Source organism: Ursus arctos, unplaced genomic scaffold (genome assembly GCF_023065955.2).
Source record: "Ursus arctos isolate Adak ecotype North America unplaced genomic scaffold, UrsArc2.0 scaffold_8, whole genome shotgun sequence".
In the NCBI taxonomy this organism is placed as follows: domain Eukaryota; kingdom Metazoa; phylum Chordata; class Mammalia; order Carnivora; family Ursidae; genus Ursus; species Ursus arctos.
This window is the reverse complement of record NW_026623100.1, coordinates 36,662,165-37,800,161: the sequence shown is the minus strand read 5'-3', so window position 1 is coordinate 37,800,161 and position 1,137,997 is coordinate 36,662,165. Positions and strand designations below refer to the sequence as shown.

The following is a 1,137,997-nucleotide window of genomic DNA, read 5'->3' as shown; positions in this document are numbered from 1 at the left end:
GCTCACAATAAACCCGGACTGGGCTCCTGTCGAGGGAGGGGAGAATTTAGTCCTCGGCTGGGCCAGGTCAAAACTGAATTTTGCCCATGCACCCAGAGGAGATCAGACCCTAGAACAAACCCATGATAATCAAACTTGCAAACTAAATTTTTAAAGATTGAGTGCCTGCTAGCGACAGGCTGTATGATGGGCACTTGAACCTAGCAGTGGGCGGGAGAGCGGTTAAGAACCGGACGCTTGCTCTCAGAAAAAAATAGAAGTTTGAAAACTGACATCGCCACCTAAAGCTGTGTGACTGAGCCTCTATAAAATGGTAAGAGGCCATCACATAGGATGGTTGTGATAATTAAAGCAGATAACCAACGTGAAGGACTTGGTGATAGGTATTATTCATTGATTATTGTGCAGTAACTCATTAAATGCTCACAGCTCTGTGAGACGAGTATTACTACCATTTCATATTTGAAGAAATCTAATGCTCAGAAAAATAACTTGCCCAAGTCTTTTACCTAGTAATTGGCTGGCTGAGTTAGTGCCATCCCAAGCCTTCTGTAGATCCAGTAAATTGCCCTGGCCCAGACCTATCAGTTAATAAAGGATAAAGGACAAGTATGTGTACTGATAGTACATATATTTTTAGGTTAGTCAATGACTTTGAAATGCTTTAGAAACAGATTTCCTTACTATTTCAGGAACTCCTATAAAATGAATAGCAAATTAAAGAATCTTGAGATGCTTTGCTATTACTTAAGGACATAGCCATAATTAGAGTCCAGTGAAAATTCTTCATGGTATCTATCCACAATAGCAAAGATAAATTGGCAATGATATCAAACCAACATTGGTGGGGTAATTTTTAGGGGTATTGCCAAGGATGTATGTCCTATCTGCCAATGACCCAATTCTGGCAAAACTATAGAGAGAGAACATAGACTGGAGCCCAAAGTGTCAGGGCTCCTATGAACACGAGTACATTCAAATACAACTCTTCTTATGACAAGTTGAGGCTTTTCCTTGCTGGAGAGCTATGGATGTAATGATAGAAAAAAATTGCTTGATTTTGTATTCCTGACTTGAGAAATCCCAATGTACCTCTCCAGTAACAGGTACACACATTTCAGTGATACTGTTATTGAATAATTCCGTAAACCTTTACCATTTACTTAGAAACTCCGCTGTCCTTATCATGGACAAATTTCAGGAAAATTAAAGGGAACTAGTGGAATTCAAAAACTAATTATCAAAGCCCTCAGAAACACTCAAATTTCCAAGGCCCAAAGTAATTCCATTTTTCTTGATAGCAATGATATCAATCTATTGTAAGACCCATAAGTTATCTCCTTCTGAGTTAATAACAGGCTCCCTCGTGTATTTAGGAATCCTTTCCAATACTAGATTCTACCTTAATGCAAGCTGATATGACTAATTACTGCAGAGGATCCACTCTATAACTCCCGTTTTATCAACAATAAAGCAACGAAGCATTTCCAAAGCACCCACCTAAGCAGCTTCTGCCTGATCTGAAATCTAGAGATTTGGTCTTCTGAAAAAGCTTCAGAAAAAAATTTCCCTCGATTCTCAACGGAAAAACCTCATCAGGCACTGTCAACAACAAACCAACAGTGAAACTCCAAAGGCATTGATCCTGGATACATACTACCCAACTAAAAATACATGCATCATTTTTTCTGGGATACTGGATGTCTAATTCATTGGAAGACCTCAAACTGTGATTCTTGGGAATTCTCCAGAAGCTGCAGACTACAGAAATGGATAGCTTATGCCCATTAGAGCAAAACAAGATTAATTTTCTGATTCTTCAGCATCCTCTGCCCTATCACTAATCTTGCCTATTATGTTTTTGGACAACCTTTATTAACTACAAAATGATTTCTCTATATGATCTCCCTTATCTTCATACTGTTATTTTTGACTCCCTATGCTCTTCTGCCACTTAAGAAAAAACAATTTTAAAAAAGAAAGTAAAGGGGGCGCCTGGGTGTCTCAGTCGGTTAAGTGTCTGACTTCAGCTCAGCTCATGATCCCAGGGTCCTGAATAGAGCCCCGAGTCAGGAGTCTGCTTCTCCCTCTCTTTCTCTCTCTCCCTCTCTGCTGCTCCCTCTGCTTGTGCTCTCTCTCTCTTCTCAAGTAAATAAATAAATAAAATTTTAAAAAATTAAAAAGAAAGAAAAGAAAAGGAGAGGGAATGAAAACAATACTCTGGTGTGTCTTTCTCAACCCCTAGCTACTGCTTTTAGTTTAACAGCTGAAATGTATAAGTCTTTTCAGCAGCTTCCATATGCCAAGTTGACAGTCTGAAAGACAAACTGATGTCTCCTGACTCTGAGCCTTCCAGAGAACAAATTGGGGTTCTCCTTCAACTACACCATCCTTTAAACAAATGGCTGTATCCTTGAGTTACACCAATATGTCCCTATATCTTTTCACCCATTCTCCTTAGGAACCAAAACACAGGATGTTGTGGAGAATGGCCCTGGTAGAAAAAAAGGAGATCAATAAGGAAATAACAACAGTACTTCAGATGATGAATGACAGGATGCAGATAGTGGCATGGATATAGGAGAGGACAGATGCAAAAGCCACATGGAGATGACATCAATAGGACCTGGTGATTGGGCGCGGGGAGAAGAGGTAGGAGGATGGAGTAAGATAAATCCCCCATTTTGGTTTGGGCAGCCGAGCTGATGAAGGAAATACAAAAGTAGACACATGCAGGTCTTTAGGGAAAGGTCATGAGTTCAATTCTTAGCATATTGAGCTTTAGTTGCCTAAAAGATATCCAGTTAAGGATGTTCAGTTAGCAGTTGTAGATACAGGTCTGGGACTTGGGGAAGAGGGAGGTGTGGGTTGCTGATAACAAACACATACGTGTTAAGAGAAATTCGCAACTCAGTATAAAACAGAAATGGGCTAAGGATGGAACCCTGAATAATATGCACATTCCAAAGAAGGAAGAGGAGAGCCCAGATTGAGAAGAAACTAACTACCAGAGAGATAGGAAGAGAATACAAGAGCGGTAATACAGAGTATGGGAAATCAAATACAGTTGACTCTGAAACAACACAGGTCTGAACCGTACAGATCCACTTATATACGGATTTTTGGGGGGGTAAATACAGTACAATACTATAAAAGTACTTTCTCTTCCTTATGATTTTCTTGATAACACTTTCTATGCTCCAGCTTACTTCACTGTAAGAACACAATACATAATACATAGAACATACGAAATATGTGTTAATTTTTTCTTAAGATTTTATTTATTTATCAGAGAGAGAGAGAGAGCACAAGCAGGGGGAGTGGCGGGCAGAGCAGGCAGAGGGAGAAGCAGGCTCCCCACCGAGCAAGGAGCCCAATATGGTACTCGATCCCAGGACACTTAACCAACTGAGCCACCCAGGCGTCCCTAAAATATGTGTTATTTGACTAGGTTATCAGTAAGGCTTCTTCTGATCAACAGTAGGCCATTAGTGGTTAAGTTTTTGAGGAGTCAAGTCTTATATGGATTTTCAACTGCATGGTGGGGAGGCTCCCCTAACCCCCGCATTATTCAAGGGCCAACTATAGTTTTAAGAATGAAGAGGCCAAAAGCATCAAATGCAACAGAAAGACAAAATAAGAACTGAAAAACATCTAATGAAGTTGGCATTAAAGAATTATTGGTAACTTGCACAAGAAATTATTTTGCTGAAGTGGTGGGAACAGACTCCAGGTGCAACAGTTGGGAAATGATTGGGGGTGAGGAAGGTGAGACATTGAGTGTAGAAAGGATGATTTTGGTGATGAAAAGAAAAAAAAAGGAAAAGGTAGTAGCTAGAACAGGAAAAGAGCCACAACAAGAGTTTTGTTTTGTTTTGTTTTGTTTTGTTTTGTTTTGTTTAAAGATTTTATTTATTTATTCGACAGAGATAGACACAGCCAGCGAGAGAGGGAACACAAGCAGGGGGAGTGGGAGAGGAAGAAGCAGGCTCATAGCAGAAGAGCCTGATGTGGGGCTCGAACCCGGATCACCGGGATCACGCCCTGAGCCGAAGGCAGACGCTTAACCGCTGTGCCACCCAGGCGCCCCTTGTTTTGTTTTTTAATATGGAAGATAATTGAGTTTATTACTGTGCTGAGAAGATTGACCCAAAGGAAAGAAAGATATTGAAGCTAGAAAACAAAAAGATAATTGATAAAAGCAGAGAGGATGACAGGGGATTCAAGTGGAAGGATTACCCTCAAACAGAAGTATGGCTTTCTCATAGAGGAGAGAAAAGACAGGTATCAATAAACATCTTTTACACAGGCAAGGGGAGCAAGAAGTTGAATTCATGTTTCCTGGTTCTTATTCATGTTAATCGAAATGTGGTCTGCAGACTTTCTTCATTAGAATCACCTGAAGTATGTTTTATGAAGAATCCCAGCTGCTATCACCCGGAGAAAAAGATTTATGAAGTCTGGGTTGGTGCCCAGGAATCTGATCTTTAAACTAGCACTTACACCCCCAACCCCCAAGTAATGCTGATGTACCATAATGGTTGAGAACAACTCCTTTCTTTTCTCTGAAATATCAAGGACAGTACAGTGCTTCCCCACCCACTATAGAAAATCTTCCCCCAACCTGCCCCCTAGGAGCCAAGGCATGAACATGTGGCCTAGGATGCTCCCATATGTGACTTTGACTCCTAAGGGAGTGAAACAGAAACCATTCAGAACTGCACTACTCAAAAGCATAGTCTGGGGACTATCACCTGAGAACTTCTTAGAAATGTGAACTCTCTGGCCCCATTCGGACCTACCAAACCTGTACTTGAACAAGATACCCAGATGGCTCAGAGGCACATTAAATCCAGAAAATGATAGAAATCTCAAGAAATCTCCCTGATCTGCAAGGTAAAGAAATGGGTTGGGTTGGGTTGGGGGACCTGCGTGGCTCAGTCGGTTAAGCAGCCAACTCTTGATTTTGGCTCAGGTTATGATCTCAGGGTCATCAGGCTCCATGCTCAGCACACGTCAGCTTGAGATTCTCTCTCTCCCTCTCTCTCTGCTCTTCTCCCCACTCATGCTCCCTTTCTCTCAAATAAATAAATAAAAATTTTAAAAAAAAAGAGTTCAGCAGTAGCAACAGACAATGGAATTTGTAGCATGACCTCAGTCATGGGTTCTGTTCTCCAGGTTCCTTGGTTCTTGCCTTTCTTGGTCAGCTACTCATACTTAGTGCAGGTAACAAAAAATCATGGAATCTCATGCAGCAGCTGGTTGCCTGGAGATACCTGTTTCAGTCAGTGGTGTATGAGTTGGCTGGGGTGACTTTCGTCCACAAGTCTCTCCTTCTTTTCGGACCAGCCCGTTTCTCAAAGAATGCTCCTTCCGTGAGGGAGGTAGGAAGCTCTGCAAGATGAGTGGAAACACAAATGCCTCTAAAAGCCACAGTCACACTGTCACTTTCTCCCACACATCATTGCCCAAAGCACATCACATGGCTAAATTCGACATCATATCTCTCCTATAGAGGTTGAGGGAAGACAGGAAATAAATATCTACTGAATGATGAACCTAACATACAATACCACCCGTTTTCGAAGCCTCGTTTCCAGCTTTCCCACTGGTTCTATGCGTCCCACAATATCCTTCTAGTAGATTCCTTTTTTACTGAAGTTAACCAGCATCAGCTTCTGTCGCTTGAAACCAAAACCTGTCACTGATCCACAGAAGGAAGTGTAGGCCAAATAGGGGAGAAGGTAGAGAGCCCCAGGATGCAGCTGTCAGACTCAGAGAAAAAGCACTGAGAGACTGTGTGCACAAGACGGTTAGACAAATAAAGGGATGAATGGAGAAATAGAAGGTCTTGGCTGGAGACCGAAATATTGCAGTTGTAAAGGTCCAAGATGTGACTACAGGAGAAAGTCCCTGAAACAAGTCTCCCCCTGTGTTTATTAAAAGCCCCTGGGATAGAAACAGAGCTGAATGAGAAAGAAGGTGAGTCAGGTGCCACGTTCTTTCTGCACATTATCCTGATAAGTCACAAGCAGGGCCATGTGGACATCAAAGGGACAGGAGGGGGCCTCCTGAGCGGCTCAGTCTGTTGAGCAGCTGAGTCTTGATCTCAGCCCAGGTCATGATCTCTGTGTCCTGAGATAGAGCTCTGTGTTGGGCTCTGTGCTCAGCAGGGAGTCTGCTTGGGATTCTCTCTCTCCCTCTCCTTCTAACCCTCCCCTGCTCATGATCATTCTCTCTCTCTCTCTCCCAAATAAATATGTAAGTCTTTTTAAAAAGGGTGGGGGAGGGACAGTAGTGCCTGGGTGGCTCAGTGAGTTAAGCATCTGACTCTTGGTTTCAGCTCAGGTCATGATCTCAAGGTTGTGGGATTGAGCCCCGCATTGGGCTCTGCACTCAGCGTGGAGTTGGCTTCTCCCTCTCCCTCCCACTCTCTCTCTTTCTCTCAAATAAATAAATATTTTTTTAAAAGGAGGGGCGATGGCTCCTGGGTGACTCAGTCGGTTAAGCCTTTGGCTCAGATCATGATCCCAGGGTCCTGGGATTGAGCCTCATGTCGGGCTCTCTGCTCAGCGGGGAGCCTGCTTCTCCCTCTCTCTCTGCCTGCTGCTCCCCCTGCTTGTGCATCTCTCTGTCTTTCTCTGTCAAATAAATAAAATCTTTTTTAAAGAGGAGGGGAGGGGAGGGGAAGGGACAGGAAGGAAGGGAAGACTAAGGCTTGTTGAGCACCAGGCACTATGATGGGTATTTTATAATTATTGCCTCTTCTAATCTTCACAACAATTCAGCAAAGCATTTCACAGATGAGGATATCAAGGTTCAGATAAGTTAAATCATTTTCCCAATAGAACCCAGCCAGTAAGAAGGGGTGCAATGTGGCTTTAAGCCCAATTTGTCTGACTACATGGTCCATGATCCTTCCTGTTTAACCATACCGTCTAGAAGTTTCCAGTGGGGCAGTAGGAGCAGGCACAGCACAAGTCCTAGCCCTGTTGTAAGTGGAACATAGGAAACTGTCAACTTCCCTTGCAGAAGCCACAAGGACAGCTGTATCCTCAGGAGCAAGCTAGGTGTGGTTAAGGATGGGTTGAGGTAAGAGGCTGTGGGGACAGGGAAGTTTGTCTATAATTTTAGCACAGGTTTGGAGGAAGGAGGTCAGCATTGAAGGACGAGCTAAAGAAGACTTAAAAAATTTTTTTTTTAATTTTTTTATTTGAGAGCGAGAGAGCACAAGCAGGGGGAGTGGCAGAGGGTGAGGGAGAAGCAGGTCACTCCTGAGCAGGGAGCCTGATGCGGAGCTCCATCCCAGGACCCTTGGATCATGACCTGAACTGAAGGCAAATGCTTAAACAACTGAGCCACCCAGGCGCTCCTAGCCAAAGAAGACTTGCAGAAATATGCAGATGAAAGTCCTGCAGCAAGGGGAAATTAAAAGAGCTTGCATTCTTGTATGTGGCTGATGATGAAACTTAAAGATATGGAACTAGTTTCCATGATAGACCATTCTCTACAGGGGAACAAGAGTGATCGATCCAGTTAAATAATTAATGAGAGTATTTCATGTCTTTATTCAAAGTCCTGCAAGGACTTTCAGTCTCACTAGGAATGAAATCCAAAGTCCTAACCATGGTCTACAAGAGCCGGACCCCTACCCAGATACCTCCAGATCTAAAGTCCTGCCCATCCCTCTTGCTCACCCACTTGAACCACGCTGGCGTCCTCACTGCTCCTCAATACGCAAGCCCACTCCCACCTCAGAGCCCTTGCATCTGCTGTTCCTATTGCCTGGAACACTTACAGAGTCTGCTTGCTTTATTAGAGAACCCTTCTCCAATAACCTGATGTACTCACCAATGCTTTGTTTTACTTCTTAAACTTATCACCACTCAACGTTTGTTTGTTTGCTTATTGTCTCCCCCCACTAGGATACACGCTGCACGAGACAATGGATTTTATCTGTTTTGCACAGCACTCTGTGCCTAGCGCCTAAAACAGCATCTGGCATATAAGGTGGTGCTTGGCAAACATTATTGAACGTAATCAATGGAGATTGCATTGAATTGGCTGATCAAAAGATTCAGAATAGAACTTCAGAATAAAATTGGTTTCACTGGAGCTGATAAAGATGTCTGCCTACTGGAGAACCTTTAATTTCCTTTCCCAGCTGGCTTCTGGAAGCTGACTAAAACCTGCAGTTGACTCCTGGTGGCAAACTCTCCCTTAGGATGAGTCATTGCCACTGATGGTTAAATTAATCCACTAATAGCTTCATTTTCATGGTGCTTTTATAATCAGAAAAAGAGATTACAAAAGTTCGTATGTGGCATATGTAGACAAATTCTGTTCTATATATGCATATGTTCTTCTGTGTGTGTATACATATAAAATAAATTTATATGATAAACCAGTGAGGGTAATTTGGAATACGCAATACATTTCTATTCCTGTGAGTACAAAGTTTCTATCTCAACTCACTGATCCCCTTGATGGTTGCTACACTGTGACTCCTCTATCTGGGCTTTTCACAAACTTTATAGGCATTGCAATCAGCCACAGATACTTCAAGCACCACTGGATACTTTGGGTCATAAGAGCTAAATGCCAGAGCAGTTCCAACAAGCTGAAGTTTTTTCTTATTCTGGGCTTGACTCAAATCATGTAACCCTTCCAGGTTGGGATACGGGTTGGCATACAGATTATTCAGTAAATATGGCATATGTTGTCTCGAATATCCAGAATGATCTGCTATATATCATACCTTTTTCTTAAAGGTACAGATGCAAGATGGGTTGTTGTTGTTGTTGTTGTTGTTGTTGTTGTTTGTTTTCTTGGCTATTTATTTTTTTTTTATTTTCAGGGTAACATCTCCACATTCCCCAGGCCACTGGATCCCCAAACACTTCCTTGAAGTGATATCTCGGAATTTTTGTAGGATTTCACAGCCACTTTCTAGTATGTATATATTTTATCAGAGAATTGAGGAAAACTGCTACATCCTGCTCCCTAGTCCTATCAGAATGAATGTCATCAATTTATTGGATCAAAACAATATCTAACAGGATGGTGAGTAATGATAAAGGCCAAACTATGATCCAATGCTAAATTGAAGTAATGGTGAGCCGGGAGAATATACAACTGACCTTCCAGGTGAAAGCAATTTCCTCTCCTAGTCTCTGCTTATTGGGCGATAGAAAAAAAGATCAATAGCAGCCTACCAGGTACTAGGGGCCAAGTTGATTTTTCCTCCAGTAAAGAGATCACATTTCAATCAGCAGCTACAATTGAAGTTACCGCTTGATTAAGCTTATATCATCCAATAACATTATTCAAGACACACTTCGAACAGATGAGTGAAGTGATGTGGTAAGAGTCATCACTTATAAATATTTCAAGTCTTTGATGGTGCCTAATTACAGAAATTCCCCCAAATGATGCGATATTGTCTTTAGTTTATCATTTGGATAGGGAAGGCAATCTCCAAGAACTTCCATTGGGTCCTTTCTACCATAATAGACAGGATATCATGGGTCAGAGAGCAATGTATGTGTATATTCTTTTACCAGTAGCTGAACATTTCTGCTCCAACTATAAACTCAAGAACTAGGAAAATAAACACAGGGTGGATTTGAAGATCCACTGGACCCCTATGAGTAGAATAGTAGCCAAACCTTCATCTCCTAGCTCTTGTAAGCTCCACCCTGACTGGAGGACCACAGTGGAATTCAGGTTCCCTGGGGATTAATTCTGGCTCAGAGCCAGTAAATAATAATTCCTGGGAGGTCTGGATATATTTCTCTTTCCCCAGGCTAAGTTACCATGGTAAATAGGCACAAGTCTCTTCGAGGGAAGTCTAGGAATAAGAGTTATCACAGGGTCCTTCCTCAAGAATTCCTGATCTCTCCTTCCATCAAGGGGCCCTGGGACATTGAACTGACTCAGAAATGGAAAAAGGGTAAGAGGTCATGACTCTTCATTGTGATGGCATAAGTCAGGATTCTTTTTGTACACCTAAAGTTTTTTTCCCCCCAGTTATGTGGTTTAAGTAGAACTTCAGTGGGCTGTCTGTTTTGGCCCTGAGTATCTCATGTTAGCCACCATCAAAATTTCCTAGAGGTCAAACTATTCTGATTACCAGTCTAGCCCTGCTGCCTTTTATGGTAGCCATGCTCACCTTTCTCTATTGGGTAATTGCCACTCTATGGCCTCCACCATTCTGATATGATTATCTCCATTGAAATCAAGGAGTACATTTCAGTAGCAGAATATCCCCCCTCATCCTCAGTCTACAGAGGACAACTATTTGTATTTTGTAAAAATATAGGGCTCTTCTCAGCAGTATATTTTTCTATGCCATAATGGAGGGAATGGTCTCTGAGCCTTCTTGGCTCAGGAAAGGAGTGAGTGAATGATAAATACACATTTAATAAATCTACTCAAAACTTCCAAACTACTAAAGTCTTTGGATTTTTCTATATCATATCAAAGAGTCTCTGGTATCTCAACTTCATATATCATATGCCACACCAGCCTTCCAACAGCTGACCAAGCAGCTAGATCCTCTAAAACAAAGCAAATTTAGGCCAAAATAAAATTGTGTCCCTAATCTCTCGAACTCCATGTCCACATATATTATCCATGTCCTATTAAAATAAATTAGCAAAATGTTGCAATTCTTTTACTAATTAACGACTGAATTAATTGGCCCCTTGGGACATAAGATAACATGACTCCTATATCTGGATGTAATGAGAGGGGTGGAAAGGGTATGAGGAGAATTGGCATCCACCTGCAAGGAAACTGTCTCATGTGAGGTCATAAGAAGGGCTTCAAACATCAGACAAAGGCAAGGAGACGGTATTCTTCTGCTATCAAGATAGGCTCAGTGAGGTTTGAGGTACTTGGTATCAGCCAGATCCCAAATTTCCCCATGCCAAATTTCATGTTACCACTCTTTCCTATTCTATGCCCTAACTTTTACCTAAAAGATTAGACAAGACTATGGGTTCAACCTATGTTCATCCAGTAACCCAGTTAACCTCAGCCACGTGGGACCACACGAAGAGATTCTTTTAGGGCAGTCATGGGAACTCCCTGGCTGTCTAACCACACTTGAGGCAAGAATTTAAAACTGAGACTTTCATTTTCTTTCTTTAAGCACAGTTAAAAATAGCCAAAGTCACACCCTTTATATTCCTTATGCCCTTCACACGGCCTATCACAGTCACCACTTTGATCACTAAGGCATTGTCTGCACTAAGGCATTGTCTTCAATATGGACTTCACTCCTGGTAACCACAGATGATAGTTAAAGTAATTGCTCACCACTGTGTACCAGGCACCGTGCCAGCAACCCATCTTCTGATGTTAAATAGATGGTCACAGCTTTCAACAACAACCAGGTCAGATAACCAATCCCTCCTTTCCATCTCATTAAGGTACTGTAGCCTGCAATCACAGCCAGCACTGGTCAGAAATATTTGTTTTAGCCAACAGAATATACTCCAGCATGTTTCAATGGAAAGAGATTTATTGTAGAACATTATCTATAAGAATAGATAAGAAATTTTGGGTGATAATGGAGCCAGGAGAAACACCCAACCTCACCATGGAAGGTCCCAATGGAAAGCCTACAGCTACCTTTTATAGACATGTATGAGGCTAGGGACAAGAGAGCAAGAAGGATCTCTAATACAGCTTCCCCCAAAAGAATCAAATGCTTCCACCGCCTGATATGTATGGCTACTTCCCGTATTGCTCACTTCTAGCATCTAATACTGCACAGATGTATTTACTTGGATGAATTGTTCAAAGCCGGGGATTTTGTGGTTTTAATTTTCCATCCTCTCTTTTATGGGAAAGCAAGCTAGAAGTGGGAGGCAATAGATATTGAATGACTCAATCTTCATTCCTGCAACAATGAGAAACAATTTTTACCCAGCAAATATACTCCTGGAAGTCTATCTCACAGAAACAAAAGCACTCACATGTAAAGATCTGCATAAGAATGTTTATTACAGATACTTTTGTAAGCAACAAAAATCCATAAGCAAAGTGAAGACCCAACACTAAGAACATGGTTGAATTCATTACAGTCCGTGTAGATTTCTGAGTGCTATTATTATAAAAAAAAGAAATAGAGTTCTATAAGGTGACTAGGAGGGATTTCCTCAGGATGATTTTGACTGAGAAAAGCAAGATAAAGACAAATGTATATTACGTGATCTTGTTTTTTGTTTAGAAAACTAAAAGAGAGGGGCGCCTGGGTGGCACAGCGGTTGAGCGTCTGCCTTCGGCTCAGGGCGTGATCCCGGCGTTATGGGATCGAGCCCCACATCAGGTTCCTCCGCTGGGAGCCTGCTTCTTCCTCTCCCACTCCCCCTGCTTGTGTTCCCTTTCTCGCTGGTTGTCTCTATCTCTGTCGAATAAATAAATAAAATCTTAAAAAAAAAAAAAAAGAAAACTAAAAGAGGGACGCCTTGGTGGCTCAGTCAGTTAAGCATCTGCCTTCAGCTCAGGTCATGATCCCAGAGTCCTGAGGTCGAGTCCCGCATCAGGCTCCTTGCTCATCAAGGAGTCTGCTCCTCCCTCTGCCTGCAGCTCCCCCTGCTTGTGCTCTCTCTCTCTCTGACAAATAAATAAACAAAATCTTTATATATAATGCATATGTGTATATGATTAATATGAATAGAATAAAAACCATACAATAAATATACACCAGGTTTAGAACATGGGTTATCTGGGGAGATAAGGAGTGATACGTCTGCGAATGAAGGAAAGACTATACCAAAAGGGGAAGAAGAAAAGAAAGAAGACTGACTACATTTGAAAATTATGGGATGGTTTCTGGGAAGGTGGCCACACCACCACCAGCAAAGTTATTCAATCTCTACAAATCTCCACATAAGAACAGCAGAACAACTAGCTAGCAAAACCGAAGCACATGGAAAATATTCATAACTAAGGCTTGGATTTGCCAGATTTGGCAAATGAAAATGCAGAATTCCCAATTAAATTTGAATTTCAGATAAACAATGAATAATTTTTTAGTATATGTATGTCCCAAATATGGCATAAAAATAAACAGACGAGACCTAAATGGGGGAGGGGAACTGTGCCAGAAAAATCCCAGAAAGCAAGCCACCATGTTTTTGAACACTACACAAAAACAACAGAAGAGGGAGCTCTATGAAATTAGAAAAGCTTTCCTGAGCTCCATCTTTTTTTTTTTTTAATCCAGGAAAATTAATTTCACACAAAAATAAGAAAGAGAATAGTATCAAGGTCAAATCCCACCCAAAATTACTCTAAGAAAAAAGAGAATAAGGAGCAGAATAACATCCCCAAAGACAATGAAAGCATTTGCCCAAAAGACCTGCCTACAAGACAGGTAAATATCGTAAGCTATGACTTCAAAATGAAGAGCATGAAGAAAATGATAGAAAACACACACACAGGGGTGCCTGGGTAGCTCAGTCGGTCAAGCACCCAACTCTGATCTCAGCTCAGGTCTCGATCTCGGGGTGGTGAGTTCAAGCCCCTCATTGGGCTCCACAATGACTATGGAGCCTACTTGAAAAGAAAAGAAACCACACACACACACCCAAAAAAGTCCAATTTAAATCATAATTAGAAAAATTCAGAAATGAGGTGACAGAATTCAATAAAGAACAAGAATCAAAAGGAAGAAATCATTTCAGAAATGAAGGCGAAACTGCAAAGAATACATGAACAAGTCAATGCAGCTGAAGAAAAATAGAAAGTAAAAAAAGAAGAAAAAAATTAAAATCAACAAGAAATGAAGAGAAATAAAAAGGAAGGAAGAAAGGTAAAGGAGATCAAACACATGGGTAATAGGAATGCTTAAGGAAGAAAATCAAAGCAAGGACACAGAACAAATGCTACACCCTACAGATTAAAAATGAAACAAAACAAACAGCAACAAACAAAATTTTCCTAAAAATAAAAAAGACTTAAAACTGCATATTGAAAGAGCATATCACATAGCTGAAATTATTGACCTAGAACAACCAAGACCCCAACATATTCGAGTAAAATTATTGGTCTTCAAAGGAAAATTAAAATTCTGTGCATCTAGGGAAAAAAAGCATGTGACTTTTAAGGAAAAGAAAATTAGATTATCATCAGAATTTTTTAAATTTTTTTATTTAAATTCAATTAGTTAACATATAATGTATTATTGGTTTCAGAGGTAGAGGTCAGTGATTCATCAGTCTTATATAACACCCAGTGCTCATTATATCACGTGCCCTCCTTAATGTCCAGCACCCAGTTACCTCATCTCCTCTCTCCCTTCCCCTCCAGCAACCCTCAGTTTGTTTCCGATATCATCAGAATTTCTGACAACACTTTATGCCAGGACAAAAAGAGAAAAAAAAAATAATATAAGCAAGGAAAACCAAGTATAAAACAAGGTTTTCTATCCAACAAAAATAACTTTCAAATATAAAGGATACCAACAAACTATTAACATATAAAAACTGGGGAATATTATTCTCGTGAGCCCCTCCTGAAAAACCTATCAGAGAGAAATCATCTTCAGGCCACCAAAATAACTAGAGAGACATTGATACAGGGACAGGTTGTGAGCATTCAATATATAATTACTTGTCAGATTACAAATAAATGAGAGCTAAGAGAATATTATATATATCGGATATGTACTCAACCATATAAATGTGGTACAACTATCTTCTTTATTTTTACTTTATTTTTTATTTTTAGTTTTTAAAAAGAGCTTTGTTGAGGTGTAATTCACAGGCCATATAGTTCACCCATTTAAAGTGTACAATTCAGTGGCTTTTAGAGTATTTACAGAAACATGCTTCTATCACCACACTCAAGTTTAGAACATTTCCATTACCCCCAAATGAAATCCCATACCTTTATGCTGTCATTTCTAACCTCCCCATCCCCTCACCAAAGACGCCCTAGGTATCCACTGATCTGCTTTCTGACTCCACGGATTTGCCTCTTCTGTATTTCCTATAAACGGAATTACACAGTATGTGATCCCACTAGCAACATATGAGGGCTCCAGTTTGTCCACATCCTCCTTGATAATAGCCATCCTAGTAGGTGTGAAGTGATAGCTCGTTGTGATTTTCATTTACATTTCCCTGATGGCTAATGATGTTGAACATTTTTCAGGTGCTTATTCTCCATTTGTAGATCTTCTTTGGAGAAATGTCTATTCATGTCTTTTGTCTATTTTTAAATTGGATTATGTGTCTACCTATCATTGAGTTGTAATTGTTCTTTATATATTCTAGATACAAATCCCTTATCAAACATATGATTTGCATATATTTTCTCCCATCCTATGGATAATCTTTTCACTTTTTGGATGGTATTCTTTGAAACACAAAAGTTTTCCATTTTTATGATGTCCAAGTTATATTTTCCTTTTGTTGCTTGTACTCTTGATGTTGTATCTAAAAAACATCATTGTTGCCCAATCCAAGGTCACAAAGATTTGTACCTATATTTTCTTCTAAGAGTTTTAGTATTTTAGCTTTTACACTTTGGTCTTTGATTCACGTGAAGTTAATTTTTATCTATGGTGTAAAGTAAGGGTCCAAACCATTGTTTTGCATGTGGCAAAAGGTGAGAGAGATGGTGAGAGAGAACAGAGAAAGCACGGGAACATTTTTACATGTTTTCAGCAATTATATTGGTGGTAGTATCAGAATTGTTACCCTGACTCGCTTGATGTGTAACATAGGATAAAACAAAGGAGCAATTTTCATCCCCTAGTATCCTTGAAAACCAGATTCTCAACATTTTTGTTGAGAAGGAGGTCATAATAGAGAAGAGGTTAAGTAAATGTTCTGTAGTCCTGGATTAGAGTTATAAATATTAATATGAACTCATGAATTATTTAGCTCTAGCCACTGGAAAAAGCCTAAAGACAATGACCAACTATGCAGCAATGAGTACCCCTTAGCACCCAGACTGTGGTCTTGAAATACCGTTTCTCACTAAAAGAAAACGGTATCTTTGACAAAATGGCTGATCCCAGGTCTGGGGCAAGAAATGCACAAGATGAACCCAGAGCATCTAAAGGAAGGATTGCAAGGAAGCTACCAAAGACGAACAGGATGATGTCCAAAGGACTCGGGAGCTAACTCGAGGAGGCCCCCACTGGCCATAGGACTATGTGAGCTTCAATAATGATAGCAATTGCAACGGTTTGGAACTCATCAACTATGTCTAAATCTAGGAGTTCATAATGATACTTTTAAGAGCAAGAATTGGTCACCTTGAGAGGGTGATAGGGAACCAATTTATTATCTTGAAACTAATACACAAAAGGAACAAATACAACATTCATCCTGTTTTTTATATGAACCTCACTGCTGTATAACAAAACAGTGGATGAGGAAAAATGCGTTTTTATAAAAGTACCCCCACAAAAAAATGAAATAGAAATGATACAATATCATGGTAGGATATCAACATTCGGCAACTCCCCACTGAATAATAGATATGTCATTAAGCATCTGTTAAGATCACAAAAAATGACAAGCAGACAATGTGTACTTCTTGTCGTCTTGCCATGTAATGTTTAACATTTTGCCAAAGAGATCGTACCTGTTGTTTGATCATCATCTGGGTCAGCCGGCTATTTGCAAGGACTACAGAAAACAGAGGAACACACTGAACCGCACCAAGAATATTTAAATAACAAAATCCAGCCCGTGGGTCAAAAGGCCTGTAAGCAAAAGAAAGGGTGAAGGAGGAGCCTGCAGATTAAAAGATACTCACATGATATGTAAGTATGTTTAAATGGGCAAGAGCGAACTATAGTGTCTAGGAATGCACATTTGGGTAATAAAACCATAAAAAAGTGGGGCACCTGGGTGGCTCAGTCGGTTAAGCGTCTGCCTTCGGCTCAGGTTGTGATCTTGGGGTCCTGGGATTGAGCCCCACATCGGGCTCTCTGCTCAGTGGGGAGTCAGCTTCTCCCTCTCCCTCTCTCTCTGTGTTTTCTCACTCTCTCTTTCTCTCTCAAATAAATAAATATCTTTTAAAAAAACTAGAAAAAAGAAAAATGCAAGGAAGGGGTCGCTATAAAAGTCAGGTCTATGGGGCACCTGGGTGGCTCAGGTCATGATCCCAGGGTCCCGGGATGGAGCCCTGTGTTGGGCTCGCTACTCAGTGGACAGCCTGCTTCTCCCTCTCCCTCTGCAACCCTTCCCACTTGTGTTCTCTCACTCGCTCTTGCTTTATCTCAAATAAATAAATAAAATCTTTGAAAAAAAAAGTCAGGTCTAACAAGTGGTTACTTGGGAGAGGAGGGCACATGTGATTGGGATGGGGTACATGGAAGGGGCTTCTAGAATGACTGGCAAAGCTCTATTTCTTTTTTATCTGGATGGTGTTCACCTTTAAATAATTCAGGAGGTTATGTGTTTTATTTGTGTGGTGTCCTGCAATGACATTTTATTTTACAATAAAAATACATATTTAAAAAATTTCTTATACCCCAGTCACACCTCAGACCAATTAAATCAAGTTCTCTGGAGGTGAGACCAGGCATCAGTATTCTATAAAGCTCTCTGGTGATTCTAAAATGTAGCCAAGTGTGAAAACCAGCGTGTAAGAGGAATGATATTTCACTGCGCTCAGTACCAGGGCCTGGGTTGCAGTCTCCACACAGCCACCAATACGGTGGTGTGAACTGGAGCCAGTATTCTAAACTCTCTGGACCACAGGAGTGGGTCTGTATGTTGTATGGTGAAAACAGTTTAGGTACCAAAACTCAGGAGGGGACAGGCTGATTTTTTAAGTCCCTTTGAGTTTTAGAGCCTGATAACCCAAATACAAAGAAACAAATTGTATTTGAACAATTTAATTGGGTAAACTTTCTAACAGTTGTGTATATGATAATGCTCTCACCTATGCATCCGCATTAAAAATGTGTGTCTGTGTGTGTGTGTGTGTGTGTGTGTGTGTGTGTGTGTGTGTTGTTTAGAGTCCTGGCCTGAAATTCACCGTAGATGGTTTAATGAAGAGATTTAATGAAGGAGCGATACTCAGAGGTGTGAGTAGGATTACTGGACTCACAGACGCACAACAGTGAAAAGCTGTTATGCCACCACACTAAACCTGAAGAAGAAGAACAAATGTTTACTGGAGCCCAGCAAGAGCTGGAACGGTCGTTGTCTAAGGATACAGCCGATGACACTGGGTCCGTTCCTTTGCGTAGCTGTGTAGATGACTAGACCACAGTGCATTTGTCCATTCTACTGTTACTTGAGTTATCTGCAAGTTTTTGTTCTCATAAATAATGTTGCTAAGAATATGCTCCGACATGCTTCTCGACAAACGTATACACGCATTTCTGTTGGATATATATGTAGGAGCGGAATTTCTGGGTTGTAGCACATTTGAATCTTCCACATGGACTGCCAAAGTGTTTTTCAAGGTGCATGTACCAATTTACATTCTTACTAACAGTATGTAAGAATTCCTTTTGCTCCATAGTCTCATCAACATTTGTGAAAAAGAAAGATAAAGTGGGAGGATCTACACAGATAGAAGCATTTATTATAAAACTATGGTGATTGAGACAGTGTGGTCTGAGCGAAAGGGTAAATAAATAAACCAATGAGAAGAACAGAGAGTTTAGAAATTGTCCCACACATATATTAAAAACACTGAATTAATGATGGAGATAGCACTGCAGAGCAGTAGAAAAGAGATAGTCTTTTCAGTAGATGATATTGAGTCGGTGGACTATACCTGCCCAGGAAAAGAACTTGACCCCACCTCACACCATACCGAACAGTCATTTCCAGGTGGTTTGCAGAAGTACAGATGAAAGGTGAGACAATAAAGATTGAGAAGAAAGCAAAGGGTCCTCACGACCGTGGGCAAATTCTTAAACAGGACACTAAAAGCACGTTAGCTAAGAAGGAAAATATTAATAAACTGGATTCCATTAAAATTAGGGATTGTTGTTCACTAAAAGACACAATAAAAAATACAGTAGTATAAAGCACATAATGTTGAATGAAAGAAATCATCCACAAAATAATACATATTATAGGATTCCATGAATATAAAGTGCAAAGACAGTCAATAACAATCTATGGTGCTAAATATCAGAACAGCCATTAAGACTGGGGAAGAGGGAAAGAGTAGTGGTGATTGGAGGGACAAAAGGGGGTTTCGGGGATGCTGCTATTGTTCTAGTTCTTGAAGTAGGGGGTATTTCCTGGGTATATTTATTTTTTGATGGTTTATCAAGCTATGCATTTATAATTTCTGCATTTTGTATGTACGTTTTATCTCAATTACAATCTTCTTAATGAAAAACATGTATGTACAACAATGTTCATCATTCCATTGTCCGTAATGTTATTGGATCCATTAATAATGGCATTAGTTAAATAAATTGGGGTACATTCATGAAATGAAATACTTTATTGTTGTTTAAAATAATATCTATGGAAGACTTTTAGGACATTTTGCTCAGTGGAAAAAGCAGGTTACAAAAAAGTATATTCAATACATATCCATTTGTTTAAAACAAATGTATGTGTATGTGTTTCTGGTATGTGTGTGTGTGTGTGTGTGTGTGTGTGTGTGTGTGTGTGTATGTGCTCAAATAAGCTAAATCCTGGAAGGATTCACTCCAAAATATTAATAACAGTGGTCTGTGAGTAGGGCAATTACAGAGTGTTTTTTTTTTTAGCTTGCTGAATTCTTTCACTTTTCTACAATAAACATGTTCTACAAGTGATTTTTAAATGTTTTTTTAAAAAAGAAAAAAACCTATTCAGAGCTTTGTTTGCATTCCATTAAATATTCTTTTATATATTCCCTGATTCTATCAAAGTAATCTTTTATTCTCCCCATGGTATCTGAATCAGGCCGAATGGCAAAATCAATCTGCTGTGTAAAATTAAACTAAAAATCTGGAATGGTTTCGGTTAGAACCTTCTTGTTGTGTGATCTTGTTTCTCCCGCCTAATCTTTCTGAACTCAATATTCTCCTCCCAGTGTCTTGCTGGAAATTGGATTTTAAATTGTTCTGTTTCTGGGTGCCTGGGTGGCTCAGTCCATTAAACATCTGCCTTTAGCTCAGGTCACGATGTCAGGGTCCTCGGATCCAGCCCCACATTGGGCTCCCTGCTCAGTGGGGAGTCTGCTTCTCCCTCACCCTCTGCCTCCCCCCCACCCCCCACTCATGCTCTCACTCACTCTCTCTGTCTCTCTCTCAAATAACTAAATAAATAAATAAAATCTTTTAAAAATAAATAAATAAAATTGTTCTGTTTCTCTGTATATTTTCTCGGTGTTTGGATTTTTGCTTTTTTTTTTCTACTAGAGACACAGCCAACAAAATCTCCAGACATAAACCAGGGTAGGTGGCCTATTTTTAAGAAAGTAATAATAATCATACTAGACCTGATGTATGAAGTACCTACTATTCCTCAGATACAGTGCTGAATGCTTAACGTGAATGAATCCTCACAACGCTAAGAAGTAGGTGTCTTTAAATCTATTGTACAGATGAAGAAACTGAAGCTCAAAAATGTTAAGCAACTTGGCCAAGGTCACCTGGTTAGTAGGGGGCAAAGCCAAGATCCAAAAGGGTAAAGGCCATGGAGGAGGGTGGACCTGTAAAACTGTCCAGGATAGAGACTCGTAGTGAGCATGTTGGCTGTACAAATCTTCAGCACCTGACAGTCCCTTCCTATGGAAATCCAATATTGGGACAGTGAGAGAAAAATGTCAGGAATGAATCATCAGGAAAATCTGGAATCTCTGGGAGTCTCTAGTTGTCTTTGACACTGGAGGCCCCACTCCACTTCAAAGAGTGCCCACCTCTTGACTGGACAGAATGAGACCCGGAAAACTCTGCCTTCAACTACCAGGACACCCCCCCACACTTGAACTACTACTTGCCAGCCCTCCATTTCCCCTTCCTCTGGGTTGGTCGGGAGGGAGCCTTTAGCAGGCAGTGAGGACTAAGATGTCAGTTTGGATGACGGCATCAGGCTAGCTATCACCCAGAGTACCAGGGGCATTCAAGATGCTGACCAGTAGGTGCCAGAAAATGTCCAAGCCTCTGCCTAAACATTTAGGCCTTGTGGCAGAGCCATCCAAATATGAGTTGAAAGTACCCCCAGAAAGGCCACCCCATATTAACTGGATACTTTCGCTGAGAACGGAAAGCTAGAAGTCAGAGGCCTATGGTAATGGGTCTCAAACATCAGAAGCATCGGGAGAAGTTGTTAAAACAGTTTGCTGACCTCCATCCCAACAGTTTCTGATTCAGTAGGTCTGAGGCGGGACCCAGTGATTTACATTTCAACAAGTTCCCAGCTGATACTGAGGCAGCTGATCTAGGACCACACTTTGAGAACCATCGGCCTAAGAAATTGGTACAACGGATCACAGCTGTATGGTTTTCTTAGCTCATAATGGCAGCCCTTTCCTTCACGGACAGAGGGAGATTTTAGGGGTGCTGAACTGGTTCTGACTGGGCAGAGGAAAGCCAGGACAGTTCTGCCAGGAGGTGGAAATGATGGCAGCCACATTAAAGTCTGTCCACCACATGGAGTGGGTTGTAGCTATTCATTTTTGTCTTCCTCACGTCCAACAGACAACTATTGATCAAACGCACACACATATTTACCAAAGACAAATACTAATTTCTTGGCGATAGCACAGTCTAAATTTATCCTGCAAAAGAAAAAAATTGTCCTTAGTGCCACATACACTGAATGACAGCCCCTTGCTTGAGAGTACCTGAGCTCTCTCCCTCCCGCAACCTTTCCTCACTCTCTGAAAACCGCTAGTGTGCTGGGCCCAAGGTTAGGGCCCATTATTAAGCTCTATGCCTCTTCCTAACCACTGCTTAGCTACACAAAGAACGGTGTTTGGACTTGCCCTTTCTCTTAACCTTCAACCAAATCAAATTATTAGCCAAGGCCTATCTTCCCTCTCTCTCTGACAGTGAAAGAGAGTGTGAGAAAGGGTGTTTCCTCTTCAGATTACATAACCAATTTCTTCTTGATTGACGTTTTAAATAATTTTTATTTCCTTTTCTAAATCTGTACTCTGTTCTGTCATAAGTGTTTTGCTATTTCAATCCATCTCAAACTGGTTTTGGAAGTAGGTGAATTGTAAGGAATCAACTAAAAATAAATAAACATCTAGATTCATAACTTCCCTGTCTCTTATATGCTTATGAGCTGGGGAAGAACTACAGTGAGATCATGAAGGGGTTGATCAATAGTGGAAATCAGTGGATTCCAGCGTCAATGTGGTTAAGGATTGCTGGAATGTGTTACCAGAGCAAACGCACTGTAAGGATAAGAGGGGGTAGTCAAAGAAAGGGGTGCTTGAAATCGAGATGTTGGAGGTACACAGAAGCCGATGATGACCGATATTTAGACATTTGTACTTTGACTTGTCACCGGTTATGAGCTTTATCATTCTTGTAGCAAAGGAAGCTTCCCAAAGCTGCTCAGGTCACGTTTAATTCTACTGATTATCCGTATCTTTACCCACACACTGGGGACTAACGCACGTGTTCTCTAGGATGGGTGCTTCAAAGAAAAGTGTCTTCAAAGAAAGTGTTTATGGGAGATGTGGGGGTCTTCCCAGCTAACCTTTGTGAGAGGGGAGACTTTGGATGCAAGCCTTATGGTCATGCGGTTGCTTTTCTACTATAGCATAATGCAACTTCCCACTTCCCACGCATCAGCTCCGTAGTAGTGCTGGCACTGAAAATGTTTAGAACCATTATCATGGTTTCATGGGCCCTCTTGTTGGGTCCCTTGGACAATTCAAGAGAAAGTGCCTGGAGGAAAATTAGAGCTCTAATTATGGATTGGCCTGCTGAGATAATGCTTGTAGGCACACTTTTCCATGCTTAAATCAGAGGCACACCATGGAAAGGAGATATTTCTGTTCTTGCCTCTTTCAAAGTGGCTTTTCGGTCCCTAAATTATCCATCCCAAGAGATTCTCTGTGAGTTCAGTAAAATTGCATCATGAGGCGTTTTTTTTTTTATTTGAAAATTACTCAGCTTAAGAGAACCTAAAAATGAAGTTGTGTTAGTAATTGTCGTCACACTAAGGAAGTCTGCATTTCTCCAGCAAGCATAGGCACAGCATGTAAGAGCCACCGAAAACAAGATCTTTCTCTCCAAAATCTGCTCCTCTTACCACTGAACTTCCATTAGTTCTGAGACCACTGCAGGCTGGATTCATTGGTCCCATTATTTCTTTGAAAGCAATGATTTATTTTTATTTTTTAAAATTAATTAATTTGTTTTTTAAATTTCTTTACTTCGGAGAGAGAGAGAGCACAAGTGGGAGGGGCAGAGGGAGAGGGAAAGAGAGAATCTCAAGCAGACTCCATGCTGAGCACCAAGCCGGACCTGGGGCTCCATCTCAGGCCTGAGATCATGGTCTGAGCTGCAATCAAGAGTCGGCCGCTTAACTGGCTGAGCCACCCAGGCGCCCCTCAATGATTTATTTTTATAAAAATAAATTAATGTTCCTTACTTTTAAGTCCAAGTAATATATAAAAGCAACAAATCACCCTAAATTGCACACATTTCATGAACATCATTCTAGATACATTTCTATGCATCTATGCAGGTTTTCATAACAGTATTATGAAGATATAATTCACAGGCCATATAATTCACCCTAAGTGTACAAATTGTCACTTTTAATATTTTGACAGAATTGTGCAATCACTACATCTAATTTTAGAACATTTTCATCACCCCAGAAAGGACCCTAATACACATTAGCAATCACTCTCCATTTCCCTCTACCTCCAGCTCCCAGAAACCGTAAATCTACTTTCTATCTCTATGCATTTGCGTATTCTGGACATACATACATGGAATCAATTATTAGATTCTAATACCACCACTTATTCACCATGAGACCTTGGGCAAATTACTTGGTTTGTCTGAACCTCAGTTTCTCCATCTGTATAATGGGATTATACTGCCTACTTTAAAGACTTGTAAGGAAGCTCCCGGGTGGCTCAGTGGGTTAAACCGCTGACCCTTGACTGCGGTTCAGGTCATGATCTCAGGGTCATGAGATCCAGTTCTGCTTCAGGCACCACGCTCAGCCAGGAGTCTGCTTGAGATTCTTTCCCTTGTCCCTTCCCAACCTCCTCTACCTCTTTAAAATAAATAGGTAAATCTTAAAAAAAAAAAAAAAAGACTTAAAAGGATCACTTGAAATAACACGTATATATTGAGCACTGGGTGATGTATGGAACTGTTGAATCACTGTATTGTACACCTGAAACTCATATGACACCATATGTTAACTAGAAGTAAAAACTTTTAATAAAAGAAATAACATGTGTACGGTACTTGTCTTATGGTATTTGTCCTACAAATATGATATCGCTTCCCCAAGGCTGGAATAGGTAGTAAGTTCAACTCTTGAGACAAATCTATTTTTAAAAAATCTCAAGAACAGTTTCATTTGCTATGGATGGATTTCAGGTCTTTAATAGGAGCTTATGTATTTTAGTCATCAAATCCAACAAAAACAATTTAGTACAATCAATTTTAAGAGTAGAATTTGAGATTTATTGTTTTCTACTACAGGGATAAAATTTAATGCTTTTTATTTTTGTTATATGATTACCCTTAAGTTTGACACTTGTATTTATTTACTCCTTTTCATTTATTTAATTTATCAACATATTATCTTCCAAACAAAGCAATGCTTTAACATACTTTATGTCCATTGGGACAATGACCAATTTGATATTGTCTAGAAAATTCATTCTGGGTTGTTATACTTTTTCTCTTTTTTTCCCTTTGGTCATTTAGGTTTCAAACAATGATAACATTTGCTAAGTTATTTAATTGCCCTTGTATGTCCCGGAAACCTGGCAGGATCCTCTTGGTTTATTTGTCCTCTTATTTGAACACTTCCCTTAAGAACATTTCCAGTGTTCTTTATATGGTAACTTCTCAGGCCTTTTGTGCCAGAGAATATCTTTAATACAGTCTCACATTTAGATTACAACATATGGTAGTTCTTTTTCTTTAATACTCTAAAATTATTATCCCATTGATGTGGACCCACTTTTTCTGTGGGAAAAGATGATGTCAATATTATTCTTGTTCCTTTGTAGCTTGTTTACTCTGGAGATGCTTTGGGTATAAATGTGATTCTTTTTTATCACCTATCTGGCTTGACATGTAATAAAACTTTTCAATTCTGGGAATTTTATCATCATTATTATTTCAAACATAACTTACCCATAATTTTATTCTTCCCTTATTCTGGGACTCCTACTAACTGGCTGTTCACATTTCTACTTCAATGTTTCATCTCTCCCAGCTTGCATTTTATGTTACATTTTCTGCTACCTCCTGGGAGAAGTTTTTAATGTGATCTTCTGAGTCACTAATTTGTTCTTTGGGTGAATCCATGCTGCTATTTCTCCCATCTACTTTTATATATATATATATATATATATATATATATATATATATATATATATATATATATATATAACTCAACTATATATTGTATATATTACATATATATATATATATATATATATATATATATATATATGTTATATCCCATCTGTTATTTCAGGTATGTTTTTACAGCTTTTCCACTGTATTCTTTTTAATGAATCCTTTTTCTTTATTCATAGTACTAATCTCTTCTATTGCTCTCAGTCTTTCTTTCCTCATCTCTTCTCCCTCTCTCCTTGAAAATAATAGCTTTATTGCCATTACAAAAAATCACAGCAACTTTATAAATGCTGTAAGATACTGAAGAAAGAATCGCAGAAACCTTAAGGGAAAGAAACGTGACATATTATTCCAAGCCAAACTGTCACTCAAATACATAGGCAACAGATAAGCAGCTTTGAACACAAAAGAATTCTGTGAATTCTATTAGCAGGTAAATTTCGGCCTACCTGAAGATGAGTAGAGAAGTTGCAATGAAAGAACTGGCAGAGAGCGTTGGATGCACATTACTGTGGAACCAAGACAGAACACATGCAGTGACTATGGTGGAAGGTTAGAAATGATCTTGAAAGGATATAACTGACAAAAATTCAGAGAGGAAGGGGCACAAAGACGGGATAAGGTATAAACACGTTGTGGCATAAATGTGTTTCTTCACCTTTAATAGCTTGGACTACAAAGCTATCAAATCAAGTGAGAGAAGGATACTTAATAATGCGAAGTTTAACTCTAAGAAAATAAAACTATCAATTACAACTAAGTGGGGGTAAAGGAAAGGGGAACGAAGTAGAAATATTCTAATTTTATCATTGCTCATAGTGGGGAATTCATCGACTCGACCTGAAGAAATACAAGATTAAGAGAGTTACAGAAATATCAAAAAGACAAGAAATAACAAGTGTTGGTGAGGATGTGGGAAAAGAGAGATGCTTTTGCACTGTTGGGGGCAATATAAATCGGTACGATCATTATGGAAAACAGTATGGAGGTTCCTCAAACAATTAAAGTAGAACTAGCCTATGGTCTGGCTATTCTACTTCTGGGTATTTATCCAAAGGAAATGAAATCACTATCTCAGAAAGATATCTGCACCCCCATGTTCATTGCAGCATTATTTACCATAGCCAAGACATAGACACAACATAAGTGTCTATTAACAGAGGAATGGATAAAGAAAATCTGTGTGTGTGTGTGCGTGTGTGTGTGTGTGTGTGTGTGTAATGAAATATTATTCAATCAAGCAAGAAGTCAGGCAAGAAGAAGTCTTGCCACTTAGAACAATATGGATGGGCTTTGCGGGCATTATGCTAAACAAAGTAAGTCAGACAGAGGACAAATACTGTATGATCTCAATTAAATGTGGAATCTAAAAAACGAAACTCCTAGATACAAAGAACAGATTGGTGGTTGCCAAGGGGAGAGGAGTGTGAAATGGGTGAAGGTTGTCAAAAGGTATAAACTTGCAATCATAAGATAAATAAGTCCTGGGGATATAACGCACAGCATGGGGACTATATTTAACGATACTGTATCGAATATTTGAAAGTTGCTGGGAGAGTAGGTCTTAAAAGTTATCATCACAAGAAGAAAAAATTTGTAATTATGTGTGGCACCTGGGTGGCACAGCTGGTTGAGCAACAGACTCTTGGTTTCAGCTCAGGTCATGATCTCAGGGTCGTGAGATCGAGCCCTGGGTTGGGCTCCACACTCAGCGCAGAGTAGGCTAAGACTCTCCCTCTCCCTCAGCCCCTCCCCCTGTGCTCCCTCACACACACTCTCTCTTCTCAAATAAATAAGTATTTTTTAAAAAGTTATATGTGGTGATGGATGTTAACTAAACTTATTCTAATAATCATTTAGTGACAAATGCGTATATTAAATCAAATTATGTTGTGCACCTAAAACTAATACAATGTTATATGTCAATTGTATTTCATTTTTAAAAAGATAGTTACCTAAAATTACAAAGCTAAAAACTAGAATACAAATTTAAAATTTTCAAATTATTAGCAGAAACCCACACTCAACACAAAACAAACAGCAGGAGAAATCTGAATAAGATTGGTGGTTGTATCAATGACAATATCCTGGTTGTGACATTGTACTAAAGTTTGGCAAAATGTTACCATTCGGGGAAACTGGGTAAAGGATATGCAAGATTTCTCTGTATTATGTCTTGCAAGTGCGTATGTCTACAATTATTCCATTAAAATTGCAATGAAAAAGACAACAAAACAAACAGTGCAAAAATATTTTAAAGCTAAAAAGGAGTAAAAAAACCAAAATATTATAGAAATAAAGCCCCAAACCTCATATTAATTAATGTAAATGAGCAAGATTTAGATTTTAAGATAAAAAGACTTTCAGATTGGCTCACAAAGCAAAAGGCAACAATGTGTTATAGTCCAGAGACACACCCAAAACAAATTAGCACTCTCAAATTTCCTCACATTCCCTGACTTTTAGTGAATGCTATTTTATTTTCCGTTGTGAAAGTTTATAACATAGACATTTCGTTCTATAATGCTAGTTTCCCTAGTGTTTATTCCTAGCTCTGTGTTTGAATTGGTATTGCAAATAACACTTCCAAACATCATTTCTAGTTCTTCATTTTGATTCTCTTCTTGATTCTATTTCTATCATTAAAATACTTTTTTCAAGAAAGGCTTATATAACAAAAGCAACAACAACAAGAATGATAGCAGTACAGAACAATTTTAACATTGGTTCAGCCCTCGCTATGCGCTGAGAACTGTGCCTAGATACTTTAAATTATCTCATTTAGCCCTCAAAACAGCCCTGTCTTGAAACTAGTATTATCTCTATTTTGTAGTTACTTATTCCTTAAACACGGTAATTTTGCTCTCTTCTAGGTTCTGTATTGAAAATTGCTTATTTACACCCCCCACCCCAGCATTTAAATTCTATCCTCAAGAATATAGAAGGTTATTATACCAAGGACCGTGTCTTCATTTGAACTTGGCAAACAAAAGACCCCAACATCCTTACAGGACAATGGGAGATTAAAGATAATAGCAATTTTTTTTTATAATAGCAACATTTTGTTCTAGCACGTTTGGGAGTTCCACAAATAAGGCCTGAAAAATTGATTGTAGAGACCCTCCATTTACTGAAGAGTGAAAGGAGAGCTTGAGAAGGTAGCTCAGGACTGGAAGTAAGGTGTTCCCTTACATGAGTAGGATATAAGTGTAGCCAAAGGAAGATCATACTAGAACTTTAAAAGTACTCAAGTCTGAGTGAGCAATGAACAAGGATTGCTTTATCTGAACTTGTAATTCTGAAGGAACAGGCTGAAAAAATACTGTTTTAAAAATTATTGGTAACCGGAATCATCTCCAAATCCTGGAGCTTCTATACTTCTCCAGTTGTGGTAGTGGAGAAACAGGCACAAAATTCGTTTGTGTGGATTGCCTTATTCTTAATTAATTGCGTCTTTCTGCACTGCTACTGGGGTATTTGAAGATTGGATAATGACTTTCTCCTTTCACTTTTCTTTAAAATACTAGTTATGGCAAAGTTCTTCCTCTTACTCATTCCCACCTCTCACTATTGTAAGTGGGTGTGTAGGTGGTAGGTAAATTCATCGTTCACTCCATAGGTCGAACACTACTGGAATGATGATAGACTGGATAGATGATAGATGAGGAATGGGCACCTCCTGGAAATTGCAATCTCCAAGATTAACTAAGAATCCTAAAAGCAAAACAATAAAGCATGGTGATTAAGAACAACGGACTTGGGAGTCTCAAGCTCAGGTTCAAAGGCAGGCTCTGCCATACAACCTATGCACCCCTGCGAGGGTTAAAAGAGTCAATACAACGAAAGTACTTAGAAAAATGCCTGCCACACAGTATGTGCTCAAGAAAAAAATTAATGGTCCTATGCTTTTATCTCCAGGTGCTGAACATGACTGTGTATTGGTTCCTGGGAAGCATTTCGTGTTTTCCAATTAGTGGTACGGAGCAGACCCTTAAATATGCTATACGGCCTCCAGCAATCACAGGTGTCCTTGAAACATTGGTTTTCTTCTTAGTGATGAGGCACAAGGTGAAACAACTTGCCTTTCATTTTGGATGGAGTATCCCAACATACCCCAGATCTTTTCACACTCCATCCATCGGATAATTTCTCTAAAGTGGAAGGCTCCTGTATTTCACAGGATTATCTCTTTGCTTTGCTCCCTTCATGGGAAACTTCACAAAGTACCCTGTGTACTTGTGGCTTTTAGTTCTCCAGAGCCTTTGGTATGATGCCAGCTTTCTTGCAAAGCAGCATGCTGTCCTTTGGAATGGAGATGGAGTCGGGGACACTGCAGAGTTCCAGAGCCTCATTTGGTTGTGGGGGCTCCCAGGCTCTGTTCCTGATTCATCAGCCACCTGATTTACCAGCCTCTGGCTTAATTTTTTCTGTTGGTGAACTCGAACAAGGTTGCTTTGTGGAAGAGGCCAAGAGAAAGGTTGGGGAAAGACCTGGAATGGGTGGAGAGTCATAACAGTATGGGATATCCAGTGGTGTCAAAGAGTAGCAAAAGTCTTGGAGGACAGGTGCAGCACAACCAGGGACCACGTTGTACATAAAACCCAGCATTCTCAGCAGATTGAATCTGTTTATATTCAGTTTTAAAAAGTGGCAATGGGGGTGGGGGTGGTAAGGAACAAGCAAACAGACTAAAAAAGAAACCATCTTTTTCCCTTTTTTATGCAGCTTCTGGAACCCACTCAAGCGGTAAGACATCCTATTCCAAGGAAGAGAAATGCTTTTCATTACTTGGCGATAAGCTGGATTGGCAATTTATTAGCATCTATTTTAACATCCCAGGCATCTCATGTAACGACAGGAGAGGTTGATCAACATTTATGGAAAAACATTTAGGAACTTCCATAAATTTGTGTTTCCTGTACAGAGCACTGACAATCCGGAGATGTAATGACGATTTTGAAATCTGGGTTTAGGAATTCCTTTGAAATCAGTCCAGGCTTGTCAGTGCCTTTGAAAAGCATATGGCTAAAGGCAGCAATGATAATAAAAACCCAAGGAGGCACAGCTCAATCACTCAGTTGCTTTTCTCCCCCACCCCCCAGCTGCCTTTGCTATCCATCCATTACATGCTCTCCGGGCCATTGGCAGGAAATCTGTAAATGTCAATATGAGGAGTTTCTGGTGCGTTATTATAGCAGGCAACATTATTGGTTTTTTTCTCCTTTAAAAAATATCTTGGCAAGATACCTGAGACTCTGGAATGGGCCGCCAAATCTCAGTAGGATTCCAGATGGTTGAGATTCCGGCTCCTGATGCCCTGATGTCTCCCCCTCCCTCCCCTCTTAGATATTTTCATTTGTGTTCTCCTCAGAGATAAATATTTTTATGTCAACCAGCCTCAATAGTGGTCATTATTGAACATTTCCGTGTTACCTTGGAGGTGAATGAGCTCAGTCACGTACACTCATGAGGTCCAGCCTTCATCTCTCCTCTTTTCGGGCTCCCCTTACCCCTTTCAGCAGCCACCCCCCCGCCCCCCACTGAGGTGTCCTGTGAGGACCTGACCTACTAATGCTCCCACTTTCTTCCCCCATTTACCTGGCTGGCTCCTAATTTGTGCTCAAGCTCTGGCACGGTGGTGTGTGAGCTGCTCTGTGATCCTGCCCTGACCTCGGCGGTCTGGGTGCCTGCCCTGCTCTGGGCTCCCGTGGCGCCCCATGTTGTCCTCCATTGCAGGAAGAGAATGTAGCGGCCACACATGGAGACTTCAGGCTGACTGGGCGCAGCTCTGGGCTCTGCCTCTTGCTCTTCTGTGGGACCTCAGGGAGGGCACCTAACCTCTCTAAGCCTCATTCCCCCTCTGAAAATGGGGAATACTAAATCTACCCGAGCATGAGGGTTGGGAAGACTAAACAAGTTTCGGAAAGCACTCCCATGGTTGGCATCACACCTGCACATAGTCATTGTTCCATGGACACGTCGCTATTGTTGTCGTTATTCTAATAGAACTTCATTTCCACTGTTGGGTGGGGGTCTGTCTGCCATGTTGGATGGTAAACTCCTTGAGAGCAGGGATTACAGCTTTGTCACCTCTGACTCTCCATCCCTAACTCAGCAGGTATTAATCCATTCTGCTCAAACTGTATTTATATGTTTAAGTGGGGCCCATTGGAAGGACTGTGCCCTAAACAAAGGGTGTGACTCTAATTTGGGACACTTCAGTTATATGTAAAGCAGGGATATTTCTACTACTTTATTCATATGTCCCTTTTTCCCCCTAAGGAAGGGAATACCACGTTATTGGTCCTTTCTGAGAGAGGAGGAGTTGCTCAAAGCCTTGGACACTCCTGAGCCACGTTGCCCTGGTGGATACAGCCACTGTAACTTGTAAACAGGTGGGAGTTTGAGCTCTGTTCTTTTACTCCCTGCCTCCCTGCAGTGAACAGCGCAGGTCTGACTGTCCTTCTGGTCAACTTTCCTGTTCTATCTTCCTTGCCTGCACCTGTGGGAGGGAGGAGAGTGTGTAGACTCCGCAGGCTCAATTATCCTCAGTTAGGAAGAAATGGCGTAGGAAGCACCTCCTAGATTTTCAGAACTAAGCCTCATACTCCAGCCCAGAGAAGCCCTACCTTTGGCACGTGACCTCTACTTGAGCACTGCTAATAACGTGATGCTGTGTTTCCCACTTCTATGATAGCTCAGGGAACCTCAAGATAGATAAGGAACACATACTATAATTCTGACACCAAAATCCTACCCCACATTGAAATAGGGGATATGTGGGATAGAGCTGGCTACCCTCACGAGCATTTTAAGAGTACATATCCCTGCCAGGGACTACAGAAAGGATGGCAACGTTAATCCAGACACTCTTGGGACATTCTGAGAGAGTTCTTGAGATGGGCCGGAGCAGGGGAGTTTTCATGTTACTCTCTACCTGTCTGTTCTGATTAGATCAGTTATGATGAGCCCATGTGGCTCTAACAGTAAAAAGGATGCAATTGAAAGCAAAGAGGTAGTTTCCAGTTGGGCAACAGTGAATAGGAGGCAGGGCAGGGAAACCACCTCTTCTCTCCTTTGAGTCCTACTTCAAGAGTCCCTCCTTCCGTGTTCTGCTTCCCCCTTTGAGCCACACTATCTTCTCCTCCAGAACCCTCTCCATTTCTAAGTAAATAGCTCTTGGCTGGAAGTCAGGTGTCCTGGATTCTTGCCCAGCTCTGCTCCCAGCCAGGGGACCTTAAATCCTTAACTTCTCTGAGTCAATTTCTCATCTGGAAAGCAGGTACAAATACTTAGCTTTTAGGAGACTGTCAGGTCATCAGGGTGAGCCCTAATCCAATTTGACTCTTGTCCTTATAAAAAGGGAAAATTTGGACATAGAGACAGACACATGCATGGAGGTAAGACAATACGAAGAGAACACAGGGATAATACAGCCACCTACAAGCCAAGGAATGCCTGAGGCTACCAGAAGCTAGGAGAAAGGTCTGGGCAGATCCTTCCCGAATTCCTTCAGAGGGACTATGGGCCTGCTGATACCTCAATTTCAGACTCTGGCCTCCAGAACTGTGAGACAATACGTTTCTGTTGTTCTGAGCCACCCAGTTCGTGCCACTTTGTGATGGCGGCCCCGGGAAACGAATATTGCATTAAATGTCCTCAAGATTTATGACTGTGGCCGGGTATTCTGTTACTGCCAAAAACATTGCTAATTGATATACCTGAGATGTATACGCAGTAGTGTTAGTTATTTATTGCTGTATAACAAATAACTCCCAAAACTTAGCAACTTAAAACAACAACAACAAAATTTATCTCATACGGTTTCTATGTGCCGGGAATCCAGCTTCAGTGGGTAGTTCTTGCTCCGGTGAAAGCCTCATGAAGTTAAAGTCAAGATGTTGGCCTGAAAGCCCAACTGAGGCTGGAGGGTCCACTTCCCTCTAGAACATGAACATGGGTAAGACTCTATTCTAGGGGCTATGGTCCTTGTGTCTTTTGGTTCCATATTTTATTTATTTATTTATTTATTTATTTATTTATTTATTTATTTACCTATCTATCTACCTACCTATTTATCTATCTATCTATTTATTAAAAGATTTTATTTATTTACTTGGAGAGAGAGTATGAGCAGGTGGAAAGGGAAGAGAGATGGGAGAGGCAGACTCCCCACTGAGCAGGGAGCCTGACTCGGGTCTTGATCCCAGGACTCTGGGATCGTGACCTGAGCCAAAGGCAGATGCTTAACCGACTGAGCCCCTTTGGTTCCATATTCTAGATCCTCCTACAAGACAGGATACAACTGGCCCAACCTGGACCAGTTCCCCTCCTCTAGACTAAATCGGCCTTTGGTGAGAAGTCCCAAGTCCTTCTTCCCCTGGCTCCATCCTCATCTTTTCTACTTTTCTGCTCATACCTACCCACCCCGTCCATGCTTTCACCCTACCCCAGGCTTCAGACCCAGGTTCCGTTCTGACAGAGGCCCTGGTGGTCAGTGTCTTAGAGACTACATTGTCTTGGTGGCAGGTGGGGTCTTCTTACAGTACTTGAAGTCCAAATAACTATAGATCTTGCAGATTCCTCAGAGTAAAACATTTACAAGACAGACCGTTGTTTTACGAATTCAAATCACCTCCCACAGTTCATTTTTATTCTAGGGACCCTCTCACCAACAACAGTAAAGAGGGACTAAGGGGTTCCACAGCCCATATCATTTTTTATCCCCAAGTCTGGGCAAGTGTCTTATGACTCCTTCTTGTTATCTGGAACCGGGAAACAGAGATACCAACTCCGCTGGGATGAGTGACTAATGGCAGCATGTGTCACTCCCTGCAGCAGCCTCTAAATTATGAGCCTCGAAGGAGAATGTCACTCACCAGCCATTCTGCTCCGTGGCAGAGGCTGAGGGAAAAACACTAATCAGTATTGGAGAGGAGGTGGGTAGGGAGTGTGGGGTGGGGATCTCTTAGTCAGCCACCCTGATCCTATCCTAGAAGAAAGAATTTCTGGAATGTGACAAAGGAAGTTATATCCAAATTGGTGGGTGATGGCTTCAAGATGAATAATATCTCAGCTATATTTAAGCTCCTCTTAAACATAGAAAATTATGCTGCAAGAAATAGCATTTAATCTGAGCTTTAGTCTCTGCCAAGTGAGGCCATTTAAGGATGTTTTTAAAATGTTAAGCCCGCCAAAGCAGATTTGCCCTATCAGTGACAAGGAGGGCAGATGAGAAAGTGATATAACAGGACAGGCTTCTAATTCCAAATCTGATTTGGATACGGCATGGAAAGTCACTTTGGGTGGGGCAGGAGGAAGGGATGACAGGCAGGACCACAAATTAGATATGAATTACTGCCAAGGGCCTAGTTTTGTTTTGAGCTGTGAGTTTGTGGGTGCTATTACATTATTAAAAGCAACTAAATAAAAGTAAGTTATAAATGAGGATGAGGGGTGGGACAGAAGAGCCCTCAGCAGCTCCAAGTTCCTATCTTTTAAGTAGGATTTTTTTTTAATGCTTAGAAAATACTGGACTCACCAAAGAGTAAATATGTCCATAATCCTATCATGTTTGGGATACGGAGATTATAAATGTCCCTCTCCCACCCCTGCAAGTCCAGGAGTTCTCAGTAGGTTGGGGTAGGTACTTCCTAACTGATAAAATGGCAATATAATAGGGAGATCTTCAGCTTCCTCAACTCTGTCAATCCACTTGGTGAAAATACCCCTTTAAAGTCTCTCTCTCTCTTTTTTTAAGATTTTATTGTTAAGTAATCTCTACAACCCAACGTGGGGCTCAAACCCACAACCCCAAGATCAAGAGTCACATGCTCTGCCAACTGAGCCAGCCAGGCTATCTTCCTTTAAATCTTCAAAAGTGTTTACACATACAGAACTTGTCATGGTATGAGTTCAAGTGATGATCAAAGGGAATAGACCCAGAATCTGGAACTTCCGGGACCTTGCAACCTAGGTATGATTAGGAAAGACTGGAACACCAGTTATTAAATAAATACACAGAGGTAAAGAAGGTCACTTTCATTTGGTTCAAGCAAAAGAAAAAGAAAGAGGGGCGCCTGGGTGGCACAGCGGTTAAGCGTCTGCCTTCGGCTCAGGGCGTGATCCCGGCGTTATGGGATCGAGCCCCACATCAAGCTCTTCCGCTATGAGCCTGCTTCTTCCTCTCCCACTCCCCCTGCTTGTGTTCCCTCTCTCGCTGGCTGTCTCTATCTCTGTCAAATAAATAAATAAAATCTTTAAAAAAAAAAAAGAAAAGAAAAGTTGAAAGAAAAAAGAAAGAAAGAAAGAAAGAAAGAAAGAAAGAAACAAAGAAAGAAAGAAAGAGAAAGAAAAAGAAGGAAGGCACCTGGGTGGCTCAGTCGGTTAAACATCTTCCTTCGGCTCAGGTCATGATCCCAGAGTCCTGGGATTGAGTCCCACTTCAGGCTCCTTGCTCAATGGGGAGTCTGCTTCTCCCTCTCCCTCTGTGATCTCTCTTGCTCTCTCTCTCTCTCTCAAATAAATAAATAGAAAAATAGCTTTAAAAAAAAAGAAAGAAGGGAGAAAGGAAGGAAGGGAGAAAGAATGAACGAAAAGAAAAGAAAAAAGAAAAGAGAGAAAAAGGTGAAGGACATTTAATGGGTGGTGGGTAAACTGTGGGGCCAGACGTAATCTGGGCCCCGATGGCAGGTGGTGCAGACAGACACGCACCACGTCCCTGTGCATCGAGCAACGAGCCCCAGGCCGGGCGCTGACAGGGCTGCACAACTAGTGAGAACCGGTGCCTGGCCTCAAGGAGTTGGGAGTCTCCTTGGGGAGATCAGCCTGTACGCCAATAGCTATTTTATACAAAAACTCAAAATCTGACTTCGATTTCAAAAATGGCAGGGGACAGGGTTGAGCCCAGAATGTTGAGTAAGAAAGGGAAAATTTGAATACTCTGAGACTCTGCGTCACCCTGTGCTGGGACCTGGAGGAAGAGCCAGGCAGAGTGTCACTGGACACGTCACTGAGTGACGGCGGGCTTTGAGAAGAGACAGGAATACTGTATGCTTGACGGCTCAGAGAGGGTGGGTGAGGAGCAAGGACAAGGAGCCGGAGGAAGGGCAGACCTCCCACTTCCTAGCTCCTTAATCTTGGATTAAAATACAAACTTGGGGCATCTGCGTGGCTCAGTCAGTTGGGAGGCAGATTCTTAGATTTTTGGCTTGGGTCTGGTGTCCGGGTCTGGTCTCAGGGTCATGGGATCTAGACCCGCTTCTGGCTCCACGCTAGGCATGGAATCCGCTTGGGATTCTCTCTCTCCCTCTCCCTCTGCCCCTCCCCCTGCACCCTCTCACTCTTAAATAAATAAAATCTAAAAAATTTTTAAAAACCATAAACTCTGTTCCTCAGATTGTTCATCTGTAAAATGTGCACGATAAAATCACCCACCTCTTAACACTGTGATGAGCAGGAAATGAGTTGACAAGTATAAAGAATAGCACATAGTTAGCAATCATCGATGTTAGCTAGGATTATTCTCTAGTCATTTGACATGAGTGCCCACCCTATCTTCTCTATCCTTACTGATTTTTTCAAAAATCTGTTCCATTCTGATTCAGGGCCAATTCATTCATTGGCCAAACGTGGACCACTGAGGCCAATGGGCTGGAGCTCTGTCTCTCTCTATGAATCTGTTAATGCTTTTTAGTTCTACAGCAAAGATGAAGCACACCCCAGCACGGACCCCATCCTGGCAGGAGGGGGAGGGTGTCAGCCATCGGAAAGCAGGTGTCCTTGGTCATGAGGGGCCCTGTAGGAGAGCAGGAGTGAGCAGGGAACCATCACTCTTGACCCCACCATTCCCACCATTCTTTAATTCTCTACGATAGGGAGAGAGGAAATACTTTCAATCACAGGTTTCAGTCCCTCTTCTTCCCACCCACATTCCCATCTCCTCCAGCCCCTCCCTGAAAGCTGACACCCCAAAGAAGAGAGTCTGGATACTCCTACTGCTCTGGAGAAGGGCTCAGCCTCTGATAACACAAGAGACATGAGGCTCTTCTGGAAGGCAGCAGAGCCACCAGGCAGCTCAGGAGCTCCGAGGCAAAGGTGCTGGCAGCAGGCAGCCCGCAGCCTAAATATGGAGCTGCCAGGCAAATGACTGTTTCCAGGGTGAGCTGACACAGCCCTTCAGGAAACGAGCAACTCAGAACTTAGCAACGTAATTGAAGCCTGCCAGGCTCACCTCTCACACCTCCACCCCCCAGCCCAGCTCCTGTTCTGTGTGGGGCTGCTTGGAGGATTTTCTGCTGGTGCCCAATAGCTGGGTGAATTCTGCTCACATGTGTTTCCCAAACAGCCCTGGAGCGAACCCGGCTCTTCCACGGGGGTGGGGGGTGGGGGCTCAACAACAGGGCTTCGGTGGTGGAAATAATAGCCACCCAGTGGAGACAGGAACATGAGAGTGGAAGGAGACAGCACAAAGGCACCATCCAGGGAAGTGAAACGGCCCAGATTATCCCATTTGGAAATGGAAAATGTGTGCTTGGGATGATTACTGGCTCTCCTCTTAATCACTGTAATTAAAACTAAGCAATCCAAAGACAAACGGTAGAGTAAACAAGATCCGTTAATAAATCCAGTACTGACAGGATGCATTTATGAAGATACAGTGGGTTCCTGGGTCCTTGAGAAAACTTGCCCACAGCAATTCCCCGAACACTTCCTACTTTAACCTGCATGATGGCAAAATGGCCTCCACAAGGAGTACCTCAGTGGGGCTCTGTTCTCTCCTCTCCAGAATGATGACCCCATTGTGATGGCCACAAGAGCAAGGAAAGACCTGGATATAGGGAGCCAAGTCCAAAAATATTTGCTTTGAGAGAAATCTAAAATTAACATGGAGAAGAAATGGTTAAGAGAGACCTATTGAGGGAAAGAGAGAGAGAGATAATGAGAAAGAGAGAGAGAGAGAGTTTGACCAGAGAGATGGGACGGACCTCCAAAGCCAGGATGTGGCAGGGTTACCAGCGCCAGCCCTGAAAGGTAATCCTGGTCGCACAGGGCCTTTGAAGAGAGACACCTGTCTAGGGCCGGAACCCACCTTGAACTGACCTCCAGTCACTCTTTTTTCCTTCTCATTTTAACAAAGATATATTTGATTAGGGGCGCCTGGGTGGCACAGCGGTTAAGCGTCTGCCTTCGGCTCAGGGTGTGATCCCGGCATTCTGGGATCGAGCCCCACATCAGCCTCCTCCGCTGAGAGCCTGCTTCTTCCTCTCCCACTCCCCCTGCTTGTGTTCCCTCTCTCTCTGGCTGTCTTCTCTCTGTCGAATAAATAAATAAAATCTTAAAAAAAAAAAGATATATTTGATTTAATAGACTTTTGTGTCAGTGCTATTTAAACATACTTTGCTGTCTTGATGTGGGCTCTTCTTTTTCTAGCCTTATGCTTATTTTATTGCTTCTTTTTCCAATTCTCAGTCTTCTCATTCTACCTTCTCACTATTACTCCCCCTTACCTTCACATCCTAGGTGTTAAACTTTATTCTTTAGAAAATTATTTGCTTCTATATTGTAGCTTTCCTATTCACACTTTTGAATCTTTAAAAAATCTGCCTTTTCTTTATTTTTTGTACATTCCTTTAAAATGTTACTTGTTTAGGTATTTACAGATTTAATACTTTCTATTGCATTTAGTTTTAGCTCAATGTTTTATGCTTAAGGCTTTTTTTAAAAAGCTATTATTAACTGTATCAATTATGTTTCAGAGCAGGAATGTGGCAGATTGTACTTCCTAAAAAAGGCCACAATATTTTCATCCCACATGCTCTTCCAGAACTTTGTCGCTCTTCCATCAAGAAGAGGCATCTAAGTCCCCTTGCCTTGAACCTGGGTGAGTCTTTGTGACTGTCTTCACTACTAGAGTATGGTAGAAGTGATGCTGTGGGACTTCTGATCACACACACACACACACACACACACACACACACACACTTGACCTCAGAGCCCAGCCACGATGCAGTGAGGAGGGGCCCCGGAAGCAAGCAACTCAGCTGGCAGCCAGCATCACTTTGCCCTCTTGGAAGTAGACGTCCAGCCTTCAGGACAGCCCCTCCAATTTATAAGGCATAGAACAGACATGAGCTTTCCTGGCCAAGCCTTGCTGGAATCACAGATTTGTGAGCCAGATAAATGATTGTTGCCATTTTAAACCACTAAGCTTTGAGGGGTTTGTCATGTAGCAATAAAATTACCGAAACAAAGAAATAGAAACTACCTGAGGTATTTTAAAGAGGAAGAGGGAAGAGGCTTATTAGAGGATATTGGGTACTTACAAAATGTGGGGAAGGGCTGGAATGAATCTCAGAATGTAAATTATTGAACTCCAAAGCATGCTGCAATAGACAGTGTCCAGGAAGGAACTAGGAAGTGCCCACTGGCCAACACAACCCCCTTTCAACACCTGAGAAGCCAGGAAGGGAGTGGACCCGGGAGCACTGTTGTGGGAAAACATGGTGTCTCCTTGACGTGACTTGGCAGCAGAAAAACGACCCAAAGAGGGAGGAAGATGACTTCTGCCCCACGCCGGCCTTCCAAATCTCACAGCACTACTCGGCAGTACCTAACTGGCCTTCTGAATGCTAGCTGCAAAGAAGTCTGAGAACTGTAGTTTTCAGCTTCGTAGCCTCTGCAATGGAGGGAAGCCCTTGGGAACAAGGTGAGGGAGAGATTGAGGAATCAGCCCAAAGTAGCCACATGGACCACCTGCCCAACTGATGACATCAGTGTTTACCTTTTCAAACTTTTTATTTCGTTTTCATCTCCTTTTCTTCTCTCCTCCATCTTTACTACGGTGCCCCTCATGATTGCACAGAGGAGCGCACAGCCACCATGCAGGGGCAAGCGGAGCCTTCTGCGCCCAGATGCCCCTGCAGGACCCATCTGGCCTCTCCTAATGAATAACATCAATATTTTCATACTCACAAAAGGGTAATGGGCTGGACATCTGTACTGTCCTGCAATTTTTGTTATGTTATAATGTATCAAAACACCTAACAGTATATGTGATATGTATTATATATAACAGTACATATATGAGATATACGATCTCATTTTTAACAGCTACAAGTGTTTTCAGTGGCAAGAATTACTGTAATTATTGAACTGAGCTTCTCCTGATTGACATATAATTTGTTTCAAAGTTTTTCCATTATAATCAATGCTATAAGGAATCTTCACATCTACATTGTGGGAAGTTTTTTTGGAATAGATTCTGGAAGTGTAGCTGTTGAATCAAAGAGAATTCCTATTGTTTTTCTTTATGTTTAAATGCGTTCTTATTGTTTAAAAATTCAAACAAGGGGTTATGTAAGATGAAATACAGAAATCCCCCCACATACACTTCCCCAGAGTCACTCAACAGTTTAATAAATGCCCTTCGAGGTCTTCGTCTCTACATTGACAAGTACACATAATTGTTTTTCAAAAAATGGGATCATTTTCTGTTTATTGTTCTGTGTCGCTTTTAAACATAACATTATAATAAAATAAAGTGTGTAATAATAAGCATTATCATAAACAACTCTTTCTGTTTAGATACACCTCATTCTTTTTTTGCCACCAATGCTATTGGTGGAATATTATTAACCTTTTAAACTTTTGCTTACCCGAAAGGTAAAACTCTTCATCTCTTATATCTTGTTTGATTTGCATTTATTTTACAAGCAATGAGATTGAACATCTTTTTATCTCTTTATCATTTGTATTTTTCCTTTTTTATGACTGTTGCCTGTCAAAACTTCTGGCTATTTTTCTATTGATTTGTTTGTCTCTTTAAGTTATTCGTAGATACTCTTCCAATATTAAGCCATGTCTATTATATGTAGAGAGATTTTTTTTTCTCCTAAACGGTACTTTGTTTTAAATTTCATTATGGCTTTTGTCAAACAGCATTTAAGGGGATCCTGGGTGGCTCAGTCAGTTAAGTGTCTGCCTTCAGCTCAGGTCATGATCCTGGGGTCCTGGGATCAAGTCCCACATCCAGCTCCCTGCTCAGCGGGCAGCCTGCTTCTCCCTCTCCTTCAGCTGCTCTCCCTGCTTGTGCTCTCTCTCTCTCTCTATGTCAAATAAATAAAATCTTTAACAAAGAAAACATTTAAAATTTTCACAAACTTGATCTTTTTAAAAAAGATTTTATTTATTTATTTGAGAGAGAGAGAGCACACAAGCATGCTCGTGAGCAGGAGAAGGGGCAGAGGGGAGAGGGAGAGGGAGAGAATCCCAAGCAGACTCCCCACTGAGCACAGAGTCTGATGCAGGGCTGGTTCTCACGACCTTGAGATCATAACCTGAACCAAAATCAAGAGTCTGACGCTTAACCAACTGAGCCACCCCGGTGCCCCCAAATTATAGAATTTTTAAAATTCTGCTTTGTTTTCTTTATCTTCTAAATTTCATTTCCTGACTCACTGTTGCTGATATATAGAAAAATTTGATTTTTATATGTTGACTTCTCATCAAGAAACTTTTATAAGATCTCTTATGATTTCTCATAATTAATCTGTTTCTTTCTTTAAATTTTTCCCTGTACATAATCATATCATCTGTGCATTTTTATTGGAACTGCATTAAATTTACAGATTAATTTGGAGAGAACCGACTAGCAGCTGTGGAGTCCCCCTTCAAGAAAGGACGTGTCACCCAGCTGCAAGGCGTGAGTCAGAGCGGAGCCTCCAGCTGTTAGCACCTTTCAGGCTCACCTCGGCTTTCAAACCAAGGCCATGATTTTCCAGGAAGGCCATCACCAGTGACTGAGTACAGAGGAGGTACTATGGGACAGGCCATTTCTTCTCAGTGCAAGATTTTTCTAATGGGCAATTTTTGCCCTGCAATTCATCACTGGGTTGCCTGAGACTTTATCAGATGTACATTGCAGGCTGAGGCTCTCCTGCCCAATCCTGCTTTTTTTTTTTTATTTAAAGATTTTATTTATTTATTCGACAGAGATAGAGACAGCCAGAGAGAGAGGGAACAAAAGCAGGGGGAGTGGGAGAGGAAGAAGCAGGCTCATAGCAGAGGAGCCTGATGTGGGGCTCGATCCCACAGCACCGGGATCACGCCCTGAGCCGAAGGCAGACGCTTAACCGCTGTGCCACCCAGGCGCCCCCCAATCCTGCTTTTATCTCTGACATGTATCACTTCCAAATATGCCCCTTGCACCCCTGACTCCATCTCAATGTCTGCTTCACAGAAAACCCACTGACACTGAAACATTGACATATTTATAATATGAGCCTTTCCATCCAAGAAAATATATCTCCTCACTTAGTCATATTTTTAATGCTCTTCAGGAAAATTTTATAATTTTCTTCCTATTCATCTTGCACAGTTTTCAATTTATTATTAAATTGTTCAAAGTTTTTTTTTTTTTTTTTGCTTAAGTAAATGAGAGCTCTTATTCATACTCTTCATGTATTTTAAAGCTATGTAGTAGGTCATATGGGTTTATAACTGTTCTATCTTTTCATTATCATTCATTTCTAAGTCATTTTTCTTTTCTTCCTTTTTTTTAAGGTTTATTTATTTATCTTAGAGCGATAGAGTGGAAGGGAAGGGGCAGAAGGAGAAGAGAATCTTTTTTTTTTTTTATAGATTTTATTTATTTATTTGACAGAGAGAGAGAGAGAGACAGTGAGAGAGGGAACACAAGCAGGGGGAGTGGGAAAGGAAGAAACAGGCTCCCAGCAGAGGAGGGAGCCTGATGTGGGGCTCGATCCCAGGACCCTGGGATCATGCCCTGAGCCGAAGGCAGACGCTTAACGATGGAGCCACCCAGGGGCCCCGGGAGAAAAGAATCTTAACCAAACTCTGCACTGAGCGTGGAGCCTGATGCAGGGCTGGATCTCACAACCCTGAGATCACGACCTGAGCCAAAACCAAGAGTCAAACGCTTAAACGACTGCACAACCCTGGTGCCCCTAACTCATTTTTCTTTTGGCTTTCTCAAAACAAGCAAACATAAATGCAAACAACAACAACAACAATAACAAAAACCTACTTCCACCACTGGGAGAATGGATAAATAAACTATGGTATATTCAAACAATGGACTATTAATCAGCGATTTAAAAACAAAAAAAGAACAAACTGCTGATACATGTGAAATGGAGCGAATAAACTTACAGACTTTGTGTTGAGCCAAAGTAGCCAGACTCAAAAAGTACATACTGAATTATTCCATGTATATGAAATGCAAGAACAGGCAAAACTAATCAATAGGGATAACACTGAAAAATGTGGTTACCTTGGGGTGCCTGGGAGGCTCAGTTGGTTGAGCACTCCTACTCTTGGTTTCAGCTCAGGTCATGCTCTCAGAGTTGTGAGATAGAGCCCTGCGTGGGGCTTCCTGCTCAGCGTGGAGTCTACTTGGGATTCTTCCCCCTTTCCTCTCCCTCCCCCTCTGCTCCTACCCCTGCTCACTCTCTGTCTCTCTACTTAATTAATTAATTTAATTAATTAAAAAACAAAAGTAGTTACTTCAAAGAGGGCGTGTCTGTAGACTGGAAATGGGCACAAAGGAACTTTCTGGGGGATGTAAATGTTCTCTACCTTGATTTGGGTAAAAAGTCATCAAACTGTACACTTAAGATTTGCTCCTTTTAGTGTATGTAAATTATAGCTCCATAAATAAAACACAGTGTGTTTGGTTGGAGGACTCCGCTTTTCATGCTGGTTCTCTACCTAAGTAAATGACTACCCCAATGTCGAACCCAGAATCTGAGAGTCAAGCCTGACTCCTTCCTCTCCCTTCTGCCCCATACATAGCTAATCACCCATGTATGTCCATCATATACCAGCTCCTAACTGGCTGTTGACTCTGAAACTCTCTCTTTTCTTGTTACTACCACTGGGGCTCAGGCCTCAGGACCTTCTCTCACCTGATTTGCTGCAGTACCCTAATTGATCTCCCCTCCAGGTCACCTTCCATAAGGTAGACAGACTGGTCTTCCTAAATTAAAAACTGCATGTCCTACACAGCTTAAACCACTTCACAGACATCTTAGCGCCCCCCTCAGGGTACAGTCCAGATGCCTAAACGTGCTTTAAAAGGTCCTCCGTGACCCTGAGCTTGCCCCTCTCACCCACCTGGCTCTACTTCTCCTTCCTTTCTAGCTTCTTTTACTCCTTATGCTCCAGCCATCATGGACTCCCTGAAGTTCCCTGAATTCTCTCTCCCCCAATCCTCTCTCTCTCCCCAGCCTTTTGCCTAGAGCATTCTCCCCACAGCCTGTCCTTTCTTCATGGCTAACTTTTACTCAACTTTCTGGTCTCAAATGAAATGTTGCTTCCTCAAGGGAAGCCTCCCCTGAAATTCTGGAGTTTTTTTGTTTATTTAAGATTTTATTTATTTATTTATTTATTTATTTATTTGAGAGAGAGAGAGAGAGCATGTACACAAATAGGGGGAGGAGCAGAGGGAGAGGGACAAGCAGACTCCGTGCTGAGCATGGAGCCCGACATGGGGCTCTATCCTATGACCCTGAGATCATGACCTGAGCCGAAATCAAGAGTCAGATGCTTAACAGGCTGAGCCACCCAGTGGCCCCAAACCCTGAAATTCTTAACTAGATAACTATCTGCTGCTTCACTGTATGATCTCAAACCATCTTGTCCTTCCCCCTGTCACATGCATCACAATTTTCTGTAATAATTTCTTCCAGTGACTGATACATTAATCCCTCAATAAAGATTTATATGAATAATAAGTGAATACATGAGAGCAAAATTGGGGGTGGGGGGAAGCTAGTCACAAGATTCTGATCATGGTGCCCAGTCCCACCTGCATATGAAGAAGTACCTAGAAAATAGGGAGCACAATTGGGGTGGGCAGGGTTATCCACTACTTCTTAACTGGACTTACTGCATCTCACATCATCTCTCAGTTTTACAGTAAGTGCTTGTCCTTCAACTGCCTAATTTGTTGATTCTAGCTTTTAATCCTCAGACTGCGGGTGAACAAATAACATACCCCCTTTTCACAGGTGAGAAAAATGCAAGCACAGAAAGCATTAGTAATGCATTCAAAGTCACAGAACAAGCTAACAGCAGAGCTGGGTTGGTATCGGTTCCCCAGACTCCCAGGCTTGAGGTCGCTACTCCATAATGGGATTCTCTGTGACCCAGTAGGTCATGAGTCCCCAGTCTGGCCTTTATGGGAACTGGTGTTCAGAAATCCTGTTGAAGCTCCTTTCATTCCCTCCCTACCCTGTACCAGAAACCTGCTGCAGATCATCGTAAAGCCCCTTCTGCTCTGGGCCCCTGCTTGCTGCTGCCTGGGAGGGGGACCCCTGCAGCCCTCCCCCTCATGCCCCGACTGAGTATAGGCCCCTGCTGGAGTCTTCACATGGCACACCACATGAATGTGTGGGACCCACTGGTTGCCAAGCCGAATATGGCTCCAGATTATTCTAGGAAATAAATACATTGTTTTGCTCTGGATTGCAGGAATTGCTAATTAGGGATTTTTATTTTGGGCAGTGTTCCTTGGAGCTGGCAGACAGATGGAGTAGGCGACTTGCTCCAGGGGCACTGTGAAGTAGAGGGAACTATCCATTTCTGCCCCTGTTATGAGAACATGCCAGAGCCCACTGCTGCGTAGCTCCTGCCCTCAGGGCCGGAGGCAGAGGCCTCTTGGAAGCCCTTCTGGCTCCCAGTGGTTTCCTCTTCTTTGGAAAAGACCGTCAAAACACAAGCACAAGCCCCTTGTGGTCTTATCAGCCGTATATCACCCTGCCCCCTAGCCAGATAATTTTCCTAGGGAGGACAGCAGGGGTCTTTCCTGGGATTTCTTACCTGGAACTGAGCACAAGAATCCATTTATCACAGCAGGCTGACATGGAGAACGCCGAATTTGCTCGTGGCCAGCTTTTCAGTCAGTGAGAGAAAAGAAAAAAGAGTTGAGAGCATTTGAAAATTCTTAGCCCCTGGTTCCACTAGTTCATGATATGCAGCTGTATCTCTACCCCCTTGTCTGCTGGTTAGTTGGTTGGTTGGTTGGTTGATTGACACGCCTTTAGATTCTGCGAGCTGGTAAATTCCACTTTGGGGGGGGTAATTAATTTATTTGGCCTAAACTAATTCAGGTTGCATTTCTGTCACTTGCAACCAAAAGGCTGGCCTACTGGTGGTCGTCAGGGTTTGGGGACACACAGAAGACTCGGGCTATGGCTCAGTGGCCCATCTGTGGCTAAACTGCCTGGGTATTTTGGACTTTTGCTGTCAGATCCCAGTACATTGACCAATCTACTTTAAAGCAGTTTAAAGAGAACTCTTGTGAGATGGGGGAGGAGAGAGGATAGAAGACAATGAGATGAAGTCAGGTGAGAGGAATCAGAAGAGGCCAGGGAGGAGAGAAATACACAGGGGAGGCGCAGCAGGCTTGTTTCTGATTCTAATTCTGTTCTAGAGTTATAGCCTCTCAGTCCATGTTAGCCTCTTTTTCACCTTCTCAACTCATGAATTGAAAATCAATGCTCTGGGGGCGCCTGGGTGGCACAGCAGTTGGGTGTCTGCCTTCGGCTCAGGGCGTGATCCCGGCATTATGGGATCGAGCCCCACATCAGGCTCCTCTGCTGTGGGCCTGCTTCTTTCTCTCCCACTCCCCCTGCTTGTGTTCCTTCTCTCGCTGGCTGTCTCTCTCTCTGTCAAATAAATAAATAAAATCTTTAAAAAAAAAAAAAAAAAGAAAATCAATACTCTGAACCTAATCAAATAAGAACATCTATTAACATTCAAGGCCATCAGTGCCCACAAAGTGGGAACCAGACTTAGATATGAAGGGGTGGTGGAAGGATGATTTCAAATCCCAGGGTGGGCAGGAGTGTGGAGAAGTCACTGAGTCCACTCCCCCTGCCTCTGACCCTCCCAGAACCCATCCCAATCACACCCCTCCGTCCAATGTTGGACTTCGCCCAAGGAAGGAGGTAGAATGGAAGAGAGGAGAAAGAATAACCTCCCTCTCTCCTGTGAGAGAACAGCTAGAAGTGCCTTGGAAGAGTTAGGAATCTTTCCCTAAATGGTCCACAGCCACCTTGCTCTCCTCTTCTCTACCTCCCCCATGACCCAAACCAGAAAGAACAAAAAGAAGGAGGGTACAGAAGCCCCCACACCCCACACCCCACACCCCACTCTGGTCAATATCAGAACAGCCTCATCCCGGCTCCCCATTGTGAGGATGTGAAGAGCATTAGGAAGGTTCCCCTGGATCACAGAAAAAGAAATACCAAGGCCCTGTGGAAAGATTCTGAGAATATTTACAATGCAAATTAAATTTACAATGCAAATTAAAATATCTCTGGGATACCTCAGTGCTTACCAGTTGACCCTCATCCTGTTGTCTGGCTCCAAAATCGAAACAATTGTCTTAGAGGAACATTTGACCTTATATAATTTTGAATGTTTGTACCTTTGACTTAGGAATCCCAGGCTTTGGAATCTAGCCTATGGTTTTCTGTAGGTTCAGATGCTGGCACCATCATTTACTAACCTTGGTTTTTTGTTTTTTGTTTTTTTTTAAGATTTTATTTATTTATTTATTTGACAGAGAGACAGCCAGTGAGAGAGGGAACACAAGCAGGGGGAGTGGGAGAGGAAGAAGCAGGCTCCTAGTGGAGGAGCCTGATGTGGGGCTCGATCCCAAAGCACCAGGATCACACCCTGAGGCAGATGCTTAATGACTGCGCCACCCAGGCACCCCTCATTTACTAACCTTGTAAGCTTAGGCAAGTTTCTTGACCTTGGGGAGAAGATGGGGGCCTCAATTTCCCCATCTATGAAATAGAGATAATAACAGTCCTCATCAAGTTGTGAGGATTAAATGGTGAGTGTAGGTAAAACTCTCAATACCTGGTGAGTAGTGCCCATAGTCAGTGCTATACAAATGTTAACTAGCATACTTAGTATTATCAGCCCCATCAGTGCACCAAGTTCACATAGGAGGCACAGCCAGATTCTTTGTATCATAGTGAAAAACAGGCAACTATAGAGTTAAAAACTTATGTACATGTACATAATGGAATACTCCGGAGCAGATGTTAACAACACTATAGATTAATCTGTATCAAGATGGGGAAAAGAAATAGCGTTCAAGGGATAATGTTAATTACAAGAGTATGTATAGTGTGACACCACTAGTATAAATGATGATGATGGTGGTGCTACAGTTGAATAGATGAACGTTGAATGAATATGCATGAAGAAAAATCTATAGGAATCAAGTTGAAACTATTTAAATGTATATATCTGGGTATAGAATTGGGAGAGATACTTTCATTTTAACATGTTTATTTTTTTCCAACAAGCCTATGTTACGTTTGTGGGCATCGAAAAAATAATAAAGACAGAAACCATAAACCAATGCCTGGCCATGGGCAGGGAAGAGGGAGGGAACAGAGAAGGACCCTGATAGTGGGTCCCTTGCCTCAGGGACAGATGATCAGACTCCTTCTGTCCTAGTGGTCAGTGTAGCCTAAGGGGCACTGCAGGGGTCTTAGGGAGGGGTGTTGTGTTCTGCAAAGGTGGTAGTTGGAGGCAAAATTCATCTCTGCGGCAGCCTCATTGGCCTTATTCCTGGTTAGTCTGATGGCTGGATCCTGCCTCTGTCCCTGCTTTTAAATAAATCTCTTAGGAAGAGAAAAAGAGAGTGAGTGGAAAGGGAGGGTGGGGGGAGAAGAAAGGGGAGGAAGGAGGGAGAGAAGAGAGGCAGAGAGGAAAGAGAAGGGTGAGAGATGCTGTGTCCCTGCATCTCCATGGCCCCAGGAAGTGGGACGTGGAGCTGCTCTTCAGCTCTGTCAGGAGTCGCCATGGAGACTGAGTGCTGGCCTCTCCATGATTAATACTCTGAGGCAGCTGTCTTCTTGGAGTCTTTTTAAATATATACACTATTATTTGAACACAATGATATTTAGAGCAGAAAGATCAAGGTGGGGGGTGGAGGAGGGGGCAGTAGCATTACCAGAATGATGACAGGGGCTGGGCCCTTCCCAGAAGAGAGAGAAGGGAGGCTCACTCCTCCCCAGCCCCCTCTCCTCCCTCCTTGCGCCCTGGATCCAGAGCTTCCAGTCTTCCCCACTGCAGCATCAGCAGCAGTGTCCCAAGGGCCTGCGCAGCGCCTGGCACACGGCTGTGCTCAATGAACATTTGATGAATGAATTTTTCATTCATTAATTCATTCAGTAATTGCCCGTTTGATGCTTGTCCAGAAGATAAACTCTCCTTCCCCAACCTTTTCCGGTGGAAATTGGAAATTTCCTCTCACCCTCCCCGAGGCCACGTGCACATGCATGAGCGCGCACACACACACACACACACACACACACACACACACACACTCCCACCAACACCAACTTCCCAAGGACCTTGCATGTGCTCCTCATCAGCACATGTCTAATGTGACCCACGGTGTTTCTATCCACGGTGGTCACTCCAGGGAATCCTTGCAGGGAAGGACATTAGCCAGATGGAATTTGACTTCATACCCTACTTGAAAAGCTGGAGGGAGGTCCTCCATCTTAGCCATCCCTGAGTGAATCCTTTTGTCAAATGAATAATCTTTTCCTAAATTATCTTGTGGAGTAGACTAGACTGGGCTTGACTCTCAGTCCCACCACTGAATAGAAGTGTGATCTTGAGGGGTGCCTGGGTGGCTCAGTTGGTTAAGCGTCTGCCTTCAGCTCAGGGTCCTGGGATCGAGCCCTGCATTGGGTTCCCTGCTCAGCCAGGGAGTGTGCCTCTCCCTCTCCCTCTGCCTGCCACTCCCCCTGCTTGTGCTCTCTCTCTGTCAAATAAATAAATAAAACCTTTAAAAAAAAATAATAAAATAAAATAAACCAAATCTTTAAAAAAAAAGTGTGGTCTTGAGCAAGTTATTTAACCTTATCTAGTATGTTTTTTCATCTGTGAAATAGGTTTTGTGTTTTTATATTTAAAGCGTGAATTAAAGTAGAACTCATAGGTCTAAGCTCCTCTTTCTTCCATCCCCTCCCAAAGACCTTAATTCTTTCTGGGCCCAGAATCTCTTTTAGAGCTGTTAAAATTTAGGGATAAGAGGGACTGAGCTGGGAAAGGCTATAAAATGCCCTTTCTCTTTATATTACCTCCTCCTCCTCAAGGAACCAAATGCAGATGCAATTGCCCTCCAGAGCTAACCACCCCATGTGGGAGGGTGTGTGCATGTGTGTCCAGTGACGGTGAGTGGCTCAGAGCACGAGCTGTGTTCCCCATTTCCTCTTCTACTCATTCTTCCCTCTGCAGCTCTGCCCCCCAGACCTGGCCTGTAACAAGAAGAAGTTGGGGTGACTGGGACCCTTGTCTTAACACAGACCTAGCCCAACAGCCCTTGGCAGAGAGCAGCAAAGCCCTGGGAACTTGCCAAAGGAGTAGGGGAATTATCTATGACTAAGAAGGAGGAGGAATGCTGTGGCAGAGGGAAGAACAGCAGAAGGGATGGGGAACCTGGGGCTGGCCAATCTGGCCCGACGGGGCAACCTGGGGAGCCCTGGACACCGGCCTAGCCAAACCCCTCCACTCCTCCTCCCTCCCAGGCAGCAAGATGCCAGAATGGATTTGAGACATGTGTGCCCTGCGTGTCTGGTGTGGGCTCACCTGGCCTTGGCGATGCATTTGGATTACAGTCAATCCCCAGGTCTGAAATAGAGTATAATGGAAATAATGCTCTGTGTGTTTAATCCTTACAGACATGTGCTGGGTTTCTTCATTTCCTACATGCAAACATATGTGCAGCTAACATAGAATTATTACATCTGTGGCATTTGTTAGGACATGTTGCACATGCATGACTCTTGAAAAGCTTTGTATGATTTCCAGACGAGGGGAGAAGATGAATGCAACCATATCAACACAGGTTTTGCAGGTGATTCTGTGATGACATATTCTGTGAACACACTTATAGGGTCATTGCAGGGTGGGGTTGGGGCAGCTAGGGATGGAGATAGGTCTTAGGGTCCTGGTAGACTCAAAACCAAAATCTACCTTCTGGCCCTTAGTAAGCATTTAAGGAATGAATACTGTGTGAATTAACACTGAGAAAATGAGTGAATGAATTTTTGGATAACGGATGTAGGATAAAAGGCCTGAGAATTTGGTGGGGTTGGGGCATTCTAGGCATCCTCTCTAAAAGGAGAGTACCAGTGGGCAAGGGAGGCTGGGAGTTACACTGCCAATCATGCTGTAGCCCATCACCCCTGAATGGCTTTGTTCCCATTCCTAGGAAAGCAGAGAAAGAAAAGGGAACCCCAGCTCTGCCCTCCCCACTTTCCAGCTCCCAGAATCCCAAGAATTGATGTTCTTTGTAAAGAAAAACATGCTATCCTATGTATTTATTTAATCCCCTAATTTTGTTCCAGAAAGGAGATAAGTGATTATAACATAGAATAAAACGAAAGATTTTTAAAGAGAATGAGAAAGTAAGATGGAAGGGAAACCACAGCGGAAGAGAGACGAGATCAGGAGAGCAGGCAGTCTTCTTTGCTAGGATTGACTGACCTGCTGCAGCCAAGATTCACAGCCTTCTTAAGGTTAGGGATTTTTTTTTTCCATAAGAAGCCCAATTATTCCAGGTGCTGATTCCAGGGAAATATACCCCGTGGATCTCCGTGTGTTGCTGGGAACAACATCCTTAGAGTAAAAGTCATTTATATAAAGGCAGAAAAAAGTCTACAGAACCATCTCATACTCTCTAGGGGAGGGAGGAATGAGCAAGAATTGGCCCTACTTCTATGGAGGACAATTTGCCAGTTCACTATCAAAATTTTACACACCCTTGACCCAGAATTACACTCACTGGAATTTATCCCACAGATATATTCACATTTATATCGTTAAGAAAGTTGGCTACAAAAACATTGGCAAAAACCAAAGGTTGGAAGCTTTCTACATGCTCATGGAGAGGGGACAAACTGACCTCCCTCACAATGGAGTATTATGCAGCCTTAGAAAAGAATGGCTCTTTTTGTTCAGACATGGAGCAATCTCTCAACTATTACAAAGGGGAAAAAACTACATTGCAAGACAGATTGTATGCTTGCATATGCATTATTTTTCTGAAAGAATACACAAGAATCTTAGATGTTCGTACCTCAAGACATAGATGGGTAGGAAAAAGAGACCTTTACTTTTCAGTGTAGAATATACCCTTATGTACTAATTGACTTTTTCTCTCATCACTAACAAGCGTTATCGTCCTTTTTAATTGAATTATTTTTCCTAGAACAAACTAAAGAAAAGAAACTATTAAGAAAATGAAAAAACACACAAGTGGGAGCAAATAGTGAATAATGGCAAGAATCTCTGTAGTTTACTGTGTGCTCATGAAGAGAACTTAATAAGCTCTAACCCAGTTACTCTTTACAGTGAACTTACGAAGTAGATATACATGGCTCCATTTCACAGGTGAGAAAACTGACATTCAGGGAGATTAAATGACACAGGTAGTAAGTGGCAGAGAGAGAATTCGAATCCCTAACTGTGGAATCCCATAGCGCACGGGGCTTTTCCTCGCCGACGGCGGGCCTCTGCCTGCAGGCGAGAAGGGCGCTAAGTGAACGCCCGGCCCCACGCAGCGCGGCACCCCAGCGGGGCGCACCGGCGGCCCCGGCGCGCACGGGGTTCCACGCTCAGGGAGCGCGCGCGCACGCAGCGGCGCGGGCCCGGCGGCGGCGGCGGCGACGTCACAGCCCGAGTTTTCCTTTTCGGGAGTCCCCGGCACACATCCTGTGTCCATGTTTGGGCATTTACGTCACGGCGGCAGGGCCGGGGCCTCCCGAAATGGCAGTGGCCCGGGGAGTCGGAAGCCCTGAGCCAGCGCGACCGCTGCTATATAAGTGGGGGGGCCGCGGATCGGGGGAGCCCGGCAGCGCTTTGGAGAAGCGAGGAGCCGCCGCCCGAGGCCGGTCCCGGCGAGCAAGGGCGCCTCGGCCCCCCGACCCCTTTCCCAGAGGTGAACGCCTGGAGCCAGGAGCCCAGGTGCCTGGGTCTGTGAGGCGCAGGGCACCCCAACTGCTGGCCTCCCCGTCACCCGCGCGCAGCCAAGCCCAGCGGGCGAGGCCCCCGGCGCCCCGCAGCCGCCGCCGCGCCATGCTCCACCTTAGCGAGTTTTCTGGCCCCGACGCGCTTCTGGTCAAGTCCACCGAGGGCTGTTGCGCGGAACCCAGCACCGAATTGTCCCGGCTGCCCGGCAGGGACGCGCCGGCAGCTACCGGCTACCCTGGAGGTAAGGAGAGCCGCGGAGGGTGCTCAGACGGCGGCGCAGCGCGGGGGCGCATAGTGCCTGAGAACAGGCAGGGACTGGGACCATAGAGGTGTGGGGGTAGGGGTGGTAGGAGGCTCGGGGGTCCTGGGGTGTGCACCCCCATTCCCAGCCCTATTGTGCCGCCAGCGCCTCCGCAGGAGCCTGTGGGTTTATCAGGGCGTCCTTTTGCCTGTGCACGTGTGTTTTGCGTGTGCATGTTTGTGTGTGCGTCTTGGGGCGTATGCGGGCTCCTGCTGGATCACAATGTGCAAAAGGCACCTTTATGTGTCAGTACGCTCCAAGGGTTTCGTGGGTAGGCACTTGCAGACTCCGCGGCGCGCCCTTTAATGTGCCCGGAGCTGATTCCTGCTCCCTCCTCAGCAGGCGACTTCTTGAGCTGGGCTTTGAGCAGCTGCGGCGCCGGGGGGGACTTAGCCGATTCCTGCTTCCTGGAGGGGCCTGCACCCACGCCCCCTCCTGGCCTCAGCTACAGCGGTAGCTTCTTCATCCAAGCAGTACCCGAACACCCGCACGACCCGGAGGCACTCTTCAACCTCATGTCGGGCATCCTGGGTCTGGCACCTTTCCCCGGCCCTGAGGCGGCAGCATCCCGGTCGCCGCTGGACGCCTCTTTTTCCGCAGGCCCCGACGCCTTGCTGCCGGGTCCACCGGACCTTTACTCCCCGGATCTGGGCGCTGCCGCCTTCCCAGAGGCGTTCTGGGAGGTCTCACCCTCGGCAGGCGCCCCCTCACAGTGCCTGTATGAGCCTCAGCTCTCCCCGCCCGACGTCAAGCCAGGCCTCCGGGCGCCTCCGGCCTCTCCTGCGCTGGACACTGCCTCGGCCTTCAAAGGCCCCTACGCTCCCTGGGAGCTACTCTCAGCTGGAGCCCCAGCGAGCTGTGGGTCACAGGGAGGCTACCAGGCTGCCCCCGACGCCCGTTTCCCCTCGATGGGGGCCAAGATTGAAGACCTGCTGTCCATCAGCTGCCCGGCGGAGCTGCCGGCCGGTCCCGCCAACAGACTCTACCCCACGGGGTCTTACGACGCTTTCCCGCTGACGGCAGGTGACTTAGGGGAGGTGGCCGAGGGCCTCCCGGGTCTCCTGACCCCTCCTAGTGGGGATGGGGGGAGTAGCGGCGACGGCGGAGAGTTTCTGGCCGGTACTCAGGCTCAGGTTTCTCCCCTGGGCCTCCGCAGCACCGCGGCGGACTTCCCGAAACCTCTGGTGGCTGACATCCCTGGGAGCAGCGGCGTGCCTGAGCCTCCCGGGCCACCGCCGCCGGCCCCCTTCCCCCCGACCAAGGCGCGGCGCAAGGGGCGCCGGGGAGGCAAGTGCAGCGCGCGCTGCTTCTGTCCGCGGCCTCATGCCAAGGCCTTTGCTTGCCCAGTGGAGAGCTGTGTGCGCAGCTTTGCGCGCTCCGACGAGCTCAACCGCCACCTGCGCATCCACACCGGCCACAAGCCCTTCCAGTGCCGCATCTGCCTCCGCAACTTCAGCCGAAGCGACCACCTTACCACACACGTGCGCACTCACACGGGTGAGAAACCCTTTGCCTGCGACGTGTGCGGCCGCCGCTTCGCGCGCAGTGATGAGAAGAAAAGGCACAGCAAGGTGCACCTCAAGCAGAAGGCGCGCGCCGAGGAGCGGCTCAAGGGCCTTGGCTTTTACTCTTTGGGCCTCTCTTTCGCCGCCCTGTGAGGGGGAAATGGGTTTGTAGATTGAGGCGCCGCCGCCCGGCACGAAAGAGGCGACCTGGCCCGCCCGCCCCCCACCCTTTCCGGCACGTCCCGGGGCCGGCCTGTGGCCCCGCTTCCAGTTCCCTTGAAGTGCCCGCCGTTCACGCCTCGTTCAGCACCAGCTCCGTGGACAGCTCCTGCGGTCCCCGGCGCTGACTCCCGCGTCCGCCGCGCTTTAAGGGAAGTCCTCTCAGGCCACCCACTGAGTAGGCACTTCCTTGAGACTCAAGATAGTCTTTTGTAACTGGCTTGGCACACGCCCCACGCCCCTCATTAGACCCCCCCAGAGGCAGGCTGGGGCAGCGCCGAGCCGGTCTCGCGCGGGATTTTGTACAGCAATGTCGTTTCCAGCAGCCATTGGATGTAACGTTTTGCTTTGGGGTTATTTCCTTTTGTTGTTGTTAATTTTTGTAAAGCAGACGCTACTCTCGAGCAGTTGACAAAACTGTTTATTTTTGCAATTAAAATTATTGTGCTAAAAGCTTACTGAATCTGCCATCTAAGCTTCTGACCCATTCCCTCCAGCCACTCCCCCAGGAGCATATGTGCCAGAAAAGAAAGGAGATACTCACCCCAAAGGAATCACTACGCAGCCACAGTCATGCACTATGGCACAAAGTAGGCATTCAATAAATATGTACTGAATTAACAAATGCATTTAATCACAACTGACCTAAGAGCTCAAGGTGTTTCTGCAACTTGAGAGTGATTGAGAGGCTTAGGTGTTAAACACTGGGCATATATTATCCTTACTCCTCACAGTCCTAAATGCAGCAGCATATATTCCATTTCAAAGATGAGGGAGCAAAATAGGTAACTTGCTGGGTAACCCGGCTAGGAACAGACAGGGTCAAACTCAGATCTGTCTGGCTCCAAAGCCAGGACTTTTTTTTTTTTTTTTTTTTTTTACCAACCCCAGAATGGTGGCACCTCAGCTTAATAGCACTGTTTGGAAAGGCTTCCTACCAAGAAGTGAAATAGGTTCAGCAACTAGAAGGAGCCCCAGGCGGTAGCCACGGCAATAGAAGACTGCAGTATGGCAGTGCTGTTTGCGAACACCCAGAGTATTGGGTATCACAGAGCTCCAGCCAGTGCTCATGCATCTGTATGAGAAGCACATGCTGTCAGGGTCAAGAGGGACTCAGCATTCAGCCAGACCATGGATGGGCACAGCCAAGCCACACAAGGTGCTTGCCAGATTCTCACAGTCATGTTATTTGCTCACAGAGGATCTTGTTCGGGTGGCAACAGCCCATTTACCATCCAGCCATGCACCTGCCATAGTCGATTTTCCCTAGCTCTCCTTCCAGGTGAATCCTTCATGGCTTGGGGATGGAGTTTGGAACCAGAAGGGAGGAAAGCATGATCTTGTGTTGGGAAAGATGGGGAATGGATGCAACTTGGTCCCCCTTTACTCCCCGAACTCCCAACTCAAAAGCTTTTATACTCTTTTTGGCCACCTAGAGCAGACTCTGGAACATTAAAAGTCTGCTGTGTACCCTCTCTCTCCTCCCCAGTAACTCCTCTCTGGTAAGTAAAGGATAGGGCCTGTTTGCAGGCTTCATTCTTTTCTCTTTCAAGCTGAACTATTCTTAAGAGTGCCTTGCAGCCTTATGATGCCAGATCAACCTGGCTTCTGATCCTTTGACTTCTTTGTTCCTTCACTGTCAGGCATGCTCACCCTCCACCCACAGTCCAGTTAACCAGAGACAAAATTATCAAGTCAGAGAATTCCACCCATTTCTCTCCCCAGGTGTTAAGTGCTTTCCTGTGATTGAGTATTTTGTATCTAGTAGACCAATTTGTGGTAAAGGACTCCACATTACCTCTTCTAGAAGAGTTAACATTTTAAGAGTAGCCTGCAGAGGGCAATGTTTAACCCTGTAAAGAGGCTCAAATGATGGACCATCAGGCATTGTAATAGGTAAGCAGTAGATTCACAGAGACGCAAGATAATGATGATTATCATTAGCTTACTATTTAAGTGACCGCACCTTTCGTTAACAGGCATGGACCACCTGACTTCACTTTCCATGCAGAATAGGGTAAGGAAGAGCACAAAGGCCCAGATTTCAAGCAACTGGTTGCAAACCATACAACCTAAGCAAAGAAAGAAGGGCAGACAGGCTGTGGGTGGGTGGTGTCTAACCATGCCACCCTTATCCCCTTCAACATCATTCTATCAAGTACTTTCAGCTCTATCGTGCCCCATCTTGTCCTCACACACACACCTAAGCCTAAAAATATTGTGGGGAAAATTGAACCCCACAAGTGTGCCTTGGTCGTGGTGCTCGTGCCAAGAGCCCAGCCTAATTCTAGAACTCCCGGCTGAAAGGCCCTCGTAGTACTCCCAAGGGAAACTGTTCCATTTACTGGAGCTTCCCCTAGGGATTGTGAGGGAAGAGAATGTTAGGCCAGAGAACTTGGATCAAATAATCAGAAAATCTACCCAAACTCAAGACCCATGCAGAATCAGGAACAAACAGCTCTTTCTTACTTGCTCCTCTTTTTCATCTGGCCCTCAAAATGGGAGTGTTTTCCCAGACGTTCGTAGCTCTCACCTTCCCTATTTCAACACTCTTCTTGGAAAGCACATTCATTTCCAGGCCTTTAGCGATCACTGCTGCAAAAATGACTTCTAAGCCAGCCAGCCCAGTAGCACTGCAGCTGTAGCTCCTTGGTCAGGTTAATGAACACCTCCATACGGGTGTCTCACTGCCATTTAAAATACTATCTGTCTAAAACCATATCATTCTTCTATATACCAATTTCTGTTAATGACGACTGTCATTTGTTTGGGTCCCTAGACACACCTAAATAACTTACAGTTCTTCTGTGGGACTGACCCTTGACCCCTCCTTCCCCTATATCCAGGCTGTCACTCAGAACTGTTGGATCTCACTGAAGTTCTTCAGGGTCTTATCTACTCTCATTTATGGTACACTGTTTCCTTTTATGTATTGTAATTTTTGCCTGTGAGCTCATCTTCAGTGGGGATTTACCTGGGCAGTAATACTCTGTGGCCTGGGTCGAGGGCATGTTTTTCCTGAGCACTTTTGTGTTTGCTTGTGCCATGCGTCGTAAGAGTATCAACTAATGGAGATCAGTCTCTATGTTAATTGCCTAGCCTGGGTTTCCTGTATCACACAGGGGTTGTGAGTTCAGACTCTAACTCATATAGTTATACATTTCAAGGGAACTCCCCCAACCAGGGTCCCTGTCAGCACACACAAGCAGTAAGTCTCCCTCCCCATACCTCCTGGGGTTAGTCACAGCACATCCCATGCTTCCATTTCTTGGTCTCCCAGTTCTATGCTCAGTTTTGGTCCATATAGACTTTCTTTCCTTTGGTTAAGCATTTTGGAGGTCTGTCATATTTTGTGAGTCAGTCCACATATTCTGTAGCAGGAGGGTCTCTGGTTTATCTATTCCACAATGCTGATTAAAACTGAAGCCAGAACATGTTGGTTCCTCTATTAAAATATTTCCTATGTTTATCTTCTCTGTGCCTATCGCCAGCACCTCAGTCCATACCACTCCCTGCACATAGACAAACACCATGGCTATGACAATCACATAGAATCACATAACATGTAGTTGGAAGGAATTTATAAGAACATCTTTTCTGACCCCTCAATGTATAGAGAAAGAAACTGAAGCCCAAGAGATCTGGGGATTTTCTTAAGGGCACACAGATGGTGACAAACTGAAGTGGGCCTTGAATCTGGGCCTTCCAGTTCCAAGACCAGCATATATCCCCATATCTAGTCATTCCACAAGTATTATTGAGCACCTACTGTATGCCAGGCCAGTGGTTCCTAACTTGTTTCCTTTCCAGTATACTTGAAGAATTCAACACATACATCAGTAACAAAGGTCACTCTAGTCCTGACTTTCACCATGGAGATCTAGGAAAGAGTAATTAAGAATCTTGATCAAGTGGGATAGAGGGGAAAGTTTGACAAAGCAACCCAGAATGCCTGCTATTCCTTCCCTCATCCCCCGAACCTCAGTACCCTGTTTGAGACAAGCCTGCACTGTACCAAGTTGCTTTCTGCAGTCTCTCTCCTTCCATTCCACATCGCACATCACTATTGATACAACTTCCCTAAAACATTATTCATTGTTGTAACCCAAAATGACCACAGCTTCCACCTTCCTACAAAAAAATACACACAGCAGTTAAAGCCTTCCGTATCTGATCCAGATTCATCTTCCACCCTCCTCTGTCTTCTCTTCCTTTGCTCTCTCCTCTCCCTTGTGTGTTATCCAAATCCTCCCACCCTTAAGCTCCTTCAAGAGCACAGACGGTGGGCTCCATATCATCATGCCTACTGCCCAGCACACTTAAGTGCTTAATTATTGTGTGGATTGGTTGGTCCCCCAAAAGGTCTAAAGTGTTAAAAGGAGAAAGGAAAAGAGAAGGGGGAAAGAGGAAGGAAGGAAGGTGTTTGGAGAGCACGAAGCTGAGAAAAGATCAAGAGGGAGAGATGGGAAGAAGGAGGACTGAGGTCCTGATCCAAGCCATGGGGGTCTCAGGAGTGGGACCACACGTCTGGCTGGTCTGTGCCTGCCCAGGCTTGCTGAGCCCATGATTCTGTACCTCAGCTCTGGGCCCCCAGATGTGTCTGTCACTCAGTTCTCTCTCTTTTGGTTTCTCTGGCCCACATGGAGTGGGATTCAGTTTAACATTTTTAGAACTGTGGTTCCCATAACAACCAAGCAGGAACTGTTGTCTGCGAAATGTAGCATTAGCGCACATGCACACATGCATACACACATATGCGCATGTGCACATACACGTGCGCATTCCACACACACGTGTATACACACCCACATACATACACATGTGTATTCACTAATAGACACATACATGCACAGTGAACACTCACATGTGTACACACGCATGCATTCACCTACGCATGTACTCACACATGTGCACACGTGTGCATATGCACAGCTATATACCTGCGTGCATACACATATGCACAAAAGCACATGCATACATACGCACGCATGCCCTGGATTGTTTTTGCATATTCATAGGAAGCATAGAGTGAGGACAGACAAACATCACCAGAACAAAGGCAGAATCAAGACAATATATGGACATTTTTGGTTCTCTGCAAAAGCAGGAATCTGTCCCTTGGCAGAGGAGGGTTCAGTAGGCTTAATACATCAAAAAGGTCGTGTTTAAGTGCAGACTTCGGAGTTCATTGACTTGAGGTCAAGTCCTGACTGTGCCATTCACTGGGCTCTGAACTTTAGCTTCCCCATCTGTAAAGCAGGAATAATAATAATATGTACTTGATAGATTTATTAGGGCAACTGAATGATATGCATTAAATGATTAGTATGATGCTTGGCACTTGGCTAATAGAAGCTGTTATCATTTAGGTGTTAGAGGAAGTAATTTTTCACTTGCTCAATCAAAGAAGACTTTTCGGAGGAGGAAAAAAATTCAGGACCTCGGGGACAGAAGAGAAGACGTTGGGAGAAGGGTAGTTTGACCTGACTGGCTTATTCTGCCTCAGTCCTTATTAAATTTGCCTGTCCCCAAAAGCCACGAGACAAGTCTACAAATTACTTTCCTGATATTAAATGTCCAGTGCCTTCGCCTTAGCAGGAGTAGGATGGGATCAAGAAAAGTTCCTGTCAGCGTCATTTATTGGAGAACCCTCTGGCTATGCTGTATTTCTGTGCTGCTGCAGCCAGACTGCCACTCAGAGCCTTGGTGCGCAACCCCACCCAAGCTCATCTCTGTGCCTTTGCCCAAGTACTACCCACAGCCCAAAATTCCATCTCTCCTATTCCTCATCCAAAGCCCAGTTCAGCCCTGGGCGTGATAGCCCTAACACCATGTCTGATTTCTCAGGCCCCACTGCAGCCCTGTGGACTCCTTCCAAGCCCAGGACAGCCAGATTGTTCCTGCTTCAGTGGCTGGATAGGCCTTAAGCCAAGGGCCCTCAAGATGCTCAAGTCCTAGGGAGCTGGGCTTCTCTCCTAACCAAGTTCTAGGCGGGGTGTGTGTGTGTGTGTGTGTGTGTGTGTGTGAGGTGGGAATGGAGGGGGTGGGGATGGGGCTGCCGTGGGTGGGAAGGAACCAAACCCGAAGGCGACAGTCTCTCTTCCTCTTTTCTCCCTGTCTAGGTCAGGGATGGGATTTGTGATAGGGACAAGTTCTCCTCGACGGTATCCTCAAGGGCAAAATTGGGTCCTGGGAAGTCAACCACTCGCAGCTTTCCAGGTTCCCTAGGGATGCCCAGAGGGGACTGACCCAAGCAATCTCCGCGGAGACCAGGCATCTGGCTGGAGGTCGCCGAGGGCACAACCTAGGGCGCGGCCCACGAGGCTGCTTAGTGACCGTGGCGCATATCCCAGGAGCAATGCAGCGCACCCGCCCTCTTCCTGGCCCACAGAACCGCCCGCCCCCCACCCCTCGGGATCTGCCCTGAGTGGGAGCAGGCCCAGCCAGGGTGGTAGGGCTAGGGCGGAGAGGTTTCAATTAAAGGTGGGTAAAAGAGGTGCCTGGGGCAGAGAGAGTGCACTGGGCGGGGCCGGGAGTCTGGAAGACCCGGACCCGCGAGGAGCGCGGCCAAGCTGTCTCTGCACCCCCAGGGCGGCGCCGCGGACCCCTCCCCCATCGAAGCCACCTTCAGCGGAAAACGTGGGGTCCCGGCGCAGCCGCTTCTGGCGGCATCTGCCGCTCCCCAGCTCGCTGGAGAGCCCGCCCCGAAGGAGGGGCCGGCTCCGCCCCACCTCCTCGCTGCCTCCCTCCCCCTTCTCTTCCTTTCCTCCGGCCGCGAGCCCCCTCCTCCTCCTCCCTCCTCCTCCTCCTCCATCCTTCCCCCACCCGGTTTGTGTGCCCCTCCCGCTGCGACTGGCTGGGAGGCTCGGCCGCCCCCGCCCCGAGAGGGAGGCGGGGGCGCAAGCCGCGGCGGCCACCCGAGGCTGCGGAGGGGAACGAGATCCGAGGCCCCAGGGCGGCCCTGCATCTGGACACGGCACGCGGGGGCTGCCTGTGCACCCCCAGCCGAGGGCCGCGGGGCCTGGCCTCGCCGCGGGGTGGAGGAGGTAAGGGCGAGTCACGGGCGCGCTGCGGGACCGCTCCTGGAGAGAGAAGGCAGGGAGGACCCCAGCCGCTGCCTCCTCCTCCTCTTCCTTCTCCCCCACAGCCCTCGGGAGGCCCGCGAGGCTGCCGGACCGGGAGGGATTCTGGGCAGGCCAGGCCAGAGGCAGGGAAGGGGTTAATTTAAGGAATTAAAATCAGAACGTTTTAAGACCAGGCTTCCCATCCCCCCCCTTCTCGCCAGTCGCTCCCCGAGCCAGGTTGGGGGGCGGGGGGCGGGCTCCAGACTCCACTGGGACTCTGGACCTTGGAGAGCAGGGCCAGAAAGAGGGAGGAGGAAGGCGAGCGCCCTCAAACCCAGCCCTCTCCACCTGCTTCTGAAAAGGGGTGGGGGAGGGGCTTGGTGTTGAGGCCTGGCTGGGCACCTGTGCGGGAGTCTGAGGGTGGGAGGCTTTGGGTGTCTGTGTGCGTGCCGGTGTGCATGTGTGATAGTCTGGACGATCTGGAGGTGTGCATGTGTGTGCACGCAGATTTCTCTCTCATAGCCCAGTGCCTCCGTTGGTGACTGTCCACGGTGATCTGGATGTGTGCTCCTTGCTGCATTGCTTTGCATGTGAGTGTGTGACACGGCGCCTGTGTGCACTTGCCATGGTGTGTCTGTGAGTGGAAGTGGGGCCTGCTCTCTCCTTAGGTCGAGTGTGCAGTGAGGAGGAGCCGAGGGGGTTTCCTGGGTGTGGGATCCAGGTGCTAGAGCCATGTGTGTGTGACCTTGGGAGGTGTGTGCATGTTGGCAGGAGCACAAGAGTGAAGGGGATCTTAGAACAGAAAAGGCAGTGTCAGGGCTGCCCGGAAGCAGGGGACTGGATGCATTGATCCCTGTGGGTCTTCACTAGGCTATAGTGACTGGGAGGTGCACATGTGGTGACCACAACCCCAGGTGTGGAGAGCCAGAACCCGCTCCTTGGGGGATTTGGAGGGATTTGGAGAGTCAGGGGGCATTCCTTTATTCTCCATCCACAGGGACACTTCCAGCTGCCTCCCCATCCTTAGAACACCTCCTCCACCTGCTGGCAGATGTCTCCTGAAAGCACTGAGCTTAGAGCTTCATTTCTTTGGCCTGTAAAGCCATCTATTAACATCCAAATCTTCCTCCCCCATTTCTGTAAGTTTCACCTTCTCTGCTCCTTTCCTGCATGCTGATTTTTATGGAAAGAGGGAGAAAAAGCTCTTGGGCCCAGAAGGCCAAATGAGAGGTAGAGGAGATGCCAGAGGCATGGTGGGGGACCTGGGGGCAGGGAGAATGACCATCAAAAACCAAACTCCGCTAACTTATCAATTTTGCCTGGTCTGAATTTAATAGAGAAAGAGACGGACAGAGAGAAAGTTTGGTGATATGCACACACTTGTTTCTAGATTTAGGGATGCCTAGCGTATTTTTGTTTTTGGAATATTTATAGCTGGAAGGGGGTGATGGTTGTTGAAAGGTAATTGCCATCCTGCCTTTGAGTTCCCTGGACTTTCCTGCCTCTCTGGAAGCCCACCACTCCTTTTATTCATTCCTTCAACAAATTCATTCCTTCAACAAAAAAACAAAAGCCCACCACTCCCTATTCATTCCTTCAACAAATATTTATTGAGCACTACTGTGGGCCAGCCAATGAATATTATAGCGTTGGTGTGACACTCTACTCCCAAGCAGAAGGAACATGTGTTAAGACTAAGAGCATGGGTTTTGAAGTCAGTCAGGTAATACTTGGTTCAAATCCTAGTCTATCACTCATACACTGGTGTGTAACAAACCACCCCAGAATGTAGGGGCGTAAAACAACAGTGATTTATTGTTTCTCATGGTCTGTGGGTTGGCCGTGACTGTGGCCATGGCTGTGAGCTCACGTGGCACCTCTCAGCAGCATTCAGTTGAGGGACTGGCTGGAAAGGAATGTCAAGATGGCCTTTCATCCTCCAGGGTCTCTCTACATGTGGCATCTAATGAATCAGTAATTTAGCCTGTTTTTTATATGGCAGCTGGATCCCAAATGGATTCCAAGAGGATAAGCCCTCTGGGACAAATGCTTATCAAGCCTCTGCCTGCATCATTGGCCAAAGCAAGTCACACGGCCAAGCTTTGAGTTAATATGGGAGAGGACCGCATAAGGGCAAGAATCCTGGGAGGCATGGTTCCAGGGGGCCATCAAAGCAACAGTCTGTTACAGTCACTTCCTGGCCTTGGGCAAGTGATTTGGCCACTCTGAGCCTCATTTTCCTCCTCCTAAAATAGAGACAATACCATCTACTTGGCGGCACTGTTATGAGGGTTAAATGAGAAGCGTGGTATCTGGCCAGGGTAATTAGTAGGTAAACGTTCACTGTTCAGATTATTAGACTGTAAGCATCTTGAGGGCATGACTGTCTTATTCATCTTTGTGTCTGCAGTGGCTGGCATGGCCCTTGTGTTTGACATCTTTTTTTTTTTAAGATTTTATTTATTTATTCACACGTGTGTGTGTGTGACAGAGAGAGACAGAGAGAGAGAGAGGGCACACAAGCAGGGGGAGTGGCAGAGGGAGAGGGAGAGAATCTCAAGCAGACTCCCTGGTGAGCGGAGCCCATAGAGGGGCTCGATCTCATGACCCTGAGATCATGACCCAATCTCAGGCCAAAATTAAGTTGGATGCTTAACCGATGGAGCCACCCAGGCACCCTGGTTGACATCTTTTTGTTGCGTGGATAAACTAGAATGAAGCAGAGAGGCCCTGAAGCTTGGAGCTCTGCCAGAGTGACAGAGTCAAGAAGACACAGCAGGTTACTACTGCCCAGTCGGTGGGAAGTAAGCAGAGCCAGGGAAGCACTTGTTATTCCAGGTGATTCTTAGATTGACTTAATTATAACCAGATTCATCCAGTTCCATGATCATGAGTGGTAGAAATCACTTTGGCTACATGAAATCAATCAGTTCATCCATTATTCAGTGATTCCTCTAAGAATGACATACTGATGTCTACTGTGTGGGAGGGAAGTATGAGGGTGAGTCATTTGCATTGTCCTTGCCCTCCAGTGTATGCGTAGGGCGGGATCTGATGTGCAGACAGGTCCTCGACCATCCAGCGTATGACACCTGTTACCATATCTGAAGAGCTATGGTAAGGAGTGATTCATGCTGTGATGTGATTTGAGCTGAAGGAGGGAGTCGAGGAAGGCTTCATGGAACGGGTAGCCCTTGAGCTGGGCCTGCAGAATTCACCATTCGGAGATGGGAGACCCAGGAAGAGGGACCAGCATGAGCCAAGACTTGAGGCTGGGATGGCACAGGGCCCTTCTCAGTGGCACAGGGCCCTTCTCAGTGAAGCTAAGCCCCACAGGACTCAGTAAGGACGCAGCTGTAAGCAGATGCAAAGGTAGGCTGGCAAGGCTGAGTGGGGCCCGCCTTGAGGGCAGTCAAAGCATGGTGGACATTACCTTCCAGAAAGTGGCCTGACCTCAGAGATTTCTTTTAGAAGAAGTGTGACATGACTGGATCTGTATTTGCAGAGAACATTGAAAGCTGGTGGAGTTAGAGATTGCGGTTAGACTGGATCTGTATTTGCAGAGAACATTGAAAGCTGGTGGAGTTAGAGACTGCGGTTAGCAGTGGTATCAGTGGACCAGATAGAAGGGGCAGGGGCTAGAGGAAACAATCAAGTATTTAGAAGGCAGTATTACAAAAACTGGGGATTGATGAGGTCTGAGGGGGACTTGGAGAATTCAGAGATGCCTCGGGGGTTGCATCCAAGGTGCAGAGTAGATAATGAAGATGTTGGTCAAGATAGGAAACGGGAGAAAGAAGCAGGCTTGAAGGTGAATGTTGTGCTATTGTGAGTTCATTATTAGCCATATTAAGCTCTGAGCCACCTACATTAAAATATCATCCTTTTCATCCTTTCCCTCTCTACAGGCTGCTTGTAAGGAGCACTTAAAAAAAAAAAAAAGAATTGCTATAAATGTCAGATCTAAGGCATTGGGTTATGTGTGCCTCGGGAAAGCGGAAGTGATGGTATAGATTAGAATTAGGTTATCTCTAAGATGCATTTAAATATGTTCAGGTGTCTCTCATCTTAAAAGCTCCTTCTGGAATCTCCCACGCTGCCTCTTCCCCCTTCACAATTGAGCTTCCTGTGTCCACTCACTGTCTCTGTCTCACTCTCCCCTCAACCCCCTCGGCCAGGCTCATCAAAGCGGTGCTCCCTGAAGTCCCCAGTGGACCCTTTGCACCTCTGACTTGTGTCGTCAACTTCTGTTTACACCATGTTTACACTGCTGCCTGCTCCCTCCCTCCTTGACATCCTCTCTTCCCAGAGGTTTCCCACCAGAATTCCCATTGCTTCTGCTGGTTCTTAGGAACTTCTTGGTTCTTCTCCCTCCTCCACCTCCCTGAGGATCCACCTTTCCCCTGCTCTCCTCTCTTTGCACCCTCTCCCCAATCCTACTCATCCCCTTTTATGCTTCGGGTGCCGTAACTGTATGTTTGGCTCCACATCACAAACGATGTACCAACCATCTCTACTTCCAGGGCCCACTGGAACCTCAAACTCATGCCATCTATAACCAAACCGATCTCTCCCCAAACCTGCCTTGCTTCACTTTCCCTCCTAACTGAACCACAGTCTCCCATCTACCTAGATGCTCACAACCCCAACCTGAGTTTGATCCTTCACTCCTCTCTTTAGTACCAGCCACAATCATTCTGTCACCAAGCCTTCTCGACTGTCCTTCCTATGCTGCTCCCATATCCGTCCTTCTCTTCATTGTGCGCCTGCCGCCTTGGCTGTCACAGTTTCTACTTCCAGCAGCCTTCTTCCTGACCTTGATCCTCCGTAGGCCATTCTCTCCACTGTACCTCTGATTAAGTCCTGGAGTTCCTTCATTCCACAAACACTTACCTAAGCAGCTACCCCATGCCACGCAGTGCCGGAAGTGCCGGGGAAGGAGCAGTGACTGAGACAGAGCTTGCATTTTAGTTCCCAGAGGGAGGCATGCTTTTTTGTCTTTGTGGATCCTGTCCTCCATGCTCAGAATGTCTCTCTTCCCCTCTCCCAACCTCATAATTACACTTCCTCACCTGACTCTACTTTGATCTTCCAGAGTCATCCTAGATGTTACCGCCTCTGGGGGTTCCTCAGTCTCCCAATTCCTCAAGCACAATTGAGTATAGAATCCCATGTTTGTACATAGCATTGATTTCATGACCATATCATCTAATACCTCAGTCTGTCCCCGGAGACCGCAGGCTGTTTGAAGGCAAGATCTGGGTCTTGTTGGTCTGGGTGTCCTCAACATACCTAGCATGGCATCTGACACAGTTCATGGCACAGAGCAGGGACTCAATAAATGTAACATGAATGAATTCATGTTTTAATAACGCCCAGGGGAGAATTCTAGGCTAGAAATACCGATTTGCGAGAATGTGAGGACTTTTGATCACAATGGACAGAAATCGCATTCAAATTACTTTATGCAAAAAGGGATATGTACCAATTCAAATAACTGGAAAGAAGGGGGATGAGTGGGTTTGGGGCATGACTGTACCTGGGTTCTCAAAAATGTGGCTAGGGCTCTTTCTAGCTCTTGGCTCAGCTTCACTTTGTTGCCATATTTTTCCCCCGCCACACGTGGACTTTGTCCATGTGGTAGACGGAGGTTACACAAGGCCATAGACAGCTTCATCGTCCCAGCGTGTGATCCCAGAGGAACAAGAGACTCCTCAGTCTTTCATTTACATTCCCAGAGAAGGACTCTGTTGGCTCAGCTTGAGGAATGTGTCCATTCTGGGGTCATTCATGGTGGCCAAAGAGATGGGGGCACCATGATAGGTCAGGCCTGGGTCATGCAGCCCTGTCCGAACCACAGGGAGGGGGGAGGAGCAGCTTACCAAAGAAAGAATGAGATGTTGTATCAACAGAAGTTGATAAAAATACAAATGTCCACTGCAGGAATTTGCAGGGCCTACCTGGTAGTGGAAGCCATGAAAATGCAAGATTCTCTGTGTTTCTGGCAGAGTCCATGAGAACGTGACAGTAGACAGGAGCCAGGGAAGACACACATCTTGAGATGGTTGGCCTTGTTTGAGGAGATGAGACTCACACATCTGAAAACCTTACCAAAAAAAAAAAAAAAAAAGACAATGCCTCTGGTTCAGCTTGAAGAATCCTTCTACCCAATGAAAACCTTCAGCTGGACTGAGAGGAAAGGAGACTTGAGCTAGGCTTTTCAGAAGAGGGAAGGATGCGGATGCTGAGGGGGCAGGTCCAGGCTGAAAACGGAGGCAGGTATTAGGGCTGCAGAGGTTGCTGATTTGGGGAGACTAGAATGCAAAGGAAATCGCCAACTGTTCTGTCATGATACGAATAATACAGGACTGTGATCAAATTTGAACAGGCAACACTTCCATTTTTCTTTTTCTTCCTCTTCTGCCTCCCTCTCCCTCCATCACGTTCTTGCCTGCATTCGGGCAAAGCTTGGGCTCATGCTGAGTGTGTACATCTAGGCAAAAATATTCCTAAGAATGATTCATAGTCCTTCCTCTGCTCTGGCCTGTGGAAGGAAACTATGGGGCAGGCTGGCTCAGGTCTTACGAGCCACCTGGACCTGGAAAGTCCCTTCCTTCTTCTACCTTGCACAGCTACACACAGGCCTGCACCCCCAGACTTGCCCGTCTCAGAGCTTGGCTAGCAGGGTGTTGTTCAGGAAAAGGGTGCTTCGAAAGTAGATGGGGAGGGGAGGGGGAAGGCTGGCCAGTTCTGATGCCCCGAGAGTGCCCGCACAGAAGGGACCGGCACTTAGTTGGGATGGGCAGGTGCACATGGGTGCCCTGATACCAGGCTGACCATATGTTACAGAATAACCCTGTTCCCAAACAGTTGTGTGTATGTGAGCTGAATTCTATCTAAAACATCTCTGGTCACTTTGCCAACTTCTTTAATTTTATCTATAGTTATTAATCTATTCAGGTTTTCTATTTCGTCTTGAGTCAATTTTGATAATTCATATTTTCCTAGAAAAATATTCAGCTCATCCAGATTTTCAAAAATTTGGGCCAAGGGTTGTACCTGGTAGCATTTTAGTAATTAAAAAAAAATCTCTTGTGAGTGGTTATATTCCTTTTCTCATTCATAGTGTTATGTGTTTGTTTTCTTTCTTTCCTTTTCTTTCTTTCTTTCTTTCTTTCTTTCTTTCTTTCTTTCTTTCTCTCTCTCTCTTTCTTTTCTTTCTTTCTTTCTTTCTTTCTTTCTTTCTTTCTTTCTTTCTTTCTTTCTTTCTTTCTTTCTTTCTTTCTTTTTTTACCACTTTGAATAGATTTGCCAGAAGACAGTTTATTTTGTTGGTCTTCTCAGAGAAATGTCTTCTGGATTTACCTCTTGAGGCCACTTTTTGGTTTCAATATACTTAAATGATGGAGATGTTAGAACAGTGACTAAGTGTTTTTTTAAAAAGAAATGTAAGTCCTTGTCTTATAGGTACTAAAGTACTTTTTGGGTAAAATAATAGAAACCCTTGGATTTGCTCAAAATTATCCAGTGGTGGGGGTGGGGAAGTGCAAGGCAGGCGAGCAGGTACAGATGAAACAGAATTATTGTACGTTGGTCACTGTTGAAGTTGGATGGTGGGTACACAGGAGTGTAGCATCAGATTGTCTTTTTGAATATGTGTGAAAATGCCCATAACAAAAAGTTATGTTTTTTTTTTAAATCCTTGTCTCACCATGCATACCAAAAATTTTTGGATTTTAAAACTCCCTTGTATAAAAAGGAAACCTGATAGCCTGAAGTATTTGTATGCTACCAAGTCACTGTCAGTGTATGGTATTATGGTTATTTGTTTAAGGCCCTTAATTTAAAAAATTGCTCTAGACTTTTAAAAAAAGGTAATCACAAAGTATAAAAAGAAAACATATATAACTGTTTATATAGTCTTCAGGTAGGGCCAGACTTACTAAGCATGTTAACAAAATCAGAAATCCTAAGGACTTTTACTGAAGCCAACTATCAGCTTTATTATATCAGTAAAGACCATAAACAAGCCCATCAACACACTGGAGAAGACCATTTGTTGTAAACGACAAGGGATCAATATTAGAAAAAGCCTTTGAAAATCAATAAGAAAATACGAATGTTCAGTATAAAAATGAGCAAAATAGTGCATAGGCAAAGTCACCAAAGAAATATAAACGACTGCTAAATGTGTAAAAAAAATATCCAGCTACAGTAATCAGAGAAAGGCAAGTAAAACAGCCAGGCCACTTTTCACTCTCAAATTGGCAAGAGTACAGTTTTGAGGCCAAAGGCGAAGCTGGGTTTGGCTGCAGTTGGCAGATGCTGGGAGCCATTGAAAGAGCATGAGCAGGAGTGGTCTGTAGACAGAGGAGCCTGGTGCCTAACAGGGGACAGAAGAGGGCCCGAGCTGAAACCCGGGCCAGCGGTCTGGGTGTGAGGAAAAGCACAGAGCAGGAGAAGAGGACCGCTAAAGGAAAAAATCAACAGGTCTTGATGGTGAGCAGAAAGCGAGGTCAGGATGGCCAGTGGTGTGGTGTGACTGGGAGGACAGGGGCACTGTTGAAGGAAACAGGGATGGATCCTGGGGAGTGGGTGAGGGGAAGTCCAAGGTTTGCTTTTTGACACCAGGGGTCATTAAAGTTTCAGGCCCATCTGGATCTGGGTGATCAAGGGAGGCCATCTCAAGGGAGTCTTTTTGTTCTTCTTGCCCAAGGAGGATAGAAATGGGCACAAGCAGCTCCAGGCTCACATTCTACCAGCTGGGCACAGGTCCTGGAGTGGTCATATTGGCCTGGAGTGGGAAATGTGCCCAGGATGAATGATCGCTGTGACTGATGAACAGGCTAAGGTCACAGGCGCTCCCCTCCAAGCCTAACCCAGAGTGGGGGGAATGGTTCTCCAAGGAAAAACTGGGGGTCTAGCCACAAAGGGGGACGGGAGCTGAATAGCAAAAAAGAATAAATGCCCACTGCATCCCACCTCTGGCCAAGATCTACACAGATCCCGCTACTTGTAAGTTTTTAAAATGTTTCTCTTTATCATAACACAACTATCCCTCAAAAAACTTAAAATACACTTGTCCCATCTCCAGAAGGAGATGTTCCAAGTTCTCATCCACTTAGTGCGTCCAGCCCCAATTCAAGATCTTGGTGATGGGCTGTCTCTTTGGCAGGGTACTGGGCTAGCCCCTCACGGTCTTTCAGTTTACAGCTGGACCGTGATGGAGGAAAGATCGGATAGCTGAAAGAATAAAACCTTCTCAGCTTAAGAAGGGAGATGAGGAAAAACCCTCAGTGGTCACAGACCCATCCGTGGTCCACACGCTTGACCAGTCGGTGAGGACGAGGTTCCCTGACTCCTGTTTCTGGCTGCTTTAGTTCTGCCGTCACGAAGAGCCTCACACTCTGTGCCACGCAAAAAAGGGGCATTGGGGGCTCACCTACCACGGATGCAATTTAAGGGGCGGGGAACATTAGGAGCTGAGTAATCCCCGGCCTTTGTTTTCCAGGTTTGTGGGTTTTTCTGGCAATACAATCCCTTTAATCATTAGGAAGCTTTCAGTCAATTTGCATTCAGTTGTCCCCAGAGCCATTAACCAAACTAGAGACCTCATTGGAAGTTGTAATTCTTGAATCAAGTCCCTGGTGATAGTGTTGGGGGAGGAGCAGGGGTCATCTCTTAGCAACAGCCCTTGGTGCTCTGCCCATCCCGGGAGCCCAGGGTTCTGTTGCTTCTGGCTAGGCCTCTGCCCTGGGCCACTGCCAACCCCTCGTCCGGGGCAGGAGGCAGAGTTCATTTACTCCTTCCCACTTAAGCTGTATCCCAGTGGAAGGCTGTTTTGATGAAAGCAGTGGTTGCTTCTGTCGAGCTGGGAGGGCACAGCAGGAGGAGTTCTTGAAGGGCCTGAGGAGTCAAGAGCCTGTCAGGGCCCAGGTTTGTCTCTCTGTATGTTTCCAGCCTCCCTGTCTTTGCTTGAGCTGACTTTAGCTAGAAGCAGAGAACTGGCTCTTAATTATCTGACTCTCAGCCATATTGGATTACTAGCCTCAGGCAGAAAGCGCCTCTCTGGGCAAAGCAGCATTTTCTTCCTCTCTGCTTTCAGATGTGCCCCTTTCAGCCAGAGTGTGTCTCTTTCTTGTTGGACCTTACTGAGGCCATGGGAGAGGCCACACCCCAACACGGTGACATTTTTCTACAAGTCCCCTAAAGTTCCAGGTAGGAACATCATCTGAGCTCCAGAGACAGTGGGAGAGTTTCATCAGCTGCTTTGCTGCTGTGTGACAGTGGTCACCAACTTCTGAGGTGGGAAGACGTACTATCTTACTTCCCCTCTTAGTTCGGCTAATTCCTCCTTAGGGTCTATTCCTTTAAAAAATTCCATTTCTCATTCTAATTTCTGGGTTAGGACTTCTTTCTAGTGCAGATACCACAGACCCGACTCCAAATGGCTTAAGCACCGAAGGGAACGGACTGGCTCACCCAACTGAACAGATCGGATCTCAAACAGTGTCTCTGAGAAATCTCTGTCTCCATTTCAGTTCTGCTTCTCTGTGTTGGCTTCATTCCCAGAAGGTTCCCCCCTCAAAGAGGCAAAGAGAGCCCCTGCAGCTCTAGCCTTCCCCATCAGCTTAGAAACCTGAGCCCAAAGAGGATGCTTTTCCCCAGTACTTCCAGAGAAGTCCTAGAGGGAGGCATGACTCACGGACTCAACTTGGGTGATCTCTGCCCATCCCAGGACTCTGGCCAGGTCTATATCACTTTCTTGCACCTGAAGCCAGGGTGGACCATCAACCCCCACTCAGACCACATGGACTGAGAAAGTGGGGAAGGAAGAATGGTTCTCCAGGGTCAAAGCAGAGTGATTTTACCAGGAGAAGGACGGGGTGCTGGGCTGGTAAAGGGAACAAACAGTCACCCACATCTCCATGTGGAAATGCCTGAAGGCAAAGGGAACTCGAGAGCAGGTCAGGATGGAGAGGCAGAGCTGAGAGTCACTGACTTAAAGCTCGGAGTGAATGTGTGGGAGCAAAGCCGAGTACTGGGGAGAGGGCAAATGCAAACAGGGTGTGAAGGTGAACCTCTCATCAGGAGACAGGAAGAGTCAGAAGGCAGTAGGAAGAGGAGGTTGGAGAACCCAAACGGGCAGCTTCATGGCATCCTGGGAAGATGGAGTGGTCAGTAGTATCAGCCAAGGGACCAATGGGTGAAGATCCTTGACGACAAATGGATTGATAAGCAGGTGGTTAGTGACCCAGAGGAGCACAGAGGCAGCAGAGGGTAGTTGAAGCCCAGTCGCTGGCAGTTAGGAAGAGGAAGGCAGTGACGAATGGGGTAGAGATTCCACGAGGCAGAGGAGGTTGCCCAGAAGCCAGAGATGAGGGAGGAGGGGCAGCGGGAGTTGAGAGTGACCGGAGGTTGCTTGTCACAAGGGTAGCTTGTGCTAGAAGGGGCCTAAAGAGGACAAATATGGTGGCCCTTGGAGCAGAGGGCAGGGCGCTTATTGGAGACTGACCTAGCAAAGGACTCTAAAAAAGGACCTGTGTGCCTAGAGTGGCTGTAATGGGAGGGTACAGAAGCAGGACGAGAATAAACAGTGACACAGGCACACAGGTATCATCAGGTGAGGTGACAACTTGGTCACTGCAACGTGGTGCCAACAGTCCAGTCTATCTGATGGGTATGGTTTGCATGACCTGGAAATAAGCATCTTTTAAGGATTTTTTTCAGATGTAAGATACATTCAGCCAAATATATATAGTGAGCAAGCCTTAAGTATACAGCTTGATTGTTTACATATGTATTCAGTGTATAACCACCACTCATATCAAGATCTAGAACATTTTCAGCATCACATAGGTTCCCTCCTGTCCCTTCTCAGTTTATAGTCTCCAAGGGGTAACCTCTATTCTGACTTCTGTCATGATCAATTTAGTCTGTTCTTGAACTCCATATGTATGGAATCCTATAGTATGCACTTTGCTCTGGCTTCCTTTATGCGACGTAATAGTGAATGGATTCATCCATGTCCTTGGATGTACCAGTGCTTCCTTTTCTTATTGCTGGATAAAATTCCACTATGGACATCACAGGTTATCCATTCTACCGGTGATGGGCCCTTGGGTTATGTCTAGTTGGAGTATAGGTCGAAAGTATTACAAGGATAATGAATGCCTCCCTCCCCCCTTAAAAATTCTCATTCTTTCTCACTGTCGTACATGTACAGGCCCTCCCGCGGGTACCAGAGCAGGCCCGCCCCCTCTGGGAGGTCAAGCCATAGGTATCCCCTCACCCCTCCATTATGGGCGCGTGTTGCCTCACGCGTGGGGGAGACCACCCTGCTAAGGTTTACTCCCTCTCTTCTAGCCTCCTCGCCCCTGGCCGTGGGCGCCCTGAGCCTTCCTGACCCCGCAGGGGGGCTCGCCCGCGGCCCCCCATGAGCGCGCCCGGCTGACCGGCGGGGCGGCCGCTGTGGAGCCCGGGCGCCGCGGGGGCGGCGGGGCCATGGCCTCGCTGGACCTGCCGTACCGCTGCCCCCGCTGCGGGGAGCACAAGCGCTTCCGGAGCCTGTCGTCGCTGCGTGCTCACCTGGAGTACAGCCACACGTACGAGACGCTCTACATCCTCTCCAAGACCAACAGCATCTGCGACGGTGCCGCCGCCGCCGCCGCGGCCGCCGCTGCCGCCTCAGGCTTCCCGCTGACGCCCGAGCCCGCCGCCCTGCTGGCCGTGCCCGGCGCCCGGCGCGAGGTCTTCGAGAGCACGTCCTTCCAGGGCAAGGAGCAGGCGGCCGGGCCGTCGTCCGCCGCGCCGCACCTGCTGCACCACCATCACCACCACGCGCCCCTCGCCCACTTCGCCGGCGACCTGGTGCCCGCCAGCCTGCAGTGCGAGGAGCTGGCCGAGCCGGGCCTCGTGCCCGCCGCCGCCGCGCGCTACGCGCTGCGCGAGATCGAGATCCCGCTGGGGGAGCTGTTCGCCCGCAAGTCCGTGGCCTCCTCCGCGTGCTCGACGCCGCCGCCGGGCCCGGGCCCCGTGCCCGCCTCCGCCTCGCCCGCGTCCCCCTCGCCCGCCGATGTGGCCTACGAGGAGGGCCTGGCGCGCCTCAAGATTCGCGCGCTGGAGAAGCTGGAGGTGGACCGGCGGCTGGAGCGGCTGAGCGAGGAGGTGGAGCAGAAGATCGCCGGTCAGGTGGGTCGGCTGCAGGCGGAGCTGGAGCGCAAGGCGGCCGAGCTGGAGACGGCGCGGCAGGAGAGCGCGCGGCTGGGGCGCGAGAAGGAGGAGCTGGAGGAGCGGGCGTCCGAGCTCTCGCGCCAGGTGGACGTGAGTGTGGAGCTGCTGGCCTCGCTCAAGCAGGACCTGGTGCACAAGGAGCAGGAGCTGAGCCGCAAGCAGCAGTGAGTGGCCCTCAGGGCGCTGTGGGCGGGTGTGCCCGTCAATGTGCCCGACTGGGTGACCGTGTGTGTCGCTGCCGCTGCCACCACCGTGAGTGGGCCTGAGTGTGGCTCTGTGTGTGTCTGTGTGGCCACAGCTTGTGATGGTGGTATGTGTGGGGCCAGGAGCGCTATGGCGGTGTGTGTGTGGGACTGTGAGGACATGCGGGTATGACGGCGCGTCTGCCCCTGAAAACTGTTTCTCTTCCTTTTCGATGCCTCTAGCCAAGGCCAGCCCCTGCATGGCGGCACCACATCCTCTTCCCTTTTGCCTACTCAAAGACGTGGTACAATTCCGCTCTCTCTCTCCCTTTGCCATCGTCACATTTTCCTTGTCGACTGTATCTTTCCTGAAAGCGGCCAAGCAGGAGGTCGTTTCTCCCGTCCGCCATAAGGCCACTGCCCCCCTGGGCTACTGCCCCTTTTCTCTCCTTCCAGAACAACTCCTTGAAAGTATTGTTTATAATCCTTGTCTCCAATTTCCGTCTCCACTTTCTCTCTTTTTTTTTTTAATTTTTAATGATTTTTTATTATATTATGTTAGTCACCATACAGTACATCCCCGCACTTTCTCTCTTGAATCCACTCTGATTAGATAGATGGCCACCTCCACCACTGACCTCCACGTCACCAATGACCTTCATGTCATCTCAGCCTATCAGCAGCATTTGACACAGCCAGTCCCTGAAACACTTGCTTCACTTGGCGTCCGGGATACTCTCCTGGAATGCCCTTCTTTTTGTCTGCTCCTTCTCAGTGTTCTTTGCTGGCTTCTAATTTCTCTGGTCTTTAAATGTAGAATGGTGAGATAGATGGATGGTATGTCTCTACTCCCGTTCTGATATAAGCTCCATGGGGGCAAGAGCTTTTCTCAGGTCTGTCCACTGCTGTATCCCTAAACACCGAGACCAGTGCCAAGCACCTAGAAGGTGCTCAGTAAATGTTGAGTGGATGCATGAACAGCTGTGAATACGTTTGGGAGTAAATGCTCAAGTGACTCTGAGCTGTGCTGTGTGTACTTCCCGGAGGCTTCTGCATCTGAGAATATTTCTGAAAGTGTGTGTGCGTGTGTGTGTTGGAATGTGTGAGCGGGACGGTGCCTGTCTCAGACTGCGTGTACTCCTGCAAGTGAACGTGACATGAGCACGTGTACGCGAGTGTGTGTGGCTGTGTGCCCGAGAGTGTTTCCGCACGGAGGAGGTGGCTCTGAGTGCGACCGCATATGACAGAGTGTTTCCGTGCGGGGTAGGGGTGCCTAGCAGGAGCGTCGGGGCTGGGGCAGTGGGGTGCGCGTGTGTGACTCGGAGTGTATGGTTGCATTTGTGTGCGTGCCGTGGCGTGGCGCCTTGTGCCTGGGCCTGTACTGCGTGCACCCACGTGAGCGGGAGCAGCTGTGCCGTGGCTCTCCCTCCTGCTCGGGGGCTCCTCCAGGGGGTGGGTGGGCAGCCAGGCCGAGGCCCTGGGGTCAGAGACTGCTCCGGGCCCAGGGAGGTGGTGCAGATCGACCAGTTCCTGAAGGAGACGGCGGCGCGGGAGGCCAGCGCCAAGCTGCGGCTGCAGCAGTTCATCGAGGAGCTTCTGGAGCGCGCCGACCGCGCCGAGCGGCAGCTGCAGGTCATCAGCAGCAGCTGTGGCAGCACGCCCAGCGCCAGCCTGGGCCGCGGAGGGGGAGGAGGCGGCGCTGGGCCTGGTCCCCGGGGTCCCGGCAGAATGGTGAGTGCCCACCTGCCCCCCACGGTCCCACCGCACACCCTGCCTGCCGTCCCCCTGTTGTGCCTCCCTTCTTTGGCTCTTCCCCATGAGCAGACTCCGGGCCTGAAGGAGGGGTCCAGGAACAGGGGTGCCCCTCTGACTGGACAGAAGTGCCGGCCCCTGAGGCTGTGATCCAGTGAGCTGTGATCCAGCTGCTCTGGGTCTCAGGGGCCCATCTCTGCCCAAATGAGAGCCCAGGAGCCAGAAGCCTGGGTCTGGGGATGCTGGGTGGGTTTGGGGAGGGGGGATGTTGAGCCTGCCTTTCTGGGCTGTCTGTCTGTCTATTTGTCCATCTTTCCCAACTTTTTTCCTTCTCTCTCCTCTCCCTCCTCTCTTCTCTCCATCTTGTGCCCTGTTTCTCCTGTTCCTTCTCATCCTCTTGCCTCTTCCCCCACCCCCCACCTTTCCCTCCCGCTCTGGGGGCCCACAGCGAGAACACCACGCGGGCCCGGCCATGCCTAGCACATACGCCGTGTCGAGGCATGGCTCCTCTCCCAGCACAGGGTAAGCCTCGGGCCTGGCCCGTCCCACAGCCCATCCTCACCCTGGAAGGATCCACAGGCCCCCTGGATGGCTGGCCCATCTGGGGCCTTGGCTCCTTCTCCTTTCCCCATACTACTCGGGTCACCTCTGTCTGCCTTTCCACACTCTTGGAAGGGGGCTCTTGGAAAGTCGGGCGGGTGGGTTGCCCTTGGTAGGGGTGGCATGGGGAATTTGGGCGGACCTGGTGCCCCTCGCTCCTTACCATCTGGTCCACCCCACCCCAGGGCCTCCAGCCGTGTCCCTGCTGCATCCCAGAGCTCAGGCTGCTATGACAGTGACAGTCTGGAGCTACCCCGGCCAGAAGAGGGGGCCCCCGAGGACAGTGGCCCTGGGGGCTTGGGCACACGGGCCCAGGCTGCCAACGGCGGCTCGGAGCGCACCCAGGCCCCTCGCAGCTCAGGCCTGCGGCGCCAGGCCATCCAGAACTGGCAGCGCAGACCCCGCCGACACAGCACGGAGGGGGAGGAGGGTGATGTCTCGGACGTGGGCTCCCGAACCACGGAGTCAGAGGCTGAGGGCCCCTCAGATGCCCCCCGCCCTGGGCCTGCTATGGCTGGGCCACTGAGCAGCTGCCGGCTCTCAGGTGAGTCCTGGAAGGGTAGGCCAGAGAGGCGAGTCTTTCTCTGGTGCTGGGCCCTCTCAGGGGACACAGGGCTGAAGCAGTAAATCTCTTGGGCTCCTACACCTGTTTTCCCCTTGTCCCAGAATTCCCTCAATGAGGATGACAGACTCTCCTACAAGTGCTCTTAAGCTTGGGCAAGGAACTCATGAGAGAGCAGTGCTGCAGCACAGGGGAGCTCATGTTGGGCACTGCACAAGGATGCCACATCTCAGGGGGTCCATTAACATGGTGGGCTCGTTGACATTTACAGCAGAGTAACTGAGTGTTAACTGCAGACTAGTCCCTGGAACAGCAGGGAGAGTCCCCTTCTATATACGCACAAGGCCATGTGCATATGTGGGTGGGTCAGGGTCAGGAGGTTAGAGGGCTCAAGTTAGGGGCATGGCTGCTCTCGAGTGACTGTTCTGGGCAGGCTCGCCCTGGCCTGTTCACAGAGGCCGGGTTTCTATCCATCCGTTCCCTCACCCTCCAAACCCTTGCCTTTCCTAGACTTGACTCAGTTGCTTCATCTAGGAGCTGAGTTTGGACAATGTAATGATATGTGATCTTAAAAAGACAGTTTACTTGAGGAAGGGTCACCTTTTTCTAATTTGTATAATTAGAGATGGGGTGTGCAGAGGAGGGGGAAGCAGAAGCCTCTTGTCCTTCTTCCCAAGTCACCGGTCCCCCAGCATGGGTCCCTCATGCCTATTCCTTCTGTAGCTCCTACCCACCCCACCTCCCCAGCTGCACCCCCACATTGGCCTTCGACCCTCCACACTGACCTTTGACCCTCTGGTACTGTGCAGCACGCCCAGAGGGAGGCAGTGGGCGGGGTCGGCGAGCTGAGAGGGGCAGCCCCTCACGCTCCAACGAGGTCATCAGCCCCGAGATCCTCAAGATGCGAGCCGCCCTGTTCTGCATCTTCACCTACCTGGACACGCGCACGCTGCTGCACGCCGCCGAGGTCTGCCGGGACTGGCGGTTCGTGGCTCGCCACCCCGCCGTCTGGACACGGGTGCTGCTCGAGAACGCCCGCGTCTGCTCCAAGGTGCCTGTCCCCGTCCACCGCCCCGCTCTGAACCCACCTTTCTCCCAGCAGAATCTGGGCCCTGGAGGTCTAGCCTTGGTGACCCTTCCAACACCCCAGCTTCAGCCTCGCCCCCCCAAATGCTCTCATGAGGCCTCATGGCTTGGGCTGGTGTCCCTGCAGCCCACCAAGCCCAGACCCCTTCATCGCCAGGCAGCCCTTCTCTCCCTGCAGTTCCTGGCCATGCTGGCTCAGTGGTGCACCCAGGCCCACTCGCTGACGCTGCAGAACTTGAAGCCCCGGCAGCGGGGCAAGAAGGAGAGCAAGGAAGAGTATGCGCGGAGCACCCGGTGAGGCCGTGGGGGCGGGCGGTTGGGTGTCACTGCGCCGCAGAGCCGGAGCTCCGCGGGGGAGGCTCCCCAGCGGAGGAAGTGGCCACAAGCGGTGCCCTGACGTCTTGGCCCTCCCCAGGGGCTGCCTGGAAGCAGGGCTGGAGTCCCTGCTGAAGGCCGCTGGGGGGAGTCTGCTCATCCTGCGCATCTCCCACTGCCCCAACATCCTCACCGACCGCTCGCTCTGGCTGGCCAGCTGCTACTGCCGCGCCCTGCAGGCCGTCACCTACAGGTAGGGCCCTACGCTCTCGGCCTCCGGCCAGGGGGGCCCTGCGGTCAGACTACTCTTCCCCCGGGGCTGCCAGGCAGAGGGACCCAAGAGTTCTCTGGTCCAAGGGAGGGGAGCCAGGGCCACCAGGGTGGGCGGTTCCAGCTCTGTCTTTTCAACAGGAGCGCCACAGACCCCGTGGGCCATGAGGTCATTTGGGCCCTGGGCGCAGGCTGCAGAGAGATCGTCTCCCTCCAGGTGGCGCCACTTCACCCTTGGTGAGCCCCAGCCGGGGTTGGGAGGGGCCAGGCTTGAGCTGGGGCTGGGGCTGGCTGAGGACTGACCAGATTGGTCAGTTGGGGAGACAGACTAACTTTCATCAGTCTGTGTAGTTAGCGGTGAAGAGCAGGGCTTCAAAATCAGACCTGGGGTGACGTCCTGGCTCACTGGCAGGGTGACGTAGGGCAATCCAGTCGTGCCTTTGTTTCTCAACTGCAAAGTGAAGGTGACACTAGAGATCTTTCAGCCTTAGTAGGACCGTAGCTGGCTCAGAGGAGACGTGTCTCTGAAGCGTATATGTACGTGTTCAGCCAGCACCCGGAGAGATAGCCCCGTCTGGTTTGGCACACGCAAGGCCGTTCAGGGAGGTCGACGCAGCGTACACAGAAGAGCTGGTTGTTGAAGGGTGCAGATCATTCACCGCTCGACTTGGCGTTCCTCAAACCGGGCTTCTTTGTCCCTGACTCTGTCCTCCAAGCCCTCTCTCCGCACGACAGCGCCTCCCGGGGCATCCCGTGTCCTTCCCTGCCACCTGGCAGAATCCGTCCCTGCTCCCCTGCCCGCCACTCACACCAAACCCCTGCTGTAGTTTGTTTTGCAATAATCTCTACTCGAGTCTCCGCTGTACTCGCAGTTCTCAGGGTTGGGGCTGTGAATGTCCGTTTCCGTGTCCCTGGTACCAAGTGCGTGGTCGACGCCAGGAAACCCGCCGCCTGGGCGAATGTTGAGGAACGAGGTGTTCAGGGAAACAGCCGGTTTGGTGTGAGTGGCGGATGGGGTGGAGCAGTGAGTGTGGAGAGGAAAGTGGGGGCAAGGTTAGGAAGGCCTTGCGTATGGGGGTTAGATTTTTGTACTTTACCTAGGAAGTGCTCAGGAAGCCTTTGCAGTATTTCTGATCTTAAAGACAGGATCACACCAGGCTGGTTACGTTCTGTGTGTCCGCTGTGCCCCCCACCCCCACCCCACACCTTGAGGGCGGGGACCATGTCTGTATTATCATCACTGTATCCCCGGGGCCTAGCTCGGTTGTTCTTGGCTATAGTAGACACTTGAGGCCCATTTGTTGAATGACTGGGTGAGAGAATAGAGGAACGAATGGCTGTCAGCAGTGTGCTGGATGAATTGGCAGAGAGACTAGATGAGTCCAAATGAATAGGGACAGTGGTCTGAACCGTGCCTGAAAGAGTTCGGGAATCAGAATCCATAGGTCTCGGCAGGAGGTGAGGAAAAGTCAGGGATGATCCCAGGTTTCTAACTTGAGCAGCTGGGGTGGTTGGTGGGGACTCAGCCTGAGTGGGGGCATGAAAGAGGAGCAGGCTTGGGGTGTCATGCAACCAGCGGCTTCCTTGACAGCCCTCTCTCTGCCCCATTCTCCAGCCAGCAGCCCACACGCTTCAGTAACCGCTGCCTGCAGATGATCGGTCGCTGTTGGCCACACCTTCGGGCCCTGGGGGTTGGGGGCGCTGGCTGTGGGGTGCAGGGCCTGGCGTCACTTGGTGAGTCTTTCCTTGGGACCAGGATAGAGGGTGGTGGGAAGCAGGTGTGGGTGTGACACCGAAATCCCAGAGGGGCTTGGGGCTTCGGCCTGGGCGGTGGCAGGAGCATGAAGGCACCGGGCCAGAGAGACCCGGGGAGTTTGTCAGCAGGACCTCCCCTCTTCCTCCTCTTCCTAGCAAGAAACTGCATGCGGCTGCAGGTCCTAGAGCTGGACCACGTGTCGGAGATCACCCAGGAGGTGGCAGCTGAGGTCTGCCGCGAAGGCCTGAAGGGACTGGAGATGTTGGTGCTCACGGCCACCCCCGTCACCCCCAAGGCCCTGCTGCATTTCAACAGTGAGCGATGGGAATGCGGGGGAGAGGGGGCAGGTTTCCACTGTCCTTTCTTACCATGCCTTGTCAGCAAGCACCAGCACAGGGGGCAGACTGACCAGGGTGCTAATCCTAGCCTCGCCATCAGTGTCCTCGGAGGCTGGTGTGGCGTTTGAGGCCTGCTAGCATCTGGTCCAGATGGTTCAGTTCAACAGGCTTTTATTGCCCTATGCTCAACCCCCACAGGAGATAGGAGCTGTATGCCGCTGCCTTTCCACCTGAGCCTCTGGGCAAGGGCAGGGGCAGCACACAACAGGTTAGGAATTCAGGTCTGGAGCTGGACTGATCTAGGTCTCAATTTTGGCTCTACTGCTTATGAGCTGTGTGACTGAGCAAGTTACTCTACTTCTCTGGGTTCTGTATCTCCGTCCTCTAAGCTGCCTTCTGGAATGGGTGGGAGGATTAAATGAGATGATGTATGTGAGCCCTGCCAGGACCCTTCTCAGGGTGAAGACCCCTCTCTCCATGCTGGACCATTCTCAGGGTGAAGACCCCTCTCTCCATGCTGCTGTAGACTCCAGCATGCCTCCTCAGACCCCACCACCCTCTAGCCTCCTACTCCACTCCTGACCATTGCTCCACCTTCATTGAGGACATGGGTGCCCCAATGGGGCCGCTCCCACTTCTTCAGCGCAGGGGCTTGGACAGAAGCTGCCCTCCAACCCCCGCTCCACCCCCCACTGGAGCGTCCTTCTGGGCACAGCCAGCAAGGAGCTGAGTCACCACCAGCACCTGGTGTCATTGCCCTCAGGACCTGCAGTAACCACGGAGTGGCTCTTCAGTTGCTCAGGCTACTGGGCCAGGCCCCTCCCCCCTTCCTGAGGCCCTGGTCACACCTAAGTCCTGAGCACTGAAGATTCCTTGACTGTCTCATTATTGCCAGGACCCTTCTTCCCTCCCCTTCAGCCTCATGGCCTGGCCCTGGACTGACCACCAGAATTAAATGCTCAGCCACCAAAATCATGACCTCCAGAACCCTCTCAGCCTCCTGAATTTCTTCCTCCTCCTCCACTGACTTCATGACAACATCTAGTCCCTTAAGCCCTCTGCTCCCAACTTGTTTGCTGCCTGCTTCCTCTCCTCCATGCTCCAGAGAAGACCCATCAGCCTCACCCCAGCTGCTCTGTCCTTGAATTCATTTCCAGATGGCCAGGCCATGGTACAACTGCCCCCTCTGCTAGGGAAGCTCCTAGAGCCTCTGCACAATTGGCTGTTGCCCACTCATCCTGCCAGAGTCCACTACAGCCTCTGCTGTATGACCTTGCCCTCCTCCGCCCGCCAGCCCCATCTGGTTGACCCTCTGGGTGCCACGGGCCTGCTCTCCTCTATGTGGTGCCCAGTGCCTGGCATGTGACCATCTCTCTGTAGGGTTCTGGTTTCATTAAGTAGTGATAGGAAAAGCAGTAGTCCCATTGCCCAGGCCAAACATGAGCCACCACCTTATGACCTACCTTTTCCTAGGCATTTGCCGGAACCTCAAGTCCATTGTGGTCCAGATTGGGATTGCTGATTATTTCAAAGAGCCCAGCAGTCCTGAGGCCCAGAAGCTGTTTGAGGACATGGTGACAAAACTACAGGTGAGGAGTTGGCTCTTATGCCACCCAAGACCCTAGATGACATCCCTAGGCTGGGGTTGGTAACCTGGGTGTGTCACAGGAGGGCCCAATTGCCTGACCCTGAGGGGAACTAACCCAGGGTTCGGTCTACAGGCCCTGCGACGGAGGCCCGGCTTCTCTAAGATCCTGCACATCAAGGTGGACGGCGGCTGCTAACCCGGGTGGGGGGCGGCAGGGCCCCTGCCAGCCCCACACCAGGGCACTCTCTTTGGACCTCCAGAGGGACCCTGATTTGGACTAGAACTTCGGAGGCCTAGTGTTACCCCTGGCTTCCAGGGAAGGGTTGAGTTTCCTGTCCTCCTCCTGGGACTGTGGAGCAACAGGCCTGACCCTGTGCACTGCCTCTTCAGGGCAGGGGCTTGGACAGAAGCTGCCCTCCGACCCCCACTCCACTCCCCACTGGAGCATCCTTCTGGGCACAGCCAGCAAGGAGCTGAGTCACCACCAGCACCTGGTGTCATTGCCCTCAGGACCTGCAGTAACCACAGAGTGGCTCCTTGGTTGCTCAGGCTACTGGGCCAGCCCCCCACCTCCTGAGGCCCAGCCTACTGGTCAGGGGCCTCTGCTAGGCCCCAGCCAGGGGGGACTCCCCAAAACAGCTCAGACTTGGCAAGGAGGACTCTTTTCCTCCTCCTGCCCTGTTTCAGCCCTCTGTGGGCATCCCCTCCAGACATCCTGCCTAGGCTCTGGGTCCACATTCCCCAGGGATAACAATAGGCCTCTGGGTCTGGGAATGTGATCAGCCGAAAGTGGGGGGCGGGGGGCAGGGGTGCAGCGAGGTAGTGGGAATGGGCTTGGAATGGCAAAACATTCATCTAGAACTTTTCCCCAGGACATTGAAACCACCACTCCCAAAGCAGGGGGGGGAGGGGGGAATTGCCAAGTAGAGAAAACTTAGTTTTTGTTGCTGTAGAAATGACAAGACCCTTCCAGCCACCGCATACCCTCACGACACACCAGAGCTAAATTCAGAGCTAAAAGGTGCATGTTTCTATACCTTCCACCAATCCCAAGCCTCTGGAAGGGCAAGGTCCTAGCTCTGGGAAACCTTAGCAGCAGCGAGAAGCAGTTCCTGTCCTCAAGAAATGTCTTTCTAATCCAGGTGCTTGGGCAGGAATCTGATGGCCTCTGGTCCCCAGTGCTGTGGGTGGGAGGGAGTCACTGGGCTGCCTGCTGTGCTGGGGCCTGGAGGAGGCCAGGGGGAGGGAGGGGTTTGCTTCCTTGTCTGGCTAGCTTGCTTGAAGATGTGGCCTTGGTAGGGAAACAGACCCATGAGGCCAAGGATGAGGAAGAGCAGCCTCATCAGACTTGCCTCCCTCCCGTCTTCACAGGCCCCGTGGGCTATGGGCGATGCTGGAGTGCTTCTGCCTAGGGGCGGTGCTGGGGCCTGAGCCAGAGCCATTTGGCTTAGAAACCACAGAGTGCAAGTGGGGGGTTTTCACCGCCTCTTGCATGTTCTGGTAAGACTAGATTCTGTTATTTTAAGGCTCCAAAGACTCAGGTCTCCCCAGTTCCTCCTCTCAGGACTCCCATAGTGGTGTAGAGGCCTTGGGTCCTGCTAACATTCACTTGGAAAGTTCTTTCAAACATTAACCTCAATCCATCTTAGGTTTTCTTCTTTCCTATCCAGAGGCCAGCTCTGCCTGAACCATTAGGCTGCTGGGCCTGGCTGGGCCTGGGCTTCTCTAGTTTCTCAGCCCTTTCCAAAGGGACCTTTTTGCTACTGCCCGGCTGGGACATCAAGACCCAGCCCCGGGTTACCCTGTAGGAGTCCTTCCGACCTGGGACCCCACAGGCCCAGTATCCAGCTCCCCTGGCTCCACACCCAGCTCTGGCCCAGCTCCTGTTGATGATTTTTCCTCCCCTGGCTTATTCTGGCCTTGCCCTTTGAAGGCCCCACATACCAAGGGTATCATGTTGGCAGCTCCCTGTCCGGTCCTGCACAAAGCCGTGGCTGTGTGGCATCCCCCATTCTGGAGCAGCGGGCTCCACTGTCCCGCCTCCCCGGCCCTGTCCCCAGGAGTCGCAGGAAGAAGCACAACTTTTCTCTGTCCTCCAGGGGCCTGGAAAGGATCTGAGGGTGCCCTGGGTGCCTGTCTTGCCTTGCCAGCTGTACCCTCTATAGCTCCTGCTCGAGACCCTAGGACCAGAGGTGCTGCCTTCCCCATCTCACAGACAAAGCACAAAGGGATGCCCTGCTTGGCACGAGCCTGCCTTACTGAGGGATTTTTCTGCCCCAGGAAGCTTCCATCCATGAACACAAGACATTGGGCAATTTCTCCCTGGGTGGGTGCCCACTGGAATGCCTGGCATCAGTCCTGGAAAAGGACATCAGGGTGCATGGGCAGTGAGCTAGAGTGGGAGAAAGGCAGTGCTGAGAGGACTGATTCTAGGAGTAGGTTCATTCACCCAGTCATTCAGTCATTCATTCATTTGTGCAACAGCCCTGAGTACCACCAGCACCGGGGGCAGAAGAGTGAACAGGCCGCCCTACCCCCACCTCCCACCCCCTACCCCCGGCTGGTAGGAGGTTTGGCCAGCAAGTCCCCACCTGGTTTCTCCCAGCGGAGTGTGTGAAGGATGTGTACAAGTACATGTTGCATTGGCCCAAGCCCCTGCCGACGGGGGCTCGCAGACACACATGCTGGACTTCATGCATGCTGAGAAGTGGCAGGGTGCAGGCCCCGTGTCCCCCAACTCGAAGCTATTGTTTGACTGTCAGGGGGATGAGCCCCGCTGCTGTATGGGGAGCTTGTGCAGGGATGCTCTGTTTGTTCACTTCTCTGGCAACCACGGAGCATGGCTGAGGGTGGGCAACAGGGATGGAGGGTCTGGCCATTCCTGAAGCACCTAATCCTTTACTCCCTCGAAGGAGAATCCTCCTCCGTATCTCACACCTAGTAAGATGCAAAGGAGAGGAATATCTGAGAGCAAATCGAGGCAGGCTCTGCTCCAGGGGTCCCAGGCATGTGTAAGAGGTCCCATGGGCTCTGGCACTTGGGTGTCCCTACACCTCTCCCTGCCACATGGCCTGGACCCAGCGTCTGGGAGGCTTGGCACACTCAGCACGAGCACTTCATCAGGCTTTGGGCTGCCTCCGCATGGCACTAGCAGGGAATGAAGGAGATGCTGTCTGTATCTGACCCCTGGGACAGAGGAAGTGTGCTGCCCAGAACCCTGGCTTTCCACTGGCCAAGAAACCACCTAAGGACGAAAGCAGCCCGGGATTTCCTGGTCCTGTGAGAGTGGTTCAAGCCAGCCCCTCAAGAAGTGCTTCAGAAACAAACAAAAAGCCACCTCCCTCCCAGTGCCTGCTGCTCCAAGGTTTGGCTCTGCCCTTTGCCTTTGGGTCCTGCCTGTTCCCCTGGTCCTTTGGGCCATGGGTGGGAAGCTGCCCAGGCCCTAGTCCCTCTAAGGCACTAGGCTGAAGACCTTCCCAGGTGACTATTGGTGCCAAAGACCCAATTCCTGGTGGACTTGGGGTGAAGACAGCAGAGATGGTGAGTGGGTACAGGGCCTACCTGCCCAGAGAAGTTAACATACCGATGTGATCTGTCCAGCCCATCAGTCCCTGAGTGGAAATCCCTCCCCCAGGGAACTGGCACTTCTCTCTTTAACCCTGGTGGTCATGCTTTCTCACCCAGCCTTGTTCCAGGCCTGCATTTCTGTATATACTGCTGTGTGTCGTGTGTACGTATTTCTTTCTGGACAAGTGTATTCATCTGCAGCTTCTGCCTGAGGATAAGGTTTAGGGTTGGGTGAAGACCGGAATACCAGGGCCGACTGAGGCAACCAGCTCCTCTTCCTTCCCCAACCCCCCGGGACCCTGGCCAGTCCCAAGACTGCCCTGACAATCAGGCAGGCTTCCCCACCACGAGCCCAAGCCTTGTCTACTGTTGCTGGCATGGCTCCAGGGGGGCTTGGCCTTGGGCTCCCTGGCCTCAGCTCTGCCCTGGCAGAGTCTTGAATTCAAGTGCAGAGGCCCGAGGTGACCTAGGCTTGCCTCATGACTGGCACTAGTAAGCTTGGCTCTAGTGGGCACTGCTAGCGGGGACCTCCAAAACCGGCCCCCAGGCCTGCCTTCCCTGCACAGCCAGGCTGCAATGGGCCTGAGCAGTGAGGGTAGCTTCCCCCACCCCAAGCACATCAGGCGGAGGGGTGGAGAGCATTTTTTTGGTTTTGTTTCTGAAGTGGTGCCTGTACCTCCAGCCCCCAGGGGGCCTTCCCTGGCCCCACTTCTCTGCCCCACCCAGGCATCACCATCCCAGCACTTTGCTCCACGTCACCCATAGATGCCCTTTGCCGAATGTACCTGAGTGTATGTATTTAAGAGGACTCACATGGGCATCAGAGAATTTATGACTTTGTATCCAATAAAAGATGGTGAAACTGGACTATCTGCCCGGGAAGTAAATGGTAGGTGGCCATATTTTTGTGCGTCTGTGCACCAAGCCCTTCTGCAGCTCAAGTACACTGGGGCGGGAAGTGGGTGATGACCTGAACGGAATCAACAGTGAATAGAGCATTAGGAAGACCTGTCTCAGGGTGCAGACATCACTGCCCCCGCCATAGCTCACTCAGTGTCTGCGTACAGATAAAAAGCCTTGGGGTGTCATTTCTGACTCTCAGCGGGGGGGAGGCCACCTTAAAGGACAACCCCTGGACAAGTCCAGCAGAAGCCCCAGGCACTGCCCGGCCCTCAGTGGCTTGGCCAACCTCCGTAGGAAGCTCTACCCAGCCAATCAGGCTTTGGCCTGGGGAAGAGACCGAATTGCCCACCACTTTCTGGCCTCAACTCCCCCATTTAGCCAAATGAAGTTGCCCCACTGATTTGATTACTCAGGTCTTGAAATATTTAAAATCAGAAAAAAGACCAGGTGCTTAGGCTTAAATTGCGTGTGGTTCTGCATCAAGCAAGTGGATGAATTTATCTCCACAACTCTGAGCCAGCTGTTCTTATGTTCCCCACACAGGTAGGGCAGCTGAGGTTCAGAAAAACTAGTTTACCCAGAGACTATCAAGTTGGGAGGGATGCCAGGCTCCTCAGTCTGGACCTGCCCACCACCCCATCCTGCTTGAGTCCATCGTAACCAAGAGTGGGCCAAACTCAAAAGAGATTTTCCTTTTCATCACCTACCGGTGTCAGGCAGCTAAAGCTTCCGTGGCTCAAGGTGACAGTTACACCTCCAGCTTTAACAATTACTAATGATAGCTAGCTACATGCTGGCTCTCAGGACTAGTGTGAACGAGAAGGCAGTCAGACCTTGCTGATTTCCAGTTTATCCGTGCTGGCCTCTCCAAACCTCCACCGGTCAGAAGAAAGCAAAGGAACCCCCAAGACCATTAGTGGCTTGAAAAGACCATGTGGGTGCTCCTTCAGTCACCTCCTCGATGGACTTCTAAGGAATCACCACGGAATTTCAAGAGGATGTGGCCTCTCTAGAACATTCCTCCAAGAGCCCTCAACCATGAGATCTTGAATAAGAGAGACCAAAAACTGAGCCAAGAGTACAGAGGTAGAAGGAGCAAACAAGGTAATGTACACGTTCACTCAAACCCAGAGAAACCAGTGCCTGGCGAGGCCAGGGCTAAACAAGATGACATCAGCGTCCCAGCCACTTCTGAGACAAAGAAAACCCCCAAGTGAAACTTCTGGATGGAGGCGCCTCGAGTGGAGTTCCCTGCCAGCAGAGTGCACCCACATTCTGCCTTAACAACCAGAGGCTGCTGAGGACTCAGCCCAACAGAAAAGAAGAAAATGCTCCTATCTGGGTGTGAGCACATATGAAAGCAAAGTCCTGAACTAGAGCCAAGACATTTCCAAGCCAAACTCCCGTGCGCGAGGACTCTGCAAAGTGAATTCTAAGTCTTAAGTTTATTTAAATAAGCTCCAGCGAGAAGAGAGTGGGCCACTTACTACCCCTTCCTCGTAACACCAACTGACCGAGACAGGGAGAGGGCGCGCACGCTGCGGGCGGGCGCCTCTCAGTGTGGGCGGCCCCGGCCCCGGCCCCGGCCCGCAGCTGGGGGGGTGTCCACCGTCGAGCGAGGGTTTTTGATGGTCTCGTCCACCGACACGATAAGGCAGGCGGCCTCAGAGGCTGCGGTCAGCGCATTGATGCGTACCACGGCTGGCTCCCACACGAAGGCCTCGAAGTTGTCGGCAATGTCCTCGTTGTTGATGTCCACTCCGTACCACATGCCCCCCTGGAAGAACAGGAAGGAGGAGGTAATAGGGAACTGCTCTCAAATTTCTTCTCCCATATCCTCCACAAGACTCCGGGTGTTAGGAAACCTCACTCTCTCTCTACTTGCCTGCATGTCCCCAAGGAAGATGACGTCTGCCTGGCATCACACCGAGAACCTGGACGTGCACGTCTTCCCGCCTGTGCCCCTAACCACCCCCCCTTCAAACCCTGGACATGCTGCTCAGACAAGAGCTCTGGGCCCTCTTCTGGGCAACGTGCTGTGTTTTGGGGAGGCCCTGTCCTCAGGTCCCCCCGAAGACTGGATACTTCTCAAGAGGAATACTTTCCAAGCCCTTAGCTCACTGCTTCTGTTAGTCCCCGTTTCAGATGAGGAAATGGAGATGCAGAGAAGTGAACGATCTGCTTCAAGGCCTCCCACAAGTCAGAAGCAAGGCCACTCACTGAGGGCTGCTGTCACAGTCCCGAGCACTTAACAAATATCTGTCAGTAACTATTTGCTAAACAGCAAATGAACAAATTAAGCTCTTAAAGAGATCACAACTTAGAGGCGGTAGAGCCGTGGCTGGACCGCTGGTCAGCAGGGCTCCAGCCCGCTTCACCACCACCCTGGGAAGAGGCGGCAGGGTCCCCATGGTTCCTCTGATGGCCCCGCAAGGAGCTATCATACTCTCGGTAAAAGCACTGAAGAAACCCTGGAATGTCCAGTCTGGCACCGCGGCTCTCTCTGCCCTCAGAGGCAATTAGCTGGCACCGGGTTCAGTGCCAGCTCTGTCACTGGGGCCCAACACACACTCAAAATTTAGCCCCACGCACCCAATCCCTGGAGCCCAAGGAGAAGGACCCACCTGGGCATGCCGCGCCCGCAGCTTGTTGAGGATGTTTGTGGCATCAAAGCCAGCATTGTCACACAGCTGGCGTGGGATAATTTCCAAGGCCTTGGCATAGGCCCCAATCAACAGCTGCTGTTTTCCTGGAATGGTCCTTGAGTAATCCCGCAGGTACTTGGAGAGCTCCATTTCAATGGCCCCGCCACCGGCCACCACTGAATCGTTCTGTAGAGACCAGACCCACCTCTCAATGGTAATAGGCCCCTGGTCCAAGCTCCAGCCACAGCCAAGCTGGACCAGCCAGTCAGCAGGCCCCCTAGCACAGAAAGGGAGTGGTTCCTCATTCCTCCCACATCCCAAACCCCAGGAAGCCTACATGTGGCTCTTATCTAGCACATCCCAACTGCAATCTGGTGAACCTTTTGGTTTCTGACATCTTCAAGGTCACCTTGTAGTTTGAGGGCACTGGTACAATCATTGGGATGGCTGACGACAGCAGCTTCACTGTTGGCTCACAAGTCATAGCCTTTAAGGCAGCATGACCTATTTTGAGAGACTGAGGCTATTTTTCCATGCTTTTTAAGGCAACTCAGGGCCAAGAGGCCACTCAGGGAAGGACAGGTTATACAGGGAAGAAATCACCACATAAATCCAGGGTCTTATCAGCTGGGGAGGTCAAGTAGGCAATGCAGGCAGGATACCCCCGGCCTAGTACCTTGATGGCCCTCCTGACAATCATGATGGCGTCGTGCAGGGATCGCTCGGTCTCCTCCATAAACTGCTCAGCACCACCACGAAGGATGATAGTGCAAGTCTTGGCCTTGGGGCAGCCAGTGAAGAAATTGTACCTACACGCAGGATCAAATCATACAGGTGAACTTGTGCTGCCGACTGCTGCGTCCTCCCGACACTCAGCAACTGCTCTTTTGTTCCTCACTAGGGTTTTCCAACCCCACTCTTGTAGACATGTTTTGGGGAAGGTTTGGGGCTGTAACCCTGGGGCATAAAATCTTGTGGAGTCAGACTTCAGACCCAACTTGAAATACTTTATATATCTAAGTTCTTTATGCCCCAAAAGGTGACACCTGAAAAAAGAGTAGCACATGTTGTATACCACCCCCAAAAGATGGCAGGCGGCCAGACCCAGGCAGGCCCCGTGAGCTCGGCCAGCAGGCAGCCCGGGCCTATGGCTTACCTCTCGCCTCCAATCTGCGTCTCTTCAAAGACCTGGCAGCGACCCAGCACATCTGACGACAGAGCATTCACACTGGTTTGGATGGAGCCTCCGCAGGCCTGAGGAGCACAAGAAGGTAAGATCACCTGGCAGTTAAGGCTCCCATGAAGCCAGAAGACAGCTTCCTGCCACCTAGCCTCAAAAGCCAATTCCCATGCTAAACCCTGCCATAGTGCCCCAGAGCCCCCTGCCCTGGATCACCCACTCTCACCCTTACCCCCCTGGAAGAGGAGAAAAGAAAACAGAACAAAGACACATGACAGGCAAGCAGGCCTAGTTAAAAGGAGATGGGGACCCTTTACTTCACCCAAAACCCACTCCCCCAAACTAGCATGCCTTGGGCCCAAGAACTAGTTAGGATTGGTGCTTTAGACCTAACACATCTTTGGTGAGATGCTGAAAAAGAAAAGAGGGAAACCTGGCTGCAAACACCAATACTTGAGTTTATCTAGCTGATCAGAGCATTACTACTAGGTTCCCTCACAAATCAGATTTCCCGACTTGTTTTGGTTACACTGAGCATGTGCATATGGGGACTGGAGTGCTTCAAGGCAAAAAAAAGTGAAGACAGGCCTAGAGTCACATGCCAACCCGACAGTGCATTCCAGTACACCAGGAGTAAATGAAAACCCCTCCAGGGCCACAAAGGCCAAGAAGCAGCACACGAATGTTTGGTTACCATCATCGTCCTCTTCAGATCCTCCTCCGGCACTCGGCCAGCACAGAACATGTCCCTGTCGGCAAAGTACTGGGTTGCCACATCCCCAATGGGGAGTTTGGACAAGACGACCTTGGCTCCAGAATGATGGATCCTCTCTAACTTGTCATAGAGAATGTTCCATTCAGCATCAACAATTGCCTGATAATCCTGAAGAGACCCAGAAAAGGATGAGGATGATTCTGGGGGGAGATTAGCATATATGGTAGGCTGCAATATACCCCCCCGAAGTAAAATATACTGATTTATCTGGGAATTAATGAGGGTAAAGAGAATAGCCTCTCCTCAGTCCAACTAAACAAGAGACCCTATATGATACTTTAGGAACCACCTAAAACTTTCAAACAGAAAAAGAGAAAATAACCCCAGGACTGGGAGTTCCTCCAGAGCTGGCATCCCAACGTATAAGAAATAGTTTAGCCTGACAGAGTTCTGGATTCCTCTGAGAAGCTGTACCCATGGAGATCCCAATGCCAAGACCCCTTCCCCCAGAGGCCATTCTTTGTTGGGAGCACATTACCTAACAGCACTTGCTTACAGCTGGGTGACACTGCTACCTTCAGAGACAGACTTGGTATTATCAGTTATGGGAGCATACCTGTCCCTAAAGTGAGGGACCCAGTGTAGGAGGAGAGTCTTCATCTGCTCAAGTAAGAGGACTCAAAGTCCTGGGCTCGGTGTACAGGTGGAAGGCCCCCGCCAGCCCCTTCCTGGGGCCAGAGGAGAACATTTCAGCAGGTCTTCCCTAGCCACATCTCCTCAGCTTCAGGTCACTCAAGAGAGTAGAGTGGGAAAAGAAGTGAGCCTGGCACTTGGACATCAACATATTCAGAGGGCCAGGAGGAGAATGGGGTTCATAGGGAGTCTGAGAAACAGAGTGGGGCCCAAGATGGCCACAAAGACCCAAGGCTTTGGCCCAGAAAGCTGATCGTTCCCAGGTCACTGACAGCTGGTGGGGCCTACCTCAACCGTGTGGACTCTGATTTCAGCATTATCTTTCTCAGCTTTCAGCTCAAGCTCAACATTTAAAAGGGCAATCATTGGATTATTGTACTTTTTGGGTTGCATTTCAAACCCAGCATAAGAGAAAGTCTTCTTGAATGCGACGCCAGCTACCAGCTGGGACTCCTGTTTAAAAAAAAAACAACAGTCAACAGTTCAGTACTGGCATGAAATGAAATCAAGCTAGTGGTGTACTAGGCTAATGTGTGTCCATGCCCGTGAACCTCAAAGACTTAACCACGTCTTTATTTCACTGTTAAAACAAAGCCTTTTCATTTTCATAAAAGCTGGGAAAAATACAAAACATAGTTTGGTTGTCCCTTCAGTATAAAGAAATCAATCATTCAGCCTGCAGAGACTAAGCATGGTAAAGGGCTGTTTGGGCTATCCTTTAAGCCTGACTTCCAAGGCAGGAGCCAAGGGATAATGTGAATGTGTCCCTACAGTGCCAGGCAAGGCACTGGGCATTTATGAATAAGGCACAGGCTGTCTAATGCCTCCCCCTTCAATCCCAACTCAGCCCCCTCACCCAGTCTTCTATGGGACACGTCTCCCCACACCCCCCTGTATCTGCCCTGTGTGCACGCACACACACTTCGACCTGTGTGCAGTAGCCTAGGTGCTTCCTTTTTCCAGCAGATGAAGCCAAAAGGTCACAAGGGTCAGAAATTCCCTGTACAGTTCCCTAGCTACAATTGTGGCTTCCTACATTTCAGTCCCTCAGAATATGAGCTTCCTGTGGGTTGGATTTAATAGGGAATAGTAAGAAAGCACGCTGCACTTGGGACTGACTTCAGCACTATCAAAAGACTCGGGTTCAAATCCCAGATCTCTTTCTTACTAAAAGACCAAGTCATTTCCCACTCAATAAAAAAGGGTGTATAGTCAGCTCAATGGCCTCTATGCTCTCTGCCAGTGCTAACCCGTAATACTGTAGTCTACCAGTGAACACATCTGTGCATCCCTCAAAGCCACAGCATCCTAACGGGGGTGATGCCTGCGCTCAATCAAGATGGATAAACAGAAATCAGCTGAACAAAGAAAGGAAAAGAGGTTCCACAGAGGCCATGTGGTGGCATCAGAGAACGTGAAGCCACTGGCAGCTGCAGGAACACAGAGGGCAGGGGCCGGTCCAGGAGAATCTTACAGGCTCTGCTAAGGCCTGCCTCTCAGCCTGCATGCAATGTGGAACCCCAACAGGTTTCCCACACAGGGTAGTCAATTGTGGAACTTCACCATACATCAGAAAACAGGGCTGACTGAGGGGATCCAAGACTGGAGGAAGGGTGACCACTGCCAGGACAATGCTCTTGAGAGTAAGTAAAAGAGACAGCTTACAGAAGTAAATAGTAAGTTGGCAGGCAAGATAAGACAATGGTGATTGACAGGTTGTGAGAGGTTGTAAAGATTTTCGGAGAAAGTTTATTTATTTTTAATTTAATTTTTATTTTTTTTTGAGGAGTTGTAAAGATTTTCAAAGATGACCCTGGGTTTCTGGTGTGAGAGACTGAGTCAATGGTGGAGATACCAACTATGTCAAGGAACACAGAAAATGCTACAGGTCTGGAGGACGAGATGAGTTCAGTAGCAGTTAGACACAACAGCATGAGGCTCCAGGGGGTGGTAAGGACTGAAGACACAGATCAGGAAGTTCTCAGTTAATCCTGAGAATAAGTAAATAATTAGCACCACCATTTACTGAATTCTGTGTCAGGTTTTATATGCATTTAAGGAATGTGGGACAGGCTGAGGAAAAAGTGGGCTGGAGCCCCTGGCTTTCTCACCAGATGAAATTATTATTTTTGATCCCCAGTTGTGTGAATGCCAATCCAATCTCAAGAGTCTAGGGAAACAGGAAGGCCCAGGAGAAGATGGACTACTGCACCAAAGCTGTGGGCAGAGACAAAGTCGGTGAACCATGATGGCTGAGAAAGGAGTGCTACGGTGGCCAAAGACGGGGAGCTGCTCAGATGACCTCCAGATTCCTCACAGCTCTTACAGAAGAGAGAACCTCAGTCCGCTGACATGTGCCACGACAGGAGGAAGGGGAGGAAGGAGAACACAGTGGGGATGGAATCTGGAAGGGTAAAAGTCACAGAACAAAAAGTGAAGGGCTGGGCCAGGTTATAATTTTCAGGCAGGTCTTGCCCTGTCCATTATCACCTCAGGCCGGGTCACCAAGGTAGAGTAAAGAAGTAGGGCAGGCCAGAGCAGAGAAGGGCCAAAGGGGAATGGAGATACCACCATCAAGAAAGGCTTCCAGAGAGATAGCACTGTGTTAAAAAAGAACAAGCTACAGTTATGCTGGGCAATGCAGTAGCCATGAGCCACATGTTGCTATTTCCATTTAAATAAATAAATGTTAAATGAGAAACTTACTCAGTTGTACTAACCGCATTTCAAGTGTTTGGTAGCTACATATGTCCATGAAATGGACAGCACAGACATGAACAGTCCTGCCATCGCAGAAAGTTCTTTCCTGAAGCACTGAATTAAAAGCCTGACATGCTGATATGGATCAAATTCTAAAATATGTTGTTAAATGAAGGGAGTTACAGAACACCAGGTATTATAAATGAACACTTATGTTTAGAAGAAATATTTACATATGGGCTCATGGATACACACAGTAACTCTGAAAGCATTTGCAAGGCTGTGCACATGTGCACGCGCGCACACACACACAACAGTGGTTTTATCTGGGGCAGGAACTGTACAGGGGACATTTATTTTTATCTTTAGGCCCCTTTATACATTTAGAACTATCTATCATCTATTCAAAATAAACGAATAAAAGGGAGAGCTTGGACATGTCACTTGGGAAAGAGTGGACCGAGAAGTACTTCTCGGATTTATTAACTGAGAGGGTCACAGGTAATTTATCGGACGGAGCCAGCATGATCCCCTCCCACATCACACTGAGATTCAAAAAAATCAACAAGTTCAATCTGCTCTTCTGCTGACAAGTAAATACAGGTCCGGAGAAATTACAAAATGTATGTAGAGTCACAGGCTGTAGTGACAGCATGGGGACGACAACTCCAGTCTGACTTCTAGCCCAGCATGCCTTCTCTCAACACCTGTAACGTGTGCTCACCTCCTGTACCAACCTGTCTGAAGAGCCCACGTGGAAGCAGGAGCCTCCCAGGGAGGCAGCAGCAGGCTTACCTCTAGGGCACCACCCTGCACCTTCTTGATTCCAATCATTTTAAGCTGCAACAAATCGTCGAGCATTATCACCGCATCCACCACCATCTTAGCGAAGAAGGCTTTCTGCTGGGAAATCAGCTTGGAGCTCAGAGCGGTCATGGCACACTTCTCCAGCAGCTTCCTCTGCTCCCTGGGACACAAGGATGGTGGGACCCGCGTCAGGCCCGGAAAGCCCCTCTTGTCTGAGTCTACTGCGTGTGGAGGGGGTGTCTGTTCTGGTCTCTAAACAGCCCCCACCAACTTCATCTTCCACATCTTTAGGACAGATTATCACTGACGGATGGTGACTGCAGTCAGAGACCTCCTGTGTGACAGCTCTAAGACTACAGTGTACAGCCCCTTTTGTGCTGTGTGGGCTGGGGCACAGCCAAGGGTCTGGCAAGAGCCAAACAGCCCCAGGTCCATATAGGGTGGCAACACGCTTCTATGTCCAATTTGGCCACAGAAAGTTAAGGTTCTGACAAGGCCCACCGAAAACTTACACTTTATCTTCCTTCTTCACGGTCACAGCGATCTCTTTGATCTTGTTAACTGCCTGCCAACAACAGAAGCCCAGTGAGTCTCTGGTGCCAAGGGCAAACAGGAGAGGTGGGTCCCAGTCTCTCCTGCCACTCTCCAATCTGTTTATTCCCAAATCTTAAACATTCCCACTCTGCAGCTAAAACAACACTTCCAAGTCTTGTAGCTGCCCAGAAACACACATCTCTACAGTTTAGAAAACTCCCAGTGACAAATAGGTATAGGCGTAGGTATGGTTTAGGTATAGTTCTGAAAAATCATCAGGGTATTTCCAGGATTTAACTCTGAATATTCAGGGAACAGACTAAAATAAATGAGTGGAAACAAGCTACGATGCTAGACTGGGCCGAATCTTCTGGCTTATGAAAAACACCCATGATGACTTCTAACAATTAATATATTAATATATTTGATAATGTTATGTAATATATTTGTATGTTAAACTTAGTATCTTTTCAAAAGCACTTCTCATATATGATCTCATTTTAATGTCACCACCCAGAGACAGATAGTAAATAACTTTGCGGGGGGGGGGGGTGGAGAGAATCTCAAGCAGACTCCCCACTAAGCGTGGAGCCTGACCCAGTGCTTGATCCCATGACCCTGAGCCGAAATCACGAGTCGGACACTTAACTGACTGAGGCACCCAGGTATCCCTGAACAGAGACAGTAAAGGGAGAAAGTCAAGCCTAGAGGGACTGACTTGCCCAAGACCACAGGATGAAGGTCAAAGATCAATAAAAGCAGGTTCTTCAAGATGTGTGCCATGAGAAACTTGATAAAAAACAAATCAAAAAACCCTAGCTCTCACTTACTGAGTCCACCAGGAAACCCGAGGCTTAAAGAATAGCTACAGAATAAACCCGAGGCTTAAAGAATAGCTAAAGAATGGTAGAACTCAGATTCTTAAGAATAAGTCAGAAAATGTGCAAGGAACCCTGTTACCAGTCTCTCTACCCCACTAAAGGTATTACCCTAAGAGAAACATGAAGGTACCCAGGCACAAGGCCGAGGGTAGCCAATATTCCCATACCAACTGGGTGGCGGTGCGGAAAGCTCGGATGATGATCTGTGGGTGCAAACCTTCCTCCACATAGGGTTTCACTTGCTTCAGAAACTCTGCAGCCAGCAGGGTCACCGAGGTGGTACCATCACCGACCTGGAAGAAGATGACAGGAAATTCACACTTTCTCATGTTTAGAGATAAAGTCTGGAACTCCATTTTTAGGCAACCTACCCATTTAAACTGGGGAGTGTTTAAATGAGTGTGAAATGTTTTTTCTGGAAGCACAGGTGATGGCAACAAGTACAAGGAAGGTAATGGTAGTTAGGTATCCACCCCATCAAATGACTCTGGGCTACAAAATAAATTCCCCAGCCAGGCCCACTCTCCAAAGACAGCTGATCTGGACAATCAGAGTTCCTCAGCATATGAAATCACATACGCAGATTAACAAAAACTTATTTATTGCACACAGGTATGATGAATAAGGCAGAGACATCAATAAGGCATGATGAATAAGACATGAGACAAATATTCTTTAAGGAGTACAAAATACTACAGGAGTTGACAAAAAGATAATTTCCAGCCAAATCCCACTAAAACAAACCTTCCAGGACCAAAGTCCTTTACATTTTAAACACTGTTTGGAATAGGCAGATCACTAGTCTGCTAATCTTTCTAACATAGTCATTTTCTACAATGGGATCTAAACCCTATTTTTAATGAAGGAGAAAAAGAATAAGCTAAAACCAGTTCACCTCTGATTTAGCAGAAATTTACTTTCAACTCACTTATGTGTAATGGGAGATATTTTCAAGGGGGAAAAAGTGTTACTGTGGTAAAAGGTTTAAGCTGCCAAATTCCTGGCCAGAAAGGTATTAGTCCTGGGGCGCCTGGGTGGCAGAGCGGTTAAACGTCTGCCTTCGGCTCAGGGCGTGATCCCGGCGTTATGGGATCGAGCCCCACATCAGGCTCCTCTGCTATGAGCCTGCTTCTTCCTCTCCCACTCCCCCTGCTTGTGTTCCCTCTCTCGCTGGCTGTCTCTATCTCTGTCGAATAAATAAATAAAATCTTTAAAAAAAAAAAAAAAAAAAAAAGAAAGGTATTAGTCCTTTGTTGAAGACAATAACAGGTCAAATCCAGACTATTCTCACTTTAATTTTATATAAGCAATACTGTTTTATAGGCTACTGGGTCCTAATAAACCTTTTTATATAACTTCAGAACATATTTGTAATACTCTTAAAATGCAAGCCTGTTTCCTCTCAACATTTATTATCAAGATTCTAGTGTTAGAAAAAAAAATTTTTTTTTTAAAGATTTTATTTATTTATTTATTTGACAGAGATAGAGACAGCCAGCGAGAGAGGGAACACATGCAGGGGGAGTGGGAGAGGAAGAAGCAGGCTCATAGCGGAGGAACCTGATGTGGGGCTCGATCCCAGAACGCTAGGATCACGCCCTGAGCCGAAGGCAGAGGCTTAACCGCTGTGCCACCCAGGCGCCCCTAGTGTTAGAAAATTTTTAAAAAAGACTATTTATTTGACACAGAGAGGTATAGCAAGAGAGAGAGAGAGCACAAGCATGGGGAGCGGCAGGCAGAGGGAGAGGGAGAAGCAGGCTCCTCACTGAGCAAGGAGCATGACTGGGGCTTGATCCCAGAACCCTGGGATCATGACCCACCGAAGGCAGACGCTTAACCAACTGAGCCACCCAGGCGCCCCTAGTGTTAGAAATGTTTTAAGACAGACTGGTTAATGCCATCATATTGTTCATTTAAAAATAGCTGAAGTGATAAATTTTACGTTATCTATGTTATACCAGCAAGGAAACAACAACAACAACAACAGGTAAACTGGAAACCTTAAAGTTTCCAGCCCCATCATATAAGATGACTAACACATGAGAGATTAAATTATTTACCAGGTCACTGATACGAATGACAGTACATGAGCCTGGTCCTAAGATCTCAGCTACACGCAGTTAAATAGTATAAATTTTAAAAGATTATCAATTCCATCTAAATATTTTACAAGCATGTATTATTTATTAAATCATAATTTCAGAGTTAAAATCAGAAAAATTTTAAGAGAGAAAAGCAAAGGAGCAAGCAGGCACGTATTTCAACCTTTATGTAAACACACACGCTTGATTTTCCCACCTCAGCATCTTGGGATTTGGCAATGTCCACTAAAGTCTTTGCTGCAGGATGGACAACATCTAGGAGTTTCAGAATTGTGGCCCCATCATTAGAAATTGTTGCTTTGCCTTAAAAGGAAAAACACAAAGTAAAAACGTAAAGACCCTTTTCCCAACTGGACTTGGAGCCCACACACACTTTATTGGGATGGGACAGAGATAATGGCATATATGAACTGATCTTTTTATTGACTTAGCTCTCTGCACAAAGGGCCACCTAAAATCACAAGCTTCCGAAGACCATGAGCTCCTGATTTTCTCTGAACAGCATTTAGCATACCTCAAACTGAATGTAGGAAACATTACTTTAAATGAGAACGAAAACTGTTCAGATATTCTTGACACAGTTGATACTCTACTATCTCACATGTCAGCTAATACACTAAAACACGAGGGGGAATTCTGTCTTGGTAACATGATACCATGGGAACGATCACAGGCAACTCAGATGGTTCTATTTCATGCTTCCAGGCTGCATCTAAGAGGCAACAGGCTCCTGAGCCCAACTTCTCCCATATATTCCCACAGGGTTCAGCACTCAGGACAAAGTATGAAATGGAACCATTTCATAGTGCGCAATCACTCAGAGAGCTTAAAAGCAGTGGCATTTCTGATGCCAACCTCTGCTAGCCCCAAACACTCTCCAGCAGTCCCCTCTCCTGCACACTGGCCTGAGGAACCCTGCAGACTTACCTCGGCCATCTACAATCAGCTTGTCCATGCCACGAGGGCCCAGGGTGGTTCTTACAGCCTCCGCAATCACCTGGCAGGCGCTGATGTTACTTACAAGCTGGGGGATGCCTTGGGAGCTATCGGTCCCCTCTTTCAACAGGATAACTGGTGTGGGCTGGAGAAGAAAGAGCAATGGACTGCTTTTAATAATCATCTCTTACAGTGAAATTCAAGGAGGGAGGAGAAAGGATAAATGTTTCCATCTCTCCCCTAACAGACATATCTGGAGGCCTTTTAAAGATCTGACAGAGAGAGACAGCATGTGCAAGCGTGCACGTGCACATGCGGAAGGGGAGCAGAGGGAGAGAAGGAGACTCCCCACTGAGCACGGAGCCTGACGCAGGGCCCGATCTCACGACCCCGAGATCATGACCTGAGCCAAAATCAAGAATCAGACACTTAACCGACAGAGACGCCCAGGCGCCCCTCTGCAGGCTTTTTAAAACCATATTCCCGAGGCCCACCACACTGATTCCTTAACCAGCCCCTACATCCAGAGATACTGCCAAGACCACAGCATACCCTGCAGGTGTGCTAGAAAATGGTATGAGAAGCATGATTTAGTCTACAAGAACAAATCAAATATTGTGTTCTCCAGTGCTCAGTGGATAAGCCTAGCCTTTTCAACTTCTGACACTATTCCCTGTGTTGAAGAATTAGGTCACAGCACAGGAGGAAGCTGCTCAGTGTTCACCCTCCAGCAAAACCACCACTTATCTGCATTACAGCTTAATCCCAGAGAACTTGCTAGGGCACTGATGCAAAACACCGAGGTGCCAACAGCCTCAGGTGGTTTCCCGGTGCTGGCCAACAAGCATCTTTCCTAACCACGCTTGGCGGGACTGTATGCAAGGAGCCAGGCAGAGACAAACTGCTAGCATGTCTGTCCCGCCTCACAACGTGACCATAAATCTAATTCGTGCAACAGTGCTTCCACCTCTCATGCCAGTTCCACACAGTTTCCCTGTGACCAATCTCCAAACAAACGTCCCCAGGCATTTTTCTCTATTTTGCATGCTAGCCTCGAGAACAGTCAGTATTCCTACAGAGGCTTCATTTGCAGACCTGCCTTAGAAACTCTGGGAAGACAGGGATACTTGCCTATTTTAAAAGCCTGCTTAGAGACCCTTGCTTTAATTCCTCATCTTAGCAAACCAGTTTGGATCAAAACCTGTGCCTTCAGAGATGAGCTCAGAACCACACTCAGCCCTGCATTTGTGACTTAATTTTGTGTGTGAAACAAAATACAGTAAGGGTGCTGTTTCAAAACTTGTTATGCTATGTGCGTACTACTAGGCTGTGACTTAAAATTTCTTACCACGGACTGCAATATGAAGTTTGAAAGCCACTGCCCCTGTCCACCCCTACCAGGTACTTCAGGTGTCTGAGCAGGAAAGACACAGGACACGGAAGCACAAGGGAGATCTTGACCCAACAATAAGGAGTCAGGGATTCACACACCAGAAAGCCTAGTGACCCATGAGACTGACTCCATATTCACTGGGCAATTCCCGATAAAGGCTAACTCCTTTGGCCACTGCAGCTGGACAGCAGTGGGCAGGAGGAAGATTGGAACAGGGCTGAAGAGGCAGGTAAGAACCAGACTGCACACTCAATTGTAGACCATGGTAAGGAATTTGGATTTTATACCTACATAGGAAGCCCTGGAAAAACTTTTAGCAGAGGATTGGCATGTTCTGATTTACATTTTATCTATATAAAATATAAAGAGAGAGAAAGCAGGAGGCAAGATATAACATGTAAATGCATAAAAGGGGGCTGGAAAGATGTGCAACAAACTCTAATGAGTAAGAGAGTGGGAGTAAAGAGGGTTTTGATGCTTTGTATTGTGTATTTTCTGTTTTGTTTCAATGTTTTCCCATTGAACACATACATTTCTTTTCTTTTTTCTCTTTTAAAGAATACCTGTCAGATAACTCCCTAAATCTGGGGTCAGATTACCCCCTTTCACAGTAGTGTCTTAGGTCTCGCAGTAAGAAATGGCATCTTTATACTCCCAGCATTCTTTCAGGCCTCTTACACCTTCTATAAGGAAAAAGGTGTCCTCTTCAAAGGCCCCACCCTCTCCCAATCCTGAAAATTATTCCTCATGGCAGCCCCCACACTTCTTCGGTTCATCCTCGCCCTGGATAGTCTTACACTTCAAAAACTAACTTGGATCTCAAGTTCTTCCTGTTGCATTCAACAAATTTTCACCTCTCCAACAGGATAACTTAACAATGCTTGAGAAGGCTCTTTCTTGCGTCCACTTCCAAACTGTATGCCTACTTACAAGAGCTACCCTGGCACTTTTCCTTTTCTTTAAAGATTTTATTTATTTGAGAAAGAAAGAGAGAGAGAGAGAGAGAGAGCGCGCGAGCGCACGAGCATGAGCAGGGGGAGGGGCAGGAGGAGAAGACTCCCCGCTGAGCAGGGAGCCCGTTGGGGAGGGGGGTGGGGAAGCGGACGACAATCCCTGACCTTGGGATCATGACCTGAGTCAAAGGCAGATGCTTAACTGACTGAGCCACCCAGGCACCCCATTTTTTTTTTTAAGATTTTATTTATTTATGTGTGAGAGAGTAAGGGCACCCACAGGGGCAGGGGGAGCAGAGACAGAGGGACAAACACAGACAGAGGACAAACCCCACAGCCCGACAGGGGGCTCTGTCTCAGGTTCCTGAGAACATGACTGAGCTGAAACCAAGAGTCAGACGCCCAATGGGCTGAGCCACCCAGGCGCCCCTACCCTGGCTCCGTCGGTAGAGCATGCGTCTCTTGATCTCGAGGTCATGAGTTTGAGTCCTATGTTCACTGTACACTTTACTTAATAAAATGTGTGTGTGTGTGTGTGTGTGTATGAAGATATTTCAAAAAAGTAAAAAACAAAATGAAACACTTTCTTACCAGGCCAGCAATTCATCAGAGCCCCAATTCTTCCAAGATGTTTTCTCAACAGCAGCTACTAGGAGCACCCTGAACAGAGGATCCCGTAATTCCTTCTGCTTCCTCTTGTGTACAACTTTTAAAACACCAGCCATCTTAAAGTATGAGCTTCCCAAAGGTAAGGATTATAGTCACCTCAATTTGTGGAGTGCCTAGATTTGGCCACATATGAAGCAATACGTAACCGCTTTTGATATTGAAAATTCAACTTTATATATACTTTTAAGTGTCTGATATACGCCATGAATTAAGATAGCCCTGGCTTCTCAAAGCACTGGCAGTATGGTCACACTAAATCCATGGAGAATTCTTAAGTACAAAGCAAGCAGGGTTCAGAAGCAGCTGATCATGTAGTCCCCTCATTCCCTATGCTTTGTAGGCCTTACAGAAATGGCAGGCTGGGTAGAGGAGGGATCCTAAGGGAAAGGAAACGTGGCAAAGCTGGACTGTGCCAAGCCGGGTTGAGCAGGATGGGTCCTCTTCTATTAGCTCCCCAATGGCATGCACTGCTATGGAATGTCCAGCTTCTTTTCTAAGTTACTTTTCAATCTCACTCATTTTTACTCAAGTAAAGAAACAATAGTGGAACCAGTAATCTGCCAAGGGTATCACGGAAGGCTCTGGCATTTCAGCTTAATGATCTTCATCTTCATCCTCCCTAAAAACTTATACAGCAAGGAAACAGAGCAGGGGTCAGTTACGGAAAAACCCAAGTGTGGTGGAGCCCCTCAGTGAAGGGTTTTATCACCAGACAGAAGAACCTCGGTTGTGATCCTCAGTTCCTTGAATGCCAGCCAAAACTCTTATGGTAGCCTTGCCAGCAGGATAGAGTACAGGGAGGAAAGCAAACATCACCAAGCACCGCGCAGAACAGCTAACGTTTGCGGAGTTCTTACTACATGCTGGGCGCTTTATATTAGCTCAAAGAATCCCCTTAAGACAGTGAGGGCAAGAAATTTAATAACATGCTCCACGTCACACACCTAGTAGGTGGCCCAGCTTAGTTATAAACCTAGGCATCCAGTGTGGCTCCAGAGCCCTTGCTCTCAAGGGCTCTGCTGTCTCCACACGGAAGATGGAGGTGACTTCAAGAATAGGTAATGCTTAAGAGGGAATGGAAAAGGGCAGTACTAGAAGTAAAGGAGAGAAAGTACAGATTAATTCTGGGTTCCTTCTACCGTGGGTACAACTGGATTCACAGGGCATTTGGTAACAGAATGAACACCTCATAGGTGTCAGTTTGACATCTACCAGGACAGGAAGCAGCAGCAGCAGGCCAGAAAAGAACAGTGGGCTTCCTCTGGCTGACAGACTAAAATGAACGAGTGAACTGCCAAGTGCACCACAGGGAGCGGTATCTCAGTCAGGGTCCTGCCTCAGACATCCCCTTAAAAGCCGACCCTGTTCAAAGCAACTCAAGAGACAGCAGCAGGCTTGGGGTGCATGGAAGGCATCTACGGCCCTGAGATGGCAGAAAGGGATGGTGCGGAAGCGGGCAGGGCTACAGGGGGCCTCCGGGATTCACCAACACCCCTAATTCAAGAAAAGGAGACCCAGAGTTAGATGGCCAACTAGGAATAGCCTGGTCTGATGCCAAATCCGGAAGGGCAGTCAGGGTCGGAGTCAAAGCCCGGGTCTTCCCACCTCTGATGTAGCGTTCCCACGTGCCCTGTCCATTCTCCCGGCTCAGGAGCTGCACCCCCAACAACCAGCTGGCATTACATGACATTCAGCAGGCACTAAAAATGCGTTTACTTAAGCAACGAACGAGTGAGTGTTCAAGTACGAGCATGTACGCAGTACACGTACGCAGTAGCAGGCGCGCCGGCGGACCCGCGAGCAATCATAGTAGAGCCCTTCCGCTCCGCCCAACAGAAGGTCCCCATGCTGCCTCAGCCCGTTCTAGGAAGCACACGTTTTTACGTCCCACGTTTCCCAAGGCACCAGTGCCTCCAAGTCGGCCCGCCGACCGTGTACGCATGCACGCTCAAGCCGCACTCGTTTAACACTGGTTACCATTGTGGAGGGGCTCCAAAAACCCGGTCCCCTAAGCGGGCTCGCGGCCCCGAAGCAGCCTGGGACTTGTAGTTCCCAGCCGGTAAGACCAAGACTTCCCTGCAGCCCCACAAAGCCCTCGCCCAGGGCCCCTGTGCCGTGCTGGGGCCGAACCAGGCCGCGGCGGGCCGGGGTCGCCCGTAGGCAGGGGGTCCAGGGAAGGACAGAATCGGTAGCCAGCGGAGGGCCCTAGGCGACTGACCCCGGCAGGGCGGCGCCACCCACGGGCCGGATGGCAGCGGATGGCGACGGATAGGCGAAACGCCACTCACCATCATTTTGGGAGCTTATTCAGTGGCCCGCTACTCCTCCCGTCTTCTCCTCGTCCCGGCAGCCCAGCAACCCCACAATCCCCCGCGCCAGAGAAATCCCCGGAAGCTTCGCCTAGCCGTTGACTCGGGAGAGGAAGGGGACAGGCCACTTCCGCCACTCTATGGCTTGCTACCACAGAGTCGACACGGCTAGAAGGGCCAGAGGCTGGGCCTTGGAGGGTGCTTTTGCGCGAAGTGTTGGTTGCGGGGTTTTGGTTGTGCTTTTCTCTTTTTATATGTAGAATCCTTGCTCGGCCCGCGTTACCCGCTAAACCTCATCCCATCCCCCTCCCGAACGCCAGATCAAGGAATACAATAAACACAAACATTTATTGAACGCTATGTTCAATAGGCTTACGTTTAATAAGCACTTGGTGAGAGAGCTCATAAGCCCTTCCAATCCCATCGCGTTGGTACTGTTATCATGCCCATTTTATAGATGAAGGAACTGAGGCTAAGAGGTTATGAAAAGTGTCCAAGATCACAGTGGTACGCTAAGTGGTAGAGAAGCAGGCGTGGGTACCCGGCACCTGGCCCCAATGCCCATTTTCTGGCTCTGCGCTGGCCACAGCCTCCTCGAGGGAGGGGATCACTAAGCCGCGTCCCCAGCGCCTACCGACAGAGAGCGCGCAGGCACTAGTGGAACTGCGCAGAGAACGAGCGGAGCGGAGGTCGCGGGAGACCACCTGGGCGCCAGACGAACGCCTTCCCAAAGAGGAGGTGAGGAAGAGGAAAGCACAGTTGAGAAGCAAATCGTCGTCTTGCTAGGCGGCCACAGGGAAGATCCGCCCGAGACCGCACCAGCTGACGGCCCCGACATTCCGCGGCTGAAGCGAGTTCAGAGGGCTGCCCACCTCCAGTTCGCTTTCCTGCCTGGCCAGCCCGCTAGCCCACCAGCCCACCAGCCCACGCGGTCCTGGAGTCAAATCCAAACTAAGAAATGCTGGGGCGAGGGTTGGGGGGGGCGGCAGTTGCTCTTAAGAGTTTAGACCAATCAACCCTCGGCCCCACTTCTCTGGACCAATAGGAAGTGGGCTAAGGCGCAGGGGCGGAAAGTGTAGCTACACGAACAGGCATCAGAGCCAATCAGCCGGAGGCCTCGTTCCCGTCCGCCAACCAGCGGTAAGAGCGGGTTTGGGGGCTGGAGGCCGGGGCAGCTGTCAGGCTGAAGTCCAGCGAGCTAGCGCGGTGGGGCGGCTGGAGGAAGCGCGGCGCCGGGCCGGGCCCTGGAGATGGTCCCCGGCGCCGCGGGCTGGTGTTGTCTCGTGCTCTGGCTCCCCGCGTGCGTCGCGGCCCACGGTGAGCGGCAACGGGCGGGGCTGCACTGCGGGGCGGGGCTGGCCCTCTAGCTCGCTCGCGTGTCGGGCCGGGAGTCACGGGTCACCTTGGGGACCCCGCGAGTTCGGGGCAGGGCATGTCTGGGGATGGGCGACTGGACTGGGTGGGTGCTGGTCCCCAGCGACATGAGCAGGGCGCGGCCTGAGGCTGGACTCTGAGTCCTCAGCTCCCCCACGTCGAGGCAAGACTCCTCTCCACGCCCCCAGTAGCGCCGACCCAGATGGCTGAAGGGGCGACCAGGAGAAGGAACAAGGGACAGCTAGAGGTATTACAAGCTGGAGATACGTATGTGAGCACTCACATACGCATACAGGAGCACACATTCTTACACGTGGGCTCGCACGTACACAAATACACACGCAACCTGTTTGCACCTGAAGGAGCACATAAACATATACACCCATACACACATGAGCACATACGTATACCCACACTTGATTTACACAAATCAGCAGATGCGAAGGCCAGGCAAAGATGTGTGTGAGAAGGAGGAGGAGTTCAGTGTTAAAGGTTTCTCCGTAATGTATCTGTATCTGATGGGAAGTCCCCACACCCAGGATAAAAGGCTGTAGAGCCCAATGCCAAGCCAGTGGAACTCTATCGGGTGGCTGTGATTTGGGCAGGAGAGAAGGACGGCTAAAGCTGCAGTCTGTCCTAACCCTGACACACAACAGTGGCTTGATAGTTTGTTGACTGACTACTTGACCTGTGGCAGCAGCTTCCACACTTACATACTCCTCAGTCTCTCTAGGTTGAGGAAACCAGGGATTCAAGTCCAGGTAAACTATTAAACTTTGGTGCTGAAGAGAAGATCCCAAACCCCAGAAAAATCTGCTTGTTCTGAAAATTCTGTTCCTCAGTGCAAAGGAGCTGAAAATAGTTGTTCATTCCTTCAACAACCTTTATTGAGCACCCACATATCCTAGCCGCTGTTACATAATGTGGATACAGCGCTGAACTAAAAGCTACAAAACTGTGGTTCTTGCCTTAGTGGAAGAAACAGACATTAAACAAAAAATTATGAATACTGTATAATTACAAATTATGTTGAAAGTGTCAATGGAGGAAAAGCTGATTTTGAAGGGGCATGGGGGGAGAGCAGTGACAGGGCAGAAGGTTTCTCTAGGAAGTGACATGTCAGCTATGACCTAACCAATGAGTAGGCGTGAGCTAGGTGAAGAGGTAGACTGGGGTGGGGTAAGGGGAGGAAGCCCTCCCACGTAGAGGGAACGGTTGCCAGAAGACTCAGAGAAGTGATGAAACTGAAAGGAGGCCAGGAAGGAGTAGATGAGGTTGTAGCAGTAGCCAAGGGCCAGATGGAAGGGGACCTTGCAGGCCACAGTTAAATGTTTAGATCTCAGTTTTAGTGCAAAGGGTAGTTGTTGAAGGGTACTGGAGCCATAGGAGTGGTGACCTGATCATAGTTGTTTTATGATATTTTAAGAAGCCCCCTGGCTGTTGTTTGGGGGAATGGTGGGAGAGAGCAAGAATGGAGGCAGATAGACCAGTTAAGAAGCTGGACCAGTGAGGACAAGAAATGATGGTGGCTGGACAAGGGTCATGGCAATGGAACCGGAGTCAACTTTTAAGTTTTAGTGAGGATCATTTTAAATCCAGGCTGCACAGCTCCACCTTGAAACGCTCAGGTCCACTTCAGAGCAAAAATGGATTCATCCTGAGAGAGAGAACACAGCGGCTCTCCATCTTCCTGGGTCCCCTGCGCAGCAGCAGCCCCAGCTGATCTCTCTGGGGTTACTAACTCTCTCTGCATCAGCTCTATCCTCCCTGGGGCAGAGACAATGTCTCTCACCCACCTGGAGGACTCACTTGGCTGAAGCTGGGTCCCTGAGCCCAGACTATAGCCAGCCTCATTGAAGACAAGGGGTCCATGATCTGAACTTGAACCAGCTTGTTCCCTGGAGGCTTCTCACCTGTACTCTTTATCTCTCAGGCTTACGCATCCATGATTATTTGTACTTCCAAGTGCTGAGTCCTGGAGACATTCGATACATCTTCACAGCCACACCTGCCAAGGACTTTGGTGGTATCTTTGTAAGTTCGGGGAGACCCTTTCGTCTCTGATCTTGTCTCTACCTCCATCCCACTAAGTAAGGTGACCCTCTCATCCCTTCGACCAATACTTGAGTGCTGGGACAGGGAAGGGTGCCGAATCCAGCTCTGTCCTCCTGGGGCGGCTGTGCAGAAAGGGCTTCCAGCTAGCTACCCTCCTGGGTGTAATACAAACTTGGGCACCAGACAGGGGCTAGCTGTCTTCACTGGGGACATCAGATAGCGAGAAACCAAGGGTTCTGCTAGCTCTGTCTGCACTATGTGACGTAAGACAGGTTACTTCCCCTTTCTGGGTCCATCCCAACTCCCCTACGTATCTCATAGAAAGGCAGTGTGGAGTGGGACAACTAGATAAGCCTTTGTGAAAATTTACTAAAAATACTTCAGTGCCCAGCGTACAGAAACCACTCCACGTTTCCTTCACACTTTGTGAGGAACCAATAGAATGGGACTGTCCGCCTAAACTAGCATGTCTCCTCATTCTGACCTATCTGAATGTCTTTCAGCACACAAGGTATGAGCAGATTCACCTTGTCCCTGCAGAACCTTCAGAGGCCTGTGGGGAGCTCAGCAACGGTTTCTTCATCCAGGACCAGATCGCTCTGGTGGAGAGAGGGTAAGGAGCAGGCAGAGACAGGCGCCAGAGGAGGGCAGGTGGAGTGTAGATTCCGAGAACAGTGTTGGTGGTGGTGCTCTGAAATAGCTGTTCTTAAATAATTCACATTTGTAATGGTCTTTAAGAAACGTCTTAAGATGATCCGTGCCTTTTGGCCATTTATAAAAAATTCTCCCTGGTCCTTCTTTCATCTTTCCAGTGTGACAGTCTGGAGGAGGGCTAGCTAGGACCCTGCCTTTTCTTTGGTCTCATCACCACCTCTTCCAGGGGCTGCTCCTTCCTCTCCAAGACCCGAGTGGTGCAGGAGCACGGCGGGCGGGCAGTGATCATCTCTGACAATGCGGTTGACAATGACAGCTTCTACGTGGAGATGATCCAGGACAGTACCCAGCGCACAGCTGACATCCCTGCCCTCTTCCTGCTCGGCCGAGATGGGTGAGGGCTCCTTGTCTCTGGCTATATCAGCACCAGCCTGGGTGCCATGACTTGGGGAGGTCAAGGGCAATCACCAGTCCCTTCCCACAAGCCTCAGTTGGAGGGCCAAGAGTCCTTGGGCCAAACAAGTTGGAGGGCCCCAGTTGGAGGGCCAAGTCCTTGGGCTCTAGAACTCCCAGAGTGATGGGGACAGTGGGGCATGATGGGGTGCTGAGAAAGTGACCATCACCACCTCTCTTCATGCCCTCCCAGCTACATGATCCGCCGCTCCCTGGAACAGCATGGGCTGCCATGGGCCATCATTTCCATCCCAGTCAATGTCACCAGCATCCCCACCTTTGAGCTGCTGCAACCACCCTGGACCTTCTGGTAGAAGAGCTGGTCCCACATACCAGCCTTAAAACAACTCTGGGCTGGGAAAGGAAAATCCAGGAATTCTGCTCTTTGGGATTTGGAGATAGCATTTGGGGACAGGTGGAGCTGGGTAAAGGAAAAAGGCTTGGGCCTTGGCTATGCTAAAAGCCACGCCACTGGCCTTCCCTTCCTCAGGGCCCCCAAACATCTCATGCTATGGGGAGAGGCAAGAGTCAGGCCCCAGAGCTTCTTGGCTAGAACCTGGAACAAAAGGGGCTAAAGGCAGGTGGCCTGAGAGCCACCTGTGACCTGTCACATCCCACCTGGCTCCAACCTCCCCTTCCCAGGGTCTCCTCAGTGTACTTCACAGCAGCTGCTGGAGTCCAGGAGCTGGTGTTTGAGGAATTAATAAACCCTCACTGACTTTTTAGCAATAAAGCCTCTCATCAGGGTCGCAACTGTGTCCTAGAATAAGAGCACGTGGGTGGGAGGGGTCTTCATACTCATCTGATCCCATGTCCTTATTTTGAGGTGGAGGAAACTGAGGCCCACGGAGGGTAAATAACTTGCCCAAGGTCCTCTAGGACCAGTGCTTAGGCCGCTGCTAATCTTGGATCCCAATACAGTCTGCTTCCTACTCAAGAACTCAGGAAGCCATAGTTCAGTCCCTGGAGGACTCCGATAGCCCAGTCCTGGGGATGCACACTAGACCACGGAAGACCCTTGACTTTGGCATTTAGAAACATGTGCACAGCAAAACGTAGGTGCAGAGAGGAGTCCACACCGAGGAGCTGCAGCTCCCATCTCCCGGCATCACCTGCTCTAAAATCATGTGCCTCTGCGCCACCTATGTGACCACTGCAGCCCCAGGCAGCTTGTCGAGTCGTTCTCCACAAAGCATTCCTGCAGAGGCCTGTCACCACTCACACTTTATTGAGAACAGTGGCCAGGTGGGGATGGGAGGGGGTGCTGGCTGCTGTGAAGGAGTAGGAACCCGACAGGCCATACAGGTGGGGTGCCACCTGACTCGATCTACAACAGCCTATGGGGTGGGCACCTGCCCTCCCAGAGATCCCACAGTAGGGGGATGTGGCAGGCCCCCCAAGGGAGGGTAGGCAAAGAAGTTGCAAGTGATGGGCTGTAATTCTCATAGCATCCAACCCAAGAGTGAGGGGTGGTGCTAATGGGGAAGGGGAGGGGTGACACAGTCAGGGCTTAAGTCAGAGTATCTAGCCAGCTCCTCTAGGTTTCTGGCAGACCTCAGTGATCCTCTCTGGAGACCCTAAAGATGGAGATTGAGGCCAGTAGAGCCCCTCACTGACCCATGTTAAACTGGTTCCAAGGAAGCCTCTTAGGCATCCAAAATTAAGGAGCTCAGGGCTGTCATGCCCGTGTCAGCCATGCTGCTGGAATCCTCGGTGGGAAAAAGTGTGAGGAAGGGGTGATGATCCCCCACATGCCTCTCTTGAGGGAGGCAGAGGCCTCTTGCATACCCCAAGTGGCCAGTCACTGTGCCAGGGCCCGAGAGGCAAGGCACAAGGTACAGAGATTCCGGAGTCTGGGGAAGAGGTTAATCTTCACTCCCCCAGATGTCCAAATAGTGAGGGTGAGGAGGTGGGCAGAAGGAAGGATCCCCTTGGTTCAGTGTCCCTGGCACAGAGCCTCAGGGCAGGTGCTCTGGAGGCCTGGCTGCCCCTTCCTGCCTCTCCCAGCTGTGCTAGCAGGAGGCTCTTGCCCGAACAGCTACAACGGTGGGAGGCAGGGAAGAAGGTGAAGGCAGCTCACCGCCTCTCCTTTCACTTCAGTACAGTCAGGCCATCCTCAGATTGCCCCTTTGTTATCCCCTCTGTAGCAGGTTGAAAGGGGTGAAGCTTCAGGTGGATGGGTAAGCATGGCCGTAGGGCCAAGGGGAAGAAACAGTTAGGGCCTGACCTTGGCTGCAGCGGCTCACACCTGGAGTGTGTGTGTGTGTGTGTGTGTGTGTGTGTTGTGCAGGCGCAGTTCTGAGAGGCTCAGTGACAGCGCACAGCCTGAACCACTCAGCAGCAGTGTCCAGGGCATGAGGTCTGGTGGGAGGTGAGGGCCTAGGGCCTAGGGTCCGGCCTCTGTCCTACCCTCTGGCAGAAACAGAGCTGGAATGGGGGGGAAGCAGGCAAGGGGAGTGGGGAATTCCTTCCAAGCCTCCTCTCTGCGGGGAGGCCCCCTTTTCCTGCAGGGTCTGGGGTAGGGCCCCTTCCAGGCAGGGCGACATCACACATCGGTCATCTCATCCCCCAGCTCTGCATCTTCTGGCTCGCCTTCCTCCTCCTCTTCATCCTCCTCCTCCTCCGAGGTCACATTGGGTTCATCAGCCTCTGCCAGGCATTTGGGGCAGGAACAGACAAACAGATAGTTCTCTCTGCAGGGGATGGGGGAGGGTGGTGAGGGTGAAGTCAGGCAGCCACCAGGATGGAGCCTCCCAGAGCCTGGCCACCCACCACACCCCCAGCTGGCACCTGAGGATCTTGTGGCGGCTGTGGCGGCTGCGCTCCCGCTGACAGCAGTCTAAGTAGCTGATACAGATTTCCTGCAGGGCAGAGAAGCGGGGGGTGGGGGGGGGTGTCTGACAGTCTGTGCTCTTTCTCAGATGGGAATAGAGCCTCCCCAGCCACTGCCCCACCTCCCAGGAGCTGGGCCCTCCATTTCCCTGTGCCCTCAGCAGATCACCAAGAGGCTCAAACAACTCGTGTCTGAGACAGAGAGGGGACTGTGGTTAGCCTCAGGCCATGGTTACGGGCAGTCAATGGCCAAGGTCTGCGGCTGGGGTCAGAGGTTATCTTGACATGGTGCTACTTGCCCTGGAAGAAGATTCAACCAGGCTCTGTCCACTGTGCTAACAGCCCCCAAATGCACACATACACCCAAAGCCCAAGCCACGAAGAGCCATCTCTTGCTTTCTTGGAAGCTGTGGATTTGTTGATCAAAAGGTGGCTAGGAAGAAGAAGTTGGGCATACAGCTGTCTCTCAATCACTGCTCTGCGGTTTTCTGGTTATTTTCTGAAGAACTGGGGGTCGGGTGGGGTTAGAACATAATCACGGGTAAAAAGACTGCCCTGGAGCATGTGGGGGATTCAACCAAACAGCCTGAACTTGGGGCTCTAGCCACTGTTGCTCCCAGTCCTGAGGGAAAACTTGCAAGGCCCAACACCCACCCACCCCCCACAGCTCCTAGCCCCCTCACCTCTCCTGGCTTGATATCTTCCAAGGCAGTGACATGCAAAAGGAAGTTGTTTTCTGGGAAGGAGGTCTCTGCATTGGGGACACAGCTGTGGTTACCTGGGTCATGAGAGGCAAGTCAAAAGGACTGTTGACTAACAAAAATAACAACCTTGCAGAGCACTGGCTCCCATCCTTCCTTGTTCTCTGATCCCTGCTAGGGCCATGCAGGTCCTGGCACCCAAGTTTCCCAACTCCCTGTCCAGTGCTCTTTCCTGAAGACCACAGAGCACAGGCACAAATGCACTCCCACTTCCCACCCCCTCCCACCTGCCATCACTGCCCTTGCTGTCCTTGGCACTGGGCAACTTGGTTCTCAGTTACTGTTTCCAGTATCCCGCAAAGGGAGGGACGGGGCTGTGAAAGAACACCCGCCCATGCCAGACTACTTAACTCAGCCCTGTCTGCTATTGGATGCCTGGTAACAGCTGAGCCAGGCCTTCTGCAAGCCTAGTTTGGAAGGGGCAGAGTGGTCCCTTGGCCTGGGAGGGGTGCTTACAGTGAGGAAACCAGAGGGGAAGAGGCTGGATCTGGAAAAGACAATTGTGTGAGCTGGCTCTGCCCCTCCCTGTCAGGTGCTAATGAGACTCGCCTTCTAGTCTGAGCTGCCTCCTCCCAGGCTCTCACAACACTCCCCTCCCAAACCTGGCAGGGCAGTGGCAGTGCAAAACCAAGGCTTCCATTTGCAAGAATCAGAGCTCCGTGTCCTGCCTTTGCACAGGGCCTGGCCCACTGGAAGGTTTTATATATACACATATATTATGTCCAATGAATGAATGAATGAATGAGAAAATGATGGAACGAAAAGGCCCAGGAGAATCCCCAAGGAAGCTCCAACCGAATCCTGCTCCCAGTCTCCTCTCCACCAGCCTACAAGGGGCCACCCTTCCTCAATACTGGGACTCACAGCAGCTCTGAAGCACGAAGAGGCCAGATCCTTCACAGTTAAGAAACTCGCCGGTTGCTGTAAGACAGTAATATGCAGATGTAGTTCTACCCATTTCACTGGGGGGAAAAGGAAACTAGGCTTATAAGGATAGGCACTGGCTCCACTGTCTTGCCACCTAGTCACCACCAGTTCACCTGAACTTGCTTCTTGGAGGCGGGAGCTTTTCTGTAAATGATATCACCTTACTTGTCCAGCACCCCCACCCCCAGCATCGAGCCTCTGTATGGATCTCAGGGTCATGGCTTATCTACGTGTCCTGTGGATACATCTGAAGCTTCCCATAGGCACATAGGGATTATCGTCCCCAACCATTCGGTCAGAACTCCCTCAGGGGAAGACTGTGTCTGACTGAGGGGCATCTGAGGTTGGGTGAAACCAAGGCTCCACCTCACCAACCTGCCTCGATGTCCTTGTACAGCTGGTCAATGAAGGCGTCCAGCTGCTCTCGGTCCTGAGGCTTCAGCTCCAGAGCGTCACAGGCATGGACCCACTGGCTCAGGGAGCTGGGGGTCCCAGGCATCCATGGTTGGAGAGCAGGTGGCCCAACTCACAGGGCTCTCCACCTCCAGGCAAGTTAACCCCACTTCTTTCTCCAGGGCAGGGGCCCATTTCCCCCAAAAGACCAAGGCTCCCAAGAGCAAATTCTACCACCTCAGTCTTTCTGACTCCCACCATTGTGTCCTGTCCAGCTCTGCGGCCACAGAATCACACCTTACCCCATTCTAATCTTGAAAGGAGGTGTGCTACCTTCCTCTGTCCATCTCCCACCCCAGTCCTGATGGACAAGTTCAACAGCTTTGGAACATTCTCTCCTGACCTGGTCCCAATTCCTTGGCCATTGGTCCCAACAAGAGCAAAGAGAGACCGGAATCCATCTGGTGTGAACCACTGTGGGGAGAAAGAAAAATGAGTGCTCAGGTTACAGCCACTCGCTTTTCTTCTTGATACAACTCTCCATTCAGGAAGTCTTCTGGGAGTCCGTCCCATCCCAGCTTCATACCAAGTCAGCTCTGGCTTAGCTCTCCGAGTAGGAGGTGCTGACCTGGTTGCTCCTGGAGAGCTGGAATGAGTAGAAGGCCATTCTTCCCACCTTCCCCACGCTCACCTGGCTGAGCGCCTCCTCATAAAGGGCCTCTGTGAAGAGTCTCCGCAGAAGTTCCAGCTGGCCCTGGTTAAGGAGAAGCAGGGAGAGACATGTATCCCTGGGGATTTGCCATTAGCACCCAGGCAGGGCCCAGAACACCAGATGAGGGCAGGAAAAAGGGCCAGCTCTGTAGAAGAGCTTTCCCTGAAGGCAAAGGAAGCCAAACAGAGTCTTTATTTCCAAAGAACCTTAGCAGTCTGGTGGATTGTTCCAACCCAGGGTGGCGAACCCCAAATTCCTCCCTATTTTCCAGTGCTTGTACCAGGAGGGCTGAGGCAATGTGGCTTGGAATGTCTGTCCTCACTGCCATCTTCCAGGCTCCCTGACCTGGCGTCCAGACCAGCTTGACTCCCCACCACCTCTCCTCAGAATGAATGTAGGAAGTCCACCCCAGCTGCCTTTTAAACCCTGCCTGTACCTTCAGGCAGCTCCTGCATGGAAGTCTGCTGTCCTTAGTGAAAATGTGTAATCTTTGGGTGGGAGTGGGTACTCAGCGCATCGGCAGCTAAGATCCTCCTGTTTCACGCTGCTCCCTCACCCTGTAGACCCCCGGGCCTCCGTTTTCCATTATAACTGACTTGCCCGCTCCTATCCTATCATGAGATTCCACCTTACCATTCAGGGCACCCAACCCCATTTTCCTCTGTCATCACCCCACTTCTCAACTCTTGGTCCATATTAGGTCACACAGTTAAACAGTGGCAGGAATATAGGCCCTCTGAATATATTTTTGGCCCCAGGCTCTAACCTCTTTCTGTGGCTGGCAAGGGACCAAATGTGGAGCTCCCGTCAGGCAGCCACAGAACATCCAAGGCTATCAGAGGCGGGGGGATCACAGGAGAGGACTAACCTTGAATTTGTCCCCCAGGAGTTTGTGGACAATTTCCTCCTCCTCATTGGCTGTTTTATTACAGAACTGGGAGAAGAGTCTAATCCAACGATCTTTATCCTTAGCCTGCAGTGAACAAATACACTTCAGAGTCACGTTCACATATGCCTGTGCGCGCACGCACGTGCACGCGTGGACTCAGGGGCACCTGCCTCCTTCCTGCCCCTTGTGCCCAGGTGCGAGAGCAGCCTGTGATTCTGAAGCCCCTGCCATCAGGGAAACACCAGCACCCATGAGATTCCTGGCAGACCCTTTCTTGGCCTGGGGACTCCCAACCATCTCCCCAACTGGGCCAGGCTAGCCAGTTCAACACCACTTGGAGAAATAGGAAGATGAGGCTGCGGAGCTTCAATGTTAATAGAAGGGGTTGGAGCGGCTCCTCTCGCTTTACACTCGAGGCACGATCCTGAGAAAGTGGCGCCTGGAAGCTGAGTGTGTGACCTGCTGCCGCACAGGACGCCCTCTCCTAGACCAGAGTCTCCTGCCAGACCTACGGTGAGCTGCTCCTGATGTTCCCACAGCCCAGGGGGAAGGGCTGCATCTAAGCCAGGGTCTCGACGTAAGGGGGAGACTGAGGCCAAGGGGCAAACTAAGTCAGAACTGGCTGCCCTGGGAGGGCTGGGTGGGCTCACCTGCTTCACCGTGGCCACCATCCGGGCCATCAACATGATGCTTGCCGTCTCAGGGGGGTAGTGAACACTCCTGGGGAGAAAGAAGATTTGGCTAGAAATTCCCTCCCCGGTAGCTGCGTTCAGGGAAGCCCAGTCTGGCTGCTACAGAGGATCCTTCCTACCGACTCCACCAAAGAGAGGAAGTCACTGGCAAGGACGTGGGCAGGCCTTTACAGCCCTATGGGCTCAATGGGCTCTTCCTGGGAGGGTGTAAAATGCCGAGGGTGGTGGGACTGGTGGCTCACACTGAAGGTGATGTGACCGCTGTTTAACCCTAAGACGGAGGAAAAACCTGGGGATGGCAATTTCAGAAAGATGACTGCATCTGCTGGTCTCAGGCAGGCAGAGAGGGAAGATAAAGGGGAGAAGCGATGAAATGCTACCTACCTCCAGGCCTCCTGCAGCTTATTGAGAGGATGCAGGGGGTCATCCTGGGAGGGCCCGGGGCACAGGACCTGATGGTATTGCTCGGCAGCGGCCAGTCGACACTCTGCACTGCAGTACATCACCTGGCGGAGTGCAGGGAGGGCAGCACCCTAGGATCTGGCCGTGGGGGGAGGCGCAGACGTCCCGCAGGGCGCTCACCTCCGCTAACTGCGTCCCTGCTCTGAGCAGCCCAAGCAGTGGCTCAGTGACATCACGAGAGCAGAAAGCATACGGTGCCCCGGGGGCACGTGAGAAGGGCACTCAGGCTTGTTAAACTACGGGAAGGAGAGCTCTCAGGTAGAGGGCGGAGCCCCTGCCAGGCTCCCGGGAGAGGACAAGTTCCCACCAGACCTATCATCTAGACAGTGGGACTGTGACAAGGAGGACAAAACTGCAACAGTGATGGAGCCTTCGGAATGTCTTCCTTTCCATCATGGCTCGCAGGGGCCATGAGCAGGTCTGTCGTCAATCCTGTCTCTTCGCAGAGGACTTCAGATAAGGCCTCTCCCCCCACCCCCTTCCAGGTGCACTCCCAGGGGTGCTCACCTGACAGTGGGGACAGTTCTGGTGGAGGTCCTTGCGCACGGCACACAGCTCGGGGTGAGGCAGAACCTGGCCTGGCTTCCCAGTCAGCCTCTGGGCATTCTCCTCTGCCTTCTCCAGTGCCCGAAGGCAGTGGTCACAGGCTGAGGGAGAAAGCCACACAGGACAATGTCGGTGTCCTTAGAGCAGGGGCCATGTTTTGTCCTGATCACAGCTGTATCTCTAGGGCTCAAAAAAGTGGCTGGCACATGGTCGGCGCTCAACAAACACTTGGGAAGTGAGTGCATGAACGACTGACTGTGTTGAAGAACAGCATGAGTGAATGATTTCACGTGCGTTCCAAGGCAGATGGGTTTTCTTCCCTCTCTGGAGTCCCACCCCTCCTTTCAGGCACTCCCCCCTTCCCAGTGGACTTAGTCTGTGGGGCTCCCCTCCTATGCCCCAGACTACGCTTTCCCCACATTCTGCAGCCAGTTGACCCTCCTTTTATGTTTGTCTCTAGCCTAAGGAAGTGTGAAAAAAAAGCATGTGGCTGAAAAAACTAAGGGCATCCTACTTGCTTCTGACCCCTAACTCCGCCTATTTTGACCCAAAGGCACGTGGCCTCCTCTTAGTGAAGGGCTGCACTTCGCACGGAGCCCTTCAGTATGATACCCAGGCCCTTATACTCTGGCTCAGGCTGAGTTCACCTGAGCGACGGTCCTCCCCCCTCAGGGAGCAGGCTAGAAGAACCTCTTTACTGCTCACTCCCAGCCCAAAACACCCCAGACTAGAGAGAAGCATGGTTCTCTGGCACGGTTCTCCAAGGGAAGATGAACTTTTCTCCCAACACCCTGAAATCCCAGTGACATCAGCTAACGTAGGGGTCTTCCATGCACAAAGGCAGCTGGCCCAGCAGCCACGAAGAGTGGATGAGATGTGCTCACCTCGGTAGCGATAAAGTGCATTCCAGAGAAACTGCGCAGCTACCAAGGGCCGTTCTACAAAGATGGTCTCCCCCTTCCGGATCAGTTGTGTGGCAAACAGCCCCTTTCCCTACCAGGGGAGAGAAGGAATAGGATGGCCATAAGGAGAGAAAGAGGACCCAGCTCCAAGGGTTCCCAGAGGGCTGCCCAGCATCACCCCCCACCTGCCTCCCTCTCAGGAGAGGCCTCTGCCTTGGGAGGGTTGACAGATCATGGTCAGCACCGTCTGTAACCGCCTCCTCTGGAAATGCGGCTCTGACCTATTTCCAGTCACACTTCTTTCAGCCTGTTCAGAGCAGACTGGGATGGGGAGAGAGCCACCATGTCAGCTGGAGGAGGAGAATTTTTGGAGGAGTGCTGAGTCTCCTGTACCAGGAGCTGGTAACAGGGCAGCCTTCTTGGTGCCACCCATGTGGCCCTCCAGGATCCTGGCAGTGATGCTGCTGCTTAGGGTTGCAGAGGACTCCTATACCCCAGGAGAGGGAGGCCTAGTTTGGGGGAGAATGTGCCATATTTCTCTGGTCGGTGGGGTACTCACAGGACCCAACCAGTTCTAGTGTTACACTGAAAGGAATGGCGAATCCTAGCACCAACCCTGATACTACTTGCTATGAACCTTGGAGTCAACTGCTTCGCTTCTTTGCATCTGTTTTGCATACGAAAGTATTATCATAATATCTACCAGGTAGTTTCCAGGATGCACCCCCGCCCAGGGGAAGGTACTTCTGAGCTGCAGCTCCTTACGACTCAAAGTGACGTGACGGATGGGCAGCATGGGCATCATCTGGGAGACTGTTAGAAATGCAGATTCTCAGCCCTCGCCCCCCACCCCGACCTGCTGAAGCAGAATGTGCACTTTAACAAGATGCCCAGGTGACTGACATGCACGTTAAAGTCTGAGGAGCTCTGGTCTAAAGCACTGTACACGTCACATAAGACACGAAGAAGGTGCAGACGGACTCAGGAGACAGCTTCAGGACCCAGGCAGTTCCTGGCCCTGCTGGGCACTTACTCCCACAGTTCGCTTAGAGAAGAGGGGTGCTGCCCCTGCCAGCACTGAGCTGTCACAAAAAGGGAAGGAAGGAAGGAAGGAAGGAAGGAAGGAAGGAAGGAAGGAAGGAAGGGGAAGGAGGGAGGGAGAGAGGGAAGCAAGGAAGGAAAGGGAAGGAGGGAGGGAGGGAGGGAGGAAGGAAGGATGGATGGATGGATGGATAGATGGATGGATGGATGGATTGACACAGCGGTAAATCGTCCTGTCATGTGCTTCTCAGGTAGCTCCCTGTTTCCTTCTAGCACTGGCACTGTGGCTAGCTAGCGGTACCTCCCAACGTCAGAGAAGCAGGGATGTGTAGACCAGGATGGCCCTGAGCAACCCATGAGCTACAGATCTCAACCCTGAACAACTCTGGGAGCTCTAACAGCAGAGTGGGACGGCTGGAACAAAATCTCTGGCCAAAGCTGTTGATGCATCCTTGGTTGTCTTCCTGGAACCCCACTTCCATGCCTTTTAGCACCGGACCCAATCTAGCAAAACAAAAAGATGGCCTTCCTCTATGGGACAGAGGGATAGGAACAAGGACCCACACTATCACTGACAATCTCAAATCTCAACATTGGGTAAATAATGATGTCTTTCTCTCTCTTTCTGGAGGACCAAATGCAGAAAATATTTAGTAATCAAAACAAAGGGAACAGAATCAGAGCCGGTTCCTTTATGAAACCACTCATCTCCCAAACATAAGACAGTGTTTCAAGAAAAGCAGCTCTTATTAATATTACCAAGAAGCTTGGAGAGAAGTAAACCTGAATGCAAAGGGCATAAAGTTGCAAAGATAGTTCCAACTCGAAAATAAGTTTTAGATAAAAGTTTGTGCAAAATTCTAAGACTGTAGTAAATTTTAAAAGCTTTACTAAATGGATAATTTTCTAGAAAAATATAAATTACCAGAACTTAATTCAAAAGGAAGAAAGCCTAGACAAAGACACAGTGCTGATATCTGGCTGACCCGCACCAGTATGGCATTCTGGTTGGCATCCATCCTGTCTGGTCAGACACTATCATCATGTTCTGATTGGTCATGTCCCTGGCACAGTAGTTGGTAAATTTTTGAAAGATCATTCCTGCCAATATCCAGAGAAGCAATAGAGAAAATAGTAAAAAACAACCCCCATGTGAGGCCCCTAGTCCATATGGTTCATGAGCCACCGCTCTCAAGAATATCTCAAAGAATAAATAATTCTCATGCTATTTAAACTATTCAGTAACAGAGAAAAAAATGGAAAGCTTCTCCATTTTACCAAAAAACAAGTGTAACTCTGATGTGGTAACCTGAGGAAGATAGCACAAAGAAAAAAACCTCACAGACCAATCTCACTTGATGAATACAGATGCAAAAAGCCTGGGATAATCCATCTTGTCACCATGCCTAAGTGGGTATGTGATTTTCTCCAGCTGCAGATCAGATGTGGGCATGGCGAGGCTGGCCAGCTCTTTCTTCCAGAGGTGGGGTTCGATACAAGGCGGGGACAGGACAATTGGGCAAGTAGAGTGGCTGATGTGATGAAGTGAGAGGAAGAAGGGAAGAGAGGAGGGACTGAGAGATAGGGGGCACAGTGAAGGGGAAGGTGACTATCTCTACGTGCTAGGAGTGATGGAACCTGGACACCATCAAACTATTAGCCAATCATGAACACCAGAGGCCTGTGTGCAGATAGAGATTTGAGGGGCTGAGGAGGCCAAGGATGTAGGGAAGCTGCTTTATCACGGAAGGAGAGGAATGCTCCAGATGGGTGTGGAGTGGAAAGAAGGCAATGGAAGGTTGGGCTGGGGAGAGCAGGAGGCAGATGACTAGAAGGCTGACATCTTGGGCGGGGACCAGGGATACACAAAGCCATTACACATGATAAATTATTCAACCTCCTCAGCAAGCAAAAAAATGTAAATGAAAACAAAGCGATACCATTTTGCACGCATCATTCGGCAAAGTTAACTAGGAAAGAAAATACTCTGCTGGGGAGAACAAAAGGATGTGTGCACAGAAACTGAGCTCCAAGACCTTTGACCTCAGGGATGAAAAATAAAATATAACAGAAAAGTCCATAAGTAAGTAGTTGATTGAATACGCTGTGGTCATCCCATGAAATAGCTCTTAAAAATATTTAGAAATAGGTTTACTGATGTTGATTTCCTGCGGCATCAAACAGCGATTTCTAAAATTGTAATTTTAATATCCACATATTTGCATAACTATAGGATTATGAGTGATTTTTACTCTTTCTTTCCTTACATGCATTTTCAGTATTTTTCTACAATTTTTAAAACACAATAATATAACGACAAAATCATGTCACTCCTCTGTTCAAACGCTTCAAATACTCCCACGGGCTTCGAGCTCTGTTTCAAATTCCTTAGCATTCCGAGGCCCTTCGTGAAGGGTCCTGGCCTTTCTCCACACCCCACTTTCAAATCTCACTCAGGAAGTTCCCTGAGGACCCACGCTTTTTTATACCTCAGTTCCCTCTGCTCAGCATATTCCCGCCCACCACACCCGGAGCCCAGCAGCAAAGTCCCCCAGCCTGGCCCAAAAAGCCCGGCGCCGCCCCCCTCCCCCCCAACGCCCGCACCCCTGCCCCGCCCCGGCCCCGCCTGGAGCAGCGGGAGCAGGGCCCCCGGCTGGCGCGCCAGGTCCCGCGGGAAGGGGGCGCGCGCACGAAGACTTCGGAGCCCCCGGTCCACCGCGTGACCTCCCCGGAAGCCTGTGCGCGGGGACAGACAGGGAGCCTCCGGGCTGCCAGCAGGGATGAGCCGCAGCGTCCGAGCGGGAGAGGAGCTTCTAGGCTCCGGGCCTTGGATCCCGTGGGGCTGGTTCCAAGGCCAGACAGGGTAGGGGGTTCCCGGCGGGTCCGTCTTGGCCTCACCTTAGCGCTGTTTACGAAGCGGACTTCCACGGCGACCCCGGCCCTGCCCGCCACGCCCACGCAGAAGGAGAACACGTCGCACATGGAGGCCGCCATCTTAGGCGCGCCTCCGCCTTCTGACCCTTGACCTCGCCTCGACCCGGGAGGCCCCGCCCCCGGCGTGTGTGTTTGAGGCTGCCAGGGTTTGCGCTGTAGCGAGTCCGAATTTAAATCCCTTTAATCTACATGTTTAGGTAGATTGGTTCGGTGGCTGGGTGTAGCTGGGTCGGCCTTTGTGTTTTACATCTGTGCGGTGTTTCGTGTACGTACGTACCTGTGTATCATAGCCTGTGGATGTGTGTATAGTTTTGATGATCCGTGTCCAGTTCGTGTGTATGTGCCTTGTTGTCTCTGTCCACCCATTGGCCCGTTTTGAGTCAAGCGCTCTTTGGACGCAGCCGAGGATTGGGGGGAGGACAGCAGCCGGCCGACTTCTTCTACCCTCTCTGATCTACCTGAAAGGAGGGACTAGCTTACTGCACCTATCTGTCCTACTCAGTTGGGTGCAAGAATTCCCCTTTCCTTGGGCCTCCAAGCTGGACTTGGCGCTTCTCTCAGACCCTTCAGGGGCATAGGGACCTTGTAGCCTAGGGGTGGTGGAAGGGGGTACATGGTGGACCTCAGGCCTGAGGACCCCTGAAATTGTATGCAGGAGTATGTTCCTGGGAACAGGAGAAGGGCCTGTTCTTTCATTCAGGACCCCAAAAAGCTGAAACCACTGACTCACTTCTGTCCCACAGCCAAGCCTGACCACCATGCTTTGTTTCCTTGTCCTGCAGTGGATTCTGTGCTCCTTGAAAAAGGACATGTGTCTGATCGGTTAGGTCTCATGGTGACATTGGGAGATTGGGTAGAGCCCAGTCACTGCTGAATAGGTTAACCGTTTTTAATTTTTTTTATTTGTAAAAAGTGAGTCAATTGAAGAGGCAGGTGCTGGAAGAGGCAGATGCCGCTGGATCCCTTTGATTAACAGAGTTGCCTTGCGGTCCAGCATTAGGAAGGATCTCCCTGAAGACGGAGAGAGAAGGGCTCTTGAAGCTGGACGCTGGCCTGTCTCAAACCTGTGGCCTAGTGTCTAGGAGAGGATGGCCTGCCACCGCTTGGACGCATGTGGTTTTTCCAAGGCCACCTCTACTCCCTGCCTTCTCTCCCTCAGAACACTTCGGACATCGGTGGGGACCGTGCCTTCTCCTACCACCAGGTGGCAGGGCAGGCCTCTTTTCACCAGCTCACCTCAGTACCCAGAAGCCATTCTAGAGTCTAAATCAATACCCTCAAACAGAGGCCTGCCGGGAATGTAGAACGCTAGAGAAATCAGCTCTGGCATTGCTGGTGACTGGCCTCACAGGAGTAGGCTATCAGCAGGCTTCTTAGAAACTGAGCAGCTTCCTGGGATAGAAAGGTTCCGGAACCATGAGTTAGGGTCTTGAAGGGAGAGAAATGATCTGTCTTGTGGAAACACAGCAGAGTTTGTGACAAAATGCCTGCCTTGGCAAAGGCAGAGCCAAACTGCTCTTTTATGTAATGATGGAGAGGGGTCAAGGTGAGTAGCTAGAGAGGAAAAGATGGTGGTCAGGGTAGCGTGTCTGCTCCTGAGCAGGCAGCTGGGGCTGAGCTCCTGAAAATGATAGTTCAGACAAAACAAGAAAACTTTGGGGAAACTCTGTGAGGGGAAGTAGGCTAAATGGTTTACCTTTCCCTCCTCTTTGCTCTCAACTTCACCATCTGTGGTGCGGAAGAGGCTTTTAGGCCCAGACCCTGATTCAAGGAGGCCTCTTCTCCACATCCAGGCCAGGAAAAGATTAATCCCTGGAGAGGCCAGTAGTGGTGCAAGCACCACACCCTCACGTGAAGGAGTCCTAGAAACATTAACACTTGCTGAACACTTAGGCCTGGGCCTGGCACACTGTAACAACTTTACAGATATCCTGTCAGCTCTAGGAGGACTAAGTTGTCAATGTACCCATTATACAGATGAAGAAAAAAGGCTCAGTAATTCCAGTGGGTGCACCCAAGAAGAACTAGCCCAGACAGCCTCGGTTGAGTCTCTGTCCCAGTCCTCAGCTGTCCACTCCTGACTCAGTGTCTTCTCTCTGGACGCTGTTGTCAGAGCTGCTGGAGGGCTCATCCTGGGAGGCAGACACAGCAGACACAGCTGGCAGCTTCAGCCTTTGCTGCTTCTGATATTTGACCCTGCGGTTTTGGAACCAAACCCTCACCTACAATCAGAGGCAATGGTCAGAGATTAGAATGTGACCAGCAGTTCCCACGGCTTCCCCCATTCCACAATGCCCACTGCTCTCTGGGCCCACATTTGCTCTTCCTTCTAACAGAAGCATCTCCTCCAAAACACCCTTCCTTATACTTTCAGACACCATTTGTTTATCCAACAAATATTCCTTGAGCTCCTATTATGTTCTAGACACCATCCTAGGTGATGGTACTACGTGGTGAGCAATAGAGGTACGGTCCCTGACCTCGTGGAACTCACAGTCCAGAGAGACAAATAACATGGAAACAAAGAAAAACAAACACAAATGGGGGTTTGAACCTCCCTGAGGAACCAGCACTTAAGCTGAGGCTCAGAGCACAAGAGGCCAGTTTAATGAGGACATAGAAAAGCAGGCTGGATCAGGAGACGACTTGTAGGAAAGCTTGGGGTTTTTGAGGACCAGAAAGTAGGAGAGCATGGCAAACTATCTGAGAGTGAGATGGTGGGAAGTAAAGAAAGGGACAGTGGGAGAAGTCAGCAGGGGCCAGATCACCCAGGACCACAGAGGCTATGGGTAAGCAGTACCAGCTTGGAGGCTTTTTAAGTGGGATGTGACATAGTCCTGTTTGCATCTCAAGTGAACTGCATACCTGGCTGCTTTGTGAAGAATGGGTGAAAGGGGATGCAGAGAGACAGCTGGGAGGCTATTGGGGTGATCCAAAAGGAGCTGGGACTGGGATGAACTAGCAGTGGAGAAAAATGAAACGATCCCAGCTGTATTTTGGAGGTATAGGTGACAAGCCTTGCTAATGGATTAGAAGCGGGAGAGGAGGAATCTAGGATGACTTGGTATTTTGAGCAACTGGATGAATGGTGGGGCCATGAGTAGAGAAAGGAACACATCTGGAGAGAAAAGAAATCAAGAATTAAGGTTTAGACTTGTTAAGTCAATGTACAAGGGAGAAAATAAAGGGGTGGGCTAAGATACAAACCCGGGAGTTGTTGGCTTATAGATGGTATTTAAAACCATGGGATTAAATGAGATCAGCTGGGGGGACAAATATGAGGTCACAAAGAGTACCCTACAACAGAGGTGACAGAGAAGTGGCCAGAGAGTTGGAAAACCAAGGATGCAGTGTCCAGAAGCCAAGAGAAGTGTGTGTCAATAAGAGAAGGAGCAGTCAACTGTACTAAGTGGGGAGTAAGTGGGGGAAAGGAAAGCCTCTGATGACTTTGGCAACATGGAGGTCATTAAGAGACCTTGAGGAGAAGTTCTGATGGAATGGGAGGGAAAGAATTCATATTGAAATGAGTTACGTAGATGGGAAGTGAGGATGTGGAGAGAGTGACTAGAACAAGTTCTTGGGAAGTCTGCCTATGAAAAGAGCAGAAAAATGGTGTAGTGGAGGAGAAAAATGGAGGGGAATATGGAGGTCAAACGAATGTTTATTTTAAATATTTTGTCCCTTGAACATATTTAATTTCACTGTCAGCTCCTTTTTTAACATGGAAACATATAAAGTTCTAGATTAAGTTCTAGATTGATGTCTGTTGTTCCCATGTATTTTTTTTTTTTAAAGATTTTATTTATTTATGTGACAGAGAGACAGCCAGCGAGAGAGGGAACACAGCAGGGGAAGTGGGAGAGGAAGAAGCAGGCTCCCAGCGGAGGAGCCCAAGGTGGGACTCGATGCCAGAACGCCAGGATCACGCCCTGAGCAGAAGGCGGACGCTTAATGACTGCGCTACCCAGGCGCCCCTCCCATGTGTTTTCAAATGGGATTATTTTTCTCATTCATGTAGGGAGTGTGCCAATAATTAGGGCCTGTCTCCCCCAGTGGCCTGGCACAGAGGAAGAAGGCCCATGTCTTCCCCCCAACCTCACCCAGGGCCTTCTGGAGAGCAGTGTCAGCCCCCAAGTACAGCCCTGGTCCTGCAGGAGTCCCTGCTCCCACCTGATTCTCCGTAAGGTTGAGCTGGGCCGCCAGCTGAGCTCTCTTCTTCCCCACAAGATTGTGCTGCTTTGTAAACACGTTCTCCAACTCTTCCAACTGCTTCAAGTTAAACATAGTCCGAATCCTCTTTTGGGGTCTCTCAGTGTCCTGAAGTTCCTCGGCTGGAGCCCAGTCTGGGGTACCCCAGAGGCCTGAGCAGTGAGCCAGCTCTAAGCCTAAAGAGCATGAGCATATGCACACACACACACACACACACACACACTATGCATAAAATACCTCTGGAAGAATAAAGAGACAGGCATCAGTGGCTGCTTGTGGGGTGGGGTTAACCAGGTGACTGGGGGACAGGAGGGTTCAGGGAAACTCTTCTCCATCTAACTTAGTAAACATTTCAAAGTTTGAACTGTATGAATGTAATCACTATGCAAAATCTAACTTGAAAATTAGATCACTGGAATATAAAGCAGTAAACTGCAATTCAGAGCTCCGCTGTCTGAGGAAGTTAGGGAAAATTGGCTTGGAGCCCTGCGCCTGTCGCTCAGATGCAGTGGAATGAATTTGGATAGGGTTGAGAGCCTAGAATGGGGGTGGGGTGGAGAATGCCCAGCTGAAAGGGGTGGAAATGCAGAATGGAGAGAGCCCGGGGAGTAGGCACCAAGGAAGACTGTTACATCGATCTTGGTATGGGTTGACAAGGCTTGCACTAGCTTTGCACCTGTTTTCCTCAAGGGGAGGTGGGGAAGCATGAATCAGATTGCCGAAAATGGCATCCACCTGTGGGTGGCTGTTAATGCTAGAGGAGAACGTTAGGTCAACAGTTAAGTGCTCGTTGGGATTTAAGTGCCTGCGCCCCACAGCCCGAGGTTCCCTTCTAAGAGCGCTATATGCTAGCAGGCTCGGAGCAGTTCAGTGTGGAGCCTAAGCTCCACGGACGGTAGCGGTGGAGGCGGCACCCGGGTCTGGGCATTTGTCAGCTCCGAACCTCACCACCGCAGCAGCCGCCTCTCCTAGCTGAGACCGGGCGTTCGGCTTCGGCCAAAAGTCTGCGCTACGAAGCGTTATCCGAAGAGGTGTGGAGGGGGCGAGAGACTCTATAAACTCCTTCTGACAGGACGCTCTACAGCCCCAGGGCTGGCCCCGGGCCGGTCTTCCGAGGCCCCCCTCTGACCCGCCCGCACGTCCCGCGCTGCACCCGCGCTCACGCACACCTCTGTGCTCCGCAGCGAGCGTGCGGGGGGAGCCTCGTCCGGCGTGGGTTGGTCTCCGCCACTCCCACCCCCGGGTCACGGATTCCACTGCAAGGTCAAGGGTCGTTGGGCCCCTTCCCCCTCCGACCGGGCGTGATTCTCAAACTCAGGGACTTCTCTATCCTGTGACCACTGTCGCGGCTTCCACGCTACAGCCGCCCCGCCCAGCTCCCGGGCGCCCGGCCACCTCGTACCTGTGACGCCGAGGCCCTGGAGGCCGCAGAAGTGAGCCACGTGGAGCCCCGGCCCGGGCGGCTGGGGGCACGGCTGGAGGAGACCCACGCCCAGGTAGGCTGGCAGCCACGTCGCGGGAAACCCGGAGGGAGCCGTGCCGAGCCTCGCGGCGGCGCAGGCAGACACGGCCAGCAGGGCGGTGGCGGGCGGGCGGCGGGCGGGCCTGGCCAGGATGGCCTCGACGGAGAAGGACGAGTCGAGGCGTCCGGGAGCGCGGGGTGTGCCTGGCCCGGCCCGGCGGTGCTGGGGCGCTGGGGAGCCGCCTGAGCGCGGGGGCTGGTCCGGAGCGTCGGGGGGAGTGGGCGGCCGGCGGCCTCGCTGCACCGGGCTGGACATGGCGCGGCTGCCGCCCGGACGGGCCCTGGGAGAGGAGCCAGGGCCTGTGGGCGGCCGTACGGGGAGCGCGAGAGGCGAGGGGGAGCACCCCGCAATGTGGGAGAAAGACTTGTTGGTCAGGAACGGCCCCAGCGGGTGGGCGAGGGCTTTTAAATTTGGCGGGGCTGGGCGGGGAGGGGGCCGGCCTTTTCTTCCAGCCGCCCGGGGCGGGGGCCTCCGGTGCGCTGCGGGGCTAGACCCTCCTAAGCCCGGGCGGTGGGCACTCCCTCCCTTCCTCCGAGTTTGAAAATGCCCACCCCGGTGCCGTAGGGAAAGGACGCTGAGCTCGCTGTAGCTCACTGGTGATCCTGGGCGCTGGCAGGCCTGGCCTTATCCTTGCGCCATCTTTGAAGCAAAAGCCCCAGCCAGCTTCACCTGGGACTAAGCAGACCTTTTAACCTTTGTTTAATTCAAATATCTTGATAAATACAGTGAAAAGTAGATTTCCCATCCGGCCCCCCAACCACTCAGTTTCCCCTTCCTGGAGACACCGCTATGGTTACCAATTTATTTTGGACTTTCCCCAGGAACTTTCTGCACCCGCGTTACCTGGGCCCCACTGGAAAAAGTCTTTCCTATATCCCAAAAGGTGGAAGGAGGTAAACTGTAACGGGTTCCAGCTTAAGAAATACTCTTTATTACCAATGCGTAGGAGTTGTGTACAAAACTCCTTGAATTATGTAGATTTAGGGCTGGCATTTGCATCCCTCTTTCACAGATGAATAACCAGTACTCACTAGCAGTTCTCAGGCAAATTAAAAGTTACTGTTGGTATTTCCTTACCTGTTAAATGGGCGATGGTAGTAGCTATCTTGTGGAGTTGCTGTGTTGCTTACATGAGTTAATGCATTTAGAATTGGCCTGGTTCGTGGTGAGCATTGTGCTGTGATTGTGGTGCTGAGAGGGATTCTTGCTTCCCAGGCTCCTATTGCATTCTGCCTCCTCAAGTTAACGGCTAACATTGAAACTACTCAATCAGGTTGAGGGCAGTTCCATGCCTTTGTCAATAGGCATCAGCTGTTTTGGACACAACACGCCCCTGTCTGCTCTGCCAGGTAGGGACTAGAGGAACCTTGCTGAGGTAAAACAGCCTCCTGCCCTGCATTCCCACTTTAGCAGATGGTGGCCCCATCTCCTGGACAGCCCCCCAGGCAGCCTGGAACCTGAGATTGTGGGTGACATCATCAATGGGTGGCCCAGCTAGTCCCAGGTCTAGGATAACTGTGGTCTGGCCAGGGGATGCTGGGTCAGAGATGAGGAGACACCAATGACAGCTCTGGGGAAGGGTTGTGGGTGGGATGCAAACTCAGAAGAGGAGCTCTCACTTACCTAAAGTCAGACCCACTAGGGGATCAAGTGAAAGTTGACTCTGAAATCCTACACACACCTCCCCATTTCTCAACATTTTTCTTTTTCATTTCCCTTTCTTTACTGATTTTATCCGCTTATTTGACAGAGCACAAGCAGGGGAAGCAGCAGACACAGGGAGAGGGAGAAGCAGACTCCCTGGGGGAGTAGGGAGCCCGATGCAGGGCTAGATCCCAGGACCCCGAGACCATGACCCGAGCTGAAGGCAGACGCCTAACTGGGCCACCTGGGGGCCCCAACATATTTCTTTTTAAGGAGCTTTTCCTCTAAGAGGGTGGGACTGTGCCACCCCAAGGGACCCCCCCCCCGCAAGATTTCAGTGCCAAGGTGCCAACAGCATGCCTGCGAGGAGGGACACGGGCACCCCCCCTCTTCAGACCCACAAAGACAATAACAGCTCATGATGTTGGGCGCCAGTGGAGTACAGTGATAGAAAATGTAGATTTTGGAGTTGGATAAACCTGTCTTAAAATCTCAGCTTTGTCCCTGAGCATTTCTGTGACTTCAGATAAGTGGTTTATTCACTCCAAGCCTCCAATTTCTTATAAAATGGGAATGATCTCTTGGATGAGAAAATAATACCTGATGGGATTGTTACAAGAATTAAATGAGATGGTGTTTTTAGCTAAATGGTAACCATTATGGGGAGGGGAGAAGCTATTTACATTGGTAGATGAGCTGGGCTAAACTTCTTAAAAGGGTTCAGTGATAGGATGGGAACAGATTTATAAGGCCAAGATAAAGTGTCTGGTCTGTGTCACTTTATGCACTGAGACACGCAATGGGCTAATCTGGCAGCAGCATGCACTCTGGAATTAGGGGGAGTTGACAAAGAACAAGATAAAACATGTAAGATGGAAGGCTAAAGAACATTTTAAGTCTATTTGTGTTGATTTTTTGGTAAAGAATATAGTCACTGTAGGGGCGCCTGGGTGGGACAGCGGTTAAGCGTCTGCCTTCGGCTCAGGGCGTGATCCCGGCGATCTGGGATCGAGCCCCACATCAGGCTCTTCTGCTATGAGCCTGCTTCTTCCTCTCCCACTCGCCCTGCTTGTGTTCCCTCTCTCGCTGGCTGTCTCTATCTCTGTCAAATAAATAAAATCTTAAAAAAAAAAAAATATAGTCACTGTATCTCTAGCCTCTAGCTCTGGATTTTTTTCTTTGTTTTTGTTTGTTTTTTTAAAGATTTTATTTATTTGAGAGAGAGCATACGAGCATTGGCAGAGGGAGAGGGAGAGGAAGAGGGAGAGGCAGACTCTCCTGCTGAGCAGGGAGCCTGACATGGGGCTCGATCACAGGACCCTGGGATCCTGATCTGAGCCAAAGGCAGATGCTTAACCAACTAAGCCACCCAGGCACCCCTCTAGCTCTGGATTTTCAGTACATGATTCACTGTATTTCAGTACATAGTTACCTGTTTTCTATTATTTCACTTATTCCTCCTTAGTCTGTAAATTCCTGAGGACAGACATTAATATTCCCAATTTAAACGTAAGTAAATAGAGCAAGAGGGGTTAGCAAAGTTGCTAGCTTTGTGAAATTAACAAAATGTGGTTTTAATTTGCATTTATTTCCCTGAATACTGTTAATGTTCAGCATCTTTTCATAGCTTATCAACCACTTGAATATCCTCTTTTATGTGAAGTGCCTGTTCAAGTAGTTTGCTTATTTTTGTGTTGGGTTACTATCTTTATTTGTAAGATGATTTACATATAGATATAGATATTTTGGGATCAAGTTCCTTGTTGCTCTATACAGAGAAGCAAGTATCTTCTCCCATTCTGTGGTCTGCCTTTTCATTCTTTTATTGTTGGGTTTTTTTATGAACAAAAATTAGTTTTAATGAAGTTTAATCTGTTTTTGTGTCCTTTAAAAGAAACCTTTGCCTGCCCCAGTTATGAAGATATTCTCCTGTTACTTTTTTTATTCCTTGTTATTTTAGCTTTTACATTTAGGTCTGCAATTTATTTTTGTGCAGGTGTTAGGGAAAAGATTTTTAAAGGATGAGTGAAATCTGAAGCTATAAAGGAAAGTATTATTGATTAAAAAACACAAAAATTTAAAAATTGTAACAATGGTTTATAATTTTCCTTTTTTTTTTTTAAAGATTTTATTTATTTATTCATTTGACAGAGATAGAGACAGCCAGCGAGAGAGGGAACACAAGCAGGGGGAGTGGGAGAGGAGGAAGCAGGCTCATAGCGGAAGAGCTTGATGTGGGGCTCGATCCCATAACGCTAGGATCATGCCCTGAGCCGAAGGCAGATGCTCAACCACTGTGCCACCCAGGCGCCCCATGTAATTTTCCTTTTTTTAAAAAAAAAAATTAAGATATAAATGCATTTAAAGAAAAAACAATTATGTAAAAGCTAGTATTTTTGTAACTTTGGTTTGTAACTCCACATCTTGTTTTCTACATAATTTAAGAAACTAATGCATTTAAAATATTTATGTTTGGGGCACACAATGCATAAAGATGTAATTTTGTGACATTAACTGAAAAATATGGAGACAAAGTTGTAAAGGAGCAGAGTTTTTGTTATACTATTGAAGTTAAGCTGGTGTAAATTCATATTAGAATGTTATAACTTTAGGATGTTAAATATAATCCTCATGGTAACCATAAAGAAAATAGTTATAGAATATACATAAAACGAAATGAGAACTGAATTTAAACATTTCACTAACAAAAAAAAAAAACCCAAACACAAAATAAGATAGTAGTGATGGAAATGAGGGACAAAAGAGCTATAAGGCATATAGAAAACACATAGCACAATGACAGAAGTCAGTCCCTCCTTATTGGTAATTACTTTAAATGTAAATGGATTAAACTCTCCAATCAAAAGACAGAGAGTATATCCCATCCGATGAGAAAGAACTTCTTTGTATGTAGTCAGACATACTCCACTGAATATGGTCTACCATGTCCAACTGGACAAAAGCAACTTTTTTTTTTTTTAAGGGGGGTGGGTCCTACATAGGGAGGAGAGCTCCACATCAGCATTTCTTCTTAAGATCTCCCTTCTTGTTTGAGATTCACAAATTCTCTTTGATATAATGATCTGTTAATGTGCTGTACTTCATGTATGAACATAATACTAATTATCAAAGGTCAACTTTGAAATTAATCTAGTTATGTCCTCCAGAGAGAATAGATATAGGTTGAAGTCATATGCATATCCATCCATATGTATACCAATGGAACTGAACCTTAGTTTTAAAATGACTTAGAGATGCCTGAGTGGCTCAGTGGGTTAAGTGACCAACTCTTGGTTTTGGCTCAGGTCTTGATCTCATGCTTGTGGGAGGGAGCCACTTCAGGCTATGCACATGGCAGAGTCTGTTTGAGATTCTCTCCCTCTCCCTTTGCCCCTCCCCACCACAAGAGCTCTTTCTCTCTCTCTTTCTCTTAAATGAATAAGTAAATCTTAAAAAAAAAAAAAAGACTTAAATGTAAGCCTTGAAACAGTGCAGCCTTAGAAAAGGCAGCACATTAACAGTCAGGACACCTGGGTTCCAGTACCAGCTCTACCAATAGGTTTTGTGACTTCGGATACGATTGTAATAATTACTGAGCAGTTATTAGGCTTTGAGAAATTGAACTAGGTATTTTATCATATTTAATCTTAATAGCCACTTTGTAAATTAGATAATTTACCTTGTACAGGTGAAGAAATTAAAACTCTGAGAAGTTAATTAACAATAGCCAAGATCATGCAGCTGGTAAATGACAAAACTAGGGTTTGGCACAAGCTTTTCTCTGCATTAAGCTATTTCCATCACTTAATCATTTGAGTTTTAGTTTACTACTTTGTAGATGTGAGATCTGCATATTCTCTGTATCCTTTGTACATTTGCTGTTCTTTGATTTCAGTTTAAATATTTAAATGTAATGTTCTGTTCTATTATCTTTTTCACTGACTGCTGACAGACCTTTTTCTTAGTTTGTATTATCTGTATTGAAGATTTATTTCAGTCAGACTTATCAAATTATGAAATTCCTATTCAGGTTGGGTTAACATTATTTAGTTTTATGGTTGTTATATTTATAAAATACAGTTAAATATTACAGAATATGACACCTGCAGTCTGAAGCCACAAGTACCCTTTGCTGAAAGTAGAGGTGAAGGCAACTTCTGTCCCCTCCATCAGGAGATACCACCCCCCAAGGATGGCTCTCATATTTGTCTCCCAAAGGGTAGGGGGATAGAAATGCCTACAGTCTTTGGCCAAACTCCTCTTCACTTTTGCTGTCACTTTGGCCTGGTGCCTAAACATAAAAGTATTATTGCATATGTGGGGGGAAAATGGCAGAGGTTTACAGATGGATAAAAACAAATGATCCAATTATATTATGTTTATAAGAGAATCACTGGCGATCCAAAGACACAAACAGATTAGAAGTGAAACAACAGAAAAAGATATTCCATGCAAATAGTAGCCAAGAGAGCAGGTGTGGATATACTAATATCAGGCAAAAGAGATTTTAAATCAAAAAAGGTTACAAGAGACAAAGGACATTATAAATAAAAATTTCAGTATAGCGAGAATTTTAACACAAACAGCTATGTACCTAATGACAGACCATCAAAATATGTGAAGCAAAAACTGATAGAATTGAAGGGATAAATACACAGTTTTACAATAAAAGTTGGAGACTTCAGTACCCCACTCACAATAATGGATAGAACAACCAGACAGAAGAACACTAAGGAAATAGAGAACTTAACACTACAAAACTGCTAGATCTAACAGATATATACAGAATGCTCTACCCAACAACAGAATACACAATTTTTCTCAAGTATATGTGGGACATTTTCTAGGATAGACTATATGTTAGGCCACAAATTAAGTCTCAGTAGATTTTAAAAATAGATCCCATACAAATCATCTCCGCAGTGGGGATGAAATTAGAAATTAACAAAAGAGAAACTGGAAAATTCACAAAATTGTGGAAACTAAATAACACTTTTTAACAAACAATAGATCAAAAAAGAAATCACGAGGGATATAAGAATATATTTAGAGATGAACAAAAATGAAACACAACATACCAAAGTTCATGGGACTCCATGAAAATGCTACTAAGGGGGAAATTTATAGTTATAAATACTTATATTAAAAAACAAGAAAGATCTCTGGGGAACTTAGATGGTGCAGTTGGTTAAGCATCCAACTCGATTTTTGGCTCAGGTTGTGATCTTGGGGTCATGGAATGGAACCCTCTGTTGGGCTCCGTGCTCAGTGACGCGTCTGCTTGAGATTCTCTCTCTTGCTCTCCCTCTGCTACCCCACTGATGCTCTTTCTCTCTCTAAAGTAAATATAGCTTTAAAAGAAAAACAAAGATCTCAAATCAACAACCTAATTTTACAACTTAAGGAACTAGAAAAAGAACAAACTAAAGCCAAATTAACAGAAGGAAAAAAGGAAATAATAAAGACTAAAACAGAGATAAATGAAATACTGAAAAACAACAGAGAAAAGTAATGAAACCAAAAGTTCTTCAAAAAGATCAAAATTGTCAAACCTTCAGCTAGATGGACTAAGAAGAAAATAGAAGACTCAAATCACTAAAATCAGAAATGAAGGTGGGACATTACTACTAATTTTATAGAAATAAAAAAGGATTATGAGAAAATACTAAGAACAATTGTACGTCAACAATTTGGTAACCTAGGTGAAATGGACAAGTTCCTAGAAACACAAAACCTACCAAGACTAAATCACAAAGAAATAGAAAATTTGGAATAGACCTATAACTAGTAAGGAGATTGAATCAGTAATCAGAAATCTTCCAATGAAGAAAATCTCTGGACCTGATGGCTTCACCGGTTAATTCTACCAAACATTTAAAGAAGAGCTAATACTAATTCCTCTCAAATTTTTCCAAAAAACTGAAGAGGAGAATTGAAAAGGAGGGAACACTTACTCATTTTTGTGAGGTCAGCATTACCTCATATAAGATAGCTGGATGAAGACACTACAAGAAAGCTACAGACTAATATTCCTGATGAATGTGGATGGAAAAATCTTCAACAAAATACTAGTAAACAGAATTCAGTAACCTATTAAAAGGATTATACACCACGATCAAGTGGAATTTATTCCTGAAATGCAAGGATGGTTCAACACATGAAAATTGATGAATATAATTCACCACATCAACAGAATGAAGGAAAAAACCCCCACATTATCATCCCAACTGATGCAGAAAAAGCATTTGACAAAATTCAACATGCTTTCATACTAAAAACACTCAACAAACTAGGAATAGAAGGAAATTCCCTCAACATAGTAAGAACCATAGAATAAAAACCCACAGTAAACATATTCAATGATGAAAGAATGAAAGTGTTTTCTCTAAAATCAGGAACAAGGCTTTCACCACTTCTATTCAAAATATGACTGGATGTTTAAGTTGGAGCAACTAGGCAAGAAAAAGAAAAGGCATGGGGGTGCCTGGTTGGCTCAGTCAGAAGAGCATGTGGCTCTTGATCTCGGAGTCATGAGTTCGAGCCCCACATTGGGTGTAGGGATTACTTAAAAAAAGGCATCCAAATTGAGAAGGAAGAAGTAAAATATCTCTGTTTACAGATAATATGACTGTATATGTAGAAGACTGTAAAGATTCCACACCAAAAAACCCCCTGTTAGAATAAATCATGAATTCAGCAAAGTAGGATAAAAAGTCAACACACAAAAATCATTTGCATTTCTATACACAAACAGCGAATGGTCTGAAGAAATTACAAAAACAATTCCATTTACAATAGCATCAAAAAGAATAAAAATATTTTGTAATTAACCAAGGAGGTGAAAGACTTGTACAATGAAACCCAGAAAATATTGCTGAATTAGAGAAGACACAAATGGAACACATTCTTTGTTCACAGATTAGAAGACTTAATATTGTTAAAATGTCGCTGCTACCCAAAGTGATCTATAGATTCAGTGCAACCTCTATTAAAATCCCAGTGACATTTTTCACAGAAATAGAAAAGCCCATCCTAAGATTCATATGGAATTTCAAGTGACCCTGCATAGCTGAAACAATCCTGAAAAAGAAGAAAAAAACTCGAGGACTCACTCTTCCTTTTTCAAAACTTGCTTCAAAGCTACAGTAATGAAAGGTATTGGCTAAAGCAGACACATAGACCAATAGAATAGACAGCCCCAAAATAAACCATCACATATATGGTCAAATGATTTTTGACAAGGACTCCAAGACCCTTAAATGGGTAAAAGACAATATTTTCAAGATTTTATTTATGAGAGAGAGAGCATGAGTGGGGTTGGGGGGAGGGGCAGAGGGAGAAACAGATTCCACACTGAGCAGGGAGCCCGGCTCAGGGCTCCATCCAGGGACTCCGGGATCATGACCTGAGCTGAAGGCAGACACTTAACTGACTGAGCCATCCAGGTGCCCCAAGCCAGTCTTTTCAACAGATGGTAGTGGGAATACTGGATATCAACATGCAAAAGAATGAAGTTGCACCCTTACCCAATACCACACACAAAAATTAACTAAAAATTGATCAAAGGGGCGCCTGGGTGGCACAGCGGTTAAGCGTCTGCCTTCGGCTTAGGGCGTGATCCTGGCGTTGTGGGATCGAGCCCCACATCAGGCTCCTCTGCTGTGAGCCTGCTTCTTCCTCTCCCACTCCCCCTGCTTGTGTTCCCTCTCTCGCTGGCTGTCTCTCTCTGTCAAATGAATAAACAAAATCTTTAAAAAAAAAATTGATCAAAGACCTAAGTGTAAGACCTAAAACAATAAAACTCTTAGAAGAAAACTTGGTTCAAAAGTTTCAACATTGATTTTTGGCAGCGATTTCCTGGATGTAACACTAAAGGTACAGGTAACAAAAGGAAAAATAGGCAAATTGGACGTCACAAAAATTTAAAAAAAAATTTGTGCATCAAAAGACACATGCACTTGCCACGATGAGAACTGGGTGTTGTATGGAAGTGTTGAATCACTATATTGTACACGTGAAACAAATATTACACTGTGTAACAGTAATTTAAATGAAAACTTAAAAAAAACACTATCAACACATTAAAAAGACCACACACAGAATGGGGGAAAATATTTGCAAATCACATATCTGATAAGCCAATTATAGCTAAGCTATATAAAGAACTATTACAATTCAATGATAAAAAGACAACCCAATTAAAAAATAGGCAAAGGATCTGAATAGACATTTCACCATAGATATACAAATGGCCAATTACCACATGAAAAGATGCTCAACCTCACTAAACATTAGGGAAATGCAAATCAAAACTACAATGAGATACCACCTCATACCTAGTAGGATGGCTACTACCAATAAACAGAAAACAGTAAGTGCTGGCAAGTATGTTGAGACATGGAAACCCTTGTGCCCTGTAGATGGAAATGTAAAAGGTACAGCTGCTATGGAAAACAGTACAGCAGTTCCTCAAAAAATTAAAAATATAATTACCATATGACCCAGCAATTCCACTTCTGGGCTTATGCCCAAGATAATTGACAGCAGGGTTTGGAAGAGAGATTTGTACACCCATGTTCACAGCAGCGTTATTCACAATAGCTAAAACATGGAAGCAACCTGTGCCCATCAGTAGATGAATGGATTAGCAAAATATGGTATACACATACAATGGAATATTATTCAGCCTTCAAAAGAAAGAAATTCTGCAATACACTGCAATATGGGTGAATCTTGAGGCCATTATGCTAAGTGAAATAAGTCACGAAATGACTAATACTGTATGATTCCACTTGTATGGGATACTTACTCAAAATCATAAAGATAGAAGGTATAATGGTGGTTGCCAGGGGCTGAGCGAAGGGGAGTATGGGGTGTTACAATCTAACGGGTAAAGAATTTCAGTTTTACAAGATGAAGATGGGGATTGGTGGTGATGATGGTTGTACAACCATATAAATGTATTTAATACCACTGAACTTCACTTTTAAACATGGCTAAAATGGTTATTGTTATGTATATTTTACTGCCACAACAAAAAAAAGTGGGGAAAAAAAAAGACAATGGAGAGATCTCTTTAATGTATTGAGAAAAATTAACTGTCCATCTAGAAATTTATATCCAATAATTTGGTTAATTATAATTATATATCAATATGAAATATAAACATAAAATAAGAATTTTATATCATTTAATATATTAAATTTTCATTCAAGAGAGAGGTAAAAATGACAACATTTTCAGACATACAAAGACTAAGAGAGTTTGCTACCCAAAGACCCTTCCTTATAAGAGACATGTTAAAGAGTAGGTTAACAAGAAAAAACAAAACTTGGGAGGCACAAGAAAAATAAACATAGAGGTCTATTAATTTGTCAATAAGTTTTCATCAACTATCAATTATTAATATATTTTTTAACTACAAAACTAAAATTTCAACAATAATAAAATTGAGCATATTAAACAATGGCCTATTAAGGTGATTAATTTTATTACTAGGCAAAAATAATAGTTAATATTGTATTTTAAAAATTTATGGGGGCACCTGGGTTGCTCAGTTGGTTAAGCCTCTGCCTCTGTCTCAGGTCATGATCTTGGGGTCCTGGGATTGAGCCCCGCATTGGGCTCCCTGCTCAATGGGGATTCTGCTTCTCCTTCTCCCTCTGCTTCTCCTCCTGTTCGTGCTCTGTCTCTCTCAAATAACATAAAATCTTTTAAAAAATTTATGGACAAAGACTAAAAGAACAGAAATACAATCCATGCTTCCAAACCAGCAAAGGATTTAAAAAAAAAACAACAAAACACTGGGAGGGGCAGGGAGAGGGAGAGAGAGAATTCCAAGCAGGCTCCACGCCTAGCATGGAGCCTGATGTGGGGCTTGATCTCACAGCCCTGAGATCATGACCTGAGCCCAAATTAAGAGTTAGATGCTTCACTGACTGAGCCACCCATGTGCCCCCAAACCAGCAAAGGATTTTAAAAGGGGGGCAGTATATATGTGGAAAATTTTAACATTTTTCTAGAAAGTAATAAAGGAAATGAACAAAATTTTAAAAGAATGGTAAACAGAAAATACAAAAGAAGTAGGAGAAAAAAGTCCAAATCAAGAAGCATTAACCCAACATAAAAGAGAATCTTAGCCAATGTTTAAATGAGATGAGTGTTTCTGAACCAGAAGGGGATGGTAGGCCAGGATAGCTTTCCCAACTTCATGGTTTTCGATTTTGTTCCTAAAGATGTTTTTGTGAAGGTTTAAAACAAAAAAGGAAAAGAAAAAGAAAAGAAAATACTGTTCCCACAATCTCTTCCTGAAGAATCTGCTAGAGAAAAAAACTTAAGACAACCAAAATGACAGGACAGAAAGCAGCATGAGGTATAGTGGCCATGATCATTTTGGATCCTAACGTCACACATCTAAATCTGATCAAGTCTTTAGATCTAACTCCCAATTCACAGGAAAGGTAGTGGCCAGAACAACACGTTAAAGGCCACAGGAATGCAATCAGCCTATCCAGACAATGGGACACTACGTCTGACATACTGTCCATCTTCATCAATAAATAAAATGAAGAAAAAAAGGATGAAGAGAGAACCTATAGGTTAAGGGTCATAAGAGACATATTAACCAATTGCAATTATTGGACCTTATTAGGAGTCAAAGAAATTTATAAGTATGTGGTAATTGAGGAAATTTGAATCTTGGAAATTGAATGATATGAAAGATTATTGGTGTATTTTTTTAGGTATTATAATGGTATTTTTAAGGTATGATAAATTTTTTAGGTGATATATAATAAATCCTTATGTTTTAGAAAAACCTGCTATACTATTTATACGTGAAAATATGTGATGTCAGAATTTACTTCAGAATAATCTGGGGCAGGTGATTGACCAACACACAACTGGCAATGAGTTGAAAATTGTTGAAGTTGGCTGATTAGTGCATGGAGTTTCATTACAGTATTTTTTCTGCTTTTGTTTATAGTTAAAAATTTCTGTAACAAAAAGCAACAAAAAAAAAATAAAGACTAGCAATAAATGAATAGTGTTCAACATAAGTAGGTGAGGAAAAAACCAATAGGGGAAAAAGTTAAAAGAGAAGAAAAATGCAGATAAGAACAAAAAGTAATGAAATAGAAAAAATTGATACAGTTAATAAAAAAGATGGTACAGTTGAGAAGATCAACAAAATCCAAAATGGGTCTTTGGAAAATGTAATAAGCAAACCACTATTGACTTATCAAGAGTAAAAAAGAGAAAAGGCATAATAAAAATTATAAGGAATGATGACAGAGTAAGGCTGGAAATAAAAAAGATTATTTCATTGTAAGTGATTATCATGAATAACAGTGTCAATATACTTGAAAACTTATATGAAAAATGTACTTTTCTAGAAAAATATATATTGTCAAAATTGACTTTAGAAAAAATAGAAAACAATATACCGCTAACTGTTCATTAGTAATTAACATTTTATGAACCACTTCCTCCTCTTCCCAAAAAAGAATCCAGTTCCAATAGTTTTATAAAACAAATAGTCCTGATTTTATGCTGTTTCAGAGAGTTGAAAAAAGGAAAATCTACCTAAATCATTTTTTTAACCCAAATCATTTTTAAGGATAGTGTTAAGTTTGATATTCAAACCAGAAGAAGATGGTTTACAGAACAAAAATCATAAACCAATTATCCTATGATACTAAGGTGCTAAAATGCTAAATAAAATATTAGCAATCCAAATTTGACAGTTTATATAAAAATAATTATATTCAAGTAGGGTTTGTCCTGGAAAGATAAGGAACTTTAACATCATAAAATCTTTTTAAGGAATACACCATATTAACAGATTAGAGAAAAATATATGACAATTTTAATAGCTACAGAAGGAAAAAAATAGATACTGAAGGAACATTTGACCAATTTCTAAAGTCATTTAAAAATGTAAAGTTTTATCTTCAAAAAAAAGAAGTAGGGGCGCCTGGGTGGCACAGCGGTTAAGCGTCTGCCTTCGGCTCAGGGCGTGATCCCGGCGTTATGGGATTGAGCCCCACATCAGGCTCCTCTGCTATGAGCCCGCTTCTTCCTCTCCCACTCCCCCTGCTTGTGTTCCCTCTCTCGCTGGCTGTCTCTATCTTTGTCAAATAAATAAATAAAATCTTTAAAAAAAAAAACAAAAAAACAAAAAAAAGAAGTAAAGTTTTAGTAAATTTAAGGGTAAATGTAGTCATCAAAGTAGTATTCCATATAAACAGGTTGAAGAAAAAATATAATAGGTACAGAAAAATTTTTATAAAATTCAATATTCATTTAAAAAGTGCACCTTTTACCAAACTAAAGGGGAAAGGATGGTCATAAAAAACCAACAGCAAGGGGCACCTGGGTGGCTCAGTCGGTTAAGCATCTGTTTTCAGCTCAGGTCATGATCCCAGGTTCCTGGGATTGAGTCCCATGTTGGGCTCCCTGCTCTACCAGGAGCCTGCTTCTCCCTCTCCACGGGGCTCCCTGCTCTACCAGGAGCCTGCTTCTCCCTCTCCCTCTGCTTGCCTCTCCCCCTGTCTTGTGCTTGCTGTCAAATAAATAAATGAATCTTAGGGAAAAAAAAAAAACCACCCTATAGCAAGGATCATATTTAAAAATAAGACATTGGAAGCAGTGCCAATTAAAGTCAGGAATAAGACATGTATATCCGTTACCACAGTGTCTATTTATCATTGTACTGGTAATCTTAGCTAATACAATAAGACACAAAAAGATATAAGAATTGGAAAGGAAGAGACAAAACTACTCTTTTTTTTTTTTTTTTAAAGATTTTATTTATTTATTTGACAGAGACAGCCAGCGAGAGAGGGAACACAAGCAGGGGGAGTGGGAGAGGAAGAAGCAGGCTTCCCAGCAGAGCAGGGAGCCAGATGTGGGGCTCGATCCCAGGACCCTGGGATCATGCCCTGAGCCGAAGGCAGACGCTTAACGACTGAGCCACCCAGGCACCCCAATAAAACTACTCTTATTTGTAGACAATATGATTATCTATACAGAAATTAAGCAAATCCACAGAGAAAGATTTCTGGAAATGTAATCAACATATAAGAATTGGTAAAGGTAAATATTATCAACAAATGTAATTGAAAATATATCTCATTTGTAACTGGATCATAAACTGTAAAATACACAGGAATAAACTTGAGATGTGCAAATGCTTAAAGAAAATTAGCAGTATTGAAGGACATAAAATAAGATCTGAGTATATGGATAGGAAGACTCAATGTCAAGAGATGACAGTTCTTCCCCAAATTATCTTAAATGCAAGTAGAATTTTTAAAATTTATGGAATTGTACAACTTGGCAAACTGATTAAAAAACTGTGTAATGAAGCACCAAGAATATATAAGACAGTATGAATAAAATGAACAAGATGAAGGAACTCACCTTACCCAATATCAGCACTTTCTATAAAGCTAGAGTGATAAACATGGTGTGATATCAGCACAGGAATAGATGAATGGGTCAGTGGAACAGAATGGAGAGCCCTGTCCCTCTAGTGACCTTCCAAGCATAAACATGGATGCTTCACTTTGCTTTTCACATTGCTTTTCAAATGTCATGCAAATTTCTCCTATGGCCGACTATAGCCCAGGAACATACAAGAAAGGGAATTCTAGAAGTGAGATTCCAACTTAGCTAAGTTGACACTGTACAAAGCCATCATAGTTCATCCTCGGTCAACTTGGCATCCACAAATACCCATTTTCACTATGCTTAACTTTGAAATAAAGTTTGAAAGCAAACGATAGCAAACTTGCACTTCTGCTTAATATGATGCATCTATCCCTTGCACAATGAAAATGTGAGATCAATTAGTTATCCATATGGAGAAAGAAAAAGTACATTCTTAATGCTCCCCAGCAAAAGAAGATACAAAGTCTCTTTATTCACACTCGAGTGATGTTCATTTCTCTTCTAGCTGAGTCACATTTCCCCCATGATATCCTGTAACTTAATTATTGACAGATCATGTTAAAAACTTATTGAGACAGAGGAATGGGGAGGGAGAAGGAAATTTTTTTATTAAAAGAGAAAAATATTTACATTGAAATGAGAAGAAAAGTTTCATCCTCACTTCTGCAACTGATTGTTTTAGCTGGTATTTATAAATACTCGTCCACTTCCCATTTCATACTCCCTCCCTGGTGAGGTGACCTTTGTTCCTGGTCTGGACCCTTAACACTTCTTCCTGTATTGGGTTGCAGTAGTTTTGCTATTGACTTCAATCACAGGAATGGGAATACCAAGAGACTCCCCATCCTCCCCTTTGGAAGTCAAGACAGTCACCCCAGGCAGTACAATAACCTTCTTTGCCTGTTGATTCCCTGGCAAGAGAAGTTCAAAGTAGCCAGGTCCAGTGTCAACGTCTAGCTCAGTGGAACCACTGCTGTGCTCCCCGTGGAAATATTTCTTTTTGGGGAACTAATACCTCTAGATTGGCAGAACCCAACATTTCAGAGACAGAAAGCAGCGTTTTTTTTTTTTGTTTGTTTGTTTGTTTTTTTTTGCTAGAGAAGCGCCGTGTGTTATATTGAGGGAAGCTATTCTCATTTCTAACCTCTGCTTCCTGACCCATGAATCCCTGCTTTGGAAGAAACAGCAACATATGCCAGTTGCTGGTTTAGAGAACATCTTGCATCCCGAAGGACATTACCTAAGCCCTGCAAGGTGTTGCTGGCCAGGTGGTGCCATAACTGAGGCTTCAAAAGGCTATTCTGTCTCCTCTGGCCAGCTACTTCAGGGTGCTGGGGAACTTGGTAAGACCAGTAAATTCCCCGAGCCCGAGCCCACTGCTGCACTTCATGTGCTGTAAAAGGAATTCTTTGGTCAGCCATAGAAACTTTCAGGTCCCTTACGTGGACCTTGAGATGGGAATTTACAGCCCTGACCCATCATATTCTTTCCCCAAATTCTTCAGGGCATTTTAACAATCCACTGATCTTATTCTAATTATATTCAAGCAAATACTCTGTTAATCAAAACACTGACTTCCATAGGCACCAAATTACAATCGTCTACAGGCGATCACTTAACATTTTTCTCCCGTTCTGTGATACGGAGTACGAGCGATCCTGTACCCCTGGTAACCCTTGGTAATCCTTGGTAAGGGTCATTTATGCCTTTTTTTTTTTTTTTTAAGATTTTATTTATTTATTTTGAGAGAGGGAGAGAGTAAGCACGAACAGGGGGAGGGGCACACGGAAAGGGGGGAAGCAGACTACCTGCTGAGCAGGGACCCTGATGTGGGGCTCCATCCCAGGACCCTGGGATCATGACCTGAGCTGAAGGCAGACACTTAACCGACTGAGCCACCCAGGCACCCTCATTTATGCCTTTAAATCTATTTAGATCACAGAATCAATTCTATAATCCAGACCAAATTCAGAAAACCCATCACTCACTAAGGTTCTGATCTTCTTGGAAACCATGTCTGGTAACATAGTCTGTATTAGTCAGAATCCGATCTGGGAAGCCTGACTACTAGGAATGACAAAGAATAAGGACTTCATTATGGGAATTTGTACCCAATTATGGGAGCTGGTTATATAGTCAGTATATAAGATGGTTACTTCTTTGGGGCTGGGGACTGAATGCAGGGACAGGCAGTTGGCAAGGAAAGACGGATGTGGAGTGGGGGAGCAAGGACAAATTGGAACCCAGGAGGAAGAGCAAGAACAAGCTGGAAACTGCTTCAGTCTTACACCATCTATAAGCCTCGAACTTTGTTCATGCAGGTGACCTGCACAAGAATCTGGTCCTTTGTTTTAGAACTAAATCCACACCTAGCTCAGGAGTTGGGGAAACCGAAGAGGCTCTGATGGGAAGTAAAGGAGGTTTGTGCCTGTCTACTTTCCCCCTACCTCCCCCATCAGCAAGGTGAGCCAGCAGACCTGTCATAATGCAGGAGCCACCCAGGGCCTGCCTCACGCAGTGTAAACAGGCAGCTGCTGCTTCACTTCGGCCAAGTGTCATGCAGATTTCTCCTGTGGCCAGCCCTAGCCCACAGCCATGCCTGGAAGGAAATTCTGGGAAATGTAGTCCTAGCTTAGCTAAGCAGACACAAAACAAAGCCACTACAGTCTTTACGAAAAGGTTAAAAACATGTATAACCTAAGGCATAAATATGTGGTATAAGCATAAAGACATTGGTGAGCAGGAAAACTATGGTAATTAAAATAAGATGAGGGGTGCCTGGGTGGCTCAGTCAGGGGGGCATCTGCCTTTGGCTCTGTCATGATCAACGGGGTCCTGGGATCGACCTCGGGCTCCCTGCTCAGGGGGGAGTCTGCTTCTCCCTGTCCTTCTGCTGCTCCTTGCTTGTGCTCGCTCTCTCTCTCTGTCTCTTTCTCTCAAATAAATAAAAATCTTAAAAAAAATAAAATAAGGATGAAGCTCTGGGGAAGAAGAAGGGAACAGGACTAGGGAGGGCCCATAGGCTGCCCATTTTCTGTGACAGTTTCTTTTTTTTTTTTTTTTTTTTAAGATTTTATTTATTTATTTGACAGAGATAGAGACAGCCAGCGAGAGAGGAAACACAAGCAGGGGGAGTGGGAGAGGAAGAAGCAGGCTCACAGCGGAGGAGCCTGATGTGGGGCTCGATCCCACAACACCAGGATCACGCCCTGAGCCGAAGGCAGACGCTTAACCGCTGTGCCACCCAGGCGCCCCTGTGACAGTTTGTTTCTTTTCTTTCCTTCCCTTCCCTCCCCTTCCCTCCATCCCTCCTTTCTCTCTCTCTTTTTCTTTCTTTCTTTCTTTCTTTCTTTCTTTCTTTCTTTCTTTCTTTCTTTCTTTCATTCATTCATTCATTCATTCATTCATTCATTTTAAAGTAGGCCCAGCGTAGAGCCCAACTCAGGGCTTGAACTCATGACTCTGAGATCAAGACCTGAGCTGAGATCAAGAGTCAGACCCTTAACTGATTGAGCCACCCAGGCACCCTTGTGACATTTTATTTCTTAAAACAGCTGTAGTATAGATGTTTGATAAAGTATGTAGTGGTGGGCATATGGATATTCTTTTTCTTATTCTCTATACTTGCCTATAGGTTTGAAGTATAGAAGGAGGAAAAGGAGGGAAAAGGGTGATAACACTAATTGCTGATGTTTACTGACTTGTAAAGTCAAGGGCTTGGCCCTTGGATTATGTCATTTAGATAGAGAACAGGTTTCTTTCTCCAGATCGAGGGAAGAAGCACAGCTGTAGACACCAACATTCTGAGCCCTACTCAGGGTCCCAGAGCCACCGAGACCTAGGAAGTTGGAGAAGATGTGTTGTGGGGGCCCCTTTGCTGCCCTTTCTCCCAACACCCTTGAGAATTCTTGTCCCTTTTCTCCTTTTTGCCCTCTCTTCTGCAGGGTGTCTCTCCACCTCTCTTGCTCTCTCATCTTTCCAAAGGGGGACTTTTTGCCTCCAGGAGAAAGGTGCTAAGTGGGGCAAGCGCAAGTCTTTGGAGCTGCGTGCAGGGCCCACACACATCAGGCCCCAAGTGAAGCCCAGCCCACAGCATGAGAGGGCCTGGGGCTACCGTAGGGAAACCCCACACCCCCTCCCCCTGCCGGGCTGCCTCAACTCCACCCCACACCTGTCCCCCCGCCCCCCCGCCCCTCCTGCATCCCCTTGCACCTGATGGGCCAAGAGCAAACAAGGTTGTTGTTTGTTCCTCTCTCCCCGGAATGCACAGTGACACAGGGGAGGCACTATATATGCAGACAACACACATTGCACTTTGCCGTTACCTACTGTTTCCTAACGTTTTCTTATGTATGCTGCTTTTAAGACTTTCTCTGAAATCCTGGCTCTTCAATTAGACTGAAGTTAGCAAACATCTATTTGTTTGAGACCTATTTTACGTGCTGGGTTTATGAGGGGTACAAAGGAATGAAGAATACAGTTTCTTCCATTGGGAACTCACGATCTCACAGACGGGGGGAGAGTCTATGGGAGTAGGAAGGACAGAGAGTAGTTATAACTTCAGAGATCCAGGAAGGCTCTTCGGAGGAAACTTTCCTCTGCAGATAACCTTCAAAGAGAGGGAAGCTTATGAAGGCGAGGAGTAGGTGAGATTAGGCAGACAGAAAATGCTGTGAGAGAAGAGAGAAGGGCTAGCTGGGATGGGCCTCTTGGGGCCTCCCAGCTTTAGGGATGTGTGAAGACAGAGGGAAGAAGGAATGATCGCAGAGGAAGGATGAGGACTGGGGCCAACAACCCTCAGGCAGTGACACTAGTATGTTTTCCACCCGCTTAGAATACTTCAGAGCTGCTTAGGCCTCAGCAGCAAACTAGCCAAAGCCCTTTCTTGCACTGAAAAGGAAGGACCTTGAGGCCCAGCTATGCGGGGACTGATTTGCACAAAAGGAAAGACTGGGTCCAGGACTCAGCTTCCAGCTCGTGCTACAGCATGCCCCTTGACAGCCCAGGACCCTGGTCAGCACCTCAGTTGTCATTCTGGCCAGCAGCCATGCCTGCCACAGTGCCTAGCACGTAGTCGGCACAAACCTAGCTGCTGAACTGAATTCTCTATCTTCCTTCTCCCCCCAGTTTCTGAAGAAATGACCAAGACAGAGGGAGGGTCCTCTATCAAACCCCGTCCCACCACAGGCTCTGTGCAGGGTGCATGTGGATGCTGCCCTCTTGATGCCCGCAGTCACGCTCTTAGTTCCACTGTGCAGAGGAGGAAACTGCATCTCGGAGAGCTCGGTGGTCTGTTTATAGCTAGTGAACTGCCTGAATTCAAACCCAGGTCCATCTGACTCTAAATTCCACGATGAGGGTGTCAATGTAAATAGTTGAAATTGAGTTTCATTGAATCAATTTCCGTTCCTTGACCATAGACCTTGGGGCAGGATTTTTTTTTTTTTCCTTTGGGGTGAATGGGGGATTGGCGTTGTAGTGGAAGAGTGTGTGTGAGAGAGTAAATCCTTTCGACTACCTTGCTTTAACTGCTCATAACTGATTGAACTGCCAACACCAAACAAAGGTATTGGTTCTTTTTTTAAAGTCACTGCCCATGTCTTTTTTTTTTTTTTAATTTTATTTTTTTAAAGATTTTATTTTATGTATTTGACAGAGAGACAGCCAGCGAGAGAGGGAACACAAGCAGGGGGAGTGGGAGAGGAAGAAGCAGGCTCCCCGCAGTGAAGGGAGCCCGATGTGGGGCTTGATCCCAGGACCCTGGGATCACACCCCGAGCCAAAGACAGACGCTTAACCACTGAGCCACCCAGGCGCCCCAACCGCCCATGTCTTTAGCGCCTCTCTGCATCGTGGACATTAGAACCCGGTCTGAGGATGCCCGGTCTGAGGGGCATTGTTGAAATGGAAAGACAGAAAAAGAACTGGATTATAGTGTGTGTGACCTCTCCAAGTGGCTTGTAAGCAGATGCAGTTGGAGAGGGGAGAGGATGAGAGAACCATCTAGAAAGAGGTTTTTGTGCTCAGAAAAAAAGGAAAATAGAGATGATGGTGCTGCTGCTGGTGGTGGGCTGTATGTGTCTTGCAGGTAGATGTTGGGTGGTGTTGGGCAGGGAGAAAACAGACTTGTCACATGTTCTGCATACAAGGCCAGACCTCCCCTCATCCCCACAGGTGGGTTTCTGGGGTTGTCAGCAAGCCTTTGCCAGCCCCTAGTAAGGCTGGGCAGGGTGAGTCCAGGGTTGGGACAGGTTAGGAGAGAACTGGGTGGGAGGGAGCACTGGAAGTCCTGGGAAAGCTCATGTTCCCGGCCAGGTGCAGAGGCTGGGCCTTGCTGCCCGCTGGAGGTCCAGGAGTGGGGCGGGGGCTCTGGTTGCCTGTTTGTTCAACACCGAACTGAGGTTCCTGTTAGGAAATGGCCTTGTTTGTGTCCAGACTGATTTGTTTGCTGTTCACACTTACATGGAGAGCTGTCCCTTAGAGTCCTGGCTTCACACATAGGGGTAGGCGTGGGAAGGGAGAACATGGACAGAACCCAGAGCCTGCAGGGTCCCGAGTAGAATCTGGGAAAATGAATGTCTGCAGCTCCTGGTGAGGAGGAGGGTTGGGCCTCACAGGAAGTCCGGCCCTGACTTCTTGCTTTCCAGAGAAGAGCCATGTCAGAGTCGTGACTCAGGAAGGGCTTGGGTCTGGCTTCCTCACTCCCCATGGGAACTGTCCAGTGAGGAGCAAAACATCTTTTTTTTTTTTTTAAAGATTTTTATTTATTTATTTGACAGAGAGAGACAGCCAGTGAGAGAGGGAACACAAGCAGGGGGAGTGGGAGAGGAAGAAGCAGGCTCCTGCGGAGAAGCCTGACGTGGAGCTCGATCCCAGAATGCTGGGATCACACCCTGAGGCGAAGGCAGATGCTTAACAACAGCACCACCCAGGCACCCCCAGGAGCAAAACATCTTAATGCAGGTTCCACCTTGAGATTCTGATTTAGTTGGTCTGGGGTGTGGCCAGGCCATCAGGACTCATAAAGCCTTCCCAGGTGATTCCAGCTGTGTAGCCAAGGTGAGAACCGCTGTTCCAGAGTCTCCAAGCTTCTCAAACCTTCACATGCATACGGATCACCTTGGCATCTCGTTAAACTGTAGATCTGACTCAGTAGGCCTGGGTTGATTCCTTAGCTTCTGTGTTTCTAACACACCCCCAGGTGATGCTAGTGCTGCTGGCCTGGGGACCATACTTTGAGTAGCAAGGCTCTATACCTGCTGTGGACTCCTCACCCCAGTTGTCCTCGTTGTTCAGAGAGAAGGGGGTAGAACGATGAACCCAAGCTTCCTGCACCTGTTCACCCAGCCCACCCTTTCCCTACCACCTTACTTGGTGAGTAATTAACAGAGCTCACAGACTCTCTGGCCAAGGCCAGTCCTCTAGTCATTTTCAGGGTCTAAGTGGACGAAACAGATCCCTGACCCTATCTAAGACAAACCAATTCAGCTAGCTCCAGTTGGGAGTGTGGCAGAGGGAGGGAGAGGGCAGGAGGGAGAGCAACAAGCACATCCTTCTCTGACCTGTTGGGCAGACAGGACACACATGTCGTGTGGTAGGGTATATTCCTAAACATGGGTGTAATAATACTTTCCTCCCACACAATCTGCTACAAGGAGGCCTTGCCACACCCTAGCCACTCTTCTTGGATCGAGGCTAGCCCTCGGACTTGGTCTGGTCTATAGATTGTGGGGAAAGTGACTAGAACTTCTGAGGCTGGGCCTTATGATCTGAAGTTTTCCCTTTGCCTTTCGGGATGCTCACTCTTGGGGTCCAGCTTCCACTGAGGAAGCCCAAACTAGCCATGTGGAGAGTGTTAGAGAGGTTCCAGCCTTCCAGCCAACCCTGCCAAGACCCTAGATTTGTGAATGAAGCTATCCAGAATGCTCCAGCCCCAGGCATCTGATTGCAACCCAGACCAGCTACACAATTTGTGAAGCCCACTGTCAAGTGAAAACAGAGGGTCCCTTGTTCAAAAATGGTTATGAATTTCAAGAATAGCAACAGCAGAGCTTTAGCTCGACTCCGGGACCTCTCTGAGCGTGGGGCCTGGTGCAACTGCCTAGTTCCCACATTTGTTAGCCAGCACGATTGTAACCTCCTAAGAAATCCTCGCTGACACCACATGAAGCAGAACATGCCGGCCGAGCTCTGCCCAAAGTCCTGACCCGCAGAGTTGTGAGCAAATGCAGTGGTGGTTGTTTTAAGCCACCAAGCTTGGGAGCAGTTAGTGACATGGCAGCAGATGACAGAACATGTCACGTGGCCCGACTCTTTCTCAGGATGGGGGTGCTGTGACAGGAGACACTGGCAGGCCACAGCCTCGGGCTAAGAACAATGACGGGTGAAACGGCTTGTTCGCTAAATGGACGAATCTTTGACGATGCAGCAGGTTAAAAACGAACTGCAGCCCAGAGTTCCCAGGCATGATTTCCCCCAGAGTCTGCTGACCTGGGGGAAGGCCGAGGAGGCAAGGACAGCACCCTGCTTGCTTTGCCTTTTCTCTGGGGAGGCAGTGTCAGGGAGCAAAAGAAGACAGGTCTTGCGAGTCAGACAGACGTAGGCTCACATCAGGCGTGTGTGCAGTTATGGAGTGAGTGTTTGGGGGGCCTCACGCCTCCTCATCTGTTCCCATCCTGCTCCCATTGAGGCTTTTCCCATCCCTGAAAATGGCAACTTCATCCTTCTAGCTGCTCAGGCCAGAAAACGCAGTCATCCTTGGACCCGGTCTTTCTCTCATCTTCACATCCAATCCATCAACATAATTCTCATAAGACTGTACCTTCCAGATATACCCAGCATCTGACTTCATCTAGCCACCTCCACTGATGCTACAGTGGGGCAAGCCTCTTGTCTCTTGCTAGGATCACTGCAGTAGCTACCTATTTGTTCCCTTGCTACCATCCCTGCCCCTCTCCAGTCTTCAACCCAGCAGACAGTGTGGTTCTGGCAAATGGTGTTGGAGCATGTCACTTCTTCTCTCAGTATCCTCCAGTGACTTCCCAAGTCATTCCAGGTAGGGGCTGACAAGGCCCTTGACAACTCTTATTTCTCCAATCTCATCCACTACTCTTCAACACCCCCTTCCCCATATGCATGCACACACTCTGCTCCAGCCACACTGGCCTCTGGCATTCCCTTGGCCAAATATACTCCACCTCAGGGCCTTTGCACTTCTGTTCCCTCTGCCTGGAACACTTGTCCTCCAGATATCTGTATGGCATATTCCCCATCTTTTTAAGGCCCTTGCTGAAATGCCACCTTTTTAATGAGGTCTTCCCTGACATGACCTTCTCTTCCTTGTCCTATATTCCTTATACTGCTTCATTTTTCTTTGTAGTACCTATCACCACCCAACAAATGTGTATTTTACTAACTTATGTATTTTTATTCTCTCTCTCAACAAGAATATAAGCACTCCAAGGTCAGAAGTTATCTGCTTTGTTTACTGCTTTTCTCTTTGTGTCTGGAACTGAGCTTAGCACAGAATGATCAGCCCACAGGTATTTGTTAAATGAATAAACCAAATGAATGAATGTAACTGATGTTAGCTTCACCTAATACAGCCCACTTTGTTGGATTTAGTGAAATCTAAAAAGTAATAAAGATACAGCTCCTGGCATAGAACAGAGGCTTGTGCCCACATATGTGTGGGTATTGGGGAGGAGATGTGAGCCGGGCAGGAAACAGCTCATCAGCCTGACTAGTGTCTTCCCCTCTGGCTAGGTGCTCCTCTCAAGGGCTCCTAAGGAGCCAGGTAGGGGCACTGGGGTAACTCAGTTGGTTAAGCGTCTGACTCTTGATTTCGGCTTGGGCCATGATCTTGGGGTCATGGGATGGGGCTCTGTGCTCAGTGTGGAGTCTTCTTGTCCCTCTCCCTCTGCTCCTCTCCCCCCACTCCTGCTCACACACACACACTCTCTCTCTAAGTAAATAAAAGTAAATAAAATCTTAGGAAATAAAAGGAGCCAGGTAGGCTGCCATGAGCTTGAGTTTCTGGTTCAAGATCACCAGGGCATCAGCTTTCTCTTAGGGAATTCTGGGTAGGGATTGATTTGGGCCAAATACATCACATATCACTTGAAACTTGTCACTTTTCTAAGCAAAAATAAATACCTGAACTCAAGTTCTTATAAGCTCTCCCTGCCATCTATCCAAATCATCATTTAATCCAATGACTCTCAATCTTTTTTCTGCATTTAAGATCATTTTTTAAAAATTATTTTTTGAATGATTCTTTTCCCTTTTATTTTTAAAGGTTTTATTTATTTATTTGAGACAGAGAAGCACAAGAGCAGGGAGGGTCAGAGACAGAAGCAGACTCCCTGCTGAGCAGGGAGCCCGATGCGGGACTCGATCCTAGGACTCCAGGATCATGACCTGAACTGAAGGCAGTTGCTTAACCAACTGAGCCACCCAGGTGCCCGTCTTTACCCTTTTAGACCTCAGAAGCAGAGAGCTGGCTTTCCTACCCCTTCATGACCATTACCCTCAGAAGTCCATACCAGACCCCACTCCTCTTTTTGTCTGTCTTTCCCTCTTTATCCCCATCCTCTTGCCAGTTCCCCCCTCCTCCCCCAATCAGCCTCTCTCTTGTGTATTTGCTATTTGTTATTGTTTGTTTATGGATCCACAGGAAACATGTAGGGCGGTTTTGTATATAGGTTTTAAATTTATATAAAGAGTATTGTGTATGAATTCCTTCCTTCCTTCCTTTTCTTCTTCTCAAAACTATTTTAAAGGTCTCTTTTCAGTGCTGTATGTGCAGAAGTTTCATTGTTTCTAATAGCTGTTTTCTAGAATTTCACATTGTGGATGAAAGTCTGTTGTCAGGTTAAATTTTATTTGTAGAAAACCTTCTCTGTTGCTGAAAAGCTAGGAAGATTGTTTCCTTATCATCAGCGTTCAAAAGTCTCAGCAAGATGCTTGGGTGTGTATCTTCTCCTCCACACGTCTTTACAGCTGTGGGCAACAAGCAATTAGAGGGGGAGTTTTGGATGTCTTGAAGATGAGGTGTCTGAGAAACATCCCAGTGGAGATATCAGACAAGGTGTTCAATCAGAGAAGGTGTCTGAGCTGGATGCAGATTTGGGGGTCATGTGCATTTAGATTCAAGTTGGAAAAGAAAAACATCGATGCATGAGATGAAAAATGGAGGGGGACAGTCAAGTGGGGAGATGAGCAGGCTGAGTCCCTGAAAGCAGGTATCAGAGGGCCCATTTTCAGGTAAGCAACAGTTTTTCTCCCCTCCATTTACAAAATGAGAATCAAATATTTCAAACCCTAGGAAAATTATAGATAAAAATAGGATAAATACCTAAGAAGCCACCATTCAACTTTATTGACTATAGTTTTTTCCACGCTTACTTTGGTTTTTCTTTTTTTTTTTTTTTAAGATTTTATTTATTTATTTGACAGAGACAGAGACAGCCAGCGAGAGAGGGAACACAAGCAGGGGGAGTGGGAAAGGAAGAAGCAGGCTCCCAGCAGAGGAGCCTGATGTGGGGCTCGATCCCAGAAAGCCAGGATCACGCCCTGAGCCAAAGGCAGACGCTTAACGACTGCGCCACCCAGGCGCCCCTGGTTTTTCTTTTTTAAAGCATATGACAGACACACATGCAGGCCCTTTGAGCCTCTCTCCAGTCCAATTCACTGGAGTTAACTACCATTCTGATTGGGGGTTATCATTTCCATTCATGGTTGCATACAATTGCTCCATAGTGACTTATCCATAAGCAGCATACGGCATGAGGTGTTTTGCACGCTTCTAAACTTCAGCTATGTGGCATCATACCGTACTTCTCATTCTTCGGCTTGCCTCTTTCACGCAGCACTAGGTTTGCAAGTTTTGTGTATGTAGCCCTGGTTTATTACTCTTCGTTGCTGTGGAGCAGTCCAAAGATGAATATACTACAATCGATCCATTATACTGTTGAAGGACATTTGGGTTGTATCCACTTTTTGGTTATTCAAACAGTCCTGCAAAGGACAGCACCTGCTATTCTGGGCTAATGGCCACCCTTGGGTCATTCTGGGGACTGACTGGAGATCCTTCAGGGATGTATGGAGCACCTGCTGTGTGCTGGATATGGCAAAATCGCAGCAGGGAATCCTCATCACAACCCGTGAAAAATCAATATTTCTTTACAAATAAGGAACACAAGGCTCAGAAAGGTATCCAGGTGATACAGCTAGTACATGGCAGAAGAGAGCAGCACTCTTTCCTGCCTCCAAGCTCCTCTGGCCTTGACCTTGCCCCTCCTTCCTCAGGGAACTCACAGCCTCAGCCCTGGGTGTGAGGGTGTGTCTAGAGCTTTCCTGGGTTGGTATTTCTGCTGGCTGGGATCCACCTGGACTTGGTGTTGGGGAGGGTCCTGTCAGGGCTCACTGCCTGGGTAGGCTTGGCCCAGAGACAGAACAGATGGGCGCATGATGCTGGCCACTGGGCTGTTCGTGCAGAACATAGAATCAGACCTGCACTTGCTCTCGGGCTAGAGGTTTGTGGGAGGCGGGACCCAGTTTTCTCAGTCCCTGCAGAGCTCGTCATACAGTGCCCTGGAGAATTTCAGCTCTCTGTTCCCGCAGTGGTTTGTAGGGGCCTGGACTTGCTGTCAGGAAACCTAGGCTCTGGTCAGGTCCTATGTGTAACTTGCTTGTGACAAGACCCCGGAAAGTCATTTAGGCCGCTTGTGAAGTGCGATGATAGCCTCAGGGGGTGCAGATCCCATTCATGGAGGCACCATTTTGCTTTTTAAGTGCCCTGTCCCTCCTGGGCACGGTTTCATCGAGGCTGCGAGAAGGCACCACAACGTGAGAGGTTGGGGGGTTTCCTGGAACCTACGAACTGAAGGGTGGGGCAGACGGAAAGTGTCGCCTCTCCCAGCAGGCAGCAGGGGGCGCGCGCAGACCGTGTGATGCGGCCGGCCAGTGGCTTGGCTGCTGGTGGCAACCCGACCCCTGGTGTCTGGGCAGCCGGGGCAAGAGCGCGAGAGGCAGCAAGGCCCCTTTCGTAGGAGCCTAAGTGTTAGGATCAGTTTGGTCTGCAGACCCCTCAGAAGCTCCAGGAAATGAAGCCTGAGTTGAGGAAGAGGGACGCAGCGCTGTGTCCCAAGGGGCTGTAGAGCACAGGTGGGGAGGGGAAGAAGGGACCCCGTGTGGGGGCCGACCACTGCTGCTCTCCGGCTGGTGGCATCAACACTTTCTAACTGCGGGGGGGAAAACAATCATCCCCCACCTCCCGGGTGAAAGACTGTAATGTAGAGTCAACTGCAGGAGATCCCCAAATGTCAAAAGGAAAAAGACCTCATTTTTCTTCTGATTCCTCTCCGGACCCTGGAGGGGTGCGGACAAGGAAATCGACCCTCCCCCTACACAGTCCCAGCTGGGAGGTGGCAGTGTGCGTATAGGGGACCCATTTTCCTGCTCCCAGACCACAACGCTTGCCAGCCTCAAATGTCCAGGGTCCTTCTGTCCCGACAGTATAGGTTCTTTTCTGATTCCAAAACTAATATATACATGTTGCATAAAAATAAAGCAGTACTGAGATTACCATTAAGAAAATGAAAGCCCTGCCATAATCCCTTAATAAAATAACCACTGTGAATGGCACTTTTCAAGTTTATTTCTATTCTGTACATACACTGATGCACATATTTATTACAGTGATTTTTACAAAAGTCATTGACTCAAACAATAGCACCATTCTTTAACTTTATTTTTCACTTAGTGTGCATTGGACATACTAAGTGTCCATACATATATATATATAGAGAGAGAGAGAGAGCGCGTGTGTGCTCTGATTTATTTATTTATGATAGAGAACACAGAGGGGAGGGGCAGAGGGAGAGGGAGAGAGAATCTTAAGCAGGCTCCACACCCAGTGAAAAACCTGATGCTGTGCTCGATCTCATGACCCTGAGATCATGACCTGAGCTGAATCAAGAGTTGGATGCTCAACAGACTGAAACACCCAGACGCCCCAGCTCTGCCCCACTTTTATTTATTTATTTATTTATTTTTTAATAATGATTTTTTATTATATTATGTTAGTCACCATACAGTACATCCCCGGTTTTCGATGTAAGGCTCGATGATTCATTAGTTGTGTATAACACCCAGTGCACCATGCAATATGTGCCCTCCTTACTACCCATCACCGGTCTATCCCATTCCCCCACCCCCCTCCCCTCTGTAGCCCTCAGTTTGTTTCTCATAGTCCATAGTCTCTCATGTTTCATTCCCCCTTCTGATTACCCCCCCTTTCTTTATCCCTTTCTTCCCCTACTGATCATTCTAGTTCTTATGTTCCATAGATGAGAGAAATCATATGATAGTTGTCTTTCTCTGCTTGACTTATTTCACTAAGCATTATCTCCTCCAGTGCCGTCCATGTTGTAGCAAATGTTGAGAACTCATTCTTTCTGATTGCTGAGTAATATTCCATTGTATATATGGACCACAACTTCTTAATCCAGTCATCTGTTGCAGGGCATCTCGGCTCCTTCCACGATTTAGCTATTGTGGACATTGCTGCTATGAACATTGGGGTGCATATGGCCCTTCTCTTCACTACGTCTGTATCTTTGTGCCCCACTTTTAATAAGTGGTTAGACAGCGTAGTGGTAACTGAGCCAGCCCACCACTGATGGACCTTAAGATGGTTTTCCATTTCTCCTCATGACAGGCATCCTTATGGGCGCTGTGCTCCCTGCAAGTTACTCTTTAGGAGAGATTCTTAAATGTGCACTTTCTGGGATGAGAGAGGGGCTCATGTGAGTGTTGGCTGATGATGTCGCTGCACTGCACTCCACAAGCTGATTACCTGGGCGGTATGTCCACCCACACGGAGGGCAAGTTCCTGGTGGGTTTAGCCACAAGCTCTCTGGAGGTGAAGCTGGAACACTCCAACTCCTGGAACTGGTAGTTGCCTGACTTGGTCACTTCTGGAGGTCCCAGCAGCTCGCTGAGAAACCTTAGGGGAAGGTGAAGAGGAAGGGGGCACACAGGTCAGGGAAGAGGATTTGTTTGTTCAATTCAGAAATGCCAATGGCCTGAGAAGGGACTTCATAACCTCCAAGAAGAGCAGTGATTCCAAAGTGGCTTTATCTTCCAAGGGGTGGGGGTGGAGGCAGAGGAGCCAGTCATTGGAGTGAGGCACCTGTGAGGGTCCCTGGGAGGGGCACTGTGTCACTCTTGAGGAAAAGGGCCCATGTGGGCACAGATACCTCAGGGACCAATCCACTGCTTTTTCAAGCTCCAGCATCTGTGTGGAGGTGGAGGGAAATTTTGTCCCTGGCCAAACCTCCCAGTTCCAGTGGAACATATAACCTGTCTTTGAAGGAGAAGACAGATGGCTAAGGCCCCTCACAGAGGGATCCTAAGATCAAATCAGATGCTGAACTGGTTCGAAGAGCCTCTGAGCTGGAGAAGCCGTGGAGGGCTTTCTGGGGGAAGGGGTTGGAACATAATTGTGCCTTGCTAAATGGGCAGGATTTGGACCCTCTGAGAAGCCTGAGCAAAGGCGTCTGTAGAATGATCAGTCTGTTCAGGGAACAGGAAGGAGCATGGATTGAGGGTGAGTTGGGTGGGCAGGGCAGGAGGAACTGTAGCTGGGATGTGGCAGAGGCTGGTGTGGAGGTGTCCTATGGACCCCAGGAGAGGATTTTCTAGGGAGTTCTAGATTGTCCTTCCAACCTCTGGGGCCCTGGGAGATCTGGCTTAAGAATCTGGACATGTCCCCTGGGGCTGCTGGGAGACAGTTAAAGGCTCCCCAGAGCAGCCCAGGACTCAGAGTTGGGGCGGTAGTCACGGCCAAGCAGGGCGGTCCACTGGACACCAGGGGGCGCCGTTCCCCGCTGCGCTGGCCCGGGGCTGCTCCGCCCTGGGACCACGGGCACTGCCGCAAAGCTGCCACCCCCGGGTGAGGCGCCCATCATACTCGTCTTCACACGTCCACCTTTGGCTCTTTTTCCTTCCCGAAACCCAACCAGGGGTTCCTCACCCCAGCAGGCAGACAGTGAGCTAGGGGTGCGGGGAAAGGGGAGGGTTAGAACCAGTCCTGGGAGGTGAATCAGGGAGGGTCAGAGGGACTAAAGGCGTCCGTGTGTAGGTTTCCTCCGCTCGCCTTCCCTCTTCCCCTTCCTCCGCCCTTTCCTTGCCTCGTGACCCCTCTCCGATCCTCCTCTCTCTCCCTCCTCTCGCACCTTGACCGTTTGTACCAAGCCAGTTTTCACGGGAGTTGGTCCTCCACGCTCACTGAGGAAAGGGTGCAAAATTCTGAACATTGGAAGGAAGAAAAAAATGGTTTGCTCTCTCGCCCTGCGCCTGTCTCCCCGGAGCGGCCCCCGCCTGCTGGTGGGCCCCGTGGCCAAGCGTCTCCTGGAGCGGGCGCAGAGCCCCCCGCGGCTGGGTAGAGGGCCCGGCTCCCCCCTCCACTCCCCCCGCTCCGCCCCGCCACCCAGCCGCTCGCAGCCGAGTCACGGCCGGGCCGGCGCTGCCGCGGGCGGAATCGAGGACGGGGGATTGAGGCGGCCGCCGCGTGTTTGCCCAGCGTCGGCCTCCGCCGCCACAGGCCCTAATCTCCGATACACTTGCGAGTTGGTTTCCTGCCCCGGGGCCCCGGCTCCCCGAGCAAACAGTCCGAGCGAGGCGTTGCATCCGAAATGTGGCATTTGAGCCGCACTGCGGCAGGAAAGCCGGAGCGCGGCCTATCCGGGGTAATTGCCCTCCTCCGCCCCTAATCCTCCTGCCCGGCCCCCTACCGCCGGCTGCGGCCCATTGATTAGCGCCGAAGCCGCGGGCTCAGCCCAATCCCGGGAGGGGCGCCCCGCTCCGCACCCTGGGCCTCGGAGGCAGTCCGACCCTCTCCCTGCCCCTCACTCCCCGCGTCCCCGGAGCCCCTCTCCAGCGGGGCTGTCTGGACTTGGAGGCGGAAAATGTCTCTGGAAAAGGGCATCGAGGTTGCCAGGGGAAAGATGGGGTGGGGAGAGGAGGGGAACAGCCGCAGACTTGCCCAGCGACACCCCAGGCTGGGGAGGTAAGACCCCCCAGACCACGCTGTCCTAAGCATGGTGAGGGAGGATCCACAGGGGCCTGGCTGGACTTGACCGCCTGAGACCGACTGTGGAGCTGGGGGTTGGGAGGTCCCTATGTACCCCAAACCATTGTCATGTTCCCAGGGCTTCTGCAGTGGCCAGGATCCGCTTCCTGTGGGCAGCCCAGAGGGGCGGGAGCCTCCCAGTGGCCTCATTCCCTCACTCATTCACTGAACATGGTGGTAGAGGTGGAGTGCAGAGCCCTAAGTGCTCCAAGCTGAAAAAGACTCGGCCTATTCCGCAAGTCCTTAATGAGAAAGGCCTGTGCAGGGGCAGAGAGAAATATGGGAACCTTTGGGGGCAAACCCACTGAGGCCTGAGTGATGACCTCACAGGGACAAGACTGTTCTCAGCTGGGGTGAGTTTTCTTCCCTTTCACTTCCCAGCCTCCCATGCACCCATGCAGGCCTCCAGGATGCACCTCTTTCTCTCCCAGAACAGCCACCCCAGGCCAGGAAAACTGAGGCTTGGCCTTCTGAGTGACTTTCCTGGGCCTAAGCCCACAGTTCAAAGCTTGGCTTCTCTGTGTTGGGGCAAGTCTTGTTGCTGTAGCCCTTGAGGGGTCCAGAGAGCAGGACCTTCCCTTCCCAGGGAAGGAAAGCTAGCGCTGGGGGCAGAGCCAGGGCCAGGGTAAGTGGAGGGCTGCAGGAATGGACACAAAAGCAGAGATGGAGGAGATAAATGAGGCTAAGAGGACTGGACAGTGACCTAGCACCTCATGTCTACGTGCCTCTGCTCCCGTTGACCCCTTGCACAGGGCTGCGACTAGGGTGAGGCGAGTGAAGCAGCCCAGAGGGCACAGATTTCAGGAGGCGCTGCCTGTCAACGTTGTGCAAAGGCAGGGTCAGCACCCAAGAGGGAGTGCCTCCTTGCCTCACCCCCCCCGAGTCTCCTGCCTGCCCTCATTGCCCTAAGGGAGCCCTCCCCACACCAAAGGGAGCCCCAGGCACTGCCCATTACCTGCTGATTTGCCTCCTAGCCTGATACCACCTTGACGTCATCCTTACTCTTCACCTAGGTGGTCCGACTGTCTCCCAGCTGGGATAGAGCTGCCCAAGGCAGGGCTCTCTCCCCTCCAAATCAGTGCCCAGGTAGACAGTGCGTGCTGAATAAATAAACTGCTAATGAATAAATAAATGACCCAGAATCTTCTACCCTCCTCGCCCCAAGTCTGAATTTGTCCCTCTGGACATGGCCAGCTGCAGTGGCCACCACGGCGTTGCGTGGTTTACCTTGAACCCTATTTAATCCTCAGGCCTTCTGCCTGAGCGTGAATTTGCACAATTGGTGTGTGTTTGTTCTCACAGCCTTTGATACTAAACCCTGCTTCTCTCTCCAGCCAGACACTGACTCCCTGAAGACAGGGTGCAAGGCTGGCCCGGAATTCCTTATTTGGCCTGCAGCACTTAGCCCAGGGTGCCACTCAATGTATGCGACATGGTGGGCACCCGGGGCCCTCACGCCCATCCGAAGACTGGACAGTCTAGTTGAGGAAAGACTGTCTCTACAGTGACAGAGCTGGGCTGAAGCCCAGGGCCCATGTCCCAGAAGCAGGGGAATCTCCTCCTTGTGGTTAGTGATGGCATCAGGCAAATGATGAGGGTGCAGTACTGCCTCGTGCGTGTAGGTGTGGGCTGGGGGGGCTTCTCAGCTTTCTCCTATCATACCAGGTGCATGGCCACCAACTCCAGTGAATGTGACAGAGCACGTGCGAATGGGTGGGCGTGTATGTGATATCTGCTGGGGTGTGTGTGGTGTCTGCTGTGTATGGATGTGTGTGTGCCTGGGGAGGTGTGTGTATGTGGTGTCGGTGGAGGGTGTGTGTGGATTCTGTTGGATATGAGTGTAGGTTGGTGTGGGGGGGTGTTGGCTGTGTGTGTGTGTGTCTGCTGAGTGTGGGCGTGTAAGTAGTATCTCTTGGGTTCTGTGTTTGTAGTGTTTGCTAAGGGTGAGGGTAAGTGGTATCTGTGGGGTGTGTCTGCAGAGCGTGTGCAGTGCTGGCTGGGATGTATGTGTGTAATGTCTGCTCTGTGTGCATGTGGGTGGCTGTCGTGCCTGTAGGCTGTATTGTGACGCTGCCTTCCGGAAACTTCTGTGTAGAATGCCTGATGATATCCCCTGCCCAGTTACCCTACGCCGGGGCAAAGGCTGCTGCCCCTGTGCCTGGGCTGGAGGGCCTGGGAGTGCAGTGACACAGGAGGTCAGGAAGCCCCAGGATAGCAGTAACTGTTATGACCAGGGCACACGGAAGCCCAGGCTGGGACAGGGGCTGGCTGCAGTGAGTAGACAGAGCAGCACCTGGAGTCTCAATCCTATTGAACACAGAGGGCAAGGCCGCCTGCCCCACACAGATCCCAGGCAGGGAAGCGGACAGGACATGTCAAGTCTGGATCTCAATCCAGGCAACATCTTCAGTCTCAGCACAATTCAGAAGGAGAGGAGTGCTGGGAGAAGGCTGAGCTCAGATGCTTGGGCAGGCAGGGTAGAGAAGTGAGCCAGGTCTGGACAGTAGCCCCATTGGCCTCCTTCCAGGCAAAGGCAGCTCCATGTCCTGCAGGGTGCAGGACTCAGTGAAGAAAGCAAGAGTAGGCTCTCAGCCCCACTGCCCACCTGGCCAGGTACCCTTGTGCAATGTACAACCTGCCCAACTGTACACAGTAACTCTGGGCCTTGGCACCTGCAACTTCTCCTTCTGGAGCAAAGAAGAGGATGTCCTCCTTGGGCTTTGGAGGAGAGGGAAGGCCTGTCTGACTGGGGTGGGGATGGCTTTGGAGCAGGGTAGCTAGAGGCCTGCTGGCTGGGCATACTGTCTTCTGGGCTAGCCTTCACAGTGAAGACAGGGCAGAAGGTACCAGTAATCTAGAAACTTACTGCTTCACAGAGTGCCAGAATGGCTATTCATTGCCCACGGAAGAGCTATGACAGGGAAGAGACTACAAAAAAGTAGAAAGTTGGCTGACCAAAAAGAACCTTCAGAAAGGAGTCTGGTAGAGAGAAGCCTCCAAGCAGTCACCGGAGTCCCTAAGAGGACCCAGAACTAGATTTGTAACCTCTGACTACTAACTTCTTCCTGGCTTCAGTTTTGTCACCTGATTCAGGGGGTTGGGATAATATGATTTTAAGGTTCTTTTCCCCATGACTCTAACACAGAACTGGCCTGGCCTGGGCTGACCCAGATGGGGGTCACACTAGTTCCTGTTCCCATTCACAGGGACACTGGGGTGGGGGTGGGGATGGAGAATGTGGATGTCTCAGTGCAGCCCATGCCCACACTGAAAACCCAGCCCCAAGCCCCATCTCGCTGTCGGGAGCACTGTGCTCGTGTGTGAACAAAGACTATTACGGACTTTGAGTTCCAAGGAGGGCTATGCCTTTCTAACTCAATTCTAGAATTGAATTTGGAGCTGACATCTATAGACTGTCAGGGCTAAGATTCTTAGAAACTCCAGCCAAACTCCAGAGCCGATGTGAGTCATAGCCTGTGAGCATTGCTTGGGTTATTGGGGCCTGGAGGACAGAGAAGGGCAAGAGGCAGAGGATTCGGGCCTTTGGAGGTCGGAGGGAAGTGGAGGAGGAGCTGGCTGCCTCAGCGCTCAGGAGCGAGGAGGGAGTGATGAGCAAGATTTTTCACCCCTTCAGTAAAACAAAAAAATTATTTCTCCTATTTCCTCTTCTGAGATTAATGATAAACTGTCTGTCCCCTAAAAGAAAATGATAAAGACTCTAATTTTACTTGGAGGCTTAGAAATGCCATTTCTACGCAAAACAGGGAGCCCATAATCAGACTTGAGCGGGGCAGAGCTTTGATAGAAAATGTTTTCCTCTCTCCCTCTATTTCTTCCCCTCCTTTCCCTCGCAAAGCAAGATGCCCGACAGCTAAGAACAATGCTCAATAAAGTGAAATAATATTTTAGTCAAAATAGGCCGAGACTGCTCCCAGCCAACTGTAAATTAGCATTTTGAGGGCAAATATGCAGACAATTTGAGATAATGAAGCCTGATTATTCAATCCAATGAATGTTAACTAGGGAGCAGAGGCTCTGCTGCCTTATCTCACTCCCTTCGATTTATTTTTTTTTAATCGTTTCACATTTGAACTCTTTATTTGTTTCTGTTTTATGCGCCCCCTCCTTCACACACACATGCGCGCGCGCGCACACACACACACACACACACACACACACACACACGCACTCACGCTCCCTCCCTTCTTTCCCTCCTGTGCTCCTGCCCAGGCTGCTGAAGGGGACCATAGTAGATGGCCAGTCTAGCCACCGGGATCCCAGCCTGGCCTTCTGATCAGCTCAGCAAGCCCCACGGAGCACCCACTGTGTGCCTGGCTCTGTGGAGTCAGAGGGGGTCGGGGGTCAGGGGCAGTGCTCACTAAACAGATGGATGACACAGGCCCTGCTTCTCAGAGTTGAGAGCAAGGCTGGGCCCAGGATATGGGGAAATCACACAGGTTTATACAGGACTGTGTGGTGTGCGTGAGGTGCAGGAATCAGGGATAGACATGAAATCCAAATAACATGAGGAATTCCTTTCCAGGCCTTCAACCCTCCCTGAAAGGTCCAGAGGGAGCTTCCTTCTCCCCATCCCCAGGAGTCCTGCATGGACACCTTTCTTAAAGTATTCTTCATTCCGGGCAGGACAAACTTCATAGCTTGCAGGGACCAGTGCAAAATGAAAACGCAGGGCCCGTGGTTAAAAAATTATTGAGAATTTCCTTGGGGCGCCTGGGTGGCACAGCGTTTAAGCGTCTGCCTTCGGCTCAGGGCGTGATCCCGGCGTTACGGGATGAGCCCCACGTCAGGCTCCTCCCTCTATGAGCCTGCTTCTTCCTCTCCCACTCCCCCTGCTTGTGTTCCCTCTCTCGCTGGCTGTCTCTATCTCTGTCAAATAAATAAATAAAATCTTTAAAAAAAAAATGATTGAGAATTTCCAGATGGTGATGGCAGAGCATCAAATCAAATATGGGGGCCTCCTTCTGAGCAGGGGGCCTGGGCAACTGTGCAGACCATACACCCATGCCACCGGCCCTGGCTCCAGGAGTGCTGGGTGGAGGTAATCTAAGAAGGCTTTCTGGAGGAGGAATGAGGCAGGAACCCCCAGTTTCTGAATAGTTTTCAGCACAGCTATGTTTCCCCTTGACGCAGCTGTTCTGCAGCCCAGAAATGATGTTTACTTGGTGGTGGAGAAAACAGCTCCCAGCTGGGCGAGGGACCCTCCATGCTCTGGTGCTCACCTGAGCCTCAGCTTTCTCCTTTGGCCTTGGCCCTGCTCTTTCCCTCACCAGTGCGTGACTCCCCATTCCGGCCCCTTTCCCATGGGCTCCTACACCTGTGCCAGGCCCTGCAGCTCCCCTTCCCTCTGTGCCTACTGAGTGTCCCTCATGGTATATGCACAGGAAGCCTCCTTCCAAACATGGCCTCGCCCTTGTCTGCCCTCCCCCTCGGAATGCCCACTCCCCACAATACCTCCTACTCACAGCAGGCCATGTTCACTACACCCAAAGCCTTCTGTGTGTCTGCTTATGCCGAGATCCTCACCTGGGGGCTCTTCTTCAGCCCCCCCCACCTCCTCCCCATCTACTCTGTTTCCATCGCTCTCTTCATACCCAGCCAAAGAGCTTTGCGGTCAAGCAGCCTAGCACTACGCCCAGCTCTGCCCTTTACTGCATGTGCTCTCGGGCAGTTAATTTCTCAGCCTTCGCCTCCCTGTGAGTAAATGGGGATGTACTCAACCCTGTCCCCTGAGGTGCATGGGAAGACAGAATGAGCTGGTACAGGGGGCCAGCCCTCTTAAACGTGCATGTTAGCTTACCACCCTGGGAGGCCAAAGGGTGAGCTGCCCCTCTCAGAACTGCTGTGCCATTTGGAGTCCCCAACATGTATGGTGTCCCCCAGTCTTGTGCCATTTCTTCCACCTGGCTGAGTTTTCCCCAAGTGGTGTGGTGGACACTGAGGAAGGGCTCCTTCAGCCTCCCATGTGACCACCTTTTTGGCTGGAGAGGTTGGAAAATGAAAAACGGAATTTCCCAGAATCCCTTGCAGCTAGGGTTCTGGAAGTGAATAGGATTCGACCAGTCAGTTATACCTTGATATCTGGAAGGTAGGTATGAAGCTGAGGTTGTTTCCTGCCTCTGGTTCTTTCTGGTTCTTTGTTTGTTTTCTGCAGCAGCTTCCCATGATCCATTCTCTAGCTTCTGGGTATCACAAGGCAAAGACAGTGGTGACAATGTCAGTAGTGGCTCAATTCTGATTTTGTGATCTCTGTATTGCAGATACAGTGGTTTTAAACCCATAGTTCAAGGGATGGTTTCAGAGGGGGTAGTGCCACCGGGGTCAGTTCAGAATTCTTCTGGAAATCATTCCTGGATTTCAGGTTAGAATCCACTATTCTGGCCCCTCCAAAAATTTTGAAAGCACCTGATTCTCTGTATTAAATATATCCTTGGTTAAAATGCCCAGAGGGGTTTTCTACACAGAGCCTTGACAGGCACAGGTGCAAAGCAGGCCTTCTTCTTCTCCTAGACACCCACAGTCTCGCACCTAACCTAGGTGTCCTTCTCCTAAAGAAAACTTCTTTATGCCAGCAGACCCAGCACCATGATCGGCCTCTGAGCTGCCCAGCTCAGGTGCTGGTCACTGCCTCTTTGCACTGGCATTCATTTCCTGCCCTTCCCCTGCTCTGTTCTGCATGCAGGAGCCCCTGGCTGTGGATCACAGGTCTCTGGCTGCTCTGCCCACTGGTTTCCTGTGGGGTTCAGCCAAGGCAAGGCACTGGAGGGCAGGAAGAAGGAAAAGGCCAGAGAATTTCTTGTCTTCTCTCTCTCTTTGCTAACAGTGGCATCTAATCTGTGCAGCCAGCTTCTGCCAGACACTCCCCTCAAATGGCTCCAGCTCCCAGCTGTTGGCCCCTCCAAGTCATAGCTCCCACCTGGCGGTCCCAGCTCCGGGCTCTGGGAGACACCCTCTCCTCCACTGTCCAGCTCCAGGGGTAGGAGCGACTTCTTGCAACTGTTCATCTTGAGGTTGCCTCACCTTCCCCTTTTTGATTCTCCCAACATTCCTGTAACTGGGTTCTCAAATCAAATCCCCTCCGCAGTGAGCGACCTGGTGTGAGTGGGTTTCCTGACACTGCATTCCCCATACGTGCTGTGCTGGTATTGGGCCCCTGAGCCCCATCTTCCCTCCTCATGGACACAGCCTGTCTCGGAGGTCAGCCTGGCCAGCCTGCCGTGGCCCAGCCAGAGGAAACATCTGGGCAGAGTCCTTCGGGTCCCATTCCCCAGCTGGGGAATGGGGGGTGGGGGAGGAGCCAGGGTGAATGGCAGCTTTCGCCAACACCTCACTCTTCTCTTTTCGACATGTTTACTCACAGGCTGTCTGGAAAGTGAGAATCCTCCCTAATGGATGTTTCACCCAATTAAATAATTAACTCAGTGTTGCTAAGCATCCTTAGCAAATGTCTTCCAGTCCTGGAGGCTTCCTCATGCCAGGCCGTGGCTGCTGCCAGCCGGGGCCTGGCCAATACCGTCGCAGAAGAGGCTGGCGGGAGGAGCCAGGAGGCTTGGGTGCCCATTGTTTCCAGGCCTGGATGAAGGAGACAAGTGCCCTGGGGAGGGAGGGACAGGAGGGGTGCTTAGAATAGGGAGGCTGAGGCCATAGGAGGGGCAGTAGGCCATGGAGTAAGGCGCCTATAGGGGGGAGGCTAAGTATGTTATGGTTCATTCATACTGTGGAATATCACTCAGTCCTTAAATGAATAAGTTTATGTGGAATGGACAGCAAAAGATCTCCAAGATATGATAAGTGAAAAAAAAAATGCAGATACCAGTGGATACAGTTAAACTTAATATAAGTGAAAATAACGTGCACATGGGGTGCCTGGGTGGCGCAGTCGTTAAGCGTCTGCCTTCGGCTCAGGGCGTGATCCCAGCGTTCTGGGATCGAGCCCAGCATCAGGCTCCTCCGCTGTGAGCCTGCTTCTTCCTCTCCCACTCCCCCTGCTTGTGTTCCCTCTCTCTCTGGCTGTCTCTCTGTCAAATGAATAAATAAAATCTTAAAAAAAAAAAAAAAAAGGAGTGGTCCCAGAAGACAGGCCTTTAAAAAAAATAATAAATAACGTGCACATGAATCCGTGTGCCTGTACATCTATGAAAGAAGGCCAGAGAAAGCACCCCGGACTGCTCCCGGGGCTGAGCCCTGTGCCCAGAGTGAGTGAGGTGTTCTACTCTCCGCACTCCTGAAATGCTGGACTCTTACAACGAGAATGTATTCTTCTATCACTTCTATAATTAAAACAAAAAATGTAGTGAGGAATACTCTTAAAAAATTTTTAAAATAGCTATGTTTAAAAAAATATGGCACAGAGGGAGATGTAGGAGTTATGATAAATTGAAGAAAATAGATTCTTAACCCTAGGGAATAGGTTCTTGAATCAGTATTTTCCAATTATTTTGGCCTCATGTCATAGAAGTCCGTTTCCAGCAGAGCACGTACGTGTACGTGTCTATATATATTTGAAGTAGCAATTCCACAAAATGATGTCTGCATTGGTACATATCCTGCACCTTAGTGTTTTCTATTCTTTTCTCATTTTCCTTTAAATATACTAGTTGTGAGACTCCAAACAGGTTCCATGAGTATTAATGGGTTCCAAGCTCGTTTGAAAAACACTGCCTAAACTGATGGGTCTCTTAGAAAAGGCTTGGCCATCAAGCCCTCAGGTACCCCTTCCCCCAGGGAGAGATCATCTTCGCGGGCAGGACCACAGGAAGGCTGCACTGGCTGCATTTGCCACCAGCCCACAGGTCTGTCTTGGAACCATTATGAACCAGAATTAAACATTATGAACTAGAACAGAACCATTGCCTACTACCCACCTAAGACAGGAAGAAATGAGGAAGGAAGGGAGGAAGGAAAGAAGGGAGGGAGGAGAAAGAGGGAGGAAGGAAGGAAAGAAGAAGGGAGGGAGAGAGAGAGAGAGAAAGAAAAGCAAAACACTCCACATGAGTGAGATCAACTTGACTGGACTATCCTGGTCTGAAAGATGGAAACCAAATCCTACGGATGTTTAAAACCCAAGTCCTCACTGCTAGCTGTATGGCCTTGGGCAAGTTCCTTAATCTCTCTGCCTCTCAGTTTCTTCATCCGTAAAATGGGCATAGATAAAAATAACCTCCTTCCCTCAAGGAGTTGTAAAGATCAAATGGGTTAATACATACAGAGCCCTCAGAACAGTGCCAGTGGTCAGTAAGTGTAGGCTTTTACTGTACTGCTTTCCCTCTTGACTGCTCCCGCTATGGGGGTGAGGTGGGCAGTCTGCCGGGAAGTGCTTTAGAGGTCAATTGCCTGCAGAAATGAATGAAATCTGGGAGAGCCCATTTCCACCCTCTCCCCTTGGCGGGGCAGTGGGCTGGAGCGGTGGGGGTGAGGGGAGATGGAGTGTGGCGGGTTCTGATGGCGCTGATAAGCCATGACTCCCGCTCCCTTGTGACTGCACCCCGGGGGCTTGGCCGCTGCCCCCCCCCGTCTCCCCCGCTCCCACACACCCCCAGAACCAGGCCTATCTCTGCCATCACGGGCCCCCACGCCAGGCCCACCCCGCCCCCTGACCTCGACAGGTGGGGTGGGAGGCAGACACCCGTGGTGGAGTCGGAATGGCTCACCCCACCCTCTGCCTTCTAAACACCCCTGCGAAAGTGGGGCGTCCCCCCTCACCTCATCCACACCTGGGCACTCCACCCCGGGTAGCAGGTGCGTGGCTCTGGCCAGCCTCCCTCCACTCCTCTCCAGCCTAGCTAAGGGCTCTTGAAGCACCCCGCTCCAGAAAGACCTTTCTGTGACCCGAGTTCCTATGCACACCCCAAGCCAGGCCTATCTCGGCCATCACTGGGCCATCCCACTATCAGGGCATGCTGCTGTCTATTTAGAAACCTGAAAACAGCATCCCGAAGTATTAAAAGTAACCTTCTGAACGGTCATGTTTTTTCTTTTGGAATTAGGTCAATTGAGACAACAAAAGGGCGGAACAAATACAGTATATGGTAAATTGATACTTTTTGGTATACAGTTTTATGAGTTTTGACAAATGCAGAAAGCCCTGTAACCGCCACTGAGGCCAAGATATAGAACACTCCCATCGCCCTCCAAAATGCCTCCTCCTGTCTCCTTTTAAGCAGCTTCTCCTCCACCCAGCCTCTTACAATTGCTGCTTTGTACTTCTTCCCTGAAGTTTTACCTTTTCCTTAAATGTCGTGTAATTAGAATGCTAGAGCATGTAGCCTTTGAAGTCGTCTTCTTGCACTCAGCAGAATGCATGGGAGGTTCATTCATGTTGTTGCGTGTGTTAACAGTTGTTCCTTTTTACCGCTAAGTAGCATTCTACGGCACAGGTGGACCACAGCTCGCATACCCCTTAGAGGTTGATAGATATTCGGACACTTTCTGGTTGGGGGCTGTAATTTAAAAAGCTGCTATTTAGACATCAGTGTACAGGTTTTTGCAAGAACGTAAGTTTTCACTTGTCTTGGGTAAATACCTAGGCGTGGGGTTGCTAGGTCATATGCAATTTATTTAAAAATAAAGAAAGAGAGCAAATCTCCTTCCCAGTCTTCTGGCTCTCTAGGCAACCTCCCTTACCTTTTTCTTTGTGTTTTTCCAAAGGGGTGTGTGTGTGTGTGTGTGTGTGTGTGTGTGTGCCTGCATGCATGCATGTATAAGAGAGAGAGAGGGAGGGAGAACATAAAATCTTAAAAAAAAAAAAACCAAATCAGATAATACACATAATTTGCATTTGTTGTCTTTTTCACTTAATGGATATTGAAGATTATGCCCTCTTAATTCATATACTTCTGTCTCATTCTTTTCTGTAGCTACATAGTGTTCCGTACATGGGTGTAACCATGCTTTATTTAGCAAACACATATTGATGATTTCTGATTTTTTTGGAAATTACCATGTTGTCATGAACATTCGTGAATATGCTTCTTGTGCCAACGTTGAGCGCAACTGCAGGGTAACTCACAGGTGGAGTTCTTAAAAGAATACGATTCATCCCAATCACTGGTTGCCCTCTTGCTCTGCTCCTCCTTGGCCCAGAGCATTGCGGCTTGTGCCCCCACCCCAGTAGTGAATCTGCTCTCACCAAGGCCACCGCTGGCCATTCATCCCCCATCCTCCTGGATTCCCTGAGGCAGGCGATGTTGCTGACCCCATCCTTCTGTTTGAAATATTCCTTTCCAGGGCTTCTGGTCTGTCTTGGTTTCCCACCTCTCTCACGGTCTCTTTCCTTTTTTTTTTTTTTTTTTTTAAATATTTTATTTATTTATTTGACAGAGATAGAGACAGCCAGCGAGAGAGGGAACACAAGCAGGGGGAGTGGGAGAGGAAGAAGCAGGCTCATAGCAGAAGAGCCTGATGTGGGGCTCGATCCCATAACGCCGGGATCACGCCCTGAGCCGAAGGCAGATGCTTAACCGCTGTGCCACCCAGGCGCCCCTCACGGTCTCTTTCCTGTTTCCACTTCCCCCCAGCCCTGCTGCAGACGTTCAGCAGGGTCCACTCGGCTCTCTCCTGCCCCCCACATCTTCAGCCACACTTGCTTCCAGGTAGCTCCCACTTTATGTCCGCAGTCCTGACCTCTGTTCTCAGTTGTCAACTTCCTGCCCACACTGTGAGACCGACACCCCAAACCTAACGCAGCATCTCACTACCCTCCAAAGCTTGACCTCACCTGCCTGCCCTGGCTTTATTTCTGGGTCTGCCATGCTGCCAGGAAACTGGGAGACCTTGTGTCCCCTTCTCGTGCACAGACAGGCACTCTATCCCCTCACTCTTTTCTTCCCTTAATTATTCACCAAAAGGTGCCCTTCTCATCGTTCTTCCTCTTCTGATCCCAGGAACAATCACTCCCTGGGTCTGTGCTTCCCATAACACTGTGCCAGGCACAGTGCAAGAATTACCAATCAAACATACACCTCACACAGCCCTATAAGAAAGATGCTATTAGCTTTTTAAAGCTCAGGTTCAATAACACATCTAGGAAGTGGTGGACCAGGGTTTGGTCCCCAGCAGCCCAGAGCCTGTGCTTCCGACTACACCACTGTGCCTCCTTACTCATCGAGATTGTCTTACTATAGATCATCTGGCCCCCAGACCTTGCCACATCCAACTGTCACTCTCACAGATTGATCTTCCTAAAATATTGCTATAATTACACCACAGCTCTGATCAAATGAATGACTTCACTGCCTCCAAATAGAGCCCTGATGCCAGGCTTGCCATTCAAGGCCCTCCATGCGCTGGGCCCACCCTGCCCATCTCCTCCCTCCCCCAGTGTGCACCCAAACCTCCAGCTCTTCTGGTGTGTGTTCTCATTCCCACATGTCCATATTGGCTCACACATTCTCTTACTGGGGGTGCCATCACCCCTCATCTCAACCAGGGCAAATCTGTCCTCTCCTTTACGTCTTAGGTAAATGCCACCTCTTCCAGAGTCCCCCACATCACAGAGAAAGTACTGCCTTAAAAAGGCAAGCCTCGGGGCGCCTGGGTGGCACAGCGGTTAAGCATCTGCCTTCGGCTCAGGGCGTGATCCCGGTGTTATGGGATCGAGCCCCACATCAGGCTCTTCTGCTATGAGCCTGCTTCTTCCTCTCCCACTCCCCCTGCTTGTGTTCCCTCTCTCGCTGGCTGTCTCTATCTCTGTCAAATAAATAAATAAAATCTTAAAAAAAAAAAAAAAAAAAAGGCAAGCCTCAGTGCTTGCCCCCAAACTACTTCTCTTCTTTTTAACACAGAATTCCAGCCTCTGCTCCCACTCCAACCAGTCCTATCTTCCTGGCGATCTCATTTTAGAAATTATGCTAGACTGAAACCAGTTTGGCCAAAATCAATCTGAACGGAATAGCTATTTGGTATTAAAAAAAAAAGGAAAAGAAAAAAAGAAAAAGAAAAAAAGAATATTACAGTCATTTAAAATTCAATTTTTTTAATGTTTGGATAATGAATAGGTTTGCAGTGTTAAAAATTCTAAAGATAAAAAGATACAAAGTAAAATCTCCCCCCTCCTTTCCATCTCCCATGCACCCAGTTCTTTTCCTCACAGGAAACAAACATTATTAGTATCTTGTGTATTTTTTTTCAGATCTATTTTGTGGTGGGACTTTCTCCTCCCTTGTGTGTGGGCTGGACTTTGGGACTTGCTTGTGGTGTTGGGTAGACTTCAAAGACTAGGGAAGCCTCCCCCTTGCCGTGGTCTCACAGTGCAATTGAGCTGCCACGTCACAAGGACACTCAAGTAGCCTCTAGAGAGACAGGGAAGCGAGGCCTCCTGCCAGCAGCCACACGAAGGAACCATCCTGGGAGTAGAGCCTCCAGCCTCGGACAAGCCTTCAGATAATCACAGTGCCCACTGACATTTGACTGCAACCTCGTGAGATACCATGAGCCAACACCCCCCCAGCTGAGCAGTTCCCAAATTTCTGCCCTACAGAAATTGCGAGATAACACAGTTGATACTTGCTTTTCCCAGCAGTTAGGGTCTATGAAGTCACCAAGCACACTGACTTCTCAAATAGTGAAGCGTTGCTCCTAGGGGAGATACACAGTTAGGTTCTTGCTAGCCTCTGGTCACATTTTCAACTGATCAATATATAACCTTGTTTGATGTGTGTTTCTGTTTAAGAACACCATATTTAATATACGTTGTGGATTCGTTAACATTGAACTCCTGGCCAGCAGCACTGTAACTTATGTCTGCACAAAGGTTATCTAACACACATTTTCTCCATAAGCTTTCTTGTGCTGAAGACCACTAGACAGCACGTAAGCACTGCACTTGGGGGCCATTTTGTTGAAAATCACCAACAAAAAGTACAAAAATGTGAAAAACATGGCACTGAACAGACTGTGACAAGGATACCTGTTCACAGTATGAAAGCTGAAGCAAGGAAGGGAGCATCACGTGGTTCAGTCTCAGCTGGGAATGTGAGTATAGGGCAACTTAAACTTCTCCTTGCTCTGTGCCTGTCTGCAGATGACCACAGAAGCACTTCAAATATTGATTTGGGGCTTATAAGTTAGTTTTAGCAAGTGGGTAAGTTCACAGATACAGAATACATGAATAATGAGCATTAACTGTAAATATCTGTTGTTTTAGGCCAGTAAGAACTGGGGTAATTTGCTCTGCAGCGGAAGATATTTAAAACACCCTAATACACATGCTATGATCCCAGTTCTTGCAGAATGATGATACATTCATAGAAAAGGATCTGGGACCAAAAATACCAGTATAAGTGACTTTGGGTGAGTAGAATTATGGGTGTTTTTTTTTTAAGAGCCTTTGTTTGATGGTATATTCTGATTTCTCCTGAAATAAATATGTATTAACTTTATGATAAGAAAACATAACAAAACATTTAAAATTATGTTATTAGAGATTGTGTTTGTTCCGATTAGTTACCTATTATTGGACAATTTTTTGCAATGAGTCCCATATTGTTAGACATTTATATGACATAACCAATTGCTTTTTGGCTATTTAAGTAATTCCATCCCATCTCCAACTAGATTACTTTCGGTCAAATTGTTTGGGGCCACATGTTATACTTCCTATTCTTTCACTCCCTGTTGTCCTTTAGCTTCCACCATCCACTCCTTGATTCCTTCCCAAACCTTGCTCTGGTTTTTCCCGCTTCTTTCCCCAATAATGCCTACATCAACAGCTTCCCCCTTCCTCGCTCCCCACCCCTTGGTCCACTGTAGTAGACCTCCTGCCAGCATCCATTCAGCAAAAGTGCCCCCCAGCCCCCGTCTCCTCTCCTCGTGGCGAAGTCTAATAGACACTTCTTGGGTCCTTTATTGCCCCAGACTTCCTGCTGTTGCCCCTTCCCTCTTACTTCTGGGTTTCCACCCACTTTCTCCCTTTCTCCCTGTCCGCCTGCTCTTCTGGGGCCCCTCTAGAGCCAGTGCTCTTGGGGCTTCTCTCTTCCGTCCTCTTCTCTCCTCACTCCACACCCCCTTCCCGAGGAGCTCACTCACCCCTTGGCTTCAGTTACACCTGTGTGTCGAGGGCTCCCACCAGCTCCCATAGGCGGTCTGAGGTGGAGCCTGGGCTCCCTCCTGTATGTCAGCCGGCCTCTGGGTCTCTCACTTGGTTGTCTCAGGTTCACTACACAAGGCCCATCATCTCCCTCCCCAAGTCTCTTCAATCTCTTCTTCTCTGTCCCCAGTTCAGTTTCTCAGGCAAGGAACTTCCCTGTCTTCCTCAGACTCCACGCGGTGCCTGACACTCAGGAACATTCAATTCATATTAATTTAATGACTTTAATCAACCGTCCAGCCCGGTTGATTCCACCTTCTGAATGACACTAAAACTGCCTCCCTCCACCGTCTTCTGTGGTCTGTTATTTTTGTTTCCTCATTACTCTGTGGGACCTAAGAGGCGGCAGAGCCGTGAACCCAGGACACGTTAACAGGATGCTGTGGGAGAATGAAATCCAGCATGCTCTCAGGGCACCAGGTGGTGGGACCTCGCACAGGGATTCCCCTCTCGAAGCCCCAGCCCCACCCTCCTCCATCCAGGGGGAAGGGGTGCCTTTGAAGCTGCATATCCTCAGGGCTGCATCCGAGGGGGCACTTCTTTCTAAACACTGAAAAGCGAGATGAGATCCATCCATGTCCATTATCTGGTCCAGCAGGAAGCACGTCCACCTTACATTGGCTCGGATGGCTGAGCCCAAGAGAAAAGGGGCTCCTGTGTTCAGGAGGTTGCATCCCGGCTGTGAGCCCCGACAGGAGGGAGGAGCAGCGAGGGAAAGGGGTGGAGGGGCAGTGTGCGTGGTGGAAATATGGGGGCAATGAGGATGGCCAGGGTCTGGGAGAGGAGGGGATGATTGATTTCCTCGCTGCTCGCCGACCTTCCCAAAGGGCAGTCTTGCTGGTTGGGGAAAAGCAATCTTACTCCGCGGAAACACTCGCGTCCGAAGGCCTGTTTAGGCCAGCCACTCTGGGAGAGCAGCCACTCAAAGGGTTTGTAGTTCTGAAAATTACCAGCAGAGGGCGCACTCAGTTCGCCTCTGCTCCGTGCGGCGCCGGGGTGTGTGAGGTAAGCTCTGATGGGAAGGTTGGCAGAAGCTACAGAATGTGGGGAGCAAGTATGAATGAGAAATGAGCTGACTTCCGCGCTTCTCTCATGTATGACATCCCAAACTCAGGAATGCAGGGAAAGTGAGTGGGTTTGAACTTGTGGAATGTGAGGTCCGGAGGGACATCCTGCGGGAGCTGTGCACTGGGCAACTAGTATACAGTTCTGGAGCTATGGGGAAGATTGGGGTTAAATATGCAGGTTTGGGGTCACATTGCAATGGTGCAATGCCTGAGGTAGCTGAGATTGCCCAGGGAGCATGAGCAAGAGGCAGGCCAAAGGCAGAGGTCTGGGGAGCATCAGGATTTTTTAAGGGGCTGGGAAAAGAGAGCATGTCAGAGAGGTTGTAGAATAACCAGGGGACAGTGTGGTGGATGCAAGGGATGGGGGCATTTTAAAGTGTATGAATGTCCCTGTTGCCAGCCCTCTAGAGAAGAGACTTTGCCAGCCTGGTCCCAGGATCTTTATGATGTATGATCCTGAGAGTGGGAAAAGAGAGACAAAACTAAGAGGTTGGAGCGACAGTGGCGCCCTTAGCTAGAGAGGTGCTAAGTACTTAATAGAAACAACATATTAAAACAACAAAACAAAACAAAACTTCCTTAAGAAAAGAAAATTCCCAGAAATCAATAGCAAACTTAATGGTAAAATGTTGAAGGCAGTCCTATAAAATAGGAGACCAAGATAAAATTCTATGTCCTTTATTGCTGCCATTATTCAACATTGTAGTGCTACTTGGACAAGAAGACAAAAAGTGTAATTCTTGGAAAAGAAGAAACCAGATATCATCATTTGCAGATGTTGTTATTATGTCGCTAGGAAAGAGAGGTCCCCGAACAACTATTATAACTAAGAAGAGAATTAAGTGACCAATATAAAATCAACATACAAAAATCAACAGTTCTCCCACATACCAGTCGTAAGTGATTAAAAAACATAAAGGTCAAAACATACTATTTCCAATAGCAACTAGAAACTATAAAATACAATACATTTACAGTTAAAATTATTAAAATGGTAAATTTTATCTATATTTTATACCAAAAAATAGATACTATAGGATTTAAATTAATTTTTTAAAAAAGTGAACCATCCATATGAAGAAAACTCTTAAGCATTGCTTGAAAGAAAAGAAGAAAGGTGAGATAAGTGAAGAGACACACCACGTTCCCAGATGCTGTTATTGTTTGGTATTTTAAGTCTGTTTTTACACCCCATGAGCTAGACATTACTGGAATTATTTTATACAGTCTACATTACCTACATGTTTACTGATTTCTCTGTTCACCTTTCTTTCTTGAGTCTCTGACTTTCCTTCTAGGATTATTTTCCTTCTTCCTGAAAGAACATTCTTTAGCAGTCCCATAGTACAGATTTACTAGAGCTAAACTCAGTTTTTGTTTATCTAGATATGTCCCTAATTCACCTGGCTCTTCAAAGATAGTTTTGCTGAATATATAATTCTATCGTGACTGTTATTTCCTCTTAATCCTTTAGTATATTGTTTTGCTATCTTCTCTATTCTATTCTCGCTGTTGACAAATCTTTGTCAGCTTAATTGCTGTTTATTTGTAGGTGATACGACTTTCTGATGGCCTTTAAAAAGTGTTTTTTTTTTCCTATGGAGAATTTCAAATGCACCCCAAAGTAGAGAGAAGAGTTTAATGAACTTCCACAATCCCAACACCTGGCATCAACAGTTAGCAATATTTTGTCAACAGTATTTCCTCCAGTCTGGCTCCCTTTCCCTGAGGCATTTTTTGGTTTTGTTTTTGCTGGAGCCTTTAAAGCAAATTCCACAGGTGCCTGGCTGGCTCAGTCAGTAGAACATGTGACTCTTGATCTCAGGGTCGTGAGTTCAAGCACCATGTTGCGTGCTTTTAACTTTAAAAATTGAAAGAAGAAAGCAAATTCCAGATATATATACAGATCAGATTGTATCCCTGATAGCTAAGGACCTTTTGCTTTATTTCTTTGTTAATCTCCTAATATCATCTAATTCCTCATGCACGTTTACTAAGTCTCTTTTCATCAGTCACAGCCCCACTCCACCTCCTTTTTTATGCCGTTCATTTGTTGATAAAAATAGGCCCCTTGGGGCACCTGGGTGGTGCAGTCGTTAAGTGTCTGCCTTTGTCTCAGGGAGTGATTCCAGCGCTCTGGGATCGAGCCCCGCATCAGGCTCCTCTGCTGAGAGCCTGCTTCTTCTTCTCCCACTCCCCCTGCTTGTGTTCTCTCTCTCCCTGGCTGTCTCTCTCTCTGTCAAATAAATAAATAAAATCTTAAAAAAAAAAATAGGCCCCTTGTCTTCTGGAATATCCCACAGTCAGGATTTGTCTGTTTCCTCATGGTGTCATCTCACTTGTTCCTCTAGCTCCTGTATTTCCCATAAATTGGCAGTTCTGGCTAGATCTTTGATTAGATTTAGGTTAAATTATTTTGACAAAATGCTGTTATAGCTGGCACGCCTGTTGCATTATGCTAAGAGGCACATTGTGTTTGGTTATTGCACTTTGATGGTCAATGCATCCATTACTGAATTAGAGGGTGTGAAACGGTGATTTCCTTCTAATTCTATCATGCCTTCTCCATTTATTTGATGGAATTAATCTACTAGAAACTTTTCATCAACTGCTTGATTGAAATGCAGTTGATGTCGTATCAAGGCAGTTAATTAGGGTGTGTGTGTACGATTATCAAATTATGGAAGATTATATATTTCATGTGCTCAATATGTAGTCATTATTATTTACTATTCTTTTTGGTGCTGAGATTATCTCATCTTTAGCCAGTATTCCTTCAGGTTGGCTCCTGTATCCTTTCAACATGACTCTGGTAGTCATTGACAACTTTGTTACTTTATGAGTCAATGAAATCTCCTATGTTCATCTTGGATACTTCCTGTCCTAGAACTGGAATCAGCCATTTCTCCAGGGAATGCTCGTTCCTTCTAGTGAGAAATGGTATTTAGAGAGCAAACTTTGGTTGTTGAGAGTGCTCATTGCTACTGGTTGTCATTTCTACAGAGAACAGAGCTGGAAAATACCTATTATACCTATTATTTAGAAAGAAAAGTAAGCCATGAGTTCATATCGATGTTTCCAAATCAATTTTAAGATTATGAAAGTTTTTAACTGAACTTAAACAAATTTTAATCTCTGGCTGCTTTTACAACTCTCCCTTTGTCTTTAGTATTCTTCAGTTTCCTTACAAGCATTTAGGGGCAGATTTCTTTTTATTTATCCTGTTTGTTATTATATGGTGCATCCTGTATTGTGAATTCATTTATTTTATCAGTTCTGGAATACTCTTCCTTTTTCTCTTCACATATTGCTTCTACTGCGTTCTTTCCATAATGCCCTCCTGCGATTTTAATTAGACAAATGACAGGCTGTTTCATTCTGTGCTCCATAGCTCTTAAATCTTCTGCCACATTTTTCTTCTCCTGTTTCTCTTTGCTGTGTTTTAAGTAATTCCTTCATCTCTTTCTTCACTATTTCTCTTTTCAGCTGTGTCTAATCTGTGTTTAATATTCAATGTACTCAATGAAATGTTTTTTATTGTGGTATTGTTTATGGATGAGAAACTGGAGGAAGATTACATTTCATCAGCTGAATGCTTACGTAAATTATTTTATGTACATAAAATGAATACTATGAAGTCTTCACATGGTATTTATAAAGTTAAAAAAAAATAGTGTAAAGGGACACCTGGGTGGCTTAGTCGGTTAAGCGTCTGCCTTCGGCTCAGGTCACGATCCCAGGGTCCTGGGATTGAGTCCGACATTGGGCTTCCTGCTCAGCGGGGAGCCTGCTTCTCCTTCTGCCTGCCGCTCCCCTGCTTGTACTCTCTCTCTCTCTCTGACAAATAAATAAATAAAATATTTTTAAAAAATGTATAAACAAAAACAACAACAAAAAAAGGATTGCTCTAGACTAAGAGAAATTTCAGAGACACAATTACCAAATGCATTATGTGGGTCCTAATACAAGTAGACCAGCTACCAAAAAAAGACTTTTTTTTTTTTTTTTTTAAGAGAGGAAGAGGGGGAGAGTCAGATGGGAGGGAGAGAGAGTCTTAAGCGGGCTCCCCTTGAGTGCGGAGTCCAATGCAGAGCTTGATCTCACAACCCTGAGATCACGACCTGAGCGGAAATTAAGAGTCGGACGCTTAATCAACTGAGGCACCCAGGTGCCCCCCAAAAAGACATTTTTGAGACAATTTGAATATGACTCTAGTAGTAGGGAATTCTAAGGAATTTAATTTTGTTAAATGTGATCATGGCATTGCATCTATATAAGAAAACATCTACATATTTTAGAGGTGCATTAAGTGTAGAATTTATTTAAAAATACTTCAGCAGCAAACATACACCACATGCATGAGGAAAGGATGATGCAAGTTTGACAAAATTTTGGTAATTGTTGAATTGGGTAATAGTCATATGGGAATTCATTAAACTGTTCTCCCCACATTTTGGATATGTTTGAAATTGTCCATAATAAGTTATTTTTAAATCTTTAGAGAAGGATATTATACTATATCCTGTTAATAGCTACAAAAATCTCCCAAGTCTTACTGTTATAGAATGCTTTATAAATTCTGTCTGAACAATTTTTGCTTAGTCTTTTTTATTGATTTCTCACAGTAATCAATACTTAAAAGTACTGGGTAAGATTCTCAAAGCGTCATCAATTTGGGGACACTGCAATCATGTATGTTGTAGACATCACCACCCTCAAGCAAAACAAAACAAAACACACTGCTTTCTATATGAAGACTAGTAAAACATCTCACCTAAATTTGCTTTTTTTCCCTTTTTTTAAAAAAAAAATTAATTTATTTATTTGACAGAGAATCAGCCAGCCAGAGAGGGAAGACAGCAGGGGGAGTGGGAGAGGAAGAAGCAGGCTCCCAGCGGAGGAGCCTGATGTGGGGCTCGATCCCACAACGCCGGGATCACGCCCTGAGCCGAAGGCAGACATCTAACGACTGAGCCACCCAGGCGCCCCTCACCTAAATTTTCTTGATTTTTTTTTTAATATTCCAATATGAGACTCATTTCTGGAAACATTAATCCTCTTGCTGCCAACTTTCCAACTCAGCTAGGAGCCTTTTTTCTGATATATGTGGTAACAGTGATATATGTTCACTGTACAAAATGTTTACAACATATAAAAATATAGACGAGGGAGAAAAATCACATTTAATCAAAATGCCCATATGCAGCACTAAATATCACCGAAATATATTTCCTTTCATTCTTCTAAATATATGGTCTTATTAAATACTGACCAAATACAGAAGAATCGGTACTACATTTGTGTATAATGCAAGGAATAAAAGCAAAATGAACATCAGGGGACCCACCACCCAGTTAGTAAGCCACAGCTTTTGAAATCCTTGCTGCTCTTTCCAGATCCCAGTCCCTTTCATTCCCAAGGACATTAAGGTGTTTGGGCTTTTGTGTTTTCACTTCTTTATTTTTCTTTAGAATTTACCACATACGTACTAAGCAGTTTTTCATATGGTCCAACCTGGTACCCCTTCCTAAGCAATATGTTGTGTTATTTAGTTTTGACTTTTCTATAAATCACACTGAAGGTGTTTCTCTGCAGTTAGCTTTTCACGGTCATGAGATTTGTTCATGTTGGTCTGAGTAGCTCTATGGCTTTCTTCTCCCTGCTCAAATGTGTTGCATGGGCTGCGGTCTTCTCTACTTTCCTTATCTCTTCCGCTGACACTGGATTACACTTTTATTTCTGTGCATAATTTATATGAACTTGAGAGAAGAGTGTGTATATAACTGATATTTCTATTTGTTTTCTTTTTTTTTCTTTTTCGAGATTTTTCTCATTTCCAGTGAGCCCAGCAAAAACATCATGTTTTGTGCGGCCTCTCGTTATTTTGTAGTTGGAGGGCCCTTCTTCGGTGTCTAGTAGGCTATACTCCTGGACGTGGGAGCCTGCAGCACAATTTGTAGAATTCGGATGTGGAACAACTTGAATGTCTATCAGTAGGGCAACAATTTAATGAACTGTGGGTTACCAGTGCAATGGGACTCTCTGGAGTAGTTTAAATCAAGAACAGATGGATCTACGTGTAATGACATGGAAAATTGCTAATACAGTTAAATGACTAAAGCAAGCTAGAATGCTATGTGGCATGGTCCAACTTATATGTTAGAAAAAGTCCAAGTCAGGGGGCCTGGGTGGCTCAGTTGGTTGAGCATCCAACTCTTGGTTTCAGCTCAGGCCATGATCTCAGGGTCATGAGACCGAGCCCCACATGGGGCTCTGTGCTCATCGGGGAGTCTGCTTGAGACTCTCTCACTCCTCCTCTGCCCTCCCCCCACCCCACTGGTGCGCATGCTCTCTTTCTCTAAAATGAATAAATAAAATCTTAAAAAAAAAAAGAAAAGAAAAAGTCCAAGGCAATATATATGGAGGCAAATAAGTAGAAACAGGCGTTGGAGAGTCCCCAGCAATCTGTTAATAATAGTTACCTCTGGGGCAGGAGGAAGCTCAAGTAGGGGTGAGGAGTATGGCTGAGTTTTACGCTTTATATACATCAGTATGGTTTGATTTCTTTTTTTTGGTACAATGAGAATATACTTACATATTACTTCTGTAAATTTCCTGTTAAAAAGGAAGATGTCTGTAGTATCACTTGCCTCCGAGAAGCCAAGGTAGGACCGGAGAGTCCACTGAATTTGGCACCCGGAGGCTACTGGTGACTTTAGGAAGAGCTGCTGGTGAGGTGGATGGCACACTGCAGGGGTGAGGAGAGAGCCAGGAGCATCGAGATGGGAAGTGCACCTGTGAAAAGGGGCAGGCGGGCAGGGAAGAGAGCAAATAGGAGCAGGTGAGTAAAGGTTTTAATAAGATGGAATTTTGGAATGAAGACATCTGCCTGAACCAGGTGTGAAGAGTGAGCTGTGGTTCTGAACAGGCAAACAGGAAACTAGAGACAGAGTCTGAAGGATCAGGGACGGGGTGAGCACGGTAGATGGGTCAGGATGATTTGTTCGGGAAGCGGCCTGTGAATATTATTCCAGGACATTAGTGGCTCATTTATCTGAGTGTGTGTTGGTGCCTGACTGAAGGAGCCTTGCAGAGCAGGATCATTGAGGGTGAACGGTGGACCCTTGTTTGGGGAAGGTACAGGGGAGGCTGAGGGGCCAGGTTGAGAGTGCTGTCAGAGACAGGTGAAGTGATGTCACGTGGAGTCCGATTGAATAAGGAAGGGAATGAGGAAAGAACGCACCTGATACCATGCCTGGCACATAGTAGGTACTCTGTCAGTACTCGTTGACTGTTGTCAAGGGATTAGAAGCCTCGGTAAGATTGGAGAGCATGTGTTGTGAGACGAAGGGTGTAAAAACTTGAGGGGTAGGAGGTCGTGGTCAGAAAATGAGATACGGAGAGGTGGTGATTTCAACAGTGGGATGATTTTGGTCGTGACCAAAGCTCAGCCAGGGCTTGACGGTGCGGGCTGGGGGGCAAGGGCTGTTCAGGAGATCACGGAACAGTGAGGGTTTATGAGTGTTGGGAGATCTTGAGAATTGGAGTGTCCTCCTTTCCTACCAGGTCTCCGCTTTTCTAAGCTTTTGTCTGTGGCCTCCCTACTCTCTGGTCTTTGATCGTACATTCTCCTTTCCCTGTGCCTTCCCTCGCCCTTCGGTTAGCTTGCTGGCTGAGTTGGAGAGTGCCTGAGCTGCTGGGCACCCCCACCCCAAGCACTCACAGCATACCAGTAGTGCTCTTCCATCTGCCTGGGGATCTGCTGCCACCTCGTTCCTGGATCCTCAGCCCGTGTGCGCGCTGCTCCTCACGTCCTTGAGTTTCTTGTGTTGATGGGAGCACCTATCCGCCTGCTCAGAGAGAGAGAGGGCCCATTACAGTTAGAATGATTAGGTATTTTACAGTTGTTCAGAACCTGTGACTTGCCAAAACTTTTTCATGAGCACCATTTTTTTCTACTCACATTATCTCAGGAAGTTAAAATGATACAGTAAATATTAGCAGAGGGAGTCTGGTGGTGGGAACAGGAAATGGTACATGACCGTGGAGACCCTACGGGTCAGAGTCTGAGCTTTAGACTTGCTGAACCAGACACTTGAATTTTGTGGGGTCCCCAAAGTGAACAGTCTCACCAGGACTGATTCACACTGCCCAAACTGATATACAAGTCAGATATACAAGCCAGATCTCAATTTTTATTTACAGTAAGGAGTATATTTTTCAAAAGGTGCCTCGTATATCTACAATCCTTCCCCAGGAGATCTCATCCAGGCTCATGGCTTGAAAAAGCATGTATGCCCTGACGACTCCCAAATATGTACTCTAGGCCCAGTCTATGCTCTTCCTTATCTACCCGACAGTCTAGTTTATCTCTCCTATGAGTTGACTAATAGGCATCACTTGGCTGCTCCAGTTCCTGCCAAGATGAGAATTCACTTGGGCTGCTGGCTTCCTCCCCAAACTAAACACAGGAGGCATTACGGAGGGCAGTGCAAAATTCAGGAAATAGCAACAGCAAAGAAGAAATGCCTGGGGAACAGCAAAGAAGAACAGCCTGGGGAAAAGGCTGTTTAGAACGAGAAAGCGCGCGCGCGCGCGCGTGTGTGTGTGTGTGTGTGTGTGTGTGTGTAGAGTAGCTGCAGCCTCAGGCAGAGGTGACAGTGATGATAAGGATAGAAGAAAAATGATGGACTTTCAGCTCTTGCTTCTCCCACACCTTTGCATTGGACAGACATTGCTTGCCTTTCAGTGCAGAACTGCAGAGGCAGTGGCTCAGGGCACTGGTCAGGGTGTCCGCAGGGAGGAACTCAGAGCAGCAGGAAAGCCCTGTCAGGGTCAAGAGTTGATACATTAGGGGAACAACTGTTTTTGAGTGTATCCTCACTCCTTCACCCCTTGCCCTCTAAATCCCCAGGCTGGCCCTTCCAATCACTGCAGGCAGCTTCCTTCCAGCACAGGGTGGAAAGTAAAACCAAGACCCCAAGGAGTTTTTGGCAGGTGAAGACAAGCAGACATGATGCCACGTGATTGTGTGATGCCTGCGGTGCCCCCTTGAGACCTGAGTCCCTGTTCTCTCCTTGAACTTGACAGCTGAACAGATACCCAGTGGACTTCTGTCCTTCCCCAAAAGGCAGTATGGAGCAGAATAGACAATACCCTCAGGGAATATGGGCTCACAAGCCTAACTAGTGGGACACTCAAAGCATAAAATTCAACCAAAAGGAAAGTAAAATTCACCATGTGTCACATCAGAACCAGGAGGATGAAAGCAGGAGTATTAGTACACACGGACCAAGGATTTCACATCAGCTCTATCAATATACAAAAGTAATATTAGCAGTGTAAAACAAAAACAAGAAAAATTTAAAAGAACTAAGTGAAAATATTAGGTATGAAGAAGATAATAGTTGAAATAAAGAACACAATAAGTGAGATATATAACAGATGGAAGCTAAATTATTTCAAGATTATCATATTGAGAAACATTCCAAGAAGGATGCGTTAAAGACCGAGGAGATAAAAACTAAAAGTTAGGGTAAAGAAGGTAGAGGTAGAAAGCCGACATCCATAGCAGGAATTCAGAAGGAAAAAATGAAAAGGGATAGAAGAGTATGTTTGAGGAAACAATAGACACACATTCATCAGGTTTAAAAAGGATGAATGATCAAATAAAACAAAATAGAATGACCTCAGATTGAAAGGGCTGTAGAGTGGAAAATAAAGGAGAGAAGGGGAAATTCACACAAGATACCAGATGGTAAAATCTAAACACCGAAGAGAAAACTATCAAAGTATTAGATCGACAGACATTAGATCTCTCGGTGGCAACACGAGGTGTAAGAAGATAGTGGAATAATATTTCTTAAGTGCTAAAAGAAAATAACTTTGAACTTACAATTTTATATCCAGCCAGGTTGTCATTCATATGTGAAAGATATTCTCAGGCAGCCAGGCCTCAAAATGCTTGCCATAAAAAGACCCATATCGAAAAACATCTCTGGGGGGCCAGGAAGCAAGGACACATGAAAAGATAAACGGAGCGATTTCAAATGGTTTAATCTAATATAGAAAGCAGACTGTTCAAAAGACATTAGCAACTGTTACATCTATTGCTGTTCATTATACTATCATTTCTACTTTTCTGGAAATTTGGAAACTTTCATAGTAAAAAAAAAAAGGTTTAAAACATTTTGGAGGCAATACACAAATAAGGGATACAAATCCAGGAGACTTTGCAAGAAACATATAGAGTAAGAGTGATTTGACATGTCGGTAAAATTTTCTGTTGTCTAAACAACAACAGCAAGAACAACAAACTTAAGATTAAAAAAACAAAAAAGAGGAAGTACGTTCACGATAGTCCCAAATTAATATTCTAGACAATACTAGATTGATAGTGGATTGGAAGTATAGATAGAAATTTGGGAAATCCACAAGTGCTTAGAAATTAAACAACACATTTTGATATAACCCATGGGTCAAAGAAGAAATCACAAGGAAAATTATTAATCTTTTGAACTAAATAAAAAAGGAAATTTGACATGTTGAAATTTACGAGATGCTGCAAAAGCAGCTTTTATAGGGAAATGTATAGTTTTAAACACCTATATTAGAAAAGAAAAATGGTCTCATATCAATAACTTAAGTTTCCACTGTAAGAACCTGGAGAAAAGGAGCCAATTAAATCCAAAGCAAGCAGAAGGAGGAAAATAATAAAGATTAGAGTGTAAATAAGTGAAACAGAAAAACAACAGAGACAAAAATCGATAAAACAAAAAGTTGGGGTTTTTTTTGAAAAAGATTAACAAAATTGACAAATCTTCAGTTAGGCTGACCAAGATTAAAAAAAAAAAGAAGAAGAAGAAGAAGAAATATAAATTATGAAATCACTACCAACCCTACAGAAATAAAAAGAATATAAGGGAACATTACAAATTCAATAACTTGGTTGAAATGGACAAATTTCTAGCAAGATATAAATTACGAAAATTGAATCAAGAAATAGAAAATCTGGGGGCGTCTGGGTGGCACAGCGGTTAAGCGTCTGCCTTCAGCTCAGGGCGTGATCCCGGTGTTGTGGGATCGAACCCCACATCAGGCTCCTCTGCTATGAGCCTGCTTCTTCCTCTCCCACTCCCCCTGCTTGTGTTCCCTCTCTCGCTGGCTGTCTCTATCTCTGTTGAATAAATAAATAAAATCTTTAAAAAAAAAAGAAATAGAAAATCTGGATGGCTCTATAACAATTAAAGAATAGTACTTAAAATCTTCCTATTAAAAAAAAACTCATTCCCAGAATATTTCACTGGTGAATTCTATCAGATATTTAAAGATGACATAGTACCCATCTTTCACAAATTCTTTTATAAAGTGGAGGAGAAGGGAATATGTCCCAACTCACTGTATGAAACTATATGTTCTTTGTGAACATAGATACAAAAATCCTTAACACAATATTAGCAAATAAAATTCAGCAATATATAAATAGAATTCTATATCATGACCAAGTGGCCTTTATCCCAAGAGTGCAAGGTCAGTTTAACATCTGAAAATCAATTAAGATAAATCACCATATTAATAAAATAAGGGGCAAAAACCATATGATCATCTCAGTAGATGTAGAAAAAAACATTTGACAAACTCCAACATCCATTAATGATAAAAGCTCTTAAGCTAGGAATGAAAGAGGACTTTCTCAATTTGATAAAATATATTTAACTAAAACATACAATGTTATATAATGGTGAAAGACTGAATGTTTCCCCATAGGAACAAGGCAAAGGTGTCTGCTTTTGCCACTGTTAATCAACATTGTACTGGCGGTTTTAGATAGTGTGACAAAGCCAAAAAGTAAAACATAAAAAAAGGTATCCAGATTGGAGATGCAATAAAACCGTATTCACAGATGACACAGTCCTATATATAGAAAATCCTAAGAAATTAACAAAAAACTACAATTGTTAAGATGGTAATACTGCCTACATTGATCTAAAAATTTAATGCAATCCCTATCGAAGTCCCAGCTGTCTTTTTTTTTTTTTAAGATTTTTTAAATTTATTTATTCATTTGACAGAGATAGAGACAGCCAGCGAGAGAGGGAACACAAGCAGGGGGAGTGGGAGAGGAAGAAGCAGGCTCATAGCACAAGAGCCCGATGTGGGGCTCGATCCCACAACGCCGGGATCACGCCCTGAGCCGAAGGCAGACGCTCAACCGCTGTGCCACCCAGGTGCCCCCCAGCTGTCTTTTTTTGCAGAAATTGACAAACTAATTCTGTAACTAATGTGGAAATGCAAAGGATCCAGACTGGCCAAAAAACTTTTGAAAAAGGACAAAGTTGGAGGACTCACATTTTCTGAGTGCAAAACTTACTACAAAACTACAGTAATCACAACAATGTGGTACAGGTAGTAAGATGGACATATAGACCAATGGACTAGAATTGAGAGTCCCAAATAAGCCTTCACATGTAAGGTCAATTTATTTTTGGCAGAGTACCAAGGAAGTTGAATGGGAAAAAGATATTCTATACAAGTGCTGGCAAGGAAGTGGAGAAATCAAGTCCCTCATATATTCCTGATAGGAATGTAAAATGGTACAGCCACTTTGGAGAACAGTTTGGCAGTTTCTTAAAAAGTTAAAAATAAACCTACCCTTTGACCCAGCAGTTCCATTCCTAGGTATCTACTGAGAGAAACAAAAACATGTCCACACAAAGACTGGTACATGAATATTCATAACAGCATTGTTCATCATACCAATCCAAATGTCCATCAGGTTAATGGATAAACCAGATGTGGTGTATTCACACTGGAACACTACTCAGCAATAAAAAGGAATAATTACTGAGTATTGATATACACATGACCTAGATGAACCTCAAAAACATTATACTAAATGAAAGCTAGATGCAAAAGACTATAAATTGTATGATCCCATTTATATGACGTATATAGAAAAGGCAAATCTATACAGATAGAAGTAGATCAGCGGTTGCCTGATATGGATCTGGGGGTAGGGACTGACTGCAAATGAGCACAAGGGAGCTTTTTGGAATGATGGAAATGTTCTAAATATGGATTGTTGGATAATTGCACAACTCTATAAGTTTACTAAAAATAATTGAATTGTATACTTGCAATAGGTGAATATGTTATTTTATGGTATATACATTAAACTCCAATAAAGCGAGCAACCAATTATATAAGCCAATTAATAACAAAATAAAAAAAAAACCCACATTAATATAATAGAATAATAATAGGGGACTTTATCACCCCCCTCACTGCAACGGACAGATCATCTAAGCAGAAGATCAACAAGGAAATAAGGGCTTTGAATGACACACTGGACCAGATGGACTTCACAGATATATTCAGAACATTCCATCCCAAAACAACAGAATACACATTCTTTTCGAGTGCACATGGAACATTCTCCAGAATAGATCACATCCTGGGTCACAAAGCAGGTCTCAACCAGTACCAAAAGATTGGGATCTTCCCCTGCATATTTTCAGGCCACGGTGCTTTGAAACTGGAACTCAATCACAAGAGGAAAGTTGGAAAAAACTCAAATACGTGGAGGCTAAAGAGCATCCTACTAAAGAATGAATGGTTTATCAGGAAATTAAAGAAGAATTTTAAAAATTCATGGAAACAAATGAGATTGAAAACACAATTCTCCAAAATCTTTGAGATGTAGCAAAGGCGGTCCTAAAAGGAAAGTATGTAGCATTACAAGCCTTTCTCAAGAAACAAGAAAGGTCTCAAATATACAACCTAACTGTATACCTAAAGGAGCTGGAGGAAGAACAGCAAATAAAGCCTAAACCCAGCAGGAGAAGAGAATTAATAAAGATTAGAGCAGAAATCAATGAAATAGAAATCAAAACAACAGAAGAATAGATCAACGAAACTGGGAGCTGGTTCTTTGAAAGAATTAATAAGATTGATAACCCCCTGGCTAGACTTCTCAGAAAAGAGGACCCAAATAAATAAAATCATAAATGGAAAAGGAGAGATCACAACCAACAATACAGAAGAAATACAAACATAAGAACATATAAGAACAAACATATTTATAAGAACATAAGAACAAGTATACATATAAGAACATATAAGCCACTATATGCCAACAAATTAGGCCATCTGGAAAAATGGATGCATTCCTAGAGACATATAAACTACCAAAACTGAAACAGAAAGAAACAGAAAACCTGAACAGACCCATAACCAGTAAGGAAATCGAAGCAGTGATCAAAAATCTCCCAATGAGCAAGAACACAGGGCCAGATGGCTTCCCAGGGGAATTCTAACGAACATTTAAAGAAGAATTAATACTTATTCTTCTGAAGCTGTTTCAAAAAATAGAAATGGAAGGAAAACTTCCAAGCTCTTTCTATGAGGCCAGCATTACCTTGATCCCAAAACGAGACAGAGATCCCACAAAAAAAGGATAATTACAGACCAATTTCCCTGATGAACATGGATGCAAAACTTCTCACCAAGATACTAGCCAATTGGATCCAACAGTACATTAAAAGGATTATTTACCACGACCAAGCGGGATTTACTCCTGGGCTGCAAGGGTGGTTCAACATCCACAAATCAATCAATGTGATACACTACATTAATAAAAGATCAATAGATGCAGAAAAAGCATTTGACAAAGTACAGCATACTTTCTTGATTAAAACTCTTCACAGTATAGGGATAGAACATACCTCAGTATCATAAAAGCCACATGCAGAAAGCCCACAGTGAATATCATTCTCAATGGGGAAAAACAGAGCTTTCCCCCTAAGGTCTGGAACACTGCAGGGATGTCCACAATGACCACTGCTGTTCAACATAGTACGAGAAGTCCTAGCCTCATCAGTCAGACAACAAAAAGAAATAAAAGGCATCCAAATTGACAAAGAAGAGGTCAAACTCTCACTCTTCACAGATGACATGATACTGTATGTGGAAAACCCAAAAGACTCCACCCCAAAATTGCTAGAACTCATATAGGAATTCAGCTAAGTGTCAGGATATAAAATCAATGCACAGAAATCAGTTGCATTTCTATACACTAACAATGAGACAGAAGAAAGAGAAATTAAGGAGTCAATCCTATTTACAATTGCACCCAAAAACCATAAGATACCTAGGAATAAACCTAACCAAAGAGGCAAAGGATATGTACTCAGAAAACTATAGAATACTCATGAAAGAAATTGAGGAAGACACAAAGAAATGGAAAAACATTCCATGCTCATGGATTGGAAGAACAAATATTATTAAAATGTCTATGCTACCTAGAGCAATCTACACATTCAATGCAATTCCTATCAAAATACCATCAACTTTTTTCACAGAGTTGAAACAATCCTAAAATGTGTATGGAACCAGAAAAGACCCTGAATAGCCAAAGGAATGTTGAAAAAGAAAACCAAAGCTGGTGGCATCATAATTCCGGACTTCAAGCTCTATTGTAAAGCTGTAATCATCAAGACAGTATGGTACTGACACAAAAACAGACACATAGATCAATGAAACAGAATAGAGAACTCAGAAATGGACCCTCAACTCTATGGTCAACTAATCTTTGACAAAGCGGGGAAGAATATCTAATGGAAAAAAGACAGTCTCTTCAACAAATCGTGTTGGGAAAATTGGACAGCCACATGCAGAAGAATGAAACTGGACCATTTCCTTACACCATACACAAAAACAGGCTCAGAATGGTTGAAACACCTCAATGTGGGACAGGAATCCATCAAAATCCTTGAGGAGAACACAGGCAGCAACCTCTTCAACCTCAGCCACGGCAACTTCTTGCAAAACATGTCTCTAAAGGCACGGGGAACAAAAGCAAAAATGAACTATTGGGACTTCATTAAGATAAAAAGCTTTTGCACAGCAAAGGAAACAGTCAACAAAACCAAAAGACAACGGACAGAATGGGAGACGATATTGCAAATGACATATCAGATAAAGGACTAGTATCCAAAATCTATAAAGAACTTATCAAACTCAACACCCCAAAGAATAATCCAATCAAGAAATGGTCAGAAGACATGAACAGACATTTCTCCAAAGAAGACATACAAATGGCCAACAGACACATGAAAAAGTGCTCAACATCACTTGGCATCAGGGAAATGCAAATCAAACCCACAATGAGATACCACCTCACACTGGTCAGAATGGCTAAAATTAACAAGTCAGGAAATGACAGATGTTGGTGAGGATGTGGAGAAAGGGGAGACCTCCTACACTGTTGGTGGGAATGCAAGCTGGTGCAGCCACTCTGGAAAACGGTATGGAGGGTCCACAAAAAGTTGAAAATAGAGCTACCCTATGACCCAGCAATTGCACTACTGGGTATTAACTGCAAAGATACAAAGGTAGTGATCCAAAGGGGCACCTGCACCCCAATGTTTATAACAGCAGCGTCCACAATAGCCAAACTATGAAAGAAGCCCAGATGTCCATCGACAGATGAATGGATAAAGAAGATATTGTATATATATATACAATGGAATACTGCTCAGCCATCAAAATCGAAATCTTGCCATTTGCAACAACATGGATGGAACTAGAGGGTGTTATGCTAAGCAAAATACGTCAATCAGAGAAAGACAATTATATGATCTCACTCATGTGGAATTTAAGAAACAAGGTAAAGGATCATGGGGGAAAGAGGAAAAAATGAAACAAGATGAAACCAGAGAGGAAGACAAACCATAAGAGATTCTTAATCTTAGGAAACAAACCGAGGGTTGCTGGAGGGGAGAGGGGTGGGGAATGGGGTAACTGGGTGTTAGACATTGGGGAGGATATGTGTTGTAATGACCACTGGGTATTGTATAAGACTGATGAATCACTGGGTGTTATATGCAAATACTGAATTATGAAACATTACATCAAAAACTAAGGATGTACTGTATGGTGACTAATGTAACATAATAAAAAATTATTTAAAAAAAAAGACTGATGAATCAGACCTCTACCCCTGAAACAAATAATACATTATATGTTAATGTAAACAATGAATAAAAGAATAAACTCTAATAAAGCTGTTAAAGGATCATAAGTTCAGGGACCAGAGTATTGGGATAATTTAGGGATATTTTGTTCTAGCTGGGGGAAAATCTGTGATAGGTTTAAATCTGAGGGCTATATCCAACTGCAAACCTGTGATGGGCAGAATAATGGCTCCAAAGATATTCAGATCCTAATCCCTGGAACCCGTGAGTATAATCGTAAGTGGCAAAAGAGACTTTGCAGATATGATTAAGTTAAGGGTCTAGAAATGGGAAGATTATTCTGGATTATCCAGATAGGTAAGCCCTCCATGTAATCACAAGTACCTTTGTAAGATGGAGGTAGGAGGAGGTTTGACATAGAGGTAAGAGTTGAGAATATGGAAACAAAAGACCAAGGAAGGAGTCATGAGCCCTGGAACATAGGCTTCCTCCAGAAGCTAGGAAATGCAAAGAAGCAGATTCTCCCCTCAAGCCTCCATTAGGAATGTGGCCCTGCTGATGCCCTGACGTTAGCCCAGTAAAATGGATAGTAGACTCCTGGCCTCCAGGGAATACATTTGTGCCGTGTCAGGTCACCAAGTTTGTGGTCATTTATTACAGTGCCATAGGAAACTATAGAAGAGCCAACCTTAAACAGATTTGGTGTATATTATAAATTTTTTTTTAAAGATTTTATTTATTTGACAGAGAGACAGCCAGCGAGAGAGGGTACACAAGCAGGGGAAGTGGGAGAGGAAGAAGCAGGCTCCTAGCGGAGGAGCCTGATGTGGGGCTCGATCCCATAACGCCGGGATCACGCCCTGAGCCGAAGGCAGATGCTTAACCGCTGTGCCACCCAGGTGACCCGTATATTATAAATTTTGAATTAGCTGGAAAAACAAAAACTTTTAATTTCACATTATATCTGAATTTATATGGGCTTTTTTTAAGTGGAAATTTTAGGCAGCATAGATCTTCCCCATGAACGTAATAGTAATCGCCCCGAACTGGGTCATGTTCCATCAGCTTCGCCGGCTTCCCATGATCTGCTTGCTCTTCTATCCGCCTGGCTCCTACAGGCATGTGAGAGTTTGTTCCTCTAACCATTCTGAAGAACAGTCACCATAGCTTTCTGCTTCTGAGGACATGGCCCTGAATGGGGCATCTTCCTCACTCGCATGGACTGTAATGATCTCCTTTTTGAGAGGGTCAAGGAGGAAAGAGGGGTCACTTATGAAGCTGCCTAATTAGTTCATCCTATGTCACTTAGCGCAAGTGTTGACCGAAAAGCCCTTGTCCACATGATCGCAGGGACTCATTTTGTCTGTCAAGCTTCTGGCCTTTCTAGAATAGAAAGGGTGGGGAGTCTCTCATGTTCACACTTGGCTTGTTTTTTCCACTTTAGCATGGACTGATCCCTTATCTCCTGGGATTCCAGGACCACTACCATCACTTGAAAGGTGCCGTTAGCCCCTTGGAGGCCTCTGAAGAGACGCAGGAGGGGCTGCTGGGGAAGCTGTTCTTGAATCTGACATGTGGAACACAGACCTTTTCAGTGATTCTCTTCAGCACAGGTGAGAGGTTGGCAGTCTTCACTGAAATCTTGGGTGAATTATAAGGCACGAAAAAGAAATCTTAAAAGTAGGTATTAGAATGCTCCAGTATTGAAAAGCCAAGGGCCTCACGTCAGCTCCTTTCTGGGCACTCCTGCTCTCCTATCCCTCAAGAAGATGAGACGGACAGCAACGCCCAACACCATGAAGGCCTGGGCTCCTGCAGACCTTTCTTAGGTCAGATGCGAATGTTGGTTTTTCCACACTCTGACCTTTCCAGAAAGACTCACAGCTTTCCAGAAACCTACTCACTTACCGCACCCCTTCCCCACCCAAGAACACCCCAGCCCTCATCAGTGCACCACCCAGCATCTGGAGTGTAGCTTGTTCACAGCCTTGTGGAACAGCCCAATGAAGGCTTCGGCACTGCCATTGGAGGCCTCTCAGGGGTCTCCATTCTGAAGAGGACATTCGCCTCAGGACCTTTTGGTTGCCCACCTAGCTCTCCTCCCAATGTCCTGTGGGTAACTGCTTTGACCAGTGTATACCCACACCCCCGCCCAAAACACGGCTGCAGACACTGTTCAGTGTGAATATTATTTGTTAAAAAGAAACGTTTTCCTAATCTATAAATAGTTTTGCATTGCCCTTATTAGGAAATTCGTAGTCGTTAAAGTGGCCCACAGATCCTGGAAGGGTAGCTTCGGCCGTTCCCTCTTGCCATCCCTCTCAGTGCTCAGGCCACACCAGCCTTAACACTCATAATGGCATAAATACTCCCAGGTATTCCCTGACTTGGGCTTTTGCACAAACCCTTCCTTCTTTACGCAAACTCTCATGGGATTCTTTTTCACTTCTCATCTTTCTCTGGTCTTGCCTAATGCAATTTCCTCAGGGAAACCTTCTCTGACCTCCCAACCGGACTGAAGTTCCCCTATATTCCCTGTACAGTTCCCTACAGAGAACCCTATACTACAGCCTCCCATAATCTCACACTCTCCCTTCACAGCCCTTACTGTTACAGTTTTATGTCTGGCGTTACGTAGTTATTGTCTCCCTCATGAGTGTTCCTCTCCTCATGGGCGGAGCTTCTTGAGGGGCTGTGTCATCTGTCCCACATTTATTGAATCAATAAATGAAGGAAAGGGAACCATTTACAAAGGTACTTTCTCCCCCTCCATTCCCAACAATTTAAAATATGTAGAACTTCTTACTGTTTTGAACCTTTGTAATTAAAAGGGGATGTTGGACGTATCTTTATAAATTGCCCGACCAAAAGGCCCAAGGCTTAAGGGGTTTTCTCAAAATAAAGGTGAAGTCAGTCAGCAGAGATGATGTCCAGGAACACAAAGAAACCCCGACGCTAGGAGACCGCAGCTCCTTCCAGGTGGGGGTTGACGGGCTGAGTCTTCTGGGACTGTGAGGCCAAGGTCTCCGGAGAGGAGAGTTTTCCTCAGCACAGGGGCCAGGTGGGGAGGCCGGCTTAGGGATGAGGGACGCTGACCGCATAGCTCCCCTTCCCTCAGCAGCGCACAGACTTCCTGGCCTTTTCTCACGTGCTCTGACCTCTTCACTTTCGTTAATGGATATTCGGGCTCTACCCCAAGTGGTTTGCTGTTTTTAATCATCTGGAAATGAACATCCTTATACAAAGATCTTTGAATGCTTGGGGTTTTCTATTAATTTATTTTAGAGGGAGAGAGCGGGGGGAGGGGCAGAGGGCGAGGGAGAGAGACGCTCAAGCAGACTCCGTGCTGAGCGTGGAGCCCATGATGGGGCTTGATGTCATGACCCTGAAATCATGACCCGAGCCAAAACCAAGAGTCAGATGTTTAACCGACTGAGCCACCCAGGTGCCCAGATCTTTGAACAGTTGTGTGAGGATTTCCACAGCATAAATTCCTAGAAATGGAATTCCCAGATTAAAGGGATGACCCATTTTTTTTTTAAAGATTTTATTTATTTATTTGACAGAGAGACAGTCAACGAGAGAGGGAACACAAGCAGGGGGAGTGGGAGAGGAAGAAGCAGGCTCCCAGCTGAGGAGCCCGATGTGGGACTCGATCCCGGAACGCCGGGATCACGACCTGAGCCAAAGGCAGACGCCCAACCGCTGTGCCACCCAGGCGCCCCAAGGGATGACCCATTTTAAATTGATAGGGACTGCTGAATTGATCTTCAAAAAGGCTGTACCACTTCAAACTCATGCCAAGGGTATCCTTTGGCCTCCCCCACGCTGGATAGCACTATTGTGCTAATTTGTAATCTTAAACTAGTAGTGAGGTTAAGCATTTTTTCATATGTATGATTGCCCTTTGTGTTTCCCCTGTGAACTGTTTATTCAAATTCTTTGAACAGTTCAGGTATAGCCCCGAATATATACATATAAAAAAAAAGTACTCCTATGTTTTATTCTACTACTTGAGTGAGTTTTAATGTCCCAATCTTTAACCTATCAGGCATCATTTTTTTATGAGTTGGAACTCTAACTTTGTGTTTAATATTTATTACTATTATTTTTTAAAGTTTATGTATTTACTTTTAAGTAATCTCTATACCCAATGTGGGGCTTGAACTCACAACCCCAAGAGCAAGTGTTGCATGCTCTACTGACTGAGCCAGCCAGGTACCCCTATTATGATTGTTTTTTACAGATGGAAGTTAAAGTTGTCCTTCTCCTACATATTTGAAATACTATCTTTATCATAGATTAAATTATTATTTTTTTAAAGGTTTTATTAATTTGACAGAGATAGAGACAGCCAGCGAGAGAGGGAACACAAGCAGGGGGAGTGGGAGAGGAAGAAGCAGGCTCCCAGCAAAGGAGCCTGATGTCGGGCTCGATCCCAGAACACTGGGATCACGCCCTGAGCCAAAGGCAGACGCTTAACGACTGTGCCACCCAGGAGCCCCTATCATAGATTAAATTCTTATGCAAGTGTAAGACAGTTTCCAGGCTCTTTTCTGTTCCTGCTGACCATTTGCCTGCTTCTGGCTCCACCCTACATTGTCTTAATCATTGCAGCTTTATAACACATGCCTGGTACCTAGTAGGCTCTCAAAAAATACTTGTTACTCTACATCTATTCTTTTGAATATACTTTGGAGTCAATAATGTCAAATTATTTTCAAACCCACTGAGATTTTCATTTCTTCTACTCTCAAACTCCTTGAGCAACTTTGTTTTAGGTATATCTTTTATTGGTGGCATATTTTTGCATTTTTAAACCATATCTGAAAGTGTTTTCTTTGAGTCGGCAAGTTTCTCCCATTCAGTTATTGCTATAAAGATAGATAGATATTATCATCTTTTATAATTTCAGCTTGTTTTTTAATACACCCTTGCTGCTTTCCATCATTCGCTTTATGGTCTGTTTTCTTTTCTTTTTTTTTTTTTTAAGATTTTGTTTATTTGACAGAGAGAGACACAGCCAGTGAGAGAGGGACCACAAGCAGGGGGAGTGGGAGAGGAAGAAGCAGGCTCCCAGCAGAGGAGCCTGATGCAGGGCTCGATCCCAGAACGCCGGGATCACGCCCTGAGCCGAAGGCAGACGCTTAACGACTGAGCCACCCAGGCGCCCCTGGTCTGTTTTCTTTATTGTTTCTCCCTACCCCCCCAAATTTGAAAAATGTGTAACTTTTAAATGTTAATCTTCATTTTTTTTGCTTTTAAATAAATACCCTTAAGCCTATATAACTGCAGAGTCACTCCTCTCAGAAACCAAGAGAGCAAGCAGACAAAAAATAGAGATATTGAAGATCTAAAAATACAACTAATGCATTTGATATATTAGGTAGAATGGAATTCCACACCCAAGAGAGAATTCACATTCTTTTTGAGCCCAGGAAGAACATTTGCATTGACCATAAAAGGAGCTGTAATAAATTTCACAGAATCAATTAATTATGGGTCATGTCATCTGCCCATAATGCACAAAATTATAAATTAATAACAAAAGTGAGGCTTAAAAGCACATGCCTTTTGCAATTTTGCTCACTCCGCTTTCGCCTCAGATCACTCTCACCTGCCCTTCCCTCCTGGATTGGTAGATGACTCTGGGAAACTTGAAATTCTCACTCTACACAGCATTTCAGGTTCTCCAGGTCTCCTCAAAAGCTCAGCTCCTAGGCCAACTTTCTTCATCTGGAAGTCCTCCAGGTACCCAGCAGAAACAAATGGGTCATCTTCTGACTTACTAGGTCCTGCCCTCCTAAGAAGTTTTTAATGGCAACTTCACATACAACCACCATCTATTGGCTTTCATCCCCATCTCCATGAAAAAGGAATGAGTAAGCTATAAATACTGTGACAATTCCCCTTTTCTCTCTCCCTTCCACACCTACATTTTGGGCATATTTTACACTTTTTGTTCATTTCTGAAATCAACAAATATTATCGAGCACCTAAGACATGGCAGGCACTGTGGAGGAAGCCGAGGATAGAGATGAATTTTACAATGTGGTCCCTGCTCTCATGGACCTTATGGTCAAGCAAGGAGAGAGACATGAAAGCAAATAGCCACCCAAACCAGTATAGCGTCACCCTTGGGGACCGTAATGAGAGCCTATGGTAAGGAGATTCTGCCCAGCTGGGGGGGCCAGGCAAGGCTGGACTGACAGAGGGATGTTGGAATGATACCCACAGAGGAGTAGGAGCTACCTTGGCAAAGAGGAGAGGAGAGTTTGCCAGGCAGAAGAAACAGCAGGTGCAAAGGCCCTGTGACAGAAGGGAGCAAGGTAAAATACAAGAGACTGGAAGGAGGACAGCTTGACTAGACCACCATGAGGCAAGGAGAGGCTGTAGAGGTGGGTCATTTGGGTCTTGCTGGCCAGGCTGAGGATGGCTGCCCTTATTCTAAAAAGCAATGAGAAACCATTACAATTCTGTTTTGTTTTTAATTTGTTATTAAATATAACACAAATTCTGAAAATCAAATAAAGCATGTATTCCCTTTAATGAATTACCAAGTAAACATCACAGATAGGAGGAGACTAATGAAACATGATGACCAAATGCAGTGGTGGATCCTGGATTGGAACCTGGGACAGAAAAAATTATATTAATGGAAAAATTGGTGAAATTGGAATAAAGTTTGTAGCCTAGTTAATGATATTGTTGGTTTCTATTGGTTTCTTAGTTTGGACAAATGTATCTGTAGAATGTTAACATTAACAGAAGTCAGGTGAAGGTGTACGGGAACTCTCTGTACTATCTTTGCAACTTTTATGTAAAATCTGATATTATTCCAAAATTTAAAACTCAATTTTAAGCCATCAGCAGCCCAGACTGAATTGAAGGCTTATTATCACACTCCAGCCTTCTCTGTTCCATTTGGTTTCCTCCTTCTTTCCCATATTCTTCTATGACTCCCAACAGGCCACCTGGTGCCCACATCCAAATTCCTACTATCTAGTCTGTCCTCTCTAGCCACGAGGATCTAGGAATGAAACCTAGACATTTCTCCAGCAGGAGATCAAGGTGGTCAGAGGCTTCATTCCTGCTTGGCCACTCTGAAGCTATAGGACCTTGAGCAAAACTCTTCCTTGCCTTGGTTTTAGTCATCTGCAAAATAAGCAAACTGTTCTCATTCATGTACCACCTTCATGATTTTTAATTGCCTTAGTCCTGGAATCATTTCTCAAAGGAGTCTGGTTTTTTTGCATGAAGAATGATACTTAGAAACCATGATCTTTGTGGTAGATGTGCTCATTGCTATTGGTATGTTTATTAATTTTTTAAAAAGATTTTATTTATTTATTTTTGAGAGAGAGAGATTGAGATCAAGCAGGGGAAGGAGCAGAGGGAGAGAGACCAGCAGACTCCATGCTGAGCACAGAGCCCGATGCAGGGCTCTATCTCGCAACCCCGAGATCATGACCTGAACCAAAACCAAGAGCCAGATGCTTAAATGACTAGGCCACCCAGGCACTCCATGTTTACTTATATTTTAAAATGTATTTTTCTTGTTTCTAGGTTCCTCTTCTAGCTCTTTTTTCCCCTTGTAATGTTCTTTTTGAAAAGAAAAAACTGGATTGTTTATCGTGTGGTTTCCCACAGCCTGGTTTTTGCTGATTGTATCTTTGAGTTGTTCACATTTTTCTCAGTCCATATAGTTTCTGTAAAGAGGCTTGATCAGATTCTGGTTAGATTTTTTGGACAAGACTACTTCATAGTTGGTGGTGCGTTCTTTTATTAGGAGGCAATAATTCCTGGTTATCTCTTGTGGTGTAATTCAGCAGCCATTGCTAATCACTGCCCAGCTCTATTTATCCATTAGGGGCTAGGCATGGTGATGCTCCAGTTCAATCATTTCTTCTTCATTCATCTGCTGGAACACTTCTATAAAGAGAGTCTTCTCATTTACTATTTTGTTACCTACTGTTACAGTTCTTATAGAAGGGGCAGGGTTCTTTCCCTTTATTTAGCAGTTTTCAAAATAAAGCAACATCTGTCACCCCATTGATCACCAGTGTTGATTTGTCTAATCTGGCCAGCTAGATGGGTGTCCCCTTCCTCCCAGACCACTCCATGTGTGTGCCTCCTGAAGCCGAGCACTTGGTCACTCGGTAGAACAGGATGACCTTCCCTGACAGAGGAGGACCATCCTTCTGTCAAGGGTATGTGAGTAACGGTGCTAGAACCTCCAGACAAATTTTCTTCGCATCTTCTAATGATGAGAAATTTAACTCTAAAAAATCATTATGAAATCATGGATTTAAATATATTTAATGTATTTCAATCCATTGATTATTATCCTTGGCCATGCTCTATTTGTTGCACCTTTGGCCAGTGGAAGCTTCTCAAGTTGACTTCTGGTCCTTTCTGACAATCCTGGTAGTCTTTGATGGCTTGCTTCTAATATGGAATCTGGGAAGCAGGCAAGAGGCAGATGCCCTCTGCAGCCTCTAGGTTTGGTGAGAGCGCCTCCGCTTAGGCCCACTTTTGAAGAGGAAACTGTACCTTCTGGTTAGAGTCTTGAGAGGTTCCAAAATGACTGGTGTCCTTTATGAGAACACAAGATTAGGACACAGACAACACACAGACCAAGGCACAGCCATGTGAGAATGCGGCAAGAAAATGGCCATCTGGACGCCAAGGAGAGAGGCCTTAGAAGAAATTAACTTGTCAGCAGCACCTTGATCTTAGACTTGTACCCTCCAGAACTGTGAGAAAGTGAGTTTGTGTGGTTTAAACCACCCGGTCTGTGGCATTTTGTTATGGCAGCCTTAGCAAATTCATATGAACTTGAGTTTGAAGCATCTCTAGATGTTGCTTGGCAGTTGTGAGTGTGGACCTGGGGTTCAGGAAGGAGGACTAGGCTGGAAGTAGACATGCGGGAGTTGGGAACACATACAGGGTGGATAGAGGTGAGTAGAGTTGAGTCTCCAGGGAGAGTCTGAAGAGTGAAAAGCGAAGAGGGCTGAGAAATAGACCAATGTTAAGAAAGGGGGAAGAGAAGCCCTTGAAGGAGACCCAGAGGTAGTAGGTTGAGGGAGAGGCAGGAGCAAAAGCATGGAAGAATGGAGCCTGGGGCAGACAGGGTTGAGGGAGTTTGGAGAAGGCAGTGGCTAACTACTGAATGCCAAAGAGAGGTCAAGTGAGATAAGGACTGAGGGAGGGCCTTGGGATTTTGCAATTAGGAATGGGTGGGAGCATGGAGAGCCAGGCTGCCGTGATTTGGGGTGTGAATGGAGAAGTGAGGGGATAGAGACGAGGAGGGTAAATCATCTTTGGGAAAGCTGATGGAAAGGAGAACATGGCATAGGCTGATAGAAGAAGTTGGATATGTTCTGTGTTTTTCTTGGGAGGGACTTGAGCATATTTATATGAAGAACAGAGGAGCCAATGGATGAGATATACTGAAATGAAGGAGGAGATGGAAACTGGACTGCCGTAAGGCAAAGAGAGGGAAATTCAGCACATAGAAACACCTCTTCCTCTGAAATGGGAGAAATATAGGTGGTGATTGGTTTGTAGGTTTGGGGTAGGAATCTGGAAATGAATATTCATGTACAACTTTTTATATGGATGCCTGTTTTCATTTCTCTTGGGTGTATATGTGTATATTTCTACTCTGATGAAATTGCTGGGTCATACGGTAACTCCTATATTTAACTATTTGAGGAACCACCAAACTGTTCTGCAAAGCAGCTGCACCTTTTTACATTCCCACCAGCAATGTATGAGGGCTCCATGTCTCCACATCCTGACAACACTTGTTATTATCTGTCTTTTTTGTTATATCCATTCTAGTGGGTATAAAGTGGTGTCTCATTGCAGTTTTGATTACATTTCCTAATGGTTAATGTTTTTGGTTTCTTTTCATGTGTATATTGGCCATTTGTCCATCTTCTATAGGGAATATCTATTCAAATTATTTGCCTTTTTTAAAATTTGGGTTATCTTTCTATTGTTGAATTGTGAGACTTTTTAATTCCAGATACTAGTCTCTTATCAGATGTATGATTTACAAATATTTTCTCCCATCCTGCCTGACAATGCAGGGCTTGATCTCAAGACCCTGAGACCATGACCCGAGCTGAAGGCAGACACTTAATCAACCGATTGAGCCACCCAGGTGCCCAGGACAAAGTGTTATTCTTAACATAGAAAACATTAATATAAATTAATAGGAAATTAAGACTTCAAAGAAAAATGAGCATAGAAGATAGACAATTCAGGGAATAGACAATTCAGTAAAAGGAAATATAAATGACTAAGAACTGAAAAAATGTTCAATCTCATTGGCAATCAGAGAAATGCAAGAGAAACAAGGATGTACAAGCTTTTGCTTTTGGCAAAGATTTCTAAGGTGATAATACTCATTACTGCTTGTGTGTGTTGAGATAGCTCTTCTATCAACCCTAAGACGTGACTTCCATTATTAGGCCCATTTTATAGATGTGGAAACTGAGATTCAGTGGGGTTTAGTGATTTTCCTAAGCTTACAGTGGTGGTGAGTGGTGGCATTAGAATCTGAACTTGGGTCGTGTGACTCTGTTATGGTGAGGGACCTAGAAAACAGAAGCAGGAAAGGGGAGGTGAAGAACAGGGAATGTAGCCTGAAGAGCCAGGCAAAGATATTTGAAGTACCTATGTGGAAGGGCGAATGGGCTTTTAGGTATTGCAGAGAGAAGCAACAAGTGGAAATTATACAAATGAGCACTTTTTTTTTATAGCAAGACCTATCTTTAACAGACTAGAGAGGCCCAGACTAGAGAGGCCCATGGGCACACCCAGCGCTAGGGAGGCAGAGGAAGCCAGAGGGTCCTCTGACTAACCCTCATGGCAGGCTGCAGGGTTGGGGGTGTTGGTGGTCTCATTTTTTTGAGGAGGAAACACACCTCTAGGTGGTCAAGACTTCAGTGTTTCACAGTTTCTGCTCTTTTCTCAACCACAGGTAGTTAAAAGAACCGCCTCTTCTTCCTCGGGCCAAGGGACCTGCAGGGGAACCCTGCCTGGCTTCACTGCCCTCCTATGGCTGCAATCCCAGGCCAGCAGGAAGTCTGAGCTTGCCAAACTGCGTGGGCCAGGGCAGGAGGAAGGAGAGCGGGAGTAGCCCATCTGAGTTCTCTTTTGCCCTTTCCTGCAGCCTTGCTACTCCATGGGGGAGGTGGGGGGAGGGGGGAGGAGGCAGCGGCCTAGCCTAGTTGCGTTAGAGAACTAGGAAGCAGGTCAAATGGAACCATTAACGAAGGGTGACTAATAAATGTTAGTTGCAGTTTGATAAAGATGTCTTCATTTGCAAAGCCCTTGGGGAAACCATTCTTAAAGTTGGGGCTTCATCCTGAGTGCAACCCTGGTTAAGTCCGTTAACACTCTTTATACCTCAATTTCTTCATCTGTGAAGTGGGTATGACAACGTTTCCTGCTTTATCAACCCCAAATGATGTAGTGCCTATACCACCACCAAGCTAGGGCGACAGCAGAGTGCCACAGGCACTAGTCACTCAGACTTGAGTTCAAGTCCATTCTCTGCGATTTTCCAGTTAGAAACTTGGAGAATATTATCCAAGTGCTCTCGGCTTTAGTTTCTTCATCAGTGAAAGTGAGGGTCGCAATAGCACTTGCCTTAAATGGTTGTCTTTAGGGGTAAATGAGGTCATACATCTAAACGGTAGAACCAGGACTCCAAAGCCCACTCCAAAACTACAGTACAGTTGCCTCACAGCCATAATGCATACAAATCAACAGCAGAGTCTAGAGAAAAGATTCAGTAGAAAGACAACAAGTTAACAGTGTTTATTTCTGGATGGTGAGGTTATGATCTATTTGTTTTCCCTTCTTTGCATCTCTTTATATTTTCCAAGTTACTTTTATAATCAAAAGCTGTGTATGAGATTCAGATGCCTTGAGATCATTTGTGGGGATCTCCACTGCATTAAAATCTTTGACAATATTTTGTCACACAATCTTCTCAGCAACTCTTGAAGTAGGCATCATTATCCCCATTTTCCAGACGAGGAAATGAGGCTGATAGAGGTTAGAGAGCTGGTTTAATTTTCAGGTCTTATTGCTGCTAAGTGGCAGGCAGCCAAGATCCAAAGGCAGATCTGGCTGTCTCAAAGATAGGTGCTGGGCACATGCCTGTTAGACCATGGGGCTCAGTGCCCAGGACCCCTCCACCCCTGTCTTCAGAAAGCAGGGGCATGGTGGCAGGCTGTCAGCATTGGGCCTGTGGTGGGTGTGTGCCCACCAATCCCCAGTGACTGGTGTACTGGGTCCCACCACCCATATTCTGCTGGAGGACCTGGCCTGCAGTTGGGATTTTTCCTCCTCTCACTGTACAGGAAGTCAAGGGGGTACTGCAGAGTCTTCCCAAGAAGAAACACAGGTTTCCACCATAAAGGTATCCAACAGAGGAACTAAAAATAATAGGATAACCACACAAGATTGAGGGAGGGAAGTGGGTGTGAAACACACCATCTATCATAGCAGGAAGGCAATAGATAATGGCCGTCCTGCAAAATCCATCTATGTAAGCATTTTAGGTAGAGAGATGGAGGTACCCACCAGGTTTGAAAACACCAATGACCATAAGTGGGTTTTCTTTGGATCCAGGGGTGAGAGGGAGGGTTTTGCTTTTCATCAAAAGTGCGTCTGTTCTATTTGATTTTTTTTTAGCTGTGTTATATTTTATTTAAAAATTATGATTTTAAAAGTACAGGCTGTGGGGTCATCTGTGTGGAAACACATCCCACCTTTGCCAATTATGGATCTTGGGCAGTTTAGCTGCAATTTAATCTTCTGGAAAACGAATAAAAACCACACTCACCCAGAGGGTTGCTCCGAGGATAAAATGAGGTAATGTATATAAAGTACATGGACCAGCACTGGCCGAAATTCAGCATCTATAATTACTAACCATTGCTATCATTATTAATAACAAACCAAGCGTTCAAATAAGACCCTGTGCTTTGCGCACAGGCACATAGTAGGCACTTAATGGGTGGAAGTAATTGTTTAAAACCCTCTCCAGAGCCTGTAATTTCCGCCCACCGGTGACGCAGGAGCCCCAGTTTAAATATTGATGTGGTTACTTATTTATTATTCATCACTCGGCTCTCGGCCGCAGTGTCCGCTTAGGGCGAGCCCAGCCGTCAGGCCTCCCGGGGCACGGTCTCGCCGCATCAGTGGGACCCTGAAGCGCGCGGAGGTTGGAAGCGGCGGCAGCTCACCGGCTTCCAGCTCGCTGATGCGGGCCTGTCACGTGCCGGAGCGGGGATCAGTTCTGGTTTCACGCAGCATCTTCCCGGGCAGTGGTGGGCTGGAGGACAGAGAGCGCGGCTCGAGATCAGGGGGGAAGCGGAGTCCCGCCCCACACCCACTTGCCGGCGCCAAGGGGATGGCCATCCCAGGAGGGGCGGGCCGGGGCAGTTTAGGGCAGGGCTTTCGGAGCAGGGACATCTCCAAGAAAGATTTGGGATTGGCCAGGAGACGCGGAGCGGGCTTTTCATACCGGGCGGAGGGTGCGGAGCTCCCGCAAGCGAGGCGGGGTTCCGCGGGCGCCCCCAGCCCGGGGCGGGGCCAACAGGGGAGCCCCGCCCACCCCTCTGCGGAGGCCGCACGCCCCACCCCTTGGTCCGGGTCGCCCTCTCCAGCTCCAGGCCGGGGTGCGGAGGCCAGTGCCGGGGCGCGACAGCTAGGGGCCCCGCCGCACTGCCGCACCGCCTCGCGGGTCTGGGTCGCGGGGCGGGGCGGGAGGCGGGGCGCTGACGTCGCGGCGCGGCCGGCGGCCGGGGAGGCGGGGAGGCGGCTGCCCGCTCGGCCCAGCCCAGCCCGCAGCTGCGGCGGCCCGGTGGCGGCGGCGGCGGCGCTCGGAGCCGGCTCCTGACCGCCCTCCGCCGCTGCCCGGCTCCTCTCACGGTCCCCGTGTCTGTGCCCACTTCTGCTGGCCTCGTCCGCCGCCGCCTCCTCCGCCATGGCCCTGGTGCGGGGCGCCGAGCCCGCGGCGGGGCCCTCCCGCTGGCTACCCACGCACGTCCAGGTGACTGTGCTGCGGGCCCGCGGGCTGCGGGGCAAGAGCTCAGGAGCCGGCAGCACTAGCGACGCGTACACGGTGATCCAGGTGGGCCGCGAGAAGTACAGCACGTCGGTGGTGGAGAAGACGCAGGGCTGCCCGGAGTGGCGCGAGGAGTGCTCTTTCGAGCTGCCGCCCGGTGCTCTGGACGGGCTGCTGCGGGCGCAGGAGGCCGATGCGGGCCCGGCTCCGTGGGCCGCGGGCTCCGCCGCCGCCTGCGAGCTGGTGCTCACCACCATGCACCGCTCGCTCATCGGCGTCGACAAGTTCCTGGGCCAGGCCACGGTGGCGCTGGACGAGGTCTTCGGCGCAGGCCGCGCCCAGCATACGCAGTGAGTGAGGGGCGCGGAGGGCGCGGAAACGGTTAAAGGAGAGCTCGCTGGGCGGGGCTGGCCGGGGAGCGGGACCCCGAACGTCTGCCCGGGGCGGTGCGCCCTTTGCCGCGAGCTCAAGGGCGTAAACCGACCAGTTGCTATTTTGCATTTTGGGTCCCCTTCTGATCCCCTTCCTTGCGACGGTCTGTGCTTGGTTGCTGGTGTGTCCTTGCGAAGCCTAGGGGGAGGTATGATTGGTGGCCTAGCCGTAGGAGCAGATTGCCAAGTAAAGTTAGGAGTGGGATCCAGAGGCCCTTGGACTGTGGGAACCTCAAGAAGGAAAATTTTGGAGCCATTCTTAGGGCCTCCGGGCCTGTCTCCCTTTCCTGGAAGGGGAGGGGCACTGCAGTCGCCTGCCCCAAGCCAGGCCCGCAGGGGAATGGAGAGGCGCTGCCTCGCCCTGTTGGGGAAGGAAGGTGCAGTGTTCTACTTGAGCGCGAGATTGACCGGAGATGCCCCACCAAATCTGGAGACTGCAGAGGGCATCTGCTTCTTGCCTGGTATTTGGATGCCCTCTGCCACCTAGAGACAGATGCCTCTGGAACCCTGCCCCTCTGTGTCCCTATTCTGAAAGCAGGAGGGCCTCCTGCTAAACTAAAGGAAGGAAACCCTTCAGTCAGCCTTCAAATGTCCTGCCTGTCCTGCTTGAGGTGAAGGCAGCGTCATGGCTAATGCACAGCAGGAGATCATCTCCGTGCCACTTCCACCTAGAAGGGCCTGTGCGTTTTTTAATCATTTATCTTGGCAGTGTTTAACCTTCCCGGTGTTAAGATCAAGGCTTCAGACTTGGAGCCCCATTTCCTGTTTGGACTTGGGCAGGATCTGGAAGCCAGTCCCCAGGGTTGACCACCTGCTGTGGATCATTTAAGGGGTTAACTGGGGTGACACCTCCCCTGGACCCAATGGGGATGGGGACAGGGGTGTGCTATAGGTGGGGACAGATGCTGAAAAGGTGGAATGCCATCTGAGTAAATCTAGGAAGGCTTGTCGGAGGAGAAGGATGAGTCTGGTATAGACCCATATGAGAGCAGAATTTGGTTAGAAAGGATCTGACCTTGAACATTTTTCAAAACGTGTGTAGGAAAGGGCCTCCGTGGCTCTGCGGCCTGGAGTGGGAAGCTGGTTAGGGCAGGTTCCAGGCAGGGCTGTGACCTGCCTCCATCCCCCTCCCCTGGACTTCTCTCCTTTTCTCATGACTTGCTGTTTGGTTGCTGGGTGCGGAATCATGTGGTATAGTTTGGCCCTTGTTTTGGTTTTTTCCTCCCCTTTTCTGTCCTCTCCTTCCTTTCTCGCTGAGGGAGGCCAAGGGGCTGGGCGTGGGGCAGAAAGCTCTCCTCTGGGTCTCTTAGCCCTTTCTTTTCCCCAAAGAGGTCCCTGTCTCCAAGTTCATTCCACCCCTTTCTTTCCTAGTCCTTCAGTCTCCACCTCTCAGCTAATCTGACCAGACTGGTAGATGACACCCCTGGTGGCTGGGGGAGGGAGAAGACAGAAAGTCTCTAGGCTCCTGGAGAAAGGCCTCTGTGAAGTCAGTGACTTAGAGTGGGGGAGCTTTTGATTTTTTTCAGTTTCTGCCCTTGCCTTCTTCTTGGCCTTTGGATCTTCCTTAGCTGAACTGTCTGTGCTTGTAGGCCCAGGTGGGCCTGCTTTCAGTCAAGGGCAGTCCCTCTTAGAGAATTTGACTCGCCACCCCTTGCTCTGAATGGGAGCCTTGATTTACCTTATAGGAGTCATCTTTCCCACCAGGATCCGACCCACTGCTTTTCCTCTGTTGCGTTGACCTGGGTTATTTATAGAACCTGGAGAGGGCAGGAGAGGAGAGGGGCACTCCTGGTGGGCAGGGGAAAAGTCTGTGAAATCTGCCTGCTCTTTCAGTACACTGGACCTAACAACGTACCTACTGACAGAGGGTGAGGGCTGCTGCTCCCACTCGGGTCCCCACCTCCTACCTCTGATTTTAATGGCCACTCCTGGTGATATTTCCTGGGAACACCCTGGCGTGAGCTACTAAGATAGTGAGTCTGCACATTCCCCAGTGGAGAGAGGCAAGATGGGAAAGACCAGGGTGTACCCTCCTCAACTTTGGGTAATGGTGGAAAAGAACAGCATCTACTCTAATGCCAGGAGCCAGCTGTGGTGGTCTCAGGGAAGACCGATGGCAGCCCTATGTCACCAAGACAGAACCTGACTGGGGAAGGTCAGCCTCACGTTTATGAGGAGGGAACTGTGGAATTGCAAGAAATAGATTCTGGTCTCAAACTTGCCACCTTGTGGTGAGTCAAGTAAACTCCTGGTGCCTTAGTTTTCTCTTCTGTAAAATGGGGCTACTGTTACAAGATTGATGTAGGCCTGAAATGAGAATGCAATTAAAGCACCTAGGCGTGGCAGCTGGTCAGTGAACAGCAGTGATAGTGGGGGGAGGTTTTGGTAACAGTGTCTGGTAGCTCTGGTCTGGAAGATGTCCCCTGCCCTTGAAGAGCCTCTCATGTGATGGGGAAAACAATACAGAACTTAGAGCCTGAGTCTGGGAAAGCCCCAGGACTGTGGGTGGCAAAGTACACACGGAGTAGGAGAGCTCCTGATGGAATAGGCTGGCCCTTTGCAGGCCTCCATTCTCTTTGCTGCCAGAGGTTTGAGAACTGGGGCTGGGCTTGGGAGGCCTCGGCAGTGCTCAAGCCAGGCTTGAGTCAGCTTGCAGCCCTCCCGAGCAGCCTGGGCTGGCACTGCCCCTGCCCTCTTGGGAAGGCAGGACTGCCCAGTGTCTCGGAATGTGGAGATGGCTTTCATTCCCAGTTCTGTGACTTACTAGCAGGCAAGTTACTTAACCTGTTTCCTCATTTCTACAACGGTCACAGTAATAATTATGGAATTGTAAGATGAAATAAGACTGTGTCTATAAAGGCCTAGTATAGTTCCAGACCTAGAGCAAGCCTTCAGAGTGTGGGTGTTGTGGTTACTCTGAGGACCCTGCTTTGTGTGGTGATGGTGGTGGGGTGGATGGTGGTGGCGCCTCAGCAGCCCCTGATGCTCCTTCATTAAGCGATGCTTTTTGAGGGGAGGGATTTCACCAGAGGCTTCCAAATAACTGAGGAGGAAATTCTGAACACAAAATTTAACATAATACATGAGGAACTGATTATAACCCTCTCCCCTCAGTTAAGCTGTACATGGATCATCATGGGTCTGAAAATCCCAAGATGCTTCTCCACTATTTCCTTTCCGGTTTTTATCTCCAGTACCCTTGGTGGGTACTATGTGTGTTGGGGGGTGTTATGTGTGGAGTAAGAGAGTCCCTGTTGTAAAGAACCCTGTCCTGGGCCTGTCAGATTGATGGTTAGAGCCTGGCCCCTTGGGAAGCCTGAGTCTGGGCTTAATTTGTGTCGGGACCAGTTTGTCTTTTTTCATCCCAAAGAATAAAACCACTGGGCAGGCTGCTAACTGTGCCACCCTGAGAGGCTTTGCTGGCCCTGGTCAGACCTGCGCCATTGGTTTAATGGAGGGCTTCCAGGAGGCCTGTGGCCCAGGACCACCGAGGTTGGAGACTATAGTCTCCTGCCTGACTGATCACAGTGGCCTGAGATCCCCTCGAGGGGGGTGGGTTTGGGGGCACTGGGAGAGGCACCTGAGGGAAAATGCAGCCTGCTGGCCTAAGGTTGGGATGGTTTTTGAGGGCTTCCATTCATCTCTCAGCCTCCAGGCGGCCTGTACCTTCCTGTGCATGTGACCCCACACCCTCTCTCCACTGGTTTCCAGATGGGACTGCCCCTCAGGAAGCAGCTGAGGCCATAAGGATCCTGGGTCCAACCCTAAGGTTCAGCTCCGGCTCCAACCCCAGACCTGTGGGGCTGCTGGGGAAGTCTGCTTTGGCTATGAGTGTGTGTGGGGGGGGGGGGGGGAAGGGTGTGGCCATCTTTAAAAGTCAGTCATTCGGATGCAGGAGGCTCCAACTCCCTTACTTATGGGGTAGTTTTTATTTGGGGTTGCTGGAGCAGCAGTGGCTGGGGGAGGGGGGAGGGGTAGGAAGTGACTCCTCCATCAGACTGGGCGGCTCCTGGTTGGCCTGGCAGCTTCCTCTTCCCTCTGCATCTGGCCTTGGGTGGGAACCCCATCTCTGCCCTCTTCTCCTCTCCCTGTAGCCAGCCAGGAATAGGCATAACTCAGCAGAGCCTCCATCCCAGACACGGGCCATCCTTTCCTGTGATGGGGGCTGCCCGCTCCGCTTATTACTGCTGCTTCCCTGGTGCTGTGACGCTCTTGCGGATGCTAAATGACTAGTCTGGCCTTGTCCAGATGTTTCCCCTGCCCTTCCCACTCTGCGCTGGGACAGATAATTAACACAATGACAGGAGCTCTCTGTGCTCTCTGGGAATCAGTCCTCTATTTTTTCCTCATACAGGGCCAATCCTCTGCAAAATGGTATCGTCATGAAGAAGCTTTGTCCATTTCCAAAGCCAAGTTAAAAAAAAAAAAAAAAAGTCCACAATGTGGGTCCTTTATACACCTGGCAGTCCTGCCACGGAAGAGTCTAATGGCTTTGCTCTTACTGAGCTGGTCAAGAACCCCTTAGGTTATTTCTTCCCTCAGGAAGGATGGCGGCCAGCGAGGAGAGCTGAGCGTGGCAGGTCGCGGAGGCCCTGGGTGTGGGGCTGGGCCCAGGCCTCTCCCTAGTGAGCAGTAAGCAAGCAGGGACTCTGCAAGTTCCAGAGGAGCTGCCCAGGGGAGGGGCTTTGTCACAGGCCAGCTCGACCTTCAGCTGACCCAGGGGTTGGGGGGGGGTGGTAGGCAGGGGAAGCACAGCCCTTGCTCATGGAATTCTAATGTCAGAGCTAGCAGAGAGCTTGGATCTGTGGGGACTGAGGCTAGGGAGGGGTGGGGCTCTGTGTGGTCTCTGTGAGGCCCTGGCAGCCCGCAGAGCTGTAGGATTTAGGGTAATGGAGAGGTGGCATTTGGGGCCCTGTGTGCATCCCAGGGTTTCTGTGGAGGTGCCTGTGGGGTTTTAGACAGAGAGGGACATTTCTACTGGGATAGGGGAGGGGGGCCTTGAGGCTTATCTGTGGACCTGGAGGGGCAGTCTCATCCAAAGGCTCTTCTGGAATGCCCGGGCAGAGGCCCACAGGGGTCACTGGGTGGGGTGGGGTGGGGTTAGAGGAGGGGAGGACATGGGTATCCTGGCCTGCATGCCCGGAAGGTGGGGCTTTCTTAGGAGGATGAGCCCCACATTTGGAGGAGGGGCCATAGGCAAGTGCTGTATTTTCAGGCCTCGCCAGGGCGCACTGGAGATGTTCGGAGCAGATAGAGCCACTGGGCTTAGCTGCGGTCAGGGATGCCTCCTTGAGGAAGAGACATACACTGGAGGCCGGCGAGGTCCGCCCTGGCAGCATGTAGCACTCTGTCTTGAGGGCTGTTACTGCCTCATTAGCGAGGCGTACCATCGATGACGCCCTTTCTCTGTCCTGCCCTGTCCTAAGGACTTACCTTAGCTCACGGGAACCCCTTGAGGTGTAGGTACTGTTACTGTGTTTGGCAGATGGAGAAACAAAGGCCCAGAGAGGTGAAGTGACTTTTCTAAAGGCACACAGTACAAGGCAGAGTCGGGATTGGGACCCAGGCACCCTAGCTTCCGATTCAGCGCTCTTCACCACTGCTCTGTACTGCCCAACCTCAGTTTCCCCCTATGTCTTCCATGAGTTAGTTCTGCATAGGACCAGGGCTCAGCTGCTGCCCTCCTGAGGGTTCCTCCATGCTCCCCAAAGCCCCTCTCTGTGGTTAGCCCCACGGCTCTGTAAGCCTGGCCTGCTTCTGTGTGGGGCCTTGGCTGTTTGGGGTGTGTTTGAGCTGCAGCTCCGAATCCAGTCGTGCCTGCCTGCCGGGGCTGGGGGTGTTGTGGAGTCCTTTGGGAAAGAGGGTATCAGTGCCACCAGAGTGTCTCTCAGGAGCTGGGGGGAGGCTTGGGAAGCTCTGTGCCCCCAGGCCCCCACCCTGGGGAGGTTTGCTCCCGTTGGCTTGTGCAGTAGAGCAGAGCTTGGGAGCATCAGCAGATACAAGACTTCCTGATCTTTCTCAAGAATCACATGCTTGTTTCACTGTGACAGAACGCTCTGAGCGATCTAGGGCCTTACAGCGATGCCGTCATTGGTTGGTTTTTTTTTTTTTTTCTTTCTTTCTTTTGTTCAATATCTAGGAAGCAATTACTAGGCAACCACTGTGCCTAGGTCAGGGCTTTGGAGAAAACAAGAGAAAGAAATGTGTAGCCCTTTCCCTAGAAGGGCAAAAATACGTTTGAGACAAGACTTACCCGGGAAGGATAATTAACCTCAAAACAGCATATGTAAGTGTGAGAGACGGAAAGGGTCGGGAGAAGGGTGAGCTCAGCAGGGTTGGAATGATCAGGGCGGGCATCCTGGGGGAAGCAGGTCCTGGAATGACAGCTGAGGCTGTGATGGAGACTGGGAGAGTGTCAGAGAGGGAGACTGCCTCCGGAAGGGGAAGCGAGTGTTTTGGGGCTGGGCCAGGAGAGGGAGTAGCGGGGAGCCAATCTTACTTTCCCCTGTGCCTCTCTCAGCAAAACAGCCTGACTTGACTTTTTTTTTTTTTTTTTTTTTTTGAGTAGTTCACCTGGTTCAAACTCTAAAGGTACAGAAGGTATGCAATGAAAAATCTCCCTTGCCCCGACCTTGCATATCCAGCTCCTCTCTTCAGAGGGAACCACTATTGCCAGTTCTTGGGCATCCATCCAGAGTTATTCTAGGCATTTAACATTTGTTTGCACAAATGCGTGTTCTCTGCACAGAGGTTATACCTATGATCAGTTTGCCTTTCCCACCCAGGATGTTTATTTACTGTTTGTCTCCACCTGTTGTGCGTCTAAATCGAGACCCTGGCGGAGGGGCCAGGCACTACTTAGCTTTGCCCTCCAAGACCCAAGACTCCTGTTTTGGGTGAATATGAGGTTAGGAGCAAACTGGGGAGGGGGTGCGATTAAGTAGAATTTCTTCCTATTCCCCACCCCCCATCTGACCAAGACCACCGGGGGAGAGGTCATCTTGCTGGTTCTCTCCTTCTCCCTAGGCAGGGTCATCACTGGTTGGTCCTGGGCCACCTTGCTCCCATGGGGCTGATGACAGCTTATAAAAGGCCCTTGATAGTCAGTGAACCCAAATCTTTATGTGTGGTTTGGCCTATTTTTCAGACTGCTTTCCTGGCATCACCTCATTTCATTCTTCCCTGAGGGCAGACAAGGTGACCCCCATTTTTTTTTTTTTTTACACGTGTGGAGAATGGGGTCTCAGGAGGTGAAATGACTTGTCCAGGATCACATGACTTATGTGACCAGAATGCAGCCAGATTTCTGATTTCTAAGCACAGTGCTTTTTCCCCTACTTCATGCTTTTGGCTGTTACATATTTTCTGCTGCCATCAGGGTGGTTAGACTTGTCTCTAGGCATTTTTATAGCTATTTCTCTGCCGTGTGAGCATGGTTGCTGGCCAGTCTGAGGCCAGCTGACAGTGACAGGCCTTTGGAGCCCACAGCAGTAGGGGGCATGAGGATTGGCTGAGACGTTTGTGCCTAGGAGGGAGGGAAGCTGGACCTGGCTGGGTCCTGAGGTGAGTTAAGCAAGCCATGCTCACAGAGCATGACGGTTTTGGGCTCTGAGGACTGTGGGTGCTAGAGCAGGTGATAAGAATCATCTCCTGGCCTGATAAGAGGCAATATCCTGCCCAGTGACTGGGTCTGGCTTTCAGTTTTGCTGTAGGTACCAAATCAAAGCGTGGGTTTGATTGTGGGTGTGGGAAGCCAGGAGAAGATCAGCCTGAGGCCCTCCACGCCTCCTGTCTGATAGCACGTGAGGAGGAATGCTCGTGGGGGGATTTGGAGAGGAGTGAAGGTGTCTGATAGAGGAGACTCTGGGGAGGAGGTTTTCCAGCTGTCCCCCTGATCCCTGAGTACTAACAGTCCTAGTTGTCACTTCTCCCCGCCCCTCACTGGCTTGCTTATCGCCCCACTTTTACAGGGGTGAAATGGCAGCTTTAAACCCTCTTAGATCCACGGACTAGAACTTGGGTCTCCTGTCTTCCCACTATGCCCTTAAAATAATTTTTTTCAACTTATTTTTGGGACTAGCTGAGCCCTTGCCAATTCCATCTCATTTATCTAGCAGGTATTGGAAGGTGTTCCATGTATCAGGTCCCACCCCTGGGTTTGGGGGATAAAAGGTAAGTCGCAGTCCCTGCTGTCACTAAGGACGGAGAGTGCAGGGCGGAGGCCTGCTGCCAGAGGAAAGGGGCCCCTCCCACCTTCCCCATTGCTCCTGTCCTAGTTTAGGATTCTTTTTTCTTTTTTTTTTTTAAATTCCTGTTCTGGACTGTTATCATAGCTGCTGCTGCCTTTTTATAAACCAAAATGACAGTTTATTAATTTATGATGAGAAATTATTACGCCTGTGGAGGCATAAGTTGTTCAGGTCAGCCCAGCCAGGGGACCTGCCGTGGCTTGTGTCGGCTCAGACCTGTCACCTGCTGTCCCACACTCTTCCCACAGCACGGCATCTCTCAGGCCCTGCCCTCGTTTATACCCTGTAGCGCTTTGCTCTTCAGGGGCCCAGAATAGAGTTACAGCCCTTCCGTGTCATGTTTGAGGCAGGCTCCTACCTGCCCCCCGGGCACTTTTCTGCCTGATTTTCCCTGTCAGCCCTGGCATCTGCAGATTTTATTCCTTCCACCTGGAATGTCTGCCTGCCCAGCTCCTTGCGTCTTTGCTCCCCTTTGCTCAGGGCCCAGTATCAATGTCGTGTCCTTCACCACCCGTCCCGAAATCATGTTACTACTTTAATTCATGCAGTTTGTGCATTTTTGTGGTATCAGTCACTTTCCTGATTCGTGTGGCTATCTTATTTCCCCACCAAGATGTGAGCTTCTTAAGGACTCTCCCTTTCTTATTCCAGGCAAATACTTGGGAAATGTTTTGAGTGGAGGCCTAGCCAAGGCCTCCCATGGTTGGGTGGATTTCATGGGCCAGACCCTGTGCCTCTAAGAGGGATGGTGTTGGCATCAAGTGCCAGGCCCTGTGCTGGGGTGCAACCATGGGTGGGCAGGACTGAACTCACGGGTCAGCACAAGGCTCAGAGACCAGGGCTCAGTCATAGGACAAGGAGAAAAAGCCTGTGTCCTGGCCCAAAGCTACCCCCTGACCTCTGGGGTCTAATGGAAATCTCACTGTTCGTCCCAAGTGGAACCAGGAGGAGAGTGTCACTGAGTCAGTGCTCCCTAACAGAACCATAATGTCCTTATCACACACGAAGTCAGTAGTTCCTTAATATCATCCAGTGTCCAGTCCATATTCAGTTTCCCTTGCTATCAGAACTCTCTCGTCATGGATGGTTTGTTGAGGCAGCATCCGGACAGAGCTCCCATCCTGTGCCTGGTTAGGCCTCCCAGGATGACAGTCCTTGTCTCAGACCCCTACGGGATGGAGGAGCTGGTCACTTGTCCTTGAGGCTGTCTGACACTACGGCCCCAGCCGAGGAGCTCGTCATCCTGCACCTCACCCCAGTTCTCCAGCCCCTGAGCACTAGCTCAGGGTCCCCATGCCCCGCTTGCAGGCAAGCGTCCTTCCGTGGGGGGGTGGCTAATGCTGCTCCGTGGCCTCGCCGTCAGTGTCTCTCCATCAGTGAGGCCTGGGTGGAGCGGCGGGTCCTGTTGCCCCGACCCAGCCGGTACGAAGTTCCCCATCACCGTGGTGTTCGCATTCATGGATGAGCGCTGCCTTGGTCCCCAGTTCTGCCTTTTCCTCCGTATCTGTCAGGAACCTGGCGGAAGGAAGAGCTTTCCCTCTCAACTCTTTGGTCACTCTCTGTAGGAATGGGCAGGATGGCGGTGTTCACTGAGGAATACCAGGAATGGCAGTTCTTTGCCGTTATGTTTCCATTAGTGATGACTTTCAAGTTAAAAATCCCCCTGCCCCGTGATCGTGTGCATGAACTAGTTATTTACAAGGCACGGGTTTCCTGCCTGAGCAGGATTGTAGGGCCTCGTGAGCCCGGGGATGGTGGGAAAAGGTAACTCGTCTCTGGGGCAGCAGGGATCTTGAGGGCAAATGGTATGCTCTGTACAACATTGCTTGAAATGGCTGATGGCTGGCCTGGAGTAGGAATCCGGGCGCAGATGATGTGAAGGATAGATATTTTGCTGTTTCCTCCTGCAGTTTCCCCCAACATCTCCTTTTTGGGTCGCATATCCTTTCTACTCCAGAGCCCTGCAGCCTCCCCATTTGTACTAACTCTCCAGATGGGGAGAGTGAGGCCAGGAAGGGAGAATTGGATCAGTATATCTTTCTCTCCTTTGTGGTGGCTCTCCACTTTTCCTTCTGGAAGATTCTCCAGCCAGTACATCAGGCCTCTTAGCTTCGTTTGCCCCGGGGGGTGAGGTCTGATGCCGACAACTGTCACCTCTGCAAGACCCCCTTATCCCCAGCCTGGCGGTAGCCGTTCGGTAGCCTGAGGTGAGACCTGTGTCTGGAGAGGCCGGGGTGGCATCCATAGCCGTCAGAGAGAAACCGCACCCCTGATGGGTTATAGCTGTAGCAGGGGAGGATCGGGTGAGGAGCCACCCCCGGAATCTGAGAGATTGTGGTTTCGGGGGTATGAGCGAAACACACTTGCCTGCTCCCTAGCCAGCAGGCGCACTTGGCTGGTTTTGTTTTTCTGGAATCACCTTCAGTGGTATGCAGGGTATCTGAGGGTTAGACTGAGCACTGTAGCGTGACGCTGGCGAGACTCGGGGCCTTGAGCCAGCTTCTGGCCCCTGGCCAGGCCCTCCCCTGCCCCTGGGTAGGAAGTGGGGAGCAGTGCCACTCCTCTGGGTGCACGCAGTGGGGCAGGAGGAGACCTGCCTTTCTGCTGCCTTTGCTCCCTCCCTCTCTAGAGCAGATACTCTTAGCCCTTTCTGTGCCGTGGACCGCTTTGGTCTCTGTAGACCCCTTCTCAGAAGAAGATCTTCAAATGTACAGGATTACAAAGTACACCAGTGATATCAAAGTTCATTTATCAATATATGGAAACATTTGCTACAGTAACATGTCCTTTATCACTGTACTAAACGATGCAGTCCCGTGGTTGTCTAATAACGTTCAAGTTCAGAGTCCTGAGGAGTAGAAACCATATTCTGTAACATCTGCCACAACTGCAATGGGATGTGAAGATGTCTGGTTTCCCTTGCTAACACACTTCCTGGTACTGCTACTATACCATGACTGTTGCAAAAACTCATAATTGGCAGAAATGCTAAGTTCTAGGTAGAGGTTAAGAGAAATCAAGATGTAACTTGTGTTCCATCGAACACATACCCCTGCCTAGAGAGATAAGGGGGTGACTTTGGATTCCTTGGTTGGGCAGGGACATGCGATTTCTTGCTTCTGTGCGCACGTGTGTGTGTGTTGTACGTGCAGAGAGGGGCAGCCTAGTGCAGTGATGATGGTCAGGGGCTCCGGAGTCAGGGAGCTTGAGTTCACATCCTGGCTCTCCTGCTTACTGATGAGAAGTGCGTGACTTAACCCAGCGGACTTCTCTTTCCCCCGTGTCGGGGTTGGCAGAAGTATGTGAGCTGACGCTTGTGTGGCACTTCTCGTGTGCCGAGCCCCGTTCTCCGAGTGTTCCACAGCTCACTTCATCCTCATAGCGGTCTTGTGAGGAGAGCGGACAGGTGTTACCCCGCATCATAGGTGCGGAGACAGAGGTGTGGAGAGGTTAAGTGACCTGCCCAAGGTCATACAGGTGATGGGGCAGGGGTTTAAACCGGGTAGCCTGGCTCCGAGGTCCACGCTGTAGCTACCCGCAAAGGCTGCCTCCCACACCCAGCTCACAGGGCTGTTGGGAGGATTAGTAAGATACCATCCGGTGTGGTGAGTGCTTAGTATAGTACCGGGCACACAGTAAGTGATAAAGGAGAGGTGTAGCTGTTAATGGTGATAAGATCGTGTCCTACTGATGGGCTAGACTGGGGTCAACACCTGACCTCCCGTCACCGACCTCCATTCACTGGGCTGGGCACTTCCCAGATCTGGCTGGGAAGTGAACGAGACTCTTCACTCAGACATGGGCGATGAGGCTGTCAGGATTAAGGTAAGCCCCCTTTTGGAACTGTCCCCTTAAGCCTGGCACTTGGGGCTTCTGCGCTCAGAGGGCTCCTGTTGGGGATGGTAAGCAGGGAGCACCCTCTTTGCTTTTGGGGAGCTCCTGGTCGCATGGGTGAGACCCATGGGTTTGTAATGAGAGAAACGTTACACAATTGTTCACTTGCGAACGGGGATGGACAAATTCCTAAGTCAATTCAATTCATAGATTAATTTGTTAGTTCATTGAACAAATGTTTGAGTGTCTGCTGTTTTAAGTGCTGGGGACGCAGAGATGAGCAGAATACAGTTGCTGCCTGTAGAGCAGAGGAAGACAGATGTCACACAGCCATGAATATGTACATTGTTGTGCTGTGTGGGGGACACACACACACACACACACACACACACACACACACGATGTCAGGTAGTGTTAAGTACGCTGAAGAAACAGAGTAAGGCAAGGAGCCCTGGCAGCGGAGGGACTGAGGGAAGCCTGAGGAGGTTCAGATGAACTGACGCGTGATGTGAGTGAGTGAGTGAGCGAGCCTTGGCCTGAAGACCCGGGCCTGTGTCGCAGGCAGGGGGAGAAGCAAGAGCAGTGGCTTTGGGGTGGGAGCAAGCCTGACAGGTTCAGGGACATCACCAAGGGCAGTGTGGGAGGAGTGACTCACAGAGTCAGAGGAGCCGGGACTCAAAAGATGGGAGCTTCCCACCATTCTGAGGAGCCGCGTGTGCTGTGCCCATTTGCTGGTGGAGCAAGGAAGCAGGGGATCGTCACATCCAGCAGGGAGAGGGGGTGGACTGGACTGTAGGCTGACAGTGGTGAAAATTTGCACATAGAGCCAACAGAGTTCAAAGTTTAGAGCGGGGGTGCGAGGGGGAAAAAAGAGACAAAGATGGTTCCTGGGTTTGGGGACTGAAACAAATGATGTGTGGGGGCTCAGAAGGGGCACCATGATTTGGATCATAGGCTGAATTTGGGACTGATAAGAATTGGGGATGAGTCAGATGTGCCCCGACCTGTGTGTCGCAGCCCCTACTGCCCCTGGTGTGTGACAGGAGCCACCTTGGCTCTGGCACGTGTGGGTGTGACATTGGCCCCAGGTCAGTTACGGTGTGTGGCAGCTGTTAGCCAGCTGCATTGTTCCCGGAGAGACAGGTGGAGGTGGTGGGCGGAGGAGAACCTAAGGCCATAATCTTGGTAACAGGTGGGTCAACTAGTCCCCCACCCCCTCCATCCCACCTTTGTCCTCTGCCCCCGGGACTTGGGGGGATGTCTAGCAGGGGAAGAGGCTAAGGGCTGAGACCTAAGTCCAAGCTGGGCCTGATGAACTTTCGTCAGCCGCCTTGGGAGCTTGGGGGAGGTTTGGCTGATGAGCAGGTGGCCATGAAGGCTTCTCCATGGTTCTGCACCCCCCAGGAATTCTGGACTCTCATGGCCACTGGGGGAGGCTGGGCTGCCCTCAGACAAGGTTTTAATGGCCTGGGAACAGGACAAACCCCAAGGTTCCCTCACGGACCTTTCAGGGCTGCCTCCTCCTGGGATGGCGCCAGCATCCGTGGTGTACTTCCAGGCCTTTTCCAGCTTCCATCCCCTCAGGGTGTCCAGAGGCCTGAGTGTTTGCATTCAGACGTATAAGAAATGCGACATCTTTTTTTTTTTTTAAGATTTTATTTATTTGTCAGAGAGAGAGAGCAGAAGCAAGGGGAGTGGCAGGCAGAGGAAGAAGCAGGCTCCCCGCTGAAGGAGCGTGATGTGGGGCTCGATCCCAGGGTGGGATCATGACCTGAGCCGAAGGGAGACGCTTTATTGACTGAGCCGCCCAGGTGTCACAAGAAATGCTACATCTTAAAGGTCAAGGGCATGGGCTGAGGGTTCGGCACATTCGTGTTCAGGTTCCAGGTCCGTTGCTCACTGGCTGGGTGACTTGGGCAAGTGACAGACCTTCTCTGTAGGTCAGTTTCCTCAAGCACAGAATGGGGATGATGGGCCTGGCCTCCTGGACTGTGTGGATGGTAAAGGAGCTACGGAGCCTGGGACACGAGCGTGCAGGAAGGCTAGCTCTGCTGGGTCTCTAGCCCCAGCATGTGTCTCCCCTACTCACGTGTGGTCCTCAGCAGGGCAGGCATCCCCTGGAAGCTGGGTGGAACTGGAGCCTCGCAGACGCCCACGGCTGCAGATCCGCATTTTGGCCAGATCCAGCGACCCTCTAGCACTTTCCAGTTTGGGAAACGCTGAGAGCTTACTCCCGAAGAGCAGCCCCCGTAGTTGTGCATACCTCTTGGGCAGCAAGGGAGTTTCTCTGACTCCTTTCCTGTCAGTGCCCATCCTGGCTTGGCTGCCGGCGCACCTGGGATGAGTCCCAGATAATGCTGTCTCTCAGGAGAGAACACCCTTCTCTCCCGAGCTCGTGCTGCCTGGGCCTTGGAGCGTTCGGGTGCCCCACCTGCCAGGACTCTCACAGCATCTGAGAGTGAATGGGTAGCGTTGCTCTGTGCTGCCCTGTTGCCCCGAGAGGATGGTCTCCCACTGCGTGGCTGAGAAAGCAGAGGTTTAGGGAAGTAACCTGGTAAGTGATGGGGCCAGGGTGTGCACTCAGGCCGCAGAGCCCGGCTCTTAGCCACCATGCTTCGCGGCTGCAGGCATCTGGATGAGAGCTCCAAGCGAGGAGTAGGCAGAGCAAGAGGGAGGCGAGAGGGAGTGCAGGCCGGGAATCATGGAGGCCTTGTGACATCTCGAGATTTACTGCCACGCACTGTTCATCTGTAGCTCTGTGCCCTGGGGGACACTCAGGAAGCATTTGCAGGGAACCCAGTCCAGCTCGGGAGACCCCGGGCACCCAGAAAATGACAGGGCCAGGTAGCTGTGGAGCAGAGTGCAACCAGGTCTGGTTGTAGAGTGAGTTTGGTTCCGAGTGCGTGTGCCTGGTCAGAAAGAGGAGAGATTGGGCCAGGCCTGGATGGTGGCAGCTGTGAGATCTTCCTGGAGGAAGTAGGACTTGGGCTGGGCTGTCGGACCCTGCAGTCATGTTCCCCGAGGGAGCCCCAGTTTGTGGGGATGGGATGCCCAGTGCCTTTTTGCTCTGGAATCTGCTGTATGTGGGGCTCTGTAAAGAGAAAGTCTCCGTCTTTCACGGAGGGATCATCAGCCCACGCCAGCAACGTCTATGGCCTTCTAGCCTGCAGTGGACTGTGTGCCACAGTGCCTGGCAGGTCGGGACCTCTTAGGGGGCCATCCGGACAGGCAGGAGGAAGCAGGGACAAAGGGTCGAGGGGAGGCATGTGACCTTTGTCTGGGAGCTGGTGGTTGTGTGGCCTTGCCATCCCAGCCTGTGTGGGTCACACTCCTGGGAGAAGGCCTGCTCTGGTTGAGTTCCAGGGTGCCCGAGGTGCCTAGCAGGGTCCAGTTCAGTCCTGCCCTGGACTGGTAGGGAGGTAGATGGGTGACAGCGGCTGGGGTCCAGATGCCATTCTAAGCCTAACTCTGCTCTGGATAGGGGAGTCTCGGAAGATGGTAAGGAAAGTCTTTTCACTCCGGACTTCCTGAAAAGCAGGTCAGAGAGAGAGAGAGACAGACAAACAGACCCAAATTCCATAGGGAAGAGCAGAAGAAACAGAGAAACAGGTGACCTTATGGGAGAGGGGGTGGGGAAGGGCAGGAGGCCAGGATCGTCTGGGCAGAGGACCCAAATGTCACCATGGGCTAATGATGCATCCTCCCTTCAGCTGAGGGGTGGGGGGGAGAGGCCAGCCGCCTGTTCTGTGGCTCAGGCAACCGAGGAGGTAAGATAGGAGCGGGCGTTTTCTTTTGTCTCTTTTCCCTATTCCGACAGTAAAGTATGCTCCTTATAAAAAAATTCAAACTGGACAAAAATATTCTATGTAGGCGTCATTGTTCCCTGCGGCTTCACCCCCCAACCCCACAGACAGCGACTGTTAATGCTGTGATGTGTGGAGTGTGAGCAGCTGGGACTGAGGCCCCTGACCTTCACGCCCCAGCAAAGGATGTGTGTGCTTCCATTCCAGTTATCCAGGGCCTAGTGGGCTGGGGTGGAGTCCATACACTTCTCTTTGGCCCACCTGCCAGGCTCTTTCTGTACTAAACAGGACCTGGTCTGGGTTTGGGGAAGGTGACTAGGGCTTGGCCTTTAAAGACTGAGTGTCAGGCCCAGGGTGGCATTGGCTGGAGAAAGTAGGGATATGAGGATGTCGATGCAAGCTGGTTCGTTTTTCTAGTAAATCTCCCGTCCTTCCCCCTCTTCCCCTACCCCATGCGGCACATCCTCTCACCCGTGCCTTCAGTCTGTCTCTCTTCTCTCTGTACTCCTCCCACCCTCCCCCTGCCCCTGCTTACCATGAGAGCACGGAGATATGCAGCCACACTTGGAGCACGGCCCTCCCCCCTCCCTGGTTGTGCCATCTGTCCTGCTGCAGCCTGCCCAGTGGATGGTCCCCCAGGTCTAGGAGGGAAAACCAGCAGCCCTGGCTTACTCTGCTTGGGCCAGGATGTGGGTCACCCCGGAGAGGCCAGGCGCGTAGCCCGTAATGGGCACACAAGGGTGCAGTCTTGATGGACTCTCCCAAATGGGTGCAACTGCACGTGCCCCTGGGAAGACCTTTTTTCATACAAAAGATCCCCCACTCCCAACCTGTTTGTGCCTTAGAAGCTCAGGGAGCTGGTGTTGTGGGGTGGGCAGATCTCAGGGCTGGGGGGTGACCACCGTTGCACTGACTGAGGCACGTGGAAGGGTGGTGTAGCGTGGTGTGTGTGTGTGTGTGTGTGTGTGTGGTGTAGTATAGTGTGCAGTGCTGGGGGGGGTGGTGTGTGGGAGGGTGGGTAGTATGGGGTATATGTGGGTGTGGTGTGTGTATGTACTGAGGGAGTTTGAGCCCTTCAGTGGCCACTCTGACCATCTCCCCAGGCCTTGTTCCACCTTCGTGCTTCTCTGGCTGGGTCTGGAATTTTTTCTTTTTTTTTTTTTTTAAACATGGACTAACTTTTTTTTCTTTTAAGTTTTTTGTTGTTGTTGTTGTTTTGTTTTGTTTTAAAGATTTTTTATTTATTTATTTGACAGAGATAGACAGCCAGCGAGAGAGGGAACACAAGCAGGGGGAGTGGGAGAGGAAGAAGCAGGCTCCCAGTGGAGAAGCCCGATGTGGGGTTTGATCCCAGGACTCCAGGATCATGCCCTGAGCCGAAGGCAGGCGCTTAATGACTGAGCCACCCAGGCGCCCCTGGGTCTAGAATTCTAGGCTGGAAAACTTTTCCCTCAGAATTTTGAAGGCATGACTCCATAGGGTGTGTGACGAGTGAGGATCCAATGTTTGTCTAATTCCTGAACACACGAACCTGTGTCCCCTGTGTGGAAGCTTTCAGGGTCTCCTTCTTCTGCCTGGTATTCTGAAACCTCACAGTGAGACCTCTTGGCCGGGTCTCTCTGTTCCTTGTGCTACTTGCGTGTGGCCCTTCTGTGCTGGTGCTCATGTCTTTCAGGTCAGGAAAACTTTCTTGTATTATGTCTTGCACATGTTTCTTCCTCCTTGTGCTCTCTGTTCCCTCCCTCTCCCTTCTCCTTTTAAATTAATAGAGGTTTTTTAATTTTAATTTTTTAAAAACATTTTATTTATTTATTTGACAGAGAGGCAGCGAGAGAGGGAACACAGGCCAGGGGAGTGGGAGAGGGAGAAGCAGGCTTCCCCCTGAGCAGGGAGCCTGATGCAGGGCTCAATCCCAGAACGCTGGGATCATGACCTGAGTCGAAGGCAGATGCTTAACAACTGAGCCACCCAGGCACCCCTAAAACTTAATTTTTTAAGAACAGTTTTAGGTTTATAGAAAAACAAATGGAAGGTACGGAGAGTTCACATATACTCCCTAACTCTGGCCCCCTTTTCTCCCTCCCTCCCTCCCGTTTCTTCTTTTAGTAACATCTCGCATTAGTGTGGTACGTTGGTTACAGCTCATGAACCAATCCCAATGCATCAGTATTAATTAGAGCCTGTAGTGTATAGTAGAGTTCACTCATTGTGTTATATTCTGTGGGTACTGCTAAATACATAATAGCATGTGTTTACCATTACCGTATCCTACAGAATCGTTTCACTGCCCTAAAAATCCCCTGTGAGCTCTTGATTTTCAGCTTGCTCAGCTTTTTTCTTGTTTTGTGGGTGGGAGAGAGGGCTCCCAAGTCCCCCACACATGGAAGCAGACTCCTTTCTTTTTCTTGACTCTCCAGTTACTTGGTGATAAACCTGCTTGGACTGACCTCCAGTCATCACCTCATCTTTGCCCTTCTACTTTCTGGGAGATTTCCTCCAACTTATCTGGAACACATCCTTTGAGTGTTGTATTAAGCTCTTCTGTGCGAGGGTGGTTACACATTCTGGATGCTGGTGTGAGAAAGGGGACTGATTTTCAGTCACTCCTGTTTTCGGCCCTGTACCTGAGCCTGTCATTTGGGCTTGGTGTCCCTACGTCCAGAAGCTATCTGGTTCAGTTTCTCTGCGGAATCTCTGTGCTCCTATCTGTAGGAGCTGGGCTGGGGTGTGGTCTGCTGAGTAGAATGGGAGGGGGACCGGGTTGCGGGCGTCTAGCTGCTCCGCACAGAAGCTGTATGCTGCTGCTGGCCAGGAGTCTGGTCAGCAGGAGGATTTGGGCTGCAGAGGAGGGAAGAGCCCTGTGCACACCCGTCCTCTGTGGGGCGGGCTCCACCCACCCTGTGCAGTGGTCGTGTGTGTTAGGGGTCTCTCTGGGAGTGTGGAGTGGAAAGAACATGGCCTTTGGAGTGATGAAAACCGCTCTCCATCTCCTCTCTCCTTCCTGGCTGCTTGTTCTTGGAGGAGTTACTTTAACTCTGAGCCTTGACCTCCTGCTGTATGAAATCAGGGTAGTGGCTCCAACCCCCCAGGCTTGTTGTAAGGTGTGCTTGTAGTCCATTGTGACACACACGGGATGTTCAACAGATGGGAGCGCTCTTGCCCTCCCCTGGGTCTCTTGCTTGAGGCCCCTGTATGCCGTTGTGTGCAGAGGTGTTCCTGGTGGGGTCTGGACGAGTCAGTGAGTGAGTGAGGTGTGTGTACATGTGTTCCTGGCCCTGGGCCTCTGGATGAGCTGTTCTTTCCTGGGCTCGCCGGTGGCTCAGAGCGGAGTTTTGGCTGGGACGAACCAGAGGAGATGATGTAAACAGGGAGAAATGTGGGTAGGTCTGTCTACCCCAGGGGCCTGGATGTTAAGAGCCCCTCCCACCCAGCCTCACCCCTTTGGGCCTCAGAGTTTCAGATGGAGTGGGGAGGGGCAGAGGGGAGATCTCTGAGCTCCTGGGAAGGGCGATGGGAGGGTGGCATGGAGTGGTACCTCCTGCCCTAACCAGTAGCACCAAGGAGATTCCCCTGCTCGGGATGTGGTTTTCTCCATCACAGACAAGTTGTAGATCGTTTCTCGGCTATGCCTGTAGCTCAGAAGGCTGGGCCTGTGTGTTAGGGCAGGAGACTGTGGGGAGAGGCCATGCGAGGTGCCCGCATGGGGCGGGGGAGGGCAGGCTCCCTGGGCATGTGACCGGAGCTCCACCCCGCCCCCTTTCTCGCAGGTGGTACAAACTGCACTCCAAGGCCGGCAAGAAGGAGAAGGAACGTGGAGAGATCCAAGTCACAATCCAGTTCACTCGCAACAACTTGAGCGCCAGCATGTTTGACCTGTCCATGAAGGACAAGCCGCGGTCCCCTTTCAGCAAGATCAAGGACAAGATGAAGGGCAAGAAGAAGTTTGAGCTGGAGTCTGCCTCCGCCATCCTCCCAAGCAGCGCCCTGGAGGACCCCGAGCTGGGCAGCCTGGGCAAGATGGGCAAAGCCAAAGGCTTCTTCCTCCGCAACAAGCTTCGCAAGTCCTCCCTGACACAGTCCAACACCTCGCTGGGCTCGGACAGCACCCTGTCCTCGGCCAGCGGGAGCCTGGCCTACCAGGGCCCGGGCGCCGAGCTCCTCACCCGCTCACCCAGCCGCAGCAGCTGGCTGTCCAGCGAAGGGGGTGAGTGAATGAGGGCCTTGCCCACCCTGGGGGGCAGAGGAGGGTTGGGGGGCCGGGCCAGGAAACAGGCTGCTCTTCCTGCTGCTAACTCCATGGGTGCTTCCTTTTCAGGCAGGGACTCCACCCAGTCCCCCAAGTTGCTCACCCACAAAAGGACCTACAGTGATGAGGCCAGCCAGATGCGAGCGGCTCCACCCCGATCCCTTCTGGACCTCCAGGGCCACCTGGAAACTGCCTCCCGCTCCTCGCTCTGCGTCAACGGGAGCCACATTTACAATGAGGAGCCCCAGGCCCCCGTGCGGCACCGCAGTTCTATTTCGGGCCCATTTCCACCCTCCAGCTCCCTGCACAGCGTGTCTTCCCGGCCCGCCGAGGAGGGGCCTCGGCCCGCAGATGACTCCGGGGGCAGAGGCAGCCGCAGCACCAACAGCTCAGAGGTGCTGCCTGGACAGGAGGAGCTGAGCTCTCAGGCCAAAGTGTTGGCCCCTGGCGCCAGCCGCTCTGGAGAGGAGGAGGGGGCCCGGCTCCCCGAGGGAAAGCCAGTGCAGGTCGCCACACCCATGGTGGCCTCCTCTGAGGCTGTGGCCGAGAAGGAGGGAGCCCGGAAGGAGGAGCGGAAGCCCCGGATGGGCCTCTTCCACCATCACCACCAGGGGCTGAGTCGGAGCGAGTTGGGGCGCCGTGGCTCTCTGGGGGAAAAAGGGGGTCCTGCCCTGGGGGCTTCCCCCCACCACTCATCCAGCGGGGAGGAAAAGGCCAAGAGTAGCTGGTTTGGCTTGAGAGAAGCCAAGGAAGCAACTCAGAAACCCAGGTACGTTACGTCCTTGGCAAAACCAGCTTTGCTCCTCGGGGAGCCTGGATCCTGGGGCAGGGAGGGTGGAGCAGATGGGGCCCTCGGGCAGGCTGCTGGGGCTCTGGCTTTGCATGGTTGAATGGTTGGGGGCACCCCTTTCCCTAAGCCAAGGCTCGTTGTTGGCACATGGACACAGGTAAGTTGCAAGGGCACAGCGCCCTGGGGGCCCTGTGGATTGAGGAGTCCAGTCTTCTCATGGGTCTCCCTTCATGAGTTGGCACACTTATCCCCTGAGGGAGGGGGAGGAAGGGGAGAAAAGCCAGGAAGGCCATTTGAGTGAATTCTTTGCTTCCCAGCCTCCACCCCTTGCCCTCTGGCCTCAAGGTCAGGAAGCCTTGGCAGGTGGAGAGGTGGGATGGGGCCTTTACCTCAAACCCTCCACCCCCACCCCAGCTACCCCAGCTGGCTCTGTGGCCTTTTCCCCCTGAGAGATAGCCATCAAATCATTGATGCCCCCACCCCTCTCTTCATACACTTACCCCAGTTGTGCCCCTGGCCTGGCAAGGGGCTCTGGACAACTCCCTTAAAATCTGTGACCGACCTTCTGTTCTTGGACACTGTTGGGGCTCTGGCCTTCTCTGTTACCTCTTGCTCTTGGGGGTCTGCTCTGTTCTGAATGTGCTGAGTCCCATCCACAGAAGGGCTACAGGAGCCCTTGAGCTCAGGCCCTGGCAGAGCTCTCAAGAGGGTTCTGATACTAATTAGGATTCTGCACCCAGTTCCACTGTGGGGATTGGTTTCCCACCTGCCCAAGCCATTCTCTGACACCAGCTGGATGCCCTACAGTTCAGCTCGGTGCAGACACTGTCGACCCGAGGACGCATCAGACCCCACATAGGCTCCGTGCTACAGGATTGACCCCCCACCCCCACCGGCCACTCCAGATGCCTGTCCCAAGTCCAGCTTGTCACCTGTGCTACTGACCAACCAGCTATAGATCGGAGGTCCCAGTGACCCCCTCCTTCCTTGGGCTTGATTCATTTGCTAGCGTGGCTCACAGAACTTGGAAACATTTTGCTTACACTGGTTTATTATAAAAGGCTGGAAACTTGTATAAGTTTCCCAGGAGCAGCATGATGGAAGAGCTGCGCAGGACAAGGTCCAGGGAAAGGGCGTAGGGCTTCCATGCACTCTGCAGGCACCCCACTCCCCCTGCATCTCCGCGTGTTCTTCAGCCCCGAAGCTCCCAAACCCCGTCCTTTGGCGTTCTTATGGAAACTTCCTCATGCAGGTGCGAGTGCGAGTGATTCAATCATTGGCCATTGGTGGTCAATTCAACTTCCAGCGCGTCTCCTCTGCAGAAATCAGGGTGGGGCTGAAAGTTCCACCCTTCTAGTCAGGGTTGGTTCCCCTGGCAACCAGCCTCCATCTTTAGGGTCCTTAGGGGCTTTTTAAAAGTCACCTCATCAACACAAACCCAGTTGTGGTGGAAAGGGGCTTGTTATGAATAACAAGATGCTCATTTCACCTTTATGGCTCTGAAGCATTTCAGGAAGTGAGGACAAGAGACCAAGTATTAAAAGTTGCTCTTATTCAGGAAATTCCAAGGGTTTTGGAAGCTATGAGCTAGAAACTGTGGATGAAGACCACATGCGTAGGAGAGATACACATTTGGTCTTTCAGATGACCGAATTGCAGTATCCCAGCCCCGACCCCCACCCCGCCCCTTTGTCTCCTCCTAACTCTGACCATCGGAGGCTGCCGCATTGTCCAGCAGGGTGCAGGGAGAGCTGCCAGGCGTAGGTCCTAGGAGCAGATGTCCCTGCTTCCCAAGGGCCTGGGGCCGGCCCTGGAGAGGCAGCACCTGTGGTGGCCCCCGCCGATGTGGCCGGGCAGCTGTTTCTGCTCTTCAGTGAGCCTGCCCCTCCCCTGTTGATGGGTCTGTGGGCAGGAGGTGGGGTGCGAAGTCTGGGCATGGTGGGGAAGGGTCAAGAGAGAGGCTCCTACAGTTACTCCCCAGCAGAGGGGAGAGGACTCCTGTGTCCTGGTTCTTCTCTTTCCCTGTGGAATTCGAGTCCACTGAGAGGGGTAGGGTGAGAAATGCCAGGCCTTGCTGGGTTTGGGCCTGGCCACCTGGCAGCACCCCCCGCCCCCGGCCTATACACCTCACAGATGGGCAGATGGGATGGATCAATCTCTGGGTGACGCCCTCTGCCTCCCCTGCTAGGTACGTCAGCTTCGGTCCCTGCTGTCCAGCCCCTACTCACCAGACCCCAGGGGAACTGCTGGCCACCTGCAGCCAAGGGAAGATGGGGAAAAAGGGAATGGGCCTGTGGCCCTGTGACAACTTAGATTTGTAGGTGGTAGTATGGAGGGAGGTGACAGGAGATCTGGATCGGGCGTTTGCTGGGAGGAGCTGGGGGGCCTGGGTCAGATGGAACGCAGAGCACGGCTCAGCACGGTTGTCTGTGGATCATCTCAGGGCCCTCTCCAGGACAGACGGATGCTGGGGGGGCATCTCTCTGTGCGTGTGCCCAGGCTTTGGGCTCAGACCCCTGTAGGCCATGACTTTAAGTGAGGTTGGGGTTGTCCTCACTCCCGCGAATAGCCCCTGTTTTCCTTCTCCTGTGTCTCCATGTCTCCGACTCCCTTTCAGAGTCAAGCTGGGTCTCTGATGGACGTAAGGAAGCTGAGGTTTTGCCCCTCTCCTTGAATTCTGAGCTTGTCCTCAGCAGGATGGAGGGCATCCACGGATCCCTGCCCTCCCTGGGGCTCATTTGAGGGCATAGGCCGCAGGGGCCAGGGTTCTTTGGGTAAAGTGGGCTGGCTTGGACAGGCGTGAGACCTGGTCATTGAGCCCGTCGCTATCACCCTGGCCATGGGCCTTGACAGAGCCAGGAAGTTGGCCAGGAACCAACGACTGTTGGCTCTTGCCCAGAAGGCTTGCTCTGGGCTTTTGAGGAGAGAATTAGAAGTGAGCTAATTCACGGCAGGAAGCTGTAGGTCAGACCCTCCAGAACCGGAGTGACTGACGGTAGCTGCGGGTCCCTGCTGGGGCTCCAAGGTCTGTCCACAGGCCAGGGGTTCTGGGTGCCTGTGCCCTGGGGCTTCCAGTGCAGATAGCTGGGTGTTCCTCACTGGAAAGGGCAGCGGCGCCCTCTAGTGCTCCCATGTGGCAGGAGAGGCCTGAAGCAATATGTGGTCGGTGCACGGTATCCAGACGAAAAAAGCTGCTGCTTTTGGAGAAGCCAGTGGCTGGAAGAGAAGGAACGGGGATATGAAGGGCTGAAAAGATGGTTCTCATTTTTGTCCTGACCTGGCCCTCGTCCGCTGGGCCCCATGGCCGTGTGTGTGCCTGGGTGGGGGAGGGGCGGCGGTCGTTGAGACTGATGTCTGGGCCCTGGGACACCAGCCCCGCTGTGAGCCATGCGTCCTGAGCTGCAGCTCAAGCTCCTCGCTGTGTGTTTGAGGAGTGTCATGACCAAGCGTGTTAAACCCACCAGAGCCAAACAGGGTTGTCTTTGTGTCTGTCCCTCTCTGACCGTTTTGGAGCATAAGCTCCCTGTGGGCAGGCTACCAGAGCTCACCTGTCCTGTCCTCTTCACACTAACCACAGAACCCTGGGTACAGTAGGGGATCACGTGTGGGATGCAAATATTTTTTAATTAGGGTAATTGTGGTACAACATGGGGGCAAGTGTATTGTGGTGGCCTTTGGTGGTCTCTGCATCTCTCCTGGCCCCTCACCAGAAGTAGGACGTCAAGGTCCCGATGAGCCTGGAGTGCATGGTGGCTGCCAAAAGCTCAGAGTCTCAGTGGCATTCCCCATGGGGTAAATGAGGGACATGACATGTCCAGTGACCTCGATCCATCCTGCTTGTGCCTGTTTTCCTGCTATAGTTAATATTGCCCTTTTACCATATTAAAGATGTCCTGGTTTGGAAATTATGTAGTGTCCCTACTTAGAGCTTCCTGGGCCCCTCTTTGTCACCTCATTGTGCCCCGATGATGGAGGAGGATATGTCCAGTCTCCTGGACACATTTCCTGGACATCAGACCCATCTCAGGCGGGCAGCAGGAGCTCCTGCCTTCGGAGGGATGGCTGAAGGGCGTGTTGGCTGGGGGCGTGTGCCTCGAAGGCTGGCTTTGGCCTCTTGGGGGACTGCCTGATGGTGAGCTTTTGCAGATCCACATGCCTCCTCTGGGACCAGTGCGTGGAAATGACAAGGACACACAGCTCATCTCAGCCTAAGGAAGAGCTGCCCCCCCGGTGGAACCTGGCCTCCAGCTACAGAGGTGGCCTGGTGATGCAGTCAGTTTAAGCAGAGGGGGCTGTCAGAGAGAAGGGGTGATCCTGTATTAAGGGCCAGGTTCCACCAGTTGTCCTTAGGTTCCTGCAGGCCCTGAAGTTTTATTCCCTCAGGTTGCGGGGGCAGAGACATTTGGACTTCTCATTTCTTCCCCCACTTTGTTCCTAAAAGAGAAGACAAGTCCATATATGTTGAAGTCCCCTCTGCATGGTGGGGGGATGGCACTGTTCTAGGCCGGCACAGTGGGCCCTGTCCTCAGAGCATAACCTGCAGAGGTAACCGTGTATGGGAATGGGTCTCTGATCCGTGCCAGATGGAGTGGTAGGGAGGGGACATTTTAAAGTGAGAATCTTCAAGTGTGCACCTGGTGTGGAGCCAGGGCAAGGGAGGGTATGGGGGGAAGGGGGAAGGGGGCGTTACTGGGTAGGGGGGATGGACGGGATGCTCTCAGAGGTGCCGCTGGCTTTTGAGAGTCTGCTGGGCCTGGCACCTGGAGTCTCTTCCTCTAGGGAGGGCCCTTCGCTGGTTCCATACCAACGGGTTTGTGTGTACCTCTGGGGAGCGAGTGGGGGGGAGGGTGCTAGCCTTGCCTGGGGTTCCCAGCCTACTTCCCTGCTGCTCTCCTGCCCTGCAGTCCTGACTGCCAGCCAGATTGTTGTCAGACCACAAGGGTGAGTGGGGCCAGGCCAAGGCTAAGGGGGGAGGGGGGAGTGTGCAGAGCTAAGCCCGGTGCTATTTAATGTTGATGGAGCTCTCTTCCTTCAGACCCTTCTGGTCACTTGTCACAAAGGGGACTGGAGAGAGAGGTGGCTCCGAGTAGCCCTGTTCCTGGGGGCTGAGCCCTGTTCCTGGGGCCTGGTTGGGCTGTGTCCGGTATAAGTGCTCCATTGGAAGGGGCAGTCTGGGGACAGGGCCTTCACCCACGTGGTGGTGGTCCATTGCTCTCCTTGGTCCCCGAGGTAGACATGTATGCCTGGGTCTGCCTGCGGCCAACTTGGAGTAAAGGGGGAAGGGACACTTTGGGGGTAGAGACTCTAGGCCCAGGATTTGCCCTCTTTTGGTATCTTCACCATGTCAGGACCACAGAGGCAGAGCAGTGCTGGGAAGCCTGGCGGGGTGGGAGTCAATAGGACTCTCTTACCTTCCTCCCCACCCCCCCACACCAATCTCTAGGTGGTAGTAAGAGGCTGAGAAGTCACCCTTGGTTGGGGAGTTATTACAGGGCTAAAGAGTCAGGAGAGTCTCTGGAAGCTGGATTCTTAAGAGAAACCCAGGGTTTGGGACCCGGCTGCGCCCTGCCTGTGAGGCTGGGATCACAAACTATCTTAGGAAGCCCACTTTTGCTGCTGGTTGAACCGGACTCCTTCCCATTGCCTGCGCACGGCCACCCCCCGGGTTTGTAGACAAGCCGGCCCAGCCTCTGCCCAGCTCTGTGTACGGCCTGCTCTGTCTGGGCGCCGGTTCCCGGAAGAATCCTGGTGAGCTCCAGACTTCCTGACCTCCTTCCATAGGTGCCCCTCTGACCCCAGCCTGCATTCCTCACAGGCTGGCTGGCAAAGCCTGGCTTCTGCCACCCCTGGGCTTGTCCCCAGTGTTTCCCCGGGAGAAGCAGGAGCTTAGGTGGAGAAGATGGAGGCATGCAGGAGTCCCCAGGATGTTCACCTGGGCAGGGATCAAGGAATGGGGCTCTTGGGCCTTAGAGTGGGGACTGGAAGATGGGAAGCAGGCAGTGGGCAAGGCCACCCAGGTCTGGGCCTGACAGGAGGGCTCAGCCACAAGGCAGCTGCCAACCACTGTCAGAGTGCTAAAACTGCGGCATGGGGGTCCCCCTTTTTACCTGCACTGTCCTCCTGGTTTTCTGTCTCCTGGGGTTGTCCTGGGGAAGCCAAGAGCTGTACTTTCAGAGTCTGCTCCTGCCCACAAGTCAGCCGTGCGCCACAGGCGAGGTGCAAGTGCAGGGAATGCTCCCTCGCGGAGAGGACCCCGGAGGGGACACCTGAAGGCCAGCGAGGGTTCTCTGGTGTCTGTGGGAGTGTGGGTCCACTGCCATGGAATGGTGTTCCCAGGGGAGCCAGCGGTCTGTCTGCATGGGGGACCCCAGGAAGTCCCTGGTGACATCCAGAGTCGCTGCTGCTGCCACATTCCAGCCTTCGTCTCTTGAGCAGGGCTGCTGGCCCGTGGGTGCCCTTGGGGAGGGGCAGCCTCAGGTGCATGCCTGACAGCAGATAGCCTTAGCAGTGTCTTGCTGTCCATCTGGGCAAGTGGTGGTACCCCTCTAAGAAACGAGACAGGCGGGTTCTTTTTGATTGACACCTTGTCATATCTGATGTCATTACCTCTTGTTTCTGCAAGGGGTCAGGAGAACCCATTTGTTGCAGCGTCAGAATCCCAGGGGCCCTGCTGTGTTCCTAGGCCTGGCCTTTCTCTGGCCTCTTCATCCCCTCCAAGCAGCTAGTATTTCTTTTCCTCTCTCAGTCCTGAAAGGGATATAGGAGGCTTTCGGATTGGTTCTATGGGCGTAAGTCAGCTGTTGAGTAGAATCTGGGATCCCGCCTGTACATGGGATTAAGTGAGCTCTGTCCAGCATCTTCCTTCTTGGGCAGCCCCTAATAATATTACATGTGGGGGTCTTCCCTTTGTCCCCTGGCCCACAGGCCTGAACCTGGCCTGTGTGGGTGTGGCAGGTGGGGGGCAGGCCAGTGATGTTCAGCAGGGCCGTTTCCGGTCTTGGCATTAACCAGGAGGCTCACGGTTTTGTCTCCCTCCACAGCCTGGACGTGTCTCCTCAGGTAGAACCTGACCCAGCTGCTCTTCCTCACCACCTCCCCTGCTCCCCCTGCGCTCCGGCCCTCCCCGCTCCTGCTCCCACCGCTGCTCCCATGCTAAGCACTAACCATTTTGCAGCCGCCCCCCCCGCTGCTGCTGCCGCCTCCGCCGCCCCTGAAGCCGCCCCATCTGGATTCTTGGGTCTCACCAACCCGTTCCTCACCTCCATGCAGAGCAACCCTTTCTTCGAGGAACTCATAGCCGACATAGCACTAAACTCTCCTTCACCTGCTCCCTCTCTCCCCAGTGCCTCCAGGGCCAGCCCCACCCCCCTGGCCTCCCCTGGGAAAGCCCCGCCTGAGTGGGACGACACCTTCAACGTCTTTGCTGCCAGCAGGCTGCGTCCAGAGGCCAGGAGCAAGATCCTGGCCCCTGCAGGAGGAGTGGGGCTGGAGGTGCCTGGGCTGCAAGAGCAAGGCCGCGGGGCCATGACAGTGAAGGCAGCCGAGCCCCGGGGGGACCCTGGGGGAGGAGGAAGAGGTGGGAGCGGCGTGTGGCCGGAGCCCAGGGTTCCTCTGGACTTGGGACTGGACCGCCAGAGCACCAGTGTGGCTGACGCGGGGCCCCTGGGGCCGATAGGGGCCGGCCTGCCCTCTGCGTCAGCCCAGCTGCACCCGAGAGCCTCGGATTCTGAAGCGGACAGGGAGCCGCCAGCCCCAGGAGGGGAAGCAGGGCAGAGTCCAGCAGACAGCGCGACGTCTCTCTTTAGCTCCCCTGAAGTGATCAGTGTGTGGGAAAGGCTGCCTGGCCCAGAGGACGCCCCTGAGGGCCAGGAGGCGGCCTCCCAAGGCGAAGGCCAGCTTTTGCACCAGCTCAATACAGTCGATGATCCATGGCCTTGGGATGTGGTGACCATTTCTCCTGCAGCTGAGACACCCTCACCAGTCCTGCGGGGAGAGTCTGATGAGCTGCGTCCTCCCCAGATGCAGCCAGAGTCACCAGAGCCTGTGAGCCACAGGGGGAGTGAGGGGCCTCCCCGCCTGGAGCAGGAGTCGGAGCCGGAGCCAGAGCTGGAGCCCAGACCTGAGCCGGTGTGGGACCAGGGGCCACAGCCCAGCAGGCCACCTCCCAAGCCACCACGCCTCTTCACACCCTCAGGTTCCCAGGAGAAGGAGGAGGAGGAGGCAGCCGCGGCGGCGGGGGGGCTGAGAAGCGGGGGGCCAGAGACAGGAGGAGAAGACGACCTTCCAAGTCCACTGGTTGTTGCTGGTCCACAGGAGGCCAAGGAGGAGGGCGAGACACCTGGGTCAGAGTCTGACAGCCATTCTTCCGGAACCCTGCTGGGTGGGCCAGGTCTGGAAGATGTAGTGGAGGGTGCCAGCCCTCCTGTGTCTGGGCCCTCCTTATCCCCGCCCACCAGCTGCCCTGAGGGTCCTACCCCCATACCCTGTTACTCAAAGAGCTTGCCTCCTCAGAGTCAGCAGATCTGGGGGGCTCCAGAGAAAGGAGAAAGCCCTGAGGGCCCTGAGGCCCAGAGCCAGGGGCCAGTAGGAGAGGGGCTTGGGCCCCTGCCAGATAGCTCCCAACACACTGACCTCTGGGCCTCAGAGGAGGATGCCGTGAGCCCCTTCTTGTCTCAGGGGAGCCAAGACCCCCCCAGTCTCCCGTCCACATCCCCTCCAGGGTCCAGGGAATCTTCCATCCTCTCTGGTCCGGAAGAGCTGCCCACCCCCCCAGAGCCTGCTTTCCCACCACCCCCTCTCCCGCCCTGGGCCAGCCACCGCCACGGGGGGCCCAGCCCTCCATGCTCTCCTCTGCCTGGAGCTCAGCCCCTGACTTCTTCCTCCCCAACCCCTGGGGAGCCAGCCTCCTCCCCTGGGGGCTCCCCCGCCCCACTCGGGGAGGACCACGCTGCAACCACCCCAGCCTCCCCGCTTGTGCTTCTGCCCTTGGAGACACGACCGGCTGAGGAGCCACAGTCCAGTGCCAGGTGAGCTGTCACCCTGAGGAGGACGTGGGAGGAGGGGGCAAAGCAGCCCAGGGGCTGAGGTGTTCCCATTCCAGCCTCGGCCCTTCCAGGGGCAGATGAAGGGCTCCTTCGCTCTGAGGCAGGAGAGGGGGGCTTTGAAGAAAGGAGCCCTTCTGTGGTACCGGCTCTGAAACCGTCTCGTCTTTGGGTCCTTGGACAAGCAGAGTGCCCCACAAACCAGGGGTTTGAGGTGCAGGGAGTGAGGAATGGAGTGGGCAGAGCCAGTGTGGGCTGGCAGGAGAAGGGGGTGGAGTGCTCAGGCACGCAGCTGCAAGGGGCACTGGGTGCCAGGGGCAGTGATGCTTGTCAGAGGGGGGCCGCAGGGGAGCGGGCTGCGGAAGGCAGAGAGCCAGAGGAGGGACCAGTACTGAGGTCTGTGGGAGAGAAAGCCTAAGAGCTGTTTAGAGGACAAAAAGAAAAATGAAATGCCCATGCCCCCGCCCCCAGAAGAAAGGGTCTGTAGCTCCATCAGGCGCCTCATTGGTTTGCATCTGTGCCTTTTTAGGGGGTGGTCCCGATGTGCTTAGAACTGTGCTGGGTGGCCTCTGGATGCCTGTGGGATTGCAGTCACCGTGGTATTGGTCTGTTTGGGAAGAATGATGAGGCTGTGACCTCACCGGGTTGACTGGTGAGGGGTGACCAGAGCTGAGGTCAGGAGACACAGGTCACTTGGGGTTGATGGGGGTGGTGAAGTCCAGAAGGACACTAGTACTCTGGGAGCCCTGAGTGAAGAAGTGGGGGGCTGCTTTTTCTGCTGAGCAGAGCAGGGTGGGGGTCCTGGACCGGAGCCTCCACCCGCCGGCTCATGCGTGTAGTTGTCCAAATTCACTGCACACCCTGTGTGTCAGACACCAGGTAGAGATGAAGGACGCTGTCCGCCGGTATGCCTGGACGGTTCCCAGTCCAGTGAGGAAGATAGAAGTGCACCGTGAAGAGCTGGCCCAGGGGGCCCATGCTGATACGTGAGAAGTGGGAGGGAAGGAGTCTGGGCTGTCCTCGGCTGCTCTGCCAGTGGTAGGTGGTGAAGCCGTTCCCAGAGGTGAGGGAGAGGAGGTGGTTACAGCTTCCTCGCTGTGATGACAGTGTCCTTAGCTGGCCCTGCTGTGTGCCAGCCTCACTTCTGATTACACTCACTACCTTTGGGAAGTGAGTATAAAGGGAAGCTTTATTCCCTTCAGAGTTGCCTTTGTGTCTGAATTCAGTATGTCCGTTACATCCTAAAGTAGATGGGCCAAGTACAGCTCTCCCCATTTCTCAGAGGAGGAGATGGGGGCCTGGAAAGCTGTGGGGTCCGGGGTCCCTCTGATGTATGAGGGCAGTCAGATTGAGAGCCCAGGACCCGTTCAGAGTTGGTTTATGCCACCCAGCTATCCCTCCCCTCCGCAGGCACAGTCCATGGGTCGCATTAGAGCAGCTTTTGAGCTCGCATCCCTAATGCAAACTCCTAGGTGAGAGGAGATGCATTGTTTGCCCTGTTGTCTGCCCCTTGCCTGGCCTCTCTGCCACTCTTCCCAGGTTGTGAGACTGAATCCACCGCCCTACCCTGAGTAACAGAGCTGGCTTCTCTGGGTCTGGGCTCTCCCTCCTCTGATGGAGTTCAGGGCCTTGGGCTAAACCATTTTGGTTCCTACTTCTGAATGGTCCCTATCCTCTGTAAAGTAAGCATAGATTTGAAGAGGTCCCTTGGGGAAAGGTTAATTGATTCGGGGGCCTGATGCTTGCAGTTTGCATACCTGTCACAGGTCCAAGGTGCTGAGGGATCCCAGAGCAGGGTCACTATAGTCAGCCTAGGAGAATCAGGAAAGTTTCCTAGAGAAGTGGCCTTGCACGGCTTTGAAACACGAGTCGGAGTTAGGCCAGCAGGTGAAGGGCCAGTGTTCTGCAGAGGGACAGCTTTTGTGACAGCCCGAAGGTGAGAAAGCGCATGTTTCCGGCTTTCCTGCAGGGTGTGGAGGAGTAGAGAGGCCCAGGAGGAAAGGGCAGGGCCCGATTCTGTTGGAGACTGTGTTTTCTTAGGGAGCCGGTAAAGGCTGCTTACACATTGGAGAGGCGGAGATCACCATCCCGTAGCAGAGCAGAGGGGTGGTTGGAGGTGGGCAAGCCTGCCTCCGAGGAGCTGAGTGAGCAGTTGTCGCTGAAGGCAGTTGAGCCGGCAGTGCCGGCTTGGAGAGAAGGGGGTGGTGCGAGGGAAGGCGAGAGGCAGCAGGGTTTGATGTTTGTTAGCCCTGGAGCTGCGGCACGGGAATCGGGGTTCCCAGGTGTCTGGCTGGAGCCCTGCACTGCTGGGAGGGACACAGGAGAGGACAGGTGTGGAGGCAAGTGTGATGCGTCCAAGCTGGACCCGGAGTGGAGCGAGCCAGCCTCCGACTGTATGTGGGCCTAGAGCTCAGGGCTGAGGTCTGGGTTGGAGATGGACATTGGGGGTGGTGGGAGCTGAGGCAGGGAAGGGAGGGATCCAAGGGCAGCCTAGCAGCTAAGACTGAGAAGAGACCGTCAGAGGTCAGAAAACCAGATGGAGGTCTTGGGAGGAAGTGAGGGAGAGCAGGCCAAAGGAGGGAGTGGCCCGGGAGTCAACTCCACAGAGAGGTCAGGGAGTTGAGAGCTGAGGGATAGGTGGACTCAGCAGGAGCACTTGTGATGGGCTGGCCGGGCCCGTTCTGAGGGGTTGAGGAATCAATGAAAGGTAAGAACTTCTGGAGACAGAATGCAGTCTGCATGTGCTGGTGGGACTGGGTGAGGAGGAGGGCAGCTGGGGCATGACTGAGGGCGGGTAGCTGGGTGGGCTTCTCAGGCCTGTGTCCTTGCTGCTGGGAAGCAGCCAGTTTAGAGACAACAACAAAGCGTCCCAGTTTGCCCAGGTCTTTCCTGGTTTTAGCACGGAGAGCCCCACAGCCTGGGAGTGCCCAGGCCTGGGAGATGGGGATGCTGGGAGGGTCGGTCAGTCCCTTAGAGAAAGGGTGCAGTATGGAAGAGAGAGGGAAGCTGGAGGGGTGGCCCTGGTAGAGACTGGCTGTAGGTGCAGAGAAGGTAGTGGGCCGGCCTCTGCTGTTCCTGTGAAGGGGCAGCCTTCTAAGGGAGTAAGATGGCGAGGGGACAGGCGGTGGGGCAAGGAGTGGGGAGAGCAGTGAGGGAGGAGGAGGGAAGGCATGCTGAGGAGTGCTGGTCGCAGCTGCCCCGAGGCCTTGGCTGTGCAGAGGCAGCCACCACCAAGTGCTGGTTTCTGTCCAGCAGACAAGGTGGCCCCATGTGTTTGTCGTGCTGCACCCCCCCCCCCCCGTAACGCGTCTCCTCTCTGTCTCCGCAGTCCCCACCCTGTGAAGCCCCTCAGCGCTGGCCCGGCGGAGGGCAGCCCAGACAGGAAGCAGTCCCGCTCCAGCCTGAGCACAGCTCTGAGCAGTGGGCTGGAGAAGCTCAAGACAGTCACAGCTGGCAGCGTTCAGCCTGTGGCTCCAGCTCCCCAGGTTGGCCAGACTGTGGACACCAAGAGGCTGAAGGTGAGGCCTGGCAGGATGCCAGAGGGCGTCAGACCAGACACGTGGTGCTGTGGAGAGAGGTCAGGTGCCCCGAGGTCAGGAGCAGGGTGCTGGGCAGGGTGGAGCAAGGAGCAGGCCCGGTCCCCCACGCCAGGGCCCTGAAGCCAGTTAGGCTGTCACTTGCATTGGAGACAGAGGCCACTCCAGGGGCCTGTAGGGGTGAAACCTGGGTGTTGGTGGGCAGATGGGCAGGTAGGCCTGAGGCTGCCCTGCTCACTTGCATTCCCGGCCTCAGGACTCAGGTGTTCTGGACCAGTCGGCCAAGTACTACCACCTGACCCACGACGAGCTCATCGGCCTGCTCTTGCAGAGGGAGCGGGAGCTGAGCCAGCGGGACGAGCACGTGCAGGAGCTGGAGAGCTACATTGACCGGCTGCTGGTGCGGATCATGGAGACCTCACCCACACTGCTGCAGATCCCCCCTGACCCCCCCAAGTAGCCTTCCTCACCCCTGTCCCTAGGAGGGTCGGCGTGGGCCCACTGCCCAAACCGGGCCTGCGCTGCCCTCCCTCCTGCTGAACTCACTCTCACCTGGGCAGGCTGCCGTCTGTCCTCCGTTGTCACTCCTTGCTCCCCCTCCCTCCTGCGTCCATGGGGGTTGCTAGAACAGGGGCCCTTGGGACTCCCACTGGAGGCATCAGGTTCCATGTACAACTTGTGTGTCTTTGGGAGCCCTGGGTCTCTCCCACCTGCCTATTTTCATATCCCTTAGTTTTGGGGGCTCCAGGGTATTGGAACAAAGAATTCAGCCCTCAAGTCAGAGCAGGGGTGAGCTGCAATGTGATGTGGTATCTGGGACATACTGTATTACCCCACAACGGTCAGTCATTTCATCCAAGGCTAAGCCCTTGTCCCCCTCATCTGTCTCCAGCCGCTGAGGGCTCCTAGCATTCCTGCGGCTGTGGCAGGAACCAAGCTGCCCGTTCTGCAGTTATGGGTAACTGGAGCCTCGAGTCTGTTCCCTTGAGAGCAAGGAGCCTGTATGGTCTGGTCTCGTCTCTGCCGTGTCCTGATCTTGTGTGTTTCTGGCAGTTTGCAGAGTGAGGGCCGTGTGGACGGAGGGAGATGTGTGTTCTCCAGGCGCACCCGCCCCCCTCCTCCGATCTTCCACTGAGCGTCACTCATGTGAATGTGCGCAGAGCTGGGGCAGGGGTGAGGGGAGCACCTCCTCGTGCACCTCCAAGCTGCGGGCCCCTCCACAGGCCTCAGGGCTTTGAGCTGCTTATGTTTGGGGATCAAGCCTCCATCTTTGTTTTTGTTGCCTGTCCAGATGCCAAAACTCTGTGCTGCTGCGGGGTTTGAACTTTTGGAAACCAATTAAAATGTGCCTTTTGTGGGTGGGGTCAAAAGCCTCTGGATGTAGACCTCTCCCTCTGTTTGCTGTCCCCCTCCCTCCCTGTTGAGCACACGGGGCCAGATCTGTCAGGCCCTGGAAATGGGAAAGGAGGATGGGTCAGCCTTGCTGTGCCCTGTGCCCCTTCCCTAGAGTTAATTTCAGTTAAGGGTCTGGCAAAGCTGCCACTGCTCTTTTAACTTTCCTGCCTCCTCCTCCTCCTTCCCCAGTTGAGAAAGTTCCTGGGATAACAACTACATTCTGGAAGTGGGAGGTCTCATTCTGCCTGTACTTAGGAAAAAGCCTTTGTTGCCCTCCTGTCACCCACTAGCGGCTCTCTCAGCCTGTCCCTTCTGCCCCATGGCCTTGCCTGGCTTGGCTGCAGTGCACTTTGAAATGAAGTGTCTGTCCTTTGGCCCAGCCCCTGGTTTGCTTGCAGAAAACATGGCAGGGTTCCCATGGCATCTGCAGGGAACCTTTAGTGACTTGTGGTACCCTGCTTTAGCAAAGGTTTTGAGGTGAGGAGGTGCTGAAGGAGGATACTTTTGGCCCAGCAAGGAGGTGAGAGCTCCTCTGGGACCTCCTCTTCTTCCTGAGAGGGCCTGTGGGATCTCTCCGAAAGCCTTGGAAGGAGATGTGCTCCACGGGTGATGTCTTCTGCCAGGATGAAGCAGAGGAGCCCCACACATGAGGTGAAAGCCCCTGTAATGTTATCTACCCTAAGGATCACTCATCAAAGCTGAGGATAGTGTCCACAGGTGTCCAGGTCTTGGGTCATGTTTTTGGGGGCTCATTGGGGGTTGGGTAGGTATCTCTTCTGGGGGAAGGGGAGCACTCTCCTACTACATATTCTTCCGGGCTCTACCTATTACCAGCCCTGACCCTGATCTTCCGCTCGTCCTTGACTGTGGGTCTCCAGAATGCCCAGGGCGAGGATGTCTTCAGAAGAGTTTTGAGTTGAAGCCCAAGGTTCTCGTTGGATGTTTCTGCTCCTGGCCACAACTTGGAGAGTTGCAGGTGGGGTGGGCAGAGAGCAGGCACAGTTCTGCTTTGCTGTTGGTCTTCCTAGTTGTAACTCCTGTTTATAAAGAGCTTGTTCTTCATGTTTTGAGCACTTTATGAAGAATAAAAAGTTCATATACTGCAGGTGGCTCTATGGTGTTCCTGGGGGAGAAGGCAGGTGATGGGGTTTTGGGGTGTCACTGCCTCTGTCCTAACACCAGGGGCAGCGGCACAGCATTGCTCAGTGGCCTGGACTCAGTCTTTTCTTTGCCAGTAGACACACATTCATTGAGTACTGTGAGAGCATACAGAGGGTATGAGACCTGATTCTTATTCTGAGATCGCTTAGTCTAGGTGGGAAAGGTACAAATCCAAGATACAAATGATTCTTTGTGGCTAGTTAGCACCTCTCTCCGGCTTTAGGAATAGTCTGTTTCTCGTGGTTCTTGTTGATGGATGAGGAACTGACTGCCGTAGACCGTGCATCGTCCAGAAAGGCATGAGCAGGCATGAGCCGACGCTGCACCTCACCATGAGACGAAGGGGACCTAAAGTGGGGTTCCCTAAGGTCAAAATTATTTCTCCTGTCCTCTTGGGTGAAACAGACAGCTTCTCTCCCCTCCTCCCAGCCTGGCTCACTGACCAGATAATTCAGCTGGGGATCTTCTACTCTGTACTGCACAAGTGTGTTTATTATCCTTGCTGGTGTCTTGCTCTGTGATATGCACTACTCTCTCTTACCTAAAGTCCTTGTAGTGCTTAATAAACACTGCTGAACTCCCACTCCCCACTCCCAGTTCTCTTCCTGCTTGGGAATTAGGCCGGGGAGGGACCTTCCTTAGTTGGACAAAGGAAGTGGAACCTGCCGAGGCTCTGAAGCTCCCACTGTTTAACTCAAACAGTCCGCAAATATTTGCATCCTTGTTGTGAGCCCTCCCAAGCCTGGCACTGAGGACGTAGCAGTAAAGCACCTCCTGTCCCGTGGACCTTACAGTAGGAAACGTATGCAAAACCATAAATAAGTACTCGGGCGGCAAAAAAGTGCTGGATACTATAGCAGCATGAGTGGATTTTGTGGAAGTAGGGTGATGGTTCGGAAAATGCAATGTGTAGGCTGAGGTCAGGAGAGCCAGAGTCAGGCAAAAATAAAAAGTTAACGGAGTTTTCTGGGTACAGAATGTTTAAGGGTCAGGGCGGAGAGCGCCCAACATGCTCCTAGAACTGAGTGTCAGGGTGGCTGGAGAGCACAAGGGGAGGGGCAGGGTAGCGACAGAAGAAACTGCATGATGATTCCGCAGTGCAAGTCCTTGCAGAAAGCTTTCTGGGATTAACCCTACCCCTCCTGGAGTCCTTGCCCATCTAGTCCAGGGTCGGACCCGCTTGAGTAGGGCTCTTCTGGGCTAGAGCCCCAGGAGCGATGCCTTCCGCAGCAACTCAAACTTCTAGGGGCAGGTAACGGCGAGGAGTAGCCCCGTGGCCCACTTCGGGACCTTAGAGTCGTACACGCACACTCTTCTCACACGCCGAGCCTGCTTAGCTGGCGGCAGGAACCGAGACCGGGTCTGAGTCGGTGCAACTCTCCGCAGTTTAGGGTTGTCAAGCACCGTGACGAGAAAAACTACGCTCCCCACAACCCCTTGCGCCTCCGGCTCGCTGCGGTTGCTTATGGCCAATCGGGAGAAGCAGCTGTGGCGGGGGCCGAGGAGGGACATTTTAAAAGGGCCGGAGATTGCAGGCGTCAGTGGCCATGGCGGATACAGCGACTACAGCATCGGCGGCGGCGGCTAGTGCCGCTAACCCCTCGACCGATGCACCTCCTTTCCAGCTGGGCAAGCCCCGCTTCCAGCAGGTGAGGACCGGGCTATGGTCTGAGGGTCGGCGGGTGGCACAGGGAGGGCGAGTAAACTCCTCTCCCCAATCCCCTTTAGTCTTAGGGTCTCCGACCCGCGGCCACTGGGGAGCCTTGCAGCTATTGCCTCGGGGACCTCGGCCCCAGCCATCCCTTTCCCATTGGTGAGCAGGATGGGTGAGGACTCCCACCTTGGCTTCCTATTGGCCGCCGGTGCCGTCACTCCTCGGCTGCCCCCGCCCTCCAGCCTTTCCCGCCCGAGGCGCTCAGTGATTGGTCACTGCCGGTCGCGGCCGGGGATCTGGGGCGCCCGGGTCCGAGCGGCTTCTGCAGGGTCGCTTTGGGCTGTGCAGCCAGCCAGTCCCGCGGAAAGTTCGACTCCGGCTCTGGATGACAAGTTGGCGTGGCGGAGATCCCTTCTAACTTTCCCTGGGTGGGGACTGATATTCTTTGCGAGCTGCTGGCGGAGCTCCCGGGCAGCGTCCGCACCCCGCTGTCATGCTCCCAAGCCCTCGACCCCCAAGCCTGGTCCTCAGTGCGCGATGTTTTAGGGCCACGAGCCGAGGGGTCCTCGCAGCCCCGCGACCCCTGTCCCTTCCAGCTGGGTATTCGCTGACGCAGCGAGTCGGTCGGCTGGTGCCCTGCCGGAGATGGAACGAGGACAGGCGGGGAGAGCCGGGGTGCGGAGGAAACGCTGTGTCATCCCCTGGGGCCGCGGGCTGTAGGGAGAGTCGGCGTCCCCGGGAGTCCGCCTCAGCCCCCTCCCCCGGTGCGACCTCCGAGGCGGGTCTCTGGAACCCGGGCCCTGGCGCCGCCGAGCACTCGGCTCCGTCCGACGCGGTCGGTCTCTTCGGAGCATGGTGACAGTGGCCCTCTTACTCGGGGACCCCCGAGGGGGCGTCGCTAACTCGCCCTCGGCCACGGAGACGGGGATCGAACCCACAGGCCGGACGTGCGGCCGGGGCTGAGGGCTTGGAGGGGCCGTTCCCACGCCTCGGGCCGCCTCACACCCTCCGTCCTCCACTGCCTCCAGCGTCGAGGAGGTGGACTTTATAGAAGAAGGGCAAAGAGGCTTCGCTGAAGCGGCTTGCCTTGGGTGGGGGGCAGCGGAGGCGGACAGAAAGAAGTTTGCAGGAAGAAAGGAAATTGTACAAAGGTCGGTGCGGTGGTTTTTTGTGTTTTGTATTTTTGTTTTCTTGGTGGTGGTGCTTGTGTGGGAGAGGGACTGGTTCCAGGAAAGTAGTGCACCGAGCTTTGCTGATAATTAAGGAACTGCCCCATTCTGAGAGAATGTCCCCACTGTTTAAAAACAGGACCTTAATTCCTTTAACAAAAAATAAACCAACTCAGCATGTCAATATCCGAGGCAAGACTGGCGTCTTCCTGCCAGTATGTAGGGTGCCACCTAGAGTGAGACTGTCAGGGGTGCCTCTCCCTGGACTCCAGTGACCCTTCATTGGCTGTCCCCCTTCACCAGCCCTCCACACACATTCTACTCACTCTTCAAGGATCAGACAGGCCCACTCCTCCGGAAACACCTAGTCCTTTCTTCCCATGTGATATTACCCCTAGTGGGACCAGGTCACGACTCTCTCCTGCCCCCCTCTTTGGCCACCCCAAGTGGGATCCTTTGGGTCAGCCTTTAGTGACCGTCTGTCCTGTATTCCTCTCACACTAATGTGTGGCTACTTGTTCTCCTCAACCCTTGTGTGCATCTTTTGAGAGAAGGGGCTGATCATGCCCTTCCTTGTCTCCATCTTACCCCGAGGTGGGGCTAGACACATGGTAATGTGCTGAATAAAGGTTTGCGGGTTGTGTTTTTTTCTGGTACCTGTTCTGGGACATTCAGTTACACAACACACAGTTATTGAGACCTTCCCAGTGGCTTTAATGACTGAGGCCTTTGCTGTGCTCACAGCTGGAGCCATAAATGCACGTTTGAGATTACTCCATTCAGCCATTGCTGGTATCTCTCTCTTTGGCACCACTCTTGCGGGGTCAAAGTGTTTGTTGTATCTGCTTTGGAAGCTCCCCTCCTCCAGCATAGTGACTTGCATAAAGCACAGTGGAGGTGATTGTCCATGTTAAGGAACTTCTCTGCGCTCCCTGCCCCCCCCTGCTCCTCCCACACCACTCCCTGCTGTGCAGGCAGCCCAACTGCCACCCAGTTGACGCCCAAAAAACCTGCAGGTCTCTTGCATACTTCCCTTTCTCTCCCTCACCCTGCAAATACAACCAGAGGCCCTGTGTTTTCATCTCTTAAAACAGCTCTCAAATCCACTGGTCTCCCCTGCTGGAATCCTAGACCAAGCCCCCATTCTCTATGTCCAGAGCCATTGTGGAAGCCTAACAGGTCTCCCTGCTTCCACTCTGGCCGCCTTCCAATGCCTCCTTCTTCCACTTGGCAGTCTCAACAATGCAGGTCTGATCAGGTGACTCCCTCCCCTCCCCACCCCCACCCTTACCCCCACCACACACTTGAACATTCTCCAGTGGCTTCCCCTGTTTCTGAGATAAAGACCTCACTTTTGGAGGGGCCCCAAAGGCCCACATGCCCCCTCCCCTGCTGACCTCCTCCCCCCACAACCCTCCTTTCACCACACTAGCTGCTTTCAGCCACTTGAACCCTGAGTGGCTCATAATCCAGGGTCCAATTCCCACAGCCCACACCAGGGTCACCACCCTCAGTCCCCAGCTAGTCTCATCACTTTCTGCAAGACTGGGTGCAGAGGTCTTTCCTTACTCCCTAGTGTTGCCCCTGAGCCCTTCTTCCTTCCATCCTCCAGGGATCTCTGTGCAGGAGGGCTGGGGGGAAAGGACGTTGAGCAGTGTCAGAGGGTGGAGGAAGATGCCTTGCCTTGCTGGGCTTTGCTCTGTGACCATTTTCCTCCCCATAAGTGATGGTAATAGCCAAGCATTGTTCCAGCCTTTTTTTTTTTTTTAAAGATTTTATTTATTTATTTGACAGAGAGAGACAGCCAGCGAGAGAGGGAACACAAGCAGGGGGAGTGGAAGAGGAAGAAACAGGCTCATAGCGGAGGAGCCTGATGTGGGGCTCGATCCCATAATGCCGGGATCACTCCCTGAGCCGAAGGCAGACGCTTAACCGCTGTGCCACCCAGGCACCCCTGCTCCAGCCTTTTGGCATATTGACTTATTGAATTTTGACAACTCCGTGAGGCAGATACGATTATCCCTTATGTGATAGGTGAGGAGTCTGCAGCAGACAGACAGATTAACTCACTTCCTAGGCAGTCTGGCTCCAGGTGCCTTGTTCATTTGTTTTATTAAGGTTCTCCGACTTCAGAAGTGGAGACAGCTGTCAAAGAAAGATCCAGCCGTCACTGAGCATCAAGATTTGCCCCTGTGGGACCAGCCTCGTGTCATATGTATGCCCCCAATCCCAAGCAATGAATTATTTTATTTATTTTTTAAAGATTTTATTTATTTATTTGAGAAAGCGAGAGAGTGCACCAGCAGGACTGAGGGGCAGAGGGAGAGGGAGAAGCAGGCTTCCTGCTGAGCAGGGAGGCCTGAGCAGGTCGCCTGACATTGGACTCCTTCCCAGGAACCTAAGACCATGACCCGAGCCAAAAGCAGATGCTTAACTGACTGAGCCACCCAGGCGGCCCTCCAACCAAAGAATTATTTTGAAGCAGGGCCCGGACAGCCCATCATTTTATTGTACCTGCTAGTAGGTATCTCTGGAAAATAAGGACTTCTAAAAAACACATTTACTTCAGAATAGTTTTCGGTTTACAGAAGACAAAAAGATAACAGAATTCCTGTATAACCCTCACCCTGTTTCCCCGAATAGTATCATTTCATATGACTCTGGGACAGTTGTCAAAACTGAGAAACCAGCCTTGGAACATTACTATTAACTATACTTGCAGACTCTGTTGGATTTCACTATTTTTTATACGAATGTTCTTTTTCTGTTCCAGAATCCCATCCATGATCCCACATTACGTTTAGTTGCTCTGTCTCCTTAGCCTCCTCTGGTCTGTGACAGCTTCTCAGACTTTCCTTGTTTTTGATGACCTTGACAGTCTTGAGGAGTACTGCTCAGGTATTTTGTAGGACGTCTCTCAATTCGGGTTTGTCTAGTGTCATGGTTAGACTGGGGTTATGCGTTTTGGGGGAAGAAAATCACAGAGGTGAAGTGCCTTCTTTCTCGTGTCGTATCAGAGGGTGTTTTGATTTGTTTTAACATAACCACAATACCATTAACACACCTAAAATAATTATTTCTTAATACCATCAAGCCAGCCACAATTTGTCTTAGTCTGTTTGGGCTGCTATGACAGAACACCATAGATGGGGTAGCATACGAACAACAGAAACTTAATTTTCATGCTTCTGGAAGCTGAAGTTCAAGATCAAGGTGGTGGCAAACTCTGGTGCAAGCCAGCTTTCTGGTTCATAGACTGCGTCTTCTAGCGATAGCATCCCATGGCGGAAGAGTGGTGAGCTCTTTCTGGGGTCTCTTGTAAGGGCACTAATCTCATTCATGAGGGCACCTCCCAAAGGCCCCACCACCTGATACCATCACTTAACCTCACCGTGGAGGTTCCGATTCGACATAGGACTTTGAGGGGGACACAAACATCCAGTCCAGCACACTATTCACATTTCCATGATTGTCACATCATTTTTTAAATAATTAGTTTGTTTGAATCAGGAACCCAGAAGTCCTACACGATATATTTGACTGATAAGTCTCTTCTAATCTATTGGTCCGCCTCCTCTCTCTTTTTGCTCTATTTGTTGAAGAAACTGTGCTGTTTGTCTTGTAGCGTTTCCCTCATTCTGAATATGGCTCATGGCCGTTCTGTGGTGTTATTTAATATGTTCTTCTGTCCCCTGTGGTTCCTATAAACTTTAAGTCCATACTTATTATTTTTTTTAAGATTTATTTATTTATATGAGAGAGAGAGAGGCAGGTAGGAGGGTGGAAGGGCAGAGGGAGAGAAAGAGAATCTTAAGCAGACTCAGCGCTCATGACCCTGAGATCACAACCTGAACCAAAACCAAGAGTCAGATGATTAGCTGACTGCACCAGCCAGGCGCCCCTAAGTCCATGCTTCTAACCACTGCCCCATATTGTCTAGTGAAGGGGAGGAAAACAACAGGACAGCTCCTGGGAAAGATTTATGACCAGACTGTGCTCCCTTTCCTCTTTGTCTGTTCGTTTGCTCTCCTGAACTTGTTTTGGGCCCAGACACCATTTTTGGCAAGTTGGATCCTAGGACAGGGAGCAAACTCATATGCGTCTTCCCATTTGTGTTTCAGTCTATCCAGAAGTGAGTTGGGTTTTTTTTTGTTTGTTTGTTTCTTTGTTTTTAAACTTCCTTGCTCCTTTGGGAGGTCACTTAGCTGCGAGGCTGACTGGGAGTGTGAGTGTGCTTTGTGTGTGCATGGGAAGTTCAGAAGTCACCTGAGGCAGCAGAGCAGGTAGGTTGCACGGGGCTCCCTTGGCGGAGGAGGAGCTGGCTGGAACAGGAAAGTACGCTCTTCACTCCCAGGACCAGAGCTGTGTGTGGGCTGGGAGTTGGGAGGTGATAGAGAGGTTTCTCATACAGTTTGCCTGAACTCAAGTTTCAGGGAAAAAATGCCCTGCAGGTAGTTATGTGTTTTAATCATTTATGTCCTATAGGCTGGACCGTGACTGTTTCCCAGGCTGGTCCTGGAGCTGGTTTGTGCTGTGGACAAGGTCAATACCTCCTAGTCCAGTGGTTCTCAATCCCTGCTGCATATTAGAATCGCTTGGGCAGGGTTTTACGTGGACACTGATGCTTGGAGCCCACCCCAGCCAATAGAATTTGAATCCCTGGGTGGAAGACCTCGTCTGGGGATGCCCAGGTGTTTCCTTGTACAGCCTGGCTGAGGGCTACTGAGCCGGCCTGGCCTTTCTGCCTTTGGGCTCTAAGTTCAGGGCATATTTTATTCCTGGTCTGGAAAAGCTGTGACTTATGGGTCTGGTATAGGGATATATTGAAGGGGGGCCAGTTTCTTTCAGGCTTTGGCCCCCCGCTGCTCCTCCCAAGGCCTGCTCTGCCCAGGGGCTGTAGAGGTGGGACTGTCTGTGCTGCATGCAGGTCCTGCTAAGAATGAGTTGACTCACCTTTCTTGTGAAGGGAAAGAGAAGGAATCACTTGGCTGACTCGTTTTTCCGGTAAAGAAAAAGGGAAGGAAAAACATCCACTGATTGATTGGGTAAAGATGGGGCTGAATTTTGGAGGGGAAAAAAAGGCCATACACTTAAAACTTTTGAGAAAATAAAAATCAACTCAGACGAGAAAGTGAAACCCTTCTTTGCCATTTTTCAGTCTGGAATGACAGACAGAGAAGCCCCCTCCCTACAAAGGATCGGTGGTTCTCCCAAGGACCTGCTGCAGCTGTGAGGTGTCCGAATGACTTACTTCTGGGGTGACCGCTCCTCCATATTCCCTGAGAATTCACATTCTCCAAGACCATAGCTGCCAGAAACTTTGCTTTTTAAAATAATTTATCAGTAGGAATGAAACATCCTCCTCTTGAGAGGTGGGTCTAAGTCACTTTGACTCAGAGATTAACCCAAGCACACTGCTTCAAATAAGCAGTTTCTGGACACAACAGTCCACATTTATCTAAATTTTATGACGTTTAAATTTTACTCCATCTTTGCCCAGAATTCTATACTAACTTGATTCTTCCCTTTGTTTGGTGATGCACCCCACAGTTCCTCTGCTGTGTGGTCTCCCTCATGGCGGTGAGTCCGCAGACGTGACTTTGTCCCTGGGGCGGGATCTTAGGCTGATTGGATTAGTACACTATCACCTGTGCTTCGCATTTATAACTCAGAAGCCCTTTCTTGAATCTCTGGTCTCTGTTTCCAGTGTTTATTGAAATGTTACATCTGGAAGGCCCTTTATGTTTACCAGACTCACATGACCAGCACAGAACTTTTGTTCTGTAAGTCGTATGCTTCCTGTTTTCCTTGTCCCGATTCATAGGCATTCGTATCTAACTAGGAATCAAGGCGTTATCCACCTTCTGTTCTTCCTCATTCCCCCAGTCAGGCAGCCCCTTGCTCTACCCCAGGACTCAACGCAGTGCTGGGCACACAGTAGGTCCTTAGGAGCTATTGGGTGAATGAATGAATGAAACCACAGAAGTCTGGTGCCATTGCTCTTCTTTTCATTTTTGTAATCTGGAACTAGGTGATGACTGTTTGGGGCTGGGGATCTTTATCTCGCCGGCCTTGCACTCCTCAGCGCACTTACTTGCCCAGAGTAGGTATGTAATGCATATCGATTGAATGAATACAGGAATACAGCTCGTTCCCCAGGGCACTACAGTAATCATTGTTATTTTTTTAGTTATCAGAACATTCTAGGCAGACCCTATCTGTTCTTGGCCTTGCCCTCTTTTTCTAACATGTCTCGTATCACACTTCAGTCCCTCCTTTCGGCTGACAGTGCTGCAGTTTCTGAGTCCGGCCTTCATGCATCAGGGCCCTTGTGGAGACCCCTCTCTGCTTGGTAAGCTCATCCACCCACCCACCCAGCGCCTCTGGGAAGCCTCCCTGACTCACTAGGAAGAAGTCCTCTGTGTCCTCCCTGCACTTGATGATGCTTCATTTAAGCTGTCATCACAGTATTTGGTAGTTATCTGTTTACTTGTCTTTCTCGATGGGCTCGGCTTGTTCACTGTGGTGTTCCCTGAGTCCAGCTCAGAAGGGGGCGAGGATATCTGTGGAGCAAAGGGTTTTACCTAGGACTCTCTCTCAGTGGCAGTGGTGGAGAGTGACACAGGGGGCCGGCAGGGCTAGGACAGGATGAGGACGGCGCCAGACCACCGGGCAGTCAGAAGCTAGAAGTCTCCACTGGACCGTCTTCAAGAGGTTGCTTCACTCTGGCTATTCTCCTTTGAGGCCCCCATCTTTGAGGCCCCCTGCTGCTCCTCCCCCCTCCTTGGGCTACTAACTGCCTTACTGTTGTCCCTTTCAAGTCCTAGTCTCCCTTGGAAGCCCTGCCTGGGCTCCATCCCCCGCAGGTAGCCTCCAGGCCATAGGCTGCTCACCTGCCCACTCATTTGCTCTTGAGGCAGATGGATGTTGTCGGAGCCCCTTCTAGGTCTGAGACAGCAGACAGGAGCCAGGCAGCATGAAGCTATGGAAGTAACACCCAACAGCCTACCTCCTTCAGGAGCTTGTAAGCAAGTAATAGAGTAGATAACATTTTAAATGAAATATATATTTTTAAAATAGAATATTACGTTTATATATTATACAGAATGCTGATTTTTTTTTCATTTTAGAAAGAAATAATCACCCATATTCCTGTTACCCAGAGTCAATCTCTGTTAACATTGTAATATATTTTCATCTAATTAAAAAAAAATAATTTTGTACTTTCTATTTTTTAAAAAAGATTTTATTTATTTATCTGAGAGAGAGGAGGAGAGAAAGAGCACAGGCCGGGGGAGGGGCAGGGGGAGAGGGAGAAGCAGACTTCCCAGTGAGCAGGGAGCCCTACGTGGGGCTCGATCCCAGGATCCTGAGACCATGAGCTGAGCCAAAGGCAGACACCCAACTGCCTGAGCCACCCAGGCGCCCCTGTACTTTCTATTTTGAAATAGTTTCTATCTTACAGAAAAGTTGCAATAAGAATAAAGAGAACTCTCATATACCCTTTGCCTAGATCCAGCAGTTTTTAACATTTTGTCCCATTTCCTTTATTATTCTTTTTGTCTACAGGTGATCAGAAAGTTCAGAAATGTAGCAAATATGCATGATATCATCAAGGAAGTCTGTAAAGAAAAGTACCCACATAAAAGTACCCACGTTTCCAGATTGTATTCTTGCCGTCTGTGCTTATACATGGTATTTTTCTCAGCCTTTTGAGAGTAGGTTGCATTCATGTATCCCTTGACTACTTTTGTGTATCATAAGAACGAGGGCATTCTGACATTTCTGTCTTTGTCCATTTGGGCTGCTATAACAAAAATACCATAGACTAGGTGGCTTATAAACAACAAAAATGGATTTCTCACAGTTTTGGAAGCTGGGCAGTCTAAGCTCAAGGCCCCGGCGGACTCGTTGTCTGGTGACAGCTCGATTCCTGGTTCATAGACGGCCATCTTCTGGGTTCGTACATGGTGGAAGGGCCAGGGGGCCTTCGGGGGGCTCTTATAAGGGCACTGATGCCATTTGTAAGAGCTCTGCCCTCATTTGGCTGCTTCCAAAAGGCCCCACCTCGAAATACCACACACTGGGTGTCAGGTTAGCATGTGAATTTGGGGGGAGGCACAAACATTCAGTGTCTAGGAATAACCTCAAGTACAGTGATGACGTTCAGAAATCTAACATGGGTCGAATACTTTTATTGATCTACGATCCCTATTCCAATTTTGTCAGTTCTCTCAGGAACAACGTCCTTGAGAGCATCTTTCTGTGATACAGTCCAGAATCACAGATTATGTTTAGTTGTCTTGTTTCTTTAGCTCCCTTTCACGCGGACCCGTTCTTCAATTTTTGTCTTTATGACATTGACATATTTGATGAACAAGGCTGGTCATTTTATGGAATGCTGCTCAATTTGGGTTTGCCTGATGTCTACTCAGGATTAGCTTCAGTCCCTCCAGAATGCTATTTGAGTGACGCCATGAATTTCTCAGGGTGTCACTTCCAAAGGCACACAGTGTCCATCTGCCCCTCATCGGTCCTTTTAACGTGTCCCCATCATTTTGTGGGCTGGCAGCTTCATTACTTTCCAGGCCAACAAGATGAACCGGTTTCATCTTGTCCCTTCCCTTCCCCAGGCCTGGAATCAGCCACTTCTCTAAGGACCCCCGGTTTGTTCTAGTAGACGAGGGTCTGGATGTCATTCTGTATCCTTGCTATCCACTTACTGTCCATCTAGCTCTCTTTGTCTCCTTGTTTTTTTAAGTTGGAATTACCCTGTTAGTATGCATTTCATGAAATCATAAGCGTTTTTTTCATGCCATAAACGTCTGAAAACATGATTTAGATGTCTGCCTAGCGTTCAGTCCTGTGAGCAGACCATTATTTACTGAACCATCCGCCTTTGTAAATAATGCAGCAGTGAGCGTTGTCAGCAGGTACATCTGACCACGCCTCTGAACATCTCTGCCTGTTTCCTTAGACTAAATTCTTAGAGCGGAAATTTTGCCAGGATGACAGTGTGAGCATTATGTATAAGTGGGGGAATGGTTTAGGCCCTTTGAGTTATAAGAGGTTAGAGAAGCTACTGTTTTCGTTAAGGAGTAGTGCCGAAGCTTGATCTGGTCTGTGAACAGAGTACCTCGAGGGGGTGGAGGGAGGGGGTGGAGAGGGTACGTGCTCCATGTAGGGGGTGTCACGGCGAGCAGAAAGTGGAGGCAGCATGGGGCCTGGTATGCCCAGGGGACTTTCAGGGAACTCTTGCAGGGTCATTACTGGTAAGAGAAAGCAGCAGAAGGTGGCTGTGGGGTCTGGTGTCCTAGTGAGCAAGGGGAGGGAGGGAGTGTGGAGGCTTCTGCTTTCTTCGCCGTGCAGAGGATGGTGCTGGGAGAGCTGTGGGACTCCAAGGAGGATTTGGGGCAGAGCCCGGAGTGTAGTGAGGCATGAACCCTCAGTGTTTGCAGCTTCCCCTTTGTCCCCCAGCTTGGCGTCTTCTCGCCCCCTTGAGCTCAGCTTTTTCCCTGGGGCAGAGGGCCCGGGAGCAGTGTTGCTTGTTGCTCGGTTTCCTTTCATTGTGGGCTAATGCCTGTGGCCTGCTTTGCACAAAGCCCTCCGTTTCTGGGGCCCCTACTCTGGGGCGAGGCCAGGGCAAGCAGGCCCCTGTCCTCAGCCTCACAGCAGCTCCAGGGTTGTGGGTAAAGGAGGGCTTGAGGGCTGTGCGTTGGGTGCTGTCATGCTTGAACTTGGCCTGTGAGGAGCTTTCCCTGGGGGCAGAGCCTGTAGCTGGACCGTGGAGAGGGACCCTCCCTCTACTTGAGAGGTCCCGAGCAAGGCAAAGAGCTGTGGTGCACAGGGAAGGCTGGGAGACGGCTGGACTCGGGCCTCACCTTCAGCCTGCGTGTTCCCTGGTGCTGGGGAACTGTGGAAGGCTTGGAGGGGATCTCAGGGAATTGGGGGAAGAAGGAGGAAAATGGGAAGCCCCCTGAAGAGGACCTGGGACAGTCACCGAGTATCTTAATGGTCTTTATGAGTTGACTTTAAAAGCCTTCAGACCTTGGAAAGCTGGCCTCGGGTGACTGAGAAGCGAGGCCTCATTGGCATTCATCACATGCGGGAGGGCTGGGGGCGGTGGGATCCCAGTGATCAGGGTAAGCTGTGGGGTATGGTCCATGGGGGCCGGGGGATGGTCTGCAACAGCTGATCTGCTCTCCTCTCCCACCCCCTTCTCCAGACATCCTTCTACGGCCGCTTCAGGCACTTCTTGGATATCATCGATCCTCGCACACTCTTTGTCACTGAGGTAAGTCATGGGTGTCACTCTCAGTGGAAGCCCCTTGTCACTTTAGAAGAGCCATGGGTCATCTGTGCGTATGCTTTATCCACATTATCTCATGCCATTTGCATCTTACGGCGTCCCTTCTAAGTGGATAGATAGCCTCATTCTGATTTCAAACTCTAATGAAGTTATTACCCAGGACCTGACTGACAGCTCATGACAAAAGTTCAAATGGTACAGGTATGTTTAAGTGGAATAAAAAAGTGTCCTTTGTCTACTCTCCCTACCCAGTTGCCTCCTCTCGTAGGTAGTGTTAGGTTTCCCGAGGTATAGTTTACCGTTGGTATGTGTACCGTTCTGAGCTTTGGCAAACATAGTCGGTCGTGTTTCCACCACCACCACGAAGCTGTAGAGCGCTTCCGTCCATCGCCTGCCGTGTTCGCTCAGGCTCGTTTAGACAGCCGCTCCCCTGCTCCCGCCAGCTGCTGGCCACCACTCGTCTGTTCTCTGACCCTGCTGTCTTCCTGGTTTAAATGTCATAGAAATGGAATCCTACAGTATGCGGCCTTGTGGGTCTGGCCTCTTTGCCTTAGCCTAATGCTTTCGAGACTCATCCACGTTGCTGCATGTGTCGGGAGCTGGTGACTTCTTACTGCTGAATCGTATTCTGTTGAAAGGATGTTCCAGAATTTGTTTTTCCATCCACTTATTGATGAACACCTGAGCTGTTTCTGGTCTGGGGCTATGACCAATAAAACGCCATGAGCATTCTTTGTGTGGACGTATGTTTTCATTTCTCTTGAGTAAAAAACTAGGAATGGATTGCTAGCTCGTGTGGAAACTGTGGTAAATGTATGTTTAACTTCATAGGAAGCTGCCAAACCATTGTTCAGAGTGGCTCTGCATTTAACATTCCCATCCACAGTATTCCAGTTGCTCCACGTCCTCACCAGCATGAGGTATCATCAAAATTAAATTTATCGCCAAATTTATTTCAGCCATCGTAAGAAGTATGTCTTTAGAGCCTTTGTGTGTGTAGAGTAGTGCACGCACATATAAAATTGCAGATACTTCTGAAGCACTTACTGTGAGCAAGGCAGTGTTGTAAGCATTTTACGTGCATTAGCACATCGGATTAACTCAAAGCAACCCTGTGAGGTAGATATTATTCTAAGTTCCGTTTTTCAGATGAGGAAACAGACAGAAGTTAAGTCTCATGCACATGGTGCTGGCCAGTGTGGTGGAGCCAGTGTATGACGCAGGTAAGCTTGTCTCCAGAACCTTATTCTTAGCCAGTTTGCATCCTGTTCAGGTAACAGCCCCAAGATTATTCAGCAGGCAGAGGCCCTGGGCTCCTGCGCTGGGCCGCCACCTAGCCCAAGGAGTCGTTGAGCCTTTGAGTCGGCTTACCGAGGTGGCAGCCCTTCTCTGCACATCTCTGTGGTTGAGCATTGGCTCGCCTCTGCCACGGCGTGGATCCCTCTGGGAGGTAAAAGCCATAATGGAAAGAAGCACAAGGCCTTCTGGGTATCTGGGCCGAGAACAATCCCCACTGGGCCTGGGAGAGCAGCCCAGTAATGTGAAATGTGGGAATTACCCTGATATATGGTTTCCTACTGCATCTCAGCAAGGACAAAGGGCTCAGGTATTTTACTGGCTGACTTTACCTGTCCCTCTGGGTCTACCACCTCTTAAGGGCAAGGCTGCCGTACTCTGGGCTCTGTCTGGATTCTCCTAAGGAGTAATCAATGTGACTACATAAAAATTTGGAAAAGCACCATGCTAGAGAAACTACTTACCTAGCCTAGGTTCTATATCTTTTTAGAAAGCTCCAGAATGGTGCAAAACTAGATACAATTGTAACATGAATCCCAACAAAAATGCCACCTGCCTGATGGAGAAGACCACAGAGGCCCGTGCTTAACTCAAAGGATAGGTGCAGATGGTGGTTTTGAGGCATGTTGAGCCATGGTGGAGGGAGACAGAAGGTCAGGAGGTACTTCAGTGCTCCCCAGATTACCACGAGCAGGCAGGGGCTTTGAGGATGGATGGGCAGCTACAGGGCAGTGTGCCAGCCGTGCCAGGGGGCCTCCACCCTCCCTCCTCCCCCGTCTACCCTCTTCTCATTCCCAGGCCATTTCATTTCCTATTCTCCTTGTACCACCTCTTTCTTGCATTTTGAATGGCCCCAATATTCTTATACATCACTAAACCGTTTTTGGCCTTTATCCACTACCAGCAATTGACATGTCAAAGCAACTTAACTATTTACTGGCTAGAAAATCACCAATACAACGGTAATTTTGGAATATTTTTCAAATTTCACATGTTCCCCTCATCAAAGACTTGGCTAGTTTTCCCAGAAAGACTCATACCTCCCTCCTGCCTGCACCCTCATTGGGGACTGTTTCCAGCACTACATGCTGGCATTTTGGAAAGTTTTTGCCCATGGAAGATCATTGTCTAAGCCCTAAACACTCTGGAAGGGCCATGACTCACTGGTTCTAGTCCAGGCAGGCCGCTTAGCAAGGCCATCGGCAGGGAGGCAATGAGAAATTAGAAGCGGAGAGGAGAGTCTGTTACCTGAGGCTCTCCCCCACGAACTGTGGCACTGCCAGGAGGGCCAGGCTCCCCGTCTGCTGGGCTCAGTCCACAGACCGTGATCCACAGAGCACTGTTTCTCTCTCGGGGTCCTTGGCTGGTGTTCTGGAAGGGAGTGTGGGATGGCGGGCACCCAGCTGGAGGAGATCTGGCCAGGCCTGCTTGCCTGTGAGGGGGGATAGGTTTGTGGAGACATGAGGAGGTGGTCCTGGAAGCCAGAGTTTCTTGAGGTAAAAAGATCCCGGGCAGCTTGAGCCATCTGGTGACCTGGTTCTGAGAGGCATTTGCTGAGTTGTTGGATAGACTCATCTTGAGAGAGTTTTGCAGCAATTTGTTTGTCATTTATAACTAGCCAAGCTTTAAAAAGATTCCAACCCTTGTATGGGTAATGAGGCGGAGGAAATTTTATTCACCGTATTTTCTCTTGGGAAGAAGGCTGTCTTTGTCATAAGAGTGTCTTGAGTAAGGCTTCAGGGGAGGGGCTAGTCTGCTTGACAAAGGGGGAAGAATGGTGCTTTTGATCCTGCCGAGAGGAGAGAGAAGGTAGAGGGAGAAACAATGGGAAGGCGAGCAAGCATCTGGGATGAGCTGAGAGGCCAGTGGCTGGGGCTATCTTGAGACTGGTCTGCCTACTGAGTTGTGAAAGTTGACGTGTGGTACTGTTGTCCCCTCCACCATCATTCCTGGGAGATTGCCAGCAAAGTCTGCCTGGTTCTTGAAATCTCTGCAAGAGTTGACTATTTGGAGGGGGCGGATCTTGAGGGGCTGTGAGTCTCCTGTCAGGGTGCAGTGTGTGCAGGATCAGACCCGTGGAAGCAAACCACCAGGAGTTGGCAGAAGCCCCAGCTTTGGCTTTGCACGTAGGTCATGGAATTAGATCTAGATCTCTAAGGGCAAAGTTGTACCAGCTGACATCGAAGTTACTTTTAATTATGGACTGAAGATGAAAGGAATTTGCTATTCTGAATTCAATAGTTATTTAAGGGAATGAGTGGTTGACAGATTATCATCCTGAAGGGCAGAGAAAACTAACTGAAAAATTAGTGTTAATAACACAGACTCCATACGAGTATTGGTGTCATAATCTGAAACTATTTGGGGTGTATTACAGGATAGAATAGATAAGTAATTATATTGATGTTGGGAACCAGGGTTCCCATCATGGAAGTAGGGGATACAGATCTGGAGTAGGGGAAAGGACAAAGAACTACAAGCTATTATATCAAGTTGGAGGTATAGATATGAACTCGTGACTCACACACACACACACACACACACACACACACACACACACGCATATTTATGTTTAGATTTCCCAGTTTCCTGACTCTGTTCATGGAAGGGGCCTAGAAGCAATGATACCTGGTGATAGTAAACACCCTAAACACTCAGATCTTGGTTTCTAAATACCACTACCTACTAAAAGAAACTGGAGTTTCTTGGAGGGGTGGCCAAATCCACATCTGGGACAAGGAGAACTGCTACAGAAAGTAGGAGGGTGCTCAAAGGGTGATGGGGACGCAGCAATTGGCTTAAAGGGAAACGCACCAGTCACATCTGGGAGAGTTTGAACATTAAGAAGAATACAAGCAATGGTTATAACACTCTAAATAATAATAATAATAATAATAATAATAACAATAATAATAACAATAATAATAATTCTGCAAGTCAATAATAACAGTAACACGAAGGAGGAGGAGAAATCTATGAATCCATAGTAATGCTAAAAGTGTGGGAGAGGGAAGCTCACCTTCACCGAAGAATGTCAGCTGATAATTGTAGAAGAAAACAGCCATTGTGTAGCCCTCAGTGAACTAACTTTCTCTGGCCAGGATCATTAGTGGATGCTACTTGCGTAGAGTAACGAGTTGTAGGGAAATAGGATATGCGTGTGCTCTCAAGGAAGTCTCACTCTGAAGATGCGTTAGCAAGGGGAAGAGTTACCTTTACAGTGAAGAGCTTGGAGGACACCGCTTTAACCAGGTGGCCGAACTTAGCATCACTAGCCATGGAAAAAACTGATGTCGTGTGCCTTCTGATGTGATATGATTCTGGTAGGAATCCCTAAATACTGGAATATATGAAAGCCTAAAGAAAAAAATAAAAACAACCCATAATCCCTCCTGCCAGAAACAGTCACCATTGACATTTTGGTGTATGCATATACACAAAATGGGGATGATTTATATAATATGTGTATATATATACCTATCTCTTTTTATAGAATATGTATAGAGAGAGTCATATGATATATATGTTTACATTTACATATGTGTATACATGATATACACTCTTTTTTCCATGTAGCATACCATGAGCATTTTTTCTTGTTATTACATGTTATTTCAAAATATATTTAATAATACATAGTAATCCATCATATGATCATTCTATAATATCCTTAATAATTTTTTCTATTGTGACTGACTTGGGTGGTTAAGTCTTTTGCCATTATAAATAGTATTGCAATAAATATTTATGGACATTAATCTCCCTATATTTCTCTTTATTTTCTTTGGATAAATTCATAGAAGTGGAATTTCTGAATGAAAGACATTTTAAGGCTTTTGATATATATTGCCAAATTGCCCTGTAGATTATACCAACCTGTATCAAGATTATATCAGTTTATAGTCTCAATAATAGTGAGTGACGATATCCATTTATTTATTTTTTTTTTTTTTAAAGATTTTATTTATTTATTCGACAGAGATAGAGACAGCCAGCGAGAGAGGGAACACAAGCAGGGGGAGTGGGAGAGGAAGAAGCAGGCTACTAGCGGAGGAGCCTGATGTGGGGCTCGATCCCACAACGCTGGGATCATGCCCTGAGCCGAAGGCAGAGGCTTAATCGCTGTGGCACCCAGGCGCCCCTATTTATTTTTATTTTTTAATTTTTCATCGACTAAAATTTTTTTTTAAGTAGGTTCCATGCTGGGCGTGGAGCTCAGCATAGGACTTGAACTCATGACCCTGAGATCAAGACCTGAGCTGAGATCAAGGCTTGGATGCTTAACCAACTGAGCCACTCAGGTGCCCCTCAACAAAATACTGTTTAATTATAATGTTTCTCTACACTTTTAAAAAATTTCAGTATAATGAATATACAGCATTAGTTTCAGGTGTATAATACAGCAGTTCAACAATTCTGTACATTACTCAGTGCTCATCATGATAAATGTACTCTTAATCCCTTTGAGGACGTCCATTTAAATGCCTTCTAGACAGCACCTGATAGTCTAATTTTCAAGTCTTTAATGGAGTTTTTAATAAAAATAGTACCCAAATGCCTGTACCTTTATACACTTCAAGTTCTCGCCTATGGCATGCATTTTTGGCATACTTATTATATTGAACCCTTTGTATTTGCTTTTTTTCATTCATTTCCAAGTCTTTGTAATTTTTAATTTATTTTAATTTATTCTTATTTTTTATTTTTAAAAAAGATTTATTTATTTATCTTAGAGAGAGAAAGCATGAGCAGTAGGGGCAGAGGGAGAGGGAGAGAGAATCCCCAAGCAGACTCCCCACTGAGCAAGGAGCCCGATGTGGAGCTCTATCCCAGGACCCTGAGATCATGACCTGAGCTGAAATCAAGAGTCAGATTCTTAACCGATGGAGCCACCCAGGTGCCCCCTTTATACTTTTTTTTAAGTCAAGTTTTAAAGACTAAATAACCATCCCTGTTAGATGCTTAGATCTAACACATAGATGGTATCCTATCTTTTGCTTTTCCAAGAAACACAGTCTTGGACCTATCACTTTCACTTCTGCTACATTTATTTTCTAGAATAAATTCTCAAGAGTAGGCTATCCAGGCTGGGGGGCTGAATGCTTCTAAAGCTCTTGGGCTAGCTGGACAGATTTATTTTCTGAAGGGTTGGGCCTCCTGTCATGCTGCCAGAATTATATCTGTTTGCCTAACATGGGCCCCCTGAAGGTGACCAGAGGTCCGCCACAGGGAAGGCAGAGCCTCTCTCCCTGTGTCCCTGGTTTCCTCTTCCCTTGGGGCCTCCGGTGGCCTGGGGCTGCAGGGAGCCAAGGACCAATCTCAGCACAGACGTTTAATCCTGGGGGGTCCCCGGACTGCTGAGAGGGAACAAGAAAGGGGCTAAGAAGGCTAAGGGAAGTGGTGCCCGGCTGGCTCAGTCGTTAAGTGTCTGCCTTTGGCTCAGGTCATGAACCCAGGGTCCTGGATCAAGCCCCATGTCGGGCTCCCTGCTCAGTGGGGAGTCTGCTTCTCCCTCTGCACCTCACCCTGCTCGTGCTCTTGCACGTGCTTGCTCTCTCTCTAATAAATAAATAAAATCTTTTTTTTAAAAAAAGAATTTAATCTTAAAAAAAAAAAAAGAAGGCTGAGGGAAGACAAGAGAAGGACTTGGGATTCTGTCTGCATGTAAATCATTATCTTCTAGTCCCACGTCCCAGCATTTGGGGCCACAATCAAAATGGCTCAAGTCGTGTTGTGGGCAAGGTGAGAATGCATGGCCCTGTCGTGGGCAGGTGCCAGACGGACCCAGGTGAGAACAATCAGATACTGAGCAATCAAGGCATGATGTGACATAAGCTGCTGCCCTCCCCTCCCGCTGCCTACTATCAGCCGTCCCTGCTTCGATCTCCCAGGCCCACTTCATTGCCAATTCATTCTCCCCACCCCTAGTGCTGCTTTCTCTCTGTCTCTCTCTTTTTTTTTTTATTAAGTTCTGCAAGCTTTGGGAGTCCCAAATTCTCCGCTTTGCCTGAAGTTTGAATGTTCAAAGTTTCTCTGTGTCAGACTAGGCCTGGCTTTGAATGAGAGAGTAAAGAATGCCCATCCTTTTCTTACCCGAGGTGCCCTGTCCCCGTAGGCATCAGCTCTGGGGGACGTAGGCATTGCTTTGAAATTGTTGGGAGGCCACCCTTCTTGCAGTTACTGTTATGAGGACAGGAGGGTCTTCCATGCTGATGTTTTGTGGAAATGGCCCAGAACTAGGATTGAGGGGGTTTCTAGGTTGCCTCTCACCCACTCTGTGACCCTGGGCATGGAAATACCCTTCCTTTTCTGGCCCCAATTATTTCAGAGAGGGGGTGGCCTAGATGGTTGAATGATAGATACGTGCAAAGGGGTGTTCTTATCCACATCCTGTGTGAATAGGGCACAGTCTCTTGTAATTCTGGGATTCTGTCAAACGAGCATCACCATTGAGGGACTTTTTGATGACTCTTGCCCCTGTTTTCCCTTTTGTGTCCTTCCCTTTCTGGGTCTGTCTGTCCCTGTTCCTGCCCGGCATGGTCTCCTGCCCTCTCTGGCCACCACCCTAATACTCCATGCCTGCCCCTTTGCTTCCTTCTCCTACCTCTCAGGGCCTTGGGGCAGGACCCTTGGGGCCAGGTTCTCCTCTGTTCAAAGTCTCTGCCCTGGAGCAGGCCTCCCAAGTGCCAGCGTTTCCAGAAGGACCTTTGGAAGGTCAGATACAAGGAGATAACCTCAAGGTGACACTTTCTGGCAGGTGAGCTAGAGGCAGGCAAGCCAATGAGGGAGTCTGGAAAGCAACGTAGGGCGACCCTTCCCCTGGCCCTGGGCTCTGGAGGAGGGCCTGCGGCCTTTTATCCACTCCTTGCTGCCTTTGCATTCAGGGCCTGGCTGCCTGTTTGTTCCTGGTTGAAAAGACTTCCTGCAAAGTTCACCCACCACGGACCTCCAGCTTTCCTGACCTCTCAAGTGCCCAGGGCTCCTCCGTCAAGCCACACAGTGCACGGGAGTGAGAGGAGGGTTTACAGCAGGGAGGCCCTCCTCCCATCCCTCAGCTCTCCCCGGTAATGGCCCCGTTCTCTGTAGTGAAGAGCCCAGCCCCCAGAACAGTCGGTCCTCAGGGACCTCTTAAAGCAAGTGTCCTGGGGCTTTGGCTGTCCCACAGAGGGGCCTGGCTGAGGCTTAGTGAGGCCCAGCAACAGAGAAGCATGTTCTAGCTTCCTCCAGTCCTCATTTCTCAGACTTCAGGAACTCTGCATTTAGTTCTCCCTCAACCCCTGCCAAGATCGGGGCTCTTTGGAACTGATTCTTGTGGCAGGAGGCCTCCCTTTGATGACTGTGTCAAATGAGATGGAGCCTGGCCAGGTTGTTAGAGGAACTCGGGAGAATCCCTGGAGTGGGAAAATAATGAGAACACGGGGCCATTCACCATTCAGCGCTGGAAAGTAGAGCATTCATTGTCCCGTGGCAGAGGCTGCGGCGGGAGGAAGCAGGCTTGGGGTGGGGAGCTTGCTGCATCACTGGGAGGCTTGGGGGGGAGGGTGGGGGCACACAGCAAGGGTCTGGCTAGACTCTGGGTACAAAAACTAAACTCACGTTGTAGCCATATGACCTTAAGCAAGTTAAAACAATCAACATGATCCCATTTTGTTGAAAAACAAATGCATTGAATCCAGAAGGAAAAGCATCCTCTTTTCTAACCATTCTCACTTCTGCCGTGGTTATCTCAGTGGTGTGTTGATGAGGGGTTTAAAATGATCTTTGTGCTTATCTATTGTTTTCTGACATTTTCTCTAAAAGGCATGGGTTAATGGCCCGCCTCCACCCCTTGGCCAAAAGAAAATCCCACCAGGCTATCTCCACTTTGGAAATAGATTCAATAGATTCTGGGAAGAGACTCTGGAATTTTGGAATTGATATGCAAACCTAAGGGGAGGGGCAGTACCCCCCCCCCCCGCCCCCCGCAGTCAGGCTGCTCCCTGAAGCCCTGGATGAGACCAGTGTTGGTCACACGTACTCACACGTACTTCACATACAGGCCTGATGGTCCAGCTGGCTTGTCTGGGCCGGCAGTGAGTCCTGCTGTGGCCCTATGGGAGGTGGCTGTCGCTTTCCCATCCTATGGCACTGCCCCATCCGCTGGCTCAGCAAACCCCGTCTGCCCCCTGGATGCCCTTCCTGGTGCTGTATCCTGCCTTCAGACCAAGGGGCTTCCGTGGAGGTCTCTGCATTTCCATCCTCAGCTAGCCTTGTCCTTCTATCAAAAGGGGAACAAAAAAAAAAAAAAAAAAGAAAGAAAGAAAGAAAAGAGGGGGTAACAGGGCAGCTTCACTGGGTTTCTTTGCCCACACTGGGCAACCCTAATGTCTGGGTCCCTCATCTAACCTTGACATAGGCTGCCTTCTATGGCTGTGGTCTGTTTGTTAATTTTTTGAGGTATAGCATACATAAGGTAAAAGGCACAAATCCCTAGTTTATGGCTTAATAAAACATTTTTGACTAATATTTATACCCATATAACCACCCCTCAGATGAAGACATTGGACATTTCCATTACCTCAGAGGGTTCCCTCATGCTCTTTCCAAGTCAGCACCCTGCCCACCCCCCACAAAAGTAGCCCTGTCATGACCTCTGCCAGGTGAGTTAGATTAGCTTTGCCGGTTTGTGAACTTTATACATACTCTTTGGCATCTGACCTCATTATGTGTATCAGTCTTTCATTCCTATGTAACAAGTCACCCCCAAAATGTAGTGGCTTAAAACACTACTCAGTTCTTTTGCTCACTGGTCTTCAGTTTGGGCAGGGCTTAGAGGGGATGGTTCATCGCTGTTCCATGCAGTGTCTGCTAGGGCGGTTTGATGGGGGGCCGGAAAGTCCATTGCAAGATGGCTCATTTGCATGGCGGGCGAGTGGGTACGGACTGTCAGCTGAGAGCTCAGCTGTAGCCATGGGCCAGGGCTCAGTTCCTGTCCAGGTGGGTCTCTCCATATGCTGCTCGGGCTTCCTTGCAGTATGATGGCTGTGTTCCAAAAGAGTGACCATCCCAAAAGAACAAGGTGGAAATGCAAGGCATTTTTGTGACATAGCCTCAGAGGTCACATAGCCTCACTTCAGCCATACTCTGTTTGTTGAGGCAGTCATGAAGGCCTGCCCAGGATCTGCAGGAGGACACATGGACTCTACCTCTTGAGGGGGATGTGGGAAGGTTCTAGAAGAGAATGGGGCATGGCAGATATTGGAGTGTCCACCTTTGGAAAATACATTTTGCCACATTATGTCTGTGAGATTCATCCATGTTAAAACGTGTATCTGTAGTTTGCTTTTTAAATTGCTGTGTAATATGTCATTGTATACATACACTACGATTTACCTGTCCAGTCAACTATTGACGTTTGGATTGTTTGGACTTTGGAACTATATGAATAGTGCTGCTATGAATATTCTTTTTTTAAAAAATTTATTTATTTATTTATTTGACAGAGAGAGAGAGAGAGAGCGAGCGCACACAAGCAGGGGAGAAGCAGAGGGAGAGGGAGAAGCAGGCTCCCCGCAGAGCAGGGAGCCTGATGTGGGGCTTGATCCCAGGACTCTGGGATCATGACCTGAGCTGAAGGCAGACGCTTAACCGACCACCCAGGCGCCCCCTGAAAAGTGCTGCTATGAATATTCTTATACAAATATTTTGGTGGACAAAGACTGCCTTCTCTCACTGTTGCTGTCCCTTTAGCTTTTAAGATTTTACAGATGATACAATTCTTTTTTTCCCTCTCTCCCCATCAGTTACTGTGGCCATATGCACTTTAGTATGTAAATCTCTGCTAGTGTTTTTAAAATGTTGAAAAGAAATTATATGAGTATTACATAAATCTGTTATCTTTATAAAAACTTTCAATATATAAGATTAAATTTCCTCCTGACACCCCTTGCCAAATCCGGACCCTTTCCTCCTACCCCTTGTCACTAATTTGGTGGGTCTCCTTCTAGAGCTTTTTTGATGCATTTACACACATAAATATTCTCATGGAAAATATTGTTTTCTGTGTGTGTGTGGGCTTTGTTTGTTTGGTATAATGAATGGCATCATACGGCTCTGCAATTTACTTTCTTGCTCAAAAAAAATATGTTGGAGATGGAATCACATACAGATCTGCTTCACTTCTTAAACTGCCCGATAATGTTCCATAGTATTTATCAGACCACTGTCATTTAGCCGTTTTCCTATGGCAGGACACTTAACTTGCATCCTTCTTTATTGTTTGCAAGGGAAAGAGTTGTAGGAGCCTTGGATCTGTGCCCCTCAATGTCTGTCTTTTTTCCCTGCAGAGACGCCTCAGAGAGGCTGTGCAGCTGCTGGAGGACTACAAGCATGGGACCCTGCGCCCAGGTGTCACCAATGAACAGGTAATTCTGCTGGAAGTTGGGGGGGGGCAGGAAGGTGGCAAAGTCATATCCCCTTCCCTGCAGCCAGAACCACTCTCTTTCCTTCATTATCCACTTCTGCTGCTACATAGCTATGTGGACTTCTGGCTTTCTGGAGGAGACACTCAGCTCTTCTCCCGTACCCTGGGTCTCTTGGGAAGCATGGAGGCTGATAAAGCAAGAGAGGCCCAAAGGCAGAAGTTTCCTGGAGTTGATGGGTATATCTCTTCCCAGTCTCACATTCAGCGCCGTCCCAGTGGTAGCTTGAAATCAGCCATGTGGGAGTATTTATACCATGGAAATTGGCAAATGCTATAAATCAGGACCTTCTTCCCCAAAGAACTGATTTTTAAACATTTACTAGTATACCACTACCCAAACGTTCAGGTTGAGGATGGGAAAGACATGGGAGGATAGTGGAGATTAGGCTAGAACACTAAATTCATTTTTTTGAAATGTATATCAGGTAGGAACTTAAACTAGAGTTAAGTGAAATGTTAATAGTTGTATTTGATTTGGAGAAAAGAGGAATACACTGTAGGGCTACTTTAATGATTAAAAGGCTAATGGTTAATATGCCAAAGTTTTTTTCTGTTTGTTTGTAAACTTTATTTCAAAATCTTCTAAAAAATTAATTTCACACTTCTTTTTCCCCAAAGTAATATGTGCACAGGGGCTCCTGGGTGGCTCAGTTGGTTAAGTGTCTGCCTTCAGCTCAGGTCATGATCCCAGGGTTCTGGGATTGAGCACCGAGTCACCTCCCTGCTCAACAGGGAGCCTGTTTCTCCCTCTCCCTCTGCCACTCCCCCTGCTTCTGCTCTCTTGCTTGCTCTCTCAAATAAATAAATAAAATCTTTAACACCCTCCCAAAACAAAGTAATATGTGCGCATAGTTCAAAAAGCCAAGTAGTACTAAAATACCTGAAGGAAAAATAGTATGCTGTCCCTATCCCTCCTTAATTCCCATTCCTTTTCTCCAGAAACAAATACTTTTAGCTATTTCTTTAGACAGAAATCTATGTCAAACTAATACGCTTATGTGTAGTCCTATTTTTCAACTAGTTATTTTGTATTCACCTGGATTCAGCTCTCTTGTTATTTACCCCCATTAAAAAACACATGCCTCTCCCCCATCCTCATCACCCTCCCAAAATAGTTATTATGGATTTGGGGGTTTATGGATATTCACTATTCACATTATTACAATGATATAAGTAGCATTTACTGTTTTTTTGTCTTCTCCCTTGTTTAATTTATGTTTTACCTAGAGTTAATGATTGCCTTAGTTTTTCACATTGGCATGGTTTTCTTTATATTGTCTCTACCTCTTATTACATCCTCTGCAGCCTTTTGATATTTTCAGTGCCTCCTTTCAATCTGAAGTCTCCTGTCTTTCAGTTCAATTTTCCCCCCTAAAATTTTCCTTTCCGGTGTCCATCTCCTCCAGCTCCAGGCATTCCCGTTGGTGTACACTTTCATTTTGGTGGAAAATAGGTGATGGAAAGCTCTTTCAGTAACTTCCTTAAAAAAAGAGTAAATGGGAAGAAAATTGTGAGTCCTTTTATGTCTGAAAATTGTAATTCTGCACTCAGTCTTTTTTTTTAAGGCTTCTTTTTTGGGGGAGGGGGTAGAGAGAGAATCTCAAGCAGGTTCCACACCCAGCACAGGGCCTGATGTGGGGCTTGATCCCACGACCCTGAGATCATGACCTGAGCAGAAATCAAGAGCCAGATGCCAACTGACTGAGCCATCCAGGTGCCCCTGCACTCAGTCTTAATTGACAGTTTGGCTGAGAAGAAAATTCTAGGTTGACAGATATTTTCTTTCAGAATTCTGAAGACATTGTTCTGTTGTCTTCTCACTGTCAGTATAGCTTTTGGAAATCTGATACATTTCATTTCTTTTTCTTTGCAAGTAACCCATTTTCCCTCTTTGGAAATGTTTAGTATGTCTCTATTTAATTTATTTCTGAAATTCCACAATGCCATCTCTTTTAAAATTCATTATTTTGGGTTCCTGGTGACACCTTTCAATCTGAAGACTCCTACTTTCAGTTCTGGCAAATTTTCTTATACTGTTTCTTTGATAATTTCTTCTTATTCTGGAACTCCTGTTATTCAAATATTCAGCATTTTAGATTGACACTTAAATTGTCTTATCTTTTTTCCCTTCTCTTCCATCACTTTGTCCTTCTGTGTGGCTTTGCAGGAAATTTCCTTGAGTTCATTTTCAACATATTGATTGAAATTTTAACTTCAACTAGTATAATTTTAATTTCCAAGGGCTCTTACATTGTTTCTTTTTAAAATTCTTCTTAATAGAATCCTTCTCCTGTTTTGTGAATATGGTAGCCATCTCATCTCTCTGCATTCTGGAAGCCAAGTAAGAGGGGGAGCCTGGAGTCCCAATATTCACTTTGTAGACTTTCATTAATTTCCCTGCTTTGAATCTCACCTACTGCCATCCTCCACTGTGCTGGTGTTCCCAAGTCTGGGATCACTTGGGTTCAGTTTCTCCAAAAGGCTGATAAACCTCTAGCATCTGGGGAATACAGGTGAGGGTGGTAAGAGTCACCTTGCTGTATGGTGAAGGCCTTGGGATCTTATTGTTTTGAGGACCGACTTTTAACCAATTCCCTGTGTTTAGCCTTATGATTAGCCCTTTTTTCCTATGGCAACTGGTCTCTCCAAGTCCTGAGCTTTGCAGTTGTTTTGAGGACAATGGACTGGTTCCTTAAACATGTACTCTGCCAGCATTTAGGGGATGGTTCCTTCCTCTCTACTGGGTCACTTACTAAAACTCTACTTATTTTCCTGGAAAAACATGTTGCTGTCCTTCCTCTGCTCTTGTCTCCTCTCTCATTCTTTTGGTAACTCTGTGAGGCACTGCCCTTGCCTTCTAACACCTTTAGGTGCAAAGCCCACGCTGAGGCCCTGGACCGCCGACATGACACACTAGTGCCTGGCTGGAGGTTCCTGGGGTCAGTGGCTTAGCCATCAGCTCTCCCCAGCCCAATTCATTTAATATGTATTTATGTATTTATGGAGCACCGGCTGGCCAGTTTTGGTGCTGGAGCCTGGGGGGGAGAACAAGGAAGAAAGTAGATGAGGATTTGCTTCACAGACCCCCAGAATCTAGGGAATGATTGTGAAAAGCCACAATACTGTGGGAAAAGAGAGGAAGGCGTAACCTGCCCAAACTGGAAGGGATTCTTGCCTGAGATTTGAGGGACGAGAAGGGGCTGGCCAGGAGAAGCGCTGGGCAGGAGCCGTGCAGGTGAGGAGGCGCTTCATGAGCAGAGAGAGCAAGCCCCTCCAGGGGCAGTCCAGGTGGCTGTGCTTGACTGCGGCCTGGCCCCTTGAAAGGAGGGCAAAGGTGTGAGCCAATGGAGCACCTTGGCCGGACGTCCTGGTGCAGGGCCCTGGGGGCTGATGGGAGATGGGGCCGTGCTGGCTAGGCAGGGTCTATCTTCAGGCATCTGTGCTGCCATTAGGAAGGACAGGCCGTGACCAAATCATCCCTGAGCACGGTACTTCCCTCTGGCATGGACACTGAGGGGCCTGGGTGGCATGACCTGACATGCCCCTCTCTAGGCCAAAGTAGTGCTCTGACCTTTGCAGTTCCTCTTGGACCTGTCAGGGGTGAGTTCAGCCCCCAGCCCTTCCTCACCCTGCGTTGGCTCCCAACCCAAGCTCCCTCTGGCTGAGGTTGGCCTCTGGGGACTCCCTCCAGCATCCAGAGTTTGGGGAATGAAGCCACATTTCTCCTCTTTACTCCCTTCAGTAGCTTGAAGTTGCCTGTCCTGTTTCCTGGACCTCTTTTGTTTTCTGTCCTGAAAGCCCCCATGTGCCTCCAGGGAGCTGGGAGGGAGGGAGGTGGTGGTGGTGGGGGGTGGATCTTGGCACTAGCCACGCTTCCCAATTCTGGCTCCTGTTGGTGATGCGTGCAGTGTCCATCTGGTGGCTGGGTGGCACAGTGCGCTAGGTGTGAGCCTGCTGCTTGGTCCCCTTACTAATCAGATCCTCCCTCCCTCCCTTTCTGGTCTTCCCGACTCTCCAGCACATCAGGGATTGCACTCTGAGGACTCAGGGATTACAGTGCTTCCCTCCCTGGGCCTCCTCTACAGAGCCACACCCCCTCTGGCCTCCACAGACAGGAACCGAGTGGGTGGGTGATGACATATAAGCCCAGGGTTTGGGGAAGCCTCAGCAGTGTGGAGTTAAGGACGGTCCCCCATTCCTGGTCCAGGCGGGCCCTGCTCACGAGTCATGTCCAGGCCCGGGGTGGCTCTTGATCTCAGTCTGGACCCCTGCCTCAGCCGCCCGGGGCTCGGTGCCCGCTCTGACGTCCTTTTGCAGTCCTGTGGATTGGAAGCCCGTGGCTGCCTCCCGATGCTTGTGGGCCTGTCCCCACATCATGGGCAGCACTGGGTAACCTGACTACCAGTTTGTTATCTGACCCGGCCTCCGGTTATGACATCTCTCCAGCGGGTATACACAAGTGGACTGCTAGTCTCCTTACACCTGATGGCCTTTGTTTGGTCTTCTGTTAGTGAGTGGCTGATATCTCCTCCAGAGACTGTTAATGTGTTAAAAGGTTGCTATGCCAGTGAAAAATTAGTCCTTCAGATAAAATAAAAATAAGTATAAATTTACCCTTTGACAAGTAGAAATTTGATGTGCTAGGAGCCCCCTTAAAGACTGTAGCTATCGGTTACACAGCGAAGCCATAGACGAGAGCAAAAGTGTAAGCCTAGGCAGCTGGACTAGATTTCTGGATACTGACTCTGCTGTGGGCACTTTATATGCCGGCGTGTTGCTGTGGTGGTTTGGTGGTTTCGTGTGCATGGAGGTGGGTGGGGTTAAAGGTGAAAGATTCCCTCATGGTAATGAGCCACCACTCACTTGGTGCTAACCAAGTGCCGGGCATTGCACTAAGTATTAGTGCGGTACACATGTTGCAGTTAATACTCACAGGAACCCTCTTTGGTAGGTGCCTGTATCAACCTCATTTTATAGGCAAGAAAACGGAGTCCCATAGCCAGGTAGACCCAAAGGCAGAGGCAGAAAGCTTGGCATTTGTGAAGGTCCGTAGCCCAGTTACACCTGTGAGGTTCACACGGTTAGCGCAGGCCCGGGCACCTGCAGAGCCTCCCGTATGTAGTAGGTTCTCTGGGCGGTGGGCCCGAGGGGAGATGAGCACAGCCTGTTCCTGCCCTCCCACAGCCAGCTCCCAGCGCAGGCGAGGTGACCACACAGAGGCGGGCGCTAGGGGCCAGGCTGGAGGCTAGGCCGTGTGAAGTTCATGCCGGGGAGGCAGAGGTCCAGCAGGGAGAGACTCTTGAGAATGCAGGGGTGAGGAAGGCCTCACGGAGGTGTTGGTGTCGCGTGGAGACAGAGACCCGCCGTGGTGAACAGCGCAGAGGGAGAAGTGCAGTGGAGAGAGAGACAGATGGGGTCAGGGGAGGGAGAGGAGAAGGGAGGAAAGATGGGACCAGAGAGAGGAAGCTGGAGAGGCAGTTGGGAAGTTACAGATTGCGAAAGTGTTTGAGACCCTGGGAGAGATGTTCAGTGTGCTGTATGGGGCAAGGGGAAGCTACGGGAAGCTCTTGAGCAAGGGAGTAGCCTGAATGTGTCCTGGGGTAGCATCAGTCTGAGGGCCAGGTGGTTGGGGGAGGGTGTGTGCTGTTAGGGAACCCAGCTTGGAAGCTACTGGAGTGGGAGGGAGGGAGGCGAGCAGGTCTCTGGGAGCCCCTGTAGGCTTCTGAGTGCAGTCCTTGGCCATCCTTCCACATTCCCCAGGAGCCAGGGACCAGCCCACCTTATTAAATGCCTGCTCTGCACCCAGCATAACCTGTTGGTCACCCAGGGGCCCCACGAAGGGTGGATTCTGCCAGCGACCTGCCAGGGAGGAAGGGCAGCTGGTGTCAGAGATCCTGCAAGTCTCCTCCTCTGGCAGAGCGGAAATGGGGTCAGCTGTGTTTGGGCTTTGCTGAAAATAGCAGAGAAAATACTAGGGAGGTAAAAATACTTGCACTCAAATCCTCTCTGGGCGTCAGCGGGTTTGTCAGACGCTGGCTGAAGGGAAGGCTTGGCCGACACCTCCCCTTCCCTGCCCTGACCCCTTGCCTCAGGCTTCTGGGATCCTGGGCAGGAGCCCATCCGTCTGCGCTAGCCGCAGTCTGGCCCTTACCGTTAGCGGGGCACCGGCCAGGAGGCGGTGGTTGCTGAAGCGTGTGTAGGGTGTGCTGAGTGTTACACCCGGTGCTGCGGAAGGGTGTCTGGGCTGGGGCACTGCGGGGCCTCTGGGGGGTCTCCCTATTCTACCTGGGCCCCTCTGTGCATTTCCAGTACAGCACCCAGAGTCACTGTGAACACATGCATTAGTTTATTTGCTCCTTGGTGCCAGAGTTTCTCAGCCTTGGTGCTATCGGCATCTGGAGCCAGATAATTCTTTGTTGTAGGGGCTGTTCTGTGCACTAGGAAGGTTAGCCCCATCCATGGCTTCTACCAACTAGATGCCGGTAGCCACCCTCTCCCAAGTCAGGACAACCACACATGGCCAAATGTCCCCTGGGTGCAAAATCACCCTTCTGTAAGGACCACTGCTCCAGAAACTGTGTAGTGTCCCTGCTTTCCACTCAGAGTAAAAGCCACAGTCCTTAGAAGGGCCGGCAAAGCCCACATTCCTCTGTGATCTTGTCTCCTACTGCTCTCCCCTTATTCAGTCCACGCCAGTCACACTGGCCTCCTGTGCTATCCCTCAAACATGCTGGGCAAGTCCACTTCTGCCTCAGGGCCTTTGCACTGGCTGTTCTGGCTGCCAGAACAACCTCCTACCAGATACCTGCATGATTCACTCCCTCCTTCAAGTATTTCTTCCAGTGTTACCTGAATGAAAACTACCCTGGCCACCTTCACCACTGCTGTACCCTCCTCCCCACTGCCATCACACACATACCCCAGCCTTACTTACCCTGTTCCACTTTCCCATGTTTCCTGAAGCACCCACCCTTCTAACATATCAAAGAATTTACTTATTATTTTTATTATTTTTAGTTTATTGTCTGTTGCCACTAGATTATAAGCTCCATGAAAGCAGAGATTCTTGGTCTTTGTTTGTCTGTTGATGTGTTCTCAGTGCCTGCAGTAGTGCCCAGCACACAGTAGGTGCTCAGGAAATATTTGTTGACTAAGTGAATTTTCTTTAATCTTCACAATAACCTTGAAAGTTAAGTATTCATATCCCCACATTACAAATGAGGAAGTGGAGGTGCAAAAAGATGAAGGAAATTGCCTCAAATCACATGGCCGGCAAGTGGGGGACCTGGAATTCCATCCAGGGCTTGACTCCAAGGTCTGTCCTCTTAGAGAAGCTGCGTGTATATAGGAGAAATGACGGCTGCTGAACTAGGGGGGAATGTTCTTTCTCTCTCTAGGATTGGGGGGGGTGCCTTCACCCCACATAGACTTGCCTATGTACGTATTACCTGAGAGTAACCATGGCAACGAAATGAATGGGAAAGAGTAATGGGATTGGCCCAAATGATAAATTAGGAAGTTTTTTTGTTTGTTTGTTTTAGGGAGGCATCCTTTGCTTTACAGAAGGATCCCCTTCGGGCTCTGTTTAATTACCTTCTGGAGGGTGTTTTAAATAGGCTCTGTCTCTGCTGCCTTTAGAGGTTTGGAGAAGCAGCTTGGAAGGAGGCAGAGGGGAAGGGGAGTGAGCCAGACTGGGGGCGGTTGCTCCTCCATCTGGGGTCTGGGTGCTGGGGGTATGCCCTTCTCCGCCCCTGGAAGGTGGGGCTTTTCCTTCGACATCCTGCTGGGCGCCCACCCTCTGCCCCTCCCCTGGCCTCTACACTGGGCTTCCAATAGGTTCAGATGGCAGCTCTGCTGAGACACTGGCCATTTGTGAAAGCAGCCAACTTCTGCATTGTTCCAGCAAACTCTCACCCAGACCGCTTCGCCCGCCCCTGCTCTGTCCTCATTGCCCAAGCTGAGAAACCAAGCAAGGTCCAAAGTCTCACGTCCACCCTGGTTTGTTGCTGCAGTGAGTAAGGTCCAAAGGATTGGGGCCACACATTTTTATGGTCCAGCACAAGTACAGAGTGCATGGGCTGAGCCCAGAGCAGACACGCCGTGTCGAGGAATTTGCAGATTAAAGGTTGAGGAATTTGCAGGTTAAAGTGCAGCTGCTTCCCAGGCTGAAGAGATGCCAGGACTCCCTATCCTAGATTCTCAGTGTGGCTGGACTGTCCACTGCCCCTCTTTGCCTCCTGTCAAATGCCTTACAGCCCAGGATGACCCTCGCCTGTAACCTGCGTGCAGCACTGGCTTGTGAGCCTTCAAGCTAGCAACCAGCTCTTGGCTTGTGGTTCTGCTGCCGTTCCTGCCTCTAGCATGTGACTCATGGGACCAGGGGGTCCCAGAGAAAAGCCCAGACCCAAGGCGTCAGACCCAAGTCCTTGTCCTGTTCTCTCTACGGGCTGGGTCCAGCGTCATCACACAGCAAGGGGCCCTTCCTGCTCTTTCTCCTGCCTGATCAATTAAAAAAAAAAAAACTAAGTCCAGGGTGTGCAATGGCTTGCGTGGGAGACCGTGAACGTTAGTGGCTGAGCCAAAACCAAAATCCATGACCCTGACCGTTGTTGCTGCCGCCTGGAGATGGACGAGCCCAAACAAGATCAGGTCAGGACTAGGAATATTAGTTTAAAATGGAGATGTCCCTCCTGTCTCACCTGCCTGCTGAGGTGGGAGCATTGCTGCACGTCACAAACACGATTTTAGCTTTCATTCCTTCTTCTGTCTCTGGAAAGGCCTCCCTGATATCATGGGAGGTGGTTTCCTATAATCCCCAAGTGGGTTATCTTAGTCAGGGTTATACTAACTGATGTAACAAAAAGATGTCAAAATGTATGAGCTCAAGTGAGGTAGAAGTTTCTTTCTCTCCCATCCAACCATTCAAGTTCCCGGTGGGCAGATGGCTCAGCTCCACAGGATCACTCAGGGACCCAGCCTCCTTCCACCCTGTTCCTCCCCCACCTCCCTGGGCTGTCTTCTCTGCACGGCCCAGGCTGGGCTGCAGCCACACACTTGCTCCGGCTCACGGGAAGGGGACAAAAAGCACGGTTGGGGGTGGCGGGTGCTGCCAGGGAGAGGCCCTTCTCACGTCCCCTCAGGCGCCGCTGGGGGACTCAGTCACATGGATGAGCCTCACTGCAGAGGAGGCCCGGAAATACAGCGCGGCAGGTCGGCCACCTGCCCACCACTGTTCTATTCTTTTGGAAGGAGGGGACATAGGTTTTGTTGGACACTTAACAGTCTGTGCCATAGAGGTCGATAAAGACTTTAGAAGTTGTGCACCCTATTTCTGTTTTTCTAGTGGTTACTCTTAATTTTTTACAATTATTTTGAATGGGGAACATATGAACAATCTGCAGACTTCTAAAGCTATAAAACGAGTAGAGGATAAAAAACAAGTTTCCCCAATTGCTCCCTTCCTCTCCCTAGAGTAACCTTTAGTTTCTTCTGTATCCTGCCAGAGACCTCTGCATACATTTATCCTTTTTCTTTACGTGATGATGATGTGATAATAAGTTCAGGGAAATTCACTGGGGCACGGTCATAATAGTAAAAGGTGGGGCAGTCACAAAAGGACAAATGCCGTATGATTCCTCTTATATGAAATAGCCAGAGTGATCAGATTCACAGAAACAGAGAGGAGGGTGGTGGGTGTCAGGAGCTGGGGGCGGGAGGAATAAGGCGTTGGGACTTATTGGGTACGGAGTTTCAGAGGGGGACTGGGACAGCATTCTGGAGGTGGATGATGGATGGCAGAACAGCAGTGTGAATGTACTCAATGCCACTGAGCTGCCACTTAAAAATGGTTAAAATGGTAAATGTTCGGTTACGTATACTTTTCCACAAGAAAAAAAAAAAGACGGAAAAGAGCCTCAAAGGCTACTCATAGGGTACAGTTTACGATATAGTCATCCAAGGTTTCTGTTAGGAAGCAGAGGGCTGCTCTCTGCACACCGATATGGAAAGATCTCTACAACATACAGACGCTTCAAGGGACACAACGGCGCGCGCCAGTGGGCTGACATCTAGAGACGGGTGCAGGTGGCAGGCAAGAGTGGGGATTCTGGAACCAGACTGCTGGCGTGCAGATCCCAGGGCTGCTGTGGGGCTTTGGGCAAGTCGCGTACGTTGCGTGTGCCTCAGTCTCCACATCTGTGAAGTGGGGGATAGACTAGTCCCTGCCTCCTGGGGTTGTTGAGGAGATCAGGTAAGTCAGTGTGTACGAAGCCCTCAGAAGGACGTGGGACACATCACGCTAGTTCGCTAGACGTGAAGGAATGAGCGAGGACGAATGAATCCGAGTCAGAGGTCATGAGCCGTCCTTCTGGCTCTGCCCGAAACCTTGGAGGTGACTCTGAGCTTCGGTTTGCTCGCCTGGCCTACACAGCAGCCTTCTGAGCGTGCGAATCGGATAATTGACGGGAGGGAGGGTGCTCAGCCAAAGGGAGGGTCATGGAATTGGCGCGTGAGGCTGTGTGTCCACCTCGTCTCTGTGGCACCGGCCTGCCCGGGGCCGTGGGTGTGGTGGTGCCGTTGCAGGGTGGGGAACACGTCTGTAGCTCTGGCCTTGCCTGCTGACACCCCTGCCGAACTCCTGCCTTTGCCTGTGAGCAGCATCCCCTGCCCCTCCCACCCCTGCTCCTGGGTAGGGGTGAGGGAGGCCGCCCTTGACCCTGTGGGGCTTGGACGTGCCCATGGGTTGCCAGCAGTGTGCTGCTCAGCTGGACTTGGGCAGGAGGGGAGCAGTGGGTACTGGCGAGGGGCGTTAGCCCCCGGGCTGCAAGGAGGAGTTTCTGGAATCCCAGGATGATGTCAGCTAACTCTCTTCCTTCTCTCGTGCCTCAGGCCTTGGCAGTCACTCCGGCCAGACTGGACATCAGTCTGCTCCAGAGGCCCCTGGAGAGGAAGGAGAACATGAGCCTGGAGGCCAGGAGGCCTGGGGGCCCATCTCCATCCTGCCACCAGCCCCTAGGGCCCTGCTGAGTCACTTAGTCTCTCTGAGATGAGTTTGCTTCTCTGAAAATAATCTGTCCACCTCACAGGCGTGTTGTAGGAATAAGACAGTAGAGATGAAGTTGCTTTGAAAAATAATTTTAAGTCCGTTAAAAAAATATTGCTCATTTGAATGACCTCTCTGTTTCAGGCATTCATGGACACGTTCTACGGGCCGAGTGTCTTAGATACACACATCTCATTTCAACCTCTGTGTTAGTCAGGGGGAGCCAAGCACTGCAACAAACAACCCCAGATTTCAGGAACTTACATACTAAGGTCTGTTTCTCTCTCCTGTCAGAGTCCAGTGCTGTTCAGAGCCTGGGCACATGCCATCATCCAGGGCCTGGGCTCCCTCACCTCATGGCTTTGCTGCCCCACCAACCTCCACTGGAGCGTCTGCGGGAGGCTGTGGGGCCAGGCCTGGAGGTGGCAATGTCACCTCCACCCCCATAGCCAGCACCCCTTCGTGTGAGCCTACCTGACTGTGAGGGAGACTGGGAACACGGGCTTCGCTGTGTGCCCAAAGGGAAATGCAGACTGTCGGGGAGCACCCAGCATGCCTCTGCCCTACTCTTACAACCATCCGTTTTACTGATGGAGGAACTGAGGCACACAGGCAAAGTACTTTGCCCAGTGCCACACATCCAGTAAGTGATTTGAACACAGGCCTGCCTGGTTCAAATACCTGTTCTTTACACTGTCCTTTGATGTCTTAGACCAGTGTTTTCCATAAAGGCTGTTCATCAGAATCATGGGGAATTCCTTCCTTCCTTCCTTCCTTCCTTCCTTCCTTCCTTCCTTCCTTCCTTCCTTCCTTCCTTCCCCTTTCTTTTTCTTTCTTTCTTTCTTTCTTTCTTTCTTTCTTTCTTTCTTTCTTTCTTTCTTTCTCTCTCTCTCTCTCTCTCTTTCTTTCTTTCTTTCTTTCTCTTTCTGAATTGTATGAAGAGATCTTGCATGTTTTTTTTTTAAATAAAATTTTAATTTTAGAATAGCCTTTGATTTTCTGTATGCCCAGCACTGTGGGAGATGCTGGGGGGACAGCCTTGGAACACAGGCTCCTGCCTCCAAGGAGCTGGACCTAGAAATGGGAGATTCTGATCCTGGGTGGGAAATACGGGGTGTCAGGAGTCTGTGCACAGGGCCTGGGGTCGCACCGAAGATGGTGCTGGGATTGGAGGTGCTCTGAGTAAAGGCACTTTCTGAGCAAAGGGGGGTCAGCCTTTTATCACTTTGTTTTACCTCTTTGCTGTTATACTCAGACTTACCTTCTTTGGCCAACAGCGATTCTGTATTTGGTTTTTCTCTCTTCATTTCCCTGTTTCCATAATTATTATTTTTAAAAAATTGACCACTTCTAATCTTCGTAGGTCTGCAATCACAAACAATCAAATATATTTGAAATGTATCTAAAATAAGGGTAATTAGGCTGTGAATTAAGGGTTGAGGGACTCTGGCGTGAGTCAATGCATAAACGTGAATACATCGATCTTACGCTTCTGTTTCTGCTACCCGGTGGCTTTCTGCAGCTTCGTTTATATTCCACAGACGGCACTGCCGCATACCTGAAGTGTAACGGACCCGTTCTGTTGTAACACTAACATCAACTGCTGGCCACCTCCTCCCTCTCATACCTTCTTGCTCCTTTAAAGATACACTGCCTTGCTTTGCCCACATGTAAATTTTATTTCCTATGTTTTCTTGATTCTGAAAGATTTATCTTCTCACATTTTAAGTCTCTCAAATGGGATGAGTCTTTTAACGGGTGGAGGTCTTGGGATTATGTTACAGTTTCCCTTCTCAGTGGCACATGATAGTGTATCTTAGGATCGAGGATATCTTAAATGAGATACAGTGTGTATATCATTTGAAGGAATTGGCAATGGTTCTGTCTGTCCAGCCTGTCTCCCACGCTGTGCTGTAGAGACAACCTCACCGCTCATTGGCAAGCAACTTTCTTCTCCTTGCAACCTTCTTATAACAACTCCAACAATAGGGGTACTAACACCCATAGCAGTCAGCAGCGGTAAAGCACCTACTGAGTGCCCGGCACTACTCCAGGCACCTTTCCCATACCTCTTCCACGATGGTGGAGGCACAGCTATTATTCGCATTTGACGGATGTGGAAATGGAGGCTCAGAGGAAGGAGGGGCAAAGCCGGGAATCCAGGCAGTCTGTCCAGCTTTGAAAAATCCATGCTATGCCGCCTCTAGTGATTCTGGGAGACAACTGAAGTGTCTTCATTGAGATCAGGGCTTCATACCTGGCCGTACCTTAGAATCAACTAGAAAACTGCTGGAAGAATTTCTCAAGTAATTTGACAGTGCAGCCAGAGTAGAGAACCCTTGGTTTAGATGATCTGCGTGAGGTCCCCTGGCTCTGCTGTCCTGGGATCCCTGATGCCACAGCCCCAGGGAAGCTGCCAGGCCTGGGGGCGCCAGGACAGCCTGAGCCTCTTAATGCCCTTCAGAGCTGGATCTCTTGGTTTAAAAAAATGTGGCTTATGAGACCTCAAATTGATATGTGCTTTTAATTTTTCTCCTTTATTTTGTTTTTCTTCTTTTTTTTCTCTCTCCCATCCTTCCTTCCTTGCAGCTCTGGAGTGCACAGAAAATCAAGCAGGTAATTCAGTTTTGGATTCATTTCCTTCCCTTGCCCTGCCCTGTCCTGGGGATTCATGGCCATGCTGTTCAGCCTTTCCCCTCCCATTAGCCCCCAGCTTCCAGACCACCTGCCTTGCCCTTCCTTCTTCCCCAACACCCAGGGCCTGAGTTTCTGACTGCCAGAGCTCAGGCCCCTTGCCTTTCCCTGGGCCCCTGAGCTCCTTCCTTTTGAGGTCCTTCTACGAAATCCTTCTTACGTGCTTAGTAAATACCAGGCAGGGGGACAGAGGACCTGCAAGGTAGACGCGATCCCACTCTCCTGCATTCAGCTTTGAGTGTGAGTCAGGAAAAGCCCTGCTGGTGGCCCACGTTTTGGTTTTCTCTTGCTTTGAACGGTGGGAAAGGACTGATAGGGCAGTCCTTCTGCGGGGAGCTCCCCTTTCCCTCCTTCCTCCCTCTCCTGTCCCCCTGTCCACTCCCCCCCTCCCCACAGTCACCCTGTGCTCTGTTCCCTGCTCTTGCCAGGCTATTCTACACCCAGATACCAATGAGAAGATCTTCATGCCTTTTAGAATGTCAGGTAAGCCCCTGGGACCCTTCTGATCCTGCCCAGCTTTGGGTGCTGACTACGGTCCCAGCTCCGGGAGCATCCCACGGCAGCGAGCCGAGAAGGGCCAGAACCTGTGACACATGTGGCCACATTTGCACCTGCATGGTCACCTTGGCTCAACCTTACAGACCTCTGGCCAGGTCTCAGAATCACCAAGTGGGCTTTAAAAAAAGGCGCCTGTCTGCTGTTTCTGCCTGAGCAGTGGGGGTGGAGCGGAGGCTTCCACGGGGGAATCTGGCGCCCCCGCCCCCGATATACACTGCTCACTTAGTGGCAGTCTCAGGGTGACACCGTATTCCGGATTTGGGCAAGCCCTGCCTTCTGTGAGCCACTCCTCCCTCACCGACCTGTGCACGCTGTGCTTTCCTTCCGAACCAAGCTCCCTTAAAGGCACTTAGTCCCCAGGCGCCCCCGGACTCCAGAATGCAGGCGCTGTATTTGCTCGAGTGCCCACACATGGAAGGTGGATCCCCGTTCTGTGCAGACCAGTGGCAGAGGGGGTGGGGTGGGAGAGTGGCCAGAACATCCCTGCCCCCGGGAAGTCCCTGCCCCCAGGAAGTCCCTGCCCCGCGGTCACTAGAGGGAGAGTTCTGCATGCGCGAGCTGAGTAGCCTAGAAAGCTTGTGTATGCACCGTGCCCAGGGCTAGCGTGTCTGTCCTGCCTGTAGCTCTGAGAGGCCACAGGCCTCATCCAGAGTCACACAGCACAGGTCAGACTCACACCAGAGTGCTGGTGTCTACTCCATGCCATTTCTCCCTGCACTGGGCCACTCTTGGAGGGCTGGGTGGAGGGCTGCTGACTGCTGCCTTGGAAAGTCCTCAGGGGAACTGGAGAAAGGGTCTCTGTCGAGGGCTCTTCTCAGCTGGGTCAGTCAGGATCCCCAGCCCCCGAGAGCCTGACCTCATGTGGGTGAGAGAACAAATAGCGACGTGACATCATTGTGTCCACTGAGGCAGTGAGCGCCCAGTGATCCCCCTTGCTCGGCTGTGAGGAGCTGCCAGGCAGCAAAGGCTCGAGCATCTTGTAGCCATGACTGTAGGTGCTTCCGGTCCCTGCACAGGGCCATCGCAGGCTCTGTCCTGGCGCCCGGATTCTGTTGTCATTCTCCAGTCAAACCTTGGATCTGTCTCCAGAGGAATGTGGGCATAGAGTGACAGCTCATGTGCACGCACAGTTACACACACTCAGGATGTGAACGTTTACCGTAGAGAACTCAGATGAGCGTGGTCGTCTGCTCTCGCGCCTCCAGCTGACTGACTGCCATAAGTCAGAGGTCAGGGACACAAGGCTGCCCGCTGACGGCAGGGTGGGGGCCGTGGAGGGAGCCTCCCACAGTCCCGGGGCGGTGAGCACTGAGGGAATGGTGTGCTCCCCTGCCCTACTGAGGATGTCTAGCCAGGGTACGAGAAAGTTACAGACTACCTCTGGCACGTAGAGGTACACATCTCAAGTGTGTGGGGAGTGCCCTTTCCAGAATCGGTCATGAAGGCAGGGAAGCAAAGATGTGTGCTAGAAAGGCAAGGTGAGAGGAGGAGGACATTCCAGGGGCTGTGAAGACAGCGTGGGTTGTGTAGTGAGTGTTGGCCGGGGACGGCCGGGGACGGTGTACCTCATGGAGGAACACTGAGTGTAGCGTGGTGGCCCCCCCAGCAGTGGGCAGCCCTGCCCTCAGCAATGGGCTCTGAGGTTTGGAGGGGAGTAAGAATTGTCTGGCTAAAGGGGGACAGAGAGAGGGCGGTGGAGGGACGCAGAGGAGCCCTCTATCCTGGGGAGGGCTGAGCCAGGAAAAGGTCTGGGGGCTGGAGGTGCCTCGTCGGGGCCATTGACAAGACCAAACCCAGAACTCTCTTCTGGTGTCTCTGTCGAGAGGTGGATGGGGTGGAGTGGGGTGGGACCGGAAGACCTGACCCTCTTCTCTCCCCCTCAGGTTACATTCCTTTTGGAACGCCAATTGTAAGTATGACCTTCAAAGGGTTTTCTTTTCTAAAACATTTTTTAATGCATTACTTTACATCATTGCTCATAAATATTTGAGCTGTTGATTTAGCATACATTCCTGGAGGGGAATTATCAGATAAAGTGGCATGTAAGTCTTTTTAATTCTCTTTGACGCGTATTGTCAAATTTCTTTCCATAAAGGCGTGCGTGCCGATATGCACTCAACACAGAGCCTCGAAGTGCCTTTCTCCCTGCACGCTCCCATCCCGAGTATCGTCACTAGGACGTGCTAGTTACAGGAAGTTTCCCCCAAAGCTTAGGAAGTCAGAAAATAAGCACGCCTTCTAAAACCTAAAGTTTAAAGTGAGAAAGGATTCAGTATTCTTTTTGCTTAGTTTTCGAATCAGGGTTAAGTTTGCTCTTTTTAAAAAAATGTATGTATTAGAGTGAAACTAATGTACAGAAAGTTGCACTCATCCTAAATGTAGCGTGGTAAGTTTTCACAAAGCAAGCACGTGCAAGTAGCGCTCACTTAAGTAGATTTCAAGCATTAGCGGCATCTCAGGAACCTCTCCTGCACCCCTCTTTCCCACAGGGAATCACTTTTCTGACTTCCTTCACTGTGTTCCATGGCCAATCCTGAATTTTTTATAAATGGAATCATCAGGATGTACCTGTTTTGGTCTGGCTTCTGGAGACTCATCCATATTGTTGCATGGGGTATTAATTCGTTCTTTTCTCGTTGCTGACTGCATCATATCCCCATTGTTATAACTATATCAAAAGGTATTTATCCATCCTGCTTTTGGTGAATATTTGGAGTTCACAACAAACAGTGCGGCTTAGAACATGATTGTACAAGTCTTTTAGAAAATGTTTCCCCTCATTTCTTCTGGATGATACCACAAGGTTAAAGAGAGAACAATGAAAGGCAGTGCGTGATCCTAGAACTGGGGTCAGGCCGGGGGGGGGTGTGTGTGTGTGAAACGGTATGTGGTCTCTTGTAAAGTGAAACATAGACTTCCACCCAGTGGGAGCCTTCAACCATGCTTTTAGGCATTTACTTCAAGAGAAATGAATACATGTGTCCACACGAGATCTCTACATAAATGTTTATAGTCACTTTCTTCATATTAGCATAAAACCGAAAACAAGAAAAGAATGACCAACAGAGACTAAAACCATGAGTGAAAAACTGATTGAGAACAGAGTCATTTCCTAGGCTCCAAGTTTCCTATATATTTCGTAGATGTCATTCCTTCTGTATTTATTTGGGGGCCCCCTCCTGTAAATAAGAGCTTTTCCCTCCTCTGCCTCCCCCTTTAATGTTTCTAAACTGGTCAGTGGTCAGTGCATTCTGCAGTGTATTCAGTTGGTAACAATTCACTTCTGTTATTATTCACTTTGATACACAGCTTGTGCCAAATGTGACGAGTGGTATCCCTTTAAAGCAGCTTCTCTGTCCATCTGACGTGTCCTCCTTATCCTTTGAGAACGTCGATGCTTTTGGCACAATATGTGGCTATTCCGGACTCCTCTTGTAGCTTCTGTGCCCCAGTCCTGGAATCATGCATTTCTCCAGAGAGCTCTTATTCCGTTCAGAGGGGAATGGCATTTGGACACCAAGATCTGAACGCGAGGTGTGCTCACTGTTGCCAGAGCGTCGTTGTTTCTAGGCCCTCTTAGCATTCCGAGCTAGGAAATACAACTTCAGAGTGATGAGTTCATGCCAGTAATTCCAATCCAGCATCTTAGAGGTCTTGCCCTCCTCCCATTCCGTAGTTCTCTCTCCCTTCTGCCTGAATGAGAATCCAGCAACCATATCCGTACTCGCTTGCCGGATCTTACACACGAATGAAAGAATTTTGGAATTGCCACACCAACCCTACTCCCCAAAAGTGTACTAAGTGAAACTCAAGACTTCTTTGAAGTTCTTTCCGTTCTTAGAATATATCCTACTGAGAGTATATAGTCGGAGACTTGTGTTCAAAAGTTGTTTGAATTAACGGGTTTCTTCTGTGTGGTTGTGATTTTTTTGATATGCAGTGAGGTTTACTTGTCGTCGTTGGCATTCAGTTTTAGTGGCTTCCCTGTTCTTATTGATTTCTTTTTGGAAACATGTAAAATATTAACATCGTTCAAAAGTCAAAGCTATACAAGAAAGGCATGATAAAATTTCCATTCCCTTCCTTATCCCTTCTCTCTCCTGCCCACCCATCCTCTGTAGGTAAACAATTTCATCCTTCCTATTTCTTTTTGTAAAAATAAGCAGATACAAACATATTTCCCCTTCCTTTTATACAAAAGGTTGCATTCTATGTATACTCTTTGCACAATGTTTTTTCCACTTAATGACATATTCTGGAAATCACGACCCATCAGTTTATAGAGGTCTTCCTCATTCTTTTTTTTAAATAGCTATATGGTAGTCTACTATGTGGAAGTACCATAATTAATTCAGCTAATTTTTTGCATGTGGACATTTAGACTATCTCCACTGTATTGCTATTATGAATAATGCCGGAATGGGTAATCCTGTGCATGTGGTTTTAATACTGTTAGAGATATATCTTGAGGGTAAATTTCTAATTTCTGTGAGAGGACTAATTAAATAGACGTTTCTGGAAACACTGAGCAGGAAAAAAGAAGATGCAAATAAACATATTAGCAATAAAAAGTACAATAACTATCGATAGAATAGAAATTTAAAAGATCGGAATCCACTGAACGATCTGGGGTAATTAATTTGGAGACCTGGAAGAACAAGACACATCTCTGAGAAAGTATAGCTTCCCAGAGATCACCAAGAGGAAATAGAGAATTTGAATAGACTATGAATAGAGAGAAATTAAATCAGGTGTTTAAAATATATGCACCTTGGGGCGCCTGGGTGGCTCAGTCGTTAAGCATCTGCCTTCGGCTCAGGGCGTGATCCCAGCATTCTGGGATCAAGCCCCACATCAGGCTCCTCCGCTGGGAGCCTGCTTCTTCCTCTCCCACTCCCCCTGCTTGTGTTCCCTCTCTCGCTGGCTGTTTCTCTCTCTCTGTCAAATAAATAAATAAAATCTAAAAAAAAAAGAAAAAGAAAAAAGAAAAAAATAATAAAATATATGCACCAAAGAACAAACAAACAAAACATCACCAATAGACTCCCATAATATTCCAGGTGACTACTCTCAAAAGAATAGCCAAACTCAATTTTCATTAAACTCCTAAAAGAGAATAAAAAAGAGGAAGTGTTCCCCAATTCACCCATGAGGCACTCTGAGACAAATACCAAAGAAGTAAATGGAAGAAAGAAAAATTATAGGCTAATATCACTTATGAAATTACATCTAGAAGTCTAAGTGAAATAATAACAAGTTGATTCCAGCAATGCATTAAAACATGTCATCACCAAATAAGTTTTACCAAGAATTACCAGCAACATTAGAGAATGTATTACTATAGTTCATCACATTAACAAATTGAAGGAGAAATGTGACAATCTTGGTAGATTTAGAAAAATCATTTGATAAAATGAGACATAACTCCATTTATGATTTTTATTTTTAAAAAGAGCAGATTAGCGATCTAATGTTAGAATCATCGGCATCCTCGAGGGGGTGGAGAAAAACAGAGGTCTAGAAGAGATATTTGAACAAATTGTAGCTGAAAACTTCCCTAATCTAGTGAGGGAAACAAACATTCGTATCCAAGAGGCAGAGAGGACCCCTCCCAAGCTCAACCATGACAAACCTACGCCACGTCACGTCATAGTGCATTTCGCAAATATTAGATCCAAGGATACAGTATTGAAAGCGGCCAGGGCAAAGAAATTTCTCACGTACCAAGGCAAAGGCATCAGAATTACGTCAGACCTGTCTACACAGACCTGGAATGAGAGAAAGGGTTGGGGGAGCATTTTTAAAGCTCTTTCAGAGAAAAACATGCAGCCAAGGATCCTTTATCCAGCAAGTCTGTCATTCAGAATTGATGGAGAAATACATTTCAGAATCGCCAGTCATTGACCAATTTCATAACCACGAAACCAGCCCTACAGGAGATATTAAGGGGGGTTCTATAAAGGTAAAAAGGCTCCAAGAGTGATACAGAACAGAAAGTCACAGCCAATACAAACAAAGACTTTACTGGCAACATGGCATCATTAAAATCATATCTCTCAGTACTCAGTCTTTTTTTTTTTTTAAGATTTTTTTATTTATGTCTTTGACAGAGACAGCCAGCGAGAGAGGGAACACAAGCAGGGGGAGTGGGAGAGGAAGAAGCAGGCTCCCAGCAGAGGAGCCTGATGTGGGGCTCGATCCCATAACGCCGGGATCACGCCCTGAGTCGAAGGCAGACGCTTAACCGCTGTGCCACCCAGGCGCCCCTCTCAGTACTCAGTCTTAATGTGAATGGTTTGAACCTTCCCATAAATGCCACAGGGTTGCAGATTGGATAAAAAGAAATGACCCATCCATTTGCTGTCTACAAGAGACTCATTTCAAACCCAAAGATGCATTCAGACTGAGAGTAAGGGGATGGAGTACCATCTTTCACGCAAATGGACCTCAAAAGAAAGCTGGGGTAGCAATTCTCATATCAGATAAATTGGATTTTAAACTACAGACTATAGTTAGAGACGCAGAAGGGCACTATATTATTCTTAAAGGAAGTATTCAACAAGTGGATATGACAATTATAAATATATATGCCCCCAAGAGGGGAGCAGCAAGATACACAAGCCAACTCTTTTTTTTTTTTTTAAAGATTTTATTTATTTATTCGACAGAGAGACAGCCAGCGAGAGAGGGAACACAAGCAGGGGGAGTGGGAGAGGAAGAAGCAGGCTCATAGCGGAGGAGCCTGATGTGGGGCTCGATCCCATAACGCCGGGATCACGCCCTGAGCCGAAGGCAGATGCTTAACCGCTGTACCACCCAGGCGCCCCCACAAGCCAACTCTTAACCAGAATAAAGAGACATATAAATAAAAATACATTAATAGTAGGGGACCTCAACACTCCACTATCAGAAATAGACAGAACACCCTGGCAAAAACTAAGCAAAGAATCAAAGACTTTGAATGCCATACTCGACGAGTTGGACCTCATAGATATATATAGAACACTACACCCCAGAACCAAAGAATACTCATTCTATTCTAATGCCCATGGAACATTCTCAAGAATAGACCATGTTCTGGGACACAAAACAGGTCTCAACCAATACCAAAAGATTGAAATTATCCCCTGCATATTCTCAGACCACAAGGCTCTGAAATTGGAACTCAACCACAAGGAAAAATTTGGAAGAAACTCAAACACTTGGAGACTAAGAACCATCCTGCTCAGGAAAGACTCGATAAACCAGGAAATCAAAAATCAAATTAAACAATTTATGGAGACCAATGAGAATGAAAATACAACAGTCCAAAACCTATGGGATACTGCAAAGGCAGTCCTAAGGGGGAAACACATAGCCATCCAAGCCTCACTCAAAAGAATAGAAAAATCTAAAATGCAGTTTTTATATTCTCACCTCAAGAAGCTGGAACAGCAACAGAGGGACAGGCCTAATCCACGCACAAGGAAGCAGTTGACCAAAATTAGAGCTGAAATCAATCAAGCAGAAACCAGAAGTACAGTAGAGCAGATCAATAGGACTAGAAGCTGGTTCTTTGAGAGAATCAATAAAATTGACAGACCACTGGCAACACTTATCCAAAAGAAGAGAGAAAGGACCCAGATTATTAAAATTATGAATGAAAAAGGAGAGGTCACGACGAACACCATTGAAATTGGAAGGATTATTAGAAATTTTTATCAACAGCTATATGCCAATAAACTAAGCAATCTGGAAGAGATGGAATCCTTCCTGGAAACCTATAAACTACCAAGATTGAAACAGGAAGAAATTGATTTCTTAAACAGGCCAATTAATTATGAAGAAATTGAGTCAGTGATAAACAACCTTCCAAATAACAAAACTCCAAGCCTGGACGGTTTTCCTGGGGAATTCTACCAAACATTCAAAGAAGAAATAATACCTATTCTCCTAAAGCTATTTCAAAAAATAGAAACAGAAGGAAAGCTACCAAACTCATTCTATGAGGCCATATTACCTTGATCCCCAAACCAGGCAAAGACCCCCTCAAAAAGGAGAATTACAGACCGATTTCCCTAATGAATATGGACACCAAAATCCTCAACAAGATGCTTGCTAATAGAATCCAACAGTACATTAAAAGGATTATCCATCACGATCAAGTGGGATTCATACCTGGGATGCAAGCGTGGTTCAATATTCGCAAATCAATCAGCGTGATACATCATATCAACAAGAAAAGACTCAGGAACCATATGATCCTCTCAATCGATGCCGAAAAAGCATTTGACAAAATACAGCATCCTTTCCTGATTAAAACCCTTCAGAGTGTAGGAATAGAGGGTACATTTCTCAATCTCATAAAAGCCATCTATGAAAAGCCTACTGCAAATATTATTCTCAATGGGGAAAAGCTGGAAGCCTTTCCCTTAAGATCAGGAACTCGACAAGGATGCCCACTCTCGCCACTATTATTCAACATAGTACTAGAAGTCCTTGCAACAGCAATCAGACGACAAAAAGGGATCAAAGGTATTCAAATCAGCAAAGAAGAAGTCAAAATGTCTCTCTTCGCAGATGACATGATACTCTATATGGAAAACCCAAAAGAAGCCACTCCCAAACTATTAGAAGTTATAGAGCAATTCAGTAACGTGGCGGGATACAAAATCAATGCTCAGAAATCAGTTGCATTTCTATACACGAATAACGAGACCGAAAAAAGAGAAATTAGGGAATCCATCCCATTTACAATAGCACCAAAAACCATACGTTACCTTGGAATTAACTTAACCAGAGACGTAAAGGACCTATATTCTAGAAACTATAAATCACTCTTGAAAGACATTGAGGAAGACATAAAAAGATGGAAAGATATTCCATGCTCATGGATCGGAAGAATTAACATAGTTAAAATGTCCATGCTACCCAGAGCAATCTACACTTTCAATGCTATCCCGATCAAAATACCGATGACATTTTTCAAAGAACTGGAACAAATAGTCCTTAAATTTGTATGGAACCAGAAAAGGCCCCAAATCTCCAAGGAACTGTGGAAAAGGAAAAACAGGGGCGCCTGGGTGGCACAGCAGTTGGGCGTCTGCCTTCGGCTCAGGGCGTGATCCCGGCGTTATGGGATCAAGCCCCACATCGGGCTCCTCCGCTATGAGCCTGCTTCTTCCTCTCCCACTCCCCTTGCTTGTGTTCCCTCTCTCGCTGGCTGTCTCTATCTCTGTCAAATAAATAAATAAAATCTTTAAAAAAAAAAAAAGAAAAGGAAAAACAAAGCTGGGGGCATCACAATGCTGGATTTCGAGCTGTACTACAAAGCTGTGATCACAAAGACAGCATGGTACTGGCACAAAAACAGACACATAGACCAATGGAACAGAATAGAGAACCCAGAAATGGACCCTCGGCTCTTTGGGCAACTAATATTTGATAAAGCAGGAAAAAACATCCGGTGGGAAAAAGACAGTCTCTTCAATAAATGGTGCTGGGAAAATTGGACAGCTACATGCAAAAGAATGAAACTTGACCACTATCTCACACCATACACAAAAATAAACTCCAAATGGATGAAAGACCTCAATGTGAGACAGGAATCCATCAAAATTCTAGAGGAGAACATAGGCGGCAACCTCTACGACATCGGCCAAAGCAACCTTTTTCATGATACATCCCCAAAGGCAAGAGAAACAAAAGATAAAATGAATTTATGGGACTTCATCAAGATTAAAAGTTTCTGCACAGCCAAGGAAACAGTCAGAAAAACTAAGAGGCAGCCCACGGAATGGGAGAAGATATTTGCAAATGACACTACAGATAAAGGACTGGTATCCAAGATCTACAAAGAACTTCTCAAACTCAATACACGAGAAACAAATAAACAAATCAAAAAATGGGCAGAAGATATGAACAGACACTTTTCCAATGAAGACATACAAATGGCTAACAGACACATGAAAAAATGTTCAAAATCATTAGCCATCAAGGAAATTCAAATCAAAACCACACTGAGATACCACCTTACGCCAGTTAGAATGGCAAAAATAGACAAGGCGAGAAACAACAATTGTTGGAGAGGATGTGGAGAAAGGGGAACCCTCCTACATTGTTGGTGGGAATGCAAGTTGGTACAGCCACTCTGGAAAACAGTGTGGAGGTCCCTTAAAAAGTTAAAAATTGAGCTACCCTATGATCCAGCCATTGCACTACTGGGTGTTTACCCCAAAGATACAGATGTAGTAAAGAGAAGGGCCATATGCACCCCAATGTTCATAGCAGCAATGTCCACAATAGCTAAATCGTGGAAGGAGCCGAGATGCCCTTCAACGGATGACTGGATTAAGTTGTGGTCCATATATACAATGGAATATTACTCAGCTATCAGAAAGAACGAGTTCTCAACATTTGCTGCAACATGGACGGCACTGGAGGAGATAATGCTAAGTGAAATAAGTCAAGCAGGGAAAGACAACTATCATGATTTCTCTCATCTATGGAACATAAGAACTAGGAAGATCGGCAGGAGAAGAAAGGGTTAAAGAAGGGGGGTAATCAGAAGGGGGAATGAAACATGAGAGACTATGGACTATGAGAAACAAACTGAGGGCCTCAGGGGGTGGGGTGGGGGAATGGGATAGACCGGTGATGGGTAGTAAGGAGGGCACGTATTGCATGGTGCACTGGGTGTTATACGCAACTAATGAATCATCGAGCCTTACATTGGAAACTGGGGATGTACTGTATGGTGACTAACATAATATAATAAAAAATCATTAAAAAAAAAGAGCAGATTAGATTAATAATAGAGGTCTATTAAAAAAATAAAATCCCAACCCCAAAGCAAGCACCATTCTTAAAGATGAAACAGATAAAGGTAAATTCTTAATGTCTGGAACAGGGTAAGAATACCCAATATCCAACATTTTCCTGGAAGACTAACAAACACAGTAAGACATGAAAAAATAAATAAGTAGTAATAGGATTGGAAAGGAGGAAACAAAATCATTCACGAGGATAAGCAAACTATTAGAACTACTAGTTTTAAAAGCTCTCTGGATGTAAGAGCAGTATGCAAAAAATGGTTAAAAAAATTGTGGGAGGCCCATGAACCTATAAAAAACATCTAGAATATGATATATATATTTTAAAAAGACAGCATTTACAGTAGCACTTAAAACTATAAGCTACTGTAGCAACACTTTTCTAGGTATGTCTCCTGAGATAAGGGAAACAAAAGCAAAAATAAACTATAGGGACTACATCAAAATAAAAAGTTTCTGCATAGTGAAGGAAACCAACAAAACAAAAAGACAACCTACCAGATGGGAGAACATATTTGCAAATGATAAATCCGATAAGGTGTTGATATCCAAAATATATAAAACACTGACATGACACAACACCAAAAACCAAATAATCCAATTAAAAAATGGGCAGAGGACCTGAATAGACATTTTTATAAAGAAGACATACAGACGGCCAACAGACATGTGAAAAGATGCTCAACATCACTCATCGTCAGGGAAGTGGAAATCAAAACCTCAATGAGATATCACCTCACACCTGTCAGAATGGCCAGAATTAAAAAGATGAAATAACAAGTGTTGGTGAGGATGTGGAGAAAAAGGAACCCTCGTGCCCTGTTGGTGGAAATATAGACGGGAGCAGCCACTGCAGAAAACGGTGTGGAGGTTCCTCAAAAAATTAAAACTTGAATTACCGTATGATCCAGTAATTCTCTTTATCCAAAGAAAATGAAAGCACTAATTCAAAAAGATACACGCAGTCCTATGTTTATTGCCTCATTATTTACAATAGCCAAGATATGGAAGCAATTCAAGTGTCCATCCATAGATGAATGGGTAAGGAAGATGAATGTATATATATATATGTGTGTGTGTGTGCGTATACACACACACACACACACACACACACACACCATGGAACATTATTCAGCCATAAAAAGGATGAGATCTTGCCATTTTTGACAACATGGGCAGACCTAGAAAGTATTATGCTAAATGAAATAAGTCAGACAGAGAAAGACAAATACCATACAATTTCACTTGTATGTGGAATCTAAAAAAAACAAAGCAAGGGCGCCTGGGTGGCTCAGTCGTTAAGCGTCTGCCTTCGGCTCAGAGCGTGATCCCGGTGTTGTGGGATCGAGCGCCACATCAGGCTCCTCCGCTGGGAGCCTGCTTCTTCCTCTCCCACTCCCCCTGCCTGTGTTTCCTCTCTCGCTGGCTGTCTCTCTCTCTGTCGAATAAATAAACAAAATCTTTAAATAATAATAAATAAATAAATAATTAAAAAAACAAATGAATAACAAACAGCAGAAGCAGACTTATAAATATAGAGAACAAACTGATTGTTAGCCAGAGGGAAGGGGGTGGGGGATGGGCAAAATGGGTGAAGGGGAACCGAAGATACAGACTTCCAGTTAGGGAATGAGTAAGTCATGGGAATAAAAGGTACAGCATAGGGAATAGAGTCAATGGTATTGTAATAGTGTTGCATGGTGACAAATGGTAGCATCTTTCTCTCTCTCTTTCACTCATGCATGCACAAATATCCCTGATTCAGTGAATATTGTCTTGAATTCTACTCCATCTCATATCAATATTTCTATTCCAGTTTTGTTTATTTGCCTTGTAAATCATTGCCTACACCTTTATATGAGTGACATTTAATTTCTGTGTCGTCTTGTAGTGTATGTCTCCTGAAAAACTATATCTGAATTTTACTTCTTCGCCCAGTTTGAGAAAGAGTTTTTAATTTTAATAGTAAGTGGAACCCGTCCATATTTGTTCCGTCCCTGGTTATTGTGACCGCTTATCCCAGCCATCAAGCAGTTGGTTAGTTGGTTTGTTTATTAAGCTTTGCTGTTGTTTCCACTTCTTTTCCTGATTTGTGCTAGAGTGATCTTTTCCACAGTCCTTTGGTTTCTTAAGTAGTTTGGAAGGGGAAACATCCTACTTTTCTCTAATTACTATTCATCTGTAATATCTTACATACTGGTTCCATTATATTTACCCTATCAATATCAATAATTGAATAATAAATATGACCTTCTCAACCCTCCCCACATAGGAAGTGACTTTTCTTTTAAAAGATTCACTTATTTATTTTAGAGAGAGAGTGTGTGTGGGCACGTGAGTTGGGGGAGGGGTAGAGGGAGAGCGTCTTCAAGCAGACTCCCCGCTGAGTACAGAGCACAACTTGGGGTGCTATTCCATAACCCGTGACATCATGACCTGCGCCACCCAGGTGCCCTGGGAAGAGACTTTTAACTTACCATTTTACTCCACTCTCTACCATTTTACCCATACACACCTGCCAAGATTTTGGAAATAATTTGAAATTTCATCAGATTTTTTAAAGCAAGGATGCTTAATTAAAACCTGTTTGAAACTTCGCAATTATTTAGGCTGTGTGTGTGTGTGTGTGTGTGTGTGTGTGTGTGTGTATTCTATGTTTGGCTGAAGCACTTCTTTGAATAATATTCAGAGTGTGTGGGTAATATACTTTTTGAGTCCTTGCATATCTGGAAACATCTTTTTTTTCTCTCTCATACATGAACAATAGTTGGCCTGATTCTCTTTTTCTTTGTAGGTAAACCTCCCCCACTCCCTTTGGGATCCTTTGGCATTTTTTTCTCTTTATCTTTGGAGCTCAGAAATATCCTCAGGATTAAAAAAAAATCTCTGTATATTTTATAAAATTATACAAGTAATACATGAATATGTTCTTTGGAATTCAAAAATACCACCAAGACTTTTTTAAAGAATATTTTAAAAGTTATACAAGTAATGCATGAATATGTTCTCTCAGCTCCGAATTCAAACAATGCAAAAAACGTGGACATTCCCCTGACAAGGCTCAACCCCAAATCTGCTTCCAGAAGTAACCTCTGTTAGAACGTTGGTGTGAACTTTTAGGCTTTTTTCTAGGTATTTGCATACATAAGAATCATCATTTAAACATTCTTTTCTGTTTTGTATTTTTTCCATTAAAAAATGTAACAGTATACTTATTTATCTACAATTAGCTTATTACACTTAGCAGTTTGCCTACATAACGATCTGCTTCATTCATTCATTTCTTCCTGCTGAGTAGTGTTCTCTCCCCTAGTGATGAATTTCTGTTGTTTCTGATTATTTGCTATTAGAAATAACAGTGCTGTGAAAAATCCTTGTGAACTTTTTGCACAAATATGAAGACTGCTCAAAGGCCCATTCTAGAAAGTGAGTTTGCTGTGTAGATGGCTATGCCCATTTACATTTTTGATAGCTATTGCCAAATTTCCTTTCAGGAAAGCTATATTTCACTGCACCTTAGTAACAATGGTATTTGTATTTTTAGACTTTTTTCTATGCCAACCCAATGGAAGAAAGGTAGCCTCTCCCTATGGTTTTAATTTTTATTTCCCTGAATACCAAAAAGATTGTGCTTCTTTTCATCTATTTATTTACATTTATATTTCCTCTTCTGTGAATTACCTGTCCATTCTTCAATTAGTTGTGTTTTCCTAATTGATTTGTAAGAGTTCTTTATATATTTGGATAATAATCCTTTGAATTATATACATTGCAAATCTCTTCTCCCAGCTATTTCTCCTTCACTCTTTGGTGTCTTTGTTGTGGAAACTTTTAAATATTGATATTTTTAAATATAATGATCTTCCCAGGGCGCCTGGGTGGCTCAGTCAGTTGAGCGTCTGACTCTTGATTTCAGCTCAGGTCATGATTTCAGGGTCCTGAGATTGAGCCCTGGGTCGGCTCCGAGCTCAGCTCAGAGTCTGCTTGGGATCCTCTCTCTCCCTCTCCCTCTGCTCCTTCCTCCCCATGCTCTCTGTCTTTCGCTCTAAAATAAATAAATAAGAGGCACCTGGGTGGCTCAGTCAGTTAAGCGTCTGCCTTCAGCTCAGGTCATGATCCCAGGGTCCTGGGATCCAGTCCTGCATCGGGCTCCATGCTCAATGGGGAGCCTGCTTCTCCCTCTGCCTGCCACTCCCCCTGCTTGTGATCTCTCTCTCTCTCTCTGACAAATAAATAAAATCTTTAAAAATATATATAATGACCTTTCCTTGGATTGGTTTTGAGTCCTGTCCCTCCTTTTCACCTCCATCTCCTTTATTAAAATTAACAGATTTGTGAGAGTCGTTTCCAGGAATCAGCTCCAGGATCTATTTATCAATCCTTCTATTTTCATCTCCTAACTTATTCATTTCTGGTTTTGTTTTTATGTCTTTTTCCCTCTTTTCCTTGGTGTGTTTGTGGGGTTTTTTGTTGTTGTTTTGGTTGTACTTTTTTACTTTTTACCTTGAATACTTTATTTATTCGCATTCTTTCTTTCTAATAAAAGTGCTTGGGGCTGTGAATTTGCTTCTGAGTATATCTAAAACCTGACTGTATCTAATATGTGGTTGTATATAGTGATCTGTATTTTTATTTTCTAAATGTGTTTGAAGTTATAGTTTTGAATCATCTTTAATCAATTCGATAGTCAGAAGAACACATTTTATTTTTTTTAAGATTTTATTTATTTATTTAGAGAGCGAGCAAAAGTGGTGGGGAGGGGCAGAGGGAGAGGGAGAGAGAGAATCTCAAATCAGACTCCATGCTGAGTGCAGAGCCTGACCCGGGGCTCGATCTCACAACCCCGAGATCATGACCTGAGTCAAAATCAAGAGTGAGATGCTTCACTGACGGAACCACCCAGGTGCCCCCAGAAGAACACATTTTAAATCACAAGTGATTGGCCTTTTTAAAACGTATTCTTTTGTCAATATTTTCTACTTTGTTGTATTTTGTTATGACCTCTACAGTTCTGCCATTGAGATGTATTGTGGGTTTCTTTGTAGCATACTATATGCTTAGACCAGTTAGGATTAGGACCATCTCCATATTAAAAAGTTCAAAATAACAGTGGTTTAAACAAAATAATTTATTACTCTCTCATGTCAAAGAATTTTAGAGGTAGAAGGATCCCCATAATGCTACCAGGAACCCAGACTTCCATTTCTCTACACCATTCTCAATGCTGTCTTCTGTCATCAGAATCACCTCATAACCCAATATGGTTGTCAGAGTTCCAGCCATCACATCTACATTACAGGGAGGAGAAAGATAGAAGGATGTACTTCCCAAATGAGTCAGTTCCCTTTAAGGAGACTTCTTCAAAGTCTCACGCAACAGTTCTGTTTACATTTCATGTAGAATCCCCCAATTATAGGGATTCTGTTACTAAGAAAGAGGGAAGATGGCTAATATATAGGCAAGAAGAATCTGCCATAGTAATTTTAATAAATATTTCATCAACATTTGAAAAAGAAAAATACATCACTTAGCAATATCATCTCTTTACCAAGCCAGAGAAATTGAATTTGGGGCTCATTTCCCCATAAGAGGCCAAATGGACCCTTACTTATACAATTAATGGCTGCCATTAACTGGGATGAAGTAGTTAACCCAAGGGACACCAGCACTGTCTCTGGTTCACAAGGTGTATTTTTTTTTAAAGATTATTTATTTATTTGATGGAGAGAGGGAGAGCACAAGCAGGGGAGCGGCAGGCAGAGGGAGAGGGAGAAGCAGACTCCCTGCCGAGCAGGGAGCCTGATGCAGGACTTGATGCCAGGACCCTGGGATCATGACCTGAGCCAAAGGCAGAAGCTTCACTGACTGAGCCACCCTGGCGCCCTCAGAAGATGTTATTGATGACACCCCATCATTTTCTACTCTCTTCTTCCTACCCAAGCAAGTCAGTTATTTCAGGGTCAGTAGAGCCTTGCAGGCATCCTGGGAACGTGGGTGCTGTCCCCTCTTGTGTGGTTCAGGGGTTTACTGCTGAAGCAGATGCTCTGAATGTCCTCGGAGGACAAATCCTCTCCCAGCCTGGAGCAAACATCCCTCTGTGAATAAATGTGTAGGGTATGAGAATAGGGTGCCCTGGCCCTGAGATCCTAGGGACACTTGATGGAGGTGAACGGGCAGCATGAGCTCCGGCATCTCCCAACAGGCCTCAGTGGCAGCCAGGGTCAAAATGACAATGCTCACCTAGCCCCACTTCCTAGTCCCAAATATTCACATCCCGGCATTCAGAATAGCTGGCCCAGGTCCTGTGAGGAGTCGTTGGACGGGGAGAACCGGTAGCCTTCTATCTTGGCACTTTAATGCAGGTAAGCAATGAGAGGGCTTACGGCCCCATTCCTTCCTGGGCCACCGCCTTGCCCCTCGTGGAAGGAGCTCTGTGGTTGTCCCAGCCCTTCTACCAGAGCCTGGCTCCCACTGGCCACCTCAGCTCCCCTAGGCGCCCCCCCCCCCCCCATCGCCTGGTAGCACTGAACATCTCAGCAAATGCCTGGTCTGAAGGGGAGTGAAGGTTCCAGTCCACACCTTAGGGAAGCCCCTGGTGTGACAGAGTGAGTAAGAAATATATACATGCAGAAGCCACTAAAGTGCTTACCAAAATAGAAATGGGGTGCTGGCGAATGTGCTAGCAACTGGGTCCCTGAGCGATGAAGGGAAGGGGTGATTAAGGCTGGCAGATGCCTCAGCTGAGATGCTTCTGGAAACAACATCCACGCTTCCTGCCTAGGTGAGCATCCCGGTCTCGACCCCCGTGCGGTTCCCGCCTTGCCTGAGAGTAACCCCGCCCCCACCCTGCTCACTCTTCAGAGCTCAGGAGAAACGAGCTGGTTTTCTCCCAGAGGCTGGTGCCAGTTTAGTCAGCAGATTTCACAGATCCACTGGCACCCATGTAGTGTCTTATTTTAAGCTTAACATTTGAAGATGGGAACTTTTCCCCCTTTGGTGTGTGGCAAAGAGATCCCAATTTATACATAAGCACGGTGGCTAAGCCAGTGCCCCAAGGCTGTTCCCGAGGCTGGTGCGGTTCATGGCACCTCTCCTTCGGGTACCTTCCCAAAAGAACCCCGCCAACCGTGGCTGCTTGTAACTGGCAGTTCTGTCCCAGGTTTCCACTAAGCGGTGTGCGGCCCCGTCCCTTCCGTGCACACGTGGCCGGGGAGAGGCAGGGCCGCTGTGGCGGTCCCCCTTCTATCCTCTCCGCGTTTCCCCAGTGGCCAGCCCGTACCCTGCACCCTTGGCTATCAGAATGTCTCACATGCCAGGACCTGGGTTTCTCTTGTGGGCCCGGGCTCCTCCCAGGGGCTCTCTGTGCCTCCCTCCTCTGCTCTGAGCTCCTCCTGACACTGCTGTCCTCCTCTCCCCTCCCCCTGTCACTTTTGAACCCTTGAAACTCAAGGCCCCAAGCCCCCATATCCAGCTGGGAGACCGAGGAGGGCAGACCGGAGAATCCAGTCAGTGTGTCCAGGGGCCTTGCGTTACATCCAAACCAGATCCCCGTCATGGGACATTCAGAGCTGGGATTCTATACGCTGAGCCCTGTGGGTTTTAACACCGCAGATGTGCATGTGGACTTAGAAACCTCCGGAGGTGCCGGTGTGGGTCACTTCGTCTCGGGGGGGGGGGGGGGAGGGGTAGACCACGGAGGGTTCACTTTGCGTGAGGATTTGGCTGTGTCCCAGAACCTTCCTGGTGTCTCCCTACCCTCCTCATCCCAGACTCTGCTTTTTCACACATTTAAATGCCAATCACAATTTTCTTCCTGGCCTACCTCCATTGTAAGCCGCCACCAGTCAGTTGGGCCAGGTTTATACCCTACAAGAGGTGTTGCTCAGTTAAGCTAGAATTGACCGGTCAGGGGCAAACATTCACTTGACAAAAGATAGTCTCTGTAACTGGCCGGGATCCTTTAAATAGCACCTCTCATGCGCTGAAGTGTTACTTTTCAGATCGTTAGCCACATAAATCAGAAGATGGAGACAAAGTAGAAGGAAAAAACAGGCAAATTGTTGAGCACTGGGGCCCGTGGCAGGTCTTTCAAAAATGAAGAGGAGCATTTTAGAATTGAGTGAGTCAGTACGGAGGAACCGGGTATGGTGCCAGGGGACTGTCACTTTACCAGTGAGGACTCCCAGGTATGTGATAAGCGAACGCTGATGTTCTCACCCCTCTGAAGCTTCTGGAAGCTCTCGAGAAAGACTTTAAACAGATTCTTACTACTGAGATGAATACTGCAAAGAAGGCAGGCCGAGTGCTGGGGGAGCGTAGGACAGGGCACCTAACTCATCTTGAGGGCAGGGAGGGCTTCCTGGAGGAAGTGACAACGGAGCTGAAACCTGGAGGGTGAGGAGAGATTAGCCGTGTAGAGGTGGGGTAGAGGTGACAGGGACAGTTGCTGGACCCCGTGCTGTACTCTGTGCTCATGCCCTGACATGTCACCACCCCATTGTTTTGACACACTGTTTCCTCTCTGGATTTTCTGTACTATTAAAACATCTTTCTCCTATCCCTCGAGTCAGTTTTGCATGGGCAGCAGCCAAAGACATGGGGGCTGCTCTGTTCTCTCTTTCTGAGCCCCACTATGACAAGACGCAGAATTGTGACCAGCGGCCTTGCTCCCCTGTCTTCAACTTCAGCTGTTCCCGGCCCACCTCTGGCCAAGCAGCTCGGGATATTTGGTGGTGCCCGTCTCCCTGATCGAGACCTTATCTCTCTGCAGAGGTTAGAATACTCTGACAGAGGAGTCCTGGAGTAAAGGTATGATTTTTCTTGTGGGCCAGTTGCCATGTGGGTAATGTTGGCCCCATTCTGGATTCTGTCCTGAGACAAGGCTCGGGCACAAAGTGCCCTTCTTCCTGGACTGGCTGGGGCAGCCCCGGAGCTGGGCTCTTGGTCACCGTGTGGAAAGATAAGGTAGGCTGCTCAGGAACCAACATCACTAGTGAAGACGTAGTTCAAGTGTGTTCATAATGGTGCAGAATTTTGGACCACAAAGCACAGCATATTCACTCTTCACCTATGGCAACCCCTGTATTAAACAGCTATTGCTATGACAGTGCTGTGTAACAAACATCCGCAGAATTTCCATGGCAACCATAAGCATTTATTCTTAGGGCTCTGCGATTACCTGGGGCTCAGCTGGTCTCCACTGTGCTTGACAGAGGCAGTCCTGCTTCTCACCGCAGGTCTGGAGTCAACTGAGAGTCAGCCCCCACAGCTGCGCTTTGCTTCCCATGCCTCTCACCCTCCTTGGACCAGGACACTAGTCAGGGTGTGTCTCCTCATGGCCATGTTAGATGCATAAGACGGCCCACAAAAACATGGGTGCCCTCTGAGGCCTGAGCTGGCATGCTGCCACATCCTCCCACATGTGCCTGGCCACAGCAAGAAGTATAGCCAAGCAATGCCCAGAGTGTGGAAATACATTCTTCCCATGGCAAGGGTATGAATGCAGGGAGGAGTCAAGACTCGGGACAAAAGCTCAATCTGCCACGCTCTCCAGAGGCCCACACCCCCATGCAATTCGGACTTTAATAAAAGGAGTAAGGAAGAAATGGCTGGTGGTGGTCACGGTCACAGTCCATCATAGATCTTTTCCCTGACCAAGAATTCATGTTCTTTTTTTTTTTTTAAGAATTTTTAAGATTTTATTTATTTATTTTAGAGGGGAGGAGGAGCAGAGGGAGAGGGACAGAGTAGACTCTGCACTGAGCATGGAGCCTGATGCGGGGCTTGATCCCACAACCCTGAGATCATGACCTGAGCCAAAATCAAGAGTCAGATGCTTAACCGACTGAGCCACCCAGGCGCCCCCAAGATTTAATGTTCTTAATAATGAATTAGCAATATTCTTCTAGTACATACAGCACAGTGCGGGCCCAGCTTTGTGCTGAGGACTTTGGGGGACATCAGAGAGAAAAGCCCTGACTCTACCTTCAGGAGCTCACTGTCCTTTGAAGGATGAGGCTCGTGTTCAAAGACCAGATGGGGACAAGATGATGCTCAATTATGTAATGCAGATTGTGGCGTTCGGAGAAAGGAGAGACCAGCAAAATCTAGGAAAGAATGAGCTAGGAGGGGAAGAACGGTACTGACACTGTATACCTAACGAGTACTTGCTGTACACCAGACACTGGACCGAATTCTTTCCACGCCCTGCCTCCCCCATGGCCATCAGAGAGGTACCAGTGTGGTCGCCATTTAACAGATGAAAAAAAAAATGGAGGCACGAAGAGCTCAAGTAACTAGTGCGCGGTCACATGGCTGGTAAATACTAGCACCAGGCTTTGAGTCCAGCTCTTTCTGTGACCAGAGCCTGCATGATAATCACCAGGGCCCATGGCCGGCCACTTGAGGGGAAGGGAGGCAGCAAAAGTGGACAGATGTGTGAAGAGGACAGCTGCCAGGGGGCGGGAGCTGCGGAGGGGACCCCAGCCGTGGTATGAACTATAAATGGGAGCAAAGATAGGATGTGCGATTTGGCCAAGGTCCTGCAGCAAGATAGGGTGGAGGCTGGGCTGGAAATTCTGGCTGTTGGCTCTCCTTCCACTCTCCCTGGTACCAGCCGTTTTCTGGGCTCTCTCCACCCGTCTGCGCGGCCACGCCTGAAGCGTTTCCCTCTTGGAAGAGGTGCAATCCACTGGCATTGAAGCCGGGTGGACTGGCTCCCTCTCTCTCTCCATCTCTTTCCTCCTTTCCCCTGCCATGTTCTGGAAAGGGCAGCGTGGGGGAATGTGGGCAGGTTGCACCAGAGATATACATCTGAGAACTGAAGGAACATTTATTTTTAATTCCGACTTAAAAAGAAAAAAGGAAGTTATAAAATATCTGCTCTTGCTCCTGGGACTGTGCAGATGGCTCTGCGTGTTGCCTAATAGGGAATGGGGCTGGCACCCATGTGCTCCTGGCCCCGGCAGCCTGACTGTAGGACCCGGAAAGTGGGATCCCTGCTCCCCTTGCCTCAGCCTCAGATGGTTCCCTTGGGCCCCGTTTGGGGACACAGTGCAGCATGGCTTTCCACCGCCTCTAACCTCACCCTCCCCAGGTCTGCTGATTCTTCAAACCTCTTCCTTTACTGAGACCAGTCTCTTGGCTGTTCCTGCTCCCGTGAGCGTGCACACTTCCCACCCCCCCACGCACACGCACACACACGCATGCACACCTCAGCTCCATCCCACCGCCTCCTTCCGGAGATAGCCATAGCGCACTGATCTCTCCTTCCTGAGCTCCGGTTTGGATGTTTGCATTTATCAAGTTGACATACCCAAGTACCTGAGTAAACCATCTGGTCATTTTCATGCCCAGATGTTATAAAGGATATTCTCCTACGTTTTCCTGTTTGGTCTTTGTGCTTATTGTGGTTAGGGGCCATATACTCCTCTCTTCCCATGTTCTCCATTGAGAGCACCATGGAACTCGGTGCATAGAGGACGCTTGGAAATGGGCATGGAGTGTGACGCTTCCTTTGTGCTCAGGTGAATGAGCTGGAAAAGGAACCCCTCAAATCAGAGAGTTGGAACCCTTAAGCCAGAAATCAGGAGACCTTTCTGACTTTCTCTAGCTTGCTGCGAAGCCTTGGGCAAATCAGTGAATTTCTCTAAGCCTCAGTTTCCCCGTTTGTAAAATATAGAATGTAATCTCTATTTCGTCTGAGCCCCAGAGTTGTGATAAGGATCATGGTAACATGATGTAACATTGTGTGTCAACTACACTCACATTAAAAAAAAAAGATCATGGTAAGTGACATAGGGGAAATGCTTAGCAAAATCAATCAATCGAGCAATCTCTTTAAGAACACATAAGGAGCCAGAGGTGCCCAGCATGAGTGTCAGGCCCGTGGTAGAGCAGGAGGTTGGGACAGGAGGCTGGTCAGGATTGGCCAACAAGGAGAAAAGCTCACAGGTTACAAGCTGTGTGTGTGTGTAATAGTAGCCTGACTACTATTTCAGTTTAGTTTAGAGCTGTGGTTTGTTCTGGAAAAGACTTGATGTCACATTTTAAAAAATGCCTGCTACCCGAAAATACAAGTGAAGACAAAAATTTAGGAAAGGGAAGAAGCTAGGAGTGAGTTTGGGCACAAAATGTATGCAGTGAGGGTCTGTACGCTGGCCAGATGTGAGCCGTGGAGATCTGACCTGAGCTTCTGGACAGTCAGTGCAAAGAGAGACACGATTAAATGCTCAGTGTCTGCGAGACAGAGGCAAACCAGGTGCCCAGAAGTATAAATTTCTGGCCCAAGACTAGAAAAATTTCCCCCAGGGGGACTCATAAAGGGGACTGTACGATGGAAGGAGCAATGAGTGTTCTGGACAATGGCTGGCTGGTAAATATAGCGAGTCCCAAGGGGCTGTATCTTACGACACTCGTGATGGTCCAAGCTCAGTGTGGAGGGTGTAAGGGGCAATGAGGAGGAGAGGACAATGTGGTCCATAATACACTCACGCTCTATAAACCAACAGATTAGGGGAGTGAATTGCTGAGTTCCCAACAGTGAAGAACAGCTTCTATCCCTTCAGGCTTTGGGAGGCGGTCAGACATGCACACGTGCACACACACACACATACTCACTGGATCGCATTGTCAGCTCCCAATTTCAGGTCTCTCTAGGCTCAGCTTCCTCTCTGTGGTCTGGCTCCTGGTGGCTGGAGGCTGACTAGGAGGAGGTCCTGGGTCCCCAGGGATATTTCTCAGCCGGGCTGGGTGAGGAAGGATTCCCTTTACAGGCAATGGGGCGATCTCAGTTGACTTCATACCTGCTACTTGGAACCTAAGAATAGAACTTTAAACCAAGGTAGGACCTCCAAGCTCAACCCCTTCCCTCAATGGGTAAGAAAGCTAGAGCCCCAAAGGGGACTGTCTTCTGTTGGAACCTCTGTTGGCTGGAGATCACAAGGGATGGGGATGGGGCTGAGGCTGAGCTCCAGGTTCTCCTGATTCTCACTCCAGTGCCCTAAGTCTGTTGCTGCAGAGAAAAATCGAACTGGGATCTCATTTTGGGGAGAAAAATCTCATAAGATAATTCCTCATTGGAGCTGTGGAATGGCTTTACATTATATAATTTTATTCAAACTGATATGGGCCAATAAATATAAATGTGTGTGTGTGTTTGCTGTCTTAAAACATTTTAATGTTTAAAACATGATTTACAAATGCTGCTGAGGATGTCTAGAATTTGATTTACTGCATAGTATTGAATGTTTATACTTGCTCCTTACAGAAATTCTTGCCAAAGAGCCATTTTATCTACAGGAATAATAAATAAGTCAATATGCGGATGGTTGTGCACATTTTTCCCATATGCAGTGGGACTTGGTAGACGTTATTTTGCATACAAGCACTCAAAAGGTAAACTTGAGAGAGACACACGGATCCCTGAAGTCCAAAGTTTGGCCAGTTGTCAAGATGAGACAACTAATCTCGATTTAAACCAAAAAAACAAAGTCAGCCAGTCTAGCTCGTAGGTGACGTTGGGGCTTCGGGAATAATGAATCCACACCTAGCTACCGGCACTCCGCCGTGTGCGTGCGCGCTCATCCAGTGGTCCATCCGCTCACTCAGCAAGTATCTATTACACATCTGTTTCATCCAGTACCTTAAACATGGCATAGGGTTTCTTCACGGGGGCTCAGAGACAACAGATACAAATCCCCCTGCTTGTACTTATAAAGCACTTAAGGCCCTTGAAATGATTTTTATCATCACATTTTATTTTACTTTTTAAAAAGGTTTTAGTTATTTATTTGAGAGCGAGGGAGCACGAGCTGGGGGAGGGGCAGAGGCAGACGCAGGCTCCCCACTGAGCAGGGAGCCCGCTGCAGGAGCTCCATCCCAGGACCCTGGGATCATGGTCCGAGCCAAAGGCAGACGCTTCACTGACTGAGCCACCCAGGCACCCCCATCATCGTATTTTAATCCTCACAAAAATCCTATGGGGTGGCGAGGGTATGAAAGAGCTGGGTTAGCTGTGTGGAAGTAAAGATGTTCTTTTTGTTTGCTTCTTTGTTTTTATTGTCCCCCCCGCCCCCCGTCGACCCCAGTTATGGAATTAATACATGTCAATGTTCAAAAGAATATAGGAATATTCGAGAAGACTGCGAGAAAGTACTATGTCAGCGACCTCCAGAGACAGCTGCGTGCTGGGCTGTAGATTTTGCATGGAGATTTGTATATGCCCATGTTTGTGTAAATGGTTGTACAGACGATGTGGTTCCTTTTCTTTACAAAAGTGGGATTGTGCTGCGACGTAATTCCACAACCATCGCTCCGTGGCTAGCAGTTTTTGTGTATACGTCACCCGCCTCAGTTTCTACAGATCCAGTTTACTTTTGTTTGTGGCTGTGTCATTTTTCTTTGCAAACGTGCAGGGTGTCTCATTTGCTTGATCCAGGCTTTCCTGTCTTTCTCTCTTGCAGGTAGTTGGTCTTCTGTTGCCCAACCAGACGCTGGCATCCACTGTCTTCTGGCAGGTAACGGTCCCTGGCAACAGAGGGTTCCTGGAGGAAGGACCCAACAAGGGCTCGCTAGAACTCCCTGTCCCGGTGTCTCCCATTCAGGCCCCTCAGGGAAAGTCACCCCACTTCCCACCCCTCCCTGACCCAGTAACACTGGGGGAACCCTGGGACTTCGGATTCTGCTGGGCACGTCCCAGCAGCCCACACCTAGGCCATCTTATGTGGCTCTGCTTTTTGCAAAAGGGGATGAAGGCTTGTTTGTGGCTGCCCACTGCTCCTTGGCTGCTCGTCCCAAGGCCTGTGACCTCGAGGCCCTCAGCCTCATTTGGATATAAGCCTCCCTCAAATCTTCGGGGAAGGTAAATCCACCACCAACCCTAAGGTACTGAGTATTTGGTGCAAGACACTGGGCTGGGATATTTTTGAAAGAGATATTTTTGTCAGTAATTCCAGGGGCTAAATGTCCACTTTCTGTCCAATAAGCAATACAACAAGGATGACGTGTCAAAGGCAGTAAGGTCCATTTGGGGCAGTGAATGCCACGATTCCGGGACAGGGGACGGTCTCCAGGTTGGGATGAACTGGTGGCAGGGGCGGGACCACTATCCTGGTTTGCCAGGAACTGAGGGGTTTCCCGGGGTTTCAGTGCTGCCACTGGCGCAGTGCCAAGCAAATGGGGACAGTTGGTCCTGCTGCCCTGGGGGATGGACAGAACCACCTGTGAGCTGGAGACAGCATCCCGTGTCTTTCTGGAGGCTGTGGCCACCTGGGGTCCAGGCCCGGCTTCCACCCCTTCCCTGACATCTCCTCTCCCTCGTTGCCTTCCAGTGGCTGAACCAGAGCCATAACGCTTGTGTCAACTATGCAAACCGCAATGCTACCAAGGTGAGCACCGCTGACCCCTGTGCCATATCAGGGAGCAGGCTGGGGGGACCCTTTTCCTCCCTACAGTGTGGTGTGCCACCGTCGGGGGCTGCTTCCTCTGAGTTAAGCCTTGTGCTCCTCTAAGCACCTGATTTAAGCTGCCAACCCTTCAGGAAGGGCCCCGCCGGGGAGGGTCTGTTCGCATGAAGTGAAGAAGGCCCATAAAATGGGAATAGAGTGGAGGCGGTGAGAGGGATGGGCTCTGTTGGCTTCAGCATCCTCCTTGGGCAGCTCTTATCCCCAGATCTTGGATTAGGGCTGGCATCAGCCACATGGGGACTGAATTCCCCTCAGGCTTCCTCCAAGAACCTGCCTTGGTGCCCCCAGACGGTCGGCTGTAAAGCTGAAGGGCTGCTCTTGAGGGGTGAGGGGTCTGAGGGGACCAGCCCCTCCTCCCCCAAAGTCCCCTACCCTCTTGGGACAAGCTCTCAGTGGAGGCCCTTCCTAGACAAGGGAAGGAGCTGGCCCTGCTTCATGGCAAGGCTGCGTGTCCTGCTCTTTTGTCCCAAGGCAGGGAGAGGGGAGGAGGAGTCTCCTTGGGGGGCTGTCAGTTTGGGGAGGGGAAGGTGTGGGCATTCTCTAACCCTGGGGGAGAGGGGGGAGAGCTAGGAGCTGGTCAGGGTGCTAGGAACTTCGGGCCTGAAACTCTGAAGACACCCCACCCCCATCTCAACCTCCAATCCGCCTCTTGCGTGCACGATCCGCACACGTACACCTTTGCTTGGACGGCTCCGTTTACCTTAAAGCAAGCGGCTCCAAAGCTGCCGTCAGCGCACAGTCAGAGGCAAGTCCCTGCCTCTGCGGTCCGTTGCATCTTGGGTTGCATTTCTCCGTAGATACGTGGAGCGACTATTGCCTTGTGGCATGGCGGCCCGGTTGCTGCCTGCGCTGACAAGGCGCGGGAGAGCCCGCCAGGTGCGGCCAGCCGCACTGCCGCTTCCACCGGGCGGTCCTCCAGGGGCCGGCAGCCCACGCCCAGCATGCGTGCCTCCGGCCCGCAAGGTCTGCCAGTGAGCTCTCGAGACCGGGGCAGAAGTGCAGTGGGCCCGGCGGCATGTCCCAGGACATTGCTGCCCTGTGTTTCCATGTCTGGAGCGGTGCCGGGGGAGGGCTGGATCCCTTTGGCTTCCAGAGAGACCTTTGCCTTCTCCCCGGTGGTGGGCAGCAACGTCTCTTGCTGGCTGGGGCTGTTGGCAAGGGTGGGGTGTGGCAGCTTTGGGCACCCAGTGGGCCTGGAAATCTCTCTCTGCCTTCCAGCCTTCTCCTGCATCCAAGTTCATCCAGGGCTACCTGGGAGCTGTCATCAGTGCTGTCTCCATCGCCGTGAGTAACTCTTTCCCTACGTCTCTGTCCTGCTCTGAGGCTGCCCTCTCGCCCCAGAGGCTCTGGCCAGACCTGCCTGAGGTCAGGGCCAGGTGAGGGTGTGGGAGACAGAGGGTCGTGTGGGTGGGCCGCCGGGGCAGGCTTTCTAGGCAGAGAGGATTCTGGTGACACTTTAATAGAGAGACATGAACTTGAATAGAGAGAGTGCTGCAGATTTTGGAGAGCAGGTGGGGAGGTGGGGCGGTGCCCATGAGTGACACAAAGGGCTGCCTACTCCAGCTGAGGGCAGGGGTCTGTCGCTAGAGGGGTCCGTGTTTACCCAGCTCCCTCCTCAGAGGAGCTGCTAGTCACTCGCAGTAATGGGGCTGATGTGGAAAGTGAGGGGCTCAGTGGTAAGGCTGACCCACATGCTGGCTCCCCTTTGCTCTCTGCTTGAGCTCCCAGGGCACTGTTGTCCCCTCTCGGTGGCTTTCGTCTAGTGGTCATGTGTCCACTTCCTCCTGGAGACCTATAAGCTCCTCAACACCGGGGCAATAGGTTCATCTGAATCCCACAGGACTTTGAGAATAGAGCAGCTATGAAGTAGGCTGGGTTTATAAACTTAGACTATGTGAGCCTCAGGCTGGATCCCAGATAAGGGCTGAGCACAGGTGACACAGTGAGGGGCCTGGGCCAGAGCCAGAGCGGAAGCTCAAGTTCCCAGGACCTTGGCTACACTCGTCCCACTCTTGAACCCGCCCTTGCACCTCCATCTGCGCTCTCCAGATCCTGGCTGGGTGGTCTCCTATAGCTGACTCCAAGGGTAGAAGTCACTTCGCACCTTTTTTATTTTATTCATCACACAATAAATACATGCAGTTGGTAAGAAAACACTTAGAAAATGCAAATTTAAAAATTCACATATAATGAAAGAATTCACATATAATAATCTTTTTGTAAAACCCACTTTCTTCATCTTTCTCATGTCATTAGATATAATAATTGTTCACAACTGTGTACTAACCCACTGTACCATGCACCATCATTGATTTCGCTGTTCTGGGAAAGTAGGGATTTGGGATTGTTTTGATGCTTCATTTACTCTGCTCCCATGGAGACCACGTCCTCTCCAAACGCCCTGCTGGGGAGTGATCCCCGTTTCGTGCCCAAGATCGAGCTCCCTCCCCGAAGCCTTGTCTTTCCCCAAGCAAGAAGCCTGACATTGCCAGTCTATTCAGATGGCTTGCCAAGAGACCACAACCCGCACCCCCCGCTCCCCCCACGCAGTGGTCCTCGACCCAGCAGAGACTTCGTTTGGGGTCATACATATTGGCAGTCCCTGATTCTGGGGAGCTGCCGGCAAAGGTCAGGGCTCTTTTGAGAGACGGAAAGGGGCTCTTCCTCCTCCTTGCTCCTCATGGCAAGAATTGCTGATGGGTCTACCTAGTTCAGCAGCTTGAAAATCCCAGTTTCTTTCTCGGAGATGAAGGGAGAGGTGGGGCAGAGCTGAGGGGAGGAAACCACGGCAGGGGTAATACTGAGCAGCGCTGACTGGGAACGGCTTGCGGGAAGGGGATCACTGTCATGGTGGCACATGGCGCTCCAGGCCTCTGCGTCCCCAGTCCTCACTATCCCACGCAAGGGGCCCTTGGTCATTCCATCCCTACCACTTCCTAGGATCAGAGCTAGCCCAGATTGTGGGGTGAGGGCTCTGATGCCCAAGCCGCAGTTACTGGGGACTGGGGACCCTCCAGGCTCTCAGAGCCAGGGTCTTACCCTCAAAGACTGGGGGCCTCACACTGGACTGTCACAGCCCTCAGGGACGGTGCCTGTGCTGGGGACACCCTCCTTCCAACTCCCTGCCTAGCTGCAGAGCGCTCAGAGGCTTTTCCTGACCATGTCAGCCCAAACTGTCCCCCCGCCCCCAAGTCCTAGAAACTTCTGTCCTTCCCACACACTCAGTTACGCCCTGTGTCCCGTCCTGTCATTGTTCCACTGGATTACAAGTTAACCAGGGACAGGCCCTGTGTCTTCTCCCCCACAGAGGGGGCGCAAGCACTGCTCCATAAATACTTGTTAATTAGGTTGCTGATTGATTGCCGGCCTCAGGAGGCCCCTCTCCGCCTAGATCCACGGTCTCAGCGGTGGCGGCGTCCCTCTGCCTGACGTCTTCACACAGTGAGGGTCTAACTCCGGCAGATGGAGCGGAGTTTCTGACTTGGAAAATCTGCAGCTTGCTTGCTTTTCTTTTGTGTGTGTAAATCACAAAACCTCCAAAGAAAGAGGCTTTATTTTATTTTCCTTTCCCTTGTTCTCTGGAACCCTGGGCCCGCGGCCTCATTAACTGATCTCTGCTTCAATTAGGGACAAATCCCCTCCCAGGGAGAACCTGTTAGGAGGAGATGACCTGCAAACAAGTGTCACGGCCCCAGTGGTTGGCCCAGCTCTGGCATTAATTAAAACGAGTCCCTACAAGCAGGCGGCGTGGACGGGGGGTGGGGGGGGTGGGGGGGGTGGGGCGTGCGGCTGACAGGCTGAGGGCAAATCCCAGGGACTGGGGACAAGCTGGAGTGGACGCCAGGCCCTGAGAGGCCAGCCTCCTCCCTGGACCTTTCCTCTCCCTCCGAAGAGCCAGAACCCTGACCTTGGCCAGCCACCCCCAGGATCAAGGACCCCCTGTTTGCATGGCCCCCCGAATGAAGTCTCCTGGTGGCTGCGGGACCACCAGTGCAGGGGTAGCAGCCTTTTGGTGAACTCTCTAAATAGATTTGGCAATGTCTGGCTTCTTGCTCGAGAATAAAAAAGAAATTTTGTCTTAAGTTATTTTTGAAATCTAACAGTTTGCTGTCTTTTAACAAAGGAAGCCTCTGTCAGTCCTCAGTGTATTTGAGTTTGGGGGTTCATGTTGAGCACTTCTGTGGTCAGCCTCCCCAGGCCCTGGCTACACAAGGGTGAGACCCACTCCCTCCCTTCAGGGCTGTGTTTGTGCCAGGCATTTGGCAGGCGCTGGGGGGTCACACAGAGTGGTGCGTCCTTCAAGATGCTGAGAGGAAAAGCTGAGGGTACTCGGTGGTAGAACCGGAATCATGATGAAGGTGACCCTTGGGTGTGGTGGGAACTAGGGAAGGGGCCCCTCTGTCACATAGAGCCAACTCTTCCAGGATAGAGCAGAGAGAGCCCAAGGCAGGGTTGGGGGATCCCGGTAGAGGGCACAGCATGCGGAGAGGCACGCAAAAGAAGAAGAACGTGACAAACTCCACAGTGGTGGGGAGATGAGTGAGGCCGCCATGGGACGATGAGGTGACGGTGAACTGGGGAAGAGCAGGGCCACTCATGAAGCACTCACAGCGCCTGCTCAGGAGTTAGGGGGCCACTCCAGCCGCCCTGCCTGGACTCAGGGAGCAGGGGCATCGCAGGTGGTGCAAGCAGAGTGAGCTGGAAGAGAAGTCATGGTGGGGTGGCAGGCCCAGCAGATGACCTCCCTCATGGACGCCAAGTCCTGGATGAGAATGGACCTGTGGCTGGAGAGGAAGGCTCAGGGCTAAAGTCCTACATGCTGGTCAGGAGCTGGTTGATGGAGCCAGAGTTGGTCCTCATGCCTGGTCCTTGAACCCCTCACCGGCAGCCGGGTCGTAGGTGGCTGGTCTTTCCCTGGGGGGGCATTACTGATCTCCATTCCCAAAGGGTCTGGGCCCTGAGGGGACCTTTCTGTATAGGTTACAGTGATTGTCTGTTAACCTTTACTAGATACTGGAGTACAAGGAGGTGTCCCAGGGGGGTCCCTGGGCTGAACCCCTACCCCTTCCAGTTCCCACTGCTCACTAGCAGCTCCAAGTCCCAGTAGTAAAGTAGCAAATCATCCCAGTAATCCTACCGGCTAGCATTTCTGGAGTGCCTTCAGTGTGCGGGCTACCGCTGAGGGGCTCCTCTTGATTTTATAGCTGCAGACACTGAAGCATAGAGGTGAAAGCAGTGACAGAACTGGGATTCAAACACAGGCTTAGTCACACACTATTCTGCTGATACAAACACCCCCTTTTCTTCCTCTTGTGGCCTAAGGAGGGAGGGAAAAGCCAAGAGTGTTCTTGGCTTCCAGTTTGGAGGACCTGTTACCATGCTGCCTGGCAGTTAAGTTTGCCCCCAGGTACCCTGAGAACAGCAGGGACTGGAAGAACGTTTTTGAGAGGCTCTTCAGGTATAACGGGGTTAGACCCTCTACCCAACTTCGTACTTGGTTCCTGCACCTGTGTCTTCTGGCCAAGGTCGAGTCAGCAGCGTGTACTCGTCCCTGGGCCAGAGCATGCCCCGCCTCCTGCAAGACCATGGCTGGCTGGTTCAGTGGTCAAGGGTATACGTCAGGGTGTTCTCTGTGGTCAAGGGTATATATGGCTCAGAGTGTTCTCTGTGGTTGAGGGTATATCTCAGAGTGTTCTCTGTGATCCAGGGTGTACCTCAGGGTGCTCTCTCTGGCCAAGGGTATATATACCTCAGGGTGTTCTCTGTGACCCAAGGTGTACCTCAGAGTGTTCTCTGTGGTTGAGAGTATACCTCAGAGTGTTCTCTGTGATCCAGGGTGTACCTCAGGGTGTTCTCTGTGACCCAAAGTGTACCTCAGAATGTTCTCTGTGGTTGAGAGTATACCTCAGAGTGTTCTCTGTGATCCAGGGTGTACCTCAGGGTGTTCTCTCTGGTCAAGGGTATATATACCTCAGGGTGTTCTCTGTGACCCAAGGTGTACCTCAGAGTGTTCTCTGTGGTTGAGAATATACCTCAGAGTGTTCTCTGTGATCCAGGGTGTACCTCAGGGTGTTCTCTGTGATCCAAAGTGTACCTCAGAATGTTCTCTGTGGTTGAGAGTATACCTCAGAGTGTTCTCTGTGATCCAGGGTGTACCTCAGGGTGTTCTCTCTGGTCAAGGGTATATATACCTCAGGGTGTTCTCTGTGACCCAAGGTGTACCTCAGAGTGTTCTCTGTGGTTGAGAATATACCTCAGAGTGTTCTCTGTGATCCAGGGTGTACCTCAGAGTGTTCTCTGTGACCCAAAGTGTACCTCAGAATGTTCTCTGTGGTTGAGAGTGTACCTCAGAGTGTTTTCTGTGACCCAAGGTGTACCTCAGAATGTTCTTTGTGGTTGAGAGTATACCTCAGAGTGTTCTCTGTGATCCAGGGTGTACCTCAGAGTGTTTTCTGTGACCCAAGGTGTACCTCAGAATGTTCTCTGTGGTTGAGAGTATACCTCAGAGTGTTCTCTGTGACCCAAGGTGTACCTCAGAGTGTTCTCTGTGATCCAGGGTGTACCTCAGGGTGTTCTCTGTGACCCAAGGTATACCTCAGAGTGTTCTCTGTGATCCAGGGTGTACCTCAGGGTGTTCTCTGTGACCCAAGGTGTACCTCAGAGTGTTCTCTGTGATCCGGGGTGTACCTCAGGGTGTTCTCTCTGGTCAAGGGTATATATACCTCAGGGTGTTCTCTGTGGTTGAGGATATACCTTGAATGTTCCCTGTGCTCCAGGGTGTATCTCAGAGTGTTCTCTGTGATCCAGGGTGTACCTCAGGGTGTTCTCTGTGGTCAAGGGTGTACTTTGGGGTGCTCTCTGTGATCCAGGATATACTTCCGACCCTGCTGTCCTTCTCTGGGCCTAATGGAGGTAGGGGCCATTAGCCCAAGAATCCCAGGCCAGACTATTGTCTCACTGCTTTCACTATGATTGGCTTTCGGGTTGGAGGGCCCATTGCATGGACCCTGTAGCAGAATCTGAAGTTTTCCAGAAGCCTACAGATGGTGATATTGGCAGTGGTGAGTCCGACATGAATATCAATTCTACATCTATTCTATTCTGGGGAGGACAAGTTGTTGTCCCCTCCTACATGTAAGGAGTCTGATGTAACTGGTTTTCTAGCGGGTGGCCAGCAGGTCCCTGCAGGACATGGATCAGGGGTCAGGATTGGTCACTGTTGCTAGCAAACACAAGACACTCAGCTGCAGCTGAAGCTGATTGGCATTTTAGCCCGTGTATGGCTCTGTCCCAGCCACCTTGGCCCTTTGCCTGTGGAGGACAGTCGACCTCCATGGAGGGTCATGGGGTCCACCTGATTACCGAGAGTTTATTCTACAACAGGCGCCCTCTGCTGGGCATTTTTGGCACCTCAAAGATTGTTCGAATGGCCCCAGCCCTTGCCCCACCAAGGCTCACACAAACTCTTAACCATCTGCTTACGTTATTATCCACCACCCAAGAGTAGATCTAACTTCTGAACCTCATGTCATCTCTCCTTTCAACCATGTCGTCTTGTCCATTGTTCTCCGGGCCCCTCGGATCCCCTTACTACAGGTGCTAGTGGAGCCCACAGCTTGGCCACAGACACCCCGGTATTTCATGCTTTGGAAATTCTCCTGAGCCTCCTTCCTTCTTGTCTGGCTGCCTCCTACTTACCCTTCAGGACTCAGTCAGGCTCCCCCTTTCTCAGAACCCTTCACAGCCTTGGGGCCACCCCCTCAAGGCAGAGCGATGCACCGTCCGCTCAGGGGACCTGAGACCTGTGTGCGCAGCGTCTCGCCCCATGGGGTTGTGTGTGCAAAGGCACACAGCAGTGGGTGCACAAGACAGATCTCCTTTGTGGCTCTTTTTCTCCTGCCTCAGAAGTCATTCACTTGACTTATTCTAGAATATGTATTAAGCACCTACTCATTTCCCCAGGCACCAGGAATTTAGTGAGGAGTGAGAGACACAGGCCCTGCGCCCAGTGCTTGGGGCCTACTGGGAGAGATGGATATTTAGTAAAGAGGCCACAGGTAAAAGTATCTCTGTGCTATTCAGTTTTTAATAATATGCATGGTTTACTTTGATTCCCAACTTTTTGAGGAGGTAAATAAATATACACTTTGAAACTGTGATCAGGGAAGGAAGAGCTTTGGGTTCTGTGAGAAACTGTAAAAGGGGAGCCCTGAGTGAAGAGGAGGCCTGTCTGACATTTAAGCTAAAAGCTGAGGAGGCCGGGGGCGGGGGGCAGTGCTTAAAGGCTCTGGAAGGAGAGGTGATGGAGGTGGGGGACGGGAGGGAGAGAAGGAGAAAGACAACTGGCTCATGGGAAGAGTGGGGCAAGGCCAGGTGGCCGGAGCCTTGCAAGCAGGGCCCCGCGGATCAGGGCAGTGAGAAGCCCCTGAAAGTCGAAAGCAAACTGATACCCATCTTTCGAAGATCATTGCGGCTGCTGTGTAGAGAGTGGATGGAGAGAGCAAGAGTGCAATTGGGGAGCCAAGTTAGGCAGTGGGCAGTTGGCCAGGGAGATGAGATGGGTGCTTAAGGTAAGCGGCCGGAGCAGAGAGAAGTCGTCACATTCAGACTACCTGGGAGACGGGACAGGTAGCTCTGCACGCTGGGCTGTATGTGGGGAGGGAGAGGCTCTGTCCAGGAAGACTCTTGGGTTGCGGGTGTGAGGAGCTGCTGGGACTGGGAGAGGGCAGGGAAGAGCAAGGCAACCTTGATTTGGGGCGTGTGAAGGTGGCGTGCCCGAAGCCCCTCCAGATAAGGCATCCTGCAGGGCTTTGCAGGTACGGGCTCAAGCTGAGGACACACCTGCAGGGCTTTGCAGGTACGGGCTCAAGCTGCACGCACCGCTCAAGCCCCATCCTGTGTCTCCTCACTGGCCTCACAGAAGGGAGGCTGCTGTTGGCCTGGGAAGGACCTTAGTGTCTAAGGAGATCGCTATCCGCTAGCTCATGACACGGGAGATCTTGTGTCCCTAAGCCTCCACCCCAGCCTGGTTCTTGGTGCTGGTCAGCACTTACCCCACCTCGGGGGCGGTCAGGAAGCTAGTCTTCCCTCTTCCGCTCTTGTCTGCTGCCCATGGCAAATTCTCTGGCCTGGGAGCCGGAGCTTGGAGAGAAGGGGCCAGAGAGGGTCCACTACCTCCTCAGGCCATTGCTGATGCCCCAGGCCTCCTGGGCCCTTGCTTCTCCCAGGACCCCTGTGTGCTGACCACAGGGGGACTATTGTGTGCAAAATCCACACCCTGTTTGTTTTCCTCTCCGCCAAAATGGAGCCCCTGTTTGGTTAATTTCTCTTTTGTGGCTTATTTGGAGGCTGTTAAAACAGACCCTGGGGGACCCTCAGCAGTGATTGTTCCATATCTCATTATCTTTCCCGAACCCGATTATCAGCTCAGATTTTTCTGATCGCTAGCTGCTGTTCGTGATGCGTTGTGTGCCATTAATGCCAGCTGCTTCCCTTAAACAGGACCCACCGTGCCAGGGAAAATGAGCTGGCGTTCAGAGCCACCAGCCACTTGGCTTTTTAATTTTAATGGGCTCCACCAAATGTTCCAGGCCAAAGGGCCCCTGAGGAATCAGAACAGACGGGCTCCCAGCCCCGCTCTGTAGCCCAGCCCGGTTCCTTCCCAGGCTGCGGCCATCCTAGCTGCTGGGACAGTAAGGCCTGGATTGGGGGCTGTGGCAGGAGTTGGGGTGAGTGGCCATTTGCCTCCCCTGTATTTGCACCTGCCTGCTATCTGGCTTATCATCAGTTGGGTGGGCAGGGTGACCCCACCAGCTCCTACTCTCCCCACTTTGCCGGTCCCCAGCCCCTTTCCCGGCTCAGGCATGCTGGCCAGGCTCAGGAATGAGCATGCTGGGAAGACCCCAGTGGGCTTCAGGGAAGGGCAGGCCAGAAGAGATCTGGGACCTGGGCATTGTTTTATCTTCTTTCCTCCCCCCTACCACCCAGAGTTGGGGAGACAGGCTGGGACCCTGACTCTGAACTGTGCCAGTCCTAGCCAGAGGGAGGAACAGCCAGGCAGGGAGGCTTGAGGACAAGTCTTGAGTATTTGCTACAACCAGTGGCCACTATTCCTGGTCCTTCCATTATACTCCAGCCCTGCTTGTCCCCAAGAGGCTGCCAGGGGAATGTCCCAGCGGCCTTCTGGCCTCCTGGAGGGCTCCTGCTCTTTCTAAAGAATGTAGGGGGTGGGGCTGGGGTTTGAACCAGACCTTTTGTTTCATAGCTGGGGGAAGGGTGCAGGCAGGGCTGGATCAAGGGCCCTATCTTCCCTGACAGGAGCTGCCTTGCACTCATCTGGGCCACAGCCTCAAGCTGCTATGCAAACACCCAGTTTTAAATGGCACATTAGACATTAAAGCATCCCTCACTGAGATGGAAGACACATGGAAAGTAAACAGCAATAGTTAAGAGCAAACCTTTGGAATTTCAAATTTAAATCCTAACTTTACCTGCCTCATAATAGCTGTGTGTCCTTAGGTAAAGTTCCTTAACTTCTCTGAACCTGTCTGAACTTCTTTGAATCTGTAAAAAGGAGCAATATGCCGTATCTAGAAGTCTTGTAGTGGGGATTTAATTCAGACATTTAATGTGACGTGCTCAGCTCATGGCCTGGCACCTCCCCGGTCCCCTTTCCTCCTCTTCTCCCACCACTAACACCTGCCTGTGTGTCCTCCTGCCTCTCTCTGTACTTGCCCTCTCTGCACTCTGTGGGAACATGTGCCCTGGCATCTGGGGGAGGAGGTCACAGAAATAGACGGTCACTGGCTGCGGAGAGCTGGGGAGCTCTGGACTCGATGAGCTCCATCTGCGAGGCAGGGCAGCCTGAAAGCTGGGCAGCAGGACCAAGTGTAGGCTGGCAGCTCCCCGGCCTGCCCTGAGGTTCCAGTGAAGTATGTCCAAGCTGCCACACATCTCCTGCCTCGAGCCTTCCCTTGAGCAAGCAGAAAGAACAAGAATGGGACTCTGGGGATCGGCTTGAGGCTTCTGATCTAGACCAGACTCCCAAGAGCCCAGGCAGGGTTTGCCCGGCCACATTCTGGCTCCGTGGGGTCCTGGGCTGTCCAGGGGCTGACAGGGTGGCACTTCCTGTCTGCCCAGGTCACTGCGCCATTCTTGCTTTGACTGTTGCAGTTGCCCTGCCGCCCTGGAGGCCTTCCCCAGGCTCTGCATCTTCTCCAGTGACTCGGAAGGTCGAGGCCAGAGCCGGGGCTGCAGGTGCAGGGTGGCCTGCTAGCTACCAGGTGAGCCAGCGCTGAGAGCAGGCTGCCCCAGGCCCCCTTAGGCTAGCAGTCCTGCAGCGGCCCCTGCTGCCCCTCCTGTCAGGGAAGATCTACAGGGAGGGGCTGGCTCTGGCCTCCGTTTGGGGGAGCAGTGGCCTCTCTACACCGTTTCTGGTCTGGCCACATGCATCTCGCCTTTTCTCTCTCTGTGCCTGTGCTTGTGCCGTTTTCCTCACCAAAATTCTCTTTCTTCTGCCCTGCCTAACCCCACCTTTCCCCCCTCAAGAAACTCCCCTTGCAGCCTTTGCTGACCTCCGTCCGCTCATCTATTGGTTGGTTCATGCATGTGTTCCGCAGCCGCCAGTTTATGGAGCAAGCAGTACATGCCGTCCACGGTCCTGAGTGCTGTTCATACAAGGATGAGAAAGGCATGGTCCCCCTCCCAGTCCAGCAGGGGCGTCAGATCATGAGCAGTGAACTGGGTGCTGGGGAGGAGGGACTGGGGACGTGTGAGGAAGCAACTTCCTGCCTGGGAGAGGCGACATCCTTTTTTTTTTTTTTTAATTTATTTGACGGAGAGAGACAGAGGGAACACAAGCAGGGGGAGTGGGAGAGGGAGAAGTAGGCTTCCAGCTCCCAGGACCCTGGGATCATGACCTGAGCCGAAGGCAGACACTTAACAACGGAGCCCCCCAGGCGCCCCGAGAAGCGACATTCTTACGTAGCTTCATTTTTTGAGGTCTCTTATACTCCAAGCTCATGCTAAACACTTTACATACATTCTTATAGCAGCCCTGGGATGCTGTCGATGTTACCATCCCTTTTTACAGACAAGGAAACTGAGGCAGGGAATGGTTCAGCGACTCCCACTGTTAGTAAGTCACTGGAGGGAGAGCTCAGAGGTGGGCCTTGCAGAACAGATGTGGACCGGGTAGAGAAGGAAGGCAGTCGGGGCATCGGGACCAGCACGGGCAAAGGCCCCAGGGCTGGAAAGCTCCCGTAGCATCTGGTGAGCAGTAAACTGGATTCCCAGAAGGAGGAGGTTGGCTGTTAGGGGAGTAGGGGAGCCGCGTGAGGGAGATTGCACCTTTTCGCACAGGTCATGGGGAGGAACTGGTCGTGGTAGACGTGGTTGGACCTGTGTTCTAGGACAAAGGACGGCATGGGGGGAGTGGAGTAGGGAGTGCCCGAGGTGAAGGCAAGGGGGCCCCAGTGTCCCAGGCTGAGTGAGGGGGGCTGGGGTGTACGTGAAGAGGGCATGAGCCCAGGATGTGCGCTCACCCTCTGTCCCTCTCTGGGCTGCCCTGCTTAGCTCGGCGGTCACCTGTGGGCGGGTGTGTGGATCTCCTTCCCCTGAGCCTTGGTGGTTAGGCCCGTGCCTGAGCCCACAGTGGGGTCTGAGAAAGGGGGTGCTTAGAGGCTGAGGTGGGAGTGAGGACACCTAATTTACTTGCCGATTCTGTCTTCTGCTAACAGCAGCCTTTCCTTTTTCCCTCCTCAGAGAGCATGTGTGTGTGTGGCTGAGGCTTTCCCCCCAGCCTCCCTCACGGGCTGGGATGACTGGGCGGTGGGATGCTTTGCCTAGTGGCACTGAGCCCGGCAGCGGCAGGCGACGCTGAGGATTTGGGGTCCGAGGCAGACAGTGCCGCTCACTCTGCCCCTGCCCCAGCCTGCCAGGCCCCGGCAGCACCATGCATGCACGTTCTCTTTTCTCTTCCGAAGGTGGGCCTTAATGTCCTGGTTCAGAAAGCCAACAAGTTCACCCCGGCCACCCGCCTTCTTGTCCAGAGATTTGTGCCGTTCCCCGCTGTAGGTAAGACCTGCTCCGTGCCGAGGGACACGCGCGCGTGGACGGGCATGTGTGTGTCACACCTGGGCGTGCGGGGCTGCAGGGCTCTTGGGGAGGCGGACTGCCTTTCCAGACTGCTTCTGACATTGGGGTCTCCTGGTGTGGGCGACTAGAACAAAACATGGGTAGACAGAAGTAAGTGTGATGGGGGCTCTGCTGACAAACTCTGTGACTGAGATTCTGTTTTTAGCACCGGGATTAGCCCCCAGTCCCCTGAAGGGCTAGTAGATGGAATGCAGTGGATCCCATGAACGTGGCTGGGGCAAATGTCTACACTAGCCTGTAACTGAAATTTAACATTTCCTTTCATTGTGAATGTAGGCAGCAAGCCACAGTAGCAAGCAAGAGCCATGGCTTTTTCACCCATAGGAATCACAGATATTTTCATGTCCCGTTACAGTTGTTATAGGGATTCTAAAATACTGTTTATGTGCAATGCTCACCCAAAATTACGATATTAATTCAATCCACTGGTAGGCCTTGTTTTTTAATTCACTGGTGGAAAAGCACACCTGTTACTCTACCGCAATTGAAAAAATATTTTGATAATGTATTCCAATATAATCCCTTTATAATCCTGTGTGTTTTGTTTCACGCATTTGGGGACATTATTTGGAGGGGGGTGCATAGGCATCTCTTGGCCTGTGGCCATCACAGGGATTCCTGGCACAAAAAAAGGCTCGAGTCTCCTGCTAGTCTAGCGTTCTGGGCCCTCGGGTATTGTGGACTGTTGAAGCTCTGGAGGCCTCCATTCATAGTCGGGTAATCGTGGTGCATGCGTGTGCATGGAGGGGATTTCGCTGCCTTCAGCCAAACCTTTGCTGGTCTTGGAACCTCTGAGCTCTCAGGAGATGCCTTGGGCCATCCCATCAAGCCCAGCCTGGCTCTTGAAAATCCCACCCCTTGCTTGGGGAGAGGGAACTGCAGTAGAAAGTTTTTAAAAACTAAAAAGAACATGGACAGAAGCATGACGCGGTGCGTGATTCGTCATCAACAGAGAAATATATACTTGAACCATGATACCAAGTTCCCCATCTGATGCCAGAGGACACAGCTGGGGACCAGCCCAGGAGCGGGGTGAGGTCCTGTGACCTCCTGGGTGCCACAGCTCAGTCTGAAGAGCCAGAGGCAGATCCAGGCTCATGGTCCTAATCTCACGCTTCACCTCCAGTCCTCAACTTCCCCACCTGTAAAATGGGGGCACCGACACTTACCGTCTTACAGCCCAGAGCTGTGGGAGGATCAAATGAGACCACAGACCAGATTCCATTCATAGGAAAGTGCTTGGGAGTACCAGCAAAGCCCCCTCGAGAAGGTGGGAGATCATTACCTGGCAGCGCCACCTCCTTGATAGCCAGAGGCTAATGAACTCCCAGGACCAGCTGCCCGGGTGAGCCTCAGCTGACCCAGATAATTGCTATAGCAACTCCACACTTTTAATGAACTCTCAGCTATTTCTGGCATGGGCCACTAATGGAATAACTCTTTAGATCTGACTTTGTTAAGGGGCCTAATTGAGCGAACAAGGCTGCCGATCTTGCGTTCCTCACTCTCCCGGGCTGGAGGGTCAGATGCAGCGTCAGAAGGTGGTAGCTCTTAGCTGCACTGGACTGGATCTGGGACTCGGCCGAGATGTAATCTGTCCTTGAGCCAAGCTGCAGACAAGGACTTTGCCAGGGGTCCGTTCCAGCCTGGCTCTGCCGGCCGTCTTGCTGTATGACCTTGGGGGTGGTCCTAACCTCTGGGGCTCCTTCAGGAGGAGGGTCCCCATTTTCAGGGTTGACCCTGTCTGCCATCCCCCCCGAGACTTTCTGACCTGTCCCTCTTTGTGCTCCAGCCCGATTCTCTTCCTGTCCTATCCGAGAGGAACCTGCAGGTCCAGTCACTGTTGAGGGGTCTGGAGATCCCACATATCCCTAGCCAGTTGCACAGGTTGCACACAGTGTGGTTTGCAGTCCTGATAGTACTAGTTTGCCAGGATCCTGAGAGCAGCAGATCCTCTCCGGCTGTTTTGTCAGGCCTGCTGCCTGAGTCCTGGCTGTGTGCCTGCCTCCCTTCCACCCCTAGCCCCGGTCTCTCCTCGCCCACATGGAGGCTTCCGCCTCCCGGGCCCCTGAGGTCTTCCCAGGCCCGTCTGCAAATGGCACCTGCTGACTCCCCTGGTAGATGGCGACATGGTGGGGCAGGATGAGCAAGCATGCCCCTCACCCACCTTGGGGCCCCTTGTCCCCTCAGGCTGTTGTGTAGCCTCTGCACTTGGCTACCCTTCACCTTATTCTCAGGTTTCAACAGCTTCTCTAGGGCTCACTGTGTGCTGGCAGGGCCTCGGTCCCTGCAGGCATTCGTCCTGCTTCCCACGCGGGCTAGGCTAGGCCAGGCCAGGCCAGGCCAGGCCACGCCAACATCAAGGCCACCAAGAAGCCTGCTCAGGACTTGCTTTGCCTGGTAGAGGTCCCGTTGCCCCTTCAGCCCCCTGGCCTGATGGGGAGACAGGACTCACCGAGCCATGTATGCTCATAGGAAGTAGGTTGAAATGATGGGATTAAGCCCTAGTTGTTGGGATGTGTGCAGAGACTCGGGGGGTGCGGGGGGAGAGTTTAGAGCAGAAGGGGATCTTAGTAGGGGAAGGGCCCTGAAAGGGCCTCCCCACTCCCTCCCTCCTGGCCAGGCGGGAACTCAGGCTCGGGGAAGGAGGAGGCTCCCAGGGTCCGTTGCTTCTTCCCACTGCCCTGCCCAGCGAGTTCTGCCTTGCTCAGCCTGCCGTCTGGGAGGTAGGAAGACGCCTCCCTTCACTGGCCCCACGTGCTGCCCAAGAGCAAGGCCTGAAACTCTGGGCTCAGGACACCTCGTTCCCCCACCTGACTCCACTGCCTTTACCCCTCTCTGGCCTTGGACCAGACCCCATGCCAGCCCCTCCCCACTGGGATGTCTGTGACAGACACTGCAGGCCTCCCCTGGGTTTGCAGGGGCCCCACCACTCTCCATGTTTTCGCCAGCAGGCGTCTGTCCCCTCTCATTCCCTACATCGTCTCTCTGGGAGGACCCAAGGCAGGGCCAGCCATCTTCATTTTATAGAGGCATAAACACATTCAGACTCTCTGCAAGTTATCCTGAGTTGGCTACAGCCTGGGCCTCGAAGGCCCAACCCAGGCTACTTCCAGCCCCCTTGGCTAACCCCTCACCCATGGAGCCGAGAAACTGAGGGATGCGGTCCAGAGCACCCCACCTCCAGGTTGACCCTGGTTTCTCAGCCGGGGTTGTGAGCGTGTGTGTGCATGCACGTGTGCGGAGGACGTGAGAAGCCCTGAGGACGCCCCCTGAGCCCTTGTCTGCCTCACGGTGGTTTCAGAGCCTTGCTGTGCCCTGGTCCAGAGCGGCAATCATGTGGGAAATCTCGGTTTCTATTTATACATGGAGATGTTAGGAAAGACGGTAAGCCCAGGAGCATGTGTGCTGGCATCGGAATCGATTGGGGACTGGTAATTAATTTGTTTAGACCTTAATTAATTCTCCAGTTCTTTCTTATTTGTGGACTGTCACGCTTAATTGTGTTCAGGAGCTTGAGCTCGGAGCAGGCCCTCCATTAATTGATGGCTGCTGTGAGGTGGGAGTTAATGGTTTGGGGAGCTGGGCAAACAGTGTAATTAAAGGTCAGTCGAGGAGGCATTGGAAAAACACCCCCCCCCCAGGTCCAACGCCAGTCTCCACGAGCAGAGTCCATTCCAGGAGAGGCAGGCCCCGCAAACAGCCATCTCGTGAGGCCTTGGGCTGGGAGCTGGCAGGAGTGACCAGCGGGAGGAATGCGAGCTCTCGGGTGCCATGAGGGGGCACTGGTGAGAGGAAGAGGCATGCATGGGGCAGGGCCTCTAGCCAGGGGCCGAGAGGTGGGGGTCCCCAGGTGTCCCCAGGCCAGCACACCTCTGTACTAGGCTCTGCGTATGTGTGTGCAGGGGTGAGGGAAAGAATCCCTGAAGGTCACCCACCCCCAGCTACCTGGACGCATCCACACCCAGCAGGAGACAAGCTGTGTCAGAAGCTAATAAAGACTGCCATGTGGGCTCTGAGTCCCTCAGGGGAGGCCTGAGCCTCAGCCCCAGCCAGCCAACTCCCTGCACAGGGAATAACTTTCCCGTATGGGCCAAAATGGCAGCCTCCTCATCCCTTTGCCGGGAGATGACTTCTTCCTGCGCTGTCCGCAGCAGTCCCTTACGTTAAATGTCACCACGGATTTCATCGCCAGGAAAAAATCTCTGCCTTCACTAGGGAGTCTGTTCCTCGGGATGTCTGGGCAGTCTTAGGGAGAAGGCCTTCTGTCCACACATCTGGCCCACCCCATCTCCTCGGTCCCTTCACCCCCAGGCCACAGGGGCCTTAGTGTCATTGATTCCCCTTCCCGGCTCCTCCCTTGGTGTTCAAGCCACCTTGCTTGCCTTGTCTAGGAGGTGGCCACGGCAATGTGCCCAGACCCCAAGGGTTAGTCCTGACCTCCTCCATCCCTCAGCCCCTGTGGTTAGAAGACAGCAGGGCGCACCTGTATCCGCTGGGCCTCATGACATGCGTTCCTTCCATCCAGGTCAGTGATAACATGGCGTTCACAGCCCTTAGGCTTCTCTGGTCTTTTCCTTGACCTGGCCCCTACTCATACTCCTTTGGAGCTGTGCTGAATCTTTGACTTCCCGTCTGCCTCTCTCAGGAGCCCAGGCCTGTTTGCCTGGAATCTCTGCTCGTCCCATGACCTCAGCCCCATCTTCTGCCTTCTCTTGACTGCCAGGCCTTTGTTTCTCAGCTCAGACACCACCTCCTCCAAGAAGCCCTTCCTGATAGCCCCAGTTAGGGTTAGACCACAGTACCCTGGGTGTGCCTGTATGTAACCCAGAATTCCCTATTTTCTTCCTAAGTTTGCCTCCTTCATCAGACTGTGAGCTCCCCAACAGAGGGACTGGATCTCATTCATCCGCAACCCCCAGGCTCACTCTATGCCTGGCACACAGTGTTCAGTGTGTGGGTTTGTTCGAATGAGTGCTTGGACAGAAAGGCTTTGAAATTGGGTACCATCGTGGAACCCCACCATGATGACATTGGTGGCCATGTTCTATGGCTGCTTGGACATTCATTCTGGGTTGGTTTTTTTCATTTTTAAAACTGCTTTTTGAATGTTCTGTTTTCTTATGTAAGTTTCCACTAACATGATCATTCACACTTTTAGTTGGCAGACCTAAGGTGGGTGACCAATGGGCCACCTTACCAGGTCATCCGGGTCACACTCTCCAGCCTTTCTGGGTTGGATCTGGAAGGATGGGTGGGCTGGGCGGGGTGCCGTAAGCATGAGCAGCCCTAGAGCTGACATGGGCCCCCAGTGTGTGTGTCAGGTCCCAAGAGGACATGGGTGGTGAGGCCACGTTAGCCAGAGGGAAGTCTCTAGTGGTGTGTCCTAGGGCTCTGTCTTCAATCTCGCCCCCTTCGGTTAGAATGGCGTGGTCACATACAACTGTGGGTCGCATTCAAGGAACAGGCAGAGTAGCTTGGCAGTGGTTGTGAATTCGTGGGCAAGAGGTGCGGGATCTAAGATTGCAAGTTTTGATGTAAGGCGTGCTGTTCAAAAAATGGAGCTACACAAGTGTAGGCTTGCCCAAGACCTGACTTGGCCAGAGTGCTTAGGATAAAGATCCGGGGATTTTGTAGGCTGTATGCTCGGACTAGGTCTGCAGTGCGGGGTATGGCTCTGGGGAGGCTCACTCAGACTTCAGCTGCATTACTAGAAACAGAGAGCCCAGAACAAAGGAGTCTGTTTAGTTCTGGACTGCACACATCGAGAGACGTCCCACACGTAAGTGGGAGCCCAGCAACAGAAGCAGGATCTTCTGAAAAGCTGACAGTCTGTTATTTGCAACGAGCTGCCTGATCCTCCAGTTAGGGAAGCGTCCAAGTAGCAGCCTGGCCCCCAAAAGCTGTGAGGGGCACTCCCGTGTGATCAAGCTGCCCAGGACCTGGCATACAGTAGGCGCTCAGTGAATGCTTACTGAATGAATGGCCTCCCGGGTCAGAGATTTTATAATGACTGAAATCCGGATAGCAGAGAAGGTGGGAAGCCCAAGGCAGGGGAGGGGGTTATGAATGTGGGAGGAATAGGGGGGCTAGGGTGGGCCGGGCCTGTGGGGGAAGGGCCAGGGCAGAGGGCCAATGGGGCCTTGGACATTAGCTTGGAGTTGGAGCTTTATCCTATGGTTAATAGGGAACCGCTGAGGAATTTTAAGCTAGGGAGCAGCTGTGATAAAAGGGAGTTTTCCAGAAGATGAATGTGTTAGCAGGAATCTTTGATGAAGAGATCCTGAACCTCGGAGTCAGCCTACACCTAAATTTACAGGCTGATTTTTCAATCCCGAAATTCCCAGTCCTGAGTTTGTGACACTTTAGTATGGGCTGTGAAACTCTCTCCAAATTCTCAAGCTATTTAAAAGAAAATCTGTGTCATATACCATTGCCTTCCGGGTGGAATATTGGGGAATATCAGGAAATCAGGCAAATGTTAGGGTGCCCGTCCCTGTTTGATAATCGTCCCTCCTCTAAAGGCAGGGCTGGGGCTGTATTCCGGTGGGACTCGCGTGAGTGTGTGTGGTTGTGTGTTTCAGGGGGTGATGTCCATCCGTGTCCACTGTGTCTGGCAGGGATACAAGGGCTTGGCTAGAGTGGTTGCTTCTGCGGAGGGTGTGGGGGAAGCTAAGGGTCAAAGGTTGGAAGGAGACTGGTTTTATTATTTACCCTTCTACACGATTTGAATTATTTACTGTGTGCACATATGACCCACAAAATAGGAGAGAGAGAGAGAGAGCGTGGAAGTAGAGTGGGGAGAACTTTGTCCAATTTTTTTTTCCTGATAATACATGATTGTTTTCTAAAGTAAATGATCCTACTTTGCTCTCCAAGGTAAGTCTGTGTATATGCCTCCAAATTTGAGTACATATCGAAAAATGTAGGAATCTCTCTTTATTGTATCTCTATATAACAAATATGCCTATATAAATATATATTTAATGTAAGTGAGATCATACCATGTGTACCGTTCTGTAAACTGCATTGTAACCTCAATAAATGTTAGACGCCTTTATAGGGCCGCCCTAAAATCTCAGTGTTTCCGAAGAGCCCCCATAGTACCACACTACACAGCCGTGTACGTGCGGCCCTGTGCACACGAATAGAAGCTTCTCCAGGGCAGAGGTTTTCAAACAGCCACCTGGGGGGGCTTTAAAAAATGCAGAGAGCTGGACCTTACCTCGGATTTAGTTTCAGTTGTGCAGCCAATGTTGAGGGTCACCAGTCGAGGCTCGGTCCTAGAAATGCAGTGGCCGCTTCAGAGGGCATGCGCACAGCTAGCTTTGCTGGGTTTTTTACTCCACCTGCAAGGATTACGTTCTGGTTTCCCTACATTTGGTGTTATCAGTCCTGAAAAATTTGTGTCCATCTGAAATGGTTCTTTTCTCATTTTAATTTGCATTTTTCCAATTCCCGGGATGGCTGACAATTTTTTCTTAACTTTATTGGGCATTTGGGTTTTCAAAGAGAAAAGAGAGAAAGGGGGCGCCTGGGTGGCTCAGTCGGTGAAGCATCTGCCTTCGGCTCAGGTCATGATCCCAGGGTCCTGGGATCGAGCCCCGCACTGGGCTCCCTCTCCCTCTGCCTGCCACTCCCCCTGCTTGTGCTCTCTCTCTGTGTCAAATAAATAAATAAAATCTTTCAAAAAAAAAAAAGAGAGAGAAAAGGAGATCCCTATTTCATAGCATACACAAAAATAAATTCCAGAGAGATTAAAGACCTAAATGTGAAAAGTACAACGTTAAAGCTTCTAAAAAGAATATAGATGAACATTGGGAAGGGGCAGAGTTTCTTAATGACACAAAAAGTGTACACCAGAGGGGAAAGGTTGCTTATTTGATGACATGTTACATTACATGCCAGAAGTCTCCATCAACAAAGGGAGAAAACGAGCCTTACACTATTCGCAAACCATTTAACCAATGAGGATTAGTCTCCAACATGTCCAAAGGACACCTGCCAATAGATTTTTCTCTAGATTAAAAAATCTATCTTTGACTATTAATAAGATTGTGTTCATGTGCATTGAATTTTTACTATTTCTTTTATGAATTCCTACTCAAATATTTTTGGGGTGATTTCAATCTCCCTTTTTCTTAGTAACTGTTAAAGCTCTTTATACATTTTACGAATATTTTCGGCCGAAAGTGCCAGACTCAAACTGGCTTAATTAACAAATGAATGCATTACTTCACAAAGGTCCAGGGCTGCGTGAGGCACCCGGGGCCCTTCCTTCCACCTCTGTGTTCTGCCAGGGGCTTCAGCTGCAGACCAGCCCCTTTCACGTCCTAAAATGGCAGCAGCACCTCCAAGCACCACAGGCAGACCCGCCACTGCCCAGACGTCAGGAGGCTCTGCCTGCCGCTTCTTCAATGAGAGGAGACCTGTCCCAGAAGTCCCCTGCAGACATCCCTCATTGGCTCGGCTTGGTCACATGTCCCTTCCTCCATCCATCACTGGCAAGAGAGGGATTTATTACAATTAGTTAAGACTCATCCTCTGGGGGTAGCACAGCTGTTGGGAGTCAGTCACCGTGACCCTCTGTTGATGAGCAGAAGCTGCACTTTGTCACATAAAATGTATTTTCCCAGCTTCCCATGGCTTGTAGTATGACCAGATAGCAGGTGCCATATTTCTCAGTGCTCAGATGCCTCAGTTAAAAGGGGCATAAATCCAACAGCCTTTCGGAAGAGGAGAGGACTATATTCCCTGCTCACGTGAAGGACTAAACAAGCCCTCAAGACACATCCCGTCGGAGTCACTTTCTTCAAGATCACAGAGTGTGAGTCTGAGCCTTGCTCACTGGCTCCCCTTCTCTTTTGGACGTGGGTCGTGAAACACAGCATCACGGCCACCACTGCTTTCTGTCACCCTGTTTCTAGCCTTGGCCCTTTGGGCCCCTTTAAAACCAACAGTATAATTTCAAAGCATATGAAAGAATTTGGGGGTGAGTAGGTCACACCAATCCCTGCCGGCTTTCCCATGTTTAGGATCTACTTTAGGAAGTTGGGCGAATTCTTTTCACTTCTTAGACAAGTGAAGCACGGTTCTGTTATTGTACAAAGCCAAAGGGTATTTAGACAAACAGGGTAAAAAAAGGTGGAAGTCTTTCAATAACCCCTAATTCCTAAATTTAGTTCACTTCCCAAGGGAATCACTGTGTGAGGCGTGAGCCTTCCAAAGCGTTACCTGTGGCTTGACGGGCACACGGTGTGTGTAACCCCGGTTATGGGTTTTACATATAGTAAAACCATCCTGTACATACTCAGTAGCTTTTTTCATGTAAGTTTGTTTTGGAGATCTTCCCATGTGAGTTCCCTAATGGTGGACATTTAGGTTGTTTCTAATTATTTGCTCTTACAAACAGTGCTATAATTAACATCCTTGTAAATGTCTCTTTGTGCATATGGGCAAGCATTTCTTTAGGGTAGCTATCTATGGTTTGGCAATTTCTGCTGTCTTTAATTGCATTGCCTGGTATCTGGCAGACGATCTTCTGCATGTACAATAACTTTTCATGTCCGTGCTCCATTATAGTGTAAGTTCTAAAAAGATGTTTTAGGCAACAATTAGGAATCTAAGTTTAAGTTCAGATTCTGTGCAGACTGCTATGGGTAGCTGAGGTGACACTTGAATGAACCGCTACACGTGGCGAAGTTTACACTTGCACAGGCAGCGGGTAAGGTCTCCTCTCCCCCCACCCCGACATCCGTTGCAAGGCACATCATGACTTTTAAAACATTAAATTGTGGGGGGAATGCATCTTAGAACCAAGGAGTGAAGATATTTTGTTTTCCCCAAAGGAAGAGCCCTATAGCCCCGTTGCTTCACCTTCGCGTTTGAATGGTCCTTTCCTGGGAGCTGGTGTAACTGCTGTGCCACAGACTCATTTCCCCTCCAGGTGGGGGTGTTTCTGGACTTCTAATTCTGCCCCTCTGCGTGTCTGCTCCTGTGCCAAGATCAGGGGGCAAGCTCCCCTATCGTCTTCTTTTTGGGGACTTTTTTTTGCACATTTGTCTTTCTGTCTACTGCTCTTTCTTCTTCCCCACACTGTCCCTTTGGCACAGGGTGCTTCATTAGCTGTTCACAATCTGCATGATTTTGCATCACGATGGGTCTGATGTGAGAACATCTGCAGCAGTCAAGAGCATATTTTCCTCAGGACTTGACACCGAGCTTGCCATCAGTGTGAAGCGATCTCCCTCTCTCTCCCTCTCTCTCCCTCTCTCATCTTGTGACATCTCTCGGCATAGCTTCTCCAACATCAGTTATGCCTGAGTCTTGAGTGGTGTCAAATCTGAGTTGAAAATTTGCCAGCTTCTTTAACATGATCACTAACAGACTGCTTAATTAACCTGCTGATACTGTCAATAATAGATCTTGCTCGTGAGCTGGAAAGGAGACCCATGGCCCACGGCTGGTCTCTCTTTCTCTCTCTTTTTTTCATTTGCTTAGGCTCTCAGTGCTCGTGACTCGGGAGCTGGACTTGCCAGGAGTGGGGATAGGAGGGACCAGGGAGGCTTGAAAGGAATATGGCAGAAATGAATGTTCTGGATGAGATCATGGAAATGAACTCGCTGAAACCATCTCGTGTTCTCATTGCTCAGAGACTCGGACGGCTAGGAACCTGTGCATACAGCAGGTGCTCAATAAAACGGGTCACCAGTGTACAGTCAACAGAAGAGATTACAGGGCGTGTGCCATGTGAGTAGGCAGTAAGGATTGTGGGCGTTCCACGGAATGGAGGTGGGGCTGCCATCATTTTAGGGTGGCTTTTAGGGTTTTCTCTTTTCCACCCAGGCAGCTTAGATAAGAAGAGGGCTTTCTCATGCCCAAGCTGTCCTGGAGGGGCTGTCTGAGGGGAAGGACGCTGTTCACTTCTTTTCCTGCTTTATGTTTCATCCCTAGTGGGTTTTGAACCAAAGTTGTACTCTGTCTGCTGTGGCTACATTTCACATCTTGGAAATTGCAGAGAGTAAGCAAGATGTCATGAGTTTGGGACTGGTTGGCCACCACCTCCAAATACTCTCTTCTTTGTCTCCTGCACCAGTGCGTGCGCGTGCGCGCGCGCGCACACACACACGCACACGCGCACACGCGCGCGCGCGCGCGCGCACAGCGCAGGACTAGAGACGTTCCAGCTGTCCCCGGCTTCCCCTGACCTGGTGGGGGCTTGGGTGCAGACGCTGACATTCCGTGTGAGCTCAGCCAGTGCCCAGAGATCCCACAGAGATGCTAAATGCAGCACCTCCTGTCATACCCAGGGAAGCCTGTAAGGGTGGCTGCGTCGGGTCGCAGAATGAGCTGGTGGCGCTGCCTGAAGGCAGGTGCTCATCCCCTGGACCGCGTGCCTTTAGCTTTGCCTTTCCTGCAGCGGTGGTGGTGGTGCGGTGCTGCTGTGGCAGTGATGTGAGGGGTTCTCAGAGGGCAGAGATCAATGCCTTTCAGGGCAGAATACCCCCATATCCTCTCCAGTGGTTTTGTTGGGTCTCCTGGGAACCAAGGGCCTGGCAGCCCCGGAGGTGTGAGGGATGCAGAGTGTTCCTGCCGCCACTAGAGGGCGAGTCACTAACACACAGGCCAGGTGTCCACTTCCCAAGGCCATGCTGGGGGCCCTTCTGGGCCCTAAACCCTGGGCTGGGGGCACCCAGGTCTGGCAGGAGTTTGCCTCTGGGGGTGAGGAGGGGGAGATTCAGAGCCAGGACTGTAACTCAAGCCCAGCTGGCCCCAAATCCAGTCTCCCAACCTCTCCTTCTTTACCTCCGGTTCCCCTTCGCTTTCTGTCAGTCTCTGTGGAAGACAAGGGTTTCTCAACGTTTCGGACTAGATAATTCTTTGTGGTGGGGGCTGTGCATTGTAGGGCGTTGAGCAGCACCTCTGGTCTCTCCACACGAGATGACAGTAGCCACCCCCACCCCAGGTTGTGATCATCAGAAATGTCTCCAAACCCTGCCAGATATCGCACGAGTTCGCCCCTGGTTGTGTGAGGCAGGTGAGCGACGCTGCTGTGAGGGCAGGAGGGTTCCGGTGCAGAAGAGGTCTGCCCACGGTTACCACCGCGGCTGAGTGTCGTGTGCAAACACGAGAGCTACTCAAAGATGGCATATGTGCTGTAAATACATTTTAAAACCGTATTTGGTCTCCTGCTTTTCTTCTGCAAAGACTGCGGAGTGTCTTGGTCTTCCCCTCTGTTTATCCCACCTCCCCACTGTATTGAAACGGGAGACTGAGGCTCCGAGACCCTCCGGGTCTCAAGCCACCCCTCACCTGCAGCACCCCGTCCCCCAGCTGCAAGCACCCTCGCCGCCTGCTCTCCAGCCTTGGCTCAGGCACCAGGAGCATCTGTGGTCCTCCTCCCACTCCACCTGCCCACTAGGCCCTGCAGCCCTGCAGCTCCCCAAACCCTAGTGCCCCCCCACTGGAGGGAGTGGGGAAGCAGCAGGTGTTGATGCTAATCAGCGTTCACAGCCCAGAACTGCAGTCGCTCCCAGGCTCACACACTCCCCAAAATTAAACACTCATTATACAAAATTAATTGACATTAATTAGCAAAAATTAAAACTTTAAACACAGCAAGGCGCTTTTGGGGGAGGAGTGAAGCAGGCGGCCTCCACATTTGTCACCCCCCACTCCCCACCCGCCCACCACCCTCAAGTCCCCCCACTTTTATCCTGGAGCAGGGTTGGAGGAGGTCAGGCAAGGTCAGGCACTGCACCTGCCCTGCCCCGGCCCCGGTCCCAGCCCCCTCGAGTTCCAGTTGAGAGGAGCAGAGGGAGACTCCTGGGGCTAGTCACCAGCTGATGGGTGGCCCCCCAAACTCTGGCATCCAGTGTTTAACTAAGGAGCCAGGAAGCCTCCCTTCAGCCCAGATCTGTCATGCTCTCGTAGCCAAGGCAGGGAACCCAACCATCTGAAGCGAGACTGTAGTAGGTCAGCCTTTGGCTCTGCCTGACCACGCCCCCTGACCCCCATCCCCGAACCTTCCCATCTCCTGGGTACCCAACAGATTAGCTCCGTCCCACTTTGCTGTGTGACCTCAGATAAGTCGCCCCCCTCCCCTGAGCCTCACTTTTCCATCCATATGATGAGGGGGCGGTGCTGGGGGAGCACTGAGGTTCCTGCCTGCTCTGGCACCTGCTGTCAGAGAAGCAAATCTCTGGGAACTTGATTCGCTCTGAGGAGCAAAGGGCTGAATGCGGGGAGCTGCCGTCTCGAGAAAATACCCGGAAAGGCAGCCCGAGGGACTGAGGTGCTGATGGTGGAACATGGGGCACTGGCGGGCGTCTTCAAGCCAGGGAGCGTTCACTTTGCCTGCCTGCCAGGCCCACCCCGGGGAAAGGCAAGCAGCTCCCTTGATAACCAGTCGCTCTCGAGCTCCTAAACCCTGTCCCCTTCCTCCCTCACACGGGCTATTTTCCGCCTTTGCTCACCAGGTTCTCAAGGGCCCCCGAATCCCTCAGCAGGCTGGTGGGCAGATGGGCAACAGAACCATACCTTCACCCACCGCGTCTGAACGCTGACTCGACACCTACTCAGGACTGTTGCTGCTGGGGGCAGGGAGGCTTGGGTGCAGCCCTGTGGCCGTCTCCGCCAGCTAGAATGGCATCCTCCCCTCTCACTCCTGCCCCCCTCTCCCCTCTCTCTCTCCAGCCAGTGCCAACATCTGCAACGTGGTCCTGATGAGGTACGGGGAGCTGGAGGAAGGCATCGATGTCCTGGATGGTGATGGCAACCTCGTGGGCTCCTCCAAGATTGCAGCCAGACACGTGGGTCATCCGGGGGCTCAGGGGGCCAGTGGGGAGGCCAGCGACTGGGAGAGGGCTTCATTCCTCAGGGGTTCTGTGCACAGCGCCTTTGCTTTTGTCCTCTGGATCTGCCCTCCTTGCCCCACCCTGCCTCCCATCTGCATGAGCCGTGGGCCTCCAGGTCTGGTCCCAGCACAGTCCCTCCTTCTTTCCATCCGTCATTGCCACCGCAAGATATCCCACCTCTTGTCCCAGTCCCTCAGGACCTGGCTTCTCTGATCTGTTAATTGGAAAGGGCAGAGGAGACCCCCAGAGCTTTCTTTCCCCCACTCCGGGACCTTGGGCCCTGCTCCCTGGGCCGTCATGGTCTCGGGCCACAAGAGGAAGGTGGGAGCCGGTGGCTCACTGTTCTGTGCTAATAGGTGCTTATGCAGGTGCCACCTCACCAGGGACCGTGTGTGGCTGAGGTGGGAGTCTGGGGAAGAACAGCTTGCTGCAAGAGGGCCCTCTATCATCTCTCACTTCACCAGCCTCACCCACTCCAGCAACTAATTTTTTTAGAAAATTCTAGTCCGTTTGTATATCTCTCCATGCTTTCCCAGCCTTCGTCCAAGTGGTGATGAGTGGCTTGTCTTGCTCTGGATTCTGAGCGCTGGCGGGGCGGCGGGGGGGGGTGGGGGTGGGGTCAGGCGTGAGTAGCTGAGTATTCCCCTCTGCTCCAGCCGCTGTCCCTCATCAGCTGCCACGATGGGCCCCAAGCCTCACGTCTGTCAGCAAGGCCTTCTCCATAATCCCCTGATGTGGGAAGACCCTTCTCTTGTCCCAGTGCTCCCCTCCCCACTGGTCTCCGAGAAAGTGAGTGCCCCTCAAAGGCTTGTGAGGGGCCCCGGGCTTGGGGGTGCCTGGGCCCGCACAGCCTCCTCTGCTTCCTGTGCTGGCTCTGGACACCCCGATCATTCCCACACCTGTTCGGGAGACTGGAGGGACCTTCTCCCAGGGCTTCCAGAGGCTGCTCATGAAGGACCCAGGTTCCGGGAAGAAATTTTCAGGCCTGAACCTATCCATCATTAAAGGGGATTTGGCCTCGATTTCCTACCTGACCCCAACCTCTCATCCAACCCTAGTGTTGCCCCGGATGTGCTGAGAAGGAGGCCAACCATGGTAACTCTCCTCATGGTGCGAACAGCAGGGAACCCCCAGGCTCTTCTGCAGCCCTGGGCCTCCCTCACCGTGGCTGGGTCAGCCTCTTGCTGTCTAGGGGAAGGCTCCCAGGGCCTGGGAGCTATGAGCTGTTCCTCGAGCCTTCTCTGAGGGCCAGGAGCCCATGGACTTGAAGGAACTCCCCACAGGGACCATCAGGGTGCAGAACAGCCTCTGAGCTATGCCTTGACCATGCCCCCACTCCCCAGGAATCCCGGGGGAACTCCCAGAGCAAGGACCCAGGCAACCCCATATGGAGACACAGCACTCAGCCGAAGCATTTCCTGCTTACAAAGCCGACCTCTTGTCACTAAGAAAGACTCTCATCCAGAGCCAGGAGATGCAGGATCTTCCAAGTCGTTGTCTTTAAGGGGTGTCAAAAAGAGAAAAAAAAAAAAATCCCAGAATCTCTGTCCTCCTTCAGCACCAAGAGCCTCACGCGGCTCAGCAGGCCCCAGCTGTTTGCTCCGGTCCTCCCAGCGCCTGCCTTGTTTTTTAGAGCATCTCGAGTCCTCCATATGCTTCCTCCCCAGCCCCTGTGCCCGCCACCAGGCACCTCCCTGGGCACAGGCCCCTTCATGGGGCCGCTTCTGTGTTGCCACCCCTCCCCCACACGTGGCAGGTGACAGGGATCTGCTCTTTTCAAATCTGTGTGGTGGGAAGATGGGGGTGGCTTTTTTCTGGTGTTTGGAATAAGGCTTCGTGCGCAATTCCATGAATTATTCCATCCCGCCAGATGTGCTTAGCAGCGGTGCACACACCTAGAGGCTCCAGAGAGGTGGCTGTCCCCCACCCCAGGAGCTCTGCTCACCACAGCCTCCGCTTGCCCCTCAGGCCCTGCTCGAGACGGCGCTGACGCGAGTGGTCCTCCCCATGCCCATCCTGGTGCTCCCCCCGATCGTCATGTCCATGCTGGAGAAGTGAGTTGGGGCAGCCAGGAGAGTGGGGCCACCATTGGGGAGGAGGGTGAGAGGGAAGGGGGACCCGTCGGCCCTGGGCAGGGCACAGGGGAGCAGCTGGCAGCCTGCCCTACCCCTGTTTGCTCAGACACTCCCAGACAGTGCTTCTGGAACTGTGCCGAGAGTGTTCCCGGACTTGTACTGTGCAGGATCCTGTGCGAGGGGCTAGGAGGGATACCCGGATGGACAGCGCTGGCCCTGCCCTGAGGGCTGACCATGCCGGGGTGTGTGTGTGTGTGTGTGTGTGTGTGTGTGTGTGTGCGTGTGCTCTATTAGCACACAGTGTGGGACCCGTTGTGAAGAGAAAGTCTGAGGATTATGGTAGGAAGGCTAGATTTGGGGTCAGGGCCACCCTATTCAGGCAGCCAACCATGAGACAACTCACTACCTCAGTGAACCTCAGTTTCTCGTTTATAACATACAAGTAGTACTAACCTCCCTGCCTTCCTCCGAAGCATGTTCTGAGGACGTGTATTTGTCATGACTGTAAAGATAGAGGGGAACACGATAGTAAGAACAGTGATAGAGTGATCCTAGTAATTAATGAGCGTGAGGTTGAATCTTGCAGCCAGAAATGCTGATGGAAGGGCAGGCGAGGGGCCGAAGGGAGTGACCAGAGCTGACCTTCACACAGGTTTGGGCAGGCTCTCAGGGTGAGGGTAAGTCTGGCAGGATGGCAAGGGGCAGGGAAGGATTGTAGGTGGGGGCAGCAAGATGAATTCAAGCCTGGAGGTGCAGAGCCCGGCTCGCACAGGCAGAAGGGAGGCGGTGAGCACTCCCTGCTCTCCTGGTGGCCCGGCCTGGGACAGGGCACCTCGAGGCATAAGGACAAGGTCGGGGTGCTCTACCTGGGGCTCGGAAGCGGGACTTTCCTATATCCACAGTACGAGTTATAATGACAGCCAACATTTATTAAGCTCTCGCTCCCTGCCAGTCCTCTCTCAGCCAGGTCTCTGCCCAAATGCCAGCTCCTCAAAGAGTCCCTCCCTGACCACCCCATTGAGACAACAGCACCATGACTCCCTCTTCCCTCATTGCCTAGTTTGTATTCGTAGCACTTAGCAACATCGGGATTCTTGACCTAGTTGTCTGTTATCCGACTGGTGGCCTAGAGTGCCATCTCCGGGGAGGCAAGTGCCTTCTTTTTAGCTATTGCCCTACACGGCATCCAGCATCTAGCACAATTCCTGGCACATAGTAGATGCTTAGTGTTTGTCGGACGAATGATCTCATTTAACCATCACAACAGTGCGGCGAGGCACGTATAATAGTCCCATTTCACAGATGAGGAAAGCAAGGCACAAAGAGGTTATATCATCTGCCTATAGTTATCCAATAGGAAACGACAGCGCCAGGAGTGACCTGGGAGTGCAGCGGCAAAGCTGGGCTCTTCCTACCGTGCGGCTGCCTCAGGGCTTCAGATCACATCACGTGATCAGCATGTCTTTGTGTCTCGCCCTGCGTGGAGCCAAAAGAGGAGCAGATTTCGGGTCCTGGTCTCAGGCAACCTGTATTTTGATAAGAGAGATGGGCATGACCCATACACAAGTCAGCTGCAGGTGGGACTGGGCAGTATGTAAATGGGCCCAAGGTGGCCTTGAGGGGCGGGAGCACTGTGGGCCCGTCAGCAGGGATGGCTGGCCCATTGGAGAAGGGCTGCTGCTGACTCTGAGAGCAGGGGAGGATTTCTGTGGAAGGCCGGCTTTCTGGGCAGCGTGTGGGTCCATTGTGTGGGGAATTGAGGAGTCTAGGCAGACAGAAGCAAAGTGTGCTCGCAGGAGCCAGCTGATGTGGAGCCCGGAGCCCAGTCGAGGAGATGATCCCTTCCTCGCCAGGGAAGAGGGGGAGTCGTGGGAGGGACCCGGGCAGCGGTGGGGTGTGTTGAGTACCAGGATCCAAGAAAACCAGTCTCGTATGGGAGATCCTGGGAGAGGATTTGCTTTGGTGCCCCCGGCCCTTGTGTCCATAGCTGCCTGGTGAACCGAGGCTTTCCCCGAACACCAGTGACCGCGAGTACACAAGAGGAGACCACCAGGCAAACGAGGAAGCTAGGGCTTCTGTCTTCAAGGCTACTGAATCCTGGGCCTGGAGTTTTCCGGGGAAAATGTCTGTGATGCCTTTCCAGTTGGCATGTGAGTTGGGTTTGCTGAAAGTGGGGTGGAGTGATGATTAGTTTGGGGACTGAAATAGCTTGGGGACGTTGGGTGGGATCGTTCTAGTTCTGTACCGCCCGGCCTGGGATCTGCCCAGAGTCCAGGCTGCCATGGATCCGGCTCAGTTCAGAGTCTGAAGAAGGTCCTCAGGGGGGCGGAGACGGGTTGGCCATTTGGTTCTGGCCGCCCTGTATTTGGTCAGTCCTTTTCTGACATGCCTGAGAGGGTCTCTGAGGAAGAGGAGGAGCCGAGCTCAGGATCCCTGAGCAATGTCAAGACCCAGTCTGTGCCCTCGAAGACTTCTAACCTCACATCGGTCCACACATGACTGTGTGATGGGAGGGGCAGGGCCATGCAGCAGTGCCAGCGAGACTCCTGGGAGGAACGTGAAACCTGGGTTCCCGCTCCAGCACTTGTAGGCCGGGCTAGTCGAGGAGACTCCCTTGGCCTCAGTTTCCCCCCGGGGAACGGTGCCATGGCCCTCTTCACTGCCTCCTTTGCCAGGGCTTTGCATTTCATGCCCTCCAGGAGTCTTTGCCGGGGCTCCGCCGAGCACCCTATAGCCTTCCACGCAGGGGTGCTGGTGGCAGGGCCTCTGCCGAGATGGCTGATGGGGGAGGCCGCTCCTACCCTCTGGGAGCCCAGCCTGGTGAGAGAGTCAGGACAGCCAGGGGAAAAAGACAAAAGAACACTTACAAAGCAGCCTACTTGCAAATTAATGGAGTGCAAACTAAGATTGCTCCAAGTGCTGAGGGAATGCGGCCGTGGGGAGACAAGCTGTTGTGTGGTGCAGCGGCCGCCTTGCTCTGCCTCTGGTCTCCGCTCCTCCTCACCGAGACAGGTCCCTGGGGTTCCTGCCAGCAGAGGGAGGTGGGACGGAGCCCAGCATGGCCAGGTGTCCCTGTCTCCAAGACCGAAAGGGAAAGTCTCCAGTCGGAGACAGAGGGGCCTCTACCCCCAGCCCAGAGCCCTGGGGGAGCACGGAGGGTGCACCCCCCTCCAGCACATGCGCTGCACCCTCCGTTGGGCTGAGGGCTCCCACCCCAGCTTTATCCTCCTGAGGAGGAAGCAGGTGTTCCTCCCGGGCCTGGGAGATCCACTCCCCATAATGCGGCCAACTCAGGCAAGTGCAGCGGCTCTCTCCCCCCAGCCCTGCAGGCCTCGCCCTGGAGTTCGCCTTCCAGCCAGGTGCGGTCTCAGCAGGGTAGGGGTTCAGGCCATATCCTCCACCGTGGTTCTTGAGGCCGCTTCCCAGCCTCCCGCATTCCCTGGGCTCCGGGTCTTTCCTTTCTCCAGGCATTCGCACACACGCACATCTCTCCATCTGCATATTTCAACTCCCCCAGCTGCCTTTCCGATCCCTCCCTGCCATTTCCCTCTCCTCCTCCCCTCCCCCGTCCTGCTGTGTTCACTCTCCCTGCTCAGGGCTGGGACTTCAGGGGTTCCTGTTTGGCTGAAGTCTCGGGGCTGCCTGCTTCCTGAGTCCGGAGCACAGGCCTGGGGCTTCCTGGACCCCTTTTCCAGTGCAGATTTCAGCCAGCCACCCCTGAGAGAGGAGCCAGGGTCACAGCCCCATGTGAAAGGAGGCTGTCCAGGGTCCCGGCCAGGAGTGCCTGAGGATTGAGCCCATGGCCTGCTCCCACCTGCCAGGAAGGGAGCTTCACTCTTTCTCCCTGTCACCCTCTTTACCCCTGGTGACCGTCCAGTCTATGCTGCCAGGGACTTCACACCCTCCTATCCCTTTCCCCCTGCTCTGATTCCCCAGCAGGCACTGAGGTTCCAGTCACTGCCACAACTAGGCAGGAGGGTAGCCCCACCCTCCACAGCCTCTTCAGGGCAGGGGGGCGCCTACGTAAGTCTGGAGAGTGAGCAGGGGTACCCCACCTCCTTGTGCTGCTGGAGAAGTTGATCCCAGTTGGAAAGGTCTCAGAGCCCATTTCGGGTGTCTGTGACTCCCAGGGAAGCCAGGAGGCCTTGAGGCTGAGTCAGTGGGGGGTGTGAGGCTCACCTGGAGGAGGGGGAGAGGATGGGGGCGCTGGACTAGGCTGAGGGGAAGGTCAGCTGGGTTAGAGCTTGATCTAGGCACCTTTGCCCTGCTACTCTTAACCATGTGGAACTGCCCTCTCCAGTAGCTCATTGCAGGCTCAATTCAACAGCTGGGCAGGTGGCAGGGTCTGGGCCAGCGGGAAGGGCCAGAGGACAGCGTCACCAGGGTCCTCCCTCCTTCTGGCACTAGCAAGAGCACAAACAGCAACAATAACCCACGATTACTGAGCACTTTCTGTGTCCGGGCCTTTTATTTGCATAGAATTTATAAGTCATTGGAGCGTTATTGGTACCTTAGCCGGAACCTCCTAGGCCAGAGTTTCTCAGAAGTGTGGTCCAGGGATCACCTGTTTTAGACTCATGGAAGGTTGTTTGAAATGCAGATTCCCAGTCATAGTACCAACCGAATAGGGATCTCACTGGGGTCAGGGCCCTTGGGGGTCTGCATTGTGAATTAGATGCCTAGACACCAAAGTTTGAGAACTATGGCTCTCAATTTTGCTTTTGTCTGCTCAGGGCCAGGTCCTCTTGGGATTCTTGTCCCAGGAGGTGAAGGTGGGGTGGGGTTTGCCTGCCCCCACACTGAGGCCCTGCCCCCAAGAGGGCCCCTCACCTGCCTGTGGCCACAGCCAGCCCTGTTCCAGCAGGAGAGGGGCCAGAGCCTGTCTATATCCTCTTCATACCAGGAGCCAGTCCCAGTCAGGAGGCCGACACAGTTATTGGGGTCAGATTTAGTGCCCACCCAACATCTCCTGGCGAGTAGTCCAGTCACCCAGCCTGCTGGCACAGCTACCCCAGCCTCCCCAAGTAGAATGCTTGGCGGTCTCCGTCCACGGGCCTGCTGAATTATACAAAACGTAAAGCTCTGATGGGCCATGCGGGTAAGGTGTATTTGCCAGCGGGCGTGGCCCTGCTCTGTCTGGAGAGCCTGTTTTATCATGGTGTTGAGGGGTCCAGGGCCTGGAGGGAGGCTTTTCATATACTTCTCCCACCCAGGAATCCTGTCATGGGGGGTGGGTGCCAGCTGGGACACTCTGGGCAGGACACTGGCAAAGGGTTCTGAGGGCAGGAGCTGGGAGCCGCGCGGAGCGATAGCACTCACAGGGAGTCAAGAGTCCAGGCAGCAGCCCCACCTGCCTCCTGCAGATGTGGCTGTGACCTTGGGCAAGTCATTGCCCTTCTCTGTGGCTCTTGGATCAAAGCGGACCAGGTGGTCAGTGGGGTGTGTTCTGTTCCCATACTCAGCTGCGTGTATGCATGTGTGCATATGTGTGTGTGCCCGTGTGCGTATATGTACGTGTGTGTGTGCGTGTGGGTGCCCTTTGTCTCCTCCCCTGGGCCTGGCTTCTACTCTGGTTTGTTCAGTATTTTCTTATGTGCTGCCTTTGAGGACCATCTTTCTCGGCTGTGTCTCCCCCCAGGGGCGGGGGCTGACAGCCTCCTCTCTTGTCTCTCCGATGTGTGGCCTTCTTTGCACAGGGCTGGACACAGGGTGAAATGGGTGCCCTCCAAGTACTCATTCATGATGTGCAGTTGAGAGTTCAAGCAGCAGTGTCCCCCAGAGCAGGGCCTGGGGAAACGGTGCCAATTGGGGAAGGCCCCAAAGACAGAATTCCACCACAACTATTTAGCTACGGGCTGGCACTGGCCCAGGACCACTGGGCTGCCTGGGCCCTGGGACTCGGAGTGGGACCCCGCATGGTGGCTAGCAGCCCGCTCAGCCTGTCTTCTGGTCTCATGGAGCTCCTTCCTCTCTCCCCCACAGGACGGCTCTCCTGCAGGCACGCCCCCGGCTCCTCCTTCCTGTGCAAAGCCTTGTGTGCCTGGCGGCCTTCGGCCTGGCCCTGCCGCTGGCCATCAGCCTCTTCCCGCAGATGTCAGAGGTCAGTGTGGGGAGGGTCAGTGTGGGGAGGGCAGGGCAGGGAGGGGTGCGGTTTGGCTGTTCATTAACAAACACTTATTCAGGGCCAGCTCCTTAGCCCGGAGCTAGGCACTGGGGTCAGAACCACGAATGAGACAGGTTCAGGCTCTGACCTCTCCTGAGCTGAGGACCGAGCAGTGACCATGTTAATTAAACTGGACTAGCAAATGAAGGGTGAGGACAAGGACGGGACGAGTCCAGCGGGATGCGGGAGGAGACAGTAGAGGGCCCCAGACCCAGCCTAGAGGGAAGTGGCATTTCATGGGGCCTGGAGGATGAGCTGGGGTTGGCCAGGTGCCTGGGGGAAGAGGGGACACGTCGGGGTCACCTAGCATAAAGGTTCTCAGGGGAGGCAGCACACAGCATGTTCCAAGAGCTGAGGAAAATCCATGTCACAAGCAGAGAGTGAGCAGAGTGACGAGGGCCAGGCGAGGGGGCCCAGGGCAGGTGGAACTGGGCACTGGGAAGCCAAAGCGGAGAGGGTAGGTGTCCTCGGAACGGCGAGGCAATGGAGGACTGCAGATTCCTGACTGTGAGCCTGGCTGGAGCTCTGGAGGAGAAGGAGCCATCAGGAGGCGGTGGCAGGTGTCCAGCAAGAGATGGTGGCGACTTGGACCAGGCTGCTGGCAGTGGGCATGGAGAAGTGGGTCCTTTAAGGGAGAGTTAGGATTATGAGGGACTGCAGTGGGGGAGGGGAAGGGACCCAGCAGGGTGTGCGCCCAGCTTGCTGCTTTCAGCATCCAGGCCGATGTAGGCACTGCTGAACAACTTGGAGACCCGAGGAGGGGCGGTTTGAGGGAGGATGGCATGTTGAGTTGGACGGACACGCGGGGTCCGTGGAGGACTGTGGAATGCGCGAATGGGGCTGTCCTGTGGGAAGTGGGCTCTGGGTCTAGAATCCAGGAGAGAGGCCTGGGCTAGAGGGACGGAAGTAAGGCCACCCGCATAAAAACGGTCATGGAAGCCAGGGGAGCCCGGGGAGGGGTGATGCCTGGGGACCAGCGGCCAGGGTGGAGAGGGCAGAGCTAAGTGGGGTCCGGAGGAGGCAGACAGTCCTGACAGGCTGAACTCCGCAAAGTTGAAGAATGTCCATTGGGGTCCCGGGCAATGAAGGCAAACCCTCTCCCCAGCGGTGGACACAGCTGAGGGGTGAGGAAATGGGGTGGCAGGACTGACCATCTGGCCAGAGGCTTGGCGCGCCAAGAGGAAACAGAGAAATACACCTGCAGCTGGAACAAGAGGTGGGATCAAGAGACACTTTTATTTGCTTATTTTTGCCTTTTTGAAATGAGAGAGACTGGAGCTTGTGTAAATGCAAAAGGGAAGGCACCCTGGGGAGGAGGAGAAGACATGGGGAGGAGGAGGACGGGGAGCACAAAGTCCGTGAAGTGGTCTTCAGAGGGGGCGAGGCAGAGCCCAGGCCGGGGATGCTAAGGATTTGCCTTGGCTGCGGACAGCCTGCTTCCCCACTTGAGCAGCTGGGAGGCAGGTGCAGCTGGGGATGGTGTTTGGGGGTGGGGAGGTTAGGAAAGCTGTTCTGATAGCTTCTGCATGCTCATGACCAAGCAGAGAAGGAGGAGAATGGAGGAGGGGGAGGTGAGAGGTTTGAGGACGATGGAGACATTCAGAGGGGAGAATGGGAGAGAGAGCTGACCAAGGAAGTCAGAGGAGCCCGGTAGGCAGGGCAAGGGGTCTGCAGAGGGGGTGGCCGAGGGAGGACACAGGTCTGGGGGGTGGTCAAGGCCCATCTCTCTAGAGGTGCTGGGGGCTGCAAGAGTCACCGGGTTCACCCAGCAGGTTTCGTCCGGCTGGGTGGGGCATTTGGGGAGTAAGCCATCGGGAGGAGCAGTGGGCCCCCGAATCTTAGGTGGGTGGGGGTGAAGATGGGCAAGTAAGCTGAGTGGGGAAAGCTTGATGGGGGACAGGTTCCTGGAGGGAAGTCAGAAATGTGAAAATGAGGGGCCTGGACTGTGGGGACTGAAGACCCAGGGTCCTAAGTAGGAGGTGGTGAGCCAGCCTCCAGGCCCTGAGATCCTGGGAAGGTGAGGACTGGAATCACTGCCCTCCACTGAGCCCCAGAGATTTAGCAGGAAACGGGGACGGGGCGAGGCTCCTGTCTTGGAGGGCCAAGGCACACTGGGGCGGGGAGCCTGGTGTGTGATATGTGCCTGGAGAGCCCTCATGCCCGCAGCGCCCAGCCTTCCTGGGAAGCCAGGGATACCTCTCCCTGTACGAAAGCTGAAGAGCTGTTACCTGTTGTCTGGGGACTCTGAATGGAGCCAAGGGCTCCAGATTGCCTGAAAGTTGTGAAGATGGGAGGGAGGGCACTTCCTGGTGGTCTTGGCATCCCCGTTTTGGAAGGGCTGCCCCAGCACTCCCCAAAGCAGCGGCATCTCTCTGCACAGTCAGGCTAAGCGCACAGCTCCAGGCGAGGGTCAGAGGTGCCTGGAGGCACCACGATGTTCAGCAGCTTCAGGAGGCCTTGGCTCTACCTGTCTGCATGGGGAGGGACCCATGGCAGAGAAGACTCACGGTGCAGAATCAGGCACTGATACGTGGGAAGGATCGCTCAGGGTCATCCAGTTTACCATCCTCCTGGCTCTGCTGGGGAAACGGAGGCCCAGAGCAGCCCAGGCACCAGCCCAAAGTCACAGAAGCCAGGTGCTGCTGTAAGAGGAAACCCCAGAGGCCCCCTCGCAGGCCAGAGCTCCCGGGAAATGCTGCATCTGTTGGTTCTACAGGATTTTCTCTCCTCCCTCAATCATCTTGCCTGCGATGGGCTAGTGGAGAGAGGAGGGGGCTGGGGGCCACCCTGTTGGGGGGAGGGGAAGAGTCTCAGAGTGCTGTGGGCCTTCGGCAGGTGTTCCTCTGGGGCGAACAATGGAGAGATGGCCACAGTCCACCCACCCAAGCCTCTGGCTGTAGCCACAGGAAGTGGTCTCCGGGAGCAGACCTGGCCTCACAGAGGCTCCCTGTCAAGGTCCAGGCTCCTCTCTTCCCTCATGCCTGCCGCAAATAGGCATGGAAATTAGTTCTTCTGAGTGTTTAACCAAAGTCCCTCTCACTGAAACCCAAGCCTTTTTTCTAGGCTGGGAAGAACATCATCACTGCACGAGAAGTGTGTTCTCTGAGAAAGGGGGGTAGGGACGTGGCCTCAGTGTCCCCTCCTCACCTGCATCCCCTCTACCAGAATGCAGGCCGGCCTAGGCCGTATGGGTGTTTTGAGGCCTATCTGTGACCTAGGACACCAAGGCCATCAGCCAGTTGGCTGAGAGGACCTCATTCCCCCCCATTCATCCTCCCAATTAATTCTCTCTAACGAGGTACTGCTCCTGCCTTATGGGAATCATGTCTCACATCCCGGAAGCCGGTGGGATTTGCCACAATACGTCTGGACTTGCTTGGGCTGACCCATCCTTGCTTGGGGTGACCCAAGAGCCACCAAGGTTGTCAACAGGAGTAATAGCTGGAACACTAATTAATTAATTAGGGGACTTGGAGATAGAGTTTAGGAACTTGTTTCTAGAATGGCTGGCCTGCAGTGATTGGTGTGGAGTTTCCAACCCACTAACCCCAGAGGTTGAGGAAAGAACTTCAATCTTCCCTACAATCCCTGGGAGAGAATTTTGTCTGCTCTTGGTAAACTCATATTTCTGCCTATTAAAATGGTGCTTATTTTAAAATGCAAATTGCAAATAATAATACTAGTGACCACTTGCTAAGCGTCTCCCAGGCCAGCCAGCATGCTGGTGACTGCATGACTTCTCGTATGAAGTTCTCCCCATGCCCTTCACGTCTGAGATATTAGTGACTTTTAAAGGATGTTACCTAAACCGTTAGATGTCTGCATCTCAGACTCAGGGGAGAGGTTGTGGCCAGAGATGTGGAACCTTTGGTGCATGGGGGGAGCTGAAGCCAAGGAAGGGATGAGCTCATTGTGGGAGGAAGGAAAGGCATCAGGAAAAGGCAGGAGCAGAGAGGGGCAGGGGGAGGACGCTGATGGAGTGCCTTCATGGACCCTGAGGACAAGGGTGTTTCAAGGAGGAGGGGCTCTCCACAAGGTGAGCTACTGAAAGGGGGACCAGGAGTTGACGAGATTAGCAGCTGGGGGAGTGTAGTGGGCAAAGCCGTCTAGGAGGCCAATGGTAGTCAAGTTCCTCTGTGTTCAGAGAAGTGAGCTCATGGATGGGAAACCACTGGAGAAGACCAAAGAAAGTTTCACTCCCTGGGTGTTCCATGAGGTGGGGATGGGAGCCTGGAGAGGGGCAGTATGGGGAGGAATGCACAGGAAGGGAAGCACATGGCCCGGGACAGAAAGGCATGGCCCTGAGTCCAGTAAGTAGAGTAGCCTGCTTGGTTGGGGAGGGGAAATGGGAGTCCAGAAAATGACCATCCTATGAAAATAGGCACCAGAATTATTTCCTATTTACAAATGAGGAAACAAATGAGGCATGCTTTGCCCAAGGTCTGAAGTTGGTAATGATGGAATCGGCTCTATACTCATAGAAGGATTTTGTACCCCTCCCCAGCCCACCTCCACCTTACTATACAATGGGAAGGCTTGAGTCTAAGCCACAGATGGCTCCCTGCTCATGTATCTGTAGGAACATTCCAGCACCCTCAGCCAGCCCTCCTACCCTTCAGGGAGACCATGTTCACAGGGACCCTCTGCAGTAGGTGTCTGTGCCTTTAATCTATAACCCAGAGCTGGGCCAGCAGGTGGGGCAGGGAACCTCCTTAGGAAGTTGGGTGTGAGAACAAGGGCATAAGGGATGGCCTTCCTTCCAGACCCCAGGCCTGTCACCATGCAGGGAGTGTCGGGTCTGCCCTGGCAGACCCTGTGACCTGCAGGTTAAGGCTGTGGGGCATTGGCCAAGGCCGGCTCAGTCAGGCTGGGCCCAGGCATGGACCTATCCACACCTAGATTCTCTTCCCTACCCCAGAGATCCTAGATTGCTTTCCCCTTCTTCTTGTACCTGGGAGGGCCATGTCATAGCCCCTGGTCTCAAGAGCCTCCATTCTGAGGGGATGGACAGAAAGCCAACGAACAAGAAATGTCAGGTGCTGGTATAGTAACAGGAAAATAAAGTGGAGGCTGTGCTGGGGTTTGCCTGGGGTGACTCAAGGCTCAAGGTCACATGGATTGTGGAGACCTCCTTGGCATGTGGGGCCTGATTTGTGGTGGCCTTTCTGGCCATGCCCTCTCTGGAGATTGGGGCCCTGGTTTCCAGCAAATGTGGTCATCTCTGTCTTCCCCCAGATACATGCATACCACACACAGACACACACACAGACACACACACACACACACACACACACACACACACACACACACGCACTCTGTGTCCCAGGTCCCAAAGAGGGAGATGTCCAGGGTCCAGTCTCATGCTCACAGGCTTGGCTGCCACGGGAGGCTGGACCAGGGGATGGTGAATGTCCCTGCAACTCCGACAGCAGCGTTCCCCACCTGGGAGCGCTTCCAATCCCATTTAATGAACCTCATGTCTCCTTGGAGCAAGAAGCAGTACCTTGGCCAAGTCCTCTCCCCGTGTCCCTGCCTGTTTCTGTCTCTCTGCCTTTGTGCCTTTCTCCCTTCCTCGATTGCTCTCGGGCTCCCCCCCACCCCATTCCCCTCTCTTTTCCCCACTATTCCCCCGGGAGCTCAGGGGCTGGGGAACGGGGCTGCACATACAAGCCGCAGCCATTGTTTGACAATCTGTTTTTGTCTTCATCTTGTTGGCAGGCGGCAGGAGAGGAGCAAAAGGTTAATGAGGCACTGTGCAGCGGGATTACTGCGCGAACGGGCGGGCGGCGGGCGGGCGAGCCAGCCGTGGTAACAGGGAACTAATTAGGAGCAGTTTAACAGGAGGAAAAAGTGAAATCTCCTCTTCACCAACTGTCAATAATTAGCTGATTTGGTGAGGTTGAAATGTGTCCACAGGAAAAGGTGGGGCTTTTCTGTGGATGAGTGAGGCTTGCGGGAGAGAGAGGGGGCCACTGAGGGCTCTGCCCTGTCTGTAGGTGGGATTGGGGCTGGGGTCACCCCACATCCCCCAGGTCCACCCTCCTCCCCTCTGGCTGGCATCTCTCAGCCTCAACTATCCATGTGACCTTGGTCTTAACCTCCAGACCTCAGTTTCCCCGCCATTGGGTGGTAGAGCTACGTTTCTTCCTGGCTCTGCCCATTAGGGCTCCAGAAGTGAAGCCACAAGACCAGGCCTGAGTTCTAGAGTTAGAAGAGCTGACAGCAGGCTGTGTGACCCCAAGTCAGGTGCCGACCTTCAGGTGTCTTGCCTGCAGCATGGGTCTGCCCTCTGAGAGTCACCTCCCGGGGCCTGGCATGACTCGAGAGTGCTGCCAAACGGTTAATGGGCAGAGCCTCGCCTTCCTGGGGACATGCCTGGTGGCCCCTGGACCCTCCCTCCGCTCTTCTGGTCTCCCAGCAGCAATAGGGACTGGAATGGGGGCACAGGGAAGAGGCGCTCTGTGCTCTGGCTGGCTGCAGGTGGAGGAGAGAGCTCTGGGCTGCTTCTGCAGGGCTGTGTGTGTCCCTCTTCCCTGCGCGGCTTTGCTGGTGCGGAGGGGGAGGCAGGCGTCAGGTTCACCGGTAGCTCGGTAGCTCGGGCTGTATCCTGTCGGGCCTGTTTGCTCTGTTGGTCTGCCCTGTAGTTGTTGGTTTGTTGGCCTTTGCTCTTTGGCCTTCCCTGACAACTCAGCAAGGGACCCCCTCCCTCACCCTCCCTCTGCCCCTCCAGCTTCTGCCAAACGCCTTGACTGGAAGAAAAGACATCATCAGAGGCCCCCAGGGCTTTCTGCTCAGAGCCTCCCTTGTCAACCCTGCCAACCCCACCCCTCAGCTTAGCCTCTCCTCACTTCAGCCTCACAGGGTCCAGGACACTAGAAGGCATGATCTGAAGAAGGCGACGGCCCTCATCATGTCCTCGCACCACTCACAAGCCACATCTCACCCTGACCCCAGAGGGTGGCTCTTAGAAGCCACATCCATGCTGTAGATGACCTGGTCAGGTTCGGCCACCCCCTCCTCATTCCCTACCCCCTACCATCTTTGGTCCCCCTGCCAGCTTTAGGAGTTAAGAAACAAAGAGGCATGTCCTCCCTATATGGGAAAAGAATATGGGTAACCCCAGTGAACACCAGAATCTCTTCCATCTCTCTCCCCATCATCAGCTCTGAGGAAAATGGTAGCTTTGATGAACTAGCTTGGCTTGGAAGCTGTGACTCACCAGAAGAAAATGTCTCCCCCAACTTGCCTCTCTTTCTCTGAGAAGGCATTTGAACTCCCAACCAAGAATGGGGAAGAGTTGGGAATGAGCTCAGTTCTACATTCAAGCTGTTCTAGAAATGACTCCTCCTCCAGGAAGCCCTCTCTGATGAGCCCCATTAGGATCTGTCTCACCTCACACATGTAGACTCTGGTGACATGTGTTTCCTATGTTCCATCTACCTCCTCGGGTCAATATTCCTTTCTCCCTCTCTCGACACATAGGTGTCCCTACAGCTGCGACTTAGCACTCTGTCAACACCTAATACGGAGCATGTTGGTTGGGTTTGTTGGTTCCTGCTTCTCCTGCTCTTCCAGTCCTGATGTGAGGCCAGAGGCAAAGTCTAGAGGGCATTGTGTCCCTCCTGAGTCCGCAGACGTTCACCTTCTCCCAGAGTAGGGGCCTCGTCCCCTCTCATCTCAAATCCATCTCCCACTTTGCTTGGAGATGTTTGTTTGGGGTTTTTCTCATTTACTGGTTTAATCAGTCTCTACTGAACTGCAAAGCGGGCTATTTTTGCCGTCAGAAATCTGCCGCCTCCCCGCCCGCTGCTTTCTTGGAGTTTGCCCACAGGACCCCCCAGGAGGGACGGATGGGAATGGCAGAGCCACTCAGAGCCCAGGAACGCCAACGCCACCTGTCATGTTGCCTGTTCCCCACACCCCCAGCCCAAACCTGAGCATGCACACAGGCCCACACACGAGCATGCACACACATGTCCTAGTGACAGGCCTCAGCCAGGCCACCTCTCAGCCTATCCCTCCTGGATCTTTCTAGGACCTTCTAGAAAGCCCCGCTGAATTCAGGACAGGGAGGGAGGAGGCTTGGTTTTGCAAACTCCTGCTGAGAGGATCAAAAGCGAAGCAGCATAGGACACACCTGGCTCACAAGCAAGGGCTCAGCCTTGTGAACCACGAGGGGACGCCGGTGAGCAAGACTGGGCCTGGGCTCCAGGATAGCCATAGGGGTCCGGCCTTCCTTACGCAGCATCACACAGGTTTTCCAAGTTTCCACAGGGCTGTCTCACCTGTTTCTTGATACTATCCTCATCTCAGTCCCTGGAAGTAGAAAATCTTCCCACAACACATACAGGGAAACTGAGGCCTCAAAGCCCAAAAGATGGAGGACAGAGAATGATTCTGCGATTGGTCCACCAGGGGGCACCCAGGAGCAGTACAAATCTCCAAAATGGGGAGGGGGTCTGAGGCTTCCCTGGGTGCACACTGCACAGGGGAGACGGGAGAGTGTAAGATGGGATTCCTGTGCTTGGGGAGCTTCGGTTCAATTGGATTAGACTTTTGTCAAGGACCTACTGGCTTGAACTGGGTGAGGTGGGGGACTGCTGTATTCACAGACGATTAGTGAACAAATTGCCTGGGACTGGGGATGTGAAGGAGATGGGAAATAAGTGCCAGGGGCACCAGGGGCAGCAGCAGCGGATATGGTCTGAGAAGGTCAGGGGAGACTTCCTGGAGGAGGCAGCGTTAGAGGATTAGGATATCGCTGGACTCAGGCCTCACAGGCTAAACAAACAATGTACTGGGAATGGAGAGCCTCCAGTAGGTGAGGAACCTGGAGAAGGTCCCAGAAGGCCTTTAATGTCCAGCCAGGGAATCTGACCTTTGTTGGGAAGGCAGTGGGAGCCCCAGAACCAGCATCAGAGACCTGACCCAGGGGTCTGGGCTCAGGCCTCAGCTGCTCCCCAGCCCCGTCCTAACACCCCTGCCCTCCAGGACACGTGGGACAGCTTCACCAAAGATGGGGCCTGGACTTATGTGTCTGCGCAGGACCTGAGGCCGGCTCAGCCCCGGAGAGAGAGGGTGGGGTGTGCGGCCCAGTAGGTTCCGGGCCTGAAGGGAGCCTCGGGCACACAGTCTGTCAGGTGCCGGCCTGGGCATTGGACCCCATGTCAATGTCACCACCACCTGCAGATGCTCAGAAGCCCAGAACCCTGGCCAGGGGCAGGAGGCAGCTTTGAGCTGTGTCACAGGGTCACACTGAGCAGCCCACCCCCCAGCCCTATGCCTTTGAAAAGGAGGCAGAAAAGCAAGGAGGAGGAAGTTCTTTGTAGTAGGTAAAAGCCCCTGAGAATGGGGCACAGGCCAGGGATCCAGTTTCCTGTTTATGTCTCGGCACCTTAGCTCTAGGTTCAAATATGTAAACTATCCGCCAGGGCTGGCCGCAGGTGTGTGTGCTCCCAGGCTTCGGAGGCAGAGGTGGCCCCCATGCATTCCTGACTCTGGCCCCCCACCCTAATGGGCCAGGAGACAGAGGCAGCCAGCTCAGGGTTAACCCTTCCTGCACCACCCAGGAAGGCCCTAGCAGGCTGCTCTCCGGGACGCTGAGGTGCTCAGGGGAGGCTGGGGGTCCTGGACATGGTACTTCGTGTTTTCTGCCACTGACTTTAGATGCAACCAAAAGTTGGGGGCTATCGGCTGTGAGGGGCAGTGGTGTCTGCCTGAGTGTGGAGGATGGGGTGGGGGCTCGGATATGGGGGCAGAAAATGTTAGCTGGGTGACACTGCTTTTCGCATGGCAGGTGGGGCGTGTCCCCAGCAGGCCCACAGCTTCCTGGCCCTGCCAGTCCTGGGGCTGGGGGGATGATCACACAGTGCCGAGAACTTCAGCCTCCTCACTGGGCCCTGCAGCCCCCACCCTCTGGGGCTCTGGCTCCCCATCCCCTGCTGACTGTCGGTCGGGTGCTTGAGAAGGTGGTGTCTCCTAGATGAACGAGGGACCTATAGGTTCCTGCCTGTCCACCGCTGCCTGCCTGGGGCTGGGTCGCCCCGTCTCCCTGGGGCCACTCCTTGCCCAGCCCCCTCTCTCCTCATCACTTTCTCCCTGGAGGAGTTCCCTCAGAGCTTGTCTGCCGTCAGAACCAGGCCCCTGCCCTTGGCCCACTACCCCGGGGGCCTCTAGCCTTTACTGGGCTGCTACTGGTGGCCCCCCTGCTGTACCCACTCCCCTTACCGGGCCTCAGCAGCTCCCTCACTCCACAAGCCACCCGTGAGTCTCTGTGACCACCACACCTCCATGGCACGTAAAGCCAGCTTCCGCTGCTTATCCGTCAGCCCCCCTAGCAGCAGGGGCACCCCAAGATGACAGCACAGCCATTTGTCTCCATGCCTGGTTGAGGCAGCAGCGGGGTGCTCTTGTGCTCACACCCCATAGCTGAATCACACCCATTTATCAGCGGAGCCCTGGATGTGATTTCTGTGGGGGAGACCCAGCACCCCCACACCTCAGAGAGGTGATCTTCAAGCGGCCCGGGGTCCTCCCCCAGTGGTCCTGACACCCATGAGAGCCGCCATTGCCCCAGCTCCAGGCAGGGCTAGAGGGTCTAAATGAACCGCTGGTTGAGTTGGTCCAGGATGGAGGCGAGTGCCTGGGGCCCGCACTGAGTTGGGATTAGGAAATCTGGACTCTGGAGGTCACCAAATCCCATTGCGAAGGCCGAAGCCTTTCAGCCCTCCTTGGGACCACTCAGAAAACCCTTTGCCTGGTACCCATGTGGCCTGGTGCTGTGGCACCCTCTGTCACCGCTTCTGCTCCCTGGGCTGGTCCCTCAAGGCCACCATCATGGGCTTGTTCCCTTCACCCGCCCCTCAAATGTGCCTGTTCGCCAGGCCTGGCGCCCTCCCCTTCCATCTGCTCTCCTGGGCAAGCTCCCCCACTCCGGGGACTCTGGCTGCGCTTACACATCCCGGGCTTGCTGGCCTGCCCAGACCCCCTGCCCAGAGCTCCAGAACCCACGTCCTGTCTGCACCCGGGGGTCTCAACATGGCCAAGCCTGAGCCTGTCACCCTCCCACCCTGACCCGTCCTCCTCCCGCATTCCCTGCCTCAGAACGGCGTCACCAGCCACCCCAGCTCCTGAGCTAGAATTAGGAGTCATCCAACGCACAGTCATCCTCGACACCTCCCTCTCACCCCCACATGGGATTGGTCATCAACTCCTATGGATTTCTCTTCAGAGAGGATCCCAGTGCCACCCTTCTCACAGCCCCGCTGGCAGCATCATAGGGCAGGACCTGGCACCTCTCATTCCACAGCTGCCCCCTCGCTTGCCCTCCAGTCCATCCTCCACATCCACAGCCACCAGAGAAACATTCCTAAAACAGAGTCTGGATCATGGCCCGCCCCTGCTCAGAATCCTCCCATGGCTCCCCATGGCCCCTGCTGACACATTCGTGTGGCCTCCAAGGGCCTGCCTGTCCTAACCCCACCTCCATTTCCTGCCACGTTCCCTACGTGCACCACGTTGCCCACACCAGACAGGCCATGCTGGCCAGCCGATGCTTCTCCCTTCATCCACCAAACTTCTCCTGCCCTCTCATATCAAAATCCTCCATTTTCTTCCTGGCCTACCTCCTCTGAGAAGTCTTTCTTCCTTGTTCCTTCCTCAATACATGGTAACCCCCACCCCCTCCCCAGTTTCCATGGCACCTCGTCTCTCTGGGATCCATGTGCTTTCCTATGTGACTCCTCCCCTAGACTTTGAGCGCCTCAAGGGCGTGGAGGAGCTCCCTTGTCCGTCTCCGTGTGCCCAGCCCTGGTGGATGGCGCTGGCAGCCATAGACGTCTGACTTGAGGGCTGATTAAATTGAAACGAGAGAAAAAGCCTTGAATGCCACCCTGTCCCCAAGCCTCTGCTCCTGAGTACCTCAGCCACCTTCCCCTCCCCAGAGCCTTTCCTCTGCCCGAATTCCCCCCCCCATCCCTCCTACCTGCTGCCCTCAGCACAGTGGGGAGCCCCGTGGGGGGGGCTGGGTCTGTGACAGCGCCCGCTGGGAGGGCGAGGCCTCAGTCTGCACCCGGGCCGGCGCTCTCCAGGGAGCGGGTCGAGTGGGTCAAGTGGGCCGTGGCCCTGGCCCGTGGTCCTCCACCGTGGTGGTGAGCAGCCTCTCCGGTTTTAATGCGGGCCTCGGTGCTTCGGTGAAAGCCGGCATGGGAAGTTGCTAATAATGGCACTAAAATAAAATATGCTACATCTGTTATGGGTAGCAGAACAAAATTAGCTGCTCACACCTCTGACATCCAAGATGTCTTAACTTAAAATACTCCTTGGCTTACTTTACATCATTTACTGATTATATTTAAAAGAAATACAATTTTGCAATTACTGTTCTTTCCAGTGTGATATCTGTGCATCATTTTCCTTTTATGTTTATATATTTCTCCTTCATTAGTGCAGTCTGAAGGGTGATTAGGATTCTTCAAACATTTTACAGAGGTTAAACGTTGATTAAGATTTAATTATTACTGTAAATAGCTTGGAATGACATATGGTGCAAAAGCCTGACATATGTGCATTTGAATAAATGAAGTGCTATTTCCCAGGATGCCTCAGTAGCTGTTTAACAGCTTTCCCGAAGGGTTATGTTACACCTCATGGTAAGATTGCTGGGATGTTATATTTTGTTGGTTTTTGCAGCTGAAAGCTAAGAACAGTTTTCCAGTTTTTTAAAAACATTGAATATTTTAAATACCTAAATTGTTTTGCACAAATTTTTGCTAATTTGTCTAACTAGGTTAAACATTTTCAAAAGCATTTAGATTTTTAAGCGTGGGCGCTGTGCATTGTGTCAGTGGCGGCATGGGGACGAGGGGAACTGGTGGGGTGGAGGGGACTCGGAGGCCGGCATGGGTGGGGAGGGAAGAGGTGGCTTGAGGAGAGGGGGTGGGGAAGAGGCCTGGGCCCTGAGCCTAGCTCTTGTCTCTTTGGCCCTCTCCAGTGGCCAGAACCTGGGTATCGGGGTACCATGGACTGCAGGGGAAGGGTCCGCCTTCCCCAGGAACTCCACCATGCCCAGCAGCTCCGGTCCACACTGAACTCCCTCTTGCCGGGCGTGGGCATGACTGGGTTCCTTGAAGGCAGCGCTGGTCTATGGCAGCTTCCGCCCGATCTTCAGGGCTGCAGTGCCTTGACCTAGAGCTCGTGCCCGGGAACAGGTTCCGCTGAACTGAGCCACAAAGGCCCCGCTCTTCCTCGATTCAGCCCAGGGTGGAGAGCAGGCCCGGGCCCCCCTCACTGAGGCAGCACCTCCCTTTCCGGCTCGCTCAAGCCGGGGGCTCAGACGTCCCTCCTGGCTTAGTCCCTGGAGCTGCAGACCAACACCTGGGCTGCCGTAGAGCCTCCAGGGGAACCGTCTCCTCCCAGTACCTTCTGCCGCCCTTCTTCCCATTCATTTATTCAGCACTTACTGAATACCTCCCGTGCATTGGCACTAGGCCTCGAGGATGCAGGCATGAACACGATCGCACATCACGTTTGCTGCCTCCCGGAGCTTGCGATCTAGAGTGGAGAGGGGGGAGACGAGTGGACAGTCAGCCTCAGCAACAAGTGACACAAGGGGGATATAAGAAGTGCCAGGAGCTGTGGGGACCCAGAGAAGCGGCCGCACCCAGGCCGGAGGAGGGAAGATGGCTAAAGCTGCCTTGTGGAAGATAAGCCCCCAGGGAGAAGAGGGAGAGTGGGGAGGGGGAGGAGGAGAGGTGGTGACAGAGAGGCCAGCTCAGGCAAAGAGTCAGGCTGGGGAAAGGCCGGTGGATCTGAGGCGCTGAAATAAGTGGGTGGGTGTGGTGTCTGCAGTCCAAGGGGCAGGGTGGAGCTAGGCGGGGGCTGGACAGCACAGGAGTCTAGACTGGGTCCCTGAGGGCAGAGGGGTCATTGAGCCATTTTATAAGGAACAGAGGGGTGGCCCAACTTGCGGTGGGGAAGGCTCCCACTGTCTGAGGTGGGGGTGTGCTGGGGTGGCTGGGACTCGAGGGGAAGGAAGCAAAGAGGAGGCGAGGCAGTCCCAGGACACCACTGGGTGGTGGTGTGGGGAGCTGGGGTGGGACAGGGGGAGATGGCGACTTCAGTTGCGATTTACATTTTTGGGTTGAGTTCCAGTACCTGTGAGATACCCATGAGAAGGTATAGTAGGCAGTCCCCGGTGCAGGCCCAGGACTCAGGGCAGAAACATGGCAGGGGACCCCTCAGATCTGGGCGTCACCAGGAGGGTTGACTCACCCCCGGGGGTTGTGCAGGGAAGACGGCCCAGCCAGGCTGAGCCCCAGCGACCCTGACAAGTGTCCAGTGGATGTCACAAAGCGCGGGGGTGGCAGTGAACTTGGAAAGAAGGATTTTTGTGGAGTATGGTGGGAAGAGAAGCCAGATTTGCTGTGGGTTGAAAAGTCAGTGGGAGGTGAGGAGGTGGAAAAGGCCAGTTGAGACAGTGCCTTAAAGAAATGTGGTTGCTGGGGAGGAGAGAGACCAGGCGGTAGCTGGAGCATGACATGGGGTTAATGGGACGTTTTATCAGATGGGAGGTTCTTGTCAGTGTTGAAATGCTGGATGGTCAAGAGTCAGTGGACTGCGAAGGTGGGACATGGGGAGGAGAGTCTGAGAGTAGGCTCCCGAAGTGGGTGTGGGGGAGGTGGGCCTCAGGAGGTTTTGCCTTCTGAGGGGGGTGGCAGGAGGGCGGGTGTGGAGCAGTGTGGACAGGGAGTTCATGGGTTTGATGGTGGGATGCTGAGGAGTTCCTTCTGTTGTCTTCTGCTTTTTCTCTGAAGTAGAAAGAAGGTTTGTGCCCAGGATGAGTGGGGAGCTGAGGGTGGAGTGGCTGAGGAGGACAGGAATGGTTTAAGGTGGTTCTCTGTGGAGAATGGGAGAAGGAGCCGACTGGGTGAAGTGGTTGGCAGGGAGAGGTTTCCTGGTCACTGTGGGGGTCCCACCAAAGTCAGGCACTGTGAATGTCAAGTGGTCTCCAGTAGGTCTCCTGGGAAGATTCAAGTGGAAAGAAGGTGGATGCCTGTTTGAGTTCCTCCAAAGTTGGGTTTCTGCCATTTGGGGTGGGAAGACTTTTGGGCTAGGGATTAGCTGGAGTGATGGCCCCTGGTGTCCAGGTTAGAGGGGGAGGGTGTGAAGACTGAGCTGTCGTCAGAAGTGTGGGGCCTGAGGTCTTTGTGGTCTAAAAACAGAGAGAGTGAGGGGGTACTGGAAGATAAGGGGACTGTGGAGTCCAAGAGGGTAGAGGGGGGATTTCAGGGGTGTGGGTGGGGCGGCCCTGGGTGATGGTGACCAGGCCGAGGCTATGGCGCAGTGCAGTGGGCAAGGCCATCGGAGATGAGGAAGACGCAACTCGGAGGTCAGAGTGTACGACAGTCACCCACACAGATGTCCCACCAAAGGAAGAGACAAGACCTAGATGGGAAGGGGTCCTGTAGCCCCTGGCGGGAGGGCGGTAAAGAAGGATGTGTCAGTAGGTGGCAGAGGGGGAGAACTGTGGGTACCAGGGTGCTCCTAATGCTACTCCCAGCTTCCACTACTCACCCCTAATGCTACTCACCCCTTCCCTCCTGCCCCCACCCCCACCTTTCTTCTCTGTTGTTGTTCTCTCCTCAGATCGAGACATCCCAATTAGAGCCTGAGATTGCCCAGGCCACGAGTAGTCGGACAGTGGTGTACAACAAGGGGCTGTGAGTGGTGGCCAGCTGGCCTGGGGCGGGAGCCCGGTCCAGGTCGGGGGTGGGGGGGGAGTTGGGGGCGGGGCGGAGGCTCTGGGGCTGCACCTGCAGGGAGGGGCCAGCTAACCCCACCGGTCCGGAGCCACCTGGGGGAGCACTGGACCCACAGTGGTAGGGAGACTAATCTATTCACATGTTAACATACGGGAGAGGAATTCTGACACATTTCCTGTAAAAAACAATCAAGTGCATTTCTGGGCCTTACGTGGGGTTGTCAAAACTCTACTCAGCACAATTATGTGTGAAGCTGAAAATTTGTAGAGTGCCCACGGGGTAGAATTAGGATCCTTTTATACTTTGGTTTTATTTTTTATTTTTATTTTTTATCAGAATCAAGTCTGAGCCTTGGTTGCAGCTGCCCAGACACAGCGGCTGACTGGTGGGGGCTGCAGGAGAAGGCCTGGGGGCTGGTTGGTTTGGCAGTGGGGCAGGGAGAGTCAAGAGATTCTGGTGGCCAGGCCCAGTGGCTCCCTGGGCTGGGCTGGGCTGAACTGGGGGCAGGTGGAGGGGAGGCAGTCTACACCTCACAGGATGAACCAACAGCTATGACCGAGGTCCTCAGGAGGTGGCCCAGGGAGTCAGGAGCACCGGAGGCCTCTGCAGGATTTTGTGGGTAGTTGGCTCTGAGCATGGCTGGCCCTCAACCGTGCCACAACGTGCAGAACCAATCCCTCTGCGTGAAACCCAGTGCGTGGGGCTGGGGTCACCCTTCGTGGAACCCTGCTGATCCATTCGAGGCCCCTGAAATGACCCCAGCTCCAGGCAAGAAGCCCCAAGAAGGAATGATGTTTGGCTGGAATTGTGGGCCTGCACTTCGACCTCTGCAGAAAGATCCTCCTTTTAGTCACCAAGCTGGAAGCTGGGCTGAGGGTGGGGCTGGAGCTGGAGCCCGGCTGACTGCCATCTGGGGGGCCTCTTCAGCACCCCCGAGGCCGTCTGCCCCATCCCACCGCTTCCTGAGTGGGAGGGTCTTCTGCCTGAGGGCGGAGGCCAGGTTTCTAGGCACCTATCTGAGAGTCACCCTCAAGCCAGGAACTGCAGGCTCTGGCTATGGCACGAATGGGCTGTGTGACCTTGGAGAAGCCCACTCCCCTCTCTGAGCCTCTACTCCCTGTCCGGAACCAGAGGACTGCATCAAGGGGTTCCCACCGGCTCTTCCAGCTGGACCTCGTCTTTGCCTGTCCCGCTCAGATGCCGGTCATCCCAGGCACATCCCCAATGTGGACACTGGACTGGGAAAGGGGCAGGCCCCTTTGGGAATGGCCAGCAGTTGGCCTCAGAACCTGGACCTTAACTTTCTGTACGTGAGCCCCCATCCTGGGAACACTTGACCTTCGCCAAACACTTTTCAGTTCTGAAGGAGGAGATGGCAAGGGTGGCTGCACCCACGTGTGGCTCCACACCCATGTGCCACCTCTCACCCTGCACTGGCCTCCGAGGCCACTTGCTGCTGGCTCCTATCCCCTCCTACTGTGGGCCAGGAAAAGGAGAGGTCTGCCGGGGCTCTGCAGAAGAAAGTGGGGCGAGGTGGGGGTGAACAGGGCAAACAAAGAGGAAGCGTGGGCCTCATTGGCCTCTCCCCCGACCCCAACTGGAATGGAGCCCTCAACATTGCAGCCTCAGGCCTCCCCTCCCCTGGTGACTCCACCTGGGGAGAGACATGGCTGGAGGTGAACACAGGTGCAGGAAAAGGCCAGTGTAGGGCAGCGAGGGTGTGGCCATGGGCGGCCCTCACCCTCCTCAGTGCAGGGGTGCTTGTGGTAAGGTGGGTCTGCCACAGGCATTGACACCGGGCACCCCTCAGAAGTCCCTGCTGCCCTCGCTTCTCAGCCACTTCCCCAGGCCCTGCTATTTCTGCAGGATGATGCCCTGAGGGCCCCCCCCCACACTGTCCTGAGGAGGCAGCACCACCCCCCCCAGTCAGGAGAGGGTGAAAGCAGAACAAGTAGGGAGAACAAAACAGTAGAGGGAAAGGTTGTCACCGTGTTAGAGGGGCAAGTATTTTTGAGCTAATCCTGCCATGATATGACTGTGCCAATGGCGGGCTGAGCGTGTCTGGGTCCCCTTTTGAAAAGCTCTCTTCTAGCTCACCCTGCCCCACCTCTCACTGGGTCTTGTTCTTGTGCACTTCACCTCAAGACCAAAACTGCTCGCCCCAGCCCCACTCCCACCCCCTCTGGAGGCCTGGAGGAGATGGGGTCTCTTGGACTCCCCCCCGCCCCCGCCATGCTGGCCGCCCCGGCCCAGCCCCACCCCAGCCCCAGCCCCGTGGCCTTGGCATCTCATAACCGACTTACTTTGTCTCCTGGATGATTTCTGGTCCTGCTCCCACATGCACTTTCAGGTGAGCTAAGGGGACTCCTCTCTGGGGAGGGGATTGGCAGAGGGTCTGTATAGCTCAGGCTGATGGTGGAGGCCTGGTGGGCCATGCTGCTTAGATAAACCCTAGCTTGGCTATGGAAAACACCACGAGGGAAAACTTTCAGCCAACATCCATCCCCCACTCACCTGAGGCCAAAGGAAGGGAGGCGTCGCGGGCAGACTGGCTCACGACTGGGGAGGAAGAGGCTGGGCCGGGCCCCACAGTTAGGGGGTAGCTGGGCCAGCTGTGTCAGAATACAGGGCACCCCTGCCACCCCGGTTCTCTAGGCCTGGTATACTGGCCCACCTTCTCCCGGTCACTTCAGACATTCCCTCAGGCTTGGGGATGCCCTTCTCCCATTTCCAGAGAACAATCAGATGGTGCGGGGACCAAAAGCCCAAGATGTCTAGATGGCGGCTGGGTCGAGGTGGTTGACAGCCCCCTTTCTACTTCCTGATTGTGAGCTGGCTTGTTTTCCGTCCTGAGCCCCCGGCCTGGGAGCGGGGTGGGGTCCTGAGAGAAGAGAGGCCAGAGGCCAGAGGCAAGGTGATTTTCCAGCCCGGGCCGGGTGTGAATGAGGCACCCCACACATGCCTTAGCCGCACCAAGGAGACTTTGCAGTGTCTTTTTAACCTTCTCAGAAAATTTCTCAATCTCTGATTTATGTAATACTAATGAGCTGTGGGCAATAAATGATGGATTTAAAGCCTCGGGGCTTGGCTTTGTGGATTGTGGGTGGGAGCGAGAGGGGTACAGAAGCACAGTGAGGACAAGCCAGGCTGCTTGAGGATTTTGTGGGAAGGCCCCCTGAGGAAGGGGCAGACCCAAGCTCTGGGAGGAGTCAGGCCTGCTGGGGGGGCGGGGGGGCGGGGGGCAGAGGGAAAGGGAGAGGAAAGGATGAAAGAGCATGTGAGGGCAGGAAGCCGGACAGAGGGGATGGGCTGAACTCTGCAGAAGGACCCCCATTTACGGAACAGCTGCTGAGCACTTGCAAAGGGCCCCGTGCAAGGAACTTGAGCAGACAGGGATTCAGGTAGATTCTCTGTACCATTGATCCCCAGGGGACTGGGAGGGGGAGTGCAGGGGGGAGGGTAGATCTGGACTGCCTGGGAGCCCAGAGACGCTTCATAGGGAGGCAAGGTTTGAGCCAAGCGGAAAGGTCACGATGTCTGCAGGGTGCGTGGCACTAGCCCCAGGAGCTCTGCCCCTTCCTAGCTGCCCTACAGTCCCGAGGGTCAGGCCTCAGCTGCCTCCTGACAGTGCTGGCTCCTCTTCCTCTAGGCAGCCCCCAGAACTCCTGGGGGAGTGAGACCTGAACTCTTCTCCGGGACCTCCAAGCCTCTTCCACCCCTGAAAGGAGCAGCCGATGGCCTCCCATGCCAGGGGACCATGTAGTAGAGGTGAGGTCCATGGCTGGGGTCAGGCCGACCCAGGTGCCAGCCCCAGCTTGGCCCCAGCGTGACTCTGACTTCCTTTATTGACCCCCTGATTCCATCAGCTGTTTGTGGCGCATCTTCTCTGGCAGAGCCATGGTGTCTTTAGCTATAAAATGTCAAGAACAGCATCACTTGCAGGGCTGGTGTAAGGGCTGGAGAGACCAGGTGAGGAACGCACCCAGACTCTTCTCTCGTGCCTCCCACGTGTCAGGAGGGCTGCTGCCTCCCCTTACCTGGGCACTGGGCCTCCCTAGGAGAGTGGGAGCTGGGGAAGGGAGGGGGGAGGGGTCTGTCCTCAAAGCAATACTTCTAGGTCATGGGGCTTCTGGTCTCTGGGGAATTTCTTTGTGGAAGAGCCCCACTGGCCACAGCCCCCATCCGGGCGGGCGGAAATCCTTGACTCTCAAGACAGACACAAATCCCTCCTGGGAGCTGTTTGTTGTTTTAAGCTGGTTTGGGGGCTCAGCTCCTGCCCAGCCCTGAGATCATTAACACTCCAGGAATGTGGCTTCCCCTGGCCCCATCCCCACCCACTGGCCCCTAGGGCCTCCCTCCTCCCACTCAGGCCATGGTTAGAAGGAGGGTCAGAATGCTAGGAGATGAGGACAGTGATGAGTGACCCTTTCTCAAGGCCCAGGGTCATTTTCAGAATGGAGCTCCCTCAGCCTCCCAGAGCTGCTGCTGCTCCTGCCATCTCACCCACACCCCTGCCACTGATTAGCCCCTCAAACAGGAAAGTCTCAGCCGCTCCCAAAAAGGCTAACCACCATGTGCCCTTGCTTCCCTGCAGTACCAGGTATCTCTCAGGGCAGTGGCTGAAAAATGTGCATTCACTTCTCATGCCCCACTCCAAGGTAGCGACTGCAAAACTTGCCTAAGCTCAGAGCCTGCCTACTTCCTGACAAGGACATCTTCGCAGAATCCAGGGCCCAACCTCACCCCAGTTGCCTGGGCCTTGTGGGAGGGTAAAAAGGAAGGAGAAAGAGAAGGTAGACAAATGGGTGACAGACAGTTGCCCCCCTGGAGGACCCCATACAAATTCAGTGAGGAAGTGAGGGAAGGAAGCTGCTATCAGACCCTGGCCACCTGAGCTGGTTCTCCTCCTCTTCACATGTAAGCGTGGCAGAGGGAGGGACAGTACACCAGGGCCCTCACTCAGTCTGGGGGTGGACTGCATTAGGGAATATGGGGCTAGACAAGACATTGGAGATATAAGTGGGCCAGCTGGCAGCCACTGGAGGCTTTAAGTAGGGAAGTGGATTCATCTGGCAACAGAGTGTATGGTGGACACAGGCAAGACTGCTGGGGAGACCAGGAGAGAGTCAAGGTGGGGGAAATGGAGCCTAGACCAAGTGGGAGAATGGGGATGGAGAGAATGAAGATTCAGGACTGCTCAGCTCTTGGTGATTGGTGGTAGAGAAGGTGGCAGAGAGAAGTCAGAGATGGCCCCAGGTTCCTGGCTTAGGCGGCTGAGGACATAGATGGTGGTGTCCTTTCTCAGAGCCAAGGGGCAGAAAAGGAAGGACAAATCTGCAGAGAAGGGAACGCATTCTGTTTTACAGGTTATTAGAGGTTCCTGTGAGAAGCCCATGTCAAGATGTCAGGGACAGTTGGGTGTGCTTGATGGGAGCTCAGGAGGCAGGTGGGAACTGGGTACGTAGCTTGGTGTGTTCTGTTTACTGAGAGCACCTGGAGCTAAAGGAACAGCAGCAAGCACCCAGGGGACGTACGGGGGCTGAGAAGGGGGAGACCTGAGATGGAACCTCGAGGAGCCCCCGCCTCTGAGGCCTGGGGGGACAGGAGGCTGCTAAGAAGCTCAGCCACAAGAAAGGTGTTATGGGGTGAATTGTGTCCCCCTAAATTTGAATGTTGAAGTCCCAACCCCCAGTACCTCAGAATGCCACGTACTTGGAGGAAGGGTCTTTAAAGAGGTGATGAAGGTAAAACAAGCTCATGAGGGTGGGTCCTAATCCAGTAAGACCGGTGACCATGTAAGAAGCGGAAATTTAGACACAGACATCCATAGAGGGGACGCTCCGTGTGAACATGAAGACAGCCATCTTCAAGCCAAGAAGAGAAGCTTCAGGAGAAATCCACCCTGCTGGCACTTTGAGCTCGGACGTCTAGCCTCCGGAACTGTGAGAAAATAAATTCCTATTGTTTAAGCCTCCCCGTCTGTGGTGTTTGCCCAGCCAGCCCTAGCACACTAATGCCAGGGGTAAGAGGAAGATGAGGAGAACGTGCTATCCCAGTGGACAAGAGATGAAGATGCTTCCAGTAAGGGAGGTTGTCCACATACTGAACAGGTGCTGGGAGATGAAGGAAGATGGACACATAGCATGTCCCCTGGAAGGACCTGGAGAGAACAGTCTCTGTGGAGTGTGGTCAGGCAAAAGCCTGATGTCCATGGGCTGAGAAGTTAGTAGGACTCCGACTGGCTGCCAGTGTACAATAACTTGTAAAACAAAGAATTTCCAAGAAATTGCGTTGTAAGCTGGGCATTGAGACATGACAATGGCTGCAGCACAATGTGGGGCTAAGGGAAGGTGTCAGAAAGTAGACTTGGGCATGTGAACAGTAATGGGTTAGAAGGGAGGAGGCTGGGGAGGCAGGAAAGAGAGGTGAGGTCTCAGAGAGGAGAGGGACAGGCCCGAAGGAGAGAAGGGTCTCGAGTAACAGGAAGGAGGTGGAGAGGATGGGCTGGATGGAGGTGGTGTGGGTTTGAGGATGGGAGGTTGAGGGGTGAGAGGCTAGCTTGCCTGGCCCCTTCAGATCCACCCTGCACCATTCTCCACCCGCTCTCTGTCCTGGGAGGCTGACTCGTATGGACTTGCCATCTGGCTCCTATGATTGGGAGGCCCCAGTGAAGGATTTGAGGAGAGTGGCGCTGGGGGATTCATTCCCCTGGACTCCCCCGCATCCTTGGGTCTCCCGCTACTGAAGGCCACAGCTCCTGTCTGGGGCCGTCCCCATCCATCTCTCCTCTCAGGTTCCGGTAACTGCCCCTGCCTCTTCAGGCCCCCAGGGCTGTGGGCCACTGTCCTTAGCCTAGGGGGACTACAACATCTCTTGTTGGGTTCCCAAAATTTGTGAATTGTTCCTTTATCCAACTCTCCCCAGACTGCCCCATTTGAAGAGACTCTTTCTTCCTGGCCCCCGATTGATATGAAGGTGTTCTCTTCCGGAGCTTCTCATGTCCCTCTGCAGATGGAAATAAGGTCCTCTGTTGAGGGTAAGCAGGAGAAACGGTTTGAGGAGAAGGGCGACCGCTTGAGATACCCCCTGTGGAGAACAGGAGTGGATTTATCAACAGGGGTGAGGCCTAAACTGAGGCTGGGACCTTGGACTTCAAGGGCGCCATCCAGCACGCTTGCTGTTGTCCTCACAGACTCAGCTGCAAGGGCAGATGGAGAAACAGGTTCAAGCAAATCTGTGACTTTGCCAGGCAGGTGCAACCAAGGAACAGTGGGACCAGGGGATGTGGGAGAGAGAACAGAGGGGCCCGCGGCCAGGAGCGCCCTGTGAGGAGGTCAAAGCGCGGATGTAAAAGAAAATTGAGTGAGTGCGTGGGGAGACCGTGTGGTCTGATGGGAAAGGACATCTGAACGTGTGATTTGAAGGAAGGCGTGATCCCGGGCTCTCCTAAGCACTGAGAGTGAGAGTGGCCGTGAGGGGAGTAGGGGATGAGAGCCTGGGGCGCTGGGTGGGTTGTTCATGGAGACCCCCAGGTCTTGGGGAGACAAGAAGACCATAAGCTGGTGGCCATAGCCTGACAAATGAGGGGGTACGACTGGGACAGGCGGCACGCCCCGCCCACGTGCACCGCCGCACGCCCACACACACCCACACAGTCACACTCGCGCACACACGCCCACAGCCCTCCCAGACACTCCCAGACACCCTCACATGCACTCACCCTCACACACACCCCAGACAGCAGATGGGGCGCTCGGGTAATTGGTTAAACCTGTTCCCGATGTCTGGCTCCGCATTGGCAGCGCCTGTCTGACAGGAAAGCTGGCTGGGCCTGCACCACTCAGCCTGCTGGCCTCCCTGCCCCTCCCCCTGCATGGCTGCCCGGGAGCAGGGGCTCCAGCAGAGGCCTGCGGGCCCCCGCCTGGCTCCCTCCTGGGCAGAACCCAGTTCCCGAGGCAAGGGTTCCGTGAAGCCCCATGGGAAGCAATCACAGCACCCCTGAGGAGGAGTTGGTGAAAACCAAGTGCAGAGATGCTAAGAGCACAAGCCATGCAGCTACGGAGCTGTGGGGACTAATCTCGGAAAGTTCCACGGACGAGAGGAGTGTAAAGATCACTCCCTGAAGCTGAGGCACACGGCTTGGGCCCCGTGAGTTAAGAACAGCTGCCCCGTGTTCCCTCCACTTAAGCCACATGCAGCGTGGGGTTGTCTCGTCATCAGTACCTCAGCCGTCTGACTCTGCAGGCCCTGGGAGGCCAGCCCCGCGGAGAGGACCTGACACCGCCAGGCTCATTCTGGGGAAGCCTGGCCAAGCGGCCCCTGTGCACCTGTCCACCTGCAGGGCCCTGATCTCTAAGAGGAAGGAGCAGTCGAGGAGGGACGGGAGCATCATTCCTCGGCTTCTTCTCCCCTTCCCGGCTGCATCTGTGCCTCTTCGAGAGAAACTTTGGTTTGTTCCCTGGAGAGGGCCCAAAAACTCCCAAATTAGCAAACCTGGCAAGCCGGCAGCTCAGAAAATAGTTCATCCTGATTCCATGTTTTTCAGGCTCACAGAAGCCTTTATTAATGAAGTCACAACACCAATATTTACCGTCTGCAGGGAGAGGCACAACACGGGGGATGGATGGGAGTGCGGTGGGGACTCCCGCCCCGCCCCTCGCAGGCCCGGCCTAGGAAGATTGGCAGGTTTCCTTGGGTCCTTTCCAGCCCTTTATCTGGATGACAGGGGCTGCTCTGCTGTGATCCTCATGCACCCCCTCCCCCACCAAGCGAGAGAATCTTGAGAGGAGCAGCTCCCCCGTTCCTCTGCCCCCACCGGTGCCAAAAGGATGCCTCCCCTTCTCCGCCTCACCCCACCTGTGTGCACATGCTCCCCAGAGGTTATCCACCTGCTTGGCAGTGAGAGATGCACCCTGAGGTTAGGATTTTCAAGATGCGAGGAATGTGTTTCCTGGTGGATGGGATGGGGAGGGGCCTTGGGATGGAAGAGAGCCCTTTGGTTTCTAGCATTGACTGGACCCGAGTGAGATGCTGACAGTCCCAGCAAAAGGACCTTCTGTGCTTGGATCCCTGCATGTGCCCCAGGCAGCAAGTCTCCAGCATTGACGTCAACACCGATCAAGCCCCCAGCACATTCCAGGAGCCAAGAGAAACATAAGCAAAGGCACAGCACAGGCAAAACCCACGGCTCACTGGGGGATAGGGATGACACGGGCGAGACCGAAGCTGAGGGCACCAGGAGTGAGGTAGGTGAGGCCAAGGCTGGGAAAGAAGTGGGGGTGAGTGGGGGCTCAAGGAAGAGAACCCTAGCCATGAGGCCCCAGATGGAGGGCCCTCATCTCTGACATCCACACAAACCTCATTATGCCTACCACTCCTTCCCTTCCCTCTCCTCCCCACCCCCCAGGAGCCATGTACGCTGCTTCCCAAGGTAGAAGAAACCTTGGCCGTTTGCCAAGGTGGGCAATCCTGGAGGAGAACAGGTGGGGAGATGAGTCAGCTGTGAACGCGTTGGGTTCGAGGTGCCAGGGGGCCTGGAGTGCAGCAGATGGGGGCGGCTGGCTCGGTGGGTCTGCAGCTCGGCAGAGGTCGGCCGGAGGGAGCCTAGGGAGCCAGGAGAAGTCCTGGGCGTGGACGTGAAGCCCCAGGTGGAGGGCACAGTGAAGAGGCAGGAGGCGCAAGGACTGGCCCCACAGTGGACAGGGGCGACGAGGCAAGGACGAGACGGGAGGACTCAGAGACACAGGTGACAGTGTCAGAGGCACCGGCATGAAGGCAGGGAGGGGTGTGGGAGTCGAGGAGGGAACGGCTGGAAGATCGGGGTGTAGGTGAAGCCAAACAGGAGGCAGCAGAGTTTGGCCCCCCAGGGGTGGTGGCAATTGGTGTTTGGTGATATCATCATCGTTAGCAGAGGGTTGGTGAGCACATGGGAGGTGAAGAAGTAGAGACAGGTCTGGATGTCATAGGGAAAGGTTGTTAGGAATACCGGTCTTGCTCTTTAGGATGAAGGAAACTTGACGTGTGACAGCAGGAAAGGGAAGTGGATGAGAGGAAGGGCAGGTGACCTAGAGCGCTCAGGCAGGCCCTGCCTTGCTGCTTCTTCCTGGCTAGAGGCCCTGCGTCCCTGGGGACAGGTTATAGGCTTAGCCTTACGCCCTGCCTTGGAAGCTTTCATCTGTACCGGGGGTGGGGAGGGGGGTTCTCCGGGGATGAGTGAGCGTTCCAGTGGGGCCAGAACCTGAGGCTGGGACGGTCAACTTCTGTGAATGGTGCCCTGCCCCCAGCTCCCAATATTCCTTTCTCCTTCTAGTTTCTCCTGAATTGGAGGAGCCGCCAGTCTCTCAGCACGCAGCAGTGGGCAAGTTCTGTCTCTCCCCTAAGCCACACGGGCCTGTTTCCCACTGCTCAACAAGCATGGGGAGACCTGAGCCTAGATGGCCTCCCTTAAGACACAGGGTAGTCCTTCCCCCTGTCTAGCCTCAGTTTCCCTTGCCCTATAGCTGGAGCTAGAGATCAGGGTAGACCACCAACAAAGGAGAAAAGTTAATGAGTTGAGTCTCCCAGGCCCCACCCCAGGCTCCCAGGCGCTGTACAAGCTTGCTCGGCCAGTCCCCACTGGTCCCCAGAGCCGGAATCCACCCCCCAGGCTCACAGGCTCTGGGGGCGGAGCTGGATGCCCGTGTCATTAAGAGAGAGACTTTTATTATTCCCATAGGGAAGGGAGGTACAAGGGGATCACTAAGAACTACAGCGGGTGCCTGGAAAATAAATTAAAACAGAAACGCATCAAAACAAACAGGAGATAAGAGAAGTGGAGAGTGGCTGGGAGGCTGCTGCGGCTGGCGGCCTGCTCAGGCAGGCGGGCTCTCTGAGGAGAAGGTGGAGGAGTCCCAGGCCTCAGCCGGCCCATTTCTTGTCCCTCTGTCAGTGGTGGCCCCAGGCTCCAAGCCCTGTGGGGCCGCGACTCAGGCCTCCCCGAAGCCTGGCGGGGGAGCGGCCAGAGTCCAGCTGGGCCCACCCGGGGGCCTGGCCAGCAGCGAGCAGATGCTCTGCCCTCACGGATCCGTGGCTGCCCACCCTAGTCATTGGAGGTGACATCGATGTCCTCCCCGTTGGCCTGCTTCGTGGCAATGCGCCACCGGTTGATGTGGTGGGAGCCCTTCTTCTTCTGCTCAGACTCGGGCCCCTCTTCCTCCAGCTTCTGCCGCTTGTACTTTGTCCTCCGGTTCTGGAACCACACCTTCACCTGGGCCAGGGAGGGAGGGGCAGAAGTAAGAAACACCCAGGAGGCCCCCAGAGCGGCCACTGGGATCTCAGCACCCAGGCTGAGCTGGGAGCCAGGTGGGGAAACCAGGGCCAGGGTCCTCTCCTCTGGCCAGGTGCCACCTGCTGGGTCTGAAAGACTACGCTTCCAGAAGTGAACGAGGTCGGGCAGGGAGAGGGCACAGTGGGCCGAGAGGGGCCATCTTCCAGTCCCTCTCACAGAGGGAAGGGAGCATCACGGAGCTGCCAAGCATCCTGTAGCCGCAGCACGGTAGAGAGGAGGCGTCCAGGCTCTGGAGCCCAGCAGACCTGGGTCCCTACCCGTTTCTAGAGAAGAAATAATAATCGCTCTTTCCCACGGTTGAGGTAAACAGTAAGTAGGCGAACGTGTGAAAAGCCATCGCATGAGTCCTGGTAAGCGCCCTGTGGGCCTGATGTGCCCCCCTCACCCCCGGCCACCCTACGATCTTTGCAGCACAAAGAGGCAGAGTGGACATGGCTACATAACCAGGAGGTGATGTCCACACCAAGAGCGGTGCCTGGGATAGCCAGAGCACGCCTAGGGTCACAGACCCTGCCACTCAAATTTCCAATTCACACACCATCTAGGTCAGTCAGTTTCTCCAGGGGACCCTGTGAGCAATGTCAGGTGGGATTCCCTCCCTCCCACATCAGAGGTTGAACTGGGCAGGTAGGAAGGCTGGTCCGTCAGGGGGGTAGCTACTCAGGGTAGTCTGAAACCCACCAATGAGGCCTCCTCCTTCTTAGACATAGGGGTGTCTGCAGTCCCAAGTAGGGCAGTGCTCTAAACTTCCTGTCCCCAAAGTGCTGGCCTCTGCAGCCCATTCAAATATGGAAACAGGTTACATAGGAGAAATCGCAGGGTGCAGAAGTGAGCTCCTCTTTAAACAGAGAGGGCTCCCCACTTCTGTGTCAGGCAGTGAGAGTCCTGACAAGGGGAGGGTTCAAAAGCAGACAAGTGTCTTCTGTGGTGGGTCGTGGGGGCTTGGAGGGACAGGTCAATAATGCTAAGCTCACCGCCTCCAGGAAGCCTCCCCAGATTTAGCCGTATCTCTCATCACCCCTCACTTCTCCCACCTCCCCCAGCATTTGCTCAGTGTCCAGGATACAGCCTTTAACATCCTCTCGTGCATGATTAAGGAGGCCGATCCCAGCTCCCTAACTAGACTTAGCGTTCGAGGACTGTGGAGGAAGCCTCACTCAGTCTATCAACTCCTCCTGACCTTGCAGTTCTTTACTTGGCCTTGCAGAGCCAGGCCATCCCCCCAACCCCACCCTCAGGTGGGTGACAGTGGGCCTGGGTGCTGATCCTTTGCTAAGTTCCTTCCCCACTCTGGGTTTAAGCCCCTCATCCACAGGAGAGAGGTTTTCTGGGGCCTTTGCAGCTCCAGGGCATCTCCTGGGCTTTTGCTCCAGAAGGTCCCTGGGGAAGGTGACACAGAGATGGCAGGGTTACGAGACAGGGATGGTTTCCTAAAAATGACAGCTCGTTTACAAAGCCAGTAGGTTGCTGCCGGCTATCGCTGGGTGACCCATGGTGTCCTTGGCAGTGGTGAGTGGGAAGTCCTGTGTGTGTGGAGTGATGGTGAGCACCTGGGTGTTGGCAGCGGCGGGGACTGCTGAGGGAAGATCCTTGAGCCCTGGGTGGTGCCAGGGGCAGTACTCAGAAGGCGACCCAGTGCAGCTGCTAGTCCCTGAGAAAGGCGGAAAAGCTAGGCAGTGGCAGCCAAAAGCAGGCCTGCATCGGGGCCCAGGGAGCAGCTTCCTGCCCAGGACGTTCTGATCTTCGCACTTTCCAGACACTACCTCCCTTCATGGAGCCGACGCAATCCAAGGCTTCCCCTAATAGAACCTCCCCCCCAGGGTCTGCCCTGCCCTTTAATTTTAGAGCACTGGGTGGGGGTGGGGCAGCCACCAGGGCCAGGAAGAAATGAGGCACATGGATGGTGTAAGAGGAAAATCTTCTTCCCTCGTCTCTAAGGCAGGGTGCAAACCCATCGCCTGCATGTCTCACCTCAAACAGACAAGGGAAAATTGGTAGACACTTCGGGTGCAAGACTTCTAGATCCCATAACCACCTTTCCTTGGGTACAGGGCGGGCTGGGCCCTGGGTGGTTCTCGGCACAACCGCGTCGGGCCCCTGCCTGGCCCCCACCACCTGCTAGAGCCCACGGACACTACAACAGCCAGCAGGTGGGTGAGCGCCTGTGCAAGGCACGTGCGTGACTCAGGCCTGGATGTGGGGCTGGAGCGGCATTCCTGAGAGCCCAAGGGGCTGGCTGAGGGCTAGGCGCGCCCAGCTTAGTGATGGGGCGATCTGGGGAACCTCTGGGCAACACCGGGACAGCCGGCCCCTTTCTGCACCTTCTCTCTCCCACACACTCCGAGTCTCCTTTCAGGATGGAGACTAGTCTGTAGTGGGATGGACTCAGCCTGCCACCCTTGCCCCACAACGCTGACCCAAAGAAGGAAAGTTTCCGATGGTGGAGCTCCGGGCGCAGGCTATGTTTTCAGGCCAGGGCCAGCTTTCCAGGCATACCCAAATGCAAGGTAATCCTGAATATTTTCTCCATTTAAACGACCGGGGTCAAGGAGGCAGCTTTCTAGAAACAGGGAGGTAAACTGTCTCCCTAGGCAGACTGGCTATCTTGTGAACAGCCTTAGGCTGAGTGACCAGATGCTGTTTACAAAGACTGTAATAACAGGGGGATGCTTATGACTTAATAATATCAGTGAAAAGGGCAGGATGCAGTTTGGGCACAGTGTGATCACAACCATGGGAAAACAAAATCTATGCATGGGGGAAAAGACTAGAAGGAAATGTACATAAAGTGTGGGTGACATTGCTTTCTTCTTTCCACTTTTCTGTCTTTAATGTATTACTGATAACAATTAATAGTTCTTTTTTACTGAGAAAAAAGAAAAAGAATTGGGCTCTGAGTGTAGTCGGAGGCAAGAGTGACACCCCATCACCTCTGTAACCCAGCAGGGCAATCTGGGGTCGCCCAAGAGCCCTTTCCCTGGAGGACAGAGGCCCTAGAAAGGAGCCAGGTCATACAGTGTGGCTCCCAGCTCTGTGGGAGCTAGTGTTGCGAGGCTGGGTCTGTTCTGCGCCTGCCTCCCCACCATTCCCGCACACTAGCCCCTGCAGGCACAGTTGGGATGTTGGCTGAGGAACCCCTCCCCCATCTCCGACTCCTCTGGGTTTGGAGAGAGCTTCCTTGTGGTCTCCCAAGTCCCTGCCTCACTGAGTGTCTCAGTTTTGCAGAGAAGCTAGTTCCTTCCAAGCTTCTCCACTTTTGCCTGAGTTATCCCCCCTGGGGTACTCTTACTCAGCCTTCAAAACCCTGCCCAGATGCTCCTGGGCTGGACCTGCCCCACTGCCTGTCTGTGCTCCCTTAGTCATTTTCCCTGTCCTGCAACAGTGACCCGAACAGTGCGTTCATTTATTTGCCCGAACCTCTGTCTCCTCGTCAGGCTGTCAGAACCTGGAGAACCAAAGTGGTGTAGTAGTCCACGCTAGAGTCCCCGTGGGCACGTTCCAGTCTGTTCAGCAAGTTGGGCACAGGTGGAGTGACTTGGCACTGCGCTAGTGGCAAGAGGTGCCTAGGTGAGAACTGGAGAGCCCAAGAAAATCAATGGTGGAGGGTTTGGGAAGTGCAATTGCTGGAGAGATGGGGTTCTTTTTAGGCATAGTTCAGTGGACACTTCTACGACAGGGTCAATTCTTAATTCTCCATGTGGTGGATTAGATGAACCACTCCTACGGAGAATCTGGGGGAGGGAGGGAGACCTATTGTTGGGAGGCACAAGGGTCAGCATGAGTGAAACAGAATGAGGAAGGTGCTGTGGATGAATGAATGAGCACATGCATGCATTAATGTATGAGAGGACTGACTGCTGTATGTATACACTGATGAATGAAGGTGTGCATGTATTAACGAGCAAGTGAATGGACAAAGAAACTAACATGCAAGCAAACTACAGCTCCAGCCAATTATTTCAGACTTTACTTTTGAATAACCTATTTGAATGACCCAGATTTGGATCCCTTTGTTTCCACTGGTCCCCAACTTTAGCCCATCCCAAATGGAAGAGTCTGTGGCTCCTGCCTGCATACTTTCAGGAGAATACTTGTCCTCAAGGAGTTCAAACACCCTATCAAGGTAATACCCCTCTCTGCTGGGGATCCATTTCCTATTATCTGATCATATGAGTTACTCCCACTTTCAGGGTCAAGCCCAATGCCATGCTATGCCCACCAAATGAGGCCACCTCTGACTCCACATCAGCCATAGCCCAACTCATCCTAAGCCTTCTTGTCTCCTCCTCTGCCAGCCCATCACGGCTGCGTGCCCTCACTCTCAGACAGACAGTACAGTCGGCTGCCTCCTCAGGATGAGGCCCTAGGGAACCACTCCAGTCTCCCTTACTTCCCCTGCCCTGTCCTGCCTCCCACTGGACTCTAGAACTTGACTGATGCAGACATTCTTGGAGAAGAGCCAAGACTTGGAGAAGGGGTGAGTCCGTCTCAGAACCAACAGTGAGCTAGCAACAAAGGCCTCGTGACCATTCCCTAAAATTCAAGTCATTTGGATATCTCCTTCTCATCCATCCCCTAAAAAGCAGTTTTTCAGAGCAGGAATGGACCCCAAGAAGTCTCCTTACCAGTACCCCTGGAGAAAAAACCCATAGGCAGGTAACCATACACTCCTTCCTTCTAAGACCTCCCCACCTGTTCTTGGGCCCAAGATGGTGGCAGACTTGACGGCTCCTGCTCTATCTTTCCACCCACTTCAAACCCTCCCCTTCCTTCCCACCGACCTAGAATCCTCTGCATCCCTCCAAGCTTTCTGGGCCTGAGGTCTTCTGGGAACTTCCACCTAAGCAGGTCTCCCCTCACTTCCCTTAGCCCACAGCTGTGACTTCAGGAAGACTCCAGTCACTCATTGTGCATGTTCCGCAAGCGTGCACACTTTACATTGTGCCCCCATCACTGAATGAGGAATCCTCAAGGCTAAGGACTGCATTTCCGCACCCCTTTCCCTCACAGCTCAACTGAGCTCAAAGCCAGAGAAGGTGAAGAAACACCTGCTAAACTGTTCAGAGCAGGAGGGGCAGCTGGAAACACTGACCAATTGATCAGCCTGAAGCAACGAACTGCTTTCTCTCATTCCCCATGAAACTAACGTGCCGCCCCCACGCATGCACGTAAGAACCCGAGCTGCATTCTACGCCGTGTGCACATATGATATCACCTGGCCTTCGGGCATCAATCACACTGCCTGTACGTGCCCCACATTGTAGGACATACATGCTACACACACTCAACACACACACACACACTCACTTCCACGCACAGCTCTGATCTGACCCAAGTCTGGGTCTGCCCCACCAGGACCGAAGCTTGGATGGGCATCATGCAGTCATCTGGGTTGGACTCTGAGGCTGCACCAGAGCAGTGAGGAGCAAGTAATCAGAGCCAGAAAAGAGAACTAGCCCTTTCCCGGAAAGACTCCCTCCGCTTCCTGGATTGACCCGCGGCCAGCCCAACATAAATACCCAACTCTCAACCAAACATAGAAACCTGCCCCAACAAAGAAGTTCGGGTTACCCACCTCCCCACACTCGGTACTAAAGCTGTGAGCGTGCAGAGCCCCCTGAGTCCTGGATTAAGACCCACACACGGATTTCCTTAACCCCACCAGGAGTTTTATCCATCAACTGGTGGATAAAACTAGATCATCTAAAGTAAAGTGCAAGGGAAAAATAGAAAACAGAGGGACAGGGAGGGGTCAGTGACTACAGAAAGCAAGGGAGACGACTGATAGGGTTAACACATGGGTATGTGTACAATCAAAAGAGATTTGCCTATTCGTTCAATACATGTTTATGGAGCATCGACTGCTTGCTGGTCGCTGAGCTGGACCCTAGGGTATAGAGAGAGAAGCAGGAAGGCTTGACCTCTGGTTCCCAAAGCTGGCCTGTTGTTCATCAGAATCACCGAGAAAGCTGTTTTAAAAACATTTCCTGGATCCTATCCCGGAACTCCTAAGAGAAGCTCCTGAATGGGGCCTGGGGATCTGTACTTTAGGATTTCCTTGCGAGATCGACCTAGTCAGTCTACCGAGTGACATTTGGACATGGTAGATAATTTCACAGCAACAAAGTCCTATGCATATTATGATATATGGGAGATGTACTGTGAGCTCTGAGAACTTGGAGGAAGCATTATAGAGAAACACAGAGAAGTAGAATATAGATGAGCCAGAAACTCAGGACTGAAAAGAACCACAGAGTTCATTTCATTAAATCTTACAGATACAGCAACGGAGGCTCAGAAGGAAGACAAAGGCAGAGCTGAGGACATGGTAGGTAAGCACTAGCAGGCGTATGAATATGCTGGCAGTAGCTGACTAGATCCATAGACATGGAAGCTTGAGATGAATGGTAGATACACAGAAGATAAAACAGAAGAGATGATAAGGAAATAATCAACAGTTGGGTAAATGAGAGTTATTGTTAGGAAGGAGAAGAATGTAATTAATAGAAAATTGGAAATATAAATTACCCAGCTTTGGAGAGGCAGTTTAATGAGATCAGACAGAAGTACATGGCTAGATACAAAACAGCTCTCTGTGCAGGATGGATTGGAGAGCTCCAAGAGACAAATGTAGATACTGACAGTAGAAATAGATGGCAGGGGGCTGATGGCAGAGACTGATGCTTGACAAATAGCCAATAGTTGGAAATGACAGGTAGGCTTGCCTGGTAAATACTGAAAGATGGATAATTAGTTAAGTAGATAGCCTAAGTCCAAATGATAAGTTACAAGAGGGACAGAAAGACAGCTATGATGATGAAGGAGGCCAGATATGGCAGAAGAAACACTAGACTAAGTCAGGAAGCCCAGGTTAGGGGCTTACTATAACACTAACTTGATATATACTACTTTAAACAGAGGGAAGGGAAGGATGGGGGATGAGAATTAATATTATTTGAGTTCCTATTAGGTGCCTTTAATCCTTAAACAATCTATTTTCCAGATGAGAAAAATCAGAGCTCAGAGAGGTTGAGTAACTGGCACAAGGTCACACAGCCAATTAGCATGGAGGCAGATAATGAAATCCAACCTGCCTGCCTAGGGAGCTCTGCTCAGTCCATCTTTCTACCTTAGAGTCCTCACCTGAAAAGGCGAGCCTCTGCAAGAGGTTTCTCAGGCTCAAACCTCCCATAGTTCTATGGGGTTTTTTGTTCCATATGCTAAAACCAGCTCATCGATAGGCAGAACAAGATTAGACATGAGTTTTGATAGTTAAGCTGGATATACTCTATTATTCTGTCGGGTTTTGTTTTAAATATGTTTGAAGGTGTTGGGAGGAAACAGGCAGATAGATTCGGTTTGAAAGAAAGTTAATTAAAAATGCTCTCACTGAGCTAAAAAATTGAAAGTTTAAAAACTGACATTATTTCAACAAGTGTTCATCTGTGGGTGGGAAGATTGTAAACCATTTTGTTTTCTTACACTTCTGCAATTAAAATTTAATAATACTTTTTAAATAATGTTAACTATAAACACCATTCTTAAATTGACCCGTTGTTTTAGACAACAATTTTAAAACACTGTTTGCCAGGAGGGAACGGTGGTATTATTTTATTAACTTGGTTTTTTAGCATGTATTTCTTTAAAACATTTTCAAAATGAACTCTGTTGTTTTGTAAGCTTTATCTCTGCAGTTAGAACAGCCCAACTAGCAAATCTGAAAAAGCACGGGTCCTCCAGTGGAGACGAGAGCAATGTGTGATTAAATGGGGCATCAGACAGATAAGACGTCTTGACAATAGAAACCAAAATAGGACACGAGGACCAGCGAGTGACGTCTGCCAGGGGAGCTGGGGAGGCACTTAGGGTCTGGACTCCCCCACTGAGCCCCCTTCCTATCTTCACTACTCCGGAGACCCGGACTGCCCCCTTCCCCCAGACGCCTCTTTCCGGGACTAGAATGGAAGGCAGCAGGGGCCAGACCAACAAGAAAGGGGAGAGGGTGATAGAAAGCCGTCGGGGTGGGAGCTGGTGGGCCAGCAGGCGGACCTCTCTTATTTGCACATCTGGGAGTTGTGAGGGGTGGAAGGGAGTAAGGTCTCCCGGGGCGTCCAGACACTGCAATCTGCCTCCAGGGCAGCAGCCAGCCCTTACAGCACGTGGTGCTCCCGGGGACCAAGAGCTGAGGCGGTTCTTCCAGGCATTTATTTATGGAAAAGTCTTTACTTACAATAAACCCAAATCTGCCTCCCTATGACTCCAATCTAGTTCTTAAAATTTTTCTTTTCTTAATTATCAATTACAAAAATACTACGTGGTTACTGTAATTTCACCCAGTTCAAAACCTCCCCAGCGCCATTTGGGGAGTTTGTTCCTTCCCCAGCTCAACAGCCCTTCAGGTGTTTGAAGACAGTCCCTGAGTCCCAGAATCTACTTTTCCACCGTTCCCAGGTTCCTCACACGTCTGCGCCCCCAAACACATACCAGTTTCCAGAGCCCTACCAGCCTGCCTGCGCAGAGATCAGCGCCACCCTCGGACCCCAAGCAGGGCTGGTCCCTTCTTGGCTAATTCCTCTGCTTCTGATGTTTATAGCCTGAGGACACGTGGGCTTTCTCCCCACACCACATCCACTGGTGGGCAGCCGAGGCCTCCGCCAACTCTGCCCATGAACAGCAGCAAAGCCGGTGCGGGGAAAGGCCCGGGCCTCCCACAAAACCGTGAGCACCCCAGAGGAGTGGCGGGAGAAGAGCCTCAGTAGCCACAGGGCTGAGACGGCTCCAGGGGACACTGGGACAGCTCGGGAGTGACTGCGGCGTGGGGTCCACGCCCTGCCTGCTCCTGAGAACCTGGCACCTCCCATGGGCTTTGAGAGCAGGCTGGGTTGTGGTTTGATTCCAACCTCCTGGTGGGTCCTTAGTGCTTGACAGAAGTCCTGCGGCCTCCGCGAGGCTAAACGCAGCGGCAGGGAAGGGGCTCTAAGAGACAGGCTTTGCGGGAAGGCCGCGGGGGAGGGTGGCTTTTGGAACTGGGTGGGACGGGGCTCCGGGGAAGGCGAGGGGGAGGTGAGACTCGGGCCCCTCCTGTTCCCCCCACCTCCACCTGGGCTCGCGGGCCGAGCGCGGGCCGGCGGGGTGATTATTACCTGCGTCTCCGAGAGGCTGAGGCTGCCGGCCAGCTGCTTCCGCTCGGCGCCCACCACGTAGTGGTTCTTCTCGAAGGCGCGCTCCAGCCGCAGGAGCTGCGAGGGCGAGAAGGCCGTGCGGATCCGCTTGGGCTTGCGCGCGAAGGGGCCGTGCAGAAGCAGCCCGTCCTGGGGCACGTCGCTCGCTGCGGCCGCGCCGCCGACGGCAACACAGCAGGTACAGACAGAGAGAAGGGGCGCCGTGAGCCTGCAGCCCGGCCGCCGGGCCGCCCGCGGAAGCCGGCCAAACCCGGCCCTCTGGCCCCGCTCGCAAACGCCCTGGGCGCTCCGTTACCCTCTGCAATCCTTGACCCTCGCCCCCACTTCTCCCCTTTCCCTTGTGCCGCCCCTTCCTTAAGTCCACTCCTCTCTCCTCCCCCAACACTTCCCTAGGGCTCGAGAGCTACCCGGTCGGTCGTGGGAGGCGTGGAAGAGCAGAGTAGAGGATCACTCTTTGGGCCAGCAGGAGGGCCCAGGCCCAGCGAGGCGCAAGCCGGCCCAAATCCACAGCGCCTGGAGCCTTGGAAGAGGCCCGGGGGTGGGATAAGTCCCTTAGCTCTCTTTGTCCCCTGGCCCTGTCCTATCTCCCTCAAAAAGCGCCAAGAGTAGGCAGAGGGCTGAGTGTCAGGAAGGGGAACAGTGAGGCTGCTAAGCACCCTAGTGCCAAACACATTTTCAGGAACTAGAAGGGACCCAAGGCACTCTCTTTTCACACCTGTTAAACCACGCTTGCAGCTAAATGCTCAGGCTGCTAGCCCTTTGAAAATTCCTGCCAACAGGCCCAGGCTCTACCTTGCAAGTGGTAAAAATAGGCCGGCTGCTAGGTCAATGTCCAGGCAACACCTGAAGGTCTAAGGTCAGGCTTCTTCCTCCCCCCTTCCCCACCTCTGTCCCCCAGGCCTTCAGGTAAAGCCCCCCCTCCACTCCTACTGCTCTCTGGTGGGAAAAGGCCTTGCTTCATCCCTGAATAGTCCCGTGCTAAAGAAACACGTGTATAAATATCTAGATGTCATCTTTCTCTCTAATATATATAGATATAGATATATTGGTTTCTGCATGGGCGTGTGTAAATATATGCTCCAGCCTCCCTACTGCCTTTTTCTCCCATCTACCGTACAGGATTTTCAAAGAGTGTGATTGTCCCTTGGCAAATGTTGGCCATCATGGGAACTCAGCTCCTACATGCAGGAGGAGGGGCTGACACTGGGTTGGACGAGTCCTGGGTGGTGAGGTCAGGAACTACAAAAGCCAAAATAAGCTTCCACCCACAGCCCCATGCTCAATAAACCCCCCACTAGGCCTTCACACAATCTCTGGCTTGGTCGCCCATGCTCTCAGACTTGAAACAGGCCCTGACATCACCCGTGGATTCTCATGCAGTGGCACTTATCAGTACCCCTGACCCACTGACAACGAAGAGTCCTAGATGGGATGTTTTCACACAGTTAGCTGTTGAGATTGACTGATCCAGTTAATTTCTTCAGAAATGGCCCCCTGGTTTTACCCAGTTTGACCCGTTGTTTTGTTTAAGGCAATTGTTTGGATCTCAGTTGGGATCTCCCGTCTCTGCAAATACTTCTGTAAGTGAAGTAAGGGCACATAACTGAGACACTATTGCTAAAACTCTCCAGGTAACTGTTCATGTCCCTCTGCTGGTGGAAACTGACTGGCATTACTTTCTCCACGTCCTTGGGCTTTGGACGCTTACACAGGTGAACTTTATTGCTGTGGTTTTCTCTGGAACAAGGTTGCTAGAGGGGAGATAAAGTCCCCTGACAATCACTTTTCCATTTCAAGTGGCTGGATCTGTGCAGCTACAAAAGGAGTGGCATCACATCACAGGGAGATGGAGGGGGACACTGTGCCCAGTGTAAGGACACAATGCCCTTCAAGGTGGAGGCAGGCCCAGGGCTGTTAGGCCTGACTGAAGGAAGTTTAACTGCTGGTGGTGGAGGGAATAGATGATCAAGGAGCTGGTCTGACAGAGAGGGACAAGAAGGAATGAAAGGAAGAGCCTGGTCTGAGTAGGAATAAGAACTCAAGTCTTAAATGGGTACCTGTGTGATAGGCCAGGGAAAGGTGGGAGAGGTGGGTGGGAAGGAAACATTTCTTGCTGATGTTGAAATGCTTCAAAAAACGGCATTGTTCTGAGCCTGGGTGAAGCCCCAACAGTGGTTTTTCCTCTGGACAAGTGAGCTGGACAGGGAGAAGGCCTCGCTCATCCCAGAGTTCCCGGAGTTAGCCTCAGCAGCTCAACTGGCCCAGGCTGGTCAAAAGTGAGGTGGCAGCCTGGAGAGACCCTGTAGATGGGAGTGCACTGGGGTGCAGGGGTGTCAAGGACAGTCTGTGGCTGAGAAAGCAGGACTGCTGCCTGCCTCGGTGTGTAGGATTTGATGGCTGTTTTGTAATTCTGGGAGCGTGTGTTGGTCATTGACATGGTGGGGTTCTCTGTGTTTGTCTTTATAAACCCAAAGTGGAGGATGGAAGCAACAAGCTTCTGTCCTTCTGACATACACACATCCCTTTGCCTCAAGTCTGGCTTATTTTAGGAAAAGCTAGGTTGCTTGGTTTACTGTCATGTCCTGTTGGGGCAGATAGAATGTGTCCTCCAGTCTATGTCCACATGTACGGGCAGAAACATAGGGGTCCTTCTGACCCAACCGCGAAGAACCAAGGGACAGGAAAATTACTCAAGACACTGAAAAGTAATGACAGATTGGATTTCAAAAGAAGCAAGGCTTTTTCCTGTTAAGAAAGAGGGGGTTTAGTGCAAAACTATCCAGACAAACTGATCAATAGCTCTATGTCTCTGTAGGGACAGAGTGATGCCTTAGGTGTCTATGTTCCTGGGCCCCACTCATTATGGGTACAGGGTCTCAATGATCCCCAGCACAGCTTCAGTTTCCCTTCTCTGGACCACAAGAGCAGAACAAGCTTGGGGCTGGGGCCAGTGTGGCCTGTTTCCACGCAGAGGTTCTGGCCTGTGCCAGTGGGCTGTCAGTTTGAGACAAGGAGAGGTGGAAGTGGAAGGAGGGTGACTTAGCCTTCCCTGGAGCCAGGTGGAATTGAACCCCACCCCGTTTTCCTCCATCCTCTCAGTGCAGGCCCTTTCAGGGCAGACTGGCAGTAGAGACTCCCAGGACTGAGGTGGCCCGAGCTGGGAGCTAGGGATCCAAAGTGTCGCGGCGGGCCGCCGCACTCCCTGCTGGAGAGGCGGTGGTCGGCGGGGGGCTCCCGACCGGCGGGCTGGGCGGAGGAGCCTGGGGCGACGAGTGGGAGAGGCCGGCCAAGCTGCGGAGATAACCTCATTCCCCCTCCTCCTGCCGGAACAAAGGCGCCCTTTGAAGCACCGGCCCATTACCAACGCGGATCCGGGAGGGTTGGGTCTTCCCAGGCCCCTTCCAGACGCTGTTCCCGGTCTGGAAAGTTCCTGAGTCCGAGAAATAGCACCGTAGTCCGGCCAATTCCCGGTCTCCGCCGGCTCCTCCCCTTCAGGCCTCGAAGGCCACCGGCTTCAGGATCCCGCCGCCTGATCCAGACCATGCCGCGTGGGCTCCTCCTCTTCCACCGTCTGGCTCAGCGGAGAAGCCGCTTCCCCGCGCGCCTGCCCGCGCTGCCGGAGGGCGCTGCGCACGGAGCGCAGACATGTTCCTTTTCGTCCGTGTAGGGTTTCGTTTCTTGCATTAAAACGGGGCTGAAATGAGCATCGCAGAGACCCGGTTCTCTAGAAAACGCGGCGCCGGAGGGCCTGGGACGGCTCGGCCCGCGGCCCCGAGGCCCCGCTGGGACCGCAAGGCTCACAGCTGCCGGGGTGCGCACTGGTCCGCGGCGACGAAGACCGGACCCAAAGCCGAAACGTCTCAGGGTCGGAAAAGTCTTTCCGTGTCCAACGGATTTCCGCGTTGGCCACGCGTGGCTCCATCTCCGCGTCCAGACACGGTTCTTGAGAGAAAAATCCAACCGTTTTTGCAACTCGACAACGTGCCCGCCGGGACTGATGGCTCAGGGAGCCGCGGCAATTTCTAAGAAGGTTTTTCGGAGAATTCATCTGGCCGCTCTTGGCTGGGAATGCTCAGAGCCGGAGCCGGATCTGTCTCGAGGTGTCCCCGGCCCTCGGCGCTCTGCGCCCGCGGGGACGAGGCCAGAGGCGGGAAAAGCAGCGAGGAGGGCGTGGGGCGCCGGGTCCGAAGCCGAGGGCCCCGCCAGGGAGGCCACCCCCTGATGAGCAGATACCACAGGGCTTAGGACCGGCTCTGCCCTCTCCTCAGAGCCCCTGTCCCTGCACCAGCCTCCTAACCACAGGTCCCTCTGCTGCCCTGGCACGACGGTTCAAAAATAGCCTCCACTCTCAGATCCGCCCATGGGTGCCAAGTTTTGAGACCCAGGCCGGGCTGGGCCCAAGGAGCGCCGAGGTGGTTTACTCAGTTTTGAATAAAACTTCATTCATTTTTAGCGGCAAACAATTATTGTAATTGACAGGTTTCATACCCAAAGCGGCTGACACCATAGGCTCCCTCCCCTCACCCCATGATTTGGGCAAATCTTTGAAATCGCAGGGGAGACAGGTCTGCCCACAAAAATTCTTGTTCAAGTAATTACATTCTTTTATATTGTGGGATCTGCTGGGTCCGTATCTACTGGTCAGATGGGACTAAGTGAATTCACAAATTGGACCAGGAAAGCGGCTTTCCATGAAACAGTTCAGCAGCTATAGCCAAAGCTTCCAAAGATCATTTTTCTTCTGTTATCTAAATAGTGGTACCAAGCATCTGGTTTATTTTGACTGTGTAGACCGCGATTTATCCTCAGATTAGGTTGGCAGCCGAAGCTCTAGCCATATCCTTTTCATTTGTTTCACTAAAAGCCGGGTTACCTAGCTCTGAGTCATGGAACCTAAAAAGGCTGAGGTCCAGTCCCGTCTACACTAACAAAATAAAACTGGAAACTAAAGCAATTACTGCACAAATTAAGGCCATTCTTTAAAAAGAAAAAAAAAAAGAAAAGAGAAACAAACTTTAACAAATTCAAGGAAGAAAACGAACTCCAACAAATGCAACTCTCTTTCCTTTGGGAAAGTCAGATAATTGAAACGTGTGTGTGCGTTTGTAAGGCCAGTGGGGGATCTTCATTAGAGAACCCATTGCCCAGTGAAGACGTGGGAGCTCGGCTAGCCAACAACCTTAAAAGCCCTCTGCCCCCGCCCCCTGCCTGGGAGGACGGCCGTCGGTCCCGCCGCAGCCGGGTGGGCTCCCAGAGTCGGCACAAGACGAAGGAAGCCGGTTGTTATTGCAACCCTTCCCGACCGTGGGTCCGAAAGGCACTTGTGACTTGAAGAAGTCGGGTTGAGGTTGCTGAGAAACACCCCAAGACAGTAGAGCACTCCACACTGAACATTAACTCTCCAGTTTGCCCTCCCTGCTGCCCCTTCTTTCCGCAGACCCGGGGCACGCGGGTGGACTTTGCCCAGCTCGGACGCGCCGGCGAGGGCGGATATCTGGGAATTGGTGGTGGATGTGCGAGCGAAGGGTCCCAGGTCCGGCCCTGGCAGAGGGAGGGGGCGGCGGGCGCTCTCTGGGCTGGGACTGCCTCAGCCCGGAGAGAGTCTGGCAGGCCGCGGGGAGGATCAGGAGAGGCTCCAAGGATGCGCCCGGGCTTGGCGTCCGAAACTGCACCGTTTCTGGGAAAGCCTGGAGGTCCCAAACTGCCTCTCTGGGAGGGAACCCAACGCCGCAGAAGCGAGTGGATCCGGCGCGGCTCTTCCCGGTTTGGAAATCGGCCTCTGCGGACCCCACAGCCTTGTTTCAACAACTTCTGAACAGCCCGAACGCCCCCGAGCCTCCCCCGCGCCACGGCAGCGCCGGCGCCGACCGGCCGCCTAAGCGGGCACAGCATGGGCACTCACCCTGGAAGCGGTGGCCGAAGAAGCGGTTCCGCAGGACCCAGGGGTAGAAGTGCAGAGGGTCCCGGTGCTGGGCGCCGAAGAAGGAGTGCGGGGGCTGCAGCGGGGAGGCGCCCAGCTGGTGCGCCGGGTGCACGGTCAGCGCGGGGTGGTTCATGGCCTCGGGGAACACAAGCTCGGGCCCACCGTACAGCGAGCGACCGGCGCCCGCGGCGGCGGCGGCGGCGGCGGCGGCGGGGAAGCCGCTCACGAAGGCCGCCTCGGCCGCGCCGGGGTGAGGGTAATTGAGCGCGGTGGGCCGGAGTGGCTCCTCCGAGGCGGCCGCCGCCAGGGGATGGGAGCCGGCGCCCCCGCCGCCAGTGCCCCCGCCGGTGCCGCCGTCCTTGGCTACCAAGGACTCGATGGTAAAGCCGCGCTTGGCTGTGGGCTGGAACATGGTCGCGGTCGCCAGAGCCGAGCGAGGCAGCCGGGCTCTGGGGAGCGCTCCGCGTCCTGGCGCCGCCGCCGTGCGGGGTGTGCACCCAGCCAGGCACATGCACACACACCAGCACCCCTCACCTCCCCCGCCCGCCCGCCCGCGCTCAGACCCTGCCGGCGAGCCAGCCGCGGAAAGGCGAGGGGCGTGAGAGCGAGCGAACGCGGAGTCGGGCCACCGCGCGCAGCTAGGCTCGCCGGCCTCTGGGGCCGAGAGGGCAGCTCCCGGCGCGGGCACTGGCGCGGGTTCGGTGCGATGCTGCGAGCTGCTTCTACGGCCTGGGGGCTGAGCCCGGCCCCCTCCCTCCCGAGTCCAGCCAGGACAGACCCCCGCCCCTGGTCCTCCCAGCACTGCCCAGCACAGCCTCGGCCGCTGCGCTGCGAGGCGCGAGTTAGCCGGCACCTGCCCCGCGCTCGCCCATTGGCCGCCGCTCACCTGCCCCAAGGTGGGGGGCGGGGCGGGGCGGGGCGAGGGACGGCGGGTGGGGAAGGAGCCAGCAGTCGGAGGCAAAAAGCGGACTGGAGCCTCCGCTGGGCTATCTAGGCCTCCCCCCACCCCCCATCCGCCCCTCTCCACAGGCTTCTCTTCGCGTCTCTGCCCTTTTAGCTGAGCCTGGCGACCGCCCTAACGGTCTTAGCCCACGCGGGAGCCGAAGAAGGTGTCCGAGGGGCCTGGGGCTTGGGAGAAACTCCTACCCAACTTCCCGATGTATAACTCAGTTGAACCCTCTCCAGTTCATCCTGGGATGTCGTTTCAGTTCTCAGGCAACTTGGATCCGAGTGGAGGGAGGATGTTTTTTGCCCAATAAATACGTCCTCCGATAACCAGGTCCTTGGTCCCCTGGCCTCCGGGACCTTCCCGCTCACCCACTGGCCGTCTCCTGGGCCGCGGTCTGAAAGCCGCGGCCTTGTTCGTGAGGTTTCGCGTTTTCTGAGTGTTGCGGGGGACAGCTCCAGAAAGGGGGCGCCCAATTCTTTTCACAAGGGGCAAGGCCCGGGACAGCGCGAGAGGAGCCGCCCGAGTGGTCACTTTGCAGACCTCAAGCCGCAAATCCGGGTTCGGAAGCACCTCCTTGGCACAGCCCCGGCGGCCGCGCTCTGCTCGCTCCGGGTCGGCGGGCCTCAGCACAGGACGATCTGCAGCTTTCCTCGCCTTCTCTGGTCGTGGGGCTCAGGTGCAGGCGGGCCGGGCCAGGCCCCGGCCTCGGGCCTTTAACTTGGAGCTGGCCCGAGCAGGTCGACCCTGTCTCCAAGAATACACACCGGCCGTCCCGGGAACGCAGCGGCCGCCTGGCCTCCCCTGACCCTCACCTTCCACCTGCGACCGCGGAGCAGCGGACGACTCTGCTCCGTCAGGTTTCCATTTCTTGCAATAATTTCCTGGGGGTGAGAGGGTGAGGAGAACCAGTACTCCGCAAACTTTTTCGCCCGGGGCCTTCCAGGCCGCAGGAAGCACCGCACCCAGCTGGGCGGTGATGGGGAGGCTGGGACCCAGACCCTGCGAGCGCACTGCAAGGAGGGGACGGCAGCGCGCTCCGCTTCCTCGCGGCCGCCGGGGTCAGTCGGGGCGGCCCAGCCGCGGCAGGGTGAGCAGATCTGGGCCGGGCCTGCCCGCGCCCTAAGGCCAGGGGTTCCGCGTGCAGCGTGACTCTGCAGGGACTCCAGGCCGGGTCTTGGGAGTGGCCCGCCTGAGCGCCGGGAGCCCTGGTCCGGGAGAGCGCTTCGGGCGCCCTTGTCGCCACAAAGCGGGTTAAAGTCTATTTTCCACTCGACTGCTCCGAAAAGCCCCCGCGCGCCGACGCCGTTCCGGCCCCCTTGGGCGAGGTGGGGAGGGGGCGGCGAGAGGGGGGAGGTGAGGCGACCGCACCCTGCAGCCCTTCGCGTCCGGGGCAGCCCAGGGCTGAGCGCTGCAGAGCCGCGGCAGAAACGCCTGCGGAAGGAATCTTTACCGAATCCGCGGCGAGCGCCTGTGCCTCTTTTGCGACCTCTCCGGCTCTTTCTGGCTCTCTATACTCGTCTCTCTCTCCGGTTTCCGTCTCAGGCTATCTATCCTCCTCCCTGTCTCGCTGCTCCACCCCCCACCCCGACTTTTCATGTATTTCTTCTCCCTCCTCCTTCGCTCCAGCCTCAGTCCTGGAAAAGGGGAAGCTCCGCGGAGTGGAGACCTAAGCAGGCCACAGCACTAAGGGGGCGAGGGTGCGGAGCTGGGCAAAGCCACAGCTCGAGGAGATTTTCGCTTTATATAGGAGATGACTGGGTATTTTGTTGGAGCAAGATCCCCTCGGGTACGCGGGTTCAGTTGGATAAGCATTGCCTGGGCCTGTGCTCTGCGGCGACAGGGGGCTGCCACGGAGAAGACAGGAGCCGGAGCAAGTTTCAACCCTGCCTAGGGGCCTTGCGCCCCTAGCCGGCGATGAACCCCATCTCTCCAGCCGCAGGCCCTCACCTCCTACCCCACCGCGAGGCTGGACATTGACCGCGAGCTCGCTAAACTGGGCAGGTAGAAGAGCTTGGAATCTACCGGGCCATTTCTGGACTTGCATCCACACTGGCCACAGCTGTTTTCATCTGTCTGGTTCTGGGGATACATTGTCTTATTAACTTGATAGGCCTTTATAATAACACCTTCCCTCGTGGTGGTGCTTTCGAAATACTTTGACATCTAGCTGTCTGTCATTAACCCCATTTTACACATGAAGAAACAGTGACTTGAATCTGGTCACAGTCTGGATTGAGCTGGGACAGCTCAGTGATCTAGGTCTGGCTCGGATTCCACTCTCATTCCATCCGCACCCCGCAGCTGCAGCTAACTGCCCAGACAGGTGGTCACAGGGTTAGGGTGCTGGGTGCACTGGGTGCTCTGGGTGATGGCAGTTCTACCTTCACCCTCCCTCCCCTTTCCCTCTCCCCAGCCTCCTTTCTCTGGCTTTCCTCTCCTGTAACTCTCTAACCTTCTTCCATCCTTTCCCTCCCTCTGCAGATATTATCCCTTACCCGGTTTCCTCTATTCTGACTCCTCTTAGGGCCTCTTCCTCTATTGCTGCTTTTTCTGCAATAGGTTAAGAGAAGAACTTGTCACCCTCAGGGCATCTCCAAGCCTGCCTCTGTGTTCTAGCATCAGTGCTCCCCACCTGGCCCCCATCTCTTCCTGTGCCTTCTCACCCGCCCAGTCTCTGCTCCCGCCCCCCCACAGCTGACCGGGTACACAAACGCCCCTTCTTCTCACCAGTTAAACCAAACCTGCTGCCCCCTCTCCCACCTCTGTTCCCCAACCCTGCCTTTCCTCCAGCCTGTGCTCCCTCCCAGGTAGCTGAGTTCTGCCCAAAGACTGATCGTTCCTTCCTCAGCTGGAGGGCCCTCCCATCCCACACAGCTGCTTCCCTTTCATCCTGCGCCTGCCTGCCTGCCCCCCACCCACCACCCCCTGGACCGCGGGTCCTAGCTCTGGACCCTCGTCATTTTTCTCCTCCTTCCCTCCATCTCTGGGATAACCTGGGCTCAAATCCTGACTCTTCCACTTACTAACGGTGAGATGTGGGGCCAATAATCTTGCCTCAGCTTGCACATCTGCAGAAGGGGAAGCATTATATGGGTCCTCCACGAGGGTGTGTGAGATTAGTATGTGGTGCGCGGGACCAACGGGTGACTCCAGGGAGACACTCAGTAAACGTTACTGTCTCTGCCTTTGCCCATGCGGGAAACTTGGGAATTGTTCTCAGATCGTTGCTCTCTCATCTTCCTCATCCAGTCACCTGGTCTTGTTGTCAGGTACTTCTCAAGCCTATATCCCCTCCCTTCTTGCTTCTTTCCTGGCAAACTTCATTCTTCATCACTCAGTTCAACTCCCCCCTGCCCCGCCCCCACTCTGTCCCAGCAGTCACCTGCAGGATGGAGTTGCCTGTGTCTGCCTCTTGCCTCCCAGGCTATGCCCCCACCTCCACCCCCAGCTGGGGAGCGGTGGCACCCATCACGACCCCCAGCACAGGCCAGGCAATGTTTATCCTCGAGTGCTGGGTCTGATGACATCCGGACATCCCGGGCCATTTGCCTTTTACCTCTCATTCCCCTCCCTCCTCTTTAGCCTACTTCACCTTCAGATCTCCCCGCCCCACAAAAAGCCTTCTGTCCTCATGTTTCTGCTAACTTCTCTTCACCACCAAACGTTTTGAATAAGTTTTAATCTCTCGAAATCCCTCAGTTCCCCTTGACTCAATAAGCCTTTGCAACCTGGCTTCCACCCCCAACCCATCAGGGAGATGGCTTGCAAAAGAGCTCCAAAACTTTTTTTTTTATAATAATTTTTTAAAATTTTATTTATTTATTCGACAGAGATAGAGACAGCCAGCGAGAGAGGGAACACAAGCAGGGGGAATGGAAGAGGAAGAAGCAGGCTCCTAGCGGAGGAGCCTGACGTGGGGCTCGATCCCATAACGCCGGGATCACGCCCAGAGCCGAAGGCAGACGCTTAACCGCTGTGCCACCCAGGCGCCCCTATAATAACTTTTTATTATATTATGTTAGTCACCATACAGTACATCCCTAGTTTTTTATGTAAAGTTCCATGATTCATTACTTGCCTATAACACCCAGTGCCCCATGCAGTACGTGCCCTCCTTAATACCCATCACCAGCCTAAACTTTTGTCATGGTGTTATTACAATAGCAACATGCGCTTATGGAGGCAACAATAAATATAACAACCTTAAGAAGTTATCGTGAGATGGAATGAATTATAATCCCCGTCCAGTGGGCTTACAGCAGTGCCTAGCACATAGTAAGCACTGGATAAATGTTAGCTATTAATTTTATACAGCTTGGCTGTCCAATACGGAAGGCATATGGCCATTGGGTGCTTAAAATGTAGATGGCCCAAATTGAAATATTCTGTAAATATAAAATATATACCAGATTTGAAAGGCTGAGCGTTTTGAAAAATCTAAGATATCATTAACATTTTCTTGTGTTGATTACTTGTTATAATGATAACATTGATATATTGGGGTTAAAAATATATTATTAAGGTTATTTTTATCTGTTTCTTTTTTATTTTTATTTTTTTAAAGATTTTATTTATTTATTTGACAGAGAGAGACAGCCAGCGAGAGAGGGAACACAAGCAGGGGGAGTGGGAGAGGAAGAAGCAGGCTCATAGCAGAGGAGCCTGATGGCGGGTTAACCGCTGTGCCACCCAGGCACCCCTATCTGTTTCTTTTTTAAATGTAGTTACTAGAATGTTTAAAATTATATATGTGGCTCACATTGTATTTCTACTGGACAGGGTTGTTACAGAAGACGCAGGTAATCCAGAGAAGGGTGGGAGGGTGAATGGGTGTGCAGAAAGGGAAAACAGAGATCTCATAATTATCATATCCTACCACCCAGAAACAACCATCATGAGATTCTTGCAGTATATTCTTCCAGTTTTTTCTCTCTCTATTGCCTTCCTTTAAAAGGGGTGTGGTGGGGTGGGAGAAGCACACAGTTTTTGTAACCTGCTTCTTTATCTTTATTACCAATAACAATCCTCTTTGTATGAATTAAATATTCCCTATTGGTGGACATTTGTGCTGTTGACAAATTTTCACTATTTCATTTTTTAAAGATTTTATTTATTTATTTGAGGGAGAGAGCATGAGCAGGGGAAGGGGAAGGGACAGAGGGAGAAGCACACTCCCTGCTGAGCAGGGAGCGGACACAGCAGATCCCAGGACCCCATGCTCACAACCTGTCTTGAACCCAAAGGGAGATGCTTAACTGACTGAGCCACCCAGGTGCCCCAAGAGTATTTCTTTTCTATATACATTCCTAGAGGTATAATTTCTAGAAGTGTAATCTCCAGATATGCAATATTTAACTCTTTTGATCCATATTGCCAATTTGGTCTCTGGAAATGTACCCATGTATTCCCCCATGAGCAGGGTATAAAGGGTTCCCTTCATCCTCTGAAATGCTCATCAGGACTCTGTTTCCAAATTCCTGTCTTTTTTAGTCATAATTGTCTGTGGGCTTTTCAGCATTTGACTTCAACTCCCTTTTCTTTTGGAAACTCTCTCTTCCCTTCATTTTCCTAACAAGGTGCCTACCTAGCTTTGCCACCTCTGAGAGTTGCTCCTCCATGGGCTCCCCTTTCTTCTGCTAACCGTGGATGTCTGCTAGGCACCTTTGTCTATTCTAGCCTTCCTAATTATATATCTGTGTATCTATCTATCTAATCATCCGTCATCTATCTTTATTCCCACAGTTTCAAGCAATACCTTGATGCAAACTCTTTAAAGGTTTGTAACCCCAACTCTGTTTTCCCCCAGATCAAGTCTCTAGTTTTCAGTGCTTGTGAGATTACCTTCCTAGGGGGTCCTACAGGCTCCTTAGGCATTCACCAAAACTGAGCTCCTCATCTCCCCCACCAAATCTGTGCCTCTCCGTGGCTCAGCCTCTTTTGATGACAGACCTACAGACCGAGGACATCTAGTCTCAGCAGCTGAGAGGCCTCTGTGGTATCCTCTCCGCCACCACCCTGCGCATCCCCTCAGTCCTCATATCCATTCCTTTTTTGCCATTCTCTCTGCTGCTGTTCAACTTCAGGCTCTTGTTACCTTTCTCTGGTGATTCTCTTATGATAACCATTTGTGGTCTCTCCTCTCTGCAATCCATCTGACTTGCGGCTGCCAGATTTCTACGACACAACTCCATGCAAAAATGTCCCACACGACTGTGGGACCCAGGGCAGTTTCTTCACCTCTCTGTGACTCAGTTTTTCACCTGTAATCTGGAGATAATAGTAGTACCTGGAGAGTCGTTGCGAGAACTGAAACGAGGCCATTCATGTACAGCTCTTAGTGCATAGAGAACTCAGTAGAGTCACTATTTCTAATGAAGTTCAAACTCTTACCTTGACATTCGAGGCCTTCCATGAGCAAATATCTACCTTTCTATTCTCATGTCCTCTACTCACCCATGGGTAGCCCTCACTGTAGCAGCACTGCCACCACCCAGGGTGTTCATCCAGGGATTCCTAGCTCTCTGTGCCTCTCTGCGCATGCCCTACACATTTCCCCTCCAAATTTTGCTCAAAAACATTACAGCATGGGTCAGTCCAACTTCTGAGAGGAAGGAAATTGGTAAAATTACATGGCAGAAGTACGTGAAGTCCACTACATAGAATGCTAACGTCATGAGCACTTCATTCCTAATTTTTGCTGCTGTGTTCCCAACACCGGCACAATTGCTTGGCATATAATAGATGCTCATTAAAGATTTGTCAGCTGACATATGAATTTGAGAAATGTGATTTAAAATTATGCTTGCTCTGGGGTGCCTGTGTGGCTCAGTCAGTTGAGCAACCGACTCTTGATTTTGGCTCAGGTCATGATCTCGGGGGTCTTGGGATCAAGCCCCAGGTTGGGCTCTGCACTCAGGACAGAGTCTGCTGGAGATTCTCTTTCTCCTCTCCCTCTGCCCCTCCCGCTGCTCACAAGCATGCCTGCTCTCTTTCTCTCTCTTTCAGAATAAATAAATAAGAAAGTAAATAAATAAATAAATAAATAAAATCTTTTTAAAAAAAGATTGTTCTGAGACAGTGTAATAATGTAAAGTTGCATCACAGTAGGACACAAAAAAGAGACTGTCCATGCCCTGTGAGGTTTGCCATGAAAGGAGAATTGGATCTAGGCCTCACCTTGAAAGGTTTCTCCTGCAGAGCCTCTGATTGATGGGAAAGGAAACCCACACACTTTGAAGTTGAACCCTGTCCAGTAATTGGCTAAACTCTTGGGTTGGGAGAACTCTAAATTAAAACTTTCCACTGTCTCTCTACAGGGTAAGATGTGTGAACTGGAGCAAATATCTCTTTCCTCTGGATCAATGGATGCCTTGTTTTTGCAAAGATAAACCAAAGACTTAATTACTAAATGGAGCAATTAAAGAGCCTATGGCTCAATGTCTCAGTGTTTTGCATAACAATATAAATGTCTTCTCTATAATGAGATGTTATCTTTGCAGATTACTATTACTTGAAGGAAATGCTTCTTTTCAACCTGTGGGTCTAGGCTGCTCTGTCCCTGAAAATTGGGGCTCTCTCGTGACAGTATGGATGTGTTCTTATTCAAATAGTTCTCCATAGATGTGGAAAATGAAGGGAGCAGTCCCCCTATCTTCACTTCCCAGTGGTCAAGGGATCTTGCCCAGAATTGCCAAAGCCACCCTGAGCTATTTATTCCGCGGAATGCTCACTTAGAGTTTCAGTCCAGAAGGAGTTCCTGGGCTTTGGGAAATGTGCTCATGTCAGACGATTATGTAGTAGTGGATTGTCCCAGTAGGGCTCCAGACAAGACCAGCCCCTACGAGTTTTGGAATGCACATGATGATTCATAGGCATCCTGTAAGGCAGAAGAAGGGGCTAGAATGGGGGCATTTATAGAGCAGATGAGATTTGGGCTGGAGCTGGGTGACAATCCCTCCTCCCCCAAACCAGGGAGCCTAGACCCATGGGAGGGGGAAGCTAGATCCCACTATTACTTGGATGGGGCTATCAGCTAGCAGGGAACTAATGAAAACTAAGGCCTGTGGTATAGCTCAATGGGAAGACACATTGGCAGGCCCATCCCTACTTGATTGGTGTTCTGCCAACTTGTTCACCTTCCTGCTTCCCCAGTTGTCCACTCACACTGGTTTGTTTATTCAAATCTGGATCTGAACAGCTTTGCAACACTGCACATACATTTCTTCCTTCAGTTGTTCAACAATTTGGCCGGGGTCATTTGTGGATTCTTTCTTTGTAAGTACAAAATCATTGAATATGATGTCATATTTGTTTCTAATAATGTGGTAGACTAGATGTCCAAAGACCTCTCCTAGTACAGAACACCTAAGAATCTTTTCTCTCATATTTTGACTTTGTATTATAAAAATTTCCAAGCATAATTAAAAGTAGACAAAATAATGTGATGAATACCCATATACCCTGTCACACCTGTCACCATAATCACCAAAACCTTTATAAATATTAACATTTTTCCATTTTGCCTGATCCCTTTCCTTCTGAAGTACTTTATTTATTTATTTTTTTAAAGATTTTATTTATTCATTTGACAGAGATAGAGACAGCCAGCGAGAGAGGGAACACAAGCAGGGGGAGCGGGAGAGGGAGAAGCAGTCTTCCAGCGGAGGAGCCTGATGTGGGGCCCCATCCCAGAACACCGGGATCACGCCCTGAGCTGAAGGCAGACGCTTAAGGACTGAGCCACCCAGGCGCCCCCCTTCTGAAGTACTTTAAAGTAAACTACAGCCATCATGATATTTTACCCTTAAATATCTCACTTTGAATCTCTATGGGGAATTCTTTAAAAAAAACAACAACAGGACTTTTGGGGCGCCTGGGTGGCTCAGCCAGTTAAGCGACTGACTTTAGCTCAGGTCATGGTCTTGGGGTCCTGTGATCAGCGTGTGATGGGCTCTGCACTCAGCGGGGAGTTGGCTTGCCCCTCTCCCTCTCCTTCTGCCCCTTCCGCAGTTCGTGCTGGCGCGCGCTCTCTCTCACAAATAAATAAATAAAATCTTTAAAAAAAATTTATTTATTTATTTGACAGGGAGAGACAGAGAAATAAGGAACACAAGCGGGGGAGATGGAGAGAGAGAAGCAGGCTCCCTGCTGAGCAGGGAGCCCAGCGTGGGACTCAATCCCAGGACGCTGGGACCATGACCTGAGCCGAAGGCAGATGCTTAACGACTGAGCCACCCAGGCACACCTAAATAAATAAAATCTTAAAAAAAAAAAAAACAACAACAACCCAGGACTTTCTATTATGTGAAATTCCAAGAAGTGTTTGCAGAGAGAATGGTATAATGAATCGCCACATGTTTACCACTCAACTTCAGTTATCAATCTTTTGCCAGTCTTAAAAACATCTTTTTGAATGATGGCTGAGCTGGCACAAAAATAAGGAAAAATCCTCAAACGCCCAGAAATTATAGAAAGCTTGAACTGAGACAAGGAAGTGGATCGTGAAGCTGGAGTTTGTGTTGGAACAAACCCCAGTTTGGTGGTGGCACAGAGCTTGGGTTTTAAAGGGCCACAAGTGAGAGGAACGGGGACAAAGTTTGAGACAGGAAGTCTCATCAGAGACCCCTGAAAAGTGACATCTTTACTCAGTGAATGAGAAAAAAATTCCAGCCCTACAAAGGGAGGTGGTGGACATATGTGTCTGGCTTAGCTTTGGCTCTGTGTGGAAGGGAAAAAAAGAAAACATATTTTCTTGAGAGTTCCTAACCACAGCCTCACTTTACTTGGATTTAGGGCCAGAAATTTCAGGAGGCCCTAAAAGATTCCAAGCTGAGAATTTAGTATCCACTGGCAGAAGCAAATAAGTATATTTATCCTCCTTTTTAGAGGAATGTACTTGAAAGCCAAACTTCAAATAACTTCCCCAGACGAAGTTCCAAGGGAGATGAACTCACAATCAAAAATCACAAAATACACAGGGATATAAACCACCATGAGAATTAGTAGAAACTACAAACTGCAGAATCAGGCCTGCAGAGACAGCATATATTAGAATTAGCACACGTAGAACATAAAGAACTTACGTTTACTGTATTTTAAAACTAAATAGTACTCAAAAGAACCTAACATGTGTGTGGAAGATGGTACAACTTTGGAAAATTACTTAGCAGTTTTAAATGAAGTTAAAATATACCCACCCAGCCATTCTACTCCTGAGTATATACTCAAGAGAAATGAGTGCATATGTCCACACAAAGACTTTATTCATAATCACCAAAACCTCGAAGCAATGTGCTTGCCCATCAACCATAGTATTGGAGAGCAATAAAAATGAATAATGGATACATGCAACAACACGGGTAGATCTCAGATACATTATCGGGTTGATAGAAGTCAGAATAATCATGACCTCTGAGGGATTATTGACTGGAAGGTAGCATAATGGAATGTTCTGAAGTCTTAGAGATGTTCTATGTTTTGCCTGGGTGGTGTTACCATGGATTTACACATATGTCAAAATTCATCATGGTGTACACTTAAGATCGATGCATTTTACACTACGTAAATTATATATATATATATATATATATATATATATATATATACGCACACTGATTTGGAAAGGTACCAAAGAGAAATATAAACTATAATCACTAAAATTAGAAACTCAATTTGTAAGAAATGATCAGATTAGACATAGCGGAAGAGAGAACTCATGAACTGAAAGATCTGAAGAGTTGAAAAAAGGCAGCACAAAGAGAGACACAGACATAAAAATGGAGAGGCTTAGCAAGTGATATGGAGGGTTGTGTATAAAAGATTATATCTAAGGGCACCTGGGTGGCTCAGTTGGTTAAGCATCTGCCTTTGGCTCAGGTCACGATCCCAGGGTCCTGGGATCAAACCCCACATCGGGCTCCTTGCTCAGCAGGGAGCCTGCTTCTCACTCTCCCTCTGCTGCTCCCCCTGCTTGTGCTCACTTGCTCCCCCCCTCTCTCTCTGTCAAGTAAATAAATCAATAAAAATCTTAAAAAAAAAAAAAGATTATATCTAGGGGCACCTGGGTGGCTCGTTCAGTTAAGTGACCGACTCTTGATCTCAGCTCAGGTCTTCATCTCAGGGTCATGAGTTCAAGCTCCTAATTGGGCCCCATGCTGGGTGTGGAGCCTACTTAAAAAAAAAAGATTTTATCTGATCAGAATTCTAGAAACGGAATAGTGATAATGGCACAGAGGTTTCATTTGAAGAGCTAATGGCTAAGAATTTTTCAAAATCGATGAGTAACACCAATCCTTGGATTAAGGATGCCCATCGAATTCCAACATGATCAATACAAGAAATCTGCACATCGACAATGGAATTGCAGAACACCTAAGGAAAGGGGATCTTAAAAGTAGCCAGAGAAAGAAGACAGATTAGACAAAAAAGTGAGACACAAACTGGTGACTGTAGGCTCTTAGCAATGGATGCTGGGCCAGAACGGGGTATATCTTCAAAGCACTGAGAGAAAATCACTTACAACCTAGAACTGTATCTCTAGCAAAAATGTCTTTCAAGAATAAGAGTGAAATAAAGATAGAATCAGGCAAGCAAAAAAATGAACGTTTCTACCAACCAACCCTGACTGAAGGAATTTCAGGCAGGAGGAAAATGACAGTGGAAGGAAAGTCTGAGATGAAAGGATGAATGGTGGGTAAAGTTGATAAGTACTGACTGATTCAAAATGGGCAGAGACTCAGATGGACACTTCTTCAAAGAAGATAGAGAAACGGCCAGTGAGCACATGAACAGATGTTTAATATCACTAATCACTGGGGAAAGGCACGTCAAAACTACAGCGAGACACCCTGCACACCCATTACTATGGTTACTATCAGCAAAACAGAAAATAACAAGTGTTGGCAAGGATGTGAAGAAACTGGAGCCCTTGTGCACTGTTGGTGAGAATGTAAAATGGTGCCGCCACTGTGGGAAACAGCACAGGAACACCTCAAAAACTCCAAACTAGAAGTACGACATGATCCAGCAATTCCACTTCTGGATATATACTCAAAAGAACTGAACACAGAGTTTCGAAGAGATTTTTATACAACCATGTTATGGTCATTTGCAGCGTTTTCCACAATAGCTAAAATGTGGAAGCAATCCAAGTATCCCTCAACAGATGAGTGGATAAGCAGAACGTGGTATATGCATACAGTGGAATTTTATTCAGCCTTACAAAGGAAGGGAATTTTGCACTATGCTACAACATGGATGAAACTTGAGGACATTGTGCTAAGCAAACCAACCACAAAAAGGCAAATACTGTGTGATTCCATTTACAGGATGTACTTAGAATAGTGAAAATCATAAAGACAGAAAATAGAATGGTGGTTGCCAGGGGCTGTGGGGGGAAGGGGAAATGGGGACTTATTGTTTTGTGGATATAGACTTTTAGTTTTGCAAGATGAAAAGATTCTAGAGCTGGGCAGGTGATGGTTGCTTAACAATGTGAATGTACTTAATACCTCTGAACTGTACATTTAAAAATCATTAAGATAAGGGCACCTGGGTGGCTCAGTCAGTCAAGCGTCTGCCTTCGGCTCAGGCTCAGGTTATGACCCCGGGGTCGTGGGATCAAGACCCACATCAGGCTCCCTGCTCTTCAGGGAGTCTGCTTCTCCCTCTTCCTCTGCCCCTCCCCCGGCTCATGTGCACGCGCGCTCTCTCTCTCTCTCTCTAAAAAATAAATAAAATCTTTAAAATTTTTTTTAAAAATCATCAAGATGGTAAATTTTATGTTATGTGTATTTTACCACAATAAAAAAAATAAGTTAAAAAATAAACACATACATAATTAAATAAACAAAACACAGTAGCAAGTAGTGTGTGTCTCTTAAAATATATCTTTTTGGCAAAATATAAACAGTGACACCGACTCTCCCAAACATAAATATTAACTGTATAAAACCTAAAGCTTCCCATATAAGGATTAAAAACATAGAACCAAATATTGAACAATAGTAGCACATAGATGGGGCAGAGTGGTGACCACGTTAAAGCATAATTGAATGATATATTTTTCTGAAGGAAGGTAACGATAGTGATTAATTTTAAGTTTTAGGAATTAAATATGCCTGATAAAATGTCTAGGGTAACCACAAAGGAATAGAAACAGAGTATTACTTCCGAATTAGTAAAAGAGGAAAAAAAATAGAATTTTTAAAAATCTAGGGTGAAAGGTAATTAAATAACAATAGAACAGTTTCTTAATAAGAACTGTTGTCAGTGGAAAAGTCTGAAATCCAGGATTTTTAGGCTCTAACGATGGTACGCCACGAGGCTGAAAGAGCCCTGCTTTGGGACATTAATCCTGTTGGAAAATAACTGAGAGAACATGGAAAGTGTCATAACAAGAAGTGTTAGAGAATCTGTCACTGGCATTCTCTTCTTGGAGATGGAGCACAATCACTGAGCAATTCTAAATAAATACTGAAATCACAGGAATTCAAAAAGTGATGTCAAAACAAAAGTTTGAGTTTCTGTTTTTCACAAAAATTTCTAAGAGTTTACCATCAAATTATGATGCCAATAGTATTGTGAGGGGTAATCGAGTATTTCAGCCTCAAGAGTTAATCAGGGTTGATGGGTGGGTACAGACAGTAACACATTTCAAGCCAAGATTCTGTACATGATTTGAAATTTATGAAAGAAAGCAAGAGGCCTTCTGGATGCAAAACGACCCTCAAAGTATGAAAACTTCAAAGGAATTAAAATATTCTTTTAAAACCTTTGCAGACGGATCGTCGACGGATGGAACAGAGCATTATAAAAGATGTTTTATTTTGGTGCCCAGCCCAGTTGTTCTGCTAACAAAAAATTCAGGAATGAAAGAACAATTAAAACTTGAAAAATTACCGGAAAATTTCAGGAAGCCAGAAAAATGCGAAATGCATGCCTTTGTACTGGTATAGTTTTGTCATAGATATCTACTTTTTGGTGTCATTGTCCTTTGCAAACTATTATCTGATTACTTGAATCCTAATGTGAAAAGTAGAATGTGTCTAAAGTTGCAAATTTTTTATTTCTGGAAAAACCCTGTCCACCAAGGGCATAGGGAATCTAATTTGTGAGCAAGGGTACGTGTATTGAGTTAGAACTCAAAAGAGAAATAGAAAGAGAACTTACAACTAATTTTAAATCGGTTTCTACAAATAATGCAAATAGTTCTGTGAAACTTAGGCCCGTTACTCAACCCTTCAGCGCCAATTTCCTTTTCTGAAGAATAGGAATAAATCATAGAGCTTAATGTATAGTCAGTTGAGAGGACTCAATGAGTATATGAATGTAAAGCGCTTAAAATAGTGCATGGCGCGTAGTAATCATTTAGAATTATTAATAAGATCATAAAGATGGACGATGTTTCCATAAACGACTCATGAGGTACAACAAGATGATGGTGTTCTCCACCTCTGCAAGGTTCCTACAGAAAACGTCCCAAACTGTCTTAATTAAGCAGACACTCATGGTACCACGGGTATGGTTAAGGTCACCGGTGGCTCTTGTACCGAATTATGACGAAAGCTGATTTGAATAAAACTCAGAGCTTTGTCTACACAGGAGCTCGACGCGAGTGAAAGATTTAATGTTGTTGCTACAACGTTTACAGAGGATGAGCCAAGAGCTTTATACACACATTGTCATGCGTGTCTTGGGGGTTTAATGGTGTTGGGATTTGTCGGGATATGAAAGAGTTCCACAGCGATCTCAGTCCTGTCAATTCTTTGTATGACACTATTCATGCATCTCTGAAAAGCTGGCAAATTTTCAAAACATTTGTAAGCGGATTGAAGGCATAACATACAGGAAGCTCCAAGGTTGTTGAAAACATGTTGGATTGTTGGTTGCGATGGAGGAAGTTGTGTCAAGCTGTTCTTGAAAGGCGAGGGTGGCTGGTGCAGCGAGGTCTTGGCTGACTCTGGTTTCCAAGTTTGAATTCACCTTTTGTTTACAAATTTTCACAAATTTTAAACAATGGGCCAAGCATTGCGGGCATTTTTTTTCCCCCTAAAGAGCTTCTAACTGAAGCTACTGACATTTTTCTCTTTACCATCAAAATTAGAAGCAAAATTTCATGGTTTATCATCTGAGGGAAGTGATAGATATTTCAAAGCCGTTTGGGACAGAACAGAGAAATTATGCCAAAAAGTAATCCCCGAAGGTTTCAAAGTAGAAAAAAAAATTATTTGAAGGAAAAAAATAGTTCATGGTAATTCAGGTAGTATCTTTCCCTACTACATCAGAAAAACAATTTATAATGCATGTTTGTTTCCATTAAATAGTAGCCATATTACTAGATTTGTGTTTTCAAAAGCCAGTAACAGCAACGTGAGAGAAGTTCGGAAACACTGTTTTGTGGACCAGTACATTCCACGAAGAAACAGCAGAACATGTGCCAGAATTTTCGATGTACCTGCCTGCCTGCCATGCCCACGCCTCCACACACACCCGACTGCCCCGGGGGAACTGCATGGCCATCCTGCTGACCACAGCGGATTGGATTGAGGTGGCCACCGTGAGTTTGCTGGGGACCTCGATGTGCGGCGGGCTCCAACAATGAGATTCTCCCTCAGGCCTTTGAACTGAGTGACCCGGAGGGCAATGACACTTGGTGGTGGGCAGAGAGGCAGAGCGTACAGCTAACCAGGGAGGTGGGAGCAAGGCCTGGAACCCCCCTGAGGGCTGGGCCTCAGTGGGAGCCCAGGGCTCAGCCCCTGTGCGGAGGCCACCCTGGTGTCAATCCAAAGGCCTGTTGTGCTGAAAGTCAGGAGCACAGCCTTTATGGTGGGACTGGTTCACCCATGTCTGTCTCCCCTGAGCAGCTCTTAAGTGCTGGAGAGCTGTCCTTATGTCCGTTATGCCACTTTCTGCGCAGTACGTGTTCACCAGGTTCCTCAAGAAATGGATTCATTAGGATTAAAGGATACGTAGGAAATCCGGCCAGATGAAGGATGTAATGAGTGTGGAAGGCAGTGCAAGAGAGGACTGTCAGCCTCTTACTGGACCCCCTGGAAGGTGGCCAGAGTACTGGTGGCGTCAGCTGCTGGGGAGAGGCCTGGAGGAAGAGCGAGAGAGCCCTGGGAAGTCTCAGGAGCTTGATGTTGAAGATGAGGCCTGATAATGTGCCCGCAGGAGGGCAGCTCATGTCAGCCCCAAATCCTCAGCTGGGGTGCCTCAAAGACATGTCACCTGGCCTCATCCACTCCCCTCTAACACACCATGGGCCATCCAGCTAGTTTGAGTCCTTGTCCCACATGCCATGTTCACTGCCTCCCCCCACCCTCCAGTGCTTTTGCTTCCGAGACTTCTGCCACATGGCATGACTTCTTCTTTGCCACCAATGCCAGTCCTGCGCAAACTTCAAGGCCTCTTCTGGTCTCACTTCTTCCAGGCAGCCCTCCTCATGCTCCCTCCCCTACAGACTGCCCTTTGGTGTCTTCAGACCACACTTACACTTGCATTTGCGTAGCTTAGGAAAAGCACGTAGCAGGAGCCTAGGACTCTCTGGGACTATGGCATGACAAGAACAAGGCAGCCACTGCCCTTGGTTCCCACACCAAACGTTCAGGCCCCCTCACCCCTGTTTTGCCTCATTCTATGGCCACAAGAGAAAGGAGAGCCAGAAGAGGTTCCTTTCACCCACACCCTGTCCAGCTTTCCAGAACTCCTCTTCTCATGTCCAGGGGGCCTCTGGTTTCAGCTGTTCTCTCTCCTGCCTCCACAAAGGCACAGAGAGGCTTCTCCCAGGCTGCGGCCCTCCCACTCACCCCTACCCAGCCGAGGGAGGGTGATTGCTGCAGCATCAGCCGGGGCCCCTAGCCCAGCACCTGGTAGCCACCTGTACTTTACTGAGCACATTAGTGCTCTGGTGTGGTGAGCCCCGGATTCTCGGTAAGCTGGGGCAAGCTTCTCGTTATCCTAATGAGCCGCCTGACAGCGCTTCTGGAGACCCTCTTCTTTCTCCCGAGATCAGACTTTGTCCCTTCCATTGCACCAATGGATTCGCTTCCCCCTTCCCACCCTGATGGCACCTGCAGCTTGGGCCTCAGTCTTGCTGCTCCCATTCCCTGTTTCCTGGAAGCCTGACGCCAGGCCCTGACCTGTCTCATGTCCTCAGTGCTGACTGTGATTGGCAGTTCAGACATGAATAACAAAAAAGGCCAGAGCATGCTTAGCCAAGCTTTCTCTTGCCGCAGTGGAAGCCTCAACTCACTTCCTTCAGTGTAATTTGCTTTTCCTCCGGGAAGCCTTCCCTGACTACTCTAAATCACCTGGCCCTGCCAAGTCCCTCCAGAGAAGTCTGAAGCTCGCAAATGATTCTATAGCATGTGTTCATCTTTTACATTTCTATAAGACCTTTATAAATATATAGAATGGTGTGATTATATGATGTACTTTGCCAATATCCAACAGGCATTTACCAAACACTTACTATGTGCCAAGTATTGTACTTGGTGCTGAGGACAAAGCAGTGAGCAAGACAAACATGGTTGCCCCTCTCACGGAGCTTAGCATGGGGCATGGTGGGTGGAGCAGAACAAGGCACCAGACATTGATGGTTATCGTGTGAATGTGTCGTGTGGGTGGCAGGACGTGTTTTGGGAGCCCATGGCAGGAGTACAATATCAAAGATGCCAACCATCTCTTGTTCCACCCAAACCCCCATCTCAGAAAACTCTCGCCCAAACAGACATACCTGGCAGAATCTGCTGCCCAGTGCCCCACCACCCCACAGTTTATCGGATCAAGGATGGACATGCAATCCACAGGGCCCAATCCGTGTCCTGGCTGGTGACCTACAAAGGGGCTCACTCCCAGAAATGTGGATAAGAGATGCAGAGGGAAGTTGCTATGTGCACACTGCTGAAGTCACAAGGGAACAAAGAGGAAGTGTGCTGGGAGACAGAGAGGAGAAGGGAGCTGACTGGCAGGGACACATGGTGGGTTCCCAAGGGGAAGGCTGGGGGCTCCCATACCTACTCACCAGGCACCTGGATAGTGACCCACACAATTCCCAAACAAAGGAGAGCCAATCACACAGGCCCCTGAGTCAAGCTTGAGGAAGGAGTGGGATAGGCCAAGAGAGGCTGCCGGGGATGTGAGGATGGGGAAGACTTGGCTACTCAGGAGGGGAGAAGGAGGGCATTTCCTGGAGGAAAGGGTTTGTCACAGTGTGAGTGAGACCTGCAGGGGACATAGGCCATACAGCTATACTCGCCACAGCATGAGTCAGACAGGAGAAATTTAATAGAAATTTAAAATAGCAGAACTACATTTGCTTTGAGCAGAATAAATATGTCTTTCCTCCCTTCCTCCCTTCCTTCCTTCCTTCCTTCCTTCCTTCCTTCCTCTTTACTTCTTTTTTTATTACTGTCTTCTTATTGCCAAGGTAATGTGCATTCACTACAGAAAAATTTGAAAATACAGAAAAGCAAAAAGGGCAAAAAAAATTCTTCAAAATCCTACCCCAGATATCATGTTTAAAAAATCATACTATTATTAATATTAATAATAGCTAATATTTACTGAGCTCTTTCTAGTCAAAACTCACTGTTCTAAGATTTTCCATGCATGATTTTATTTAATGCTCTCGACCCTGTGACATGGGTACTCTTTTTACTCCACCTGACAGATGAGGAAACTGAGACACAATTTAAGCAGGTGGTGGAATTGCAACTTGAATCCAGGCAGGTGATAACTAACTCAAGTTCAACCAGTGTTAACATTTTGGTGCATAGGGGTGCCTGGGTTGCGCAGTCGTTAGGCGTCTGCCTTCGGCTCAGGGCGTGATCCCGGTGCTCTGGGATCGAGCCCCACATCAGGCTTCTCCACTAGGAGCCTGCTTCTTCCTCTCTCACTCCCCCTGCTTGTGTTTCCTCTCTCACTGGCTGTCTCTCTCTGTCAAATAAATAAATAAATAAATAAATAAATAAATAAATAAAATCTTTAAAAAAAAACATTTTGGTGCATAATATTTATGGTTTTTAAAGAAGACCATAAAGTAACATGGACTCCTCTTTTGCTTCTTTCTACAAATGCATTTTGGGAAAATTTCAAGTAACATGTAGTCTAATTTTATATACTTTTTTTTAAAGATTTTATTTATTTATTTGACAGAGATAGAGATAGCCAGCAAGAGAGGGAACACAAGCAGGGGAAGTGGGAGAGGAAGAAGCAGGCTCATAGCGGAAGAGCCTGATGTGCGGCTCGATCCCATAACGCTAGGATCACGCCCTGAGCCGAGCAGACGCTTAACCGCTCTGCCACCCAGGCGCCCCCGTATTTTATATACTTAATATTGTGCAGGTGATATATTTGGGCTAGAGAAAGTGAAAAGTACAGATGATTTTAAAGAGAAAAAAAGAAAAGCCATTTGTAACCCTACCACGCAAAAGGCCAGTATTTACATTCAGGAGTCTCCTCCGCTCCTGGAATGAATTTTGGACTAGGAACACAGCCACGGCTCTTACATCGGGCAACATCACCCAGGAGGTGTTTTAATGAGCTGGGAAACCACATGAGCATTCGGCAGTTGGGTGCACACTGGAGGATGTGAGTGACGTTTGCAACCTTGAAGAGCGCTTCCGTCCGAAGCGGGGAGTATGTTCCAGATGGTAGCATTAAACGTTGAACACCCTGGTGGCCGCGGAATGAGAACGGGGCCGGGGTCAACAGAGCTGGACTCTCCTCCTGAGATGCGTGAGTTGGGGGTCATTTCCTGTCCAGCCTCAGTTTCCTCATCTGTACAATGAGCTGCTACAATTCTAGGAACGGGTGATCGTCAGTGGAGCCTCTCTTCTGGGTCATCGGCTGCGTTTTAGACGATTCCTGACCTAGTTCCCACCCAGTTCTGGCACGAAAGACAAGAGGGCCGGTATTATGAAAGGCGCCGGGGTCAGGGAACACCAAAGGCTTAGGGACGCCCCAACAAGGGTGTGAGCTCTATTTTCCTGGAGGGCTGGGCCAGCCAAGCCGATTAGGGGCCCGGAGCAGCTGTGGGCCGAGGGAGGCCGCCGGGAGTGAGGGGATTCAAACAGCTCTTTCCCACCCTCTCCCCCAGCAGCCTGCTCTGTGTAAAACTCCCAGACTCCAATCAAACCCCTTCTCTTTTCTCCTTTCATCCACCTGCCCATCTTCTCTCCTCTTCTCTCCTTTTCTATCCAAACTCATAATTAATCGCTCAAGGCAAAAGTAATGAATGTTAATTGGCCATCTGTAGGAAGACTAATTAAAATCTACCACGCTGGGGTTTCAAACATACCTATAGCAACGGAGTGAATCGGGAATGAGGCGAGGAGGGACTGAGGTAACAGCTGAAAGACTGCAAAACACCACTGGGCTTAGGTGTGAGGGAACGACGCCAGCGCCAGCGAGGGGCGAGAAGCCGGCGAGGGAGGGAGAGGGAGCGAGACTTCCCGATTCACTCCTCCCACGGCGGGACCTGGCCTTTTGTGGCTGTTCCGTGTTGTATTTAACAAACACATTTACGCGTTTCCTTCTCACTGGACAGGGCTGAAGGGGTGGCTGGAGTTTGTCAACACACAATTGTTGTCCCTCGGTCACAGGCCCGAACACACCCATTGCTCCGGGACCGCCTGCCCCGTGTCAGAATCACACCCAGGCACGTGCACGCACACACGTGCCAGTTAAATCTCACCCCCGGCTTTGCACAGGTTCGTGCTGGCGAGGTCACACCCTGTCGCACGCGTACGCATGCGCGCCCACTTACACACTGAGAGCAACCCAGGGGCACAACCTGCGCTCTCCCACGATGCATGTGACCGCATGTGTGCGGACTTGTGCATGCACACAACAGTGCGCATGCGTGCTTTAAACATGCAACCCCCCCCCCCGTCATGCAGGTATAAATGCGAATGTGCGCTGCCTGTAGTTTACACGTACCCTCACGGTCGCCTTACAGATGTGTGCATATGACCCCACACCCGAACCCACATTTGCGTGTACACACTGTCCTCTGGCACGTGTTATATCAAAACGCTTATATACAGGTACACACACAATTATACAACCCCCCCAGCATACATAAGCAAAGCCAAATGTTCACGCACCTGTACGACTAATATTAACACTAAGGTGGCAAACAGTTACCCACACACGTGGCTGGGGCCTAGAGCAGGCCCACGTGTGGTTCATAAACCTCCAGAGACGTGCAGAGAGACCCTGGCCCCAGGAGAGAACACACCCCAGGTAACAGCCTTCCTGCAAAAACAGGGCTGGAGCCACAGATACGAGGCCTTAGACCTCATCTCCTCTCTCAGAGCCCCTGGCTTGAGCAACATGAGTGCCTGCAGCCTACCTAGAATGTTCCATCCAACCTTTGGGCAGAAAAGATGGTGGATCTGAGGAAGGAGGAGATACCGCCCCAGGGGTCAGGGTGGGCTCTGATGGGGCACGTCATTGGTAAGGCTGCCAGTCTGTGGGATGAGTGGCTGGGCTGTGTATTCTCTTTCTCTACATTCAAAGTGTCAGTTCTGTGGGACTGGGGAGGGCTACACTGAGTGGGCATTGCACCGTGGAAGAGCTCTGACACAGGGACTGGGCCCTTCAGCTAAGGGCCCTACTTTCTTGTACTAAAAATGAAAAGGCTGGGGTGTCTGCCTTCAGCTCAGGTCGTGATCTCAGGGTCCTGGAATCAATCCCCATGTCGGGCTTCCTGCTTGGCGGGGAGCCTGCTTCTCCCTCTCCCTCTGGAACGCCCCCTGCTTGTGCTTGCTTGCTTTGTCAACTAAATAAATAAAATCTTAAAAAAAAGAAAAAGAAAAAGAGTGAAAAGCCTGCCCTCCCTTCTGGATAGTGTCTGGGGCCTCTTCCTCATTGCTGTAAAATCCCTTTATGATAAGCTTAGATTAAAGCAGGGCAGAGCGCAGACACAAAAAAGAACTTCCTGACACATGAGGACAGGGGCTGAAAACCTGGAAAGCCTTGCCAGGAAGAAGGAGCACATGGTTCTGCCCAAGGATCATTATTAGAAAGGGAGAAGTATCCCCGTGTCCCTGGATGTTGTGCCAACCCTCTCTGCTCCTGGAGGCTCTGGGTCAGAGGTTCTCGGTCCTCTGTAGTCCAGAGTGGGTTTTCTAGGCGCATCCTTGGGTCTGAGCATGGAAAACAGCTGGGAGAAGAGCAGGCTGGAGGAGGGCAATGTCCTTGGTGTCCCCCGAGGAACCTGTGTGCTAGGTACATCCCCGGAAGTTGGGTATCAGCCACAGAAGGAATTCCCAATTATAGCAAACAGGCTGAAAAACATCCCTGAAGTAGCAGGAGTGACCGAGGCACGTGTGGCCAGGCGCTCATCAGTGCCCCTCCAGGATCCAGAGGGCTTGGCTGCTTTACAGGCCCCACCTGACAAAGGAGACTCAGCTGCTTTGATTGCCCGGGATCTCATGGCTGTAAGCGGCCAAACCAGGCCACAGAAGCCAAGTCCAGGGGGCCATGGCCTAAAGCTGGGCAGCCCGTGGGCCTCTCCCTGGGCAGGAAAGGAAGAAACACGGCCTGCTTCCTGCGGCGTGGACCTCCTGGAGAGCTTCTGGGCCCTTGGGGATCTCCCTCTGCCAGGGTAAGTAAGCCCTCAGAACTCTCTGGGAGAAACAGGCACGCACACACGCACTCTCACACACTCTCTCTCTCACACACACACACCCCTATGACAGCTTCTACATTTGGAGCTGACAGATGTGCAAGGTAACAGCTCGGCACCGCCTGTGCAGCTGAGGCCCCGGCGTTGCTAGTGGGATTATTTCCAGTAAGACTCAGGGTGGCTACGTGAGCGCACGCCCCAGCGTGTGAGTGTGTGTATGAGAGCGAGCATATGAGTGTGTGTGAGCGTGTGGCTTCTCTCAATCTCTCTCCCTCCATCTAAATCTGTCTTACTCTATCTTCAAGTCTTTCTGTCTCTGTGTTCCTCCCCGTGTTGCTCGGCTTCCTGTCACTGTCCTGCTCCCCCGGCCTCAGTCTCGCTGTGCCCTGCTGTGTCTGTTCCTGTGGCCTGGATGCTCCAGAGAGGAAAGGAGATTCACCTCTTCTCAGCTTCTTCACTTTGCCCCAGCTCCTTTTCCCATCCCACCCAGGCTGGCCACAAGGATGGACCCTTAAAGAAAGCCTATTTTGTTCCGGATAATGTCCCTGTCCTGTGCACAGGGCTCCTGCCCAGGTGGACAGGGTGGGCAGATCTGGGACTATCCCGGGCTGGAGAGAGCAGGCCCTCAACCTTGGTCTTCAGGCCTGGACTTCCTTTCCCAATGAGCCAGCTCACCCTGACACTCATCATTTATATGCAAATTAATATTTTAAAAGCCAGCAGTGCGGGCCTCTTTTGCCTCCCCAAATATTCCAAAATTGTTCCCTTCTCTACATTCCCAACTCCCGACACAGACTCAACCTAGCCCTGGTCCTGTGCTGACTCCAGATCTGGACTCACAGTGATCCTGACCCTGGCCATATATTGATCCTTAATTCTGACCTCAGACTAGCCCCAACCCCTAACCCTGACTCTGTCCCCTAACCTTCCTTTCTCTGGACAGCCGCCTTCTTTGATCTCTGCCAATGTCACCTGGGTTTGCAAGGTTCACAACTCGCTTTTTATTTTTTTTTATTTTTTAGAAGATTTTATTTATTCATTCAACAGAGAGACAGCCAGTGAGAGAGGGAACACAAGCAGGGGGAGTAGGAGAGGAAGAAGCAGGCTCCCAGCGGAAGAGCCTGACGTGGGGCTCAATCCCAGGACCCCAGGATCACGCCCTGAGCCCAAGGCAGACGCTTAACGACTGAGCCACCCAGGCGCCCCCATAGCTCGCTTTTTAAATTAATGAATTAATCATTTCTCACAGCTCACTTTTCGATGTTCTAGTGCACGTGGGGACGCACCCGGATCCAGTGAATTGGAATCGGGGGTGAAGGAGGAGCAAAGGGAAAGTCCTTATTTTTTTAAACTGCCCAAGTGATTCTGACACAAGACAGCCCCACCCCCTTCCATAATACACACATTTGGGCTTTCCTTTAGGGATTCCAAGGAGTAAATCAAGGTGGGTTTGAACCCCCACATACGGATGCCTGGGCTGGTGGGAGTTTGTCTGCGGAGACCTGACTCCCAGGCATCGCCATCACACCTGAGCCATTTCAAAGGCTTCGCTATACACCTGGCAGTGACCCACTCCAGCATTCACTGGCTCGCTTGCTTGCTCACTCTCTTTACTCACTCATTCATTCGTTCATTTGTTGGTTCCTTCATTCCTTCATTCCTCACTCTACAGGGCCTCACTGGGTTCGGTCTGGGTAAGGTCTGTGGAATACACACAGTCTTTTGAGCTTGAGGCCTTGGATCCCTGGGGTCAAGCTGGGGTTTGGAAGGGCAGGGTGGGGGCAGGAAAGGCCTCCGCAGTGGCAGGACTAAGACCTGAACCAGAGTATGGGCCAGATAGAGTCCTGCAGCTCTAAGAGGAGACACCAGGTCTGGGAAGTGGGGCGCAGGCCCTTCTCTTCCCTTGCCCTTGGGTTGGGGACAGGGGACATGGGCCTGAGGGCTAAGAGACCACCGGGTAGCTTCCAGGTTTGTCAGCTGAGGAATCACGCTAAGCCTCTGGGGTCAGCTGGCAGGTGGGCTTGGGACATGGATCCTCCAAAGAAAAAGAAGGAACTTCCTTCTCCTTCCCTTCCTCCCTGCCTCCTTTCTCCCAACCTCTCCCTGAAAATAGAAATCCAGGGCTCTCTCAGCTCACAGTAAGGACCCTTAGGCCCGAGGGGGAGTGCATGATGGATGAAATGGTAGAAAAAGGGTGAGGTCAGGGAGTCTTGCTGGGAAGGAGCAATCATTCCAGGGTGAGAATGGGGAGGTGGGCCCTGCTTTGAAAGTCTGAGGGAACATCCAGTACTCACCCGGTCCTGCCTCCCAGCTCTGCAGGCAAAAGAGCTCAGGACTCGGCTGGGGGAGCAAGAATGGCTCCTCAGCCACCCTTTAACCCTCCCGCCAGCTGGCCCCAGGGGCTCAGAGTACCTTCCCTGCCTGCTGACTAGTGGATCACCGAGAGATGCTGTGGGAGCTGGGGAGGTGTCGCCCTGAGGGATCTCCGCTCCAGGGACTGCAAGCGCTCTCCACCCACCTCTGTGGCACCACACAGGACCCTGACGGTGAGGGAGCCCAGCAGGGCACCTTGGTAAGCAGGGGTGTGTACCTGTGTACGCGAGTGGGAATTCCTGCAAACACATGCCGTGGGGAGAGGCTGACGGTGAAGGAGGCCAGAGGCGGTTTCCCAGAGCCCAGCGCCCTTTAGTGAGACACGGGGAGATGCCAGGATGGAGCATGTCGCCCCGTTGTGGTTCTGAGCGAGGAGGTAGGAGCCACTGGTGCCTCCAGGCTTGGCGAACAATGGACTTAGGCACCAGCCTGCGTTGTACTCAGGGGATGAAGGACAAGAATTGGGGGTGGGGGGTGGGGAGAGTGCTCCTGGACAGTCTAGTCCCAGCTGGTCACGTTCATGGACAGAGGTGCTGGATGTCCCTGGGGGTGGGCCTGGAATAGTCCGCGTCCCCTGCTCATCACGGGCCAGCTGCTGGCCTCCAGCTCAGGGTATGAAACATAAAACCAAAAAACTGCCCAGCTCATTCTCGTCATCAAAGACAAAGAGAAACCTTGTTTGTCTTCTGGCTAATCTGAGGCCCTGCTTGACCCTGCGGCTGGACGTTAGGCATGTGCAGACATGTACTGTGTATGTGCTTATGTGTCCTCATGTGTGTGGCAGCCAACGCCAGGCCATGTGCTCTGGGAACACAGATGGTTAGCTAGAAAATCTCCCTGCCCAGTGGTGGGGGGCCTGGGGAGGCTGAGTCCCGGCTGAGGAGCAACGTCTGGGAAATCCTTGTGGCCGAGCCCAGGGGTCACTAAGGAGGCCTTGGGCGGGCCAGAGAGAGTAATCCCAGCCCTTTGGTCCTCCCTAGCTCCCTGGGGACCCCTGAGAGTTCTCAATCCTAGAGTGCAGGGAGAAAGAAAGATGGGGGTTGTTTCTAAGGCTCTTAAATCCCTGGGCTCAGAGAGGACAAGTGTCAGGCATGGGAGGGCCTCGCCACCTGGTGGGGACATGTGGTACTCCTCCCCAAGTCCTGGCCAAGCAGCCTGGTGGGGAGAGGGAAACCACCCTGGCCGGCCATCCCCCAGGGTTGTGCTGGTGCTGACTGCTCTCACACTCCCGCAGGAGCAGGGGGCCGGGTGAGGAAATCCACCCAACACTCACCAGACAGAAGGGGCGGCCCAGGATGGCCCAGCCCCACCTGTGGGAAGGCAGCTCTGAGCTCCTCTGTTCTAAGGAAACAGCCCAGAGGAAGGAGGGCCCTGTGCAAGACCCCACAACGTCTCCATTACAGAGAGAAGTGGGACCAACGATTCCTGACTTTGAGGCTCCTCCATTTTCCCATGGGTCTGGTGAGTCCAGAACGAGTTGTCCAGACTGAACTCCAGCCCCACTGAGGCCCCATGCAGGGGTAGCAGAGAGAGTTCTTGCTGCAGGTCAGCAAGGGGGAGGGCATCTGGGCTGCAAGTGGGGCTCCACGTTGATCTGGATCTTGATATTAAAAGGCAATAATATCCAAATCTCTGGGCACCTACTGCAATGCTAGACTGTGCTAAGCATTTACAAACATTAGGGCACTTAATGCTCCCCATGACTCTCTGAGGGAGGCACCATTTTTCAGATCAGGAAACCGAAACCCATAGAAGCAATTTATGCTGGGTCACGAGCTGGCAAATGGCAGAGCAGGGATACGAGTGCAGTGCTTTTGACTCCAGTGAGGGCAAATGCTCTGCTGGGCAACGAAAGAGCATGAATTACTCGCTCCCTCCTAGGGCACCTGTCAGGGCATTGGCAGCTCCGGCCCAGAGCCTGCCTCCAGAGCTGAGCTGCCATGGGCTCTCCCGGAGGAACGGCCTCCATGCGCCCTCTGCTGTGCATGAGAAGGAACAAAGAGTTCCTCCACCTCACATGCAGGGCTGAGCCCTGGGAGTTGGCTAGCTGGGACCCTTGTTCTCAACTCCTAAATAAGGGCCAGGCGCAAGGGTGGACTGGCTGTAGGCCACCACCACTGTGGAGCTCCCAGCTCGGCCTACATCTGCCGAGTGGCAGGAGGATGGGTTTGTTCACACACCTCGTTACTTAGGGCTTCCCTCTCTTAGAATATTGCCCATGTTCCCCACAGGCATGCTGGTCCTAAGCCCACCCCACGGAGGATCAGGACCATGTGCCGGATGAACTTTACCAGGAGGGCCCATGACAGACAGCCCCCCTGAGGAGATCCATTTGCAACACTGCCATGTGGGCAAAGGGTAGAACTGGGAATCCAAGAGGGCCGGGGAGGCTGGGAGTCAGGCCCTGAAGCCTCAACAGTCTTTGACTAGGTCAGGGATGAGGAAAGAGTAATAAAGATTGGGGTCAGCATAGGCATCTGGAGGAACAGGCACCTGGGCATATCCATCTTGGCCAACTCTGAACCTGAGCTTGCCACTGGGTAGGGGCTCCGTAAGAAGAGGCAGACAACCCTAAGATAACTCCCCAGGAAATAAGGGTAACTCCCCAAGTTTGGGTTAATTGCATTAAGGCACACCTCTGGACCCAGTGAGACAGGAGTCAGTCACGGGCCCTGTATCAGAGGAGAAGGCAGGGGTGAATAAAGGACAATCCACATTTTATTTGTATCTGCTTTTTACTTGTACAAAACTCTCAGGGGCCCCCTTTCCCCCATCTGGGGGACAGATGGTACGTTCTGGAGGGAGGAGGCATCAGAATGAGGACACAAAGGTCAACACAAGGTCCTGCTACCATGAACATGGGGCATCCTTGTGCACCGAACTTGCACCGTCCTCCCTCCCCCGTGGGCTGTGATTCCACATGGGCCCTCCTATATGACATTAGCTCAGCCAGGGACTGGCCATGAGACCCCCAACCTCTTCTCTTCAGGGTTGCAGCTTCTTGTTCTGCTTTTCCTAACCTTAAAATTCTATTTCTGGGGAGACAGAATACCAACAGCCGTAACTTCTCTCTCCCAAGCTCCCCTTAACTCAGGGCAGTCAACAGACTCCCGAGAACTGGGATTCCAATGACCTGAGGCCCTCACTGCTGGCTGGATCTGAGGGCAGAAAGTAGGTATGAGTGCTTATCTGGGTCAGGCAGGGTTGGCGGTGCCCCTGTGGCAGGATGGGGGGGTGGCACAGAGCTCCTGGGTGTGCCTGAGAGAGGGGGAAAAAAGCCCCAGGAAGCCAAGGACATTGGCTTATTTATCGTAGAAGTCAACATGGGCTCCAGACTTGAACGTGTCCTTTTGTAGCAAGCTTAGCAGTTTCTGGGCTGACATCTTACAATCCACAAGCTCCCCATTTGTCTTCAGCTCCTGCAGCCTTTTCCGTAAGTCCGGGTCCATTGAGGTCTCCCGGGCCAACTGCTGCATGTCTGTGTCCAGGGGACCTAGGGCATGAAAAGCAGAAGTTGAGGGGACATGGCTGAGGCAGGGGCCCCTGGTGTGTGTGTGGAGCATGGTGGAGTCAGGTCTGGCCACTGGCAACACCCCACCCTGGCTGACAAGCGTGGTCGGGGTCATTCTGTCACTACTGAGCTCCAGACTCAAATCCCGATGCGTCAATGAACATGGTGTCTCCAGACCACTGTGTCTACAACTAAGCTTATCACCTCCTTTCCAATCAGCACCGCCTCCTCCTGACTTTTCAATTTCTATTAATGAAACACTCTTCTCTCAAGCTCAAAACTTCCATCCCCGCCTCCTCCCTCTCCCCTCTGTTCCCACAGCCAACCAGTCACCAAGTAGGACGGACCCTTCTGTTTCTACATACCCTGACAATCCAGCCCTTTATACGGCCCTGGTTCTCTCTCTGCTTCAGCTCCTTCTGTAGCCCTCTGCTAAATTGCATCTTGCTAAAATATCACTGGGGTCGACAAAGCAGTGGCATAGGAATTTCTAGCACTTTTCTGCAGAAATATCAATATGAACTATTAGCTGCCCATGAAATTACCTTCATGAAAGCCAAGGATTCCAGGTAAGGGATTATACTACCTGGGTGAAGCACAGAAAAAAGAAAGGATGCATTGAGGATGGCAGGAAATAGAGATGCGGACTACCCCTATCATCTGCCCCCAGGCCCAGGCATCCCAGTGTAGAGACACCCTCCCTGTGGGAGGAGAGGGAAGTAAGCACCCGACTTCATAGGGGATCCCAGAGCCAGCCCACTCTAGACCCAGGCCAACTCCCATGGTGCTAGGTGGCTCCCTCTGGGCTCCCATGAACCCAGGCCGCCAGCTAACCCCACTGCCTGCCAGATCCAGCGCCTCAGCAGCCTCAAGTGGCTCCCACAACCCCTGGCCACTCCTATGGAACAGGTTCCCACAAACCTAGGCCTCAGGCTCACTCTGATGCCTGCTGGTTCCAGCCAGCTTCAGTGGCCCCTGGCAGCTCCAGGCTCCCAAAAGTCCCAAGAAACCCAGTCCCCTGATCCACTCCAGTATCAGCTGGCCCTTGTGGCCTGGGGTTGCTCCCACGGCATCAGGCTCCTGACAAGCTGCCATGAACATAGGTACCTGACACATTCCAGCGAGCTCCTGTGGCCCTAGATGCCTCTGAGCTTGCCATCAGTGCCCATAAACCCAGGCTCCCCACCAGGCCCAGCACCAGACGGACTACCACAGACCCAGGCTTTCAACCCACCCTAGCAAGAGGCTGCCCAATGACTCCAGGAGCAACCTGCTACAGACATCCCAGGACCCTGGGACCATGCCCTGGGCTGAAGGCAGATGCTTAATGACTGAGCCACCCAGGCGCCCCTGAGTTTGGTTCACCCAGAATCACTGGATGGTTTGACTGGTAAAGGGCTTTGCCTACTGAAGTCAGCCTGTAAAGACTGGGAGAGGTGCCTCCTTCCTCAAATGCACAGACACCAACACGGGGCCACAAGGATCATGAATAATCAAGGACATGTGACACCACCAAAGGAAACCTATAAAACTCCAATGACTGACCCTAAAGAAATAAGATCTATGAACAAATAATTCAAAATAATCTTCTTAAAGAAATTCAGTGAACTACAAGAAAATGCAGACCGATGTGTGGCTCATCTGGTTAAGCATCTGACTCTGGGGTTTAGCTCAGGTCATGTTCTCAGGGTCATGGGACTGAGACCCATGTTGGGCCCTGTGCTCAGCGTGATGTCTACTGGAGATTCTCTCCCTTTTCCTCTCTCTCCCCCTCTCCCTTTTCCCCTCTTCCTGCTCAGGTGTGCTCTCTCTCTAAAATAAATAAATAAAATCTTAAAAAAAAAAAAAGAAAACGCAGATAGACAACTAAATGAAATTAGGAAAACAATGCATGAACAAAATGAGAAGTTCAACAAAGAAATAGAAACCACTTAAAAAAAAACAACTCAGGGGCGCCTGGGTGGCTCAGTCATTAAGCGTCTGCCTTCAGCCCAGGGCATGGTCCCAGGGTCCTGGGATCGAGCTCCACATTGGGCTTCCTGCTCTGCTGGGAGCCTGCTTCTTCCTCTCCCACTCCCTCTGCTTGTGTTCCCTCTCTCACTGGCTGTGTCTCTCTCTGTCAAATAAATAAATAAAATCTTAAAAAAGAAAACCCAAAAAACAACTCAACAAACCGAAATCCTGGGGTTGAAGAATAAAATGACTAAACTAAAGAATTCAAGAGAAGTCAACAGCAGACTGAATCAAGCAGAAGAAAGAAATTAGTGAATCAGAAGACAGGTCATTAGAAATCATCCAGTCAGAAGAGCAAAAAGAAAAAAGAACAAAAGAGTAAAGATGACTTAAGGGTTACCATCAGAAGAGACAATCTATACAGAGAAATAATGGCTGAGAACTCCCCAAATCTGGGGAAAGATTTGTACATCCAAGTTCATGGAGCTAACAGGTCACTACAAAATTTCAACCCAAAGGTATCTTCTTCAAGACACCAGGCCTACGTGATTTCACTGGTAAACTGTGTGTTTTCATGCCAATACCAGTGTTTCATTACTATTCTTTCGTAATATAGTTTGAAATCAGGACGTGTGATGCTTCCAGGTTTGTTTTTTTCCCTCAAGATTGCTTTGGTTATCTGGGGTCTTTTGTGGTTCCATACAAATTTTAGGATTATTTGTTCTATTTCTGTGAAAAATGCTATTGGAGTTTTGATAGGGATTGCATTGAATCTGTATATTGATTTAGGTAGTATGGACATTTCAGCAATATTAATTCTTCCAATCCATGAACACAGAGTATCTTTCCATTTATTTGTATCTTCTTCAATTTCTTTCATCAGTGTCTTATGGTTGTCAGTGTACGGGTCTTTCACCTCCTTGGTTAAACTTATTTCTATTTTATTCTTTTTGAAGCAAATGTAAATGGGACTGTTTTCTTAATTTCCCCAATAACTCATTATTAGTGTGTAGAAATACAGCTGATTTTTGTATGTTATTTTGTATCCTGCAACTTTACTGAATTTATTAGTCCTAATAGTTTTTTGGTGGCGTCTTTAGGGTTTTCCACATATAATAGTCATCTGCAAATAGTTTTACCTCTTCCTTTCTGATTTGGATGTCTTTTATTTCTTTTTCTTGCCTAACTGCTCTGGCTAGGACTTCCAGTACTATGTTAAATAAAAGTGGCGAGAGTGGTTCCCTTGTCTTGTTCCTGATCTTACAAGGAAAGTTTTTTTTTTTTAGCTTTTCACCACTGGGTATGCTGTTAGCTTTGGGCTTATCATATATGGTCTTTATTATGTTAAGCACATTCCCTCTATACCCACTTTTTTGAGTTTTTTAAAAATCATAAATTAATATTAAATTTTGTCAAATACTTTTTCTGCATCTATTGAGATGATCATATGATTTTTATATTTCATTTTATTAATGTGGTATATTATATAGATCGATTTGCACATACTGAGTCATCTCAGGACTCCCTGAGATCCAACCCAATCAAATGACATTCTGGAGTCGGCTCCACACCTGGCTGTGGTTTTCATTTGCCCACTTGATTGAGTGAGTCCTAGGCTGAGCTCAGAGGGGTGCTGAGTTCAAAGGTGACTACAAGAATAACAGTGTAGGTGTTAGGGAGGAAAGGAGGATTGGGCACTAGAGAGCATGAGGAAGTAAAAGTAGCACTGATCATGAACTTGGAGACAAGGTTTGATCCTGCCTCTGCCACATCTGGGCTTTGGTCAGGTGTTTTGACATCTCTGCCCCCAGGTTTCAAGGGGAACAGACTATTGGCTCTCCGTCTAAATCACTCAGACATTACACAACAGCTTTGTCACCTTGTTCTAATTCCACCAGCCTCAAGCCAGTATACAAGGCTCACTTTTCAGAAAGGGGCACAGTGGCATCATGGCAGGGTGCTGAGAAGCCAGACCAAGTGTCACAAGACCCCTTACTGTTTAACTTTGGTGAAGACAGGGCCCTCTCTTCTCTATCCCAGCATCCCCACAGGGTCCCAGCGCAATTTAGCCTGGGTGGCCAGCATTTCACAATCTCTCTGCTCTTCCTTCAAATACCATTTACTGAAGACTGACAAAGTGAGGCACTTTGCTGGTGCTGAGGACATACAGGTGCACAGCACAAAGTTCCTGCCTTCAGAGCTTTCCTATCAGGAGAAAGAAGTACAGATATAAAGAGAATACAGTGTGATAAGTTCTATCTAACATTTAGAAGTGCTAACAGATAGATAGCACTTCACAGCTAGGAGTCATTTTCATATATATTACCTCATTCAGTCCTCCAAACTGCCCTGTAGACAGGTAGCATCTTCCCTGTTTCACATGTACAGGCCTGAAATTCAAACCCTCATTGTCTCTCAACTCTAATATCTCAGGCTTTCTGGCCCCACCCTCCAGGCCAGGCAACTCCCCAGTCTCTCGCCTTATCTTCTAACTACACTCCCTATCCCAGCCAGCTCTAACTTCTGAAGCCTGTATTTCCCTTAAGGGGTGATGGTTAATGATTCAGGGACAATATACTCTGTGGGTTCTTTCTTGGAGGGGTCAGACTAGGCCCTCTGCCCACCCCCAGAGGGGGAACCAGCCGGTTCTGGGTGACAGGGATGGTAGTATAATGTTCCACCTACCTGGGGCATAGCTCAGCACCCTCACACTAGGTTCCTCTGCAGCTAGAACCTGGAACATCATGTCACGGGCAGCCTTCCCCGCACAGTACAATCCCCAGCCCTTGAAGGGCTGCAACGCACAGAGGGACGAGATGTTAACCATGGTCCTGCTGAGGCCAGGACTGTCTGGGAAGGCCTTCAGGATGCTGGAAGTCAGGCAGAGCATGGAGGTCAAGTTGAGAGCCCAGTAGTTGTTCAATTCAGCTGGGTCGGCCAGGTCCACGAAGCCTTTGGACACATCCCCAAGAGTGCCTGAAAAACAGACCTTAAGAATCACTCTGTGCAGATGGGTTTTCTCTTTCCCCAGCCCTCTCCAAATTCTAGACACCCACTTCCCTCCCAAACCTAGAGGAGTCTCCCTAGTGCTTCTGAAGATGCCTTCCTCTTCCCAGCTCTGCAGACAGACACACCCGGAGTTGTTCACTCATCCCAAGTTGCAACCTGAAAGTGTGCATGCCCTGCTCTGGGCCTGGGGGCAGAACTCAGGAGGCCATTTGGAAAAGAGGGGAATTTACTTCTGCTGGAAGACCTCAGGCCCTGACTCAGGCCTCCGCCAGAGGGCGCGGAGCAAGGCGATCGGGAAAGTTCTAAAGGCATTTTGGAAAATACGCTCAGGAAAAGGAAGGGGGGGGGGGTTGGGAAAGAATGAGCCGCACCGACCTTGCTGAAACAACTCGGATTTTCTAGCATCTTTTCTGACTCCTAAGAGTCACCTCTAATGTTCCTAGCGGTGGGGAAAGTGAGGAGGAAGAAGAGATAGGGGCGCTACGCAGTACTCCCAGGGCTCCCACGGGGAGTCCGCCGCCGCCGGCGGGCGCCTTACCCGCATTATTGATAAGCAGCACCCGCTGCAACCCCTCGGGCCTGGGGAGCTCGCGCAGGGCGCCGAGCAGCTGCTGCAAACCGGCCTCGACGCCCAGGTCGGCGGGCACCCGCACCACGCGCAGTCCGGGCCGCCCGGCGTCCAGCTCCGCCTCCAGCTGCCGGAGCGCCTCGTCGTTGCGGGCGCTCAGGACCAGCACGGAGCCGGGCGACAGCAGCCGGGCCAGGAGCGGGGCCAAGGCCCGGCCGAAGCCACGGGAGGCGCCGGTCAGCACGCACACGGCGCGTCCCAGGCCGCCGTCCTTGCCGCTGCCACCCTGCATGCCGGCGACCCGCGACCTCTCGCGCGGGGTCGAAGACTGGCGGCGGGCGGGGCGGCCGCGGTTGCAGTGGGCGGAGGCCCGGCCGGAGGGGGCGGGACCCGAAAGCTTCGGCTGCGATTGCGGGGCGCCGCTTTCCTTGGCGGAAGTGGAGGCGCCTGCGCGGTCTCAGTCTGCGGGAAGGGGCTGCACCTAAGGGGTCGGGAGGCACGGCCTCCACCGGGAAGCCTGGCCCCATTCTGGGCCTGGCCTCATTCTACCACCTGCACCACCCGCACCCCTCCCCCGCTCTTCCGCAAGTTCATTCCCCCCGCAGGGCCGCCTCCACCTCCCAAGTTCACACCGCACCTCCTTGCACGCGGGACCTCCTCCAGGCCGGGTCATGCTGGGCATGTCTGTAAGTGGCCCCAGAAGCCCTGAATGCGGCGCAGGCCAGTTCAGGGCTCTGGGAACTCACCGCTCTCAGCTTAACGGGAGCTACCTCTGGGAGCACCACAGTGGTTCCTCCAAGGGATGTAAAAACCTCTTCTCCCTTTCTAGACTCAGGACAGCTCTGCGCTCCAGCCAGTTCCCCTTCCTCTGAGATTGCGGGGTCCTCCTGCTTTTACAGGTCTGTGTTACCCCGATTTCTGCCCCCACTCACGCTACACTTTTCCCAGCAGTCAATTGCACCTACACCCAACTTCCGAAAGAGGACCGCAGCTACCTCCATTTTGACCTCTAACTTTCTGATTAAGTTCTTTCTAGCTTATCTCTGAACTCGGGCCACTGAACCTATCCCCACAAGCAATAGGGACTGCCCCAATGCCAGCAAGACCCCATATGATGGACCTCAAGACAATGGTTGGTTTGACCTTCGCCGCCTATCTGCAGTTCTCACCGACCTTCCACATTTCCCTTCTATCAACCTGGAATTATTTTTGGCACTTTGAAACATTAGTCTGCTGCCTTCCCGACGTTGGCCTCACTGAAACAAATTCCTTTCTGGTTTCACCACCACTCCTCTCTGCCTTTGGATTTTGTCAGCTGCGAACGGCCAAACCTGGTCTGTTTGGAACCCTCGAGGCCAAGTGTCCTTGCACCCCTGCGCCTCTGGCTACACTTCAAGTTTACATAATCAGCTGAGTCTGTAAATCCAGACCTGTGCTTCAGAAAACCCACATTTCGGACTTTTTTCAAGGAGAGAGGGAAGATGAGAAGGTCAGGAGACAGCTACACATCTTAAGAAGGAGACTCTACAGAGCTTAGGGAGGGTGGTGAGTAACCTCTGATAACTCAGCCCAAGCCCTCGCAGGGCTGCCCTCCCTCCCAGGACAGACAGCAAAGCTGCCTTCCAAGGCTCTGGAAGAAAATGCGTTTTGCTTCCTTGTGCAGTGTGGGCTATCACATCAACACCAAAACAACTTGGGGCAGGGTTTTGCTGGTCAACATGGGTGCCCTTATTGCAAACTTTTGGTAAAATGTGCAGTTCGGATCCTATCATGGAACGTACTCTAACAACAAATGAAACTGCAAAGAAATCTTAAAGTCATTTAGTAGATTAACTGTCACTATGCACAGTGTTATTTTGAAATTATCTGATGAAAAGTAGGACGGGGGGGGGGGGGAATAATTATGTTAATGTTGTTAGGAGCCCAAATTTTCATTGTTAAAGAGACCAGGTATAAATTGAAGGAAGTTAAGGGAAAGGCCTGTGCAATTGAATTTGAATCGGAAGCCAGAAAACTGCAGTATTTATTGCAACTAGTTTTACTACTATACAATTCCAGTGTTTCTCTCTTCTGGGTATGTTGGTTCTCCGGTACCTATTACTGACCTTTTTAAGAGTTCTTCCTGCAACAGTGGCAGAGATTCGAGTATGCCCTGTGAAAATTAATAAAAGGAAATCTCCTTTAAAGAAAAAAAAAAAAAAAAGGAAATCTCCTTTAGAATGGAGTTGGGAGGCCCTTAGGGTGAGCTCTCATGCCCTATCACTTATCAGTTACAGACCCAAGGGAAGAGAGGGACCTTGCACATGGACACTGCTTTACTATTCCAGCAGGAGGAAGAAAGGCTTTTCTCCTGCCCTGGCAACAGCCCAGCCAATGAAAGACTGCAACAACTCAGCCAATGAAAAGCCATTGGCCCTGCAAGGTTCTTGCTAGAACTGTCAGGGCCGCTATACTTTGAACTTCCAGTCTACTCCAGTGGACTTTCTGTGCATAACTTCCCAGCTTCCCCTTTCCTCTATAAAAGAGCATTCCTCTCTTCTGTGGGGGTGACTTACTAATAATCTGTAAAAGGGTGCTTCCTCTGGATTGTGATTCTCTGCTATTTCCAAATACCCCCCCCCCTTTTTTTTTTGCTGTTAAAATAACTGGCAGTTTTGTTTTTTAAGGTTAATGTTACTTGGTGATCAGAAGTGGGATGCAAGGAAGACCCCCAACAACTCCGAGGCTGGTGAACAAACACACTGGCACCCACAGAGCCAGTTGGGTGCCTGCTGCCTTCTGGCTGACCCTGGAGTTTGGGGTAAGTTTTCTCCTGGATGTTGAGCTCTGTTTGCGCTCCCCAGGCGTTATTGGGTAGGATGTTTTAAAAGGCCTTATTGTTTGTTTTTTTGTTTTTTCTCTGAGAGTGCTCATTTGGCTTTTGGTTGGACTTCTTTTGGGGACTGTTCCTGTTGGACGTGTGCCTGTTGGAGCAGCACTCGCCTTCCGTCAGACTCCTGTTTGGAACCAGACTGTTCCTGTTGGAACTGTGCTGGCCTTTAGTCTGATTCCTTCTGGAACCAGGCTGTTCCTGATGCAACTGTGCTGCTTAGGAATTTTTCTCTTTGCCCTAGAGAAAAACCTCTATAAAATGGGATCGCAGTCATAGGAACGCTCTGAGAGTGCTGCCCCCCTCTCCGCCCTGACTGGGACTCTGGCTGGTTGTTTGTTTAAAAACTACGGTCCCTCTGCATGCACATTTATAACTAAATGGACTGACTTACCTAAAGTCATTTAGAACACGAATGGCCATTAAGGGGAACTTTTGATCTCTCCAAACCTATTTTACTCAAAATTAAATTAGAAGGCTCCTTAAGGAAAAAAAAAAAAAGAATGGGATGCCTATGTATAGAGTAGGCAGTTAGTTAGAAGTGAGCTGGAGGCAAGGATGGGGATAAAGAGGCTACACATTAGAAACCCAGGGACACAACATTACACATTAGAAGGCTGGGGGCACAACATCCTGATTTTGTGGCTTCCAAGACCCCTCAACATCCTGGCCTTGTGGCTTCCAAGACCCCGGGACTAACAGACCAAGAGCCCCCCCCCCGCCCCCCACCGCAGAGCTTGCCCTCCTCTTCCACCTCTGCCCGGGGTATCCTATAGCTTCCTTGTAATATATTTACATAATGTTACAACCCTGCCCCTGGAGGGGAAGATGGCCACGACAATTCCAGCAAGAACTTGCAGGGCCAAAAATTACCCCTCCGTTAGGTAGGAGGCAACCCTTAGATGATGGGAAACAGCCTCAGTCAGAGACTGCCCTAGCTATGACCCATAACCTATACAAACATAAAAAGAAAAGACGCCCCTAATCCCCGTGTAGTTGCCTCCTCTGGGCCTGCTCACACTCCCGTCTTGACGGTGTACTATCCTTAATCAACTGCTTTGTGCCTGCTACCTTCCTTCTGGCTGTCTCTGAGTGCGGATCCTCGCGTAGACCTTCCGTGGGGGATCCAGACGTTGAGACCGCCATTCACATAACGCAGACTCTCCCACACGTGCCTTGAGGCTCCCAGATGTTTTCAGACCTAGCCTCTTCTAAACCTAGCTGTTCCAGAAGGATCCGTTTGGAAACAGCCCCCAAGGACAGTGTGGTTTACCTGGACTAGGAGAAAGCCTGGAAAATCTTCCTTTTCTAACAAAGATGATGATCTGCCACCCCCTCACACACATTGCCAGTATTTTTTTTTAAGATTTTATTTATTTATTTGAGAGAGGGGGAGAGCACGGGGTGGGGGGAAGGCAGAGGGAGAGGAAGAGGGAGAGGGAGTAGCACGCTCCCCACTGAGCAGGGAGCCTGACGTGGGGCTCCATCCTAGGACCTGGGATCATGACCTGAGCCGAAGGCGATGCTTAACCGACTGAGCCACCCAGGCGCCTCTGCCATTCTTATTGCAAGTAATATTTCAGCAATTTGTGAATAATATTTCAGGGACAACATAACCCATAGAATCCCTTCTATAATAGCACAGTTGTTCCCAAATTTGTCTGCACACTGGAGTCACTGGGGAACTACAAAAGCACTGCTGCCTATGTCCCACAGGCCTGGACTTAGGAATTTTTAAATAAAATTTTTGTTCAAGTTACTTAAACTAAAAAAAAAAAAAAAAAAAATAGAGAGAAGAAAAGAATTCACCCATTTCTCCCAGGCTCCATCTCTTGTAACCACCAATCTGTTCTCTGTATCTATGTGTTTGTTTTTGTTTCTGTTTTTTTTTTTAATTTTGGATTTCACATATAAGAGAGATCATTCCATATTTATCTTCTCTGTCTGACTTATTTCACTTAACATATTGTCCTAGAGGTCCATTCATGTTGTTGCAAATGGAAAGATTTCATTCCTTTTTTTATGGTTGAATTATATTTATTCATTCATTCATCTGTGGACATTTAGGTTGTTACCATCTTGGCTATTGTAAATAATGTTGCTGTGAACATGGGGGTGCATATAACTTTTCAAGTTGGTATTTTTGTTTTCTTTGCATAAATACCTAGAAGTGGAATTACTGGGTCATATGGTAGTTCTATTGTTAATTTTTTGAGGAACCCCCATACTGTTTTCCATAGTGGTTGCACCAATTTACATTCCCACTATCAGGGTACAGGGTTCTCTTTTTTCCACACCCTCACTCTCATTACTAACACCTGCTGTTTCTTGTCTTTTGAGGCTAGCCGTTCTAACAGGTGTGAGGAGATAGCTCACTGTGGTTTTGATTTGCATTACCCTGATCATTAATGATATAGACCGTCTTTTCTTGTATCTGTTGGCCATCTATATGACTTTTTTTGGAAAAATGTCTATTCAGTCCTCCTGCCCATTTTTTAATTAGATTGTTTTGTTGTTGTTGTTTGTTTTGTTTGTTTTGCTATTGAGTTGTATGAGTTCTTCATATATTTTGGATATTAACCCATTATCAGATATATGATTTGCAACTATTTTCTCCCATTCACTAGGTTGCCTTTTCATTTTGTTGATTTTTTCCTTTGCTGTGTAGAAGCTAATTCTTAGTTTGATGTAGTCCTACCTGTTTTGTTTTTGGCTTTTCAGGTTTTTATTTTAATTCCGGTTGGTTAATATACAGTATTATATTCGTTTCAGGTGTACAATGTAGTGATTCAACACTTCCATACAACACCCAGTGCTCATCACAACAAGTGCCCTCCTCGATCCCCATCGCCTGTTTAACCCATCTCCCCACACACTTCCCCTCTGGTAACCATCAGTTGGTTCTCTAGAGTTGAGAGTCAGTTTCTTGATTTGTCCCTCTCACTTTCTTTTTTCCCTTTGCTTATCTGTTTTGTTTCTTAAATTCCACATGTGAGTGAAGTCATATGGTATTTGTCTTTCTCTGACTGACTTAGCGTTATACTCTCTCGCTCCATGCATTTTCTTGCAAAGGGCAAGATTTCATTCCATTGTGTGTATATACCACATCTTCTTTATCCATTCATCAATCAACGGACACTTGGGCTGCTTTCACATCTTGGCTATGGTAATAATGCTGCTATGAACATAAGGGTGCATGTATCCCTTTGAATTAGTGTTTTTGTATTCTTTAGGTAAAGACCCAGGAATGCAATTGCTGGATCATAGGGTAGTTCTATCTTTAACTTTCTTTTTTTTTTTTTTTTTAAAGATTTTATTTATTTATTTGACAGAGATAGAGACAGCCAGCGAGAGAGGGAACACAAGCAGGGGGAGTGGGAGAGGAAGAAGCAGGCTCATAGCGGAGGAGCCTGATGTGGGGCTCGATCCCATAACGGCGGGATCACGCCCTGAGCCGAAGGCAGATGCTTAACCACTGTGCCACCCAGGAGCCCCTATCTTTAACTTTCTGAAGAACTTCCATACTTTTTTCCACAAGCGGGCTGTGCCCGTTTGCATTCCTAACCAGCAGTACACGAGTGTATTTTTTTTCTCCACATCCTCGCCAATACCTGTTGTTTCCTGTATTGTTGATTTTAGCCATTCTGACAGGTGTGAGGTGATACCTCGTTGTGGTTTTGATTTGCATTTCCCTGACGCTGAGTGATGTTGAGCACCTTTTCATGTGTCTGCTGGCCATCTGCACGTCTTCTTTGGAGAAATGTCTGTTTATGTCTTCTGCCCATTTGAAATGGGATTACTTGTTTTTGAGTATTGAGTTTTATAAGTTCTTTATACATTTTGGATATTAACGCTTTATCAGACATATCGTTTGCAAATATCTTCTCCCATTCCATAGGTTGCCTTTTAATTTTGTTGATTGTTCCCTTTGCTGTGCAGAAGCTTTTCATTTTGATGTGATCCCAATAGTTTATTTTTGCTCTTGTTTCCTGTTGCCTCGGGAAACATCTAGAAAAAAGTTGCTATGGCCAATGTCGAAGAGGTTACTGTCTGTTACTTCTAATAGGTTATTTCTAGGATTTTTATGGTTTCAGGTCTCACAGTTAGGTCTTTAATCCATTTTGAATTTATTTTTGTGTAGGTATAAGAAAGTGGTCCAGTTTCTTTTGCATGTTGCTGTCTAGTTTTCCCAACACCATTTGTTGAAGAGACAGACTGTCTTTTTGCCATTGGATATTCTTTCCTGCTTTGTCAAAGATTAATTGACCGCGTAGTTGTCGGTGTAGTCCTACCTGTTTTTTGCTTTTGGAAGAGGGACCTGGTTAAATACACCGTGGTACACCTACATCAATGTGTAATATGCAGCCGTTAAAGTGAATGAAAATTTCTCTATATACTGATGTGAAAAATTGAATGAAAAAGGCAAAGTGCAGAAAGGGAAAAAAGTATATACTGTTACCTTTTGCACAGTAAAAGGGGGAATAAAATATATGTATGCTTAGATTTTCTTACACTCACATATTAAATACTAGAAAAATCCCCAATAAATTATAAAACTAGTTAACGCTATAGAGGAGGAAGAGAGGGGTTGGGGGGGAAGTGAATATACACAGAGTGTACCTTTTTGTATTATTTTGACTTTTCAAAGCCATGTCAATGTATTCTCTATTCAAAAATAAATAAAAATAGATTCTTAAATGAATACATTAATGTACTAAGAAAAAATAAAGGCAGATTATATCAGCATTTTAATCATTGTAGGCTTGCTTGACATTTTAGCATTCATAACATTAAACAAACTAATGTTTAAGAATTATATTTAATTTTTGCTATTTAATTTTATATTTAGCTTTGAGTCTTTCAAGAAAAAGTCCCCTTTAGGAATTCTTCACATCTTGCAAAGATAACTTACGAGAAGAACATCAACTTTGCTACCCCAAAATTTCGTAAGGTGGAAAACTCTAAAATTATGTAAAGAACATCCATGTTGAAACAACTCTGACCCACATATAACTAAGAATATCGACTATGAATAAAAGGAGAAAATTTCAGAGAAAAATAAGACATCCTAAACCCTTTCTGTTCTTACGAATGAAATTACGAAACAACAGACTTTATAAAAACATTTCAAGAGTGTAGTCCCTTCTACTTTTGAGACAAAAAATTGAAACAGAAAGCTTCACAAAATTATCGCTTAAAAAATAAAAACACCTAAAATGATAGGAGTGTGTCAAAGAGACACAGGACACAACTGAAAGTTCTCCCAGTGGCCAAAGCAAGGCAAATTGAACAATAAAACCAAGTAGTATTGGATTATAACCCACAGTATAAAATAATTATCCAGGAGTCCGCATGCTATAAATAAATGATTGAATAAGTAAAAGAACACATGGAGGAGAACAGACAGATCTCCCATACAGAAGAACTCCAAACAACTTATGTGGAAACCTCAAGGGAGTATTTCTGCTCCATCTTATGCTTCACCTCAAGATGGTCAAGCATAACTCCCCACTTCTTAGGTGTGGGTTGGGCATAGTGAATTCCTTCCAAATCATATAGTACGTAAAGGGGTAAAAAAGTAACATTATAGTGGAGAAACCTGACAAAAACTACCTCAGCCTGGAGATCAAGGTCAACATCAACACTGATGAATCATGTTGATATCATGTACCCTCGATATGATGTGATAGGAATGTCAGTTTGTGGTCTTCCTCTGCAAACCCCATGATTCCAGTATAATCAGGAGAAAGACATCAGACAAACCTGAATTGAGCACATTCTACCAAGTACTTGGCCAGTACTCCTCAAAAATGTCAAGGTTGTCAAAAACAAGGAAAGCCTGCGTAACTGTCATTGTCAAAAGGACCCTTAGGAGATGTAGTGACTAAATGTAATATGGGATCCTGGGTGGGATCCTGGAACAGAAAAGAATATTAGGTAAAAACTAAAGAAATCTGAATAAAGTGTTGACTTTAGGAAATAGTAATAATTTGCTCACTAGTTGTGAGCAAATGTATCACATTAATGCAAACTATTGATAATAGGGGAAGCTGGATGTGGGCTTCACAGCCCACAGTTTTTGTGTAAATCTGAAACTATTCTTAAAAAATAATGATCCACGTAGTAACCCATATTTTCTTTTTAAAAAATGACCTGAATTTAGGTAGATATGTTCTTATGTCTGAGTTTACTTTAAAATGTATCTAAAAAGGGACACCTGGGTGGCTTAGTCAGCTGAGAATCTGCTCTTGGTTTTGGCTCAGGTCATGATCTCAGGGATGTGGGGTTGAGCCCCAAGATGGGCTACGTGCTCAGTGGGGAGTCTGCTTGAGGTTCTCTCCCTCTCCTTTTGCCCCTCCCCCTGCTCATGCTCTCTCTTTCTCTCAAATAAATAAATAAATCATTAAAAAAATGCATCCAAAAAATCAGATGGATAAATGGAAGAATAGAGGGCTGACTAGGTGGATAGACACATGGTAAAGCAACTATAGTAGTTGTCAATTGTAAAATCTAGGTGGTTGACTCAGCAATTCCACTCCTCGGTATCTACCCAAGAGAAATGAAAACCTGTGTCTCCACAATGACTTGTTTGCAAACGTTCAGAGTAGCATTATTCACAATACCCAAAGCTAGAAGCAATTTCAGTGTCCAGCAACTGGTGAATGCATAAACCAAATGTGGTATAGCCACATGTTGGAATACTACGCAGCAATGAAAAGGAGCAAAGTCCTGACACATGCTACAACATAGGTGAACCTCATGAAAGCAGCCCGACACAAATGACTACATGTTTTGACCTGTCAAAAATCAATTGACCCAGAGATGTGAGGATTTATTTCTGGCTTTTTGATTTTATTCTGTTGATCTATAGGTTTATCCTAATGCCAATACTACACTGTTTTGTGACTGTAACTTTGTAGTCAATTTTTGAAATTGGAAATTGTGAATCTTCCAACTTTGTTCTTCTTTTTTCAAGATTGTTTTGGCTATTCAGAGTTCTTTGAAATTTCATATAAACTTTAGGATGAGCTTTAAATTTTGGGAAAGAGAAAAGACCCCCCCCCCCAAAAAAAACCATTGGGATTTTGATAGGGATTGCATTGAATCTGTATATTTTCGATCTGTGAACATGGAAAAATTTTCCATTTACTTAGGTCTCCTTGAATTTCTTTCAGTGATGTTTTGTAGTTTTTAGTACATAAGTCTTGTGTTTTCTTAGTTAACTTTATTCCTGAACATTTTCTTTTGATGCTATTTTACATGGAATTGTTCTCTTAATTTTCTTTTTGGACTGTTCATTGCTAGTATATAGAAATACAACTGATTTTTATGTATTGACTTTGTATCCTGCAACTTTGCTGAATTCAGTTATTAGTTATAACATTTGTGCGTATGCTTGCATATATGTGTGTGTGTGAAAAAAGAGAGAGTGGGGGTATTTTGTATCCACAAATAGACAATACCTATTTTTCAATGACCTAAAAAAGAACATTTACAAAAATCATCATGTACATAATGATCTCTACAAATCTCCAAAATTCTCTTAAGACAATATAACAAAATGAAAAAAAAGCAATAAAATGATTTTCTAAAAAAATCACTTGAAATTCTGAAACCACATTTCCAAATAACTCAGTTCAAAGAAGAAATATAAATCCATTCATGAAATAATAGTAGTGAGAACACGACTTTATACACTAATGGAACTCTGCTCAGAGGAGAATTTATATTACTAAATATTTTTTATTAGAAAGCAAAAAAGAAAAGAAATGAATCAAGTGTCCACCTTACATGTGTTAAGGATCTTTACAAAAACCAGAAATCAATTCAGACAAGATAAAACAGGAAAAAATATATTTTTGATTTGATTCAGAGCTGAATTGAAGGAGAGGGAAAGCTGAAAAACAGGTCCAAAAAGGGCAGAAACCTCAGGTGGCTCACGGGTTACTTTCTGAATCAGGTAACGGAAAGCAATGAATCAGCTATGGGATGAATCAGCTACAGCTGTTTTAGGTCTTATCATTTTGCTTAAGATTTAGTTGCCATGGAGAAAGCATAAAATTAGCCTAGGTCAGGTTTCATGTCTATTTTTTTAAAAGATTTTATTTATTTATTTGTGAGGGAGAGAGAGAGAGAGCACGAGCAGGGGGCAGAGGGAGAAGCAGGCTCCCCACTGAGCAGGGAGCCCACTGTGGGGCTCGATCCCAAGACCCTGGGATCATGACCCTAGCCAAAGGCAGATGCTTAACTGACTGAGCCACCCAGCCGTCTCTCATGTCTATTTTTTAATCTAGAAAAGTTTCGTGCATCTTCATTGATGGTTTCCCCAAACCCATGGCCAATAGAGAGGGGTTAGTTCCACAGGAAAAACTGGGGTAGTTTATCAGAAGAAGGGGCAATGGATACAGAGTGGCAAAAACAACGAATCATCCAATTACACACCTTTAGAAGCTAGACTTTTGTGAGGCTGTTCACTACAGCATTCATCTATAGTACCAAAAACCATGAGTGCTCAGTATTAACTGAACAGTTAAATAAAATATAACACATTTAAGATGGTCTGTGATGCAGCCATTACTAATTGTGTTTTGGATCAATATTTAAAGATTGAGAAACTCGCTATGGAAAAATTGAATATCAACTGTGTAGAGTCTATGAATTAAATTCAGTTTTAAAAGTTTAATTTTGCATATAACCAACACCTGAAGAGAATGCACAAAAGTGATGTGTGTGTATCTGCATCCTAACCCCTGAACTTGTGAATATGACCTTATTTGGAAACGAGATTTTTGTAGATGTAAAAGTAATTAAATTAATGATTTTGAGATGAGAGCATCCTCGATTTTCCCCATGGGTCCTAAATCCAATGACTGGTGTCCTTGTAAGAGGCAGAAGAGAAGACAAAAACTGCAGAGAAGGCCATGGCCATGTGAAGACAGAGATACAAGAAGCCACAAGCCAAGGAATGTCTAAAGCCACCAGAAGCTGGAAGAGGCAAGAAATAAATCTCTTCTAGAGCCTTTGATGGAAATGTAGCCCTCCTGACACCTTGATTTTAGACTTTTGCTCACCATCACTGTGAGAGAATACATTTCTGTTGTTTTAAGTCACCCAGTTTGTGGTAATTTCTTAGGGCAGCCTGAATTTGTGTAACAAATTACCACAAACTGGTGGCTTAAACAACAGATATATATATATATGTTTATCCACACACATATATACACGCATGCACACACACACATATAACAGGAATCTATCTATAGATAGATGGATAGAGCCAATATGTAAAATTTATTTTCCCCAAATTGCCATATTTTCCCACAACAAAGATTATTGTTTAAAAATGTGGGTCTAATGTAAGACAAAATAAAATTTAAGCCAAAAAATTAAATGTGCCCGTATTCTCACAGGCAATTCCGAGCGGGAATGCTAGCCACCGTGACTCTGGAAACCGCCCCAGCTGTGTCTCCTGTCCCCAGGCTGCTTTGAATGCCCCGGCTCCTGAGGGTTCTTTCCGCCTCCTTCAGGTACGAGTGTCCCCTTCCCCTCCAATCTGGTAGCTTGCTTTACCCCATTTCACCTTTACAAATGACCCACATCAGTACCTATTTTCACTAACGGGAGGACATCTGAAGAGGAGTTTTGCTTTTAGGACCTTGTCATTGCTTCTTTACGCCATTACGCCACCTCCCTCCCTTTGCTTTGGTGTCCAGGCTGGGTGGACTGGTTTGGGACTGGGTCTCCTCCTCGGCTGCCGCCGTGGTTCCCGCCCCGTCTGACGCCAGCACTCAGCATCCCCGATCCCCATTGTCAGGGAAGGGGAATCAGGCATTTACAGAGTGGGGTTATTACCGCCTTTCCAGTGCTCCTAACCCATGGGGAGGGATGATGAGTAAAAACGGACGGAAACACGCCTGCTCTACCCTGTGAATTCCGCTGCTGCTCGTGGCGACTGTTTTCTAAGTTCTCCAAGGGCTGACGTGAGGATTAAAGTTACTCATTTTTGTTGGTAGGGTGGGAGTGGGGGTTGGAGGGGAAGGCGGGGGAGTGAGAACACAGGCCACCTTATTTTTGGAAACCCTGCCGAAGAAGGTGTTGTCCTCGGTGTTCTCGCTGCCCAGTATCCCCGGATCACCCAACAAAGCAGTCGCCATCTAACCAGGCGGATTCTGGAAAGGGGAGCTCTCTTGGGAGTCGCCACAGGGTTGGGGATCACCTGCAACAGCACCAGGACCCCAGGCAGGGTTTACGCCCGAGCTGTCCAACCGTCACCAGGTGGCGCCAAAGCGCAGCCGAGACCCCGGGGGATTGGCGTCCTGCAGCCTCGACCTGGAGAAGCCCGGGAAGCCCGAGGATCAGACGCTGCGTGCCTCTTTTGAGAAGGGGCCCTGCCCTCTGCCCTCTCCCTAACCCCAGTTATGGCTGTGAGGTCCAAGAGTGGAGATTCTCTGGGGAGGACAGGCAGGCAGCCTGGAGAGATGTCAAGATTGTATCAGGACTGGAGGACCAGAGGATGGGAAAGTTTCGCAAAGGTGGGCGGGAGAGGGTGCGAGAGCCGAAGTGGCCTTGGGGTCCCAAGCCGGAAAGTGAGGGAGACAGGCCACGAAGCTAATGTCTGCATACGTTCGCCCTGGCAGAAGTCAGGCCTGGGAGGAGAAGATGTTCTCCAGGGATGCCACAGTGGGCAGGAAAGGACCACAGAGCATTCAGATGACCTTCCCTTAATGCTACAAAGGTTCCCCCCAACTTAGATGCAACCTGCTGCAGGAAAGTGGGAAGCGGAAACCCCGATTGACTGGCAGATTCCTGAAAAAAACAGAAATAGTGCGTTTGCCTGGAAATGACTAATATTTGTGGGTGGCTGATGGGTTTTATTGTTTTAATAGCCATTAGGAGTAATAGATCCTCAAAAAAGAGGACAAGTTTTGTAACAAAAATAAAGTTACATTTTGTTTTACCAAACCTAGACCTTGGCCTGTGAAAGGCAGATCAGCTACAAATATTTGTAAAAATCGACTGCATATAAGAAACCTTAATAAATTCCAAAAATCAGCAATTGCAGTGACTATATTCTGTAGCTACATTGTAACCAATAAATACGTCAAAGCAAAACAAGAAAACCCAGCCACTTGGAAATCATAAAAGGGGCGGGGAATTATTCTAAACAGCACTAGAGTCCTAGAGAAATCAAGATCAGAATACCAGACTCTTTAGAAAAAGATTACGTAAGAAAACACCACATATTGATGCTAAGGTGTATGGGCAAAGCCGTGTCTTCCCATATAAACTCACAGCTTTAAATGCTTTTGTTAGCTGAGACAAAGAGAATTTAATCAACTGAATACTCTACTTAGAATTTTAGAAAAACAAAATCTTTTAAAAAAAAAAAGATTTTTACTTACTTATTTGAGAGGGAGACAGAGAGGTCGAGCATGAGTCAGGGGGGAGGAGCAGAGGGAAAAGGAGAAGCAGACCCCTTGGGCAGGGAGCCCAAGGCAGAGCTCAGTCTCAGGACCCTGGGATCGTGACTTGAGCTGAAGGCAGACGCTTAACCGACGGAGCCACCCAGGCGCCCCGAAAAACAACAAATCCTTAAGATAAGAGTAAAGAAACAACTGCAGAGATAAATTAATTAGAAAAATTAATTAGTTATTTTTAAAAAACGAATACACAAATAACACTAAGAGAAAATGCAAAATGTACATCTCTTACTTACCTTGTCCTTCAGAAATTACTTAGCCATCTGTCTGAGCAGCGGGCCCTACCTTCCCCCCAATTTGCCCACTGTGCCCCTTTAAGGAGAGTCACTATACACCCTCCCTCGTAGGTTAGAGCCCACTGCCACATGATCTGGCATAATCTTCAAAATCCTGAAGTTCCCACACCTACATGGCCAGGACGAGATTGGGAATGTCCCTTTTGAGGTTGATACAAGTCACTGACCAGTTGTAACGTGCTTATACCCGTGTGTGTGTGTGTGTGTGTGTACAAGTGTAAGGCTGTGCATGGGTATGTGTGTTCAGGTATGGATGTACAAGTGTGGGGGGTGTACAAGTGTGGGGGTATCTTGTTTTCTTTTGGTCCTTGAATTATTCTGAATTGTGGAATTCAGATGGTCTCTAAGCGTCTAACCCCAACACAGAAGTACATTTTTATATGCTCTGCAACCACTGATAGACATGTATTATAAACCAAGGATTTTAATGAATTCAAATTGTGCACCCCAAAGGAACAACCAGAAGGGAACCGCTTTGATTTTCTTGTCCACCTGTATCAATCATCTGTAATAACAGCACCATATACCAGGGACTCAGTGCCAAACGATCATTATCTCAGTTGACCTTTCATGACGTAGGATGTGCTATGATTATTCCCATCAAGAGCTAGCGAGGGCTCAGAAGGGTTAAAGTGATTCGCCCTGCATCACACACCTATCTCAGTGCTGACCCACTGTCAGGTTTGTATGGCTCCCAAGATACTGGTCTTATCATTATGCTATAAAAAGTATAATAAGTTTTTTTTATGATAAAAGTATTTTAAAATTATTTTTAAAGTATTTTTTCCTTGGAGCATTAAAAAGTATTTTTTTCTTCATTCTTATTGTATACATATAAAAAATAGTATGTACATTTGCCTTGGTCTTTTTTAGCCCTGGGTGTGGCCTGAATCAGGGGTCCCAGTATAGGCAGAGCATGGGACACTGTGTTGTGATACGAGCTCTGTAAGGGAGCTGCAGAATCTGAAGTTTGTTCACTCGCATCAAGTCCAGACCCCTGCTTGCCCTGCAAGAATCTGCCGGGTGGGAAGACCTCCTTGTTCTCATAATCCTTCAGTCTCTAGTCTGGCCTCAGAATCTGCTTTTCCTCATTCTGCTGGGCTTGCTTTTCTCAAATGAGCAAACATGGCGCTGGCTGGCATTAAAACACTGCAGTTGCTACTACACAGTGAGTTTTCCGTACTTGAGTCCTATTCAAGATATATAAACTGACGGGGCGCCTGGGTGGCTCAGTCAGTTAAGCGTCTGCCTTCGGCTCAGGTCATGATCCCAGAGTTCTGGGATCGAGCCCCGCATCGGGCTCCCTGCTCAGCGGGAAGCCTGCTTCTCCCTCTCCCACTCCCCTTGCTTGTGTTCCCTCTCTCACTGCCTCTCTCTCTGTCAAATAAATAAATAAATAAATAAAATCTTAAAAAAAAAAGATATATAAACTGACTACCTTGTACTGTTATCAAAATTTAGTTATTTTTTCACGAAGTGTTTCTTTTGATTTGTTAATACGATAAGGTTTTCCTGGTTTGCCACTTCATCAGTTTCCCCCCCATTTTGGTGTCCAATCTTAAGCAAAATCCACAGCCTCGCTAGACCTTGCTAAATCTGAGCATTGGCAGAGCATCCCAAGAGTGAGAAGACTCAAATTCCTAAAACTGCCTTGGCGTCACTAAGGTTTGCTAGACCTGGGTCTCTCTGCCTACAAGTATTGTCAGCAGTTTCTCTGAGCTCTGGCGTATGTTTGCAGTGGTTTTTGCCTTTCCTTTTTGTTCTGTGTTGTGTGGGTGCTTTGCTGGGCAGTTGAAAGGAGTTGCATTGAGGACTGTTAGCCAGAACATCCTCTCAAAACACAGTTGTGCTGAATCTTTGTCAGTCCTGTGGAACAGCCAGATACTAAATTTGGAGTTGGCACTGGGGGCAGTGGGAACCTTCCCTCTCCTTCCATCCCTCGCCACCATGCTCACTTCTCACCCTCTTCAGGAGGGCAAGTGAGGTCTGGCTAGATACAAGTGTCTGTGGCTCTGGAAAAGACTCACAGGAGTATAGCCCCAGAGGAAAAAGCCAGAAGGGTGATCTAGACTGCTTCAAAAAATTCTGCCCTCTTCTCTTATGTTCAGTCATGGCTGAGGGTGAGGGTGAGTCTCCTTGTGGCTCCTTCTCTTCTGTGGTGGTCTTACTGACCAGGGGTCCTTCAGGTCTGTGCTCCTGACCATGCTATGTGACCACAGCCGGGGGAGGCCCCCACCTCACAGAAGTCCTTGTTGTCACTGCAGCCGCCCTCTCATGAGGTCTCAGACAGACATTAGGGAACTTCTGCTCTTGCAGTATGAGTTAGAGAGAGAGTGTGACCTGCCTTGGCACCAGGAGACCCAACTCTGAAGGTTGGGAGTCACTGCTGGGTGGCTTCTCCCCCTACCATCGTCTCCCTGTAGCCAGGTGTCCGTGCCCCTGACAAGCCTTTAGGGTTTTTCCTCTCTGTATTTGGCAGTTGAGGGAAATGACCCCAAAGAGTTACAGTCACTTAACAGACCCCTTATGCCTGAAGGATGAAGGGAAATGGGGGTGAAGGGATGGGGATTACAGTGGAGGGAGAAGGACCCAGGGTAAGGAGCCCACATCAAGGACAGCCAAGGTGGCTGCAGTTTGGATGGTGAGGGTGGAGCGGTACGAGGTAAAGTGAGGGGTTGAGGGTCTGTATCATGATAGCAGTGAAGAGCCATTCCAGGCTTTGAAAGAGATTAGTGACATAACGTGATCTGTGTTCTAAAACAAGTCTGTCTGTGCTATGACTTGGAGCAGGATAAGGACGGTCTTAACAGGGTGTAGCTATGGCCTAAGTGAGAGGGGATGGCAGCATGGGGGTATTGGCAATAGGTGAGGAGAGAAGACCTATTTAGAATCTGGGAGCAAAGAATGAACGATGCATGTACAGCTCAAGGGTGAGGTCACACTCACCATTCTGTGCCCACTCACACCTCCATTCACACTTGCACCCCACCTTCCCCTGCCACTTGGTGCTTGGTGGAATGCACGGACACCAGCACATGCCCACGTCCCTGCCGTTCTTTCCTCGTCAGTGTCCTCGGACGGAAAGATTTCTCTGTGAGTCATCTCAGAAGGAAAACTGGCGCTTGGTACCTTTGGATTAGGGGATAAACATCAGAGACGAGAGCTGAGAAGAGTGAGATCCCCAGGCATGGATCACTGGAGCTCAACAAAGCCATGACTTCATCTCACCAGGCCCTCCCTGAGAACTCTGGAGAAAGGCTAGCCCGCCACTCCCCTGCGGCCCTGGCTCCCTGGGTCCTGGTCCCTGGAGAAGCTGCACCAGAGTGCCATGGTGACGGTGGTCACGTGAGAGGCGTGGGCCCCCACCTCCATGCCCCGAGGACTCAGAGCACCACAGGTGGAAGGAGGTTTGGGAGCAGGACCCCTGGGCTTTCATGCAGGGCCTCTTAATTGTCTTGAGGACAGACACAGCTGAAGTGTGGTGTCTCTGCCTTCAGCCCTCCACCAAGGGCTAGTGACGCCCAGCCTGAGCGAAAGCATGGCGGGGGTGGGGCTCCAGGCCTGAGGGGCGGAAATACCAGAAGCCACAGAGGAAGGACCAGGTGCTGAGAGAGAGGGATAACTGCTGGCCTCCAGGCAACAATCAAAAGTAAGGAAATGCTCAAAGAAATGACAGGATCAGGGCCTATGGGAAGGCCGCAGGAGTCAACCTGAAGGAGCTCCCCAAGCTGGAACAACCGGAGCAATAAAATAAATACTGTAGTATTGCAGCATAATGTAGTATGCAACATAAAATGAAGATTGATGTTTGAATAAGTAAGTGCACGGTGGTGGTGGTGGTGGGGGGGAATCTTCCTTTCCCCCAAATTTCATTTAACGTAGGTAGATATTCCCTCTAGGAGGTGGAGCTTAGTTCCCTTTGCACACATGAGAATAGACTTAACTTAGTGGCTGGATTCCAAAGCATAGAGTTTGGAAAGGCAAAAATAGTAACGCTACAGTGGAGAAAATGGGCAGACACCGCCTTAACCATGTGATCAAGGTAATCGTCACCGGTGATGAGTATGGATTTACGTGCCACCTACCGTGACACCAAGAGAAGCCACTTCGCCGCTGTGGCATTCTTTCCAGAAACTCAGGGTCCCAGTCTGGTCATGAGAAAAGCATCAGTCAAACCAAAATTGAGTGGTATCCTATGAAATACCTGGCCAGTATGGCTCAAGAATTCACCAAGGTTGTGAAAAACAAGGAAAGCCTGAAAAGCTGCCACAGACTGGAGATCCTGGATTGGATCCTGGAGGAGAAAGAGGACATTAATGGAAAAATCCAGTGAAATCCGGATGAAGCCTAGAGTTTATTTAGCGGAAATGTCCCCATATTTGTTTTTTAGTTTTGACAATGTATCATGTGTTGACCTAAATAAAGAGGTAAACTGAGGCAAGCTCAAACTACCAGAAACTGGGTTTAGTCGGAAAATAGCGGAGGAATTGCATTTTGGGAAACGCATGCTATAGCAAGCTACAGGCGGGGCTTTTGAGGTTTGGGGGCAGGCCGATTTATGGGTGAGGAGTGCAAAGACGGGGAAGTCCAGCCAGAGTCCAAGCAGTTAAGTTCACTGGCTTGGGAATGGGGAGATCTCGGCAGATGTCCATTGGTCAGGAGATAAGTCTCAGTCTTCTGTAAATTGGGCATTTATGGCAAAACAGTCTTTCAGTTCTTTTTTTTTTTTTTTTTTGAGATTTTATTTATTTATTTGAGAAAGAGAAACAGAGAGAGAACATGAGCTGGGAGGAGAGGGAGAAGCAAGCTCCCCACTGAGCAGGGAGCCCAACTTGGGGCTTGATCCTGGGACTCCAGGATCATGACTTGAGCCAAAGGCAGACACTTAACCAACTGAGCCACCCAGGCACCCCAGTCTTTCAGTTCTTAAGTTCCATTCCTTTGAGGGTGCACGCATGAGATTCTCCAGTTCGTATCCTCCAGTTTCATTTTAGATTGGGACCTTTCCACATGTGTAATGTAAGCGGATAACGTCAGGGGAGACTGAACTGGCCGAGGGGTGTACGGGAAATCTCTGTACTATTTTCACAATTTCTCTCTAAATCTAAAATTATTCCAAATCACAGGCTTATTAAAAATAACGTACCTGGGAGATTATTGTTTCAGTACACAGGGAGCTTTCCCATTTGTTCTTAGCACAGCGCCGTACTTTGTCATCTGGATTTACTATTCAGGCATACCTCATTTTACTGCACTGCACTTTCTTGTGCTTCACAGATACCTTTTTGTTGTGTTCTGTTTTTACAAATTGAAAGTTTGTGGCAAGCATCTGTCAAGCAAGTATTTCGGCACCATTTTTCCAACAGCATTTGTTCACTTCTTGTCTCTAGGTCACATTTTGGTAATTCTTATAATATTTCAAACTTTTTCAATGTCATATTTGTTATATGATCTGTAATCAATGATTATAACTCACTCAAAGCTCAGATGATGATTAGCATTTCTTAGCAATAAAGTATTTTTTAATTAAGATATGAACATTGTAGGTTTTTTTTGACATAACACTGTTGCACACTTAACAGACTACAGTGTAGTTTAAACAACGTTGATAAATACTGGGAAACAAACTCATTTGACTCACTTCATTGTATGTACTGGGAAACAGACAAGCTCATTTGACTCACTTTATTGTAATATTTGCTTTATTGCAGTGGTCTGGACCTGAAACTACCGTATCTCCAAGGTATGCCTGTAATTTATTGAACCATTTCTCTACTAATGAATATTGAGGTTGTTTCCAATCTTTTCGCTATTACAAACAGTGGTGCATGGATGATATGTCATTTATACATGTGTGAGAATATCTGTAGAATAAGTTTCCAGAAGTGCAGTTGTTGGATTAAAAAATATTGGCACTTGTTTTGACCAATACTGCCAAACTGCCTTCCCTAGAGGTTGAATTAATTTATACTTCCACCAGCGATGTAGGAAATGACTCCCCACACCCTTCCCACATCGGTTATAGTGAAACCAGCTATAGACCCAATGCAGCCCTCCTTGGGTTTGGTTCATTTGCTAGGGAGCTCACAGAACTAAGGAAAACAGTTTACTTATTAGGTTACCAGTTTATACAAAGGACATTAAAGGGTGCAAAGGAATAGCCAGATAAAGAGCTCTATCAGGGTTTGTCTGGAAGGGATCTGCACGCAGGGCCTCTCTCCCAGTGCAGCTGGGGGCGGGGGGCACTAAGCTCCTGGCACAGGATGCAATCTGGTTTACCACCTGGAAGCTCTCCGAACCCCGGAGCTCAGGGATTTTTATGGAGCTCATTGGGCAGGTATGACTGGTTAAACCATTGACCACTAGTAACTGAACTCAATCTGGTGTCGCCTGGGTGGCCCAGTCAGTTAAGTGTCTGCCTTCGGTCTGGGTCATGATCCCAGAGTCCTGGGATCGAGCCCCGCGTTAGGCTCCCTGCTTGGTGGGGAGTCTGTTTCTCCCTCTGCCTCTCCCCACTGCCCCCACGCGTGCTCTCTCTCTCAATAAATAAATAAAACCTAAAAAAAAAAAAGAAAAGAAAAGAACTCAATCTCTAGCCCTTCTTCCTTCTGTGGATGTTGGAGGGTGGAGCTGAAAGTTCCAAACCTCTGATCACCTGGCTGGTTTCCCTGGCAACCAGCTTCCATCCTTAGGTTGCCTAGGGGCTTTCCAAAAGTAACCTTATTAACATACACTCATGTGTGGTTGAGGGGGCTTGTTATGAATAACAAGACACCCATTTTACCTTTTGCACTCAGGAACTGAGGACAAAAGATCAAATGTTATAACAAAATATTATCCCATCGCTCTCATCTCTTGGGAAATTCCAAGGGTTTTGGGATCTGTGAGCCAGGATCTGTGGGTGAAGACAAAATATATATATTTCTTATAAATTATAATATCATAGATGTATAATAGTATGTGGTAGGCAGGATAGTGGCCCCCAAAGAATTCTGTATTCCAATCTCTAGGAAACGATGAGTATGTTACCTTACATGACAAAAGGGACTTCATGGATGTGACTAAGGATCTTGATTTGGGTGTTTGTCCAGGATGTTCTATGCGGCCCAATGTGAGGGGACTTAGAAGGGCCTTTCTGAGTGAAAGAGGGATCCAGGAACGTCTGGGTCAGAGAAGGAGTTGTAATGACAGAAGCAGAGCTCGGAGTGACGGGGGTGGTGGCTTTGGAAGGAATGCAATTAGCAGGGAGAAGCTGTTCAAGGCAAGGAGATGGATTCTCCCCTAGTTCTTCCAGAAGGAACGCAGCCCTGCTGACGTCTTGATTTTAGCCCAGTGAGACCTACTTCAGACTTCTGACCTACAGAACTCTAAGATGATACACCTGTACCGTTTCAGGCCACTAAGTTTGTGGGAATTCGTGACAGCAGCAACAGGGAACTAATACATGCTAACTGTGGTATAATTTCTGTATTTTAGAAAGATGGCTCCATCACCTCTCCACCGCCTAACCCTCCAAACACTTGCATCTATACTTCCTGTTCCAGTGGATGACTATCCCAGCCCCCATCAAAAGTCAGTGTTGGGGGCGCCTGGGTGACTCAGTCGTTACGCGTCTGCCTTCGGCTCAGGGCATGATCCTGGCGTTCTGGGATCAAGCCCCGCATCCGGCTCCCTGCTCTGCTGGGAGCCCGCTTCTTCCTCTCCCACTCCCCCTGCTTGTGTTCCCTCTTTCGTTGGCTTAAAAAAAAAAAAAAAAAGCCAGTGTTAACTCCCCAAAGACCATTGGTTAAACTTGTTCATCAGGGTAAGCTTAGTTTATTAGACTCGCTGCACCAAGGGAGAACACCACTTGCTGGAATCTTAGCAGCGTCTCTAAACAGGGACACGAGGACAGGATGTTTATAGAGTTTTAGGGCTAGGGCTGGGTGATTTTAAGGCACTTCCTGCAAGGAGGAGAGCTGGGTAGGATTGAGCAAGTGTATAACAGTTTTGGAATGGTGGGCATGAGGTGAAGTCTTCAGTGAGGTGAAGGTCTGAAGGAGTGTTGATGAGCAAGTCATTTTAGTTGGGTCACAGTCTTCTCTCCCAGCAGCAGGTCTTTCCTGGAGCCATCAGCTAAATTACCGTTACTGGATTTCAGTATTGTTTAATACAAAGATAAGAAGGTATGCCCAGTCCCAGTATTGAGAAATACAGGGGTTATTGGGTTCACCCTTTACCTTCCGTTCCAGCCACTCTCCCTCCTTTGTCCCATACGTTCCCACCACATGAGCCTTCTTTGGTTTTCGAGAACACTTCAAACGTGTTTCTGCCTCAGGGCTTTGCACTGTCTGTACCCTTTGTCTAGACTGCTTCCCCCTTACCCGCCATCTTCACACGGCTGGTGGCTTCTTGTCATTTAGAGACACACCTTCTCTGCCCATCAATCTAGAAATTACATGTACAGATGCTATTATGTCACTCTGCTTTTTAAAAAAATATTTATGTATTTTTATTGTGGCAAAATATACATAACACAAAATTTACCCTCTTAATAATTTCAAGTGTATAATTCCGTGGCATTAAGTATATTCACATTGTTTTGTAACCATCGCCACCCCCAGTCTCTGGAAACTCTTCATCTTTCCAAACTGAGACTGCATATATCCGTTAAACAATAGCTGTCGTCTCCCTCTGCACCTCCAGCCCCTGCCAACCATTATTTAATTTCTGACTTTATGAGTTGGCCTCTTCTAGGTATCTCACGGAAGTGGAATCACACATATTTGTCCCTTTGTATCTAGCTCATTTTAGCATTATGTCTTCAACGTTCAGCCATGTTGTAGCAAGCGTCAGAATTCCATTCCTTTTTAAGGCTGAATAATATTCACATATATGTAATATATTTTATACTATAAAACATATTTTACACATGCGCATACATACAGGTGAATGGACGTTTGGGTAGTTTCCATCTTTTGGCTATTGTGAATAATGCTGTTATGAATACTGGGTTACAAGTATCCATTTGAGTCCCTGGTTTTAATCCTTTTGGGTATATACCCAGGAGTGGAATTGCTGGATCATACGATAATTCAGTGCTTCATGTTTTGAGGAACTGCCATACTGGTTTCCACAGTGGCTGCACCATTTTATATTCCCAGTAATAGTCATAAGTGTTCCAATTTCTCCATATCCACACCAACCCCTTGTTATTTTCTGCTTTTTTAAAATAATAACCATCCTAATGCATGTGAAGTGGTATATCAGTCCATTTTAATTCTGTAAATAACCTCTGTAACTAGCTGAGACTTACACACACACACACATATTTTTATTCTCCTCCACCAATGCTGTAAGCTCTGTAAGAACAGGGATTTTAATTAAATTAATTAATTAATTAATTAATTAAAAAGAGGAAGGTGGAGGAACGACAGAGGGAGAAGGAGAGGGAGAGAGAAAATCTTAGGCAGGCTCCACACCCAGCACACAGCCCCATGTGGGGCTTGATCTCACAACCCTGAGGTCATGACCTGAGCCGAAATCGAGTGGGACGCTTTACTGACTGAGCTACCCAGGTGCCCCAGCACAGGGATTTTTGTCTCTCTTGTTACCACCGTGTCTCTAGCACCTGAGAGTGCCTAGCAAGCCATAACAACCGTAATGACAATAGCCACAATAAATACAATCGCCAACATTGATCCAGCACTTACTATGGGCCAGGCACTGTCTTATAACAATATAACAATCCTGGAAGAGAGGTATTCTTATTACTCTTATCATCCTGATTTACAAGTAATTGAAGCATGGGGAATTTGCACAAGGTTACACAATGAGTGTCACTGTAATTGCGAAAAAAATGATTTTGGAATAGAAGAGCAAAGGAATGAATGATTGGGAAGGAGGATTTTATGAGTTGGTAGACTATTGTAAAAGTCCCAGGACAGGTTGTTAAACCTTAACTTCTGACGGTAGTGGTGGTGCTAGACCAAGGGTGGGGAGATACAAGCCACAGCGGAGGGAGAATCATTGACAAGACTTCATGGTGTAAATGTGTATTCAGGAATGTCTCTCTAGTGTACAAGAGAATGAGATTGTCTAGGATGGGCACATGGGTTGTGAGAGGAAGCTTAAGACAGACTTGGGAAGATGAAGGAAAAACTAACCCCAAACACCGCTGATAACACCCTACACTTTTGGACGTGGCTGTTTTCAACGGAGCACTTGATTGTATTGTCTGTGTGAAGTTTCCTACTTGGTGTAGCACAGAATAATGTCTTGAGCTTCTATATTGTCTTTCACTCTCCTGATTTCCTGCTCTCATATCAAGGAGGCAGTCTGGCTTTGGATACCACTGTCTCAGAGCCATTTGCATGGCAAGACAGAAATGAAAGTAGTCAGAGGGAAGTCTGAGTTCCTCAGTGGGTTCACCCTAGGGTATCGGGAGAGGGAGCGTGCTAGTGTCTGAAGGGATAAAGCTGAAGTGGAGAGGGTCGAAGGGAGGGAAGAGTGCTCCAAGATTTGGGGGGTGAATCACGTGGGAACCCTGGCCTGTCCCCTTGGGGTGCCCTATGGAGGTGGTGAGACAGGAGAAAGGAAGGGCCATCCAATGCACCCCAGACACCAGGGTTACGGATCCCACAATGCTTCCTGAAAGGAAGAGTGGCTTGGAGACTGTGGAGCTACTTCATAGGACACCCCCAGGGCTGGGACAATGAACGTGACAGCTGAGGAGCACCCCTGGAATGTTCTGCTTCAGGAAAGCCTCCTGGTTTGAGGCTGGATTGCCTCAAGCCTGGATTGAGACTAAATCTCTGCTCACCAGAAGGTTGAGGTAGATTCAATTTGATTGAAGAGAATTAAAGTAATGCACCATTTCTTGCATATCCAGTTGATAAAGCAAAAATTATAACTGCTTTGTGTGTGCTAGTTGGCTTCCCTAGATGAGACAAGACACTCTCTAAATGCAGGGATCACTTTTTATCATTCATTTGGTCAATAAAGATTTATTAAGGACCTACTATATACCAGGCACTGATCTAGATACTAGGTGTACATTAAACAACTCAGACATGGTCCCTCCACCCTTAGATTTACAGTGAGGGAGAAAGAAAGAAACAAAGAAACAAGCAACAAGTATATGATTATAAGTTGGGATGAGTGCCGTGAAGGAAAAGAATGGGGTCTTCATCTTAGCAGCTGAATTTCTAATCCTAAACCAGTGCTGTCACCGCACAGGACTTGGTGCACCAACTCAGGCCCTGCCTTCCCTCCTCTGTGGGAGCGGCACCTAGACCAAATCCCAAGGTCCCTGGCTTGATCGCTGCTTCTCTAATGGCCAGGCATGCCAGATCTTTGCTCCCCTCCCCTCCTCTTCCCTTCCTTTCCTTTTCCTCCTTTCTTTCCTTCCTTCCTTTCCTTTCTTTTCTTTTCTTTTCTTTTCTTTTCTTTTTTCTTTCTTTCTTTCTTTCTTTCTTTCTTTCTTTCTTTCTTTCTTTCTTTCGAGATTTTATTTATAAGAGAGAGATTGTGAGTGACAGAGAGAGAAGGAGCAGGGGGAGAGGGAGGGGCAGGGGGAGAGGGAAAAGCAGACTCCCCGCTGAGCAGGGAGCCTGATGTGGGGCTCCATCCTAGGACCCCAGGATCATGACCTGAGTTGAAGGTAGGCACCCAACTGACTGAGTTACCCAGGTGCCCCCTGCCAGATCTTTTCAATGTGGACTTTTAATACTTCAAACACCATGCTCAAGTTATTAGTCATATCAGTCATGTTCTGTTTGTCACTGTCTCTCAGGGGACAACTGACCTAAGACCTACTAACTCCCACTCATCCTGCAGCTCTCAACAGAAATGTACACTGTGAAGCCTGAAGTGGTCAAGATTCTGGTATGTTTGCAGGAGTGTTTGCAGGTGGCCGATGTGGCTGGAGGGGGCGAACACAGGAAGAGCAGTGCGAGATGAAGCTGGGGTGGTCGGGGGGAAGGTGCACAGGACCATGGTTTAAGTTTGGATTTTGTTCTAAGTGCAATGGGAACGATGTGAGAATCTTAAGTTGAGGAATAGCTGTCTAATTTGTTTTCAACCATATGCCATAGTGCCGGTTTTTTGGGTAAGCAACTATTTGGTTGTTTGATGACTTCTTGCCTAAATGAATGAAACTAGGGGTTGGTGGATGGAGGGGAAAAGCCCTCTACAGAGATGGCTTCTTTATGGCTAACAAACACTAACAAGTTAAAAACCCAAAAGTTTAGGATTGAAGCCTTTACAAGTTCCCAACCACTTTAAAGTGCTCCCTGCAACAGTCAGGTTCTGGAAAAGTTGACAAGTTGTCCTAATTTCCTCTTGCTTCACTTCTTCCTTCTCCAGTCTGACCACATCACTGGGGAAGATTTTTTTTTTTTAAATTCCCTGTGTTTCCTGATTTATGTTGGCGCGTCAGAGATTCCAGGCGGTGTATGTGTAGAGCGAAGTATTGAGTGAGGCTTACCGTTTTCAGGGCCAGGCAAGTTAGGGTAAAAGATGGCAAGAAAAGCTGCTCACACATGAATTGAGACCTCTGGGCAAAGGAAAGGACCCCCAAAATCATGATTACAGAAGTTGTCTCAGGCAGGGGCACATGGACGAGATCTCAATTCCTTACTAGGTGCCAAGGAAACAGGGGTGATGTCAGTGTGATTGTGGCCTCAAGGGTCTGGCAGAGCAGGAGGCTGACATCACCCCCCAGGGGACCCAGTGAGCTCAGACTCCAGGGAGGCCTCCTCACAGCCCCTAAAGAGGCTGGAGCAGCAAACATGACAAAGAGAGCCCTGGAGGCTGAGATGCTTTCCTGTGTTGGTCAATGATTTTCTTCTCCTTCACCCTCCCGCCAGCGTAGAATCCTACCTCAGGACAGTGGAGAGAGACAGAAGGAAGGAGCTTGATGCTCTGCACCCAGGACAGGTCGGGTCTCATGGGGCGAGCTCTCCACTGGGGCAAGCGCCTGCCCCCAAGGAGCTCACGGTTCAGCTGGAGAAACAGACCTGAACAGTCAAAATAATCAAAGAAAGGGTACGAGCTTTGAGGTTAGGCGTGGCTACTAACCTCAGTCTGTCTGGTTATTCGCCATCTGACCTTGGGCAAGTTATTGAACCACACCGGGCCTCAGTTTTTCATCATTAAAATGGAGAAAAGTATTTTTGTCTCACAGCAGGATCATGGTGAAGATGGGGTGAGGGAAATCCTATCATGTTCCCGGAGCCCTATAGGCATTTAATGACCGGTAGTGTCATTACTGTTACTGCTCCAGATCACACAGTGTGACCGAAACAAGGTGGGGTCATGTATTAATACGGTCGACCCTTGAACAACATGGCTTTGAACTGGGCAGGTCCACTTCCGTGTGGATGTTTCTCAATACATGTATTAGACAAGGTCTGCTGATTGATGTGTGACGATTTGAGAAAACTCTGAGCCAAGCTGTGTAATGGTTGATTTGCATTTCCCTGAAGGTAGTTCTGGGAAGAGGTCTTCCAGGTGAATTGGAAGGGGGTTGAGAAATCATACAATCCATGACAGTAACGTGGACCAGATGCAGAGAGACAGAATGATTTGTGTAAGCTCTCACAATCAGCTCACGGCAGTGGGGGTGATGAGTGGGACGATAGGGCCGAATGGTCCAGAAATGGGCCGTGGAATCAGATGGCCCTCAGTTCGAGTATCAGTTTCATCATTTACTGGCTGTGAGACTTGAGGTATTACCTCAGCTTTATAATCTCCCAGCTTTCTCATGGGATACACAGTATCTATTGCAAAGGATTACTGCAAGAATTCAGCGGTGTATGGGAAGTGCTTACTCTGTGTGTTGTGCCTGGCACACTGTAGAAAGGGCTCAGTACAGTTTAACTCCCAGTGCTGGAACTGAATTAAAGGCCCCCCTGACTCTTAGTTGAGCGCTTGTCTGGTCATTCCACACTGACCTGACGTTCTCTCTACTCAGAGGGCATTCACATTAGGCAGGCTGGGATCACTGCAGCTTTGTACACCCGTCACTCCAGACAGCCTTGTGGGTAATGTATGAGCTTTCTGGATTCTGCGAGGGCTCAAAAAAACTGCTGACAGCAGCGGAAGCTACTTTAATCACTACTATACATATCTGGTCTACATACCAGTCTGCTTCCTGTAATGGACAAAACGTTTTTTGCTGAGTGAGATGTTAAAATGCGCGTCTGAAGGGACCCTCTGTCATGTATTTCAAGAGATCTTTAGAAATATAAAAGGCTCCATACTTTCCCTGCCTCTCCTACATCTGTCTGGGATTGTTTAAGCATGAGTAATTAAATAAAATGAGGACAGCCAGAGATTATCGAGAAACAGACAGGTTTAGCAACTTACTCAGTTCTTGGCAAACACAAGGACTTGTAACCCATTCTCCTCATGTTGTTGGTTGTTTATTTTTAAAATGTGTTTTCAGTTAATAACTACTATTTTTATTGAAAAAAAGCAATATATGCACAAGGGAAAGAATTCCAAAAGTGCAAACACAATTAAAAATGACCTTTCTCTTACTTCAGGCCCCTTCCTTCCAGTCCTGCTTCTGGCTGCCACTACTGGTAACAGTTTCTTGGCTATCTTTTGTTTTGTTTTGTTTAAGATTTATTTATTTGAGAGAGAGAGCACGAGCAGAAGGGGCAGAGGGAGAGGGAGAGAGAATCTCCAGCAGACTCTGTGCTGATCACAAAGCCCAATGCGGGGCTCAGTCCCAGGACCCTGGAGATCTTGACCTCAGCCAAAAGCAAGAGTTTGATGCTTAACCAACTGTGCCATCCAGGTGCCCCTTGGGTATCTTTTCAGAAATGTTCTGTGTCATATTTCAAGTATATATAAGCATATATATAGATATTTTTTTCAAAAAAACAAATGAAAACATGGTCTGTATACTGTTACATGCCTTACTTTTTCCCCACTCCACCCTACAATTTGGAGACAGTTTCATATCTGAATAGAGAGTGTTTTTTTTTCTCTTTAATGATTTCATAATAAATAATCCATAGTATGTAGCTGGAGCAGAAGTGATCTACCCTCAACTTCTGGTTTGGTTCTTACATGCCTTTTTTTTTTTTTTTTTGGATTTCGGTAATTCTTTTTTTTTTATAATAATATTTTTTTATTATATTATGTTAGTCACCATACAGTACATCCCTAGTTTTTGATGTAAAGTTCCATGATTCATTACTTGCGTACAACACCCAGTGCACCATGCAATACGTGCCCTCCTTAATACCTTACAGGCCTTTTTGTTGATGGCAAACCATTCTCCCAGTCGCTCTGCTCCAAACCTTGAGCGATACCCAAGGTCCTCCATCCCTGTATCTAGTAAGTCATGCCAATTCTGCTTTTTTCCATTTCTCCATTCTCTTTCAGTCTCATTGCTACATCCCTGGTATAGGCCTTAAAATTCTTATAGCTTTCAGCCGTCTCCAAATTTTCTAACTCTGCAGACGTCACACACTTGCTCTTGATCCAGTTTCATGCCAAAGTTCTCATTGTGTCACTCTTAAAAACCTCCAGTGGATTTCCGTTCACTGTATTATGTAAAAACTCAAGCAGTGATCAATAAATATGATTTTGAAAGTCTAATCTGGGGAATTTATGAAATGCAAATGCCTGGATCAGAATGTCCAGATGGCTTAGGACCTGTAGCCTGCATTAAAAAAACGTTTCCAAGTGCTTCTGATGCAGTCAGTTTTTGGACTAGTGGAACCATTAGAATAAAGTACACATTTCTCAGCCCAGTATTTCTCTTCAGGGTACCTTTGTAGCCCCGTCTTTTACTACTGCTTCTCTACACGCCAGCGCATGTGAAGTTTTTGTTGGCTTTCTGGACGCTCCTAACACCTTCCAATCACACCTTTTAAAATACCAGGCCCAGTCTTTCTATGAATCCTTCACAGCCAGAAGTCATCCCTGAACTTGATTCTCAGAACTGGCTCACAGCCACATTCTGTCTTATTTCTTAGTTTGGGGATTCTCCAGCTTTCTCCCCCGAGAGCTTGTAAGATCGTTATCTGAAGAAACCCAGTTTGTTCTTATTATTTGCGTGTACAGAGCGTTGTGCACTTTGTGGCAAGGGTCTTAAACAAGAATTTGTAGAATCAGTGCCATTGCCTGACCTGATCACCGTTGCACATGCAGTGTCGTTAACTGTTCCTGGCTTATAGTGGGGTTTTCTACACGTATTTGTGGATTCAAAGAATAAATGAGCGGGACCCAGTCGGTCATTGCCCAGAGAACTACAAGTCCCAGCAGGCGTTGCGCGAGACGTCGGCGGACGCGGTGATGCACGGGGGCGTGCCGAGCTCGAGGGAGGGGTCGTCCTGCGGGTAGCCGGAGGCCGGGGAGGCTCTGGAGCCTAGGGTGAGAGAGGGAGCGAAAGGTGAGCGGAGCTGAAGGAGGGGACGCGCTGCCGGACGCCCCCAGTCTATGGAGCGGGGTAAGATGGCGGAGGCGGAGAGCCTGGAGACAGCCGCGGAGCACGAGCGGATCCTGCGAGAGATCGAGAGCACAGACACGGCCTGCATCGGGCCCACCCTCAGGTACCCCGGGGACCGGGGCCAACGATGGGCGCGCACGGGCGGGACAGGAGCCAGGCTCCTTCAGGGCTGTGCGTCCGGCCGGCCTCCCGCAGGGCCAGCGCCAGCGCCGGCCCCTCCCTTCGGGGATCCCAGCGAGCGACCTCCACCCTCGGCGAGGCGGGTCTCCCTCCACAGCCCGGACGTGGGTCCCCTCCTCGACCGCCGGCGCCCACAGCCCAGTTACTCTGGAGGCTCCTCTTGCCTTCCTCCAGGCTGGGGCAGTCTTGGGTCTTCCTCCTAGGTAGACTAGCACGGAGCTGGGCGACTAGAGCGCGCCCGGCAGATGGTGGCTCTTAGCAGATCTTGTCCCTGGGGATATCACCCTTCCCCTCCGACTCAAACCCCATCCTGTCCTAGACGTAAGTCCTGCTTTACAGACAAACATAAATTCACCCACGGTCTGATGATCGGAAGTTAAACTCGTGCCTCCTTAAAATCACAGTCACTTCTCAGAAACGAGTTTGTGAAAATCTTAGGCCTGGAAGGAAGGAAGTTTCCCTCAACCCGCGCCCCTCTCCTGGGACCGAGTACTTGCTGAACCCTGTTAGTAGGAAGACCTCTTCCAAAGGTGCAGCCTCATGGTAGTCTCACCGTTGAGAAAAAGTTATTACCCCTTCTGCCTACCCCCTTATACTTTTACTGTGCCCCCTCACCCCCATTATATTCGTAGATGTCAAAACAAACCTCCAACCTTCCTCAACTTCGTGTATTTGCCAAAACTTAGGCACCACTTACAATGTACAGTGTAAGACATTGTATTAAGCAATTTACAAATGAAACTTCAATCGCAGAACGATCCCATTAGGTGGGTACTATTATTACCCTCATTTTACAGATGAGGCACAGAGACGTGTTCAGTGACTTGCCCAAGGTCACACAGAAGGTGGGGGAGTAGTGATTCCTACTCAGGCTCTCTGGATCTAGGGTCTGCATTCTTAATCTCTGTTGTTGTTTCTCAATTGGTGGTTGTCATCTCTCTCTACTTCCTGTTAATTACTCACCAAGTTCAATTTCGAATCATCTTTCCCTTTCCCCTCTATTTACTAGTGCCTGGAACTAACTCATCTTCATCCTTCCTGTTGTACCTCTTGATCTCCATGCAGTCAGTAGATAGATAATTCTCCTACCCACCTTGTACGGTCTTGGGGTACTGTTCCTCCCTTCAAAAAAGGGGTTATTACTCCCTGCTTTTTTTTTTTTTTTCCCCATAGGGAGAGTTGAAGAAGGAGCAGGCTGGAGACTTTACTCCTCATCTCCACCTGCATATCTTTCTTCTCTGGGGCACATTGTTAGCCTACTTTCTTCTGTGCGTTTTCTGGTCATGACCGTCCTGAGTAGTTTGCCTTTGTCCCTTATTGCACAGGGATCATGACTGTCATACTCCTTTCATTTCCCATTTTCTTGAGCTCTTAAAGGTGAATGATCCTTATTTCATTATCTTTACTTCCATAAAAACGACAGACTACTTACTAGTATTCTAAGTGCGTTATTAATGATTATTAACATTGGGTTTTTATAGCACAAAATGTTACTGGAGTAACTGAGGATGCCGTTTCAGGATTTTACTAGGAAATTTGGCTACTGAGCTGCAGTTCGCAGCCCAGCAAAGTTGCCACCGGAGCAGTTGGGATTATCAGAGTTTATAGGAAGGATTCTTTATCAGAACACCATCAATATTGTCTTGAGTTCATTGTGGTTTTCAATTAATGTCGTTCTTTGTTTATATGATAAGTGACTTTAATTTAGTGTTATCTGTGTAGTTTGTTGTGATTTATTATGTTAACCTTCCACTGAATCATAATGCATATCTGTTCAACTGAATTTCGGCCTATAATTTTCTTGACTTAGGATATGTGCATCATGGTTAAAATATGTTACCCATTCTCCCTAAAATTTGCTTCATTGTTATCACTGAGTTCTTTTTTCCCTAGAAGGTGGGTTTTTGTGGGGGTTGGTGGATTAAGGGATCTTTTGCCCTAAGGGGACATGGTTTTAAAAAAAAGAGGTTTGAGAGCTACTGCCCTATCCTACCATTGCTTTTCCTGACTCCCTGGATCATTATTAGGGTCTCTTCGTTTTTGGTCTCATCTTGTGTTTGGCAGGTAACCCTGAATCTTACTGTCATCCCCAAGATTCAATCACTTGAGCAACTTGTAGTGCAAGTACTAGTACCCACTGTTTTTGTCTTTAGTCTGCGTGGTTTCTACCCATATTCTTAGGGGATGATCTCACCGTTTTCCCTTATCCCGTTCAGAGGCAGCAGCATGCACAGACCTGAATTTTCAGAGCCCATGCCTTACCCTGGATGCCCCTCCATCATTATTACCCCCTCTGTTTTTCCATCATAGTCATTACATAGGTTTGATTAAGGCAGTAGGCTCTCTTCCTTAACTTTCTCCTAAACTGTAAACTTCAAATTCCTCTACCCCCTTCACAGTCCTTTTTATTTCTTCCATCTTTTTTTTTTTTTTTTTTAAAGATTTTATTTATTCAACAGAGATAGAGACAGCCAGCGAGAGAGGGAACACAAGCAGGGGGAGTGGGAGAGGAAGAAGCAGGCTCACAGCAGAGGAGCCTGATGCGGGGCTCGATCCCACAACGCCGGGATCACGCCCTGAGCCGAAGGCAGACGCTCAACCGCTGTGCCACCCAGGCGCCCCTATTTCTTCCATCTTTTGAAGTAGCATTTCTAAAGCACCAGATTCTTAGCTGTTCCTGAGCTAGGTTTTGTAACTGAAGAGGAACTAAAGAGGAGAATAACAGTAAATTGTGGCAAATATAAGATTAGTATACCCATCCCCACAATTCCTTTTTTTTTTTTTTTTTTTTTTGCTCTTCACAAAATCCTCTTAGCTACATTGCCTAACTAGTCTTTCCTTTGCCAGCTATGGCTTGTGAATCATTACTTGCTTTCTTCCCCTTCTGTGATACCAAATTATTCTTCCACTCTTACCCGTTTTTGTTTGAGGAGCCACAGTGGCTTGACTTTTTCATTGTATAACTCTCCTTATTTTAATCTTGAACAGTGGATGCAATGGTAATCAATTCCCATATATCATAAGGGAGTGCCTGTCCTTTTTCATTGTATTCGGAAAGGCCCACGCATATCCACGCATATAGAGGCTGTTGCCTAACAAATCATTTTGGGAAAGCAGCCATCCCTTTCTTCTCTGTCTTCACCTTAAAAATTATTTTGTTAGCTGTAAGTCCTAATTTTGCAGATGAGAAAAGAGGCCTATAAGATATTAGGGCCTGTCTTTTAAAAAATTTATTTTTTTAATATTTTTAAAAAAGATTTATTTATTTATTTGAGAAAGCATGCATGCACGAGCAGGAGGAGGGGCAGAGGGAGAGAAACTCAAGCTGACTCTGTGTTGAGTGCTAAGCCCGTAGCAGAGCTCGATCTCACAACCCTGAGATCATGGCCTGAGCTGAAATCGGGCACTCAACTGACTGTGCTACCCAGGCGCCCTAGGGCCTATCTTGTTTTTAAAATCATATTGATTCCCGCTCTGTAGTGCTAATACTAAAATATTGATCAGAAATCACTCATGAACAATAGCTCCATATTTTCATTTTTCAAATCCCATCTCTTATTTCTGTTCTTCTCTCATACCACTATTCAGTAGAAGTCATTTCCTCATTTTGCTCTTTGGGTACTAGCAATTATCATTCCTTCTTAATTGCTATTTAAGATTTTGTTTTTAAGTTTTTAAATTTAACAGTGAAATATACAGCTTTTAAAAATATAGCTTTATTGAGAGATAATTAATACATCGAACAGTTCACCCTTTTGAAGTATACAGTTCCCTGGTTTATAGTATATTTGCAGAATTGTATAACCATTACCATAATTCAATTTTAGAACATTTTCTTCACTTCAACATCCATTAGTAGTCATTCTCCATTTTGTCCCCACTCCCCAGGCAATCACAACTTTTTGTCCTTATGCGTTTGCCTCTTCTGGACATTTCATTTAAATGGAACTGTATAGTGTGGGTATTTTTTTTGTGTGTGTGTGTGTGTGTGTGACTTAGCATAATATTTTCAGGGCTCATCATGTGGTAGCTTGTATTGGTACTTCATTTCTTTTTATTGTTGAGTAGTATTCTATTGTATGGCTATACCACATTTTATTTATTTGTGAGTTGATCGGCATTTGGGTTGTTTCCTTTTGGGGACTGTTAGAACAATGCTTCTATGAACATGATTGTACTAGTTTTTGTGTGGACATATGTATTCATTTCTCTTGGGTATATACATAGGCATAGAATTTCTAGGTAAGCAGCCAGCCTCCACCGAGCACGGAGCCCGCTGCGGGCTTGATCTCATGACCCTGAGATCATGACCTGAGTCAAAACCAAGAGTTGGATGCTTAACCAACAGAGCCACCCAGGCACCCCTGCCAAACTGTTTTCTAAAATGTTAGCACCATTTTACATTCCCACCAGCAATGCATGAGGGTTCCAGTTTCTCCATATTCTTGTCATCACTTGTTACGATTTTTTTTTTTATATTAGCTGTTTTAGTCTGTTTGAAGCTGCAATTCACTGTAGTTTTGATTTGCATTTCCCTAATGGCTAATCTTTTCATGTGCTTATTAGTCATTTGTTTATCTTCTTTGGAGAAAAGTCTATTCAGATCCTTTGCTCAGTTTTAATTGGGGTGTCTTTCTATTGTTGAGTTGTAGGAATTCTTTATGTATTCTGGATATAAGTCTCTTACCAGACATATGATTTGCAAATACTTTCTTCCATTCTGTGAGTTGTTTTCTCATTTTCTTTATGGTATCATTTTCTGCACAGAAGTTTAATTTTTATGTAGTCTGGTCTATCTTTGAAAAGTTTTTTTGCTTGTGCTTTCCTCCTAGAGTGTTGCTTTATATATTTTGTTGTTACAAACCTGTACTATTGGCGTAGGGACAGTTTTTTATCTTGCTTATTTAACTAAGTTGTTTGTAAAGCTGTCTCTTATAGAAAACAAATTGGGACTTTTTGAATTGCTGTTTTGTTCAATGTCATTTGATAATTAAATATGCGGACCTGTTTTCTCCATTTACTACTTTTGTGCCTTTGGCCACATGGCTTTGTTTTCCACCCTCTTCCGTCCCCTATTACCTAAGTTGTACAGAAACCAGTTAAGCAGAATCCTTTGTTCATGACATGTTATCATTATTGGGACATGCACGGACCTCTTCAAGCAACTTACTTTTACAAGCAACTTACCACCTGAGTGGGCAGATTTTTCTCTTCTGTTAAAATGGGGGTGATACCGTGTACATTGCAGGAACAGTATTTGAAAAAAAAAAAAAAAGGAGATAAAGCATTCTTCATGGTACCTGCTATGTAGTAGTACTCAGATAGCATGAGTTGTCTTCTGCCCTGTTATTTTTGAGTTTGTTCTGTGGACTTAAGTATTTCTGTTTTGGGAGTTATGTTAATTTAGTGGTTCTTTGCCTTTTTTTGTTTTTTTGTTTGTTTGTATTCACCTATTTGAGGGATATGATATTCATCGGTAATCAGACCCATCAAATAATTATTTTGGGATGGAGTGGAGAATGGAGGAGATTAGGAAACAGTTATAAAAGCCTCTCCAGTGATTCTGATATAATCCTCCTTGACAATCAATGAGGGGAAAGAAATGATCTCTCATTGCTGATTGCTTATTTTTAATAATAGCTCCCCCTTTTTTTTTTTTTAAAGATTTTATTTTATTTATTTGACAGAGAGAGAGACAGGCAGTGAAAGAGGGAACACAAGCAGGGGGAGTGGGAGAGGAGGAAGCAGGCTTCCAGCGGAGGAGCCTGATGCGGGGCTTGATCCCAGAATGCTGGGATCACGCCCTGAGCCAAAGGCAGACGCTTAACAACTGAGCCACCCAGGCGCCCCAGTAGCTCCCTTTTAAAAGTAACATTTTTATATTTTAATTCTAAGTGTTATATGACTTTTAAAAAAAGAGAAGAAACAGACAACAAAAACTTAATCCTACCACCCTGTCAAAACACTTATATTTGCATATTTCTTTTTAACTTTTTCCATATGCATTTTATTACATTAGGTATTAGAAGAGTACTGTCATGTTTTATCTTGGTTTTCAGTTAATATGTTATATACAGTTTCATACATTGTTATATAGCTATATCATTTTAGTGGCTTTATTCATGAATTTATTCACTGAACAAATATTTATTGAGCAACTTTTATGTACCAGATACTCTTCTTGACTCTGGGGTACAGCAAGGAACAAAACAGACGAGTTCCTGCCCTTATGGACCTTATATTCTAGTGGAACACTCACAGCATAAACAAGCACAGGTGCATAAAGTAATGCTATTTAGTGATTAATGTTAAACATGGTTGGGTATTGTTTTCGATTAGGTGTTTAGAAAAAGTTGCTTTGGCAGAGGTTTGACTAGAGTGAAGGAGCAAGCCATGTGACTCTCCAGAAATCTTTTCCAGACAGAGAGCACAGTTAAGTGTGAAAGCCCTCAGGAGAAGCATAATGGTGGGAGGCAATGGTAGGAGATTAGTCTGGGTCCAGATATGTAGACTAAGAAAGAGGTACAGGAGCGTTTTGAGCAGCAGAGTGACAGGCTTTAACTTAGGTTAAACAAGGAGCATTCTGGGTGCTATGCGGAGATGGAGTAAGAGAGGAAAGAGGGAAGTCAGTCAAGGGGTATTTGCAGTAATGAGAGGCAAGAGGTGGCTGTGTCATGCAATAAAGTGTTGGGAGGAGATGATAAAAAGTAGCTGGATTTAAAATATATTTTGAAAGTAGAGCCAAGAGGGGTGGGGGGGATGGGGTAACTGGGTAATAGACATTAAGGAGGGCACATGATGTGATGAGCATTGGGTGTTATATAAGACTGATGAATCACTGACCTCTACCTCTGAAACCAATAATATATTATATGTTAATTGAATTTAAATAAAAATAAATAAATTAAAAAAAGATATTAGAGCCAAAATGTTAGATTAATTATGAGGGTTAAAGAAAAAGAATGAAGGATGATTCCAAGGCTCTTGCTTAAGTAATTGGGTGAATGTGGTTGCCAGTTATTGGGGTAGGGAGTAAAGGGTGAGGAACTTTATTTTTCTTCATAGCACTTAAACTCCTGCTTGACATATAGGCTCCTCCATTAAAATTGATTTTCCAGGAGTGGAGAGATTTTGTTTCTTTTGTTTGCTGCTGTATCCTGGGAACCTGAAAGAGTACCTGGTGTACAGTTGGTGCTCAATAAATATTTATTGAATGAAGTAGAATACAGGAATTGTACCACAAACCGTTCATTATCTGGGGGTTGATCAACTGATTTGTAGATTAACTGTCTTAAAAAATATGACTAGGCTTTTGAGAAAAAATGAAACCGAAAATCTGGAAAACTTCAACATATGAAATGTGTTTATCTTTTGGAATTACATACAATTTTATAGTTCCTCTTTTTCTTCATCAATCAAAAGTGTAATCTAAAATAATTGGCCCCTAAAACCTGTTTAGTATTTTATGTCCTGTTGTTAAAAGTTTGCAAATTTAAGTATGATAAATCTAGTGATTAAAATAGTATAATCTAAGTGCACATTGTATAAATAAAGCTTAGCATTCAGAAAATTAGAATTGTACATTTGAGGAAAAGGGGGTGGGTAGCATTAAATAAGTTTCATTACCATATGGAGTTGGAGAATGACTTTTTTGTTGTTTGATTAAGAGAAGTTAGGTTTTATTTTAATAATGTCATTGAATTGTTAAGCAAATCAGAAAAATGAAAAACTGAAGAAGTCCTCTTGTAGCTGATAAGACAGTACTGATTTGGTTCAGTTAGCAGTGGACTCTGTCTGATTTTATTTGAGCTAAATAAACAGAAATTTTCATTGAAGTTCTTCCAGTGGAAGGTTATTCTGATGTGTCATCTGATTAATTAGATTCAAACACACAAACATTAATAGTCACAGAGAGAAGTTAAATGGGAGGCTAGTGTTTGGCAGTCATCCCTTTGGTGAATATCAAGAGTTTATTAGTTATCAGAGCCAATATATAATGCTGGTGAAACTGATCTCCTGAAAATATAACGTTGAAAATAAAAAAAACGAATGGATGAATTATCTTTGTTTGTCAGGATTTGAAATATTTTATTTAATTTTTTCTCCCATTCTCTGTATTTCCCCATTTTATTAATTTGTTGTTTATTCTTCCATTGTGTTCTTAATGCAAATATAAGCATTTATAACTTTATTTTCTCCCCTTTTCACACAATAAGTAATATGCTGTATATACAGTTCTGCAGCTCATCAATATATTTTGCAGAGCTGTCCATACCCATATGCAGAGGTTTTCCTTATTTTTTACAGCTACATAGTATTCCATTATGTGAATCTACCATTGTCTATTCAGCCAGTCCCCTATTTCTGTATAGTTGTGTTATTTCTATCTTTTGCTGGACAAAATAATGCAGTAATGATTAACCTTGAACATTTGTCATTTTCCTTCCTTCCTTCCTTCCTTCCTTCCTTCCTTCTTTTTTAGAGAGAGAGAATGTGTGGGTATGTGAAGGGAGGGGAGAGGCAGAAAGAAAGGGCTCCCCCCTATTTGTTATTTCTTATTGTAATTTTCATACTTTATACTTTAGGGTAGATTCCCAGAAGAGTGATTGCTGGAGTGGGGGTTAAGGGGTGGGGGGGTTGCGTAGGTGGCTCAGTTGGTTAAGCGTCTGACTTTGGCTCAGGTCATGATCTCAGGATCCTGGGATCGAGCCTGCATTGGGCTCTGTGCTCCGTAGGGAGTCTGTAGTAGGGAGTCTCCCGCCCCTTCTGCCCCTCTGCCCACTCGCACTTGCTTTCTTTCTCTCTCTCAAATAAATAAATAAAATCTTAAAAAAATTCTTCTTAAAAAAAGAGTGATTGCTGGGTAAACTGGTGAATATATATGTAATTTGGTAGGTATTACATTCTTTAGAGGTTGGGCTATTTTGTTCTCCCTCTAGCAGTCTATGATATTGCTCATTTCTCCATAGTTTTTTCAACAAAGTGTGTATTGGACCTGATTTTTTGCCAGTATGATTAATGTTAAATGGTATTTCACTGTAGTTTTCATTTGTATTTTTACTATGAGTGAGGATGAACATCTCTTCATATGTTTAAAGGCTTTTCGTATTATCTGTGTGTGTGTGTGCTATCTATATCCTTTGCTTATTTTTCTATAAAGTTGGTATTTTTCTTTGATTTTGCAGCATCAGTAAAGAACTTTTTGTTGTTATGCTTTGCTTAAATATACCAGGAGTATACAAAACGCAGTAAATTTCGATTACTAAAACAAAGAAACCATTGTTTTTTAAGGAATGAAAGCTTTCAAACTTACCTTTTCATTATTTTAGTTGTAAAGGGATATGAATAAGCAGACATTTTAAAAGAATTTAAAAAATTTTATGTGAGGGGCTCCTGGGTGGCTCAGTCGGTTAAGCATCTGCCTTTGGCTCAGGTCGTGATCCCAGGGTCCTGGGATCGAGCCCCGCGTCAGGCTCCCTGCTCAGCAGGAGTCTGCTTTTCCCTCCTCCCCCACTTGTGTTCTCTCTCTCTCAAATAAATAAATAAATAAATAAATAAATAACATCTTTAAAAAATATTTCTATCAGGAGATTGATAATTTGAAATCAGAAGATTTGAGGGGGAATCCAGTAACATTAGACAAGTCTGCTTTATATACAAATAAAATTCTTAACAAATCAGAGGTTGTCAATATTTTAGTAAGTTCTTTACCTTAAAATATTATGGCATCTCTTCACATGTTTACATAATTTCCAGCATCAATACAACTAGTTTATGAATTTGTTGCAAAATATTATTGATAAGGACAATTGTTTAATATGGTTTTGGAAGCAGTTTAGAATTTTAGATGTTTATAACATAGTTTTAGTTTGGAATATGATATATGTGAATATTAACTAGGTCGTTGAGGAAAGGAAAGATTTTCTGATTCTTTACATCGTCAAAGTTGATAATTTGTAGTATTTGCTAATGGTATAATAATTGATTTAATCATATACCATAATCAAACTTTCAGCTGAAGGCAGCTTGAATAAATAAAATTAGTGAGTGGCTTATCTATGAAATTTGTAATTTGGGGTTGCGATGCTGAGCAATGATGATGTAAATTTGATTGGGGGAAATAGCAGAGATAGTTGGAGGGGGAAGACTTAGTAAAGATCAAAACTGAGTTACACACAGAGCTGAGCTTAAACACGTGAGACCCAAGGTGGTGATTAATAGGTTATTTCTTAGAGATTTGTGTTGCGGCAGTGGGAAAGAGGAGTAAAGCCATTTTAAAGTAGTATCTGCTGGAGTATTTAGAAAACAAAGACGACAGTTTGCTCAAAGATTCACCAGTATTGCATGGACTTTGTTCCAGTATTTGAATGAAGGAGAATTCAGGGACAATAATGAAATATTTTAATACTTTGGCTATTTTTAAAAAGCACTTTGTGATGTGTATCTGTAAATTATATTTATACTATATTTTCCATTTCTATATTTCTGCAGAATGGTAAATGTTTTCCCCTGAACTGCAGGTAGCTTAATATTTCTGCCACATCTGACCAGTCTTCTCTTATTCTGGTTAATTGACAGATGCCTGTTCTTTGTCTCTCTCTCTCTCTCTTTTTTTTTTTTTTAAATATTTTATTTATTTATTTGACAGAGAGAGAGAGAGACAGCCAGCGAGAGAGGGAACACAAGCAGGGGGAGTGGGAAAGGAAGAAGCAGGCTCCCAGTGGAGGAGCCCGATGTGGGGCTCGATCCCAGGACTCTGGGATCACGCCCTGAGCCAAAGGCAGACCCTTAATGACTGAGCCATCCAGGCGCCCCATTTTGTCTCTCTTCTTTTCTGATTTTCCCCTTGCCTTGTTCTAGAGAGGAATTAGACAATTTCTAAAAATCTGCATGATTTAAAAAATGCATGTAATAGATACATCAAAAATGGTGAGGAAATTGGTGTATGAGAAAACAAAGGTAGGAAGAAGACTTTGAAGTCAAGAGTGAGAGCAATTAAAAGATTCATATTTGAAGACCTGTACATTTTCTAAAGGTAGGCCATCAGCTTGGCCCTAGGCTTTCCAGCAGCTACTGCAAAAAAGAGACATGCTCTGTTATTTGAGTTATGGTGTTGTAAAATTAAAAAGTAGTTACTTAAGGAGAAGCACAGCTATTCTTGGTTGGGAGTAAGACCAGAGAACTGTTTCTCCCATATGTCCTCACAAAGAAGGCCCTGTATAATGTAACTTTAATATCCATATAGTAAATGCAGCAATATGTGACAGGCTGTTTCTTATATTGTCCTTTAGTGAAAGCATATGGCATAACCAAAATACAATTTAGTAAAGGCAGATCTGCAGGGAGCCAAAGGAATTCAGTTCTCTGCTGGTCTTGGCTTAATAAAGGCATAGATTTTGTAATACCTACACTGGAAGTTGAAAGTGCATTATCCCCTCGCCCTTTTCTTTTTTGATCATTGATCACTTTGAGAATCTTATGAACTTTATTTCCCTTTCCTTAGTAAAATGCATATGTATCCAGTCTCCATAATTTCTGATGTGGAAGAGTATATGCATTGCATGTATGCTGGTTAATTCTTCAGAAGTACTACTTTTCATACTTTTGATAGTTAAAAGAGTATTAGTAAGTTCAAGGTTATGTATTTTTTTTGTCTGTTTTTCTGAATGTGTCACCTGCCTATATTTTTAATAAAGCACAGGGCTATATATGCTTTAAAAGTAAATAAACCAGCTGTGGGTTGGATTAATACCTTTTTATGAAAGTTGAAGAGGCTGATACAAGCCACCTTATTCCTTCAGAAGACGTGGAGTGAGAGTATCCAAAGATAAGGGCTAAGCTTCTTCCTTAGAAGTAATTTGGGATGTATTCTAGCACTGAAATAAGTACTGTTAAGTCCACAATGATTTTATGTGGAATAATCTTAAATTTGATGTTAAAAAATAACCAACCCACCTTGGCCATTTAAAAAATTGCCAATGATGAAAGTAACCATAGATGCTTGCCTTAAGCAATACAATTTGGAATATACTGTCTGGAAAATATATGCCTTACTAAGGAGGTTATTTACCTGGAACCTACCCTGTTCTAGGTTTATAAATTAAAAAAAATTGAAGTATGTAACTCCAAGAGCATAGTGATTGATAAAAGAAATTTTTAAAAAATATTTTATTTATTTATTTGATAGAGAGTGAGCAAAAGAGAGAGCAGAAGCCGGGGGAGAGGCAGAGGGAGAGGGAGAAGCAAACTCCCTGCTGAGCAGGGAGCCTGATGCGGGGCTTGATTCCAGGACCCTGGGATCATGACCTGAGCCCAAGGCAGACGCTGAACCAACTGAGCCACCCAGGTGCCTGAATGATAACAGAAATTTAAGCATGTGATATATATTTGTATAACTAAAATTTAGAACTTTGAAACACACATTATCTGGTGAAACATTCAAGTGAAAAAGATTTCTCACGTTGCAACCAACTGGATTACCTACCTTAATGTGATTTATGATGGTGCATGTGGATTGGAACTCTGTTACAAATACCTGCCTTTCAGTCTTGAAGATAATCACATTCATGTACCATGCACTGTAGTGAATTTACCTTTAATCACTACTGTGGTTTGATAATCAAGATTGATCAGTGCGGGGCGCCTGGGTGGCACAGTCGTTAAGCGTCTGCCTTCGGCTCAGGGCGTGATCCCAGCTTTCTGGGATTGAGCCCCACATCAGGCTCTTCCACTATGAGCCTGCTTCTTCCTCTCCCACTCCCCCTGCTTGTGTTCCCTCTCTCGCGGGCTGTCTCTGTCAAATAAATAAATAAATTAAAAAAAAAAAAAAGATTGATCAGTGGATTAAAGCAAAAGTAAAAACAATGAGAACAATAACTTTTTTTTTTAAGAACAGTTCTGTCATTTTTTGAGTTTTTAGAGGCTTCTAGTGTTTAGAATGCTAGATTAATGTTCTCTTGTATGTTAGATAAATGATGAGGGCCATTTGCCAAAAAATAATGATTTGGCTTAAAATACAAGCTCTTTTGCTCTATTTGTTTTTGATTAAGAAGCTGTGGAGTAACACAGGCTTCTAATTTTAATTGTGCTTTTATATACTTGGAACATGACAAACTGAAAAGTACATCTTTTGGCACTGTGTTGTCTAATGGAGTACTGACATCTTGTAGTATGTTGCAAGCCAGGTGTCTTTGCTTCTATTGTTCTCAGTATCTCTATTTTTGAAACTTGTTTCTTTGTTTTTCTCTTTGCAGATTGTACCTTCATTTCTTTCCTCATTTTTGTGCTTGCTTTTGTTTTTGTACTCCCTCTTATTTCCTGTAATTTAGAACTTTAAAACACATTATTCCCCGAAACATCTAAGCTGATAAGAATTATCACAGCGCAGCTAACTTCCACTTGCTGGGATAGCTCTACTGCCAATAAACAATAAAATTCTAAAGGTATTGACATAAAATGTGATCTTATCAAGCAATAGAAATGAGTAAAAACAGCAGACATTGAGGTTGACTGAATCTATGTTATGAAACATTTTTGGTATGGAGTTTGATTTTGGGAAAGACGTGTTTGTGTAACATATTTAAAAAAAAGGAAAGGGGCCACCTGGGTGGCGGCTCAGATGGTTAAGTGTCTGCCTTTGACTCAGGCAATGATCTCCAGGTCCTGGGATCGAGCCCTATGTCTGGCTTCCAGCTCAGCAGGGAGTCTGCTTCTCCCTCTCCCTCTGCTTCTCCCCTGCTCATGCTCTCTCTCTTTAATCTGTCTCAAATGAATAAATAAGATCTTAAAAAAAAAAAAAGGAAAGGAATAAGGGAACTAGACAAGCTGTTTTTGATGAGGTAGAAGAATTTCTTGACATTTGTAAGGAAGAAGTGTACAATGAAGATCTTTTGGCATTGGAGTAGCAAAAGTAAGAGGAAAGTGAAATGAGAAGAGCTCTTGAAATCCAAAGAAAAATAGGTTATTAGAAGCATTTTAAATGGTAAATGTGGCTGTGACTATATGCATTATTTGCTTTTTTAAAAATTAAAGTTTTCATTTTGATATAATTGCAGATTCACATGCAGTTTTTGGGAATAATACACAGATCCCTTGTACCTTTATCCAGTTTCCTACAATGGTAACATTTGACAAAACTGTAGTACACTGTATAATGACCAGATATTGACATTGTGTCTTCAAGGTCAAGCTTTAGAATGTTTCCATCACTACGGGGATCCCTTACATTGCCTTTTCACGGACACAACCACTTTCTTTTTGTCTCCATCCTTTCTTTAGCCCCTGACAAACACTAATCTGTCCTCCATTTCTGTAATTTTGTCATTTCAAGAATATTATATAAATGGAATCAAACAATATACGATTTGGAATTTGCACTTCTCATGAAGCATTAATTCCCTGGAGATTCATCCCAGCTGGTGTATCTATAGTTTGTTCCTTTTTATTGCTGAGTAGTATTCCACGGGATAGCTGTGCCACAGTTTGTTTAGTTATTCACCCATTGAAGAAGATCTGGGTTGTTTCCAGTTTTTGACTATTAAAAGTAAAGCTGTTATAAACATTCGTGTAAAGGTTTTTGTGTGAACATATGTTTTCATTTCTTTTGGGTGTATACCTAGGCATGGAATTGCTGGGGCATATGGTAACTCTATGTTTAACTTTTTGAGGAACTGCCAAACTTATTTTCCAAACTGTCTGTACCATTTTACATTCCCACCAGCAGTGTGTGAGGGTTCGATTTTCTCCAGATCCTTGCTAGCATTTGGTATTGTCACTGTTGTATTTTAGTTATTCTGATAACGTGTATAGTAATATCTCATTGTGGTTTTAATTTGCATTTCCCTAATTGCTAATTATGTTGAACATATTTTCATATGCTTATTTGCCATATGTATATCCACTTTGTTGAATTGCCACTTCATGTCTTTTGCCCATTTTCTAATTAGATGTTTTTTTAATGTTGAGTTTTTGAGAACTCTTGATGTATTGCAGATACTAGTCTTTTGTTGATATGTGGTTTACAGGTAGTTTATTCCACTCCGTAGCTTGCCTTTTTACTCTCTTAACAGGATCTTTTGCAGATCAGAAGTTTTTAATTTTGATGAGGTCTAATTGATCAATTTTTCCTTGTATGAATCATGTTTTTGATGTCAATTCTAACAACTCTTTGCCTGGCCCTAGATCTTGAAGATTGTCTTCTGTTTTTCTTTCTCTAAAAGTTTTATAGTTTTGCTAAAATGTAATATCTATGATCTATTTTGAGTTAATTTTTGTAATTTTGTAATTTTTGTATAAGGGGTGAGACTTACTTCAAAGATTTTGTTTTTGTTTTTGCCTATGGATGTCCAATTGCTCTAGTACCATTTATTGAAAAGGTTGTTTTTCCCCTACCGAGCAGCTTTTGCACCTTTGTCAGAATTTCTTGTGGGGGGTACCTGGGTGGCTCAGTAGGTTAAGCATCTGACTCTTTTTTTCTTTTTTTCTAGATTTACCTATTTTTAGAGAGAGAGAGAGCATGAGTGGGAGGGATGGTGGGAGAGGGAGAGAGAATCCCAAGCGGACTCTGTGCTGAGCTCAGAGCCCAACGTGGCGCTTGATATCACGACCCATGAGATCATGACCTGAGTTGAAATCAAGTCTGCCACTTAACTGACTGCACCACCCAGGTGCCCCTAAGCATCCCACTCTTGATTTCAGCTCAGGTCATGATCTCAAGGTCGTGAGATTGAACCCTGCATTGAGTCCTGGATTGGGCTCTGCTCTGGGCATGGAGCCTGCTTAAGATTCTCTGTCTCCCTCTCCCTCCTTTCCCCCCCACTCATGCTTGCTCTCTTTCTCTCTAAAACAACAACAACAACAACAACAACAACAACAGCCACAACAACAACAATTTTCTTGGGCATTATTGGTGTGGGTCTATTTCTAGATTCTCTCTTTCATGTTGATCTATGGGTCTGTCCTTCTGCTAATATCAGTCTTGATTACTGTCTTGACATTGGGTAGACTAATTCCTCCCACTTTAATCTTCTTTTTCAAAAGTTTTAGCTAATTTAGTTCCTTTGTTTTTCCATGTAAAATTTAGAATACTCTTGTCTATATCTACAAAAATATCTTGCTGAGATTTTGATAGGAATTAGATTAAGCCTCTACATCCCTTTATAGAGAATTGACATCTTTACTTCATGAGTCTTTCAGTCCACAAGGATGGAATGTCTCTCAATGTATTTAGCTCTCTTTAGGCTTCTTCTCATCAGCATTATGTAGTGGTTAACATACAAAGTGAATATGTGTTTTGTTAGAAAAGTGATTGTAAATGGTATTATATTTAAAATTTTGGTGTTGTGTTCATTGCTAGTATATAGACATATAATTATTCTTTTGTATGTTTATCTTATCTCTTTGTGACTGCTGAACTCACTGGTATAGGAGTAGATTCCTTGGAGTTTTCTATGTAGATAATAGTGCCATCTACAAATAGGGGTTGTTTTAGTTCTTCTTTTTTGATCTGTATGCCTTTTCTTTCATTTTCTTTCACTGGCTAGAACTTCTAGAACTATGTTGAATAAGACTGGTGAAAGTGGACATCTTTGCCTTTTTCCTTATCTTAGAAAGCATTCAGGTTTTCTCCCAGTAAATATGGCATTTTAAGGTTTTTGCAGATGCTTTTTTTGAAGTTGAGAAAGTTCCCTTCTATTCCTATTTTCTGAGAATTTTGTCATAAAAGAATGTTGAATTTTGTGCAGTGCTTTTACTGCATTGATTATATATTCATGTGATTTTTCGTCTTTACCCTGCTGGATTATATTGACTCATTGAATATTGAATGAGCCTGCTTCCCTGAAATAAACCTAACTTAGTCATTGTGTATATTTCTTTTTCTTTCTTTCTTTCTTTCTTTCTTTCTTTCTTTCTTTCTTTCTTTCTTTCTTTCTTTCTTTCTTTCTTTTTCTTTTCTTTCTTTCTTTCTTTCTTTCTTTCTTTCTTTCTTTCTTTCTTTCTTTCCCTTTCTTTCTTTCTTTCTTTCTCTTTCTTTCCTTCCTTCTTTCTTTCTTTCTTTCTTTCTTTCTTTCTCTTTCTTTCTTTCCTCTTCTTTTCTTTTTAAGATTTTATTTATTTGAGAGAGAAAGAGAGAGCACAAACAGGGGAAGGTCAGCGGGAGAGGGGAGGCAGGCTCCCTGCTGAACACGGAGACTGATGTGGGGCTCCATCCCAGGACCCTGGGATCATGCCCCGAGCTGAAGGCAGACCCTTAACCGATTGAGCCACCCAGACACCCCATGTATATTTCTTTTTATGTACTGCTGAGTTTTGTTTGCCGGTACAGATCTTTCTTGACTTATGATGGGGTTATGTCCCAGGAAAATACCAAAAGTTGAAAATGCATTTAAAATACACTTAACCTACCTAATGTCATAGCTTAGGGCTAACCTGCCTTAAATATGCTCAGGAAACTTAACATTAGCTTACAGTTGGGCAATGTCATCTAATTCTGTTTTATAATAAAGTGTTGAATTTCTCATGTAATTTGTTGAATACTGTACTGAACGTGAGAAACAGAATGGTTGTGTGGGTTCAGAGTGGTCGTAAATGTATTGGTTGTTTATACTCATGATTGCATGGCTGACCGGAGCTGCAACTCACTGTTTCTGCCCAGCATCCATAAATGAGTGTTGTACTGCATATCACTTGCCTGGGAAAAGATCAAAATTCAAAATCTGAAGTATGGTTTCTACTGAATGCGTATTGTTTTGCAGTATTGAGTAAAGCTGAAAAATTGTAAGTCAAACCATCGTAAGGTGGGGACTGTATTTCTTAGGGATTTTTGTGTTTATGAGGGCTATTGGTCTGTAGTTTTATTTATTTATTTATATACTTACTTACTGTCTTCTGGTTTTGATGATAGGGCAATACTAGCTTCCTAAAATTATTTGGGAAGTGTTTCCTCCCTCTTCTATTTTCTGGAAGAGATTTTAGAATTGATGTTAATTCTGCTTTAAACAATTTGTAGAATTCTCCAGTGAAACCATCTAGGTCTAAAGATTCCTTTTTTGGGATATTTTTAAATTACAAATTCATTTTTCTTTATAGTTCTAGGGCTATATAAATTACTATTTTGTATTGAGTGAATTGTGATAGTTTGTGATTTTCTAGGAATTGTTTATTTTATCTAAGTTGTTAAATTTATGTTAAAAGAGTTCTTTTTCATTATCTTTCTGATGCTGCAAGGTGTGTGGTGATATCTCTGGTTTCATTCCTTATATTGGTAATTTGTATCTTCTCTTTTTTTCTTTGTGACATATTTGTCAATTTTATTTATCTTTTCAAAGAACCAGATTTTTTCATTGATTTTTTTTTTGCTATTTTTCTGTTTTTAATTTTATTGATATTCTGTCCTTATCTTTATTATTTCCTTCCTGCTGCTTGTCATTTAAATTTATTTTTACTCGTTAGGTTCTTGAGGCATAGGAGCTTAGATTACTGATGTGAGTAATCTCTAATGTATGCATTTAAAGCTGTAAGTTCCCTCTCAGCATTAGTTTACCTGTGTCCCATAAATTTTGGTATGTTGTATTTTCATTTTCATTCAGCTTAGTGTATTTTTTGATTTCTCTTTAGACTTCCTGTTTGACCCATGAATTATTTAGAAGTGTGTTGTTTACTTTCCAAGGGTATATCCTGTTATCCTGTTATTATTGATTTCTAGATTGATTCCATTTTGGTTGGAGAACATATTATGTTTGATTTCAGTTCTTTTGAATTTGTTGGGTTTGTTTTATGGCCCATAGTATGGTCTTTCTTGGTATATATTCTGTGCACACTTTAAGAGAATGTGCATTCCACCCTGTTGGATAGAGTGTTTTACAAACATTCAGTAGATCACATTGGTTGGTTGTGTTGTTATGTTCTGTATCCTTGCTGATTTTTTTTGTCTATTTCTGTCAGTTGTTGAGAGGGATGTTGAAGTCTCTTAAGTATAATTGTGGAATTGTCTATTTCTCCTTTGAGATCTGTCGTTTTTTCTCTCACATGTTTAGCAGCTCTGTTGTTTGATACTTACACATTTAGAGTGCTATATCTTCTTAGTAGATTGAGCATTTCTTTTCTTTTTTTTAAGATTTTATTTATTTATTTATTTGAGAGAGAGACACACACAGAGCATGTGTGTGCAAGTGAACGGTGGGGGAGGAACAGAGGGAGAGGGACAAGCAGACACCATGCTGAGCTTGAAGCCCAGAATGGGGCTCAATTCCAGGACCCTAAGACCGTGACCTGAGCTGAGATCAAGAGTCAGACACTTAACTGACTGAGCCATCCAGGCACCCCATTCTTACTGGATTGAGCATTTCATTATATAATGACCTTCTTTGCTATGAAGTCTACTTTATCTGATATAATAGAGTTAAAATTAATGTTTGGATGATATATTATTTTTCATCCTTTTATTTTTAACTGGCCTCTGTCATTATATTTGAAGTGATTTTCATATTGATAGCATATAGTTGTATCGTGTTTTTTAATTCACTCTTTCAGTTTCTGCCTGGTGTATTTAGAACATTTACATTTTATGTATAATTGATATGGTAAGGCTTAACTACTGTTTTATTTGTTGTTTTCTGTTTATTCTCTCCTTTTTTGTTTCTCTGTTTTTCATGCCTTCCTTTGAGTTACTTGAATATTTTTATAGAATTCCATTTTGATTTATAAATAGTGTTTTTGGGGGTACCTTTTTGTATAGCTTTTTTGGTGGCTTCTCTAGGTGTTAACGTTATTTATATATAACTTATCATAGTTTACTAGTGACTTCGTGTTACCAGTTTAAGTGAAGTGTAGAAATCTTACCTCCCTTTATGTCCCTTTATTCTTCTTTATTTATAATATAATTCTCTTAAATATTTCCTCTACAAGCATGTAGAACCACATCAGTGTTTTAATTTTTGCTTCAAGCAGCAAATCTAATTTAGAAAACTTAACAGAAGTAAAGCCTATTGTATTTATCCATATTTTTGCTAGCTGTGTTGTTTTTTCCTTTCTGATGTTCCAAGATTTTTTTTTTTTGATCATTTCCTTTCTGTTTAGAGCACTTCCTGTAGACATTCCTTTGTAGTAGGCCTGCAGGCAACAAATTGTCTTTACATGAGAATGGCTCAGTTTTCCTTCACATGAACATGTCTTGAGGATATTTCTGCTGGGTGTGGGATTCTGGTTTGACAATTCTTTTATTTCAGCAAGCGTTGTGCGACTTTTTTCTGGCCTCCATGGTTTCTCATGAGAATTTGCTGTCATTCAAGTTGTTTGTTCTCCATAGTAAAGGTGTCATTTTTCTATGGCTACTTACAGTATTTTTTCTTTGTCTTTAGTTTTCAGGAGTTTAATTACTATGTGTTTTGGTGTGGATTTCTTTGGGTTTATTCTGTTAGGGATTCACTGAGCTTCTTGAGTCTGTTGGTATATGTCCCTTACCAGCTTGGGGTTTTTATCCATTATTTCTTCAAGTACTTTCTCACCCCACTTTCTTTCTATTCTCCTTCTGGGACTCTGGTGACAAAAATGTTGGGTCTTTTGTTACAGTCCAACAGCCCCTGAGGATCTGTTTATTTCTTCCAGTTCCCCCCCCCCACATGTTCAGATAATGTAATTTCTATTGTTCTGTGTTTTGATTCACTAATTCTTTACTCTGTTCCTTTCATTCTGCTCTTGAGCCTGTCCACTGAGTTTTTATATTTGTTTTTGTATTTTTCAGTTCTAAACTCTACATTTGGTTATATTTTCCTCTTTTTTTTTCTTTTTCTGAAGCTTTCAATCCTTTTGTTTCAAGCATGTTCATAATTGTTTGTTGAAACATTTTTATCATGAGTGCTTTCAAATCTTCATCAGAGAATTCTAACATCATGTCAACTCAGTTTTGGCATCTAATGATTGTCTTTTTTCATTAGTTTGACAACTTCCTGGTTCTTGGTATGAAGAATGATTTTTAATTGAAACTTGTATATTTTCATATTATGTTATGAGACTGGCTCTCATTTAAACCTACTCTTTTATCTGGTTTTCTTTGACACTACTCTGGCAGGAGAAGGTGTGGATTACTGCTTCACTACTGCTAGGTAGAGGTGGATGCCCATGTTTCCCACTTGGCCTCTGTTGACACGTGAGAGGGGCTCCTAATTATTGCTGGAGATGGGAGTTCAGGCTCCATACATGGTCTGTGCTAACACCATGGTGTGGGAGAGGGGGTTGTAGTATCTGGTTGTGAAGAAAGTCCCAGCTCCCTTCTTGGCCTTCTCTGACACCCTGACTGGGTTGTTGGGTGCTTTGTTATCACCTCGTGAAGGTGCAAGTCTAGACTCCCTCTCTGTTTGTGTTGGTGTGCACGTGGCCACAGTTCTTTTTTTTTTTTTTTTTTAAAGATTTTATTTATTTATTTGACAGAGAGAGAGGCAGCAAGAGAGGGAACACAAGCAGGGGGAGAAGCAGGCTTCTCCCAGAATGCTGGGATCGTGACCTGAGCCGAAGGCAGACACTTAACAACTGAGCCACCCAGGCGCCCCCACAGTTCTTTTCTGTGGTGTTTGTCTGGAATGGAACAGTGACTGCGTGAATGTTTTCTGTCTTGGTAGGCTACCCCTTTTGGCTAGGGAGAGCAGGCTTTTGTTGGGATTTGTTTTGTTTGTACCTGTTCGTGTTTCTGGATTGCCAGTCTATTTAGTTTGAAGTCTGGGATAGGAGGCCAAAAAGAAAACCCAGGAAACTTACCACTGTTGTTCCTTTGGCCCTGAGGTTCCAAGCCAGTCTGTCTTTTCCTTTCCATCTTTCAGATTCTTTAATGTTTGTTTTCTGTATAATTTCTGGAGTTTTTAGTTATGCTTAGTGGGAGGAATAGGAAAAACTATGTTTGCTCCATCTTCCAGGATGAGAAAGTTCCATTTTTTAAATTTTCAAATTATTTTTCTTTTTGTAAATATGGTGTATATTTATTAGTAAGAATAACATCAAGCAGTATAGAAGAGTATAAAGGTGACACAAATACAAACAGGCAAAAATCTGTTTCTGAGAACTAACTGTCATTAACTTTAGGTAATCATCGTCCCAGATCAACATCACTTCACATAAATATACAAACAGAAGGGTGAGTAGAAGAAAATAATTTTCATAAAAAATTGGATATACTGTAATGCTATTTCTAAAAAAAGTATTAAATGTAATCCTACTTGAAGAGGAAACTCGAATGCAGCTTATGAAATTACTGAATTTCAGGTAATTTTTTTTTTTAAATCAGAAATGATGTTCATTTTTTAATCTCTCTTAAGAAGGTAAAAAGTCAGTTTCTGTCTTTGTAATTTAAAAAACTCACCTTTGGTGGTGCCTGGGTGGTTCAGTCAGTTAAGTGTCTTTGGCTCAGGTCATGATCTCGGAGTCCCAGGATTGAGTCCCACGTTGGGCTCCCTGCTCAGCGGGAAGCCTGCTTCTCCCTCTCCCACTCTCCCTGCTTGTGTTCCCTCTCTCGCTGCCTCTCTCTCTGTCAAATAAATAAATAAATAAAATCTTTAAAAAAAAAAAAAAAAGAACTGTGGCCACGTGCACATCACGTGGGGGGGTCTGTTTCTGCCCTTCCTCCTGCTGCACCTCTCTCTCTTTCTTGCTCTCTCTCTCAAATAAATAAATAAAATCCTTAAAAAAAATAAAAAAACTCACAATTTTAGACAATATTAATTGATTTCCCACTGTGAAAGAAAAAGAAAATTAGTGCTTTTTCTTTTTTCAAAACAGCTTTATTGAGATATAATTCAGATACCATAAAATTCACCCACTTAAAATGTACAATTCCATGGTTTTTAGTATATTCTCAGGCTACATAATTTCTCCAGAGAAAAGTCCCTTGATACCTTGCCTAGGGTTAAGTATTTGGCTGCTGGAATATCCATTTATGGGGTGAATGTGTAAGGGTTTGACTGTTATGTATTCAGTCTTTCAATTAATCTGTTTGTTTTGAGTGCTTCTGCTATTCTTGGCATTCTGAATCCTGACCTTCTCCATGGTTTATGGCTGGTACTCCGACTCCTTTTTGGATTTCATTCCTTTGGCAAATACTCAAGGCTGTTTTTTGTACTACTCTACTTCATCCTTACTGCTGTTTATCAGCTTTTGCATTCCAGAAATTTGTTGCTGTTTCTTGTTAGCCACAGACTCTTTTTTTGTTCCTGGAGTAACAGGTTTGTACCTTTCCCTTTAATGGGGTCTCAGGAGGGAGGAAGATAAACGCACATGGTTGTCTCATCACAATGGCGTGGAAGCCTGGAAGCCAGAGTTCCTCATGCTGGCTTGTTGTTACACTCTAGGTTGAAGTCAGTATACCGTAAGTAGTAGATAGTTACTAGATTTTTTTTTTAATGAAGGAAAACTCCGAGGATTTTCCATAGCCGCTAACTGTCCTGTCCCATCTCCCATCCCCCATTTTTCAGTACTCTTTGTACAGTGCGAGGGCTTCTCCCATTTATGTGGCTCTCTCCCTTTCTCCTCAATTTCCTCCCACATTTTTTTTCTCAGTCTCTCTCTCCCCTCACTTGTACACAGCCCGTTGTTTCTCACCTGATCTGCTGCAGTTCTCTCTGTGCGTGAGCCTCCCGTAGCCGCAGTCTTGCGGACTCATTCATACATGTGCCCCTGTTTGTATGTCTTCTTTTTCTTTCATATTTTGTAACAAGTATATTGGTTTACATGATTTGCCTTTAAACTTTATTATTTTCCATTTTATGTGAAATTACTTAATGTCATACCTGTGAGCCTGTGACAATTCCTAGCCAATTCATTTAACATTTCCTTTTGTTAATTAAGTAACTTTTATGTACCAGGTACTTTATTTTTAAACTATAATGGCTTTTAATTACTTCAATGTTTTATAAGTTTATTGTAAAAAAAAAAACCAATTTAAAAGTATATGAGTATCATTCCTTTTCTTCCCTGCCCTAAACTCACCTCTTCAAAGCATTATTAACAGTTTGATGTATAATTTTCTAGACTTTTTTCTATGCTTATATAAGCATGTTTATATACATACATTCTTTTAAAAAATTAATTAATTAATTAATTAACTAACTAACTAATTAATTAATTAATTTTACAGAGAGAGCACAAGCAGCGGGAGCAGCAGGCAGAGGGAGAGGGAGAAGCAGGCTCCTGCAGAGCAGGGAGCCTGATATGGGGCTCAGTCCCAGGACCCTGGGATCATGACTTGAGCTGAAGGCAGACAATTAACTGACTGAGCCACCCAGGCACCCCTCACATTCTCATGTACATGTACAGTCTTACAGTTTTCTTTTTCTTTTAACTCTATTTATTTATTTTTGACACACACACACACACACACACACACACACAGAAGAGAAGGGGGAAGGGGCAGAGGGAGAGGGAGAAGGAGAGAAAGAATCTTAAGCAGGCTCCAGGGCCAGCACAGAGCCCTGCACGGGGCTCGATTTCATGACCCTGAGATCATGACCTGAGCTGAAATCAAGAGTTGGACACTTCACCAACTGAGCTACCCAGGCACCACAAATTTTCTTTTTCTTTTTTAAAACAAATTTATTTATTTATTTGTCAGAATGATGAGAGAGAGAGAGAGAGAGAGAGAGCGCGCACAAGTAAGGGGAGAGGCTGGCAGAGGGAGAAGCAGGCTCCCTGCTGAGGAAGGAGCCCGATGTGGGCCTCGATCCCAGGACCCTGGGATCATGACCTGAGCCAAAGGCAGATGCTTAACCAACAGAGCCACCCAGGCGTCCCCCAAGTTTTCTTTTTAAATAGGTATTATCATATACATTTTGATACACATCTGGTTTTTTTCTACTTAACAATATATAAGTGTGTCATATCTTTGTCAGTTGGAACTTCTAGCTCTATTTTATTCTTTTTAATGACTTTGGAGTATTCTATTATATGGAATTACATGCTTCTCTGTTGATGAACATTTAGATGGTTTTCTTTTCCCTTCCCACATTGTTCTTATAAACAATTCTGTATTCTGATAAATGTTTCTTTACATATTGATACTGGTATTTCTGTAGGATAGATTCTTAAATATGGGACTGCTGAGAATAAGCTTTGTAAATTTAAACTTGTGGTAAGTACAACTAATTCTCATCCCATTCTTTTTTCTTTCCAAGTTAGTTTCTGTGGAAAATTTAAAACATGGAAGTTGAGAAAACAGTATAATAAATGCCCATATACCCTTCTTATAGTCTTAGCAGTTACAAACACATAACAAATCTTGTTTCATCTGATTCTCTAACTGCATACCCATTTCCCACCATGCCTACCTTGGCTAATTTTGAAGTGTGTTCTAAACATATCATTTCATCCATAAACACTACAGTGTTACCATATTACTTCTGGGAGGTTTTGCTTTGACTTAGAGATTTTTGCTTCATACATAGGCTCCCAGGAACTTACTCAATGAGTGAATGAATCAAGGACTATCTGTAGTTGGTTTGAAATTATTCATTTTGGCAGTAATTAGGCAGCAAGACCAGTTTTCGAAGGTCATACCTAAAACCATGTAATCAGCATCTAGGATATGTAGCTTTTCTTTCCATTCTGTGTGGGGATGGTGGGAGGGAGGGAAAAAGGAGGGGAAGAAGGGCATACATTCAGCTCAACCGAATAGTTATCAAATCTATAGGGTAGAAGACTAAAGAACAACAACAAAAATCCTTGTTTGTCTCACTGAAAACGATCATCTGATCTTTCAGAAAACTGCAGACGGTTCCCAACTTCTATGCCAAATTTAAGGAATAGGCTCTAAGTAGCAGGAAAAACCTTTTTTTTTTTTTAAGCTTATACAGTTTTTTTTGTTGTTGTTAAGATTTATATATTTAAAGAGAGTGTGTGCATGGGGGAGGGGCAAAGGGAGAGGGAGAAAGAGTCTCAAGCAGATTCTGTGCTGATTGCAGAGCCCCACATGGGGCTTGATCTTAGGACTCCGAGATCATGACTGAACTGAAACCAAGAGTTGGATGCTTAACTGACTGGGCCACTCAGGCACCCCTAAGCTTATACAATTTTTACCCAGAGTCTTAAGCTGAGTAAGGGTCAAGAAAAGTCTCATGCAATTGATAATTCTTTCTAATTCTTTCTTATGATCAGTGTTAGAATAGCTATGCCTCAAGTGTGCCAGCTCTATGGCTGATGTTGACTGGGATAGCCCAAGCTTACATTTATTGTGGGTGCTATCATGTAATTGTAATGGATTATTTAAGAAGGTTATCCTTTTTTTTTTTTGAGGACGAGCAAAATGTTGTCCTTTAAGATAATGACTCAGACTCTTCTCTCGGATCAAAAAAGACCATTCGTGTGAAGTAGATAATTTGGCAAAGTGGCTCTTGAGTAATTTTGGAGGAAGAAAATCTTTCCCAGGGCTTTATGAGCTTGAACTTTTAAATCAGTTATGTATTATGGGAGCCTGTGACCAGAACTTAGAAAGTAGCCTCTTCTCAATATACAAAGTTCTGGCAGTATCAAAAGCTGGGGAAACAATCTCCCAAAGGTGTACCAGCTATAAACTGTCATCGTCTTACTTACCAATTTTGGATGGCATGACCCAGAATTTGCCCTTGTTAACCAGACTTATTTTAAAAAGCCAGAAGCTTATAAGAAATTAATTCTAAAAAAAACCCAAACAAACCAAAAAAAACCCAAAATAAAGAACCAAAACAAAAAACCAAAACCCCTCCACAACGTCAAAAACTCAGGTGTTCTTTTGTGGTTTTATTTTCCATGTCACTACACGAAGTTGGTCAGGAGTTTTATTTTTGGCTCCTGGCAGTCTCCGACAGACTAGGAGGACAAGTCCCATGTAATTTAGAATCAGTTCTAATTTACAACGGTTTGTTGATAGGAGAAGCAGAGAGAAAATTTCAAGTTACTTGAAGCAGAGTTCTAAAGGTTTCATTTCAGGGGTGCCTGGGTGGCACAGTCGTTAAGCGTCTGCCTTCGGCCCAGGGCGTGATCCTGGCGTTCTGGGATTGAGCCCCACATCAGGCTCCTCCGCTATGACCTTGTTCTTCCTCTCCCACTCCCCCTGCTTGTGTTCCCTCTCTCGCTGGCTGTCTCTATCTCTGTCGAATAAATAAAATCTTTAAAGAAAAAAATAAAGGTTTCATTTCATTACAAAAAGTTACTAGAAAGATTTTGGAATTCCTCAATCCTCCTTGTTTTCCTAAGTTTCCTAGTCTACTAGAGGCGATCATGCATGGAGATTGCCTCTAGAATAGTGCCTTTATTTTTTTTAATTATTATTTTAATTATTATTTTTTTATTTTTTAGAACAGCTCTTTTTACAAGTTAAATGAAGGAGAAATGATCATTTATCTGGTCCAGAAGTGAAGAAGGACTGCAAGTCTAGGTTGCTGTATCCCTGAGCACATTTATTTCTGGTGCTACCATTTTACATTATTGGGTTCTGTTCATCAAATACAAACTTTAAAGAATCTTTCATTCAAATCAGTATGTTGTCACTAGAATACTTATTTGCTAGTCATCACACTACTCATTTCTTCGTGGCTCTAGGATGGGCTGCATCAGACCCCCGCGTATTATAGTGTTCTTGTTCTCAGAGTTAAAACAGACAAAAGCCAAACCTTTTGAAAACAAGTAACTGAAAAACTGACTCAAGCAAATGAAGAGAATGAGCCCAGCTAAATTCTCAAACTAGTTTTATTTTCCTATATATTAGAATTCAGAGTCAAACCAGCTTCATCCTGTTTGATAGAAAGCCAAGGGTTAGAGAACAACCTGCTATTCTTCATCTACTTGAAGTTGGAGCCCCAGAGCTAGATACAGCTTTATCATTAATTACTTGGAAAGAGAGGTCGTAAGTTATGTACATAGCTGGGAGGCTCCTGTCAGCCTAACCTCTGTGAACTTTATATAGTCTGACGTCTCAAAGACTTCTAATTCACTATGGAGGTTCAGGTAGGTTCTAAATTAGGTTAATTCTTCCGTATGGTTGCTTTGCACAGTTGTGCAGGTTGTATAGTGAGTAGCTGGGCCGTATTTAAGGTGGTGCCATTTATAGCATCAATAAGGTAGATTTATAAATTCGTTAGGGGCAATTTTCCAGCAGATGACAGGAAGGTATCTTTAAGAGGGGAAAGATACTATATGAGCAAGTGTAGACCCTACAAAACTGTAAATGAGAACTCCTTTTAAAGTTGTATTTATAGATGCAATAATTTTAAGTCCATATATTTATTGGATATATTTATCCCGTTTCCTGTATTTAATATTTCTCCCACATTTTCCTTAATACCAATGGTGTTTTTTTTTTTTTTTTTCTCTTGGGGAAATGAGCTCTTAAGGGGATTTGTTCTGAAAGTGTTTTGGATTTTTATTTTTGATGTGTTTGTTCACAGTTTAGCAACTCTGAAGCCTCCATGTGGATGTTCCTACCATGTTGAGATGACCTAATGCTTGGATCCAGTTAATAGCTCCATTGTATGTTGAATAAACCTCACATCTTTGCCAGAAGTTTGGGTATTACTCAGTTGTGATTCTATCAGTATGTGGTCAGCTGGGATTCCAAGTTCATTTGTTATTTCTCAGAGTTTCCAGAAGGTTGCCCTGAGTAGCACCAGGCTTTTGATAGTATTCACCGTCTGGTGCTTTTGTTTCTAAAGTTGGGTTTGGGAATCTTGTTATTTGTTTCTTTTGCATCAAGATTAGTCACAGTTTTACTTCTGATATTTCAAATATTTTTTGAGGTCGGTATCCCCGAAGTTTATCAGCAAGCAGGCTCTCCTGGTAGGGACATCACCTACACTTGTTTGGATTTATGTGGCATACATATAATACCAAGAGGAGTTTATTTTATTTTTTAAAAAATTTTTGAAGATTTTATTTATTTATTTTAGAGAGAGAGAGCACAAGTGGGGGGCAGAGGCAGAGGGAGAGGGAGAAGCAGACTCCCCACTGAGCAGGGAGCCCAATGTGGGGCTTGATCCCAGGAACCCGGGATCATTACCCAAGGCGAAGGCAGACACTTAACCGACTGAGCCACCCAGGTGCCCCCAAGAGGAGTTTAAATTGGTCTTTCAGGTCACTAGGTTTTGAGTTCATCTTAATGATTCTCAAACTGGAGCATTGATCAGAGTCACCTGGGTGACTCTATTAATATAGACTGTGGGCTCCATCCCCAGAGTTTCTAATTCTGTAGGTCTGGAGTGGGAGCTGAGAATTTGCTTTTCCAGCTAATTTCAGGTGACACTTGATGCTGCTGGTTCAGGTACCACACTTTGAGGACCACTGCCCTAATATAAGATTATCTTATTCTTTATATTTATAGGTTCAGGTCTTTGAGAAAACTGTTAGAGTCTTAGAATTCTCTTTTTTCCAAGATGAGAAGGTATTAGTTTTCTTGATTTTGGAAATAATAGATGTATAGGGTAAAAAATTCAAAACATAAAGAAAGCTTAAAGATGAAAGTAAACATTACTTAAAATCCCATTGTCAATACAGTAAACCATTTTTTGTAAACTTGATTCCAGATGTTTTTGTATGCATTCATATAAATTTATAATCTCATTAAAAGATGGTTTCATTTATATTTGATGTTTTGTATTTGATATTTGGAACCTACTTCTAGAATTCAGCAATACACAATAGACACAGATACATATCACAATTAGTATTCCGTTATATAGATTACACAATTTATTAAACCACTGATAGTGATAAATACATAGATTGTCTCCAATTTTCTAGCAGTCACAAGTTCTTATACTGTATCTTTGTATATATGTCTAATCATTTTATTTGTGAATTCCAAAAAATGGTAGTTCTAGGTCAAAGGAAATATACATTTAAAATTTTGATAAATATTGCCAGATTGCCTCCAGAAAAGACAGTGTGAATTAACACTTTTGCTAACAATGTCTACATTTTATCCGGAAACTGAAATGATTTTTTAAGATGGCAAATTTCTTTAATCTTATGTTAGAGACGTTAGAAAATGTTTTATCTAAGATGGACAAATCAAAATTCTAATAGTTCTGGGATGGAAAGTTATTAGCTCTACCCTCAAGTTTCATCATAGTTCTGATAAGATTATTTAATCTTGGTGAGCCTCAAAACACTTCCCCAGACACATCTTTAGATTCATGATATAGAAGGGACCTGAGATGACAACTGTTATTTGTCCTTCGTTTAAGCTTTATGAAAAGTTTCTGAAAAGAGCCTATTGCAAGGTAGAAAACGGTCAGCATAGTGCTTTAGGAATCATCTGGTGACCAGTTAAATACAAAACATTCTGAAACTTTAGGGTGTAAAAGGAAACCTTTAAAATAAAAGTCAAACCATCTTTTTAGTGATGTAAATTGTTTTTTCTTTTTTTTTTTGCTAGTTGTCTATTTTTTGTCTATGTATGCCTATCAGTAAACTATGAGCACACGCACCTCTTTAAGTGTATTTATTTATAAATTATTGCAAGTACTAAAATATTATATATATTACAAAACATTCACAGGAAAATAGAAATTTAAAAGGGTGAGATTAAGATATTGATAGTAAAGATGCTAATTTTCTTTCTGTACCTCAGTAGAAACTGCCATTCTTCACAGGGTTTATTTCTTAAGCATCATTTTCTACAGAGAAAAGGAGCTTCCTAATTTGAGGCATATACCTGAACTGAACTTCTATACCTATCACAGCCCAAAAACCTATCTTGATAGTTTGTTCCTGAATGTTTTAATGCATTTTATGTTTCTTTATCAACTTCTGAAAAACAAGTAATTTGTAGTCACCATAGTGGAGAATGAGAAGGAAGAGGCTATTATTTGTTCCTTTAAGTAGTTGGTAAAATTCTTATTTAACATCATCGATAGAGCATATATTACTTTGACTTTAGATCCAGTTCTGTTTAGTACCATAGAGTTTATAAAAGGTATAGTGGAAATCATTTCGTTTCATTTCTCTTTATTACCTAGATTTTAGTATAGTGTAGTGGTTAAGAGCCCAATCCCAGACTCTGGAGTTAGACTACTTGGATTCAGTTTCTGGCTCTGTTACCTATTGACTGTGTGATTTTGGGTGAGTTACTTTCCCTTTCTGTGCCTTACTTTCCTCATCTGTAGAATGGGGCTAATGAGAGCATTTATCTTATGAGATTCTTGTAAGAAATGACCTATCTTGTAGTCAGTGCTTGTACTAAATGTTTACTATTATTACTACTATTCATTGATTATTGTGAAATTAACTTCCAAGTAGTATAAAAAATTTAAATTAAATTAGAACTTAACAACTTTAAAATTTTATAAATTTACCATCAGGTATTTTGATATTTTATGACAAGGAGAATGGTATGTCTTTCTGGAGTCCTACTGCTTGGATTTGAATCCTAGCTTTATTAGTTACTGGCTCAGTCATCTTGGTTGAATTAGCTTATGTTTGCCTCTGGTTACTCATCATTTAAATGAGTGATAATAATGTGCCTATCCCATTAAGTTGTTATAAAAATTAAATGGATTATTACATGTACAGTACTTAGAAAAATGCCTGGGTGTTATGAGTGATCAATAAAAACTATATATTTTATTCTTTACACATACTAAAAAATAAAATGATAAATTTTAATTGGTTAATTTAATAAAATCTTTCCATATTCTTATTTTGGCTGTATTCATATTTTTTTTTAAGATTTATTTGAGAGAGAATGAGAGAATTGGGGTGGGGAGGGGCACAGGAAGAGGAAAAGAGTCTCAAGCAGACTCCATGCTGAGCATGAAGCCTGACGTGGGGCTCGATCCCATGACCCCGAGATCACGACCTCAGCCGAAACCAAGAGTTGGATGCTCAATCGACTGCACCAGCCAGGCCCTGGCAGTATTCATAATTTTTAATGTCTGTGTAATATTGTATTATTATGAACCCTAAACAATAATTATCTTGCTTTGTGTTAGAAATAAGGTGTTTTGTTTTGCCTGTCCCATTTCTTCAAAAAGAAAATTTTATTGTTTTCATAAACATTTCAAAAATGCAGTTTCTTTTGCACACATTTTGAAATTAAAATACAATTTTAAACTTTGATTTAGAACATTTTTCAAACAATACTGAATTTTAGGCCAAATGACCACATAAAATCATACCTGACAATAAATCCATCGCTATTATTATCGCATATTACTGTCAGCTTTTTCTTGTTTACCCAGTTGATTTTGTGTTACTGGGCTGTTAGTGAACTTTGTAAGTACATGTGCATGATATAGACCCCTCATCTACATGTTTTCATGAGTATGATGGCATTGCTTTGGCCGGTGTTCTCTGTCTCTTGTGGTTCGCTATTTAAAATGTAAAAGTATGTGTGATGGGAACTATTTTGTTTAGTTAGCATTTGCTGAAATACTGGGATTTGTTATGGTTTATGGGAACCCCTGAGATCAAATATGTGAAAATGGCAAAGTGAGAAAATCTAAGCTCTGTGATCACTGTATATATACTTTTTTTCTCCTTAAATGTTAAAACCTGCTTTGGTATGTCATAAATATGTGGTATTTAGGTACTTAGCAGTTTGGAGCTCCAAGTAGTGTATTTTGATTGGTGATTATAGTATCTAGCATGTTGCTATTTTAAGTCAACATATTACAGATCTAAGTTTAACTTTTTAAAAAAATGTGTTCAGTTTTCATATACTTTTTCAATTCAAATTTGGGTAAGGTTAATATGAGTTTGTGAAAGCCTAAGAATTGTAAAAATCAGATATAATTATTTTTCTTTCCTCTCTAGAGTTACACAAAATGAATTTTCGCCTTTTATGTCTGTCTCGTACAGCTAGTAAATGTTTGGGATAGAAAATGACTAAATTTACTTTTACTGTCTCTAGAGATGTTCTTGTTCATTTAATTGTTTGGTTTATAAACATTTCTTAAATATCTCTATATATCTGTATATAAATCTATATTTATATCTATACATATTTACAAATATAAATATGTTTATATTTATATCAATATATAAAGATAAAACAAGGAGAACATGGTTTATGGGAACTTCTTTGGCAGTATACTCAGATTCTTAAATTGAAAAATCATGTTTGAGTAATTTCTCCATGATGTCAGATGTTTTTCTTTTCAAGGAAAACAACTCTTCACAAAATATTAGAAATATGGGAAGTGAAATTAGTTGTATCATTCTTTTTAGTGAGTGGTTAATTTTTTTCTCTTGGGGGTGGGGCTAGGGGTGAAACAAAATTCTCCATATACTAATTGTTGAAGCTGTATGATAGGTATATGGTGGGAGACTCAGTTAATCTAGAACTTAAATTAAACGAAATATTGTTTTGGCAGATATTTTGTTCCAGTTCAGTATTTCTGGAAAATATATAGGTCTAATTTGTGGTAAATTTTTTCTTTTTGATTTAGCATTTGAGTCAGTTTGTTCTTTAGTAAAATTAATATTCAGTTGTAGGTTAACTGAATACCGAAATGGGAAAATAGATTACTAAAAATCAACATAGAAATAATATATTACTTACAATTAAGTATGTTTTTCTTTTTCTTTTTGAGACACTGAATATATTAAGATTTCTACTAGTGTTTTCTAGGTTATAAATTTTTCATTTGTGGAAAATTTTAAACATACACAAAAGTAGAGAGACTAGTATAATAAATCCCCACCATCTGCTTACCATCTATTTAGCTCATAAAGGAAGGGTGAAGGGGGTCTGGCTTAATTTTGCTAGACTGTACAAATATTCAGGGAGGTAATTCAGGCCATCAACTTGAGGCCTTATTAGTTAATACATAAAAAGTGGTAGAAGGACTGTCCAGAGACATTTAAAACTTAATAAAGGCAGGGGCGGACTCTAGTATCCTTGAAGTTCATTTCAACCTCTGCATTTCATATAAGAGAGTCAACTGAGGCCCAGAGCCGTGAGGTGAATTGCTTGAGATCACACAATTTAGTTGGAAAGTTTGGATTTAAGCTACATTCTCTAACCCAAATCTGGTGACTTTTCTCCTTAATTTTGTTGGCTATACTTGGTGTGGCTTTGAGTTTATGATATTTTTTCCTAGTGATGCTATATTGGACTGATTGCTTGAGAGAGTCCTTAAATTTGTGTTTTTTTACTTAGTCTTTTCCCTCTGATCCTCCTTCAGCTTAGTCACTTCTCTTATAAAAGATCCAAGTTCTAGGCCATTTCATCCTTACCCTCCTTTTGTATTCTTCTGTGTAGAGACCTCTTATCTTTTTGTTAACCGCCCCCCCCACCCCCGCATTGGATTAAAAGATGGTGAGAAGTTCTTTATGTCTAGCTAGAGTATCTTCTTTTTCTGAGGAGTCTGAAAAAAGAGACATTTCGGTTAGGACCAGGGAGAAGTATAGCAAGAAACATACTTTATAAATAGCCCTTCCTTTGCCCCTTCAGAACCCCACCCTTGCTGATTAAGAGTATCAGACTAATGCTACTTGGTTAGTATGGGAAAGGATGGTCCAAAGAAAATGATGGAGTGGTCAGTGATACCATTGGCCCCAGGCATCATGATCCCAGTTTTGGGATTTCCCTTTGACTCCACTTCACTCCTCCTGCTTCTTCTATCTAAAGTCTCCTCCCTTGATTAGAAGTCCTCTCAGAAGTTTATCTATTTATTTACCTCCCCTCCTGAGAAGTACTGTAGCCTGAGGTGTATTTGCATAGAATTAATTATGCTCTTTTGGGAAGTTTACTTTGCAGAGTAACTTTATTCCCTCTTGGTAAATCATCTCCTCTTTTATGGGTGCTCTCCTCTTGTGGTCTAAGTGAAATTGCCTCTGGTTGAAAATTGAGCTAGCTGTCTCCTGTGCCAATAGAGACCAGTGAGGAAGCCTGGGAGACCTCTTCTTCCAAATCGTGACTATGTGGAGTGGCATGTGGGTGGTGCCAGGGAAAGGGCCTATGTGTACTGCGGGTATCAAGATTTATTGGATGGAAGATTTTTTAGGGGGTTGGGGATTAGGACTCTGAGCAGGTGCCAGGAGGAAAGGACAGAAATAAGGGTGAGGAGAGAGATTCATTTGTTAAACAATAAATTTAGTGCCTAATATGTGTTCAGGATAGAAAGATGAATAAAATATGCTCCATGTTCTTCAAGAGCACATTATCTAGTCGGGAAGAGGATTACATAAACATTTAATTATGATATCATATGATAAGTGTATATATTTATAAGGAAGGGCAGGCAAAAATAGTTATTAATTCTTTGAAGAAGAGGTACTTTTGAGCTGGACATAAGATAATGAATTTAAAACTATTTTTAAGTAAGAAAGTGTATTAATTATCTATGGCTGCTGTGACAAATTACCAGAAGTTTACTGGCTTAAAACAACACAAATTTATTATTATATAGTTTTATAATTCAAAAGTCTGACAAGTCTTACTGAGCTAAAATCGAGGTGTCAGTACGACTGTGTTCCTTTTTGTACACTCAAGGGGAGTAATCTGTTTCCTTGCCTTTCCCTGCTTTTGGAGGCCATCTCCATTCCTTGGCTTGTGGCTTCCTTCCTCCATATGGAAAGCCAGCAGCCGAGCATCTCTCTGACCCTGTTTCCACCCTCATATCTTTTTCTTTTCTTTCATCCTCTTCCACTTTCAAAACCCTTTATGATTACATTGGATCCATCTGGGTAATCCAGGTTAATCGCCCTATCTCGCAGCTGATTAGCAACTTTATTTCCACCAGCAACTTTAATTCCATTTCGCTATATAACCTAATAAATATATTGACAAGTTCTAGGGATTAGCACATGGGCATCTTGCCGGGGGCCAGGGGGGATGGAATTATTCTGCCCGTCACAGGAAAGGATAGTTTTTATGCCATTCTGCTGTTTAAAAAACTTGTTTAACTTATTTGCTTACAAAAAGAGATTCTTCTTTTTTGGCGGTGGGGACCAGAATTCAAATGTGATGAAATATATGATTTCTTTTACTGAAATAATGGTCACACAGAAATTCTGTAATAGTTTCGGGAGGCTTTTTTTTTTTTTTAATAAAGTTTTATTTAAGTAATCTCAACATTCAGAGTGGGGCTTGAACTCACAACCCTCAGATCAAGAGTCGCTTGTTCCCTGACTGGGCCAGCCAAATGCGCCTTGGGAGGCCTAACTTCTTAAGGCCTAACTTTGTAAGGCTTTTTCAGTCTAGCCCTAGCCTCACCTCTAGCTCTCTTCTTTCCTTGGCCCCATCTCCTGACCCCAGTAATCTGGTTTTCCAACCAAGGCTTCTCAAACCTGGCTGTAACACAGAAGCATCTGTGAAATGGTTTATAAAATTATGTGTCTAAGCCTCTGCCCCTTTCCAACCAGGGTTGAGAACCACTAATGTAGCCACACTGGGCTGTTACTCTTAGAGAATTTCATCTCTCTCCTCCCCTCCCCTCCCCTCCACTGTGTAAATTCCTAGTATTTCTTCAAGGTCCGGGTGTGATGGCATCTCTTCTGTGATATTTTCCTGACTCAGTTCCTATTAGAACTTCTCTCATTTCTTTTCTATTTACATTTCACACTTTTTGTACTTCTTTTATAGCAATTAGCTCATAATGTTTGGTTGGTCACATTCGTTTCCTGAACAGGTTATGAATTCCTTATTTCTAGCACCTTCTACAGTAAATGAGTCATGGTAGGTACTTAGTGTTTATTTTGATCACTTATCAAATAGCAGTTACTTATGATTCATGTACTTAGGATTAGGTCATAAACTGTCAGCACCTTCTCTAAGGAGTGAACAAAGGAAGTAGAAATTTATAAAGTGGTAGGAACTGATTAAAGTGTTTTGGATTATTAGTGGATTTTATGTGAATAAACTTTCTTTTCTGGTTTGTTGCTCCACATCTCACTAAAATGTCTGGGTGATATTCACCAAATTTCAAGATTATATTTAGGATTACTGACATTTCATTTTGGGGAGCTCTGGAGGGAGGGTCGCCTCAAAGCTAGCTAGTTATCATTCTGGAGAAGCTGATACTGAGTTTGGTTAAGTGGTTCATGTGACTGCAAGTTTGGAAAGTCGTGTCATACATATATAAGATGCTGTAGATAGAGGAACGATGGTTTCAAATATGGGCTCCAAATCAGAAGTCAAATGGCAGGTTATCTGTGTTTGGTCAAAATTGAGCTGCTTCTAACAAGGACAGCTCTATATAGCGTGTGACACGGTTTCTTGATTGACATGATGATTAATGAGTTTACTGAGCAACACGGCAGTGGTTAGTGGGTGGGCAATTAGTTGCTCATAATTTGTGTTCATCTGTCATCTGTAATGCCAAGGAACAGTATTTACCAGTGGACACCTCTCTTTTGGAATGGGATTTCAGGCAGCAACTTTTGGCCATGGCTCCAGTGAAGGCATTGAGCTGGAATTGTAGTTTCCTTGAGCATTCCCTTCGTGTCCCTTTTAGTATGTCTTATGTACTGTCTACCAGTATGCCCAGGTAGTATTTGTTATACTAGGTATAAATTATTCTGGCATTTTCTTTTCTTATATACCTTATGCTTTCTAGTTCAAATCTTAAGCTTCCCAGTGCTAAATAGGGCTCATCTGCCAGTTGAATTATCTTCCTTTTTTTTTTTAAGCTCTACCTAACAACTTCCTGTGACATCTCATTGTCCTGTTTGCAAGGATTGTCTTTTCAGCCATTTTCCACCTGAAAACCATACCCACTCTGCAAGGACCATTTTAGTGGTCTGTCATCTCTTTTTTCCTACCTCTTCCAGGTGGTGAAGTGGTTCATTTTCTTTGCTTCTAAAGAACATTGCTCATACCTCTGTTGTAGAATTTATCACATTATTCTTGTCAGTTTTCCTTCCCTTCAAGACTAAACATTTTACCTTTCTGTGAGTTTTTTTCTTTTTCTGTGAGTTTTATATTTAGAACCAGTGCATTGTAATAATAATTTGGGATGGGTGAAGAGTAGGCCTTTATTTGCAAAAGTTACTGTATTATAAATGCAACCTGTTTTTAGGCACATCAGTTTTAGGAAACAGTATATATGGAAGTTACGGGGCTGAAATTGGATTCTTTTTTTTTAATAATTTATTTTTTTAAATTTTATTTTATAATATTTTTTATTATATTGTTAGTCACCACACAGTACATCCCTCGTTTTTGATGTAAAGTTCCATGATTCATTACTTGCGTATAACACCCAGTGCCCCATGCAATACGTGCTCTCCTTAATACCCATCACCAGCCTATCCCATTCACCCACCCCCCTCCCCTTTGAAGCCCTCAGTTTGTTTCCCAGAGTCCATAGTCTCTCATGGTTCATTCCCCTTTCTGTTTATGCTCCCCCCCCCCGAAAATGGATTCTTGAGATAGTATATGCCTAGTTACCATTTGGAAAATTTTTGTGTACCCTTTGTGTAGGTCTGTGTCTGTCTGAGGATCACTGCCCTAAAGAAAATCTGGTGCGTTTACATCAGGTTACATGTAAAGCAAATGGTCACAACACCAATGTATATAATAGCTAAAACATGGAAACAATTCAGATGTCCAAAAACAATAGGATTGATAAATAGATCACTGTTCGTATGGTAGAATATTAAACAATAATGAAAATGGATGTTAACTATAGTGACATTAAAATAAAGTTTTTTTTAAACCTTTTTTAAAAAAAGAAATTTATTTGAGAGAGAGAGAGAGGGAGAGAGAGAGCAAGAGAGCACACAAGCCAGGGGGGAGAGGCAGAGGGAGAAGCAGGCTCCCCGCTGAGCAGGGAGCCCGACGAAGGGCTCCATCCCTGGACCCCAGGATCACGACCCGAGCTGAAGGCAGATGCTTAACCGACTAAGCCACCCAGGAGCCCCTAAAATAAAAAGTTAATAAAGAAAAAGAAAATGGATTCACCTCATTGTTCATGTGATATTGAAAGAAACAGGACATAAAAGAATATGATTCTGTATTTCCTTTTTATAATATTCAAGAATAGTCAAAACCAACCAGTATTGTTTGTAGACGCATACATGTATGGTAAAATTTAAAGAAGAGTAAGGAAATGTTTCTCATAAACTCAGGTTAATGGTGACCTCTGTGGGGAGGAATGAGGTAGTGATTGGGGAGGGATACTTGGTAGGGCAAAAGTAGCAGTGATTCTGGGCCAATTATCTAACCTCTTAGCCTCACTATCTTTGACTATGAACCGAAATGATATAACCAACTTATGAAAATTGTAGGGATTAAGTGAAATACTGTAAAAAGCAGTTAGCTCAGTGTTTGGCTACTAGTAAGCACTAAAAACTAAATGATAATGTTTTCTTATTATATTGTCTCTCTCACCGTGACTTGATGCAGATGCTGTTGGCTTTTGGTAGGGAGGGTGAAGTTCAAAAGAACTGGATAAATTTAAAATAAGAAGAAGATCTAGAAATAATGATAAAGACAAGGAAACACTACTTTGTGTTATATGCCTTGCTAGTTGGACATGCTATTTTATTTAATCTTCAAAATAACCCTGAGACCAGATTCAACTATAGTAGGCAGTTAACGCATGTGCCATTATCACCATCTTACAACAGGTCAGCGTTTTATGATTAATAAGTGGTAGAGCTGGGCTTTCAATCAGCATTTGTTTTCATTCTGCTGTTGCTAATGACGTGAAAGTCACCAGAAAATAGTGGTTAGTCTACATTCATTGTACATGTAAATGAAGTAAATACATGTAAATACAGTCTACATGTAAATGCTTTTTGAAGTATTTAACTGACTTATACCCTGAGAAAGTTCAAGTAAAGACCATTAGATTCTATCAATTTCCAGGGAGGGACTCCCATTTTCCATGGCTATGCAATGGAAAGTAATTCTTAAACTAATTTAGCTTATTCCAGGCCTCCAGGATTAATTCTAATTCAATAGGGTCTAATCTGAAAGGCTGAAGTTGGGATTTTGGGAAATTATTTGGAATCTAAATTTCAGTGAATTCAGCATGACAGGCAAAAATTTACAGGGTTGGTTGCTGTAGTACATTGCATGTTGATTTATGGTGTGCTCACTGCCTTTGATGTTTACTGTGGTGATGTCAGATCTGATAGCTTGCAATTAGATTTACGGTATACTCTAAGGCTTAAAAAGATGACTTCATGAAGGACTGCTTATCCACTAGGTATAAATATCCTTTGGGTATTGACTCCTTCCCAGCTGTATTTGTTCTCTCATCATTATTATTTGTTAATAAACGTTTATGTAGCCCTTGGTTTTAAGTTTACTTTCAAAAGGCTTATTTTCAGTTCAGAAAGTCTGGCTAGTATTGCTTTCAATTTAAGCATAAGATAAAATTAAATGGCTTTTAAATACCACCCAGAGAGGTTGTAGTGATATCAAGATGTATATTCTCAGCTCCAGATTGCTTGTTAGTGCTAATAGTAATCCTCTAGTCTAATTTGCTAGACTCTTATTTTTTCCACTGAGCTGTTTTGGATTAAAATGGACTACTTTTGTCTTGCCTCCTACATTACTTAAGAAAGGAGATATGAACAGTTTGTTCACTATATTTAGCTTTAAAATTTTAGGAAGCCAGAGTAAGCTGAAAGCGTCGCTTTTTGTGGGACTGCTTTAGGTCCCAGGAACTATTTGAGGGACCTTTTAATAAGTTAATTACTGAACTTTTAAAAAAGTTCCCTTTTTCGGGGCGCCTGGGTGGCACAGTGGTTAAGCGTCTGCCTTCGGCTTAGGGCGTGATCCCGGCGTTCTGGGATCGAGCCCCACATCAGGCTCCTCCGCTATGAGCCTGCTTCTTCCTCTCCCCCTCCCCCTGCTTGTGTTCCCTCTCTCGCTGGCTGTCTCTGTCTCTGTCGAATAAATAAATAAAATCTTAAAAAAAAAAGAAAGTTCCCTTTTTCATATTATTATTATTTATTTATCTTATATTATTTTATATAATATATAATTATTTGTTTATAGTTTATATTATTACATTTATATTTTATGTTATGTTATAAATATTTTATTTATATTTTATATTATTATTACATTATTACATATTAAAGAACATGCTGTAGATTAGGTCCCCCTGCAGTTGAAATATTGATGGGATCCTAAATATACAATTCTTTTCTTATTTCTGTTTAGGTGAAAAAAACCTCTTTTTTGCTCCTGAGGTTGTAGAAACTTGCTACTTACTGCTTTTACCGCACTGTTCTGTTTTTCTTAGATTTATTTGATTGTACTCAATATTTTCCTTCTTGGGTTTAAAATTTTAAAAATTTATCTCAGTAAAGGTTTCTAATGCTCCCTTGGAGTAGAGGTGTTATGCATTGTGAAGGCTTGGGAATGCACTCAACAGACCAATCCATTCCTCCCTCCCTCCCTCTCTCTTTCTTTCTCTTTCTTTCCCTCCCTCCCTTCCTTCCTTCCTTCCTTCCTTCCTTCCTTCCTTCCTTCCTTCCTTCCTTCCTTCCTTCCTTCCTTCCTAGATTTGTTTTATTTATTTTAGAGAGAGAATGCACAGGGGGCAGAGGCAGAGGGAGAGAAGAGAGAGTCTGAAGCAGATTCTGCACTGAGTGCAGAGCCCAGCACAGGGCTTGATCTCACGACCCTGAGACCATGACCTGACCCGAAATCAAGAATTGGATGCTTAACCCAGTGCACCATCCAGGTGCCCCCAGACCAGCACAGTCAATTTCAATTGACTGTGTTAGAGAGCAAGGGGATTATGGCTATTATTTATGGCTAACCCCTTTTCCAGATTAGCCCTGTGCCATTCCAGTGAGTGTGGCAGCTCTAAGGGAATCTGTGGACATCTAGGTAGATTGGTATTAGACCTGGTAAAATTTATAAAGAGAGGACACGGTTAGACTTTGCTTTCTATTAATTAGGTGGTGTAAACAGTAATTATTTTTTCCTGGACTCTAAGAGTGTTAGTATATGAGTATGCCAGGTCCTCTTGCCCAACTCTGCTGCCCCAACTTTTTATTAAGCAAAATTCCTAATTATAGGAAAAAAGGAAAGAACAACCACCTAGATTCAATAACTGATAATTAACATTTGCCATATTAATACACATTTTCCCATTTGAGCATCAAATTGGCTTTTTATTATATAGTTGAAAGAAAATTAGGTTTGGTGTTATCAGTTAGTACTTCTGTTGTTCACATTCTGCCAAAAAGTAAAACATTTTGACTTCTGAGTCATAAAATGTAGCTGTTTTCTTTCGATATTAATGTTAATGATCATTCAAACATTAAACATACAGTCACTTGTACCTTTTAGGAACTTGGGAGACATAGCTAAAATGAAGAAGTAGGATACTGATATATATATATATATTTAAAGATTTTATTCATTTATGTGACAGAGAGATAGCCAGCGAGAGAGGGAACACAGCAGGGGAGTGGGAGTGGGAGAGGAAGAAGCAGGCTCCCAGTGGAGGAGCCGGATGTGGGACTCGATCCCGGAATGCCCTGAGCCGAAGGCAGACGCTCAACGACTGTGCTACCCAGGAGCCCCTAGGATACTGATATTAATTCACATTTAGCTCAGAAGATGTTGAGTTATTGTCAAGAACCCCAGTGGCTCCAAATTGTACCCCAGCAAGCTAATTACACATACCCATCCTAGTGTCTCTCCCAAACTTTTCCATCATATATTACCTGGCAGTGGGGATGATGTAGGATGAGAAAGGTTGGAAAGAAACTAGCATAATATTGATTGGAGCTAGCTGTATTATGTTTGTTAGCTCATTTAATAATAATAATGTCATTATAGATATTAGTATCCCCATTTTATAACCAAGGAGGTTGAGGTTCAGATAAGTAAAATTTTTAGCCAAAGTCACACAGTAGTAGTTAGTAGAGGAGGAGTATTTTTGAATTAAAAAAAAAAACAAATCTGTGTTATTTTCAGGTCACTGTGATGACAGTACATCAGGTACATTTTAAAAAAGATTTATTTATTTATTTATTTATTTATTTATTTATTTATTTGAGAGAGAGAGAGAAAGCGTGCGCACACACATACACAGAGTGGGGGAGAGGCAAAGGGAGAGGGAGAAGCAGACCCCCTTTGCTGAGCAGGGAGCCTGATGTGGACCTCAGGATCATGACTCGGTCCAAAGGCAGATGCTTAACTGACTGAGTTACCCAGGTGCCCCCATCAAGTACATTTAACTTAGGGATCTCAGGTGAAAAATGGTTCTTTTATCATTGGGTAAATTATTTAAGTCTTACATGATTGGCAGTCTGGGTGGGACTTGTCAGTACTGCGTCTTAGAGGATAGTTGACAAAGGACTTTGTTCCTTTGGGATTTCAGGGGGCTTGATAGTGCTAAGTGATAGTTAGGTTTTGTGCTTTTGCTCATCCTGGTAAAGAAACAGTGGAAAATTACAAGGTAAACCGGCCTAAATACAACTGAATTTCACCACATCAGCATTCTTAGAAGGGATGTGCCAACCGTGGCACCACACCCAGAATCAGCCAGACACAGCCCATAAAAGAGCCTAAATCAGGAATTCATTGGAAAGGTTGTGACTCATCTCAGGATCCTGGAGAAAAAGCTCATATGATGATCTAAGGAGGAAACTCAAGCAGAAAAGGGGGTCATAATTTCCTCAGGGTTCTGCCAGTAGTAACAGTAGGAGTCTGGGTGAGTTTTTATGTTCTTGAAGAATATATGCTCTTAAGAATCTCCAATTCTAGGACATTGCCAGTTGAAATGTTGATGTATGGTAGTTTGCTAGGCTCATACATGGGCTAAATGACTACAATTCACATTCAGCTTAATACCTATATTTGTACTAGATATTAGTTTTGATGAGTAGTTAACATTTATTGAGTATGTACTTTGTACTAGACCCTACTTTAAGCAGTTTTACACATATTAACTCTTACAATACAACAACCTTATGAGGTAAACGAGGAAACAAGCACAGATAGGTTGAATAATGCTGGGATCATGCCTAGGCAAGGGAAGTGAAATTTGAACTTAGGGAGTCTGAATCTAGTGTCTCCATTCTCGACCGCTATGCTCTATCAAAACTATTATGCTGTATTAGGAAAATACTGTAAGGTTAAGTATTATCTTATCCCTTTTATGAATTATTTTTTTTAACATCATGCTTAATTAGGAAACAAGTGAATATCAAGTATTAGAAAACTCTTTTAATCATGTTTCTTTTATCCAGCTGAGATGGCTTGATGGGTCTTCCTTTTAGTCTTTTGAATTTGTAGTGCCATGTCACAAATTAAGCCAGTACTCTCTTACTGTGTCCTAACTAAAACCTCCTTGAAGTTTGTGTTGTAATTAAAAGTAAATTATAATCTTTAAGTTTCCTTAAAACTATCTTGTACAAAAAATATGAAAAAGAGAAACCTGAAGATTGAGGCGTATAGGATTTTAAAAAAATATTTATTTATCTATTTATTTGAGAGAAAGAGAGAGAGAGAGAGGAGGAGCAGAGGGAGAAGGACAAGCAGATTCTTCATGCTGAGCCTGGAGCCTGATGCAGGGCTTGATGCCACAACCCTGAGATTGTAACCTGAGCCGAAATCAAGAATTGGACACCAAACTGACTGAGCCTCCCAGGCACCCCAAGGCATATAGACTTTTTAAAGATCTTACGAGATGAATTCAGTCAGTGCTAGTTGAAAGGCTTACTTTCTTATTAATAATATGTAATACAGTTACAGTTGTCAGATAGTTGTTCTGATTTAGAGTTCTTTGTGAGGTTTCTTTGTGGACCAAATTGCTTCTCTAGTCTCTATAGCTGTTTTCTCTAAGTTCCTATAGTTCATAAGTCATAAAATGTAGCATTTTAATAAAGACTTAACTCAGTGTTGATGCCGTCCCCACTTCCACCTGTCATTGGCCTAATTCAGGCCCTTAGGATTTACTTGGACAGTAGTTTCCTTAATGGTGTCTCTGTTTTATTCTTCTCAAGTTTTTCAACAACTATACACTCAACAAGGTCATTTTGTGTGAGATGCTGTGCTCAGCACTATGGGGGTAAGCAGTAAATAAGACAGACATGGTCTTACCCTGGCAGAGTGTATAATCTACTGGTGTGTTCATTTTCCATACCATTGCCATAAACTTTTTCTAAAATCCATATCACATCTTTGCCTACTGTAGGCTCTTCGTAGTCAAGTTGTGGCATTCAAAGGACTTTTCCAATGAAGCCATCTTTGATTTCTTCTTAGAAGCAGAAACAATTATTTTTTATCCTGGTTTTCCTAGTACTTTATAAAAATCTTCATCAGAGTATTCATTATACTATATTATAGTTGTTTATATCTGATAGTTTGTGAGTTTCTTAAAATTAGGGAGAATATTTTATTATTATTTTATCTTCAGTCTTATACAAGGTGTGGAATGTAAGTGCTCCATAAATGATTGAATTATGTATAATCTTAGTACTTGCTGTCATATCATGTGTGTTATATTTTGTTTCCCCAACTACTAGGTTACAAACTGTCTTATAATTTCTTTGTATTTCTTCTGACATCCAGGCTGGTGCAGAGGACATACTATATCCTTAGATGAATATTTACTGATTATTATTGTTCTTTCATGTCTTCTGCACGCTAGCTCTATTATTTTAAAAAAATGTTTCTTGGTCCATTGTTTTGCAGAATGTCTTTATTTAAAGGAAAAAACCCAGATATTTTATTTAAAGAGCCTTGTTTAATTTCATGCCTATCCTAAACAACTATTTATCTTATTGATATGGTGATTGATAAGATGGCTCTTGCTTCTGTTTGCTTACTAGAATGCTTACAGCTACATTTGTGGCTTACTTTCAAAAAAGATATGATTTCTTGATATATGCATCTTATGTACCCTCTTCACTTATGGTCTTAGGTTGCTGTCCTTTGTACTGATTACTCTCCTATATTTATTTAGCGTTACATTGGTTGATACAAATGATGAGCCCCATGTCCAGCTCCGTGCTCATCTTGGAGTCTGTTTGAGATTCTCTCTCCCTCCTTCTCTCTCTCTCTCTTAAATAAATAAATCTTAAAAAAAAATCCTTAAACTAACAAGTGATAGATGGAGAAACCAACAGTACTTCATTGAACCCCTTCTTAAGGCATAGTACTAAGTTCTATGGAATACACAGAGATAAATAACACAAAATATCAGTCCTAAGGTGATTGAATTTGTTAATGTAGAAAACATTAAGGAAGGTTAGACAGGAGGGCTTTGGGAGCTGATAGGCTTTGGAGACTCAGGGAGTGCTTCTGGAGAAGGTGACATTTGAGCTGAATCTTGAGAGATCGCTAGGATTTGGATTTGTAGAGAAAGGAAGGATTGGGCATTCTAGTGGGCAGAAACAGCAAATGGCTAAGAGAATATACTTTGTGATATTAATTAGGATTATCCACCAATATTTCTCTTTCTTCTCCCAGGCACTTGTTATGATTACATGTCCTTTCCCCTTGGGAGTTAGGTGTTGCCATGTGAGTTGCTTTGACCAATGATATGTGAGCTGAAGTGGCATGAATCATTTCAAACTAGAGGTTTTAAAGAGTCCATGCATTCACTATCCTTTCTTCCTCTGTTACAGTGACCTGCAGTGGTCTGATTGGCATGTGGGCCAAAGATGGTCTGTTGCCTGTATTTGTGAACAAAGTTTTATTGGAACATAGCCATAGTCATTTCTTTTCTTTTCTTTTCTTTTCTTTTCTTTTCTTTTCTTTTCTTTTCTTTTCTTTCTTTTAAAGATTTTGTTTTTTAATTTGTTTTAAATTTAAAAAAATTTTAAAAAATAATCTCTACAACCAACGTGGGGCTCAAACTCACAGCCCCAAGATCAAGAGTCGCATGCTCTACTAACTGAACTAGCCAGGCACCCTGAAAGATTTTTTTAAAGTAGTCTCTGCACCCAACATGGTATACAAATTCACAACCCGGAGTTTAAGAGTCTCATGTTGTACCAGCTGTGCTAGCCAGGCGTCCCTGCTGTAGTCATTTCTTTATGTATTTCTGTTGCTGCTTTTGCACTATAATAGCTAAGCTAAGTTGTATAGTTATGACAGAGACCATATATCTCACAAAGCTGAAAATATTTTCTGTGTGGCCATTCACAGAAAACTTTTGCTGACAACTGCTCTAGATGTTGGCTGCTTCTTACAGTGAGGACATTGTAGAGTGCAGCCTCCTGTTGACAGTGGACGTACACCCTCAGTAAGAAGTGAATTTTTGTTGTTTTAAGCCACTGATATTTTGGGGTTACTTGTTATGGTAGCCTAATGCAGCCCATCCTGGCAATCAGGCTGTTTATAGGAAAAGAAGTTCAGTTTGCTTGGAGAGGAGGAAACCTGATGGAGAGGAGTCTTTTGAAGAAAATATGGATGGGGATGTTCAGGTAATGTTGTGAAAGTACTAGACTGTTAGGCTCAGATGTTTAGATTTTATTTAGAATCATCAGTATAGAATCAGGATTTGGGACTTCTTTCAAGGGACAGAAGAATAGTAGGTAGGAACTTCCCAATAAAAAGATTAATCTGCCAATAATTATAGAAGGGGTAGGAGCAGTAATTGAATCAGGAATTTGACTTCTGTAAAACAAACAAAAGTCCCTGAAAAACCTGACTGACATAATTTGACTGGAGGTTTTTTTGGTTTTTGTTTTTTTCAGTTGAAAAAGTGGTAGTGACTCAGATTCTTGTCCTGTTTAATACTTAGTAGCGACCTCAGATTTTCGGTGATTTCAGCAGTTATACAGGTGAGGAAACATCATTGTCAAGGGAGTTGTGAGAGCTGAGGGCCAGTTTCTTTCTTTTTTTTTTTTTAAAGATTTTATTTATTTGACAGAGAGAAACAGCCAGCGAGAGAGGGAACACAAGCAGGGGGAGTGGGAGAGGAAGAAGCAGGCTCCCAGCATAGGAGCCCAATGCGGGGCTCGATCCCAGGACCCAGGATCACACCCTGAGCCGAAGGCAGACGCTTAACGACTGAGCCACCCAGGTGCCCCTGAGGGCCAGTTTCTTCCTTCCTTCCTGCTTTCTTTCTTTGAGGTCTTTTTTAAATAAAGCAAATATATCAAATACTCCCATCAACCCAATGAAATTTGGTGTCAGATAGCCTAAAATAGTTTAAGTGAAAAACAGTCAGAATTAGGTTTTATTCCATCTCCTGTTACTTAATCTGGTATGTATGTGCTGACGGAAACTTTTTGTCAGTTTGCCAACTAAATATATAGCTGCTTCTTAATGTTAAAATAGAATATTTTACCATACTAAATTCTTCAAGCTTCCTGAAGCAGCTTCATCCTGCATGTGCTGTTCTGAAGATACATAGAAGAAAAAATAGAATAACAACAACAATAAATGCTGTAGAAAATCCCTGTATAATCAGGTTATTTTGTAAAGTGGTAGAAGAACTTATTCTTTTAATTTTGTTTTGCTCTAGTGAAAGAAATGATTTTTTCAACTTGTTTTGATTATATTGGAGTAGGGGCATTTGGGAATCTTGAAAATTCAGCATATTGCAGGCATGTTTTTGTTGCTTGTTAAGCTACTAATTATTTTTCTCTTGGAGCTTATATTTTAATAATACAACATATTATGTATAGACTATTTTTTAAAAAGAAATAAGTGGTATAGAAATATTTTTTGCCTTTTTTCCAATTATGAAAATAATACATGTTTATAATGGTTGGGACTCTCTGGTTGTAAGTGACAGGAACTCAACACGGATTAACTTTGGCAAAACCATGAGCAAGTCTGAACATAGGGTGAAGCTGGTGTTAGGTTTAAGACTGCAAGATAGGACTCTTGTATTGACCTGTTGGCAGTGTGTTTTACATTTTTTTTAAAGATTTATTTATTTATTTGAGGGGGGAGGGGCAGAGGCAAATGGGAAGAGAGAATTTCAAGCAGACTCTCCACTGAGCGTGGAGCCTGACGAGGGACTTGATCCCACAACCCTGCCGAAATCACAAGCTGGACACTCAACTGACTGAGCCACCCAAGTGCCCCAGTGTGTTTTACATTTTTAACAAATTTTTTTCTCTGTAGTTGAAAAATACATACATGTAAATATGCAATAAAATTTTGTGTGTATATATAATGTGTATTTATAATGTTATATAGTATGTGTATTTTATGTAGGGGCAGCAAGCTATAATATGTACATTTTATACACACACACACACACACACACACACATACACATTTTCATGGGCAGATAGAGAAATAGACAAGTGTGGGATTCTGTGTCAGTGTACTTATACCTTAGTCATAGCTCTGTGACTTGGCAAGCATCTGTGTTAGCTCAGTTTCTTTGTATATAAAAATGAAGATAATACTATTACCCTATATCATGGGATGGTTTCAGGTTAAGTAAGATAATACATAAATAATGTTTAGAACAGTCCTTTTTAAGTAGTAAACATGTAATAAATGTTATTGTTGTTACTTTTTAAAGATTTTATTTTTTTAGTAATCTCTATACCCAAAGTGGGGCTTGAATTTACAGTCCCGAGATCAATTGTTGCATGCTCTACTGACTGAGCCAGCCGGGTGCCCCTGAATATTATGGCTATAAATACTGTAATGTTTATATTACATTATTTATTGACATATACACTGTATATATTTATTGTGGTAATATACGGACAGGTGTCATGGATTTTGTATCCTGCTTTTCTCACTAATCTGTTTTTTATATTATGTTTTGAACTTCAGCACTTTTTTAGAAAACTCACAAACATTAAGAAAATAAACTTTGAGTTTGCTGGTGATCTTAACTTTCCTCTGAAACATGGCATTTTGGGAAAAACATTGCTTGAGTATGATAGCTGTTAACTCAAAAATGTGATGTGTTCAGAAGGAATGTGAGATGACTAAAGGCGAATCTTGGTTTACAGTTTTTGGCTTGAATGTGTTGGTTAGTGCAATTAGTATATCCCTTTCCTGAGTTGAAAAGGTGACTGGTATAAACAGGCTAAAGATCAATGAGAGACTCTTTATCAATATGAAACAGGACCGTGTTTTCATTATTAGTATGTTAATTCCTATTAATGCACTGAAGAGTTGATTCTGTTTCTATTGTAGATAGTACATTATTGTAGAAAAAGGAGTCTGCAGACTAGTGTTTGAGTACTAGTTTTCTGAACCTCTAAAGTAGAGATGACAAACTACTACCATTATGCTGTGTATCTTATAATTATCATATCATCTTGATGGATTGGCTGTTTTATCATTATATAATGTCCTTTTTTTTCCTTTTGCAATTATTTTTATCTTCAGGTTTATTTTGTCTAAACTCAACTCTTTTGGTTTGTCCTGTTAATCTTTGGTTACTGTGTGCATGGAATATCTTTTTCTATCCTTTAGATTTCAACTTACTTTTGTTTCTTTGGATCTAAAATGAGTGTCTTTTAGACAGTGTATAGTTGGATCATGTGTTTTCTGTTTTGTTTTTGTTTTGTTTTATTTTATCATTTTTTAAAGATTTATTTCATTGAGAGAGAGCGTGAGCGGGGGTAGGGACAGAGGGAGAGGGGGAGAGAGAGAAGCAGATTCCGCACTGAGCATGGAGCCCGATGCAGGGCTTGATCCTATGAAGCTGAGATCATGACCTGAGCTGAAACAAAGAGCTGGACACTCAACTGACTGAGTGACCCAGGTGCTCCTGTTTCGTTTTAAATCCATTTCATCAATCTCTGCCTTTTAGTTTAAAAGATAAGTCCATTTTCATTTATTGACATTATTGGTAAGGAAGGATTTACTTTTGCCATTTTGCTGTTTGCTTCATATGTCTTGTATATTTTTTCTCTTCCTCAATCTCTCGATTATTCTTTTGTATTAGGTATTTTCTAGTTTTAATACTTTGATTCCATTCTCTTTTCTTTTACTATATATTTTACACTTATTTTCTTAGTGGTCACCCTTGGGGATTACAATTCAAGTGTTCTCCCAACTTGAATTCAATAGTGTACAAAAACTTTTCTTCTACGTAATTTCCTCCTCCCTTTCTGTTGTCACAAATTACATTTTAATTAATACATTGTGTGCCCACCAAAACAGATTAGAATTATTGTTTGTACAGTTTTTTTAAATTTTTTTATTTTTATTTATTTATTTATTTTAAAGATTTTTATTTATTTATGTGACAGACAGCCAGCGAGAGAGAGAACACAGCAGGGGAGTGGGAGGGGAAGAAGCAGACTCCCAGCAGAGGAGCCCGATGTGGGACTCGATCTGGAACGCTGGGATCATGCCCTGAGCCGAAGGCAGACGCTTAACGACTGCGCTACCCAGGCGCCCTGTACAGTTGTTTTTTAAATCAGATAGGAAAAAAGAGGAGTTACAAACCAAAAGTACATTAATACTGACTTTTATATTTACCCATGTAGTTAACCTTTACTGATGTTTTCCTCATAGGCATTTGTGTCGCTATCTTTTCATTTCAGCCTGAAGTATTCTTTTTAGTGTTTCTCATAGGGCAGGTTTACCAATGATGGACTCTTTCAGTTTTTATTTAGCTAAGAATGTCTTAATTTCAACTCAATTTTACAGGATAATTTTGCCAGATAATTAATTCTTGCTTAATATTTTTCTCTCTTAGCACTTTGAATATGTCATCTCACTCCTTTCTGGCCTCTGTGGTTTCTGATGAGAAATTGGCTGTTAATCTTACTGAGACTTCCCAGTACATGACAAATCATGTTTCTTGCTACTTTCAAGATTCTGTCTTTTGACAGTTTTATTATAATGTCCTTTAATCTGGATTTCTTTTAAGTTTACCCTGTTTGGACTTTGTTGATCTTTTTGAATGCATATTTTCATGTCTTTCATCAAGTTTTGGGAATTTTTATCCCTTATTTCTTCAAATATTCTTCTTGTTCCTTTTTGTCTCTCCTTTCTTTCTGGGACTTTTGTAATGTGTATGTTGGTATAAGTGTCTTAGCTGTTTCATTTTTCTTTTTTCTTTCTGCTCCTCAGAATATTTTTCCTTTCTGTGCCTCAGACTAGATAATTTCAGTTGATTTGTCATCAAGTTAGTTGATTATTTGTCTACTTCAAGCTGCTATTAAACCCATATAGTAAATTTTTTATTTCAATTATTATACTTTTCAACTCTAGAATTCCCATTTTATTTTTTATTTTTTTGTAATTTTCATCTCTTTATTGACATTCTCTATTTGGTGAGACATTATTCTCATGGTTCCTTTAGGTCTTTGTCTGTAGTTTCTTTTAGCTCTTTGAGCATATTTAAAGTAGTTGATTGAAGTCTTTGGCCAGTAAATCCATGGTCTTAGTTTCTTTGGGGACAGTTTTTATTATTTACTTTTTTTCCCAGATCTGGTCCATACTTTATTGTTTCTTTGCATGGCTCATAATTTTTTGTTGAAAACCAGACAGTTTGAATGTCATCATGTAGAACCCTTCCCAGGGTTTGTTGTTGCTGCTTGTCATACTTGTTTGTTTGAATTTTTGGAGCTAATTTTGTTAAGTCTGTTTTATTTGTTGAGTGTGGCCACTGAAGCATCTGTTCCTTTATTTAGTGGTCAGCTAATCATTTGATGGAGATATTCTTAAATAAATACTGAGATTTAGCTGTTTTTTATTGATTAATCATTCCCTTGGTCACAGCAAGCCTTTGATTAGTATCAGGAGTTCTGAGATGGTTGATTCTGACCATTCTTTTTTCTTTCTTTCTTTCTTCTTCTTCTTCTTCTTTTTTTTTTTTTTTTAAAGATTTTATTTATTTATTTGACAGAGAGAGAGAGCACGTACAGGCAGGGGGAGTGGCAGGCAGAGGGAGAGGGCAGAGCAGGTTACTGAGCAGAGAGCCTGACATAGGGCCCCATCCCAGGACCCTGGGATCATGACCTGAGCTGAAGGCAGATGCTTAACTGACTGAGCCATCCAGGCACCCGATTCTGATCATTCTTACCAGCTTATTCATTACTTTCGTGGAAGGATGGACTTTTGGTTTTTTACCCTGCCATTTTTGCCCCTGACTTTTGAGGAACCACATTCATTTATTCACTCAATAAATACTTATTGAGTCCCTGCTATGTTCCAGACACTGCTGGGGCTTGCTCATATGCAGCATTCAAAATATTGAGCTTCCTTCCTGGCAAAGCCTGAAGGCAAGAGGGATAGGAAGCTAACTAACATTTATTGATGCTGGTGAGCACTATTGTATAGTATCTGGTTTTTGTTTTTATTTACAATTCTAATGATCAGAGAAGTTGGGCATCTTTTCTTATGCATATTGACCAGTTTTATTTCTTTTGCTATCAGTTGGAACCTCATAAACTTTATCAAGTTTTTTCTACTGGATTGTTTGCTTTTATTTACTGATTTGTAGGAATCTTTATATATCATGTTTATTAACCATTTATTATATTGTTTTATAAATACATTTCCTCTTTTGTTTTTTGACTTTTATACAGAACTTTAATGTACTTTTGTAGTAAAATCTGCCAGTCTTTTCCCCTTGTGGCTTCTGAGTGTTATGTCTTGCTTAAAAGGACCTTTCTTACATGAAAATTAAAAAAGCAGTATTCTGAATTTTCTTTAGGTATATTGTATTGACTTTTTAAATTGATAATTCTGTTAAGATCATTGTAGGTTTACATAGTGGTAAGAAGTAACAGAAAGATCCCATGTACTCTTTACCCAGTTTCCTGCCAGTAGTAACATTCTGTAAAACAGTAGTACAATATTACAACTAAGATGTTGGCATGATACAATTCACCAGTATTAGTCAGATTTCTGAGTCTAACATGAGGTCATCTGTGTATATGTATTTAGTTTTGTACAATTTTATCTCATGTAAGTTGGTATATTTACCACCACAATCAGTAACTGAACAGTTTCGTCACCATAAGGATCTCTTGAATTACCCTTTTATTATTACATTCACCTCCCTGCTGCCCCACCCCACTCCTAGTAATTACTAATCTCTCTCCAGTTGTGAAGTTTTGTTGTTTCAAAATTGTTTTATAAATGGAATCATACAGTATGTGTTAGTTACCTTTTGGGATCGGACTCTCTTTTCACTCAGTGTAATTCTCTGGAGATTCATCCAAGCAGTTCTGTGTTTTAATAATTTATTCCTTTTTGTTGCCGAGTAGTATTCCATGATATAGATAGAGGTCACAGTCTAACCACTCACTTGTTGGAAGGACATCTAGGCTGTTGCCAGTTTCTTAGCTGTGCTACAATACGAAATATATGTGGTACAATATAAAATATATATTAGTTCTTTGTCTCTGGTTCCTGGCTCAGAGCTCCTAAAACTCTTGGAATTTCTTGAGTGATAGGAGCATCTTTTGTTATTCCTAACCAACCCCTTTCAATTTATGCTAATGAAGTGACTCTTGGTGGGCGCTTAGATAGCTTAGAATGGGGGCTGGTCACCAGAGAGACTTAGCCTTGATTAGAGGGTTATAGCTTTTAGCCCCATCCCCCAGCCCTTAGGGAGGGGAAGGAGGCTGGAGATGGAGTCCAATCACCAATGACCCAGTGATGTGATCAATCATAAAATTCCCTGAAGAAAGGATTTGGTGAGCTTCTGAGTCGATGAACACATGAAAATGCTTAGGAAGGTGAAGTGCCTGGGGATGGCATGGAAGCTGCTTACACCCTTTTCTCCCACATCTGCTTTCTAGATCTCTTTCTTTTGGCTGTTCCTGAGGTGTATCCTTTATAATAAACCAGTAGTGGTAAGTGCTGTCCTAAGTTCTGTGAGTTGTTGTAGTGAGTTATTAAACCTGATCTGGAAGAGGGGTATAGGATCCCCTGAATTTGTAGTTGTTCAGGCAGAAATGTGAGTAGGTTGGGTACCCTAGTGTTGCTGGTGTCTGAAGTGGGGGCATTCTTACGGAACTAAGCCCTCAACTTGTGGTGTCTGACCTTTACTCCAGTAGTTAGTGTCAGAATTGAATTGTCAGACATCCCCTTGGGGTCAGAGAATCAGAGAATTGGTGTTGGTAAAGACAGCACATATTTGGTGCCAAGAGGAGAAAGAACCTTTCCTTGAGTATTATGGATAAAGCCGCTGTGAGTGTTTGCATACAAAAAAAATTTTTTTTTATTTTTGGCCAACATAAGTGGTTATTTTTCTGGAATAAATACCCAGGAGTGCAGTTGTTGGATTTTACGATAAGTATATGTTTAGTTTTTTAGGAAGCGGCCAGACTGTTTTCCTGAGTGGCTGTATTGTTTTGTACATTCCCACTAGTAACGCATGAGAGATCCAGTTTAACCGGCTTTGGGAGATTTTGATTTGTCCCCTTTTTTTGTTTTTTTGTTTTTGCCATTCAGATGTGCACTGATACCGTAATACTGTTTACTGTGATTAGATTTTAAGTCCATCTTTACTATTGTGTTCTGTAGCACAACCGGTTTATCATTTGCACTATTTGTGTGGGATTTACTATTGCTCCCTTTATATTTCTAAAGATGTGGCCTGTTGCCCTTCTTAAGATTGCCAGTACTTAGAAACTTTGCTTATGAGATATTGATAAATGTGAGTTTTTGATACTGGGTAATGAAATATGTCAACATTTGGAAGACTTACAAAACCCAGTGAGCCAGTATTTTTCAGATGACCAATGCCTGATGTTATGAAATCGTATATGGGTAAAAGATTTTTCAAAGTTTAAGACCAATGGATTCTATTCTGAAACCCACAACGTTTTGAGTTTGTATCATAAATTTGTAGATATGTATATATATAAATACCTGGAAAAGCTTTAGAAATACATTGTAGTTTTTCCAACTGCATATATGCAAGGATTTTCTTCATATCCTGCAACCAAAACCCTACATTGCAGTGGATTCAGATCCAGACGTTTTCTGTTAAGCTAGACATTAAAGAGGTTTGTATGAATGTAAAATAAACTCTTCTGTTTTTTGTTTTGGAATATATAATTATTTATCATAAAATATATTCTTTAACATGTATAATGGGTTAATTTTAAATGAATTAATATTTTATACTCTCTCAGTTTTAATTTCTGATACAGCATGTGTATACATATATATGTATATGTATAATCCATATAAACAAAGTTCTTTAGGGTCCTCAGTTAATAATGTAAAGGGGTTTTGTGTCTAAAAAGTTTCTGAACTGCTGTTTGGATGAAAAGAAACTGAAGAGATGTGGCAACTGAATCTAATGCATGGTCCTGGATTGGATACCCTCTAAAAAGAAATGAAAATGCTCTAAAGAACATTATTGGGACAGTTGACAAAATTGGAATATGGACTTTGTCATAACTTATAATGGTATCAATGTAATTTTCTTGAATTTGGTAACTGCTATAGTTCTAGGTAAGAGAAGAAATACACATTGCAGTTTTAAGGGCACAGTGTATGCAACGTATTCTCGAATGATTTAGCAAAACAAAAATACATGTATGTGTGTATATATATATATATATATATATATATATATATATATGAAGAATGATAAAAACAAATGTGGCAAACTTACAAATTGGTGAATTCTGCATAAAGGCTATACGGGAGTTCTCTACTATCCATGCAATATAAAATTATTTAAAGATAAAAATTAAAAAATTATGCAGTAATATAATGAATCTCTGAGAAGCAGATTTTACAGGTTAATTGGTGAGTGTTTTATTGTGCTAGAGAATGACTAAAATATTTTGAGCAGTTGGTACTCTAGCCATGTAAGTACTTTGATTTTTTTTTTTTTTACCACTTTTCAGGGGACACTCTTTGTACTCTGCTGCCCCCTAGTGATTTTTATGCTCATCAGCAATTTACTCTGCAAGTAAGATAACTTGGGAATTCAGAGTACTGTAGTCACTTAACAATAACTTAGTATTAAGTAAAAGAAGTGGGTTTTTTTTTTGTTTTTGTTTTGTTTTTTGTTTTTTTGTGCAGGGAGCAGGGAGGAAGATACTCCTGTGAAGCCATATCTCATGGTCTTTTTTTCTTTGAATTAAAAAGGAATTGTATTTTTGGGGGCGCCTGGGAAGCTCAGTTGGTTGAGTGGCTGCCTTCGGCTCAGGTCATGATCCTGCAGTCCTGGAATCGAAACCCCTGACTCCCTGCTCATCAGGGAGTCTTCTTCTCCCTCTGCCCTTCACCCTGCTCATTCTCTCCCTGTCAGATAAATAAAATCTTAAAAAAAAAAAAGAAATTGAATTTTTGTTTTTGTGGTTTCTTTGTATGGTATCCTCAATTCCCTCTTTTTTCCCTCTCTCTGTTTTTAAGGTAGTATTTATTGGTTCCTCATTTGACAGTAAAACCACTGTATTTTATTCCTCTTTCTCTTTTCTTTACCATTAAGTATGAGTCAATAATGTTATTGCAGTGTTTTACTTTATGGTCTTGTATGCTTAGAATTCTGCTAGCCTATAATCTCTCATTTGCAGTTCAAAAATCCAAAGGCCCAGAAAACCATTTGTTGTTAAACTTGTCTAAATTCATTTGGCAACAAACCCTGACAGGTGTTGACCTGAGATAGTGATAGGCTTTGTATTTACCTTCGCGTAAATATTCCTCCGTTTTGCTACAGAAATACTAATGTGATAGATTAGAGAATGCTTCTTAAGACCTCACTGGGATGTTATAAAATGCACAATATTTACTTTTTAAAATCTGCAAAATCCTGAATTATGAAACATTTTTGTTGCAAGACTTTTTAGCTTAGGGATTGTAGACCTGTACCTGATTTCCTTAGCTTTGATTCCCAGTTATTAGGTATGAAGCAATCTACCAGCTTATGCTACTTTCTATCTTTTCTTTTTTGTTTTTATTAGTTGTATAATTTTTTTAAAGACATTCTATTTATTTGAGAGAGAGAGAGAAAGTGTAGGGAGGATGGGCAGAGGGAGAGGGAGGGAAAGTCTTAAGCAGACTCTGTGCTGAGGGCGGAGCCCGATGTGGGGCTCCATCTCAGGACCCTGAGATCACGTCCTGAGCTGGAATGAAGAGTTGAATGCTTAACCAACTGCACCACCCAGGCACTCCTATTAGTTGTATAATTTTTACATACTGTTTTTATATACTATGTTTTGTCCCTTTAATCTGATCTTGTTTTTGTCTTAGAGTTGCAGTTACATATGTTCATCCAGTACTGCCAGCCTTTCTGGTTGACGTTTGTCCCGTCATTTAGTTTGGTTGGCGTTCCTTCTCTAGTAGTTGCCTTAATAAGGATTTGTGTGAACAAATTTTTCAGTTAATTGTATATTCAGAATGGCTGCTCTGTACGTAGACATTATACTCAAAAGAGAGCTTGGTTGAGCTGAAAATCTTGGATTTTCTTTTCTTGAAAACAGATATTTTTTTCCCCCCCGTTCATTGGTTCTTTTTTTAATCTTTAGGAATTACTCTAAGGATACAGTGTGTGTCTTTGACTCATGGAGTGTAATATAAATTATTACTTTGATTACTTCCTTGACACTGCTAGGACCATAGAACACTTTGTTTTCATTTATTCTCTCCTACCTCTTAAACTATTGCTGTCATGGATTTTAATTTTACATGTCATTTAGTGTCCATAAGAAATTTTCCTTATTATTTTGTAGAGTCAGCAATCATTAATGTTTACCCTTTTTGGTTGATTTTCATTTCTTCCACCATTTTATGCTTCATTCTGAGATTACTTTGTTTTTGCATGAAGAACTCTTTAACATTTCTTTTAGTGCCAGTTTACTACTGACATTTTTCATGTTTTTGCTTGTTTGTATGAAAAATGTCTTTATTTTATCTTAGTTCTTTTGAAATTGTGGTAAAACATGTGTAACATAAAATTTACTATTTTAGCCATTTTCAAGTATACAGTTTAGTGGCATTCCGTGTATTCACATTGTTGTACAGCCATCACCATTATCCACCTCCAGAACTTTCCTAGTGTTCCCGGACTGTACCCGTTAAACAATGACTCCCCACTCCTCCCTCCCCTCTGCCCCTGGCAGCCACTATTCTCCTTTCTGTCTCTATGAATCTGACTGTTCTGGGTACTTCATACAAATGGAATCATACAGTATTTGTTCTTTTGTGACTGGTTTCGTTCGCTTAGCATATATGTCTTTGAGGTTTATCCATGTTGTAACATACGCCAGAATTTCCTTCCTTTTTAAGGCTGAATAATATTTTATCTTGTGTGTGCATTTTGTTTATCCATTCATCTGTCAGTGAAGACTTGGGTTGCTTCTTCCTGCTGGCTCTTGTGAATAATGCTGCTATGAACATAGCTGTAGAAATATTTCTTTGAGTCCCTGCTTTCATTTGTATGCCTACAAGTGGAGTTGCTGGATCACATGGTAATTTCATGTTTAATTTTTTTGAGGAACTGCCAAGGTATCATTCAATTGTTGTTTGATGAACTTTTTTCTGTTTAAAAGTCAGCTCTTAATATTATTGTTGTTCCTTTAATATATTCTCCATTGTTTTTGGTGTTCCGGAGTTTTACTGTGATGTGCTAGGGTATAGTTTTCTTTGTAATCATGCTCAGGGTTTATAGGGCTTGAAACTATGGAGGGATGTCTTTCATTAGTTTTGGGAAGCAGTTGACTGTGGTGTCTTCAGATACTGTTTCTGCCCTGTAACAGAAAGGCTTAACTCCTTTCATGGGAGTCACAAATTCAAAACTATTTTTGTAATATCACTAAGATGTTATTTGCTTCTTTTACTCACATTTCTGCAGGAGTATATAGTATAGTATCCCAGAGGCTACGTGATATATGAAGAAAACATTGTTTTAATGGCTGATGTGATACTGTTTATGTATTCTTTTTTTTTTAAAAGATTTTATTTATTTATTTGACAGAGATAGAGACAGCCAGCGAGAGAGGGAACACAAGCAGGGGGAGTGGGAGAGGAAGAAGCAGGCTCACAGCGGAGGAGCCTGATGTGGGGCTCGATCCCATAACGCCAGGATCACGCCCTGAGCCGAAGGCAGACGCCCAACCGCTGTGCCACCCAGGCGCCCCTGTTTATGTATTCTTATGTTTAAATTCTTTGTTTGTTTTGGGGCGCGTGGATGACTCAGTTGGTTAAGCATCTGACTTTGGCTCAGGTCTTGATCTCAGGGTCCTGGGATAGAGCTCCCAGTCGGACTCCACGCTCAGCAGGCGTCTGCTTGTCCCTGTCTCCCTTCTCCTGCTCGTGCTGTCTCTGTCTCTCTCAAATAAAATCTAAAAAAAAAAAGTCTTTTTTAGTTTTAATTTTTAATGTGACAAATGTCAATAAATATAACCATATATGCAAAAGTTCTTGGGGCCCTCAGTATTTTTTTAAAGTATGAAAATATCCTTAGGTGAAAAAAGTTTGAGAACTTCCGTGGTGGGCCTTTTGACTGTGTGCCATATGCCTCATGTTTCTTGTGGTCGTCCATATTTTACATCCTTTTATTTTCCTTTTCATGCTTTAATCTAGATATTTTCTATTGATTTATCTTCATTCATCCTCTCGTGCTGATAAACCACCCCTGTAGTTCTTAATTTTAAAAATCATAGTTTTTACTTCTGAATTTTTCCCCTCAATTTTTAAATAATACAGATTTTAAGGCTCTGGTGAAATTTTCTGTCTTTTCATCAATTTTGTTAATCTTTTCCCTTTTTTCCCCTTGTTATTAATCATAACTATTTTAAAGTCCTTTCATGATAATGTCAATATCTGGATCATCAGTGGATCTTGACTTTCTGTCATGTGATACTCTCTTTTAGCATGCCCGGTGATTTTGGACTGGATGGGGATAAAAAAATTCTGGAGGCTCTGGATAACCTTATCTTCTCTAAGAAGAGGTTCATTCCTCCTGCCTCTTTGTTTGTAAGGCAGATAGAGTGGCAGTGATCTTCTCAGGCCAGTCAGAGCTTGCTAACCAGGGCTGGGCTCTGGTAAGGCTGTGGCTGTCTCTGATACAGTACTGCCTTATGATACCACATCACAAAGAGCCTTGGGGTGATGATTAGTACCTCTTCTTTCAGATATTGATCTAATCTTTATTTCCTCCTTACCTCAAAACTACCTAACACCCTGTCCTGTGTTTTCTTGTCTTCTTAGCCTCTTGCCATGTGTAGTTTAAGAATCCAGCAAGTGTGTTGAGGGAAGCATAGAACAGTGTTGTTTTCTTCCCATTTTTCCTCTCCAGGATCTTTACCTCTAACGTCTCTAATTTATGTCACTTCAGCTCCACAAAAACAGTCAAAAACTGATTCCTGTACCTCTTAATCATGGCCTTCTGCTCAGTTTCTTTACTGGAAACTTAGCTTCTTTACTTGTGCACAGATTTAGCAAATGCCTTGAGGGGAAAAAGTGACTAAAGAGTGTTGGCTCAGCTCTTCTTATTTTTCCCTGGTCTCCAGCATTTTGTTTCTTTAATTTCTGATTACCTTACTGGTATAAGTATATTGAGAAGAGAGGGAGAGAAATCATATGGAATGAGGGTAAGTCTGATCTGGTTATAGCAGAAAGTAGATGATATATAAAACTGAAAAAAAGACAGCAGCAATATTATCATAGTTTTTACAGGTATGGGCTTACCGCCAGAAAATTAAAACCAGAATCATTTAGGAGAGTTTAAAGTTTTTTTTGTTTTTTGTTTTTTTTCTGGAAAATTAGAATAGAAATCCAAGAAGCTTAAAGATCTTCAAGCAGGATAAACATAAGCAACAAAACTACACCAAGGCACCTCACAAAGGAATGACAGCAGTAGCTGAAAAGATGGGAAGGGGGAAATGGAGGTATCCTCAATTAGTTAAAAAGAAAGCAGGAAAAGAGGAAACCATTTACATTAATATCATTACCTATTTGACTTAAATTAGAATCTGTTATCTTGCTATTTTTCATTTGCTCCATTTTTTTGTCCCCCTTTTCTCTTTTCTTACTTTCTTTAACTAAATGAGTTTAACCAAATATATTTTAGGATTCTGGTGTACTACATTATTGGCTTATTAGGTATACCTTTTTGTTTTATTTATTTATTTTTTTAGTGCTTGCTATAGGGATTACAATATGCATCTTTCACTTAATCACAGTTGCTGTGGCCTGAATATTTTATGTCTTTTCAAAACTCATATGTTAATATTCCTAACCCTCAATGTGATGGTATTAGGAGGTGGAGCCTTTGGGAGGTAGTTAGATCAGGAAGATGGAGCCCTCATGAATGGGATTTGTGCTCTTTTGAGAAGAGACATGAGAGCTTGGTCTTTATCTCTGCTGTCTGCAATGTGAGGATACAATGAGAAGATGGCTGTCTGGTAAACCAGGAAGTGAGCCCTTACCAACCCTGGATTTGCCAGTGTCTTGATCTTGGGCTTCTTAGTTTCCTGAACTGTGAGAAATAAATGTTGTTTAAGCCATCTAATCCATGGGCGCCTGGGTGGCTCAGTTGATTAGGTGACTGCCTTTGGCTCAGGTCATGATCCTGGAGTCCCAGGATCGAGCCCCGAGTTGGGCTCCCTGCTCAGCAGGGAGTCTGCTTCTCCCTCTGAGTCTCCCCCCTCTTGTGCTCTCTCTCTCATTTTCTCTCTCTCAAATGAATAAATAAATAAAAATCTAAAAAAAAAAAAAAAAAAAAGCCGCCCAGTCCATGATAATTTGTTACAGCAGCCTGATTTGATTAGCCAATAGTCCACCTTCAAATGGTATCATGCCTGTTCATGTGTGACATCAGATCCTTTCAACAGTATATTTTCATTTCCCCCAGTGACCTTCAGGTACTGCTAGCATATATTTTTACTTCTATATATGTTATAAATTCTACAATTCATTGCTAACTATTTTTGGTTTAAATATTGTTATAGTTTAAGTTAAAAAATGATAAAAATTTTTATATTTACCATTTCCTGTGCTTTTTGTGCCTTTGTGGATCCATATTTTGACCTGATTTCATTTTCTTTTTGTTGCAAGAGCTTCCTTTAATGTTTCTTTTAGTGCAGGTCTGCTGGCAGCAAATTCTGTAAGATTTCGTCTGAAAAAAGTCTTTATTTATCCTTAGGTTTTGAAGAATATGTTTGCTGCATAGAGAATTCAAGGTCTACAGTTTCTCCTTTGACACTTTAAGAATAGCTTTCCACTGTCTGCTTACTTACATAATTTGGATGACAAGTCTGCAGTAATTTTATTTTGTTTTTTTGTGTTTTCCTCCTCTGTTGCATTTAAGGCACCTTTTTCCCCCTTTATTACTGATTTTCAGCAACTCCAGGAATCTTTTTCTAACTAGTCCAGTTCGACACCGAGCATTATTTTATATTACTATAATGCAAAGTGTACAGATTTAACCTTTATATTAATTTCTGTACAGGTTTATAATTGCCTTTGATTGTATTTCCTTCAGTCTTTCCTTACTAATTACAGTATGAGCTCCTAAAAGTAAACATTCTTGTCTTTTTTTTTTTTTTTTTTAGTAAATTCTCAGTAAATATTTATTAAATGAACCTATGATGGAAAAATGTCTAACCTACATAATATAGCAATGGTTTCTATTTAAGTTGCTGTGGTCATTTTATTTTATTATTTAATAGTCAAGTTTCTCCTGCCTTTTAAAAGTTTTTTTCTTATAGTTTAGTGTTTCTTGAACATTGAAAAAAATTGCCCCCATTTTTCTTTATGAAGTAAATAATCAAGTTACTCTGTAGATTGGAGACCTAGAATGTGATAATGATAGTCAGAGCTTTGGGGGATTAAGCTAAACATAACTCTGTATTGGTAAGCAGTCTTTGTTTTTTTAGTGATGTTGGGGCCATATTAGATCATTATTTTGTTGACCGCAGAGTTAACTTGTATGGGGTAGCAGATTCTTTAAGAAATTATAGGATCCAGACCAGATGGATTGATAATAGATAATTGATAATAGATGAATGGTGAAAATGTGCACTAGACTTCAGACAAATGGCTAACAAATTTTAATTGCAGGGTCAATCCTCAAAGGAAGGCAATTTACTTTCCCCACAGTTACTCATTATAATTCCTTAATTCCTTTTATTGAACCAATCTTGTAGTTTTAGTAACCTCACTTTTCAGAAACATGTTTCTTAACACGTTAAGCTAGTCTTTCCCCAACCTTTATGCTTGAGTTTTGGTATCACTCATTCTGTTAAATTTTATTTTGATTGTTTTAGGACCATTTTTCCAAATAAATCTACATAGATATTTGTTTTCATGGTCTAGGTATAAAGTAAAATTATTGACTAGAGTAGACACTAAGATGACTTAATGTAGAGACAGTTAATGACAAGTGAGATCTTAATCAAAGACCATGACCATCACTAAACTAATCCTGTTTTGGAACACACAAGGCCATATGGCGGGGCTAATTGTGATACGGCAGGGAAGTGTTTTGGAAGTATGAACCAGATCATTGATTCTGGATGCTAACATTTGAAAATGATTTCTTGATGGAGAATATGTGACCTTGGAATTATGAATTCTCTTAGAATTTCTTTTCAAGGGAAGATGCATATGAGAGGGAGGGTAAACAAAATATTTTGTTTATAATTTGCTGTAAAGATGATTTATTACAGTTTAATATTAAACAGCTTAGAAGGCCTAAAATTTATCTCACTTGGTGTTCTAATTGGTGTTTCTCTCTGACACATGGTGTGAATCAACTGTCCTTCCAACTTGAAAGAGCAGAGAGCTCTCTGACGCAACTCCTTTGTTCTGGGGAATTGTTTCCATTGTGCCTTCAAAAGGGAGGGACATTAAAAGCTTTGGCTCATGACAAGTTCTCTCCAAGTTGGACGCAGTTGGGGGGCTGAATGTTGGCTAAAGGAAGTGGTGTTGGGGACTTCTTCTATAACCTGGACTTTTTTTTTTTAAGACTGAACATTAACTTTTTCAAGCTTTCTATTTGACTTTATGTGATTAATGGTTTCTCCTTCCCCCTTAAAATGGAACCAGAAAATCTCACAGTTTTATGTGTTGGTGTTTTCTAGGGCTCTTCTGTCTTAGATCTTAAGAGTTGCTCAGGTTTCTGCCCTTCTCCATAGTACAGTTTTCTTTTGTGACAGTATTTATGTACCCACATAACAAAGGGAAACATGGAAATGGAAGGTTGGATGACAAAATAATTGTCTCAGAAGATCTCAGAAGACTGGAAAAACAGACTCTAATTGTAAGGTAGTAAGTTGTAGATTTAGGATATCAACTGAGTACAGCATTATATAAGCAAGTTAAAAGATTTTATGTGACTTTAAGCTCAATATGCGGCATGATATAACTGCCAAAACTGCTAAAGCATTATTGTTAGACTATTTTAATAGAAGGTGAGTAAAAAAAGTTAACGGAGATGTGTCTTTTTTCCCCTAGCTTGACCATGCTTGATTTTAAAACTGCTAATATTTATAGCATACTTTTTGTGTGCCAGTTATTGTTTTGAATGCTTTACTTCTATTATGCCATTTAATCTTCACGCAACAACTGTATGAAGTGGTTGCTATTATTATCTGCATTTTACAGATGTGGAAACTTAAACATAGAGAAGTTTAATAACTTGCCCAAAGTCACACAATTAATAAGTAGCAGAACCAAACTTGCATCCAGGAAGTCTTGGCTTTGACGCCTGTGCTCTTGACCATTGTCCCATACTGCCTGTTTTATTACATTTTAAGAAGAATGTTGACTACTGGAACGTGTCCAGAGGGTAAAAACCTGAATTGAAAGGCTGTTTATATGTGGAATAGTTGAATAATTTGAGATTGTTTAGTCTGGAGAAGGGAAGGGAGGGATCAAGGACTTGTTCTCAGTGGTCCTTTGAGGGCAAAAATAAGATAGATGTTGAAAATTATAGGAAGGCAGATTTTATTTTTGTATAAGAACTTTGCAACAGCCATTGAAACAGGATCAGTCGCCTCATGATGAACTTTCTTTTACTACAGTTGTTTCAACAAAAGCTGGAGAAGTATGTGATAGAGATACCTAGAAAAAATTGAACTCATGTCTGTGAATTTGGGTTGGATCATCTCTGAAATTCCCATTTTCTGTACATTTTTATATTAAAGTGAGATCTTTAAAATGGCCTAGCCTGTAATGTTCTTAAACAAATGCTTCTATGAAAAAAGCACACAGCATTGATTCCTAATGGAAACATGGCCCTCATGGTGTGAGAGGAATGGCGTGTCCTGATGTATTTTTGTCTAAAACATGAAGGTTATTTTGCAAATAGCCCTATGATATTAGTAGGGAGTTCTTTGAATGTCATGTTAGTGGAATAGGAAACAACAGAAAATGGCCTACTTTTCCTGTTCACAAATCAAATTATTTAGTAATATATCAGAAGTTCCATAATAACCACTGAAGCTTCCCTATTCCCCTCCCATTTGAAGGCTCGTGAAGGAACATTAATTGGTTGGGCTCATAGTTGCAATGGAAGGGCCCTAGGGAGCTGCTACATCAATTTTCAAATTGAGAATTTCGGGGGATCATATATATTTATGTTTTAAAATACATTTTGAGATTATGATCAATAAGAAGAGAAGGTTAGAATGTAGAAAAGCTACTGAATTTAAAAAATTCTGACCAGTGGTGAATGCTTCTTAGGTTTGTAGAGGTTAGATTGTGAGAAGAAATTCTCATTCTATTTTTTTTAACATTTATTTGATTTTTGGATAATTATTAAACATGAGACCCCAAGTTACCCTGAAGTGGTTGTTTTTGTTTTTTATTTCAATTTACATTTTATTGAACATCTATCTATTATGAACTAGGTGCTATTGTAGACTTTTAAAAATGCATTTCCTTTTTTCAATGATAAAAGCAAAACATGTTTATTTAAAGAAAATCTAAAGTTACAGAAAAGTAGAAAGAAAAAAGTCACAATTGCATTATCTAAACATTGCCATTTGTATTATTTTGGTGTATTTATGCTTCACCTCCCCCTTGCCGTCATCCTCCGTCTCATCTTCCTCTTTCTCCCTCTCATCCTTTTCCTTTCATCTTATCCTTGATGGCCGCCTGGGGAAGGTAAGTGTTTCTGTGTACCAGCAGTGTCAGGAAGTGTGAAATGATGGTAATGATTACTCCAGTGGGATTATCTTTGAGCGATAATGTGTATGCAGAATGTTCAACAGAGAGTGTGGTATATATCTTTTAAATGCTTATTTTTACTATTATAGTTTTGAGCTGGATTTATCCATTAATGTCGTGGGTGGTATCAATATGGTAAGATTTTCTAGATTGAATTGCTGGGAGGTAGAATGATTGACCCCTAATTTCCTATGCTTTGCTTATGGGTTGGTACTGTGAGTAACTTTCCCCTGATATTCTTGAGCCATCATTACAAACTCAGACACACACCTCAGACATTTTTCAGAACCACGATCAGGTATAAATTGACTTAGCTGTCCCGCATGATGTGTGGTAGGATTTCTCTGCATACGGCTATGATAATCGTTTAATGGAACACTTAATCCAGGTTGAAATGATGAAAAATTGCTAAATAACAGGACATCTAGCGTTGCTCTTTGTTCAGCTCTCCATGACTGTACGTTACAATGTCTAGTTGTGGTGTGAGACTGATGTTTATTATTATGATACAGAGTTCTTGACTACTTTTATGTTTTCCCAAATACAAATCTTTAACAGACTGTACCCCACTCTCCCCCTTATATAAAAGGACTTTGCCAACAAATTTTTTCTCTCCTTTGAGAGTTCGCTTGGTAATTTGGAGCATATAACCATGATGTTTGGGAGTTATCTAACTGTTTCCATTGTAGCCTGATTGTCCATGGTTTAATCATCAGTAGTTAAGAAGGAAAGCAAAAAATGGCTCCAGGCTGCACAGTACCATAAAAAATTTCCACCTGGAAGCAATTTTTTCTAAAAGCCCTTAGGGACTGCTGTCACCCTCCCCCTTCTGCTGGCAACAAGGGCCAGAAACACCAGTTCCCTTCAGAGTCTTGTTGCTGTTTAATCATCTTTCTCCTAGCTTCCAGGGAAGGTTAGAGGAGAGCTGGGGAAATAACAAATTATTCCCAGACACTTCTCTTCTCCTATAGTAGATTTCCTTGAACTCTCTAAGTTCCTTCTTTTCTTCCTCCGATTCCTTCTTTTTCTATTTTGCATTGTAGCTGAAGGTACAAATTATTTGCGCTGCTATAACTTGAACTTACTTTTTAAATATGAATGTTTATTGTTAACTCGAATGCTTGTCTTTGGAGAGAGTTTAAATGTTGAAACATTTTCAGGCACTGCTTTAGACCCTTTGTCACTTTATAATGCCTTCTCTGTGGGATATGGGCGTTGTTCCAGGAGTAAACCCTCAAGGAACTCAAGGTCCTGTAGGGAAGATAGACATGTAAATAAATCATTGCGATGTAGAGTGCTCAGTGTAGTACCCTCTCAAAAATATGAACAAATAAACATTTCAGAACAGAAGAGTGTTGACTCAGCTTTCCATCAGTAAATGGCCTTAGTGGTGGTGCCTATTCATTTCTAGAATAATACTAGGCATTTGTTGAAGAACCTTAAGGGGGCAAAGCAGGATGATAGTACCTCTGGTGAAATTTACCTCAAACCACACGTGGTTTTATAGGTTCAAGGCCAGTTTATGTTTACACGGGGTCAAAATGAGGCCAAGGTGGTAAATGAGGATGCTGTGGGTGTTAAGGGTACTGCTTATCCTGTATCAATTGTCGATCAAGGGTAGGGCTAGGTGCTTCAACAGATTTTGATTCTTCATTTTTAAAAATAGATATTTATTAAATGTATTCCTTAATAAACTGTACTATTACGTGCCGCAACGGATTTTTATAATAGATGAAATTGGCTTCTTGTGGGAAAAGATGCCTAATGCCAGGATATCAGTAGGTAGGAGAAAAGTCAAACCTTCAGTATGCGTCTTCAAAGAATGAACTCACAATCCTCACTGTCAGGAGGCATTTACACGAAAGCTTAAATTCTCTCAGGTTTTATGAAAATTTCTTAGGTTCTACTCAGTTGGTGAGGAGGGAAGCTTCTATACCAGGTTATGGTAGTTGTAGTAAGGAGGGAGGTTTTACAGAAGTGAATTTTGAGCTGAATCTTGAAGGATGAGTAGGAGTTTGCCAGATAAAGTGATAGTAAGAAGATTCTGGGCAGAGGGACTACTGAGCACACTCAAGGAACTTCAAGTGGAGTTGTAGAGACAATGTGCAGAGTGTTCGGAGATAAGTCTGCACATGAAGAGGGCTTATATATGATGTTAGGGACTTTGACTTGACCCTGAGGCAGGGCTTAATTCTAAAAGGGAGTGTGTGTATTTCATAATCATATTTCATTTATTTTATTTTAGAGGGCAGAGGGAGAGAGAATCTTAATCAGGCTCCACGCCCAGCATAGAGCCTGATGCGGGCTTGATCTTGCAAGCCTGAGATCATGAGGCTTAACCGACTGAGCCAGCCAGGTGCCCCATGATCGTATTTCATTTAAAGAAGATCACTGTGAAAGAAGTATTGAACGTGGATTGTTAGGGAAATAAGGAGGGAGACGAAACAGTTGTTAAGAGAGATAATGAGGACATGAGCCAGGGCAGTAGCAGGGCAGGATAGGGAGGAAGAACAGCACGGAAGAGAGGTTTTTGAGTCAGAATCAGTTGGTCTTGGTGATTGATTAGCTGGAGAGAGGTGTGAGGTGGGGTGAGGAGTCAAGGTTAACTTACACATTTCTAATTTGGGTGACTGGATGGGTGTTGGTACTTTCAATTGAGATGGTGAATATAGGAGGGAATTGGAGGTTTGGGTGGCAGGCTGATGATTTCAACTTTTGACATGCACACTTTGAGATGTTTTTGAGGATGAATGGTGGTTGGATATTTGGGTTTATAGGATTTGACAGAGATAACCTTGGCATTATTGATTTGGGAACCAAAGATGTTTAATTAATAGTAAAACTGAAGTATTTATGATGTTTCTGAGCGAGTATACATAAGAGTGAGAGGAGATGAAGGCCAAACAGGTGTTGAGAGCCAGAAAGAAGAAGAATTGGTGGAGACTGAGAAGGGGAATGTCACGGAAGCTGTGGGAGTAGATACTTCAGAGAAAGGGAATGAGTAGTGGTGGCATATACAAAAGAGGAGTCAAGTAAATGAACTGAAGAGTGAATATTTGATTTGACAATTAGGCTTTTATTTTTAAAATTAATTTATGTTTTAGAGATTTTAGTTATTTATTTGAGAGAGAGAGTGAACATGAGTGCAGAAGCAGGAGGGAGGGGCAGAGGGCGAGGGAGAAGCAGATTCCCTGTTGAGCAGGGAGCCTTATGTGGGGCTCGATCCTAGGACCCCGAGGTCATGACCCGAGCCAAAGGCAGACGCTTAACTGACTGAGCCACCCAGGCACCCCTAGGCTTTTATTGATCTTAGCAAGAATAAGTTCATTGGGGTGATATGGGTAAGAAACAGGTTATACTGTTTTGAAGAGCAGGTCCAATTTGAGGAAATGGAGGCAGTGGGTATAGATTGTTCTTTTAAGACTTGTAGGTGTGAGAGGAGAAAGAGAGTAAGAGAAAGGATGCCAGAAGGAAAATTATCAGAACAGAGATTTTAATATAACGGTATTTATTTATTTATTTATTTATTTATTTGAGAGAGAGAGAGAGTGTGAGCATGTGTGCAAGCAAGGGGAGGAGCGGAGAGAGAGAGAGAAACTCAAGCAGATTGGCCGCTGAGCACAGAGCCTATCTCGGGGCTGGATTCCCTGACCCTGAGATCAGACGTGAGCTGAAACCAAGGGTGGGTGCTCAACCGACTGTGCCACCCAGGTGCCCCTAAAATAAATTCTTAATTTGAGATACCTCAGACCACAACGATAGTATTAATAGTATGAATATGGGCCTCCCTTCTTTGAAAAGGCTATCTTGTGGCTTCATGTTATCATGGGAGATTTCCCCCATCCCCTGACCAAGGTCAAGGCCCAGACAGGTAACTTTCCTTGCAGCCTCCCTTTATGAAACTACTGATTCCTTTAATTCTTACGGGGAAGAGTTTTTCTACCTTTCTTTCAGTAAGGGTAGCCCTTGGGTATCTTGCCTTTTTTTCTTCTGGAGGCCTCTGACTGGACTTTCCACCTTTTGTGGGCTTCTTTTTCTGTATATGGCTATCAAATAGAAGCATTAGGTTATAGGGGATTGGTAGAATCTGGATTCCGGTTCCAGTTTTGTTTTAGCCTCTGGAAATTTTCCTTATTTTGCTTTTTCCTTAGCCATGCACTAAAAAAGGTTTAGAAACTTAATCCCAGCAGTTCTGGGAGTTTAGTAGTAGAAAGTTTTTTCATGGTATATCCAATCTTCCGTATTGTTCCTGGAACTTGATCTTATTTTGCCAACTTTGTTCTTCATTACTTTTTAGGATGGGAGCTATTCTGATACTGTTTATTCACCCTTCTTCAGGGTCTTAAATTGCTTATAGATTTACAGAGCTTTAAATCGTGGTCACTTTGGCCACGGGGTGTCGGTAAACAACCCCTAGCAGATGAAATTGGACGAGGAATTGAATGTGATGTTGGAAAGTCTTGTTCTTTCTCAGAAAATTAGAAAGGTGTGTGTGTGTGTGTGTGTGTGTGTATTTGTGCATATGTGTGTACATCACACACATATATGTTGCATACATACTATATAATGCACATACACATGTACATATGTATTATACAAAACATTCACATCTACAAATGACATCTGTAACATTATTTATAGTTTGATTTAGTGATTTTGGGAAAGTTGGTTGGTCTAATTTTTTTAGGCCTACTTTAAATCTATATGCCTAAAGAGACCGGGACTGTTTACTTCAATGTTTCCAATACCCTGCCTCCACTTGGTTTGTTTCTCTGTATTAATAGCTTTATGATCTCTGTCACTGGAACCATAATATTAAAGATGGAGACTCTGAAGAATTTCTTCAATTAATACGTGTCTTCAGTTACTTAGGGTGATTAATTGTTCTAATAGTGTGACGTTATCATGGTAGCAGTTATGGTGATCTCTGTATCTTTAATTTGGAGTTTCCTTGCTTTCATTAGTTTATTTTCTAATAGACTGTTGTTGATTTGACTGATGTTTTGTGACAAGTTCCCCTTCTCCACTTTCCTGTGTTGTTTAAACAATACCAGGTTTTTAGTAGGCTCTTTGGCTAGATGCCAGTTGAAACTTCTCCACCCTGTTTTTATCCCTCTGAAAATAGCCATCATAGAAGTGTGGGGTTCCCTTTCTGCCTTAAGGGGGATCTCCATCACAACATTCTTTTGGTTGCATGGGCTATTTGGTAAAGCCAGTTGTAAACCTTGGTGTCTGCGGGGTGAAAGAAGGATTTGAATGTATTTGATCTCCTGTGGCAGTACGAGAACATTTGGGTACAGTCTTCAGCTTAGACTTCCTTAACCAGCATATGCTTCCCCTGTCCTTGATGATGATATACAGTGATCTACTTTCACCTTTATGTACTCTGAGCATCCAAATTACCATGGTAAGGTCTGAATTAAATTGATAGATAAACTGAAGTAAGAGGAGAAAAGGACCTTAAACTCCACTTGACCTTCTGCAGTTTCTCTTTCAACATCATGCTCAAATCTGTTTTTCCACTTTATTTTTAACTTTTGGAATAAACAAAAATACTAATGATGCTTTTATGGAACTTAATGAGAAGAAAATGTTTCGGGACGAAAACCATGACAGAAGTTAAAAAAAATATATATGAAAAAGAAAAGACCAGAATAAACTCTGGAATTTTTTCTTGGATTAATCAAAAACAAAAAGAAAAAATGCTCAGTCTTTGTGTCTTGAAGTTCTCCTTGGTTCTAAAAACATCTCAACAGCTAAACTTTGTTTGATGTGGTGCACTTTGCATCTGTCTTTGAGACAATCAAAAACCCCTGTCTTAGTCTCCTACCTTTCCTTCTCTTTTCCCATCCTCAGCATACGTGAAGGATCTCCTCTGTGCTAGGAGCTGGAGATAAAATGGCCAAGACACAGTCTCTGCCCACAAGGAGATTAATGTTCTAGTAAGGAGAAATTGACAAGTGAATGGGCAATCAGAATATAGTTTCGTAAATTCTGTGATGGCGTTAAAAGCAAGGAAGAACACGTAACAGAGTCTATGTAGCTAGAGTAGTTTTCCTAGAAAAAGTAAGGTGCAAACTGAGATTTGTAGAGTGAATAGGAGTTAACTCTTGGAAGAAAATGGGAAGAGCCGTCTAGCAGTCCTGGGAACAGGTTTCCTTAGCATTGTGTTGTAGACTTTGATTTGCTGTTGGCTTTTTCTCCGATTGGCTTGCTACCTTTGAAGACTGAACAATGTGGTGCTTTTAGGATACTTTCCTTTCCAAGTAGCAGAATATTGAGAGAAAGTGGAAATAGGAATCTTACTAAAAATTGGAAATTTCCCTCAAAATAGGAAATTTATTAACTCACGTACTATGACGTTGGAGTCTAGGACTGTTTCAGTATTGGTTATCATCAAGGACCCAGGTATTTTCCAATTTTCCCCTTGCCATCTTCAGAGTATTGGCAGCATCTCCTCTCACCTCGGGATGGTTGCTGCATCCCCAAGCATTGTATCCGAAAGTGTGTTAAGTAGGAAAAGCGGTTTCTTTTCCTGCGCCCTTCAGGAAAGAAAACCTCTTCTTGAATCTTCACTTCAAGACTTCTCCTTACTTCCCATTGGTGAAAGTTGTGTCGCTTATTAACTGGTCACTGACATGGGAATGGAATAACCATGATTGGATAGGAACTGACTCATCCTGAAGTAGAAGTATAAGAGTGTGTGTGTGTGTGTGTGTGTGTGTGTGTGTGTGTCCCTTTTTTAAAACCATGTAAGCTTTGTGTCTGGTATTAACTTTTCCTAATTGTGTTTTCTTTGAGAGTCAGGTCCAGATGTATTAGTAACAAGCAATGTAATTTTGACTATGGCATTTTAAATTTCCTTGGCTTAAGTTTCCTCCATTTTACAATAAGAGCTTTGTATTCCATCTCCAAGACCTCTTTCAACTCTGACATCTTAGGGGTTCATGGGACTTTTATGCTTTCTTTGCTTGAAAAGGAGACAGACCGATGTACCACAGAGGACACTTTCTAGCTATGTGAATTTGTCAAGTTGCTTCATCTTCTTGGGTTTCAGGTTCCTCATTTATAAAATGGGAATAATGTCTAATTTATAAAGTTCATAGGATTTAAATGAGATAACATATGCTCATAACATTATTTAATTATTTTTCTCTTTGGGCAAACAGATTTGAGCTGATATAGGCTGTAGCAAATGATATAATCCCATAATGGTTCATTACATAGGAATGATAAATATTTGTTGAATAGAATTCCTAAAGTGCCATTTTATTTTATTTATTTATTTATTTTTTTAAGATTTTATTTATTTATTCGACAGAGATAGAGACAGCCAGCGAGAGAGGGAACACAAGCAGGGGGAGTGGGAGAGGAAGAAACAGGCTCATAGCAGAAGAGCCTGACGTGGGGCTCGATCCCATAAAGCTGGGATCACGCCCTGAGCCGAAGGCAGACGCTTAACCGCTGTGCCACCCAGGCGCCCCCTCTAAAGTGCCATTTTAGAAGTTAAAATCTCACTCTTAAAATGCCCATGAAATCTAGGTGGGATGTTTGAAAGTATGCATCAGAGATAGCCACTAGGGTAAAACATGTTGCTTTTTGTAGAAACCTCTGTGTGCGTGTGTGTGTGCACGTGTGTGTGAAATTAGACTCTACAAGGCAGTATTTATGTGATTGACTCAAAATTTGGGCTATAAAAACTTGTTAATTCCCAAGCATTTCTTCTTGTTTACCTTTTACTAGGTACTAGAATATTCTTTGGATTATGACAGATAATGAAACCAGTGATACAGTTTGTTTATTTCATACAGTGTTATTTAACTGTGGCACAGATATGTTAAAAGCATACAGTTTTTTTCTAAATCCTGCTCTATATTAGAGGGGCGCCTGGGTGGCTTAGTCAGTTAAGTGTCTGACTCTTGATATCTGCCCAGGTCACAATCTAAGGGTCGTGGGATCCAGCCCTGTGTCAGGCTCCTTGCTCAGTACGGTGTCTGCTTGTCCCCCTCTCTCTGTCCCTACTCCTGTGTGCACGCTTCTCTCTCTTAAATGAATAAATAAAATCTTAAAAAAATACTGCTTTATATTACAAATGGAAGTTTAAACATTAGAGGGCTTTATATAAAGTATCATTTAATAACTAGTTATAAGTCTTTGGCCAGGAGGTATTACAGAATATAGGTTTTAAAATTTTAAGCAGTCCCTCTTGGCCACGTCAAGTTGAAGTTTCGACTGTTAGAAATGGGTCATCACTAGATGGCAGTCTTTCTCTAGTTTAAGTCGTTTATTCCCCAAGTTGGGGGGGCGGGGAAGCCATTCTTTGTTCAAGTGCGATGTTGACAACAAATACTAGGTTAACTTCTGTAGGTCTATAACCTTTCCAGAATTTAAGACTTGTTTAGTTTTATTTTTAACATTCTCTGTCTAATAGATATGTTGGCTAGCACGAAGGCTAAATGCTGATAGAAATTGAGCTGTTAAGTAGTGATCTATAATTGCCTTTTCCTGTGCTGGGCAATTTGAAACAAAACTTTTAAATCAGTGATTTTTAACCTCTTTGATAACCAGATGGAAACTATGGATCAGTTTCCCTTAAAATTACATGTATGTGCTTCTCCCTGTACACACATTAAATCTGGAAATTGTGGATTTCTTGATACGTACCCATGAAACACAAGTTTGCTAAATATAGTCCCAAGACCCTTGTTTTAAATATGCGGGTTTTACATTTGTTCTGACTTTTTAAACACTCAAGATACTCAGGGGATCTGCTATAAACCTTTGATGTTATTCAACGTTATTAGAACTAGAGCGAATAGTAGAATCATAAAGGCCCTAAGATAGGAGAAATAGTTAGGGGCTAGTGATAAGGATGTAGAAAATTCATTAAGTTGTTTCAAACTACTACCTGTTAACACTCCTCTGAAAAATATATGATCTTTACAGTTTATTTACTTAATTTGAAAGTGGAAGTTAATTTTAGAAACTTAGAGGTAGGCTGATACTTAAGAGAATTTGTAACTGATTGCTTCCTATTTTCTAAATGAGAAAGCTGAGGGTCAGAGAGATTAACTTAGTTGCCCAAAGATCATAGCTGATTAGTTGCATTGCTAAAACTAAGACTATACAGTTAGGCAACTAAAATCCACCTTTCCTTCTTTGATTTATATTTTTTAAACAGGAAGTTCAGGGAACTAGGGAGCTAGGGAGGCATTATTAACATGTTACAAATTTCTTAATTTGGAGATTTTTTTCTCTTTGTGTTGTCTTTTGTGATATTAATGTAGATCTTTGGAAGGGAAAAATGAAGAGAGGTTCTACATAGTAGAAGGAAGTAGATGTGCTATGGTCAAGTATATATATGGTCAAGATATAACTGAATTTGGAACCAGAGAGTTGTCTAATATTGAATACTATTTGCTCATGTCATTTAGATTGATACATTTTCATTGGTTATTGCTTTTCTATAAATGGCAAGGAATATTAGTATCTTCACAGGGAAACCTTTTCCTTTTCTTTGGAAGGGGAAATTTATGCTTATTTGAGGTTAGTTGAAATGTCATTGGTAGATTCTGCCTTCTGTCTGTATTTCGAATGGCTCCTTCAGGCAATTGGTTATTCTGTAGTGTGTCTTAATTGTCAAAGTGGGAATTATTTATAATTTATTTGAAGATCTCTTCTCATTATTTCAAAGGAAGGAGAATGAATCTAGATTGCTGTGGGTTTTCTGAAGTCAGTGATCAGAATTTTTACTGAAAGTCAAACTTGTGTATGTATTGTGTGTAGTTCCTGCTGAGTTTTGGGCAATGGCACTGATCTGCTGAGGAGAGTACAAAGATCAGGGTCACGATCTGGTACCCATAAATGATTCTAGAACCATCGAATGTTGGTAATGAACAAATGTGTATTTGTTAAACAAATGTCAGATGTCAAAGAGTAATTAGAGACAATATTAGTCACTCATTTAGTCAACAAATGTTTACTCATTGCCTGCCACCTGTCTGGCCCTGTTGTAGGGGCACAGTGGAGAACATGAGACAGAATTCTTGCGCTGGAGCTTATAATCTAATTGTGATGGGTTGGGGGGAGAGAGAGACAACAAGTCAGGATGGTGAGAATGAGAAAATTGTTTGAAGATATAGAGGATGAACATAACTGGCATAAGAACCACAAAAATAAAATTCTTGAGGGAAGAAGAGGCTTGAAAAAAAAAAGCCATTGTAGCTAGAACATAGGGGTCAAGGGTGGCTAGGGGTGGGGGCTAGAGAGAAATGAGGTTGGAGAGATAGCAGAGGCTAGATTGTAGAGGATCTTATAGGCTATGGTAATGGGTTAAGATTTTTATTCCTTTGGTAAAGAGAAACTATTTAGAAAGATTTAAGCAGAAGGATAACATCTGAGTTACTGCTTTATAAAGATCATTTTAACTGCTGTGTAGAGGGTGCCTGCATGGGGGTAGGAGATAGGGAGATGGAAACTACTGGGAAGCTATTACCCTGTGCCAATGATTCAGATTTGGACTAGGGTTTTAGTGGAAATGGTGGGATGCCGTCCACTATTAAGATATGTTTTGGAGGTTGAGTTGTCAGGATTTATTAATCGATTGGATGGGGTGTGTGATGGAAAGAGGTGGATTAGGAGTAATTCCTGCATTTGGATTTTTGACTTGGGCAACTGGAGAGTGCCATTAGTTGTGATGAGGTGGGTGAGTGGTGGGGAGATTTGGGGAGGAACAGGTTTGGGAGCGGAGATAGTTTGGTTATAGATGATTTTTAAATTTGAGATGGCTTTTAAAAATCCAGTTGTAATTGTTAAATAGTAGCTGGGTATTTGAGTCTAGTGCTCAGTGAAGTGCTCTGAATTAAAGATAAAGAAGTCATTATTATGTACATGGTATTTTAAAGGCATGGTTAGATGACATTGCTTGGTAAGAGAGCATAGTTAGAAAAGATAAGTTGTTTAAGGAATATTTAGAAAGGGAATAGAGGAGGAGGAGCCCAGAAAGGAGATTGAGAAGGCTTGTCTGTGAAAGGATAAAAACCACACTCTTGTGGTATCACTGAATTCTAGAGAAAAGATTGTTTCAAGGAGGGTGTATCATATTACAGCAAATGCTGCTATTAGGTGGAGCAAGATGAATGCTAATGATTGGGAGGTGAGGAAGGGACAAAGAGGGGAGCAGAGAAATAAGATGGTTAGCTGGAGGGAAATGTGTAGATAAGGACAGTTTCTTAAAATCATGTTTATATGCCCATGAGAATGATTTAGCAGAGTGGGGAAATGTATGCTGTAGGGGATGGATAAAAGGGAATAATTGAAGGAGTAAAGTTGGTGAGACAACCAGAAGGATTGACAGATGAGAGCTTGAACGCTTTTTGCATTGTTACAGGAGGGTGGACAGAGTAGAAGTTATAGAGGTAAGAAGGTTGGTTGATTTTAGTGGGAGAAGAAATATTTCTTTGTTTTTCCTATGAAATGTGTAGTCGCATCAGCAGCTGAGAGCGAGGGGATGGACATTTGAGGAGAGGACACAGTAAGGTTCTCACTCATAGTTAATTGAGAATACAAAGTGATTTTGTGGTGGTGGTGGTAGGGGGGATAGTTTTAGTACTATTATCGAGTGCTATTTTTTGAATGCCCAATTTAGATTTATGGTTATATAGCTAAACTGAGTCAACCCAGCACAGCTGTGTTTTTCTCCAACAGCATCCGCTTCTTGGGTATAATTATGGAGTGATTGGATAGTTGGCTTTATCCAAAATTGACTTTTTCTGGATTAGTTTCAGAAAGAAAGTTGCAAAGGAGTTGTAATTCAGTCCTTTCATTTTATGACAATAATTCTGTGATGGATACTGTCAATATTTAAATTTTTTGAATAGGAAGCAAAATTTCTGTTTTCCTAAAAAAAAAAACTCGTCTAGAATTGGGACAATATTAATATAATTGGATTACTCTGTGGTTAATGTACCTTCAATATGAAATTTCCAAATAAATTCACTTCTGGGTTTGTAATTCTGTTTCTCTTTCTTAGAAGTATATCTGGTGCTATCTTCATGCTATTTTTTTTTTTTTTAAAGGTCTGTCTATGATGGTGAGGAACATGGACGATTCATGGAGAAACTTGAAACTCGCATCCGCAATCATGACCGGGAAATTGAGAAAATGTGCAACTTTCATTACCAGGGCTTTGTGGACTCTATAACTGAACTGCTGAAAGTGAGAGGGGAAGCTCAGAAACTCAAAGTAAGAAGGCTCTTAGAGGGACTTGTTTCTCTGTTCTGTGCTGGGGTTTTGATTAGCATTAAAGGAGTAGGGAATACATTGCAGGTTACACGTTTACAGTAAAGAAACTAAGGAAGGAATTTGCTCCCTTTACCCCACCCTCCGAAAGTAATGGCTCTTCTGATTTGTTGTTACTGTGCTTAAGGCTTAACTATTTTAGTTGAAATTAAGTTTGACCTGTTTTTCATTCAGTATATCAACATTAATCTCAGATGAAAGAAACAGTTAAGGGTAAAATACAAAACCATCAAGGAACTAGTAGAAAGTACAGGTGAATGTTTGTGTGATTTGGGAGTGAGGAATACATTTCTAAACAAAATTCCTAAAGCCAGAAAAATTTGATAGATATGACATTAAAATGAAAGAATCTTTTCTACATATAAGGTAAAAATTAAATATAAATAATAAATAAAAACTATTTAAAAATACATTTGCCAAGTGATTAATATCTGTAACATAGAAAAAATCTTTATAAATTAAAAGGAAAAATATGAACACTCTAATAAGAAACAAATATACATTAATATACAGAGTACATAAGAAGAAATACAAGGGAACTCTACAATTTAGAAAATTAAAGGAATGGAGACTTAATAAAATGCCACCTAATAAAATGACAGAGATGAGAAAAATGATATTTAACATGAGAGATAGGATACCAGTCAACCAGGGTATGCCTGGTTGGAGTGTAGATTGTTATAACCTTTGAGGAGAGCAATTTAATTTATGAATTCTTAAAATTCCACATTATTTTAAAGACTTATTATTAATTTTTTAAAGATTTTATTTATTTTGTTTTCTGCACACAAGGGTCAGGGAGGGGCAAACAGAGAATGAGAGAGAGAGTCTGAAGCAGACTTTGCACTGAGCACAGAACCCAGTGTGGGGCTTGATTTCACAACCCTGAGATCATGACCTAAGCCGAAACCAAGAGACACCTAACTGGCTAAGCCAGCCAGGGTACCCAAAGACTTACTCTGAGGCTATAGGTGCATGTATAAGGATGTTCATATGATTTTTTTTGAATGTAAAACTTTTATTTTATTTTATTCATTTTTCCCCTCCTTTCCTTCTAATGTGTAAAACTTTAAAATGTCCCTAAAGTCATTTAGTAGAAGATTAGTAAAATAAGTCATGACACATTCATTTAAAAGAATAATAAACTACAGTTTATTTTAGAAGGATATCTTACATGAGAAAGTATTGGAAATGTTTACTTTATGTATAAAGCTGTTAAAAAGTGTAACAGTGTGAATATATTTTAAATAAAAAGTTATGCTGAATTTTTGGGGGCTGAAATGGACAATTGAGGCTTCAAATGGACACAAGTATCTGAAATGTCTGGAAACAAAGATATGGGGCTCCTGCCAGGAGCCGTGTGTGCTGTTTGTCCTCACTCAGCCATCCCAGCCTTCTATTCTCACCTCAAGCTGTTCTTTTCTGTGTTATTTGGACGCGTGTATTCCAAACTTCTGCCTGTGCTCCCTGGGCCCCTTGTCTGTGATGGGCCGCACAAAGCTCTGTCTCCAGTTACTGAAGTAGTCATCTGATAGAGTATCTTCTTGGCAGGTAGCACTGAACATTGCCCGGAATGTTCACCAATTGCTGATGTCACTTGCTGTTTGGTCCTCCTCTTCCTTCCTCCAAATTGTCTCAGGTTGCAAATTCCTTCAAATCACTCAGGATGCGCCTGAGAGAAAGCATGACCGGGAGGCTACCAGTTCAGGGTGTTGGACTGCTTCAGGCTCCCATTCAGTGACTCTGAAACCTGAGGGTAGTAAAGTCTAGCAGCACACCCATTTTGTTTATAGCTGCTCCCCCTAGAGCAGGGGGAGCCATCCAACCTGGGTTAAGAAACCATGAAAATTAAGGATGTTTGAACTCTAGAAAAGAGTTTAGAAAATGCGAAAGGTTAAGTATTAACTACTGTCAGTATTATTTTAACATAGCAATGAAAAGAAACTACATTCTCTAGGAGCCCACTCTTTCTTTTGATTCATAGTGTATATATTATCTCTCTCCGTATTCATGCTTTCTGCATCAAGAGGAGTAGCACCCTAGATGGGCAATATACTTTCTTCTCATTTTTATGTTAAAATAGTAATGAAATGGTAATTATCTTTCTTATTAGAAGCATTGGTTAGGCTCCTACAGATGTGTTTTAAAACCGTCGTTTGCACGAGATCAATTTAGTGGGCCATAATCAGTATTTTAATAAAAATTGAAATGAGGTAGAACAGAACAGAATAGAAAGCAATAAACTGTGTTATATGTAGTGAGGGTAAACACTGTTTCTTGAGAATTTTGTTTCAGGTGTGTGTGTATGTGTGTGTGTGTGTGCGTGTGTGCGAACGCGCGTGCCCTATACTTGTGTACCGGTTGCAGTGTAAAATGTATTTCTCAAATGAGTTTGAGGTAAAAAATTTTTAGAAATTGTGTCTTTATAAGGTACATAAAGTAGAGAATGATTTTGAATTTAGTAGTGTTTATGGAAGGTTGAATGTTATGAGCTCTCTAGTTTAGTATTAAACAACTAATTATTCTTGAATAACTACTCTGAAGGGGGATAGCAGTACACAATTCAAGGCATCCTACCCCGTTTTTATTCACATTACTTGAAAGCTTTTTCTTCTATTAAGCTGATGTTTATCCTATGTTCTAGTAACATCCATTTATTTAAGTAATAAGCACTATTTTTAGGACAGCACCTTTCTTCTAATAGCTCTTCAGATATTTGGTGGACAGCTGTTCTTAGGTATGGTGTATAGTGTATAGTGTCCAGGTATAATGTATAGTATTTCCAAATGAATATTTCCCCCTTCTTTGGGCTAAGGAATCCTTTGGTTTTCATTTGTGTGGCTTTGGGTCCTTCTCCAAACATACTCCCATCTTTTTTTTTTTTTTTTTTTAAAGATTTTATTTATTTGACAGAGAGAGACAGCCAGTGAGAGAGGGAACACAAGCAGGGGGAGTGGGAGAGGAAGAAGCAGGCTCTTAGCGGAGGAGCCCGATGTGGGGCTCAATCCCAGAACACTGGGATCACGCCCTGAGCCGAAGGCAGACGCTTAACGACTACACCACCCAGGTGCCCCCAAACATACTCCCATCTCACTGTGTTTCAGTTTGTCAGTGGCCTTCCTAAAACATGGCATCTGAATGTAACTCTCATAATGTGGTCTAATAGCCTTACCATCTCACTTCCTGTAGACCAAGGATCAGCAAACTATATCTTGCAGGCCAAATTCAGCTTGTCTCCTATTTTTGTAAATAAAATTTTATTGGAATGCAGCAATGCCCATTTATCTGCATCTGTTTATAGCTGCATTTTTGCTACAGTGGCAGAGGGGAATGGTTAGAACAGAGATTATCTACTTAGCCCTTTGCAAAAAGTTTCCTGACCTCTGCTTTAGACAGTGCTTCTATTGATGTTGTCTTAGGTCAGCATTTGAGACAGCTACATCACACTCCTAATTTATATTGAGCTAGCAGTCTAGTCTAGTGTTTCACATGTGGTGCTATTAAATAAATAATGAAGAGGGAATTTGAGGGTTTCTTCTCTTTCTCTTACTTTATAAAGACTTTCTGGAGAAGATCGGGTTTTGTTTTGTCTGTGAAAGGAGGTGCGTGTGATAATCTGCTCTGAAAATGGTAGTCCAGGTGTAGTATATAGTTTAATGCAAAGTTTTCAAGAAGTGTGTTCCTGAAAAACTAGTTTCTTTAGATGATCCTTAATAAGAGGGTATTATGTTAAAAAAGTTTGGAAAACATTCTGTATGATAGGCCCTTATTGGGCATTCACGGAGCACTTAGAATATTAAAGGCTTCAAGAAGTCCCCTAAACTAGCCTGTTTAGTGAACTTTCCCTTTTTGGCGTGTGTGTGTGTGTGTGTGTGTGTGTGTGTGTATTTGTACAGGTGTGCATCTCTGTATGCATGTGCAGAGTACCTGTTAACTAACATTTCTTGGTGTTCTAAGGGACTTGATAGGAAACACTGGACTAAGGGAATGCCTTAAAAGTGCAAAGGGTGGCAGTTATTGGTGGAAGGGTAGAAAGCCTCTGTTAAAGTTAAGCTTTAGAAGTTAATATTGCTCATGTTTTGATAATATCTGAGGTATTGAGGAAATTACTCTTCTGTACTTAATTTTTTTTATATCAATCGAGTCTCCAAAAGTGGGTATCAAAAAACTTGGTGCCAATTCTTTTATATTACAAACTCTAGATAAATTTTAAGGCTTGATTACATAGTTTTGACTATCTGATGGAGAGATTGATTTAGAAAAATGGGAATGTGGAAATGTTAGGAACTATTAAGAATTAATGATCCAAAAAGAATTAAAAATTTTTGAAGATTTTATTATTTATTTGACACACAGAGAGAACAAGCAGTGGAGGCGGGAGAGGGAGAAGCAGGCTCCCTGCCCTGCTGAGCAGGGAGCCCGAGTTGGGGCTCGATCCCAGGACCTGTGATCATGACCTGAGCCAAAGGCAGATGCTTGACCGACTGGGCTACCCAGGTGCCCCAAGATAAAATATTTTCTAAAATTAGGGTAATAAGTAGGAAAGATTTGGCCTGAGTTAAAAAGTTCAGTTTATACCCAAGTTTTCCAGGAATTTATTGGCGAGTTGAGAAATATCTATGATAAAATTTGTTCTTTGTACACATAATCGGGATGGTAAGTTTCTTTGGGTTATTTTTTCTGTTTTTTCTCTTTTCTTTCCAGAATTAAAGTGTGATCTTTAGTTGTTGTTATATCTTAGTTTGGAATATTCTAAGCTAAACACATCATTCAGTAATTTTTTCTTTTCATTGTTCAAAAGATCATGTGGTAGAAAACATTAGTAGAAAAGTTGATATAATTTAGACCCAAGAGAATGCCATTAAAACAAAATGTGTTGGAATATTGAACTATCCAAGTAACTGAGTTTAGTCTTTTCATTTAAAATGTGATCTTACCCAACAGTTGTCTAAATATTGTTTTTTATGAGTTTAAATTGTCTTCTCTCCACAGAATCAAGTGACGGATACTAATAGAAAACTGCAGCATGAGGGGAAGGAAGTAAGGCCAGTTTACCTTTTGAAAAAATCTTCTCTGTTTCCTGTCATTCTCTTTTGATGACTGCATTCTTGATATAGTGGCTTATAAGACCATCAGGAGTGTGTTGGAGGAACTTGGACATTAGTTGTTGCTTCCCCTAATGTTTCTGTGAATTATGTGAATATAGCCATCAGAAAGCTTGGTGAGAGAGGCTGTGGCTTTTCTTCACTGTGTTTTTTAAATCACTTGAGTAGACATAATACAGCCAGTGCTCTTCTCTCTGTCTGGAATGCTCTTTCACCAATATTCTTCCAGTTCAGACTTCGCTCGATGTTCCCTCCTTAATGAGGCCTTTTATTTGAAATTGCAGACTTACTTTCACCCCTGTGTTCTTTTTACTTTTCTTGCTTTATTTTTCTCCATTGCACCTATCATGCTTTACTATTATATATTTTTAGTTGTATGTTTGTTTTTTTGTCTGTCTCTTTCCATTAGAAATTAAGCTCCATGAAGTCAGGAATTTTTGTTTTATTCATTGCCATATTCCCTCTACCTGCCTAAATGGTGACTGGCCCAAAGCGGGTGCTCCATCAATATTTGTTAAACAAGTGGATCAGTGATTCTGTTAATTGGTATAATCACCATTTACACCATCACAGTTTACAAGATTATTTTACATCCTTTTTCTCACTTGATCCTCATGACAGGCTATCACAAAGTCAGGACAGATATTATCACTATTTTATTGGTGAGGAAGCTAAAACAGATGATTTGCTAAAATTTACATAGTGATTGGCAAGTTTGGGACTAAAAATCAAGTTTTCTGACTTGCAGTCCATTACTGTTCTCTGTATCATGTACCTTTCTTACCGACTAGTAATTATTTAATGCTTTATTTTAATAGTTTTTAAGATTAGGTTTTGATTGTTTTTATCTAGGACTTAGGGCAGTTCTCTTTTGCTCTTTTTTCATGGTATCTAAGCAGATAATGTTTTTAGGTATAGATTTGGGGTGAATGCTACAAGAGGCTCTGCAGATTATTGCTTTTTGAAAGTTTGTCTCCCATATTTAAAATTATGCAGAGACTGCAGTTTCTTCTAGTTATATTGTCGTACGACTTCAGACAGAAGCCTTTAAAACAGCTAGGGGAAGGAAAATGAATTACTTTTCAGTAAACTGGAACTCTTGGAAAAGCCATAACTTCTAAGCGTGTGGTTTATTTGTTAAAATAGAGATTTAGTTGAAGATTAATTTTAAGACTCAACTGAAGCTATATAGGGAGGGTTGTTTCCCTCGAGTCTAGCATTGATGAAAGAAACATAGGATCTTCTCAGAAGATTTGATGAAACCATACATGATGAAGAGTCTGAGTAAAGTTTGGAGAAAATCTGTAAATTTTTCCTTTTCTTCTGGATAGCTCCTGGACTTGAGGATTTCATTTCAGCTAGCCTTTTCTAGTATAGTATGTATCTTGGGGAGAAAATGGGAAACCACGCAGGAATGTTTTACTAGTTGAGAAAGGCAGTTTCTTAGTTCACTTGGCAGGTCTTTCTATGAAACTGTCTGGGATTTTCTGATGAATTGAACACAGGGTGGAAAAATGTGACTGAAAGCTTTTTATTTACAGCTACTGGCATAATTCAGTTTTTTTTCCTCTTGCCAAGCTGGTAATAGCAATGGAAGAGCTGAAGCAGTGTCGACTACAACAGAGAAATATTTCAGCCACTGTTGATAAATTAATGCTGTGTCTTCCAGGTGAGGAACTGGAAATGGATTAGGATTCTTGATGCAATTCCTTTAGCTTTAATATGTTTCTCACTTTCTCTAAATAATGCTTGTGTGTTCTTCTTTCCCTTTTCTTTCAAGTCCTGGAGATGTATAGCAAACTGAGGGACCAGATGAAAACTAAAAGGTAAGGTTTTTTTATTGAACATTTTTTCTTATCTTAAATTTCTGTTAATTAGGGTAGTTTTAAGGCCCATATTTAGCATAATCTTTCAAGAAATAATTAAGTCCATATAACATCTTCTCTAGCCTTTTGTATATCTGTCGACTCATCCTGAGACTTATGTACGTGCTAGTGTGGCATGCTGATGAAGTTATCCTGTAATACGTTTAATTAAAAAAGCCACCACTCATAGTTTGGATTTTAAAAGACCCGGTCTTTCAGGGGTAAAACATAACTTTTAGCGATAGTTGATTTGAGGAACATGATTTGGTTTCGTGTTATAGTAGAAAAAATAGTTACTGGTTCTGGTGCAGGAATGAATTAGTCAGGGTTTCTTTGAAACAGAATCAGTAGAATGTGTGTGTTTATGTGTATGTGTATGTGTAGAGAGAGAGAGAGAGTGATTGATCTTAGGGAATTGGTTCACGTGATTACGGAGGCTGGCAAGTCGAAAATCTGCAGAGTAAGATGGTAAGCTAGGGTGTCAGGGAAGAGTAAATATTGTAACCTGAGTTCGAAGGTGGTCTCTTGGCAGAATTCCTTCTTCCTCGAGGAGTCAGTCTTTTTTCTGTTAAGGTCTTCAACTGACTAAATGAAGCCCACCTAAATTATGGAGAGTAACCTTTTTTACTCAGAGTCTACTGGTTTAAGTGTCAGTAATTTCATCTAAAAAAAAATACCTTCATAGAAATATCCAGAGTAGTATTTGACCAAATATTTGGGTACCATGACCTTGCTAAATTGACACATGAAGTTAATCATCACAGGGGGCAAAGTGAAGATTAAGTTGAGAGGATTACTCTTCTGTGTGTTGTTTTCCTCTGGTTTTATTCCAGACGTTTACATGAATGGTTCTCAGTCCTTGTTTTTTTGAGCTCATTCATTCAACGAAAATGAATGGAGTACTTACTATATGCTAGGCATTGTTCTTGGGGATACAGCTCTGAAGAGAACAGACAAAAAGATCTACTCTTATGGGGCTTACATACTAGTGGAGAGTTTATTTTCCTTATGCATGTAGATCTAGTTCACTCACCTTAATCCTTATAATAGTCCATTATATGATTAATTCACATTTCCCCTCTCATTTCCAGTGGTTGTTACGATTGCTGTTCACCAATATTTCTAGCTCAACCTTCTTTTGTCACACAGTAGGACTATATTTCCTAGGCTTCCTTGGGCTGTGTGACTGATAAGATGTGAGTTGATAAGATGGCTGATGAGATGTGAACAGAGGTGATGAATATTACTTTTGGGCTTAGCAGTTAATTTCTAGCTTGGTTTTCCCTTGGTTATGACAAATGGTAACTTTCAAGATGTTGGTTGAATCCCTGAGTAACTGTAATAATGAACAGAGTAACTTCCCTGCCAACCTGTTGTAGATGTATAATATGAGTAAGTTATAAATCTTTGTTTTAAGACATGGAGATTTTTGGGGTTGTTGTTACTATAGGATAACTGTCCTCACTGATACTGTGAAAGACAGTATCCAGTGTCTTTCGATTTCAGACAGTACTTGACATGTTTCCATTGTTTGCTGTGCAGACAGTGGTTCAATCAGTATTCTTGTTTGTGTCTCTGTTCACACATTCGAGGTTTCTTGAGAACAGTGCTCTTCAAATATTGCTCTATATACAAATCACATGGGGATTTGTTAAATGTAGATTCTGATTCAGGAGGTCTGGGCTCATTCCTGAGATTCTGCATTTCCTACCAAACTCCCAGGTAGTGCCAGTTCTGCGGGCCTAGGGTTTATGCCTAGAAGAGATCAGCTGTATGTTTATGTATTTGTTCTTACTGTGTATTATTCTCCAGAGTGAAGATTGTCAGTTTAGACTCCCACTGGCATTTTATGGGAGTCTGTTACTCCACCTCCAGGTAACATCTGTAATTGTGAGACTTTCTGGTTTTTGCCACTCTGACGGTTGTGAAATGATAGATAATTGTTCTGTGATTTCATTTCTTTGATTACTAGTGATACTGGGTTTTGGACATTTGGATTTTCTTTCATATATTTTGTCCATTTTTCTCTTAGGTTGTTTGTTGTTGTTGTTGTTCATTTATAAGAATTCATTAGATACTTTGTATACCTTTTCCTCTTATTAGGAATATCCTGCAAATATTTGCTTTCAACGCATGGCTTATCTATTAACTTTGTAAAGTTGGCACTTTTTGTTGTATAGTTGTAAATTTTGTCATTTATTTTGTGGTTTTTAAAAAAATTTATTTTTAAACATTCTCAGTACATGTAAATTAGCTATGTGTTTCCCTGAACCAGTAGAAAGTAAGCTGCTGATGTGATGCCCTGTCATCCCCAAATACTTTGGTGTAATTTCCTCACAAATAAAGACATTCTTCTGTGCAGCCACAATGCAATAAAGAATAAAAATGAACATTGATATATGAGTAGCCTCTAATCCTCACACCCAGTTCAGATTTTGCTAATTGTCTCAGTCATGTTCTTTATAGCAAAAGAATCAGTTTAAAGCATGTGCTGCATTTAGTGGTCATGTCTCTTTCTTCTTCAGCCTGGAGCTGTCCTCAGTCTTTCCTTGACTTTCATGACCTTGTCACTTTTGAAGATTACCGGCCATTTATTATGTAGAATGCCCTTCAATTTGGGTTTGTGTGATATTGCCTCATGATTACATTCACGTTATATATCTTTGGCTGGAATATCACAGAAGTGGTGCTGTGTTCTCATTGTATCTTAGCAGGTCGCACATAAATTTGATTTATCCTATCAGTGATGATGTTCACTCTGATTCTTTTCCATTGTGAAGTTGCTCTTTTTAAAATTTGTAATTAAAAATTTTGGGGGGAGGTATTTTATAGTTATGTAAATTAATCACTTTTCATCACATTTTCACTTCAGTTTTTTTATGTCAGTGTGGATTCATGGTTTCTTATTTTATTTGATGAGTCATAATTTGTTAATATTATTTATTTTGTTGTTCAGGTTATTCTGAATGACACCAGAGTAGCCCCTTCAATCTGGCTTCTGTGTTTTAATATGTCCTCATAATTTTTTGAGTACTTTGTTACTAACAAAAGGAGAGGCTTTTCAGGTTTATCTTGTACTTTGCCTGCTGTAGCCCTGGAATCAGTCATTTCTCTAAGTAGAGATGTTACTTAGAAGCCACGATCTAAGCGCTCAGTGTACTCGTTATGACTGACTACACGGGCTTTCATTACTCTTTTTTTTTTTTTTAATTTTATTTATTTATTTGAGAGAGAAAGAGAGGATGAGTGGTGGGAGAGGCAGAGGAAGAGGGAGAAACAGGCTCCCTGTTGAGCAGGGAGCCACACGTGGGGCTCGATCCCAGGACTCTGGGATCATGACCTGAGCTGAAAGCAGACGCTTAACAACTGAGCCCCCCAGGCGTCCCTCATTACTCTTAATATATTTACTTATTTGGTCAGTTCCTTTTATGAAACAAATTACCTATTATTGCTGTCATTGCAACTCTTTATCTTGCTAACACCACACGCTGAGTTACAGCATACTCTGTATGCTATCCTCCTTATTCCACTTGGGCTGTAATACTCTGTAGCATGCTTCTGTCCTGCCTGAATGCCCTCCTCATCCCGGTTTGGCTCTGACATTCCATACTGGGTTACCTTTCAATATGGACATTCTCCTTACTTCACTAGGTCCCTTGCATACCATGCTGGTCTATCTCCTCCCTCCGACCCAACTGATACGGATGTTGTCATTTATTTAGGTCTTCTTTAATTTTTTTCAGCAATGTTTGTAATTTTCAGTGAATAAGTCTTACATATCTTTTGTCATATTTATCTCTAAATATTTAATGTTTTTTGATACTTCTTTTAAATGGTATTGATTTTTAAGTTTCACTTTCCAGTCATTTATTACTAATATACTATTTTATTTTTTGGATGTTTATCTTGTCTTCTGCAGCCTTCTAAGTGATGAATTACAGCAGGTTTTTGGTTTAATTCATTGAATTTTCTGTGTAGATGATCATCTTGTCTGCAAATAGGAAGTTATATTTCTTTCTTCACAATTGGGAAGCTTTCTTTTTGGTTTGTTTTTCTTGTCTTACTGAACTGGCTAGAACCTCCTATACAGTGTTGAATAGAAGTAGTGAGAACCGATATCCTTGCCCTGTTCCTGGTCTTAGGGGGAAAGTATTTCACCATTAAAGACGATGTTAGGTGTAGTTTTTTTGTATATGCCATTTATAAGGTTCAGGAAATTTCCTTCTATTTCTGGTTGTTGAAAATTTGTACCAGGAATTAATATTGTATTTGTCAAATGCTTTTTCTGTGTCAGTCGAGGTGATCATGTGTTGAAAAATTTTTTTTGCTTATTAATGTGAATTATATGACTAATTTAGTGAATGTTAAACTGAACTTGGGTTTGTGGAATAAATCCTACTTGGTCATGGTATATTATCCTTTTTATATGATGCGGTATTTGATTTGTTAAAATTTTGTTGAGGATTTTTGTATCTACGTTTATGAGGAGTATTTATCGTGGTGTTATTTTTATTTGTTTTGGTAATGTCACTGACTTCAGATTAATGCTGACCTCATAGAATACATTGGAAAGTATTCCCTCTTTGATTTTTCTGGAAGTGTTTGTATAGTGTTGGCATTATCCTCCTTAAATATTTGGTTGAATCCATCAGTGAAGCCACTTGGACCAGGAGATTTGTTTGTTTGGTTTTGGTGAGAAGGTTTTTAACTACAAATTTAATTTAAAAAATAAATACAGGGCTGTTTGCATTTTGTGTTTCTTGAGTAAATTTTGCTTATTTGTGTTTTTCAAGTAATTTGTCATGTCATCCAAGTTGTTGAATTTATTAGCAAAAATTGTACGATATTTCCTTATTATTTTAACATGTGCAGGATATATAGTAATGCTTTCTTTTTCATTACTTATGTTGATAAGTCTTTTCTCTCTCCGTCTCTCTGGTTATTCTAGCTAGAGGTTTATCAGTTTTATTAATTTTTTTCCAAAAAAGCACCTTTAGGTTTTATTGAGTTTTTCCTAATATTTTTTGTTGTCTATTTTACTGATTTCTGCTATTATCTTTAGTATTTTCTTTCTCTTACTTTACTTGGGGCTTAATTTCTTCTTTTTTAGCTTTATAAGGTGGATTTTGGTTATTTTCTAATGTAGCTATTTAAAGCTCTGCATTTTTCTCTTAGTGCACTAACTGCATCTTATATGTTTTATGATTATGTGTTTTTTCCATTTATCTCAAATATTTTCTAATTTCCTTTGTGATTTTAGAAATTTAATCTGCTCATTATTTAGAAATGAATTGGATAATTTTCAAATATTAGAGGATTTTCTAGATTTAAAAAAAATTGATTTGTAATTATAGTTCATTCATTGTGTTAATAAATATAAGCGTAATTTTTTACAGTTGTTGAGACTTATTTTACTATTATTTTTTTTTACAGTATGACATGAAATTCCTGTTTTTAATAGTATTGTCATAAAGTTGCATCACAAGTACATGGTTCAGATCTGTTGAGACTTGTTGTAATGACCCAGCATATGGTCCCTTTTGGTGAAAATTTCATGTACACTTCAAAATTATGTATATTCTGTTTGAGTAGGACATTGTTCAACTGTCATTTAGATACACTTGATTGATAGTGTTGTTCAGGTTTTCCACATCCTAATGATTTTGTATTTGTCAGTTGCTGACAGGAGTGATGAGATTGTCTGTTGTGATTGTGGATTTGTAGATGTCTTTTTTCTGTTCTTTCAGTCCTTGCTGTTGTATTTTGAAGCTTTCTTATTGGGTGCGTACATATTTAGCATTGTTGTATCTTTTTGATGAGGTGTCCTATTTATTAAGGAAGGTTCCTCTTTATCTCTGGTAATATTCTTTTTAAAAAAGATATATGTTGTTGGGTATTAACGTACCCACTGCTGCTTTCTTTTTGTTTAGTTTTTACATTGTCTATTTTTTAATATCCTTTTTTGTTTAAAATATTTTTAACAGCTTTTTTGAGATATACTTTATATACTATTCAGTTCATCCATTAAAATGTGTAATTCAGTGGCTCTTAGTGTGTTCACAGAGTTGTGCAACCATTACTACAATTGATTTTAGAATGCTTTTGTTCTTTTCAAAAGAAACTCTCAGCCCCTTAGCTGTCACTGCCCAATCCTCTCCTGTGTGTCCCCTGCTCCCTACATCTTGCCAGCTACTGGGAACTACTAATTTACTTTCTGTCTCTATAGATTTGCCTATTCTGGACATTTCATATAAATGGAATCCTACAACGTGTGGTTCTTTGTGACTGGCTTCTTTCATTTAACGTAACATTGTCATGATTCATCCATGTTGTACCGTATTTCCGTACTTCATTTCTTTTTATTGCTGAATAATATTCCATCATGTGGATATACCACCTTTTATTTATCCATTCATCAGTTGATGAACATTTGAGTTGTTTCTACTTTTTGGCTTTTATGAATAGTGCTGCTATGAATTTTTGTTTTTAAGTTTTTTGTGTGGACATATGTTTTCAGTTCTCTTGGCTGTATACCTAGGAATGGAATTGCTGGATCATATGGTAATTCTGTGTTTAATCATTTGAGGAACTGTCAGACTGTTTTCCAAAGCAGCTATGCCATTTTACCTTCTACCATCAGCATATAAAGATTCCAAGTTTTGCAAATTCTAGTCAATACTTATTATTGTCTGTTATTTTGATTATGACCATCTTGGTGAGCGTGATATAATATCTTATTGCTCACCTTTGTTTTTGAAAAATATTTTTGAAGGATATAGAATTCTAGGTTTATAGCTTTATTAGTTACGATGTCATTTCTTTGTCTTCTCATTTATGTAGTTTCTGCTGGAGAGGTATGTGAACAGTCTTATCTTTGTCACTCTGTACTTAATGTGTTTTCTTCAGCTGTCTTAAAACTTTTGTCTGTATCATTTGTTCTTAGCAATTTGATTTTGATGCACGTTGCTGTAGGTATGTGTGTTTGCATGTGTGTATGTGTGAATTTATTCGCTTGTGGTTTGTTTAGCTGCTTGGATTTATAGCTTTATAATTTTAGTAAAATCTGGAAAATGTTCAGATACTGGTTTTCCAAACATTTTTTTCTGTCCTTTTCCCACCCTCATTCTAGGACTTCAGTTACATGTTATATTGGACAACTTCATTTAATCCCACAGGTGACTTGAGGATCTGTTCTTTTTTTTCTTCCCAGTCTTTTTTTCTCTCTGTCCTTTATATTTGATAGATTTTATTCCTGTGTTCAAGTGCACTGATCTCTCTCTTTTGCGTTGGCTAATCTTCTTTTAATCCTATCCAGTGAAATTTTCATTTCAGATAATATATTTTTAATCTTTTAGAGTTCCATTGGGTTTTTTTAAATGTTTAATTTCTTATTATTTTTGTGTCTTTTTAAAAATACCTGTATATGGCTCTGATATTTCTTTTCATGTACGTCTTTGCTAGTTCTGTCCCTTCTGGCATTTTAGATTTCTGTTTGCAAACTGATTTTGTTTTTCCTAGTTATAGGTCAGTTTTTTGGTTCTTATCATGTCTATTAATTTTGATTGGATAATGAACATTATCTTATGTTGCTGAGTGTGGATTTTGGGGAGCTGTTTTTTTCTTAAAGAGTATTGCTCTTTGGGGCGCCTGGGTGGCTCAGTCTGTTAAGCGGCTGCCTTCGGCTCAGGTCATGATCCTGGGGTCCTGGGATTGGGCCCTATATCAGGCTTCCTGCTCGGTGGAGAGCCTACTTATCCCTCTCCCTCTGCTGCTCCCCCTTCTTGTACTCTCTCTCTCTGTCAAATAAATAAAATCTTTAGAAAAAAAAAAGAGCATCGCTCTTTGGTTTGGCAAATAGTTGTTTACAGATCTGTTTGATCTTATCACACCATTATTTATTTATTTATTTATTTATTTATTTATTTATAGAGGGAGAGGGCAGAGGGAGAAGGAGAGAGAGAATCTTTTTTTTTTTTTTTTTTTTAGATTTTATTTATTTATTTGACAGAGATAGAGACAGCCAGCAAGAGAGGGAACACAAGCAGGGGGAGTGGGAGAGGAAGAAGCAGGCTCATAGCGGAGGAGCCTGATGTGGGGCTTGATCCCATAACACCGGGATCACTCCCTGAGCCGAAGGCAGACGCTTAACTGCTGTGCCACCCAGGCGCCCCGAGAGAGAGAATCTTAAGCAGGCTCCATTCCGGGTGTGGAGCCTGACACAGGGCTCAATCTTACAACCCTGAGATCATGACCTGAGCTGAAATCAAGAGTCGGATGCTTAACCGGCTGAGCCACCCAGGCACCTCAAGCCCCATTTTTAATCTTTGCTAGCTGCACCTTCATTCCAGGGGTAGTTCAGAGTAGTATTCATCTACTCTGAATAATTCAGGAATCCCCAGGGACTTTTCACCAAGGTTTTTCTGCATTGTCTGAGCTCCTTGAAGTGTTTATCATATATCTTCCTGTGTCTGTCTGTCTGTCTCTCCCTCCTCTCTTTCCCTTCCCACCCTCATTCCCTCCCTTCTTTTTGCCTGTCCTTGTAGAATTTCACTTTTTCTATGCCTGGCCTAGTACTCAGCAAAGACTTAAGTAGATTCTGTGTAGGTTCTGCAGTTCTTTTTTCTGCATTGCTCCTTTCCCCCTCTTTTTGTTTGGAATTCTGCTGTACAGCCTCAAGTTGTGTCAGTTTCCCTGAGCTTCGGTCTCTGACTCTAGCTCCACTAAGCTGCTGGGCTATGTTTGGGTTTTCTCTGATGATGCCCATGATCTAGAAATCACATTCAGGTAGATAATCTGGATAATTATTAAACTTAAACTCATCTTTTTTGTTTCCCTTTTTTCAGAGACCACTGAATGTCCACTATCCAAATCAGTTTTTTTTTTTTTTAAAGATTTTATTTATTTATTTGACAGACAGCTAGCGAGAGAGGGAACACAAGCAGGGGGAGTGGGAGAGGAAGAAGCAGGCTCCCAGCGGAAGAGCCTGATGTGGGGCTCGATCCCATAACGCTGGGATCACGCCCTGAGCCCAAGGCAGACGCTTAACGACTGCGCCACCCAGGCACCCCTCCAAATCAGTTTTTATATATTTTAGCCAATATTCTGCTTTTTAAGATTGGGAGTTCATGTCTGTTTCTTGTTACTCCTTCATGGCTGGAAGCTTAGTTGTTTTTTTTTTTTTAAGCTATAAATACTGATACTATTACTAGGTTCTGTGCTCCTTAAGGAAAGATATCTGACCATCTTTCTACCTGTAGCACATAGAAAGGATTAAATATTTGTTAGTGGTGCTCTTTGATTAGGAAAGGCACTAATATTTCCTGTGATGAAAGCTTTAATTTCATATTCTTATCGTACTTTGAATTAATAAACATTTCTCATGGGTAGTTGTGATCTGCTTTAAAAGATCACTTACTAGAATTTTAAAAATCATTATTGTGAGAGAGTTCTATACCATGGCAAGAAAGGGCCACAGTTTAATTTGACTAGAATTAACATTCCCTTCTCACAACAGCATTCAACTATGTCTAAGTTATTCTGACCTTAGTTACCCAATTTATGGGATTACTTACATGTCTCTTCCTTCCTTCTTCTTTATAGTCCCTGCTTTTGTCTCATTGACTTTATTCTGTTCACGTTTCTGTTAGGGAGTGTAATGATGGGGAGACCGGAGAGCTAGCACACATGCAAATGAAACTTAAGAATTTGGCTTTTGATTCAGTTTTAATAATGTTTAGAGTCTGTCAAAAATAATGTCAAAATCTGGTTTTAGATTCCCTGGCTGCTGGAAATAGAAATTTTTCTTTTCATGTCTGCTATACAGGTGTCTAGCTGGCTATCATTCTTTAACCTGTCACTGATATTAAAATACACTAGAAATTTGAATAATCTTACTGGTCTGTCAGAACATGAATATGCTGGGGAAAGGACAATGGGGAAATAAGGTGACATTCTTTGTTGCCAGGAATCACTGGGTTTTGTACTAATTAGCCTTGAAAAATGTGGAGTTATTTGACAGACCAGATGTTTTCAGCATGCAGCCATGTGTCTCGTCAGTGCATGTGCCTTGTGTCCGCAGGCAACATTGTTCGATTTTTCTCATTCTATAAACAATGTTCCAAAATATAACAAAACCCCAAAGTGTGTTTATCTTTTTGGCTTAATTTCTGGCTTTCTGTCCATTCTAAGGTTTCTCTCTAGAGGAATTACATTTTATTGCACATAGATCTTCATACCTAATTGTAGTATAAACACCATTCTGTTTACACTAAACCATGTGAATTGTACTGTTTTTGAGTCTGTAAAATTGTAATAAAAGCAACCAATTCACATTAACTATATTTGTACTTTTATTTCTAAATGTAGGGGAAATAAATCTTTCTCCCTTCCATTTATTTGGACTAAGATTTTGATTTTTGAAACATATGAGGTAAAGACATTAAAAAAAATAAGTAAAACCAATCTCTAGTCTTTCATGTTTGTGGTACTAAGTACATTGGAGCGAGAAGAGCTTAAGTGTCTACTGTGAAATTCATTCTTAAAATCAGAATAGAGCTATCAGTTTTTTATTTATAAGATTGGAACTGAGTTTTTCCGGTACTAAATATATCATGGGAAGTATGGAAATTAGGAAACTAAAAGCTAAAAACATAAGGAAAATTATCACCCATAATGTTAATATCCAAAGGAAAAAAAATCGTGGTTAACATTTTTGTATATATTTTTCTAGTCATTTTCTGTGTACTTATGTTTGTGTGTATGCATGTATTTAGTGATATATAGCTCATACATGCACCTATAATCATTATTTATACATGTATGCATATTTATAGTTTTAAAAAATGTTATGATTATACTTGTAAGTTTTATCTTTTTCAATAGCTTTTACTCAACAATATTGTAAACATTTTGCTGTCTTTTACTACATGGATGTATCATGATGTATTTAGCCAATTCTTTGTTATCAGACACCTAAGTTAGTTTTTTATTGACTAATATAAATACCTACAATTCAAGAGGCTTATATACTTTTGTAAATCTAATATTTCTTTTTGGAAATGCAGATGGTTAGAATGCTTGTTTTGGTAAAATTCTTGAGTGAAAACTTGTATCATTAATACAAATTTGTTTACCAGCAGGCAGTGAATTCTTATTTCTTGAAACCCATGATAATATTACCCATTATCTTTTAAGAAATCTTTGGGAGTTTGAGTGACAAAATCATGTTTTTGATTTGCATTTTTTCACATATCTGTTCAACTCTTCCTCCCCATATATTGGCCTTTTTTATGTTCTTTTGTGACTTTTCTTTGTTCATTGTTTTTTTAAAAAAAAACATAAGTTTATATGTTGTAAATAATCTTTACCAAGTTTTTGTTTCTTCTTTATTCTTATTATATTTTTTAATGTATAACTTATTTTGTTTTTACTTTGTCAACCTTATCAATTTTAGTTTTATGCATTCTCTTATGCTTACGGAAGCTTTCCCTATCAAATAAATATTGTCCCCTTTACTATTGCATTACCAGCAATATTTACTTTCGCATAACCAGCAATATTTCTTTTCTTAAAATCTATTATATCTGATATTAATGTAGCCACTCCAACATTTTTATGGTTACTTTTTGCATGGTATATCTTAATCCATCTTTTACTTTTACCTATTTGTATCTTTGAATCTAAAGTGTGTTTCTTGTCGAAGACATGTAATTGGATCATGCTTTTTAAATCCTGTCTGACATTGTACCTTTTGATTGGAGTGTTTATTAGTCCACTTACATTTAATGTAATAATTAATATGGTTGGATTTTACTCTTTTTTTCTGTTTTTCATGTCTTTTTTTTATCCTTTACTCTCTTTTTTGTATTAAATATATTGTAGTGTACTGTTTTAATTCCTTGGTTGATTTTTTTAAAGACATATTTTGAGTTATTCTCTTAGAGGCTGCTCTATGGATTATAATCTGTATCTTAATGTATCAGTCTGCTTTAGGTCAATGCTGATGTAGTTTTGGTAGAATATATAGTAGTGGTTTTGCTTCAACTTAGCTCCATTTCTTTCTTCCTTTTTTGTGCAATTTTGTCATATATCTATATATTTTATAAACCCAGCAATACAGTATTATAATCATTTCTTTTTTTTTTTTTTTTTAAGATTTTATTTATTTATTTGACAGAGACAGCCAGTGAGAGAGGGAACACAAGCAGGGGGAGTGGGAGAGGAAGAAGCAGGCTCCCAGGGAAGCAGGGAGCCTGATGTGGGGCTCGATCCCAGGACCCTGGGATCACGCCCTGGGCTGAAGGCAGATGCTTAACGACTGAGCCACCCAGGCGCCCCTATAATCATTTCTATTGAAGTGTTTCTTTTAGTGAAATTAAAAGAAGAGAAAGAAATATTTAGTCTTTTATATTTCACATATATTTACTATTTCTTATGCTCTTTATTTCTTTCTGTGGATTCAACTTAGTTTCTGTTGTCATTTCCTTTCTGGCTTCCTTTAGGATTTTTGTTTAAGGCAGATCGGGTAGCAAGGAATTCTCGGTCCTTGTTTATCAGGAAATGTATTTATTTCATTTTCATTTTTAAAGGATAGTCATCAGCTAAAGATTGGTCCAAGGTTTGTGCTCAATCAAACTTGAGCTAGAAGGGTTTCCACCCTTTGTCAGTGAATTTGTGTGTGAGCTATGGAACACATTAAAAATTCAGGCAGTTTTCAAAACAGCCTAAGCTTTTAACTCTTTGCCAGGGCGTCTACTATGTGTGTGCCTGCTGCCTCCTAGTCAGCCAGGGATGTGTGGAGTGCTTAGGCCTTCACGGGTGTCTTACTGCACGCGTACACAGACTCAGTCAGCTAGGGATGTGCAAAGAGCTATTGGGCCCTTCTGTGGGTCTCTTATTTCCATACTTCCCTGTTAAATTTCTGGTTAGTCTTCTAATTTACCCTTTGACCCAACCCTGACTAACTTCAGGCCAGGAGAGCTGGAGTATTTCCCTGTTTATTTGTTTGCCCTCCCTCCCTCCCTCCCTCCCTCCCTCCCTCCCTCCCTCCTTTCCTTCCTCCCTTCCTTCCTTCCTTCCTTCCTTCCTTCCTTCCTTCCTTCCTTCTTTCATCTGGAGTTTTCTATTTTTCCTAAATAACGCCAGTCACATTGGCTTCTAATGGCGGGGAGGCTGCTGGTTTTCATGACAAGCCAATGTAACCAGTGGGAGGGAGCAGGAACGGAGGGTGGGTGGAGTTGGAGGGTCGATGGAGGTAGCCCCAGGCAAGAACACCACAGAGTTCCATTGTTCAGCAGTTTTCATGAATAAACACTTTTCAGTTTGTTCTCCTTTGGTCTATTTCCAGAGCCCTGAAATGGTTGTTTAGTTTATATTTGTTTTTTGGGTAGAAGATTTGCTAAGCTCTTCCCTGTGCCATACTTGGAAGTTTAGACTTAGGTATTTTATTTTATAGGCTGATTGTTTTGGCATTGATATGATCATTCTGTATTTTCTTTTATTTTTTTGTATAATGAATAAAATTGCAGGATTTTAAAAGTTTTCTCTATTCTTGGAATAAAATCTTTTTCAGTTGTAATTTATTAAGCCTTTTAATGCATATATTAATTTTGAATTTGACATTTTTTCATTGATGTTTTTATTGAAACTTAATACTGGATTTGGCTTAATGTGCGATGAAAACTAATTCGGCTAGAAATTTTACCTGAGGAATACATCTGTGTCCCTAAAGAAGACTGAGTTGAACTAAAGGTGATACAATTCCTTTTACAGGCATTATCCTGCACTGAAAACTCTGGAACATCTAGAGCATACCTATCTGCCTCAAGTAAGCCACTATCGATTCTGCAAGGTGATGGTGGACAACATCCCCAAGCTTCGAGAAGAGATTAAGGATGTTTCTATGTCTGATCTCAAAGACTTTCTGGAGAGTATCCGCAAACATTCAGACAAAATTGGAGAGACTGCCATGAAGCAAGTAGGTCTTGGGTTTATGATAGGCTGGCCAATGACTTCGCTAGTGTTCTGTTAAACATGGGTTTCTCTCTGCTAAGTGTCTTAATTGTTTCATGTCATCTTAGGGAAGTCCTTCCTCTTCATGGGAACACATGATTAAAAGATGTGTTTTATTTTTTTAACAGAGCAATGAATTATTTACTAGTATATTGCCTTGCTCTGTGGATGTTCAGTAAATATGGATCGCTTGTGATGGTTATATAGGGACTTTAAAGAGGGTTTTCTGTTTTTTGAATATTTTCCTTGACTTTGGATATGATTTGAAGCCCAAGATTTTAAAAGGTCTCTTTCTAGGTAATGAGCTAACTTGTGCTGTAGGTGCCTTTGGTTGACTACTTATTATGTAAGCAAGCTATCATGTTATTTATAAATATTTCTGTAATTGTTATTTCTGGTATCATTGGGTATCAATGAAGAAAGGCCTTTTGGGAAATAATGTGAATTATGATCACAGAAAGGGATTTATTTACAGTTTATAAGTTAACAAATGTGTTAGAAATTTTTAGGTTTTTTTTTTTCTTTTAATATATTCATCTCTAAGTAAATGAAAGCCACCAAGGAATGTCTCGATTTCTTTCTCGTCATTTTGAATAAAAGAGCACTAATGATTTGCAGTGCTGCTTGCTCTTGAAATTTAAATCACATTGATTTTATTAAAATATCTCAGGATATCTTATGATGTAACCTACAACAACAAATAGAAGACTTGGTTGTTTATGGAAAGTGTTGTTTGGTTCTACAAACAACTATGTTCTTGAAGAAGTCATTTGTAGTTCTTATCATTCTGGGAAGAAGGAGGGAACACATCATATTTTTGGTCTCAGCAAGTCTTGGTAATTTTTCAAATGTCTGATTCTGCAAAAGAAATTTGCCTGTTGGAAATTCCTTTCCTAAAGCAATGCAGATATTCTTTTCTCCTCTCTTTTAAATTTTGTCAGCGTTTATGATGGAGAACGTTTAAAACTAGTTGATGATAAACCTGATGGAAATAATCCTATCAGGTCATTTTTTAGTGGTAAAGAAACAAAATTAATCAGTGAAAATGTATGTTTGTATTACTGGGTATATATTTTGAGTACAGGAGTGAAGGTATTCTGCAAGACAAGTATCTATTGTGTTTGACAAGTTTTTTCTAAACTTTCAAAAATAGGAGAGTATAGTACAGAGTCTCTGTGGAAGCATTCTTTTTTAAAGTTGCCTTTTTTTTTAGGCCTCTGCTTGAGAAATTAACTTCAGTTCCTTTTTGGTGAAAAAGAGGATTCCATGGAAATACTGTTATTTCACTTAATGTGGATTATCTGATTTTACCTCTTAATTGTCTAAAGAAATTCAGGCCCAGGGCCGGGAAGTGACTCGCTCAAGTTCAGACAGCTTGTAAAGGTCAGATCCTGTAGTAGAATTCAGGTTAGATTAAGGTGAATTTGCCTACTGTGGCACTCAGTCTGTGGAAACTACTAGCTATCTGGTATATATGTGTCATAAAAGAACTGAAGAAAACCGTTGTGGATTCAGGCCTTTTAATTAACTGATAACCCTTCCTTCCTCCTATAAAATTTCATAGCAAGTATAGCTCATATTGCATGTATTGTTATCCTGTGCTGTGTTAGTTGAGATCTTTGAATAAAAATATCTTAACGCATTTTAAGATCTGTAGTACCTAAAAAGTCAAGAAAATGGGAGGGAGAGAAATTACCATATACTTTGTACATTGTAGTTCTTCAATAAGTATCTGTTTGAATTCATGGTTGTTGGAAAAGAGGGAAAGGATATGATTTATTTTTCGCTTATGTCAAGCCCCAAATGGTGTTTCTGATTTGTGATGGTTTTCTTCGCATTGGTCATTTAGGGAAGCTTTCCATTGTGTGGCTCTGCCATTTTCATGTGGTTTTGAAGGATGCTGCAGGAGGAGAAAGGTCAGGGAGTAGTGCATGTGGGAGAGCCTTTAAGGACTAGTCATGAATGCAACATATTATCACTTCTACTCACACTTCATTGGCCAGAACCTAATTAGTTGGCTCTACTGACCTGCAAGGGAGGCCGAGAAAATAAAATGTCACTCTGTCATTAAGAGGAGAAGGACTCAGGTTTGGTGAATAGTAGCTAGTCTCTGGCACAGTCTACCCTTTGGCCATCAAATATCTCTTCACTTTTCCTCTTGTCCCTAGAACACACTTGCTCCTTCCCAAGGAAGGTAACCCAATATCCCATCTAGTTACTACATCCATTTCAAAGTCTGGTATCTTCCAGGGATGCTTAAAACTCTCCATCAGATCCAGAGGAGCCTCCAGATCCAGATGGGCTGCTGACCAGGAAAGAAGATAAGTTATCTACACCTGTGTTCCCTCCCACCTCCAATGAAGAAGCTAGAATAAAATAACTGTAACAAAAACTTGCATTTAGAAAAGGGAATAGTGGGAGACGCACAGTACTTCCTGCTTCATAAACAAATCATGTAACCCTTTTGGGCCACCATTGGAGAATCCTTTGCCTTAGTAAGTGGGTCTTTCTTGCTTAGATGTGAACTCTCTGAGAGGAACTCCTTTGCCTATAGTTCTCCCGGGCTCCTGGTCGCGCTCTGTTTTTTCTTTCTCTATATTTTCTTTTTCAGAAAGAAGTGGGTGCTGGGGAATATACCTTCCTTAGATCTCTCTCTCTCACTCTCTCTTTGTCTCTCATTTTCTTTCTCTCTTTAGGGTTCTAGATATCTACACTTATATCTATATCTATACACATACACTCCCCCTACACATATATATTTGTAGGTGTGTATCTTTGACTGCTTGCTTTCTGCTTCTGCAAGTTTAGGGACCCAAGGGTTGTTTTATATCTCTGAACAGCCACAGGTTTATTTAGTCGAGCTTTGTGGTTTGGGGACATTATAGTTACCTCAGAACTTAGGAGGCCTCTGATCTGTTTCTTTCCCATAGGTTCTGTGTGGACACCAGACCCAGTGTTCTCTTCTAGCTATAATTTTGAGGAATAGGTTTTTTTTTTTTTTTTTCCTTCCCCCCAGTTTGTGAAGGTAGGCCTTGCCTCATGCCTTTCTTACTTTAATGGCCCTACTTTGAGGCTGTATGAAATAATGGGTAAGAGGACCACATCTGAATCTGATCTTTGCTTCAGGATTGAGTCACTTTATTCAACCAGAAGTATTCTTTGGAATTTATTGCTCAAACCTTTACCATTCTTTTACCGTTGGGATTCTATATGCGTTCAGCTTTCTAACCCTCTGAGGCCTGAGTGTCTGGACTTCTTCTATTTCCTATAATTTCATTTAGCAAGCCAGCACCTTTTTTTTTGTGCCTATCTCTTTTCTGTAACACCTTGCTAGAAACAGAAAGGAAATGCCGATAATATGCTATAACTCCGACTCTCCATTCAGCTACAGAGCTACAGGCCCCATAGGCATGTGGTGTGCCTTTTCATTTATTACAGGTTCCGGTTTTGCCACAGTATTACAGGGCTCTCCAGACTTTCAACTTGTTAAATATATGTTCTTGCTGCCTATTGCCTGACCTCTTAACCAATGCCGTTTATTTTAGTTTTTTTTGTTAAGGTAAAACTGGTATTCTTCCAATACCAGTTTCTGTTTTCCTTAAATAATGCTGCTTGTTATAAGAGCTAAGCTCTAGAATCTCACCATGGAAGTTTCTTTTTTTGCTCATTGGAAGTCCAAAATGGATCTTCCTGGTAGGGTAGCTCTTCTTCAAGTGACCATCAAGGGATCCAGGACTCTTCTGACTTACGGCTCTATCACTTCTACATGTGGCTTCCAACATTGTATCAGTAGGAAAAAGAGTAAATAAGGCCCTGGGGATTTTTATGGACCAAGCTTGTAAGTGATCCATATCACTGCTGCCAACAAATTGGCCATATCTTATACACTGCAAGTGAGGCTTGGATAGATGGTCTATCTGTGTGACCAGGAGGAGCAAGAAGTAGGTCTGGTGAATAGCTAGCTAGCCTCTGCTACAACCTACTATTATATAGCCTTGAAAAAAAATATCTTCCATTCTCTTGCCTTTTTCTTCACAATACGTATCTTCCATGTCTCTTGCCTTTTTCCCCCCACAATTTCATCTCTTTGACATTCTCTGTCCCCCATACGTTTGCCTTCTGATTTACTGATTCAGTTTTTGCTATTGTCAATGCTGCTATTCAGAACTTTATCATCATTATTATTTTTGGTTTAGCAACCACAGGTTTGGCTTTAGAAATTTGTTCTTATCCTTTTAAAAAAATATCCTAAGTTGTTTTCTTAAGAACTATATGAGAAAATAGTTTTGAAGTCTTACTTAATACGATAATTGGTCTGCTCTTCTAGAAATTAGGTAGGTGATTGTGCTTTCTCATGGTGGACGTCTTCTACTCACCCTTTCCTGAGTTGCTACATTGATCTCTGTGTGGACTTTGTCCTTGGTACTGTGAAATGATGGAAGAAGTTGGTAGATTGGTTTCTTTTGAGGTTCTAGCAGCCAAAACAAACTACCAAAAGGGCTTTACCCCGATCAAACTTTAATGAGCAAATAGGCTCCAAACTTTTATTTGTTGTTAAAATCTCATACTGTTGTCTCATCACATCAAAAGATATGTTGCAAAAAGTACTATTTGAGGATGATCTGAAAGATATGTAGTTTATCCATTCCTCTGTATTCAGAGTGATAGATTGTCTCTGGATAAAGCTTTATCAGTAGGAGGCTCTTTGCTTTGATCGCTTGTGGTAGACAATTCTAAGATGACCCCCAGGTGCATACATCCTGTAAAATCCCCCTCCTTGAGTGTGTGGGCCTGATCTAATCAGGTAGACTCTTTTAAAAGAGAGAATGGAGGTCAGGTATAGAAGAAGTTAGAGAGATTTAAAGCTGCAACAGATGGTCTGCTGTTGGTGTTGAAAAAATAAACTACCGTGTTTTGGAGAGGGACACGTGGCATGGACCTGTAGGCCACTAGAGGTGCTGAGAGCTATTGCTAACTGACAGCTGGCAAGGAAATGGGAACCAGAATCCTACAACCACATGAAAATGAATTCTGCCTATAATATAAATGAATTTAGAAGAGGAGCCTGAGTTCCAGATGAGACCACAGCTCTGACTGACACCATGATTTCAGCTGGGTGAGATCCTGAGCAGAAGACCCAGGAAAAAGTGCTGAACTCCTAAACTGTGGAAACTGAGGTAGTTACTGTGTGTGGTTTTAACCCACTAAGTTTATAGGACTTTGTTACAGCAATAGAAAATTAATATGCTCTGTTATTTTAATCTTTTGTTGTTGTTTAAAGATTTATTTATTTATTTGAGAGAGAGCGAGAGAGCACCAGCAGTAGTGGCAGTGGGAGAGGAGAGAGAATCCCAAGCAGACTCCACGCTGGGTGCAGAACCCAATGCAGAGCTTGATCCCACAATCCTGAGACCATGACCCAAGCCAAAACCAAGAGTGGGAAGCTCAACTGACTCTGCCACCCAGGCACCCCCACCTTTTAAAAAGATTTATTAATTAATTTATTTATTTGAGAGAGAGTGTGTGCTCGAGTGAGCATAGTTTGGTGTTGAGTAGAATTTTACTAAACTGTACATTTTTATTTTGCCTTTGGAGCTAAGAAACAATGGTATAGTATAGTCTAGTTTAAGTGGTGTCTAGCTAGAAGTCTCTTGAGTTTTTCATCTGTCTTCCAATATACCTACGAAGCTGCAGAAAAATAAGAAAATGTGTAAGTATGAAAACTAGGAGAGAAGTTCAACCATTTAGTAGAATCTGAGGAGGAATTTTAAAATTGTCCATTCTGCTGTTTATTACCTTGTTGAATTTTAAGTTAAGCAGTCTTGTTTTTATTTTCAAAAAATATTTCATATTCTCATATCTATCTATCTATCTATCTATCTATCTATCTATCTATCTATCTATCTAAACATGGTATTGAATTGACAGCATTTAGTGGACCCGTGGGTTCTGCCATGGGAAATAGAATCGTCTGCAAAGTAGGTAGAAAACCCCTGCCTTTTATCCTGTCTTATTTTTTATGTTGGTCTTCTTCCTGTATGCTTCCAAAATACTGTGCATATATTTTAGAATTATCATTTTGGCTTGAAGTGATTTTATAAAAAATGTCTAAAGAAATTCTTTGTTAATTGTCTGCTGTTTTCTAGTTTTCCTGTTGACATTGATTTCTGTAATTCACTTGTTATGGAATTGATTTGTGCAGGCGGGAAGTTCTGTATTTCTTATTTTGATTAGTTTGCCTTAGGCCTTGTGAGGCTAAATAACATTTGTAATATAAACATTCTTGGCTAGGTTGATTTCTATGTGAGGCTGTTTAACAAAGGGAAGGATTTATTTACTTTCAAAATTCTAACTTGGCTTTGCTAAATTATATGGGTTATATAACTGTTGCTTAGAAAAGGAACTGGTTGTCTGTAAAGGAGATGGAAGGCTCCTAGGCAGTCTTCCTTTAGTAACTGGTTTTAAAGAAACTGACCCTTGGATGAGATTAGTTGTCTCCAGGGTTCTTTCAAGACTTGACTTTCTTTGGTTAAGCCTTGACTAGAGCAAAATGTGCTCTTTTATTTATTGTGTAGAACATCTTTTGACTTAGATCTGGCACAGTACTACCAACTGAGTTAACACAGGCCGTGTGATGACTGCCAAGTAAAAGCAGGATTGCTGTTGAAACCTCTTTTGTGCTGGATGCTATGTAATACTCCAATGGATTATGGCTTTGGGGGTCAGAGAAGCTGGTGTTCAGTGGGTCTGGTATTCTTGGGTTTACTTTATATTCTCTTTTCTTCTTGATTTCAGTATTTATATATTTGTACTACTCTTTACTCCTTCGTCTTTGAAGATGGGGATGGCCTGGGGGTGGGGTGGGGGAATGCGAGAGCTGTTTTTATAGGGATTCTTGAAATAAGCAGCAATCAGAATAGCTTGCAATCAATAGCAATCAGAATATGGTAGAAGGTCCGATAGTAGGGATTTAGTTTACTATTAAGTCATATGGTAGTTAACAGACTAGATTTTGGAGTCTGGGTTAGACTCCTAGATTTGCCGTTTGTTAGCTTTATGACAATGAACAAGTTACCAAGCATCCCACTCAGTCTTCACACATCTATAAAGTAGGAATTTTTAATCTTCTTTTCAAAGATGTGAAAACATTTAGGGAAATCATGTACTTAGTTCAGTCCCAGGCACATAATAAATGCTTTTAAAAGAGTTTTTTTTTCTCCTTGCCTTAAAAAAGTTATTTGTTATATGTACTTCTAAAATATTTTGAACCTGATTTCAATTAAAAATCACATATATAGAAGACTATTAAGTATAAAAGATCAATATCTTTTTACTGGTATTGAGTTGGGATGGGAGAAGAAAGATTATTTCTTAAATCTGATTTGAAGACAGTATTGCAGTTTGGTTTTAAGCTTTCTCTTTTCAGGGTAATAAGGAAACTATGGTGTATGTATATGTGTGCATATATAATAAACAAAATATTTATTTGCTTTGACTAAGCAAAGCATACCAGCTTATTAGGAGAAGTTTTCCTTTTATTAAACTTAAGAGAAAATTATTATATGGATTCTCAATACAGTTTATAGTTTTATGTTGTGCTCATCCTAAAATAGAACATTGCTTAGAAAATCTAGAGGAAGAGTTATTATGATACTTACACCATCTCTTACAAATATATATAAATATACGTGTGTGTATATATATGTATTTCAGTTATTTTATGATTAAATTCTTTTGAGAATATTCCTTTTACTGAATCTTGGCTTGTGAACTATAATACAATATAGTATAAGAATAAACTAACAAGTAGAACAGAAAACAAAGCATAGAAATAGACCAAATATATAAATGAATTTAATAAGTGACAAAGATGGTGTCATGCAAGAAGCATAAATACACACAAATTAGCATCACACTGTATAGGTGTAATTAAGTTTTTCTTCAGTAAGTCTTATGGGCAGAAAGGTCCACAGAGTGCGTGGGAACATCACTGTATTGCCCTTCTCTGGAGGGATGTGATGGGTTCAGCTTTGCTGTACAAACAGGAGGATGTGCCTCCAGAGAGGGACGCCACTTTCAGATCATTTGTTGGGAAGCTGGGAGGAAGCAGAAGACAGTCAATATGTAGTAGGTGGATCCTTGCTTGTTCAAGAAATGTCTTGGGTAAGGGTAATTGTCGTATCAATGCCACTTATATCAGCTAAAGAGACCTTGTATTCTTCAGATGAGCTAAGCCAGTTTTCCTGAACCAGCTTGTTGCTGAGCTATGAGAATGGTGAATGTAGAGAACCACTAGAGCCCTCCGTGGTGACATCTTATAGCAGGGGGGACTCTGTTAATGAGATTGCTGCTTTACTTATCTGTCTTCCCAACCAGTCTGTGGTCTGTGTAAGGACAGAGGTATGGTTTTATTTTTATAGCTCCAGTGCCTTGTTAGCCTAGTACTTGGGGACAATAGATAGTTAATAAATAGTTATTAAATCAATTAATGACTATTGTGTTATTTAATTAAACTCAGTGTACCTACACCTTAACATTTTTCAGAAAAAGACATCTTTCAAACAAATGTTTCAAGGTATATGCTCTTAGGCTCCAGTTACATTCTTAAGTATATGAAAATGTTTAAAATTGCTTTTTGAATAGATTTTGACCCTTTCTGAAAGTACTGTGGAGGTACCAAGAGGTTATTGAATTGACTTGTTACAAATGTTGAATTCAACATATACATTTATATTTTCTACCTCTTCAGACTTGTAAAAATAATAGCTAGGAGCGCCTTGGTGGCTCAGTCGGTTAAGTGTCTGCCTTTGGCTCAGGTCATGATCTCAGGGTCCTGGGATCAAGCCCTGCGTCAGGCTCCCTGCTCAGTGGGGAGTCTGCTTCTCCCTCTGCTTCTCCTCCCTGCTCATGTTCTCTCTCTCTCTTGCTCGCACTCTCTCTCTCTCAATAAATAGAAATCTTAAAACAAAAGCAGTTAGACAACCTGATTCCTTCCCCAGCTTTTCCCTCCCATTAACTCTGCCCTATCCCAGCTCTAGCAGAAGACCAGAGGACAGTAGACATGAGTTGAGGAAAGGGTTACCAAACTGAAAGCAGTGAAATTTTGTGTACTCAGTATTGAGATTCATCTTGCATTTCACAGCCATCTTTGATTTGGTTCCCAGGACTCTAATAGGCAGGTTATATCCTTCAGGTGTGAGATTGGAAGGTACTGTGAATAATAGGATTAGCCCAAGAGAACTGTCCTAAAGGTATGTCCACTGGGTAGTCCCCAGTCAAATGGACAGGTCAGATCACTTTGAAGTGCACAGTTGACTGGACTGATGTGAATGCACAGAGCTTTCAATCAGCTTTTTAGTTTTCCGATTTGAGATATGGGCAGATCACTAAGGATCAGCAGACATTTGAGAAAATCCTCTGACATTACAGTTAGAGGTCAGAACAAACACATATAAAGAAGCAGCTTGGAAAGGATAGAGACTGTGCAAGAAGAAGAAAACTAAAAGGCAAAACAAAGCAATAATGTTAGAAAGGTAAGAGAAAAAATGGTATGTAAAAGCAAGATCAGAAAGCTACACAAAAGAGAAATTCAGAGAGCAAAAAGAATGTTTAAGCATTAAAAATATGATAGTAGAAACCTTAAAGGAGGATTTGGAAAATAAAGTGGAGAAGATCCCTCAGAGAGTAAAAAGAAAAAGAGATAGAACATGGGAAATAGAAAAGATAGAAAAATATTAGGAGGTCAGTCCAGGAGATCCAGCGTTTGAATGCTAGGTGTTCTAGAAAAAGAAAGCAGAGAAAATGAAGAAAAGGAATTCATAGAAATCATGGGGAAAATTTCCCAAAATTCTAAGACATGAACTTCCAGATTAAAAGATGCCTAATACAAGGGATGAAAATAGTCTTACATCCAGTTATGTTGTGAGATTTCAGAAGCCAGAGGACAAATAGAAAATCCTAAATGCCTCTAGAGATAGAAAAACAGGATTCAGTGTGAAAATGATTTTAGATTAAAGCAATACTGGAAGGTAGACTGAAATGGAGCAGTGTCTTTAAAGTTCTAAGGGAAAATGTTACCTATTCATGTTTCCCTGTCTAGCTACACAATACAAGCCAGTATACGGGTGGGATAAAGATGTTTTCAGTAACGAAAGTCTTCAAAAATTTGCTTCCCATGACCCCCCGCCAAGATATGAGATATTAAGGACATAGATAACCCAAGAGAGAAGAGGAGCAAATAGAGTTTCTAAGATGATGATTAAAAGGGAGGTGGTTGGTTGACAGTGGGGTGACAGGTAGGAAGTACAGCCAGTACAGTCTGGAGCATTTTAGAAAGTTTAAAAGGTATCCTGAGGTGAGAGTAATAGTATTTGTATTACTGTACATACGTATTTGTACATATTGAGAGGATGTATTTGTACCTATTGAGATGGAATGTATTTGTATGTATTGAGAGGAAATTCAGATAGCTGGGGAGAATTTGGGAACAAAGTAATGCTAAGTACATAAAAAACTTAAGTAAACTTAAATATAGGAAAACTTAACTCCAGAAAACAAGTTATGTGAAACAGGAAAAGTGATCATAGTATCTTATAGGGCTTGGCTGTGAATTGTACTTATGCAGTTATAATAAATGCTGAAAGTTAATTTATCTAATGAATCCATTGATTTGTCTCTGTTTTGGAGGGGTGGGTGAATGGACACTGCATGCAGATGTGTGGTGCTCGTGTGTTATGCATGGGAAAGAGACCTAACTAAATCCTCATCTTCCAGGGTGGAACACATCACTAGATAATGCTTAAATCTAACACACACAGGAAAAGGCAGAAGAGACCCAGGGGTCCACTGACAGATGAATGGATAAACAAAATGTGATACATACATATAGTGGAATGTTGTTCAGCCTTAAAAGGGAAAGAAACTGACACCTGCTAGAAGAAACTGAACCCTGAAGACATGCTGCTAAGTGAACTAAGCCAGACACAAAAGGACTCTGATTCCGAGTATATGAGGTCCCTGAAGTAGTCAAATTTATAAAGACAGAAAGTAGAACGATGGTTTCCAGGGGCTGGGCTAGAGGGTATGATGAATTAATGTACAGAGTTTCAGTTGGGGAAGATGATGAAGTTGTGAAGATGGATGGTGGTGATGGTTATACAGCGTGAATGTACCTAATGTCATAGGACTGTACACTTAAAACTGGTTAACATGGAAAATTTTATGTCACATATATTTAACTGCAATTTAAAAAACCTGAAAAAAATAGGCAGTAACGCACATAAGCATGCTAGATAGAGATAAAGAGGGTAAACTTCGAAAGAATGGATGCCTCTGGGGAGCAGGATTTAGGGGGAAGGAGGAGAGGTGGAGGAAATCTAATAGAATGATTTGACTATGTACAACTTAATTATGCATAACTTTGCATGTATAACTTAGATAAAATATATTGAATGGAAAAGAAAAAAGTCATCAGATTTGGAATACATATATATTAGACATTGGTGGACTGGATATGAGGTAGGAAAAATTCCAACTCTCAGTACAAAGGAAGAGTGCCCCTTATTTAAGGGACTACTTATATTTATCTTTATTAATATTCTTGATTTTCTTTTCTGCTTCATGTGGGGTAGTTGAGGAGTCTCCATTTTTCAGATTCATAGCTGTAATAAGATGGGATTGTAATTATGTGTTAGATTTGAGTTAAATTAACGTCCATTCAGTTCTCTGTTGTATTATGTGCCTTATTAAAGAAGAGAATAAATTAAATTTAATATAATATGTAACATTATATATATCATGATATATATATAATATTATATATATGTTTATAAATATAAAAATCTTGAGGGTGATAAAGGTTGAAAATTTGTGATAATCAGAATGATTTCTTTCCCTTGCCTTGAATTCTTACAATAAATATTTACCCCTGTTCAGAAGAGAATATGAGTTCTTCAGCACCCTCTTTTGGTTGCAAACTAAATGTCACACTACCGCCCCTGCCACTACTGCAGACCCACATGCTCATTTCTATCATCCATGCGCGTGTGTTCTGATGAGTGAGTGAGTGGTCCCTGCATAGTTTCAGGAGAGGAGAAGGAAAGAGGGAAGTAGAACAGGGAAGGAAAATAGTGCTGATAGGCCAGGCTTCCTATAATTGGCTTGGCCTCAGAATCTTGTGGGAAAGAGCCAGTGGCCTCATTATTACTTCACTGGGAAACTAAACTTTCTGTTGAATTTAAAATAAAGGAACATGACCCATACTATGAAGTTTTTCTTGGGTGGTTTGTACAATAACTGAACTTCGTTCCATTATAGCACTCCTGGGATTTCCTGCTACCCCAAGTATTGTGAATAAATGTACCACGCTATTGTGGAAATGAGGTTCAGTTCACGGAACTCACTTTTGACTTGAACTTGAGAGCAGTACTTTAGATCTGAGTTATGAAGTAGAAATAAATTCATCTTATTAACAAATAAGATGTTATCTGGTTATGTTTTTATTATGTAATTTAACCTCTGAAATATACAAGGGTATGAAAGAGGTTATTTAAAATGATGCCTTAAATATGATATATAAATATACAGCCTAAGTGCTGTTAAACATTATTATACTGGGGCCTAAGAACAACTACCTTATTATCAGATAAAGTTTAGATGTGGTCAGGGATAGCCTCTGTTTACCTTTCTAAAAGATAAATGGAAGCAAGATGTATTTTTCATCTCATCATTGGAATGAACTAGTAAAGCTTATGTTTAAAGGTAGTGATCTCTCATTACAGGTCTGAATGAGCTAGTATATGAGCTAGTATTTGTGTGTTGTATCTGTGTATAAAGTTACCATCTTACTTTGCTTGTATATGGCTTTTTTTTCAAGTCAGATGTAACTGCATGGTTGAAATATAGAATAAATATTTAAAAGCAGAGATTTACTTCCCTTTTACTTTCTACCTCTTTACATGGTTAGGTGCCCCCTGCTTTTTTCCCCTCCCTGCCCTTTCTTTTTCCTCTCTCTGAGTTCTAGAAATCCTGCTTCTAAGACCTGAGGATTCAGCTTCTTCCTGAGCAGGCTTAAGCTGACCACCTCAACTGAGAATCTTTTATTTTTAAAAATCAACCATGGTATAAGATTTAAAACCATAATAGAGGGACGCCTGGGTGGCTCAGTCGGTGAAGCGTCTGCCTTTGGCTCAGGTCATGATCTCAGGGTCCTGGGATTAAGCCCCGCATTAGGCTCCCTGCTCAGTGCGGATTCTTCTTCTCCCTCTCCCTCTGCTGTGCTCTCTCTCCCTCTCTCTCTCTCCAATAAATAAATAAAATCTTTAAAAAAAGTCTTTCTTGTAGAAAAACTTCTGTAGTATCTCCGTATTAAAGATATAGGTTTGGAGTCAGAAAAGCTGGGTTAAAAACCTAGATCTATCACTTCTAACGTGACTGATCAAAACACTTAACCTAAGCCTTAGTGTGCTCTTTTATTAGTAAGGTTCAAATATGATGATGTATCTAAAGTACTTAGTACTGTGCCCCACACAGCAGGTACTTAATAAATATGGCATGTGGGGATGTGTGTGTTTTGAGAGCCAAGTAATTTTACAGGTAATTGAAGTCTTCATTGGGGTACCTCGGGTACCGATAGCCTGATACCAGTGGGGTCTCCACCTCTCCATCTCCTTAGTAAATGTTTGCAACCACATTTTTCATGAGTGTTTTTAAACAAACTGATCTGGGAAAGCATGAGCCGCTACTTCTGGAGGGGGAAGATTGTTTTTTAACCTTAAAGAGTTTTCCTTATTAGTTTTAGGCTTCAGTGTTAATAAACGCAGGGTTTTATTTGTCTCTGTTTTTTACTATAGTTGTAGAGATTGCTTTAATGTCAGTGAGAAACCAAACCCTGCATGTGTTTAATAAGCGATTCAGGCTCTAGAAATTAGTGAGACTTACATGGATCTTTATTTTGTTGTTGGAAATTTAATTTGGGGCTCTTAGCCTTTCTATAATCTCCTCAAATAACTTTACTCTGCATCTGGTGATTATATTTCTTAGTTACTAGATTGACCTGTATGCTGAGCTCAAAGCATTTTCTTATCTCCTTCCGTGCTGATACTTTTTGGTATGAACATGTCAGTTTACTGTTGTGCTTTACTATCTTTTCAACATCCTTAGACCCCTGCCACGTGTGCGGAGTGTAGTGGAGCCAAGTCTGAGGTTTGGATCTAGAGCCTTCCCTAAATCCCTGTGGTGTGTCCTTTGACCTGGGTGATAGCTCTTACTAGCCCTGGAGAAATCCAGTTGAGAATTCCTGGGATTGTTGTATTCTCAGCAAGTGCTTTATTCTTGTTCTCTGCCAGATGTTTTCTTTACTGAGCACAAAAACTCCATCAAAATAATGCTCAGGGAACTGATATGTGAGGGGAAAAAAAGAGGCGAAAAGGGAAATATTCAAACATTTAGGCGGGCTAGAGAAACGGACCTAAGGATGTTCTAGAATACGAGGAATCTAGCTTAGTTGTGTACTCTTACATCCTTCTAGATTTCCCTAAAACTTCAGGTGATGCCAAAGTAGTTACAAAAATTTTTGAATTTACATACAATAATTTTTTTCTTTGGTGTACATGAGTTTTTAAAACATGCATAGATAGATTCACATTACCACCACCAAAAACAGGATACAGAATATTTCTGTCACTTCTCCAAATTCCCTTGGGCTGCCCCTTTTAGTTAAACCTTCTGTCTACCCATAACCCCTGGCCATTGATCATGAAGTGTGTCAAAAATACAGGGTAGGAAGTACATCAAACAGGTAATGAGGACTACTGGAAACTTTCATTATTGCCCGGCTCCTCACTGATTGGAAATGTGGCATTTCACTTACTCCCTTTTGCTTAGGATTTCAACAGAGAATAAACCTCAAACCAAAACACAGCCAAGTTAAATTTCCTCAATGAAACAGTGACAGATGATCACCTAAGTTGTTTTTTCTAGGGCTATGCAGTTCTAAGCCTTAGTGGCTTTGTGACCTTTGAACCTGACTGCTGGGATGGATTCTTTGTCTTCATTAGAAGGTGAATAGGTACAGAACTACACCAAGGTGGCTAGGGAATGTAACACTTGGACTAGGAAGTATGAGAAGTGGTCAGATCATTAGAATTACATTTTTTACTCATAGACTCTTTGTTCTTTGTGAGACTATTGAACAAAACAACGAGCGAGAGTTTATACTGTGAGCTGAAAGTTTTCAGTTGGCTACATTTTATTTGTTTTGAAAGCTTGCAAAAAAAAAGTTGTTTTGTTGACAAACTCAGGCTACTTTACCTTCCTGACATACTTTTCTAATTGCACATCTATAGCAAATTTAGAACAGCTTTCAATTATTACTTGTGTGTGTATGTGGAGGAGAAAATTCTCTGCAGATTGGGGCATTTGTCTTGGGGGGGGAAGAAAAGGCTTTGTCAGGTTATGGTGCCTACTTGCACGTGTGTGTGTTTGCTTAAACTCAGAAGTCAGCCAACCATTGAGGCCTCCGAGTGTGGTTAGCGGTTAAAACAGAACAGTGATAATGGATGTTTATATAAATTTTTAACTATTTGGCAGTTTTTAAAAATTGAAAAAGTACTGTTTTAGAAATCAGAGTGGTTTTTCAGGGGAGATGATTTGCGCTCTGTATCAATGAGATGTTAATGAGATCGGGAGGGAAGCAGAAAATTTAAGAGTCTTTATTTTTGAAAACAGTCATGCAGTGCCAATGCTTAAGACGTGTTCGGTCCCTGTAGCACACCACTATGAGGAAAGTGGACTGTAAATCATAGGGGACGCACTTGCAGAATACTAGGTAATAAAAGGGATCTGGGGCAGGTGTTTGGTGGAGGGGGAAGCTGTAGCTAGGATAGAGTTCTGGAAGTAGAACTAAGATGATAGTCATTTACTGACATTTTTCAAGGGCTTGTGTCTGAATTGGTTTCATTTTTTTGTTCCCTAGGAATCTAGCTGACTGCTTTGTACACGCTAGACATTTGGCAAATTCTTGTTGTATTATACCTGCATAAACTTCCTTTTCCCTTGACAGAGCACTTTTGCAGTTAAGGACAGGGAATCTGCATGATAAAAGTTTTAATATCCTCCTGCTCTTTTTAGGCTATTAACTTTGTGTCAAAACCTATGACTGTTGTATTCAATGTTGATATCTCAGGATGCAATTTATCTTTGAAATCCTAGGTGAAATTTTTTTGCTTAGGTATAATTTTATCTGGACTCTCTTCCAGTGAGTTTTTTTCCCTTCTATATAGCAGTGAATATTTTTTTTAATTGTAAAATATACATAACATAAAATTTGCCTTTTCCATCATTTTTAAATGTGCAGTTTTGTGGTGTTAATAAGTACATTCACATTGTTGTGTGACCATCACCACCATCCATTTCCAGTTCGTCTTCCAAAAATGAAACCCTGTAGCCAGTGAATTTTAGGCTTGCAATTTGTGCTCTGTACTAATTGAACAAATACCGTCTTTTGTATGTATGTTGAGGAACTCATGGTTGTTTTATAGGGAGGAAAAAGAGGCAAAGAACAAAACTGGAATTCACACAATAGCTTTTTAAGTAGGTTGTAATTCTTAAATTTTATAGATGGATTTTTCTGTTCTTCAGTTTGGTTAGAAAATTTGTTCAGAAGTAACAACTGGGAGTGTCCCTTACTCGCTTAGAGTCTTTCCAGTCTGTATGTGTGTGTTTCTGTGGTCTTTGTATCTAATAAGATACATAGAAATGTATCTACTTAGGTTTGTGTTTAGTGCCCATACTGGCTGGCTTGAACCGTGGTGGTCTTAATCTACTTTTGAGAGCTATTCTGTCCTTGAATATGGTACTTTTATCCTGGTGTCAGAGAATTTATGGATAAGGAAGGGAATACCTTCTTCTTCTTCTTCTTCTTTTTTTTCCCCAATACTATAGTCTTTTTTTTTTCATATTTAGGCTGAAGTCTGTTATTAATTTGTACCTTTCCTTTATTTCTAAATAAACCATATGAGAAGACAAGCAAATGCCAAACAATAGTACAGCCTACTTCCCAATGGAATGACTTCAGCTCATCTTAGTCAGCTAAACATATGGCTGTCCCTGCTGCCCTGATGAAGAGGTTATGGCCTCACTGGGCATGTGTTCTATTTGCCTTTTTTGGTAGCTCTTCAAGCGGAGTTGGTCTTTTAACATTGGAGAAGAGAATATCTATAGTGGTAGTTCATAAACATTTTAGCGACATAAACCTTTTGAGAATCTAATGAAAGTCATGAATGCTTTCCTTCGAAAAATTATCATGTGAATGCAAATTTTTTAAATTTAAATTTTAAATCAAGGGATTTAAGCACTCTCTGAAATGTATCCAATTATATATATATCCCTTATGGGAGACGTCCGAATTATTAAGGGGCAGTATCAGTGTCAGATTCCGTAGTATATTCCGGGATGCTCCCTTTCTAGTTTAATTATGGTTTGTGAAGATTACATAGTAGAAAGGGTTGACTAGAAGAGTTGTAGCCATCTCAGAGTTTAATTTTATATCATTAGTGAAAATGGATGCCATCTTCTCCAGCACGTTGACAAATAGGTTCAGGGAGTTGGTAAACTTTTCTGAGTGGTCCAGTTTAGATAGTAGATAGCTGTCAGGGAATAAGTTTACCTATATTGTATTTGACTGTGTAAGTTAGGTAAGATTATGTTGTCAGACTTTGGTTTGGCTGTGACTTCTCATGTATTTTTGTCCCTTTTCCCCACCCCCCCTTATTCCTGTTGCGCGGGTAACACAGAAGAAATAGAGAAGGGCATGGGGCATGTGGGTGGCTCAGTCGGTTAAGCGTCTGCCTTTGGCTTGGGTCATGATCCCAGGGGCCTGGGATAGAACCCTGCATCTGCATCAGGCTCCCTGCTCAGTGGGGAGCCTTATTCTCTCTCTCCCTCTGCCACCCCCCCCCCTTGTGCTCTCCTCTCTGTCAAATAAATAAATAAAATCTTAAAAAAAAAAAAAAAGAAATAGAGAAGGGCAAAATAACAATGAAAAAATGTTCTAATTTTGACTTGAAATAGCTAGAGATAGCTTGAGTAAGCTTAAAATCGGTATTCATTTAAATATTCCATAAGACACAAAAAGGTGAAGACTTCATCTTTTTCTTCACAGAGTCAGTGCCCCTTTTTCTTTATGGGTGACCTTGCCTTTTAACCAATGTCACAGAGAAACTGAAGAGTCTTAGGCAGGAGCTCTCTTGGCTTTCAGCACTCTTGTTCCTCCACTCTCTGTGTCTCTACTGTCCTTTATTGCTTCAGCTCCACTCTCAGAAAAGAGGCTGTTCCTCCCGTCGAAGCCTGTTTCTTCCACTCCTGTTCAGTCTCATTTCTTTGTTCTGCCAGTTATTCCCTCTTACTTCTCCTGTCTTTTTTTCAACCTTTCCCTTTCAGTGACTCTTTCCACTTTGCACTTGACATGCTCAGGTCTCCCGTTCATTGGCGTATCACTGCAGACCCTCTTCCCATCACCACACCGCCCAGTGCTTCTCTTCCACATTTCCTGCATCATTGAATGATATCACTGTTCATCCGAGATAGAAATCTGCCATGCTAAGAAAATTGGTAGCTGTGTAGTAATCTAAATGTAGCGAGTAGTATAGCAAATAAAAGGTTGTAGAATGGGGAGGAGTATATATAATATTATAAAGTAAAAATGCATTGTACTAGTAAAAGCAAAATATTAGAACTATGGAGATTCCTACTTCTGGGATGGTTTGGAACTCATAATGCCTGGAAATAGAGGTGGACTAGATCGCTGATGAGGCTCTTTCATCAGCTTTACTACGCAATTAGTGCATGGAAGCTCACTAGAAATTGTCAAAGGTTTTGACACTCTTACTTGAAAAGAAATTGAACCTTTATACCTCTATCTGTATATTTATATTTATAAAGTATGTGTGTACTACTTTCATTAACTCGGTGGTTCTAAACTTTTTGGATTGTGGATTGCCTTTAGTAAACAATTTCATATATATATCTCCTGCATATGTATATATTATTTATTTAAAATTATATACATATGTACTACTCTCATTAGTTACTATCTTAGAGCAGGAGATGTATTTAGAGAGAGATCCATTTTTTTAAAAAGATTTTTATTTATTTATTTGACAGAGATAGAGACAGCCAGTGAGAGAGGGAACACAAGCAGGGGGAGTGGGAGAGGAAGAAGCAGGCTCATAACGGAGGAGCCTGATGTGGGGCTCGATCCCATGATGCCGGGATCACGCCCTGAGCCGAAGGCAGACGCTTAACCGCTGTGCCACCCAGGCACCCCGAGAGAGATCCATTGTTAATAGTGCGTTTGTATCTTCTTTTTAAATAGTCTTCTAGATAATTCTAATTTTGGAGGGGTTACTTTCTGTCAGATGTGCTTCGATCATCCTTATATTTACTATGCAATGTATTTGACACGGGGCTCGTACCAGGAATGTCAGTTTTCCATTGCAGTTTAACAAACCACCCAAAACTTAATGGCTTAAAATAACACTGTTATTATTTCTTATGTTTCTTATGTATCAGCACCTGAGGCTAGGCAGAGCTAGAGAGTTTGTTGGCCTCACCTGGAATCACGCATGTGGCTGGCTGGCAGTTGGTGGCAGCCATTATCCTGGTTCTCTGCATGGACTCTCATCCCCTAGTAGGCTGAACTGGCTTCCTCATAGCACCATGGTCTTATGGTTCAGACAGAAAGAGCTGATGCGGCTAGGCCTCTTAGTACCTAGACTCCAGAGTTGACCATGTTTGTCACATTTTCTTAGCCGAAGGAAGTCACAGAGTCAGTCCAGGTTCAGGAAGGTGGAGAAGTGGTCTCTGCCTCTTGATAGGAGAAGCAAAGTGTCACATTGCTAAGGGGCATGTGCACGGGAGGTGTGATTCATTGGGTACCAGTACTGTAATGGACTTACCACACTAGGATAAAGACAAGTATTAATCCTGCTATTTTCTTGTCATTTGCATGTACTAGCATTATTAGTATTATTTTCAAACTACAGTTTCTTTTTAGGAATGTGTTAAAACCATTTGTCCATTTTCTACAAATTTAACTAAAACTAGATAACATAATCTAATTTTAACTAAGCACCTGCAATCCACAATGCATCACAAAAAATTGCAAGAGAATAACAAATGAGATTATTAATATCAATCACTCTGCACTGTCCTTCCGCACTATAATATTTTCTTTTTTCTTTTTTTTTTTTTAAAGTAGGTTCCATGCCCAGCATGGAGCCCAGCGCAGGGCTCAAACTCACGACCCTGATGAGATCAAGACCTGAGCTGAGATCAAGAGTTGGGTGCTGACTGAGCCACCCAGGTGCCCCAATATTTTCTGAATTCCATAAATGGTACATGACTTTTTGACGTGCAGGGGAGTGTGAGTGTCATTTCTTAAACAAAATTTTAGGAAAGCTTATTTCTTTTTTTTTTTTAAACTGGAAAGAAGTATAAGTACTGATGGATTGTTGCGCATAGCCTTGAGGGTAGACCCATCCCACTCTGGAGACCATTGGTCTACCTGATGTGTAACGGTTATGTGCCACAAATGTGTGGCACAGCTCTGCCCGTTAGTGTCAGTGCTGATGGAAGTCAGTGATTCAGCATGGCACTCTTACCCCGGTACTAGACTAAGCCTTAGAGCCCTTCTTGATGCAGTGACCTAGGCCCGGCTTCACAAAGAGATCATAGATGGTACAGGAGATAAAATGTATTTGTTATTCTGGTTGTAAGAGATTAATTTCACTTGTAGAAGAGGTAGAGTGTTCATATATTTCATAGTTGGCATTTTTGGAAAGATCTCATCCGCAGTATGTACGTACGTATGTGTGTGTATTTGGGGTTTATATGAGGGAGTTGGGGAGATTATGGCCTTCCATCTCTACTTTAGTAATTAATCTTTTACATCATTAATGGCAACCTTCTTTTGGTTTCCATATTCAAAAGAAAACTTCTAAGAATATTTTCATATTTTTTAACTTGTGTTTAGATGGGAGATGAAACCAAGCTTTTCTTTCTAATGTATGAGGTTTGTTTTAATTCTCTTCCCTACCAAACTCAGTTCACAGATGCAGTTTCCTGATGTATGTGAGTTTATTATGTAAGTTCTTTAGCTTTTGATACATGCTTGTGGTATTGTACTGGTGGAACATGGAGCTTATACTAAGGAGTTTACTTCTTGAATAGCCTTGGTAAAATTCTAGTGTACTCACAGCTACTTCTCTGATAGCTGTGCTTTTCTGTGTGCTGCTCACTACAGAGAATGCTTCTTCCATGCAGCCAGCAGGATTAGCAAAGAGCCAAGCTGAACCCCAAAAGCATTCAGCCTTTTTTCCTGCTTTGACCCTATAACCTCTCCTTTGGTTGGCAGTGTGCTGGTGTTGACAGTTCTCCTGGTTCAGCCAAAGGTGAAAGATAATTGCTTGTGGAGTCACGGCTGGGATTGTATGTGTTTCTGTAGCAAGCACCCCCACCCCCATCCCCAGGCAAAGCTTTGGATCTGGTGCACATTTCAAAGCATGTGTTAAACTTTATGTGATACTGATTAAAATGGAGGGCTCCAGGGTGAATTGGCAGAGCCCCACAACTGCATCTGCCAAATGACATACAGAGAAATGTCTTGCTACAAATGGGAGGGCTGAATTCTGTCTATCTTAGCAGTATGCGAGCCTGCGGACGGAAAGGTGACTCTGGGCACGTGTGCGCACACAGCCCGAGGAGCATCCAGCGTTCTTTAGCAACTCCTTTGTTCCTCTGGCATTTTAACAGGAGAGAAAGCCTTTTCATTTTCTTTCTCCTTTAAACAACAACAACAACAGCAGAACCCATATGGAAATAATAGTTTGCATTACACTGTCCTTCAGTGTGCCATTCCCACTGAACACTTATTAAAAACCTGACTTGGACCAAAGACACAGAGCTACAAGACTTATCTACCTTCTGAAGCTAGATTTATGGGTCATTGGGATGAGATCTATGAAGTTCATTCTTGAAGGAAATACGCTTTCGCGGAGCAGATACATTTGTATCCAGAGCTTTTTAGGTTCAAGGTTTCCTAGGATTTTTCTCTAAAAAGAAGTATGTCTTTTTATCATAAACATAGACCAGCTCTTCCTCAAAGGTAACATGCGCAACATTAGTATCTCAGGTCACATTTCCTTAGACATCTTGCCCTGGGTTAGGATAGAGAGACTGTCAGTTTTTTAAAGGAAAGTTAGACATTTTTTTAAGGAAATGTAAGGAATGTAGAGGATAGATGAGTAAGAAGGACGAGTGGTACACATGTTATGGCAGAGGGAGACAGAAGGAACGGTTGAAGAAATTGCTGGGAAGAGGATGGTGAATAGAGAAAGATGAGCTAGCCTTTTAATTCATGGGTGAACCAGAGAGAACAGATAGAAGATTAGTGATCACAAAATGTGGAGGGGGTGTGAAATAGGAATAAAAAGTGGCCACTATTATATTGATTTATGGATTTAAATAACCCCGCCCAACACTGATGTATTTCATCACAATCATTCCCTGCTCCAGAGAACGGAGAATTGTGTGATCCTTTGCAGTACCTTTTTGATTTTCTATATGGCCCAAAGGTGGCTTTGGGGACTTACTGCAGGATTTTGTTATTAACTAGATTATACTTGAGACGGGGAAGGCATAGAAACTTCATAGGCAAAGAAAAGCACTATGTAGAGCAGATCCTGGATTGGGATAACAAATACATTTTATTGTTCAGAACTTGCTTTTAGAAACTCGATGTTAAAAAAAAAAAAAAAGCAAGCCTTCTACATAGGGATGTATTCCAGTTTTCCAGGTAAGGCTTTCAGATCTATTCTGTTCTTAAGTGTTTTCTATATGTATCATATTTCTTTGTTAAATCAGATTTCTTCCTCTCCTCCTTCTCCATCTTTACTCTTGAAATGAGGGTGGAGAATGTGCAGGGAACAGAGAGAAAATGCTGCCTGTTTGCCTGCCATTTTGGGTTTTTTCTTGAATTTCATAGAGTTTCTTCTTTTTCCTCTGGTAGTAAAGCTCAAGTGTTCCAGGCATGAAGATACTTATTTCTAAAGAGAATTTTTGACTAAACTTTTGTTAAGAGTGATTTGGGGTTGGGAAGTCAATCGTCTGTTTTTCTGTCTTCTAGAGTCCTGGTTGGATCAAAATAGGATTTACCCTGAGGATATTAGTATGGACTTCATGTAAAAAACGTTTGAAACCTAGGATTCCACTTAGGTTCCTCCCCTGGGCTTTTGTAGAATATTTTGCACAGAGCAGAAAATGCAACTGGAATGTCGTCAGCCACTGAATCTTAGTGAATTCCACTTATTCCAAGGACCATCTTAGAGTTTCACACGGGTCAGTTACTGAATGGAAGTTTCACCTTCTGTAAAGCAATCTTCGTTGGTAAAGGATACTATGAAAAAAAAGAGGAAGAGCCTTCTCCCTTCTTTGTGTAGTGAAAGTTGTAAAAGAGAAGGAAGAATAATAGAAAAGGAATTTGGAACTGGGCAGTAATCACGTAATATTCTCCTTATATAACACTTCACTTGACTAATTTATTTTATGTGTGAAAGATTATCCTTGTTTAGCAATATCTCAGAATTTGGATACAGTTTTTTAAAAATGTCAAGATTGATATCTTGGTTTTACACTTCAGTGATTATTTCAATCAACAATACCTATTGAAATTATTGTATTAAAAATAAGTCAGTATAGTATATGTCAGATGGTGCTATTTGCTATGGAGAGAAATCAAGCAGGGAAGGGGAGGTTTGACTGTTTATTTGGGGTTGAGTAAGGTATTCAGTCTTTTGGTGTTTTAAGGCTAGATACTTACAGATTGATTTTTATATTTTCAAGATTCATTGTCTTTTCATATCAACATTTTGTTAGAGTTTAGGGTATCTTTGGGTGGCAGCACTTAATGTTTCTGGCTTCTTCAATAGCCCAGATTCAGACTATAAACAACTATTTATTAAGTAAATGGGCATCCTTGTTTTCATAGTAGTTTTGGCTAGTGAAAAGCCAAGAACAACAGCAGATCCCCAAATAATAGTATCTGATTTTTTTCTTTTAAAGAAGTACTTGAACTTTCAAGATTAAAGAAGTTCTTATGCATTATAAATTTATATATATTTATTTTTTTCTTCCAAAGATTTGATTTATTTATTTGACAGAGAGAGAGACAGGCAGCGAGAGAGGGAACACAAGCAGGGGGAGTGGGAGAGGAAGAAGCGGGCTCCCAGCAGAGGAGCCCGATGTGGGGCTCGATCCCAGGACCCTGAGATCATGCCCTGAGCCGAAGGCAGACGCTTAACGACTGAGCCACCCAGGCGCCCCTGTAAATTTATATATTAAATCCAAAGCAGATTTGGATGCTTTTTTTGTTTTTGTTGCAATTGACAGCTTTGATAAGCTAACTCATCTTTAGCCAACTTGTCAGTCGGGTTAGTAGGCATATTTGTGTTCTACTATTTTATTTCCGGGCTGGAAAGTTTCAAACTTTTCGGTCTTTTGGTTGACACTTGTAATCTTTAATTATTTTACCGTATCCTAGGGTTTTTGAGATGGATTTGTTGAACCCCCTGAAGTGTTTTCCGATTTTGACCCTGTGTATGTATGTGCATTGTCATGGCTCATAACTCTTATGGACTGGCATAGCAGTTTCTGTATCAGTCCAGGCTCAGTCAGGGGAGCAGAACCCCCAGGAGAGTGCTTACCCAGTTCCCACCATTGCATATGGCCACTCCCTGAGCAGCTGTTATCTCTGTGTCGGATGCTGGAGTTTGAAGTCCATATGGAAGTTAGTCAGAAAGGAAAGTAGATCTAAAATAAGGGAGAGCAAGGACAAGCTGGAAGCCACATGCATGAGCTGGAACCCAGGAGGATGGACTGAAGCTCATGGTAGTTCTTGCTGCCTCTGATCTTTTTTTTTTTTTTTTAAAGATTTTATTTGTTCATTTGAGATACAGAGAGAGAGAGAGAGCATGAGCACGCATGAGCAGGGGGAGAGGGAGAAGCAGGCTCCCCACTGAGCCAGGAACCTGATGTGGGGCTTGATCCCAGGATCCCGGGATCATGACCTGAGCCAAAGGCAGACACAACCATCTGAGCCACCCAGGTGCCCCTGCTGCCTCTGATCTTGATGATGTGGGTAAGCCGCAGGAGAGACTGGTGCACTGCATCTTGGAGCTGCATACACACCTGGGCCAGGAGAAGCTGAAGGAGGATCCGGGGAAAGTGGAGTGATTGCAGGTGGGGCTGCTCCCTCATGCCAACAAGCTTAACTAGCAGATAAGTGCAATGTATGAGCTACAAAATGGCTGCTGCTTCCTTGCTACTCTCTAAATCTTGCACAGAGTCCTGTGCCTTCCCCTCTCTTGTGCCTCCCCCTAACTGGGGGGAATGGTTGAAAATGTAGTTTGGCCTAGCCAAGCTGACACATTACAACTATGTATCTACGATTCCAGGACAATTAAGAACCATTACTCCATAGCAGGGGTTGGAACTGTAGCCTGTGGGTAGACCACCTGTTTTTGTAAGTAATGTTTAATTGGAACACAGCCATGCTAGTTTGTTTTCATATTGTCTTCTTTTGTGCTGCCAAGGCGAAGTTCACTAGTTGTAATAGGCACTATATGGCCTACAAAGCTTGAACTATTTACTATCTGGCCCTTGTAGAACAAGTTTACTGACCCTTAATCTGCAGGAACTAAGAGAGTCTTTGGATCCCCGAGGACTCCTATCTAGAGACACTTCTCAGAAGCTCTAGAACATTGTATTTATCCTTAGGAAGCTTTGTTACATTATGTTTTCTTTTTTGCAAGCATTCCTATTAAAATTTTATTTTTCTTTTCCTATATATTTTTAAGTTTTCTGAAATATTAACCCAAAATTGAATAAAAGTTATTTATAAAATATTATTGACCTTAGGGCTCTGTAAATTCACTTGTATACTCACCCTGGTTTTCCCTATAAGCTTTATAGCTACCTATATTGTGTTTTGATTTTTTTCTTTTAAATTTGATCCCTCAGCTCACTGTTAAAGTGGATGTATTAGTTTCCTAGGGCTGCTGTACACAGCACCACAAATAAGGTGGCTTAAAAAAAAGAAATAATCGAAATTCATTCTTTCATGATTCTGGAGGCTAGAAGTCTGAAATCCAGGTGTAGGCGGGGTTGCTAACTTCTTGGGGGCTCAGAGAGAGAATCTACTTCGTCCCTCACTCCTAGCTTCTGGGAGTTGCCAGCCATCGTTAGTGTTCCCTGGCTTGTGGTAACTCCAGTTTCTTCCTCCTTCGTCATATGATATTCTCCCCGTGCATCTGTGTCCCCTCTCCTTTTTTCATAAGGACATCAGTCATATTGGATTGAGGCTCACACTGATGATCTCATCTTCAGTTGATTATATCTGCAAAGACAGAATTTCCAGTGAGGTTACATTTACAGGTTCTGGAAGTCAGGACTTCATGGTATCTTTTTATGATTATGGGGGACATGATTTAACTCACAACAGTAGAATTTAAGTTGACTGAGTGCTTGACATGCCCTTCTTATCAGCTTTCTCTGTATTGTCATACCACAAGGAAAATGAGAAATGAGCCCTAAATGCCCCAGAAATCTTTAGCATAAGAGAATCTATACTTTATAAAAATCCAATTAAAACTAAGTAGGTAAAATAGTCTCTATATTCAGAAACTCAGACTAATACTGTATACATAGGGTTGTCAAACTGATTAGAAAGACAGATCTGTGATTGGTTATTAGTGTTTGTCAACAAGTTGTGCCTAACTGCAGTCAACAAGTCAGTCGTAGTCAGTGACATTTTCTGTGTGACCATTAAGTACAAGGACTTATATTAGTTACTGCCAATGAATTCCAAAGGAAATTTCCTTGAGGACCTTTTCTGGAAAGGTGAATTGACATATTGTCATCTGATATTATAACTATTGAAGCAACTTGGGGATAGATAAAGGAATACTAGGGTTAGTTTAATTTGGAAAATAAGATACTCCTCTTTATTTCTTGTTCCATGGACATGAAATGATTGGAATATGCATACCTTTGGGGACACGAAGAAGGCCATCAGTCATTTGTTAATTATAATGCTGCTGTCCTTGGTTATCATGTCCTCAGATGGTACTTAAATGATGAAACGATGGCCGGTTATATGAAGCATCTGTTTAGAGGTTTTGTAGTTATTGTTGACATTTTTGTGAATAGGTTAGTGTTTTTTCCTCTCTGCCTTAGAGGCTAGAAAAGTAAGTGCTGTGAGAAAAAGCAACTTCTTCAGGCAGGCTGGCTATGGAATCTTGATGATAAACTCGTTTGAGCTGAAGGTTTAATTCCTGGACTTCAATTAACTATCTCTGCCCTCTTGTTATGAAGACTTCAAACTCATATAACAGGGTGTGTTCGTAGAGTTAAAGCTGGAATGAGAAATTAAGTAATACTCCACTGAATGTGTCTTATAAATGTTTTGGGCAGTCTCCTTAACTGTTCCAGAAATCTCAGAGACACTGAAGCAGCACCTGGCTCTATCCTTCATTTGTCTGCTATGTCATGGAGCACAGGGGAAAGAAGGTAAACACTGCGCACAATTGTAAATCCTAAACTGAGATGAGGTGATCACATTGCAGGGACAGACGTGGAGGCCCTAGGAGAAATAAACGTGTGAGTAAGGATCCTGGTGCAGTGGGCCAGACTTTGCTCTAGCACCTGAGTATTAGAAAGGAACATTGATCCATCCATTCTGACCTAGTGTTTTCCTCTAACCTCACTCTAGTGCCAAGCAATTGAATGCCTTACAATATGAGACTTTTAAGATGTTATCATAGGGAATTCCAATTCTTCTACTGAGGGGTATCCACCTTTAAACAAAGTAGATAATGGGGCACCTGGATGATTCAGTTGGTTAGACATCTGACTCTCGATTTTGGCTCAAGTCATGATCTCAGGGTTGTGAGATCAAGCCCCATGTCGGGCTCTGTGCTGGGTTTGGAGCCTGCTGAAGATTCTCTCTCTCCCTCTGCCTCCCCGCCCCCCCCGCCCCAAAATTAACAAAGTAGAAATTAAAAAGGAAGGCATTTCTGTAAAGAAGAGAAAAACTCATACAAAGTGGGCCGTGAGAATATGATGAATGGAAATTGAGGTCCAGTCACTTTTATAAATGAAGTTTTTGAGCCAATGAGTTTTGAGACATGATGTTATTAGAGAAGCCTAATTGGGTATTCAGATTGATGGGCTTAGGGGACGTTCAGGTTGTATTTACCTTTCAGAGATTTAATGTTGCAGCCAGATATAACTTCTGGTTTTGGTAACTTAGTGGTGAAATAAAGCAATGCACCTTCTGGCCAGCTGCTTTGGGCTAAAATTCTTAGAGCTGGGAATTGGCACAGTTACTGTGAATGTGAAAGGCGGTACATTTCGAAACTTGAAAATGGGAGCCATGAGTTTAGCTTTTAATTTTACCTCAATTTACTTTTGGACCTAATGCATCCCTTCATTGCTTTGGAGTCATTTTCTCCTTGGTGAAATAGGAGTGGTCAGTGTTTATCTCCAATACAGAGTGATGAAGTTAGTGCCATAAACCAGAATGATGTACAGCTTTGGCTAGATAATTTCGTAAAAGTACAAGGTAATGTGGGGGCTCTTTCACTTACTACTAGATTATTAGCTTTCTAAAAGACGGGGAAATAAAGGAATCAAGAGTGAACCTACAAGAAACAATTTCTTGCATTGGAAAAGATAGTGATAAATGAGCTCAGTTATCATGATGGACGTTAGCAGATGCTGTTGGCGCCCTGTTTACATCCCTTCAGCGCTTATCCTTTCAGTGCATGCTGACCAAACCGCCAGTTGTCAGCGCCTGCACCTCCTTGCTTCAGGGCTTTCTTTAGATGCCAGAAATGGGGAATTAATGCCAGTTTTCTGCCGGTCCACCTGTCCTAGTGGCTCTCAATCAATAACTGATGGAAGCTGGTTTGTAAATACCTCAGCTCCTTTGCCCATCAGGTGGGAGGATGGTAGAGAATACCTCTGAGCTAAGTGTTTTATACTATTTCTGAGTTCCCCATGGAATTAAGTTTTAGTTGGCCTAACTTGCTTAATACCCTCTATTCACGTCATTCTTTTTATGGTCTCGCTTCCTTATGACCCTACAAGTCCTTTCTGGGGTCCTCTCCCACATAAATTCCTTAGACTCAAATCCTTATCTCAGGTTCTCTTTCTAGGGGAGCTTAAAATAAGACAGTAGTCAATAGCAATAAAAAGTCTGGGCCCTATTTCTATACTTACTCAGCAATAAATGTGAGTTTCTAGGGGATCCAAGATGGAGCATGCTTACATAGCCACTTAACTCCAACTTCCATTGAACTTATTCCCCCTTCCCCTCCTCTCACCTGTAGGATGATCTGGATGGATGATTTCCTTGGGGAGAAACTTCCTTTGTCAGTGTCTTTTGGTGATTCCCCCCTGCCCCCAGGTTGATCAAATTACTCCAAGTAGGAACTTCTAGAATCCTTCTTGCTTATCCTCATTTTAAGGAGTCTAAGTGGGAAAAAGAGATTGGTGATCTCAAAGAGATTGGTGATCTCAACAGTCAGTAAGTAAACTCTCATGCTTAATTCCTCATTTTCAGGATGATAGTTAATCTTCTCACTAGTGACACTTCTCTTCAAGTTGAGAACTTCTGTTTTGTCTTTTCTGTAAAACAAATCCCTAGCTTTTTGCTGTAGTAAGAGAAGGATAGGTGCTTGGCTAGATGAAGTTAGAAAGGGGAACTGAGGGGTGTAATTGCTTCATAAGCAGATTTTCAGCTTAGCCCATTCAGGCTGCATTTTCTGCCTTCCCTTCCAGATACCTTGATCTGCCAGCATGATGCAGGTCAGGCTGCCACTGGCTTTTCCTACTCCTTGTTTTTTTGTCTGGTTACCAGCCCAGCCCTCTGCTCTCCAGTTTCCAGCATTTTGTTGCTGTTGGTTCTTTTGTACTCTTTGATTTTATAGGTTTATGCCTTTTCAAAAAAAGCTGTTTGTTTTGTTTTAGTGAGCTTTGAGGAGCGAGTTCAGCTCAGTGCCCATGCTCAATCTACTGTCTTTAACTTGAAATCATGTGACTTAGTTTTCACCAAAGAAAACATAATAAAAGGAGCTTGAAAATTGTGTTCTGACTTCCCTCTTATATCTCTTCCCTTGTCTAACTGGCATTTAATCTAATGTGCCTGTTTAAAGATTTTTATCTTATTTTATTTTTAAGTAATCTTTATACCTACTGTGGGGCTCGAACTCAGAACGCTGAAATCAAGAGTCACATGCTCTGCCGACTGAGCCAGCCAGGCACTCCTTTAATGTGCCTGTTTAATTTTCCTGCATCCTCTTTTCCACTGTCACTTTCCTGCTCACAGTGTTCTGTGGCTCTGCATTTTCATCAGAACAACATCTAAACCTCACAGTTGGTCGTTTGAATCTTACCAGTATGGCCCCAACCTACTTTTCCGGTGTCATCTCCAAAGCACTCTTCTCCAAGACCCTTGTCAGATTGGTCTGCTCAGTCAACCAGACCCACCCCATGCAGTCTTTTTTTTCACATTAAAAAAAAAGAAAGGCTGTACAGCCCGTGGTATTGCATAAAATGGTAGGTTGTGCATAGTGTCCCTATAGTTAACAATTTATGTATTTTTGAGCATCTGAGGAAAACCATTTCAAACAATTCTTTCTTTCCAAGGTATTCATAAAGTACTGTTGAGTAAGAAAAACATAGAAGTGAAAGTTGGGGAAGAAACGAAGATGTTAGGATTTCAGTGTGCATTGAGTAGGTCTTCTTAATTTGTGTAGGGTGTTTGTGCTGAGTATCATTTGGGGTAGAAGTACTATTTATTTGTATTGTACGGGGCCTTTGCTTTTATAGTGCGAAGAAATAAGAATACAGCTTCAGTGCTTATTTGCTGTTGCCTTTATGAGAAGTTCAAAGTCTTTGAACATAAATAATTAAGAAAGTTTGGTTAATTTTATTGATGGGTAAATAAAGAATTCACAATCTTGCTTATGGTTACACAGAAGCTTCAAAGCTTCTAATGATTAGAATTAGAACACTAACTAGAACACGAATCCTTCCTTTCTGAAACCTGGACTTTTCCAAATACTACTCCTTGACCAAAAAATCTGTGTTTTCTCTTCATTACTTGTTTTGCTTCAGTAGGAATATCAGATCATAATTGTATATTCTAAGATACCTATTGAAAATAGTAGTTTTTCTTTAAGAGAATAGCTTTCTCCTACCACCCATGGTATTGTCTGTTTTATTCTATCTTAAACTTTATTAACTCAGGGAATTTTGTGTATGGCATCTTTGTTAAATTACAGAATTCTGTGGGTGGTTTTTCTATCATGACTCTTTTGCCTCTTAAACTTGAAAGACCATGCCTACCTAAGGAAATGCACTTTCCAAAACTCCAGACTTCATGTGTGATGGAACTTAAAAGAAAAGCTCTTGGCTGAGTTTGAATGCTGAGAACTAGCTAAGTGGTTTTCTCTGTCTGGAGAAAATTGGAAAAAGGGAATTATTAAGCCCAGCAAATGTAGTTGTTGATGGAAACGCTGACAGACTGGTTCTGCTTGGTGCCACTGTTGTGAGAAGTCAATCAATATTAGGTATATTGTAAGAGCTGCTGCTTATGTACCAGTTGTGTCTTGTAGACCTTGTCACATATAAATAAACCCCTTCAAAAAACGTTAAGTGATTTCCATAAAAAACATTTATTTTGTTCTCCTTTTTAAGCCAAATTCTTGTTGTTTATGGCTTCCTGTACCCAACAGTTCCTGATTTTCTGAAAAAGCAAAACATGTCCTGTGTGGATTAAGCTGCTGAAATGCCTTTCGGGCATTGTTTATGAGTCTGCGCTCTTTATTTTCAGAGAGAAAGCGAATACTTTAATGTCTTCCATATTCCATAAATCTGTCCCATGCTACAATTCAAAGCTGTGTGTGTTTTTGTTAGAAGGTACTTCTGGTTGTACTTAGGGAAGAAATGCTGCCTAAGAATGTTAGTGAATATTTGGGTGGTGGTGGCAGACTCCCCTAAAGGGGATTGTACTGGTTGAAAGTGCTGTGGGTGTTTTAGCTCAAGACAGTAGTCACCAAAGGTGACTGTTACAGTTAGTAGCAGTGTACTTGTTCTTTGATTGCTTTGCACCCATGAGTTTCCTGTTTGGCTCATCCTTTGGGGCCAGTTTTCCCTCCAGGCAGGCTTGCTGATTTACCACTTCTGACTCCTCTGCTAGGTAGCCTGCTAAGTGTGCCTGCCTAGTGGTCTCAGTAGAGGGAAATTGGGCTTTGTTTGCACAAAATGTGGCTGGCTCTCTCTGGAGACCGAGCAAAAAGTAATTTGAGTTGAAGATCAGAGTGTACTTTTTGTCTTAACATTTTATTTTGAAAAATTTCACACCTACAGAAAAGTTCTCACCTATGCTTACCCACCACCCAGATTCTACAATTAACGTCCTACAATACTTGCTTTATCATATTTCTCTCCATCTGTCATCCATCAACCCATCACATCTTTTTTATGCTTTTCAAAGTAAGTTTGAAACATCAGTATACTTCATCTCTAAATACTTCAGCATGCATAACATTAGCTGGAGTTTAATATTGGATTATTTTTTTCTTTTGAGGTTAATTTCAAATACCATGATATGAATAAATCCAAAGTGGGTTTTTGACAAATGTATACACCTGTTTAACCTAAACCCATAGCAAGATGTAGAACATTACCATCACCCCAGAAAAGTTCTGTCATGCTCCTTTCTCCTCAGCCCGTACCCTTCCCTGCCATAGGCAATCAGTTTTTTCTATCATAGATTAGTTTTTCCTGTTGTAGAACTTCAAGCCTAAGGCTTCTTTTACTCAGCACGGAGATTTTGAGGTGCATCTAAATTGTTACATGTTTCAGTAGCTCATTCCTTTGCATTGCTGACTTTTGTTCTGTTATATGAATTTAAGAGAATTTGTTTATTCATTCTTGTTTTGATGGACTCTAAAGACATTTCAGTTTTCAGCTATTACGAATAAAGCCACTATGAACATCCTTGTGTAAGTCTTCCTGCGGACATCTGTTTCATTTCTCTTGGGTAAATATACCTGGAGTAGAATTCTGGGTGAGAATTTTATGGAAATACTGCCAAGCTTTTTTGCAAAGTGGTTGTACCATTTTGTATTCCTGCTATTAACATATGAAAAGTTTCAATTGCCCGACCTCCCTGCCAACATTTGTTGTTGTCAGTCTTTTTAATTTTAGTCATTCTGGTGGGTGTGTAGTGGTAACTCATTATGGTCAACATTTATTTTTGGCTTAGTGTGGGAAATGAAGAATAAGAGATGGAAGGAACATAAAAACAAATTGTAATAGCCCAGAGAGTGAATTTTTGATCTTGTTGGACACAGATGAAGTGAGTTAAGAAAACACGAAGAAAAATAAGACAGGAAGGTAGGGTGATAAGACAAGTGATGAAGGAGCTATGCCTGGAGGGATATCAGAGCTGAAGTCACTTCAGGGATTTGGGAAGGAGAAGAATAGTAGTTGGCTTAGAGAGTTAAATTTAGTTGACTTTTTCCAGCATGAAAACATTTTATTATTTTGATATCTATGGGAGAGATTCATTTATTTAAACATTTCATGTAATATATAAAGGTGTATATAAACAGGAATGTGAGAAACATTTAAAAATGCCAAGGCTCACAGATAACCTTTTTAAAAAAATATTTTATTTATTTATTTATTTAGAGGGGAGAGAGAGTGCGCGTTCACGAGCATGGGAGTAGGGGGAGGGGCAATGGGAGAGAGAATTTCAGGCAGACTCCCCAGTGAGCGTGGAGCCCGATGTGGGGCTTTATCCCACAGCCCTGAGATCATAACCTGAGCCAAGATCTGGAATCTGGCACTTAAGTGACTGAGCCACCCGGGCGCCCCTCACAGATAACCTTTGGATAAAAAGATTTTAGATTTTTATCTATGGATAAGTGAAAGTCATTTATGTATATATGCATGTCATCATTACATATTTGCAAAAATGGGCTTGAACTATACATACAAACTATAGCCTTTCCATTCACATCTTAGACATAGTTAATGTCCATGCATATAAATCTCCCGAATGATTTTTAATAGCATTTATATAAATAACATAATTTAGCTATTCCTCTATTTCTGGATATTCGATTGTTTCTAATATTTTTTAAAGAGCCCCTTTTTATGTGTAAAGCTCTGTGCTAGGCACTGGGTGGGAAAAGTGAGGAAGGTAGAGATTCAAAAATGACAGACGTAGTTCTGCCTTCTAGGAACTCATAACCTGGTGAAACTCAATCAGATGCTAAAAGCTTACAAAGTAAGTATTTTTCTTTGGAGAATGTAGAGTGTGTGTTGTGTGGTTTGTGCAAAAACTGTCAAACTTACATGAGTCTGTTGCTGGTCAGTCCTTTTTCCTTATACCTGGGCAGCAATATTTGCTAAATTTTTGTAAAATTTGCCAAATTTTGATAGAGTTTGGTATTCTAAGAAGTATGGTAAACTAGTTGCAGTTGGGAACGAGAAACCTGTTCCTGCGGTTTTCAAATGTTATTCCACAGAACCCTAGAATTGCATGAGAACTTTATGGGGGCCATTGAATAATCTCTTCGGTGTTTATAGTAGGATTTGAAGATCTACATTATAAAATGGTGCCATAGAATAGCTTCATAACCTTTCTACTTTAACTCTGTGTAGAATCAAGAGGGATTTCTTCCTTACAGTTTTCTTCTTAGTTACATTTATAAAGTCAGAGACAAATTATTTCACATATCAACAGATGGTTACTTCGTCACCAATGACTTAAATTTTTTTACATTATTAAATGAGTGAATAGTTGGTTTTCTCCTTTGCTTTCTCCACATCTCTTATGGTTACCCAGTGGTTAGTTTGCATTCAAGCCCATCATCTCTCCTTTCAGAATTACTCTAGAACACGTTTTCTTCCCAGAAGCTTCTTACTGAGCTTTCTTACAGACAGGATAGTAAAGGAGGTGGAGAATATAATATAAAAGGAAAAACAATAAAATGTGTCTAGGAGTTTGTACACTTTTTATCTTACTACTGTCTGAGTTTTATCTGGTTTAAATTATGATCTTCAACTCTGGGGATCTTGTTTCTTGAATGGAATAAATAATAATTCAGTTTATCCATTCGTGAAAAAGGAATCTTAAGCAGAAAGAGCAGATGGTTGGAGCCATTGTGTTTCTTACCCAGCTGGGAAGGATACTATTTTCAAGTGTTATTTCCATTGTGTTTAATACAGCTCAAGGGCCTGTTTCCAGCACCTTTTTTATTTGGCCATGTGTTTTGCCCAACTCATGGTGTGAAAGGGAACTCTGGTCAAGACTTTAGCTGTAGGAATTAACCAGGCACTGTGACTAGCAAGATTAAAAGCCTTTTCAGACAGATTGCATTAGTTCCTTTTTTCAGATACTCTGGTTAGAAATAACTTTATAAACCGAAATTAGGCCATTCTACTTCATGGGTAGTGGAGAGAAGGACTAGAAGAGTTCGTACTTTATATGTTGTATATGCCTGCTCTGGCAGCAAAAACATTTTCGGTTATTGATATTGTTTTTAATAGCTTAATGCCACAATATTGTTGTGACTGGTGTCTGTGAGGAAATCCATGAACGTGTGTTCAGGGGAATCCCCTTTCTTACCAAACTGCACCGCCATCTACTTTCTCTAAGCTCTTGAGGCATGAAGCTAGTTTTTTATGATGGAAACTTGCGTGGCTGACATTTTACATACTTAGTTAAAAGTATAGATTTGACTTATGCATAAGCCCCCTGCCTTTGACAAATGCTTTCATTTGCTACTGAATAGATTATCCTATGTGTACACACATATTGGAATTTCTTATCAGGAAATTCTTGTCGAGATTCATTCACTCAACACTAATTGAAAATCTATGTTATATCAGGTTTTGTGCTTGGAATTCAAAGACTTATAAGAGAGAGTTCTTGCCTTTTAAGAAGCTTAGAACGTCATGAGCACTACAGACTGTTCAGTGATTATAGTATGATACTGTGGTGGAAGTGTGTGTGTAGGGGTTTGTGTGCTCAAAGCAGCGTCTGCATCATACTAAGTTTTGAGGGTGAATATGAGTTGAAATCCTGTTCTAGGCAGAAAGAATATTCTGTTTTGGGGACTGAAGTTTTGTATTCAGAGAACTACAGTAGTTCATGGAGGCTTGAGTGAAGGAGTATCTGTGGAAATGTGTTGACAGATGAGAACAGAGGGGTATGCTGTAACCAGGTCATGATGGACTTTATATAATAAATTAAAGGAATTGGAATTTTATTCTAATATAGGTTTTAAGGAAGGCATTGATTTTTCAGAGCTGTGTGTGTAGAAAACCCCCCGATTGGGGCACCTGGCTGGCTCAGTCAGTAAAGCATGTGACTCTTGATCTAGGGGTTGTGAGTTCAAGCCCCATGTTGGGCGTAGAGCCTACTAAAAAAAAAAAAAAAAAAGAAAGAAAGAAAAAAGAAAATAAAAAACACCCCCACCCAGCAAACACAGTAGGCTAAAGGACGGCCAGCCTGGAAGCAGGGTGCCTGCACAGAGGCTAAAGATGAAAAACCATGCTTTTTCCATTGTTAGTTCATTTCTGTCCTTTTTTCTATAATGACTTGGTCTAGACAGACTGTTGGGATAAAGGGGCGGGGAATAAGGATGATATTTGGAAAGGAACAACAGTAATGAATAAGATTTGAGTCCTTCTTATTTGTCAGACACTGTTCTAATAAACACTTTACATGAATTATTATCATTTTTCTTTACAACAACTTGAGATTGTACTATGTATTTTCCCCATTTTACAAATGAGGAAACAGAGGCAAAGAGAGGTCACAGAATTTACTTGCCTGAGGCCACGTAGCTAGTTAGTGGCAGAGCCAGCGTTTGAACCTAGGCAGATACACTTCAGATCACATGATTAAAAATTTTTTTTGAAGGAATTTCAAATTTAAAGAAAAGTTGTGGTGCAAACCAGTCCATATACACCTTATCCAGATTGCCCAAATGTTAACATGGTACTGTATTTGCTTCATCTTTCTCTGTCTACATATAATTACATATACATATTATTTTTTCAGTTGGTTTTAGAGTTAGCTGCAGATACAATGTCCTCTATAAAAAATACATTCTCTTTATAATCACATCATCTAAATTAGGAAATTAGTATTCACATTATCCAGTTTATAAACCTTATTCAAATTTTATAAAAGGAAAAACAAATTTTTCTGGTCCAGGATCCAGTCCTGAATCACGTGTTCTGAGTTTGTGCTCCTAACTGACTAAGCCACCCAGGCCCCCCCCCCCCCCCCCGAGTTTATGCTCAATCTCCATTCTGTGCCGGCTGCACCTGGGCTCGTACTATGGTCGCTACTACCAGAGTCGTTGTCTTCAGCTAAACATTGATTATATTTTATTTTATTTTTTTGAAATCTTCCGTTGCCATGTCTATCACCTTCATTGACTTAATAATTTCAAGGTTCCTTTTTTTCTCTCTTTTTCAGGAATTTTTCTCCAATTATAAATGTACACTTTTTCGTCACTTCCTTCCAATTCATTTTACAGTACCATCAGTGGAGTCCTATGAAATTACCAGTTTTTTAGTGTTAGAAAAATGTTATTCTTTCTCCCAAACTTCCTTTCTTCTCTTTTTGAAAATACACTTTCAAAAACATAATCTTGACAGATTGCAACTAAGAGACCCACATTCCCACATTTCCTCTGTTTACCTTAAAGGTTTTTGTTTTTTTTTTTTTTTTTTAGAACTGGAGCTCTTAATTGTGGCCCATGATCTATAGGTCTAAGAAGTCCATTAACCCTCCAAAATTAAATGCAATATTATGTGTATTTGCATATATTTCTGGAGAGAGGGTCTATACCTTTCATTAGGGTTTCCAGGTTCATAGCTCAGAATAATTTTAAGAATTACTGTTAGTTTGTTAATGTCTAGAGGAGAGGTATTGCATCTTGAAGTATTTTTGTGTGCGTCTTATGAAATCCTAGTAGGCAATAAAACAGTAGGTCCAAGCAAATTTTAATCAAGTGCACTTATTGAAAATTTCCATTGCACACCAATCTGATGTATGCACATGTTAAGTATATCTGTGTTCCTAATTTAAATAGACTGCTCTTGTGTATGTTTTAGCTATTAGTCTGCTTCAGTTCCTTAATAAGCAACCCTATCTCCTTCCCACTGCCATCTCCTTCAGGGAACTGGTGCCAGTCCAGCCAAGCTGTTTCACCACTGGGCAGTGAAATCAGATCATACGCTAGTGGCAACAGCATATAGAGCCATTGAAACAAAAATTGGTAATCGTGTTACAAATGTTCAGCAAGTCACATTTCATGACCAGCTTTGCAAGGAAAAGTTGAAAAGTGTGAACAGCTGTTGGTGTATTGCATTTGCATTTCTGAAATTTCAAGTGAAGATAAAACATTAACAGCTGTGATAGATTCCTGCATTTGACCTAGTGCCTCAGGGTATGCAATACGTTGATGTCGTCAGGCTGTCAGGGTCCTGGTGAGCTGTGGGGAGAGGGAGAATCTGAGATGAAATGGGTTTGTTATTCTTTTAGGTTTTTGCTCTTTTTTTTTTTTTAATCCAGATAGTTCTACTGGAATCTAGTAAGTCCCATAGTCAGTAAAAGAGCTTTTGGTATAGGAATTCCAGTGGTTGATTGTGCTTAGACTGTGGATGCCTTAAAAATTTTAAAGAAGTTATCTCTGTCATGGATTACCCATCTTTTTATTTTGTCTATTCTGAATTGTATACCTTTATAAGATTTTATTTCTGCCTTTGAATGTGTTTGGGTTTCCTCCTCTGTCTTCACTTAAGGCACTGTTGAACTCTTTTATGGGATCCAAATGCTTGAGGGCAGAATTAAACTTTATTGATGAAATTGTTTTAAGCCCACTTCTCATAATATTTATTAGTAAATTATATTTTCTCTCTCCTCTAGGAGTTAAGAAGTAAACTGTCAAGGAATAGACCACTGTTTGACTTTTGGGCGCACTGAAGCTCAGCTATAATGCTTTGGAGAGGGTCCAGATAAAAGTATTAACAGGATTCAAAGTGTGGAGAGTAGACTTGAAGGTGTTGAGTGCCTGAAGCTGTAGAAGAAAGTGTTGGGGAGGGACCGGAAAGGATCAGTCTGCGGCATTCTGAGTGACTATTTCTTTTAAGTTTGAAGGTACCTAGTTCTTCTTCATTGTTGTGCACTCATTGCCCCCACCCTGTCGAGCTGCAGGAAGGAAGGTCTAGGATTTATGCTCTCACAGCTGAAAATCAGGTTAGAGATTAGGGTTTATATAGATTCTGTGAAACACTGAAAAATATTTCAAGAGTTAGTAGGTTTTTGGTCTGTTGATCTTAATAAGAAAGGTAAATTAATGTTTTGTCTGGAATGGTTTTATTTTGGAAGGCCCTTAAAGACGTTTTAGTCCAAGGTTCTGTATATTTCCACATTCTGGTACCAAGACTTGGTGGAACTCATTCCAAAAATAATAAGTCATTTGAGTTTTTTTGTTTGTGGCTCATTGGGGTCCAGAGTATCACTCGCTGTGTCATAAGGTAGGTTAACTCAGAACTTCTTGGTTTTGGGTTTTTTTCTTTTTTTTTCCTTTAATCAATTCCTTCCTTGTTTGAGAACCAAAACAGTTATGAGTCAGTGGTGGTATCTTCTTCAGCTGCCTAGGGGGCAGGAAGATAACTGCGGTCATTTCTCAAGAATATAACTGACATCTGATTAGATAGGCACAACATTTTTCTTGCCTTCTTTTAGCTAGGGCTGTTGCCTCAATTTTGGAAATAGCGTTTGGTGGTTCCCCCTCCACTTTCAACCGCTAGACCCGTTAATCTTATTGAAGACTTCAGATTTTATATGCAGTCTGTGCAGGTAGCCAGATGCCATATGCTGTTAATTTCTTATTCCGTGAAGGCCAGATCATACAGCTGGAAATGATTGAAAGGAAAAGCATGTTCTTTTGTTTAACAAGACAAAGCCTATTGTGTACTCTGCTTCTGATGCTTAAAAGATGTATTTTTTTTTCTTACTGCATAGTATGTAGGGCTAAAAGTTTTGAACTCTTCACTTCAGAAATTACTTTTCCAGACAAAAGAGCAAAACAATGTTTGTTTAAATTGTTCCCTGGAACATGACTGATAGTGTTTACAACATTTCTATGACATTTTGATCCAGTGGGGAGTACTTGGAGAGGTACTTAAAGTGCTTTTCACTAAATCAGATGCTCTGTAGTGTTTGAACCTTTTAAAAAAATCATTTGAAAGGTTGAGTTGAGAGGCAGAAAATGGCCAGGGCATTCTCTAAAGACTAAGAACGACTTATCATAAGTAAAGCTGATTTTTTCCCCCTCAAAAATGGAAAAACTACATTTCTAACTAACATATGATGCACACATATTGGTTCAGAGCTTTGTCTGTTCCTGTCACCTCTTTCATAAAGGCTGTCTTCAGAGTCTACCTTCTAGTCAATGAGGTGTTTTCATTTATTTATTTATTTTTGAAAAAAGCCTTTGAGAGGGTGTGTATGTATATTTTATTTGCTTGGTTTTTTTTTTTTTTAATTCTATGGAGGAAGCTAAAGCTTGATTTGGGTACAGTGGACATATTAATAGAACATAGAGGAAAGCATCATATTTATGTATTTATATGAAGACATTTATGTCCTATTTAGCCAAAGACAGAGTATATGTGAAAGAATTTGTGTTTTGTGTATTGTTTTTCTAATCCTGATGTTTGACATGCAAGTTTAAGGCTTTTAGCTGCTTGAAACTGCCCAAGGGGATCTTATGAGCCATAAAGATTCCACAACATAAGTATTCAAGTAATTGGCCCAGTTTGCAGGGTCAGTTACTTACAGAGAATCCCAGCTTTTAATGGTAGATTTTTTTTTTTTTTTTAAGGAGATTCTGTTCAATGACATCAGACTAATAGAATATTTAAATGCTATCTTTAAACTGGGAGAGATCTTGTTCAGCTTTTTTGGTCTTTTTGAAAATAAGCTGTGGAAAATTCGCATTATAGAATTCAGATATGAAAGTCAGCACAAAATTCAAAGAACCAGTTAGTGATATGCCCTGAGCACACAACATTTATCAATAACTCTCCTCTCTTCTAGTTTGAACTGTTTTGGGTGCATACCTGTATCATGGTGGAGCAAGATATTTTAGTTGTGCTTGTTTTGAGTGTTATATAAAACATGTCGTCTTGATTTTGTAGAAGGGATACAGAGCTGAGGTCCATATTAACCTAAAGATAGGAAAGCAGTATATTTAAGAAACATTCAAGCATCATCATCATCATTATTATTAAACACATTTATGTTGTGCATAAAAGGTATATGAATCTCTTCATCGGGTGAATATAAGTAGTGGAAGTAAATGCATCTTGTATAGTATGTACAAACATGTGAAAAAGTAAGTGAAGAGCATTGAAAATTGAGATAGCGCTGCTTCCAAAACCATTAATCAACAAAATACTTCGTGTAAGAGATCAAACTCTGGATTTGGAAGAACATTGGAAGGTAGGGAGCTTGATCATTTGTAAAAGACAGGACTTTCTTAAATCATAGAGCAAAACCTGAGTGAAATCTCAGAAGGGTGGTGTCATTGAAGGGGGATTGTGAATATGCTTGATCGGCAGAGGTGGAAAGGACTGAACTGGGGAGAGAGAGAAGTGGCATATCTAGGATTTCTTAGTAGAAGTCAGTGAAATAAAGAAATAATATATTCATAAAATTAAGACGGTAGAGGATATCTTTAAAGTCATACAATCTAACCTTTCTGCCAATACAGAAGTCCTTCTTCGGTAGTACTTCTAACTGAAGGGAAGTGTTAAATATTAAGAAAACCCTTTTGGTCTCAGTCAGTAAATATTTATTGAGTATCTACTGTGCATCAGACAGTGTACTATTAACGCTGTAGATACAGGTGTGAAGGAAATAGATCTAGTCTCTCTGTTCATGGATTTTACTATCTAGTTGGGGGTTGATGGTAGAGAAAAAATAATCTTAAGGATTTAAAAACTAAATACATGCTTGTAATAGTGGTAAGAATTCTTTTCTTTCCAGTGACAGAAACCCAAGTCTAATTACCTTCTTCAAAAAAAGGGGGGAATTACTGGTGCACATAATTTCAAGCTCCAAGAATGGATCCACAGATGGATCTAATGTGCTAATTATATCTGCTTCTCTTTGTGATGATTTCATTGTTAAGGAGACTTTTTCTACAGAGTGACAAAAATGGCCATTAGCAGCTCTAGACTTATATAATACTAAACATTAGCCATATGCTTCTCCAGATAACCTCAACAAAAGTTCAGAAAATGATTCAGTTTGGGTCATATGCTCAACCCTGAACCAAGAGGTGGATTGAATGGATTGTAGGATAAAAAGAGATCCAGGAATGTCTCTTAAAGGCTTTTGGTTTGAATAGCTAAAAGAATGGAATTGCTCTTTATCAAGATGGAGAAGAATGTGGGTGGAGTAGGTTGTGATGAGGGAGAAGGGGCTGGGGGAGGGAGTCAAAGTTAGATTTTGGATATGTTGAGTGTGAGATACCTATAAGACATCCAAGTAGAGATGTTGAGTAGGGCGATTAAATTTATGAGTCTCTGGTTCAGGGGAGAGGTCTAAGCCATAATATAATTTTGGGACTCATCATTGAACTGGACGGAATCACCCGGAGAGTGAGTGTAGTTAAAGAAGAAGTCCAAGGACTAAGCACAGGAACCTCTCCCACATTGAGAAGATGAGGATTGGAGGTGTGGACCAGCAAAACATATTAAGAATAGCATTCAACAACGAAGTAGGAGAACAGAAGAGAGAGGTGTTTTCAGTTCTTCCATAGTGAGGAAAGTTTTTAGTATGACGGGGAGAGGAAGTTCCTGAAAAGAAAGATTGTTGGGCAAGTAATAGTATCGTATCATGGAGGGACTTGAGTGCCATTTTCCTGCCAGCCCTAATAAATGCCTGTGGACAGCAGAAGGGCATGACCAGGTTTTGTGTTTTAGGAAGGTTTACCGGTAAGCAGTGTGATGACTAGATTAAACAAAAAGGGATCTAATTGAGAGACTATTGCAGAATTTCAGGGGAGAGATGAAATAGTTTAAGGTACTGGTACAACCCTGTCTGACCTAACACTGCCTTCTTATAAGAAATGTTTTGTTATGCCCTCCCTTACAATCCTGAAATAAAATTCATGGATGACATAATCCACTTATATGTAAAATTCAGAAACTAATGTAATACCCTACTTGTAGTAGTAAGAAGTAAAAGAAATTTATAATGAAATATTACATGATGTAAAAATTATATTATGATATAATATGTTGACTTGTATAGTATTGTTATTATAACCTATTCAGGTGGGCATGAGTGAATCTGAAGCAGACACCATTTAAGACCAGTGCTGTACAATGTAATTTGGAGAGCTGTGGGCCCAGAAAATAGAACTGAGCTATGTCTTTTAAATTAGTTCTCTAAGCAGCTTTCCCCATCGGGCTTCTACCAGATATTTCCCCATTTGGTCTCTTCTCTCACTGCAACCTTGAGGAGCCAAAGAGTAATTGGGAACTGAGTATTTATACGATGGGGGGTAGGAGGTGTTACTGTGGTGGATCCTGGCCATCATTCTGTGAGGAAATCTTTGCTTCAGGGATGGAGGTCTTATTTTGTCCCTGCAGTCTGAAGCTGCATCTTTTTCTTAGGTCTGTTGCATTTTGTTTTCGTAAAATATTATGAATTCTGGACATGCTTGTAAAAGAATTGCTCAAGATTTGTATAATGTGTTGTTTATAGATCTCTCCATGAATAAACACAGAGATTCCATAGATAAAATAATTATGTATTCTTTTTTTAATGTTTCTATATTTATATGTTTATTTTTTTCAACTTTTTATTTAAATTCCAATTAGTTAACATACAGTGTAATACTAGTTTCAGGTGTAGAATTTAGTGATTCATCACTTAAATACAATAGCCGGTCCTCTTTGCAAGTGCCCTCCTTAATCCCCCTCACCTATTTCACCCATCCCCCCACCCTCCTCACCTCCAGCAACTCTCAGTTTGTTCTCTATAGTTAAGAGTCTGTTTCTTGGTTTGCCTCTCTTTTTTTCTCCACTATGTTTGTTTTGTTTCTTAAATTCCACATATGAGTGAAATCATATGGTATTTGTCTTTCTCTGATTTATTTTGCTCAGCATAATACTCTCTAGCTCCATCCACATCGTTGCAGATGGCAAGATTTCATTCTTTTTTATGGCTGAGTGATATACCATTGTGTATACATACCACATCTTTATCCATTCTTCAGTCGGTAGATGAAATAGAAATCAAAACTACAATGAGGTATCACCTCATACCAGTCAGAATGGGTAAAATTAACAGCACAGGAAACAACAGGAGTTAGCAGAGGATATGGAGAAAGGGGAGCCCTCTTGCGCTGTTGCAGGGACTGCAAGCTGGTGCAGCCACTCTGGAAAACAGTATGGAGGTTCCTCAAAAAGTTAGAAATGGAACTAACCTACAACCCAGCAATTGCACTACTATGTATTTACCCAAAGCATATAAAAATACTGATTCGAAGGGATATGTGCACACTGATGTTTATAGCAGCATTACCAACAATAGCCAAATAATTATGTATTCTATTTAAAAATTCTTGAAGACATAATGGAATATATCAAAGGCATAATGACAGAGTCAGGTACTAATACAGGTCCATACCAGCATGTTGTATTTACAGTTTAAATACCATAAGCAGCATCTCCATTGGTGCTTAATTTTCTCAATGAGCAAACAACTGTTTGTTAAGTTCTGAACAAACCACAGAATGCAGTTTTCCCTCAATTTACATAGTCATTGTATTCTTGAAAGTTCAGTGTATATTAACGCTGTGCAGAAGGAAGCTTTAAGTTATGGATTCAGAGTTTTTTGGCTTACATGGGTGTGAACTGGAGCATCATATGGTTGAGAGTGATGTGGGACATTTCTTCCTTTTGTAGGACTGTCCCACACGTCAGGATGTCTGATATTCCTCGCATTGCCCATTAACTGCCATTAGTGCCTGGCTACCTACCAGTTATTGTGATAACCAAACCTCCATGGTTCCTTAAAATATCTCCTGTCCAAAACACACAGAGTACAGATCCCTAGTTTAATGCGTAATAGCACATTGATCTCTTTGCTTTTGGTGTTCCTTCTTTTAAAGAATTTTGAGGAGCAACCTATGGTGGATTATGGTGTCATTTTGGAACTTTTATGGGTCATCAGGAAATGATACTGTTTGGTGTATTTGTAATTGTATAGATGTGCATTTAAATAGTTTGTGATCCCAGCCGTAATGATATATTTATTTTAATGTTAATTATTTTTTTGAGCTCTGAAGCATGTAAATACAATTTGATGAAAATAGTATCCACTTCCTTATAAATCAGACTCATTTCTTTGACTTTGTTTTCCCCTTGTATTTTACAAAAACTTGAATGGCCTTTATTAGCTTAGATTACAGTTATGTTTTGGGTAAGGGAAGCTTACAGTGAACCTCTCACTTGTTTCTTGGACATTGTGAGAATTTCTTGGCCACTTTCAGTGGTTGAAACTTTTGGCTGCTGTATTGTTCCTGGTGACTGATGTTTCCAAGATTTATAACTATTTTTCCATATTTGAAAAAAGAGTGGCTTTTTTGTCTTTTTAAGAAAGTTTATAGTTTTTTTTTAAGCAGTTTTAGGTTTACTCAAAATTTGAGAGGAAACTACAGAAAATTCCCATATACCCCTTCACTCTATCTTGTATTAGTGTGATTCGTTTTTAACAATTGATGAGCCCAAATTGATACCTTATTATTAACTAAAGTCCATAGTTCGGGGCACCTGGGTGGCACAGTCAGTTAAGCATCTGACTCTTAGTTTCAGCTCAGGTCATGATCTCAGGGCCTTGAAATCAAGTGTCCCCCCCCCCCCCCCCCATTGGGCTCTGTGTTCAGCGAGGAGTCTGCTTGAGATTCTCTTTCCCTCTTCCTCTGCCCCTCCCACTCATGCTCTCTCTCTCTCAAATAAGTAAATAAATCTTTTAAAAAGTCCATAATTTATAGAGGGTCACTCTTTGTGTTTTATTTTCTATGGATTTTATAATATAAATAGTAAATATATATAATAATACATATATAATGACACGTGTCCACCATTCAGTATCATACAGAATAGCTTCACTGCCCAGACAGTCTCTTGTGCTCCACCTGTTCATACCTTCTCCACTCCCTTGTCCACCCCCTGGCAACCACTGATCTTTTTACTATCTCCATAATTTTGCTTTTCCCGTAATGTCGTATACTTGGAGTCATGTAGCTATGCATTTCCCTGTATGCACTGCTTTTTCTTCATCACAAAAATTTGGTAAGTTGTACTTTCATTTAGTACAAAATATTTTTAAGTTTCTCTTGAGACTTCTTCAGCTGCCCCCTCATCCTGAGCCAAACAGTGAGAAGACAGAATGAAAAAAGCACTGGGGTTTGGCCCCACTGTTTTAGGACCACAGTTCCACCATATGGAGGGAAAGGTTCCTCTCTCTTAGAGTTTTAGCTCCTGTGGGCTCCCATTAGTGACAAGTGCCACTGTTGCTTGAGATTATTTAGAGGCTATGGTGGGATGGAGAAGAAAAAGAGAAAAAAGATGAGATATTCCCATACTCTCTGAGCCTTTGGTAGTATCTTTTCTGCTCCTTGGGCTAAAACTGAAGGGCTGGTCCTGAAGCTTCATTGCCCACTTCCATGTTTCTGGTACATTGAATCCAAGCTAGGAGATAACAGAAGTTAAAAAAAAAAAAAAAAAGAAAAAAAAAAGGTAAGTTTACTGTCAACTTAGTGATACTTCAAGTTCTGGTCTTCTTCCCTAGTCAGCCTGCTACTGTTTACTTTTCCGAGTCCTAAAAGAGCTGTTCCCTGCCTTCTGTCCAGATTTTATAGCCATATTTAGTGGGAGTCATAGGTTTGAGTATGCTTACTCCATTTTACCTGAAACTGGACTCCATTAATGGAATTTTACAGAGATTGAGCTAAACCATCTCTCTTGTATGTAGTCTGAGTAATCAAGAATAAATGAGCTCATGATGTTGCAATAGTTGTACTTAAAAATGTTTTGTGATACAACAATTAATAGGCAAGTGCACTAATGAAGACAAAGTTGTTGTTAAGGGGCGTTAGATCAGGATAGCATTTGTATCCTTGAGCATACTCCTGAAGGAAATTCCAAGGGTACCGTGGGTAATTCTTCTTTATTTGCACCATTAGAAAGAGCTCTATGTCTATAATAAAAGGTCATTACAGTCGACCCTCGAAAACATGGGGTGAACTCTGTGAATCCACTTATATACATACATGGATTTTTTTTTTTTTGATAGATACAGTACAGTAAATATATTTTCTCTTCCTTATGATTTTCTTTTTCCTTTGAAGATTTATTTATTTGAGAGACAGGGAGAGAGAGAGACAGGTGGGGGGAGGAGCAGAAGGAAAGGAAGAGAAATCCTTAAGCAGACTTCCTGCTGAGTGCAGAGCCCATTGGAGGACTCCATCCCAGGACCCTGAGAGCATGACCTGAGCCGAAATCAGGAATGGGAGCTTAACCAACTGAGCCACCCAGGCGTGCCCCTTCCTTATGATTTTATTAATAACATTTTCTTTTCTCTAGTGTATTTTCATGGAAGAATACAGTGTATATACATATAACATATAAAACGTGTTAATCAACTGTTTATGTTATTGGTAAGACTTCTGGTCAACAGTAGGGAATTAGTAGTTAAATTTTGGGGGAGTCAAGTTATATGTGGATTCTTGACTGTGCAGGGGCTTGGCCCCCCCCACATCCTTGCATATTTCAGGGGTGAACTGTTACGTATTATAGGCTTTACTTCTTTCATCTTTTTGGTTAGGTAAATCTTAGTTTTAAGAATTAGGATAGTATACTGCTAATCTGCAGACTGATTTTTAATCAGTGAAGCCAACTCTTGCTCTAGAAAAAGGTTACTAAAAGGAGAGAGTGAGATAGAGTAGTAAAGGAGAATATTGTACTACTTTATGCTGTGATTCCTTATTTTGGGTTTTGTCTAGACTGATCTATATGGGATAGACCTTTTGCTGTTTTCAGATTGCCTGACCCTTTCGTAAGCTAAGGCCTTTAAGAGTTTATAAGAGTTTAACATTACAAATACCTTAGGTTCATTGGCATATGCAGAACAAATGTGAATCAAACACAAATGATTCTTTCAAGAATTTTATTTATTGATGTGGTAGCGAAATACTACACTGTTTACAGTAGGGAACTAAGTGGGATTTGGGGTATGCTGAGAAGTTGACAGCTTGTGGGTCCTGAACAAAATACTGTCTTTTGTGGGATAAAAGAAGAAAAGATGTGTTCTTGAAATGATTATTTATGAATTATTTGAAATCTTGTTCTGTTTCCAGCTCAGGAGGCATTTGCCAAGCATTGTGGTCATTGCGATGGTGAAATTTTGGATGGAAAAAAAAAATTCTGGAAGTCTGTTTGCATTTGACTAACAAGATAAAGAATGCTTAAGATAGGCTTGGAAAATAAAATATAGTTGTGCACACAATTCTTTCACTTTCTTTCTTAGGGCAAAGTAATTAGGAATTGGAATAAGAATTGTAGGAATTAAATGTAACATGAATCATGGGTGGGTGGAAAGGATTTTTGCTTGTTATACAGCTGGTAAAAGATTAGCAGTCACTTGAAGGATAGAGATCCCATGGCTGGATATTTGCTTTTTGTGTGACTTTATCTTTTTCAGATGGGAAGGTAATAGCTCATATTAGATTTTTTTTTTTTTTAATTTGGGCTGTGGTCAAAAGACTGCATTGTTTTCAAATTGTATATATTCCAATTTGTTTATTTATTATATGTTTCTGCCTACTTCCTAAAATAATTTGAGGTACCACTGGGAAAAGACAGAGATCTACAAATACTGGGGTTAAATGAACAGTAATGAAAATGATGGTGGATAGGAGGCATAACTAAAAGGAAGAGGAAATAATTAAGGGCGCCTGGGTGGCTCAGTCCGTTAAGCATCGATTCTTGGTTTTGGCTCAGGTCATGATCTCAGGGTGATGGAATCAAGTCCAGTGTCTGGCTTCGGGCTCAGCGGGGAGTGGGCTTGAGATCATCTCTCCATCTGCCCCCCCCCAAATAAATAAATAAATCTTAAAAAAAAAGGAAGAGGAAATAATTATACTAGGAAACTGATCTATAGAAATTTACTTTATTTCTGTATGTAACCTTACTCATGGGTAATTTTCATCAATGTCTTGAAAAAAGAAGTGTGGACCTCCCCCCCTCCCCGCCCCATGTGCGCTTTCTAAGAGAATGTAGAGTTTTGTTTTGTTTTTCAAATTAGAGAAAACTCTTGATTATTTGGGGTGAGAGGTACAACAGTAACTGTGGCTAAAAACAAAGTATATTTGTGAAAAAAATTACTAACTCTCTGTAAAAATATATATACTTATTAGAAAGTGTATTTCTCAGTCTTTCTCTTTTTCTCTTTCTTGTCAGCCAGACTTGTAACAATCAAATGGCCAGTCACTTAGGAAAGGCAAGCAGAGCCCTTTGTTGGCTCCAGTACCCCAGTGTCGGGATGGTGAAGGTGGTGGAATTTCTGTGATGGGAACAAGGCAGTGGAGGGAGGGAACATTGCAGCTGGAACTGAGTCTTTGCTCCTCCCCAGATCCATTATAATATTTGGAAAATAAAAAGGGCTCAGCCATGAAACTAACAATAGTTAACAAATTATTTTAACAGACAAAAATGTGTGGCACACTTGGCCGTTAAATGTTTTTTGTTCTCCTAAATTATTGAACTTTTATTGTTCTTAACTTTTAAGTTGATTTTGTACTTTTTTAAAAAGCTAGTTTTTCTTTGACTATTATATATAAATTACTTTTGATTTCTTCCATCTCCTGCTTTTTTTCTTTGGCTGTGTCTGCTACATTGATCCTTTAAAGGTCAAGAACATACCTATACTGGTTCCTTGAAGATGTTTTTGTGTGATGTGACCTTCAGTATAGTTATAGAGAAAGTTAGGATGAAAAAGCAGGACTGGATAGTTAACGAGTTCTTTGGATTTTATTTTCCAATGTTTGTTGCCTTATTTCAATTATCCATATAATTTTTCAAATTACAAAGTAATTAAACAATTAATCTTTTCCTCACTGATATGAAATGCTACCTTTACAAACTTCGGCTGGTTTTGGACCATTCTATTCATTTTTCTTTTGCACACTATTTCAACTGTCATCACTTTATACTGTACTCTAATTTTTAGCTCCCTTTCATTATTCTTAGTTTAAAATAATTTGAGGCATTTTCATCTATTTATTCTGTCATTTCTAAGATTTCCTTTGAAAATGTAGTTATGTTTTATTAGAAATTTGTTCAACTTTGAAAATAATTACATTATATTTCTAATTTGTGGTTGAATGGACATATTTACAATAGAGGCATCACATCCAGGAACATGGTGTATATCTTCATTTATTCTGGTCTTCTTTATGTCTGTTAAGTTTCATAAACCAAGATATGCTCAGAAAATATTAAATTTAAACTGGGAACCTTTCCAAAATATCTCATCTCATGGATGGTTAACTAGTTCAATATTGCTGAAGTAGAAAGGCACTTTCTACATAAAAATGGAATTTTAAATTTTGGTCGTCATGCTTTCAGCAATTATTTGAATCTGTTTTTTTGTTAAATATTTCAGTGCTCATTTCCAGGCATTGGACACTGGAATTTCTCCATGTTTGGGTTTTTACTTTGATTCATTTTGTGTTTGAAGTGCATCTTTGAATACTCTTTCGATAAGTTTATGTGCAATGGAATTTACATGGATGAAAATCTTGTGGAGCTATGGTGTATTTGAAGAATCCCTCCCCCCCTTAACCTTCTCTCACAAATAACAATTTTTTTGAATGTAGAATTCTTGTGTCACGTGCTTTCCCCCTCAGAATTATTTTCCTCCATTGTTTTCTTGCACTTATGGTAGAAGTCTGATGTCTGCTTGATTTTTCTTTTTAGCTTATCTTTAAAACAATCTGTAAGTTTGGGGAATTAAAAGAAGGCCTTGATAGTTTTGAATAAGTTGGCATACAGTTATTTATAATATGTGCTTGTATTTTTTTAATTGACCTTCCTATTTCCCATCTCTTACGGTAAGTGATCAGAGTTACAATTATTTCTGCATAAACTTCACTGCTCCTAACAAAGATTTGTGTAGAATGGTTACTAAAATCTTTTTACTTAATTGTTTGAATCCTTCAGTAATTCTGGACACTGAATATGTGTCCCATGTCTGTAAGAAAATCATATTTGTTCTCCTGAGGAAAATTATTGGCCGAACTATGGTTAATTTGGGAATAACTTGTGGAGTAGGATTTAGATTGAGACTTGGTTCTACATGGGCTAACAATTTTCAAAAGGTAAATATATTTGAAAATTAAAAGAATGTATTAATTCTATATTACTGTTCATATATGGTGTTATTTGTTTTCAACCAATATCCCTTTGTCTTTCTTGGAAAGTATTTAAGATAGTTCATGTAGAGTCAAACCCAAGAAAACATGGTCAGCCTGTTTCCTGCTTAATTAACCTATAAAATCATACAGACTGTTAACTTGTTGAGATATTTTTGTGGCTGGAGCATTTGTGGCAGTCTTGATGTGTGGATGATAACAGCTGTTGGGCATTATATTTGGGGGCTTTGAATTGAAAATAGTTCTGGCACAAAGTTGTGTGGTCAAGAAAGGCAAAAAAAAAAAAAAAAGAGAAAAAGAAATTACTTACCCTCAATGTCTAGTATGTAAACATTTCATATATTCAGAAAGTACGAAAAGGCACTTCGTTGTTTAATTTACATCTCTAGAGGAGCCAAAAATAACAAGAAAACCAGACTTAAACTCTATATGTCAGTTTTAAAATCTAGTCTCCCCTTCAACCCGAGTGATTGTTGTTAATTTCCTTTGAGTTTTTCTTGGTTAATCCAGGTAATCATAAATGTGAAAGAAATAGGAAACTTACCTGAGGATTTGACATATACACCTTTCAGGAATAAGATAAGACTTCCTAGAAGACAGTTGTTAAAGACTTCTATGTAGATTGAAAGCTGGAAGAAAATCTGATGTTTAAAAGTGTGTTTTTAAAAAAATTAAATGGTGGATGTTAGGCAATCACATGTTATTAAAGATTTATTATCAATCAGTGTACTTTCACTAGCCCTAGAACCCTTGATGTTCTTAATACTTAGTATCCATTTAGGTTCATTTCTAGCAATACTATAATCATTATTTATGGAAGGTTGGTATAGCCCATTGAAGCATATATATGGGAAGATTTATATTTGATAAAGCCTCTGCTAAATGTTAGGGTCAAATGTTAGGTATCAAATCAATAATTTTGCTTAGCCAATTGATATTATTCCTTCTTTAGAGTGTATTTATGTATTTAGGACTAGAGGTAGAATTAGGTGACTTTTTATTTTTTCATCTTTTTGGTCAATTAATTTTTTTAAGTTTTATTTTAATTTCAATTAGTTAACATACAGTGTTATATTAGTTTCAGGTGTATAACATAGTGATTCAATACTTCCATACATTACCTGGTGCTCATCACGACACAAAACTAGATGATTTTTTAAAAGTCTCTTTTAACTTAATGTCAGTTGAAAGACATGCTCTAATATATTGTCTTCTGGAAAAAGGCAAAATGATGATAACAGTAATTTTCCTTTTCTCTGTGGAATTTTATGTATGAAATATTTTGTAATTATATTTGAGATATACATAATACATGTGTATATACATATGTGTGTATATATAAAAATTTACATCTATTATATGAATAAGCTGGTGTGTGTGTGTGTGTGTGTGTGTAGCTTATTTTCATGGAATTATTTTTGCTCAGACAGGTAAGCAATAGAGACTTATTAGACTGTTTCTAGCAACAAATAAATTTTCAATCATTTGGTCATTGCTGATAATTGCAAAGTTTCACTTGATTAATCAGGAAAAATGATAGGAAGAGTATGTTTTCTTTAGAAACTGTTATTCTGTGTTATTGACTTAAAAAAGCAACATTATTTTGGTGGGTGATATGAATCATTGTTGAAGTCACTATGACAGATTTTTGATGTGATCTGCACTATGGCAATAAAATCTGTGGAAGAGTAGGATTTCTGTGTCTTCTCAGCACAAAAGTTAATCAGCTTTTTCTGTTCATAAAGTGGTTATCACATTTCATTTCCCTTAGTTGTCTGACTTTAATATTTTGCAGAACAAGCAGTACCAAGGAATTGGTAATGGTTCTGTGGTTCTTGGGTAGTTTTGTAACTGACCTGAATAAATGTAAATATGCTATCAGATTGAAGAGGCTGGGAGATCCGTCACTGGATAATAGGATTTAGATTTAATGTAAAGTCAGAGCAAACTAAGACATGTAGATGCAAACTTACCAAGACCAGAGTAAGAAATGTATAAGCTACGTATAAGCTATAAGGGTAATACAGATTTAAAGGTTTAGTAAAATATGATTTCGTTGTAACTAGGGTTTATTATGGAATACAAATTTTTAATATTATGAAATAAGACAGTGTATTCTTTTTAAAAAATATTTATTTATTGGGGGCGCCTGGGTGGTTCAGTCAGTTAAGCGTTTTACTTCGGCTCAGGTCATGATCTCCGGGTCCTGGGATCGAACCCTGCACTGGGCTCCCAATCAGTGGGGAGTCTGCTTGTCTCTCTCCCTCTGCCCCTCCCCATTTGCTTTGTCTCTCTGTCTCTCTCTCTCATAAATAAATAAAATCTTTTATTTGTTAGAGAGAGAGAGACTCTCCGCTGAGCACAGAGACCAAGGCAGGACTCAATCCCATGACCCTGAGATCATGACCTGAACCAAAACCAAGAAACAAAACCAAGAGTTGGATGCTTAACTGACTAAGCCACCCAGGCGCCCAGTGTACTCTTTATCATGATCACTACTCAACATTTAATAGAAATTCAATCAGTGCAATAAAAGAAGAATATGAAATGAATTGTGTAAAAAGTAAAGAGGGGCAGAGTAATTTAAACTTGCAATACAATGCAATTTATTGGATAAGCCCAAGAAAACCATTTGGAAAATGATTTGAACTAATGAGAGACTAGTGACTAGCCACAAATATATGAAACTCGATGCTTTACCATATGCAAGAAATTAGAAGTAGAAAGAATGGGAAAAAAGATACTATATACAAGAGCATTGACAACAACTACACACACTCAAGTATATGTATACTTCCTGGGGGAAAAATAAGACAATTAAAGAAATAAATTAAACTAACAAGGAAGATGCTGGATCTGTGTGAAGAAGTGAACAAAACATTATTAAGAGACACAAAAAAGACTTTGACAAGTGAAGAAACCATGTTGATGAATGGGAAATCATAAATTTAACATAGTTATAATGAAGGTCACAATGAAATGGAATTCTTTTGGTAAAATGAAAAAGTGATTCCAGAATTCACTTGGTGGAGTAGCTACAATCATATTACCATGAATAATGGTGTGTGGCTTTTGTGGTACATATTATTGATTTGGCACTAACATATGAAAATATATAAAGTTACAACATACAGTAATGACAGACAGAACAATAGACTGGAGTAGAAAGTACATGAACAAGCCCTTGCACATATAAGAAGTTGATACATGATAAAGGCAGGATTTTAAATTACTAGTAAGAGGACTAACAGGTTCACTGTGGCACACAAATACTACAGGTGGATTAAAGAATTAAATGTTGACTGTTTATTATGCTTGAGGTCAAGGGGGTTTGTAAACATGATATCAGAAGAAGTATAACAATGTCTGGAAATATTTGGCCGATTTCATTATAAAATTAAAAACCTGTGTCTTACGATCAAAATCAGAAGTGAAAGGCCGATTGCAGACTGGGAAGGAATATTTCATATCTGATAAAGGACTTGTATCCAAAATATACAAAGAATTTTTGTAACTCAACATTAAGATAAATAGCCCAATTAACAAGTTGGCAAAAGTGCCGAACAGACACTTTACCAAAGAAGATATTAACACTTGAAAATTAGCATATGAAAAGATGCCGTACATCATATGTCAATAGGGAATTGCAAAAGATAACCAGATACTGCTACATGTACCTGTTAGAATGGCTGACATTTAAAACACTGACCAAATGCTGCTGCTGATGGGAAGCAACAAGGACTGTCATTCATTGCTGGTGGGAATACAAAATGGTACAGCGACTTTGGAAGCCAGTTTGGCAGTTTCTTAAAAAGCTAAATATACTCTTATCATGCAATCCAGCAGTCATGCTTCTAGATGCTTACCCAAAACTTGTGTTTGCACACAAAAACCTGCACATGAATGTTTATAGCAGCTTTATTCATCATTGCCAAAATTTGGAAGCAACCAAGGTGTCCTTCAGTAGGTGACTGTGGTACATGCAGACATGGGATACTATTCAGCACTAAAAAGAAATGAACCGATAAGCCGTGAAAAGACACAGAGGAACCTTAAATACATATTGCTAAGGGAATGAAGCCAATCTGAGAAGGCTTAGATACATATGGTATGATTCCAAGTATATGACATTCAGGAAAAGGCAAAACTATGGGAGACAGTAAAGAGATCAGGCGTTAGGGATGCCAAGTGTGGGGGGTGATGAATAGGTAGAGCATAGGGAATTTTTAGGATAATGACCGTAATGGTAGTTATATGACATTACACGTTTGTCAAAACCCACAGAACTGTACAACACAAAGAATGAACATTAACCTATGGACTTTTAGTTAATAATATTTATCATGACTGGTTCATCATTTTTAACAAATGTACCACACCAGTGCAAAATGTTAGTTTAAAAAAATTATGTCTGAAAAAAAAAAAACAGACAGGCAAAACAACTGGAAAACATTTATATTCTGGATCATAAAGAAATAGTTAACATGTTTAGTTTCAGAGAACTCTAAAGGCAAGAGCCTCATAAAAATGGGCAAAGAAAATGAATAGATTGTTTACAAAAGAAGGTGACATCAGTAAAAATAATAGAAATGTACTTTAAAATTCTAATATGTCATTTGTCACCTATGAAATCGGCAGAGATTTTCAAAAAGTGATAATAAACTGTGACCAAGAATGTAGAGAAACAGCCATTCTCACACACTTCTGATTGGAGGAAGTATTAGTCACTGATAGAAAATTTGAGAACACACATTAAAAGCTTTTACCTAGAATTTCAAGATTGAAGGATTAGCCCACTTAAAATCATCAAGGATATGTTCAGTGATCCAGTTACAAGGATATATACTGTACTATGTCAGTAAAAATTGGAAACTGCCTAAATGTCCACCATTAAATAAATTATTGTATGTTTATATAGTGGGGAAATGTGCTGAAATGTTCTAGAACTGAGGTTTTCCAAGCTTGAGCGTGCTTCAGCATTACTAGTACCTCATCTTCAGAAATTCTGATGTGCTAGCTCTAGGGGCCATGAGGTTACACTCGGTCAGCATCTAGTGATGTTGATGTTGCTGGTCTGGGGACCATATTTGAGAACCACTTTTTTAGCTAAATATTTTGGAAAGAATATAGGTTATAAAACAGTGCTTATAATGTGATTCTACTCTTCTAAGTGAGATAAATAATGTACACTTGTAAGAAATAATAGAGATAATATACACGAACATGTTCGCTCTGGTTGTTTTGTATAATGGAAATGTGGCTGATTTTAATGCTTTTTGTTAATTTGTGTTTTTAAAATTTTCCGTAGTGGAGAGATTTTTAAATGAAGGAACAAATCGGAACAGTTTAAAAACCAAAAAGATAAGGTAGAAGAAGACTGAATTCTTCTCAGGTTCAGTGTGAGAACTAAAAACCTCATGTGTACATGATTTCTTTCTCCCCTGTTATCTTTCACATGCAGTCAGTTATAAAGGTGTATCAGTTTTACTTTCTAAATATTTCTTTAATCTTTCCTCACCTTGCCGTTCTTCTGCCATTACTTCAGTTTAGTCTGTTGTCATGTCATCATTGGGTTTCTGGAATAGACTGTCTTGTTCTCCGACCTCCAGTCTTGTTTCTTTCCAGTCCATTCTTTACACAGCAGCCAGAGTAATCTTTGTAAAAATTGAATTTGAAACATCAAGCACTCAGTGTGTCCTTAGCTGCAAGGATAAAATGCAGGCTCTTTTCTCTCATGTCTGTCATTTATAATTGTCCACTTCTACTTTCCAGACATTCTAAGCTCCTTTTATCTTAGTTCATGTGAGACATATTTTAGTTCCCCCATTCAGGTCTGAATGCTTTTTTATCACAGTTTGTGAGGCTTTTCCTGCTATTTCACCCCTGACCTGGCTAACTCCTGACGACTTCAACATAAATGTTGTTTCCTTTTGGGGAAGTTTTTCCAAGGTACTTCTTCTCTGTACTACTTCCTAATTCTAGGTTAAGTACCCTTTCTGTGTACTTCCGTGGCATTCTTTACTTTTTTTTTTTTTTTTGAAGATTTATTTATTTGAGAGGGAACGAGTGGGGGGGGGATAGGGAGAGAGAATGTCAAGCAGACTCCCTGCTGAGCTTAGAGCCCACCGTGGGGCTCGATCTCATAACCCTGACATCACGGCCTGAGTAGAAACCAAGAGTCAGATGCTTAACCAACTGTACCACCGAGGTGCTCCCTTTAGTTTTTTTAATGTAGGACCTTCCAACGTTGCTTTTTAGTTGCCTCTTTCCTTGTCTGAGTTATCCTATCAAGGGCATACAGTAGGGATCAGTGCCTCCTATAGAGTGGGAGCTTCAGAAATAATTGTTGATGACTGAGTGAATGAATGGATGAAAAATGAAACATGAAGATGAGAGTTAGAGGTGCACTGATGTAATGGGCCCTAAGTATAACTCATGTAATGTGCTCTGATTAGACTGGAATTCTCTTTACTTTCTGTTCTACCAGAAGATAAAACCCTTGGAAAGGATTTTGAAGAGAATTACCCTGATGATTAAAGAGCTAAAAAGTAGAACCAGCGAGGCAAAATTAAAGGAATTGAGAGGAGTATAAGTAGCCTCAAAGTTGGTAGGATGTATGTACTAATAGCTATCTTTAAGTATATGCATGCACAGTTAATTTTCTAAGAATATTGATCAACTATCCGCCACCATTTCAAGAGGAAAAATAATTTGACTGATTCTATAGCAGAATTTAAATTCAATATGTGGAAGAAAATTAATAAATTCAATAAATCATGGAATTACTTACTATGTGAGACAATGGGAAGTGCCAATTTTTTTGTTTTAATTTGCAAAAAAAGCTTTTTAATGAAAGGAAGAAGTATTGTAAAGAAAACAAAGGTTGTTTCTGATGTTAATTTTGTCAGTTAATAAAATAGACATAATTGTAGTGCCTCAGATACTAAAGGGATTTAAAACTAAATTTTCTCTGCTGAAAGAGCTTTTCAGGATTGAATATTGTTGGTTGATAAGTGAATCGTTTTCTGACTAATCTCTAGATAGCCTCACCAGTTTCCTTTCAAGATTTAAGAAACTGTAGCCTTAATTTATGGAGAAAATACTGTCAAGATCTGAGATGTTAATAATCAATATACAGGGAGCTATTTTGGGGGTAACATGAGCCTAGCAATGTTGACTTGAATGAGTGATGTGTATCCTATATAATCAGCAGAATGTAAGGTTTAGCTTTCTCTGCAGCTGCAGGAGACATATTTAATTAATACTGAAGCAATTATCTTGACAAGTAAATCAAACTCAATTAGATCTCAATTAGAACACTAACATTTTCTCAAATATTGTATGGTTGCCAGATGGTTACACTTTTTTTTTTAACCCACTGTCCTGCTGCCCACCCCCCTGCTTTTTTAAAGATTGACTTTCCAACTACTGTGTTTATTAGGTATAATCACTCAGTTTTGTTTTCTTATTTTGAGGAAGAAATTTGAAATTTAATGTGATATACATCAGAATTCTCTTACCTGGCAATGTATGGTTTTGTTTTATAGAAATTTGGAAAAGTAACATGTTGACTCATTTCTAAAATGGATAAATAACAAAGTAGAGATTTTGGATCATTTAGAAAAGACTTTTAGAAGGTATTTAATTCATACCCTTGCCAGAGGCAGCCCAAATTACACCTGGATCTGTATATGTCATTGTGTCATACTTATATTTTGTCTTCAAGTAGAATGAAGGGATTGAATTTTTTAGTCATAATAAGTGTGGATATTCCAATTACAAAGCTTAATGCTCCCTAAATAAATTATTGTAACATCTTCTAATCAATTAGTTATGCTTGGAACAATAGTGTCTTCAGAGGTTTTCCTTTCAAGTGCCTTTTCAAAGGTGAGTTAAATTTAAATCAGTTTAGGTCTAGCTACTTCATTTTGGTATGAAATGTAATTTTCTGCGTCTTATTTGGTTGTTCATTCACAGATAAAGGTGGAGGATAGTGTAGCAGAGGCAATATTGAATTGTGGATTAGAACTGTAGTCTTTGTGGGTGAGACTCCCTGAATTTTGAGTCCTGGCTCTACACTTTCTAATAGTGAGGGTTTGGGTGAAGAATTTAACTTCTAGAATTTACAGTTGAAGATAATAAACCTAATTCAAATGGTAGTTGAAGTTTAAAGCAGATAGAGTATAGATAGTGCTTAGTATAATTCCTTGCACACAGTAACATTCACTAAAAATTCACTTTTGTTCTTGTTGTTCATTTGCTTAGTCATTGAGATTACTCAGTTCACTTTTCAGTGAATACTTGGATAATACTACTCTTTAGATAACCTTCATTCTTAAGGATTCAGTATTCCATTGCTTAGTATATGTATAACATTTTCGAGAGAGATGAAATAGTCTCCTAAATTATTTTCTCGTTTCCATTTTTGTCATTCTCTCCATTCTCCAAATACTCTACATCGGGGGCTGGCAAATATTTTGTGTAAAGGGCAAGAGAGTAAATACAGATAGTAAATATTTTAGGCGTTGGGGGCCACATACAGTGTCTGTCATATGTTCTTTTTTAAATTAAAAAAATTTATTTATTTATTTATTTATTTATTTATTTATTTATTTAGAGAGAGAGCACTTGTGGGAGAGGCAGAGGGAGAGGGAGTAAGAATCTCAAGCAGACTCTGTGCTGAGCCGGGAGTCCCATGTGGGGCTTGATCTTATGACCCTGAGATCATGACCTGGGCCAAGACTAAGAGTGGGACGCTTAACCGACTGAACCACCCAGGTGCCCCTTCAAAACTTTTTTTTTTTTTTTAAGATTTAATTATTTGATATAGACAGCCAGCGAGAGAGGGAACACAAGCAGGGGGAGTGGGAGAGGAAGAAGCAAGCTCATAGCGGAGGAGCCCGAGGTGGGGCTCGATCTCAGAGCACCGGGATCACGCCCTGAGCCGAAGGCAGACGCTCAACCACTGCGCCACCCAGGCGCCCCTGCCCCTTCAAAACTTTTTATTTTGAAATAATTACAGATTCACAGAAAGTAGCAAAGGTAATAGAGAGGTCTGATATACGCTTCACACACTTTCCTCAGTAGTTAGGTCTTACATAATTATAGTACAATAGTAAGACCGGGAAATTGAGGTACCTCTGTGTGTGTGTGTGTGTGTGTGTGTGTGTGTGTGTGTGTGTGTGTTTGTGTGTGTGTGTGTGTTTCTATGTTATTTCACCACGTATGTGTACATGCCTGTAACTGCCACCTCAGTCTACAATCAAGATACAGAACTATTGCTTTAAGCATAAAGAATTCCTTCATGCTACCCATTTATACTCATACCCACCTCCTCATCTCACCCATCTCACCCATCTCCAACCCCTGGAAACCATTAATCTGTTTTCTGTTTTTGTTATTTGAGAATGTTATGTGAACAGAATCATCTAGTATGTGGCTTTTTGGGATTAGCTTTTTTTCACTTGTTCTTGAGATACATCGCTTCATGTTATGGATATACCACAGTTTGATTATTGTGTGTAGTTTTCAAGGAATCAGTCCATTTCATCTAAGTTGTCAAGTTTATGTGTGTTGTATTGTTCCCTCATTAGTCTTTTCATATTAGCACAGTTTGTGGTGGTATCCCCTGGTTCATTCCTGATTTATGTCTTTTCTCTTTTTTTTTTCATTGTCTTGTTAGAAGTTTGTCAATTTTATTGATATTTTCAAAGAAATACCTTTTTGTTTCATTGATTTTTCTCTGTTATTTTTCTGTTCTCAAGTTAACTGATTTGTACTCTTATCCTTATTATTTCCTTTCTTCTGCATTTTTGGGTTTATTTTGCTCTTTTTGTTTCTTGAGGTGTAGGAGCTTAGATTAGTGATCTGAGATATTTTCTTCTTTTCCAGTGTGTTCATTTACTACTATGAATTTTCCCACTGCTTGAGTTGTGCCCCACAAATTTGGATGTGCTTGATTTACATTTTCATTTAGTTAAGTATATTTTTAAATTTCCTTTGAGACTTTCTCTTGACCCATGTGTTGTTTAGAAGTGTTTTGCCTAGTTTCCAAGTATGAGGGAGATTAATTGTTTTCAAAGCTAACACTGTATGATTTCTGTTCTTTTAAATTGGTTGACATGTGTTTTATGGCCCAGAATATGGTCTATCTTAGTATATGTTCTGTGGGTACTTGAAAGGAATGGGTATTTTGCTGTTATTGTGAGGAATGTTCTATGAATGTGATCTTGTTGATTGATGGCATTGTTGAGTTCTTCTTTATCCTTGCTGATTTCCTGTTTACGTGTTCATCAGTTTTGATATTTTGATATTGAGATAGGGGTGTTGAATCTCCAGCTATAACTGTGAATTTGTCTATGTCTCCTTTCTATTCTATCACATGGTCTCCACTGGCATCGTGTAGAGGCTCCTTGTTACCACCTGGTGGGCATTAAAGCTCTGGCTCCCTACTCTCCCTTTTCTGACAGCATCTCTAAAGGGGGGGAAGAATAAGAGCACCTCATTATAGTCTGGAGGGAGTGTAAATATCGACTCCTCATTAGGCCTTTGATGAGGTGGTGGTGGATGGAGCTGCTTTTTTTTTTTTTTTTTTTTTTTTGTGGTGTTTGGCGGGAGTAGAGTAGTTACTATGTAAAAGTTTTCTGTCTTGGTAGACTGCCCCTTTGCTAGTCCTTTGGCTAGAGGCAGGGAACTTTTTGGACCTTTTTTTGTCTGCTTTCGTTGGCTTTTCCATGTTGCTGGCTTCCGTAGTGTTCAGTGTGGTATATATGAGTCAAAATAAAGCCCAGGGAACTCATTGCCATGTTGTTTGTTGGGTCCCGAAGTCCCCAGATGGTCTGCTGCCTTTCCTCCTGCTCTCCGAATGTTTATGTAATGTCTAGGGTTTTTAGCTATACTTAGGTAGAGTAGGAAAAAATACACCTATTTTTATGGAAGTCGAAGTTCGCTTTTTGTTTTGTTTTTATTAGTTTATTTTTCTAAGACTTTTTTTTTTTTAGAGCAGTTTTAGGTTCACAGCAAAATAGTACAGAAGTACAGAGATTTCTCATTTACTCCCTACCCCCACACATGCATAGCCACCCCCCATTATCAGGATATCCCACACAAGAGTGGTACCTTTGGTATAATTGATGAACATAAATTAACACAAAATCACCCAAAGTCCATAGTTTACAGTTGGTTCACTCTTGGTGTTGTATTGTCTACGCGTTTGGACAAATGTATAATGACATTTATCTACCATTATAGTATATTGTACAGAGTATTTTCACAGCCTTAGAAGTCCTCTACTTATTTACCCCTCCCACCCACCCAACCCCTGCAACTGGTGGTCTTTTTGTTGTTTCCCTAGTTCTGCCTTTTCTGGAATGTCCTGTAGCTGTAGTCATAAAGTATGTAGTCTTTTTGGTTGTTTTAACTTAGTCATATGCATCTAAGTTTCCTCCATGTTTTTTCATGGCTTGATAGCTCATTTCCTTTTAGTGCTGAATAATACTCCATCGTCTGGAAGTACCACACTGTATTTGCCTACTGAAGGACATTTTGGTTGCTTTCAGGTCTTGGCAATGATGAATAAAGCTGCTGTAAACACTTTTGTGCAGGTTTTTGTGTGGATATAAGTTTTCGGCGTCGTTGAATAGATACCAAGGAGCACATGGTAAGAGTATGTTCGGTTTCATAAAGTGCGAAACTGTCTTCCAAAGTGGCTGTACCATCTTGCATTTCCACTGGTAATGAATGAAAGTTCCTGTTGATCCACATCCTCGTAAATACTTGGTGTTACCAGTGTTTGGGACATCCTAGTAGGTATGTAGTGGTATCTTGTTTTGCAGTGGGTTTTGTTGTTGTTGTTGTTTTTGTTGTTGTTGTTTTTATAATCCTTAAAAATGTTAAAAAACATTCTTAGCTCAAAAACAGGCTATGGAGTGGATTTGTGTCATAGGCTATAGTTTGCCAGCGCTATAGCCTGTATCTTTTTACTCTCATCTTGAGTCTCTGGGTAGTTCAGTGTGCTGCAGCCACTGGCTGTTTTTTTGTTTTGTTTTGTTTTGTTTTGTTTTGTTTTGTTTTGTTTTAAATCTTCCAGCTCTTTTTTTGTCTTTGGATCTTCGTACATGCACTTTCCTTCATCTGTATTATTCTTATTTCCATTGTCACCCCAGATATCTCCTTTTATCCTGTAGATTTCAGCTTACATATCATCTTTTCAAAGGGGACTTTCTTGGCCCTTAGCAATCTAAGTTAGATCCCTTATGCAACTTCATAACACTGTCAACTTTTCTTTTATAGTACTTATAACAGTGCTATTCTAAATTTATAAGTGTGACTACTTAAAGTTTATTTTTATTCTCACAAAATTATAAGTTCTTTAATGGAACAAATTCTGTTTTATTTACTAGCTGACAATGCCCTAGAACAGTATTTCAATGCTTCACACAGTAGTTGACACTTCAGTGGTTTTATTAAGGGGAAGTTAAAACTTTAATTTGAATGAGCTCCAAGATACTGTTCTGGGTGTTTTACCTGTGTTTGCTAATTAAATATTAATATAAATCTGTAAGGGGCACCTGGGTGGCTCAGTTTGTTAAGCGTCTGCCTTCGGGTCAGGTCATGGGAAGGAGTCCCACGTCAGGTTCCTTGCTCAGCAGGAGACTGCTTCTCCCTCTCCCTCTGTCTGCTGCTCCCCCTGTTTGTATGCTCTCTCTCTCTCTGTCAAATAAATAAATAAAATCTTTAAAAAATATATAAATCTGTAAGACAGATATTGTTATTCCTTTTTATAGGGAAGGATGCTGGAGCTCTAAGAGCTGAAGTAATTTGTTTAAGGTCGGAGGGATAGAAAGGACCAGACTCAGGTAGCAGTCTGAATTCAAACTTATTTTGTTTTAATTCTACCAGTGATTCTCACCAAGGCCTCAGAATCTTGATGGCGGTAGGAGACGGGGAAATAACAACGACAACACAGGCACTGTATGGTCCTACCTAGTTCCTTCCCAGTTCGGGAGCATGAAGACGGGTGGTCAGGAATATGCTCCTATATTTAGAATCCCTGCACCTCCACCTGCTGGCAGCTAGAGTACTTTTTGTTAAGGGCCTTAATATTTGGTGTGAGAGACAAATTTTGTGTTTGTTAATTTGCTGTTGAGCTAATAAGCTAATAAGTCAGAATTAAATAAGTGCTGTAATATAAAATTTAAAAAAGATGTATCAGTGGATATACTCAGGAGGGAACAGTTTATTCCAGCAGGACAATTTAAAGAAGTTAGTTTGTATCTCATTCCCATTATTGGAAAACCAATGTATAAATCAAGAAGTTAGTGTCTGGGACTTAATTCCTGGGGGCCAGTTATTTTAATTTGTTATCAGATGTAATATTGGGTACTCAGAAATAGAGGGTAAACTAAGTAGAATGTAAGAGATTACCACTATTCAATTTTCCTTATTTTTCTCTAGAATTTTTGTCTTCATGGTGATACTTTGAAAAGCACATTCTTAATTATACTGTATGTACAATTGTATATCTTATTTTATACATTTATTTGTAAGTATTTCATGTTATATATTCTGTGTAAATGTCTCTTTTAATGAATATATTCATCTGGAGAGTCATTATGCTGTATGTTAATCAATTATTTCTACCAAATAATAAATATTTAGATTATTTCCAGGCTTTAAAAAATATTAAAACACCAGCTATGTGCCCATAGACTTTTTCATATTAAGATCATTTAAGATAGATTCTCTGAGAGATGAAATTATTGAGTTAAAGAATCCAGGGGCGCCTGGGTGGCACAGCGGTTAAGCGTCTGCCTTCGGCTCAGGGCATGATCCCGGCGTTATGGGGTCGAGCCCCACATCAGGCTCCTCCGCTAGGAGCCTGCCTCTTCCTCTCCCACTCCCCCTGCTTGTGTTCCCTCTCTCGCTGGCTGTCTCTATCTCTGTCAAATAAATAAATAAAATCTTAAAAAAAAAAAAAGAATCTAAATATCTTTAAGGCTCTTGCTACATACAAAAAGAATGTTTTCCAAACTGATTTTTTCACATTTTACTGATACTTTCAGAGAGATTCTGTTTTGTTGTACTCTTGCCAGTAGAATGTATTATTATTTTCTTCCGTTTCTTAAAATTTAACAGAAGACATTGTTTTATTTTGCATTTTTTAATCACTAGTAAGAACAAAAACATTTTAGCATGTGTTTATCCACTAGATATATTTCTCTTTTGTGAGTTGTGTGCTCATGTCCCTTGTTCATTCTTCTAGTCTATTGGGAGGTGGTGCCTAGGTTTCTTTCTTTCTTTTCCTTTTTTTTTTTTTTGTTAAATCATCAATTTGTATCCACTCCCATATAGTATCTTCTGTTCTTATCCTTTGTGATTTATTGTTGTTTTTTGTTTGGATATTTATATTTGATCTTGGTTTTTTGTTTGTTTTGTTTTCATTTTTATTTTTTGATGGCTTGAGTATGTTTTCCCCTTAATTTAACTCTTTAATACATCTGGAATTTATTTTGGTACATGGTGTGTTTATAAAAATCTAAATTGCTTCCCAAGCTTCCCAAGTTGGCATCACCGTGGATTGGCTAATCCGTGTATTCTGTTATGAATTTGATTCCTGAATATGCCCATGTGCTTGTACATTATCTTTTACAGGTTTGATGTCAGAGTTAAACATTATGATTGGATGTAGTGATGGAATGGAGTCGCAGGAGTCTTATATAGTAGTGATGTGGGATTATGGGTGATTTAACTTTGACTTATTTAAGTTACATTGTTTTACATACACATAAAGATATATATATATATATAAAATATATATATAAAATATATATATAAAATATATATATAAAATATATATATAAAATATATATATAAAATATATATATATAGTATATATATATAACATATATATATACTATATATATATATATAACATATATATATATATACACACACACACAATTCTTTGCTCTAGACTGTGAAGGAATATTAGCTATGCCATATTTCCTGTTCACACTGTGATATGTCTTCCTTTGTAAGTAAAAGTTAATTTTTGTGGGGTGTTCTGATTAGTGGTAGTAATGCAAAGTCATGATGAATGTGCTGTTATGTAGTTTGCTATGTTAGGACATCACTTTGGGATTATTTAGTTTAGTTTGGTGATTTGATATGGTGCCAGTGTTTCTCCATTAGGGTTGACTACTGTAACTTTATTACTCATATTGCTGCCTCCTCCTGAGATTTGCACTTGAGCATTAGAATTTTTTTTCCAGGACAAAAATACAGTTAATATGCTTTAGGATTGCCATTTCTCCTACTGTAATTGTTTAATTAGCTAGCTTGGGAGTTCTTTTCTCTTACTTAACTTGAAAAGTAATCCTATATTTCCTAACTTCTGGTAGTGTTATTGCATTCAAAAATAAAAAAAAAGTTTTGTTTCTGTTTAGAAAAATATATACACATTTATTGTACAATACAGAAAGGTATATAGGAGTTTGAGCTCAGTATGAGATTCCAGAGGTCACAGTGGAAGGGTTGGGGGAAGAGGTCATGAACATGGATAGGACTAGGTCATATTTGGACAGATGTTGCCTATTCAGTTAACTCCACGAATTAAGCAGGTATGTAAATGAGCATGGTAAGGACTGTGAAGGTCTAAGGGGATTAGCTATTATTCAGCTCTAGCTGATTATTTTCATATTTTTCATTATTTCTAATATTACTAGGCCTTAATTTTTTCCCCCAAGAGATGATGGAAACCTGGATTTTGGTATGAATTCTCCTAATTTCTACATATTGGCAGGTCACACATTCGTGATTGCTCACTTAGGAGATCTAGAGAGCATGTGGGGATGAGTCTGGAGGACGAAGGATGATTAAAGAGGGTTAGCCCTCAATCACTGATGTGAGGCATGATAGAATTAGTCCCTGAAGCTTGTAAAAGGATGGTGGGTAACCAGATCTCTTGATCTGGTCCTTAATATTTCTTTCTGCATTTATTGGCTGTGTGAGGCTTGGCGTGATGTAATGATATCCATGACTAATGGTGCTTCCAAAGGCTTGCAATCTGGTGAGTATTAAAGCCAAGTAAAGAAGAAATTATAATAAAGTACAGTGACTGTTATAATAGGGGAAGTACAAGGTATTTTTGAATCCTAGGAGAGGGATAGCTAACGCAGATTTGGGTGATGAAGGAAAGCCTCCCATAAAAAGTGGTGTGTTAGCTGAGACAAAGGAGCCTGGTGAAGGTGGGGTGGAAGGTAGGTCATGTTGTGGGTAGAGAACAGTTTGCAAAGGCCTGAAGGCTAGAGAGGATGGTGCATTTAGGAATTGGAAAATAATTCACTTCTTAGTTTTAACATTTATCGTTGACATCTTAGTCACTGTTTATACATGGTGAAGGATGATGAATTGAGCAGAAAGATGAATAAATAGATAACTGGTTGAATATAAAGTACAGCGATAAATGAATCAGTGAGGCGAGATCGATTGCTGCCCTTGTTGCTCTTTGTATTGAGTCTTAGCTTTTTCATCGAGTAAAGATGTTGTATGTTTATTATATGTATTATATTTCTGATTACTAATGAATAGAATCAGTGAATCAAGATTCTGACGGGTCTCTACAGAGTGATGAATTGGCTTTATCCAATAAAATTTTATCTTGAGTATATTGCACTGCTCTTAAATCTCAAATAACTGTTAAGTACAAGATGGGAAAAGTTTATAAGCTCTGTGTGTGTGTGTGTGTGTGTGTGTGTGTGTGTGTGTGTGTAGAAAGGCACTGCAGTGTGGTCATTCAAAAAAGCCAAGGCTGCATGAATAGTTTAGTACTGGATGAAGATGATCATTCCATTCTGTTTTGTTTGGAACACACCTGGAATGTTATTTTCAGCTTTTGGAGCCACACTTTAATAGGCTATAAGTGAAGCAGAACATCTTCAGGGGAAAGGAAATAGAGTAGCTGTCCAGCAAAACACTGTTGCGTATGACGAGAGTTGAAGGACTAAAATATGTTTTTACTCTGAAAAACAGAGAACTTTTGGGGCCATTGATACGACTTTATATTTTAAAAGGGTTAAACACGGAAAATTGGTTAGAATTGTGATGTTTTAGCACCAGGAGTAGCATTATATCAAATGAGTAGAAGCTTTGGGGTTGGGGAAAGATTAGGGTACAGGAAGAAGAAAGCAAAGGGATGGGAAGAACATTCCATATTCTACATGTGATTTCATATGTATTATATAATCTTATAACATTCAATACAGCAAATATTATTTTTAAAATAATTGAATTTTCTATAAAAATATTATTTTAAAAATAGTAAATATTTGTAAAAATTTGCTAATTCCACATTTGCTTAAAACTGCACTTAAATTTAGGCTAATTTTCTACTTTAAATGGCTTGTACATCCTGCATGTATGAAACTAGTGAAGAATAACAAATGCATCTACAAGAATTCATGTATTATAAAAATATCACAAGAAAGGAGAAACAAAGGAATCTCAACCTTCTATATACTACATCTTTGTGTTTCTTGTGAGTGGATTTTCCAACCTTGTTATTTTCTGAATACAAGGACCTAAAGCGTCAAGAATACACTATATCATCTTCTCTGCAGAAAAAAAAAGAAAAGAGAGAGATTGTGTGAAGATGACAGGCTTACGCCAGGTTTCTGCAGAACACTTGCTTCTAGGGTGTCCACAGTATGTATGACAATTGATTACCGTAAGCACAAACAACCAACACTTCATTAATTCATGTAAGAGCTTTTACGAGTAATTTTATTGTTCCTTTGAATATAAAAATATATCTTCTACTTGAAGCTAATTCCATCAAAAAGCTTTTCGACCTCAGGAATGGTTCGTGTGGATGGAACACTGGTTGCGTAGGAGTGTACAGCATAGTTTGTTAAATTACAAAGGTTCTGCTCTGTGAGCGGCAAGTCATGATACAGTTGGGCAGGGATCTGTGATGTGGCACCAGGAAGGGGAGCACTGCTGAAATGGAGAGTGTTTTTAATATGTACATTTGGAGGGGCTTAGACTCAATTAGGGAAGGAATTTGGTTTGCAGTTTGCCCTGACTTTCGGTAACCCGAGAAGCAGAGATGAAGAAAGGAACAATTTTGCATGCAGAACAGCTAAAGAAAAGCAAGACACTGATTTTCCATTTTGCTTACTGAAAGCCTGTGCATGAATTCTGCTTCCATTCCCTGTCTTTATAATACTCAGAGGGCAGTCTTTCCTCACTCAGGTTACTCAGGTATTCATCTGAACCTGCTCTTTTCCTTAATTCTTCAACCAGTCCACCCTCTGCAATAGAATAATCAGTCAGCCTCATTAAACAGAAATTAAAGTTGCTTCTGAATACTGGTATCTATCCAATATGACATAGTTCAGAATAATCTTAATTAACATCATTGTCCAGTGGGGATCAAACTTCAGCCCACAGCATAAGATTAGTACATCTTAGATTGCTAATAAGCATATTTAAAAATAATATGAAAACCAAAAGGGTTTTTCTCTCATTTATGTAGATTATAGGGTATTGGGGAGGGAAAATGCTCCCCTCTCTCATACTTAACGATGTTTAGTAGTATGTGTAAAGCATTGTGCCAGTTAGATGCCAAAAAATTATTAAAAAGTCATGATGTTGTCTTTAATATTATTGTCTAAATAGGAAGACAAAACTATTACATATAGAAACTACAGGAGTGGTATATAAACAGCAAATATTATAGGCCTTGCGTAGTAAAGGTTATCAGAACAGGGAGAGATCACTGTTGGTGGGATTGTCAAAGACAGCTAAATAAGAGAATTCACAGAATCTCACAGTTTGAAGGGACCCCTAAATCATCTTGTCAAATAATCCATGTAGGAATTGATTAGTCTACAGTCAGACACCTAAAAATGAGAAATTTAACATTTTTGGATGAGGCTAAATCTAAAATTTTTCTTAGTTTAATAGATTTGAGAGCTCTTATTCTAGCTATTTATTGCCTTAAGAGGAACTTTAAATACTGTTAGGAATCCTTGTTATTCTCCTTTTGATAACCATTTAGTGTCTGTTCTTTTCTTGATAGATCCAGCCAGATGAATATTGAAAGAGCCATTCATTTCTATTGTTGAATGTGAGCTCGTCTATAAGAATTAATTTAGGATAGTTTTATATTTCATCATTTCTTATTCTTTAAGTGAAAAAATGTGTGTTTTGGAATTTTTATTTTTTTCTAGATTTGGCGAGGCATTGTGGGAGATGGGGAAAAATGTCGCTTTAAATTCCTTGATTTATGCAGTAGTCCTGAAAAAGGAAAGGAAAAGCTACTGTTAAATCTGAATGAGGATGAATTCAGAAGGGAGGGACAGATTAGTAGAAACTTTGAAGGATAGCCAGAACATATAAATTTAGTCTCTTCGAAACCATGGAAAAGTTATAGTTTTGTAAAAACCACGGTAAATTCAATTGAAAACCATTGTTTAGTGTAAATGATGACCAAATGTGAATTGGAGGTAAAGTTCCTGAAGTTATATTTGTAAGCGATCTGTTGTGGTGGTCTTGTAGCAATGGAAGGAGAATAGGAAGATCCTCGGATATTTATACCATTCGGTAAAAGACCAACAGTCCCGAGAGAATGCATGACATTTAGGATCTTGAAGAATAGTGCCGGAATTTGGTGGTAATTGGTATGGCCTGGAGCCTTTCTTGGCACATACTAGCAAATTCTGGAAAAAAAAGTTCTCTTCCAGATGTGTTACATGAAGAGTTTCTCATGACTTGCTGGAATGAGGACAATAGGGGAAACAGGAAACTGATGTTTTCTTGCCATCCTTATGGCAGGCAAGAGGGCCAGTCCTTCTCTAGAGATTGGTAATAAATTTTGTGTGAGGGATAACTGAGAGCAGTGATCTAGCAGAGCTGTCTTTAGGGCTCTGGACATGTGTTTGACTATGTAATTGTAGATAAATATGAAAAGACTTTTCAGTCTCACTTGGAATTTTATAAGTGAACAAATGTTACATAGTATCAAAAGTCTTTTTATGTCTCTTTATATAAAATAAAAACTATTATGTTCTTGAGCATGGAAAAAGATATGGAAAGACAGACCACCAGGCTGTTACCATTGATTAGTAGGTAGAAGAGTGTAGTGGTTAATATTGTGTGGATTCTGAGACTAGACAGTCTGTTTCAAATCCCAACTCTGTCACTTACAGTATGTGTGACCTTGGGAAGCTTCCTAACTTCTTGGTGTCTATTTCTTTTTTCATAGGGTTGATAGGAAAATTAAATAAGGTAATATGTGTAAAGTACTTAGAATGGCAGATGGCAGGTACTATATAAATGCTTTTGAAAATAAAATACAGTAAAAGAAGATCCTCTGATCATGATCTAATGGGAGAAAATATAGAAAGTTACTCTTTGTATCCGACTCCTCGTTTCTACTGAGGACTGAAAACAGTATATAGGTGAAACGTCTCTATTAGCATTTAGTCTTGGTTATTGACTACAGAAGTGTAACTGGAAAGCATTTCTTTATATATTCAGAAATAGAACTAAACATGAGCAGTAGTCCAGTAAAAAATTACAATCATTCACCAGTTCATTTAGTCCTCTCTAATTAATTCTTGTTCTGCTTCATCTTGGATTATCAGTCTCATGAACTCATCTGCTTTCAACTGTTGTTCTAGAAATCCTTACTTATTCTACTAGTATTGCCTCAAAGTTGTTAAGTGATGCATTAGAGTCCTGTAACCAAAAGGACCTCCCAAAGTCCTTTTCCAAAGGGTTCTGAGATTTCTTTGTTGAAGATGAAGCATTCTAGCCTGTAGCTGATTGCACATATTTTCAGGGAAACATCACAAAAATATCTGTAGGTGACAGAAAAATCTTTTAAAAAAGATTTAAATTGGCTGTGTTTGACTTACTTTAAAAATAGAATATCTAATGAGGGTTTATTATGATAATAAGGTAACTGGAATTTGATTGTTTCTGTGGCGTGGAAAACATAAAATTCAATTAAAAATTTTTAAATAAATGTTTAGTCTAAAAACGTATTGATTAATTGTATTTCCAAAGAAGAGTGCATATTACCTCTAATTCATAAAAATGGACACAGTCTTTACAGATAAAAATATCTTCAGATATCACACAATAATCCTGACATAATATATCACAAAATATATCAAGTAAAGAGATTCTAGAGGTCTGGAGTTGGTCCTAAACATCTTTATATTAATAAAATTGAATGGATAAGTGATGTGCATCCCTAGGTGAAAACCACTGTTCTGGAAGTTTTAACTTAGAGAAGTAGAGTCATGGCCAAGTTAACACTTTAAACAATAACTGAAATTATGATGGATGACACTGTACTATTATCTAATATTAGGCAAAGTGGCAGCAAGACTCTGATAAATGGAAACCTATCAGGACAGTGAGGACATTACAGTTTTCTTGGATCTTCTCATACAGCATACAATTTCTGAAACACCACATTTTACAGATTTAATCTAGGGAAGGCTAAGCATCTCTTCTGGTTTGCTAACTCATCAATAATAACCTATCAACTAAACCTAAATATTTCTAGCACTTCTCTTTTTACAAGGTAAAAGAACAAGTCCTTTGTGATTTTCCAGGGTCCTGCTCAGAAATCTCAAAGATAGTTCTATGTGCGAATGATATCATTTAGGATTCAGTTTTAGGAAGGCAAAATATCAAGGGTTGTTAAGAGATTTGAATACTTAAAGGTTCATGGTTATAGGGAAGTAATACTTGATTATTTAATCAAAGCAACAATAAAGATTTTAAAAGCAAAAATAGGAGGCAGCATGGTTCTAAAGAAACCTCTTTTCTAATGAGACATGTTTGTTTTCTTAAATAATCAAGGACATAATAAAGTCAACACAAACCATAGAAAGTTTTTTGATTAAGATACAGAATCTTTGCTATCTGGGCAGGCTACAAGAGGGTAAAGAATAATCTTTTACAACCTCTTATTGAGAGCAGACCAAGAATCCCAGAAAAATTTGCCATTTTTAACAGAGAAAACCAAATTGTAGTTCTGTATCAATGTAATATCTGTTACTAAAGTTCTTTATGAAAATCTTATAAATAAGCCCATCAAACCTTAGTCAGCTTTGACCATGACAAATAAAATTTTTTTCCAAAACTTTGTATAATTTTCTTTATCCATACACATTTCAAAGTGGCAAAACTGAATTCATTCATTAACAGATTCAAGTAAATGTAGCCTCTCTGTAGCATATTAAAATAAGCAAAAGTGTACAAACTTAAGTTATGTTTAGTAATCAGTGTTTTAATATTCCATCTTAGAAATTACCCAGTATCTAATGACTGCCCATTAATTAACTAAATTTAGCATCATTCCAAGGTTTTAAGTTACCTAAAGATGTTGGAAATTGTCTTGAAGCTGATACAGTTACTGTTGAAAAAAATTTGTCAGAATAATTTTTCAGTTTGGATAAACACAGATTTACATTTTTCATGATTTCAAACATTAAGTAGATGCAGCACTAGCTTATTTGATCAGTAAAGTATAGGAAGAACGTAGTAGAATTAAAAAATCTATGCATCTATTATACTTAATAATGGTATTAGAGAACGTATAGCTGTTTTTAATAAACCAAAATAGTCTTATTTGTCAAAGATTTACCTAATTATGTGAACCTGAATTCATGAAGTATTTTTTAGTTCCCATAAGAGTACCTCTTTTTTCACATTGAAAGTATTAGAATTTTAATTTCCTTAATTTCTAGGAATTCAGGGACTATTCTGTTTGTAAAGGGCTTGTATATCTCTAAGTCAATCAGAATAGAGCACAAAAGATTTTATAATCTAATTTGGTTATACCATGTGAGGATAGGCAAATATACAGTCACACAATGAGAAGTATATGCATTTCTGAATTACAGAAATGTACACAGACCCTTAAAGAGAGGAGGCTGGGGTTTAATGATACACCAGAACAACTTATATTCAGAGGTTTGGAATAGTTGGATAGCAAGCCTAGAACTTTGTGATGACAGCACTTGAACTGGAGTTGGAGTCCTATGATGCTTTGTCACCATTCTTTCTACCCTAGCCAGAAGGAATTCTATTCAGTGAGTTCTAGGACAGAACTTAAGTCATTGGCTTCCAAATCTTTTGATAGTTTATCCCTGATAGTAAATATGTGTGTGTGTGTGTGTGTGTCTGTGTGTATATTTATTAATTCAGGTATTAACTTATATAGAACACATTAATATATAAGTATATATTTACTGTACTATAATATTATATATAATAAATATTTATGAATTTAGAAATAAGTGCTACTATACTAATATACTATTACATTATAAAACATTCATGAAAGTAGGAATTAAAAAGGTATGATATGATGAAATGAATTTTTAAAATAATTTTCACTTACTAAGGGAAAAAATTTCTTTTAATTCTCATTAAATCACTTTTTATTCGTATTTTTATTTTTTTAGAGAGTGCATGCACGAGTGGGGGAGGGGCGAAGGGGGAGGGAGAGAGAGATTCTTGAATAGGCTCCACCTCAGCGCAGAGCTCAACTCGGGCTCCGTCTCACCACCCCGAGATCATGACATGAGCTGAAATCAAGAGACTGTCGCTTAACCAATTGAGCCACGCAGGCACCCCTACTTTTTATTAGTATTTTTATTTATTTATTTATTTATTTATTTATTTATTTATTTTTCTTTTTTTTTAAGATTTTATTTATTTATTCGACAGAGATAGAGACAGCCAGCGAGAGAGGGAACACAAGCAAGGGGAGTGGGAGAGGAAGAAGCAGGCTCATAGCGGAAGAGCCTGATGTGGGGCTCGATCTCCTAACGCCGGGATCACGCCCTGAGCCGAAGGCAGACGCTTAACTGCTGTGCCACCCAGGCGCCCCTATTAGTATTTTTAAAGCAGAGTAATGATAGGGGAAGATGAACATTCTTTACTTTGGGAAGTCTTGGTTTAACAGTTTGTAATACAGCAAAGATCAGATAAAAAGTTTTCATTCTGATAACTTGGTTTTTATGACTTTCATAGCTGAAAAAGATACCTCACAAATATATGCAGATACAAATGGATAAAAGTTATGATTGGTTGTGTTTATAAAATAATGACATTCACTTTTCCATCTACCAGTTATGCAGATTTTTGTTGTTGTTTTATTCATCTTGTATCCTTGGTGCCTATATAAGTGCCTTGGCACATAAATACTGAGTAAATATTTGTTGAGTGATTGTTCTCGTTTTTTGAAAGAGCTTCCTATGAACTCAGTTTTTGCACAATCAGTTGTGTTCTTGAGTACTAATATGGATTGCTTACATTTTTTTTATTGTAAAGACAATACATGCTCATTGTAGAAAATTTAGAAAGTAACATGTAATTTCATCACATGGAATTTTAGAACCCAAAGATAGCTCTCATATTTGTTTTTTTTTTAAACAATACTTTTTAAATAAATTTGGGATCATACAGTGTATATACTGTTTTGTATGTAGGTTTTTATCTTTAAAATAATGCTATGAGTATTTCTTCACATAACTAAATATTTATTTGAAACCATTTTTAAGTGATTGTATCATCATGTGGTTATGCCACACTTTATGGAGCCATTCCTCTACTATTGGCTATTTAACTTATGTCCAATCCAAATATTAGGGCCAAATGGCAGCTCTTTCAGAGATCTTGTATATATTGCCATTGTAAAAAATAGAATCTTAATCTAACTCTAATATCCATTAAAATATGCTTTTAATTTAAAAATATCTCTGATGGCTCTAATTGAGGTGGACTGAATAAAACCACTTTTTAAACCTTAAGACTATCTGATTTTACTTTATTATATCCTATTGAAATTTTTTCCCAGAAATGAATCATGGGTTTGAGAGAGCCAATGAATTGCAAACTTAGAAAAAAATTGTAGTTACCTCCTGTTGAAATTTTATCTATCTTTTTTTGATTTGAACACTAATAAAGATATATATATATGAAAATACAGTGTTGTGCCTCCTTTCTGGGCTGTATCCAAATATTTAAGCAGGTCATATTTAAATAGCAAATTACTATTACTCTTTCCATTCCTATAATATGAGGTAATTTAGGTTACAGATTTTTTTAAAATTTTTATTTTCCATTTATGAGTCTAGGGGCAAATGTAAGGTGATTTAGTGCACAAAACTCAGCCCAGAGAACTTCAGTTACTCTGAATAATGCTTGCTTTTTTATGTTAATGATAATTTATTAAAGACTGACAGAGGTGCAGGCTTTAATGATCTCTAACTTAGACCTCTTCTGACTTTTGGCTTTGTAAAAAATTTAAAAATCACTCTTAATTTAACAAAGAAATTTCACACTTGCTGTATTTCTTTTATCCCTTAAAAATTTTATGTGGTTTATGTTTATGTGGCCTTTAGATTTTTAAAAAAACTGAGATAATATATGCAGATGAAAAATAATACAAGCCACTAATTATTTAGTTCCTTTAACTGCTTTCTACATAATCTCATTTAACTTTTACAGTAACCTTGTGAGGTTGACATCATCTCATTTTTATAAAGGCAAAAACTGAGGCATGAAAAGGTAAATTACTTAATCTAAGTCTCATATCTAGTAAGTGGTACAGTGAGAATTCAGACCCATGTTTAACTGATTTCCTGTACTACTTTTACTATGTCGTATGTTCTCCAAATATCTAGTATTTACTATTATTATCATTTAAAACTGTTCTTGTTTGCTGATATTTCTTCTCTGAGAGTCTTGTTATTTGGACACATATGGAGAAGAGACACAGGGAAAAGAAAACGCTGGTGCTACCTGCTTTCCAGGGATATTCCTGTTTCTATAGTTGAATGGGGCGCTGCTCTATCATATTATGTGTTCCTTATATTTTCTCAGTCTGGAGTCTGTGTTTTTCTCAATCTTAGTGCTTACTGGAGCATGCCTAAAATATGTGGTGTTTTGTTTTCTAGCCACATTAGTTATGTTCCTATGTTTAGTGTTATTTTGTTATTTTAGTGTAATTTATTAAACCTAAGTATTACTATACTGTTAGTGAAACTTGTTCGTGTTTGGACTTTTTTCTTTTTTTGGACTTATTTCTAAGATTTCTCTTGACTGCAGAACAGTTACAAGTTACAGAGACCAGCCTATCACCCTAATCTCATTGTCCTTTACTCTTTTACTCAAATATTCTCTTCCTACCAAGATTGTCCTGTAAACACATCAGGACCTCAGTTGACCTATATTTTTGCTTGTACTTAAAACCCAGCACTACATCTAAATCCCTAATCAATTGCCACCTTCTTTGTATAGGTTTTCTGTAAAAGCTTTATTTTGAAATAATTACAGGATTAACAGAAAATTGCAGAGGTAGTTTAAGGAATCCTGTGCACAGTTCACCCATTTCCCCCCGGACACCACATCTTACATAATTATAGTACAATATCAAAATCAGGAAACTGACATTGGTACAATGTACTTGTGTGTTGCTGTTTTAGATTAGATTCCTATAACCATCGTCACAGTCAATATATAGAATTATTCCATCACTGCAAATATCTACTGGTATCAACAGTTTACCAATTGAAATGTAGAAATCTTACCTTTGTTATATCTCTTTACCCTCTTTTGTTGTTAATGTAATTGTCTTAAAAATTTTCTTTGTGTATTTTGAAATCTATGTCACACAATATTATACTTTTGGTTTGATCATCACATATAATTTAGAAACCTCAGGAGGAGTAAGAAAGCCTACTGTGTTTACTCATTTTTTCTGAGCTCTTTACAAAATGTGTTAACTCATTTAATTCTCACAGCACACCTTTGCGGAAGGTACTCTAATTATCCCTATTTTACAAATGAAGAATTTGAGATACCAACAGGTTAAATTGCCCAAGATTATACAGCTAGAAAGTGGAAGAGCCTGGCAGGTTTTGGCAGCCTGGCTCTAGAGCCTTTGCTCTTACCAAGTTTTAGTAATTGTGTCTTGATATTTCTTGTCTTCCACCTCATACCCATCTCTCCTATTAATGCCCCAGGTGAGACTCTCTTCATCTTGGGTGTCAGTTAACCAGCCTTTCAGCTTTCCATTGTTTTCTCCCTTTAGTCCATTCTCTACATAGTCACTGGGATGACAGAAGCCAAGGGCAACTCCCCTTCACAAAGAGCAGTAGTTCCCCAACACCTGGAAGTAATGTCCAGGCTTCTTATCCCTGCATCCAAGGGATGTCCATTATCTGGTTCCTGTCTCTTTTTCTCCCGGCCCCTCTTGTGTCACTCTTCATTCTAGCCGCTCTAACTTGGATGGTTTCTGAAGTCATTTATATCAGAAACTGGTTTGTGTGAGCATTATTTTTCTAATTCCTTCATGGGCTCCTTCTCTGTCTTCTACTTTTGGTGTCCCACCATAGCCCAAGAATCTTGTCTTTCCATTTTCTTGCCACTCTGCCTTTCCTCATATTTTCTCTTGTGCTTGTTTTGGTCTTCTTTTTTTGGCTGGACAAACTTAAAAGATTAAATTCTGGGTCACCTCATCTTAGAAGCTTTCCCTGAATTTTTTCTTTCCCTCTCCTCCCTTAGTGGGCTCGTGTGGTGCCCTGTCCATTGCACGTAGTCTGTAGTGCAGTGATCCGTTGTTGGTGGTCTTGTCCACCCAGTTGGGCTCTTTGAGGGTAGAAACCATGTTACACTGATATTTCTGTAGAGCATTAGTAAAATGCCTGACACACAATAGCTATTTAATACATGTTTGTAGGATTGAGCTAATTGTTATATTCATCTTTATATTTGTAATATTAACCAATGTGTGTGTTATATACATGTTGCTGTCTAAATATGTGTTAAATGAATTCATTTGTTGGTATGAAGCTGTCAGTGTTTTTCATTGCATAATGAAATGATATTAACAGAAGGACGTGGGAAATTTCATTGCTAAAATAGCCCATCTTTGAAATGTTTTATATATTCATCTAAATATCTGGACTCAGTAACTATAAGGTAAATAAAATGCTTTTTATAAAGTATTTCACTGGAAGCACGGTATAGTGGATGTGGTGGTTCACGTCTTGCTTCTGCTTTGCTGAGTGATACTGGGCCAGTAAGACATACGTAACTTTGAACTTTGGTTTTCTCACCTGGAAATGCTGGCAGTTAATGCTGATAGTCTCCATAGGCCAATGTACATAAATGTGATTGGAAATTACTAGACCATCCTCAGTACTTTCATAAATGTTTGCCTTTTGTCCTGATCCATTCTTAGTATATTCTCCCAAACTCTGCTTTTTCTTATGGTGACTGGCTCATGTCACTGTGTTTGTCTAGGGTCTCTTGGGAATCATTTAGCCTAGACTTTTTGGGTGATTCTATTTTCTAAATAGTGATTCTTTCTGTTTTCTAAATAAGCTAATTCTTGCTCCTGCCCTTGTATCGACTTTTGGTTTTTGGTTTTCGGTTTTTGGTTGGGTGTGTGTGTATGTGTGCGTGTGTGTGCACACGTGTGTGCACACATGGGCGCATGTGTGCTTCCTCCCTTTGGCATTGGTGACGTCAGGACTTCTTATTCCTATAGTCTTAACACACCCTTACATGTCCTGACAGATTGTGTTTACTCGTTCTTTATATCTGGTAAAAAAAAAAAAATGTGTACTTTGTTGTCGCAACCCCTATATTTTTGAATACTTGGCACGTAAAACCCTGAAAAAAATTCTTTTACGTTTGTTACACAGCTGTAATCTAGTAGCGTTCTAAATGCTCTGCATTGACCATTTAATCCCTGTCACATCTTTAGGATTTATATTGGATGGGATGAAAAAATGAGAGGATTGGCTTTGTGCTCACCAAATTTCTCCGTAAGAAGCAAAAAAAAAAAAAGTGCTTAACTTTCCATTCTGTGCTTACTCTGGATTCCTTGAGAGTGACATTATCTAAAAACGAATTTTTTGCCATATTAGTTTTAACTGTTTTTGTCAACTGTCGTTTCCATTTTTATTTATACTACAGTACGTGTGAATCAGTATAACGGCGATTATGGGTAGATTATAAGCAGCTTGTCCTAGCACTGGCACATGAAGAAGGATGTCATGGATATACTAGGTTCTAGTTTTGCTCTAGACTTTTTTTATGATTTTAGTGAAGTCATTTAAACTCCTTGAATGTGTTTTCCAAACCATCACCTGAGATGGTTACCTCCTAGAATAAAAAAATTATGAGAACTTCTAGTAGAATCAGCAATTCTGGGAATACTTGCTAAGTACTTTGTAAGGAATTAACTGACCTTTTTGATTCTAGTTATAAATCTTTAGGCTCAGTCTTCTCCCACATTTGACTTTGTATTCTGTTTGCATTTTAACCTTCTTATTCTCTATACTCACCTGCTTTTCCTTTACCTCCTTTTTCTTAGCCCCACTCTTCTCCTGATGACAGACACCAAAATGATTGCTTCTGTGATTTTATCCCCTTCTACAATTTGAAAGTATAAAATACTCCAGGGAGGAGAGAGAGAGGGAAGACACTGTCAACCTCTGTTTCACCTTTTATCTTTTGAGAATACTTTAGCTGACTTAAGTTGCCTATCTCTTTGTTGACCTTGGTCTTGCATGGAAATGATCAGTCTATAGACAGCTAATTATCAATTCACACAATATGTTTTTTGGGGTCATACGTTTTTGGTTTATCATAAATAGAAGTAAAAGTTGAGAACTTATTTTTCTACATCCAATTTCAGTTGTGGATATTTGGAATAGTTTGTTACCCACATCTTTTGCTTTTGATGGTGCTCTTGGCCTGAGAACACTGTGACCATTGCAGTATTGAACTATTTTTTAAAGTTCCCCAAGGTCTACATTATTGGGGACTTTCCTTATGTAAAACATAAAAGTGTTGTTGTTGTTGTTTTTTAAATTGCAACCATATTTTTTTAAAATTAAAATCAGTTGCAATTCCAGTGAATACTAAGGCAGAAATTTTTCCAAACATTTGGCTGAGCTGTTGTTTCTATTTTTAATTTTATGGAAGCTAACTTTTTTCTGATTGTAAAAGTAATACGTGTTCATTCTAAAGAACTTAGAAAATGCTGAGAAGTATACATCATTAGTGATATATCATCTAGGAAGAGGTTGTTAACATTTGGATAGACTTCATTTTTTAAGGATATACAATCCCGTATATTCATTTAATAATAACATTGACATCGTAATCCATTATAAATGGATTATTAGATATAATTTAGTATTTATACTTTTCATTTGTTATGAAATACTTAATGCAGTCAAAGATATAATATATATAAATTATAAAGCATAAAAATAAGATAAACATTTTGTACTCCACTTCAATTAGGTAAATTTGAAGCCCTCTGAGTTGCTCTACTTCCTCATACTCCTACTGCCTCCTCCATCAGAGATAACCAATAACGCTGCATTTTGTATACATCATTTACTTTTGTTTTTTTTATAGTTATGTGCGTAACCATAGATAATATATTATTTAGTTTTCCTTGTTTTCGATCTTGATAAAAAAGGTAACATATCTTGGGCTTGCATTTTACACCCAACACTTATGTCCCTACCATTTCTTTGTAGCTTGTTTATTTTCATTGCTCTAGAAAAATAGTAGCATGTATTGTACTGTTCAACTGAAGATGAACACTGAAAGGTGGCAGGTTTGATGAAAGTAGGGTAGTCTGGTTTGGTATATAAAATCATATGTATAATGGCTATGCATATACACATTACATTGTACATACTATCACTTTTTGTTTTACTTAAGTTGAAGCTGTGTTATATTAGGTGTTTGACTCTTATAAGATTATCTTTAGTAAGCTTTTGCTTTTTATTTTGTTAATATTAAAAAATTATACTAGCTTTTTGTTGTTAGTACTATTTTCACTTTATTTATTTATTTCACAATAAATATTATTATTTATTTATTTCACAATATTTATTTTCACTTTTTTTGAAAATAAGTTTTTAGATGTGTCTCTTGTAAATAGCATATGGTTGGACCTTTAAACCAATCTAGTGTGATCCTTTATCAGTCGTTTATTAACAGGGACATTCAGTGTACATTTAATCTACTACTGATGGTGTTTGAATTTTTACGTCTGAAATTAATTAAGACTTTTTCTCTCCAGTTGAATAGGGACCTTAGAACACCCAAATTCCATTTACCTCCCATCTGATTTGTGATATTATTGTTTTATACTTAATTTTATTTTTAATCCTCCTAGATATTATTGTTGTTTCATACAATCACTGTTAGTTTATATTTGCCCACATTTAACTCTTTATTCCTTCTTTCCCTTAATCTCAGACTTTCCATTTGAGATGACTTCCCTTCTGCCTAAAGTATGTCCTTCAATTTCCATTGATGGAAGTCTGTCTGCAACAAACATTTTCAGTCTCCCCCCTCCCCCCTGCTCTTTGGCTTGAAATTTTTTTATTACACCCTTATTCTTAAAAGTAAGTAGATAATTCTGGGCTCGCAGTTATTTTCCTTTAGTACATTACATATTACTTCACTGTCTTCTCGCTTCTCTTTTTGATGGTTTTAAGTCAGCTGTCAGTCTGGCTGCCATTTTTAATTTAATTTGTCCCCCATTTTTCCCTGTGTGATTTTAAATATTCTCCATGTCTTTGGTTTTCAGCAGCATCATTGTGATTATGTTTGTACATAGATTTTTTTAAAAAATTGTACTATCTGGGATTTGTTATACATCTTAAATCTATGGATTGGTGTCTTAAATCGATTGAGGAAAATTCCCAGACATTCTGTCTTTAAATATTGTCCTTGCCTCAGTCTCTGCATTCTCTTTTTGGAACTTTAATTAAATGGATATAAGATTAATTTTACTCGGGGCGCCTGGGTGGCACAGCGGTTAAGCGTCTGCCTTCGGCTCAGGGCGTGATCCCAGCATTATGGGATCGAGCCCCACATCAGGCTCCTCTGCTATGAGCCTGCTTCTTCCTCTCCCACTCCCCCTGCTTGTGTTCCCTCTCTCGCTGGCTGTCTCTATCTCTGTCGAATAAATAAATAAAATCTTTAAAAAAAAAAAAGATAAATTTTACTCTAAACTGCTTGTTATTTCCTGCTCTATATTTTTTATCATTTCTCTCTGGCTTCACTCTGTATAATTAATTTCTTGTGTTCTTTTCCCACTTATTAACTAATTATTTTTTCTGCTCTATTCCATCTATCAGTGATACTCATGAAAATTTGAATTTCAGGTTTTTTTCTTTTCTAGTTTCCATTGTTTCCCCAAATCTGGAATCTCTCCTCTCTATCTCCCTCTCTCTCTCTCTGTCTCTCTCTCTCTCTCTCTCTCTAGTTTCCTATTTCTAGGAGGTAGTTTCAACAGTTTTATTTCTTCAAAAAGAGTAAGAATAGCCTATTAATTCCAAGACCTGAAGTCTTTAGGAGTCTTTTCTCCTTGCTCACATTCATGGATCTTGATTTTCCTTTGTGCCTGATTTTCTTTGACTCTGACCTGGCTATTATTACCTTTGAGAAAATTTGTGTGTGAATATGTGCACATGTGTGTGTTCTTGGGGCCTAGGATGAAAGCTCCTTTCTCCTGAGATGAATTTTGTTTATTTCTGTCAGGTACCTTGGAGCATTGCCAATAAGGAACTTTATAAAACCAGACTCATGTGGTCTATCCAGGCTTGGGCTCCAAGACCTTGTGAGGCCTTGTCTGTGACCAGTTTCTTCAGCATCTTGTTTTTGTTTTCCTTCCTCTCCCTCCCCTTCAAAAACAAATATTGTGTTCTGCTCTTTACTGTGGCCACCTTCCTTGGACTCCGCTCTGGTTGGAGCCAGGAAGGATTTAGTTATGATGTATCTTTACCTCTAAGATACAGTCCTTTGAAACTTTATATGGGAGAAAATCTTTATAACATAACTCATCTTGGATGGACTTGAGCCTTAACTTCTGCCCTCTTCACTCTTTCAGGTTTCCAAAATGAACTCAAGTTTGAAGTTTCTGGAATTGTAACTGGCAAATGCCCTCAGTTCACAATTAGCTTTGGTGCTGTAACGTTCTTACTTCTTTGGGTATGAGTTTTCTCCTGGAATTTGTTGCGGTGGTTTCATAAGTAGCTTATTGGCACTTCAGTACTTTTTTGACTTGATGTTTTTTTTTTTTTACTATTTTAGCTAACATTTTTGCTTGTTTTAAGCAGAAATGTTGGTTTGAGTAACTAGCTCTCTATTAGAAATAGAATTTCTGTTGTGATTTGTTGTTAGTGCTAACTCAGTTTCTTTGGAACAGTATTTACTTATGGGTTCTATGGTTCTTCGGAGAAAATTTGTAGTAGTTTCAGTCAGGTGCTTGTGAGGTAGGGGACACTGATTACATGAGTCTAATTTAAATTAAATTTTCAACTTGGTATTTTTTGAGCCTTACAGCCATATGCAAGCTGTTCAGTGGCCACAAATGCTTATGGAAACTCACCTTCTTACTTCCTGCCCCCTGCCCTGCTCCCCTCTTCCTGAAGAGCCTTTGTGGAAGCAGGCTTGTATCTGTGCCATGTGATTTTGTGTATATGCATTTCTCTAGTTCAGTTTTTATTAAGTGTCTAGCCCTTTGTTGTTCCTGCCTTTTTTACTGCATCTCCACTTAAATTCCTTGCCTTGTATGAGCCAGAGGCTTTATTTCTTGTTCCCCTTGTGTATTCATTAAAAATGAAGTTGTAGGCCAGGGGTTGGCAAACTTTTTCTGTGAAGGGCCAGATAGAAAATATTTTAGACTTTGCAGGTCATATGGTCTCTGTTGCAACTACTCAGTTTTGTTGTGATATGAAAGCAGTTGTAGACAATTCTTTTTTTTTTTTTTTTAAAGATTTTATTTATTTATTTAACAGAGATAGCCAGCGAGAGAGGGAACACAAGCAGGGGGAGTGGGAGAGGAAAAAGCAGGCTCACAGCAGAGGAGCCTGATGTGGGGCTTGATCCCATAACGCCAGGATCACGCCCTGAGCCGAAGGCAGGCGCTTAACCGCTGTGCCACCCAGGCGCCCCAGCAGTTGTAGACAATTCTTAAATGAATGAGGATGGCTGTTTGAAAAACTTGATTGACATTGCGATTTGAATTTCATGCAATTTCCACTTGCTAAGATTTTTCTTTTTTATTTTCAACCATTTAAAAATTTAAAACCGGGGATGTACTGTATGGTGACTAACATAATATAATAAAAAAATATTAAGAAAAAAAATTTAAAAAATGTTCTTAGCTTAGGACCGTACACTGAATTTGGCTTATTGACCGTAGTTTTTCTGATCCATGTTTTAGGTTATTAAGATATCTTTCCTCCTTGCTGCTGTCATTCTTGGCCCTTCTAGAATTTCTCTCACTTCCGTGCAAGCTTAAGAAAGTTTAATACTCATTGTAATATAAAATCAAAAGAATATTTTTTGTTTTATCGAGCATTTTTAGGTGTTTTGCAATGTTAGGATTCAGGATATTATGTATATCTATATCCAGATTCATATTTATTTCATCATTTCATATTAAGTAATATATCATAAAACATGAAAAAAATGACAAAACACTTCCTATTTCAGCTTTTTACTATCCTTTCTGATCCCTATTTGATATTCCTTATTTTTATACATAACTGTAAGAGTTTATGCACACTATTTCTTCTGTGTTCTCATGTAATGTTCTTTGGACTTTTATGCATACCTGCAATCTCCATATTTATTATTTAGTAAATATGTAATCTTTGTTTCATTCTTGTAATTCTAGGTTAATTTATTTTTTTCTTCAGCACTTTAAACATGTCATTCCACTGTCTTTTGCTTCCATTGTTTCTGATAAGAGAGATCCATTGTATTCTAATTGTTCTTTACCTGAATGTAATATATGTCATTTTCCTAGCTGCTCTTAATATATTTTTTATTGTTGAGCTATGCAGTGTACAGGTGAGGGTTTTTGGGATGCATGTGTATCAGTTTTTAGCCTTCTTGGAGTTTACTGAGCTTTTTGGTCTCTGGTTTGAAATCTTTCATTAATCTTGGGGAAATTCTTATTCAGTATCTCTTAAAATACTTCCTCCCACCCCCTATACTGTGTCTCTTTTCCTTCTGAGAATCAAGTTATACATCTGTCATACTATTAAATATTGACTCATTGATCTCTGGTCCTTTTTTCTTCACTTTCATAGTTTATTTGATTTCATTAATGCTTTCCTCTGGTTCATTCAGTCTGCTCCTAAGAACATCCAGTAAATCCCTTGTTTCAGATATTGTAGTTTTCAGTACTGGAAAGTCTATTTGATTATTTTTTGAGGTTTTGTTTCTCTGCTGATATGGTCTACACATTCTCTCTCATTTCTTCCAGTTTTATGAATTCTTTACATATTTATAGTAGTTATTTTTAAGTTTTTGTCTGCTAATTTGGACAAGTAGGTCATCTGTGGGTCTACTTCTATTGCTGTTAACGTCTCCTGATTATAAGTTACATTTTTTTGCTTCTTTGCATGCCTCAATTTTTGATTCCTTTGCTCTTCCAGCAAAGCTTTAAGATCAGAGCACTTAAGGCTATAGATATTCCTGTGTTTTCCAGTACCATTTCTGTCTTCCCACATGTTGCTTACTTGTTTATGGACCTGGGAGTGGAGGTAGACTGTGAGGTGGTAATTGGAAAGTAGGGATAACTGGTTTTGTGTTTGGACATTTCTAGATTCCAATCCCCCATACCAGCCCAAGTGTTTGTATTAAAAATCTGACTGCTTTTATTTGTTCCAACAGTTAAAAAAAAATCTATGGTAGGATTATTCCTTTCCTCACCTGTGACCCAGACTTGACAGCTGTCCCCCATGAGGATAGTGGGTGTCATTGTCTGCTAACCTTGAGAAGGGCTTATTTCCTTATCGTACTTTGTTCATTTAAATTTTTTAAAAAAGATTTTATTTATTTATTTGAGAGGGAGAGATTGAGGGAGGGGTGAGAGAGAGAGTGAGTGCGAGTGCACAAGCAGGAGGAGGGAGAAGCAGATTCCCCACTGAGCAGGGAGCCTGATGTGGGGCTCGATCCCAGTACCTTGGGATCATGACCTGATGCTTAATCAACTGAGCCACCCAGATGCTCCTGTTCATTTAGACTTTAGTTCCATCCATATCTATTGTATGTTTTTAAAGAAGAACAAATATGTTTACTTTTTGGTATGTATTTTCATTGGTATGGTAAGAGCAATGACCTATTATGGTTTTCTACAGCATAGTTAGAATCGAATCTCTTTTTTCTTCTTTGAATTTGGTTTTTAAAAAGTTTCTTTCAGCTTTGACATTCATTGCTGAAACATTGGCATGGAGGGAAAGTAGGTTGAAATCTCATGGCTACTGTGTGTGTGTATGTGTGTGTGTGGTTCAGTAATGCTTGTGTGCATATGTGACTGTTTTGGGGAGGAGGGAAGTGGTTGAATATAGGAAGAAAAATTAGGTTACTGATGACCATTAAAACTAAGGCATACAAAGGTCATTTAGTTAATAGTCGGTGATCTCCAAGATCAGTGATTTTTCACTCCTTACAAGAAAGACTTTCTGGAATTTAATTATCTTTAGTATCTGGAAATCTTGCTAAGCTTTATTATTTGTTCCCTATTCTCTGCTTTTTATACCTGCATATCCTTTTAATATCTTCTTTGTGATGGTACTGAGTACCTTATTTAGTTCCTAAGGGTTTTTAAAGTTCCTTAAAGCTTTGGGTTTTATGTACTAAATATTAATGTTCCATTCTGAGATCCATAAAGCTAAGAGTTCAGGGATAGAATTGTTAGAATCTTGTATATTGTATTCTCTTTTCATTTATTTAGCACTGTGCATTCTGGTCTAAATAGCATTGTTTAGTTCATTTAAGCTTATTTTTGAAGATGACCTTTCATATTTACCGAATTCATATGGAACTTTCATTCCTTCAAACAATATTCCATATGTTTTTGACTCATTTCTGATAATTTCCTTAAAATCTTTTGTTCAGTTTGAGTTGAGATCTTTTTCTTGCAATTTCGCAACATTTTTATACTAACTCTTCAAAATTTCAGTCCTAGGCTCTGGCCACCCACTAGAAAAACTTGCTAAAGTTCTATCTGGTGTCTTTGAAACTTGTATAAATGTGGGGTGTGACCTGTTAGCTAGTAGGCTAGCTGTCTAACAGTATTGTACCCATATTTTCTTAGGTTCTCAGATTGAATACAATAAAATATTTGGGTTCTCACATGTTAGCTCTTTGTGTTTTAAACACATATATCCTTCTTTTTTTTACAATGGTCATTTTTTCAATATAATTGATAAATAAAATTATAAGCTATTTGAAGTGTACAACGTGGTGATTTGATGTATGTATACTTTGTGAATGGATTTCCCCCATTGAGTTAATGACTACATCCATCACCTCACATATTTAACCTTTTGTTGTTGAGAACATTTAAATTCTATTTTTAAGCAAAATTCAGTTATACAATATGGTGTTACCAGATGTAATCACTGTACTATACATTAGATCCTCAAACTTTATTCATCTTATAAATGAAAGTGTGTACCTTTTTTTTTTTTTTTTAAAGATTTTATTTATTTATTCGACAGAGATAGAGACAGCCAGCGAGAGAGGGAACACAAGCAGGGGGAGTGGGAGAGGAAGAAGCAGGCTTCCAGCGGAGGAGCCTGATGTGGGGCTCGATCCTATAATGCTGGGATCACGCCCTGAGCCGAAGGCAGACGCTTAAGGACTGAGCCACCCAGGCGCCCCCCCTCTTTTTTTTTTTTTTTTTTTTTTTTTTAAGATTTTACCTATTTATTTGAGATAGAGCCCATGCAAGCTGAGGGAAGGGACAGAGGAAGAGGGAGAAGCAGACTCCCCGCTGAGCAGGGAGCCTGACATGGGGCTCCATCCCAGGACCCTGGGATCATGACCTGAGCTGAAGGCGGATGTGTAATCCACTAAGCCACCCACGCTCCCCAAGTTTATTCCTTTTAACAACCTCTCCCTATTTCCCTCATCCCCTGCCCTCCAGCCCCTGGCAACTATTTTTCTACTCTCTGTTCCTGTGAGTTTGACTTTCTTTGTTTTTAGATTATCTATATACACACACGTAAGTGATACTAACACATGGGCATTCAATTGACTCTATGTTTCCCAGAATCTTAGAAAAGTTATTTATATAAAAATTTTTCTAAACTTAGAAGAATTTATCATGTTTTTAATTGTCCACTTACCATGTAAACCTCATGAAAAGGAGGACTGATTTTTCCTATTTATAGATCAGGGAGTATCTGACTTTCTGGACTATAGGATGTTGCATGCATTTTTCCAAACATTGACCTAAAGACGATTGAGCATTATATGGTATTTGTAAAATTGTTATTTCTTGAGAGATAGAGTTTCTAAAGCTTAGATGATTTTAAAAAATTAGGTAGGTATAATTATATCTTCAATAAGTTATGAGATACAAGATTGTCCTAATTATTTGAGGAAAGAACTTGAGATTTCAGGTTAGGTTTAGTGCAAATCTAACCCTCTTTGGGAAATAGCTTTTTTATATTATAATCTGTGTTCACTCTTTTTCCTTAATGCTGTTCTAAGAATGGAAATATTTTTAAAGTGCCATGAGAAAATGATTTCGCTGAAATAAATTTCTTGTTTGTTGTGTTACATGCATTAGCCATGAGGGTGATTTTGTTAAATTTGACATTTAGAATATTTGTTAGATTAAATCCTGATAACATTGGGTTAGAAAGAATGTGAGTGCAGTGTATTTACATTTCTGGGGGTGATTATCTTCTAAAACTTTATGATTACGGAATCCTCATTATTATCTGGTTTCTTATGGAAAGGGGATGGATAGAAGGTTTCGCTAATGTGGAATAGATTTTTAATGTTTACTCCATAGGCATGTCCAGTAGTGTGTGTGTGTTTATTTATGGCATATATATAGATATATAAAGAGATAGCTAGATAGCTAGATATAGATATAGATATAGAAATCATTTTCTCTTTATAAGATACTGAATCTAAATAAGCTTGCTAAATGATGTAATTGGACTTATGACAGATTTCGCTTAAAGAGTTGGAAGCATGTGGAATATTTTGTCTGAAATTTACTTAGGTTGAAAATGAGAGCAATTATTATTGGCCTATCTAGAAAATAAAGTTTTATTAATGCCTAATAACTGAACCTGTCGCAGAGATCTTTATTTAGTTCCCTTTCTGATTCATTCCACTGATGGCCTGTAGAGGGCAGTACGTGTATGGGAAATACAGCTTTGTATTTTCCGTTTTCATCTAAAGTCCTTATATAAGGTGAATAGTTCTGAGTTATTATTCACATATTCTATGATATGTCATAAATATCAAGATTATTATCTTTACTGATATTGGGTTGAGGTAAAAGATAGTTACAAAACTATAAAACTAATTCAATTACAGTGCATTTTTGTTACAATAATATTTTCTTTAACTGTGGTTTCATCTTTTCTGAGGACTAAATGAAGGAACTAGGCTTAAAGGGATTTTGAGGACATATAAATAAAGCTTCCTAAAAGTTGTTTGCCTGGAACGGATTAGTTTATGAATCAGTCTTTAATGTATGTGTACTAGTCTGATCTTTCATGAAATGCCGTGGGAGTGGTCCTTTGCCATTGAATAACAACTAAAAGAATAAAGGTTTCTTCTTAATTGCAAGCATTTCATGAACTTAAAATGCAAAGAAAGCATTTTCTTTACAAGTTAATGTGATATAGTGAGAACCGTAGTAAAAACTTAAAAATGCTCTTCCTCTGGGCTGAGGGAGAGTTATAAAATCAAGGCAAGAATGGGGAAAGCTGGGACTGGAGTTGTGAAGCTCTCCCACAGGTTTCCCTTCACCGGGTCAGCAGATCGACATGCCTTCTCATGCCAGGGTTTTAGTGTTCCTCTTCCACACGTTGGAGAATTTTTTTTTTTTTAAAGATTTCATTTATTTATTTGAGAGAGAATGAGAACAAGAGAGAGTGAGCACAGGGGGAGGGGCAGATGGAAAGGGAGAAACTGACTTCTCACTGAGCACAGAGCCCAACGTGGGGCTGGATCCCAGGACCTGGGGCTCAATCATGACCTGAGGTGAAGTCAGACACTTAACCGACTGAGCCATCCAGGTGCCCCTGGAGAGTCTTATTTGTAACCTTTATAGCTAGTATTTTGTCTTCAGATTTTCAGATTTATGAACTTCTTAAGTGCATAAGAGATGCTTGTATTTTTGTACACATACCGTTGAATAATTAAATACATAGGGCTATCACTATTTTGTTATGTTGTTTAGTTGTCAATGGTTGGGAAACTGAGTAAATGCATGAATGATTCTGTAGAAATAATTTGTATAAAGTCTGAAAACTTTACAGAAAACTTTATTGATGAGAAAGACTTTTTTTTTTTTTTTGGCCAGGAATGTTTTAATGATGTCTCTCACGCTTTGGTATAATATAGGCCAGATTTGGAACTAAGTAATTTAAATATAATAGGTAGTGTGCTGTGATCAGTAAGAGAAGTGTCATTATTATGCACATGAGAATATACTTGCAATGATTCAGGGCACCGCCTCGATGGTTGGTTTTGCCTTCCCATCTTGTTCTGCCACTCCCTGGGGTTTGTTTCTACCACAACCTGTGGTCACTAAAAGCCCCCCTCTAAACTTTAGATTCCCCTTCTCTGGAGTGGGAATAACAAAAGTAGCTGCATTATAGACTTGTTTGTGATTTAAATAAAATAATTCAGATTATGTGCCCAGGATAGTACCTGGCGCATAAAGAGCACACACCAATATTGTTATTGTTACTGTAGGATTCCTTTTTGTAATTTTTTTTTTTAGACTAAAAAAATTGGAAGATTTTCCTCATCTCAAGGGTAAAGTGAAAATTTAAAAGTATTTTTGAATGACCTGAAACCAGATTTGGTCACATTTTTTTTTTTTCCCTGTTTGGTTTAAGACTGTGAATAACACTAACTCTCAGGGGGAAATCTCCATGCATCTGTGAGATTTACTTCAATAATACTGACTTTGGGTTTTGTATTATTCTCCTTCCTAAGGTGGTTAGAGCCACTAAATCATTTGGGGACTCTAGGAGATCAGTGTGACAGAAACTTCCATCAGCATCAAGTGACCGGGGACTAATAAATCTAAGATGATTTTTTTTTTCCTGGCACAGTTCATAATCGTTCAGAAATTACTTTGATGGAACATATAAATGAAAAAAACATTCCAAGAGGTCAAGATCTAGTCTTGATATTAAGGGGTAAAAAAAACCACACACACAACAGACTCCAGGACCACAAGGGAAAAATGTGGTGGGCGGGGGAAGTCCTTGAAAAGTTGTTAAGTTGGGTCAGGGAAATACCAGTATCTCTGTGGTCTTTCAGGAACAAAAAACATCTTTTGCACAGGGCTAGCGTTTGAGGCAAGCTACGAAGTGACCTTCATGACTGGCTGGCTCAACCTCAGGTTTTCCCGGGGAGAGTCAGTCCGCATTGCTGCCGCGCTTGACAGTGGGCAGCGGAGCACTCACCAGTGGGGAGCAAGGAGATGATGGTTGAAGCGAGGAATGACTGTTATTTCTCACCAGCAGATAGGTACACATTACTTGCTGAAATGATTCAGCACTTTAAAGTTGAGAGCTGTGAGACTCTGTGAGTTACACATGGGGAACACAGGACCCAGGAGGGTCAGCTCCCTTGGAATACTTCTGGGATGGCTCTATTCCCTTCTGCTTTGAATCTCAGGCTGAGGTGTGCTTGTAGGCTTTTCTTCTTTTTTCTCCTCACTGCTAACCCTACCCCCAAGGTTCCTTGACGATTTATAATAGAGTGTTCTAGAAAGCAGCAGGTAAAATTTTTCAAGTGCTGGGTGGGGGGACAGGGGAAGGATAGGAGGGGAAGGAAGGTGTTTCATTTATCCCATTCGTGCTTAAGGTACTACCATTAAAAAAAAAAAAAAAAAAGGACACTATTCTGTTTTACCCTCACTCCCTGGAAAAGAACAGGCCTCTCGTCTGGATCTTTTCGTTTTAATGATTTCCATGAAAAGGCTTTTTACCCAGGCTCTGACATGACTGTCAGAACACACATTTAAATGCGAGACCGCTTAAAAGGCTATTGATATTCCCTGGTGGAAAAGAAAGTGCTTTAAAAAAATCCATCTGTCCATACGCAAGTTAACCCTGACTATTTTCTTTCTTCCTCTTTCTCTTCCTCCTCCTCCTCCTATTTTTTTTTTTTTTTTTTGGTCAAAGACTCAGGTTAAAGCCAGATCTTTGGTCTCACAAAAATTTGTGTGTCACCATCTCCCAGAAGCTGTCATTTTCATACATTGATGGCTCTGATTAATTTAATCCAGATCCAAGGATATTGAGTGAGGAGGAAGAATGCTTAATTTTGGTCTAAGGCTGCTGTTCAGTCTCAGACTGCTTCTTTTGAATCTGGGGCTCATTTCTGTTTGTATGTCTTGGATATGTTAGCAGAAGTCAATGGTCTGTGTAGGAATTGTGCATGGTATTCATAATCAAAGACACATTTGGCATGAAGTTACTAAGTGTTAGTGGGAATTAAAGTTCCTATCAGATTGCTGTACTATATAAGCAGTCTGTTATGGCAAATGGGTTCTGATGTAACAACAAGGTATTTGATAAGATTTTAATTAATTGTTAGGCATGTGAGCTGTCAACATGGTTGGTCTGTTCTCATGTTGGTGAGAGAATGTTCTGTCTATTAACCGATAATCACAATGTTCATTGTTGTTTTCTTTCTCACATAAAGTGTGATGGTTTTACTGAACAAGCAAGAGACTTAGGCAGTAAAATCCATAACTAGAAAAAAATTGCGCTACTGAGAATGCGTTTCTGGGAAAAGTAATATAATTATCCAGATTTTATCCACTATAATAATGCTACCCGAACTTACCTAGATATTTGTGGCTACTTATAAGTAATTATAATTATCTCATAAGTTCTGGTTTCTTTTTTGGGGTGACTATTTTAAACTTTTCTCATGTCACTCAATTCTGCAAGTCTACTTCTGTTCTACATTTGAGCGAATGATTTTTTTACCTAGAAAAGGAAGATCATATTAGGTTGAGATCTAGGCCATTAGGATAATTTTCTCAAATTTCTTTTTTTCTATTTCAAAATTCCTCTGGGTCATTCACCCTCCCTTTTCTATTTCAGAGAAAGAAGTGCTTGGCTTCCTTAATATAAGTCTTTTTTTGATCCTGCCTCTTCCTAATTTTTCTAAAATTTTGTTTTAAGTGATCTCTCTTTCTTATATTTTCAGTCCCTTGTTTGACTCTTTTACTTCTGCTCACAAACTTGGTCTTGTACTTTATAATAATAATAATATTTAAAGAATAAAAAAGAAAATAAGTATTCTTTTAGCCATACTGACCTCTTGAATGGACCTTTAGCTTTATAGTTCTTTTTAATGCTTTTGCTAATGATGTCTTTGAAGTTTTTCAGTTCAATTCAGTATTTACTGAGACTTACTATGTGCGTGGCACAAAGATCAGCCAGCTACAGCCTCTGTCTTCTAGGAGTTTAGATATATTTCAGTCTAGTAAAGAAGATTGGTCTAGTTATGGTATTAAATGATAGAAGATTGACCAGAGCTATGTAGTCAGTGCTGTGGGAACTTACTCTGGAACTTAACCTTCTTTTGATTCTTACCTCTTACTGAACATCTGGTAACTTTCCTGATGAAGGATAAAAAAAACTAATGCTCTTATATCCCTTTTCTTTTTATTTCTTTTATTCTTATCTTTTGTTGGTGGGGGGGGTGAGATCTGGTTATTATAGTTAAAATAATGCTGCAATAAACATAAGAGTACAGATATCTTTTTGATATCTGTTTTTATTTCCTTTGGATAAATCCTTTTTTTCCTATAAAATGAAGTTTTCTATATGTCATAACTTTTATTCAAGTTGAAGCTTCTAATTATAGAAGTTTCATGTTGTCTTATGAATGTGTGATAAGTTATTTAGAGCTAATTAAATTTTAAAATAATCAGTGTTCTGATCCCTTCATAGCCAACTTCTGCAGCCATGAGTAATTTATTTTGAATCAAGATTAGTTGCATTTCTAACTTCAAGTAGCGTTTTCAAGGTGGTTCATAAAATGCAATTTCTACTTAGGGAGTTTTTTAAAAAATATATGCATCTACCTCCCTGATATTTGTTATTTTAAGATGTTTTCTTGTTTTTTTATTTTTCTAAATTAATAGACTATTTTTTAGGAAAGTTTTAGATTAAAGAAAAATTGACCAGAAAGTTCCCATATTCTTTTTTCTTCCTGGCACGTTTCCTTATTATTATCTTGCATTATTGGGGTATATTTGTTGCAGTTGATGAACCAATATTGATATTGTTTAAAAAGTTAAGATATAATTGACATACAACGTTGTATAAGTTTAAGCTATATATTTAAGCTGTGTTGATTTGATATATTTTTATATGGTGGCATGATTAGCACCATATGGTTAGCTAACACCTCTATCATGTCACATAATTATCATTTCTTTTTCATGGTGAGAACATTTAAGATCTAGTCTCTTAGCAGCTGTGAAGTTTGTAATACAGTATTTTTGACCCTAATCACTATGCTGTCCTCTAGAGCTCATTTATTGACTAGTTGCAAGTTTGAGCTCTTAACATCTCCCCAGCCCCTGGTAACCACCATTCTACCCTCTGTTATTATGAATTTGGCTTTTTTAGGTTCCACATATAACTGGAATCATGCTGTATTTGTATTTGTATTTCTCTGCCTAACTTAACTTGCTTAGCAGAATGCCCTCAAAGTCCATCCATATTGTTGCAAATGGTAGGATTTATTCAAAGGAAGTGAAAACAGGATATCAAAAAGTTATCTGTACGCTTGTGTTTATTGCAGCATTATTTACAATGGTCAAGGTGGGAAACAACCTAAGTGTCTGTCAATGAATGAACGGATAAAGACGATGTGGGAGGTGTGTGTGTGTGTGTGTGTGTGTGTGTGTATTGGTAACTTTATATCTATATCTATATAATGAAATATTCAGCTATGAGAAAGAAGGAAATGCTGCTATTTGTGACAACATAATATATTGTTAACCAAAGTTCATAATTTACACTGGGGTTTGTAAAGTTCTATAAGTTTTGAGAAATGCCTAATGTCATGTACACATCATTGAAATTTCATACAGAATAGGTTCACCATGCTAAAAATCCTCTATTCTTCACAACTATGTATTTACTCCTTCCCCCATCCCCAAACCTCTGATAGCCAGTGATCTTTTTATTGCTCAGTAGTCTTGCTTTTTCCAAAATGTCATATGGTTAGATTCATATAGTATATAGCCTTTCAGAATGTTTTTTTTTTTTTTTCACTTAGCAGTGTGCATTTAAGGTTCTTCTGTGTCTTTATATGGCATGATAGCTCATTTTTCTTTTTTCGAAGAATATTCCATTGTATGGATGTACTATAGTTTGTTTTCCATTCTCCTATTGAGGGACATCTTAGTAGTTTCCAACTTTTGGCAATTGTGAATGTAGCTGCTATAAACATTTGTATGCACATAAATTTAAATTTATTTGGGTAAATACCTAGGAGTGCAGTTGATGACTTATGTGGGAAGACTATATATTTAGCTTTGTAAGAAACCATTGAAGTGCTGTCCAAAGTGGTGTACCATTTTGCATTCCCACCAGCAATAAATGAGAGTTCCTGTTGCTCCACATCCTCACCAGCATTTGGTACTGTCAGTTGTTGTTGTTGTTGTTTTTAGTTTTAACCATAATAGTGGTATCTTGTTGTTGTTTTAATTAGCATTTCTCTAATGACAGATGATGTTGAGCATCTTTTCATATGCTTATTTGCCACCTGATTATGTCCTTTGGTGAGGTGTCTATTCAGAATTTTTGCTCATTTTTTGGATGGGTTTTTTGTTTTTTGTTGAGTTTTAAGAGTCCTTTATATATTTTGGATGCCAATTCTCTTATCAGATAGGCATTCTGTAAAGATTCTGTGGATTGTCATTTTATTCTCTTAATAGTGTCTTTCACAGAAAAGATGTTTTTTAATTTTAATGAACTCTAATTTATCAGTTTTTCTTTCATGGGGCATGCATTTTGAATGGTTACCTAAAATGTCTTCAAACCCAAGGTCACCTAGATTTTCTCTAATATTCTTTTCTGGTAGTTTTACATTTTTGCATTTTTTATTTAGGTCTGTGATCCATTTTTATTTAATTATTTTTGTGAGTGGTATTAAGATCTGTGTCTACATTCATTTTATTGCATGTGAATGTCCAGTTCTAGCACCATTAGTTGAAATGACTGTCCCTTTTCCACTTAATTGCCTTTGTTTTATTGTCAAAGATAAGGTGACTGTGTGAGTCTATTTATGTACTCTCTATTCTATTCCCATTGATCTATTTGTCCATTTTTTTTTTTTTTTGCCAGTACCACACTATAGCTTTATACTAAGTCATGAAGCTGGACAGTGTTAGTTCCCTGATGTTTTTTGCCATCAGTATTATGTTGACTATTCTGTGTCTTTTGTTTTCCATATAAACTTTAGAATTAACTATCGAAATCTTCAAAGTAACTTGCTGGGATTTATTGGTATTGTGTTGAATCTATAGATCAAATTGGGAAGAATTGATATCTTAACAATATTGAGTCCTGTTATCAATCACCATGAGATTTTTCTCCATTTATTTAGATCTTCTTTGATTTCTTTCATTGTAATTTTATAGTTATCTTCCTATAGGTTTTGTACATATTTTGATAGATTTATACCTAAGTATTTCTTTTGGGTGCTAATGTAAGTAGCATTATGTTGTAAATTTCTAATCCCAATTGTTCATTGCAGGAATTTAATGAAGCAATTGACTTTTGTATTCACGTCCATCCTGCAGTCTTTCTATAATCACTTACTAGATCTAGGAGCTTTTTAAAATTCTTTGGAAATTTCTACGTAGACAATCATGTCATCTTCAAATAAAGACAGTTTTATTTCTTCATTCCCAATGTGTAGACATGTAATTTCCTTTTTTTGCCATATTGCTTTAGCTAGGACTTCCAGCGTGATGTTGAATTGGAGTGATTGCGGGGCATCTTTGCCCTCTTCCTGATCTTAGATGGAAAGCATGTAGTTTCTCACCATTAACTATGTGCTATAGATTTCTTTTATAGATGTTCTTTATCAAGTTTAGGAAATAATATAATTATATAATACACCTTTTATTCCTGGCAATTTTCTTTGTTCCAAAGTCTGCTTTGTCTGAAAAAGATATAGTTAGTTAGTCTGTCTGTCTTTGGATTAGTGTTAGCATGGTATAGCTTTCTCCATCCCTTTACTTTTCCAATCCATCTCTGACTTTATACTTATTTAGTTAATTATCTTAAAGATTTATTTATTTTAGAGAAAGTGTGAGTGGAGGGGGAGGGGTAGAGGGAGAGGCAGAAAATTCTAAGCAGACTGCACGTGGAGCACGGTGCCTGTCTTGGGGCTCGATCTCATGACCCTGATATTGTAACCTGAGCCAAAACCAAGAGTCGAACACTTACCATTCTGAGCCACCCAGGCACCCCTGCGACTTTATATTCAAACTGAGTTTCTTGTAGGCAACGTATAGGTGGGTCTTGTTTTCTTATCTACTCTTTCAGTCACTTTGAACTGCTGTATTTTGACCGTTCACACAAAGCGATTATTGATGTAGTTGGATTAATATATACCATGTTTTTAATTTTTTTAAATTCATTTCATTTGTTCTTTCTTTTTTTAATCTTCTCCTTTTCTGCCTTCTCTGGTCTTAATTGAGTGTTTTATGATTTCATTTTCTTTGTTCTCTCAGCATCTAATTATACTTTATTTTTTTTATTTTTTTACTGGCTGCTCTAGGATTTGCAACATACTTTTATAATTAATCTAAGTCCATTTCAAATAATGCTATATAACACTTTACAGGTAACGTAGATATAACAGAATTCCCAGTTCCTCCTTGTGGTCCCTTACATCATTGCTGTTATACATTTCCCTTATCCATGAACCGTTATAACCCAATACATTTGGCTTATTATTATTAAAAATTGTATTTTTTTATTAAGTGAAATTCAGTGACATAAAATTAGCCATTTTAAAGTGAACAATTTAGGGGCGCCTGGGTGGTGCAGTCGTTAAGCGTCTGCCTTCGTCTCAGGGCGTGATCCCGGCATTCTGGGATCGAGCCCCACATCAGGCTCCTCTGCTGGGAGCCTGCTTCTTCCTCTCCCACTCCCCCTGCTTGTGTTCCCTCTCTTGCTGGCTGTCTCTCTCTCTCTGTCAAATAAATAAATAAAATCTTTAAAAAAAAATAAAGTGAACAATTTAATGGCATTTAGTACATTTTTGTTTTTTTTTTTAAGTTTTTGGAGATAATTATTGAATTACGTAAGAGTTGTAGACAATAATGTAGAGATTTCCCATATACCTTTACCCATCTTCCTCTATGATAACATCTTTCCTAACCATAGAATTAACGTTTACTAAAATTAAGGAATTAACCTTGATATAGATCTATTAACTACCATACAGAACCTATTGGGATTTCACCAGTTTTGCCACTAATATCCTTTTCTCGTTCCAGGATCAAACTAGGATCCGTTGTTGCATTTAGTTGCTCTGTCTTACTATTCTTTTTTAATCTGTGACTGTTCCTCAGTCTACTCTCTCTCTTATGACCTTCGCACTGCTCAGTTATTTTGCAGAATGCCCCTGAGTTTGGGTTTGTCTGGTGTTTTCTCAAGATTAGGTTGAGGTTGTGCATTATTAGAATGAATACCAAAGAGGTAATATGTTCTTAGTGCATCATGTTGGGGGTTACATGATATCATTATTTATCACTTACCTTGATTGGTTGGTTAATGTGATGTCTGCCAGGGTACTCCAATATAAAGTTACTTATTTTCCCTTTGTAATTAGAAGTATCAGTTGGCCATAAATGCCTGTTCTGTTGCACTTATATACATGTATATCTTTATACCAATGTCTACTGATGCTGTCTTATCATTGCAGTTTTATAATACTGAAATTCTGAAATCAGGTTGTGTACACTTCTTTTTCTTCTGCAGAATTATTTTGGCTATTCTATATCCTTGCATTTCCATAAATTTTCAAATCAGCCTGTCAGTTTCTGCCAGAATCCTGCTGGGATTTTGACTGAGCATTTATTGTATCTATAGATCAATTTGGGGAGAATTAACGTGTTAACAACAGTAAGTCTTGTCCATGGTAATGACATACCTCTCCGTTTATTTTGGTCTGTTGATTTCTCTCAGCAATACTTGGCATTTTTTTACTGTACAGGTATTGTACACCATTGGTTAAAAGTGTCTTTTAAGTATTTCATATTTTTGATACTATTGTAAATAGTCTTGCTTTTTCCAGATTGTTTATTGTTAGATAGAATGTAGAAATACAGTTGATTTTTGTATATTGACCTTGTATCCTATAAGCTTGTTAAGTTTTCGTATCAGTTCTAGTAGGTTGGTTTTTTTTTTTTTTTTTTTTTTTTTTTGAGATTCTGGTTTTCTATAGATGATCACTTGCAAAGAGAGGTTCACCATCCTGACCCCCTAATCTCTATGCCTATTATTTCTTATTTTTGCCTTTTTATTCTGGCTGGGACTTCCAATTCAGTGCTGAGTAAAAGTGGTGGGAACAACTATCTTTGCCTTGTTCCCATTCCAAGAAGACAAGTATTTAGTTGTTTATTTACCATTAAGTCTGATGTTAAACACTTAATCCAGGGAAAGGCCTTTATTAATTTGCAGAAGTTCCCTTCTATTTGTATTTTACTGAAAGTTTTTACCCCAAAAGGGTGTTAAATTTTTCATTTTCCCTTTTGTGCATCTATTGAGGTGATCATTGGTTTTTCATTTTTAGTCTCTTAATATAGTGAATTACTTGGTTAATTTTTTGATGTGAACCTGTGTGATACTGTAGTATAATAAAACATACATATTTGATCTTCATCCCTGGTTCCTGGCACAGAGCTGCTAAAACCCTTGGAATTTTTTTAGTTATAAGAGTGAGAGGAGCATCTTTTGTAACAAACTTCTTTCAGTCATAACTGAGTTTATGCTAGTGAGGTGACTCTATGTGGGTCTTGGATCGTTCCTGGGTGGATACTGGTTGCCAGGGGGAACCAACCATATGATTAGAGAGTTGCAACTTTTTTTTTTTTTTAAGATTTTATTTATTTATTTGAGAGAGCAGAGAGAGAGAGAGAGAGAGCTCACACAAGTCGGGGGGGAGAGACAGAGGGAGAATCAAACTCCCTGCTGAGCAGGGAGCCAGACGTGGGGCTCGATCCCAGGACCCTGGGATCGTGACTTGAGCCGAAGGGAATCACTCAACCTACTGAGGTACCCAGAAGGCCTGAGAGTTGCAACTTTCAACCCTTCTTTTCTGCCTCTGGGAAGGGGAGATGAGGGAGGGACTAGAGATTGCATTAATCATCATTAGCCAATGATTTAATCCATTGTGCCTATATAATGGTGCCTTCATAAAAATCTGTTAAGTCATGGGAGTTGGAAAGCTTTCAAGTTGATGAACAGATCAAGGTGCTGGAGAGTGGTGCACCAGGAGAAGGCATGGACTCTCTGGACGCCATCCCACCTCTGACCCTACTCCCTTATTTTAGCTTGTACACCCCTTTCACTTGGCTGTTTCTGGTTTGTATCCTTTATAATAAACCTGTGTTAGTAAATAAAGCACTTTCCTGAGTTCTGTGAGCCATTCCAGCAAATTTTTGAAGCTGAAAAGGGCATAGGAGCTTCCAGTTTATAGCCAATTTGGAAAGAAAGATGGGTACCGTGGGCACCCAATACTTGTGCCTGGTGTTTGAAATGATGGCAAAATTGTGAGACTGAGACCTTATACTTGTGGAAGCTGACACCAACTCAGGATTATGTCAGAATTGAATTGAATTTTAGAGCATCCAGTTGATGTGTAGAGTGGGGTTGGTTTATGGAAAAAATCCACACATTTGGTGTCAGACATGTTGTATGTAAAAAAATGATCTTAGCCCAAAATTACATTCCTAAGATGAACCCTATCTGGTCATTAAGTATTAGCAATACACACACACACACACACACACACACACACACACACACACACACCTCTATAGTTTGATTTAGTTTGCTACAGTGTTAAATACGTTTATGTCTGTTTTCACAAGGGATATTTGTAGTTTCTTGTACAGCTTTTGTTTGTTTATATCAGAATGGTACTGACCTCTTAAAATGAATTTGGATATGTTCTCTTTTATTTCTGGAAGCATCGTGTGGAATAAGTTTTATATATATTTGTTTGAATTTACTAGTGAATCATCTATGCTTGTAGTTTTATTTGTTGGAAGGTTTTAATCTACAAATCTCATTTCTTTAATGCATACAGGCTATTGAGGTTATCTATTCTCAGGTGAACTTTAGTAGTTCATGTATTTCAGGGAATTTGCCTCTTTCATCTAAGTTGTTGAGTATGTAGACATACAGTTGTTCATAATATTCCCTGATCTTTTGAATGTCTTTCGGATATGTACTGATGTCCTGATTTTGAATCTTTAAAGTCCCTATCTAATAATTGCGAATTTTAAAGCTCTGATGTATTTTCTTCGCGCCCCCCCCCCTTGGTTTCTGTGCATGTTGTCTTATCTCCTTTTGTGTTTGATTATTTTGATTGCATGCCAGGCACTGTAGTTTCAAAATTTTTGTAGAAACAATTTAAGTCTAGAATGATGGTGTTCTTCCTTGGAAAGGAGTTGTGCTTGCTTTTACCAGATACCAGCAGACAGGATTATTCTCGGATGCTGGGTGACAGCATCCCAGTACTTTGGGATCACTTTTATCCAGTTTAATGCTTACTGTGAATCCCTATAAGGGCCTGTCTGATTCCTGGTTTAACCTTGTCATACGGTGCAACTATTCAAGGTTCCAACCCATAGTGAATGGTTCACCAAGGTCCTTCCTTCCTGATGGAACTTGACTTTTATTTCTGTTTTCTAATCCTTTGGCATTGTAAAAAGTGCTATCTAGCCAGTCTGTTACCCTTTTAGTATTGGTAAATGTCGTCAAAGGAAGAATGGCTTCAAATGTTGGCATTTCTTTCCCATGTCATTTCCCTTTCCTGCATCCTGGCCTAATAAGTTTTCACCATCTTGTTAGCTCTCGGAAGCCTTTATGCGGATGGCTTTTATACTTTTTTTGTTATACTTTTCTTGTGTGAATTACTTAGTTCAACATTGCCTGAAGTGAATATTCCTTTATAGTTGTTTATATCTACATCTATTTTATAAAATTTTGATCAAATTGTGTATGTAAATTATATCTCAATTTTTACACTTATCATAATATTTAGTATTATTTCTCCATGTAAATAAATATTCTTTAATGACATAGTTTTTAATTTATTGAATTATTTCTTCACATTATGCTGTATAATTTCCCAATCTTTTTTTCTGGTCTAATTTCCTTTCACTAGATATTTACATTTCTTCTTTGTATTTCCTACATAATGATATTTCTAGATTCAAAATTATTTTTAGACCCTCTACTTTATACATTTTATGAATGTAAACTTGGTCATCCTTACTGAACCTGCTGTGATAACAAAATTGAATTTTATTATGAGGATGCATAGGAACCTTTAATATCTTGAGAAACACCTGGCTTTTAAGTTAAAACTAGAAACAGAAGCTTGTGTTAGTGTATAGTTTTACACCTAGCAATAAGAGAACACATGTCCATCTGATCTTAGGAAGATTTTATAAGTTTCAAATGGGTCTTTGGCCCTGAGCCATTTTTGCTGTCATTTTTTATTAACTTTGTTCTCTTTTTCTTCTTATAGAAAGCCTGCTTTTTATAATATTGTTTTTAAAAAATGTGATTCTATTCAAAAGGATATTATAAAATGGTGTCTTAAAATCATGTGTCTCAGTCCATTAAATAGACTCATAAAACATCATAACACAAAATATGCAGTAACTAGTCAGAACCACAGAGTTAACCTTAACTCACTTTTGGTTCTATGTCATAGTCAATCAGCTTGTAATGATCATCACAAAACAGCACATTAATTTTTCTTTTTGAAACCAACATCACCAGCTTCTTTTGTAAGGGTGAGGCATTTAAAATCACTTTTGTAAATAGATAATCAAATTGGAAATTTTAATAACATCATTGAGATTAAATCTTACAACTTAGTCTCCGTTTTTGTGCAACGTTTGCTATAGCCTCTTTATTTACTTTTGTACACTAGTTCATATTTGTAATGGTGGTCTTTCATAGATTGATTAAATATAGTTACTGTTCTTTTTTCTGTGGCACTCTTTTAGGCTCTCTCTATTCCATAACACTCTTCCTGTCTATTATGGTTCATCAGAACTCAGTTTTGTGGGAAATTTGGTTCAGTTGTTTATTATGAACTGGATCATGGTTGTTATGTTTGGTCTTTTCGTCGGCTGATTAACCTGCAATTATGCTGTTCCTTTTCCTATGGCACTTCTTAAAGGAGTGGTAGTAGAGATGTGCTCTCCCTGTTTTGATACTCTTCTTACCCTTCTAGTGTGGTTCATGAAAAACGTGTCTTCTGTGTTGATAGAAAGCTATTGATGAAACAAGGAAACATTAGATTATGGAAGGAAAAAAGGAACTGTCATTTTCAAATGTTTATTCTGTGCCAGTTATAGTGCTAGGCCCTCTTACATGGTTTGTTTAGAACTTTAACACTTCTCAAGGTGGTCGAAGTTAAGCTTTGGAAATCTTAATTTTTTTCAATTTCTTCTTCTTCTTCTTCTTCTTCTTCGTCTTCTTCTTCTTCTTCTTTCTTCTTCTCCTTCTCCTCCCCATCTTCCTCCTCTTCCTCCTCCTCCTCCTCTTCCTCTTCTTCTTTTTTTGTTATTTCCTGAGGATGCAAATCAAGCACAACATAGTAACGTACGATTTTCTTGTATTTCTATTCTTAATAGATCGGGTCTTCTGATAGCTTTTCTTTAGACACTCTGTGTGAGAATGTGGACATAAGCTTAATGTTTTCGTAACATTTCCATTTATATTTATAAACAACAATATTATCCATGTTATTTTTCCAGATTTTCTTTGTTGCCAATAATTTGTAAAATGTATTAATTTTACTAGGACCATAGCAAGTGTTTCCTTGTATGGAGTTTTTCTCTGTGGGAAATAGTCTTCTATACATTTGGATTCCCCATCCTTGGTCTCATTAGCACTCTACATAACCAGTGACTTACATCCAGTAACTTTACTGCAGTCCTAAGATCATGGCCCAAAGTCAAGGTAATTTACAGGATAGGAAAAGCATACCCTGGCTCTCCTAGTAAACCACACTAAAGGTCCTGGTTTCTTCTGCTGAAAATTGGCTTCCTTCATCATTCTCCCCTCTTTAGAGGGCAGTTTGGAGTATTGCCCTTGACTTTGATGTGGTCTTTAAATTTCTTCTCTTCATTGGACTTCTTACGGAAGCCTGTATTCGAAACAGAATGTTTAAATTCAGCTGTGGCTTTCTAACACATCATTTTTTTTTTTCATTCACTACCATGTCAAATAAGTTATGTTGGATCTATTATATTATTTTTTGGGGGGAAAAACATACGGAGAAGATAGTAAGTAGGTAGACATGGGAGAGTAATTCTAGTGACTCAGTGCACATACAGTAACTTGTTTTTAGACTTCTTAATTTTGCTAGGGGGAAACTAATTTTTAGGCAAATAATATGTCTCAGTGGATCACTTGAGTACAAAGAAATTGAAGATATACATGTAATACCCTGCTCCTTTCTAAAATTTAAAACTGAATCTATTAACAAAAGAATAGTTTTCTTTTTCATGTGCTTAGTGTTTTTTGAATAGTCAATATATACTGCTGGATATTTTCCATCTTGATAACATTTAAGAAACTCAGAGCACTTTGTAAAACTTTATTGAAGAAAATGGAAGAGGGAAAAGCAATTAGTTATATAGAACTAAAGTTACTATTTTCAGTCAGTTTGTATGGATTTTAATTATTAAAGGAATTCTTAACTTTGTACCATCAGTCCTGTCAGAAAGAGTTATGATTAAAGAAAGAGTTATTGATTAAAAAAATCAATTTTTAAATTTTTCAACATCTGATGATTTATTCTACATTTTTAAACTTAGTTTATGTTGTTTCAGGTGTGAAATAATAAATGTATAAATGTTAATGCTGGAATTGTCTTTAGCAATTCAAAATCTTTATTTTTTTCAGCAAACTAAGATTACACAAGATCGTGCAACTTATTAGTAGCAGTTAGAACTACAAGTTATGTTTCATGATTCTTTTGTTCAGTAAGTTTTTTCTTCATTGTCACACTGCTTTGTTGTTTTGTCATAGCCATTACTTTAATTTTAACTTCCTTGGGAAGAAATCTGTCAGGAGAAGAAGTCTGACAGACAATTCCAAACTGGGCCTAATTGCATTCCTTTTCTTATGGTAGGTATTACAGAGAGAAAGCCTAACAGTATGTTTGAAAAGGATAGGATTGAAATCTTCAATATAATGTTCTTATAATTGGAAGCATTTGCCCTTTGGGATCTATTAGTAGGATATCTGGTCTCCTCCTCTTCGTCCTCCTTCTCCACCCTCCTTTCCCTCCTCCTCCTTCCTCTCTTTCAAGTATAATGATCAGAGTTTGGAAGGGATGAAGAATTGTATTAATAATGTAATAATATTTGCATTGGGTAAAGTGACTTGTTTCTGAAATTTTGGACAGATGGGAATCTCCTTTGGATTTGAGACTCTTGAGACTCTGGCTTTTATTAAGAATGTATTCCAAACTTTAAAGTTATGGTTGAAAGACAAGCCTCACCTAGTTTCCTAGAAGGAAGATAGTGGGTAAATAAAAGATCGATTTATTAGAATTTTTATTTTGCTGAAAGCGTGACTCAGTAGTGTATGTAATTATGGAATCATTCTTGCTGTTCAGGAATACACCCCGAGATGCCATTGATTTTACTTTTTGTCACTCCAGTTTCTTCATTGTATTCTTCTGTTCTTGTTTTTCTTGTGCGGCTTTTGATTTTAAGTCTTGTAAATGGAATAGAAAAAAGAAGGCATTTTTCTCTAAGCTTGTTTTATAAAGCAGAAATGGAAGGGACATTGGGGAAATAGTTTATTATCTAGTTTGGTGATTGATGTACTATGACTGTGCTATCTGGTGATACATTTATTATGTGTTTACTTTTTAGGTTCCATTTAGGTTCTGCTGACTGAGAGAAGTGATTTAAAAGCTTTGTGAGGTGTTCAGCTTGATCACAGAGTATGCGTAGTTAGTGATATATGCCTACTCTCTTTTCCCCCCTTAGTTTTAGCAGTTGTCTTCTGGGGAAAAAAATGGGTTTGGTAATAGTATAGTAACATGTTCTTATGTTCTTTGTATAACTTTATTATTTGTTACAATGAAAGCTTAGAAGTAGGATGTTAAATTGGCATCTTTGTTGATTCTATAGTTGCAGGTGAAACTATCAGTTTCACCAATAGTTTTGAAATGTTGACTGAACTAATAGTTTTGATTATAACTTTTTCTGGCTCTTTTCAGGTGGGATTGGGTGGTCCTTGGAGAAAACCTTTTTACATAGGACTTACCTTTTCTGGGAGACTAAATTAAAACATAAAATATTAAGCACCTAGAGGAGTACTACTCTGAGAGTACTACCTACCCTCGATTATTTTTCTTCCCAACTTTACCTCTACTTTGAGTATTTTGGGGTCATTTTCATCACCACCTGAAGATTGACAATGATAAAGGATGTAAAACTCAAACTAATATGTGGTAAAAAAAAATGTAGAGAATAGTTACTGCTGTTGTCAGAAATAATAAGGATTATATTGAAATTTAGGTGATTTGTGAATCAGCCTTAGAATCATACACTAATGATATTGAATGATCTCTTACTGTGCTAGATTTTAAACAAAAGCTACCATAATGCTCCTATCTTCAGGTAGCTTGCACTCATATTGTATTTTAAAACGACTAAGAAATTCTTGAAACGTGATCAACATGGTTGGCAATGTCCTTCAGGTATTGTAATATAATGTCTATAATAGTTTAAAATCTGTGAGAGCTCAGGATTAAAGGATCGACCTTATGTATTTGTCTGTCTTTTCTTAGCCCCTACCAACATTAAATAAATAAACAATATGGTCTGAAACACAAACACCACTTATGAGGGAGACTCTCCTTGATCACTCTGTATTAAAAAAGCAACCCTCCTTTTCCTTCTTTTATATTTGCTCAACTATTTGCCATTTCTGATACCATTCATTCATTCATTCATTCCTGAAGATCTGAGTTTCCATCTGGAATCGTTTCCCTTTAGCTAAAGAACTTCCTTTAGCATTTTTAATAGTGCAGATGTGCTGGTCTTAAATTCCCTTAATTTTCTTTCATCTGAAGTATTTTCCTTTTGCTTTCATTCCTGTATTAGTTTCCTAGTTTGCCATAATAAGGTGCCACAAACTGGGTGGTTTAAAAAAAAAAAAAAATTACCGGGGCGCCTCGGTGGCACAGTGGTTAAGTGTCTGCCTTCGGCTCAGGGCGTGATCCTGGTGATCTGGGATCGAGCCCCACATCAGGCTCTTCTGCTATGAGCCTGCTTCTTCCTCTCCCACTCCCCTGCTTGTGTTCCCTCTCTCGCTGGCTGTCTCTATCTCTGTCAAATAAATAAATAAAATCTTTAAAAAAAAAAATTACCATCTCAGAGTTCTGGAGGCTGGAAGTTCAAAATCTAAGTGTCACCTGGGCCATGCTTCCTCTGATACCAGTAGGGGAAAATCCTTCTTTGCCTTTTCCTAGGTTCTGATGATTTGCCAACAGTCTTGACAATCTTGGCTTACAGCTGTAGCACTTCAATCTCTGGCTCCCTTATCACCTGATACTGTTGTCTTTGTCTTCTGTCTCTGTCTTGTCCTCTTCTTATGAGGACATCAGTCATATTGGCTTAAAGGCCTACCTTGATGCAGTATGACTTTATCTTAAATACATCTGCATTGATGCTATTTTCAAACAAGGTCACATTATGAGATGCCAGGTTTTAGAACTTCAGGGTATCTTTCTAGAAGATGCAATTCATCACATAGAGTTTGGGCTGATACTTTTTTCTTTTCATTTTCTTTTCTTTTTTATTTCTTGCTGGCCCCTGTAGTTTCTGATAAGAGATTAATAGTCATTTGTGTTGTTTCTCTGCTGTATATAATGTGGAGTTTTTTCTTAAAGCTTTCTGGTTTTTCTCTTGATCTTGATTTTCAGTGTTTTGACTCTCATGTGTCTAGGACTGATTTCTTTGCATTTGTCTATGTTAGAATTCACTAGTTTTTTTAACTCTTCCTTTATGTCTTTTATCAAATGTGGGACATTTTTATCTATTATTTTTTCAAATATTTTTTTCTGCACTATTTTATTTCTCCTCTTTTTCAGGACTCTAGTTCCACGTACATTAAACCTTTCAGTATTATTTCCCCTATTCCTCTGGCTCTGTTTTTGGTGTTTGTTTGTTTAATTTTTCATTTCTCTTTTTTATTTTCTGATCGGATAATTTTTGTTGATCTGTCTTCAAGTTCACTGACTTTTTTCTTTTGTTATCTCTATTTGGCTTTTAAGCCCATTAAATGATGAACTCTTTATTTCAGATATTGTATTTTTCAGTTCTAGAATTTCCCTTTGGCTCTTTTATGTAATTTCTATTTCTTTGCTGAGATTTACTATATTTTCATTCATTGTGAGCATATTTTTCTTTACCTCCTTAAGTGTAGTTATGGTAACTGGTTTACAGATTCATCTAGTGAATGAATTGAATTAGAATGATAAAGAGAATGAAGAGGGCATAATAAATCTTTGGAAGAATGAAGTAGGAGGTGCATGTGTACCCAACATTGGAGCACCAAAATATTTTAAGAAAATACTAACAGATTGAAGGGAGAAACAGATAACAGTACAGTAATAACAGGGGGACTTTAGAACCCCACTTTCAACAATGGATAGGTCATTGAGACAGAAAGTCAATTAGGAAACACTGGACTTGCACTCTACCTTAGACCAAATAAATTTGACGAACATATACAGATTATTCCAACCAACAGTAGTAAAATCCACACTCTTCTCAAGCACACGTGGGGCATTCTCTAGCATAGATTATATGATAGGTCACAAAGCAAGCCTTAGCAAATGTAAGAAGACTAAAATCATACCACATATGTTTTCCAACCACAAAGGTATGAAACTAGAAATCAATAATGGGAGGAAAACTAGAAAATTAATACATGTGTGGAAATTAAACAACAGACTCCTGAACGAGTGGGTCAAAGAAGGAATCAAAGGGGAAATCTAAAAATGTCTTTAAAGAAACAAAAATGGAAACAGAACATACCAAAACTTATGGATGCACCAAAAGCAGTTCTAAGAGGTACGTTTATGACAGTTGTTAACATGTACATTAAAAAATATAAAGATGACAAACAACCTAACTTTATGCCTTAAGGAACTAGGAAAAAAACCCAACAAACCAACAAACTAAGCCCAAAGTTAAGAGAACGAAAGAAATAACAAAGATCAAAGCAGAAGTAAATGAAGCAGAGACGAGAAAAGCAATAGAAAATATCACTGAAACTAAGAGCTGTGTTTTTGAAAAGATGAACAAAATTGACACACCTTTAGCTAGACTAAGAAAAAAATACAGAAGAGCCAAATAAAATCAGAAATGTAAGAGGAGACATTACAACTGACACCACAGAAATATGATAATAAGAAATGAGTAATTGCAAACAAATTGGAAAACTTAAAATAAATAGGTAGATTTATAGAAACACACAACTAACCATGACTGAATCAGGAAGAAATAAAAATTGACGAGTAACAAGTAAGGAGATTGAAGCAGTAATAAAAAACCTCGCAACATAGAAAAGTCCAGGGCCAGATGACTTCACTGGTGAATTCTACCAAACATGTGAAGAAGAATTAACATCAATCCTTCTTAAACTTTTCCAAAAATTTGAAGAGGAAGGAACACTCCCTAACTCATTTTATGAGGCCAGCATTACCCAGATAAGGACAGTAGAAGAAAAGAGCACTACAGGCAAATATCTCTGAAAAATATAGATGCAAAACTGTCAACAAAATACTAGCTAACAAATTCATCAGCGCATTAAAAGTATCATACACCATGAACAAGTGTGATTCATCCCTAGGATATGGATGGTTGCAGATATTCAAATCAATAAATGTGATACATCACATTAATAGAATGAAAGGTAAAGATCATATGATCATCTCAACAGATGCAGAAAAAGCCTTTGTTAAAATAAAACATCATTTCATCATAAAACTCTCAACAAATTGGATATAGAAGAAATGTACCTCAGTATAATAAAGGCTTTATTTATTTATTTATTTATTTATTTATTTATTTATTTATTAATTATAGAGAGAGGGTGCATGAGCATGAATGGGAGGGGCAGAGGGAGAAGGAGAGAGAATCTCAAACTGACTCCGTGCTTAGCGTGGAGCCCAATGTGGGGCTTATCTCACGACCTTGAGGTCACAACTGGAGCTGAAACCAAGGGTTGGTTGCCTAACCGACTACACCACCCAAGTGTTCCAATAGAGGCTATATATGACAAACCCACAGCTAACATCGTATTTAACAGTGATGGGTTGAATACTTTTGTGCTAAAATCAGGAAGATAAGGTGCTCACTCAGTGCTCCTATTCAACATAGTACTGGAAATCCTAGCCAGAGAAATTAATCAAGAAAGATAAATAAAAGTCATCCAAATTAGAAAGCAGTAAAATTGTTTCTGTTTATAGATGATACAATCTTATATGTAGAAAATCTTTATAAACTTCACAAAAAAACTGGAAAAACTAATAAACAAATACAGTACAGGATACAGTATCAACACCCCAAAATCAGTTTCATTTCTATATACTAACCATATACTATCTGTAAAAGAAATAAAGCAGTTTTAATTACAATAGCATCAAGCATAATAGAATACTTAGGAATAAATATAACCACGGAGGTGAAGTATCTGTATACTGAAAATTACAAGACACTGATGAAAGAAATTGAAGAAGGCACAAATAATTAAAAACATTTCCCATGTTTATTGATCGGAAGTATTAATATTGTTAAAACGGCCTTAGTACCCAAAGTGATTTATAGATTCAGTGCAATTCCAATCAAAAGTCCAATGGCATTTTTCAAAGAAACAGTAAAACAACAACAACAAAAACAACAAAAAAGTGTCCTAAAATTTGTATGGAACTACAAAGGAACTTGAATAGCTAAAGCTGTCCTGAAAAAGAACAAAGCTGGAGACATTATTCACAATAGCCAAACCATGGAAACAACTTAAGTGTCCATCGGTGGATGAACGGATAAAGAAAATGTAGTGTATATATACTGTAGAATATTGGTCAGGCATAAAAAAAGAAGGGAATCCTGACTATTGTGACAACAGGGAATGGCCTGGAAGGCATTATCCTAAGTTAAGTAAGTCAGATAGAGAAAGACAAAAGCTGTATGGGATCACTTATATGTGAAATGTAAAAAGCCAATTTTATAGAAATAGAAGGTAAAAGGGTCATTTTTTAGGGCCTAGGAGGTGGGGGAAATGGCTAGCCATTGGTCAAAGGGCACAAATTTTCCAGCTGTAAGATGAGTATGTTCGGGTGATCGGATATACAGCATGGTCACTATAATTAACAATATTATATACTTGAAAGTTGTAGGTCGTGTATGTTACTACCACACACAAAAATGATAATTATGTGAGTGGATGGAGATGGTAAGTTACGTAGTGTGGTAATCATGTTGTGGTATATATGCATATCAAACAGCACGTTGTCCACCTTGAACTTATGTAATTTAAATATCAATAATATCTCAGTAAAGGTGGAAGGAAAAAAGCACTGGGAGGAGTGGTAACTAATATAGCAGAGTCTGTGCAGCCACAAGTGGAAGCATAAACAGAGGTATGCATGGAATGGAGAAAACAGTCCAGTACATAGTGATTACTCCAGAGAAACTGAGACTTTGGAGATGTGAGTTAATAGTAGGTGTGGGGGGTGGCGCCTGGGTGGCTTGGTTGAGCATTGGACTCTTGATTTTGACTCAGGTCATGATCTCGGGGTCGTGGGGTGGAGCCCCGCGTGGGGCTCCCCACTCAGCTGGGAGTCTTCTTGAGATTCTTCTGCCTCTGCCCCTCCCCCCGCTCATGTACTCGCACACTCTCTCTGCCCCTCCCAATAAATAAATAAATCTTAAAAAAATAATAGATGGTGCGGTAGAATGAGAGGTTTAAAATAGTGTGATTTGTTGAAAGTTAATATACAAAATAAAGATTATTGTAGTTAGAATATTAGAGAATTAAAAAAATTAGAGAATTTGAACTCAAAACCAAAAGCTATAATCAAAACAAAAACCTGTAATATATGTAATCATTGCATATATACTTGGCTCTGCAGTGAGCCAGAGTGCTTACATGACATAGTGATTAACACTGAGTATTGCTTTAATTTAAAATACTTTACTGGGAAGATAATTGAAGAAGTAGTAAGTTAAGGGGTCTGGATTTTTAAGTGAGCTTAGTTTTTACCATAAAGTTTAAAGGTATTATTTAGAAATATGGATGTAAAAATATTAACTCTATAAAACAGAATGGGGGGGTGGGAAAACGCATAAGGGGGTGCTACTGTTTCTCATAAAATAATTTTAGTATTATCAGATATTTAAAACCGTGAACTTACATGCATTTGGCAGACATTCAAAGTGAAATAAATTGGGGTGCCTGGGTGGCTCAGTCAGTTAAGCGTCTGTCTTTGGCTCAGGTCATGATTCCAGAGCCCAGGATCGAGCCCTGCATCAGGTTTCTTGCTCAGCCGAGAGCCTGCTTCTCTTTCTTCCCCTCACCCTGCTCGTGTTCTCTCTCTCTCGCTCTCTTTCTCTCTCTCTCTCTCTCAAATAAATAAACTCTTAAGAAAAAAGAATAGAAAAAAAAGTGAAATAAGTTAGTTGGGAAAAGAAGTTTTCTAAAAAATTGAGGTGGGGTAACTAACCATTTGAGTGAGTGGTTACGCCTCTATGTAACACTCAGGGTAAGGTTATAGAAGGATTAAACATATTGTAAAATAAATCATAGAAGTACTAACAAAATTAGAGATGGGAAATTAAATTTTTTTTACATAGCCGAATCTAATTTTATTTTATATTACAGCTTCTTCTTTTGTTGTCATGTTTAGATACCTTTACTTTCAATGAGCAGAGGGAAATTGTGCCCAGTGATGCTGTAGGGACTGGGAAATAAGCATTCATACACTTACATATGCTACTATGAAATGGCATCGTTTTCCTGCAGAGCAGTTACTCAGTGCTTATTTATTTATGTGTAGCGTTTATACTTGCATCTAGATTTCTACTTTTAGGAATTTCCCTAATAAAATAATTAAGGATACAAACAAAATTTTAGCTCTGGAGATAGTCTGGATAGCATTATTAAACAGCAAAATATTGGAAGCAATATAAATATCTTACAGTAGGCTATGTTTAAATAAACATGTGTTCTTTTAAATGCAATACAATGCAAGTATTGTTATAAATGTTTTTATTTGTAGAGAAAGATATTTGTGAAACATTTTTGAGGGAAAGCAGATTAAAAGAACTTTATTTAGCATCATTCTTTTTTTGGCCTACCAATATAAATGTGAATTGCTGATAAATAGAAAATACATATAAGCAAAAAGCGCAGTCTTTCACATGTACAGACATCTTTATATGCTGGGCTGTCATTCATCAAAATAACTGATATTACTGATTGGAGATTTGGACACATTTTTCCCTTTATCTTTTTTTCTAATTTATTTTACAATGAACTGTAATTAACATATGTTTGTGTGTCTGTGGTCTGTGCATTTGTGTGTTGACAAAGGAAAAAGTGTTTTAAAAAGAGCTGAGAATTATCCTCATTCACGAGAGCCATAGTTTTGCTATTGTGTCCTACAAAGTGCCAAACCCTACAAGTAGTACGTCTTATTGCCGTGAATTTTATGAGTGCAAAAACTGCCCCCACCCAAGGAAATACAGCTTTAAATATGAACTGGAGACTTTCGAAGGGCTAAGGATCTTAGTGATAATTTTAAAGGTAATATAGTGACCACCTTGCTCAATGAAAAAAAAAATTCCGAGGGTATCATAATCCTAGATTGCTCATCCTATTGATGGAAGTTCTTTGGGACCTGATTAAGGTACATGAAAAATGATTTGTTTATCCCTCCTTTAAAGTATCATACAAAGTACACATACGTGTATACATATCCCTATGGACACTAATATGCAATAAGAACCCTTTTATATGAGCTCGATATGTTATTTTTCCTTAATTTTGAATCACTGTCTTCTTTCATGTTGTTTTCTGTTTGTTTGAATGTGATATTGGAGCTGGTGGCCAAAGCACGCTAGCTGCCAGAGCGAGGGCTGGTAAATGTGAAGCAACTCTGTTTTGATATTGCAGCTCTTTCATACTTCCCTTGTTTGGTGAGACTCAAAGAGGCCACTTCGGAGTTTTTATTTCTTGATCTTGCCAGTTCTTTTCATGGTTATCATTTGGGCTTCAGACACACGACAGGGGGTCATCGTCCTACTTTACTGTTGTATGGGTTGTTATTTTAGCTTTGGTTTCCCTGAGGGAACCTGGGAGGTTGTATTTGAGTGGTTTATTCCAGCACATGATCTATTGGAGTAGGGGTCAGGGGGAGTGAGAAGAAAAGTTGGTAGAGTCCGTGCAATGGTCCAGTTGTAGGCAGTCTGGTTTCTTAATCCATGGGGCCTTCTGAGAAGCCATATGGAACTGATGGCAGTGGGAAGGACAGAACAGGAAGCAGTTATTTGTCAGCTCTTGTGTCAAGGGCGGTCTCACTTCTGTGCTGATCATCACGAATGCTAAGTAGTTCTTGTGGTGTCCACCGCCCCAGGGCAGGAAGCTGGAGTGTGGTGTAAGTGTGAGAGCTGGTTTTAGGTCCTACTATGTGACACTTCCCAAGGCTGCTCACAACAGGTTGCTGATAATCTAGCTGGAATAAGCTGAGACTGAGAGGATCCGAAGTGGGGCCCAAGAGGCATGCGGTACAGAGATTTCAGACTTGAAATGTGGCACAGGGGCAAAATTGAGTGGCAGTGTGTAGCGGTATCAGATGCCATTACTGATTGATTATGCGCCTAATGTGGCTAGCTCACACGCTTCTATGGTAGACAGTAAAACAAGGTTCCTGTTTCATTTTCAGAGGGAAGACAGGTAGAGCTTAAATTTTTAGTGGTTTTTTTTGACTTAGCTTTTAATTCAAGGTACTTTACAGAATATTATCTTGTTTATTAACCTTTGTGACAGCTCTGAGTTACATTTTTTTAACGTTTTTTTTTTAATATAAATAGGGATGTTATACAGAGAAGGAAAGAATTTACCCAAAGTTATAGAATTACTAAGTTGTAGAGCTCAGAGTTAAAGACTTGTCTTACTCCAGGAAGGTTCGTTTTGTTTTGTTTTGTTTTCCTGGTGTATATAGCAGTCTATAATTGAAGTTCATATAACCTATCAGGCCTCCAAACCTATAAGCCTAGATAGACCTCTCTTCAACTGGTTTCTGATTGTGAAGGTCATTTGTATGTATTTCTTTAGTCCACTAGAGGTCAGTATTGGGTTGATAAAGACCAGAGCCTTTGCTGTTTGATTCACAGAATTTTAACTGAGTCTTACTGCTAGGTGCCCTTAGAAGTTGTATTTCACAAGAAAACTTTATTTATTAGCATATGTAGACATATTAGGTTAATAGTCCAGATTAGATAATTCTTATGGGTGTTCCCCCCTCTCCTTTTTTTTTTCTGTTTTGTTCCCTCTCTTTTAGTAGATAGAACATCCAAATCATCTCCTGTATTACACCAGATCTTATTCTTACGTATATTTCTTTTGTTGTCCATTGCCTTTATATAGTAGACATTTATCTAAAATTACTGTGTATGTGTCACTGTATCTGGGTTTGGGGGATTCTAAGAATGGTTAAATGTGTTTCCTATCCTCAAAGAGAAAAGAGTTACCGGTAACACTGAAGTGCTGTACTGTCTTTTTTTTTTTTTTTTTTTTAACCTGGCTACCTGACAGGTTTACTAAACTCCTTTTCTGTCTTCCTTCAACTTATTATTTCCGTGGCTCTTCTGTTTGGAATGACCCCACCATCTCGTCATCGAGACTAGAACACTTGGGGTTATTCTTAGTCCCTTCCTCTCTTCTAGGTACTACATTGAAATCAGTAAATCCGTTGCTTCTGCCAGTTATCTGTCTGCCGCTACCTTAATTCAGGTCCTCCTCATTGCTATTTGGACTGTTACAGTGATCTGTATTGGTTGTTCTGTTTCTAGTCCTCATCTTCTCCCAGTTGACCGCTCCTCTCCTCCTGGAGAATTGGCCTGAGTTGTAAAGCTGATCCTGTTCTTCCCCTGCTTACGTTCTTTCACTGTTTCTCCCTTGCCTACCAGCGAACTTGAGACCGTTTTGTATGGCTTCTTTATCTCTTGGTAGTTCTTAATCACCTGTGCTTTTATTCAAAATGACTTATTCCTTGGGTAGGTCATGTTATTTCACACATGGTGATCTTTTCTCAGGCTGTTTCCTTCTTCTTTTACCTCTTTCCCTTTGGAAAAATCGTATTTATCTATTAAAAGCACAGTTTGCTACCCCTTCCTCTGTGAATCCTATTTGGAATCCCCTCCAAGCAGATACGATTACTTTCTCCTATGTCCTGTTCTTGCACCTGTATTTCTGTTATTCTGCTAAGTACACTGCATTTCACCCACTGATTTGCCTACCTATGCTTCCTGTCACAGTATGACCTGAGGTTCATGAGTCAGGGACTTCATCTTATTTTTTGTAGGCCCAGCATGCAGCACAATGCCTGGTGCCAGTAGACATTCAGCACATGTTTGACTGAGAGCAGGGGTACGGAGAGGGTGCACTGGGAGTTAGCACAGCGAGAGGAGGCTTCCTAAAGTAAGAAGAGTTCTAATTGGGATTCAGAGGACAGGTTGGATGCTGGCAGGGAGAGGTCATCCAGTAGAGAACTGGCGTGCTAGTTCTAGTATATTGTGTGGTAGCGTTTGACCCAAGTGGAAGATTCATGTTGGAGAGTATCGAATAAGTACATCGGAAGTTTAGGTTCAGCTGCCATAATGGTGGAGTCTAAGGGAGGTTGGGATGGAGTTGGGATTTGTACTTGCTTAAATTTTTTCTCCCAGTTACCCTCATGTTCCATTTGTGTGGTGAATAATGTGGTTGAAGAAGAGCCTGGCTGTAATATGCAGGGGAATTCTAACGAGAAGCTGATGAGTTCCATTTTAGGTTTGTTGGAAGTGAGGCGGCGGTGGAACTCACAAGCAGTAGAGGCAATGTGCTACTGGGTCTTGGGAGCGTGGACAGAGTGGGAAGAGAAGAGGGCTTGAGGAAGAAACCTTGCTTAATTTCTCTGTATTAGGAAATCAGAGAAGAATATATATGAGCGAATCTTGAGGAAGAGATCATTAAATGTGTAAAAGTTAATCACAAAGAGAACAATTAAGAAAAAGAAAACGCCTAAATGCTTTCTAAGGTCTGTCTGTCTGCTTGGTATCCTCCTGCCCCAACTCCAGCACAGGTGGCAGAGACCAGTCAGCTGCCGCTTTGGTTCAAGGCTATAAAGGTTGTCTCTGGAGGGACGGAATAAATGGTCCTGGTGAGATAGTTTAGCATGTTAGAACAGAGCTCCGAAGGGCTTTTGTTGTTGTTATTTTTCATGGACTTTAGTGTTACATTTTAATTTTAGCATATATTAACATGCATGTATGTATTTGTATCTACATTTACTCTTTCCCACTTCCTGCCAATCCCATAACGTACGGTTTGGATAGGTGGTAATTTTCATTTGCATCCATGATGGATAATATCTTAGTATTTCATTGTTCTACCTGAGGTTCAGTGTTTCCAACTTGGCCACTTCTGCTTAGCAGATCTGCCCTGACTGCTCTTTTACAGACTGAAGCCTTGATCGCTTATAGAGACCCCAAGTACTGATAGAGCCTTGGAATACAACTTGCAGTGTTTTGATTTCTGGCTATAGGGTTTGCTGCCTTTATTGGCCTATTTGGCCCAAACTGCGTTCCTTTACGTTGGTGGGAAAACCAGACACCACCTAAAAAGAACAAATCGTAGAAGATCTAAAATTACTTCCATAGGATGCTTTCAGATTTGTATCAGTTCCAGTTTAAATGACAGTACTTAAATGTGGCTCCTCTTGATTGCTTTTGATATACCAGTAGCATTTTACCAATTGTGAAGAAAAATAAATGACTTGGGATTGAATAGAAGTAAGACCACCTTATGAAAAGCTTTTGGTTTTGCTGTACTGAAAAAGGGCAAGCTTAAGAGACAAGTGATCACTCTAGTCCAGGGCTTGCTTTTTTCAATATGAAAGCTCTAGGAAGTTCTCCCTTCCTTTGTGCCTCCCTAGAGTCCTTAATCCCTTTTTGCGTGGCTTACTTGGAAGTGGAAAAGAACTTACTACTTTTGAGAGGAACAGAAGGACTGTTCCACCTAATTTAGGTTCTCAAATGTTTGGAGGATAGGTATGTTTTATGTACAAACATAAATGTTTTTGGGTACCCTCTCTTTTTCAGTTTGTTACTGAAGCCAGGTATATTTTATGTAAGTCAAACCAAAATATCAGTGAGTATTATGCATGGAAGCAAGCTTGTCCATTGATTCAAATCTCTGGAATGTAGATTCTTTTCATTTTCTTGGCAGAAACTAGCTCCCATAGTTGAAGTTTTTCTCTGTCCTATTATAATTGTCTCATTTAACCAGTGCCTGGACTAACATACTTAATATTTATCTTGAATTTCTTTTTTTTTTTAAGATTTTATTTATTTATTTGACAGAGATAGAGACAGCCAGCAAGAGAGGGAACACAGCAGGGGGAGTGGGAGAGGAAGAAGCATGCTCATAGTGGAAGAGCCCGATGTGGGGCTCGATCCCATAACGCCGGGATCACGCCCTGAGCCGAAGGCAGACGCTCAACCGCTGTGCCACCCAGGCGCCCCTATCTTGAATTTCTTAATCTCATTCAGAATATTTGGAGACTCTGATTTTCTCCAGAACTAATTTCTTCCTGTTACCAAGGAGAAATGTCATATACTGATTAAGAAATGTATATTCTGAGAGGCCATCCTTCATAAGCTTTGTGTCTTAGGATGACACTGAGTATTATTTAAAAAAACCTGGAAGTTCCATTGTGAAATATTTTGGAACATGCTGGGTTAAACCAAATTAAAGAAGTTCCCTTAAAAAGGATTTCTTTCAATTTTTTTTCTGTTAACGTGCATTGTGTACCTACAAGAAGGCTCCGTGACAACAGTGCTTCCCATGTATTTGACAACAGAACCTTTTGTGGGGGAAATATTTTGTCATGCTTTGAGGAACCATTGGTGTAGTAGGAAGATCTCTCCTCTGGCATTGAGGAGATCACATGTTGAGCTTCTCATTTACACTGACTAGCCTTCTGACCTCAAACAAATCCTTTGTCTTCTAGCCTCAGTTTTCTGAGTCGTGACTCAGGTCACCTCCAGCTCTACACTGTGTGGTTTAATACTTACGTTGTTGACTCCGCATAGTCACACTTCCCACCTCTTTGTATGGATTGAAACCACACCATCTGAACCTGTTTTGTAAAGCTGAGGGGATTACGTTTCCTTTTTATAAAGTTCAGAAGAGGAAACCCTTTAAAACTCTGTTTTCCACAGATTAAGGTCATGCAATCCTGAAGGATCAGTTAGTTCAAATTACTCTATTAAGATGTTTCATTCTCCTGATTACATTCTGTTGGTCTCTTATAACCACAGAACTGTTCTTAGAGTCTGCTAAGCTGAAAAGCTCTTGTCGCTCTTCCCCCAGCCGCAATGATCCCAGCATGGCATGTATCTCTTAGGAGATGCATATTTAGTCATTTGCACTAATCTCTTGGCTACTTAGGTAGGTTTCATTTTTGTGGTGATGTAGTGGGTATATTTGGAAAGTTTTCTGGTAATATTGACTGATTATCTTTTTTTTCTGGGAAAATCAAGATGGATAACTTCAGGGTTGAAATGCATATATTAATGTGTTTGGTTTTATTTCTGGGGCTAAAACTATGTCTTAGGGCATTTTATTGTATTTTCTTTAAGATATCGACTTGTTCAAATTAGAAGTTCTTCGAATGCTGAATTAAGTTGTTTCTTTTCTTTCTTTCTTCTTCTTTTTAAATGTGTGTATATGTGCTTCTATCCTAGGCTCAACAACAAAGAAACCTGGATAACATCGTCTTGCAACAACCCAGAATTGGTAGCAAGAGAAAATCTAAAAAAGATGCATACACAATTTTTGATACAGAGATAGAAAGCACTAGCCCCAAGTCTGAACAGGATTCAGGAATTCTGGATGTTGAAGATGAGGAAGACGATGAAGAGGTAACCAACATTTGACCTGGGGAAATGAGACTAATGTTAGGTTTAAATGTAGTATCTTTGAAATGTGCTGAAGAGTTTATCCATGGAATATAGCTTGTGTGATATTCTGGATATTAAATATCATTTTAAATACAAATGGGCCTCGATATAAGGAAACTGAAGATACACCATAATATCTTAGATTCTAATTATTTAGATTCTGAATATACTCATCCATTTTTTTTAAAGTTTCAAGATTTTTTATTATATACTGACTGGGTACTACATTAAGGAAAGAGTAGAGTTTACCTGACCTAGAGAAAAATCTAGGTGACCTCCTCTGAACTGGAACATCGTTATTTGAGATAAATGATGTTACTTTAAACAGTGGGGTGCAAATAAAGGGTCTTAGATTGAAAATATAAAAAGGCTCCAGAAAGTTGAGAGTGTATTTCTGGAAGAAATAAATATATGAGTGATTATAGAGAATCGGGGAATTTTGGGACATCCATAACCTCGTACATTAGTTCTGTCACTTTCAAGTAAAGAATAAGATTACATTGCTTGACTAGGACATATATTTATATCCTGATTTGTTGTTGAAAGTATATTTAATGTGTTTTTAAAAATAAAACTAGTGTGACACTTGAGATTTCTTGTTAAAATGTTTTTCTAAATACTTATTTGGATAAACTGGATCAGTTTCTTTGGGAATGTAGTGGTTAGGAGCGTGAACTTGGGAGTCATACAGATTGCATTCAGATCCTGGCTTGGCCATTTTGTTCTTTTTTTTTTTTTTTTAAATTATCATTAATACTCGTATCATTTACTCTTTAAATGTCCACTGACCTGTGTGAGGAACCATTTATGCTTGTGCTGTGTCACCTTTTGCCTTTAAGTGTTTGGCTCCTTTTCATTGTTTTGTTTCTCCAGATAAAATAGGGCTCACTGTCTTCCCCATCTTGTTCTTTGTTCTGTCCTACTGCCCTTCTTATTCTTTACTCCCCTCCCGCCCAAAAACTATACCCCCAAACTTGTCACTGCCTAACTTGGGAATCTTAGGTAGTTGTTTGATCTGTTTGGATTTTAGTCTTCATCAGTCAAGTAGTCTCTACCCCATAGGTTGCACAAGTGCCTGTTCCGTAGAAGGTGGCCAGCAAGTGTTAGTTTCTGTTCTGTTGTTACTCTTTTTTGTCGACTTCTGTTACGTATCACTACCATCATATTCTTCACCAGGATGTTTACTGCATAAATGAGGTACATTTAACGGTTAATCTATGAAAGTTTCATCAAAATCCCTATTGTATCTGAATAAGAAATGGAGCTAAGACAAGAACCGGGCATTTGCCTGATATCTATAGAAATAGAAAGAGGTGGAGAAGACTTGATCCTTCTGAGTGTTTTCTAGCATTCTCTCTTCTTGCCTGGAATGACTGGTATGGTAGGATGTGGATCCCTCCTGGAGGCCTGACTGTCAGGTATTAGGCCCATCACTGATGACAACTTATGTTGTTATTAGTACTACAATCAAGCGTCAGAATCAGGAAAGACCAGTTAACGCCTTTTATTTACATTTTGGGCGCCTGTCAAGGAAATTAAATTCTGTTAGGTGCTGTGATCTAAGGACACGGAAGTTAGACATAGTCTATGCCCTGGATAATACACACCCCAAAGAGATGGCTAGGTGATAAGATGAAAGAATGAAATACATACATTGTTGTCATATATAGTAGAACCTTATGGAAACAAGCCTTTCTTGATCATAAACTCACTGAAGATCCTGGGCAAATCCTTTTTAATTTTTGTGCTATATTTCCTCTTTGTTTTGTCTTCTGAGGCCCAGAGAAGATAAAGAAAGTGGGACTAGTGAAATGTGTTGGGTTCCTCATAAACAAAGTATTATAAGAATGGACTTGGAAGTGAGCATTTTAAAATGGTCATATATCCCAAATCAAACAGAATCCTGTTAGAGATTTGCTGATTGAGCTCTTCCAACAAGAATTCAGCACTTCACTGTCATCTAATGGCATCCTATCTTAAAAAAATCCTACCTTCTATTTATTTACTTCTCAGCTTGAATCTTCTTCAAGTGCACATTCTTAATCTCAAACCTCATGTAGAGAATTATTTATTTAGATGTCTCCAAACTGGTTTCTTGGCATAGTTCTTGCATGGTGTGAATAAATTCTTCAGATAAGGTCTTTCGTGACCCACTGTGACGTTCTGACCTTCATTCTTGTCATTCTTCAACAGACCTCATTGAGAGCAGCGTAAATAGTTTTTGAAATATTTTGACTTCTAAACTGTGGCGCAGAATCCTGTAGGGCAGTGATTCTTAGTCTATTTGGGGTCATATATTCCTTTGAGAGTTTGAAAAAGAATATATGGAGTCTTTTCCCAGTAAAATATGCATATATTCACTCACAAAAAGTTCTGCATGAAATTTCAGGGAATTCCTGAAACTCATGTTGCCCTTAAGAGCCACGTTAAGAACCCAAGTTGTAGGTTAAGTGGTTCTGAAATTTTAATGTGCATAGGAATCACCTTTGAATCATAAAAAAATGCAGATTCGGATTCTGCAGGTTGGGCATGAAATCTGAGAATCTACATTTTTCACAGGCTTCCAGGTGAGGGTGGTGCTTCCTTCACAGAGCATGCTTGGAGTTGCAAGGCTATAGAGGACCTCAAGGAAGCATTTTTAGTGCATAAGGAAGACAAAACCTTGAATGTTTGGGTCTCTTATTGATTTTTCATTAATATGTCTTAAAATTTTTCCAACAATGAATGCAGTACTTGAAGAGAAAGTTACATTTTTGCTTTCTAAAATCTGTTGCTTATAATAGAGTACCAGCATTATTTTTTATGAAATTTTATGATTCTGATTTAATATACTTAAGTTTAGATATTTTCTTATTCACTGAAGTGCTTCCTGTGCTTTTGATGAAAGTGATATTTCGTACATTCTTTGAGTCAAGTGCCATGTGTAGGCTCTTAACTATGTCTTCAGCATGATGGTACTTAATGGGAGACCCCAGAATGAGATGGGGAAGAAAACCCAAACACCTAAAAAATGGCTAAAAAATGGAAGCAGGGATTTAATATGTTGTTGAACTGAAATAAATTTGTGCCACACATAGAAAAACTAGATAGGCTGGGATTTGAAGATGAAGTCATCTTGGATGAAAAAACCAGCTCACGTGGAGAACCAACTGACAGAGTCAGTCTTTTGATTGCTGGGAAGTGTTGTAGGAGAAATATTCTTCTGTAAAATTCTCACTCTGTTTGTACTTTATTTTTGTCTAAGCTAATGAAGGGGTCACCTTAATTAAAGTAAGGTGTTTTGTTTTTACTGGTCAAATATTAAAGTTAAACTATATAAACTGCTGACATTTGAGCATTTTTGACTAACAACTTAATTCAGTTGATTTTTAGTGGAAATACGTATGATTTGGGGAGTTTATTCTTAATCTGTATATCATCCTGTGGAATATGCAGATGTTATTGCTCTTCTCTAAATATCTAGATAGGACTTCAGAATTTTGTTTTAGAAGTGGTGAACTTTTTAGATTGAGAATGTACTTGTGTTAGATACATCAGGACTATCTTTTTCTTTTAAAGATTTATTCATGTATTTTAGACAGAGAGAGTGCGCATGCATGAGAGTTTGAGTGGGGGAGGGGCAGAAGGAAAGAGAGGATCTCAAGCAGATTCCCGCTGAGCGCGGAGCCCAACACGTGGCTTGATCTCACCACCGTGAGATCATGACCTGAGCTGAAATCATGAGTTGGCTGCTTAACCAACAAGCTGCCCAGGTGCCCCAGGTGTATCATTTTTTGAGATATTTGAATATAAAATACAAAGGACACTTTAGGTGATATATTATTTGTGAGAAGGGGGACAGTAATGCCTTCTGAGGGCAGAGTTGTAAGGATTGACTGAAGTAGTGTGTAAGTGCTGTCATCATAGTGCTTGGCACATACAATACTATCAGTATATACTATTACGGGATTATGACTGTCTTTGGGGAATAAAGGTGAAATACAAGTTGATACAGTTTTTGATAACATATTTGCATGGACTCATGGAACATTATCTACTGTAAACAAACTGCTTAAAAAAACAGTGTTGGGTAAGAAATAGTTTGAAGAAGCAGGGCCTTTGATTTCTTTTTTTGTTTCTCGATTACTTCAGAGCTTCTGCATTATTAGAACACTTCCTTGGTACCATACTTCTGGCACATCTCTTATTCTAGTTTGTGTCTCTTAATTGTTTATACTGTGAAAGAGCAGTAGTCACTGTTTTAGCCATACAACTCTTTATATAGTGTGAGTCAAATAAATGTTGACCAAATGATCCATGTCAGGTTTAGCTCTCAAGATTTTGGTATCCTTTTTGAAGTATGGAGTTAACAGGATGGAATTGCTAATATAAATACAAGTATGATATAATATATAATGCCTTCTGAGATGTCTTTATGATTGTGGTACTGTACTAATTTTGATAACAAGATTATTTGTTTGCCAGGAATGCTATAACAAAATATTATAGGTTGCCTGGCTTAAGCAACAGAAACATATTTTCTCACAGTTTTGGAGACTGGAAGTCCCAAGATCAAGGTCCCGTCAGGGTTGATTTCCTCCTTAGGAGTCTTTCCTTGGCTTGCAGATGACTGCCTTCTTACTGTGTCCTCACACAGCTTTTTCTCTGTGATTGTATGCCCCTGGTGTGTCTTCCTTTTTTTATAAGGACACCAATCCTATTTTTGCAGAGCTCTACCCTTATGACTTCATTTAACCTTAATTACCTCCTGAAAGGCCTTATTTCCAAACACAGTCACATTGGGGGTTAGGCCTTCAACATATGAACTTTGGGGGAGACGTAATTCAGTCCATAACACAGGGTGATTGGAAAGAACACAAGATTTGTATTTACAAAGTACAAGTGTTATTGTGTTATTGGAGCAAGTCATGTAATTTCTCTGAGCATCTCTTTCCTCACCTATAAAATAGTGACAATAATTAATTAATACTAAATTGCTTGTGACAAATTGTGGTTATTATGATGTTTGACCCAAATTTCACATTGCTTATTGCAACACTTTCAAATGACAGCAAGGTAACAAAATGAGGGTAATTTCTCAGTAAGTTAAAGTGAAATAAAGGATGCCATTAGTACTTTAGAGTTAGAATCAGAGGTTGCATATTGGCAGCCCGTGGGCCGGAAATAGCTTGCAAAATGGCTGTTGGCTTGCATAGTGCTTAGAAGTTTTTTTAATTATTTGCCAACTTTTAAGTAGTTGAATTCACATAAAAATCTGTATTTCCAACTTAGGCTTCTTCTAAGAATGGTAGTAATAGAATCACCTCGAGCAGCAAGGTTGCCACCAGAGATGTGTTTTTTTCACTAAGCTACAATCACTGTTGTGTCTGCACATTGGATATTGCCATTTATTATCACATTTGTGCTATTGAGAGAAATATATTATTACTTATCTTGGGTCTGTATTTAAAATGGTGAACTGGAAGGTAGACTGACAGGGCCACGTGTTTAGAAAAAATTTACAAAGAACAGAGTTCTTTGTAAAAATGAGGAACAGTTCTAGATATTTCAGATACAAAGTATGTCTATTAAGAGAATACAAATTGAAAAGCTGCCCTCATTCACTTATTCCCAATAGTCACCCACCCTTGTAGTCTTGGTTTTTCACTTCAGTTTTTTTTTTTTAAGTTGTATTTGTTTATTTGAGAGAGAGCGCACACGAGGGGGAGGAGAGGCAGAGGAAGAGGTAGAGAGAAACCCAGGCAGACTCCATGCTGAGTGGGAAGCCTGATGTGGTACTCAATGTCATGACCCTGAGATCACGACCTGAGCTGAAACCAAGAGTCGGACTCTCAACTAACTGTGCCACCTAGGTGCCCTGACAGAGTTGGGGTTAGTTAGTTTTGGTTAGTTAGTTTTGGTTAGTTAGTTAGTTAGTTATGTATGTATGTATGTATGTATGTAAGTATGTATGTGGAGCCCAGTGTGGGGCTTGAACTCACAATGCTGAGATCAGGAGTCAGCTGCTTAACCAACTGAGCCACCCGGGCACCCTTTTCTTCAATTCTTAATGAAAACTGGTCTATTAAAAATATGTGTAGTCAAATGAAGAGTAAATACTCATACTTTTATTAAAATCAAAAGCAAAAAAGCAATTTAGAAAGTTGAATGAAAACTATGGCATACTTTAGACATTCTGTTTGGTTTTCTTTTATGTTTTAAGGTCTGTCTATTGGTAAGAGTATATTATGGCTCACATTGATTTAATGTCTTTGAAATTTTTTCATTGTATTGATAGTGTAAAGTTATTGTCATTTTGAAATTATTTACTTCAATTATAAACATCTACCTGACTTTTCAGGTCTTTTAGAATTTCTCCCTTATATGCAAATTTCTTATTCAACCACTCCCTTCACTCTGTACGAAGTTGCTAATAACCCTAATTAGGGAGTAAACATCTTTTTCTCTCATCCTTGTCTAAAATACTGAATTCTACTTTTTCCTGAGGACTAGCTCAATGTGACCTCTTCTGAATACCCATCATCTATCTATCTATCTATCTATCCATCCATCCATCCATCCATCCATCCACCCATTCATCCATTCATTCAGTCTTTATTTTAAATTGATATATAACATTATATTAATTTCAGGGGTATAACATAATGATTCAATATTTGCATATATTGCAAAATGATCATCATAATAGTCTGATTAACATCCATCGGAATACATAGTTACAGGGTTTTGTTTTCTTGATGGGAACTTCTAGATCCCTCTTAGACACTTTCAAATATGCAATGCAGTAACTATAGTTACTGTGCTGTACATTACATCTCTATGACTTCTTAATTTTATGATTGGAAATGTGTACCTTTTGACCCCTTTCACCTATCTTGCCCACCACCCAAACCCCACCTCTACAGTAGCATCTTCTTTATAAGAATTTATTTTTTTGAAGAATTTTAGATCATCAGAAAAGTTACAAGAGTGGTAAAATGAACACCCATGTACCTTCACTTAAGTTGTCCACTTATTAAAATTTGGCACTTTCAATCTTAAAAATTTGATTTTGAAAGGATCGATTTCATCAGTTCTCTTCTTCTCCCCACCAAAGCTGAACATTTGAACGTGGCATACTTCATTCATCATGTTTGAAATCTCAACACAACGATCTGTAGTTTGCCAAGAATGACACTCTTCTACATCCCTACAATGCAGTGACCACACTGTTAAGCAGATGTCACTAAGAGCAGTCAACTTACTGGGTTCAAGATTTCTTCGCAGTGCTTTTTACCCTACAGTGTATCCCACTGGGGCTAAAGCTCAGGGTATTTTGTTCAAAAGTTTTTGCTACTTTACTTCTGTGTGACTGTTACCAAGTTGATATATAATTGGGTTCATTTGTTTCTTTTGTATATTTTTTAGAGTTCCCCATCCTTATTAATTTAATTTTTTGAGTATGTAAAATATAAACAAGTTTCAAAAAGCAAAATTATATAAGAAGATATATTCAGTTATAGCCCATCCTCCTCTTTATTCCTTCCACCCTGCTCTTACCCACTATTTGTAAGAAATCAGTATCATGAATGTGTGTGTGTGTATACAAATACCTTTCCTCATACCATACACAACATGACTATTAATAATATAATACATATGTATTTTTGTACCTATGTATTTTTGTACATTGTTTTTCCACTTGAAAGTATATCCTGAAAATTGTTCCATATTGGTTCATAGAAATCTTTCTCATTCTCTTTTTACTGCCAAACAGTACTCCATTATTTGAATGTACCACAGTTTATTGAGCCAATCTCCTACATGTGGGTATTTAATGATTTCCAATATTTTCTTATTAAAATACAGTGTTTTGGCTACACAACTACTAGAATTAGCTTAAAATAAAATACTGACCATACCAAGTACTGGCAGGGTGCCTAGCAACTGTATATATTACTAGGATTTGAATTTTTTCTGCCCCAGTGTTCAGCGTCAAGCAGAGAATTCTCGAGGGAGTGTCTTTTAATTTTGGCCACAACGTTTTTTGCAGTGTCTCAGTAAAGGGAGAATGGTGATTTTTCCTGGTTTTCTTCTGTTTGGTGCAAACACTTGAGTAAATTAAGTGGTAATTTGTTTAGGGATTTCTCAGGAAGAATCCTAGTGATTTGTGAGAAGCTCTACAGTCAAATCCTGCAGTTTTTAGGATAGGGCTCTGTTCAGGGTGTTCTTACATGTTCAGAGGTTTAGAAAATTCTCTTATACTTTTGCTGATTCTAGTCACTAGAATCCTAGGCCTTCCAGTTTGTTGGTGCGTCCACGGTGTTTAGTCCAGCTCTGTGGAAGATTATGTCCAAATGAGTTCTACCTTTCTTTTCTCTGAAGTTTTGGAAGCAAAGTAGTACAGAAAAGCACACTGGCGAAAAATGTTTGCCAGGTATTTCCTGGCTTCCAGACATAATAGGGGTAGTCAAAATTGATCCTTTGAGTGCAAAGGTAATGCTCTTTCAGCTAATCATTTGTTGTTTTCTCCCTTCAGAAAGATGCCTGGTACATTTTAATGACTTGAAATCCAGCTAATGCTCAGAAATGGGCACCAAGTCCCTGCATTCATTTACTCATACCAAGGAACTGTTTTGTGTAAAGTGGTAATCAAAAGTATTTTCAAGAAGGAGAATGACCGAAATGATCAGTGAGAAACCTATCTAAATTCCTTGCAGATTTTTATCATACTCTTTTGGATGGTCTACCTACTTTGAAAGGTTTCATAAGAGAAAAATAAGTGGCCTGTGTTTTGTGTGTGTATGTGTATGTGTGTGTGTGTGTGTCTCCTGGGACAGCCGTGAACAAGACTAGACCACACTAATGCATTTCTTTCTTTCATATACTATCTTTATGAGCAGCATAGGTGAATATTCTTGAGTGGAAGGAGGCAAGCAGTCTTTTCTTGCATTCTATTCCCTTTCCTCATGATATGCTTACGTACTAGTAAAGCAGGTAGATCTATCAGGTTCTTATCTGCAGGTACTTTTTTTTTCTTCCTCCCTTCATTAGTGAGTCTTAATTAAGGTAGTAGAAATAGCTACTGACTTCCACCTCCTTTGTTGGGTGGGAGGAAGGTGCTATAAAAATGTTAAATAGATGTATCTGTTAAAGCTTGAATGTCATTATTTATTTTAAAACCCAAATCTTCTTTTTTCTTTAATAAGTAAAGTCATGTTCCTTATCTTTATGAGAGGAACTTACGCATTAACCTTTCCATTTTCACAGATTTCTTTGACTTGATCTAAGATGTATTAGAGAAGAAGAAAAACATATCAAAAAGATTCTAATGTTTCACAAGAGTTTTTATAATCCGAAATGTTTGGAGCGCCTGGGTGGCTCAGTTGGTTGGGCATCTGCCTTCAGCTTGGGTCAAAATTGGGGATCCCTGGGATCAAGCCCTGCATCTGGCTCCCCATTCAGCAGGGTGCCTGCTTCTGCTTCTCCCTCTGCCTCTGCCTCTCCCCTGCACTTGTTCTCTCAAATAATAAATAAAATCTTAAAAATAAAGAAAAGTTTATGCTTCTTTTCTTTCTGACCATCTAATATTTCCATTTCTACGCTGAATCTTTACATCCTCTCCAATATATATTACTTGCAGAGGCCCATAAGACTCTGTTTTCAGGGTGCCTTTCATTGATCCTGTTTATAAATTTACTTTTCTTATTTTATAGCTTCCTTTGTCCCCAGACTCTTTTTTTTTTTTTGTTGCCTATATAGTGGCATTGCGTGATAGCTGATGTATTGATAGGATATAATGCTATTTAACAAAATCTACAGACAGTAAGTAACAAAAACTACAGCTTTGATGGAAGCTATTAATATGTATCCTACAAATGTAAGAAGCACATTGAAACAGACAGACTCGCCATATATATTGGCATCTAGTGATGCACAGTCTCTAATGGGTGTGTGAATGTGTAATTGTAGAATGTTAAGTGTTGCCTTCATGATATCTACCTCTGACTGTTGTAGTCCAGCCACTCCTAAATTCTCTTAATAGCTTATTATTTATCCATTATTTTAATATCTTAGCATATAATATCATAACATGCTCTGTGGCACAGATCTCTTAGTTACAGAATCTAAAATCTTACCTAGAATTTGCTCCTCCCTGATAATAAAGAGGTTTGAGTTGACAGAAGGCACTAACACTCTCCATTCAGAAACTATATAGGGAATTAGGCAGCTGCTGTCCTTGGTGATGAAATTATTTCATGTGAATTCATAAGGAAAACAACTAGTTAAAAAAGCAGGATAATCTTGAGTATACTGTTTGTGGCTGCTGTTGGTATCTCCATAGATCTATTTGAACTAGAAAAATACAGACTCCAGTATCTTAATGTCTTGAGTTCCTGACTGCCAGGCAGAGGAAATGTTTAACTATTTTAATCATGTTTCTGTATCTCAGAAAGAAAGCCCTTATGAGAGGAAATGACAACGTCCTACCACAAAGTTATCTCTTATCAGTTATAGTCCCAGTCGATAATGATTTGTCAAACTTGGACATGTGTAAAATGCCAAGGGCTGTGTTATTTACTTTGGAAAGGAAAAATTAGATGAAGCTGATAAAGACGGAGTCCTGGCTTTTGTTAGGAGACAGAAACCATTAGAGACAGTCATTGTTAGCTTAGGAAAGTGTCCTTGGACCCCTCCCTCTGCCCCAGCTGAAACCTAAACCTGCTTGAATCATTCTTTGCACTTGAGGGGAGAGAAGGGCAAACAGGAGGGGAAGAAGAATGAAGACAACCTTGACAGCGATTTTGCATTTTAAATGGGGAGCAAAATGTGGACCTTAAAACAGACCTATTTATGCGAGTCAGGAGAAACTGCCTTTTGTTCTTTTTCCCAGTCCCATCTATTTAGGTTTTTGGAAGTTCGTTTCTTATCCTTCTGAACGTGTGGCATTCCTTCACGTACAGTGTATGTTGCTCTCCTCCTTTTGCCTTTTGGTCGATGTGATTCTTTTTCATTAGTGGAAGCAGAGAAAACACATCTCGCTCAAAGCAACATGAGTCAGTGCATGCTTTACATACCTTTCTCCTCACAGCACTCTTCTTGGTTCCTTGCAGTGCTCCTAGTGTTCCTCGCAGAAGGGAGCATGGAGGAAAAATGATTCCTAAATAGTAGGCTATTTTGGGGGTGAAGGTAAAGTTTGTGAACTGAAGCCCCATTTCACTCCTTCTTTTCTCATCTAGGTTTCTGTGGACTGCTTTCAAAGCAGGCAGTCCTTGGCTTAGGGGGCCTTAACTGGATTATGGTTGCAGAGGCTAAGAAATAGCAAAGCCAGTATTTCCGGGTCAGGGCATTTTTAAACAGTTTGAGGCTGAGGATGAGGATGTCAAGACAGCCTTGCAGAGAATAGGTTTGGTTTTAAGTATTTGTTGGAGATGACAGGGAATCCTTTCTGTCCTCTCTAAATATATCTATTTTTTAGTTGGCCCAGATAAACCACTCTTTTTAGCCCATTAGTAAGGGGCACCACTACCAGATTTTTAGGGAAACTCTCCCCTAATGTGGATGGGGATTGACATGTGAAGGGGCCATGGCTCTGTCTGGGGAATGGCTTACAAGCAGTTTCCTTTTGAATGAAACTAATGTTTCTGAGTCAAAGCAAAACAAAATAAATAAACTACGTAAAGAACGTAGAAACAAAGTTGTCATTGAATTTATTTAAATTTCCTTAAACTTTTTATAAATATATGTTTATTATAAATAACTTTATAGTCATTAATTCTAAATAAAAGTTTCCTTTCCTATACAGATCAAAACCTTTTCGTATTATCTTTTTACATGTGTGTGTGTAATTTTTATGTAGTTTAAATACTATGAATATAATTTTATGAATTTTTGTATTTTTCACCTTTTGAACTTGTGTTTTGGTTAGTTGAAGTTTTCTCTAGTAGACTCTGTTTTTCTGGCAAGCTAAAATAAATTTCCTTCACATTTTTACTTTGCAATCCAACAGGGGAGACTATAAAGATGTTTTTATGTTGCGGTCATTTCAAATAAGAGTGCTGTCTCTTTTTGTGTTATTAAGATAAAACGAGTGCCCTTTTGTACTCTTAAAGTTACAATTTTTCATGCTTTTTAATCTTTTTTTTTAACTAAATGGTGTTTATCTGTCCATAAAATGTTTTTCTCAGTGATTTTGTAATGCTCGCTAACTTTTCTAATGGCCTCCTTTTTTTTTTTTTTTTAATAAATCTATGCTAGGGTTTTTTTTTTTTTTTTTTTTTTTTTTTTTGGAGTGCTTGCAGAGTATCTAGCACTGGGAGGTTCTTAAACACAGAGATTTAGTGTGTGCTGTCACGGGTATATAGCAAATGAATAGAATAGTCGATGAATTTGAACCGATAAATGTAGAGAGGTAATGATTTTGGAGGGACGGGAAAGTAGATATGGTGCTGCCAAGTTGTAGAATGAGTAGATTTCACCAGGAAAAACATCTTGGTGAAGAAAGCTATACCCCCAAAGAAGAAACAAAGCTTTCTTGATGGAATAAGGGAAACTGGCCTTGTAATCACAAGTCAGCTCAACCCAGTTCAGACGCGTCTGCTGCTTACATTCTGAGGAATCCTACAATTACCAGTGTTAGAGTAAAAACTGCAGCTAGGTCTTTTATTTTGATTATTTCTTCATGCAATTTTGTCTTTTCTTTTTTGCTGTATTTTGTTTTGTTCAATATTTACTTTGTGTCCTTTTATTCTTGTTTAATTCCTATAGGCGAACAATATAGGGAATAGTTACCTTTGCAGTTGAGGAAATTAAGGCCAAAGTAAATTGTGAGTTACTCATTGTCAGGTCACATAACCAAGCAGTTTTTAGCACTGAGACTATCTCCAGTTCTTACCTAATGTTGTTTGTTTTACTTTGTCTTTTGATGTCTAGATTCAATCTGTCTACATTGTTCTTATTATAATATTCTGCTATTACTTATAGATTTGGCTTTTCCTTTTATTATTTTACTTTTTACATGATCCCCCTCTCTTTCTAGCATATTTCTGTATTTTGATTGCATGCTGATGTAAATACTAATTCTTATGCCCTTCAGAAGTTGGCTGGCAGGTCATTTAATTCTTCCTGTGTGGCAGGTTTTGGTTGAGACCACTGAAACTTGGTCTTTTGTATAGACCGCCATGAATCTAAGGAGATGCAGTCACGCTGTCAAAGTCACAGTCCCACCTTCTTCTCTTCCTTTTTAGAGGCTTCCTTTTTGAAGCCTAAAATATATCTCTAAAAGCAGATGCAGGGCCCATGACACCTGTCACGCTTCTCTGTTATTTATCCTTCTGTTCTGTGTCCCAGCCTTGCTGCTCTCTCCACAGTTTATTAATCCCATGGCTAAAATACCAAAACTAGGTTTCTGGGAGCATGGTTTGTTTGTTTGTTTGTTCTGTGTTTTTCTCCTAGAAACTAGAGTTGGCCTTTTTTTTTTTTACACTCGAATAGTAAAAATGAATCCAGTTCAAAGTTCTTCATAGCATTGTTTTAATATTTTTGACAATCTTGTTTGTTTTGCAGGTACCTGGAGCCCAAGATTTGGTGGATTTCTCTCCTGTTTATCGCTGTCTACACATATATTCTGTCCTGGTGAGTAATTTCCTCTTCCCCTCTTCCTTTCTTCTCCTCCTTGCTCCTCCTTCTCTCCTTCTATCATTCCCATATAAAGATGGAGCAAGATATAGATTTAGTTGTCTCAAGGCAGCTAAAATAAGTAGATACTTTTTTTTCAAACTTATGTACAGAGAATTACATAAATAATATGTATCTTTGTGACACACTATTATCATTATTTCGTGTAAGTCCAAGGTATATGTGTAATACTTATTTTAACTAGTTTAAAATTTTTGCTAACCTGATAGATATTGAAGGATATCTCTTTGTTTTAATTTGCATTTCTTTGATTACTGATAACATTGTGCTTCTCTTTATAGACTCACTAATCATTTACGATTTTTCTTCTCTGAAATGCCTATTTTAACCTTTGTTCAGTTTTGTATTGGCTTTCTTGTTTTGTTTTTTTCTCTTTGCTAGAAAGAGAAATCTCAGAAATTCCATATATATTGTAGATATTGACAGTTTAGGATGTTGCCAATGTCTTTTTTCCAGTTTGTCCCCAGACTTTAAACTATGTATATATTATCTTTCACAAACAGAAATCCTTGATTTTGATGTAATCAGGTCCATCAATTTTAACCGTATAGTTTATACTTTTTAAGTCTTGTTTAAAAAAAAAAACAAACAACTCCCTTTCTATTCAAGGTCATGGGCATTCCCTCTATGCTACCTTTAACCTTTAACATTTTTCCCATCACGTGTCTATGGTGATCCATCTTGGATTCACTGTAGTATACATAGTATGAGGTGGGAATCCAACTTAATTTTTTTATATGATGAATTCAGTTTTACCAGTCCCATCTACTGCATAACCTGTATATTGCCCACGGATTCCTGGTAGTACCTTGGGCATATACTAAATACCCATATGTGAGAATCTGTTTCTCAGTTCTCTGGTTTGTTAAATTTGGTTTTGTGATACATCTACATGTATGGTAAAACAGGTCCCTTCTCATTTCTCCTCTTTTAAATTGCCTTCTCTATATATGAACCTTATTTTCTCTATTTTATTTATTTGTTTGTTTTAAACAAATTGTTTGATTCAAGTATAGAATGAATCTTCATAATGAAAATAGCTGTATATGTAAGTAGGTGTTTTGCTTTTTTTTCAAATGGAAAGGCTTCAGTACCTTTTTCCCCAAAGAAGTTAAAATAAATCGGGGCTACCTTAAGGTTATAACTTCCTCGAGGCTTATCTTCTGACAGAATCGTTTTCTACAATCATTTTCTCTTCTTTTTCTCCTCCTCCTCCTCTTCCTCCTTCTTCTTTTTGTTTCAAGTTTTTATTTAAATTCCAGTCAGTTAACATAGAGTGATATAGTGTAACCTTAAGTTTCGGAGTAGATTTTAGTGGTTCTCGCTATATATTTTAGAATCTTTGAGTTCATAAAAAAATCCTTCTAGAATTTTGATTTGAATTGATTGAATTTATAGGTAAATTTTGGGAAGAATTGACAACTTTATAATGCTAAGTCATGCTACTTATGAAAGAGGAAAGTCTACTTTTAAATTATTAAGCTTTGTTTCTATGTTAACAGTTTTGGGGATTCTTTTAAGGTTAATAGCAAAATACAGTTTTTGTTGATGCTTTCTACTTTTTAATTTAATAATTGCTGATGTTGAGGAATGCTCTTGATTTTTCTAATTTAACTTAAATCTGGCAACCTTGCTCAACTCTTTTTATTAGTAATTATGGTTTGTTTTTTTGGTTTTTGATAGATTTTCTGTGTAGTTGATCATAATTTTGATTTTCTGTGTAGTTGATCTGCAGATACTGACTTATTTTCTTCCTATCCATATATCTCATTGTTCTTTATATTGTCTTATTGTATTGACCGGGATCATCATTACTTTATTGTTGAGGGAGATAATAGTAGATGTCCTTGTCTGATTTTTGATCTCTAACAGAATGTATCTAAAGTTCCTCCATTAACTGATGTTTGCACTAAGTTTTTGGTAAATATTCTTTATCTAGTTATTCCTAGACTCCTGATATTTTTTTTTATAAAAACAAAAATGAGTATTGAATTTTATTGGATTTGTTTTCCAAATATATTGATACAGTCCTGTGGTCTCTATCCTTTAGTTCATGAATGTGGTGAGTTTCATTGATAGATTTTTGTGATATTAGATGATCCTTGTATTCGTTAGATAAACCCAACTTGATGAGACGTATTACTGCTTTTTTTTTTTTTTTAACAGTCTGGAATTCTACTCCATTTATTTTTTTATTCTTAATCCTTTTTATATTTATGTATATGGTTTATTGTTAAGTCTCATCATTGTTTATTGTTAAGTCTCATCATTACAAAATCAAGTGTACTTTTCCTCTCAAATAGTGTAAAAGTATGAAAATCAGTAGTTTGTTTAGTTTAGTGTTATATCTTCAGTGCCAACAACAGTACTTGGCACATAGTATGTACTCAACAAATATCAACTGAATGAATAAGTAAGTGGTAGCTAAAAAAACACAGTACATTTGTTTGAGCGTATGCTAACTCAAGCTTTATCACTCATTTACTTATTTACTAAGCTTACTGAATTTCTGTTCTGCATGAAATGGGTTTGGAGAGCAAGGATGTGTAAATAAGTCAAGGACTTCTGCTTTTAAAAAATGACAGTCTACCAGGAGAGAAATCATAATTTTTGAATGACTATAATATGACAGCACTTTATCTCATCACTGTGCATTTGCTAGCTTTTGTAAGCTTTATTAAGATTTTTATGATATAGAAAATGTAACAAATTTTCCTCAAATGAGAACTCTCCTAGTAATTCATAAGAGCACTAAAGTAATTTATTTGTACACCTACTAGCTGTGTGGTGTGAGGCAAGGTACCTAAACCTTGGCTTTCTCAGATGTGAGCTGTGATAATCATGATCAGTACAGTTGCAGATAACATATGAATGATGCCTCACTCCGCCTTTGGCACATAATTGAAATTTAAACAGTGGCAGTTAATCTGGCAAGAGTTACGTATCTCTGAGGCTGATTATTAGACACATTATTGGTATTTTTTAAAGTATATGATATAAAGTATAGACATGTAGGCAGAGGTGCTAGTCTCTGCCATCAACATACGAAGTTTATCAATTATTCAAAACATACATGTTCTTAAATACACAAAGTCTGCATCATCCTAAACTGTGAGTTTAAGGAGGACCTTTAACTGCCCACTTAAAAATAAATTCCACACACTGATACTCTATAGTGTTGAAATATTTGGCATTCATTAATGTTCTGTAATAATTTGATAAGGCATAGTTTATGTGGCAGAGACAGGCCTCTTTCCTCATTCACACGTCCATAATGTTTCCTAGTTTTGAAAAAATACAACTAGTGGTAAGAGCTCAGCTCTGTTTCTGGAATACAGGTTTATTTTTTAGACATTGCTGTTCCAGACCTAGATGGACTTTAAGAGAGCACTCAGATATCTCTTTTGCTAAAGGAAGAGCCAGACCATGTATGACTTATAGAGTGGACTCTTTATAGCTTTTTTGGGGGCTGTAATTTGTTACTTCTCTGTATTTGTTTCCCCATTCTCAAATCACTAAATTTGTATTACTATATAGTAGAGGGCATCTCTTCATAATATTAATGACAAAGATATTTAAAAATGGATTACTTAATATAAAAATTTGTAACAAATTTTTTTCATTTCCTGATGTAGTTAATATTAACATTTTTGGATATTTCACAGACAAGACAAATTCTGTATGTTTCACCATGAACTCGTTATGTCCCCCTTCCCTAAAATCTACTGTGCTGGGATTTACCATGATCTCAGGTAGTAACAGCATTCTGTCAAGTCCCCAGGCAGAAACCCAAACCTTTTCTTTTTTCTCAGCACCATATCCAGATCTCTGTATCTTGCAGATGTGACCTCCTAAGTACAGTTTTACTTTCTCTCATCCTCCCCTATCCTAAAATGATTGTCCTAGATCATCAGGATTATTGAAAACATTCTCTTAACTGTTCTCCCTCCCTTATATTGTACATCCCTAACTCGACTTCTCACTGTAGTGATAGCGATCTGTGTATCATACAAATCTGGCATATATGTTATCTGCTTAAAATTCTCTAATTGGTCACTTATGGAGTAAAATACAGAAGTATAGAAGGTTTTCCATGTCCTGTCTGCCATATTTTCTGCTGCTTACCACCTTGCTTTAATGATACCAAAATGCTTCCAGTTCTTTGAACAAACCATGCTGCTTCCTGCCTGCCATCCTTTCCTCATTCTAGTCCTTCTGCCTGAATGAGTACTCCCACTTCTTTTTATTTTACGGATTCATACTTACTTCATACGTGTGTCCTCCATCACATTTTCCTGATGTTTCAGGTGGAGCTCAGTGGACCCTCTTCGCCTTTGCACTGTTACTGTACATAGTTGTATCAGTGCTGACTGTATTATATCATCTTATCCTAAATAGGTATTCTTTTTCCTCAATAGACTGTAAGCTCTTTTAGGGCAGGTACCATGTTTTATTCATCTTTTTTAGCCCTAGCACTTAGCATTTAGTATTAGTAGTATATAGTACTCAATAAATGTTTGTTTTTGATTTTGAAAGATAACTGCCCTCCTTTTGACCTGCAAATGAATCCAGTATTCTAGCCTCAGGCAGTGTTATACAATATCAGGGCTGGGACTTATACGAGGGAAAACAGTTCTATTGGTGTCCAACGGAAGGATCATAACAGAAGTAACAAAAAGTTCTAATATTTTGTCATTTACAATAGTGTTTATCTGAACTTTTGGCCTGGAGGATAACAAGGCACACTTTGAATAAACATGGCAATATTTATTATTTTTAGTGAAACCGACCTTCCATTCACCCCCCTTTTATGGCTGTGCTGCTTATAAATTCCCAAAGGATTATTTGAAAAATCCTACTTATATCTGCCAGCCTTATCAGTAGGGCAGGAGTTCACGTATTGTAACAGGAGGTCAGATTTCGGTCATGGTCTTATAGATGGGGCCAAGCACCTGTAAATTCTTCCTTTGGTGACTAAAGTGAAGTACAATATCAAACAGGCAGTGAGACTTTTCTAGGAAGTGCTGAACTTTGGCAGGAAGGGCAAACTTTGGCAGGAGGAGGGGAGGGAAGAAAGTGAACAAGGGTCAGATAGTGGTTAATTGAGACTTGGTTCTTGGTATAGTAATGCAGTGGAAGTGTGCAGAGCAAATGTAGGTGTATTTTATAGAATTGTTTTAAACAACTTAGGCTGTTTAAATCTTTATATACAGTTTAGAGATGGGCAGGTAAGGGGCAGGATATAAAACATCATTTTACAGTCATTAAGGATAATTTTTTTAGGAGGAAGAAAATAAACTAAAAACTTTACTGGAAGAGAAGTGATGAATAATAATAACTGGAGAGTTCTGTACATAGTATGGCAGTAGTTACAAAGATGGATGGCCTATCTGTCTAATGAAGACAGAAACCAGTCTGTCTTATAGATTTTTTGAAAACTCTATCAACCCAGTGATGTCTGCCATGTTTATGGGCTCCAAGCCTTGAACTCAGCTCAGTTTGGACAAAGATTTGTATATACTTCAAGCTCTTCTGTACACTGCAACATCTTTCTGACTCCTCTCCAAATTTGCTACTCCTTCACCCTTCTATCACTGAAAGAGTGTATATATATATATATATATCTATCCCATGTCAAGGAGCTTGTGTGTCATTAAGAACCTGGGAGAGCAAACCTGTAAATAAAACCAATTCCTAGTTTGTGGGTCTCATTTATAATCTTATCTTCTTGTGGTTTCTTATTCTCCAGTGATTTACATCGTCTGCTCATTACCAATTAAAGAAAATTCTAGGTTAAAGAATGTTGACCAATGTATACCTTCGATTTATGTAGTTTTCTGCATTTGTGTTAAAAAGTGTACTTTTTAAAGATTTCTGACATCTTGGATCCAGGCATAGCATATTATAAGCCATACGTGGATTTGTTTAGTAGGCAGCAACCTCTCAGTATTACATGAATCATAAGAACCTCATTTTTATTTAATTCACTTTCAGTTACTAATGGAGACTGTAAAACAGCCTGAGATATAAGGGAATGCAGAATGTCATTGTGTAGTGAATTCATATTACAAAGGCTCTAGCAAGTGCAGTTATTTCTTTTAAATTTTCTTGGGCAAGGGGCCTCTGAGAATTTGATGAAAGCTGTGAACCCTTTCCCCAGACAAAATGCACATATGTACAGGCATGTGATATTTTGCTTAGAATTTCAGAAGCTTCCTCAATTCCTGAATTTTATTAAACCTAGAAAGAATCCCTCGTGTAAAAGGAGCTAGAGGCTGAGTTAGGTTTCAGGTGCCTGCTGACTACAGACCTATGCCCCAGAATAGCTTACCCCAGTTCTAGCTGAGTATCCCCTTTTATAAGCTCCTAAGGACACCCTACCACTTGTCTTCCTCATAGGTTTGGAAGCCTTGCCAAAATCTAAATTTAAAAGCATATTTCAAAGTGAACTTCTTTCTGTGTCATAAATCTTCATTCCCTGGGCAGTCATTATGCATGGCAAGCTGGTGACCTGTTTTTCTATTAAGAATAAGTTAGCTCCAGCACCTAAACTAATAGGTTTGTCCCCTGAATTCTTTTACTAAGAAGGATTCAGACAGAGATTTAAAAATAATTATGAGAATTATAGTTAGTAATTTATGTCCCTGGACATAATTTTGTAAAGTTTCAGGATATTTACCTCTTACTTGCTTTTAATAATATCCCTTTTTAAGTACTTGGCTATAATTTGGAGAAATGAGTCAGTAGCGGAGCTAGAATTTACGCACAATGTCTTTATAGTCCTTCATGATCATTGCTGGGGCCAGGGGTGGGGTGGGGTGGGGTAGGCAGGAATCTTCCTGGAACATATTTCTCCCTTTCTAATCTGAGGATTTCTACTTGTATGGTCTACAGTGGGAGCTGGAGGAAGGTGTAAAATCCATGGTCCTGTGACTACTGATAATAGCAAGGAAAGGATTTGGAGAGTGGAAAAAGGAATGGATAAAAGCAGTTTTAAGTGACATTTTCTGAAGTGTTAAGGGAATTACTTAATGAAATTACATAAAGAACTTTGGCAGCTGTTGGCTGTTACATTAAAGCATTTGGGAAATAGATGCTTGAAGGGCCTAAGACACTGCTGAAATTTTCAATTCAAGAAAAACGATTAATTTTGGCATTCTAAGGTTAGACTTCCAGATCCTTTCAAATAGCGACAGTTGAAGGGTTGTTGTTTATATATGTATTTATAATAGTGTTATCTTGGATTTTATAGAACATTATGTGCAACAATCTCATAGGGCTTCACCAGTTTGACTACATTAAATAAGTGACTTATTCATATGGTAAATATGAGAAAAACATCTCACGTGGTAGAGACTGGCCTCACTCTGAATCAAGCCATGAAATAGTTCTTTTGTTGGTACCAGAGGTAAGATTTTAGGGTTCTTAGTCCTGTTGCCTCAGAAGACACTGTTGCTATTTAATAATTAAGTAAACTGAACAGCAAGAATTGGAACGTAGACTTAAAGCAGGTCTGCGGGATTGGGTGTATTTTTGATGGTCAGGTTTTTTAAATTGTTAATTGGCTTAAAAAGAAGAGACTCCCTTTTAAAAAAATAGTAAAGCATTTCTGCTACATCTAGGTATTAAGACAGTTGACTGGCAAACGAAAAAAAGATATTCATACATCAGCTTCATGCAATTTTCCTCATATTTCTCACAGACCATTGATCTGGCAGTGAACGCTGATAAATAGAGCTCTGACTCGCTTTTTAGTTTTCATTAAAATTGATTGTACTTTACTGTAGGCTATTTTTTAGAACTATCCTGATTCTATTTTAAGCATTGACACTATTGACTTGTATGCATTTTATGTAAGTGTAGTAAAAATCCATTATTTAAACTTTCAAAGACACTTGAATGAACATTTAAATATTTGGTTTGGGTGGAAACACAAGCAGGGTCATTTACTACTCCTATGGTAAAAATTAAGACAAATGAGAAAGGCCTATATGCAAAATTCTAGGGGCTTAGAGTTTGTAAGTTTTTATTCTCATTTGACATTTCCAAAGATGGTGTTACAGAGAGAGGGAAATAGCACTTCATTTCACCAGTCACATGTAGTTGGAAATTGTGGCTATAGAATTCCAGCATTGCCAGAGGCACATAGCTTAATGATCTAGATCTTCTTAAAGTTGTTTCTGGAGCTATATTTCTAGGGAACACCAGGCTCATCAGATGATCTGTTTAAAAAAAAAAAAAAAAGGTGGAGGGCTCCTGTTTCAGATGTCATCCGAACTCTGTATACTGTATTTCTGTCTTGGTATTTTTTTGTTGTTGTTTTGTTTTATTTTTACAGATCACATTAGTATATTTAAGTGTGCTCTAAGAAGAACTGTAAAGAACAAACATGTTAAATTTTATTTAAGCTGGTATTTCTGAATATAGTGAAAGAGGTAAGGACGACCAAGGTGCTTTCTGCTCTTACAAGTTCATAACTTAAGGCTCTAGAGAAAAGCTGCTTTGTAGAAGACTGTGAAGATACCTTTTTTTTTTTAATCCATCATGTTAATTTGGAAATATATACATTTTCTTTGGGAAATAAGAAAAGAACATTGAACTTTTAATGGAAAAGCCTTCCTGAGAACAGTAATATGAAATGCGTAGGTACCATTTTCAAGTCTTCGGGATAGCAACGATATTAGAAAGGAATGCTGATGTGTATATATTTGACAGTTATTTTTTAAGAACCTTAAGTGAGTTATATTTTAGGCTCTGATATTTAGACATTACTCCTCTGGACTCTTTTTGTGAGTGTTGTTTTATTCTCATTTTAAATGGACTGTCTTTCCCGTCTCAGAAATACTCATCTGCCTTCCCCCCACTATCGAAGGCAAATGCAAGTCGCACTGTTTGAGGAGCCAGCTTACACAGAACAGAGCTGGGAGGTTTCTGGTTTGCTTCCATGGTGATCTTGAGGACTTCTGAGCAATAAGAGCGGAGTTTGAGTATTTTCTTTAGAGATATTTTTTTAATGTGGAAAGTTTTGCCCTGAAATATTTGGTGACTCCTAGTCCATCTCTGACACTTAGCAGATTGTCTCGTCACTCTGCTGCCGTATCTCCCCGCCTCCTAGTTGCACTGACCCCCCAGTGCCTGGTGAGGTTAGATAGGCATAAACACTACATAGATCATAGAGAAAAGCTGAGGGTGAGATACTTTGTGCGCTGCATTGATAAGGACACAGGAAAAGCCATTTATAGCGATAACTTTCCTGTAGTATGGGCTAATGGGCCCTGGTTTGTAGCCGCTGTAATCTAGCTGTTTATAATTGTCATATTGCTCCTTTAACCTGGTGACCTTATTACCCATGAGCATACATATCATTTGGCTTTGAATAAAAACAAGAGGCAAAAAAATGTGATCAAAAATTTTTTTTTTCTACACGCGCTCACATTTGTTTTTCAAAATGCTTACGTTGAGAAGATTGAACTCCTCAAGGGTGCTTATGTTTTTTTTTTTTTTTTAACAGTAATGTCTCACTTAAACAGCTGTAGACACCACAATGCAGAATTATTTTTTAAGCTTTGACAAAAAGAACAAGAAATCAATCATTTTCTGTATCACACCCAGTAACACCCCTTTGAAACATAATTTAAATCATATAAAAACTGTGCTTCAAATACTTTAGTTTCTCATTGTTCTCAGAGTAAAGTAAACTTCTTAGCTTGGTCTATATAGTCTCTCATGTTCTATCCTTGGCTTGACTCTCTTACCTCATTTCTGGTTGCTCTTTTCCCCCTGCCTGCTTGCAGTCTATGCTCCAGATATGTTGACCCCATGTTCTCTCATGATGATGCCTTTGTACAGGCAGTTCTTCTTTTTTTTTTTTTAAGATTTTATTTACTTATTTGAGAGAGAGAGAAAGAGATAGTGAGAGAGAGCACGAGCAGGAGAGAGAGGGAGAAGCAGTCTCCCCGTTGAGCAGGGAGCCAATGTGGGGCTTGATCCCAAGATCCTGAGATTATGACCTGAGCCAAAGGCAGACGCTTAACCCATTGAGCCACCCAGGCGCCCCCAGGCAGTTCTCTTTCCCGAAACATATTCCGTATTTTCTGTCTTCCTTTTGATATTTCTTCCCGTTAGTTATGCCAAATTTCTCCCATTACTGTCTCTGGATTTGGCATTTAAAATCTTCTCTCCCTCCTCTCATATTTCCAACCAGATCTCTCATGTCTTTTTCTTCGTTTTCCTAGTTTGATTGTGACTGCCAGGTTTTTGTTTATTTTCACTTTTTAAATTTAAAAATTTTAGGTTCTTTTGCTTCCCTAAAATGCCCTCTTTACTGGCTACTTAGTTTATTTAATACATTGTCCCAATAGTTTTGGATATTATGAGGGGGTGACTGCAATAACTGTGGCCAGACCCTTGTGATCTGAACAAGAGGACATGTAGGGGAGGGGTTTCCTTTTGTTTTATAGAGGAAATTTGGTCATTCAGACAGTTATGTAAGTTGCATATACCAAAATGATCTAACCAGAAGCAAATGCCGTAACTGGAGCTCATGTTTAAATATAGCTGGTTGTGGCAGGTGTAATGAAGAGTTTGTTTGTAACCTATGAATAGAACTGATTTATTTTAAATAGTGAGGGATTTGGAAAAGCTGAGTTTGGGCCTATAGTGGATTCTCTGCTTTCTCAGATTTTTATAACTCAAACCATAACCTAGAGGTGAAGTAGTTTAGGACCTCAATACTGGAGTAGAAACTCAGACTCTTTGCCTGTAACATTCCAGATTTGCTCAGGGAATGTAGGCAGAATTCATTTTACTTCCTTAACTGAATGTCTCTAACTAGAACTTCTGGAACTCTCAGTTTACTGTGTTATTCTCACCACACAGAAGGAGCTTAACAAATCATTGTGAAACGAATGAATGAATGTGAGTGTTCAAAATCCCTCAAGAAAGAAAAATCGACGGAGACCTATAAAAGGACTATCAAAGATGCCACAGTGAAAGAAGATTTGGTTGTTTGGGCTGAGGTTAATATAGTCCATCCATCCATTATATGGAGTGTTACTAGCTTAGGTTTGGGATTTCTTCTTACCCTGAAACAAAGTACAAGATATGTTAACATATTTTTTTAGATATGAAAATGAGGTCATTTATGATGTTTAATGGTGATGTTTGTAGCAGTACAGGTTATGTTTGAGTACGTGTAACTAAAGCCCAGCTTTAAGGGTTTAGGCAAAGACAGTTTGTTTTTTTATAATGTGACAGGAAGCCAGGCACCTGGGTGTTGGTACGGTGGCGCCGCACTTATCAGAGACTTAGGTAGGTTCTTTTCGCGGTTCGGGTCCTCCATCTGGAGCGTGTAGTTTCTGTTTTTGATCTTTCAAGATGGAGACTACAACTTCAGGCAGCTTTCTTGTGTCTCAGAAGGAAAGCAGGTGGGCAGGCCACAGTGCAAGAGCTGCACTCTGTCCGAGTCTGTTTCTGTTCATCAGGAAAGCAGTAGCTTCAAAGAATAAAAGATTTTGTAAAAATGCTGAAGCCTATTGTAATTTTTAAAAAACACTTAAAATTAGAAACCAGGTGATTCTGGTCAGCCTGGTGTTTTTTTAAATTAGGGACATCGGAAAAGCTTGAATCTAAATCTCGACTTAGACACGTCGTTACTTAATGTCTCACAGCCTCAATTTTCTGCATTTAAAACATTCAAATAATGATGTTCATCTCACAGTGTTTCTGTGAGAATGAAATGAAAGAACGTATGTAAAAACACCTGGCCTGCTACCTTTAAATCTTAAAAAATATATTTCTCTTTCCAGCTTGTACATGTCCTTCTCACTCCTACCCTGTCATTAAATTTTTATATTATAAAAAGGACTCTTTAAGAATGCAGCGAAGAATAAGGAACTAGACTAATATATGTGTAGACATAAATACGCAGATACAGAAATAGTACGAGAACACCTGTGCTCTTCCTCCTACAGTCCATCTCCATTTAATGTTACTTTTATAAAATACTAATCTAGAAATTAAGAATCACGAACTACCAGGGCTAGAAGGACTTTTGCCCACGCTTTCTTTTATCCATCTCTTTTCCCAGAAGGGGAAACCTTGGCCTTGGGCAATTTAATTACTCACCTACAGTCATGTAAGTGGTAGGTAGCCAAGTTAGAACTCAAAGCTAAATATCAGTTCTCTGTCCTGTGTTCTTTCCTCCATCAGTTGTCATTATCATTAAAGTGGTTCGATTTATCATGCTAAGTGTGGAAAACTATTCAAAGTGCTTACAAGTATTAAGTTATTCATTTTATCCTATTATGCCCTAATACGATATATAATAGATAAATTAACTTTATAAACCTAATCAGCGCATGGTTTTTCTTGTTCTACCACCAGTAAGGGACTGGACCTAGTGTCTTGTCAATAATGATCAAAAGTAGGGATGGAAGTGGGAAGGCCTTCTACATTTTTTTAGTCTAGCTTTTCAAAACTTTTCTTTTCTCCTTCAGATTTGCCTTTAGTACATACTTTAACAATTCTGTGACTATGTGACTGTAACAATTTTATGTGACTATGTTTGTCAAAAACTTTTTGCTCTGGTTTTCTAGAACTGCTTTATGGGGAGGCCTGACTTGCCATAGTCATAGGGAAAAGAATGGGATTTTCTTTTCTTAAACAATAAGAGCAGTTACTTTCTCTGAAAATGGTTTGTCTGCCTACTTGTTTTTTTTTTTTTCTTCTTTTCCTTGTAACATAAAAAGATGCCTAGTATCTCTGAGACAGGGAATAGTCTAGTCCAGACCACATTTGGCTGCAACTAGTTGTGGGCTTAAGCAATCAACAGTGGCTACTTGTGAAGTTTGTTTAAGCTGTTACTCAAGTTTTTGGGAGCGCCTCGAAGACACTTTCCCTAAGTTTCAGTTGCATTTGACCTATTGTCTTTCTAGATTTTCCTACACTGTTCAGAAATGCAGATGTGTAATTCCTTCTACCAAATAAAGCAATAAAAAGCAGCTGGGCTTTAAAATCTTAATGGGAAATAAAGAAGTAGGAGAGTTTGTGAGTAAGGTTATTTTCATTGGGGGGAAAAATAGAAAACCATGAGTCATTACTAATAATAAACAGATATATAAATGAATGAACGAATACATATAAATCTAAATACATATGTTAACAGGGGAGAAGCCTGGGTTTGTTCTTCTTACAGTAGAATGTTGAGCGTTGACTGTTGACAGACACTTAGGGTTCTCTTGCATGTCTGTACATCTTGTGAGGAGAGGCACAGTCTGTGTTTGTTCCGGATCATCTTTTCAAGGATCTTTGTGTAGCTTTGTAAGGTAGGGATGATGTCTCCTGTCAGAGAAAGAAGCAGGCATGTTTCCAGCTTTGGAAGATCGAGACAGTGTTTTTCTGTGGAGCAAAGATATTTGGGTTCCCTGTGCTCAGAGTTCCTCTCCTTTAAAGCAAACCGCTGTATGTGCAGGTGTCTCCTGGACGTCTTCACGTTGTCCTGTGGAGATGGGCATTCCGGGAACCGGTGCACATGTTAAATGCTGATACTCTAGCCGCTGCTCTTTTTTTTTTTTTTTTATAATGATTTTTTATTATATTATGTTAGTCACCATACAGTACATCCCCGGTTTTCGATGTAAGGCTCGATGATTCATTAGTTGTGTATAACACCCAGTGCACCATGCAATACGTGCCCTCCTTACTACCCATCACTGGTCTATCCCATTCCCCCACCCCCCTCCCCTCTGTAGCCCTCAGTTTGTTTCTCATAGTCCATAGTCTCTCATGCTTCATTCCCCCTTCTGATTACCCCCCCTTTCTTTATCCCTATCTTCCCCTACTGATCATTCTAGTTCTTATGTTCCATAGATGAGAGAAATCATACGATAGTTGTCTTTCTCTGCTTGACTTATTTCACTTAGCATTATCTCCTCCAGTGCCATCCATGTTGTAGCAAATGTTGAGAACTCGTTCTTTCTGATAGCTGAGTAATATTCCATTGTATATATGGACCACAACTTCTTAATCCAGTCATCTGTTGAAGGGCATCTCGGCTCCTTCCACGATTTAGCTATTGTGGACATTGCTGCTATGAACATTACTAGCCGCTGCTCTTGATACGAGTAACAAAGTGCTTTGTTTCTGATCCAGCTTTGTGCCTTCTACTAGCATCCACGAAATTGTGGCACACTAATTTGTTGGCTTGCAAGTGGCTAAAATCTCAGACTCTTTGTAGTTCTTCATTTTACAGTCATTACAATAAAGATTTATTCGGGCAGGAATCATTCATAGGTACTAAATCTAGGGGGGGAGCTTTTGGTAAGTAGTAGCATATTTGGATGGTCTTCAAGTGTCCCAGGATTACTTATTAGTAATGAGACCGAAAAATATAATTGGGCACCCTTTTTATCAGGTGATCAAAATGTACATCATAACTGGGGGTCCGATGAACATTGCGTGCCTCCGAGTGAGATGCCCTGACAGTGATAGCGCATTACTTCATGGATTTTCTTCCGATGGGGAGTGTATACCAGAATCTAATTTAGGAGGAAAAATCACAGCGACTTCAGATGAGAAGCTTTCTGCTCTGAAAGAAAGAGAGAGAGAGAGAAAGTAAGAGAGAATATTTTACAAAAATGTCAATCAGAAGAAAGGAGGAAAATCTGAGGAACTGTTTCAAATTACAGGAAGCTAAAGCAGCCTGACAGCTAAATGTAGTGCCTCGTCCTAGTCCAGGATCAGTAAACAATTTCTCTGAGGGGCCTGATAGTCACATTTAAGGCTTTGTGGGCCATAGGGTCTCTGTCACAACCACTCAAGTTATACCTCAAAAGTAGCCAGGCACCATATATAAATGAATGAGTGTGGTTGTATTCCAATAAAACTTTATTTACATAGTAAGTAATGGGATGGATTTGACCCATGGGCCATGGTTTGCTGATCCCTGTCCTAGACTGAATCTTGTACTTGAGGGAAAATATGCTATAAAGGACATTTTCTGGATCCATTGACAAAACTGGAATATGGGCAGTAAATTAGGAAAACGTTAAATTTTCCCAAGTTTGTAACTATTCGGTTGTTAGAGAAATTATTCTTATTCTCAGGAAATGTGTGATGAGCTATTTAGGAATAAAGAGATCTGATGTATATATAACGTACTTTCAAATGGCTAAGGAAAAAAAATAAATATTTAGAGAGCAAATGATAAAAGATATGGGACAAAATATTGACAAGGGGTGAATCTGAGTGAATAGTAGTATGTGGGTATTTCTTCATACTATTCTTACAGTTTTCCTGTAAATTGGAATGATTTCCAAATAAAAGGCTTAAAGAGAATGTATGTTGGTATATGTGAATTTATACGTATATACATAGCCCAGAGAGAGGGAAAAATATAAAAAATTTCGTAGCTCCTTTACACTTTCTTGAAGATACCTACCAAAAAAGAGAGAGATTAACCAAAACATGAATTGAAAAAGAAAATCTGTGATTGATGTAACAAGGGAAGCCAGCAGACATCATCCTTGGCCTAATCTGAATGCACTTAGTTACCAAGCGGCTGTAGTCTAGGGGCCAGAGGTTTTAGTGCGGTCTGAAAATGATGGTGGGAGCCACATTTTCCAGACTGCGAAACACAGGGTACCTTGTTTAGTCAGCACAGTTTAGGTCAAATGTGGTTATGAAAAACAGATGAATTCTGGTGATCAAGTTGTACTTTGACAAATATTCCATTGTTTGAACATGCAGTAATTTCTGAAAAATGTGAAGCAGCCTGGACTGCAGAGATTGAGTTCTCTCTTCTCAACTCCCTTGCCTGCTCACAAAGGTCTTGTCGTCGTGGGGAGTAGAAATAACAGGGCAGAAGAAGTATGTTAGATCTTCCCCTCCCCCTTCTTCTCCCCCCCTCCCCCCGCCCCCCTTTTGCTCTACTGGCAAATCCAGCAGCTTGGAGGCGGGCTGTTTTGTCAGCTGGAGGTCTCGCACTACTCTGGGCTTTAGGGACAGCTTTTGTGTTTTAGTTTTGTGGATAGTGGTGTGTTCTAGTGAATTAGATACTTTGAGTTGATCCCATTAATAGAAAAATGGTACTTGAGGTTTAGTGAGACATTGTTATATTTCACGGACTCCTCTGGCCGTGACCTGAGAGTCATTATTTCATCCGATGTCTACTCCCACTTCAAGAGGCTCATCTGTAGAACTCTGTCCCTATAACTTAAGAACTGTGGTAATAGCACAGCAGGCCAGAGATGCTTGATGCTGGGACTCCTCAGAGAGTCGTGTCCTCTTCAGTGGCTTATTTTTCCATATATAATCTTGTGTTGTCGTTTTGTTGTTGCCGCTTCAGTATTTTGTCTCACTTTCTTCACTTTGTTCATTCATTATTCCATAAATACTTATCGCATGCTTATTGTTTGCAGAGCACATGGTCCATCCTTCTGCCTTTGGCTTGAGTCTCTGTTCCAGATGATGTAGACTTGTGCTGTTCAGTAGGATAGCCACTAGCCACGTGTGGCTTTGGAGCACTTGACACATGGAGAATCCTGAATGAGATGTGCTGTGTGTGTAAAATACACACCAGATCCAAAGGCTTGTTACAAAAAAAGGACCGTAAGATATTTTACATCACCTGTGTTTTACTTTTCTACTGTGGCTTCTAGAAAATTTTAAAATCGTAGTGTGGCTCACATTTATGGCTTGCATTCTATTTCTGTAGAACATTGCTGCTTACCAAATGTGAAATAATATATATAAACCCTGAGTACTTTTTCCTCTCTCTCTTATCATGAAGTGATTCTGGTCATTTCTAGTATTAGTATGTTTTTATGTTTTTATTTATATTTTTATGTTTTAAATAGGCTTCATATCCAGCGTGGAGCCCAATGTGGGGCTTGAACTCATGACTCTGAGAGTAGGACCTGAGCTGAGATCAAGAGTCAGACGCTTAACCAACCGAGCCACCCAGGTGCCCCTAGTATTAGTATGGCCAACATTTTCTATGAAAGAATATCAGTCACGATTATTACACCCCCCCCAATTTTGATGATGGTCAGTACATCTTAAAAATACCAATTCTTGTCCAATTATTAAATTCTTGGTATATCATTTCTGAATAAATTTGGAACCCTGGTGAATATCTCTGGGCAACCGGATTCATTAATAACAAGGTGATGTTTGTAAAAGTGATTAGTATGTCCCACAAATCTTAATGGTAATATTTTCATGAATCTGGTAGAACTTTTATATTTGCTACCAAAATGTTAAGGAAAGTCTCTGTTGTTCCTTTCCTTTCCTTTCCTTTCCTTTCCTTTCCTTTCCTTTCCTTTCCTTTCCTTTCCTTCCTTTCCTTACTTTTTTATAACTGTTCTAGCTACAGGGAGGTAAGATCATGGTAATTGCATAATATAATGGGTTTAAAATATAAAAGAAAAATTCACCTCTAATCTTGAACATTTAGTCATTTATCAAACTATAAATCAGTACAAGATGATGTAAAAAATGTTCAGTACTTATTTGTGAAGATTATCTTTTGTTGCTGAAATCTACAGGGCACTTTGCTCTGAGGAGTTTGGACTGGGAAAAAATGTTTGATGGCTGCCTGGCTGTGTCTTGGAAATGTTGGTTCTTTCATGCCCTGGGAAGGCTGCCAAGATATAAGTATTGCAGTGCCCTACAGATGGCTTTATTTTTTAGAAGTTTGAAGCTAAATCTTCTTTGTATACATTACGATGTATATATACCAGTGTTGGACCGCTGCAAATGATTGTGGCAGTCTTAACATCTTTTGTCATCATAGTTGCATGGTTTAGATTTAGTTTGTCTTTCATTAGGTAGGTCATATTTGGTATTAGTGGCATGTATGAATTTGGGAAAGTTTTTAGTCTAAGTCTCAACCATGGTATGATTTTTAGGGCTGTAGGGGCTTCTGTGACTTGAGGCCCCAGCAGGGAGCGTTCCTGATGAGGAACAACGCTATAGGCAACTTTCAGGGAGGGAAACAACAAATGGACTTTCTGCCGTAGAGCTGCTTAAGCAGGAGGTAGAAGAATGGTTTTTAGCCAAGAAGCATCCTATACATGCGGATGAGTCCAGCTCCATAATGGGAAATATCATCTGTTTTCTTTCTCTTTTTTCTTTTCTTCTTCTCTTCCTCCTCCTTCTTTTTTGGTTCTTGTTGTTGTTACCTAGTGTTGGCACATTTTTGCAATGGGCTTGTTGGGGAAAAGCCCAGTCAGCCTGAGTATATTGTTTCTACTATGTCTTAGACATTGAGGAGAGTCAAAGAAGTATGAGGCATATTATTACATTCAAGAAAAGTTGATATAGATATGAGATGACTACCAGTATATGTGGAAGTTTCTTAATTTGGCAAAGGGCAACTCTAAACAATCCCCAGCAAAGATCGTACTTAATGAGTACATTTTAGAAAGATTCCTAACAAGTCAGGAAGAACACAAAGACAGATATTCAAAGATGCCTACCACCATCCATTGTGCTCATTATTCCTAAGGTCCTAGGCCAAGAAAAAAAAGTAAAATGGAAAGAAGACAGATAGATTTTTAAAATTGTACAATAAGGCCTTTATTGTAAAAATTTCAAAATTCTATTGGAAGACATTTAGGAAGTACTGGATAAATGAAGAGAGAGATACTCTTTGAGTAGGATGTCTACACATTGTAAAATTGTCAATTTCTTCCTTATTTAATTTGTAAAATCAATGAAATGAAAGCAAATCCAATAGGAAGTTTGTGGTAACTTGGCAACTCTTTTTCTAATTCATACAAAGTTGCTGTGATGTAGAGGCTAGTGGCTTGCTGTGAAGACTTGAGGCCACATTGTGATGGGGCCATACCCCACAAGAAGCTCAACTGTATTTTCACAAGAATACATTTATGACGGTGTTGATTTTGTTATTGTTTCTGGTAGGAAATAGTGGAAGCAATCTAGGTATTCATCACTGTGGGACTGATGAGTAAAATCGGTATTTACATATGATTGAATGTAATATACAACATATACCATGCTATTTTAAATGATGAACAATAGTTATGTAAAACAATATATAAAGGTTTCAGAAATACAGTGCTGGAGGATCAAAGTAAGACACAGTGTAATTGATAGCTCAATGTCATTTATATAAACTAAGCCCATAAAATACCACTATATATACTTACTTCAAAGGCACATCTCTATATAAATAAATATATAAGAAATATAAATATAAAAGTTTCATTTAAATGACATGTCTTCTATGTACTAGAGTGAGTACCTGTGTTGGTAAGGGGAATAGGGCATAAAAGAAAATAAAAATGTATAATACTGCATACCTCAATAGTGTGTCTTGAACTAGGGTAATGTTATCAAATCAAGTCTTTGCAGGTGATGCCCTAGTAAGACTGCTCTAACTGCTTCTACTTGAATGTGATGGTAGCAGAGAAATGCCATTAGGATTTTTCAAATGGCTTCTGGTAATTTCCTCTAGCACCACTTCTGCCTTTAAAATCTAGGCAGAATTGGGGCACCTGGGTGGCTCAGCTGGTTAAGCATCTGCCTTTGGCTCAGGTCATGATCCCGGGGTGCTGGGATTGTGCCCCACGTTGGGCTCCCTGCTCAGCGGGGAGCCTGCTTCTCCCTCTGCCTGCTGCTCCCCTGCTGTCATTCACTTGCTCTCTCCCTCTCTTTCTCTCAAACTAAGTGAGTAAAATCTTAAAAAAAAAAAAAAATTAGGCAGAATTGTCACAAAGCACAGGTGGAAGGTTTTATGTATTTCTTCTTTTTCTTTTGTGCTACTTGAAAACCTGTATTTCTTTTTAAGGTCATTGATGTACATGGTCAGGCTACGCAAAACAGAAAAGAATTTGATGCTTATGGCAAGGAGTATGCACACATCTAGTGTCCATAAAGCGAATTTTAGTCACCATACATTCTTTAAAGGCCACTCTTTCAAAGAAAAACAACTATATCAAGAAACTAAGTATCACCGTATTCATTCAACAAGTATTTATTGCATATATATTTTATTCTAGGTAGGTTTCAAACCAGTTGGCATTCTAGACTCTGAGGGGTGTATCAGGGGTTCTTTGCTTGAAAAAAAAAAGAAAAAGAGTTCCTCGCTGAAAGTCTCAGCATCTTTGTAAGCATGGAAGACGTTGAGATGGTTCTTGTTCTTAAAGAAGGAAAGAGATGTTAATGATATGATTAGCAAGTGTTCTGTTTTCATTTTAAGCTTTTCATCTGTGGTCAATGAGTGAAACACATTTCTTCATTAAAACAATTTTGATGGAAGCTTCCTGAACCCACATTAGGCTGTCTACCTTCCCTGAAGTTTAGTATGACTTAGTTTTAGAAGTTTGATTTGAGGGAGGGGAGAGTTTCAGAATGAAACCTTCACCCGTTCTTGGAGAAGGGGAAAAAAAAGCTACCTCTGTCAGATTATGGAACTAGACAGAAAAAACCTGCATAGGGATAGGGGGGTGTAATTAGGATAACGTGAGCTGGTATCAGACGAACTTTTCTTGCTTTCAGTGAACTTTGTAACTTTGGCTTTCAGTTTGCTTACAGGGATAGGAAAATATACTCTTTTGAGAAGAATAAATGATATAATAAGACTGTTTTTATAAAGCACATAGTAGGTGTAGTGATTGCTCTGTATTAATTCTTTGTGTAATACATGTTTTTTCTTAAGCATGTATAAACTTGCCTCTTCTACTTCCTCAAATCTTTTTTTTTTTTTTTAAAGATTTTATTTATTTGAGAGAGAGCAAGAGAGCGTGCATGAGCAGTAGGGAGAGACAGAAGGAGAAGCAGACTCCCCACTGAGCAGGGAGCCAGATGTGGGGCTCGATCCCAGGATCCCGGGATCATGACCTGACCTGAAGGCAGATGCTTAACCAACTGAGCCACCCAGGTGCCCCAACTTCCTCAAATCTTAAATCCAACCCCTACCTCATCAAGCCTCTTAGGCTGGGGTTTATTTTTACACAGTATGTAGTTAAAATATGATCTTTAAAAGAAAATTTTACTATATTTTTAAAACCCGAAGCATAGATTATTTCAGTGTCCATTGTCTCTTTTCTATAATTAAAAATATTTGTTTCCTTGTGGCTGCTGTGAAATATCCTTTTTGAAAATTGCAAGCACAGACGATCCTTCTTAATTTTTAGTACTATATTTATCTCCTGTTCAAACAGGTTTTGAAAGTACAAAAACAGAAAAGGATCAGACTATAATCCTCATTAGAAGCAAAGGTAGTTTTGTCTTTCTTCTCGGACAGTAACAGCCTGAAGCTGTTCTGTAGTCAGCATCCCAAGCTGCTGAGTCCTTTCAAGTTCGGGGTTTCGATTTTTTTTCCACAGCATTTTCACACACACTTCATCGTACTTGACCCTCAAGATACCATCTGACATAGGCGGGTTTCGCAGTGGGCGTCATATATTGACATGCTGGTTGAGGGATTTGAGGTTCAGCGAGATTAATTGATCTGCCTGATGGATCACAGAGCTAGTGATTGGCGAAACTAGGAGCCAAGTCTGATTTTATGAGTTGTGTTTGAAAACCTCTTTTTTACTTTCCTGTATCATTAATATTTCAGTTGCAGGGGCAAGTGCTCTAAAGTAAGGAAAAGGACTTTTTCCATAACAATACATTCTGAAAGTATTACGAAAAAGTAAACACGTTGGCATTGTTTTGCATTAATATCTGGTCTTTGAAGTTTGAGGAGAAAGAACTGTTTATAAAACTTTTAATTAAGAAAGCAATGCTCTTGGTGGTTTCTGAAAAAAAAAAATAAAGCGTTTAAAAATAAGAGTCATGCCCTACCTTCTAATACTGGCAGAGACTTGGAAATCAGATATAAGGACCTGGAGAGAGACAGTCACATAAACCACATTGGTTTGACTTAGAAAAATAACTGCGGTGGAGAGAGAAGATGGGCAAACTCTATTTCATAGTTTGCCCCTCAGATTGGGAGTAATGAGGAGCTCTAATAATGTGTTAGTGTCGTCACACCAGGTCTCCTTAGGCCTGTCAGTGTTCTGTAACTGCTATGTAAAAGTTCAGCCCTGCTGGGATTGCTCTCTACAGTTCATCCTAAAGGTTTATTTTTAATTAGAAATTACCCTGTGCCCTCTCCTGGCTCTTCACTCTAGACGTGGCTTGGGAAAATCGGGAGGGGAGGGGCAGGTGCTAATACTGCTATTTTAAAAGGATCCCTGCCAACGCTAAGTTAGGCAGAGCCAAACTTATTCTGGACTAGTCTTTGGGTAGATCATCCTTTCTTGACTTGCCAAATAGCCCTTCATAATGCCAGGTTATTGTGCAGTTTGTTCCAGGATCAGACTTCATTTGGGCCCTCCCATTCAGCAAAGAGCAAAAATTTCCCCTTTCCAGGCATGGCTTTATTACCTTTTTAAGGGAGACTTTCAGATACTTGTCTGTTTCAAAGGTCTTTTGTTAAAAGTTTCTACTGTACAGGGTGCCTTCTGTTGCCTGAAATCATCCCACACAATTATTGTAGAGTTGCATACTTGGCATTCACAGGGAGGAGTCGTCAGCCAGCCACCTTGTCTGTAGTCAAGAGTGGTAGATGACAAGGTCAACAAAGTATTAGTTGTATGGTCAGTCATCTTCCTGCTACCAGGACGGTGAGTTCCTTTCCAGGTGCCAGCACTGTTACTTCTAACCACTTCTATTCTCACCTATCCACTTCAGAGAGAGTACTTCTTCCCCCCTGTCTTCTTGTGTTCTTTATCTTGGCATCTGGTAGTTTCTGTACTCACCATTCCACCATTGTCTCCTCTAGGCTCTTTCTGCAACTGAGCTGGTAGGATCAGTTAATGGACACTGTAATGCCTTTGATAAAAGGGAACTAAGGAAATAACTTCATTCCCCCCCCCTAAATTTAGTCATTATTCCAGTTTAAAAAAAATGCAAAAATTTGAAGAAACCAAATTACAATTCTACCATAATATTGGTCTGCTTCTTTGCAGATGTTATTCTTTGAACATATTTGATATACTTTTTATAAAAATTTAATTGTACTATGTGTGTTTCTTTATGATTTTGATTTGCTTCTCCTCCCATTAACATATACCATATCACAAACATCTGTTCATGTTAAATGTAGACCCAACATTATTGTCTTTATTTCCTCTGTATAAGTTTACTTATTCCAGTGTAGTTAGAATTAATCATGTAATGATGATGATGATAGTTGCCATTTATTGAATACTTACTATATACTAGGCATCATATTATATGATTTGCATACATTGTTTTATTTAATTCTCATAGCAACCTTGACAAGTATATATATTAATATCCCTATTTTGCAGGCAAAGCAGTTGAGACTTAGAGTAAGTAGGTTGCTTAAGGTCACAGAGTTAGGGGTAAACCAGGGTTCTAACCCATACTTTTAGAATCTGAATCCAAATTCTTTCAACTGTGCATATTTTAGACATTTTTTTTTATCACCTGATTATCACTTATGTAAAATTATTGAAGTGAATTCAAGGGCATACACATTTTAAGCTTCCTGATACCTAAACTCTCAGAAAAGTTCTAACAATTTGCATTCCTTAATAAAAGAACATAGAAGTGCAGTCTAACCATATTTTCAGCAATATTGGGTGTTGTCTTTTTTTTTTTTTTTTTTTTGCTGATTTGATAGGTAAAAAAAAGAAAGGTACATTATGAATTTCATTTGCATTTTAAAAATCACTATTGATTGTGGACATTTTTCTAATGTTTAGAGGGCATTCCTTTTTGTGTGTGCATGGAATGTATATATTTTATTTATTCAGGTAAGTAGTTTTTTTTTGTCTGATGTGTATCTGTAATGTTTTCTTAGTATATTATTTGCTTTTTAATTTTGTTTCTTTCCTTTTGATTTGTAGAAATTTAAAATTTATTTTATAAATCAGTCACTTTTCCCTATTTTTTTTAAGTTGCATATATTAAAATGTGTGCCGATTTTAAGTGTGTAACTTAATGGGTTTTAGCATACGTATACACTTTTGTAATTCTCAGCCAGATCTGGAAATAGAACATTTCCATTTCCCAAGGAAGTATCTTCTTGCCCCTTTTTAGTCATTATTAGCCTTCTTCTCCCACAAAGTAAACTTTCCTGATTTCTGGAATATAGATTGGTTTTGCCTGTTCTTGAACTTCATATACAGCTAATCATATAACATATTCTCTTTTGTGTCTAGCTAGTTTTCCTCAACATAATGTTATTGAGATTCATGAATTGGGAGTGTGTTCCTTTTTATTGTGGGTAGTTTCTCATTTTATGGATATTGATGGACATTTGGGTTGTTTCTAGTTTGGGGCTTATAATGAATCAAGCTACTCTGATGTTCTTATACAAGTATTTTTTAATGGACCAGATGCTCTTTACTCGAGAAAATATTTAGGACTGGAATATTCTAGTTATCTTTTTGTTATTGATTTCTGCATTTCCATTGGAGTCGGATAATATACCCTGTAGACTTCACTTTGAAATCTATGGAGATTTTCTTTATGGTCCAGCATATAGTGTAATTTGGTAAATGTTCAATGTGTACTTAAAAAGAATGTATATTCTGTACTTATTAGAGTGTCTATAAAGTATGATAATTTGATTTGCCAGTACTTTCTGATTTGATTCTAACAGTATATAGAGAAAATATTTAAGATAGTTATATTATAAATGGAGAAGGGTAAAGACATGAAGGGAAGTATGATTTCTATAGTTCCCTGGGACTAGTGAAATGACAATATCAGTAGCCAATGGTAAGTTATGTATATATAATGTAATACCTGGAATAACCATTAAAAATGTTGTACAAAGAGATATACTCCAAAACACTCTAGATTAAAAAAATGGAATTCTGAATAAAATTCAAGTAACCCAAGGAAGGCAGAAAAAAGAAAAAAACTGGAAACAAGGAGAACCAATGTTAAAAAAAAACAAACAAACCAAAACTAAAATGACAGACATAAGCCCTAACATATAAATAATTGCACTGAATGTAAATTATCTAACAACACCAATGAAAAGGCAGACATTGGCAGAGTGGATTAAGAAACATGACCCAACTATTGGCTGTCATAAGAAAATCACTTCAAATATATAGGCAGGCTGAGAGTAAAAAAGATGGTCAATAAAGGACATCATGCAAACTTTGATCAAAGAAAAGTGTAATTGGCAATATTAGTATCAATGAAGTAGACATTAGAACAAAAGAAATTACCACAGAGAAAGGCCCATTATATCAAGAAGATCTATACTCCTAGATGAGTATGCCCCAAATAACAGAGCTGCTAAATTGTGAAGCAGAAACTATTAGAACTGAAAGGAGAAAAAGACAGATTCACAATTAAAGTTGGGGCCCTCAAACCCCTTTCTCAAAAATTGACGGGACAACTGCACTGAGAATCGTCAAGGGTATAGAACTCAGCAGCACCATCAACTAACAAAATGATAGACATTTATAGAACACTGTACACAAGGTGGCAGGATACACATTCTTTTCAAGTGTCCACAAAACATATATTAAGTTAGACGGTGTCTTGGGCCATAAAATAGGCCTCAACAAAATTTGAAATCATATGCAGACTTCAGTGAAATCAGACTAGAAGTCAGTAACAGAAATATAATAGGAAAGTCTCCAAACACTTTGAAACTAAATAACACACTACTATGTAATAGAAGGGTCGAAGAGGAAGTCTCAAAGGAAATAAAAATAAAAATATTGAGCTGAATGAAAATGAAAATTTGTGGTACACAGCTAAAGCAGTGTCAACAGGAAAATTTATAGTGCTAGAAAAAATAGAAAAGAGAAAAAGTCTCATATATTAGAAAAGAGAAAAAGTCTCAAACCAATAATGTAAGTTCTCACCTCAAAAACCTAGAAAAACAAAAGCGAAAGATAAACCCAAAGGAAGCAGAATAAGGGAAATAATAAGAGCAGAAATCAGTGCAACTTTGAAAAGAAGAAAACAATTGAGAAAATAATTGAAAGTGCTCCCTTTTTAAAGGATTTGATAAAATGGATGAAGCTCTGGCAAGACTGATAAAGAAAAAAAGAAAGAAGAAACAGATTACCAATATAGGAATAAGATAGGGGATAGCAAGGATATATTGATACAGACACTACAGATATCAAAAGGATAATAAGGGAATACAGTGAACAGCTCTACATCCATAATTCGAGGACTTATAAAACTGACCAATTCTTTGAAAAATGCAAACTGTCACAGTTCACCTAATATGAAATCGATAATTTGAATAGCCCTGTGACTATGAAGGAAGCTGAATTTGTAATTTAAAAACCCCTGTCTTCAATCTCCAAGCCCAGGCAGTTTCATTGGAGACTTCTACAAAGCAGCTATAGAAGAATTAACACCAATTCAGTATAGTCTCTTCCATAATATAGAAGTAGAAGGAGCGCTTTTCAGTTCATTTTATGAAGCTTTGTAGTACTCTGATGCCCAAACTAGACAAAGATAATACACAAACTAAAAATATAGACCGATATCCCTCATGAATATAGTTGTAAAATTTCTTAACAAAATATTATTAAGCAGAATTTAGTAATATAAAAGGAGAAAAAGGGCCAAGTAGGGTTTTTTTCAGGGTGTGCAAGGCCAGTTTAATATTAAAACTCCATCAGTGTAATTTACCACATCGACAAGGCTAAAGAAGAAAATCACATAATCGTATCAATTGATGCAGAAAAAACATTTGACAAGATTCAAGCCTGTTTATGATTCTGACTAAACCTTTCTCAGATGAAAAAGGACCTGTGCAAAAATCTACAGCTAACTTTTTGTTTAATGGTGGAAGACTTGTTTTCCTCTTAAGATCAGGAACAAAGCAAGGATGCCTGCTCTCACCACTTATTCAACATAACGTTCTATGTTGAATAGACATTCTGGTCAGTGCAGTAAGACTGGGAAAGGCAATAAAGGGCATACAGATTGGAAAGGAAGAAATGTAACCATACCTATTTGTAAAGAACATGATTGTTTTTGATGAAAAACCCAAAGAATCAAGATAAGACCACCTAATACTAATAAGTGAATATAGCAAGGTGGCAGATATAAGATACACAAAAATCAATTGTATTCCTATGTACTAGGAATGAGCATACAGATACCAGAATGAAAAGTACAATATAATTTAAAATATAAAAAAAGTGTAAATTTTTAAAAAATGTACAGGATTCATGTGCTGAAAACTGCAAAATGCTGATGGATAAAATCAACAAAGATGTAAAAAGTGGAAAGCCGTTGTATGTTTATGGATTAGAAGACTCAACACAGTAAAGATATTGATTTTTCCCAAGCTGACACACAGATTTAGTGAAATTCCTATCAAAATCCCAATAAGGGGTGCCTACGTGGCTCAGTCGGTTAAGCATCCGACTCATGATCTCTGGGTTGTGAGATTGAGCCCCAGGTCAGGCTGCGTGCTGGGTGTGGTGTCCGCTTAAGATTCTCTCTCTCCCTTTGCCCCTCCCCACCCTAAAAAAAATCCCAATAAGATTTTTGTTGATATGGACAAGATTATTCTAAAATTTGGATGGAAAGGCAAAGGAACTAGAATAACTAAAACAATTTTGAAAAGAATAATAAAGCGGGAGGAATTAATATACTCAGTTTTAAGACTTATTATATGGTTAACGGTAATCAAGACTGTGTGGTATTGGCAGAGGTATAGACAGATAGATCAATGGAACGGTGTAGAGAATCCAGAGATAGGTTAGGCTCACAAAAGTATTTTACAAAATTGCAAAAGCAATTTAAAAAATGGTGCTGGAACAATTGGACATCCACAGTTAAAAAAAAAGTGAGTTATTTCTTACATTTTATACAAAAACTAACTCAAAGTGGATCATGACTTAAATGTGAAATGCGAAACTAAAACTTTTAAGAAAAAGATAAGAGAAAATCCTCAGAATCCAGGAAGACAAAGAGTACTTAAACTTTACTCCAGAAGTGCTCACCATAGAGAAAAAACTTGATAAAATTGGACCTCATCAAAATAGAACACTTTGGCTCTGCAAAGTACCCTTTAGGAAGATGAAAAGACAAGGGACAGAGTGGGAGAAAATATCTGCAAACCATATCCAACCAAGGAGTAGTATCTAGAATGTACAAAGGTTTTTTAAAACTTGACAGTTTAAAACCCACCAAGCCAGTTAGAATATGGGCAAAAGACATGAAGAAACAATTCACCGAGGCAGATATACAGATGGCAAATAAACACACGAGAAGACGCTCAATGTCATTAGTCATTAGAGGAATTCAAATTAAAGCCACAGTGAGCGAAGCGATCCCTGCACTCCTGTCAGAACAGTGACGACACCACATGGCAGCGAGGACACTGGTGGGAATGTAAAGCAGTGCGGTCACTCTGGAAAACAGTTTGGCATTTTCTTAAAAAGCAAAACATGTAATTACCAGATGACCCAGCAATTGCCCTCCTGGGCTTTTATCCCATAGAAATGAAAATTTAGTTCAGGTATTTGCTGTGCATGAAAGTCGATAGCAGCTTTGTCTGTAACAGCCCCTAACCGGAAGCAGCCCTGATGTCCTTCAGTAGGCGAATGGTTCAACCAGCTGTGGTACATTTATACTTTCCCATGGAATATTACTCAGGAATATGGAGGGAAGAATTCTTGGTAGAGGCAGCTACCTATGCGAATCTCAGAGATTGATGCTGAGTGAAACGAGCTCATCTCAACAGGTTACATACTGTAAAATTCCATTTATGTAACCTTCTGAAAGTGACAAAATTATAGAAATGGAGAGTAGATTAGTGCTTACTAAAAGTTAAGTAGGGGGTAGGGATGGAGGGAAGTGGATATGGCTGTACCCAGGAGACTCTGAGCTACCCTCGTAGCTTTGGAAATGTGGACCTTGACTGTGTCAGTGTCAAGATCCTGATTGTGTTCAGTGCTGTACTTTGCTAAAATGTTTACCATTGGAGGGGCCGGGTAAAAACACATGTGATCTGTCTCTATCAGTTCTTCTGACTCTGTGTAAATCTATAATTCTCCCATAATAAAAAGTTTAATTTAGAAAATTGGCATTGAAGCAAATTTTGTTCAACGTATAGTTTCCTTTTTTCTCTTAGTCTGTATTCTTCTTATTTATTTATTTACCAAATACCAGCTTAATATTTGTCCGCTTTGTTTTTAGATATTCTGCCTGTTTGTTCTGAACGGCTGGAGTCCAGTATGATTTATTTCTGTATTCTTAGATTTTAAATTTGTCTGTTTCTTTACAGCATCTGTTAATGGAGAGGAAAGCATAGATTTATTTATACAAAATTTCCCCAATCCTCACTTAACTATATAAAGGGCTGTTTTTTTCTGGGTGTGTGGCAAATTTGATTTTGAAATGCAGAGAGCGGCCATGTGTCTTTAATAAAACAGCCATTACATACATTTATATATCATAAAAATAACGTGTATAGCTCTTTCAATTTATAAAGTACTTCGACTGAACCTCAGATTTTTTTTGCTTTTCCTGGCGTTGACTTCCTTTATGTACAGGAGAAGTCACTTAAAAGCTGTACGCCTCGTTCTTTTTATATAAAATCTTACACCGTACCTTCTGTTAGGCCAGGACTTGCAGTGTGAGGACAATTAACGGTGTCTTCATTGTCTTCATCTCCACGAAGTGATGGTGAGTAACCACTGTGACACGATGGTATTATTTTCATTTACAGTTTTAGATGCCACATTTTCCTATTAGCTCTTTAGTAATTGCTCAGACTCCCTCCCTATTCATTTTGGCAACATGACACAGATTAAGAGATTTGTCTGGGAAATTTTAAACTTCCAAATTATGCAGCACCTTCGCAGTTTAAAAGATTGACAGGTGTGAGTTAGAAAAGACTTTCCTTAAAAATTGGCAAGTGTGAAATTGGGCAGTTGAATAGTATCTTTGGAACACTACCAACTTTGGGAATTGTTCTTTGGAGAAAATGCAGACAACCTCATTATCTCACTCTAATTAAAGGAATGACTCTCCTTACTTGTCATGTGTAGGCACCCAATTCTCTAAGAATTTTCGATGTCTCATTGTTGGGCAGTTAATTTGGTTTACTTCTCTGCTCACATATTCCTAACAGTCCCTGGTGTTATAAAGGTACTGCTCAATAAAATGATGGGACTTGGGGGGATATAATTTAAATTATAGTGTCTTTTTAAAAAATAGTAAAATAACTTGCATTTCAATTATTTTATATTAGAAGCTATGTCACATATTAAAATTTACTTGCTAATTGTCTACAAATTGATTAAATCATATTATAATCTACAATTAGCACATTATGGTACACAGTTATATGCAGGTAATTTTAATTAGGGTTTCCCTAACAAAAAGGACACTTATCTTAAAAGTGAAATCCAAATCTTTTCCTGATCAATTATCTTAATCATGGAGGAAGTCTGGGTTTTTGTTCTAACCAGGTAGGTAGGTTGTAATTTTAAGCGGTTTGGTTTGCTAAGCATGATTAAGACACCGTTCCCTTTGAGGTTTACCCTTTCGCTTCTAAGGTACAACTGTTTATCATCTTGGGTCAAAGGTTATAAAAAGTAGTCATCAATTAAAGCTTTATTGGTTGTAATTGGTAATGCTATGAAAGGAGCCAGCCAAACTGAATCTGATAATAAAAGACTCTTTGTTAAAATATTTAATAAATTAACACTCTCTCTTGGAAGGGGGAAGCTAATTACAAAGCCCAAGATTGTTAATCATAATGTTTACTTTCTTCAAAAGCACAGACTCAACTACTCCATAATCATTAGACATCAGATTTCTTTCTTTTTCTTTTTTTAAATCCTGTAGACTCTGTCATTCCCGGAGGGGATGTTCTTTTCTATGGTTCAGGCTTGGGATATGGCAGAAGGAGGAAATGCCAAGACAAACATAAGTTATAAGGGCCATCTTAAAAATAAACAGGACTCTGTTAGAACGTCAGACTGCCTTTGCTCTCTTCAAAAAGGGTCAAAAGTTTATGTAGATTTATTTTGTAAGCTAATGAATGATATCAAGAATTCGGGCATTCGGAAAGTAATGTTTTTGTTTTGTTTTGCTTTGTTTTGTAATAATAAATTACCTACCAGAGCTATTATCCTACCTCCATATATAGTGGGTTTTTTTTTTTTTTTTGAGGTGTTTTGATAATTTTGTGGCTTTTAAATTTTAGACATTTTCAAAGCCCTAATATACGTAAATGGAGCTGTGACACATACCGCCTCTACGACTCTTGAATGACCTTGCCATGGGAACTCTCTGAATGGGCTTTTACATCTGGGAATCGAATGTTTCTAGATTTAAGCAATAGGGGGCATCTTGGGTTTGTTCTTTACACATGTTTCTGTAGTCTGATCTTTAGGGCAGTTCTAATGAAAGAAAATCCTGCTTTGGGCCTGCTGTGCAAATTAGCCATATGGCGAAGTGTAATATCCCGCTGAACGTCATTATGGGGCCCTATGAAAAGTGCTCCCCTTTTCACATGGAAGCAAATTAAAATGGCCCTTTCAGGTTTTTGGTTTTTTTAAAACTGAATAAACCTGTCTTCACTTGGATGCCGGGACAGTTGAAAGGGAGTTCTCCAGCTGCAGTCAGGGAGGTGAAATTACAGGCTTTGCCCAAGACCAAATGGAAATATTGCTTCCTGTAGGCGAAGCCGGAAGAACAATGGTGTGTGCTTCCCTCCTTCCATTTCCCTCCCTTGTTCTTTGTCTACTTGTCCTTTGCTGCTTCTTAATCCAAGGGTTAATTTTCAGTTATTGTGGTGGATGAGAAGGACTCAGCCCACCCTCCAGTAGACCCCATTTCAGTCTCTACCAGGAAAGGCCCACTCAATGAAGAGCTGTTTTGCCAAATAATGGCAGAGTAAGTATTAAATGAAGATGGGTCTGTCCTCTTTTTGTCTGTTGTTTAGACATATTGCCCATATGAAATATTATTGTTCACCATAAGTTTTACTTTTTCTTCCACAAAACTAGACGTGTAGGTGGTACTGTTGTTTGGAGGCATGGGGCTCAGTAATTGTATGAGAAGTTCAGGGCGTCTGTGCACGTGGTATACATCGTCACCTTTTATGAAGAAAAAGAAACGCATGGAAAGGTCTTTCGTCTGGTCCCCCCCCCGGGCTCAAGAGTGAGGATCCCATGATCCTGACTTATTTGATTACTGGGGTGCATGTATAAACTGACAGCAGCTAAAATTTGACTTTGAGCTTTGTTAGCAATAAATTTTACCACTTTTACAGACAAAAACAAAAAGTCTCACTCATTTGCCCACACTGAGTGGCAATGCTGTGTGTGTTTCCTATGTTTATATCCAGACAAGTGCCTAGACACATGGGGAACTCAAAGCTATCACTTGCATTTCTATTTTTATTTTTAAACATTTATTGAAAGCCCATGTTAGATCCAGCATTTGTATGATGACAATTTATAGCATGTGTTTGAAGAAAGAAAGTTGGCACAGTGTTGTGCAATGAGTGGATCATACTGAATTATGATGTTTGAGAAAAGATTTTTGCATGCAAAATGAAAAGAGTGAAAAAGTATGAACAATAGGATCCTTTTTAGGTGTGTATATATACATATGTGAGTATGTGAAATATCTATTTAAGATAGAAAAACGTCTGTAAGGGAGTACACCAAAAAGTAAATAGTAGTTATCTCCAGGCAATGGGATTATCAGTGACCTTTATTTTCTTTCTTTGCCTTACCTTTATTGTCTGATTTTTCTAAAAGTCACATATTTTACTTTTATAATTAATAATTTTAAAAAGAGACAATATTAAAAAAAAAACAAAAGGTAAAACAAAAAACAACAAAATAATTATTTTCAGTATAGCCTGAAGAGAAGTGGGTTATATCGTGGTTAATTCTAGTGCTAGGACTAATTAAGAAATTGGCAATGGCTTTTGGGGAATTTGACCATTAGCACCCTCCTCTAAGCTTATCATAGGATGTGATATAATATTTAAATTAAATATGAATTTAGAAAAGAAAGCACCCAGTGAATTGAAGAAGAGGTCAATAGAACCTGGGGAGTATTTCTTTCTCTTGTTTTAGCGTTAAGGAAATATAGAATAGGTTCTGTGATCATTTAGCTCTTTTTGTGTAGTTGCTCTGCAAGTGAGTGAGAAGAAAATTGTTGCAGAGAATTTTTTATAATGATATAAACTCCTGTATTTCAGTTAAACTTCAGATGGAATATATACACTTAACAGAAAAAAATTAAGCAAAGTCTTATTTAGTTTCTAAGCCTTTCTTAACTTCCACTAAAATTCTTTAGATGCATGAAAGTCTAAAAAATTACAACACCATTATTAAAGAAGACTTATAATTAACATTACATTGTCTGAATTTGAATAATAATAATAATAATTTGAATAAACTTTTCTCCCAACATTAAGGCTGATTGAATGGATTGAGAAACCTAGTTGTCGAGTGATGTGTGTTTTGCTACCATACACAGAGCAGACCTTAAAAATCTGAAGATGCTTTATGCCTTTTCCACTCTGGCTCATCTGGCTTGGAAATACAATCCTGAATTGATGAATATATTAGTTGTCTACCCCTGCACTGTAGAGATTCTCCTTTATAAGCCTTCCAGAGTGTGGGTTGAGGGGGAAAGTGGGACCTTCAGTGGCAGCAAAGTTTCTCCTGTGCTGGAGAATACTCAGTAGTGCTGCATAAGAACACAGACAGGAAGACCCTGTATTATTGTGGTTTTCATTCCCTCGAGAGGTTCAGAGAGTTAAACATAAAAAATGTTCGGCCATATTTTATGTGAACTTAGTAGGCCAGTTGCTTGCTAGGCACTGGAACCAGTTGGTGGATTTACTTTGAAACAGCTTTGGACCTGGGCACATCAACCTGCTATGAATTGTTGCTTCCATAAAGATATTAGATCTATAGCCAGATGGTTGGTGAATGGGCCAGGACAAACCACAAAACAAGCCTGGAAGAAAGTACTGGTCCAGAGAGAGCTCCTATTGTTCAAAACAGAGCAATTGAGAAAATGAAACAATACAAAACAAAATGTGAGATCTGCATAAACATCCTGCATAAAATGGGACAAGGGACATCATCCTAAAAATTCAGAGGAAACGTGATTCTAAGAATGATTTTCTACAGGAGCCAAAAGGAAATTTTAGAAAATTGTTTGGCATGAAGAAAGCATAGCTTCAATGAAACAGGAACAAAAATCTTTAAAAGAATAAATGAAGGTGGAACAACAGCAGGATGAGATGAATAGGAAAAATTACAAAGATATGATTATTGCAATTTAGCAGGTAAAGAGTAAATATAAAAATGGAGCATTGAAAGAAAATATTGGTTAATATTTTATTAATCCTTTTAATCATTAATTCAAACAAATGTATATTGAGTGCCATTTATACCAGGCATTGTTCTAGGGGCTGGGAACGCAACAATAAATAAGACAAATAAACTTGTTCTTGGGGAGCTTGCATCCTAATGAGAGGAGACAGACAATAAACAAATAAACAACATAATGTCAGATGGAGATTGTGCTATGCAAAGAATTAAAAGAGAGAGCTGTGTATTAGGCAAAACTTTCCTTTTTTTTAAAAAAAAAAATTTTATTTATTTATTTGAGAGAATGAGAGAGAGAGCGTGCACGAGTGCGTGTGCACGTGTGAGTGGGGGAGTGGGAGGAGGGAGGAGGAGGGAAGGAATCCCAAGCGGACTCCATGCTGAGTATGGATGAACACGGAGCCTGAGGTGGATTGGGGGGTTGGAGGAGCAATCTGGGGCTGGATCTCATGAGCCTGAGATCATGACCCTAGCCGAAACCAAGAGTTAGCCACTTAACTGACTGAGCCACCTAGGTGCCCTGGCAAAACTTCCCATTTTAAATTGAGTAGTGGAAAAGTCTTCTCTAAGTAGGTGACATTTAAAATTATATTTAATTATAGGCAAGAGACAAATATTTCCTAATTGTTGGTGTCACTGAGGGTTTTTGTGGTAGGTCCTTTTGTACTTAAATTCTACAGATATTCCTTAGATTATCTCATTTTTTCCCTAAGCTTAGATTACCATCTTTCTGCCCATGATTCCTGATTCTGAAAACTGTTGTCTTTAGCTTAGCCCTTTCACCTGAGCTGTGACCCAAATATGCCTGCTCCCGAACACTTAGCACTTAGAAATCACAAACTAAACATGTTCATTACAGAGGTCATTATCACCAGTCTCCAATGTACAATCAGTTCTTGTTACTCATGTTAGTTATATTTTATAAGGTCACTGTAAACACTGAGTTAATGATTACCGAACCATTGCTGCTGGGGAAATATGGGGTTAGGCTCCTGTGAGCTTCTGCTTACAACATTTCATCAGCCAATCAATTCATAACCCTGTTTTATGTGTGTTTCTCTTTAAAGATATTGTATTTAATATGTATTGTTTGCTCATTAACATTGAATTCGTGACCAACAGCACTATAACTCATGCTCAAACAAAGCTTATCTGAATGTGTTTTCTCTGTAAGGCACATCTTGTCTTCTTGACAAGTGTCAAGTCTTAGGAACATCAGGCAGCACTTCAGTACTATGTTTGGGGGCCCTTTAAATAGCAAAGTCACCAAAAAGAAGCACAAAAATGGAAGACATACAGGGGGCCAACAGGTACATGAAACGGTGCTCAACATCACTAATCGTCAAGGAAATGCAAATCAGAACCACAATGAGGTATCACCTCACAGCTGTTAGAATGACCGGTAGCAAAAAGATAATAAAAAGTGTTGGTGAGGATGTTGAGAAAGTGGAACCCTTGTTGCGTGTCGGTGGGAATGTGAATTGGTGTAACCACTATGGAAAACAGTGTGGAGGTTTCTCAAAAATTTACAAATAGAACTACCATATGTTCCAGCAGTTTCATTTCTGGGTATTTATCTGAAGGAAATGAAGACACTAACTGAAAAAGTACGTGCACCCCTATGTTCATTGTGGCATCGTTTACAATAGCCAAGATGTAGAAACAGCCTAAGTGTTCACTGATGGATGAATGGATAAAGAACATGTGGGATCTATATATACAAAGGAGTATTATTCAGCTATAAAAAAGAATGAAATCTTGCCATTTGTGACAACGTGGCTGGACCTTCAGGGCATTCTGCTAAGTGAAATACGTCAGACACAGACAAATATTGTATGATCTCACTTATATACGGAATCTAAACAAATAAACAAAAAACTCAACTGAACTCATAAATAGAGAGATTGGTGGTTGCAAAAGTGGGGGATGGCAGAGTTGGGTGAAGGTGATGAGAAGGAATAGTCTTTCAGTTACAAAATAAGTAAGTCCTAGGGTTATAATGTACAATATGGTGACTGTAGCTAATAATACTTTATTGGGTAATTGAGATTTTCTAAGAGAGTAAATCTTAAAAGTTCTCAACCAAAGGAAGAAAATTGTATGTGGTGATAGGTGTTAACTAGACTTATGGTGAGGGTCATTTTGCAATATATATGAATACTGAATCATTGTGTTGTACACCTGAAAATAATATAATGTTATATGTCAATTATATCTCAATTTTTAAAAAGCACAAAAATACAAAGAATGAGGCACTGGATGACTGTGGAAAGGATAATTGTTTATAGTATCAGAACTGAAGAAAGGAGACAGAGCGTTGCCTTGTTTGACCTTAGCTAGGAACATGTGCATTGGGTGCAGCTCAAGTTTTTCAACACTCTGTACTCATTTGTGAATGACAACGAAAGCAGCATGAATATTGATTTTGAGGTTTCAAATAAATTTTGGCAAGTAGACACATTTGCAAATATGGAATCCATGAATAATAATTGACTATATCCCTGCTCTTATGTTTTCTCTCTCATTAAATGACACCACCATCAAACCAGCTACCCAGGTTGGAAAACTCATGTTAGCTTGCTGTTTTTTCTGTCCTTCACCACCAATATCCAATCAATCATCAGCTTGTACCTCCTAAATATATATCAAGTTCACGCTGATCTTTTTGTATCTAGTGTTCCGTTTCTTCATTCTACTCAGTACATTGCAACTTACAAATGTCTAAAACTCTGATTGTCTCTAGAGTTGAAGTCCAAATATCTTAACAAAATTTACAAAGCCCTCCAGCCTTTATTTCTTGTCATTCCTCTCCCTTACACTCTGAAGGTCCTGCCATGAAGAACTTCTTTCAATTCATGGGATGCGTGATGCCTTTTTTCTTTGAACTTCTGTGTCTCTATGAGAAATATTTTTCCCTTTCTTTTTACGTGGCTTATTCTGACTCATTCTTCAACTATGAATATAAATGGCATTTTTTTTTCCCTGGGAAGCTTTCTCTGACATTCCTCCCACCCACCACACACACACACATACACACACACACACACACACACACACACACTCCAATCCGTAGGATTCTATAGTATTTTTTATTTAATTGTTAGTTTTCCATCATAGGCTATAAATTCAATGATGGCAAGAACTATTCTTTATTGTATGTATGATATTATGTGTGTTAATTAATTATTACAAAGCCTTTGGACCACTGTAATACTAATGACATAAAATGAAAACAAACTAAAACAACTTTCACTGGCTGTTATTTTATATCTATTTCCTATACTTTCACTAGTTTTTGAGGGTTTTTTAAAATTAATATTAATGATTAAAGGAGCTTGAAACTGAAGTGGCTAACTTTTATAGTTCATCTGTTGTTGATCTGTTTGGAAAAAGACAGGCACTCAGCCGGACTGGTCAGACGTCCACTTCAAATTCCACCTGTAAGCATTGAGTTGACAAAATTGGCAGAGGAAATAGAATACTCAGAGGTGAATTTATTTAGCAGCCACTAGGGAAAATCTAACTCATTTTTGTAAATGGAGAAGCCAGAATTATTAGATAAATTCATCTTTTTTTGTGTTATTTTATCGAATGAATATTTGAAAGGCAAAACTGTATCTAGTTTAGAACTAAGTAGAGGTCTATGATAGGTTTTTATATAGAATTTCGTCTTGTATATTTTCTATCTTTTACAACAAATAATTAAATTATTATACAATGGTCTAATTTGAGAGAAGACTTTCCCTAAATTCTCAGCTAAGTGTATCTTGGCTCCGATGAATGTTGAATGTGTAATGTCACACAAGAATAATAAAGGGCCTTTAGGGCTGTTAACTTTAAAATGAAAAGCCCTTCAGTGTGTATGGAATGTAATTGACATTTAATAATACCACTATGCTGTGAAATGGTGACAAGTGGGGAATAACTTTAACAAACCAACAGGCAGTTTCCACTTTTTATTTCTTAAATAGAATCATTTGCTACCTCATTAACTTATAGACTAAGAAATAAGAAAGCCTTGAAATAGCTGTCTTAATGTTTGATTTCATTTTATAGCAGGAAAACTCAGGTGTCTATAGTTATAATCACGTTAGCATTTTAAATCCTTTGTTTTTAAGCTACACCAGGGGTCAACAAACCATGGGCCATGGCCACCCTGCTGCTTGTTTCAATGTGACCTGTGAACTCAAAATGGCTTTTACATTTTTAAATGGTTGGTAAAAAAATAAAAAGAAGAAGATTTCATGACAGATGAAAATTACATGAAATTCTAATTTCAGTTTCTACAAATAACATTTTATTGGAACACAGCCACACTCATTTTATGTACTGTCTGTGGCTGCTTTTGCATTTCAACAGCAGAGGTGAGTAGTGGCAACAGAGACAGTAGAGCTAACCAAGCCTAAAATATTTACTATCCTGCCCTTTGGAGGAAACGTTTGCCAACCCCTGAGCTTAGGCTGAGTTAGTGTGATTTAGCACCTTAAATCAACTTCTCTGGTTTAGGGATGTAACAGAGAAGTCATGTTGAATAGGATTCTTCAGACTTTTGGGAAGGTGAACGAAACTAAACCTTAGGTATTGCATGGAGTTTATACTTTTTCGCATGGGCAAGACTTTCATTTCCATGATTGATTTATTTCATCTCATTTTTAAAAAAAGAAGCACATGCATAGTGGTGATTATCAGACACTGTTCTAAAAGCTTTGTAACTTATCTGAATCTTCATGACAACGATGAGGGTGACATCTCTAGAGATGAGAACACCATAGCACATCTCTTAGTGAAAGATGAATAGTTAAATGGTGGAAGTTAAATTAGTGAAAGTTACACAGCTGGTCATATGAGTTACAGAGCTAGAAAGGAGCAGACTCATGATTTGAATGATGACATCATCAGCTGGTTCCCAAATCAGTGCTCTTAACCACTGTGCATGCTGTCTCTCCATTTCTACTCTTATTTTTTAGAAAAGTCTCAGACTCAGAGTAGAATTTAGTCATGAAGGGGGGAAATCATGTTTTGTTTTGTTTTTGTTTTTTGTTTTTTGTTTTAAAGATTTTATTTATTTGACAGAGAGCACCAGCAAGGAACAGAGGGAGAGGGAGAAGCAGACTCCCCACTGAGCAGGGAGCCTGATGCAGGGCTGGATCCCAGGACCCCAGGATCATGACCTGAGCAGAATGCAGACACTTAACCACTGAGCCACCCACATGCCCCGCAGAGGCGGGGGGTGGGGGGCTGTCATGTTTTAAAAGCTTTGAGTTATATTAGTTTTTTAGGGCTGTTGTAACGATGTATCGCAGGTTGGGTGGCTTACACTGCAGAAATTTATTTGGTCCTAAGTTTAGAGACTAGAAATCCAAAAGCAGGTGTCAGAAGGCTATCCTCCCTCTGGAACTCTGGGTGGCATCCTTCCTTGCCTCTCCCCAGCTTCTGGCGGTGGCCGGCGATCTCGGTGTCCTTGGCCTGTAGCTGTGGGGTGTGGCTCCAGTTTCTGCTGGTGTTGTCACAAGATATTCTCCCTGTGTGTCTATCTCTGTGTCTTTTCTCCTTTTCTTTTAAGGACACCAGTTATTTCGGATTAGGGGTCACCCTATTCTAGCATGACTGCATCTTAATTTAAGTAAATCTATTTCTAAATAAGGTCCCATTATGATGTCCCAGGAAGGACATGAATTTTGAGAGGATGCTGTTCAACCCAGTTACAGAGCTCATGAGCCAGCTCTTGTTCTCTGGAGCACCTTTCAATTTAAGAAACTGTGCACCAAGAATTTCCAGGGCTTTGTTTCTTCTTTTTTGGTGTTAATCCTGTGCTTGATTATACGCTAGCCGGGAAGACTGATTTACTGTTCTCCACTTCTGCCTTTTTCCTGCCTCCCCCTGGCCCTTTGCTCATGATTCATTTGAGACTGGTTTTCATTCTGAACATTTTTCTTCTGGAATGTTCTGTGAGGTTTTTAAGGAACGTTTTCTCAACTGTTCTTATGAGAATGTTGGTTTGTCTTCATTCTTGTGAGTTTGTGATAGTTGATTCAGCAACCAGCTTTGGTGCGTTGGTGGTTGAGTTCTGGTAGTGTCCTCTTAAGAATCTTTTGTCTCCATTCTTACAGGATTTGTAAGGTTCAATAAATGGTAATAGTCGTTTTTATTTTTTTCTATGATTATTATCATTGTCAAAATAGCAGATTTTGAGAAATGTGGGGTTGCCTCTATTCCAGACCTGGGAGCTTCTCTTTTCCCACAAAATACTAGAATAATTGGTCAGATTGGTGTCAACCCATTTCCTTTTATTTATTTTACAGGGTGCCCGGGAAACATTTGAGAACTACTACCGAAAACAGAGGCGAAAACAGGCCCGTTTGGTGCTCCAGCCTCCATCTAACATGGTAGGATCACCAATTTAACTTTTCTCAATTTTTGACTTTTCTTTTCTGGCAGCTGTTCATTATTTTGCATATGTACTATTTTTTTTTTTTTAAACTGTCTCTCTGAGATCATTTTTGGTGGATGTGACAGTAAGAAAATAGCAACTAACATCTATTGATTGCTATGTGTCAGGCATTGTTTTAAGTACTGGGATGAATGATCTCATTTCATCCTCATTATAACCCTATAAGGTAGGGTACTATTGTTACATTCACCTCAGTCTTGGGAACTGAGCCTTAAGAAGTTAAGTAACTGATTTTAACTTTGTCTTAATGGATCAAAATAGAAAGAGTAACTTTTTTCTTCTTTCCTTTGTTGCAGCATGAAACTTTAGATGGCTACCGGAAGTATTTTAATCAAATTGTAGGGTAGGTATATATATGTGTGTATGTATTTAAATTTATACACTTTTAATACCTAGACTCATGAGACTTGGAAAAATAAGTTTTCCTTGGGAAATTATATTTCTTTTATTTTAAATTCTTAAGATTTATTTTTGACTTTCTGATAATGCTAAAGGAATGTCTTATTGGTTTCAGCATTATATTGTTAGTAGTTTTGGTGGATAAGGGAGAAAAACTTTGAATTGTAATTTTATTACACTTGATATTTTGTTTCTCCATTCTTGGTAAGAGGGAACCAAATAACCAGCAAAAGTTGGCAAACTTTTTCTAAAAGGGCCAGATAGTAAAGTATTTTAGTAAAGCTTTGCAGGCCATACGGTTTCTGTCACAACTATTCAGGTCTGTTGTTGCAGTGTGAAAGCAGCTATAGACAATACAGCAATGAGTGAACGTGGCTGTGTTCCAATAAAACAATATTTATAAAGACAGGCAGTGGGCCAGATTTGTCCCATGAGCTGTATAGTTTGCCACCATCATCCAGAGTATACGTACTAATATGGAATTGCATTTCCCAAATAAACACCCCAAATATAAGCAGCTTATTCTAATGGCAAAATTATGACTTCGCAGATAAACGAAAGGGAAAGAAGTTGGATTGTTCCGTGAAATTTCTGTTTTATTTCAGATTTAGATTTTTCAGTGTAATTGATAGTTTTGATTAAAATATGTCATAAGAATTCCTTATTTAAAGAATTATTTAGTGTGAACATTTAGCCAAGGGAGCTAAAGATACATTGTAAATGCACAACAATAAAGCTATAACAGAGTGTTAAAAAATAAGTTTACATTTTTTGACCTTTGTAAGATACATTTTCAACCCTGTAATGAAGAAATCCGTATATAGGGAATCATTTTGATATTTTGTATGTTGGGTTCTTAAAAAATGTGTGTTTCAGCTTTCAGTGTCTCTTTAAATTGATTAATTTTTTGAAATGTCTTAATGGCCTGGTGTTTTTAATATAGTGAAATTAACCTCCCTTACCTGTAAACATTTTCTTCCCTTTTAAGTTGCTCACCATTACGGTTAACATTTAATAGAAATGTGACTCCGATTTCTGTAAAGTGCTTGGGCAAAATTCTAGGTCCAAGAAATGTGATTTTTGTTTACGACACCAAGTAGCTTTCTTTAAGGAAAGAAATGACTATTAACTTCGAATTTGATGGCAGCTCTTAATGTTTGTCAGACCCTGGAGGTAGTAGTCAAACTGTAATTTCTGACAGCTGTACTTTCTTTTTTCCTCCATCTTAGCTTTTTTGTGGTTGAAGATCACATTTTACATACAACCCAGGGCTTAGTAAATAGAGCCTACATTGATGAACTCTGGGAAATGGCACTTTCAAAAACCATTGCGGCACTCCGCACCCACTCGGTACGTAAGAAGCGTGCGAGAAGTTCTCATTTGCTGGTTATCTATATATTGGTCAATGCTGTACTGCTTTAAAATCATCACGTATGTATTCTGTGGAATCACCTACTTGGAGCTGTCTCTTTCAAAGACATATGGAGGTAGCCACTTCAAATTACCATCCTTTCTAACACTGAGCCCACATTTTTGGATGCTCTCTGCAATAAAAACAAACAAACAAACAAAAAACAGCAGCAACAACAAAAAAACAGCTGACATTTATTGGACTCTTCTCTCTGTGTCAGACGTTGGTATGTGTACTTCAAATATATTTCATAAGGTAGGTATTATTATTATATTACCTTATGGTCTGGGGAACTGAACCTCAGAGAAGTTAAATAACCAGCCTAATGTTACATAGTAAGTGGTAGAGCTTGGATTGGAATCCATGGAATCCATACATATGACTCCAGAGCTCATGTTCTCAGGCACTACTCTGTATTGCCTTCTGTAATGCCAATTAATACTGACTTGGAGTTCACAGTTTATTCTTATTTTTTGAAAAAAAAGTGCTTACAATGTATCAATAAGTTAGCTAATTATGAGTTCCCATGATTTTGATATATTTTATCAAAGCATGAATTTTTGATGATAATTCACTTTATTTCAGATAGATCATGTTGGCTCTGAATTAATCATTTATTTAATATTTTTTGAACACTGATTACGTGTTGGCAATGGGAATACAACAGTGAACAAGATGGATGAAGTTTTTGCTCTCAGAAAGTTATACTTTGATTGGGGAGGTTTCCAATAAACAAATAAATAAGAATATCAGATAGTGATAATACAATGCAATTAAAACAGTGATAGATTAGGACAATAGGGTGCCTGCTTTTGATAGGTTGATCAGAAGTGGCATTCTGAGATCAGAATATCAAGGAGTCACTATTTATGCAAAGATCAATTAAAAGGGAATTCTAGGTATAAGAGATAGTAATACAGGGGCTTTGGGGGTACTTTTCTATTTGAATTGTTCGAGGAATGATAGAACTTAATAATAGAAGATAATTTAGCATCTAGAATAGTTCAGTAAATGGCTCTAGTATCCATCTAGTTGTGCCAGCTAGAAACTTCAGTTATCCATGATCCTTCAGCTTTCTTATGTCTTCATCAGCAAGTGTTTCAGAGTGAATAAGATGTATAAAATCTGTAACTGATGGGATTGAAAAATGTTCAGAGTGGGTAAATCATGGAACGTAGAAAGTTAGGCATGGTATGAAGTAAAAATTAAAAAGTAGATAGATGTCACATTATTTAAGACCTATCTGATGCTTTAAGCACTGGGTTGAATGGAGTGTGTATGTGTTCAGGGTGGGGATAGGGTAAAGTGGAGTGAGAAGATCAGATTTCCTTTCTGGCTAAATTATGGGTGAGGGATGAGAAAGGATGTGGGCAGAACAATTAGTAGGATAGTCTGATATTCAGGAAGAGATGATGATAGCTGGACCAAGGGTGATAGTAAATATGGAGAGATGTGGGTGAATTGGAGAGATTTTTAGAAGGTAAGATTAATTGTACTTTCTGATGGATTAAATATAAAGGGTAAGCTTAAAAGCATATCAAAGTAATGCCTAGGTTTATGGTTTCTTTCCCTTTGGTGGTTTGGAGTGTGTGTGGGGGGGTCATCAGTTGCCTTTGTATATGATTACTTTGCCTTTGTGCCATCCAAGTAGCAAGGTATAGGAGTTTGGTTAATATATCAATTTGAAACCGAAGAGGGTATGTTATTGAATGCATTGCAAATGTTTTTCTCCTTTTTTTAAATTTATGGTTTCTTTTTTTTTATTTAGAAATGTTAAATGTTTGCCTGTTTATATATCTCTCTTTTTAAAAAAAGACTTTATTTATTTGAGAGAGAATGAGAGTGAGTGCATGAGCAGGGGGGAGGGGCAGAGGGAGAGGGAGAAGCAGACTCCCCACTGAGCAGGGAGCCTGCCCTGGAGCTTGATCCCAGAACCCTGAGATCATGACCTGAGCCAAAGGCAGACATTTAACCAACTGAGCCAACCAGGTGCCCCTATATATCTATCTTATTTTAAAATTGCCCTTATTTCCACAGATAAGCATGTGTGACTTAGGACTTCCTCTGACATTTTTACCATTTTATTCTTTCATCATAATAAAGTTTGGCAAATTTAAGAATATTTTTTAAAAGTTCCTACCTGTTTCAACACTAAAAAAAAAAGTCTTGTAACTGTGGTACGGCTTGATTTTTTTACACGTTTATGTATATACTACCTACCACTTGTTATTTTATTTTTATTTAAAAAATGATTAAGGATCTCATTTTACTTTTATGCAATAGTATATCTATTGTCCTCGGATCATTTTTTTAATGTCTTACCTTCTCCCTTAGTATGGTGTGTTTTTATATGTAAATATTTATTTTACAAAGGTTATATGTTTATTCTAAGATAGAAAATATTGATTATTAATAGTACAATATACAACGTGTATTTTAATAGAAACAAGCTATGTTTTTTACTTAGTGTCTAATCAATCTACTAATTTTGATATATACTTGCATTGTATTCCATTGTAGGAATGTATCATTTAAAATAATTTATTCACTTTTTAAAAGTTTTTGGGCCTTTTTTTTAGCTATTATAAACATTGCAGTGAGTATTTTTATAAAAATATTCTTGCACAATTGATTGTATCTAGGTTCTTAGATGTGAAATTAATGAGTTAAAGGATCTGTACATTTCTCTGGATACATGTTGTAATTTGCTTTGCAAAAATATTGTATCACAGAAAGTTATGTTTAAAAACAAAAAATCATTCCTAATCTAACATGTCAAAAATTATTTCTTAATTTAACATGTTTTTCTTTGATTAATACTGATATTGAAACTCTCTTCAGACCTTTTTAGTTATTTGTATATCTTCTTAAAATTTTCTATTCGTACGCATTGCTTTTATATTTTAATAGTTTAAAAATATCTTATTATTTGTTAATAAAACATGGATGCTAGCCTTTAATCTGAATGTTAACTTCTGGTCTGATAAATAGGTTGCAAATAGTTTTTCTTAGCTTCATGTGTCTCTAACTTTGCTTTTCTCTTCCATGGCTTTAAAGAAGTTTAGAAGTTTTTGTAAATATATTGATTTTTAGCTTGACAATTTATGTCTTATTCCAAAGAATATGTAATTATTTATCTATATTTGATTTTAGTATTTCTGTACAGAGCTACATATATATATATATCACAAACATAAAAAGTTTATTTTAGTATAGGGTGTGAGATTGGAGTCTGTCTTTTCAAAAAAAGATTTTGTTTATTTACTTATTTAATAGGGATAGAGTGCGCATGCCCACATGCACGCAGGTGAGTGTGGGGAGGGGCAGAGGAAGAGGGAGAGAATCCCAAGCAGACTCCACACTGAGTGTGGAGCCTGCCATGGGGCTTGATCTCATGACCCTGAGATCATGACCTGAGCTAAAACCATGAGTTAGTGGTTAAGTGACTGAGCCACCCAGGCACTCCTTGGATTCTATCTTTAATTATTTTTTGAAATTACTCATCACTTCCAATAACATTATTGTGTTCATCTCTTCAGCTCAGATTGCCATATGGAAATGTCATAGACTGGTACTTAAACAACAGAAATTTATTTTCTCACAGTTCTGGAGGCTGGAAGTCTGAGATCAGGGTGCCGGGGTGGTTGGTTTCTGGTGAGAACTCTCTTCTTGGTTTGTAGATGGCTGTGTTCTCACCATGTCCTCACATGGCCTTTTCTCAGTGTGCGTTCTAGTGTCTCCTGCTCCTTTTATAAGGATACCGATCCCATCAGATTAGGGCCCTTCCTCATTTGACCTTAAATATCTCTCTAATTTCCATCTCCAGATAGAGCTAAACTGGGGGTAGGGCTTTAACATATGAATTTTGGGGGAGGGCATGATATTTAGTCCATAACATCTGTTTTTTCCCAACATATTTTGGAGGCCACCTCTATCATATAATAATATATTTTATAAATACTAAGCTCTGTTGCTAGGCTCTATGATTCTCACCCTTCCTTTCCTTCTTTTTCTCTGTCCTGAACTACTAATACAACATTGGTTTGATTACTATAATTGATAGAGTATGGTATAGGTTCCTATAGCACATGTACATTCTCTGAAATCCTCTTTTTAGTGTATGCTGACCATTTACATTCTTCTTATTCTTTCAGATTAATTTGAGAATCACTTTATCACATCCCTTTCACCACTTACAGCACCCCCTCCCCAACACATAGTGTTATTATGCAGTGAATCTGTAGGTTAAAATGGAGTTAGTTGACATATTTTTGTATCTGGTATTTTTCGCCAGGAATACATACATTTTTCTCAATTATTTGCTTTCATGTTTTTTTGGTGAAGTATTTTGTATGCTTTCCATCTAAGTCCTATTTTTGATGTTTATGGTTTTTTTCAGGTAATATTTTGAGGAAAGTTTTTTCCCCAATCATAGTTATTAACAAATACTACTGTATTCTGTGGAGAGGAGTCCTTAATTTTGTTTGTTTATTTTGTATCTGTCCATGTTAGTGATTTTGCCAATTTTATTATTTTTCTGGGAAAAGGTGTGTTTTTTTTGTTTTTTGTTTTTTTAGAAAACTTGGATTTCTTGGGGCGCCTGGGTGGCACAGCGGTTAAGTGTCTGCCTTCGGCTCAGGGCATGATCCCGGCGTTGTGGGATCGAGCCCCACATCAGGCTCCTCCGCTATGGGCCTGCTTCTTCCTCTCCCACTCCCCCTGCTTGTATTCCCTCTCTCGCTGGCTGTCTCTCTCTCTGTCAAATAAATAAATAAAATCTTAAAAAAAAAAAAAAAGAAAACTTGGATTTCTTCAAGCAATTTCTGTTTTTTAAAGCAACAGTTCTGACCTTTTTCTCCGTGACTTATACATTTGAGGATATGGCAGATTCTATTCAGCAGGAAACTGTCCTCTCTTCTTCATCATGCAGTTGTATTTGATGTCAGGAAGAGCAAGATGCTTTCCAAGCGTGCTGATTAAAATGTATATCTATGGAGAAAATTAATCTAAATGGAGCTTTTCTTTGTAGATCTATTGTATATTCTTTTGAACTGAAGAATACATAACAAAGTACTTTTTTTCTTCCTACTATTTCAGCATCAATCTGTAGATTAGTGGTTGCTTCGGGCTGGGAGTAGCTAGGAGGATAATTTAAATGACATGCATTTTCTTTCTGAGGCGAAAAAAATGTTCTAAAATTGACTGTGGTTATGTTTGCACATGTCTGTGAATATACAAAAACTAAAAGCCATTAAATTACATACTTCAGATGGGTGAGTTGTATGGTATGGGAATTATATCTCAACAAGGCTATCAAAACATAACTCAGCATCACATACATTACAATCATTTTATTTATTATGAGACAAGAGTTATTGGTGCCACAAATGTTGATTCTATTTCATGACACTATTTATTATATTATAGTACCCAGCAAAGCAAACCAAATAAGAGCAACCCAAACATCCAAACAAATCTGGGAAAGAAACACTATATCCGAGTGATTGTTACTCGCTTATCAAAAATCTATATATCTTTCCAATGTTCTATGCTACATTTAAAACTACTCTTTTTCTGATTGAATTATTAGTCATTGCATAAATTGGAAGCATTTAGAAAGTTACAATATTTCAGGTATTAATAGGTACAGTATTCTCAATGCTGATTTCAAAACATGATAGAGATCTTACATGGTCCATCTCGCTTGGAATTCAAATTTAGCAGTATATTAAAATATAATTTGCTAATACAAAGGAGAGTTTGTATCAGGAATGGTTCAATATTAGAAGATCTGCTAATATTGTTTTTAATAATATGATAAACAGATCATCAGATAATACGGAAAGGGTAATATGATAAACAGAGAATCTGATAATGCTGAAAGGGATAATACTGAAAGGGTACTCAAAATTATGGAACAATGTAATACTGTGTGGCAAAAACCTCATGTTTTTTAGATATCAAATATTGGACATTTTAGTTTGTTGTGTGGTAGGTGGACAAGAGTGTGTACTGTGATGGTGGTGTTAAACACACCCACGCCATGTCCATACCCATTCCTCTCACATATTTTAAGTTTTTTTGAGTCAAAAGGGTGTACTGAATATACTTGTCTTCTAGATCTTCTAACCAAATTCTTAAATAATGTGGGGAAAAGCAAAATAAAAAGAGAAATTCTACAAAGTACCATCTGTAGGCCAGAAGTTTTGAAAAATTTCCTTGAACTTAGAAAACAATGAAATCAGAAAATTAACTGAAACTGAGACAAGAAAATATTATATTAAATATGGTAGAGGGAGGCATTGTCAAAGTAGGAGATATTCTTCTAAATGGAATCTGGAAACACTCTAAATTTAGAGTTAACAAATACAGTGAGCAGGAACGGGCCTACAAGAAATCACAAAAGAAATTATTTAGAGGTCTGCTTTCCAAAAATCTTAGTCAGCCAGCTACTTATCCAGTTCCTTTGCCCAACATTACCATCTATGTAAAGAGACAACAGTAAAGTTCTCTCGTGCTACTTTTTGAACAAAGTGATCATCTGTCCCCCCCTTACTTACAATGAGCCTGTAGTCACTTTCTTGGGAAACAGACTTAAACTTACAGAGGAAAAAAACCCATGCAAGTTATCTACACTAATCAACCTAGTCCTTCATTCAAAAACATGAATAGTCAAGAGTTGTAAAATATTTGAGGGAAACCAATTACATCAAATAGAAAATAACAGTAAACAAGTAGAATAGCCATTCGTGAGCAAATACAAATAATTCGTGGAGTAGGAGAAAAGTTTACAAAGTAATAGTCATTCCTGGTTTTAGGAATAAAGGAGACTAGGTTATTCATATCAACCCGTCAGCTGGAAACTACTAAAAATGCTGTGTTTTTTGTATATATATCATATAAAATGTTCTGTAGTTCTCAAGTGCTTGGCAAGGATATTAAGGAATCACCACTCCAACTCCAGGGAAGTGGAGAGTCCAGAGAGATAGGCTGACCGTGTAAGTTGCCTTTGCCTTGAGGTCCCTTTTTAGTCCAGACAATTTGAAATTTGATTTTGACAGCTTCTTGAGGCCACCCAAGATAGAAAGTGTATAATATGATGTCCTCCCTACATTAAGCTGGAAAGGACTGTTCCTTTCCGAAGTAAAAGAAAAAGTAGTCAAAAATTTTTCCCTTAAGGAAATCTCCAGGGGACGGCTGGTTCAGTCCATAGAGCATTCAACTCTTGAGCCCCACGTTGGGTGTACAGATTATTTTTAAAAAAATAATTAAAAAAATAAAATATACTCACACTTTCTTAAAAAAAAAAGGAATCTTCAGGTTCAGGGAGTTTTATCTTCAGTTCCTATTCTACACAAACTCTCAGAGAATAGAAAAGAAGAAACAGCAACTCGAGTATATGTAATCTTGATTATGAAGCCAGATGAGGGTAGTATAATTGCATAAACTCATAAATACAAATCAGGCTCATTCATAAATATAGATTAGAAGTCCTAAACAAGTACTAGAAAACAGAATCCAGCAGCTTACAAACAGCATTAACATACAGAGTTTATAGTAGCAAATGTAAGCTTGGTTCAATATTACAAAGTCTATTAATGTAATTTAATGCATTAGGAGATTAAAAGACAAAAATTATATAATCATTTCAATAGCTACAGAAAAACATTTAATGAAACACACCATAAGCCCATGCTAAAATCTCTTAGTAAATTAGAAGCATAAGAGAATTTCCTAAGACATCCTGAGAAACCTATAACAAATACCATATTTAATTACCATTGCTCCTATTTTGTTTTGTACTTGAAGTCATATCCTGTGCTGTACTGACAGAAAAATAAATAAATAAAACAAGTTAACCTTTGAGAGCAAAAAACAAAATTGCTGTTTGTGCAGATATATTTTTGTGCATTGAAAATCTAAAAGAACTTCCAGAAAAATTATTACAGCTGCTAGAAGAGGTTAGCAAGTCTCCTGGAGAATAAATGGAGCACGGGAGTTTTAGGGCAGTGAAACATGACACTGTAATGGTGGAATATGTCATTATACATATGTTAAAACCCGTAAAATATACAAAAACAGGAGTAAACCCTAATATGAATTATGGACTTTGGTTAATAATTGTCAATATTGGCTCATCACTGGTGACAAATGTACTACACGAATGCAAGGTGTTATAATAGGAAACTGTGTGGGAATGTGTGTGTGGAGTATATGAGAACTCTCTGTACCCTCTGTAAATGCAAAACTGCTCCAAAAAGTAAAAAATCTGTTAAGTTAAAAATGCAAAGAAACAAAAAACTAAGGAAAGACCTGGAAGTGATTATCATTAAAGTCATGATATTGTTTCCATGAGTGGGGAGTAAAGGAGCTGTGAGTAGAGCACGTGGGAGCTTCCCACATGCTGGTGCTGTTCTGTTTTGTTTGCCCGGTAAAATTGTATATACAGGTTTCATTCACTTTTTTCTTTAGGTATACTGTATTCACAATTTTTAAAAATGCATTAAGGAGGAAAAGGAAGCAAACAAGCCAAAGATAAACGTTGCTTTCTTCGAAATCTCTGATTACCTGAAGAGAGAAATTTAATTCAAAGATTAAACAGCTGGGGCGCCTGGGTGGCTTAGTTGGTTGGGCGTCTATCTTCAGCTCCGGTTGTGATCCTGGGGTCCTGGGATCAAGTCCCACATCAGGCTCCCTGCTTGGCAGGGAGCCTGCTTCTTCCTCTCCCTCTGCCTGCTGCTCCCCCTGCTTGTGCTCTCTCTCTCTCTGGCAAATAAATAAATAAAATCTTAAAAAAAAAGAAACCCAAAGATTAAACAGAGAAAACCACCTATCATTCTGTAATCAAGAATAAAAAGTCAAACGTAACAGGTATCCCCAAATATGGGCCAAGGAGATGGAAAATGTGAAAGGAAAGTTAAGAAACATGGATGGATACCTGATACTAAATTTTGATTACATCTAATAGAGATTTAGAAAGAAAGGATAGTCACAAAGGAGGGGACTTTAAAAATTAAAGAATTAAAAGAAGGAAATTTCCCTGCAATGCGGAAAGACTAGATTCCTACAGTTGAAAGGCTGCATTGAGTGTCAAGCAGGGTAAAGGATGGAAGATAATTCTTTCACATCAGAAATTCTGCATTTTAGTTTGAGGGCAAAAGAAAGCCATTTTCAAACATATGAGGACTCAAAGTTTCCTCTTTATCTTATTTTATTGGCATTGCACAAAAAATGAAAAATCCAGAATATAAGATGGGATAGGATTAAATAAAATGTGTGCAAAAAATGAGTAACACTCATAGATAAATCTAATTAGCTGATATTTGATTATTTGTGAAGTTTAATGCTGTTAAGAATCTGTACAGAAGGAGAGAGACTTAATGTTTAAAAAGTTTTTTTTAATGAAAACTTGGATTATTTCATGTAAACAATGGGAAGAAAGTGTATAACTTATTTAATGACCACTGTAAGATAATTTAAAAGAACTATGACCCAATGAAAACCATGAAATAAAAAAGAAGAAATCATTGTAAATAGAAAACTGAACATAAGATGGAATAGGTTCACCATGTCAGCAATCACAGGAAATGTCAAAGAGGCAGTTTTATAGTTTGCTTACTGAGATCTACTCATACATTATGATGACCTAAAAAGAGTGAAAATAAAGTAAGAGGAGCAGAAATGGCAATATTCTCCAAGGCAAATAGAATTCAATTTGAAGACCATTAAATGGGAGAAGAAAGGAATATTTTGTATTATTCTAGTTTTAATCCACAAAAGACAATAGTAGCCTTTTTAAAAAATTTAAATTCAATTAGATGGGGCGTCTGAGTGGCTCAGATGGTTAAGCGTCTGCCTTCAGCTCAGGTCATGATCCCAAGGTCCTGGGATAGAGCCCCACGTCAGGCTCCCAGCTCGGCAGGGAGTCTGCTCTTCCCTCTTCCCCTGCTTGTGCTCTCTCGGTCTCTCTCTCTCTCAAATGAATAAATAAAATCTTTAAAAAAATACATAAATTCAATTAGCCAACTTACAGTATATCAGTAGTTTCAGTCATTTATCAGTTTCGAATAGCTTTTTTATAGAGGACAAGCAAGCATCAATATGTATAGAACAAGAACTGTTAGTAATAAGAAATTGATGAACTGCACCATTGTGGGAGAATTTAACACACCTCTTACAGGAATTGGGAGATCCACTAGAGAGGAAGGAACCAAACTGTAATCAAGAGAATTTGAATACCAAAATTTTGCATTTTTCACATAGCGACATATACATCTTTGAATCCTGCCCACAGAACCTATCTTCCCTGTTGTTTCAGTTTTCAGTTTTGTTGATAAGAGATTGTATATGGACTTCATTTGTAACTTTTTCTCTGTATTATGTTTATTTTCTCTTTGTATTCCTTGTGTTCTTTACTTTTGTTTTCTCTTGTTTAATCAGGCTTGACTAAGATCTGTTTTATTGGTATTTTAAGTGAGCTTTTGGTTTCCTTGATCAAATCTTTCATGTCTTCTCTATGTTATTTCCACTTCTAATTTGATCAGAATTGATCTCTCATATACTTATGATTTATTTTGGCTTCTTGAGCTAGCTTCTTGCATTGAGTGCTTAATTTATTTTCAATCTTTTGTGTTTCCTGTTTGCTTCTAAAAATATAAATGTATTTTGAAATGGCTTGAGGCACATTGCATAGGCTTTGATATCAAGTATTATATTGTTGTTCATTTTAAAATAATCTGCAATATCAATTTTGAAATCTTTTTTGACTGAAGAATTATTTAAAAGTACGTTTTTAAATTTCCAACTGTTAAAAATGTAGATCATGGCTTATTGAAGTCTCTACTCATCTCTTCCTGGCTAAATCTAGTGTTACTTTGAGCCAGGAAAGGGTTTAGACCCTTTCTAGAGAGCCTTCACCAGGTGAAGCATTAAACAATGAAAAGAAGTCAAAATTTAGTTTTATTTTTAATAATTAAGATTTTTTTCCTCATTGTCTTTTATTTCCTTTAGTCTTACTGCTCTGATCCAAACCTCGTGTTAGATTTGAAGAACCTCATTGTGCTTTTTGCTGACACACTTCAGGTTTGTGACATCTGTTTACATAGACTTACCTACATTAATATTCGTCAGCTCTAGATCTTTTCGTTGTCTCCCCAGCTTGAATAAATGCCTTTTAGTTTTTAATTGTATTTCTTTTTTTCCTAGAGCTAGAGCTTATCTTTTTATAGCATTTCCTGGTCATCATCTTGACCAATTTATATTCTCATAAATACTTCCAGTCCCCTTTTTTTTGCTCAGAGCAAGTCCATTAATTGAACTACTCACTACCTTAGTTTTTAAAACTGTCCTTAATTCAGATACAATGCCTGAGCGATTTGGAGTTTTTTAACTACTGTCTTGAATAACGATTGTTGATTTGAATCCTATCCAATAGGATAGCATTAGAAGTGGGTAGCATTTCAAATTTCTTTCCCTACTCATGAAGTTTGCTAAGGGTACATGAGGAGTTCCAGGGAGAACTTAGTGGACGTTATACCAAGTATATATTGATTTTAAATTTCATCTTTCTATTTTTTTTCTAACTGGCTTAAATATTTGGTATGTATCTTTTAATTCTTGAGAGACAAACACTAGACATTAAGTGAGAATGAAACATGCTGCTGTCATGTTTTCATTTAAACTGAATGATAATATATTTCAGTGCCTGATTTCTCTCATGTGGCTAATAAAAAAAATCACCCTATAAAATGAAGTTATTTTCTTGTTTTGTTTCAGGTGTATGGTTTTCCCGTAAATCAGCTTTTTGACATGCTGTTAGAAATCAGAGATCAGTATAGTGAAACTCTGCTAAAGAAGTGGGCAGGTATCTTCAGGTGAGAAATTATCTGTAGGTGTGTGTGGTGTGTGTGTGTACGCGTGTGCGCACGTGTGCTAGTGTGTATACATGTGTTTATGCATAAGGCTTCTCAGATAGAATAAGCAACAAGTATGTGTGCCTTATATATTCTAGCTGTGATCCAAATTATGATTTAGAATTCAAGCAAATTGTAGAGACGTCCCAAATAAAGTTCCCAAGATATCTGATCTCAGTGTATTATGTCTGCTTTGTGGAGTCCCCAGACCCCATGTTGGCTTTCGCCCCCCTTGAATAAATGTCAGATACCTTAGTTCATACCATTCAGATCATCTTGTGTCTTCTTAATATATTTTTTGGTTTTCTCTTTGAAGAGATGGCTAGTCTATAGCTCACTTATTGGGTAGTAGTTTTGAGCCCCTTTGAATAATTTAGGCTTTTTTGGAAACTTTTTTGAAGACTTACTCATGTGATTCCTCAAATTCTTCCTTCTCTACATTTAGAGAAGAGGCCTTTTACAATCCTTTGTTTGAAGCGTATTATTTAAGTAGTTATTGCCTCATGTATCATGTATACAGTAATATGAGAGTTACCCTTTTACACCTTGCACTGTTTTCCTGGCACACACCCCATGTCAGATCACTTGAGTTTCTTCTCCTTTTGAGCCTTTATTCTTTTATTTAAAGTGGTCTTCCTGCTTTATTGCAAGACCCTGTCCCCACATCGGCTTACCCTGTTTTCAAATTCTTTAGCTTTAAGATCTTACATTTTTCCTTTAATCTTACTAATGGTACAGTTATATTTAAGGGAGGATTATGTCTGTGGGAACCTTGAAAATTAATAACATCATATATCCGTGGTCTTGAGAGTGTCTGATCCGATTCCTTCAGTAACTTTGATTTTGATTTTGGTAATATGGTCTCTGCTTTTAGAGAGTCTCCAGTCTAGTGAAGGAGCCATGTCCTATGGATGAAGTTCATCTTTAATACAGAACAGTCAAGAAGTAAATGAATATAATTTGGATTTATTATAGAAGTTACTTTTCCTCATCTGCCAATTTTGAAAGTTAGAATAGAAGGTCTAGTACAGGATTAAAGAACATAATCAAATATATTTTCTTAAAAAAAAAAACAGATAAAACCTTTTTGCTTTTTTTCCAAGCACACATCCTTTTGTTGTTTACTACTCATTTGCCTTACAGCTTCTACATGTTGCTATGAAACTTTGTCTCATCTATAAATCTGAAATACTATGAGATCATGTTCATAATTGTGTTCCCTTTTTTTCAGAGTGTAGATTTCTTTTGGTCTTCTGTTAAAGATGTCTTTACCGGAAACAGAGAGCTTCATTGTAGAAGGAATAGAATGAGGACTGGAAAACATTTGTTTTGGTGGTTATATACATGCACTATTTGAGTTTACCTAAAAATTACTTGCGATCACTACAGTGATTAACCAGCCCACCCTTCCTTCCTTCTTTTTTTCCTAGAAACATACTTGATTCTGACAACTACAGTCCGATACCAGTAACAAGTGAAGAAATGTATACAAAGGTGATAGGACAGTTCCCGTTCCAAGATACAGAGCTGGAAAAGGTAAGAGTACTTTCAGATAACATTCTTTTTGCTTTGGCACCCTCTGAAAGCTTTCATTTTATCAGTTTCATTGAAGGTATTACCTCCAACTCAATGCATTAGACTCTAGAACACCCTCCGAGGATGATTTTGGGGCTTAGAAGAACAGAAGTTCCTCTTTGGGGAATCGGTAGATGACCTGAGGGTCTTTTTACCTCTGAAGTGTTAGGAGTATTGCTGGGCATGTTCCGATGTTGTTTATACTTTGAAATACTTGCTTTCATTATAGTTTTAAGACATTTTTTCCCCAAACATACAGTAAAAAGCATACTGTGCTATATAATTCTATTGGTTTTGACAGCGTATTGAGTCATATATGTACCACAATAATGATACCAAAACAGTTCCATCATCCCCCAAAGTTCCCTCATGCTGCTCCTTTTTAATCAGTTCCTCCCAACCCTAACCCCCAGCCTTTGGCAACCAGTCTGGTTGCTGTCCATCTACTTTTGCCTTTTCAAGAATGCCATATAAACAGACTTATACAGCAGGTAACATTTTGAGGCTGGCTTCTTTCACTCAGCACGATGCTCTGGAGATCCGGCGATGTTGGTGTATGTGGCAGTAATCCATTCCTTTTTATCGCTGAATACTTACCACAGCTTTTTTTTTTTTTTTTTTTAGCCCTTCATGTGTTGAAAGATGTTCAGATTATTATTTATTTAAATTTATATCTTATTCTTTTCAGCATCAGGAAATTTTCTTAAATTTGAGGTTGTTAAATAGACAGTTGGCAATGTAGAGGAAAATTCCTTTTGCATTTTAATTAATTTAAAAGTATCATCAACGTATGTTAGTCTGTGACTTGCTTTCATTAATTCTTGCATTTACAGCAACCATTTCCAAAAAAGTTTCCTTTCTCTGAATTTGTGCCAAAAGTTTACAACCAAATTAAAGAATTTATTTATGCCTGCCTGAAGTTTTCGGAAGATCTTCACCTAAGGTATGCTTTGAAACAGTGGAAATGTAACAGATGTAACAGGTGTTGAGACTGGGACACTTTGAAAACCTTTGTGTAACCCCTTCAGCTCTGATTTTGAAAGTATTAATATTAGCCCCTCACAGTATGGCACCTGCTATCTTATAAAGTCATGGTAAAAGGAGAAGTTGGAAACTTGTGAATAGTTTGTTTTTGTTTATATTACTTAGCTTACTCTCTATTTTTGTTGTAGATTTGCATTTCAACACTTTTTTGTTAGTGAGACTTCACTAGAAAGCAGTATATTAATTTTTACTTTCTACTTGATGAAATTTTAAGGCCACTAGGGGAGTAGCAAGTATAATCCCTTGGAAACATCTTTCTTTCCAAATATTCTCTGGACTTGTTAAACGTATCCTCATCTCCTTTAAGTTGAATTATTTGACTAATGTATACCGAGCCTATTTATGTACCAGATACATCCTGCTTCCTGGAAATGCAGAAGTAAAAGACACAGTTCTTTGCCCTCAGATATTGTCAGTATGTACCGAGGATACTAGGCATGAAAATATACCATGGCGAATGTTGAAATATGGAGAGCTGACTTGCAAAACACCTAGAAGACTGCTAGCTCATTTTAAAGCGTTTGAGGGGGAATAGTCATTATGATCGTCTTTCTAAAAGATGGTATTTTAGACAGTCTTTTAGATTGTCTTTTCTAAAAGATTATTGTCTTTTCTAGAAGAACCCCCTTCTCTCGGTGAATGATACCACCATTCACTCAAGCCAGAAATCTAAGAATCATTTCAACTCCTTATTTTCTATTAACTGTTTTTATTAAAAACAAAGTTTCAAGCATTGGTCTATATTTTTGTAAACACTTTACAAATATATTAAAAACGTCTTGAAAACTGAAAATAGTACTACTGAATGAAGTACTAGGAAGTGTACTCCGTTTTTCAGAGGAAGAAAGTGAGCAGAGAGAGGTTTAGGAACTATCAAGGTCACACAGGAGTTCAGTGTTAAGCCAGGACTCAAATGTGGTCAGCGTCAGCTTCAACAAAAGGATTACTGCCCTGTTGATAATTCTTACCCTTTGGCTTCACTGTTTTAGTATTTTACATGCATTATCTCAGATAGTTGTCACAATGTTAAATGTTAATTATTCCCATTTAACAAATGAAGGCAGTGTTCATTTGTGAATTAGCCTCTCTAAACCTAATTGGTGACAAAATTGATTGCTGTGTGTTTTTTATTTGCAACTCTTTTTTCTTTAAAGTTCTCTCTTCCCAGTGTGGTTGCTTTCATTCACATTGTAGTTATAATTGACTTGGGCCACTGAAATAGTCTCCTGATTGTTCTGTAATGTCTAACTTTGCTTTCCCAACCATCTGCCCTTTCTCCTCATTCTATTCTGTATGTTCCCTGGAATAACTCTTCTAAAATCAAATCTTACTTAACTTTACTCTGCTCACCTTTCCAAGGATTCCTCTGTGGCTACTGCATGGTGTTCAAAGTCTAGCCTGACACAGTTATGTCTCTGCCTCCTCCCCTGCCCTTGACCTGGTCTCCCTTCTACCTTTCCAGGTGCATATCCCAGGCTAATTTCTGTGTCAGTCCATGATGCTTCAGTCCTACCAACCTGTTTGCTGTTTTCTGATCCTAATGTGCTGTTTCATACTTGGCCTTCCTCATGACTCTGTCTCTACCTGAAATCACCTTTTCCTTGTTAGTGCTCCTTACTAGCTTCTAACCATCCTTCCAGGTTCACTTTAAGCCTTTAATGAATGATACCTTTTTTTTTTTTTTAAAGATTTTATTTATTTATTTGACAGAGAGAGACAGCCAGCGAGAGAGGGAACACAAGCTGGGGGAGTGGGAGAGGAAGAAGCAGGCTCATAGCGGAGGAGCCTGATGTGGGGCTCGATCCTAGAACGCTGGGATCACGCCCTGAGACGAAGGCAGACGCTTAACGACTGTGCCACCCAGGCGCCCCAATGAATGATACCTTTCTGACCACTTCCATTCCTAACGGAGTTGATCTCCTGACTCCTTGGTGCTCTTTCTGTACCTTGTGAATGCTGTTATCAAAACTCCTCTTAGATTTTATTGGACTACTTGTATCTTTGTGTTTCTCTATGTGCTAGACTGTAGGCTCCTTTGTTTATTTATCTACTGGTTTATTTACCTTACAATATAGGTATGCTGTTATTTGTCAGATGGTGCTTGGTAGTGAGGACATTAAGATGCTGAAAATGTGGTCCCTGTCTTCAAGAAGTATGTAATCTGAGTAACTGAACAATTGGTGAAGTTGTGCTGTGATGGAGAGACCTAGCAGCAACATAGGAGCCAAAAATTGAGACTATTTAAGGATGTTAGAAAAGGCCTCTTGAAGGGTAGAAACATTTACTGTTTTGTTCAGCACAACATCGCCTGCACCAGCTCAGTAAATTAAAAAAAAAAAAAAAAGAGTGACTGGAATGTATGGCATGCAGGCAACTCTGAAAGTAAACATAATTGGAAAATAGTTTGATAATCATTCTTACTAAGTAAAAAATGAAGCATAGGGTTTGTTCTGTTCTTTGAAAATGAGGTTGTTTTCATAGAAATGGTCGCATGGAAATGAGATTATCTTTGGAAGTTATAAACCAAAACTTTTTTTTTACCCCTTGGGGCCCACCTTCTCCACCACCACCAAACGACTTAATAACCAAGAACGGTCTCTAGGCTACTGTCAGGTATGTTACTATATAGGAAGTATTACAAGTTCATTGCATAGTGGCTCTTTCTATCCTGTGTTGGAGGAAAGGTAATATGGTAAGGGGATAATGTGAGGAAATTGCTCAGAAATCTTTTTCTTGCTTGAATATATTGAGCTTTTGACTGAAAACCCCCTTTATTATATTTAACATTGACAAAAATATTCAATTTGGGAAGATTTTACAGCTGCCTTTACTCTTTGGTTTACATTTACCTTATTTTCTAGGCTATATTTGCCTTATATCTGCAGTGTTAGAGAACACTTTGACAATCATAGCTGTCATGGGGGGAGATTATAATTTGGGATATGAGAATAATATGTATAAAAACAATTTGTTCTCTTAAACACAAGACTCTTAAAACGGGAAAAACTGCTGTATTGAGATTTTTATGAAGCTTTAAAGATAGTTATTCTCATAAAAGAATCTCTTACTTTTTTTCCTGTAAGACTTTTCCCTTTTACATTGGATAGAAGATGCTGAATAGCATTAGAAATATTGAAAAAATATGGAAGAAAATTCTTTTTAAAGATAGCAGATAAATAGCATGTTTTTTAGTAAAATAATGTTCTAGTACTTGCCCTTGACTTAAAAAATAGGAATACACACACAAACATATATACACACAGTTTTTTAAGTTATAAAATTGGATCTCTGTAAAGAATTTAGGAGACAGAGAATCGTTCAAAGAAGAAAAATTTAAAAGACTCAAAACTTTAACATGTAGTAATAACCACTCTTTATATCTGAGAAATCTTTTTCTTTTAGTCTTTCTTCCAGGTGAATACATGTACGTGCAGAGGACTTTTTTTTTTTTTAAAGCAAATTACTCTGAGGTATTTCTGCTTCTATTTACCATATAGAAAGCTGGAAAGAGTATTGTTTCCTCCCTAACAATGAAAAAAAGCACAAACAAAACAGATAAATTACAAAATGAAAATTTTTCTGGAACCTATCAGAGAGCTGAAGGCATTTAGAAAAAAGAAGATGGAACATGCAAGTTTAGTGAAAAGTATTACAGCAGACTTCTCAAAAACTATGCAAGCCTGAGACGATGGAGTGCCAGGCTTCTAGGACTCAGAACAACAAGTCAAGTGAGAATTCTACAGACAGCGAAATAACTTTCAGAAACAAAGTAAATTTTTTTTTAGCCAAACGGAAGCTTGATAGTTCATTGCCAATGGACCTGTAGTCTTTCTGCAGACATGAATTAAAGGGAATTCTTTATATGGAAAGAATATATGGGATCTTCCCCTCCATCCTTCCCTCCCTAGCTGTTTCTTGCTATGTATGTATCTGTATGTGTGTATAGTATTATAAGTCCTATTTATATTAATTTTGATTAGTTAGTTGAGATATTATCTTTTCTCCCTGTATAATTATCATTATCGTTTTGTTTTTGTAATAAGTAATGTTTGTGTTTATGTTGAAATACTTGGTATTCTGTTAGTTATCAAATGTTCTTCACCTCCCTCCCTCTTAGAGTATCCATTAATGATTCTTGCCTGAATTAGCTTTTCACTCGGATAATTACTGGTTTATGGTTTTTAATTAATTTATGGTTTCTTAATTCCTTGTGTATTATTTGGCCTTCTATTTTAAGGAGTCCTTCCCCATCTGCTTCCTTGCTGCCTATCTTCTATTTGTTTCTCTGTTGATCAGGATTCTTACTTAATTCACTTGGTTCATTCCTGTACTATAGTTGTTTTAATGCTCAGACTGTCCCAGACTTAGGGCGTGTGAGCCATTTTGAACTAGCTCCTATACCTTGTTGATGTATTCTTGTCACATTCTGGGACATTACTTAACCATGGTATCATTGATTTATGCAAGGAGCCCACTTCCTTTTAGTGTTGAGTGGTATCTTGAACATAAGATCTGGGCATGTGTCTTCATTTTAAAATGTATCATTTTGAATCAATAAATAGTTGCATATTGGTTTTTTTTTTTTTTAAGATTTTTCATTTATTTATTTGAGAGAGAGAGATCAAGAGAGTGCGAGTGCAGGGGGAGGGGTAGAGGGAGAGGGAGAAGCAGGCTCCCTGCTTAGCGGGGAGCCTGATGTGGGGCTCAATCCCAGGACCCTGAGATCATGACCTCAGCCGAAGGCAGGTGCTTAACGGACTGAGCCACCCAGGCGCCCCTGCATATTGTTTTTTGATGCAGTCTGCCTAGTTGGAGTGTTTATTCCATTACCTTAACGAATTTAGGGATATGTTCGGCTTAAGCCTGCCATCTTACTGTAGTTTTTCTGTTTGTCTCATTCATTCTTTGCTCATTTTTTTCTTGTTTTTCTTCCTTCTTCTTGATTAGGTTTTTTTAGTCTTATGATTTATTTTCCCTGTTGGCTTTACTTGAATATAATCTTTTGGTTTTTTTAATTGTTTGTTCGTGTGGTTGCTCTGCGGATTACAGTATACATTGTTAACTTATCATAGCTTACCCTGAATAATATGATATCATTTTGCATGTAATTTAACAGTCTTCAACAGTATAAAGTAATTTATCTTCTCACTCCTTTTTTCTCTAACATTTTTAAAAAAGGTTTTATTTATTTATTTATTTGATAGATAGAGAGAGCCAGAGAGCACAAGTGGGGAGAATGGCAGAAGGAGAGGGAGAAGCAGGCTCCCCGAGCCTGATGTGGGGCTCGATCCAAGCCCCTGGGATCATGACCTGAGCCAAAGGCAGATGCTTAACCTACTGAGGCATCGTGGTGCCCCTACTCACTCCTTTTTTTGATGTTGTTGGTGTATGTTGCCTGTATATACCTCTTTTTAACTCTAAAATATGTTATTGTTTGTGCTTTGAACATTTAATAGTAGTTTAAGTTCAAGAAAAAAATTTATATTTATTTATTTTTGCTCACCACATACGTACCATTTTCAGGCCTTCTTATTCTTTCCTATATATTTAGGTTACCCTTTGGTATCATCTTCCTTCAGCATGAAAAATTTAGCATTTCCTTTAGTATTATATCTGTTGGTGTTGGATTTTCTTAGCTTTAAAAAATATTTCTAAAATACTTAATTTTTTAAAATTTAAACAAGTTTTTAGAGAGAGAGTGGGGGAGGTGCAGGGAGAGAGGGAGAGAGAGAATCTTAAGCAGGCTCAGACTCCATCCCAGGACCCTGAGATCACAGTCTAAGGCAAAAATCAAGAGTTGGACCCTTAACTGACTGAGCCACCCAGGTGCCCCTCTAAAATACTTTAAAATAATTTAAAAATTATTCTAAAAGTATTTTTATCATCTCTGTTTTCAAACATATATTTTCTAAGGCATAGAATTCTAGGTTGGTAGTCCTCTCTCACCCCACATTTTAAAGATTGTGTCCTACTGTCTGCTTCCATTGTTTTCTGAAGAGAAATAAGCCATCATTCCTGTTGTTGTTCCTCTGAATGCATTGTCTTTTTTTCTGTGGTTGTTTTTAAGATTTTCTTTTTGTTTTTGGACTTTACAATTTGACTGTGATATTCTTAAGTCTTGTTTTATTTATATTAATTTTGTGTGGGATGTACTAAACCTCATGGATCTGTGGGCTGAAATATTTTATCATGTTTGGAGATGATTTTGCCAATATTTCTATAAGTAGGTCTTCTTTCTCATTCTTTTTCTCTTCTGCAACTCCTAACTGGTTGATGGATCATTGAGATTTCCTCATTATTTGCGTGAGCTCTGAATGTCTCAGTTTTGATTAGCTTCAGGTTACTTCCGATTTCAGACGCTAATGCAGAAGTCTCTGTGTGCACGAGACCAACTCTGAAATCCCAGAGCTTTCATCCAGGAGCTTATCTCTGATCTTCATGGGATCTGAGCTGGGCTGTGTTTCAGCATTAGTTAGTTTCTTCTCTCTTTTGGATTGCATTTCAGTAGCCCTGAATCCAAAACCCCTTGCAGAATTTGCAAGATCTTTCTCTGATTTCTCGCACTGCCCTCACCATTTCTTATGGAGCAGAACTCTTGTAGGGGAGAATTGTTGGGTCAGTTAATTTATTTTTGTTTCGGGGCTCTCCTGGGTTCCAAGCTATAGTAGTAGCCCATATTATTAAAGGTTTGGCCGATTTCTCCTCATCTCAGCAAAGCCTTTCAGCCTCTGACTGTTTCAGTCCTTTATCCTTTATTCATCTGTACCCAGATTAGGCAAATGGCCTCAGGTATGAAAGTGACTGCTACCCTTTGCTTACCTTTCAAAAGCGCGTCCCGGCGCGTGGTGTGCAGTTTTGTTCGGTTATACATTGTGTGTGTGTGTTAATTACACTTTGTTGATACATTGTGTGTGTGTGTGTGTGTGTGTTAATTACACTTTGTTGACATTGAAAGAAAATACAGCTTTCAAGATTAGACCTAACTTTTTTGTTGTTATGAAGGTAATGGTGGTTTTCTTGAACTTCTGCATCATATCCAAGTGTGGAACTTCTGCTGGATCTTCTTAAAGTAGAGATGCATAATCAGTACAGGATGTTAAGAGAGCGATTAGTATCAGGAACACCAGATCACTGTAGATGCCAGTGTTAATCACTTTTATAGCCACCTATACTTATTTGTATATCATATTACAATTGACCTGGTGTAATTGTGAGTTTAATATATGAAGGCAGGAACCATGACTCTTCTGTTCATTCACCATTTTAATCTCATTCTTCCACCAACACAATGCCCAGCACCTTATATATTTGTGGAATGAAGTATTTCAGATCAGTAATAATTTTGGAAAGGTTAGCAGTGGGCTAGAGGGTATTGGTCAATTAAGCATATCTTTGCATGGACTCTGTGAAAATATTTTGATGTATCATTTTTTCCTGATTATGTCCTTGCATTCTGTAGTCTTGTTTCTTCTTAGTATTTTTCTGTTTTCCACCTAGCATGATAATGTAGCTTGCCTATATATTTAGAATCGTAAGATTTTTAATCTGACTATACTAAGCCTCTTATTTTCTTTTCTAGAAAGATAAATCGATGAGATAAATTTTGTGACCATTGTCCACAAGTAATAAATTTACAAAGAACTTGCAAATCTCTATTTACAGTTATTTCTTAATGTTTATAATCTAGTATTTCTATAACAGTAACCTTACCATTAAAGAAATTCTTGTCTTAAAAGGATATCTTTTATAGAAAGCCATCTTGGGTGATGCTTTCAGGGGCTCATGAAGCATGTATAGGTCTAGAATTTAGTCTATTGGTTACAGGACTATTGTCTTTTTTTTTTTAACTTTGCATATAAAGATGGCTGTTGAATCATTTTCTTTATGTTTAGTGTCCTTTAGTATATAGGAAATGTCATTATTGGGGCACTGGCTCAGTTGGTAGAGTATGCAACTCTTGGTCTTGAGGTCCTGAGTTCGAACCCCTTATTGGGGGTAGAGTTTACTTAAAAGAACAACAACAACACATGATAAGGGCTTAATAATGTCCACTGGATTAAAAATGAGTGAATAAATTTAAAAAAGAGAAAATATCTTTATTGATCATTTTGGGGATAGTAAGGATTATAAGACATTTATGCAAAATTAAACTACTAGTCTGAGACACTAAACAGACAGTGCATGAAAGATGACAGCACAGGAGCAGAGATATCTTTTCTTAGGGCCCTTTACTAGCTAATTGTGCTGGAAGCCAATAGAGAGACCATGTTGGAAAATTGTAAATATTAACAATCTATGAAGGTACCTGGAAGTGTAAGAGAAATAATGGTTTCAGGATGAGGAATCATGCTAGGGAATTCTTTCTCTACCCTGAGAGACAGTATAGCATAGTGTTTAAATGCTGTGGGCTTTAGAGTTAGATGGCCTGTGTTACAATCCTTTTTGTGCTGTGTACTTACTGTGTGACCTTGACTAAGTTACCTAACTTCTCTGTGCCTTCATTTCCTCATCTGTAAATTAGAAATAATAAAAAAAGTATTTAGTATCATTTGTGTGAAGTTTAGATGAATTTTACTATATTAAAGTACTTAAAATCTAATTTCTGGCACAAAATAAATGGTTTTTGCTGCTGCCATTATTATTATTATTATTATTATTATTATTATTATTATTATCTCCATCATCTTATTATTATTATCAGATGTATCCCTGGCACCTTGTTTGTTTGCAAAGTAATCCTGCTACCTGGGATGACTGACTCTTGAGAATTCTTTTTCAGCTCAACTGAAGTCGATGACATGATTCGCAAGTCTACAAACCTGTTGCTAACCAGGACTCTGAGCAACTCCCTGCAGAATGTCATTAAAAGGAAGAATATTGGACTGACTGAGGTAAAGCTGCTCTTCATGGAGGCAGCCGAGACAATATGTGAACCATGTCCTAAGCTCTGGGGCCTGTTTGTGAGTTAATTATAACTTTCTATATGGTCCATCACGTTCCTCCTAGTGGAGTTCTAATGGTGAAAGTGCAAGACAAATTATTTGTTTTTCTCTTTGGTCACTTCGGAGAAATCTATTACATTTTTGAAAAGTCACTTTTTCTCTCCCTCTCTATTTTCACCAGCTTAACTGGTTTTCCTTTCCAAAGTTGTTGTGATAACTTTGTATCATTTGCCATCAATTATATAAAAACAAAACTGTTGGTGGGAGAATGTAGTCAGCATCAGTTCCTGTCTAAATGAATGACAGTTCAGATACAACATACAATACGAAATCACATTTTGTCTGCATAAATCACTGATGCCAAGGATATTGGCACTTACAGTCCGTGCTTAGTGTTAGACTCAGCTTTTGTTTTTGAGATACCTCATGGATAGGAGTGGTAAATTACTCTTTATCAGCATGTAAGTCTAGGGATTTGGGATTGAGGAAATGTGAGAGAAGGGCAATCGTCACATTTCTATGGAAGCTTACAGAATCTCACAAAACGAGGAGGGATATTACACACATGTTGAGAACAGTATCTTGGCAAACTGAAGATTTGGCCCATTGGCGTATGCTCCTAAAATTTAGAAAGATGTGAAGTTTCCTTTCTCTTGGAAACCCAGGATTGCATGGGAGCATCAACCTGCCATTTTATGGAAATTACAGTGCCAAAAGTGAGAGCTTGGAGGAATTTTTTTCACAGGGAAAGGGAAAGGCTGTTGGCCATCTGTTTTACTTATAGAGGTGGTGTAGTTTGAAAGTCAGTTCTAGGAAAAATTGACATTTTCAGATATACTGTGTCAAAGATAATGGTGAAAGTAGGCAAATGGCTAATGATGCTGAGTCATAGGTAAAGACAGCTGGAAGCCAGGTGAACATCTACTTCTGATTTTGGGCTGCTTGTTCCTTTCCCTGCGTTAAGATTTTAAAATATTATAATGTGGAATTTTGGCAGTGTTTGAGTTCCTCTTACAACAAACTTTTTTACGATCGAAAGTTACATTCGAAGGACAGTTCCCTCATTTTGCAGAGCTTCCTTTCTGTTGCTTGGTATAGAAATATTAGGTGTTATCTTTATGTGTCTGAGAATAGGTTAACTTCTTTTCATCATCAGGCAGGCTAAGAAAAAGGAGAGTGGAGTGAAGTAGAGTGAAAAGTCGGAGGTCCTCCTGCTTTTGTTATATTGTGCTGTTCTCCTTTTGTGAATCCCCATGGGACAGGAAGCTTGTTATTTATTTTGTGAACTGTCTCTGTGTTATATATAACTCTTGATAGCGGTTTTCTTGTGCCATTTGATTTTACAGTCTCTTCAAACATTTTAAACAAGTAGCATAGCAGGAACCCGGTGCGATAGAAGCAGCTTTGGCCTCAGAAGTGTCCTGAGTTTAGTTGTGGTGGTGCCATGGATTTACTGTGACATCTTAAGAGAAAGACCCAACTTCTCAGTTCTTAAGTTTTCCTGACTCCATTGTGCTTTAGGGCACTGCACAGATCAGGTCAGGATAGGAGGAAACAGTAGGAGCTTATCAAAGACTATATCACAGTTCTTGGCACCATTTCAGTGAATGCTAAATATTATTCCTAAGTCACTGGATCTTTCTAGGTAATAATGCACTTTTATTATCAATATCTTTGCATATTGCTAAAGGAACAGTGCACACATTTATGTATTTTGGCTATTATGGTGGTGTGTACATGTATAGACAAATACAGACCCCGTGATTTTTATCACCAACCAGTAAATCTTTGAATAACTATGTTAATCGCCTTTGGGAAAAGAAGACACCGTATCTTCACTTACAGGGAACTCAAGTGAGTTCCCATCTGAAGTCATCATCACGCTAGGTAACGTTTGGGAGACAGTTTGTATTCTTCAAAGGCCATCACGGATACCATCTCACTTAGTATAGTCACATTGGAAACTGGCTGGGTGTGTGTTATTATTCTCATTTTATAGAAGACATAATTAAAGTTCAGGGAGATTGCCCATGGTTATGTACTCAACAAAGTGATAAAAATGAGAAAATTTTTTTCCCAAACTTAATTCACTTCTAAATAATATACTGCCTTCCATATTGATTTTATTATTTCATCATAACAAAGGGACTTTTACAAGAAGTCCATAGTAATATGTTCTAGTTAGAGGTGATTTTGTGACAGCGAGCGCATAGCCATTCAAACAGTAGAAGTATTATAAGCATACAAAGCTCAACAGGTTGTCAGACAATTCTTTCAGGACTTTAAAGTTCCTGTAAGCTCATGTCTCTCTGTTGGCCTGTCTTGTTTGAATTTACATGGTATCTCATTTCTTCTATATTTCTGTCCCTACGCTCTATTCTCTCAGCTTTTTCTGTCTATACCTTGGCCTTTTGCTTTTCTCATTGCTTCTTTGCTGCCCCGCATTGAGCCAAGTCCGCATTTCCTTTCAGCTCTCGCTTACTGTGGCTTAAATGCCTTGCACTCTCAGACCTTATGTGCCTATCCCTATTTAGTCAGCAATATTTGCTGTTTTCCTTAGGCTGCTTCTTCCAGGTCTATGGGAAGAAGAGCAGCTGGCCATGGTTAAGAATATGTGTTCTAAAGCAGAGTGCCTGGGTTCCAATTCTGCCGGGGTTCTCTTCCCTTAATAAAGGTGTGCTGGGAAAAATGACTTGGCTTTATGTGAAAATGGGGACAATAAGAGCATGTATTTCATTAGGGTTGTTGTGAGGATTGAAAGAACATACGAAGTGCCTAGAACAGTGCCTAGTACGTGGTAAATACTCAAGGCATGTATTACCTGGTGTTGTTAAGACAGAGGTCTGGGCAGGTGAACAATGATTGTCAGGTTTAGTGCAGAGATGGTTTTTCAACTAGGAGAAGTTAGAAGATTACAGCAAGATGACCTGTTAAAGATAACTAAGTTGCTTATTAACTTTATGGTATTAATTGAGTACCTACTGTGTAACAGGCATTGATCTAAGCCTTACGTATAAATAAGTGAACAACAACAAGAACAACAACAAAAGAGGTTCTTGCTTACATTCTAATGGCAGAAAACATAATAGATAATAGGCAAAATACACAGTAAATCATGTAGTAGGATAGAGGGAGGTGAATTCGTTGAAGAGAAAGAAAGAACGTGGGTTAAGGGAATCAGGAGTCTGGTGGAGGTCCAAGGTTGGTCTTAATGAAAAGAGCAGCACCTTGATGATGAGTTATTGAAGGGCAAACAGCATTCTTGGCAGAGGTTAGAGCAGAGGTCTGAAGGTATGAAATTACTGCTCAGTTCAGGCAATAATAAGGAAGCTAGGGTACAGCTGGAGTGGAGTGAGAAGGGGGAAGAGAAGCAGCAGATTAGCTCAGAGAGGTGCCAAGGGTTTGTGGTAGGCCCCTGTAAAGTGTTAGGCTTTTATTTTGAGTGAGGTGGGAAGCCATTGCAAGAATTTGATGAGTGATATGATGTGACATATTTCAAAGGAATAACATTGACTGCAGTTTTGGGAATAAACCGTGGGGTGTAAACAGGGAGACCAGTTAGGAAGCTATGACACTAATGTAGCGAGATTTGACAGCAGCGTGGGTGGTAGCCATGGAGGTGGTGACAGGTGATCAGATTTGGAGTGTAGAGTCAGCATGCTTTCCTCATGACTGGATGTGAAGGGAGAGAGAAAGCAAGGAGTTGAAGGTAACTCCAAGATGTTTTGATTTAAGCAGCTAGAAGGTTGTATATACCGTGCACTATGATGGCCAAATCTTTAGGTAGAGCTAGGTTTAGGGTGGAGGAGATTGGGAATTTGGTTTTGGACATATTTAATTTGTAGTGTTTACTCACATACATTTTGTGATATTGAGTAAGCAGTTGTATATATGAGTTTGGAGGTTGAAAGAGAGGTTTGGCCTGGAGATAAAAATTTGGGGGAATACAAATAATATTTATAACCACCTGATCAGATGATATTACTAAGGGAATTTGTAAAGATGGAGAAGAGAAGATGAAGGACTGAACCCTTGGGCACTCCATTATTAAGGAGTCAGGAGAAGAGAGGAACTCACAAAGGAGATTGGGAAGAGCCACTAGAGAAGGAAAAAACAAAACAAGAATAATAACAAGAGTATGGTGTCTCGGAAGCCAAGTGAAGAAAGTATATCAAGAAGGAAGGAGTGGTCAGCTTGACAAATACTAATGATTGATTAGGTAAGATGAAGATTAAGAATTACTATGAGACTTAGGGGCGCCTGGGTGGCTCAGTCGTTCAGTGTCTGCCTTTGGCTCGGGGCATGATCCTGGTGTTCTGGGATCAAGCCCCACATCAGGCTCCTCTGCTGGGAGCCTGCTTCTTCCTCTCCCACTCCCCTGCTTGTGTTCCCTCTCTCGCTGGCTGTCTCTCTCTCTGTCAAATAAATAAATAAAATCTTAAAAAAAAAAAAGAATTACTATAAGACTTAGCAACTTGGAGTATGTTGGTGACCTCAATAAGATCATTTTTAATAGAATGATGATAGGAGGCTCCTGATGGAGTAGGTTTAAAAAAGAGTGGGTCCTGTACAGAAGAATTTCAAATAATTTATGTAGATAGTACCCTCTTAAGGAGGTGGAGCTTAGCTCCCACCTCTTGTATGTGGGTTGTGCTTATGACTTGCATCTAAAAAGTAGGGTATAGAAAGAGGGAAAAGGTACTTTACAGTGAAGAAACCTGCCAGACACTACCTCGGTCAGGTGATCAAGGTTAACATGATCATTGGTAAATGATATTGATCCTCATGTACCTTTGATATGTTGTGATGAGAAGGCATTTGTGATCTTCCAAAATACTCTCTAACCGTGAGAAAAAAATTAAACCCAAATTGAAGGACATTCTACAAAATGCCTGAGCAGGACTCCTTAAAACTGTTAGGATCATCAAAAACAAGGAAAGTCTGAGAAACCGTCACAGACCAGAGGAGCCTAAGGCGACGTGGCAACTAAATGTAATGTGGGATCTTAGACCAGGTCCTGAAAATGGTAAAGAACGTTAGGGAGAAACTAGTAAAATCTGAATAAAGTGTGTTGCTCTGTTAATAGTATAGTAATATACGAGTATAGTATAGTATAGTAATATATGAGTATAGTATAGTATAGTAATATACGAGTATAGTATAGTATAGTATAGTATAGTATAGTATAGTATAGTAATATACGAGTGTTGGTCCCTTAGTTGTGGCAAATGTACCATAGTAATGTAAGATGCTAAGATAGGAGGAACTGGGTATGGCGTATTTGGGATCTCTTTGCAACTATTTTGTAATCTAAAACCATTTTAAAATACAGTGTTGACTTAAACAATTTAGAGAATGGGAAGAGTGCAATTAGAGACTGCAAGTGGAAGACAACTGTTTTAGGGAATTTTGCTACAAAGGTAAGCAAGGAAATGAGGAGGTAATTGTCAGGGGAAGTGGATTAACCATGAGATTTTTATTTTGTTTTTTAATAGGAAAAGTAATAGCGTATTATTTCTGATGAGAATGATGCAATAGAAAGCGAAAAGCTGATGACAGAGGAGAGAGGGGGAAATCTTTGGACTAATGTCCCTGAGGAGGAGAGAGACTTCAGAATCTGACGCACAAGCAAAGGGATTGGCTTTAGGTGGAGTAAAGTTCATCTCTGGGAACAGATGAGACTCAGAGTATGTGGATGCAGATGGTGGTGGCTGGGCATATGTTCTGGTGGCAGACTCCAAAAGCTCGGTTTTCTCGTGAAAGATAGATCTTCAGCTGAAAGTAGAGATCCAGAGCAAATGTTGGGGTTGAAGCAGAGAGAAAGTATATCTGGGGGTATGGAAAAGAGATTTGGTTGGTACACGATAATACGGTTATTTTGTAGCCTTCAGTGCCCACTTTGGCTCGTGGATAGGAGTTAAAGTGAGACTAGTCAGAATGGTTGTGTATTTTCTTAAGCCATATTGAGCTGGAGATATGATAAGTAAGTCCATATCAATAATAGCTTTTAGGAATTTGGCATATATATTATACTCAGTGTTTTATTATGTATATTAGTATTTATATTTAATAATTTGTAATATATTGATTATTTCTTTGGTATGACATTGATGTTATTGTCTCAATTTTAAGATGACAAAAGATAGTAACTTTGCCTAAGGCCCCATAGTTTGGAAATAAGATTTGGGATGTTTTGAAAGATAAAATTTTCTTTTAAAAAATAAGATTTGAAGTAAGGTTTGAGGGGTGCCTGGGTGGCGCATTCGTTAAGCGTCTGCCTTCGGCTCAGGGCGTGATCCCAGCGTACTGGGATCGAGCCCCACATCAGGCTCCTCCGCTGGGAGCCTGCTTCTCCCTCTCCCACTCCCCCTGCTGGTGTTCCCTCTCTTGCTGCCTCTCTGTCAAAAAAAAAAAAAAAATCTTAAAAAAAAAAATGAAGTAAGGTTTGAAGTCAGATTTCTTTTATTCTAAACTTTTGCTCTTTCACTACATTAATTTAAAAACATTAATATCATAGAGAGAAAGGAAATAAACCACCAGTTTATTAATCTCAGAATATGAGAGAATTACTTAAGTTTGAAAGAAAGTTTTAAGAGAATCAAAAAACATACCATATCTCTATGAAGAATGAGTTGATAGACTTAAGGTATAAATTGGATTTAAAAATGTATTTATTAGAAAGACATAGTACACCTTCATTTAAATATATTTAAGTCTCCACTCAAATGTTATTTCCTTAAGGAGGCCTTCCTTGACCACTGTATCTGAGACCTACCATCACCATGTAACTCCTTATTTCACTTCTATTCCCAGTGCTTGTCACTACTTGACATTATGGTATATGTTTCTGTGTGTATGTGGTTACTCTAATTTCCACAAGGCCAGGGACTCTGTCCGTCTTGTGTATAATTGTGTACAGCTGTATTCTCATTCCTTGGCACATAGGAGTTCTTAATTGATGAAAGAGAGAACAAAGAAAAAAGAAAAGTAGGTAGGTAGGTTCTTAGGGTAAAGTTAAGGAAATTATAAGATTTTCTATTAGTGATACCATATTAAATATTTATATATGTATTTTATTATATTTATAATAGTGCCCCAGGAGACCTGAACAAATAACCAGTGCTTTGCATTCAGCCTTTCTTCTGAATATTATTTAGATTGATGACCACATGGCTCTATCCTGTGTTATTCATCTCCCACACAACAATGTTCACCATCCCCTGTTGTTAACAGCAATGATATTGCTAATATCACATTAAAACATTTTATAATTAAGTCTTGTCAAATATAACCCTTGTACTAGACCTATGAATTTGGAACCAGTAGTTTCAAGTACTTAAGTATTTTAGGTATTTACTTTGGAGATGATAAAAAATGAGTAGTTGACCCAGCTTTTTGTATCTTTGCTGGGGTGAAATGGAGAAAAAATTCCTTGAAATCTTTGGGAGATCTTATTTTTGTGAATGAGAACCAACAATGCTATTCAGTTCTTTATCTTGCAATTCCAACAGTGGGAGAAGCATCCGGGGTGTGGAGAGGGAGTGTGACTTCTCATTTTCTTGCTTTGGGTTAGTCCTCTTGGAGCTTCTATGTCCTGAATTCTCTGCTTTGGGAAACAAGATAAGGTAACAGGTGACTTCCACAGTCTACTCTGTGCTGTCCTCATTAGATTCTCTCTGCTACTGGGATGAGAGACAGAAAAATTTTCTGCTTCTTAATGGTTTTTAACCTACGTGCCTCCTGTCATTTGGTTGTGAGAGGTGATTGCTTGCTTTATAGTGTTCTCTTTTTTTTTCAGACAATTCTCACAGAACTCTGCTTTATATAAGCTATAACCAATACCTAATCTGTTGCTAATACCATGTCCTTGAAACAATGTTAAGGACAGTTTGGATCTCTGCAGGGATGTATTTTTGTAAGAGAGTGGGAAGTGAGGATTAAAAATATCAAAGGAGCTCAAAACTCTGATGGGAGTTGATATCTGAAATTGCTTGGTTGCATCCTTAAGTTCAGAATTACCCCCACAGTATCTGGCTTTACATTTGTAAATGCCCTTGTAAGGATTTTGGTTAGCTGTCATTCAGGAGTAGAGATCACTTAGACCTCATTAACAGACATTATTCCCTTTGAAAATGACATGGTATCTAATGTAATCCTAGAGTGTTTTAATAGTCTATTCTATGCTCAGCAATGAAACATTTCAAAAGTGACTGACAGCCAATTGATGTAATTCATGGTGATCTTTTGTGTTGACAGATCTTTAAAAAGTCAAGGGAAATTACTACTGTACCCAGTGAAGCCGCCTCCTTTTTTTTTTTTTAACTGCCAATATCCTGCAAAACAGGACAATTTTCTCTTTGACTGCCACTGTTTTTTATTTCGATAACATGACATGATTCCTCCTTATTATTAGGATTTCTTTTGATAGATAGAATGTGTTCCCTATAGGTAATGCTGACTTTAAAATAGAAATTCTTCAGTTCTCCAAATTAACTCTCTTACTTTTCTGACTTAATACATCAAGACAACCTTGCCAGTAGCCACCTTCCCACTCAGGAAGAGGAGTGATTTAATTTAGACAATTTAAATTTTTAAAATGATTTTAGTCTTTCTCTGAGGGAGAAACATGTTGAAAGAGAGAGGGTGATGAATTGCTTATTTGGTAGGTGTTTTTTCCTAGAGCATTCTACAGTTAAAAGTCTGATGTTTGGGGTAATTTTGTAGAGATAGTATCTGTGTCCAAAACTCAGAGTCTCCAAATTCAAACTGTAGAGTGAAGGGAAGGGGCTTAGTAAGGAATACGAACTTGTCTGATGAGTTGTGGGGAATAATACAGAGATCTAGTCTTATTGTTGCCCTAAGTTTTCAGGATTTTTTGGAACTGCATCTCTGGGCTTCTGCCCTCTGTTCTCATGTTTCAAAAGTAGACATTTTCCTCACATTTTCCAGCTGATCCTTGGGGAATAGAAGGTACCTTTTCCCTTAGTCCCATCTATTACTAAAGCATTGTCATTATGATTTGACATGTATTTTTTGAGAATGAACAGTGTGCTCTAGCCCTGTGCTCGTTTGCTGTTGGGGAGAGAAGGGTATACTTTCTGATTATAATCCTATTAATATTTTTGTTTAATATTCCTCAGTATAATACGATGACTTCTACTCAAGTATAATTCCAACAATATTAAGCATTGTTTCGAAGTATGATTTGACTGTAAAATGTGTATTACCCCACACCTTCATCTTCACTTCCAATTTCCCTTTGTGTCGTCTATCCACTCTCTCCTGGATGAGAGGAAGACCGGAGTTCATCCGTAGCCTTATACACCCAAACTCCCCCTGCCTGCCACGACCCCACCACCACACACATTCTTGTGGAAATAAAAAGTTACAGACGTAGGAAAGAGAAACAAAAACAGGTTCTCTTCTATTTTCTCTTTGTATTTCTTTTAGACTCTGGGAAATGTGAACAGATTTCATAGTTGAAATAAGTAGTTAGGTACCCCTCCTTTTTTAAATTTATTTTTTACGTGGAGTAGAATCAAAGCATGGAGAGGTCTAGTTGATGGCAGACCCAGAATCTGATATTTCAGCCTCGTGTACGTAAGCGTGTGGCACTCCAGAGCTGCCATCTTACGCTTATGCCAAAAGGCACCGTCAGAAGTCATTTCAATGAGTCCATAATTTGAAGGTAGAGGACTTGGATCGAGTCCTAATTCCATTTAGGTTCTGTGATCCAGAGAAAATAATTTCATTTTTGTTTCTGTTCAGTAAAAGAGAAGCAATAATTATGCCCACTTAACTCAGTTTTCCAGGTTGCTGGGAAGACAATGTAAGAAAATGAATTGTGAACTCCTTTGCGAACTTTAATTCTATCCTGACAATAAGAATTATTCTTTCTCATCCTCCTCTCAAAGTTACTTATAAATGACTTTTTAATCTTACCAGTACTGTTGTTTTTAAGGATCTCTCTTGTTAGGAAAGGAATATATAGTAGTAACAAAAGGATATTTAATCCTTAAAATAGCTGTGTGAGTTAGAAATTACTATTAACAGTTTACAGATAAAGAAACACTTAGACAAGTTAAGAAACTTTCTCCAGATTAATAATTTGTAAGTACTTAATTCACTGGTTTCACTGACTGTAATGCCCATGTTATTTCTTCCATAAGCTAATGTAGTTTGTTAATATCCTGCAGTCTATTCCAACATCTCATTGCTCATTATGCCTAATTTTGAAACTACTTCTTGCCATTTCAATTATTCTCGTTCTTTCAGTGGGAGTTCATTTATTTAATTCATTTGGCAATTATTTATTGCCAGGCACTGTGTTAAACATTAGCAGCTTTTGTTCTTTGTCTAGTCTCTTAAACAGAAGAAGACATGTTTAAAGTAGAGTGACAAGTGCTCTTATAGTAGGGGGAATACAAGGTGCTTCGGGAGTCAGGGAAGGCTTCATAGAGGCAGTACAACCTAAGCCCATGCTCTAACGAACCCTCTGTAGAATACAGATGGCCCCTGCCACTATGCCTCTTGTTTTTCTTCTACCAGCAGATTCATATTGAGCCATTCGTTGTGGGGTGAATAGTCAAATGACTCTTACATGTGCTTGTTATTTTCTAGCTTGTCCAGATTATCATCAATACAACACACTTGGAGAAGTCCTGTAAGTACTTGGAAGAATTCATCACTAACATCACTAATGTGCTTCCAGAGACAGTCCACACCACCAAGCTCTACGGCACCACAACTTTTAAGGTAAGATGGCCCTATGGCCTCTGGTGTGCATAGTCTGGGGCATTCTACCTAAATGGCTTTGTTTCTCCCAAGATGCATTGTAGTGTGATTCATAACGTAGTTTTGAAAATAAGTGCTTATGATTTCCTTAGAAAAACAAACACCAATGCTAATTTCCAGATGTTTAGATTTAAACATGTCTACAACTCTATCCACTAAATCTTCTTGTATTTTGTATGTGAAAATGACTATTTCCTCAGTTGGCCCCCATCTTAGTCAAGAGTTCTTAAGTATGGTCTAGATAATAGTGGTTATGGCTGAACTCAACATCAATTAAAATTTTTGAATTAGCTCTTTTTGCTTCTCTGAGTTTTCACTTTACTTTTTAGTGAGGAATTTCTGCCCCTTACTACTGTGGTTAACAATTTTATAATCATTTCCCAAGGTGCCAGCACTAGTTTTGATCTAGATTTTGATCAAATGGGAAAAATGACACTATTGACAGCAAAAGACAGATTGATAGAGAGTTTCTGGAGAGTAAATGACTTAATTTAAAAGAGCCTTAGGAAATGCCTTTATATTGCCATGTTAGCTTTAAATAAATATTAAGCAGAAAAAGTAATAGGGTAACATCTTAAACATTAAAATGGTAGATTCCGACATAAAGGCCAACCTGTATGTTTTGGGGGTTTTGTTATTGTTATTATTTGATTATTTTAGTTTTGAATCAAATCTCTTTCATCCTTTTGAAATGTAGAGGTTGAAATTAATTAGATATAAAGTTGTAGAGTTGAAATCATAATTTATGTCTACTGGTGTCTACTTTTTCCTATCCTTTTATCCTCTTTCCCTATTTACTGGCACCTTCCCTTGAAAGGAGATTTAAGACAAGAAATCAAATTTGATTCATAACTACTTCATGAAATGAGAAAGAACCTGCATAGCCAAAGCAATCTTCAGAAAGAAGAACAAAGCTGGAAGCATCATACTTCCTGATTTCAAATTATATTATAAAGCTGTAGTAATCAAAGTAGTATGGTATTAGCATAAACACATATGCATAGATCAATGGCACAGAACAGAGAGCCCAGAAATAAACCCATGTATATATATGGTCACATAATTTACAACAAAGGTGTATACACAAGAATACACAGTGAGGAAAGAATAGTCTCTTCAGTAAATGGACAGCCACATGCAAGAGAATGAAACTGGACCCCCATTTTTACACCATACAAAAAAATCAACTCAAAATGGACTAAAGATTTGAACGTAAGATCTGAAATTATAAAATTTCTAGAACAAAACATGGTGGGTGAACTCCTTGACACTGGTGTTGGCATTGAGTTTTTAATTTAATACCAAAGTCAAGGCAACAAAGCAAAAACAAGTAAGTAGGCCTACATTAATATAAAAAGCTTCTGCACAGCAAAGGAAACCCATCAGCAAAACACAAGAGCAACTGATGGAATGAGAGAAAATATTTCCAAATCATGTATCTGATATGGGGTTAATATCCGAAATGTGTAAATGACTCCTACAACTCAATAGCAAAACCCCAGATAATCCAACTAAAAGAGGGCAAAGGAACTGAATAGACATTTTCTAAAGAAAACATACAAATGGCCAACAGGTACATGAAAAGATGTTTATGACACTAATCATCGAGGGGTGCAAATCAAAACCACAATGAGATATCACCTCATACCTGTTAGAATAGCTATCATCAAAAAGACAAGAGAAAACAAATGCTTGCAAAAATGTAGGAAAAAGGGAACCCTTGTGTGCTGTCGAGGGGTATGTAAACTGGTACAGTCTCTATGGAAAATAGTAGGGAGATTACTCAAGAAATTAAAAACAGAACTACTGTATGACCCAGCAGTCCCACTTCTGGGTATATATCCAAAGAAATAAAAATCATTATCTTAAAGAGATATCTATACTTCCATGTTTATTGCATCATTATTCGCAAGCCAAGATATGCAAACAACCTAAGTGTTTATCAGCAGATGAATGGGTAAAGGAAATGTGGTGTATACACAATGGAATATTATTCAACCAAGAAAAATAAGGAAATTCTGCCATTTGTGACAATATGGATGGATTTTGAGGGCATTACACTAAGTGAAATAAACCAGACAGAGAAGGACAGATACTGCATGGTATCACGTATATGTGGAATCTTTAAGGAAAAAAAAGTCAAGCTCACAGAAACAGAAGAGAGAAAAGTGGTTGCCAGGGCCAGGAGGGTGGGGGAAATAGAAATTGGTAAAGGGGTACAAAGTTTCAGCTATGAGTAAGATTTGAGGATCTCATGGAAAACATGATAACTATAGTTGATAATACTATATTGTATAATCGAAATTTTCTAAGAGAATATAACTTAAGTGTTCTCACAAAAAAAAGTATGCAAGGTAATGAATATTAATAACTAGATGATGAGAATCCATTCATTATATATATATATCAAATCACCATAATGCACATTTTATTTTTTATTTTTATTTTTTAAAATATTTATTTGTCAGAGAGATCGAGAGAGTGAGAGTGAGCTCAAGCAGGGGAGCAGCAGGCAGAGGGAGAAGCGGGCTTCCTGCTGAGCAAGGAGCCCGATGCAGGACTCGATCCCGGGACCCTGGGACCATGAGCCAAAGGCAGATGGTTAACCCATTGAGCCACCCAGGTGCCCCTGGGCACATTTTAAATATAATTTTATTTTCAGTCATATCTCAGTAAAGCTGAAAAAAAATGAGATGTTCACAAAATATTCTTTACGTACATAGGTGATTAGGTCGGCTGCTAGATGAGTTACATATTCATGATGTCACAATGGATTGTTTCAAATTACCTGAAACATTTTTTATTATACATTGTATTATATTGGTATCATTACTTGTAAGCTTTTCAATAATGTCTCATTATATTATATTGAAACTCTTCTAGTGAAGAAGATTTATCCAATAAGGAAAACCCAAGAATGAGTATGATAAGAGCTTAAGAAGTTTAGGATTACCTTAGACAGTTTAATAGGAATTATCCTTACTATTAAATATTAGTAGTATTGTGGAGCATGGGCAATAATTTCATCAAAAATATTTCCACTTGATTTACTGTGGAAGCTAAAACTTCTCCAGGAAAGAAAATGTGGGAGGGACTATAGTTTAATGTTCACCAGAAAAGAGGGATTTAGGGAGTTAAAACGTGAGGTTCATTTATACTTGTCTCTCATATGGGGAACATATATAGTATGTACTGCTACTCTTCCCTTAACCCACCGCAATTTTCTTATTTCAAGGGCTTTTCAAATTATGGCCAGAAATCCTCCCAGAGGATGGCTTGTGTAGTTCGTTGTTGCTCCAGCATTAAAATTGCTGAGGGAAAGTTAAAGGCAGACAGGAAGCCATAGGAGTTGAGTAGCCAGTTAACTACTTAGTAAAGGAGAAGTTCTGGAGACCACTAAAGGTCACGCTGACAAGTGCTTACTGGAAACACTGATGGCTTAAAACACATTGAAAGTTTATTTTTACCAGGACCGTTTCAGACCAACTACCCCAGAACTCAGTATAAACATGGCAATTATAACAGCTACATGTTGTGTATTTTCCTAAGCTACTGTTTCCAGAAAACTTTCCCTTGCAGATGGAAACCTTTATGCTAAAAAAGGGGCAAAAATAATCAGAAGGTCTTCAAGGTATTTTCCTGCAGAATTGCCTCTTGTTTCTGCCATATGTGACATAATTAAGCTGGCATTCTTAGCTTCCCTTGTTCATAAGAATTTCCTTTCTTACAAAATAGAATGAGGTTAGTTATTAGTTTATCACAAATGCTGTTTGTGTACCTACTATGCAACAGTCTGGTAGGTTCTTGGGTAGAGGGAGAAAACATACTTAGTCATTGGATTTAGTGTTTATAATCTACAGGGAGGACAGACACTGTAACTTCTATAAAGAACTATGTGAAAAGTACTAGAATAATATCATAAATACATTCAATCCTTCATCGATTCTACAAGTTTTTATGAAGCATCTACTGCATACCAGGCAATATGTAAGTATGAACTTAATAAACAAGTCTCCTGACTTGACTGAGTTTACGTTGTGCTGGGGATGGTAGATGATAAACAAACAAAAAAATCTCATTTAATCTCAGGTAATGACAAGAAGTTAGAAGAAAAATAAATGACCTGAATGAAATGAGAAATAGAATCATTCGAATTTCTGATAGATAAGGTTTCCATTCAGAGGGAACGGTACGATACTAGGTGTTGGTGTGTTCAAGGAATAACAAGGGGTTTAGTCTGGCAGTAGAAGGTAGAAGTGGTAAGAAATGAGATGGTCAGGAGTCCGATGTTTTCTGGCCTTATAGGCCACAGTTAATACTTAGGATTTTATTCTGAATTGAAATGTGAGACCATTAGAAAATTGGGAGTGGTGGTGATAATCCGGTTTATATATTAATTGGTAACACTGCTTGCTGTGTGGAAAATAAATATGCCGTAGGTCAGTAAGAGTGGAAGAAGAGGGTTTGTTAATTTGGACATTATGGCAGTAATCTAGATAAGAGATAATGCTTTTTTGGACAACTGTGGTAGGATGAAAGCGGTAAGAAAAATTTTTGAAGGTAGAGATGGCAAGTTTTACTGCTAGATTGGAGATGGGGTTGTAAGAGAAAGAGTGGCGGCAAGGATAACTCCAAGATTTTTGAACTAAGCATAGTGGATGAATAGTGGCACTATTCTGTGAGATGGGGAACAGTGAGAGAATAACAGACGTGGGGAGAGGCAGTGGAGTCAAGACTTCTGTTTTGGACACATTAAGCTTCAGGTGTTTAGTAGTTGTCTTCATAGAGATACTAAATTGACAGGGCAAAGTCATAGCTGGAAATAAAATTTAGAATTCATCTGTATAAAGATGGTATTTAAGGCCGTGGGGCTGGCTTTCTTCTGGGAATTGAATATAGATAGAGAAAAGGTAAGAGGATTAGGCTCCAAGGGAAATCAACATTTATAGTCTAGAAGAGGACTCCAAAGAGGATGGGGATACTTATCTCAGCTTTGGGACCTTCAGGGAGGACTTCCCAGAAAAGGCACAACATGAAATGGGTCTTGGGACCAGCAGAAGGTGTTCAGATGGAGACAAGCTGGGGACAGAGTAAGGCATATTTTTAGGAGGGGCAACTTCGTGTACAAAGATGAAAGAATAAGGGGCGCCTGCGTGGCTCAGTCGGTTAAACTTCTGCCTTCTGCTCAGGTCATGATCTCAGGGTCCTGGGATTGAGCCCCACGTTGGGCTCCCTGCTCAGCAGGGAGTCTGCTTCTCTTTCTCCCTGCCTCCTGCTCCTGCTCTCTCTCAAATAAATAAAATCATTTTTAAAATAAGATGAAAGAATATAATAAAACTAGATATATTCAGTGTAGAATAAGGGTAGCAATGAGATAGAAAAGTAGTTAAATGCCAACCTGTGAAGCACTTTGTTTTGTATTGATAGATAATTTGGATTTTATCCTACTAAAGTCTTTGAGAGACTTCAAGCAAGGATATGTTGCATGTTTTAAAATTAGATTTTTTATTTAAATTCAAATTAATATATACTATATTATTAATTTCAGAGGTAGAATTTAGTGATTCATCAGTTGCATACAACACCCAGTGCTCATTACAACACATACCCTCCACAATGTCCATCACCCAATTACCCCCTCCCCTTTTCCCCCTCCCCTCCAGCAGCCCTCAGTTTGTTTCCTATAGGTAAGAATCTCTTTTGGTTTTCTTCCTCTGTTTTTGTCTTATTTTATTTTTCCTTCCTTTCCCCTATGTTCATCTGTTTTGTTTCTTAAATTCCACATATGAGTGAAATCATATGGTATTTGTCTTTCTCTGGATATGTTGCATTTTAAAAAATAATCATTTCACCTTGCCTAATTAAAAAAGAAGGAAGGAAGGAAAGAAGAGAAAGAAGAAAGGAAGGGATAAATAAGTCACAGTCACTCGAAATTCATCATCAGAGGAAATTAAATTCCTGGAGTACTTTGTGTAACTCTGCTAATAAATTTGAGGATCTATAGGAAAATTATGATAAAAAGTGATTCAAGAAGATACAGAAAATTGACTAATAACTATGAAAGAAATTAAAAAGTTATTATAGACTTAAAATTTGGGCAAGATCCATATGATTTTATCAGTGAATTCATTTAGAGCTTAATGAAGCAGATAATTTCTGTATAATTTGAACTATTTCCGACTGTAGAGAAAAAAAGGAAAGCGCCTCAGTTCATTTTTACAACGTCGACGTAATGATTGAAAACACAGAGAAGCCACAAACAATAATTTGAACAATTAAATATAAATACTGAAGTAAAAATCATTAATAATAGACTCTCAAACATAATCTAGGACATAAAAAGTAGAAATAAAAGTAACATTAAGAATACAAGGATGATTAGTATTAGAAAATTGTTTAAAATTGTCCATTTCTTTAATAGATCAAATGAGAAAAAACACCTGAGTATTTAAAAGATACTAAAATGGTATTTTATATAAAGACTCTTCCTGCTAAAATATCTGGCAAACCCATCTATCAGTAATTGACAGATCCAGGAGGCAGAAATTGGCAGATCCAGCAGGAAGAATATCAGAAATGATATGGTGGAATGGACTGGTACTAACAATCAACTGGATCAAATCGACATTTGTAGAATAGTTCACCCAACGACAGTGGAATACACATTCCTTTCAAGCTCATAAGAGCATTCACAGAACAGGCCATATTCTGGCTAATAAATACATCTTAACAAATTTTAAGGAATAGAAATTATACAAAACTTGCTCTCTACATGGAATTAAACTGTGGAAGTAAATAATAGAAAGATAGCTTTAAAATCCCAAAATATTTGGAAATTAACCAGCACGCTTCAAAATAACATGTGGGTCAAAGAAAAAGTCTCAAAGAGAAATTAAAAAGTATTTCAAACTAGGGGAGCCTAGGTGGCTCAGTTGGTTAAGAGTCTGTCTTTAGCTCAGGTCATGATCCCAGGGTCCTAGAATGAAGTCCCACATCAGGCTCCTTGCTCAGCAGGGAGCCTGCTTCTTCCTCTGCCTGCTGCCCCCCTGCTTGTGCTTGCTCTCGCTCTCTCTCTGAAATAAATAAATGAAATCTTAAAAAAAGGTATTTCAAACTAAATGAAAATAAAATACAACTTATCAGAATTTGTGGCATCACCAAAAGCGGTGCTTAGAAGGGAAATTATAGCATTAATTGCATATATTAGAAAAGAAGAAATTTCTTTTTTAGAAAGATTTATTTATTTATTTATTTATTTATTTGAGGGGGGGGGCACAAGTGGGGTGGAGGGGCAGAGGGAGAGGGAGAAGTAGACTCCCTGCTAAGCAGGGAGCCCAAAGTGGGGCTTGATCCCAGGGCCCTGGGATCATGACCTGAGCCGAAGGCAGATGCTTAACTGACTGAGCCACCCAGGTGCCCCAGAATGGAAGAAATTTCTAAAACCAAACCCTAAAAAGGAAGTGAGCCATTGAAGGTGCTATCAATAGAGATGCTGAAGGATTTAAGTTCCCTGGTTAGCTTTCTATAAAAGACCAACCCTAAAGGCCCTTGTTGGCAACCCTGTCAGAACCTCTCTCAGTCTTGAGAGCTTTTTCTGTATCTTCACTTAAAAACTTCTATCGCTTTACTAAAAAAAAAAAAAAAAAAATCAATAATCTAAGCTATTTTAAGAAGCTAGAAAAAGAAGAGCCAATTAAATCCAAAGTAATCAGAAGAAAAGAATAAAAATTAGAGCAGAAATGAATGGTTTTGTTATTGAAAATCAAAAGAGATAAATAATGAAACCAAAGACTGGTTCATAGAAAGATCAATAAAACTGATAAACTTTGAGCCAAGCTAATAAAGAATAGAAGAAGGAAGACTCAAATTATTAATATCATAAATGAAAGAGAGACTATCACTACTGATTCCATGGACGTTAAAAGAATAATATAGGAATATTATGAACAACTGTATACCCACAGTTTGGTAACTGACATGAAATGAATCAATTCACTGAAAGACACAGTTTACCAAAACTTACACAGGGAGAAATAGATAATCTGAATAGCTTTATATCTATTGAAGAAATTGAATCAACAGTTTAATAGCCTTCTAAAACAGAAAACACCAGGCCTAGTTGAAAATAATTGAAGAAGACACAAGTAAATGGAAAGATAGTCCATGTTCATGGTTTTGAAAGAATTAATATTGTTAAAATGTCCATACTACTCAAAGTATTATCTACAGAGTCAATGCAATCTCTATTAAAATACCATTGGTATTTTTTACAGAAATAGAAAAAGCAATATTAAAAATTGAATGGAGGGGCGCCTGGGTGGCACAGCGGTTAAGCGCCTGCCTTCGGCTCAGGGCGTGATCCCGGCGTTCTGGGATCGAGCCCCACATCAGGCTCCTCTGCTGGGAGCCTGCTCTTCCTTTCCCACTCCCCCTGCTTGTGTTCCCTCTCTCGCTGGCTGTCTCTATCTCTGTCAAATAAATAAATAAAATCTTTAAAAAATAAAAATAAAAATAAATTGAATGGAACTACAAAAGACTGTGAAAAGCCAAAATAATCTTGAGAAAGAACAAAGCTGGAGGCATCATGCTTGCTGATGTCAAATTTTATTATAAACCTATAATAATCAAAACAGAATGGTATTGACATAAAAACAAACACATGAATCAATGGAACAGAACAGAGAGCCCAGAAGTAAATGTGTGTATGCACAATTAGTTTACAACAAAGGAGCTAAGAATGCACAAAATGGGATAGGGTAATCTCTTCAACAAATGGTGTTGGGAAAAGTGGACAGCCACATACAAAAGAATGAAATCAGACCTCTATCTTACAGCATCCACCAAAATCAACTCAAAATAAAGACTCAAACCTAAGACTGAACCGTAAAACTCCTAGAAGAAAACATAGTGGGTAAGCTGTTTGACATTAGTCTTGACATTGATTTTTTTGTATTTGACACCAAAGCAAAGGCAATAAAAGCAAATATGAACAAATGGGACTACATCAAGCTACAAATCTTCTGCACAGCAAAGGAAACCATCAACAAAATGAAAAGGCAACTGATGGAATGTGAAAAAATATTTGCAAACCACATATCCCAATAGGGGTTTAATATCCAAATTATAAAAGGAACTCATACAAATCAACAACAAAAAACCCAAATAACCCAAGTAAAAAATGAGCAAAGGATACGAATAGACATTTTCCCAAAGAAGACATACAAATGGCCAACAGATACATGCAAAAGTGTTCAGGATCACTAACCATCAAGGAAATGCAAATCAAAACCAAAGTGAAATATCACCTCACACCTCACAACTGTTAAAAAGACAAAAGATAAATGCTGACAAGAATGTGGAGAAAAAGGAACAGTTGTACACTCTTGGTGGCCATGTAAACTGGTTACAACCTCTGTGGAAGACAATTTGAAGATTCCTTAAGAAAGTAAAAATGGAGGTGTCATATCATCCAGCAATCCATATATAATTTCTGTGTGTGTGTCCAGAGAAATTGAAATCATCATTTTGAATACTTCCCTATACTTCTGTGTTCATTCTAGCATTATTCACAATAGCCAAGATGTGGAAACAACCTAATGGGCTATCAATGGATGAATGGATAAAGAAATTATATATGCATACACACACACACACACACACACACACACACACACACACACACATCATATACACAATGGAATATCATCCAACCTCAAAAGAGAAGGAAATCATGTCATTTGCAACAACATGGGTAAACCAGTAAGGCATTCTGGTAAATGAAATATACCAGACAGAGAATGCCAAAACTGCATGGTATCACTTATATGTGGAATCTAAGAAAATAGTTGAACTCATAGAAACAGAGAGTAGAAAAGTTGTTGTCGGGGGCTGAGAGGTGAGGGGAAAAGAGAGAGGTTGATCAAAGGGTATAAACACTCAACTGTAAGAGGAATAGGTGTGGGCATCTAATATGTAACATGGTGACTATAGCTAATAATACCATATTATAGAAATGAAATTTGGTAAGAGAGTAGACCTGAAATATTCTCACCAAAAAAAAAAAAAAAGTGTGGTGTCGGTCGTGTTAATTATTTCGATGTAGGGTATCCTCTTACAGTGTATACCTATATCTAATCATTGTGTTGTATATTTAAAATATCTTACAATTTTGTCAATTGTACCCTTATAAAGCTGAAAAAAGTTCTTCCATATATTTAAGGAAGACATTACACCACTCCTCCAGAGTATTTCCCAGAAGATAGAAGCAATGGGAATACTTCCTAACTCATTGTAGGAGGCCAGCATTAATGTAATACCAGCCAGACGTTACAGGGAAGAAGATCCACAGGCTAATATCGCTCATGAACATAGGTACAAAAATTCTCAACGACATATTAGCAAACCTAATCCAACAGTGCATTAGAAGAATTATACCCTATGACCCTGAGATTTTTTTCTTGGTCTGCAAGACCCATTTAACATTAGAAATCAAGGTGATGCATCACATCAATGGGCTAAAGAAGAATTATAGTCATAACAATAGGTGCTCTCAGCAGACCTAGATGAGAGGGAGAACTTCCTTAACTTGACAAAGAACATCTATGAAAGTCCTACAGCTAACATCAAACATGATAATGAGAAACTAGACATTTTCCTGCTAAAATCAGGAAAAGTACAAGGATGTTCCTTCATACCACTCCTATTCAACATGCAATAAGACAGGAAAGAAAATATTTACGGATTGGGAAGGTAGAACTTTGTTTATAGATGACATGATTGTGTTAAGTAGAAAATATGAAAAAATTAACAAAAACTACTGGAGGTAATAAGTGCATATAGCAAGTCTCAGGATTCAAGGCTAATATACAGAAGTCATTTGCTTTCTTATTATACCAGTGCAGCAAAGGAAACCATCAGTTTGCAATTAAAAATACAGTGCCATTTACATTAACATCAAGAAAGAGAGAAATAGGTATAAATTTAGCAAATAAACAAGATCTACATCAAATTTATAAAATTCGGATGAAAAGAAATAAAAGAAGAAATATCTAAATAAATGGAAATATGTTCTATATTCATGTATAGGAAGACTTAAAATTTTATCAAGATAACAGTTCTTCTCAAGTGGATTTATAAATTCAATGCAATTTCAGTCCAAATCCCCACAGGTCATTTTGTGAATATTGACAAATTGATTCTAAAGTATGTATGGAAAGGCTAAACACCCAGAATAGCCAACACAATATTGAAGAACAGTGTTGGAGGACTGACGGTACCTGACTATAAAGTGACAGTAATCAAGACAATGTGCTGTTGGCAAAAGCATAGATAATAGATCAAAGGAACAGAGTAAGGGGCCCAGAAATAGACCCACACTAATATAGTCAAACAAATGTTGATAGGGAGTAGTCAATTCCATGGAGAAAGGAAAGTCTTTTTAATAAATGGTGTTGGAACAACTGGACATCCACATGCAAAAAAGAAAGAAAATAATCTAGATAGATTATTACACTTATTAGGCTTTTACTTTTATTACAGATCTTACATTTTTCACAATGGATCATAGACTTACATGTAAAACACAAAACTATAAAACTTGTAGAACATAGCAAAAGGGAAGCTCTCCGTTACTTTGGGTGTGGCTATGACTTTTTGGATATAACACCAAAAACATGATCCATCAAGGGAAATATTGCTAAGTTGGACTTTATTAAAATGAAAAACTTGTTCTCTTGGAAAGACATCGTAACGAGAATGAAAAGACAAGCCATAGGTAGGGGAAAAATATTTGCAAAACATATCTAATAAAGACATATCCAAAATATACAAAGAACTGGTAAAACTCAACAATAAGAAAACAAACAACCCAATTTAAAAACAGGCAAAAGATCTGAACAGACACCTCACTAAGGAATGGAGAGAGAATTGTAAATTCATCTACAATGAGATGCCACTACACAACTGTTACAATGGCTAAAATCCAAAACACTGACAACACCAAATGCTGTAGCAGCAACAACTCTCATTCATTGCTGGTGCTAATGCAAAATGGTAATGCCATTTTGGAAGACAGTTTATCAGCTTCTTTCAAGTCTAAACATAGATAGTCTTACCACTGCAATCCACCAGTCATGCTCTTTGGTATTATCCAAGTGAGTTGAAAATTGAAGCCACACAAAACTTACACATGTATGTTTAGAGCAGTTTTATTTATAACTGGCCAAACGTGGAAGCTACCAGGATGTCCTCCTGTAAGTGAATGGGTAAACAAACTATGATACATTTAGACAATGGAGTGTTATTCAGTGATGAAAAGGAATGGACTATCAAGCTATGAAAAGACACAGAGGAAGCTTAAATGTACATCCCTAAGGAAAAGAAGTCAATCTGAAAAGCTACATACTGTAAGATTCCAAGTATATAACATTCTGGAAAAGGCAAAGTTATGGAGAAAGTAAAAAGGTCAGTTGTTGCCAGGATTCAGGGGATGACCAAAGGAGGATTGAACAGATAGAACTGAGTGGATTTGTAGGACAGGAAAGCTATTCTGTATGAGACTGTTGTGGTGAATATGTGACATTATAGATTTATCAGTACCCATAGAACTGTACCACACTAAGATCAAACCCTAATGCAAACTATGGATTTTAGTTAATCATAAAACATCAATACCGGTTCATCAGTTGTCACAGATGTACCACACTAATGAAGTTTTGATATAGAGTAAACAGTGTGGGGGGGGGGTTATGTGGGGCAGTATATGTGAATGCTCTGTACTTCCTGCTCAATTTTTCTTCAAGTTTAAATTTCTAAAAAATGATGTTTATTAATGAAAACTCTTAGTAAAATGGGAATTCAAGGACAGTATTAAATTATCATACAAGTGTGTAAATATGTAACCACAGAAATGCTCAGTGAAACATTGTTCATATAAATATAGTCAGTGCCTATAATTATAGTATATAAATACATTGCCAAATTATACAGCCACTAAAAGGATGAAAATGGAGAGGAAGGTATGAATTAGAAATTTAGGAGTTAAAATTTACAGTACACAGTAACTGGCTATGAAAGAAAGAATGGAATCCAATATCTTGTGTAGATCTCTGCCTTGGACTGAACTAGACAGGTGAAGTGTGGAGATTATGATCCATTTAGTGTTGGGCTCACTGTGTTTAAAGTTTCTGTGGATCCTAATGCCCAGGAAGTAATCAGATATATGGGTCTTAGGAGTGCCCAGGTGGCTCAGTTGGTTAAGCATCTGACTCTTGATTTTGGTTCGAGTTATGATCTCAGGCTTCTGAGATTGAGCTCCACGTAAGGCTCCATGCTGAGTGTGGAGCCTGCTTAAGATTCTCTCTCTCTCCCTCTCCTGCTTGGGCTCTCACTCTAAGAAAAAGAATAAATAAATACATAAAAAAGATACACAGGTCTTTAACAAGAGTAGGTTTGGATAGAGAGAGTGTAAGCTCTAGGAGTTGATGTAATCACCCAGTGAAATTGAGAGGATTAGAGGCCAGAAAAGTAGAAGTAAAACCAGGAGAAAACCATGTTGTGAAAGCCAAAGGAGAACAGAGTTCTAGGAGAGAATGTTGAACAGAGACCAAGTAAGATCAGACTAGAAAATGATTATTGCACGTTGAAGCATGAAGTCATGGGTTACTGTGGACCAAACCATGGTGACAGATGGTTAGCACTGGAATCCTGATTGCCCTGGTTCAAGTAGACCTGTTTGTCCTGAAAATATTTTTCTTGGAACATTAGTCCCTTAATGCTTGTTACAACCTTTTATATGCAAACGTACATCATGAATCTCTTAAACAGGGTTTCTCAAACGTATTTGATCTAGGAACTCATGTGCTGTTGCGTTAGCATTTTTCAGATCTCGTGTTCCTTAGAACACATTTCAGGAAACACTGGCGTATACCAATCTGAAGGAGCTTGATGACAGAGACACTAGAGAGGTAGGATAGTAACTAGTGGGAATATTTATAGCATGAAGCCGAAACTTCAGAATACTTACTTTAAGCAAGTGAGGAGACTAGGGGCTATAGAGAGGTTATTATTACAGCAAGGGAGGTTCTTGGAGTCCTAGAAGAGATGAACAGGAATAAGACCCTGAGAGTGAGCATGGTTTTGAACCAATGTAGGAAAGTAAAAAAGGATGCAGACAGTTGAGGGCAGTAAAGGTAGATTCTTTATTTGGTGAAGCAAAACAATAGCTTGTCTTGCAGACCCAGAATAGAAAAGACTCTCCTGTGCTTTTGAAAAAGAAAAATTCATGGAGACTGTGATATTACTTATTATTCCCAGTTCTGTTACTTAATGGATGTAAGTGTGAGATGTCTCCAAGTAGGAATTTCTGATTATGGAAGTCTGAATGATTTTTAAAATTCTGTATTTCACAGGATGCCAGACATGCAGCTGAAGAAGAGATTTATACCAACTTAAACCAGAAGATCGACCAGTTTCTCCAGCTGGCTGACTATGACTGGATGACTGGAGATTTGGGCAACAAAGCTAGTGATTACCTAGTAGACCTCATTGCCTTTCTACGAAGCACTTTTGCTGTATTCACACACCTTCCCGTAAGTGACAGTTGCTCTTACATTGCCCATTGTATGGAAAAAAGTTTTCTTAAAACCTAGTTTGGTGAAAGATGTTTGTGCTTTAACGAACTGAGAAGCTCTTCAGGATGCAAAAGCTTTTACTATAATTATCGTCCCTTGATGAGATATAGAGACTCTCCCATCATTTTTTCATTGACTTTTGCATTTTATTTTGAAAATGGTCCCTAATATTATGTCTATTTCTGTTTCTCCTAATTTCACCTAAAGTAATTCGTTCAAACACATAGTGAATGCCATAGTGAATTTCCAAGAGGAAAAACTTAGGAGTTAGAATTTCAGGTATGTATCTTTTAGTCCTAGATTATCCATTTAATTTTTTACTAAATATTTTATTTATTTATTTGACACAGAGAGAGAGAGCACAAGCAGGGGGGAGCAGCAGGCAGAGGGAGAGGGAGAAGCAGGCTCCCTGCTGAGCAGGGAGCCGGGTGTGGGACTCGATCCCAGGACCCTGGGATCATGACCTGAGCTGAAGGCAGAGGCTTAACTGACTGAGCCACCTAGGCACCCCTCCATTTAATTTTTTTTTTTAACCCCAAATTCTCTGGTGAAATTCTCCATCTTTTTAATCTGATTTGTCTTTCTTTTCTCTGTTTTCTTGAGCATATTAATTAGTCATTTTAAAGTTGTTTTTTACTAATGGTAAAGTGTCGTTCACCCACATGTAGGTGGAATTGTTTCTGATTTTTTTTCTTAGTTATCAGTCATATGATCGTATCTCTTCCTATTATTTTTTTTGGTTGGTGTTAAACATTGCATTTATTTGTTTTATTATTTTTTTATAATAATTTTTTTTATTATATTAGTCACCATACAGTACATCCCTGGTTTTTGATGTAAAGTTCGATGATTCATTAGCTGCGTATAACACCCAGTGCACCATGCAATATGTGCCCTCTTTACTACCCATCACCAGCCTATCCCATTCCCCTCCCCCCTCCCCTCTGAAGCCCTCAGTTTGTTTCTCAGAGTTCATATTCTCTCATGCTTCATTCCCCCTTCTGATTACCCCCCCTTTCTTTATCCCTTTCTTCTCCTACCGATCTTCCTATTTCTTATGTTCCATAGATGAGAGAAACCATATGATAATTGTCTTTCTCTGCTTGACTTATTCCACTTAGCATTATCTCCTTCAGTGCTGTCCATGTTGCAGCAAATGTTGAGAACTCGTTCTTTTTGATAGCTGAGTAATATTCCATTGTATATATGGACCACATCTTCTTAATCCAGTCATCTGTTGAAGGACATCTCGGCTCCTTCCACGATTTAGATATTGTGGACAATGCTGCTATGAACATTGGGGTGCATATGGCCCTTCTCTTCACTACGTCTGTATCTTTGGGGTAAATACCCAGTAGTGCAATTGCTGGATCATAGGGTAGCTCAATTTTTAACTTTTTAAGGGACCTCCACACTGTTTTCCAGAGTGGCTGTACCAACTTGCATTCTCACCAACAATGTAGGAGGGATCCCCTTTCTCCACATCCTCTCCAGCAATTGTTGTTTCTTGCCTTGTCAATTTTTGCCATTCTAACTGGCGTAAGGTGGTATCTTCATGTGGTTTTGATTTGAAACATTGCATTTAAAACATGTAGAGGTTCTGGGTGTTAACATCTCCCACCAGAGCTGGGTTATCCCTTCCATTACTAAGTAGGTAGTATGGGTAGGTGGTTCATGGTTTGAGCCTCATCATCTTCATCCCATCGTGGCTAACCTGGGTCCAGCTTGGGTTGCAGATGCAGTGTACCTTTGGTTTGCCCCTGTTGCTAGGATGTGGTTCTTCAGAGCTTTTAATCAGAACCTGACACACCATCATCTCTTCAGGACCAAGAGGATTATGGAACTTTCCACTTATCAGAAAAACCTTATCTCTTCAGCCTCCTGCCTTTTTTAATTTTAGAGTTTGGCAAATGTCTTGAGAAGGAGGCTTACCCAGATCAGTGACTGCCAACAGGAAAAAAGTGGTTGCAGATTGTCAGGGTCAATTCACCGCTCCCTTAAGATCTTTCAGCTCCCACCTGAGATTCTCATGAATCCTCCCGCTAGTGAGTCTTTTTCTGTAAACACTAAGACTGTGGGAAATCTTACTTTGTTTTTCAAAGGTTATGGCTTAGACCCTTATTTTCCTTAGCCTTGTAGCTTTAGGATTCAGAAAATGTCTTGAGGAGAAAACTGGCCCTCAGATCTCCAATTTTGGCACTTCAGCCCTATGGAAGCAACAACAATTCAGTGATTTTTTTTTCACCCCAGTAGTCACTCTTTGCCTGCACCTAATCCAGATTCTCAGTCTGTTCCTATGCCTGCGTTGGGCTGATGCCTCCAGGGCCGGCTGCAGAGCCTCAGCTCACCTCGAAAAGGCTCGCCCTCTTTGCAGCGTCATTCCCTTTAGTCCTCATTGCTTCATAGCTGTCTGGTGTCTCTCCATTTTCCACTGACTTGTATACTGCTTGCTGGGAGCATTGGCCTGCAGAAAACTGGGTCATTTCATCTAGCTTCACCTTAACACCAAAGCCAGACGGAAGTAGCACAAAAGAGCAAATGATGAACCAATCAATAGTTTAGCAAGTCAGTTCCTAAGTGTTTTGAGAAAGTAATTTACCACTACTATGTAGGATTCAGTCTAGAGATGCAAGGATGGTTTGATATTTAAAAATCTGTTAATCTAATTTATCACATTACTAAGTGGAAGAGATGAGGATCATCTTTGTGAATTCCAAAAAGGCATTCCACAACATCCAGCCTGCTCTCCTGATTCAAAAAAACACTTACTAGGGGCGCCTGGGTGGCACAGCGGTTAAGCGTCTGCCTTCGGCTCAGGGCGTGATCCTGGCGATCCGGGATCGAGCCCCACATCAGGCTCCTCCGCTATGAGCCTGCTTCTTCCTCTCCCACTCCCCTTGCTTGTGTTCCCTCTCTCACTGGCTGTCTCTATCTCTGTCAAATAAATAAATAAAATCTTTATAAAAAAAAAACACTTACTAAAACTCAAGCAATAGAATATTTCATTAACATGATAAAGAGCATCTATATGAAGTTCAGCAACCACTATAGATTTAGCAGTGGGACACTGAAAACACTTATTTGCATTTACATCAGAAGTATGGTGAAGATACTTCTTATTACTGCTTTAGAAGTTCTGTCAAATAAAGTTAAAAAATAAATAATAGATGTTATCATTGTTCATAGATTATTACAGTGTGATTGGATAACCTCCAGAAAATCAACTAAAAAATAATTAGGACCAATAAGACTTTCGTTGGTTAGATGGTCCACTTAGAAAACAAATCAGCTTCTCTTATATTAGCAATACCCTCAGGGAAAATATATTGCAAAAAAAAAAAAAGCACTATTCATTATTGGGTTATAAAATCTCTGTAAGTATACTTAACAAATTATTTGTAGGACTAATGTGAAGAACATGTCACAAAATAATTTTAGAGACTTTATTATGTACAAATACAGCATTTTAGGTGGGAATAATCATATTTCAAAGAATTTTTCCAAAATTAATCAAATTGCCATGAGTAATAAGTGAATTTGGTGGTGGTGGATTATTTTAACTAAATAATTCTAAGATTTATTTGTAGACAAAAATGTACAATATTTGCCAAAAAATATGAAAAAGTAAATTGAATGTGGTCTTTTCCTATCAAGTATAGAAATGTTATTATAAACCAAAAATAATTTAACTAATACCCTTCTCACACTGGAATAGACTGATAGATTAGAGGAAGAGAACATCAAATCTAGAAATAGTTCAAAGTACATGTAAGAACTTAGTATAAGATAAAGGTGACATTAGTAATTGCTGTTGCCACCACTATCTGCTTTGGATAAAAAGATGTTTTCATATATCAAAATAAATTCTAGGTCAAATGCATGTTTACATTTTAATTTATTTTTTAACTTTTTAAAGATTTTATCTAAATTCAAGTTAGTTAACATAGAGCGTATTACTAGTTTCAAGGGTAGAATTTAGTGATTCATCAGTTACATATAACACCCAGTGCTCATTACATCATGTGTCTTCCTTAATGCCCATCACCGAGTTTCCCCACCCCTCCACCCACATGTTTACATTTTTAAAAAGAAAGAAATTATGGGAGAACCAGTAAAAACATTAGCAAATATTTCTGTAATCTGAAAAGAAGTCACCATCATAAGGATGACACCAAAGAGTGAAATCATTAAGGGAAAGGTTAATAATTTGACCACATAAAATGTTCTGTAAGATACCTAACGAGAATTAATAAAGGAAGTAGAATGTAAGCTTACTACAAAAGTAATTAATGAGTATTTCCAAAGGTTAGTATCTGTAATATATAACAATATAACCCATTGTTTCAAACTCAGAAGACGCTGTTGGGAAAATTTGCAGATGTTGTATTTTAGGCAGTCAGAAAACAAGATCTGATCTCACTTTTATTAATATAGATACACACACATTAATCATCTATACTATATATGATAAGACTCTAGAATTCTGTACTGCCTGGTTTAACTATACCAGTCTCTATATACCTTTTCTTTTTTCTTTTTGCTTCTTTGTGTTTAAAAAATTTTTTTTTCTGTCATGAAACATTTGCTGCTTTTATAATTCTGGGGGTGGGGGAAGGTGATACTTGGAATTGTTATTCTGTGTTCCAAGATTATTCTGTCCTTGATAATTAATTTATATTTAAAAAAAACCCACTTTTATTGAAGAAAGATTTTTACAAATGTGTTTCATTTTGTGGAAGGGACATGGCCAATAGTATTTTGGCTGTAATGTCTCCCCCAGCACTGTATAGTTACTCGAGTGAGTCAGATTTTGGAATTCATGGGAAATAAAATGCAGTAGTTCAAATGCGAAGCCATCCTGGACAGGTATTCCCTATATTCATCTTACTTGTTTTTTTTTTCTGTTCTTCAGATATAAAAATGACACCCAGTAAACGTGAATGTTTATATATATCATATAATACATTGGTTCCTATTTATACAATAGCTATCATATGTCAGCCCCATACTTACTTTAATGTCGGGGCCATTTAGAAGCAGTACTGTTAATGAGACTCTTGTTTGTCTAACACAAAGTCTATGCTTTTTCCGCCAGTAGAGTTTTGACCTTTCTTGCAGGTCTATACTATAAGTAATTTGTTGAGGATTTTTCCTTTTTTTGTTGATTTTGAGCTGCCATTGCTACCTAAATACTGGAACCTCTCGGTGTTATCGTACTATCTAGAATCAAAGTCAGAGGTAACTCACAGCCCTAAATCCTCAGTATTGCTTCCACAAATGCCATATTTCTGTGTAGTCTAGTATAGAGATTTTCTTTTTGAAGCCACTGTTCCCGTATTTGTATTCACCAACTGTTACATACTCTAGAGTCAAATTGGTATGGCTTCTAAAAATATACCTTCTTCTGGTTTTTACTGACAGCAAAAGAGACTGCCCGGCATTTGTATTTGTGTTTCCCAGTGTGCTAGATATGGTCTTCATGGAAGCTCATATTAGTAAAATGTATTAACCAAACAGAGCTGTGTCTGAGATTTGCTCTTGTGTACTTACAGTGCGAAATGAGAGAGGAAGGAGCTATTTCTGAGAAAAAAAAAATCATTTGTTTTTTAATTAATGTGCATATTTCTTTTCATATTTTAAATTCCCTAGCAAGAGGGGCTTTCTTGTCAAAGAGAGATTGGATAATAAGAAATATATATATGCAAGGAACTGCAAAGAGAAAACCACACGGCCTTGTTATATTATATTTTGAAATCCCCAGGTTTTCTTAGTTCTCAGGGATGTTTTGTCACCACGCTAGTAACATAACCAAAGGGACAAGGCAGTGTGTAGGTGTGTGTATGTAAGAGAGAGAGAGAAAGAGAGAGAGCGTGTGTGGATAGAGAGGGAAAGAGAAGGTTTGAGTGGGAGGGGATGTCCTGGATTACGCTTCACTGAACACTGAATGGTCAGGGGGGAAAATTATTGAAATTTGCAACTATTTTCCCCTTGAAGTTTTGATGACTAAGGTGGCCTACCTGTTTTCATGAGGCACCCAGAAATGATTATAATAATAAGGTTTTCCACAGTTAGACTTCTAAAGTGTTGCCTTGTCCTTTAAGAGATGAGGTAAGTACACAAGCGTGTTTGCAGCTCCAGTTGTATGATTAAGAATTGCATGCACACCTACCCGTTTTGCATGCTCAGCATAAGAGCCTACTTTTGAGACTTTATCCTTGTTATCCTGATAATTATCTTTCAGAAATGCATGAGAGAGAGGAAATGCTGTCTCAAGTAACGGACCCAGAGGAGGGAATCCTGACTTTGTTTTCCCTGTCTGCTATTAATGTTAATTTATATGACCTAGGTCAAGATCTCTCTTAACCCATTTCGGTTTGCCTTAGTTTCTTCGTCTAAAACTACAGTGGTACCTGTCCTTGGCCTTCCTTCCTGGGCAGTTACTTGATGGGCCATCTTTAAGGGAAAGTCATCTTCTATATAAAAGTTCCTCAAATCTTTCCTGCCTAAAACCCTTTTAAGCAACATTTCTCTGAGCACTGCATTTAATTCTGTGCACTGCTGCCATCTCAGGACTAACCAAATGATTCTGCTACTTAGAAAGTGTCAGTGCGTCCCATTAAGTATAAAATCTTCTCTGTGACCATCAAGACTTTCCATTAATATGACCGCCATTTTATCCTTGTCTCTCTCAGTTTTCTATTTGCCCAAGATATTCCTTCCAAACTGAAGTATTGCTTTTTGTCAGGCACACCCAGCTGTTCTCTGCCTTTGGTGCTGTTTGTCTCTTTTAACTGTGTGTGTTGAAATCTCACCCATCCTTCAAGGCTCATTTCAAATTGTGCACCTTCCATGAAGCCTTCTCCAATTCTCCCCCTTTTTTTTAAAAAAAAGATTTTATTTATTTATTTGACAGAGAGGGAGACAGCCAGCGAGAGAGGGAACACAAGCAGGGGGAGTGGGAGAGGAAGAAGCAGGCTCATAGCGGAGGAGCCTGATGTGGGGCTCGATCCCAGAACACCGGGATCATGCCCTGAGCTGAAGGCAGCTGCTTAACCGCTGTGCCACCCAGGCGCCCCTAAATAAATAAAATCTTAAAAAAAAAAAAAAAAAGTGGACTCAGAGAAGTTACGTACTTTGTAAGAGATACAACAAATAGGTGGCAAGGTCAGGATTTAAACAGATTTATTTGACTTTAAAACTTCCCATCATACCATTGTGCCCACTTGATTGATTTCCAGCTACAAACTGTGGATAGATAGAGATCTTGCTTGAATCATCTCTGGCTTTGTGTATGGTGCAGTACCTTGCATGAAATGCTGCACAATAAGTTTACTTGTTATGTGTAATAAATTAAGTGAATTCCTACCTAGGAATTGAGAACCATTTTTGGATCATGCATATCATTATAAGTAATCATGTATTATTAAAAAGCAAAGGTCATGAAGTATTATTCTGAGACAAGGGCCTAAAGTTAGTATGGGTTAAAATTCTAACTGGGTCTTTCTCCTTCCATATTCCCTTAAACTTATCCAAATTAAAAAAAAATCATTGTTTTTCAAGTAACAGAATTTTAATTTTAAAAATAGTTTGCCTCTTTCTAACCTCACCTAGTTCCCTTAGCTGACATCTCATGTGGAAATTCTCTCATCTAGTGGTAATGACACGTCTCTAAACCAGCCCAATCCCTGTGGTTTTCTCTTGAACAAAACATAGGGGTGCCTTGGAGATATTGTGGGTCTGGTTCCAGACCACAGCAATAAATCGAATATCGCAATTAAGCAAGTCAAATGAATTTTTTTTTTGTTTCCCCAATGCATGTAAGTTATGTTTACACTATACTGTAGTCTGTTAAGTGTACAGTAACATCACGTTTAAAACACCGATGTACATAACTTATTTGAAAAATGTTTTTTTTTTTTAAGATTTTATTTATTTATTGGCCAGAGAGACAGCCAGCGAGGGAGGGAACACAGGCAGGGGGAGTGGGAGAGGAAGAAGCAGGCTCCCAGTGGAGGAGCCTGTTGCGGGGCTGGATCCCATAACGCCGGGATCACGCCCTGAGCCAAAAGCAGACGCTTGAGGACTGAGCCACCCAGGCGCCCCTGAAAAATGTTTTATTGCTTAAAAATGCTACCCATCATCTCTGAGCTTTTAATGAGTTGTGATCTTTTTGCTGGTGGAGGGTCTTGCCTCGATTATGATGGCTGCTGGACTGAGCAGGTGATGGTTACTGAAGGTCAGGGAGGCTGTGACAATTTTTTACAAGGAAGACAGTGATGTTTGCTGCATTGATTATCTTTTCTTTTCAGGAATAAGTTCATGTGATGCCATTTGATAACATTTTACCCACAGTAGAGCCTCTTTCAAGATTCTAATCAAATCCCTCCAACCCTGCCCCTGCTTTCTCCACTGGGTTTATGTAATGTTCTACGAAGTCATTTGTTGTCATTTCAGCAGTCTTACGGCATCTTCACCAAGAAGAGATTCCATCTCAAGAAACCACTTTCTTTACGCATCCATAAGAAATGACTCCTCATTTGTTCAAGTTTTATCATGAGATCCCAGCAATTCAGCCCCATCCTCAGGCTTCATTTCTTTTTCTTTTTCTTTCTTTCTTTTTTTTTTTAAAGATTTTATTTATTTATTTGACAGAGATAGAGACAGCCAGTGAGAGAGGGAACACAGCAGGGGGAGTGGGAGAGGAAGAAGCAGGCTCCCAGCAGAGGAGCCTGATGTGGGGCTCGATCCCATAACGCCGGGATCATGCCCTGAGCCAAAGGCAGCTGCTTAACCGCTGTGCCACCCAGGCGCCCCTCTCAGACTTCATTTCTAATTTCCACCCCATCTGCAGTTACTTCCTCTACTGCCTTGAACCTTCAGTTTACTAAAAACCCGGTATCTCCAAGTGAAAGAGAGTGAAGTGCTATAAAATGAGGCGTGCCTGTCAGGAAGTTTCGGGTGTGTTCTCAAGCAGCAGAAGGCATCAGAGCCTTCAGGATATCAGTCAGTTTTTTCTTCAGAATAACTATATAGGTAGAGCCAGTGTCCAAGGAAAGTTTTTTCTTTTTTGCTATTTTTTTCCCTCTGATGCAACAAATTATAGATTTGTGGATGATTTATCTGCCTACTGAGAAATCAGTGTTCCCTGTTTCTGTGCTGTTAAGAATTTGGTTATTTGAGCTACATAGAGTACTTTGCAATCAACAGATGAGCCCCCTACTGTGGTATCAGGGCAGTGAGTTTAGTTAGTGACTTACATCCTTCAGGAGTTTTATATTTCTTCAGACACATCTTTGTGTGTCGAGCTATTACGTAACACTCTTTCTCCAGAACACTTACCGACAGCCACAGCCAATCTATCTGATTGTATTCAGCCAGCAGTCCTTTGACTCTTTAGTATTGACCTCCTGCTCTCATAATTATGAAATAAAAGATTAAGATTGTTTAATTCCAAATGCTAAGGGGCATCTGCTTCTAATCTTGTTTTTGCTGCTGAGATAGGGTAGAAAATAAGGAGATGGAGTCTAGTGCTTATAGGACCACAAAATGCTTCAGATCTCCGTATCCAATACACTAGTTAGAGTCAGAGGGATAGTGGGAACATCTTGGATACTGCTCTGTCTGGTCACTTTACTATCTCAGATACCTTTATCAAATGGGAAGGAGGCTGCTCTGAGTCTTTTGCATTGGTACTGGGGTAGTGGCAAGCTGGGTATTCTCTGAGGACAAAACAATTATTTCAACATTGCTTATAAGACCAAATAATTAAAAACAACCTTAACTGTGTCATAACAGGTAAATGGCTATATAAACTGTGTACTGTTGGTCAAGGAACTATTATGCATTGGTTAAAACTAATTTTATGAATATTAAGTAATACTGCTGCACCGCAAAATATTTATAATATAACGTTAAATGAAAAAAGCAGAATGAAAATTTTACAAACATGATTACAAGTATGTAAAAACTGTAAAAACATGTTAGTAGTGGGGAAAATGTTCAATAGGATATATGCGAAGTGTGAATAATTGTGTTTGTGGTGTGGCTTCCTAATCTTTTCAAAATTGCCATTTTATTTTTTTTTTGTTATTGGCATTTTAAAAATATTGAAGCATTTGCTTCATTAAGAAATGCTTAGAGGGGCGCCTGGGTGGCACAGCGGTTAAGCGTCTGCCTTCGGCTCAGGGCGTGATCCCGGCGTTATGGGATCGAGCCCCGCATCAGGCTCCTCCGCTATGAGCCTGCTTCTTCCTCTCCCACTCCCCCTGCTGTGTTCCCTCTCTCGCTGGCTGTCTCTAACTCTGTCAAATAAATAAATAAAATCTTTAAAAAAAAAGAAAAAAAAAAAAGAAATGCTTAGATCTTTGTGTCTTGTTCCTTTGTGTCAGGCTTGCCTTTGGTCATAAATTGCAGTAGTGAAAGATTTCAGTCTTCTTCGTTTAGCTCATCTCGTTCTTCAAATCAACCCCTTTTCACAGGTTAAATTTAGGCGTAGCCAGGTGAATTACTGTCTGAGATCGTACAAGTCACCATATGGCAGAATAGAGATTTAGACTGAGGCCTCTCTTGCTGAAGGCTGTGATCTTTTTGCTATAGTAAACTAATTTACTATGAACTAGTTTGCATTTTCCTTAAAATTTCAAAGACTAAAGGAGGAGGAGATTAAAGGAGGAGATTTGGAATTTGTAGGGGTTCTGTTGACTTGAGGTGTCCTAGCCAAGTTCCAGGCAAGGGGGACTGACGAAGCATGATCAAGATTCGATCAGAAATAGTAAATCACGACTGAGGAGAACTGAGGGTGTGTGGTCATTAAAGGAAGAACGGAATGCGGAGCTTCTCTTTATGCCAGTTTATTTTCAGATGTGTATTTCTTAAACACTGGTATGTCTGTTATGTCCTCTGCTCAGAAATTTTTAATGATTCGTACTTTTTCTGGGGTAACTCTTATTCACATTACATATATTTCCCATAATTCTTCCACATAAACCCTTGACTCAGCCAAGTATATCTGTTCATTGTTCCCAAACATACTGTGCTTATTTCTGGCTGTAGACTTTTGTTCATGGTTTTCTTTCTCCTTGGAAGGACTTCTCATCTCACTTTCAAATCTTTCCTTCCTTTAAAATACATTTCAAAGCCTTTTTTCCCAGTGAGGTCTTTCTGGACTAGTCACCCCACAAGTCATATCCCAAGGGTTTGACTTTCTTGTAAACTCGTATTAGATCTTATTGTCTCCATTCTCTATTGGAAACTGAAGATATGTTATCTTAAACGATTGGTTTTGGAGTTTTTAAAAAATATATTCCCTTTATCATCTCTCAGGTTACAAGTTCTTTGCAGGAAAGTGTCTTAGACTTTTTAATATATCCTCCAGCACCGAGTAAGTATCCAGTGAATGTCATGATGAGGTCGGATGTGCCTAACAGGAACATGGTACATGGAACAGTGACTTCCAACTCAGATGACCGCTCGCCATCACAGGACATCTTTCTATTACGACTCTTTCATGTAAATTTATTTTGCTTTACAATTCCATTTCATTGAGAATGAAGTTGGGAAAACACTGCAAAGGTATTTATCCAAGTTCACAAGGAAGAAAATACTGCTACTTGGGAATATTGCAGTTAGGTCATTCTAATTTACATTTTTACTTCTTTGACAAGATGGCAAATTTGAGCCTGCTGATTGGTGCCAAGATACTCTAGCACATTCAGTGCACATGTTGTGGGGTGAGGAGTTCACAGTTCAATGAACAGGAATCTGGTACATGCCACTGTTCTGCAGTACTTTCATGGTGGTTTATAGCCACAGTTTTAATATGGTTTAGTAAGTGCTTGAATTTCTCCAAACAAATAACACACATTATTGGAAATCAGACACAGTGCATACTTGCCCCTGGGGACTCCTTCTACTTTGAATTAGCAACTGCAGGCTTGTTGCTTTAGCTCCCTGACTGTAGATGAGGTCCAGACCCTGTTCAGGGAGAAACTGCTTTCTTAAAACCTGATGAGAGTCTCTCTCTCTCTCACACACACACATACACACACACAGAGCCAAAAAATGAATTTTCTACCTTGAAATGCTTCCCTGAATGCATTCTGTTTTTAAAAAGAGTTTCTGTTTAGAATATTCACTTGTTATTTGTATTTCATTTAGGATAATCTGATTGCCTTTACAGTATTTCTGAAAATAAATGATTTACTATCTTTAACTGTTCCAGGATGGAGACTTTTGTCAATACTTATAGTGATTGTCAAACTAGCAAAGCAAGGAAGTTTTAAGTTCTATGTTTGTATATGTGTTTTGTTCTGTTTTGGTAGATGCTATTTATTGTTTTTATTTCAAGTTTCCTTTAATTGATATGTATCTTGATAGCTCCTTTGGAAGATAGTATTAGGATCAAGAGGTGACAAAGACCTGAAAATGGGAAACTGTCTTTAGAGAAAGAGAGTGTGCAAGTTGGGGAGGGGCAGAGGGAGAGAGAGAGAGAAAATCTCAAGCAGGCTCCCGGCTGAGCCCAATGCCCTGCTTGATCCCATGACCCTTGAGATCATGACCTGAGCTGAAATCATAAGGGAAGCTGTCTTCCAATAGACAGAGAGATCCTAACTCTACAGTTTCAAGCAGTCTAACCTAAACCCCTTTTAAAGGTTGTTTTCTTCTGTGCCTTTTTTTTCCTACATGTGAACCTAGCTTTCAACTAGAGCTGTATACAATTTGAGGATTTTTTTTTAGAACTATATTTTTGGTGCCATATTTATCATATCTATATTTCTCCATTGTAAAACAGATATGGTGGCTCCTGTGGCTCATTGTTTTAGTTAAGAGGCCCCTGGAAAAATGTATTTTTTAAAAATAGTTCATCTTTTACAAAAGGGAATAATTTCATTTGCTGTTTGTTTTTATTTTTTTTTAAAAGATTTTATTTATTTGAGAGAGAGAGCACAGAGGGAGAGTGAGAGGCAGACTCCCTGCTGAGCAGGGAGCCCAGTGTGGGGCTTGATCCCAGGACCCTGAGATCATGACCTGAGCCGAAGGCAGATGCTTAACTGACTGAGCCACTCAGGCGTCCTGCTGTTTGTTTTTAAATTGAAGAATAACAAACATAGAAAAATAAACAAATTACATATAGTTTGAAGAATGTTCACAAAGTAGATAGTCTTGTGTTTTCAGCATGCAGATCAAGAAACAGAACATTATCAGTTTCCCAGAAGACCCTTTTAGCCTTTCCCCCATCAAATCTGTACCTTTCTTCCTGAAGGTAATCATTATCTGTACTTTTTTAAAAAGATTTTATTTATTTATTTGAGAGAGAGAGAGAGAGAGAAAGAGTGAGAGTGAGCACAAACAGGGGGAGAGGGAGAGGGAGAAGCAGGCTCTCCGCTGAGCAACGAGCCTGACTCGGGGCTTGATCCCAGGACCCCAGAATCATGACCTGAGCCAAAGGCAGACGCTTAACTGACCGAGTCACCCAGGCACTCCTATCCGTACTTTTAATACCGTAGCTTAGTTTTGCAAGTTTGTGGAATGATACGGTATATACTCTTTTGTGTGATTTCTTAGGCTCAGTATTACAATGGTGAGGTATATCCATTGCATATAGAAGTAATATAGATTAATCAATATAATCTCAAGGGTCCTTATAAAAGGGAGGCAGGAGTGTCACAGTAAAGGAGATGTAATGATGGAAACAAAGGTCAGAGTGATGTAGCCAGGAGCCAAAGAATGTGAGAAGCCTCCAGAAGTTGAAAACAAGGAACAGATTATCCCTTACCTACAGCCTTCAGAGGGAATGTTGCTTTAGTTTTAATAAGACCTATTTTGGACTTCTAACTCCCAGAACCGTAAGATAATAAGTCTGTATTGCTTTAAGTCACCTAATTTCTACAGGAGCAATAGGAAGCTAATATAGCTAGACTCAAACTTTTTGGTCTTCAGATTCTTTACACTATTAAAAGTTATTGAGGGGGGCGCCTGGGTGGCTCAGTCAGTTGAGGATCAGATTCTTGATTTTGGCTCAGGTCATCATCTCAGGGTTGTGAGATTGAGCCCTGCATCAGGCTCCATGCTCAGTGTGGATTCTCCCTCTCCTATTCCCTCTGTCCCTCCCCACCCTCCACCTTTCTCTAAAAAAAAAAAAAAAAAAAAAAAAGTAAAAGTTACTGAGGAATTCAAAGATTTTGTGTATGCTATTTATAGCTATCAATATTGATCATATTTGAAATTGAGACTAATTTTAAAAATATTTATTTTAAAATAACAATGATATGCGCATTATGTGTTAACCTGAATAATATTGAATATGTTTTCCAACAAAAGAAATTTAGTGAGAAGAATGGCATTATTTTAGAGTTTATACAACTTTAATGTCTGGCTTAACAGAAGAATGTCAGATATTTCAACTCTGCTTCTGTATTAGTCGGTTGAAAGTATATGAGAAAATCTGGCCTTGCAGATATGTTGCATAAAGGAGCCTTTTCAGGTTGTCGCTGATGTTCTTAGATATTACAGCAACACTTGACACACTATAGTTTTGTAAAAGTTGGTTGTAATGTGGAATCTGAAACCTTATCAATGAATTTTTTATATTCTGTTACCTTAAAGCTCATTGGTCTGTTTTGTCTTTTGAACAGATCTTTTACCCCTGCATGATTTTGTAGCATGATGCTTATATCGTCTAGAAAATATTGGTTCACTCAGTTATGCAGATCTTCCCAATGTTGGCACATTTTTGGTATCAAAAAGCACATCCCGGGGCGCCTGGGTAGCGCAGTCGTTAAAGCGTCTGCCTTCGGCTCAGGGCGTGATCCTGGCGATCTGGGATCGAGTCCCACATCAGGCTCCTCCGCTGGGAGTCTGCTTCTTCCTCTCCCACTCCCCCTGCTGTGTTCCCTCTCTCGCTGGCTGTCTCTCTGTCACATAAATAAATAAAATCTTTAAAAAAAAAAAAAAAAAAAGCACATCCCGCACTCGGTAATATTATCACCAGTCTCATTTAAAAAGTCTTTTAAATATTGGGAGGCTATATCATGCTGGCAGATACTAGTTTTCCAAAATTTGAAATTTTGCTTCTAAGCTTGAATTGTGTCATTGGCAGCTAATACTGTCAGTTGTTTTCTTTAAAGTGGCAGGCTCATTTCAATCATTTTGAAGAAAATACCTAGCGAAAACCCAAGCCTGAATAACCATAATTTGTCTGTCAGCTAGTCTTTCATGTGAAAAGGACGTTCCATGAAGTTGGGGCTAGTTCAGCTTGCAACCCAAACAGTTACACAAATGCATTTCCTTGAGACAGTTATCATACTTTGCTATGCAACATAAATGTTTTAAGCAAACTTCCCAGTTTGTCCCACAGAGTATCAAAAAGATATACAGAAGAGTTGAGATTTAATAAAATTAATAATTTTTACTGCTTCATCAAGGACATTCTTAAATGAAACAGGCATTTGTTTTATTGTGAGTGTGTGGCATTGAAGAATACGAGGATTACTTAGTACAGTTTGGTACCGTAGGCTTAATTCATGCCAAGGTACCAGTAGTTTTGCCAGTCATTGCCTGTGCAAATGTCAACACAATGAAATATCATCAGTGCAAATGTCACCGCGGTGAAAGAGGCAAATAATATCTTAGCGTTATTATGAAACTTGTCTTGACTTTGTGGACACCTTGAGAGGGGTCCAAAGACCCTAAGGCATCTGCAGATGACACTTTGAGAACTACTCTTGTGGTTATGAGTCCTTTAAAAGATGTATGTATCACGAACACTTCCTCCTCCTTTTTGGCTTACCTTTTCACTCTCTTATTGATGTATTACCCTGTGAGAAGTATAAATTTATTTTCTACTATAATTTTCAAAATTAAACTTTTTTTCCTAAGGAATTGAAATATTGGTCATGGCAAATTGATCACGTTACCATTTTCCTATTCTACTTCTCTGTGCCACACCTCTGATTTCTAGTCCATCTGTTTTCTTCCTTAGCAGGATGGAGTTGTCCATTCTATGGTATTGGTGTATGTGATCACTGCTCCGTACAAGTCTGCATTTTTTAATTATATAGCTTCAATATACTTTTGTTTATGGTTCAAACATTGCAGGTAGCTTGAAGCATTCATGATATTAAATGGTAGGTTGGAGAGGAAAAGGAAAGATTACAAAAGTAAATAAAATATTTATATGATGTTAGAGTCCTCTAGATCACGGATATTTTTTCATTAACAGTTGTAAGCCTAAAAGAATTTTTTATTTCAGGAAATGAATTATTCAAGATTATTCTAAAACCATGAGCCTTTGTATGTAGTAAATAACAACATAGCATACCATGTAGTAAGTAAATAAATATTGGCTATAATATTTATGACAGATAATATTAAATCTTATGTGATAGGTATTGTTATTATTAAAACTTAAAAAACCTTCTATAACATATATGAGACATTAGTTATTTCATTATTAAAGGAATAGTGTTGATTTGCTACCTCGTAGGTGGTGAAGGAAATATGAAATGTCAGTTCCCCAGGGGACATTTAATTGTGCTCTTTCTTTAGGGTTTCCCTTTCCTTTAACAGTGGCCCATGGGGATCCTTCCAGTGTTTTTTGTTTATCTCTTTACCTTCCTGGTGGAATCTGGCTCCCAGGGGTCGGGCAGGGTCTGAGTCTAATGAGCATCAGCTGTATAGCATGTTGAGTTTCAATAGTAATGCTCAACACTCCAGTCCTAGTTCAGCCCTGATGTTAGTTCATGGTCCCAGTCTACTGCAAATAATAATGGCTATGATTAGAGCTAATCACACCTAACTTACGCTGTTGAGGCAAGTTTGCTAGAACTGGCACAATTGTATTACTGATGCTAACTGCAGAAAGTCACGGAGGAATGTCCAGTGACCTTTCGTCTGATTTGATGAATTCCTTTAATTATGTTATATAGCATTTGATCTACTTTTGATGACAAACTATCACTACCCAAGGCTACCAAACTATAATGTCTTTATGGATAATTTGTCTATGACTCACCTTGATACTGTTTTGCCATGAGTTAACAAGTAACCTCTCCCACTGTTTAATACCTCTACTTGTTTTAATCATGTGAAAGTCATGTGATTAACTTTTAATGGCTCTATACACTTTACAGTACATGACCTTTGCCTTTCAGGGCCCTCTGGTAAACCTGCCAGGCTGTCTCTAATGTCTCTTTGGAGACTGAGCAGATATTTGACTTAAGTGCTTCTAGTCCAAAAACCTGGGAGGCACTCTGAGAAAGTGATCTTGCTTAAATACCAGAGTTTAGCTTCTTTTCCCTTTTTCCTTCTGATCTCCTTGCAGTCCATTTTACTCGGTCTGCATTAAGAATGTATGTGAATACTGGGGAACCTGGCATAATTTTCTGGAGAGCTCATTTTGTTTACTTGTTATTTTTCCAAAGGATAGAGTAAGTTTGTTGCTGACTCTTACCATTAATTTGCAACCTTTTATTTAGAGTAAAATTTGGATACTCAGTGGCCCTCTGTTTCTTCTAGAAATGGGAAAGCCAAATGCTGGAAAAGTGGTTGCATAGAACATGGATTAGATCTGTTTTGAGTGGCTCTAACAAGTAGAAGTTAGAGAGAGGAAAATTAAATGAAGCATGAACTAGTTAATTCATGGTCAACGTTAGAATAGAGAACAGATAATTTTTAAAGGAATGTTGTAAAGGTAATGCATGCATAGGAAAAAGTGTTAGACTAGGACTGAGTCTTCCAACCCTGAGATTCCTGTGCTTCTTTCCCTGTGTGCCAGAATCACCTATGAGGAATAACTTGGTGAATAATTTGACATGGTGTGTGTATACTGTTTAGAGGTCATCCAGCATAGTAACTTTAAAAGATATTAAAAATTATACTGACAGTGAAGATAACTTTAAATCAAGGCCTGGATTTGGGGAGTAATTTTGATCTTATATTTCTTGTATTGCTCTTATTTAGTTATTAAATACTTATGTTTGATCCAACGTAGTTGTAAAACTTACGGGCGGAATCTGTTCTAAAAGTTTGTTATAACTCTGTCCTCTAATAACTGCACTGGGGGGGGGGAAGATGATGGTGTAAGACAAAGTGGAAAGTGGAATTACGAACATAAATAGCAAAGGTAAAGGATTTATTTTTTAAAAAATTTTAATTCCATTATAGTTAACATACAGTCTTATGTGAGTTTCAGGTGTACAATGTAGTGATTCAACAATTCTGTACCTTTCTCAGTGCTCATCATGATAAGTGCACTCTGTAGTCCCCATCACCTATTTCATCTATCCCCCCACCCACCTTTCCTCTGGTAACTATCAGCTTGTTCCCTGTAGTTAAGAGTCTGGTTTTTGGTTTGTCTCTTTTGTTTTCTTCGTTTGTTTCTTAAATTCCACATATGAGTGAAATCATATGGTATTTGTCTTTCTCTGACTGACATTTCATTAAGCATTATACTTTCTAGCTCCATCCATGTTGTTGCAAATGGCAGGACTTTATTCTTTTTTCTGCCTGAGTGTGTATATACCACATCTTCTTTATCCATTTATCTATCGATGGACACTTGGGCTACTTCCATAATTTGGCTATTGTACATAATGCTTCAGTATACATAAGGGTGCATATATCTCTTTGAATTAGTCTTTTTGTATTCTTTGGGAAAATACCCAATAGTGCAATTACTGGATCATGTGATAATTCTTTTTTTGATTTTTTGAGGAACCTCCAAACCGTTTTCCACAGTGGCTGCTCCAGTTTGCATTCCTACTAACGGTGCATGAGGGTTCCTTTTTCTCCACATCCTTGCCAACATTTGTTTCTTGTGTTTTTTGATTCTAGCCATTCTGACAGGTGTGAGGTGATGTCTTGTTGTGGTTTTGATTTGCATTTCCCTGATAATGAGTGATGTTGAGCACTTTTTCCTGTGTCTGTGGCTGTTTGTATGTCTTCTTTGGAGAAGTGTCTGTGTCTTCTGCCCATTTTTTAATTGGATTATTTGTTTTTTGGGTGTTGAGTTAATCAGTTCTTTATATATTTTGGAAACTAACCTTTTATCAAATATACCATTTGCAAATATCTTCCCCCATTCATTGGTTGCCGTTTGGTTTTGTTGTTTGTTTCCTTTGCTGTGTAGAAGCTTTTTATTTTGATATAGTCCCAATAGTTATTTTTGCTGTTGTTTCCCTTGCCTCAGGAGACATATCTAGAACAATGTTGCTATGGCTGATGTCAGAGAAATTATGTGCTCTCTTCTAGGATTTTTACGGTTTCAGGTCTCACTTTTAGGTCTTTAATCCATTTTGAGGTTATTTTTGTGTATGGTCTGAGGAAGTTTTCCAGTTTCATTCTTTTGCATGTAGGTGTCCAGTTTTCCCAACATAATTTCTTGAAGAGACTTTTTCCTATTGCGTATTCTTTCCTGCTATATCAAAGATTAATTGACCATATAATCATGGGTTTATTTTCGGACTCTCTGTTTTGTTCCATTGATCTTTGTGTCTGTTTTTGTGCCATTACCATAATGTTTTGATTTCTGCAACTTTGTAGTATATCTTGAAATCAGGGATTGTGATACCTCCAGTTTTGTTCTTTTTTAGGATTGTTTTGGGTATTCGGGGTCTTTGTGGTTCCATACAAATTTTAGGATTATTTGTTCTAGATCTATGAAAAATGCTGTTGGCATTTCGAGAGGGATAATATTAAATCTGTAGATTGCTTTGGGTAGTAGGGACATTTAGCAGTATTTGTTCTTCCAATCCATGAGCATGGACTATCTTTCCATTTGTTTGCATTGTCTTCAGTTTCTTTCACCAGTGTTAAAGTTTTCAGTGCACAACTCTTTCATCTTGCAAAGGCAAAGAATTAAAACATAATTTATAGTTTATTGCTCTGGTGTAAGACTTCCAAAGTCTACATAATATGAGCTGTGGATTATAGGCAATTATGTGCTTTTCTTTTATTTCATTCTCTGGCACTCTGAAATCTCATATGACTCTTTTAAATTTGTGACTATATAAAGAACGCTGATGACACTGCATCTGTCCTCAGAGTCCTTAGCCATCTTCCTAGATGTAACTGTGACAATTACAGCGTCCTGTCCATAACTGGGCAGAGCTGCTACTGAAGTGACCTGATCCATGGCGAATCTACTGTTCAGATGTTCTAAGACAGCACTGCACTCAGTCTTTATAAAGAACTCTGATTTGAGCCTTTTAGGTTTGAATATTATTACTGACTTAAGTAGATACTCTAAACCACATATAGTCATTTTTGCTAATTTTCATATTCTACTTTAATGTTCTATATAGCCACTATTTTAGTTGTCTCGGTAGTATGTTTGGTTTAACATTTAGTTCGTTTATTCTGGGTTCCCATGATAAAATCCTTATGTTAATTGAGAGACTGTGATAGTATATATCTAAAGTTTCCTCCCACAGGTTATTGTTTCAAGTACACCTCAAGTGAGAATGCATGGAAAAAAATATTGAAAATACATTATTCTCCTCTATCTATGCAAGCCGTTACCTATTTTATCATAAGTTGATTTTGTGAACAATTGTCTAATCACATAAACTGAGTATCAGTTTCTTAAATTAATAGAGGACGGAGTGTATTCTTCTGCACCTCAAGTTAGATAAACATCACCATGTTTTTCAAAAAGATGAAGATTCAAAAAATTATATAACAGTTTGGTATACTATATAATCTGGTAGAAGAGAAAAGACAACCTTAGCTTTGTGCTGAGCGTAGAGAACACAGGAAATCAGTAATGGTCTTTGCTAATGGAGCAGCCTGTGTCTCTTTATATCACTATAGTATCTACCCTGATGCCTAATATACTTCATTCCACACAGATTAGTGAAATGAATTTCAGAGGCCTTTAGTGACTTAGCTTATTACAATTATTTAATGGAAAACAAAATTATTAAATAAAGTAAAACCCAGATCCCCTGATTTCTAGTCCAACACTCTTTTTTAGATACCATAGTGCTTTCAAGATTCTTTTCCACTGTAATATGTGTGTATGTGTTTGTGTGTGTATATATATGTACATACAAATAATATATATGTAGTAGTGTATATATGTATACATATACATGATTGATTGATTGAATGATTGACAGATCGATAGTCCAGGTGAAAGGAAAGTGTGGTGTGGTATATAGTAATCCCCCTGCCAGTAAACACTCATTGTGATCTTGAAATGGTAGCTTCAAAACCTTTTACCTCCATTTCCTCATATAAAAACAGACAGTCATTCAAATGAGTTCATTAAACCCCTTCTGTGTGAAAAGCACTAGACAGGTATTTTAATGATGACAGGTCAATGTAAAATATGGTCAGTGCCCTAAGAGTGATGTAGATAAAACACAGTGGACATCCAGGCAGGAGTTCTGAGAGAGAGGAAGTTTAGGAATGAATTTATGAAGAAAATAAAAAAATTCTTTTCAAGAATTCTTAGGGAAGATCTCTTAAGACAGATGTAACCCTATTAAAAAAAACAAAACAATAAAGCCTGAAAGCTTAGGAGGGTGGTGGGTGGGAAATAATGAATAGTGTGGTATTTGCTGAGTGTAAGATATATAAAGAAAAAAATAGCAGGGAAAAGTAAATCAGAAAAGGCAATACTTGGGGCCAGACTGTGGGAGATCCCAACTAGCAAGTTAAGGAAAATGGAGAATCACTGATGGATTTTGAGCAAGGAAGTATTAAAATCATACCTTTGTTTTTGGAAAATTAATTTGATTGCAGGAAATAAATAGAACAAATTATGGATAAGAAAACTAATTAGTAGTTGCAGAAATTTCTCCTAGTACATCTAGTTCAGATTAAAGAGTGTTTGAATTGACAGAATAGAGATAAAGGGAAAATTAGTAAGAGAGATATTATGGAGGTAGGAATGAATATAAAAGGATAACGAATGGATGAAAAGCAAGCAGTGAGTTATAGATAACTGAAAGCTTTGAGCCAGTTGTTGAGAGGGTGATAGTATCACAAAGGTAGATAACCTATTAAGAAGAGCAGTTTTAGGAAGAGGGGACTATGGACTCTGAGAAACGAACTGAGGGCTTCAGAGGGGAGGGGGTGGGGGAATGGGATAGACTGGTGATGGGTAGTAAGGAGGGTACGTATTGCATGGTGCACTGGGTGTTGTACGCAATTAATGAATCATCGAACTTTACATCAGAAACCAGGGATGTACTGTATGGTGACTAACATAATATAATAAAAAAACATTAAAATAAAAAAAAAAAGGAAGAGGTGATGAATTTAGATTTGGACATGACTTTGAGGTCATTTAATATGTACTTACTCTTCAGATTAGAGTGTTCCACATATGTCATTGTGTAAAGTATTTGGGATAAATAGACCTAAATTGTTCCTTTTATTTATATGATTCCTATGTCTTTCAACTTTGTCCTTTATAGAAAGTTTATTGGAAAAGTTATTGTCCTGTATTTAATGAAAGCATATTTCCGATAACGAAATTTATTAAATGTGTTAACTCTGTGGGATGCATGTAGCTTTTATATTGTATATATTGTTGCTGGTAAGTTTTATAGCAAGAAATACTTAGCTTTGCCATGATTCTGGGGACTTTTTTTTACTAAAAGAGACAGAACAGGATCCCAGATCAGAATAACACTCAAGGTTTCATTTTTATTTTAGACAAAGAAATGTCTTAAATGCAGCCAGATGTAAAAACATAAAGGGTTAAGTTAAAATGTTTTAATTTATGGATTTTACAATAATTTTTATATTTGTATATCTTCAAAACACACCTTTTGAGGCTGTTCCTCCCAAAATAGATCTCATTTATTTAACAAAAACTATACACCAGTAGTATACACAAACTGTTCTAAGTTACTTTACGAGTATTGATTGTTTAAGAATCCTGTGAGATTGATAGTATTTTACTCATTTAACAGATAAGGAAACTCAAGCACAGAGAACTTAATTAAGTTGCCCAGGGTCACACAGCTCCTAAGTGGCAGAGGTGGAATTTTGTTGCCTCCAGTTCCTGAGTAAAAACATCAGGCTTGTAGAGAATCGGTGTAGTGTTTTTTTGACACATGATGTTTTTCTGGATAACATTGTGGAAGGTAAATAAAATTAGGCTTTAGGAAAAGTTTCAAAAGGAAATTCTAGTCCATCGCCTCAGCATTTGTATATCTTACTTTAGATATCCATGTGGCAGGACTCTAAACTGGGTTCTGAAGTGTTCATGAAAAGATAATGCATGAAATGTGAGTTGAAGATGATTTCTGAAAGGGTTAGGGAAAAGCATGTACATTGATCTGTACGAGTGCTTGTTCATAAAGATTGAGAACCATGGGCCCAAGTTTGGGAATGACCGTATTTTCTCTGTGTTGTGTTCCTGATCAAATTTTAATGTGTCTTCGTAGTCTAATGCCTTGGATAAATTGGTAGTAATGCAGTTCTAATTCTATGACATTTCCTTCTCATTGTTTAATTTATTTTATTATTAGGTGTGTAACTTTAGAATAACTTGAGCTCCTAGAATTTGAAGTTCACGGCTTTTAATTTAGGTTGACCAATATTTATTGAGCTTGTACTGTGTGCTCAATGATACACTGTGCTGCTTGGTAAGGTTATAAGGATGAAATCTCCTTTCTGAGGAGGAATATAGTGTAATGATTTGGAGTGTTGCTCTTTTTTTTAAAGATTTTACTTATTTATTTTAGACAGAGAGAGAGAGTGTGTGTACGAGCAGGAGGGAGGGGCAGAGGGAGTGAGAGAAGCAGACTCTGCTGAGCACAGAGCAGGATGTGGGGCTGGATCCCAGGACCCTGAAATCATGACCTGAGCCAAAGGCAGGTGCTTAACTGCCTGAGCCACCCAGCCACCCCTGGAGTGTTGCTGATTTAACTGCATGGGATACATTTTGAATCCAGCTATCCTGAAGGTGCTTTCTAAGAATAATTCATCGCTGAAATAGGCTGTGGTCAGTAGATAGCTATTTACCCCAGATTTAATTCTTCACCCTCACTAAAGATCTAGGTAAGAGCAGAAGCTGATCTTCTGTTCTTATAGCTGCATCAGAAAAGTGCAGATCCGTATTTCAGGGTCCATTATTTATTGGTGGAGGTAATGTGCAGCAACATTTAAATAAATAAGCTACTCATCGAGATAATTGTTTACAATTCATTATGAAGTCATCGGTGAATCTTATTTGATGCTATGATACCAGTTCTGGAAATGTATGTGTAGAGTGAGAATTTCTATACTAGGTAAGAGTCTTGCAGTAACTTTAAAATGATCTGTGGTCTTTTCAGTGTTCTAGGAAATTAAATCGGGTAGGCTGAACTGTCTGATCTTTTGGTCTCTTCTTTATGATTTATGATAATAATAGCACACAGCATTTGAGACGATAGATTTTAGTGTCCCAATTTACAGTGGAGGAACTTGGGATCCTTACAGTTAAGCACCTGGTCTGTATTCCCATAGCTATGAATTTGTTGGCCCCCAAATCTGTGTCAAATCTCCAGCTCCAAAATTTGTTCTTTTTAGTGTACAACGTGTTAACAGTTCTTACTGGCAGGATTGGCAGCTCAGTTTCCTTGAATAGTTTAACCAAAATAGAGAACTTCAGGATTTTTTCTGCTTTTTTTATTTCCCTTTCATTAAGGTTATCCATTTCTTTCAATAGAACTTGGTTGTGAAATGATACTTTAAGTGAGTTATAAAGTTAAATTTTCCCTCTGGTATGACTCTTCAAGGTACTAGAGTCTTTATAGGTTCTGCTTTCCTTTACATCTTTTTTGCCTCAGACTTTAGCATAAAGAGTCTTCAAGACTTATAGGGAGAACCATCTGTTTCATCCGTATACTTGGAAGCAAAGACCAACTTTATAGATGAGCCGAAGATGCTGGCTGTATCTGAAGTTTCTTTTTGCTTTCTTAGAAAACTCTGCAGGTAATAAGGTGAAGAAATGAAACCTCAGTTATGTTATGTGTCTTTAGTTGTGTGTGTGTGTGTGTGTGTGTGTGTGTGTGTGTGTATGTCCGTGTGCATGTGTGTATGTGATTTTTAAAGCAATTATAACACACTTGTAAATAAGTTTTGTCCTTGGATATAGTCTTTTTGGAAAGCAGTACAGTTTTCCCCAAAGCAATATATTTAGAGCCATTTTATGGATCTTGTTGTTTCATAATTATTTATTATCCCAAAGAGTGTCATTCAATTCAATTATTTCTTCATCCAAGAAATTTTGTTAAATGCCTAAAGAATGCAAGAAACCATACTTAAGCAACCTACGCTTTTATTCCTCAGAGTGTCGGCTCTAAAGCAGGGATTCTCAGTCATGGCACTATTGACATTTGGGGCTGGGTAATTCTTTGTTGTTGGGGCTCTGCACTGTAGGGTGTTAAGCAACATCCCTGGCCTGTACCCATCAGATGCCAGTGGTCCCACCCCCCCTGCTGCCTAAATTGTGACAACCAAAATGTTTCCAGACTCTGTCAAATGTCCCCTGGAAAACAAAATCATCACTGCTCTAATGTCTGAATTAAAAATTTTTAAAAATTATCACTCAGATGGTGAATAATTGCTTCCACTGAAAATAATGTAGTAATGACCATGAAAGCTGTTGTAAAAGAGGAGTTTCAAGAATATTACTCAGCCATCAGAAAAGATGAATATCTACCATTTCCAGCAACATGGATGGAACTGGAGGGGATTATGCTTAGTGAAATAAGTCAATCGGAGACAGACAATTATCATATGGTTTCACTCATATGTGGAACTTAAGGAATAGCACAGAGGACAATAGGAGAAGGGAGGGAAAACTGAAGTGGAAGAAATCAGAGAGGGAGATAAACCATATGAGACGCTTGACTCTGGGAAGCAAACAGGGTTGTAGAAGGGAGTGGGGGTGGGGGGATAGAGTGGGTGATGGGCATTAAGGAGGGCATGTGATGTGATGGCACTGGGTGTTATACACAACTAATGAATCATTGAACATTATATCAAAACTAATGTACTATACATTGGCTAATTGAATTGAAATAAAAAAAAAGAATGCTCAGAGAGTGATTAGCACTACTCTATAGCCTCCTGTGGTTATCTAAGTTACAGAATGTTTATTTAAAAAATTAAACCACTCTATGCTTATATTTTATATCATTACTTGCCCTTGGCACTTTATTCATTTCTCCTAGTGTGGCCTGTTTGCTTTTAATCAGATTTGTTTAATCATCTGAAATAATCTTCAGCTTAAAAAATGGTTCCATTATCTTCCAAAATCTTCATCTTTTTATCTGCCTTTTCCATTTCTGGAAAGGGCAGGAATAGTCCATTGGAAACAACTGGGTGCACATTTGACAGGAAGTGCCAGAATATTTCTAGAGATCAAATGTGAATATCAGGATATGTGACTCTCATATTGATTTTCAGAAAAGTTATTGGAATACTGACAGTGTCACTGGAACCAAACAAAGCTAAAGGTAACTTTTTGTTTTGTCCACTTGTCCCTTAATGGGACTAAATTAATGAAATTATCTTAGAGTACTTAAAGTTCAAGGTAAAATTCAAATACAATTATCACTAATTACAAAGGCCTATTATTTGATATCCCTAAATTTGATTTCATCAAGTCTTATGTGAAATTATCTGAAATTTATGTGAAAAGTGAAATTTGAGAGTTCTAGGAAAGATGGCTAATTGAGCAGATTGCCCTACCTGAAACACTCTCCAAAATGGCATAAAGAAACAAAAATAGAGTTATAAGCTTCAGCCAAAAATGAAACGGTGGGATTGACCCTGGCCCCCATTCCAATTACTGCAATGACTATTTTCTTGATTTTAATAAAATTTGAACTAAATCAAAATTGAGCGCCGAAGGCTGATAAATATATCCCCGATTTCAAACAGGTTCTAGGTTCTGCAACGTAAGTGAGAAAGTTCAGGAAGACCTTATGAATAATGCTTAACTTAGAGTTAGAAGCACTAAGGATACAAACGGTAAATACCACATTGGGGCTAATTTTCATACTTCAAAATAGAGAATGACAGGGGAGGTGAGGTTGATACAGGGTTGGGTTATACTATCTTTATTTTTCTCAAGTCAGGACCTCCTGTTGGTGGAAAAATCCATCCAGTTGTGCTGTTGGGTCTGAAGCAGATAATTTCTAAAATCAGAAAGAATTACCCTCATGGATCTTAACATTAACTCAGGAGAAGAGAGTCATCCAATTTGATAGGAGTGTTTGGAGACAATGTATTTGAGTTTAGGTTATCTCTGCTAGATTCATTCTTCTGTACCAATCTCTCCCCACTTCCCAAAGCATCCGAAGGAATGAACAGCCATTATATCCAACCAATTTCTAGGCTTCCAGCTCAGATTATAAAGTATGTTTTTAAAAAACTCCTGAGAAGCAGGAGAACCCAACCACATTAATCATAGTCAATAGCAGAGGTAACCTAATTGTTCTTCTCTTAGCTAAATGATAAGCACAACTTAGAACCTGTGTAAGAGGGCTACTAAAAATAAGTAAAATAGACGGGAACATAAAAGGCAATGGAGGCATATATTTTGAAAGAAGAATTACTTCAGGAAACTGAAGTAGAAGAACACTCTAAGAAAAAATAATTCTCAACACTTTCAAGGAGATAAAAGTGACCGTAGACAGTATGATAAGAGATCAAAGAAGAGTTTAAGAGATTAAAGATATAGATAAAAGGACACTAAAGTAAGATTAAAAGACAGTCGGGGTGGGGGATTGAGTAAAACTTATTAAAATAATTAAAAGCACATTAGATACAGGGTGATGTAGAGTGAATGATGTAGCAGATGGACTCAATGATTTTGGGGAATTCTTGAGAAAAATCACATAAAACGCAGTAAGAGAGATTAAAAACTGTTAGTGGAAATTTATTGATGTAGAGGGAAAAAATTGATCCCGGAAATAAAAGACTTTAATCTACAGATTGAAAAGCGTTTACTAAATACCAGAAAAAAGTAATAAAGACTTAGCATCCTGGTGACTTTTATGATTTAAAACTTTCCATAAGTATTACTAGAGTAAGAAAAAAGTCACCTACAAAGTTAAAAAAAATTAAGTTGTCCCCGTATTATTTTCTCAGACCCCAGATGACACTGTGATAATGTGTATAGACAGTTGAAGGGAAAAAATAGATGACTTAAGTTAAAAAGTAAATTATTTAATAAAATAAAAATCAAAAATTAAAAAGTATTTTTAAAAAGTAACAGATTATTGCCTATGTGAACCCCATGTAAAAGTTTACTTAGAAGATGAGTCAAAAGAAGAAATCCATAAATGGTAAAATTACCATATAGAAAGGTTGGTGATGAGCACGTTAAACACAGAATCAAGCAGACTAGGGAAAAAGGATGTAACATTCAAATTTTTAAATAGAAGATGTATCCTTTAGAAACAGTAATTCAGTGGTAATTAGCTGGGGTAAAAAGTTAAAGAAGAGCCAGCAAAATGTACTGTTTTGGTGGGGGTGAGCTTGGGAGGGAACGTCATATTAACATGCTAATTGCTTCATCGTTCTTAGGGGAGTTTATTTTTTAAGTATGTAAATGGAAAAATATGACTTCAGCATACTGGTGTAGTTCATCAGTTGTAAAGAACATTTCTTTTCACATTTTAACGTCTCTGGACTTGGAATTTGTCTTCTAATCAGGTGTGACCTACAATTATAATTGGCACATTTTCTTTCTTGGTCACCTAAAGGTAACGATGCATCTTATAATTACTGATATTTTATTTATTTATTTATTTACTTATTTACTTTCTTACTTAGGGAGAGGGATAGAGGGAGAAGGTGGGAGAGAATCTTAAGCAGGCTCCATGCTGGGCTTGACACAGGGCTCATCTCACGACCCTGAGATCATGACCTGAGCTGAAATCAACTGGCTGAGCCACCCAGGCACCCCTAATTATTGACATTTTAAAGTGCATTAAATATAGATGTTAAACATATAAAGTCATCACTAATAAAACTAAAAGTTGACATTTTATGTATTTTTAAGTTAATGATTAAAAAGGGGAGTGAAAAATAATAAAATATAAGTTATAAAGCAAAAGATTGAAAACAAAAGAAATGCGAAGAGAAGAGGCAATAGAAAATACTAATAATAGTTCAGAGCTCAAACTATGGCATCAGACTGACATGGGCTCAAATGGCAATGTCCCAGCAAATGTGGAGATGCAGTCAAATTATCTGTGTAATAACACTGACAAATAAAAAATTTCTTATTACACACTTCTGTGATCATAGAAGTCAAAAGTGTAACTTCTGGAAATCTTTAAAATAATGGTTATAAAAGCAAAATATGTCAGCCTATGAGGTACAATTAAGAAGCATACTTGAAGGAAAGTTCATAACTTGAATGTTTCCAGTTTTAATCTATCAAGAATGAAGAAACACTTATATACATTTTTTTAAGCCAGCAACAAAAGTATAGCAACAGAAACTAAATAATAATGATAAAACCATTAACCAATGAATTCAATATCAATTGAACTGATAGATTAAAAAGATTTTTCTTTGTTTATGTAAAAGTCATTAGTCTAAAGTTAGGGAAAGGAAGAAAGCCAGAAATATCCAAAATTAAAGATGAGAATTGAGAGATGACTTAAGATACAGACAAAATTGAATGCTACTGCTTTGCACAAATCTATACTACAAATTTGAAATTTTATTTATTTATTTTTAAAGATTTAGTTATTTATTTTAGGGGGAGGGACAGTGGGAGTGGGAAAGAAAGAGTCCTAAGCAGACTCTGTGCTTAGCATGGAGCCTGACATGGGGCTCAGTCTCATGACCCTGAGATCAGGACCTGAGCTGAAACCAAGAGTCAGATGCTTAACAGACTGTGCCACCCAGGCACCCCTATACCTACAAATTTGAAATTTTAGAGAAAATATATGATTTTCTAGGAAATTTTAAGCAGATTTAAAAGGAGATAGAAAAATTGAAACAAAAAAACATAATAGAAGAATAAAACTGTTATGAAGAGCATATCCATCCCTACCTCTTAACTAAAATGCCTTCTAGATGGCTTAATTGGTGAATTCTGCTTAACTAATAAGGAACAGGTAATATTAATGCCATTAAAACTGTCCTTGATCTTAGAGATAGAGGGCATAAGTAATAATTACATTCCTGAGACAACATAATATTGGTATAAAAACCTGACCTCAAAAATTACAAAAAAAATCTGCAAGTCAATCTTGCACATTGATGAAAATCATCTCTAAAAATTCAGCAAATGCAATACACCAGTGTATTAAAAGATGATAAGCCATGGCCAAATAAAATTTATCTAGGAATGCAGGGTTAGTTTAATATAATTCTGAGATTATATTGAAATAAAAATGATTAAATTTTTGAATACCTAAAACATTTGATATAATTGTGTTCTATATAAAATCCTTAGGTAAACATAAATGGATAAACAATTTCTTATAATAAATGTGTTGGTGTGTATATGTGTGTGTAAAACAAGATGAACGTTTCCTAGCATCAGTATTTAATGATTTTTCTCTGGGAAGTGCTAACTAAGGCAATTATGTAAGAGCAACAAATGATAAATACTGTGAAAAGAAGAGGTAAAATTATTACTACTCACTGATTATATGGTCTAAAATCTGGAATACCATGAACATTAACTAAGGAACAATTGATTAGAAACAAAAAAGATATAATTTAATAAATACATTAATTTGTGTTTATCCATTACCGCCTTTTCTAGTAATTAGACTTTTGTCTTCCTCCAGAAGGTCGGGCCTTTTTCCTACAAGGTTTGTCTTACCTCTACAGAATTCTTCCAGATTCAGTGATGTCTTCTTGACATCTTTCCCTTTTCCTATAATAAGTATCCTTTTTGATAATTCTTAGTCAACGCTGTTGACACTAATAGAGAATGGACTCTGGGACAATTGTCAGTGTGATTTTTCTTGGAGAGAAGTTGGCCCAATGGCCCTCTAACCCTTTCCTCCTTCTTTTTAGTGGACAGTTGAGAAGTGGCTCATGTGTCTAACGAAGTGTATGTGGGTACCACAGCTGACTTGATAAGGCAGTCCCTATGTAGATTCTGCCCCTTAAGGATAGATGGGCTTCACTCACAGCCTGAATATAAACTGCCAATTCATTCTCCTCAGAAACGTGTCCCGTCCTGTACCACAGTCACTGGGGACATCTTACTGTAGATATAACCAGCATTAACAGAAAGATAAGTAGATTCTTAGATACGAAGATGAACAGACAAATCAAGCCAATAATTGAGGAAACCAACAACATGAAAGGTAGGCACTAAATGACAGAGAAGAACTAACATCCGACTTAGAAAAACTTTTGAAAGTAAGTTTAATTAAATCCTCAGAGAATTCAAAAGAATGGAAATTTCAAAATTAAAAATACACTAAATGAATTTTTAAAAACACAGTGTGTTAGCTAAACAGAATAGACACAGCTGAAGAATCATCTAGTAAGCTTGGATAAAAGAGTATTAACAACATTGCATACTAGAAGGAAGTGAATCAATATTGTTATATTTCTGAAGGAAAATCATTTTGAAATTAGACTTCTGTTATGCCTGAACTTGTATTTATAGTGGCATAGCAAAAGAAAGACATTCTTGGATGTGGCAGAACTCAAAAGCTTCCCATCTTTCTCTGCAATCACTCAGGAATATATATTGGCAAAGTTTAACATAAATCCAGGCAAGAACAATGAACAAAGAAACCAGTAAATCTGTACTTAAAACTAAATGATATTCATGTATATTGTAAATGACAAATCTTGGAAAATCTCAGCATGTTAGTGGATACGAGGTGGGAGAAAAGGAAGAGAAAGCATCCAAGATTTTTGTCTTATTCCACTGGAGACTGTCAGTGTTGATTAGCTCTACATACTAACTGAAATGCGTGTTTTAAATGTTTTTAAAATTTCAGAGTAGCAATTAAAAATAGTAAAACAAAAATGTATAAGAGAAGAGGGAAAAACAGAAATAGGAGAATATAACCAACCAGATTAGGAGAAGATATAAAGAAAGTGTGATCAAAGAGAAAATATGAAATAAGATGGTGGTATTAAGTCCAAAGATGTCAAAAACGACACATAATGTGAAAATAGTAAAATTTCCTTTTAAACATACAGACTGTCAGATTTGCCGTAAATCAAAATTTGACTTTGTGTTGTTTGTAAGAAATACTGCTCAAATAAAAAATGATGGAAAGATATAAAATAAATGTGTGAGAAGATATTCCAGGCAGATGTAAGAAAAAGAAAGCAATATTCACATTATAGAAGATAGAAACCACCTCAAAATTAGGTAGGAGAGGTACGTGTCACATTGTAAAAAAATACACAGTACACCAGGGAGATTAGGAGGGAAAAACTGTATGATCACTTCTCAAGTATTGAAAACAGTTTAATACTTTAACATGAAATTAACAGTTTAACATTTGATATAATTTAACAACCATTCCTAATAGAAGCTGTGAACAAGCTAATAGTGAACAGAAACTCCATTAATTTAATAGTTACTGTTTACCAGGGATGTGGAATAAACATCATGTTTAATGGTGAAAACACTACGCCAGAGATAGAACAAGCAAGCCCATTGCCACCACTGCCATTCAGTATTTTTCGGGAGGTCCAAGCCAGTGCAGTAAAACAAGAAAAAGAGTAAGCAGTGGTACTGTTGGGAAGGAAGTGGGAAAGGTCTAGTTGGTAGACATTGTGATTATCCACCCGACACGATCCAAGACAACCCACCGCAAACATATTAGAATTAGTAAGAGTTTAGTAAGAGTGCCAGATACGATATTATGTATCATATTCTTCAGTTTGGCGATACCTTATACTGTATTACAAAATGTGATGAAAATTGATTGCATTTACCATTGCAAGAAAAATGATGAAATATGTAGAAATAAATATGACAAGAAGTATGTACGACATGTAAGAGGAAACATCAAAATTTTAATGAGGGACCTAGAAGAAAACCAGATTATTAGCAGGAAGACAAAACAGCATTCCTGGATAGAAAGATTCAGGATATGAAATAATCAGTATAAAGCAGTAGTACCTAAAATAGTGAGATGTAGTAATAGAAAAAGGTAACGATGATGTAAAAGAGACCAAAATTATATTTTTAAAGAGCATGACCCCATAAAAGTTGAAATTCGTATATGATGCAAGATACTACAATAAAAAATTAAAGACAATTCTAAATAATTAAAGACAAACCAAGAAAATATTTATTTATAGCAAAGATTAAGATATAAATCTTACAAATTATTAAGAGCAAGCTCAATAGAAAAATTGGGAAAGAATATGTATAGATATTTTACCAAAGAACTAGGAATGACTGGTGAGTAAATGACGGATTTTCAGCCCTCATTAGTAATCAGAAAAATGAAGTTCAAAATCAAAATAAAACAGTTTTCTTAATGGATTAGCATAAATGATAAAGATTGATGAAATTCAGAAAAATCACTTCTTTTCTACATTTTGATGATATAAAGCCTTTTGGGGGGTGGGGTCTGGGTGGCTCATTCGACTAGGTGTCCTACTCTTGGTTTCTGCTCATTCATGGTCTCAGGGTGGTGGAATCAAGGCCCCCGTTGGGCTCTGTGCTCCACGCAGAGTCTGCTTGAGATTCTCTCTCTCCCTCTCCCACTTACCTCCCTGCCCCCTCTGAAATAAAAAAATAAATCTTAAAAAAAAATAAAGCTCTCTTGGAGCACAACCTAACAGTAGCTAGCAAAACTTAAAGTGCACATTCATAGAGTCAACAGTTTCATCTGGTACCCATTAAAGAGCAGTATACATAAATATTCATCCCAACATTGTTGTATGAAAAATTGAAAACAATTCAGGTGCCCATCAGTAGGGGGCTTCTAAGGTAAATTATAGTATATACCATAGTAAGTACTTGGAATAATATTTGACCTTTTAAAAAAACACAGTGATGTGGTAAGTTCCTATTTGGTAAGATTAAATTACAGAACAGTAGATTCATTATGACTTCACATTTTAAGAAAATATATATATGCTTGTACATGTATGAAAAGGCATAAAAGTCAGACTGGAAGAATGTATTCCGTGCTGTTAGGCATCTCTCTGGAAGTCAGTTGGTTTAGTGAGTAAATGTGAAGAAGAATTTTCACCTTTTGCTTTACTATTAAAATCTTCATTATTTTGAGTCTTTTATGATAACAATGTAATAAAAAAAACTAGAAGAAACGTGCAAATGGCAAAAAGAAATACAAAGGCCAATTAAGTTAGCATACTTGTGCTCATGATTATAGAAATGCAGATGAAAACATCAGTGAGATTTTTCATGTGTCATATGGATAAAGATTGGAAAAAACCAGTCTTGGCAGCATTGTGACCAAAAAAGTCTGATACAGTGTTTGTTATATATAAAATGAATTTTTAGTGAGCAATTGACTTCATTTATTAAAATTCTGTGTCCCTACCCTTTTACTTAGAAATTTCATTCTTATGTATTATTTTCAAGACATTATCACGAATAGGCAACAATATATCTGTAAGGGTGTTTTTAGATAGCATTTTTTAAAATATTTTTTTATTATATTATGTTAGTCACCATACAGTACATCCCTGGTTTTTGATGTAAAGTTCGATGATTCATTAGTTGTGTATAACACCCAGTGCACTATGCAATACGTGCCCTCCCTATAGTATTTTTTAAATAAACAATGATATGGAAACAATAAGAAAGGACTTAAACAGATATTGATTGATACGTCCATGTAATGAAAGATATAGATCAATATAAATGCACATTAAAATTTGTTCAAGATACATGTTAGGAATCAGAGAAAGACAGTTATCATATGGTTTCACTCATATGTGGAATATAAGGAATAGTGCAGAGGAATATAGGGGAAGGGAGGGAAAACTGCATGGGAAGAAATCAGAGCGAGACCAACCGTGAGAGACTCTCGATGCAGGGAAACAGACTGAGGGTGGCGGAAAGGGACGTGGGTGGGGGGATGGGCATTGGGGAGGGCACATGATGTGAGGAGCGCTGGGAGTTGTATGCAACTAATGCATTATTGAACATTATATCAGAAGTAATGATGTACTGTATGTTGGCTAATTGAATTTAAATTTAAAAAAAGATGTATGTTAGGTTTTTTTAAAAAGTATGTTACAAGTAAGTTTGTCTAGTGTCCTCTCATTTTTCCAGAATGTGTGTGTGTATGTGTGTGTGTGTATCTGCAAGGTATATTGGTTAGGAAAAAAAATTCTAGAGGTCAATAAAAGGTTTGAAATCTGTTATCTCTACAATGTAGAATTACAAGGGACTTTGTCTTTCTTCCTTAAACATTTCTATAATTTTAATGACTTTCTTTTACCACAATTATGCATTACTTTTGTCATCAGAGAGCCACTAATATAGCAGTTGATCTATACATTCTTTAGGAATTTGCCTTTTGTTAAAATAAAAAATTGTGCTTTTTTTTTAAAGTTGAGTATTGTGTTTATGAAAGAATTTTCTCTTGTTTTCATTTATTTTTCATCCCTTTAGTTGTTATCATTAGTAACAATAATATTTAGTATTTGTTAAATATGTACCCTGTGCCATGCACTGTGAATTACAAACTGCGTCTATTTTAACCCAACCAGTTTAATGATTATTACTGTTGTTGGTCCTATGAACAGCAGTTCTCAAACTTTCTGGTTTTGGAACTACTCATACTCCCCAAAATTACTGAGGACACCAAAGGACTTTTATTTGTTTATATCTCTGCATATATGTCATATTAGGAATCGTCTTAGAAGCCTTTAAGTAGTTATTATTTTATTTTAAAAGAGTAATAATAAATCCAGTATAATAACATTTTAATGAATAGTGACTATTTTCTAAACAAATTTACTCTTCTGAGCAGCACTGTTTTACATTTTTGCAAATCCTTTTACTGTCTGGCTTCATAGAAGGCAGCTGATTTCTTACAGCTTCCGCGTTCAGTCTGTTTTGATTAATTGTTTTAGTAGATTGTATCATTCACAGATATTCAGTTCCCTTCCCTGTGTTAGCCTTGGCTGTATGACTTGCTCCGGCTAGTGAAACGCAAGTGTTTCACACGTTACTCCTCAGAAGAAGCTGTAAGAGTCATTCTGTGGTTCTTCGATCACTCTTTTTCCTCTGCCACGTGCATGGAATGTCCCAAAGCATAGCTGCCCCATTTCCAGCTTTGATTCTAGAATAAAAATGACATTAAGCAGAGCAGCCAATCCCTCGCTAACAGTAATTTGGATGAGGATTAAGCCTTGGTTGTAAACCACTGAGATTTAGGGGTTGTTTGTTGCTGTATCATAACTCAGTATGAATTGACTGATACAGAAGTTGATAACTGAATGGGATACTGCTGTAATAAACAGACATACAAAAATACCTAAAATATATATGACGTTGACTTCGGGGCTAGGCAGAATGTGGTTTCCATGATAAAACTTTTGGTGAAATTGTCGCCTAAGCTAACTGGAAATCAGATAATATACCGGATAGAGTGTGTGGTATTAGGCAGTAGGAGAGTTTGGGAAACAAAATGTGACCAGTGTTCTTTGGTTTCTAGTGCCTTCATTTGTTTACAAAATAGAGATAAATTCAGGCAAGAATTGGCCTGTTTATTAACAGAGTATAAAAGGAATAGGGAGAATCTAGAAATTCCAGCAATTGAAGATTCACCATATTTAACTGTTTCTCATTTTCAACTGATTAAATATATAATTGAAAATTATTTGAATGGACAGAAACCCATTATATTTCAGCCACCTAAAGACCACATCAGAGCTAAAGCCAGCACAGTTTTGTTAAAACCTCAGATTCAATTAAAGTTGAGTACCCAGCAAGAATCAAGAAAAATGAATGTCCTCCCAGAGGGCAGAGCCAGCAGCCTCCTAGAGCAGTGAACAAGGAAGCCAGTGCAGGCCCCAGTTAAGGAGTAATCTTTACTCCCAGGGCAAGTGGCTCTTACAACTTCTGTCCGGAAAAATTTCGGAATTCACAGGGATAAGAGACTGCCGTGTGTTTCCTACCTTCCCCTTTCCAAATTGAAGATTCTTCCAGTTGTGGTATTCCTGTTCTGCAATTATATGTTGGATGTTTGAGGCACAGCTAACTTGACTTTTTAGTGTATTGGTCTCCAGAGTAAAAGGTACCAGATCTAGACTTTGAAAGAATCTATTACAAGATTATGGACTTTTTTTGTGACTCTGTGACATGTTGGATAGGAGTTTCTGGTTCTCTCTTCTGGGCAGCCGGGTGTATGTATTTTGTATGCAGAGGGAAAAAGCAAATATTTGTGACCAGTTGGCAGATTGTGGTATTATTATTTTCCCTCATTATTTACTGCCTCTTCTTGTGAGAGAATTAAAATTCTCTACCCAGTGACCTCAGGCTTGGCCATGTGACTTCCTGTGTCCAATGAAATGTGAGCAGAATGGATGGATGTCAGCTACTAGCAGAATCCTTGAGAATCATTACCTTGTTCTGCCATGGCTGTCTTCCCTCTGTGCCAGGAAGGGGCTACTTCTTCAGTCTGACCCCCAGCTGACATATAGCATGAGTAAGAAATAAGTCTTGTAGCTGTAAACCACAAAGGCTTGGGAATTATTTGTTATTGCAGCATAAGCTAGTGTAAATTGTCTGGTACATCAATATTGGTCAAAGTTTTTGTTTTCACCTCCAGAATCCTGAAGATACTAAGCATCCAGAATCTCCTAGAAAAAAAAGATCACTTTTTCTCTGCACTTTGCTAATGAATAATATAGAGTAAAAACTATTATTGCTGTTTGGCACTATTCCATATATACCATATATACTGTTGTTATTTTTTGTAGTTCCAAGATTCTGTTTTGTCGGAAACTTAGTACCAATAGTCAGAATTTCACTTTGTGCTACCAACTCCTCCTCATTAGTGTAGTGCAACAGTGTTGTGCAATAGTTTTGTGCAATTGGCTTTTACACTGGCATGATTAATTCTAGAAGCTGTGATCTAAATTTGTTGATCATACTTTGGACACTTAGAGACAGTGAGTTGTAGCATCTGTCTGTGATTGAATGCAGTCAAAAAACACATGGAAGTCTTCCATACATTTCTAACTACAGTGTCAGTACATTTTAAAGAGTTTTCAAAATGTTTCAGACATAGTTTTTTGAGTTTTTTGTTTTAACTCAAGAAGACCTTGCTTCTTTCCCCCAGCCATAATGATTTGGCCTTTGATCACTGTATTGTTTGCAGGACCCCAGGCTCAGCATCTTTTCCTTTGTTTGTTCTTTGATTTGTAAATTTTCAGAACTCCATACCTAAATTTAGGAGATTGAGGCAAAAACTGTAGTCAGAAGATTTGGCTTCTTTAATTTAGCTGAATGGAGAACCTTAAGGCTCATTATCTTTCCTGACTCGATAATGGGAATGAGTACCTGAATCTTAAGGATCCCTGAGGGTTGCTATAGCAATTGATTATGGCTCATAAAGATAAATGTATAAAAACACAGCATGTTTGTATTCCTTCCAGAGACATTTTCACTAATTCAGTCAAAGGAGAGTACTTATTATCAGGTTAATTCAGCTAAGGCAGTGGCCATAGAGTCTTACATCAGGTAGGGAAAAAAAGAATTATAAAAGTTACATTGTAATCTAGTAATTATCTGACAATTGATCCTCTGCTAACCAAAGCATCTTGAATTGAGGTAAGGTGGAGCAGAGCTGGGCAATTTCAGCGAACTGGTAAATTTTTATAGACTTGGAGATTGTATTCTGGGATTTATCTTAGGTCTGTCTAACTGACATGAATTCAACTTTGGTACCAAGAAGTTGGCACAAAAAATAACTAAGTAAGACTAATGAAGGTCATTAATTTCTCAAGTGTAACCTATTGACATTGAGTACATCTGTTCCTTGATAGGCTGTTCTGTCAGCATATTAATATATCCCTGCACAGAGAGCCTCTGTCCATGTGGTATGGAAATGGCAGTGTTCTTGTCTTGTCTCATTAGCTAACTGGAGTCAAGCACTCAAACTTGAAAGTAATTTTTTTTCAGTTTTAGATAAGTATTTATAAAACTGGTTTTTTAGACAACTAGTAATAGGAAAGTTAGATGAACTATTCATATCCTTGAGGAGCCAATAGTTATTTTTCAAAGGTCTTTGAAAAGCATTATGTGGTTGATTCATTGTTTTTTGACATCCTTAGTAATTCTGTTGTTATGGGATTAAAAAATAATTTGAAGACTACTCAGTGCAGACAGAGCCTTTGAGTTCTGTCAAAGTCAGGAAAAGGACACCAAGAGAACTAAAAAAAAAAAAAAAAAACTGACTCACTTATAAATTAGAGATGACAGAGGTCTGGAACTCCTCTTAGCTTGATGAACTAAAGCTAAAATATAAAGAATAATATACTGTCTTTCCTAGATGAATATGTCATTAATGATCTACCATCTATAACATGCTTTTTGTTGATTTTCTCAATAGAGTTAGAAAACAAGGAATGGGAATGTTTAGTAAGTTATTCAAATCAAAAGTGCCCGTAACAGCTTGAGAATTTGAGTGGGCTGCAAGTTCAGGTTGAACAAGCAAGACTTTCTAGGTCTACCAAAAAACTAAATTGATCTAAGACTGTGTTATAGAATATTATTTAACAGTTTTAAGAGTGTGGTCCCTGGAACAGCAGTGTCAGCATCACCAAAGAACTTGTCAAAAAAATGCAAAATATTGGGCCCCATCCCAGACTCGCTGAATCAGAAACTCAAGCTTTTGTCCTAGGAATCTGTTTCAATAAGTCCTCCAGGGAATTCTGCTGTATGCTAAAGTTTAAGCCCTACTGATCCAGAACAGTATCCTCTTCTACTTGATGCTGGTCAGAGCATTCATGGATCAAATATTCTGCTTTTATTTATATTCTATAAAAGATGCTGACAACTTGGAGTGCTTCTAAAAGAAAATGCTATTGTATAGAAAGCACTAGGAGCTTGAGGCGCCTGGGTGGCTCAGTTGGTTAAGCGTCTGACTCTTGATTTCAGCTCAGATCGTGATCTCAGGGTTGTGAGATCAAGCTCCATGTTGGGTGTGGAGCCGGCTTAAGATTCTCTCTCTCTGCCCTCCCCCTGCCTCTCCAAGTGCGCGCGCTCGCGTGCTCTCTCTCTCTCTCTCTCTCTCTCTCGCGCGCGCGCCCGCTCTTGCTCTCTTTCTCTCAAAAGAAAAAAAGAAAGAAAGGACTAGAAACTGAATCTTATGGAGATATTTGAAAAAAAATTGGCTTAAGACATATAATTGTTTCCTTCAGTCAGCTAAAGGGCTATCTTAGCTCTTGAAGGTAGGACAAAAGGCAGAAAAACCTTCTGGCGAAAGTGTTACATGCTGCGTCTGATTTAGTGGGCTTCGCTTCTTTGGAGGTATTTGTGTTAAGTTCTAGACACCCTCAGTGGTGATGCTGTAGTAGTCATTCTTGTTGTGGGTCTGGTCAGATGGCCACTAAAGTCTTCTCTAGACTTAGGGAATATATATCCATGATTTGCACTAAATCACCTTACTCTCAGTGGGCTTCTGATTCTTACCTAAGCAGTGATGGATGAAACCCTTTTATGTGAAAATGTTCTTATTTTACCTGAGTTCATCTCTAACTAGTGTTAGAATTCTGAATTAAGCCTTATTTTCTTTCTGCCTTGTGAAGATATTATTTCCTTATCCTCTAGCCTCTTATTGCTGTCAGCCTGATTCATTGTTCCTTTGTAGGAAACTTGTCTTTTCTTTCTTATCACTTTTTAAAAAAGATTTTATTGATTGATTGATCAATTGATTGATTGATTTAGAGCATGAGGGGAAGAGGGGCAGATGGAGAGGGAAAGAGACTCCTAAGCAAGCTCCACCCTCAGTGTTTAGCCCCAGGTGGGGCTCGATCCCATGACCTTGAGATCATGACCTGAGTCAAAATCAAGAGTCAGACCCCAACTGACTGAGCCACCCAGGCATCCCAAGATTTTTATCTTTTTATGTCTCTGTCTTATATTCTATGTAATTCATCATGCCTGTCTTGTAGTCCAATCTATTGTTTAGATAATCTATTGAATTTTACATTTTAGTGTGTATTTTTCTAGAAGTCCTGTTTGGTTCTTCTTCATATCTTTCTGTTCATAATGTTCTGTTATTCTGTAATTCTTTAAATTCCTCTTATCTTGTTTGTCATCTTAAATATAACTTTTAACTTTCAAAAGTTCTTTTATCTCAGGTTTCTATGCTTTTTATTCCTTCTGTTGTCTTTAGACTCTACCTCATGAAAAATCAGTTCTTTTTTTTCAGTTCTTATTTTTTTAAAGATGTTATTTATTTATTTGAGAGCGAACGAGAGAGTGAGAGAGAAAGAGAGAGAGAGCGCGTACGAATGGGGTGGGGAACAGAGGGAGAAGCAGATTCCCCACTGAGCAGGGAGCCTGGTGTGGGACTCGATCCCAGGACTCCAGGATCATGACCTGAGCTGAAGGCAGATGCTTAACTGACTGAGCCACCCAAGTACCCCTACCCCCCCAAAAATCAGTTCTTTATGCGGTTTTAAATTTTTGATTATGAGCTTATCTTTGGCAAGAATTGTTTTTCTGTGTGTATTTCCTCGATTAATGAAAGTGTCCTTATTGAGCTCTTTTACGTTTGCTTTTCCTGGTTGTCTCAGGAGTTTCAGTGACCAGGACCAGTTTCTTGTTCGTATTTCAGCTTAGAGATTCCTGTATTGCATGAGTATTGTATACTCTGACAGCACACCAACATTTGGATTTTACTTTCTCAAGGGAAACTATTTGTTTTCCCAACAGCAAATGCATAGTTAAAACAAAGCTTCCATGTCATGTTAATCTGGTCTTTTCTTATTGAAAGTATAGCCTTTCAAGGTTTCAAAAGTATGCAATGTTAGGAACTTAATGTTTGTATGCCCCTAAAATTCATATATTGAAATCAAATTGAGTGCTCTTTGTTTTAAGATTTTATTTATTTATTTGAGAGAGAGAGTGTGAGACAGGAGAGCAGGGAAGGAGGAGCAGAGGGAGAGGAAAAAGTAGGCATCCCGTTGAGTGGGGAGCCTGACGTAGGGCTCAATCCCAGGACCCTGGGACCATGACCCGACGCTCAACTGACTGAGCCACCCAAGCACTCCATAAATCTTAGTGCCCTTATAAGAAGAGGCCAGAGAGCTTGTTTTCTTCTCACCATGTGAGGATACAGTAAGAGGTTGGCAGTCTGCACCTCGGACGAGGGCTCTCGGCAGAAGCCAGTCATGGTGGCACCCTGATCTTGGACTTAGAGTCTCCGGAACTATGAGAAATAACTTTCCGATGTTTCTAAGCCACCCAGTCTGTGGCACTTTGTTGTAGCATCAGGTACGTGGTTGTCTTAACAGCTAAGACAGCAGGAGTCTAGTTTATATCTCCAATCTTCTGTGGAACCTGAGGTCTGTCCCTGTATTGATATTAAAATCCAGCGTGTAGCTGTTGAGTAATTCTGGCCTCATGTCCTTCTGAGATCTGAGCAAAATCAGCTCAGGAGCACATTCCTCTGGTTTTTAGTTAGCTATTTTTTGTTTTATTTTTTTTTTTTTGCCCTAGTACCTAGATATTTCCTATTCTTTCAAACTCAATTCTTTAAAAAAAATACTATGATATTGAATTCATAATTTCTATATTTTGTGTCAGCTCAGTCTGCCATATTGTCAGTGTAAAAATTTCTTGGTCTCCAATTCTCCCAACGTTTTTTTTTTTTAAGATTTTATTTATTTATTTGATAGAGAGAGAGAGACAGCGAGAGAAGGAACACAAGCAGGGGGAGTGGGAGAGGGAGAAGCAGGCTTCCCACCGAGCAGGGAGCCTGATGGGGGGCTCGATCCCAGAACGCTGGGATCATGACCTGAGCCAAAGGCAGACGCTTAACGACTGCGCCACCCAGGCGCCCCCTCCCAACTTTTTTTGATAGTGTTACCTATATGTATGTAAATAGAAGATAAGAATACTTTATGTAAACTGTAAACCTAAAACAAATTTATACCTTAAATCTAAAAATTTACAATGAATAAAATTAAAATAAACAACATTAACTTAATAAGATCAGTTTTATGGTTTGCTAAAGCTAAATTGCTATATCCAGCATGAATAGCACTGAATATCAATGTGGAATTTTCAAAGTCCCATGTAATGTACGACTTTTTAATTTTCTACTAACTTTGTCTAGTTAACGTATTGTGAAACTTTTTTGTACTGTGTGGTAAACTATTTTGACTTTCACTTGATACAGTTGCATAATGGTCCATGTCTGCCCTTTCGCTCATGGCAAAAATACCCCATTACTTGATACCATTTGTAAACACAAATGCAAGGGCAAACACTAAAATCACATAATGGTTTTCAGTTACAAGCATTCAGATAAAAGAAGCCACAATTAATTTATGTTTTTAGACAATCACAAAAATGTGGAAAATGTCCATCAAGAACCATTGAACCTGTCTCTGTAAACCAGTTTGGGGAACTCTGATCTGTGACATACACTTGTGACCTGGCTGCTTGAATTAAGAAGAGTTGTCTCTGGGAATGATACCAGGAAAATGGTGGAGTAGGCAGCTCCAAACTCTCATCCCTCCACAAAAACGTTGACCAAATGAATTCTGAGTCAAGACAAAGGCAGTCTTGGGGTGCCTGGGTGGCTCAGTTGGTTAAGCATCTGCCTTTAGCTCAGGTCATGATCCTGGAGACCCAGGATCGAGTCCTGCATCCAGCTCCCTGCTCAGCAGGGAGTCTGCTTCTCCCTCTGACCCTCCCCCCTTTCGTGCTCTCTCTCTCATTCTCTCTCTTTCAAATAAATAAAACCTTAAAAAAAAGAAAAAAGAAAAAGAAGAAAAAGGCAGTCTGATAACAGTAGGAAATCTGTGTGGTGATTTTACTTGCCTTTTACCCACTTTCTCACTAGCATGTTGGTAGTTTTGAAGCAGTAGCAGCCCATGTTCATGAATGTGGGTCCCCGTTTACTGACTGCAGAAGGATCAGAGCATATCTTTAATGCAAATTATTGTGAATATTTCTTCTAACCTGTCTGTGGGCTACCTCATGCTCAAATTAACCCAGTTTTCTCAGCAGAAACTTTGCAAAACAGAAGGCAGTAGGTTTGTATGTTCAAAGTGCTGAAAGAAAAAAAAGCCTGTCAACCAAGAATTCTATATTTGGCAAAACTGTCCTTCAAAAATGAAGTAGAAATTAAAACGTGTCTAAATAAACAAAAGCTGAAGGAGTTCATCCCTGCAAGAAATGCTAAAGGGATTCTTCTGAATGAAGTTTAAATGAAAGGGCACTAGACAGTAACTTGAAGCTATATACATATAAGAATCAGTATTTTGGGGGGAGGGGTTATCTCTCTACTTTGTGTTCTTACTTGATTTAAAAGACAAATGCACAAAAAGAATTACAAATGTATCTTATTGAGTACACAATATGTATAAATGTCTGGAAATGTTGTAATTTATGGCAACTACAGATAACCTAGATGAAAAGGACAAAATTCTAGGTATACACTTTATCTAAACTGACTCCAGAAGAAAGAGAAAATTGTAATAGACTATATGATAAGTAGAGATTGAATCAGTAATAAAAAAAAAACCCTCTCAACCAAGTCTAGGACCAGATGGCTTCACTAGTGAATTCTACCAAACATTTAAAAGGAATTAATACCAATCCTCTGTAAATTCTGTCAAAAAATATAAGAGCAGGGAACACTTCCTAACTCATCCCATGAGACCAGCATTAACCCTGATACCAAAGCCAAATAAAGACATCACAAGGAAAGAAAATTACAGACCAATATTCTGCATAAATATATAAGAACAAACCCTCAACAAAATACTAACAAAGTGAATCCAGTAATATTGAAAGTATCGTGTACACTCTGACCAACTGGGATCTTAACGTGGGAATGCAATACTGGTCCATCATAAGGGAAGCAATCAGGTAATACACTACATTAATGAGTGAAGGAAGAATACTACATTATCATTTCAACTCTCACAAAAAGTGATCTTAAAAATTCCAACACCCTTTTGTGGTAAAAACACTCAGACAACCAGGAATAGAAAGGAATATTTTCTTTTTTCCTTTAATTACTTGTATTTGTACTAGAATGTTTCTAGATGTGGGACTCTTCTTATTTATTTTATTTGACACTTACAGAGCTTCTTGGATTTGGAGCTTAATGTCCTTCATTAGTTTTGAAAAATTCCCAGCCAGGATCTCATCAACTATTTTTTTTCTGTCCAATTCTTTCTTTTTTCACTTTCTTCCTAGGACTTTAGTTACATTAGCTCTATTAAATGTATATTAGATTTTTTACTGTGTTTCATACATTTCTTATAATATTTTCTGTTTTGTACATCCGATTTTCTTTTTTGGAGTCTGAATATTTGGTTGGACCTATCTTCTAGTAAATTAATCCTCCTGCTATATCTAATATGTCATTAAAACATCTTTTGAGTTCTCAGTTTCAGGAATTGTGTTTTTCAGTTTAGAATTTTTATCAGTTTTCTATTGATGGATCTTTGGTCTAAAATTATCTATCTCGTTACCAGTTTTGTAAACATTATTTCATACAATAATTATAATATCTGAGTTACCCAAGGGTTTTTGTTTTCTGTTTTTTATCACATTTTGCCCCACCCCCTCTCATGATCTGTTTCTGTCATTTGATACTTCCGATAATTTTTTTACGTTCTGGACCATGTATTCTTGCTGCAAAGTGGGCTATCCTTAAGACTTTGTAAAGATTAGTCTGTTTGGGGCTTACATGTAATCATAAGGTATAGTCCTGCTGGAATCTCAGCTTGAATCCTGGGCTCTTTGCCAGGGCCCTTCCTCCTTGGTGGACCTGGATCTCCAAACTTCTGCCTAACCCCATGAGAGTGCTTAAATTCTGCTTCGCTTTTTCACCTCTTGGCAGTTCTTCCTGATTGTTCTTTCTGTTTCATGCCCCCTTTACAGTTTAGGATTAAGTAAAAGCAAACCATACAGAGAATGTCAATCTCATTTCTCTGCAGTACACTTTCCTCCAACATCATCTTATTCCCTAATTTTGACTGTCTTTGTTTTGGGGGGCCTGGAATAAGAGTGTTGAATCCATTATTGTTTGACTCCACATGATTGAGCAGGTCCAGTTTTTTTCTCAGCCTCTATGCCCCCGTGTTGGGAATAAGTAAATTCCCCAAGGGGAAGAAACACTGGAGAAATTCCAGGTCACCTCAGTGTTTAACTTTTCTCTTTTGTTTCCCTGAATCTTTGTGTCCTCCGTTGCTCTCTGATGCCTTCAAACAGCTGTTTTTTATTTTGTTTTGCTTGTGTTTGTGGGTCTTGGTGGAAAGATTTGTTTTATATTAGCCACATTGTCATTGGAAGGCTCCTAAGTTTCTTTTTATCTGTTGATACGTTTCATTTTTTTAATGCTTTGTCAATTATTTGTTAAAGAAAATCAACTACTTATCTTACAAGATTTCCCATGGTACATCTCTGTGATGTCACTAAACATGTTCCTCTGTGCTATTTTCTTTAGTTGATGATTAAATATAGATGTAGGGGCGCCTGGGTGGCACAGTGGTTAAGCGTCTGTCTTCGGCTCAGGGCGTGATCCCGGCGATCTGGGATCAAGCCCCACGTCAGGCTCCTCCACTAGGAGCCTGCTTCTTCCTCTCCCACTCCCCCTGCTTCTGTTCCCTCTCTCACTGGCTGTCTCTATCTCTGTCGAATAAATAAATAAAATCTTTAAAAAAAATAAATAAATAAATAAATATAGATGTAATTTTGACAAAAATACTTTATAAATGCTTAGTTATATTTCTAATTGCATTGAGTTGGGAGCCTCAAAATGTCTAGTTTTCTCTGTTTTTGTGATGTCAAGAATTAATCCATGAGTTCATTTTAATTTGCATTTGTGTCAAACGGTAAATAAATGTATGTTTTTAACTTTGTAAGAAAGTGCCAAATGGGGGCGCCTGGGTGGCTCAGTCGTTAAGCGTCTGCCTTCGGCTCAGGGTGTGATCCCGGCGTTATGGGATCGAGTCCCACGTCAGGCTCCTCCGCTATGAGCCTGCTTCTTCCTCTCCCACTCCCCCTGCTTGTGTTCCCTCTGTCGCTGGCTGTCTCTATCTCTGTCAAATAAATAAATAAAATCTTTAAAAAAAAAAAAAAAAAAAAAGAAAGTGCCAAATGGTCTTTGATGGTAGCTCTGCCATTTTACGTTTCAAAAACCGATGTGTGAAAGTTGCAGTTGCTCAAAATTCTTATCAACATTTGGTATTGTCATCTTTTTTGTTAATTCTAGTCACTCTAATGAGTAGGTACTGGCATTTTTTGTGGTTCTATCATTTCTCCAGTACCTCCTGCTAGGGAGCACCTTTCATATGTTCATTGGCTGTTCATGGATCTTCTTTTATCAAGTGCCTATTCAAATCTTTTCCCCATATTTTACATTGGGCTATTTTTCTTCTTATTAAGTTGGAAGAGTATTTTATGTATTCTGGATACCAGTTCTATTTCAGTTTCTATATTCATTTTTATCTATATCCCGAATCCTTGGCCTTGCATTGTGTCCTGCCTAAGAAATCCTATACTCTGAGTTCTAAAAACTCAGTACTTTTTCTAGAAGATTTGTAACTGTGGCTTTTTTTGTTGGGGTATACAATCCATTTAGGTATTTTCTTCTATAAAGCAGAATGATGAAAACAGTTGAGGTTTATGTTTAGGCATATGGCTCTCCACTTGTTCAAGCACCAGTGCTGAAAAGTTCTTTAAGATTGCATTGGACATTATTCCATTTACTGATTAGAAGACATTTCCTGACCACAACACACAAGGTTCAATATATATCCATGTTATCACATTACTCCTCAGGCCTCACTTACCATGATAATTTTTTTCTGGTTGATCTGTCAAAGTCTCAGTGTATTCTGTCAAGATCTTTACTATCATTGTGCTATCTGTGGTTTTTGGTACTTTCCCTGTTCTACAGTTTTTTTAATGCATTCTCAGGCAATTTTATGTGTTGTGTTAGGGCTTGTGGCAGTGAGATCTTTATTTTAGAAATGCTGTTAGGAAATGACTGTTTAGTAACATTTGCCTTGACTGCCTCTTCTTTTACATTTGCTTTTTCCTTATATGCCTTTACCTATTATTTTATCTGTCAGTTTCATCAACTTTTTTGTCTCACCTTTGTCTTTTAATAAGATAATTTAAATGATATACAATTATTGTGCTGTTTATTTGGTTATAAGTGTGTAGTTTTGTTCTTTCTCTTTTTAAAGTTACTTTTGTTTCCTTTGTTTTGGTGCATATGCCATATATTTTAGTCTTGCACATCCTCAGGGCTTTGAAGAACGTAAATCCCCGGGACACCTGGGTGGCTCAGTTGGTTAAGCAACTGCCTTTGGCTCAGGTCATGATCCCAGAGTTGCAGGATCGAGTCCCGCGTTGGGCTCACCCTGCTCAGTGGGGAGCCTACTTCTCCCTTTGACCTAGCCCCCTCTCATGCTCTCTCTCTCTCAAATAAATAAATAAAATCTTAAAAAAAAAGAAAAACATAAGTCCTTTCATTTTTTTTCAAAATATCCTTTAACTTATAATTCTCTAAGTGTTAGAATTAGTGTGAAAAATTTTATTTGTGACATATTTAATATAAATTGTTTATCAACACATTTTCATTATCTCCCTCTTCCTCTCCTATATTTTTAGTATGTTCCAGTGTTCTAGATCAAGAGTATTACTATTATTATTATTACAGCATTATTTTCTATATTATGTCTTTTTCCAACAGTAAATACTGAAATTTACATTCAGTTTTAAGACAACTTTTAAATTATCTCACTTTCAACTAGTTTCCTTGCTTTAGACCATGGCTTTCACAATGCATATCTTTAAGTAAAGATATTTGTTTCATATTTTATGAGGCCTTCCACATATTTCACGATGGTTTCTTATCTTTTAGCTTGATTAAAATAATTTTTTATGTCACTCTTTTTCCTTTGATACTCTGTACTTGTTCCACTGTCATCTACCTTTTAATGTTGCAGTAGAGAAATCTGATTTTGGTTAACAACCTAGTTTTCTACCTGAGTGCTTGTACTTTTCTGTAAATATTTTTTCCTGATACATTGATTATTCTTTTTTTTAAGATTTTATTTATTTTTTTTAGGGTGGGGGGCAGAGGGAGAGGGAGAAAGAGTCTTAAGCAGACTCTGCACTGAGCATAGAGCCCAATGTGGGGCTCGGTCTCATGACCCTGAAATCATGACCTGAGCTGAAACCAAGAGTCAGACACTTAACTGACTGTGTCACCCAGGCACCTCTATATTGATTATTCTTAATGTTTCGTTTTTTTCTTGGCTTCCCTTTACAAACATCAGTTGACCTGATGCTAACTTTATCTTCCGTGTTCAAATTGATCATCTTTCTATTACCATTTTTAGCTTCATACCAAGTTCTGGGAGAATGTCTCATGTTTGTTTTCCACACAACTTGGTTAATTTTCCATAGCATAAATCCTGCACTTATTCCCTCTCATATAGAACTCAATTTGGCTTCTGTGCTTTTGGTAGCCTTATAACCCTTTTATCTTATCCATTTCTCTTTATATTTCCTGTGGACTTTTGCATTTATCATGTTATTTCACCTCACACTATTTTCTCCTTACTGTTTTATGCTCCTCTTTTACTGGAAATTATTTATTTTATCTTTTAGATAATGATACCAGCGAATTTCTTGAAAGCTTCCTTTTTATCCTCTAAAATATAATTTTCTGAGGCTTGAGAATTCTGTGAGTCTTTTAGATGCTATATTAGTCAGAATTCTCCAGAGAAACAGAACGAATAAGGTGTGTGTGTGTGAGAGAGAGAGAGAGAGAGAGAGAGAGAGAGAAGGTTTATTATAGGAATTGAACCGTGTGATTATGGCTTCTGAGGAGTCCTAAGATCTGCGGTTGTTAAGCTGGAGACCCAGGAAGTTCGTGTAAGTTCTGGAGTGAAAACCTGCAGGCTCGAGACCTAGTAAAAGCTGTTTTTAGTTCAAGTCCGAAGGCTGGGAAAGACTGCTGTTCCAGCTCAAGGCACTTAGGCAGGAGTTCCTTCTTACTCATAGGAAGATATGCCTTTTGTTCTGTTCAGGCCTTCAACTAATTGGATGAGGCCCACCCACATTAGGGAAGGGAATCTGCTTTAAAGTCTATTGCTTTAAATCTTAAGCTCGTCTAAAAATACTCTCCCAAACATACCCAGTATAATGTTTGACCATGTATTGGGTACCTTGTGACCCAGTCAAGTTAATACATAAAATTAACCTTCACAGATTGCTATACTCCCCCCCTTTTTTTTCATCTTGTGGCGTTTTTACTTGGGCTATGTGCTAGTATTTTATCTTCCTATTTGACCTCAGATATAGTTCTTTACACATTGTATCCTTGTCAAAAAACAGAGTAGACAGCTTTTCATCCTTTTCTCTGCCCCATTTAATGGCAGTCTCATCCCTTTCCCAAATGATTTGTGTGCGTAGTGATATGCTTGTAAATCTCTTCTCAGATTTCCTGATTCTGCTGGCTTTTAAGTTACCAGTTATTACAGCTAATCAACTTCAGCGGTTTTCATACTTAAGAGTGTATTTTCTCACATAATAACAACTCCAGAAATTATCACACAGAGGCTCAGGAATGTCAGGGATAAGGCATTCATAACCTCTTGACCTTTTTTTCAAGGTTTCAAGGTAGCTGTAGAAATTTAGCCATCATCCCGTATTTAGACAGCAGAAAGGAGGGAGCAGGCAATAGGGTTTCTGAAGATATTTCTGGTTTCAAATCATTTGCCTTCTGTATCTGACAAGAGGCTGAGAAACATAATTATTCTGTTTGTATTGCCAAGGATTATTTTGTTAACGTGGAAGGGAGCAGGGGTAACGAATAGGCAACTAACAGAGTCTGCACGTAGTTTTTGAGTGGAGGTGTTATCTTCCTATGACTATTGTCTGCTTCTCTAAAAATTTTCTAAACTTGTGGAGTACAATAGAAATGGTCAACTTCTAGCATGTCCTGTTACAGAGATTCTTCAAGTTCTTGTTCTTACTTTGCTGACGGGACTGTGCCTCTGAGATTGTTTTATACTTCAACGGTTTTCCTTAAACTATAGCTTTATGCCATCTCTTCAAGATATACAGCTTCTGCTTAAATTTAAGAAAGAATCTAGGTGGCTGGGAGTAGTTGAGGGACTCACCAGGAATAGGGAGAACCATATTCTTAGTGGCCAGGAGTAGCAAGTGTAGAGAGGAACAGCTGCCTAGTTCTGTAATATGTAATGCTCAGGGTCTCTGAGATCAAGGGATAGATGGTAGAAGACTTTTCAAGAATGTTTGCTGCCCCACATTCTGAATTCTAGGAACATTTTTCTTAATGCAGCTTCTTTTTTTTTTTTTATAATGATTTTTTATTATATTATGTTAGTCACCATACAGTACATCTCCGGTTTCCGATGTAAGGCTCGATGATTCATTAGTTGCGTATAACACCCAGTGCACCATGCAATATGTGCCCTCCTTACTACCCATCACCGGCCTATCCCATTCCCCCACCCCCCTCCCCTCTGTAGCCCTCAGTTTGTTTCTCATAGTCCATAGACTCTCATGTTTCATTCCCCCTTCTGATTACCCCCCCTTTCTTTATCCCTTTCTTCCCCTACTGATCATTCTAGTTCTTATGTTCCATAGATGAGAGAAATCATATGATAGTTGTCTTTCTCTGCTTGACTTATTTCACTTAGCATTATCTCCTCCAGTGCCATCCATGTTGTAGCAAATGTTGAGAACTCGTTCTTTCTGCTTAATGCAGCTTCTACCTCCTACTTAGCATAACTTGATGCAGTTTTTTCAATCCTGGTTTGAGCATTATTATGGTGTTTCATCTTTTTCTGGCCCTTTTCTGTTGGGAGTGTTTGTAAAAAGCTATACTGAAGGGCTGTTAGCCAGGCAATCTTTATTCAGTGGGTATTTATTTTAATAGCCATTGGGTTTCATTACCTTTTAATGAGTTCTTTGATAGTAAGTTCCTTTATTAACAAGGCAGTCTTTCAGGTTTCCTCTTTTCTAATTGTTAACATATTTTGGTGCTTTCCCACAGATACACTGTGATGAAAAGTTTCCTCTTTACAGCTCCTGTAAGGCCATTCAGAAGGGAAGAGGATGGGGAGGGGGAGAATATGCAGCATGCTTCCTTAGAATGGAAATGGTTTAAGAGCATTTGCTCTCCCAAACTGAGACTGAGTGAAATATTCATATTTCATGCTCAATTTCCTATGACTGGAGTAACTCAGAGTGGATTTCTACATGTCTGAAAGTTGATCGAATCCAGCTCACATTAGAATTTGTATGTTGAATTTTTCTATAACCGCCTCTCAGGAATTGTGGAATATTTAATTCTGCCTGGGATCCAAATAAATTTTCATTTAAAAATTTCCTTGAACTATCTGCGACATTCCTCCCAAAGATAAGAACATTTTATGATAAACTACCCACCACTCATTGAGGCCCTCCTATGTGCCAGATACTGTACTGGTCTCTATATTCTATTATCCCATTTATTGCATAAATTTCTGCAAGGTTGATGTCATTATCTCCGCCTTACTGATGAACAAGCTAAGTCTAACCGAGATTAAACAACTTTCCTAAAGGTCACGTAAGTGATAGGGCCGGGATTTGAACCTAAATTAATATGAACCAAAGCCCTTTGCTCTTTTCTCCATGTATCACTTCCACTCTAGTCCTGTCTTGTTTTCACTACCACTTACCATAAAATGGACATGGTGGCTCAGGCACTGTTCTCCTATAGTAAGATTAATTAGAGAGCTAATGAAATTTTTGTAAAGAAGATCTTAAATGATTTCCCTCGGCGAAACCTAAGGTTTTAAATATTCTGAAACGAAGTATTTGTATTGGCAGAAAATAATGAACCAAAGCACCTACAGGATACGTCAGCTCAAAAAAGCAGAAAAGAAACTCAGGCTAATGAGGTGTTTGGGAGGAGAAATGCTCTTATTTAGGGTATTGACCAGTTAGGAACTGAGTAATAAGTTGTATGTGGAAGTTAAAAGCGACTGGCTGGCAGACAGTCAGGCGTCTGTACCATTGTGTTTTGTAAACTTTCTCCTATGGCTGTGGTGTGTTTTTTCCAAGCCCACTTAATTTTTTATGAGGTTTGTAAAGGTCTTGAATAAACAATTGAGATTTTAGAGGTTTTCCTGGAAGCTTTGGTTAATATTTTAATATGCTCTGCTTTGTCACATTATTAAATAGCTTATTGGAAAGTTTGAAAGAGAGTGTTTCTTTTTTCTTCTTTCTTTTTCCTATTTTTCTTTCTCATTCCATTTAAAAAATTTTGATCTAGCAGTTAAATATCAAAATTCGATATAGTTTTTAGCTGATTCTTTCTCTTCTTTTTATTTTAACTTGATACCTTTACAGATCACCCTTGGATTGGGAATCAGCATCTGGGAGGCCCCCACTTGAAATTCACTTCAAGTGAAACTACATTTTAGAGGGTATATCTTGAAATGAAGCCAGTGATTGTAAATGTAGGTGGGAAGAGAGGATGGGAGAAGGAGAGAGGGGGAATTGGATAGGGTCAGAAAACAGGAACTAATAGAACTCTGGAGATTACCTCATTGTGACCTTTTGCTCATTAATATTTGAATCCGATTCTTTGGCATCTTGGTTGCAGTCTGGTGAAATGTCAAGCATGGCAAAGACTGAATACCTTCAAAGACATTTCTGTGTTAATGAGATGACTTGATGAAGTTGACCTTTAACCTGAACAGGAATTGAGGAAAGAGAAAGGAAGAGTTTTTATTTCTCATTATGAGGACTTCTTATTCTATGGAGGTTTGTGTAGTAATAATTGTTATTTGTAGAGTACTTTATATGACCTCATTTCAAATTGGAAGCCACTTGAAAACATTTCCATGTTGTTGTTATTGGGATGTAATGAAGGTCACCCAGAAAATCCTACCACTTTTGTGAAGCCTTCTCTGACTGTTTTGGCCTCATAACGGTTTCTTCTAAAATCATATAGCACTTGGAGTTTATTCTGCTCAATTTAGCACTTAATCGCGTGTTCTCCTTGATTTGCTTCAGAACGGGAAGTACACTTTCCACTTTTTTGCATGACAGAATTTTTTTGGTGAAAAAGAAGAAAATCATATGGCTCTATAAAAGGTGTAAACGGTTAGTAAAATATTATGAACTCATAAAATACTTACATTTTAAGCAAATATACTCAATGTCTTGTCAACTATTTTCCATATTCAGGATCAGAGGAATAAAAATTAAGGTAATCATAAGACATTTCCGGAGTACTTAATATAAGCCAGGTACTGTGGAAAATGCTACATAGGAGTTCTTTTTATTTAACCATTATAACAATCCTATTTTGCAGATGCCAAAACTGAGGCAAAGATTAACGTCAGTCTAGGGCATTGTATTTAATGTCTGTTTTCATTAAACCACATATCTGTAATTTGTCTATTTACTTTTATATAGTTTTCTATTTGTTTGTTTTTGCTCTTAACACTGTTTTGGTGTATGGCGGTAGAATATACAAGTCAAAGTATTTGCTGATGTTTTTGTTGTTTTGTAATGGGTGTGTACTAATTAACTGGCTATACCTTTTATCCTTTATTGTGAATTTGAGTTCGTAACACCCATATATGAATGCATTTTCTTTATAAAGCAAAAATGTTTGCTAAGATGATAATGGAAATCAAGACTAGGGCATATGAAATTATTGGCCAAGGAGAAATTCTTTAAATGGCCAGTATAGTTTTCTCTGGTTGATATATATTGGTAAATTAAAAAGATTCTTTTTGGGTTCTAGTTGTGATCTCATAGCTCATATCAGACTTCTTTTCTAGTTATAAATATTTTTATATTTATATTTGCATATTTGTATATTTATATACAAAATATAAAACCAGAGAATTGTCATAAAAAAAAATGAAGGGATCAATGCTTGGGATGTAAATAACAATTGGTTTCAAAGAAACAGGATACCAAAGAAGAAAGAAACACAGAGAAAGAGCTCCCCAAAATGTCTTTATAAAACTCCCCTTCAGTTCCTGGCTAATTTCTAATCTTCACATGAAGAGGGCACACTCTAGAGCTGTAGAAGACATCAGCTGCTGGAATTTCAATAGCTGAGCAAATATTCTGGAGTTGCACAGCAGAGACTTGAGGATTGGACCCATGGAGAGACCTGATGAGCACACATGGCCTTTCAGCTTAAACATCAGTAAAGCCATTTGCAGGGATTAAGGACAAGTTCATAAGATAAAGGACGAAATTAAAATAGACCCACTATAACTTCAAAAACAAACCTGACAAAATGAAAATGATCCACTAATAATTTAACTGCCTGCCTAAGCAAAACTCAAAACTCTACTGAGGAAGATAAAATAATCTAGTGTCTCTAAAGCATCTTATCCGCAACATATGGCATATGAAACAGAGTTTCTTAACATGATAATAAGCAGAAAAACTGACCTGTAATCAAAAGTTAGAACAGTCAGTAGAAGCGGATCATTAGATAATCCAGATATGCTAGGAGACAGAGATTTCAAAATAACTGATTAATATGTTAAAGAAAACAAAAGAAAGAAAAGACAATTAAAAAATTATTTGAACAGATATTAAAAATCAAATATGTGTTTTAGAATAGCAAAATACAGGATTTGTGGTGAAGAGCTTATTAATGTGAGCTCTTAAAAATGGATTAAACATGTTTAACAACAGACTCAACAAAGCAGAAGTCAAGATAGGTTAACTCAAAGATCTATGGAAAACACCCAAACTTAAACACATAGAAAAAAAGAATACAGGGGCGCCTGGGTGGCACAGCAGTTAAGCGTCTGCCTTTGGCTCAGGGCGTGATCCTGGCGTTATGGGATCGAGCCCCACATCAGGCTCTTCCGCTATGAGCCTGCTTCTTCCTCTCCCACTCCCCCTGCTTGTGTTCCCTCTCTCGCTGGCTGTCTCTATCTCTATCGAATAAATAAATAAAATCTTTAAAAAAAAAAAAGAGAAAAAAAAAGAAAAAAAGAATACGGGGCACATGGGTAGCGCAGTCGTTAAGCGTCTGCCTTCGGCTCAGGGCATGATCCCAGCATTCCGGGATCGAGTCCCACATCAGGCTCCTCCACTGGGAGCCTGCTTCTCTTCCTCTCCCACTCCCCCTGCTGTGTTCCCTCTCTCGCTGGCTGTCTCTCTGTCAAATAAATAAATAAAATCTTTAAAAAAAAAAAAAAGAATACAAATTTTACTTCTAATTTTTAAAAATTGAATTGGGCATAAAAGAGAGATGGAGCACAGTCAAAAGATGTAATATGTCTGTCCATGGAGACCCAGAAGTAGAGGAGAGAATGAGGATTGTGCAGAGATTTTAATGTGTCTGCACTCAGTAGCAGATCTTCAACTGCATGAACAAAAGCTGACGGAACTTAAAGGATAAATAGATTCACAATTATAGTTGGCTATTTTAACACCCCTTCAGTAACCAGTAAAACAGGTACACAGAATACCAGTAAGGCTATAGAAGACTTGAACTGTAATATCAAACAACTTGACTTGACGTTCCACCACCAACAGCAGCATTTTTTTCCTAGTGCACGTGCAACATTCCCTAAGCTAAAGCACATTCTACACCATAAAACAAGTCTCAATAAATATAAAAGGAATAAATTCTTACCGACTCTGTTTACCATCTGCAACAGAAATAAATTAGAAATCAATAACAGACATGTTTATGTAATATACCCTGCTTAGACATAACGTATCATCTTTTTTATGTGATGCTGGATTTGATTTGCTATTGTATTGAAATTGTGTATGTGTGTTTATGCAGGATGTTGGTTTATAGTTTTCTGTTCTTGTATCATCTTTGCCTTTGAGTTTGCCATCAGGGTAGTGCTGGTCTCATAAAATGCGTTTTAGAAATGTTTTCTCCCCATCTCTATTTTGTGAAAGGTTTTGTCTAGACTTGGTTTCATTTCTTCCATTAATACTTGATAGAATTCACTAGGGAAATAATCAGAGTCTGGAGTTTCTTCATTGGAAGGTTATAAAATATAAATTCAGGTTCTTTATTAAAAATAAGCTTATTTAATGTGTGCGTGTGTGAGAGAGAGAGAGAATCTCAGGAGATGCGGAAAAGGGATTTAGCAAAAATGGACACCTTTTCAAAAAAAAAAAAACTTCTCAGCAGACAACTCTAGTCTTATTTAATCTAATAAAAGAGTATCTATGAAAACCTACAGCTAACATTTTACTTAATGGTAAAAGACTGAATGTTTGACCTCTAAGATCAGGAACAAGACAAGTATGTCTGCTCTTAACATTCCAATTCAGCACCCTGTTGGAGCTAGTTCATGCAAAATGGCAAGTAAAAGAAATACAAAGTATGCTAATTGAAAGGGGCAGAGAAGGAAAATTTTTTTTCTTTTTAAAAAAGATAACACCATTTCTTTGTAGAAAATTCTAAGGGAGTTTTTTTAAAAAGGCAATAAAAATAAGTTTAGCAAGATCACAATACAAGGTCACTATGCAAAAAACAGGTCTATTTCTTTTTTTAAAAGATTTTGTTTATTTACTTATTTTAGAGAGAGGGTGAGCACACCAGCACAAGCACAAGCAGGGGTGGGGGGGTGGGGGGTCACAAGAGGAGGGAGAGAGACTCTCAAGCAGAACCCTACTCGGGGCTTCATCTCACAACCCTGAGATCATGACCTGAGCCAAAACCCAAGAGTCAGATACCTAACCAACTGAGCCACCCAGGTGCCCCAAAACAGGTCTGTTTCTATGTACTAATAAAGAGGAATTAGAATCTGAAATTAAAAATCAACATTGTTTACAACATCAAAAACCGGGAAATACTCTATAACAAAGAAAATATGTGCTAAACTTGTGTGCTCAAAACTGTAAACATTACCAAAAAAAAAAAATTACCAAAAAAAAAAAATTAAAGAAGATCTAACTAAATAGAAAGGTATACTGTATTTATGGATGCAATATTATTAAAACGTCAGTTCTCCTAAAACTAACGTAAAGCACCTCTTCACCACCAGGCTTCTGGGTGAGAATTAAACCCCAATGCCCTAAGGCATCCATGACATATAATGAAGTAACACTCCTTCTATGTATGTGGAATTGTACCAGCTATACCAGTCTTGAAGGAAATGAGTATAGATGCTAATAAGCTGATTTTAAGATTTATATGAAAATTCAAAAATCTAAAATTAAATAAGACTATTTTGAAAAAGGGGAATAATGTTAGAGAACTTTATGCTGCCTGATTTCTGTATTTACTGTAAAGCTTTAGTAAGTAAGAGAGTGAAGTATTGGTATAAAGTTTGACAAAAAGATCAAGGGAACAGAATAGGGAGTCTGATTTTCAACAGAGGTGCCTACACTGTATCACTATATTGTACACTAATATTGAATAACATAGGGTACACTCTATTGAAACTAATATTACACCATATGTTGACTACCTGGAATTTAAATAAAAATGTCTAAAAAATAAATAAGAATATGTTTCACAGTCTCTACCTCCACTCACTACCTACATGGACAATAAACTTGAGCAGCTACTTTTTAAGAGAGGATATCCATTTGACCAGTAGGCATATGAAAATATGCTTTAACGGAATGACTCATGAAGGAATGCAAATGGAGGCTACAATAAGATACCACTATGCATTGGCAAATTAGCATGAATTAAAAAGACTTACAATACCAAGTGCTGGAGAGGATATGGAACAACTTTCATAAATTGCTCATGGGAGTATGAAATGGCCCAATCACTCTGAAGAACTTTGACATTTTCTAATAAAATTAAATATATAACTACTCTGTGATCTAGCAATCTCACTCCTAAGTATTTTTCCAAGGAAGATGAATATTTCCACTCAAAGACTTTATTTGTAATAGCCCCCAAATAGAAATAACCCAAATACATACCAGTAGAACAAAATGAATAAACAAATGGCAATCTATTCATACTCCTCAGCAATAAAAAGGAACAGACTTTAGATACATTCAATAACATGGGTGAATCTCAAAAACATGCTGAGTGAAAAAAGCTAGGCACACAGGAGGACTGTAGGATTCTCTTTATACGAAGTTCAAGAACAGGCAGAACTAATCTACGGCGCTGTAAGTCAGAAGAGTCATCTCGTGGTGTTCACGGATCTACTGATTTGAAAAGGGCACGAGAAACTTCTGCGTTTATGGAAATGTTCTGTATCTTGAGCTGGATGGCAGTTTTATAGGTTTTTACATATGAAAAGGTCATCAAGCTATATTCTTAAGATTTGCACATGTACTGTTTGTAATTATACCTCGATAAAAACATGCGTAGCAAAAAGTGTTTTTTAAAGATCTCTTGTGTTTCTTAAAGGGTGACTGAGAATAAGAGAGTGAAGCAAATGGATAAGTCTCGGAACCAGGTTTACAGCATCTAGTAAATCCTCCTCTGACTTCTTCTTCCATCCACATCCTGAGTGTATATTCCCAGTTTTCTTTGGACTAGGCTTTTCTCTTTGGACTTCTTAATTTTTTCATGACAAGTGAGATAGGGGTTGTTTTCTTTTATTTTTTGTTACGGTTTTCTATTTTTGATTTCAGAGTGTTCACCATCTCATTGTAGGCTCTACCGATGGCTCAAATAACACTGCATGTGGTGTCCAGGATATTTTGACTGTCGTCCTTGGGCCTCATTTTTTTTTTTTTTTAGCTCTTGGGGAATTTTGTTTGTCTAGAACGGGGATTTATGTGTGATTTTATGAGTGAATATTTATACAGATTCTCTAATTGAATTTAAAAATGTTCTTTGGACAGGATTGTAAGACATGAATTCAGTTGTGGGAAAGTCTACTTGGGGAGGATGTGTGATTTTTAAGGTAGTTTAAGTATAATTCTGAAGTAAAAATTTGCTGTGGGATTTCTGCAGCACATGGGAACCAAAGTTCCAGGCATGGGTCCCAGATGACAGAAACATATGGGAAGATCCAGAGCTCTTCCGAATGTAACTTATTGAATGTCCATCCTAAGGAAATAGGAGGCTTAGTGTTCTGGAATGAAGTGGCCTCCTCCAGAGCTAGGGGCTATTGAGGAAAAAGGAACAAGGTAGCTTCCTTGTTCAGTGAAGGAAAGGACCTTAAAAATCAAGTTCCAAAAAATCAAGTTCCATGGGGCAGGCAGAAGTAAGACAAAGATCCATGTTAGAGGAAATGCCTACACTAGAGGTCAGAGTTGAAGGTTGAGGAAGCAGAGGCACCAGGTATACAGAGGGAGGGAACAATTTATAGGGTGGCTTTACATTCTTTCTGAGTAGTTTGCACTTGCCTTGCTAGATGAGTTTCTGTGTCTGAACTTTTCCCTGTTTCACAGTGAAATAATTCATTAAATAACTTGAGAAAGAAAAATTTGACAAACCAAAATGTGAGCAAGGGAGTGTTATTCAGGAAGCAGAAGCAGAAGAGAAAGTTGGTGTGAAAGGACAGCTCTCTTTCACAGCTTAGCTCCTGGCACTCTGCATTTGTCTAACTTTGAAACTTGCTAAGATTATCCAGAGAAAGAGAAGGTTGGCTTTGGCCATTTGTAGTGAGTAAGACAAGGTCCTTGGTGACCCTGGACTCAGGGTCTGATCCCAGGAGGTTGACAGAGAGCTGTGGTTGGAGTCCATTTTCAATACCTACTGTAAATTCAACTTTCTTTTGATGGGGAAAGGAGGAAAAACTTCTCGCTCAGTATCCTGGCCTTTCAGATTTGTGTGATTTGTATCTTCTTGTCCTCTTCGTTCGCTTTTCCCACGTCACAGAGCAACAGAAATACGTAGCAGCTACCAAAGTCCCTTTAGTGGGAAGCAGGATCAAATGATTGTTAAGTGTTTTGAGTCTGACAGGGCTGGATTCACATCCTAGCTCCACCACTTACAAGATATAGTCAATAGCTTAACCCCTCTCTCCTCACATCTATCAAAGATTAAATACCTCATGGGGTTCTTGCGAGAATCGTGAGAATATTTTCAAAACATTTGGACATAGTTGACGCTCGATAAATTGAAGCAGCTGCTCTGGTGATAGTGGTGGAGACAGTGGTTGGAATTGATGATGGTGATACTTTCTCTAAGCTTTTCACTGCTATTCACTTGTGTACTGTGACATAACACTTAGTATTGTGTAATTGAAGTACATTGTAATTGAAAGTAGTGAATACTGAACTTTCTGTATATCTTTGAAGGAGTCTGTAAGATTTCTGTACATTCGTGTTTTTTAAAAAGATTTTGTTTATTTATTTGAGAGAGAGAGAAAGCCAGCATGGGTGAAACGGGGGTGGGAGAGAGGGCAGAAGGAGAGGGAGAAGCGGGCTCCCCACTGAGCAGGGAGCCCCACCCAGGGCTCCATCCCAGGACCCTGGAATCATGACCTGAGCCTAAGGCAGATGCTTAACCAACTGAGCCACCCAGGCTCCCCTCTATACATTTGTTTTAATTGAGTTTAGTTGTGTCTTTGTGTAAGAAACAATGGATATATCTTCCCTTTTTGTAAAGAGAATCAGATACCTCTGAGATACAAAGTTAGGTATTAGTGTGTACCTACTTTGCACAATTTGGACGCCATAGTTTCTTTCCTTGCAAACCATATGCTTCGAGAAAATGTACATGCACGATATGACAGTTCAGTATATCACTCTGTGTAAAGTATTATGATATAAGGAAGACAGACAGTAAATAGAATTGGAGGTAGAAAGGATAATTTGAATTAGAGAATATGAATCTGGATATATTTTTGAAGTGTGTGAGTTGATTTGGTTACCAAAGTGTTACATGGTGAAAATCAGAAAAGTATTTTCATGGGTCTTGACTCATGCCCAGTGACGGTTCTCACTATGGTCAGAAGCCTGACTTTGAATTAACATCATGAATTTTCTCACCAGTTGACTCCTCTCCCTTTCCCAAACTTAAAAAAAAAAAAGTAATTGTAACTGGATTGAAAACAAGTGCGAACTATTTAAGTGCTTTGGTAGTGGACTTTCAGTTCATTTAGGTGTTTGTCTTGGATTGTCTAGGAATATATAAATATAGAAGCATTGAGAGGCAACCTAATGTTGCCTGTTGACCTACTTATCAGACCTTGTGACTCAAATCACCACGCATCCCAGGTTCCTTGTATGTTCAAAATATGGTGATACTTCTTAACTCATTTTTCATCTTGTCTTGCATTCTATCTTTATTCTCGTGCATTGTACACTGGCACTATTACAGCTTCATAAGATACAGCCTAGATGTGATTAGGCTGACTTGAAACTGTTCCTAGAGGTATCCAAAAGGCAGTTTTATGGGACTTAGGTTTTCCTAAGTCCCAATTTCTTACCCGGTCCTAGAGATTTTGGCTGTGTTCTTAGAATCTGCTTTGTAACAAGATTACTTCATGAATAGGGTGTAACCACCAATTTTTATTGCATACTGTGTTGGTTGTTATTGCCTGAGTCTGTGTTTATCCTTTCTTAGAAAACCTATGGACACTGTGGTGGTAATGGAAACCGGAAGTGAAAAAGGGAACGGGTAGTGGACTGTGAATTAGCAAAGTTCCAAAATGCTTTCTAGAGCTGGCAAAATATTTAACAATGAAAACATTCATTTCTGAAATTATCATTTTGTTTGGAAATATATAATGAGCTTGAGGGGAAGTAGGGTGGAATTGGAGGGCGGTTAAATAACTCAGTATGTTAAGAGTAGTATAACGCACGATCACGTATAAGTGCATTTGGCTTTGGTGATTGATATATATTGATCAGGACTTGAAAGCCAAGTCTATGTTTCATGTTAATACGTTAAGGTTAATAAGCCATTTACTATTTTGAGATGAATAATGAGTCAGGAGGATCAACTAACTTACCCCACGTTGCACAGCCAATAAGTGGTGGAGAATAAAAATTGGGACTTTCTGACTCTAAGCTATCTTATTTTCATTTTACCAGTCCAGTTTTGCTTCTCCTTGGCAATCCGTTTTGGCCGCCGAAACAGGCCTTTCAAATGCTATCTTCTTCAGCCTCTAGCTTCATTGGGCTTTTAGCTCTTTGATTTTCACAACATCTCTGTGTTCAGCTTGTCGGGTTCTTTAAGTATCTATCTTGGCCTAGATAATTATGTTGGGCTACACATTAAAAAGCAGGGCACAGCCAGTACTGAGTATTTGAAGAGTTGGCTCCTGAATTGCCACTATCTTACCTGTGTGGGCCTAATCTGTGTCTTGGATAACCCATTAACCTTGTTATCATCTGGATCCGTTTTTGCTCAGTGTTTCAGTGTAGGGTAGTATAAGATTTACTACTGCTTTTTAGGTGAGGGTGTAGCGGAAAGATACAGATTTAGGACTGGGTAGAAATACCAAATAGCGTATGAGTTTGTCTAGCTTTCTGAACTCCTTACATGTTGGCTAATTGAACTTAAATAGAAAAATAAATACATTTCTGAACTTCCCAGAAAACCTTAGTGTATTGATCTACAAGAAAAAAAGAATACCAACTTCTTGAGGTGATTCTGAGAACGAAAGGGAATCGCATACGATGTTAGCTGCTTAAGCGTAGCACGTCTTGGGCATATGGTAATGCCCACGAGATAGTTTCTTACCCTTTTCTGTGACTTCTGATCTGCCCTGCTGTCTCTGGGCATCGGCTTTAGTCTTATCCTCATTCCTTCACTCCACTCCTGCTCTCGCTGTTGAAAAGCCACAGACAGGGCTTCTCACAGCTTTGATCCTCCCCCCTTCTAACTGTTGACCTCTCTGGCTCTCCTTGGTGCGCTACCTGTTCCAAGTCTCCAGTGGGTTTCACTGAAAGCAAGCCATTTAGCGGGAATTTCGTTTATAATGTAACTTCTTTCTCAGTTGGCCTGTACAGTACTCCCTAACTTAAGTATTTCCATTTGTTGTCTTATATCATCCAGAGTGTGGATCTTCAGACTGCACAAAGAGAACCATGTAGATGAGGAACACTTTTTGGGGGGATTTTATTTTATTTTTTAAGTAATCTCTACACCCAAAGTGGGGCTTGAACTCCCGACCCTGAGAACAAGAGTCGCCTGCTCCACCAACGGAGCCAGCAGGCACCCCTCAGTGTTCATTTTTGTTTTTAAAACAAAATTCATCCTTTTAATTTTTTTTTCAGGAAATTTTAATTGTTCTTTTCATTTTTTTATGTGTTAAATCATAAAGCATTTTGGTTTCTAGATAAATTAAGGAATGGTGTTTACATTTGTTTTTTAAGAATTATAGTAATTTTGGAAGGGACTTTTTGAAATTTATTCTCTGCAGAAAAATTCCTTTTTAGTTTAATTAAGATTTTGAATATCATTTATCTGTTGTTGATTTGGAAAAAAAAGTGCTTCTTGACGAACTAGCTGTGCTTTATGAATTTTAGTTTAATGTTATAGCTATATAACTCATGGTGATGAAGGTAATATTTAAGATGATTGCCACCAGGCACTGCGAATCCAAGACTATTGAATGGCGAGGATATCATGATGGAGAAAACCTTAAAGGAATCCCTAGAAAAATAAATTCTTGTACTTTTTGCTGGAATTTCATTTTAGTCCATTAACATGATGATTTACACTCTTACATTTCAGGGAAAGGTGGCCCAGACAGCATGCATGTCAGCTTGCAAGCATTTAGCCACATCCTTGATGCAACTTTTGCTGGAAGCTGAAGTAAGACAGCTCACCCTGGGAGCATTACAGCAGTTCAACTTGGATGTCAGAGAATGTGAACGTAAGACGGGGAACCATCCCTTTGCTTGTTTGTTTTCTGTGCATGTGTACTCAGTTCTATGAAAAAAAAATAAGGTTAGGTCTGTGGGGTCTTTGTTCCTGGTGGAGTTGACGAATACCTGGATGACAGAGACAACTTGAAGGGCGTGTAGAAATAGTCTACTAGCAAGCTAATTTGAACACCCGAGGTGCCTAGGCCCCTATGTGGAACAGAGATCTCTGGCCACAGACAAGTTTGCAATCTCGAGGGGGTGTAAGGCAGACGTGCATTTCATACACACCAAAGAAAACGTGATTCATCCAAAGACTTCAAAAGAATGCAGTTTCCAGCCACTTGTTTTGTATTTTAAAACTATTTTACATCTTATCTGCAAACTTTTTTTCATCTAAAGAACAAATGTGTGTGCGTTTATCAGTCAGAGATGTTTCTATTACAGGTAGAATCAGAAAATGTTTGACAGAGTGGTTTAAAAATAGGTTTTATTGGGGCACCTGGGCGGCACAGCGGTTAAGCGTCTGCCTTCGGCTCAGGGCGTGATCCCGGCGTTCTGGGTTCGAGCCCCACATCGGGCTCCTCTGCTGTGAGCCTGCTTCTTCCTCTCCCGCTCCCCCTGCTTGTGTTCCCTCTCTCGCTGGCTGTCTCTATCTCTGTTAAATAAATAAATAAAATCTTTAAAAAAAAAAAAGGTTTTATTTTCCTTGGAGACAATGAGTTGCTATATTGATTTAGTTGCTCAGTGATGTCATCAAGGACTTGGGCTTTTTTTTTTTTTTAGTACAGTTGACACAATGTTACATTAGTTTCGGGTGTACAACATAGCAATTCAGCTGCTCTATACCTTATGCTGTGCTCACCATGAGTGCAGCTCCCATCTGTCACCATGCAATGCTGTTAACAATATTGTTGACTGTATTCCTATGCTGTGCCTTTTATTCCCATGGCTTTTCACTCTTTAACTGGAAACCTGTATCTCCCACTCCCTTTCACTCCTTTGCCCATCCTCCCACCCCCTCTCCCTCTGGCAACCATCAGATTGTTCTCTGTATTTATAGGTCTGATTCTGCTTTTTGTTTGTTTATTCATTTGTTTTGTTTTTTAGATTCCACAGATGAATGAAATTATACGGCATTTAGAGGACCTAGGCTTTTTTGTTCCCTCTCCTCTGCCGTACTTAGAGCGTGGACTTTTCTTCTTCATACATATTATTCCTTCTCATATTATATTATAGTCAGAAGAGACTGACATTCCCTCAATAAAATAAAAACAGAAATGCCATATGACCCAGTAATTCTGCTTCTAAGAATTTACCCGAAGAAAACAGAAACACTAATTTGAAAAGATATATGCACCCCTGTGTTTAATGCAGCATTGCTTACAATAGCCAAAATATGGAAACAACCTAAGTGTCCACAGATAGATGAATGGAAAAAGAAGATGTGATATGTATCTACAATGGAATATTACTCAGCCACAAAAAAGACTGAAATCTTGCCATTCACAACAACGTGGATGGACCTAGAGAGTATTATGCTAAGTGAAAAAAAGTCAAAAAGAAAAAGATAAATAACATGTGTTCACTTATGTGGAATCTAAAAAATAAAACAAAAAACCAGAAATAGACTCATAAATACAGAAAACAAACTGGTGATTCCCAGAGGGAGGGTCAGGGATGGACAAAATAGGTGATGGGGATCAAGAGGTACAAAATTCTACTTAAAAAATAAGAAAGTGACAGAGGTGAAAATTAGAGCTTAGGGAGTATAGTCAATGCTGTAGTAACTTCATATGGTGGCATGGTATAACTACACTTGTGGTGAGCATTTTGTAACGCATATAATTGTCTAATCACTATGTTGTACACCTGAAACTAATATAATATTGTATGTCAGCTATACTTCAATTAAAAAAAAAAAGAAGAGAAGGAGACTTACATTCAAGACAGGAAAAAGAGGCCAGTGTCACCTATTCCTTTTATTAAAAAAATTAAAACCTTTTCAGGAGACCCCTAACAAACTTCCCTGTCTGTCTCATTGGTAATAGAACAATTACGTGATCACCTCCAGCTCTAAGGGAGGCTCTGAGATTATCTGGCAAAGTGACAGAGGGCCATCGTTATTGGGATAGTTGAGTCATCATAAATCATCCCCTTGGAGTTGAACACAAACTTAGTTCTGGTTAGGAAAGAGGAGGAAGAAATAAAGAGTGTTCTGGTGTTCATTGTGCCGTCAGTGAGAAATGAAAATGAACAAAAATGCTATGAAAACTTGAGATTTTTTTTCTGATTCAAAGAAAATCAGTGGAAAATTCTAAAAGTCGGCTAATACTTCTTCCCCGTTTTTTTTTTGTTTTTGTTTTTACTGCCTGTTGGTTTCCCTTGGTTGACTTTTGATGGCTAGAAATTAAGGTTTTATTGGCTATGCTGTTTTTAATTAATTACTTACTAAAGACTTCCAGTTTCAGTCACCACAGAGTAACAGGTATCAATGTTACCTTTCTGCCATAAACAACTGTAAAACCGGATAAATTCTTTTCATGTATTGGGCAGTAGACGGCACAAAGCTGTGATCTTTCAGAAAGCGGAAATGCATAACGTAAACTTGACATTCACACTCATTTTCTGTCTAGAGGGACTATCTGAACAGCTGCACAGGAAAGTAGAGCCCAAATTCAAAAGCAGGGTTTTACACAGAAAAAAACAAAACAAAACAAAAAACAGAGATTGGCCCCAGGGCTGGTGAGGCAGCTGGGATTTGTGGGGCAAGATACGAGAGCAAGGGATTGTTTAGCTCTAGAAGTCTACATCGGAGAGCCCTTGAGTCTTTGGTTAAAAACTAAGTTGCCATGCGCAGAGTAAACTAAGGCCTGGCAGAGAATAGCCACCTAGGATCTGTGAGCTGACTAGGAATGCCAGAGGCCCCAGAGTGCTAGGAGACATTGGAATTCTGACCAACCAAAGTCGAGAGACCAGCTAATCATAATGATTGGCTAGACCCATCAAAATTGATTTTTAATATTGGGTATAAAGTCATCCATTTCCAAGTCTTGAGGAAAGAGTAGAACCTCATTCTGATATAAAGAAAATGAAGAACAGGGCTTTGGAGTGGGTGAACCAACCAATGTCATCAGTTTAACAACAAAGTCTGGTGAATGCTTGGGAATGACTACATGACTGCATTTAGTCAGAGCTAAAAGATAAAGAGGAATGCAGGTGTTAAGGCTAAAATACATGAGCCTAGAGGAAGAGGAGTGATGGTCTAGGAGAAGCACTGGGGAGGAAGGAAGATGCCCATGTCGTGCGCTGATTCTGAAGTACATTTTCCTTAGAAGAATGAGCAGCTTCTTCTTGAGAGAACGATAGGCGAATTGGTGTCCTTGGCAGAGAGCTGGCTTTCAGTTAAGGCTAAGAGGTGGTGAGATCCCTTAATGAAAGGGTGGAAACCTAATAGAGTTTGTTAACCATGCCAAAGGGGTTCCGGAGAGCCTGTACCATATCTGAAAAGCCATTTGATATTGGTAATAGCCTTTCAGACTTACGATCAGCTCGAAGCCAACATTTGTAGGGCCTGACGGTGCCTCCAATAACCATTATCCCACTGAATTTTATTTCTCCATATATTGTGGAACCACTGAGGTTCATCGATTTAGAGTTTTAATGTTTCATTTCTGATTGTCAGTAATTTGTCTGTCAAGAAACTTTCCATGGACATTTATTTTACTTTAAAAGAAAGAATTCTATTCTATGTCTTTTGCTATACCATCCCCCTAATTCTCTTTTTCTTTAGATGCTCAGTGGTCTATAAAAAATCTTAAAGAAATGATACATAAGAGTCAAGTAACTATACAGAGGCGTATAAAAGCAGCCCCAAATGACAAGATAATTAACACTTACATCTTTCTACCCAGTGGTGTGTGCATGCAGTGTTTTCTCTATTGTCTGCGAGTCCTTGCAAGAACTGTATAGGTCCTGAAAGAAATCAAACCCGGACAAGGTAGAATGTGAATGTACCTTAAGTGCTTGACTCTGAGGCCTGGGCTGCCGTTTTCTTAGATCCCAAGTACACAGAGGAATTGTAGGCGTTACCGCGGGCCTGAGAAATTCAGCTAGTATTGTGTAGTCATGAAGAACAGAGAGTTGAGAACCACATGGCTTCAGGTCACCACTTAGATCTGGTGTGGCCATGTGTCAGTTATTTCACCTCTCACAGAGCCACTTATGGAATAGGAATAATAATAGTAACTAATACTACAGGGATGGGGTCGGAATTAAATGAGGGAATGCATGAAAGGGTTTCTTTCGTGGCCGGCCAGACACTAACTGTGCATTCAGTACTGGCTTCTCCTGTTGTCACGAGCAGGAGCCGCGCAGCAGCTAGTAAATACCCAGAGCTCTCAGAAGGCCTTTTGCAGGCCCCTCAAACCTTTGTCTACAGTTTATAAATCAGGTAGGTTTGGCGGTGCCCTTGTATTTGGCATAAGAAATTCACTTTCGTTTTCGGTAGCTGTGTGCAAAGCTGCTGCTGCGGTTGTCCTGAGAGGTCTGGTCCAGAACCAACGATTGTCCGATTCTCAACTTGATGCTCTTGTAAGATGTCAGTCAGTCGGCTCAGCTGTTTACAAGAACTAGTAACTGTGCTTAGGGCATCATTATCTATAGGAGTGGTGTGGTTATGTAATCCTTCCTGACAGGCTGCTAAACCCAATGCCTTTAAAGTGGAGGCTATTAGGAATTCGAGACGTGTGAAGAAAATATTCCTTTCCCTTTCAAAATTGACAGTGACCGCTGGGTATGTCTGCTTTGTAGAGATTTCATCTTACACCTCCATATGTCTGTACATCTTAGATTTGGTTTTGGATGTTGGAGCCCTGGAACCTGGCAGACAGACTGGATTTTACATACTAGCAAGTCTTGATAGCCTCGTACTTCACCTCCTAAGCCAAACTTGGGCTGCTGTATCATTCTGGTACTGCCTAGTCGGTCTGTGTCTGGATCTGGAGTTTCCTAAGCTTTCTCTTCGTGCATTCTAAATAAAGAGGTCTAGCTTCAGAGTCAAGCTGAGCTACTTGTTTATAGCATTAAGTCAGTAATCTGTTCACTTATTCAACAAATACATGTGGGGCCCCTACTCCATGCAGAGTACCATGCTGGAGGCTGGAAATAAAATGGGAAACAGTGGATTTTAAATAGGAGAGTGACTTGATCAGATTTTTTAAAAAGATTTGATTTATTTATTTGTCAGGGATTTCTTTTTTTTTTTTTTTTAAGATTTTATTTATTTGACAGAGAGACACAGCGAGAGGGATAACACAAGCAGGGGGAACAGCAGGCAGAGGGAGAAGCAGGCTCCCCGCTGAGCAAGGAGCCCAGGACTCGATCCCAGGACCCTGGGATCATGACCTGAACCGAAGGCAGACACTTAACCAACTGAGCCACCCAGGTGCCCTTACATTTGCATTTTTAAAAGGGACTCTGCATTTATCAGGAGCCATCGAGACCAGTGGTAAGGCTGCTGCCGTATAGAGATGCGTGATGGAGATAAGTTGGGAACTTTAGCCTATTTCTGCACAATAATTCAAGCTGTGAAAATGGATGAATCAACTCATCGAACCTCCCTGAGTCTATCAATAAACTAACAATACTAATCTGCTCTGTCTCACAGTATTGTTAGGAAGCGAAATGAGATAATGTATATAAAATCATTTATAAACAGCCATGGAAATTTTATTTATTACATTCATCATTTCTTTATCCATATGCATAATTATGTGTTTTTCTTATTTTCTTTCCTACCTCCACTGTTACATGGCTTATAATGTTAAATGTTTTCAATTTTTAGTGATCTACTCAGGTCCCTAAATTATTCAAAAGATTGATATATTAAAAGTATAATATAATTAAGCCAAATCCAGGGCACATTTGGTTGCAAAGAAATGCAGCAGGAATTGAAGGTTTTAAAATTTAGAGGAATCCATTTCCCAGGATCCATCAGTCTTTTGCACAGAATAAACTGGGCTCTTGAACAAGAAGGTAAGAGAGAATGCACCTTGCCGAATCCTCTCAGTTCTTTAATGGTCAAGTTAATCTGGCCTTGGTTTACTGTTTTGGGAAGGGTTCCAAAGTCTTCCATTTCACCATTCTTATAATAGCCCTCACTTTACAGGTCAGGAAACCAATGTGGAAAATCTGCCAAAACTCAGGATTTTGGAAAACAGCTTCAGAGTAAATGCACAATCTCACTGAGCCTACTATGATAGAGCATAATGGCAGAACACCATTTGTCACTTACCCTCCATGAGTCCCCACTCTCACGGAAAGGTCAGATAGCTTTCTGCATCCCTAAAGAGTTGGTTTTAGCTCCAAAGATCCAGTAGTTCCCAAGAAGTTTTAACATTTTAATATCTTTGTATGTAGTCACTAAAATAAATGGCCTTGACTCCCCTCGTGATACAGACTCAGGTGTGTTTTAGCTAATGTGAATCAGGCAAACCTTACTAGGCTTGGTTATGATTTTGCCACTGGGGCTTCAGAACTAAAGAGCCTTTATAAAGTGATCTCTGTGAACCTTAAATGCCGGGCCCGAACAACTGCCAGTTGGGATAAATGCACTCACTTCGTTGGTTTTCTACACTACTTCTGATTCCCATTCCATGTAGTTGGCTATCTACCTTTGGTCACTCACACGTGAGTCTGTCTTAGAGAGGGATTCAGGCATTCCTTTCCCCATGTCTTCTTGATGTGAGAGAGAGAGAACAGAGTCCTCAGGACCCTGGTGAGAAACATAAGGGAAGCATATGTGACACATCCACACTATATCATTCTTTTGCGGCCTTTGAAGTTTATATTATGCGAAGGGAGTTCTGACCCTTAACTAACATCTAAACCAGTGCTCAACCCAAATCTGCATCAGCCCACCAAGCAAACTGTTAAAATAACTGCTAGCTCGTACATTCAATCAAGCCTCTCCAGGGAGATGCCCTATAGTAATTAATTTGTCAATCAAGATTATGTTTAGTCGTCCTTGAAGAAGTAGTGCAAAATGCATATCCCTACCGTTTTCCCTATTTTTGCTGAGAGTCCCTAGAAAACTCTTATTTACATTTCCTTCTAGATACAGTTCTTTTCTTCTTTACTTTTATTTTGTTTATCACCCTTTGAGCCCATGTTGTGTTTAGACCCGAGTCACAGGGCGAGATTCAAGGAGGGATGGAATATAGCGGAGCACACTGCTACTTCTCTGGCAGGGAGGACATGGTAGAGAGCATTCTGGAGAAAGCTGAGGATCAAGGTTCCACAATTTCTTGCAGTACTCTTGCTTTTATCGAGGAAGTACGGTGAGATTATGAAGACAGCTGGTATATCAGCTCATAACTTGAAAGATCTCTTTATGCGCTTCGTTTTCAACCCACTCAGCTCTCCAGCTGCAGGGAGAGGGGAATTCCCGCAACAGAGCCTCAGGATGGTCCTTTGTTTTCTTGGATTTTTGAGCTTCACATTCTAGCAAGGACCAGAGTTTGTCCCATTTTCATGTTTGCCCAGTGTTGTTCAAAGCTTTCACGTGACTCATATTCTTCAGTTTATTTCAGTTGATCAATGGCAGCACAGCCTAGTCCTTCAAAGCTTGTTCCCCAGGGACTTAAGATAAAGCCTTAGTTATGAGTTTGGCTGCCACATTCCTCAGACTGTTGACTTCCTGGGAAACAATGGGAGGTCTCAATGCCCTTTTCCCTGCCATCACCTGCTAACCAATTTCAGACATCCTACTTTTTTTCCGAAGTCTTTTGCTTGCCAGTTCAGTCCCAGCAATCTGTCTTAATTAGACTATGTTTATTTGCAAGGAACAGAAATCTCTTCAAACCAGTTCAAGAATAAAGAAAAGCTTATTTTAAATATATGCATTTCATAGAATCCAAGAAAAAGGTAAACAGTAAATCAGGTTAGGGATTGTGTCTGCCCTGATTGTTCCTGTCTCCTTAGCACTTAGCACAGCGCCTGACATATGGTGTTTGCTTAATAAATATTTATTGAATGAATAAAAATGACTCGATTAGCAGCTAACTCCATTTCTGGAGCTTTGCTGTCAGCTCAGAGGATGGGAGGGAGTATAAGTAGGAAGTAGCTCAGATGGATGTCATGTGAAGTGCATAGCAAGACAGCCTGCGATATAGTTGGAATCCTAAAAAATATTCTCTTAGGAGGATGTATACCTGGCGGGGCAATGATTGACAACTTCAGTACACATATCCTGCCACCAGCCTCTATGGATTATAAAACCATCTTTGCCACCAACAGTTAATTTGTAATATATATATAAGCTGTGTAATGCATAGTAATTAAAATTGTAGGTGATAGACGGATTGGCCTTTGAATCCTGGATCTTCATTTTAGTAGTTGGGGCATGCCTAACTCCTCCTTTACACCTCAGTTTCTATCTTTGTAAAATGAAGTTACAGTTGGTGTAACTCATAGACTTGTTGTGATGATTAAGTAATTACTCATAGAAAATGCTCAATAACTGTTAGCCCCCATCCTCGCTGTCACTGTTGTTGCCATTATCAGTTGAAAGAGGAGTAGGCCGGAAGTCAGGAAACTTATATTATAACCTCACTGTTGCCACCAACTGGCTGTATGGTCTTGGGAATTCTTTAAACCTCTTTGGGCCTGTGGCTCCTTATTTATAAAATGAGAACATTGGGCTAGGTGATTTCTAAATTTATGTTTAGTTTGAAGATAGCATTATTTATTATGGGAGGAAAGATCGTGTGGATATTTTTATGTCCGTAGAGAGTTTTCATAAGGATTAAATAAGGTAATGCATATGAAATGCTTTACAGATCCTACATACGTAAATATTTGTCAGCATCAGTAAATATTAAATGTTTATTGGTTTTTATTATAGTTATATACAATGCCATGTTCCCTAGGGGACTTAGAGTATGTGGAAGCAGAGAGCAGGCTTTGAGTGATTGCTCTCAGGGGCTCTTATACATTCAGTGACCATTGGAATAGGTCAATAACGTTTTTCTCAAAGACACTTCTATGCACCCCAATGTTTATAGCAGCAATGTCCACAATAGCCAAACTATGGAAAGAGCCCAGATGTCCATTGAGAGATGAATGGATAAAGAAGGTATATAAAGAAGGTGTGATACACACACACACACACACACACACACACACACACAATGAACTATTATGCAGCCATCAAAAAATTGAAATCTTGCCATTTGCAGTGATGTGGATGGAACTAGAGGGTATTATGCTAAGCGAAATAAGTCAATCAGAGAAAGACAATTATCATATGATCTCACTAATATGTGGAATTTGAGAAACAAGGCAGAGGATCATAGGGGAAGAGAGGAAAAAATGAAACAAGATGAAACCAGAGACGGAGATAAACTGTAAGAGACCCTTCATCTCAGGAAACAAATTGAGGGTTGCTGGAGTGGAGGAGGGTGAGAGGGATGGGGTGGCTGGGTGATGAACACTGGGGAGGGTATGTATTGTGGGGAGCACTGTGTGTTGTGTAAGACTGATGAATCACAGACTGAAACAAATAATACATTATATGTTAATAATAAAAAAAGAGACACTTTCTGTATAATTCTTTGAGGCAGGATTGTCTCAGAGTCTGCTTCATACTATTTACTTTTGGAAAATATTGGCTTAGGAAGAAAGTCAGGCTGTACAGTGAAGACTTGAAGCACTGGGGTAGCCTGCGGAGAGGTCAGTGTGGTCGCGGCAAAATCGCAGTTGCCATGATGAAACGTGGGAGTGAAGCAGTCCTGGATTTCAGAGGACACTGAAGAGTATGAATGCATCTCTTGGAAGCTCAGTTATTGGGACATGAGTACTGGTAGAAATAGATTTAAAGGAGAGAAGTTGGCTGTCTACGAAATTAAATAAATCTTGGAAATGTTAAATCATTGTAGCAAATGGCACCATTTCCTAAGGGATTCTTGTGAAAAGTTTAGAATTGACTTCCTTTCCAATTAAAGTATATTTTTTCATACTTTATCTAAAGGACACTTTTCAGATTGTATCTTAAGCACTTGGTACCTCTTCAAGTCTTAAAAGGGAGCCATCTTAAGAATCTAAGTTTTGAAGAGAGACAAAAGGAGGAAATTTAAGCTTCGTAAAATTTTAAATCTCATCTCTCTGGGTTATATGAAAATAACAGATGCTTCTATTTATATGGTCTGTATAGTGCTTGAAGATGCAAATGACCTATGGGTAGACTATTGAAGGACATTTTGTGTGTTTCAGTATCATTAATTTCAGATCCCTTAGCTTCTATCTTCAGCCTCATCTTTCTGAATTATAATTTTAGAACAAGCTTTCTCTTTCTGCCCTCTTCCATCTGAGGAACAATAAGGTGAGAAGATTGATGATAGCCTTTGAGTTCATATGCAGAAAATAAACTTGTTTTTTTATAATTTTCAGTGCTCTGCACATGGGCAAATCTAAGGATAATTAGTCATTATTACTTTTAATATGATGGAGACAATAACTTGTTCCATAAGGCAAGCTCCATGGCTAATGAATTTTGTCTTTGAGTTGATTGGTTAATGGAATCAGAAAAATATTTTATATCTCTCCTTTACAATTATGCTTTCATTCTCTACTGGAAGTATATAGGAATTTGGGTAACCAGTCTTAACAGAGTATATTTTTGTTTATTCATTTTATCATTTGCTTTCTCCTTTTCTCAGTTTCATTTTGCATACCTGTTTCTAATTCTCATTTTGATTCAGGATCTGCAGTGAAACTCACAGATTTGCAAGGGAGAATCATGAAGTTGGCAATCGTATATGTATATATGCAGTAATCAAGGGTTCATTCTCTGCATTCTTTGCTTTCTCTGCAAGACCTGGAACACTGTAGATATCCTATACAAGAAGTCAGATTTAAAACTCAAGTACCGTGAAAATTTGTAGGATGAAAATAGGGGCCATAGCCTGGTATCATTTTCTCAGGTACACATCTCCCAATCAACGTATTATGTAAAAGCTTCTTTGGAAACTTACTGATTTGATTGTATGGCTTCGTCCCTCCCCCGACTTCCCAGATCCTTACCAGTTCTTTTTAAATGCCGGGTGGAGACTGGATTTTCAGATCTAAAATGATGTGGGAAGAGCACAAACTGCAAATATCTTCCTTCTCTCCAAAATAGGCAGTACAAAAGCCCTGCTTTGTTTGCTGTTGTCTTCCCATGACTATAAGGTTTGTCATGCTGGGTGCTGTGCTATTATCATATGCCTCTCTGCTTTGGAGAACCCAAACAGAAGTCTTTCCTGCCACTAAAATGGCAATGTCACTTCTCTTTGACTATGGATGATGGACCCTGTACCCTCTAAGAAGACTCTTCTCAGACATGGGTCAGTGAGTAGTGCCCACTCATCAGTTATTTTGGTTTATGGGCTGAAGTTCCTTGAATTCCAGCAGATAAGGAAGTCATTGTCTCTCTGAGCCCATTGCCAGACACCTGGTCACTTGATAGTAGGTGCTGCCAACCTGAGCAGTGAGGGCAGGCAACCTGCTCTTCCTCACCATGGCCTAAGATGCCATCCTTGTCAAGCAAATGGAGATGGATCATGCTGCTGTAACCTTGTCATACATCACTGTCAAGCCTGCTCTTGGCTTCCAGAGATTGGCCAACACCAAGTACTTTTTCTGGTAGTGAATGTTACCTTGTATTGTTTGTGGGGCATAGTACAAAGGACCTGCTACATGAAGGATCATAATCTTGAATCAAGGTTCTCTTTCTGCGACAAACTCTCCGGATACCCTAAATTCTGTCTTGCTGTTTGGAAAATGTCGTACTTGTCCCACCTCTAAATAAGGACAGTGACCGATTCCTCTTTGAAATTGTTTAGATTTTTCTTCCTGGTTTTATTTCAAGGGATGTTTTGGGGAGTGGGTGGGGGGTTGGTAGGAGATTTACTTTAAACAGCTGGTAGTTTCCAAAAGGCTATTTTCCTGCTGCATGGTTTTGGAAAGGAGAATACCAGCTTTTTTTTGTTTAAGTGATATTCCAAACTTGGTGCTCCTTTTCTCTTTCTCTACATTTTCCATTTTAGCTGTTTCTGATTTTATTCCTTATTTTTTCACCACCTTGAGACCTTACACACTTTGGAAATTTCAGGGACCAGAACGATTAAGAAATGCCATTTCGAAGAAGGAAAAAATTAAAAATATATTGTGGTTATTGCTATTATTGCTACTTTCCTGTCACTTGACCCTGGTCTCAGACTTGGTAAAACAGGTTTTCTTACAGTAGAAGGAATATATCATAGTGATTTCTTACTCTCCAAAGCCTTTTTACTGTTTCTTCATTAGAAACTTAAAGCAATTATTTAAAATTTTTCATTAATCCCCATGATCTGCTCTAAAACACCCGAAAGCATTTTTAGGGAGAAATGAGCCAGTAGAAATCATCGCTCATCTTAATCGTTGCAAACCTGAGACGTCACCACTAGCCCCAGAGCAGCATATGGCCATCTCTTTCTGCTGTATCAGCTAGCTCCAAACATCACCTCAGCTGAAAGTTATTTTGTTTCTTTAGCGTTGCTGCGTCCGTCCATCAAGCCATTTGTACAACCCTTTTACTCACGTAGGCTCAAATCTTAATGCTTGTAATAAGCCAGAGTCTCCCAAGAATACCTGATGCGTTCACTGCTCTCTCTTGTCTCCAAGGATTTACACTGGGGCATTTTATACATTTCATATTTTCTTTGGCCTTCACTTCATGTCTTTGGGGCTGAGGCCAGTAAACTATTTATTTTAATTGGGCCATTTTATAGGGTGTAAATCGGGAAGCCGTATTAAATAGCATGTTTATTTAAAAATTATTTTAATTGTTGAAAGTTGACAGACTTCTGCCCAGGTCTGCAAGAAGTTCCCATGACATTCTAATCCATCTGCTACCTTTAGCTGGAGCATACCTTATACGTCTCAAAAAACTGATGGAAGTCCTAGTTTTTATAAGACATTTTAAAAGAAAACATTTCGTGTCTTTCAATCATTACTTGCTCTGGCAGTTCAGCATTTAACAGATTCTGATTTGAGTTAAACCATCTAGTCTACTTTTAGCACTACAAATTATAAAAATTTATCTTTTTTCTCTCTTCCTCTATTTTATCGATTTGTGTGTTTGTATGTGTGTGTGTGTGAATGAGAGAAAGCAGTGAGAGAGAAGTTGAGGAGACCTGAATTTTTCCAGAAGATGACCTTAGCATTTCCAATTTTTATATTTCTAAGACTGGAATTTGGAAAACATGAGGGAAATACCATTGCCAACGCTTCCATTTAGAAAAACGAAGTTTCCTGTGAGTCAATGTATAGAATTTTGTAAGTTTTGCCTATAAGGTTCTGTGATTGTGGTTGATCTATATTTTACTTCTATTTTCCACTCCTTTCCTGGGATGAGAAAATGGTATGGTAGGTCACTGGTGAATTGAGACCTTTGTCTTTCTCTTTGCTTGATCACTAAGTAGCTGTGAGGTACACTTAATCTCTTTTAAAGTCTTCTTACTCGTTTGTTATATATGAATGGTTTGGACTAGGCTAGCCCCTTGAACTACGTGGGTAGGAGTTACCCACTCAGTTGGGCCGAGGTAGGTTGGGAAGGATGTTCTGTCTAAGGCAGGTGTTTGTATAAATTCTGGGAGGAAATAAAAAGCATGGCATATTAGAGAACCAAAACTAGTTCATTATGACTGGAGATAGGATGAAATGAAGTGGGATAGCCAAGAGGAAATGATGAAAATAGAATCATTGTTAGATTCTGGAAGACTTATTGAGAAGTATATACTTTATTCCAGGTACATGGGGAGCTGACCATGTTTTACTGCATGAGAGTGACATGGTCATTTTCAGCTTTGGGAAAATCACTGTGGCAAAATTGTGAAAAATGCGTGGAAGAGGGGCAAGCCTAAGTACAGAAACCAGTAGGGTTGCCAGATGAAAAACAGGACACGTAGTTAAATGTGAATTTCAGGGGGGGAATTGAATTTCAGATAAACAGTGAATAATTTTGAGTGCCTGGGTGGCTCAGTTGGTTGAGTGTCTGCCTTCGGCTCCGGTCATGATCCCAGAGCCCTGGGATCAAGCCCCACATCGCATGGCATCGGGATTCCTGCTCAGTGGGGAGTCTGCTTCTCCCTCTCCCTTTGCTACTCCCCCTGCTTGTGTGCCTGCACGTGTGCTCTCTCTCTGTCAAATAAATAAATAAAAATCTTAAAAAAGCAGTAATTTTATATAATACTGCATGGGACATGCAAATGTCAGGTAAGATAAGGACTGAAAAATTGTTGCTTTAGTAAGAAGGAAGCCAAAGTAAATTTTAGAGAGAGTACTTTTAGTGGATGTTGGGGTGGTAGAAACAAGATTACAGAGAGGTCAGGAATGAGTGGAAGATAAAGAAGTTCCTTCAGTGCTTGTAAACAACTTTTTCAGAAATTGAGTTTGAAAGAGAAGAAAGAATAGGTTATTTCATTGCCTCTGAGGATTTCAGTGGTTATTTTTCTTTACGTTGGCATTGTTCAGCCTAATGATTTGGGACTGTTTAATAGCAATTAACATCAAACATTTTATATAATGTAACTGAGAATAAAAGAAAAATAATTCTTCCTTTATTTTCTTTGTGGGCATCAGTAAAATTTACCTAGTCTACCTGGTCATTTTTCTCTTCTTTCTGTCGTTATCTTCCCTTTCCTCTGAATGATGGGCCTTTCTGGAGAAATTCAAATCCCCATTTTCCACCAAATCCAGGCAGTCAGCCTGCTTGAGGCCTGCCCTTTCCTTCCAAGTCACTGGAATCTCTTTGTCAACTGTCCGCCTGTCAGTGGATAGAAACAAGGTGTAGCCTAAGCCCCTGCCCAGACAATTAACCAGGGGAAAGAGTGAGGTTCTCTACTCTTCCCTAGGAAAGCATTTTTGAGAGCTTTTCAGCAAGGATCATTTCAAAGACTGGAGTGCTTTTAATACTTGAAATGTTCATTTATCTCCTATACCTTCTAGCACTTAAGATATTCCTTTAAAAGCACCAGTTTATCATGCTTATGTGCCTTAAGAAACAATTATTTTCATTTCCTTTTCCTCCAGCTAACCTAAATTCTCTTTAAATACTAACCTGCCTCTCAGCAGTGCCTAGGAGTTAAAATCCTTAATCCTTCTAGAGCTCAGGAGCTGTGTCCAAAGTCCGTCCCTTGACCCTTTACCTAGTGACTGTCAGCCGAAGGGCTCCGGTTGCACTAACAGAGATTCTCTTCTTTTGTTTTTGTGTCTTTGTTTGTTTGTTTTAGGGGGAAAGAGAAAAGGGAAAACACACCCTAAACTGAGTTCTCAGTGGCACAGTTTCTGTTCTCTAAGTAAGATGGATCCTGAGGATCCTACATTTAGGTCTTGAGCTCTGGAGGTAAATCCATTAGCCTATGTAACCAGAATGGGAGAGTAGTATTTATGTTGATATTGATCTAATGCAGACATTTAACATGGATGTTAGATCACTGCTTTAATACTTTACATTAAATTTCCATTGTAGGGGAAAAACTTCCCAGCGGATAGTCAAACAATTTCATGAAGCAAAAAAGCAAAGCTAGTAAAAAAAGAAAATGTTAACTTTCTCTGGGCAAGATGTACAGAACTTTTTACTTTGCCATGTTAGAAATGATCTCTAATAATGAAGACTTGTTTTAATTTAATATCTTTAAATTTTTAATTCAATGAAGAAGTGGCCATGTAGGGGGGGAAACATACTATTTTATCGTATCCAGTTCCAATAATTTCACCTTAATTATGCTGGGACATGTGTATGGCTATAGCCTAGATGTTAAAATGGACCCCATGTCAAGTTACATTGCACTTGACCTGGATGGGACTTTGTGTTCCAACAGCAATTCTCTGACACCAATGGGGTGTCCTACAATTTAATCCAATTCTAGCACTAAAACCTGGAGTTATTACAGACTCCACAAGTTAAGGAGTCGGTCCCATAAGACTGCCTCTCTTCAGACATCGGCTGCAAGTCTCAGGTGTCCAAACCACTCATACTTCTTTCTAGCTGACTGCAGATTCAGGGCTCCCCATGCTCCCTTGGGTTCAGTAATTCACTAGAAAACTCACAGAAATCACTGAAAGTTCTGTACTTCTGATGATAGTTTCATTATAAAAGCTGTAACTTAGGAACAGCCAAATGGAAGATATGCCCAGGTCAGAGTCCTGGGGAGGAGGGAGACAGCACAGAGTTTTCATGTCCTCTCCTCATTAGAATCTGGGCATGTCACCCTTCCAGCCCAGCAGTGTGTTCACTAATCACGAAGAGTTACTAAGCTTTGGTGTCCAGGGTTTTTATATGGGCCTCCATGACATGGGCACGATTGAATAAGTAATTGGCTACATAAATGAAATCAATCTCTAGCCCCTTTACCCTCCCTGGAGACTAGGATTGGGGCTGAAAATTATAACCCTCTGATCATGAGCTTTGTCTTTCTGGCTGGTCCAGCCCCTCCCTTAAAACTAAGGGCATACTTGAGCAACCTTGTTAGCATAAACCTAGGTATGGTCAAAAGAAGATCACTGTGAATCGCACCTCCTGTTGCTCAGGAGCTTTCAAGGGTATGTGAAGCGGTATTCCAGGAGCTGGGGACAAAGACCAGATATATTCTTTATGATATCACAGACCTCAAGAGTATATTTCATTTAGTCCTATAGCTTTAAGGAAGTGAAATATTATTACCTTCATTTTACAGCAGAGACATCTGGTACTAAAAACTTACATGATTGGCCCAAGGTCACATAAGTGAATTTTAGAAAGGACTAGAATCTCAGTTACCTTAGCTAATGATATATCTATCTTTTGTGGACACCAGCTTGCATTATGAGACTTTGTTTTCCTAGCAAATTGTGAGAACATCCATGAAATATATACCAAAGAAATACTAAATACTCTGTTTGAAAAGAATTATATTGACTTTTTAAAAAATCTGGCTTTTTTAACTTTGGGCACTTCCCATGTGGAATCTGCCTTAGTCATGTCTCTGACTTTCAGCATTTTTCATAGTGCATACGATTATACCTCCACCCTGTTCTGAGTTCTGATAGTGAGTCTTGATACTTTTCCTTTTAACAAGTCAGCATTTATTTTATATTGCACCTTATATTGCACCTTATTTTGCAGTGATAGATCAGGATTGTTACTGTCATCATTGGCTGGGGAAACTGAGGCAATGAGCTTTGTCCCCAGAAACTTACATCCTCCTCAATATCATCAGTTGAAAAAACTGACACCCTACTGCTTTTTCCAAAAATGATTTGAGAATACTTTCAACAGGATAAATTGAAAAAATTATTATAAATTAGGTACCATAGTCTCCAATTACCCGCAGTTTTGCTTCCTGCGGTTTCAGTTACCCAAGAGCACCTGTGATCTGGAAGCAGACGATGCTCCTTCTGAGGTATCATCAGAAGTCAGTAGTAGACTAACACTGCATCCCAGCGCCCGCGTCACTTGTCTCCTCTATCTCGTCACGCAGGCATTTTATCTTCTCACGTCATCACAAGAAGGATAAGTATAGTACGGTAAGCTATTTTGAGAGAGAGAGAAAGACCACATTCACGTAACTTTTATTACAGTATATTGTTGTAACTTTTCTATTTTATTATTGTTGTTAATCTCTTACTGTGCCTAATTTAGAAATTAACGTAGCTATGTATGTATAGGAAAAAACATAGTATATATGGGGTTCAGTGCTCATCCGCTGGGTGAGTTGGTACATATCCCCCTGCAGATAAGGGGGGACGACTGTGTAAGAGAGCGAAAATGGGTTGAAGAGAAGAAACATAAGAATCTAAGTGTCAGGATTAATAGAGAGGTAATATAAAAATGTATTGATGGGCAAGGTGAAGAATATATGAAGTCTATAGCTCTCTATGGGCAACACACTTTTATAATCTGAACTGAGTAGAAGCCATTGTGTAGTATCATGGGCATTGCTTCAATCCTAATTTCATAGCCAATGTGAAAGATAGAATTCATACTGCTACGAATAAAAATGCTCATTCTTTGTCGTTTCAAAATCTGAAGTCATTCTTGGCACAATTAATTTTTTTAAAGATTATTTATTTTTGAGAGAGAGAGAGAATGTGAGCTGGGGGAGGGGTAGAGGGAGAGGGAGAGAGAGAACCCCAAGCAGACTCTCCGCCAAGCTGGAGCCCAACACAGGACTGGATCTCACCACCCTGAGATCACGACCTGAGCTGAAACCAAGAATCAGACACTTAACCAACTGAGCCACCCAGGAGCCCCTGGCACAATTAATTTTAATTTACGTTCATTATAGTTGACATCATCTAAAGCTGGGCTGTCCAGTGCTATAGCTACCAGCCTTAAGCGGCCGTTTGAACATTTGAAATGTAGCTAGTCAGAAAGGATATGTGCTGTAAATGTAAAATACATACCGAATTTTGAAAAAAAAATGAATAATTTTTTTAAACTAGACACCATACCCAATGTGGGGCTTGAATTCACGACTCTGAGATCAAGAGTCACATGCTCTCCAACTGAGGCAGCCAGCTGCCCCAAACATGAATAATTTTTAAAATATTAGTTTCATGTTTTTTTAAGATTTTATTTATTTATTTGAGAGAGAGAGAGAGAGAGGGAGAATACAGAAGGAGAGCAAGAGGGAGAAGCAGACTCCCCGCTGAGGAGAAAGCCCAACGTGAGGCTCGATGCCAGGACCCTGAGATCATGAACTGAGCTGAAGGCGGCCACTTAACTGATTGAGCCACCCAGGTGCCCCTAAAATATTAGTTTCATGTTAAAAGTGAAATATTATATATATATATATTGGGTCAAACAAGATATATTATTAATTTTAAAATGAATTATTTTGTTTCTGTTTTTAATGTGTCTACTAGAAATTCTAAAATTACACATGGGGCTTGCGTTTCTTTTTGGACAGTGCTTTTCTAGAAAATTGATTTTCGCTGTTATGTTAAATGACCTGCAGAATCCTTCTCAAAATCCTTCTGTAAAATTTCCGTTAGCCACAGCTCTATGTATATGTTCGTACAGCAGAATCATCAGTGCTGAACAAACACATGGATAAAATTAAGTCCTTAAAAGCACAGCAAAAATGTCAAGGATATAAAGTTACTACTTCAGAGCACTAGTCTTTCTCATCTCTCTCTCAGGAAGCCCACCTCTCTCATGGCAGATCCTCAGCTTTCCAGAGATTATACACAGAAGCACTGCTGATTGCTAATTGGAAGAAGCTTCTTTTCACCATAATTTTAAAAGATATATTATGAAATTGGCCCTTTTTTGCAAAATGGTGAAGCATTCAGGAACTTCAGAGGAAAATTATGACTTTGTACAAATCTGTATATTTTTATGATTTTATTATTCCTAACTATAAATACATGGGAAGGAATATTTCATATGCATATAAAGGAAATGTAAAGTGAATATTTGTTTTTGGACATTCCAGGTGGGGGATGCATATTGAAATAATAGAAGGATCAGACTCTAACTAGGTCACTGACTTAACCTTTTGGGCCCTAATTTTCCCATCCGTAGAAGTCCTCAGTGGTTACAAACGCTTCCTTCCGCTTTAGGATTATAGGCTGTACGCTCGAGTCCTACGTCAGCTCTTGCTCTGTTTTTGGCTGTTATTTTTCTGTGGAATATTAAGGTAAAGTCCACTGCCACGTGGCATGACATTGTTCTGTCATTCGTGAAGCTCTTGACTTTCCTGAGCCCTTCTTCCTCTGCAAAGAACCGCACAATGCAGAAGTCACTCTGTTTAATGTAGTGACCGCAGCTAAGGATTCCTATCCCTCATTTAAAGTATTCTTTCTTCAGACAAAGAATAGCACTTTATTTCCATAAATCACCCAGTGCCCCCTGGACTTCATGAAATGGTAGGAACTTACATCATCACCGTCTTTTCAATCTTGAACAGATGTAGTTTTTAGTTTGCTTTGCTAGAGTCAGCTAACCAATTTCATGAAACTGTTTACTGATTCTTCTTATATGTTAAATAAGAAGTAGAGATCGGCTTCTCTGCTTTTTAGGTTTACTCCTCATGCAACAGCTTTTCTCTCCAGGTGAATGTGTGCTGTCACTGACACCAGTCATGCAAGTGCCAGGACCCTCCTCTCCTCTCAGCGGTGCGGTCTGGGGACAGCCAGGTGGAGATTGATTGGCCTGCTTACTTAGCAGCAGCATGGAAGTTCCTTCTTGCTGGGGGCCGTTTCTTCGCGTATGGGAGATTAATTCTTTCCTAATTAAAAAGCCACTTCTCTCTGTCCTAGCTTTCCGTGGTCTTTCAGGGCAAAAGGAGCTTGGAAAATTGAACTTAATAGTCATTTGTAAATCTGTTTGGAGTACCGGTTTGACATTTGCAATCAGATTTTAATATCATCACTTTTCATCAGGTTTCTCTCCCAGAACTTTGAGAATCCATTCCAGTTAGCCTGTGCTCTCCTCTGCCCTTCTTGGGGTGGGAGATGTAGTGAGTTACATACGTAAGGTGTGAAAAAGCAGAGAATCATGTGCAGCCCAGAGTCCTACCCTGGCTAAATAACGCTGTCTGGTTTTTATGATCCCATGTCCGTGGGAGCAACCTTCCACACAAGAGTCAGTAGCATCTGCAAGGTGTTTTTTTCCCTCCCAGCCTCCTTTTCCTGTCTCCTGGATATCTGTCTCCTTCGTTCTTACTTCCTCATGTTCTGGCCGACCTTTCTCTGACCAGCAGGGCCCTGAGTGGATTCCCTGCGGAGTCTATCAGCTCCTCTCTGTAATTAGCTTAGTGGAGCCACTGTGAAGTGATGCAAGAAGGGGTTAGCTTCCCCAGAGCCACGCTTCGAGGTCTGGCACACCCCTTACCTGCGGCTCCAGGGAGCCAGAGACCAGGAAACCATTATGTGAATACAGCAACAGCGGCTCTTATTTTTTCAATCCCACAAAACCCACATGTGACCTGACGTGACCCTAAGGTATAAACAAGTAGCCAACATACTTTGGGCTCCTGGGTACAGCGTTTTCTTTCTCACCTGGCGTTTTGGCCAGAACCAAACCTCGAATCGCTTCCGTGAGGGCTGGTGATGCTGTCTTGTCTGTTGTCCGACCTGGACGTTCGCTGGGAGCAAAAGTAAACGACGGTATCCAGGGACCTCTGGTTACAATTTTGCCCCCTGTCTTTTCAACTTCCTCTTATGTAAACCAATTGTGGTTTTCTCCAACAATTGCTGTTTAACCTATTTGTCAAATATTGTACTAGTTTGCTTTTCTGAAATAAATTTTACCTTGTTGCTCTTCTTCTTTCAAAAATTGTTCTTGTTCCGTGGACGATTTGCATAAAATAGATCTGTAATTTTGTGACTCAGTACACCCTTAAAAACATGATTGTTCCCCTTGAGTCACTTCAGAAGAACTAATTTTATTTTGTTTCTCCCAACTTGCTTTTGATAAGCTCCCTGATGTCCTATCTAGATGTACAGATTGTAGACTGTCATTTTGACTTTCTCAAAGCCCCTTCTAATCTGATTCTACCATTTTATTTTAATTAGGGTTCTATGGTGTTTATAATTTTTTTTCTTCAGTCAAATGTGAATGTACCAGATAATTTTAAAGTTTATTTAAAATTTTTTTTCCTTCCCCCTCTAAGTGATAGTGTTAGTTAATTATAAGATCAGCCTTCAAAAAGTCTAGAAAGCATTTTGAAATTAATGGCATCCCTTCTTCTTCTCTTTTGGTAATTTTTAATATGAAGATTATTAGGAATGTAAACCTACTGGATATTTTTGAGAAATAAATATTGTTTTTAAAAATGATTGCCAAATCTCAGAGACTTAAGTATACATAAGAATGTGAAGGAATGTTGAATATTTGGTAAGTAAAATACTTTGTGTGATTTTCTTTCCCCACTTGTACCTTCACTTAACAATATACCTTCTTTTCTGTAACTTTTACACCTCCTTTTTCTTATTTTTTTTAATGAAAAGATTTCCTTTATAAACTTCAATGAGTTGGCAGTTTCCTCATTAAAAGATTTTTCACATTTGCAAATTGGTTCTTGGAGTCAAGCCCTGATGTCAGCTTTGACTCCGAGAGTCCCTACCAGTGATAGTACAAGGGCAAGAAAGAGCTGCTGGGCAGAGCAGAGCCCTCTGGAAAATGCGCCAGTGGTAGTCAGGAGCACTACTAATCTGAACCAGTTTTGAAGAGGAAGCTTTCTTGCCAGCCTCACTGGAACCTTGACTCAGCCCCTAAGTAACACGTGCTGGTCAAGGGTCCGGGTTTGGGTCTGTTTGAAATAGAGCAAGCACCGTCTAGTCTCACGATACTTTGGCTACTCTACAGAACTTCAGGCTTTGGAAGCCCTTGGAGACTGAAAACCTCTTACAGATCTTGGAATCTAGAGATAAGTCCCGAAGGGACTTGTCCATTGTGTCCCATATGTACATTGGTTCTACTTAGTCATGATGGCGTACTTGTACCCCTTTTTGACTTCAAAAGAAGGAAGATTTCCATTTGGCACGCTAAAGAGAGGCTTCTTGTGTGTACATGGGATCAATTTGTCTAGGCATCAGCCTGTTACATAGACTGGGGCTCTTCGCCCCCCTCCAACGTGTAGTTTTCTTCTCTTTCTGTTGAGCAACCTCTGGGAATTCGGGTGTGCAGACCAATCCCAGTTGCCTGTAATGCTAAATCTTGAACAAGTTATTCTCTCGTCACTAGAGAAAGTATGACTAAATCAGCACCACTAAGTAATTTTGGCATAAGTGTGTGTGTGTGTTCTGTTTCCTTTTCTTTGATTATGAAAGTGGTCTGTACTCATTTTAAAAGTTTATAAAATATAAAGAAGAATAAAGCTCTCTTGTAATCAATCTGTAACAGCTTCCGTTAACATTATGAAATGAGTACTTACTGTCATGTTTTCTGTGCATATTGTATTTTATAGAGTTGGAATCGGACTATATATACAAATGTTCATTTATTTAAAATATTCACATTTTCTTATGCTTTAATTAACTCTAGGAGAACAGTCATGTTTTTAAAGGTATATTGAGTCAGAAAATTAGAGGAGATCCATTTTATGCATTTATTGAAATTCTTAAATAACACCAATAAAAATCACTGTGCTGTGGTTAACATACTGTTAGTCATATCAGCTTCCTTTAAGTGAAAGACGTAACTATTTGCCTATAAATAAATTTGCAGTGCCAACTCACTAACACATCACTGAACGGTAGCTGAATCATTTCTAATGTTTCGTCCTGGGTATATAAACAGCGTGTTTTAAACTTTTGTTTGGTCACCAGTCCTCTGAGAATTCAGTAAAAGCTATGAACCTTCTTCCCAGAGAACCGTATATTCACACAAAAAACTAATTGTAATGATAATCAATTATGATATGCCAGGCACTCTGCCAGCTGCTTTATATGTGTTATTTCATTTAATCCTCATAGCAGCACTATAAGGAATGCACTGTTTTCTTCATTTTTGAGAAAAAGCCATTGATGCTTTAAGGAGATTAAGTAATTTGCCCGTGCCCATAGACCTAGTATCTTGGGCTCAAACTCTGCTATTTATCACCTCAAAACCCATCCCCTCAATCATTGTGCACGTAATTTTAAAGAACTCACCAATTCCTAAAGCAGGCTTATTGATACTCATGTTAAGGACACACTACCTATTGCAATCCGAAGATTTTCATTGGTGGTGAAGAGTATGTGTGGTTAACGAATCTTGCTGGTTTTGTACCTTATTTAACTAATATGAGTGTTTGTTTTACATCTACTATTTCAGATACTTGTTAGGTTCAGCGATATGGTCCTCATCCTTAAGGGGTTTACTTATCTACATGAGAAGACAAGAATGACACACATGAAACAATGGGAAAAAATACAAACGTGAAGTTCAATATCCAGTAATCAGACATTTCCATAAACTGCATGTGAACTCAATCTCTGTACTTGGCCATACCTTCATGCACTTGTCACTCTTTGATTCCCTTCGATTTATAAAAGCAGAATCAAATCTAAAAAGCCATTATGTCCTCTGGGAACCTGGAAGATTCAGTGTGTCATAAAAATGAGGCCTATAAAGTGAGACTCTGGGAACTAAATCTGTATCACATCTGGATTCCTGCGTGGTTTCGGCAGTGTCATCCCTTGGTCCCAGGGAGCATGCTCAAGAAGGAGATGTGAGAATGGGTAGCCAGCTCTCAGGCATTCAACCCACGTATCACAGGGTAATTGTGTTGAGTTGGACATGTGTAGGTAAGCAGAACGACTATGCTACTTTTGACTCAAGAAAGGTTCTTACTGACAGTGAAACTTCGGTACCTCAAATGATGCAACGTCGCCTTGGCTGATGCAGGGGCAATGGGGGAAAGCTACCGACCTGGGATGAACCCAGCACGGGAAGCTTATTTAAGCTGACCACTGACGGTCAAGGCTGTCCAAAAGAGAGGCTGTGGCTATAATTCAAAGAACTGCTTTCTGTAAGAGCAGAGTATGGGAAAATCGTCCATCGGACTTGAACAGCCGCTCTCTACAAGGTTAGCACGTGTAATGGCTGTTGTAAGATATGGAGGACGGCGTGTGTCAGGTTTTCTATTAACATGGCCCTCATCAAGTATTTGTGCGGCTGTAGGATTTCACTCTTCTAAAACTTGAATCATTTGGGCTGTAATAGGATAGAGTTAACTTACAAATGCACTTGAATTTTCTTTTCAATGCAAATCAAAACCTAATGCTGCTAGTCATGCTAAATACAGTTTGTCTCCTTCCACTTACAAGTCGTTTTTATGGAAATGTCTAAAATAAGAGTATTTGTGTACGGTTGTAGAATACGTCTGTGCTATATATTAGTTTAATAAATTGTGTTAAATTTCATTTCACATGACGTTTCCATAATCCCTGCAACTTAACATGTTAGCATTATTTTTTTAAGTGGGACAAGGATGTTATGAAAACCTATTATGTCTAAGAAGCCCCAGATGGAAAATATTTTTAAAAAACAGGAATTCCTATAATTGTTCACAAATCATCATTTAAATCTAGCCAACTACTGGACATTGCAAGTAATTTTCCAGGCATTTATGCAAATATCTTGATGGATTTTATTTCATTTCAAAAGAAAAGTATGATACCGAGTCTGTATAATTTCTTAAATTCATTCCTAGAGAAAAACATAATTGAAAGGAAAACATTCCTTTTCATATTTGCTTTGAGCCAAGACTTGAGTTGTTTCTGAGGTAAATAGTAGATTGATGTTAAATGTCTATCACACTTTGGCTTTACGGAGAGAATTCAAGACATAGTAACTGCCCAGCTCTTGAATTTTCTCTCTCTCTGCATGGGGTGTGTGTGTGTGTGTGTGTGTGTGTGTGTGTGTGTGTGTGCATGCACGGGCGTGCATGTGTGTAGAGAGCTTAAACAAGACCTTTTGATTTCATAATAAGCTGGGCTTAGGGACGATAAAACTTGACATTCTTAACTGTTCCTCGTGTTTGTCCCTGTAGCCCCGTGCAGTTACCTTCTTGTTAATGATGTAGAAGTCAGAGTCATAAACTGATGTACCCAAGGCGCTACTGTAAATTGCAAATAGCAGTCATGTGGTCTCTTTGACCTAAGACTAAATTGGGGTAGCGGGAAGAGAAAAAAGAATTTTCAAGAGTGGGAAAGAAGTAGAAGTCAAGGACAAAGAATACGCTAGTAGGATGGACATGTGCAAATGTTCCTTAAGCTTTTGCAGTGAGATTTATTCAGATGGGCCTTTTCATATCTGCAAATGCTCCTTTGCTCAAGAGCCAAGCAGTGGATCGGGACAGCTTCTGCTGGGTGTCTGTGTGTGTGTGTGTGTGTGTGTGTGTGTGTGTGTGTGTTGGCAATAATGCAGTCATGAGATAATACAAATAATCAGTGAGGGAATAATTAATGATGTGGCAGGGAATATTTTTTGATAAATGCTTGGGGAATGAGGTGACAGGCGTGAAATTAGAAAATTCCTTCAGCGATCTAAAATATAAATAGCTTTCGGAACTGAAAAGAGTTTCACAGCTGAAGATTTTATTGTGTTGAGAGGAAAAACTTTTTTCTCTCCCCCACTCCCTCCTCCTTTGCAAGTTGTTTGTCCATTCACAAAACAAATACTCTGAAGCCCAGCGCGGCTCATGGGAATAAATTTCAGGTCGAATTAGTACAGTTTCCTTGCTGTCAGGATGCTGGAATTAATGGTGTTTTGATGACACGAATTTTGAAGGGCAAACAAAGAAGCTGAAGGGAGAGAGACATGACTCCTTAGAAGCTTGGTCCTCCTCTCCCCCAGCCTCTCTTGTCTTCCCTGTCATCCGTCTGCCAATCTCCCTGTCCATGGTTAGTTAAAGGCGCTTTTTATCCTCTTTTCTTTCCCACAGAGTTTGCCAGATCCGGCCCGGTGCCTGGGTTCCAGGAGGACACGCTGCAGTTGGCCTTCATCGACTTGAGACAAGTAAGTCTTTGTGTTTTTGTTTTTTGTTTTTCTTTTAAGATGTGTGACTGAAGACCATCAGGTCTTAAGGAAAAGGGGAGGGGAGGGGGATTGGCGTTGGCGATTCACACTGGAGACCTAAGGGTTTTTCCCTGTGTTTGAGGCCACCTCTTTTATTTAGCTATCTGGGATCCTTAGCTATGGTGGAGTTAAAGGTTTTGTGGGTAGAAGGGAAGGCAGGAGGTGGGAGGAGGGACCCAGAGCGTAGAGGGACTCAAGTGACCCTCAAGTGATGTGACCCATTGTGCTATAGTTGGCTTTTGCAGACACAGCAGAAAGATAACTCGGCAAACCAATGCTAGCAGGTGCACTGATGCAGAGACTGCCTGCCCGGAGGACTTTTGTTTGCAGATAGAATGAGGGCGGCAGCATTTAAGAAAAATGAAATATTTTACATTCTGGATTGTTGGTTTGGCTTGTTGACTTTTTTCTGTTCCCTTACATCTCCCCATCCCCTCCTTTGTAGCATGTGGTCAGCCATGAGTGACTAAGTGGTGGTTTTAGAAGGTGATTAGCAAAGGCCCCGACCAGTCATGCTAACCTGACGGACAACCCTATTAAAGCAATGTTGATGAAAGCCGGGACTCAGGCGTACCTGAGTTTTTGCAAGCCCATCGGATAGAAAGAGTCGTTCTATAGGGCTGTTGCTTGCGGATTGAAATGGGTAGGTTGGTAGGCCTTGGTGTTTTGGGTGGAGAGGAACAGGATGGGCGGGGGCCGAAAGAGGGAGAGAGTTAACTGGGCTCTGTCATCTCTTCACTCTGAAGATGGATGGGGTTGGATAGAAAGTGTGAATGAAGTAAGAATCAATGACTGATGCTTCTCTCCTATTAAAACAATCTTTTTTTTTTGTCTGTTTTAAAAAGGGGGCTGGCTTTGTTTCTCCTGCCATAATGATGCAGTGCCTCTTGTTTTCAGAGCTGACATAGTTTGCATTCTGAAAACTTTTAGATGCCCAGAGTATTTCTTAAAGCTATAGGACCCCTTGTATTGGTAGTCTCCTTACCACTGTGACTCGATTCATGCTGGAACAGCTTTTAACCCATAATGGATGGCCTGAGCTACCCCTGAATCCTTGTGGATGGGTGGTGTAATCTGTCATCTGATGACAATTCTGGAAAGCCCTGTTAAGCAGAAAACAGAAAATTGTGTCTCTATAGACCGCCAAAGTTTGAGGATTCAGGCCGCGTCCCAGAAACGTGTGTCAACTTAATATTTGGGGGCCGAGGTGGGGGTTCTCTTACACATAAAGGCTTTCCCAGCATGGTCACAAATGGAGCTGAGTATCTCTTTGCGCACTTAAGACCTTCCACCTGTGGATTCAGCAACTCAACAGACACAGGTTTTAACCCCTTGGAGGACGTGAGGCTGAAAGGGGGATTTTTGCTTTAGCGTTTTATGGAGTGTTATCTGTTGGGACTTTTCTTCCCTGTTTCTTCTCAGAAACTTCTGAGCCGATTGGCTTTTCTTGGAAAGCAGACACTGAATTTCATTGGAGAGACATACCCAAGGAAAAATTTTTCCTTTCTCACTATTCATGAGAAGGAAGCGTGGTCATTCTCTCTAGTTTGTGGTTTTGGTCCCTATGGAAAGCAACTAGTGTTCGCAGAAAATGTTAACTAAGGGAGTAAGTTAGAAAGCACAGCCAAAATGAGGTGGATCTGAGCCGGGGATGAATGCTCAAATGCTTGTGAGCTCTCAGCACCGCTGTTCACGCTGAAGTTCCGATTTGCCATCGCATTTCTGTTCTCAGAGGTCCTTTTATGATATTTTAGCAGGAGAAACCCCAACTCCAAAATTCAATAATAAGAAGAGTATGCCTCTTCCTATTGAATCTGTCACCCAATTTCTAGTTATGGCTGTCTCTGTTAAAACAGCTTAAACTTTTCTAACCTAGATCATTTGAAAAACTTCCCCAGTTCCCAGGCTGAGGCTCGTCAGCAGCAGGCCTCCGGTAGGTTAGATCATTGTGAGAAAAATGATCCCTCCATGTCCCATGCTGCAAATATTAATCTCTTTGCAGTCCCTCTTAGTTGTTCTCATAACTTATTTTAGCTGAGCACCCTTTTAGAAGGAGACTTCTGGGCTATGGAGATGTTCAGACCATAAGGAGAGCACCTCAGAGTACGTCTCCAGAGGAGATATCTTGACCGCGAATGACGCACAATTAAGTGTCCTTGAGTATATTGTCCTTTTGCATGTTCCCTTCGGAATCCTGTAATAGAGTTATGGAATTTGGGGGTTGGGGGTCAGTTTTAAAAATCATGCGGTATAACCTTTGGCTTGATCCTTGAAACCCTGCACGGCACCCAGAATGTGCCTGCATATCCCCCTTGAAGAGAACTCACTGCCCCAAACCAGCAAGGTCCACCTTAGGACAGTCTGATTATTAGAAAGATATTTCTTAAGTTGGCTAAAATCCGTCTCACTTAACTCGGCCCCTTTGATTCCTTACGTTGTTACTAGCGCGTCACCGTCTGGGGACAGGCTTTGCCTCCTGCTTTATTGAGTGTCTTCTGCTAGTAGCTGAGTCTTTGTCACGTGTAACACCGTCACCCGTTCCTCATGTAGTTCTTCTACAGTTGATTTAATTTTTCTTTCATATTATTAACAACACAGATTTTTATCATTCTAGCCGGTCCCAACCGCTTTCGGTCCTGATTCGGTTTTCTAGCTTATTAACTGATTTCATCATCGTGCCCTTCATTAGTCTGAGATAACAAAATTAAACAGGCATGGCAGAAGTTAAAGGAAGAAGTTAAAGTTAGGGCAAGTTACAGCGCATAGGCCCATGCAGGACACCATAGTCGCAGGGCAGCAGGGGTCTTCTTTTGCTGTCATCGACCGTATTTGCCTCACTGGTTTATGGGCATACTTGTTCTGATCATGCTCTCATGTCCTCCTGCTTCAGAGTGTTTCAGACACTATCAAGTGAACGATAATTTTTAAAATAATCAAAACATAGAATATTGGATGAGATCATCTCTGTATAGACTATAATAGTAGAGTGTCATTTAAAAGCTATAGAAATTCAATTAGGAAGCAAATCAGATATGGACAGCAAAACTATTCATTTTCTCCCACCTGTCCTGTCTGTTCTCAGTTTCCTAATTCGTAAGGAAAAGAGTGAAATGACATTTTGAATACACAAGCTTTCATGATGTTTTACAAGTGTACAGCACCTCATAGTTAATGCCCATGAACGTACTTATCTCATTTGTCAGACTTCTGGGCATAGAAAGCCTGCTGTTGATAATAATGTGAATTAGACAGTGCAAATCAAAATCTCCTTTGCCACTTTATGCTTTTAAACTTCTAAGTTCATAAAAGTAGGGTTGCACTACAACTTCACATTCATATGTCAAATATGTGTGCAAATTTTATCAAAATCCAAACTTGGGTTAATGTGAAATCTTGACAAGGACACCCTAAAGGGCTTGTTTATTAACAATCTTGAAGTGGTGCGTGCATTCCAAGTACTAGTCATTGCCAGCCCTTAATGCTTCATAATTGTAATTAGAATACAAGGCCAATAGTAGATTCTCAGTAGTGATTTGATTCTTTAATAGTGCTATGGTTTGTGTTTTTCTTCTGTTGTTAAGCATTAAGTACGTAGTGCTGATGAACATGAGAATTTGAACTTCAGTTGATTTTCGTGTCGGCTTACCACACTGAGTGCCTAGGGTGAACAAAGCACCACCCAGGTGCTGTGGGAGTACACAAATGAATATAATACAGTCTCTGTCCTCCAGGAGCAAAGAGCTGATCAGCAAATACTGAATTTTAATATAAGTCACACTGTAATAAGTGTTACATTGGAAGGATGGGGCCATTGTGTATGTTTCAGTTATTTCAGTATGTTTTGCTGCATAACAAAGCACCCCAAAACGTGTTGTCTTAATAGAAGAACGATTTATTTAACTCAAGTTTCTACAGATTGGCAATCAGGATAGGTTCAGCGGTCTCACTCGTACCTTGAGGTCCAGCACTAGATTGTCTAGGGACTGCCGGGTCTAGGATGCCTTAGCTAGACTGACTGTTCTCTGCTCCATGTGATGTCTCATCCGCCAGCTGCCTGACCCAGGCTTGATCACGTGACACATTGTCAGGTTCCAAGAGAGCAAGGGGAAATGTGCAAGCCCCTTGAGGTCTACACTTGGAACTGGTAAACCATCATTCCCACCACATTCTGTTGGCCAGAGCTGGTTACAGGGCCAGCCCAGAGTCAAGAAGTGGGAAAATCGACTTTAACTTATCCTCTGGTTGGGATGGAAGACCTTTATACAAACGATGTATCTATAAATGCAGAAAGGGGCCTTAGAGTGGAGAGGTCTTTGTGAACCTAAGTAGTTGTTAAAATATATCATTTAAAAAGTGGAAAGTTAAGCTGAAAGAAAGCCAGGCATTGGTGAGAGAGGAAAGTGTTTTAAGCATAGAAAATAGCCAGTTTTAAGTTTTGTTTAAGAACAGATGGGGGTCAATTTAACTAGGATCTCGACTATCTTTCCTTCTTTTAAGTCTTAGACTAATTTCTTTAAGCTCCCGTTTCTTAACTTCTCTTCTTCTTTCCTTTTACTGTTCAGCATCCTCATGGACCTCTGTTTTGTGTTGTTTGTTTTGTTTTTAATGTCCTATACTTCTCATCAAACCCTGCTTATTGTGGGCCACCCCGGAACATTTCACCTTTTTGTTATTCACATTCATTGTGAGGGAGTCTTAACTCCCCCAGATTAATTAATTATTTACATCACTCATTTAATTTCTGGCTGTTCACCTTACTTATTTGACCAACAGGAAAAGTTGAATGGGTTCTTTTCTTCAGTAACGTTATTTTCTGTTCCTTGGCCCCGACTGTTATTTACTTCCGATATACTAAGTGTTTATAGAGCTGAATGAACTCAGTTGTGACATTGCATCAGATCTCCTGAATGGAGCTTGTTGGCAACGACTCTTAAACAGCAAAGCCATCCCAAGATATCTATGGCTTTTTTTAGATGGAGCTGGTGACATTCCCCCTAGGCCAGTTATTCCCCAATTTCTAAACCTTCAGTCTAAAGTAAACACGGTGCATTTCCATTGCAGGCACTTAACTTGCCTTAAAAACAAGTATAGGACCTGAGAGAAATAATTGTATATTTCTTTGGCGATGTCGAACAAATTCTGATGTTTTATTCCTGTTAGAAGCAGTAGGTGAAGTCAGTGCTGTCAGCTAGTATCAGGTGTGCAGACCCGAGAACAGCCCAAGAACCCGACTGTGTACAACTGCCCTTCCTATTCTCCAACCTGTCTTGATCCGATTCAATGAAATTTTGGTTTTGGAATCAAATTTTCTGCTCTTTTCTTTTGCCCTGCCTGCGAGTCTAATAAACAACATGCCCACAAAGAGGGACATTCCCTCTTTGCTTGACTGCTCTTGGCTCTTGTGGAAAAATGTTAACTTTGCTTAATAACCACTTATGTTTTAACCTCCGTAGGATACCCATTGATATCAAAACTGAATTTGTCCGATACGGCACATAACAAAATGATATATAGTAAATAGAATTTCTTTTTTAATGTTTCTCCTTAACCAGTCTAAACAAGCCCTAACTAGGAGACTACATAGGGAGACCTGGGTCAGGGTAGGGCAGGCTCACATCTTACAAGGCCTCAGGTGGTGGTCTTCTATTTTTTCAGCGCAATGGTTAAGCTGTATTTAACACAAAGAAAGCCATTTCCCACATGTACTTCTTAATATTGGTTTTTAACCTGCTGTAACGTAACCTGGGGTTTTGGGGAGGGGGTGACCTGTACTTTTCCCAAGTGTTTCCTGAGCAGTTGCCAAGGAGTCATGGTGGAGGAAACGAGAGGTGTGGGGAGAGTCAATAAGGGAATATTTTTGTGAAAGGATGTTCTTAGTGGAGGAAGACAGAGTGGTATGCAAATCCGCAAATCCTCTAGTAGTAAAGTGTCTGGACCAGTAATGTTAGTAGAAATACTCTCCAAGTGCTCACTTGAAGTATTCTGTTGACCTCCAGGTTGTGTATGATCTTGAATAAATAATGGCCTGTAAAATTGGGAGTCATTTGCACTGGAGTCAGAAATCAAATAGCTTGGTAACTCATGGAATTGGAAGATGTCATTGCTACGACTGATGTGGATGGTGGGGTCAGAAGGAATGGGTTAAGCCATTAAGCACATTATCTTGGAAGAGATCGTCTGCACTACTGGTATGGTAGCGTGTATATGTGGTTAGATGTCATTTCAGAAATGAAATCCAGAGTCATCATATCCTGAAGGCATTTGGTGGTTAAAAGAAGTTAAAGTAATAATATCAGACTACCTACACAGATCTCTTTTGCTGATACAGAGTTACTAAAGGTTCCTGCAGACCGTAGTCCATGTTTTAATGTAGGCATAGTGAACACTTGGATATAGATAGAGACCGCCCCAATCAGAACGTATTCATTCATTCATTGAGCACTATGCCTAGCACTGTTACAGTGGGTACACTGGTGTACTTGGTACGGTGCAGTGAATCACACTGCCCTTGGGAGCTCCCATTCTTGTGTAGTTGCCTGTGCTTATAAAGCAGGCCTTTTCAACGTTCTGCTCTTGCCAAAATCTCCCCTCAGGTGGCCTTCATGCTCCAAGGGGATGCCACTTGGTCTAGATTTTTTGTTTGTTTGTTTGTTTGTTTGTTTGGTTTGTATTGATGCCATATTGGTCAATTTTAGGAATAGCTGCAGAACTTTCTGGCAAGATCCCCAGGGCAAGGCCAAGTCTGTTGTACACTGATACACAGACTTTCAGCAAAGAACTTATAGCTATGATTTGGCAGCCTGGCATAAATAAGATGGTCAGCCTGAAACGCTTCAAAAGGTGGTCCTTTGGTTTTTGAAAGTAGGGTTTTTTGGTTGTTGTGACAAAACTGTTTTGCCCGAGTTGTTTTGGCAGACAGCAATAACCTTCAGAATGATACCTTTAACCTCAAAGGAAGCTCTGACAGCAAATAACTCCTGTTCCTGAGCAGGGGAAAGCTAACACCTTTGGGCCTGGTTCTGTAAAATATATAAATAGAAACATTACTGAGGATAGACTCCACTGAGCTCGACTTTTGACCTCATCTAAGTCAAGGCTGGATCAGCACACACGGGATGGAGCCTAGATAAATAAGGGCTTCAGCCACTGGGATGCTGCTGCAGCCACTGCGAATGAGGTCTCTTTCCTTCCCTTGCTTGGGACATTATAACTGGGCCATCACGGAACATTCATAGAAGGAATTACCAGTAATACGTGACACATTCTGAGATTTACGAAACACCTTTGGTTGATTGGAGGAGAGTCTATTCTAAAACTGCTGAAACTTTGTCTCACCTCATAACAACCTCTTAACTAGAGAGGAGGTGAGCTCAAAAATTGTCTCAGGGCTTTTTTTTTTTCTTTTTTAATACAGAATCCATTTTTTTTCCAGACCAGGATCTCACGAAATAATATCCAAGCAGAGTACAAGTCTTCGGTATAGAAAATCACATAAGATGTCATATAAATGCTAGGAAAATGGGCCAAATGACATCACAGCATGTTAGGAAGGCCATTTTCTATTTATTATCCTCTCACTGTGGAGATCACTTTAGCAGTTTGGAAGTCTGATTTCTAAAGTCTCATGGAGTTTTTTCAAGAGATTAGAAGTCAAAGGAGAAGGTGCAAATATTAGTAGTGGATGCTAGCCACACTGAGATCATGATAGCTTATAAGAGGTAGATTCCACATTGATTTTTCACAATGAAGAATAATTGGGGTTCTTGAAAGGAAGGTGGAAGGTCTGATGAATACCCGTGTGTATTTTCCAGGGGCTTTGTTTTTCCTCAGAGAGGAAGCATAGCCACTTAGCAGGAATGTGAGTGGCAAACATTTGGTTCTTTGCACATTTGTGCTTGGTAAAGAGGTAGCTTCTGAGCGTCTTTGAGGATCCTCCTTTTTGGAGTTTATGTGTCTGGAAATGCTGACTCATGAATGACAGGCACTATGGACCCTGTCAGGGCCCTTATTAATGGCAGACAAGCAGTGGGTGAAGGATTTTAGTTAGGAGCAGTTGTGGGTAGTCTTTTGGGTGGCAGGAAACAAAACACCAGACTTTGGATATATTTTCCTATGAATATTACATTGGGTTTGGCCTTTGACCCATGGGCCCCCCAGGTTAACATTATCCACTGTTGTTGTCAACCCATATTGGCACAGTCTTGGGTTAGATGGGAAGTCTAATCTAAAGCTTGGTCAACAGAATCGTTTAACACTTTTACCCAGAGGCAGAGCTCTGCCACTTAGGTGTTCCAACAGAGCATCAAACAGCCTTTCCAGTGGATGCTAGAAGGACTTTTTCTAGAAGTGTGAGTCCAGTCTGCAACAACCTTCTATGCCTTTGCTCCAATGGAATGACTGTCACTTTTAAAGTGGGCATGGTGCCAGCAGCACTCTGGATAGCCTCATAGCAAAGTCTGTCCATTCAGAGGCTAGAGTTTCATTCCATTTCAGCTCTTGTGGGAAGAGCTAGGAAGTCAGTTTCTCCCTTTCCTCATGGGCAGCGTTGGTGGTCTTCTCATGCTATATTGTAAGAGAGACTGAGGTAAGCTGTGAGGCGTGCTGCCGGGGCTAGAGCAAAGCTCTGTACTGCTCTCTGCTTCTCCCAGCAAGCCAAGCCTTAGAGGTAGGTACCTCAACACGCAGCATGAATCTGCATACCCACAAACCTAGAATTTGTAAATTTCTGAGGTAATCACATCCTCAGGAGAAAGGACAAGGGAGTCATCACCAGTGAATTTCCCTGGGACTAGCAGTAGTATCAAAGGCTGTTGTGGTAGTTCTGGCGGAACTTAAAGCCTAATAGGTTCTGAACACAAATCTTGTCTCCATTAACTGCACTGCCTTAGTGTCCTACTAGTGAACAAGTGTTCACAGGCCAGGGAAAGGGCAAAAGAGCCAGGCCTTGAATCTATTAACCCCTGCATCCTATTGACAGCCGCTGGAGGGCAGCAGAGAGTGACAGCAAAGGGCTAGATTTAGGGAATTGGGGCGTATTTCAATTTGCCAAGAAAGAAGCCCCTTAGCTATAAGAGAATTCGCTACTTGGGAGCCACAGTTGCAAGCATGGGCTCCTGGGGAACAAGGACCAAAAAGAGCATCTAGAACCCTGATCCGAAGATTAAAACCCTCCTTCTAGGCAAGTTCCTAGAAATGCATAAAGAAATGAGAGAGGACTGACTGGAAAAGGGGAACCAGATAGCATCAGTAAAGGTAGGGCACCAAAAAGACAATTGAAAGTGTTAAGTCTCAAGGGCGAAGCAAAAATGGAACAGGAACCACAGGAAAGGAAGAACTTCGGTGGGAGGCAAACTAGACTGAGCAAGTTGCAGAGGCAAAGATACAGTCAGGAAAGATTGATTCAGGAAAGATTGATTCCCTGAGACAGCTATATGTAGAAAGGAGCCTTTCATAGGGTGCATATCATCAGACAGGGAGCTGCAAAGGGACCAATTTCAGACATGACCGAACAGTCAGATCTGTGAGATTCTCATTTCTTAAAGTAGCTCCTCCTTGATTAACCAGGATCATTTCTTTCTTAGTCTTTCTTAATTTCAAGAGCAAAATAACTCATTGAGAATGTGGCCAGAGAGAAAGATACTATGACATTCTAAGATCTGACTAAGGGATTATTAACATGAAATGAAGTTGAACTCGGGCAAGAGGCTCTTCTGGATAGCATTGATGTGAAAGGACCCTTCACTTTCCTAGATTAGCTTCTGATGTTCCCTTTTCACATTGTATTCTGTAACATTTGCTAAGATTATCTCATGGAAAAGAAAAACTGGTTCTGGCAAACTAGTTATATAGGCAAGATCCTAGTAAATCTGGGGACTTAGGATCTGTTCCCAAGAGGTTAGCAGAGAGCTGGTTAGAGTCTATTCTAAATGCTGAGCACTAACAGTTTACCAAATCCCATAAGTGTGGAGAAGGAAAACTCTTGGTTGGCCTCTTAAACTTCTAAACTCTTCCTTCTATGTCTTTTTAAACATAATGTTTAAACACTTTAAACATTAGGAAAAATGGGACTCTCCTATGTCCACAAATCCCACAAACCCTGTACCAGTGTTAAGACAGCATAGTGGTTAAGAAGTTTAGAATTGGGCAGACCGGGGACCAGCTGTGACATTTGGCAAATTATTTGCCCTCCTGAAGATGTAGTTTCCTACTATCTTTGATTATAGGCCTACCAAATATTAAGTAACATGATAATGCTTACTCCAGCATTTTAAGCCTTCCAAGTTATTATAAAATCTTCTTTTTTTGTAGCCTAGAATCTGTTTTCAGTTGTTAGTTCATAAATATAATGAATGACTAAATAAATTATCATATACCTAAATGTCACTCATCAATAAAAAGGAACTATTTGATAATCCAGTTCTAAAATTTATATAAAGTTCTAGAAAATGCAAACTAATCTGTAGTGACAGAGAGTAGATCAGTGGTTGCTTGGGGATAAGGGGACAGGACTGAAGACAAAGAAAGTACAAGGGAGCTTCTTGGAACGATAGAAATGTTCTTGGTGGTGGTGATAGTTACACAGGTGTATATATTTGTCACAACTCATGGAATTATATGCATAAAATAGGTTTATTTTATTGTACATAAAATTATAGCTTAATAAAATTAATTTTAAAAGTAACAGTCTAAAAAATATATATAATATTCTATATATAAAATTCTAGAATTTATTCTTATTTTCATTCAGTGTAACATTTTGAGATTCATCCATGGTATTGACTGTATCAGTAGTTCATTTTTTTAATTGATGAGTGATATTTCTCTATATGGATATATTATAATTTATTTAATCATTTGCCTGTTGTATTTACTAACACTTTGTCGCTTCCAGTCTTGGCGTATTATGAATAAGGCTGCTGTAAACATTCATGTGCAAGTGTTTGTGTGGGTATGTGCTCTCATTTCTCTTGGGTAGCACAAGGAGTGAAATTGTTGAGTCTGAGCTAAGTGTATGTTTAACTTTATTTTAAAAAATGTCAAACTCTTCCAAAGTGTTTGCCATATTCCACACCCACTGGCGGCGAAGGAGAGTTCGGGTGTTTCACATTCTCCTCAACACTTGGTGAGACAGTCTTTTATTTGTCTTTTGGTTTATTGAGGCATAGTTTACGTAGAGTAAAATTCATCCTTCTTAGATAGACGGCTCTATAAATTTTACAAACTTACGCAGTTGTGTAACTGCCACAAAAGTCAAGAATACTTCCATCACTCAAAAAATTCTTTATGCCTTTGCAGTGAGTCTCCTCTTCCCATTTCCAGCTCCTGGCAATGACTTCTCTGCTTTCTGACACTATAGTTTTGTCATATAAATGGAATCATACTTTTATTTTGGCCTCTTTCACTTAGCAGAATGCTTTTGAGATTCATTCCTATTATTGCATATATTGGTAGTCCGTTCATTTTTATTGCTGAATAGTATTCCATTATAGGGATTATTTACTCATTCACCACCTGTTGAATATTTGGATTGTTCCCAGTTTGGAGATATCATGAATAAAGCCATTTGTGTAAAGGTTTCTATGTGGACATATGTTTTTATTTTTCTAGGGTAAATACTTAGGAGTGAGGTAACTGGGTCATAAAGTATATGTTTGACTTATAAGAAACTATCAAGCTCTTTTCCAAAGTGCCTTTACCATTTTGCATTTCCATCAGCAATATATGAGAGTTGCAATTGTTCTGTACCCTGACTAGTGTTTGGTATTGTCGAGTTTTGTTACCTGCATCACTCTAACAGGTATATATAGTAGTATCTTGTGGTGGCTTTAATGTGCGTTCCGATAATGACTATTGATGGTCAACATCATTCGTATACATTGGCATCTTTAGCTCTTCTTTTGTGAGGTGTTTGTTCAAATCTTTTGTCCAGTTTTTTAAAATAATTCCTAAAATATTCTGGTTAACAGTCCATTATCAGTTAGGTATTTGGCAACCTTTTTCTCCTAGTCTGTGGCTTCTTTTTTTTTCTTAATATCTTTTGAAAAGTTTTGAGTTTTTTGTTTAAATAATACATAGATCATAATGATATCATTTTTTCTTTCATGGCTTATAGTCTATGTGTCCCATCTTAAGAAATGTTTACCTAACCCAGAGTCACAAAGATTATCTACTGTGTTTTCTTCAGGGAGTTTTATAGTGTTAAGTTTTATATTTAGGTCTCTGATGATATATTTTGAATTAATTTTTCAATATAAAATAAGAAATGGTCATGTTTTGAATTTTTATGTAGAACATATAGTTAGTTGTTCCAGCACCATTGGTTAAAAAGGCTGTGCTTTCTCTGCTGATTTGCTTTGACACATTTAATAAAAAATCAGTTGACCACGTATATATTGTTCTATTTCTAGACTCTGTGCCATTGATCTGTGTGTCTGTCCTTTTACTGTGTCTTGATCTTACTTTTGTTTTTTTTAAAGATTTTATTTACTTGAGAGAGAGTGAGAGAGAGAGAGAGCACGAGAGGGGGAAGGGTCAAAGGAAGAAGCAGACTCTCTGCTGAATAGGGAGCCTGATGAGGGGCTCGATCCTGGGACTCGGGGATCATGACCCGAGCCAAAGGCAGACGCTTAACCAACTGAGCCACCAAAGCACCCTTTGATCTTACTTTTATGTTAATCTTGAAATCAGATAGTATGGTATGAGTTCTCCAGCTTTTTTTTTTTTTCAAAATCCTTTTGTTTATTCTAGGTCCTTTTACATATATATTTTAGAATCAGCTTGTTGAGTACTACAAAAAAGCTTGTTGAAATTTTGGCTAGGATTTTGCTGGATTCTTAGATCAGCTTGAGAAGAATGGACATTCTGACACTATTGAATCTTCTAGTCCATAAATATATATATATACATATATGTATGTATATATATATATAGTCTATCTCTCCAATTATTTATGTCTTTGATTTTTCTCATCAGTGCTTTGTATTTTTTAGCAAATCTTGCATGTATTTTGTAAGATAAATTTCACAGTATTTCATGTTTGTTTTAAATGGTATTGTTCTTCTAATGTCAATTTTTAATTGTTCATTGCTAGTGTATAGAAACACAATTGGTATTTGTATGTTGACCTTGAATTTCAAACTTGTTAAACTCACTTATTAGGTCTAGTAGTATTTTATACATTTTGGGAGGTTTTCTAGGTAGACATTTATGACATCTGTGAATAAAGACCATTTTACTTCTCCTGTCCAATCTAGATCCCTTTTGTTTCTTGCCTTTCTGCACTAGGACCTCCACTACAATGTCAGATAGGAGTACTGAGAATTTATTCCTGATCTTAATGGGGAAGTAGTTAGTTTTCACCATTAAATATAACTGGTGTAAGTTTTTACATCCTTCATCAGTTGAGCAAGCATCTTTTAATTCTTAATTTGCTTAGAGTTTTTGTTATGAAGGGTATATCAGTTTTATAGTCTATCATTTCATTAGTCATTATTATTTTTGAACTTGAAAGTTATGTCTAATGTTTTGTTTTTACATCGAAGTTGTAAGATATACATTCATACTTAAAGGACTTTTGATCTGCATTACCTCTTGAAGTAACTTATTTATATAAGAGTTATAAAAAGATTTTTATGGCTTTTCAGTGCATGGCTGGTTCCTACAACAAAGGGTTAGACCAACTTAAAGAACACCTAGCGGTTTATTCATGCACTGTTTTACAGCACCTCACCAACATTGAGTCTATAATATATAAATTTTAAGTGTTTTGGTATATTTAATAGGTATAAAAGGGTACCTCATTCTTTCATTCCAGATTTTTTTCTTTTTTTGTACACATGAAAAATATTGAGTGGCCCATGAACATCAATAAGGGTACAACTTGATGGGTGTCCCAATTTTCAGTTCTCACTGCTCTGTCTTGGGGTAAGTTTTTTGCCGTCTGATTTGATGAAGCACTGGTAATTTCACTTTAGCTGATTACAATCTAATAAGAAAGGTGAGACTGATACTTCTAAAAAGTTAGCTATTAGTAAGAAGCAGCATATGATGTAAACACCAAATAGTGTGTAAGCACTGTATGAGTTTGAAGGAGGGAGGTCTGTCTGTGCCATTAGAAGGGATGATTCTTGCCTCCTTGGTTATTGTTTTTATAATGAGTCAGTAGGAGCTGATTTTCTTTCTTACTTTTACTTAGGTTATTTAGTTTTTCTAAAAGCATTCTATGAGAAAACATTTGAGATTCACTATTCATGGTGTCTGTGAAAATTGTGGTCATCCGGGGAAATTTAACCCCACGCTAGTAATAAAAAATGTTCAGACTTTTACTTTGCTTCAGTGTTACCACAGCAAGGAGCAAATTAGCCTGCTATGGCCTGGCAAAGTTAAGGTATAACTTCCCTATTTTCCAGACTGTGCTAAAAAATATGCTCTAGACATTTAATCTGAAGATTAGATGTTCATCTAAGCCAAGCATCAATTGTAGGGAGGCCTCCCAAACTCTCCCCAGAGCTCTGTGCTTTGGACCTGGTCAAGGCAAACAACAGGTTTTCTAGAGCAATGGTGTGACCTCCTTATGAGCTACTACTCGTATAGTCTGACGTCCAGTGATGTCAGACCACAGGAGACTTGGAGAGACAATGAGGGAAAGTGGTTCTCAGAAGCTATTGGTACACCAAGACTATATTTGAAAGAACTATCTCACACCATAGTAAATTGAGAATATCATTAAAAGCAAATATGTGTTATGAGGTAATGGGATATAGAGTATATATATATATTTTTAGAGTATATACTGTGTATCATTGGTCACTACAGCATTTGTGCATGTGGTGTAGTGTGGTGGTGGTGGTGGTGTGTGTGTGTGTGTGTATTTTTCCATGCATGCTTTCCTATTCTAAATCCACATGTGGTTAGAGTCCCGTATGATGCTGTTAATTTTACCTTTCCTTATCACCCCTGATAGAAATCATTAAAAGGGAGAAGGTGGTTTTCCATAGGATTTCTCTGGATACCAACTTCCTATATCTATCTTTCTGTCTTTATGAAGAAGCACTGCCCGCTTGATGAAGTTGACTGTGAAAGGAGAGAGTTAATTTCGTTGGTGGGAGTAATGATAGGTTTTGGGGAAGAGGCATAGGAGTGGGTATGTTCATGGTTCTTTCTGTTAAGTATGAAACTCTGTTCTTACTCCTTCTTTGTTCTATGTCTCTGCTGGTGAGGATCCTTTATTTCTTTTCTTCCATTCTGCCACCTATTTCTTTAAAACACAATTATGGTCATGTCGTTTGCCTGCTTACAAAGCCTGAGAGCTGTCTGTTGCCCAAAGAACAGAGGGCAAACTCCAAGCAAAGCAAGTCTGGTCCCAGCTTGTCTTTCTGGTCTCCATTTCCTGTCACTCTTCCCCACGTAACCCCTACCAGGACCACTTTTCACACCTCCCTGATCCCCAAACTGGGTAAGCTTTAGGCCCCCTCTGCCTATCACAGAGCGTGCTGTCTCGGTAGAGTGACAAACTCCTTCCCTTCCTTCACAGCATGGCTCAAATGTCATCTCCTTTATAAATTCTACCCAACCTCCTCAGGCAGATTTAATTGTTCCCCCTTTGGGTCCCTGACATTTTTTATGTCCCTTCATTACTAATTCTCTTATAATTACTTGTTCAATCATCCGCCTTCTCCATTAGATTCTGCGTTCACCAAAGGCAGGAGCCCTGTTTTATTTGTCCTTGAACTCCCCCACCCCCACTGGGTAGCATAGTTCCTATTAGGCATTATGCTTTCATAACTGCTTGCCGAATGCATTGACCTAATATCATTTTGTGGCATTTCAGAAGTAAAGGGAATTAGATGGAGTTTCTGAATAGTATTTGCCCTCAAACTCCCTTAAATAAATAATATTCATAATTTTTCTCCCACAATGTGTACTTAATTTTCACTTTACTTTAATCTTGTTAAATGAAGTTTGGAGGTCACAGCCCTGAGGAAGGCAGGACTAAATATGGGGAAAGGGAACCTAGCTGGGTAGTCTCCGGGACTTAGCATATATGTGAGGACTTCTCTAGCCAGAGCCATGAGGAAAGGCTGCCTAGGAGGAGCATCGCACAGCTAAATGCTTCATGCTGGAAAGGAAAACAGTTCCTCACCTGATAAATTATTCTTGCTGCTTCAACAGGAGATGACTTCTCAGATGAAACACTTGATCATATTCTTCCAACCCTGGTGAGCACCTGTGTCAAGTGTCAGGTGTCGCCTTTCTATTTCTATTCCCTAATGGGGGCCATTTTCTCAATGAAAATCCACCCTTGGAGTTCATCCAGAATCTCATCCTTGTTGATCCCTCTGGGACATACATGGCCTACTAACTGAGCTCCAAAATTAGGCCAGAATGTCAATTCAAACTCTGAAACCAATTCAGGATATTGAAATCTTTCTAGGATTGGCTTCCCAAGTAGTTTACAAATAATTCCTGGTGAGGCAGTGAAGAATTTTGAATGAAAGTGATTAATGTGTAACATGGCCTTTTTCTCCATGCCAGAAATATACAGATCGTCATCATGTGTGATAATTAAAAAATTCTTAATGTGTTATATATATTCTATTATAGCTTAAAACATTCTAATTTCAAACTTTATTACAATGCTGTACTAATAAAAACAGTACTGTATTGGCATAGAAACAGACATATAGATCAATGGAACAGAATAGAGAACCTAGAAATAAACCCCTGCATATACGGCGAATTAATTTACCACAAAAACTCCAAGAGTATACAATGGGGAAAGTATCTTTAATTAATGGTGTTGGGAAAGCTGGATAGCCACATGCATAAGAGTAAAACTGGACCACGGTCTTACACCATACACAAAAAATAATTCAAAATGGATTAAAGACTTGAACATAAGACTTGAAACCATAAAACTCGTAGAAGAAAACATGGGTGAGTAAACTCTTTGACATCAGTCTCTGCGATGATTTTTTGAATTTGTCAGCAAAAGCAAAAGCAACAAAAGCAAAAAATAAACAAATAGGAATATGTCAAACTGAAAAGCTTCTGCACAGCAAAGGAAACCATCAACAAAGTAATAAGGCAACCTACTGAATGGGAGAAAATATTTGCAAATCGTATAGCCAGTAAGAGGTTAATATCCAAAATTTCTAAAGAATTTATGCAACTCTGTAGCAATAAAATCCCCAAATAATCCAACTTAAAATGGGCAGAGGACCTGAACAGACATTTTTCCAAAGAAGATATACAGGTGGCCAACAGGTACATGAAAAGATGCTCAACATCACCAGTCAGGGAAATGAGAATCAAAACTGCAGTGAGATGTCACCTCACATCTGTTAGAGTGGCTGTTATCCAAAAGACAAGAAATACCAAGTGTTCTCGAAGATGTAGAAAAAAGGAAACCCTCATGCACTGTCTTTGGGAATGTGAATTGGTGCAGCCACTATGGAAAACAGTTTGGAAGTTCCTCAAAAACATAACTACCGCATGATCCAGCAGTTGGTCCAAAGAAAACTAAAGCACTAACTCGAAAAGGTATCTGTACCTCCATGTTCATTGCAGTGTTATTTACAACAGCCAAGATACGGAAACAACCTAAATTTCTGTTGATGGATGAATGGATAAAGAAGATCACACACACACATACACACACACACACACACACACACACACACACACACACAGAGTGGAATATTATTCAGCCATTAACGAGAATGAAATCTTACTATTTGTAACAACATGGATGGACCTTGAGAGCATTATGCTAAGTAAAATAAGTCAAACAGAGAAAGACAAACACTGTATGGTCTCACTTATATGTGGAATCTAAAACAAACAATAACTCCCAAGCTCATAGAAACAGAACAGATTGGTGATTGCCAGAGGCTGGGGGTGGGAGGACAGGGTGAAATGGATGAAGGGAGCCAAGAGGAACAAAATTCCAGTTGTAAAATAAAGAAGTCATGGGGGTGTAATGTACATAATAAGAAAAAAAAATTCTGTTACTATGTTGGTGACAATGTTGACTTACTGTGGTGATCATTTTGCAGTATATGCAAATATTGCATCATTATGCTGTACACCTGAAACTAATAAATGTTGGATGTCAATTATACCTTAATTTAAGCCTTCAAAAACTAAGTCTCTGATTTCCTCATTCCCCCCATGAACACCTGTTCCTTCTGCAGTCCTCCATATCTCAATTAATAGCAATTCTGATCTTTCTTCTAGGAATAGAAACCTTGGAGCCATCCTTTACTCCTTTCTTTCTCTCACATCCTACATCCAGTCTGTTAGCAAGTTGCGTTTTCTCTCCCTTCAGAATATATCCAGAAACCAACCATTTATAACTATCATTTCTCTTTTCCTGATTCAAGTAATGACTATTTCTCACTGTATTCTTGGAATAGCTTCTTAATCGGTCTCCACCATTGTGCCTTTGCTCCTCTATGGACCGTTCTCAATGCAGAGCCCGCATGAAACAGTTAAAACAGAAGTCAGATCGTGTCACTCCTCTGTCCAGAACCTCACAGTGGCTTCCCATTTCATTCTAAGTAAAAGCTAAGTGCTTTTCATGACCTACAAGATGCTATAGAATCTTTGCACCTGCATACCCCTTACTCTCTAACCGCCCCTACTGCTTTTCTCCCTCTCTGCTAGCCTCCATATTGTTTCTCAAACATGGTGCACTCCCCGCTCAAGGCCTACACGTGTACTTGGTATCGTCTCTTCCTAGAAGGCTTTTTTCCAGATACCTATATTGCTTGCTCCTTTATCTTCCTCAGGTCTTTATTCAAATCATTTCAAGTTCACCTTCTCATTGAGGCCTCTCCTATTAAAGATTGTTGCTTTTCTCTCCTACTACCTCTGCCACCCCACCACCAAACCAAAAACCAGAGTAAAGTTCTCTGTCGTCTTCCTTGCTTTATTTTTTCTCTAAAGAATTGATCATCTAGTATATTTTGTGCCTCACATATCTTGTTTAATTTGTTTTCCGTCCACTAGAAAATTATTTCATGCTGGTATGGATTTTGCCTGTTTTGTGAACAGCTTTATTCTTAGTGTCTAGAACAATTCCTGGCACATGGTAGCCTTTCATTAAAAGGCTATCATAAAAAGCCTATCATTAAAAGAAAAAAGTATAATCTCTCTATATGTTTGCCTTAGTTTTAAGTACTAAGAGGTTAATAACCTTTTAGATATGAATTATTCTAAGAGCAACTGAGGTACCGTTAAAAGTAGGGATTTCAGAGAGTTTTTGATCAGTGGCTTAAAAATGTGTTATACATATTGGATATAAACTCTATGCCTTTCAATAAAGTAGAGAAAGTATATTTCCTAAAAGTATTCTTGGTTGTACATTTCTTTGCTTTACAATATAGATTGATAGAGACCTGCTGATAAATGTCCCTTCCTAATAACACGTGGTCCAGGATGGTGATGTTGTTGGCGATGATGTTGATGGGATTAAGTATGTAGAGAAGAAAACTGTGAGCCAGATGGGAAAGTCTGATCACAAGTTGCAGTAAGACTTAAGGCAACCCAGCTGATCAAGAAATGCTCAAAGTAACTTGGCAGAACAGCTGGGGAGGAATGTTTCGGTAAACCGAAAATGGGCTCCTGATTGGAAAGGTGTATTGTGACTTTTACAGAGGACTTTTAATGTTATATAGAGACAGAGTCACCTCTTTTTTCTAGCAGAGTACAGTAGAGTATGATGATATGTGGAAAGTTTGGAAAGTCAGGAGATACCAGGTGACTGTGGTAATGTGATGACCTGGGATAATGAGTTCAGTAAACAAGGAGAGAGAGACAGAAGTCCTCCCGGCAACTGTGATAGTTTAAGTACAGTTTCTCGGATCCAAAAAAGAAAAGATATTAAAACTGTATAACGTAAGATTAGAGTCTACAAATTCAGTAGCCCATCCTGAGACGTGGCAGAGAAATCTGAAATAAGATATCCCAGGCTAATTCGGCACCTTCTGTCGCTTCCTTTATGTCCTTTTTCCTTCATCCCCTTTCTCAGTGTCCTGGAGGGCATTAGGCCCACAGAAACCCAGAGAATGGAGAACAATCTGTGGGGTACGCAGCTCGCTAAAGTCTCCCTCTGCTTTTACAGAGGGCAGCTGGTAACAGCGCACATCCTGACGTAGCAAACTGCCTGGACAGGGATCCTAAGATTTCATCTCTAAATCTGTGACTGGCTAATTGCATAGATGCTAAGGTTGGAAGGCCTCAGTGGGCCAGCTGACTCCTTGAAATGTGGATTTTTTTTTAAATTTCCCAGCCTGGAACAGAATAAAATAGTTGTGGTTTTATGTTAGTCGGATCCCGTAATGTGCGGAGCAGCATGGGTTTCAGAGATTTCTTTATTGTGGCTCCTGCTTTTTATGAGTGTATGGTAATAGAACTAAAAAAGTCTTGGCAAAAAGTCAGCCATGGCAGAGGTGAAGCCATTAACCTTTCTTCCTACTTTGTCTTTCCCATTTTTTCCCCAGAATCCAGTGGTAATTTCAAATACACACACACACACACACACACACACACACATCTAAACTCTCTGACGCACATGTTGAGTCTTGAGTTGTGTGTTGTCTTACCATCTTTTAGGTACACGGACCCCGGGGAGAGACTGGAGATCGCTGCTTTTCATAAGCCAACCTTTATTACTTTTGAAGAGATGTTCTTTAGGCTCCGAGATGATAGAACAGAGTTTCCGGTAGAGCTAAGGCTAGAATTGCTTACAGCGGCAAAGACTGGCATTGTTTCACCCACACTTCTGCCCTCCTCATTGAGGCCCCAGAGTAAGGGGGCTGACAGGTTAGAATCCAATGTCGCAACTCATGGTCGCGCGCCTCCTGTGCACTACCCCAGGACATGGAACCCCGAAGGGCCAGTCGGGAGAGCTGTGTTGATGCCACACACTAGGTCATCTTGGGAAAGTCTCTTCTGTAATTTCCCTGATGTAAAATGAAAAAATAAGGTTAGGTAATCTTCATGTTCCCTATTGATGTCTTATGTTCTGTGATTCTGTATCGTCTTTACTGGCTTTAGACTTGCTCTCTTTCGAGATGGTTTCTTTCTTAATTTCTTATACACACTTAGAATTCCTTGATTTCAGTTTTAGAAGATAGCATTTATTTAATAGGAAGATTTTTAGCTTTCTTATAGCTGATGACCCTGTTTATAACATAGGATCCACCCGATTCCTTTAGTTAAATGAATACTTATCAGTCCACGTATATGTATCTTAGAGAATTTACTTGACTCGGTTGGAGAAAAAGAATATTGACATCAGGAGTCTCTCTGCTTGCTTTCTTTTTTTGAAAGCCTGAGGTAAGGGTCTTGCTTACCAGCAGTGGAACCTGCCATCTAACTATTGCAGCTTTCCACAGCTACCTTGCTTTAGGGAGTTCTAGCAATGATCTATTATTATTCTATTGCCTAGAGCAAGATGTTCCTGGAAAAGAGGTCTCTGAATGTTCAGCCAATTTAGCAATTCATTGGCTGAGTGTTCTGAGATATTTCAGGATATTATGTGCAAAACTGACATTTGTATGGTCACTACCCAAGTAGCAGCACATGAAACATGACTGGATTAGGAGGTAAAAGACTAGGCAAAAGAGTTTTGAGAAAATTATTTCCACGTTAAAAGAGGAAGTCAGTAAGTCATGTACAGGCAAAACTTAACATAAGAATCTTCAAGATCAGTGTCCCCTTTAAGATCTGCCTCTATGATTGCTCCTTCTTGGACTCCTTTTTTTTGGGGGGGGGGTCTTTTTTCTACCTATTCCTTAATATCATACTTCAAGGTACTCTCAGTCCTATTAGTCCTCTGTTCTTCATACGCTCCATATTCTGCTTAGCTCAAGAAAGAAAAATGTATGTGTGAGAGAGTATAATGCCCTGCTCCCCCAGAGATGTCCACATCTTAATCCCTGAGACCTGTGACTATGCTACCTTTAGGACAAAAGGGACTTCACAAATATGATGGTGAGGACTCTGAGATGGGGAGATTATTGTGGATTACTTGGGCAAGTCCAGTCAATTTTTTTTTTTTTGCAGAAAACATTTATTAAACAAAGACACATTATTGAACCATTTTTTTTAATTGTCAAGCCACACACAATGACAGCATGCAGCCATGAAGAATAAATAAAATATATTTAAGAACAGGGAAACAAAGCTTTTATATATACTAGTGCTGTTCAGGGGGGCTAGAGAAGTCTTATTTCTGACCCAAGTTCAGCTGGTTTGAATAGTTCTAAATCTAGTCAAAATAAAAGAGAGCTGGTGTATAAGACCATATTAACTTTATTATTGATAAGTCTGGTATTAGAGACTGCAGCTTCTGTTTGAGGGCATTCAAGCTTCCCAATACTGAATCTGAGTATTACCCAGACTTCTCCACCCAGTCAACAGCTTTGCAGGACCACCATATTCTGGCACCAAGCCTAGCCCCTCCTGACTTCTTTCTCTTGGGAGCCAGCTGCCTATAGGAAGCACACACTCCACTATGCTCCTCCAGGCTATACATTTTGCAAAAGTCCAGTCTATTTCTTTTGAGTCCTTAAATGCAGAAGAGAGAGGCAGAAGAGTGGGTCAGAGAGATGAGATGGAAAAAGAGAGATTCAAGATGTGAAAGAGGTTTGATCGACTTGCTGGTTTTGAAGATGAAAAGAGGCCATGAGCCAGAGTATGGGTGGCACGTAGAGGCTAGGAATGGCCCTCAGCTGACATCCAGGAAGCAAATGGGGATCCCAGTCCTCTGCCTACGAGGCATTGAGTTGTCAACAACCTACATGAACACAGAAACAAATCCTCCCCGAGCCTCAAGAAAGGAATGCAGCCCTGCCAACACCTTGAATTTTAGCTGGGGGGAGACCCATATTGTACTTCTGATTTGTAGAACTGTGAGATAATACATTTGTGTTGCTTAAGCCACTGAATTTGTGGTAATTTGTAATGGAAGCAATAGAAAACTGATACAACATGCATTACCTCTTGTGTTGCCAAAGCCAAAAACCGCATTTGCTATTCAATAATGCAGTGCAGTAGAAACGAGTGTGATCTGAATGATGTTAGGAAAACTGGACAGTGACATGCAGAATGAAGCTGGACCACCTCCTCACACCATACACAAAAGTAAATTCAAAATGGATGAAAGACCTAAATGTGAGACAGGAAACCATTAAAATCCTAGAGGAGAAAACAGGCAGCAACCTCTTTGACCTCAGCCGCAGCAACTTCTTACTAGACACGTCTCCGGAGGCAAGGGAAACAAAAGCAAAAATGAACTATTGGCACTTCGTCAAGATAAAAAGCTTCTGCACAACGAAGGAAACAGTCAACAAAACTAAAAGGCAACTGATGGAATGGGAGAAGATATTTGCAAATGACATCTTGGATAAAGGGTTAGTATCCAAAATCTATAAAGAACTTATCAAACTCAACACCCAAAAACCAAATAATCCAGTTAAGAAATGGGCAGAAGACATGAACAGACATTTTTCCAAGGAAGACATACAGATGGCCAACAGACACATGAAAAGATGCTCACCGTCACTCATCTTCAGGGAAATACGAATCAAAAGCTCAATGAGATACCACCTCACACCAGTCAGAATGGCTAAAATTAACAAGTCAGGAAACGACAGATGTTGTCAAGAATGCAGAGAAAGGGGAACCCTTTTGGCACTGTTGGTGGGAATGCAAACTGGTGCAGCCGCTCTGGGGAACGGTATGGAGGGTCCTCAAAAAGTTAAAAGTACAGCCAGCAATTGCACTACTAGGTTTTATCCAAAGGATACAAAAATGCTGATTCAAAGGGACACATACATCCCAATGTTTATAGCAGCCTTATCAACAATAGCCAAATTATGGAAAAAGCCCAAATGTCCATCGACTGATGAGTGGATAAAGAAGATGTGGTGTGTACACACACACACACACACACACACACACACACACACACACACTGGAGTATTGGCAATCAGAAATAGTGAAATCTTGCCATTTGCAACGACATGGTGGAACTAGAGTGTATTATACTAAGCGAAATAAATTAGAGAAAGACAAATATCCTATGTTTTCACTCATATGTGGAATTTAAGAAACAAAACAGATGAACATAAGGGAAGGGAAGGAAAAATAAAATAAGATAAAAACAGGGAGAGTCAAACCATAAGAGACTCTAACTCTAGGAGACAAACTGAGGGTTGCTGGAGGGGAGGTGGGGGGGGGGCTAAATGGGTGATGGACATTAAGGAGGGCACTTAATTGGGATGAGCGGTAGGTGTTGTATGTAAGTGATGAATCACTAAATTCTACTCCTGACACCAGTACTACACTGTATGTTAACTAACTTGACTTTAAATGAAAAAAAGAGAAGAGTGTGATCTGTACTTTTAGACAAAGCTAGATTTGAATCTTGTCTCTCTCATATCCTACTGAATGACTTTGAGAAAATAACCTTTTTGAACTTCTTTTTCAACATGTGAATTTGGGGAGGGACACACATTTTCAGTTCATAACATAGGCTATCCTTTGATTTCTTATAATTCTGCCCAAGATGACTTATTTCCTGAAGTTTCCAATCACTCTCCTTTCTATCAGATTTACCATCTTTTTTATGTTAGTAGGAATTACTTTTTCTTAAGATAATAAAAGCAAGTTGGGTTAAGTACTTCCCTTATGCATTTAGAGTCCCATCGTCTTCATTCAAATTATAGAAAACACCTTTCTTTTCCTACTAATAAAAACAAAAGAACTAGATAAAAAAAATTACCTAAAATAGTTTCAAATATTATGAAGAACTGCGTGCCTGTTACGATGGGGGAATGTAATAATGTTGGGATATCAGGGACCTCTCTAGAAATGTACATACATGGAGACTGCCGTCAGCCATGAGTAAATTAGAAGATCTCTTCCTAGCAAGTCATTTTTATTTACTTAAAGTGTTAAGTTCCAGCTGCCTAATGAGAAATAGCAAAAAGAAACAGATAATAGTGACGTGTGCTAAGAACTTTATGTGCATTAACTCATTTGATCCTTACAACACCTCTGTGAGGTAGATACTACTGTTATTCTTATTTCACAAATGTCGACATGTCTTAGTAGCAGACTCAATTAGCAAGGTTGTACTTGAATGTGTTCCTTCGTACTTACCCATTGCACAGCCATTCCATTGCTTATTTATGGCATAGCTGTCCTTCTTCCACCTTGGTTAGGACTCTTGGTTTAGGCTTTCAGTATATCTACAGGAAACGAGGATTGATTTTGAAAATAAATAATACCATAGGACATGAGACTGTAGGGCTGAGATGTTTCAAAAGATGATCCACCATTGTAGAAAGGGTTGCTGGGTCTGATTGGGCGTATACAGTAGACACATGGACATTTCCTAGAGCCTTTAGGGTTATATGGACTTAGTGAATTAAGCGTAAAAGCAGAAAATATTTAGATGTTGTGGTCTCTGTTGGATTTTCCTTCTTTGTGATCTCTGCACAAGAGATTTCCTCACTTCAGAGTATTTAAAGGACTTTCCCCATTTGGTGGTATAAGGCTTTCAAATGAGTCCACTGTTTGCACTCAGCAGTTCTGATGAGTTTCCGCAGCAGACCCTGGAAGTCAGTATGGCTGTGTCTTTGTAGAGAATGATCATCTCCTCCAGTTTATATTCTATTTTGTAAACATATTTGTTGTGCTTTATAGCCTGTTTTACGTTAAAACATTAAAAAGTATTTGCCAGACACAAACTTTAAGTTTTATTAATTTTGTATTACTTCTCTAAGTACATGCCGATATATATCCATTGAACTTTTAATTAAGCCCAAAGCACTGTGCTGATGGATGGAAAACATACACAAGAACTGGTCCTTATCCTTGGTTTGTACTCTAGTAGGAAGACAGTATATGCAGTCTCAAGTTCTTAAATTCCTGAGGTAAAGAATGCCTACTTACTGCTGGCCTGAAAGAACAACAACAACAAAACAAACCCAAAGGTTCTTTGCTCTTACAGAGTTTCCTACAGTTTACCAGAGAGGTCAGACATTGAAAGAGTAATTTTGAATAAAATGAGCTGAGTAGTGAGGGAGCTTTAACCCAGATGTTAGTGACATTTAAGAATAGCTCAGTAAAATTTAGCTGGGAGAGGGAGTGGAAGTCCCATGGGGAGTACCTTGAAGACCCCAAGCAGGAGAAGGTAAGGCATGCATGGCCAGATGTTCCAGAACCATATAGACCAAGTTAGGATTTTAGACTACATCATAAAAGTAATGGAAAAGATTACTTTTCCATTAAAGATTTTAAAGATTTTAAGAATGGGATATGATGAGACTTGAGTTTTTAAAAGGTTATTCTGATTGTAATGTGGAAGGATCGAAGGAGGGCACCCACAGACTTGGGAAAACAAACTAGTAGGTTCCTTAGTTTATTATAAGAGACAAATAAATATGGTCCTGATCCTAAAATGTGAGCTAAAGTGAGCACCTAGCATGTGACATGACAGTAATTTCATTTATAAACACAGATGCAAATATCTTAAATAAAATAGGATTCAACTTCAATAGAATTATCTTGAAATTCACGACGAGTAATTAGGAACTATTACCGTGTTTTCCCAGAATTGTAGAGATTGAGAGCAAATGGAAACCCACTACCAATTACAACAGACAAGGATTTTTGAAGATGTAGACTTAGATGCAACTGAACAAATTATCAGAGTCTTTTTTTTTTTTTAAGATTTTATTTATTTGACAGAGATAGAGACAGCCAGCGAGAGAGGGAACACAAGCAGGGGGAGTGGGAGAGGAAGAAGCAGGCTCATAGCAGAAGAGCCTGATGTGGGGCTCGATCCCAGATCGCCGGGATCACGCCCTGAGCCGAAGGCAGACGCTTAACCGCTGTGCCACCCAGGCGCCCCCAGAGTCTTTCTGGAGAAGAGTTTCGCAGGATACAATGAGGATCATAAAACTGACCGCTATTTTTTTACCTAAAAATACTCTTTATCTTTATAAAATTATCCAAAGGGGATAAGAGAGAGAGGGGGATAAAACATAAGGTATTTATATCTGCACCATTACTATTTTTTATTTTAAAAAATGAAAACAGTACAGGTATCTAACAGTTGAGAAGAGTTAAACTGTTGTATGTTAATCATAGTTCAATATTATCACTAAAACCACAGGTTTGTGGACCAGGTTAATGCATGTAAGGAGCACAATACATATAAAAAGTACAACAATGTAATGTTAAAAAATAGAAGGTCAGAAAAACAGCATATCCACAATGACACAATTACATACAAATGTATTTTTGTAATGGTGAAGATAACAATGAAGATGTTATGAACACTTGTAGAGTTTGGGGAGTTTTTTGAGGTGAAGTCACTTATGCTTCTTGGACTCAGTTTTATCACCTGTGAAATGAGGGTATTGGATTATAAAGAGAAACATTTTCATGATATATGAATTAGTTTAAATGAACACTATATATGACTATATCTTGAGAGATGCCTTAATCTGAGTCAGCCTGTTCAGGATTTCATGAAGCATTCCTCCTTTCTTTCAACGGGGACTGCTCTCCCCAAGAAGGAAAATGTGTTCAGGATTTTTAAGACTCTGGGACTATGCTGCTTGTTCCCCCTTTTGGAATAGAACAAGACAGGAAGGAGGCCCCAGTCACCTGCTATCTAAACTAGAGCAGAAATTCTGAGCCCTAGGGTTATAATCCTTTTATTTCGCTGGCTTCTTGGGATAGCTAGTGTTCAGCTGTTGAAAAGGCACCTGTCTAATTGGGACTAAAGAAATAACTGTACAACTGCCCAAAGGCGGATGTGCCAAGAACTTTATTACAGTATTGTTTGTAAATGACACAAGTTTGGAGCAATTTGATTTAAAATTTAATTAAATCAAATCAAAATTTGATATATTTAATCTGATGAAATCCTCGTACATGCATGCCATATGGTATGCTGTGGTACGTACCTCAGATGTAATGAGGATTAAATGAGCTGATATTTATAAAGCACTTAGAATAGTGCCTAGTACATAGTAATCACTGTGCTTTCTAAAAATGGCATATTCAAACCACAACATATGATGAACTTGTTAAAAAATGATAATACAAATCTACATTTACTAACATTTTAGTTGGTCACACTATATCGTTGACAGAAAAATAGGTGATAACACATTATCTATGATATTACCAAAAGAAAGTTCGGGAAGGATATATTAAAAATCTTTTTTAATTAAATTTTTTTAAGAATACAGAGCCAGAAATACAGCCTGATTTTTCTAACACCTGTCTTCCCTGACAGTAAGTCAGAATTGGGCTGTATATGACCATGAGAGAGCTATTTAAGGCTGAGGATTTTCAAGGATTCGCCCACCGCAACTCTTGGTCCATGTGGCCATGAAAAGTCAAAGTCGATTCTTACGGGCCTTGTTTTTATTCTAATTAAGTTAAGAGTGAGATTTTAGAGCTCACACTGATTGGTCCTGCTTACTTAGAAATTAAGAAGCTTTGGGGTTAAAGGACAAGAAGCAACTTGCTTAACTTGCCTTGAGTGGGGGTGTTTAGCTATAACTAACAGATTACAAAATTCCTTTAAGGGAAAACTGTCAGAATCTCTTTCCAATGAGAGTCCTGTTTGGGGAAATTAATTCCATTTATCCCTTATGAGGTTGTGAGGATTAAATGAGTTAATATATTTAAAGCACTTAGAAGAGCACCTAGCATATAGGAAGCACTATCTATGTTTCTGTTGTTATTTTTGAGTTTTTGTTTGAGCCATGCAGAAATAAATGGAGCAGAACTTCTAGTGAGGTATCTGTCACCCTGTGACTATCGTCACTCAACCAAAAGACAGGGAGAAATGACAATTTTTTTATCTCAGTGTTTTTGACTAAATATCAAAAAATACTGGAAAGGAAGAAACACAGTTGTCCTTTTTAACAGATTATATCATCGTCAGCCTAAGTATTTCAAGAAAATTGACTGAGAAATAATACAGGCATACCTTGGAGATACTGCAAGATCTGTTCCAGACCACTTAATAAAGCGAGTCAAATGAATGTGTTGGTTTCCCAGCACATAGAAAAGTGATGTTTACACTCTACTGTAGTCTATTAAGTGTGCAATAGCATTATATCTGGAAAACGTACATATCTTAATTAACAAATACTTTGTTGCTAAAAAAAAAATGCTAACCATCGTTTGAGCTTTCAACTGGTCATAATCACTGATCACAGATCACCATAACAGATATACTAATAATGAAAAAGTTCGAAATAGTGTGAGAACTACCAAAATGTGACACAGAGACAGACATGAGCAAATACTGTTGGAAAAGTGGCACCTGTAGACCTGTTTGACATTAGGGTTGCCAAAAACCTTCAATTTGTAGAAAACAGTGTCTGTGAAGTGCAATAAAACAAGATACGACTACGTACTAATAAAAGATGGTCGGACATAAAAGTAATGTAGTAAAACAAATAGTTTTCCTATGTAACAGCAAATATCAGTAGAGGCAAAAAAATCTCATTTATAATAAGAACAAAATCAATAAAATTCCTGGGGAATAAGCCTAATTAGAAATGTACAGCATCTATAGGGAAAAGATTATGAAACTTTGCAGGAGGACATAAAAGAAGAATAAATGGAGAGAAGATATGTTCCTGGATTGCAAGATCTAGGTATTCTGTCGAAATCTTGAAACTCCCCAGGGCATTCAATGGGATACTAATCAAAGACTCTGTGAACTGTTTTTATGAAACTTAATAGGCTGATTCTCAAATTTCTATGGAAGATATAATGTGTGAGAATAAAGAAGAAGATTTTGAACAGTAGCTATCATATTCGAATTCTTATTATGTGTCTGGTGCTGATTGAAGAACATTACAGGTCTTTACTCATTTAATCCTCCTAATGATAAAATGTAGGAACTGTTAGTATAACTGTTTTTCAGATCATGTCTACTAGAACAGTACAGAGAGATCAAGTAACCTGCCCAAGATAGTAAATAACAAGATTAGTAACACCCAACTTGTAAATAGTAAATAACACAGCTGGGATTTTACTTCAGGTCTGATTCCAGTCCCCGCTCTTCACCACTCAGTCCTGCCTATATACCGAGAGGATATTTTCACTACTCAATATCAAAACATCGTATAAAGCTGTATTAAATTAAAAAATATTATTTTGGTGCAAGAATAAAGTAGCACAATAGAAAAAAATAGACCCATGAGAATTTAGCTTCTTTATGATAAACGGGCAATTTCCAATTCGTCAGAAAATGTTAGTAAGTTGTGCTGTGACAATTCGCTATGTCTTTGGGGCAGCACTTAAATTAGACCCCTGCTTTATCCCGTGCCCATAAATAAATTCCAAATGTATTAAAAACCTAAACACTAAAAGTATTAAAAGAAAAATAGGAGAATATTTTCATGCTCTCAGAGTGGGAAAAGACTTTCTAACTAAAATACAAAATCTAAAGCTATAAAATAAGCTTGACAAGATTTAAGACTTCAATATGATAGAAGACAGCACAACCAAAGTTAAATCACAGTCTGAAAGAATACTGGCAGTATCTGTAATGGAATAATGATTAATATCCAGAATATATAAAAAAGCTCTAAGGACTGAATAAGAAAAAAGGCTAACAACCAGTGGGAAAAGGAGCAAAGGGCGTCATATCAACAGATGGTTGGGAAAGTAAGAGCTAGAAGTGTCCCCCACCCAAAAATGAAGATATTTACGTTCATTAAGGGAAACTAAAATAATAATGAGGTATCATTTTCAGCTATCAGATTAGTTAAAAAATTTTAGTTTATAATATCTAGTGTTGAAAAAAGGAGAGAAGAAACTGCACTATTTCAAGCTATAAATTGGGGTACAAATTGGCGCAGTGTGGTTGAGGACAGTTTGGCAGTGACTATCAATCAATATTGTAAATTCCACCTTCCATTTCATCTCTAGTAATTGTATCTCTCACATGTATACAAGAATATGAATATAAAATATTCATTATGGTACTATGTGTAACAGGGAGAAATTAGGACAAACCTAAATAGCCATTGGTAGAAGAATGGCTAAATTATGGACCATTCGTACTTGGGATATTATACATCCCTTCAAAAGGTGGAGGCAGTACCTGTACCAGCATGAAAAGATCTCCAAGGCATACTAAGTATAAAAATCTAAGTCACCAGATAATACTTAAAGTAAAAATCCCATCTATACACAAATATCTGTCTATATCGTGCATGTTCACCATGAAATTATCCTTTCATCTTGAAGAAGAAAGGGAGTTTTCAGAAGGAGGAAAGAGAGAATTTCAACTTTTACTTGATTGTCTTCTTTCAACTTTTGATAATGTGTTTGCATATTACTTGCGTACTTTTTCAAACTACATTTGATTTTAGAGGGTATATTTAGAGGTAGAAAATCCCTGTTAGATAATTTTGTTCATCTCTTGTCTTTCTTTCTGCAGGCTTATCCTCTATAGAATAGAACAAAAAGAACAGTCTTTTCACATGACTGCAAACAGTCTTCCTCAAGGAATTTAGTTCACAAGTAGAAACTTAGGAAAAATCAGAAAAACATTTTGTTTATCCTGAGTTTTCCTTTCCCTAATTTCATCCCATTACACCTAGTTAGTTTAAGTCTCTTGAGATGCTTACTTTTCTTTCCTCCTCGATAGTCACTTTCTTTAAATACCTAGAGAATAGTCATGTGATTGTATTGCATCTTTTCTATTTCTATTTTAAAAACATTATTATACCCATATCCTTTATCATGAAACCCCCAAAACACTTGTTAGGAGCAGGCAAAATAGAGAGCAAAATAGTCCTAATAAATGGTGATATCTTTATCTATCTGCTACTCTTATCTATACCATTTAAATGCATGCTGGACATATAAGAGGCCCTCAGGAAATTCTACATGAACTATCTTCATCTAAATATTTGGGGGCTTCTTTAGAATTCCCCTTCTTCCCTATGAAAAGAACAGTGGCATTGTCATTAGAAAAGCCAAGGAAATTTGACCCTCTGGATTTTGGCAATTCAGAAAGCTTTTCCACTAGAAGAGTCTGGAAGACTTGTGTTTTCTTCTCTCCCAAGCATGTTAAAGTATCATTTCAGCTAGGTCAAACAAACTATATTACATTGGAAACTTCCTGTTTTATATTAGAAACTGCCAGAATGAATATAAGCTTATATTCAGCACTTCAGGATTTCATACTAATTTATTCAGAAGCAAATCTATTGTTTTTAATATACTATTCTTTAATATCATGTAAAATTGAGACATACAGGTTCAGGATTCTGTTCAAATTCTCTTTCTGTGTGTACCCTCAGACAAATCCATAACCACTTTAGCCTTCAGTTCTTTGTCTTTAAGGGGATGTCTTCATCTGTATTTTATAGACACCTACAAAGTGTGATTCTTATCGGACAGGCTCCATATAAATATTTAACTTCCACCTCCTCTTTTGCACAGTCTCTTTCACTATATTCTGAAAAAAAATGCAAAAGTTTGCTTTTTCTTGTCTTAATTATTCTATATACAATTATCTAATCTGTTTAAAATAAATATATTAGGAGAGACTTCAAAACATCATCTGGTCTAATAATCAGCCTTAGGCAAGCAGATGCTTCAAGAACTTAGGAGAGAGTCGTCTTTTCTCTTCTTGAAAAATCTAGGAAAATACAAACTTCACATCTTCCTTTTTCATTCATTCAGCATCAAACCCCTGATATTCAGGAAGTAGTGTTCCAGCTCTTAGTTCTGTTAAACACTAACTGTGACACTCCTTGACCATAGAGAATAGTATCTACCCCAATGAACCTCTCCCTCGACTTACTGGACAATTTTAATTTACCCTTTAATCATTTATGTTAGTTATCTGCTGTTGCATAACGAATTACTCCAAAACTTTTGGCATAAAACGACACATATTTATGATCTTAAAGTTTCTGTGGATCAAGAATGAGTTTGGCTTGGCTGGGTTCTCCGGCCCAGGGTCTCCCACAAAGCTGCAGTCACTTCAAAGCTCTTTCAGAAGGATCCGTTTCCTTCCTTACTCAGTGATTGGTGGAAGATCCAGTTCCTCACAGGTTGTTACCCCAGGGCTTCAATTGTGCAGAGCTGCTGGCCACAGACAGACGTTTCGTTCCTTGCCACATGCGCCTCTCCGTAGAGCGTCTCACAACATGGTACCTCACCTCATCAGAGCAAGCGATGGAGTGGGAACAGAGAGTATGATAGTAAGATGGAAGTCACTGTCTTTTGGAACTTCATCACAGAAGTGACATCCCATCACTTTTGCTATATTCTGTTCTTTCCTTCTAGTCTGGGTTTGAGGAAGTGCTAATACTTTCCCTGCTGACATGTCCAGACACATGAGAGCAAAGATCTAATTGTTTCTTATCAAAATAAAAAATTTCTCCCATAGGCAGCTGTAGAGAGTTAAGATCTATACCAGTTTGTAGTCAGCAGAATTTATACTAGGACCGGGATTGAAACTAAGGCTTGGTTCAGCAAAGCACTGGGCAGAATCTTGAAACCAAATATTTTCCATGTCCTCCTCTTTTCTCGGGATGACTCAGAGATTGAAATAAAGGCTAGCTTGAGGCATACATGTCTGAGAAGTTCTGGCTTGTACTGAGGGGATGAAACCTCTTCACTGAAGAATACACATTTAAGGCTAGGCTTATTTCTCTCCTGCGGAAGTTATGTAACGATTGACCAGGTAGTGAGCATTGGAACCCTAGTACCACTGGAAGATGTACTTAGGAAACAAGGCTGTGAACAGTTATGGTAGGGAAGGCGTTTCTTGAAGTAACAAAGCAAGGGAATGAATCTCTTCGTCTTTAGGTCCTACTGAAGCTTACCCAGCTTAGGAAATTAGGGCGGCAGTTAGGTGGGCAAATGGTCTTTGCTGTCTTTGAGGAAAGAGGTTCTGCAGTCTCCTGAGAACCTCATTCCAATGTTTTCAATCCTTCACTTAAAACCTGTTGTTTAAAATTATCCTGGCCTTGGGTGAGCTCACGACGCATTACTGCGTTAATTTTGGATCACAGTAGAAGATGGACACGTGTAACACTGGATGTACCCACACAGGTGCGTACGTTACGGGAATCGCCTCATCCTTTCTTCTCAAAGTTCACATTTCTGCAGTTTTATTAGCCTCTTCTAGAAACTGTGTTCCATCTCTTAACCCCTGCGACTTAAGGCATTCTTTGCAATTTTAGTGGATTTTTTTTTCTATCTCCATAGTTCTGAGAGCTTCACTGTCAAGTATTTTGATAGATATTGTCATACAGCAGTGAGTTTGGGTGTTTGTTTATAAGCCTTTCATCCCATTCCTCGCTCTAATCTTTCTTTCTTTCTTTCTTTCTTTCTTTCTTTCTTTCTTTCTTTCTTTCTTTCTTTCTTTTTCTTTTTTTTTATGACAAATAGAGTAGGGATTACAGGATTATATTTTTATGTTAGAGGTCCCTTCAAATATATAAAGATATGAAGAGAGAAATAGAGAGAGAGAAATAGAGGATAATATATAAATAGATATATTTGAGAGCATTTATTTCCCCCAAGAAACCTAACTACCCCTTTCTAGCAAATACCTTTTTTTTAAGTTCGTTTGATTAAAATAAAAAGAAAGAGACCATAATACCTAACAAGGATGTTTATTCTGGGAAATCTGCAGTAAATTTAGGAGAGATTTAAAAAGAGGCAAACCAAGGATGTCTGCTCTGAAAATCAAGAAGGTTTCCTTATTCCTATTTTAAATGATAATTGAAGCTCAGAGGTTTATGGATTTGTTTCGGCTGTGCCTGTAGTGGCAGTGAACACTGGTCCCACTAGATTACGCTGCATCTTTGTCTGGTTTTATTAGGAGTCCCATAGCTCTACTTTCCTGGTAACTGACTCTTTGTCTCTCCCCCTTTCTCCTCCTACCACCTGGAATACACAGATCTGCCAGTACTGCTCTTACAATTCCAGTTTGGTGAAAGTGAGAGCCCTGCCCATTAGAATCACTGAGGGCTCCATCCATCTCATTATACTGTAAGATGCTTACATTACACATCTTTCAACATTCCTTCTCCCGCCAAGTTCAAGAAGCAAACAAGATCGAAGTTATTACTCTTTATCCTGTATACCAGTCTGGATTTGTCGTACGTACAAAGAGGCACAGAACCTTTAGGAGTCACCCTAAAGTAAGGTTCTATTGTTCCTGTATTTATCAGAGCCCCATGTGACGTGAAGCTTGCTTTTTTTTTTTTAAGATTTTATTTATTTATTTTAGAGAGAGAGAAAGAGAGAGAGTATGTGTGCATGGGGGGATGGTTAGAGGGGGGTGGAGAGGGAGAGAGAATCTTGAGCAGACTCCATACTGAGTGTGGAGCCTGATGCAGGGCTTGATCCCATGACCCCGAGATCATGACCCAAGTTAAAACCAAGAGTTGGACGCTCAACCAACTGAGCCACCCAGGTGCCCCTGGAACTTGCTTTTATATGACAGAAAAATCAGTTTTTTACTTGATAGAATGAGCATGTGAAAAGAAATTAAGCAGACTCTCAGAGATTATGCTCTTTAATGAGAGCATATTTGGGTCATTCTGGTTTTAAAATACTCATTATAGCTCTAGTTTTACTTAAAAAAAATCATAAATAATGACTGAATATCTATTAGATTTATGTCCCAGTCTCTTGTAAGAGGAATAGAGAATATAGAGCTGTGCCTTTCGTTTCATATAGTATCATCTAATATTAGAGAAGGATTTACCTCAATTCTGCTGGCCCCAGGCCTTTTCTGCACAGCAAAAGCCAACACACTAAGGCCTGCTGCATATTTTTATAAATAAAGTTTTATGGGGACATAACCATGCCCACTCATGTGCCTGCTGTCTTTGGCTGCTCTGGCACTACAGTGGCCAACTTGAGTACTTGATACAGAGAATAACTATGTGGCCCACAAAACCTAAAACATTTACTACCTGGTCTAAGTGTGCCACCCCCTGCTCTGTAGTATTAAATGCAAGAAAAGTGAAAACCTTTACAAACTTTTAAGAATAAGAAGTCTCCTTGATGTAATCAAGATGTTTGTATTTTTAATCAATAGAAATGTGTGGGTTTTTTTTTTTAATAAAAGGATGTGATTGTATAAAAGGCCTGGTAGGTAATATTAAAACCTTTTAAAACATTTTGAAGTCTGAGTAGTTTTTGAGAGACATTTCTAAATATTTAAAATATTTTATTAAGATATTTTATTGATATATAAATACTTAAAAATACTTAAAAATAAAGAGCTGGGTCTGAAATCCCTAGTAATGTCAATCATATTGGGGGATGAGAAAAAGCATAGAGTAAATAGATGCTCTTTTTTTCTTGACACTGATAATTACTATAAGTCCATATCTTAAAAATTGAATCAAGACTGCTTGTATACCTTGTAAAACATTAGCAAAGACAAAATCAAAGAAAATCTCTGCATAGTTAAGGAAACAACCAAGAAGAAAACAAAGCAGAAAACGTGAAACCAGATAATAATACAAGACCACATTCATTATGGTAATAAATGTAAATAGATTGTGTCCCTACTAAAAGGCTCAGATTGGCCTTTCTAAAAAATCCAGACATCAAAAAGTCACTCTGAGATGTTGAGACAGATAAAAGACAAGATGACAAGCAAATATAATTTAAGGGGAAGTAGAGGCTGTAGGATTAAAATTGGTATGTTGAATTTTAGTTGAAGAAATTGAAGGGCAACAGCATTTAACCTCACTGAACACTTCAGTACGGAGTTAATGATGAAGCAGGATCATTGAGGCCGGTCATTACAGAAAACACGCAAATGCGTGTTATGGTCACTGCTTAGCCTGGAGGTCCTAGGCTTTAGATTAGTGCATCTGTGTGTAAAGGAAGAAGAAAACTGGAGAAGAGCAGCCGAATAAGCCCAAGTTTCTGAGGAAAGAAAGACAGACAGAGGTGATGGTTGCCTGTCTTCAACATGTGCCTTCCTGATTCTGGATGCCTTGAAATTAGAGCCATGTGGCCAGAATTCTAGACTTGAGCAACTGTATCAGATCATCAGTGGTTTGTTTCTGTTGTGAAGAGTTAACTGGGGAAAGGAGAGTAGAATGACTATTATAAATGTGAACTTTGGAAAGTGAAGAGTAATTGTTGACTCAGTTCTTAGGGCTTATCTCCCCATTGCAAATCATCTTCTTTTTCTATTTATCTCTGTTTTGTTTTCACCTCTGCACTCTTATCAAAGTCTGACTTATCCTTTAATCTGTATTTCAGTTGCTGAAGTCATGATCATTATTACCTTTAACAATTATTAAAATTCTGCTGTTGCATTATGGGTTTTTTGCATTGTTTACACTGTCTCCCTTATCACGACTATTCTTTCACTGTGTATTTCTGCTTCCTTGTATCGTACTGGGACTGCAAATCAATTTTTAGTTTTTAATTTCCTTCTGGCTTCTATATTAAATCTTTTCTAAAAATATGTTTTCCTTTTGAGTCTTAAGGAGGATAGTCCCTTGCAATGATCCTAGTATTTTTCTGTAAAGTTTTTTTTCCCCCAATTACTTATCCTAGAGGGAACATTTAGATGCATTCTGTATTTCAACAGACAGGATCTGTGGTTCACTGTGGTCCTGTTTACTTGGGTTTGCCATATAGTGTTCCAGAAATATAAAAAAAAAAAAGTTCATGCTCTCGTATCCATGTTAGGAGTCAGCACAGTAGCGCGTTTTATAAGCCTAGAGCAAGAATGTGGGCTCATAAGCCACATCACAGTATGTATTTAATTCTAGGCCAAAAGCTTAAATGCCAGATTTTCAGTTTTAAAAAACCAGATACCTGTTAACCCTGTTCTTGAGTGTGGTTAGCCCCAACTCAGATCCGCAGCTGGGGAGCACGTTGGTATGCACTGGTCCTGTCTAAGTATCCCACCTTCAGCAATTATTCTTCTAATGCGACATTAACAGTTTACTGCTTGTCTTAAGCCTATCCCCATTGTCTCTTTCTCTGGCATTAACTAGTAGGAAGAATGGATATTCTCTTGCCCCAACCTGTTCTCTTCCTGGGATCTTCTAATTTGTGCTGCATTGTGACTCCATAACGCTTTGTATCACTTAAGCCCTCTTGCCTTCTGCCATATTGTAAAAGTGTAAGTACCATGTAGAGGCTGAGAGAAAAGCCTACCCAGCTTTGTGCACCTCAGAAAGCAGCAACTGATAAACCGACTGCTGATAAGAGTTTAGAACAATGGGATTTCTCATGCGTGCATTACTGGTAGGGATATAAAATGATACTGTCACTGGAAAACGCCCGAGCAACTTCTTATAAAATTAAATATATACTTACCATGTAAACTAACAGTCACACTCCTGGGCACTTATCCTAGAGAAATGAAGTCGTTTACACACACACAAAAAAAAACCGTCCATGAATGTTCATAGCAGCTTAATTTGTAATAACCGAAAATTGGAGATGTACCTCCAGTGTACGGTCCAAAGGTACTTCAGAGAATGAATGGATACGAGCTTTGAAGATACATGCAATCTGTGATAGATTTATACAATAAAATACTAACTACTTGACAATAAAAAGGATTGAGCTATTGATATATGCAAAAACATGAATGGCTCTCAAGGGCCGTTACACTGGGTGAGAAATAAAAGCCAATCTCAGACATTTACATAGTGTATGATTCAATTTATATAACATCCTCTAAGTGACAGAATTATAGTGATAAAGAACAAATCAGTGGTTGCCAGAGGTTAGGTGTTGGGGATGGGGGAAGGTGTGACTAGTACAAAGTAAAACAGAGGAGTGCCTTTATGGTGATGGGACAGTTCTGCATTCTGATTATGTAGCGATGGTTGCACAAATCCACATGTGATAAAATTTTGTGCATTTTATACAACACACACGGGTGCATATGAAGCACACATAAACAAGAATCCGTGTAAAAAGTGGTAAAAATCCAAATAAGGTCTCCTCCACCTGAATTCAAAGCAGCAACCATGCAACAGAGGAATGTCCACCCAATTTTTCTTTTTTTTTTTTTTGTAAAGATTTTATTTATTTATTCGACAGAGAGAGAGACAGCCAGCGAGAGAAGGAACACAAGCAGGGGGAGTGGGAGAGGAAGAAGCAGGCTCCTAGCGGAGGAGCCTGATGTGGGGCTTGATCCCATAACGCCGGGATCACGCCCTGAGCCAAAGGCAGACGTTCAACCGCTGTGCCACCCAGGCGCCCCCCACCCAATTTTTCTGATTGATAGAGACCAGTAGTTTTCAAACCTGGGAGATCATCAGATTAACTTAATAAGCTTTATTTAAAAAAAAAAATCCCTTCTGGACAGCAACCCCCCCACCCTGGCCTTTTGAACCGGTATCTCTGGAAATGAAGCCAAAGAATCTGTATTTGCAGAAAATTGTCCAAAATTAGGAAACATTGTTACAGAGCTGGTTTTTGAGCCAGGGGTAGGAGTGGAAAAGACTGGTGAGTATGTTCTGTATGAGCCCTGGATTGTGATTCTCGATCCTTCTGTATTCTGGCAATAGGTTAACTATTCAGTTTTTTTTCCCCAGAGTTCTTAGAGCTATTTCAGTGGAAAGTTTTTTGAGGCTGTGTCCTTAGCTACTAATCAGTTGGCAGTTTAAACCAGAAGCAGGGCAGTAGCACTTTCATAGATGGACCTTGTCTTTGCCTTGTCCACATGTGAACGGTGACTTGCCTCCAGCTTTCCCCGGCAAGGCTGCAGAGTTCTACTTTACTTGATCAGATTTTCACATCGATGTGGCGTCAACATAAATCACGTTTCCCCCCAAGATTGGCTAGTGAGTGGAAGACAGCCAAGGCACACCACAGTGAAGACATCAGTTAGGAAAATTACATTCAAAACCTGAAAGCAGCTGTCACTGAAGTTTTTGTTTATGAAAATTGGAAAAGTTCTCCCCTCTCAGCCCACTGACATCCCTGATTTATTGTTTCTCTGCTGAAAATTATCCAAAGATGTTTTCAGACATTGTTGGTGAAAGCCAAATTTATTGAAGGTGGAGGAGAATGTGAAGAGCCATTATATCTGTGAATTTCTCAGTCAGTCATGGCAACCTTTTAATAACTAGAGTTGACCAGATTCTTTTTTGCGTTTATAAAAAATCAGTTGAGGCGCTAGTATGATGCATAGTGCTAGAAGGGAGATAGTTTGTTACGCTGTGGTACAAAAAACTCTGGACCAATAATCAGGACGCTTGAGTGTTTACCTTCACTCTACTGCTAACTGAAAATGTATCCTTAGTCAAATTGCTTAACTGCTCAGGGTCTCATTTTCCTTATCTGTAAAAGTTGGAGGTAGACATTAGAGTAAGTTAGCATCTTTCAAGCATTTATGAGTTGTAGAATTAAGACAGTAAACATAATCTCATGATCACCCCACTTTTTGGAATTTAAAAATAATATTGTCATTTTTTTAATGACATATGATCAAGAAACTAATTAAAAGTTCAGATTTTGCATATTAAAGATTCTAAGATTAATTTCAAAATAATATCCAGAAATATTAAATATATATCACCTTTTCTTATATAAAAGTTATGCATAGTATTTATTTTAAGCTAATTAGGTAAGAGAAAGCAGAATTTATGGAATAATCCAATTGTAATATTTTGTTGAATTGTTTGGAGATCGAATGTAACAAGTTGCAGTTTTAAAATACAGATCCAAAGAGCCAAATCTATTTATATGATCTGTTGTTTGAAATTTTTAATTTTGAATATTAAAGACTAATTTGTTTATATAATTTTCAAGTTGTGTTTCTAAATAAAATAAGGAGAAGTAGGAAGTGTAAGAATTTCTCAAAAGATAAGTGTCAATATGACTAATCTTAAATCCTAATAAATACAAAGTCAAATTGAATACAAACTATTTCCTCTCTTCAGATATGTTTTTATAAAGGGTCTGATCAGTGAATGTAATTACAAGTTTATTTAAGATCATCTTTGAACATATTTGTAAAATTATCATTTTTATGGTCTTCATTTATTTTTATTATTTCAGTGTTCTTTATGTTTTCTGCCTTTAACAAGCTATTATGGGCAAAAATTAAGCAGTATATGAGTGTGTTCGAGTTCTCCAGAGAAACAGAACCAATAAGACATGTGTGCATATGTATGTGTATATGTTTATATATCTGTCTGCTTATTATAAGAGATTTATTATAAGGAACTGGCTCGTGTGATTATGGAGGCTGTCAAGTGTCCCAAGATCTACAGTGGGCAAGCCTGAAACCTAGGAGAGCCGATGGTATGCTTCCTGTTTGACTGCTAGCAGGCTTGAGACACAAAAAGAGCTGATGTTTCAGTTACAGTCCAAAGACCAGAAAAGACCATGTCCTAGGTCAAGGCTTTTAGGCAGAAGGAGGTCAACCTTTTTGTTTTATTCAGTCCTTCAACTGATTGGATGAGGCCTACTCACATTGCAGTGAACAGTCTGCTTGACCCAGTCTACTGATTCAAATATTAATATCATCCGGAAACACCCCCACACACACCCTGCTTGACAAAATGTCTGGGGACCCTGTAGCCCTGTCAAATTGACACTTAAAATTAACCATCAGAATGATTAAAAATAAAAACATTTTCAAATTTTATAATGGTAAAAATACACACACACAGACACACACACACACACTCATTTACTCACATCACAGTACCTAGCTTTGTTCATTTGAATGAAAAACCAACCAACTGACTGGATCGTGAACAAAATCTTCTGAATTCCGTGAGCTACCACTCATGTCTTACTCTGCACCTACTTAGAAGATCGCAAGCAGTACAAGTTTAAGGGGGAAAGTAAGTATTCCATTTACTGACGCTATAATAAACATATTATTGTAGAACTAAATAACTATACGTCATAATTTTGAACCTTGATATATTTTCACAAAGTGAATGCACCCATAAAAGCCAGATAAAAAGCTTCAACATTACCAATCACCCCCTGAGGTTCCCCTTTATACCTGCACCCAGTCTCTCCTGCCTCCCACCCAGTAAAGTTACTGTGTTTATTTCTATCGGCATTGATTAGTTTGCCCTGCTTTGAACCTTACATGAATGGGATCATACAGTATGTACTCCTTTACATCTAATATTAAACATTATATTTATGAAATTCATCCAAACTGTTGCATGAAGCAGTAATTTATTCCTTCTCGTTGCTGTGAGGTATACCATTATATGATTATACTGCAATTTATTAATCTCTGTTGATGGACATTTGGGATTTCTTTTTTTTTTTTTTTGTAAGATTTTATTTATTTGACAGAGAGACACAGCGAGAGAGGGAACACAAGCAGGGGGAGTGGGAGAGGGAGAAGCAGGCTTCCCTCTGAGCAGGGAGCCCGATGCGGGGCTCGATCCCAGGATCCCGGGATCATGATCTGAGCCGAAGGCAGACACTTAATGACTAAGCCACCCAGGCACCCCCATTTGGGATTTCTCGATTGGGGTTTTTACAAATAGTGCTGCCTTAAACAGTCTTGTATATGCATTTCGATACACCCTTTCTGTTGGACATATACCTACAATTGAAATTGCTGGTCATAGGATATATGCGCATCAGCTTTAGTAGACACTACCACTTTTTCAAAGTGATTATAATCAGTTTATACCAAGAATGATGATAATTCAACTTGCTCCACATCCCTTACAACACATGGTATTGTATTCTTTTTAATTTTAACCATTCCAGTGGGTGTGTACCTGTATCTCATTGTGAGTTTATTTTATGTAAGATAATCATGTGTTGTATAATAAAATAAAATAACAATCAACATTATTTCCCTAATGCTAATGATATTGAACAAACTCTTCATATGTTAATTAGCCATTTTGATATCTTCTTTTGTGAAGCACTAGTTTAAGTATTTTGCCCAATTTTCTATGCGATTTCCTTTCTTACAATGGCCTTTTCAGGTTTTGGTGTCAAGGTTATGCGAGCCCAATAAAAATAATTTGTGACATGATGTGATGAACACTGCGTGTTATACACAACTGATCATTTATTGAACACTGCATCTGAAACTAATGATGTATGTTGGCTAATTGAGTTTAAATTTAAAAAATCATTTGTGAAGTATTCCCTCATTTTCTCATTTCTTTCTCCGGAAGAATTTGTGTAAGATCAGTGTTATTTCTCCCTTCGATGTTATGAAGACTTCACTAGTGAAATCAGATGGATGAGGAAATTTCTTTCTGGGAAACTTATTATAGACTCAGTTTCTTTTTTTTTTTTTAAGATTTTATTTATTTATTTATTCGACAGAGATAGAGACAGCCAGCGAGAAAGGGAACACGAGAGGGGGAGTGGGAGAGGAAGAAGCAGGCTCATAGCGGAGGAGCCTGATGTGGGGCTCGATCCCAGAATGCTGGGATCACGCCCTGAGCCGAAGGCAGACGCTTTAACCGCCGTGCCACCCAGGCGCCCCTATAGACTCAGTTTCTTAAATACACAAATTGACTGGTCAGATTTATTTATTCCTGTGTCCGTTTTGGAAAATTGTGTTCTAGGAATTTGTTTTATCCACATTTCCTAATCCATTGGCATAAAGTTGTTCATAATATTATCTCATTATATTATTATATTAATTATCTGTAGGATCTGTAGTTATATGCCTTTTTCATTCCTAATATCAGTAACTTATTGATAGAAGTTATCATCTTTACTAGTCTTTATGAAACCATTGTTGACCTTGTTGATTCCACTTTTACAGACGAGTATTCTACTCCTCTGGTTCTGCTTGAGCACAGCACCACCAGCAGTGGCAGCAACCACAGGCTCTGTTGTTTTACTTCTTGAGATGAATCCCTAAATCCATCCTTTTTCTTCCCCAGTCTTTCTTCTTTTCTAATGTATGCATTTAGGGCACTAAAGTTCCCTTGAGGCTCAGCTCTTCTTTCATCCCAGAGATCTTGATATGTCTTACTTTCATTGACATTCAACATTATTTTCCATTTTGGGGTTTTCTAGCTATCTTTTGTTACTGATTTCTAGCTTGATTTCCCTGTGGTCAGAAAATATAATAGAATTATTTCTAGTCCTTGAGATTTGTTGAGGCTTGTCATTTGGCTCAGTGTGTGGTCAATTTTGGTAAATATTCTAATGCCCTTTTAAAAAATGTGTTTTCTGCAGTTACTGACTGTAGTGTTCTGTAGACATTAGATCAAGTTTATTCATCAAATGGATAAATCTATATCTCTGCTAATTTTTTGGTTGTTATAATTATTATATCAGTTATTGAGGGGCATTCAACTGTCTAGTTATGATGATAGATTTGTTATCTCTCCTTTTATACCTGTCCATTTTTCTCTGCATATGTTAATGCATGTATTACTAGGTGGATTTAAACTTAAGAATCTTGCATCTTCTTGGTAGATTAACTCTTTTAACATTATGATATGTCCCCCTGTATCTCCAATAGTGCTTCTTACCTTAAGGTCTACTTTGTCTGATATTAGTATAGCCACACCAGCTTTCTCTTTGACTAGTATTTGCATGGTATATATTTTTTCATCATTTTATTTTTAGGTTTTTACGATTGTTGTATTTAAGTTATGCTTTTTTCAGAAGCATGTAGAGTGTTTCTTTGTTTTAACAAATTCTGCTCTTTAATGGGAGTATTTAGTTAACAGGAATTTAAATTAATTACTGATATATTAGGGTTTATGTATGTCATTATACTTCTTGTTTTGTTATTTTGCCCTCTCTTTGTTTTTTTTTCATTTTTTCCTTTTTCCCTTTTAAAAATTAATTGTATTTTATTTTTCTACTTTTTTATCTATAAGTTTGTTTTTTAGGCTGTATAACAAACATGTCTTTTATTTTTTGGTATCTCTTTTAGTGATTGCTGTAAACTCTGCAATAAGCATCCTTAACCGATTAGAGTCTAGTATAACAAGTCCCACAAAAATGCTAGCGCCTTTTTATTATTGCTATCATACATTTTAACTTCACAGATATTCTAAATCCAAAGGAACACAATTATGATGATGATGATATTTATTTATATGTATCTACATATTTACCCTTTTGTTTCTTTCCACATTCTTTCTAATATTTCTTTTAGTGTAGGTCTGCTGATAACAAATTATCTTAGCTTTTATTTGTCTTGAAATGTCTTATTTTTTGCCTTTATTCCTGAAAGACATTTTCACTAAGCTTCCAGTTCCTTTCTTTTAGTGTGTCATTCTGTAGTTTTACTGTTCTCTGATTTTCATCATTTTTCTTAGTAAAGTCAGGTGTCAGTCTTATTGCTCTTTGGTTTTGGCAGTTTTCCTCTAATGTGCCTTGGTGTGGTTTTCTTTGTGTTTCTCCTCCATGGAATTTAAAATTCCTTTTGAATCTGTGACTTGATATCGTTCATCAGTTTAAAAAATTTGCAGCTACTTGATCTTTAAATTTTCATTTCCTTCATTCTCTAACTCCTTATTTTTGAGACTCTAACCATAAATATTTTGGCTCTTTTTACTGTCTTGTATGTTTTATCTTTTTGGTTCAATCTAGGTATTTGCTTCAGTCTAGATATTTTGTACTTACCAATATTCCAGTTTACTGATGCTCTCTTCATCATGTGCAGTCTGTTCTGGAACCTACCCATTAATATTTAGCTATGATGTTTTTCAGTGCTGGAATTTCATCTTTTTTCATTTTTCAGTTGTGAGGTGAAATTCTGCATTTTGTCCTCTATTTTATTATACATGTTAGTCACAATTATTTTAAAGTTTATTTCTGATTTTGTTCAGCTGTTGGACTGTTCCTGTTGTGTTTTTCTTGCTCCTGTTCTTAGAAAATCTGTATTTTTATTTAATCCCAGCCATTGTGCATGGAAATTTTTAGTGGCCCTAGATAATGATACTCGCCTCCAGAGACTGATCTTGTCCTTTAGCAGGTAGAGTGAGGGGGACATCAGTGCTGTCCATTCAGGAATTGTGCAGACTTGTGACTGGGTTTATCTAATAAGATTTATATAATAAGTTTATATAATAAGGTTCCACGTACACTTTGTTCATATCCATTATTGTAGGTATCCCTCAGTGTGTCCCAAGTAAGAGCCCAGGGCATTTTAGTAAGGCTCCTCCTAGCTGGAGATGAACTCTTAATTTTTGTTCGTTCAGCACCAAGAGTCCGCAGAAAATTCTACTCTACTTTTCAGCCGTTTTCTGCTTGGCTCCTCAGCGCCCTGCCTGCTATGGTTTAGCATCAGCACACGCCAGTAAGCTTGCTTTTCTGTCCCTGTCTTCTCTCTGTAATCTTGATTACTTAAATTCTTTCTCCCTTGGTAACACCAAACTCCAGTTTTTTCTCTCCAGCCCTGTGTGTTTGCCAGAAGTTCTCCTGGCTTCCGTGCCTCTCTCCCAACACCAAGAATCTGGTATGCAGAATTTTGGGCTTATCCCAAAGAACTTCTCTTTTCTCCCAGATCTTGTCTTCTCAAATCCTGGATGCCTCAGCAGCAATTTGATGCCTTCAAGCAGCTTTTTTTTTTTTTTAATTTTGTTTCTGGCTTTTCTAATTGTTCTTGACAGAAGTGTTGGTCTGCTGCAAGTTACTCATCATAACCAAAAACCTGTTTATTGATTTACAATAAAAATTCAGACTGATGCCATTACCACCTTTAATGCTTTGAAGGATCATGGGTTCCCAACCATGTCTGGATGAAATGTCTGAAGATATGTTTAATTTTAACTTCCAGTGACTCTTTCAGGTTAATATCATGGACTTTTATACCCATATTTGGTGCATGGGAAATGGTCATTTATTTTTGCTTAATTCTAACATCTGTTTTATCTCAGAACATTTTACTAAAAAAAGGCTTAGGAGCACAAGGAATGTGAAAAGAAGGAGAAAAAAAAATAATGAGTTACCATAGTTGAAACATATCTGAATTAATTTGTGAAGGAGTCAGAGATGATACAGGCAATGGAGAGAATCCCCGGAAAGAATATGAGGATGAAACAGGGAAATAAAAGTACAGAAAGAAATGTCAGAATATGGTATTTGAACTGATCTCATAAATAAAATGCTTTGTTATAATGCCATTAAAAAAAGTACAGGGGCGCCTGGGTGGCACAGCGGTTGGGCGTCTGCCTTCGGCTCAGGGCGTGATCCCGGTGTTGTGGGATCGAGCCCCACATCAGGCTCCTCTGCTATGAGCCTGCTTCTTCCTCTCCCACTTCCCCTGCTTGTGTTCCCTCTCTCGCTGGCTGTCTCTGTCTCTGTTGAATAAATAAATAAAATCTTTAAAAAAAAAAAAAAGTACAAAAAGGAGAAAATGGCAAAATGGAACCAGAACGATCGGAAGAGATTAACGAAGACCAGAGGTTGTAAAGACTACGGTCCTACACAGATTAAGTCCTCAGTACATGCTTGCTGTGAGACAAATGAAAAACGTATTTTTAGGAAGCATTGCTTGATTCAGTTAAGCAGGTTATTGTTGATGACAATGTCAGTCATCTCTTTCTAAATGACTCAATAGCTTTAGAAAAATTGTCTGTTCTTATTTTGCTCGTTCACCAATGTTGATCCAAAAAGGAGTGAATCAGAAGTTCCTTTGTCATCATAACTTTTAGAGGAATAAAAAACGGCCTCCAGCTTAGAATTCTATTTGATCACATACGAAAAGCAATTCTTTAGCATTTGGACCCTTTGTACAATTTTTGTGTGGACCAAGGTCCATATTTTCTAAGTCATCTGATCCTTTACCCTAGCTATTTTGATGCTAATCTTAAGGACTGGTCAGATTATCCCCGAGGGGAATCTAAAATATAACTGCATAACTCCAGAAAGTTTGGCAGAGAAATAATTACCTAAAGGAACGGACCTTAACACTGGTAAATAGGCCTATGACCGTAGTATTCTACACTTCTGAGAATATCCAGTCTCTGTTCTAGCTCCAGGTCGGCCCTGATTCAGCCATAAAAGAGGGAAAGAGAAAGAGAGTGTTGGAAAAGATATGGTGATTGAAATGAAAATCCTTTTCATGTCATGGAGCAATCATTAGTAGGATTGTTCCACAGATGGAATGTGGCTCCGGTTCTGCCTTTAATCTCAGTAGGGTTCTGAATCTAGGTCAACTCGATATATCCTGAGGCTCACTTAGGAACAAACCCAGAGCCCCAGGTTCCTCCCTTACCATCCCACAACTTGAATTCCCTAGAGCTAAGCTGGTCCCCCTTGAGTGCTCTGGACATTAAAATACAAATTTACTGGGTATTCACTTTATGGCAGTTGATGTACAAAGTCCCAGTACATTTCTTTATGTCTCTCCTTTAAACCTTTCCATTCCTGGGATCGCACACAGGATCCTGAATCATATATTCAGCAGGAACACTAGATATTTTCATAAATATTATCTTTTTCTCTTACAAATAATCTGTGAAGTACCGACTATTATGCCACCGACAGTAATGAGGAAAAGATACTCAAGGTGTTTTTGAGCAATGTCATACTGCTATGAAGTAGCAGTCCTGAATTTGGGCTCCAGTGTTCTGACTTCAAGTTCAGTGCTCTTTTTTGGACCCCAGAAGAGGTCCATAAATACTTGGTTACTTGTTGGCTGGGAAGGAACAATCCCCATAAAACGAAAAGCAGACTTCAAGTGTCTTCTTTGCCTCGGTTGAACAGTCACCACCTCCTTTGGAATGCCAGACAAGGGAAATGATCAGTTTGATTGTTGCCATTTATAGGTGGGGTAGTTGAGACCGAATAAGCTTTCTTCAGCGCTTCAACTTTCGATTGTTCTACATTTCTCACTAAGGAAAGTTGAGGTGCATACAGCTTGTCGCCTTGTTTGAAGGTCAGATGGAATGTTTCTGCGATGAAGAGAGTCTGATATGATGGCCAGTCTCTTGCAGTCTTGACCTGTGATGACTAGGGATTTCTGGGTGAATACGAAGTAAGGGAGGAAGAAGATACCCTTCCTGTCCCCCTCTTAAAAATTCCACGTTTTGCACAGAAAGTAATTTTTTTCCGGTCTGAGGCAAGGTAGTGTAATGTAACATTTACTGAACATTTAGTAGGAGCTGGGTGTTGTGGGGAGTATATATAAATAAGCCAAAGCTTCTGCCTTCCAGAGATGATAATGTAATGGGAAAAAAAGTGTTCTAACGTGTTCATATAGTTATGAGTTAATTAAGTTTGGGGAAATGATTTGCCACTTACAAATATCTACTTTCTAATTACTACCCACATCCATATTTTAGTAGCTTTTAAGCTGCGTTGCATGGCAGCTGTTGGTTCCATTGAGCTCCCTTGGGTGTGATGCTATGCTGTGGTGGTAGATGTTGGTGGACTGGGGGAGGTGGAAGGGCTGAGCTGATAGGTCCCCGGGTGATTTATCCTAAATTTGCCTGAACGGCTTTGATATTACATGTTTTATATATTGGGCTTCTTCATAAGATTCATCTGGGGGAAGACAACCGGCTCTGCAACTAAAAAATTTAAATCACTGGATTATGCAACAATAATGAAACATTCAGGCTTGATGGCGGGGCACTCAACTAAATGCTTTGTGGTCCTACAGCAACCAGAAATTACCTCCCTCATTTGAAAAGCAGTATTGAGATTGACTGTGGTCACATTTTGAGAGTGAAATGGTTTTATGGCACCCACTTGTTTGCCAAGACAAGGAACCTCTGTAGAGGGAATGAGTGAACATAATAGGAATTTTCCCTTCATTTTGTCATTCAGAGAGTCTCGACAAGGCAGATCAGGCTGTAAGAAAGGAGATGCAGCCCAAGCCAGGTGGTGATCCAAGGGCCAGGGAAGAGTGTTGTTCTCAAGCAACTTGGGGCAAAGTCCCACGCAACTAATAATTGTTTCAAGGGGAATAAATTGCCAAGAATGAAATATGTTAGTGGGGTCTGTACTTATTTTTGGTCCCTTCAAGTTGCTCACCACGTGAATAATACCATGAGCAGTTGAGTCGTATACAGAGTTTGCAAAAGATAAAAGAATTAAAACAAACAAACAGCTAAGCTCTGTGAAATGGAAAATGAGATTTCCATCCAGGATGAGCTATGCATTACACAGAAAGCATTTCTGAGCAAAAGCTTTGGGGCCACTTGTTTTGGTTTGGTTTTTAGGTGGGAAAATGGGTCGGTTGGTCCTATAGAACATTCCCACAAAACTTGTCATTCTGGCGTGTGATTCAATATAGGCAGCAGGGGGTGAGGAAAACCACATCTGAAATGACTCCTCTCATTCATGTTACCTGGGCTCTTTCAGCCTAATTGATAAGAGGAAGAGCCCTTGTCTGCAGAAAGCATTTACCCCTCAGAACTTCTTTTCTGTTCCTACTCACTGAGAGAGCAGAAGGAAATCAGCATTAGCCCCCGTTGCCTCCCGTGCAGCACCAAGCTTCCACTGTTGTGATCCCTTCAGAATCTAACACAAGACTGCTTTTGAGCCAGTTTTGCTCCTGGCAATGATGCAGTCATCAAGTAAGTATCTAGAAACTCCTATAAGGCTCCACCCCAAAAGTACAGGGCTTTCCCCCACGAGCCAGTCAGCTCACCTCCAGTAGTCAGGAGCCATGGTTCTCCTTCCCTTTTCTACCCTTCTCCCTTCCCCATCCCCCATGCCCTACTTTCTTCATAGCTACTAAGTGCTCTCTCTGGAATGTTGGAAGGTGAGGATTTAGGTCTGGGCAACCTGTTAAAAATATGAATTGTTACCATGAACTCTGAGTGGCCTTTCAGCTTTGCTGACAGAAATTTACTCCATGTAGACCCAAAAAAAAAAAAAAAATTAAGCAGGTAAGGTCATTTGGAGTTGAAACAAGCATGCAGTCGGTGTGTTTGAAAATGAAATTATAATTAACCTGCTGATGGCTGTGAGGTGTTACCTTGAACTCTGTGTGGCCTCTTGGCACAGCGGCTGAACTTGCTTTATTGAATACCCAGAGACCTGAACAGGTGAAATCAGGATATGTCCGGGGCCAAGTGTACTTTTAGAAGGAAGATTATGTCTCTTTTAGTGCCGATTGTAAGAGAGTTGAGGATTAATTGAGCAGCACTAATCGGAAAATAAAAATGGGTTTTGACCATCCATGTCTACACGAAGCATAAAATTTGTTAAAACTGCTGAGGGAAATGACTCTACTTGCCCACTTTGTGAACTGATTTCTGAAGTGCTGAGAGGTTACCAGACCTGAAAGTGGCCCAGGAAGAGTCTTACAGTTTGGAAATTACGTATCAGCCACATATTTAGGAAAACATTCTCATTACCAGCTGAGAGCTATGGAGTGTTGCTTGAACTGCAAGTGGTCTGTTGACACATGGTCTGGACGACTTTCTGGAACTATTCGAAATGAGGTAGGCAAAATCCTACAGCAGTAACTTAGCATTGTTAATGACTAGGAGGAATGATGGGGTTATTGATGATGTAGAGTGGATGGGTCTGAGATAAACTTTAACTCTTTGTTGTCCATGAAATGTTTTCTGAAAGTCAGTGTGTGGCTTACTGCCTTCTGTCATCACCAGAACTGCCTGATGGTGCTGCAGTTATCAAGTGTGTACTAGGTTAAGGAAATACCATCAACAATTGATTTATTGCCAGAGTCAGTCATGACCCATACCGTGTCACACCTTGTGCTTTAAACTGGCAAGAAATCCATTTCATCTCTGGTCACGCTGAATAAAAAAGAAGTGCGTCATTCTGTTGCCCCCATCTTTACGTCTCTTCCCTCTAATTATGTAACATCATTCCATGGTAAAGTCACGTTTTATTTTGGGATCCTCCTTGTTTGGCAGAGAGCATCTGTCGTTAGACTAAACAAACCATTTAGTTCACTTTGTGCTTGTGACAGGCTGGCTAGAATGAGTGCTCTTGTTGGCTTAATAAACAAAGAATAATAATCCAAAATGGGTTTCATTACTGGGTGGAAATATTCCATTCATAGGATTGGAATGATCTAATTGTTCACATCTCTGCTTAGTGTAAGCGTTAAATGTATACTTCACAGTGAGGTTTTCCTGTCTCCGAAGAGTTTTCTAGCTAAGACACAAATACAAACACACTTGGCCTTCCCAACTCCTCGTTTAGTGGCAGCCTGTTGTATACTCTTGTAATTCTTGTACAATTCTTAAATGAAGAGGAAACTCACAAGGTGCTAACCAGTGAGGCATGTTTCTCTCAAGTTAATGTCATTTTGCTCGGTTGGTGATTAAAGTTCAATATTGCTAACAGACTAGAGGAATCTGTGTCTTTTTGAAAGAAAATGCTTTGTGTTTGTCCAGTGTGCTTCATCTCAGTCAAATGCACAAACCTGGAAATTGACGAAACCCTTAATCGTGGAGGCTCGGCGTCCACAGGATGTTGACTGCCTAGTCCTACTTTGGGATGCCATGTAGATTTTGGTGGACTTCTGTGTAACCTGGTCTGTCTGCCTTAACTTCTTACTTCTCTTGTTTCTCCATTCTGATAGGTTTTGTCTGTCTCCCAGGTACATCATGTTTCTAGCCTGCAGTTAGAGGCATCGCACTTAATTGTGCTGTTTCTGCCTTCTGGGATGCTCACCTTACCTGAGCTTCAGTGGTTTCTTAGTTCCTTCCTGCCTTCTCCATGAAGCTTCCCTCGCCATTACATTCCAATCTCTGAACTCCTTTATTGATTTTCTATAGCACTCATAATGGTGGCAGGTATATGACAAAACTTACACAAGTACCCACGTTAATGTTAACACTTATCAGAAACTTGATCGTACTTATTTTGCACACTCGTCTCAATATCCCTTCTGTGTCTGCATGGTGAGCCACTCTTCCCCCTGCAATTGCTGCCAAACTTTCCAAACTAAAAATTTGATCAGTCTTCTTCTTGCATACAACTCTTCAGGATCTGGCCACCTCCAGAGAAGGGAAAAAAAAAAAAAAAGCCCTTGTTTTTAAGTGCCTTCTCAGACCAGCTCCTACCTGCCTTTCCAGCTGCCTCTTCTACCTTCCCTTGGTATACCCACACAAAATTTGTTGCTATTCAATGAACATGGCATACAAAGTTTCTTTCTTTTAGCTAGGCACTTACTCCCCTGGCAAACATTTACTCAACTTTTAGGGTTCAGGTCAGATGTTTCCTCTTCTGGGAAAAACTTTGTCTGACTTTCTCAGGCAGGAACTGGCCAGCCCTCTGCACCTCCTTAACACCTTGTACAAAACTCTATTCTAGTGTATCATACCATACTGTACTTATTTTCCTGTATGTCTCCTCTACTAGCTGTGAACTAGTTAAGATAGACTGTTGTCTTACTCATTTTTATATCCTTATCTCAGTTCCTGGCACACAGCCCCTGTTCAAAAATGTTTGTTGAATGAATAAATGAATGAATGAATGAACAAATAAACTTTTTTTTAAAAATGGAATTAAATGAAAGCCAAATGATTTCCAGTGAGAAAAATGCTTATAAATTATTTTATGTCTATATTAATGTCCCGCTTTCCTGTTGATAAATGAGCTTCTTGCAAAGGGGCTTGAGTATATACACCTTCTTCAGCAGAGAATTCAGTCCCTTGACATGTGTCTTGACCATGGGTACTTGACTTGAGAAAGTCTTCTGGTTTGAGTGGAAGTGATTATTGCTATTGTTGATCACACCTAGATTCCAAAGTAGGTCAGATGGGTGTAAGGACAATTTGACTGTAACTAGAAAAGGGGGGTCTTTGGTCTCATCTTTTACCTTCTTCTTAAAGCGATATCAGTTTCAGAAAATGAACATTTTTTCTTAGCATTTGTGATATTTTCAGCCAGGATCTTAATCAGAGGTAATTAGTCAATATTCCCACCTGCTTTGTGATTATTCTCTAGTAGGACCCAAGCAATGGCCCGTTCTACCCGAGATTAGCATAAAGGAACAGTGCCGCTAACATTCTATTCAGGGCCCACCGCGGGACCCCCCTGTCAGCCAACCCTCAGTCCCAAAGTCCTGAAGCACAAACTCTTGGAATTCGATCCTGTGTTTCTTTCTTTGTCACTGAGACTTAGTTGTTCTACTCTCTAGGGCTCTCTAAGCAGGTAATAGAAGCAGCTTAGGAATAAATAAGTAAGGACCACCATTTTATTGGGGAGTAAAACCAGGCACGCCAAGGTTACGTCATTTGCGAGATGACGTTGGGTAGGTTCAGGTACCGGTCAGTGCGGTGGTGAGGAAAGCACCCAGGGATCCTTGACACATAGTCCCCTGGCTAAACACCCATCTCTTCCACCCTGGGCAGTTTAAGTCGCACCAGTGATCCCGAGGATTTTCTGAATGAATTACCATAATTGGACTTAATTCAGGAAAGGGATGTTTCCTGTACACACCAAACAAGCTGCATACTGGATTCTTTTGCCTAGATGACGGGGAGGAAGAAACCCAACAGGAAATACATCTTTGCAAATTAGAAAAGTTGATGAGCTAAGTTCTACAAACATTGGGCACTGATCCAAAGTGAACTCCGAGTGACCCCCTGGCACCTTGGCTCACCTCCCTGCACTTCACAGCCAGAAGCATACCAGGTGGATTCACTTTCTTACCTCCCTGATAAGGCAACAGGACTTTGCCACACCCAGACCCACGTCCAATCTCCTTTCCTGCTTCCCTGACCCCAGGTCTGATAAAAATCCAGGGTGATAATGCTATTGAGGTACAGGCTATAAACCATATCAGTATGTACGTAAGTAGAGGGAGGGGAAGGGGGGAGGAAAAAGAAAAAAAAAAAAAAAAGGCCAAATGGAGAGTTCAGCCTCACCTCCAGGCGACCTTGGCAGCATGTGGAGTGGAAGGGAAATTGCCAGGAACTTGCAGCCTTTTTTTGAGCATTGTTTTGACTTGGCTTTGCTACAGAGCAACTTTGGGGGACTGGGGCAAAAAATAGGTCATTGTGAGCTGCAGGTGCAGTTTGGTCTTGAACTGTAATCTGTTGCGGTATAGGTGCAAACCCAGAAGTATCTATCAAGATGAAAATGGAAACTTTTCCTCGTAGGTACACAGACCACTTTACATCATATTAGCACCAAAATCACAAGGTTTTTATCCCCCCAAAATGGAAGGATAGAGTAGAGTTCTTAACCTCCCTCCCCTGCTGTCCCCTTCCTCTTTCTATTCCCCCCCCCCTTCTTTCCTTACCTCCCTTCCTTCTTCAATCTCTCCTCTCCCTCTTTCTCTCTCTCTCTTTCTCGGTCTCTCCCATCCCGCCCCCGCCTTAACCCCCTCCTTCCTTAGACCTGTCTGTTGTGAAAAACCTCCTTTGACTAACGCTGACTCTCCAGGCATCCCCTCAGAAGATACTGATTCATGTAGGCAGACTCACTCAAGGATTCAGTGACAGGCAAGACATTCAGGAGGCTGGGATTTTTAATTCTTACTCCCAAGTAGACAGAGCATTCGCCGTGGTCTTCGCCTACTTAATTTAAACTCTTGAGAGAATGCAGACCAGAATTCAGAAAACACGTCTCCCAACAAATGAAAGGGGGAGAGTTTTAAAACCCTTATTCTTGGCCTCAATCATGTCACTTAATCCCTCCCACCATCTGTTTCCTCATTTTCTGAACGTAATAGGAAACATGTCAAAGCACCTGGCTGCTGAAGTGGTAGGCGCTGTCTCTGGACTGAGAGGAGAATCTGGAGCAGTTCTTACTCGGGAACTGCTAGAGAACATTGTTCGGGTTGCTGATTTCTTCCTTCCAAACTGTTCTGTGCACATCAAGAAGGTGAAGACAGCAGAGGTTTAAATTTCAGCAAGAAACATGCAAATGAGCCTAGTGGTGCCCTGCCACCTCTTTGTCTAGGGAAGGAGCCATTTGGGTAAGGCTCAATACAAAGGAAAGTTAGTTTTGCTCATTTTCTGATCGCTGTGAGTTTTGAAGATTAATAACTGGAGGAAAATAAGGTATCTGCTTCTGATACTTTTTTGGACAGGAAATGTTTTTGAGAAACATAAATAGCTAAGAAAAGCAGTTTTGTGTTTGCAACAGCAACATCGGCTGTGTTCAGGATAGTGTGGGTGAGAAGGCGGGGAGGGGAGGATGGGTGCACACAGGGACTCCACTTGAGGTTGCTTCTTCAGAGTTTGTGATCCAAGATGTCCGAAGAGTCCATTTTTTGTAATCTTTCATTTTGCAGCCTTTTTGCTATTTGGAAGAAAGATGCACATAGCAGTGTCTCTCTTTCCGAAGGAAGTGAGACTTGGAGCAGACGGCTAACCCAGGACCACCTGTTGGCCTTCCTTTGGGACTCCTAGAGCCTCTTATTCGGGATGGGGTCCCCTGAGACCCTCACGCTGCGTCCGGGCTGCTAGGCCTGAGCGGCAGCCGTCCTCACCCCGGAAGCGTCTGCCCAGGGGTTTCAGCTGCTGCCAGCAGGAGGGCTCACATTTCTGTGATCTCGGGAAGCCAGCTTCCCAGAGGCAGCCGCGATCCAGAGTTGCTACCGGCTACAGCTCTGCACTTCCACGAGCCTAAAATACCCAGGCCTTGGTGCTAGTGATGATGGGAAGGCATGGCGGTTTGGGGCACATCTAGAAGGCCTCTTGCCCCCGGTCACCACCGCACGTCCTGTACTTGTTCACCTCTTCTTATCCCCCACTGTCATGAGGGGCATGTCCCATCTTCATCACATCCAGAGAATTAACAAAAGAATGGTTAACTTTTAAAAGCCCTCAGTCAGTGCTTCCTCACCCCTTTCGTTTTCCTTGCCCGTTGGAGCATCCCCTCCGTGCTAGGCAAAAACTAAGCAGTGTATCCGCACGTTGTCTCAAGTAACTTTCCAAAGACTCTGTGAGGTAAGAATTATTTCTGTGTTATAGCTGAGGAAACTGGTGCTCAAAGAGGTGAAGCAGCTTAGCCAAACTCCCACTTCGTGGCTGAATCGGGAGTTGAACTCAGATCTGTCTGATGCCGGAGCTACTCGGTTGGAACCGGCGTAGCTGAGCGGCAGGCTCACGTCTGAAATGGCAGACGTTCGCTCAGCTAGCCGTCAGTTCTCCGCCTTTAAGTTTCAGAGGAAACATGAAGCAGTGCTCAGTCTTTACTTACTTTAGAATGCCTGACACCCAATAGACAGAATTTTTCATACCTCAGAGTAAATATGGTCAAGTGATTGGCCCCGTTGAGACCTGATGTTTTCTGAGAAATTTAAATATAACAAATACTATATTTCCGCTATCCAGACTTGAAAATTCAACATTGTTTTTGGTCTGTTTCATCCTTTATTTTAAAATCTATATAACTTGCAAGAAGAAATATAAAAAGAAAGGAAAAAGAATTAAATGAAAACAAGAGAAGGAAAACACTGGAGTATATTTTATCCCCAGGCCTAGGTCGGCCCACTTTTCCCCCCTTTTAAAAAAAAAAACAAACAAAAAACTTTTGTTTTTAATTTTAATTCCAGTGTAGTTAACACACAGTGTTATATTAGTTTCAGGTGTACAATATAGTGATTCCACAATTCTGTACACTACTCAGTGCTCATCGTGATAAGCGCTCACCTATTTCCCCCACACCCCCACCCACCTCCTCTCTCATAACCATCAGCTTGTTCTCTATAGTTAAGAGTCTGTTTCTTGGTTTCTCTCTCTCTCTCTCTCTCTTCCGTTGCTTGTTGTTTCTTAAATGCTACATGTGAGTGAAGTCACATTTGTCTTTCTCTGACTGACTTATTTTGCTTAGCGTTATACACTCTAGTTCCATCCATGTTGCTGCAAATGGCAAGATTTTATTCTTTTTTGTGGCTGAGTAATATTCCATTGTATATATATCCATTCATCTATTGATGGGCGCTTGCACTGCTTCCATAATTTGGCTGTTATAAATAATGCTGCAGTAAACGTAGGGGTGTGTATATCCCTTTGGATTAGTGTTTTTGTATTTTGGGGGTAAATACCCAGTAGTGTGGTTACTGGATCTGAGAATAGTTCTATTTTTAACTTTGTGAGGCACTTCCATGGTGTTTTCCACAGTGGCTGTAGGCAGGCCTATTACTGACATGAATTTGGTTATTTATCCTTTCAGTTTATTTTTATATGCTTTTTAGCCATATATGAGTACCTATGAATAACATGGAACGGTACCTTGCATGTTTTCTAAATTTGTGTGTGTAGATCACACTTTGTGTTATTCTGCAACATTTTTTTTTCATCCGGTAGTATTTTTAAGATTTCTCTGTGCCAATAGTGAGGTCTAATTTGTTCCCTTTATCCGTTGTATAGTATTCCACTATGGTAATTTGTCACATTTTATCATCCTTTCACCTACCTATTGAAGAACATTTAAATTGTTTCCATCTTTTTGTTGGTATTGTCACAAGTAGCATTTCATGGAACATTCTTATGCTGGTTTCATTGTGCATGGGTATGACTGTTTCTTGAGAATTTTTACCTATTCTCGAGAATTTTTACCTAAAAGCGTACCTAGAAGTAGAATTACTGGCTCATTGAGTCCTGTCTTGATGCACATGAGATTTTTATTTGTTGAGATGACCCTAAGTGAACCCATGTTTACAGTGACAAAAGAGTGGGGATAATGTCAATGCAGAATATAGAAATGAGAGACTCTGTCTCCCTGGCTGTCTATAACATTGTTCCCATTCACCAGCTAGAATGGCAGTCTTCAGCTCTATAGGCAAGAGCGATAAACATGGTTTAGTTGATTACATGCAGCATTTCTTCTTTATTGGTACATTGTCCTTCTTTTTTATACTGAGGCATAGGCCCATTTCTTAATGCAGAAAAAGGAAATACAGTATCTTCTGCCCAGAATTCAGACATCAGCCGGCTCTGTGGTGTCCCAAGCAAACTGCCTTTGCGATCTTCCTACCATCGTGACTGTCTGTCAGCATGCTTTATTGCGATGCCTGTAGCAAAACCTGAAAGGGAGAAAATTTCCCTTTGCAGGAGTGGCTGAGAACAGTGAGACTGCATTGTCTGGGCATTCTGCTGTATGTATAAAGTATTTATTTACTTTATTTAGTGGCTAGGGCTGTGACTTTATCTTCTTCTAGCTCATTTTCCAGCGTAACAGGATAAGACCACTCCTGCCATTATGATTTAGCATGCAGTAAACAACGAAGGCTTTTGGATTGCATTTTATAGAATTGCTTTATTCAGCCTTTCCTTCCAACCCCTTTGGGAAAGAATTGACAATTGATATTTCTCTTTTGGATTTCTCAGTGAATTCAGCATTCCTAGATTTGGTTTCTATTTGGTATTTGGCTTGTAGAATCCCTTGCTTTGGGGATAAGAATGGCTTGCATCCAGCATAATAGTTTCTTGCTTACTAGTCTACCCGGTGACGGAGAGGAAGGGCAACAGCGTGGCTTAGCCTGGCCTTATCTCAGTTGTTCTTTGCATATCCCGCTCCAGATATAGCAGTGCCCCACTCCCAAGCTAACAAGGATTGAGTGTCACTTCTGACCACGGAGCAGCCTCCTCCCAGCAGCCCATCTTCAGTCATGGAAAGTGCAGGTGTATCGGAGTCCAAGTACTGCCCCGGGCCCTGCAGGCCAGGTGTGGTGCCAGCAGCCCGTTACACAGAACTGCCCACGCAACGGGCCACGTTTTTCAGAAGGCAAGTTTATTTCATAGGCAGGAGAGTTGCTGGGTCTTTTATGTGGGATTTTTATTCTGGGATTTCTGTGAGGATTTCATGGAATTTTCAATCTGATGTCAAAAGTACATTAGTCCCAATTCTAAATTATGCCCCGACTTTGGAATTGCTTTCAGAGGAGAGGCTGCAGTCGAGGTATGTTTCTATTGTGTGCACCCATTTTCTCTCGTATCAGCATAGCTTCTTTACTGTCTGCGTGTTTGTCTTTTTAGCATTAGTTGCCGAGCAACTTCAAGGCAGACCTTGTTCTCTTTGTGTGTGAATTTCACTTTTCAGTGCCTTTTGTCTTGCTGATTTGCAGTAAGTACATATTGAATTAATTCCATATGTATTTTGAGGGCTGAATTCAGAACTTGAAGATACGAAGAAAGCACATAAGCCAAATCCCAACCAATATGCACCAGAATGCCTGCTTTGCCCAGTGCTCCCCCAAAATTTTAACCACCGCTCCAGTCACTTCATTTTACACCTTTGCTATCTGTATTTTGATATTCAAAATTCTGATTAAAAGGTGAGTACAGCTTATATGCCAGGGCTTCCCGCATCCCACTACCACTGCCACCACCACCCAGGCCAATATTTAACCGTATCGAATTTCTTTATTATTTCTTTGTAAGCTGCCTGTAATGTCAGGGGATACTACTGCTTAGACAAGGAGGTGTTGGGATTTCAGTTGGGAGCTGCAGGGAACCTGTCTGGACCTTGCTGGACCTCTTAAATAAAGACCAGAGGGTACTCATATGCTTTGATCCTCGGCTACTAGATCCTTGAAGACCTTTACCCAGAGAGACTGCCTACGAGTACATGTCATTTTCCTTTGTGGACAGGAGTGGAGGTCCCAGTAAGGGAATGAACCTGGCCTAGGAGAAGGAAGTTCTTAATCCTAAGTCTCACTGTTTTCCATTCATTCCTTTTATTATCACAAAAGGCAGGAGAGGTGTCTGTTATCCATGTTGCAGAAACGTATTTTTTTTCCATCCAACAGGTTATTTTCGGTGTGATGCAGGGTAGAGTACTGACCTGAGAATCAGGAGATCGGTTTCCTATTTCTATCTCTGCTACTGTCTGCTTGAGTGAATGTGAGCAAGTAACCTCACCTTCCCTGCCAGCTGTGATTGGAGGCAGTGTGCAGTGCTAACGAGCCCGTACCTGGAGCGTTGCATTGATCCAGAGCACGCATTTTAGGCAAGACACTGATAAAGTGCATTTAGAAGAGAAAGTTAAGCAGGCTATCAGGAGATCTGAAAGCCCTGTTTAAAGAACTGTGACTCTTTCACCCTGGAAAAGAGGAGACTCAGAAGAGGCACGATATCCAGCTTCAAACTTACGAAGACCTAACTTGTAGAGAACTATGAATAGAGCCTTATTGCTGTTTTGCTAACTAGGACCCGTGATTAGAAGTTAAAGGGAAGCAGATTGCCTCAATATAAGAGAAAACCTTGTCAACAGCTAAAGCTCTCAAAAATTGGAGCAGACTGCATTTCCTATAACTAGAGCCATGCAGGCAGAAAACAGATTCACATTTATAAGGGATGTTTCATATTGGGTAGCAAATTATACTAAATGATTCCCAAGGTCCCTTCCAAAGCTAAAGGTCTGTGATTTTGTGCATAGACAAACCCAGACTCCTCCCAGCCTTCAGTTCTGTGACCCTAAAAGATCTATACGTTTTAACAAACCTTTCTTAAAATCCCAAGTATGAGAAGAATAGATAAAGCATGTTGTTTTATTACTTTCCAATCTGGCAGAACTTCTCAGTCTCTGATATGAACACCAGTTCCCTGGAGGGGGTGCTCCAAGCGTGTTCTTCCTCTGCTTGTCCCCCCCCCCCAGCACATCTGCCACTTTTTTCCTTCTTCTTAGTGATTTTTGTATTTCTTTGAATCTTTACAGGTGGTAGCAATTTTGGTTCATCTGACTTGATGGTATGAAATTCTAAATAGTTGGGGGTCATTTGGAGTGATTACTTTTTTCTTTGTGTTCTGGGAGCCTGGGGGAGTGTATTTGGAGCTGCTTAGTTCATAGTCCTTGTCAACATAAACTCTTTATTCATCTTCCCATCGCTCTGAAGAACAGACAGAGGTGGTTCAGGATATCACAGATGTCATGCAGACACACACGGACTCAAGCAGAATTAGAGTAGTCTCTAAACTGGATAGACTTAATAACTTTTCTGTTTCTAAGTCCATGGTCTAAGGAAAAGAAATTCCGTAGATTATCACCAGATAGAAAATAAGACCAATTTTGGTGGACAGTGTCTCTAATTGGATATCCGTTGAAATATGCTCTTGCATGTGGGAATATCTTCACCTCACCATCCCCCCAAGGATTAAGTTACCAACAATTGCAGCTATTATGAGGAAATTGCCAAGATCTTCTCTGTTCTCTTATCAAATTATCTGGATGGCTGGGGGTTTTGGGTTTTGTTTTTTTGTTGTTGTTGTTTTTCTTTTTTTTTTTTTTTTTTACTCGCTCCTCTCCCCTTTCTGAAATCTGCTGGAGCCCGTATTTTATACAAGATTCTTTTCTATTACACTTTCAGGGTGTTTGAAATCCTGTCTAGATCATTGGCCGTGGGGCAGGGAAATGGAATCTTTGAACTTGATCTGTGTGGCAACATATTTTTTAAAAATCTCTTCCAACTTCACAGAAGTTGTGCTAGTGACTCCCTGTTCATAGTTGTTGCCTCACATGTTCAGAACTGGATATGACTTCTGTTATCCTACAAGCTAGTTCCAAAGCTTGAATTTTCAGAAGTAAATTGCCATTCTATCTTAATACCCCAATCAAGCTCACCTCACCCTGTGATACTGATGAGAGAACAGCCATCTCCATGGGCCACAGCATTCCCCTTAGATACATACAGAGCTCAGGTTCCTTCATATAGCTACATTTCTATAATTGTAATCTGTAACACTGCTTTATTATTATATATAAACTTTATAAACTTGAAGGGAGAGTTCAACCGCATGCTACACTTCCAAGGCAAAAGAACCCAGAATGACATGCTGGGGGCGACGGTAGCTGGAGCCGAATTGCTCAGGCAAAAATGGGCTGATTAGAGCAAGCAGAACTCTCATGCATTGTTGATGGGAGTATAAAATGGTACAACCACTTTGGAAAATGGTTTGGTGGTTTCTTGTGAAAGTATTTACCTTATAACCCAGCAATTCCAATCCTAGGTATTTATCTGAGATGAAAACATGTCCACAAAAAGACTTTTAAAAGAATGTTCATGGAGACTGTATCCATAATTGTAAAAAACTGAAATATGCAAAGTGTCCATCGGTAAGAGAATGGATAAAATGTTATATATTTGTAGAATGAAATATTATTCTTTATAAAAATGATAACTGCTAGCACATACAACAGCATGGCTGCATCTCCGAAGCATCATAGTGACTGAAAGAAATCTTTTGCAAAAGAGGACAGATTTTATGCTGTTGTTTATGTGAAATTTTAGAGTAGGTGACTATCTACTGTACAATACTCATGGACCAAGCAAAACTGGCCTAAGGTAGAAAAAAATCAAAACAGTGGTTGCCTCTGAAGGGTAGGGACTGAATGATGGAAATATTCTCTCAGGATGGGTTTGGGGTTATACATTTGTGCATTTGTCAGAGCTCATCTAAAATGTACACTTAAGATGTGCGCATTTCATCATACATAAATTTTACCTCAAAAGGAAAAGGTGATCTGTAAATAAATATCAGATGCTAGTTAATGATATGCATGATGAAATGGTCTATAACTTACTTTGAAATGCATCCAAAAAAAGAATGATTAATGAGTATATGTGTGATAAACAAGTATAGTAAAATGTAAAAGTAAAATTTAGGAGGTGAGTATATGGGTGTTCACTGTTAAATTGTTTCAACTTTTCTGTGTGTCTGAAATTTTTCATAAAATGTTGGTGGTGGAGTGGGTAGGTGGTTGGGAAGCAGTAACAGCTGCAGTGACAAGAAATGTCAAGCTTAAAAGTTTCAGTGGAACAATTACTATCTTAGTCTGTATATATCAGGGTCTTCTAATACTATTAGTATTAATTCACTCATTCATTTATTCAACAAGCATTCTGTATCAAGCCCTAGTTTAAGTGCTGGGAATGCCAGGATGAAAGAAACATAAACCCTGCCCTTGAGGGGCTCACAGTCTACTGGGGGCAATCAGAGGTGTGTCCGTGGTGTTCATGCTTGACATTGCATAAAGAAGGACAGCTCTGTTTCCTTGCGTCCGTGTCTTAGGAGTCTGAGAATTTAAAAAGAAACAATTGAAAGAATGCTAGGCCAGTTAGGTTTAACGAATATATAAAAACCTAACCACAGTTAGGCTCTTCGCTTTAAGCTACTTAAAGACTCCAAATGTGAAATTTAGTGAGTGAGCCAACCGCCTCCCGAAAATCTCAGGAAGGAAGTTCCCAGAGGGTGTCCTTTTTCCAGGACCTAAAGCAGAACCGTGGGAAGAGTCCCAGCTGCCTGATTGAGATATTTCTATGCCCATTTAACTTCAGCTCTTCAAAGAGTCTTCAAAGAGACGAGTTGTAGGAATCGGAGTACTGTCTGGGACCGTGTGATCCCTCCCCATCAGCCTCCTATCGTTGTGTTACTGTGGAGGTTGTGGGGACTAGCCCAGCCCTGAGAAATCGGGTGGTTTGGAGGGAACAGAAGAAATAACTCCTGCTTTGATCTTCCTCAAGATAAGGAGGCATCAGTGTTTCACTGATCTTTTTAGGTCTTCCAAATTCTGCGGAATTCACAAATCCTGTCTTCATAAGGATCTTCTGGCAGCTGACAGACATGTAATTCAGGCTCTGTGTGTTAACAGGCCTTGTTAACACCCTGTATTCTGCTAATGGTAAACATCAGAATAATACATTTCCTTCAGTACTGACTTAATGACCAAAGATTGATAGTGGGTTTTCATTCTGCTAACATTTGGTTTACTCAGGATCAACTAATTTTAATGATTAAATTTAGACTATAATACAAATGTGATTTTCCCAACCCTGATGTAGCAATTAGAGATTAAATTCAGGAGGGAAAAAAAAAAGTTAATCTGGAGAGCCGAGAAGATAACCGAAGTTAGGTTTAAAAACAAACAAATAAAAACCGTATTTAGTCAACCTGGGCCTTTTCTAAGAAGGAAGATGTGTTTTATTTTATTTCTTTAAAGCTGTGCGACTTCTGAAACATGGAAAAGATTTTGTGAATATTATTCTCAGATGTGACAGATCCATGTTGGCAAGACTGGCTTATATGCAGACACTTTGAACAATACCTATTTAAGGTGGCCTGTGTCATGTCACATATGTGCTTTCCCTTTGTGGAGAAAAAACACTTCGCACCGTCATTTTGTTCCCAGGACATGATGAGATGGGACAGGAGGCATTCAGCCTAGGGACAGTGACTGGTTATATAGAACAAAGGATATTAAGGGTGACTTAAGGCCCAAATTCCGTGCCCCTAGAACCTGGAATAAATAGGTTCCAGATACTTGATTTTACATTCGGCCTCTGCATGTTCACAAATACACACAGTCTAGGTTATGCGAATACTTCAGTGCTGGGAACTAGGGGGATAGGGCTCTAATAGAATATAAAATTTGGCATGAGAAGGGATTTATTTAGTAATCGTCTAGCCCTGTGATTCCCAAATTTGGTTGGTCCTGAATTCGCCAGGAGCTCAATGATTCCGAGTTAGCAGGTTGGACAGGGGTGGTGTGGTGAGAGGGCTGGAAGTCTGTAGTTTGAAGTGAGCTTTTCAGTTGGTCAGCCAGTTTTGAACTACACTCACCAGTACTTATCATCCCCACTCTCAGTTTTACAAGTGAGGCAACTAATGCCCAGAGAAGTTGCAGCTTCCCCAGAGTCACACAGCTAAAGCCAGAGCTGGAACTCCAGGCTCCTAATTTTCAATCCAGTGTCTTTTCGCTCTACCTTGTAGCAACAGTTGCAAAGACCATCTGTTTCATACTTTTTCTTTGAACGGAAATCACAGAAGTTCTGTAACCTTTAGGTACCATATCTGCAAAGTGGTTTGGTAAGATCTCAGTGGCTGTATTAGTTTCCTACGGCTGCCACAACAAACTACCACTAACTTGGTGCCTTAAAACAACAAATTTAGTTTCTAACATTTTTAGAGCCCAGATTTGCAAAATCAGAATGTCAGCAGGGCTGTGCTCCCTCCAAAGCCTAAAGGAGAGAATCCTTCCTTGCTTCCTCCAGCTTCTGGAACCTCCAGGGGTTCCTTGGCTTGTGGTTTGCATAGCTCCAGTGTTTGCCTCTGTATTAACGTGGCCTTCATTTCTCTCCATGCCATTGGATTTAAGGCTCACCTGTTTTATCCAGGAATGATCTTGTCTTAAGATCCTTGACTCACAGCTCATCTTGAGGTCCTTAACTTAATAACATCTACGAAGACTCTTTCTCCAAATAAGTCCTATTCATAGGCACTGAGGGATGGGACCCTCCTTTTAAGGGTCACCATTCAACTCACTACAGTTGACAAAAGTAAGGGGAATACATTATTTCTAAAGCTCCCTTCTAGAACTATGATCTGTGATTTTCAAGTATTTTCATTACTGAAACTATTAATAGTATTTTTAATTGTGTCAGTATGCTTTATGTGTATTATTCAGTTCTCGCAACAACTTAAAAAGCAGGTATTACTATTGTCATTGTACAGTTGAGAAACTGAGGCTCAGAAGTAGGTACTGACTCGGTCAGGATCACAAAGTATATGACAGAACCTAGATTTGAATCTAAATCTGTCAGATGACAAAGCTGAAGTTTTTACTCTTTATATTGCCTCCCAATATTTTTTTCAGACTCTAGCTTATACAGGAGCAGTCTATCTCTCCTGTGATATTTGAAGGCAGTAGGGGTATATATTCCATCAGCCCTCCAGCCAACCAACACACACACACACACACACACACACACACACACACACACACACAGAGCAAGAAGAAAGAATGTCTACATAAAGAAATGGCAGACATTTCACTTTTGTTTATATAAATTTAATTACATAAAATTGTATACTTTCCAAAAATAGCTATAACCCCTTCTGTGGCTCTGATGCCCTTCTTCCTTTTCCTGTGCTCTAATAGTTTCAGACGTTATCAGCTTGGGAGATAATACAAAATGTTTATGGGGTGATGGGATCAATGAAGAGAGAAAAGTTGATTCTAGAGAAAGGGTATCATTGCAGGAACAGAGCCGTGGAGTAGACAAAAAGGAGTGGGACTCGAGCGCAAGTGAAGGATAGTTCATTCACTGTAACAGAAGAAGGAGTAGAAGATACGGGCATAGATGCAGGGGTGCAAATAGATTTGGTGGTGATGAAAGAGTGTAAACAAAAACAGTTATCTAATGTGAGTGTTGATCAGGTATGAAGTTGTTTAAGCTTTACATTTGCTAAATATTAAATGAAAAGTCCCGTAAATTTTATTTCAGCTATCGCTGTGCTATTCATGATTATGCTTAGTGGATAAAGTTACAAAAAAGTAGAACTGAGGAAACCCCACAACCAATGCATTTATGCATTTCTCTGCAGTAAGTATCACAATATGAGTAAATATATATTTGCCTGAAACACAGTTGTCTCAAGTGCTGTTGAAATGAGAGTTTCAAACCTCATCCATGTCATTTTTCCTACTTAGAAAAATGAAAATAAAAATGCTATCCTCAAACTCACACCTCTATTTCATTAACTAACTTCTTAGCACTTTTAACCGTCTTGCAAATGCATACCTTTAGTTTCAAGTGAATAACAGTGGGACTGGATTTGGGTGATATCCATTCCTACACTGAAGGAATCATCACGTTGACATTTAATAGCAGGTATGTCATTATTATACCCATTTTCTCCATATAAGCCATTTAAATTAATTCTTTAGAATATTAGACTCTGATAAAAAAAAAAAATTGTGTTACCTGAACAAAAATTCCCATGTACACTTCAGACCATTTTATGTGCCTAGAAAACCTGTTCTAAGAGTTGGTTTATAATGAAAGTCTTGGAATCCAAATAGGAAAAGTTCATCAAAGAATAAGATCAGGAACAAGCATGCTAAGGAATAAGTGGGGAGTGGGGGGAAGGCAACTGTGGAGAGACTGCCAATATCAAGTAGAAAGTAAGCAAGTGAAGGAATGAAGACCTGTGCCTCTTTCATCTACAGGAAACAAATTGAAAGTGAGTTTTCAATAAGTGATGAGAGGAAAAGGAACCATAAATTGTCCCACAAATCTTAGTAGATTTCAAACCAAATAAACATATTTGCTTACAAAAATCTGACTTTTGCAGAGTATGTTAATATCAACACAAAGTTCTCAGGATCAAAAAGGGACTGATAGTTTGGTTCAGCATAATAGAGACCATAGAGGGACAACACATTATGACTTTGATTGCCATGCTTTACAAGAATTTGGAGACTCTTTTCATCCCCACAATTATAAAAATGATTGACACTTGGTCATGGATCCCTCTACTGTGTCACTCAAGCTTTATGTTATGTTCTGGATGAAAGAGTTTCTTAAAATAACTCAAAAAGTAAAACATCCATTAATTCAACAAAGTATTATTGAACACTGCTGTGCCAGACATTAAAGATTCAGCAGTAAATAAGCGAGGCCAAATCACTATTTTCAGGAAGCTTACATTTTAATGGATAGTTCTAAATAATATCAGTCAAGATTGATCTTACTCACCCTTGATGTTTAACCTAAATAACTTGATAAGTATATTATATTAGGTTGAATGATATAAAACTTCCAATATTCAACAAAAACAGCAATTTCATGCAGTTCAACCAGCTATTAATTGGGTGAATGCCTACCTTCCATACTGAAGAAGATACACATTTTTTTTTCTGTGCCATTGACGTAGCTTTATTTATTTAAATATTTGGCTTTATTAATTTTTTAAGTAGTTTTATTTTTTAAATAAATGAATAAATAAATAAATAAATAAATAAATAAATAAAAATATGTTTATTTCTATAAACCAGAAGTAACCATGAAAAACAAGTTAGGCCATTGGCTAGTAGTTCACCCAATTAAATTTATTCATTTATTCAGCAAGCATTTATTGAGCACTTAATCTGTGCCATGCATTCTTCTGTGAGTCAGGGATACAGTGTTGAATAAGACAGGCTAGGTCTCCAATGTGCTTACAAACTAATAGAGACAGACAATAAACAAGTGATCATACAAATAAACAATAAATTATCAGATAGTGATAAGTTTAAATGAAAATAAGCCATATACTTTTGACTGTATGGCTGTTGATATAAGAAATATCCATTTGGGAGAAATTTTTACAAATATTTTATAAAACTAAAGATAAAGGCCCTCTATATTTTTTGTATACCATCCATCATATAAGGATCATGCAAGAAAAATTTTTTTCTCCTAGAATTCAGTGCCAAGAAAATGTTTGCCTCTTCAAATGAACTCTACTGAAACTAGAAACCGAGTGCATTTCTCTTTTTGTTTGGTGGCCAGGAAGCCAAAAACTCTTTAGTGCTCCATTACAGTGATAAATTTGCCCAGATTCGCAGTTCATCTTTCTTTCTTTCTCTCCCATTTTTGGGGGTGTTTGTTTGTTTGTTTTTAAGTAAGCTTCACACCCATTGTGGAGCTCAACACAGGACTTAAACTCACAACCTCGAGATCAAGACCTGAGCTGAGATCAAGAGGCAGACGCTTAACTGACTGAGCCACCCAGATGCCCCCTGGTGGGGGGGGGAGGCTTTGATCTAACTTTTTTCTATTTCTCTTATGTCCATTTTAAATTTTATTATATTTTTCTATATGTTTCTATTATGTCATATATTATATTATTATAATAATATATTATTGTATTAATATATATTTATAATATATATTTTTAGTATTTCTGTTTTTCTTAGTATTTTTATTTTCTTATTTCTATTTTTTCTTCTATTTTTCAATCTTTTTTCTATTTATCTTATTTTATATGTTTTAATATCGCAGGCAACTTTATGTTCTTTTTGGTAGTAGATAGGGTATAAATAATAATTTAATCAGTGATTTAATAACACTTTCATTTGTTCTACAAATATTTACTGAGCATTTACTATGCTGGGCATAAGAGACATAGCAATGAACAAAATAGACAAGGTCCATAGTAGGAAATTACAGGTGAAAATGGATTTTTGGTGTACCCAAAGAAATAAACAATTAGAGCTGAATGTTTTGGTGGAACACTATGGATATTTGTGAAGCTGAGTCACCATCAGGTAATAATCTTTGAATGAACCTACACTGCATATGGTATATGGTGAAATGGTAAAAATTTAGCCAAATTTAAGCAAAAATGCCTCTGCCTACAAGGAGCTTAAAGCTCAACAAATGTAGATGTAACTATGATTTCTTACGTGTCTCTAAGTGCTGTTTATGATAAAATGGTAATTTATCAAACCTAGTTCCTACCTTCAAAAACTGCCCATCTGGTTGCTAAATAAGAACAGAAACCTAAGATTCAAAGAAAGGAATCATAGTACCCATACCTGCCACAGGACATGGAATTAGAATAGTGAAAGATTTCTAACCTACTTTTGGTTGTTACCATTATTTCTATGTTCCCTGAGTAGCTCAGGTTCTGGAAGAAGGAGTTGGGCAATGTGGAGAAATGCTTCAGAGAGGGACTAGAGGGCTGCTGGCAAGCGTAGCCATCAACAGAACCACTCCGAGATTTGGTCGTATATTACCAGGGAATCATCAGTGAGAGGCTCTTCAGGGACAGCTAGTCCATCTCCCCTTCTCCAGGCACCCTCTACCCCATAAAAAGATCGATGACAGCCTTTCCAGCTCCCCAAGATTCTCAAGAAATGGATCCAAGTTCAGATTCAGAGCATCTTAATATGCCTTCCAGACTTCCTCATTAGATGAATCAAAACAAATCATGAAATGACCAAAAGTATCAACTCCGAAAAAAACTACCAACTGTCCTTCCCCTCCCCCCCCAAAAGAACCTCATCTACGAGCCAGTCATCATGTTCTGATAAATTTGCAAATTTCCCATGTTTGCCTTCCAAGGCAGCTGTAGAGAAGTTGCTGGGAGTTTACATGAGTAGTTACAGTCACAAACTTCAGCCTGCCAAAAAGTGTCTTAATTTCATAGCAGATCTACGAGGGAGGACTTCTGACATCTGGTTGGAGCTGGAAAGGCCAGAGGTACACCATCAGGTCAGCATAGTGTATTATCCTTGGGAAACCCTGGAAAGAAGAGCTAGAGGAAGATCAGTACTTTTTAAAAGGCACTAGGCAAACAATAGCATCTGTGTGGTAATGCCAGCATCCCCAAGTGTCCTTTTTCTCTCGGGCAGCAGTCGCTGCTGGAATTTTCCCCTACTGCCTTCAACATCCTGCTGCTGTACCTTCAAAGACTTCTGGCTTCTCACAGGAGGGGTTGTAATTCCCTGTCTTGTACACATAGTGGTATCATAGAATTCCTGATGTCTATGTCTTGCCTTTCTGTGTCTTCATTCCTGAGGCACGCATAAGATTTGACCAAATAACTATGCCACAGAAGAGAACCTGCATTTCATTAAATACAAAACATTTATCAGAAAATTTCTCAGGGTGTCTGAGGGGCTCTCAGGGTCCTGGGCTCCACACTCAGGATGGAGTCTGCTTGAGATTTTTCTCTCCCTCTCCCTTGGCCCCCCTCCCCCTGCTTATTCTTGCATCCTCTCTCTCTTTCCCAAATAAATAAATAAATAAATAAATAAATAAATAAATAAAATTTTTGAAAACTCTTCACCTTCTCGGTGATATCTTCTTGATATCTGCCTTCCTGCAGAGTCCTGCATTTCTAAGTAGCAAGGTTTTTTTTTCTTTTAGAAATGTGTATTTGGTACCATGTGGGCCACTTTCCTCTGTAGGCAGAGAACTGTTGTTAAATTTGGACCACACCGCAGGGAACTTTATTGTGGAAACTCAAAAACCTCAACAGAACAGGTTTTTAGAAGGTCGTCTCTTTCAGCTCTCTGCTTTATAGATTTACAACAGAAAATGATCTCAGAGAAACGTCATCAAACCTCTTAATGAGTATCCCAGATCTGTTTAGCTCTGTCTCCAGGAATAGAGTAACAACTGCTTCCTAAATTAACCTATTCCGGAATGTCAGTGTCAGTCAGTCAGTCAGTCAGTCGGCTAATTCTGAGTACCCACCATATGCGAGGCACTGCCGATGCAATGAAGGCAACAGGCCCTCCCTTCACAGAGTTTATAAAACAGACAGGACATGGTGAAGGTGACAGGTATTATGAAAGGGAGAGTATAAATTATGGAAGCCTAATTTATAGGGACCAAGCCTAATCTGGAGGAGTTAGAGGTGGCCTTTGTGAAAAAGTAACACCTAAACTGAGACTTGAAGACGAAGGGTGGCAAACTGGTGCCTTCGAGGAACTGAAAGAATGCAGTATCTTTGCAGCTTCACAAGGTGGATAGATGATGAGGCTGTAGACAGGCTGGATCATGGCTTTGTAGGCCACAGTACATTTTTAATATTTAAAAAATTTTATCCAAAAAACAATAAGCCGTTGATCAGTTTTAAGCAAAGCATTGATGTAACCAGGTTTTTTTGCTTTTTGTTTTTTTAAGTCACTCTGACCACAGATTGGGGAAATCAGGAATCAATGGAAGAGGGGCACGTCGGAGGCTCAGTCAGTTAAGCCTCTGCCTTTGGCTCAGATCATGATCCCAGGGTCCTGGGATCGAGCCCTGCATCAGGCTTTCTGCTCAGGGGCAAGTCTGCTTCTCCCTCTTCCTCTCCCTCTGCCCCCTCCTCCCAGCTTGTGTTCTCTCTCTCTTTCAATAAATAAATAAATCTTTAAAAAAAAAAAAAAAGAATCAATGAAGAGACCAATCTGGAGGTTTTAGCAGTAGTTCAGATGTTGAAAGAAAAAGAAAGAAAGAAAGAAAGAAAGAAAGAAAGAGAGAAAGAGAGAGAGAAAGAAAGAAAGAAAGAAAGAAAGAAAGAAAGAAGAAAGAAAGAAAGAAAGAAAGAAAGAAAGAAAGAAAGAAAGAAAGAAAGACCTTGAACTGCTTATTAGGGCAATAGATAAAAGTGGGTGGGTTAGAAAGAAGGAGAATTGCCAATATTTGACAAAAGACTGAGATGCAAGGAAGAAGAAAGAACCAAGGATATATAGTGCATAAACCAGGAGTTCTGAGAAGGCTCTGTTTTGTTAAGATATGTTTAGATTTTGATGTATCCTTAGTATGTAGCACATATGAGGTACTTAAATAATTTTTGAATGAATAAATGAATACATGATGATACATCCAGATTTCTAGCTTGGACAATTGGATTGAGAGTGATGCTATTTATTTAGATATGGAACAGAAAAGGAGGGAGATATTTAATAGGAATATGAATTCAGTTCCTTGATTATTCATGTCTAATTATTAAAAGAGCTATTGGTAGATCTAAAACAGACATATTTTACCTTTTAAAAAATGAAGATTATTTTTTAAGAGAGTCTTAGGTTACAGAAAAGTCCATCTGAAAATAGAGTTCCCACATGCCTCCTTCCCTCCCCTCCCTGCTAGCTTCCCCTATTATTTATATCTTGTGTTAGTATGTTACGTTTGTTAAATTAAACAAATAATGGTACGTTATTATTAGCTAAAGTCCGGTTAGTTTGGTTTAGGGTTCTCTCTGTACTGTACATCATATGGGTTTTGACAAACACATAATGACATGTATGTGTCATTATCCATCATACAGAATAGTTTCACTTCCTTAAAGATCCCATGTTCCACCCGTCTTTCCTTTCCTCTTCCCACCCAAACCACTGGCAACCACTGGTGAACCGTCTTCATAGTTTTGCTTTTTCTAGAAGGTCAGACACTTGGATTCATACAGCATGTAGACTTTCCAGATTGGCTTTCTTCGCTAAGCAATATGCGTTCGTGAGTGCTTCACGTCTTTTTGGAGGTCGACGGCTCCTTTGTTTTTATCACTGAGTAATACTCCACTGTATGGATGCGCCTCCTTTTGTTTTCTGTTCACCTACTGACGGACTTCTCGGTGGTTTCAAGTTTGGGCAATTCTGACTAAAGCTGCTATAAACACTCATGTGCAGGTTTAGTGTGGCTGTAAGATTTCATCTTATTTGAGTAAGCCCCAAGGAGCACATTTTCTCAATCATATGCTCAGAGTATGTTTAGTTTTGTGAGAAACTGACCGAGTCTTCTGAAGTGGCTGTAAGATTTTGCATTCCTACTAGCCATGAGTGAGTTTTTGTTGCTCCACGTCCTCACCCGCGTCCGATGTTGTCAGAGTTTTGGATTTAGCCATCGTAACGGGTGTATATTGGCATCTCATTACTGTTTTAGTTTGTAATAATCTGATGGTGTCGCCTTTGTATGCAAATGTGATATGCAGCATTTTTCATATGTTAATTTGCTATTTGTCTTTTTTGGTCAGGTGTCTATTCATATCTTTGCCCATTGTTAAATTAGGTTGATTATTTTCTTATTGATGAATTTTAAGAATTCTTCATGTTTTTTTGATAAAAGTCCTTTATCGGGTATGTGTTTTGCAAATATTTTCTCCCAGTCTCTGGTTTATCTTTTAATTCTCTTAATAGTGCCTTTTGCAGAGCTGAAGCTTTTAATTTTAATGAGGTGCAACTTATCAATCATGCTTTTGGTGTTGTATCTAAAAAGTCATTACCAAACCCAAGGTCACCTAGATTTTATCCTATGTTATCTTCTAGGGGTTTTATAATTTTTGTATTCCAGTTAGGTCTACGATCTGTTTGAATTAATTTTTATAGAGGGTAGGTAAGTTTAAAGAAGGCCTGAATTAACTTTTTTTTTTTTTTTTGCATGTGGATGTTCACTTGTTCTAGCAGCATTTGTTAAAAAGACTGTCTTTTGTTAAATTGCCTTTGCGTTTTCTCAAAGTCAGATGAGCGGGTTTATTTCTGGGCTTTCTGCTTCATTCCATTAGTCTACTTGTGTATTCTTTAATCAACACTACACTATCTTGCTTACTGTAGCATTATAAAAAGTTTTGAAGTAAGATCGTTTCAGTCTTCCAGCTTTGCTCTTCTTTGCTATTATGTTGGCTATTCTGGGTCTTTTGTGTCTCCAAATAAACTTTAGAATCAGTTTGTTGAAATCCACAAAATAACTTGCTAGGAATTTGATTGGGATTGCACTGAACCTACAGATCAAGTTGGAAAGAACATCTTGGTAATATTGAGTTTTCCTATCTATGAAACATGAATATCTATTTCTTTATATCTTCTTTGCTTTCTTTCATTAGAGTTTTATAGATTTTCTTATATAAATCTTATACATGATTTGTTATACTCATATGTAAGTATTTCATTTTCTGGAATGCTAATATAATTGCAAGTGTAACATATTTTTAGATTCAAATTCTTGTTCTTCAATTCTGGTATATAGGAAAGAAATTTACTTTCGTATATTAACCCTGTACCTGCAACATTATTTCTTTTTTCCCAGCTTTATTGACATATAACTTATATATAATACTGTGTAAGTTTAAGGTGTACAGTGTATAGATTTGACATTTGTATGTTAATATACATATAAAGTTAATTAATGCATTCATTACCTCACATACTTTTTTTTTCAGTGAGAGCATTTAAGATCTACTCTTTAAGTATAAAATATAGTACTAGGGACTGAGCTATACATTAGGACCCCAGAAGTCATTTATGTTACATCTGGAAATTTGTACCCATGACCAACATCTCCCCATTTCCCTCACTCCCCTGCCTCTGGAAACCACCAACTTACTCTCTGTGAGTTAGGGCTTTTTTAGACTCTAAGGCTAAGTAAGATCATACATTACTTGTCTTTCTCTGACTCATTTCACTTAGCATAATGCCCTCAGAGTTCACCCATGTTGTCACAAATGATAAGATTTTCTTCTTTTTTATGGCTAAGTAATATTACATAATATTATATATTAAAATTTTTTTTTCTTTGTCCTCTCATCCACCAACAGACACTTAGGTTATTTCATGTCTTGGCTATAGCAAATAATGCTGCAGTGAACAGTGGAATGCTCATATCTCTTCAAGATAGTGATTTCATTTCCTTCAAATATATACCCAAAATGAAATGGCTACATTGTGTGGTAGTTCTATTTTTAATTTTTTGAGAAACCTCCATCCTGTTTTCCGTAAAGGCTGTACCAATGTCCATTTCCACCAGCAGTATACAAGAATTCTCTTTTCTCCGCATCCTTGCCAGCACTTGCTATCCCTTTTTGATAATAGCCATTCTTTTTTTTTTCTTTTTTTTTTTAAGATTTTATTTTATTTATTTATTCGACAGAGATAGAGACAGCCAGTGAGAGAGGGAACACAAGCAGGGGGAGTGGGAGAGGAAGAAGCAGGCTCCCAGCGGAGGAGCCTGATGTGGGGCTAGATCCCACAACGCCGGGATCACGCCCTGAGCCGAAGGCAGACGCTTAACCGCTGTGCCACCCAGGCGCCCCTGATAATAGCCATTCTAATAGATGTGAGAGGATACCTTTTTGTGGTCTTGATTTACATATCTTTGATGATTAGTGATGTTGAGCACCTTTTTATATACCTGTTGGCCATTCATATGTCTTCTTTAGAAAATGTCTATTTGGTTCTCTTGCCCATTTTTTAATGATATTGTTTGGTTTTTAGCTATTGAGTTGTATGAGTATGTTATGTATTTTGCATATTAACCCCCATAAGATAGATGGTATGCAGATATTTTTTCTCGTTTCATAAGTTGCCTTTTCGTTTTATTGGTTGTTTCTTGTGCTGTGGTTTGATGTCGTCTCAATTAGTTATTTCACTTTTGTTGCTTATGGTTCTTGTGTCATATCCAAAAAATCATTGCCAAGATCCATTTCAAGAAGATTTTTCCCTAGGTTCTTTCTAGGAGTTTTTAAGTTGAAACTTTAAAAGGTCTCACATTTAAGTCTTTAATCAATTGCAAGTTATTTTTTGTAAGTGGTGTGAGATAGGGGTCCCAATTTCATTCTTCTGCATGTAAATATCTAGCTTACCCAGCACTATTTATTGAAGAGACTTTCCTTTTCCTACTGAGTATTCTTTGCTCACTTGTCAAATATTAGTTGACCGTATGTGCATGGGATTATTTCTGAGCTCTTAATTTTGTTCTGTTAGTCTAGGTGTCTGTTTTAATGTCAATACCATCCTGTTTTGATTACAATAGCTTTGCAATATAGTCTGAAATCAGGAAGTGTGAAATGCCTCCAGCTTTTTTCTTCTTTCTCTAGATTGCTTTGGCTATCCAGGCCTTTTATTTCTAGTTTCATACCATTGTGATTAGAAAAGATACTTGATATAATTTCTGACTTCTTAAATTTGTTGAGACTTAGTCTATGGCCTAACATATGATCTGTCCTGGAGAATGTCCTATCTGCACTTGAGAAGAATGTGTATTCTGCTCCTGCGAAATAGAATGTTCTATATATATCTGGTCTATGATATTGTTAAAATTCACTCTGATTTATGGATTTTCTATCTAAGTGATTTATCCATTGCTGAGAGTGAGGTAATAAAGTCTCTACTCTTACTGTGTTGCTGTTTATTTCTCCTTTCAGTATTGCTAGTAGCACTATTAGTATTTAGTATTGTTAGTATTTACTTTTCTTATTGAGGTATAATTGACATACATTATATTAGTTTCAGGTATACGACATAGTGATTCGATATTTTTGTGTATTGTGAAGTGATCATCACAATAAGTCTAGTTAACTTCCATCACCGTACATAATTACAGAAATTCTTAAGTGTGATGAGAACTTTTAAGATTTACTGTCTTAGTAACTTTCAAATATATAAATATAGTATTATTAACTGTGATTGCTGTACATTACATCCCCATGACTTAAGTATTTTATAACTGGAAGTTTGTACCTTTTGACTCCCTTCACTCATTTTGCTCAGCCCCCACCCCCTGCCTCTGGCAACCACCAGTCTGTTCCTTGTATCTATGAGCTTGTTTTGTTTGTTTGTTTTAGATTCCATAAGTGAGATCATATGGAATTTTTCTTTGACTAATTTTACTTAGCATAATAACACACACACACAGAGACATACACACCGCCCCCCAAATTTTTCTTGCCAGTGCATCTATCTGTGGATACTTAGGCTGTTTCCATATCTTGGCTGTTGTAAATAATGCTGCAGTGAACAAAGAGGTGCATGTATCTTTTTGGGTTAGTATTTTTATTTTCTCTGCATGAATACCCAGAGGCGGAATTGCTGGAATACATGGTAGTTCAGTATTTGCTGTGCACATTTAGCTGCTCCAATGTTGAGTGCATCAATATTTACAATTGTTCTGTCTTATTGATGAATTGACTCCTTCATTATTATATAAGGATCTTCTTTGTTACTTCTGACCATTTTTAGCTTAAAGCCTATTTTATCTGATAAAAGTCTAGCTACCTCTGCTCTCTTCTGATTAGCATTTGCTTAGAATGTCTTTTATCATCCTTTTTACTAACAGCCTATATGTGTGCTTAAAGCTAAAGTGGGTGTTATATGCAAGTAATGAATCATGGAACATTGCATCAAGAACTGGGGATGTACTGTATGGTGACTAATATAACAAAATAAATATTATTAAAAAAATAAAAAAAATAAAGCGAGTCTTTTGTAGGCATTATATTGTTGCATCTTGTTTTATTATCCATTCTATATCTCTTGATTGTGTAATTTAATCCACTTACATTTAAAGTAATTATTAATATGGGATGCCTGGTGGCCCAGTCAGTTAAGTGTCCAACTTGATTTCAGCTCAGATCATGATCTCGGTTCTCGAATCAAGCCCAGCATCAGGCTCTGTGCTCAGCAGGGAGTCTGCCCCTCCCCCTGCTTGTGCTTTCTCTCTCTCAAATAAATAAATCTTTAAAAAAATAAAGTAATTATTGATAGATAAAGACTTATTATTGCCATTTTGTCAATTGTTTTCCAACTGTTTTGTAGTTCCTTTGTTCTTTTTTGCCTCCTTTGCTTTCTTCCTTTGTGATTTGATGATTTTTGTGGTGGTATGCTTTGATTTATTTATCTTAATTTTTGTGTATCTGCTACAGGTTTTTCCTTTGCAGTTATAACTTGGCTTTATATAAAATATCTTATAGTTATAATGTCCCATTTTAAGCTGGTAACAACTTATCTTTGGTAGCATACAGAAACTCTATACTTTCACTTCTCCATCCTTTACATTTTAGGTTATTGTTGTGACAATTTACATTTTTATATATTGTTTATCCAATAATAAATTTGTTATAATAGTAGTTCTTTTTAATACTTCTTTTAACTTTTAAACTAGAGTTGAAAGCTATTCACCACCATTACAATATTAGAGTCTGACTTTGACTGTATATTTACCATTACCACTGGGTTTTAAACATTCCTATGTTTTGACATTTTTAATTAGATTTCTTTCATTTCAGCTTGAAAAATTCCCTTAGGATTTCTTGTTAGGCTGGTCTAGTGGTAGTGAACTCCCTCAGCCTTTGTTGTTTGGAAAAGTCTTTATCTCTCCTTCATTTCTAAAGAACAGCTTTGTTGGGAATAGTACTATTGCTTGATAGTTTTTTTTTCTTTCCTGGTTTGAATATAACTCTCACTCTCTCCTGGTCTGTCAGGTTTCTGCTGATAAATCCACTCATAGTCTTATGGAGGATCCCTTGTATGTGACAAGTCACTCTTCTCTTGCTTCTTTCAAAACTCTTCGTCTTGTGTTGAGCATAGCATAACATATAAAGTTGTTGAATCACTATGATGTACACTTGAAACTAATGTAACTTTGTGTGTCAACTGTATTTAAACTTAAAAAAAAATTCTTTGTCTTGAGTTTTGGCAGTTTAATTCTGTGTCTCATTAAGGCCTTTTTTGGTTTAACCTAGGGACTTTTGGGTCTCATGAATCTAGATGTCCATTTCTTTCCCTAAGTTTGGGGAGTTACAGCCATTATTTCTTTGGATGGACTTTGTCTGTTTTGCTCTCTCTTTCTCTCTCTCTCTCTTCTCCAAGGATTCCCATAATGCATATATTGTTTCTATTAATGGTATTCTATAAGTCTAGTAGGGCTTCTTCACTCTTTCTTATCCTTTTTCTTTTTGTTCCTCCAACTATATAATTTCAAGTGATCTGGCTTCAAGTTCACGGATATTTTTTTTTCTTTTTTTGCTTGCTCAAGTATTCTAATGAAACTGTGTTGAATTCTTCAGTTAATCAGTTCTTGGATTTCTGTTTTGTTTCTTTTTTATGGTTTCTGTTCTTTGTTGAACTTTTTATTTTGTTCTTGCTTTTTTTTTCTAATTTTGTCTATCTGCATGTTCCTATAGTTAACTGAATTTCTTTAAGATTATTCTGAATTCTTTGTTCAACAGCTCATAATTTGTTTTAGGGTCAGTTATTGGAGCATTATTATTTTTCTTTGATGGTGTCACATGTACCTGATTCTTGATGATCCTTTATCCTTGTGTTGATAGCTGCACATTTGAGGAAGCAGTGTCCTGGAAGAAGACTTTACAGGTTTGCTTTGCATAGAAAGACCTTCACCAGTCAACTTTGCATGATATTCTGGACAGGTTATCTGATAACATCCACAAGCAGGCTAGGATTGATGTTGGGGTCTCTAGTTGGGTAAGTTACTGACTGGGCTCTGATTGAGTGGGCCTACTGGCTGTGCTCCACATTCATTTGGAGCCACTATTCATGCCCACTGGTCATGTGAATCTGTGCTCTGTGGTCAGGTAAGGCCACCAGCTAGAGTCTGCAATCACCTGTGTTTGGACAAGGAAGCAGACTGTGCTTCCTAGCAGGGTGGCAGAGTTCCTAGCTGAACTCTGTTATTCGGCAGGGCTGTAGGCTGTGCTCTTCAGTCACTCCAGGTCAGGGCCCTCGGTCTATGCTCCACATCCAGATGGTGCCAGTGGCTAGATTCTTTTCAGTCAGGGCCACAGGCAGAGCTTCACAATAGAGTGCTTCAGGCTATGACCCATGATCAGGTGGGGCTGCAGGCTGGGTTCCACCATTGCATAGGATAGGCCACTGGCTGTGCTGTACTGTTGGATGAGGTTGTAGGCCTCTGATCAGGCAGGACCTCCAGCAGTACTATGGCAGTCGGGTGGGGATGGACGATGTTCTCTACAATCAGGTGGTGTTGCTATCTGATGGGACCTACCGCAGGCTGTTCACAATTGGGTGAATCACTGGCCAGTCTCCCTGCCTGGGTAAGCCTTCAGGCTGTGCTCAGCAATTGAGTGTGGCTGTAAGCTGGGCTCCAAGACTTCCCAGGGTCCCTGTTCAGGCTACCTAGTCAGACAGGACTAGAAGGTTTGCTCACCGGTTGGTCAGGGCTACTGGCTTGGCCCTGTCCTCAAGAGGGTCTGTAGGATTTGTTCTGTGACTTTCTAGGGTCTCTGGCCAGGCTTCCTGGTCAGACAGGGTAAGGCTATGCTCAGAGGTTGGGCAGGGCTATTGACTTGCTTCCCAAGTGTCTGGGTAGTGCTGTCAAAAGGGCTCCACAGCTGGTATGATTCATTTACCAGGGAATCAAACCAGGCAGAATTTCTGATCAATCTCCCTGGCCAGACAGGTGCACCAGAACAGCTATGCAAATGGGCAGTGCCACTAGCTAGACCCTGTTGAGTGCTGCCACTGCCAACAGGAACACAGTTTTCCAAGATCCATCCACTAGCTGCTTAAACTCTGTCCCCTGCTGTGCGTCTAATCCCCCATTATCCAGCCTCCTCTTATTCCCCAAGTGATTCCTTCTGGGAATCATCCATCAATGTTTGGAAAGGTAGAAGTCCACCTTGGGCTCTTTTTTTCCCACTGAAGAAGTTGAAACCAAAGGCACAGGTGGGCCTTCTCAGTGTGGCACTGTGCCAGCCTGGGGAGGAGCGATACAGTCAAAGTGAAACTGCTGCTCTTACTCTTCTAATAGGTCTCTTTCGGTCTCTGTGTCCAAGGGGGTGCTTCAGCCTTACCTCGGATTCCAGGATTTTCACAAAGGGTGTGAATGGATGTCTATGGATGGTTGCCAGTTGGTCTTTATGTGATGGTGAATGAGGTCAGGGACCACCTACTCTATCACTTTTCTGATCTTTTATTATTCTTTTAATGTCAGTGGTACCAGGAGTGACAGTCCTGCTTTCCTTTCCAATGTCTTCAGTCTTTTTTTCTAGCCTGGTTAGAGATTTATCAATTTTACTGATCTTTATAAAGAACCAAATTTTCATTGATTTTCTTTATTGATTTCCTGTTTTCAATTTTACTAGTTTCTTTTCTAATTTTTATTACTTATTTTTTTCTGCTTGCTTTAGATTTAATTAGCTCTTGTCTCTCCAGGTTTCTTTGCTGGAAGCTTTGATTATTGATTTTAGATCTTTCCCCCCCAGTGTATGCATTCAGTGTTATAAATTTCCCTCTGAGAACTGCTTTTGCTGCATCCCACAAATTTTTAGAAGTTTTATTTTACTTTAGTTCAAAATACTTTTTCTCTCTTGAGACTTATGTGACTCGTGTGTTATTTAGAAGTGTGTTTAATCTTCAGGTATTGAGGGGTATTTAAGCCATCTTCCTGTTTTTAGTATCTAGATTTTCATATCTAATATGGTCTTAGACCACTCTTTATATGATTTCTATTCTTTTAAATTTGTTATGTTTTATGGCTCAGAATGTGATCAATATTAGTGAATGTTCTATATTTATGACCTCAAGAAGATGTGTATTCTGCTCTCGTTGGATAAATTTTCTGTAAATGTCAATTAGATCCACTTAGTGGTGTTATTCAGTTCAATTATTTCCTTACTGATTTTCTGGCTGCTGGATCTGTCAATTACTGATAGTGGTGTGTTGAGGTTTCCCAACTATAATAGTGAGTTTGTTTATTTCTCCTTGTAGTTTTATCAGTTTTTCCCAAACATATTTTTATGCTCTGTTGTTAGATACATCGATATTAAAGGATTGTTATGTCTTTTTTGAAGAATTGGCCCCTTTGTCATTATATAATTCCTCTCTTTATCCCTGATAATTTTCCTTGCTCTGAATTCTGCTTTGTCTGAAATTAATGTATTTACCCTAACTTTCTTTTGATTTGTGTTAGCATGTTTTATGTTTCTTTCTTTACTTTTATCTATTTTCCTAAAGGGGCTTCCTTTTAGACAACATATAACTGAGTCTTCTTAATTCATCCCACATTGATAGTCTCTGTTCTTTTTATTGGTATTTAGACCATTTATGTTTGAAGTGATTGTTGATATAATTGGATTAATATTTACCATATTTATTGGAATTTTCTAGTCATTACTTTTTTGTTGTTTGTGTTCTGGTTTTCTTTCTTTCTGCTGTCTATAGTTTTAATTGAACTTTTTAAAGATTCCATTTTTTCTCCTCCCTTAGCATATCAATTATACTACTTTTTCACTAGTTGTCCTAGAGTTTGCGATATAAACTTACAAGAACTCTAAGTCCATATTCAAATAACACTATGTTATTTCATAGGTAGTGCAAGTATATCATAATATGGTATTCTCAATTCTTTCCTCCTATCCTTTATAATATAGCTGTCAATTCGTTTCACTTATCCATAAGCTATATATACTTGCCAAATACATTGTTGCTTTGAACAAACTTATCTGTTAGTTCAATTAAGAATAAGAAAATAGATTTTATATTTATTCCTTTTGTAATGCTCATTCTTTATTTAGACCTGATTTTTTTATGTATATGTTTTCTTCCTTTCTGAAGAACTTCTTTTAAAATTTCTTGCAAAGCAAGTCTATTGGCAGCAAATAATCCTCACTTTTTATCTTTCTGGAAAAGGCTTTATTTCTTCTTTACTTTTGAAGGTTAATTTAGCTGGGTGTCAGATTCTACATTGGTGGGCTTTTTTCTTTCAACACTTTAAATATTTCATTCCACTCTCTTCTTGTGTGCATGATCTTTAAAGAGAAGCCTGAAATAGTTCTTCTCCGTATTCCATTATAGGTAAGTTGTGTTTTCTCCTCTGTTCTTTTAAGATTTTCTCATGTCTTTGATTTCTTGAATTTGAATATGATATGCATAGGTGTTGATTTTTTGGTAATTATCCTGCTGGTGTTCTATGCACTTCCTGGATCTGTGGTTTGATGTCTGTCTTTAATTTTGGAAAATTCTCAGCCACTATTATTTCAAATATTTGTTCTGTTCCTTTCTTTCTCCTCCTTCTGGTATTCCCAATTACAGATATGTTACACCTTTTATAATTGTCCCACAGTTCTTGGATACTCTCTTCTGTCTTTTTCAGTTTTTTTCTATTTGAATTTCAATTTTGTAAGCTTCTATTGACATCTCTTCAAGTTCACTGATTCTTTCCTCAGCCATGTCCAGTCTAATAGTGAGCCCATCAAAGGCATTTGTGATTTTTATTACAGTGTGTTTTTGATTTCTAGCATCTCCTTTTGATTCTTTCTTAGAGTTTTCATATCTCTGCTTAATTTACCCATCCAGTCTTACATATTGTCTACTTTCTCCATTAGAGCCCTTAGCATACTAGTCATAGTAGTTTTTTTCCTAGTCTGATCATTCCAACAGCCCTGTCATATATGAGTCTGGTTCTGATGCTTGTTCTGTCACTTCAGACTTTGTGTTTTGCCTTTCAGTATGTCTTGTAAGTTTTTGTTGAAAGCCAGATGTGATGTATATTGGATAAAAGAAACTGAAATAAATATACCTTTAATGTGATGTTTTACGATTATCTCGATGGGAGTTATGTAGTGTTTACCATTTGCCTTAGGTGTATCTGAGGCTAAAATTTCCTCCGGTGTCTTTGTTTTTGTCTCCCTTGTTATCTTTGAATTTACCTAAACAAAAAAAAATAATGTCTGCAATATGCTGTTCTTTCAGTTATATTCCCCTTGTATCATGCAGGGGCTCTGTTGATCTGCTATAAGGGGAAAGGGCAAGTGTTCTCTGGTTTTATCATTTGATCTGTCTTTTAGTGAGCCTTTGCCCCTGGGATATTACCTTCACAAGTGCATCTCAGCTCCTCCCACCCACTTTGACAAGATAGGAAGGCAAGAGAGGCTGGAGTCTGGCATTCTCCTTCCCCCACATGGAAGTCTGGACCTGAGTATTTTCCTTTCCCAGGTTAGTTAGGCTCTGTTAAAACCCCGGTTAGGCTCTTGAAAATAGTTTTTGTTGAGAGCAAGGCTTGCTAAGAACAGAATGCTCTGGGTGTATTTCAAGATGAATGTTGAAGATAGGTACAGGTTTCTTTATAGAGTGACGCAAATGTTATAAAAGTGAGTGTGGTGCTGGTTGCACAATTCTGTGAACATCCTAAAGACTATGAAGTTGTACACTCTCAGTGAGTGAATTCTATGGTATGTGAATTGTATCTTAGCTAAACTGTTAAGAGGAAAATAAATAGCAAATGCTCCCCCAAAGTCCACAAGTGAGAGAAATTTTTGTTTCCTTCTTCTTTGGCCTTGGCTCTCTCCTGCCTCTTCTCCACCCACACTTCAAGTCAGTAGCCTCCAAGGAGCACTCAGTTTACAGTCCCTGCTGCCACAATGTCAAACTCTGTAGAAATATGTTATACAGAGCAGAAATCAAAGAGTCATCGTATGTGAAGTTCCACACAAACTGGCAATTACACAGAGATTGAGAGGTCAGGCAGAGGCCGAGGGTAAGAAGAAGGACAAAGTTGACTCTGGAACATGTTTAAATTCTCTTTGCCATGCAGCTTGCTTTATATTGTCAGCTAGAGGTTTTCCCTTCATTTATAGTCAGTTTTCCAGTATTCTGTGTTTTGTTCATAATCTTTGTGTTGGGTTCTTTTCATGGTTTTATTAGGGACATCTACTGATTCTTTGTTCTTCTGTAGTACTTGCCCTTTTTTCTATCACATATATTTGATTTGAAATGTGCATGTGTACATTTTCAACTTCCTGATTATAGTCTAAGAAAGAAAAGCCTTTTTGGCCAATGATAAAAATCATGGATCAGAAGTAAAGGAAATAGCATCCCAATTACCAGATAACCTGTCACACAGCACACATAACTTTCCTAGCTTAACCAAATATCTAACTTAGCGATGTATTGGAGAGTTTAACAGTTTACATTCCCCCTGCCTAACGTAATGCCTGACCCCTCATATGTGCTCCATAAGTATTTATGAATGACTCAGTCAACAAATGGACTACCTGGATGGTCTCTACCTAGCACTGGTAGGTGTTCTTTGATTCTCCATGGGCCACTATGCCTTTTTCTTTTCCAAGACTACCTTTCTGTCTTGAAGCCTCTGGAAGTACTGACTCTATTTGGAGTGTATAGCCATGTCATCTTTCTATCCAGCAAGATGAAGAGAAAAACATGACTCCTACTCCTCTGTGTTTAAATACAGGATTTGTAATGTGTTGATAGTGAGTGACCAGAGGTGGCATTGACTGTGCCAAAGAGCAGTGGAATCCCTTGAAACTATATAGACTGCCCATGGTCCCCTGGATTTTGATGTCCTTCTTTGTTTGCAATTTACTATTTATCTATTTGCACTAGATCTGGCTAAATGACAATTAAGTCAAAAGTTGCGAGGAATATAACCATATCTTTGAAGACTCTTCTGCTGAGTCACAGAAATCCCAGGTACTTTGCCTGTGGAATAGCATTGCTAATTGATTGAGTCATTATGGGCCAAACATGTCAAAACAATTCAGAGACCAGGACAGTGCTGGCATGAAGTTTCCAGGGAATTCGGCAGAACCTAAGAATATTTTAATTTATTGGTAGCTATGTTGCAGGAAAACATGTTGAAAGTTTTATTATATTTGGTAACCAAATATTTACTGATTCAGAAAGTCTGAATTCAAGATAGTCCTGACAAGTGAGTGCCAGGATGTGATTTACTTCCTTTTGCCCTCAGAATAGTGTACCCAGAAGGTTATTTTCCAAGCTCCAAGAAAACCAACATTCTAAATATTTCAAACGATTTAATCTCCCCTTGTGTATGCAGTGGCCTGATATTACAGCCCTGTTCTCCAACTGCCGTGTGCCTGTGAGCATAAATCAATACCAACTATGCTGGTAAACTAGCAGTGTTACTGAGCGGATTTTGTCCTTCCATTTGCCAAGAGGCTGCCTGACCTGGCTAGGAGAGGAACATTCTCAGTCCATTTTGGTTCAGCTCAAGAATCTAAGGGAAGAAAATTAACTCTTCTAGATGTCAGTTTCCATAAGATGTAGGTAGGAATCCTTTCTTCTCAGTCATGGTCAAAATGATTAATACAGCATTTATTAGGTGTTTTAAGCTCTGTCATCAGCTGACATCTGTTAAGCACTTTTGTACGGCTATGTTAGCCTTGAAGTGTTTACAGTCCTCTTGAAGAGGGGGCAAACTACACCTACAAAAACAAAAACCACGGTACAAAATGGTGTATGATGAAGGCCAAGTAAGTGGTATAAGCATTGGGAAGAAGTCATGGTGGCAGAGGCTGCAAAGGTATGGAAAGGCAGCTGGAGAGACCATGTGCCTTCACCATACAGCAAGGGGGTGGGGCAGGACTGCACCCCAGAATAGCCAAACAGCACGGCTAGGAAAGAGGGCTAGAGTAAAGGCAATTATAAACTGAAAGCCCTGTACACCTGTGAAGTGGGATTATTCTATTTCACTCAGTTTCTAGACCATACCTTTCAGAAGCCATATTTATCAATTCTGCCTAAATGTCTTAGTTCCTTTTGCTTAATAAAGAAAGTATGGTTCCACAGTCAGGTGATGTTTTGAGATTCTTAGTCCCATTGTCACTTTTTAAAGGTTATCATATGTAGGGGGTTTGTTTCCCTGATTATAAAAGTAATACATGTATATTATAGAAAATTTTTAAAATATGGAAAATTAGACATTTGAAATAATATTGAGATATTATTTGCATAGATTTGTGTCTTATAGTTTTCATTAAATAGTATCTTATAGGCATCTTCTCATATTGTTAAAAACTATACAAACGTCATTTTTTATATTCCACATTGGGGAATATAATTTTTAACTTTATTCCTGTGGTTAGACATTTAGATTGTTTCCAGTTTTAGCCTAGTGTAAATAACACTATGATGAACATCCTCTACATATATCTTTGTCTAGATTTTCTGATTGCTTCCTTAGGATCAATTCCCAGAAGTAGAACTACTAGGATGAACATTGTGAACATGTAAGGCTCCTGGTATATTTTAACAAGTTGCTTTCTAAAGTAGTGTTACCAGTTTACTCCAATGGATGTTACTTGAGAGGGCCCATTTCAATCTTGCTATGAACAGTGTTAAATATTCTCAGGTTTTACAAATCTTCGATAATTCAATAAGCAAAAAATATCTCATTGTTTTCATTGTATTTCTTTGATTGCTCCTAAGGCTAAATATTCTTTGATGTTTATTAGCCATTCATAGTTCTTTATCTGTGAACTATCTAATAACGTTCATGGTCTTTTGCCTGTATTTCATAGGAGCATTATGTTCTTATCATTTGTAGCTCTTCATTGTAGAGTTATTACTCCTTTATCGTGTTTACTGAAGACATTTTTCCTGGTTTATTTGCCTTTTGTTATTGTCTTATTATCTACTGAAGCTTTAAATTTGTATGTAGTCAAGTCTGTAATTTGCTTTGTAATTTCTCTTACTGCTTTTATTCTTCAAAAGTCCTTCCACAATCAGAAAGATTAATAGTTTCTTCTTTATTGGTCCATTTTTTAATTAGATTACAAATGCACCTAGAATTTATTTTGGATAAAGGTCTGAAAGAGGATTTAGTTTATTTTTGTCTGATGCAGTTCATTTTCCCAGCACTGTTGTCAATTACTCCATTTCCCCAGATTTGGCAACCAGATCTTTTAAATTTACAGTGCCTTTACTATTTAAAGAATGTGTGTGTGTGTGCGTTGTGGTTTCATGGGAAATAGGAAGTTGGGAAAGTTGGGAAAATCTTCCACCATGTTAAACCAGACCTAGATTCTGTTTTCAGTGGGAACTTTTAAATCAAACATTCTCAGTGAGTTTGATTTTATCAAATCAATGTTAACTGCTTTATCTTTATCTCCAGCTGTTCTCATGGATGGGAAAAGCACTTTAAATGTTTCTTTATTGACTCCTTTTTCTTTTTTTTTAACCACTGTTCTCTGACACCTACCTGTTTCTTCACTCTTAGGAATATGTCATTTTTTTTCCTGCTTTCACCCACACTGTTCTTTTTGCCTAAAATGCCATCTTTCAGGGCACCTGGGTGGCTCAGTCGTTGAGCATCTGCCTTCGGCTTGGGTCATGATCCCAGGGTCCTGGGATCGAGCCCCGCATTGGACTCCCTGCTCAGTGGGAAGCCTGCTTCTCCCTCTCCCACTCCCCCTGCTGGTGTTCCCTCTCTTGCTGTGTCTCTCTCTGTCCAATAAATAAATAAAATCTTTAAAAAATAATAATAATAAAATAAAATAAAAATGCCCTCTTTCTAGCCATCTTTCAGCAGTACTTCAATTCCTAATTCTCCTAGCTACTCTTGCTTGGTCCTCTAAATTCTAGTAGGACTGATAATCTATACATGACAATTAAGCATTTAAATTCATGTTATCCCATGCACATAAGTCTTATTTTACCAGATAAGCTTCTTGCAGAGACTGTTTCTTCTCTTCCTTAGCACCCAGCACTAAGAATTTTTAAAAATCTCACTTAAATATATGGATCGGGTCATTAGCTAAAATGTTAGAATGCGAAGGATCCAGTATTACATATTTCCTACCCTCTCTGCAACCACCTTCTCATGCAACCAGGATCAGGGTCTCTAAGACAGAGGCAAAAGAAATTATCCCTGTTTGACCCAAGAAAGAATTGTAATACAAAAAGATAAAACGGTATGCCTTCAATTACTTAAAGACATCACTCAGAAGTCAGACCTCCCAAATTCAGTCTTTTTGTCTTTCTACTAGTTCTTCCCTTTCCAAAGCTACTCTCTTCACAAATAAATTTCCTTAAATTTAGCTCGTATTTCTCAAAGTGTGTTCAACAGAACCGTAGTCCCATGCCATGCTAATGTGTCTAGCAGTGAAAGAATTCCATAATAAATAAATGTGAGACATGCCGAGTTAAATGAATTCCAGTGGGTTTCTTTACCGCAGAACCCGTACTATGGTACTTAACCATAGTGAATCACCCTTACTGCCTGCAGAGCTCTTTCCCCACCCCCACCCCCACCCCCAGAGAATCTGTGAACATATACTTTGGGAAATAGTGCTGTTCTACTCCTTTCTCTCTGCACTCATTCCTTTCTTGCCTTCTCTTATAGTCTGTTTTTGGTTTTCTATCTAGGATACATTGTACAGGAAGTTGATCTTGCCTTTTGTAAGATGCTCTGAGAAGGAATGCCTGCCAGAGAGAATCCCTGCCTTGGTATAATTACATCCAGTACCACAAAAACAGCCAAAGCTTTACCATTTCAAGGAATGTTGCTGTGTGGCGTGTGGTATCTATTTCTCTGAACACAGGCAACTTTTCTCAAAGAAATATTTTGAGTTAATGTGCCATAATTTAGCGATTTGACTCTTTGTTGGGAATTTACATGTTTTCTCATTTTCTTCGATCAAGGGACTCCATAACACACATTTTCATGCAGTTGTAACTACAGAAGAATGTAAATGAAACAGATATTTGAATTTGTGAATTGTCTTTCCCTTCCTTCTGCAGCATCCACTGGGGAACTCCTTGCCTAGTGTCCCTCTGACAATTATGTGCTTTCTTCCAGGTTTGGAAATAGATGTCTCATTTACTGCTATTGACCATAAATTATTGGACCAAACTTGTCAGAAAGATTGTGATTTTATAGCAAATGGCAGGTGGATTCTGGTTGCCAATTTTCTGCTAATTTGAACCTGTTTAGCCACTAATCTCCGTTTCCCCTTGGCTTCCTACTGCTTCCTCTGAACGCTCCCACCACTGTCCCGCCAGTCCTGTAAGTGCAGCATGTCCTGAATCCAGTGCTGTATTTTCCTCTGCTTCCACCTGCTTTACTGTCTTCTCCATTCCTTCTCCCCATTAACGGCATCACTACCAGTCAGACGTTCCAACTAAGAAATCTTCGATTTATCCTTGATTCCTCTTTTCCTCCCACTTGCTCATTTCCCTGGATTTCAGGTGAATTATCAAGTGATGTCAACTCCGTACCCTTACAGAATCTCAAGCCCTTTTGTCTCTCTGTATCTCTGTTGCTTCCCACCAGTCGTAGCTCCTTCAGTTGATCCCTGCATGCACTGTGTCTTCAGTGGAGCCTGTCCTCCACAGTGAAGTACAATGGTCAGATTTATCAACCTCCCACTTACACACCTTTGATCACTCCCCTTTGCCTAAATCATAAAGTCCAAATGTTCTTTTCCTGGATGGAGCATAAGCTTGCTGACTCCAGTCTACCGTAACAGACTCTTTTTTCTTTTCTTTATTTAGTTTTTTATTTTCCAGTATAGTTAACATACACTGTTACATTAGTTTCAGGTGTACAATATAGTGATACAACAATTCCACACATCACCCAGTGCTCATCATAAGTGCACTCCTTAATCCCCATCACCCATCTCACCCACTCCCCGCCCCACCTCCTCTCTGGTAACGATCAGTTTATTCTCCATAGTTAAGAGTCTGTTTCTTGGTTTCTCTCTCTCTCTCTTTTTTCCCTTTGCTCGTTTGTTTCTTAAATTCCACATCTGAGTGAACTCATATGGTATTTGTCTTTCTCTGACTCACTTACTTCACTTAGCGTAATACCTTCTAATTCCATCCATGTCATTGCAAATGGTAAGATTTCCTTTTTTGATGGGTGAGTAATATTCCATTGTGTTTTGATTTTAGCCATTCTGACAGGTGTGAGGCGATATCTCATTGTGATCTTGATTTGCATTTTCCTAATGTTGAATGATGTTGAGCATCTTTTCCTGTGTCTGTTGGCCATTTGTACATCTTCTTTGGGGAAATGTCTGTTCATCTCTTCTGCCCATTTTTGATTGGATTATTTGTTTTTTGGGGTGTTGAGTTGTATCAGTTCTTTATATGTTTTGGAAACTAACCCTTTACCAAATATGTCATCTGCATATATCTTCTCATATTCAGTAGGTTGTCTTTTAGTTTTGTTCATTGTTTCCTTTGTTTTGCAGAAGCTTTTTATGTTGGTGTAGTCCCAGTACTTTATTTTCGCTTTTGTTTCCCTTGCCTCAGGATACATATCTAGAAAAATGTTGCTATGGCCAATGTCAGAGAAATTACTGCTTTCACTCTCTTCTGGGATTTTTAGGTTTCAGGTCTCACATTTAGGTCTTTAATCCACTTTGAGTTTATTTTTGTGTATGGTATAGGAAAGTGCTCGTTTTCCCAACACCATTTGTTGAGGGGACTATCTTTTTTCCCATTGAATATTCTTTCCTCCTTTGTGAAAGATTAATTGACCATACATTTGCGGGCTTATTTCTGGGTTTTCTATTCTGTTCCATCGATCTATTTGTCTATTTTTATTCCAGTACTGTACTGTTTTGATTACTATAGCTTTGTAATGTAGCTTGAATCCTGGAATTGTGATGTCCCAGTTTTGTTTTCCTTTTCAAGATTGCTTTGGCTATTCAGGGTCTTTTGTGGTTCCTAAAGATTTTAGGATTGTTTGTTCTAGTTCTGTGATAAATACTACTGATATTTTGATAGGTATTACTTTAAATGTGTAAATTGCTTTGGGTAGTATAGACATTTTTTTTAAGATTTTATTTATTTATTTATTTATTTATTTATTTATTTATTTGACAGAGAGAGTGCACACATAAGCAAGGGAGAGGCCGGCAGAGGGGGAGGGAGAAGCAGGCTCTCCTCGGAGCAGGCAGCCCATGTGGGGCTCGATCCCAGGACCCTTGGATCATGATCTGAGCCAAAGGCAGACACTTATCTGACTGAGCCACCCAGGTGCCCCGGGTAGTATAGACATTTTAACATTTTTTGTTCTTCTAATCCATGAGGATCGAATGTCTTCCATTTGTTTATGCCATTTTCAATTTCTTTCATCGCTGTTTTTAAGAAGATTTTATTTATTCATTTGAGAGAGAGAAAGAGAGAGCATAAGCAGGGGGAGGAGGAGACGGAGAAGCAGACTCCCCGCTGAGCTGGGAGCCTGACATGAGGCTTGATTCCAGGACCTGGAGATGATGACCTGAGCCGAAGGCAGACACTTAACCATCTGAGCCACCCAGGTGCCCCTCATCAATGTTTTATAGTTTTCAGAGTACACGTCTTTTACCTCTTCGGTTAAATTTGTTCCTAGAGATTTTATTATTTTTGGTGCAATTGTAAATGGGATTGTTTTCTTAATTTCACTTTCTGCTGCTTCACTATTAGTGTATAGGAATGCAACAGATTGCTGTACATTGATTTTGTATCCAGTGACTTTACTGAATTAATTTATCAGTTCTAATCGTTTTTTGGTGGAGTCTTTAGGGTGTTATATAATACGGTATCACGTCATCTGCAAACAGTGAGAGTTTTACTTCTTCCTTACCAATTTGGATGCCTTTTATTTCTTTCTGTTGTCTAATCTTTATGGCAGGACTTCCAGTACTCTGTTGAATAAAAGTGGTGAGAGTGGACATCCTTGTCTTGTTCCTGACCTTAGGGGAAAAGCTCTCTGTTTTTCTGCATTAATAGCTTCTTTTGTGCTTTTCCCTCTCATCCAATGCTTCAGTCATGTTTTCCTCCGAAAGGCCTTGCTCTTTCAAATCTTTTCGCCCTTACAAATACTATTCCTCCACCAACAGTGCTCTTCTTGGCCTGGCGAACAACATGAGTGAACAAAATAGTTATAGAAAGCTGAAATTAAGGTATTACCCCCTTAGTTTTGGGCCCACCAAGTTGTTTTTTTGCAAGTTGAGTAAAATTATAAGCTTCCTGGGGAAAGACTGTCTTGTTAAAAAAAAGAAGAAGAAGAAGATAACGACACACAGATGAGTGTATTTATAACTTTATTGCGCTGATTCGAAGAATATGGTTTTTTTTTTTTTTTTTTTGAGGTTTGCTTTATGGCATCTTTTTTGTTTTAAAGATTTTATTTTTAAGTAATCTCCACACCAAAGGTGGGGCTCAGACTTACAAGCTGAGATCAGGAGTTGCATGGTCTACTGGCTGAGCCAGCTGGGGCCCCACTTTGTAGCATCTTTTTGATCAATTTTTGTCAACACCCTCCAGGTGCTTGAAAAAACTGTGTATTTCCTAGTAAGTGAATGCAATGTTACATATCCAGCAAATCGAACTTAATAATGCTGCTATGTAAATCGTCCACATTTTTAAAATATTTTTAATCTGCTTTACTAATCGTTGAAAGAAGAGCGAAAAAATCTCGCTCTGCTATTGTGGTGTTTCAGTTCATCCTTATCACAGCGTCAAGTTTTTGCTTTGTGTAGTTTTGTATTTTGAGACTATGCTATTGGGTATATAAAAGTTTTAAATGTTTATGTCTTGGTGAATTATCCTTTTACCAGTATATAGTGACTCTTTATTCCTAATGCTTATACCTAATAACTAATACCTAATAACTAATAATGGGTTTTGGTTTGGTTTGGTTTGGTTGGTCTCAGAGTCTATACTGCACCCGTTTTCTTTCTTTTTTCCTTTTGTTTTTGTATTTGCTCGGTTTGTCTTTTTCCATTGCTTCACTTTGAACTTTCTGTGTCAAAGTTCTATTTTTGATTTATAACTTACCTCTCATGTAGTTGGATTTGCTTATTAATAAAATATGAGAAGCTCAATCTTTTAACCAATTAGTTTAGATCATTGTTATCATTTTTATTTCTAACATCTTATTTGTGCTATTTACCATCCCTTTTCTTTGTTTCTAACTTTTCCTGCCTTTTATTTTTTTATTTGGTTTTAAAATTCTAGCATTACAGATATAGAAAGTACAGGATGCAGGTATTTTCTAAAACTATTTAATACCTTTAATTACTATCAATCTTTGACACATATACCAAGGATTAAATACACACACACACACACACTCACACACACACACAGTGGTTGTCAATTTGGTTTTATACAGTGGTTGTCAATTCCCCCTGCTTCCTATTTACCTGAGCAATATACAGACAGTTTGCTTAAGAGGTAGAAAACATACTGTCCCTAATTTCAAAGCATTTATTTCGCTTTTGCCATTATTTAGTTGACAGAGATGTCAAATTTAATATATCCACCACCACTTGGCTGTTTATGTAACTTGAACACCAATTCACTGATGTACCAGGTCTACTGACTTCATGAATGAATTCATTCCTCCCTAGTTATTACCAGAATGGCAGTGCTTTGGTGATGGTATTATGATCTAATCAGAGTGAATGCGAAACCTAAATTCACACCTTTTCTTTAAAACATGACAACCCACATGCACCTAGATCAAGATTTTTAAAGGGATGTTGGAGAAAAGAAATAGTAAGCAACTCATACATTCAAAGATACAACTATACTCTTCAGCAACACCAAACCGTGTAGTTCTTACTGGATTTTTCCCTTCCATGTCTTTGCTTATACTACCCTCCTTCCCTGCTGGGATGGCCTTCCTCTTTGTCCTGTTGTTTTTTAAAATAAAATTTGGAGGGAAATAATTTTAAATTTGTAGAAAAGTTGCAAAGATAGTACAGAGAGTTTCTGTATGCCCTTACCCAGTTGCCCTGAACGTTAATATCTTTATATTATGTGGCACACTTATGACAATAAGAAATTAACATCGGTGCATTGTTATTAACTAAACTATAGACTTCAGTCAAATTTCACCAGTTTTTCTACCAATGTCTTTTTCTATTTCAGGATTAAGTCATCCTAGTCTCTTTGCTTCCTTCTATTTGATTGATTTTTTAAATCTCCTTTCCCCTTTTTCCCCTTCAGTCTGATGGTTTTACATTCTATTTCTATTCTTTTAGAAGTTACTAACACACTATGTTTCCTAGGATATGAAGAGATTGTCACATGCAGTGCTGTGGTCGTATAAATGGGTACACCTGCTAGGGAGGGAAAATAAGGTGCATATCTTTTCATCCAGCAGTTCCCCTCCAAGGACTCAGTCCTACAAATTTATATACTTGTGTGTATATAAATGTGTGTGAAGTTATTCAGTGCATTATCATTTATAATTGTTTAACGGATGCTAATGAAGAAATTTAATAGACTGATAGGAACCGATGCCCAATATATTGTTAAATGGGTGCGTGGGAGAGGAAAATTCGGAAGAGTGTATTTAATTTGTTATGATAAATAGATTTCCTAATTCCTCCTACACCAGAGGATAGATTTGTTTTCTGGTTCGTGCTTTCACTGAAGTTCAGCCCGTGAATAGTCTTATCGTCATGCAGCAACTTCCAGTTCTAACCCCACTTGATAAACACGTCCGAGTCATTGCCTCCAGTCCCCTTTAGGGCTTAAAAACCCAAGCTTCAGACACCTCCCTGCCCTCTGGGACAACCATGAATTTTTCCTTTACTACTTGATTCTGATAATGACTTTCCACATGTTGCAACTACTCTCCCACCTAGGGATATGAAAATTAAAGAAAGAATAATGCAAGAACTTAGCTCAATAGCTGACACATAAAATACTCAATAAATATTAACTATCGTGGGTTAAGTTGCTTTTCCTAATTTTTTGCTTGTTAGACTTGCTATTGAAATGTATCAAACTTTCTTTACTCATACCTCTTTTAATGAACATGAAACCATCATATCCTGTTTAATATTATTTAAAATTATAAAATAAAGCAGCTTTGTGTCTAAAAGAAAATAAAAGCAATGGTAATTCTCCGTGTGCTTTTAAAACTACACATATGGGGCGCCTGGGTGGCGCAGTCGTTAAGCGTCTGCCTTCGGCTCAGGGCGTGATCCCGGCGATATGGGATCGAGCCCCACATCAGGCTCCTCCGCTATGAGCCTGCTTCTTCCTCTCCCACTCCCCCTGCTTGTCTTTCTCTCTCGCTGGCTGTCTCTCTCTGTCAAATAAATAAATAAAAATCTTTAAAAAAAAACAAAACCACACATATATTTCTTTCCTCCTTTTCCCTAGGAAGATTCTGAGATGCTTCCCTCCCGCGTAAAAGGGTGCTCGCACCCTAGTTTGTTGAGCTTGTTTTTAATTTTATGTATGTTGTCTTTTTTTTTCCCTGAGAATTCTGTAATATACATCTTCATATAACATTTTTAGTTTAGCAAATTATTCCCTTCAGGTAAATTTCTAGTTGTGGAATCATTGTGCCAGAGGGTAGAAATCGTGTCGTAATTCACAAAACATTAGGTAATATATCTTTGAATACAATTTGCTGTGTTATGCTATTTGCAGTGCATGAGTATACTGATTTTACCAAAACCTTGCAAACATCAAAAGTTAATATTTTTAATACATTTGCTAATTCTTAGGTGCAAAATGGCAACTTCTCATTGCGTTAATATCCATTTCCTTGATGACTAGTGAATGCAAACTAGATGTTTAGGTGTCTTTTATTATTTTCATGCATGTTGCCAGGCATTAATGTAAAAAATCCTTATTTGAGCTTTTGCACTCTGAAAAGATTTTGGAGCTTCAACAAACTGAAAAAGGAAAGAAATTAAACTAGAAAGTGGCTGTGTTTATAAACAAGCAGTCTTGAAACACAAGACCATTGTGGTAATTGGAATGGTCTGTATCCCAGAATGTTCTGCTTAATAGATGCCAAGCTCACCAACTAGCTGGGAAAAGGCAGAGCAGTGTGTTTACCCCCAAGGTGGTCAGATGAGGCAAATCTGAATTCCTAAGCTGCGCAGTCACTCTCTGCCCAAAAACCTATCATGGCCCACACCATCAGAGTGTTTATGTTAAGAATTCTATTTTCCTGAAGTGTTAGAGGATTCTTGCTTTAAAAAAAAAAACAAAAAACAAAAAACAAAAGGCATCTATTAGGGTCTGAGAACATTTTCTGTCTTTATAAATGTATTTAATAATAAAACAGAAACACATGTTCTTTTTCCAAATACCATGTTAATTCAAAAAAGGCCTTTTCATTAGATGGTATGTACACAAGGGCTAAGGATTACAAAGGCAAAAAATTAAATTGTCAAGTATACAGGGATGCTTAGGACAAAACCTTAACAGGGGTCGTAATCAGAGATGCTTCCCTTCTGCTCGCTCTGTCTGCAGCCTAACATTCATGGGGAATACTGTCTAGGGAGAGCCTGAAGTGGTTTCATAATCTGTAACCACAAAGGGATGACTCAGGTCTTTATCTTTTATAAACTGCACTCATAACTTGGTGCCTTACTCACTTTCCCAAAGTCTACATGTGTTTGGTCCAGTGATTTAAAACAAGTTGGAATCTGTGGTGTGTGTGTGTGTGTGTGTGTGTGTGTGTGTGTGTGTTTTCCCCACCACATTTTCTGAATAGTGTTCTCTTAATGACTATTAGCTTTTGAAATCAGCGAACCCTTATAACTTTATCTGCCTTTTGGGGATCCTTCTACCTTCTTGCCAAATAAAGTGGGGCCTGGTGACCAAGGAAAAGACAGCGGTGTTCTTTGGGAGGTTCGGGGCAGAGTGGATGGACCTCAGACATACTGAACACAGATGCTGTCACCCCCCCAGACATTTTCAGTGCCGGTGACTCACATAGAAAGCTTTAGTCTCTGAAGAGAGAGTGCAGTGCAAGCCCTCACATGAAAGCAAGTGTCTCCTCTCCTTCTCTTGGTGTCTTAGCCGTCAGCCTCCCCTGACTGGTTTCGGTTACTGAGGAATAATAAATATATGAGGGGACCCCCAGCACAAAAGTTTCCCCTGCCCAGTTAGGGCTCTGCGTAGCCTGTGATGAGTTATTTGAAGTATTGGGGATATGTTAAGTGATATACACAGCTCATGGTGCGATACAAGAGAATCACTCATGTAGCCTGGCTGGCCGCATGACCTGTCTTCAGGATAGGCCAGGATGAGTATTAGATATTTCCTGAGAAACAGACCAGTGCCCCAGTAAGGACCCAATTAGGAAGCACTTAATCACAAGAAGAAAGGCTGTGTGCTCTCCCCAGTGGATAACCAGCTTAGGAGCTTCCAGCCCAGGGCTATTTGTTTGTTTGTTTTTGAAATTCCATAACCAGGTTCAATGACACCTAAATAAATGGTAAAGTTTTCTTATATAAATGATTCTGGAAATAGTAAGAGTTAAATTGAATTATGGTGAAACAGAATTAATATTTCTTGTTACCAAAAAAAAAGGATTAAGAAGCTTCTTGAATGAATTGTCTAAGCCCTTCAACCCTGCCTATAAAAAAAAATAATTATTGCATACTTGTTCTTACGTCTACACAAAAATATTTCCTTTCATTCTCTCAGGTCTGCCTTACCTGTAGGAAGTTTTCTGTGATAAATTCTGGACACACAGATGGCCTCGAGAACTTTCCTCGGATGCAGTATTTCCCCACCACGCTGTGTAGGTGTTCATCTGTTTGGTGTGTCGCTTGCCTCTCTTTTCTTAGAGATTCTGTTTCTCAGTGGCAACCATAGTAATCCCCATAACTCACTCTATCTTACAGGATTATTATTCCAGTGCCTAGAACAGGCCAGGTGGTGGGGTCCAGCCAGCAAAAGGACAGAAGTAAATGTTTTTTGAAGTCCCCATCCTCTCTGGCTGTCCCATTAGTGAATCTCCCAGATTCTGTGAGGCTCTTAATCACTTATCACCATGAGTATTCTGGATCTCTGCTTAGTCTTTCCTTCATCTCCCTTGACTTTACCCAGCTGCACCTCCCTTGCTTGGCCCTCTTACCTGGCTGGTCAATCATTAGGGTTTCCCAAAACCAAAGAGAAAACAGATAAAAGAAGGCAGTGTCAAGGTATTTATGACTTTCAGATACATATGTTAGTCAACTAGAATGTATTTTTAAATATCTTCTGGGCCTAAGCCCCAAGTTGTGTATACTGACTATTCAAAAAAGGTTAACCTCTCACCCTCAAGTAATTTAAAAGTAAATGATTCTTAGAGGGTCATTCATTCATTTAATAAATATTTGCTGGGTCTCTGCTATGTACCGAGCACTAGGGATACAGCATTGAACAAAACAGACCAAAATTCCTGACCTCATGGTGCTTATAATTCAGGATGGAGGAGTGAGGAAATAGATAAGTAATAAGAATAATTAATAAGCTATATAGTTGTAGGTAGGTAGTAAGTACTGTGGAAAGAATAAGAAAGTAAAACAAGGGTAACAAGGGAAAGGGGGTGAAAATGTAGGGGTTGGGGGGACAGGTTACAGTATTAAATGAGACAGGGCAGGCCTCACTGAGGTGAGATTTGAACAGTGCCTTGAAGGAAATGACATAATTATTCCAGCAGACGTCTGAGAGAAGAGTAGCATTCCAGGTGATGGAGGGCCATGATTTATCATTTAAAATTTGTGGGTAGATTCTTTTATCCTTCCTTTTTAAATGAAGAAACTGAATATATCAGCTGAGTATCTGTTTTGGCTTAAAGTGACTTTCAGTTGAGGGAGCTTGCAGACAGAGGCCATTGTCTTTGTTTTACAATTTGGTAGAAGTAAGACACAGAAAGGGAAGGGGGACTAACTTGGGTAGAGTCATAAACTAAGCAACAGGGAGCAGGCCACTGTCTTTTAGAAGAGCACTGGGCTAGCGTGTCATCACACAGCCTGTCTTCCTTGGGCCTTAGCGGTTTCTCATCTTGTAAAAGAAAATTGACTTCAGATATTTCTTTGATATAAGTTGTCACTGGTTTCCTTATGCAGTGTTACAAACTTGTTATAATCCAAGTTAAACGAATTTCGGTGAAGAGAGGGAAACCAGAGCATGAAGACCCTAGACACATCTGGGTCATTTCTTAATGGCCATTGCCACACCATTCATGCTTTGAATGCCCTGGAAATTATTTGGGATGTTTTCTCGGAGGTCAGAGTGCCCATCTGGAAGGACTGTAGGGAGTCTGCTTGTGATTATCTCGGCTGCCCCAGGGGGTAGGGGGACCCAGCCCTTCTCCAGTGTTCTCTCGTTACCTTGGCCAGCTAGAGAGCCACCATCTGCCTGGCTTCAAGTAGAGGAGGGCAAGCAGAGATAGGACTTGCGAGTAGCTGGGCCAATACCTAGGAGCTGTTTAGAAAGAGCTAGGCATATTCCCTACACCAGCTCAATCTAGTTTATCCACTTTGCAGACCCTGTAAAATAGCACTCACAGATAAATTCACTTCATTTCCACCCATGGGTCCCTAATGTAGCCTTAACATTAAAAGCTTATTAAAACATTTATGTAACATTTGGAATCTCCAAATCCCTTGATAATTGTTTAATTGGCTAATTAATCTCTGCAGCTTCCCTGGGAAGCAAGTTGGTACTTTCATCCCCATTTTAGAGATTAGACACAAATGGGGTAAGTGGCTTTACCTGAGGCTGTGGCATGAGTCAGGTCCCCAGTAACTTCACAGTACATGAACCAGTATTCAGCCGTGGCTCCACCAGTATAAATCCCTTAACCTCTCTGAGCCTTAGTTTCTTCACATATATATGAGATCCTAGAGATGTTTGTCCTACCGATCCCAAAGAATGATTACGAAAATACAGTGAGGCACACCGGAAGTGTGATAATACCAGTTATAACTAGGGAGTGGATTGAGGCAGAAGCAATCAGCAACCTCATTATCTAATGTTTAGGGAGTGCTGCCAGTTTGGGGCTCAAGCGGAAGACAGGAGGAGAGACAACCTGTGGCTGACCCTCTAGCAAAACCAAGTCCTCTCCCTCATTTGACTCAGCTTAGATTAGAGGAGGGAAGAGAAGGAACACAAGAGTGGTAAACTAACAATTAAAAGAATGAGTAATGCTAGGAGGAGAAAAATGAAAGAGGTAAAATTGTCTAACAATGCCATAAACTGCTGATCTTGGCGGCGGCGGCGTTGTCTGAACTCCGGCAATATGGCGGCAGGGACCCAGGAGCTGAAAATGCCCGTGTGGACAATGCTTCCGTAGCCAGATTCTGCGCTCCAAACCGTTGGTCTGTGTCCCCGCTCTGATAATAACCTTTCAAGGTCACGTAGTCCTGCGCTCTCCCTCCACACCACCACCTGCTCCTTCCTGCTTTAGGAAATGAGACCAGTGAGTTGTTGTCAGGGTCCACATGCAGGTGGACCACCTGACGATTGCACCTGGCCTTCCCTTCATCCTTCTTTCTCTGGCCTTAGCTGTTGGCTCCCTGGTGAGCACCCGGGCCTCTCGTCACCTACAGAAAGCAAGCCCCCCAGATACAAGCAACCGCAGGTACAATCGAGTTGCTAAAACGTTGGTTCTTTTTTTCATTCTCTCCAGAGTTTTTCTTCATTCCTTTTTTTTTAATGGGAGGTTTAAGGAAATCTAAAAACTGGAATAAGTAGTGAGGGATAAAGGCAAAAGAAGAGGTCCTGAGAATAAACGAAAACTCAGCAAGGTGAGGAATAGTGTTGGAGGACAGTGGACAGATAAATCCTTACTAATCACGTGAATTTGGTTAGTTAACGTGATTAGTAGTTGTTCTAGGTATGAACACATACAGACATTTAGATTCACACATGCGCAAACGCTTATGCGCATATGGTGTTCTCTTTGCTGAGTAGCCTCCTTATGCTGGCTTGAGTCCCTAGAAATTAAGGCAGGATCAGAGAATTCATGCTCGAAAAATTCACCTGGCCGATGTGCTGAACAGTAGGCAGCCACTTCACAGGCCTTGCTGTCCACATCCACGAATAGCACATTTATGAGGTATGCTCTTGGTCGATGGAAGGCAGATGATATTTTCCTTCTGACACGTGGGCTTATAAACTGGCAAAATTTTACTTCTTCATTGCTCCTAATACCACGCATTCTCTTTTCTCCAGAGTCCGTGAGTGATTTAGAACCAGTTACTTAACCTCTCTAGCCTCATTCTCGTCATCTGTACAGTGAGCTTATTACTAAATCCTGCCTCGTAAGGTTGTTTGGAGGTGATTAAAATGATATAAAAAGTGCTTAGCTCTGCACGTGGCCCCTTCACTCACCGTATTAGCGTTTACCATACTGAATGCCTGTTGTGTGCCAAACCCTGTTCAAGGCAGTCAAGGCACAAAGAAAATAAAGCGTAACAGGAAGCCTCCAAGATGCTCATCCTCTCTTCAATTCCTGGAAATTTCCGGCTGAAAATGCCAGACACCAGTCCTTCAAAGCAGACTCTGATTGTGCCACTCAGGCATCCGTATTCTCACTGAGACTGTCTCACATCCTTTCCCCTGACCTGCACTCTTCTGTCTGGCCCCTTGAAGGCAAGTTCCCTCTGTCCTACCTTGACCAAGGAATGCCCCTGTGGTAGAAGACTGTGTCGTGGCTGTATGACCAGAAGCTCCCCCGTTGGGGGACTTTTCCTTCCTCTGCTGGCAGGTACTGGGTGCTCAGTGAGTGCTCTGAACGCACAGCTCCTTTCTGGAGCTGAGAGACCACATGTGGCAGAGGTGGTCAGTGCCCTCATTCCGCACCACTGAGTCTAGAAGTCCACTTGGGTATCCATGCTGTATCAACTCGGGAAATCCTGCTGCTTGATCCCCCTCTGTGTTGGCTGTGTGTTCTTTCTTTATCCTAATTTGAGTAAAGGGGAGAAAGAGTAGCTAAGAGGGAGGGATGGTGAGGTTCAGGCACCAGAAATGCATAATAGTTTTTAATCCTCAACTTCTCCTGACCTGCAAATATTGGTATTATCCAGGGCGGGTCTGGAATGGGAAAATAAGGCATAATAGTTGGAGTCCATGGGAAGCACAGAATGTAAACCTTTAATCCACGAAGCTGGCCTCTAGAAGAGAGACACCTTAGTTTGGGCCTCCTTCTTCTCTTACCTTGATTACTACAGCTTTTTTTAATTGGCCTCCCTGCTGCCTGTCTCATTGTCTGCTGACTTGCTCTCCATGTTGCTGTGAGATGGAAGTCATCTCTCCCCTCCAAGAATCCACAGCCATTGCTCTCCCTTACGGCACTTGCTGCTTTCTGCCTGATGTCTGGAGTCACGTGCCAGATGAGAAGAATGCGAGGTCACTGTGCCGCAGTGGCTTTCACCCCTCTGATTAGTAAACTTCATTCTTCCACAACCCGCCCAGTCTGTACTAGTCTGTGAAATCCTGGCTCTGCCACATACTAACTGTCTGTCCGTGAGTAAGTTAACCTTTCAGTGCCTCAGTATCCTCATTTGTAAAAAGAAAATAATGATAGAATCCCTTGGAACTACTGAGGATTAGATAAGGGGATACAGGTACGATACTTGGCATACGGTTAGTACTCAACAAAGGTTAGCTGCTGTTGCTGCTGCTATGACTATTAGATGACAGCATCCTTCCTCATGGCTTCTGGTGTTCTGTACTTGCTTGTAAGGTGACGGCCTTCCTATCCAGAAGAGTCTCTCTTTGGTCATGGGTATGAGTAGCTGCTACCGTATTAGTTCATTAAAAGCAGTATCTCGCCTTACTTTGTACTCCTTACAGTGCCGTGGAGAAAGATGCCGACTAATGTCTTAAAGTTTATTTTCCCCATTTTAAAATACATGCTTATTAAATAAATTTAGAAAAATATGAAAGATACAATTCAGAAGGGGAAAAAACTACCCATTGTCCTATCGCCCAGAGCAATCACTGTAAATATTTTGGTGTATCTACTTTCCTCACTAATATGTATTTTTGACTAATTGAGCTTATACTATACATTCAATTTTATATGCTGATTTTTATATACCATAATTTCTCCTGGGGATGCCTGGGAGGCTCAGTTGGTTAAACCTCCAACTCTTGATTTCGGTTCAGGTCATGGTCTCAGGGTTGTGGGAATAAGCCCAGCGTTGGGCTCCCTGCTCAGTGGGGAGTGTGCTTGAGATTCTCTTCCTCTGCCCCTCCCTTTGCTCGTGCCCTCTCTCTCTCTTTCTCTCTAAAATAAATAAATAAATCTTTAAAAAATATTTCTAGCGTATTTTTGCAAACATAATTAAAATTGTCACAACTGCACTATAAGTTACATTATCCTTCCCCTGTTGCTGGATATTGCCAGTTTTAAGTTATTATAAATAAATCTGTTGTGATCATTTTGGTATATAAGGCCTTTTTAAAAGCATGTCAGGTGATTCAGTATAAACTGAATAAAATTCAGTACCAGGAATAAAATTACTAGGTCAGAGAATATCAGAGATAGTTATATGAGATGTCTACTTTAGTTTCTGGAACCCGCTTTCTTCCCTTTTTTGAAAATCGAAACATTTGGTCAACTCTAAGCTTCCATCATTCTATTTCTTTTCCAGTAGCCCTTAAACACTTACATATTGAAAAAATAAAGGTCAGGGTGAGGAGGCGTGTCTGCAGAGGAACGGCCTGGGGTGATGCTGTCAGAGTCTGTGCGTGAAGGGTGGCCTTGTGCCCAGAGCGGTGAGGAAGGCATCCCCACAGAGAAGTGACCTGACCTAGGGTGGCAGGGCCCAGACAGGGTGAGGCAGGCCTGCATGCGTGGGGCCAGTCCAGCTCCAGGTGTCTGAGCCAGTGCCGGCCGAGAAGGCACACTCGGAGGGACGGTCTGGCATGGGGAATCAGAGCTCAGGGGTAGTGTAAGGGGGCTTGCGCTGGGGGGAGAAGGTAGGAGCTGAGATTGGAGACTCATTATCTAATGGAAGATTGATTAAGTAAGTGAGTATATTAAGGATAATGGAAGCTACTTTATGTCAGAAAAGGGGTTTACATACGGGAAGGGGAAAAAATGAACCCTATGGTGTGAACTCATAGTTTTTATTATAAATAAATTTAGAAATAAATATAGATGTAAATACGTGTATGTTGATATGTATGTGTTAGATACACATATATAGCCATATATATAATGCATATATTCCCTAAACTTGTCTGGGATCAGTCACACCCCAATAGCAGTGAGTAAGCACGTCTAATGCTATATCCTGCCTTTTTAGTATGATTTTGCACTAAAAGGAACCAGGACATTTTGGACAAACTGCTCTTTCTAGGGAAAGTACAGATGAGCCTGGAACATCTTTTTGTACCAGAAATCAAGTGGCGAAAGAATGACGAGAGTATGTCAAAAGGACATAAAAGCTGGCTTGAAGGGGCTCCCGCTGGCTCAGTTGGGAATAATTTGAACACCAAAGTAAATTATTATAGTAACAAATTACATTGAAGTCACAAGTCCACACAGATATGAATAAATAACTGAATACACTGAAAGCTTGATGAGGAACAGGGAATTTACATACTTTCAAAGGACTTCCCCATAAAATACTAAGAGAGGGAAAATATATATATATTTTCGGTGGAAAAGCCTGGCAGACACCACCTTCCTCAAGTGATCAAAGTGGACATCATCAGGGACAGGGCAATTAGAAATAATGCGCCACTCGATAGGATGCAGTGGGGGGGGGGGGGGGCATCATGTGTGTAATATTCTCACCAAAAATGAATCATCTGAATCTAATCATAGGAGAACATCAGACAAATCCAAATTGAGAGACATTCTTTAAAATAACTGATCTATCATCTTCAAAAGTCTCAAGGCCATGAAGTCAAGGAAAGCGAAGGAGCTCTTCTAGATTTAAGACAACTAAAGAAATGACAAACTAAATGCAATTTTTTTTCTCACCTGGATCCTTTGGTTCTAAAAGACACTGAGACAGTTGGTGAAACTTGGATGGGATTTGAGTGTAAGATGATAGTAATATATCAGTGTTAATTTCCTGACTTTGATGATTGTATTGTGTTTTTATTGGGTATCAGACTGGCAATTTACTGTTAAAAGGTTTAGGGAAAAAATGTAAAGTTCTTTGTACCGCAGTTTCAATTTTTCTATAAGTTTGTGATTATTTCAAAATCTAAAATTTTAATTAAATCAAAAAGGGAAGACATAAAGCAGACTCAGTAGTTTCATGAAAACAGAAATAAATTAACCTAATTATATATTAAATTGATAACATAACCATGAAGAACAAATAATAATTTCAAGTTATTTTTGAAAACAGCTGTTTTCTTTCCACAAAAGAATTGCAAAAAAAGTTTAAATTTTACTCATAGGTTCATTATAGTTTGATAATATTGGTGTTACACTTTGAATCAATCTTATGTATATTATAGGTAAGCAACTAAACATATTACTGTCATTAGGAACAAAAACTTTTACGAAAAGAGAAAACATTTAAAATAAGTGAAGGAGGATTGAGAGCTGAACAGTGCTCCAATGAGGGTTTTTTCCCACATGTTTAGTGAATAATTCTATTTAATTTGTTCCTGTACAATCTCTTCACATTCTATCAGAACTTAAGAAAAAATAGAACATTTTCTTAGTTCACTTTATAAAATTAGCCTAATTCTTGAAGTCACATTTCCAAAAATACAAAAAAGCAAACTATACATCATTTTGAATTAAGACACAGATTTTTAGGGGTGCCTGGGTGGGTCAGTCGTTAAGCTTCTGCCTTCGGCTCAGGGCGTGATCCCCGGTCCTGGGATCGAGCCCCACATCAGGCTCCTCTGCTGGGAGCCTGCTTCTTCCTCTCCCATTCCCCCTGCTTGTGTTCCTTCTCTCGCTGGCTGTCTCTCTCTGTCAAATAAATAAATAAAATCTTAAAAAAAAAAAAAGACATAGATTTTTAAATCTCAGACAAAATGCTAGTGAATGAATTCAACAGCATATTAAAAGAATAATGTGTTTTGACCAAATAGGGTTTATCTGAGAAAGACCAGGCTATCTTACATTATCAACAGATGAAAATTTTTTTTAAAAATCACTAAAGTAAGAAAATTAAACAAGAATGCTCATTGCCAGTTGCCTGAGTGGCTCAGTCAGTTAAGCGTCCCAACTCTTGATTTCAGCTCAGGTTATGATCTTAGGGTCCTGGGATCAAGCTGGCCATTGGGCCCCACATTGGGCTTTGCACTCAGCAGGGAGTCTGCTGGACAATTCTCTCTTCCTCTCCCTCTCCCCCACTCCCCACTCATGCATGCATGCATGTGTTCTTTCCCTCCCTTGAATAAATGAATAAACCTAAAAAAAAAAAAAGAGAGAGAGAGAGAATGATCACTGTCATCATTATTATGATACTGTATATCCTGGCTATTGAGTAAGACAAGCAGAAATAAGAGATAAAGAAAAGAAAAAATTGTTATTGATTATAAGTAATTGTCTGCTAGGAAAATGTATAAGAATAAATAAAAAACTTATTGATATTTGATAAGAATTTATTAAACAGAATTAAAATACAAATGACAGACTGGCAGAAAATATGTTCACAATATCTATAATTGACAGAAGATTAATATCCAGAATATAGATAGACCTCCCATTAGTCAATAATCAATAGGATAAAGCCCATAGAAAAGTGAACAACAGATGTGAACAGGAAATTCACAAAATATCACAAAAAGACAATAAATATGTGAATTCTTTCATAATCAAGAACATGAAAATAAAAGCAATAAGATAATATTTCTATCAAATTAGCAGATTTTTTAAAAGACAGATATATGTGTTACTGGAACAGGTACAGAGACTGGCTTTGACATACACTGCGACTTGAAACATAAACCAGCACAACTTTTGTTGTCGTTGTTGGTTTATTGGTGGTGGTGGTTTATTATTGAGATATAATTTACATATTTACATACATCAAATTTACTCTTTGTATTGTACAGTTCTAACAAGTGCATATGCAGTCATGTAACCATTGTCATAACCAAGATCTAGAACAGTTCCATCAGGCTAAAGAATTCCTTCATCCCTTTTGTAGTCAAACCCTTTCTTCACGCTCAGCCTCTGAAAGTTGCTCATCTGATTTTTGTTCCCATATCGTGCCTTTCCCAGAAGGTTATATAAGTGGAATCATACAATATGGAGCTTTTTCAGTTTGGTCTCTTTCACTTTGCGTTTGAGAGTCATCCATATTGTAGCGTGGCCTGTAGCTCATGCCTTTATATTAGTGGGTAGTTTTCCATTGTATGGATGTACCACTGTCTGTTTATCCACTCACCAGGTAGAGGACATCTGGGTTGTTCCCAGTTTTTTGCAATTATGAATTACAGCCACTGTAAGCATTCATACACAGGTTTTGCTGTGAACATAAGTTTTCATTTAGCTTTTATAGATACCTACAAGTAGAGTTGCTGAGTTTTATGCTAAGCCTTAATGAGAAATTGCCAAAGTGTTTTCCAAAATGGATGTATAATTTTGTTTTAAATTTGAGCAATTCTGATAGGTGCGTAGTCATCTTATTGCTGCTTTAATTTGTATTTCCCAAATGACTGATGATGCTGAGCGTCTTTTCATGTGCCTGTTTGTCATCTTTGTATCTTCTGAGGGGAAGTGTCTGTCTAAATCTTTTTCCCGTTTTTAAAATGGGGTTCTTTTTCTTATTGCTGAGTTTTGAAAGTTCTTTTTATATCCTGGATACAAGTTCTTTATCATGTATGTGGTTTGAAAATACTTCCTCCCAGTCCATGCCGTTTTTTTCATTCTCTTTTAAAGAGCAGAGGTTCTTAATTTCAATGAGGTCTAATTTTATCAATTTTTTAAAATTTTATGGATTGTGCACTTTGTGCTATATCTAAAAAATCTTTGCCTAAGCAAACATCACAAAAATTTTCTTCCATATTTTCTTCTAGAAATTTTATAGCTTTAGATTTTACATTTAGGTGTATGATATAATTTGAGTTAACTTTTATATATGAGATAATATCTTCTCTTTTGTATGTGGCTGCAGTGGGATGAGTTGTGGCCCCCAAAAAGATATGTCCATGCCCTAATCTATGGAATCTATACATATTACTTAATGAGGCAAAAAACATGATTAAGAATCTTGAAAGGAGGCATTTATCCTGTATTAGTCAGGTGGGCCCTAAGTGCAACCCTATGTTTGCTTATAAGAGAAAAGCAGAGGGATTTTTGAAACACACAGAAGAGGAGACCGTGTGACCACAGCAGCAGAGAGTGGAATGATTTGCCCACAGCCAGTGAATACTTGCAGCCATGAGAAGCTGTAAGAGCCAAGGAAGAGTTTCTCCCCTAGAGCCTTCAGAGGGAATGCAGCCCTGCTAACTCCTTGATTTTGCACTTCTGATCTATAGAATGGAGAGGGAATAAATTTCAATTGTTTTCTCCTCCCAATCTCTACAGAAGTCACAGGACACTAATATAATGGCTATCCAATTCTTCCAGCACCATTTGTTTGTAAAGCTCTCCTTTCTTCATTGAATTTCCTTCTCACTTTTGTAAAAAACATGATCATACATGTGTGTTACATCTATTTCTGGACTCTCTTTCTGGTGCATTGATGTTAATGTCTGTAATTTCACTAATACTATTTTTTTATGATTATTGTAGATTTTGAAGTAAGTTTTGAAAATAAGTAGTGTGACTCCTCCAACTTTGCTCTTCTTTTTCAAAATTTTTTGGCTTTTCTAGTTTTCTTGCTTTTCTGTATAAACTCTAGAACCAGATTGTCAATTTCTACTGAAAATAGTCTGCTGGCACTTTAATTGTGACTGCGTTTAATCGATAGATCAGTTTGGGAAAATCTGACATCTTACCAACTTTGAGTTCCCCAATCCATGAACATAGTATATCTTTCCATTTGTTTAGCTTGTCTTTGATTTCATCATTTTGTAGTTTTCAGCATACAAATCTGGCACTAAGTATTTCATGGTTTTTGGTATTGTTGTAGATGGCACTCTTTTAAAAAAAAATCTACTTCAATTTCCAATTGTGTGTTGCTAATATATAGCATTAGAATAGAGGTGTTTTTTTTTTAATTTTCATATAGTGGCCCTGTATCCTGTGATCTTACTAAACTAAACTTATTAGTATTTAGTGGCTTTTTTGTAGATTTGGGAGGGACTTTCTATATAGATAATTTTATCATATGTGAATATTGCTATTTCTCCCTTTTTAATCTGTGAGCCTTTTTTTCTGGCCTTACCGCATTACCTGAAATCTTCACTACAATGTTAAAGAGCATAATTCCTTATTTTAGGTCTTCACTTTGTGCTTCATCTCAGAGTATCTCTCCTCCAGCTGTTTACTGCTGACATTGCTTATTTGTTGCTTGCTAGCTTGGTGATGAGAAGTGGAGGTGTTCACATTTTCTATTCTCAGTGATCCTGTCCTTCCCTTAGCAGTAAGGGATATTTAATGATCTGGACCCAATCCTTTTTCTGTCTCTCCCTCATAGATACTGGGTCGTGGGGGGTTTTTTTGTTTTGTTTTTATTTTTTCTATTCCTTTTCCCCAGCTGCATTAGATCTTCCCCTGTGCCCTGACTGCTGCTGTTTTTTTTCCTAAGCGGCTTAAGGCTTTGTTTTGTAGTGTACAAAGGGTAGAAACATCTGGGACAGGGTTTTGTTCCTTTCCTAAAGTGGCAACTATACATCTCCCCAGGCCTCCACCATGAGGGAAGCCTTCTCTTGTCTCTTGTTCTCCTCCCAATCTCTCTTGAACAGTGAGGTCTGTGAGAAAGAGTCTCCTTATGGGTGCAAATTCCTCTTGTGTATTGCTCCCAAAAGTTCTATGCTCTCAATGCTCATCCACACTCATGCTCGTCCACACTAGCAGTTTGTTAACAGTTGTAGCTGCCTGCTTGCCTGGTACCCAGCATCTGCCCCAGGTAAGCAAGCACTCATGTTTCATGTCTGTTTGAAAGTACTTGTCTTCCTTTGAGTTTTAGGCTAGTTGGTTTTGCAGCCTCAGCTGTTTGATAAGTTCAAGAGCTGTTCCTTCCTGCAGAGTTTTTACTTTGCTTTGATTTCCTTGGTCATTTTTGTGTAAGATAATGGTTTCTTTCTTGGAAGTTAGGTTTAGGTAATAAGCATTGTGTTAGGTAGGAGAGTGAGACGTGTTGGAAAGGTCATGTGAGGCAGAAGATGCATCTGCTTTGGCCTTCTTGGTTACCAGGTGACAGTCGGGTGGTAAACTGAAGAGACATGATAGAACTTGTGTCTAGCCCAGGGCAGTCCTGGAATGGAATAAGATTTTTCCTCCCTAACATCTTACCTCAGAAGAGAGACACAAAACAATAAGACTTAATAATTTGAATATCCACCCCTTTTTTCTGTGCCCATCCTTCCCAAAGAGGTGTTCTTTAGTAGCAAGTGGGAAGAAGATGAGATTATTTGGCCCTCACTCACTATTCAGCAAGAAGAGAGATATGATGGCCTCATGAGTAGCTCTTGCTCCCCATTTGCAGTGTAAGCCAGAGTCTTATGATTAATGAGATGGGGCATTCACTCGTGCTTTTGAAAGATGGATCATTGTGAAAAGGCCCAACCCTGTTTGCTGCATTTCCTCCCTAAAAGCAGTCTTGACAGAAGCTATGCGAGTCATCCTGTCTCCCATTAACAATGACCTCAACTGTTTGTTTTAAAGAGTTCACAACCCCAAAGCAAAATTTTCACATACAAAAACATAGCATCCACTAAACCTTTTGGGAAAGCTTCTCCTAAGCCCTCAGCCTGTGCTTCTGTTCATTAAATCAAATTAATCCCTTTATGGTAGGTGGGAACCACCCATCAATGGCATGGATATGGTCTAAAAGGAAGATGCCTACAAGTGGCTTCTTCTCCACATACCTGATGCATTTTAAGTGCAGATCACCAGAGTGGAAAGCACGGTTAGCAGGAAGGAAATAGAAGACATGATTCCATAGAGGCAGGATTGAGTGGCCAGGGAATCATAGCCAGAATCAGACACTGAAAGGGTGCTTGGGTCACCACAGTGGTGTGTGGTAACAGTCACCAGGGAGGAGACTCGGAGCACATCCTGTGCCCCAGACACCAGTGGTAATTCTCAGTAATATCAAGTGATAATGTGAGCAGAAATGACTTTAGTTTTCCACAGCAGGAAGGGGCTCTACGGGGTAGTGTGCAAAAGAGCATCATTGCAGCCCCTTCTTGAAGTAGAATGAAGAATTTCTGTTTCAAGAGCTACAGAGAAACGCTCTTCCTATTAGGAAGTCCCATCCAGAGGTGCTAACAAGACTCACTGAAGAGGCTCTAAGGGAATTAATGCCCCTTCTTTCCCCACGTCCAGTGGATTGTTGAAACCAGAAAGGTGGGTTTGAGTTCTCAGACTGTCTTTGCCTGAGTTCTCAAAATAAGTGGCTGTCTAACCTGTTCCTAAAATGGAGATTTTCACCTGTTTTGATTATCTTCTGCTACATTAACAAGCTACCCCCAAATTTAGTGCCTTTAATCAAGAACCATTTCATTTGTTCACAACTGTAGGGGTCAGGAATTTGGCCAGGGCTCAGTTGAACAGTTCATCCATCTGCTTTACATGGTATCAGCTGGCCTCTTTCATGAGGTTGCTCTCAGATGGCATCTGGGTTTGGAGAACCAGAAGGGCTTCACTCACACCTGTGGTCCCTTGGCAGGGTTGGCGAGGAGGCTGGGACCTGTCTCTGCCCCTCCACTGGGCTAACTTGGGCTTCTTTATATGGCAGCTGCATTCCAAGAATGAGTATTCCAAGTGGTGAAGCAGAAGCTATGATCTCTTAGGGTCCAGCCTGAGAAGGTACACACCACTGCTCATCATATGCTTTTGATAAAAACAAGGCCTGGGCTAACCCAGATTTAAAGGGAGGGGAAACAGACTCCACCTCTTGATGGGAGATATTGTTGCAACCATCTTTTGAAACACGATCTACTACACGGACTCTCCTTCCAGTGCTCAAATTTTGCTCTGGTAGGAGCTGTTTTATAGTTAACCCGAGCTCTATGCACCGCAATTAGCATTCATGCTTTTTTGTTCACTTTATAGTGGAGATGGAGAATATGGGAGTCCTTACCTTCCATATGTCCCTGAAAGGCTGATTATCCAATAAGCTTGAACTTTGCTTCTCTTAAGTAAAATAGAATCTGTGAGGAAAAATCTGGAAGGAAACAAGATGCGAATTCTTGGTTCATCTCCCCCATTATTATCTAAGTCAAACGCATTTTTATTATTATTAAGTTGAAGATGTTTTATTATCCTCACAGGGATTTTCAGTTCCACTAATATGCTTGATACTGACATTTAATTTTTTTTTATTACTCTGTTTTTTTATCCCTTCTCAGTTCCAGCAACTCCAAGTCCTCTTTTATAGGGCTATTATTTTCTAGGGCTGTTCTATTCCTGTGTGTGTTAGAAACTTGGGTCTATCTCTGTGATATGTTAGTAATTAAAGCAAATCTCTACAGCAAGCCATAAAACAGCCTGCCCTGCCCCAAGAAACTGGAACTACAGAGAGGACTGAGAGCTGAATCAGGCAGAGACAAAAAGCTGGGTTGGTGGCTGATAACCACCATGACACCCTTGGAAACACTGTTTTTTGCTCCCTACCTCTAGACATGCTTCAGGTCCCCCAAGGGCAAAGACGTCACCTTTCTACAAAGAGAGGCACCAACCTAGGCTAGACAGCCACCTTTGAGACAGCACTCCTTTTGACAGAGCATTCTTGAGCCAAAGGGAGAAATGCCCTCAGCATATTCTAAAGCAATGGAGCCTTTTTTTTTTTTTTTCCACCTCACCACACCTAAGGGATTCCACACACTCCTATCAGCGTGGAAGCTCATTAGGGCAGCGAAAGGCTCTGTGGTTTGGGAAAAGTCCACCACTGAGAATCACTGGGATAAAACTTTAAATAGCGTAAGGCAACACTGGGTGGTTGAGAAAGCCAAATCAAAGGAACAGGTAAGCCAAACCTGTATACCTTCTAAATTCCTCACACGGCCTCTGGGGTTAACAAAACAAGCATACTTTTATCCAAAATCACATTGGTTTTGCAGTAATCCCAGATTATGTTACCTGACCACATACTAAATTTACAGTGAGAAGGGGGGAGTTGTGTGATTCAAAATCATTCATAAGTCTGCCCATCACCTTCTAGTAACCGCACCATTCATGATGCCTCATTAAAATCTCCATAAAACCTGGCCTATGGTGGGTGTGGTAGGATGTTTCATTTCACGCAGGGACAAAGCTTGTGTTTTGTGTTTTGTGCTTTGCACTCTTTGGGGCGCGTGGTAGGCATTCATCATAGACTTTCGTTAATGAGGAGGTGAGAACGTGAACGTGTGTGTGAAAGTCACCGCACCAGCCTTAGTCCTGACCTTGCACCAGACCCCTCTGAAGGCTGGCCTTTCCCTAACGGTACGGCTCCAGCAGAAAAGGAGGGCTCATTTGTCCACCCCAGCCTCTCACTGGAGAACACGGCCCATTTAAAGATGAAGTTTTGAGCTAAAAAGGGCCCTCAGAAATCAATTAAACCCCAAACTTCATTTTATAGATGGGGAAATTGAGTCCAGAAGTAGGACTTTTTCCAGCATCACCTGTCAGTACATCTGTAACTGAATCTTGGCCGGCGGGGCAAGTAAACTGGTCCGTGGAGGCCTGAGTCTTAGGGGTTGCAGGTGCCCAGGCATTGGCAAGGACTGACGGCATTTCAGGTGGAGCGAGGAGCATAAAAATGCTAACCCTTTCCTGGACGGCTGTCGTAGGAGGAAGCTTCGCTGCCTGGAGAGGGCGAGGTGGTGTTTTCGCCTTCTATCATTTGCCTCAGCCTGTGGTTCTCTTTCCTCATCGGCACCCTCAAATAAGTGCTAAGTGAGAACACTTTGTGGAGATGCCTTTGTAAACAAGCGTGGCTCTCGTGTAACCCACCCACGCTACCAAAGATAGCGTGGCTGAATGCCCTTTCCGGGCCACAGTGTGTCCACTGGGGAGGTGTGCGTGTTTTGCTGCGGAAACAGGCCTCACCACTGCAGACCTGTATCACCACCTTGCTGCTCCCCACCACCCACCAAACCCCCTCCCCCCAGTCTCATTAGAAGGGCAAACCAAGCTCCCGGGGGGCACCGTCCCCAGAGAAGCAGCACACCCGGACTTGTGAGGTGAGGCATCGCCCCCTCTGGGATGCCTGCCAGAAAACTGCACAACTTGATGGAAATTGTAATGACTCAGGGGCCCTTTGGGGAAGGTACATGTCCTGGAAAACACCTGGTCCCTTAGCTTTAAAATAGACGGCGGGTCAGGAGAGGAGAGACTTCGTTCTATAAATATTTACTGGGTGCCTTCTGCGTGTCAGGCGCTGTTCTAGGAAATGGGCATACAGTATGAACAAAATACTGTCGTTCGCCGCCGCGGCTGCTTTTAAACTTGCTGTGGGAACCCATACCTTACTGCCCATCGCTGTGCTCGCTTTATTTAGCATTAATGGAAAGGTAATATGCCATCCAAAAAACAGATGGCATATTTATTGACTTACATATGTTGGCCTGGATCCCCAACTAACTTACAGACTCCTTGAGGGTAGAGATAGTGTCTGCTCTTTTCTTTGTAGCCCTTACAGCATTTCACATGATGGCAAACGAGAGCGAATACTCAACAAAGGGTGGTTGATGAGCTACGTAAAAAATAATATCTGGAGACAAACCAGAGAGAATTAAGGAAGAGGCTGATAGCAAGCAAAGACTTAGGACCCAAAAGAACAGCAGACCCTGGAGACGGCAGCTACAGATACCAAGTAAAGGAAAGCCTCACAATTTACAGTAGTTTCTTTTTTTTTTTTCTTTTTCTTTTCTTTTCTTTCTTTTTTTTTTTTTTTTTTTTTAATGTGTGCCTGGGTGATCTGCCTGGGTAAGCAGCTTCATTTGTCGTATCATAATTGAATGTAAAGAGCAACAATATAAAAATGTCATCACTGAAGACCAAAATTAAAAACCATATATTTTAAGAAAGAGGGACTGCCTTGATTATGGCCATGGGTAATTATGTAGGAGCATATTCTAATGCCCACAATTGTTTTTTTTTTTTTTTTTTTTTTGTATAGCCAATGCCAAATTTTATTTTATTTTATTTATTTATTTTTTTTATTAATAATGATTTTTTATTATATTATGTTAGTCACCATACAGTACATCCCCGGTTTTCGATGTAAGGCTCGATGATTCATTAGTTGTGTATAACACCCAGTGCACCATGCAATATGTGCCCTCCTTACTACCCATCACCGGTCTATCCCATTCCCCCACCCCCCTCCCCTCTGTAGCCCTCAGTTTGTTTCTCATAGTCCATAGTCTCTCATGTTTCATTCCCCCTTCTGATTACCCCCCCTTTCTTTATCCCTTTCTTCCCCTACTGATCATTCTAGTTCTTATGTTCCATAGATGAGAGAAATCATATGATAGTTGTCTTTCTCTGCTTGACTTATTTCACTAAGCATTATCTCCTCCAGTGCCGTCCATGTTGTAGCAAATGTTGAGAACTCATTCTTTCTGATTGCTGAGTAATATTCCATTGTATATATGGACCACAACTTCTTAATCCAGTCATCTGTTGCAGGGCATCTTGGCTCCTTCCACGATTTAGCTATTGTGGACATTGCTGCTATGAACATTGGGGTGCATATGGCCCTTCTCTTCACTACGTCTGTATCTTTGGGGTAAACACCCAGTAGTGCAATGGCTGGATCATAGGGTAGCTCAATTTTTAACTTTTTAAGGGACCTCCACACGGTTTTCCAGAGTGGCTGTACCAACTTGCATTCCCACCAACAATGTAGGAGGGATCCCCTTTCTCCACATCCTCTCCAACAATTGTTGTTTCTTGCCTTGTCTATTTTTGCCATTCTAACTGGCGTAAGGTGGTATCTCAGTGTGTTTTTGATTTGAATTTCCTTGATGGCTAATGATTTTGAACATTTTTTCATGTGTCTGTTAGCCATTTGTATGTCTTCATTGGAAAAGTGTCTGTTCATATCTTCTGCCCATTTTTTGATTTGTTTATTTGTTTCTCGTGTATTGAGTTTGAGAAGTTCTTTGTAGATCTTGGATACCAGTCCTTTATCTGTAGTGTCATTTGCAAATATATTCTCCCATTCCGTGGGCTGCCTCTTAGTTTTTCTGACTGTTTCCTTGGATGTGCAGAAACTTTTAATCTTGATGAAGTCCCATAAATTCATTTTATCTTTTGTTTCTCTTGCCTTTGGGGATGTGTCATGAAAAAGGTTGCTTTGGCCGATGTCGTAGAGGTTGCTGCCTATGTTCTCCTCTAGAATTTTGATGGATTCCTGTCTCACATCGAGGTCTTTCATCCATTTGGAGTTTATTTTTGTGTATGGTGTGAGATAGTGGTCAAGTTTCATTCTTTTGCATGTAGCTGTCCAATTTTCCCAGCACCATTTATTGAAGAGACTGTCTTTTTCCCACCGGATGTTTTTTCCTGCTTTATCAAATATTAGTTGCCCAAAGAGCTGAGGGTCCATTTCTGGGCTCTCTATTCTGTTCCATTGGTCTATGTGTCTGTTTTTGTGCCAGTACCATGCTGTCTTTGTGATCACAGCTTTGTAGTACAGCTCGAAAAATGCCCACAATTGTATTTTTGGCGCATTCTTGATTTTAACATTCAAGAAACATGTTATGGCACTCATTCCCTGATGTAGACATAAGCCTTTCCTTCAGCCAACACAGCAATGATCAGACGTGGAACTAGAGCCCTGTTTTGAAACGAGTCACTTATTCTTTTCTGCCATGAGCACGTCTCTGCCTAGGGTCTTTGGCCGAAATACATATAACTTCCAATAGAGTACAGTACTTACTCTTCCTACAAGTAGGGAGGGCGCTAAAATGGAGAATTTTAGGGAGGTTCTGAAGACAGACACCAGGCTGAGCTTTGCTTTAGAAGCCTGAAAGTTAAGGAAGAAGGTTTTGGGGGGAGCGGGGAACAGCAGGTTGGAAACAGCTAAAGAGTTTTACTTGTCCATCCTGGTCAATGTTCCCCTTTGATGAAGGGAAAAACCACTGAGCTGACTAAAATAGTTCAAGCTACTTCAGGTAACAAGATTGTATCTTTAACGCCTTGCCTATGTGTTCATTCGACACAAAAGTTACCACAGACGAAAGAGAAAGAGCTGTGGTTGCAAGGTTAAAATCCAGAGAGAAGACGCTTCTGAATGCTTGGAGAGTAGCAGTGAAAGATAAGAGAAGTGTACAGAGCTTTCCATCTGGGGGTGGTGAGGTGAAGGGTGCAGGCACCCTGGGCCTATTTCATTCTGAGGTGCAGGGCTGGGTCTTAAGATCCAGAAAAAGGTTAAGATGGGAACTGGCATCCTTTTGGTTATTTTGTAACCTAATCATCCCTCATTGTTACAGTTGGAAAATATGAGAACTCAGAGCCAATAAGTTAGGTGGTATTTGTACCACAAAATGAGAATGAGCTGAAAACATTTTGTAAATTATAAAGCACCATCTAAACATAAGTCATCACTCTCCTTCCAGAGGGTTCCAGGTATTTTCAGCATGTTCTCCTGATTTTCATTACATCCATGAGATTTAGGAAGAGCGCAAAGAAGCATGGGATTTTATGGTAGAAGGAGATCATCAAGATCATAAACGTAAAGATTTTTGTTCAGTGAGATAACCCCACTAGTGTTTCTGGAAAATGTTCATCTCAGCTCTGATACTTAATTCTGGAGGGCAGTTTATCAGTGAATGGCAAAAGCGGTGACCTGGAATTCTGCCTCCAGGAATTTCTCCTCCATCATCATCCACTTCATCATGGCTAACATTTGTCGTACATTTACTGTGTGAAAGGCACTGTTCCAAGGGCTTTGCATGAATTAAGTCATTCAAATCCACACAGCAGCCCTATGTACTGTTATCCCCATTATATAGATGATGAAACTGGATGATAGAGAAGTTAGATACCTTGCCCAAGGTCACCAAGTCAGTAAGTTGGAAGAGCTAGGAATGTGACTGAATCTGTCTCGATCCAGAGTCAACACTCTGAACCACTGCACTATATTGTAACTTGTGTTACTTCCTAAGGAGACAAGTGAAGAAATGCACAAAGATGCATATGCGTATTCAGATATTTCATCAAGGCATTGGGTGATATCGGGAAGTACTGAGGGTGAAGGGAACCGAAATATCTACCAGTAGGGGATTTGTTCATTTAGTATGGCCTATAGCCATTAAAAATAGACACTATCGAGTCTTTTTAAATGATGACGGTTATCTATACGTGTTTACATGTGAAAGATGTCTGTGCTGTGTTAGTGGAGAAAAATCAGCTTTTGAAAGTATGTCTAATGTGCTCTATTTTTGGTGAGAAAAAAAGTCTTGAAGGCTCGATACCACATCCTTGCCAATTATTATTACTAGGAGATGAGATTATGAGTGATAGTTTGCCCATTATACTTCTGTGAGGTAAGGAAGTTTTTCCTGATTTTTTTTTTTTTTTTGCAAAAAGCATATATTGTTTTTATAAAGAAAATACACAATAAAGCTACATCATTTTGAGGAAGAAATACACACAAAAGAATTAGAGCTCATCCTACTCTCACATACATATTCTGTACACCCCTTACTCCAGCACATTCCACTAATGAACAGCTCTCTTCTTTAGAAAATGTTTCTTGCTCTGTACATGGAGAGCTTTCGTTGGCTTCTGGGGGCTTAGTCACGAAGGCATTGAGGTCCCACTGTGTGCCCCTCAATGTATTAAGCATTGTGAATCTCAGACCTCAAGGAATTGACTTTCTATTCTGGGATCTACAAACATAAAACACTTAGGCTTCTCTCTCTATCAACATCTGGCTTACTGACATAATCAACTATTCAGTTGTGAGGGACAAACAGTTGGAAGAATAGAAAAACATGTGACATCGTGCTTCCTGTGCCCCGTAAACAGTGAGTACAAACGGAGTTCGGAGAAGGGGGAAATCTCAGAGGCTGATAGCAGTATTCAGGGTTTCCTAGAGGGGATGAGGGCTTACGCAAACCTTGAAGGATGGTGGGAAAAGGAGGAGGACGTTCCATTCAATCTGACCCACGTGAACTTTTATAGATTTTCTTAATTCTGTGGTTCTAAGATTCTATTCTCGTGTTTAAAGGTCACTGAGTCAGGTAGGCCTGGATTCAAATTCTGACTTCCTTGCTAATGAGCCATGTGCTTTTGAGCAGTTGCTTAGCTACCGTGTGCCTCAATTTCCTTATCTTTAAAGTGGGCATAAGAGTATCTTCCTCCTAGAAGAGCATTAAATGAGACGGTGCCAATAAAGCGTTTAATATTGTGCCTGGCTGGCTTTCAGCTCTCAACAGATGTAACTTATTATGCTTCTCCCCCCACCCCACCCTAAATTTCGACCCAATAGTCTAATCTCGTATTTTCTAACTCTTGGCACAGATTTGCCTTTCTTCCTCTTGCATCTGCCTTCCTGGTTCCTAGCTGCCCAGTGGAGTCTAGATCTCATTGCCCTCGGCCGCTACCCAGGTGATGACGTGGTTGTTTGCCTGCCTTCAGACTGCCAGCTTCATTCAGAACAGCCCCTGCTTGCCCTCAGCTTTCCCCTGCCCATCCTGTCCCACCTCCTGGCCTGGCCACCAAACACAGAACTCGCACGGAGAGCAGGAACCCATTCTCTCACTTCACTAAGTCCTGAGCAGAGCTTTGAACACGGGTGGCCCCCGGGACCAGAGGTTGCCTTCAGAACTCCCTTGCCACACTTAACTATCCCCAAATACCATCGTGGCCCCGTGGCCTTTTCTCTTCCCGGCTCAGTTCTGTGTGTCAGAGGCAATGCCTGAGCAGTCCCAAAGGCCGTCTTCTGACTCCTGGCCGATTCTGATTCTTACGAGCAGCAGGAGATCTTGCCGAGAGCAGAAGCTGAGCTAAGCCATCAGCTGCTTTCCTCGTTTGATGGACCCCGTGCTTTGCTGCTTTTATGGACAAGGCCTTGCCAACTGGAGAAACAATGAGCCTCTTTAGCGCTCCTGTCACTGCCATAGCGTAACCAGAGACAGGACGACTCCTTTCCAAAGGTGACTCTGCTGGCCAGAGCCTATCACCTCAGTCTGGGCTTCCTGACCACTTTTTACAATTCTTTTGGATCAAATAGAGCACTCCGTGGCCTTTTCTGGTTATAGAGGTCTCATTGTTTAAGGGGCGGTGCAGGCCTTTTGCAGGCGTATCTTGGCTTAGGGATCCTAGAGGGTTTAGCAAACGTCACTTCAGTGGAACATCCATTTTTTTTTTTTCTTACTTTCAGCACAAAACAGTGAATCATAGAAAGAAATGTTCTTAGGTCATCTGGTCAGTCTCCTGGGCACAGCTACAGGGTGTTTCCTTAGAATACGGTCTAGTCTCTGTCCAGTCTCCACTTAAATATCCCAGATGTTAGGGTGTCCTTGTCTCTCATAGCTGCTCAAAGAACAAAACGAACTATGTTCTCCTGCAGCCTTCTTTCCCCCGCCGGCTGCCCCGTCAGCCTGCCCCACACCCTGTGGCCAACCCCGGGGAGGGCGCCTCTCTCTCTCTCAGGCAGCAGGATTTTACTGCAGGGATACTCTTCAAGATGAGCCGGGGGCGAGGGCAGAACACATTCATGCTTCACCCGCAAACGTTGAGATTGCCTGGATATGGGACCGGCAACATCTCAGCTATTCTGTTGAGTTTGGGGCTTTTGAAGTCTTCTGGAGCTTTAGTTTCTCTCCCATGGCCAAATTTCCTTGCCCTTCTTTCTGGGACACCTATGCAATGTGTTCTCTTTTGTTCCGAGCTGTGAAAAGGAACTGTTTGTTTGACTACGAGTTTCCCCTTTTTGAGCTCCCCCCACCCTAAACCCATTGCTCTCTTCCTCTCCCAAAGAAGAAAGAGGAAAGCAAGCCACAATAATACTTCTGTAAATTTATGGCCACTCTGTAATGTTTAATCACAGCTACGTGACTGGGGGCTTCAGAGCAGGCGTACAAGTTCAGCGCAAGGTGAATCTTGTCTGAGATAATCTGAAAGTTCATTCAGAGGTGAGGGCAGCAGCCTCTTGCAGACGAGTGAGGTTAACAGGAGGTCACCTGCTTTTTTTTTTCCTTCTGGTCTTCTCCCCTTTAATGTGTAAACAAAGGGAAAATGTAACTTCCAATGAACTTGGCATATGTCGTGCTCACGCTAATCTTGGCCCGGCCAACTGTAAACAGTCCAATATCCTGTGGCTGAGCCTTTCCACCCATTCTCTGCCTTTTGGAGAGCTTGAAGAAACACCCACAGAAAGAGGAGACCAGTGCCTTGTGGAGGCAGCCCGGGTGCCCCGGAGAGCGGCAGGGAACCCGGGGAGGCCCGAAGGAAGACCTCAGGCCAAGGTGCTGGCTCTGATGCAGTCAAGGCTCCCGCGACACTTACTCACAACCGTCAGTCAGCACACATTTACTGAGCTCCTTTTCTGCTCCACCACCCAGTGCTAAACACTAAGAAGTAACCATGGACAAGCCCGTAAGGCGCTTCCAGGCTGAGAGGTCGGAGCACCTTTGATCTGGCCTGAGAAGTAAGTGGGTGAAAGACCAGGCACGTTGCTGGTATCCAGACAAAGCAGAAGACCGTTCTGGGACGGAAGCCTGTCCTAAGTTCCCCTCAATCGTAGAACTGTGTTTTGGTGGACATCCCATTTGCAGAGTTGCTTCCGGGCCAGAGAATTCCAGAAGCTTACAGAAGCACTATGTATGAACAGAAAGGGGGCCCCCAACCTGGGCTTCAACAGGTTACAGATGAGCGGCGGCCACTTGATGATTTCAACCAACTCTGATTTGCCATAAACCCAATTCATTGGCAGTCCAGAGCGTCTGGACCAGTCCGAACATGTGCCTCGGCAGCCCTCTTGGGAATGTGGGATGTAATTAGTACTCCAACAGCCAGAGCAGGAATGATTGCTTAGTGAACTGTCTGTGGCAAGTGTGACCTCTCAGACCAGCTTCTAGAACCCCTTACTCTATAGTGTTTAGAGAATGTGGGCTTTTCCCCCTTCACCCAACACAGGGCCATTTTAGCCGTGCGGGATGGTAAAGAAAGTCCAGGCATACAGAGCAGCCAGGAAGACAGCCTTGAGCTGTGAAATTCCCTTTGTGCTGTGCTCAGTACCACTCTGGAACCAGGAAATAGAAGCTTCAGTGACTCTGCTCAACCCTGAGCATTTCGTAGTTAACATCGGACAAGACCTATGCTAGGTAGAGGCAGAGAAAAAGCTAGATAGATCCTACCTTTAAGGAACTTAGGATCTCCCCGAGAAGGCAAGACAACAGGAACGATTAGGAGTTGAAGAAAGCTTTGATACCACCAAATGAGAGAAGGGGCCTGGTGTGATGGAAGAAGGCGGAGGCGGAGGCTGCTGCTGGGGCTCCTGCTGCTTCTTTAAGGAGGTGATGTGATGAGCACTGGGTGTTATACGCAACTAATGTATCATTGAGCACTTAAAAAAAGAAGAAGAGGAAGAGGAGGAAGAAGAAGGAGAAGAAGAAGAAGAAGAAAGCTTCTTAAGGGTCTCTTTACAAAGGGAAGGGTCTGGATCGGACAAAGAGAAACGGGCAGGTATTCCAAATCAGAGAACAGCACGGGTGGAGTTGCGAAGGCAGAAATAGAAGTTGCTTGGCTTGTCATTTTCTCCTCCCCTTCCTCCTCTTCTGACTACTCCTCCTCGTCCTCCTACTTCCCCATCCTCCTCGTCCTCCTCTTCCTCCTCCTCCTCATCACTAATCGTTGCTGAGCATTGACAACATGCCAGGCACTGTGCTGAGCACTCTCCCAGGGTAGGTGCTATTATATCCCCGTCGGAGAGAGGTTGGTGTCTTGCTCGGTGGCATAGAGGAAGACACGGCGGAAAGCCTGAACTGACCGCAGCTCCCGGGCAGAACAACTTGGAGCTGACTCAGCCCCGCCTCACTTGTCTTTGTGACTGGAGATTCCCTGACTCGCCCTCTGCCCCAAGCCCAGCATTGTAGAGTGTCTTTCCGGGCTAAAGTGTGGGAATATTTAGCTGCCACAGAGGGTGCCTTCAAGTTAGGCATGGGGCTGCCTGACAAGATGGTGTGATCGGCCAGTACACCGTGGTATCTCCTCGGGGGGGACTTTCTTGTAGACGTGGGAGAGATCTCAGGTGAAAGGATAAATTGTTTTTCCCACAGCTTGGTCATGGCATGTGAACTGTGGGTGGTCCCCTCCAAAGAAACCACAGCTTATAATTTGGCCCTTGTTAAGGTCCTTGCAGGAGCTCTGCTCCAGGGATCACGCCACATGGACAAATGCTGAACTGGAGAATGTCCATCTGCCCCGGCTCACAGAGAGTATGGACACGAAGGCTCTGGGGTCAGGACAGGGGAGCTGTAGCTTGGAGGAGCGCCAGGGGCTCCAGTCGACAACATTGAAGCAAAAGGCAGATAAGTTTGATTGCTTTAAAGTTCATGAAGGGTAATGTTTAGTTGCTTTTTTAAAATCTCTTTGAATGATAATACTACCCTGTGATAATAGCGTTAGTAAGTATAACACTGCAAAATTTCCAAGTGCTTTCACTTACTATATCTTTCTTCCTACCCTTACGTAATAAATTGGAGCAGGTTTTTAACAAAGGCACATAACTGTTTGAGAAACTGAGTCAGAATACCATACTGAGTCGAGAACTCCACAAGCCTGACTCTGACCCAGAGATGATGAAAACAAGGACCTCGTGTTGGCTGAAGGCCCCCTCGCATCACAGATGAAAGGCCTTACTGCTGTGGTCAGACAAGAAATTGGAAGACCGAGCTTGGCTGCACAGAGTGGGAGAAGACATCTCTCCATCCCGGGACCCCGAGAGTGATACCAAACTCCCCCAAGGAGGCTTTTTTCTTCTCCTCATGTCTCCTTCCCACCCAATTCAAACACTGGCTAATGGACACTTGGGTCCTTCTTAGAAGATGTCAGACACTCTCTTCCAGTTCAGGGAAATAGAGGTCAGGGGGTATGAAAGCAGAGCTGGTCCTTCTCTACCGCCCCTGGTCAACCTCAGATACCCTTGAAAATCCCGTAGAGACTTCCCGATCCATTCCCAGAGGCTCAGAAATGGGGATATAACTTTCTATGCTTACTATTCAGACAGGAAATATTTTGTGTTTATCTTCATTCTGGTCAGAGTGGGCTTAATGACCTCAGCTTTACTGTTCCTCTTTCTTTATTCCTCTGCATGTTCTTTCCCAAGAAGAGAGAGATTTCCTTTCAATTATCTCGTTGAAAGTCTTGGCCTAGACCGGTCCTCTGAGTTTTCTCGGCACCGCTTGATGTCAAATGCAGGGGTATTGAAGTGGGCGCAGTAAGCGGCCTCCTTTACATCATTTCAGATACGGCCGAGGGTAAAGACTGAGTGATCCGCTTTCTCAGCCTGCTTGCCTAGCATGCTGCCACTCCCTGCGTACAGGCAAGGGTTCCGCGCGGGAGACATATGAGCATACAAATTCCCATCACGGAGTCGATATGTAAAAAAAGCAAATTGCAAACATTACGTACTATATTGTGTATGTAAACCAAAGCACAAAACCTTACCACATATTGTTTCTCTGTCAAAAGCATAAAAAACCTGTAGGGGGATACATAACAAAATCAGGCAGGCAAAAGGGACAGAAGAAGGGAAGGGGGATTGCACCCTTACTTACAATGTTTCGGTCCTTTAAAACAAACGGAGGATTGAACATAAAGTAGACAAATCATTAACATCTGTTCACGAGGGGTAAAACAAATTTTATATTCTTTTTTACTTTTCTTTTTTTAATTAAAAAAAAAAAAACTCCCTTTCCTTCTCCTTCACCTCTCTGCATCTGACCTGTATTCTGGTCCTAGGGACTCTGGTTCGCCACCAGCTGACGAAATTGCTGCACGTAGTAGAAAGGAAAGTGGGCTACAAGTCACATGCTTCTGTTCTAACCCCAGCCCCATTCATGGTAGCTTTGCACATTATTATGAATCTTTCTGGACCTCAGTTTCCTCCTCTGTAAGACGAAGGAATGGCGCTGTTCTCTGCAATTCCTCCCAGTCTGCCATGTTAGCAGCCTTATTCCTGCTAAGGAATGAGAACGCCTCTCTCTGTCCCATAGCTATTTATGTCCTAATAAAGAATTTTCTAGATTGAGAATCTTAGAGCTGGAAGAGACACTAATGCCATTGGTCGTCAGTAAAAGTTATTCTGAGAGGAGTCCTGCTTAGTAGTAGGGCTGGCTACTAGTGACACATCCAGGGCTCTAGGGCTGGCCTTCTGGCTTCTACTTTGGGAATCTGAAAACCCCTCAAAAGCCAAAGGAATACATTTAAAGCAAGCAAAGGAAAACAGGATGAAGAAAGGTATGTTTACGAGCCAAGAGATAATATAGAACAAACAGAAAAAGTTGGGTGTCCAGACTGTTTCTATGAAATGCCAGGCAGAATTCAAGCAAAAATTGTTTCTTCCTCAAATGAGAATTCTGAGAAGTAATATTGTGACAGTTTCTGACATGAGGACAATTTTAGAAGGAGATTCTGATAGAAAAGGAAGGATATTTGTGGTGGGGGGGTGGAGTTAGGTAATTCTAAGGTTTCACTGTTTCGTGAGCCTTAAGTGATTTAGGTCACGTTGGACCTGCCACGGGCCCCTGGCTGCCCTTCCTCTCTGTCTCTAAAATTCACGGTGAGCAAAGTCAAAGCCAAAAGCAAGATATATCTATTCACCTCCTCCAGAGTTTAAGCAAAAGGCAGGTGCAAGAACCCAGAGCCATATTGATTCACCTGCTTTGTTGGGAATGAGAACAGTTATGGGGCCACCTGCCTGATTCATTCACTCGTATTGCTTGCCTGGTCCCTGGGGGAAACGAATTTTGAAAATTGGCTCTCGTTCATGGTTGAGTCTTCCCTCCCCCCCGCCCCCGCAACACTCCATCAGCCTCCCGTCCTCCCGTCGGACCTGATACAGAGGCCATCCCTTTCTCTGCCGTCCTGCTGCTGCCGCCCTAGTCCAGGTCCTCATTACCTCAGATCTTCCTGCCCGAAAACGTTCTCCTTGAGTCTGTTGATCCGACGAATAGATTGCTACCGAAATGTTACCACTCTTCATGGGATATAAAAGTTTTTAAAAAATCCTTAGAATGTCAATCCTCTTGACTCTAAGTCCAGCTCTGTTACTACCTCTTCAGCCTTCCCACTGCTCCTCCTTTTTCTGGCGCCTCTGCTCAGCCAGCTTGTGCACCAGCGGGGCATGGGGAGAGGCCCAGAAGGCAGTGAAGAGAAGAGCCCAGTCTCAGGAATCCCACTGTCCTGCCTCCCAGTCCTGACTCTACCACTTTGTGAATAGATTCCTTTCGATCCATTCTTTTAACCTTTAGGGGCCTTCGTTTCTTCATCTGTAAAATGAGATACCTACCCCCTAGGCTATTGATTTTCCTGGGGATTCAATGAAATAGGTGAGATGCCCAGCCCAGTATCTGTCACATAGTAGGTGTTCAAGGAATGTCCAATTTCTTCTTCCTTTAAACACGTCTCAGCTACTCCTATTTCTGCTCCGTGGTATTCATTAATCTCTTATTTGAAATTCTCTCTTCTCTGTTTAAATCTTTCCTTGCTCTGAACACATACTCCACTCACGATCTGGGCCCTTCATTTGGCTCTAAGGGCAGGTACCACGCTCACTAGCAATTTTTATCAAATTCGTTGAATCCCACCTATTTCCAAAATGGTCTTGAGGTGGCTTGTTAAAATGATACATAAATATAATTAGGAAAACAGAATCGAAAGGAAGGAAAGAAATTTAACGACAAGGGAAACAACAAATACACCAACCACAAAGGGACCGAGACTGTGGCCTTCATAGGAACTAGTGTTTACTTAGCACAGTCTTCGGAAGGCAGAAGAACCCTTCTGAACTTTGAAGTTTCTAGAGGGAAAACAAATAGAGAGGACCCTTCGGTGGTTGAGAATCACTTTTCTAGTGCTTCTTTGTTAGGTCTATTGATTAGTTCAACAATTTGGCAGTGAAATCTGGGTAGCAATTTATTCAATCTCCTATCCCTCAAACCCAGAACAAAATAGGTTTTAAATGCATATCTGATTGGGCTGGGGTCTTCAGAAGTTGGCTGTCTAGGCCAAGCCTTTTGTCCAGATCCAAGCATATTTCCCAGACCATTGAGATTCTGGTGTATTCTAAACTTACCCAGAGTAGAAGGACATTCCCAGCTTTACTGTCCTTTAATGTTAGATATATTTTTTATGTCTACCATAAAGTTCCCAGGCTGTAATTCGTAATGACTCATATAAGGCAAGAAGTAATTTTTTACAACTGAGTTTCTTAATTTATCCATTTATAAAAGAGCATTTTCATTATGAATGTTGGACAGTTTTTCCTGCAGGTGATCTAACCAGTGTCTCCAAACTTTTTTGACTGGCCGCCGCTGTTGGCCAAAAGTCTTAAGGATGCCACCCCTTACATTTATGTATATAACAATTTGTTAACAATTTATTTATTACAATTAGATGCTGAATGTCTACAAAAGGATAGTCCCATACCACGCATACCGTGCCCCTCCCCACTGCAGTTTAAGAGACAGAACGTTATCATTACCTTCGGAAGTCGGCTTTGCGTAAGCCTGTGTGAGTGTATACAGACATTCCTGTCATTAATACTTCAAGGCACAATATGTACGTAGGTTGAGTAGAGTTCATTACTCACAATAGTAGATACAAATCCTATTCTTTTTTAAGATTTTATTTATTTGAGAGAGAGAGAAAGAGAGCATGAGCAGGGGGCAGGGGTAGAGGGAGAAGCAGACTCCCCACTGAACAGTGAGCCTGATGTGGGGCTCGATCCCAGGACCCTGAGATCATGACCTGAGCTGAAGGCAGACACTTAACCAGCTGAGCCACCCAGGCGCTCCATAAATCCTATTTTAAATAGCTTTTTTAATAATTTCAAATTTGGAGGGCAGCTTTATCTAATCTGATTTGCTCATCATTGTGTTTATAATGTGGATGAGAAAGAGCTTGCACATGACAGAGACTGTGAGCTCTGCCATTTCCTTGGTGTTTGCTTATATTCACATTGTTAATATTATTTTAAATCCGTAGTATCCTTGCAGGGGACGGGGGTTTAAACCACTTACTCATTTTGGCCAGAGAGGGAGGGTGTTTACTTAAAAACTCAACAGTATGGCCCCTAATCCACTTACCTAAGAGCCTCAAAGAAATCGCAGTGTGCTGAAAAGGAGTGAGCCCTGGCCCATGGCTCCTGCCTCCTTCTCCCACGACATCCGGGGCAGCAGCTCCATCCAAAACCCACACCCGCCTGCCTTCCCCACCCCAGCGAGGGGCAAGTCTGGCAGCCCGTGGCGAAGGCTTCCCAGCCTCCCCCGGAACGTGTGTGTACAGTATGGTTATTATCACCCAACGTGATAATAGGTTTTCCTTCTGCCCCTGCAGCAGGATAGATGCTGTCATCCGTGAGAAATGGCCTTACAGGACAGTCTCTGACAAAGGAATGCTTGGTGCTGGCAGTTTTATTTGGGAGTCTCCCCCCAGGCACCCGCTGATGACAATGGGAAAGCCTTAAGCCTCCCTGGCTTTCTTTTTCTCTTTACCAAGGTAGTCTCAGAGGTGAAAAGTTTAGATAGCAAACCTATAAACCCACATTTATGAGGCAAATAAATATTTCTCGGCGTGACGTTCCCTTTCAGGGGCGGCTGCTGATGCGCAGTGGGTCCCTGATAAAGAGCTTAATGAGGCCTCCATCCGCGCCTGGCAGCCGGGCTGGCGGGAGAGCCGGGGACCGCACAGCCACTACTTGCCCCTTCTCCTGCCCTCACTCAACCGGGGGAGTAAAAGAGCAGGAGGCCGGGGAGCCAGCCTGTTGAGTGGCCATTGTTGCAAAACTCAGGTATAAGCCCGTAGAGATCCAGAGAAACTGGGTACCTCTCCCCACCCCAGGTCCTTGGCCTGTGGGAAACCCCACGGCCTTCTTCAGGCTTCTGTGAATCCCTAGATACCTCCAGTCTTCTTTCCTGGGCTCCCATTTCCACGGTGCAGTTGTGCAGCTTTCTAGGTGGAAAACAGCCTCACAGAGTTCACCAAGAAATAAATAAATAACTCATTCACCCAAGCAATTGAGAGCAGAATTGATTTGTCCAAAGATTAGGATTGAGGGCACGGGTTGTTAGGGGAGATTTATATCCCATAGGACACAGCAAACAGCTTCAGAACAGTCACTTATCAGACATCCCGGCTCTTCAAAGTCATTTGGGGCCATCATACCAGTAGGAACTTCCCTCTTAGCCCTTCTCACACATGTTAGTTAAGTCCCATCTCTTTAGATCAGCCCCCTTTCTGTCGAGAACCAGAGGAACAGATTCCTTCCCTCTCCTGTACTACATGTCTTGGCACCTTGGGGATCTTACAGAGCGAACCACAAACCCATTTTTCTGCCCTAAAAGAATTCTGATGCCGGATTATCTTCATTAAGATAAGGAAGTTTTTGCCCCCTCACTACAATCAGAAGGGTCTCCATGCAGCCGGTTTCTTTCTGTCTCTTCTTTAATTTAGTAGATATTAGACATTTCACATCTGAGAAAGTTTCAGAGCACACTTGCCCTCCGTGGCCTGGATCGAAATGTAAAGGACTGGATAGAGAATATTTTAGGTTTTTTAGGTCTTTGGTCTGTCAACAACTACTTAACTCGGTTCTTAAAGCTCTACGCAGTCATAGATAATATGTTAACCAATGAGCATGGCTGTGTTCCAATAAAACTTTATTTACATAAACAAGTGGTAACTGTAGTTTTCCATCCCATGATCTAGAAGAAAGCAGATAGCAGCTTTGATGAAAACAAGGAGAGCAGCCTCGAGGCTAAAATTCAATCTCCTTAGCTTAGCATATGAGGCCATTTATCACTTGCTCATTTGTCCTGCTTACTTATAAGGCAGTCCCCACCTACCTGCTCAGGCTTACATGCCCTTGCTCTGAACTTTCTTTGCTCTCTGTTAGAGTACCTCTTCGAGTGCTCACATCCTTCGATGCCCTTCTTCTGAACTTTCTTTGCTCTCTGTTAGAATACCTTTTAGAGTGCTCGCATCATTCTGTATCTGTTACTTATGGGCCTGAGCTCCTCGACTCCAGATACCGTATTATCCTTCCAGAAGACTGCCTGATACATTGTTGGTACTCAGTTTATGTTTGTTAAAATAATTCCCTCCACTTGCCCAGATTGCGGTCAGGGACAGGGAGTAGAGGGAGATCTTGGGCAGTGAGCACAAAGGGGCCAGTAGTCAATTCCATGCTCCTTAGTGGGCTTTTCACAGTCCTTCTCTTGCTCTGCCCTCAGCTGTTGATAGGAGCTGTTATGATTCCATTATCAGAAGGAGGAAACAGAGCTAGTGGCTTATCTGGGGTCACATCATCAGCCAGGGAACCCCCAGCCTGAGGCTCTTTTTTGCTGTGTTAACCTGCCTCCTAACAGACACCTGTGCATCAGTGATTATGAAAAATACTTTATAATGATGCAATGGTTTCATCCTGTCCAAGGCAGGGACTAGACAAAAGAAGCTTTGCCTGGCTTAGTGTTCTGTATGTTACTGTTCTCTGGAGGAAGTTTACTGTATTTATATAGCAGCCATGTTCTGAAGAGGTAGCGTATTTAGAATTTTGTCAGTGAGATTCTATGTTAAATGTCTCAGAAGAGTAAGTTATTTGGACTCATTTTGTAATCTCTCCTCTTTCACATGAAGAATTCTTCCGGAATATACATAAAGTGCAAATTCAGGGTTTGGTACAGCAAGTTTACTTCAAGGGCACACCTTTGGGAGCACAGTTCTCTACAAGACTCAGTGTGCCTGTTCAAGAGAAAACATGTAAAGAAAAGCACCCCCAGGGGAAAGAGGTGCGGCTGTTGTCAGTGTGTCTTTGTATCTGTGTCCGTCTGTGTGTACCTTAGCTCCTACGATCCTTTACTCCCATGGAATCTTTGCAGACATTCTGGGAAGCGAGGCTCTCCCTGATGTGAGGTAGGCCCCACGCTGCCCACTAGGAGCCAGCCCAGATGTCACCTTGGAGCCAAACAACGGCTGAGTCCCCGTTTGGTAGTTCTAGGGATCTTCCTCTGGAACCTCGGAACCACCTATCCAGGGCTGGGTTCCCACTCACGTGTGATAGGTATTTCCTCTCCTATTCTATGTTTCCTTCTTCCTCATTCAACCACCCTTCTAGTGCTGGTCAAGAGGACCTTAGGTTTGATCCATTGGAAAGTTTCTTGTGAAAAACACCCATTACAAGGCTGTCCCACCAGCTAGCCAATATTGTACCTACAAAATGTTAGTTCACCTATTTTAATTCCACGTAACATGTCTTTGCTGACCATCTGCTAGGAATCTAGCCCTACGCTGGTCCATGCTTGGAGTAGTCAGAACGAGAAAATATGGTCCCCATCCTTGGCGAGCTCCCCATCTACATGGGAGATGAGGCTCAGATTACAAAATTAGAAATGAAGGCAAAAATTTAAATTCTCTTCCCCAAGAGTAAGCACGATATGAATTGGTTTGGTTGACAAGCATTAGTCCAGTAGTGGAAACAGGCAGGGCATTCTTCACCAGTCTCTTCATCTTTACTTCCTGAGTTCTTTGGGCAGTCCTTTCTTCCTAAGTGAGCACAAGGGCACCATCAGAATTGTTTGCTTAAATATTAATCTATAATTCTTACTTGAAGATTTCCTTCTACTCCTTTACCCATGCATAACTCATCCATTTGAATTACTTGTACATTTTCTGCCAGAGAAGTGTGTATGTTGGTGTGCACTAACCAAGAGCAGCAGAGCCCTACTTTATCTTAATATCTCATTCCAAAGGCCTTTTCTGGAAGTTGGCATTTATTCTGCTTATTATAATGCTGTCTGTACTCTGTCCAGTTAACTCACTCTGTGGCCTTGGACTAGTTTTCACTTTGAGTCATTTGGATTTTTCTAGTCTTTCTCAGCTTACCCCTGCAAAAAAGAAAGTCTGTTTAGAAGTTTGACCTCGCCTCAGCCAAGTACCCAACCCAGAGCCTGGATCAATGAGGATTTTTTTTTTTAAGAGAGTGAGAGTGTGTGTGCGTGTGCTCACACCTGCATGGGGGGAGGGGAAGGGAAGAGAGGATCCTCCATCCCAGCATGGAGACCAATCCCATGGCCCTGAAATCATGATCTGAGCTGAAATCAAGAGTTGGACGCTCAACCCACTGAGCCACAGGTGCCCCTGGATCAATGAGGATTTTTAAAAATAAACAGCTGTGGCATCTTGGGGAGTGTGTAAGCCATTAAGCTATCTCTACCACATGTTTATCATGTGATTTTCAGCACCTTGCCCCTCCTTTCCAGGTCTTGGTCCTCCCCACCGCATCCCCCATGAAATCAGGATTTTAATGTGAATTCTATTAAACCATGGGAATGTTCTGAAATAACTAAGAAATGTAGTAGAGACAACTTTAGAACTGCCAAAGCCCTAATTAGAAGTCCTATAGATTAAACGTCATACAGGAGGCAAAAAGAGAGAGAGAGTCCATTATAGTAGCCGCTTAGGATAACAGGATTCAAATATCTTTCCTTGTCCTGTCCTTTCCCACTTGTACATATTTTTGTATAAAACCAGTAATGATATAATTTACAGTTTTTGTTAAGCTATGTAGCTTAGAAAGTCTCACATCAACTACTACACTACTTTAGCTGTCCGCTTCTAAGAAATTCCATGGACAGACAACTCTGTGTTTGCAGTCAAGGCATCATTAATGACTGAGTAGTGAGCTTGCTTTTGATTGAAGTAGCCCTAACATTCATCCTACATCATTCATACCCATCCAGAGTATGTCCTACTCCGTAAGCATCGAACACTTTCCTGTGCCGCCAGTTTAATGATAAAACTCCCCAAAACATAATGTCTGGCCTGTTCCTTGAAAAATGACTTACCTGGTTTACAAAAATAGCATTTTTATGAATAAATCAAGAATATGATCATTAGTAAGAAAATAGCATTTAGGAAGAGAGTTCTAGGACATATCATTAAGTGAAAAAAAGCAAAGCGCAAAAGAGTATCTATGGTATGTTACCCTTCAAGTGAGAAAGAAAAGGATATAAGAAAATGCACATGTATCATCTCATTTGTACAAAAGTAATACAAGAAGGGTAAACCAGAAACCAAACTGGTTACGTGCAATGGGCGGATAGGAAAGATGTAGAAAGAAGCGGAGCGACTAGAACAGGTTAGTTGGGATGAGGAGGGAGCGATACTTCTGAATACAATTTTTATATAGCTCTGACTCATTCCCCAAAATAAATAAATAATAAAAATCAACCAGAATGTGGGAGGAATCCAAAATGGAACACAAGCAGTGAAAAATGAGTCTAACTGAATTATGAAAGAATAATACAACCACGCTGAAAGGAGTAGGGAAGAAAAGAACGAACCCAAGTAATTCAAAAACCAGTATTTTCAGTGGAAATTATAAGCCTAAAGACAAAAAGAAAAAAATACATACTACAGTCTAGTTAGTAAATTTGTTTCTCACAGGAGCATGGGCCAGCAATTCCAAAATACTTTATGCTAGAATTGAACAAGTAGGTAAAATATATTACAGACAATGAAGCCAGGTTTCTCACCGTCAGAGAAAGAAGTGATAAAGAAGGAAAGAGGGAAAGGCTAGCATGAACCCCGTGGTGTCGGGACTGCAATCAGAGACATCAGATAGGACCTCATGATTTTAATATAGATACAGAAATAAATATAGATGTGTTTGTTACGTGCAAGTTAGTAAACATACATATATTTCTTAGCTCTGTCCACTGAGATGACCTAGAAGCAGTAACACCCCGGTAGGAAGGAGCATGCTAATTGCCCAGATCTTGGCTTCTAAAAACCATTCTCCAGTAGAAGGAACTAGAGCTTCTTGGAAAAATGACTGACTGCAGAGTAGGAGCAGGGAAGATACAAGATGAGCTTGCAACATCTTAGTGCCAGAAAGTAAGCAAGTGTTCAGAAAAGGTAGGACTAGTCGAAAATACGCTGGAGAGTCAGTCTGAAGGAATTCCTAATGACCAAGGCTGGAACAATTTGAAAAGCAAAATATAAATAATGATCTTATTAGATTTTAGCCCAGGAAATAAAATAAATATTCATGAGGTCATATTGATATAAATAATTGGACAAATAAATAAATGGTGGAGAAGGTACAGTACTTTTCCTCATAGAAGAATTCCAATTAATAACTACAGAAGGAATGAGAGAAATCGTCCGCCACCACCGTAAATATTTTCTCAGGCAGGTACTGCCAATGGATATTAAAGTTGGTGGACAAAAGTTTGAGGGAAAACAGGAGATTTGCATAGCCTCAAAGTATAACTCCCTACAGAAGTGTGTATTAATTACAAAGGTAAAAAATTTTTTTTAAATCTGCCACCGATGTTAATAAAAAACCGGCAAATTTCCGTATTGAACTCTATGACAGTGAAAAAAGTCTAACTGGTATTTAATATCACTGAGATGATTCCCACCACCTTTAAGGCATTAAACTTAAAGCACATGTAGAGTGTGTGTGTGTGTGTGTGTGTGTGTGTGTGTGTGTGTGTGTTGTGGTTTGCACCACAATTTGTTTAAATTTTGTCATAAATTTAAATTTTAAATTTTGTTATAAGTAAAAATTTTACAAAACGTTCAGTTGATGGTTCAAAAAGGAGGAACAGTCGGTATGTCATTTAATAGCATTTCACTGATTCGGCTCGGATTACAGTTATTCATGCTTTTCTTTTATTCTTCTATATGAGGGTAAACCGTTTATTTTAATGGCGCTTGAAAGGCCCAGCCCTGGTCTTTGCACATGGTGGATGTTTTAAAAACATTTGCCGAATTCAATGGGTTTGCATCTTCAGTAAGAACATCTGAGACAGGCAAATATGTTTTATTATTACTGTTTCAAATCCTATGAGTAAATATTAGAAGAGGTTACTTCATTTGAACTTTTTAAACATTAGTAGTTATAATTTTTTATACAAGTCTTAAGAAATATAGGGGCATCTGGCTGGCTCAGTTGGTAGAGCGTGCGACTGTTGATCTTGGGGTGGTAAATTTGAGCCCCATGTTGGGTATAGAGAATACTATAAAGTAAAATTAAAAGTAAAAGTAGAATTTGTTTTAAAGGGGGAAAAAAAAAACTCTTTAAGAAATATAAATAGAATGAGCATAGTGCAGCCACAAGTGTGGTTCTGTAAATCCTATCAGAAGTCATCCCATGCAGAATCAGGAAGCAGAAGTAAGAACTCCCCAAAAGCCAACGACAGGGAAACACACTCACAAGGATACCTGGTTGTGGGCAAAATGAACTACCTTGTGGTTGTGTTAGCAAGTTTCCCAACCCAGCCAGGCTTGCTAGGCTTCACCAGCCAAAGCAGACCCTTGGCTCTGGACCCTCTTGACCAGCCCAGCACACACGTACACACAGTGTACGTACACTGATCTTCTCTCATAATGAGACTGACACTTGGCTGAAACTTTTGTCGTAAGTGCTCCTTGGTACACACAGATCGCTTAACTTGGTTCCAGGCACACAGGCATCACTGAATTCTTGGCTGAAGTCACAACCAAAACCCAAAATAGAGTGGATGGAATACTGGAAGTACAGAAGGCATTCCAGTACTGAAGATGCAGGTTTAGATAGCACCTAGAGGCACCGTGAAGCACTAAACCATGTCCTAAGCTATTCCCTTTTAGTCTTTGTGGCGGGGACAACGCCTCACGGTGGCGTTAGTATTTGAGACATCTTCCATTTATGGCAAGTAGGATGGGTTCCCATTTGTGAGAGTGATGTCAAGTGTTCTTTTACGTGTTTCTTATGATCAAAACATGAATCGATACAAAGGAAAAATGTTGAGTAAATAAGAAAGAACACAGAGCATGAGGATACAGTAAAAATTGCAAGGTGATATTCAAATTATAAAGATCGTGGAAGTGACCTTAAGTTCCGTCTTCCACCTCGGACCCTCCTTTCTTCTTCTCCATCCACCGCCTACTTATAAGACATCAAGAAGTAAGAGTTCTGAAAGTGCATATATAATAGGCTACTTTCTGTGAAAGAAAGAAAGAGAAATAAGAAAGCGTAGGTGCCTCTGCCTATCTTCGCAAAGAGAACCGTAAGGAGGACAAATCCAAAACCAGTGGAGCTGGTTACCAGTGAGGCATGGAAGGGATTGGGGTAAAAGAGCTACCGCAAGGGAGGGAACAACACTTCTCTGAGTTGACTTTTGGAAGCAAGCTCATGTCCTATATATCTAAAAAAGTAACAAGGATGGGAGGGAGGAGCCTAAAACTAAAAGCAAGTGGACACAAATGAACCCAGTTGCAGTTAGGTGAATGCCATAACTACACTGGAGGGAAAATTAAGAACCAACCCAAGTGACTTAGAAACACAGTGTTCGATTGTACACTCACTCTTAAGTTGGGAGGGAAAATTGCAAGCAAATCTCGAGCTCTTTTTTTAATAAGCTTTTTTTTTTTTTTTTTTTGGTGGTGGTATATACAAGTAGTTCTGAACCTATTTTAGATATATTATAGGCCTGAGCAAATTAGTAACTGAGATGATGTTCTTGAGAGCCAGGATTCTCACTGTGGAAGAAAGCACGTACAAATACGGAACAGAGGAAGGCAAGAAAGAACTCTGTGAGAATGATTAGAATTGGAGGTGTTGGTGTAAACTCGTCATTTCTAAAATATGTATGTGTACATGCTTACGCCCATGTACGCATGTATATATGTGTGTGCACACACAAATGTATATGTATATTTACATGCGTGTATTTCCTAGCCCTGTCCACTGAAAGGGCTTGACTCCCCATACTTTGCCCCCCAGTAACAATGAACAAAGACGCCCCAGTAGCAATGGCCACACCTGGCACCCAAATCCTGGTCCGTTGAACATTACCACTAAAAGAAACCAGAGCTCCTCAGAGAAACGGCTGGGGCGCGGTAGATGCAAGACAAGCCTGCAGCACCTTATTATGTCAGAAAGTAAGCAAGTCCTCAGAAAATATATGGGGCATGTCACAAGGACACAGGCTTCAGCTCAAAGGGGCTCCCGCTTGTCAAATCAGGGACAAGTTGAGCACCAAAATAATTAATTAGGTATAGTAATGAATATAAGCCATTGAGAAAATGGGAACCGATGAATCCAAACCATAAATAAATACATAAGTTAATGGGGGAGAAATGCTGAGTGACAAGTGATAAATGTGGAGGGAAGGGTGGAGTTGGAATGCCATCCTTTTGCTACCGTCATAGTACAGCTGAGGCAGACGAGAATCTTCAATGGATGCTAAATCCGAGGGGAAATTTTAACCAGGAGCTGTACGTTTGCATGGTCTTAAGTTTTCTCCTCCGCTGCTTGCTAGTTGCAAAGGAAAACATGATACGTAGACAGGGAGAAATCAGACAACATCTTGACTGAGTGCTCAAAATTAATATCATCAATGAGAGACAAATGAACAGTGTATACCTCCAGACGGGATCCCCTGAGGAGTACCCAGCAGCACTGGCCAGAAATGCAGGTCTTAAATCTTATTATGAGAAAGCACTAGGAAAAAAACAGAACTGAGTGGGGAGAAGGAGGCAGGGGACTCTATTCTTCAAAAATGTCAATATAAGAAAGGCTGTGGGAATAGTCCAGATTAAAGGAGACTCGGTAGACAACTAAATGTAATACCTCGTCCTAAGCTATGTGATTTCGTGGAGCAAAACCAAAGTCTATAGACAGGACATTATTGACTCAATTTCTAAAATTAGAATACGGACTGTATCAGTATTAAATTTATCGCAGTTGAAAACTACTATGGTTATGCAGGAGAATATCTCCAATACTTAGGAATGCTGAAGTATTTGAAATAAAGGGCAGGGTACAAGCAGTGTGCTCTCCAGAGACTCGGAAAAGAACGATCTTGTGTGCCCATGTGTGTAAAGAGAGAAAGAGCACACGAAGGCTGGAGCATATGGTGTGAAATGTTGATGATGGATGTGGGAGGAAGGCATACGATGTTCTTTATTCTATGCTTATTCTTGCAACCTTGTGATAAGTTTGAAATTATTTCCAAATGAAAAACCTTACAAATTAAAAAGAATGCGATCATTAGTGGTGACTGAACGTTTTGCATCCCTGAGAGAGACTTCGCTGAGATCTAACAAGGCCATTGTATGTGGAGACCCAGGCTGGGAGGGGCTGGCTCGCCTTTGCAAAGTCAGTCTTCAAAGTGCTGTGTCAATCAAGAGGCCTGCTGGGTCTCCTGGCCTCCAAACACTGTTCCATGGAATCCAGTGGAACCGTGCCCTGTACAGCTAACTTGGTTAAATACTCCCGAGACTCTAGTCTATGTCCATCTCTCGCAGAGGTGCCTGTAAGATCTGGGCACCGGCCCTTGATAGGACTGTGGAAAGGAACACAGACCCAGAGTGGGATGGACAGGCTCAGACTGGTTGAGCTTAATAGAGTTGTGTAGCTTTCGTGCCCAGAGTGGGATCAATTAAGGAGTTTGTCATCCCAGAGCTTTTAGGCTCAGTACTGGCATTGAGAGACTTGGGCAGGAAGATAAAAATAGAAAACTGTGGAGCTAAATCATGAACTACCCTCCACACCCCACTGGTGATTTGCCCAGTTGTCATCATCCAGAAGGACATGGCATTCTTTGCAATAAATCAGAAAAGACGGATACCATTAATTCCATCATAGAAATTAGGAATTCATTAATAAAGAAGGTAGTTTCATCAAATGCATGTGTGTGTGTGTGTACGCAACTGAAAATACCTGAAATAACTTTTAGGAAATCAGGTTTTCCGAATTTTCTAATCCAACTTGTTATTCATCCATTTTTTTTGTATTCCCTCGCTAGTGTGCAAACAGTAACAGGCTCCCCCGGGTTTTTCACCTTTTTCTGAGAAGAAATTTTAATTAAGAGAAGGCTATCTTTTTTTCATAATTTTTTCCTGGGATTTAGGGGGAAAGCGTAATTGTGTTTGTGAAGCACAGTGGTGGGAGGACTGCAGAACCGGGGACAGCCCGAGTGTCTGTCGCACTCCTGGAGCAGGTGAAGAGAACTGTCTCTCGTGGTCTTCGGGCAGTACAGCACAGAAACACCACAGTTAGAGTGGGGAGTCAGGGAAAATTCTCTCCTTGAGCAGAGCTCTGTGAGGCCTTGGGGGCAGTGAAAGGAAGTGGTAGAAGCCCTTTTACTTGCCAACTAAAATAGGCCTGACCTGAAAGAGGCCTGAGAGGGCCCTTTGGGGCCAGGCCAGCCTAGACCAACCGACATGTCTGCTCGTCTCTCTCCCCGTCTCCTCTCATCTTTAACACCCCTTTCTTGGCTGAGGGGATAGGGGCTTTTCTCAGTTTTAGGCTCGGGACGTCAGCCAATTCCTGTCCTGCCTGAGGAGGTTTATAACAACTGTTCTAAAAGAATGGTTGGAAGAGGAGGCTTGGCCAAGCTGGGCAAGGCCCACAGTGCCTGTTTGCCCAGCTGCACAGTGAAGACAGACAGGGGAGGAAGGTGTGCCTAGAGCCCAGGCTCTGGCACTGGATTTGACTCTAGGCCTCTCTGGTCTTTGTTCTGCACAGAGATGGCCGCCCACTTGTCTCCATCAGCAGTTACCTCTTGGAAAGGGAGAAGTAGGGACATGTCTTGAGTCCCAAAAGCCTTTACGTGTATCTCATTGCTAAAAAGACTGCTTAGGGGGCCTTCCTCCTGTGTAGCAATGTGAAAACGGGACTTTACCCCCTCTAGAAGCTTACAGAGGGAGCCAACAGTTGCCCTTTCGTCACTCCTACCTTGGAAATGCACTGATTTCTTTTTTAGTTTTACTCAGTTACAGTTCTTAAATATTTGTTAGGGTGATAACCTGAGGCTAAATCTGGGAATGAAAGCCTTTGACAAAATTTATTTACGTTTCTCTAAGTCAGAATCTCCCCCAGACTCAGAACTCAGTTTGCCCTTAGAGTGCTCTCATTATTTTCTTAGACCCATCTAGTTCTTGGCACTCCTAACTCCGTGGCATTTTTCTTGAACACTCCTGACCCCAGCGCCAGGCTCTGTACCCTCAACCATGGACTGAGCTCATTTTTCAGTCCTGACCTCCCGTGGCCCTGGTGTTCATCTACTCAGCCCGTGTCCACGTAGGTGCAACACAGGTTGCCTCACGTAACACTACGTGATCCGTTCATGCCTTACTTCCGTGTTTCTGTGTGGTCTCTGTGTCCTGTTTACATGCTATAGGCATGTGTGTATGTCTGTATCTGTAAAGGGAAAACTCAGTGCTTCCCTACTATGTTTCTCCCCGAGTCTCCTTTACTACCCACGTGAAACATTTCGTTTCTGACACTTCTGGTCACCAAATGCGTGGACGTTTTGCCCCACATCAAGCAGTTCCCTGCAACACCAGCTGGATGTCCTACAATTGGGCTCAATTCTGACACTGTTTACCCGCAGACAGTGTCAGATCCCACAGGTTAAGGGCTCAGTTCCACAAGACCCTCCCCCCAGTTGAGACACCAACCACCTGGTTGTCAACCCGGGCTTCTGACCAACTGCTGTAGATGGGAGGTTCCTTTGACCCCTCCCCAGGTTCGTTGAATTGCTGGAACAGCTCCCAGAACTCAGGAAACATCTCACTTTAGTAGATCACAGGTTTATTGGAAAAGGCCGTAAGCGAAGCCTCCAGGTGGAAGAGGTGCGTGGGGCAAGGTCTAGGGAAAAGGGCGTGAAGGAGCTTCCATGCCGGCTCTGCGCACACCACTCTCCAGATCTCCGCGTGTTCACCAACCCGGAAACTCTCCACACCCCATACTTGAGGGATTTTATGGAGACTTCATCACACGGGCATGACGGATCATGAACTCTATTTTCGGCTTTTCTCCCTTCTCAAGAGAATGGGTGGTGGGACTGAAAATTCCAAGCTTCTAATCATGGCTTGATCTTTGCAGGGACCAGCCCTTATCTGGGAGTCCACCCAGGGTCACCCCATTAGAACAAAAGACACTCCTGCCACCCAGGAAATCACACGGGTTTGAGGAAATCTGTGTCAAAAACAGAGGTCAAAGGCCAATATTCGGACAAGAGATGCTCTTAGTGTTCTCATCACTTAGGGAATTGAAGGGTCTTAGGAGCTCTGTGCTGGTAACCAGGGCCAGAGACCGGTATATAGTTTCTCAGTCTGTCTCAGGGTATCAGCTGAGTAACTTGGGCATAGTCAATGCAGCAAGTCATGAAACTGGTTCTTGAACCCACGCCTTTTAACCTCAAAGGTTATACAGTTGCATATGTGCCGCTGGACTGTATCCGCCTGCATTTGTTCATTGTTGAATTCTGAGCTCCTGGAACGGTGCTTGGTACATGGAAGGCATTTGATAAGTATTTATTAAATTAATAAGTGACCAGTTACTATGACAGTCTCGTGTTTTGCTCAGTCTCAGGCCCGCCCCTGAGAGCTGAATGCTGGCCTGTGGTCTCTACAGCACCCCAGTGCTTACGGCAGAGACCACCCGACCTTCTACTGAGTACTCATTTATTTGCGTAGTTACATTACGAAAATACCAATGGTCTTCAGCCGTTCTTTCTCTTAGTACATTTTGATTTTGATTTTTCAAGTCTACTGTTAGCTGGTAGTGAGGATGTTAGGGGTCTTCTGAGATCCTGGTTTGTCTTGTCTGATTAATCCCTGGGGTGGGGTTTGAATATTTTCCAGCTTTTGGATCTCTTCATCCAGTGGGATTGGTCAACCTACCTTGCTGACTATGGTCAGCCCAGCTGCAAGTACCTGCGAGTGAACCCGGTGACAGCTCTGACGCTGCTGGAGAAGTGAGTACCCAGTCCAGGGCTCTCCGTTGGGAGGTGGGGAAGGGGCACAGGGATCGGGCTCGGAGACATTTTCTCTTTGCCAATACCTTCCAAAGACAGCAGAGAGGTCCTCTTCTTGAAGTTGCCAGTCGTCTCCACCATTGGATTTGGCAGGCTGGCCTTCTTCTTGTAGCCTCTTAATTCCTGAGCCCCAACAAGCTAGGCCAAGTATGGGTCAGGTGGACTCTGGCATTACCTTGGAGCTGAATGGGGCAACATCTCTTTAACTGGAGATGACAAGAAAGGAAGATGCCTCCAGTTTGGGCTTAGGCCGCCTGGTGAAGAGAGGGAGATTGGCCCCAATCATCTGGGGACAGCCCCATTGAACAGCCCCATAGAAGATGGCTTCTGTGGTTTCTAGCAGAGAGGTTCCTGGAATTCCTGAAACCTTCACCAGCATCCCCTCCCACTCCCTGCCAGATTGAGCCTTGTTGTGCCGACTGTCCCAAGAAAACTGCATTGGACAAGGTGTGTCATTCCTGCTCTGGGCAGTCACTGGCCAGCAGAGTGCTGCCACTGAGACTGGGTTAGCTAGCTCCGGAACAGCTCACGGCTAACCAGTATATCGCCCAGATGCTGGAGTCTGTTACGCAGCCTCGCTCTGGCTTTTCCTAACCTAGTTGAGAGCTGGCAGGCCAGAGACCAAGATCCATGTGAAAGGGAAGCTTTCTCTTGTCATCACACTAGTTAACGGCCAGCTTCTTAGAAGCTTCTTAGAAGAGTACCCTGCATCTAAGCAGTATGGCAAGTACATATATGGCCATCTGTGAACTTGGGTGCATGAATCAGTGTCTAGGAGGTCAGAGTGGAACCTTAAGCAGCAGGGAAGGCTAAGGTGTATCCTCCCTACTATGCAATTACAGGGGAGAAGGGGAGGAGATAGGAAGTAGGCAAGAGCAGGATGCAGAGGAATGTGTTTGGAGCCAAGAAACTCTAAGAGCCCAGGGTGCGACTTTCTCCAGACCAAGACAGACTGATGTTTCCATTTTAACTTTGTTTCCCATGATTCTCTCTCCCAATGACCTTCCTCCCTAGGATATCTAGAGAGTAAGTATATTATTCACTTGGGCCTTTTCCATCACTTTGAGGCAAGTCCTTCTGGTTTCCTCACTGACACTAATGACTATACTAAATCCTTACCCCGTGAGTTATCTCCACCCTGACATACTAATCTACTAAACTAGCCTGGTGCCAGCTGGCTGGCTGTCTCCTCTATCCTTGGTCCTTAGAGTGACCCTTGGCACACCAATTCCTATGGGGCTGGAGGTGGCGGTCCGGATTTTCCCCCACTCGTGTAGGTAAAACTTTGTTCCCACTCAGCTTCCTGGCACGCTCTCTACTCTTCTGATGCAAGGTTTGAAACTCAGCCCTGACAGAAGGGGCTCCTCAGCAGTCTCGCCCACCTCCTGGTGCTGAAGCCCATGGCGTTAAGATCTGGAACCTATGTCTGCGGGGAAAACTTTTTATTAGAGGCAAGGCCTAATCCCAGCTGAAATGAGGGACATTTGGGCCTTTCAGTTGGTGTTTAGATGTTGTATTCACTATGTGTCCAAATGGGCTGTAGGATTCCCTTCCAGTTCTTCTCTCAACGGTCCTTTACTTGTGTGTTCCTAAGAATCCCTAAATCTAAATATCACCTGATCCACCTTCTGTGGCTCAGCAACGGGCTAACATAAGCAGCCTCTGTGTAGCGTTCTGGAAGCCGAACAGTAACAAAGCCATGTGCTTATCCCGAGCCATCAGAAGCGTTTAAAAGCTTCCTCCCAAACACAGTAGGGCCACAGGCTGCCCAGATCACTAAAATCCCTACTTCCCAGCCTCATAGGAATCAGTCCCTTTACCTGAAGCCCTTTCCTGCTTTTCGCCCAGCCAGATCTACTACCAGAGCTTGACAGTCTCTCCTTTTCAACCTGGCGCTTCTTGGCAGGGTGAGACATGCAAAGCCCAAAGACCTGCTGAGGACATTCAGGAAAGAGAAGTGGCCCCTGTGTCAATGAGAGGTGGCCATAGCCAGAGTAGATCAGGATCCCAGTCTTCCAGAATAGGAGGGGAGTGGAGGAGCGCTCCCCTTTGGTTTGGGAGCAACCCAGGGCACAAACCAGCATGCCGCCGTCAGCCGTCGGGGCACTGGACTTTATCTTCTGAGTACTCCCAACCCCAGGCCTTACTGGCCAAGCACTCCTAGCCTCTGAGGTTCCGGGACTACCTTCTTCCTCCCTTTCTCCTACCTTATTGGGGAGCTTCCTCATGGAAGCTGAAAGCCAACTCTGGTTCCCCATCTCTGGGGGCTTCGAGTCGTCATGAAATTCATGATCACATAGGACATTAAAATGAACACCCTATGTGTGTAGGGAGGGTTTTTTCTTCCTTCTTTCTTTCTTTTTTGTTTTGTGTTGTTTTCATTTAGATACATAGCATATGCAGCAAAGGATAAGGAGTCCTTCTCTGGAATAAATAATCTAAAGCCAGGCCAGTTCCACAAACATAATTGTGCCATTCATATGTACGGGACCAAATACAGTCATCATCATAGCCTCGAGGACCCGTGTGCTTTCTTTCCAACTGACCTCTGTCACCTCTTCTTCTTCCTCACCTCCAAGCTCAGTCCTGCACGTGTGGGTGGTTGTACTCAGTGTTCTGAGTTCCCTTGAGTAATTCCAGCCCGAAGGCCCTTAAGCTTAGATCTGTGAAAGAAGTCACAACTCATTAGCGGCCGTCAGTGTCGGCCCCAACCACACAGCTTTGGTGCTCATCAGAATCTCCTGGCCTCGTGAATGTAAATGCCCTTGTGGTATCTCTAGCCTTTTAACCCATTGGCCTCACATCTGTCCCTCTGCACAAGGGCCACCCCACAGGAAAAAATGGGCCAGGATTGGCCAGAGGCCCCTGGGAAGTATACCTGGGGGTAGATTACCAGGGTTACCAGGTTCCTTCCCCCCTGCTTCTTCTGACCTGTCTCCATGCAGCCCAAGGAGCTGTGAAGTCAGAGAGTTGCCCCAGCTCCTGGGGGATGGTGGTGAAGACCACCAATGCCTACTCCAAGGAGAAATTAGTCTGGGCAGTGTTCGTAATTCTCTAACACCGGAACTAGCTGTGGGCTGGAGGGCCGGTGTGCAGAGGCGGAGGCCAGAGGTCACAGTGAGATGTCAGGTGTCAGAGGTTGTGGACTCTGCAGGGATTAGCACATCCCCACGTTCTGTCACAACGGCTTACTCAGACTTGGGTGTTTCTGCGAAACCACAGCCTGGTCTTGACTTTATCCATGCTTCCTGGTTAGGTCTTTCCATCTGGCCACAAGTGTTGGCCAGAACTGCCCATGGTTTGTGCTCTAAGAATATGCCATCTCTGGAGCTTTAGCAGGACCCGGTAATAGAAAGCTCTGCGAAGGTCAAAGGTCTGAGGATATGGACAGCCCTTGAGTTCTCAGGAGCTTCTCTTGCCTAAAGTTCTGGCTCATCAAGGGAAAGGATGGTCCACCTGCTGTCCTCCTCACGATGCACTCAGCCACCTCACCGCCTCTGGGTCCTTACTCTGAGACAGAGGAGATCAGTCAGGCCCTTAGTTTTGTTAGGGATGGGACCCAGGAACCGACTGGCGGAATTTAGAAATACACGGTGGCTTTCAGTTACTCATCTCCTCTTAGAATTACTAGTTGAGAGTATTTTTCTGCTTTATTTTTCAAATACCAGCTCTAAGGTCCCAGCAGGATTTCATAAGCTCAGGAGATGATAAGTGGATCCTAGATCTAGATGTTATGTAAGAGCCTATTGACCATCAGGGCTTTAGCATGCCCCAGATGCCTGTAACAGGAGCGTACCTGGAGATAGAGGGGAGGGAAGGAGGTAGGGTGGGTATGGACGATCAAGGGGTTGGCCCCTCCGTAGCTGGCTTTGGACTATTTTCCAAAGGTGACTGAGGTTGGGAGGGCTGTGGATGCCAGCAGGACAGCTTCCTAAATAGTAGGTAGGTATGGGCCTGACAATGGAAATATTCTCGACTCTCTCAGCTCTGGGTGGAGGTGAAGATGCACGGTGCCATCCTACCTCCCATCCGTTCTCCTTCCACCGTTGCCTCCTCAAACACTTTGCTCTCCTTCTTTCCTTCTCTGTTTAGGATGAAGGACACTAGCCGCAAGAACAACATGTTTGCACAGTTTCGGAAAAATGAGCGAGACAAGCAGAAATTGATTGACACTGTGGCCAAGCAGCTCCGGGGACTCATCAGCAGCCACCACTCGTGAAGGCTGGCCTCGGGCCCGCAGAGGCTGCTCACGACAGCCCCAGACGCCGGGACCCAGCCCCGGCTGGCCCTGCATTTGTGCATTCTTCTTCAAAGAGAGCAAATGTATTTTTTTAATAACCTGTGTACAGTATTCACATAACCTTTCCCTATAGTGAAAGAGGCACAAGAAAAAGCAAGTACGTGAGGTGTGGCTAGGCTGGGACACAGGGGAAGTCATACTGTACTCTCTGTAGTGGCCTGGAGATGGTGGTGTCACCAATCCCAGGATGCTGACCCACCTTTCATGTGGCTCTAAAGCCTAGGTCTGGGGCTCAGGAATGACACAAACAAAATGGGTCCTTGGCACTGGGAGGTAAGGTGAGTAGGCGAAAAGATAATAAAGTATATCCTGTTCACTCCCGGGCGCCCCATTCACCACACAGGTGGGGTTGGCCCTTCCCGATGCAAGGAGAGGACCTGGAAAATGTTACTGTTTAGCGTATGAAAGACCAGCACATGGTTCTGGAGGTTCATATCTCCTCAACCCACCAACTTTCATTGGCTGGGGAACAAGCATGGCTTGTGGCCAGATGACAGCTTCACTCCAGTCCCCCAAGGGTGGCAGTTTCTTTAGCCCAGATCTGACCCAGTGCTTTTATTGCTGATTTTTCTGGGGCAAGATAGAGCTGAGTATACAGTGGTGATAATTGGACCCCGTGACTAAGGGCAGGTTGCTTCACACCAGGAGGAGTTTTATCAGCTCTTGAAAGCCAGTGTGAATGGAATCAGAGCCTCGGTCCCTTCCCTATTCATCTCATCGTCTTCTTTCAGGGTCGGGGCACTTGGTTCAGAGCATAGATCGACAGTTCTTTCCATTGATCTTCACAGAGAGTCTCAGACTTGGCCTCCTTCAGTAGTGTCATTGGGATAAGTCAGATTCCAGACGCTGGAAATGGCCCTTCCTTTACCCTTAGGTAAAACCTGAAAGTTACTCGGGAGTACTCCTTGTGTTTGAAAGCCAGCTCTCTGGCCACCATCTTTCAAAGAAACATTATCAGCTCTGCACTATGGGGGCAGCTGCAGCTGGACAGGATGCCTGTCGGGATGGAGCCACTGTCACCATGAAGTAGACTGGGCCAACCATGGCCAGTAGTTTGTTGCCTCTGGCCCAGCGGTCCCTTACTAAGTCATATCCTAGATGTGAAGCTCTTCTTCCTCAAGCCCAAGCCTTCCATCCTCTCCTGAGATCCCCGTAGCTGTCTTTTGGCCTCACCTGAGAAAGGTGGTCTGCAATCCCATCCCGCGCATTCTGGAGTTTGGCAAGGGAGCCTGGACTAGCTAGCTTGGAGGCTGTGTCCAGTGTCGCACGTGGGCTCCTGCCACGTGGTGCAAGGGCTTTGCTGTGAGGTCAGTCAGAGGAGCCTGCACTTTAGGACTCTTCAGGAAGGTGCTGCTGTGGCTACCGGCAAGCGTATAATTGTGCATCAGCAAACAATGACAAATAAGCCACACAGGCATTTCCAGCTTGGATTAGTGGGAGGAGAGACTCATCAGACAGAATTCTTCACCACCTTTGTCAGCTACTGAGTTGCTTCTGGGGAGGGCAGTACTTCCTTTTTCTTTCCCCACCCCAAACCCCCCGTATCCCATCCCAACTTGCAAACCAGGGGGAAGAGAGTACACACACAGACCTGAGCCTTCCTCAAAGCTGGAGACGCCAGGCTGCATGGAAGCTCTGGAGAAGCTTTCTAAGGCTTACCTTGAGGCCTGGGTGCTTGGCCCAGGGTCTCAGGATGAGGATCGAGGGTAAATGCTGGCCCCAGAATTGCAAAAGGCAAGGGAGGGCGGGGGGCCATGGGAATGAGACCCCAGATGCCATCGCCCGAGCCCTGGGTTTGGTTGAAGGAGAGCAATCTGGAGTCCTGTTGCTTAAGAAGGGCCCAACACACACCCCTTCACTGGTCCCCTGTTGGCAGCAAGGTCCTTTCAGCTTGGAGTACTGAGACTGGGACACGGGACAGAGAGAACCTTAAGCATGTCAGTTTTTGTCTTTTCTGAGTCATCGGTGCTGGTCTGGTCTCAATCCCGTACCCTGGAAAGACTGCCGTAGAGGAAAAGTAGACAGGGTGGAGGAATGGGGTTTCCTCTGCATGTCGTACATGGAAGCCCCTCTAAAGAACACACTTACCCAAGCTCAGGACTCCTAGGGGAGGATCGTTTGGTGTATCTCTTCCCTCTCAGTCTGTCTTCAGTCTTCTCTGACGAAACCAACATGCTGCTACTGAGTTGTCTCTAGAGATACACTCTTGTTGGGCAAGGGAAGGTCAAAAAACAGGGACCGGCAACGTCCAAGCTGTTTGGATTGGCGAAGTCGGATTTTTGAGTCTTGTCTCTAGGCCTGTAGCTGGGCCAGCCCTTGAGAGGATTTGTGCACATGCGCCCATGCCCCTCAGACTCCTAAGACCTGGCCTCAGATGCCCAGAGGTGTGGAAGTGCCCCGGCAGGCCTCAATACGAGAGCAAGAACACTGGTGGCTAGAAGCCTATGGGCCTTGGAGTTGGCGTGACACTGAGCCAGTTCTTGAGCCAGTCCGTGTTTCTAAAGGGACATTCTGGTCTGGGACCCTGGTAGGTTTCTACAGAAGTGTAGGCAGCTCGTATAGTCTTAGCATTCACAGGAAATCTTTGAGTGGACTGGGAATGAAGCTGTTGGGGGTGGGGAAGAACAGGACCTAGAAATTGGAACCAGCAGTGTCCCTGTTGGCAAAAGGAGTGTCCAGCTTCCAAGGAGTGCTCCCCAGCATTTCCACTGCATACCAGGCCTAACAGTCTCTCGGGCCTCAAAGCCAGCCTAGCTTCATTGCCCACTTGGCAAGTGCTTGCTCAGCAAGACCCAGGGCCCTCTAGCCCCAAGGTTGGCAATGGCCATGCCCTTCCTCAGAAAGCCTCTCCACCCTCCCCGGGGCCTGCTACAGAGCTCCCCCTCCCTTCGCCCCCCTTCTCCCAGGACTCTGCTCCTGGCTGCTTCCGCTGCCTCTTTTTCTTTTCTTTGCCTGCGTTCGCAATTACTTTTCACTCATGTGTTGGAAATGGCCTTTTTATTTTGCACAAATAGTTGCACATTTATGGAGGAAATTTAGGAGAGTCCATTTTTAACTCTAAAGGGAATTTTTTTCTTTAAGACTCACTAGTAAAGCTACTGATGCAGATGGGCCTCGTGGTCAGTGGGGGCCTCCCGTGTAGAAAGAGCATGTTTATTCCTCCTGTACATTTTCTTCTCTTAACTGCTATTAAACAAGGGAGCCTATGTACCTGTTTCAAAAGCCACGGTGTTGTCTCATGGTTTTTTGGTTCTTCTGCCCCTTTCGCACAGCGCAGCTATGGTTGGCGAATTCAGTGGCAGCCGTTGCACCCCCTCAACAGGACTGAGGACATGAGCAGGCAGAGGCCTGAGGGGGGAGAAATCCTCCCCGCCACACAAGGCAAGGAGCCCTTGGAAACATCCCAAACCCGTGGGTTAGGTTTTCCTGCCTGCAGTTAACACGCCATCATCGACATCAGGAGGAGGCACTTGCGAAATGCCCGACTTCATGCGGAGCTCCGGGCCAGGCCGCCTGAAGCCTCGTGTGTGGACACCAGCCCTGCGAAGGACGGGCTTCTAGCATTATCCAGAACAAAGCCAAGTGGGGGGAAGGGAGGTATGAGCCTGTTTCAGAGCTCAGTGTGGGAGAGGGACGGGCCTCATGGCCTGCTGCGGGAGCGGGTCTGGTCAGGGAAGACAGCATAGAGAAAGCGGGGTGATAATCAGCTGGGCCGTGAGGGCCTTGAATTCAGACTGTGTTAAGCTGGGGGAGGGTCTTGGGCGCAGAGCACGGTCGAGGGAAAAGTTGGCCGGATTGCGGCCCGTGCTGGGAGGGTTCGTGCAGAGCCCGGGGCACACCCGGAACCACGGGGGGTAAGGCCAGAAATGATGGAACAGCTCCCACCGCGCTTGCCCCCTCAGCTGGCACAGAAGCCAGGAGAAGAGGATGGGAAGAATTTCTTCAGTACCAAGTCCGACTACCGCAAGCGGGTGTCCGTCCCTGCTATGCCACTTCCTAGCCGGCTGACCTTGACCGGTTACCTCCCTGAATGTCCTAGTCCTCGTCAGTGACACCGAAGAGCCGTCCTCATTGACAGGGTGGTGGGACAGTGTCCGTGAGCTGTGGATGGCCCAGATGCTGAGCCAATCCCTAGCCGTACAGCGCCTGCACGGTTGCAGGCCTCTCCTCCCTCCCCTCCAATTCCACAACATCCTCCTTCCCCTCCCCACGCCCAGCATGGGCTTAATGGTAGCGAAGGCTCTCCAGCTCCTGTACGTGAAACGGGTATAAGCCCTTCAAATCAACCAACTGCCCTGCTCAGAGTAGAGCCAGTGCTTCGGGTGGAATTTCCCCGTCACCACCACCTAGAACGTTCTCTGCTCTCGGGTGCCAACACTTCACTAGAATTCAGGAGTTCTTCACCAGGGGTCCATGACCCCTTGGACTCTGTGTGTGTGGGAGTGTCCGTGTGCCCGTGTGCGCACCAGCTTGCATTCACTGTTTCTGGATAGAAAGTACACGGCTTTCCTCAGTGTCTAGGAAAGATTCAGGACTAAATTACTGAGTGATAACCAGATCCCTTTGGAAATCCAGATCTCCTGAGGGAAAGCCAAAAGAAGAAGCTCTGAGCCTACCTTCTCCCCCTGCCTCCTACAATTCTGGCTGATTCTTCAAGACCTATAGCTCTGCCACCAGCCTTTTCTAGGAGCCCCCACGTGATCCCCAGGTCATACCTAAAACCCAGTACAGCCACCATTCCTAGCTTTCTCTACCCAGCCAGGTTAGGGTCCTGAGGTGGGCAGGAGGACCCTGCATTTCTGAGAATACAGACTTCCAGCTGGTTGGGGAGATTGCAAACCAGAGAGTCTAGTCCAGACACGTGGGCCTGCAAAGCCAAACTGAACCTGACTCATCCCAGACATTCTCCATAGCTTCTGAGCACTGACTGGTGCAGGGGCTCACCCAAGGCCTTATCCAGAGAGGGAATAGCAGCCCTTGCGGGGTGCCCAGAGCAGGGTGGGAGGTGGGGGGCCTGGTACGGATGTGAAGCATTTACCAGCTTGCCCCCTTTGCTCATAGCAAGGCTTATCTGCTCACCAGGTAGATGAGGATGGGGACTAGCTAGTGGGAGGTAAGGGGAGGGAAAGTGCCAGACCCTTTCCTTTCCCCCAGAGGCCTCAGTGTTGAATTTAATGGGCAGTGTTTGCCGGGAATGAGAGAGCCTCACAGCCCAAGGGACCAGAAGACAAAAGCTCTTGAGGAAGTGCAAGGAGGAGGAGGAGAGAAGTGGGGGCCTGGGCATTGTGTGGGAGAGCCACCCCTCTATCTGTTTCAATCACTGCTGGGGTTAGGGTTACCCTGCACTTGGGGCCCCAGCTGCTTTGTGGGGTCTGTGACATCAGCTGTTGTGATGGTAATGGAGGGGCCTCTCTAAGGGGGGGCTCCCCTTCACCAGCCAGCCCACATCAACTCCCAGAGAGGACTGAAGCTCCTATTCCCTCCGGGTGGGGCCAGGATGTGGGCCCAGGACCAGGCCCAAGACAACAGGCCCCCTCCCAGTCTGAACCCACTGCTAAGTGTTATCTTCCAAGCCCAAGCTATGACCTTCCTCTCTCCAAAGCTCCAGAAAAGGAATGGAATCTGAACATTGAGACGCTTTTCTGGCCCTAAACAATCCTTCCATTCTCTAGGCTCAATGATGGGTCTATTTCCTCCTGTAAATGGGTCTCGTAATCTTCAACTTTTACCTTTGCTTCTACGGGTAATTAATTGGATCTCCCTCTTGTTCTCCCTACACACTCCCCTCTCTGTTACAAGGCTCAGGTTCAGCCGGGTGGATGGCTTTTCTTTCTTTCTATTCCATGGAGTGCTCATTTTTAAAGCTGAGGGAGTAAGGCCTTGCCCTCTCCAGTGAACCTCTTCTCCAGAGAAGCCTGCTGGGGAAACACCACTTCCGCGGGCCCGGGAAAGCGGCCTCTGCCCAGCTAAAGGCTTTTCAGATAGCAAGTTCCGAGAATCCAGTTCACTTTTTCTTTCCAGGTATGTTTCCAAGGTTTTAGAGAAGGAGTTTTCGGGGTGTCACCCTCAGGAGCAAAGTGAAGGTTAAGGGATGATCTGGACCCTGAGACAGAGGGAGGCAAAGATGGGCATGGGAGAAGTAAGATCAGAGGATCAGAGTTTCCTTCTTTTTCCGTGGAAAGGCCTCCGGTGCAGGGCAGCATGAGGGCATGGGGGGGGGGGGGAGTGAGGGTAGACCGTTGGGGCAGCGGGAGGAGAGGCTGCTATGGGGAGGCAGGTCACAGGGGCAGTAAGTTGAGCCTTGGAGACACTGAGGATTTCTAGTAACTGTGACCTTGTCTGACGCTGAGGCTTGACAACGAGCTCTTCCAAGTCAGGGATGACCTTCTACGCCTGTCTGAACCCTTTGCAGCACTCTGTCCCGCACATGGCACCGGGGCCCTTGGGACCAAATGAGTCACTCTCGGAGTGGGGACAGCCGCTACCAAGGGAGGGGCCGGGAGCACAGCACTCCCCGCTAGGAGGAATATCTTGTAGGGGACACTGTTTAGGAAGGGCTTTGAGGATAAAGAGCAAACTAACTTTTAGTCAGCTTTGTTATGGCTTTAAAATTCTCTCCAACCATGTACCACCCCACTCTTGGGATGCCGTGGAGTAAGGAACAGGCTGAAAACAGATGGAGTCAGGTGAGAAACCAAAATAGCAGTGGAGCTCCTGATGGGACGTGGGTCTGGCGGCGGCGGCGAGGGCCTGTGTACGTGGACGTGCGTAGGGGTACGTGGGTATCTAAAAGACTTCGGGGCTCCCCCCCACGGACCCCTGATCCCACTTCCCACACAGTATGATGATGTTCTTTCTGCTCATTTGAATGTGTATATACTTTTTTTCACAAAAAGTATGATCATAGTATATTATATTACAGGTTTCTTTCCCACTTAATGTAGCTTGGACGCCTTTCACGGCGATACCATAGGATTGCTTCCTTTATGAAGCCCACGAACACTTGCATTGCATGGATGTCCCTGGGCTTCCTTTGCTTCTGAACTGGTTATTCTCTGGGACGTTCCCACTACTGCACTACTGTGAACAGTATTGCAAGACATCCGTGCACACCTCTGCCTTCTTGCCTAGACATTTCTGTAGGATCAAGTTTCAGGAGTGGCATTGGTGGGTTCCAGATCAAAAGTATTATAAACGTGAATGGAAATTGTATATCACTCTTTTGAAAAATCACCCATTTACACTCTCTCCAATAGGATGTGATAGAATGTATTTCTCTATCCTCGGCCCCAAGTAATAGTATTTTTCATTCTTGCCAATCTTAGAAGTAAAAAATGACCTCCTTTTGTCTTCTGTACATGAATTGACAGTGAGCTTAAGCCTCCATTTGTAGCCGTCATTCATGTTTCCTTTTCTACGAAGCAGCTATCCATATATTCTGCCTTTTTAAAAAAATTAGGTTGTTTTCCTTTTCATGTTGCCCTGTAGCTCTTTGTATTTTAGGGATTTTAATTATTTGTCATTTGCATTTGCAGATTTTTCCCCCAGTTTGTCTTTTGAGTCTCTTCATGGTCCATATCATTTAGAACTCCTGATTCTGCAAGTAACATAAAACCTAACCCAAAAGAGGAGATTTGTTGACTGAAAGTCCAAAGGTAGTTTAGGGTTGGTTTGATTCGATGACTAAATATGTCTAGGTCCTGTTTCTTTCCTTCTGTCTGCTCTGCCTTTTATAATAAGTACCAAGGCTATCCTAGATTTCAGTTCCCCGCTGGTGGCTAGATGGCTGTCATTCTTCCAGGTTTCACACCTCCACACTACGCTGTCAGAAACTGACTTCCAACGGCCCTCTGAGAAGAGTAAGGCGCCTGCTGACCATGGCCTCCCATATTTAGAGCCCTAAGTTGGATTACGTGTCATTCTCTTTGACAAAGACCATGCCATGGATTTACTGTGGAGACGTGGGTTACTTGAACCAATCCCTGTGGCAAGGGCAATGGAATTAGTCCGGTAGGTTAAAACACTCAGTTCTCACCCCAGGACTCTGGAGTAAAGAGGTGTTACTACTCCCCCTCAAACAAACCGCATGGCAGCTACACACTGGGGAAATGGTGGAAGGACTATCGAAGAGACGAGCCACAATATTCACTCCCTGGCATTTTTTTGCCAAAGAAAAAAGGTTTCTCCTTTTTGAAATGTCAGTTTATCAGGCTTTTCCTTTATGATGTTTAGATTTCATGTCAGACTGTCCTCTCTTCAAAATTATAAAAATACTGATCCATGTTTTCTTCTGATAGTTCATGTTTAACATGTTAATTACTTATCAATTTGAAGTTTACTTGGAGGTAAAGAAGGTGGCAGGGGTCCAGCATGTTCTTTTTTCCAAAATGGCTAACCAGTGGTTGCACAGCATCACTGATTAATGTGTAAATATCATCTTTCATCATATATTAAATTCCCATTTATCCTTGGTTCTATTTCTGGACTTTATTTACGGTTCCATGATCATTCTGTTTCTGAGCCATTACCATATTGTTTTCACTACCATATCTGTCGAATCTGTTTTAATACCCACTAATCCCCTCCTACATCATGCTTTTCTCTTTCAGATTGTTCCCGAATATTTGGAAATTTATTCTTCCATGGTAATTTTATAATTTTTTTTCAAGTTTCAAAAGCTCTGTTGTGATTTTGGTTGGAACCGCATTGAACGTATAAGATAACTTGCTGATAAATAGCATCTTTGTAACAGTCTGTCTGTCTGCGTTGATGAAAAATACCTGTCCTCTTGTTCATCACATCTATATTCTTCTAACGGTTTTAACATGTTCTGCATTTGGATTCTTCACATTTCTTATCTCGTACGACCACAGATGTTTAACGTTTTCATTACCATCGTAAATGAGATCTCTCCTTCCATATTCTCCATTTTCTGTTTTGTTTCACTTACCGAGTATGTGAACATCTATCAGACTGGCAATGTCCTATATCCCATATTAACAGGTGCTGATGAGGCTATGGAGAAACAGTGGTGGGAAGATAGATTAATACAATGACTTTCGAAAGCAGTTTTGTGCTACAGATTCAAATCTTTTATTTGCAATTCAGAAATAAACACACACACAAAAAAACAAAAAAACAAAAAAAACCCCTGAAAACTGAAAATTCGTTCCTAATATATTTGGTAGCAAAACCTGACTTGATGTGAGACTATTTACGGTCTTTATTTATCCCACTTAATGTGGATGCTTTTCCTTTTCACCACAGAAAAAGTAGTATATTTGATTATGGAATACTCTCCCCAAGCCCTGCTAGAGTATGATATATGCCACGTACACCATTCTGCCTTCCTAAAATCTAAACAGTTCTTCTGAAACACATTTGGCCCCATGAGGTTTGAAAAGGTATCATGAGCCTGTGTCCAGTAAAGTTAAATGTGCATACCCTAAGACTCAGCAGTTCCAGGGAGAAATCTATCCCCAAGGAGACCTGTATAAGATTGTCCATTCTAGTATCGTTTATGATGAAGAAAGATTAGAAAGCACCTAAATGTCCACCGACAGGAGAGTAGATTAATTGTGACCTATTCATCCAAGAGAGACTGTATAGCGGTTGAAATGAGCTACATGTGTCAACATGAACAAATCTTTTAAAACGTGTTGAACGAAAAAGCAAGTTGAAGAACGATAATAGCTCAATACCGTTTAAAGTTTGAAAACATGCATGAGAATGATAGACACAGACTTCAGTATAGTAGCCAATCTCTGCAGGGCGAGGGGGAAGATGAGGTCCCCCAGGGTACACAGCAGACTTTTTGCTTTATCCTTAAGTCTAATTTCTTTTTTAAAAATCTGAAGTGAATATGGCAAAACATCAAAATGTTTTTACAAATACATAGATTTGCATTCTACATAATGTTCTCAATCCTGAGAATTCTGGAGGGTTAAGCATAAGGAATACGGGACTAGAGCATCTGAGCAGCAGAGACCCAGGCATTTTATTGTCTTTCTGTTCTGTCATGTGTAGCACGCTTAGCATTTCATAGGCACAGGACAGCTGCCTCACCTCCAGCCATCACATCCACCTTCCAGGCAGGAGGAAAGGAGAAGGAGGAAGAAGAAAAGTGAAAGAGATGAAGGCCTGTGCAGGCCAAATCTGTTCCTTCCTTAGGAGACCGTGATTTCTATCTTTCTTCAGGTTTACAGATTCGCTTCCCTAAAATTATGTAAAGTAGTCCCAAAATTATTAAATTTAAATTACTATTTAAAAGTATCTCTTTATATTACCTCCTCTTACACCTTACTGGCAGGAACGGAACCACATGGCCACCCCTAAAGCCAATCACAGCCAAAGGGAGGGAAGTTACGTTTGGCTTAGACCGACTATGGTTCATTCCCTGTAAGCGCCATAAGAACAGAGTATTTTGTGCACAGCTTTATCCTCCATGTCAAGAAGAGTTTCTACCACATAAAATGCACTCATTACGTTATACTGGGGGAACTGACTGTATGGATAATGAAAAGGTAGACAGAGCTGGGATTGGGGCAGGAGATCCGCACTCTCTGAGCCAGTCTGAGACCTGTCAGCCAGGAAGCGGGGGAGATGCACGCTGTCAGGAGGTCAGGTCTGTCACAATATCCTTGACCCATCGAGCCAAGTGACGCAAACTATACTTGTTATACGTGAACATGTTTTCTCCTAGTCTTGCACTTATTTTTTAAATAAACCTTTTATTTCGAAATAATTTTAATTTGATGGAGAAGTTGCAAAGGGATATAGAGTTCTCATAGACCCCTCACCTAGTTTCCCCTCTTGTTAACGTATTACCACGTATGTTTACGAGAATTTTAAAAACCGGCATTGGTACGTTAGTATGAAGTACACTCAGACATCAGTGGGATTTCACCGGCTTTTCTGTTCCGCATTCAATCTCGGATACCACAGTGCATTTAGGTGCTATCGCCCCTTAGTTTCCTTTGGTCTGTGATAGTTTCTCCGTCTTTCCTTATTTTTTCACGACCTTAACTGTTGGAAGGCATTCTTCTTAGCATTTTGTAGAATTGGCTTCCATTGGCACGTACCTGATGTTTTCCTCTTGAGTAGACAGGGGTTATGGGTTTTTTGAAAGAACATCACAGAGGTGCAGTGTCCTCATTAGATACGGAAGTCATGTGACATCACTAGTGGTGTGAATCTTGAACCCTGGGGGGTGACAGTGTCTGGCATGCTTCTGCACTGTAGAGTGACTTTCCATATGTGAGTTCTTAGAAGCAAGTCACCAATCGCAGTGCACCACTACGATGGGGACAGAGAGGGTGCGGGGTAAGCTTTACCTCCTAGAAAGAGTATCTGAAACTATTTGGAATTTTTCAATAGGAAAGTTTGGCTCTTCAACTTTATTTATTTATTTAAATCATTTATTTATCTCAGTATGGACTCACGCACATGTTTTTGCACCAGTTTTAGGCTATTTCCTTCTTCCTGTACTTCAGTATTTCAACATAACTCATACAACATAAAATTCATCATTTCAAAACATAATTCAATGGATTTTTCTATACTCTCAATATCATGCAAACCATCCATATCTAATCTCAGAACATTTCTATTACCCCAAAAGAAATCCTGTACTTACGAGCAGTAACTCCCAACCCCCTCTTTCCCCTGTTCCCCAAATCTACTTCCTGTCCCTAATAATTTGCCTATACTGGACATTTCGTATAAATGGAATCATATAATATGTGACTTTCAGCGTCTGGCTTCATTCATTTAGCATAATGTTTTCAAAGTTTGTCCATGTAGATAGCAGGTATTGGGCCTTTATTCCTTTCAGGGCTAAATAATATTCCACTGTATGGATATATACACTCCGCTTATCCGATCGGGTTCCATGAGCCTTTGTGCTGTTTCTACTTTTTGGCTAGTATGAGTAATGCTGCCATGAACATTGGTGGATAAGTCTTTTTTGAACGTGTTTGCAGTTCTCTTAGATACATACCTAGAAGTGGGATTGTTGGGTCATATGGTGACTCTGCGTTTCACTTTTTGAGACACTGCCAAGCTGTTTTCCAAAGTGGCTGTGTCATTTGACATTCCTGCCAACAGTGCGTGAGCGTTCACCACGGCCTGCCAACACTTGTTTTCTGGCTTTTGACTTGTTTTTCTAAAATTACCATCCTAGTGGCTGGGAAGTGGTTTCTCACTATAGTTTTGATGTGCATTTCTCTTTTTTTTTAAAGATTTTATTTATTTCTTTTAGAGAGAGCACAGGTGAGTGGGGAGAGGGACAGAGGAGGAGGGAGAAGGAGAGAATCTCAAGGAGATTCGGCACTGAGCGTGGAGGCTGATACGGGGCTCAATCTCACGACCCTCAGATCATGACCTAAGCTGAAACCAAGAGTTGGACGCTCAACTGACTGAGCCAGCCAGGCGCCCCTTGATGTGCCTTTCCATATGACGAATGATGTTGAGACTCTTTCCATGTGCTTACTGGCCATTTGTATATCTATTTGGAGAAAAGTCTATTCAAATCCTTTGCTCTTTTTAAAAATTGGGTTGTCTTTTTATTGTTAAGTTGTAAGAATTCTTTATAGTCTGGATACTAGACCCCTATCAGATACATGATTTGCAAATATTTTCTCCCGTTCTTTGAATTTTTTCACTTTTTTACAGTGTGTTTTCATGGGCAAAGTTTCTAAATTTTGATTAAGTCTCAATTTATCTTTTGTTATTGTTGTTGCTGGTGCTTTTGGTGTGATCTAAGAAACTATTGCTTAAGACAAAAGCATGAAGATTTATACCTTTATTTCCTTCTAAGAGTTTTATAGTTTAAATTCGTACATTTAGGTCTTTCATCCATCTTGAGTTGATTTTTGCATGTGGTATAAGTTAGGGGTCCAAACTCATTCTCTTATGTGTGGAGGTCTAATTGTTCCAGAATCATTCCTTGAAAAGACTATTATTTTTTTCCCCATTGAGTGGTCTTGGCATCCTTGTTGAAATCAGGTGACAGGAGGTGTACGGGCCTATTTCTTAGCTCATGGTTTTATTCCACTCTCAGGTCTATAGGTTTATCCTTTGGACCTGTGTATTTATTTATTTATTTATTTATTTTTAAAGATTTTATTTATTTATTCCACAGAGATAGAGACAGCCAGCGAGAGAGGGAACACAAGCAGGGGGAGTGGGAGAGGAAGAAGCAGGCTCACAGCGGAGGAGCCCGATGTGGGGCTCGATCCCACAACGCCGGGATCACGCCCTGAGCCGAAGGCAGACGCTTAACCGCTGTGCCACCCAGGCGCCCCCTGTGTATTTATTTCATACTTTGGGCTATAACCCAACACCGTGTTATTTATTTCTTTGCTCAGATTTGGCCATTGGAAAGCTCTTTCAGGTTGGCTCCTTCTACCTTTGCAAAACGTCCATCCTTTCATTTATGAACATTCCCTACATTTATGGAACTCTAAGATGCTCCCGGCTTATCTTGTCCTTTTCCTGTTCCAGTCCTAGAATTAACCAATTCTTCACAGAGCCCTCACCCGTTTTATGGTAGAATGATATTTAGAAACCAAGATCTGGGGGCGCCTGGGTGGCACAGCGGTTAAGCGTCTGCCTTCGGCTCAGGGCGTGATCCTGGCGTTGTGGGATCGAGCCCCACATCAGGCTCTTCCGCTATGAGCCTGCTTCTTCCTCTCCCACGCCCCCTGCTTGTGTTCCCTCTCTCGCTGGCTGTCTCTATCTCTGTCAAATAAATAAATAAAATCTTTAAAAAAAAAAAAAAAAAAGAAACCAAGATCTGGGTGCTTGGTGTGCTCGTTGCTGCTGTGGTGTTGTTTATGGCTCTCAGCAGACAAGCTAGATACTTTATAGTATCGAGTATAGTATATAGACTAACCCGTGTATACATGCATATCTACATTTGTTTCTGTATCTGTACATCTGTGCGTGTGTGTGTTTGGGTGACATATACATAAATGAGTTATATAGATGTTTCAAACTCCAGTCCAGTACCACAGGGATAATTCTAACCTTTCCTTCTCTCCAGTGATGAGAACCTGGCTCCCACCATCTCCCAGCCATTTACTTATGTATTCAAGCCCACTATACAGTTTCGGAATTGCTACATTATAACTCCACATTCACCTATTTTTAAATGTTTTCACTAGCTTTGATCATATAGAATTTTGAAATTTAATGTAGTTTAATTGTCAGTCTTTTCCTTTAAGCATCTGACTTTTGTATCTTGGTTAGAGAGTCTTTCCCAGCCATCCTCAACCTCCAGATTATAAAGATATTTTTGTTTTACATTTATATATTCGATCTATCTGGATTTTATTTTGGGGTTATGTAAGGTGCAGCTCTAAACTTTTTTTTCTCTCAAAGGGCTATCTCAAGGTCCTAAATGCCTATTATTAGTAGTCAGTCCTTTCCTCACTGATTTGCAATGCATGGGTCTATTTCAGACTCGATATCCTACTTGTCTATTTGTCTATTTCAGTGCCAATAGGAGACTACTGTAATTTTTGATACCTTAAAATATGCTCTGATATCTAGTGTGGAAAGTCACCCATCACTGATCTTTTTCAGAAATTTCTTGGCTATTCTTGTATGTTTATTCTCACGGATGAGCTTTAGAATTACTTTGTGAAAATTCATTTACAAAATCCCACAGGGATTTTGATTGTGATTGCATTGAATTTATCCAATTTTGGAGAAACTGACATTCCAACATGGTAAGTCTCTATTTAGGTCTTCTTTTATGTCTTCCATAAAGTTTATGGTTTCTTCCCATAAGTCTTGCATTATTCATGAATTCACATTATTCACATAAATTCACATGAATATTCACATTACTCATTATGTATTTTAAATTATATTTTTTAATTTATTAATGCTAACATATAAGAAAGCTGTTGGTTATATGCTTGTCATGTATCTGAACAAGTTACTACATGCTTTTATTAGATCTAATAGGTTTTTACTTGATTCCCTGAGAGATTGTATTGTAGGCAGTCCTAATAGCTGTAATCATGACAATGTCGTTCTCCTTTCTAAATCAAAGAGCTATTTATTGGTGGAGGGGTAAAACAGACAAATCACTAAGCAAACCTAATCAAGGAAAACCAACGTAAGAAAGTACAAATTCTGGGGCGCCTGGGTGGTGCAGTCATTAATCGTCTGCCTTCAGCTCAGGGCGTGATCCCGGCGTTCTGGGATCCAGCCCCGCATCAGGCTCCTCCACTGGGAGCCTGCTTCTTCCTCTCCCACTCCCCCTGCTCCTGTTCCCTCTCTCGCTGGCCGTCTCTCTCTGTCAAATAAATAAATAAAATCTTTAAAAAAAAAACAAAAAAGAAAGTACAAATGCTTTCCTGATTCCTGGGCAAAAGTGGGAATCAGAAAATGGAAATAACCACAGACTTGAGGAAATGTTTTAAGTAATTTTTAAAAATATCTGAAATATAAGTAAATTTTGTGGAAATAAATCCATAAACCTAAGGATGGCTGATGCTTCCAGAAAAACACATATTGCTAAAATTGACCCAGAAAGGGAGAGAAAGCCCCAATTTCAATAATTGTGAAAGAAATCAGAGTTGTTCAAGAGCTATCTCTTTTATTTATATTCATACTTTTTTTTTTAGTTACTATTGCTGGTTTTTTTAAATTCAAGTATAATTAACATACAGTATTATTCATATTAGTTTCAGGTGTGCAATGCAGTGATTCAACGTTTCCATGCATTACTCAGTGCTCATCACCACAAGTGTACCCTTAATCTCCTTTATCTATTTTGCCTACCCCTCTCCCCTCCCGCATCCCCTCTGTCAACCACCAGGTTATTCTCTGTATTTGTCTGGTTTTTTGTCTCTTTTTCCTTTGTTTGTTCATCTGTTTTGTTTATAGTCATACTTTTGATTTTTCCTTGCATTTCTGACTTTTTTAAAAAATTAAGACCACACAGTGTTGAGTATACTCTGTGAATACACAGACTAGAATTTGTCATGACTAGAATTTGTCCCTTGTTTTAATTGGAAGTTGTGAATTATAAGGTTAAAGGTTTCTATTACTCCTTGCTTACTGCAAGCTTTTATAAGAAATTCGTCTTAAAGTTTATTAAATGCTTTTTATTCCAGCATGACTGAAGTGGTCAGTCTTTTTCCTTTATCTATTAATTTAGCAAGTCCTAATGTTGAAATACCTTTTGGCTTATTTGTGAGTTCGACCCCATTTGGTTGTGATGTCTTATTATTTTGATGACCTTCTGAATTTTATTTGATAGCATTTGATCAGGATTTTTGTAAAAATATTCATAACTAAGACTTGTCTGGACTAACACTGTTTTTGTGCTGCTTTCAAAAGGTTTTGTTTGGGTTCACGGACAGAATTGTTTTGAAAAATCTTATCTTTCTTCTCTGCAGTGGTGTATCAAGGGCTATCTGTTCTTTGACATAACTTGTAAAATTATCTTCGTCTGAGGCAGGGGGAGGTACTAGAGCGCTGGTCAGTGTTGGCTGTGCCCCCTATAAGCCGTCAGGTGAGTGTAGATGACTGAGAAACAGGGCGGGAATTAACCTGAGAAAATAGGTTCCAGCAGCAGACTTCACTATATAGATGGTCTCTAAACCAACTCTTACCCAACCCGAAGATTCCTCTACTCTGGGGACAGTGGAAATGGGGATGGGGATGAGGGGTGGATTCAAGAATCAAAATGGAAGGTTAATCAATTGACCTTTGGTTAACTAAACAGCCCGGGAGGTGGGAGATGTAAGCTAATGTTCCCTTAGTTTACTGGAAAAAATGACAGAGTTGCCATAAACGGGGTTGCCAGGTACCAGGGGAATGTTGGTTTGAGAGACGGTGAGGAATTCCATTTTAGGCGCTTGGAGAAGATATCTTTCAGAAGCTTGATGAAGGAAAGAGATTGGGCACAGAGTGCCATCAAATGGTAAGTATAACCTCACGACTGACCTACAGATCGTAAGCAGAGGCCCAGGAAGGCTGAGTCCTTTGGATTCTAACAGTTACGCTCTTTAATCGTATCCTTTATGAGGTGTCAGCCTAGAGTTCATTGGCATTGAGGGAAGGTCTTTTCAGGCTAAGAGAGCTATTGGCTTGGTTCGGGGCAGAAGGGAAGAGACATTTAGAAATGGCCAGAATAAAGTTGCTTGAGATGGAAATGAGCTAGGTCCCGGAATATGTGACCTTACTGAGAACACAGACACAGGGGCTCTTGGGGGGAAGAAGGTGCAGCTTCTGTACTTGGCATCATTATAATCCGTCAAGAGAAGGAGCATAAAATAAAATCCCCAATTTCCCAGCTCACACCAATACAACCCACTCACTCCCTCACTCTTCTCCTCCCTCCTCCTCCCCCGCGGTCCCCCAGGCCAGGCGGGGACCACGTCTGCCTCAGTAAGAAAGAGAGGAAAGAGCACAAGGATACAGTCTGTGCTAAGATGGAATGTACAGGACGCTCTGGAGCACTAAGCAAGGGGAGAAAACTAGAAAACACGAAGAATGTGGTATTTGAATTGGGTTTTAAAAGATAAGTAGGAGTTTACCCGCCAACGAAAGGAGAATGTTGAAAGCAGAAGGCCATCCAAGGGAATATAAAAAGGAAGGCTATTCAGAGTAGCGGTAGCTGGAATATGTTAGGGGTCAGACGGCCTCTGTCTCTCAGAGGGTAGGACTCAGAGCGGAGCAAGGCAGCCGGGGACGGCCAGGGCGGCCGGGCGCCCATGTGTGGGGCCTCGCGCAGCCTCTCCAGGCTCCCAGGCCCGCAGCAGAGCTCAGCCAAGTAGCCACATCTAGGACCTCGCAGGCTGCCTCTTGGTTACCCACCCAGGGGGAATGGCATGCAGCGAGCAGCGTTTGTAGGAATAAGGAGTCGGAAGCAATCTAGGGGTCTGTGACTAGGGTAAAATGCCGTAACTCCGAATCTTGCACGTGCACTGTCAGTCAGAAGTAAGAAAATAGACACACGTAAAGCCACATAAGTGGATCTCAGAAACAGCGTTAAACTTCTTAGAGATCCCAGACAAGATCTGTAGTGCAAGATCATTCGTGTAAATTAGAAATGCCTACGTACACAGGATAACACGATCTTCAAAGAGTCGTGCACTGCCCCAAGGGCGGGCCGCAACGCAGTGGAGTGTGGGTCTGGGGGTGAAGTGGGGGACCCAGGGGACGGCTGGGGCACAGGCAGTAGGAGTGAGGTGAGCACGGAACTTCCCAGAACTGAAGTGCACATGGTTCTGTTTCCTGCCCCCGAGGCCCGAGGAAAGGTCCCGGGAGCGTGAAAGCTGGTGATCGGCTCTCACCGCAGAAGAGGCTGGCGGCGTGGAGGGAGCCCTGGGTCTGAGGCTGGGAGATAGGCTGGGGTCAGAGAGTCAGCCTGGGTCCCATCGTGAGGGCGACCTGAGCTGCTGACCGCTTTCGAGCAGGGAGGAACGCTTTGTTTTAAAGGTTGTCTTCTGGTGGCCTGGAGCATGAGGCCAGGCGGGAGACAGCGTGGTGTTCGGGAGACTACTTATAATCACGGGAGAAAGACCCAGATCACAGGTACTGTGGTAGGTGGGGGTCCGGAGTGGGGGCCGCCTAGGGCCCGAGTGGGAGCCCGCCGTGGACCACCTCCTTTCTTCCCTGAGGCCGCCCTGGGCTTCACTCATTTCGGGACATCTCTGGAGGCGTGGGAAAGCTTCCAGCCACATAGAGGCCAGTGGTGCGTCTCTCCTCTCCTAATCCCACCCCCTCCTCCATCCCAGCTCACCCTGGCACAGAAAACGGGAGACTCCAGTGCTAATTCCAGCTCTTCCCTCTGGCTCCAGAAGTGACCTTGGACAGGTCACACCTTCTCTCTGGGCCTCACTTCCTCTCTCTTCCCTTTCCAGCTGGCACTTTCTTTGGCTTCGTATTATTCCCCTAGCAATAGCCCCCAACGGGGAAATCTCGCCCCCTCCTGAAATCCCCCCAGGTGTCTCCCAAGTCCTGACATCCTCCTTAATCTTCCAGCTCCACTGCCCCACCCTGGTGAGAAGGAGCAACAAATTGGTATCGTAATGGCCCTGCTGATTGCATTAGGGGTGTCTAATGCAATATGCCCTCATGAGGACCATCCATCAGAGCAGAGCCCCTCCCCAAGTCCCTGCCACCCCAGTCACATTAGTCAGGCAGCCCATTCATCACTACCACACACCTCCATGGAGACTGGCCTAGACGGATGAGGGGCCAAATCAGATTTATGGGGAGGAATCGTGGAAAAAATCAGGCCCATCCATCTCCCAGACACTGAGGAGGGAGCCCCGTGTCCCCACTCCCTCCAAGGCTCCTTAGGGAAACGGGTGCTAATGGAGAAACCAGCCAAGTTGCTGTTGTTTTCCTGAAGGCCCATTCCTGAGCCCCTGGGTTGCCTAGCACGCACGGCCCTACAACTAGCTTCTCTAGGAGTCCATCATTTTTGGAGCAAAGCCCCTGCCAGACTGGGACACGGTGCCGAGTCCGCCACAACTTCGGAGAACCCAGGGAATTCGTTTAACCAGATCCCTGGGTTGGGCCAGTTGCTGCGAGTGGAGGCTGGGGAGGAACAGACCCCAAGCCCTGTTCAGCAGTGAGACGGATCCCAGGACAAGCTGCTCGGAGCAGTGGTTTCACCTGGACCTTCCATCTCGATGAGACCTGGCCCAGGGCTCACGTTAGCTCTGCCGGCCAGCCTGGGCAATTCTCCTTCTGTGCCTGGAATATACTTGGAGAGGGTGGAGAATGAGAGGGAATGGGAAGGGAGAAATCTAGCATTCAAGGTCCCAGGGTTTAGGAAAACTGAAGCCTGTACGATCTGGGGGACTGTCTTTAAGAAAATAATGCAAAAATATGAACTGCTAGGGCCACTCCCAGGTTTTCAGAAGGAGCCTGTGCCAGTGAGAGACGCCAAAGCTCCAGCTCCCTCAGCCTCTCCTCGAATCTGCCCCTGCTGTGAGCCCACTACTATGTCAAGGGTTTACACAGATGACCTTTTTTTTTTAAAGCCTCACAACTGCCAAATGCCCCAAAAGGCAAGAACTTATTCTCCGTATCTTTATAAGAAAATTGAGCCTCAGAGAGAAGTGACTTGGCCAAGACTCCACAGCCGTGGATGGCAGAACCGAGCCCTGCCTTGTTCTCATGCCACCATCGCTTGGCCTGAGTGGAGCTGGCTGGTCGTGGTGGGCACAGAGGGGTCCCTGGCTCAAATGTCTCCTTTCCAGACCACTCTCTAACTGTGGACAGGATGCCCCTTCTCCACTGTTTCTCTGTCCCCAAGGGCTGCAGCTGCCTTGGGGGGCCTGAGAGGGACCCGTCAGTCCCAGGACTAGGAGGGTGGAGGACGTCCTTGTAACATAGAGCCCTGAGGGATCAGTGATGGGTGCTGTGAGCTCAGGGCTGCCCCTGCCCTACAGCAGGTATCCTTGCTTCCCCCAAACCGACCGTGGCCCCAGCTGAGCTGGGTCCCTGGGGAGGGAGCTCCGCCACTGAGCAGAGCTGGAAGCCCACACCTGGGGCCTAGGCAGAGGGCCATGCAAGAGTGCAGCCCTCTCTGAGAAGCCTGCCCCGCCCCTACTCCCAGCCTCACCCCCAGCAGGCCACCCTCACCGCGCCCAGGCTCTTGTGAGGTGTCCCTCACACGGCAGGCCACGCCGGTCCCTGCGCATCGGGGTCCTAAGGTGCTGAGCATGGCGGGTGCCGTCCCCCTCCCGCCAGGCCTGAGGCTGCAAGGCCACGGAGCTCAGCGGCCCACCCAGCTTGTGGAGAAGGGGGACGGCGGTGGGCCTGTGTCGTGTGAGGGAAGGACGCATGGAGGTCCTGAGCAGAACGAGCGCAGTAGCAGCAGCTGTGGGAACAGAATGTGCGCCCCCAGCCAGCAGAGGAAGCATCAGGGCCTGTGCCCTGCTCCTGTGTGCTGCGCGTGACAGTCGAGTCTGGTCTCTTCCCCACGGTGGCCACTTGCCCCTGACGGCGATGCCTTGTCTCCCCTCGGAGAGGAGTCTGAGCTGGTGCTTGAATAACTAGCACCCCCATCCTCCTCCCATTCCCTCACCGGTCTCCGCCCTTCTCTCTGCCTTCCCCCAGGCCCAGGCCCCTCCAGGCCCCTCCAGGCCAAGTTGGCACCCCTGCTCGCTCCTCTGGCACAGGGGCTCTCCTGCAGGGCATTGGAAGAGAGCACGGGGAGTGACTGCAGTCCCTCTATTATGTGTCTGCTTCCCTCCCCACACTTTCCCCAGCGCCCACTCCAACCGGGGGCTTTGGTGTGAACACTACGTGTTAGGTGTGGTCCTTCTTCTGAGCACACCAGGTCCTCCCCCTCCCTGCTCCTTCAGAGGTCCCCTGCCTGTCTCCGCACCGCCCCCACCCCAGCACACAGCAGAAGGCCGTGGAATCAGCTGCTGTTCTCCGGGAAGCCATGGTCCGGGGGACAACACAGTGCAGTGGGGGAGCTCTCCCTGTGCAAGCCCGGGGCCTGGACAGAGTCTCCGCCTGGGGGCGGACCAGACCCTACCCGCCCCGGAGGGGCCCCTGAAATGCTCAGGTCGCTGTGTGATGTGGTAAAGTACCGCAGTGAGACAGACGGTTTTCTACACAATTCTGGAATACCAAAATGAACTCCTAGAAGGGCGGCTGCAGGAAGAGCCCTACTACTGGGAGTCGGTGATCAGGAAGCTCTGTGTGCGTGCGCAGGCCTGCGTGCACGTGTGTGTGCGCGCGCGCCCCTAGGGTGAGTGGGCTGAAATCGCTAAGCAGAGTTCCTTGATAACCCTGAGACTTTCAGGGCTGAAGGGAAACAAACAAATAGGGTCATCAGTCTCAAGCGAAGTTAACTAGGACGTGTGTGATGAGCAAAGGAGAGAGGTCCCCCTTTCCCGGATTCCTTTCCTCTACTTGGACCTGGAGCTCCTTGGGACTCTCTCCTCGGTCTGCTTCTCTGTTCCCACATCATCCACTAGCGTCTGAACGCAGACGATGTGCAAATCTCTCTTTAGTCAGATCTCTCTTTTGTGCTCCAGACTTCCATGGCCAACAGCCCTCCAGACGGCTCCATATGACTGTCCCTTAATCACCTGGAATCATCCAGGGCAAAGCCAACCTCATCCTGTCCCCCAATCTTCCCCCTTCCTCTGAGTTCCTTAGCTTAGTAGATAAGACCACCATGTACCTGAAATCCTAATCCCCTCCCCCTCATCCTTCCACCCCTACTGAGTTGCCAGATCCGTCCCCTTTTTGATTGGACCTCTAAATACTTCCCAAAATCTGTCCGCATTTCTCTACCCTCGCTACTACCAGTTGGTTTAGTCCTTAGTATCCTGGCTAAGAGCTCAGACTAATCCAGATTCCCTGGGTTTGAAGTCCAGGGGCAATTATATCTAACCCCCAAAATGCAGCAGGGTTCCCTTGGGCAAGTTTTTGAAACACATGGTACCTCAGATTCGTCCTCCATAAAGTGGGGGTAATAGTATCCACTTTCTGGGGTCACTGTGGGGATTGAATGAAATAATACGTGTGACCCACTTAAAGAAAGGCTGGGCATGTAGGAAATGCTATTGGCTGTGATTAGTGTGCTGTTGTTATCACTGTTGCTATAACTGTTACTATTAGCTGAGTTACCCCAGTCTCCTGGTAGGTCTCCCTGCCCCAGCTCTCTTTCCTTCTAACCGCCCCCCCCCCCCCTGAAGCTCCGTGGCTCGCTCGGAGCAAGTACGGTGCGCTGCTCGTAAGTGGCCGAGCGGACTTGGGGCCGAGGTCTCATGGACTCCAGAACCCTTGCTCGTAGCTACCAAGCCCCTCCGCCTATTTGCCAGTACCAAGAATGCATGGATTTGGAAAGCAGGACAGTGAAAAAGGAATGAAACCAGTGGAGGGAAAACTAAGAAGGGCACAGGCAGCCCAGAGTTTCCGTACGTGCTGGGCGGCCATCTAGCTGCAGGGGGTGAGACTGGGGCCTGGTACTGAATCTTGGCTGGAAGAGGAAGCATCGGGTGTTGGTGGGGATGGACAGAGTGGGTTAGAGGGCCAAAGTCCTCCCAAGAACCTCCTGGTACCTCCAGAGTGGTCAGGCCCAGGCATGGGGAGCAGGTGAGAGCCTGGAGGGACCCCAGGCGTGGGCTAGATAGCCTTGGCCATCAGAACAGTCAGGCCAGGGGCGTTTCTTATCTTTGCCCACCCTATCAGTGTCTGGGGAGGAAACTAAGGGAAGTGGCAGCATCCGGGACCCCCGTAAGTGCGGAGCTGGTGTAAGTGTGAGAAGAGAGGTGAGGGGGGTGTTCGGGAGGCCAACCGCACAGCGTCCCCCCTCTGCCTCTCCGTCTCCTTCTGGGAGAGAGTCAGCAGGAGCCATGGCTCCTGCTGGAGGGCGTGCTCTGGGGTGGGGAGCTCCGCCGGCGAGCTTCTCAGGTTAGCCCTCACCCTGAGCTCTGCGGGCAAGGCTGCTGGTCAGTCAGCCGGCCTCCCTGCTGGCTGACTTCTGGACAAAAGCCAGCTGGGAGCGGGAAGGCAGGGTAGGGGGTGGGCTGGTTTCAGACCCCGGCTCCAAGCTCTGGATGAGGCTGCATTTCCCTCTCAGGCTTGTTCTTCTGCATCTGAGGCTGGTGACTTGGGGTGCTACCCTCCCCTCTGCCCCCAAAGACCGGAATGGAGCAGTCGGAAGCTGGAAGCCATGGTGCGCTCTGCCTCAGGCCACGGACTGGCCCCCAGTTCCTCCCCATCTAGCAGTCCTCAGAGCTCAGGTGCAGGACAGCACTTGGCGAGGAAAAGCCTGCCCCGTCCCTGTCCTCCCCTCTCCTGGCCAGACCCCTAAAGAGAAGCCGGCGGCACAGGCTGAACCGGGGCTGGGGTGGGCCCAGAGGACACTGCACGTCTGTGAGGGACCTCTGTGACAGGGCTTCCCTGGCCCGAGGGCTGGGAAGAGAGCCCTGGAGGGAGGAAGCTGTGCTCCAGCTTGTCTGACTCAGCCCATGTGCAAATGAATAGTGTTCCTTTTAAAAATCAACAATCTTGCAATTTCTGGGATCCGTGGGATTTTTGCAGCTTAGGTTGAGGGTGGGGGAGCAGGTTTTCACCCCGAAGCGCATGAAGGAAATTCTCTTGGAGCCACCCAGCCACCCCCCCGGCTTTCAGAGCGGAGTTCTACCTGCTGCAAAATCCCTGGGTCCCCTGTCATGCTTTCTTTTCTCTTCCTGGATCCCAATTGTCAAGCCTTCAAGAAAATGCACTTCAGTCCTTTGTCACTGAGTGTAATTTGATAAACTGAGCAGAAACACACTGCTCTCCCCATCCTTTCAAAAACTGTTACCGCCAGAGAAAGAGGCTGAGGGAAACAGATCTGAGGTCTTTGAATGGACGTTTAAGCACGAGTGCACGCGCACGCACACACACACACACACACACACGCACATACAGAGTCTCACGCACATACCAGGACATAGAGTTGCCTGGGATGGGAGGAGGTGGAATCCCAGAGTCTTGTGCGCGGGGGCCAGGCCCTGGGGTCCCCGGGGCGGATGCCCTCCCCGCTCCCAGCGACTCCCCTAGTTGCAGGCCTGGTAGCAGCCGCCCAGTGGGCGGTACCAGGGCAGGTTTCAGGCTATAAAGGGCTCTTGGCTCCCGGGGCCAGAGGGAACGCCATCGCTGCAGCAGTGTCCCTGCCAGCCACAGCCAGCTCGGGCCACTGCCGGTGCCCGGCCGCCACCAGGCAGGCTACTCTTCTCCAGGCAGTGCTGATCTGGACACAGCTGTCAGCTGCGTTCCTCCTACCTACCCCGTTCTCTCCATCGGCAAGTCCCTTTTCGAGCTGCTTTCGTCTGGGTAGGGTGTGGGGTGGAAGGGGAAGGATGGGGTATGGGGGCTTGGACAGGGGAAGATGGGGGGGAGTTCCATTTCTTTGTAAAATTCCTTCTGGGCCAAGTCCGAAGCTGAGATTTCCGAGATGAGGTTTGGGGTGAGGCTTGTTCGTATTCGGGCAAAGGAGAAAGCAGCAAACTTCTTTTCCAAGGGCTCCCCCCCTTTCCAGGGCGGCCAGAGGGTGAGTGAGGGGCTCTCTCCTAGCCGGTGGTCTTGGAGAGGTGGGGGGTGAGGAGCCGGGCTGTGCCTGCCTGACATGGGCAGGTGGAGACACTTGGACAAGGGTCGTTGTCTGTAAACCAAAACCTAAATTAAAAAAATAAATAAAAAATCTAGACAGCCAATGATGACAGGATACCTGGGGGTGGGGTGAGAGCAAGTCACACTAAGGGACAAAGAAGAAGAAGAGAATAAAGGACCGGAATCGGGAATCAGCTGGGCCCCACGGCATCACAAGTGGCAGGATGGCACCTCCGGAGAGGTGGGCGGGCTGGGGGCTCCGCAGGTGGCGGCTTGGAAGGGGTCTGGAAGCGTTCTCAGAGGCTCGGAAGTGGCAAGGAAGGGGGATGGAGGAGGATCTAGTTCCTGGGGTTCTAGGAAGGCAGCATTCATGTCACCGTGGTGATTTGCAAGCAATGCTGGGGTGACTCCCCCACCCTAACCAGCCCGGACATGGAGGGTCCCCCCCCCTCTCCGAATAGCCAGGGCACAGTCAGGGAGCGTCCTCTAAACTGTCCTTGAGGATTGGGCACTGGACAGGCACTGGCGGCCTTGCAGTGCCTGTTCTGGAAGGAGGGCATAGAGCGGGAGAAGGTAGACCAGCAGGACTCTGGGGTGAATATCGGGGGCTGCAGTTCGGATCCAGGGCCAAAGGGGCACCACCGGAGTAGCGGTTTCTCCTATGGTGGTGGGGAAGTGGTGGAGGGACGTATGTGAGCAGGAGCGGGTGTCCCGGTGTGGGACCTCTCCTACACGGCTCCTCGGAAGGAGACAGAAGGTTGCGTCCCCACTGGACTTAGGGTTTTTCAGGAAAGGGGCCTTGCCATCGGCAGACACGGACTGAGAGATCTTAGGATGAAATGAGGAGCAGCCTGAGGTCTGGGGAGAGTTGCGAGGGAGCGGAGAGCTGATTTCTCAGGACTTCTGGTTGCCAGCAAGACAGGATAGGGCAAAAAGCAGACAGAGAACTTCCTGAGGTGAAGTTCTGAGCTCTGTCCCTCCGGCTAGACAACCCAGGTCCAAGTGGGAGACCTGGAAAACCTTGCATACACTCTGTCGACCCCTGAATAGCGGCTCTGCGTCCTGCCCCTCACCTCTTGGTCTCTGCCCTCTGGTCACCGTTCTCCTTTGGCTCTGGTTGGAGGAAGCAGAGGTCGTTTTAGGGAAAAGTAAATACGTGTAAGTTTTTAAAAATTCAGGCCCAAACTATGCAAAATTGAGTGTAAAATTGACAACTCTGTTGTCAGCTTTCACGGTCAGAATGGACATTAAACAAAAGGGCAGCCGCCATGTGGGACAGGATCTCAGGTCTCATGGGACTGTGCGCTCGCTTGGGGGAAGAGAGAGTAGGACAGTACAGTGCGGATGGGGGTGGGGGTGGGCTCTGGGCCTCAGTTTCTCATCAGTACAAAAAGTAATATGTATATCTAATACCTAAAAAGAGTGTTATCTCATGGGGCTGTGCGGAGCTGGAACAGAATAGGCTGCAGAAGAGATCTGCGGGCTCTACGGGCCGCACACACAGAAGGGACTTGGAAGGTGCAGTGCCTCCATTCCTCTGGGCATAGAAATTCCGGGACACTCCTGGGGAACTCTGTGCCTTGATGAGGATCAGGCTTTGAGGCCGGTTCGCCCCTGTGGCTGGGTGTTTTCGGAGCCCAGGGAGAGGGTGCAGAGGCTGTGCTTGCCCGTCCTGTGCATATTCTGAGGGTGCCCGCAGCCTGCCCTCCATATTCTCCCCGCCCCTTCTGCCGAGCAGGGCCAAGTTCCTCCATGCAGAAGTCCATTTGACCCAGCATCGCCATGAGGGATCCCCCGTCTGTTCTGACTGATCTCAAGGAGCCTGAAGGCCCACACCAGCTGGGAGTCAAGGCTTCAGAACACTGAAGGCAATAGCTGGAGGCTGGGTGTGCCCCAGGCCCCAAAGAAAAGGATTGCACATGGGCCTGGGGTGCGGGGTAGGGGGAGAATCCACAGGATTCCCGGGGATACTAGCTGCAGCCAGCCTGGAGAGAGACGGATGCTTCTGGGGGAGCGGGTAGCTCATTCTCAGGCCAGAATGAGAAGAATATTCTGTCCACTAGCTTACTCTTGCTCCCGGAGCCTCACGGGTTGAGATGTGACCCCCCTTAGGAGCAGTCCACCAGGGGCCAGCCACATTCCTTTGGCCAAAGGAGGGGTTGGGTGATGTTCAAGAGGACTGGGGTTCAGTCTGGGGTCAGGAGCAGGGTCAATCTGTGACCAGGATTAAGGGTCGACTTGGAAATTAGGCTCAGGGGTTTGTTTTAGGTCAGGGTGATGGGTCAGACTGAGGTCCGGGGCCAGGGTCAGAAGTCCATGCGAGGCGGTTGAAGGAATGTCCTCTGATGGAATCCAACTGGTGGAGATGGTTGCTGACCCTTCTCTGTCCGGGCCCCTCCTGGCGAGCCTGCTCCACAGGCCCAGCTTTCCTACTTTTCCCAGAATCTCCGGGACGTCTTAGAAAATTATACCACCGTGGCTTTTCTTCTCTTTTGTCCTAAGTGCTTTTGGGGATTTGAGTAAAGACATGGTTCCAATTAGGAAATCCAACGACTATTGTTGTGGGCCGTGCTGCCCCTGTGGACATCCCCCAGTACCCCACTTGGTGGCTGAGCAAAAAGGACTCGGAATGACTCCCCCATGCCCCCTCCCCACTCCCACTGTGCCGCGGAACAGGAGAGGAGCAAAGTGCACATAAGCCACCTCCAGGAGTATGGGCAGGGGAGGGGAACGCAATGACTTCTGGGACTGTGATCCCCGCAGAGCAGAAGCTCTTGTGGACTTTTGAGGTTGGTGGCTGGGAGGTGGGTGTTGTTGAATTTGTTGACGATGATTCTCTGAGCGCATGTGCCTTCCTACGTATGAGTGTGAGCTTGCTATTTGCCTGTGCGTGTGTTTGGAGCTCTGTAAGGCTGTGTCTTTCACAGATGTGTATCTATCCTTCCAGAGACACATGTCTCCATGGGAGGCTTCCCCAAGGTCATCCTGCCCATTTCACCACATTGGGGCCAGTGCTGTGTCTGGGGATTGGGCTAGATTCTTAGGGCTCTTCAAAATAGTGGGACCACAACAATCCCCCCAGCTCCATTCTCACCCAGCTTCAACCCCGCATAGGGAGCGAGGTGGAGCTGGCCTCACCAGTCCCAAATGCTCAGTCCAAGTGACTGTCCTGTGAGACCTCCCTGTCCTGAGGATGTGCCCCAGCTTTGTATTTCTGGGGCCACTGTAGTCCTGACAGGAACTTTATGACTACCTGGGCCCCATGCTGCCTGGAGTGGAAATCAGAGGGCGCCAGGGGGGTTGATCTCCCACCTCAAAGGGAGATTGAGGGCGGCGGCTCAGGAATTGCTTGCCCCTGAACCTGCAGTACTCCAACTGTCCACCAGGTGGGGTTCCAAGGCAGAGAGTGAGAGTAGAGATGACAGCTCTAGAAGCAAGAGACCAGCTTTCGAATCCCCGCCGCCACTTCAACCTCCAAAGCGCTCGTACAGGGAGGGACAGCACATATGCTCGCACCTTAGACGCTCACACACATTCTCTTCTAGTGAACTCTAAAATAGAACACGTACTGGGTGCAGAGGAGGTGTTAAAGGGGGAGTCTAGTTTCGTTTACACACACACCACCCTAAACTGAAGGTGGGATATCAAGTCTTCTGCTCTGGGAGTGCGAGAGAGTGAACGACAGAGACAAGGGGGCTGGGGGGGAAAAGGACCTACGGGAGAGGGCGAGCCAGGCACTAGCTAGATGATGCCGGGCTTGGCACGCGGAGCTCCATGTATCACAGACACGCAGGAGGAGAGGCCAGATGACAGACGGATGCACAGACACACATATAGCTCCAGAGAGAACACACAAACCCGCAGACACACCACCCAGCTCCACAGATGTCGGGCCGACCCAAGGACACACACGCGCACACACAGGTGCGGCCCCGGGCCACACGCACACCTCGCACAGGCACGTGCGCCTGGCCCTCTGCGGCCGGCTCCGAGAAGGTGGCCGCGCTCACCCAGCATGTTTATTTACTCATTTGTATCAATGAACGTTTGTGCCCGACTCCTCCCGCCTCCCGGTGCCGGGGCTGCCGCATTTGTCCTCGGCGCGGGACACTCACCGGGACCAGCACTGGGGTTCCTCCGACTCTGCGGGGGCGGGGGGACTACAAAGTTAGGGGGTCCTAGAGCAAGGGCCGCAGCGTGAGCCTCCCTGGATGCGGACGGGGAGAGGGGAACATAGGCGTCTCGGAGGATGAGAGACATCTGGGGGGGGGGCAGTGGTGGCGGAAAGACCTTGGCATCCGAGGTTTGGGGATGCCCGGATCCGGGCTAGGGAAGCCGGGCTAGGGGGAATAGGAAAGGCAAATGGGTGGGTTGAGGGGTCCCGGGAGATGGGAGCCGCGGGATTGAGCGGGATTGGAGCTTGGGACCCTAAGCACAGGTCCAGGCGCTTTCCGGTGGTCCTCAATCAAGGGGCAGTCTGGCGGAGACCTCAGCCGCTGGGGCGACGGCCCACACGGGACTGCCCGGGGCGGGAGGAGGGGGCCAGGGACCCGGAGGGAGGAAAAGAGGGAGGGAAGTAGCCTAGCAGCCAAGCGGGCACTGTGCGAGCGCGCACCGTGTGTGTGTGTGTGTGTGTGTGTGTGTGTGTGTGTGTGTGTGTGTCTCCTCTCGTCCGTCTGTAGGTGCCGGGCTCAGCGAGACGCCGGTGAGAAGGAAGAGGAGGCGAGAGGTGAACTGAGTTTGATCCTACGGCGGCTACAAGTGGGTCCCGGGCGGGCGGCGGGCGGCGGGCGGCCGGGGCGGGGCGGGAGGCCGGCGGGCGCTCACACGCTCCGGCCGCCGGCCTCTCACCACGCCTCCGGCTTTGTGAGCGCGGGGGGGGGGGGGGGGGAGGTTTGGGGGTGGGGTGGGGGTGGGGTGGGGGTGGGGTGGGGGGGCGGGCTGGCGGGGCGCCCACGGCGCAGCCTCCCGCCTCTATATAAACACACGCATCGCCTCGCTTTGGACTCAAATTCACATTGAGAGAAGCTTTTAAAACCACCAGCCCTGAAATCCTGCCTCCTGCTTTTCCCCCTCTTTCATTCCTTTTGCCTTCCTTTCTTTTTTCCCCATTTCTTCCCCCAGCAGCAACTCCAGAGCCGAGAGACCGCGTCCCGGGACGGATTGCCTTTTCTTAATTGATACAATAGCCCAGCTCGGGTTTTCACCTCCTCCCCCAACCCCACCCCGCCTCACCCCGCCCGCCCGCCGCCGCCGCTGCCGCCGCCGCCGCCTCCCCAGCGCCCGCCCGGGGCTCTGTCGCCGGCCGCGTCCCGTCCCGGCTGCGGTCCGCCGGCTCCGCACCCGCGCTCCGGCCGCCGCGCCCGCCGCGCCGCCTCGCCCGCCGCGCCCGCCTCGGGGGTGCAGCGGCGGCTCTGCGGCTCGGGCGCGCCGCCCGGGGCAGCCCAGGGAAGCTGGGCTCGGGCCTCTCCACTCGCCTCAGCCGGGGAGCCTTCCCCCTCACCCCTAAAGTTTCTGGGTTCGTTGGAATTTTTGGATTCAGAATTTTTTTCCTTTTTTTTTTCCACCTAGGAATTTGAGGGGAAAACTTTTGACAAATCGATCGCACTTTCTCTCCGCTAGCTCTTACGAGAGAGGCTCCCGCTGGACAGTTTTCCAAAGTTTTCCGAGTGTGATGGTTGCGGGAAGAGCTAATCCACCAGCTTGATTCACGGCTTCATCTCACCACCCCTCGAGCAGCCCCTAAGCCCGCTATAAGGGAACAAACAAACAAACAAACAAACAAAGTTACACTCCGAGTCGCCTCGTGTCTCCCCTCTCTCTTCTTTTAGGCAATTTTTTCCCTCCCTCTCTCCGCTCCCCTCGCAGCCTCCACTCCCCTTCCCTCGGCCCCTTCCTCCTTCTCCGTTTTGGCTGGAGGTTCCAGGACCCCCGGCCGCAGCCTCCCCTCCCCCGCCGTTCGCGTCCCTTCTCATCCGGCCCTCCCCTCCCCCGCCGCGGCCGGCACAGCCAATCCCCCGAGCGGCCGCCAACATGCTCTTTGAGGGCTTGGAGCTGGTGTCGGCGCTGGCCACTCTCGCCGCGTGCCTGGTGTCGGTGACGCTGCTGCTGGCCGTGTCGCAGCAGCTGTGGCAACTGCGCTGGGCTGCCACCCGCGACAAGAGCTGCAAGCTGCCCATCCCCAAGGGCTCCATGGGCTTCCCGCTCATCGGAGAGACCGGCCACTGGCTGCTACAGGTAAGGGCGCGCTCGCTCCGCTGCTCTCCGGGGTCCGCTAGCGGCGAGCGCGGGGACGTTGGAGACGCGGGCCGGCCAGGGGGCGCCGGGAGCCTGAAGGCACGGGTCCCCGCCCCGCCCCTCCCCTCCTTTTTGCCGGTGCAGCCCGGGCTTTCCCGGCCCGCCTGCGGCGTGGTTCGGAGCCCACTGGCGCCGGGTGCGCAAATTCTGGGGGCTGGTAGGAGAAGTCCCCGGACCCGAGAAGGCTCCCAAGATTGACTTTTCCCAGTTGCAGGCGACCCGGCAGGGGTTCGTGGACCGTCCGGGGGCCTCCCCGCGCGATGCTAGCCGGAGAGGGAGTCGGGTCGTGAGCAGATTTCGCCTCCCTTTCGCGCTCCAGGCCCCTGTCGCCATCGGCTTCCGGGGCTTTGGAGATGTCATTGGGACCCGAAAACTGAGTCGGGAAGAGGAAGGAGCCAATGGCAGCCAGAATTGCCCCTTTAAGACCCCGGCCGTGTTTCCGCCGCGTCGTCGGCTGCTCTAGGTACCACTGCCCTGGTCCACAGTACGAGAAAGTGTGTATTTAGTGGTGGGGAAGGAAGGAGGTAACCCAAGGAAGATGAGAAGCCTGAGACCCGAGGGTTCTTGGCTTTTAAGGAAAAGGGTCTATTTACTTATTGGGTGGGGACACTTGAGTAGGGGAGAGAAACTTGGGATTGGTGTATGAGATCCAAAGACTGCGTGTGTGTGTGTGTGTGTGTGTGTGTGTGTGTGTGTGTTGCTAGACGCCACACAACCTCACACTGCTGGGGATAATGGGGGTGGGTACGTCGGGGACCAGACCCAGGTAAGTAATGGGGAGATTAACCTGGAATTAACCTCGTCAAGTGCTAGACAAACGCTTTTGCAACTTGATATACGCCAGGTTTTTTGGGGGGGGTGGGGGCGCCTCTGGTTAACCGCGGGGGTGTTTTGTATTCGGGTGAACACCAGTGTTTGTCCGGAAGATGCCGATGGGAGTTAGGAGAAGGATGAATGTCCTGAAGACAATCCCGGCAAGGATGAGGTGAGGCGGGAGGCGACGGCAGAGACCTGTGGGTTTAGAAGTGCGAAAGCATGGCTTGAAATTAACAGACGCGTGCAATCCGCGAGCGCACACACAGACACCCTGCCCGGCCCCGCCCTGCGCCAAGTGACAGCGGAACGGGGGAGGGGAGGGAGGCGCGCGGTTCCTTTGCGATGTGGTCTCCCCAAGTCCCAGAATCGGCCCATCTCTTTTGGGGATGCTCATGCAGGGGGTGGGGTTATCTTTAACCAATGGGGAACCCTCCGTAAAGAAATCCCCAGAGCCTCTCCCATGCCACCAGACTTAAAGAGTTAACTGCGGCGGTGGTCTAGGCTTTTGGCCGAGAATTTAGGAAATAAAATAACTCACACAGGCATTGGCTCCCGTCTCCTTAGAGCCAATCTGCGGAATCCGTGGTCTGTCGCCTCTCCCCCCTCCCCTTTCCTGACCTTTCTCTGCTACCCCGAATGTCCCCCTGACCTTTTCTCCGAATCCCACAAGGGCCCTTGGGCTTCGCGTCCAACCCGCACTGAAGCTGGGGAAAGGGAGCCAGGCCTACGCCTCCCCTTCCATCAGCCCGCGGCGCCCTAGACTCCGCCTTGGGAGGGAAATGGGGGATGCCTGTAGAAGAGCGCTGAAGGGGTTAATGGGAGCCCTCTGAATCCCAGCTTTATTTTTTTGGAGTCATTTATCAGATTTTACGGGGGGACCTCCAAGGGCTCTCCGTTTCCACCGTGCGCCATCTAAACAGAGCCTAGGGCTAAAAATACAACATTTTTGTATAAATTGGACTCGCGGCCCGAGCGGCCGCCCCTATGAAAGTCCTCTTTGTGAAGACCGTGGAAACGGCGGACAAATAACTCTTTATTAATGCCACAAAAAACGCACTTTAATTATAGTTAGGCAGATCAGAGGCGGGAGGGGGGCGGCAGGAGGGAGGCGGCGGCGACCTCGGAAAATTCACAACCCAACTTTTGTGTCGAAAGAAAAGAAAAACAGAGGAAAAGAAGGAGAGGAGAGACGGAGAGTCAGACGGAGCGAGGGAGACGGGTATAGCAGACGGAGGGAGGGAATCCCGCTCCTCAACCCCCCCCCCCCTTGGTCGCACCTCCACCCTCGCCTAGGTTTCTCTTAAAGGGGTAGATGCCGTCTGGAAGTGCGGCAGAGTGGGGGAGCTCTCTCCGACCCGCCAACCTGGGAGTGGGGAGGCGTCCCCCGCGGCCCAGCCCCCCTCCTGGAGTAGCGGGCACTCTGGGCTTGCTCCCTGTCGCGCGCCGGGGCCGGAGGCGCATGTGGAAAAGTGATTAGGGCTCCGGGTTCTGCGGAGTCACTTTTCGGCAGTGCTGGGGTGTGTACACATTTAGCTGGAGAATACTTTTCCGAAGAAGAAAGGAAAAGTAAGGAGAGGGACCAAGCCGGGAAAAGGGGATGCTGAGGTGTCCCTTGGGGGCTGCATGACTCCGTGAGTCTGCAGTCCGCATCCGCAAGTCGTTGGCGGCCAAGCTAGAGTGCCGGACAGGTGGCGCCCCTCCCCTTCGCACCGGGTGCTGCCCAGGCGGGAGAAGGGTTAACGCGGGGTGGGGTGGCGAGCGCCTACGTCAAAGGTGAGCCGGACACGCCTGCCCCCGCCCCTCGAAGGTCCCCTCGGTTTCCGGTACCCGCGCGGGGGCCCGCTCAGCCAGCTCCTCCGCGCTCCGGGCCGAGGCCCGGGCCTAGCCATCCTGGGCTCGCGCCGTCGCGGCCGCCGCCCGGGGATCCGGTTACCTGTGACGGCCGCCCCGCCCTGCCCCGCCCCGCGGGAAGCGCCTTCCTCCGAGCTCCCGTTCCAAACTGCAGGGCGGCGACGAAAATCCTGCTCAGTTATTCCCAGGGCAGATTGCATTAGGAAAATCGCAGCCCTCGGCCCCGTGACCCTACCTTGCAGATCCCTCAGAGGGCCGCCGGGTCCCTTCGCGGCCCACCCCTGAGAACGGAGGAAACCCCAACCCCCTTCTGTAGTGACTGCCTCCGGGCACGGACCGCTCACCGCTATAAATAATCTTTGGCCTGCGGCCACCCCGCGGGGTCTCGCCAGCCCGTGGCCGGGAGCCTGGAAATATTTATTCCAAGAGGCTCCGGAGCTTGAGGCGGGGTAGCGAGGGGGGAGGGGGTGGAGGCTCTAGCTTCGGGTCCCGCCGTCCGGGATACCTTTTTCCTCCCGCAAGTCATTACCAAAAAACACCCTCCCGAGGGGTGCCCCGGGCCTCCTGCCTTCTTGCATTATTTATTATCCTCTAGGCCCTACTTCCCAGTTCTTGTGCATGCTATGAAAAATAAAACCTTCTTGCGTGTTTGTGGGGGGGGGTGGGGGGGACAAGGGAGTGCTGGCCCGGGCGGGATCCTCCGCTCCTCCCCCGCAGGCCCTCCAGGCTGGGCCTCCGGGACATCCCATCTGGAGATGTACGCCCTGAGAGAGGTCTCTTCCCTGGTTCCCGCAGGGTTCCGGCTTCCAGTCGTCGCGGAGGGAGAAGTATGGCAACGTGTTCAAAACTCACTTGCTGGGGCGGCCGCTGATCCGCGTGACAGGCGCAGAAAACGTGCGCAAGATCCTCATGGGCGAGCACCACCTCGTGAGCACTGAGTGGCCACGCAGCACGCGCATGCTGCTGGGCCCGAACACGGTGGCCAACTCCATTGGCGACATCCACCGCAACAAGCGCAAGGTAAGAGCCTCTCTGGGCGAAGAGCCCCGCAATTCTGCTCTGAGCCTCTTCTTCCGTGCACCGGTCTCGGGTGTAAGGAGTTTGCGGAGCCCCGGGGACGCCCCCACCCGAATCTGCGCCCCCATTTGCACACCATGGTAGAGGATCCCGCAGCTCCGTGCCTAGACGGCTGCGGTCCGGGATCCAGAGCCTGCAGGCCTCCTCCGGGTCTGCCGGTTTGTTGCTCCGCTGTGCGGTTCTCATTACCCCGCCCATCGGTGGCTGTTGCGGGGAGGTGGTTTGGGCAGAGCTCCAACATGCAGGGAGTAGGGCGCCCAACTCCTGTCCTCGCGTGCCCCACAAAACCGAGAAAAGAAAAGGGCAGATGGTGATCCATGCTCCCCTTTACGCCCAGTTACGCTCGGGAATTCCGAGGACTGGAGACGGATCTTTAAAACCCAACCTAGCCTTTCTGCCACTGGTTGCTTAAGGGCGACGGCGGACAAGCGCAGGGAGCCGAGCACCCTGTGCGCGACGGCAGCAGGGCCTTGCCTGGTGGGGGGGGGATGAAATTTGGGCCGCTGCAGCACAGGTCTGGATGGCGGAGGAAGGGCGAAGGGTGGGGAGAGCAGCGGAGGCGCTGCGGCGGATCAAAGCGCACCTACCCCCTCCCATAAAGAGGAAGAGAAAGTGGGTGTTTATCCTGTGGATTTCCCGAGCGCCTGGAAGAGGCGCGGAGGAGGCGAGCCAGCGCGCACCGAGGGAGCCGAGTCTCCCCGCCCCCTCACAGGGCCGAGCCGCCGCCGCGGCGGCTCCGAGCGCGGGCGGCACGTGCTGTTTGAACTGCAGTAACCCGAAAGCTGAGCCTCCGGCGGGCGGGGCGGCGGCCCGCCGGTTAAAGCGGCCAGCGAGGGGGCGCTGCACGACACCCCCTCCCTGTTTTCCATTGGGTCAGAGAACTCATCCAGGTTTGAAACCTTAAGGAAAGAGAGAGGCATCCTCTGATCTTCCAGGAGCAGGGGCAGAGTGGGGGGGGGGCAGCGGTGAGCAGCCCCCTTCCACCAGAAGTCGATGTGAAGAGGTCTTTGTGAACGTAGGAATTAATCTTGTAGTATTTGATGTCTTCTGAACTGCCTGCGAAGAGTAGTTTTCCATAGCAGACAAAAGGAGGCAAAACCTGATGGAGGAGACAACCCCCCCTCCCTGTAAAGCGGGGATTTCAGGGACTGGAATGGGGCTTCTAGAGTAGTCTCCCCCATGTGCCTGGCTAGAGCAGGAAGCAGCTAACAGGTCCAGAGGGCAGATGGGAAGTGGCTGGGAGGGGGCTATGGGCTCGGGAACGGGGGCTTGTAAAATGTGTTGGACACTATTTTTTCTTAGTCTTTACGACTCCACCCAAAGCTCGTTCCAGAGAGTGAGAAGACAGCCTGAGCCTCAGAAACCCAGCCCCAAAGACTGTCTGCTTCCTCATTTTTTCTTTCTAGAGGCTTTGACAAGAAAACAGAAGGGGACACTGAGGCTTGGAGAGTTTGAGAGACTTGAACCAGGTCAGGAAGCGAAGAAAGGGCAGGACAGGGCACGCAGCACAAGCACCCGTGGGAAGAGTTCTTTCTGGGTCACCAAGCAGAGCCTTCCTTAGTCCTGCCCACCCAGGCTTGCCAGCGCTGCAGGTGGGGGTGGGGAGGAGGTGCTGGGAGGAACAGGAAGGCTGGATCAGGACCAGAGTGTAAGACCCTGGGGGTGGAGAGGGCTTTTGGGCAGGGCTGTTGCCTTGTGGTTTCACCCACCCTGTGCCTCACTTGGCTCTGGGCCTCCAGGTGGGGAGGGCCCACCTGGAAAGCCCCAAGGTTTTGGCCCACATTGTCCATTCGGGAGGAGGGAGGGGGTGACCCAGAGGACACTACCAGAGGAATGCTGAAGGGAGGAATGGGGATAGGACAGGGGGGGGGCCGAAACTCAGAGCCACAGAAGAGTCTTCGATGATCCCCTCTTTGGGGCACCCTGTCCCCTAGCTCCTGGGGAATAGGAAGTGGCCACAGAGCAGTTCTTCCTGACAGAGGCCTGGGAACCCCGTGCAGGGGCCCTCTGTGTGCAGTAGTGTTTGCCTGCAATGTGGCATGTGTCTGGGGCCTGTGGGAAAGGGGTGAACAAAAGGACCCTTCCCCCCAATCTCTCTAATTCATGTTCCATAAACTTGGGTTTACTGAACCAAATTGAAGGCTTTGGGTGAGGGAGACCCAGAGGTGGGACGCTTGGTCCTTGCCTCAAGAAGTAGAGTCTAGCTGGAGGGATGAGAAGAGAATATTCAGGGGCTTGTTTTATCCCTGGAGAAAATGGCCAGTCTGCTGGACCTGGGTGCCCAGTGGACCCAGCCTGGCCAGGGTCGGGGGTGTGCCACGCACACTGCCTTATCCAGTCCACACTGCAGTCAGGGCCCTGGCTGGTGAGCAGGCTGCTGGGCCAGGCCCGGGGCCTGGTTAGGATGGACTCACAGGAAGTAAGGCCCAGGTGTGCTGGGGCCTGGCTGGCGGGAGAGCTAGCAGCGTCACTGTTTCCACTGGGGCTGGTGGCCCGCCCCTTCTCTGGGAGGTCTGACCAGATGTGCTGGGAAGGGGCTCCTTATAGCCATCACTGCACTCCAGGTGTTTGCCCCTCCTGTCCTGGTGGTCCAGGGCCAAGATGGCTGGGGTTGCCAGGGAGAAAATCCAGAAAGTCTTGCCCAGTCTAACAGAATCCTCTCGGGAAGCCAGGCTTGTGTCCCTATAGCCACTACCTCAGACTCTGTCCCTTCTGTTTTATAACCTTCCCTCCCCCAGGGGCCTGGGGTATCTCTAATTAATGGGGGAGGGTTGTCATCCTTTGTGTGCGGGGAGGCTGGGGTATTGCCCTAGAAGGAGGGTGGTAGGGGAGAGTGGGGGGAGGTTGTCAGAGACACAGAGGAGAATTGGGGGGGGGTACTTCTGGAAGCTCCAGTACATAGCCCCACACCCCAGAATCAGGCATTTCCTCTTTTTCTTTGGAGATAGGTGGGGGCTCTTTGCACCGGAGGGCCAGCAGCATCAGGGGGCCTCAGACAGTAGCTCTCCCCAAACTTGGAGAGCATCCCAGAGGATACACTCCTGGATTCCTGGTGTCCTAGAGACTCCAGGCATGGCTCTCTTGCCCCTCCAATCCAGACCCCTGGCTACAGGGACACGGTGAAGGTGGGGGAACAGCTCCCCAAGCTTTGGAGGTAGGATGAAGAAGCCCCGTCTACCCACGTGCCACCCCTCACTGACCTGGCCTTTGGGCCCTGTCCTGGGTAGGGGTGGAGGTCAGGCTCAAGCTCACTGCACTGCTCTCAGAAACCCTGTCCATCCTGCAGTTTGTGCTGGGGTGCAGAGTCCAGAAAGTGCTTCAGCAGGAGGGCAGAGCCAGGAAGTTTTGGGGGTCTTCAGGGAGGCCAACCCAGACCGGCTCTTGTTGGCCTTGGGACTAGTACACAGCCTCTGGCTGCAAAGTCTCCCTGGCTCAGCTCAGGGCAGCAGTTCCCGCCTGCATTGGATAGGAAGGTGGGTGGCCTGGCCAGGCAGCCCTGCTCCCGAGAGCTCTGCCCCAGCCTGGGCATAGGCACAGAGCCTTTGTTCTACGAGCCCGAGAAGTCCTTCACTCAAAAGTTACTGTAGCACTAGCCGGTGGGTGCAGGGGCAGCTGAGGGGGCGGGTGGCAGGAGCGGATCTCTCTGAAGGTCAATGTGGGAGGGAGCCCACGGCCAGCCAGCCGCCAGAGCGCCTGAGAGTGGGTGCCTCCCTCCACTCGCCCTGTGCTAGGCAGTGGGCGGGTGGTCTGGCCGGGCCTAGGGTCCGTCTCCTCCCTTTTCGCTCCTTTCTCTGTCCTCCCAGGGCAGGGAGGGGTCCAAGGCTGTGATGCTGTTGAGTCTGCTCACTCTTCCAGCCTTGGGAGACAATTCTGGCCTTGACAGACAGTGGGCAGGCTTGGCTGGGGTCTGCTCTGGCCCTGCGCCCCCTGTGCCGACCATTGTATCCATTCAGGCTGCCCGGGCTGAAGGGCCAGGGCTGGAGGTGTGCCTGCAGGGGTGGGGAATGCTGCAGCCGGGACAGAGTACCCAGAACAGCTGGCCTTCTGAGAAGACGCTTGGCCATAAAGAAGGGTCCCCTTAGCGCTCTTAGATAAAATCAGAGCCCCTGGGACGAGTAAAGGGTGGCTCAGTAGGGCTCGGAGTGGTGGGAGATGGGGTTTGGGGCCATTGTTGGGTGTGGCCTGTCTTGGCCTGGACTGTGAATTGGGAGGGTCCTTCCCCCATTGGGCCTCCACTTTCTGAGGGGGTTTTACTGTGGCTGGAAGAGGGATGAGTGTCTGGGCAAACCCAGCCTTTCAGATTCTGTGGCTCAGCAGGTTTCTGCCCAGGGCTGCCCTCCCTCCCTGACCCCGTGCTTTTGTCCTGGATGGAAAAGTTAGGGGAGAGAGAGCTAGAGTTAAATGGGGGGACAGGCGCTCTGTTGCCATAGATGCCGGGAACCCAGAAGCAGGCACAGGCTGGGGGGTCTGGGCTGGCCCCTCTCAGCCAGAGTGGCTGAGTGGGGATTGGCTCGGGAGGCAGCCAGGGTGAAGTCGAGGCCCAGTGGAAATGCCAGGCATCTGGGAAGATGACGTCCTCTCTCATCCTCCCCCTTCCTTGAGTATAAAGTACACACCTTGGCGTCACCCGTGTGCTGTGCGGACGGCTGCCCCGGCGCTGATGCCCTCTGTTGCTCTTTCCACTCGGCAGGCTGTGGCTCCGGCGGCTTGGCTCTGCGGGTAGCCTGCCCAGGCCCCCGCCTCCTGGGCAGCCGCTTCCATTCCTCCCAGTCTGAGTCACTGGCCCAAGGAGTAGGTTCCCTCTCCCGAGGCTGCCTGTCCAGGGGCTGGCTATCCATCTGTTCACGCACGGCCACCAGCTGAGACGGGGGAGGGTACCTGGCCAAGCGAGTGGGTCAGCACACAGGCTCCGGGGCTCCAGGGAGCCGCTCTCCTCCCAGCGGCGCGGGGTGAGAGGCAGGAGGGGGAAGCGTTTGTAGAAACAGTTATGGAGAATTTGAGCCTTGACAAGCCCCCTGGTATCTCACCCCTCCCATTCAGGGTTGAGAGAGCCAGGGATGTGGGCCCTTGAGCCAGTCGCTTTGCGGGAGAACCCGATGGGGGTGGTGGAAGGTTTCCAAGCACAGCCTTCGTGGCGGGAGCCCAGCGTCCCCTGCCCTGGGCCTGGGAGTTCCCAGTCCTCCCGTGACGCTCGGCCTTCTCTCTCCAGGCACCAGCCCTGGTGGGAAGTCCATACCTGCTGCTCCCTCTGCAGGGCTTTGCCTGGGCCGGAGCTGGTTCCCGATGACCTTTGTCCAACATTCTTGGCTCACTTTTGGGAATTCCTAGGGAAGCCCCAGAGGGAAACAAAGCAGCCCCGGCTCCTATTACAACTGTGGTCAGGGCAGACGGCTCTGGGGGCTGGGAACCCTTCCTCTCTTCACACTGAGCAGCTCTGCTGGGCACTTGCCCATGTGCCCGAGTCCTGACCCCGCCCGCCCGACGTGGCCCAGGCCTCCCTCTGCCCTGGCCAGCACCTCCGCCTCCTCCTGGCCTTTGTGGTGGGTGGTGGTTTCTGGGCTGCCTCGGCTGTGGGAAGTGCCCTCGTTGTTGATCCTGGGCACCAACCCAGGGATGAGGACCTGGAGTTTTCCTGGTGCCTGGGAGGCCCTAATGCCTGGGGAACAGCTGGGCTGGAAGCAGGGTCATGGACCTGGTGACCTCTGAGCGAAGTCCCTTGACTTAGAGTGCCTGCAGTCTCCCTTTGCTTTGCTTCTCATATGGTCATTTCCTCCACCTCAGGGGGGCTCTAAGAGGAATCATGGGTAGGACAGCTAGGTGGAAAGGGACTCAAGAACGTCCAGTTAGACCCCCTCATGAAACCAGTGGGGAAGCTGAGCCCCAGAGAGGACAGTGATCTGCTGGCTGCTACTGGTGAGTCAGGGGCTGGGTCGAGATAAGAGCCTTGGAACTTTCCAGAAGCCCCAGTCCAGAGGCCTACAGGTACAGGGTGGCAGAGGGCTTCCTGGGGTCATTCCAGAGCCTGTTCAGGACCCCTGACTACCTTGAGGTGATGCATGGATCCCCCACCCTTGCAGTCCATCTGCTCAGTCCAAAGTCCCCCTTGGTCCGCCTGCCCTCCTTGGACCCCAAGGCTTGAGAAGCAGCAGTTCAGCTGGCCATCACTAGAGGGCGCAGGGAATGTAACCTTTGGGGCAGGGCAGGGCAGGGCAGGTCTTGTCGGAGGGTCATGTCAGGCCCCTCCTGAGTGCAGTGGGGGTCATCAGAGAGCCTCTGTTGGTAACCCTGGGATGGTGCCTCCTGAGCCACTGTAGCCTGTGTGGGGTGTATGCGTGGGGGCCTGGGGACTCGTGCGTTGTCAGATTCTGGGCTTTTTTGAGGGGACAGTGTCTACTTTGGGACACCTAGATATTGGCGGTTATGTGCTCTGTACCTTGAAAGGCGCCACAGAGGTCACCTCGTTCAGCCTCCCCATTTCATAGGTGAGGAGGCTGAGGCTGGAGGGCGTGGCTTGGCCATTGTGGCACAGGAAGCTGGTGTGTGATCTGGGGCTAAAACTTAGGTCTCTGGGTGCCCAGCCTGCTTTTTCCCACCACCCCGCTGCCCTTTAGAGCCTAGCTGGCTTTGACTTTGACCAGTCTAGGTCCTTGTGGCCTCTGCCCCATTGCCCCCTCCACATGCCTACCTCTGGGCTCGGGTCTTCTGTTTGCTGGGGGCCCTGGCCAGCCCCTGCCCCATCCCCTCCTTGACAGTACTCCTCAGTCGGCCCTGGGCTGACTGCCTCTAGGCCAGGTGTGGCCTCCCTATCTCTGCTTGCCCTTACCTCCAGCCTCCCCATCGAAGCCTGGGAGCCACAGAGTATCTTTGTTCCTCCCCGATGAGCATCTTACTGTTTTGTAAGGGCCCTTGGTTGGCCAGCACTGGGCCCCGTTCCCACCCCATTAGACTCTGATCAGGAGTGGAACTTGAAATCCTAAGGACACCGGGGTGGGGGGGTGCTGAGACAGAGAGCACTGCCTGTATCCATAACCCTCTGAGGGGAGGTGGCAGCTGAAGTCTCCCTTGGAAGGTCCCGGGACCCCCAAAGCTGAGCAAGGTGTGAGTGCCCATTTAGACCCGGGCTGCCCCTGGCCACTTCCCATCCTTCTACATTTCAGCTGTCCCTTAGTAGCAGGAGCAGCCCCAAACAGTGCTGGCTTCTCTGCCCCTCACCGGCCTCCTTCCCTCCCTCCGTCTGCCCACCGGGAATTTGGGAATGAAAGTGCTATTGTGAATGCCTGGCTGGGCCACTGAAGGGCCAGCACTGTTATTTCTGCAAACCAGCCCTCCCATTAGCCATGCAGGGCTGAGGCCAGGAAAATGTTACCTTTTCCTCCTCAAGCTGACTGCAGGGGAAATTCTCACATTTACAGTTTGTGCGGTGGTTGTGTTTGGGGGACAGGAGGGGAGGGTGAGCGCGTGTGTGTGGTTTACGTGGGGCAGGGTAGGGGAGCTGGAGGACATATGTGTCTCCTTCCTCTGTGCTGTCCCTCCCCGCTCTGCCTTTCCCAGTGACCTTTCCGTCGGTGTTGGTGGGGGTGCCCGCCTTCTGCTCTGGACTCTGGGGGGGTGGTCAGAGGATGTTGGTTATGAGTGAGACGCAAAGGTATCAGTAAATAGACTCACGTCCTCCCCTCTCCTGTCCTCCACGGGCAGCAGCCTGAAACCGCGTGCTGGCGCACTGGGGCAAGGAGGGGGCAGGAGGGCATTACCGAGGAAGCAGGAGGATGGGAAGCAGAGAAGGTGGAAATAGGGACTCGCTGGCCGCTTAAAATGGACCAAGGAGATGCAAGGAATTCAAAGGGCTTCTGTGTGTGATCTTTTGGGGTGGAAAATCTTGCCCCCATCCCCCTGCCTCCAGACTCAGCCACACTGAAGACATTTTGATGGCACAGCTATTAACAGACTCCCTGGGATCGCCACCCATTAGGTGTTTCCCAGGGACTGGGAGCAATTTGGGGGGGAGGGGAGTCTCAGGAAGTCCTGCTTACAGTCTAGCTTCAGACTCGCTTGTTCTTCCGCCAGTGTGGACGAGCCACTTACTGCTTTCTGCCTCTTCCTTGTCCAGTCCATGCACCTGTGTTCCACTCCTTCTGGGCACTTCTGCCCTGTGGCCTGGGAATTTGGGAATGGGTCCCAGCAGTGGAGGGGCCAGGTCCTCTGTAGACCTGCTGGCAGCTGGACTGCCCAGTCCCCAGGGCTTTGCCACTGTGTGGAGCTCATGCTTTTCTGGGGGTCAGAAAAGGAGAGGACAGCTCAGGTCTCCCTGTGAGGGACGTGGAAGGTCCTGACTTGGAATAAAAGAACAGTGCTTTAATCCTGTCCTTCCCCTGCCTCTGCCCCAAGGCACAGGCAGTAGGAGGGGGTTTGGAGTACGGGTGCCAGGGAGGGTTTGACTCTGGAGATGGAAAGGGGAGCTCGGTTGGAGGGAGGCCCTGGCGTCTCTGTGACCGCAGTCCTGGGTGCCTGCTTCCGGGGGGCCCCGTGGGAGCTGTGAGGGCAGGCGCGAGCTCTGGCCAACTGCCCTCTGCCCTCCAGGTCTTCTCCAAGGTCTTCAGTCACGAGGCCCTGCAGAGCTACCTGCCCAAGATCCAGCTGGTGGTCCAGGACACGCTCCGGGCCTGGAGCAGCAACCCCGAGGCCATCAACGTGTACCAGGAGACGCAGAAGCTCACCTTCCGTATGGCCATCCGCGTGCTGCTGGGCTTCAGCATCCCTGAAGAGGACCTTGGCCACCTCTTCGAGGTCTACCAGCAGTTTGTGGAGAATGTCTTCTCCCTGCCCGTCGACTTGCCTTTCAGCGGCTACCGGCGGGTGAGCACCCAGGGTCTGGGAGGAGAAGAGATGGGCATCCACGAGCCCACGCGATGGCAGAGCGTAGCTGACCACTCCGACACTCACCGGTTACCCAGGCAGAGGGAGGTGTCAGCAGAAGGGCGGGGGTGGACCCTTCAGCGGCTCGTCTCAGCAGCTTAGATGGGAAGTTCTCGGAGGGGTCCCTTCCTTGCCCCTCGCAGCCTTGGGAGGGGGCCTTTGATGACCGTACCCTTCCTCTTTGGTGACCAGCTGGCCCCCTTCCTCCCCCTCCTCAGGGCATTCAGGCACGGCAGATCCTGCAGAAGGGCCTGGAAAAGGCGATCCGGGAGAAGCTGCAGTGCACACAGGGCAAGGACTACTCGGATGCCCTGGACATCCTCATTGAGAGCAGCAAGGAGCACGGCAAGGAGATGACCATGCAGGAGCTGAAGGTGGGGGCGGCCTCCCCACTGGGCGGCATGAGCACCCCAGCTTCTCTTTCTACCCATCCTGCTCCCCTTCCACAGGGACGGTCTCTGAGCGGCTGTGGTGGCCATCACTGCCCAGGGCTGGGGGACTCAACCAGAAAAGAGGCTGTCCCAGCCTGCTTAGTGTGGGTGGTCTGGTGGGGAGGACAAGAAACAGCCACGATGGGTGGGGCTGCCTCCCCCAGCTTCTGTGCACCCAGTCCCGGGAGTGAGTGGGTCCCCACAGCAGCTGGGCTCCACCCTCTCCATCCCACCCACCCTCCCATCTACCATTTAGGAAAAGACGCCGAAAATTGGCCTCTAGAAACCTCGGGACAGACTCGGTGTCAGTGACTTTGTGAACCCCTTCACCCCCTTCCACCCCCAATATTCACCATTTCAGTGCATTTCATGGTCTCCAGAAGGGAAGCCTCAGGTCTTGGGGGAGAGCAGGGAGATTTGGACCTAACTGGTCTCCTCACATCCCACCAGCCTTTTCAAGCTGGTGGCACTTGACACTCTCTCCCGGCCTGCAGGGCACTGGTTAAGCCCAGTTGGGCTGCCAGCACAAGGACCATCCACACTGGGCACCAAGAAGGACTTCCTGCCCACCCCTTTGTAGGGGGGTGTACTACCCGAGGAGCGATTCGTTAACTCGTCCTTGTCTAGACTCTGCCTGCTGCGTGCCTGCCAGGTGCCCACGAGGCTGACCGCAGACTTCTCCATCACGCCGTCTGTGCTTACCCCTAGTCTGACTCTGGCTTTTCCCCCGCTGAGCCAGTAGGAGCTCCAGAGACCTTCCCTTTCACAAGAAGTATTCGGATTCATAGGTGGTGCCGTGGGAAGTCGGGGACCCAGGTCCCTTCCCCCTCTTCTCTGGGCCTTCACTTGTAAAATACAGGCTTCAGAACGAGATGACCTGCTGGGACCTTTCCCTGGGACTCCCATTGCCCAGGTGTCTTACTCTCCTGAGAACCTTGGCGGAGTCTGAGTCTTCTGGGGTTCCCCTCCCCTAGGCCTTCTCACTGCTGTCCCAGCACAGGTCCCCATGGCTGTGGTCCCAGGCTGCCTCCCCAAACCTGTCCGCGCTCCTGGCCTCCACCAGATGTCCTGGAAATGGAGGAAAGGGCTGGGCTGCCAGTTGGAAAGCCCGGGGGCAGACCCATCGTCCTTGCCCGCATAGGGCCTGGCTCCTTGGGATCTGTTCTTTTCCTTCTGGGAGCTCACCGCACTGATTCAGGCTTGCTCGGGCTGGCTCTGGCATCTGGCAGTGAGTGAGAAGCGGCCCTACCCCAAGGGACTTCCAGGCTAGTGCCTCTGCCCTGGGCTGCGGAAGCTATGGCCCCTGCCCAGAGGGGGACTGGCCCTTTGACCTGTGTCCATTGTGGCACGAAGGCCACAGCAACGTGAGGCTCAGAGGCAGAGTCCAGCTAGATGATCTCGGGGCACCGGGTGGGGCGGGGCGGGGTGGGGGGGAAGAGGGACACTGGCAGAAGGGGGCTGCCCCAGGCTGGGCTGCCCTGCTGAACCTGGATCCCCTCTCGCCGCTGCAGGACGGGACCCTGGAGCTGATCTTCGCTGCCTATGCCACCACGGCCAGCGCCAGCACGTCCCTCATCATGCAGCTGCTGAAACACCCCGCCGTGCTGGAGAAGCTGCGCGAGGAGCTGCGGGCCCAGGGCATCCTGCACAGTGGCGGCTGCCCTTGCGAGGGCACGCTGCGCCTCGACACTCTCAGCGGGCTCCACTACCTGGACTGCGTCATCAAGGAGGTCATGCGCCTTTTCACGCCCATTTCTGGAGGCTACCGCACCGTGCTGCAGACCTTCGAGCTCGATGTGAGGCTGGGCCCTGCGGGGCTGGGGCTTTGGGGACCCGTGGGAACACTGCCTGGGGTGGGGGGGTGGGCGCGGGCTGATGGGAAAGACCGGCCTTCCTGTCGGGGTGCCTCAGTCAGGTGGGAGAGACCCTGCCCCAAAGGCTGGGTCCGATGAAGGCGAGCGGGCTGTCATATGTGAAGTTGCATGTGGACATCTGTAAACAAGGGATGGGACTAACACGCTGAGGGGGATGCTGGCCAAGACTGGGGGACCACAGCTGGGGGGTTGCTCTAGAAACATCTGGGCTGGGGGGCTGGCCGGCAGGAAGTGCTTGACCCTCTCCGACCTCTTCTGGCTTTCACCATCTTACTCTCCCCTGCCCCCATCGTGCCTCCAGGGTTTCCAGATCCCCAAAGGCTGGAGTGTTATGTACAGCATCCGGGACACCCACGACACGGCGCCTGTGTTCAAAGACGTGAACGTATTCGATCCGGACCGCTTTGGTCAGGCCCGGAGTGAAGACAAGGACGGCCGCTTCCATTACCTCCCGTTCGGCGGCGGAGTCCGCAGCTGCCTGGGCAAGCATCTGGCCAAGCTGTTCCTGAAGGTGCTGGCGGTGGAGCTGGCCAGCACGAGCCGCTTTGAGCTGGCCACCCGGACCTTCCCCCGCATCACCCTGGTCCCTGTCCTGCACCCCGTGGATGGCCTCAGTGTCAAGTTCTTTGGCCTGGACTCTAACCAGAACAAGATCCTGCCAGAGACGGAGGCCATGCTGAGTGCCACAGTCTAACTGCACCTAGCCCGTACCCCACCTCAGCCCAGCCAGGCCTGGGTGGTGGTGGTGGTGGTGGGAGGCACCAGAAGGGTCGAAACCTGTGTGTGGGAGGGGGCGGGAACCTGGGGAAGGGGAAGCGGCCCCTCACACCTTGCCCTCCCCTGTTCCTCCCCCCCCAAGAAACCCCTACCCAAAGCCAGAAGGACCCCATCCTTGGGGGCGGGGAGGGAAGGCCCTTCTCCTGGCTCCTACTTCTGTCCAGTCCCCCTAGTCCCACCAGCTCAGCTCCCGGGAAGTGGCAGGGCGGGGCGCCCCGCATGCCCGGTTCAGTGTTCAATGTCAGTGGCTCGGCTGCAGCATTTGCTTGTGATGTTCCAAACTGGTCCCAGCTCTCCATTTCTTTTAGACCCTTTTAGTCTGAGGGCACGCAGTTGACATGGGGGAGGGGGGGGAAGAGGAGCCCCCTTTGGCTCTCTCTTCAGCCCCGCCTCCCCCTCCTGCTTTGATTCAGACTGGTGGAGACCCCCTCCTGGTGTGGCCGCTGAAGAACAGCATCCTGGGTAATAGAACACAAACCACCCTTGGCGGGGTTGGGGGGCTTCAAGCAGCCTGGAGGGGCCCCACCCCTTTGCCAGTTTGGACATTTGAAATTACCTATTGCTGCTACTTTTTCTCTCTTCTGACCTTGGGGCAAAGGAGCCCCAGGCCTCTCCTCCTAGCATCCCCCCTGGTGGCCCTGGGCACGCGCACTGACATCCCCACCTTCCCGCCAGGCAGCCTTGAGCCCATCCTGCCCCCTGTTACACACACGCCCAAGGCCTTTGGCTCGTGGGCTGCACACCCCCCCCCCCCCCGCTGCTCCTTCCCCAGCCCCCCATATTTATTCACTGATGTAACCGAATCTTGGCGTTCCTGGGGACTGGATTAAGCCTCTCGTCTGTTCCCTAGCCTCCGTCCCAGCTGTCCAGGGCAGGACTTCTGCAAATGAGGCAGTCCCCCCACCCCTAGGCTCCAGACCTTCTGTGGGTTCGACCTCAGAGCCTCACTCCCCGGGTGAAGTCCAGTGTCTCTGCCTTTGCCCCTGGTGGAGATGGGGAAATGGCCCACTGCCTTCCTCCCTGCTCTGTCAAAAACCCTGATCATGTGAGGATTTGGAGGCCACCATAAGCTCCTGCTTGGCCACTGTTCACCCCGGTGCCCCCCACTCCTGCTAGTGAGCATGGGGAAGTATACGGGTTCTTTCTTGTGACAGGGAGCAAGGGCCTCTGTCGTCCCTCCCTTGACCTTCACCCTTGGCCCTTTGCCCTTGGAAAGATGTCCTTGAAGTCCTTCCCACCTCTATGCCACTGTCTGCTTAGCCCAGCTCAGGGGTGTGGGGACAAGATGAAAGCAAGGGGAGGTGAGCATAGGAGGCAGCCCTTTGGCGGCACTGACTTGGGTCCTCTGCTGTGGTCTCGAGGCAGGTGCCCCGGGAGGCTGCAAAGCTGAGGAGGAGGGTATGTGTGATTTGTCAGAAGTGATTTGGTTGAAAACTGGCCGGTCAGGGGATGACTGGGGGAAAGAGGAGTAGCTCCTGCCACTGGCATTTTGAGTGTTGGCAATTTGGGATGCCTCCCCGGGATGATCTGAGGGTCTTTGGTGAGTCGCTAAGTGATTTTGTCTGTTTTCAGATTTTTCTTTGCTTTCTGTGTTTCTCTATTGGTTTTTGATGTTACAATAGCAGTGAATCCTCTTTACGAGAAAATCAAAAACACACAGAGGAGTGCAGGATACTGATCTCTCCAGTCCTCCTCCATAGCCGTGACCGCCGTGGGCAGCTGCGTGGCCCCCTCCATGGAGCTCCGTGGGAGGACTGCAGCCCCCCTCCGCCCCACTCACACCCTCTGGTGGTAGGCTTTAGGGGAACGGGCTTGCACCTGGCGACTGCTCTGTAACCCCTGCTCTCAAGTGTTTCGTTTGGTTCCTACTTTTTCACTACTAAAGAATCAGTGCAGAACAGACGTCATTGGCAAAAAGACATTTAAAAAAAAAACTAGTAAAATCTCTCAATCCACCCCCCACAACACACACACACACACACACACACACAACACACACACACATTCTGAAAAACAGGCAAACATGTGTAAAGACTCATCAAAGCTTGCAAAAGAGCTGCGTGGTGCACCGGAATTTGTTACCCATAAAAAGCCCAGTGTCTGGAAGGTTCATGCTCCTTCAAGCTGCCCCAGCTTGCTCTGCATCAATCGTTTTTTCACGATCAAGGAAGGCAGTAAGTGCTACTCCAGACGGGAAGCCCACCAGGCCTGGCCCTGGGGAGGAGGGCGAGGGAGGCTGGCGGGCTCTGGGAGGCAGCTTCTGTGGGGGTGACCAGCCTGGGAGGGGCCGAGGGAAAGGCTGAGGGGGTCCCTGTGAGGAGGAAGGAAGGATTATTTGCCCCGCTGGGTCTCAAAGGCAACAAGAAGAGAACTGAAAGAAACTCTTGACGGGCTGACAGGAGGGTTCCCGTGTTGGAACGTGGCCGTCTCTCGTGTCTGTCCCCCGAGCCTGTGTGTGCAGGTCTGTGCAGGTAGATGTACATGGGTGACGTTCCCTCACGCACCGTTCCTAGCTATCGTAACTTGACATGAAAAAGACAAAACCCCACAACACTCTTCCTGCCACGGGCTTGCAGATTGAAGCACTTTCGATGTTGGGCGCTGGCGTTTGTGATCTGGGCACCATCCTGACCCTGCCCAGATCACTATAATATTATTTTATACACAAAACTTTTTTTTTCCATAAATGTTATAATTTTGTGTCTGTCTTTATAAACTATTATAAGTACTATTTTTGTTATAATTCAAAATAGATATTTAGTATAAAGTTTTTGCTGTTAAATATTTGTTATTTAGTAAAATATGAATTTTTTTCTCTATTGTAAACATGGTTCAAAATATTAATATGTTTTTATCACAGTTGTTTTAATATTGAAGAAGCACTTGTGTGTTTTGTTTTGATATGAAACTGGTGCCCTGTGAGTGTTTTTGCTGTCATGTGGTTTTAATCTGTATATAATATTCCATGTTGCATATTAAAAAAAATGAATGTTGTGCATTTTGTGATTTTGGAAATACTCAACCTGGCTCTTTTATAGGCTTCCATAATAAACTGTGGGGACTCACCCTTGTTTGGCTGTCTGGTCTCTGTCTTCTCCGCATCACTGCAAGGGGCCTCTCGGCCACCCACATTCCCTTCCACGATGCCCACCTGTCAGGCGGGAAATTCTTCCCCACAAGTTTTGTCCTGTGAGACATGCCCACCGTTCCTTGTGTGTAGGCGCAGAGAAGTCTGTGGCAGTGTCCTGCCAGTAGTAGGTTCCCCTGGGTTGGGGGGGGGGTAGGTGTAACTGTCTGGTCACTGGTCCTGAGGCCTATTGGGGGATGGAGCAGCTGGGAGTTGGCTCCACTGGCCGAGTGTGGCCATGAGTAGGTAGGCCAGACGTCTTAGCGCTGGACGAGGCAACCAGTGCTGGGGGCCTGTCCTCGGATTCCATCTTGTTTACTTGAGCGAGGACACTGATGTCCACGGCCACGTAACAAATTGGAGAGCAGAGTTCAGTTCTCCTGACTTCTAGCCTCGTGCCCTACAAGGCACTTCTCAAAGCCCTATTACATGGGTGTCGCAGGAGCAAATAGGTTCCCTGATCAAATACGTTTGGGAAAAGGTTTAAGTACAGCTGGGCAGCTTCCTTCACCGCAGGACTTCCCAGGACCTTGAGCCTGAGGACGGGCGCTCAGAGGCTGTGCGGCATAGATACAGGTCGCGGGGCTCCCCACGCCCATTGGACGAGCGAAACCATGTCTTCTTCCCTGCTTATCACACTCTGTGAAAAGGTGCTCTGCGACCTGGCTCACAGAGGCCAGAGGTGAGGCCAGCGAAGGGCACGACGTCCAGTGCAGGGACATCCAGGCTGCTTTCCAGGACTGGGGGGGCCAGGGGTGGGGAGAGAGGGCACAGCCCCGGCAAGGGCAGGGCCTCCCAGTGCCCCGGCTGGTCCTCTGCAGCGTCCAGTCCTCTCCTCACAGCCTGGGAGGGAAGAGAAAGGCTTTTTTTTTTTTTTTTTTGGCCACAGCGTTGTTTGTTTGTTTGTTTGGGGGTTTTTGGACCCCATTAGTCAGACAGGGCTTCAGTTCAGAGTCCTCAGGCCCAGACAGGGATGCAGGGCCCCTCCCCACCCGGCCACCTGGGCACAGAGCCTGGCCACCCCGAAGAGGGTCACCAACACCTGAGCCACGCCGCCAGGGCAGGACCCTCGGCAAGCCCCGTCCGCTGCATCCTCTGTCCTGTGCCGTCTTTCTGCTCCCCTCGCCCTTCCCCACCCTGCGGAGGTCTGCCCTCCCCGGAGTCCTAACCTCCAGCTGGGGAGGGGGCGAGCAAGCGTGAGTCCCCTGTTTCCCCCGAGATAAAGCAGTCTTGGCGTAGCAGAGACCCTCCCATGGCCACGCGGAAGCAAAGGGGCCACCTGCCCGCCCAGCACATGGCCCCGTGAGGTGCCCTCCCACAGAGGCCTCGAGGGTCGGTCAGGAGGGCAGTGAACGCCCCCAGCTTCCAGCAGGAGCCACGCCAGCGGAAGGTCGTCGTTTTTCAAAGCGTCGTTCCGCGTCTCCGGGGGAGAGTCCGGTGTGGCAGCAGAGGTGACAGCCGCGTGGGCCTCGGGCTGCCCGCAGTCTCACCGCCCTGCCCCGGGGAGGGAGCGCCAGCCAGGCGGGGGGCTGGCCTGTCATCGCCCAGTCTGTCTGCACCTCTCCCCCGTGGGCCCGGCGGGTCACCGAGGTCCCCCGCACGGCCGCCTGCCCCCGGGACCTCCCGGCCTGGAAGGAGAACGCGAGCTGTTGTGGACAGGCAAACACGGCCGCTGTTTGTCCAGGGATTGGGGCGCCAGTTTGGAGGGAACTCACAGACCGCACATTCTGCCGCCTCCCAGCACTTTTCCAAAACAGCCTGGTCTTGGCTGGGCCTGGCTGACCGGGGTGGCCGGGGACCGGGCGCCAGGAACAGGGCAGGGGAAAGCGGGGCCTTGCGGCCAGCAGGGTGAGGTAAGCAGGTGAGGGCAGAGCCAGCCCGCGCCGCGCTGACGTGCCTCGGAGGGGAAGAGAGAGAGAGGGAGGATGACTCCGTGTCTGTGTTGGGGGCTCAAGGAAAAACAGACCGGACGTGCCTCCGAGGCTTTGGGCCGAGCCAGCCTCGTCGAGGCTCCGGAGCGCGGAGCCTGGCACAGCCGCACGGATGACGAGAGAGCAGGCGGGGACTTGGGCTCAGGGCCTCATCTCTTCCCTGACCTCTCTTTCCCCGAGCAGATGGCTCTGCCCACTCCCACCCCCACCCCAGGGACCCTGGCCTTCCAGAAGACACATCTTCCCACCTTTTTGGCTTTGCTCCCTCTGGGTGATAAGAACGCCTCCCCTCCGCCCTCCAAGCTCTGGTGCTCTGACTCTGGCTCCCTTCCACGGAGCCCCCTTCTGCACAGCAGACCCGCGACGGGGGAGCCCACGAAGACCTGTGAGGGGGTGTGGCGCTGGGACACCGCTGCGGGGAGCTGGGTCTGTCCCGGGGGCTGTCTCAGGTACAGAGGGGGTCCTTGGCTGGCGGTAGCCACGCGGCCAGGCTCCTGGCTCCCTAGGAGGGAATGCGGGTGGTCAGACGTGCCCGGGCAGTGCCCACCTGCTTGGCTGCAGCCCTTCCTTGCTGGCTTCTCTGCACCACAGAAGCCCTTTCTGCCGGAAGTCTGGGGTAGACTTGACATTTTGGTAAGCCCTTCCTTCCCGCAGCTTCCTCCTCTGGCATTCGGGCTTGGAGCCCCTCTGAGCGAGCGGGTTGTAGAACACGCTGTGATCGGTGCCCCCCGAAGGTGTGCAGCGAGGAGGTCTCCCCCGAGCCTGTAAGCGCAGTGCTCACACCGCAACCCCTGCTACGATTCTGGCCCAATTTGTGTCACGTGTTCATTCTTGGGGCAGGACGCTGGCCGCCTCTGACTGGTTGCCCTGGGGTGAGGGTAGAGAGATAGCACCCAACCCAATCCATCACCACCACCCATCCCAGCTAAACTTCAAGACCACCAGGCCCTACCCAAGCAAAAATCCATGAGGCCAAGTTCCAGTTCCAGAAATACAAAAACAAAAAACTGGGATATCTTTTGGAGTTGGTAGCCAACATAAAAATCATCCTCCAGCTCTAACCTGCCTGTGCCGTGTGCCCCCTGCTTGGGGGCTGGAAGACACAGCAACCCTTTTTGTGAGGATATTACCTGGTGACACCTGCCGAGGTGTTCACACCAACAGATGCTGAATTTGCCATGTAGACCCGAGACCAAACCTGCACACCGGGCCTGTCATAAGCCAGATGCCTCTTCTTTATCAATTTCATCATTCAAGTCTTGATTAAGTTCCATAACTTGTGAATAAGTCCATATGCCGGTTGGGGCAGGGTTAGTTTGAAAAAGCAGTGCAGATTTCTAAGTACAAATATGCAGTCCATGCTGCACTCGACTATGACCCGCGTCTTCCCCAGATCTCCCCCACACCATTTTCCTCTCATTTCCCTGACTTGACTCCTGCTGCTGGGGGAGGCAGGCAGGTGGGGGGAGCCCTGCTGTGAGTCTCAGAGTTGAAGCTGTGCATGTTGGACTGTGCACGGGGAGTCTGGGGCTGAGGTCTGGTCCAGGCTCCATCACCCTCCACCTGTGAGGATCACCAACCTCCCCTCTTTGGGCTCTGTCCTCCCACAGAGAGAGGCTTCCTGCTAGGCTTCTTGCTTCTCCCACATTCGATTAGTTCAGAGTCTTTCTACTGCAAACAAGAGACTAAACAGAAGTAGCTTCAGCACAGAGGGGGATTCATTGGGAGGACGCCAGTTTGTGTCCTCACTCTGAGGAAGACCCAAACCCCAAGCCATTGGAAGAGTGAAGCAAGGCCGTCCTGGAGATGTCAGCAGTGGGGGGAAGGAGGTATTGTGGAATTGCCCTCTTTCCAGTGTGACAGCTCCAGGGGCTCCTTGGTGATGGGTCTTCCAGTCTGACATTTCAGTTTCTCAGATAGAGTAAATCAGAGAAGGCTTCCTGCAGGAAGAAGTTCCATTTTTTTCATATGGTCCTACATAGACAGCCTGTCTGGAAGAGCACCAGCCCTGGCTTCTTCAAGTCACCCTAATCCTTTTGACCCTCAAGTACTAGGTCAGGGCCTGATGTCTACTCGGGAGACCCCTAATTCTCTTGTTGCAGAAATATCTTTGGTGTCTGATGTGACCTCAAGCCCAATTCTACTGAGCAAGGAACTTAGTGTGTCTCTGCCTCAGTTTTTAATCCACAAAACAGAAGGATCAAATCAGGCTTGCATGTGACTGAGCGGGCTTAAATGAGACGCGAAGCACAGCCTCCTTGGAGAGGGGCTCACTTCCCATGGAGGCCTCTAGGGGCTGGCAGAGTGCTTGCCCTTCCCCCCGGGGGACTCCTGGCCACTGCTCCTGGGCCTGTATCCGCCCCTGGCACCGGGCGAGGAGAGCATGGGGATGCATGAGAGGGGCGCGTGCTGGTGAGAAAGTGGAGCAACGGGAGGTCTCACACACGGCCAGGGCAGTGGAAGATGCTGAAGCGCTCGGCAGATAGCTTGGCGGAAGCTCCTCGAGCTGTCCTGGGATTACCCTCCGGCCCTCTGCACGTGGGCCTTGGAGACAGACGTCAGAGTGTGACCGTTTCCACGGGCCAGGAGCCCGGGCCTCGCTCAGCTGATCCTGCACCTGGGGTCTCACAAGGCTGCATTTTCACCTGGAGCTTGGGGTTCTGGCCCAAGCTCCCAGGTTGTTGGCAGAATGCTGACCCCTGAAGCTGTAGAAGGGAGGCCCTCAGCTCCTAAAGGCCGCCTGCTCTTCCTGCCGCGTGGCCCCTGACCACACGGCGACTTGCTTGTTCGAGGCCACAGGATGGCATCTTGGCCGCTCTGTCTCTGAGCTCTACGCCTCTGATTACGTCTTGATCGTCTTGGATTAACGGAAATTCAGTGGATCAGGAGCTTTAATCACATTTGCAAACTCCCTTCACCTTTGCCGTGTAATACGGCCCAATCACCAGGTGAAACGTGTATTCACCGTCCCACTCACATGTGCCGGGAAGGAATCACGCACAGCGATCCACCAGGGGCAGGAAGCTTCGAGTCACCCAAGAGCTCTGCCCCGACAGCCACGAAGCAACCAGATCCACGGACTGCAGCCCACCATTGGGATGGATTCGTCGCACAAATAAAATTGATCGAAAGAAGTCAGACATAAAATTTGAGGTATGTCTATTTTAAAAAGGCAAAATTAAGTATATTGCCAGGGATGCGTACGCTGGTGGGTAAAACTCTAATGACAAGCCAGGCAGTAATTACCGTGAAGGCCAGTCCCCTCTGAGGCAGAGTTCTTTCTTGACCCCGGTGATACAGGCAGGAGTTACGGTAGTGTCTGCTTAAAAAATGTGTTCTGTACTATACATTGATATATTCCCATGCATTATTTCTGTAGGCCTGTTGTATTTCATGCATACAAAACAACATAAAAACAGATGGCAGATTTGTCTTGGGCAAGAGACGCAAGGAGGTGAGGAGCCTCGCCTGGGACCATGGCCCTCTGAGGCCTCCACGCCTCGGGAGCTGCCTGAGCCAAGATGCTGTGGGGGTGGCCGGAAGCCTGCTGGGGGCTGGAGGGGGAGCTGCACACCCCACCGGCCTCCCCGGCTCTGCCGTCCCCAGGCCCGGCCTAGACGAGAGACCAAGGCCACACGGGATCTCTTTTCTGCCTTGCACAGACGGAGGGCGCTGCTCCCGGGTAGACAGTCAGTGGTGCAGACAAAGCACTTGTTACAGGCCGAGTGACCACGATCGCTGGCCTCAGACTGAGCCCGAGCCCCGGGCCCGACCCCGGACTGCATTACTGGAACAAGTTTCTAACGTGAGATCCATGGCGGGCTGTGGGGGTCTTGACGCCCCTAGTATTGTATTTACAATGTTTGTGTGATGAGCCCTCTTGGAGGTGAGTTCATAGCTTCCAGAGCTTTTCAAAGCGGCCCAGGGATGTGTAGGGAGGTTGCAAATCAGTGCTCTGCATTTGGGTCAGTAATAGTAAAACAAGAAGAGATAGTCTTCATTCATCTTTATCTGTATTCCAGGCCCCATTTATCCTTTTTGCAGATGAGGAGACTGAGGCTCAGAGTGCTAAGTGACTCGTCCAGGTTCCCATAGCTAGAAAGTTGGAATCCTCAAACAGATGCTATTTCTTGGGGTTTTCTCCTGGCAAGAGGAGGCGCAAGGAGGGCCCCCGTGTGCAGCTCGCAGGAGGCCTGGGCCTCTCCTGGCTCAGTGCAGACAGCAGAAGGATGGCTGCCTCGTGAGCCCGGGGCACTGGTACAGAAGCTGTCAGGCGTGGCCTCCCCTGTCCCCTCCTGTGAGGTGGCAGGGAAAGAGCTGAACAAAAGGACTAGCAGTCCCTTCCTCGGACTCTGGGATAACCAGAGCAAGAACAGCCTTCCTCTGGCTTTTAGGTGGCCCTGGGGCTCGGGGTGAGCCTGGGGGGCTTCTTGGCAGTGGCAGGCTGGGCTGTGCCCCTGGGAGGCTGGGTGGAGTGACGTGAATGTATAGGAGAGTCAGGGCATGTGTGGGCTCACACTGGAGAAGTGAACATAAGGTGTGTCCTGAGGGGCCAAACCGGCAGCATGAATACAGGGTGGGGGAAGCCGATGAGGCACGCATGCTTAAGAAAACGACCTCGGGGTCAGGGCTGGCCCCACGCTGGCTGGCGCTGGCGGTGAGCAGCACCTAGAGAACTGGTTGCGGGGTGGGGCCCGTGGCAGGGTGTGGAAAGGTTGAGCGCCAGGAAGTGATCTTTCCTCAGCCCTCAGCATCAACCCCACCCTCACTGGAGTGTCCCGTCCTTTGAGGGGCAGACTGATGTCTTCCCTGGAGTTGGGGGACCACTGCGAAGGGGGTGCCTTTGTCTGTCCCTCAGGATTCACTCATCTGCTTCGCCTCTCAGGCTGAGGAGGGATGGAAGGAGTAGGAGCAAGGTGAAGCGGGACACAGAGCGCCCCACAGGGCTGGGCCTCGTGGGGTGCCTCACACAGGCTTTCTGGGGAAGTTGGGAGCAGAGTCTGCCCTCAGTGCCGCCCTTTCCCGGCACTTTCACTGCCTCCTGTCTGTCAGTCCCCTGTCTGTCAGTCAGCAGGCTGAGTCAGAGATGCCCTGGGGTTGGGGGCCGCCTGCCAAAGACCTGACTCACTGAGAATGGCTGACTGGTTTCCCCAGTCTCTGTCCCTCCCTGCCACAACACGCTGAGGGGGCGAGGGCCGGGGAAGCACACGGGCATCTGTCTCCCGGGCCGCTCCTCCCCCAGCAAGGGGCACCGGGGCGTCTGTCTCGGACAGGCTGATCCCTGTGCCTGGGGCCCCAGACTGCCCGCAAGGCTCTCTGACGGGGGCCTCCTTCTCTCCCGAGCCTGACGCAAATCACGCATGTGCTCAGGACAGAGCCGGAGTGGATTCCGTCCTCACTGCTGGCTGAAAAGGACGCTCGAGTCCTCCCCAGACCCCGCCGGGGCCCGGCTGCCATAACCCCCAAGACTGGGAGTGCGGCTCCCATTTCTGGGCCACGGTTCCACAACACCGAGTCCCACCGCCAGCTCTGACGTCCCATTTTATCTGAATGAGAAATAACTCACACACTCTCAAGCTGAGGAGCGAGCCTTTGAGTCTGCGTGTTCTGGAACAGCTCCTGGAGAGATCTGCCTGCCTCAGGTGGGGACTTGGGCTCCCAGCGGAGGCCGGCAGCCGTGCTCCAACGCTACCCACCCCGGGGAATGGGAGGCACTGGGGCCTGGATCCCAGCCTCTGCTCCTGGGCTGCGGAAAGGCCGCTGCAGGCCTGGAGGCCTCAGGATGTCGGAGCCAGGCTGCAGGGCCGCCTGGCCGCGTGGCGGGCGCACGGTGGGCCCACGTGGGGCGTGCTTGTGGGCATTTGCAGCTCCGACCCTCCCGGCGGTGGCGAGGCTAGTGGCTCAGGGGGATGACAGACCTGTGGGGACTTAGGTGGGAGACTGTAGCAGAACCAGTGTCTCAATAACAGGATTTCAAGCCAATTTGAGGCGGCAACGTCCCCCAGGGAAACTTCTTTTCCCCTTGTGTCCAGCAAACAAAGACATGGACCAGGTCGCACACACTTGCTGGGCCCCCTGGGGCAGTTGAATGCGGGGAGCTTCCAGCCATGGGACCGGCAGGGGTGTTTGCGTCCTTGCAGCCCGTCTCATCTGGGGGCAGCACCCACGGGTCTGGCCAGGCCAGCCATGACGTGCGGGGAAGGACCAAGGGCTGTGGGGCTAGCTTTAGGGGGCCCAGCTGGAAGCCAGCTCCCTCTTTGGGATATCAGGCAGTGGGGTATCTGTTTTGAACAAGTTCACTCTTACCTCCCACCTCCATCCCTTGGCCCCGCCACAAACCACCAGCTCCCGTATCTTCTAAATGCCAGGTGCCAGATGGCGTGCGGCAGGGGACACAGTGGCCTGCCTTGGGCTCTGTCAGCGCCCAGCTGGGTCACACTCAGCACAGTGGCTGGGGGCCTGTTGTGAGAACATCCCTAAGCTTTCTACAGACTGAACATTTGGCACTGGAGGGGGTCTGATTGGGACCCCCACGCCTGCATCTGGAAATCGAGCTTCACGCCCGGGGAGTGGGCGCAGCACACCCTCCAGATAGCGCATGCTTCACTAACTCCTCTACCCTCAGCTCCACACAGCGCCCCATCCCCACCGGAGACTGCACTCAGCCTGCCACGTTCCTCCAGATCCGAACCCCCGAGTCTCGCCTCTCCCCAGCCCACCTTGGTCCTAGGTGAGACCTCAGGCTGGTTCCAGAAACAGGCAGGGAGAACCTTCTGAGCCTTCTCTGAATCCACAAAACATTTGGCTCTAGGGGACACCCCCAGCTCCCACCCCCTCTGCAGGTGACTTCTCCCCGGACCTGTGTATGCTGCCCTCCGTGCCGGGGATCTGGGTCCTCGAGCCAGCCTCTCCCGGTGCTGCTCTCTGCCTGGGTGCTGTGTGGCCCTGTTTCCTCAAGGAGAGCACAGCCTCTTTAGTGACCCTCGTCCCCGAAGTCACCTTATCACTCATCAGGGGTCCTCACACTCTGTAAGTGCTTACAGGTAGGAATCTAGGAACCGAGAAGTTAAAATGAATGTGAGCTTCGTTTGGTCCAAACTTCCCAGTTAACAGGCGAAGCATCTGAGGTTCTGGAAGGAAGGCTGAGGGTCTGTAACCAGCCAGCTGGTTCAGGCCCCAACTCTTTGACAGACCTGGTTGTTCTGGCTCTCAGGCCAGCAGCTGCCCAGCGGCCCCTGCTTCCCTGACTACAGAGTCAGTGAATAAGTCCCCTACTCAGAAACCAGCCCTTTGAAAGATCTAGAAAAAAATTCTCAGACCTTCTTATTCGTGTCAGACAGATCCTGTACCTTCTGAGAAAGGCCCAATTAACAAATCTTATGTATTATTCAGGATAATTTTAGTTGCAAGTGACAGAAATCCCACTCACACGAGCTCACGCACATGAAGGAATTTATTGCCTCATATTTAAGGCAGTCCAGGGACAAGCTGAGCACAGGCCCAAGAGATGTTGACCGAGTGCCAATCTGGCCAACTGAGGGGCTTTTTGAGACTGAGGACCCTGAGGAAGGGGTGAGGTTCCCCACAGGGGGAGGGGCAGCTGTCTTTGAGACTCTAAGGGAGGGTGGAGGAGGGGAGCGAATGTCCAGGCCAGAAGGACCCCCCCCCCCACCCCTGGAAAGAGCTGAGTCATGAAGCTGTCAGAACTAAAATCTTTTCGATTTGTCACCTTGTGAAGTATTTCTTACATATGAAAGAGCATGTAAGTATGTGGAGAGGTTTAAAGAAGAACAGTAGAGCAAGTACCCTGCAACCAGCCCTTAGGGTGAGCCAGTGAAGTCAGCCAGGCCTGGCCCCGACCCAGTGAAACTTGCCCCAACTGTCCCCTCCTTTCTTCCCATCCGTCTCAATTTTGAGTTAATTATTCTGTTTCCCGCATTGAAATGTAGCCCTAAACAAAACAGTATTTCGTGTCGCCTGCCATTTTGTAAATGGCGTCATTCCCCTTCCACTTGCTTCTTCTGCTCCACATTATGAATTTTGAGATTCCACAACAGGTGTGGAGTTGTGGTTCATCCTTTCACTACTATATAATATCTCATTGTATGTAGGAAGCATACCTTGATGTGTCTGTGCATTCTACAGTGGGTGGACATTTGATTGTTTCCCAGTTTTTTCCCTACCAGAAGCAGGACCACCAAGAATGTTCTTGTGTCCTGATGAACACATTCCAGAGTTTCTTTAGAAGTAGGTCATAAGATACGTGAGTGTGAGTGTTCAACTTTTCTAGGTGAGGCCATACTGTCTCCCAGAGGTCCTTCTTCCGGTGTGGTTATTCATTCCTGTTCTGCCCCTAATGCTTCAGCTGAGAATGTAGTTTCAACTCCGTGGTCTGGGGAGCTAATCTGATGGAGACGGATGGTTTTCATGGCGGGAAAGGGGGCATTTGGTTCTTGAATGCCCTGCCATGTGAACTCGCCGGGGCCTGCAGCAGTCCCTGGGAGACTCGCTGCAGGGGCCAGGAAGACCTAGGCGAGAAAGCAAGAAGACCAACACTGGGCCTTCATGACTGCAAAGATGGAGAAAAGGAGGACTGGGGAGCTTCCTGGCTGTAATGGTTGGGAGCAGGGAGAAGCCCCTACTACCACCAGCACTCAAATATACCGATATAGAAAACCCTTCCACCGGACTTCCTAAGTCACAGAAACGTCTGTGCTCGTCATGACCAGATAGACCTCTGCACAGGAAAAGTAAAGCTACGGCCCAGCTCAGCCTTTCTCTTCTCCCTCCCCAAGGAATGAAAGAGTTGAATAGAGACCCACATGCTCTCTGGCAGAACAGATCTCAAATCTCAATACTAGGTAAACAGAGGGAAAGTAACATTTGTCAAAATGAGCAAGTAGTTCAAAATAAGGGGACTGTATCAATTTTCTCTTGTTGCCTAACAAATTACCCCAAAATGCAGTGGCCTAACACAATAATAAACACTTATGATCTCTCACAATTTATGTGGGTCAGGAATTTGGGAGAGGGATGGTGGGATGGCTCTGTCCTGGGGACGCTCATGAGGGTGGTCCTCCAATATGTCGTTCGGGCTGCTGTCATCTGAAAGCTTGGCAGGTTGGGACGATATGCTTCCAAGGTGATTCACGCACGCAGCTGGGAAGTTGGCACCGGCTGTGGGCAGGACCCCTTCTTTCTTTCCCACGTGGACCCTTACACAGGGCTGCTTGACCATCCTCATGACGATGGTGGGCCTCCCCCAGAGTGAGAGATCCCAGAGCCCAAGGAGAAAGCCAGAGGGCCTTTTTATAATCTAGCCTCAAAAGTCACACACCATCATATCTGCATAGTTGCAAGCCTCCATGGGTCTCACAGGTCATCCCTGGCTCACTATGGGAGAACCCACAAGGGCAGGGATAGTAGGAGGTGGGGCTTTGGGCGGCGTGCACTTTTGAGGCTAGCTACCCAGGGACAGCTACACCAAGGAAACTGAACAGATGTTCCTCTGTGGAACCGTTACTGCAAGAAATAAAAGAAAACAAAATGAAATGAAAAGAAATATTATATCTTTCTTTATAGTTTCTGCAAGTTTAATTGTACCTACGGGAAAAGAATAATCTCAATTACAAAAATTCCTTTTCATGAAAAATCACTGTTATAAAATTTAAAAAGTATAAACCATGAATAGCATGAAACCAAACAATATTAGAATATTAGCTTGCAAATCTCTACTAAGTACCTACTAGAAAAGGACTAAGGAGAAGAGGGAAAGCAGAAGAAACAGAATTCAGGTGACCCAAACTTTGTATAGGAGGAAAAGGAAGAGAACCAAGAAGGAGGATAAAAGATGCATTTATTCATTCGTTTATTATTCATTCAATATATATTTATTGAGCCTAGTATGAGCCAACCACTAATGGAGATTTTTGTATACTCATTTAACGTTTCTAATTAGGACAGAGAAAGAGAAATGCTGTATGATCTCACTTATACGTGGAATCTTAAAAACAAACTCACAGAAAAAGAGATCAGATCTGTGGTTACCAGAGGTGTGGAGGGGGAGAGGGAATTGGAGGAAGGTGGTCAAAAAGAGTAAACATCCAGGTATAAGTAAGTACTGGGGATGTGATGTGCAACACGAGGATTATAGCTCGCACTGCCGTGTGGTATATTTAAAAGTTGCAAAGAGAGTAGATCTTAAAAGCTCCCATCACAAGAAAGAAGCATTTTCTCTCTCTTCCTCTCTCGTTTCTTATAACTGTATGAGGTGACGGATGTTTACGAAACTTACTGTGGTAACCATTTCACACTTTATGCAAATCAAATCATTACGCTGTACACTTTACACTTACACAATGTTGTATGTCAATTGTATTTCAATCAAACTGAACAAAAAAATTCCAAAAGGAAAGGTTCTAGTTAAAGATTTTATTAACTATACTGTAATCTACTATTTCTATAATCAAAGAAATAATAGAAGAACATTTCTCTGATGTGAAGGAAGACGTGAGCCATCAGAATTAAGGGGCAAAATTAAAATAAAGGGGCCCATGCATCCCTACAGCTTTATAAAAGCTCAAGTTCCCAGGATAAAAGAATTACACTTTCAGTATATAGGTAGGGTAGAAACACAAAGGCAGAAAACACATTGACTTGTCCCAGACGTTACTTATGTTTACGTAACTCTAAATTCTAGAAGAGAACAAAAAAAACAATTTCTGTAGAATTTTGAGAAGCAACAAGTTGTGAAGAATTCTGTACATAGCTAAGATGTCATTCATATATGGGTCAAAAGAAAGATATTCTTAGACATGTAAGGACTCACGTAACCTGCCTGAAAAACAATGCCCCAAAAGGTTCACCAATCAACTGAGAAATGAGTCAAAATAAAGAACCCAAAAATGAAAGGAGTGGCACAAAAGAAACAACCGTGAGTAATGAAACCAGTAGAGAATAATGTCTAAATCATTGTTCGGAACACGATTATGTTCCACGGTTATGTTTTGGAACATGGGTAATTCTTTAAGGAAAAGAAGTGTAAATATCAAACATATAATTATTCCAACAAAAATTCAGGATGAGGGGAAAGCCAAGAAGGAAATAAAAGTGCCCTCAATATCTCCTGTAACTTCAGTGTAGTTATTTACACTATTTAATTCTTGAAATTGGTAGCCTTTTTTTTTTTTTGGTTTCAATATTTTGTTTTACTCTATAGGGACATAAGTTTCAAATTATTACAGAAAAGGGAGCCAAGAAAAATGGATCAACTGAACAAAATTCAGAAGAAGAAAACAACAAGGAAAGATAAAACACAGCACAGAAGACGATTACAAAAATATGCCCAACATACAAGTTTCGTTCGAATATGAATGTATGACATTCTACCGTTAATAGATGAAAACTTTTACATGGTGTAAAAAAATATATCAAAGTATATTCTGTTTATCAGAAACATACAGTGTTAGAGAAAGGTGAAAAATAAATGAATGGGAAATTATTATACTCAAGAAATGCAAACAAAAAAGAAGCAGAAGTAGCAATATTAGAAGCATATGAAGTAGAATTTAAGGGAAAATGCAAAGAAGATTGCTATTTTATATCAAGCAATATATGTTTGTGATGAGCTCTGGGTGTTATATGCAACTAATGAATCATCGAACACTGCATCAAAACTAATGACGTACTCTACGGCGGCTAACTGACCATCATAAAAAATGTCACTCTACAGTAAAGATACACCATAAACTTTTATGAAACAAGTAACAGGTCATTAAAAAACAGAAAACAAAAACTATTACAAACAAAAGTAGAAATTCACAAATCCATGGTATTAGTGAGGATTTTAAACCTATGAATCCTTGTATTTGACAGATTAAGGACACTAAGAAAAGCTACAGAGAAATTGAATAACATGGGTATATGAGTAAAGGGGGGAAAGCGGAGACTCCTGAGGTTTCACCTGCACAGGGCAGAATCACCTTCTGAGACCCTGCTCCTCTCATGGTCTGCGGGAAAGAAAGGAGCACGAACCCTTCATCCTCAGCCCAGCCTAAGATTTTATATGGGATTAAATCACACTCTGACCTCCAGGCCTTTGCATCAACTTTTCCCTTAGGTTGGAACACCCTGGCCTCTGCCCTCACCCATGTTTACCTGACTTACCTTCACTTCATTTTCCCGAAAGCTCAAAAGTCACCTCCTCAAGGAGACTTTCCTTGCCTCCTCATGATGGGACTTCCCTGCCGGCCGGCTCCCGCTCCGGGCCATCAATATTCCCTCGTCCTGCTTTATTTACTTTTTTCATTTACTTGTCTGTGTATCCTCACTACTTGATGTTACATTATTACACAAGCATCTGGTTTGTTCACCTTTGTGTCCTCACTGCTGAAACTCCATGTGGCACACAATAGTATTGGCTCAAGAGTATAATGCATCTGTGAATGAAATTTTAAATAGAAAAACTTTTAAATTCCAGCAAGCTCTTTGTGTTGCTATGAATCAGTGGTTCTGGACTGGGGGAGTGATTTTGGCCCCCCTGGGAATGTTTGGTAATGTCTGGAGAAATTTTTGGTTGTCACAACTTGGTGAGGGGATTGCTACTGGCAGCCAGTGTGTAAAAATTGGGGTGCTGGTAAGCGTCCTACACTGCACAGGACAGCCGCCGGCACAGAGACCATCTGAGTTGGGGAAACTCTGCTATAGAGCCAGTACGGCCTTCTTTGTTTAGGAAGAGGACTTCCTAGGGTTGTGAAAATCATCAACATGGAAGAAGGTGTTAGAAATCAATTTTAAGTGGTTTGGGATAAACCCTCAGGTGGGGAGGGGTGAGTAGGTGGAGCATAGAGATTTACAGGGCAGTGGAACCACTCTGTAGGATACTAGAGTAGTGGACACATGTCCCTGTTTACATTATACATTTGTCAGAACCCATGGAGCGAACAAGACCAAGATCGAACCCTAAGGTACACTTGCACAGACCGTGGGGGAGGGGTTAATAGCGGGGGAGGCCGTGCATGTAGGGGGGCAGGGCACAGAGTGGGAATCTTTGTACCTTCTGCTCAGTTGTGCTGTGAGCACAAAATTCTCTAAAAAATAAAGTCTACTTAAAAAAAATAACAAAGCCGAGTTTCACCAAGTCGCACAGATATTCTAGTCTTTGACGCTCACAGGGGTCCTTGGATCTGACGTATCAGCCTTACTTGGGAGCCTGTTAGCAATGGAGGCTCTGGACCCCGGGCCAGGCCTGCTGGATGGGAGCCTGCGGGGTTCTGACAGCGTGGGCATTTCACACGCACGTGTAAGTTTGAGAAACACTGGGCTGAGACACGGGTTCTCACTCTTGGTCGCTCACTAGATCATCGGTGGAGTTTTTAAAAATTCCCATGCCCAGGCCACAGCCCAAGCCAATGACAGGAGAATCTGGGGGCTGCGGCCCAGAGATTACTCTTTTTAAAACACCTCAGGTGATTTCAGTGTGCACCCAAGTCGTGAGCCGCTGTTTGAGGGCATACGTGGAATTACAAGGGACTTAGTTAAAAAACTGGTTCTGTGAATCTTGGGCCCTTTACCCAGATCAGGGGTATAAACCGGTACGGGAAGCCAGGCTGTGGGGTAGAGAGGAGTGGAGAGGGAGGGTCCCTTTGGAGAGTGTGAGTGAGTGAGCCTTGCTCTCCCTTCACCTCACGGCCACTGAGCAGGCCCCTGGGAGAGCGTGGTCTGCACGGCCTGCACTGGGGGACACAGTGGATCGGGGTCCAACGCCGGCCTAAGAGGCTGTGGTTCTCAGGTGAGGTGGCAGGGCAGAGGGAGCCTGGCTTGCTCCTTTCTGCTGAGGCCTGGCCTGGGAGCACCTGTTTCTCATGGGCCAGGGACTGAAAAGTCATCAACTGACTCAGAGCTGTTAAAAAATCTTGCTCAAGAGGCCTCTGCCAGTGACAGGGAAAGTGGGAAGGGGCCATGGGAGAAAATGCTTTGCCCCGGTCACAGCGAGTGAAGCCAGATGTTCCCTGTGTGGCCCTTGGAGGTTCCATGAAAATGCACCCTAAGGAAATCATCTTTAAATCACAGGACTAGCAGTACCTGTCAGGAGAGAACTCGCCTACCTGCTTACTTCTCCTCTCTTCTCCCTCTCCCCCCAGCCCTGCAGGGGCAGATGCCACCGCTGTTAACTGGGGGAGGTAGAGAAATGCCAGGCAGTGACAGAGAGGGAAAGACTCCTGCCCGGTGCCCCGCCCACCCCTCGCTATAGACCCCCACCCCCCAATGTCGGGGGCTGCCCTTCCTGAGGTAGGAGAGAAAATAAAAACTCAGGTTTGAGGATTTTATTACCGCATGGGCTTGAACACTTTCCATTACCCAACTGAGCCTGTTTGGGGAAGTCAAGCAATTTTTATGACCCGAAAGTGAGAGACAGAAAAAAGCGATGTTCCAATTTTTAACCTGAGGGTGGGGGGCGGAAAAACGTCCCTCGCTGAATAAAGTGTGCAGGGACAACGACGACAGACGGAGGTAACGAGTCTCTGAGGCCGTCCTGTCCTGTGAACCAGCACCGACCTGTGGCTGCAGAAGGAAGGCCCAGGGCTCAGGCTGGAAAGGGGGCGTCACCGAAGGGACTAGATCTTTCTTCATAATCTAGTATGGAGAAGACAGAGGAGGGGCCCCGGGATGAGGGACAGAAGAAGAGAGAGGCGGGGAGAGGGATTCGGAGGGCAAGGAAAGGGCAGGTGGCCGGTCCCGGAGAGATGCGGACGAGGAGCCAGGTGGTGGCGTGTGGGCCACGGTTTGGAACAGGCTGGGATGTGCTCCTCTGAGATTAATGAGAGTTCCATGCTGGCCACACACGCTCACGTTTTGATTTCTGGAAGCCTGTTACTGCACTTTGTCTTTTTCAACACACACGGAGCCAACGATAATTCGCCTCTCTTCTTTCTGAGTTTGCGGTAAATGACTCCCTCTCGCCCCCCAGCTCTCATGTCACACTCGGGAGAGGAGGGCCAGTGAGGAGCAGGCCTGTCCTGGGCAAGTCTGACTGGTTCAGATGACACCCTGAGGTGCTACTGGGCCCCTTTGCCTTTTCCTGTTTAAAAAGCAGATAAAATTGGGGCGCCTGGGTGGCACAGCGGTTGGGCGTCTGCCTTCGGCTCAGGGCGTGATCCCGGCGTTCTGGGATCGAGCCCCACATCAGGCTCCTCCGCTATGAGCCTGCTTCTTCCTCTCCCACTTCCCCTGCTTGTGTTCCCTCTCTCGCTGGCTGTCTCTATCTCTGTCGAATAAATAAATAAAACCTTTAAAAAAAAAAAAAAAAAAGCAGATAAAATTGAGAAACCCAAGCAGCCAAACAACGCTCCTAGAGGGGTCCCCGTGCCCCCTCACACTGCCTGCCATGGGTGTCTCAAGGGAGAGCTTCCAGGCCACCCTTAGGTCCTGCCTCAAGATGGACAGCACGACAGGGTGGGGTGGTCTCTCCGTTCCCTCCTGTGCCTTTGCCATCGGTGGGACCCCACCCTCAGCCTCTTTTCTCTCTCTCTCTGGTGTTGAGAAAGCGGGTCTTGACTGGCCCATGGGGACCATTTAAAGTCACATGGCCTTGCATCCTTCCAGCTTGCTCAGGGGTCATCTCAGAGAATTCTACAGAGGATAGAAATTCCCTTCAATCGCCGATGAGAATATTTTAAGAGTATTCTTACGCCAGGTCATAAAGACATTATCAATATGCTCTAAAATGTACAAATTGTACAGGTCCCATTCTCTGACCGGAATTCAAGAAAACTAGAAATTTAAAACCAAAGGAGAAGCAAAGAACAAAAACACTGAAGCACTTGGGAAATTAAAAATCACTTTTCTAAGTCACTCTTGGGTCTGAGAGGGAATGCAAACATCAATAACAGGCAGTATAGACGAGAATGCTAATGATAACAACACAGAAAAATAAATGAGCCACGCATTTCTCTCCAGACGCCAGAAAAAGAGAAAAGCAAACCACCACCGTCACCACCAACACAACCCAAGGAAACAAGGAGAAGCTAATCATGAAAACCCCCAGAAATTAATGGATTAGAAAATAGGAAATGTGAAGTGATAAATACAGTCAGAGTCTGGCTCTTTACAAAGACCAATGACTTCGAGAAACCATCGGCAAGCTCAATCAAGAAGAAGAAAATATGAGAGCGCAGACATGAGAAATGAGAGGGAGCAAATGAAAAATAGAAAGAAATGGGTTTCATAACTTTATGCTAATGAACTTGCAAATCTCAATGAAGTGGAGAGTTTTCTGGGAAAAGACACACTGCCAAGTTTGACTGAAGAAGTAGTAGAAAAGCTGAATTAGGTGAATCATCCCAGACGACGCTGAACAAAACTGTCAAAGAAAGTATTGAGTCCAGCCCGGTTCAGAGTTTCAGAGGCGAATTCTTTCAGACCTTCCAGGAGCAGATCACCTCAGTGGTGTTTAAGTAGGGTTAGTAATGGCAAGTAGTGGGGCAGCGTGCCGAGTCACTCTACTGGGCGAGCGTTGTCCCCATGACACCAAAGCCAAGCAGACAGGTGGGCAAAAGAGGAACTGCTGCCCAGTTTCACAAATACAGACACAAAATATTAGAAAATTGAATACAGCCGTGTGTGTAAAGTAACAACTTGCTGTATATATAAGCAGGACCGATGCCAGCAACGCAAATGTTGTTCAATAGCAGGAAATTGCTTAATGCATTAATTGTGTTAATAGATTGAAGTGAGAAACCACATTATCACTGTTTTAAGAGCTCAAGTTTTTATTTTTTTTTATTTTTATTTACTTATTTGAGATAGGGAAAGAGAGTGAGCGAGAGAGCAGGAGTAGGGGAGCAGAGGGAGAGGGAGAAGCAGGCTCCCGCTGACCAGTGAGCCCACAGTGGGGCTCGATGCCAGGACGGCCTGAGCCGAAGGCAGACACTCAACCGTGGGAGCCACCCAGGTGCCCCAAGCTGAGTTTTTTAAAGACAGAAAGCTTGAGGACAAATCCTATGCTTTTCACTTCTTAGCTGTGGACTTTTGTGCATTTCCCCTATCTTCAAGTTTGGAAAATAATGTCCAAAGTCAGGGTCATGCGTGGATTACATAAGGACTACAAAACTCTCGGCACAGAGCTTGGCACGTCATCAGAGCTCCGTAAATCAGAGGTTTAGAAAAATTCCAAGACAGTGCCATTCATTCCAGGTGATGTTTGTGTAAATAAAGCAAGAACCGAGGAACACTCCTTTCATATTACAAAGATAATCTCTCTCAAACCAAAGCAACATCATAATTAACTGTGAAAACATTAGTGACATCCCAATTAAGTTCGGGAACAAGATAAAGATGCCTCTACCTATCCGCTGTTACTTATAATGTTGCAGAAGTTCTAGCAATGGAATTAAACAAGAAGATAAAATAAGGGTCATAAATATTCCCAAGAAGGAAATATTATCATCGTCATTTTCAGGGGATATGGTTTTTGTAATTTGAACACCTCAAAAAAAATCAATGTAAAAAGTCATAGAGTTAACAAGTGAGTTTAGGAGGGAAGCAGTCACAAACTATAGAAATATACATGTAAAAACCAAGACCTTTCCTACAATAATAAGCAAGTCGTTAGTACGCATCACGGAAATATATTACATTTGCAACAGCAACGAAATTCATGGAATGAACTTAACAAGAGTTGGGAAAGATTTATGTATAGAAAACAGAAAGTCTTTGCAGGAAAACTCAAAATGAGACAAACAAAAGGAGAGAGAAAACACTCTTCTAAGAAGAATCAAAATACAAGTTTTCCATTGTTCCAATTCATCTACAAATGAACACGTTCCAATCCAAATTGCAACGAGATCTGTTTTCTTGAGGAAATCTGGACAAAATGATTGCAAATTTCTCTGGAAGACTAGAAGCATGGAAAGGAAAATTTTGAAGAAGAGCAAGGTGGATGGACTTGCCCTACCAGATATTAAATATAATTAAAGACTCTGACAATTAAAACAGATTTCCTGGTACATAAAAACAGATAGATTCATGGGACAGACTAGGACAGCAGGATCAGATCCAAGTGTATGTGAGGCTTTATTATTGATTATGGAGGTATTTCATAGACCAGTCAATAAATAATGGCTATATTAGATTCTTTTCTCAAAATGCACAGAAAAAAAAACGAATCTCAGCTCCTAATTATGTGTATTTCTGTTTTTACTTTTTGTTATGAAAAGTTAACAAACTTTCAGAAAAGTTGTACGAATAGTATAATAAATTCCATCATATCCTTCACAATGATTCACCAACAGTTAACATTCCACAGTGGCTTTATTCTGTATATCTCTATAGCATACACATTCGAACCTGGGCTTTTTCCATTTCCCAACTGTGGAAACTACAGTTTTCTTTTGTTTTGTTTCTCCTATAACAATCGAGCGTAAGATTCAGGTAACACGTACCCTTTATCCTTAAATACGTCGGTGAGAACGAGGCTATTCTTTTCTGTAACCACAATGCAATGATCAAATTAAAAATATTTAAGATCGAGGGGTGCTTGGGTGGCTCAGTTGGTTATGTGTCCGACTCCTGACTTTGGCTCAGGTCATGATCTCGGGGTCCTTAGATGGAGCCCCCATGTGGGACTCTGCTCAGCAGGGAGCCTGTTTGTGGATTTTTCTCTCTCCCTCCCCTTTTGCCCCTCCCCCTGCTCATGCTCCTCCCCCAATAAATAAATAAATCTTTAAAAAAATATTTAACATTGATACAATATTCTTTATCTAATACTTAGTCCATATTCAAATCTTGCCAGGTTTCCCAGTACATAACCTTCATAGGCATTCTCCCTGTTCCATCCGGGATCCAATCTAGGTTCATTCACTGCATTTATTGTTCAGGTCTTTAGTTCCCTTTAATCTGGCGTAATTCCTTAGTGTTTCTTTGTTTTTCATGTTACTGGTATTTTTTGACATATACAGGCCAGTAGCGTCAAAGAATCCCCCTCCGTTCGTGTGTATCTAGTACTTCTTCAGGACTAGAGTCAGGCTCTGCACTTTGTGGGCACGTGATGTCCTTCCCGGCGCATCACTTTGGGGGGTACACAGGGCAGGTTTTTTCCATTGTCGATGTCAACTTTGATCCATCACTTGGTAGGTAGTGTTTAACAGATTTCTCCGCTGTGAAGTTACTCTGTGTGTGTGTGTGTGTGTGTGTGTGTGTGTGTGTGATTAATACAAAATCTATAGGGGGTTGGATACGTTGAGGCTGTGTAAATATCTGTTACCCATTTTTACCTAAATTAATTGTTACTAGGGTTGCTGGAACATGACGATTTTCTAACTCTACCATTTGTTGTCTGTTAGTTGACATATTTTTGTAAGCCAGAGCTTTCTCTCCCTCTCTTCTCTCTGCCCTCTTCCCTCTCTCTCCTTTTCACTTAGTGTGGACTCATGGATTCTGTTACTCACTGGGCCATCACCCATTACTGTCATTATTCATTTTGAAGCTCAAATTGTTTCTGATTTGGCCAGTGGGTCCCGTGCCCTTTGACCCGTTCCTATCAATTTTTAAGCCCTTCTTTGCAAGATGTTCCAGGCTCATTTTGTATTTTCTCCACCCCAGACTCGGAATCAGCCATTTCTCTAAGGAATTCCGGTTCCTTTGATTGGGAGGTGGTGTGAAGGAATAAAGATTTGGGCATCATTAAATGTGAAAAAGTTAAATCACGAAAGAACCGTTGATGAATAGCCATATAATCTTTGGGTGAGAAAGAACTCTAAAATACGACATCAAAGTCAAAACCTATGTAGATTTAACCATGTACACATTTAGGACCTTCTGTAGGAAATCATTATAAATAAAATGCTGAGACGTCTCAGGACTCCTTCCTCGGATTTCCTCTCTTCTCTGACCACTGTTCTTCCCTTGGTTATCATATTCAATATTATGGCTTTGAGGACAATCTCTGTTCTGATGATTAGCAAAGCTACGTCCCCAGCCTGGGCTTCTCTTCTGGGCCCCAGACTAGTGCGTTCCTCTGCCCATTCAAGATCTTCACTCAGACATCCCCTGTGAATCCTAAATGGCTCTCTCCCTCCCCAGCTTACTCAGATCACATCATTTCTCCATCAGAATCACCCGAACCCCATTCCATACTCTCATACACCTCGGAAAAGAAGTCCATGTCCTCACAAGAGCCTGCACAGCTCAACATGATTGGTTCTTCACTCTGGCTTCACATTAGAACCATTTGGAATCTTTAAAAGAAGTAGAGATGCCTGGAACTGGGCCAATTAAGTCGCAATTTACGGGAGTGTAGGAAGACTCCCGGGGGTCCTAATGCGTGGACAGAGTGGATAACTCCCACCCTGCATGATCTGCCCCATTACCTCTCTGTCCTCATCTCCTACAAGCTTCTCCTTCCTTCCCTGATAACTCCATTCCAACTAAGTTGGCCTTTTTGCTGTTCTCCAGCACACCAGGCACACTCTTGCCTCAGGGTCTTTGAGTATGCTGTTCCCTCCTGCCCAGAACCTCTTTCCTAAGACACCTGAATGGCTTGGCTCCCTCACTTCCTTCAAGTCTTCCTCTGATGGTCCTTTCTCAGTGAGGTTTTTCCTGTTTAGAATTATGACTCCTATCTCCCTACCCGCACTCTTTGTCCCTCTTTCCTGCTTTATAGACTTATTTTTCTGTAGCATCTCAAGAATCTGACATTGTATGCACATATGTGTATATGTATTGTGTTGTCTTGTATTGTATGTCTTGCTTTTCTAGAGCAGGGGTTGCAAACCACAGCAAACTACAACAGGTGGGCCAAATCCCGCCCGCAGCCTGTGTCTATATGGGTTAGTATGACCCATACGGAGACCCAGTCGGAGTACTCTGCTGCACCTGTTTTCCCCTCAGCTCCCAGTGTCTGTCTCCTCTGTCCTACTTCCCAGCCTCCCAGGACCCTCTGCTTGTCACCTATGTGCTTTTGGCAACTGCCAGCATCCAGTGGTGGAATCTCAGTCCAGGAGACAGCAACTCAGCAAGTGGCCTGCCCGCTAACCAGCTGCTCTAGCTAGAGAAATCGTTGTATCACACATAAAAAAATCCTTAAAATGCAAAGAGCCCCCATACATCATTAAGAGACTATGAACATATTAAGAGAAAATCAGGGAAAGGCAAGCAGCTAAGGATTCACAAAGTAGAAATACAATGACCAATAAACCTATGAACACTTTAATACCAATCAAATAAATCGAAAATAGAAAAATGGTAAGGTTCACTTATCAGGTTAGCAAAGACTAAAACAATGAGAACTGTTTTTGAGGGGGACTGTCTGAAATGGAGCCTTTGAAACCTCCGGTTAGTGTATTAAATTCTGGGCAGTGAGATCATGGGTGTTTTCCTTCTTTTTTTTTTTTCTTTTCACCCTGTATGAATTTTTGAATTTTCTACTCTGAGCCCATATTACTTAAGTACAGCTGATTTTGAAAATTATTTTAGAAAATAGAAACACAGTAGGAAGGACATTCAAAGAAGAGGGAAGTGCCAAAAGATTTCCTGTGCATCTCAAGGTGGGATGAAGGAATCTGAGGGTCACAGGAAACAGGGATGTTGTGACCCTGGACAGAGAACACGGTGCTCCAGGCTGCCAGCTAGCCTGGTGCACTCATCCATATCTCCCCAACATAATTCTCAAGGAAATCACTGGCCTACAGAAAACTTCCCCCAAACATGAGTAATAAACAGAAAAGACTCATCAAGAACTCTGTTACAATAGAGAAAGGAGAGAAGACATAAGACAAGTAAGGAGCTGATGAAGAATGTATTCCAGATAAAGAATTACTTCAGGAAACAGAGGAACACTTTGGAAAAATATTCCGTCCGCAATCACAAAGAAATTAATGAGAACATGAACTCTTCAAGGGGAAACGGAAGAGCTCAGAGCAAAGAGATTGAAGAAGCAACATTAAGACAAAGGAAAGAGATCCAAAGTGAGCTGATAAAGATCAAAAACCAGAAATGTAGGGTAACAATAAATGTGTTAGAAAGACAAAAACCTTATTGGCGATCAGAAAAATAGAGTCTGCCTCCGGCTCAGGTCATGATCTCGGGGTCCTGGGATCCAGCCCCACGTCGGGCTCTCTGCTCAGTGGGGAGCCTGCTTCTCCCTCTCCCTCTGCCTGCCACTCCCCCTGCTTGTGCTCCCTCTCTCTCTCTGTGTCAAATAAATAAATAAAATCTTAAAAAAAAAGAAAAATAGAGCAGATTTTTTTTAAAGCAGAGTCAGATGCATAGTCGATAAGAATGAGAAAAATCTCCTGAAATGAATTGGAGAACAGACAGAAAAAAGTAGGTAGTGCTCAAGACAGACCAAAGCACAGCAGCCTATACGCCACTGTTGTTTCAGGAGAAGTAGACAGAATAAATGGAGTAGAAAAAAAATCAAAAAGAAAAGAAAACTTTTTCCAATGAAGAGAGATCTGTGTATACAGTTCGAAAGGGCACTTTATGTTCTGGAAAGAACACATCCCAGCGAAGTGATTAAGTATTCAAGCTAAAGAAAATTCAAGCTAAAGAAAATTCAAGCTAAAGAACGAATCGTATAGGCGTACAGGCAGAAAAAGCAAGCCACTCACAAGGGTGGAAACAGTATCAATTGGCCTGAGGCTAATCCCCAGTAACATCCAGTAGCAAACGTTAGTGGAATATTGTCGACAGAGTTCCGAGAGACGTATGACGCAACAGGTTCTCACTCAGGCAAATTGCCACTCAAGTCTAAAGGCAATGGTCTTTCACGAAGAGGAAAATATGCCGAGACTCTGGCACCCCCACGTATTTCTTGAAAAACTACCTGGTCATGGAATTCCACTGATCAAGAGATGAATTGAAATGAAGAACTGTAGTATGGAGAAACCATTATATGAAAGGGAGGTTATGAATCTTGAGTGAATTTACATATAGAACCATTATGTTGGGGCGCCTGGGTGGCACAGCGGTCGAGCGTCTGCCTTCAGCTCAGGGCGTGATCCCAGCGTTGCGGGATTGAGCCCCACATCAGGCTCCTCCACCATGAGCCTGCTTCTTCCTCTCCCACTCCCCCTGCTTGTGTTCCCTCTCTCGCTGGCTGTCTCTATCTCTGTCAAATAAATAAATAAAATCTTTAAAAAAAAAAAAGAACCACTATGTTTATTTTACAAATATAATATTGAAAATGTGCAAATTCCTGTTGCTGCAAGCCACTGAGGGCTGGGGACTGCTCGTTACTGCAGGCTAAACTGGCACAGGCTAATTGATACACCAGTAATGGTCTAACAAATTAAAGTGTGTTTCAGTGAGAGACTCAGAGACCTTCTGGGAAGAAATGTGCTCTAAGATTAGAAAGCTCCTGGTTGGCCTTGGAGAGGCTAAGAAGGTCTAATATGAGGTGCTATCTACTACTTAAATAGGTCCTTCGCCATGTCCCATGAACTCATATCTTGCCCTTGGGAGAGAGCTGCAATGCTAATAAAAGCAAAATATCCATTTCATGAAGGCTGAACAATTTTGTGGCTAGAGCAATGAGCTCTGAGATCCTCTCCCAGAATGTAACACAAAAGGGAGGGAGAGACTCTCTCTCTCTTTGCTCTGGACTTGCTGATGGCTTTGCATCTTGAGGGTTCGGTGCCCATGGGGAAGTACTGCCTACAGGAGCCCTGCTCAGGGAGGAGATCAGAGCCCGCTGGGAAATGGCACGAGTAGAAATGGCAAGTGATGGTGCAGGGTCCTATGTTAGGCTGTGGATCTGGCCTGGGTAGACAATGTAGCAATGATGGTTTTTACTGTAAGTAATAGGATTATAAACGATATAAATAATAGAGGCAATTCATAGGCTTAGTATCTGGAAATGTCCAGCAATGCAGTGAGCTTCAGGCAGTTTAATCTAGAGGTCCAAGGATGTCAAGACCTGATTTCTTTTCACCTCTGCTTTATTGCCATGAGATTGGCTTCATCCGACAGCTGGCTCCCCTTGCGTCTGCAAGATGGCCGCCCCCAATCCTAGGCTACATCAAGCAGGTGAGAAAACAGAAGGACTGAACACTGAACGCAGTTCTTGAACTTCATTCTCATTAGACCAATTTAGGTCATATGTGGAAGGGAATGACATTATGTGATTAGCTTACACCAGTGGTTCTCAACCAGGGGCAGTTTTGCCCCCCCCCCCGGGAGATGTTTGGCAATGCTGAAGACATGTTGTCACAATGGGAGAGTGTGTGTGACTGGCATCTAGTGATAACGGCCAGAGATGCTGCTAGATAGCCTACAATGCACAGGACAGCCCCAGGCCCCAGGCCCAGCACAGAATTGGCTGGCCCAGAATGTTCCACCGTGCTGAGGTTGAGAAATCCTGGCTTGAACCAATCAGGATCCCCCCTGACAATTGAGATGAGTCAGGACAATTGGAACTGCTTGGCTAGTACACATTCAGGAAGGGTGAAATGCAGGCGGAGAAGGCAACATGCCACCCTCCACAAGTGCCCAGCAGACCACTAGGTGGCAACTAGACTTGTATGTGAACATCGGTGAGACGCTCCTGGGGACTCCCAGAAATGTTTGGAGTGCAGGTGGTAAGATGCCAAATTCTTTTAAGATACGGCCAGAAAAGTCAGGGTTACTATCAATAAGGTGACCTCCTTCGTTTCCAGAGGTTAGTGAGGCCTTGGCCAGCCCGGGTTACAGAGTTGTAGGATTTTGGAATGAGACCTGGAGGCTTGGGTACCGTTACCTGCCCGAGTTGGGGAGGATGGGCTAGGCAGGGCAGGAGCTGGAGAGGTGGGCAGCTAGCTTCATAGACACGAGGGCCGCAGGCTGGGCCAGGGATGGCCATCTGTTCCCAAAGGTGGTGAGGATCCTTTGATCCAAAAGAGGACTGATACCAGATTTGCATTTTATGAAAATCACTCCTATGTGGAGGATGGGTTGGAGTAAGGGTGGAGAGGGGGTGGCAAGAGTGGGACAGCCAGTAGGAAGACCAGTTAGGAGACTACAGCTGGGCCCTGGGTGAGGCCAGATGACCCCTGGGACTAAGAAGGGGGTGGAGAGGAGGACGTGGGTTTGAGAGCTCCTAAGGAGGAGGGGCTCAGATTTGGGGATGGGTGAGTAAGGAAGCTAAGGGAAAGGAAGGATTGGGAATATTCCCCACATTTCTAACCCAGACTACTAATTGGGTGGTGGAACCACCCAAAGAGGTGAACCTCAAGGTAGGGGGCTGGGGTGGTGGCATGGGGAGGGGCGTGGCCAGGAGACGATAGGTGGAGTTTCAATCTGGACCTCCAGCCGGTTATCATCTAATCAATGGAATTGAATCAGCAGAGGGGTCTGCATGGAAGGGGAAAAGAAAGGGCACTCAGGAGAGAAAATTGGGGGATGCCGACGTCTGAGGACAGGCCAGGATGAGAGATGACAGAGGGCTAAAAGGAGACTCCAGAGTGGGGCACTTCGGGGGTAAAGCAGGGAGCTGCCTGGCATCGAACAGAACAGTACAGGGAGATAGAGTAAGATAGGCCTGGAAGACCCCGGAGGCCGCTGTGACCTTGGGGAACATCTCCTGCACTGATGGTGGGGAGGTCTGATTGCCAAGCACAGGAGACATGGGAGGTGGGGTGAGGTTCGCAGGGAGTCCAGACCCTCCCAGGAGCAGCTCAGATGGGAAGGGAGCAGGACCAGATGGTGGCAGGCGGGAGGGAAGATGGGACAGACAGAGGGTCAGGCAAATGTGAAAGCTACTTCTATTACATTTAAAAACCAAATACTCGAGTTAGACAATTACATTAATGCAGGACTTCACTGAAGGAGAAGAAATTGAGCGTTAATAAAGACTTGTAAAAACGCAGTGTTTTTAAACCAAAGTTTTTAGCTTTTGTTTAGTAATCTGGCATTTTCTTCTATAAAAGCAGTATATGTTACTTAAAACTTCAGCCTCAATTTTTTTTTAAAGCTTTTGTTTATTTATTTGACAGAGAGAGAGCCAGAGAGCACAAGCGGCGGGGCGGGGGGGGGGCAGGTAGTAGAGGGAGAAGGAGAAGCAGGCTCCCCACTGAGCAGGGAACCCATGTGGGGTTCGATCCTAAGACCCTGGAATCACGACCTGAGCTGAAGGCAGACGCTGCTTAACTGACTGAGCCACTCAGGCGCCCCACTCTAGCCTTAATTTTCACTGAGGAATAGAATGATGTTTTACGTTAAATATAATTTAGGGATGTATTTTTAAAAAAGATTTTATTTGAGAGAGAGAGAGCATGAGGGGATGGGAAGGGGCGGGGGGGGGGCAATCCTCAAGTAGATTCCGCCCTGAGCAGGGAGCCCCACGCTGAGCTCGATCCTGGGACCCTAAGATCATGACCTGAGCCGGTCAGACGCTTAACCGACTGAGCCACCCAGGTGCCCCATAATTTATGGACGTATCAAGTGCACATAAATTTCATATATATTAAATCATTTTGTAGTTTATTTCACTATTTCACTGTTGGTGAAGTTATTTTGCTTTGTTTAAGGTGGTCAGAACTTTCATGCTGAGGGAGAGTTAGTGCAGGGGAGAAGCTAAGGGTCCAGGAGAGAATGAGATGCCCTGGTCCAAGTTCACAGTCCCCCCCCGGACCTCGGAGCCCCCTGCTTCCAGCCCAGGGAGCCCCCTAATTTCCTGCAGATTTGGAGGAAGCGATGCCTAAAGCCACACGATGAGCAAGCTCTTTCAGCCAAAGCCAGTAGCTTTTTCTGAGCCCAGGGCCCCCCTCTCATCCTTCACGTGAGATCATTTTTGGAAATCTTAGCACTGTTCTTTTATATTCATGTTTCAAAATGGGCAGTGGCAATACACTGGAAATCCTTGGCCTATAGCGGAGTCATTTCCTCATATGAGGCTGAGGAGTTTGGACTTGATCTTACAAAATGAGTGAGAAATTGGCTCCCGTGCTAACCACCCCCTTGTGCAAGCAGACCTCCTCCTCCTGTTGCCCCTGGCTGAATCTTCCCTAGCCTCTGGTGAATGATCCAGAACCAATGCAGATGTTTAATTCCATCACTGCCCTTTTGAACTTGATTACTCAGACAATACCCAACAACTGCCCCAGGGTAATCAATGATGTGCTGATATCCTGTTGGTAAGTTGCGGTCATGACCCACAGGGCTGGAGACAACCGTGCATTGCACAATTCTGGGTCAGCATGGAAGCTGGGAGAGGATCAGGAAACTGGGGCAAATGTCACTCCTCCAAATTTAAACACTGGAGAGAAAATGGATTGTGGCAGAAGGTATCATGCCCAGGTAGGCTCTTTGCTTGGGTGGGTAAACACACAGTTTGCAAATCCGTGGAAAGGCTGGGAGCTGCCCTGACTTTGCTATAGAAAGACTTGTGAAATTCCTTCACATCCCTTTTTTTTTTTTTTTTTTTTTTTTGGAGAGGGAGAGGTTGGGGAGGGACAGAGGGAGAGAGAGAATCTTAAGCAGGCTCCACACCCAGCGTGAGCCTGATGAGGGGCTGAATCTCACGACCCTGAGATCACGACCTGAGCCAAAACTAAGAGTCGGTGGTGTTGGCGGAGGGGGCGGGGAGGGGTGATGTCTGTTTCATCTAAAGTGTTTCATGTCCCCCTGGTGGTGCCAGCTGGAGACCCGGGGGCCAGGATGACCTGGCCCTTCTCTGACCCTGCTTCTTTCCTCTCCTTACGATTACGACCAGGTGGAGGTCTAGCTACCCGGAAGGCTGATCCAGGAGTCAATCCCAGCCCGGGTTTTGGGAAATGTGAGGAGTCCAGTTGCTCTGGAATTGGAGAAGGCAGCACAGTCATGTCTTCTTTTGGGGCTTGCTGTGACCTAAAGCCCCAGATCTAGAAACTAGGGCTCGCCTTGAACCCAGTCTCACATAAGGTCCCCCTTGTCCCTGGGCCCTTCCAGGAACTCCATGCCATCCAAGTGTTGGGTCTGTGTCTTGTCCTTACCAGCCAGCTGTGTCCCCTTTCCCAGTGAGGCCTGTGCCGTGCCGTCTGGCCTGCCAGGACCACCACCGACGTCTGTGGCTGGGTCCTCTCTGGCCGCTCCGCTGGGCCTCTCCCAGGCTGGCCTGCCTGGGCGGTCTCTGCCGCCTGTCCGCTCTCTCCACTGGCCAAATGCACTTCCTGCCCCTGAGGACAGCCGGTTTCTCCCTCGCAAATGGCTGCTCCGGGGTCATGTCTCATTCCCAGATCCCAGCTCTCCCACAGCCTAGAGGCCTGGAGGCCCTGTTCTCACAGGTTGGGCTGGTCAGTGGGACTCCAGGTGCCGGCCATCTGCATTCCCCCTTCTGAGGAAAGTGGCCTCGAGCAGCTCCTTGCTAGTGAGCGTGGGGTGTTATGGCCTGGGACCCTGCTCCTCTCCAGCCACAAAGGGTTGGCCCAGGAATCAAGACTTGAGTCCCCAGAGGCCATCTATTGGCTGGACGTCAGGGAGATGAGCTGCCCGTGGGCTACCTTGGTGGTAAGATTCTGCCCGCAGGAGTGTTGGGTATTGGACAGTGATGAGCTGGCCCAATCAGATCTTCTCTCGGGAATTTCAAAAGTGAGGTAACTCAGAGAAGTCAGGCAGAAAAAAGGAGAAACAAAGGCAGAGGAAGGGGCAGGGGGATGCTTGCCTCGGAGATGGGGAAGATGGAACTCTGCAGCCATGTTGAACCTCCCGGGTATCCGTCTGGTTCCCCCTCTTTCTCCGTCAGGTTAACTGAGGCAGGTTTTTCCCACTTTCCCGTCTCCCCGGGGTTACCTTGAGCCAGGCTCTGTTGCTACTCGGCCTCTCCAGGGGTGAATGGCCACACCCAAAGGGTGTTGATTTTGAAAAAGATTGAGGTCAGATGGAGGGAGGTTTCAGCAGAATGTTCCGTCCTGTTTAATGATTTAGTAGTGAAGGAGATGAAGACATAGACAACAGGCTTATCACATGAGGGTGTAACCAGGATTGAGAGGGATGAAGAATGGTGTCAGGGTCAAAGGTCAAAGAGACCCAGCGTCAAGCTGGATGGATGGGCCAAATCCAACGTGATGACACTCAAAAGACAAATGGAAAATGTTCCCCCCAACCAGATTGCGGCACTATTGCTCTTAAAAAATACTTGGTGTGTCTCATTGACCACAGGAAAATAGTCCACAGGGTGAGGGAGTTGCCCCACAGGGAAAAGCCAAAGTGTTCACATCTTACAATAAGAGAGTGTGGTCTCTAATTCAACCTTCACCGATGGCCCAGGACACAATGTCATGCCCCAGGAGGGTACGAGTAGTGGGTACTCATGGGAGGAGAAGAGGCCGGTGGTACCCAGGGCGTCATCCTCATCCTCCCTGCCTTCCTCCCTTCTTCCTTCCTCCCCTTATCAAACACTGATTGAACACCTCTGGTCTAGTACCACGGTAGGCATGTGGCCTCACCAGCGAACACGGAGGCCAAGGCAGTTTTGCAGAGCAGCTTGTGTCCAGAGAATGAGTAGGAGTTTAGTTTCGTGAGGCAGATTTAGCAGGGCGGGGGCATGGGAAGGGCGTCCCATTGTGAGAGAATGGTGAGAAGTTTGAACTGGGGGGCGGTCGGAAGCACGGCTGGGATCGCACAGTGGGAGACATTACACCTGCCACACTAAGGACTGTGGCCTTTATCCTGAGGTCGACTATTAAAACATTTTCAGCAGGGACAACACAACCACATCTGAGATGATACCGATCCCTCCGGAGGCAGAGAGGAAAAAGATCAAGGGCGAGTAACTAGCACGGCAGCCTTCCTTCTCCTTGCTGCCAGAAACCATCCTCTGGGTAAAGGGCTGAAAATATTGGACACCTGCCTTCTCAGCCTCCTTTGCGACTCGAAATGGGCCTGCGACCCTAATTAGACGGTGGACCTCAAAGGTATCCCCCCAGGGAAGGGGTTTCCAGGGAAGAAAACTTCCTGATAAAAAAAGAAAATCGAGGTAAGGATCTTATTTGCCTTGTGAGAATGTGCTGTCGGGATCCGTGGCCGTCGTCTTACACACTTCGGGGGAGAGGCCCAGAAATCAACGCAGGCTGACCCGAGCTCTGCCATCACTGGGTGACTGACTTAGCTGGTGCTGGGGCCACTTGCCTCCCGGCTACCCATGGTGGAGTAGTGGTAGCTAACACTTACGAGGGCTGTCCCAAGAATGTCATGTGCATGGGGTCTGTCGTTTCTCATAAGAACCTCGTCAGGACATTAAAGAACTCGTATGTATATTACTACCAGACATGTAACACCTGTCGGTTATTGTGTTACAGAGGAGGGAATGGATGCACGGAGAATGCCCAGGTCCACGCCACAGGTAAGTAAGAGCCAGTATTCTACCTGTTACTTGATTAAGGCTCTGTTGGTTGGCCAGCCTGTATCTGGCAGCCGGAGGCAGCCTGGCTGCTGGAGGAAGCTACTGGTGTGGTCTAGGAAGGGATTAGGCCTTGAGCTGGGGAGAGGAGATGGCTTAGTGACACATGTTGGGGGGTTAGGGAGTGGTGTACTCAGCCTCGGGGCCCTGCTGGCTGGGCGCGCTGAGGGAGAAGAAGGGGTAAGGACGAATCCCTGAGCGTGGTGAAGCTACGGGGGCTATGCACGCTGCCCACCCAGGGAGGCGAGGCAGGAAGTGTGTGTGTGTGTGTGTGTGTGTGTGTGTGTGTGTGTGTGGCGTGGCCCTATGTCCTGATTCTCTTTGCATCAGACAAGGTCAGCTTCTGGGTGAGGAGCTGGGTGGGGGCGAGGCTGTGGTCAGGGAGGGGACCACAGAATTGAAGGTTTGGAGGTCCTAGGGTGCTCTGTATTCTTACCTCCTCCCTAGCTAAGCACCTTCTCCCTCTTTCTTCTTCTTGCTCCCTCAGGGTGGGCTGCCAGGGGCTTGAGAGAGTCAGCCAGCCCGTGGTGCTGTTGGCAGCTAGAGGCCTCTGGGAATGCAGCCCAGAGTTCTTGGGGATACCCAGCAGCACTCAAAAGGTGGCTTCCTCCAGGCAGCCTGCCCAGGTTGGTGAGGAGCTGGTGGGTTCCCATGCAGCTTACAGCTTGCCCAGCAGCCTCGCTTCCCAGTACTTGACCTGGCTGCTTCATGTCATCGCTTTCTTAAATCCTCGCTCTGACCTTGGCGTTTCTGGAACAGGTGTGTTCTGTCCATGAAGATGGCTTCTGCCTCTAAGACTAGGCCCTCCTTTCGGAGACACACTCTGCGTGGGAGGTAGGCTTGGGGGACAGTGGCTGGGCAGCCCCCCAGGGGTTTGTTTGCTGGAGCTTCAGGGCAGAGACCTCAGGAAGTTATCGAGAGGGGACTGCAGGGAGGCGAGGTGTCCTTCCAAGGCTGCGGGGCCCCTGTGTCCTGCCTTCTGTCTCCACAGCCTGAGGCTTGGCTGAGCCCCAGGCCTCTGCAGCCAGCCTGGCTCGGGGGGTGCAAGAAGATGACGCCTTCCAGAGCCCGTGATGCTCCAGCCTCCAGCACCTCATGGGGGCAGCCCAGGCCAGCGGCCTCCTGGGAGGGGCATGACGGCTCACCCAGCTCTGCGGCCGTAGGCCCCTCCTGCCTCTCAGTCCTCATCATCTTTCAAGGCGGAACAAGACCACTGGGGCCACATGCCTCATGGACGGCAGTACTGCGGGCAGAATGAATACTACTGATGTCCAGGGTAGGCCCTGGGGCCAAAGTGCTTGGGTTGCTGGGTTCAAATCCGAGCTCTGCCCGTGTAACAGAACATTGATGGGCGTGTGTTTTTAACCTCTCTGAACTTCCATGTCCATTTGTAAAGTGGGGCTAATAATTGTACCTCCTGTATGACGTCGCTGTGAACATGTAAATGAGATGACCCAGGAGCCTGGGGCGGGGGGGGGTCTTGCTCACGGTTGGCTGGGAGTTCCATCCCTCGCTGTTCCCGTCTGGGGCAGCCTCCGGCTCCCGCCTGCCCAGGGCACCCGCCGTCCCGGGGCTGCTGGCAGCAGACAGACAGGAGACAGCACAGTCTGAGCGTGGAATGTGCGTGTGTTCGAGGGGAGCTGATCCGTGAAGCAGACCCTGGGAGTCACTCCACTCATCTGCCGAATCCCAAATGGAAACAAATACAAAGGCTCTTTATAAACAAAGACAGCGTCTTAAGTAGAGAACAAACCAACGAGCCGGTCTGAACTGGAGCCGAAGCTCTGGGTTTTCTGACTATTTTCTATCTAAACAGAAACTCCCCGGGCCCCAGACCTGACTTTCCTCCAGGCCCGGATGCCGGTGGCCGCCTGCACCTCCCTCTCCCGCAGCCCAGCCACGTGCCGGGGACTCTCCAGCTGCGGGAAATTCTTCCAGCTTCCAGTGGCTTCTCTCACAGTGCCAACGGCCACAAGGGGAGCCGAGGTGGCCCGTGCCCCTTGGGGGAGCTGAGGTTAGGAGCCACGTTCCCCCCAGACCCAGGACACGTGCGAAGCTTGACAGTGAGGCCAAGGGTTCCCACACCCCGCCCTCCCCTGGCCACACCACACCGGGGCAGAGGTCATCGTGGAAGAGCAGTGCTACCACATTCTTTGGATTCGACTTGGGATCCTGACCTCCCTGTCTGCTCCTACCCCTCTCCCCCCACTCCTTTCCCTGCCCGCAGCAGCACAGGGTGGCCTGGGCCCACCTCCAGCCCCTACCTCGCACTCCAAGGCCTCCAGGCCGGCCTCACACCCCCACAACCTGTGCCACACCACGTGTCCTGTCTTCCTCGGCCAGGATGCACTGGACCCACAAACGTGTATTGGCCCAGACTTTCCAGAAGCACCTGGGAAAGCTGAGCTCCCTTCTCCCCACCTCCCTGCCAGGTCATCTCCACACCCTGAAAACCCCCTGCCCACACAGCTCTGTGTGCCTGTCCCCACACTGTCCTGTTTCTAAGAGGTGGAAATGAGACTCCTGCCAGGCATTCAAACAAAGCTCTTCACGATCTTCCTAATTTTAACTTCTGATTCCTGCTTCCCCTATGCCACCCCTCCCGAGCTCAGTGCCCACCCTCCTCGGGCCATCGGGCACCCCTAGTACCCTCAGGGGACAGCAGGCCTGGGCCTTCACTGCCCTGGAATCGGGCCGTTGGTACCCAGGCCTCAGCTCACGTTTCTCGAAGTGTTTCTCCCACCACCAGCGTTGGACTCTCTTGGGATACTGGGTAGGAAGGAGCGTGATGGCTCCCCAGGCCCCCTAGACTCAGACCCTTCGGGAATGGGGAGTTGGTTCTTCGGCCAGCTGCCCTGATGGTGGTTTTGGCTTTTGCTGACTTTTGAGGAGTCCTGTGTGACTTTGGGAGTGACTGAAAGGTGGTGGGGTACTGTCTCTCTTGTCTTCACCCCTCCCACAAAGCCCAGTGCAAATGGAGCCCTAGGAAAACCGTGTTCCATGTGAGGCCTGACCCACCACGGGGTGGCCTGACCGCAGCTGGGCACACTCACTTCCTCAGCAAATGCGCGGGGGCCGCTCGCAAGAGGGAACCTCAAAGCACTGGTTTCCTTCATCAAAGGGAGGCAAGAAGACAGACAAGAGGTGTTTGGGGCAAGGCTCCACGCTGGGGGTCCTAGACTTAGGATGTCCCCAACCTAATGGGTAAAGGACACCGTTCCTGTCCTGGGAGTGCAAACTGGAGAACACACGGATGAATCAATGTCTTCTGAGGTGACAAATGTGTGACCGTGGGGCGGGCGGTGGGGGGGACCGGCTGCACAGCGATTCTCGGGGTATCACCAGCATGGCTAACCTCCAAGCCAACCGTAGTTTTGTGCACACAGGTGAGACTGTGCACCCACATCGCTCAGCACGAAGGTGCAGAAGGGAGGCTAGGCCCAGCAGGTGGAGGTAGCCTGGCACCTGTCTCCGTGTCCGTTGGGGCTGACACGAGAGCAGCACTGGCCTTCTGTCCTCCACCGGCTTCTGACATCCAGTAGCCAAAGCTCCGTGGGGCCTCCCCCACCCCCCGCAGCCCCTCTTCCCTGAGGCCTGGCTTGCCGTAATCCTGTTGTCAGCATCTGTCAGGGCCAGAATGCCGTGGTTACCAGCCGCACTCAGAACAGCCGAAAAAGAACAATGCATGACTCAGAGTTCCACGCTTCTGTTGTGGGTTCTAATTTTAGGCCATTGTTCCATTCCTCTCTTTGCCTTTCCCAGAATCCTCATGGGTGGGGGCAGGCCAGCCTGCCAAGATGGAGATCAAGAAGGGGTGGCATACAGGGTGAGAGGTGGGCCTGAGGCGCTTGCTTGGGGGTCCGGGCTGGGAGTGGTGGCTTGGTCAGGCCTGGGGCTCTGAAGAAAGATGACCCTTATGACGGGGGTCTCCGCAGCCCTCCAGAATGGCCCAAGGGTCGGGAAACCAGTGGCTCTGACCCTTGCAACCCCTCTGGTTACTCAGCTATGCCATTTGAGCTACCGGGAGGGGGTTTGGAAACCCCAGAGCTCTGAGTCACTCGGGTTTGCAGGCGAGTAGGAAGCCCCACAAAGCTCAGAGAGACAGAAAGCTCACGGGCTGGTGTGCGAGCACCCGAGTACCTGTGGTTCGTGAGCCCCGTGGCCGCAGTGCGGGATGGAGACCTGCTCCATGGCCCCTGGCTTACCCTCACCTCACCCTAGACGGACTCACAGCTGTCCTGCTCCACAGGTGGTCCCGGCATGAGGGCAGACGCTGGGGGGGCATCACTGCCAGAAATCCCTCCAGGCACTCCTTGCTCCCCGGGCTCCTGGGCATTAGCGTTGATTACAAAGGGTGGGCAGAGAGCTGTGTCGGGCTGCCTGTGTCGCGTTGCTTCCGTTCTTTACAGGCTGCATTACCCCGGAGCAGAACACGGCGTGTGAGTCAGAGCTCCTTGCAGTCAGATACGTGTGTGCTGCGTGTGCGAGTGCACGTGCGTGCCAGAGCACCGCATCCCCTCCCCGATTGTGAATAACCAGGGTGCTTTCGGAAACCAGCTTTGGGCTGGGATGTGAACCGCTTCACTTCAACTCACCTTGCTTCCCCTCACTTCCTCTGAGGGGGTTGCTTGGGTACGATCTGGGGGAAAGAACCGGGGGGGGGGGGTGATCCAAGGGCCCAGGCGGCCAGCCCCACCCTTGGACTAGTTCGGTGGCCCTGGGCAGTTTCTTGTTCGCTCTGGGCCTTGGTTTTCCGGGAAGCGGGACCTAGCCTTGCATTCTTCCTCAGAGTTCTTGGGAGGGCAGGGAGCTGTGGGTCCCCCTGCAAGTGGCTCTTGGCCCTGGGAAGGTTTCTGTGGCAGACAGAGGGGCACCTCCCTCCCTGGCTGACTCAGGCAGAGGGGCACAGCAAGCTGGGTACCCAAAACCCCACGAGGGCTGGTGGGGGGCTAGTGCCCCCTTCCATCTCCTTCCCAGGTTGCTGTCTTCCCCTGAGCCTCCTGCCCTCTCACCCCCTCATTCAGGGGTGCTCTCTTGGCTCCTACGCCCTCCAGACTCCACCACCAGCTGTGCGTCCTCATCTCTTTTCACCAACCTTGGGGCTCATTTTCTCCCAATTCAGTGCCTCTTTTTCCCTTACCCCATTTTTCCCCCTCAAGATCAGAGACATTTACTCTGTCTCCTCCCATGCAAATTCCCTGGGTCCCCCCTAATGTCAACACAAGGCATTTCGCAATTTGCCCCAACCCACGAAGTCTTCTCGCACTCCTCCAGGCCGAAGGGAACTGCCGCAGCTCTCCCCTCTCTAACAGCCTAGCCCCAGACTTGCGATGCTTGGAACAGCCGCCGCTTCATTACATCGCAGGATGTAGGTCAGGAGGCTGAGCGGCCCTTCTGAGCGTCGTCATGTCGATTCCGATCGCTCAGCAGGCCTCAGCGGGTGAAAGGTCTGGAGATGTAAGAGGCTCACTTGTCCCTCTGGTACTCCCAGCGGCCAGCGGTCCAAGAGGCCGGCAGAGCAACTGCGGGGCTGAGGTCAGCTGGGGCTGTGAACCGGAGTGCGGGACAGGGGACCTCTAGCACCGCCTCACGGGCAGGTGTTTCGGGTGACAGCCCCCCGCCCCCGCCCCGGCCCGTATTCAGGAGGTGGGACTTAGCTCCCATCTCTGTGGGGGGACTAACAAAGACTTTCAAGCCCTCTTGTTTCTACCACAGCAGCTCACAAAGTCTGGAAGCCTCTCTCACGTTTTTGCGTTTGCAGATAATGCTGGCTGATCCTTTGTCACCCTTCTGGGCCCCCGATGGTCTTGGCTTTCCCGGCCAGGGGTGCCCTCTCCCCAGGGAGGGAGGAGAAGGAAGTCTTGGCCCTGTGCTGCAGGCAGAGGCTCTCCCCAGCAGATGTCTAACAAAAACAACAGGGGAGGCCCTCACTTGCTGGAATGGGCTTGCATAAGTCAACCATCGGGCCGATGACACGTATCACCCGGGGACTGTCTTCCAAACACCAGGTACAAGTGCGGGACTGTGAAATCGCAGCTCAGAGGCCTTGTTTTAGGGAGTGGTGATGTGGGGCCCCAAGCAGGTGAGGAAACTACCACCGGGTCCCAGGGGGCAGGGCGCTTGCTGTCTCAAAGACAGCAGCTCTCACTCATGGGCTCTTGGCCACTGCTGGTTCGAAGCTGGCACACTGAAGTCGGAAAGAAGTGTCATCCGTGCACAGGCCCTGGGGTCAGCGTGCCTGCATTCAAAACCCTGATCCACCGCTTGCTATTCTTACGCAACCTGGACAGAGTTGCTGCACGGCCCGGAACTTCAGGTTCCTTTTGTGGAAGACAGAACAGGAAGTAGCACCTATCTGAGCCGGCTGTTGCAAGGATTTAATAAGATAACGAAGGTGAGCAGCTGTCATTACTGTCAATATTGACCTTAATCATTAGGCTCCATCTAGGAGGAGGGGGAAAGAAGAGGAAAGAGAAAATCTTCAGGAACACTAATAATTGCAGAGACAAACACCATTAATTAAAGCATACAGAGAGAAAATAATTTATGACTTGCAGCACAAGTCAATTTACAAATGCCTTTGCAGACTTCAGCACCTCACTCAAACATGCACTTTATTTTGACCAAGTTACAGATACACATGGCTAAAAGAGTCTAGAAGTTCTGCCCCTCCCCAGTTCTGAGTCCACTTCCTAGAGATAGCCACTTTTAGCTCTTTCCGTGATATTAGTCTCCATTTTTTAAAACACTATGCTTAGATAGGTTTTTTGGTAGATTTAGGTATTGTCTGTTGGTTTTCTACTATAAAAAGTGAGATTTTAGCTACCACTCTTTCCCCAACATACAGACTTACTTGCTCTCTTTCCAGCATTGCAATAGAATTATATCTCATTTCTAAATAGCTTTTTGGGGGCGCCTGGGTAGCGCAGTCGTTAAGCGTCTGCCTTCGGCTCAGGGCGTGATCCTGGTGTTCCGGGATCGAGTCCCACATCGGGCTCCTCCCCTGGGAGCCTGCTTCTTCCTCTCCCACTCCCCCTGCTCTGTTCCCTCTCTCGCTGGCTGTCTCTCTGTCACATAAATAAATAAAATCTTAAAAAAAAAATTAAAAAAATAAATAAATAGCTTTTTGATTGGACTAATATTTAGTCTTGACCTTATGGCCATATAATCCACTCTTCACAGCTGAACCACGTAGCTTACTATGACCACATTTCCTTGTGTAACTTCTTGTTTTCCCTGCGGTTAATAACTGTCCATTTTTGGTTGCTTAGTTTTCGTTTCATATCACTTATTAATCCCATAGCTCTCCAAAGGAATTGGAAAATCCTCTCAACATAGTCGGACATGTTGTAATTAACACTGATAGTCAATCAGCTGCATTTTATTCCTGTCAACGTCCTTCATCATACGTTGGTAGTCCTTGGCTGTCTGCTCATATTTAAGAGTGGGGCACTAACAATTGACTTGGAAACTGTGTGGGCGAAGCTTCTTGAGTGTACGTGACAATCTAGGGGGATCCATGCGGGCTGATTTGTTGGGGATGCCGCTGACTGTCAGTATCTACAGGCTTTTTCTCCAGGGCTGGTTGGTTTAATCAGAGAGGGCCCACAGTCTCCTGCCCAGGGGTGGGAGTGTTCCATAAATCCTGTTGCACGAACGTGGGAGCCGAGCTGGGGGAACGGGCTGCATGCCCCTGTCACCTAGTCCGCTATTTACAGCCTCTGTGGCCCCTCCCAGCGCTTCTGCACTTAGAACTCCTCTGGTTTCAATCTCCCTACAGAGGGAAAGCTCGAGTCTTGTGCCAGGATGGGAGAGTGCACTGGGCACTCGAAAGGCTTTCAACACACCTCTTATTTTCAGCCTCACCTGCACCCTCTCAGGGGTAACTCGTACTTCTAACTGTCAGATTTTCAGGGGCACCTTTCAGAAGCCCATTTAACTGATCTTTGGTGTTCCCCAACAGTTTCTTTGGCTTTCAGCTCTCCCTGTGTATTGTCAGTTACCATTTGGTCTACGTACTTTCTACCTTCCAATACTTCGTGACTTTATTCCTCTTCTATCCTATCTGTCCTTGTGGGTTTGTATGTTAAAAATTTATTTCGTGCTTGTTTTAATGGGACTTCTGAGAGAGTGGTTCAGTCTTCTATGTTTAATTGGAAGTCCCTCACTTCATAGTGAGGAAACTCCAAGTCACAAAGGACGAGAGCTGTGCAAGGACACATAAGAAGCAGTGAAGGGACTTGAACCCAGATCTGGTTCTAAATCCCGTGCTGTTTCTACTCTGCCACACTTGCTTGACCCACCCTTTTGTCATTCCTCCAGTGATCATTTATCATCAGACAATTTTGTGCAGTGGGATTTACTGAAGGTTCTAGGGGGGTAATGGAGGGAGGGCTACATCACAGGGCATAACTCAACACTGAGTATTAGATGCTTTAAAACTCAGTTATTCCCAACACTGGGAATTTATCACTGACTACTTCTTTTTCTTTGGCCCCAATGCTACTCCCCACTCTGGTCTTCTTTCCATTCTCTGGTCTTCTCCACATTTTGGGTGACTTCATTCTCCTTTTCACAAGCTGCCCATGAAAACTCAGAATTTCTCTCACAATTTTCTATGGAATGATTGAGCTGTTTCTTTGTATTATTTTCATACCACGGAAATGGCAAGAAGATGGCGGTGGGAAGGAGTTGATTTTGACTCAAAGAATCCCACTGTATTAGGGAAAAATGGTTAATTTCTGGAAAAAAAGACTCCACAGTTGCATGACTGAAAACAACTTATTTCTCTCATTTAAGGGGAGCATGTGGAAGCCTGCGCTCCATTCAATCATTCAGGGAACTAGGCTGATGGCAGCTCTTCCAACTGGAGCATTGGCCTCTCAATATGTTCTAGTCCTTGCTGGAAGAATGTGGAGAAGTGAGTGAGCAGGGACTGTGGGTCAGGCCTGGCAGTGGTACATGACCCAGCTGCTCACATCCTCTTGTGAGACTGGTCAGATGGCCTTGCCTTGGGAGGACGCCAGGAAGTGCGGTGTCAGCCCGTGTAGCCGCTTCCCAGATAGAACGATCACTGTAGACAAAAGGGAGATGCTATTTCGGTGGTAGCTAATTGTTTCTGCTATGACATCCAAGGTATTATTATATCTTCGTAAAACATGGAAATTATGGAAAAAATGGAAATTATCTTCCTAAGTGGAATGCTGCCCTCTGACAGGCAAAGTATCTCGAACCATAGTTGAATTTCTGAAATAGCATTTGTTTTCATTATGGGATTTCTATCCATTTATCCTCCTATCCACCTATCTACCCACCCACTTGTATATATCTGGCATTAGCTCTTCAAACAAAGGAAAGAAACCATCAGTCAGTTAGGAACTTACTGATACAATTGGACGCTGTATTTCTCAACATGTCTGCCCTGCACACTTTTCTTGCCTTAGCCTGTGTCTCCAATAAAGAAGATTTTAAGTTTACTTTGAGTCTGATATGAATTTAAGAATACAGACTCTTCTTTTTCCACTGTATGTGCCCCTCACCCCAGCACTCCTCTCCCCACCAGTGTTTTGTTGGGTTCCCATAGGACGTATGCCTCTCAGGGTTCGAGAACCATTGGGATTGAGGGAGGTGTAGCAAGTTTACATCTGACATGAGAAGTAAGTGTACAGGTTACCCGGGACGCCTACAGAAAGCCCGAGCTTAGAGCAGACAGAAGCAGAATTGAAGACTAGTTACGAAACAATTGGAGTGACTGTGGAGTAGGGTGGCAGGAGATGGCGAAGGGGCAGGAATTTCAACCCCATGAATGGTTTTGGAAGATGTGGCAGGAACCAGTGTGGAGAGAGATTGGCCAAGGCCTGAGACCTTTTTTTTTTCTTTTTTTTTTTTTTTTAAGATTTTATTTATTCATTTATTTGAGAGAGGGAGAGAGAATCTGAAGCAGACTCCATGCTGAGTGTAGAGCCCGACGTGGGGCTTGATCCCAAAACTGCAAGATCATGACCTGAGCTGAAACCAAGAGTCAGACCCTCAACGAACTGAGCCACCCAGGTACCCCAGTGGGGATGTCTTTGATGTCATTGTTTCAGGTAGACAAGGGAGGCAATGACCTGGCTAATCTTGGGATGCCACAAAAACCACAGGAACAGAAACCTCTCTGTGTGGATCAGTTGGTCCTCACCTACTCCATCCTCCCGGGCAACTGAAAGCCACCTCCTACCCAAATCTAGCAGAATGAAAGCACAGAAAAGTTCTGTTTTATTCAGGACTAAGCAATTTGAATAGGAGCCAATACATAAACCATTGCTGACAGACTATTTTCTAGATCCTAATCCTGGAGAAATAGATACACAATCTGATCAGGTAAACAAAATCACCAGACACACAAATTAAGCAGCTCTAAGCAAGGGATCACTCAGAGAAACAGGAAAATATACAAGAAAACATGAAACAAATTAATTCTATTAAACTCAAGTTAAAAAAGAAATACTCAGGGCACCTGGGTGGCTCAGTTGGTTAAGCGTCTGACTCTTGATTTCAGGTCAAGATCTCAGAATACAGGGTCGTGATCTCAGGGTTGTGAGATCGAGCCCCACTTCGGGCTCCATGCTCAGCAGAGAGTCTGCTTGGGATTCTCTCCCTCTCCCTCCACCCCTCCCCCTGCTTGCTCTCTTGGTCCCTCAAATAAATAAATCAATCTTTTGTTTTTAAAGAAAGAAATATTCTATGTTCATATTACCAGTGAGGTGAAGGATGAATCTAAAATCAGGATCCAGCAGTAATTGAATCTATCTTTGGGATTTTTAGATGTTAATACATTTTCCTTTCTGGCAAGATCCAGGTGCTTAAGGCTCTGTCTCCTGTCATCCCTCAGCTCTGCAGTTACTTTGAGTTGGCTTCTTTCTTAGGTGGGATGTCCACATGGTGGTTCAATCAGCCATTAGCGGCCCTGGGGCTTTGCTTTTATAATTGTTCCAGCAAAAGTCAGTCTCATTGACCTAGCCTTGGTCAATGCCCATTGCTGTATCAATTACATGGCCAGGGCATTGCCATGTTTTCATTGTCGTATGTCTGTTCACCCCTGCACTCTGGGGATGGAGTCAACTCCACCCAGCCTACATGAATGGAGAAGGAGGGTGAATTGGTTCCTAAGAGGAAGAGTTGGGTACTGGGCCCTCAAAAATGACTGTTCACTTACCCAAAAGAATTATTATTCATGTGGACGGCAACACAGAGGCATTTTTAGATATGCCAAGATTCAGAAAGTGAACCACCCATTACTTCTTCTGAAAAATTGCTTGAAGAAATAGAACTGAGAAATGAATCAAAATAAGAACTCCAATATGGAAGCTGTGCTGTAAAAGAAATGGTGGTGAGCAATAAAACTTACATTAATGCAGAAGTCATTGCTAGTAACGTAGTTAGACATTTAGTAAAATGAGAACGAAACTCTTTAGAGCGCTAGCCAAAGTGAAAGGAAGCGTGTAGTAATAACCTACACCAAAAAACCTCTGGTTATTCCAGTGAAAATCCTCAGATTAGGTGAAGGCAGGAAGAGGAAGGAGTGCGAAGTAGGAAAGAGTACAAGCAAACTGGAACCCAGCAGAACACACATGAACCATGTTTGTCTCTCACTGTCCAAATAGCCGGCACCAAGGGAACATGGAGCAGGACCAACGTTCTGAGAAGCAGGACCAACGTTCTGAGAAGCAGGACGTGATCCAGGGGAGCTGAGGGCCACTGTCCACACCAAGCTCACCCAGCACATACGCAACACCGGGGAGCAGCAATAGTCCTTGGCCCAACACTGACCTTTGGTGTGAAAAAATGACCGCTCCTCCACTCCTGGCTTCCAAATCCCACGTAAATTTCTCTTGGGGGCCCACTCAACTCCCAACCACATAAGGAGGAAATTCTGTGAAATGGAAGGCTTCCAGCTTAGCCAAGTGGTCTCAGTGGAAACCCATCACAAGAATTCAATCAGACAGACAAGAAAGCAAAGGCATTCCACAGTTAACCGAGTAATTTAGAGAAGACTGCTAGCACAAACCTGAGGAAAGCAAAAGGAGGAAATTCATACGGACAAAAGCAAAACTTAATAAATCAGGAAATAAAGATTCAATACACTCATTAAACAAACCAAAGTGTTCATTCGTGTCAAGTAATAAAATAAGACAATCTTCAATAGTGCCAATCAAAGAAAGAAAGAACACACAAAATGTTATGAGTGAGAAACAGCACAAAACCCTAGAAAAAGTGATTTCTTAAAACAAGGATAGTAATGAACTATTGGAGATTCAAATTAAATGAGCACTGGGTATTATATAAGACTGATGAATCACTGACCTCTACCTCTGAAAATAATAATACGTCATATGTTAATTAATTGAATTTAAATAAAAAAATCAAAATATCAGTTGTAAGAGCATCAAAGCCTTAAAATAATCAAGGATAAATATAACAAATTATGTGCATATACACTGAAAATTATAAATCCTTGCTGAGAAATTGAATGGAGCTCAAATTAAAAGAGAGATATACCGTGTTTGTGAACTGGAGGACTTAATATTATTAAAATTTCAGTTGTTCCCCAAATTATCTACGAATGTAAAACAATCCAAATTAAAACCCCAGCAGGCTTTGTGTGTGAGGTCATGGAGAAGGGATAGAAACTGCTAAACTGATTCTAAAATGTGTATGGAAATGCAAGAGAAGATGTGGTATATATACATATAATGGAATATTACTCAGCCATCAAAAATGAAATCTTACCATTTGCAAAGATGTGGATGGAACTATGGGGTATTATGTTAAGTGAAATAAGTCAATCAGAGAAAGACAATTACATGATCTCACTCACGTGGAATTTAGGAATAAAACAGGATCATAGGGGAAGGGAAGGAAAAATAAAATAAGATGAAATCAGAGAGGGAGACAAACCATAAGAGACTCTTAACTATAGGAAACAAACTGAGGGTTGCTGGAGGGGAGGGGGTTGGGGGATGGGGTAACTGGGTGATGGCATTAAGGCAGGCACATGATGTAATGAGCACTGGGTGGGTGTTATATGCAACTGATGAGTCACTGAACTCTACCTCTGAAACTAATAACACACTATATGTTAATTAATTGAATGTAAATAAAATAAAATTGTTTAAAAAAGAAAAAAAAAGAAATGCAAAAGATCTGGAAGAACCAAAACAATTTTGCTAAAAAGGACGAAGTTGGAGAACTTAATTAAACTTGGATTTCAAGGCTGGAGGTACAGATCAATGGGACATACATGGTCAATTGGTTTTCTACCAAGGTGCCAAAGTATTAAAAGGGGATTTAAAAAAAATAATAAAACATGGAAGTAGAACAATTAGATATTCATATGTAAAGAACTGAATCTTAATCCTCACCTCCATACACCATAAAAGATTTAACATGAAATAGATCATAGACCTATGAGCTTAAACTATAAAGCTTCTAAAACAAAACATAGAAGAAAATCCTGGTGATGTTAGGTTAGGCTAATTTCCTAGGACACAAAAAACCACAAAGTATAAAAGAAAAAATGATTAAATTGGATTTCATCAAAATAAAAAATCTTACTACTTGAGAGACACTTAAGAAATTGAAAATACATGGCTACAGATGGGGAGAAAATATCTGTAACTATATATATCATATAAAGAATTCTCATGCATTAATAATGAGAAGACAAACAATTGGGTAAAAGGTGGATAAAAGATTTGAACAAATATGTCACCGAAGAAGCTGTATGAGTAGTAAAAAGGCACATGAACAGATGCTCAACATTGTGAGTCAACAGGGGATATAAATTAGAACCACAATGAGATATCACGATGCAGGTATTAAAATTTAAGAAGACTGACGACATCAAGTGTTGGCAAGGATGTGGAACAGGGGAACTACTTTCATACGTTGCTGGTGGAAATGCAACATGGTACAGCCACTTCGGGGAAACAGTCAACTTCTTCTACATTGAAACATATATTCCAGTAATCTCATTCCTATGTATCCAAGAGAAATGAGCGTCGTGTCCACACAGGTTGGTATAACAATAGCCCCTGAATTCGCTCCCTGAGGCTGCTGAAACAAGTGACTTCCAACTTGGTGGCTTAAAGCAACACGCCTTGACTCCCTCGGGCTCGTAGCGTTCTGGAGTCCAGATGGCCAAACAGTTTCGCTGGGATGAAATCGAAGCATGGGCATGGCCCTGCTTCTTCTGGAGGCTCGAGGGGAGAACCCGTGTCTTGCCTCCAGCAGCTTCTAATTGCTTGTGGCCTCATGACTGTAGCACCTTCAGATTTCTCCCTGCTCAGCCTTCCCACCTCCGTCTCTGCTGTGTGCGCCGAATCGCCCTCTGCCTCCTTCTCAGGAGAATATATGTGATTGCATTGAGGGCACACCCTGATATTCCAGGATAGTGACCCCATTTTAAGATTCTTAATCATATCTACAAAGATGCTCCTTCCATATAAAGCAACATTTACAGAGTCCAGGGATCAGTATGAATATCCCTTGAGGGGTCATTTTTTCAGCTTACCATGGCCTCAAACTGGAAATACTCCAAATTTTCATCAACTGATGAATGGATACACAAATTTTTTTTTTAAAGATTTTATTTATTTATTTGACAGAGATAGAGACAGCCAACGAGAGAGGGAACACAGTCAGGGGGAGTGGGAGAGGAAGAAGCAGGCTCACAGCGGAGGAGCCTGATGTGGGGCTCGATCCCAGAACGTCGGGATCACGCCCTGAGCCGAAGGCAGACACTTAACCGCTGTGCCACCCAGGCGCCCCTGGATACACAAATTTTAGTATATCCACACAATAGAATACGAATCAGTGACAAGAACGGAGGAGTTCCTGATACATGCATGCATGAGTCTCAGAAACATCACTGTGCTGAAGAAGTCAGATAGAAAACATGCATTCTTTCTGCTTCTATTCCTACAAAATTGTAGGAAAGGCACAGCTGCAGTGAGTGAAAGCTGACCAGTGGTTGCCTAGGGCAGAGGTGGGGACAGGGTGGGTCTTGACTACAAGGGGGTGTGAGGGAACTTTCTGGCACCATGGAAATAATCTATATTTTTGGTAGAGGTTACAAGAACGCGTTAATTTGTTAAAACCCATTGAGCTGAACATGTAAAATGGGTGAATTTTTTAAAATGTAAAGCATATGTTAAAAAGGAAAAGAAATTTGAAAATCTAGAGGAACTGGTTGAGTTCTAGGGAAGATACAACTACAACAGAATCAAGAAGAAAAAGAAGGTCTGACGAGAGCAAGCAACATGGACTAAATCGAGAAGTTTGTCCCGGACTTTGCCCCTTTCCCCCGTTCCTTACAAACGGTCCCGTTGGGACTGAAGGTAGATGTAACTTGCACGGTGATTTATTTCAAACCTCAGAGAATTCCTGTGCAACTTACACGGCTGCAGTGACAAGACGAAGAAGGAAAAGTTTTCAATTTATTTAACGAAATTCCATTTCACCCTAATACGAAAGCTTTACAGAACAGCACCAAACAGAAAGCCACCGAAGAAGATGCTTACGAATAAACCATCCATAAAACACTAGCAAATCAAGTGCATTTGTCTGTGGAAAAAAGAACCCTCCGCTGGAACTCCAGGAAGGATGAAAATGCTCCCGGAAAGGCGAGGTAGTCGTAGTACAGCGGGGGGCTCCGAGCTGGGATGGTCGCCGGTGGAACACGGAGGCCGGGGCAAGTATTTGCGTGTGGCTGTAGAAGCGTGTTCCCTTTCCACAGCAGAAAGGCACCAAATCTTTCATCGACTCATGGTTCAAACTTGGTTAATTAAGAAAGCAGAATATAAACACCTGACTTAGACGTATGCAGTTCAAGACCAGAAAAACCACCAAAGGAACCACCAAAGTCTCAGGGGAGGGGAGGGGGGAGCCGGGCTAGTGTTCATCATGAGATTTTTTATTTTACTTTGAAAATTACGCTCCGGGTATTCCTCTGGTGGAAGAGATGTTTCTCAGGTCTGCACATCTATAAGATACTGTAAAGCTGGTCATCTCAGCATGGATTATGATAGGGAAAAAAAGCCCTGTGCACTTGGGGAGGTCATTTGAGCCTATGTCTTATGTGTAATCGGGGTGCCCGGGAGAGTAACAGCCGCAGAAGACTGTGATTGATCCATGGCAGAAATGTCTGTGATTCGCGGCCAGAGGGATTGGTAGAGTCTCATTGCTGCAGGAGCTCAGAGGACAGAGGGTCTCCTGGTTGGGATTGGTCTGGGGAAGGAGACGAAAGTTGGGCTGGGTCAACGGGGACACAGGGGCCTTGGGGGCAGGGGCTTAGCAAGGGCCCCCCGGGGGGGGGCAAGAGGCCAGGGTCAGGGGGGACCAGGCACACTTGCCTGGCAGACGGGATGGGGGAGGAGGAGAGCTCCACTCGAGGGCCTTAAGGCGATGCTGAGGAGCAAGGGCTTTGAAGGACTGATGTGGTCGTTCCGGAGCTGTAGCCAAATGTCACTCCTGCCAAGCCCTGCAGCTGTGTGCTTTGTGGGGTTTCTCCAGGAACATCTACGCTCTTTTCCTGTACCTTTGAGATCGAAACACACAGTTTTGAGGTGGCCAGTAGCCAAGATTAGGCTCAGTGAAGCTGGAGGAGTTGGGATTAGAATAAGTCTGAGGACAGGTTTAGCGGTGAGTCTGCGGCCAGGGGTAAAGTTCAGTCTGAGGCCAGCTTTAGGGTTCAGTGTGCGATCAGGGTTAGGGTTTGTCCGCAGATGCGGGCTTCTGATTGGACCCCATTTTCTTCTGTGTCAGTCAATGTTGCTTACGTGCATGGATGAACTGCAAATCGGGGTTGGCTACTCTTCTCAACGCCCTTCAGCCTCTGCTTTGGTCCCTTCTCTTGGTTTCCTGTCTCCGCCTCACCACACACACATACAGGCATATCTCACAGACCTCCCTGGGCCCAGGCATTCCTGAGTCCCAATCCGCCACCATGCCCTGTTCTCACTAGCTGGGGTCCCAGCCCCAAGCCATGGGTGCCTGGCCTGCATTGTGAGGAAGGGGCTGCATGGGGGAGGTGGGGGGCAGTTCTCCATCCCCTTGCCCACCTCTCTCCAACCAGCAAATGGTGCTGGGATGGCTGCCTTCCTTACTCAGTGCCCAGGAATTCTGGCCCACACAATGTCTGGGTGCTTTCGAGGCAGGTTACTGAAACTTTAATCCTGGCTTCCCTTTTATTCCTGACCCCTGCAACTGCCAAGGTCTCAGCCGCTCCCTTTCCCTGTCCCCAGCAGACACCTGAGTCAGGCCCTGGAGAAGGACTCCCCATCCAGCCCACAGCCTGCTGGGTGTGGGAGCTGTCCCTTGGCTCGGCCCGACGGGATGGAGGTGTAATGCTGGGGGCCACGGTGTCTCCTTGTCCCACCGCCACCCCCGGGGTGCACGCCTCCCCGGCAGCTGGCCGTCGGCCGCTTTCCAGTTCGGCTGCCTTCCTCCCGGCTTTCGTGCCGCAACACGCAGGAGTTTCAGGAGAGGCTTTGGGGATGCAGACAGCAGCCTGGCACTGAGGCAGCCAGGGAGGGAGGGGCTGAGCTCCGGCTGCCCTTCTGCCTCCCTCTCCCTGTCTTCTTTTGCTCTCTCTGGGTCCTCGCCCCACCCAGCCCCTGCCTCTTCCTGTCCCTGCTTGTACCTCTCCTCCTCTTGCCCTGACCCTTGTTTCTGTATGTCCCAGTCCCTGTCACTGTCCTGCTCCTGCGCCCTGTCTCCGCTACCCTGCCTGGTCTGCATCTGTCTTGCTGCTTCTCCCTTTTTCTGTCTGCATCCCCTGCTTGCAGGCTTCTCTCTCCATCAATCACAGATTGGGAGGGCAGTTCTCATCCCCCAGTTACTTGGCAATAGAGCCATGCGGCAAATACCTATTGGTGGTGATAATAATTTTGGGTGGGGAACCCTTCCCTCAACCTCCTCCCACCCAATGATCCCTGTTTAGGAAGACTCACTGGCGAGACCCTTCTTGGAGCAGAGGCAATTCAAAACCACAAGGTGCTCTCTGAGCTCCAGGGAGGCAGGTGCCAGCACTGGGCTGGGGGCTGGAATGTGTGAGTAAGACCAGTCTCCATCATCCAAGACTTTATGATGCGGGGCGGGGGTGGGGGGGTAGCGGCAGCGAGGGAATGTGTGTGGTGAGAACACAAATGCTGAAAAGAGGAGCAACAATGTCAGGTGACAGCAACCATTCAAGGTCATAACAGGGGCTCTCGTGGAACGTGCAGCCGCATCCCCCCTCCTGTTTTGAGGACTCAGGGGTTGTGGTGGGCTGAGAGAGCTTGCAAATCCATATGGAGCCTGGTGGGGGAGAAGCAGCTGCTGAGAGCTGGGTGGGGTTTGTGGGTGAGGGGAGAGCCCGCCTAGGGGGGCACAGGCCACCGGGCTGGGGCCGTGGGACCAGTGGTGCAGACGTGGGAACGTGCTCGCAGCCAGGGTCTTGGGAGGGTAGCTTGCTGGGATCTCGATGATGGTGTTTGTGGACAAATGGGGGAAGGTTGAGGGGCTGCTTGAGCCCAGAGAGTGGCCTTGGACTTGACCTGTTGGGCAGTAAGGAGTGAAGGTAGCTTCTCGAACACGGGGCCTCAGACTATGTGTCAGGAAGCAACTCCAGTCTGCAGCACATACTGCTTCCTCCCATGATACCAAGCACCAGAGCTTGGACCGGGGCCACGCCCCAGTCCTTGCAGGCAACCGTGTCCACACTGAGGACCACACTCCAGTGCAGAGCGTCTGTCTGCAGCGGGGGGCCGGCAGGGACGCAGAGCATCGGGCATATGCCCTGGCAGGTCAGGGAAAGGACTTGTGATGACTACATCACCCTGTGCTTAAACCCTTGCGTGGCTTCCCCTGGACCTGGGACGAGCTTAAAGTCGCACTGAGGTGTGCAGGCCCTGCGTGGCCCGCAGCCTGCGTCCTCCCGCGTCCCCCTACTGCGTGCTTCAGCCATCTGCCCGCGCATTTCCCTCAGCCTGCCTACTCTTCCCCACTCGGGGCTTCCCCAGGGAGGTAGGCCCCCCCTGCACGGATGAGGGTTGGTCTGCCCTGTGTCGCGTTCACGGAGCCCTGACTCCTTAGCTGGCATCTTCGGGTGGGGCTCTTTGCTGCTAATTGTCTCCTGTAAAGCACTTGGAAGCATAAAGGATGACACCGGGGAGGAATGTGTCTGCTAATCCCAGTGTCTCTTAGTCAGAGGAGGAACTGGGGAGGGAACAGCCCCGAGAAGCTCTGGGATGGTCTTCCTCACCTCTCTGGGAGATCTGCCCCTTCAGGGTCTGCGCCCACGGGGAAGGCCCCAGGAAACTCCCCGTCCAGGAAGCAACCCCTGAGCTGCACTGCGCTCCGGTCCCGGTTGTTTCTGCCCCTCAAGACAGGAGAGAGGGAGGAGTCGGTGGACGGTCAGGAGATCAGGCCTCTGATTTCCAGAACGGCTGCGAGGTCTGAAAAAGTCACTTCTTGTGTCTGAATGAGCAACACGTAACTGAAGGCCCATCTCAAAGCAGCTTAAACAAGAGGGCTGGCGTGTCTTCCACACAGCAGAGAGGTCCGACATAGGGGGGATCCAGGGCCGACTGACCTGGCAGCCCAAGAGTCCCCTCAGCCCTCGAGGGCCTGGGGAACTCTCATCTTCCTCTGCTGACACGACAGCTGGCCTATCTCCCTCAGGGTGGGCAAGGTTAAAATGGCATCTAGTGAGAAGGCAGGGAGGCTCCCTCTCTTTCATTAGTTAGACAGCTTTTTCTTACGGCCCCCAGGTGCCTTGACCAAGATCAGATGGCACAGTCAGGCCAGAAGGGTGAGACCCTGACGTCAGCTTGCACGCTGGCTCTCAGAGGAAAACCGTGGGCATGCCGTGATTGTCCTGGCGATGGCGTGCTGTGATGTACAGGGGCGGGCAGCTGGAGGTGTCCTCCGATACATGGGGCGGCTGGCATCTTCCATGACCTTTGGATGTCATGCCTGCCGTTCATGGGGGCGATAAACCTGCTTTTCATTATCCAAGCCTAGGACCTAATTTCATTTCATAGAAGTGCTCTTGCCTGACACTGGGGAAACTGAGGGACAGTTCTCCGTGGTTGAGAGCCACCCACCACTCCTGAGCAATGTGGCTTCACGGGGCATGAGCAACCGGATCGCTCTGCATTTGCTGCTGTCACAGTGCATTCACTGGGGTAATCCTCCTTGACCACGTAACATATCGAAACACAGTTATCTTCTTAGAAATTGCTTTCCTTGTATTCCTCCTTTATGTTAGGCGTGGCATTGTTTAATTCTTTTTCTTTGAAACTGTATTGAAATCTGTGGATTTCACTTCAGGACAGAAAAGCGAGTAGATTAAAAGGTATGCTATCAAAAGAGGATATTGGGTTTGAAAGGGCTGTGAACCACTGGCTTAGGCTGATAGAGTTCATCCCTGGGGCGGAGAGCGGGCATCCTTCTTGAGCCGCTGGGATGATGAACTTCAGGACAGAACTGGGGGTTCCCAGCCACAGAGAAGGAGGCAGAGTGGAGAGTCAGCTGGGAAGCCGCCTGTATGGGCTACCCTTACCCCGCAGGGGGCCTCCGTGGGCTCATCTGTGCAATAGGTTGATGACCTCAGCTCTAGTCACCTCGTCCCCTGTGAGATGAACTCAGGGAGCTGTGAAAGTCCCCCAAAACAGTGAAGGGCACTGCTGTGCCCTGGGGCCCTGCATACCTTAGCTATCTCTATCCATTCCCGTTCCTGCCCTCACAAGCCCTTGTCCTCACCGTGTTTTAGCCCCAGATGCATTAAGCCCGTGAACGCCAACTGGGGATGCAGTTCTCAGCACATCCGCAGCTCCACCGAAGTGTGGTGTTTCTTAACGTGGTGTTGGGCTTCGCCTTCTGGGTAAGCTGCCTGCTGACGGGCTTGTGTTCAGTAGAACGAAAAGATGGCGATGGTACATTCCAGGTATCTGGAAATGCGAAGATGGTGCAAATGCTCCCCGGGGTCCACCCTGCTCCAAGGACCTGCCCCTTCTCCTGAAATTCCGCTCCTGGCACTTCAGACACTGGCTTCAAGCTTCTCCCGGGAGGACGTGGGTGCGGGGCCATGGGGCTTGCGGCAGTGGGGTGGGAGGGGGCTAGGCTTGGTCTTGCTTTTAATTCATCCGGTGGTTAAGAGTGAGCCACATGTTTAACCACTCAGCCTCAGTTTCCTCATTTATAAACGGGGTGATAACACAGCACTGGATTAAAAGAAGCAAAGTAGATAAAGCTTTAGAATTGCGGTTGGCACAGTATGATCTCGCCATTAGCTGACACATGAAGTTCTGGGGCTAGGAGCAGCATGCTGATGGGGTACCCCCATCCTTTGCTGGGCCCAGGAGCTGTAGTCCCAGGAATCGTGACTCACAGTACTCTGGGGGAGCCGCCTCGGAACCTCTGCTTCCCCTCCCAGGCCCGGAGTGGCTGGGCCCATGAAATGACCTCAGCCGGGAGGAATGAGGGGCGCGGAGACTATAGGGCTGGGTGTAGGTCCCTGCCTACCCTTGGGGCCCTCTCAGCCCTGCCTTGTACCTGCTCACTAGCAGGTGATCAAAAGGCAGCAGGATTCCAGGGGTCACCCCAGTAACTCACTGTGACCTCTTGATGCAGACCTAGCACATGGGGCCCCTCAGCTCCTCCCTTCTGCTGCCCACTGCTTACAGGTTGATCCCCAGTCTCAGATGCACTGTTGACCCTACCTCTGGCTGAGACCTCAGGCTGGCTTCTGACGTATGGTGTTGACATTTGACCGACTTCTGGGCTCCGATGGTCCCCATTCTGGTCTCTGGCTGAGCTCGGGCCCCGATTGTAGACTGACCCATCTCCCAGACATGGAAGGCACCCAGGGGGCTTCTGGGATGAAGTTCTTCTCTTTGCATCACTTGTCCTCACTTCTGACCCCTCGGCTCCTGAAGGCGTGTGCCCCCCACCTTGCTGGGAGTGGTCACACGGAGAGGGGGCCTCAGCCTGGCGGAGAAGACGTTGGCTTTGTCTCTGTAGTCTACTTCTCAGTGATGCCCACTGAGGAGCCCCCCCCGGCCAGATAGAACAGACTGTCCCCCATTAGCCCAGAGACTCCATGAGAGCAGCGACAGAGCTCCCCAGTTGGAGCAGTTTTCTTAAGGATAGAACTGTGTTTCTTCCATCGGATTAGGGGACCCCGACAGCCTGAGTTGTGTCTCAGTCTTCCGAGAAAGGTCTCCAAGGAGGGGACAGGAATAGCCAGGGTACTTTCACTCAAGTCTGGGCTCCGTCCTTCTTTAGCTGTGTGTCCTTGGGCTCAGCTTTCTCAGCTGCGAAGTGGGGCAGGGGCGTGACTTAGCTGGTAGGGCCGTGCGGGTTAAATGAAAGGGGCTGCGGGAAGGCTCGTCGTAGTACCTGGCACTGGGCACCACTCCGCGCATGTCAGATGTCACAGCTATTGTAGCCCCACCACGTCAGCATTCTGCAAGGTCAGGGAGTGCGGCGAGGCTGAGATCCCCCCTCCCCCCACTCCTACCCCACCACACACATACCAGGTCTTCCCCATTGGATGGAGATCAGATGGCAGTGTCTAAGTTGGCCTCCCTGCCACCCTTGCTCCTTAAGGCTCCTTAGGGGATCGAGGCCTGCAGGGCCTGGTCCAGCCTCTCCACGAGCTCCTCTCTGCTCTTACCTCTAAGAAGGCCCCTCCTTCCTGGCTTAACTTCCCTACATCTACCATTTTTCATGGGTTTCCTGACCCAGCTCACCCCCTCCAGGAAGGCTCCTGGGTTGACATCTGCCAGGGCCCAGGTCTCTAAGGCTAGGTCACAAAAGCCAGGACTGATCCTTCACTGCTGATGGTCTTGCCAAGATCTCTAGCTGCCTGGTTCTCTGGAGACAGTGAGGATCCAGGCCCCAAACTGCCCCTCCCACCAAGGATTCTAAGGCAGAGCTGGAGTAGGGATGGGGTGAGTCCCCTGAGTCTGAGCCACCACACTGGGGACCTCTCCATGGCACTCGTGACCCAAACAGATACCCAAACTGCCCTCAGGAGGGTTTGGCTTCTTTTTCTCTCTTTTCAATTAAGTAAATCAATTAAGTCATTTTGAATGACTCCAGTTGGCCACTTGGGGCTTTCTCCTTAGTGAGGCCTGATTCATTAAGACAACAGGACAGGTGCCAAGGTCAGTGATGTCTTCATGAGCCGGGGGCACACTTCCTATAGGTGGGCTTGGGGTCCTGCCCAGAGACCATCTTCTCAGGGGAGAGAGAAGAGCAAGGCAGCCATCCCCATGCATGACCCGGACTAACCTCTGGGGGAGAGACCAAGAAAACAAGGTCAAGATGCGCCGTGGAATCACTTGGCCAAAGCAAGGTGTGAACCCAGGCTGCCCCAGAGATGGGGGCATCCACGTTTTAATCAGCCACAAGCATTCTTCAAGGATGCCAGGTTTGGGGGAAGGATGAAAACGATGGTTCCGTGACTCCTGGAGACTCCTTTCACCTTGGCTGTTGGGAATATGAATGTGTGACATGTTTGTGTCATTCTCCTCTTGGATTTTCATCTGTTATTATTATTTCTTTGTCGGGAGCAGCGTAATGTGCCAGTGTGTCATGGTAAACCACCTCGTGTCTTCTCTGGAAGCAAGTAGAGTGTAAATGAAAACTCAAATAGTTGGGTCCACAGACACTCACAGACTGTTAGAGGGTGTTCATGGGAACCCCTGTATCTTGCCCCTTGGTTGGAGGTCATCTCAAGCTACAGGATGTGGAAAAAGGGAATTTTCTGGGGACTGAAGACCTGGAAACAAATCACCGCTGTAGCTTCTGGTTGGGGTAAGGAGTAGCAGGGCCTTGGCCTAAACTGCATCTCTCTGTGGGGGGGGGGAGTGGTCTGGCCTTAGGGCCACAAGCCTGACTTTTGACCCTGGCTCCACATCTCTCTGGTAGTGGGACCTGGGCAGATCCTTTTGCCTCAGTAGGCCTCTGGGTATGGTGAGGGGTATGATGGGTATGATGAGGGCCCTAGCCTTGGCTTTCACTGGGCTCCCCCAAGGCTCCCCTGAGCCTTTTAATGATTTCTCTGATCAGGGCTGGTTTGCACACTGCTCCTGCGACTCAAAGAAAACCAGGAGGGGTTGCTTAGACTCCAGGCCTAAAAAGACCCCCTGCTCCCAGCTCCTACAAGAGGAATCTATGTATTATAGGAATAGCTTCTCCCTGGGCCCAGAGAGACCCATTCGCCATCTGAGGCCTGGTACCCTCACCTTCCGGCCACTGCTTCCCCCACTGGTCATGGTCCCTGCGTGTCACAGTCCCAGTACCTCAGGGTGACCCCGTGCTTGTGTCAGAGCTGCCTGACTCCCTTGGAGCAGGAGCCTGCTTCTCAATGGGGGCACCCTCCCCAGGCTCAGAGCAAGAGGAACCCGCTGACTGGGCTGAGAGGAGCCTCTAGGAGCAACTCCTGATCTGGAAATGGGCTCAGTGGGCCCTGACTCCCCTGGCTTCCAATGATGCTGTGCAGATGGCATCATGGGCACATCAGCATTTGCTGAGCCCATGGCTTGTACCCCCCACTGAAGTGAACACTTTATTTGATACACACAACAGCCCCATGAGTCAGGTACCGTTATTAGCTTAATTTTATAAATTTGGAAACTGAGGCACAAAGAGGTTGTGTCACACAGTTAGGAAATGGTGCACTGCCAAGGTTCTCTTAACCATTACAATCTACAGACTCATTCATCCATCCATCCATTCACTCCAGAAGTTTTTATTGCATACTTACCATGTGTCAGATCCATGAGTTAATGAAACAGACGAGAAGCCCTGCCCACGTGGAACTGACATTCCAGAAGGAGGAGAAAGACAATAAACAGGGCACACAGTAGACACGTGAATTATAGAGCGTGTTAGAAGTTGGTAAGTGTTATGGGAAAAGAGAAGAGTAAAGTGGACTGCGGATGCCGGGGGAGGGGGCTGCAATATCAGTGGGATGGCCAGGGAAGACCTCATTTCAGCCAAGACTCGAAGGGGGCGAGGGTGGGAGGAGGGGGGCGAGGGTGGGAGGAGGGGGGTGAGGGTAGGAGGAGAGGTGCGGTGAGAAACAGCGGGATTCTGGATCCATTTTAAAGACAGAGCCGAGGGGTTTGCCTCTGGACTGGATGTGGGGCGGCAGGGAACTAGAGGGGTCAAAGTTTGTGGACTGGACAACCGGGAGGATGAGTTAGGCTACGGGGCGGGGGACGTTCTTCTCCGGTTTGGGGGATGATCAGAGTACAGTCTCCCGCGGGTTGAGTGTGCGCTGTGGATCGCGCATGCGCTGCAGAGCCGTGGCGCTGGCAGGGTCCCGTGCGCAGGGAGAGGTCCAGGCTGAGGACTTGGCTCCCACTGTCCCTCTGTCAGGGCAGAACAGGAGCGTGGCGATGGCCGAGGAAACAGGTCCGGCCAGGTGGCAGGTGAGCCGGGGGCTCCTGGGTCCTGCATCCACTGCGTCCCAGGGACAGCCAGGGCAGGAAGGGGCTAGGGCTGGCTGGGCCCACCATGCCTTCTAACAGACAGGGAACGGAGGCCCGTGGGACTTGCCTGGGCCGGCGAGGACCAGCGGCAGAGCTGGAACCCAGGCCTCCCTGACGCGGGGTTCGGAGATCTGTGCATGACAAGATAGTACTGGTGGAAGCGCCCCGACAGGTCTGGAATGTGGGAGTGAGTGTGGCTGTGATTACTATTATGCCCCATTGGCTGGCCAGGGGCGCATTTTGGCAGGATCGCCCTCTCACCCAGTGAGCTCTGGGGACCGGCTCACGCTCTTCCTGCTGGGAGAGGCCCAGGCCCCTGGGTGGGGGCCCCACACTCAGTCCCTGCCTCCCTGATTCATTCCAGCTCTCCTGGCAGCCTGAGTCACTCTCTTTCCAGGGGAGAGCTGCCTGTTTGGCAAATCCCTGGATCCAGAGGGGAGGAATGGGAACTCGAGCCCGGGGTTGGTCCTGTGTAGAGGTGAGGCGGACAGCCGCCCACTCCTGCCCCAGATCCCTGCCCCAGATCCCTGCCCTAGATCCCTGCCCCGGATCCCTGCCCCGGATCCCTGCCCCGGATCCCTGCCCCAGCCTGGAATTTGCTCGCTTGTCACCTGTTCAGCCAGCAGTTCCTGCGTAGCCATCTCCATTCAGGTGGTCAGCATCGCGCAGGTTATAAACCGCCTTCAAATCGCCCTATTTTACAGATGAGAAGACTGAGGCTCAAGAGTGCCCAGCTAGTTAGCTAATAGGAGAGCCAGAACACAGACGCAACCTGTCCGACCCCAGGAGCTCTTCCATTTATTGTCACTAACTGGCCCTAAGCCTGGCTGCCATTTCCTAGCTCTTGGCCCCAATTCTCTGCCCTAAGGAAGCAATCTGTGACCTTGGGGAAGTGATCTGATTCACCTGATAACTTTGGGCAATGGGAGAAGGAAGAGACAGGGCCCACAGAGGAACAGCCTCATGGATGGCTGTGCAGCAGGGGCTGGGCAGTGGCTGTGGGAGAGGTCTTGGTGGGGGGGTAGAAGGCACTCTGGGCAAGGAAACAGCCAGAGGAATGGAATGAGTTTGTATTCAAGGGCCAGATCACAGGGTGTGTGTTGGGGGTGGGTAGGGGAGGGTCAGATTGCAGAAGTTTCTGAATGCCTGTGGAATGTTCTGGGCAGTACTGGTGAGGGGCTGAGGTGCCTCTTCCCCCAGGAAGCCTTCCTGGGCTAATTCCGCTGGTTCCTCAGCCCCAGCAGGCTCTCCTTCCTTCCCCGGCATAGCCTGTACTTGAGAAGAAATGCATGAGACTTCCTGGGTCGTGCCCTCTTTCCCAAGGAGCAGGGCATGGGGCAGCTCACAGGATGTCTACACTACATCCGATAGAAACTGAGGTGGCAGGAAGCCAGAGAGAAGGACCAAGCTCAGAAGAGGGCCGACCTCACAGACAGGTACACTGTGTTTTACTGGAGGCAAGTCCAGAAGTCTCCTCTCCGCATAGCCCCAGCCAAATGTTGTGCTGCCCAGACTTCGAGCGGTGGAGCCTCACTTCTGGATGAAGGTACATCCCCTTATTACAGACAGATTTCCTTGGGAGGACTATCACTGTTCCCAGCACCACGAATGCCATAACCTAACACTTTCCACCCCAGGTGGGTGATGGGGGCAGGATGGGGGAGCAGAGAAAAGGAGAGCAGCCTAAGAACCCCATGGGAAGGCAGGTACCAGAGGCACCTCGGGCCACTTCACACCTGTGCTATGGGAGGACGAGGTCCATTTGGAGGCTTGCAATGACCCATCCCCACGTTCACCAATGCCCCAACTGCTAGGTCAACACTTGCCCTCTTTCAATGAGACTCTTGGTGGTTCTCAGGCTTCTTTGAATAGGGGGTGTAGGGGCTGATTTAGGGGGACAGTGACGGAGGGCTCTGGAGCCCAGTTCCCCTTAGCAGGCAGAACCTAATTCAGGGAAGGCAAACCTGGGTACCCGTCACGAACCAGTCCGTAGAGGGCACAGAAGATTCAAGCAGGAAAATGGTGCCATCTAACTCAGGCTTCTACCCGTGACCCCATCTATAACTGACCAAATGCCGGTTAGCTCCTCTCCCACTGAAATAGGCAGTGCCCTTGAGGAACACTGAGAAACTTTCATGCCGCCCTATCTCGCCTGTATGTCTGTAATACACATGTGCAGGTTGCATGATGAAGTCACACGACATCCCTCTCACCTGGGACCCATTCCAAGTGGCGATGACCCGAAATCCTGCCACCAAATAAAGCATGGTGCCGAAAGCACTTTTATTGGGAGGGAGGGATTTGTTTTATTATATAAGGTTCAAAGGCTTGACATGACCCTCCAAATAGGTGCAGCTTCGGAAAGGAGGACTGAGAACTTGAGGAATGTGGCCGGTGCATGACCGTGAACCCGAGGACAAGCAATGTCCAAATATATTGTGGATAAGGCTTAGTAATGGTATGTGTGTGAGTTAGAGGGTGTGGCTAAGTGGCCAGTTATAAATAAGGGGAAGATTTTGAAATAAAGACAATTCCAAAGAAATTAAAATATATTACATTTACTGCAGGCAATTGATTTATTTCGAACATAAAGAAGTATATAATTTATATTAATTGAAAATCTGTTTCTCCATTTCCACTAAATAAAAGCTGAACACCAAACAATTTTAATGGGCTGTTGAGACACTAATTATTAGCTTTCTTGGGTTGACTGGGTGCTTTTCTTCTCTGCTGATGAGGATGGCTGGCGGCATAGAGGCTGCTTGTGGGAAAGCCACCGGCTGGGAACGGCCCAGGTCCGAGGTTGCGATATAATACATATGCTTCCTCTATGTGCTTTAAACAGCAAGATCCACAGAAGGTCTAATAATTATTGCAATTCCAGTGCAGTGATGAGCACCTGTGATATTTCAAGGAGTCTTCCTAACTGCAATGTGATAAGAAAATACCCGATTTCTATTGGTGACAGTCACAGGCACTTGGGTCCGCTGCGGTTTGCGGTCTACATGCACAGCTGAAAGTCTATCCACAGACTCCCAAGGGGTCCAGGGACCCCGGATAAGGAACTTGGCCTCCGAAGCCTCACCTCAACCCGAGCGCATGGGGCAAATGCCTGGAGAGTGAGACTCTGGGCTCACTTCCCCTCGGCCTCATCCTTGGGGCCAGCTCCTCTCTGCGGGCCTTTTGTGGGTTTTCCGTATGGCAGCCAAGGGGAAAGCAAGATGCAAAGTTGCTCATTCCACCATCTGCTTAAAATCCCTTAGTGACTTCCAAGCGTGCTTAGGATAGCCCTCGGCCCCCAAAGCCCAGCTGGCTGCCCCCCAAACTCATCTCGCACCAGCTCCTCCTTACCCACACTTGCCACCTTTCGCTTCCTAGCTCATGCCTCGTGCTCATGCAGCCAGCCCGACCCCTGGCTCTTCCTTCTGCCGGGGAGCTTCAGCTCAGGACCACACCTTGCGAAGCCCTCAGCTCTCCCTCAGACATGACTTTGTCCAGGCACCTGTCCTGCTGTCCGCGGGCTCCCCCTCCACGCTGGCTGCCCCACTCAGTGCTGGTTTATTATAGTGTATGCTTTCCCTCTCACTCTGGGGACGCGGGGAGGTCTTCTGGTGCTAACCAAGAGGACACTGTGAGCGTGAGCCTCCAGCCGCCTGGGAGGTCCACACAGCCCTGGGAGAGCTCTGGCTTGGGGCTCCTGTGTGCTCACTTTAGGAACCCACACAGTGCTGGGAGCACTCGACCTGGGGCACAGAGCAGAGGCAGGCTGCCCCCTACGAGCGGGACACCGTGCTCGTCTGGGCTGTCCCAGCACCACGCACCTTTGGTCTAAAGCCCCTCGTGCCCTGGCAGTTTTACTCGTCTTTGAGCTTCCCATCTAGACTGTACGTTCTAAGAAGGCCACGTGGTCTCCATCAGTGCCCAGCGCCTCTGGTATGCCCGCAGCTCAGTGGGGGTGACGGGACATGCAAGTCCTCTGTGTCCCTGGTCCTTGTCTCCTTGGCCTCTTCAGAGTCCGGGCACCCCCCACTGGGCTTTAGAGGATATTCCCCCACCAGCTGGCCAAGTCATGGCTTACTGGTTTTGCAGAGAGTTGCGGGTGACTCAGCCGCGGCGTGGCTGGCCCTGACTCCGAGGGAGCTCCCCAGACCGAGTAGGTGCTAGCTGACGTGTGCCGAGTTAAGTGTCAGCCAGGCTTGGAGGCGGAGGGCTGGACAGCGTGACCTGATTGGAGGAGGGTGGGCCCTCATAGGCCAGGTGCCTGAGGTCAGGGTTCGATTCGGGGTTAGGTGGCGGGGCCGAGGCCCAGGGGAAGGTGCTGGGGACTTTGCGGAGTTCCACACCCTGTGATCTGGGCTGGGTGCTCCAGATACGATCCCGGCACACCCCCGGCCGTGTGCTCCCGCCTGCTCCTGGGGCCGGGACAGCAGGTGGGGCTCACTTATCACCAACCAGGCCAACGGGCGGAGCTGGCCTGGCTCTGGGGAGATGACAATCACACAGGAACTTCTCAGTGGAAAATCACCTCAGCGCGTCGCCCTTTCCTGGGAACGGAAACAGAAAGGGCCTGGGAGACACTGGGCCAGAGGGCTGCCACCAAATATCTAGTCTGTGGAGGGCACTTAGACCCATCTCAGCCTGCAGGTGGTGGGCCTCTTCTCTGCAGGACCCTCACACGGACAGTGCTCAGACTGGGTCAAGGTGACCTGAAGGTTAGTCCTGGGCTGTGTAGATCTTGGCCTTCCAGAGTCTTGGGAAGCAACTGCAGCCTCCTTCAATGCCTTTGGGGTCTTCAAGATTACCTCTCATCAGACCTGGCTGCTATGGACCAGCTCCAGCCATGGTCCCCTGAGGTCTCCTGCCTCCAGCTTGGGTGTGAACGTACCCTTGGCTAGGGCCAGCTTGGGGGCGGAGTGCTCTGGACACTTTTTATGGGGACAGTGGTTACTGGCCCCTTATGGTCAGGGCGTGCAGGCTGAGGAATGTCCATGTCACTTGCTAATTAATTTGCTTAACATGAAGCAGAAGACATACGTGTACCACCTCCAAGCACCCCCGGCACGTGCTTTCCCCCCCATGTCTGCAAATGAAGACATTTTCTCACACGACCACAGATACAGCTAGGCTCCCAAGCACCAATGCACAGAGCCCTCCACGCAGGTTAGACAGATGGGCCTCAGACATGGAACAGTCTCCACCTGCCTGCTTAGCTCCCCAGGAAGCTTCCTGATTGTCCAGGAGGGAGGCAGTCATGCAGGTTTTCTTCCAATCTCTTCTATGTGCTAAAAACCATACTTGCAGTTGAACTGTTTGTACAGTTTTATATCTCATGCCATGAAATGCTTTCTGTAAACATCATTTTGAATCATTACAAAAGCTACTGTCATATGGGCAGACCATAATTTCTTAAACCAACCCCCTCTTATTGGACATGTAAGTTATTTTCAGTTTTTCGTAAATCTTTATCCCTCTAACAGATGCTTTCCTTGGGCTGAGTTCCCAGGAGTCACACTGTCAAAGGGTAAAACTCCCCTCTTTCCCTGCCCCCATTTGAGATATAATTAACATGTAAAAGGTTGAGATATAATTAATATGTAAAAAGGTAAGTCTTTTTTAAAGGCCTTTGATTCATATTGCCAAATTTACTGAAATGATCGATTTACACGCCCACTAGCAGTTCCTTTGCCAAGCCTAGATACTCTTATTTTAAAAACTATTGATGAAGTCAATGTGCAAAACTGTTTTTATCATTCTTTTGATTTGCATTTGTGGATAAATAATGATTACAAACATCTTTACATGTTTGTTAGCTATTTATATTTTTGCTTTTTTTTCTATTTAAGTCCTTTTTACCTTTTATCTATTTTGCTCCTAGCTTTCTTTTTTTTTTATATTGATTTCTAAGAACTCTTTATATAGTAAAGACATTAACTCTCTCTGTACCCGCCAAATTTGTTTCAAATATTGTTTCTACATTTCCTACCTGACTTTATATTCTGTTTAATTTTTTTGACATACAGAAAACTTACATTCTAAGCCATTGAATTTAAATTTTTTTCCTTCAGAACTGCTCCATTCACTCTTAAGAATGCGCTTGCGGGCCCTAGATGTTGAATATCGTGTGTGTGTGTATGCCTTCATTTTACAATTCTGCCCTGTAATCATGAAGGAAACAAGGAAGAGAAGACAATATCCCTGCCCTCAAGGAGCGTGCAGGGAACAGAACAGAAGGAGTACAGTGCCTACGTTATCACTGCTCTCATTGTGTGCCAGAGATAAGATATGCAGATAGGGATTCAGTGAAAGGAGATGTGCGTGAAAGAGATGGAGCTGAATGGAGTGCTCAAGCTTGCACTGAGCTGGGAGAGGCTTTATTTATTTATCAAACATGTACCTAGGCTCGTTATGTGCCAGGCATTGTTTTAGAGCTTCATAAATATTAACTGATTCAATCCTCATAATAACTCACTGAATTATTATCGTACTGCTATTATCCCTATTTTATAGATGTGGAAACCGAGGCCCGAGGAGTATAAATAACCTAGCCAAGATGGTACACAGAAGGGCCAGGATTTGAACTCAAGAAGTCTGGTTGGGTTGGCAGGAAGCAGGGGTGCTCACGGTTAAGGGACTTGAATGTTCAAAGAAAGGATTTAGACCAGCAGTAGACAAACTTTCCCTGTGAGGGTCCGATAGTAAATATTTTAGACTTTGCAGGCCAAGAGGACAAATGGAGGAAATCATAGGAGCTTAAAATAAAAAAAGAAAAAACAAATTGGCACCAATTGTTTTATTGATGAAATTTATTTTATTTTTTTAAAGATTTTATTTTTATTTATTTGACAGAGAGAGAGACAGCCAGCCAGAGAGGGAACACAAGCAGGGGGAGTGGGAGAGGGAGAAGCAGGCTTCCAGCCGGGGAGCCCGATGGGGGGCTCAATCCCAGAACGCTGGGATCACGCCCTGAGCTGAGGGCAGACGCTTAACGACTGAGCCACCCAGGCGCCCCTATTGATGAAATTTAAAATGTAATAATGAGTACAATTTTAAAAAATAGTATGGGTCTATAATGTAAAAAATGGACTTTTTTTTTTTAATTCTTTAGGAATCACCTCTTCTTTTTTTTTTTTTTTAAGATTTTATTTATTTACTCGACAGAGATAGAGACAGCCAGCAAGAGAGGGAACACAAGCAGGGGGAGTGGGAGAGGGAGAAGCAGGCTCATAGCGGAGGAGCCTGATGTGGGGCTCGATCTCATAACACCGGGA

At 43.8% G+C, this 1,137,997-nt stretch overlaps 12 protein-coding genes across 23 annotated transcripts; 7 read left to right on the top strand and 5 right to left on the bottom strand.

Moving 5' to 3' along the window:
- The first annotated feature begins 53,347 nt into the window (after positions 1-53,347).
- EGR4 (early growth response 4) lies at positions 53,348-55,510 on the top strand. The gene is made up of 2 exons (XM_026517381.2): positions 53,348-53,792; positions 54,192-55,510. Exons 1-2 carry the CDS (start codon positions 53,348-53,350, stop codon positions 55,508-55,510), a joined length of 1,764 nt encoding a protein of 587 aa, XP_026373166.1.
- A 19,634-nt stretch (positions 55,511-75,144) lies between these two features.
- FBXO41 (F-box protein 41) lies at positions 75,145-85,118 on the top strand. The gene is made up of 12 exons (XM_026482988.4): positions 75,145-76,037; positions 77,561-77,786; positions 78,256-78,329; positions 78,593-78,951; positions 79,779-80,020; positions 80,234-80,349; positions 80,471-80,623; positions 80,782-80,877; positions 82,256-82,374; positions 82,552-82,710; positions 84,208-84,323; positions 84,456-85,118. The coding sequence occupies exons 1-12, from the start codon at positions 75,145-75,147 to the stop codon at positions 84,516-84,518; spliced, it is 2,616 nt and encodes an 871-aa protein (XP_026338773.1). The 3' UTR covers positions 84,519-85,118.
- Positions 85,119-90,218: 5,100 nt separating this feature from the next.
- CCT7 (chaperonin containing TCP1 subunit 7) lies at positions 90,219-107,459 on the bottom strand. Its single transcript, XM_026483000.4, has 12 exons — positions 107,289-107,459; positions 101,977-102,130; positions 101,246-101,352; positions 99,115-99,240; positions 98,045-98,097; positions 97,521-97,692; positions 94,314-94,478; positions 93,312-93,500; positions 92,594-92,691; positions 92,114-92,246; positions 91,417-91,623; positions 90,219-90,569 (listed from the first exon to the last, which is right to left on the bottom strand). Exons 1-12 carry the CDS (start codon positions 107,292-107,294, stop codon positions 90,348-90,350), a joined length of 1,632 nt encoding a protein of 543 aa, XP_026338785.2. The 5' UTR covers positions 107,295-107,459; the 3' UTR covers positions 90,219-90,347.
- A 1,015-nt stretch (positions 107,460-108,474) lies between these two features.
- PRADC1 (protease associated domain containing 1) lies at positions 108,475-112,594 on the top strand. The gene is made up of 5 exons (XM_026483027.4): positions 108,475-108,626; positions 110,617-110,717; positions 111,242-111,351; positions 111,619-111,786; positions 112,039-112,594. The coding sequence occupies exons 1-5, from the start codon at positions 108,560-108,562 to the stop codon at positions 112,157-112,159; spliced, it is 567 nt and encodes a 188-aa protein (XP_026338812.2). The 5' UTR covers positions 108,475-108,559; the 3' UTR covers positions 112,160-112,594.
- Positions 112,595-113,051: 457 nt separating this feature from the next.
- Positions 113,052-125,012, bottom strand: SMYD5 (SMYD family member 5). The gene is made up of 13 exons (XM_026483014.4): positions 124,901-125,012; positions 120,944-121,052; positions 120,021-120,160; positions 119,436-119,557; positions 119,010-119,079; positions 118,339-118,443; positions 117,450-117,512; positions 117,162-117,232; positions 116,741-116,847; positions 116,303-116,359; positions 115,361-115,455; positions 114,636-114,706; positions 113,052-114,538 (listed from the first exon to the last, which is right to left on the bottom strand). Exons 1-13 carry the CDS (start codon positions 124,994-124,996, stop codon positions 114,391-114,393), a joined length of 1,254 nt encoding a protein of 417 aa, XP_026338799.1. The 5' UTR covers positions 124,997-125,012; the 3' UTR covers positions 113,052-114,390.
- Positions 125,013-126,999: 1,987 nt separating this feature from the next.
- Positions 127,000-130,923, bottom strand: NOTO (notochord homeobox). The gene is made up of 3 exons (XM_026516642.2): positions 130,548-130,923; positions 129,107-129,321; positions 127,000-127,158 (listed from the first exon to the last, which is right to left on the bottom strand). Exons 1-3 carry the CDS (start codon positions 130,921-130,923, stop codon positions 127,000-127,002), a joined length of 750 nt encoding a protein of 249 aa, XP_026372427.2.
- A 78,958-nt stretch (positions 130,924-209,881) lies between these two features.
- On the top strand, positions 209,882-246,566 carry RAB11FIP5 (RAB11 family interacting protein 5). Of its 2 annotated transcripts, XM_026483039.4 has the most exons (6): positions 209,882-210,488; positions 230,223-230,659; positions 230,771-231,470; positions 238,835-240,517; positions 243,861-244,050; positions 244,325-246,566. In XM_026483039.4, exons 1-6 carry the CDS (start codon positions 210,058-210,060, stop codon positions 244,526-244,528), a joined length of 3,645 nt encoding a protein of 1,214 aa, XP_026338824.2. In that variant the 5' UTR covers positions 209,882-210,057; the 3' UTR covers positions 244,529-246,566. The 2 variants fall into 2 exon arrangements, with proteins under 2 accessions (XP_026338824.2, XP_026338833.1); XM_026483048.4 differs by lacking the exon at positions 238,835-240,517 and having other exon boundaries at positions 209,887-210,488.
- A 1,459-nt stretch (positions 246,567-248,025) lies between these two features.
- Positions 248,026-363,088, top strand: SFXN5 (sideroflexin 5). 6 transcript variants are annotated; one of them, XM_044392282.3, is made up of 15 exons: positions 248,553-249,429; positions 252,221-252,345; positions 259,673-259,741; positions 271,378-271,455; positions 285,145-285,171; positions 285,678-285,732; positions 287,691-287,716; positions 311,081-311,134; positions 311,948-312,004; positions 313,301-313,366; positions 325,066-325,156; positions 338,933-339,048; positions 341,062-341,147; positions 347,151-347,268; positions 362,977-363,088. In XM_044392282.3, the coding sequence occupies exons 2-15, from the start codon at positions 252,313-252,315 to the stop codon at positions 363,052-363,054; spliced, it is 954 nt and encodes a 317-aa protein (XP_044248217.2). In that variant the 5' UTR covers positions 248,553-249,429; positions 252,221-252,312; the 3' UTR covers positions 363,055-363,088. The 6 variants fall into 6 exon arrangements, with proteins under 6 accessions (XP_044248223.2, XP_026338845.2, XP_044248217.2 ...); XM_044392277.3 differs by lacking the exon at positions 248,553-249,429 and adding an exon at positions 251,310-251,662; XM_026483060.3 differs by lacking the exons at positions 248,553-249,429; positions 252,221-252,345 and adding an exon at positions 248,085-248,273.
- A 10,685-nt stretch (positions 363,089-373,773) lies between these two features.
- On the bottom strand, positions 373,774-390,034 carry EMX1 (empty spiracles homeobox 1). Its single transcript, XM_026483081.3, has 3 exons — positions 389,503-390,034; positions 383,562-383,746; positions 373,774-374,337 (listed from the first exon to the last, which is right to left on the bottom strand). The coding sequence occupies exons 1-3, from the start codon at positions 390,032-390,034 to the stop codon at positions 374,170-374,172; spliced, it is 885 nt and encodes a 294-aa protein (XP_026338866.1). The 3' UTR covers positions 373,774-374,169.
- Positions 390,035-414,106: 24,072 nt separating this feature from the next.
- Positions 414,107-424,968, bottom strand: SPR (sepiapterin reductase). Its single transcript, XM_026483093.4, has 3 exons — positions 424,493-424,968; positions 423,631-423,921; positions 414,107-418,974 (listed from the first exon to the last, which is right to left on the bottom strand). Exons 1-3 carry the CDS (start codon positions 424,812-424,814, stop codon positions 418,784-418,786), a joined length of 804 nt encoding a protein of 267 aa, XP_026338878.1. The 5' UTR covers positions 424,815-424,968; the 3' UTR covers positions 414,107-418,783.
- Positions 424,969-425,371: 403 nt separating this feature from the next.
- EXOC6B (exocyst complex component 6B) lies at positions 425,372-1,025,882 on the top strand. 6 transcript variants are annotated; one of them, XM_044392293.3, is made up of 25 exons: positions 425,372-426,067; positions 427,189-427,322; positions 436,802-436,918; positions 444,879-444,910; positions 534,779-534,944; positions 539,994-540,041; positions 541,685-541,775; positions 541,887-541,932; positions 555,742-555,946; positions 678,073-678,249; positions 691,834-691,902; positions 732,626-732,709; positions 733,071-733,117; positions 734,403-734,523; positions 745,595-745,666; positions 746,360-746,457; positions 747,927-748,032; positions 748,905-749,014; positions 757,895-758,006; positions 768,678-768,812; positions 783,260-783,439; positions 848,221-848,362; positions 874,790-874,863; positions 1,018,184-1,018,296; positions 1,022,449-1,025,882. In XM_044392293.3, the coding sequence occupies exons 2-25, from the start codon at positions 427,218-427,220 to the stop codon at positions 1,022,573-1,022,575; spliced, it is 2,577 nt and encodes an 858-aa protein (XP_044248228.1). In that variant the 5' UTR covers positions 425,372-426,067; positions 427,189-427,217; the 3' UTR covers positions 1,022,576-1,025,882. The 6 variants fall into 6 exon arrangements, with proteins under 6 accessions (XP_044248228.1, XP_044248241.1, XP_057165012.1 ...); XM_057309029.1 differs by lacking the exon at positions 425,372-426,067 and having other exon boundaries at positions 426,949-427,322; XM_044392302.3 differs by lacking the exons at positions 425,372-426,067; positions 427,189-427,322 and adding an exon at positions 477,866-477,917 and having other exon boundaries at positions 436,804-436,918.
- A 27,257-nt stretch (positions 1,025,883-1,053,139) lies between these two features.
- LOC113244073 (cytochrome P450 26B1) lies at positions 1,053,140-1,072,864 on the top strand. Its single transcript, XM_026483151.4, has 7 exons — positions 1,053,140-1,053,275; positions 1,053,380-1,053,994; positions 1,057,517-1,057,741; positions 1,066,376-1,066,651; positions 1,066,930-1,067,085; positions 1,068,654-1,068,938; positions 1,069,318-1,072,864. Exons 2-7 carry the CDS (start codon positions 1,053,791-1,053,793, stop codon positions 1,069,708-1,069,710), a joined length of 1,539 nt encoding a protein of 512 aa, XP_026338936.1. The 5' UTR covers positions 1,053,140-1,053,275; positions 1,053,380-1,053,790; the 3' UTR covers positions 1,069,711-1,072,864.
- Positions 1,072,865-1,137,997: the final 65,133 nt, after the last annotated feature.

Coding starts and splice junctions, on each gene's coding strand:
- EGR4 (XM_026517381.2), top strand. CDS start 53,348: ATGGCAGTGGCCCGGGGAGTCGGAAGCCCTGAGCCAGCGCGACCGCTG. Junction 53,793..54,191: donor AGCTACCGGCTACCCTGGAG/GTAAGGAGAGCC, acceptor CTCCCTCCTCAG/CAGGCGACTTCTTGAGCTGG.
- SFXN5 (XM_026483060.3), top strand. CDS start 248,172: ATGGCGGATACAGCGACTACAGCATCGGCGGCGGCGGCTAGTGCCGCT. Junction 313,367..325,065: donor TCAGTGCTGTCTCCATCGCC/GTGAGTAACTCT, acceptor TCTCTTCCGAAG/GTGGGCCTTAATGTCCTGGT. Junction 341,148..347,150: donor GTCATGTCCATGCTGGAGAA/GTGAGTTGGGGC, acceptor TCTCCCCCACAG/GACGGCTCTCCTGCAGGCAC.
- CCT7 (XM_026483000.4), bottom strand. Junction 98,098..99,114: donor TCCGCACCGCCACCCAGTTG/GTATGGGAATAT, acceptor TGTTGTTGGCAG/GCAGTTAACAAGATCAAAGA. Junction 92,247..92,593: donor ACGCAGATTGGAGGCGAGAG/GTAAGCCATAGG, acceptor TCCTGCGTGTAG/GTACAATTTCTTCACTGGCT.
- FBXO41 (XM_026482988.4), top strand. CDS start 75,145: ATGGCCTCGCTGGACCTGCCGTACCGCTGCCCCCGCTGCGGGGAGCAC. Junction 80,021..80,233: donor ACGCCCGCGTCTGCTCCAAG/GTGCCTGTCCCC, acceptor CTCTCCCTGCAG/TTCCTGGCCATGCTGGCTCA. Junction 80,878..82,255: donor GTGGCGCCACTTCACCCTTG/GTGAGCCCCAGC, acceptor CCCATTCTCCAG/CCAGCAGCCCACACGCTTCA.
- LOC113244073 (XM_026483151.4), top strand. CDS start 1,053,791: ATGCTCTTTGAGGGCTTGGAGCTGGTGTCGGCGCTGGCCACTCTCGCC. Junction 1,053,995..1,057,516: donor CCGGCCACTGGCTGCTACAG/GTAAGGGCGCGC, acceptor TGGTTCCCGCAG/GGTTCCGGCTTCCAGTCGTC. Junction 1,068,939..1,069,317: donor TGCAGACCTTCGAGCTCGAT/GTGAGGCTGGGC, acceptor TCGTGCCTCCAG/GGTTTCCAGATCCCCAAAGG.
- SMYD5 (XM_026483014.4), bottom strand. CDS start 124,996: ATGGCGGCCTCCATGTGCGACGTGTTCTCCTTCTGCGTGGGCGTGGCG. Junction 121,053..124,900: donor GCTTCGTAAACAGCGCTAAG/GTGAGGCCAAGA, acceptor CTCCCCTGGTAG/GGAAAGGGGCTGTTTGCCAC. Junction 119,080..119,435: donor AAGCTGCAGGAGGCCTGGAG/GTAGGTAGCATT, acceptor CTTTCTCCCCAG/GAGTGTTCACTACCCCCCTG.
- EXOC6B (XM_044392293.3), top strand. CDS start 427,218: ATGCAAGGAAGACCCCCAACAACTCCGAGGCTGGTGAACAAACACACT. Junction 734,524..745,594: donor CGGCACTCCGCACCCACTCG/GTACGTAAGAAG, acceptor TATTTCCTTTAG/TCTTACTGCTCTGATCCAAA. Junction 749,015..757,894: donor TCGGAAGATCTTCACCTAAG/GTATGCTTTGAA, acceptor ATTCTTTTTCAG/CTCAACTGAAGTCGATGACA.
- NOTO (XM_026516642.2), bottom strand. CDS start 130,923: ATGTCCAGCCCGGTGCAGCGAGGCCGCCGGCCGCCCACTCCCCCCGAC. Junction 129,322..130,547: donor CCAGGGCCTCGGCGTCACAG/GTACGAGGTGGC, acceptor CATGCTCTTTAG/GCTTAGAGCTGGCTCACTGC. Junction 127,159..129,106: donor TCAACCTTACGGAGAATCAG/GTGGGAGCAGGG, acceptor CTCTGATTGTAG/GTGAGGGTTTGGTTCCAAAA.
- EMX1 (XM_026483081.3), bottom strand. CDS start 390,034: ATGTGCCTGGCTGGGTGCACACCCCGCACGGCGGCGGCGCCAGGACGC. Junction 383,747..389,502: donor CTTCGGCCACCGCTTCCAGG/GTGAGTGCCCAT, acceptor GCGCGGCCGCAG/CGAGCGACGTGCCCCAGGAC. Junction 374,338..383,561: donor TCAGCCTCTCGGAGACGCAG/GTAATAATCACC, acceptor TCCCTGGCCCAG/GTGAAGGTGTGGTTCCAGAA.
- RAB11FIP5 (XM_026483039.4), top strand. CDS start 210,058: ATGGCCCTGGTGCGGGGCGCCGAGCCCGCGGCGGGGCCCTCCCGCTGG. Junction 231,471..238,834: donor GAAGCAACTCAGAAACCCAG/GTACGTTACGTC, acceptor CTCTCTCCCCAG/TGCCTCCAGGGCCAGCCCCA. Junction 244,051..244,324: donor TGGACACCAAGAGGCTGAAG/GTGAGGCCTGGC, acceptor TCCCGGCCTCAG/GACTCAGGTGTTCTGGACCA.
- SPR (XM_026483093.4), bottom strand. CDS start 424,814: ATGCAGGGTGGCAGCGGCAAGGACGGCGGCCTGGGACGCGCCGTGTGC. Junction 423,922..424,492: donor GCTGCTTATCAATAATGCGG/GTAAGGCGCCCG, acceptor TCTGTTTTTCAG/GCACTCTTGGGGATGTGTCC. Junction 418,975..423,630: donor GGTGCTGAGCTATGCCCCAG/GTAGGTGGAACA, acceptor TTCATGCCCTAG/GTCCCCTGGACACAGACATG.
- PRADC1 (XM_026483027.4), top strand. CDS start 108,560: ATGGTCCCCGGCGCCGCGGGCTGGTGTTGTCTCGTGCTCTGGCTCCCC. Junction 110,718..111,241: donor AGGACTTTGGTGGTATCTTT/GTAAGTTCGGGG, acceptor AATGTCTTTCAG/CACACAAGGTATGAGCAGAT. Junction 111,787..112,038: donor TTCCTGCTCGGCCGAGATGG/GTGAGGGCTCCT, acceptor ATGCCCTCCCAG/CTACATGATCCGCCGCTCCC.